Here is a 1153421-nt window from a genome sequence, read left to right on the forward strand (position 1 = left end):
TGAAATGACAGCTTCCTGTGCTGCCTTGCCAGTACCAACTCTGGCTCTTTCAGGAAACCAAGCATTTAAATCGGGTTTTAGAGCAGACTGCTACAACTTCCTTGGTGTGGGAGAATTGTCTGTATTCTGTCAATCATGTTTTAAATAAACGCTGATTGGCCAGGCAGGAGGTATAGGCAGGAAAACAAGACAGGAAGTGGAAATGATGCAAGGGGAGCAGGAGAATTCTAGGGAGGAGGAAGTTGATTCCTCCCACTCCTGTCCAGATCACCGAAGCAGCAGGACGTGAGCTGCCCCACTGAAAAAGGTACTGAGCCACATGGCTAACAAAGATCAGAAAAATGGGTTAATCAAGATGTGAGAGTTAGCTAGTAAGAAGCCTGACCTAACAGGCCAATCAGCTTTATAACTTATAGAGATCTCAGTGTGATTTTTCTCTGGGACTAAGCAGCTGGCTGTGGGGGGCCATGCATGACAAAAACCCCCAACAAACAGGCCCCTTCATTTTACACTTCCTTAATGGCAACATAGATGTGCTGTGTGCCTAAAAATGGGGTTATGAGCATGGCTTGTGCTAAACAAACCTCTGCCCCACAATATTGGACTGGGCAAAGACAGAAAACAAAGCAGCCTTAGATGCTGCTTAGCATTTTAAGAAGCAGACCTGGACAGAAAAGAATTGCAGATACACAATAGAACAGATTCAGACATAAATGACCTCTAAATGAGACAGTGTTTAAAAAAATTTATGTGGCTTGGGAGAGAGAAGAAAAAGTGTAAAGAGACAGTAAATGTAATTTAAAAGAGTACAGGCAGTTATAGACTAAAGGAGTAAAGATAATAAAATAGATATTAAACTTGTAGAAAAAATAATAGAGAAAAGAAAAATAAGGCACATAAAGATGGAATATAAACAGAGTCTAGATTATGTATATTATTGTGTTTTCTTTGAAATTTTTGACTGTGAAGGAGGTAAGTAACCGACATATATACTTTAAAGGTATCTTGTCTTCAAAATTTGTGTCTAAATATATGTTGCTTTGAAAAAAGAGGTTCTTCTTTTGTTTCCACAGAGGATGAGAACCTGTGGAATCATTCCAGGCTAATGTGGTTTGATGGACCAAGACACCATGAAAGGGCACCGTGAATACCCCCTAAAAAAAATACTTTGCCCAACAAAAAGCATGAAGCAGTTTGGAGACAACTACACCCATATTCCAAAACATTGTTTATAAATGTTTGTTTATATTAAAAGGGTATATGCTATAGAGAGTTGCATTAGTATGAATCTTGGTATATTGATACAGACACAAATTTAAGGTCAATCTTGTTATATATATATATATATGTGTGTGTGTGTTTGTGTGTGTGTGTGTGTGTGTGTGTGTGAATAAGGTATTGTGTTTGGGAAGCTCATTTAAAAACATAATTTATAATTAAGAAATACAGGTTAATAGTCATGCTTGTAGTCATATTAGTTAGGTTTTCTAGATATATAGAGATAAACTTCAGTTAGATAGGTATTCTTCAAATCTTTCAGAGACCTTCAGAATATGGCATTTATAATATTTTAATAACTTAGGACTTTTTATGACAATGAGACACATCTGCTCCTGACAACACCAATTAATTCAAGAAGAAGATGGGCATCAAAGAAGCTCCTTATTGTTTGCTAGCTATTTGGGCAAGAAACTGCTCTTACATGTACTGCTTGGCTGCTGAACTTGCCTAACTTTAATACAATCCTTTGGGGTTCCTGTTTCATGAATGAGTCTGCCAGACATTCTGCAAAACACAGAAGAATGTGACTGACAAACTGCCAATATAGGCAGAACTGTTTTTGAAATTTCCTGCTTCATGGAAAAGTCTCCTGGACAGTATGAGCCTGTAGGCTGAAGACTAGATGCCCCAATGGAAGAGATAAACTTTGGGGGACTGCTCAGGCAGTGAGATGTCTCTGTCAATTCTAGGGTTTTGCAAGTTCTTACAATTCACTTCCTGTTAACTTAGGTAATATATCATTCTGGAGTCCTTGATGAAGTTGAAGAATAGTTATCGTTTTCCTTAGTGATGACAAAAGATAAAATAGATATAAATATTATAACTGTAATTCTTCCCTGATACCTGTTTTGTTATATGTAATTTTTCTGTGTTCAAGTTAAAACTTTCCTTTTATTTAAACAGAAAAGGAGAGGTGATGTGGGATTCCCGTCTTTATGCTATGAATACCATTGGTTAATAAAGAACTGTCTTGGGCCTGTGCAGAGCAGAATACAGGTAGGTATGGAAAACTAAACTGAATGCTGGGAGAAAGGAGGTAGAGTCAAAGTGAGAAGACATGTATCCCTGCCAGAGACAGGCACCACCAGAGACAGACACTAGAACTTTACCTGCTAAGCCACAGCCTCATGGAGATACACAGATTAATAAAAATGGGTTAAATTAAGATGCAAAAATCAACCAATAAGAATCTAGAAATAATGGGCCAACCAGTGATTTAATTAATACAGTTTCTGTGTGGTTATTTTGGTGTTGAGAAGCTGGGAATGAACAAGCAGCCTCCTACAACAGCTACCAGCACTGTGTTCTCAGTGGCTGAGGAGTTTCACAGCCACATCCCATCTGAGATGTAAGATGCCTCCTTGCCACTGTGCTTTTGTGATTCTGTGAAATGCATGTTTAATACTATTATTATGGCCTATGAAATTGATAACTTATCTGTATGTCAATATAAACTAAAAGCTTTGTGGAGAACATCCCTTCTTTTCTTTTTCACCCAAGGATTAAAGGAACATGCAGGAGGAACATGTTCAAGTCATTTAGTTTGTTCTACCCCTCAGATCCAATCAGCCAGTTTTTGCCTGCTATAACAAGTCTTTCTGAACCCTGAGAGGTTTAATGGGGCTTAACCCCAAAATAAACCTCAATAAATGGATAAAGGAGTTTGATTAGTCTGTGATTGCAAGTATAAGTGGTCAATTTGATGGTATCTAGAGTTGCATGGGGGATGGACATTTGGGCATGTCTTTGGAGGATTATCTTAACTAGATTAATGGAAGTGGGAGACATGCCCACGGTGAGAGGCACCATCCCCTAGGCTGGAGCCTTAGCCTGATGACATGTAAAGGGGAAAGTGAGCTGAGTGCAAGCACACATTGCTTCCTGTTTCTTTACTATAGAAGCAGTAGGACTGGAGCCTCCAGGCTCTTGCTGCTGTCTTTCCTGATGAGATGGGCTGCAATCTCAAGATGTGAGCCAAAATAAGCCCTTTTCTCTTTAACAGAAAAGGTAATGAAGACAGGCTCCAAACACAAAGGAATTATAATAAAACAGAAGTGTTAATTTGACTGATTTGATCAATACAATGTGTTGAAATATCACAAATTCACGGTAAACAAAATGTCCTTGTTCAAGAAGCTAGAAATGTTAGCTGACTTGACCATTATATCTTACCTGCAGTTTCTGAATTATTATGTAGCACCCTATAGCTGTGGGCAACTGAAATAATTTTAAAGCAAAAATAAATAAAGAAAATTATCAAGAGACCATTCTTGTGTGCTGTGAGAACACAGTAAAGAAACTACCCAAATGGCCATTGCGTATCTAGGGACAAGATTTTCTTGACAGAGAGAGGAGAGAGAGAGAGAGAGAGAGAGAGAGAGAGAGAGAGAGAGAGAGAGAGATTCAGAGCAGGGAGAAAGAAAAAAAGCAGACTAGCCATGTTCAGGGCAAGAGAATCATGGTGTGGAAAAATTTTAGGAATATAAGGACAATGAGCAGCTGAGGGGAAGTAGCCCTGTAACCTGGAGCAGCCAGGAAGTCTAGGGTAGAGGAGGAGGTGAGAAGGATCAGCTAGTTCATTTCAAGGATATGTTCACCATGGAATGGAAAGCAAAGATGTGCTACATTGGGAAAATATTTCCACTCTTGTTTCCAGAGGAAAAGAATAGCTATGGATACCATAAAAATTAATAAAGATTTGGTTTAAAAAGAGAAATCTCTTGAGAAAGAGAAATGACAGCCCATCCACAGAGGGGACAATCCTACAGGTGTAAGGAAACCTCATAAGGGTTGGAGCAAGGTTCTGTTCTTGTCTTTGCAGGAAAATACCTATCTTCAAAAAGCTGAGAGACCTTGGACATCTAGATGCCTAAAGAAGAAAAGATAGCTATCCAAAAGGAATCACCAAGCAAAGAGAAATCTGATTTATGGTAACATATCATCTTCAGGGCAAAATTTCACTACCTAAACATACACATCTCCCTACTTCTTAGTAGAATGATAGTTGTGACTATCAACGCTGACTTTGAAGTTGGACAGTCACTATCCTTCTCTAAGTCCAATAGTGTTGTTAAAGAAAAATCCAGAGTTTCTTTCTCATATCAGGAACCATCTGGTATGAAACAGAAGGAAGATAAAATTTAGGAAAAATGCTGCTTCTCTCCATACCTTTCATTGAATATATCTCTATATTAATAATTTTAAGTTTTCCACAATGAACAACGAATTTTCTGCAGTAATTTTTAATGTTTCCAGGAAGAAGATAGGGTTCCACAACAACAATTCCACCTGGTTTTATGATGTCATTATGCTGATAGCATCACTTTAAGATTGGTTTTGGGTTATAACCTGCTCAAGATGATTCCAACTTGGCTAGCTGAGATGGTGCACCTGCTTACAACATTCTGGCCAGAACTTCAAATAAGAACTTCAGAAAAACCCAACCTACTACTCAGAGACTATCTGAAATTTCAACAGACAGTAATCTCGAAACTTAATGATCACTTTATTTTTTACAGGATCCCATAGAAATAACATCACCCCCATGACAGCTAAAAGTAATTCTAAAAGTCATGTCATTTCTCACAACAAAGTTTGTGCTGAGGGTTAGGGACATCTATTAGCGGTTGGCTATAAATGGTATAGGGTTGGGGTTGGAAATTAAGTAGGCTCAGGGATCTCTTTTGAAAAAACAAGAAAATAGGGATTGGATGGAATAATAGGTAGATTAATGTGAGCTTAATCATACTAATAATAAGCAGTGGTAATAGTAAGAATACTTGTGAGCTATTATTTATAGATAATTATATTATTTATAGACAATTACAATTTACATTGGTATAGATTCTTGTATATTGATACAAATTCAAATTATATTTGTCATATTGAATATGCTCCTATTTCTATATACAATATTTGTGTACCTATGCAAAGTTATTTGTATGCATGCATGCTTCTACCTCTGCTTAAGATATTTTGTATATTGATGCAATTTTAGAATATATTTATCACATTACACTATACATTTCTACCTCTGAACAAGATACTTATACATTATTTACATTTTGAGGTCATTGTCCTCATTTGCTGCACTTTTATTTAAAGATTGTTTAATATTTTAATACAAGGCTTAATCTTTAAGCTATAAGGGTATTAAAAATTATATATAGGTCAATAATTATCCATAGTTGTCATACTTATAGTTAGGCTAATCAAGTTCTTTAGATACATAGAGATTGTTTTCCACGTAATTAGGTAATCTTCAACCACTTCAAAGAGCTGTAGAATATGGCATTTAAACAACTTAGGGTTCTGTTGACATGAGACATGATTGTTTTTGGCAGCACCCATCTCTTCCCTAGAAATATTGGGCACTAAAGACATTTCACTTGGAGCTTGCTTTCTTCTTGGCAAAACTAGCCTTTGGGCAAAAAAAATCACTGTTGCCTGAACACTGACAAAATCCACGGAGTCCAGACTAGACTAGTAGAATACAAGCAAAATGACTGCTAAACCTTGCCAAGAGAAGGTAAGATGGTTTTTTTGAATTTTTCTGTGTCTGAAAATGGTCTGTCTGTTACTCTAGGCCTTAGCCAACATTGATTGCCCCAATGTTGCAAATGAGACTTTGGGTAATTGCCCAGGTAGTAAGTTGTCTCTGTCATTTCTTGCACCTTTTAGAAGTTGCTTGATTACACTTTCTGTTTACTCAAGTAATATTGTTTCCCTTCTCAGGTCTTCAGTGGGGTTGAAGACTTGATAGTCATCGTTACTTTCCTCTTGTTACTTAACCAAGCTATTTCTAATATAGGACATAGACTTCTTAGGATAGGATAATTATGGAAACATTTAGCATGTATTTCTTGCTTGATCTTGTTCACGCTGATTGTAATTCTAACTTTTATACTTGATATTTTTTATTATTGTATATAGTTTTGCATTAGGCTTAGAATTTTCTTATGTAGAGAAAAGGGTGAGGTACTGTGGGAACTCCTTCAGCCAATAACCTTTAAGATACTGGCCCACTTTGGGTGTGGTCTCATGTACTATAAATGCAGATGTAAAAGTGTGTGGAGACTCCCTTGGCTGATGGGTTCAGTTTCAGTTCCCAGTGCATGTAGAGGACTGTGGATCACTACTCTTTCTATGAGTGAACCCCCTAACCTTTGTTATACTCCATTCCGAGCTAGTGTGTAGCTCCTTTTTTATGGCAACAGGAGGCAGGTGGGGACTTTGAAATTTATAACAGGTTTATGTGAGTAGGGACTGAAGGAGTCTGGAGGCTTACATGGACTTTGATATGTAACCACAGGTATACTCAAGTGAAGTGGCCTTTCTGGCAGACAGAAACCTTTTACACTGGTTCCCAAGGAAGAGTGATTATTGTCTTTTATCTCTATGCAAACAATCCATTTATAATCTAGTTTGAGCTGAGCCAAGACTGTTTTTCCGGACCTAGTCAGTGGGCCTGCCCTCTGGGTGTGTTTAAAGATTTTCCCCTTGGACCTAACACACATCTTTAGGTTAGTGGGTCAGTGTGGGCCAATGAGGGGAAGGCAGTTATTTCACAGAGTTCTTTATTGTCATTCCCACAGACCAAGAAGTCAAGGTCCTTGTGAGAAAGAAAACATAGTAAGGGGAAGGAATTCTGTTTTCTGTTAACAGATTTCTACGCCTCTGCATACAGTGGCTTCATTGGACAATAAACTAAATTTTTCCCATCGGAGAATCAGCACTCACCTCTCACAAAGCTTTTTTCCTCTGCTGAAAATGTAGAAAATAATTAAATGTAGTTTTGACACTTTTCTAGAAAAAAAGAAAACTCAGGGTTCCCCAGTCGAATGCATGACCCACTACTCCAATGAATGTAATTAAGACAATCCTCCAAAGGCCTGCTGCCAAGCCTTCCCCCATTTCTTCCCAGAAAGGTTGGAGGAGGCTATTTCTGCAATCGGCCTGATCGTGCTGTTTTATGGAGGAATAAAGAAGACTGAGAATTTGGACAAGAAAGTGGTTAGAAGCGGTAATCAAGGTTTAATGGGCTGATGGAAGCTGGGAAAACAGTGGTGCTGAGAACAAAGTTCACGGTGGAGGTCCAGCTCAGGAGGTTTCGCAGGGGAAGCATGTTGTCAGCGGGGCTAGAGGCCATTCTTGAGATATTTAGTTATTTTCTTACATTTTTGACAACATTTTTACCATTGCTTTTTCTAGTTTGCTTGAATTTGTGTTAGCCACTGTTACTTGACTAAGATGGGATCTCAAAGCAGTTTTATTTCTCATTTCTCTGATTAGTAAGAATGATAAACCCTACAAATATTTGTTGGCTACTTGTATTTTTTTTTTAATTCTTGGTTAAGTTCATTGCTAATTTACTGGTTTGTTTTTTAAATTCTTCAGTTTTTTTTTATCTATTCTAAATACTAACTCTTTATCTGAAAAAGAGTTAGCAAAGATGGACTCTTATTCTGTAGCTTATCTTTTCACCTTATTAATTTCTCTTGTTATGAGGAAACTTTAAATTTCACGCATCCCACCTGTCGATCTAGGGGCTTCATGCTGGGCTTCTGGGTCTTATTCAGTTTATTTCCCGTATTTACAGCCTGAAGTATTTTCCCTTTATTTCTTTCCAGCAATTTCAGGTTTTGAATTAAGGCTGCTGATTCACTTTGAATTTATTTTCTGTGAAAAGATTAAATATGGATCTAATTTCATATTTTGAAGGCAGACAGCAATTTTGCTAGTACAATTTACAGACAGGCTGTATTTTTTCTGGTGTATTTTTCTTATATCTCTGTTGAAATTTAGGTGCACAAGACTGTGTGGGTTTGTTTCTAGGTCCTCTATTGTGTTCTGTTGGTCTGTAGAGTTGCTTTTATTCTGGTATCATTTCGTCTTTGTCTGCATCTTCCCAGAATCAGTTTCAAGGTATCTTGTGTACCCTATGTCCATGCACACATGCGGCCCCTCATTCCCAACATCCCCTGTGGAGAGGGACCGTTGTTGCCATGGATCATTCTATACTTACGTTCTATGATCATGCAAAACCCATAGATTGCATGAGACTTCACACTTGCTAGTGCTCGCTGTGTGGATTTAGGAAAGTGGGTCCATGTGTCCACTCCTATTTTCACTGTCCTAAACCACCTCTGCAATCTGCCTGTGGAATGCTCTATCCCCATCACAGGTTTAAAGAATTTTTTAATATTTATTTATTATGTATACAATATTCTGTCTGCATGTATGCCTGAAGGCCAGAAGAGGACACCAGACCTCATTACAGGTGGTTGTGAGCCACCATGTGTTTGCTGGGAATTGAACTCAGCACCTTTGGAAGAGCAGGCAATGCTCTTAACCTCTGAGCCATCTCTCCAGCCAGGTTTAATGAATTTAAGGTAAAAGAAGGTAAGAGAATTTCCACAGTTTGCAGAAGAATAAAAAAAATGAGGTTGAATTTGTCACAGATTCTTATTAAGAAACACAGAAAATAGGGGAGAAAACAAAGAAAAGTAAATGTCAATCACTCAAAGAATTCAAGGCTCCTTGTGAGAAAAGGAACAGTGTACAAAGAAGTTCCTCCACTATTAAATCTATTCCTTGGCCTCTCTTCCCAATGACTTCATTGAAGAATAAACTAAAATGTTCTCCACTAGACACATGTTTTATCTGTCAGAATTTGGCTATCATTTTGCCTTAATAATCTACTGAGTAAAAGGGAAAACATGATTACTGATATGCCTGTCACTGCGCAAGAGCATCCCGTGTCTGGCAAGAATGAGCATGATCTCCGTCTCTCTCTTTCTTTGAACATTGCCCCTCCCCCAGGCATCCCTATGTAAACATCTTTTAGTGCTGAAATAGGCAGGTCCCTTCGGAGTTCCGACTTTATCACGCCGAAATCTGAGAGCGAGAAAGAGTTGATTGACTCACTCACCGCTAAGGCATCTTCTTAGCTCCAGGGAAGAAACGTGGCTGGGTTCATTGCTGATCACAGTCATCGTTTCTTGTGGAAACATGCCTTCTGGAAGCACTGTCTGTCAGGAAAACTCAGTTACTCTCATCTTGAAGCTTTCTTAGGCCAGTTGCATCTGATACGCAGACAGATAAAAGGAGGCAGCCAAGAGGTGAACAAACTCAAGTGAGTGCACGGAGCCCCGAGCCGTCCTGCGTGCATTTCTTTCAGCCGCCCCTTTCTGATTTCCCACTGGACAGTCCAAAAGTCCTAGAGATGTAGACAGCTATTTCAGGAGGCTAGCAGTACAGACATTTGGAAATTTGAATCTCCCAAATGTGATCTGCCCCCTATCTTGTGTTATTCTCTACCAGAATCCTGTTCATTATTTGCTTAGTTCAGAAAAGAAGGGTCCTGTGAAATATCCTTGATGCTCCCCGTGGTCCCTGACCTCAAGCAGACATCACATATGGTGAGGAGAGTAGATGCTTTCATGCCATCCATGGAGATATCTGCTCCACCACTCCAGACTACTGCTGATGTGTGTCTGAGAATCTTTCTGCTAGTCCATTTAGAACTCCATTCAAGGTCTTCCTGTACCAACTGTATGGGGTCTCCCTTCTGAGAGAGCGCCAAAGAATCACTGATAAAGAGATAAAAATTATTGCTTCCACTTCTTTATGTAATTCCTTCTGTGCAGTTCTAACATTCACTCCTTTCTGCAAACAAGATTGCATCATTCTCCACTGGATTAAAAAACAGTAGGTGTAAGTGTTGATGGTGTTCAATACAAAGAGTAAAGTTATGACCTTTAATTCCAATAGTGATCGTCTCTGCATATTTATTATAATTTATCAGCTTGTTTTCTCAAAATATACAAGGTAGATTAGAAAAGTATAGATACTATAACAAAATAAAGGCCAACATAGAAATCTTTATAAAGTAAAACCCAAGTTAGAAAATAAATCTAACCAAAGGAAATGTATTACCCATAATTCAGCAGAGAGACTCTATATAATTTCTACAAGTAGGTTTTGCATGGGGTTCTAAATAGATGAGGAGAAACATTTTTAGATGCAGATCATTGGCGAGGTGAGGCCATGGCCAGGTGGGGAAAGCTTGAGGAAACTATGTTCCTGATAATGAGACCAGAGATATGGATTTGTGGATCTTGAGAAAGCACACATGTTGTGATAATGGATAGTGTTCTTATAGTAAATATAAATACTAGATATAATGCAACCTCCTTTCTTATGGTGTTCACATAGCCATGTACACCAAGCTCAGAGCATGACATCAGTTCAGTCTCTACATGCCTTGGTGGGATGGAGTAGTCTCTTCACCTCTGGCGAAGGCAAGAGGCTGAAATCAACCTCTCCAGAGTAGAGTGTTACATACTTTTGGGGGGACAAGGAATGGGTTAACAAACATTTATGAAGCTTCACCACAGCTTCATAATTGGACATGTCTCTTCATTTACCTTCAGGTATTCAGTTAAATATTCAAAGTGCAACTCTTGAATGATTTTATAAAAAGGGATATGCATGTATACTTTAATTAAATTAGTTCCAACTATGAAAGCATCTGAGGCAGGAGGATTGCAAATTCTGAAACCAGCTTGGATAAATTAGTGAGACCCTGTTTCAAAGTGAAAATTGGCTGGTAGAGAGCCTGCCAAGCTCATGAGATGCCCTGGGTTCAATTTAATGTACTGAGGACAAAACAAAGGGAAGGGAAAAGAAGCAAAGGAGAAGAGGAGGGGGAAGGAGAGGAGGGGAGAGAAGGGTACTGACCAGCAAATAAGTAACTAAATATGGTGCGTCCACCCACTGAGACGGTGGGACTGGTCTAATGGGAGCTCACCAAGGCCAGCTGGACTGGGACTAATGGAGCATGTGATCAAACCGGACTCTCTGAAAGTGGCTGTCAATGAAGGCTGACTGAGAAGCCAAGGACAATGGCAATGGGTTTTGATTTTTTCACTATATGCTACATACTATTTTTTTTATTAATTTATAAAAATTTCCACTTCCACCCCTCCTCCCAATACCCTCCCACTCCCCCTCCTCCCTCTCCTCCTCCCTCTCCAGTCCTAAGAGCAGTTAGGGTTTCCTGCCCTGTGGGAAGTTCAAGTTCCTCCCCCCTTCCTCCAAGTCTAGGAAGGTGAGCATCCAAACAGACTAGGATTCCAAAAAGCCAGTACATGCAGAGGAAACAAGTCCCAGTGTCATTATCAATGGCTTCTCAGACAGTCCCCGTGTCAGCCACATTCAGAGAATCCGGTTTGATCACATGCTCGTACAGTCCCAGTCCAGCTGGCCTTGGTGAGCTCTCATTAGATCAGTCCCCTTGTATCAGTGGGTGAACGCATCCCTCGCGGTCCTGACTTCCTTGTTCATGTTCTCCCTCCTTCTGCTCCTCATTTGGACCTTGGGGGCTCAATCTAGTGCTCCAATGTGGGTCTCTGTCTCTATCTCCATCCATCGTCGGATGAAGGTTCCCTCTGATCCTGCCTTCCTTGTTCACGTTCTCCCTCCTTCTGCTTCTCATTTGGACCCAGGAAATTAAGTCCAGTATTCCAGTGTGGGTCTCTGTCTCTATCTCCATCTATCACCAGATGAAGGTTCTATGGTGATATGCAAAATATTCGTTAGTATGGTTATGGACCAAGGCCAGTTCAGGCACCCTCTCCTCTGCTGTCCAGGGAACAATCTGGGGATCTCTCCTTGGGCCTGGGAACCCCTCTAGAATCAAGTCTCTTGCAAACCCTAAAATGACTCCCTTAGTTGAGATATATACTTCCCTGCTACCATATCCATCCTTCCTCCCTCCTCCCTCCCCCGCATCCCATTCCCCCAAGCTTTCCCCAATCCTCCCCTACTCCCTTCTCTCTAACCATCTGCCCTTCCTTCCACCCGCCCCCCCACCGTGCACCCAAGGTTGCCTAGCAATCTTGTCTACTTCCAATATCCAGGAGGATAACTATATGATTTTCTTCAGGTTCACCTTCTTATTTAGCTTCTCTAGGATCACGAATAATAGGCTCAAAGACCTTTAATTATGGCTAGAATCCACTTATGAGTGAGTACATACCATATTCCTCTTTCTGGGTCTGGGTTACCTCACTCAGTAAAGCGTTTTCTATTTCCATCCATTTGCATGCAAAATTCAAGATGTCATTTTTTTTTTTACCGCTGAGTAAAACTCTAATGTGTATATGTTTCACACCTTCTTTAACCATTCTTCTATTGAGGGGCATCTAGGTTGCTTCCAGGTTCTGGCTATTGCAAATAGTGCTGCTATGAACATAGTTGAACAACTGCTTTTGTAGTATGATAGGGCATCTCTTGGGTACATTCCCAAGAGTGGAATTGCTGGGTCCTGAGGGAGGTTGACTCCCAGTTTCCTGAGAAACCGCCACACTGATTTCCACAGTGGCTGCACAAGTTTGCATTCCCACCAACAATGGATGAGTGTTCCCCTCACTCCACATCCTCTCCAGCATAGGCTATCATTGGTGTTTTTGAGTTTAGCTATTCTGACAGGTGTAAGATTGTATCTCAAAGTTGTTTTGATTTGCATTTACCTGATCGCTAAGGAGGTTGAGCATGACCTTAAGTGTCTTTTGGCCATTCGAAGTTCTTCTGTTGAGAATTCTCTGTTCAGATCAGTACCCCATTTTTTTAACTGGGTTAATTAGAGTTTTAGTGTCTAGTTTCTTGAGTTCTTTGTATATTTTGGAGATCAGACCTTTGTTTGATGAGGGGTTGGTGAAGGTGTTCTCCCAGTGATTTTACTGCATGGACTGACTTTGTAGGAGCCTGGTTTGTTTGGATGCTCACCTTCCTAGACCTGGATGGAGGGGGGAGGACCTTGGACTTCCCACAAGGCAGGGAATCCTGACTGCTCTTAGGACTGGAGAGAGAGGGGTTAGGGGAGGGGAAGGGAAAAAGGAGGTTGGGAGGAGGTGTAAATTTTTAATAAATAAATAAATTTAAAAAATAAAGAAAACGAATGTTAAACCTATTATACTTATCCTGTTTCTTACTCTATGAGGAGAATCATTAATAGTAGGAATTCACAGAGAAATTTCTCATTGGGTCTACAAGCCAACTTTTTGTAAACCCAAAGATGAAGGTTAGCAAAACACATAAGTGTTTCAGATCTAAGCAATTCTACTTAGCCCATCATTGCTGCGCATATACTCTGGTCTCAGGGAAGCTAAAACCCCTTCCTTGTGGGCTCTCTTTTCTCTGCACACTAGTGTGTTGGGTGTTCTGTGCAAATGCTTTCTCTACCTTAGTGAGCCTGGCAGCTCCTTCCTCCCCCTCTATTCAAGCACTCCACATCCTCTCCTGAAATAGGATAACATATTCTATATGAAATGAGGATGCATGCAGTTTTTCCATACTGGGTTTTAATCTATGCCATCTCATTAAATACTACAGTGAGGATAAAGAAGACCTTACCCTATGGTGGAGTGGGGAAGCGGAAGGTTTTTCATGAGATAGCCAGGTACAAACGGAATAGAGAAGGTTTTCTTTGCATTGAATAAAGGTCACACATCTCCTTAATTACCTCTTTTTCTTTTTATGGAGTACGTGTGAATGATTGTTGGGTTCATCGTTTGTAATCAGAGGCTGAAACAGATGCTGAAGCTGTATCTTAAAAGGATGTGTATCTGTTATAACAAGTCGCAATATACTCTCCAAGGACTACTTACCTCCACTTTCTATAAACTCAGTGCTAGAGAGTTTATTCTTAAAAGCCTTTGAGGTCAATTAAGCACAGTGAAAGCAACACTGGTTAGAGATAGCATTTAGAGAAGTTATTATAGGGCTTCCCTGTCGACGTTGAGGTGTGCATTTTTGCTGTAATGTCCCTGATTGACAATATTTCTTCCCTTTCTTATGTGATTTAAAGTGCTCTTACAAGGATTTGCCCTCTAAAACTTTGTACCAGTATGAGCCAATCACTGCTGAGACTATTCTAAAAGCAAAACTGGTACTTAAGAGAGAAAAAAAATGTGAATAGGTTTCAATATCGAGCATTAATAGTAGAATTCTAAGTCTGTTATTTGTGATCTGAATCTAGATGAGTGAAATCACAAGCAACTGATCCAGGTTCCTCTGTTACACAAATTTTTGCAACCCACACGTGGGTCCCAGCTGTCTTTGCTGCATGGCCAGAGAACACTCTTACTTTACTGTCCAGGTGGACTTGCGGAAAGCACAGATCCTAAAGTTAAAATAAAGCCATTACAATAAGTAACAACCGAACAAAACTCAGGGAAAAGGATCATAGTAGAACTTAATTTAGTCTGTTATTCTGAGCTTTATATAGAAAATATGCTTACTTATCATTAATATAACTAAAATGGGTTTGGCAATAAAAAGACTACTGAATTACATAAAAGAAAATGCTGAATGTACATAAAAGAAGAAATAAAATACACCAGAAAACATAGAATACATCTGTAAATGATAAAATTATAGTCCCTTAGGCCAATTTATAAATACATCGGAGTGAGAATTTAACATAAATGACTGATAGAATTATTTTAAATTTAGTCCAATACAAAATGACACAAAATACCGTATGCTCTTACAATTTTAATTGAAACATGGTTAGTATTTTAAAAAATGTTTTGTCCAATAGAACAAGTGACCACTGTTCCATCTGAGGTGCTTAATGAACTCTTCATTGGTTTAACACTCAGAACTGGCAATTGGCCCTTTAGGGTTTCCCAGCAGATCAGATAGATATGTGATGGTTATTCCTCATGTCAATTCAATGAGAGCTAGAATCCCCTGTAGTGAGGGTCTCCAGGCATGTCCATAGAAATTACTGTTTGCATTAATTGATATGGGAAGGTTCACCCATTGTGGGGCAATGCCACGTCCTAGGCTGGGACTTAACATTGAAAGGAAAATGTTTGTTGAGTCCATACATGTCTCTTTCTGCTTCCTCACTATGGACACAATGTGACTAACCATCTCAAACTCCTCCCCAAGGACTTAACAGCCATGATGGATTTTATCCAAAGGCTCTAAATAATCCCTTTCTTCCTTAAGTTGCTTTTGGCAGGGTATTTTATCAGTGTATCATGAAAAGTTATAAATAGAAGGTATTTCCTATAAAACTAGGAGATTTTTGAGGTAAGGAGACATAGATTCAAGAAATATCTCCTTAGCACGTGTGAAACCATGAATTGGATTTCCAGAATCTCTCTCTCTCTCTCTCTCTCTCACACACACACACACACACACAAACACACAGGCATACATGCATGCACACACACAGCATACAATATCTGTTAAGCTTATAACTGAATTTCCAGATATTTCTTCAAGTCCATATGTTTTGGAGTATAAACTATATATGGCATATTTTCTGCAGTTTTTGTCTTTTAGTGAAGTTGACCAACTTCTTACTAAGGAAGTAGATAGCTTTTTACTTTCACAATGCATTTTTCTTTAAGAAGTTTTATCTCAGCATAATTTCAACATTAACAAATAATTAGTACTTAAAATAGTATTTTTATTTAAAAAATATAATTATTTTGTGTAGGGAGGTGGTCAATGAACTATTCTGGTTAATTCCATATCTACGAAAAATGACTTGGAAATATTATCTGGAGTAGGATCTGGTGGAAAGCCCAATTTCAAAGTTTTGGGAACACTTATCTTTTGAATAGTCACTGTGAATAGAACCTTGTGAAGCCATGACTCTTCTCCCTTTCATAATGAGATTCATCCCAAAGTATCCCACTAGTGTATAAATCATTCATTGTGATAACTTCTCCCTGTACAGGCAACTGGATGACCTTGTCCACAGTCTGGGACCCTGGTGTGAAAACTGTCACTTAGTCAAACCTTTGTTCTCATAATCAAATCGACACAAGATAGTCCCCCACAATTATCCTTATTGACAGGACTTATTGACTTGAATGGAACCCCGAGCAAGAGGCACTGAGCAGGAGAGACAGTATGTCTGCTTTTACTGATAAATAGGTATGGGTGGTCATGAATTCTCTAGCATCAGACACAGGAAGTTGTAATCTACTGGCCTTTGCTCTACCCTAACAAGTTATTAATATTATGTAATTACCTTCCCCTTTCATTTGACACAAGTCCTTAGTCTAGGAAATTTAATTAATGTTTGCAACTTTACCTCTAAATATACAGGAAAAAAACTTGGACAGCTAAACCAGCCCCAGAGAAAGAAATTCTTTCTTACCTGGGTGCCAGTAGATACAGTACCATGTGTTTAGCTGGGGAACCAAGCTCCATCCTAACCCTCTGGGTATTTGCCAGAAAGTTTCATAGTCATACCCTCTTTGAGGCTTAAGGTGCCTACCTTGTCAGTCTTTTATCCATCTTGTTAGCCCAAAGAAACGTATGCTTGGTACCATTGTTACTGTTTATAAAATGGATACATAAACTGGAAACCTTGTGCAATGAGGAGAATAGTGAGGAACATTAAAGGAGGAACATCAAGAGAGCATTAGAGCATAGAAATAATAAATGGTACATGATAAAAAGACTTATGTGAGTTAATTTGTTTACCCTCATTTACCTTTAGCCAGCTTTTGCCTTAAATAGCAATCTTTCTAAATCCTGAGATAAACCTCGGTACTCTCCTCTCCCTCTTGTCTGTAGATATGTGTATAAACTCTCAGCTATTGCCCCAGCGCCTGCCTGCCACCTGCTGCTGATGTGGTTCTAACGTCTTCCTCTATCATACGTGAAAACTGCCACTTGTGCCACTATGAAGATGGAAATGTTCTAGTCCTGGAATATTGGATCATAGACGTCCTTCCTTCCTTCCTAGTCTGTCCCACTTCCCATATGACATATGTTGGATAAGGGAAGACTTTTTCCACTATGTTTTTTCTTCTTCTCCTCTGCTGCAGACGTTAACTATCCTGTATTAGATCTCATTTGAAAAGGGGGAAAGTTTCCCTTCAAACCACAGTAAATAAACACTTGGTTCTTCATCTGGTAGGTACGCCGTCCCTCCTGGATGTTGAAATATGACACAGGGGGATAGGTCTCTGAAGACTACATTGACCTACATTACTAGCTTCTAAACAGTGTACATTAGAAACTTCATAGAATAGCACATGACAACCTAGAATATTCTCTGACAAAGAAATCAGAAAAGTCTGTGCAAGAATTGTCAAGACAGATGATGTATTAAATAACATTTAAACTTAAAAGTCATAAAATAGGTAGATTTTAAAAACACAAAACCTTATTAAGTGGCAACTAAATAGAATTCACAGTTCTGAAGAAAGTGCTTTGAAAGTCTTGATTAAAATAATACTGATGTCAATGTTAGTTTATCTAAGATTATTATAAAGCAATAAGGTTTTGCAACCCCCAAATTCTTAGTTCTTCATAGTCATAAAAGATACGCAATGTGTATTTGAACAAAGCTAAGTAACTTTCCTAATGTTTATCACTGAGAACTGCAGTGGCTTAGGGATCTTAGTGGTTTAGTAGGACGTACATCTAGTATTCTATATAATTCCCATATATATCCCCAGGCATTTGTATAAAAAACTTTTGATAGGCACTCCAAGTTATAGGATACTATTGTACTAGAAGTTTTAAATAGCTCTAGTTTTCTACTTAAACTAAAATTCGATGTCATTTTTCAAATAAATAAATAAAATATCAGAACACAAAGCAAATAAAAATGCTGGCATGTCTGAAGAGTAAAAATTATTTTAAAAGAAGAGTTAGAAGGTGACAGCAAATGAGCTAACCATTCCTTAAATGACAGCAGTATGTTACACCTGTCATAGTGCAGGGAAGGGGTCTAGTAATCAAAGTGGCATTATTATATAAAGATAAAGATGAAATGCCAGATTAAGGCAGTGGGTGTTCAGGTGCATCCCTGGCTTCTCTGATAAATAGCATCCTTGGGTCAGTTTAACATATTTGTGCAAAGAAACCAGAGACCCCTTCAATTCCATGCTTTTTTTAAACTAGGAAATTGAAAGAAATTTGATAACGTCACAACCTATGTATGTTGTATAAACAAAGGATAAAGAATACACAAAGGCTGACATCCTGATTAAAGGAGAAGAAATGAGGGAAACATTGGCTTCATACCTTGTGACGTTATCTCCTTCTACACTGAAGTAAATAAAGGAAAGGAGAAATACCATAAGGATTTCAATGATGCTGCTTCAATTATAAGAGCTTTTATAACAATTTCTAGTCTCTACGAAATGGTTGGTGTTCTCCTTGTGCTTGGAATATCACTATGGGAAGAATGAATGACATTGTCATCTACCCCACGTACATTTGCTACAAGTTCATTGACTTAATTCCACCCTGGATCTTGCAGTTTCTCTGTAGGTGGCTATTGTCTTTTTCTTTCTTTTTCCTCTTTCCCCCTCAAGCAATGGGAACAATGTCATTATAAAAATAGTAGCTTATTAATGTGGTTTATTAATGTGAATTAAAATATTTAGAACCAAACTTCACAGAGTAATATTGTAGACCCTTGCTTTAGGGTAATTTAAAAAGCAATAACTAAATTTACTAAGTTAATTTGTATCCTCTGAGTTAATTAAAAGACTGTATTAACTGTTACCATTAAAAGAGATTTTTAATTTCAGTAAACATTTTCAGACACTGACTTTGGGTAAGGTATAATCTATTTCACACACCTTTTTCATGTAATGTTGCCTTCAGCCTTGCTGCCCAGAGAAACAAAACTCAAACTACAAGTGAAATGAGGTCATTTAAGCTTTCTAGTGCCAAAGCCACATGGGTACAAGGTGAAGCTGATCTGAGAGATACATTCTATTTTACTCAACTATTGCAATATCTTCTTTGATTAACATAAAAATGATTAGTAAATGCTTTACTCTTTTGCATGAATCTTTTTTTTTGTTCTTCTCATTTTAATTGTTTAGATAGGATTGTGCTATAAGTTTTTCCTACTCCTTTTCCTTCCTCCCCTCTTCCCCTTCCACTCTCTCTCCTTTCCTCCACGAACCCAATTTACTCAGGAGACTTTCTTCTCCTTTCTAGGCAGATCCATGTATATCTCTCTTAGGGTCCTCTTTGTTGTCTAGGTTCTTTGGGGTAGTGCTGTGTTTTATGTCTATCATCTGCTTATGAGTGAGTACATATTGTGTTTGTCCTTCTGGATCTGGAATACCTCTTTCAGAATGACTCTCTAGTTCTGTCCATTTGTTACAAACTTCAAGATGTGATTTTTTTTTTACCGCTGAGTAGTACTCCATTGTGTAAATGTACCACATTTTCCTTATCCATTCTTTGGTTGAAGGGAATCTAAGTTGTTTCCAGGCTCTGGCTACTATGAATAATACTTCTATGAACATAGTTGAGCAAATGTCCTTGTGGTATGATTGAGCATCCTTTGGGTATATCCAAGAGTGGTATAACTGAGTCTTGAGGTAGATTGATTTCTAATTTTCTGAGAAACTGCTGTACTGATTTCCAAAGCAGCTGTACAAGTTTGCACTCCCACCAGCAATGCAGGAGTGCTCCCCTTGTTCCTCATCCTCTCCAGCATAAGCTGTCATCAGATTTTTTGACCTTCGCCATTCTGACAGGTGTAAAAACTACACTTTGAACAAACTGCAGCTCAAGTGTTGTAGCATGTGATTGCATCTCCGACTGTGGACAGCAAAGGTCAAACATTGAAAGGTTTCAGAATGAGGTCATTCTAGCTAGAACTCCTGGTTTAAGCTACATTGTCAGCAAGAAGTGGAAGACTTTAAAATTTTCAATTTCTAATTTTCTAGCAGTTTTGAAATAGGGATAACCATATCTTAAACATGTTTGAGAAAATTAGAGATTATATATTAAATATATTATATAAAATTAGAATATGCGCATTGTATATGCATACATATTATATATAATGTATATGTATATACATGTACGTATACACACACACACAGAGACACACACACCTATGTCCTATGGTAACTCCTTCAGCCAGTAGCCTTTAAGATAGCAGCCCACTTGGGCGTGGCCTCTTATACTATGCTGAAGTAGAGCGTACAGTTGCTTTCTCTTCTGGTTGCTGAATTTGGTTCTTGTTTCCCATTCATGCAGATGTCTGTTATCTGTGTGTCTACTCCTAAATAAAAAGCCCTTTATTATGCTCAATTTTGAGCTAGTGTGGAATTATTTTGTAACTTCCATCATCACCTATGTATGCACATGTGTGGTCACACACATGTTTACCACCATCCTGGGATCTCAAGAGTTATTGCTTCAAGAGGAACTTGGGGCTTCAACCTTTAAAGCCCCAAGTACGTGACATTACCAGTGTTGTGTTATATCTTTGAAATTCTAGAAAAAAAATCTTTAGCTCAGCTTTCTTCACAGAGAAGCCGGTATTGCACTGGTGTGTGAAATGAAGCTCATGATGGAGGGACATCTTTAAGGTGACCTCATTAGCACACAGTAAGAGGGATCATGCTGTTGTCACTTAGTGTTAAATATTCATTTGTCTTGAGCAGATCACCTTGCTCCCGAGAGGTCATAAGAGAACTGACAGGTGATGGCTTCATTTCAGGGGAAGCTATCTTTACTAAAGGTCCCACAAAGCCTTAAACACTCTAATTCATCCTGGAGTAAGATAAAGAATCTGTGCACACTGACTTCAATTCAGAATTCCTGTCCCCACTACTCCAGCCTAGCCCCAGAAACACGATGTTCTTCCTTACGCCGCTGAGAGTTTCCCCAAGGAGAACAACTGGCAGTTCCTCTGGAGGAAGAATGCATGCTGGTCCCTCTCTAGACGTTGTAAACAGACCCTGGAGGGAGAGATTTGAGACTTAGTTTTAAAACCAGGTGAAAGAAACTCACGCTTCCCTTGGTTCAGAACACAGAAGTCAAAAGCAGACAATACAGCTGAGCACCGTGTGGTGCACTTGTCAAAACTCCCGCAGTGTTCTCCTGCCCACCCTCTCACCTAATGGTGGTGGTGACCGGGGAATGATTTACAACAGAGCTGGCTGATGCCACTGTTCTGTGTTACCCAAGTAGTTACCAGGGCAGCGAGTAAACTGTTCTGTGCGCTAAGAAAGGCGGGTTGACCAGGTGAGAAGAATCTACTTTAAAATATAATGATAATTTAAAATGGGTTTTTAGAAAGATTGTGTTTATAATTAGTCATGAGGGATTAAATAAAAAACATTGTTTTAAAAAGGGGGAACTTGGATATTTTGATCTCTCTCTCTCTCTCTCTCTCTCTCTCTCTCTCTCTCTCTCTCTCTCTCCTCTGTCTGGGTCATCCCAGATCCATACCTACCCTGTTCTGCCTTAACATTTACCCACAGTAACTTTCTCTTTAACAGGACAAGACAGAAGTAAAGATGAACAGGATTAGTTGGCGCTCTGGACTACCATCATCCTCTGTCTGCGCTTTGTGGGTGAGATATAGAAATGAAATGGTCCTTCCTGGGGAGACAGGGGTAGTGAGAATTACAGAAATCTGAGTCCTAAGCCAACATTTCTTTTACAGCATGAAGTTGTCACTATGGAAAGTGAACCCCAGGCTGGGGGTGGCAGGGGTGTAAACAGCTGAACAGATCAAGGAGGACATTCTGTGGCATTTATTCTCTTTGGCTGAATAGTTCACACATGATAAAGTAAAGACAATAATTAAATTACACTTTTCTCTCAAGTCTTAGAGAGTGGTACCCGAGCTATGGAAATGAAGACTACCTCTGGAGTCAGTGAAGAAGGGTGATGCAGTCAAATAATTATTTCACAGTCATGCCTTATTGTGACCAGGGGTCCCACTGTAGTTTGTTTTGCAGTTTGATTTCACTTTCAATTGTTTTGGTATTCATGGATCATGAGCAAAGGACCACAAGCCATTACAGAGGCAGCTCAAGGATATTCTTCTGGGTAATTAGGCAGCCATTTTCCCTTTGTGAGTTGCTGCAGACTCACACGTCCTTGACTCCTTGGAAATGGATCAGATAAACTCTGATAAAGAAACAGGCAGCTGGAATTCTGGGTGTCCCATGCAGAATAGGACCCCCTATACACTGTTTTATTTTAGGGATCTGCAAATCTTCAGGTGCCGTGAGAAAGGGTTTTCAGGAATGTCTCATTTTGTCTGAGATGTGAGATTCTGTTTGATCCACTTCCAGCGGCTTTGGCACACTTGGTGCCTTCTGGGCACAAACAGGGGGGTTATTTTTTCAAGACATGTGAAGGTACAACTGTTTCTATGCTTTGAAAGAAAGACACATGTCAGCACTCTTAAGAGAGCATCTCCAGAGAAGCTTAAGCATGAGGTCTGTCAGATGAAGTGGAAGCTTTCAGGGGTGCCTTCCCCCTGCTGATACAGCAGGGCCTACCCCAGAGGTCAAGGTGAGGAAAATAAACAAGGCTAACAGGTGTGTCCCCTTCAAAGGGCTAAGTACCAAAGTGGAAAAGTTTCAGTTTCTACAAGAATTTAGTTTATAGTTTCCATAAGAGAGCTAGCACTCACCAGTGTGTGCTTTCTTGTGAAATCACACTGCCCCTGTGAACAATTGTCTGGGTTAGAGATGACAGTTGTCTGGGTCTCTGTCCTCTCTCAGGTCCTCTTCTGTCTCAGCAATACTTCATTCATCCTGCCCTCTCCCGGTAATCTATCTTTGACCATCTTTATAGAGGTTCTATGGTGTGAGAGAATTCTCTGTATTCTGTCAATCATGTTTTAAATAAACGCTGATTGGCTAGGCAGGAGGTGTAGGCGGGAAAACCAGACAGAAGTGGAAATGATGCAAGGAGAGCAGGAGAATTCTGAGGAGGAAGTTGATTCCTCTCATTCCTGCCCAGACCACCGAAGAGGCAACATGTAAGCTGACAGCTGAAAAAGGTACCAAGCCATATGGCTAACATAGATGAGAATAATGGGTTAATATAAGCTATAAGAGTTAACAAGAAACCTGAGCTAAAGGGCCAATCAGTTTATAATCTTATGGAGTCCTGTGTGTGATTTTCCTTGGGAGTTGCCAGTTGTGGGGTACCGGGCGGGACAGAAACTCCAACAAGCCGGCCCCTCATGTTACAGTTCTGAGTTGATTCTAGTTCAGGCTGGATTTTATAAATATAGCATTCTTTCATGGTATTTTTAGTCTTAAGTCCAAAGACTGCAAGTCTCCTTCTTGATTTAACCCCTACCAAGAGTCTAGGACTAATCTTATTGTAGATAAGGAAAAAGTCAAGGGCCAATGAAATGATTCAGAACATGAGGGTATTTGTAACCAAGTCTAAGGACCTGAGTTCAATTCCTGGAACCCACCGGTGAGAGGAAAGAATAGCCCCATGCTGTCCTTTGACCACAACACATTTGTAGTGGCCTGGACATGCCTACACACGAGAGAGAGAGAGAGAGAGAGAGAGAGAGAGAGAGAGAGAGAGAATAAATTTATTAAGTTAAGGGGTCTGTGTCTGTGGGAAGTCTGTAGCGATGCTAAAACAAAATATGTGAGAGTTTTGTGTGTTTCTTTGTTTTCTTTTCTCAGCAGAACTGTATTTCTTAGACTCTGGAGTTCTCTGGAGACTCTGAAGTTCAAGGTCAAGGCTTTATCGGATTTGGTGTGTGGCGTGTATTCACTCTTTGCACTATCACTGATGTTTTCTTCTTGCATCTTTATGTGAGGGAGGCACAAAGAATTCCCTTCAACTTCTTCCACCACTAAAATAGGGAGCCCTCATGACCTAGTAAATTCTCTTAGATTCTTTCTTCTCTTAACTGTCTCTTCTTGGGCATTAGCTTGCAACTATGATAGTGCCCAAGATCAAGCCTTACAGTTTCTGAATGTGGTGGAGATTGGCTATCTGCTCACTGACCCTGTCTTCTGCTTAGCAACCATCCAACTAGCCCTTTGTCTCACGCTCCAGCTTTCTTCAGCAACACTCCCGAGTTCTGTCCCATAGAGCACAATTAAAGCGTGTGTGTGAGTTTCATCCCTGGCCTGTGGAAAGACTCTTGATACTGGCCATTTCATTTGCTTCTCTTCCTTCTGGCTGCCGAGTGCAGATGGGCACAGTGAAAGCCCCATGATCGAGCTGACAGACTTAATATCATCCCAGAAGACAGACAACAAGCAGAAACCCATGCTTCCAATAACTAAAAGTGTTTATCTAGAGCACCAGCTATATTCTATAGTCTCGACATAATAATCTTGGCACACAGACGCTCACAAAAATGCTAATGCTTTAAGCATGGTACCCACTTTACCCATCTTTGCTAAGCCTCAACAGCATCATACGGCCTTGTCTTCTGTCTCCACACAGAAATCAAATTCTGTTCAGGATACCCATTCTGCACAACAGACCCTGGCTTCCAGAGGTCCACTTGCACATGAAAGAGTGTCCTGTGCACTCGGTCCTCCAAATTGCTTTCCCATTTGCTTGTGAAGTGACATGCCTGTTTCCTGTGTGTATAACAATAGCACCGCAGACCAGAGATTGCTCTAGCATGTTCCCAGTAACGGTGCTGGAGCTGCGAACACTTTCCCTGAAGGGCAAAGTCACAAGGGGCTCACCTGAGATGTCACTTGTCACTCTCAGTTCTCCAACTGTGGACTTCGGGGTTCTAGAGAACAGACAAGGGTACCTAAGGGTGGGATTCCAAGGACTCAGCTTTGTGAGCTGTCATTCACATAGTGATAGCACTCTTCAAAGGCATGGCTGCCTTCCTGTCAATCCATTTTCCTGAAAGTAACTTCCAGCCTACATCTTTATGGGGACCAAAATAAACTCACCAGCTCACTGAGCTGAACTTGGAAGCATTTTCACAATCTGTCTCTGTTCTATATGAAATGAGCGGTCATTTCTGTATGTCTCCACAGAAAAGTCATGTGATGGCCTGACTTTACCTTTTTCTACAGCATCCCAGGATTAGTAATTGCTATCTCCTTCAGGCATATAAGCAGTTATATTTTGAAGTATTTCCTATGATGGAGGAAATGTGTTGCATATTATGTTTTAAAATTCAACTTCTGTAATTTATTTGAAATAAAGAAAAACATGTGAGAAAAGCAGATCTTTTTCAAAATGAAAAGGAAAGCACGCAGATTTATTGAACACCTTACAAGTTCATTGAAGTCATAATCAGTATTTAGTCAGAGTTTAATTATAATAAGATTGATGAATAAATTTTTACTCTCAGTGACAAGCATTGAAAAATTAAAGTTAGCAAATTATACTTCTCTCCAATAAGCCTTCAAATAAGTGAAACTTCTGATAACAAACATCCGTGCTTCCAGTGTGACAGGCACTGGTTAAGCCCTCCCACTCCCACACACACTGCTCACAGGCAAGGCTGCTTGGGCTTGGGTGAACACGTTAGGCTTTCACATGCTGAATCTGCATTGACCCTGTGTGTGTCCTGAAGCACAAAGATGATGTTTATGTTTCTGGGCTTCCAAGTCTAGGTCATGCAAAATGTTACGTCATTATCTCTTGAGACACAGTTGTTTAGAGGAGGCGGCAATCATTCAGAAGTCTAATCCCGTGAGCCCCTGACGCTGTGCAGTGATGGAGTAAGTCATGAGGTTCCCCAGTCTTCCTGTGTGAAGGAATTCTACATAGTCAGGTGGAGGGAAATCAGAGCCGTCCAATCAGTGGCAGCTGAACCCTTACTGTAGAGATCCAGCTTGGCGTGAGCAGCTATCCTGGTTGTCACTGTTTCCCCTGTGCCATCCAACCCTGGCATTCACAGGATAAACATCAGTTGTCACATGAGCATGTTGTGCCTATAGACCCTTTTCCCGTGCCATGGTTTGTGGGGACCGTCTTCTGTTGCTGCCACCTCTTACATGCTTCTGTTTGTAAGTAGCTACTAAATGGCATGGGGGCAATCCTGGACTTGGCTACCTCCTGCTTTCTTCTCCTTGTTCCTTGTACCTTTGACTGTCAGTTCTCATACAGCAGGGTTTCGCAAACACTTGCTATCCTGTCTGAGATATCAGGCCTCAGAATTAGCCTGGACAGTCAGCTAAATGACCAGCAGATGGCTACCACCCCAACCACCTGGCGATGGTGCTAGAAACAGACAGCATCCATCATGACTAGCAGAAATACATTTGTCGTATCTTGGGTTTGAGGTTCTTGAAACAGGCTATCCCTTAATTATTCCAGGCTCGGCTCAAGTTCAGCACCCTCCTGCCTCATCCTGTTGAATGCTGGTATTAAACGTCTGTGCTACCAGTGACTGGTTTTAACACTCAGTTCTGAGACTGTTTCCGGATTATCCGAGGAAAGAGATAACTGTGACAGAGGTCAAAAAGTTCTCTACAAAATATAAGAGAAAATATATTTCCTTTGTCTCCTTCCTTTTCCTTATCGTTTTATGTCTGTATTTGTGTGCATTCAAGTGTGAGTGTGTGTGAGTGTGTCAGTGTGAGTGAGTGAGTGTGTGTGTGAGAGTGTGTATGAGTGTGTGTGAGTGTGTATATGAGTGTGTGTGAGTGTGTGTGTGAGAGTGTGTGTGTGTACACACACATGCACACATGCACTTGTGGTCTAGATTTGAAGCTACCTTCAGCACTTTTCCTTACTTGTCCTCCATCATATTTTCTTGAAACAAGATCTGCCACAGAAGGTGAAACTGGCCAGTGAGTCTAGGAATCTGCCTGCCTCCATCCAGGATTACAAGTGTGAGCTACACATCGCGCCCTTTTCAGTGGGTGCTGATCCTCATACTTTAAGGCCTCCTGCTGGTGTGCTAAGTATTTAACCCGGCGAACTATGTTTCTAGCCCTCTTCTTCCCTTTCAATAAGCTGGTGCTTTTATTCCTTCTCTCCACTTGAGTTCTGAATAAATAGAAGGGAAAGAGAGTAGCAGAGGCCAGTATGTCATTGTCCTTGTTAATCAAGGCCAACTTGGAGGTTGTATTGATGCCAAATGAGTCTCATTATATTGAAAAATTAAGCAGGGTTTTTCTTTCTTGGCAACTGGAACAGGGCAAGTGCCTGGCAGGAACATCCTGGAAAAGCTTCATGGCAGACAAGAACAGAAGAGAACTTGTGGGCAGGCTTGTCTCCAAGACGTACAAAGGCATCACTAACCTGGATTGAACCTGGGTTGAGGTCAAAGGGCAAGGAGAGTGCTGAAATCATGTTTGCCACTAAATACACAGGGAAGAAGGGACCAACAGAGCAGAAAATGTTTCTCTTTAACACTGTAAGTATTTGGTAATGCTAAGAATGAATGTATGTATGCAACAAACATGAACTAAATCAATAATAGTGTGTAAACATTTTCTAATTGTCTTACTTTTATTATTAGCTTATTCATTGTACAGTGGGTTTCATTATAGCTTCATACATTTGTGTCTGAAATGTGTTTCAATTACCCCCATTGCCATATCTTGTCCCCTCAGCCACTCCTGTTGCTTTTTCTCCCTCTAGCCCCCTCATGCTTTCACTTCTTAAGCAAAATGAGTCATTTGTAAGCAGAGAAAGTGCCTCCTTCTCTTCCTCCTCCATGCATGTATATTTGTATGCATTTATGCACACACTATCATGAACATATGTGGATACCACTGCTCTGACATACAAAAAGTTGCATGTTATTTATTATTGATTTTAGTGTAAGTTATACTTTGCTCAGTGCCAATAGTCTTCCCGGAGGGAGCAAAAAACACTGACAGGTGCACCACAAGGATATGCATAGCTTAAGCAGGTACCTGGACAACCTATGAAAATCTGAGATGATTGTGAATCGAGAGGAGGGCCTGCTGTATATGTGTTGCTTTTATTGGTTGGCCAATAAAGCTGTGTCAGCTGCTTTAGCCAATGGCTTAGCAGAGCACAGCCAAGTGGGAAATCTGAACAGAGCTATGGAGAGAATAGTCAGAGTCAGAGAGATACCATGTAGTTGCCGAAGGAGGACACCAGAACCTTACCGGTAGGCCACAGTCTCATGTTGATACAAAGATTAATAGAAATAGGTTAATATAAGATGTAAGACCTAGCTAGGAATATGCCTAAGCTATTGGCCAAACAGTGTTGTCATTAATATAGTTTCTGTGTGGTTATTTGGGTCTGGGCAGCTAAGAAATAAAGAATCATTCTTCATTTATACCTCTCTCTATTTTCAGTTGTCTCATATGACAATTTTGCCCTTGATTTTTATCAGCATCACAAATCTGATCAGCTCTCTATGTTGACAGAGAGAGAGAGAGAGAAAGAGAGAGAGAGAGCGAGCGAGAGAGCTCTTACAAGCTCTTGGCTAACTTAGCACATGACAGGGTTATTCCATTTCCCAGAGCAGCATTTTACTCAACGATACACTTATATTTCATCACATAATGGCTGTTCTGATGGCTCCCTCATTCCCTCACCACCAACAGGAAATGTAACTTCACCAGCATGGTTTACAGTTAGGAAAAAGAGCGAAGGACCCAGTGCTTTCAGCTCGAGTATCACTTTTACTGCTCCTGAGTCGAACATAAAAATCTAGTCAGTGGTAGTGAAAGGGGTTCATCAGTAGCGTGCAAAGAAACACATGAAGCTGCGATTTCTGAATGGCTCTAGAATCCAGGAACAGTTAACAGGGCAAGATTCTAGATCTCTAGTCCACCATGGCGTACAGTGAAAGCAAGGAACTTTACTACCCAATTTGGGGGACAGTGGTGCCAGGAGAAGATTATGAAACAAGACTCGGGGGATTCTCTTGCATGCTAAATGTTTCCTGTGTGCTAAACACAGAGAATGAAGCTTCGAAGTAACACAGATATATTGTGTTATTCATAATTTACAGTGCTCTTTTGTATTAGGCTTGTCTGCATTTGAGCATTCTAAAAAATCTGCAGTTACAGGGGAGTCTGCAGCCATCTCCACGAGAAAAGGGAGACGGAATCACCATATTCAGGAGCATTTTTCCCTCTAACACTGATCAGAGGACGGTGCAGCCACCAGGTGCTCAGTGGCCTCCTGGGTCAATTGAATCAGAAGATCATGACGAAGAATCAGTACTGTGCAGGCAGGCCGCTGTCAACTGCTGGGAGAACCTCCAGGAGATGAGAGGGGTTGCTGGATGTATACGACCCTCCAACTTAAAATAAGTCTGAAGATTTTATATCTGCAGGCTGCATTAGATGTTCTCCCAGCTGGTGAGGTAGCAGGCTTTGTTGGTTGGGCAGGAGATGCTGTCTCTGCCTCTGAGGAAGCATTAAGCACATCACAGTCTCACAAAGAGAATCTGTAATCACTGTGCCTGGCCTTGATTTCAAACAAGCTCTCTTTATTTTACCTCGCAGCAAAAGTAGTTCACCGAAGCCTTGTCTAAATCAGCTCGTACAAGGAATTTGATTTTGTTTAAGGTTTTCCATGATGACCCTCTTGATAGACTGCTCGACCACTGCATGAAATTACCCCATTGCTTGTATCTGGATATGTTGTTTTCCCCTCATATTCTGTAATTGCTCCAGAGATTTATAACTCAATTACTTGGAAACAGAGTTTTCTCAGGGAGAATCTTAACATCAGTGAAGAATTGAGGATCCACTCTATGGTATATTATTATGTGTGCAAGATACCGACCTCAAATTAAGACGTGTACTGCTTTCAAATATGCCATACTACATGACCAGTGACCAAAGTTAAATAATTAAGATAAAATAAACGCATTTACATGAGTTCTCAGTATTTTCTGGAGACATCTTGTGACCCAGAAAAAGGAACAGATGGAAAGCAGGAGACACCAGCCTAGAAGCTGTGGGAACAAATGGCTTTGCTCATTCCAACACTTTTTATCTGGCTAAAGTACAGAAAGAAAGGAAACATAAAAAATCAGTGAAATATCTCTAAAAATGTCACAATATAGGAAAATGATGTGGTTCACTTCTATATGAATACAAACATGGGGGTGTGTGCATGTGGCTTATATGTAACATGTGTGTATAAGCATGAGGTATGCTTATGCTACACATCAATACATGCTCTCACAGTTGCACAATGTGACACATGGTATATTTCAACATAGCTTAACATACCACATATGCATATAGACTTATTTGTTTTCATACGCATACACGTAAGACTCCAAATACCCTTCCCAGTGTTTTTATCCCTTTGGGTCAGACGGAGGAGCACACCACACCAGAGTAAAGAGAAATTAAGTAACCAGATCCCAGGAATGTGCCAGATACTCAAGGTCCTCAGCCAGTACTTTTTTAATAAACTTTTTATTCTTTCTGGTTTCATTAAAAATAGATTCTTTTCTCGTACAGTATATCCTAATTATAATTCCCACTTCCTCTGCTCTTCCCAGTTCCTCCTCACCTCTTCTCCCATTTGGACTCAATCCTTTTCTGTCTTTCATTAGACAAAAAAGGCTTCTAATTAATAACAACAAAATAAAATACATAACAGAAAACCATCGCACTGAAGTCAGATGAGACCAACCAACAGAAGAAAAAGAGCCCCAAGAGAATGACTCGTTCACACACCCAAGAGTTTCATAAGAACACTTACCTGACAGCTGTGCTACATACTCAGGGGCTTAGCTCAGGCTTAGCTCAGGCCCGTGTCGGCCGTGTGCTTGCTGCTTCAGTCTCTGTGCGTTCATATGAGCCTTGCTCAGTTGATTTAGAGGACCTGGTTCTCCTGGTATCCTCTTTCCCCTCTGGTTCTTAAACTCTTTCTGTCTCCTCTTCCACAACCTAGGTACCTTCTTGGAATCCATGATCTGCTATGCTATTTTCCAGGAAAATCCTAGAAAATGCTGCATTTTTCTCTCTATGTAGGATCACACATGGGGCTGTGTTAGCCACCTTTCTAGGTTCTGTAACGAAATACCCGACAACACCATTGATGGAGGGAGGGATTTGCTTTGGCTTCTGGCTTGAGGAACATGGTCCATTATGGTTGGAAGGTGTTGAAGAGCAAGCTAATGGCCCCTAGAGATACTGTCTCTGTGAACAGAAAACACAGAGATAAATCTGAGCGCTCAGATCACTTTCTGTTTCCCTTTTATTTAGTTGAGAACCTCAGTCCATGGGTCAGCACCCCTCTCATCGACAGTTCAGACTCTCTGAAAATGTCCTTGCACACTTGCCCAGAGGTGTGACTCCTTCATATTCTTAGAGTTATTTGATGATGAAGATTAAGTATCACAAGCCCATCTCTTATTGACTCGACATCTAATACTTCATTTTTATTTAATTATAAAGATTTTTTATTTAAAGATTTTTCATTCAATATATTTTGATCATGTGTTTCTCTTCTCCAACTCCTCTCAGATCCTCCCTTCCCCGCTATTCACCCACTTCTGTCCATGTCTAACATACCATTTTTAAATTGTAAGATTCTACCTTTGGCCCTCTGAATGAACATCTCATAATGCAAAATACATTGATTTTAACTTTAAAACTGCCCATGGGATTAACAGTTTCAACACTGCTGAAAAGTCCAAACTCTCTTCTGAATCATGGACCTCGTCACAGATTTCCACTATGCAATGTCACAGAGTAGACACCCTTGTTTCCACAGGGAGCAGGGGGGTACCCCACGGCCAACACCAAACGTTGAAACCCCATGGCGCCCGGAGACTGGGGTCACATTATCTGATCCAACAAGCTTGTGCAGCTCTGCTCCTTAGCCCTGCTACCTGCACCACACGAAGCCTCCACAGTAGCAGCGTTTCTTAGTAGACACTCTGCAGTCTTGACATGATGAATGTCCTCGGGCTGCACACTGGATTCTGTCACCTTTTAGAACCTCCCCCACCCTGTAAGCCTTACATTTTGAAAGCATTGTGTGATGATGCTATCAGCCTGAACTGTAATCTGCCCCTCTTCACCTCACCTGAAGTGGCCCCAGTGCACCATGGGGGTTAGTATTAGCAAAGTACTTCCCTGTGTTTGTAAGTGCCTTCAGGTGCGTTCTCAATTCACTGTCTCTATGCTTCCTAGTAAGTAAGCATTTTCTCAAGCAGGACTCTCCTGAGTCTGGGGTCTTTTCTTCACAGCATCTCCCCTTTTGTCCCCATAGAGAACAGGGGTTTCTCTTTGGTGGCATTCATTTCTGTCAGTTCCATTTGCTTTGTCTGCATCTGTCTTGTCTGTTTCCCTAATTATACTCCTTTCTCCCTCACACTCTAGGACTTGGTTTTTGCTGTGGCTGTTTCCTTTATTTTTCTTTCCTCTTTTTCTCTGTGGACACTAAGAGCGGTAAGTAGTCACCATGCCACAGCTTGGACATTAAGCTATTTGGACACTCCATCTCAACAAGTTAGTTGATTTGTTTTGGAGTTTGCCTTACTCAAAATGTCAGGAATAACCAGAATGCAGCTAGGCTCTCTGTCATCATTTGTGATGATCAGGTGTCACGCTGGTTCCCGTCGGAGCCCTTGCTCTCTTCTGAAACCACGCCAGCTTGGCTTTCATTGCCTGCATTCCTGTTAGCATTGTGGTCTTCAAACTCCCACCAGGCCCATCTACTAAGTTCCAAACTGCAGAGCTTCCCGAGACTACTGGGCCTAAACCTTCCACATTTTCCCCACAAGCCTATTCCCACAGCACACGAATTCAGTAAGATTTCACGCAGCACTGACCTTACTCGTTACTACCCAGTCCACAGGTTGCTCTTCTCATGGCAGAGCTGACAGAAGCAACTCAGTGATGAGAGTGTTCGTTTGCCTCATGTTTGGAAGGGACAGAGTCCACAGATGGTGGAGGAGGTCTGGCAGTGAAGAATGTGGGTGCTTGGCCTGCTTTCTGCTCTTTCCCTTTATTCAATCTGGGGCCCCAGGAGATGTTGACACCCAGATTCTTGCTGAGTCTCACGTACTCAATCTGTCTGTCTGAAAATGCTGTCATAAAGTCATTCAGTGGCGATTCTAGACCCAGTGAAGCTGACCATGAAAATGAAGCATAGGCCACAGCGGGGAGGACAGGGATCCAGATGTGGCTTTCCTGTGTCTCTTAAGAAGCAACATTTGCATCTTCCTTTGTAAGGGCAGCTGCTGCCTGACAAGGTTCTCAGGATGTTTCCTCCCCCCTCCCCTTATATTGTAAACCTCTGGACTCCCATTGCTCTTTAAGCACTTCGGTCCTGAAGTTTGGTTCTGTAGAGGAGGCATTTATACACAGGCATAAAATTTCTCAAAATGGAATTCCTACTGTCTAAAAATACATGCCATCTCTGTATTGAGGTAAAAAAAAGAATTTACCTCAGAGCCAGCAGGAAATTGCCCTTTGAAGACTTCTGGGCTGAAACTGAGCTGGAGGCATGAGGCAGGTGTTTGTAGCAATGTGCTCGGCCAGCTAGTGCAGAGTGAGAGCCAGTGTCCGGTCCTGTGCACCGCTCCAATGGACACGGCAGCTACCTTTTCCACCCCATAAATCTCTTAAGCACTGTGACACTCACATGCCCAGCTACCACAGCCATGATTTTAAGGAGCACACAAACACACAGAAATCATTAACTTTTTAATAGTTCTAAACTATAGAAAAATGGACACCTATTGACACCTGCAACAAGAGAACTGAGATGCTCTCTGGTGTCGGTGGCTCCTATGTAATGGTGCTGCTTGATCTGTAGACGCAAGTAATAACCTTACTATTGTGGCAAAAGACACCAAGCCAGACTGTTCCTGCATGGTAATAAACTACCTCAGCCTGCAGCCTGAGGCCTCACACCTGCCAGAGAAGCTGGGTTTGCTGAGGCCCTTGGCTCACACAACAATTCAAGGTCAAACTGTTGCAGTCTGTACTCTGAAGCCATATGTGCTGGCTTTGGTCCTGTCTAAAAGTCATCTGGGGCCAGAAGCACAAGTTGCAGTTGTAAGACAAAGTCAAAATGACCTAATGTCTAGACCTCCAGGACTATTTGTGAGTCTAGCAGTGCAAAGCTAATTATACTCAGCAAAATCTCTATAAAGCCCTAATGTCTAATTGCCCCTAGATCCATGGTACAAGGCTGAGTCCAGAATTTTGATCATTTCTTTTGCATTTTACCTTTGAGCTTTCTTTCATCTCATTTTCACATGTTGTTGGTCATTGGACCAAAGACGGCATTTAAAACATGTGTGTACATACAAACATCTACATGTTTTGTCTTTGAGGTTCTTCTAAATCCAGTTTTCTATAAACTGGAAGAAGTTAATAACAACAAATTGATGAGTAAAAAATTAATAAGCAATAATTAACAAATAGTTAAGTGGAAGAGGTTTGTATGATTTAGTACAAGTCTATGCTTATTATTTCCAAATAAAATTAATATAATTAAAAATTATTTCATTTAAATGAAAGCATCAGTCATACACAGAAGTGAAAATCTCATCAAATCCAAATACCTATCCTTCATGTCTTTGCTCACCACCTTTACTTCTTCCTGTTCAGATCTCCCTGGCCCTCTAGCCATAATTGACTGCTTATTAATCATGCCACAGACAAGGTACAAATGATGGTTATTTGGGGAATATTTTTGAGCATCATTATTCTATGTCCTAGATGAATCATAAAAAACAGTGTATTTTTATGATAAATGTTAGAATAACATTATTACTGAAATGAGACAGAAAAATACAATGCTTGTGTTATGTGATCTAACTTGTCTTATTTTTTCTTACTATTATTTTAATCTTGGATTTTAATTATTTTCAGAAGAGTTTATTGCTCTTATTGATTCTTTGAGAATGGGCTTAATCCCTTTCCACGGGAAGGTGCTTTGGGAACGGGTGGTATCTACTATGCAGAAGGGTGGGCTAAAACAAATCTTGATGTTATACATCAATAGTTCTACCTACTAAACCAAAGAGCTAGAATTATGCTCGAGGTTTCTCACTTCTCTGTGCTACAATACCTTTCACTGACACATCTTGAACTTGTATGGCCATGTGGCAACTCCTCCAGGTTTTGAGAAACCCCCATCTTGCTTTCCTGGAGACTTGATTCTCCCCATCTTCATTCACACCAGCAGCTGCAAGTTTCTCCTTTCCTCTGATTTCTCATGAGCACAAGCTGAATATCCAAAAAGATGAGCAAAACTGACAAATCAAATAGAAAGTAAGAGGAAAACATAACAATTATCCCAATGGTGCTGTGGGATAATGCTTTTTTACACAGTAAAGATTTGTCATTCATATTGGTTTAATAAAATGCTGATTAGCCAGTAGCCAGACAGGAAGTATAGGTGGGGCAGCCACACTAAGAGAATTCTGGGAAAAGGAAAGACTGAGTCTGCAGTCACCAGTCAGATGCAGAGGAAGCAAGATGGGTATACCTCACTGGTAAAAGGTACCAAGCCACATGGCTAAACATAGACAAAAAGTACGGATTAATTTAAGTTGTAAGAACTAGTTAATAATAAGTTTGAGCTAAAAGACCAATAAGTTTATAATTAATATAAGCCTCTGTGTGTTTTGTTAGGACTGAATGACTGCAGGACTGTGCAGGACAGAAACTTCTATCTACACAACAGGGTCATTAAAGATTTTTACAAACAACTGTATATCAAATAAAGCAAATGCTATGCTACAAGGAATGAAAGAATTCCTGGATATGTGTTTAACTTCCTAAGGTTGAATCAGAAGGAAATAGGAAACCTGAACAGACCACATAATAGTTTATCACTAAACAAAGGATTCAGTGTCATCCATAAAGAAATAACAATGGTACTCCTCCTATTTTTATGGGGAAAATACATAAAAGTTATATGAATTTTTATAAACCCCAAATGGACAAAGCCATCTTGATCAAAAATAATGAAATAAAAATTATTATCTGTCTTAGTTGCTTCGCTCTTGCAAAACACCATGACCCATAACAACTTAGGGAGAAAGGTTCATTTTAATTTACAGAACAGAGCCCTTCATTGAAGGAAACCAGGGCAATTTCTCAAAATGGGAACCTGGATATAGCAGCTGAAACAGAGACCACAGAGAATTGTGACTGACTCTCTTTATTGCTTGCTGAGTCTGCTTTCTTATTCCACTCTTGACCACCTGCCCAGTGATAGCACACCCACAGTGTGTGGAGCCCTCTCTTGTCTGTCATTCATCAGAAAACGCCTCGTAGTAGGAAGAAGCCACGGGCTGTGTCCCACCATCCGACTAGCTTAACCCCCGAAATAATCACATGGAAATTGTATTAATTAAATCACTACCTGGCCCATTAGTTCTAGCCTCTTACTGGCTAATTCTCATATCTTAATTAATTCATTTCCATTAATGTGTATTGCCACTTGACTGTGGCTTACCAATATGAGTCTAACCAGCGTCAGTCTTGGGCAGAAGAATCATTGTGTCTGCCACACTTCCTTCTTCCGAGCCTTCTGTTCTGTCTACTCCACCTAAGGGCTATCCTATCAAAAGGCCAAGGCAGTTTTCTTTATTCAACCAATGAAAGCAACACATAGAAAGAAGATCCTCCTACACCAATGCCTTGCAGACGTGCCCATGGGCCAACCTAGTAGAGGCAACCACCCAGCTGTGGTTTACTATTTACAGATGACCCTATCTTGTTTTCAAATTTTGTGTGATGCTATAGTCACCAAAACAGTATGGTACTGACATAAAGACATACCACATAGGGCAAGGGGACTATAGATGTACAGTAGTAATAACCCCTCTCACCTGTAGTCAACTGAATTTTGACAAAAAAAAATTATTAAAAACGCATTGAAGAAATGATCACTGTTTCAAAATGGTGCCAAAAATTCATGGTATCCATATGTAAAAAGATTCTGGACATCCTTGAATAAAAAGATTCTTCTACCTCTCCTCAGTTACAAACACCAGCTATACTAGATTAAAGAATAGTGTGTGAGACCTGGATTTAAGAAATTACTAGAAGGAACATAAGGAATTATTTCAGGACATCAGACTGGACAAATTTTCAAAAGCACAGGAAATGGAATTAGAGACAGACAAATGGAATTGCATCTAGGTAGAAAACTTTTTATAGCAAACAAAACAATTGGCAATGTGGAATAAGAGAAAGTGTTTGCCAAGTATATCTGACAAGGACTGGTAGGCAGAATACACAAAGAACTTACAATGCTCAAAAACAAAATAACAAATATCCCAATTACAGATTGGCTGAAGTTCTAATTAGAAAGTTTTCCAAAGAAAACACAGAATCATAGCTAGCTGTGGGAGTGCATACCTACAGTCTCAGTGTGTGGAGGACTGAGCCATGAACAGGAAGCTGTCAGAGTCAATACATACCAGCCTGGACTACAAATGAAGAGAGACTTTATGCCCAAAGTAATAGAATGATCTAGTACTCTATAAACTATATAATATAAAAAGAATGAGCATAGGTTTCCATGTCCAAATGAACGATTTGATTAAAATTGCTGTACTATTAAATATTTAAGATTTTTAAGATGTGGATAATTATTAGTTACCACTCCACAGATAAATTTTAAGGTCTTAGCTCACATGCTATGTGAAAACCTTTTGTGAACATTGTCTACTAAAGACATACAAGCTTACTTAGGATTAATGATTTTACAATAAAGTTGTGTGTTTCCAAGTTATATTCACACAAACACACCACAAATATCATTTCTGAGATAGGTGTTCATTATTGTAGATCAGGTTGGTCTCAAAATTGTGATCCCCCTGCTTCTGACCCCAGAGTTCTGGAATTACTGATATTTGCCACAATACCTCACTCCATACAATCTAAGAATATTTTAATAGAAAATATAGACACAATAAAATGAAAAGAAGTCCAGTCCAGTTCCTTTTAATGAGAATAAACCAGTAGATACAAGATGCATAAGAAAACAAAACAACAAAATCTTCTTTATTTGTTTTTCCAAATATTATCCTTCACATGTGCTATTAGACCTGTTTTCACATTTCAGGTGTTGCAAAATATGTTTTGAGATAACAATACAAGAACATCGTGCTGCAGTTCTACCCTTTATCTGAAAGACAAGGCCATACAGCTCTGCTCAGCTGTCAGCACAGACTCAAGGAGGAAGAAAATTTCAACTCTTCTCTGTTGGAATAAAACACAATCCACACGATCCTTGTTGTATCAAGTTAGTTACATATCTTTCTGGTTTTCCTTCCAGCATCCTTACAATTTGACAAATTTCCTCTACCTCTGGGGTCAGTCAGTAATTTATTCTTGGTTGCTGGTATTTTTTTATTTAAACTATGCTGACCCATACACAGCATATATTTTTTCATTTCTCTAAGACATCTGTCAGTTCTTTTAATTTCCAGATGACAAGTTGAGGGATGATATTAATCACTCTGCACAAGTTTAAGCAGAGAAATGAGTAAAGATTAAAAGATGCAAAAGTATATAAATATAGCCTGATGGATCCATTTTTGTTGTTGTACACATATAATTTCAGGAATGACTTCTTCATGCCGTCTCTCTGCACATGTGTAATAGCAATACTAAAAGCAAAAATGCCGTCAATTTGAGAGGAAAGGACAGTATTAAACCCAAAAGGAGGAGGGAAGATGGCATATGTTAGAGGGAAGATATAGAAATGTGGTGAATTATGTAATCATTTTTTATAAAAATGTATTCAATGTATAAATAACATAAAAATTGCATTACCACTTTTGAAGAAGACAATGGCATTCCAACTATCTCTATGCCTCTGGGAGCTCATATTCAATTCAGAGGGAAAGACATATTTTTACTGAAGAAATGTAATTAGGCCAGATTCCCAAATATAATTTTGTAATGCCAACTGTTAGAACGGTCACATTATTGATATCAAGTAGCCAACAGGAGCTGAGAATGACCAAGAAACAGAGAAATCAGTATGTAAACTATGATTTGAATATGCTGCATTTTCAGCACTGTGTAATCAACAATGAGTCTTCAGTACTGGGACCTGCATATGATATTTCTTTCTTCTGGAGCATCACAATTACCTTGGCCTTTAAGATAGACTTTGAAAGAGCCAGTGCATGTGACATTTTCAAAAATACTGTAATTTACTTATTTCCTTCATTTTTCATATGACAAACATAGATTGTGACATGCTTCCTCTTTGGCTAACTAGTTTGATAATTAATGTTCCCCATAAGAAAGGCAGCTTTTTAAGGGGAACAAGCTGTCTGAAATTTCACCAAACATTTAGGAGACCCCAGTTACACTGTGCATCTGTCTGCTGTGGGCTTCTGAGAAGAAAACATTTTCTGTTAAGGAGGCTGTAGTTTCTTAGTTCCTTTACCAATACAGCATCCAACCCAGTTTTAAAGCTATGATTTACTATTTTCCCTTCTTAGGAAAACATTGGAAAAAGTGTGACATGATCTTTATCAACAAACTTTCATGTAAATAATTAAACATCATTTCCAAAGAGCAGGGTGGCAGGCACCACACTGTCAAAAGGCTGAAATGTTTTTGTGTAATTATCTGCTCTCAGCAGTTTTGTCAAAAATTCAATGTTTAATACACTTAAAAAATTTTTTATTGAGTTTGGTGAAGTCTATTAACTACTTCAATGGAAAATAATCAACTACGCACAATGGAGTCCCAAATGAAGCTTCTTATATAGCAAAAGTCTTTTTAATGTGATGGGACTTAAACTTTTATAAAATTCAAACCAATTAGATTGACATAAAAAGTCATTACAAATATTTGGCAGGAAATTAGAGATATAAGCTATGTATTGCATAACTACTTAAAATGCTTTAATCTTTATTTGTTTGGTTTTATTGACTAACCAAATGAATTATAAGAATAATAAAACCAACTTTAAATTTTTATGTAAACGTATGCTGTTGAGATCCTTCTGGGAAGGCTATTAGGATGACAGATAAACAGACAGATTAATAGGTACTGAGTAGGACTGTTTTCATTTCAGAGACAATCATTATCATAAACAAGTCAGAAGCGTGTAGTTTAGCAAATAAACTATCATACATTAAATGGCTATGCTACTTTATGGTCTGTATGAAGCCCTCTGTCCTTTTGGCCACAGTTCTACTTATTAAGAGCAATCAATGAACTAGGATGTATTTTTTTTTTACATTATGTAAGTTGATTAAATTGGCCTGGCTCAGAAATGTATGCATGGAAAATACTGTGGAATAATTAGTTTCTGTACTACAATCAGAAAGCTAAAAATCACCAGAAATCAAATGTTAGTAATGCATTGTCAGTATGACATTGCTTTGAAATCAAGTAGTAGGTAGAACAGATCCCATAGGCAAATACCAGGCTTCTTAAAGGAGTAACACAGAAAAAGAATGGGTGAAAATGCAGAAGAGAGTACAGGATGGTATAAATGCAGTCTTGTGCTCTCCGATGGCACTTCCGATCACCACCTGAATCTTGTGGTTTAAAGGTTAGTGATAGACAAGCAAGCTTCAGTTACTTTCTAAATACCTCTAGCTGTCAAGGAAATGATGTGGTTTTAGAGATCTTTCTTCACCTAATATTGCCACCTCAATCTTATTAGCCTAAGTAGTGCTCATCATACAATGTATTTTATGTTGGCTTGACATAGGTATACTCTGCAAAAAATGAGTTCATATTCTGATTTGTAGGAAATAGAGGGAAGAAAAAACAAGCAGGCAGATGATGAAAGTTTAAAAACTTGCATGATGATATTCTTCTTCCTTCCTTTTTCCTTCCTTCTTCCTCCCTCTGTCCCTCCCTCCCTCCACTCCTTCCTCCCTCTGTTCCTCCCTCCCTCCCTTCCTCTTTTCTTTCTTTCTTGTTCATTGTTTAGAGAGAGAGGTGGAACATAATTTTGGGTAGCCATGGTGCAGGGGGACATGGAAGGATCTGGAAGAGAAGAAAACATGATCAAATACATTACAAAGAACGTCTGTCTCTTCTCTTCGTTTATCTTGTTCAACATCAATAGGAAAGGTTTTGTTTTATCTTATTATATTTGTTATATTTAAAAATGAATGAATGAATGAATATATAGCTACTAGGGTAAAGGTTAACAATTGAACTGTCCCTTACACCTACTGGGAGAGAAAAATCTGTTTTCTCCAATGGAGTGTCACTGGGTCTATCACCCCTCAGGACAGACCTCATGTTCAGGAGTGGTTGACTGTGAGTGTGTGTGTGTGTGTGTGTGTGTGTGTGTGTGTGTGTGCGTGCACGTGTGCTTTTACTTAGAGTTTTTATCTTTTGGGGCATGGTTTTGTTTTCTTAGATTTTAGGTGGGTAGGGAGGGGGAGAGGACCTGGAAGGACTTGGAAGGATTTGGGTGAGGGAAACAATATAATCAAAATATATTTCAATTTAAAAATTATTTTAAATAGCAAAAAATTAATATAATACAAAACTTGTGAGTTCAAGGTCAGCCTTATCTACAACAGTAAGTTCCAGGACAGGCTCCAAAGTTACAGAAAAACCCTATCTCGAAAAACCATAAATAAATAAACAGACAAATAAATAAAAATAAAAATCTCAAGAAAACCAAACCAAACCAAACAAAACAAAACTTGTTCCCAATTAAAAATATGTTACCAGGAGACTCTAGAGAATATCCGGCATTGTTTTCTTCCTTTCTGGAAAATCTAGCCCAATTTAAAGACCCAAATTGGCAAAGCAGCACCATGAAAGTTAAGTAACAAGATCCTTTGTGACAAATCTTGGCTCATCTCCTTAACTGAAGGAGTTTGAAGTCTGCGTAAGCTAATAAGGGCCTGCCAGCGCTATTCCAGCTGCCATGGCTGCTAAACCGGGTACTTTCTTGAGACGATATTCACCATGCAGCAACACGGGAAGCTGCATGTGCCTGCTGCTATAGTAACCCGTATTGTGGTACGTATCCCGCGCTACAAGTACTACTATGCAGAAACGCTGACAGCAAACTCCAGTGTAGCCTGGTGATCGTCGAAGATTTTCAGAGTGGGCTTGATGAGCCACTACAGCTGGAGCAGGCAGGTTTTGACCGAATCATTTAGGAATCCCTCCTCCATGTGCACTCTTGTTCAATAGTCTCAGCATTGCACAGGGGGCAACCTTAGAACAGAGATGACCAATATAAACACTCTCATAGAATAGAAAACTTTTTAGCTTTCTGAGAATAAATTAGACATGAATAAAAATAGCATTGTTTTAATTTATTTTTCATTATCTTCATAAAAATTCACGTAGGAAAATGTGTTTCTAGTCTACTGTCAAATTCAGTTAACAGTTCATTTGCACTTCCTTGATAAAGAAGAATGGGTACCAATTTCAAAACCTTTGATCTCTAACACAGATATTCTTTATGCTGGCTACTCAAAGCTTTCTCTGGTTTTTGGAAATTGCAATACAGATATTATAATAATTATACCCACTTCCACAATGAATTTTAAAATTATTTTATATTAACACAGCCTGGCAATTTTAGTGCAAAACACAGTTAAAATAAAAAACCCCAAAGTCAACACATTCTTCACCAACCTGAGGAGACTTCGTAGTAAATGTTTCTTACTTGAAGGAACAAAGATAGTTTGACCAAATCTGATCCCGAGCACCCTTTTAAGATTATCACAGCCTTTGAAAGCAAACTGTGTGTGCCACAGTCCTTAAAGCCATGCTGGTAAATCAATCACCTAACAATTTTATTTGCTGTTTCTTGCTCCAACAATGTTGAAGAACTGTTGTGAAGAAAGGAGTCTGGGTTGGGGGAGGTCCTTTGTGTCTGCAGAGCAGAGCCTGTGCTATTGATCTACTTATTAAGAGGAGAAATGGGACTACAAACTTGAAGTGTAAGGCCTGTGTTTTGCTGCCTTTGCTCACTAGAAGGAACACAATAGAATAAGGAGGACCATGAAGGACCTCGGCAGGTCTTGATTCACCCATTGGACATCACCTCTGCATTACTGCTGTGACTATAATTATGGCTTAGTTCTGGTCGGAGGAGTGTTAATAAAAATTCATAATGATTTTACAAAGAAGACAATAAGTACAGAAAGCAATAATGAAGCTGAGGGGACATGAATGCTACACACTCACAGCCCAAACTGGTTGCCTTTCTGCCTGGTTTTCCTTTGAGACATAGGTTGTGAGTCACCCACTTAGGTGTATGCTGAACTGTCACCTTTAAATAAGAAGCACTAGCCATCACTTTACCTTTATTTTCAAAACTTGCCTAATAGAAATATGTATGTAATTCCTATTAGTAACTGACTCTTAAGTGCCGAGAATATCATGTCTTATTTCATTTTCTCAGCACACTTTACCCAGTACATTTTCAGTCATTCTTGTAACAGATGAAGCAAGTGGGCTTTTGCTAAGGTCACACAGTAAATAGAAAGAGAATGAAATGTGGCTTTTATTCTAGCTTACTCCAAAGTTCATTTATTTTTTTACACTACACAACAATCCAGTGTTTTGTTTTGTTTGATGTATATGTTTATGTGAGTTTGTGTGGTTGCATGTGTACCTGCGTGCAGATAGTATGTGTGGTGTATACACACATGTGTAAGGGTGTGTAAGGGTTCAGCTGCTGTGACAAAGTACCATGACAAAGTACAACTCCGAGAAAGGTTTATCTCCGCGCACAGCTCTCAAATCACAATCCATTACTGAGGGGAGTCAGAGCAGAAACTCAAGACAGGAACATGGAGCCAGAAACTGAAGTTATGGGGTATCACTGCTTATTGACTTGCTCCTCATGACTTGCTCACCCTGCCTTCTTACACCACACAGGACCATCTGTTCTCGGGTAGCATCACCAACAGTGGATTGGGCCCTCTCACACCAGCGATTAATCAAGAAAACACTCTAAAGTTGTGCTTATGGGCAATTTTGTGCGTGTATTTTCTTAATCAAGTTTCCTTTTTTGCAGATATAACTCTAACATAAAAAAAAATAAAGTCAGTGTATTTGCACCCATGCATGTGTGGAGGAAGAAAGAGGACCTTTGGTGGCTTGCTTTACCACCCTACACTTTATTCCTTGGAGAAAGAAACAAAACAAAACAAAACAACAATGAACAAAACTTCTCATTGAACCCTGAAACTATACCAGACGCCAGCAAATCTATCCAGTCTCCTCTTCCACATTTATAGATCAGTAAGGCCATGGTCATCTTCTTACATGATGATCTGGGATTTGAACTCAGGTCTTCATGCTTGGGCTTCAAGCACCCTTGCAGACTGTGCCACCGTCCCGGCCCACATGTCAAACCTTTTAAAGCTAGATTTGACTAAGTGCAGTGAATAAATGAACTGGAGATTTTACTCTATTTACTTCTTAGGACAATAATGTTCAGTTTGAAATTGAGGTTCCTAGAGTTATACAAGGTAGAATACAGGTTATACTTGAACTATAACTAGGCATCATTTGATAAAAAGATTGTACGCAATTAAAAACACACTTCAAAGCATTGACTTTTTTTTCCACTGCAAAAATATCTTTCAATTTCTTTCGTTGTTTTTCAACTGAAACCAATACTTGATAGCTAGAGTGAGTGAACCAGCCTTTACTTCATGTGTTTTCTTCGGGTGACTTTTCTTAAGTCATTGATAAGGAATATGCCTTGAGCTTCCTGCACAGTTCGTTGATGAAGCCAAAGCACTTTGAATGGAGTTAGAGCAGGCTATCTTCTATCCTCCTCCCATCCTGTCATGTCCACCCTAGGACCCTTGTTCTTCCTTAAGAATTTCTGTCACTGCAGCGTCTGCTGTAGTGAACTGAGGATGCCTCAGTGGCAGCCAGTAAAGCTGCTCTTACATTCTCTGCAGAGTTAAGGAGTCCCTTTCCCATTGTGTTCACAAAATGTCTGAACACAGCATCATAATAAAATTCTGAGGAACGTTGCAGAACTTTCTCCACTAACAAAGGTCCTTCAACACCTGCATTCTGAGCAATGGTCACTGTAGGAGCTTTGAGCGCTTTTGAGCAATTTCTATGCCTCTTTTCTGATCTTCATTAGCAGGATTTGATGAGTCCAAGGATGGGGTGAGATGCGGTGAAGCAGCATGCAGCCCCTCCAAGGACAATGACTTCTTCGCCAGCTGCTCTTGTAGCATTGAGGGCACCCAGAGCTCTTAACTCTGTCTTTATTCTCATTCACCAGACATAACTGTTTCTTCAGCCTCTCACACAGCTACTCCATCTAAAGGGTTAGTCAGATTTTCCTCAATTTTCCTCTTCATTTACATTAGTTGAGATGTGTGATTTCTTCAATACCTTTCTCAACTTGAGACTTTTCACCTTTTCTTTTCAAAACAGGGCATCATATTTGGTGACAATGACCTCTCCAACTTTCCCTAACTCATGAGCTTGAACAACTTCAAGATTTAGATTCAGCCCCACCTTCTCCAAATACTACACCACCAGTAACAACAGCCATAATTTCAAGGTGATTCTTCCTAGTGTCCCCCAACCCTGAAATTTTGACTGCCACAACGGAAGATCAGTTTTTAGTCTGTTCATAGCCAGTGAGCTTCTGCATCAATATCTTCAGCAACTGTGACCAAGGGCACCCTTCTGCTGAGCACCAGCATTGTCGGGAGCAGGTGCAATGGACTGAGTAGCCAGCAGCATTTTCTTTTCACTCAACAGACATAGGCATCTTGGAATTCACATTTTTTAGCTTTTGGTGTATTAATAAGATATGGGGAACTATATCCTCTATTCGACTTTATGCCTGCAATAATCTCCAGGGCTTTCCCATTCTTCATCGAGATGACGCCCTTTCTTCCAACCGTTCCTGTTGCATCAGAAGTGATATTTCAAATGTCTCCGTCTCCATTTGCAGAAACTATAGCAACCTGAGCAATTTCTTCCTGATTGCCATAGGTTTAAACTGCTTTGTAAGTTCAACGACTACAGCATCAGCATCCAGCATCATACCTGTCCTGGTTGCATCGGATATGCACCTTTGCTGCGCTGCTCAGTGCCCTCCTAAGCAACAGAGCATGCCATGATGTCACCCCAGCTTCTTCATGTGTGTTAGTAGTAATATCTTGAGCAAGTTTAGCTCTGATATTTTTATGTTTATCCTTTAAATCAATTGACTTTATAACTGCCGTCCCATTTTTTGTTAACTTTGTTACTTCCTCAACTCTGTTCAGTGCTCACTGTTCTTCCTTTGGCACCATTGTGACAGCTTCAGCCATAGTTAAAAGATCTGCACCTTGAAGCAGTAAGACTTGAGCATCCACACCAAAGTTTACTTCTTCACAATGAGAAGAGGCATCAATGCTGCCTGGGACATTCCAGCAAAAGTCTCATCTAGCAAGGGACTGTGGGGATTCAGAACAATTCTTTGGAGTAGCAACAGAAGAGCATATAGCAAGGAAGGCCCTCAGCAGAGAGTGAGAACTTTTTCTTGATGAGCTTACACAGAAGCTGGCTTCATCATGACATTTCAAAGATTAGCTTTCTTTGACCCCCACTCCTCACCCCTTCATCCCCCAATCTTTCTCCTTCCCATATACACTAAAACCCTGGGTATATGCCGAGAAGTGGTTCAGCTGGGCCAGATGGCAGCTTTAGTTTTATAGACACACTTTACACTTATTTCCACAGTGTCTGTGCCAGTGAACACACTGAACAGCAGTGTATAAAGCTTCCTCTTGCCCACTTCTTTGCCCCCATTTGTTATTTCTTTTCTTGATAATGTTCCAAATGTTGATAATGTTACTTTAGGTCTATAGTATATGGGAGCAGTCAGATGTTCTACTCAGAAGAAAAGAAGCAAATGTTAGATAACAATTTTAATTTAAAAGATTATTGTAACATTTAGGATCTAACTAGCAGAAGTTACACACATCTTTGTATTTCCCCAACATTAGATATTCTGATTTAATATTTATTTATATCAATTTTATGTGTATGAGTCTATATGTATGGATGTTCACAATGTGCCTGCAGTGCCCAAGGAATCCAAAAGAGGGCGTCGTAACCCCTGGAACTGGAGGTCCAGGTGGCTGGGGAAAATGAATTCAAGTCCTTTGGAGGAACAGCAAGTATTTCTAACTACCAAGTCATCTCTTCAGCTTTGATGAGATACTCTTAATTTGTGAACTATGTATTAAAGGTCATCTTTCTTTGGAGAATGAATTGTATTGAAGATCTGTTGACACAAAGAAATGTTGAGAAAACTGAAGGGTAGCATTTAAGGATCTGGATTCCATGAAGAATCCTTTATCTTTCACCTTGAAATTAACAACTTAGAACTCAGTCCTCAATGTTCTTGCTTAGCCAATCATTTCCCATATCCTAGAGCACCTGAATGAGCTTAATATTATTAGGTAATGCAATTCAACATGCACCACAAGACAAAATTTTACTATTATTGTCAGAACACCCCAGACTCTGTCTCTGCAGTAAGGTCTGTGCTCTATCTCATGCTTTATTATGCTTTGCATGAATGAATGAATTCACTCTGAGAGTTGCTATGTCTTTAATGAAGTAGGGAGACCTATCTTCTCATATGCACATAGCTATTAGAGACCACTAATACTCAGGGGAAATAATCAAATAGCAGAGGTTGACCAAATTGATTTAGATTGAATCAACAAACAGGCCAGCTCTGAATGGCATATGATTCTTAACTGTGCCGCAAACCAAAGTGCATTTATGTCTCCCTCACATTCACTGTCTCTTTCATTTTGAGACTTGGTCTCACTGTGCAGCTGAGGTTGGCATCTAACTAGCTATCCTCTTGACTAACTATCCTTTTGAGGGCTGAGGACACAGACATGATTCCTCAAGCCTGGACTGCTGATGGTACCTTTATGCCACCAAAAGGGATGGCTGTCGGTGAGTCTTACATAATTTCCAAGCTGGATTTTGGACACATTTGAACTTGTAGGTTTCTTCAGAGACTCACAGATTTCCAAAATACTTTCATCTTCTTGATTTGCACAGCAATGCCTTAAATGTCTGAACCCACAACATACAACTGAAGCAATATTTTCCATTCAAACTTGAACAAAAATATGAACATCTAAGACTTAGGATGTGGCCCTTCAAAATACCCTCATGAAAATTATCAAATATGCACAGTGAATGCGATTTTCAAGGTGAATCACTAGATTATTAACCTAAGAAAACTCCCTTCACATTTGCTGTCTCTGCTGGTAGAGAAATGGAGAAGCACATCTCAAGTTTCTGTGGCTAGAAGTAGAGTTGACTCATCAGAGAAACCGCTTCCCTGAGATGGGAACACTGAGCTCAATGAAATGACTGATGTTAGCAGATGTATTAGCACTGGACATAAAGAGATCAATTTAACCAACAGGAAAAAATGTTTAATCAGCATACACTTACATCTCTTCTTACAGATGGAGCCCTACATAAGCATGCATCCATTGATGGTATTTGGCAAAAGATTTGACTCTGGGCATAGTCTTTGAGAGCAAGCAGATTTTTATTCCTACAAATACCAAATTTTAATAAAATAAAAAATATTTATGAAATCTAATGGTTCATTCCTAGAAGTAGGTATTATTTGCTTGTACCAAGGCTAGATGAACATAACTCTTCTTAGGATTTGTGGTTAAAGAAGCCTTCAGTAATGCATTCCAATTATATACAAAGAGAAGGTTGGTAAAACAGTAGCCAAATTAAAAAAAAAAAAGAAAGAAACCTCACTTTTCCACTTATGTATTGCCTGAAAGAAAATATGCTTCTAAGGCTAGTCTAAACCTAGTGACTTTCAATGTGCAAAGAAGTCTGTGAGGAAACTGTATGGCAATTATGAATGAAGCATGTTCTGGATTCAGACTTGATGATAAATTTCAAATTTTCCTCTTGCCACTTAAAAATCTACATCAAACAATTGTTCTGAAGATTCAATGACATAATTGGCATTAAATGTTTAGGATAATATTTATAATAATCTTGTTTACATGACTATAATAATTGGATATTTCAACTCCCAACTCTTACTTCTTTAAAATGGAAGCATTTAGTTCAATGACTTGAATTTTTTCATGGGTCTTATTTGCTTACTTATAAGCAGCCAACAAATAGTTGAGAACCATACAAAGACTAAGGACCTAGAAGGAAACCCTGCTTTGAATTCTTGTGATGTGACCAGTAGTAGGCCATTTAATTTTTGTGTTTCATCTCAAACTTGTCCCAAACATGTAATGAAGAAGAACATCACAGAGAGCCTATCATTTACCCAGCAGAAACGGCTGTTCAACAGTTATTAGTAGACTCTCCCATCTAAGGTATCTATTGAAGAATTAAGAAATCTGTTATAGACTCTTCTTTATTATTATTGCTATTTGGGAAGCCTTGGAAACCACCTACCAGTTAAGTATCTTCAGCCCTCATAAGCAGAATGAATATCCCTATATTTGATCATGTGACTCTACAACTCATTGTGTGAGTTTGTTTTCTCTCTGATACATCTGAAGGCTCTTCTTCATCATACAGCGTCAGCGATGCTATTTTCCTTGCTAACGATGTCCAAATGTGTTAAAATAAATTGCAGGGAGACACAGTGGAAAATGAGGATCACCAGGTGGAAGATCAAATGGAATTAAGAGCTTGTCTAAATGTCTGTAAAATTGATTTGACTTAATAAATCTGATGCAAACTGAGTTGTATCATTTGAGGGGTGTGTGCACACATACATACACGTCTTTAACTTGCCAAATACATATTTTCACTGTCCTTTTAAAAAAATCTCATGAATAAATACATATAAATTGGTCATTTTCATTTTAAAAATTCACATTTTTATCTGAAATTGAAAACTAAATATAAGCTAGCCTGTGTATAGACAGACTTTAAAGGACATGAGAAATTGAGACTACACAAAGACAACTCTGGTTAGATTGCCATATTGTTTTTGAAGAAGTACTTTGCTCATCCTAGTTTTTTACATTTATTTATTTGTTGAGGGGACAAGCATGGCATGACATAAGTGTGGAGGTCAGGACAACTTGTTGGAGTCAGTTCTTTTCTTTTACCACTTGAATTTGAACTTAGGTTGTTGGTCTTGATGCCAAGTGCCTTTACTTACTGAGCTGTCTAGCTGGCACAACCATGGTTTCCTGATTGAACCTGATTACTTTCCCTAAATATTTTTGTAAGATGGATAGATATGTAGATAGACAGACAGACAGACATACAGACAGACATGATAGATATATGGATATATGGATACAGATATATATATATATATATATATATATATAATATAGACATACCTCACATAAATATAAGCACATGTTTGCATCCACTAATAGACAACTTGGAATTTATTTGACATCCATATAATATGACAAAGCTTGGAGAGAAAACATTATGCCAAGTCCTATAATTGGTTTTTACTATCCTTTAAGATACACCTTCAGAATCTTTGAGGAAGCTTTTCCTTTGATCCTTCTTCCTATTCAGTAACAACAAATTCTGTTTTTTATTTAATCTAATGCCTTCATAACATCAAAACTTTAGTTGCCCCATCTGTCTTGTCCACAAGACTGTAAATGTATTCTAGATGAGGACATCATTTTGCTTGGTCTTGATTTCAAGCTCCTAGCAAAGTACCCAGAATATAGTATGGATGTTTGCTGAACTGAACCTAATCAATTTAGAGGTGGATTTGAGTATGTAAATTCATTCTAAAGTAATTCCCAAATGATGTGTAACAATATCTTCAAAGTACTTATCTCTATCCTGGAGGAAAGTCTTTTAAAACATAGGAGAAATATAACTCACAAGTCTCAAGAAGTTCATAAAACTTACAAAATTCACATAGTTTCTGCTTCCACTAGATTTAATTAGCAGTAAGTACTGCTGGGAAAGAAGCAATTCTCATACTTGTTTAGGCAAGTTGTGAAAAGTGCTCTGGAGTTTTGACTTTGAATTATCTGCCATTGAATCCTGTGTTCCTAAGGGAGTCCCTCATTCATAGTCCTGTAAATAACCTCATTAAATCACCACATCTTACTTTGATAGAATCATTTCATCCCAATGATAGAGTCTATAACAGACTGAGGTCTTTTGTTTGTTTGGATTGTTTGGTTTTTTAATTTTTATTTCATTTTATTTTTTTACATCCCAACCAAAGTTCTGCTCCCTTCTTTCTGCCAGCCCTCCTCCTCTGCTCTCCCCTATACCATCCACTCCTCCTCCTCTATTTTTGTTCAGAAAATAGCAGGAATCCCTTGGATATCAGCCAGTCGTGGTATAACAAATTGCAGCAAGACTAGGCAGCTCCTTTTCTATTATGACTGTAGGAGGAATAGGTCCCAAAAACAGGCAATAGTGTCAGAGACAGCTTCTTCTTCCACTGTTAGAAGTCTCACATGAAGACCAAGTTACAAAACTGCCACAGATATACAGAGGCCCTAGGTCAAGTCCCAGGGAGGCCCCCCTGTTATCTGTTCAGTCTCAGTAAGATTGTATGAGCCTAGGTAGGTGGACTCTTCTGTGTTTTCTTGTGGTGCCCTTGACCACACTGGCTCCTCCAATTCTTTTTCCCCTCTTCTACAGGATTCACTGAGCTCAGCCTAATGTTTGTCTGTGAGCCTTTGCATCTGTTTCCATCAGTTTTGGACGGCACAGTCTGAGTATAGCAGAATATCATTAGGAATCATTTCATTGACTTTTTGCCAGTAATATTTGGTTCTATCCAATTCTCTTGAGAACCCTGCTTCTGAGCCCTAGACCTCAGGGGTGAGCCACTTCACATGGCATGTGTCTCAAGTTGGGCCATTCATTGGTTGGTCATTCCCACCATTTCTGCCCCATCTTTACCTCAAAACATCTTTCAGGCTGGGAAAAAAATGTAGGACAAAGAATTCCCAATCCCTTCACTGGAAGTCTTTCTTGGTTACAGAGATTGCCAGTTCAAGCTCGATTTCCCTCATACCTAGGAGTCTTAGCTAGGGTCACCCTCATAAATTCCTTGGAGTTTCTATTTTACTAGGTGTCTAGCTTGTCCCAAAGATGCCCCAAGGTTCCAATTCACTCTCCATGTACTCTCTCCTTCCATCCTCCCTCCAACTGATTTTTTCAGTTCTCATCCCCAAATCCCCCATTCAGACCCATCGCCATCCATCAAAGATGTCTATTCTACTTCTCCTTCTCAGTAAGATTCATGTGTCCCACCGTCACCTCTCCTTGTTATTAGCCACTTGGGTCTGTGGATTGTAACATGACCATCCTTTACTGTACAGCTAATATACATTTATAAGTGAGTATATCCCGTGTGTGTCTTTCTGGGTCTGGGTTACCTCACTCAGGATGATCTTTCCTAGTTCCATTTATCTGCCAGAAAATTTCATGATGTCATTGTTTTTAACAGCTGAGTAATACACTGTTGGGTAAATGTGCCACATTTTCTTTATCCATTCTTTGGTTGAGGGACACCTGGCTTTCCAGTTTCTGGCTAATGTAAATGAAGATGTTATGAACATAATTGAGCATGTGTCCCAATGGTATAGTGGAGCATCCTTTGGGTATATGCCCAGGAGTGGTTTAGCTGCTTCTTGAGGTAGATGGAGTTCCAGTTTTCTGGGAAACTATATTGATTTTCAAAGGGGCCATACAAGTTTGTACAAGGAATATTCCCCTTGTAGAATCTTAGTGTTCTTTTTATTTTCATTTCCCTGGTAGCTAAGGATATTGAACATGTTTTGGAGTGTTTCCAAGTCCTTTGAGATTCCTCTGTTGAGAACTCTCTATTTAGATACATATTTCACTTTTAATTGGATTATTTGGTTTTTTGATGTTTGGTTTGTTTAGTTCTTTATATATTTTGGATATTAGCCCTCTGTCAAATGTGGGGTTGATTAAGATCTTTTGTCATTCTATATGCTGTCATTTTGTCCTTTTGACAGTGTCCTTTGTCTTACATAAGCTTCTAAGTTTCATAAGGTCCTATTTATTAAGCATTGATATTAGTATCTACACTATTGGTGTCCTGTTCAGGAAGTTGTCTACTGTGCCAGTTCTTTCAAGATTATTCCCTACTTTCTTTTCGATCAAGTTCAGTGTATTTGGTTTTATGCTGAAATCTTAGATTCACTTGAACTTGAGTTTTGTGCAGGTTGATAGATAAGGATATGTTTGAATTCTTCTACATGGTTCATCTAGTTAGATCAGCACCATTTTTTGAAGATAATTTCTTTTTCCATCATATAATTCTGGTGCTTTGTTAAAAAAAAATCAAGTGTCCATAGGTGCATGGTTTTACATTTGGGTCTTTGATTCAATTCCATTGATCAGCTTGTCTATTTTTGTTACAATACCATGCAGTTTTTATAACTATTGTTTTGTAGTACTGTTTGAAATCAGGAGTGGCAATACCTCCAGAATTTTTTTTTTAATTGCACAGGATTGGTTTAGCTATCCTGGGTTTTTTGTTTTTCCATATGAAGTTGAGTATTGTTCTTTCAAGGTCTTTAAAGAATTGTGTTGGAATTTTGATGGACACTGCATTGAATCTGTAGATTGCTTTTGGTAGAAATGATCATTTTTACTATGTTAATCCCACCTATCCATAAGCATGGGAGAGTTTTCCATCTTCTGGTATCTTTAAGTTTTTCTTTCTTAAAAGACTTGAAATGCCATCATACTGTTCTTTCACTGGCTTAGTTGGAGTTACACAATTATCATAGCTATATAATTTGTAGTTGCTATGAAGGATTTTGTTTTCCAGATTTCTTTTTCAGCCTGGGCATCATTTGTATATAGGATAGCTACTGATTTTTTTGTTAGTTTTCTATCCAGCCACTTTGCTGAAGGGGTTTCCCAGCTATAGGAGTTCCCTGAGGAATTTTTCAGGTTGCTTATGTCTACTATCATATCAGCTGCAAATAGCATAGCAATATTTGACCTTGAAAGACCCCCGAGGGATGTCTTCCTTGCGAGAGAGGCCCGGAACCCACAAACCCGACGAAGCCACACTTACGGATGCAAACAGCAAGAGGTTTATTCGAATACACAGGTACCTGGGGCGACAAGGTCTCTCGGAAGACTTGCGCGCCCTCAGGTTGGGGGTAAGGGGTTCTTATAGGAGAGCAAAAGCGCGGGTACAGAAGCAAAAAAGCGTGGTTACGGGGATTCATTTCATTGGTCAATTCAAATAAGGCTAAGCTGAGTGGCACATTCTTGACCTTTCACCTAAATACCAAGGAGGGGGGCTGTCCAGGGGCTTCCTGTCCTGGCTGGAGACCCACCTGGATACCAAGGAGGGGGTTGTGCTTCCTGTTTTCCTTATCTCTTCCTGCCTTCCTAGCTGGAGACCCGATGGCCGACTGTAAATATCCTGACTCACATCCTGTCACAGGACAAAAGGCTCCCTTCCCCTCCCTTACAGCAAGGGGCCTGAATTGTTTATTTCTAAGGCCCTGCATTCCAGCATCAAGGGTGGTATATTTTTTCCTTTTCAACCTCTTCCCTTCCAGTTTGCATTTTCTTGATTCCCTTAAGTCATTTTATTGTTGTAGATAAATCTTCAAGTACTATAATAAGTAGATAGAAAAAGAGTGGACAACTTTGTTTTTTCCCCCCCTTGATTTTAGTGGAAATGCTTTAAGTTTCTCTCCAATTAATTTGATGATTACTATTGGTTTGCTGTATATTGTTTTTATTATATCTAGGTATGTATCTTGTATCCCTGATCTCTTGAAGACTTTTATTATGAAGGAGTGTTAGACTATGTCAAGGAGATAATCATGTGCTTTTTTTTTCTTTCAGTTTGATTATATGGTGGATTACATTGACAGATTTTCATATGTTGAACCATCCCTGTATCTCTGAGATGAAGCTCATTTGATTGTGGTGGATGATCTTTTTGATGTCTTGTTGGACTCTGTTGAGAGTCTTTTATTGAGTATTTTTGCCTCTATGTTCATGAGGGAGATTCATCTGTATTTTTTTTTTTGTTTAATTTTTTTTTTCTTTGTCGAGTCTTTGTGTGGTTTGGGTATTAGTGTGACTGTGGCCTTGCAGAAAGAGTTTGGTAATGTTCTTTTTGTTCTATTTTGTGGAATAATTTGAGGAGTAATGATTTTACTTCTTTTTTGAACTTCTGTAAGAATTCTGTGCTAAAACCATCAAACCCTGGGCTTTTTGATTTGGAGGCTTTTAAAGAGTGCTTTTATTGTCTTTGGGGTTAGAGGCCTATTTAAATTGCTTTTCTGATCTTGATTTAAGTTTGTTATACTTTTTGAGAAAATTGTATATTTATTTTAGATTTTCCAATTTAACGCAGTACAAGTTTTCGAATTATGACCTAACGACTCTTTGGATTTGGTGTCTGTTATTATGTTTCCCTTTTCCTGTCTGATTTTGTTAATTTTGGCATTTTCCTTCTGCCTTGTAGTTAGTTTGGAGACAGATTTGTCTATCTTGTTGACTCTTTTGTGCTGCTCTCTTTGTTTCTATTCTACTGACTCCATTCATGAGTTTGATTATTTCCTGCCATCTACTGCTCTTCAATTTGCATTTTTTTTTATTCTAGAGTTTTAAGGTATGCTGTTAATCCACTAGTAGGTTAATCCACTGTCTAGGCTCTTCAGGAAGCTATTTAGAAGCTCTGAGGTTTCCTTTCAGCACCACTTTCTTTGTTCCCTAAGTTTGGCTATGTTGTCTATTCATTTTCACTGAATTATAAGAAGTTTTTATTTTTACCTTTAGAATTGTTCAATTTCCATGAGTTTGTATTCTTTCTGTTGTTTCTGCTGTTTCTGTTGTTTCTGGAATCCGATTTTTCTTTACAGTGGTTTGATAAATACAGGAGCTTAGTTCACTTTTTTTAAATCTGCTTTGTGATTGAATATATGTTCAGTTTAGGAGAAAGTTCCACAAGGTGCTGAGAAAAAGTATACTCTTTTGAAACACAAAAGAGGTGAAATGAAACACAAACAGGGTGAAATGTTCTTCTAGTGTACTTCTAGTTCCATTTGATCACAAAGTCTTTGAGCACCATTATTTCACTGTTTAGTTTGTGGATGGATGACTCATCCATTGGTGAGAGTGGGGTCATTGAATTCTCCCACTATTAATGTGTGGGTGTGGGGTTTGATGTGTGATTTAAACTTCAGTAATGTTTCTTTAACAAATATGAGTACCCTTGAATTTTCGGCACAGATGTTCAGAATTGAGACATCATCTTGGTGGATTTTTTTTCCTTTGATGAATATTAAATGTCCTTCTTCATCTCTTTCAATTAATTTTGTTTTGGAGTCTTTTTTGTTATATATTAGACTAACTACACCAGCTTGCTTCTTAGGTTTGTCTGTTTGCATGAAAATGTCCTTTTTTCAAGCCTTTTCTCTGAGGTGATGTCTGTCTTTGGTGTTGAGGTTTGTTTCTTGTATGTAGAAGAAGAATTGATCATGCTTTCATATCCATTCTTTTAACCTGTATCTTTTTATTGGTGAATTTAGTTTATTGATATTGAGAGATATTATTGACACTGATTGTTAATTTCTGTCATTTTGACTTTGGTGGTGGTAGCAATCTGTCTGTGTGTGCCTGTGTGTGTGTGTGTGTGTGTGTGTGTGCCTGTGTGTGTGTGTGTGTGTGTGTGTGTTTCCCTTCTTTGGACTTTGCTGGTATATGATTTTCTATTGTCTGTGTTTTGTTAGGTATAGTTAACTTTCATGGGTTGGTATCATCTGTAGCTGGACTTTCTTTGGAATACCAACTACCAAAAATGAAATGGAGACCTTTTATTAATTTTGAAAGCTTAGCCTTAGCTTAGGTTTGTTCCCAATTAGTTCTTATAACTTATATTAACATGTTTATATTAATTTACATTCTTCCATGTGGCTTATTACCTTTCCTCCATACCACTTGTCTGACTTCCTCCATCTTTCACTGACAAATTCCATGCCTCTCAAATTATGATCAGAGTTCCCAGCTCTGCCTGGAAGTCCTGCCTATCATCTCCTGAGTAGCTATTCAACTCTTTATTAAACCAATCAGAAGGTGCCTTAGGTAGGCAAAGAAGGACAGAAACATCTTCACAGTGTGATCAAATAACCACAAAAGTTTTCCTTTTAGTACCTTCTGCAGGACTGACTTTGTAGGTAGATATTGTGCTTGAATTTGACTTTGTCATGAAGCATCTTGTTTTCTCCATCTTTGATTATAGAAAGTTTTGCTGGGAATATTATCTGGAATGTCCTCTGTGGTCTCTTAGAGTTTGGAAGATATTTTTCTAGGACCTCCTTGCTTTTAGAATCTCTTGAGTGATGAGTGATTCTAGTAGGCCTGCTTTTATATGTCACTGGCCTTTTCCCTTGCAGCTTTTAATATTTTCTCTATATGTTTAGTGTTGTGATTATTATGTGACACAGGGATTTTCTTTTCTGATCCAATCTGTTTAGTGTTCTGTAAGATTTTTGTACCTTTATTGGCATGTCCTTTTTTAGATTAGAGAAATTTTCTTCTATGATTTTGTTAAATATATTTTTTGGTTTCTTTTGAGCTGGGATTCTTCTCTGTCTTCTATTCCTATTATTCTTAAGCTTGGTCCTTTTGTGGTGTCCCATATTTTCTTGATGCTTTGTGCTAGGAGTTTTTTTTTAATTTATCATTTTCTTTGAATGATGAATCCATTTTCTTCTACTGTATCTTCAATATCTGAGAGTCTCTATTCCATCTCTTATACTCTATAGATGCTGCTTGTATAAGAACTTCCTGCTCACCCAGATTTTTCATTTCATGAATTCCTTCAGTTTGTGTTTTCTTAATTGCATTTATTTCTATTTTTATGTCTTTTTCTACTTATTTATTTATTTATTAAAAATTTCCACCTCCTCCCTACCTTCCATCTCCCTCTCCCTCCCCCCACTTCCCTCCCTCTACCTCTCCAGTCCAAAGAGCAGTCAGGGTTCCCTGCCCCCTGGGAAGTCCAAGATCCTCCCCCCTCCATCCAGGTCCAGGAAGGTGAGCAACCAAACAGACTAGCCTCCCACAAAGCCAGTCCATGCAATAGGATCAAAACCCAGTGCCATTGTCCTTGGCTTCTCAGTCAGCCCGCATTGTCTGCCACATTCAGAGAGTACGGTTTGATCCCATGTTTTTTCAGTCCCGGTCCAACTGGCCTTGGTGAGCTCCCATTAGATCAGTCCCACCGTCTCAGTGGGTGGACACACCCCTCACGGTCCTGACTTCCTTGCTCATGTTCTCCCTCCTTCTGCTCCTCCTTTGGGCCTTAGGAGTTCAGTCCAGTGCTGCAATGTGGATCTCTGTCTCTATCTCCATCCATTGCCAGATGAAGCTTCTATGGTGATATGCAAAATATATATCAGTGTGGCTATAGGATAGGGCCACTTCAGGCTCCCTCTCCTCAGCTGCCCAAGGAACTAGCTGGGGACATCGCCATGGACACCTGGGAACCTCTAGAGTCAAGTCTCTTGCCAACCCTAAAATGGCTCCCTTAATTAAGAAATCTTCTTCCCTGCTCTCATATCCACCCTTCCTCCATCCCAACCATCCCATTCCCCCAGGGTCTCCCCATCCTCCCCTCCTCACTTTTCTCTCCCCATGTCCCCTTACCCCTACCCACCCCCACCCCCAAGATCCCAATTTTTGCCTGGCAAAATCCTTTTATTTGCCTTCCAATATCCACGAGGATAACTATATGGGTTTTTTTTGGGGGGGGGTCACCTTCTTATTTAGCTTCTCTTGGACCATGGATTATAGGCTCACTGACCTTTATTTATGGCTAGAATCCACTTATGAGTGAGTACATACTATATTCATCTTTTTGGGTCTGGGTTACCTCACTCAGAATAGTGTTTTCTATTTCCATCCATTTGCATGCAAAATTCAAGATGTCGTTGTTTTTTTACCGCTGAGTAAAACTCTAATGTGTATATAATCCACACTATCTTTATCCATTCTTCCATTGAAGGGCATCTAGGTTGTTTCCAGGTCCTGGCTATTACAAATAATGCTGCTATGAACATAGTTGAACAAATACTTTTGTAGTATGATAGGGCATCTCTTGGGTATATTCCCAAGAGTGGTATTGCTGGATCCTGGGATAGGTTGATCCTGAATTTCCTGAGAAACCACCACACTGATTTCCAAAGTGGTTGTACAAGTTTGCATTCCCATCAGCAATGGATAAGTATACCCTTTACTCCACATCCTCTCCAGCATAGGCTATCATTAGTGTTTTTGATTTTAGCCATTCTGACAGGTGTAAGATGGTATTTCAGAGTTGTTTTGATTTGCATTTCCCTGATCGCTAAGGAGGTTGAGCATGACCTTAAGTGTCTTTTGGCCATTTGAACTTCTTCTGTTGTGAATTCTCTGCTCAGTTCAGTGTCCCATTTTTTAATTGGGTTAATTAGCATTTTAAGGTCTAGTTTCTTGAGTTCTTTATATATTTTGGAGATAAGACCTTTGTCTGATGTAGGGTTGGTGAAGATCTTCTCCCATTCAGTAGGATGCCTAATGGACTCTAGCCATAAACAAAGAACATTAAGCCTATAGTTCACAAGCCTAGAGAAGCCAAATAACAAGGTGAACCCAAAGAAAAACATATATAGATCCTCCTGGAAATTGGAAGGAAACAAGATCGCTGGGCAAAAGTTGGGAATGTGGGGTTGGGGGTAGGGGTGGAGTGGGGTTGGGAGAAGGGGAGAGGGGAAGAGAGAAGGGAGAAGGGAAAGACTGGGGAGAGCTTGGGGGAATGGGAGTGTGGAGATGGAGGAAGGACGGATATAGGAGCAGGGAAGAAGATATCCACATTAAGGGAGCCATTTTAGGGTTGGCAGGAGACTTGGCTCTAGAGGGGAATCCCAGGTGTCCACGGGGATGTCCCCAGCTAGGTCCTTGGGCAACAGAGGAGAGGGTGTCTGGACTGGCCTTGCTCCACTATCACACTGATGGTTATCTCAAATATCACTATAGAATCTTCGTCTGGCAACGGATGGAGATAGAGACAGAGACCCTCATCAGAGCAACGGACTGAGCTCCCAAGGTCCAGTTGAAGAGCAGAAGGAGGGAGAATATGAGAAAGGAAGTCTGGACCTCGAGGGGTTGGTCCACCCACTGAGGCAGTGTGCCTGTTCTAATGGGAGCTCACCAAATCCAGCTGGACCCGGTCTGAATAAGCATGTGATCAAACCAGACTCTCTGAATGTGGCTTCCAATGGGGGCTGACTGAGAAGCCACTGATAAAGGCACTGAGACCTGTTTCTACTGCATGTACTGGCTTTTCGGGTCCCTAGTCTATTTGGATGTGCACCTTCCTAGACCTGGATGGAGAGGGAGGGCCTTGGACTTCCCACAGGGCAGAATTCCCTGCCCTCTCTTAAGGAGGGAGGGGGAGAGAGGAAGGAGAGTGGGGGAGCAGGAGAGGACTGGGAGGAGGAGAGGAAGTGTAAATTTTTGAATGGAAACATAAAAAAAAAATTTTAAAAAATGCCTGTGTGGAGCAAACATTTGATACTGGGTGAAATTGGAGCCTGAACTTCTGGGTGGGACTAAATACCTGAGATGCACAACTTAAGAGAGGTTTATTTCGTCTCATGGACTCAGGGGGCTTCAGTTCATGGTCAGCTGGTCTCATTGTGCTTTTACTTGTAGCAAGGCATAAACAGCATGGGGGGAGGTCATGGCTCAGGGAAGTTGTTTGTCCCATGGTTACCAAGGAAACACAGAGAGAGAAGGGACCAGAACAAATTCAACCTTCCAAGGCCCAGTGACATATTTCCTCCAAGGAGGCTACCAGGCTCTCACAATCTCCCATTGTTCCTGAAGCTATGACTTCATCACCCTGAACACCCACAGGCATCATCAGTAGAGACACGATCCTCCTTGTCATTCCCATATTCAAAATATGTTCCTGCTAGGAGACCATTCGAACTCCAGGCCCACGATCATCTTTCTGGCAATTTTCGTTGGTTTCGGCGTGGGATATCACTTCCTTCTTATTCTCTTCCTGATGATTGATCATTGCAGAAAGAAACCAAAGTGTGAAGGTAGCTCTAGAAAATATCAGGATCCTGTAATGCTGAAAGCCATGGGCAGAGGGTGGGAGGTGCCACTTATTTGGGAAGTCGAATCTACATCCTGTCCTAGCTGTACTTTCTGGATGATAACACTTGTTCCCTAAACTCTCAGACCACGTGGTTTAGATTAGAAGTACCAAGGCAATATGGTGTTATTTATGAAAGCAATAAGGCCAGTGGGGTCACAGAGCCAAGAACTAAGGTAGATGAGGACTGAATTGAGGCTAAAGCTAAGCTAGGAAAGTAGGGATACCCATGAACCATGAAGGTGGCAGGGATCTGATTATGTAAGAAATGCCCCCAGAGACTGCAAAGATGTTTAAGAATACTGATTTTTCTCACTCAAGTTTTGTCTCAGTCATGAACATATGTAAATGGTGCCCATGGTGGTCATGAGAGACAAAAGAGAAAGCACAGGGATCAGATGGAAGTCCCTTGCCCTCCTTAACATGCCCTGTTATCTGTAATCACCACCTCAGGGGTTTTCAACATCGAGGTGTGCAGTCTGCATACTGTACTTCTGAGTCCCACTTCAAAACCTCGGCCATCGTCACGCCTTGAAGATGCTAGCTCCCTGAGACCCAGGAGACACTGCATCTTTAGGGAAAAAAATGTCAACGCTGAGACTGCTGCTCTGGTCCTTATATCCTCTACACATGTGTGTGTCACTGTTGGTGTCCGTCTTTAGAATGTTTGCTTCCTGGCAGATGGCTCTGTCTCCAGCTGCCATTGCACACCAAGCAATGTAATGATGAAGTTGATTAGAGGACCAGTGCAGAAAATAATCTGCCCTTGGGAACAGATGTCAAGGAAGAACACGTTTTGTGTGGAAGAGAAGTCAAGGGTAAAGGGTTTTGAGAAACTGTGGGCTTGATCGTCTGAGAGAGGTCTGGCCTTGAGGGACCAACCCAAAAAATCTAGAAGGATAGTTTGTCTACTTTACATTCTACTTTTTCGCTCTGTAAGTGACAGCCTTGTGACCCCATCCACGGCTGCTCTGTTTCAGATATATGTTAAGATTTAGATATTGTGACAGTATTCCTCAAACTACAACATCTACTTTGACCAAAAAAATAATAATAATATTGAAATCCTGAAAGACAGACAATGGCAAAGTATTCTTTTGCTGAAACCCTGGCGTCCGCTGAACGTTTTGTTTGATGCTGGTGATGTAATCAGATTTTGAAGCTGATACAATCAAAGGTTACCTAGAATGCTTTTGAGTTTAGGCTCTGGGATTGTCTGTATTTGAAGGGACTGTAGGTTTGCACACCCTATGAAGTAATACAGAAGATTCTGAAGGCTACAAAAGACGCCCTGTTATCTTCAGAGAGATGCTATTCTGACTCCTAGGTACAGATCTACCCCATCTCCTCGCTTCTCACCTAGGACCCTTGCTTACACATAGCGGACAGAAGACCAGTGACCTAGAGTACAGTAACAGAAATAAAACGTTGCTGGGCCTACAATGCTTCCAGAGCTTCATGTCTGGGGAGTGAATGCTCTGGGTGTGCCCAAGATTGCTTCCAAGGGAATAGGAACTATAGCAGCATAGCCCCCTGTGCCTGGCTCACTGCTCTGTAGTCACCATGTTGAAAATTCGAATTGTTTTGAACAAGAGACTCTTCCCTTTGGTTTTTGTCTTGGGTTTCTATATGCCAAAGACAGTAAGAGAAAGGCTGGCCTCTAACAGTGACTTCTTCTTGTTACCTAATATTAATTCCTATTCTTATCACTGGAAAGATACATTTGAGCTATTCAGTGTTAATACTTCCTTTAAAGACAAAATCTGAGTGTATTCAGCACTTTCTGTTTCAAGATTCCCTTCCCACATCATCTTTGTTATTTCTGTTTGGGAGAGGATATGAAAACATTGGTGTTTGTGGTTCCCAGTTACAATAGTCACATGGGTTATGAAAGAGTATTTGGGGCTAATTCAGGACAAAGAAAAAACAAAAAGAGAAATGCAGTTTAAAAAATACCACTGATGCTGATCTGCTAAGATTCTGATATTATATAGTACAATATATCAAGAACGCTCTGAGAAGTGTGGGCTTTCATGAAGCAGACTTTGGAGTTCGGGGATCACCCCCATAGTTCTTTAAGCTCCAAAGCAGGCCTTAGTTATGTAACTTACAGGCCCTAATCAAAGGGGAAAATGTGGGATCCCTATTCTAAAGCCATTACAGTTTCAAGGCAGATCTGGAATATTCCCTGTAACATGGGGACCCTTTAAGCATAGCTTTTCTTTCCTGTGCATTTGATGTTATGCAGACATAGGCCTAGCTACCTTATCTGTGATTTTCATGGCTCCATGAGACTGACAGCTTGGTCTTGTTAAATATAATGAGACCCTAAATTCACTATTTCTGTTTTATTTTTCACACTGCTCAGAGGAAGACTGTCAGGAAAAGGTGAAACTCCTGGAGGAGGAGGAAGAGGAGTCCTATACTGAAATCGCTGAGATCAGAAACTCCAAGATCTCTCTGGAGGAGATGGCATGCCTGTACTGAAACAAGCTGTACTATGACCCAGGCTGGAGGTTCACAGACCACCACCGTGGTACCCAGATAGGACCATAATGTGCCATGGCCCCTTTAATACTTAAGTTCTCCAATAATAAACTATTTGGTCCTACTCACCAGGTCTCTGTGATTGACACTCTTTGTGAACAGCTAGAGATGTGATTTCACAGATGGCAATGCAGCCGCCAGGGCTCACCTCTGTCCCCTCTACTCTTGAGCAAAGCCCCGGTGAGCGACGTGTGCTCAGACACAGGGAGATGCTGGATCCAGGTGAGTTCAAAGTGCTCGCATATATAACATCTTTTATTGGATACTTTACAGTAACTTGAGTTTGGTCACATGGAAATAGATGAAGATGTGACAGAACCTCTTAATGAGAATCAAATTAATAAAAAAAACCTAGAGAAACTTCTGAAACGCCTTCTAGAAATAGAAAGATGGGGAAGTGAGGCTGACTACAACCTGGGCAGAACGTAAATCCTAGCATGCGCAACCTCACTCTCCCACGGGCCCATCTCTTCGTGCCCCTTCTCATCTCACCCTGTGGCCACCACGTGGCTCACAGCCTCTCTAGAGGACAGCCTTTTCTCATTTTTTATCCCCTGTACAACTTTTGAAAAGATTTTCCTGTCAGTCTTCTTCAAACTGACTTCCTGTCACGGATATACAGAGGTGACCGGAGGGAAGGCCAGTAAAACCCCTCCTCTCACTGAAGCAAAGTAGAAGTGTGCCCTACTCCTGATCTTATGGTTTGTCCATGGGTTTAAAAAAAATCAGATAAAATACTTACACTCTCTCCACTGTTTCTCCTTGATTCTCCTATTTGAGGTATGTCATCCTCAAGCTGATCCCACTAAGCAGGATCTGTGCATTCTGCCTGTTTTGGTCTAGCCTGGACGTAGCTCCAGCAGGCACTGCCAAGCTTTGTGCAGAACAACTGGACAGAGTTTTCACACATAAACAGCAAGATTTGCAGTTCAGAACAGGAACTGGTCCACAGCCAAGTCACTCATAGGCTATAATCCAAACTCTAGAAATTATATGTTGGCTGACCTGCTGTAACACAGCACAGGGTGTCAGCACTAATTGCCACAACTAGGTATTGTTGCCGGCTGAACCTTCATAGGAATATCGTTCTTTAGGTTGGGAAAGTTTTCTTCTATAATTTTGTTGAATATATTTTCTGGGCCTTTGATCTGCAATTCTTCTCCTTCTTCTACCCCTATTATTCTTAGGTTTGGTCTGTTTATTGTGTCCCAGATTTCCTGAATGTTTTGTGATGAGAATTTGCTGTTTTCTTTGATCAGTGCATTTATTTTCTCTATGGTGTCTTCATAATCTGAGATTCATTCTTCTATCTCTTGTATTCTATTTGTTATGCTTGTTTCTGTAGTCTCTGTTTGCTTACCTAGATTTTCCATATCCAGCTGGCCCTCGGTTTGTGTTTTCTTCATTGCCTCCATTTCAGTTTTCAATTCTTGAACTGTTTCCATTACCTGTTTGATTGTTTTTTCTTGGTTTCCCAGGGTATCATTTCGGATTTACTCATTTCTTCGAACTTTTTGTTATACTTCTCATCCATTTCTTTAAGGGAGTTTTTCATATCCTGTTTAAGGGACTCTATTGCTTTCATAATGTCACTTTTTTCCACTTCTTCTGGATTAGAGTGTTCAAGTCCTTCTGTTGTAAGATCGCTGGATTCTGGTGGTTCATGTTGTTTATCAGATTTTTGGAGGAATTCTTGCCTTGGTGCTACCCATCTCTTCCTTCAAATGCTCTCCTATGGATCTTCTGGTACAAGGTCAGGTTCCCTTGTTGGCCAGGGACCTCGATGACAAAAGGCCTACCTTGCTGGTGGCAGGCTATTGAAACAAAGGAACTCCAGCCTGCCCGGTTGCTCTCACCAGCCCATCCCAGCGCCCAAACAGGCTGAGCTGGGGGATTTTATGGCCCTGAGGAAGGGACGAAGAAGGGAAGGGGTTCCTGGGTGAAAGCTGGGATGGGATAAAAGGAGAGAGGGTGGAGCAGGGTGGAACAGCCCCTGCAGAATGACCAGGGAGTTATGGGGTTGGGGAATGTCTGTGTTCCCCTCCCCTCCCTCTCTAGTCTTATGAGCTGTCAGGGCTCCCTGCCCCCTGGGAAGCCCAAGGTCCTCCCCCCTTCATCAAGGTCTATAAAGGTGAGCATTCAAACAGACTAGGCTCCCACAAAGCCAGTCCATGCAGTAGAATCAAAACCCAGTGCCATTATCCTTGGATTCTCAGTCAGCCCTCATTGTCAGCCACATTCAGAGAGTCCAGTTTGATCACATGCTCATTCAGTCCCAGTCCAGCTGGCCTTGGTGAACTCCCATTAGATCAGTCCCACCGTCTCAGTGGGTGAACACACCACTCGTGGTCCCGACTTCCTTGTTAATGTTCTCCCTCCTTCTGCTCCTCATTTGGACCTTAGGAGCTCAGTACAGTGCTGCAATGTGGATCTCTGTCTCTATCTCCATCCATTGCCTGAATGAAGGTTCTGTGATGGTATATAAGATATTCATCAGTGTGGCTATGGGACAAGGCCACTTCATGGACCCTCTCCTCTACTGCCCAAGGAATAATTTGGGGACCTCTCCTTGGACCTGGGAACCCCTCTATAGAAGCTAAATAATAAGGTGAACCCAAAGAAAATCATATATTTATCCTCCTGGGTATTGGAAGTAGACAAGATTGCCAGGCAAAAGTTGGGTGCACAGGAATGGGGAGGTGGATGTAAGGGGAGATGGGTAGAGAGAAGAGAGAAGGGGAGGATTCAGGAGAGCTTGGGGGAATGGAGGATGGGTGGATATGGGAGCAGGGAAGTAAATATCTTAATTAAGGGAACCATTTTAGAGTTTGCAAGAGACTATTTTTATGTCTTAAATAGTGTTCTTCACCTGTTTGCTTTTCTTGGCTTTTGTCACATTCTTTAAGCGATTTATTTATTTATTTCGATGTTTTGCTAGTCTTTACCTTTAAGAGATCCTTTCATTTCCTCTTTAAGGACCTCTATCATCTTCATAAAGTTGTTTTTAAGGCCATTTTCGTGTGCTTTGTCTTCATTTGATTACTTGGGTCTTGTTGTCATAGGTTAGCTGGGCTCTGGTGGTTCCTTATTGCCCTGGCTCTTGTTGATTGTATTTTTCTACTGGCATTTAGGCATCTCTGTTTGGGATAGTTAGGTCTAACTCCTTATCTGAGATATTCTTTGTTGGATGGATGTATTCCTTGCTTTCTCTTTCCTCTTTGTATTTTTACTCTTTTGCCTCAATTTCTGGCAGCTGGAATGGCCTCTGATATAGTAGGAAGTCTCTATCCAAGTGGGGATCTGGCCTTCTGGAGGTTAGCTTGGCCTTTGGTTCATCTGATTGGCGTTGTCTGCACCTCAGCAGCTGGAGTCTGTTCTGGCTGGCATGGCCTGCCCCTGAGTCATGGATGTCCACTGGTGCTGAGTGCAGGCTTTTGAAGCAGCACAGGCAATGGCCTAGAATGGTGTGGGCTGTGGGAAGGGCCAGTTCTTCTGACATGAACAGTGGTCTTTCTAAACATTCCTGGGAAAAACTATATAACACATGGCTTGCACAAAGCCAGTCCATGTTTCTTATTTCCTTTGGATATATACCCAAAAGTGGTACTACTGGGTCTTGAGGAAGGTTGTTTCCTAATTTTCTGAAAAAATTGCCACACTGACTTTCAAAGGGGTTGCATATCCAAAGGATGCTCAATCATGCCACAAGGACATGTGCTCAACTATGTTCATAGCAGCTTTGTTTGTCATAGCCAGTACCTGGAAACAGTCTAAATGGTCCTCAATTGAAGAATGGATAAGAAAATTGTGGTACATTTACACCGTGGAGTACTACACAGCAGAAAAAAATAACAACAGCTTTAATTTTGCAGGAAAATGGATGGAGCTAGAAAACATTCCTTTGAGTGAGGTAACCCAGACACAGAAAGACAATAATCACATGTACTCACTCATAGGTGGTTTTTAAACATAAAGCAATGAAAACCAGTCTACAAACCACAATTCCAGAAAACTTACACAACAGTGCAGACACTAAGAGAGACTTACATAGATCTAATCTACATGGGAAGTAGAAAGTAAAAAAAGAAAAGATCTCCTGAGTAAATTGAGAGCATGGGGACCTTGGGGGAGGATTGAAGGGGGGAGGGGAGAGGAAGGGAGGGGAACAGTGAAAAATGTAGAGCTTAATAAATGTCAATTAAAAAGTATAAAAAAAGAATTATTTAAGATATTTGATACTTTTTACATTGGTGTTAGAATTGAACATTTTCAAAAAGCATTATGAGATGATTAATAAAGATTAAATTGCTTGTTCTTAATTTATGTCAGTTATAATTTTTCTTCAATCAAAGTTTAAAAAAAATACAATCTACAAAATAAAAAATATTTCTTATTTCATGACAGGGACACTTTTAAAGAAACTTTTAAAAGGAACATTCTGGTTTGTGTTAGAGCAGTGAATTTCAGCTTCTCATTGTAATACTGGGACTATGTAACCCCTTAGAACAGCAGCCTGCAGCACCCTATGGGTGAGTTTCTTAGATATGAATTCATCCAAGGCTACTATTGCACGTGTAAAAATAAGATTACTGCTCTGTATTTGACATGCTGATGAATGAAATAACAATAATAGTAATAATGAGAAGCAATTTTGCTACCTATCAGAAGAAGAAGGAACCAGGACATTTTTCCCTGTCAAACTGGACAAACAAAAATGAATTTGCTATTATTGATAGAAGTTTATTCTCTCCAACAGAGTTATTTTGATTACATGAAGGGCCAACTGCTAATACAATAAGGCTTCAAAGCACACAAAGTCTGCGTTTCAGATGGTTCTAAGAGATATGACTTAATGATATCTAAAGAACATCCTAGAGGAGAAAGAACATACAGAAATCTTAACTTACAGAAATGTATAGCTCCCCATTAATAGAAATCCCTTATTCAATATGATTTCTCCTTTTATGTTGACGGACATCTTTTAGTTTCTTAAATGACTGTCTCAATTTATGGAGCACCACATTATAATTTGATATATGTACTCAAAGTGCAGTGATCAAATTAGGATAGTGAATATTTCATTTTAAGTATTTAAATTTTGACTAACACATGATAATTGTACACATTATAATTTATGGGTACAGTGTGCCGTTTTAGTGTAAGTGTATGATGTGTCCTGATGATGAGTCCTCAAACTCTTCTCTTCAGTTATATATTTATAAAATATGTCACAGGCTATTATGAACTGTGACTGTGCTACTATTCCAGAAAACAAAGAACTCATCATTTCCATTGTGTTCTGTTAGGAATTGTCCAAACACATACAAGCAGCTCACACTTTCCCCACATCTAATTATTATCATACGTTCCAGTTGAGTTTTCAAAAAAATCTTTATATGAAAGAGTACATCTACATTTTTGAACCTGAGTCATTTCATTAAAAAGATTGTTTCACATTTCCATTCATTTTTATGTAAATGATAGGATGAGGTTGCTTTCTATGGCCAAATAGGATTCTGCTGTGTAAATATACCACATAGTCTTCATTCCTTCACCTGCAGATAGACACACATGCTGCTTCCATATCTCAGATATTATGAATAGCTCAATAAGAAAAAAAGGATGTTCCTATATTCTTATGTCTCTTGATTCCATTTCCTCTGGATACATACTTGGAAGCAGAATAGCTGAATCACATTGGAGTTCTAGTTCAAGTAGCTTAACCAGTGGATATAAAGTCACTAATGTATCCCTCACTGAGTATTAAAGTTCCCTATTCTTAACATCTTTATATCACCTGTGCCTTGTCTTTTTGGTAATAACCACTATAACTGGGGTAAGATGTTGTGGTTTTTTTGGGTTGCCTTACATTTGCCTCAAAGGTGAAATTTTCTCTTTCTCTCTTTCTTTCTTTCTTTCTTTCTTTCTTTCTTTCTTTCTTTCTTTTTTCTCTCTTTTTTCTTCCTCTTTCTTTATTTCTTCCTTTCTCTTTTTCACAAATTTGTTGAACATTTTGAAATTCCTCTTTTCAAAAGTATCATAAAAGACATAAGACTTAGATATCCTCAAGGCATTTATACTCATTTTTGTAGAGACCTGCTGTATTAGTTAGGCTTTCTATTGCTAGAAAGAGACATCATGATATGGTAACTCTCATAAAAAAGAACATTTAATTGTGTTGGCTTGCTTCTAGTTCAGAGGTTCACTGCATTATCACTACGGTAAGATATGGTGGCCTTCAGGCAGGAATAGTGCTGTACAGGTAGCTGAGTATCCTCTATCTTGCCTTGTAGTCAAAAGGAAGTGGTCCATCTAACTGGGGTAGCTCGAGCATAGAAAATCTCAAAGCCTACCCACACAGTGACAACACCTCCTCCAACAAGGCCACATCTACCCCAACAAGGCCACAGCTCCTGTGAGTCCCACTTCAATTATGACCCATTTTCTTTCAACCCACCATACATGATATAGTGTAAAAATACGAAGTATTTTCTTGATTTTTTAAATAAGAAAACAGAAAAAAACAAGTTTTCTATAGAAAATTGAGAAATAATTCACCTCCCAAAGATTAAGAATTAATTTGTAATATTTCTAATAGCATTTTACCTAAGGATCCACATTCTTAAAACTACTTTCAGAAAACAAACACTTCTTCCTATGTGTCTTGGGCAGGCAGTATTAATCTAAAAGCAAAGACTAAGCAATAGGGACAATACCTCTGTGGCATGGGAAAGCAGTGGAGTGATGTAAGAATTAACCTATTTCACATTCATGCTGTGTTTAGCTCCGAGGCCCAATTCTCTATTGTGTTTACTTTAGGATTACAGATGGAACAAAGAACAGGTACGTTCCAAAGGACAATTTACCATTTCAGCCAAGACGGTGCCCAAATCATTTCACACAGACCAGCACTTCTGTAAAAACCATATATAGGAAGGTCATTTTATTATAGTGTTCAAAATAGACATGTTATATACAGATTCATATTAAATTTAAAAACTTAACTCACAGTGCAACATATAACTAGCAAAATTTTATATACTTTTCATGATATAAGTGTCTATGTTAAAAATTACATCTGAGAGGTTTGTAGTATTGTAAGAAGTGTCATTCCATATAGTCTTCTAATACTGTTAAATGCCCCCATGTTTATGAATATATTTTATCCCACAGTTTTCACTGATACAAGACAATTCAGCTCAATAAAGGTCATTACAACACAGAAAAGCAAAGGGAAAGACAGAAGTCTCCATTTAGCACAGAAGACACTCCTCAGAGTGACAGCTGATAGAGACACGGGTATAGCCTTCAGTGTATTGGCACAGGAGATTACCTTCTGAGTAGAACACCAATAGGAAGACACCAAGAACAAAAATTAATAAATTTCATGAAATTGAAAAGCTTCTGTAAGCTCCTGTAAGGCAGAGGACAGGACACTGTCAAGAAGACAAAACATCAGTCTACAGAATGGGAAAAGATTTTTACCAAATCCACATCTGATAGAAGTCTAATATCCAAAATACATAAGAAGTTCAAGAAACTAGATATCAAAAAACTAAAATAATCTAATTAAAAATAGGATATAGATCTAAACAGATAATTTCCAACAGAATAATCTTAAATGGCTGAGAAATACTTAAAATTTTCAGCGTCTTTAGCCATAAGAGAAATACAAATTAAAACTACTTTGAGACTTCATCTTAGACCTAATACTATGGTCCACAACACAAGTGACAGCTTATCCTGGTGAGGATGTGGAGCAAGAAGAGCAGTCCTCTATTGCTGGTAGGAGTACAAACTTGTATAGCCAGTATGGCTCTCATGGAATCCATCTACCTCAAGCCCCAGCTATGCCACTCTTGGCCGTATACCCAAAGGCTCCTCCATCCTACCACAAGGACATTTGCTCAACTGTGTTCATAGCAGCTTTATTCACAAAATGGAAACAGCCTAGATACCAATGGATTGAAGAATGGGTAAAGAAAAAAATGTGGTACATTTACACAATGAGGTATTACTCAGCTTTTAAAACATTGACATCATGAAATTTGCAGGTAAATGGATTAAAAACTAGTAAAAAAAAATCAAACAACAAGATAAAACATTCTGAGTGAGATAACCCAGACCCAGAAAGACAAATATGGCATGTGTTCACTTATAAGTGGATATTAGCTGCTAAGTAAAGGATAATCAAGCTACAATACACAGCCCCAGAGAAGGTAGGTAAAGGGGGGGGCTATGGATCTCCCTGGGTGAGAAAGCAGAATAGAGTTTTTGGGTAGACTGGGTGCAGGTGGGGGCAGAGGCAAAACTGATCAGGTGGAGTGAATGGAAGGAAGAGAGAGAGAGAAAGGGTAGGGACAGCTAAAACTCGGGGCACCGGAGGGTGGTGTGAAACCTAGCACAGTGGAAACTTCCTGGAATCTATGAAGTTAACCTGAGTGAGTACTCCTAGCAATGGAGGATGCAGAGTCTGAACTGGCCATTCTTTGTAGCTAACAAGGTTTACAGTGATGGGACTGGGTTGCATTCGGCTGAGTTGTTGACAGAGAGGGTTTGGAGTAGATCCCTAAGCAAGCCAGGCTAATGCTATGACAGAGGGTTTCTCTCCCAAAATGGGCAGTGGACCACATTGCTGAGGACAACATCCATACAGCTCATTGAATGCACTGGTTGAACTGGGACCGACACGGAGCCTTCACCCGACGTAATAGTCTCTTTGGCGTGGGAAAGTACTCTGCAGGCTATGGAAAGAGGAAGCTTTCCATCAACCCAGGCGCGAACCCCACAATCTACAATCCGTCCAGCATGCAAGATGTGATGGGGCAATGGTGGCACAGGAATTGTGGGAGTGGTCAGCTATTGTCTGCTTTAATAGACCCATGCACAAGAGGGAGCCCATGCCCAACACTGCCCAGATGGCCAGGAACCTGAGAGTGGATAACTCAGAGACCTAGGGTAGAACAAAACATGACTGAAAAAAAAAATCAATGAAATCATTCTTAGTAATATTCCACTATATTCCTAGATCAGTGTCATGTCCAGTCGTCTTCAGAGAGGCCTCCTCCAGCAGTAGATGGAGTGGGTGCAGAGACCCACAGACGGATGTTATGCAGAGAGTCTAAACTGGAGGCCCAACCCTTATGCTTGGTTACCTGGCAGAGGAGGGGAAGGGAAGATTGTAGGAGTGAGAGGGGACTCAGGACTCCAGGAGAGCTTGGTTCGCCGAGTCAGCTAAATAGAGCTCTCATGGGCTCACAGAGGCTGAAGCACAAGCACGGGGCTTCAAGTGTCTACACCAGGTCTTCCGCTTATGTGTTATAGCTTGGTGTCTTTGTGCGACTCCTCCCAGTGGGAACAGGCATGTCTCTGACTTTTTTGCCTGCTCTTGGGACTTCTGGGTTGCCTTGTCCATCCTTTGCCTTGTTTTATTGTACCATGTTTTGTTGTGTTTGGTTGTTGTCTCTTGGAGACCTGCTCTTTCCCGAAGGAAAGCAGAGCGGGTGGTTATGAACCTGGGAAGAGGAGTGAGGAGGAGTGGACGGAGGGGAATCTGCGGTCAGGATATATTGTATTGAAGCACAATTAATAAAAACTCAGAGAGAGAAACTGAGGTTCAGCCTGAAGATCCGAAAAGTAAAATAGTCAGTCACTGGCTCTTTCCTCAACCTCAGACCGAAATGACAGTCCTGCTCCCGGAATCTCAGAATGAGACTGTGTTTTGAGAGCTGTCTCTTCCCATTTTATATTCCTCTCTAGGGCTGGAATTAAAGGCATGCACCACCGTGATTAAAGGCATCACCTGATTTCTATGGAAACTAGTGTGGCTACTGGGATTAAAGGTGCATGTCATTATGGTTTCTGGGATTAAAGTTGTGTATTACCATAGCATGGTCTGTAAATCAGTGAGACTTTTATTCTCAAATTTTCAGGTAGTCTTTATTTATTAAAATGCAATCGAAATGCCACTACATTGTATGAAAAAGGAATTCATTTATAGTTTTTTAATTAAAATAATTAAATAATATTTTAAAAAGTAGAAAAACCTTGCATATCTGACAAAGAATTAACACATAACATATATGAGGGTTTCAAATAAATCAACAGCAAAAGATAAAATCTAGTAAAATGGGTATTTTAAATAAATAGAATATTTCTCAGAGGAAGATCTAGAGTTACCCAACAGGCACATATAAACAAACAAACAAGACAACCTTATTAGCTCGGACATCACAAGGGGAAGGAAACTTAAACCCACATGAGATATCACCTCAGTACAGGAAGAATGGCTACTTTATTATAAGAAAGACAAACAGTATAAGTACTTGCTAAAGCTATGAAGAAAAGGTCAGACATGAATGCTGTTTGTGGGAAAGTAAATAATGCAAATATTATGGAAAACATTATGACTATTCCATGAATATATATACATATATATACATATACATACATACATATATATATATATATATATATATATATATATATATATATATAGTACTAAAGAGATGGCTCAGCAGTTAAGAGCATGTACTCCCCTTCTTCCAGGGGATGGGAATTTGGTTCCCAGAACACGCATCAGAATGCTGACAAACAGCTGTAACTCCAGTTCTAGGACACCGAACACCTGCATCTTCTGTGATCACTCTCTTCATAAGCATGACACCCTGAAGAAGAGATCTCTGGACTCCCAGGTCTGTTAAAGTTGGAGTCACGATGACTTAGAAATGAAACAATCAGGGATCCCTTTAATAATGAACCAACGAATAAATGAGGCACTGTGGGTAAGACAGCAGCAGTCCTTAGGCACAAAATGGGGATTTTCTGTCATTGGTGACAACACAGATGTAGCTAAAGATCCCGATATTTATGAAGTGATCCAGACACAGAGAGACGGTGCTTATGACAGCTTTCATAAGGGGATCTGAAAGTGCTGCTCTCAGGAGTGCTGGGAGAGTAACAGTGGGCAGCAGAGGCGAGGAGAAACAAGGCAGGTCTGGGTAGGGTGGGCCACTGTGTACTAACAACAGAAGGACAGAAGTTCCGGTCTCCACACGGTCGGTTGACTGTGTGTGAAAACTGTGCAGTGTCCACTTTAAAAGAGCTAGAAAAAAGGATGTTAAGGTTTGCAGCATGAATAAATGATAAACAATTGAACTATATATTTAAAACCAGTTTTAGGCAGCATATAATGCACACATGTATAGAAGCATCAATTGACTCCCCCAGAAAATGACTCTCCCCATAATGAATAATATATATTTATATCATAAAACATTTTTTAAAATTATAAAGTAAGCCATGTAATAGCTGCTACAAAATACAGTTTAGACTGGCAGACTGACATCCGTGTTGAATACTCTAAGCTAAATGAGTTAATTCTCTTTGTTCATCCTTTTGCCACCAAGTTTAATGAAGGAGAAATTAGCATGACTGGGTGGCAGGTGCCTTGTAGGGTTGCTATGGTTTCTGCATCACCTTTGAGTGCTATTCTAGAGTGGCATCTGCAAGCAAACTCTGTTGCACATTCTGAGCAGATTCTTTTCTTTTCCTTCTAAAACCTCATTATACATCTTAATATATTTTAAAGGATCCCCACCCCCAGTAGTCTCATACTGTTTTCTGGCTCCAAGGCATTTAGCCATATAATGCATTCTCTTGCTTACATTTGTCTAAGTGCTTTTCATCCCTTCTAAGGAACAATTCTAAACATTAGTTCCAAGTTGATCTTAGAAGTTCAAACTATAATATATGCAACATCTATTACATTTGGGTTAACTTGTAGATTAAAAACAAAAATGTTCTGTTATAGGGACTCACTAGGTTATATTTGGGAATATATACATATATGCAAAAATATATGCATGCAATAATTTTTAATAAAATGTCACAAATTAAGAGGAGAGTGGAGAGGGTTATATGGAAGGTTTAAAGGGAGGAACAGGAAAGAGGGAATATAATAAAAATACAACCTTGGGCAAGGCAAACAAACAGAAGGAAGGGAGCCTAAGAGAAGGCACAGCAATCAGCTACCACTAGCTGGAACAGCAAGGAATCCACTAGACACACTAATCTGGAAGTCATGATGTATGTGCAGAAGACCTGGTGCAGCCCTTCCTATGTAGGCTGCGTCAGTCTCTGCAAGTTCATATGAGCGTTGCTCAAGCTGATTTACATGGCCTTGTTTTCTTGCTGTCTTTTACCCTCTTTAGCTGATGTGGGATTCCTCTCTGTATGCTGTGAATACCATTAGTTAATAAAGAAACTGCCTTGAGCCTGCGCATGGCAGAATAAAGGTAGGCAGGGAAAACTAAACTAGGGAGAAAGAAGGTGGAGTCACTGAGAAGCCATGTAGCCCTGCTGGAGACAGACACTGCCTGGAACTCTGCCCAGTAAGCCATGGCCTCATGGTGATATACAGAAATGAGTTAATTTAATATGTAAGAACTTGCTAGGGATATGCTAAAGTGATTGGCCAAGCAGTGATTTAATTAATATGGTTTCTGTGTGGTTATTTTGGGAGTCTGGGTGGCCGGCAAATAAACAAGCAGCCTCCTATAACATCTGGCTCTTAAACTTTTCCCACCTCCTTTTCCAAGAAGTTTCCTGGAGCTGAGTATTCAAAGGTCTCTTGCTCTGTGTGACATCTGCCTGTGGGTCTCTGTATTTGTTCCCATCTGCTGCAGGAGGAAGCTTCTCTGATGATGGCTGAGCAGAATATCATTAGGAGTTATTTTGTCACTACTTTCCACCAATTTTTAGACCAGTATTATTTAATTTACACTATACCCCTGGAACATCTAGCCTCAGGTTCTTGGTCAACCAAGCAATGTCAGGTGCATGTTCCATCTCATGGAGTGTGTCTTTAGCCAAATCAGTTATTAACTGGTCACTCCCACAGCTGTGTGCCTCCATTGCCCTAGCGTATCTTGCATACAGTACATCATGGCAGATAAAGGTTCATGTTTGGCTTGAAATTTACAGTTCTCCTTTCTCTTTTCTTTCTTTTTAAAAATCCATTCCATACATTACATCCAGACTGAAGTTTCCCTTACCACCGCTCCTCTTAGTCCTTCCCACCTCCCAACCCCCACCACCTCTTCCTCTCTTCCCCGAGATCCACTTCAAAAAGATTTCCCTTCAAAAAGATCAGTCCTCTCAGGTATATCAACTGAACATGACTTAACAATTTAATTGCAATAAGCCTAGGCACAAACCCTCATATCAAGGCGGAAAGAGGCTGCCCAGTAGGAGGAAAAGGGTCCAAAGCTCAGGAAAAACATCAGGGATACCCCCCCCCACACACACACACACATTTTTAACTCTGAGGAGTCCCACAAGAACACCAAGCTACACAACTGTAACACATAATCACAGAACCTAGCCCAGACCCATATGAGGTCCATGTCTGTCACTTCAGTCTCTGTGAGTCCTATAAACCCTGCTTAGTTAATTCTGTAGGCTGTGTTCTTGGTGATCTCAACCCTTATGGTTCCTAGAATCCTTCCTCTCCTTCTTCTGTGAGGTTCCCTTGGTGTCACCTAGTCTTTGGCTGTGGGTCTCTGCATCTGCTCCCATCAGTTTCTGGATGATGTTTGTCTAATGACAATTGTCCTAGGCACTGATTTATGAGCATGCCAGAATATACCAAAATAGGAATAATTTCAGTGACTTTTTATTCTGCCAGTCCTTTTGGTTCTATCCTGGGTCTCTGGGATGCCCAGCCTCTAATTTCTGGCCATCCATGCAGTGTCATGCATAGTCTCCATTTTGTGGTGTGGGCTTCAAGTAGGACCAGTCATTGGTTGGTCACTCCCTTAAGTTCTGTGCCATCTTTACCCCAACATATCTGGCAGGCAGGACATATTATAGGTGGAAGAATTTGTGGCTAGGTCGATGTCCAGTCTCCCTGCTGGGAGCTTTGTCTGGTTATAGAAGATAGATCAATATTTCTCTGTGTTCCCCATTACTAGGAGTCTTCAATAAAGTCATTCTTGTAGAGTCCAAAGTGTTTCCACTGTACTATGCTTCTACACTGCCCCCCAAATGCCCACCAATTCCAGTCATCTCTCTTGGTGCTCTGTTCTTCCATTTTCCATCCCTGGACCTTCATGTTCTTATCCTCATCTACTCTCAGTCCACTCACCCTGCCTGTTGCTTAGCCTCTCTGGGTCTTTGAACTGCAGCATGACTATCTATTACCTAACAGCTGTCTACTTACAAATCTGCACAAACCATGTTTGTCTCTCTGGGTCTGAGTCACCTCACTCTGAATGATTTTTTTTTCTAGTTTCATCTATCTGTCTACAAATTTCATGATGTCATCATTTTTAACATCTGAGTAATACTCCATTATATAAATGTACCAATTTTTCTTTATTCATTCACTGTTGATGGACATATATTTTTGGCAGTTATGAATAAAGCAGCTATGACCATCATTGAGCAAGTGTTCTTGTGGTAGGATAGAGCACCCCAGTGCCCATGAGTGATATAGCTGGGTCTGGAGGTAGATGTATTGCTAATTTTATGAGGAACCTCCATATTGATTTCCTTAGAGGCTGGACAAGTTTGCATTCCCTTCAGCAGTAGAGCAGTGTTCCCATTGCTACCACCAGCCTGAGCTATCACTTGTGTTTTTCATCTTAGCCATTCTGACAATTATAAGATGGAATCTTAGTTGTTTTGATTTGTATCTCCCTGATGGCTAAGGATGTTGAATATTTCTCAGTCAACTGAGATTTCTCTGTTGGGAACTCTCTGTTTAGATATGTATCCCATTTTAAACTGTATTATTTGTTTTTGTTCTCTAATTTCTTGAGTTCTTTATATATTTTGGAAATTAGCACTATGCAGCATGAAGAGATGGTAAAAATCTTTTTCTATATTGTAGGCCTCCGTTTTGTCCCATTGATGGTATTCTTTGCCTTAGAGAAGTTTCTCAATTTCATGAAGTCCCATTTATTTTATTTTTATTTATTTATTTATTTATTTTTGATTTTTCGAGACAGGGTTTCTCTGTAGTTTTTGGTGCCTGTCCTGGAACTAGCTCTTGTAGACCAGGCTGGCCTCGAACTCACAGGGATTCGCCTGCCTCTGCCTCCCGAGTGCTGCGATTAAAGGCGTGCCCCACCACCGCCCGGCTATGAAGTCCCATTTATTGATTGTTGTTCTTAATATTTGTATGATCAGTGTTCTGTTCAGAAAGTTGTCTGAATGCAAGTGTTCCCTTCTTTCTCTACTATTAGGTTGAGTATATTTGGTTTTATGTTGAGGTCTTTGATCCATTTGAACTTGAGTTTTGTGCAGGGTGATAGATATGTATCTATTTCTGTTCTTCAACATGAAGGCATCCAGTTAGACCATCAGCACCATTTGTTTTAATATGCTTTCTTTTTTTTCCAATGTGTATTTCTGGCTTTTTATAAAAAAATAAATCAGTGTGTGATTTATGTCTTGGCCCTCAATTTGATTACATTGATCAACTTTTTTTTGTTTGTTTTGTTTTTATGTCAATACCATGTGTCTTTCCTTGTTTTCAAGACACAGTTTATCTGGGTAATAGCTCTGGCTGTACTGGAAATCATTTTGTAGACCAGGTTGAATTGGAACTCACAGAGATCAACCTGCCTCTGCAGCAGAATGCTGGGATTAAAGGTGTGCACCAACATTATAGCTCTGTAGTACAATTTGGAATCAGGATGGTGATACCTGTGCATGTTCTTCTATTCTATAGGATTGTTTTGGATACCCTGGTTTTGGTTCCTTTTTTTTTGGTCTTTCAATATGAATTTGAGTATTGTCCTTTCAAGTTGTATAAAGAACTTTGTTGGAATTTTGAAGGGGATTGTGTCATAACTATAGACTGCATTTGGTAGGATGACCATTTTTACTATTTTAATCCTACCAATCCATAGACAAATGGGAGATCTTTCTATCTTCTGATATCTTCTTCAATGTCTTTCTGAAAAGACTTAAAGATTTTGTCATATACTTCTTTCAGTTGCAAGGTTAAAGTTATCCCAAGGTATTTTATATTATTTGTGTTTATTGTGAATGGTATTGTTTCCATGATTTCTTCTCAGTTTGTTTGTCATTTGTGTATAAGAGGACTACTGATTTTTTTTGAGTGAATCTTGTATCTAGCCACTTCACTAATGTTGAAGGAGTTTTCTGATAAATTTTTTGGGGGGGTTGTTTAATTATACTATTGTTAAGAGACATGTTCTTAATGGGTCCAGTGACCTGGGATGGATGTATGAAGTTGGTAAAATGAAGAAAAGTCTTAGTACCTGTGTAGTTGGAGGCCACTTATTCACATCCCAGCTGCCCAGACTCCTGAAATAGCCAGACAGAAACTGTATTAATTAAATCACTGATTGCCTATTAGTTTTAACTTTTTATTGGCTAAATTTTGCATCTTAATTTAACCCATTTCTGTTATTTTATATTTTACCATGAGGATTTGTGGCCTACCAGCAAGGTTCCAGCCATATCTGTCTCCAGCGGTGGCTCTATGGCTTCTTCTTAACTCTGCCTTCTTCCTCCCAGCATTCAGTTTAGTTTTCCCTGCCTAACTCTACTCTGCCCTTCGGGTCAGGCCAGTTTCTTTATTCATTAACCAATAAAAGCAACACATAGATGGTGGGACCTACCATACCATTTCCCCTTTTCTGTTTAAATAAAAAGGAAGGTTTAAATTTTAACATATTATGAGTTATAAAGCAAAAATTATAGTTACATTATTTACATCTACTTAATTTTTATCATTATAAGGAAAACTATAATTATAACTATCTATTCTTCAACTTCATCAAAGACTCCAGAAGGATATAATATTACCTAAGTAAGCAAAAAGTACATTGTGAACAACTTTCAAAACTCTAGAATTGACAGAGACATCTCACTGCCTGAACAGTCACCCAAAGTTCTTCTGTACCATTGGGACATCCATATTCAGTCAAGAGGTCTGTAGTGTCTCACAGATTTTTCCATGGAGCAGGAAATTTCAAAGACAGTTCCATATTGGCAGTTTGTCAGTCACTTCCTTCTGTGTCCTGCAGAATGTCTAGCAGAGACTTTCAAGAATCAGGAACCCCAAAGACTGGTCTCACCTTTAGCCAAGTTCAGCAGTCATTTCTCTGTGGGTCCTCTATATCCTGTTCATTCAGCATAACATCAAGCAGTCCAGGCCAGAGCAGTTTCTTACACAAATAGTTAGCAAACTCAATAAGGAGCCTCTTCAATGTTCATCTTCCAGTTGAAGTAATTGGTGCTGCCAGGAGCAGATGTGTCTCATGTCATGAAAAGTTCTAAGTCCTTAAAACATTTCAAATGCCATATTCTATAGTCTTTAAAAGATTTGAAGTTTATCTAACTGAAATATATCTCTATATATCTAGAAAACCTGACTAACATGACTACAAGCTTGACTATTATAGATGACTATATATTAACTTGTATTTATTAATTATACACTACATTTTGAAATGAACTGTAGAAGCACAATACCTTAATTAAAAGCAGAACTATACATATAAAAAATTGACCTTAAATTTGTATCAATAAACCAAGATCCATACCAATTCAAATCTCTATAGCATATTCCCCTTTAAATGAAAACAAACATTTTTAAACTGTATTTGGAAATTTGGGCATAATTTTCTCCAAACTGCTTCCTGCTGTTTATTGGGTAAAATAATTTTTGAGCGGTATTCAGGGGGTCTTGGCCCATCAAACCACATTAGTCTCAAAGAAATCCATAGGTTCTCATCTTCTGTGGAAACAAAAGCAGAATCTCTTTTCTAAAGCAACAAGTACTTAGACCCAAATTCTGAAGTCACCATACCTTTAAAATATCTATACTTGTTTAGCTTAGCAGCCCATACAATTAAATGTCTCTCTGTACTTAGCTCCTTCACAGTCAAAAAATTCAAAGAAAACACAATAGTATACATACTCCAGACTCTGTGTATATTGCATCATTGCGTGGCTTGTTTTTACTCTATTTTTAATATTATTTTATTATCTTTACTCCTTTAATCTATGAATGTTATCTTTACTCCTTTAATCTATGAATGTCTGTACTTTGTCTCTTTAAAGACTTAACCTTTTTTTTCTAAACAATTTACTATTTTTTATAACTTTCTATATTCTTTTTCTTTTCTCTCCCAAGCCTATGTACATTTACTAACACTGTGGCCCACTTAGAGAACTTTTTTTAAAATCTGAATTTGCTTTTATTGTGCATCTGTAATTATTTTCTGACCAGAAACACTTCTTAAAATGCTAAACCGCAACCTGACTATTCTTAAGGTTGCTTTGCCTTTTGACTTCACCCAGTCTGACATAGTGGGGTGAAGGTCTGTTTAGCCCCATATTCAAACAGACAGCAGGTCTATGTTGCCATTAACCAAGTTGTAGCACTCTGCTCACAAACCCCATTTAAATGCGCTGTAGCCTCGCAAAAGAGTCAGAGTCATTTATGCTGGTGAACCAGGAAGCAGACATTTATAAAGAAGTTGTGCAGTTTTTATTGCACCTCTCTTAAAGCAGCCATGATACCCTGCTCCCTGCAAGCCCATCTAGAAAAAAAAAATGTCATGGCTACCAAAAGCCATGCTTAACTCTGTTGTTTTGTGTCTAGAATTCCTTTTTAAGCTTTCTTAGATTTTTTATGTGGATGTAGTTATCCATGTTGGTGAACCAATTTGTAGTAGGAAACCATTTGTTCATTTTCTGGGTACCCAGTCTCCTGTAATAACTATATAGAAACTGTAGTAATTAAATCACTGCCTGGCCTATTAGCTCTATCTTCTTATTGGTTAACTCTTGCATCTTAATTTAACCAGTTTCTATTGTTTTACATTTTATCATGAGGATTGTGGCCTACCGGCAAGGTTCCAGCAATATCTGTCTCTGGCAGTGGCTCCATGGCTTCTTCTTGACTCTTCCTTCTTCCTTCCAGCATTCAGTTTAGTTTTCCCTGCTTAGCTCTACTCTGCCCTATCAGGTCAGGGCAGTTTCTTTATTCATTAACCAATAAAAGCAACATATAGACTGAAGAACCTCTCACACCACACCCATTTCAAGCAAGTGACCCCATATAGCCTGAGGCATTTTTCTTTATATAGTTTTAACAGTTTGCATGAAGTATTACAATCATATTTGTTTCCATAAGTTTTTATTAATAATCATAATAATTTCCAGTTTGTTCTCTTATCCCCCTCTTTTTCCATCCCTTAACTTTCCCACTGGTAATCATTATCTACTTGATTTATAGCCTTAATATTGGAAGCAGAAGCAGTATAGTGGGTAACAAAGGAAGTTTTCTAACTAAGCACATCTACAGGTGGAACAATGTACACAGTTGACAGCATTTGCAGTTACAGCATTATGCAAAGTGAAAGAAAGTTTTGCCTCTAATGGTTAATGTTTATCTCTGGTCAAATCTAAGTTCTCACAGTCAACTTATCAGCCAAGGCTGAATCAATCCATTCTTCATTCTATACGACTCTACTTCCTATAGGGGATATACCAGATTTTCCCCTATCATCCTGTGAACTACATAACTTAAAAGCTTACTCTTAATAGTTGCCTATTTTTTGTTCTCATGTTCCATTCCTTTCAGCTTCCCACAGTATTGGCACAGCTATAGAGATGAGGGCATTTTGCATTTCTATGATTCTGCTTCATTCCCTCTTCTTAGACTGTTCCCATTAACTCTCGATATCATCTACTTATTAACATTTCTCCTAGACTCTTGTGGTTAAATAATTTCCTTCAAGAAAATTATGCTGATTTGTAACACTGTCATGAACTCCTGTGACTCTTTCAGGCCAGTCACAAGGTGCACTGGAAAGGCAACATCCTGTTCTTGAGAATCCTGAATTTATGGTTGCACTTGAAACATCAAAGGCTTTGGAGGCTGAATCAGATGCACTGTATATTTTTATCAACATCCCTCTCATTTACCCAGTGCAGGATCATCAGGGAAAAGTTTTCCTAATACAATAGCTGTTTCATCTATGGCTCTAAAAAAGTGAAACTAGAGGCAGCTGGCAATATAATTTGTGTAAGGAAAGCAAGGAGAGCTGGCAGCACATATGCTCCTGGGGTCATGCCCAGAATCATGCAGAAAACTACCCATCGCCTTTGCCAAAGATGGGTTAAATTCTCCCAGGCCTTGCCAAAAAGAGAACTTGTTCATGCTATTCTCCGGTCTTGTACCCTGAAGAAGTCACATGGTTCCCAGCATACTATTGTCTTATGAACTATAAATTGTGATACTTTGATTTCTTCCTTTCAAATTTGTATTCCCTTGATCTCCTTGAGTTATCTTTTTGAACTTCAATTATTATATTTAATAGCTATAGGGAGAGTGGACAGCCTAGTCTTGTCCCTGATTTTAGTGGAAAGGCTTTAATTTTCTCTCAATTTAATTTGATGTTGGCTGTTGACTTATTGTATATTGCCTTTATTATGTTTAGGTATGTTGCTTGTATCCCTGCTTTCTCCAAGACCTTTATTATGAAGAAATGTTTGATAGTGGAAGATACAAAATAATCCCACACTAGTTCAGAATTATGTATAATAAAGGGTTATTTATTTAAGGGAGACTCACAGATCACTGTCCTAGATCACAGACAGTCCTCTGCATAAATGGGGAACAGGAATAGAGTCATAAGCAAGTTAACAGTCATAAGCAAGAGCTGGAAGCATTAGAGCAAGCACATGCTTTACAGCTACATTTATAGCAAGAGAGACCACACCCAAATGGGCTGGTATTTTAAAGGCTATTGGCTGAAAGAGCTAAAGGAGCTCCCACAGCACCTTTCCCTTTGGTTTAAATAAGAGAGTTCTAAACCCTATACAAAACTGTATATACACGAGGAACAGATATCAACTATAAGATTAGAATTACAACCAGCATAAACAATATTAAGCAAAGAACATATCCTAATGTTTTAATAAACATTCTATGCTACAGAGTCCAAGTCTTATATTGAAAATGGGTTGGTTAGATCATGAGAAGGCAATAACTACAACTATCTAATTTTCAACCCCATTGAAGGGAAGTAGCCTTCAATGTATGGGCACAGGAGACCACTTTCTAAATATAAAACCAGTAGTACAGATGACAGCAACAGAAAGTAAATGGGACCTCCTGAAACCGAGAAGTTTCTGGAAAAGGATAGTCAATAAGACAAAAAAAAAGTTACTGAATGGGAAAAGATCTTTACCAACTCTGCATCAAAGAACTGATCTCCAAAACATATAAAGAACTCAAGAAATTAGACATTAAAACACCAAATAATTCAATTAAAAATGGGGTATAGATCTAAACAGAGAATTCTCAACAGATCTCAAATGGCTGAAAGACACTTAAGGATATGTTCAACATCCCTAGTCATCAAAGAAGTGCAAATCAAAATGATTCTGAGATACGATCTTACACCAATCAGAATGACTAAGATCGAAATCACCAATGATAATGATAGCTTATGTTAGAGAGGACGTGGAGTAAGGGGAACACTCATTCATTACTGGTGGGAATGCAAACTTCTACAACCACTTTGGAAATTAGTATGGTGGTTTCTCAGAAAATTGGAAATCAACCTACCTCAAGACTCAGCAAACTACTTGTGGGCATAAACCCAAAGGATACTCAATCATTCTACAAGGACATTTGTTCAACTATGTTCATAGTAGCATTACTTGTAATAATCAGTACCTGGAAACAACCAAGATGCCCCTTAACCAGAGAATGGATAAATAAAATATGGTATATTTACACAATGGAGTACTACTCACTGGTAAAAAACAATGACATCTTGAAAATTGCAAGCACATGGATGGAGCTAGAAAAAAAAATCCCAAGTGAGGCAACACAGACCCAGAAAGATGAGGATGATATGTACTCACTCATAAGTGGATACTAATGGTAAAGCAAAGGATAATGATGATCCCAGTTAAGAACCAGCTAAGCAATAGTGGAGATGGCGCCTGAACTGGCCTGAACTGGCCTTGCCCTGTAGTCAGATTGATGACTATCTTAAATGTCACCATAGAACCTTCATCCAGCAACTGATGAAAGCAGACACAGAGGCCCACAGCAGAGCACTGGGCTGAGCTCCTAAAGTCCAGTCGAAAAGTGGAAAGAGTGAGATTATGAGCAAAGAGGTCAAGACCATGATGAGGATACCCACTGAAACAGCTTACCTGAACTAATGGAAGCCCACCAGCTCTAGCATAACAGGGAAGGAACCAGCATAGGACCAAACTAAGCCCTCTGAACGTGGGTGACAGCTGTATGGCTGGTGCAGACTGTAAGGCCAATGTCTGTGGTGCCAGAATTTATCCCGATTGCTTGACTTTTTGAAACCCATTCTATCTGGAGGGATATCTTGCTGAGCCTAGATATAGTGGGGAGGGCCTTGGTCCTGCCTCAAAGCAATGTGCTAGACTTTTTTGACTCTCCATGAGAATCCTTACCCTCTCTGAGGAGTGGATGGAGGTAAAGGGGAGGAAGGTAGAGGGAACAGAGGAAGGGGAGGGAGTGTGAATTGAGATTGATATGTAAAATGAGAAAAGATAGTTGCATAAATAAATAAATAAATAAATAAACAAACAAACAAATAAAATGGAAAAGAAGAACCTAGGCTAAAAAAAACAGAACCATGACGATATTACAGAGGTATAAAAAAAAGCAGATAAAAACAACTGTTCTGCAGAGGAAAATGTCTTTAAGCATAATTATTTAGATATAAGAAGAATACAATACCCTGTGAGCTACACCGAAATAAAATGAATAGTAAAAGAGTATAATAAAGGCAAAAATATTCAAGGCAAAAGAAAAGTCTTTTTAAAAAAATCAAAACCAGACACAAAAAATACCCTGGCGTGAAAACAAGGGAATGCAGTAGATTCTTTCTGAATTCTTTAACACCAGAGCCTGCCAGCTGGAAGGCCGCCTGCTAAAGCTGGAGGCTCTTCCCTTGCAGATGGTTCCGACCTGCATGTGCCCAGAACTGCCTGTGTCACAGGACGCTGTTGAGCAGTGCGTTTTTTAAATTTAAAAAAATTCCCGTTTTTTAGTCTATTATTTTTGTATCGGGAAGCTTTCCAAACCTTAAGCTTTGCAGCTAGTGGATCTGCCAGTTTCTAGTTTCTCACTCACTCAAAGGCCTTCCAGTTTGTCCATGTTGTAATAACTAATAGCAAAGCCATCTCAGTGTGCTTGGGTGTGAATCGGGAGGGGGCACCCTGAGATCCATCATTAGAAGCCCCTCCTGGTCTTTCTGATATTGTTCAGTGTTGACTGTGTCCTATGAGACAGTTGATGGTGGGAAGTCAGGTCTGCTGGACCTGCCTTTAGAGTTTTCATCCCGAAGCAGAGAATTGAAGGTCTTTCTGAAGCTCCCCACTGCTTTTGTTTGGGAGCATCAGTCTCCACTCAGTTATTCTTTCAGAATCAAACAAGTGAGATCATGAACAAATAAGACCTTCGCAGACCAAACTTCCTATCTGTTGAACGTGCCAGTGGACCGAGGTCCATCCCTCTCCCAAACCACAGCACCCTCATGCAGTCATACCCCGAACTAGGGAAGGGAAACAGTGATGTCTGGCTTCTCTGGCACATAACTGTTCTTCGTTATTCCATTCTTAACCGGTTCTATCTTAAACAACATATTCTCTTGTAGACAGAGACTGTTCGCTCATTTCCCAGCTTCCCAGACCCAAATAAGAACAGAGAAACTATATTAATTTCAACACTGTTTGGCCAATAGCTTAGGCGTATTTCTAGCTAACTCTTGCATCTTAAACTAACCCATTTCTATCAATCTGTGTATTGCCACGAGGCTGTGGCCTACAGGTAAGGTTCTGGCTGGTGGCTGGCATCTTTCTCCTTCAGTGTCTCCCTGACGTCACTTACTTTCTCTCTGTATCCCTGTTCAGATTTTCCACCTGGCTTTACTCTACTACACCATTGGCCTAAACAGCTTCTTTAATAAAAATTGCAATAAACCATATTCATAGCATAGAGAGGGGAATCCCACATTATTCCCTTTTAACATGGCTCTCAGCCATGACCCCCTAAGGCAACAAGTATAACAAAATGGGAGTCTTCTTCATTGACTGTCCATGCTAGAAGGATGCCTGTCTTGTCTGAAGGCCCAACTTGATTGAGGTCTGTTAGAACTCTTAATCTCTTGACCAGGGCTTCCTAAATTACCTTTTAATAGTCTCTGCTTCCTCTTCCTTTGTGGGGAGCCACATGGTGTGTGCCATTTGGTGGGAGCCACATGGTGGGAACCAAGTGCATTACAGTTCTTTTTCTTGCTCTCTCTCTCTCTGTCTCCAGCAGATTCATCACACCATCGTGACCTCAGCTGTTGTTTAACTTCCTGTTAACAGATTGTTCCAAAGGCACAGGAAGAATCGATTGTTGTCTCTATTCCCCATGCACCCATCAGATGGCGGCACCTTTTTTGTTCACTGTTTTTGTAGTTTCGTTTCTCTTGCTGTGATAAAACATTCACCAAAGTTTCTTTAGGGGAGGAAAAGTTAATTTCATCTTACAACTTAAGAGTCACAGTCCACTACTGAGGGAGGTCAGGACAGAAACTCAAGAGAAACCATGGAGGGATGCTGCTTCCTTGCTCACACTCTGGTGCTCTCTGATAGCTTTCTCATAGAGTCCAGAATCACATATCTATAGATGGTACCTCACCTACTGAGCTAGGACCCCACCCCCTGTCAGTCAACAATCCAGACAAGTTCCCACAGATATGGCCACAATCCAATCTGATCAACTGAGGGCCTCTTCCGAAGACATCTAGGTCATGTCAAGTTGATAAAGAAAACGACTGATAACTATTTTATCCCAGAACCTTCTTGAATGTGCTTCCATGGGATGTTCTAGACCTAAAAAGAATAGAGATAGCCCTCTCCTTTCACAACTCTGTTACTTGCTATAATTTTTGTTGTTCACTGCAACTAATAAATTCATAGTGAACTTGAAACATAATCTGTTGTAACTAATATCTCCCCTTCCTGTAGCTGTTCTAAGAGCAACCAAAGGCCTGTAGGATGATGGAGAGCCACCAGAAGTCCCTTAAAGGAGTCAGGAAAGATTACAGAGTTCCAAGACCATGGATTTCAGTCTGAATTTTGTTTCCCATACAAGAAAAACCAGTCACATTGTTGTGGATTTAACATTAGTGGTTTCCAGGTTGTTCTAGATTTGACATTAGTGGTTCTCATGCTGTTCTGGATTTAACATTAGTGGTTCCCACACTGTTCTAGGTTTAACATTAGTGTTTTCCCATGTTGTTCTAGATTTAACATTTGTGTTTTCCACATTGTTCTAAATTTAACATTAGTAGTTCCCATGTTGTTCGAATTTAACATTAGCGGTTGTGTGATGAGACCAGATGCCTCTGTGAAATTACTCACTGATGAAGAATTAAAACCTGCAGTCTATGTTGTCATGTTACTTTCATTCATATTTCACAGTTTTCACGAGTTCTCTCTGTTGTAGGTGACTATATAGACTTTGGTCAGTGACTAATGATACTTTCATGCAGGACAATTTTACTAGCTAATTAGGTTGTTGTGGAATATTATTTTAAGTGTATTTATTTATGCTATGGAACATTTGTTTAATGATGCAAATATGTGCTGTGTTCTTTTATGTTGTATTTGGTAAACTCTGTGAAGCTGTGTTACATTGCCTGTCTAAAACACCTGATGTTCTAATAAAGATCTGAATTGCCAATAGCAAGGCAGGAGAAAGGATGAGCATGGCTGGCAGGCAGAGAGAATATATAAAAGGAGAACTAGAGGGATTGGGAAACAAGAGACAATCAAGGAACAAGAAAAGAAGGGCCAGCCACCTAACCACACAGACATGGAAAAAGGAGGAAAGAAAAGATATACAGAGAAAGATAAAAGCCCAGAGGCAAAAGGTAGATGTGATGATTTGTGAAAAGTTGGCAAGAAGTAAGGCAAGTTAAGGCCGGGCGTTTGTAAGTAAGAATTAAGTCTCCACGTGTGATTATTTGGGAGCTGGATGGTTCCCCAAAGGGCCAAAGAGTAAAAGAGTAAAAACAACCAACTACAATATGCAATTAAGGTTCCCTCATGTCCCTGTGTATTCTCAAATGTATGGTGTTTTCAGTGATTATCATTTTGCTGTTGTTACTGTTGTTTTTTGAGACTGGTTTTCTCTGTGCAGTCCTGGCTGTCCTGTAACTCACAGAGATCCACCTGCCTCTGCCCCTTGAGTGCTGGATTAAAGGTGTGAACCACTACATCCAGCCCCCGTGCTTAACATTTACAGATTTGTGAGAAAACCCTTGTTGTGTATCAATTTAAATATATTTGATGTCTATTCTTCAAAGCCACCTCTTGGCCCTTTGAGCACCTGCTTTCTAGTATAACATCTTACAATGAAATTGCCGTTGCCTTCATCCTTCTTATAAAATGCAGGCAATTCCATACTGCTCTATGGTGATGGCTTCTAACCTTCTGGTCATGTTGTCTTTTATCCCTTTACCCTTGACTGTTGAAAGCTCAGCCTCAGATAAGCACTCAACAGAAAGCTTAGGGAGAGCCACACTTCAGCCGTGAGTGGCTTTAGGAAGAGAGCCAGACATTCAAGTCTATGAAAATGGCTTATGTAAATCTCAAAGCTAATGATAATACATATATTTACTTTCATATTTTTCCTTTCAGATCTGAATTATAAATTGTTACTTCAATCTAATTCTACCGGTGGATTCAAGCTTTCTATTTCTTAAGGAGTCAACACCTTTAGGATATATATTTTGGTTTTTCGAGACAGGGTTTCTCTGTGTAGCTTTGGGGCCTGTCCTGGTACTCCCTCTATAGCCCAGGCTGGCCTTGAACTCACAGAGATCCTCCTGCCTCTGGCTCCTGAGTGTTGGGATTAAAGGCTAGGATGTATTTGTTGCTAGCAATTTGTGTGTCTTATGAGTTTGCTGGCATACACTTGTTTGTAACAGTGTTTCATGAACCACTGTGTTTCTGAGGTGCTGCACGATGCTTGCATTCTCCCTTTGAATTTTATTAACTTGAGAATTTTTTCCTTCTCTAGTTCAGCTCTAGAACTTGTTGATTTTCTCAAAATTTTAAAAGAATATTTATAGTTATCATTATCTTTTTTCTACAGTGTATTTGTTTTATTTTCATTTTGCTTTTTATTATTTCCTAACTTTGCTCTCTTTGATTTACTTTAATTTTCTTTACTCTAGTTCCCTGGAGCATGTCAGGCCATTTATTGGAAATTTTCCTGTTACTTGATGTAGGCTCTTACTGTGTCCCCTCTGACCTCAGCTCACATCTTTTGCTCACATTGTTGTTTAAAGAAACTTTTAAATGTTCCTCTTGAGTGTTTTCTGTGGTCACTTGATTTATTGCTTCATTTTATGTAGTTATTTAACTGACATGTTGTTTATTCTCACATGTTTGCTTGTCTTTCAAAATTCCTCCTTTTATGATTTCTCATTTAATAAACTTTTGGTCAGAAACAGTATTTGGGATGGTTTCAGTGTTCTTAACTTTGTCAATAATTGTTTTTTCCCATTATATGGCCAACCTTGGAGAATGTTTCATGCACACTAAAATGCTTTTGCAATCCACTGTTCATACATGCAAAGAATTTATATACATATATATGAATATATATTCATTATTAATTTGTTATTTTGTTTATTCAAGGATACTAATAACTATCCAAATATTATTTTATTTCTTCTTGTTTATTCTTTCATATTTATTAGTGTAGTCATGATTAAGAGACTCCAATATTAAGTGAATATATTTATTTATAATTGTTATGCTCTTATCTTGAAGTGATCCATTTATCAACAACCTTATTTTTTCTCTGTTAGCTGCCACATGCATGGATATTGGTTTCCACCTCTTACCTTTCAGCTAAAATCACTCTTAGCACTTAGAACTGATCTATTTGGTCAATCTGTATCTTTTGATTAGACAATTTATCCATGAGTATGAAAAATAATGATGATAGGTATATTGGCTAATTTTGACTATCATTTTGAAGTGACTTCATGGAACTATAATTTTATATATGAAACTTATTGGAAATGCAGAATTTGGTGAGCTTTGAAATATATTTTGCTTTTATCATTCTGATGGTATAGTTTCCACTAATTTTCCTTCATTTACTTCTAAGTTCTATAAACATCATATGTTAATAAGTGTGCTTATTCATCACTTAAAGATATACATTCTAAGATAAACATTGAAAGGCAGTTTTGGCTGTGTGAGCTTGATAGAATATCTTACACAGTCTGAGACATCTTCATTGTCATCAGGCAATATGATTTCATGTGATCATCCTTCTGTACAGGGTTCCTCATTATACAAGATCTTATATAGTGCATGACTGTGTTTAAATAAAATAAAACATAGTAAATGCAATGAAATCACAGAAATACCAAGGCTGATATCCCACATTGGTGATACATATCTATCCTTCTACCGCCACATTACCCCAAAGACAAGTTTTCATCTTCTTTCTAAAACTGTATGCTACTTTGGGTTCCTTAGAATTTGTAATCAGTGTAGTCACATAGCACACCCTCTTCATCTTTGCTTCCTTCCCAAAGGCAGCATAGTTCTCTTGAGGCTCCTCCATGACCTTATCAGCATGTGTTATACTAAGTCATTTTAATTTTAACTGTTGCTTGATGTATATGCATATGTGGTTTCTAAATTTAAATTTTATATTAACTTATCTTAAAAATCAATTAATAATTGAAACCAAATCAAGAAAATAGATAAAAACATTTACTAAATTTACATAAATAGTGCATTTTAACACCACAAGATACTGAAATTCTTTGGTGCTTAAGTACTATTTTCAACCTTGAATTTTGTCAACCACTAACCTCTCTTTCTATATTGTTTTCCCTTTGACTTGTGATACAGTTGGAGCAAGCAATATGTGAGGCTTGGGTCTCATTTGTATCACTTAGTGAAAATGAATTCGAGAGTGATTAGCTGTTATGAATAGAAACAGTTGGCTATTTTCTAATTAGTAATTTTACTGGGTGTTATTACAAGACACATATGCATCATGGCATCTTATCCATTCAGTGACTAAAGAACATGTTAAAAGTATAGGTTTTAAATTAAATTTTAAAATTAAATTAAATCACTGTTCAATTTTCATGAGTTTGTGGGCTTTCTGAGAGTAGTATTGTTTTCAAATTCTAACTTTAATCCATGGTGACCCAATAAAACACAGGGAGTTACTCTAATTTTTTTTTTGTCTCTGTTGAGGTTTGCTTTGTTACTGAGTATGTGATCAATTTTAGAGAATGTTTCATGAGGTGCTAAGAAGAAGGTATATTCTTTTGTGTTTGGGTGGAATGTTGTATAGATGTCTGTTAAGTCCATTTGATTCATGACATCTGTTATTTCTCTGTTAAGTTTCTATCTGGTTGACCTGTCTATTAGCAAGAATTGGAGTGTTGAAGTCTCCTACTATTAGTGTGTGGGATTTGATGTATAATTTAAGTTTTAATAATGCTTCTTTTACATATGTGGGAGCTCTTGTATTAGGGGCTTAAATGTTCAGGATTGAAACTACATCTTGATGGATTTTTCCTGTTATGAGCAAAAAGTGTCCTTCTCCATCTCTTCTGAGTGATTTTCGTTTGAAATCTATTTCGGTAGATATTAAGATAGCTACACCCACTTGTTCGGAAATCCTTTTTCCAAACCTTTACTCTGAGGTAGTGTTGTCTTTGAGATTGACATACATTTCTTGTAGACAGCAGAATGCTGGATCCTGTTTTTGTATCCATTCTCTTAGCCTGTGTCTTTTTATAGGTGAATTGAGTCCACTAATATTAAGCGATATTAATGGCCATTGGTTGTTAATTCCGATTATTTTTCAGTAGTAGTGTTTGTGTGTTTCCCTTCTTTGGGTTCTGCTGGTGGGGGATTGTCAGTTGCTGTGTTTTTGTGGGTGCAGTTATCTTACTTGGGTTGGGGTTGTCATTCTAGTACTTTCTGGGTTTGTGGATATGTATTGTTTAAATCTGCTTTTGTCATGGAATATCTTGTTTTTTCCATCGATGGGGACTGAAAACTTTGCTGGGTGTAGTAGTCTGGGATTGTATTTGTTGTTTCTTAGTGTCTGCAGCACATCTATCCAGAACCTACTGGCTTTCATGGTTTCCATTGAGAACTCGGGTATAATTCAGACATTTTTCCTTTGCAGCTCTTAATATTCTTTCTTTGTTCTGTATGTTTTGTGTTTTAATCATTATATGGTGAGGGATTTTTTTTGTTCCTGTCTATCTGGTATTCTGTAAGCTTCTTTTATCTTCATAGGGATATCATTTTTTTTTTAGGTTGGGAAAGTTTTCTTCTGTGATTTTGTTGAATATATTTTCTGTGCCTTTGAGTTGGAGTTCTTCCTCCTCTACTCCTATTATTCTTAGGTTTGGTCTTATCATGGTGTCCCAGACTTCCTAGAAGTTAAGAATTTGTTGAATTTAATGTTTTCTTTGACCATTGGGTCTATTTCCTCTATAGTATCTTCAGCATTTGAGATTCTTCTATCTCTTGTATTGTTGGTTATACTTGTCTCTGTAGTTCCTGTTCATTTACCCAGATTTTCCATATCCAGAATTCCCTCAGTTTGTGTTTTCTTTATTACCTCTATTTTAGTATTTAAGTCTTGAACTGTTTGTTTCACCTGTTTGGCTGTTTTTCTCTTGGTTTTCTTGGGTCTCTTTGAGGGAAATTTTTTCTTTGTCTTTTACTCCATTTCTTTAAAGGAGTTTTTCATTTTCTCTTTAAAGGTCTCCATCATTTTCATAAAGTTACTTTTAAATTTGTTTCCTCCTACTTTTCTGGGTTAGGATGATCAAGTCTTTCTGTTGTGTGACCATTAGGTTCTGGTGTTACCATGTTGCTTTTTAGGTTGTTGGAGGAAATTCTTCTTTGGTACCTACCCATCTCTTCCTTCAAATGAGGCCAGTAATGTCCTTGCATCTTGGTCCAATCTTGCAGTGGCTATCTGAGTGTTTGGGAGTTTTTCTTGGTCTATTCTGTACTGTCAATGTCTGTCTCAGAAAGCCTCCGAGTTCTCTATACACCTGCTCTCTTGGTCTACTCTCCTAGTTTGCTCTCTTGATGCTCTCCCTTGATCTCCTCAGTGTTGTAGCAAGCTCTTTGTCCCCTCAGTATTATAGAAAGCTCTCATATCTTAGGTGGGTTGTGACTAGTAGTTTGGAGGGTCCAGTGAATGGGGTTGGGTTTTGGGGGAGCCTACCCTCAGGAAACTCCATACTGGCTGACTAGAAAAGCCAAGGTTGTAGCGGGAGGGGCCTGGGATTTTGTCCCACTGTGGAGGTCCTAGAGAATCGGGTGTCCCACCATGTGGCTGTTCACTTACCTCTTAAGTTTCCTCAATATTGAAGCAAGCTGTATTTCAGAGTTCCACCAAGGTCACAGGAAGATAAGTGGTCTTGGAGATAGGGTATGGCTAGTAGTTTGGATAGGTTTGGGTTTTGGGGGAGCCTGACCACAGGAAGCTCCCCACTGGCAGGAAAATAAGCACTTGTTTCCATCTGGTTTCAAACTGGGGACCTTTCATGTGTGAGGTGACCGTAATAACCACTACACTATGGAAACTGCGCATTCAGTTAATTTCAATTGATTAATTATTGTACTTTCATGATTTGTGCCTTTATATTATTCTAAATTCTCTTTTCCTCACTAAACATTGAAAGTCACTTTTGTATCCTCTAGAATTCTATAATATTTTATTTTGTACTTACATTTTCATGAAGTGTGCACAGTTTGAAGTGGTGGTGAATGTTTACCACTTAGTGAAAAATCTATCTTCTTTTTAATTTTGTTGTTTTTGTACCCTTATAAATACTTCTTTTTATTTAATGTGGATTTATTAGTTAAAAAACTTTTGTATAGGCAATTATATATCTATGTTTGCCATCTGTCTTCTAGCTTATGTTCCTCAACTTTGTTAAGCTCATTTATGACTTGTTTTATTTATACTTCATTAGACTTTCTACATAGTTGCTTTCCTTTCTGAAGATAAAGATAATTTGAAATCTCTTTTAAAAATTTGTGTGTTATCTTTTGGATTATTTCATTGATTTATCTGGCTAGAGCCTTCAATGCATGCCAATTAGAGTTGAGAATGGATGTCTATATCTTGTTCAGACCTCAAAGAGAAAAAAATCACTTTTCTTTTTAAGAAGTACGCATTGATTTTTCCAAAAATGTCCACTGTCAAAGACATTGCTGTGTTTTTTTCATTTTTTAAGTCCTTTGAACTCAACTGATTTTTTTTGCTTCTCCTTTGGAAGATGTTACATAATGGTCCTTCTGTAACTGGTTCAGATGAACAATCATGCTGACTGGATGTGGAACATCAAACCATGCAGTCCTTGCTCTAATTACCAATTGGTACATTTGATTTGCAAAAATTGTTCAGAATTCTGTATCTATTTACAAGCAATATTAGTTGGTGTATCTTTACTTCCTTGTAGTTTTTATGTTTATACTATAGTTTACTCCTATAGTAACACTGACTTCATGGATATTCATGAATATTCATGGGAATATTCCTTCTTTCTTATTTTATAAAATATGATTTTGGATTAAAGGTGTGTGCAGCACTCAGGAGGCAGAGGCAGGCAGATCTCTGTGAGTTCTAGACCAGTCTGGTCTACAAAAGCTAGTTCCAGGACAGGCTCCAAAGCTACAGAGAAACCCTCTCTTGAAAAAGCAAAAGCAAAATATATATATATGTGATTTTTACAGGAAGGAAAATATTAAAAAAATAAGCATTGGGTAAACTATACACGTTTTCTTCATCTTCCCACACTGAACAATCAAATCACAAAGGTTGTGCCAACAATCTGCAAGTTATGGAAGACAATGTCAGAAGTCATGGCTAACAAAGGCATGATACAAAGTAAATGGATTTTCATAATTATATTTTCTTTTTTAACTATACAAATAAAATAAATTCAAGACACAATTTCCTCCTAGGCGTCTGTCAAGGACATCTGAGATTCAACTGCACTACAGAGGCAAGGCATGCTTTATAATCCCTCTCCCCTAAATTCAGGTCAATTTGTGTTCCCAGCCATTAAAGGGCCCACATAGGAGCAATGACAACATAGTTAACATAGAGTGAAGAACAGAAAATAGATGTGAATTCATCTGTTTGTTTGGCAGCAAAACAAGACAGCATTAAACCCCTTGCCTTTCTCTACAGCCTGACCCTTGTGTTCATTTATTGTGTAGTGAAATTACTTTGCATTTTCCTCTTATTGGTGACTGCAGAATGTGACCGTAATTCATCTGAAACTTTTCCTTATTAAAACTGGGTTGGTTTTATCTGCAGCCCAGATTCTTAATATTGGAGCTCCTAAGAATTTGGATCTGGGAATTTTCTCACTACTTCGACTTTGTAAGTAGTCTTATCTCTCCTGTGTGTTATTTCTTTGTGTGAGATGGTTCTTTTCAGTGATAAAGGCATGGCAAAGCTGTTATTAAAACTACCCCATTCATCCACCACAGAAAGAGAGAGGTGAATCAAACTGGCCCATCAGTCTTCACTCCAGTAATAAGGACATGGCAAAAGTGCCATTAAAATACTCTGTTCATCCACCGTAGATAGACAGAGAGAGGTGAATCAAACTGGCCCATCCATCTCCACACAGGCTCTAGTGATGAGCAGAATCCATTTGGTGAGTATGTGATTGCTTAGAGGTAAAAAAAATGTTTTATCTCATGATCATGAACTAAAATTACCTTACAGGCATGGAACTGGCAGAGACATTCTGACACTAAGCACATATAATTGAAAGCTATAATCCATGAAATGTACACACACACAGAGAGAAAAAGAGACAGAGACAGAAAGAGAGAGACTTCCAACAAAGCACTTACTACTATTCAAAGTGATTGGAATCACTTAACATGTACTGAAAGCGTATATTTTAATTTATGCTCTGATCCAAATTTTAAATCATGCCTTTGAATATACTTATTTGACTTTCTGTTTGAACTGTACAACTCAGAGGCAACTGAAGTCATAATACTCAAAGTCAAACATTATTTTCTCCCCCAAATTTATATAAATCAGTGCATCTGCATCTCAGTATGAGACCATAGCCTTCTTGTCAGGAGGAACATAGACTACCATTTACTGGAATCACCTGCTTCCTTTCATTGGCATCTCCACCCTTCAACAAGACTTGGTTCTTTGCTTCTAAAAACTAAAACAAACTTTCTACTTCTCTTCATTTTTACTGATGCAAATTCAGTTCATGTTGGCCCACCTGTCAGTGTATATACTTTTCCGGTTGCCTCAGAACTTTGTAGTTTGATTCCCTACAATCTATTATCTGTACAACTTTTAGAATCTTTGAAAATGTGTTCTAGATTCCTTAACTTCCTGCTCAGAACCTTGCCTTTGCTTCTGATTGCATATGGTGTGAGGCCTGAGTCCTTTCTAACAGAAAGATTCCTGGTAACTCTACCTCAGCTCTTCCTCATCCTTATGCCCTTTGTTACAGCACACACTGCCCTTTGTGTGTCCCCTTCTGCTTCTGGCCAGATGTTTCTCCTTCTCTGCAGCTCAGTGGTGTGGGAAGTCCTTCTGTATATGTGTTGCTTTTATTGGCTAATGAATAAGAAGCTGCTTCCTGCCAATGACATAACAGAATATACTCAGGCTTGAAGAGATAGAGAGAGAGTAGGCAGAGTCAAGGAGACGCTATGTACCAGGACAGACGAGCTGGAACCTTGGTGGTACACACCCACATGGCAATACACAGATTAATAGAAATTGGTTAAATTAAGATGAAAGAGCAAGCCAATAAGAAACTAGAGCTAAAAGGCTAAGCAGTGGCTTAATTAATACTGTTTCTGTGTGGTTATTTCAAGTCTGGGCAACTGGGCACAAACAAGTGGTCTCCCTACAACAGCTCAGTGTGGACTATATCTCTTTGAGAAGAATAATCCTACCAACTATCTTTAAAGAAGTCACCCCTTACTAAAATGATAATAAACTCATCAAGCCAGGTGTAATGGGTTAAACCTGCAACTGGAGGATTCCAGAGGCAGAGAAGAAGGATCATGAGTTAGAGAGCCCACTCTGGACTACATAGTGAGTCTGTTTAAAAACAACAATATAAAAATCCTTAAATAATATTCTTCATATTATATACTGTAATTAATAATTGTAGTTTAGTTAATTTTTTTTCTAGTTCATGCCTACACTAAACCAGACTGGAAAATCTATTAATGGAGAAGTCATTAACCTTGTGTGCCACTAAGCATGCTGGATTAGATCAATGCTAGCTTCACAGATGCTCAGAAACCTTCTGACATGGCTATCAGGGGCCATACAAGGGGACCAACAGGCAGAATTGGAATTCATGGAACATGGCTGGGTGGATGGCAAAAACACACTTGGGTGACCCTTGGAGATGCAAGGCATGTGGACTACGTGTCCTGAGGACTCCATGCTGTTATTGAGCATAGCTCTGATTGTTTTCTTCATGGTCACCACATCCCTCATAATCTATGGATTATATGAAAACTGGCAAGGGGTTTCTAGACCCTCACTGGGCAGTGCTACTGGTACTTAATAATAGCGATTGACTTTTTCAAGCATTGTTGCTTGAGTAGATTAATGATTCAACCACCACCCTAAGAAAGAATTAAGACATATAGATTGTTAAGAAGGCTAGGTTAATGTTTTTATTAATGACTTTATGGTAGAAAATCTTGGAGAACAATTTTAAATTTATAAAGACATACTTTTAGTAGTTGAACAAGGGACCCGTTGAGGTCAGGGAAGAGGAACAATGGCAGCCTGGCTATTGCTAGCTGACATACCTCTCTTGCTAGGATGGATTGGTGATCAAGGATGATGATTAATTCCTTGCACCCATTTCAGATCTCAGCTTCCTGTTATAAAAACTACTGATGGGTGGGTATGCACCCCGAGGACTGATTGAGGAGCTAACAGATTATTTTTTTTATATAAAAGTTTATATTCTTTTAAGAGCTCGTATGGAATTATCTTTTGAGATAAATAACAAAGTAAGTGTTCCTTTCTTTGTAACCAAAAAATGGGGTTGCCAGATGAAGAACTGGCAGAGAAAAATACCTTGCTTGCTTAGATTCTGTTAATCTACAAGTTGCTTGGGTTCTTGGGACAACTTAGTTGTCACCTGTAATATGTAAATATTTAATCATGTAAAGGATGAGAAAAAATATGCTGTTTTTTACTTGTATTCATTGTAATCATTCACTTGAAAATAAAGTGTAGACACATTGTAAGTTTTATGTTGCTTGAAAGATTTTTCTGGGGGTATATAAGCTTCCAGGAAAAAAAAAATAAAGTTAGTTAACAGGAAATCATCAAGAGAGACAGGAAAGTTACATCTGAATAGAGGTTAAAAAAAAAAGCAGGCGAGAAAGATGATAAAGAGACCTGAAAAGTGTGTGTTTTACCTCTTTTATCAGTCCCAGAAAGTTTAGTTTTGCCCCTTGCTTGACCCAGAGAATTAAGTTTTATTCCCTCAGATAGGAAAGTCATGTAGAGTGATTCATTTGGGGACTCAGTGGATCCCCCAATCCCTGAGTTGATGAAGGCTGGTCACTACTGCAGCAATATCTGGTGTTCAAACAGGAATCTGGGAACCTAAGTTTTGAAATTACCCTGGATGAGGTAATTCTCTAGTGTTCAGTGTAGATAGGTTCTTACTAAAAGGGGTCCGGAACTCCTTGGTCACTGCAATCCAGATAAAGATGGGTGAGTAATCCAGTTGTCTTTCATGCCTTTTTTTCAAGGTGGGACAAGGGGAGTCGAAGGAAAGATGGTTCCTTACTATTATTAAACATAAAGAGCTGTGCTCTGGAGCCCTTTGCCCCTCTACTTATGAGGGAGCACCCTTGCTATCTCATTCAAGAGCTAGGAAGGGGGCAGCAAAGTATCAGTATCCCGACTGACCTCCCCTGCAGCCCTTGACCATAAATTAACTCCACAGGAACCCCCCACCAGGAACGTAAAAGGGGTTGGTGGAATTCGCTGCCACCACCACCTTAAGTCAGGTCCACTAGCAGGGTGATTCACTGGGGGAAAGAAAAGAGAGAGTTAACTTGCCAAATGTTCATGGGTATGGGGAAATAGCTTGGAGTAGCTGCTCAACTTAAACTAAGAAAGAAAGCCTTGCTGACAGAATCTGCCCTGCTATATCCGGCCCCTAAATAAATCGGAAATTCCAAGTGCTGGGTCCCTGACCTCTGCCTTAGTCCAGCACTCCAGAGAATTCTATTTGCTCATCTGCATCTGCTTCCCCCTCTTCAGCTTTAACCATTTCTCTCTCCCCTCTTTCTGGGTAAGTGTCACTATGGGCTGTCCTGCTTTGCATATTTTTATTTTGAAAGTCAGCATGCCAGGAACCTTTATCTAGCCCGTCAGGCCAGGTCACATGGAGAGGGAAGTCTTTTCTTTGTGATTTGGGACATTTCTATCTGACAAGTCTTTCACTCCATTTAGAGTCCGTTCAATCGCGGAATGAAACTATTGCTACCAGGACCCTGACCCTCTCTGCTTCCTCAGAATTCCTCTCAGCTCCCTACTGTAACTTTTTTGCCTCCCCTTAAGAGCTGCCTGCATTCTCCAACTCTCATTTAACCCTGAAAATCTTTCTTTCTTTTTTTTTTTAAAGATTTATTTATTTATTATGTATACAGCATTCTGCCTCCATGTATGCCCACATGCCAGAAGAGGGCACCAGATCTCACTACAGACAGTTGTGAGTCACCATGTGGTTGCTGGGAATTGAACTCAGGATCTCTGGAAGAGCAGCCAGTGCTCTAAACCACTGAGCCATCTCTCCAGCCCCTGAAAATCTTTTTAAGGATGGTTGTTGGCCAACAGCTATTACACCCACACATCCTCCTGAATTTACTCTCCAGTCAAATCAAAACAGGGTCTTGGAACAGTCTCACTGGGTCCCTTATGATATTCTTATTCTGATGAATGATTTCACACCCTTGTAAGAATCAAAGGACTCGCACATGGACATTTAAGAGAGCAGCGCAGGGCTATTTCACACAGGCCACTCCCCAGTTCTCTAGTAAGCAGCATTTTACTGAATTTACTGCGGGCTATCTTACATTGTATCTTCCTTCAGCATCCTTGCTGAGATGACACAGAAAGATGCATCATTAGTAAGATGATGATGGCCTCCCAGAGAGGAATACTCTCTCTGCCGTATCAGGTACGTTCCTGAAACACAACCAGATGGTGAAAGTTCATTCTTAACACATTCCCTGAGGCTCCCTTTGGTTAGTTCCTTTGCAAAAAGTTATAAATTAATGCCTCTGGAATTTGTCTTCTATTGTTAGCTGCTATAAAGAATCACAAATGATCAGCCTGAAGAAGTCTATAAGAAAAAGAATTACTTTGGTATGTTCAAATGACCCTACATTTAATCTAGACAACAAAGATTAATGACTTGCTCACTCCCAGTTGGGAAGCTAATGGCAGAGAATGGCTCTTTGGGAAGGAAGCATCATATTTCTTTAAGAGTGTGGCCACTGGTAGATGACCTTATACACACACACATGGGCAGCACTGATTGGACTCAGTGGGTTAAAATTTCCTATATCTATCTATCTATCTATCTATCTATCTATCTATCTATCTATCTATCTATCCATCCTACCATCTATCTATCATCTATCTACCTATCTGCCATTTGTCTGTCTATCCATCTATCTATCCTATCATCTATCTATCTTCTATGTATCTGTCTACCTATTTATCTATCATCTATCTATCTATTTATCATTTATTTTCTATCTATGTATCTATCTATGTACGTATGTATGTACCTATCTATCCATCCATCATGTATCTATATCATCCAGCCATCCATGTATCATCTATACTTTTTAATAATTATTGATGATCCCCTACTATAGAATCACCACAGCTGTTTTTGACTCGGGAAGTTGTGTTTGATGCTCCCCTAAAAAGAATGACCATGAAAAGCCCATCTGCCAACAAAACTAGACTAACCTGTCATCAATTTAAAACATGCATTGTTTTTGTGATCTAACAAAAGTGAGGCCTAGTCTCCTCGAAATACTATTTGTGCTATCCTTTTGTTATTTTCATTAATGTTTAAATGTTGCCTCATGGATAAAAATAAAAAATAATGTATAATGGGGAGGAAAAGACAGAAACATAAAAATAAAACCATATTTATTTCAACAAAAATATACATACAGTGCACAATGAATATGATTTACACAAAATAAGATGAATGTTATATTTCTTCAAATGCTAATATAAGATGATCTATCTATCTGAGATTCATTTCCTGGGAATATGCATTATTGGTTCTTCTTGGATATATATTTAATATAAAAAGAAAGGTCAACCTTTCAAATGAATAACACAAGAATCTGCAAATGTGTGAAAAGACAAAATGTTCACAGAAGAAAATACATGCACAAAGGGTGGCATATGCAGATCCATGACAGTTCTGCAGTTTGAAAAGTGTGCAGGCTCTTCAACACAGATAGGTTATGATGTTGATGGTGACATAGTAATTTCAAGAATTATAGAGATATTGTAGACATATTGGCCAAATTTGAGTCTAGAGCCTCCTGATGAACACCGCCATCACAAAAGACATTCTGCTATACTGTGCCCTTTCATTACAGGGGAATAATTTAAAATGTCTATAGAAATTCTTCTGGTGCAGAATGGTATATACCTTTGTCTTTAAATACTGCTGTTACTGAGAGTGTACTGGTGTGTACCATAGCACATGGCTTATAGACAGAAGCAATTTTTTAAAGGTTTATTCATTTATTTATCTATACAGTGTTCTTCCTGCATGTATGCATGCAGACCAGAAGAGGGCATCAGATCTTATTACAGATGGTTGTGAGCCACCATGTGGTTGCTTTGAATTGAACTCAAAACCTTTGGGAGAGCAGCTAGTGCCCTTAACGGCTGAGTCCTACAGAAGCATTTTTACAAGTTGCATTTATGCTAATGTCTATGCTATTTAGAGCTAAAGTCTGAACTTCTTTTTCTTTAAATACGCATGTCTGAGTAAAAATCCAAGCTCAGGAAGAGCAATTGGATTCACCATTTGAGGGATTTGTATTACCTTATACGTGTCCCTTTCTCTAGTTAAGTATTGTCTGGTCCTCTTCAATCAGAAGCAAAACTGATGTATTTTATAGTCTTAGAAATAAAATTCAAAGAGAAATTAGCATGCCCCATTGCTCAGGAAGAGGGAAAATTTCTGTTCCTTAACTCAATATTAATGGGCAGCCTGGATTTTGTCTAAAATGTTGATTTTTATCTTTCTATTTTTAAAGACAGTGTGTACTATAGTTTGCATCTTTGTGTGGAAAGATGCAAAGAAAAACATCTAATTTCAAGCTGTCAGAGAAATAAAAGATAATCTATACAAGGATATTTTACTTAAAAAGTTAATATCATAAATATGGGTCATAGCTTACACAGATTGGAAGTGGGATGGATGAATATAAATTTATGTTAAACCTGTCCATAAGCTGTGCAAGTTCTTAGAAAATTTAATTTTTTTTCAGTTATGAGTAGAGCACATTGTTAGACAACTTCTAGATAGCAGAGATGTTTTGTGCCCACTCTGCCTGCTTCCCTCCACCCTGCTGATCAGGGGCTCAAACAAGGTTCTGAAATGTGTGTTAAAAAGAGAAAGCCTTCCTTGAACCTTCCCCATAATTAATTTAGTTCATAAAAGATTACAAAATGTGTCCCTCTTATTGAACTAGAATACTATGTCCCTTGAGAATCAAATACATATATCTGGGTTGTATCAGCATATTGTCAGGGCTTACTTTACCTAATCAGTCTAGGTTTCAACTGTGATCACCGTAGTAAACATTGACTATAGTAATATGATTCCACTCTCCTGTCAGCAATGCCATAACCATACACTTAGAAATTGAGATGAAGTGTATTGTAGTTATATTATAATTAGCTTCCCATTACCTGACTTTAGTCCTGATGTATCAGTTACAATAAGGCTGTCTTGCTCAAGGCCACCTGCAGCACACTACTGATAGCTTTTAAACTTGTCCTCTAATGTAATAACTGATTATGAAAAAAAAATGTTTCCACTCTAGTGTATAGACATGCCTGTTTCCTTAAAGTTGAAAACATCAAACATAAAATCACAATAATCCGAATAAGATTACTTTCATTTAAAACCATCCTAATAATGGTACCCTCCCTTCAATAATCTGGTATTTTCTGAGAAATTGTCGTAGTGACTCAGAGCCATGCACTAGTTGGGAACTGCTTAACCGCAGTAAGATCTAAATGTCCTAGTTTATGGCATTCGCCAGTTTCTGTGGTGTGAATATTCCCGCAGTGGCTGATTTCCAGATACCAACACTGCCTTCTCAAATGTGGATTCAGGAGATTCACAGGTGCGCGTTATCAATACGGCATTTACACCGCACAGAACCACCAGAGCCAACAACACTTAGAAGCGGGATAAACTGCAGAATTTGATTTTTAAAAATCTAGGAAGTCCTAAGCTATGACTGTCATCTTTACTTTTAATAAACTCATTTAACGACTTATGGACAGCTATGCCACTGCGCAGCCACCAGTTTGTGCCATTCCTGAAAACTCAACGACCACCTCTCATGCATCTCTTCGGGCACAGCAGGGAGAACGTCTCTTGCAGAGTATCTCTGCAGAGGGAGGGATTTGATCTGATTAGAAAAAAAACAATCACGTTCCCTCCCTTTTGCCATTCTGAGTTCTACTTTATGAAAACCACTTAACGTGTGGAAGGGTGGGTGCGCCATCCAGTCAGTGGTAGCCTTCAAGACTTCCTGTTTGTAGGAAGCAGCGGCAGCAGGAGTGATTAGTGGCCACATGGAGAATCGCCCTGACTGTAGAGTAGGCAGATTTTACATCATTCATCAGCCACCTCGTGCAGTTACCAGGGCCCTGCTGGATTTACCAGGCTGACCACACAGTGTTAGCGTTTAGATGGAGGAAAAGCGGTGCCTGGATGAACTCACAATAATACGTAGGAGGAAAAGCAGTGCGTGGGTGAACTCAGGACAATACATAGGAGGAAAAGCGGTGTGTGGATTCAACTCAGGACAATACGTAAGAGGAAAAGCGGTGCGTGGGTGAACTCAGGGCAATACGTAGAAGGAAAAGCGGTGTGTGGTTGAACTCACAGTAATACGTAGGAGGAAAAGCAGAGGTGGAAATTTAGTGAGCTGGTACACACAAATACGGCCCTGGTTCAGTCAGATGGTTCAAGGGTATAGTTAGCTGTCTGGAAGACAGACACACACTCTAGACTTTTGGATAACAATTATGGCTTTGTTTTTTTGTGCTCTTAAAATGTTTCTTTCAGGGGTCTGTAAATAGTTAATCCAGAATTGATACCTGCGTTTGATGAGAATAGGAGAAAATCTTATTTGTGAGGAAGAAGACTGCGTTGTTTAGAAATGTCATTTTCTTGATAAATCGTTTGACTCAGTGTGCTTCCCTAGACATGCTGGTGGTGCAGCTTTTCAGTGAGAACATGGGTAGAACAGTATGACGGAGCTGAGAGGACTGCATGACTGGGCCTGCGTTTGTACAAGGGAGTTTCTAAAATATGTCATCTATGGTTTGATTCAGAAAGTCATGAAGTGGTTGTCTGAGTGCATTTGGAGAAGAGCTGTCATGTTTAGGAAATAAGAATTTTTAGGAAATAAGAATGGATGCATAAATTCCCACAGGGAATGATGGCGATGCTGTCAGTGAATAAACATTCATTTGCATGTACAGTATAGTCAGGCCCATCTTTGATATTTCTGTATTAGCATTTGTTGACAAAGAAAAATATGTCTTATGAAACGTCATGCAAAACTGGAAACCTTACTATTGGCTTTCCAGTTAATAAATATTTAGTATATTTTAGTTAAGATGGTTAGTTTATAAAAATATATAAACAATTATTGTTTATAAAACATTTCTGAGCTAAAAACATCATATGAGATGTCCTGGGATGAATATCACCACTTAAAATACGAAGAACAGCTCAGAGCTAATCAGACCTCAGTCGTCACGACTGTCTTCAACTCAATACAGTAACAAGAATAGCCACAAATCCTACCACCTAGCTAAAAGTCAAACGAAAGATTACATTAAATCACTGAAATGGAGACCAGCTCTCGGAACACTAGATAATTATTTTCATATTTAGATGCATTTTTTTTCTATTTTTAAAGGCTACAAATAGCTTGGTGTCTGTTTTGGCAAAAACCATAGGCTATTAGCTAAAATAAGAAATGGATAATTCCATTTAGAAACCTCGGGGGTTATCATCTATTCTCAGGCTTTTGAAATACTCAACACGGGACTGGAGATCTATCTGATAAGCCTGCACAGGAAGCATCTTAGGCAAAGAGCTGTCATGTCACTGTGAAGACAAAGGACAACCTTTGGATGAAGTGACAGCAGTGTCTGAGTTGGAACCCTCTGGTGGCCTCAGAGGAGACACGGGCTTGCACAGCACTTCCCACTGGTGAGAATGCGAAGAATACAGATTTTCTTTCAGATCACTTTACTCTAAGTGTGCATTCCAGTGATAAATCCTAATTTCTATTTGACTCCCCTCTGTGATGGTTCATAGATAGCTAGTGTAGCGATCTGCAGACGACAGGAGTGGCAGGTTAGGGAGTCTCAAAGAGATAGATGTCAGGGTGGCTGTAATGGCTCTTCTGAAGTCATGAGCAACCTGTCTTGATTTACTCATTTTTTGAATTATAAACTTATCCAATGTGGTTGGTCTCTAGGGAAACCAGTAATTTGGAATGTTAGCAGTTTTACATGTAGTGGTATTTTACCATAAGGACAGATCTGAAATCCCAATTAACTGAAAATCACTGTGTAAATTTATCACTGTTTATTACTCATGTATGTTATAGGATTCTCCGCTTCATATAGACCTATGATAGACTGCAAAGTCACACAGTAATAGCACTGGCAGGGAACACCTCATACATATGTCTCTCACGTCTCTGGATTTCTCCAAATGAGATTCCAGCTGCTAAGCATCTTTATGTGGGCACCAGAAGACTCTATTCTTAAATTTCTTTGCACTTTTAGTTCCTTAAAGTTTCTGAACTAACTTCAACCGGTAAGAGTTAACACAAAGAAGAACAGACAGACTGGACAGAGTGGTGCTGGGTCGCTTTCTGAGTGATGTATTGGCTTGGATATGAACAACACCCATAAGTACCGCGCTCCAAAAACTCATAACAATAAAAAACAAAAAAAAGGCAGAGGTGTAGATCTTCCAAACGCAAGGTATCTGTGTTCCTGTTTGTTTCCAGGCTGGGAGAGTTAGGTGTCAGCTTTTCCGTAAGTGCCTTCTGGAGGCCGGTAGCACTTGGGGAAAGCCAGCAGCTGTAGCATGTTGAAAGCATACCTTCTGCATTTGATATTCTTCAGTACGTTCTCTATGCGGCATCCTTCTCTGGTGAAAGGGCAGAAAGTACAACTTCATGAAACAGAGAATAAAGAAATATGCTTTATTTGGTCAATGCAGAGTTGCAGCAACAGTCCAAGTAAAAATAACAAAGATTCAACTCTACATTCCCCCCCGCCCCCACAAGTGATGATACATCTTACAAAATTAAATCCTAGGCCAGGCCCAATACCATTATTGCCTTCGGAAAGATAGGATTAAGTTTCTTAACAGATATTTAACTTTTGATAAACTCTTTAAATATAATTTGCTTCACAATACAGCTATGCTTTAGTTTCATAAATATATCTGCCTTTGTATAACTTTTCCACAAATTAACTATCAGTCCCTTAAAACACACTAAAGTCTACATGTAGCCCTACGGATGCAGCTCTAGGAATAAGGCATTTAATTTATTAAGTCTGGCCCTATAGATTTTTAAAAGGAAGTTCGTTCCTATTTGACTTTGTCGCTTTAGCTATGCAGTGAAGGGAGCAGATGGCTTTCTCAGCAGCCTGCTCCAAACGCCAGTGTCACGAAGGAGGAGCGCGCCTCAACCACAGTACAAAAGTGACAGGTGCGAAAAATGGCGCATCAAGACACAAATGAGTCCTTGGTAAAAAGAATAGAAAAGTAGTCTGAAAGCCAAATTAACACAAACAATAGTTAGAAATCGGTTAATTTAATTACAAAACATAAATAGCCATTCTTTCCATAAAGTTACTTGACACAAGAAGATTAAAAGTAGCCATGACGAAGAGACAGGAGGGTAGAGTCGGAAAGCGGACACACGTCTATCAGCTGATCGCAACTATGTTATTAGCACAGTGGAAAGAGAGTCTGGAACCTCCTGCCTCCGAGATTGTCTCAGGGGTTTTACGGTTGCACAATGTCAGTCCTAATTTCTTTAATAAATGACATGGGAAGGGGAGGTTCAGATCTTCAAGCTTTCAGGATTCTATTCTTTGTCTTGTTCCAAAGACAGTAATTTTAAAATGCGTCTTTAGCTACTTAGCAGTGGGAGAACACTTTTCCGCAAACAAAAGAGCAAAATAATTCACTTAATGCATAGCACTTCTTGCCTTCTATGTTTTAGGAAAAACAAACAAAACACAATTTAAACATTTCCTTTTATCGCCTTTTTTTTAAATTCTGTGAATCTGAACGTGTAGAAATATTACAACATTGTCCCCAGAATTAAAGTCCATTGTCGTTTGTAGAAAAGGAAGGAACACAGCATAAAATTCACTGGTATTTGGCTAAGAGTAACGCGAGACTTAAAATGAGCCACACAACGAGCAGGTGTGAGCTGACGAGGAGCAGGGCGACGGGGTAGAAGTGTCGAGACGTTGGCTTGTCGTCAGTTAGACGGCCTGTCTCAGGGTCGTCCGACTCACTCAGCGCTCCCTGGGTCTGGCTGCTGTTAACGGGGCGGACGAGAGCAGAGAAGAAAACAGAAGAGAGTTTGCAGAGAGAGCAGCAAGTGTAACCGTCTATAACACACCCATTAGCCTACGCAACACGTCTGTATCCGAACGTGTTGTGCTAAGCAGCCCCATGTGCGTCTGTGTTCTTTTCTCTGTACTACAAGGACAAACGTTATTAAAGAGGATATTCCCTTTGATTTCCTGGAGGAAGAAAACATAGTGGTGATGTTTATGGAGGTTAGAGCTACATGCAGAAGGAAGAATTGGGTGGGCATAATGGCACCACTAAAGAAGACAACAAAAATAAAATTAAATGATGGGACGGGTCATATGAAATGATCTGAAAAAGACATCACTGGGAAATGCAACCATGATGGAATGGAACACAGGATTTGGGAGATGAGAAGATGTGGTTGGTACATTAAGTCTACCTTCGTCTGGTATGGTATCTATGTAATGTATTTAAAGCTGTAATGTGATTTCTTGACATGGTTCGGTCATTGAAAGGAATGAGGCACCTGACATGTCATCTTTGCCAGCCATATTATTAGCTTACAAAAATGCCACTCGGAGACCTTTGTTGGCTCAGCTCACGCATCATTTTGTCTTCAGCTCATCTATTTACAGAGCCAAGGCTATTGCTACACCCTGTTTTCTGAAAACAGGGGAGACAAAAGATTTAATTTCTCAGATCAGGCAGTACCTGTTCAAGAGAAAAATATTTCACTTAAAGGCAGTTCTAGTCACAACAAATCTAAGACCTGTCATCCAAATCCCAATCCCAGTCAATGGGTAGGAAGCGGTTGCCTCTCAGCTCCTCCTGTATGTGGTCACACTCACAGGCTGTCATTCACGGAAGTGGACTTTACTTAGGCTGCTCAGCTGTGCCCTTTCTAAGCACATGTGTTCCCTGAGAACTCCGTTTGCGGATTTCTGCCCAGGTTCTGACACCACCCATGATCACATCTGATGACTGCCACAGTCAGCCCACAGAGTAAAGTCTGGAACACTGAGTCCATGGTGTGAGCCTCAGGCTCATCTCCCTGTCCGTTATGATCTAAGCATTGTAACCAGAGACAACTAGATTGTCTAAAATGCATGAATCATTGAACAAGAGGGAGGAAATTTTGCACTGGCGTAATTCATGTTCTCAAGTCTACAAGTAATTTGATTAGTTGTTCTGCTTTTCCTAAATGTCTGGTGAACTAGCTTTTATTTTATTTTTGTTTTAATAAAAATATTTTATCCTGTGTGTTTGGATGTTTCTCCTGCATGTACACATGTGTACCATGTGCATACCTGGTGGCCATGGATGCCAGAAGAAGGCGTTGGATCTCTGGAATTGGAGATACAGACATTAGAAAGTGACCATGTCAGAACTAACTCTCTAGCCCAAATTTTAATTTTTAAAGATTTATCTCTTTTATTTTATGTGCATTAGTGTTTACTTGCATGTGTGTATAGATGTCATGTGCCAGCCTGGAGCTCAGTGAGGCCTAATTGCACTTACAGATGGCTGGAAGGCACCATGTGAATACTGGGAACAGAAACCAGGTCTCTGGAAAGAGCAGCAAATGCTCTTTTTATAGTTATATATTTAAAATTTGAAATTACAATGTAATTATATCATTTCTCCCCTTCCCTTTGCTCCAGCCAACCCACCCCATTATCTTTCCCTCCTGTCCTCTCAAGTTTGTGGTGTCTACTACTTTGTTATTACACACACATATTTGTAGGCATAGATTCCTAAATTATCTAAATGCTTTGCTCAGACTCTAGGATGTGAGAGAACTCTCCTGGGACCTCCCCCAGGAAAAGAACTACAGGCACCCTGAGGATGATGGGAATACTGTTCCCCAGGGAAGAGCACACCAAATGATCCAGCAGCAAGTGGTCAGCCCTGAGGTCACACACACCGTGCACACTCCTAGCTGCTGAGCTGTTGAGATCTGGACCAATCCAGGACGTTCTCAGAGGTCCTGATGAAAGGACACAAAGGATGTAGTTCTGTGTCCTTGCTCAGAATGAATCTAGCAAAGCCAGTCTTGGGCTGGAACTGGAGTCTAAAAGGAGTTAAGGGTTCAGTTCGTGGGAAGCTGACTTTTCCTCCTGAAGAGACTGGAGTTATCAGTTCCATGACTTCTGTGTGCTCAGTCTGTAATGCCCTAGAGATAAACTCTGTTTCCTTTGCTCCATTAGCCTCCTGCCACTGACTCTGTCCCATTTCTCTCCTGGAAACAGTATATTAGGTGTTGTATATCTTAATACATTTGCTTGATATAAAACATAGCTTGAGCAAGAGCTCCATACTCCAACCTAATCTTCTCTGTCTTCTATTGCCTTGTCTTCTGACCTCTTGTTCCTCTCTCTAAGGAGGATGACCTATGGCACAGGTCAAAATGGCACCCAAACAGAGACACCTGAGTACAGGAGAAGGAGTTGGTGCTGCCATGATACGTAGATAAATAAAAGAAGTCAGCCTGAAGGAGCTTAAGCATCAGAGTAAAACATGGGATAGCAGAATTCTTTCTCTCTCTCTCTCTTTTTAAAGAATTATTTATTTCTGTCTGCATGTTTGCCTGCGCACCAGAAGAGGACACCAGATCACACTATAGGAGGTTGTGAGGAATTGAATTCAGGACCTCTGGAAGAACAGCCAGTGCTCTGAAGTTCTGAGCCATCTCTCCAGTCCTGGGGTGGTAGAATTCTTGCGAGCACAGTTGTTCCTTTAGATCAGCAGTTCTCAATCTATAGGTCATATCCCCTGTAGGAATTGAATAACATTTCCATCGGAAAACGCAGATATTTACACTAAGATTCATAAGAGTAGAAAATTACAGTTATAAAGTAGCAACAAACATAATGTTATAATTGGGGTCACTCCAACATGAGCACTGTGGTAAAGGGCCACAGATTCAGCAAGACTGAGCAAGCTGCTTTAGATGCTTCCTTTGCTTCTGCAGTCTCTCTCGGGTTTGTAACGTATTGCTTTGACGCTGAGAGAGGTCCTCTGCTGGTCACTCTAAAACCCTGCCCTTAGATCCCTGAAGACGGCCCTATAAACTTATGGACATGGAAATGTGTAGGTAGGTAAAGGTTTAAAGACAGAATCTCACCTACAAAGGCCACATGAGTTTCATATTAATGAGTTTGCATGGTAGAATTTGATTGGTGATTGTTTAGATTCACAGCAAAAAGTTGATTTAATTATAATTCAACATTCTTGTAAACCTGGTCACTCTACCCCCAGAGTGAGATACTGGGAGAGGAAGATATCAAAAAAAATCGAGATAAAAGGCCCTGCGGATGAGAAAGTCGGGTCAGTGCTGAATTACTCTCTCTTCATGTTGCTGCAGAGGAGAGACCATTTCCTTTTCGGATGATACAGTTTTAAAATCACCTGAAATGGCTCTGTCTCATTCAGCTGAGATGAGTTCCCCTCCTCTTTTATTATACAGGATTATTGGGTCTCCTATTAAAGCCTTCAATTCTTCATTTGGGGAAGCTGCAGGAGCCTGAACCCCCTGATATTTTGGGCAAAAACACCTGTTTGATGTTTCCGGACTTTGCCCACTACAGCAGAGAATTTTACAGCAGAGAAAAAGAGGAGAGAGGGCGAAACACAGTGGCAGAGGCTCAGCAGACTGGGAGCCTGTTCCTGTGGCAGCACAGCACAGGGCTCCTTGGCAAAGTGATTGTCTCCCATGATTCCCTGGGAGACCTGTCTCCCCGCAGCAGGCCTGCAAGGGGCAGTTAGGTGTAATTGCAAGGGGCAGTTAGGTGTCCAGCCGCAGCCGTGGACAGTGTGATCGTTTATGACATCCTTATACATTTGGACTTACTGCTTATGTAACCTCCCTTATATGTTACTGAATAGGACTTCCTCTATTCCAGAAAACGAGGGACACTTCTAAATTACCTGTCCCTTCACTAGTTATGCAAATTCTCCTAAGCTGACCAAAAATTTGCTATGTACAAGTTATAGGAACTTCACTCCTTTGTACATGCTTCAGCATTCGTTCGATATTGTGACTGAAATGCTCACGTTAACAATCTGCTTGATGATACTAGGATGCGTGTGTTAGTTCAGAGAACTTAGGTGTCTTTTAACTTTTCAGGTACCAGCAACTCATGTGACCTTAAGAACAGCAATAGCAGGAGCTGCTGAGAACTGAACTAATACAAGGCTTTCTCAGAGGTCCTGATGAAAGGACAGAAAGGACCTAATTCTATGTCCTTGCTCAGGATGGAATTTGGCAGGAACAGTCTGGGGCTGGGGCTGGAGCCTCAAAAGAGCTAAAGATTCAGTTCCTGGGGACTTGGCTATGAAGAGACTGGAGTTATCAGTCCCCAGGCTGCCACATGCCCTGTCTGTAATGCTCTCGAGATAGCCTGTTTCCTTTGTGCAACATTGCCCAATTAGCCTCCCGCTGACTTTGTCCCAGTGCATGAAAGATTTGCTAAATATCATCCTTACTAATATGCACTCCTTATTAAAACTGGACTTGTCCAGGTTTAAAGTGAAGGTTATCTCCTAACTTTGACATTTTGCTTCTTCAGTACTTAGAAAATCCTTAGAGAAACATGCATCCATTGAAATCCTCCCCCTCTTTGTCTCCCTTGCTTCCTTTCATTCGTTTTACTTCCTTCGTTCTCCTCCTCTCCTTCATCATCATCATCTATCAATCATGTATTTACCAATCTATCCATTTATTACTATGGACAGGTTACATTCTGACTGCAAGTGCAGGTTCAAATATTATCTCCCGTTTCTGAGCATGAAGTGCAGAAATGTCTGCTTTCCTACTGAGAATGTTCTATAAATAGGCACTACTCAAGAATCGAGCACTCAGACCAACAGAAACATTTAAAATTGGGGTGATAAAGTGTCTCCTAATAATGGTCCTTACTTCCAGTTCAGAGTGCTAATTTAGATCCGAGTGCACTCCCGACTCCCACCCCAGCAACTCAAAGAAACACTTTACATTTTACAGTCTGGAGGCTGCGTATGCTTTCCGAGTCAACATTACTAAGCCAAAGCATTTTGTTTTTGGAAGGGCAATTTTATAATCAAATTAATTTGTTGCTTATTAACTTCTATCTCTAGAGATTAGAGTAATGCATTAAAAATGCCTCCCATATAGTCATCATATTACTCGGCTGGAATTCAAAGTGGCCTGGCCTCGAAACTGCTTGATGTGTGAGGGCAGTGATGCAGGAAAGGGCAGACAGGTGGTCTTGGGACCGCCTCCTTTACTCCTGCCAAGAAAAGCACAAATGGACACTTCTTCATGGACACCAGTGAATTTTTACAGACTCTGCCTGTGCAGAGTGGAAAGGATGCTCTCAGTAACATTATTAGCAAGTGCTTCACCAGGAGTTTATGGTAATTAGTGGCTGCCTTTCAAGGCACCCTGACAATTCAGCTCCATTACTGCTAGCTAGCAGCAACTGCTGATCCTCATGAAAACAAATCTCGGTGGTGTCCCCAAGGAGTAATGCAACATGATCAGACATTTAAGGGCACTTGGTAAATATGAAGCTATAAAATAATCTTCAAATCCCTGTCAAAACAATCACTTAAGAATAGGAACAAGTTAAAGACATGTCTCACTTTTAAGTAAATTGCTATCTACAAGGAATCGATGACTCCTCAAACAAAATCTAATATGATATTTGCTTGTTTCCTCATTTTTTTCCTGTTATTAACAGTTCTGAATGTGGAGGTCTTAGCCATGCAGCACCGGTATTCTCTCAAATCATTCAGAACTCTGCACCGAATGTTTGGATGCCTTGCTTGCCTCTGGGGATCATTATTCATTAATAGTTTTGCTACTTGATAATGTATTTCTTTAACTGCTATACTAATTCAGGCTCCCCAAAGAAAAAAAATCAGAAATTAAAAATAATTGAAAACAAAAACTTTTCTTCTGACCAGCAAGCAGAGACCATTTCACATTTAATCACCTGCTTTAAGTTTGGAGCTGTGGAAATGCCATCTTGAAATTATGACCCATTATTTTAAAACCAATAGCTTAAAGAGCTTTATTTGACTCAGTAGTCACTTATGAATCAATATTTATAGACCATGTTTTAGCTCCCAGTTTCAGAACTGTATAAGAGTTGAAATTGTCCCATCAGTGTAAAATGGATGTGAGGGATGCTGGGTACCCATGAGAGCTTTGGAGATGCTACAGGCAACCAGACAGCCAAATACCCTCACGTTTAAAAGTACTTTCAAAAGAATCTTCCATTTGAATCTAAACAATAAAACTTTCCTGGAGGAAATAAAGCTTTCCCTGAGCGTCTACACAGCAATTAAAAGAAAGCCTTCTGAAAACATAATCTCTCTGGTCCATGTTTTATTTATATCATAGTCTCAGGAAAAGAGAGAAGTTTGTTTGCTTATATTTTTTCTCGAGTTAGCTCAGATTCGTGAGACTGGATGACTCCAGACAGACTCAGTGAATATGCTAGACCTGAATCACACGTGCGCATACGCCTGATGACAAATGATCTTCCAAGACTTTTCAGACTTCTGGAAATATCAAGAGAAGATTTCCAGAACTGTGTAACAAGTGTGGAGATATTTAGATGTACATGCAAATTTAATAAACAATATCTAGGATGAGGTCATCTCTATTGACCCAGAAGTAAGGGAAACCTTTATGGCCAGCCATGGGGGCAAAAGGCACATTTAAAATGTTTTCTTCTTTTGAATGCAATCTCATGTGTGAGTTTAGAATGTAGTGTTAACTTGTGAGTTCTAAAAACAGGTCTGTTCTAGGGTTGGGGAGATGACTCAGGGTTAGCAGCACGTGCTGCTTTTGCAGAGGATCCGAGCCTGATTTTCAGCACCCATGTTAGGTGTCTCAAAAACACCCAAGTTCTAATCTAGGAAATCCATTAGGCTATTTTGGACTGTGTGAGTACGTGTGTGTGTGTGTGTGTGTGTGTGTGTGTGTGTGTGTGTGTGTATGTGTGTGCCTGTACACACACATAGATGAATGCATAAAAGTAAATACATATAAAAATAATATTTTGAAATCTTCAAAGATTTTAAAGTGACTTGGCAGATACAATTTCATTTTTACAGAACGTTTTCATCAGGATTTGGATTATCTATTTTATAACAATAAGCATAGTTAAGTTTGTTTCCAAAGAATGAATCAGCTTCAGTTATTTAAGCGAAACCCTCAGAGAAAGTGGAATTTTTGTTCAAGGAGCACTACATAAATTCCTGGGCATGGAATTCTATGGAGAGGATTACTACAAGTCAGAGGACACGAGTGCAAAGGGACCAGGGAGATATAAGTTAACTGGGGCTCGGAACCCTTTCCTAACAGAAGAGAGGGATAACCTTCAAGATAGGCTTGGGAAGAAGGCTTGAGACTGAATATGGATAAAATGTTAGGCAGTGTTTCTGGTCTCCTTGGAATGCACAGGAAGTGTGTGCAGCAGAGAACGATGCATGTAGCTCATGCTCCCCACAAGAGAACAATCTTTCCTTCTAGATGCTGTGTTTGTTCCTTTCAGGTGACAAAAGTGGAAATATCATTGATTTTTATGAACTCTAACCATTTCCAGACCATTGCCAAGCAACGGGTAGAAGCTTTGAGTCCCATCCCTTATTTAAATAAGCTGCATCCCTTTCCTGTCAAGACTGGGAACCCTTTAGACACGTTTCCTGGGTTCACTCAGGTAAGGCAGATGCAATGTTCCAGAGGTCATAGTTTCTCTCCTAAATGCACAAGTCACAGTTCACCAAAATATAATAGGTACATGGAAATTTAAAAGAATTCCAAGCAGGTTGACCTTCTATTTGGTCTTTAGTGTGTGGTTCTTGTTATTTAAAACTATTTTGGGCACAATTCTGAGAATTTAAGTGAACTAAAACTGACCTACTAGTTAAAGTAATTTAATTTTTTGATACCACTTTCTAGTTTCATTTTGATGTTTTTATTTCATAAAATACATAAAAAGTGCTATCTTCTTGAAGTGGCAAGTGCTTGAGTGGTCATGTTTTCAGGTGGTGTGCACAGACTGTTTGATAAAGAAAGAGCATGCACTCGGAACTATTATCTGTGAACATACAGTAGGAGTGGCCATAGACGCAATCTGAACTTTCTCACTACTACAAAAGAAACAGAAATAGGGGATAGAGTGAGTTTTAAGTAAATTACTTCCACCAGGCTCTTGTCAGAGAACTGGTTTTGGTCTTTGGATTTTAGAAAGGAGAGAATTTGGATCAGGTCAAGAAAGAAATACTATAAATGAGTAAAGGAGAAACATTAGGTGAAATAGTGATGCTTAGCCTTGTGTGTATTTTAAAAAAGTGAATGGGCATTGTTTTCTGTTGTTGTTTTTCTTTTGTTTGTTTGTTTTAGTGTATGTAAGTCATGGTGAGGTGAATTTGATGTATCCATTTGAGGTTTGCTCTGTATTTTTCCTTCTTCCTCATATTCTTTGAGACTGGGATTTAAAGCGGGTGGTTCAGGAATGTTCTTCAGTCTTGAAAGTATAGTTTTGTCTGAGTTAAGTAGATTTCTCTTCTTTCATGATGGAGAAAATGTGACGTGTCCATTGGGAAAGGAAAGGCAAAGTAACAGGATGTGTGACAGCTGAGCGTGAAATGTACGGAACAGGAGAAGTAAAGGAAGGGAGAGGAATGGAGGCGAGAGATACACACAAAGCAGTGCCCTGGCAGAGGACGGGGGCACAGAGAGCATGCCAGGAGGGGTTTGTGTAACTGTTAAGGGAGTATACCCAGGAGACAGGCTGTGGAATGTGGAAGAGGCTAAATCTGGCACAGCCACGTTCTTCAGAGATGTGTACGTGAGGTTTGACTTGGATGCAGTGAGGTGAAGATGTCCAATGGCAGGAGAGGAACAGGGAAGGGAGGGCAAGCTGATGAGAGGTGCAGACAGCACCAAGCTCTAGTGCCAGGCAAACCCCTGGCAGGAACAGAGCACAGGCACTCAATCTGAGACTGTCTTCTCCAGGCAGAGACAAGCGGAAATGCCCATTGCTGCTTATTTAAAAGATACGAAAAGGAAACCCCTGCTTGGGAGCTAGCTCAGTGGTCAAAGAACATGCTGCCCAAGAATGATGGCCTGTGTTCAGATTCCTAGCACTCTCATTAGCACCTAGAGTGGCCTTATGTACCCATTATCTCAGAACTCGTAGGGAAGACACAGGCAAGGGCTGCTAAGGCTCTAGGGAGCTCCAGAATTCTCTGCACTGACATTTTCCTCTGACTTTCCAACATGAGTGTATGAGTCTATGCACCTGTAAACACATGCGCTCATGCACACACACACACACACACACACACACACACACACACACACACGCCATATAAACATAACATATACCTACCAATAAACAAAACCCTAAAAACAACTTCTACACCTTAGTGAACAAAGTGAACAGGGCACTTCTGCAAAGCAATGGGCACATACATAGAGATACGCATTGTCTACTAACTATGAAATTATGATTTCACTTGGAGAGAAACTCCAACAACATGTTTTAGCTCTGATTGTTCCAATGACACAGATCTAAGAGTGATCACTGGAATGCGTAGTTCTGATTGTTCCAATGACACAGATCTAAGAGTGATCACTGGAATGCTTAGTTCTGGTTTTTCCAATGACACAGATCTAAGAGTGATCACTGGAATGCTTAGTTCTGGTTATTCTAATGACACAGATCTAAGAGTGGTCACTGGAAGGCTGCTACCATGATTTTCAGACGTCAACCATCGTAGTGTCGGCCTCTAATTAAAAACTTCCTGAAGTTTATGATAGACTCCCAAGTAAGATGGAATGAATGGTAATGCCCTAAGGCTTCTTTGCCTCTTGGTGAACCTCAGCAGAGAGTAAAGGGCAGACACATCTTTACCTCACCTCTCCAGTGGACCAGGCAGCCAAGCCATACGGATGCCCCATTCTGGCTCTCTTCTTTAACTCTTAAATCAGACCAGATGCCTGCACACTCCATTAGACTGTAGCCTACTGCATTTTCTAAGCAGCCAGGGACATGCAGCAGATACTGGTACCAGGACACAGTGCACATAAAAATGTAGGCAGGAGAGTCATGAAAGAGAATAGCCCAGCTCCTTCTTCTCTAGCTCCCCAAAGTCACAACTTCTCCACATCTCCCACAGGATTCCTGTGAGAATTGCACAAAAGTGCATAGCACCCTCACAATAGTAAAAATGTTTCTCTCCCCAGATAAGCCTTTTGTGTGTGTGCAAACAAAGCACGTCCTGGGGAGGCACGAGGCTGCTTCACTCTTTCCTTCTGTCTCTTAGGTACTGATGGAGAAGCATGAAGGGTGGAGACCAACACTCTTACTTTTCCATTATGCATGAGTCATGGTCTCACTTTCTAGCCAAGGCTGATCTGGAACTCATTACAGACCAGACTGGTCTGTAAGTTGCACCAGTCCTTCATCCTCTGCCCTACAAATGCTGGGGTTGCAGGTGTGTGCCATGCTTGCTTTCTTCCACTTTCTCTAGTTCAAAAAGTTCCCTGAGTTTCTCATCATGTTATACGGATGAACCTTAAAACTGTCTCTCTAACTGCCATCTCTGAATTACGTTTGTCCATCCAGTTATATGTCTAACTAGCATCAGAAGTCCGCAAGGCTATTATCCTGCTGGGCGTCAATGACTTGGCTTACATCATACCTTCCTTCTCATGAGAGGCACTTGGTTTGAATGTTGAATGATCCCCAGAGGCTATTGTGCTTTGCATCCTTGGTCCACAGTTAATAGAACTGATTTGAAAGATTCTAGAATCTTTAAGAAATAGCGTCTTGCTGAAGGAAGTCAGTTACTAGGGGAGGCTTTAAGGTTGTGTAGCCTGGCCTCACTTCCAGTCCTCCTCCTCTTCCTGACTGCGGATGCACACGAAGATAGAGGTGAATACACATCCAGTCAGCCACTTAGGAGAACCATGCCAGGAGTAGCGCTGGCAAACTCAAAGAGGAGCCAGTATTTTCTCAGGTACATTTCCTACTTCTCTCTGTGCCCTTTGTAACAACACGGAAGTGGATGGTCACCCTGGGTCCAACAGAGCCATCATTTCTGTCACTTAGAACAATGTGCCACAATAATGCTGGAAACAGCCGCCCCGGTTGCCAAACAGATGGCCATCAAGAAGAGTAAAAATACCACCCGGAGCCAATTGTGGTAATTGCTTGGCGGTAACTTTTCTGATTAAAACAAGAAGTGTTGCAGCGGCTTCAGTCTAGAATCCTCAGGAGAATTCCCAGGGCACCAGTGATTCTCTTCCCATCTCTTTCCCTAATGGGCCGCTGCACATCAATCAGATGTCCACACTCTGGAATAGCTATTGAGTTTAGCTAAGCAAGACACAGACATGCAAGCCCTACCCCATATTCCTCTTTTGTTTAGAATCCCTATAACTTGCTTAAAGCCCCTCTTCCACTCAAACTGATGGCATTAATGGGGACTGCTAGTGGTCCTCTTCCTCCAGCCCTGTGTTTTCCTCTGAGGTTCAGAGCTATAAGGGGAAAATACTGGCTCATTAGCAGCCTCAGGGGCACAGGACTGGGGCTGAGTGCAGAACAAATGGATTAATGAGACTGTGTGCCCTCATATCCCATCTTTAATGGGGGATTCACTAACTCCTCAGCTTTTATATACCGTGGGGCTCACAGGCACTCCCTCACAGCACTGCTCTTCACCCCACAGGTTGTCCACACTGTGGGGGCTCATGGCCTCTTCCTAATGCCACAGGTTTAATACACTATTGAGGCCCATTTCTGTGCTGAAGTGCTCCTAAGGGCGGGAAGGAGCAGAGGCCACACATGTGACTGAGCTGCCTTTTCCTCAACAGTCCTCAGGTCATGTAAGACTCCTTTCCCAACCTAATGATGAGTTTTGCCATGTGGCTGCCATGGTACCTAAACCACAAGAGTGAGAATTCAAAGATGCAATGGAAGGAGAGCAGGTAAGCAAAGGACACAAGTGATGTCACTGGGGATTCTGTGTTCTGACAAACACTATGGCTGACTTGAGGGCCCTCCCCACATCAATCATTAATCCAGAAAGTGCCCAACATGCTTATTTCCAAATTATATAAAGAATTCAAGAGTCTAGTTGTCAACAAACCAAATAATTCAATTGAAGAATGGGGTATGTATCTAAATATAAAATTGTCAGCAGAGGAATCTCAAAGGGCCAAGAAGCACTTAAAGATATGTTTATAATCCTTAGCCTTCAGGGAAATGCAAATCAAATGAACTCTGAAATTTTATCTTACACATGTTAGAATGGCTAAGATGAAAAACACAGGTAGCAGCTCATGGTGGAGAGGACGTGGAGCAAGGGGAACTCTCTTCCATGGTCTCATGTCTAAGTCGCTATCATCTGTAAGTAAAGGATAGTCATAATGCAATCTGCAGGCCCAGAGGGGCTAAGTAACAAGGCCCTTCAAGAGGGGACTCGTGAATCTCTCTGGGAAGGGGAAACAGAATAAATGTCATGGGTAGACTGGGGGCAGGAAGGGACAGGGACAGGAGGGGTCATGTCAGGGGAGGATGGGTGGAGAAACAGCTGGAATCGGGGCCATCTCTGGAACAAGCTAGAATCCTGAAATCCCCCAGGAATCTCTGAGGAAGACTCTAGCTAATACTAGTAGCAATGGGAAATACAGAGCCAGAAGTGACCATTTCCTGTAACCAGATGGGAATTCCAGTGGAGGCACTAGGGAACCAAACCAGTCACAAATCCTTTGACCCACAATTTTTCCTGCCTTCAAGATGTGCTGGGGTAAAGGTGATGCAGAAATTGTTAGAATGGCCAGCCAAACACTGGGCCAGCTTGAGACCCATACCATGAGAGGGGGCCCAGCCCTGACACTGCCCAGAGTGCCAGGACCCAGAAGCTGAACAGTCAAGAGATACAAGATAGAAGCAAACATGCCTGGAAAAAAGCCAAGAACAACAACAACAACAACAACACCCTATGAAATGATTCCTAATGATATTTTGTTATACGCATATGGTCGTGCCTAGCCCATCTGTCATCAGAGAGGCTTCACCCAGCAACGGATAGAAACAGATGCAGAACCCATAGCCAGACATTAGACAAAACTTAGGTGAATCCTAAGGAAGAGGAGAATGGAGGATTGTCAGAGTCCGAGGGCTCCAGGACACCACAAGAAAACTCAGATAATTAGTTATTAGATAGTTAGTTAACATGGGCACACAGGGGCTCACAGAGACTAAACTCCAAATCCATGACCATGTACGGGTCTGACCTAGGCCCTCTGTATATCTGCTATGGTTGGTGTTCTTGGAGACTCCTAACACTGGGAATAGGGCCTGTTTCTGTCTCTTATGCCTGCTTTTGAAAGCCTTTCTTCCTTTTGGGTTGCCTAGTCCAGCCTTAATATGTGGGGAGGGGCCTAGTTTTATTACAACTTGATATGCTCTGCTTGATTGAGATCCCTAGCGGCCTGCCCTTTTCTGAAGAGAAGGGAGGAGAAGTGGTTGGGGAGAAGGCAGGAAGGAAAGAGTGACTGGGAGAGGTGGAGGGGAGAAACTGTGGTCAGGATATGGTATATGAGATTAATTTTAAAAAGACTGCAATATTATTTGACAGTGCATCAATAAATATATACATGCATACAAGATTCTGAAGGCAGGATAGAAAATGAGGTAGAAGAATCAAAAAAAAAACCAATGTAATCTATGACTGGCATTTAAGGGTTGGCCCAATAAAGGTGAGTGTTGTAGGTGTCTGATAGGTATTTACTAACATATTTCTTTCCACAAAGTTGCTTGTATCAAGGCACAGGAATCCACTTTCTAGGCAAATTAATAGATAATGACTTATGAAGACCTCCAAAAGACAAAGTATCAAAAAGTATGGAAAACATTTTATAGTCACACATTACTCCTATAACCACAAATTAATTATCTAACTATCTCAAAGTCAATTTAGTAATGAACCGGGGTACTCCTCCTTCGAAATGGGAGGCTGAAATTCTAGTTCCTTGTGCTTTGGATGGCTGCATTCTGACAGAAGTCATTTCAACAGAAGACACATCTGTCTCCTTCATTACCAAAAATGTTTCCACTGCAGAAATAATAATAAAAGGAAATAAATGACTAAATATAAAAATACGCATTATTGCCCTGTAATTTTCTATAGTTCTATAAATATTGGAATATTTTTTCCTAATGGAAATCAGTTTACACAACACATAGTTATTCTACTATAAGATGATGCTTACATGCTGGAGGGCAAGATAATTCTAGGATGGAATCTGAATTTCCTATTTGTTATTTGTATTGTTTGGACAGGACACAAATTTTGCTTTACATTAATGTAGTCTTATTGAAAAGAGGGGTAACAGTTATTTCATTACACATGGGTTAGTGTGAAAGTTAGATATGAGTGTAAAGAGTCTCTCTCTCTCTCTGTCTCTCTCTCTCACACACACACACACACACATGCACACACACATGCACGCACACATGAATCAAGCAGCCTTATGATTTACTTTGTCTGCGTGAAGCTTTTACATATGTATGCATATATATACACATATACATACATGATACACATACTTGTATTAGTATAGCATGTCTAGAGTGCTTAAAGTGATTGAGAATCAGTAGTTCCAATTATTGTGACTATTTCTAGAACTACTGATAATTATTTATTGAGTAAGTAACAATGAAATAACCGTGAAATATTTCTATTACTGATTAAACTATTTTTGAAAATATAACATGCAAGTTAGAATCCTCTCTACAGTGTTTATGCTTCCTAGAAATGATGCTACAGTAAAAACTTTTATTATCATTACTATTGTAGTCTTCAGATTTATAATTGATGATTAATTCATATTGTATTGTTTTTGCTTAATTCTCCTTACATTTTTCAAGTCCAAATTTGATGGGATACCATAAAGATTTCATCTTGTCTTTTCTTTCTGTTCAGCTTTCAGGATTAAACCTAAGACCTCATGAATACTAGGAATAAACTGTCTCCCTGTGCAATCTCCCTGGCATAGAGTCTAGCGCCTTTTAACAATAATAACAAAAAGACGTACTTAAAATTACTGCTTACTTTTATTGTGATATAGACTATAGTGCTAATAGTTCCTATTTCATGTCTAATATAATACTGTTCATATGCACTGAATCAATCAATCTTATTATTTACTTTGCATACGTGAAGTAATCATTGAGTTCTGAAAATATTTTGCTGCAATACTTTTAATCATAAATCATTAATATGCATTAAAATTTTTGTTCAAATATTTATATCTTTAATAATTATGAGAATTTAATCTCTTAATTTGGATAATGATAATTGGAGACTAGATAGAGAATGAATTATTAACCTGCATAATAATTTATAATGCAAAATATTATTACACCTTTATTACTAACTTAATTTATTCCCCAGCAATTACTTATTGAGAATTAATTTATCAAGAAAGTATTACCAGATTACTTATGTATAAGCCATGTTTTCACATGTTGATAATTATAAGTTATACAGATACATGATACATATTCATAAAATAATATGAACCATTTTGCAGTAGAGAGTGAATTGACCAACTTCTTATACATTAAAAAATATATAGAGATAGGTGGTGGTGGTGCACTCCTTTAATCCCAACACTCAGGAGTTAGAAGCAGGCAGATCTCTGCGAGTTCAATGTCAGCCTGGTATATAGAACTAGTTCCAGGACAGCCAGGGCTACACATAGAAATTCTATCTCGAAGAAACAATATATATATTTATCATATTTGTTTCATCTACTCGGCAAAACCTATCAAGCTTAAAGTGCCTGATGTCTTAATACAGAATTTCTATATTTCATCTCATGGGTGTGTAGAGCTGTATTCACAAAAATAAATTTCTTTTTGGTTGGGTTTTCCTGTTCATCTCATGGGTGAGTAGAGCTGGGTCCACAAAAGTAAATTTCTTTATGGTTGGGTTTTCCCATGATTTAAATAAGTGTAGTTAATAATATATAACGTATTGGACTTTGATGATTTGCCATGTATGTACCTTATTTAATGCACATCTTTGTTCAGTTCACATTTCCAGTATTTATAAACAGAGTGGTCCCTTGGTTCTCGTGGAGAACTGTCTCTGGGATTCCCCCTGTGCTTACATGATTTGGATGGTGTTCTGGTTCATTAGCTACAATATTTGTAAACACATATACACATCCTCCCCATACTTTGTAGATTATTTACTCTTAATTAGTATCTTGGAAATACTCAGTAAATGGTTATTTTTTTGATTAAATAATGGCAAGAACAATAAGTCTAATGCGTTTAAAGTGGACACATCTTAGAAAGGGTCATGTGCAAGGGACAGAGGTTCCCAGAGCCTGGAGATTTGTGTGCGAGGGACAGGCAAGGACACAACAGACACTAAAAGGCCACTCAGCTGCTCTGAAGGAGACATGAATATAAGACATGAATAGAAGGCAGCTAAGAGAGACGGAGGGAAGGCTGCCAAGCTGGAACTGCAACAAATAGCACCCAGATGTGAATGTTCTGTGATCAGTACCAAAACTGTGTGTTCTCTTCACACCAGTTGTGTTGGTGATACTGTTTGCATCTGGGCGGGGAATACTGTATGTGCTGACTGTGTCTTCTGTTCCACCGACGATCACTACACCCGCATACAGACAGGAGTTAAAACTCTATGTGAAATTATAGCTCAACCACTCAGAACAAACGCTATTTAAGAATTTACCTCCCAATTATCCCCCAAGAAACTGAAGAAAGGAAGCCCCTCACCTAGAAAACTGGGGGCGGGAGGGACGATAATGAGATGATTGCTGGTTTCTATCTGAATGTTATTTTAAAATCTCACTTCCAGGCCTTAACTAATACGGCATGGTCCTTTAATGGAGGCAGTAGTAACCATTCTTTAACCTGCTGCAAGCTTACTTATTCTAACTTGAATTTTAATCTCTTAAAGTCATAAGGAGCCAGGCTAAATTCACATCTACAGAATAGATTTCATTCTCTCAATAATAAAAAGAAATGGAAGTATTTTATTGAGAGTTTAAATGGTGATAGAATATTTTAATTAAGATTCATTTTTATTTTTAATTATTTGTGTGTGCATGCACACATGCGTGCATGTGCGCACATTTGTGTGTGTGTGTGCGTGCGTGTGTGTGTGTGTGTGTGTATTCATGTGCCCATGAATGTAGTGGTCTTACAATCTGAAAGTGGGTGGTAGATCCCTTGGAGTTATAGTCATATGTGTGGTGTTCTATGTTAGTTTCTATGCTAGAAACTGAACCTCTGGCCTCTGCAAGAACAGTCTATTCTCTGAACCCATGAACCATGTGCCCAGTTTCAGTAGTGAGAAACTTTCAGGGTACTGAGCAACATGATACCTAATAGTTTCAGTCAGCCTTTGTCTTCATGGATTTTCTTTGCCTAGCACTAAATGACCTGTAGTATATTAATTTGGAAACGTCTGATGCAAGTATTCTCTGGTCAGTTTAAGTAATTCTTAAATCATGGTATACACTGCTGTGCATCCTCTATTATGAAGAAACTAGAGCAAACTGATGCTGGCTGGCTGCCCACGCTCAGTGCGATTGTATGGCATTGTATAACCCGTGGCTTATTATCTGATTCTGAAGAGCTGGCTGCCTTCTGAGCCACATCTGGAAGCAGCTGTGTCTGACTATTCTGCTGTCTGGGCACGAGACAACCACTGCTGGGAATCAAAGGTCCTCACAGTCTCACCTCAGCTTCTAGCTGGAAATGAACTTAAACTGACCTGGAAGTGGGTTTGGTGGTCCCTACTGTGTAGTTTACAAAGAGATGCTCTGTGGTGATGGGAGAGTGGTACCTCTGCGCACATGCACACATGTGCACGTGCAGAGGTAACAGTTTGTAACAGTGTACATGTACACACAATGATCAAAAATGGGTTCATTATACAAAGCCCCATATTGACTTTTCTTTCAGCCACGGTGTCTGCATGATTGGGTTGGGAATATGCAGCACCGGTTTGAACATTCTCTGACCACTTACTATGTATAGTAGGTAATGGGATTCTAAGAGACTGAAAAAGATTATGTTTAAACATATCTACTGAGAGATAATGACACCATTGGGCAGTAAGTATTTGGAGATCGAGATAACAGTGCTCATAAGGTCACTTAATCTTCATTCTGCACTGGACGGAGGCGCTCACCCTGTGTGGCCACAGTCTCAGTACCTGTGGTTGCATTAATACGGCTTACTTTAAATAGCAATCAGTTGAAGATTGCCTAAATGACAGGTAAATATTAAGTATGTATGTCATGAGTTTGAAATATCTAGATTCCTGATATTGTCTCAGTAATTAAAAATATATTTGTGGACCTACTCTGAGAATTTATAATCCTGAATGATATGAATCACAAAACTAATTTCTAAGAACACCATTTTTATATCATACCAGGTTCAAATTAGTTTCATCATTAAAAACAAACACAAGCTAGGTGGTGGTGGCACACGCCTTTAATCCCAGCACTGGGGCAGCAGAGGCAGGCAGATCTCTGTTCGAGGCCAGCCTGGTCTACCAAGTGAATTTCAGGCCAGCCAGGACTGTTGCACAGTCTTGAAAAATAGAAAAAAAAACACAAATAAGTAACCAAAAATTAAAATTACAGAATTAGGAATACAGTAATAACAGTTAGCAACTCTAAAAAGCACTGAAATAGCAATTCAGATTGTAAATTCACTGTTGTCATTTATGACAGGAGGCCTGGTGCCCAGGCATAGGTGGATTTTGACTGTCCATATAGAAAAGTAACTCAAAACACAACTATCAGCCCCTAGCTAGAATTAAAAGCAGTTTCTTGTTAAATACAAAACTATCCTCTATCATTTAACTGATTTCATTACGTATGACCATTAAATTATTATAAAATTATTAAAAGTTGAAATGCATTAGTATTTGACCTAATTCTCGGGGCTTGCTATACACAAGCCTTCAGCATTAGAAATATTAAGTGGTCATTTTGAATCTTAAGTGTTAAAATACAGTTAGCATTTGTTTGATGTTACACATTTATGTATTGTTTTTCTACAGAAAACTTCTCTTTTTAGAGAAAGTTTTGTTCTATAGAATGTAAAAAGAGTCTTTCAATAAAGCAATAAAGGAAGAGTCAAGCAACCAGTATCTGTGAGTATACATTTTTAAATTGAGGTTTAAATTCTGAACACTGCTATATTAAATAAATTTGACATTTATGGAAAATGTTAATTTTGACTGAACTTTCATTAAGATTTTTTCTTTAAGGGCCCTTTGATTTTTGTCTGTAAACAAATGAAGTTGTTGAGAATGAGCTACTCAACAAATCCTCCTCTTATGAATGCCTGGCAGATTTGAGCTGGGAGCTATTGAGAAGATTATATTCCAGCTGCGAGGAATATTCTAGTCACAGATACTGAGGACATGGCTCCTGTTCCAGGAAGCTTCACGATAGTATAATCTCTGCTGGCTCCAGAACATTCACAACACCCCAGTCAAGACCAGATGAACTTAACATAACCCTCTTTTCAGCTCCCATAGAGAGTCCTGGTTCTGGCTAACACTTCCCCACCCTGCGTTGAGTTGGGTTCAAAAGAACAGCTCAGTAGTGATTCACAGAAACATTTATGATGGACAGATGGATGTGCCAATCCTTTGCTGTGACTGGTCTTCATAATGCTAGAAGTTATCCCATGATTGGTTAGAAGTTAAAATCACATTCCCATGCCACCTTCACCTATATAACCAGATTGCTCAGCTCAGTTTGGAAACCGTCTGGCAGAACCGCCTGCGCTGCCTCTAACTCTACATTAAACCCAGTCAAAGGGGCTTTTCTCAAATGATCTTGTGAGTTTTATCATTGCCGTCACTCTATGATCTAAGTTTGTAACATACAGAGAGAGGAGGCAGCCACGGTGTCTATCAGAGGCAGCAACAGTGCCAGGGGCTGGGGGAGCAGTAGCCGTGGGAGGGCAGCTAAGAGAATGGATGGCTGGGAATAGAGAGACGGATGAGAGAAGGCAGGGCAGTAGAACTCTCAGTAAGAGTTTCTATTGCTGTGATGAAACTCCATGGCCAAAAGCAACTTGGGGAGGAAAGGGTTTGGCTACTACATTTCCATGTTATAATTCATTATGGAAGGAAGTCAGAACAGAAACTCAAGGTGAGGTTCTGAAGGTGGGAACTGAAGCAGCGGCCATGGAGGAACACTGCTTCCTGCACCCAGAACTACCAGTCCACAGTAAGCCAGACCCTCTCATGCCAATCACCATCCGAACTAGGCCCTCTGAATGTGGGTGACAGTTGTGTGGCTTGGGCAGTTTGTGGGGTCACTGGCAGTGGGCCCAGGACTTATGATTTACCTCTAGTGCATGAACTGGCTTTTTGGAGCCCATCTGGAGCTCAGCCTAGATACGGGGAGGGGGTGGGGGCACAGCTTGGTCCTGCCTCAAGGTGATATGACGGACTTTGTTGACTCCTTTAGGAGGGCTTGCCTTCTCTGAGGAGTAAATGGGGGTGGATTGGAGGGAGGTAGAGGGAGCAGGAGGAGGGAAGGGATGGGAAACCGGGATTGGAATGTAAGAAAAAAGAAAGAATTGCTTTACAAAAAAATAAATCAAATACAATTTGAGACAAAAAATGCATCATAGGCCAATCTGGTAGGGACATTTTCTCAAATGAGGTTATCTCTTCTCAGATGACTCTAACTTGTGTTAAATTGACATAAAACTAACCAGTGGCCAGCACCGTTGTCAAAAGCCGAAGTTGAAGACTGAGGAGCCTGCTACTTGGAGGAGTTCAGGGTAGCATCCAACGACTTGGGTCCTGACACTTAAGGCTTTGGAGCAGTACTGTGAGCAGGTGTGAATGGCGCTCCACTAACTGCTGAAAATGAGATTCCAGAGTTCTGGGGTGACTGCTAATCAAATCCTAGGACAAAACCCCTGCAACCTTAGCCGCTAGCGCTGACGATCTGCAGTCTCTAATGGTAGGGTCACACGTCCCCGAGGCTCTGAGCCTCTACATCTGTCAGTACAACACACGAAGGACCTTCAGCACTAAAGGGCCAAGGCTTACCAGCACTGGAATCCTTACATACTGGGTGTCGTTATACAGCCATGGAAGACAGGATACAAAACAACCCTCTGATAACATTTTGATAGCAAGTTAGACCCTGAAGTTCAGGAGGCAAAAACTGTAAACATGATAAAATGATGTGATGATACTTATAACTTCACAAAGGGCTAGCAACCCAGTCATACGTGCCCATGGTGAAGGTGTGATGCACTGTGAAGTTGGAGACTACTCTCCTCTATTCGGCCTTGAAAGAGTGAATGATATTAACTGGAGTAAACCAAGTCCCACCAATGGAGAGTCAACTTTTGTGGCTCTCTCACTTTGGGTTGCTTGGAAATTCCAAAAATTGTTTGGAGTTCTCTTTCCATGTGTCAACCATATTCATGACTGAGATGAAGACAATTCAAATGAGGCCACTTATTGTTGAAAATTGCATTATATTGTCTGTGACATCAATGTGCCCACATTCGAGAACGGCAGGCATTGTGGGAATATGTGATTTAATAACTGAAGCTGTGGGAGGTCACAGAAGGGGATCCGCTCCACCTTGACTGAAGGTTGGAGAGTTCAGACCTCTTCTTGCTCCTTCTTATACGACAAGAGCTTTGACCTAAGACGTGTCTACTGACAGGATGTTTTGACTTAGGGTGTGTCTACTTGATGTTTTGGCTAATGAGAAGGTGATTACTTTGATCCTTGTATCTTGGTAAGGAAGTCCTTTGCCTCCTCTCTTCTTTAAAAGTTATATAAAGGCGGAGAGAAATAAACACAAGGCCGACCACAGAATTCACTGGATGCCCTCTTGACTCTATCCATTGTCTCTTGTCTCTTTCTTTCAGTACACACACACACACACACACACACACACACACACACACACACACACAAGCATGGGTGAATATGTCAGACAGGACCTGGCATGAAGGATCCATGATGACTTTGTCATGTCATGAGTCAACAACTAGGAAGTGTAGCACATTTGCATGAAGGACAGAAATGACAAAAATACTGTATTTTGAGATAAGGATACTAAAAGTTAATCATGTATTTTCTATCTGTATCAATTTATTTTTATTTTATTCTAAAATTACTAAAACTTTATCAGTGATTAGACTCACTGGCTGCCACTGACTGGTCGGATTTACCCTTCAGATTGGTTAGTGACTGAAGTGGGGAGAAGGCAAAGTTTCTACAGAAAACAGCCGAGTTCATCCATTTCTATTCAATTTTAAAAACTGAGGGAACCTCATAGCCACTCTACATGCCAAAGGCCAACTGGCACGGGCATCTTCAGTCTTGGATTTGAAATTAAGAGAGCAGGCAATACTGCCATTTATGTTAGCAAAACCCATTGGTCATGCCAGAAATAAGCTTCCATTCAAACAAACATTATGGAAATTCTTACATATCCGTAGGCAAAGGGTGAAGGTATAAAATCCAGGATGAGCAGAATTCTATTTCCCTTGAGCTACTCATGCTTAAATTCGATCAAAATTATGCCCTAAAAAAATCCACAGAAATCCAATCCCTCTTTGTATCACGCTCTTATTACTCTTTATCAAACATTTCTAGAATCCACGGTGCCTAATATTCATGAAAAATGAAAAAATATGCACATTATCCCTCAAGTCCAAATTCAAATGCACCGGAGGTTGTCCTTCCTGAGATATGAGAGCTTTCAATCCTACCTCTATAGCAGATGGTGCCCCCCAGCAGCACCCCTACACCTCTACCACGTGTGTGTGTTCTTCACACGGGATTGGAGTCACTTTATGGAAAGGGGTATCTAATTTAACTGCATACCATGCTGCATAATAAAGAATATTATATAAAAACACACTGTGAATAAGGTCCTCCATGAGATAAGCGCCAGGTATTTTAATCTCTCTGAACTATGCTATATTATATTTGGGGCTATTAATAGGTAAATACTATAGACGTTGAACACATCACTTCAAAGTTATGTCTGTCTTAGTAAACATTAGAGGATTTTTATGCTACAAAGAATGCAATGGCATTGTCATTCCTATTTTGATTTTTTTCATCAGTTTGTATTATCCAAAAAGCTTCACACCAGGGAGTGGGGTGCATGCTTTTAATTTCAGCACTAGGGAGGCAGAAAAAGGAATATTTCTGAGATCGAGGTCAGTCTAAAATACAGAGTGAATTTCAGGACAGCCAGGGCTATGAAGAAATCCTATCTCCAAAAGCCAAAAACCAAAACCAAAACCAAACAACAACAAAAAAAAACCAAAACAACAAAAAACAAACAAATAAAACATCTGCAGAGTGAGGAAAACCGTAATCTCTTGGGCTCATTCCCAGGGAGATAATCCTTCATTTTCATAAATGCGTTCACAGTGAGCAGTGCAGTATCACTACCATGAGTTTCTGATTTCTTAGATTACACTGGGTGCTTGTTTCTGCTACAGATCATCATTGAAGAAGCCATTCTGGGGCCCGGTCTGTTCTTTGTCCAAGCAACACTTAGTTGTATGAGAGACTCTGCTTTATCCATTCACTATCACGTTCACAGACTTGCCGAATTCTTATCACATGCTCACCTAACAACTGTAAATGAAGGACTGAAAAGGAAAGGGGACAACAGAGTTGAGAATTAAAAAAAAAAAAAGCCAAAGCCTGTCATATAGTTCTATCTTCTGTAAATATAATTTTAGCATAGATTCCCAAGTCTAATACAATATGAAAGCTATTGATTGTTGAAACAAACCAATACAAGAATATTTGCGAAAAGGTAGGTTGCTGAGACACAGCTGTCCCTGTCCAATAACAAAGGGTGTTAGTTGGGGCTGAGTAGTCACGGTTTATACAAGTATTGGTGTCAACTGAGGAAGAAACTAATGGGGAATGGTGGTTTTGCTTGTTCTCCAGCTTCCTAGTCAGGTAGAAAGGGAGACAGGTCAGGTAGGTTAGAATTCAGCTGGAAAACCCTTGTAGTTATGGGGAAATAAAGAGCTCTCGAACACAGTAGCCTACAAATGGAACTTTTCAGTTCCTCTTAAAGCCGTTACTTTCTCTGAGGTCATAATGAGATAAAGTAATGCACTTTACTGCTAACGATCAGCATGTCTCAATCTTAAACCTCAAGTAAAAGCATACTAAAATGTCTAGATTATGACGTGTGTGTGTGTGTGTGTGTGTGCGCACGCACATGCGCTCGTGCACGCATGCATGCACCTTTGTGTCTATACTCCCGTGCAGTCACACATTCGTGAATGCATGTATGCATTTTGTAGGGCAGAAGACAGCACCAGGGTTCCTGCCTAGCTGTCATCTTCGTTTACTTACTTTCTCGCTCATTTTTAAGCTATACTTTCTTACTGGCCTAGAACTTACCAACTCAGCTTGGTTAGCTGGCAAGTCAGCGCTGGGTATTCGCCTGTCTCTGATTTCACCATGCTGTGATTACAAAGGCAGGCCACCACTCCTGGCTTTTCATAAATGGCTTCTTGAGATCAAACACAGATCCTCATGCTAAGAAAGTAAATACTTTACCAATAAAACCGCATCCCTAGGCCCAGAAAGAGCTTCTCAAAAACAGGGAGAAGCTATATATGTAGCTAGATATGTAGTTTGCTATATGGGTGGGAAATATTTCTCTTTATTTTCCCTATCTGGCAGGATCACAGCTTGGAAATACTCTTTCCTCATAGCTCCCAGCATGTGCTATGTATTCTTCCCTTTCTCACTGGCTTAAGTGCTCTCTGATCTTTGTAGAAGGACCCTTTGCACAGGGTCCCAGAGGAATATCTCTGCCATTGTTTATTTGCATGTGATTCACTCCAAACAGGTTGGGAGCCTTTGGAAGAGAAAGAACCTGGTATATGATTTATATGGTTACAGAATAAGGCATGAACCTAATACATGCTGTATATGATTACAGCATGAGGCATGAACCTAGCACATGTGTTATATGATTACAGCATGAGGCATGAACCTAGTACATGTTTTATATAATTACAGAATGAGGCATGAATCTAGTACATGTTTTATATGATTATAGAATGAGGCATGAACCTAGTACATGTTTTATCTAATTACAGAATGAGGCATGATGCTTGGTAAATGTTGTACTCTTAGACACTGTTTTTTTGATATAAAGAAGTGTTCAGAATCATCGACATCTTTTGCTAGCTATCTTCTGCCAAAGTGATATAATGACCCAGTGTAAAATGGGATATGTTTTATAGATTTCACACACCATCAAGTCAGCCAGCACTATCTTGTACAGTCTGCACATTCCGCAAAAAAGCAGGGAAGAGACATGAATCAAATTTCTGCGATAGATTTGCTCTTTGTGGCGGTTGGCACACCACGGATATAGACAGGCTGCAGACTAGCAAAGGTATCAGGGCACAGTGCTGTGACTTGAACCTCACTTCTTTAAAACCAGGGTCATGGGCACTGCAACGTGTCAGCCGGGGACATTCTAGTCCATCCTGCTTAGTCATGCTGCTTGTGTGCAGTCGGGAATTGAAGGTGCCTAGGAACAAGTCGCAAATTAGCTGTCTCCACAAGTTCCAAATTCTTTTGAGAACTCACGGACTAGGTAAATTACAGAGTCAACTGCAAACTCAGTGCAGAGTGGCTTCCTGTGGTGAACACTCCAGCTGTCTCCAGCTTTATGCTTTCCACGATTGCAGTGTAGATAACTCAGTACCCAAAGTCATCGCTACTCTGAATTACCTGTCAAATGGTAATTTAGAGTCCTTGATTATTTATATAAACGCTGTATGCCGTGCCCTGATGACTGACTGATTAGGCATCGCTGGAGAGAACCATGTTCTATGAGAACTGGGAAGCTACATAGCCAGTTAGCACTGTCTTTGACTCACAAAACATACACACAGAAGCCATGCTTGACTGTGGGCACTTTTAATTCCAGCACTGGGGAAGAAGAGGTACATGGACCCTTTGTGCTTTTCAGCAAGACTGTCCAGTCCACTTGGTCAATTACAGACCAGTGAGAAATACTGCCTAGAAACAAATGAATAAATGCTAAATAAAAAATGATCAAACAAATAAATAAATGTGGATGGCACCTGAGAAACAACATGACAACTTGTCCTCTGGCCTCTGTAAGAAAGCATGTACCTGCACACTGCCAAACACACACACACACACACACACAGATACACACACACACACCACAACCATACAGAAAAATCAAGTATGTTTTTTTACAAAACTCCATCCCATTTCTTAAAATACAGGAAACATAAATTCCCATTCACTTCAATGCTCTTATCTAGTGATAGGCCCAGTAGAAAGAGTGTATTTATTTGTATGCCATTGTGAACTATGAAGTATCTAAGTAAAGCTATCCAGAAACCCTGCTGCAGAGGATACGTAGGGCACTGGAAACATCTTTCTAATTATTATGTAATGAGGCAGAGCATTTTAAAAGGTGTTATACAATACATGGATCCAGGAATAAAGGCAAGTATAAGCTGACCACTTTCTGCTCATGGATTTGAAGGAGACCCCTCTCCTGTACTTCATAGTCATAAAAGCATGAACAACTCTGTAACTGTATTCTTCTTTCATATTTCAAGGCCTAATCCATGGGGTTAAATAAAATTCCTGGAACTGATAGCTTTAGAGGCCCTGCGGGAAGACCAGGTAGGAAAGAGGAAGGGTTGGGGCATCGAGAGGAGGGCAAGCAAGCAGCAGAATGAAGGGAGGCCTTTATCTCATTTTACTTTGTGTTATTCAGATGCAGAACAGGCCATCCGAGCATTGCTTTTAAACATCTGTAGAGAATTAAAATAGAAAACGTATTGGGAGATGGCAGAAGTGGCACCCAGAAAGAGTGCCACATGCTTTTCCATCATGAAGGGTTTGCCAGTTTCCTGCAACCCAGAAACCACTTTCAAACATGTAAGAAGTAGGAACGGAGGAGGCAGTGAGGTAACATCTTTAGAGGTAGATGGAGAGTGGTCCCCGCTAGGATCTAAAGTGACAGAAGTCAACTTCACGGGATGAGAGGCTTTATTAAGCCCCCTACAGGAAGGGTCTTCGCATGAAGTAAAGACCCCTGGTGAGGAGATGTGCTCAGGGGAAGGTTAGCTGACAACATGTCAGGGATGGCATATTAAAAAACCCTTGCCTTAGTTGGCAGGGTCACTAGGTAATAGCCAAGATCTCTCCCAAGCATTTCCATCGTAAAATAACCTTACCATGGAAAGGTACAAGCACGCAGAAACAAAAGGAGTCTGAAGCTGACCGATGGAAGAGGAATACTCAGGACATTAGTAAATAGGCTTTTTCTGCCACCAAAGATACATAGCGGTTCACCAACTCATGGAAACAAAGAACAAGACAATCAAGGAATGTGAATGCATCTGTTTACAGTACTTTCCTCAACTTTGCCTCACGTTAATAAGATACAGCAATACTGGAAAGCTTAAAAGTCAGTATTAAATTAAATTTAGTTACTGTAAGGGTCTAAGGCTCTAATAAGGACAGTCACAATGACTAGGTGATGTGAATAAGCTTACAAACACAATCAAGTTAGGTTTACTCAAAAGAAACCCTCAAATTATTTTGTACTTATCTAATTTTGTGTAGATTATTATTTACGTGAACGAACTACATTTTATATATTGCTTAAATCTATAGCTTTGGTCTCCAGAGCAAATCAAAGAGTAACATTTAAGGAGCCTATTTCAATTCCTTTTTTAATTTCAAGTATTCTATTTGGATTATAAATCTTTCAATGTTTCCAAAAGTAAGTGGCTTTATACCATTCTCTCAGACACAAAGATCTAAACTAAATTCTAGATAAATTCTCTTTGCTGCTCAGAGAAGCACCCCTTCAGAGAGCAGAAACAGTTCAGATGCATGAGAAACCCCAGAAACCCCACATCACTCAACAGCCCTGCCCCCATCAAACCCACACCATCAAATCTCACAGAAACTTCAACTATTCACTTATATTCAACACAGAATCCTCAACAGAAAAATCCCAAAGGGTTACTGAAAGAACAATGCACAGACTAAAACTAATGATGAGATAATTGTTCTTTAAAATATTGTGAAGTTTGGGGAAAATGATACCTACTTTGCTTCATCACACTAATTTAATAGGAAAAAATATTAATAGACTTCACATGTATATGATGAAATAATGGGAAAGACATTTACATTTGTTGAAGTAGTTGAGTAAGATTTTTGTGTCCATTTGATATACTGAATCTTATTTTGTATTTGAGAAGATGCATTGCTTTATGCTGTATGCTTCTCCGGGGGCTTGCTAAAAGTATCAAATGCTGCGCACTTTCTACTGGGAGAAACCTGCATCTGTGCCATGCCATCTAGCCTTCACTGTGGAACATTCTCCTTTAGACACGTGGAAGGCAGCACAGCTCGACTGTTAGCTTATAGGGAGAGCATCACCTGTGTGGGGGCCACACATGTGGGCCGTGACATCTCAGCCCTAAGCGGAAGACAGAATTCACAGATAGTCCTACCACATGGAAACCAAACAAAGAGTAACACTTGTGGTAGACCTCCTTTATTAACTGCACATATCGTTCTAGATTCTAAGATCCTTTTAATTTTTGTTTCTTTTTCATTGTTTTAAATCAGTTAAATAAAACTCTTGCGATAATTTACCAAACCTGATGAAAATTATCGGAGTTCAACAACATTCAGAAATGTGTGAAGACAACGTAACTTGCTTTTGCAGTTACCCTAATTACACCACCCCTTCCTTTCCTCCAGATTCTGCTGTGTGCCACTCTTCCCAGCCTTCCTGAACATTAGCAGCAGCAAAGACATCCAGCGTGCCTACTGCCTTTCAAACTGGGCTCCAATTTAAAAGAAAAAGATAGACTTTGGCCAAGTATTTTTGTGCTAGCATCCCCAAAATTCTAAGGCTCCTAAAATGGAGTATTCTTCACTTTCATCTCAGCACCTGCTACAAGGTTATTAATATAACCCCGTTCTTTGCTATTCAAGGGCTATAGCTAAAGGTAGCAGAGTAACCATGCTCACATTGATCATAAAACTATATAGGGCAGACTGCAAAGAGCCATGATATTCCTTTACCTTGCCCTAAATAGAAAAAGAAGATAGCGTCCGTTTTCCATTATGATTTGAAACCATAACCTCTGCAGTATGAAATTTTAATTTATGAAAGAAAGACTCTTAAGCACTGCATCAGAGCAGGTTACAGTGGTTAATATGAATATCAAAATTGTGCGATTTTCTAAAAATAGATACATTTAACTCCTCCCTCACAAAAGCTCTCTGGTTTCGAACTGAGTTCTAATTAGACACGATGCCTGCAGATCGTGAGTGGAACTTTCAAAGCTAAAATTTCACGACCAAGTTATTGCAATGCAAAGTTACATGGGCCTGGGTCATATCTATTTCCAGCAATCTCATTTGTATTCATTATTAAGCTTATAAAAATAGGCTCGATCCTCTGTTCAGGGACTGCACAATTTATCACCAAACTTCAAGTTATTAATATACTTGTTAAAATTGCATGCGTTTAGCCAAACCATTGAAAGCAAAACACTAACCTATTAAACACAGTTGGAGCTTGGGCCCCGAAAAGCCACCCAACAGGAAACATTCTGTGGTCATGATGCACTCATCTGTACGTGACCAGGTGTCGTTAACTTTACCATGAAATGCTTAATAAAGTATACCACTACTCTGTGCATAATATGGATTTTGTATTGTCTAAGGTAATTTTTATTCTTTATAGTGGCTAGAGATGCTGTGGACTTTCCAAAAAGCCGTTTATTTCAGCAGCAGCTGCTGAAACCCAGCTCATTTCTACAGAGGGGAGAGTAATTGCTTCTCTTATCCGTCACTACTAATACTCTTGGCAGCTCTCACAGGCCCCTGTCTCTTGTTCTGGTCTCTTTAAGAGGAAAAATATTCACAGGCTCAAATAAAATCTCAGGTTATAAGAATTATAACAGTTTATGTTGCAAAGTTAAGAAACAGAAAGTGAACAAAAGATGGTAGACATCGCTGTTCCACGTTCAAGAACAAACGTGTTGTCAAGGTGACTGGCAAACGCCTAGGCATGTCAAGGCATTGGGGCTTTGTTTCTCAAATAGTTTAGAGTATGCACAATTTTGAAAACACACACATGTAAGTGTAAGAGACTAGATTTGCTTGAAGTTTAGAGCAAATTAAACTTATTAATACTAAGTACTACTGCATTAGTAATACTCAGTGTTGATTGGAAAGGCATGCCTCTCCTTCCTTTATTGTTAAGTACTTGCACTCAATTTAAGAACGATTAAAGTGAGTATAACAAATTCACCAAGTTATAAGAATGAAAAATTCAAAGCAAAGGATAAATGGGAAGGTCATGCCATAAGAATGAGCTAGGAATGAGGTGAATGGATTCAAAGTGAAACCAAAAAGCTCCTAAAAGTGCTACACATTTGATATGGATGCTTCATAGAACTGGTCCTGAGTTTCTGACTAGTTTAAACAAGAGGGAATCCAATACATGTACACACACACACATACGTGCATGCATGCACACACACACACACACACAATACACAAATAAATACAGCTGCTTTTTTTAGAGCTTTAGCAGAAACAGTCCTATGGGCATCCATTCTGACAAAACAACAAGCAGCTTATAGGGATAAAAGCAAATGGAGATCATTGCTGCCAAGCGACAGTGAGAGGCACAGCGGCCTTTGATGTTTACTGAGACTCACTATGTAGCGAGTACTGTGGTTAGTGATTCGGGATGTTTATTTTACTACATGTTCATGAGGATACTGGATACTGAGATGGGGTAGCTGTGAAGGCACCACATGAAACAGTTCAACCCTATCACATGCTTTCCAGCCCCACTGTGTGTGTGTTTGTGTGTGTGTTCGTGTGCGTGTTTGTATGTGTGCGCGCGCAGTGCATGCATTCACATGTGCATCATTCCATTTTTACAGACAAATGTCTAAGAGCTTTTAGAATTGACCTCCTTATTAAGAGATGTGAGAACTGGGTAACTTAACTCCAAACAGCATTCCTTTTCTCACTGTTCTGTGCTTACTTTATGTACCATACTGAGGCACTGTCGAACTAGCTTCACTTCCGAAGTGTTTTTGAACAATGATTCCCGCACAAACAATGCTGCACTGCCACTGATTGTCATGTGGTTTGTTACAGCTAACAAGCTACCAATTTTGCAAATGATATGCTTTATAAATTATATTCTTGATTCCCTATAATGATGTCACCCTTGCTCATGTGGATTCAGGGGTGCTCACTGAATGGCATAGAATGCGGTGTAATTGTATATAATTACACGGGGCTTTCGGCCATGATCCTGTGGGCACAAATATATTAAACTAGACATTTGAACATCTCCAGCATCTGTGATCTCCCATTCTGGAGCAAAGCTGGCAGGGTTTTGGCTTGTGAAGAAACTCATGGTGCTCCATTGGATTAGAAATGGAGTCGCTTAGAATTCAAGTTAGGAAGGGGATTGAAACTCTTTTATGATGACTGAAGGCACTCTCATGGAAGGAAACATTTCTAGATGGCCCAAGATTAATGCATTATTTGGATCATGTTGTATTTATTTCTGTATGAGAAAAGGGGTAATAGGAACATATCACACCAAGCCTCATGTACATTCAGAAAATCATCACCCAGGAAGAGGCTCAAGGACTGCTTATAGGAAGACAGCTCAGTAGGAAATTCTAAGGTTGTGGCTTGGTTGGTGGAGAACTATTCTGCTATCAGGGAGCTCTGAATTGGTCCCCAGTACTACAAACAGAAGATATGGTGGTGCATGCCTGTAATCACAGCACATGAAGCTGAGGCAAGAAGATCAGAATTGTAAAGTTATCCTTGAATACAATGGGTTCCAGGCCATCCTGGGGTAAGAGAACCTACGTTGACAAACATACAAATACCGAAGGAGAAAGGATCATCAGGTTAGGTGGCTAAGCAGCATCTGGGCAGCACTGCGGTTGTTCCCCTGCCTTGATCTTCATGGGCAAGCATGGGCTTCCTAGGGGTGGCCATGCCTGCTTTCCTGAAGATCCTTCAGTCCAACGCTGCCGTATCTTTGCTTCTTCAGTGAATGTTATTTTCTATGACACATTTCTGCTACACCTCACTTCCAAAGTGCAAAACCATTGGTCATTTTTTGTAATTCACTGCAATTCCATCTGTATCTCTGCTGGGACTTCCCTCTCTCTTTGTCTAAAAGAGTCTGCTTCTCCACACCACGGACTTATGAAAATGTCTGAGCCTGCCGCAAACTCCCGTCAGAAACCTGTATTTCTCTCTGTACCCAATTGAGCCTCTTGCACTTTCCCTCTGCACTTTCCTGTTTTAAAGAGTGAAAGCAATTTTAAAAGATATGTCCACAACAACCACTGCCACTCCACTCTTCTGGAGCCTGACAGAAACGTCCAAAGACCAGAGGTCACCTTACCCTGTAGTTACCCACCGACTCTCCATAACAAGACATCATGAAAGAGAAACTGGGCCTAGTCTGTGGGGAGTCCTCGAGAGACATAAATATGTCTCATAAATATGATGAGTCTTCACTCATCAGGACGGGATGCCATAACTTGGATCTGGAATACCCCCCCACAGGTCTTTTTAGTAAATCTATGTTGCCAAGCTGTGGTGGTATTAGGAGGTGGAACCTAGGTTAAAAGTAGATTAGATTATATTGGGTTTGTCTTTAAATACAAAACTGAGTTTGGCCCCTTCCACTTCTCTAATATCTTTTACACCATCGTTCAGTGAGCATGCACCTCCGCCCCACACCTAGTCATGATGCATTGTCTCAGCAGGATCGAAACAAGGGCGTTAAGTGATGGTGGACTGGAGCTTCTGAAAGCATGAGTTGTAATAAAGGCCGCTGCACATGACTGACCGTGTTCCCTCTGAGGTTATTCCTGATCCTGGTCACAGATCTGGTCAGAGACAGTACAGAGATCTGTCCCTGGCGCTCTCGAGGAAGATGGCGGCACTAACAGAAAATGTATCCTATGTATGGTATTCTCTTTTTTTGCACTGAACAGTTTATTTACGATGTGTACATATAAGTAGCAGCATGGTTGCATCTGATACAGAGGTGTCTCAATGCTATGACGCATTAGTACAGTTCCTCATATTGTGGTGATTCCAACCACAAAATTATTTTCTTGTTACTTCATAACTGAAAATTTGCTACTGCTGAATCTACTAACATAACCTTCAAGACAATGCAATTATCTGCTAGCTTCAGCCACTTAGGTCGTCAGTGCTCACAAATTTCCGTAATTCTAAAAGAGATTCTAGCTACTCACAAAGCCGATCTGACCAGCAGAAGTGAAGAAAACTAAACCGAAGTGGAAGAACAGAGAGGGACTTTACCTATTCAACAACAAAAGAACTACCCTTCTGAGAAGCTGTCTTACAAAAGAAGGAAGGCATCCTCAAAACAATGCTGTAGACTTCAGGAGTTCAGAGGTCACTTAGTCAACAAAGTAAAACATTTAGTTAATCATAACCCCCATGTTAAAGATCAGACACAATGTGCTGGGAATGAGTTATTACATTGGGTAATAAAAATCTAGGAGCAAGGGAGATGGCTCAATCAGGAACATGCCCGCCTGTGGTAGAACCATGAGGACCATCATTTACATAAAAGCCAGGCATGGTGGTGTGCATAAATGACCTGTGCACCAGTGGGTCAGGGGACTGAGATGTGTGGAACCCTGGTATGTCCTGACCATCTAGTCTACCCAGTTAGTAGGCTTCAAGTTCAGTCCCGGTCTCCAAAGATAAGGTGGAGACTCAATTGAAGAAGACAGCTAATATCAATCTCTGGCCTGCATGCACCTACATGCATGTTCACACTCTTGGACACACAGGCATGTGTACCTACATGCATTAGTACACAACTGCATGCGCAAAAACACACACCCATATATTTACATCACACTCACAAACAAACTTTACATAAAATCTAATAAGGTCTTTTACTGAAAAAGAATCATTAAGCCCTGTGCCTTAATGGAGACAACTGGCTGTATCCCAATACTCACACTGATCTGTCTTGTTATTGGTTGATCAACTATTTACTTTCAAAGGCCATGGTAGAATGACAAAGGGCAGACAACTGAAAAATATGCTGTTCTATGTTATTTATACTGTTCACACATATAAGCCCTTGGTTCTTGTTTAGAGAAACAATTATTCTATGGCATTTCGTTTTAATTTACTCTACAGTGGCCTTTAAACTTCCCAATACATTATGTTAAAAGAGAACTTTTAAACCCAGTCAATTTTGTTGAGCTATTAAAGATTGGATATGCATGCCTATTAATCAAATGTAAATTTAGATTTCTGAAAAAAAATGCACCAAGAAAAGGTAGCTTTTAGCTAACAATGGATATTCTAGAATTGGAAATAGAAGTCTCATTCCTATACTCTATTTTTAAAAAATAAAAATAAAAACTCCCCAAATTGTAGAACCAACAAACAACTAGACAACTAATTATATACATTTTGTAAAACTGAGTTTTGATGAGGAACATTTTGGCTAGAGAAGGTATCTCATAGCTCAAGGAAATTATACAAATTGATTTTTAAGTAAGTAAACTCATATTGAAAGTGGTTTAAAGGAGGGAGACCTTCAGTGGCTCTCATTCTTGACTTCATCTCAGTGGATGAAGTTCCTACTGGAACTACTGGAACTCCTGCCTTTTTGATCATTTGATCTATGTATCTTCTGATAGGCATGGAGAGTGATGGTTGCTATGCTAATCATTGCCTGTAATACACAGTCACCACGAAGAGATTCTGACTGAGAAGGAGGCACCCAGATTTCTTGCTACCTTTCCCACATGAAGAGGGGATCTAAAAATCTCCCATGTCAATCAAACACATCATCTTGTCATGAACATACCACTGAAAGTAATGCAGACCAAGTTCAGCATGCGACAGAAACAGGTCCCAGGAATCACTATGAACTAACAATACAATCAAGTCCCAGGCATACCACTATGAGCTGACAATGCAACAAGCCTTAGGTATTTAATGACCCTGGCCTGCTGGGAATTATATTGCAGTGACACAGCACCACGAGGCATGGCATTGATCCCCCTTGCAGCTGTGTGACTGACTGACTGGGAACTGCAGGTCACTGCCGCTACCAGCATCACAGAGAATAACCTGTGATCGCTTTGACAAACTTTTGAGAATGCCTACAAAGTGGCTGGAATGATCCAAAGATAAATAAGATGCAACTGTTGATAAATTAAAATTACAAGTGCAGCAAGTAAAAAAATAAAACGAAAACCAAGCAAACAATAACAATTAAAACACCGGGAAGCTTAGTGGGTAACACTGCTTCTGCTAAGTCTAAGACCAGAGTTTGATCTTGAGTACCCACACGGTAGAAGGAGAGATTCTTCTCCTAAGTTTCCCTTTGACCTCCATAAACATACCAAGACACATATGCACATTTGTACATGTGTACACACAGAGAGAGACACATATACACACACACACCACACATGCATGTGCACACACACACACACACACACACACATGCAAGCAAGCAAGCAAGCAAGTTAACTAAAACCTTAAGGCATCATTAAATCCAGTGTGGTATTCTAAAATATTGGTCACGTTCTTAAATAGTTTTGCTCTCCACACCTACCTACGATCGCTCAATGACAAGCTATACAGACCTAAACGGAAGGAATTGTATAACTTCCTGAAGGTGTCTGATAATCATTCAAAGTCAGTGTCTGGAGGCGGGACTTCACAGACCGTGGAGCAAAGAGGTTAAAAAAAGGCTTTATTGCCATGAATGATAACCTACTTCAATGGCCAAAAATGACCATTTCAAAGTTCTGGTGATCAATTAAAATCAACCAACAGCGTGAGACGTTCTTATTCCTGAGACACTGCTGTCTGTGTGGGGAGAACAGGTGTCCTCTGTGGGTCATTGCTGTTCTGTCACCTGCATACCTCTGCATATTATAGTAGTTTATACTGGGTGAGACACCACACACACTCAGCGTCTACATACATTGATGAACATGGCAGAACATGTGGAAATGATTCTGCCATTACATTTGACTCTTTATTGGCCAATGGGAACAAAGCACTCTAGTTTTGTGCATAACCTTGAAGTTCTAAAAGAACATGATTTTTTGCATGATATCTATTTCAACTAATGAAGTTGAGTGATTAACGTATGATCAATTAATTTCAGGGGACACCAGTGCAAACATGAATGTGATTAGAGACCTATCCCTGGCTGGACTAATGCGTCCTGAGTGCTCAACGGCCAACACTCTAGACATCCGGTTTATTGTCTGTTAGGAGAAATTTTCAAGATGACTGTATGAGATCAAAGATCATGACTCTTTATAAGGACACACTGTACTAGATCTTTAAGCACCAGCAGTGTTCAGAGGGATGTCAGAGGCGTCTTTTGATACATGTTTTATTTTCATAGTTAGCATCTGTAAACACACACACACCTTTTTAATGACTCATTGTTCTGAATGTGTAAAACACATGATTTAATATGTGGTACTGGAGTTAAAGCTAAATCCCAACATTTCCAAACATAAAGCTACAAAGGTTATACTTAGATTTTACTTAAACTGAAATATCAGAATACCAACTTCATAAGCTTTGATGTTTAGTTTTTATTTAATAACTTACATTGTTAGTCCTTATTTCCATCACTCACTCTGCATTGTTCAAAGGCACTCCCAAGAAGTGATTACTCTTACCGTGACTGTTGTACAGATGAGGACAGTGAGGCAAGAGGCTGACTAACTTCCCTGAGCCACAGAGGAGCATTGATTTGAACTTGTTCCTGGGTAGTGTGTGATGAAACATGAATCCTAACTTAGTCCAACTGACTCCAAACCCTGCCCTGACTTCCTTTGCCGTCTCCTGACCTCCCGTGCTGCCCTCTGACCTCCTGTGCTGCCCTCTGACCTCCGTGCTGCCCTCTGACCTCCCATGCTGCCCTCTGACCTCCGTGCTGCCCTCTGACCTCCCGTGCTGCCCTCTGACCTCCGTGCTGCCCTCTGACCTCCCATGCTACTCTCTGAGCCATGTACTGTACTGATAGAGTGTATGCTTCTATGAGCTTGTCTTACAAAGCCAAATTCCAAAGAGCGAAATAGCAGTTACATATTTTCTTTAATCAACATGCCTTACGTTTTTGAAGTATGTGTACACCTACACTCATTTCCAAAGAAACCCTTACACTCTAAAATAACTGCTTTATGTATAACCTAAGGGATAGATTTGACTGATTTGAAAGCTAGCACAAAAAAATTAACATAAAAGTATCAGAATAATAGAGACATGAAATTTAAAAGACATATTTGATTTAGGTTAAATCTCTAGCAGCTGGATTTAAAAAAAAATTCCAAATCATCAAGTCCCATAAATGTCACATCATGAGCAAATAAGCTTCATATACAAGACCAATTATGTACAAACCTATGTAATACAAAAATATGCATTTCTAGGATTCAGCATGTATAGGAACACATGCCTTTCATTTACCTGTTTGAAGAATTTCTTTCTAACTTAGAGATTTTTCCTTCCAATCTTAAACAAATAAATGTCAGTTCTATCCTCCAGATATCTGATGGTTAAGTCCCGCTGGTTCTGTGGTGGCCCTGGCCTATTTGCTGTGCTCCTCCTAGCTGGGCATCCGTAGTGACATCTCTGCTCCCTTTCTGCAGTTAGAGTCTATTGTCACAGTCAGTATTTTCCCCATTAGTACTGAAAGATTATTTTTGAAAGAAATTTATAGCAATAAAATAAATTTTATATGGCTGAGATGTTCATGCCAGGCTCCTAAACCATCCTCAAATGGTTCTCAAACTTGATGACAGGACTTTACTGAACAATGAAAATGCAGGAGACAAGAAAAGGTGTAAAACAGAAGACGTCGGAAGCCTCTTGTTAGTGGAAAATGCAGGCATTGCAGCAATGCAAGCATGCATCTGTATCTCCACTGGGAGACCCAGAACCGAAAAGAAAGCACAGCTAATGGAAAGACAGACAGGAAGCAGCAGGAAGCAGCCCTCAGTGGGGCCCACAAACCTCTTCTACACTGATCTCTGTCACTTTTATATTAACACATATCCTTGCTGATAAACATTTGGAATGAGACTCCTTTCCATTATGGCTTCTTTCAAGTTCAGATTTAATTACTGTGGAAATTAATCAAGATATGACTTGGGGCACAGTATTTTAAATGTCAGCAGAGTTGCAATATCATATCTCTGAAGTATCAGAGTAACTCTGCCTTTTTCATGAAGAATGCCACCAGTGCAGACTGCGCCAGCAATGGGTAGACTATCTCTTAGTTTCAGACTAGAGAGATTTTGTCTTTTGACCGGTTGTTAATTTGTACATACTCAAACATGTCAAGAAAATGTACTCCTATGGGCACCTTAGCTGCATAGAGCCATTTAACTCAAGAGGTGAAACTATGCAAGCTTGTATTTCCTTTTATTGCCCAAAATGAATAGAGGGAATGCTTCAAATTTAAAATGTGGAAATACAAAGAAATCCTTCAGTGTCTTGTCTTCTAAGGAGGTATGTGTTTTAAAATTTAGCCAATGTGACCCTAACATGAAAGCAGTTGTAAAACATGTGCGATACCTTCTCATGCAGTCCAAGGCTCGGAGGAAGAAGTCTTTGTGCAGCTGGTGCTCGTCCCTCAGGATGGAGCACTGCTCCAGCGTCACTGACATCGAGGTCCTGTCTTTGGCGCTTTTACAGCAGGTGAAGCGGATACCGTTGAGTTTGCGACAAATCTGCAAGACACAAGGGGAAACGAGGACTCCAGCGCTTCCGTCTACGTCTACCCTGTACAATCACGCACATTGCCTTTTCATTGTTTGAGGTAGAAGGCTGGCTTTAACTTGTTTATTTCTTTGAGTGGGAGGTCTGGGCTATCAACACCACAGACCCCACAGAGAAGGCTCGTGGGGCAGCTGATTCGCACAAATGCCACTCACAGCTCAGAAGCAAGAGCTTGGCTGAAAATTAAGCAAGCCATGTTGTTCTTAGATTCGACAGTTGAATGTTTGCCTAAAGCCTTTTTGAGAGGATCTGGAAGTCCCAGCCCTAGCAGAGGAACTACTGAAATTGATGACTGTTGGGGGCGGGAGGAGCAGTTTACATCATAGCTCTTTATATGCGAGGCTGCTCATGCTCCCTAGACCGCTCTGTATGCATTCACTGAGCAGACTCAGAGGGTTCAAAAACAACACCTGACACTGGGAAGAAAAAGTGGTGGTGAGGGTAGCAAGGAGGAATTAGAGGCAAGTGATTAGAGGTAGATTTGATCAAAACACTTTGTACGCATGTACAAAATTCTCAAATAGTAAAAAAATATTAAACTCGCCTATTGCAAATAAAAAGAATTTGCTGGACTTGAATTTATGTTTCAAAATATCTATATAGATAGAGACTATGTGGCAATGTCGGGGACACTAAACTGGCTACCATTACTTCACATAGATTGTCACACAGCACGGGGTTATAAATGGCTGATAGAGATTCATTCTTGTAACGAACTGAGCATGAACCCTAGTGGAAGCCATGACTACCCTCACTTTACAGTGGGGAAAATGGAAGCGTCTGTAACCGTGTAACTTGTGCACAGCAGAGCAGGAACAGGCTGGAAGTGCAAGTCTGCCTAAGTCCAAACACTGTGTTTTTAGCTTCCGTGTGTCTGGTGTTTCTCAGTGACATGCACTATAAGACAGACAGCAGCCTCTGACCGAGGAGCACCCATTTTCTCATTGTCTTATGCTTAACATGTAGACCCCTCTGCTCCTTTACTGCTAGCCCACGCTGCTTTCTAAGATGAGCTACCAATAATTAACTGCAACATCAGCAATGCCAATCAATGTGCATTTAAGATAAATTGAATGAGACTCAATAACCATCCACTTTATTATTTGTGATCAATGAGGCTGCCTGCCTGGAGAAGAAACATTAATACAGTTTTTATTGGGGTTTTTTTCACTGTATTTTAATTGTAATTTGGTACTTAAATTAAGATTTATATGTCCCTGTTAGTCCAGGTTTTTACTCCCTTCTATTTCCAATAAAAGTAGCTACAGAAAAATGAGAGTATAGTTTTACCATATAATCTCTTTTTGCTTAGAAAATTTTAATTCTTTTAAATAAATTGTATTTCACATTTTCAAACGGTGACTATATTCATAGTAACAAAATCGACCTTAATGGATACATTTGAAATATAGTATTTAAAAGAAGTAATATTCTTTAAAATATATCACTACTTTACCATGTACCTCTCCTGCTTGAGATGTTAATGCCCTACATTTAAAGCCAAGTGGAGGTGGGCTGTGTCTCTGCAGTAGGCAAAGAAAGTCTTGATCTCAGTCTCTCTACGGCTTTTGAATGATCCAAACTTGCTTGTACATACTCAGCATCTGGTTTCTTAAATTTTTCCTTTCATTATTTAGTTAAATAAAGAAAAATTAAATAACTGCGTTTTAATTAGGCTGTGAAGCACTGACAAAGGCAGTATTTCATTAGGAAGACAGAAAGACAGGCAACAGAAAACAGGAATAAAAGTGTTTTGGTACTATCAAGGAGGATTTCCGATTTCTCCATTTTAAGAGTATTATTAAGTTGTTCTGGTTTGAAAGCCGATATTGAAAGTGAGTTTTCAACTTCCAACAATGCTAGGGAATACACAATCAACTGTGAGTTGTATAAGAACCATATGCGATTGGTATAAACACCAGAAAAACATTTTAGAAATAGGCCGGATTGATGGGAAGTTCTTATATATTCATATAGGTAAAAGAAGTTACCGAGAGGAGATATACATTCACGTTTTCATAAAACGATCACTGCTTTATCTTTTCAGATGATTTTATCTTATGTATACAATAAGGTAATGCCATATATATATATATATATATATATATATATATATATATATATAGAGAGAGAGAGAGAGAGAGAGAGAGAGAGAGAGAGAGAGAGAGAGTCCCCAGATACTGGAGGATTTTCCAAATGATCAGAATTCCTGGATGTTATGCTTTCAGCAAAATATTCAAAATAGCGTGAGGCTTAACTTAGTGAACCTTTTGTGAGTTGCTAACCACGGTGGTGTCTGAAGACACACGGAACTCTGTAACTGGCGTGGTGCTGAGTGTGAGCAGTGTCAGTGGCCTGTCTGAAAGCAGTGTTTCCTGCTTTGGTTGCCTCTGATGCTCTTCCCAAGCACACCAGGTAGGCACGACAGAAATTTTCCTCTGTCTTCTTCTTGGTGGATTACTTTATGTGGTTGCATGGTAAATTATCCCTTCCCTTTTGTCCAGAAGTGACTAATAACATTGGTAATAGTAGGAAGGCTGATTTAAACGCTTTTGATGGTGCATGAAAAATGTGCGCTGCAGGGCAAATGAACCTGAACTCTGCATTGTGGGAACCAAGGCTCCAATCACAGACTCATCACAGAGGTCTCCAGGGCACCTTTCCTGGTGAAGGTATGCTTTCTCTAAGGAAGGTCCTGGGATCTGAGACTTCAACAAAATTCATAAATTTAATATGAACTCTGGTTCAAGTTGCTGGAAAAGAGCTTTTAAACACAAGCATTAGTCTCTCGTTAATTCATGTAGAAATTGAGGCAGGAAAACAGGCAGATCTCACACCCTGAGGGAGCCATTAAGCACTAGAGAACCAAGCACAGTCAGCTCATTGCCTCGTGGCAATCAATCATCAATAAACTCTGTGCCAATACCTAAACGAACAAACACATTTACGAGCTCATTAACTGAACAATATGTCTGTGAGTCTCAAGTCAGGGATCCCCACAGCTGGAATCACATATCCATAGTGGTAGTTCAAAATTCTGATTGCCATATAACATTGACAATTGTCCACAGCATGGAATACCAAGAGAATCACAGATACTTCTTTCTGACCTCACAGTGACAAGCAAGCCCAAAGTTGGTAAGAAATATGTTCCATGTTGAATTCATCTTTCTCCACCACTACCGAAATGATGACCAGCAAAGCAATGATGCCTTGTTAGCTGGATAATGTAAGATGAAATCTAGGAACCAAGGTACAGACTCAGACCCTGCAGCACGTCCCTGCCAAGGCTTGCTCGTGGTGTGCAGAGAAAAGACGGACGCAGGTGCTTACTGTTGCTGCCAGCCACATGATCTCTACATTCTTTCTTTTTTTGGCTTGAATATTTTGATGGAGACTGTCCAACAATCCTTTTAAATCATTTTGTTCTTGGAAATGTGAAATATCTAAAGGAGAAAACAAATAGAGGAGAAAACCATGAAACAGGGTCAGCATGAAGCAGTTTCCTATGGAGTTTTCTTGCAACATTTCTGCAAACGCAACTTTCAAAACAAGAAATGTCCTTTGGAGGAAAGAATACATAAGGGAAATGACATGAATCCCTTCCATTTTGTCCTTTATCTGAACGTGTGCTTCAGTTTCCTCTCCTCCTCTTCTCTGCAGCTATGGTAACATCAAACTGCCCGAGAAACAACAAGGAAAACGTTTTTCATGAATGTTTTTCTTTCCTGCCACTTAAGTTGGAACCATCTTGAGATCCCATCTCCTTTGGCCACTAAGCAGCTAGCCTGGATCAAGGCCATACATTAAGTTGGACATCATGTGTGAGAGAAATCTGAAACTTTGGCTTGTAAACACAAAACAAGCATCTAAACAGGAAGTTTCCCCCATCTTAATGCTATTGCCATTGTGGGTCAGGTAAGATTCTTTTTTATTTGGGAAGGAACTACTGACTAATATAGGATTTCCAAATGCTTCTGTGAACTGTTCTATTCAGACACCAGAAGCCCTCTTTCTAATTTGACAGTGAAAACTATATCCGTGTATTACCAAATGTTTTTTTTTGTTTTTTTTTTTTTTACAGAAAAAGGAAGAGCCCCTGTTGTCACGTAGCACAGGCGTGACAGGGAAGGGAACGGCACAGGCAATGTCGAATGGCAGGAGAGAACTAGAGAAGAACCAGGGATGAGCTGCTTTTCTGAAGTGTGCGTGTTAGTATCTAAAGCACGGGGAGCAAATGGCCTACACTGCACACTAAAGCTGAAGGCAATGGGTAATTATAGACCAAATGTTCCCAACACATCATGAGATGTGAGCCAATGAAGGAGACAAAAATGCTCCTTACAAACAGTGTTGGATCTGTAACCCATAGTAGGAAAAGGTACTAGGTAGCTCACAAACTGAGGCATGAGGAATTCTTTGAATCCTAGACTAAGCCTAAAAGACAGGAGGTGCGTAAGACCTAAGGTCCAAGTCTAGCTTATTCAGTTATGTACATGGAAGACACTGAGCAGATATTCCCAATCCTAATCATAAAACTACCCCAGATTAGCATTAGTAGTGATAAGAGTTTGTAATTTCTAAGCTTTCACCAGATGCTTCATTAGCCAAACGACATAAGGGAGTGGCCCCGGCACAGTTCCCAGAGAGTAAAGAAAGTTTCTCAGGGAACTATAGAGGTTGTGAAAACACACACACGCACACACGCACACACGCGCACACACACACAGAGACACACACACACACACACAAACACACACTGAAAATGGTCATATTTCATCTCAGGAATCATGAGAACACAATAAAATGAATATTCTTCCATTGTATATTTTATGTTACAGAAAAAAACATGTAAAACATCTGTGTAAAATATGTTCGTGATTGTACTAAATGTCCTAAGTTTCAAAAGTGGAATTTTCATCATGGAACTAAAGCTAATTCTCAAAGAAAAAGTTTGAAGCCCCAAAAGTAACCGCCTAGCTGGGATAAAACACCATTACCAAAAGCAACATAGGGAAGAGTTTGCTTTGCTAAAACTTCTACATTACAGTTTACCACTGAAGCTGGAGGCAAGAGCTGAAGCAGAGATTCTGGAGGAATACTGCTTATTGGTTTGTTCCTTGTGACTTGCTCAACCTTCTTTCTTACACCGTCTAGTACACCTTCTCAGAGTGCTTCGCCACCACTGAGCTGAGCCTCCCTACATCAATCATTAAGAAAATGGATGAACTTTTAGACATGTTTGCTCAATTGGAAGTCCCACTTCTCAAACGACTCGAACTTGTAACATGTTGACAAAAAACAAACAAACCAATAGCAACAACAACAACAACAACAACAAATCAGGTAACATCACATTGTCAGGTAGGCCACTATCAGTCAGACACCAGTGTTTAGACTGACCAATTAGAAAGAAACACTTATGCAGAAGTTATCTGATCATTTTAAGATGATATATATTTTTCAACTGCTTTTTAATCATTTAAAATAAATATGTGTTATTGTAGGACAATAACGTTCTTATAAGAATACAAACAGGAGAGAAAGAATCTAAAGTCTGTGGTACAAAGATGTATTATTAGATTAAACTCTCTGTAATCTAATAAGAAAAACAATTGCCAAGCCTATATTAGGTGTAAGAAAGTGTACTGAGCTATAACACACCAATGAAGGTGCCAGGACTGATGGGAAGAGTGGACAAGACTGGGAGGACAGGCTGGTACAGAGGGCCCTACGAGAAACCTTCTGGGTCTCTAGGAGCATTTGAGGCCAAGGGACAAATAGATAAAGGCATGGGGACTGGTCTGTGAAAGCTGGTGTGTGGTGGCCAACATGCCCCATCACTACCTGGTCCTGAGCTCAGTGTTTTGTGCAGATGTCTGGGTTCCAGCCAGAAAACAAAGGCCATTGCTCACTCACATCTTCAAGATCGCAGCGATCCTTTTGAAGCCAGTTCACTCAAGTATATGCCAACCATTTTTAAACCATTGTAAAATAATACCTTTACTCTAAGGTAAGATAAAGTCTGGAACTGTAACGTAGAATGCTCACAGTTAATTAATGTGTACTTTGTTAAATATTCCATATCTCCTCATACACAAAGGTGGTGACTATGTGAAGTAATAGCTATATTAAGTAGTGTGACCATGGTGATTGTTTCATTATATGTATATTAAACCTCTAAATTTTATTTCTTACATTATAGTCTTTAATTATTAAATATATTTGAATTAATAATTAATGTACCATCCCATGGAAGTTACATATCATACACACACACACACACACACACGTCTTCTCTGTAACAAACTTTGTGTGAATTAACTTTTAATCCTAGAGTGTGCGCTGCCTTATATATATGTGTTTCACCCAATTTAGAAAATTCCAGTTGCAACCCACCAAAATCAAACAATATGAAGACAGAGAATGAATATGAAAATCTTGATTTAAGACAAGGTGCTTGATCAATTGGGGTGTTGGTTGTCCTCCCAAATCGCATAGTAAATGCATGGCTGCCCAGAAGAGTAAAACCTTGTGGGCAGGTGAAAGTGCTAGGGGGCCCAGGTTGGCTCTCACTGGGGCTTCGCGACTCCAGCCTTTTCCTCTTCCTTTCTTTGCTTCCTGGCCAGAATGTGATGTTTCACTGCCTGCCATGTAGTCCTGTCAGGACAGAGTGTCTGCCTTGCTTTAGCAGTCGAGGCCTGGGATGGCCAAGGCAAAGCTGTTGTCCTGGTAGGTTTGTTAGGTGAGTCATTTTCTGACAGCAAACTAACACCGCCTACCCCAGAGTTCAGAAGCTTACAGAGTAGTCTGTGAGCTCCTGCTCCAGAACTTCCCTTCGTCCTATTTGTGCTTGCGCGGTTAGTTGGGGTTTCACAGACAGCTCTGTCATTTTTACAGCAGACCAACGTATTAAGGGTATCTTTACTAAAGTAACTCTTTCTCAGTGTTGACATTTGGGTTCTGAGCAATATAAAAGAGTCTGTGGTAGATGGTGGAAGCCTGAAGACCACCCGGACACGCATGAAATCTTAAAAATATGATGACCTAAACAAAATGAGCGTCATGACCACACCAACTGACATGGCAACGTTGGTGGGGGAAACTTACCCGGCGTTGCCAGAGATGAAGAGCTACAGGCAACCAATGGCTGCTGAGAGAGGAACAGTTTGGGACTTTTTTGCTTTTTTTTTCTTTCCTCTGGGAAACAACTTCCTCACAGAGTCAGCTCTTAAACTCATGTACAAAGAGGCAACACCAAATGACTCAGTAGTTTGTGTGTGTTGGGGGGGGGGTGGAGTGTTCAGAAAAGGTCCTGAAGTTGAGAGGGAGTAGGGCGCATAGAATAAGCAGGAGGGGCAAGAGGGAGGGTTGGAAAAAGGAAAGCCATTTGAGAACAGTCTACCAGTCTTCTAAATGTGAACCAAGTAACCATTCTTCACCCACTCCTGTCTCAAAATGATTGTTTGTTAAAACACAGCACTCAGATATGGTGTCTCCTAGAAACTCCCCACCTCTTGTGCATTCCATCAGAAAGAAGCCATGCTTTTCTCGTCTCTTTCTCCCCACTCCCTTTCTGTCCTCCCTTCCACTCCCCGACAGTCTTTTCCTGTGTATCTCTGTCTCTTTCTTCCTATTTCTTTCTTCTTTATACACTAGAGGCCAAATCCTGAGCCTTTCAAAGTGCCCTTCTCCTCCAATACTCCATGCCTTCAATTATATCTCTAGAATGACAATTACAAAAATAAAACCATTTTTTCAACCCAATATGTTCATTGGTACCAATTTTTTTCAGCCCGATAAAAATCCAGGGCATAAAACCAGTTCAAATTTGAGAAAGGGTTATCACTAATAATGATTATTTTATTAATTTGTGAAGTTCAGTTATATCATGATCATTGAGAAACATGGGTTTGCTTTCAGTTGACACCATGCTTCCTGAAATGTCCATAAAGTTAATAGATTGTGCTTTGGCCATGTGTTCATGCATTATTTTAACACTAAATTTAGAACCTCTGGGCAACCTTCATACATGTATTCTTTTACTGCTTTTCAAATTGGGTTTTAGAAAGCAATTGGAGGTAAAAGGTGCAAAATACTAATTGAATTATTGTTTATAACATTAAACAATAAAAAACATAAATGTCGATAAAGAGAGTAAGCAAGCTTTTAAGTATTAATTCGGTATGCTGTTACATATACTAACAGATAAAATAAGGAAACAGTGCCACACATCTCAACATGGATATCATAAAAACTGTATTAAGCCAGAAAAAGAAATGAAAACAATTATATGATTTAACTGTATAAAACTGTGTATACACACATATATGCATATGCTAAAAATATACATGAGAATTAAAAATAATAAAATTAAGGTGTTGCTTTCCACAAAGGAAGAAAGACTTATGTGTGGAAAAGTTGGAGGCAGGGATCACAAAAGGGGCTCTTACTTTCTCTGTGAATACTTGCTTTTTATAAAGATTCTTATGCCAGATTATAGATTCCAAATCCCTAAATCTTTCCTCTATTTTTTTTTACTTTTGTATTTGAAAATTTCCTAAGTTTCTGAAAACAAAATTGTGATTCTGGAGAAATTACTTTCAGCGCCAGTTCCAGTCTGCTTGATGTGTGGTCCAGGATGAGTTGTTTAGCCCCGTGCCTCTTTCCTCAACTGTAAAACGAGTGTACAGTCACCCTGCCATGCGCCATCAAGCTGTAGAGAATGCAATTAATAAAGAGCTGTGGCAGAACCGCCCACAGTATTCAATTCTGTGACAGCTTTAAAAATAGACAAAGAAATCTGTTGCTCTTAACGCCAATCTCATCAAGCCAAACGGAGTCCATACATACCCCTATGGAACAGAACATGCAAGGCAAAACATTGCATATTCTACTTTTCTGTGACTCACCAAATGATGCCCCTTCAGCAGCAAGTGTTCTATACAGAATCATGACCAGAAGAACGACAGAGAGCTTGTGCATGAACAGGAATTATTATGCTTCTCAGTGGGTTGAGTTATAACACCAAGGAACTCTAGGAGGGACTTCATTACCTCCTGGTCAGATGACATTACACTGCCAGAGTGTGCCAAGCTGACAGACATCTTTAGTCATGAGGAGACTAGATGCATAATAATGTCAGTGCACAAGAGGAGCACAGAGATTAAGTGGAGGCAAAGTTTTTTTCTTTTGTGCTTCTGAGCAACTAAAACAGCCCTAATTTGAGGACTGCCTTACAGCTGCATTTTTCAGGAACATTAATCAATGAATACTTTTTATTGTTCTAATAGTTTGAGTCAGGGTTTCTGTTCCTTGCCACCAAAGACATTTAAGGTAAATAAATGGTGATGTATGTGTTTTTAACACTAACCAGCCACTTTATAAATGTGCTGTTATCATAGAATGGGATAGACAATAAGGTTGTCTCCAGCTAGCATCCAATCAGCTAAACCTGAGATGATGGTTTTAAACCATTGAGCCTTTATTCTTTGAAATACTGTTCATGGGAAGCTGGAGTCTATGTCCTCTCACCATAATTTGGGTAGAACTGTGACTGTCTTGACTAAAGAACAAGACACAAGTAGTGGCATTTTCCAAGGCCAGATTTTAAGTGACTACATAATTCCCATCTGATTCTTCTCTTTGAACTTGCCTGTGTGATGTCTCCCTTTCTAGATAGCCACTGTAAGGAATAATCTAATATAAACTAGGGGATGCTCATGCCACGGGCAAATCGCATTTAGGTGAGCAGGCATTGTGACACACTATTCTAGGCATGAACACTGTGCCCTCTGGATGACTCCAGCATCCACATTCTGTAAAGATTCCTGACCACTCTCCTTTCTACCCTGAGTCACAGACACAAGAGAAGGGAGAAACTGCCCTACTTTCCTCATCAGACTCTTACCCAGCAGATCTGCGAGCTGAAGTTAACTGATTCTGTCACGTGTAAATAAGCTTGGGATAGCTTGTTACATGGCGATATAGAGGAAACTACTTAGAAGGGATCGAGCACCAAGAGGACAGCGTCACTACAGAGCTCTCTGGTTAGCACTATACTCTGACATACGAATCTACTTTAATTAACTCTGAGCAGTTATAGCTGACTGTGTTAGCAAGCAGACAGTCACAACTGGGGAAGAGCCATTGCACTATCTTACAATAGTAAATTACATTAGTTTGGAGGCTACAGAATCTCAAACGGCATAAAAAGACAGTGCTGCACTAAAACCAGCTTTAACTAGTTTAACCTCATCACTCACCAGCATACTCTCATCATAGACTAGTTAAAATTCATCACTCACCAGCATACTCTCGTCATAGACTAGTTTAACCTCATCACTCACCAGCACACTTTCATCATAGACTAGTTAATCCTCATCACTCACCAGCATACTCTTGTCAGTGAATCAGGCAATATAAGAAATCAGAAACCTGAATTCTGACCTGCTTAGAGATGAATATTTTTGACCTACACATTTTTCAGAGTTTCTTCTTTAATGAGTTTAGAAACTTGTCACCAGAAGTAACAGAAAAAATACTTCAAAATTATTGTTAAAAAGTGTTTGAGATACAGTACCAGAGTTTTTATGAAATTTCTCTTTTATGTATTACACATTGGTATCTATGCCTGTTTTGAAAAAAAAAGAATGAAAGTATGGAGCATTAACTACTTTTCTCATTTTAAAATTCTCATAGGACTAGGTTATGGCTGGATTACAGAATCCCAAAACATGATAATTTTATAGCAGGCCCGACAGATTCTTCTTTGTTAGGCGGCCCTTTAACCACTGAACGTGAGCCTCGTGCTCTGCTTGAGATGGTTTTCCACAGAAATAGAACCTAGGTGAACAAAAAAGACCTTGGCTAAGAGATGCCTTGTGAGCATAACCCATGCAGGTCTCTGCAAGTCAACCAGAGTGCGTGGATAATCCCCTTTGCTTGTGCTCAGGTGGAGGAGGTTCTAGCAATGAAGGGAGATGAGTGACCACCCCACTCATGCAGGGCAACTTCCATGTCCCCCATTTTAACCAACAACCACAGAGAAAGGATTTGCCTGTTGGTAGAAGGTGAAAATAGGAACTAGAATGAAGTTTTCAAAGCTTAGTTAAAGAAGAAATGCAGGTTGGAGATAATTCCCATGTCTACCAGCTGGCTGCTACCACAGAGGAAGGGCAGATGGCAACGCAGAGAGGCAAAGGTCAGGCCTTCTCCTTCCATCTTCTTTACCCTTCCTTTTTGATGACTCTGAAGGCACTGATTCTCCTTACAGCCCTTGTCTCATCCCATCAGGACCTTAGAAGCAAGTGATAGCTTAGCACGTCATCCCACAGAGGTCACCGAGGCATCAGGGGAGGTTTAGATGAAGTCAAACATGGGAAGATAGTTAAGGAATAGAAGAAGCACACAGAAAGTTTCCAAAATGAAAAGGGAAGCATTGAATAAATAAGCACATGAAATGTGTATTTTATTCCCCTTCTGCAGCACCTCCAAACTGGGACACCCATATTTCCAGTTCATCAAGACAGCACCGAGTGCTAATTAGCATTCACAGACTGTTCCTTTTGACCAGCCTGGACTACCTAACTTTTAGTCTTCCCTGTCCTGCTCTCCCAAGGCCAGTCCCACTTTTCTGGAGATTTGTGATACAAAATTGGGAGGGGAAATGAGGATATAAATTGGACTAAAAGATGGATTGAACACTGAATGCCCCTCTTTTGTGGGTTGACAAGGTGTGGCATGATAGTTAAAGAGTGGCTCTTCATATAAAACATGGAGGGATTTAGAGTAAAAACTATGTGAAAGGTCAAATTCTAAGTAAGCAACAGTGTCCTCTGGGAGATTGTATGTATGTATGTATGTATGTATGTATGTATGTATGTATGTATGTGTATGTATGTCCTTACAGGTATTAGTGTTTTGCCTGAATGTAGTCTCTGCACCATGGACATGCCTGTATCCTCTAAGGCAGGAGCACACATTGGAACTGGAGTTACAGATGCCTTGGAAGTGACCTGTGAGTATTTAGGGGACCCCTGGAAAGAAAAGAGGTCAAGCTATCTCTCTAGCCTCTCTGCTTTTACTTTAAATTAGAAGTTGAAATTAAATTTTAGTCACCATCGACAGATGTTCTGTTTACTGGATATGACATCAAATAAAACTGGCCCACTGGAGACACAGGAATTAATCCAGGTCAAATCCAGATACATTTATTCCAAATGTATATCTAGAAATTAAGATAATACTGTTAACCTACTTCTTACTATAAGAACAAAAAGAACTACCTTTAGGGTGGTTTTATTAGAAACTCATATAGATATTCCAAAAAGAAAGGTAATTATTTTTGAAAATTTATCAGATAATTGGTAATCAGTTGAAACAGTAGTTAAAGTTAATACAGGCCTGAAGAAGTATACACAGATATAGAAACAAAGGGTTTTCCACAGAAAGAATGTTGTAAATTGTTTCAAACGACAGAAATAATTCACTGTTCCTGCAACAGAAGGGTAAGTTGACTCGTTAGAACCCTGCAGAAATATAATTCCTTGAGAATCCCAGAATGCACAGCGACTGGTCTCCCGTGCATCTCTAGCCTTTCCAAGAGCAAGTAGGATATCTTTTTGTCATAGAAACCGACAGTGGAAATATTAACTTCCTTCCCTAGAGAGATAATGGGAAATGCACTTTAAAGCACAAAGTGTATGTGTGTTAATTACCCTCCTTTGGCTGGCAGTGAAACATAAGTGTTCCAAACAGCTACAGACATATCTAAGTGGGCTTTCAACTGAATTCCTATCTTTTTATCCTAAGCCATTTCATGCTGGCTGAAGAGACTAGCGTAGCGGGAGGTCATCCAAATGCAATGCATGGCAGAATGTGAAACTCATGGTGGAACTTCTTACGTTTGGAAACCCAGTAAAAAGAAAAGAGAAAGAAGAGGAAGAATGGTGGAAAGATCAGACATCTTCACGTAAGGATGGAGGAAGGTCAGGCATCTCCCTGTAAGGATGAAGGAAAGTCAGGCATCTCCCTGTAAGGATGGAGGAAGATCAGATACATCCCTGTGTACCTGCACACAGCAGAGCAGAAGAGGAAAGAGTAGGAACTTACAGATCTAAGCTGTGAGCACAGGCAACACTGGGGATGCAGGAGTACCTTCAGCTTCTGATTGGCTGGGCAGCCTTTGAATGCCTGCTTACACGACTGCATTTGGCTTTTGCAGTGCTGTTTGTACTTCATGCTTCTAGGTTGTCTATAATTTAATGATAATTAAGTACCTCTATCTCTGATTTTTTACATATTGAGAAAATAGTGAATACTATTAATAGCATATTTGTGTGTGTGTATGGGTGTGTGTGTGTGTGTGTGTGTGTGTGTGTGTGTGTATGTGTGTTGCACTCTGTAGTATAATGGCCTCAATTCAGTCTCTATTCCATAAACACAGGTCATTGCCAGAGCCCAGTGAAGGGTGGGTGACTAGGCTCAGGATTAACATCAATTTCTGAGGCTCAAAAGCATGGCCAAATAGCTGTGACAGCAGCACATTCATGTTCATGGCTGTGTGACCCTGATGTGGCATGTGTCACATGGATGGTAAATCAGTACTCATGGGTGTAGAACACTGGCAGTCTTTGTGGCTCAGGTAAGCAAGCTGTCCCTTGTCACTATCAGTTCCACTGTGTATTCTTGTCTGAGACAGACCTTGTAGAATCACCAGTAACTGAAGGACACACACATGTATGCGGCTACCATCTTTCCTGATACTTAAATGTGACATAATCTTCCCCGACATGTACACCAGCTCATGGAGAACCTGAGGTCACTCTGCTCTCTAATGAGTGGGTGACTCTGTGGCAGTGAGGACAATGGTGGCTTGCTGAAGTAGCTTTTCAAACCTAAGACTGAACGTTTTGTCTTTAAAGGATGGGCCACATCACCCCCCATCCACAGCCACTCTCGGTGATATCACAACATCCCTTGCAGGGCTGCTTTCCTTGGAATCCAGTCCAACGATCACCTGTCAGCTCTGCTCTCTTTTTTCATTTCTTTTCAGAACAAAAGCCAATGATTCTATTCAGGGAAGTATTATCACATAGCTATTTTTCAAAAGAATACAGCGTTTGGCTTTATGAAAAAAATATTTGCCGCATGTTTAAAAAGCCAGCCAAATCTTAAATGGCTGGGTGGCAATATTAAAATATGCAAAGCATTGTGGACTGGATAGCTGGGTGAGTTGGAAAAGACCTTGCCCCACAAGCATGATGACCTGAGTTAGACCCAGAACCCATGCACAAAAAGCTGGGTGAGATAGGGCACAACTGTTCCTCAAGACTAGTTAGGCAGAGACAGGCAGAGCCCTCGGAGCTGGCTAGTCACCAACTCTGGCCTATCCTCTCTCAAACACACAAGAACCCCTGAGGATCAAATCCAAGGTCATTCTCTGACTTCTACACTCATTGGTACACATGTACATGCATACAGACATGAGCACACACACTAAACAACGAACAAATAATATTTTCTGTTAGGAGTGAGTTGTTCCTGTCTGTGGTACAACAGCATTCAACTTGAGTTATTCTACGTAGTATTTAAATATAAACATTGCTTTCCTCCTATCGGGTCCTTTGACGTATAGGGTTACTGTCTCAGTGTGGTGATGTTACTTTATAAATTTTATATCATTGTTGGTTTCAGTATTGCCCTGAGAAAAAACTTGACACATAGAATCTCTGTTTGGGTGAGAATAAAGGTCAACTGATGTGGTAAAAAACAGAAAATGCTGAGCGGTTCAGAACAGCTCAGTAGTAGAGTTCCTTGGGTTCAGTCACAGAGCAAATGACAAAAGAAAAATGAAAACTAAAAACAAGGTGAAAGTTCAATGACGGAAAACCTTTCAGCTTAAATAAACTACAATTTTTTATGATAGAACTGAAGAGAATTCTTAGCATGCATGTATGGCTTTTGCAAAAAATATCTACAGTGTGTGTGTGTGTGTGTGTGTGTGTGTGTGTGTGTGTAATGGTTTAACATGGTGCATAATGCCTTTAAACCCCAAACTCAGAAGACTGAGGCAGGAAGGCCACTGAGTTCAGGATTAGCCTTGAATATGTCAGGGAAGTCTATATCAAGACAATAGAAGAAAATGAAAATGTATGTTTTAATAATTTGATTGATAGTAAATTGATAGGAAGATGATGAAGCATCTTTTCTGAGATTTTTTTCTGAGATGTCTTCCTCTAAAGCTACTGTAGAACAGTGGGAACCCCACTGCTGTGAAGAACTCCAGATCACACCACAACCCCTTACAACATCTGCATGTAGAATATTATGCCTAAAGAGCATTAACTCACCTAATTCTCAGAGTCTACACACTGGCAGGTTCAGGGACTTCACACAGACATGGCAGGTTTCTCTTTCTAGAAACCAGAATGCTGCTTTTCTTCCCCTTAGGATCATTTACTTTGCCTCAAGGGGAGGTAGAGACTTCTGTTCACTCTATGGGCTTTACTTTGCCTTTCTGGTGGTGGCAAGGGTCCCATTGTCTCCTTCTCTCAAACCTCGCTGGAAAGCCATCACTTTAGATCATCTCTACCACCTTAGCTTTCCATATATCCTTAAACACGTTCACCTGCTGCAGTAGTTTGAATGCAATTGGTCCCCATAATCTCCTAGGATGCAGCATTAGTAGAAGATGTTGCTTTATTGGAATGGGTATGACCTTGTTGGAGGAAGTGTGTCACTGTGGAGGCGGGTTTTGAGGTTTCCTATGCTCAGGATACCATCCAATGTGTCAGTCTACTTCCTGCTTTGGGAAAGATGTAGGACTTTCAGCTCCTTCAGCACCACTGCTGCCTGGAGGCCGCCATACTCCCCATTATGATAATAATGGGCTGAACCTCTGAAACTGTAAGCAAGTCATCCCAATTAAATGTTTTCTTTGTAAGAGTTGCCATGGTATGGTGTCTCTTCACAGCAACAGAAATCCTAAGGAGGACACCTGCCGTCTTGACAAACGAAAGAGAACAAAGGATGAAACAATACTCTTATTTCTCTCGCTTTGTGCCTGCCTTTGTCTCTCAGTGCAAGTGTTGAGTTTCCGAAGGGTGTGCCCCTCACTCTGTCTCCCACATGTTCCATATGTGCTCTCTCCTTAGAAGTCTATAGTGTACTTTTGTTTTACACATTTCATTAAAAAAACTTTCCATGAAATGCTACCATTGATTCCCCGAGTTTAATTGTTCTTCTTAATCCCTATTATTAACAAATGTGCTTGCTGTCTCTGTTCACCTCCGTGGATGACAATACTATCACTCTTGTTTGACTGACTCCACTCCAGCAACCTCCCCACTGTGGGGGGCTAAGGCTCTGGCTCCCTGAACTCCCCCACTGTGGGGGACTAAGGCTCTGGCTTCCTGAACTCCCCCAATGTGGGGGGCTAAGGCTCTGGCTCCCTGAACTCCCCCACTGTGGAGGGCTAAGGCTCTGGCTCCCTAAACCTCCCCACTGTGGGGGGCTAAGGCTCTGGCTTTCTGAACCTCCCTACTGTGGGTGGCTAAGACTCTGGCTCCCTGAACTCCCCTACTGTGGGGGACTAAGGCTCTGGCTCCCTGAACTCCCCCACTGTGGGGGACTAAGGCTCTGGCTTCCTGAACTCCCCCACTGTGCGGGCTAAGGCTCTGGCCCCCTGCACATACTGATCTTTTCCTCACTTCTGGGGGGATTGCAGAGAAATCTAATCACATCATTTATCTGAAATGAAGTTTATATAAAATAGAGGACTCATTTTTTATTTCCTTGTTTTTGTCAAAGGAGGAGTGACATAGGACGCTTCCTTTTCCGTAGTGTAGAACTGAATGCTGTAACCATGTAGAGTCACATGCATAAGATACCATCCAGAGAAAGTAAAGCAACAACGGCAAAACCATAGGGCTAAATTATTCACGAAAAAAAATGCATCACCCCCCAAACCATGCTTTTCTGCAAAGTGCTTTGGAGTTAATGTGGATTATCAGTTGATTGCATTGACTCATTAGACTGCATGCTACCCAGGCACAGATCTATTCATCTTTCTCTTCTCTGGTGATTGACACAGAGTTTTATAAATAATATCATCTCTGCCAATGTCTGCCTAATTGAATGTGAGAATTCCAGCAAAAATTGTGTATGTGTGATGAAAAATATGACAACATTATACTTATTCTTTTTGCAAACCTGAATTATTTTTCTACAACAAAGTATTGTATACGCAATTCTTATTGCTACAATGGGTGAAATGCTATCTGTGACAAGGATGTCAAATGTTTTTGTAACAGTTTGGAACAGTGAAAACAAAGTGTTTCCTTCTTGCTCGCAATACTGCACAGTATTGTGGGAAGGAAGTCCACCTGTGGTGAGTTTCTAGGAGACATGGGCATTAATGCCATTCACTGCATTTGGGACAAAGGAAAAATGCTTGACCATCAATATTAGGAAAAGGGCCGTGACTTCGGATGTGATAAATATCAGTCGGTCCTTTCTCCTCTAAGAAGGGGAGAACTCTTCTCTGACCCCTTCTACTAAGCTCTGGAACACATCTGCAACATCACGGTGACTTTGAAACATGAAGCTATCTGTGTCAGCTGGTGAGGTAGAGAACCCTTTTTTCGACTTTATTCTGAATGCAAAAGTTAAGCCTTAGGACCCGAGGAGTCAGGAAAAGGAGCAGCAACAAGCCCTGTTCAAGGATCAAACTGAGTGAGGTGTTGACCCTGACGACTGGAATTGCCTCAGCTGATCATAGGTGCAGGCGATTATCACAGAGGGTGCCTCAGGGGAAACAGCTACAAAAGATTTACTATGGTGTCTTAGACAAGAACACAAATCCCTGAAACCTGAAACACTGTACAAAGAAAAGCAGGAGGAAGAACCCACAACAGCCCACTGGAGACATCTAGACCCCGACCTTCATTTTTGATACATAGTAGCTGCTTAGGACCAACGTTGGGCAAAGACTGACGGGAGAATGGCTGCTCATTGTGGAGAGCCCTCTGCCCACTAAGCCTTCCAATAATGGCTTTTTTTTCAGCTGAGGGAATATGAGAGTCTAGGATCCTAAATGAATTCAAATGAATACTTATTCCATGGGCTAATATATAAATTAGCTGGTAATTCACTAGACCATATCATGCATCTCAGAAGGGCACAGGCAAGGCTGATGGGTCACTTTTATTCAACATCACACTCCTATTTACTAACAGCTAAAGGCTAAATGCTCAGTAACATTCATAGCAGCTATTATAGGAAAACAACATTTTCATAGATGGCTGAATTGAGATTATCCACTGAGCCTACATATGCCACAGAATTAGTGAATACTTGGGGGCGATTATACTTGCCCACACGTTTTCCTATGTGAGTAAAAGAAAACTTAGCAGCTATCTAACACTGAGTGAGCAGATAGCCTAGGGAAGATTCCTTATAGCCCTGCTGGAACAAAAGTAGAGGACACCCACTAAGATTAATGACATCCTCAGGAAAGAGGGGATTTTTACTTAGAATACCACGTAAAATCCAAGCATTTTATTTGTAAGTCATTTAAAACACGGGATTAATAAAGGCAAGTACTGGGCTTGATAAATTATCTGTCCTCAATATAAACTCCTTAATGTTACTGTAAAAATAATAATAGATATTTTGGATTAAAGAGATGACTCAGAACAGTCATATCTACCAGAAATACAGTTCTTGAGATCTTAGCTAAAGTCTTAGTTCCTCTCCATACTCCTAACTCAGCTCTTCCATTGCCTCTTGGAAAGGAATGCTTCCCGAGTTCTGCTTTCGGATAGAGCATCTCTCCCAGAGATTCCCGTGTCTATATAGATGTGTGCTGCACTTTCCTCTCTCCCTGAGATGCACCCCAGAGGTTCCCCAGAGGTTCCTGTAACTGTACAGACGTGTGCTGCACTTTTGCACTTTTGCACACCACCACTCCGTTCTGCAGAAAATCTGACAGCTTTGCCTCAAAAATGTAAGAAATAAAGTAGGAAAAATCAAGCAAACTATGATTTAACCCATCAGATGTGATCAGCTCAATTTAAACTGGTTCAATTTATGATGATAAGGATTAATATTTAGAATGTCAATAGAAATTTTGCAGGTGCTTGGAAAGTGGCAGTTGTAGGTTCTCTTCCAATACCCATGACTTTCACGGATAAGTATAGGACTCGCCCCTCATCAAAGGCCATTGCAGAGAACCGCAACTGATGACCGTGCAGAGAACGAACGAGTGACTTGAAGAGCAGGCCCTAGTTAGACCTGTGCAGCACAGCTTCCTCACTACAAGGTTGTCGGGTCGGGGGACAATGGTGAGCAGCCCCGAATTAGACATGTATAGCAAGGCTTCCTCACTACAAGGTCGTGGCGGGGGGCGGACAACGGAACGGGAAGCTGGCTCTGAGGATTAATCTCCTAGAAATGTCAGAGAAACTACACCCATGAAATCTCATCAGCATGGCTGCCTAAACAAGACACCGTGAGCAGACACGCTAATGTGGAAGGTGGATAGGTCATACTGCCTCAGTCCTTGATAAAGAACTGCAGGCAACTAAGGACTTCCTGCTGGGGGCCCCAGGAAAGGGGCCTCAAATGGCTCTCTAATACAGAGTGATCAGCCCCCAAATCATATACATACAATTTACATATACATACAATCATATACATACAATGTCTTATACAGACTGATCAGGATAACTATATATATGTGTGTGTGTGTATATTTATATGTGTTCTAAAGTCACTTGATTATACAGTTCGTTTTTTCACTCATGGGATTACCATCCATGAATTCAATGACCATAGATCAGAAGTGCTCAGAAACAAAACTCCATCTGTCCTGAACCTGATGTAGTCTTTGTGTATATGTGATTATTCCCAATAAAAATACAGCATAGTAAACAGTTCCATACTTCTCAAATTGCCCTAAATTTTTATTAATAGAAATGATTTGGTTTAAGGTATTTGTAGGATGTCAAGAAACCAGTCCTTCATGGACATTGAAGGGGACTACTCTATTTAATTGGTAATATAGAAAGGTTAATGTTCTTAAATCTTTAAACATTTATTTCTTTGGACAGTTAAAATTACTGAGTATATAAATATTTTATATTTCATATGCTAGGTAATACTTATAAGCACTTCTCCTTATGTCCTTTTAAGGTGATACGGTTGTTTCTGGCATAATAAAACCCTTCACAGTTTGCAGCAGCGTACTTTTAATTTACCCTGTGAATAAGGATGGCATAGTTATAGCTCTGAAGCACTGCTAAGGATCAGCCATCATTCGGAAGCATGGGTCTGGGAGGATGAAGGAATCTGGAAGGAAGCTGACGGCCTGCATTGTTGACCAGTTCCCAGGTACGCTGATGCTTTCAGGCTGGGAGCCATATGTAGTTTTCTGATATCAATATAGACAGAAATCACATTGTAAGTGAAAGAAAATTCTGAGATTATTTTAGAATGATAAGAAAAAGCAAACCTTGGAGCAACTACTGACCAATGTCTAAGTCTCAGTAAATTTCATTAATCAATAAAGAAAAGTAGTTTGGTATATACATATTAGTAGCCCTAGTGAAATTAGCAAGTGTATAATTCCAAGTATGCTGGATGCTTAAGAAACCACATCTGAAGAATGTAATTTTGGCAAAAATAATATTTTATGTAAAATATAATAACATAAAAATCATAATGTAAATACTAGGAAGTGAACTTTGTTATCTATCTGCACATGAATACACGGGTTGCTGTAGTGTCATGCAACAAAACTTACTGGGTTCTAGAAAGATCTGAAAATACTGCTGCATAGGAAACTTCAAGCATAATCAGACACAGACCAATGAACAAATTGCTTGTAATTTGATGGCAATCAGACTTTAATTGTGGCTTTTGTTGCAAATTTAATGTTTCATGTTTGTTTAAACTTAGTTTTTTTATCGGTACACATATCTGAACAGATTATACTAGAGGTAGATGGTCAGTTTATAAATCCAAACACTCAAAAATTCAAGTGGGGGAAAGAGCTACAGAAATGAATAATAGAGAAAATAGTTCCAAAGTTTAAAACATGCCTATCAGCTTAGGTGTCTAAAAACTGCACCTAAAACAAGGAATCTGTCCCTTGATTTATAAACTAATCACTACGCTGGAGAACATGTACTCTACCTGACTTCCTCTTTATATTCATGCACCATATCTCATGTCTAAAAGATTAAACACAAACAGTCAAGGTATTTAAGTGCCAAAGATTATATGGAATTCCTTTGTACTCAATTGAGATTTCTAATTATAACTTCCATATTTCTCAATCTTGGCATTTTCTGCTGGTACTGCATTTAGTATCTCAGCATGAACACCAGGCAACAGCAACCAAGGCAATGAAGCAGGGTTTGGCCACACCCCTGGGTAATCATGCCACACCCCCTGGGTGATCATCCCTTTCCTTCACAAAATCTCAAAATCACTGAGACTTCCCATTCCATGCCGCTTTAGTCACGGCCCTTGTCTCCAGCCCCTCTTAAGACGGTTAATCAGCGAATGATTGTTAGTCTTTCTACAACACATATACTTACAATCAGGTGGCATCTTTTCCGTAAATATCGAATAATATTCTTGAACAAGTTCAAAATTTTCTTGATTAATACTTTCTTGCAAAGAAACATCTCCAAACCTGAAAATAGGAAAACAAAAATAACCAATCCAACAACAACAGCAAAAACAGAGAAGGGAGTTGGGACTATGAACCGGAATTAGAGATAATATACCCTCTCCTATCCCTTTAAATAGATGGTGAGGTTTTTTTTGTAACCCACTCCACACTTTTTCTGCAAGGCTACACCCCATCTGTCTCTGTCCTGTAGAGATCTCCTGTTCGTGCCTGCACAGAGATTGGAAGAACATGTTTGGAAGCTGGGCTGGATGGCATCTTGCCCTCTGCCAGCTACTGGGTGCATGGGTCTCCCGGGGGAGGACTGCACCTTGCACATATTCAGTGTGAGCCTGTGAAGTCCAGCAACTGTGCACCAGTGTTTCCCATCCTCCTTTATCACAGAGCTTGTTCCTGTATCCTACTGCATCTGCTGTGGGAGCGCCTTCCACTCCTTCAACATAGTGGGCTGGTATTTCTGCGGCTATTGGCTGAAGGAGCAGAAGGCGCTCCCGCAGCAGCATCTGTCTTCTCTTTGAGTGTGTCCCAGTTTCATTCTTGTCTTTCTAGCAAGTGGCTTCCACTATGTACCTCCATCGAAATCTATAAATACACTTCCTAGGTGTCAATTGACAGCTCAGTGTAGATTAACTATTCCTTCCGAACCACAAACTGAAATGCTTGTAAATCCACTTCCAATTTCTACCACAAATTCAGCTCTGGGATCTAAGTAGTATTCAGATTCCTCTCTTTGACCACTTTATCCATTACTCACTGGACTTTTCAAACCTCTGCTTTTATCACTCCCTGTAGACAGGTGTGATTCCTCTAATAGTGTTTTGAGGACATTTTAGTGATATGCCTCTGGCCCCTCTTTCCCCTCCCACCTCTCCTGTGACATATTCCTAGAACATTATTTCCAGCAAATGTTTATTGTCAGCTCTGTATCAGACAGTAAGTTAAAAATGTTAGAAAAGTTAATCTAATGCATACTTCATCATACTAGGTCTCTAAGAGTTTCTCGTCTCTATAAAATCCAAATGCAAGTCCCATTGGTTGTCACATCTGCCCTCTACACGGCGCTCGAGGGACATATGTGGGATGCAGTTAACCATTCTCCTTCATCTAAGGATCACAGTGCCTATGAGACTTCCCCCACTATCTTCCTCTGAGTTTACTATTTTCCCTTCCGTGTCAGCTTGATGAACTCCTTTCTGTCCTTCAATGCCCGTGAAAGGCAGCTTCCCCTACAACAGGGGTTCTCAACCTTCCTAATGCTGTGACCCTTTCATACAGTTCCTCATGTTGTGGTGACCCCTCAACCAAAAATTATTTTGTTGCTACTTCATAGCTATAACTTTGCTACTGTTATTTGATCCCCAGAGGAATTGCTACCCACAGGTTGAGAATCACCTCCCTACAGGGAAGTTTCTATCCTAGAATCACATTGTTTTTTTAACTCGTTTTGTTTCTTCAACATCTTTGATTATTTGGAGACCCAAATTTCATGTGCTGTCTGCTAACATGCTTCCTCTGGAGGATGATCATGCTTGCTCCATATGCCCTGTACCTGGCAAAGCAGTATCCGGCACAACCCATGTTCTGCATCTGTAGCAACCTGTAACCTGAGGAGCAGGAATACAGTGTCCAGAAAACACACAGGGAGTTTCCTTAGGATCTCTGACTCGGCTAGATATTGTAAGCAACTGAAAGACTGTCGAACCAGTCTTGTGTGCTCACAAACCTCATGCGTGGAAACTGTATCCTCCAGGGTGTCTCTCTAGTGCTGTGGCCTCTAAGGGAACAACTGGGGTTAAATGATAATACAAGAGTGGGTTCTGACCCCACAGGATTAGTGTCCTTACAATACTTGATACTAAAATTCTCTGCCCTCCCCCTTCATACTTCATATGTAAAGTAGAGATCACGGGAGCGTATAGGAAAAGGGCTATCACCAAGAAACAGTGCCCTGGAACTGGCTCATGGATTTCTTGGCCTCTTAAGTGTAAGGAATGAATTTTAGTCTTTAAGCTGTCTAGTCTTCAATCTTTATACTAGTCAAAGCAAATTTATGTAAGAATGGACATATAAAATCCTTATTATTGGGGATGAATATTAAAGAAAATGTTACAGGATTTATGCAGGATATCTCCCATGCAAGAGTTGCCTGGGTAGACCCAAATTGGAAATCATGAAAGTAGGCATCAAGGAACAGAGGGGAAGTGATTTGCATGATCAACAGCTCGCTGATGTCAGAGCGCCAAGCAAACTGACTTTCCTGCCTCCCTCAGCATGTCGCCCTATTCGCAATTTTGTTTGTCTTCCAAATCCTATCACTCGTACACAGTTTCCAGGTACTTAAAGACACATTTTTAATTTACAAGGTAGATCGCGGAAAGGAGAATGTTTTCAAAATCAAGTGACCGATGGTGCAGTTACAACAGCCCAGAAGATGAAAACTCGTCTAATTTAGAGGCTACTGGTCCTTGGAAATCCTAAGTAGTTCTTTAAAAGTCTGCACATGAAAGAGTCTGAGACTACTCTAGAGATCACCCTCATAGGCCATCTCAGATTTTGCTCATGCCGTCAGCGTATTTCTCAAGGTTCTGACACATTTTAACTTACTTAGGGGCACGGTTTCTTCATGTGTACAGTTTACCTTCGCACAAGAAGTGACTAGATAGTGTACTAGTTGAAAGGAAAATGCTATACATACCTCTATGTCTAAATTCTATAAGCAGAAATACAGCTTTTCAAAGACCCTCTGAACACCATCCTTCTCACGAAGCCTACCTCTCAGCAAGAGTCTGCTGTTCGTTGATTCCAACGTTAAACAGAACGGGATAGACGTGGAGCAGCTGGCCTTCTTTAATCTGCAGAGGGAGCGACTCAAACACGGCAGCCGGGAGCCTGACCTCCACCACGTAGTGTTCACTGCGGAGAGGAAGGGCGGGAAAGAAACAGTCCTTGGTATTTGCTTTCTGGTGTTTGTGGTTCATCGAGAGGAAAAACAGATAAGTTGGACCACGACACCTTCTTAGGCTTTTGCGGTTATCTGCTTTTTGTTTCCATTCGCTGAAGAATATACACCCGTTCCATTGTCAAAATGCATGACATATGCAATGGCAAGATTATGTGTACCTGCACTCTCAGCCTTGCTCCGAATTCCACTGGAAAGGAGGATGTTTACCTCACTTTTAAGACACCTGGCCAAGTGCATAGGTCGCCTAAAGTTTTCTTCACTTATTATTAGAACCAGATAAGTTTTCAAAATAGGGAAAATAAACATAATAATGTTTTTCAATATAATGAGTCTTAATAAAGTGATAAATAAAATTGTCACAAATTAAATGGGAACTGTCCCACACAGTTTGGTGTTTGAGCAGTTGGTACTAGAGACTGGCAGTGTGTTTGGAGGTGGGAAAACTAGAGAACGGAGGCCACTGTCCATGGGTTAGGATACTTAGTGTTTAGAGTATGTCCCTGCCCTTGCTATACAGAAGTGTGGCAGTCACAGTCAGAGGCTCCGTGTCATGCCTTCCCTTCCCGATAGACCATCTTAGCTCAGATAAGGAGGCCAAATAAGCCTGTCCTCCCTTGAGTGGCTTCTTTTGAGGTATGTGGTCATAATGATGAGCAAAGTGACCAGGATACACATTTCTTTCTGTCTAGTTGGATGGATAAACCTGCCTGTTTGTGACAACCAGGTGGAAATAACATTACTGAATGTATAATTAACCCTAGGCATTTGTGATTCTTTAGAAAATTTTGCAGAAAACAGAAACATTTTTCCACTATAAAATTACATTTTAAACGATCCTAACGATACAATGTTGAAAATTTAGGATCCAGAAAATGTGTCCATCTCCTTGTACATGTTACATGTATTATCTGATGTAGGAGGAACTCGAATGTAGACATGTAAAGAGTTTCCTGTAGGGACCGGAGAATGCCACATATTTTCGGAAGTGTATGGAGTGAGTTGGACCATAATTTATACATTGGAAAAAGAACAGGACAAAGAGTGAGTCTCTCTTTAACAATCCTTTGACATTTTCCAGGAAAATATTTTGTTAAATACTATTGCTCATAGACTCATACTGTGGAGTAGGGTATTTGTTTAACTATGTAAAGGTTTGTTGCATTTGTTTATGTTGCAGAATAATTGTTTGACTAGGCAAAGATGTGTTACATTTGTCTATGCTGCATTTGTTTTACTATGTAAAGATGTGTTGCTGTTTTACCTTGCCTGCCTCTGGCACCTGATTGGTCTAATGAAATACTAAAGGGGCCAATAACTGGTCAGAGGAGGGAAAGGCAGGGCTGGTAGTCAGAGAAAAAGGAGAGCCAGCCAGCCATGGAGAAAGAAGAAAAGTATAGACAGTTTGTAGAGGAGGCAAACACACACACACACACACACACACACACACACACACACACGCATACACGGTGCTGGTGATGGAACCCAAGCCCAGCTTTCTCTGGGCTGACGACCAAACTACGGTCTCTGAGCGTGGTGTGCAAGAAATTCTGCTAACTAAGCTCCCTCCCCACATAAGACAGCTGTTTGAGGTGTTTCTTGTTATAGCAGAGAGGATGGCCCCAGATGCATTTTTCTGGCCTGGGAATCCTGCACTTCTCTAACAAGTTCTGAATGTAAATGCAGCTGGAGGAATATCCTCAGTGATAACCTCCTTCCCTCCACTCGCACAGTGGCCTGGTGAACTCCCTCATGAACGGTGAGGGAAGTGTCAGTAGATCACACTCGGTAATAAACTTCGGAAGAGTGTGCAGAGCTGTGTTATTTTCCAGGTGTGTTTGGGAACAATTTTGTTCATTTTTCCTCCAATAATAGCAAAGGATGAGTTAATATTCAGATGAGACATTTACTTTTATCGGGCTCTGTTTATTTTGTGCTCCAGAGTTATCTTATCTACATGAGGAACCGACTGTTGTGTATGCACCTTTAGCACATACTTCTAAGTAACTATTGTATGTTTACTTGATCTGTTCTGCATCTTTCTGTAACACATGTTTACACTGAGACCTGAGATGATTTCAAAATTCAAGTCACTCATATAATATTCAAATGTGCTAACACCAGATCAACCAAAATTAAATAACTTCTGAATGAAACAAATTATTATATGGTACAATTCTTCTATTAAAAATCTCTTTTACATGTCATTTCTTTTATTACTTCTGGAACTTTGCCTGTCATATTCTGACCTTATAAGTTATTTATTAAAAAAAAACCCTTTCTTGGAAATCTTACAGTATGAAAGTGAATTGTCAAAAATAATTAAGAAAAATGGTAGAATATGCACCTGACATAAGAATATATTCTTCCTTACATGTTGCTGCTTTTAACTGAATTTAATTTGAAGTCATCTCAAGAATTATGAAGCTATTAGCTGAGCAATTCCCGCAAATGTAAGAATACCCAGAGCTTTGGACCAGACGGCGTGAAGAGGAGTTGGCTCTGGATGCCACCGCGGCTGCAGATTTCTTGTTTCATGAACCTTGCTATGTCCAACCTCATGACCATTTCACAAACACGCATGAGACTTCCAGGATATTATCAGGACCTCCTTGTATCATCCAATCTGTATTTATTTCTCATCAAAAAAGAAGGAGAAAAAGAAAGAGAAGGAGAGGGAGAAGGAGAAGCAGATCAAGAAGAAGAGGAGGAGGAGGAGGAGGAGGAGGAGGAGGAGGAGGAGGAGAAGGAGAAGGAGAAGGAGAAGGAGAAGGAGGAGAAGAAGAAGAAGAAGAAGAAGAAGAAGAAGAAGAAGAAGAAGAAGAAGAAGAAGAAGAAGAAGAAGAAGAAGAAGACCGAAAAAAAAACACCAAGCCTGAATTCCAAAGAAATCTGCCCACAAACACCATGAGGGTGACAACATCTAGATTTGGGGCAGGGGTACCACTTACCGCCTTCCTGTGAGAACGGGCAGGTCATCACTAGACTTGGCTTCGGTTATTTTGAATGCAACTTTCCTCAAGTCTGAAATGCCGACAGCCATGTCCTCTAGCATTCCAATTTCATCACCTGCACAGGGAGACAGGCTCCTTGTTAACAAACAGACTATTAAACTAAAAGGCTGCTCGCCGCGGTGCCTCCCTGCTGGAGCTCTGCCTGGCAGTGCAGTGACGGAGTTTCTCAATGCACTGAGCCCATTCAGCATATGCCCCGGTTCAGCTGTGCAGGTTTTCAACAGCGAAATAAGAATGCTTTCAATGGACTCCAGAAGTCAGTGTTCCCTTTGAGGGCAGAAGAATGTTCACCTGTACTGGGAGGCCAGAGGGAGATTTCTAAGCCTTTTATGAAGCAAACTATCATTTAGACATCTTTTTATTGACAGGACTGCTATTTGATATTTTAGAATAGAGGGCTTTACTGATCATTTCATCAATTATCAATCGCCGAATGCTAATTTTGTCTTCAAACTCTGAAAAACACCGTCTGAAGACATAATAAAGGTCCTGGATTAGCATAATTATAGAAATAGGATGCGGGCTACTCTTCAGATGGTCTGTTCTTCATTTTTTTAAAAGAATAAAATGAAACAAAGCAACATTATTTTTAATAATACGGTATATATAATCCCAATATACACAAATTGCAGATTCACATGTAAAGCCACATAAACTTCTTACCAGCTAATGCAAAACGCTGCCTCTGCTAGTCCTTGCAATCTGATGTTTGTGCCTAGAACTCATGGATTTTGGGGTAGCTGAATATCAAGCACTCCATAAACACATGGGGCTCTTATATTGAACAGCACAGTTCTAGACATGGGGCTACTGTGTCTTTACAATCCAGTCAATGAAACCAATGTTGTCAATAAGTCTCCTTATTAAAAAATAAATCCAGATGACTGCTAAAGAGCCCACTCTGAAATAGCCCACGATTCCATCTTCAAAACATAAATTGAATCTCGAGGAAAACCCAAGGGTGAGCGAGTAAGAAGTTAGAAGCTACACCGTTCCTCTGACAAATGGCATAGAAAAGGTTCACCACTGAGTTTTCATCTTATCTGAGAAAACTGATGTATTATGACTATGACCAGCAATAAGATCTTAATACAAACCCAAGCAATACTCACTATAGGTGCTTAGCAGTTCTTCATAGGTGCATGCAATACTCACTGTAGGTGCTTAGCAGTCCTTCATACTGCGCTATCAAGCCCACTGTGTGAAGCTGCTGGAGGAAGTCGGGGTCGTGCAGACTTGTATGTAACTTGATGATAAAACCACACACCAATCCAGCAAGCTAAGGAAAGAAATCATTCAAGAAGTTCACTGGGGTCAGCAAACTTATCACTTCAGTTTGTAAATATCTTCAGACTTTTGAGACATCACAGCTTTAATTAATTTAATTCAGCAAGTGTATATAACAAAGCTGCTAGAATTTGCACATATTTATTAAAATAAATCGATGGTCTTTGATCTAGGGTGGCATTGTCTAAGGGTTTGAGAATACAGAATTGAAAGGAAACTAGATAAATGGATTTTAGAACCAAGGTGGAAAATCTTTGAATTGGATATCTACTGTCTATAACGATGGCTCCATTAAACTTCTTAAGATTTTCAAATTCTACTAGTATTGTGGTTTTGCACACATGACAAGAGTCACTAAAAGGAAATCATAAATGAGCAGGCTTAAGAGAAAGGGCAATGCCTGGCTAGGCCCATCTTCCACTGAACCACCAGTGGCATAATATACTGCAATGAGCAATCTGATGAAAACCCCCCTCCGCAACGACAGCTTACAAAGTGAAGCATTGTTCTCTCCTGTCTTCCTGGTACTCGACCTCTGAAACTGAATCGTGGGGTAGAGAGAGGGGAGCAAAAGGAAAATGGTGAGCCCTGCACTGGGAGTAGAACTGGTCTTGGAGTCATGGTTAGGGTTGGCTATAGGAAAAGGGAGTCACCAGCCAACTATTACAAATAAATCCTGTAGCCTTGCAGAAGTCTCTTGTGAATGGAAGAAGGGATCTCTGTGAAACCTTGTCCTGAGATTTCTGAGAAAGCTGAATAAATAAGGGGTTACACACAAATGTGCCCTTCACTGAGCTCTTGGCCGTCACCTGCAATGCAAGGCGGCAGTCCCTTCCTTTCCCCTCATAGGCTGTCTCAGGGCATGACACAAGAGAACACTGTCTCTTCTTCTTAGAGTCCATTCATGATTCAAGGAAAATATACATTTCATATTGAGCTGTATCTTTTCACAAAGAAATGTCAAAGATTTAAAAGTTATCCATGACGTATTCAGTCTATTTATGCATATAAAAAAAACAGGGTGCCAGAATTTCAGAAGGGCTATTTAAAAAAAAAAAACACCGTTCAAAGGGCCATGCGCCCATCAAGGATGGGACGCCAGCAGTTCACACTTCTGTACACACCACAGTGGGCACCCACCGCCTGACTGAAGACGATGTCCCTTCTCAGCGTCAGCATCAGGCACTGGGGCAGGCTGTAGGCTAGCTCCTGAAGCAGCACAAACGTCAGGGACTGCTTGGCTCGGCTCACCACCTCTCCCATGCACTCCTTCAGGGTGAGGATGAGGGGCTGTAGCTGTTCATACCAGTCCTCTGTGGCAGGATGTGGATGAAGCAAGAACAGCGGCAAAGATGAGAAAAACGGAGCGGACAATCATTATTCTGAGTGAACTTGTCCCTTCACCCAGGATTCATGGACCTTTACTCCAGATGTCTGTCGGCCAGGACAGCAGGCTTCCATGGACCTTTGCCCCAGATGCGAGTCGGCCTCAACAGTGGCTTTCTTTCTGCTTTGCTTTTCTTTAATATGGGCATTCTCTGAATGTTAATTAATGATACTATCAAATCTCTTTATGCTAGAGACAGAAGTTTTGGTGGATTTCTTATAGAAATTTGGCCATCAAATCAGCTCTACTCCTAGCACGGCCCATTTGATAGCAGCCCACCCGTACTCTGCTTGTCATCCCGAGAATCAGTTCATGGTCTCCTCCTAACTTACGTCCCTCCTGCCTCCTTCATGCTCAGCTCCTATCCTCCCTCTGTGTGGATGGGAATTTCTCTATCAGTCTGAATCCCATTTCATTGTTCCCCTTTCCTTATTTAACATATATAAATCAACAAAAGCTTGTCAAGGACCACCATTGCATGCAGAATGAGTCCAAATTCATGAAGACCCTGCCACGATCTGACCTCTGCACACTTGTCCTGAACCACCTTAGAAAACAGTTTGCAATGCCGACTTCTAAGTGTATTAAAACACCCCTCATCCTACCCTACTTTCTTAACCCAGGGACTTTCAAGACAGTCATTCTTCTAGAAGTTTTTTTCCTCTAATTGGCTTTCTGGCAAACAGTTTACCCTCTCTGAAACCCTAGCGTGGGGCTCTATCTTCAAGGCAGTCGTCTCCTTGAGTTTCACCGTCTTTCCTGAAGAAAAAGGAAAGGCTGTCACATCCTTTTTGACACACACTGCTTCAGCCTGTTACTGCTGTGAGTACTTTTTTAAAAGGAGTTCAGTGAGGGAGAGGAATCCATTTATTTATTAACCACCAAATTCCCAGAAACTAGCACAGGGTCAGTTTTTAGCAGACACCAAAAATGTCAATGAATGGGTCGATTTATGAAAACTATGGCATGTTTTTGTAAAATGCAGGTGTATTTGAGAAAGTCAGACTTTTGACATTTTCAAATAATGGTTTTAAAGGTGTGTGTGTGTGTGTGTGCGTGTGTGTGTGCGTGTGTGCATGCGTACACACACACATTCTGTACACAGTATATGTACATGTGTTCACGTATGTATGCATGCCTCTGTGCTTGTATAAAGGACAGAGGTTTACCTCATGCATCTCCTTCTATTGCTCCCATCTTATATGCTGAGGCAGCCTCAGCCTGAACTTGAACCCACCCACTGGCTAACCTCTGGCTCATGAACTCTAGACTCCATCCTTCCTCTCAGCTCTCTGGTGTTGAGAACACAGGTGCCAATCACTGTGCCTGGCCTTTTGGGCGGGTGCTGAGTGGCTGTGTTTTCTTTTGCACATTTTAAGTAATGAAGAAGGAGTAAGGAGATAGGATCCACACTAAGGTCTTCAGCTTTGCACAACAAACATTTCACTCACTGAGTCATCTCTCCGTCACCCACATAGTCATTCTTAAAGTCAAAATAAAAATTGAAGCCCATTAGGTACTTACATGTCTAAATTTAAATATGGATCAACTGCATAACTATGAATTTGGCACATAATATATGAACAAATTATGTCTTATTCAATTTATTTGGAGAACAAAGACTTGAGAAATCTGAAATACAAATATTTGATTCTGTGGCATTCTATTCAAATATAAATTAATTAATCATGAGTTGACAAATACAACATAACATGAATGACGGAAGCTGCAAAACTAATTATCAAGCCAGTTTTGTGATAACATCATATCCTCAAGACAAGACGAATCATCTTCCAGAGTGCATTGAAAGGTCAACAATCAGCTAAGACCTTGAACGAACACAGAGAGTGAAAAAAGGAATCATATTAGGGCTGTGCTGTGTTTGCTATCACTTATTTGATGTTGCGATTAATAAACCAGACAACCTAACCCATATTGTTGGGAGGATAATGAGTGGCCCCAGCTTCACAAAGACAGAAACGATGCAATATAAAGCAGAACATTATGTGTCTCCTCTCAAAAGATACCGTAAACTTAAGTGTTATCAGTGGACCATGAAAAAAACAACCCACTAAAGAAGGGGACATTTAAGGAAAGCTCATGACAGCTGGATTCATTTGACAAAGAATCAGCTTATGCCTCAGGATGAAGTATTGGTGGTTCAATTGACAATATTATTTCGCGGGAAAGATCACTTACTTTCAGAATAAATGACATTGAAGGCACCAACAAACAATGCTCTAGCTTACTGTACAACTCCCAGATTTATATTCTTGGATGTCTCATCTTCATTCATTCAATTCATTCTGTAATTGCTACCCTCAATATGAGAGAGCAGTCATGTATGTGTGAGTGTGTGTGTGTGTGTGTGTGTGTGTGTGTGTGTGCACTGACATCACCTGCCTTCACACATTAAAACACTAGGAAAAGAAAATTCTGATAGACTGACTCAGAGTTCGATGCTGACAATTAAGTGTCAACCAGCTCCGTTTAGTAGTTCGTGCTGTAGGATTAAAATTCTACTGTGCAATGATCAAGCAGAAAATCCAGCTTTTGTGCAGTAGGTGGAGCTGCTCTATCAGTCTGAAGGAGAACTACCTTGTCACTCATTTCATTCAAGAATGAATGAATGAAACAGGTTTTGTATCTTTGCGTAGTCCTCAAGAAGCGTGTCTGTTGCTTCGGCACCTTGAATCATACTCTCCCATATCTGGGGGAACAGCTTGCTCAGGGGTGTAATATGTTCTTTCTCCTTGGAAAACAGAAAAGCTAACTTAAGTGTCTAAGGTTTTGTCCTTGAATGAGTTTGTCATTTCAAATGAAATGCAGCTGTTTGCTTTTCTTAAAGGTTTTTGAAAGAAGAAGCTCCATAGACCACTTAGGAAATGAAAGAAAAAAGGTAGAGAGAAAGAGGCCATTTCTAGCCTCCTTAGAATGGGGATAGAAATACACTGATGCTCTAAACCTGGGGAAACAGCGGGAATTTTCCTCACTGGTAGCATTCTGTCATCTCCATTCAATACAATGCCTTACATTCGAAGTAAGATGGCAATTATATATTTATAATTGCAATTTAAGAAGAATGAGGATGTGGGAAGAAATTAGTTATGAATGAAGAGTTGGAAGTTTTAGTGCATGGTAAGGAATCTTGAAGATGGACAGTATGCTTTCTTGTAGAAGCATAAACCAGGAAGGCACCCGATGCATATTTTTCTAGAAAGAGAAGATACCAGCTAAGTCGGCAAATAAAGGAACTGGTTGCAGCAAATTCCAAAGACTACAGGTTTATTTCTCATGACAACACCCACCCCCTGTGTAAATCACAGGTTGTGACAAACACACCATAGGTTATGATGGCCCTAATAAAGGCTGAGTTCATGTCACAAATGGTCTTTCTGCTCCAATGAACATTCCACATCACTTGTACAAAATATGCTTCTGTTTTCTCTTTGAAACTGATGGTTGTTTTTTGGTTGGGCGAGCTCCTGGTTCGGGGAGGAGCTCAGTCTTCACACCCTCCCCTCTCCACCCTTTGCCTGTGGCTGTCTTGTTCTCTCACGGGAAATCATCCCTTCATGCTGTGTGTGCAAAGCAAAAATCCCCACACACCTACTCTCCCAAGTTTAGGCTTTTGACATTTCAACTGAGGATTTACACACGTGCATGGCTGTGTGTGCAAACACAAACACTCCTTTGTGAGACACGTCCAAGAAGCAGGGAAGCTGTGCTTGCACCATGATTGTGTTCACATCAGTGCCTCACCGAGCTCATCAGTCGGCAGCCCCTGAGCTCTGCCCTCCCTCTCCGGCTTCCTTCAGCAACAGAGCAAAACACCAAGAGAATGTTTTAGTGCCTCCATAAAAACTTGCTGAGACTCCTTAACTCTGAGCCCACCAAGTGGAATCTTTCCGCAGGAAAACATAAAATGCATGTGGCTTAGCTGAGCTTTTCCTGAGCTCTGTGAAGGGCTTGGAAGCCATCCAGGTGGAGCTCTGCTTCCCGTCCCTTTATGGCCTTCTCTAATGTATTCAAGTGAAACTAGCTCAAGGATTCAAAGAATGACTGCTGGGTGCCCTCCCTCCCCTCCACACACCATCTATTTCCTGTACAGGATGTCCGTGTCCTCTGAGCTCAATGGCTCTTACGTTACTCGGGAGAAAAATAAAAGGGCCATGTAGCACGCAACCGTAGCACAGCATAATGCTGTCTTGCCAATTTCTGAGCCATTTTCTTCTCAGGTGTTTGATTTTCCGTCCTCATTTAAAATAATTAATCTCGCAAAAGCATGGAACCATTCTTATTTTTGTTACCACAACTTTTCATATATGGGATGGTGGCGGGATAAAAGGAAAATGCAAAAGACTGAATGGCCACTGAACGCTCTGCAAAACGCTGAGCGACGTCCAAGCCCTGGCCATTTTACTCAGGAACTTTGAAGAAGCCAAATAGCTGGAGCAGCTCCAAAGGAAGCTGACAAAATTCCTACGGGTCTGAGACCAGCTCAGACTAAACCCAAACCCAGCATGTCTTTTACTCTTTATACAAGCCCCATTAGTAATACAGAATGAAAATGCTGTTATGGTTGGTGGCAAGGATAGGGTGATGGGATGGATCGCCATGCTCTTAGAATTTCCCCTGATTTCAATACCCACATCCTACACCAGCATAGATATGGCTCTTTCTTGGCCCCTTTGAGTGAACACGTGAACAACACTGTACAAATCATCAATATGGATGAAAGTAGGTAAATTACCAAGAAACTTTCCTCTGTACAACCTTACAGCAAATTCTTTGTATGAATCTAATACATGTGGCCAACTCATTGGAGGCCTGTAATTCAGACATAGCCCAGAGGGATGGGTTAAACCCAGACAGCAATAGTTAACTGAGGAAAGTAACCTATCAGCTGGGGCTTGCCCGTTCAAACTTTTGTTTTGTTTTTGTTTGTTTGTTTTTGCAAGCTCAGAATATTTTCTTCCCAGCCATCCTGCCCTTTTGCCCATGTGACTCGTTTCCTATCTCTGATCCAGGAATTGAAAACTCAATTTACGTTTATCTTATCCTGATAAGTACTAACCTGGCTCCTCACATTCCCACTGTATTAGTCAAAATACAGTGGCCTTGAAAAGAGCAAAGGTCTATTTTGCCTATGAACTTTGAAGTATCTAGGCCATGGCTGATTAAATCTGCTGCTCTAAGGTGGGCATCCTTGTGACAGTGACAGGGACTAAGGGGGAAACACAATGCTCACTCCATAGCTATGAAGCAAAAGAGGGAAAAAGAGAGAACAATTCTCCAAATACTGCTCGGGGGCGCATCCCAGTGACCTGCAGACCTCTCATGGGGTCCTATCTCCTGAAGGCTTCATCATCTCCAGGGCATGGTGCACCAAGGAGCAAGCCCTTAACACATAGCAGATATTCAGATCCAAACCATAGCTCTAGTCTTTGCCTTCACACAGCCATCTTGAGAAATGCAATTTTAATGAACCACAGCAGACATGTATTTGAATTCTGATGAGTGTAGCAATATTTGCACCACACAGTTCCTAACCTCAAATATCTTTAAAGACATAAGACTAGAATGGTGAAAAGCAAGCTGTAGCATCTGCAGTTAGAGCAAGGACAGAAAGGATGAGTTGGAAGAGGGGTTTAAAAAGTGGGTACTTAGAGAGGAGGCAGTTGGTCTTTGGTGAGGAGCTTGTGGTCATGTATGGCTGTGGCTAGATCGGAACATGGGGAAGCCATCCCACGTGGAACAAGTTTGCTGAGGTTTCTAGTGTGTAGGTGGTCATCATCCACAAAGCTCTGGAGCACTGAGAACCAGGGTCTGAGCCTCACAGATACCGCAGATGCTATAAACTGAACACACTGAAGTTAATGCAACAATACCGCACATTTAAAACTAGTATTACTGTGTTGCATGGTGGAGGCATCTGCCTGCCCGGACACACTCAGGGAGTTCAGACGCCATCTGGGGAGAGCGCTCTCCACTTTCCTATGAGTTTCAGGAGTTAAGCACAGACTGTCCATCTGCTTTCCATGGAATTCGCTGTACCCACTGAGCTACCCTTCCATAACTGTGCTTGTTAGCATTGAAATTCAAGTCTGTTGGGTTGATGTGCCTAAGATTATTAAGATAAATACGTGGGGCCTCTCCAAAAGTTTCCTGAGGGAAGACAGGCCCATGCGGCTGCACCAGAACAGACAGGTGCTGGGGGAACTGCGAAGAAAGGGAATATGGGAGCAGACATGTTCCCTCTGCTTCCTGGCTGCCATGGCCTGAGCTACCCAGCAGCACCAAGCTTTGGCATCAGTGTGGGCTGGAACTGCTAAAACTATGATCCAGAACACATTCCTCTTCCTTTAAGTTCTTATATCAGGTACTCTGCCTCAGAAACAAGAAGAGTCACTAATACAGCCCACAGCTACAGAGGATGTCAGTCACTGGAAAACCTGATTGTGACGTCATCAATGTAGGACCAAAGATCGGAGGAAGGGAGAGGTGAGGAGGGAACGAGACACGTCATGTTATCTAAGAAAGGGGCCAAAAGTTAAGGAAAAGCCTAGAAACAATTGTCAAGACAGGTGCAAGCCCTGGGAGTAAGGTCGCATTTGGTGATTCTCCCTCTTCTGTCTTCCCCACAGGACAGTATTCAACCAAAAGACAAGACTGCATCTTAAAATATAGTCACTCTAGCACCTGCTCGGCTCCGTGACTGTTCTTGACAACCCTAGTGCTGCTGGGTAAGCGACTGTTCTTGACAACCCTAGTGCTGCTGGGTAAGCGACTGTTCTTGACAACCCTAGTGCTGCTGGGTAAGCGACTGTTCTTGACAACCCTAGTGCTGCTGGGTAAGCGACTGTTCTCTACAACATTTAGCTGTTTTAGAAATGAGCACGCCGATCAGTCCAAGACAGATGAGCACGAGAAGAACAGAAGCAACCTTCTCTCACGTCAAGGATCCTGTTTGTGTAAACTGCCAGGCTGAGGGAGAACAGTGTTACAAAACTTTGCATTCTTGCTTTTACAGAAGCAGCAAAGGCCATGTATCAGCTGAAGCTCTGGTTAAGCTTCTTACATCACGGCCCCAAGTCAGAAGCCTTCGTGCATCCTGCTAAGCCAGTCTCCAACAACCGGTCCGTTCTTCACATAAGCCCTGCTATTGCTATAGCTCTAAAGCTTGGGATCTAAGTTCTACTGGATCAAAAAGAGTCCCAGACAGGCATTCCATGGCCTTGCTTTGCATTTTGGCTCTAAATAAACACAAGTCTTAAGGCTCTAGCCTACAAGTAGGCTGAATGTTTGAAAAAAGCTCCAGAGGTCATGGAAAATCTAGAAATGACTAGCCTGTCTGCATCACATAGCTCCTGTCATTCCAATAGCAGCATGTGAGGCTGGGAAGATGACTGCAGTGGGGGCTGCACTGACTGCGTAGAGTGCAGTTAACCCCAGGAAAAAAATGTCTGTATGTTTTACCCTCAGTCTACCAAGTACTTTTAGTGATGTTCAAGGCCAGTGGAATATAGTATACAAGATTATTTTTTCTTTATACACATAAAACTGGAACACTGTGTGCATAGATTAGATTTATTAATGTTAAACATGTACTCAACTGACCAACAACAACGTGAACATACATTTACCAGGATGTTCTATTCAATGGTCACACATCCTGATGTTCCTGGGTGGAAAATACCATCTCCCCTTTCCTAGCCTACTGCAGGTTATCTCTAGGCATGAGAACAACCATCCAGCCTAGAACTGGTCTAGCAGTGTATCAGAGGTGATAGTGATAGGATATTTTAGCTCTGTATCTCATCCACTTTGCTTGTACAGCATCCTCCTCTGAGTATTGTGAGTTCCTGCTCATAGTCTTCTGTAGGATGGGAATGAAAGAATTACAATTGTCTGAGTCACCCGCTGACATTTGTCCTTCATGTCCTGATTTTCTTCCTCCTTCTGAAGACGAACCGAGCTCTCCAGGCTATACCATCAACTCCCCTCTAGATGCATTGGATTTCATCACTAAGACCCACATAGCTCTTTCTGGCACGGCTTTCCCCTCCCTCCCAAGGCTGCATATTTTACTAATTTATTTCCATCTGCAAATAAACATGAAACTTATGTTGACCTCTTTTACTTCTAAGCATAGCCATAAGCTGTCTGTACTTCCTTTATGGTTCTTAATCTGTCTCTGTTTCCTTCACTGGACACCCTTCTTAAATGAGTATACAACTGCCTCCAGGCCCTATTCTTTCTCTCCTCCTAGTCCTTTCCAATGTGCTTTAATCCCTGCCTATGAAAGCAAAATCTACTCATTGTCACCAAGGGCTTCCACCATGCTAAGTTCAAAGTCATGCCTCAATCCAGCATTGCTCAGTGCACCTAACCCAGTATTTCAGGATACCACAGTCCTAACTCACCAGTGATTTTCAAATAAGACACTGCTGCATCATCCACTTCTTTCTTATCTCCTAATGTTTCCCCAGGAAAAATCCATAAATGATTTCCTTACTCCCTGGAAATTCAGCACATTATTGATATCCTTGAATAAATTGCCGTTTGTTTGTTTGAGCCCCAGCTTCTTGGATCTGATGTCATAGCTGATGCCTGCATGTCAAACTGAACACCTTCCATGTGAATTCCTACATACCTTTCCACAAGATTTATCCCATCTAGAATCCTCTATAACTCACACATGGAACATTCATTCTTTCAGTTGTTCCAGCCAAAGCTTTTTAGTTATTTTTGATGCCTGTTCTCTTGCTTCTGTTTAAACTACCAGAAAACCCCCATTAAATAATACTTAAAATAGGCAAAGCACTCAGTACTGTGCTATCCCCTCTGTGCCAGAAATGGTGACAGGCCCCCTCTATATAAATGCATTGGTTTCTTATTGGTCTATTGTAGGCTTGACTCTTTCTATCTACATTCTAATTGCAGCACAGCTCCGTTTCTCTCTATCGCACTGAGTTAATCACTGTTAAGCCTCTCAATTGCTTTCCATTTTTCTCAGAGTAAAAATAGAGTCTGCAAAGATGTCAGAGAGGATTCTTCCCAAGGTTTACCTATGAATTTCATCTTTTCTCTTGCCTCTCATTCCACTCATTGTTACTCGAACCTTGATGTTTTCTGGATACGGCAAACACATGTACCCAACAGCTGGTTTCTGCATCCAATAATCCTTCCCCCAGATATCTGGGCTGATTCCCTTTATCTCTTGTATAATGCTCAAACATTAACTTCTAAATGAAGTCTTTGTCAATTGATTATTTCATTATCCCAATCTTGGACCAAGAGCATCATTCAAAATACTTTTACTTGCTCCAATACCTTTTCTCCATCAACCCGCCAATGCCATATAATGCCTGCCATCTCTCAGGCTGTTTTCTAGCTATTGCTTTTATACTAAAAATAAACTCAAGGCGGGCAACTGCTCTGTCTGCTTTATTCCATGTTTTATCTTCTGTGTCTAAAACAGTGCCTGGCACAGAATAGTTACCTAAATAAAACATGTTGAGTGACTTTAGAAACATGTGGTATCTCTTTTGCCATCATACAACTGCAGAATGGAAGTTTTCCTTTATTTTTTTCTCTTTGAGATAATCATCATTTGGCAGAAAAAGAATGTGGCCTCAAAGAATCTCAATGATTTTCAAAGGCTACACAAACAAGTAAAGAAGACATTGCGCACCTTCCAAGTATTTTCTTAGTCCCACATAGCTATGTTACATCTTAATGTATTGCATAATTTAAAAAAAATAATTTTCTTACAGAAATAGTCTTTCCAATTTTAACTTACATTTACATGTTATTGAAATTCTACCATTACGGAGAACAGATAGTCCTATTAGATTCTAAATACATCTATTAAATGGTTATAATTATAGTATAGAAGTCATTTTAGCCATTTAAGAGTGAATTTTTAAAGCCAAATTCAAGGGTATTTTATTATAATAAAAATATTAATAAATGTTTTAATATTTAATAAATATTAATATTAAATTAATATTAAAAAATATAATAAAATATTTGCTCATTCAATGTGTAGAAATCCATAGAATTCAATATTATTATTTAAGTCCCTTTAAGAAACTAAATTTTGCTCTTGATTTTTGGTAATTTTAAAAGGCAAAGTAGATTTGTTATATATGGCTAAAGACACTAAAATACTTACCTAGTATAACGACAAGTTCTCAGGAAATCAGTCCTTCTCTGTGTTTGCAAATATGCACACACTTAAGACATAAAGTGACTGAGTTTTTCTGGTGGGTGTGAGATGGAGAGAAGGCAATGGAATCTTTATTCCATCTTACCAAGAACTCTTTATTTATCAATAATTATATTATATGCTGGAGATTCAGTAATAAGTTATAACACTGGCATATTTTTCACAGAGCCAAGTCTGGTAGTGGGGGTAGCACTTCATACCGTTGTATAATCAGTCAGAGACTTGGAGCTTTCAAAAGAATTGCCAATGAGAATGAGCCAGTCTTACTCAGACTGAGAACGTACTTTACTTAGTTTTTATGTTTTAATAATTTTAATCCTTAAGCCTTGAGATGTATTATAAAAATTTCTGATTTACTTGAAAAATATTAAGAGATGGTAACTTCTGACCTGCCCAGTCCATGTCCCACTGTGGAAAGGACAGGCTGGACCAGAGTGGTGGCCACTTCTCAAGGGACTCACACTCCTAGTCTTCTCTGGTTTCCATTCACTCCCTGGCTTCCTTCTCATTTTTTCTGCATGATGCCTTCAGGCCTCTGTGCCTGTAAGCCCTACAGAGAGTGGAACACGGTAATTGCCAGAAGCCAGTGAGAAATGAAATCCTGGGGCGGTTTTCAAAGAACTGTAAACAAACGTCCTCTCTCTTCCACAGTGGTGCTGTGGCTGACCCGCCACCGTGGTTGGCAGTTTTAATTTACTTTCTCATGTCACTCTCCCGTGGGCATGGGGGTATGTGGGTACCGAGCCTCAAAGACCCCAGCCTGACCTTGACTCCACAGTAAATATAATTTCCCTTAGGCAGGTGGACCTGTGAAATCCTTCTGATTGGGTAATGGTGGAGAGGCTGGACAGACACTGCCAGAGGCATCCACAGGGGAAGGCACTGTAGAACTCACGAGTCAGGTCTCCACTACCCGGCACAGGCAACACCACCCCATCAGACTTCACCAATGAAACAAACCCATTTTCAGCACCAGAAATTTCAGCCCAGCTGTCCAGCTTATTGTCCCAGGGCACTGAATTGTCTCCAAGGAAGAGCCAACGGCACTGACCCGATGCCGCCAGCTCAGGGAAAGCACACCATGGATGTCAAGGTTTGGCCTTTGTGAGGCGGAGCAGCAGCGCCTTCAAGGGCTGGCAGTGAAAAGCACAAGGTGAGTTCTGACTTCGGGGTATACCAGAATGGAGGATGAAGCAGTAAGGACGGAGAGCAGGCCAAAACCCTTCAACTAGACACGTGGGAGTTAACAATAACGAGGGCTTGTAAAATGGGGCGTGGCTTAGCAAAGCAAGTTAGGCTGTCCCGCGACTAAGACAACACTGTGCAGTGTCAAGGGCAAAGACAGGCAGAGCAATCCACAGGCACAGAACTATTGAAACTTATGCATTCCTTTCCCAAGAGAGAGTCTAAGAACTCCAGATTCTTTCTGACTTAGAAAGCACTCTGTCCAGACTGGAATCAAATTTTGTGATTTAAGATGAATTGTTTAATCCCATCTATGAAAGGAGGTTCAAAGCCAAATCTTCCTCCACAGGATTTTTGCGAGGAAGGAGAGAAGAAACATGCTTTGAAAGTGGGCTTTACCACATAGGCAAGCGCAGTCTTTAAGTTGTGAGTGTGATTCTTATCGAGAGTCTCTGGCCACTCAGGATTGACACCATGAAGCCTGGCCGGCTCTGTGACGTCACAGCTTCACAAGGCTCAATGAACACACTCTACTACAGAAACTTTGCTGCTGATTTGAACATGCTTACACTCTGGTACTATAGGGCAGAAAATCCAGTTGCTTGGGATATTTGCCCTTTCCCAGAGCATACCACAGTGCATTTGAGAAAGGCGTTGAAATGAAGGCTGTGCAACAGCCAACTGAATGCACAACCCAAAGAACGAAGACCGACAAAAGTATCCAAACATACATTGTTGTTGGGGCTTGTGTCTCAGGACCTGTGTTCAGTTCTGTTTTTCCAGCATTGTTACCAATGAATTCCATGTCCAGAAAGGGACTATGTATAAAATGGGAATAAGATCAGCCTGAGTGGGGCAGTAGATATGATGGATGGAGACACAAGCCTTTATTAGAGAGAAGTCTCAAAAGCGTTTCATACTGCTGTCATGTGGACATCTATATCTGCACCAGCATCAGGAGAGGTCATCTTAATCCCCCAAAGCCCCTAATCTTTCACAGTATCTAGCACAGAGTGGTGCATAAATGGTGTTTAAATCTCACAAAAACACAAAATGCCTATGCCAATTCATATTACTCCTACTAAAAGGCGGCTGACGGAGCAGATGTTGTGGGTTTAGGTATCATTGAAGTCAGCAGTAACTAGAGGAGGAGGTGGTTCCCCATATTGCTCTGGAGTTACCAGGGGCTGGTGTGTCACTGCACGTTTCTAGGGAAAGTCAAGACAAACGAGCAAAGGCTTTGAGAAAAGCAGCTATGCGGGGGAGGCCTTGAGTCTGCTCCTTTGAAAGATGCCGCCCCCAAAAGTGCCTATCCAAACAAGACATGGTAGTTGTTTGCAGATACAATTTTGGCTTAATGTGGAAAAGGAGAGTAAAATTGCGTGTGTTGAAAAGAGCTGCATCTGGGCCAGTGGGCAGGATTAAAGGAAGCATATTTGGATCCCTGTCTAGTGTATGCTGCACTCGGAAGCAAAATGGTGTTTCCTGAAATGACAGCTGTGCTTTACAGTGTAGGCTGGAATTGGCAGGGACGCTGTAGGTAAGCGTCTTAATATAATTCAGGAGGCTTAATTACATAATCGTTAAGTCCACATCAAAATCTAAGAGTTTAATATCCACTGATTTAATCTTTGCAGCCTCAATTTATTATGAAATTGAAGGCATGTGGTGCTACGCAGAGAGCAGCTGTCCGTGATTGTGTTTGCATGGACGGGAAATGAAGGGCAATCTGTGTTCATTAAACATGCACCCATAGATGTAGACACGCACACAAATGTATATACACATACAAACGTATGCACACATACAAACGCATACACACATACATATACACCTAACACTCATTTACAGGCACAATACATAAACTCAATATACACACACAAATATATACACACACAAATATATAAATAACACCCATATAATGCACATGTTGTATATATGTATACATACAAATAAACACACACATGTTTATACTCACACACACATAAATACAAACATTTGGAAAATCTATTTCATTATTTAAATCTAAACAGTAGAGAAAGTTTTACTTCCTTTAGTGCTATTTTTATTCGTGATGAAAGAAATTTATAAGGCAAGTCAGAGATCTATCTTAAAGCAAACAATCTGGCCAAAAATCCACACAGTGCAAACGCGAAAGAGCATTACCATGCTAACCCACTGCTCAATGAAAATAAATATCAACTCAGAGAAAGAAATGTGTACAATTTGAAGAGGAGCATAAGAAAAGGATGAGTGTGATTGAATCTTAGACGACTATCAGAATAGCATACATACATGAACACATACATACACTGTACAAAATGAAGTAAAGCGCACACAAATTAAAGTTAGAATAAAAAAATGAAGCGGGCAATAAAATGGAATCCAGTAAGAATTCGGTTAGCACTGTGAAACTGGAAAAACGTAACAGGGCAGGTAACAGTGGCGCAGGCCTTTAATTCCAGCACTCGGGAGGCAGAGGCAGGGGGATCTCTGTGAGTTAAAATCCAGCCTGGTCTATAGAGCTAGTTTTGGGACTATTACACGGAGAAAGCCTGTCTCAAAAAGCCAATATATCTATCTATGTTGTTTGTAGATATACAGCTACACAAAATATATAATATATACGTAATATAGATCACAATATAAAGAACAATCAAAACATGTTACATAATGAAATTCTGCAACAGTTTAAAAATATTTGCAGAATCTAATTTATAAAGACAAGAACGGGAGTCACTCAGCATGAGGAAATGAGGTCTGATAGGTCATGACTGACAGGTCAGGAGGTGGCTCTGACGGTGACGGCATGCGCCAGCAAGGCTGAGGACCCGAGTCTGACCCGGATCCATTAGTGGAAGGAGGAATCAGCGCTCTCCAGGCTCCCTTCTGACCTCCACAGCACGCCATGCACCTCCTTACACAACACCGAGAAATAAATAAATGTAAAACATATTGACTTTGTGAAAATGTCAGATGGTATTTGTCATATCAGACATACAATAAATAGTAGATGATAGAAATCACTCGGTTCATGGTAAGGAATAGAAACGTAAGTTTTCCTCTACAGCTGGTAGGTAAGGATAAATACGAGCGTATTGAACAGGCTGATTTCATTAGCAAGAATATGTTGTGAAGATAGTATAGATTAATGCATTTTACACTGCTAAACTTTCCACATAAGCAAGATATAATTTTTTAAAACCAACTATGGCATGAAATCCGAAAGGCAAAGGTGTGCTTTCAAGAGCGCCTCCATAAACACAGTAGACTCAGGATCTATTGTGACAGGAAAATGTTTCTGTAAACAAGAGCTGGATTCCAAGTGCAGTTATTCAGTTAAAGCAGCAAGAGCCTTGGAGAATTCTGAACTTAGGGCTGTGGTAAGGAGCTAAAGACACGTCCAGTTGCTGGATACACAATGATTTGAGCCCAAAATAAATGGTAATGGTATTAGATTATAAAATAAAATAAAAAGAAGCATGTATGCATCCACAGTGATAAAAATGGTTAGTTGCATAAGTAATGCCTGGGAGGAAGGGGAATATTATAACATTTTCCCACTCTTAGCATTCTAACTTAAATGAGAATATCCATGAATTTAACAAATTAAATATTCAAAGACTCTTTTTTGTTAATTGTAGCATTAACGTAATAAATGAATATCTAAAAAAGCAGTTTCCATTTTGCTAAATTAGTTTACAATCATTAAAATCTCATTTCCATGAAACATTTATGGGAGAATACTGATATGTAAGACATAAAAGCATACGTTTTATTCATGATGTACATTCCACCTTATTTGAAGAGCATACTGTCAGTGTGCGGATGCTATATCCAGTTGAAGTAAAATTAAAAAGCATTTGCAAGTCTATCTACTGCCTTTAAACAAACCTTGTGATGTATTACCTTTGCTCTTATGATTCTTACATATATATATATATATATATATATACATATATATATATGAACATTGGCTCACATCTCAAATATCCCTTATCATAATAATTTACGCTACACTATGGACCCAATATATAAGTTTACTTGATTGTTTTTTAAAATTGATTTTTGTTCAAAAAAACATTATGGGTGTGAAGAGAAAATAGACAAGATCTTCTGAGAAAATTGGGAGTGTGGGCAGAAGGGGAGGGGGAGGGGAAAAGGAAAAGGGAAGGAGAACATGAGAGAACAGGATGATTGAGATGGGGGAAGGACAGAGGGCGAAAGCAAGGAAAGAGATATCGTGATTGGGGGAACCATTATGGGGCTAGTGAGAAACCTGGCGCTAGGAAATTTCCCAGGAATCCCCGAGGATGGCCCAGCTAAGACCATAAACAGTAGTGGAGAGCAGGGCTGAACTGGCCTTCCCTGTAATCAGATTGATGACTATCTTAATGTCATCATAGAACCTTCATCCAGGAACTGATAGAAGCGAGTGTAGAGATCCACAGCTAGGCACTAGGCCAAGCTCCTAGACTCCAACTGAAGAGAGGGAGGAGCAATAACATGAGCAAAGGGGTCACTACCATGATGTGGAAATCCAGAAAAAGCAGCTGACCTGAGCTAGTGAAATCTCACTGACTACAGAATAAGAGCTGGGAAAGCTGCATAGGACCGGACTAGGCCCTCTGAACGTGGGGAACAGTTGTGTGACTTGGGCAGTCTGTGGGGCCTCTGACAGTAGGAGCAGCATTTACCTCTCGTGCGTGAACTGGTATTTTGGAGCCCATTCCCTATGGAGGGATACTTTTCTCCCCTAGATAGAGTGGGGAGGGTCTTGGTCCTGCCTCAAGAGATGTGACAGACTTTGTTGACTCCCCAAGGTAGGCCTCACCCTCTCTGAGGAGTGGGTGGGGATGGAGTGGGGAGAAGGTGGTGGGAACGGGAGGAGAGGTGGAAATGGAAACTGGGATTGATACGTGAAATGAGAAAAGATTGTTTTAAAATTAAATAAAATTTAAAAGAAAAAAATAACAAAAACCAATTATGTGTTTGTGCACCTTTTTGTTTTATATGGCAACAGTCAGTATAGAAACTGAAACAGCTATCTGCCGTCCATCAGTGAGGAAGACTATAAATTAATAAAAGGTAAAAATATTTTTAATCAACTGACTTAACTAATTTATGTCGTTCTAGCTAAGCAGTATTACCTGTAATTTATTTAAGTATTCTTAAGCACAGAATTGCTTTCAAGACTCATATTATGTTTCATAGCAATGGCTTACTTAAAACATTCTCGCTGGGCAAAGGGTACTGACTGCAGACAGGTTGGCATCTTCCTGCTGAAGTGCAGTCATGTTTCTCCAGTATTACCTCAACGAACAGGGAGATGGCGTCTATACGCTGAAGAAATTTGACCCTATGGGACAACAGACGCGCTCTGCCCATCCTGCTCGGTTCTCCCCTGACGACAAATACTCAAGACACCGAATCACCATCAAGAAACGCTTCAAGGTGCTCATGACCCAGCAACCGCATCCTGTTCTCTGAGAGTTCGTTACTTTCACCTGCTGCCCGCCCCCAGGCCGATTATCAGTAATCAAATGCATCAATCCGTGAGCAGTGATGCCTTCCTGTATTGTTTAGAATCCCATCCCACCATGTGATTGAGTCTATTGTAATGGGCATCTCCTGTAAAAGGAACAATCTTAACTTTGTTTTTCATGCTTTGAACTAATTCCAGGTTATTAAAGATAGAAAGACTTGAACGTTCAAAAAAAATATTTCCCTGTCTGCTGTTGTCCAGAAGTTAAAATGTTAATAAAATATTTAACTTTGAAATTATTGACCATATTAACTTTTATTAAACAACTTCACATTATACTTTAAATTGTAACATCTAGGGAATGTTATAACACACAAAAAATGTAAAATGAAATATCTATATGATAAAGTATAAAGAAGAAAAATATAAAAGTCAGTTAGTGTAGTTGGACTACAACTGTCCATGAGCGGAAACAGATTGATAATCTAATGTAATTTTTAATTTTTAATTTTAATTTTATATGTACAGGTATTTTGCCTTCATGTATGTTTACATGCCTGGTGCTGCTGGAGGCAAGAAGAGGGACTCTTTCCCTGGAAAAAGAATCATGGCTGTGAGCTGCCATTTGGGTACTGAGAACCGAAGCCAGGTACTCTGGAAGAGCAACCAGGGCTCGTGGTCATTGAGCCACATCTCCAGCCCCATTTCACTTCTGAAAAGTGCAGCTTAAATCTGGGAACATCGCTCCAGTGAGATACAAGATGTGAGCAAGTTGGGTCATTTCACAGATTTCAGAACTGTGTTTTCCTCACTGGGTTGTTTGGAGGTTTCAAAATGGAGCACAATTGGATATTTCTTTTTTTCTGCTCGAATTAATCTGCACTGAAAATCCCTCAAGAAACACTTGATTCATTCTGTCTCTTTCTGTGATTGCTGGAGTCTACTAACCAATCCCGTTTTCTAGAGCACAGCTACCTCTGGTTCATACTTGCTCGCCAGTACAGGCCCAGCTGGAGAAAGTTGAAGAGTATTATTTTTAACACATAATTGTGACAAGTTTCCATTGTGATTCATGTGAAATTTGAGACTTACTTTATTCATTAACTTTAAAAATTAATATAGTATTTTTAAGAAGGAAATTCCTACAAGGCAGGTGTGAGCACAAGGAGCACTGGCTGTTCACTTGTGTGGGGACACAAACCAGGAGGATGGGCCATCTACAAAAGACAACTCTGGAAGTCTATTATTTCCAAATATAATTTAGGAAGAGATCTATCGTCAATCATGTGAGGAAACATGGAATTTTCCAATTATTTCTCTTATTATTTGAGATTATAACATAATTAACTCGTTGTCCCCCTCCCTTTTCTTCTTTCCACAGTCTCCCATGGCCCCTCTGTGCTCTCTTCCAACCTGATGGCTTCTGTCCACATTAACTGGTGCAGATATATGCATGTGTCTATAACTCATATTATATATATATGTGTGTGTGTGTGTGTGTGTGTGTGTGTAGTCACTGACATACACATAGCAATGGAACATCAACAGAACAAATTGAGGAAACATTAATTTTATAAAAGTTCATTCATACTTTGTTGAGACTCCTTTAAAAAAAAAGAATAGATTTTAGAAGTCTGTGTTAGAAAAATGCCTTTTAATTCCCTCTAAACACAAGATACCCAGAAAAATGCAAGTTTGATTATAATGGAATTATTGATGTCAATAATATATGTAATATTGTTTTGTTCTTGTTAATATTAGTAGTTTAATCACAAAAATAGGAAAACAAATGATGAAGGCATGAATATTGTTAAAATGTGTATCACACGAGCTAGCCAAGATATCAATATGGCAAACATTTGGATGCAGTTACCTGTCATTAAGGATCTATCTCTCTATCCATCCACTATCTATTCAATAGCTGTCAATTTCTATTCTTTGCTCTTAGATTCTGTCTATACAGTCTTCCATGCATACACATATACACTTCCATGAGTATGTACATGTATGTGTGTGTCCTTGTGTACCTGCCTGCATGAAAACATAGCACTCAGGGATGACAACAAAATAGTGTTCAGCACTGAGCCTTCTTATGTCTTTGGATAACTAAGAAGAGGTCCTCAGAAGAATGCAAAAGTCCTGTATCATGCTGCGCTCTGCTCAGGAACAGTGAGAAGTACGAAGTACTGAAGGATCTGAGAGTTAAAACACACGGCTGACTGTCTCTCAACTATTGTTTGGGACCTTGTAAAAGTAGGTGAGAGTATATCACGCCCTACAGCAGGGCTTCTCGACTTTCCTAAGGTGCGACCCTGTGATACAGTCGCTCATACTGTGGGCAACCGTAGAATTATTTTTGCTGCTACTTCATAACTGCAATTTTCTACTGTCATGAATCATAATATAAATATCAGGGTTCCCCAATGGTCTTTTGAGGATCAAACCCCACAGGCTGAGAACTACTGCTCCAAAGGATGCCCTGGTCCTCTTTCAAGAAGCGTATGTACTAAAAGAAAAAAAAAAAAAATGAACATGGCAGGCAGCCCTATGGTCACAAATCTCCTCCCATCATCCATACCCGAGCACCAGATCTTTCACCAAAGGCACAACTGTCTTCTCTCTAGCTCATCTGATCAGTTTTCCCATTTCCTTTACTCAGTCAATGATTGGTGAAAAGCGGCTTCTTACCCTTTGGGTGAGATGTGATGGAATCCTCTAGGGAAGGCTCCATGTCTCCATCTTGACCACTGCTGCCTCCGGGACCACCTCCGTCGTGACCATCTCTCTCAATCAGTTTGTCCACGGTAGCGATAATGCAGTTGAGGCTCTTCCCCACGTTGGCCCACACCCGATCCTGAAGACAGCATGGTTGTCACTACGGACTTTACTACTAAATCATCATATTAGCCAGCTTAGAGAAGCAGCCAGAGGCACAGTTATCAGAGTGTGGAGAAGCAACAATATTCTCACTATTTGGGTCACATTTCAGGTACATGAAAATCTATTTTTTTCTGAAGATCAAGGTTAAATTTTGTTAATTCTTTAGTTAATATAATATGTTTGAAATGATAACACGCTATACAATATTAACCAGTAATTGAACTTAAATTGTGACATTTTGCTAGATACATGCCTTTTTATCCACACAATAAAAAAAAACAAAGATACAATAATATTTTAAAGAAAGGCTATCACATCAGAAACTGTCCATCCTTGTGACTACTCTCATTCCTTTTGAGACATCAAGGTTTTTCTGTGTAGCTCCGGCTGTTCTGGAACTTGCTTTGTAGACCATGCTGGCCTCTAACTCAAAGATTTGCCTACCTTTCTGTCTCCAAAGTGCTGGAATTAAAGGTGTGTACCATCATTGCCTGGAAAGTACTCTCATCCTAGGTCACCAACATCCACTTCTAGCATGTGTTCATTTGGCTAACCTAAAAGTCTGTTGCTGGTACAGATAAACCTCCCTCCCCTCATTCTCAACATATTTCTGACAACCAAATCCTTAGATCTTCTGCTTTTCATGCATGTGGTGCACCGCGGCTACACAACTCACAGCTGACATTGTCCGTGCCACCATTCCGTGTGGTGTACCGCGGCTACACAACGCCTGCCATTTTTCATTTCCTGGGACACAGCTCACGTCTCTAAGGAACCTCTTTGCGCTGGTGTCCCCAGTTATGACAAGCTTGTTCTTTTTTAATTCATTGATTCATAAAAACTGCATTAAATTTTAAATAAATGTTTTAAGCACAGTCGCTTTGATAGAGGAGAGCAGTCTCCCTCTTTAGTATTCTTCTTACATAAGCCGGGCGCATAGCTTAGGCACCCACTCGGTCTCTCTATGTGGATATGAATCAAGTGGATTTGAGGCGCTCTCCCTGCAGACAGGAGTCTTCAGTTGCTCCCTTCTTTAAGGCAGAGCTGTATCAGATACCTGCAACGCTATTTAGCACAGGGCTCAATAAAGCAAACACTGAGTAGCAGTACACCATCACCGACTTATCCATTTTCCCACAAGTGTGTATTTTCCATCTAACTTAATTCTGTGAACAAACAGATTTGAAAGAGGGCAAATCTATGAAGAAAAAACCTACAGCTGAACTTACATTATTTGACTGTTGTCTTATAAAAGTTAAAACGAGTAATCTATCCATGTGGGTTAGGTGTACAGTTGCTCTGTTTAGTTGACAAAGTACCAGCATTTTCTATTAAAAAGACACGTTCAAAGTGAGAAAGCTAATTTTGGGGATTTACACAACACATAAATGTGGAGCTCTGGGCAAAGTCCCTCATTTCTGAGGACGCGCTTGTCGCCTACAATGTGGGATTCTAGTTCTTGCTCCACCTGCTTCACCATGATGCCCTCTGAGCCAGCTGCGCTCTGTGCCTTGTGTGGAAGTGTTCAGGGGAAATCATTACAATTTAGCAGCACCACTTCCAGCCCAGCCCGGTTTTCCTCAGTGAGTCAAGCTTGCTTGCTTTCACCCTGCAATTTTGCCTGTAAAGTATGCTATTAATCACAAATAATCATAACAATCTTTCCACAAGAGGCAAATCTTTCCTTCAAAGCCCCGAGAGGACTTCCCCTGTCAGGGAAATTAAGACGCTGATCACATCTGTGGATTACATCATCCTCCGCATGCTGCCTGGGGAAATGAGGCACAGGTGCCCCTTAGCTGGGACGGAGCTCAAGTATGCCAGAAATACTGGGCAAAGGAAGTAAGAGGCTGGAAGGCTGAGCTCCCTTCAACTTTGGATTTGGTGGGGAATCCACCTTCCAACCACAGTGACTTACTGAATGACCTATGACCTTTACTCTAAATACATCTTCACCGCTACCACCCATTTTATCTGTAAAGAGATAAAAAAGAAAGACAGGACCAATTCTCTAGCTGAGTCTGGGAATAAACTCTATTATTGGCAAGCAAACAAGAATCAAATCTTCTCAAATTTTCTGATTAGCTTTGCATGGAAGACAAGTTTTCTGTTCTCTTTCTGCTGCTGGTGTTGAAGGAAGCTCAGGGTTTTATCCTAGAGGCTCTTAGCTGCTTTTTTTATGCAAAGAAATATTAGAGATGATTCATTTTGTTTTTAGTTCCATCTCTGAAGAGCCAGAAGGGAGAGATATTTAAAAGGTGATTTGCTATCCACATCTCCAGATGAGTCTCCATTTGCATAGCCCAAGATTACAAGATTCCACTGGTAGAGTACGTGACTCCAGTGGCAAGCAAAGGCACTGGTTTTGGCCTGGGGAGCACAGTGAGGCTTGTTCACTGACCAAGGCCCTCAGGAATGCAGCAATTGTGACAAACAGAAGCACACATGTCGGTATTCTCGTTCGGGGGACGTTTCCTGGCAGTGAGAGATGAGTAATCTCTTCTGCAGCCCTGATATGTAATGAGTGGATGATCAGACTTGTATTAGCACAGCAGCAAACCCTGAGAGACACACTCCATTCCTATCTGTGGACAGGCAAGCCACCGCACAGAAGGCGGAGAACTGCTTTGCTCCTCACTGTCTCCTCTTTTATGGCCTCTGAAGATTAAAACCGCTGATTTGTGCCTGCCTTTAAGGCTAGTCTGTAATTCTTGGAGAGGTCTGCTTTCAATGGTGCAGGAACTATCCCTCAGCAGATTTTAGAGGTAAGGAAAAAGGAAGAAAAGGTAGAAGGAAACAAGATAAGGGGTTATATTGTCTATCCTTATCTAGCATCTATACACTAGATAATTGCACCTTCAAAAACCACAAAATCAGTACCTATTTTTGACTCAGTTTTCTGAGAGAGATGAGTTCAGGTAAGAGAGAAATAATAACATTCAGTATTAATGTGGAAGAAATGAAGTAGAGCTTCATTTCTCTTGACTCCAAAGACTTGATTCCTCCAAAGAGTTGATGATGGCGCACCACACCACAAGCCAGATAGGACAGAGTCAGGAGTAGAGGCTTCCATGCAGGCTCAGAGGGACAAATGCCATTTTGCAGTGGTAAACTAAGCCTTCGAGTATCTGAGATCAGACACAAGACCAATAGAAGCCATAGTAAAACACATCCAACCAAAAGAACACGCCAGTCATATGCACCTGTTAGCCTGGCACAAAAGGAGCCAAGGATGCAGGATTGAAGAAGACACTTTAACAACTGTCCATCCGTCCACTTCGACAAACATAAGTGGCTTGGCTAGCAGAGGAAGAGGATGGGCTCCGGATCCATTTCATAAGTGGAGTATGCAGAAGAGCAAGAAGTACAGGGAGGAAAGATTCAATTATGAGGCAGCTGTAGTCCATCATTTTAGAAGTAGGATACTAAAGACTTACTGGTTAAATTCTTGAAAGGAAACCTTGGGTATATAAGTTCCCTCCTAAGGGAGTCCATTCTTTTAGATCTGGAAACACAGATAGAAGACAATGACCAACAAACATACCTTCTCATTCGGTTGGTTATTGCTGTGCCAGTCTATGGGCAAGGCTCATTGTGTTTATACTGCTGACATGACGGGGGTCCTAGACCTTCCTTTTCTCTATTGCAATCACACTGGGCATTTCGGTCTTTTTCCAGGTTGAAGAAAGGCTGGCTAGCAGTCAGTGAGAAGATACAGGAAGCCCAGAGATGTGGTATTAATCCACATCTCTACCCTTTTCAGGCCAGAGGTGCTAAACTAAACTTGAATTCTGCATGGCTCTCCTGTACCCAGGTTTTAAAACAACCATCAGAGATATCGTTTGAAAGGCCATTCTCTATAGGTAGGCAGTGATTGCCCTAATGTGAAGAAGCAATAGAAGGTTGGTAGTTAACAGGTTAACCCTTACTACATGGGGCCTGAATTTTAGCTGATGTCCTTAACCTTGACAGAGACTTCAGGGTTCCCCTTCTCCAGGGAGGTGAAGTAGATATCAACCTTTTCTAGCCACTGAGGCCACAAAACAAGACGGATGCTATGGCAAAACTGACTCCATTCTGAGTCTAGGCCTTCATTTATTTGTGGGTTAGGACGTAAGAGACTGTAAAGGTCAAACCCAGTGGCATAGTCAAGAAAGTTTGATAGATGCAGTAGCATGCAACAAGGGAGCATTACAGCTGCCAGAGTGAGCCGCGGGGGTTGAAAGCAAGAGGACTACTTAGCATCCCACATGTTTATGGACCCTGGAGCACCAAGAGACAGTCTGGATCAATCATGAACTTTGAAAAGACAGCTCAGTAATGCTTAGATGAACTTTTTTTTTTTTAATTTTTTTTTTTAGATGAACTTTTATGAGACCAATTTTTGATCAGCAACACTGCAATAACTCAACCAGAACAGATCAGAACAGATGTGGATCTCTCTGTCTCTCCCTCTCTCTGTTTTTCTCTCTTTCTGTCTGTCTCTGTCTGTCTGTCTGTCTGTCTGTCTCTGTCTCTCCTCTCTCTCTCTCTCTCTCTCTCTCTCTATCTATCTATCTATCTATCTATCTATATATATATATATACACAAATAAGTTCTTGTTGGCTATAACTCATTTTTAAAATCTTTGATTAGAAATTAGAAATACCCAGTGAACTAACAAGGTCAATCTTATCTTCAACTCATCCTTGGGTTAAGTGAGGACTACTTAAGATTAAACATGTTCTCTAACACCACAAATCTCTGCTCCTTCTATGGATTGGAGATCTTCTCTCTAAATCTTAATTTAGACTATTAGTTAAAATGAGGCGCACATAAAATGTTCTATAGGGCAACCGGTACATACATGACCCAGGCTATGCAGGGCCCAAACACTAACAGCGCAGTAAGTCCATTGCAAATACTAAGACTCATGCCTTTCACTGCAATCAGGAGAAATTTCTTGATTTGGCCTCTTATAGATCTTCCTGTTTTACTTCAACTCAGCTGCTAGTGAAAACCCTTTGTGACTCCTAGCAACCAAACTGAGCTTGTATTCCTTCCTGACCTTATCTTGAGTTGCAGGCTCTGCTCACCTCACCCTAATGGCCTCAGCAAGCCACTATTTGGCAACTGATGACTTCTCCATAGTCATCCTTCCTGTATGGTCCTTGCCCAGTCCCATAGTCAGGCAGAAGTTAGGCCTAGCCACGAGTACTGCAGTCAACTTCATCCATTGCTACAAGTATTTCGTCACTCTTGATCACCTGTAAGCTTAGTGCCAGAGCCAGCGCTGTACCTTTTTCGGCTGGAGCCACTTGGATAGCCAGGAAGTCAAAGATGGTTCCTGTTTCTCCTTAATCATCAAGGAAAATACTTTACCTAAGGCTACCATCCTTGCTCTCATCAAAACATCCCGTTAAAGTAGATCAACACATACTTCTCAGGCACCCGCTCTGTGCTTGGTCAGGTATTAAACAACAAAGATTTGGAGGAAGCCCTGGGGAAAGCAACATTTCTACTGTGAAGCAATCTGAGTTTTATGTACACTGGTGATACCGTAATGATCTAACTTTTTTGTTTGTTTTGTTTTTTGAATCATTTTCTCTGTGTAGTCCTGCCTGCCCTAGAACTCTCTCTGTAGGCCATGCTGCCCTCAAAATCAGAGATTCCCCAGGCTCTGCCTCTGGGATTAAAGGTGTGTGTCATCACTACCCAGATCAGTGATTTTGACTCTTCACTGAAAGTTGCGTTTCCCCTACATATGTGAGCACTGCTGGGCACTCACATAACTGTCAACACCTGTTCTTACAGGTTATTGCTTTTAATTAAATTTATACTAATATAAAAAATAATATAAAAAAGTCAACTCTTCGTGTGCAGCTCGGCATTTCCTTTACTTCCTCAGTGTGGAGCATCAAAATTTTCCACTTTGAAAAAGGTCTCATTTTTTTTATTATAGGATATATTGATGTCCAAAGACACATGGGTTGGAGGTATTAATAAATTTCTAAGGTGTACAAGTACAAATCAATACAGTCATCAAAATAAGTGAGACTAGACCAGGAATTGAAATAATTTGGAAAGTGTTCCCAAAGATATGGTGATATTCAGGATAAAACACCAATGAAGAAACCACCATTGCTAAATTTAATAGAACAAAACAGCTCTGCTAAAATTCAGGTTAGGTTGCAGGACAACCAGTCACTGCTTTGGCCAATCCATCCAATCAGCCTTTCTCACATTAGCACAGAAGACTGTCTTAAATTGGTATGTATCAAACCCCATGTTAAGTGCCATAAAGCAGGGACTGAAGGTGAAAGTATTAATTGTAGGTTGGGAAAATGTAGCTGTGGGCAGGGTTTCATGAATATGCATGTACATAAAGTTCTCATCTGGGGTTTCTTTTCTTTAATAGAACATTTGTGCATTTTAATGGACAGCCATGAACTTCACTTAATCGCCTTTTGTAGGCCTGAATAGCGGAAAAGTATTCCGGGCACATATCTGCTGGGGGAAATGGACTGGAGAAGTTTAGGAATACTTCCCATCCATCAGGGAAACAGATGACAGACTACGCTCAGTGACCACGTGGGAACCAGCTAGCTAAACTCCCTTCATCTCTTTACTGCCCTTTCTGTTGCTTAGACCAACTGATTGGAAAGAATTCATTGTTTTTCTAGATTACTCTTTCCCCCCCTTTATTTAGTCTTTCATACACTGTATCCTGACTGCGGTTTCTCTGTCCTCCACCCCTGCCAGTCCCACCACACACCTCCCTCTCCCCCCGATCCTCTGTCTGTACTCTTCCATTCACAAGCAGCAGGCTTCCCAAGGAAGAGTACTTTAGAACATGCAAAGTGTGCTGAAACAGTCAGTGAGGAGGAACACGCAAAATCCGTTCCTCTTTGTTGTTACTTAGTTTTCCCTAATGCTATAAAAAAATCAATAAAACAGGTTGCAAAACCAAATGAGTATAAAAATGACTTCATTTGAATAGTCTGATAAGGAGCAGTTATGACTCAAGCTCTTAATAGGCAAAGTAACTCATCTTTTATATAAATAACTGAAATACAGATTACTAAATAATAGAAATAGTTCATATTAGACTATATAATTTAGTGATTTTTTGCTTTTTTTTAAAAGTTGATATATTTTCTTATTTTTTAAAAAGGAAATATAAATTATTTTAATAAGGTCAATGTTTTGCTATTTTTTAAGCAAATTTAAGATCTATGTGGGGAAAAACAAAACTGTTTTTGCATATCAATATTTCTGCTACTAATTTGCTAATAGAAACTGATATTTAAAATATACAGTATTATAGAAATCACATAAATTTTATCAGCTTAAGAAAAGGTGACTTCAAATCCTGAGTAAATACAATGTCCAGCATTCTGCCTAATTACTCATTTCTAGTGTCTCTGTGTCAGTGTCTACTGTGACACTGGGATCAGCTGTGTCACATAAGCGAAGCAACCCCGTCTCTGTTCTAAAGCAATACACCTGACCTGTACCCTAGGAGAACTCTGAGGAAGTGTTCCTTGTTAACTGAGAACTTTATATCCAACACAACTACCCTGCCATTTGTTGGAAAGACCCTATTTTAATCACTGTAAGATCCACAAAACCAGATCGTTATACAATGCGGCTTAGGGACAAAGAGGGAAAGGACAATGAGACAAGGGAATACGTTTCTTTGAATGTATTATCTATTTCAAATGGCTAATTAAAAAAAATCAGAAATTTGTGTTCTTTCGAGGAAGATCAAGCAAAATTAAAACTGCTGCCATTAATTTATAGGACGTTCAATTTCTCATGTTCTTTGGTTCAGTAACCTCTGATGTAGGGCTCTTGAAGTTCTCCTGCTCTCTGCCAAGAGCTGAATAGTCACTAAAGTGCTAAAGAGAGAGAAATAGGCACCAAAGCAGGAATAACTGGATGACAGTTAGAACAGTCAGTTTGGTGTTGGAACACTAATAAACAAGAACAATAATAAATAAAAATCAAGGCTGCACTTTGGAAATCAGTATGGCAACTTCTCAGAAAACTTTTAATCAATCTACTTCAAGAACAATGATACCTGGGCATATATACCCAAACATGCTCAATCACACCATAAGGACACCCGCTCAACTACATTCATATCAGCATTATTTGTAAAAGCCAGAACCTGGAAAAAAAACATAGATGCCCCTCAACTGAAGAACAGAAAAAGAATATGTGTTTCATTTACACAGTGAAATATTATTCAGCTCTAAGAAACAATGACATCATGGAATTTATAGGCAAATGGATGGATCTAGAAAAAAATCATTCTGAGTGAGGTAACCCAGTCTCAGAAAGACATGGTATGTACTCACTTGTAAGTAGACGCTAGATGTAAGATAACCAGCCTACAACCCACAGTTCCAGAGAAGCTAGGTAACACGCAGGACCCTAAGAGGGACACATGGATTGCCTGGGAAAGGGGAAATAGCTGAGATCTTCTGGGTAAACTGAGGCCTGGGACGGGGGGGTAGAGGGAAGGAGATTGGGGGATGAGAAGAACATGGAACAGGTTTATTGAGTTAGGGGAGGGATAGAGTGGAAGATCAATGGGAAAGATTGATAGAGGGGGCCATTATTCAGTTAGGAAGAAACTTGGTGCTAGGAAAACTCCCAGGAATCCACAAGGACAATGCTAGCTAAGACTCTTAGCAATAGTGGAGAGGGTATCTGAACTGGTCTTCGCCTATAATCTGATTGGTAAATACCCTAACTGTCATCATAGAGCCTTTATCCAGTAACTGATGGAAGCAGATGCAGAGATTCACAGCTAAGCACCAGGCCCTTGGGAGTCCTGTTGAAGACAGGGAACAGGGATTATATGAGCAAGAGGCAGGCAAGGCCATTTTGGGGGAAATCTACAGAGAGAGCTGAACCAAGCTCATGGAAACTCATAAACTTTAGACCGACAGTGGTGGAGCAATTATGGAACCGAACAAGGCCCTCTGCAAGTGGGTGACAGTTGTGTGGCTTGGTCTGTGTGAGGGGTACCTGGCAGTGGGACCAGGATCTATCCCTAGTTCATGAGCCTTTTGGAGCCCATTCCCCATGGTGGCATGCCTAGCTCAGCCTTCATACAGGAGGGAGAGGCTTGGTTCTGCCTCAACTTAATGGCTTTGTTGACTCCCTGTGAGAGGTCTTACCCTTTCAGAAGAGTGGAGGGGAGTGTGTGGAGGGAGCAAAGGAAGGACGGGAAGGGGAACTGTAGTTGTTGTGTAAAATGAATTTAAAAATTTAAAAACAAAAGAATCAAGGCCGACCACACTTCAGCAGTTGGCTCTCTACCCCGACATATAGGAAGCACTAGGTAGTCTAGAAAGAGACATCATAGGAAGTTGGGATGGAAAGGAGAGATGGGGAACTAGAAAAGAAATGGAGGGTGAGGAAATGGGAGGTGAGTTTGAGCAAAGCACATTAAATAACTGCAAAAATTGTAAATACGAAAACTGAACTTTCAGAAAACATCATCCTGACAAAGGGTAGTCTGGTTCACAGACATTAATATGAACTGTGGGATCTCAAATAAGGGACAGACGGGATAATTGGGGACTTTTCACTATTTGGAGAATAAAAATTTCAATAAATTAATGATTTCAAAAATACAGAACAATATAGTCGATGTAAGTCGATAATTACATGAAATTCAAATATTATGTTTCTCAAACAAAGAAGATAAGTGAATAATACTTTGAAGGTTAGTTTTAAAGAAATTAATTCATTGTATAACTGTATATTGATCACCAGTTGTAGATAAGATGTTTTGCCAACTCTAATAATACAGTAGTGAACAAGAGATTGAATCTTCTTTTAGAAGTTTATAAAGCATGTGAACAATATAAAAAAGAGAAATTAGAACAACTTGCTGTAATTGTTCTGTATTGAACAATTGAACAATTGAATATTGGCTTACAGAATTCTATAGGCCATGTGTGCATGGAATCCCAGACTAATTATTAAAACAAGATCACTTAGATTTGAAAATATGTGTAAGTAAATGCACACATACATATGCACGGTTATCTGACAAAAACTTCAGAAGTGTGTGGCATTTTTCAGTGTATGGAGGACTCACTTAGGTAGTTAAGGTACAGGGTACCACTGCTGAAGAGGCTTAATCAGAGGTTAGCTCGTGTCAGGCCGACTATAGGGATTAACTGCCTCTAAGGAAAGAAGAGGATTTAATTCCTCTTATTAATATCAGGTCAATGGTTTCAGATAACAGAACTCTAGCTAGCCCGAGTACGGAGCAAAACCTCTTTTGAATATCAATTTGCATACGCACCAGTGTGTTAGCACAGAGTCTGAACTGTCCCTCCAGGTGAGGTGAGCTACAGACATGGCAGCCCTGGAGATGAGGTCAGCCTGCAGACAGCTACTGCTTCCTTGTAGGGTACCTGACTGCGTCTGCTTTGTCCTGAACTGTCTGCAGGTTTGTACAAGCATCGATTCTCACTTCCACTACTTAGGCCACTTTAAATTTATCAACATTCCGACAATCTTAAACATTTGTACTGGTCCCAGACATTACCAGACAAGATCACAATACGGTGTTTGATAAGAAGCTTAGAAGAAAGCCATACATAGAAATCTGAATCCAAAGCACAGTATTTGGCATCACTGAGTTACAGAGAAGCCTGAATTTATTTTCAGATTATATATATGGACCTGATTAATGGGATGTTTGATATGAATATTGCTATGAATTCGACTATAAATTAAATACGACAGTTGTTTTCTTTATGTGAGCGTAAGTACATTTATCTTAATACAGAAAAGAAAATGTACTCTCGCTTAGAAAAGATTAGCATTTGCTTGTTTATGAAATCAGGTTTATGATTCATTTTAAACTTTGTATTTGCTAGCTATATATGAACAACTTTTCCACATACAAATGCAAGGCCTTGCAATGTGCTGACGCATGAATGCATTGCCTAAAGCTTAATTCAGGCTACAATACACATTCTCTGAAACCTTAGTTATTTCCTCCATGGTGAAAACTCGCACACTTATATTATTTGGTATGTACAGTGTGCAACACTGTTTTCTGCAGACCCCCTTCTCAGGAGCAGCACACTGAAGCTTCTTGGTCCTAGAGTAAACATCAATTTATGGATATAACTTGAAGCAGAAATCAGCTGGGTAATTTGAATGCTGAAATATGATTCAATTTGAAATGATAGTTTAGGATATTTCCAATAATAAGAACAGTTTTGCCAGTTGCATGCCCTGCTAGAACGGAATCAGAATTTAAAGTATGATAAGATCAGCTTTTAAACAATTTATTTGACTAGGAATGGCCAGATTTGGCTCCAAAATCCCCAGTGTCGTAATGCTGGAATTAAACCGCATCACTGTAGAGAATAGTGTAATTACTGAAGCCACAAAATCTGGGGCGGCCTAATAGTTTGGTCAGATGATGTGCTTTCATATTCTGGACAAACTAATCTTGGGATCCCAGCTGCTGGAAGCATCTGCTCGAGCAGGGTACAAAGAGAAATCAGTTTGTCATCTTCACTGGCTGGGAGGTGAAGGAGGCTGTGCTAGTCAATTTCCTGGCAGAGATCGTCATAAAATCCCAACTATTCCACCGGGGTCTAATTGTTTACTGACTTTTCAGGAAAATAAACTCGTAGAGCTTTCAGTCATTTAATAACTAAAGTTTAGCAGGTAGCAGGCATGTTGGGCGTCACTCACTTTGATTTCAACCTCTGTCCCTTCTACTTGAGAGCTATCATTCACACTCATGTCATCAGCTTTTCTCAACGGAGCCTCAGAAAGATGTGGGCTTAACAGAGCTCCTCTTTCATGACCTCAAAGCAAAAGTTGTTAGATGCATAAAAATGGACTCAAGGGGAATTACTAAGATGTGTTGACTTCCCATGTGTTCATCGTAAGAAATGTAGGCTTCAAGCTAAGCTGTTGTCACGGTGAATGACTGAGAGCTAAGAGAAACAGGCTTTCCAGCACATGGACCTGTATGGCTTTACAGTCAAATCTAGACCAACTTACGTCATCAGAGAGCATCCTCATATGTCATTGAAACCCGGTTACACTCGTTTTAAACATGGAATTACTTTCAGAATTTGACTATATTAGCAATCAATACTGATACTTTTCTAACAGCTAATTAAGGAAAGTAATATGGCGAGTGTCTGATCCAAATCAGGCACCAGAACTATCTCTAAAGACATTTCAAATGCCTGCATCTTCTTCAGGTTCATTTCATTGGAAAGAGGTGAAGAACATTTTGAAAATAATATATTAAGTGGCTACTATGACTGCTGAGGTTTTTTTGTTTTTGTTTTTTTGTTTTGTTTTGTTTTGAGATTAAAACCCTTGGCAGAGATATCTTTTTAGTAGAAAGTGATTGCTGAGGAAAATCTGTGAAAATGCTATATGACCTTCACAATAATGATTTACAAACCAAGATAAAATATTTGGAGTAGAGGGAATTTACTGAGCAGGTGTTTCCTTCTAACTGTGCTCAACTCAGGCAAACTATTTCTATGATTTCAAGAAACAGTGACCTCAGAAGGGACCTCTGAAGATGTGCAAGGATATACAGAGACACGCAGACCTATCACGCTCATGATGAAAACCAAGAGAAACATGAAAAACACTCTACGGCCTGTGGAAACGATCAGTCAGCCTTTGCCTTTCCCAGAGAGCGGTCTGTGGGAAGCTGAGAACTGCGCAGACCATTTGCCGGTTCCTCCACAAGGACGGAAACCCTGACTGTTGTTCCAAATGTTGCTAAAATTGCACCCAATCAGTGCGCACGCTTTCTCCTTTCCCTTCTCCCGTCTTCCCTAGGTCCTCCTCCAGCACAAGGCTCTCCTCTATGTGGAAGGGACAAGGGAACCCATCTAGTCCAGACCACCTCGCCAAAGCTCTTTTAAGTCCTTTGTATGTCTCAGCTGAAGGAAACGTTTCTCCTAGGATTCCTCAAAGGAGAAGTGGGTCAATTTTTTATTCTATGAAGGCCAAGTGCTGCCCATCTCCACCTGAGCTTCCCAAAAGATCATTTCCATTATAGGTAAGCCAAAATTTCAACAACTTGAAAAAAAAAACGGAATAAATAAAATTAGTAATTATCTGATCTATCTCTGTATTGGGCCTATAGCTACTACCTCTCTCCACAGAGCTCAAACATCAAACACTTGGTTCCTTTCCTGTAATGGCTTTTTCAGTTCCCACGCCCACCTCCAGAGAGGCTTTTGAATCCCCACTCTGACCTTGCACTAGTCTCTATAGACCTTTAAGGCTGCATTTACAATAGCCAATTGTCTCCAGATTTCTGACTATGCTGTGGGCTCTAAGAAGCCATAGGGTGTCGTCAGGGGCTCCCAGTGTGAACCCGGCAGCAGCAGAATGTCGATTCTGACTAAAAAGTAAGGCCCTCTCTAACCCTTCCTACTCAGTGACGTCTCTCCTTGGCACTTCACAAGACAGTCCTGAATTCAAACTGGGTCATCTAAAATCCTATTAGCAGAGTCTATCCCACAGTACACCAAACTTTGTTTCCACATTTTATATCTGTTTTATTTTCCCTAAGACTCTGAACTTCGGATGAGGACCTAACATGGCTAATCTTCCCATTTCAAAACCTACTGGACTTAAGACCTCAAAAACTATCTAGGGAACAGCAAATAGGGGAAAAAGAAGGAGGTGGCCGGGTTAAATAGCAGGGGAAGTAGGGCTTTGTGGCAGGGACCACAGGAAGGAGGAGAAAATGGAGAAAAGAAAGTATAGCCATTCAAGGTTTTTACCTGATTCAGGGTAAGCATAGCAATTATTTTTCAAAGGTTAAACTTGTTTGGTTAATTAGGTGAAATAATTTCTTGAAATTTACAATCCATATTTTTATATAAATACATATTTGATATATTCATATGTATATGCCTAATTTATTTATATATATATCTGACTTGTTTCATATAATATATATATATATATATATATATATATATCATAACTATGAGTCTCTAGGGATAGATTTGGTTGTCCTAATAAGACTATAAGCCACAAATTTTAACCAAAAAGTACATATCAATCTCCCGCCACAGAATCTGTCGAGGCCTGTCCAGGCAGTAAAGCATCACCTACAGATAAACCATTTATTGTATATCCATCCTAAGAGCTAAGCAGGACAGATACAGTTTTTATTATAGAGTGGAGAAAATTGAACTTCAGAGAGGTTAGGAGGTATGCACATCTTGGAGCTGTGAATAAACTGAGGAAGGTGAAGCTAAATTGAAGAAACATCTGGCTTGCTCGTCTGAAATGCTGTCATGTGGGAAATCCAAGCTTCATCAGCAACAGCAGCTCTTACTCGGCACATGCCTCCCAAAGTGCGTAGGTGTGCTTCCTGTGGTCGGAATTTTATCAAAAGAAAGATCAGGTGCTCTCTCATGGGCCCTCAAACACTGTTCTAGGGGCCTGGGCCTCTCAAACACCTTACCCTAAACGCTCTTAAACACTAGCTAGCAAGAAAATATTTTTTAACTAAAAATGTAACATGTAATGCAGCTAGCACACTTCTTTTGTTGAACATGTGATACCACAAAGGGATACCAGTGTGCATACACACACATGTGTGAACACATGCATATATAAATATACATTAACCATAGAGGCACTTAAATCATTACTATGCAAAGACTCGTTAATAGCACATTGTTCCTCTGCACCCTTCCGGCTCCTCCCATTCTGTTTCTCTCTACTAGAGTTCCTTTCACACCTTTGCTTCTTTTGTTAATTTATCTTCACCAGCAATTGTGCACATGCATGCACGGGAACTACAATGTCAGAGTCCTGCCATGCAATCTATTCAATCGCAGAATTACCAGATGATGGGATTTAAGAAATCTTCATGTTCAGTCTCATTTAAACATGAATAAGTTATTTTTAATGCAAGTAAGTACATCTTTACCTAGTAACAGTAGAAATACTTATATTCTACTAGGGCTGACATGACTTTTTAGGGCAATGGGGTGGTTCAAGACAGGATTTCTCTATGTAGTCCTGGCTTTCCTAGAACTTGCTTTGTAGACCAGGCTGCTCTCAAATTTGGAGATCCAGCTGTCTCTGCCTCCTGAGTGCTGGAATTAGATGTGTGCACTTCCACTGCCCGGCTGACTTTTTACTCTTCTTCTAAAAAAGTTTTAATAATTTGAGGTTAGAAATGAACAAGGAGAGGTATTATAGGATTTTTGTAATTTTGGTAACTGAATTCAAGACTTGTTCTTGGTTATAAACTCGATTTATTTGATAACAAATAAATAATTTGGTTCAGGAATAGAACTTTCACATGAGACTTGCTCCTAAGGAAAAGCGTGTGGCATCTATCTACAACCGTGTTGAGACTGGTTTTCGGTGTACTTTTCATGAGAAGTGAGTTTTCATATTATGTTTACCACATTTCTTGGGGCTAAGCCATGAGAGCAGACGCCATGAGAGGACTTACCCACTCTTCTTCATCATAGTCAGAATGGTGTGGTATGGAGTCTTGTCTTCCCAGCTGAGGGGGCTCATCCAGGGGACAAGTGTCCTCTGTGCTGTCCTTAGGAGAGGGTGGTTTCTTAAGGAGGCCTCCTGGCCTTGCCGTATAGAGGGCTAGAAGAGCGCTCCTGACCAGCTGATCCTTGAAGGCGTGCACGAAAAGCTCAGTCTGGAAAGAAATTGATGAGGATTAGAAACCCAGGGTAGGCATCTCTGCACAGAGCTCTGAAAAGGTCAACTGCAGATTTGTTGGTACTTAAGTAGGGCATGGGTGGCAGAAAAGCACAGGTGCCAAGGAAGGAGAGTGATTCACACCAATCAATGGGAAATAGTTTGGTTTGGGGATGCTGCCGAGGACTGGAGTCTTCCTGTTTTAAAATGCTGAGGTTTTAAATGCACTATAAACACCATCTGCCACCTGAGCTGCTTCTCTTTGTGCTCCACAGTCTTCGGAGGTACATTTCACTGGGGACGATCATTTCAACAACTACCTGCTATACCTCGCAAGCAATCCCGAACACATCCCAAAAGAAAGCCTGGTCTTGCTGTGTCTATTTTATATTTAAAGCAGAATTAGGGGCTAAAAGGGGGGAGCTGCATTACAAAAAAAAAAAAAAATCAGAGCGCTTTCACATCATGGAAAGATGTCAACAGATTAGATTTCCCTATGATAACAGTCACTATTTTACAATTTATTATCAATCTCAAATTGTCTCCTTAGCCACATCATGCCAGCAATGCAATGTTAATGAGGTGACGGTGAAACTTGGGATGGAAGATTTTACAAGCTAGTGGTAAATATCCGGTAAGTGCCAGAATAATAAGAGCTTGCTACCAGTAAAGAGTTTCACAGCCGCACTTTGCAATTCCCTGATAAAATGGTTAATAGCTTCATGCTGTAATAGACTGAAGGATGCAATAATTGGTTTTCTTTAATATAGTAAACTTAACATGTCTGTGACCTAACAGCGTGTTCAAAGACTAGAGAGATAAGCCAGCATTGTCCAATATGGTTCATAGTTCAGTCAGGAAAAGACCCTTTATCGAACTGCTATTTTTTGAAGGTTACTGATATCATCATCCATTCATGTAGCCAGCTCAGATGATGCTAATTTAATCACTACTACATTTCAAAGTAATTGTTTCTTGGTCTACTCCCAAATCCAGTCAACAGGCTAACTCATGGTTAGTAAATTTTCTCGGTCTCTCTTTGTGAATTTCAATATTTAAAGAGATTCAGGTAATCCCTATGCAATAAATGTCAAAATTGTTTATTATATCTGTATATTTTATTCTTTCCAATAATAGATCATGCCATTCTAAAGCTGGAACGGACCTTGTGGTTGATCCTTCATTAATCAGATATAAAACTGCATTAGCTACTTTTCTATTGTCATGATATAATACCATAACCAAGGCAAGTTAGAGATCAAAGAATTTGTTTGGGGCTCACCGTTTCAGAAGGTGAGTCTGTGATGACCAGGGTGGAAGGCATGGCAGCAGGAAGGCAGGCATAGTGCTAGAGCAGTAGCTGAGAGCTCACATCTCAATACACAGCCAGGTGTCAGACAGAACAGCAGGGACACACATGGGTGTTTTAGATGTCAAAGCCTTCCCCTGGGGATGCATCTCCCCCAACAATTCCACACGTCTTCCTAACCCTTCCCAAACAGATCCACCAACTGGGGGCTATGTATCAACCAGGGGCTAAGTATCAAATGTACGAGCCTATGTGGGAAGTTCTCATTCAGATCACCACAAAAAAAAAAGGAAAGAAAATGAAATATAGAAATATAACAGTCTGTGTTAACACACTGATCATTGTCAGCTCAGATAATGCAGGCTGCGAGATGCCTAGCAAATTCAGCAATCCTTCCATATTGCACCCCACACAACGCTTGCAAGCAGTCTGGATGTCTGTGCCCTTCTTCCCTCAGTCCGAATCCCCACACATTTTAAAAATCTACATGTGTCGGAACTAAATCTCCCTCCTGCAAACTGCCCATGAAATTATTGCTGGTGCAAAAGTTCATAGACTGTTGTCAACATTAAACAAATGTATTAGTTACTCTATAAGAACCTTCACCGGGCGATGAATGGAGATAGAGACAGAGACCCACATTGGAGCACTGGACTGAGCTCCCAAGGTCCAAATAAGGTGCAGAAGGGGGGAGAACATGAGCAAGGAAGTCAGGACGGAGGGGTGCACCCACCCACTGAGACGGCGGGCTGATCTAATGGGAGCTCACCAAGGTCAGCTGGACTAGGACTGATGGAGCATGTGATCAAACTGGACTCTCTGAACATGGCTGACAATGAGGGCGGACTGAGAAGCCAAGGACAATGGCACTGGGTTTTGATTCTACTGCATGTACTGGCTTTGTGGGAGCCTAGTCTGTTTGGAAGCTCACCTTCCTAGACCTGGATGGAACAGGGAGGACCTTGGACTTCCCACAGGGCAGGGAACCCTGACTGCTCTTTGGACTGGAAAGGGAGGAGAAGAGGGAGTGGGGGGGAGGGGGAGGGAAATGGGAGGAGGTGGAAATTTTAAATAAAAAATAAAAAAATTGCTGGAAAAAAGAAAACAATGAATGTGAAAAGCTGAATATGAAACACTAACAATTGAAAAATACTTTAGAATAAATTATGAGAAGTCAGCTAGCTTACAATGGAAGAGCACAGTGAGTATCCACTTATGCACTGTGTTAAAATGACAATGGAAGATGCAGAACAGATAATGGAGAAATTAGCTGGATGGCACTCTAGCTACTAAGTGTGCATGATGGAAAATGGGCAAACATGCTGTTTACATAATTTCTCATAGTCTACATATACCCATTAGTACTACTTTATTAAAAATGTGAATTTTCTCCCTTTCAGGGTAACCAAACTTTTGTTTCTTGCTAGTTTCAATACATTCTTTTGATTTATTGTTAGAACAACCACCGGACTCCTTGGCATTCCTGCTACTACTACAGCTTAAATTTCTGCAATACTTACACAATTACCATGTAGAGGTGTGGCTATTCACACAAACTAGAACCTTCTAAAGTATATGACTATTCACATCAACTGGAACAGTCTACAGTACTTAGATATTTACACCAACTGGAATCTTCTACACACCAACTAGAAACTTCTATAATACTTAGCCGCACCAACTCAAATCTTCTACAGTTCTTGGCTATTCACACCAACTAGAAATTTTTATAGTACTTGACTGTTCACACCAACAAGAACCTTCTGCAGTCTGTGATATCACTTTTCTTCAATATTTACATAATTACTAAGTAGAGGTGTGGCTATCTGTACCAGCTAGAGCCTCCTACAGTACTTGAGATCACTTTTCTACAATACTTACATAATTACTACATAGAAGGGTGGCTGTACACATGAACTAGAATCTTCTACAGTACTTGAGTTCACTGTTTTGCAATACTTACATAATAAGTATGTAGAGATGTGGCTATTCACACAAGCTACAATATTCTACAGTATTTGGTATCACTTTTTCCCAAATATGCACACACAGACTCTCTGCTTCATTTATTTAAATCTCATCTTGAAGATAATGCAATAGTTTCTTGCAGACTCTCTTTTTACAACCAGGACTTCTTTTAGACAACTAAATACAAAGTAATAACATATTATACAAAAGCCATAAAAGCTGAGTTTTGACTTTCTGTTTCTAGGGAAAATTTTATCTGGATCATTAGGAGCTCTCTGAACCTTTTGAAACCTGCACACACAGAATCATATCTCATCGAAAAATATCAAACATTCCATTTGCGAGATCTGTGTGACTTGAGAAAATGTCTTAGTTTTCTTGATAAGAATTTCTCATTAAATAAGATGAATAGGGGTTAGATGATTTATGATCAAAATAGAAGGTTCTGGAAATTATTAGTTCACTTATTCCAACCCATTTGCATACTGCTATTCTTGTATCTTACTGTGAAAGACTAGGGGAGACAAACTCAGGGGATGCTGTGATCTTGTTTCTGAGTCACTTATTGATTCTCCTTGAAACATTCTTCCTTTTTTGACTCAGATTACATTAAGTGGAGAAAACAAATTGTCTTAATGTGTAACAAGGGTAGGCCACATAATTCATTTAAAATGTTGGCTTAACTGCATAGTCAACAATGAAAGAATAGACTCTAAACCTGAGGATGATAATCTATTTCATGTCTTCAGGATTTTAAAGATGAAAAAAAATGCTAACTTGGAAGTGAAATATTTTACCCTTACAGCATTTTTTAAATTCATATTTCCATACATCTATTCTTCAAGGGAAAAACACAGAATTACCTTGGAGTTTAAAAGTACTAGAAATTACTTCTCTCGGGAAAGTCAAAGAAAATTCCTCAGGCTTCTGAATATTGATGACGGGAGAGTGGTTAGAGCATGCTCATTTAAGACTCCTCTTTTCTGCTAAAGAATGCAACAAATTCAGTAAAATCTATTCTTCTTAGAATTCCATTCTCATTAAAAACAAATTCAAGGCAATGCTGACCAGACTGCACCTGCAATACAGAGGCAACTGTTGGCAGAAGTAGGTGACAGCTACTTTGATAGTCACGTATACAGCAAGAAAACTATTTATTTTCATATTTTATAAGCTGCCTTTATTTCAAAAAGAAAATATTTTTATATTCCGCCATTGGTATATATTTTTCATAATTCCTTAAGGGAAATTATAGTGAGCAGCCAGGAAGTTACAGACACCCTTGGTGTTTATGTCCATAACCTTGAACAGACTATTCAACCATCTCTCAGTTTCCACAAAGTGCGCTTCCAGCCTGTAGCAGGCCCAGTTCACTGTGAAGTGTAAACGGCTTTCTTCTATTTGCAATTCTCTTTTGTGCCTGAACTTGGTGTAAGTTTTCCTTTTGTATCTTTTCACCCCCTGGTCATTCCGGACACTGAAAGCAAAACCAGGAACTCAAAATCATTTTCTGAAAAGCATTTTTTTTTCTCTCTCTTGGTAATACAACATTTCCTCATAGTCTCAATTTCATCATTATACTTAGGTCTCTGAAACTGTCTCCACGTACATTCTGAGCCATCTTCAGCAACTTACGGCCTTTCCAGTAGGCGTGTCAATCTGAGCTCAAAGTAGGGTCTTGTCTTTGCTTTGATTCCGTTCACTTGTGTTCTAAGATATTCCACCCGATGACATCACTGTTTTAGCAAGACAGAATGCAAATTCCTGGGCCATTCTTCCATGACCTCTTCATGTGGAATTGCTATCCAGTTTCTTCTAGCTAAACCCTCCCAGTAATGTGAGATTTAGAACCTTTCTTTACAGACACACAGTAAACCACCTTTCCGCAATTTGGGGAACAATTGCCACAGAACTTTTATGGAGTGATTTACTTTTCAAATACTTTCTGTTTTTTCCCCAGGATGATAGTTAAAAGCCACAAAAACTAAGATACAAACTATAGAGTTTTAACCCTGAATAATGGATGAGAATTTGAATGTTTAGCGAGGTCTCCAAGAGGCATGACTGGCCTAATATGGTGCCCAGTACTGACCAGAAACGCAACATACCTTCACATTCATTCTCTTTGTTGCTATAGGGCTGAACTGAGCAATGCAGGGCACACATGCAGACATCAGAAGACAAGCCGGAGTCTCAGTCTGCACTTTTGTCTAAGACTGGGTCTCTCTTTTGTTTGCACTGCATTCACCAGGATGCCAGGTCTGTGAACTTCAAGAGATTCTCTGTTTCACTTTGCACCTCACTGTAGAGCATGGAATTATATGTCTGTTTCTCTGTACCCTGCCTTCCATGAGTTCTGGGAAAACAGACCTGCGTCTTTACACTTGCACAAGCCTTTGCCTACTGAGACATCTCTCTAGTCCAAAGAACAAGCTATTGGGCAGCTAACTGCATACTAGTTAGATGACTGGGGATCGGCGCTGTAGGAAGAATTGTAGCTATTTCTTTATCTGCATGAACCCCCTCTTGCCAGCTGCTTCAATAGGCGACTGGTGGAATCTCATCTGAACTGCCCAGTTTAACAGGTGGTTAGAGGAATCTCATCTGCATTTCTCTGCTGAGAAACGATGCTGAGAAACTTTGCAAGTGTTTACTTCCCATTCACACATATTTGTGATGGAGTGCCTTTTTAATATGTTTCCATTTTAATTTGGCTGCTGTCTTATTAAGTGGCATGGCCACTTTCTATATTCTGGTGCAGGACCATGACGAGACATATATTCTCCCTAATTTGTTTCAGGTTCATGACTGGACTTTTTCATTTTTAATTAAATATTTATTTATTGTGCATATATGAGCATGTGTGTATGCATGCGGATGCTTTCGGAGGTCAGAGGACAACGTGCAGGAGGCATTTCTTTCCTACTACCATGTGGGTCCTAAACTTGCACTTAGGAGGCTGGGCCTCGTCTTATTTCTTTGAGCCACCTAACAAGCCCCCTTTTACTTTTACATTTTCCTTAAGATTTTACCTTTTATTATGTAGAGCTGTCTGGCTGCCTGTCTGTGTGGGTTTGTGCACACAAGTACAGTTTCACTGAGGCCAGTAGAGGGCGTCAGACAACCTGGATCTGGAGTTTAAGGACCCGGTGTGCAGCCAGATGTAGGTGCTGAAAAACGATGATCCTCTCTGGAAACCTAATTATGATCCTCTCTGGAAATCTAACTATGGTCTCTTGGAAGAACCATTGATTTGTTTAACTGTAGAGCCAACTTTCCAGACCCCACCTTTAATTACTTAATGATGCATTTTCCAACTTTAAAAATTCATATTTTTGTTATTATCTTTTGAAAAATTCCATTTCTCATATTTACAATAACATATAGTAAGTAGTATTTTCATCATTAATCTATCCTTTCAATATTTTTCTCTTGGGGGTCTGAATATGGTCAAGATTAATTGTATAACATTCTCAAATAATTAATAGAAAATATTTAATATAGGATTAAAAAGTGTAATTTTAATAAAGTCATCCATGTATCATTTGCTTGTGGAGTCAGAAGAGGGCATAGACAGCACTGGAAAGAGCCATAGACAGTTCTGAGCTGCCTTGTAAGGTGCTAAAAACCAAAGCCGGGTCCTTAGCAAGAACAATTAGAACTCTTAACCATTGAATCATCAGCCGTTTTTTTCAATATTAGTTTGGTATTTGTTTATTTATTGACACACAGTTTGATTTTATATTATCAATTGTTCAATTTGTATTGTATTCTATTAAAGACTGTGTTGTTTGAGGAAAATGTAGGTTACTTGAAATAAATGAGACTATCTTAAGCCTTGTTTTAAAGTCTTACTCATGTGAATTAATTACAACTTGTAACCTAGATTTCTTTTAGCTTTACTATCAGACCCAAATTTCTGAGGACTCTACTCAGAAAATACCAAGTATATCTTTTCCCGTTGCTGTGTGAACATAAAATATTCATAGCGCAGTTTGAGAACTGAGAAGTTCAGATGGCTAATGTCTAGTCTTTCTTTCCCTTGACATGTAGTTTATTCATAAGCATTGGTCAGACAAGCAAAGTCTTAAACACTCATTTATAGAGCTTCAGAGTTCTTTCTAGGTTAAGTCCCATCTCCCTTAAACTATACTGTGTGAATCGAGCCAACCTGGAATTCCCAAGGCCTACCTCCTGTCTTTTCTTTGAGAAATGCCTTTCAGATCCTCTCTCCTGTACTACAGCCTGAAAGCTCCTTAGAAAGTAAGGCTGGGCATGCCCAAGGATCCCCTGTCCTCAACTTTTCCTTCTTGAGGAGGATGATACATGCATCTGTATCACATGTAATACCTTCGGACACTGGCTGGTTCACATGCAACTCAAATGCTTAACATTATCTTTGACATTGTCTTTGCTTTTTCTCTTCCCTACTTAACCAATAAATACAACTTTTTATTGCATAGCATTTCACTAATTAAATATTTACAATTTGACAGGGATTACAGAGAGCAGAAAGTAAATTCACACCCTCAAGTTTCAATAGAATTTAAGGAAGAAGTTCTGAAGTACAGTTTTGCCCTCCACATGTACTCTAAGCAAGCATTAAGAAACCAACCTTCTCCTTCCCATCATCCTTTCAATGGGGAGGAGACAGACCTAGGGATGGTTGAAGGGAAAGAACAGTGAGAAACGCCCTCTTAGGACCTAAGTAGCTGACACAGTACTCTCTTCAAGAGTATACATCACTTCAACTGCTGAAGGGCTGGCTGTCGGTGCTGCCATCACAGAAAGAGATTCAAGGAAATCGTGGTTTTCAGTTATGTCTAGGTCTCTGTGGTGGAGAGATCCCAGGACTAGAATTTCTTATGTACATTGTGAGTTTACCCTCTAAGGTTTACATGCCATTTCTTAAACATTGCAGTATTGTGAAACACCCCGTTCTTTGAAAATCCGAGGCTGTAAAAGTTAACAGCCGTGTCTATGTAGAATTTATTTTATAGCATCAAGTACAGAACCATGCACAGTTAACTGCTCAATGGTGCTTTTTGCTGAGCAGGACAATGCTGGCTTTCTATAGAAAGGAGGGAGAGGTGGACAGTTCAAAGCCAATGTCATCCATATTTCTGATCAACGGAATATCCATATGCTATCTACACTTCCTTACTTTTTAGTTTGAATTTATTTACATTACATATTCCTTTGAATTTTTTGTCAAAGATCATATCTGTATTTTAAGGAAGAGAAAATTGCATTTTTAAATCATCCTGATATTAGCTACTCATATCATTTGCTAAAATTCTGGCTTTTATGTGAAGTTGTACCCTTTTTGACAGAATTATTCTGATAAATTCAGAATTTGTTCTGTGTTAGAACAGTATTGATTAAATTGCATCTTTAATATTTTTATGAACTAATAACCTACCACAAAGAACAACTGCCCACTAGAAGACATATTAGGACAAGGACTAGAGATGTAGCTCAGTGTGTTTGATTGGCATGTGTGAGACCCTGTTTAATACCACAAAGAGATATATACAAAATATTAAATCATCATGCAACTTAGCTGAATTTTTTGTGGTCTAGGCAAAATTACATAGTAATTAGTCATGATTGTGAATTTTCCCTTATGTTCGCTACTGCGATTATTTTTTAGTCCAGCAGATCATGTGTATCTTCAGAGGTATACAGTGCTGTAGATAACACATATCTTCAGAGGTATACAGTGGTGTAAATTATGTATATCTTCAGAGGTATACAGTGGTGTAAGTCATGCATATCTTCAGAGGTATACAGTGGTATAGGTCATGCATATCTTCAGAGGTATACAGTGGTGTAAATTATGTATATCTTCAGAGGTATACAGTGATGTGAACTCCAATAAGGTTCAGCTAGGGACACAGCTTATGCGGGTGCTAACAACTGTTTAACATTTCTGTACCCCAGTTTATAATGGGAACACTAACGACCTGACGGGATTATCAACACTGAATATTGGAAATGATAGTAGCTACCACATGTAGTTGTGAACACTGGGAATCTCACTGTACAGGAGCCTTTAATTGATGCTGAGGCAAATTCATTCTTTTCTGCCATCATCACTACAACCACTACCATCAGGACTCTGGAATCTCCTGTTGGAAAGAGAGCTTTTCTTTTTTAAGCTACTCTGTGCCCCTTGGGTAAGGCACAGGGACAAGAAAAAAGTATGAATTCAGAAAAATAAATATATTTTTACAAATTGTTTGTTCTTTTGTGTAGAAGAAGAGGGTGCAGTCCCACAGCACAGTTTTCAGTAGCAGCAGAGAAGGCAGGAACTGCTTTGGAGCAATAAATACAAACTCCTATCTGAATATGCCCACAGTCAGCTGAGATTTCCTCTTGCTCTAGCTTTCTTAGTAGACCCGGAGTTATGGTCATTGATCATACCTACCGCCATGATCTCTGGATGCCAATGCTTACCTAAGAGCAGAAACACTACTACCTCAGCTCTAGACTCAAACACCTCCCTTGACATCACTCCGCGCTGTCCCAAGCCTGTCTCAGCCCAGTTTACTGTCTTTAGATTTCCCCTACTGTGTCCAGATAGATGCTCAGTGCTGAGTACACAAGCAAGTGTGAGCACGGACGCATGCTAATATTGCCTAGATATTCTGTGGCATCAATTTCTAGAGCAGAAACATTAAGAAAATGTTCCCCAATAGATTAGTTTAGAAACAATAAAACAACAACATGTCAATCAGATGCTTCAGTACTGCACACATGTGGGATGATCAGGTCTTAAAACCAAACACACAGGATGAACATATATAAAGTTATGTTGTATAGGGATTGGTGGAAAATGGGTAGGTTTCAGCTGCCCTTGCCACTAAGGCGCCAAAAATAAGAGCTATGAAATTACAAAATAGAACGGTATCTCAGTGTGGTGGCACATGCTTTTAATCCTAACACTCAGGAGAGGCAGGAGCATTTCTGAGTTTGAGGTCAGTGTAGTCTACAGAATAAGCTCCAGGACAGCCAGAGCTACACAGAGAAACCCTGTCCAAGAAAAAAAAAAAAGTGGGTACTATCAATGAGTTAACTTTGATTCTCTAATCCACAGAATCATAAGAAATTTTGAAACATAAAACATTCTAGCAGAAAATATTAGGTTTTATTGAGATTTATGATATCTCTAAAGCATTTTGTTCATGCTCAAATCACAGACTAAGCCTGAGAAATTCTTTCAAAGACCACGTAGAACTGTTAAATACATAGCTTCTTGAAACTCAAGGCCTGAATTTTTAAAGGGATGTGTAACTTACAAACATAACGTTTGGACGATCCTACTCGTTTCTAGGGTACCGATTTATCGGCAGATGGAGCCTGCCTACTCAACAGAAAACCTGAGAAGAATCTGGAGCAATGCTGGGTTAAAGGAGGAGCGATCCCCTCTCCATCCCTGCAGTGAGCCGCATGATGAACAAGCCGGCACACCTTGTCCAGTGCACAGGAAGACTAGAAACCCCCATGCTGCAGATATACTAGCTGCTAAAACCTGCTGCTTAGGTGAATTCAGAACAAAACATCATCTCCTTCCACCATCCGCCCACAAGAAAGCCGCATCAAAGTGAGGTAACATTATTTTGTTGTACATAATCATCTTTGGGGCTTTCTCCTGACCCACCCAAGTCCTAAAGGAATTTTCCAAGTTAAAATAATTTTTAAAAATCAATTAAAAAGGAGTAAAACACTCATTTTACATAAAGTAACCTGGTGTAGGTAGATAGATCACAAAGCTTTACTAGGAATGACTCACACTTTAGAACTTTGTGGCTTTTGTACTATATCAGATTTTTAGATCTTTCCTTTGTGAAATGACGGTAATATCTACCCAACAATTGAGAAGTTTAAATAATATCGTAAGGCCTGAAGTCCCTTTCTTTCTTGACACAAAGTAGCTCCTGGTAACCTTGGCAAGCATCTCTCTCTTTGTACACACCTGTGGACACATCTGTGGCGGCACGGAAAGCTACTAGCTTTAAACGAGGGATCTTGAGCTCTTTTTGTTTTACTTTTATTTGAAAAGACGTTTGACCCTTTTGAGCAGAAATTGACTATTTTTCAATTAACACAGATCTTAGTTTTCTCCTATAAGTAAAATGTATGTAGAAATGTACAATTTAAGGTAAAAATTTTAAGTGCGACATACTTATTAGCAATGGACATAGATGCATAAAAGCCACAGCCATGCATGACACCCAGTTTCTACAAATATTGTCTTCAGAAAGGCAAAGAAGCATAGTGTTGACTTATGCCAGGCTTATTAGAAGTGTTTCGTTCACTTGGGTTCTTCATTGCATACTTATTGGAAATGTCTGATAAGAGAGCAAAGTGTGGACACATAGGTGACAGATGAGCTCAGTAGTATTAAACTAGGACGCTTCATTTTACATTTAAAATCTTGCTCTAATTGATCCATTTTCACCTTGGTTCTAGGTAATACAGTAGTTCTCATTATCTATAGAATCCAATATTGTGCATGTGCCCCAGACCTGACCACTGTTAATTGCTGTAGATATCTAGAAAGTCACTCTTGGAAAAAACACAGTGTGGGTCCTATCGTGTTTTAAATAACAATCAATATTTTTACAGTGCTGGTAATCTTTTCCTGTTTGATAATGGTGTAGAAGACAAAGGGAGATAGATGGATTGTCCCACGCCCCTGATGGGATTCACATCAAGCATCTGCTTCAAGTCACGTGACACCCCATCCAAATGCACAGATACATATGCATAAAATTATGCGCTTATCAGAGGAAAATAATTTTCAAAATCTAATTTATTCACTTACTCAGACCGTAAACCAAAAGAGGGATCAAACATAGCAAGGAAAAGAGGACCTGTATACCAGGCAATAACAGGTTTCATTTCCTACCAGAAGGAGAAAGAACGCACACAAAGCCCACAGAGAGAATGAAGCCAATTCATTCTGATCCTGGAGCGACTCTTTGAAGCTTCCTTTTAACCTGGTCTCTTACATTTCCAGATGCCATGAAAGGTGATGTATGCAGGAGGCAGCACTTATGGGACTGGGGGGATTTCGTTTTCCCCACTGGGGTAAAGATTTGGATCTTACTTTTTCGGAGAGCGTCTTTAAAGAACTCTTCAGGCTGTCTGGAGAGCGCCTGCTGGCAGAGCTGAGCAGCAGGTCGGCGTGGGTTGCTATGAGAGGCTGCAGCTGACTGATGTGGCTGAGCACCTCCTTCGCCTTGGCTGTGTTTTCAGGTGAATAGTAAATAAACTGGTAGCCGGTGCTGCAACAACAAGGACAGTGGTCAGGGGTCAGACGAAGCACAGACGGCATCAGCCGCTCTTAACATCTGATGAGCCGGCCCCAATTAGCCCAATTCATTCTTCTTACGAAAGAACAGAGTTAACAAGTTTACAACATGCTGAGACTTTACATAAATTTAAGGCTAGATGATGTAAAGCCAGCCTGATCGAGCAAAGGAAAGATTTAATGTGATTCCATATGTCAAGAATTACTATAAAATGACTGGCAACATAAATGACTAAGGAATATCAAGCCAAATCGTAGACTCTCAACCCCCACAATCAACTCCATCACACTATAAATACTGGCTTGCAGCTCACTGGGCTGCCAGCCTCTTCGGCAGCTTTTACATCCTCACTAGGGAAGAGGACCAGTTACCGAAGCGAATCCATAAAATGGTTCAATTTAGAGACATTCACATGCATAGAATAAAACAGTGCTTCGGAGGAAGGAAGCATCCAATAGATCTCCTATATTTTTCACTATGACATTGACAAGCACAGGACAGGAACAAATGCCATGAACTCAAAAATGGTGAGAAAATAAAATCAACTCCAAGTGGCCAAATAGGCCATTCTATTTTAAAGAGAAAAAAATTGAATCTAAAGCTCCATTATCTCCATAGTTGTTCTTAAAATCTAGCTTAAAAACCAAAAACTGGTTATTAATTAGGAATCTTTGACTTTCATAATCAGTACGTAGGAAATGCTGGGGGGCTTGTGGGAAGAGGGATTCTGTGCAGCGAAGGAGCTGAGAGCACAGAGCCCTATTTGCTTCCCAGGATGGACAGTGAGCAAAGTCAAGCTGGTGGCTTTCATAGGTTTTCATATGAGGCATTCATAGGTTTGGTGCAAACTTTTTCTGTCCTTTGTAGCCAATATCCAAACGCCTTGCCTTTAAAATGCATGGGAGTCTGTTTTGAGGACTTGTGAAATATTTTCCTTACAGTTACTAGCTAAATTATTTAAATCCCCTCGATTCCATTTTCATTTTTGAAAACTTAGAAATCACTGAGAAAAACATACTATTTAGAAAGCAGTTTTTCTCTCTCTTTTCTGGGTTCTTCAAAAAATTACTTAAAACTTTAATATCATATTTTACCAAAATAAATTTACCTAATGTACATACTTTTTACAAAGCAATTATGAGCAATGCTCTTGTATGTTTGAACCGACCACATGAGAGCACAGGAAAGTGACGGCAGACACAGTTTTGGGAACCTAAGAGGTACACTGTAGTCTGCACAGCCCGGGGTTCATTCTGCTTCCTTTGACTGTATTGCCTGGGAGGAACGCTGCAATATTCAACCCACCAGCCTTTGAGAAATGAAACAACTCCACATTTCTTTTGCAAAGAAAACAGTTGTGCAAAGATGAGACATGAAAATGGGGGGACAGTTCTTGTTATGAGACAGCGGAGGTTAGAGGGCTCAGGACTCACTACATGCCACGCACAAAAAACAGTGTAGAGTGGGTTCACGGTGGCCCTCTTCACTGACCTACTTTCCTGCTCCAAATGTCTGCTTCCTGATCTTATGGGGACTGACAAGCTCCCCAACGGCTGAGTCCTCAGAAAGCTAAAGTGCCCAAGGCCAGATGCTCCTCCATTTTTCTGCTCACGATTTCTTTCCCAACACATCAGTTCTGACACCCTTGTTCTTCCTTTCATCCCGTGGCTGCGATGGCTGCCTCTCCCACCCCTTTACTTTGCTGGCACTGCATATGATGTTGCTTGTAGATATCATCCACTTTCCCTTCATTCGTTCCTCATTTTGTGCTCAGAAAATTCTTAGAATTCTCCACCTGATTGTAACATATATCTTTCTAAGAAATCATTCTAAATACTTTTTTTCTTATGTCTCAGATGCATGGAGCTCAAATGATAGCAGCCATAAGTGCACTGACAAATAAGGACAGGGCTTCAGTATTTTTTTTTAAGGATATAAAATTTCTTTGCAGTGTTGACAGACTTTGCTTCAGGGACTCTGCACTGTAATATACCCTTGGGAGGTTTTGACACGAGTGAATGACTGTATCACTAGAGACACCCACTGTCCTTGATTTGCCTCTGAGATCCCCTGGAAATGCTGGATCGTGCTTCACAGTGAGTCTGGTGAAAACCCCACTTAGGTTACTCTCAATTTCTTACTATTGTTTTACCAGGTGACTCCTCCTGTCGCCCTCTGTGTTCTACCTAAGATCCTCTGGCTCCCTTCCCATTGCCGCTGTTCTTCTTACATTCCCAGGGCCCTTTTATCTTTTCCCTCTCAATGACTTCATCCTCTCCCCCTGAGACTGTTCAGTCAAGCCTGGGACATAACCCAGGATCGGGCCTCCTGTGGCCCAGTCATGTCTCCCCCGAAGCCGCTATGCAGCAGCCTTGGTTATTCTTATGTCCTTTCTTAGTGATGGGCATCTTGGTAGGGCTGGAAGATGCATCTCCCACAATGTAGGTCAGTACTGCTGTCCAAGATGGCACAGCACGGCATGGAGAAATTACCAGCCAAAACCTAGTGTGAGTATGCACCTACGGGAGGCCTTCTTCCTGAAACCTCTCATATATTTAATAGTTGTGGCTTTTAAATGAGAAGTTATGAATACAATTTTATTATATAGAAAAAATTAACTGTTTTCTAGTGGTCTGAGATTTAGGATGAATCCAAACACTTGAGTCAACTGTCAATGACATAAAATCAGAAGAAGAAAAATTTTATAGAATATAAAAGCAAATTATGGATGATAGAAATTGAATTTGGTTTCTTATTATATTTGTAATGAATAAAAATGATTTAAAGTATACACTTAGATGTTACACAAAGCTCAATACAATGAGAGAATGAACACACGCCCTCTTCTGTATGTCATGGATCTTAGTCTCCTGGTCTCGCTCACATCCTCATCTTCACGTGACAGCAAGTCACAAGTCTCAGTCCTTGGAGCTCTGGCTTTGAGAAATCATTTGACATTCCTGAGCATTTACTCTCATGGTTTAAATGTGTCCGCCATGTAAAGGGGTCCTCAATGTGCGTCACTAGCTCTAACTCCAATTGGAACACATCTTCTTTGGGAAGTTCCAACTTAATATGCCCAGAGAAGATTCCAGGCAGCTCCCAATAGTCAACAATCAGGGTGGCTGCATGCCTCTTCACTTTTCTTCCTAACAAGGTCACTAGCTTCTTTTCCTCCCCTACCTTTATCAGAAAAGCTGCTCCTTTCCTTTAAAATAAACTAAGAATCCAGTCACTTGCTTCATCCTGGTGCAAGTGGCTATCATATCTAACACACACACACACACACACACACACACACACACACACACACACACACACAGAGAGAGAGAGAGAGAGAGAGAGAGAGAGAGAGAGAGAGAGAGAGACTTTATCTCAACTCAGGTGTATATATTCCAGGGCTTACCTGTAATATCTGCTCTACCCTCCCCGCAACTACTTAACCCATTGCTCAGCCACACTACGACTGCAGGCAATGGAGGTATGGAACAATCTAGGTAAGAAATGAAGACAGGCAAGAAAGAAAGAAGAAAAAACACAGGGAGGAATGGCAGAAGTCAGAGGTTGATTTTTTTTTTAAAGTGTTCTACAGTAGTAAATCTGTAAGGGAGTTAAGACCCCAAAGGGAAATTTCAGGAAGATTTTTTTACTTACTTCTCCCCAGTTCATACAAGTGTGTGTGTGTGTATTTGTATGTGTATTTGTGTGTGTGTGTCTATGTGTCTATGTGTGTGTCTCTATGTGTGTGTGTGTGTTTGGATGTGTGTCTGTGTACGTGTCTGTGTGTGTATATATATGTATTTCTCTGTGTCTGTGTGTCTCTGTGTGTCTCTGTGTGTCTGTGTCTTTGTGTGTGTGTGTGTGTGTGTGTGTGTGTATGTGTGTGTGTGTGTCTTGGATCGATACAGAAGCACAGACATGCTCTTAGTTCTCACTGAGAAGGAAACCATGTGACTAGCCCATAAGAATTCCCAACTCAGTCACTTGACTCTACCCTTCTGGCTTCACAGGGCTTCTCAACATGCTTCCTGAAATGGCTGCAGGTGCAACCGCACCTCTTGGCTTCCCCCTTGGCTGCTCTTTATTTCCTGTAGGATGTGGTGCTTAGAGAAAAGAACTAGAAAAAAAAAACAACACTCGCCTTCTTTATCTCCTATGGGTTCACTTATGTAATTAAATGATTTCCGAGATCTGCGCTGAAATTGGTCTGTTTTTCAAGCTAGTCTTCTTGGGGAAAATCAAAAACCAAAACCAAAAACCCAAACCTTGCACCCATGGAAACTTTTGGCCTAAGTTTGAGTCCACCACTTATTCCCTCTCTGCTGACTGACACAGATGGAGGAGACGAAACAATGAAACGGTGTCAGCTCCTCTAGCCTTCCCACTGTGGATACATCTGTCACTTCGGTGGTGTCTCTTACTAACAGTTGTAATTCTTAAGTTCTTGACTGTGATCTCTTAGTCATGATGGCCTCTTTCATATACAAGTAAACGTAATAGGCTATCTTTACAATATGCAAATTGTATTTTGATAAGTCTCTTCTTTAAAAACAAATGTTCCGGCACACTGTCTTAGTGGCTGGACCATCCCCTTGTAGTCCTGATTTTTTTGTTCATATTCTCCCTCTTTCTGCCCTTCAACTGGACCTTGGGAGCTCAGCCCAGTGCTCCTATGTGGGTCTCTGTCTCTATCTCCATCCGTTGCTGGACGAAGGTTCTATGGTGATATTCAAGATAGTCATCATTCTGACTATGGGACAAGGCCAGTTCAGACACCCTCTCCTCCACTGCCCAGGGACCTAGCTAGGGACCCCTGGGAACCCCTCTAGACCCAAGCCTCTTGCCAACCCCAAAATGGTTCCCTTAATTAAGATATCTCCTTCCCTGCTCCCATATCCTTCCTTTCTCCATCTCAACCATCCCACTCCCCCAAGCTCTCCCCAACCCTCACCTTCTCCCTTATCTCTCCTCCCTCCCCTTCCACCTACCCCACACCTTCACCCATGCTCCCAACTTTTGCCTGGTGATCTTGTCTACTTCCAATTTCCAGGAGGATTTATATATGTTTTTCTTTGGGTTCACCTTATTACTTAGCATCTCTAGGATCGCAAACTATAGGCTCAATGGAGCTCACCAAATCCAGCTGGACTGGGACTGAATGAGCATGGGATCAAACTGGACTCTCTGAATATGGCTGACAATTGGGGCTGACTGAGAAGCCAACGATAATGACACTGGGATTTGTCTCTACTGCATGTACTGGCTTTTTGGGATCCTATTCTATTTGAATGCACACCTTCCTAAACCTGGATGGAGGGGGGAGGGCCTTGGACTTCCCACAGGGCAGGGTACCCTGCCCTCTCTTAGGACTGGAGGGGGAAAGGGGAAGGGGGTGTGTGGGAGCAGGAGGGAAATGGCAGGATTGAAGGAAGTGGAATTTTTGATTGGTATTATTTATAAAGCAATAAAAAATAATCTGGTGAGAAAAAAAGATGAAAACAAATGTTCTTAGCATCCACTACAAAACTGGTGATTACTATTAGAGATAAGGATACAGAAAAATAGAAGGCACTTTCATGAGCCGTTTCATTTTTCCATGTTAAATCTAAAGCAAAGAGAAAATCTAATAAAGCAAATAGTTTATACCATAAATTTAACTAAAATCCAAATGGTATTTCCATTAGTAAAATAAGTAATAATGGAGCCTGCACTTTAAGTGTCTAGTACTACACTAATGTTTCCATGGGTTACATTATTTTATTTCCACAAATCTTTAGGAAGAAATACTATTACATTTCATAAACACGGACACTGAAGGTGGGAGTGGCTTTGTGTTGGTCACACAAATAGCGGGTGTGACAGAATACAGATTCTAGCTAAACCTCCAGAATCACACAACCTGAACGTCTAATTATGTTTGTCTATCTCCTGATCACTGAGCTGAGTCACTTTAGAGTTAAAAAATATAAAACTAAAAGTAACACAGGAAAGATGAACAATTTAATAGTATGGTGGTCACAGACTACAAAATGTTTTAATTACATCTCTTTATCTTCTAATTAAGACTGTTCATTAGAGAAGGTTATGATTTTAGTTTATAAGAAAGATTAGTCTAAAGAAAGAATGTGGGAATCATCTGATGCTAAGTTACAATCAACAAACCGTTAATGACTGCTACTTGGTCAATGAATTGAGAAAAGCAAATGATCAGATCTAGCAGCAGGGCTGACTGAATGCTATACCATGACTGTCTACTTGGGATTTAAAAAAAGAAAAAGGAAACTCTTTTCAGGGTGAGGTGGGAGGTGTCTTTTTCCTAGAAAAATTTCCAAAGCTGAACCCTCAATTCTGAGTGTCCACTAATACCCTGAGGGTGCCCACGGTGACACGGCTTGCTCACTGAGTCTTCCCCTTCAGTCCTGATGCTCGCATCACACTACACAGATTTTCCCCACCTAGGGAGCCCACAGTCAGTGGCATTTCAGTTTTTCGAGGTTTTATGCTTGCTGGAAGTCAAGTTTGCAGAAGGTTTTCACATACACGCATGCACTCACACACACGAGGACACACATACACACATGCATGCATGAATACACAAAATCAATCTGCAGCTAGTGAAACAAAGACCAACTATTTTAGAGGAAAAAGGTCTCTGCTCTGATCAGTGAACTTGCTAGCTTTTCCACTGTGTTTACTAGTGGGTACAGATTTGTGTCCTATGAAATGTTTTATGTATGTATGTTTGCATAATTTCATGCTTTCTTCCTTGCTACATCTGGATTCTCACCTCACAACTTAACAAGCACACAGGGCCCAGACAAATTCCTACTCCTTCCTTGACACCATTAAAATTGATCCTCTTTCTTTTCACCTGTGCTGACCTCACAATGGAAGCCATCTTTGTCTTCTGGAAGCTTGTGACAAGAGTATGATACTAGAATTTTTCAGGAAGTCACATTTAATAGATTTTTATACAATAATAAGTCACCTCAGTTTAGGTAAGCCTATATTCCCCCATAACATAAATTTTATGCATACATTTTAAAGTTAGTATTTCATTACCATTTATGAAATGAAATTGTTTCTAGATTACTAAATACATTTTGGGGGGGTTCCAAGACAGGATTTCTCTGTGTAGCTTTGGAGCCTGTCCTGTAACTAGCTCTGGTAGACCAGGCTGGCCTTGAACTTACAGAGAGCCATGTGCCTCCGCCTCCTGAGTGCTGGGATTAAAGTTGTGTGCCCTCACCACCCGGCCACCATTAAATACATTTTTATGTGTGTATGGGAAAGCCTGCATGTCATATGTGTATCATGCATATGTCTTGTGCCCATGGAAGTCAGAAAGGGAATTTGCACCACCTGGAACTGGAGTTACAGGTGGTTGTGAGCCACCCTATGTGGTTCTGGCCACCAAACATGTCTCCTCTGTAAGAGTATCAGACGTTCTTCTTCAGCCCCTCCCTAGATAATTTTGTTTAATCTGGAAAATACTGTTTTAGATATGGTAAATTATTTTCTTCTGCTGCCTTTGAAATGATGATGGCTAAGTGTAGAGATTAGTGGATAGTTAAATATTCTGGAAGTCTCTGTGTTTAGCATGAGCACAGATGCTCCTTACTGCTTTCAATCAGCTTTCACGTGTACATACATACAAACATATTAAAAGTTAGAATCTTCTATGTTAAATTAAAACGAGTTATAAAATAAACCTACTTTATAACCATTTAAATTATCTTTCTGAGGAAACTGTGACTTGCTTTCTTAATAAGCCAGTTCTCAAAAATCTAAGAATTTTATTTATGATTTCCAGCAGTTCAGCTGCAGCAACAAGGTGGTAAATCAGGAGGAATCAGCCATATATCTACATTGCAAATGAGGCCCAAGGATGAATGGTGTTTTGAAAACTCACAATTCAAAGTCTTCATGTTTTGTTATTTTTACACAGTGCTATTTTGACAAATTTAGTATCAAAACTTCAAGAGCTATTTACATATTGTCGTTTACAAATGTATAAGTCTTTTATTTCAGCAATTTCATTTCTTAAAACTTTGAACTGTCACGTGGTACTTCCTGACTAACAGAACACACTTGGTTTCCCAAGCACGGAAGGTATCGGAGCACATCCCCAGCATACAAATGTCAAATGGAAACATGCACAGGGGTGATATTGTCAGCCGTTACGTTGGCTGGCTTTCACAAACACTTTCACCCCTCTTCCTTCAGGATAAATAAATGTTTATTCCCTTCTTAGAGAGACGGGTGTGACCGCGCTTTTACAACACACGCCATGCGGCTGCTGTCTAGGCCTGCCAGACATGGTCCGCAGGGCATAAGACGCTTCCTACAAGTGCATGTTTCTGGTCCTGATTTCACCAAGTGTTCTCATCCCTATTACTTCTTCGTTCATCTGCATCAGTCACTCCAGGGAGAACGACTGGCTTTGTAGGAAACCCTTTTTCTTCATCTAGTCCCTCCACCATTATCCTTGTTAGTGCACTAAATACCTGTCAAACAGGTCCCTGGGAATTTGGAGTACACCAGGTAACAAAGTCCATGCTTTCAGATTCAGCTATGTCTAGAAGGATGCTTACACGGAAGGCTCAGAGCAGATGTCCTAGCTACAGACTCAGACTGGACTTCCACTCGGTGCCTGACCTTAAGGGAGGATCAGTAGTAGTGAGTGCGAATGTAGTCTTGTTATGGAAAGTTCTAGAAATGTCTGGCAGGGAAAGTATGACAAGGCATGAGGGCATGTGTTTGGTGTGTATATCAGGTCTCCATATACTCTCTTCAGCCTGCTTCCTGAACATCTTAAGGTGAACAGCCTTCTTACTACAGGCTCAGAAGCAAGGGAGCCGGATACACGGACTGAAATCTGTGAACTCATGAGCCACAATAAAATAAAAATAACCTCACGTCTTTTTATGTTGTTTATATCAAGATTTCTAACTCAGAAAACTGCCCAATACACTCCTCCTTTCAAGTCTTGCTTTCCATGATTTCAATGACCTACGGTCGACCATAGGGTAAATGGACAATTTTGGAAATAAATAGTTTCTATAATTTTAAAGTTCTATGAATTTCTTAGTGCGGTGGAATCTTGGACCACCCCCACTCTGCTTGCCGAGGGCCTGTCCTATCCCTCTGGGCAGAGAATCTCCTTCTCAATCCCAATCCCTCAATAGCTGTCCTGGATACCAGCTCCACTGTCAGGATTCCTATGATCAAGCCAACTATTGTACTGAATAACATTAATTCCATTAATCAGGAGTGATGCTACTGACTATCTTACTACAATATGTGATTACAGTTCTATTGTATTACTAGTCATTGTTAATCTTCTTCTATTCCATGGGGATAAGTTCAGCTTTATTACAGGTGTATGTGTACAAATGAAGAAGTAACATAAAATGGTCTGGATCTATCTGAGCTTTGAGGTATTCTCCATGGGTTTGGGGATGCAGTCCCCGAGGACAAGATGACACAAACGCATAATGTGCACCTCGGGTTTTAATCTTCAAGTGAGAAGTAATTGAATTGTTTAAAATTATTAAATCACAAAATTATATTTGCCTTATAGACATGTCATCCCAGACAAAATGAACCAAAGGGTTGGATCGGTGCCAGCCGAGAAGCGAGGAGAGTGATTAATCTCTGCCAGGGGAGCACCTAGAAGACAGTGCTCTGTGGGTCAGGATTATCTTCACCCATAATTCATTAGTGAAATGGAGGACTTACACAGAAGTTAGGAAGCAGAACTGACATGCTGCCTTTTCTTTTATTAAAATGAAGCAAAAGGAAAAAGGGTGCCAAGGATTTGCTGACCCTAAGGGGAACATCTGAGTGGATGCTGGTGTTGTGTTGGGGTTTTTTTTGGTTGGTTGTTTGTGCTTGCTGTAAAACAAGGAATCCTCTGGAGATGCAAATGTGAGAGTCAGTGGAGAGGGGAGTGATTTGATAAGGACACCTTGAAGGCACAATTAAAATAGAGCTACCTATGGGTGGTTTCACACACATACACACGCACACGCACGCACACACACAGATACATGTGTACGCATACACACAGATAAATGTGTATGCACACACACAGAGAAACACATACATAGAGACACACATGCGTGCACACACACACACACACACACACACACACACACACACGCATGCATCTTACAAATCAATACTTCCTTCCAAATCTGGATGTAACATGAAGAGAGTGTCTGAAGTCCATTGTTGATATTTAGTTGTAAACTGGGTATTTGTGCAAATTAACGCTTTTTTGAAAGGCAATATAATTGCATCTCTTAAATTTATGCATCTTTTATATAAGAATTTATAAATAAGAACATACATTTCTAGAGATATAGGAACAAGGATATATTTTAGAGTGTAAGTGATTATAAAAACAATTAGATGCAATATAAGTCTGTGGTATATTTATTAATCACCCTCAGTCCAATCAATAAAATCCAAGTCAAATTTTAGAATGTATAAAATGTGGACATGGAGAGACAGCTCAGTTGGTGGAGTGCCTGCTGTGTTCAAATCCCCAACACCTTTGTAAGATTTGTGTGTGTAAGTGTGTGTGTGTGTCATATACTTAACTGGTTTGTTCTAGAAAAGAAGCCAAGTCATTTAGGACCTCAGCAATATATTTCTTTAGTTTTGGAATATGTATAGTTCCAGCAAATATAAGAGACAACTAAAACAGGAGAAAAATAGCATTTCAAATTCATTTAGGGCCACATGCAAATTAGTGAAAACACTTCTGATCCCATGTGCCACATTCCACCTGTGCTCAGCAAGTCTTGTCCTTCTGTCTGCGAATATTCCCAAGCCAGAGCAGGACTACTTCATTTAAGCATCTGCCTAACCCGAGCTGCAGATAAAAGATAAAGTCCCTCCTTTCAGAAACACTTGGTATCGTGTCTAAAGCTGTGTACAGGGAACACCCTTGGTGCAGAAAAGCCACACGTGCAGGTTTGGCAGAAAGAGTTTTGCTTTTGCTAAAAGAAAAATTGCACTTTGAGCTAGAAGTTGCCAATGAGAACCAACTCACAAGAAGAAAATAAACCTTTAAGGAGTCAAATTATAATCAACACAAAAATTAATTTACTGTCTCCTTCAAAATGACATTTTTCAGCAACTGGATTCAGTTCAAAAGGAAAAAAAGAGAACTTGTCAAAGGCTTTTCACTTGGCCCTACATTCACTGCACCTATTTCATTTCATTAAACCACTTATGAGAAAGTTTTTAATGGAATATGGTATTTCTGAAAGCAGAAACAAAAGCTGCACTTGAAAATGAATGCTATGAATTTGAGTTATTGGTCCAGAGACTGAAATTTTAAAACAAATTAGTGAGGGTATATTGGACACAACTCCCAAAGAAACAAAAGACATATGTGTTTTTTTTTTTAAAGGGGATCATTTACACATCAACAACTCAAGTATTACACACACCCTCCTAGCAAGACTCAGGGAACATTCTGGAAGATGGATAAAAGAAGATAAGAGCCAGAGGTTGGAGAGGACCTGAGCAACAATGTCTTCTGGAGAGAACTGAACTGATGCATGAACTTGGGTATGCAGTGATAGCACACAAGCACCTTCCCTAACCTTAGCAGCTGTGACTACTGATGGCTAAGAGAGGAAGGAAATTCTACTATCAGATGTCTCTGGACTATATCAAGTTGATGTCCAATAGGATGTCCAGAAAGATAAATAAAGATAAAATAATCCAACAGCAGTGATAGTTTTTCCAACCATGGCTGAAAATGCCCATCTTTACCCATGTATCAAAATAAGGAAGACCAAGAAGAGGTCCATCACTTAAGGTGATTCTCTGCCTTACAGATTTCAACCTAAACTTCTAGTTATTCGCTTTACATAGTGAGATATACTTCCTTGCATTTTCTTTCACTGAAAACACAGTATATGTTGACAAAAAGGCCTCAGGAACATATCGGAATGGTGTGACAGTTCTTTTGATGTTATATTTGCTCAGGCTGGCTCTCAAAGAGTAGCCCTAAAGCATTTTCTGTTATGTATTGCCTCAGCAAGCCGTATTTGATCCACAGTTTTCCCTGGAGCATGGTACTTTTTGACTGACTTACATTTTTTTTTATTTAAGTTTGTTGATAATCATTTTGCTACATGTTATAAATAAAACAGCAGCAATGGAATATTTAACACATGAATATTCCAAGGAAATCAGTGTTAGAAAGCACTGGGCATATCTTTTCATTTACCTTAAATTTAATCCACCAGTTATTCCCTTATGTGCAATATCCCAGGGAGAAGTGATTAGTGAAGACTTCACACATTACTATGTCTTCAAACATAAATATGTCTCATGGTTCAATGATGAACTTAACACTTGTCCTTGCCAATTCCATACAATGGTTAGTTATGAAATTGCAGAGTTATGTCTAACATCTCACATACTGAAAATTTGCATTCAACTAGATTCTGGATTCCCTGTATCCAGAAGTTTTGAATCTTGTAATTATATCATTATTCTCTTTTAAACATAGTTGGTTGAAAATAAACAAAATAGAATTAATAAACCAATAAGAAATTTCCAGTTCCAGACAGGATAGTGGAAATAGCAACTATTTAGCTTCTGCATATCACAATAAACCACTACACACAAAATGTGATAGTTCTAATAGCTCGAAGGGGCAAAAGAGGAAAGGCAGAGTGGTTTGGGGGTCAGGATATAAAAGATGAAATGACAATGAATGTCTTGTGTTACTCTCTTCAACTTCTAGATGCTAGGTTTTTTTTTTTGCTTTTGTTTTTGTTTTTAGTTTCAGAAAAATCATCTGAGCAGAAAAAAAAAGCTGACGCCAACAAAAAAAGAACAAACTAACACTAAAAGAAAGTGAAAAACTGGTGAAATTGGTACCCCAGTGAGTCTTGCATCTTTGAATCACAGCCATCCATTCTGGAGATGAATGCACAAGCCAGTCCCTTCTACCAGAGGCAGGTACAGAAGGAGCTCAATGAGGAACAGCTCTCCTCAGTAGGACTGTGGGCAGGAAACTGCCTGCCAACCACACCTCAGTAAACACAGAGCATCCCTTCTTCACTGGACTTTGTGGTTTAAACTGACTTCCAACTAGCTGCAGGAGATAAATTCCTTCCCTGCACAGCCTACTTCTAGAGCTCTGACTGTTATTCCTAAACCCCAAGGAAATGGAGGCACTTTCTAAAACAGAAAGGTCTGGAAGCAGGGTATAGATACCAAGGAGAAACTTGGGAACTGGGGGAGAAGTTTGGGGACAGGAGGAGATGCCTGGGGACAGGGGGAGAATCTTAGGGACAGGAGGAGATGCCTGGGGACAGGGGGAAAAGCCTGGAGACAAGACAGTACTTGGTTGTGATTCCAGTGGTGGGAACGCTATGGTCCACATGTGATAATTATAGACACGCAAGTCCATCCCTAATGAAGAGTAAACAAAAATTAAAAAAATGTAAACAAGAAATACAACTGAGATCATAGTATTATGTAAAAATTGGTATTTTTAAGAAGGAGAAGAGGACGAGGAGGAGAAAGAAGAAGAAAAATGTATTTGTATTGGAAATACCACGATTCAATTCTAGAATATTGTCTTCTAAAACACCTGAGTGTTGTGAGACAATGGTCTTGTACCCTGTCATTTGTATTGTTTTAATAAAATACTAATTGGTCAATAGCCAGACAGGAAGTAAAGGAGGGGCGATAAGAATAGGAGAATTTGGGGAAGAGGAAAGACTCAGTCCATAGTCATCACTCAGACACAGCGGAAGTAAGATGAGAACACCTCACTGATAAAAGGTACCAAGTAACGTGGCTAACACAGACAAGAATTATGGGTTAATGTAAGATATAAGAGTTAGTTAATAAGAAAGGCTGAGCTAATAGGCCAACCAGTTTATAATTAATATAAGCTTCTGTGTGTTTTGCTGGGACTGAACAGCTATAGGACCAGGTGAGACAGAAATGTCTGTCAACAAATGGCACCAACATGGACAACCACATCCACATAAAACCTGAGAGAGTTTGGAAAGTAATTCTAGACAAAAAAGAAAGAGATAAGCATGGATTCTTGGTAGCAGCATTTTCTTAGGTGGGTTCTGTTTGCTAGAGGAAAGTATGTCTCATTTAAGAGAGGTTTCCTGATTCAGCTTTAGCTGCAAAAGCCTTGAAGCTCTTTTTAAGGGGTCCCACTACCAAACACTTAAATGGTGTTTATGAATAGCCAAGAGCATGCTTCTGGGTGGTGGCAGGAACCTTGAAACTCCATAGACTTGTGGCAATAAGTGTGGCTCCCGTCAGTACATCTGGCATGAAGCTAGACTCTCAAAAGCTAAAAGATGGGGTGGATCCAATCATCAAAGCCACACCTTTAATCCTAGCTATAGCAAATTAAAGACTCATGTGATCAGAAAAAGCAGAGATTTACAGTAAAGATAGAATCAAACAAACAAACAAACAAACAAAAATACCCCAAATCTTTAAATGGTTTACAGTGTTTAAAAATATATGTACGCTTGGGAGAGAAGTCTGTTAAAAGAAAGAAAGAAGGAAAGAAAGAAAGGAAGAAAGAAAGAAAGAAAGAAAGAAAGAAAGAAAGAAAGAAAGAAAGAAGGAAGGAAAGAAAGAAAGGAAGGAAGAAAGGAAGGAAAGAGAGAAGGTGGTGTGGTGGCATACACCTTTAATCCCAGAACTTGGGAGACAGAGACAAGCAGATCTCTGTGAGTTCGGGGACAGCCTGGTCTACAGAGTGAGTTCCAGGAAGCCAAAGATACACAAAAATCCTGTCTCAAAAAACCAAAAACTAAAAAGAAAAAGAAAAAAATAGAGTTCAAAATAAAGTCATGTAAAGATGGAAAAATATACAGAGTCTGGATACTGTATGTTATTGTGTTGTCTTTGAATTGTTTGAATGTTGAGGAAGGAGCAATAGCTGTTAAAAAACATTTAATTATAAATGCTGCTGGATTAATCCAACATATGTGTTTTGAAATGCCTTAACTTCAAAACTTAAGTCAATGGATATATTACTTTGGAGAAAAGGTTTTGCTTTTATTTTGACAGAAAATGAGAGGCTGTGGATTCATTCTGTGTTAAGAAAAATCAGATATGATCAAGGAAGACCCCCTAAAAGTCTCCAATAGAGAGGATGGCCCAGATGATCCAACAGTTTAGAGAACCTCTGTTGGAGTTTCATCTGAGTTCTACATCCAGAACAGCCTCAAAACTGCTGGTTGTGATGATCAAGCCTCACAGAATACTCTTGTCAGGACTTGATAATAATTCTAAGTTTTTCTTAGGTCCCCATAAGATTATCAGTGCCCCCAATCAGCAGGAAGTGGCCTGGAAAACTATGTCCATATTCCCAAAAAGTGGATTATGGATATTTATCTTTGTTTAGAGTATTGGTTACAAGTTGCTATGGTTAATGGTCTGGAAAAAAAGCTAAACAAAGAAGATTAGATTCAGAGTTCTTGTTTTGGAAAAAGAAAAGGGGGGAATTGCTGTGGGACAATGAACTTGTACTATTTTAATAAAATGTTGATTCACCAGTATCCAGGTGCAGGACAACCAGGCAGGAAGTAGAAGTGGGGCAACTAGAACAGGATTCTGGGAAGAGGAAAGACTCAGTCTGTAGTCATCACCCAGACACAGAGGAAGCAAGATGAGAATGTCTTACTGATAAAAGGTACCAAGTCATGTGGCTAACACAGATAAGAATTATAGATTAATGAAAAATGTAAGAATTAGTAAGAAATCCTGAGCTATTTTATAACTAATGCAAGCCTCTGTGTGCTTTGTTGGGACTGAACAGCTGCAGGACCAGGTGTGGCAGAAGCCTCTGCCAACATCTGGGTAGTATGGAAAAGGATGGTTTTGTGATGAATGTGCTCAAATGTTTAAAGATCTTTGGTTTGTCACTTGTATGAAGTGTCTAACACAGTTATCAAACTAGGTGTGACTGACACTAACAGCTTCCCTCAGTCTTCAATTTGGGGTTTCTAATCAAAGAAAACCACTATTTGTGAAGGAGAAAACACTTGTTCTCTTCCCAATATCCTTTTTATGGCTTGCATGAATGTAGTAATAGCTAGAGAAAATTACAAGGTAAATTCTCCTGAATGTGGGATGTCACTTGATCTATCAGACACTTGATTAAGCAGCATTTAAAAGTAGTTAATAGACAGAAGTGTAGAAATAGTAATATAAAGTTGTAAAAAGAGATAATATTTTAGTTTCATACTATTTTTTCCTAAGTAAATAAGTTTCATCTGTTAGTTTAACCCTCCAATTTACAGTTCTCCTTCCCAAATATCACAGTTAAAAGTTAGGGCAGTTTTACATTGTGCCTCAGTTCAAGGCAGCAATCACTAACAGGGTCATCATCAAAGAATAAAAAAATAAAAAAGACAATCAATGTTCATCATTAAGCATCTAAATTGCAGGAGATGGCAAGGCATAGCCCCCCACCACACGCAGTTCCTGAGATGCAGGAAGCAAGTCCCTTAAGGCAACCCAATGGCAGCTAAATGAGCATTGCTACTTGAGGGCCAAGGAGAAAACAACTACATGCCCCAGTACCACTTCTATGGTGTTTGCATACGCATTTGGCAGTGTTACAGTTGACTCTGGTTATAGCAATTCTACTACTGCATTTGTTCTTCATGTTCTTTTTCTTCTTCCACACCAGTGGCATCTGAAAACATGGTTGTGCTGTATGAGCTCTCCTGCTCTGATAGAGTGGGCAGGCTTTGAAGCTGTAAAGCAGGTTATCGGGGAAAACCTGACTGATGAAAGAATTGGGGAAATTTGGGAAAAATGCAAAAAATGTTCTTTGCCTGATTATAAAACTTGGCAAAAGAATTATACTGAAACAGAAAGGAGCTTGGCTATCATGAATAAAGTTTCTGAGAAACCTAGGGCTTTAGGACTGACCACCTATGGCCTTATAAATCAAAATTAGAATGGTGAGGAACAGCAATGGGAAAAGTAAGACAATGGAGTAAAACACACAGAACTATGCCTCTGTAAACTGTAAGTAGTTTGCCTTTGAGGTGAAAGCATCAGGAGTTTTAATTTTTACGATTAACTCAGCTAAGAATTAAGAATATAGTGGCTGGCATGGAGCTTGGGAACTGGGAAAATGTCATGATGAATGATGATGTTCTGATTTCAAAATCTTTATGCTTCTTATGAACTGCTTTGCCCAGGAAATGTGGCAAGGAAAAAGAATCATTTTCCTTATGTAAAATATACAATAAAAGACTGAAGTTTGAAGCTCAGGGTAGAAGAAGAAGCTGCCCTGCAGCAGATAGCCTGTCAGCTTGCATCAGAATTTTGTGTTCCTGTACTCACTTCGTCTTCCAGACATCCCAGATTCAAGTCCCACTTCTCTGCTGAGGCTGGTCCCTGGCACTTTATCTCTATGGTTGCTCCGGGTCATGGGTCTGGCTAAATCCCTGCTCACTGTTGTTTCAGTGAGCAAGGGTGATACCAAAGCATCCCACTGAGCAGCATGGCTTTCAGGATAATGGTGTGCCAGCGGAGCTCCCAGGAATCCCATTCCTGCAGTTTAATGGCTCTAGTCTATTCTCCAGTGATGTAGAGAAACTCAGCAACGTTCATTGACTTGCAGGGTTGACATGTTAAGAACTGTTCATTAGGATGGATTGATGTTCAATGTGCTAACCTTGTCTGCAGACTTATTCAAAGGAAAGAGAATAGATAGCATCAACGAAATACTTGTTTTCTTTATTTCTTTACTTACTTCCTTCTCTCTGTCTCAAATCTATGGAGTAGTTTCCGAAGACCACCGTTCTTGAATCCCTGAAAATGGGCAGCTGGAGCTCCCACGGTGATGACATCATAGAGAGCATCTGAAACGGAAACAGGCAAGGAGATGAACACTTTGCAAACATCTGTCTCCTGCATACAGTGTGCATTAAAGTATCCACTCTGCAGGAAGTTTGAGAAATTTTTCTGCCTTATTTTGCAGGAATAACTATGAACTCTCATCTCAAGGGGGCAACAAGAAAGAATCAATTTTTCTGAAAGCTACCTGTGTACCTCAACAAGTTATAATATTTCCAAGATTTATGGCTGCATCTTAATTATATGCTACAGTGCAGAACAGCACGTTCTCCATTCCCGCATATACTTACTAAGATAACATGTTGATTGGTCTTTTGTGTGTTTTACTTTATTGAATTTTGCATCATTTAATTTGCAATCACATTGAAATTCAACAATAATGAACAATTTCTCAACCAAAGTTTTCAAAAAGAGGAACAAAAAATATTAATTTATTCTGGCTCAAGGGCAGAAGAGTACATCCACATTAAAAACAAAAATCTATCTGCCATTCCCCGTTTATCTATTCTAAAATTTACATAATGTTGAATACAAACTTTTGCAACTTCTTACAACAACAGAGAGAATGTAAAATGTCTCAATTTATTTTCCAGCCAGATACTTTGCTTTTCATAAAAACAAATCCATACATTTAAATTGAAATTCAATCTTTTGATCCTGAACTTTATGGCTTCAAAACATGCCATCATTTTATATTCAAATAAAAGATATTCACATAAGGAAAACAGAGTGTATGTTTTCTGGTTAAACTACATTTTTGTTGAGAAATCTAATTTCATAGGAGATCTTTCTCAAATTGATTTTGATATTGACATATTGGTTGTTTCTAAGATATGGTTCACTGAGAAAAACAAATCGTTTTATTAGTCTCGGGTGAACACCATTGCTTCTTCAAAATTATTCAATCTAGATCCATCTGAATTGTTACTTTTTAAAAATAGAATGTCACCACTCTAAAAATACAGATCAGGAGAAATAAAATACAACTTTCCATGTGACCCAGCACTTCATAGAGCATGGATTTAACAACCAATTAATGGACTGTAGTAACAGTCACAACATGATAATAACTTCTTAACTTTTGATAAGTCACTAATGAATTATAATATTTCTTAGGATAGAAGAATAATTATTTTATGAGAAATTTAATTATTTCCTACCCCAGAGATTTTACCTTATGGTTAAGACAAGGAATCTCATCCTAAGGATTAGTTTTCAGAGTATCAGAAGTACCACGGAGAAAGGCAACAAATGGTCAGATTCAGCCATGTAGTAGCTGGTCAAACACAATGACCAGCATGGCAAGAGATTACCAAAGATGGAGCAGCGGCAACATATATGGGCTGTAACCAACAGCTGTCTAATTTGACTTTAGACCTGCTCAATATAGTTAATTCATGCCTCACATTGAAAACATGGCGAACTACTTGTAGTAATATGGACCATAGAGGAGAGCCTAGTACTGCCACGTTCCTAAACCAGTGTAATCTCAAATTGCATTCTTAACACATATCTTTATACCCACAGATAAGAGAAGCTCTCACTCCTCTCTTTTCCTTAAATGGGTACCATTATGGAAAGTCACAACTGGCCAAAATACAAATAGCCATTGTGTTTTAATTAGAAAATAAATCTTAAGTATCAGGTCCTGTGAATTAGGTATGCTATGCTCTACTGGAATGTCACCATCCCTGTGAGTAGACAGAACGAGAAAACACTTGTGAACCGCTGCACACCAGCATCTGTGCCACTTACTCACCTGTTCTTCTGCACTAGACAGACGACACAAATGTGAGCCATGCTGATACCTTTCACTCCAAAACAGAACTATAAAACTTGTACAGTCACTATGGAAATCAATATGGTGGTTCCCCAGAAAGTTGGGAATTGATCTGCATCAAGGCCCAGCTCTACCACTCCTGGGCATATACCCAAAGGACATCCTACCACAAGCACACTTGCTCAACTATGTTCATTGTGACTTTATTCATAAGAGTCAGAAACTGGAAATAATTTAGATGTTCCTCAGCTGAAGATTTTTTTAAAAGGTCAAAGCATAACCAATATAACATGATTAAGAAACTCTAAATCATCACTAGATATATTTTAAAGAGAGAAGAGACCTTAAAATACCCTTCCCATTTGACCTTTGCAGAAATACTTGAGATCATCCAGTTGTGGAACCAATACTTTAGACAAATCCTAAAGTGGAGTCTCTATCATTTTCCCATGTCTCTAATCACCTGTGATATTCCATTAATGTGGTCCCTTGTACGGGACACCTAACGTCTGTGTCAGGGTGTGACAGTCCCACTCTGGCCTGGCATTCCTGTGTTTATAAGGATACTGGTTCTGACTCTCAGCCAGACTCAACCTTTAGAAAGCTTGGAACATTATGAATCTATTCTATGTTCATGAGCTTTGATGGCAAAGCTTTTTTTTTCCTATTTCACAGTTTTAAAAGGTTTATTTGAATTTTTAAATTTTAGCATTGAGAGCCAAAAAAAAAAAACACAGAAGAAACCAACTAGAAAATGCCTATTGGATATTCTTCCCCAAATGAACGTGGATTTCAGTATGAGCACACTATTTTGTTTTACAGCTACAGATAAGGTCATGTAAGCTGTCCCACAACTTGAAATAACAGTGCATTGTATACAGTACGCACTCGACTTCTTTAAAACCAGTGTTTTCTATGGAATTCACAAAATTATTATTTAAATGAAGCTTAGTATTTTGCAATACTCATTTGAGAACCAACAATTACTGATAAATGTTTGAACAACTAGGTTTCTCTCTTAGGGTCCCAGGGCCTTGAATTTTACTCACAATTGCTACAGAATAGCAGATTGATCAAGTAGGTAGTTAATTTCCTAGACTGAGAATAATGAAGAAAGATGTCCAATTAAAGAGTCACATTTATTCTTAGCCATACCCCTTTAAAATAAGAATTAATGGCAATTGACTGTTTTTTCTTTAGGCAAGAGCAGATAGAAGAGTTAGAATAGAATTACTCATATAACAAAATCCAAACTGAAAAGTAGCAATTTCGTAACCAGGAACAGTGCTATTATTTTAAAGTATTCATATTTCCCCACTCTTTGTGTATTTTCATAATTTGAGCAGTTTTTAGTCATATATGACAGAACTCTTCAGATTTTGGTGTCAAAAGACTATCATTAAAAACAAGGTGGAGTGTTGCATAGAAAAGGAGAAAAAAAAGTATTTAAAGGCCCTCTCCCTTTGTCTTTCTTTAAAAATGTGCCTGCCTTTATTGACATTATATGGTATCTGAAAAACACCTTTGGTCTCATGAAAATTGCAATTCCATGCCACAGGGAAGCAGCGTTTGAGTGGGTGAGCTTCATCAAGCCACAGAGAGCAGATTTATCTGAGAATTCATAATTGAGATGTCTTGTAACTTTTAAATGGCATTTAATAATAGAAATGAGATGGTTCTGTTTTTACAGGAGATCTTATTAAAATCTCCTCAGCTATAAAAATGTGTTAATAGAAAAATCTATGCATGATGATCTCATATCAAGGAACAAGTTAAACGTAATCCCTGATTTCAAAAAGGCACACAAATCCATTTGACATCAATCGGTTGGTGAGTTTGTGTTTCTAAATAGCTCAAACAATTTGGGATCATCGCTGAGCTAATCTGAGAAAGATTATCCATACTGAGAAGATGCTGCATCTCCACTCTCAAGATAAAGCATTGAGGAAACTCCAATAGGCCCTCTTGCACTAGAATAAAACTGTAAAATTCTGCTTGTATATCTAAGATTTATAGAGTTCTGATATCCAAAATTAGTAACGCATGAATAATACAGTTACATAAAAGAATTCAATAATATACATTTCAAATAGACCTGCCAAAATGTTGTTGCTCAATTAGAGGATTAAGTGTCCAAAACTAACACTAAAGTTTTATTTCTTTAAAGAAAAACAATTGCTTTAATTTGAATTCATTACATTTTATACCACAAATATACTACTTTATTATATCTAACATGTAAAAGGCTTACAACAAACTATGATAATCGTATAAGAATATGTATTTTATAATGTTTATAACTGATGGGCTGTGAAAGTGAAATACACTGAGGTATTCTGGAGTCTGCACTTAGAATTTTCATTCTGGGGATTTTATCTCTGTTCCTGTTGTTATTTTCATCCGTGTTCAGCATCTCTGTTGTGGATATTTGTACACTGAAGTCATTAATAAAGATGAAAAATTAGTAGTCCGAAGGAACCTGCAGTTACCTGCCGGCTGCCTCATTTGTCGTTAAGAGGCATTACAATATCAGTGCTGCTCAGTCCTGTTCTGAGAGCCCGACCTTAGCCTTGCATTTGAACATTCTGCCCACTGTCAAACTGCTCTTCAAAACAGAGTCTTTGCAACCAACTCAAGCAATTGGCAAATAGCTAGGCTGTGCTCTGGCCTAACGTGCCCAGTGTTCTGACAGAGACACTGAACAGAGAGCTAGCAAGTGAGAGTGAGGAGAGAGGAAGACACGCAGAATCTCAGAGGAAAAAAATTAAGGCAGCATGTAAGGCTGAAGGATTAGGAAGTTGTATATTCATATCAATAAAAAACAAAAGACAAGATCAGCAACCACCTAGTAAGAAAGGAAGGCTTCCCCTCAGGCTCAGAGGGTTACATGGCCTGGCTGACATTTGAATTTCTACTTGTTGGTTGGTTTTCATTATGGTAGTCATTAATGGCCAATAGCCATGCCAAATCAAATTAAATAGCCCAGTTTTTGTTTGATTTTCTAAATTCCTGCCTCTTAGACCCCAGTTGTTTTCCTTTCAGTTCAGAGAATCAGATGCTAAAAATAGCGTGATCAACCAATGTAGGAAAAAGGGCCAAAGAAACCCACCCTGAACCTGAAACCAGAGCTAGTGAAAGAAACCTACCCTGGATCTGAAACCCCAGACAATGAAAGAAACACTTTAGCCCTGAACCCAGAACCTTGACTCTGAAACAGGAAAAGAAACACACTTTGGCCTTGGAACCAGACCCAGTGAAACAAATATGTCTTAGCCTTGAAAATAGGGCCAAAGGTTTAAAAAGGCCAGTGAAAGAAACCCAGTTTGGCCCTGAAATCAGAGCCCTATCTGCCCCTGACCAACTAAACCAACCAATCCCTGAGCAGGAAAACTAACCAATCCCTGAGCAGAAAATCTTCTCCCTGGGATCCCCTAAGAATCCATACATCAACCCCTCTGCCTGTTCAGTTGCTGGCTGTCCTTCACCATCCTAGCAGAGGCAGCCACTCTCCTGGACTCCTTCTTCCCAAATTAATCTCTTTCTTAAAAGAGTTTTGGATGAAGATCTTTGCAGGAGAGGAGTAGAAGAAAGAACCTTTGCTGAGATGTTCCCTTTGGGGAGTTGAGAAAAAAAGAAACAGTTATATCCTGCTGGGACACTCCCTAAGGAGTAGGGCAGAGAAAGTAACAACCCTTCTCAGAGTTGGAGGAGGTTGCTACATTTCTGCATGGGCTTCCTCTTTAAGCAGAGTGAAGCAGAAAAAGAAAGCTATAACTTCACTGCGACGTTCCCTTAGGGGTACAGACTAGACAGGGCTCAGCTGTACTGGCTCTCTCTAGGAGAGGAGCAGGATCACTACATACTGCTAGGATACCATCCCCCATCACACCCCAGTTTCCGGTATAGCCTGGCTTCCCATCAAATCAGGATACCATTCCCTCCAGAGCTGTGCTTTTGCAGCAACTCCAGATATAGCCTGACTTCTAGACCAGCCGGGCCACCTTTCCCTCCAGAGCTGAAACACATCCTACCCCACAGTAGTTTATCTTTCAGGGATTTTGGAGCATTCCATAGTATACAAAATTTTCATAAGAGATAAGGAGTTGATAATATAACCTGTTTAATAAAATTGTATATTCAATCATTACAAATATTATAATGCCTTCCTCAATCTGAACTCGCATCCGTATCCATTTGGCTCCATGTGGTATGTGTGGGTGAAGACACTATCATTTATCCATGGCTAGAGTAAAAATTCCTCTCCTTCCAATCGTATTGTGCCTGTCATTACGTACTTATACATAAAAACAATTCAAAATGCTTCTTTAGTTCACCTCTTCCCTAATCCTGGCCAGGTCCTACTTCAAGACATATTCCTTTGATGAAAGTCTTAGTTTCTCTAGTTTTAATGGTCTGGTGACATACATAGATACATTTTGACTTCATGCTATCAAAAGACAACAACATATGAACTGCTATTCCTATACTGCTCCATATGTCTTGGATACCCCATCTTACCTAATCACACACAGTATTAAGCGCAATGATGACTTAAAGAGTTAAATGAAGGCCCTAGGTCAAATGTAAAGTGTAGTGCGGCTCTAAGTCACATGAAATCTGCTGCTGCAAGACACGGCTCTTTGCTGCATCGTACACACCTTGTCACAGTAGCTATTAGGAAAATACATGGTGGCAGTTCTTAAATATAATGTCTTACACTTTAGTGTTTGGTGGTTTTAAAATTTCCATATCATTCATGTTCACATTACTGACAGCTAGCAATCAAGGAAATATTCTTCAATGTCCTGATCCTTCCACCATATCCCCAACACATAATAAACTGAAAGGTGTGGGCACACAATTATAATCCCAGAGCCAGGAGGCGCATAAGGATCATAAACCTCATGTATATGGTAAATTTGAGGCCAGCCCGTTCTGTATGTAAGCTTGTCTCAAATAAAACAAGTTAAAATGAAGCATAAAATAAAACTGAAAAACAAGTTAAAGGGACTTATGATGTGAGATGTCTCTCTATATGTTGTGAATATGTTTTAATCATTGGTTAATAAAGAAACTTATTTGTCCAATAGCCAGGAAGAATAGAGCCAGGTGGAAAGTCCAAACAGAGATACAGGAATAAAAAGGGTTGAGTCCGGGAGATGCCAGCAGCCACCAGGAAAGCGAGATGTGAGGTAACAAGCCATAAGCCTCACGGTAAAACATAGAATAATAAAAATGGGTTATTTAAGTTGTAACAGGTAGTTCATAATAAGCCTGAGACAATAGAGCAAATAGTAATTAATATTAAGCCTCAGATTGATTATTCAGAGACTGGCAGGCAGGAGAGAAACCTCCAGCTACAGAGAACATTTGAAATATTTTATTTTCAAATGACAAGGGGGAACTAGAAAGTATCTCATTGTTTAAAAGCACTTGCCACCAATCCTGATGGCCTGAATTTGATCCTTGGTAGGAGAGATGTGATTCCTGCAAGCTCTTCTCTGACCCCCGCTTAGGCGTTCTAACAGTGCCTACACATATATAAACATCAAACTCACACACAAATTCATTAAATGAGTGTAATAACAACAGAAAAAACAGTAAGGATTTTACAGAACAATAAAAAAAAATGTACTGTATCAATCACTTGAGATCCAGCCACTGTGCTCTGAGAACCCACACCTTTCTCATGGACAAGAGATCAAACAAAGTATTCTGCCACTTTCCATGGACCAAATTTCACCTACTCACTTGTTCCCACAAGAAAGAGTATTGCTGTTAACACTCACCAAAGCAGACAAGCAGGGTGTAGCTTCACTCTGGAGTTTAGGCTGCTACCGAAGATAACAACAGAAACGTTTGTTTCCTATTTTTCTTTTTACCAATTAAAGCAGTCAGAAAATTATTACCCCTCAGCCATGATGAATGCTATTTTGGGAGATGAGACTGGGTTTTCATCTCTAATTCAAGTCAGATGTCACATGTGTAAGCTTTCCATGAGAAGTGGAAACAGGGTTGGTTTGTTTCATCACTGAGGGCCAGCATCAGCTTTGGTTGTTTCGTCTTCCCGCTACCCTATCTCTTAACTACGGTCACTGCCACCATTAACCTGTTAAACAAGCACACACTGGACACAACTTGACACTTCCGGAGGAATGTCAGTTACCTTTGAGGTGAGGGCTGTGCACTTGCATCCGCTGCAAGTGTAGATTTATTGGAACAAATTCTAAAGTTTTCTCTCCTTTGCTGCTGCTGGATTTGAAAGAGGACCCTAGAAGAAGGAAGATCAGAAACGATTAACAAATGAATAAACAGACCCATAAACACATATGAAATATGTGTGTGTTCAAAGACACATTTGGCAAAAATGAATGATCTTACAAGAACTTCAGAAAGGAAAATATTAATTCCTTCACTTTCTTCACAAACATTAATTTTAAAATTCTTTCCTTTATTGTTATATTACTATAATAACACCATAATGCAGAGCTCATGCTCCCTTGCTTTAGATGATGAGATAAAAGAGAGACAAAGAGTTGAATCTTTGCTTCTCTCATCTCCACAGCAAGCCATTCCAGCTGTTGTCACACGGGACATTCAGAAAGCAGTTGCTGCTCCATACCTGTTTCCTTGGTAAGTTCTGTCAGAATGTCTTGGTACATTGTCACCATTTGATCACAGTGAGTCAGGACATTTTTCCGTAGGTTGTCCCAGTGTGGAGACAGGTCACCAAGCTCCTTTAGCTCCTGGTTTCTGTTAAGAATACAAAACAATAGAACATATATTTTTGTCTTTTATCTCAACAGTCAGAATTATTAATTAGGACTATCAAATGAATAACAAACTTTTCAATGTCCTTCTTAGGAAACTCTGACTTTATCAGCTTGAAACTAAAAAAATTAAATAAAATACAAGTATTAGAAGTTTAGACTATAAAAATCCAAAAAAGTGAATTTTTGGAAGAAATCTCACATACAGAAGATTTAGGTACAGCTCCCTTGTCATTAATTTCTCTCAAGGACAATCTCAATACGCTGTATGCATGTGTGTTATCTCGGCTTTATCCAAAGGAATACCTAATCCTGCCATTTAGGTTTAAGTTATTAACTTTTATCCAAATTCTAGCCTTTAGCCAAGTTAATTTAAATAATCAGATTGCCTTTTAAAAGTGATAGTGATAAATGGTTGGATACCCTGTGCAGCTGGATGGCTCCTCATTTCCGTGACCTTTTGCTGGCCACATTTTCATGACGCTAATTTAACCAGCGATAATGAACTGTCTTTGCTATTTTGGACATGAAACATACTAAATACCAAGCTAATAAATTCAGAAGCTGTAGAATCTTTATTATAGGAATGTTATGTGCAAGAATAATTGATGGTGTATATAAATGTGCCTTGTTTGCTGGTCTTTGTTGTTGATTTTGCTTTCTTTCAATGGGACTGTGATGAAGTCCACTCCATCTTTCATGTGGTCTTTAGTCATTGCCAACATTAATCTCATGCTCAGCTTTTCCAAAGATTATCTTTCATGACACAATATTCATTTGAGAAGTAATTAATCAGTAGAAAATGATAGTAGAAAGATTATGATAAAATGGGAGGTAGAAATAGAAGTTTTAAGAAGGAAGAATCACATTCTCTGACCTCAAATCATAGGGTGTTCAAATTGAGTACAAAAGAATGACAAAACATGCATGTGATTCCAGAAAGTTCCAGAATTCCAAGCCTAGAAGAAGCAGGACAAGTGGGTTAGGTCTGAGATAAGAGAGCTGTGTGGTACATAAAGCTAATTGGTTCTAGTCTTCGCTTTATAGTTCTATATGAATATTAGTGCTTAGGACTTTTATGTCCTATGAATAGATACGTGTTTGTGATTTATGATGCCTCTGTGTCTTCATTAGAAATACCAACTAAAGGTTTGAATGATGAAGAAAGGAGGACCCATGACAGCATTGCTGAACTTCATGTGGGATGAGCCCAAGTAGTTACGCATGTCCTTGATTATGAGATGTTTTCCCGAAACATGGTCCAAAAAGTTTAGCTTTCTATGGGGTGCGGATGAGTGGAGATAAACTGTCAGGAGTCCATAGGAGATGGGATGGAATATTGGACATATCTAACATGTCACAGTCTTGCAGAGAAATGCACAGACGGGTCTGGTCGTTCTAACAAATGACACCGAGAGGCACACAAACAGACCCATCAGCACAGGGTTGGCTCACACTGAGAAAAGCTCCCACAGAGGCTGAAAGCAGAGCAGCAAAACAGCAGAGGCAGCACTGAGCTTCTGTACAGTTAAACAGGTAATCGAAATAAGGTAATTATAATAACACATTAAAGTAGCTCAAAAAGAGTTTAAAAGGCAACAGAAATGAGGGAACCTCACAATCAGGAGGTCAGGGCTGGTTATTTTTAGCAATGTTTTGATATTGTAATTTATCGCTAAGTGAGCCAAACTTCCAAGTTCAAACACCTCTGTCTCTCAGATTCTCTATCTATTGGCTAAGAGTCATTCTATAGCACATTCATTTTTTTACACTTACATCTTTCCTGTTCTATAAGAAGTTCAAGAACAGTTGTTCACCGAGGAAGAGGATATTTCAACTGAAGCATTGCTTGACCAGACTGGCATATGGTCGTGTCTGTGGAGAATGCTTTGACTGAGGATTGACATGGGAGAGCCCGTCACACTGCAGGTAGCACCATCCCTAAGCAAGAGGGCCCAGGCTGTATAAGACAGCAAGCTGAGTGCGTTCCAGGAAGTGAAATACTAAGCAGCCTTCCTCCATGGCTTCTGTTGCAGTCCCTGGCTCAGCTCCTGCTATGACTTCCCTCAAAGCTGAATCATGAGCTGGAAGTATAAGCCAAATAAACCCTTTGCTGTCCAGATTAATTTTTTATATCAGAGTGTTTCTATCACAGCAAAAGAAAGCAAACTAGAACACAGTTTAATGCAACACTTTGTGATATATAAAGATGATGCAGTCTTAATGGTATGTGTATCATAAAAATAATTAAAAAATAGTTGTATATACAAACAAATAAAAAGTATATGCTTTGATTTCATATACATGCAAATAATATTACAATATTCCCTATATCTCCAATAGCACAATACTTCTTTGCAGAGAACCCACTCCTCTGTCAACAATCCCCTGCTGTCACTGGACTTCCCTCACTAGTGTCTTATCCTACATAATCTTCTAGCCTGTCTCCAGCTCCACCTTGTCCTCTAGCGGACAAAACGGAAACAGAGCAGGTTGAGGAAAACAGGCTGGATATTGAAATATTAATAATCACAGGTCCCTCACATGTACAAACATCTGCAAAGAAACAGATGATGGCTCAGGCTTGCAACACAGATAGTTCATGCTCTGTAGTTCAGGACATCCCACGCACAAAGTGTGGCAGTCTTCAAACTCAATGAATAATTGAGATGGATTCACAGCAATAACTTTAGGGACTATCTACTATCTCTGTGTGGTTTTGTAACATCCTATCTAAATATTTCAAAAGCACCAGCTTTCCCTGTCAGGAGACATGCAGGTTCCTTCAAGTTATTACGGTCCCCTGAACCTTCCACAGCATGGACTAATAACAATCCTGCCCCATGTGAAAACATATCCACTGAATAATACAGAGAAAGGAGATTTAAAAACAAAACAAGACTGTGCAGAGTGAAGGCAAGTAACTCAACACAGAATGAGTCTCACAAAATCTACATGCAAAACAACCAAACCTGCTTTCTATGTTTTATCTGCAATGCAGAAAACTTGCATGAGAGCTCAGTTGGTAAATGGCATTGACATCATGTTCCCTGTGCCTCAGGGTGACCGTGAATAGAGCAATGGAGGGCAACACTAAGCCAAAGCCAACCATGGGGACGGATACCAGCCCTCCACCATCACCTACCCACCTCCTCCCATGAAGCTGCTTTGTATTTGATTTCAATGTCTAATTATGTTGCAGGAGGCAGGACATGTCTGTTGCAGCAAAAAATGTAACAGGACTTAAAGATAACTGGTGCGGGACAATTGTCTATATTTTGTCAATTATGTTTTAAATAAACGCTGATTGGTCAGTATCCAGGCAGGAAGTATAGGCGGGACAACCAGACAGGAAGTAGAAGTGGGTCAATGAGAACAGGAGAATTCTGGGAAGAGGGAAGCTCCCTCTGCAGTCCTGTCCAGACACAGAAGAAGCAAGATGTGACTACTCTGACTGCGCCACTGAAAAATGTACTGAGCCATGTGGCTAACACAGATAAGAATAATAGGCTAATGTAAGTTAAAAGAGTTAATTAGAAGTCTGAGCTAATGGGCTAATCAGTTTATAGTTAATGTAGACCTCTGTGTGACTTCTTTGAAACTTAATGACTGTGGGAACCAGGCAGGACAGAAACCTCAGACAACAGATAACTAAACAAAATATTAAGACTGGTGGGAGGGGATGGGTTGTAGAAGAGGAGGATTCCAACATGGCTCACATGTACTGTGAGTGACAGACATTTAGAAATTGTCAGTTACCATTATACTATATGTCAATTCCTTATTGTAAAACAAGCAAATATACATACATATGACTATATATTTGCATATAATAGGATATGTACGTGAATAACTTGAGTATGTATATATGAAAAAAATAGTTTGTGAGTCTTTATAGGAATATATCCTATATATTTTCTCCAAGGAACACTGATACCTAAACAATACTTCCGTAAAATACACTACATTTCCCTCTGCATGAGGCCAAGGGTGGCAGGAGCAATTGTAATGGGAATGAGGGAATCCGGAGAGAAACATCTGAAGTATAAGCTGTTCAGCTCCAACCATGGGCTTTTACTCCTCATCACTGACTTCACAAATATTCTCCCAAGTCTGCAGAGTAAAACTCATTGTGTGGATGTCCAGCTTGGCAATGGGCTTCTGCAAGCACAGCAAATGTCTTTCCTGCTCAAACAAAGGCACATGCATGAACACATTTATATTAGAAGGGTATATCCACAATTATAATTTTTAAGTGGGTTCGTACATTTTAAAAAATTCCTGAAATGGTTAAAAGCAATTATTGCGACAAGTATCCGAAACTAGCAGGTAATTCAGTATAAGAATGCGGTCAGAGCAAATCGCATGACAAAAATTTATATTCCAAAGACTGCGACTGAGTAACAGGACAGCAAAACTGTATTTTAAATTGTTATTGTCGAAGTAAATAGAAATATCTTCCCAGAATGAGCTCCATAAAACTATTTTGTGGAGTAAAAATAGCCATACAATTTAAATGGAAGACTTTGGTCGTTAGAATATCATAAAGCCACACGTGGGTGGGCACGAGAAGAAAGTTTAACAGTCAAGCTGTTTCCATTCATTAAGCAAAATTAGGCCTTAAATCAAACCAAGGAGAAGTCACAAAAATTATCTGTGAGGGAAAAAATTAAATAGTAAATGACCAGGGAAGAGGAGAGCCGTAAATGATTGGTGAGCGGCTTCCATTTCATAAAGGGCTGGGTGGCAGCAGAAAGCCAGCAGAGTTTAAGTAGCTGTCGGGTTTCATGGTGCGTTCAGCCCACAATTGAAAATGTGCTTCAGCTGATATGAGGATGACAATTCCGTCCATAAATGGCAGGTTTCTTTTTTTAACATGCATTTTATAAATGACTGTGTATTTAATGCTGTAATTGATGAGCCACTATTACACCGAAAATGGTGGAACCTTCTGAGTGGTCATTCACTCTGATTTTCATTTGACATTAAAATAAGTGGTTTCTCCACACATAACAAGGTTTCAATTTATATGCAAAGACTGGGAACTAGAACACAGTTATTTCAGGATTAAGTTGTAATCACAGAATCTGTTTGTCTGTGATAAACAGTAGGATTCTCTAATTTAATTTAGGGAACTGCATTAGAAAACACGAGGAGCAATCAGCATACCTTGTTCCAGGCTAAGAGTCTATTTGACAAAAGTGAATTGGTGTTTGCATCTAAGCAATGTTACTCTAACTCTTGTTACTGTTAGAGGTCACAAAATGTGAACAGCAATTACTTAATATTTTAAGCTCCGCACTGCAGTGGACACTGCATGGAGTGATGGTTTCTCTCAACCCCTCTGTCCCATGCCAACTTGTTTTCAGGAGTCATGAAAAGCAGACTAAACACGGACACTGCCAGAGCAAGAAGGTGTGAGCGAGGGAGGGCCTGGGGCTTTGCTTGACTTCTCACTCTGCCTCTTCTTTCTTCCTGAACACATAAGCGTTTCTGAATATCATCTGTTCCATAGCTGCATATGAATATCCATAGCTGCATGGGGACTGCAGGTGTCACTCAGGGACGTTTGGAAGTGCAACCCAAGCGGTTTTGCAGATGCTAACATTGTATTTGGCTGGCGAGTACCTCAAGACCTTCCTGATAGTGTTCCTTTACTGTTCTGTTTGGCAATCAGAATCAATTGGCTTACAATATATCTAATCAGGTGATTCTTACCACAAGACCCAGAATTTACTGGTATACTAAACAAATCGAGGATTTAACTGTACCCGGGACACTTCAATGCTCAGCAGCCACACAGCTGGCATACTATACAATATCTGAGCTCTGCACAACCTTTTCTATCCTTGAGAGGTTGCCTGGGCAATAACTGCTCTGGACAAGGGGGAAGAACATTGGGAGGTGACATGACATCCTCAGTGCCCCACAGATGGTGAAGGCAGAGCTGGGATGTATGAACAGGGCCCGTGAAGCAGAGTTGGGATGTATGAACAGGGCCCGTGAAGCAGATTTGGGATGTATGAACAGGGCTCATGAGGCAGAGCTGGGATGTATAAACAGGGCTCATGAGGCAGAGCTGGGATGTATGACCAGGGCCCATGAGGCAGAGCTGGGATGTATGACCAGGGCTCATGAGGCAGAGCTGGGATGTATGACCAGGGCCCATGAGGCAGAGCTGGGATGTATGACCAGGGCTCATGAGTGCACATTCTACTCACTTTCTCTTATTTCCAAGTGAGAACTATTTTTTTTCCTAAGAAAGTATCTATGTGGGGACTCATTTCAATAACGTCCAACTCCAAAACAAGCTGCTTCAAATATTCTCCAAAGGTATTTGATACATAGTTTTGACTGTATCAACTGCTGCAAAGTCCGACATTACCGAAAAATATGTTTCTGGTACGTATTTAGCCAGCTTTTCTATGTCAGGTACTGATCTAAGCACCTGAGACATTTCTTCTTTTGTTACTTGTAACGTGTTGATGAAGCTACAATTATCATCACAGTCATCATCATTTTACAAATGAAGAAACGGAGGCCCAGAGAAGTCAAGTAAGCCATCCATGGTGCAAAGCCAAGCTGGCATTGCTCCCAGACAGTTTGACTTTAGACCAGATAAAGGCTAGCTAGAGCTGCATAAGAAAATATCATACTCTGGTTTATTGATGGGAATGCAGTTGTAGAGACTTCTGAAGTCTGCAAATCCCAGGAAACATATCAGCAGTTTGGATCCCCTGATGCCTGCCCCTTACCTTAGAGAACATTACCATAAGCCATATTATTGCCTTTACTTTCTTGGTACATACTCTTGCTTTCTTTTTTATGTCCAGATTTCCACTGTATACATAGCTATTGGCCAGGTTAGATGGGGTTATTAATAAGATAAGGGCTTCATTGTCCCCTAATTGTAATGATTGTTCTGTCTCTTTAAAAGACAAGCCATGCCCACTCCCTCCCCCATCCACTGACAGGAGACAGACAGGTCTCCCTTCCTGCTAGAAGTGTAAATCTCTCTCTCTTTTCCATCTCCTTCTTGGAGAGGCGGCCTCTCCTCTCTCTCTCTCTCTCTCTCTCTCTCTCTCTCTCTCTCTCTCTCCCTCCCTCCCTCCCTCCCTCCCTCTCTCTCTCTCTCTCTTCTTCTCTGTTCTTTTCCCGTTTTTCCTTCCCTTCCACAACTACTGAATCAATATCCAACCTCACTCTGCATGCCATGCCTCCATCTGTCTCTCATCTGCCTCTGGCGATACTGCTGGGAACCAGCCACCTTTGTAGACCTGCGCAGCATTTTTTTTTAAATAATCCATTACACTAACTACCTCCAAAGGTCCTGTCCCCAGTACAGTGAGGTTGTAGGAGTGTAGCAACACTCAAATAGTTGCTTTAACTATTCTTCTATCCTGCAATGACTTGGATATTAAATTCAGCATCAAAGCCTGTGTGTTGAAAGTCTGGTCATCGGCTGTGGAGGTGACACTGGGCGACAGCTGGGATGTTTAGGAATTAGCAGGAGAAAGTTAGATCGCTGGCGTTAGATTTTGGAAAGGAATGCTGGGACTCTGGATCTTACCTTTATCCTTTCATTTTCCTGGCTACTGTGGAGACCCACAGATGTGACCCTGTTCCACCTTGACTAAAGGTCAAAGAGTTTGAACTTATTTTTGCTCTTTCAAAGCTGTTTACAACAGGTGTGTCTACTGTAGAAGCCCGCCATGACAAGCTAAATATGAACCAACCATTATCACCTGCCAGAGTAGAACTCAGCCATCAATAAATTTAACAGAGGCCTGAGTCTCAGTAGTTTACTCTGAAGCAATACCCGCAGGAAGAACCACAAACTGAGATTACCTGAGCACCATCCAAGACCAGATCATTCAAAGGAAATGCCTAGCATTCCAACAGCTGTAGATAGGACCACCTGCCTGCACACACTCACCAGGACACCCCCAGACAAATATCAGCCAATCAGGGGTCCTGAACCTTAGAAATCCCTCACCCCCACCTTTACTACTATAAAAACCCAATTCTAACTGAGTTCAACGCTCTCCGTTTATTCCAATATGTTGGACATGCGGAGAGACTGAGTTTGCAAACTTGCATAAAACAAAGGCTCTTTGCTTTTACATACGGGACTGAGTCTCCTTGTTGGCTTTCGGGAGACTTTGCGAATACAAACAAGAGATCCTGGCCTAGGGTGTGATTAATTAGTATTTTGAGTATAGAGATGGATCCTGCTCCACCTTTTCTATTCCAGCTCCTTCAAAGGAGATTGGCAGGATGTTCCAAGGAGTAGCTGCCTGCAGGAGAGTTGTTCTATTCCTTATGTCACTTCAAGGAAGTCTTCCCCTCCCCTTTTAGAGTGAAAAACAAATGTGGGCGGGTTCAGTATTCACTGAATTTCCCTCCCAATGCTGTTGTGGGTTTCTGTCTTTTGTTTCTCTTATATCTTTGTTCCTTTTGCTAAAAAATTCTTATTCTCATGTTCCTACCCTGGAATGTGCGAATTTCACTGAGGCTGCTGCGCCCCCCCTCCCTCTCTTCTCTCACCTTGAGTTTACAATCTGGGGAAAACATAAACAGAGTAACACAAAAGTAAAAAGACTGATGTCGCCCTGAAGTCCAGCAGGCAGAAGGAAAAGGGTGCTATGCTGCTCTTCCTCGTATTTTTAAAGGGCAGGGCACACCAACTGGTTTTCCAAGAGCGAATGGCCATCCCTCAAAACATATATACAGCTAGCATTATACAGAGCAGGTTTTGTATAAGATTAAACGTGTTATGCATATACATATATGCATGCAACAACAGTTAATGCGATGGAGGCCATGAATTTGAAAGAAGACAGAGATGGGTATCTGGGAAGGTTTGGAAGGAAGAAAGGGAAGAGAGAAATGTGGTGATTACCTTATAAATTTAAAAATAAAAAGTACAGATTCAACTGCTAATTATCTTGGATCAGTCCTATCAAAGAAAATTCTGTAATAACTGTGCTGTATAATTTGGCAGCTACTAGCCTCGAGTAGATATGGCATAACTGAAATATAACCCAGGGGATTAACATGAAATTTTAATTTGATTTAATTGTAATAAATTTAAAGAAGGTTTAAACAGCCACGAGTTGCAAGTATTGGATAGCGCAGTTCCAGTGTTGGAGTAGGTAAATGGTGTAGGAGTCAGGAGAGGAGCTGGAGGCTTAAGAGGCCCTTGAAGCCCTCACCTACATTTCAGATACATTTTCAAACAGCCTATCACAGGACTCGCAAGTGAATCAGAAGACAGTGTGGGACTGTCACACTGGCCTCTACAAACAATGTTCATTTTTCTCAGAAAAAGATAATATTAACTAACTAGATATATACTATAGATAGTTTGACATGAAAATTCAGAAGTATCATCAGCAAACTTGAGGTGTCCTTCTTTTTACACTGTAGAATTCCTGAGCCCCTAATACTCGATGCCATGATGCTAGAGTCACACCTACGATAAAAGCCACAATTAGCTGTGCCTTCCTGTCTCAAAGCAATCAGAAGCTGAGAATAAGAAATGTTGGCTACCGTTTATCTGGACCACAAAGAACAGCCTCTTGGGGCTCACTCAGTAGTTCTATAGCAATGAATTGTGATTCTAAACACGCGGGCAGAAATGCTTGAGTCATCCTTTACAAAGCCCCTTAAAGTTTGAAGTTTAAGGCAACATGTTTGATCTCTAGCCTGCCTTACAATTTTCCAAATACAATCATACTGGACTCTGTTAAAATTTTGAAATTTCTCAGGAAAAAGAGATAACATTATAACTAATACAATATGTATAGAGCTAGCACTAATGTCCAGAAGCATCAAAGGAAAATTTGGAGTATTCTTTCTTTTATAGTTCAGAATACCCAGGACCCCAATAAATATGAGGTCTGATTGCTATTCCTAAATCAGTATCTCAGATCCAACCCCCCCCCCCAGTACAGTGGAGAGAAAGTGAGTCCAATCCATTTTTTTATCCATGGGAGTTTATGACACAGTATATTTATGCTGCCAGAGGTGTGTGGTATGCTATTAATCCTAAAGGCATGCACAGACACATACAATATGCTTATTTTTGTGCCTCCAAAATGATCACCTTTCCACTGTAATAAGAAAGAACAATAATAACTTCGATCATGTGGTTGCGTGTCCATTATATATTATATTAAGGCAAAGAATCTCAACATATTAAAGACATATGTGTTTATATACCAGGTATATGTCATTCATTGATCATTTTGCACATGTATGCACATTAGCCTTTTTTGCACTTGGAAGAAAGTGAAAATATAGAATCGCACAGTTGTTCATCATCACTGTGTGAATGATGTGTGAAGTCAGAGGATGACCTGTAGGGTCACGCGAGACCCAGGGATCAAACTCAGGTCACCAGGTAGAGCAGCCAGTGCCTTTTACTGATAAACCATCTCACCAGCTCTCTCTCTCTCTCTCTCTCTCTCTCTCTCTCTCTCTATATATATATATATATATATATATATATATATATATATATAAAACTTAATGTGCATGACACACTCTCTCCTAATAATTTCATATAAAGAATCTTGGCATGATAGGGCTGTAGCTGCAGCTCGATATAGAATGCCGGCCTAGCATGGGGAAGTTCAGGGTTTAATTCACAGTGCTCAGAAAAGCAAATCAAATCAAAAAGGAAAAAAAGGGATAAATCACACCAGGACAGAATCCTGGCACAACAGAACAAAGTTATCCTTTGTAGGCGGACTTCATCCCATCCTTTCCTGTGAGGATATCTTAATATCAAAACAGCAAAATCAAACCCACATTTTGTTGCCAACTTGATGACACAAAAAATGACACACAACCTCTCATTAAACAATGAACTTAAGGACCCACAGCATCTGCCCTCTTTGCCAGGAGCTGCCAGGTCAAAGGCACTCACGTGATGAACCGCACGCCACTGTGCAGCAGCATCACATAAAGAAAAGTGAGCAGCAGAAGGGGATTTATCAGGCATGAGCCCGCACCAGCATCAGGATGTGGTGCCGATAATTCATTCTTCTGGATCCTCAGAGTTGGGTTCTCAACGAGAGCAAACAAGGAAACAAAGATAAATATGTAAACTGAGGAGCCTGGAAATGAATTCATCATCTATGAAACTCATCAGTCTGGGAATGGTTTGATAAATATGTTGTCTAGGAAGAGTGGCTCACCCCTCAAACTCATCAGTCTGGGGATGATTTGATAAGTATGTTGTCTAAGAAGAGGGGCTCACTCCTCATTGCTATTCACTCTAAGTCATGTTTCTTTGAAGTCAGTAAAGATTTTTCTCTTTTTTTCCTTTTTTCCTTTTTGCTTTTTCCAAGTATGTACACTTCAAAAGACACGGGAAAGGCTTGTGCTTCAGTTGTGTGTAACAAGCCAGACTTATGACAGGATGGAGACTTAGGTAAATAAAAGATCAAGCTTACATTCGCAAAGATCATGCTTATGTTACAACAGACAGCATGGGAAAGAGACTTTCTCCCTGGTAATAAATGCCTTTGGCGGTGGCGGCGTGGGGAGGGGAGTATGTGAGTTCATCTTAAAAAGTCATAAGAATTAGATAGGCAAAGTCATTGTGCAGGAACCCTACTGGCTCTCCATTCATAGGTGATGTCATTTTTACAATGAGATTGACCTAAATAAATGTGGCTTTCATATAAGATTTTAACGTATAGTTTAGTTTTAAAAGATTTTCTATAATGCTATCATAGGAAAATAAGCATTTTTAAATGATAGATTTTAAAATGACAAAATGATTTAAAATGAGGGGAAAGATAAAAAGACTATCTCCTTTCAGAACCCCTTTACTACCTAGAAAGTCAGCACAGGTATATGAAAATATTTAGGTGAATTTGTAGACTATGTACCTCGAATATATTTCCCTACAGCAAGTATTATTTCAAAGTTTGGAGCCTACAGATCCTTGTCAATGATGTTTTTCATATGTAATAATACATTACACTAAATATACAGATTTATCATTTATAATTCTTGTAGATACATACATCATAATTCCTGAATATAATAAAAAAATTTAAAAAAAGATTTGAGTTGAGTCAATAGGTTCTATAGATGCCATTCCCCAATATTACAAGCTCTTGCCAATGCTCTCGATTATGCTCCAGAATTTAATAGTAAGACCATATTTCTGAAGATACTATATGCTTGAGTCGTGTGGTATAGCACATGGAAAAATCAGGCTAGTATCAACCAGGAAGGTTCACCTGTACTGGCTAGCTTTGATACTGGTACGAAGTTTGAAACATGCTACTGGCAAACAAAAGCCATCAGCAATGTTACTGCGGTCCCTGTGAGTAGCGAAACTATTGGCCTGGCAAGATAGGACCTCTGGCGCAAGAGTGGCGCAAATGCTATAGGAGTAGCCAGACACTTTCTTACCAGATTTAAGTTATGCTCCAAAAGACAAAATATGTGAAAATATGTGTCAGATCTGTTAAACTGAGCCAAAATGCAGGAGTGTTTAGATTCCAGGTCATAGGGGAGAACTTTGTATTATTATTGTACTAATAGACATAGCATGAAACGGTTCTCCCTAAGTTTTTATATTTATTCAAATAAGTTAGTGCCCCTCTCAATCCTCATCAGAAAATCTTCTGTTTGAAGAAGATGGCAATTAATACAGAAGCCTATTGCTTATCAATGAATACAGAATGAGTGTTTGGAATGGTCAGCTCTAATATATACCTATATTATTGGTGCGGGAGAATTGTCTGTATTCTGTCAATCATGTTTTAAATAAACGCTGATTGGCCAGGCAGGAGGTGTAGGTGGGAAAACCAGACAGGAAGTGGAAATGATGCAAGAAGAGCAGGAGAATTCTGGGGAGGAGGAAGTTGATTCCTCCCACTCCTGCCCAGATCACTGAAGCAGCAGGATGTAAGCTGCCTCACTGAAAAAGGTACTGAGCCACATGGTTAAAATAGATTAGAATAATGGGTTCATCAAGATGTGAGAGTTAGCTAATAAGTAGGCTGACCTAATGGGCAAATCAGCATTATAACTTACAGAGATCTGTGTGTGATTTTTCTCTGGGACTAAACAGCTGGGAGTAACGGGCAGGACAGAAACACAAACAAACAGCCCCTCATGTTACATACTATATCATATCTTTCCCCACAAGGCTCAGGGATCATCACAGCCAATAGGGAAGAAGGACTATATGAGCTACAGACAGTAGATGCCTACAGCAAAACTGAATTTACAGGGTCTTTATGGAATGAATGTAGAGTGTCTGTGGCTACGTGCATAAGACCCGAACATTACTGAGTCAGTCAAATTCTCAGATAGAATGGGGATCAGACTAATGAAGTCCTATGTCCATTTGAGAAACTATTGGCAATTGATGGCTTCTGGGGAGACAGTACATTTTCTTTAAGGGTGTGGGCACTGAGAGGCTAGCCAGTAGATGATCCTACACCCAGGTACACACAGACAACACTAAGAGCATGCAGTGACTTCAATAAAAAAAGTGACGTAAAAGTCATGAGGAAATACCAGAGGGAGAATGGGAAGGTGTTTGAGGAGGGCTTGGAATGAAATTTCAAGGAAGATTTAAAAAAAAATACTTTATATGCCTTCATGAAATTTTCAAACAAAAATTTAAAAAATTGTGAATAAGTAATGAAAAGCTCCCAGTTTGTGATCATTAAGAAGTATTTCAGCCTACTGAACCTCATCAACAAACTATCAATAATTATATCATCAAGTCAAAGAATTTTTGTAATGAATAATTTCTGTAAAATTATAGGGATTCAATGAACTTCAACTACTACTGTAATGAATGTATGATCTGTCTTAATAGTGCTTGCAAGCTTTGTTGAAGCAAATTTTATCATTTAAAAAGAAAAAATTAAAGTATTTCAATTTCAATTCATGTCACTAATATGATTTACCATCATGCAGATGTTCAAACTTTGGAAACTTAAATACCCACGCAAAGTCTATCTATTCTTTCTCAGAAGTCAACGGAATTTTGCATCTAAAGTCTGTGTTTTCAAACTCTGCTGCAATTTTCTACTCTAAAATACTAAGAACATTTTTTCACTGTTGGTTCGTAAGTTTTCTCTGTACTATAAAACAAAGCACACATATCTGTTTGATATAAAATTTGAAGAGTAGCTTCAAGCTCATGTTTATAAAACATTCATATCCTGAGTTTCAAGTTCTTAACTCTATATACTAGAAAGTTTCTCTACTCTCTGTTCATTAAATGAATGGTTAAAATTGTATACAGGAAAGAAGGGGGAAAAGAGACAAAAACTGATGCAAAGGAATTATTTTCTTCTGGAGAATTGCATTGATTATAGAGTTTATTTGCAGTAAAATAGGTTTTTTAAATGCCATTTTATGTTATATAAATTTGTATATCTTTATAAAGATAATAGTACATAGCTACATGGGTCCCATCTAAATACATGCATACCACACTAGGTTTAACCCAATATTTATAATCTCCAAAGAACTTATACCATATAGGTACAACTATTCTGTAGACTGAGCCTAGCAAACTTTGAAATAGTGTGATATTTAGAGAAAATACTCAACATAAAGAAAATATGTGGCGACATTAAGACAGACTATAACCATTTTATGCTGGTAGTTGAAAGACCTATATAACTTCTCCTGCACTCAACAACGCTGGAAGGACTATAAACACAAGAAAAACACATATAAACACACACACACACAGAGAGAGAGAGAGAGAGAGAGATGCTGTGTGTAACCTGTCATTCTTTCCTTCTCACCGAATTACTCCACAGTGTGCTAGTGTCCCCTCTATTCTTTAGTGACACTCCATCAATGTAGTAATTTTCTTGTGAAAAGTACCAAATCTTCTATATTATATTATTATAGAAACATTTAAACTTCTCAAAAGGACAGTATATCATTGAACACTCTATAAGGAAAAATTTGCCTCCTCATTCTATCCTAGCGTGTAATTCGGGTACAGTTCGCAAAGGACTAAATACCGAAGCTATCTCCAGAAACCCTAGGTGCAACCTGCGTTTCCGTAATATTGTTAATAGATGGCATGATCCGGCAATGTGATTTGTGGATTTGAAGGAACAGTTAAGGATGTGCACAAACAAAAGCTATAGTCAAACTGTCACAGAAACAGAATAATGGTGTTTAATCCGAGCACGAGGAGAAACACCAGTGCCATGGGTTGGTGAGATACTGTAAAACAAGAATAATCAGAAACTAGATTTGATTTGTCGTAAATTTAGTAACATATATCATTGGGTTTGGAATGGGTGCTGTGATTTATTGAGATGGGAACTGGCTGAGAATGATGTAAAAACAAATCAACACGAGTTAAGCTTTAGCCATGAGGGGCAACCACAACAACACATATATGTGGAAGTGTTTAGCTAGCAATTAGGTAGGAGGATCGAGGGCTCAGAGGACACGTGTGAGATACGAGGTTTAGAAAACTACAGCATTAAAGAGCAGATAAATCAAGAGTGGTCAGCTGCCTAGACCTATGCAGGAGAACAGCACCATCTTGCAGGGTTCAGATGAAGAAGCTGCTAGGGAGAACCAGAAGTTCTGCAGGTTAAACTGCCAGGAGAGTGTGCCCACGGGGAGAATGGGAGTTGTTCCCAAGTAAAAGGATTCTGCTGAGAGGGCAGACATATGCAGGACAAACACTGTTCCTTTGAGTCACTGGCGAGCCTTACCAATATATTTTTCATCATGAAATTCTTTAGACTTTTGAAAGATCAAGCAACAGAAATCAACAACCTTGATGGATTGTGCTGATAGCATCAGTATCATGGTGTCAATGGTAATTTTATGTCAATTTAAAAGACTGATTATACCTTTCTACATCTTGGACACAAAGTAGAATTTACTTTTCGATATCATGAAATAGTAGGAAAAGGTAAGTAATAAGGACAATAAATATGAAATCAGAAGCAATTTAAAATACTCAAGCTAAGTGAAAATAAACACATATTTTCATGAGGTTACAGAATAGGAATAGTTTTCTAAACGTAATTTAGACAAAGGATGAAATCAGACTAGAATTGAAGGCTTTAGAAAATAGTTAAGCATCATCATAAATGTCACAGGTAGCAGAATATGTATGTGGTCTCAGAAACAGGCATTGCAAGTCATAGCTTTAGCTATTTCCTCCTTTAAACAACCAGATAAGAGAAAAGGCCACATGTAATCTATACAAGATGACAGTTTACACAGTGAAGATAAAAAATCAAACAATTTAATGAGTAGGAGAGATTCACCCACAAAAATTATTTTAATAAACACTAACAATAAAATACATTAACAAAAACTATATGAATGAAACTATAGAACTATATAGTAGAAATGAAGTTGTCACGGAGGTGGGAAGTTCCGTACTCTCCCACAGCTCCACCAGTTGCAAGGGACCTGAGATGCTGGCCCAGACCTCATCAGAGAAGCCGCTTTGTGAGGTAGATGGTTCTTAATACAGAAGTTACAGCTGGTCAAAGCGTAGTAAGTCTGCTCAGCCACCACTGGGCCATCTATATCACAACACCCTTCCCAAGGCTCAGGCACCAGGTACCCGAGGAGACAGTGCAGGGAGAATGTAAGAGCCAGAGTTTGGGGAGGACTGCTGTGGGACAATGGTACCCCATAAAGATTTGTTAGTTGTACTGGTTTAATAAAATGCTGATTGGCCAGTAACCAGGCAGAAAGTACAGGCGGGGTGACCAAGAAGGAAGTATAGGAGGGGTGACCAGAATAGGATAATTCTGGGAAGAGGAAAAGTTCAGTCTGCAGTTGTAACCCAGACACAGAAGAAGCAAGATGAGAATGCCTTGCTGATAAAAGATACCAAGCCACATGGCTGACACAAACAAGAATTATGGGTTAATGTAGGATGTAAGAGTTAATAATAAGCCTGAGCTCATAGGCCAACCAGTTTATGATTAATGTAGACCTTTGTGTGTTTCTTTGAAACTGAACAGCTACAGGACCAGGTAGAACTGAAACTTCTGTCAACAATTAGCACCCAATGTGGGGTAACTATATCCACATAAACCTGAGAGCTCTTGGGAAGAAATTCTAGACACAAAAGAACAGTGTTAAGCATGGCTTCATGGTAGCAGTATTTTCTCAGGTGGGTTCTGTTTGCAGGAGGCAAGTGTCTCATTTAAGAGAGGCTTCCTGACTCAACTTTAGCTGCAAAAACCTTGCAGCTTTTTTAAGAGGCCCCACCACAAAACACTTAAATGGTGTTTATGAGTAGCCGATAGCATGCTTTTTGGTAGTGGCAGGGACCTCGAAGCTCCATAGAGTTCTGGCAATAAACATGGCTCTGGTCGGTACCTCCAATACCTCCTCCATGAGGCTAGACTCTCAGAAAGGTAAGGTACGGGGTGGATCCAGTTGTCAAAGCCACAGCTGCAATCCTAGCCATATGGTTTAGCAAATTAAAGACTCACATGGTCAGAAAAAGAGAGATATACAGTAAATACAGATTCTGATGAGGAAAACCTCTAAATGGTTTACAGTGTGTTTAAAAATATAGAGAGACTTGGGAGAGGAAAGAAAAGGGATAGAGTCCTTAAAATAAAAAATAAAGAAAGTAGGAGGGTGTGGTGATACACACCTTTAATCCCAACATTTGGGAGGCAGAAACAGGTGGACCTCTATGAGGATTAGATCCAAGTATGTCTTTCTTAGGGTCTTTTGTTGTCTAGACTCTCTGGGGTTGTAAATTGTAGGCTGATTTTTCTTTGATTTATGTCTAAAAGCCACTTATGAGTGAGTACATATTAGAGATTCAATGCTATACCCATCAAAATCCTAGCAAAATTCTGCACAGGCCTCAAAAGAACAATATTCAAGTTCATATGGAAAAGGAAAAAACCCAGGATAACCAAAACAATCCTGTATAACAAAGGAACTTCTGGAGGCATCACAATCTCTGACTTCAAATTCTACTACAGAGCTACAGTACTGAAAACAGCCTGGTATTGGCATAAAAACAGATAAGAGGACCAATGGAACTGAATTGAAGACCTGGATATCAATGCACACACCTATGAACACTGATTTCGACAAAGAAGCAAAAAATATAAAATGGAGAAAAAAAAAGCATATTCAACAAACGGTGCTGGCATAACTGGATGTCAACATGTAGGAGAATTTTAAAACTAGTCTTCTAAGTCATAATAATATAATATGACATATGATAAGATAAAACAAAATTAAAACATTGGAATTGGACAAAACAAACAAACAAAAGAAAAATAATCCAAGAGAAGGCACAAGAATCAGAAACACATTAATTTTCACTCAGGAATCACTAAACTAGTAACTATAATATATACACGAAGAACCTGGTAAAGACCCCATGAAGGCCCTATGCAAGCTGCCTCAGTCTCTGTTGGTTCACATGTGCTTTAGCCATGCTGATTTAGACATTTTCTGTTGTTTTCTTAGTGCCCTCGTTCTTGCATTCTTTCTGTCTCTTCTTCCTCGGGGATCTGATGGAGACATCCAAATTATGGCTGAGTGCTCCAATGTCTCTGATTCTGTACATAATGTCTGACTATAGGACTCTCTATGTGTTCCCATCTGCCGCATGAATAAACTTCTCTGATGACTAGGCAAGTCATGAGTATATCAGATCCACGAGCAGAGCAGAAGGTCATTAGAAATCATTTTCCTGCCACGTTTGTTTCTTTTAGAACAGTAGTATTTGAATTCCCCTGAGGTCCCTGAACTATCTAGTCTCAGGTTCTTGGTTCCCCCAAGCAATGTTAGATACGGGTTCCATCTCAAGGAGTGGTCCATAAGACAAATCAGGTATTGGCTGGTAACTCCCACAAGCTTTGTGCCACTGTTGCACTAGCTTATCTTACAGTCATTGTATATCGCCAAGATTGTGACTTTTTGGCATTTATGTTTCTCATTTGGTAGCATGCAGACTACTCCTATACAGTATATGGTCGCCTGTAGAAGTAAAGACTATTTAGGCACAAGCTCAGTTTCTTCACGTTCAATGAGCTGTGTAGGTGTTGTCTTCAGCAATGGGGCCTTGCTGTCAGTTTGTGGAGAGCAACCTATCATCTTAGAAACAGCCTGGGTTGTTTGGAAATCCCCAATGGGACCTCCTTTGGCCAACAAGTCAATTAGATGTAACCCAGTGCCAGGACTGGAAGTTTCATTAGTGACTAGAGATAGTCAGTTGGGGCTCTGCCTCCCCCATTATTTTATAATTTCAATTAGATCATATTCATGCATGTTTATGTTTTAAGAAGCTTCTAATCTATTAGGTTTCCAAACTAATCCTCAAATGGTCCTCATTCTCCCCTCTATCTCACCATTTGATCCTCCTGTTGTAGCCCTTGCAATCCATCTAAAACTATCTATTCTATTTCTCTTTTCTAATGAGATCTATCTGTCCCAGTCCTTTCCTCTATACATAACCTTCATGATTCTATGGATTGTAGCTTGGTTATTATCTACTTAACACCTAAAGTCTACATATAAATTAATACATATCACTTATCCTTTTTTGTTTCTAGGATACCTCATTCAGGATTACTTTTTTTTTCTATTTCAATCATTTACCAAAGAATTTCCTCTCTTTTAATGGCTGGGTAATAATTCATTGTACAATGTAACACAATTTCTTTATCTATTCATCTGTTGCCTAACATCTATGTTTCATGCAACTTCTGGCTATTATGCGTAAAGTAGGAATCAACATAGTAGAACGAATGTCTCTATTGCAGGATCCTTTGGGTGTATACCCAAGGGTGGTACAGCTGTACCTTGAAGGAGATCAAGTCCCATCTTCCTGAGGAACCACTACCCTGATTCCACAGTGGCTGTACAAGTCTACACTCCCATTATCAAGGAATGAGCATTTCTTTTTGTCTAAATTCTTTCCAACATGAGCTATAATCTATTTTATCCAACATTCTGATAAGTGTAAGATGAAATCTCAAAGTAGTTTTGATTTACATTTCCCAGATGGCTAAGAATGTTGAACATTTCTGTGTTTCTCAGAAATCTGAGTTTTCTCTTTTGAGAATTTTGTTTAGACATGTACCTCATGTTTTATTGGGCTATTTTCTTGATATCTGAGTCTTAATGTGCTTTGGATATTAGCCCTCTATTGGATGTGTAGTTGGAAAAAAATCTTTTCCCATTCTGAAGGCTGTAGCTTTGTATGAATGACAGTGTCCTTTGTCATGGAGAAGCTTTTCAATTTCATGAGGTCCCATTTATTAATTGTTGGTCTTAGCACGAGATGTCAGCTTTTTAAAAAGGAATTCAGCTGGGCCAGAAAAATGGAGCAGCAGAAAACGTACCTGTCATTAAGCCTTAAGTCCTCTTTTGAGTCTATGAATTCATGTATGGGAAGGAGACCAGAAGACAATAGATTTCTTTTTTAAAAGAAAAAAAAAATGGTTTCTTGAGACAGGGGTTTTCTGTAGTTTTGGAGCCTGTCCTAGAACTAGCTCTTGTAGATCAGACTGGCCTCGAAATTACAGAACCACCTGCCTCTGCCTCGCTAGTGCTGGGATTAAAGGCTGCGCCACCGCCCACCACACAGCGAGACACCAGACTCTGCGTGGTTCGCTGATCTTCATTCATGTGCTGTGGCATGTCAATGTGTACCCCGACCAGTCACAAACGTAAAGTCATAGTAAGATAACAGAAGAAAAACTAAGAGTTTTGTTTTGTTTTTGCTGTGCTGACTACTAAATGCCCTTAACTTAGTGGCAGATAAGAGGTGAAAAAGGAAATAAAATTGGCTAGCCTTTCAATAGTAGAGCAAACTTAGCAATTCCTTCTGTAATGCTAATAAGCTTCTGGTTGTAAAATTTCAAAATGTAAAATAAACAAAATATTAAGAGACTGATTAACGCCTATGTGTCATTGTACATGTGTGTGTGCATGAATGCTGAAGTCGGAGGACAGTTTCTGTATCATTCTTCAAGGGCTGTCCGCCACGTTGAGACAGGTCTCTCAGTGGCCTGCAGTTTGCCTATTAGTCTAGGCTGGGTGGTCAGAAGATCCCAGGAATCTTCTCTTCTCTTCCTCCTCAGCACTGGGATTTAAGAATGCACCACTAATCCCAGTTTGTCAGTTTGTTTTACCAGGGTTTGTGGGATCTAACTCGAGTTTCCACTCCAACAAGTGAAGCACTTTTCTGATTGGACCAACTCACTAGTCCAAAGTTGGCTTTTGAGTTACAACATGAAAGATAACGAAATATACATAAGAACTTGAAATGAAAATAATGTAAAAGTATGATTAAAAATAGTATTTGAAACATGTCAAAGTATATATGTTAAGATAACTCTTAAAAGTAAAAGGCAACATTTTTATAGTTCTAACTCTGTCGTGGACGTTTTTGTTCTGGTGGTGGGGAAGCACATGAAACTTACAGTTAACTACCAAACATAGTCAAGCATAAAATCAATGTGAAGTTCCACGGCTTCAGAATGACTGGCCTAACTGTACAGAAGTTCAATGAGATATATAGACTTTGGGTCTGATTAAGTTTGGCATGTATTTTTTTATTTGCATGTTTTAAATAATAAGTTTACTTAAAAATTAAAAAATAAAAGGAAATGATGAATATATTGGGTTCTACATTGACATTTTCCTTATGTTTTTGTGGTATTGGTAATCCACAGATGGGCAGATATTCATCCACATAAGAGATAAAATATTAATGTCTTAAAACCAGTGAGTTCATGATTTGGATATATAAGTAACAGGAAAATTTTTATGCCAAGTTGCCAGAGATAAGTTGGCAATAGGAAATCAAGGCCATAAAATACAAATGGACTTTGCTTCAAAACTGAAAACATATTAAAGATGCCCACTAATGTGTTCATCAGACACTTACTATTAAAATAATTTTTCATAACACAGGGCTGGGGGCCTGGCTCAGTAGTTAGTAGTGTAGCAGGAGGACATGTGCTTGGAGCACCAAAAACCCATGGGAAAGCTTAACATGGCAGCAGATGCCTGTCACTCAACACTGGATGGGAAGAGAGAGAGAGAGGCTGATGGGAGGAGCTACTGACCAGCTCCTGCAGCTGAAAAGGCAAACTCTAGTGTCAATCTAATTTCAACAGAAATCACATTAAAAAGTAAGGTGGAGGATAACAGATTCATAAAGTTAACCTCTGACCTCCACATGGGTCACAGGCAGGTGTGCTCACATACACGTGTGCATCCATGCACTAAACACACAAGATAAAAAGGGTAAGTTAAATTACATAATATATATGCAAACATTGGAGCAACAGTTTTTATGTACGTTAGTGGACACTCAAATGATAGAATATCAGATAATTATTATAAACAAAAATTTTAGGAAAATTCATTAAAGCATGGAGATAGCCATCAAATTCAGGGGAAGTGAATATCACGTACAGTATGGTATATATTTTAATTTAAGTTAAAGTGTTTGAAAGCACATATGTGGGCCGACATGGCCTTGATGGTGAGGTCACCTTGTTGGTTTTGGTTTTTCAAGACAAGGGTTATCTGTGTGGCTCTGGCTGTCCTGGAATTCACTATATAGACCAGACTGGCCTCAAACTCACTGAGATCCATGAAGAGGTCATGGGTACTCAGTAAAGTAAGTAAGTCATGCTATGGAATTGCTGGGAGAAGAACAATACAGGATGTATACAGGATGTATAGTAACTCTCAGGGCCAGCACATCCCCACCTAGAACGAGTGGGATGGTTGAAGATCCCACAGCTTCTGGTGCGGTTGCATGATCAGTATCAGGGAACTATAGTGGTGAGTAAACACTTTGAGATCAGATCAAGGACACACCTGGGATGCCATGACGTCATCACCTGCTTGATGGAGTCCATGAGAGTTCTGTGATTACAAGTACAAACCACCAGCTGAGCAAAGACACGGCAAGGAACCAAGAACAGGTTCCGGTTACCTTGATTCAAAAGCAATGCACACAGTAAGTCAGTCACCTACTGAGAGCACTGCCATGGGGTAAATATAGGAAAAAGCAAATATCTAAAGGTTTGTATAAGTATGTCTCTGTGCATATACATATATATGTAACAATATTAATGAAAGAAAAGATGCTATTGATTTCACAGTGAAAGTGTGGGAGAGGTTTGAAGGAGAAAAGGAAAGGGGGAAGCAATGTAATCCAATTTTAATTAAAATGTGTTATATATTATTTATTATATATACGTTGGTATCCATATAAAACCTATGGATTAGATTAAGTTAAATACTACCGAATCATCTTTCAACTATAAAAAGATAGAAAAAAAGGCTAAAGGGTTGATCATTTCTCTAAAATGAAAGGAAGAAAATATTTAAAATGAGGCTGAGGAGCTCAATTTTGAAACGAGATTTATATTTACACTGATAAGCTAGCGGAAATGAACCTGCGGCCAGCTGGCAAACCTAAGAATTCTGTAAGAGGTGCAAGTTTTAGTGTTCCAACTGTACATGGCTGTGAAACAAATTAGCATTTCAATCTGTGATCCAGAAGCAGCACTGTGAAGACATTATAAAAGAACATCCTTCCATGTGCTTTTAAAAATATTCATAAAAACTAAGATGAAATATCTAATTGGTTACAAGCCTATACTTCATTTAATATCTTATTGACAAACTATAGATACATTTACAACATAAGCAGGTGCTGGGAATAACAGATCTGTGCTGGTGACTGTGTGAGGCTCCAGGTTCACTCTCCAGTACTATCCGTACACACACGGTTACATCCTAAAAACTCCCAACTTTACACTAAGGAGGTCATGACGGCCACAGATGGAAATTTTGCTTACCATAGCCAGAGTGAATACTGAAATCACACACCCTTCTTTTCCTTCTGCTATTGAAATTTAGAGTGGTTTTTCCCCTTTTCACATTTTTTGTTTTATTGCTTTAATTGTTTACATGTACTCTTTTCATAATAAAAATTCTTTATATTCCATATCTGTATTTTACATTCTATCTCCAGGAACAAATGCCCTGAAATCACTAACCACAGGATGAGCCCATTTTCACTGCAGTAGACGAGTGATGGCCCAGACTTCCTGCTTGTGAGGATCCTGGAGTTAAACCATAATATAAAATCCAGAATGCAGCGTTGTGAACCCTTCACTGCCAATTCAAAAGATTATTTTATTTGAATTTAAACTGAGAAGATGCCACTGCTCAGGTCAGCTGCAGGCAGCTCCCAGAGGATTTCAACTCTGTCGTGGCCATAAGACTTTGTATATGTACAACCTCAAATTTAATAAAAATGCTTCAGACTGGGTGCAAACGTCACACTAACTGTGAGACAAAATGCAAGCGTGGTTCTGGATGTCGGCGGCAGGCGAGGACAGACACTGTGAATGAGATATGAGGGCAACTGCTGTGTCGCTCCTTATGTCCCCCACCCCAGCAGCGTTTAAACGCGGTCAGAATTGGCTGCGGAGAATATGGTTGTCTTCATTTATACTCTAAGAAGATGAATTCTGCCAACAAGCAAACAGTGAACACATGTGGCGCTGCAAACATACCCAGACTAACTTACAGATATGTGTCAAACTCAGACACACAAAAGACATGTTTGACTGTCGAGATTTTCTCGTCTTTCGAAGTGGATTTGACTATCCTTTACTAGTATCGCCTTAACCATTTCCTTCAATTGCTGATACCTTTCAAAAGCAATCTCACAATCAAACTTGAAGAAACTATGGGTCTCTGAGTCTCAAATTCTCAAACTGATACATCTTTTTCTTTCATTATGATTATTATGCAATACACACACAAACACACACACACACCACAGCCCTTTAGAAGTTTGCTTTCTCCTATGCTACCCCAAAGAAATGTGTCAGTAAGTGATGGGCATATTGTGAATACTGCATATGAATCAAGGACGCGGGGGTCTGGTTCTTGGTTCCTCACCATTTCTTTGATTACCTGGTGGTTTGTAGTGTGAGAGGATTTGTAATCACAGAGTTTTCACGGATTCTATCTGGCCCTTTATATAATGTCATAACATCTTAGTGATGCATGTCCTGGTATCTGCTCTCAAACTGCTCACTATGGTTCCTTGGTCTTGATCATGTACCTTCACCAGAAATGGTGGGATCTCCGGCAGTTCCTCTAGTCCTCAGTGGGTATGTGCACCCCACCCCACTAGAGTTCGTACACAGCCTCCAGGGTGCACAGAGTGGAGGGGAGGCAATCGCTTTCTTCTGACAGCAGTTCCACAACGTGGCTTAGCTGCTGCGCTGAGGGAAGAAGGCCTCATTGCCAAGTTGGCAGCTCATGTCCTCCCATGGCAGCCTTTGCCTTTCCCGTGCTCCTTCCCTTCCTCAATTAGGGCAAGTGAATACAACAAAACAGCCAAGTGACTGTCAAACTCTCCTGCAGAGATTTGGCAACACACAAATCAGAACTGCTGCGCTATGCTGTCTGAGGGTATGTATATCTTCAGCAGAGAGATGAAAGAAGATTTAAATTGTCAACAGAGAATTTTTAATAAAGCCCGCATAGGCACTGAGGACTGTGCTTGTGAGTACATCATCTTGGGACCCGAGAAGCAAGTTCTGCTTTTCTCAATAAAATCTGACGAAAATGCACCTATAACTATTCACTCAAATGTCCGTGACTTCTTGTTTGTTTGTGCTAAAGTGGTGGGGACAGAGACCACATCTGTCTAGAAAAGACAAAAATATTTACATTGGCCCTTGTATAGTCTTCTCATAGCTGCAGGTAGATATATAGCATATATAAATATATATGCATGCTGTAGGTATATGAACATGGCTACTTTTAACAGACTTAAGACTGTGTTTATTGAATTATGTTTTAAAGTATATATGACTGGTTATATCCATAGCTGTCTGTCTATCATCTCGCTGTGTAGTTGAATACCCATCTATGTTCAGCAGGTCTCATACAGGACACAATACATCAGCTTATTCCTTTTTATTAAAGGTATAGCGATGCAATTTGGCTAAAAATTCACAAAATAGTTACACCAGTCTGTGCCAATATAAGTGTTCATCATAGGAAGTTGGCTCAGATAACTTTTTCTGAAGTCCTGATCTTTCCCTTAACAATTCCCTAAATATGATGATAAAATGTTTTATAGGAGCTCACAAGTACTGAAGGATGGTATCAGTGATGCTCTGGCCTTCAGTGAAAGTCATGAAGACCCCATCTGCCACTGGGCTTGAGAGGGAAAGCAAACAGGGCAGGGACTGTCTTGGGATCTGAATAAAAGCCGTAGAAACGTAGAAACACTTCAGCATAAAGACTTTCAGAGTCCGGTTACATCTGGAAGAGTCTACTTTCATAAAAATGATGTTTGAAGAATTCTTTATAGTGATCATTTAAATTACATATGTGTGTTCACATGTACACATGTATGGTTACACGCACACATTTGTGTGTGGAAGTCAGAACACAGCACACAGCATACTTATATATTAGTGTGTGAATAGATTTCTCTGTGTTGTGAAATGCCTTCATTGTCCGTTTTCTGGGCCTTCAGTTATTTTCTTGGGGATTTGGGGACCAAGCTAGATGGGGTTCCTAAGATGCTGCCTCGGGGTTAGGGTTAGCCATCACCTCTTATATCTGCTCACTGGGAAACTCTTTGTGCCTCTTAGCTGAGTGATGGTCCAGGCCTGAGACCCTTTTTGCGATCTGATTTCTGTGTTCTGGTTTTCCTCAACCAGTCACCCTAAACACTCACCTACTCATCTTCCCTTCAGCTGTTCTTTCTAGACCCACACCAGGTTCTTTAAATCTCAAATCTTTCTTAACTTTTCCTAAGTGTCAGTTTCTGTTAGCACTTCTTCTTTTTGATAAAGAGTAGTGGTGCATTTATCCCTACTCTAACCAATTTACTCGCACTGTAGCTACCCTTCGGTGGTGCCATTTCTGGCATAGGTCAATCTGGAATCTCTGGAGATGGCAGAGTCTACTAAAAGGCCCAATATCACTAGTCAAAGGTGTCCGGCTGTTGGCATGAAACAGGAACCCAAGCACAGAACAGTTTACTCTCTACTCTATGTTTCAGCAATTATAGAATTATTAAACTACGAAAACATTAACAATTATTTGAGATTTTGGACATTAAATGTGTTTCATATGCTACAGTATTCTGCATTTGTAAGTCATTATAGCCTTGTTTAAAAGGCAAAGTATCAGATTATTTAATTAGTCATGGTTCAGAGATACTCTTACAAACCAATGAACTCACAAATCCTCCTGTGTTATTATAGAAATTGATTTGATTTCATTGGAAAAAGTGCTTTCCATTAATGTATTTTACCAGTTATCTTAAATGCTTTTGGACCAACAAGTGTTTAAAAGTCTTGCTAATTTACATAGCCCATAGACAAGGCTACTCTTCTCTAATTCAAATAGGAACCAAATAAAGAGAAATCCGAAACAGACGAGGTAAAGACACGAGTCAGAGCTTGTGGTATTGGTTTGCTAGAAAGCTTTGATTAAGAAATGCAACTCAAGATACAAAATAGTTAGCCGAGCAGTGGTGGCACACACCTTTAACCCCAGCACTCAGGAGGCAGAGGCAGACAGATCTCTATGAGTTCGAGGCCAGCCTGATCTACAAGAGCTAGTTCCAGGACAGGCTCCAAAGCTACAGAGAAACCTTGTCTCAAAAAATAAAAAAAAGAAAGAAAAGAAAAAAATACAAAGCAGCATCATATTTGCACACATCCACATGTAGATGAGCAAAGATCTACACATGGCGTTTCCTTTGGTCACCTTCCACTGTTTCTTTAGAGACAGAATCTCTCACCTGACCTGGAACTTTACCAGCTAGTGAGCTGGGCTGGCCTTCAAGCACCAGTGATCCTCTGTCTCTGTCTCCCCAGTGCTGCGACCACAAATCTGTGCTACCTGCTTTTGATTTGGCCACTGGGGCGGACGTGCAGACTCCATGCTTCCACAGGAAGCACCGAAGCTATCTCCTAATGCTCATAATTTAAAACTTTACATGATCCATATTAAAAAAGGTAAAACTGAAAGCAAAAACGCAGTTAAGGTCAGATTTAACATCAGGTGTGTGAGGTATTAATTTGTTCATTACTCAATGTACCCATTCCTCGATTTGGGTGCTTCAAACAACATAACATATTAAATATCTATGATATATAACTTTAGCTAAAACCAAAAAGGAGTGTGAGAGATGGTTCGTTTCTCTTACCTACACAAGTCTTCTTTTATGTTCAGGGCAATTAACTCCTTTGGGATATGGAAGGAAAGAACGCTTTCCGACATCTGCTCGCGGATCCTCATCCACTTGTTGTCAGATGTGGGGAATCTATAGAGCTTACACACAGGATTCCTTAACACTGGCCAGGAAGAAAGAAGGGCAGGAGTCAAATCAAAAGCAAATGTGTATCACGAGAAGCTCGGTAAAGAAAATCATCAGTTAGGGCAACGTTTCGCTTATCCATTTAATAAACAAAATCCTGCTTGTTGGAATCCAGTAGTGAACTTGAATTTTTAAAAATACTTTTTACAGGGCTGGAGAGATGGCTCAGTGGTTAAGAGCATTGCCTGCTCTTCTAAAGGTCCTAAGTTCAATTCCCAGTAACCACAGGGTGGCTCACAACCATCTGTAATGTGGTCTGGTGCCCTCTTCTGGCCTGCAGACATACACGCAGACAGAATATTGTATACAAAATTAATTAATACTTTTTACATCATATTTTGGTGTTAGCATCTGGAACTCACAGTTTTTGTTAAGTTTGGTAAGCATATCTGAAAATTCAATTAGTAAATGCAGCAGTGTTGACTCTTCCTCACCTATTCACTCTTTTTGTCTTTAAATATTTTATAAAGCATACGCACCTATAAATATGGATAAAAAATTTAAGTACATATATGCAAAATACACTTTAGAGAATGTTTATGAGCATTCTCTGATCACTCTTAGCTTTGAGTACTCGAGTAAGTAACAGTATACATGCTATTTCATAAATACTTGAAATTCTTTCCAAAGGCCCTACGAATTAAAATTTTTATATGTCAGAAAAGTTTATGTTTTTGACCTAAGATCTATAAAATAAACATTTTACATATCTTCAAATGCCAACATTTCAATATCACACTTTCCTGTCTTATCAGAAGTCTTTGGTATTGGGGAAAGCATGCTATTTGGAGTAGGTTTAAAGAGTAACTGGGTCATACAATCCAAGATTCAGGAGCAGAGGGAAAGGTCACACATTAACCTTATGCGTGATCTTCTTCGGGAATCCCAAACTCACAACTCACTCCCAGGTCACACCTTTCAGGACAGAATGCTCTGCAATTGCTGCTGGGGGATGACACCCATTGTAACACTCAGACACCAGGCTTAAATGACAGAGCAACGTCAGATGTCACCAGTCTATGTCTAGAAGGAGTCAGCTTCAGTTTACCAATACAGCCAATTAAGACTAGTAGTTGACACTGAAGTGAAGCTATCAAATTGTAAGCAATTCTGAGCATAACACATGGGTCAGGTCCCCTCATCATAAGATGGACAAGACCTCACACAGCTTTAACCCTCGGGAAGAATACCACATCTCATTTGCTATTTGAGTACGGATGAAATGCCTTTCCTGAACTTGGAAATGAGAATATGTACACCCATCCTTCTGTAACCACCTCAAAGAAAGCCTCTCAACAACAGTATCCTTATCAATATATATGAGAAACCTTGATTCTAAATATCATTTTTATTTTGTATGCATGTTTATGTATATATGTGAGCATGGGACATGTACATGTATTACATGCACATGTATGTGCATGTACTCTCAAAGGACAGAGGGACATCAGCCATTCTGTTTTATCACCCACTGCCTTAGTGGGAGAAGGTGTTTCTTATTGAATCTGAAGCTCAGCTGAGAGGATGTAAGTCCCCACCCATCTTGCCATGTCTTCTCCCACTGCCCAGGTCTGGATTTTCCCATGCAGAGGCAGGGCTGTATCTGGCCTTGTATGTGGATGCTAGGATCTGACTCAGCTCCCCTTGCTAGCACAGTGAGCACTGTCATCCACAGACATAGCTCTAAAGTCTCCCAATGTCTTGTTCTCAGGCCAGCAAACTCAAGTCTTCTAAAATACTTCTATACCCTGGCCAAGAATTAGACAGAAGGTGTATCTTCTACAGACCTGATAAGGGTATGAAGCAGCAGAAGCCTTCTAGGACAATGAGAGAAAATAACTTAACATCTAGAAATAATGTATGCTCAATAAGATCATATTTTTGACATTTTATGATATTTTACATTTTATCCATCTGATCACATCACAAAACTTACAAAGAGTTTACTATATTTTTCTAAGAGTTGGAGAAGAGAGGAGAGGGAGAGGAGGAAGAGGAGGAGACGAGGAGAAGAAAAGGAGAGGAGAGAAGGAGAAGGGAGGGAAGAGGAAAGGAGAGGGGAGAATAGGGGAGGGAAGAGGAGGAGAGAGGAGGAGAAGAAAAGGAGAGAAGAGGGGAGGGGAGAGGAAGTGAAGACAGAGTAGGAGAAAAGAGGGAAGGAGAGGGGGTGGAGAGGAAAGGGGAGTGGAGAATAGGGGAGGAAAGAGGAGGAGAGAGGACGGGGAGAAAAAGAGAGGAGAGAAAAGGAGAAGAAAAGGAGAGGAGAGGGGAGGGGAGAGGAGGTGAAGAGAGGAAAGAAGAGGAGAAGGGAGGAGAGAGAGGTGGAGAGGGAAGGGAGGAGAGGAGGGGAGGGGAAGGGAGGACGAGAGCAGGAGAGAAGAAGAAGGAGAGGAAGGAGAGGAGAACAAAGAAAAGGCATGTACTGAATTCAAGAAGATTCCCTTAGGTTAACTTGTATCTGGCAAGAGCTTATCAATTCACACAAGCATACTGAGTTTGGAAAGGTGATAGTCTTCTTTGTGGTAAAACAAAACCTCAATATTTGAAATGTCTAAAATATTTCCTACTAAGGTATGAAAATATGAATCACTTAGTTATTCTGTAGGCACTCCATTGCTATGCCTTAAACTCCCTTTGCAGAGTTACAAAGTCTCTTTCTGTCTCTCAAAGCACTTATAAGGGTCTTTGGATATTTCTTGCCCTTTAAAGATCAGTAATTATTTTTTTCATGCAATTTAGATTTTGAGTTCTGTCAGAAAACTTAAAGCTCTCCATTGTCTTTGTCAAGCCCCAAGCGAGTCCTTCACCTTTTTATTTTATTTTTTGTTTGCTTTTCATTTTAATGACCTTCATGTTTTCTAATATAACCCTGTGTCGTTGACATTTTTTAAAAGCCAAAAACAAGGACAAATTGATTAATGACCAGGAGAGAAAGTCTCCTCTGACCACTATGACACATCATCCACACAGCACAGAGCTGCTGCCTCTGACCACTATGACACAGCATCCACAGACAGCACACAGCTGTCTTGGAGGAAATTGAGAAGAACGACAGTAAAGTACACACACACATGCATACACACATGTATGCACACAAACACATGCATGCACAGATACATGCACATATACACAATGCATACACATATACACACAACACATACACAAAAATGTACATAACACAAACACACACAGCAATACATATCCACACAAATACATACACACAACACACTTAAACACACAAAGACATAGACACATACACACAAACACATGTACAACACACATACAACACACACAGTCACAGAAACAAATACATACACATACACTTCTGATAACTTAATCATGAAAGAAAACCACTCCATGAATATTTCCTATGCAGCTTTTACAGTAACGATGCTGATATTTGAGAACCAAACTGTATATGTTTGTCAGCCTCAGAATAACTATGGGATGTGCTATGTTTTGCCTCTAAAATGACTCTTAAAGTTTGTGTGTTAAAGGCTCAGTTGGCAGCCTTAGCTCCGAGGAAAGGTGGCAGAACCATTGGCGGTACCTCACTCTCTCTTTCTCTGGTTTTGGCTACAATAAGCAGACCTGCCTTGCTCCATCACACACTCCACACTACGATGTCTGCCTTGCCACGGGCACGACGGCACTGAAACCACCTGGCCATCCCACAATAAACCTCCTGGTCCAGTGGCTCAGGGATTTGTCGCAGCGAGGGAAAGCTGGCTGATGGGATCCTCTTCGAAACTCAATTTAGTCTACCAGCTTTCCTTTAAGAACTGGGTCCCAGGCAAGGATACTTTTTTCTGTATCATAAAATACCATAGAATGGAGCGTGTCTGTAAAAATGAAAAAAAAATATGGCCTGATCTTTAACCACCATGAAAATAATACAGATAAGATAATCTCCACTCAAACTTTGGCATCCTCACATAAAAGAGAGCTGTCAGACTCGTGCATCAAACACTCAGTAATAGACCCCAATGCTGAGTGTGTCTGCCAACTCCTTTTCCAGCCAATCCACACATACACACACTCCAGCTGTGGAAGTGAACGTGCCACTGAGGCCTCGAACTCTGAAGCTCCATTATGCCTCTTGTTTATTCTTTTCTGGCTGTGCAACTGGCTTACTGCCTTAATAATAGCTGTGCAGCATATGACTAACGGCTCAAAGATTTATTTATTTTAATCTCTATATGTGTAGGTGCTTGTCTGTGTGTTGCAGAATATTTAACGATGCGAAGATATGTTGCATTGTTTATGTTGTACGATACTTGTTTAACTGTGTAAAGATGTGTTGCTCTTTACCTTGCCGAAAGCACCTGAGAGGCCTAATAAATAGCTAGACGACCAATAGAAAAGGAGGAGGTATAGGCAGGACTTCCAGGAAGGAGAATAAGTAGAAGAAGGAATCTAGACTCAGAGGAGAAAGAGAAGAAAGAAAAGAGACACCCAGGAGATGCTAGGGCCAGACAGACAGACACAGAAGAAGGAGAGCAGAACATGCAGAATGAGAGAAAAATAAAAAGCCCCAAGGCAAAATGTGGATGAAGAGAAACAGGTTAAGTTATAAAAGTGAGTGGGACAAATGAGGCAGTTTGAAGAGAAATAACTGCGCCCATATTCCCAGATATTGTTTATAAATATTCTTTCACATTTAAAGGGGGATATGATTTAGATATGAATAATTTGCATTGGAATGGATTTTAAGGTCAATTTTGTTATATGTATATGTATTTCTGATCTTGATTAAGGTATTATGATTGTGTAGTTCATTTAAAAACATAATGTATAATTAGGAAATATAGGTTATTAATGGATAATCATCAATAATAGTCAAGCTTGTGGTCATGTTAGTTAGATTTTCTAGATATTTCAGTTAGATAGGCATTCTTCATATCTTTCAAAGACTACAGAATATGACATTTTAATAACTTAGGGCTTTTCATGACAATGAGACACGTCTGCTCCTGGCAGCACCAATCTACTTCAAGAGGAAGATGGGCATTGAAGAGGCTCCTTATGGAGTTGGTTAGCCATTTGGGCAAGAAACTGCTCTTGCCTGGACTGTTGCATAAACTGGACACAGAGAACCCGCAGAGAGAGGACTGCTGAACTTACCTAAAGGTGAGATGGTCTTTCGGGGTTCCTGATTTATGAAAGAGTCTGTGAGACATTCTGCAGGACACAACAGAAAGTGACTGAACTGCCTTTGAATTTCCTGTTTCATGGAAATGTCTGTTGGAAACTATGGGCCTGAAGGCTGAAGATGGATGCCCCAATGGTACAGAGGAACTTTAGGTGGCTGTCCAGACAGCAAGATGTCTCTGTCATTTCTAGAGTTTTGAAAGTTGCTTATTTCTTGTTTACTTAGGTAATATTATATCCTTCTGAGTCTTTGATGGAGTTGAAGAATGGTTAGTGATAGTTATAATTTTCTTTTGTTATGATAAAAGATAAAGTAGATATAAATATTGTAACTGTAATTTTTGCTTTATAACTGTTTTGCTATATGTAATTTTACTATGTTAAAGTAAAAGCCTTTCTTTTTTGTTTAAACAGAAAAAGGGGAAATGATGTAAGAGCGTCTTCTATCTATCTGTTGCTTTCATTGGTTAATTAATAAAGAAACTGCCTGGCCTGATAGGTCAAAACATTGGTAGGTGGGGAAGACAGAACTGAATTCTGGGAGGAGGAAAGCAGAGTCAGAGAGCTGCTGCCATAAAGCTGCCAGGTCAGACATGCTGAATCTTTCCCAGTAAGCCACGACCTCGTGGTGCTACACAGATTATTAGAAATGGGTTGAATCAATATGTGAGAGTTAGCCAATAAGAGGCTACAGATAATGGGCCAGGCAGTGTTTAAAAGAATACAGTTTCCATGTAATTATTTCAGGTAAAGCTAGCCGGGTGGGAGGCGGGAAGTGGACTGCCGTTCCTTTTACACTAAGAAGGTCAATCATTCATAATTAACGTCTCTCTGTCTTTATTTGGGAGCTGGTTGGTGGCCCAAAGAAAATTCCAAGTATGTATGAGCTTATATGCATCACGTGGATGCAGGCACCTGCGGAGGCTGGAACTGGAGTTTTGAAAGGTTGTGAGATACCTAATGTGGGTGCTGGGAACCAAACCCAGGTCCTCTGCCAACTAACTGCTGTGCCATCTCTCCAGCCCCATGTGAGCCACTTTTAAAGGCTGCCCATGTGCATCCCTATTTCCATATTCATTATGCTTTTTCCAAAGCAAAGGATAAAACTACCATATGACAGGTCTACAGAGAGAAAAACTCTTGAGATGTTTTGCATTATGCCAGGGTTTTATGATAACTTAATGAGTCCTGTTCTAAACTGGTCCAGATTTCAACTGATGCATTATCCTCTTGAGGTCCATCCCCAGGCAAACACAAGAGCAGAGAGAAAATGGAAGATTTCTGTCACTTTAGCATCTCCATTCAGGTGTCTGAGCCATTTCTCCCAGACTCTGTAAGAGAAATGTGCTAAAAGGTGGCATGCCACCTGCTTTCCACGGAATTCATCAATTATAAAAGCCAAGCTCTGACAATTCTGAATAATTCAAAGATGCCAAGAAAATGTTCAACAAAACCAAGACAGATAACACGTAAAAGCCCTCTGTTCCAGCAACCCGGGACCAAAAGGTAAAGTAGAATCACCAGGAATGCTCCCTCCTGTCTGTGTTTGAATATAAAGAAGTATGAGGGGTTATCAGTGGGCTAACTTAGGAGTCAGGAAATGTGACCTGTGCCAAAGGATTGCCAGAAAACACTATGACTTATTTTATCAGGTTCTCTTCGTATACTTCTCCAGAGAAAGTACATCTCTGCTCATCTCGACTCCCCACATGGCTACCAGGAGGAGGTAAAACAGTTTACTTAAATAGGAACTGACGTCATTGATTTAAGATCTTCCACAATGATGATTTTAATGGACTGTGGAACCTTTGAGGGGATCCATTTATTCCATACTTTTAATTATACAGTGTTTAATTGTCTAATTTTACAGCTGACTGTACAGATGCCGCCTCTTCCCTAAATGCTGAACTCTATCATTAAGGGCATGTACTTGTAATTAAGCTGGATGCCGATACCTCTCAATGGTGCTCACCATTTTCTTAGACCTATACACATTTGAAATGGTTCTCATCTCTTATTAAGATTGGACAAGAACTGAACAATCTAAACAGAAATAACAGACACGCTGACAGGAAGAGGAAGTAAGAGAACCACAAGAAACGCAGAAAGCAGGGAGAGAAATGACTCTGTGAAAGGCAACACATATGATATGAATCGTTCACAGATTTCTGCTCCCAGGGCTGGAGATGGATCCATGATTAAGAGTGATTAGTATTCTACCAGAGGGCCTGAGTTCTGTTCCCTGTACCCATGTTGGATGGCTCACGGCTGCCTGTAATTCTAACTCTAGGAAATTCAATGCTTCTGTCCTCTGCAGTCACCCACACCAAGGGCAGACACCCAAGCACAGATACATGCATATAGACATAATTCTATATTTAATGATAAAAATAAGCTCCCAAGAAATTTATAATGACATTTCTCTAGATAAGTTAAGAAATCTAAATGTGTTGCCATCATTCAATCCCAAGAAAATGCCACATAGAAATAGGTTCTCAGCTGAATTAGACAACATTACTTCTTTCATCCAACCAGACCCACACACTCTTGGTCTTCCCATTGATGATTTAGGAACAAGAACAATGGAAAATTATAACAGACATCCTGATGAAGAATAAACAAAATAAATTACTCCAGGATGACACTAGAATTCGGTTTACAGAATTTGGATTTAGACTTCACGTAGTCAGAGAAGGGGTACGCTTCAGCCCTGTCCATTCTGTGACGGTCAGGGCAGGATGTAACTGGAAGAACTCTCAGGCAAAGAGTCTCCTCTTCCCTGCCCACCACCTTTCTGCCAATCTCAGAAGAACATCGAGCTAGCACCTGAGAAGGTTTCTTCAGCCTCTACCGTTTCTGTCCGACAGAGATTTCTTGTTTGTACTGCACATGCCCTGTGGGTCTTAGTACACAGCTGTGCTGCTGGCTTAGATGTAATAAAGTCTCCTAAAGGTCCTTGGAAAAAATGCATGGCTATGAGGTGGTGCTAACAGGAGATCATAGAAAATTGAAGAAATGAGGCCTCGTGGAAGATCACGAAGCCACTGAAGACTGGTGACAATCCCTCCAAAGGAAACAGGAAACTCCAGTTTCTGGTCTCTTTCCCTTCTTCTCCTATTCCTTCTTGACGCCTATTGTAAACCGTTTGCTCCATGGCGTGCTCCCAACATGACCTGTCAGTAAAGTCAGAGACTGAGCAAAAATGGCATCACTTGATCACAGCCTCCGAACCTATGAGTCAAAGTAACTTTTCTCTTTATAATCCACTGCCTCAAGAATTTGGTCAGCATCCTAGGAGGCTTCCAATGCACTGGATGTCAGTATGGGAATGGGAGCCACCTTTGGAGGATGGTGAGACATAAGCAGGTTTTGGGTTTCCTCCCTTCAGCTGCTGCAGTCCTCTGGGCTCATTCCGCAGAAATGCAACTCACATGTTCCCGTCCTCGCTTTTCCCAGGAGGAATGGGGAGGCAGCACCAGCCACTGTGTGGTCTGAGAGGGGGAGACAAGAGGAAGGGACAAAGCCAAAGTCCTTGCTTATTAAAGCAGAGGTCCTCTGAGTGGTAGGAAGAGTGAATGCGTCTGTGTGCTCGGCATGTCTTTCCAGCAAAGTCTCGCTCTCAGACAGACATCTTCTGTGCTGATTATCTTAGCTTAGCTGGGGCAGATAAGAGAGGAGACGAACAGAGCCCAGGCTTGAGGCATAAATGCCATCTCAAAGATGGCACCGCTGATTAGAGGACATTTACCCTTTCACCTGAAGCTGATTAACCTAAATATATTAGCACAGACTCAATGAGAAGAGCTGGGAAGTCCCCACAGGCAAGGCGCATTGATTACATTAGATTATTAAAAACAACAAAGGACAGAGACACCTGGCAAGTGGCAAGAAGAGCCCGTGGAAGAAGGAAAGGATATCTTGGAGGGAAGTGGGGGCCAGCGGGAAGGCCTAGACCAGAAAGGGCAATGGAGGCTGAAGATAAGCAAGGTACAAGATGGGGTGAGGGAGGACGCCATAGAGAAAAAACATTGTTTTGTAAACTAATTGAACGGTGAAAAAAATCAAAGGAATCAGGACCAGAGTATTAATTCAAAACAGTCCTAAATTTTAAAATTACAGAGTAATAATCACACAGGTGCAGATTATTTAAACTAGTATTTGTATTTTAATAAACCAAGTTTGCCTGAAGATCAGAAAAGTAAAACAGCCACACTGATCAGCCTTACAGACCAGGCAGCAATGACACACACCTTTAATTCCAGTAGCCACACTGGTTCGCCATAGCAACCAGGTGGCAGTGCTACACATCCTTAATCCCAGAACTAGAGAGGATTATACAGGAGGCGACAGCTCTCAGACACAGTCTCATTCTGAGATTCACAGGATCGCCATTTCAGACTGAAGTTGAGATAAAAGCCAGTGGCTGGCTGTTTTGCTTTTCTGACCTTCAGGTTGAACTCCAATTTCTGTCTCTGAGTTTTTATTCATCGTTCTTCACTAGAGGAAAACAACTGAAAAGAAATAGCACTGGAGAGCTGATATCTGGCTGGAAGCCATGAGCACCCAGAATGAACAGGGTGAATATTTCTACAGCCGTGAGGTATCCTCAATCATGGATTGGTTGCTAGTGAAGAGAATACGATCTCAATGTTTAATTTAGTTGTGTGTTTCTGTGAATGCAATTAAATCCTAAGGCAACATGTAAAATAGAAAAATGTTGCATGTAGAATCTGCCTATAACTGTAGCATATGGGGCAGGGCAGAGGCAGCATTGTGAGTCCTGGGATAATCTGAGCTACAGAATAAGGCATTGCACACACACACACACACACACACACACACACACAAACACACACACGAATTTTACAGTGACTTTTAAGGGAAACAAATTCTAGCATTCAAAATTTAAATGCAATTATCTGTTATCTGAAGCCTACAATCTAGCAAAAACATGCATCATTGGTCATTTGACAAGGTGTTTTCAATTTCCTATGGTGCTCTGGTCCAAAAGAGTCATGCATTTAAGAGCAAAGAATGCATTGCTGATTCAAGTGCTCTGTCTGTACCTGCTCTCAGCACTTCTGAGCTCCTTGCCACTCTAGGCATCTTCTATTTCCATGTGTGGCTATTACTGGCTAATGACCATTCTCATCACAAGAAAGCTAGTCTTGGATGCCTTGTGTTTAAACAGAGCATCATTGAGAAGACATGCATAAATATCAATGCCCTCCATTCTGGAGCTTGAAGGTCATTACCAAGGAAGCTGAAATAATGAAAGTTTCTGTCTTTCTCTTCATCCCCACCCCCTCTTCCCTCTCTCTCCATCTCTGGTTTGGGATCATTGTTAAATAAAAGACCCTGTGGAAGAACTAGCTGTTTTGTCTGGCTCACTTGAAATCTCAAAGTTGTGTACATATCAGGACTGAAAACATATTTAATAACCAAATTTATTTACCAACAATTTTTTGGGCAGATTCTACAATTTTGGAATTGTATGGAAGATTTTTATTATGTCAGCAGAAGACCTATTATTAAGCAATGTGAAATTAATTTTTTCAGGTTTAAGAGTCCCATGTTTATTAATGTATGTAATACATCCTAAAATGGAAAGACAGAAGCAGTACATCCATAGGAGCTAGCAATCTGCATCACCTCCAAAGTAAGAGGAGAAAGTGGCCTATGCTATTTTGTGAAGAAAGAAGTGGATATATTGGGCCTGTTTTGAGAAGAGGATTCTCTTTATAATAATTATCAAATATGTACACACATTTTATATTTCTAAAGAGTAACTTCCTCTCTGAATCTTTTTATTAGGATGTTAAATCAGACTGGTTCATGACCAGGTTGTAGTTCATCTCTGAATCAAAGAGAAGTAATAAAGTCCCTAAATAGAAATGTAGGCTCTATGTATTTGTGAATGACGGTGGCACATTCCCTATATCTGTTTACATTCAACTTATAATCTTAGAAATTACCACTTTTTGATACATATGACCCTCACCCAGAATACGAAGGGCTTTGATATCTAAATATACAGCATGACAGTGGTCTTTAAAGGACAAAGATTATTTCATGACTCAGTAAATGGGATGTATCCAAGGAAGATGCTTGCTAACACCCAAAAACTCATAAAAGGGTCATGAGCCAGTCTTATTTAACATCCTAATAAAAAGATTCAGAGAGTAAGATACTTTTCAGAAATATAAAATAGGTGTACATATTTGATAAGTATTATAGAGAGAATCCTCTTCTCAAAAAAAAAAAACTAAAAGCTTTTGAATGTAAAATGAGAATTCCTAGAAAATAACTACAGTGTATTAGGAGTTTGTATGTGACTCCACAAGAAAGTACATACTATGAAATGCTTGTGGAATGTTTTGAAAAAGATGGGAAATTTTTAAAATCAAAACTGTGCTTGTTGTATGAATTCAAACAGTAAAGTGTCAAAAAGAAGCCAGCTCTGGAGAGCAGGCTCAGGGGGTCCCCTACTGCTGCACAGGCCTGTGGGCATGGGGTTAAGTCCTCAGCTCCCCTTGTCAAGCACTGAGAGCGGCTGCATGTACCCCCAGCCTCAGCATGGTGGAGAAGCTTGTAGCTGAAAGGACAGACTGACTCCGGGAACCCCAGGGCAGCCAGTCCAGATGAAACTGTGAGCTCTGGGTTGGGGGTCAAACCTTGATTCAAAAAAACAAGGTGAAGAGCGATTGAGAAAGCCACCCACAGCCTACCTCTGGCCTAGAAACATGCATGAAGAGGTGGGTATATATGCAGTCACTCATACAGTTACACGCAACAAAGCAGAACAAGATTTCGCAGGGGAAGTCCAGCATTGCTCAGGAGAATTTGGTCATTGGCATGCAAAGGCTGAAAAGCCAGTTAGAGCCACCTTGATGCTTGGCACCAGTTCTGGGAGCTTGAGTGTGCTCTTCCTTTAACAATGCGATCGTCTTTCACCACTACAGGAGCTTTTCTGCTACTCAGAGGCAGAGAGGCAGAGGAGGTACGTGTGCTATGTAAGTAGACAGGAAAGCCCAGCCTAGAGACTGCAGGCCACCTGACCAGCTACACTTCTTTGAGCTCCAAGTTCACTGACCCAACTCCCCATTTTCCCAAATTAAATGTAACTTTCTTACTAGTATTTAGTCTAAAAAATAAAAAAATAAAAATCAGACACACAATAGGGAGATTGAATGAGAGCTGTTGCTCAGAGGCTAAAGCATGGGGACATGTAGCCTGTAGGCGGTGGTGCTGCTTGGGATGGTTATGGAGTCTTCAGGAAAAAGCACATGGCTGAGGATGGGGTTTGTGGTACATAGCCCCACTCTGCTTCCAGTTCACTAAGCTTCCTGTTTGGGTTAAAGATGTGATCTCTCAGCTTCCTGCTCTAGCCACCATACTGCTCCCTGCTGCCATGCCATCTCACTATGAGGGACTCTTCCCTCTCTGGAACCATAAGTACCCACAAAATGTTTCCTTAAGTTGCTTCTGATTATATTTTTACATAACAACTAAAGGGAACCAATCACATGTTTCCAACTTTATTGTATCAATTACATAATTATAATATGAAATTGTATCAGAGCTTCACAAACATGACAGCTGCTGTGGCTTCTGGAGTCTTCTTTTCTCAGACAGCTAAGGTCCTTGCAGATCTTTCTTAGTGACCTACGAACTTCTCCTTGAGCTTTCTCTGCCGCCCTCAGATCCCCAGATTCCAAACACACACACATTCAACTCTGCAACACGGACAAGGGTGGAAAAGGATAAGACCTTTAGGCAAACAGTTTTTGTTTTTAACAATAGACAACAGACTTTCCTGAATTGTGAATCACATCTCTAGAGACATAAATGGAAGATTGTGATATGAAATTCTCTCCCACTCAGTAGGGACTCCATAGCTCACACCACACTGCCAAGTTCCATAGAATACATAAATGCAAAACCTAGAGAATGCCAATGGCTCCTTTGTCTAAAGAATAAAATTCTCCCAGGAGAATTCAAGCAGGTTCATGCCAAAGCTGCTGAGCTTGGATAGGTAAATACAGAGAAGGAAAGATGGGGGCACATAGGCCAAAGTCATGAGGAAGTCCTTTTTTAAAAAATCTTCATAACGCACTTCTTATCTAAGGTCTAAGACTTAGTTTGGGTTTTTATAATTAAAAACTCTAACTTTAGAACACGGACTCAATTGGCCTCATTCTTCCTAATATAAGGTAACTAAAAAGAAGCTGCTGATGTCTTACATCCTGCGCATTCCTTGACATTTACTGGATTAGGACATTTAGAACTATATTCAAAACTGAGTGGAAGGCCACCCACCCTTAAACCTATCACTCACATGAAAATAGAAAATTAATAATCTGTTATGTTTTTCTCCATCAAGCATGGAGTAAACTGAGTACTCAAGAGGCCCTCTGAGAGATTGCAGTCCAAGTTCAATACCATGGATTTCAGAGAAAATTAAAATTTATGTTCATATAACAGTAACACAAGTATCCAAAGTTGAGTTACATACCTGCATTTAATAAAGGTGAGTTGTCCTTCCCGCTCCCACTTTCCGCTGCTGTACATTCATACGCTAGTGCACACTAGGAATTAATGGGGAAAAATGTAATCACACTTTAAATAATGAAATGAGAGACTAAATGATTTACTTTTGTTTGCAACAACATGAAGCTCTGCATGTGGTTTCAAAAGTTTTAAACGAGTTATCTGCTTCTAGCTCCATCTCGAATGTATTGTTTGCTTAAGCTGTGACCATTAATTCATGTTTATACGTAATACATATGAATTGTGCAATTACAAAGTACACTTTATTTCTGGCTAAATGTCACTCAAGGAATAACTAGAAAGAAGAAAATGACTGTCCTTCAAATACAAAAGTGAAATTTACATCCTTAGGAAAGTGAGCCAAAGACCCAAATATTTATATTCTCTTCACATTGGTGAATTTCAGCATGCAAACACCTATATTTTAAGTAGAGGAAACATGAAATAAAACAAAAGTATATTGAATAATCTCATTTCTAGGACAAACAGATATTCTTTGTTTTTAGCAAAACAGTGCAAACCCTTTCTCATAAAATAAGAGGTGTGTTACAAATAACCTGACTTGCAAAGCTAGTGATTAAGAGTTCATAACATCTGAGGCTAAGGATCCCTGGTTAGAGGAGAGGAGGGAACAGAAGAGCGTAGTTACATGTCCCCAGTGATCAAGCCATAGTAGGAGTCAGGGCCTGAAACGGTTCCTCACTTGTCTTCCTATGAAGCTGTAACTGACAGAAGAAATGAAATTATTCTATCCCCAGTGGGCTGGTGAGAGACTAATGTTCCTTCTTCTAGCCAAAGAGGAGAGGATGCAGGGAGAATTTCCACAGCAAGCACGTCAGATATTAATAGTTAATATAAACAAAATAAAATAAATAGAAGGCCTAGAATGCTCTTTGGTTGTGAGAGTCTTAGGGAAACTGTAATCTATCTGTGGGTCCTACTAGGCTCTTCAGGGAAGAGTCCACAGCCTCAGATCCCCGTCCCCAAGGGGTGACCTAAAATTCCATGGGCTATTTCCTGTCTGCTCTCATATTTCCTGTCTTACCCTCATTTCTGTCCCTTATTCCTTTTCCCAGGGATGGTCTTTCCTAGAAGCTCAGACATGGAACCCTCATGAAAAAGGAGTATGGATATTCCTGGGACAGTTTTGAAGATGAAGACAGACAATCCACGTCTTCATTAATACTCTGAATTCTGTCTACTACATGTGCCTTGACTGTGACATTCAGTTACAATATGCAGTAAGCTTGTTAATATGGTTTTGCCATTTCTACATTGAGTTCCATCTATACAGAGGGGTTACTATGAATTTTATTCTTTTAAATGCTTCTTCTGAGCAGCTACACGTCACTTGTGGAAATCTCCCTTTCTCATAGCAAGGCAGGGAAGGTACTCCTGATATCACCAGAGACACTTGCAGTGAGACTTGGGTCCACGTAAGGCTCATCTCTCCCGTTTCCAGTATGTCCTCATCTCATCTCCGTTTACACAAAGCTACGAAATGGCCGTCTAGGAACACAGTGATCATCATCTCAGCATGGAGTGTCTATTCGCTGAAGTCAGATCTCACTGCCTCAGACTGGGGTGGAGACTCTTTCCTAGTTTGTGTGTGACAGCTGTCCATGAAATCATTAGATCCATCTTTGAGATATTGTCTTTTGAAGAAGAGCATTGACAAAAGAAGGTGGCAGAGTAATCTATATGGAACCGTCTACACAAAATACTGAGTTCCCAGAGAGCAGGCTGTTCTTCTGAGATACTATTGTTCTCCGTGGAGGCAGCGCTGGCTCTTTGTGGGCAAAGACCACTTTATGCTTGATTCCTCATAGAAGATCCTCATCTGTGCAGACGACACACAGATATGGGACCTTCCCACTCCACGCCGCCCATCCAACTGCAAATCAGATGGTATCATATCAACTCAATAGCACTGTAATTTTGAAACGACTCTTCCGTTCGCTGGAGAGTCAGATCCATGACAAAAAAACAGACAACACCCCATACAACTGATTAAATCAACTAATATTGCTCAGTAGATATCAAGTTATCAAATTGGCTAGCATACGAATTTTAGGTTTATACACTCTAGAACTGTAAGAAAATAAGAGTCTGTTTTAGAAGTCATTTAGACCATGCATTTCCTTATGGAATTCTAAACTAACTAATGCAAGTGACAGCCTTTAGTAGGTTTCAATCTACATGACACACACGCCATTTCTTGACCTAACTGTAGAAGTTCTATGTTCCTCCTCCCAATCCATGCCGTTTTATTTCTCTCTCTCTCTCTCTCTCTCTCTCTCTCGTGTGTGTGTCTATGTGTCTGTGCACACTGTGCATCCATGTGCACACTGTGGAAGACGGCAGAACTTTGAGTGTTTCCCTCTACCATTCTCCATCTTAGTGTCTTGAGAGGCTGTCTCTCACTGAACAGGAAGCTCGCCATTTTGACCAAGATGGCTGGCCAGCAAGCTGTCAGGATCAATCTGTCTGTACCCCAGGCCCACAGCGTTGGAGATCCAGGTACCCAGAGCCAAGCTCAACTTGTTCATGGGGGTGCTGGGTCTCAGATGCTTGTTTGGCTAGTGCTGTTATCAACTGAGCCATCTCCCCAACCACTCGAAACTATGTGGACTCTTAAGAAGTTGACTTTTTCAGTGGATGAACTTCTTTATCAGTCGTCAGTCACGGACATCTCATAGCAGTAGTGACAGACGCTGGCCCACACTTTGTGACAATTTTGAGTGGGAAGATCTACAGAGAGATTTATCCTCCTGCTATTCTGAAAAGATATAAAGCACTGAAATAAAACTTTTTCTCATGAAATTCATATGATTATTGTATATATGAGAATTTAATATATATTTACCACTTAATCACAAATTTTCTTAGGGATTTCAGAGGAGTATAAATCATTGTATAAAGAGAAAACTGCAAAAAGTTAAGATTTGTTGGAAGTCCAAACAGGACAAAGTTTATGCCAACGATGTTTGGCGTGTTTACCTGTCTTGTTAACTTCTGACACTCACAGTGTGATCTGAGACTGTCAACATCTATCAAAGAAAAGTTTCATCTGTGATGAATCCACATTGCTGGCCCATTAAAATTATGTGCTACATTGGATGGGCTACCATCCTCCCAGGTAGCAAGTTCTACATTTCTGAGAAGAGCATTCCTCAGGCTTTTACACAGCGTTGCCACAATGGACTAGAGCACAGGGCAGGTGAATTGTGAGGAGAATACAGAGGGGGCTCAAGGCAGACCCAGCATCCCTCCATTTGCATCATCATCACAGCAGTGAACTGGAGTCTGGGGTTGGTGAGCTGTGGGGATACAGCGGATGTGTCCTGGTCACACGGATCCCTCAGGTCGCACCGCTTCTCTCAGGAAACAGCCTGGTGTCAACAGCAGGTGAGCTGAGAAAACAGTCAGTATGGAGAGCTCCAGAGAAAGCAGGGGCAGCAGCTAATCTCTGAAGTGGGAGCTGATGCTATGGCAGCTGGGATCCTGCTATGGTGCTCCAGGTTTGGGCAGGCCTGTCTGCTTACTTCAGCACCTGGTGCCCAGTTTAGACGTCAAATTGTCTTCTGTCCAGCTTAATGTGAGAATGTGTGCAATGGCGGCAAAGATGAGCTGTTATGTGGCATGCTCTAGGGAACACGGCTGGAGTGGAAGGACCAAGCCCCAGGCCAGATGTCTCACATGCACAAACCCGAGGATCCGCTGCAGAAATTGTCATGGCTCAACTGTCACTGGAGCCTTGGGATATGTCAGTGTGTGATAACATTCTCGGAAGATGCAAGAGGGGAATGAGGTTTGGGGAAGAGGAAATATCAGATTGTTCAGGGAAAATATTTTGAAAGACAGTCTTTGATACTTTTTTTTAAAAGAAGAGATATGTTTTGTAAATGTTAGGTAAACATAATCCCCCAAGTAGATATTGCCCAAGGCTCAAATGTCAAGCATATTCTGTGCTAGCTAATTTGGTTGTCAGCTTGACAACAAACGGAACCAACAGAAACACAAGCTGCTGGGCGTCCCTGTGTCAGTGTTTCTCAGGCAGATTAGCCGAAGCAGGAAAATCCATCCTGAATGTTGGCTGGACCTTCTGGTGGCAGCCCAGAGACAGGGACACCGAAGAAGAAGCATGGCTTTTGGCCTGCCAGTCTTTACTCTTGTTGGCAATTTCATCCATCCTGTTGCTGTGGCATTTTTTCCCTGATGTCAGAACCAACTTCTTTAGCATGTCAACATGAATGAAGACCAAGAGGTCTCCAGGGATCCTCCAGGCCTCTGGCACCAGGTCAGGACCACAGAGGCATCCAGCCTCATGGACTGAACAACTACTGAATTCTCTACCTCTTCAGTGTGAGGCAGCCATTGTTGGCCTACCTGGACCATGCCCTTCATATAACACGCACACACACACACACACACAAACACACTCATTCTACCAGTGTCAGTGTCAGCTCTGTTCCTTCACAGACCCTGACTAACACATATTCCACGTTAAGGAGCAGCAAACCAGGAAATAAGTCACAAGTCACAACAGGCTTTATCCTTTAAAATGTTCATTTAAGACAAAGTATAAGTCATAGTATGAAAAATTATTTTGTCATTAAAATTATAACATAAAATAAACAAAACATATATATAAAACGTAACATGAAGCAGTAAATGTCCTATTAAACTCCTGGAAGTCTTTTTAAAGCCTGAACTGTACACCTCAATTGCTTTAATACAATAAAAATTACATTTGTAAGAAAAATATTTAGGCTGATATTTATATGGTCTGTTGTTATTGCTGTTGTTATAGAAAAGGGAGAAGAAAGAGAAAGGCCTGTGCAGACATTCGTTGGGCTTGAGCTTCAAAAACACCATTTTACTTTATTTATTACATTACTAGCATTGAATGGCCTCCAGACATACATCTGATTTTTTCTCTCTCTCTTTCTCTCTCCCTCTCCCCCTCTCCCTCTGTCTCCCCCCCGTGCAATTTTACAAAACACAAAGTTCTTGTTCAATATGCTCTCCTTCATATAAAATTCAAATTAGAAGTGCGCCTCTTTCCAAATACATCTTTGGGAATAAAGAGCAGGCTACACTTGGCTGTCCCCTTCCCAGAATCCTCCCTGTGCCTCATGCAGGGTAATCACGGCAGAATGCAACAATGATCTCCACTTTTGTTCCCACTGAGAAGAGATGATATCAACATGGGGGCTGGCACGGAAGAGAAAGGTGTTCTGAATGACACAGCTTTGCACAGCCCCGGGTAAATGGCACTCTGCTCCAGAGGAAATGCACATATCCTGCTTCGACGCCAGAGATGATTTCTCATTTAGCTTTTGAATAATGAGATTTCAAAGCCCACAGGGTGTTGGCAACACAGGCTTCTGGCCAAGCTTATCATTTCTAATTTAATCTGCGCAGCAAGCTGCCTGCAATCCTACCTTTTGTCCCTGCACATCTGTCGTGATGTGGTCGGTATCCCCATCCTCAATCTCCCCCATCTTCACGAGGCTCACTTCTATGGTGCCAACTGCTTTGCCACCATCTGAGGTTCTGCAAGAGAAAAATCAATGAAACACTAAGGTAAGTCCCCTCTCTCTTATAAGAAATCCAGAGAACAATGGCCTCTTAAAACAGGGGATTGACACAATTTAAATAGATCTGGTCCATGCACAGCAAATCACATTGCTAGCATTGTGTCATTTTCATGAATTCATGAGGTAGGACTACACACTGCAATGTGAAGATGAACCTCCCAATAGGCTGTAAAGGGTACCCCAGAGGAAAGAGCACGATGCAAGAGATCAACACTCTTCACCATGTTATAAACCCTGGGCTATAACTGTGAATCTCTACAACAGCCCCTCTATCTCAACCACCCAACATAAAGTTCATGTTCATTACAGAAGTACTGCTGAGTAAAACAAAAGAAATATCTATGCATACTGGTATAGATGGCAACTGCTTTCAAAATTTGACTATGTTCCTAATTTTTAACATTTTCTTCTCAAAAGAGAAAGCAAAGAAAATTGTGTCCCAGCAAACCCAAGTGAGGTTGCATAAAGCAGAGGCAACGAATTTGTGTAGTAGAGCATCCTAGACAAAAGTAAGGATCTAAAGCAGAAATGACTCATCCAAGAACAAAGGGACAACCCGAGGCATCCAACGTCTTTATGATTATTAGTCACTGAAAGGCTCATCTATATTTAGTGATGATACTGACTTTATTAGTAAGATCTTTATCAGTATATAGTAATAAGGCAAGCTAAAGATAAAATTAACAAACCACGAAGTTTGAGGATTCTCTAGGTTTTTTCCCTAAACAGGAAAATCTGAAGAATAAATTGTTCCATTACACCATGGAAACTCCACCACCGTGATACTAAGTTTCCCTTTAGTCTCATGAAAACAGAAAATGTGCAATTCCAGAGGTCTGATGTGTTATAACTTCCATTTAAGCCCTGTTGGCTCAGTGTCTCGGATTAGACACTAATGTTCTTTGCTAATGTTCTATTCTGATATCTAACTTTATTCTAGGTATTGCTGTTGTATATAATTTAATAAGCACCTTCTGAATACCTCTGTGTTGTTATAAGAGGTGTCAGAAAAAGAAACAATAATATCAATGTACTTCATCAAAATGCTAATTAAAGAATGAGAAAGTAGAAATGATACTCAGTTGTGCTACTAGATCATGGTCATTTCCCTTCTAATAAAGCAAAATGTAGAAATTAAAATGTTCCAAAAAAAAACTGAATAAGACAATTCTGGTGATATTTGTACAACTAACCTCATGCTACAATAAAATAAATAGTATTCACCTAGAAAGAAGTATGATTTATTGTTAAATAATATGCTAAATTTCTTACTAAGATAAGAAATAAAAATGCTTCATATAAATTTAAAACCAATAAATTAAATTATCAACTCTAGTTTCAAAATAAAAACAGAAGAAAATCTCAGATGTGTGTGTATATGTGTCATGCATGTGTATTGTGGTCTGTGATAGTGTAGAACACTTATATTAGTGCCGATTTTGAGAAAGTTTTAACATAATTCATTTTATCATTTTCTGCTTAAATATGTTCAACAAAATGTTACAAGTCATAAATGGCCTATCTCTGAACAACTCTCCAATACCTGTAGTTAAAGTTTTAATCAGGACCTTTATTGGTAGTATGAATCACCATTTCCACTGAAACTGATTACCCACTGATTGATTTCCCCTTAGTTTGATTCCCCACTGATTGATTGATTTTCTGGTGTGGGAGGTCATTCTGTCTATGTGTTGCTTTTATTGGCTAATGAAAAAAGAAACTGGCTTGGCCTGATAGGGCAGAGTAGAGCTAGGAGGGGAAAACTAAACTGAATGCTGGGAGAAAGAAGGTGGAGTAGAGAGAAGCCATGGAGCCAGGGCCGGAGACAGACACAAGCACCAGCCGGAACCTTGCTGGTAGGCCACAAGACTCATGGTAAAATATAAAATAAAGAATGGGTTAACCAAAGATCTAAGAGCTAACTGGCAATATGATTAAGTGATTGGCCAAACAGTGGTTAAAATAATTTAATTCCTGTGTGATTCTTTCAGGTGTCTGAGTGACCAGGAAATGAACAAGCAACCCCTACAACAATTTCCCCCTGAAATTGATAACCCACTACAGGTATCTTTTAATTCCCAGAGAAGTATTTGAACATTTTTGTTCGAGCACACTAAGCTTGTCTAAGTTTAGGAAATGTGGTGCCTGTGTGTAACACCCTGGATTTCCCTCTCCACTAACACATACATTACAGCTGAAGACTGGAACACCTGGTAAGAGATTCGCTCTCTTCTAGAGCTGAGTAATAAGAGGGTCTGTGCCCCCGTGTGTGCAACAAACGAGTGCCTGAGGACTGGGTTTGCAAGTCACGGGAGGTGTTGTTTTTCACATTTACGACTTAGTCCTTCTTTTCCCAGACTGGATTTGGAGAGATGATGAAGGTAAGGTGTCCAGCCACTGTCTTACAAAGGTCTCTACTTCTCCACTTAGACCTGGTGAGAGCACAGCAGGAGGCATGAATAGAGTCTCCATGGCCATCATATTTAAGGCCATTCTCTCCAGAAACGTTACTAAAGTGGATAGAAAGACTGGGACACAAGCCAATGATCTATCTTGGCGTCTTTATTTCAGGAGTGTGTGAACGCTGGCAGCACCTATAGGAGCTTAATGCTGCTGTGAAATTTAAAATCCTAATGGTGGAGAACAGATGTATCCCTATTGCATTACAAGAGAGCCATCTCAAAATGCTGAGGTAGAACAGACAATGCACAAGGGTGTGTGTGTGTGCGTGTGTGTGTGTTTCTGATTCACTAATCTTTAGTTCCCTTTTAAAGTATCTGACTGCTTACTCAATGACTTGGCTGTCATTTGTGTTTCCTAATTTATCCCTAGTATCAGTGGTTCTCAACCTTCTAAGGGGTGACACTTTAATACAGTTGGTCACATTGTGGTGACCCCCAACTGATACAATTATTTTTATTGCTACTTTGTAACTGTAATTTTTCTACTGTTATGGATCATAATGTAAATATCTAAGTTTCTTATGGCTAGGTAACCCTTGTGAAAGGGTCGTTTGATGCCCCCAAAGAATTCACAACCCACAGATTGGGAACCACTGCCCTAGAGAGTTCTTAGATACTAAGTGGAATAGAAGAAGGCTCTTTCTAAAACTACTGACTTTAGAAATCTAGCTTTAATTTCCCCTCCAAATCTCTTTACATAGGCAGCTGTTTGAAGTTCTCAGAAGTGCACGCCCCCATTTGATATTTGTGACACACAGAGCTGGATCAGGTTGTACACTAAAGAACTGAATCCATGATACCCAAGCCTGATTCAGCCCTTTATTGAACGTAAGTACAATGTACATTTTGGGATCTTAGTTGTTCTACAACATGTTTGCACCCAGAGTACAGCCATCAGCATGCTTAGTTGGCAAAGCCACAGTTCCTGAACCTAAAGATTGTTGCAAAACATCTTAAAGATTTAGAGATGCTTTATTTTGTTTTTCAGATTCAGGACTAAACTCAAAATTTCCTTTATTTCAACATGGTATTCTTTATGCCATTACACAATGCGTTCCAAAACCATTAGAAATAGTGTGGCCAGTGCACCAGCATCCACCCTCAGAGGGCGGCTAACTAGGCTGTCAACTTACTTCTCACCACTTAAGTTTTCTAAGCAACAGTAGCTTCCCCAAACTTAACAGAAAACCCTACTAGACTCTAACTTTTGAAAATGTATTGTTATGTTTTCAAAAATATATTGAAGAGAGTTTTGGACTAGGAACCAAGAGACCGACCCCAGTTCTACTCCCAGCCCAGCTACGTATTAGCTCCTTGAGTTAAGGCATACTGCTCCTCTGGGTTCAGCTTAATTCACTGGAAAATAGAGTTCAAAGTGCTACTGAAAAGGAATCAGAAAGTCCTCTAAGCCCCATGCTCTGCTCACTTCTTCTGGTCCTCTCTACACATGTTGAGCAGGTGAGCAGGTGAGCAGCCAACATGTTGACACAGATGTGAGAAAAGCGCCAGGCATGGTCCAGCCTCCCCCTTATACCTCATCCATCCACCATCGACATTTACCACCAAACAAGCCAAATAACTGCCAAACTTGGGGAGTAACTAACAACGAACTTGACTGAAACAAATGCAAAGGTAACCCTAGTACATCCTAATAATTCTTGTGGCAATGCAATGAGGCTGGAGTATTAAACACCCACGCGCATGGAGAGAGGCCAGTTGCTTTTATGTGCACAATGCCAGCTCATTACCACCAGGGAAAGCACAGGAGAAAAAGAGGGATAATCTACGCCCCCTACAGCATTTCCATCAGAACACCAAATTCCCTTTCCATCACCAAAGGGACTTAAATATTTAATTGCGACAAGCTGTGGAAGGGAAAGGACAGGGGATTTTATACAAATGTGTATATACTCTTCAATTTTAGACAGCCTTCCCACCTAGGCTTTCAGAGATATGGAGTAGAATAGTGATGGGGGTCTCAAAAGTCTGACTTTAAAATATAGCCCTTAATGCTTCCTAATGAAATCGTCAATCTCACAGGCTAAAATATACACATATTTTTCGAAGATAGAAGGAAATGTAAGACAGTCTTTTAATGACACATATTCTCTAAGTTTTTTCTTCCTACCTATTTGCCATCCTTTAGCAGATCAAAAAGAAAAAGAAAAGAAAAGCGCTCCTGAAGATGTTAAACATCAAAATGTAAACAACGTCTCTCCTCCGGAAATGCCACTGCAATGCAAACCAAGCAATGTCTCTGTAAACATCCAGGGGAAAGCCATCATTAGCAATGTCAGGCTTTGTGAATATCAAGCAGTTCTGGTGTCATACACAGGGATTCGCAGCCGTGAGACATGCTATGCATCTAAGCCATCTAGACAAGTAGCTAGGAAATGAAAATCTCATCCGGACAAGAAAATAAACAAAGGCCATATGTAGCAAACACGGTGAGTCTTTCTGGTGCATATAATTACACTGTTAGATTAAGCCAGGGAGCATGGAAGTGAGAAGTCCATGTAGGTACAGACAACGGACGACGTCCGCATTCTGTCTGACATCCCTGAATATTCATAGCTGCAAAACTCTCTTGTAAGTATTTAAACAATGGGTCTCAGTCTTATAGCCTACACACTCTACTATGTCATCCTTGGAATTTGAATCCTTCCTCTTTATAAATTCACCCCGAGAAAGACTATGGGATTCAACCCCTCTTCTATGAAGCTCTAACACAATCCAACATATCCAGATGGGCCCCAGTTTCCCAATCTACAGTTTCTAATACTCTTTTTCTTGACCTCATTAGTTTATATTCTATGAATTTTAAACCAACCCCTCATGTATTCAAATCTAAAGTCACTCATATAAGGAAAATTCGTTTCTAAAACCCAAGCCCCAAATATCCCATTTCTACCTTTATTCTACTCCAATCTAGCAGCAGGTCCCAGTGTTTTCTTCCTCCTGGTGGCTCTGGCATGTTTCCTTCCCCCAAGCACACCCGAAGCAGCCTCATCTCTTCCCTCTTCTTCTCCCTCAAGACCCTTTCTCTCACATCCCATTCATATGAGGTCCTTCCTCTCACATCCTGTCCACACCAAGTCCTTCCTCTCACATCCTGTCCACACCAAGTCCTTCCTCTCACATCCTGTCCACACCAGGTCCTTCCTCTCACATCCTGTCCACACCAGGTCCTTCCTCTCACATCCTGTCCACACCAGGTCCTTCCTCTCACATCCCATCCACATCAAGTCCTTTGCCCTTACCCTTATTTTTATTATTTTGTTTTGTTTCTCACATTAAAAATCTTTATCCATTGTCCAGTCTAAACTATAGAGTCTAACCAATATAGTCTGTCTTTTCAGGCTTTATAACAGGAACTGCCAAAGTTTATGAAAAACTTTGAATTTTGATTCATAATGATGTATTTTATCACTAAACAATTATTTCTTTATTTTAAAGACTTATTTATGTGGATATGTGTGCCTAAGTTACAATATGATATAGAGATGGTGAATTTGTGTGTATGTGTGTGCACTGCATGTGTGCAGTACTCTCAAAGGCTGGAGGAAGGTATAGTATCCCCTTGAACTATAGTTAAAAGCAGCTACTAGACAACTGATGGGGTGCAGGGAACCCTGATCCTCTGCAAAAGCAGCATGTTCTCTTAAGAGCTGAGCATCTCTCAGGCCCTTATCTGTTTTTAAGAAAAGGTCTCCTGAATCCCAGGCTTCCCTTGGACTCACTATGTTGTCAGGGATGGCTGTAAACTTCTACCTCTCGTGCCTCCTCCCCTCAAGTTCCGGGATTAGAGGAGTATGCTACAATGACTGGTTTAAGGATTACTGGGATTATGCTGGACAAACATGCAGCATTCGGGTCACATTCCCAGCTCCCAGAATCCTTAGAGCATGGTTTAGTGGAAGCACAGTGACTTTGATTAGCATAGGGTTCCATGGCTACCACAATGGCCTTCTGTGCAATAAATAACTGTGATTAAGAATGGGCAATTGGTCTCTGGTGAAGATCTCCCTTCTATAGAACGTGAATATTGTAAGCATCCTGATTTATGTTGGCAAAATAAAAAAAAAAGTTCTTGAGAGTGAACGTAAGTATGCTTTACCATGCAATAATGAGAACTATTGGTACAGTTGTTATTAGTTATATATCATTATAGAATTATTCTTATACAGCTTGGGTTGTCAAAAAGAGCACATGATAGAAAAACTGGGCACCCATGTTTCAGACTCACTGGTTTATGAATTGTTGCTGAAAAGGTGCCCATCAGACATGAGGAATTCTACTGGCACAAATAAACAAAAGCAAGTTTTACTCTATTCAATTAAAATGCCCAATAAATTTTATTTGAAAACCTGTTGATTTGATGATAAGTGTGAAAGACAAATGATTTCCTTGAATTCAAGCATATTGATCAATAGGGTGAGGATACAGGTTGACTTATTAGGAATGCCTTTGTCGGAATTTAAAGCAACTGAAAGTACACTGGAGTTAACAGGACGTTATCATTTGCCAGTTGAATTGCAATGGGAAGCAATGTGGAGGGCTACTGCGCGAACACACATTAAATGAGCTATAAAGTCGGTGCAGGTGTGACCACTACAGTGTTTGAGAAATTTAAAAGTAAATAGCACCAGGCATAGGAGACGAGAAAGTCAGAATCTCAAATATCAACAAAGCAGCAGCTATGAGCTTCCATTTCCCTTCTGATCTTCTGTGACCTAGACTAAACATAGACCCATTTCCAGAGATTAACCTTAGTGTAGACAGAGTCCAGACCTCTAAAGTTAGCTCAGGATACAGAAGTTCTGACTCCTGATACTCCAAAATCAAGGGTCTTCTCTCTTAACTCTCTCGTGCTGTAGGCCCATGGAATCTCTCCATGACTGTGGTGGGGAGCAGCGATGAAAGTGGATGGAACAAGGGTTCGTAGGCTGCTCTAACACTCACATGTTCCTGTAAACCGTGATAGGAGAGCGTCTCCGGATGAAGATGTGACCTTAGCTGTCTGGGATGGTACCCTACATCTCCATCATCTCTCTTCTCCTGTTGTGTGGCCCAGAAAGAGGGTGGAATTATACAGAAAAGAATAGGTGAATGATAATGATGCAGAACCAGCAAGGGGAAGCTACAGGACACAGAGCCGTGCCGGAGAGGTCATGGAGAAGGAAATAAGGAAAAGGAGCTCTTAATGCTGTTAGCGGGCTCCCAGTAACAGGCTGTGGATCTGATGTAGACACATGTTCCAGAGACTCTGAGAAGTGATGTAATAAGTCGGATCATCAAGAAGGCCTTGGTGTGCTTGGATGGCAGATATGAAGGTATATCCATGACATGATGGCTTGGAAAATGGAAGTGAGAATGCAGGGTAACCCCGGACAAGAGGCCAGCACACAAACATTTAACCATAAACAATTGGAAAACACAGCTTTAAATATCTTTTAGGAGACTGACAATAAATATGAAGCTTAAGCATAACTCACTGAGAAAGAGAGAAAGGAAACTATTGCTGGCCTTTTGCTTTGTTTGTGATATTTATTTGCTGTTATTGTTCACTAGAGAGATCAGGAAAGGTTGGGTGGGAAAGAGGATTCATGTGTGGGAATAGACTATTGAAAGAGGAGGATCGATATCAATAACAGAATTACACAGGGTAAGTACAGACACAGTCATTAAAACCGATAAATGTAGACTCGTTTGAGGAGAAACAACGGAACAGGTGAATGATTTCACAGGTAAATGTGTTTGTCACTGTGCCTGATGACTGAGCTTGTGTCCTGAGGCTCACACCATGGAAGGTTAGATCTTATTCCTAAGTGTTGTCCTCTGAGGTCAACAGCAGTGTTGTGACATGCATGAGTCTACATAGAAACACACACACACACACACACACACACAACTAGAAAATATAAAAATAAAATCTAAAAGAGAAAATAAGGTTGTGTCAGAGTTTTTGTTCATTGCAAAGAACTTTGCATGTGAATGGCTTTCAAAAGTTACAATGGCAATCAAAATGCACTTAGATACTAGAAACCATACAAGACAGTCTTGGAGAATTGGAGCATTCAGTTATTAAATGTTGGGGATAAGACTATTTAACATTAAGATTTGAGGTACATAGTTTTAATCAAACTTTTTTATGCTTTTGAGTTTCATGTCAGCTTCTAATAGTAAGAAGGAGTACAAGAGATTTCTCTAAGAATGCCAGAACCAAAAGGTCAGAATTATGGTGTGCGAACATGATTTTAAAGTATAATGTATTTCAAACCTGTACAGGCAGAAATTCAATGGGTTTTAAATTATAAGAGACATGTTCTTTGAGACTGAACAGCTCTCATGACCTACATTCTCTTGCTTAATTGCTTCTGGATTTGTTTTAAATTCTTCTGTGACTCACTAATAAAATCTTCCAGCTCTCCAAATGACATTTTCTTTCCTCTTTTAACTTAGCAACATCTCCCACCAATAATACTTTGAAATTCATAAACATTCTATAGAAACATAAAAATAATGCAAAGTTAATAGGAAATAGTCATTACTTAAAAACACTGCTATCTGTATAATTAATCACTATTCCAGTTACAGGAATGAAACACCGCAAAGCACAACAATGATCATCTTTATGGAAATTCCATTCTAGAAACAAACAAGTTATATATCTGATGGTCAGATCCCTGGAAGAAAAGCAGTAAGAATAGAAGGATTGAGACGTGCCATGTTGGGGTTGTTACCTTACAATCAGGGGTGGACTAATGTCTCTAAAGTAACATCTGAACAAGCACCAAAAGGAAGAAGAGACTGAGTTGTACATCCCCCAGGAGGAAGCATTCCAAGAAGCAGAGAGTTCAAAGGTCTTGAAACTTAATGGTGCTGCCATGTTCTAAAAAAACAGCAGAGATGCCAGGGCACTGGGGGAAAAGGACTAAGAGATCTGTTCTAGTTTCATGTCCAAATCTGGGACCAAATATCTGACCAAAAGTAACATCAGGGAGAAATGGTCAATTTGGCTAGCAGCTCCAGGTTATCATTATGGGGAAGTCACAAACTTGAGACCTTTGGACAGCCATACCATGTCCATGGTCAAGAACAGAGAGAGGCCGTATTATGTGGGCACATGCCTTTCATCCCAACACTTGGGAGGTAGAGGCAGGTGGATCGCTGTGAGTTCTAAGACAGCCAGAGATACACAGAGAAATTCTGTCTTGAAAAGCAGATAGACAGGCAGACAGACAGACACGTAGGTAGGTAGACAGACAGAAAGAAGAACAGAGAGAAATAAATTCACCAAGGCTGCCTGCTCTCTCTGTCTCTGTCTCTCTGCTTTTCACTCTGCCTTGCTAGCTAAGCTAGGACCTAGCCTAGGGAATGGTGCTACCCACAATGAGCTGGGTCTTTCTATATCAAGTCACTAAGTCACCTCTACAGACATGCCCACAGGCCAGTCTGATCTAGACAATTTCTCACCAAGCCACCTCCACAGACACGCCCGTGGGCCAACCTGATCTAGGTAATTCCTCATTAAGACTTTTCTCAAGTGATTCTATGTTTGTCAAGTTGAGAATTAAAATAACCAGTGCAAGAAGCACATGTGAGTTTTAATGCAACCTAGCTCATTTTCACAGACTTAGTAACTTGAAACAGCACTTGAATTTCATAGGTTCTGTGCTGGAGAAATCATCAGAGCCCTTTATCAGAGTCTAACCAAGTTGAAGTCAAGATGCAGACTGGGTATAACAATCTTTTTCTCTCATGGAAGCTATAGGGAAGAACATGTTTCCAATGAGTGTTGGGAGAATGTATCCCCTTGTGGCTATGTGATTGAGGTTTCCATTTTCTGTCAAGTTACCAGATGGAGTGATGTTCGGCTCTGTATATCCACTCTCAAGTTGAAGCCATAAGACTGTCCATAGAAGTTCCAATACATTAGTTTGCTTTTCTGGTGCTAACAGGCTTGCCATGCCCAGTTAGGTAAGACAGTATCTTATATGGTTTCCTGGCCACTAATGTATGAAATACATGAGTGGCTACCCCACTAGCAGAGAACGAGAACTGAACTGATGGACAAAGTGGTCCTCCTATCATTTTCCCAGGTTATACCCACACTGCAGGGGAAGGTGTGCAAAGCATCACCCTGGTGACTGGAGCCTTTGGACTCTCCTAGCATCTCGGATCACACTAGCAAAGGTTTATGAAAGAAGTTAGACTCTAGAATTTCACAGGCCACTGTAGGAACTTTCATTTTCCTTCTACGAGAATAATCAGCAGAGCATTTTGAACTGAGGTAAGCTTTGACATGAGAACTTGAGTGTTAAGTGCAGAGACGAAGGGTAGCTGGGAAAGTAGCGTCCCGCAAAGACAGCTGGGAAAGATATGGCGGGAGCTGAGGTAGATCAGAGGCTAGTTTAATTTGAAGGCATGACTTATAAGATATCTGATTGGTAAGATGGCGAGAGAGAGAAGAAGGGAGGGAGGGAAGAAAGGAGGAAGGGAGGAAGGAACGAAGGAAGGAAGGGAAGGAGGGAAGGGGGAAAGGAGGGAGGGAGGGAGGGAAGTAGGAAGGAAGGAAGGAAGGAAGGAAGGAAGGAAGGAAGGAAGGAAGGAAGGAAGGAATTAGAATGTTGAAGAAGATAGAATGTCTTTAGATGGGAAGCTGTGATAGACTTAGGGAGAAAGGAGGAGAGAGTATGCAGGAAGGGGGGATTCAATTTTGAATAATTTAGACACATATTTGGACTTCACTTATCGGTAAGTGGTTAGATAATTGGCTTTTGATGGGAAGTGTAAGTCTGGGAGATAAGTTGACCATTACAGTGTGGACAATGGTTAGATTCTTCTTTGCATCAAAACAGAAACCAGGTAAGTCACATGAGAAAGAAAAGAGGAGAGATACATATGAGATTTTATTGACAGCAACATCAGAATGTAGACCTAGGAGCTGGAGGAATATCTCAGTAACTGCACGCATGAATATGTATTCCAGCACAAACAAGGGACAATTGAGGGTATTGAAAGCTTTGGCGCTATCAAGAAAAAATCTGAAGAATAAGAGAATTCCTCTACTAAACTACAGTGTAAGAATTATCAATACTTAGAGGTCAGACCAACGAAGACAAATAGTAGGAACAGGGTGGTGGAAAGTGGAAACGGCCTAGTGTTTCAGGTATCAAGTGAAGACCATGTTTGATGGAATAGGGAACCAATCCACTGTGCAGCTACATTTTAGTGAGAGTTAGAATGGGAATTATGCACAGGATTTAGCAACATGAGACCACTGTGGATCATGCTACATCTTGCTTTAGTAAAGAATCAGGGATGAAAGCCCAGGGAGATGTTTTTTAAAAATGATCTAACCATGTGAAATGGTTCTGCTGCGAAGGCTGCAGGGAGCTGGAGGATGAGAGAGAGAGAGAGACTCATGGAAGGATGAATGGAGAGGAGTTACACTGACAGACAACTGGCAGATAGCGGTTTCTGATGGATCTGTGACGGCAGATAATCCCTGAACCAGGCTCTCAGATGAGACAAAGCACTTCCTAAAACATTGTTAGTCTTAACAGGAGGCAAGAACAAGTCCTCGGGCCTGGTAAATACACTGTGGGAAACTATCAACTTCTCCCAGTGAAACAGAAACCAGATAAATTAGCTGAGAAAGAGGAAGAGGTGACAACATTCAAGATTTGAGGAATGGTGTGGCGTAAAGCAGTGACCCAGACAGACAGTGAGATTGTGAAGGAATCACGGGGTGTACAGTAGTGCTGTGCTTTCATAGAAGATGCCCAAGAAATTAGGGTGCATGCTCCCAAATGCAGCCCGTGAAGAAGGAAGTCAGCTGCCTCTGTCTACTCAGTTGCAGAAATGCAGTTGTGAGGTAGGTGAGCTGGACATTGGTTACAGGTAGATTTATTTTTATTAAAAAGAGTAAGTTATAGTTTTAATTAAATGGTTAATTACGTTATATTTTGCTCAATAGGAAAGGAGAGACTTGGGAGTAGAGGGCATCTGGTTTCTAGAGGATGAACCAGGAAACCTTAGTTGGGCAAAAGACAGGGGCTGTGAAGGAAAAAAGAGGGGCAGCAGCAGTAGTGACTAGGGGTCACAGAGAGACTACTTGGCGTTTTCTAGAAAGTCCAAAACAGTATGCTCACAGTGGAGACCCTGGAGGGAGGGGTTAATGCCATCTGTCTGGAAGCTAGAAAGTAACCTTAAGACAGAATGAGCTAGTGAAGAGGGGTAGAAAAGTCCTAAGTGTCCAGCGATTTATGAAGGCCACTGACACGAGGGGAAGTCCTGCTGAAACACTACTGTGCCAAGAGTTAGAAGTCCCACGAGGTGGAGGTGACAGATGAAGTTCACCATCGACATGAGAGAGCCTCGGATGGGTGGAGGTTGAGAGCCTCAATTTCAGAAGAGTCCAGTATCATTCAAAGAATGAGAAGCTAAAGACAACGCTGGCTGGGGAGAGCCGGCAAGCGTGCGAGACTGGACCTCAGATATCAGAATTCAGTTGGCGACCAACAGCTAGCAAGGGCAGAGTTAAACACAAAAGAGAAAGAATAATACAAGTTCATGAAAATGAAGCCAAGGGGCATCCGAAAATGCCATATAGCGAGTAAAAACTGTAGTGAAAACACAGACATTGAGTTTAGCCCAAGTGTGCTAGGGTAGACAGTCTTCGTAATGGAAGAATAGAAAAAAGGCCTTGTTAAGGACCTGGACTCCGCCTCTGACTTACTCTGCCATATTGTCTGAACTCTGTAGTGCCAAATCTTCTGGTAGATATTCTAGAATATAAATGTGGCTGATTTCATAGCCGAAATGGATTAAATAGAGCCATAAAGATTTAGAGGAAGTAGGATGAATATATTGTTTTTATCTGCACCAAACAAGGGTATCAGCAAAAATAAATGAACAGCAAAATTAAATAAACGGTCTTCTACCCGTTTTCTACAGAGTACTCTAGTAGGATGTCTATCTACTCCTTCCATTGCTTCTCCCCTCAAGATGTCATTTCAGACCTCTGACCATAGAAAGATGCATCTATTAATAACTGAAAGGTCCTTGCACACCTCTAAGGACATGTGTAAGGAAATTCATTTGGCTTTTATCTAAACTGAAGTTCAAACAGAAAGAAGAGATAGATGATACAAAACCATGGTATTAAAATTTGTAATTCAAAAGAGGTTATTATGATCTTCTGAAAATTTTAGGTAATAAAAGAAATGTGTTCCAAATAAAAAGATTCACTTGTTTTAACTAACACTGGGTTTAGTGTATTTTCTGTTATTACCAGATAAGCTCTTAAGTCCTATGAATATCAGTCCTGACTACAATGAGTGAAACCTATGCTCCATGCTCACCTTCAGACTCCCCTGGTTCATCTTGTGGAAACTGAGTCATCCCAAGTGCTGACGGTTACCTAAGAATACTAGGGTCAAAAGATTGTCTTGAATTTATGGTCAATGTATTAGTGAAAGCCAAAAGAAAACAGTATTATTTTGATTTTGCAGTGTTCATGGGAAACAGCAGTGGTTTGGTTTAGTTCATGGCAGCCTGCTCTTAAGCTCTGGGGAATTCTCCTCCTGTTGTACTAATTGGTCTTTCCTCAGAGCAAGTCACATCTGGGATGAATTCATTTCTCCACTTTATTTCCTTCCCTGGGTTTCTTCTCCCAGACTGCGTTGTCTATACAGCAGCAGGAGCTCCCATGTGCGTCCCTCTGAGCTGGCTTATGGTGTTCTTTATGTGTAGAGAATGTTTTCTTATAAGCATCTTCATCTTCTTCCACTAGAGTACATGCATTATCTACAATGTTCTGGTACATGGTGTGCTGCCAAATTACTGCTACAGTGAATTTTTTGCTTCCCAAATGTGCCTGTGGAACCGTTCATTATCAAGAAGGATAGGCAAACTTTCTTCTAAAACTCCCTTCAGAGATGTCAAATACTTCATTTCCAGAATGCTCCAGCAAGAAGTGTAAATGCAAAGAATTTTCCTATCTTGTGAGGGGAGTTCACAGGCATGAGCAGCACAGACAGAATGCCAGGCTTGGTCCCTGAAATGATTAAGTCTCACTGTCAACTTGTCTGGATTTAGAAACTCCATGGAAATGTGCCTTTGGGGTGTCTGTGAAAATGTTTCCAAAATGATTTCAGTCGATGGGAAAGACCACTGTGCTGGCGAAGGACATCATGCCATGGTCTGTAGTTAGGAACTCAGATGAATACAGAAAGCTGCACCCCAGCATCCACCTGTCTCTGCTTCCTGACTTTGGTTGTGATGTGAACAGCTGTGCCACCTTCCTTTGCCATGTCTCCCCTAGGAAGATGGCATGCTCTCAACTATCAAGCAAAATCAATTTTCCCTTAAGCTGCTTCTGACAGGCGTGCATCGCAGCACCAAAACAAAAATCAAGACCTACTACACACGTTCATGTAGCCCTGAGCAACCTGTGGGTCACACAATCCATCATCGCCAGTAAGAATTGTGTTCATCTTTATCCTGGGATTTCAGTGCTGATGCCTGTTTTGACTTTGCCATCTTTGAAGCACACTGATCTCTGTAAGTGACTTTGTTCTTCACCACGTTAGTGAACTGCGTTCTGCAGGACTGAGTATCACATCAGTTGCTTTCAGAAGTGGAGTAATGGTGATGTCTGAGTTTTTGCTAGTAATGAGGAAACACATATGATACAAGAGCATTGCCTGCAGTTATTTAAAGAACTGTAACAAAATCTAATGACATTCATTTTAATCTAGAGAAACAGCAACTAACAAACCCACATCAACTTGGGAGCTCGGAACACATCAATTCACTCTCAGAGTTCTGGAAGCTGGATGTTAGGGTTCTCGCATTTTGGCTTGCAGGTAGTTGCCTTTGGATGTGTCCTCACATGGGGGAGAGGGAACAAGTTCTTAGCACATTTAATGTGAGTGCAAATCCCCAAAAGCCCTCTCCCCATGAGTCAACAAAGCTGTAACCATTTGCCCAAATCCCCATCTTCAAGTTTAGCATATGAATCGGAATAGGCACAGACAGTGAGCCCCTAGCAATCTTCAAACACTCAAACTTTTAAAATTATCACAAAACAACTTAATTTTGGTCACTAAACATTATTTTTATATCATAAAAATCTCCTTAAAATCAGATTTTTAGAAATCTGGAAAGTTTTATTATACTGTGGCTTTGAGTGCTTGTTCTGGTCCACCTTCTTTCAAATAAATTTCTTCTTGCATTTTGCAAAATCCTGTAACTAACAAGTTGTCTTCTTTCAACAGAATTGAGCCAGGAGGCTGGTCAAGAGGAAAACATTCTGTAGGCTTTTGGCTGTGTTGTTTATCCATGAGAATCCATGCTATTTCAGATGTAGTCACTAATTTCTCTCTAAAAGAGAAGGAATGCCTGGACCCACTCAGTGGAATTTTATAGCGAAGTGAACTCAGATAATTACATAGGCATCGTTTCCTTAGGATGTGGTGATTCTAAGCAATATCTGGTCATAATTCCAGAGGAAAGGGAGGAGCACGGGAGTGAGACGGCAAGTGTGACAGTAGCTATGTAGCTGCACCTAGCTGCAATGTGACCGCCCACTACATAACTGCATCAACTCTTGCCACCCATACCCTCTCTGTGACGGTGGACGGAAGCCTTAGACTGACATTTCTGCCTGTCAGTGCAGATCTATCAACAGACGTCAAGGGTGATGGAAGAGTCACAGGAAGACATAGGGACTGGGATTCTGGAGATGACTTATTATTCTCTTTCTTTATGCATCAAAATCGACCCCAAAGAGTAACCATAAGAATTACATAACCTAAGAATAACTTTTAAATGCATGAGTGTTCATTGCCCTAATTGGGAAACACGCTGATCAATATCATGTCCCTAAGAACTTACAGAGCAGACATTTGAAAACTCCCTGTAGGACATAAAGGAACTTACATAGCCAGACTGTGACGGTTAATATTTGCTTGTGCCTCCTGCCTCTGAGGCCCGTTCAGGAGATGCTCAGGTTCAGGTTCTCTGAAAATGCTCACAAAGATGTAGATTCAGAGAACGATGCTACAAGGAGTCTTGGGACACTATGCTTCTTGGACAGTCATGACTTTGGCTCATAATTCTCAGGGGTTACTATGTTGTTAGAGGATCAGTCTCACTTTTTCCTGTATGGCCTGACACTCACACCATGGATGAACAACATGCATGTGGTGCCGTAAATTCGGTCTCTGATTAAATTGTAAAACATAATAAATGTCTATGAAAGCGCAGAATTTTCTGGAAAATGTTAAGTAAGTGCATCAATCATGAGGTGTGGTAGCCTAAGAGAATCGTTGGGTGTGGTGCATGACAATGGGGACCACAGGTGCGGACAAGAAGGACCCATGGGACAGGGCTTGGCGCCGGCTTACTCCTGACTATAAATTATACTTGTTAGGGCATTTAAATAACACACTCTCTCCTGGCTTTCCGCTTTTACTCGCATCTGAAGTGAAATAGCATGAGCCCAGCCCACATCATTATTTTCTGCTACTTCTGCAGAAAGTAGGTGGCCCTAGCAGAGTTAGGATTGTGACTCTTTAAATATGACTAGCTTCATTTTCAGCCATACTGGTTAAATTGTCTTCAGTAGGAAATTACTATTTCTGTATTATCATTGTGTGTTTTATATGAAACATTGGGTTCTTTCTTTTATATTTTAAATATTCTCTTCTGTTATTTTCTAAGGAATCAATGTGCTACAGACTGGTTATTTTGGGGGGGACTGGGATTTTCCTTTTCCTTCCTTCCTTCCTTCCTTCCTTCCTTCCTTCCTTCCTTCCTTCCTTCCTTCCTTCTTTCTTTCTTTCTTTCTTTCTTTCTTTCTTTTTGAGTAGTCCTGGCTTGCCTGAAACTCACTTTGTAGACCAGGCTGGTCTCAAACTCACAGAGATCCATCTGACTCTCAGCCTCCTCAGTTCTGGGATTAAAGGCGTGTGCCACCACCACCCTGATCCTTTTAGAGAGCACTTAACAAATGCATTTGAGAATATCTTCTAATAACTGAACATTAAGGCTTTGGTCACGATTTTTCTCGACTTAATCATAAATATATGACCGTGACTATAATTTTAACTCCCTTCCTGGGCTACAGGGAGTGTCAATGACTATTTTCATCATTATTTCATTATTGCAAACTTCAGTCATTTAAGTGGATAAAATTCAAAACTGAACTCAGATTCTTTGTCTTTAGAAGCAGCTTTCTCAGCTTCCACTATCAGCAGCAACGGCAGTTCCACAAACCAAGTCAACAAAACAACAACAACAACAACAACCTTGCATTCGTTTTGCTGTCGTTTTCTCTCATATCTCACACCCATCCTGTCACCAAATTAAGTTTGTCCTTTTCGAAAAATGAATCCAGAATGAGAGTCTGTCTTACTACCTCCAAACTACCTCTTTATTGCCAACTTCCAACACGGCTACACGACTAGATATGGTAGCTTCCCACTGGTCCCCATTCACCCTGTGCCTGCTTTTGCTCTCCTGAAGTCTCTGTAATCATAACTTGGAGTCGAGTCTTGCCATTTGTCTGCTCAGACCCCTACTATAGCACTGGCTTTACTCTGAGTGCAAGATGATGAAGACAGCAGGGCCTTCACCCATCCACCAACTGGATGTTAGTACTTTCTTGGTCTCATTTCCTTGCCCAACTCATTCCAACATTTGCTGCATAGACCTCTGCTCCTCCTGGCACACAACAGACAGACTCAGGAGTTTCATATGCCCTATGGTTTACCTGGAAAGAGCATCAACACCACCACCGCCAGTGCCAGGCCTAGATCTGCATCGTGGTTTTTCTCAATGTTAATTCTGCTCAAATAGTCTTTTCCAATGAAACTTACAGTGAAGTCTTAGGACTCATGTGACAAAACATGGGGACAGAGTAGGACAAAAGCAAGAAGGCATTCATCAGTCTAGGGACATTTAAACCCCATTTTAAAACGACAGGAAATAAATGTGGTCCCGGTTTTATAGAATACTCGGATTGATGATTGTGACAGCAATAGTGGCCAGCGCTCATTACAGACTGTATAACAGGCACTCTTTCAACTGCACTGCATGCATTATTAAAAAGTTGTAAAATACATGCTATTCTTCACTCCCGTTATAGGTGATATTTGTGAGACTTCCTGAGAACCCAAACTAGTCCCTCTGTTTCTCTCCTCCTACGACTTGTTTACAGTAACCAGTGTGCAGCCCTGCAGTTTGCCCCAGATCCTCATGACTTCTGTGGATGTGGTGACTGAACACAGATGACTCAGAGAGTAAAGGGAAAACTCTCCCAGAGTGACCATTCATGTGTTACTACAAAACATCGCTCTGCGCGCTGCTTCCAGGCTCTCTTACAGCTTCATGAGTGACCCAGATCCTCTGCTTAAAATCAACTGCACATAATGTATCTTGGAAAGTTCCCATCTTCCTTTCCAACTCTCCTCTCTGCATGAGGGCAGAGGGCAGGATGTGGGCAAGGCTCTCTTTGAAGACTGATCTGAAAGGTGCAAAAATGGGAAAACTCTACAGGGACGACACATTCCCATCTCTAGTCACCCAGATCATGAAATTCAAAATAAACCTTTTCTGTATCATTTTCATATTCATGACTGGGCATTTTCAAATTCAACGAATTCAAAGACATGACAAGGACAGTCTTTCAGGGGATATTATGATCCCATAATAAATATTATAAAAGCAGTTGTATGCATTTCACTGCTTCCCTCTTCCTACAGACTTCATGCAGCTTACATTTTCTCCCTGTCTAGTCTTCAAGCGATCTTGTCATGAAGAAATAGTATCAGTTGTGAACTATTTGCTTCAAGGTGTGGTGAAGGCGTTGGGGACTGAGAGGTGACCTGGGAGAAGAGGAGGGAGAAACATCCTTGTGATCAAATGATGACATCATTTCTTTTACCTGGCCCCGGAGTTTATGATTTAGCTCCTCATGTTGGTGTTATTCTTGTCGCTCGACAGGTTGGGAAATTTAAGCAAAGTAGTTACTTCCTGGAGACAACGATTTCTTTTATTATAGTCGCAGCTAATCCTTCATGCTCTTAAAGGCCAATGCCCCGCGCCCTGCAGAAATCCATCTGCACGGGAACCAGTGCAAATCTCAATAGCCAAGACATTTAGTGTCTGTGGGCAATTTGCCCAAGAAGCAAACGCAAGAGCCCTTAGAGACCATCTCTTTTATTTACCATGTAAGCTCCTGAGAAATCTTAGATTTTAGATAAGAAAACAGTATTTTTTCATGCAAATCTAAAAAGTTCCAAGTACTTTGATCAGGGAATCCAATGGCTCACTCACCTAATTATCTGCTGGGCTGAAAGCAAACATCTCCCACTGTAACCCAGCATTGCGGAAAGCAACCCTGCTACACTGGTTTTAACTGTGTTTATTTACGCATGTATTTATTTTGTGGTGCTGAGGATGGAACACAGGGCCTTGTGCACACTAAGCGAATGTGTTAAGCCTAAGTGTGAGAGCAAATGCAATGACTCAGAAAGGTTCGTTTGCTAGGCCTGCTTCACCCTTTCCAAGCACGTGGGTACACGCACTGAAACTGAGGTTGTCAGGGTTAGCAGCGAGCACCTTCACCCAATGAAGCCGCTCACTAGCCTCTGAGCTATGGTTCCTCTAGGGGATAGCCACACTGCATTCCACAGCAGCAGGACTCAACAAATTCCACAAAGTGAGTCAACACAGGGGTCCTGAACTTCAAGAGTTTGTGGGGGAAACAAGCTGTACAGAGAGAAGGAAGGTTTCTCTATGTTCCCAGGGAGCACTTCCAATCCCTCTCACATGTGAATATGAAATAGGACTGGTAATTTAACTGCAGAAAATCCAAGATAGCCTCACTGGGCGTCCAGTTAGGAGCTGGTGACATTCATTGGCCACCGAGACTGTAGCCTAGGAATGATGACCTCAAAGGAAAGACAAGTAGAAAGTCATTGGTCAAAGGAAACTGAGGCATGGCTGGTGCCTTGACCTTACTGAGACCATGCCTGGATTGTTCTAGGTTTCCTAGGGGGATAAGAGAATTTGGGGGTAAAGGCCGTGGCATGAAGACCAGAGTAGGGAAGCTGCTAGGCCGCATTCCAGCATCGCAGATACGACTATTGCTCATCTAAACTGAACATAGGGAACAAGGGACAAACAGAGAGGCAGCAGGGTAGACCTCTGATCCCATGCTAGGAAAGTGCTTGGTGACCACACCAGGCACATATGAGGGAAGAGTAACAGCCAAAGTGATCTATGTAGCTAACATGATGCTGGAATGTAGACATCCCTGGAAGATGAAGAAACTGTTGTGCCTGCCTGAAGCTTTTGCATTCATGTGTGCCTAGATATGTACACTGTGCATGGGAGGACCTGGGATTCCACATAGGATGGGAGCAACCTGGGAGGTTTTAAGGAGAAAAATACATAATCAGATAGGAGTTTCAAGAAGAAAGAGTTACAAATGATGCTGAGATTCGTACTTCGGGTTACATTTAAAATATCTTCAAATTTTTCATTTTATCAAGAAAGGAAAAGCTCTAACAGGAATAACTCTCAAAAGGAGAGAATAGTTCACTTTGTCATAGTTAAATAACCAGCAAATATGCGTGTTCTGTGCATCCAAGCTTAGAAGAGTTGGTCATGACCTTGACAAAGAACTGCAGGGAGCTAAGGGATGCTGAGAGCAGGAGAGACAGTCTTCCCATGGAAGAGCCCACCGGTGGGTGGGAATGATGTAGGAGGGTCATCTGTCTATGTGTTACTTTCATTAGTTAATAAAGAAACTGCTTTTTTGGCTTTTGATAGGACAGCAGCTTAGATAAGCAGAGTAGATAGAACAGGATGCTGGGAGAAAGAAGCAGAGTCAGGCAGATGCCATGATTCCCCTTCCCGAGACAGACACTGGCTAGACTCATGCCGGTCAGCCACGACCTTGTGGTGACATACAGATTATTATAAATGGGTTAGTCAAGATGTGAGAGTTAGCCAATAAGAGGCTACAGATAACGGGCCAGGCAGTGTTTAAATGAATAAAATTTGTGTTGCTATTTCGGGGTATAAGCTAGCTAGCCAGGTGTCTGGAAGTCGGGCTGAGGGAAGCAGCTCGGTGGGCTGAGCTCACCAGTGGGTGTGAACAGCCCACCAGAAGGTTCTCCAATATCCAGGGCTCAGCCCTAAAAACACTCATGCAAGAAACATTATTCAGAATGAGCAGGTTCTAATTACATATTTAGGAATGCTCATACATACACAGTAACAATTAAATAAAAGGGGGTGATAAATTTGAAAGAAAGCAAAGGGCATGGAACATAGCAGGGTTTGGAGGAATAAAAGAAAGGCTAAATATGTGATTTTTTATAATCTCAAAAATAAAACACTACAGAAGAAAGAGAGAGTGGACAATTTGAAAGACTCTCCTCCCATATTTTGCATGACTTGCAGAAGTAGAGATCTACATAGTTCAGTAGTGAGAGTATAAGTATTATGGGGTCCTTGAAGCCTGTATGGGAAAATGGGGGAAGAAAGGCTTGGCCTATGAGTTGAAAGTGAATGTCCATTTGATAATGTCCCTCACACCAACCTACTCAAGCCTGTGCCAAAGAATACGCTTATGGTAGAAGAAAGTTCATAAATAAAAATAAACAGTGACTCTTTATTTTTCTGAAAAATCCTTTTTTGTTACTATTGTTATAAAACAGAATTTTCTGAACTACATGAGCATATTTTTTGAGCCATGGGTCTAATAAGCTGTTAATAAATATTCTGTGAAGAAACTGGTTCATAGTCAACCCAAATAAAGTTGTTGTGATGTGTGCCCTTTGAGTCTCCCAAGAGGCCTTGGAGGGTTGGTGAAGACTGAGAAGTCATATAGGAAAAAAGTCTGCTTTTCTTTCGTTTTCATGTAGGAGCTTCAAACATATTGCACCACTGAATTCCTTTTCTTGAAGAAACAATAACACTGTGATACTAGTGATCCAAAAACCACTGTCTGCACAGAGATAACTTCATTGCCACTGGAGAGCAGAAACAGTGACAACGGTGGGCATTCTCTGGTCAGCATGAGATTTCTAGTACATGATGTTCAAGTAGCGTGTAGATCCTTTCAGGCCTAATCATCCTGCAAATTATCTTCACAGGTAAGTTGGCTCTCTCTCTCAGACTTTGTAAGCAGGTGTCTTTGTGTACAGAGAAGAACTTGGAGCAACTCACATTTTAAAAGAGGAAAGACTTCAGGCCTTTCTGTGAAAACTGAGGAGCTGCTGAAGTCTACTCTAGGTAGGGCTGTCCCGTCACTGTCTGAGAACTCTAAGCCAATTTGCAATACGATGACTCCCACATCTTTTGAACAATGCAAATGAAGGAAGTGTTAATTGGTTTCCATGGCCTTACCTCCAGTCGTGCAAATGAATTACGGACATAAAGAAAGGTACAGAATATGTAACCGCAGAGACATCTAAGATGTCATAAAGCCTAACTGAATGCAAGGGAAATATCAGATTGATATAATATGATAAGATTATGATTAGTTCAACAGTGGAAGGCTGGGGAGAACCTGCAGCACAGCCAGGTCAGCTGCACTGTTACCAGACAGAAAACAGAAAACTCCCTAAACATATCAATAGAGGAAAATATTAAAAATAATTATTAGCCTTCCCTATGGGGGACATCATTATAAAGATTTCACGTTACTATTCACATGATCCTTACTACAGGCCCTGGAAGGGAGGCAGTGCTGGCATCCACATCTCATGGATATGAAACTGAGCTTAGCCCATTTGGTAGCTGGCCTAGCATGTCCGAAGCTCTGGGCAGGCTCCTCGGTAGCTGGGTATGATGGTTTGTGTTATAGTCCTAGAACTGGGCAGATAGAGGAAGGTCAGCCAGGAGTTCGAGGTCATCCAGTCTCAGAGCACTCAACATTCTATATGACTGGAGAGGAGCCAGGATTTAGGCTCTGGGGTATTTTTTAATTAAATATTTTTTATAAATAAGTATAATATAAATAAAAATTATTCCTTTATTGTAGTGAATTGATACTTATATGACTTGGATTTTCCACTAATTTTTAGTGGCTGGAAGTAATTTCAAGAGTTACCACAAGATGGCTCGTGTTAGCGACCTTTGATGATATCTCCCTGAGGGTCTTTAGCACGGGTCTCAAAAGAACTCATTTTCAAAGCAAAGCCCTTGCTCCTCTCTTTGATCTCTCCCTTCATTCTTAGGGTACAAGCAAGAGAAAAAGTCACCTGAATGTATTCTGTACATAGTATTCAGTATATCCATTTTTTAAAACCACTATCAATATGGTGGTACATGGGAAGGGTTAGAAGGAGGCACTCCAAGGGGAAATGATGTAAGTATATTTAAACTTTAACCAACTAAAGCTATTTTTAAGCATTTAAAAATTAACAAATAATAAAAACTCCTGACACAAGTTATAGCCACATAACATTTACACATTTACAAATTCTGTCTTGATTTCAGTGTTACACGCCTAACGCTGATAGTAGAAAGTTGTATTTATTTCCTCTAGGAGGCTTCATTCACTGCTGCAGGTGTCCTCTGATGAGATCTTCCCTCAGATATACACTAGATAGGACGTCTAAGGGATAAAAGCCAAAATTTAGGCTTCAGGTAAGAATTTATTCCTTGGTCGCTGAAATTTTGCATTTATATAAAGAATAAGTCCACACCTCTGCCATTGGCAGATTAGAGAACTGTGGAGGTAATTCCAAGCAACGAGATAAGGAAACTAAACAAAATATTAAGGCATGCATGAAGATATTAACTTTTAAGCAAGAAGCAATGAAAAAGTATTAATAATGCTTTTCTCTAGCACAAGTCAGGGCCTGGGACCTTACTGCATTTATTAATTTACCCAGAATCACCCACCACAGGGAAAAAAATTTTTACAACTGTCACTAGCAGATGAGAGATAGAGAGAGAGAGAGAGAGAGAGAGAGAGAGAGAGAGAGAGAGAGAGAGAGAAAACAACCTGACCCAGGAGACTTGAGTGGCCACAAGGAAAGGACTTGACCCCAAGTCCTCCTGCTCCCTCACTGTTCCCTGATAAGGAATAAAGGAAGACTTCCCGTTGGGTAGAAGAGATGCTCTCAAAAGTATCATAGAGCAGGGAAACGTCCACTCAGCCCTGGAAAGATGAGCTGAAAGCTGGGATAAAGTGCAAATACTTTCCTGAGTGAAAATGGAGAGAACATCAAATGCGTGTGCCCTGTCACTAACGGGATCCAAGAAGAACATCAAGTGCCAGTTTGAAGATCCCGTCCCACCCTCACAGTAACCGAGCGCTAACTGACACGCTACGAAAGAGAACACGCCCACGCGTTCTGGGAAGCCCTGGAAAGCCCTGGATGGACAAGATCCAGTCTCCCTCCTGCAGCAGCTGTGGAAACTTAGGAAACCAAGCTGCTGCTCATATATTTGCTCATCTATAAAATAGGAAAAATATCACTATCTAGCCATTTAGAAAATGAAATAACACGACCGAGGAAGACGTCTCCTCTGCGGAGATCTGTGGAGGGGCCAGAGCGGTTGCAGGAACTTGGTGTAAATTTCCCTTCAAAGGGGTCAAAGGTCGGCAGAGGACTGGGAGAGGGAGGCTCTGGGAGAGCGCCAAGCAGTCAGTGTTTAGGAGACAGGTCTTGCAAGCACAGTCTCTGCTTCACCGGGCTTCAGGGTTGACTCTGACTCATGCAAGCTCCAGGGCGTGCTTACTTCCTGAGAAAAGCGTGCAGCATCCTGATGCACTTTCGGGGACTGTGTGTGATTTTTACTTTTGTTGCCAAAGGAGCACTGAGGTACATGCTGCCCCTGTTGTCTATATCTCTGCAGATGTATCCCACAATATTATTCTCCTTTAAAAGTAGCCAGAGATGCGCTTCTCTCCAGGAAAGCAGTCTTGGTGGGTGACAGTTCATTTATATTAACATTTTTTTTTTAACATTTTAGACATAAGTAACATTGAGTTTTGTGGAAACAGCAGGTAGTTCTGTCATAATCATAATTTATGCTCAGGCAGGAAAGCTGATTTAAAGGCTACTAAAAGGAGACAGAGAACCTAGGGAGATAGGCTCCCCCTATCTTTATCAGAGGATCAAGCCCTTGCTATACAAGTCTGAGGACCGGAGTTCAGATCCTCAAAACCCACATGCAAATCACACATGTGTGGCAGGACATGTTAAGATAACCAGAAAGAGTCTGGTATAGAGTAAAGGGTGAGGATAGGGTGGTCTGCGCTGAAATAAATGTAAATCTTAACCCCGGATCTAGCTTCTAGTGAAAATCACAATCCGTCCCTCACGACTGCCCTGGAAGTTACTTCTCTTGCTCCTGGGTGAGAAGCACAATAAGGGAGGGAAGGTTTCCTTTGGCTTACAGTTGAGGGGCTCTGTCCATCACAGCAGAGAAGGCCTGGCATCAGGATACCAAGTCAGTTGTTTACCCAGCATCAGTGAGGAAACCAGGAGTGAGTGGATAGAAAATGAGTGTGTCTGAGGAGATTCAAGACCCTCCCCTAGGGGCCATATCCTCCAACAGGGCTCCACCTCCTAAAGATTACAGGGCAGTCCAAAACAGCTCCATGGACTGGGAACCACCCATACGAACACATGAGTCGGTGGGGTGCATTTCACACTGCCACAGCAACACACAGACAGTCTTATGCTTAGACTATCATAGTTACCGATTAACACAGAATCCACCTAGATGTAATTCCTTGGTATACTAGTCTTTAAAAAAAGATCATAAAGCAATTAATACAAAGAAGCCACCATAGCAAACAAAATTTGCACCCAGTATCCATTTGCTGAAGCTCTGCTCTGCTTCAGGCATACAAAATTAAACTTCATGATAGACTATCAAAAAAATTAAGAGCCCAAACCGTGGAGTAGATGGCAGAGAAATAAGAGAAATAAGTAAGGATTTTACAAAGGCTGTAAGCTTCCGACAAGGTACCGAACAGACTAAGAAATGAACTGAGTTCTGTTCTTCTGTATATAGTCAGCAGCCGTGGGAGCTCAATCAAGTCAATGTAAAACAGAAACGCGTTGCATGAAGTAAAACGAGCTGGTGCATAGAAAGTATCGAACGCAGAGCTTGCACGGAGTATCTACTTAATGGATTATTCATTAAGCATGCTCTCAATATCAACTGCAAACTAGTAACGGCTTTTCCTTTCTGAAGAGCCTGTCACTGTTGTTAGTACGTACAAAACCTCAGCGTTTACTCACTGCATACAGGCTGAACGGCAGTGCACGGAGAGGAAAGTCAACAACGAAGCCCAGGGAAATCTGAAACTCCCTTCTGCCCCTCTCCCTCTGAGAATTTTCCCCTTTTTTAATTGCTGCACATGGTTGCCACTTTGCCACAGTAAGACGGTGGGATTGTTTTCCTAACCCTACTCAGTAACAGATCTTTCTATCTCCCACCCTGTTATTATTAAGTGATATGAACCACTACAGTTCTCCTAAGTCCTCCGTGGATGGCCTCAAAGGTTTGGGACCTGCTAGAAGAGCAAATGAATGTCAGGTACGTGGGTAGCAAACCATGCTCAGTTGCTGCATGTGTCCACGTTTCTGAGGCTGGTTGGAACAAGTGTCATTATTTCCCTCAATCCTTTGAACTTGGTTCCCACTTTCTGCCACCATGGCTAACATATCTGAGTTCCCCACAGCATGCTATAGTCATTTACTAATTACCTATTGTAAAACTAGGTGCTATGAGGAGAAAATCAGAAAACCACGAACCAGTGAAGAAATGGCACTGTCTCCAAGTCCTTGCTATAGCTCAGTCGCAAAGTATACACGGCATGTGACATTTCATACTGGGTCCAGATGTCTCTTGTTGACAAGAGTGCATCCGTGAAATCAGCAACTCTCCAGTCAGAAGAGAGCAAGTTCAGATCAACTCCTTCTTGTTTAAGAACACTATAACCTAGGAAAAGATGCTAAATTGTTTGCCACTTCTGATCAATTTATGGGCTGGATTAGACCCATCATTGGGTAGTTTGATAAGGATCAGCAGAGCTACCTCCAATCCACTCTCAGCACAGAGCACACAGCTGTATGCTTGGTAGTGTGTTTTCTGATAACTTTAGTTGCTAATGTAAGATTATTCAATATCTGTCACAATTAAAGTTATAATCTGCTGTAAAAGAAATCGGTGTCAATTGTATGGTGGACAGAAGTCAGGAAGGTGGAGCAGCAATCTGGACAACAGCACCAGCAAACAGAATTAACATATAAAAGAAGTGGGGGGATGGGAATGCATATAAACCCCCTCAAAACAACACTTTTTAAAAAGGTATGGAGGTCAACACAAAATAAGGACAGTCAGTCCATGTGGGAAGCTGGAACACTCAGAACTGGTGGCCTGCGCTATGTACATTAAGAAGATATAGGGGTAGGAACCAGGTTATATATTGGAGACCTTTCCCCAAATATATGTAAACAAATGTTATTCTACAACTATAAAAGACACACACATGAAATTTGAGTCTAAATCTACAAATTATATTTATGTTTCTTTCTCCTTTAAGTTTTCTGTAAGAAAAAAATATCCAGTGCACTTGGTGTCAAGTTCAAAGTCCTTGTGGGAGGAGTCACCATGAACATGGGCTCCCCCCCTCTAGGTAGCTAGACAGAATATTAGCATTTGAATTACCTGTTAGCTCCCAGAGGGCCAGAATGCACAGTGCGAACTTTCGGGTTTGAGAAAGGAAACAAACAAGGCCATAAAAAGCATCATTGAGTGGTGGCACATGCCTTTAGTCCCAGCACTCGGGAGGCAGAGGCAGGCGGATCTCTGTGAGTTCTAGGTCAGCCTAGTCTACAAGAGCTAGTTCCAGGATGGCCAGTGCTGTTACACAGAGAAACCCTATCTCGGAAACAAACAAACAAACAAACTAATAAATAAATTCAACAATAAAATCAGAGCCTGGAAGGATGTCTGCAAACCTGCCTTTGTTTCTGTGAATGTTTCTTTTCTTTGTTTAAAAGCAAAGCTGGAGCACAGGAAGAATAACAGTCATAAATAATCAAATGAATATGAAGGCAAAACAAAACAAAAAATGCTCCTTAACCCTGACCTAGTGTTATTCCAACTCAGAATCCCACAGACAGTCCATCAAAAGAAGATAAATTACATCAAAAACAAACAAAACCAATTGCAGGTCATGTGCTGGAAATGCAAGGGTAAGGTAAACTATACTCTGCCTGATCACAATGAAGGGATATAATGATTATAGCGAAAAAAAAGGAAGAAAAATATCAAAACACTCAAAATTAGTATCTTTCCAGAAAATAATTATTTTTGTTACAGCTAATATTTTTCATACAACCAAAATCAAATGACTATGAACTAGAGACATTTAGATCAAAATAGAAAACTTACTTCTCTTTCAGATAATTGTAAATATTTTACACCGCTTTTTCATCTCATTAGTGTAAGTCCCAAGTCCCGGTCTCTGGCCTCCATCTTTGGAGGCCCCGTCCCTGTGCCTGTCAAGCCTTGACCAACTCCCCGGAGGAGGGTTAAGACACTTAATATTTTAAATTTCATCCTTCTCACATACTTTTAAAGGTAGCCTCTGTGTTCACTCATTTTTATCTCACTGAAGAGTTCTTAATCCAATCCTTTCAGAGAGAAAGCAGGAGGATCAAGGCAAATCTGAGGGCCAGCCTGGTTTACATAGCAAGCTCTAGGGCCAGCCAAGGCTACATGTTTGAGCCTGTCTTCAAAAATGCAAACCCTGGTTTCCGTCTCAGCCCCTAAGGGCTGCACTATTGTACTGCGTGTTGTAGGTTTAAATGCAAGGGAGTCATATAAGATGGGGAACAAAGTGCTCCTCGGCTGTACTAGAAAGCTTGTGCGCAAGCCAGGCATGGAGCTTCATGACTTCCACCCTACACTTGGAATGCTAAGGCTGGAAAATGGAGAGTTTAAGGCCAGAGCAAGCAAGACCCTATCTCACAAAAGGAAAATAAATAAATAGGCATGCATGCACGCGAACTGTTCATTTTAAGTGAGCTCTATGTTTGATATATTCTGCTACAGTCTAGGGTCTTGGAGCTTTGCCTCAGCTCCTAACCCCATGCTAGCTTAATATGCTGGAGAGTACCAGCAGCATTGACAGCTAGTCTTTGTAGCTGACTCGTCCATAATCCAAACCAAAAACAACAGCAAAATTTATTGAGGAAAACATTATAATACTAGAAAAAAATTTTATGTCTTCCCAGATAAAATATATTACCATGTTTACAGACACTCTCTGACAGAAGTGAGAGAGATTAGGGCAACCTTTTCACAACTCGCATTCTGCTGCCTGGAGAGTATCTATTATATAATGGTATAATATAATATTGTACTTTCAAATCAAAATGCAGAGACATGCTGATAAGGGAAATTAAGTAAAAAAAAACACATAAATTCAGATTCCACCAAGAGACACAGAATACTTAAGGATATGCACTGTATGAAAACTAACTAATTAAATTTAATGAAATAAATTGTGGCTCCACGTGGTTCTTTGGGAGGAGAAAATACAACAAATTTAGGACATTAGCCCCTAAAAATAACTTTCATGTTTAGCAGAGCAAGAACTTTGAGAAATTGACAGATATTTTTTAAACAATTTTGTATTCATTTCATATTGCATTAATACAGAGTGGTGTTCTTTACCCATATTTATTAAGTTCTTTATACTTTGGAAATAATTCATTGCTTTCAAATTTATTGAAAGTTTTAGAAAGAAATCGCCATTCTGAACTCCTCTTAGTATGAATATACTCTGCAACTTCATAAAGGCCGCTCATCTCTGATGTCAAAATAAATTAATCTCAGAATTAGCCAGGATCTACTGATCCGCTTAAATTTATCATTGCCTTAGGATTCACAGAGCGGTGACAACATTGAAAAAGCCAGCTCCCCTTCCCTATCATAAAACTACCACGTTGCACCAGACGTATTTCCAGCATAGAAAGGGACTCGTTGATATAGTGATGGTTTTTATTAGAGAAAGTTATTTGATAGTGTGAGCATAGTTTGTATTTGCTGCATTTCAAAGATTGTTATCACCTACTGCTGATGGAAATGTTTTCCTAACACATACTAATAATTCTGCATCCGGACGGGATCCTGAACAAGAACGTGAACTGCTGTCCTGCTCTGTATCTTGGAGCCGTGAGAACTGTGACTCCCCCAGGACAGCCACACCCTGGCTGTTAACCAGATGGATCCGCGAACAAAGCCACTCACCTCAGGCTCAGCGACAGCAGCTGCTCCTTGGACCTCAGCAGTTCCCCAACTTGAAAACTGGCACAACCCAGGAAACTCCTCTGAAAGTAAGGAAGAACGTTTGCCATCAACTCCCGAGACTCTTTCTATGTTTTCGTTCACACAGCAATTACACAGAATTAGTTTTGAAAAGAACAAACTACTGAATCAGTTAGCCCCCAGATATTTCACAGACAGAAATACAGCGCTGAAATAGCAACTTGGTTAAAGGCAGATACTGACAGCCTGGGAAATAAGAAGTAAAAGACAGCAGCCTGGTCTTCCCCACTGATAACTGCCTCCCCACAAGAAAACCAGTGTCAATGAATATGCTAAACTTTCAAAATTCACCAAGATCTCCACTTACTAGAGTTCCTCAAATCACTGGCAACAGCAACTCTGTGTTCAAGATATGAGAAAATCTGCCTCTTGAAGCTATTTTTACATGGGCTCGGTGTGAGTTATAAATAGAAAGACAATATTTCTCCCCATCACAGAAGCATTTAGAAGCATTTGCTTCCTTTTGTTTTTTTGGTTTTTTTACTAGCCTGGGACAATTCCATCCCAAACACACAAATAAATAGTACTTCTGCTTTTTTTTTTTTCTAAAATTAGTTTTTAAACATATCACAACCGGGTGTCATGCTTACCGGTAAACATTGGCTATCTACTCCTTTCTACTCAGTGTAAAGAATAAAACTGTACAAGGTAGTTCTTTTCTCTGGCTCGGGGCCGCAGTCTTTGGTCTGTTCCTAGCTGTTCCTGATGGGAAAGTGTCAGCATTATGGCTTGAACACCATGAAGAGTATCCCTCAATGACTAAACACAAAAGTGTCAAGTCCATATGGTCCCTTATGCCATTGCTGATGGGCAGCACGGGATGCCCTGTAAGAGGTCAAAATCGCCTCTCCCAAACTTCCTCTCAGCACAACTCTGCTGCCAGACCATGCTTGAACAAGAGGCTGGGGTAAAGACCCTGACACAGTGAAATGCTTTCAGAAAAAAAAAAAAAGAATCATCCCACACACCAAGAGAGGCAGCATATATACTGAATTATTGTTGAAAGTTATTAATGTGTGTGTGTGTGTATGTGTGTGTGTGTGTGTGTGGTGTGTGTGTGTGTTGCCTGTGTATATGTGTTAGTGCACTTGGGTGAGCAAGGAAGCCAGGATGAGGAATCACTGTGAGCTGCCCTGTAAGTTCTGGGAACCAAAATCAGATCCTTTGCGAGAGTAGTCAGTATTCTTAACTGCTGAACCATCTCTCTAGCACCAGGTCAAAATTTTTTAACCTCTTTTCAAAACCCTACCACAGAAGGGCAGAGTTCAGAAGGGATTACAGACAGACATCTGGAAACACGACTTGGTTTTGAAATTGTACACAATCCTATTAATATTAGTCCCAAGTACGTAACTTGATCAAAATGCTATTACATGCACCCAGTCACCAAGGTCTGGAAATTCTGAACTCATATTGCTAGATGGAAAAATACTGAGTCAAACCAGAAAACCTAAGGAGCAACGGTGTAAGCACAAATGGAAGCTGAAAACCAACATCAGGGGCCTTAGGAACAGAACACAAGAGGAAAGGGCGGAGGACACAGGAGCCACAGAGGCGCTTAAACTCCCTCCTTGGCGAGCAGACACGACGGAAGGCGCTCTCGCCCACGCTCTCTGTGGGTCGCTACTCCGCTACTCCGTGCTTTGTTTCTCCACTTATATTGAACACCACCTGATATATTCAAATGGCTTGTCTTCAACTCCTGCACATAATTGAGATGCCAAGTGCTACAACGATGAGGATTTTCTGTCATACTCTGCGGAATACACACCAGACGTGGGCACAAAATGCTAACCGGCAACAGATGAACGGATGAGGGACCGACAGGCCCCAGTTTCCAAGTAAAGGACTCATTTATTTATTTTTAAGACAAGATCTCAACCAATAGCCTAGAAATTGCTACATAGCACGGGGTACCCTTGAGTATACAATTATCCCCCTGTCTCAGGCTCCTAAGAGTTGGAACGGTGGGCATGTACCAGCACATGCAGGTCAACCATGTCTTTTGATACATGTGGGAGACACAGAAATTTTGCAATTATTTATAAATCATTATACCTCAGAAAAATAAATGAGAACCATAGTGTACAGATAATACAGAAAAACAACATTCCAGCAATTAGCAATTTGAATCTTTGTAAATATTTAATTTGCTTTTTAAAAAGTCCTGTAAATGTGTGTTTGGGGGACTAGGTATATGTATGTGAATGCAGGCTTCCCTGGGATGCTGGATTCCCCTGGAGTTGGAGTTACAAACAATCGTGAGCTGCCATGGGGATTCTGGAAATCAAACCTTGGTCTTCTGAAAGAGGAGCAGATGCTCTTAACCATCGAGCCGTCTCTTTAGACTACACTCCAAACTTAAAAATAGATCTATTTCACTTTCTCCTTCTCTGATAATTAGGGGTTTTAACTTAAATCCCATATCCCCTTCTATTCATTATTCATTTTCCAACAAAATTCTCAACACATCATGAATTTCACAAAACACTCGACTTCCTCAGCTTGTTTGATGCACCCGTTCAAACGGTGTAGATCTGGAGGAATGCAGAGTAGAGGAACACACGCCATATTGACATGGTGGTCTTTTTGGCCATAAAGTAGCAATGGCCCCAGACTTGAATTCTGCAACTAGAGACAGGTGGAACGGCTAATTTTAGGGATGAGCTATGGACACATCACAAGCACAGCTGCAAGCAAGACTGGTGACCACAACAAAGGACTGTCTCTGTCTGCAGGACCAGAAGCAGACCTGTAGCTGGTCAGCCTCAGAGACAGCCCCAAGGTTGTTAACAGGGGCTTGTGTATTATGCATTATTCTGTGCCAGTGTGCCAGGGACGACGACCCTGAGGCAAGCATTCCCATCATAACTGCCTGCCCCACATCCATGTTGATGCTTTGGGGGAAGCTTGAGAGTTAACAGAGACTTGGAAAAGAGACACCCGATAGAGTCCGGAGGGCATCTGGTAAATACTGAGATTCTCCACATTTATTTCTCATTGACTTTGTATACCCAATCCAAAGAGGAGGGAGAAGACAAAAGGCTTCTTTATCAAGATACAAAGAATAGAGTAGTTACCTTCTTAGTACCCAAATACCAAGTAGCCACACCCTAGGTCAAAACAGCCACTTAGTAGCTTAGTCATAAGGTTTGACACCTTATGTCAAACCTCCTGTCAATAACCTTGAGGAAACAAGAATAGGCCTGAACCATGGGACCTTAGTCAAGGTGGATATTGAGTGAAATGAACTATCAAATGGTCCAATTTTGTTAAATTTTCTTTATTCACTCTAATTAAAATAGAATTATATCACTTCCCCCTTCTCTTTCCTACTTCCAGACCTTTCCACACCCCTTCCTTCTAGTCCCTTCTATGCTGCCTCACCCTCAAATTGACAGCTTATTTTTTTTACTATTGCCCATATATATGTATGTAAATATGTATCAACATGCACATGCATATGAACATGCATGAATACCCACGGAGAGAGGAGAAACAGCACACAATGCTAATGTAAAACCATAGTGATACAGAGCTATATTTGTCCATATATACTTTATATATGTGTGTGTATATATATATATATATATAATGTATGCTCTGCTATAACACTGTAACACCAAATAAAAGAAGAGAATATATATAAAACAGATCATAAATTTCACAAGACCCTTAACTTTGTAAGCTTGCTCAACTTGCGTTTTGAAATTCTTTAGGTCTGGATGACTTTAGCATTAAGCAGTCTATACATGCTGTGATATTATGGTGGTCCTTTTAGCAACAGGTAGCAATTGCCATATATATTTGTGTATTTATTATTATGTATTTATGTATTATATATGAACAAATACATAAATACAATTTTATAGTATTTATAGTATATATAATACGTGTATGTGTGTGTGCTGCATTTATTTTTATTTGTGTGCATATGGTTTCAGGGCTGACAACTTTGCACTGGATTCTCCAATCAGGGAGCTCATCCATGGAAAGGGCTAATTCCGCCTCTCTGAGCCATCACTAGTTCTCCAGAGCTCTCTGTCTAGGGGTGGGGGCTATGAGATCTCCTCCCTTCACTGTAGCAAATCAGCTGATCTGTCATGGTTCAAGTCTATTTCACGGAGCATTTATTTCTAGGTCAGGCAGTCACACAAGCAGTCCTCTAGTTCTTACAGTCTTTCTGCCCCTTTTCCTCAACGTTCCCTAAGGTTCCAATTTTAAAGTAGTGTGTAATTGTTTTACACTGTAACACCAAACAGGATAATTGCCTATACATTTACATTCCCGCATGCTTCTGTTGTTGTTATTTGTGTTCGTTTCACCTCAGTATAAGTCAACACCGGATCCTCCTAAGCTCCAATCTCCAGATAGAAACAAACAAACTGTCCACTTCACCGTGGACACTTCATGTGAACACTCACCGGAGACATGGAAAGAGAATAAATTAGGCAAAAATCAGGCTTTTCTCTTTCTGAGATGTGAATATCCACAGAGAGGGGGAAACAGTGCACAATGTTAATGTAAGCAACACTGATACAGAGCACTATTTCAATCATAAAACACTCTGTAAGGAGAGCGGAAAGCACATTGCTGACACTGACAACAGGGATTGAGATGATGCACCCACGGGGCTGGCGCTTAGAGGTGTCTTCTGATCACCCAAAGTACTGTGGGAAAGACAGAGTATTTGAAGGAGAAGGGGAAGAAAGAAGATGGTAAGGAGAAAGCTGGAAGGAAAAAAATGGGAGGGCTAGGGCGAGAAGGGATGGAGGATGGAGGAAAGAGAAAAGAAGTCAGAGAAAGAGGAGGGGAAGAAGGAGGGGGAGGGAAAGAAGAGGTAGAGGATTACTATTGTTATTCAGTTGAAAAGTATCCGCAGTTCAGAAAGAGAAATACATCTGCAAAAGTAAAAATTTGATTCAGATGAAATCTAACGAGAAGGAATCTAAATATGATAAAAATAGAAGACAGGAAGGCTATGATGTCCTGTGTAGCTGCTGCCGTTGAGAAAAGATCACACATGACAGTTTGCTCACATTTGTGTTAAGACATGTGAAACATTTACAAGAAGTTAGAGCTCATTAAAGCCCTGTCTGTAAGCAGAGGGAATTGCTGGAGTCCATAGGAATGGACCATATTGCACACAGCGCCATAAGTTAATGTTCAGGAAGCCACTTTAGACCAGGTTAGAACTCTGATCTCTTGTTCTCTACCCAGCATCTTTTCATCCGCCGTACACTGAGCCTAGATTCCAGGGCAGTTCCAGGTGGCAATTCCTGTCCTGGTAGACTCTTTGTTTGCTCAGTTCATAGCTCAGACCATCCTTGTCTGCTCATGACAACAGAGCAATACAAGTATCACTCTGGGGAAGATGACTATTCAAACAGGCAGCACATCATCTCAGTCATTTATCGGCTGGAGAGGAATAGCCAGGTGAGAAAAGAGGTCATCAGTGGCTATTCCTACACAGGGAATGTGATGTGGGATTCCCCTCTGTTTGAAAAGGAATTCTAGACACTAAAAAAAACCAAAGTTTAGCGGCATTTCTCCCCCAACAAAAGGTTTTTCTTGCTGGTGGCATGCTGCAGCTCCCTTAAGAGAGGTTTTCCTGATTCAGCAGTAGCAGGAAAAAAAAAATGTGGCTGTTTTGAAATGCTGGCTTTCTGGGCCATGCTGCCAGCATGACCTCTGGCTCTTTCAGGAGGCTGAGCAGTTGAATGGGGTTTGTGAGCAACATGCTACAGCTAGCTTGGTGGCAACATGGACAACACAGACCAGTTGTGTGCCTAGAAATGGGCACTGTGCATGGCTCTCTGAGCTGCTCTGAGCTGCTCTTGAGCAGTTCTGCCATGCTGGGTTGGGTGGGGCAAGCAGGAAGTTCCATATTTCCCCTAGAAATGTTGCATCTTAGGCTTTTAATAAGTACTTAGCATTTTAAGAACTGCTCCTGGACAGTAACAGATACACAATAGGACAGATTCAGACATAAGAGAACTCTGAAAGGGTCACAGTGTTGGAAAAAAAAATGTATGTAGGCTTGGGAGAGAGAAGTAAACAAGTATAGAGAGTTATAAAAAGAAGTAAATGGTTTATAAAAAAGGTAAAGTCTGTAAAGAAACAGAGTACAGACAGCCATAGATTAAAAGGAGTAAAGAAAAATGAGCCATATTAAGATGGAAAAGTCACAGAGTCTGAATTATGGATATTACTGTGTTTTCTTTAAATTTTTTGACTGTAAGGATCTAAGTACAGAGATACATTTTATTAAATGGGTTGCTAAGCTAAACTGTATATTACAAAGGTATCTTGTCTTCGGAATTTGGGTCTAAGGATATGTTGCTTTGGAAAAGATGTTCTTCTTTTGTTTCCACAGAGGATGAGAACCTGTGGATTCCTTTCAGACTAATATAATTTGATTCACTAAGAACCCCTGAAAGGTCGCCGTGAATACACCCCAAAAATACTTCACCCAATAAACAGCAGGAAGTAGTCTGGAGGAGAACTATACCCATATTCCCAAATATTGTCTATAAATGTTTGTTTACATTTAAAGGGGGATATGCTATAAAGATTTGTGTTGGTATGGATCTTGGTTTATTGATACAAATTTAAGGTCAATTTTGTTATGCTGTCTATATGTATTTCTGATCTTGATTAAGGTATTGTGCTTGTGCAGCTCATTTAGAAATAAAATATATAATTAAAGAAATATAGGTTAATAGATAGTCATCTATAATAGTCAAGCTGTAGTCACGTTAGTTTTGATTTGCTAAATGTACAGAGATATATTTCAAATGGATAGAAATTCTTCAAACCTTTCAAAGACTACAGAATATGGCATTTAAAATACTTAAGAATTTAGGACTTTTCATGACAATGAGACACATCTGTTCCTGGCAGCACCAATCTACTTCAAAAGGATGATGGGCATTGAAGAGACTCCTCATGGAGTTGGTTAGCCATTTGGGCAAGAAACTGCTCTTTCCTGGACTACTTGATTAACTGGACATGCAGGACCCACAGAGAAATGATTGCTGAACTTGTCTAAAGGTAAGATGATCCTTCAGGGTTCCTGCTTCATGAAAGAGTTTGCAAACGTTCTGCAGGACACAGAAAAAAGTGACTGACAAACTGCCAATATAAGTGGAACTGTCTTTGAAATTTCCTGCCTCATGGAAAAGTCTGCCAGACACTATGAGCCTATAGACTGAAGATGGATGCCTCAATGGTACAGTAGAACTTTGGATGACTGTCCAAGCAGCAAGATATCTCTGTCAGTTCTAGAGTTCTGGAAGTTGCTTACAATGTACTTCCTGTTTACTTTGGTGATATTGTATCCTTCTAGAGTCTTTGATAGAGTTGAAGAATAGATAGTAACAAAATAGTTTTCCTTAGTTATGATAAAAGATAAAATAGATAAAGATATTGTAACTGTAATTCTTGTTTGATAACTGTTTTATGTAATTTTACTACGATAAAGTTGAAACCTTCCCTTTTATTTAAACAGAAAAAGGGAGGTGTTGTGGGATTCCCCTCTGTGTGCTGTGAATAACATTGGTGAATAAAGAAACTCTCTTGGGCCTGCACAGGGAATAGAAGTAGGCAGGGAAATGCTGGGAGGAATAAGGTAAAATCAGAGAGAAGCCATGTAGCCCTGTTGGAGACAGAATCCAAAACTTTAGCCAGTAAACCACAGCCACATGGCGATACACAGATTAATAGAAATGTGCTAAACTAATATGTAAGAGTTAGCCAATAAGAAGCTAGAGCTAATAGGCCAAGCAGTTATTTAATTAATACAGTTTCTGTGTGATTATTTCGGTTTCTGGGTAGCTGGGGAAACAAATAAGCAGCCTCCTCCAAAAGGAATGTGGGGCCAAAAGTTTATCCTGCTGTGCTCTGTAGGAACTTGGAGCATGATGTAGACAGACAACTCACCAGATCTGAAACATCATACTGTATGTCCAAGTGGCTCTCCTGATTACTATTGAGAAAGCTGGCTGAGGCACAGAACCAGCCACAGTGCCACAAGCTGCAAGGCTCCATCATGAAGGCTCGTCTCACAGGCCCTCACTCAGAGGACAGTCCTTTTTCCACTAGTTACGTGGTTACCCTCCCAATCTCCAAGAACAGCATAGAACTGTGTTACCCGAATTGCTTTGCTACTAGTTCAATAGCTTAACATGTGACTACTCCAAGGGAAGGGATCAATAAAACTTAAAGTGTCCACTGGGTTTAGAAAACTTAGTATGGAAAATAGAAACACAGAGTATAACTTTGTTTTATATTGAGCATATTTTTAAAAATATTATTTTTCATATAGTGAGTTAAATAAAATATAATTAATTTAGTCTGTTTCTTTAAACTATTTTAAAACATAGCTACTAGTATTTTTTTAAATGCTATATGTGACAAAACTTGTTAACAAACTCATTGAAATTTGACTGGACACTGCTACATTGCAGATTAAATGAGCTTGTAAAAGATGCTTTGACCTTTCTTATAAAGTCATATGTATATGTGCATTTATAATTACATTATATATATATATAGTTATGTAGATATACATAATTGTAGAACAAGACAATTTTATAGCCTGGGCATTATTTTTACTGTCAACCATAACAAAAATGGTTGCATGGTGTCTTACTCCATAATAAGAACTGCTCATATTGAAAAAACTCATAAAGAAAAAAAAATGAAGGTTACTAAGAGTTTATGAATAACCCCAAAACTCAAGAGTATTTTATGATAAGTCATCTACTAAATAAGTACGTATTTGTTATGAATACAGTCCAAAAGGTCTAAGGGCACAAATTGGCATCTATTTGACTAAACCACCAGGAAACGTCTTGAACACATCCAGTAAATGTTGCTTAAGGACACTCAAAAATATATAGAACACAATTGTGGGAATCCCAGGGAATTCAGCTTATGTTGGGATAAGTGTTCTTAGTACATTGTAAGGTCAGACTCACTATTAGCACTATGTTCTTGGCCAATAGTTTAACCTCTCAAACCTTTTAGTAGCATCCAAAGAAATATCCTGAAGATGGATGGGATGTGTACTAAACAGTGGCCCTTCACAGGTGAGCAACGTGTGTTAAATTTTCACTATGCAGAATGACATGGCTCAGTCTAATGTAATTCTTTCTGTGTGTGAGACTGGTTTAGTGATCATGCTTAACAAGTTATTTAAGTGTTAATGTCATCAAACATGCTAGCTTTTCTCATGTTAGTATGATCATTTCTGGACTCTTCTCTGTTTCGTCTATAATTTTTTCTCTAATGGCTCATAAAACAACAGAAAATAGTTATTAGACCAACCAGGAATGCTCTTTGATTATCTTAATAAGGAATCTAGGCCTTAACCTAGAAATATTGGAGTGACAAAGTAAAGAAGTCTTTTCTGGAAAAAAAAAAAAGAGGTCTTTTCTGCCACAAATATAGTGCTTAGTGGTGTGCAAATATACCAAAATCTAACACCCAAATTTTCATTACTAGCAGAGTTTTTTTCTGTTGTTTAATCAGGAGCTATTTCTAGGTGCTCCTTTAAGGACTCAATTCTTCTCGATAAATACAGGGCAGAATACCAAGCATGACTCCAGGCAGTTCATGTTCTCTAAACCCGAGGAGCATGGTAACTTCAATTCAACATCTTATTTTCCCACATAGGAAGATGAGGAATATAAAGCAGAAACTGGACAGTCTGTTGTTTAAATTTCTTTTGTGTGCTTATGATACTGGGAACATTTCTCAGGATTAAAACAAAACAAAGTAAAACAAAGATGCGAACTGACTGTTTCTAGGTCCCCTTGTCATTTCATGCATGCTGAATGGCTGATGGGAACCACGGGCACATCACAGAATCTCAAGTAAGACTTTTATTTGGGACCAGGAATTGTAGTTGAGTTTTTGCCAAAGAAGGGGACACAATATCAAATCTATCCTATTTCAGGGTCAGGGAACTTCCATTAGAAACCAGGGCCCCCGGGAAAGTGCTCAAAGGGAAGAAGGTTAAACAGAACTACCATCCATCTACCCCCAAGACATCCCATTAGCAAAAATGTAGGGTTACAGTAAGGACTACTGAAGTTTCAGGTGTACTGCTGAGGTGCTTGATCTATCTCCTAATTCTTCTCCAGGAAAGTGTTTCTATGCCCAAGGCCAGTAGAGTTTTGTCCTAAACAAATAGGTCCTTTGTAAAGATTGGAGGAATCAAAAATGTTTTCCTCCTTTAAGAATACAGGATGCTCTCCTCTGGGAATCACGGGAAATCTAATGCTGAATGTTACTGTATAAAGGGGCAGTAGAGAGGTGGCTGAACCAAAGAGAGGACACACCAGTGAAGATGCCTGTGGGGCTTAGATGTGACATGGTAAAAGCATAGGAGTGTCACACGGGTCAAACATGTAACACAGAAGCTGATGCATTGGTACCCATGTGCTTAGAAAGTATCTTAGGGCAGTAGGAGCGCAGGGTGGGAGTGGGGTGGGACAATGAAAGAGCTGACCCCGAGCCACATCCTTTATCGTGGGGAAACACACAGGGTCCCCTGAGTCATCTTCACAGGGCAGCTAGAATTTCTGTATTAGCCATACTGAGGACTCTGGCAGGTGTCCAAACCAGCAATAAGGGCCAGACCCTCACCTGGGCTAACACAGTGCAGCATCTGTCCCCTGCTCCTCTGTGTCACCGCTTGAGAGTAAGACGGGGACACATGTGAAACTCCGCAGTGACTGGCGTTACGGAGATGTGGTTGTCATGGAAAAGGGCGGGAAGACGGGCAGAAACAAACAAAATCAGAGGCTCCATATTTAAAATAAATAAAATGGATCGACAACAAGTAGATAATGAAGAAGTTTGCACACGTAAGTCAAGACACAAGACACTAGATCTAAACAAGTGGGCATCGGAAAACGAGCAGCCTGGGAGGTGGAGTTAGAGCAGAAAGCTTAGCTCACTCCTCGAACCTCAACTAATAAATGAACCTCTTTAATAAAAACACTGCGTTAATTATATCAATGGCCAACCTTTTTGGAGTTCTGGGGTTTTACGAAGGCAGTCTGGGTGTGGTAAGAGAATGCCTCCCCCATCCCTAAACTTCATTTGCAGGAGGTTTAAGGGTGACTGTGGACAGGATGCCAGAAAGAGCAAGGGCAGAGCAGCCACAGATTCAGCAAAGGCCTCCCAGGCCTCCGCTGTGGATCTTCCTTGGCTTGGAAGAACTTGCTGGGCCCTTTCTGAGCTAAAGTACAAACAGCCGAATAGCGCGTGTGGTCTGAGAACCCACAACACCAGCAGGGCAGGAAGTGCTGCGACTGGATCAAGATATAGGCAGAAAACCAATGGTGAAGATCGCATTAGTCCACGGAAGCATGCCCTCCCTCCTCTGAGAAGCCAGAAGCCCTTGTGAGGAGCAAGGGGGAAGAACACAGCTTCTCCTCTGTACTAGCAGCTGCTCTGTGAGCTGGCATCCTGCTCAGGCAAGTTGCCCTTCAGTGTGTGCTTGAAATATTCCCTTGGCACACTGGCAAGCGGCTGCTTTCAATGAGAAGACATGAACGGCACCTTGCCCGCGCTCCTCTCGCTCAATGGAAGACGGCTGACGGTTCCTGAACGAGTTCTAAATAAGCTTCCTGTCCTTTATTTTACTCCTCTCTGAGCCTAGTGGCCTTGGGGATTCTGCGTGCAGGGCTGTTGATACAGGTTCTGCCACCACCAACTCTGGCACCAACACTAGTGCCCCTAGGACCCTCTGGCTCCTTCACCTTCAGCAGGTGAGAGCTGCAATTCTTCAGGAGTGTTAGGCAAACCTCAGTGGGTGCTCAGGCTGAGCTGGAAAAGTCACAGCAGCCTGCTGCTTGATTCACATCCTAGGAAGCCGGAAGACGCTTCCTGTCCCAATAGCTCCTGCGTTTTTGCTAAGAGGATATGGCTCACACCTGTAATTTCCCCTAGCCCCCAGGAGTCCAGGATCGCCAGCTTACAGTTGCAATTCAGCCGCCTGCAGGAGTGTCTAGGAGTGTCTAGGCTCCCCTCTCACCGTCTAACTAAACAAAAAACCCGCTTGAGGAAGAATTACTTTTATTCAAGAGACAAGAGAAGGATTCTATTCAACTGAGCAACAAAACAAGGTGACTCTTCGAACAGTCACACCTTGGTGACCTGATTGCTTTTGCCAGGCAGGCAGGAAGTCAGAGAAAACCCAATTCATTCACTTACAAATGGCACGTCTATCTTTGGATTATAAAAAGCACCTACCCCAACTTCTGGAGGGGGATCCTTGTGCTCCGGAAGGACACTGGTTCGAATCTACGGAGAAAAACAAACATTTCCTATGTGACTTCTGAATAGAAACTTGGGCAGAAGTTTCACACAGGTCCTAGGCTTCTGTTTTCTTCTTCTTATGTCAGTTCAAACTTGCGAGTTAATCATCAATGAAAACAGCAGCTGCCCTGCTATCCACCGCCTTGCAATAAAGCTGCCTTCACAGTCCCAAGGCTTCCTGGCTTTTCCGGGAGACAGCTCGTTTACCCTCACCGTCTCTCGTCGAAAGCAGAGGACCGCGACACAAGTGAGTCACCTTTTTATCTCCTCAAAAAAACAGCTCCAAAGGAACGATGGAAAGGTAGGGAGAACTTGATTCCACTCATGGTAAATAAACTGTTCTCTGAACAAGAGCCAAGGCCCAAGCTCCTTCTAGGAGATCCCGTCCTTGGGAAATCTGGGCCATATGATAGGGCAGTGGCATCTGGATGAATTAGAAAAGTAAGTCTCACTCAATGGGAAAAGGATCAAAACCCTGTTCCCAGAAGCTTGCCATACGACTGTTCCAAGAGAACACGAACCCTTTGGATAGCTAGACACACACGTTTACCGAGGGGTGGTTATCTAACCTTGTTTTCCACTAGAGTCGTGGGGGTGTTTTCAAACTATTCCTTCTCATCCTTGCTATGCATTTTCTGAGTCTCATATGGAGCTACTGAGCCTTGTTCTCCTAAGGAAAAGAAAAAGTTCCAAACGGGAGAGAGATCAACTTTCTCACACAAGAGAAAAGGCAGCAAAACCAAATAAGACGGGCGTGATGGCCTTTGAAATAAAAAGGAGAGGCGGCGGCTGAATGAATACAGGGCTATACGAGACTGTGACCTGTTCAACTGGAGAGCAAGAGTCAGCAGGGACGGAAAAGGAAGGCCAGACCAGAAGTATGCTGTGGAAAGTGTTTCCCGAGGCCATTCTAAACAAACCGCTTTGGAAGCTCAGACCTGTGAGTCCCTGTGGTTCTCATACTCCTGAGTATAACATGTCAGTGGTTCCAAGAAAAGGGGTGGCTACAAAACACCTAGGCGTGTCAAAAAGCTTCATCCAGGTTTTCTGGCTCATGGATCTTTAACACAGTCTCCATGTATGAATAAAGTCACATGCTGAGCATAGCATGCCTCTGGAGTCCCAGCTTGAGACCACTTCTTACGACAGATCCAGTCCAATCACTTGCACAATGTGTCAGTTATTAAATTGCCAAATTGTTTGCCAGTGAGCAAAATCACTGACAGGAGAGATGCCGAGAGAGCGGACAAGGACATGATGTACAGAACGAACTCAGGTCAGATGCCTGGAGGAAGGCTCCCTTGGTAGCTGCATGACCAAGTTCACCAGTGAGTCTCATTATCTGAGAACCATCAGCTACTGTCAGAAGGATGGGGAAGATGTGTAAATATTCTTCTGTTAGGGATCATGGAGCACGTGCGCACATGTGCGCATGCACATACACACACATACACACACACACACACACACACACATACCTTATATGCGTTTGTCCATGAGCCTTGTTCCTTGTTCCTTTCTTCATAGCTAACTAACTATGAAGGTTATAGATCGCGGGTACTCACATATGTGTAACCCATACACACACACGTGCACAAGCTATTTGCATTCTTTTTCAAAAATACTGACTACCAAATGCATTCTCAAAAGGGAAATACTTGTATTGATAAAAATAAAAAGAGACAGAAACTGGTGCGACTCAACATGCCTAGGACTGCATAAACTAGTTGATTTAGGCTGTAGTATGTGCATATGGAGAGAGACAAAGTTAGAAAAATATTAACAATTCAAACATGGTCCATTAAACTCCTATTTTTGTGGGATTTTTATTATTCCTTACAAATATGAATAAGCTACAGAAGAAAGAAGGTTCTTTATTCCAAGCCATACACATAAAAATTGAAGATATCATGAATTGGTTTGCTATATTCTGTGTATGTGTGTTGGCGAGGAAGAGGAGGAGTTCAGGAAGACACAGAAAATCAAAATTAAAAAATTTCTATTTATTTTGATAATAAAAGGCAAAGTGCAGGTTTGTCCAGCATGAAACATGAGTTGGTACTGTTGATGTTGTGGTTTCCTTTCCTTACATACGATGTTTCTTCTGCACATCTCCACTGCTGCATGGAGAAGGGTGGTTGGCCAGTGCAGAGGAGTCTGTCCTTCTCCGTGGGGCTTCACTCTCTAGTGGCTGCCACAACTAGGAAACATTCAAGTACAGTGTAGCAAGGGCCACAATAGGAATGTGGGCGTTGGCTGAGAGCGTTCAGACAGAAGCCTGGAAACTCTCCCTGTGGCTATCAGGTGAGACCACAGAGCAATGGCGCTCAGGGAGTTTTCAGCAAGGAAGAACAGAGGAAGCAGAAGGATGCAAGGTGATAGCTAGGCACTGTGTGATGCTCTAGCCCAGCCCTTTGCAAAGTATTTCCTCCTGAGGAAGTCACTTGATGTAGACAGGTTTGGAGAAGGAGATTGGGCCTCCAAATGGATAAGGTCATGATGTTACATAATTGGAACTTTTTTCTTTATAGACTTCTTCTAGGCCACAGAAAATCAGGGAAGGCAAGTATTTGAATCACCCCAAATCCTTCCGGGAGCTCCGAGCCTCTGCTTTTCTGTCTTTGTGTTGGCTTCTTTAATGAGATAGTGTAAGTCATTGATTTTATTGTGCCTCTTACAGCCCTGGGGCTATCCTGGGCTACAGAGAGGCAGTAAGGGGTGTGAGTCCTTGGGGCTGTCCTGGGCTACAGAGAAGCAGTAAGGAGTGAGGTGAGAGGGAGACAAACGGAAGGCAGAGGAACTGAGAACACCAGAGCGGCTGGAATGCAGGAGAGCTCAGGAGTGTGCTGCTGACAACCCAGTTCTGAAAAACTTTGGACATGACCTCTAGGCCTCTGTCTGAAGAAGATATGGAGCCATGGCTGTTACCACAGCATTTGGAATGTTCCAGTTCCTCACCATGTCATGCCTCCTGAGAATTAACGGGCTTCCCTGGGAATTCAGTTTTTCCTTTTTTGGTCTTATTAACATTTTTTTTTTCTACTGAGTGTCTTCAATGTGCCTCTCCTGAAATTTTCCCAGAACGAAAACAGCAACAAAAGAAATGTTGACCCGATTATACACTCAAGTCTCTCTGGGCTTCTGTCTAGGGGTTTATGACAGCACATCAAGGGAGGCCGGTGACGTGCGTGACCTGGTGCAAGCCCACTCTTTGAGCGCCGCCTTGCTTATCCTCTAGATTCACATAACGCAAATTGCTCTCCTGTCTTTTCTAGCTCTCTGTCAATCCCACAAATTTAAGGTTCACATACGTTAACTTTGAAATGATAAACATAGGTAGTTAACTTTGATATGATAGCCGTATCCTAGTGTGGGGGGGGGGTAAGGGGGGGAATCCTGACTCCCTGCAGCTCCCTGCAGACTACTTGGCTAACTTTCAAAGCTTTAAGGAACTGCCAGGCTATGACTCCAACAGGTGCACATAGCACATTTAGGCTCAAATAAATCCACAGAAGAAGACTCTGGAAGCTAGTGCATCTTATACAGAACATGGATGCTGTTGTCCCACGGGCAAAGACTGCTGCATCTTCACTGGTGAGTAAGTCACTAAGCATGTGGCAATGGGCTGTTCTGGGGATCCAGAGCCAGCCAAGGAGAAGGTCATGCTGTCAAGAGTCTGTGTCCCTGACTGCATTTCCCGGACCTCAAGTTGGTCCATTTCTGCATTGGTCCATGGACAATGTTCCATGGACATGGAAGGAGCAACCTCCTCTAGATGAACATAGAAGAAATGGATGGGAAAGTTGGAGATCATCTGGCAGGAAAACCCATGCAAGGCCCTCCAACCTCCCCGAAGAATGTGGTCCAACCTGGAACGTATTTGGAAATGAATTGGATACAGAATCGGTCTTTATTTCTTAATATAAATGTTGCTTTAGACCCCTGTGCATGTTGACATTTTCTTGCTCCACTATCTTGAGAAATGCACCTACCTTGATATTGAAACAGGAAACCATTATGGGGACAAAGATGTCTACCTCCTTCTGTAATATGAGCGTCTGTAAGGAAGTGTCCCAGAATGCTCTTCGCTCAGGTATGAGCCCGGAACTCCATCCCAACACGGCGGTATATGTCAGGAGTATCTGTTGCACCCACAGTAGGGCTTCTCAAGGGGTACAGTATGCCTTCTTAGCTTCCTCTTTGTCTAATGACCAGCAAGCAGGTCACCCAAGCATCTGATAGTAGACAAGATGCAGACCTAGAGACCCAAGTCTCACTGCCCAAGGAAATTATCGACGAATGACCACTAAGTAGCGTGTCTCTGGATTAACTGGTCATAGAAGTTTTACTGGTGTGTAACAAGCTTAACTGCCTAAAACAATGTACACTGAGTTGTCTGCAGGTCTGTCAGGACTCCTGATGTGGAAGGATCCGTTCTCTGGGCAGATCTCAATGGCTGCGGTCTAGAGGCAACTTACCCATGGTCTCATTTACAGACTCTACTAGGAAAGCCCTGCCTCCATGCTCCCCCAGGCTTAGGTGGAACTGAGTGTCCCACAGCTCTAGAACAGAGGGCCTCATTTTCTAGACAACTGTCAGCTGAGACAAATGAAAATGTCAGAGGTCTCACATTTGCACTTCTTCCTGTGTGGCCTCCTCCATGTTCCAATCAAGCCCTTGAAATTTCTGTCAAAAGAGACTCACAGGCGGGCTCGGGCAGACAACTCCTGGCTCCGAGGAGTAAGCTAGTTCCTTCCCAGTGCCAAGATGGGCCAAGCAGGGCAAAAAGAACCACATGCAGGTTCACCCTGGGCTTTGAGGAGAAAACACAGGCCACCTGGCACATTGTGGTACTGGGCAGACAGGGCTCTATTATGGTGAGCAAATCTACGGAGAGAGAGACAGAATGGTTTATTTCCTGCGGACAGAGGCATACCTGAAGAGGTAAAAGCAACAAGGATTCGGCTGAGGTGTTTGGCTTGATTGCCACCCAGGGCCATGGTGATGTCTGGGGTTCTGGGCTGTTGCCAGGACCCATGTCTGGGTGCACGGCACAGATGCAGCCATAGTCTGAACTGATGTTTGAGGCTCCTGATACCAGCGAAGGCAGAGATGATAGGGCTGTGCAGAGTTGGCGCAGCCCCTCACTGGCTTCAACACTAGGAGAACTGGTCCTCCCCCTGACTGGCTGAAGCTCTCAGAACACCTTACATGGGCAGCACAGTAGAACTGACCCTATTGAACAAGATGCAGGTGAACTGACCCGAGAACATGAGTATGGAAAATGTGGCTCCACCCCTCACCTACCATATGGTGGTATGGGTGGGGAGAGATGTCCGACCCTCCTCCCATCCCTCAGTGCCTGAAGCAAGTGTAGAAGTTGGCCCTGGGATGGTAAGAATGAGAGAGCTGTCCCTGCCCCTCAGCAGTTGAAGCATTTGGGAGAGTGGCCCCTACACCTTGCCTGGGCAACACAGTAGAGCTGGCCCTGAAGTTGTAGCAGTAGAGCAGACCCTGAGGACTTGAAAGGCAGAGAACTGTCCCTGTCCCTTGCTAATGCTGCAAGAGGTGAACTAGCCAGGGCAATGCTGGAGAGCTCACCCTGGTGGTAAAGACAGGCAAGAGATGGGGGGCTGACCAAGCCTGCAACTACCCAGGCCCAAACTCAGGGTTATGAGTTGACCCGCCTCAACATCCACCCCATCTATGATCTACTAGAGCATGTGAAGGAACCTGACCCACAGAGTCAAAGCTGTAGAATCTTCATGACAGAGGGCAACAACAGGAAAACCAAGAGGAGTCCCAGCTATGGCCCAGCATCAATAGCGGAGCAGAAACCAGAGGCCTCAAATCAGACCAAGGACTCTCTGCAATGAACACTTGCAAGTAAAGATAAATGGACAGAAGGGTTTACTGCATGACACACTGTCACACTACAGCTTCCATGGCAAGATTTTTCCTTTCTGTTTTCCTTTTTCTCTTAAATTTTATTTTATTCTATTTTATGCTGGGTGGCGGTGGTGCACGCCTTTAATCCCAACACTTGGGAGGCAGAGGCAGGCAGATCTCTGTGAGTTCGAGGCCAGCCTGGTCTACAAAGTGCATTTCAGGATGGCCAGAGCTACACAGTGAAACCCTGTCTCAAAAACCAACCAAACAAACAAATAAAAAACAACCTATTTTATCTTATTGGGAGTGGGGTTTGTAAGAGCAATGAATGAATGGGAAATGAATGGGATCAATATGTATGATATAAAAAACACAAAGAATAAATAAAAGAAAATTCTTTTTATCAAATTCTTCTCACACAGCAAATTCTTCTCAAACAATAGATCTTTGTCTTCAGAGAAAAATTCATTCCTTTTACAGTCTTATTTGAGCAGGTCAATGTGTTTTCAAGACACTTATCTTTTCTCTTTAATTTAAAACAGACTTAATGAAACTGATAAGAAACTATCAGTATACACGATATGTGAATATCAGTTTTAGTCACATGATATTTTGGCGAATGTAGGCATCAATATATTGCAAACTAATTTGTAGTGCTGGGGACAATGCCCTGGTCTTTCCTCGTTGTGCTACTAAACTACAACCCAGCCCAAAATGGTGCTTGTAATGGTCTGTCCTGTCCCTTTAAGAGATAAGCCTGCCCATCCCACTCCCCACCCCCATTCGCTGAGGCAGGCAGATCGTCCTTCCGGCCTGCAGCTTGAGCTCTTTCTTTCCCTTGAAGAGGCAGCTTCTGCCTCATTCTCTTCTCCCCACTTCTCCACTTCTCCTCCACTTTTCTTTCTCTCTCTCTGCTCTTCTCCCTTCTCTCCTTCTCCATTGTCCTCTCCCCTCCATAACCCACTGAATAAATATCCAACCTCACTCTGCATGGCGTACCTATCCATCTCGTTATCTCATCCTCCACAGGCTCCCCGCCTTGGAGTTGCTGCCCCCCATCTCTCACCCATCGCGTGGCTCCCTGCCTAGGACCCACTGGTTCTCATTGCCTACAGGTCACTGGGCGGTTCCCTGCCTGGAACTGGCTGCCTTTGTGACCCACCACGGCCTTGGGACCCACTGCCCCATTGCTGTCACTTGGGAACCTGAGGCGTGATCTCATGGCCCACTGTCCACTGTCACCACTCAGGGACCTGTAGCATTTCTGCCATTGTACCCCTCGGGGAGCAGCACCGGTTTACTTAAACCATTACATTGTACTTGTGACTCCACCATGCGCTCCAAGTTCCCTCCCGCCTGTGTGCGGGCCAACTGAGGAAACATGAAACCAGGTTTCTTTACAACAGCTCTGCATTCTACCTGCCTGACCTCTACACACACCAGTGGCTTTGGTGGTGAGTTTCCCCCTTCCAGCCCCCAACCACAGCCTTCACAGCTACAGTTGAATCCTTCGCTGATATTCATCCCTGGTTGCTTTCCATAGCTAAAAACGTGACCGGACGACCCAGGATTGGTCCTCCAGCACTGGACATGCTGTGCGGTACATTAGATTTGGGGGCCCAGGGTCCCCCGGATTTTTTCTCTCCTTTCTTTTTCTTTTCTTTTGTGCCACTCATAAGCTATCCTTGCTGTGAGCCTCTTTGGCTTCCAAGATGCCCTGACCAGAGCCAGTCAGGCTTTAACACCCCGCCTGTAGAGAGAGCATGCTCTTCTACAAGCCCTGCCTATGGAGAGGAGATGCTCTTCTACAAGCCCTGCCTATGGAGAGGAGATGCTCTTCTACAAGCCCTGCCTATGGAGAGGAGATGCTCTTCTACAAGCCCTGCCTATGGAGAGGAGATGCTCTTCTACAAGCCCTGCCTATGGAGAGGAGATGCTCTTCTACAAGCCCTGCCTATGGAGAGGAGATGCTCTTCTACAAGCCCTGCCTATGGAGAGGAGATGCTCTTCTACAAGCCCTGCCTATGGAGAGGAGATGCTCTTCTACAAGCCCAGCGGTGTTTGCCACCGTTTCACACCCTGCCTACGGAGAGAAGATGCTCTTCTACAGGCCATGTGGTGTTCTTCTCAGGTTTTCACGTTTTCAGCTATGGTATAAACCCTCAAACTACCAGTCACCCACCTGGCAACTGCTGCCGACAAAATTGGTCAGGTCCACAAGGCAGCTGTCTTCAATTCCATTGAATTGAAGAGCCTTTGCTCTCCACCATGGCTTCTGGCATGGCTGCTCAGAACAGGGCAGAGCATGCCTCTAGGTCTCTCTTACTATGTTTAAAACCCTCCGCATCTAAAAAAAATCACGGCTTTTCCATACAACATGTGACCACTGCCATTTTAACCGAGGTCAGGTGACTTTACTGCCATCTTAACTGAGAGTCAGGTCACGTGACCAGATTCTGCCATCTTTACCGTATTCACTGCCTGGTTCCTGGGTGTTGACTCTGTTCCATGTGTGTTTTGAGTAGGGCCCACCAAGAGCATCCTCTTCATCTAACTCCTGTTCACTCTATGTGTGTGTGCGCATACATGTAACTTGAATACACTATGTTTACTTTTAAATGTTATAATTGTCTGTTCATTGTGTTTCATTCCAGACTACAAAACAATAAGTCTCATGTTTTAAATTGGTATGTACTTTTAAGTCTTTTACAAAAAATACTATATATGTAATCCAACCCTGATTTAAAATATATTGAGCTATTTTCTATTATTGTCAGTTCTGCCATTAACCTTCTATTGCAAGCAGTTTTTTCTTCTTTCTGTCTTTTTACGAGTGTAAATCTTACCTGTTAAGTTGAGAATCAGTACAGTCAAGCTTGAACTCAGCTCTCCAGGTAGATTCTATGCTGTAGTTATACCTGATAAACAGCCCTCAACTGCTCAGAGATCTGGGGAATATGGCATTTAAATATTTAATTATTAAAAAAGACCTTTTCATAACAAAAAGAGACAGGTTGGCTCCTAGCAGCAGCACTCTATTTCCCCAAAGAAGACAGAAGACAAATGGGCACAGAACAGCGTCCATCTGCAATTCACTTCAACTGCCAAGCCCTGACCACTGAACAAAACTGCCTTTCATCTAAACTGAAGGTCTCCAGACGTGGACAGAATTGCTGAAATCAACAGCCTTGCTGCTCAGGTCAAGGTAGGCTTGTCTTCCTACAGATTTCTTAGCCCACAGGATTTTCTAGAGCCTGGCAGGCCCTGCATTAAACAGCAAAAGGCAAATACGATCCTCAGTGACCATGGACAACCCTGACCCTGAAGAGTTGTAGACCCATATTTCTATATGGTATGGCAGCCACGTTCTAAAGCCATGGGCCACACCTGAAGTGGTCACATAACTTTCCAGACCGGCTGCCACTAACCTGACAAAAGGCCAGGATGTTATTTTGCTCCTTTTGTTATAATATTGAGGATGTCTGAAAAGAGGTGCTAATTCAGCCTACGCAACTGAACTAGCATACAGAACAGGAAGACGTGACAGAGGAGACTCAGGTAAAGGTGGACGTGACTAAAAGTCATTCATCTGGTTTCCTAGGAAACAGAATACTAATGACTTTCCCCCTCAGTTTATGTTTTGATATATAAGGCTGCTTGGAGAATAAATGAGAGGAATTTCTCAGGATGTAAACTCAGAATTTCATGAGGGATCATGGAGAATCTCCCTCCCAATAAAGCCATGTGAGTTGTGTCTTTATTCCCATGCCTCCACATCCGCAAAGAGAGAGATAGTTTATGTTGGGGTCTGGTGCAGAGAAATAATTTATGGTCTTGGTTAGCATTGGACCCCGACAAAGAGTAGCTCTAGGTGCCAATCAAGAAAATTCTCTGTAGTTTTTAAATCAATAACTCAAATAAAATTTTACTCTTCTCAAAGATCTCTGATGAGAGGTTTTGTCAGTTTAAAAGAAGAGCCTCACCAAAAACATTTCAGTAAAATACAAATACAAGTTATTAAGGTATGAACCTGCAAGTTATAAAGGTATGAGGACAAATACAAGTTATCAAATTTCCCTCTCATGCTGCTTTCCATAGTCTTAAAAATACTTTCATTATGCAAAAAATATCTGTCACAGTCATTCTGAAATAAATTCACTGCTGTTTAAATTTTCACAAACCCAAAGATTTCTTGTGAGTTCCAGGGAGCTGGAATGAAGGATCCATCTTAAATAGGTCAGATACACTCTCTCTCAATTTTTTCCTAAACTTAATTTGTCCTCTGTTCTGCCAATACCTTAAACAGGTGTAAGAGACATCAGACATTCCCATACCACAAACACCGGACAGTAACAAAGAGATCAGCTACCTACCCCAAGATATGACTAGCACCCAGCTTTCTCAGGTTCTCCCCAAGACGATGCCCACAAATAAGCAGGAAGTAATCTTGAGAATCCACTGTCCCAATTGCTTTAACCTGTTGTGCCTAACCTCCTGCCTTTTTATTATATAAAAAAAAAAAGAGATGGGAATGTAATGGTCTATCTTGCCCCTTTAAGAGAGAAGCCCCGCCCACTCCCTCTCTCCATCCACTGAGGCAAGTTGATCTTTGCTTCTGGTCTGAGTCCCTTCCTTTCTATGTCTCTCCCAAAGAGGCAGCTCTTTTCTTCCTACTTCTCCCTCTCCACCCCCATGCGCGCTCTCTCTCTTTCTTCCTTTCTCTCTCTCTCTCTCTCTCTCTCTCTCTCTCTGTTTCTCTCTGTCTCTTGTCTCTGTCTCTCTATCTCTCTCTCTATCTCTGCATACCAACCTCACCAGGTCTTTAGACACACCCTCAGTAAACTCCAAAGTAGGTTTGTTCCATATTTCCTTTTTACTTGCACCAGGTAATTTCTGTGCTTAAAATCAAATTAGACACATTCATCTCCTTAAACATATATCATTTCCTTATCACAAAAACATTAAATATCTTTCTCCTTCTAAAACATCTAATATCTAATTGCTACATACAGCCACTCAACCGTGCAGTGGCTCACTAGGAATTCCCACCTCTATGTCAGTCATCTCTACTTGTGGCCGCTCAAATTCTCCGCACCATGATGTGGCCACCATTTTACTCTCCGCTGCTGTGTCACGGTCTCTCTCGTAAGGGGAACCGTGTAGCCTGATGGGACCTGGGACTAAAGCTATCATGTCATAGTTCTGGAAAGTAGCTGGGATGCATGGCAGAGAGGGAGGATTTCACAGCCCACATTAAGATTCTGCCTTCCACAGTGACCACAGAACGAGCTTTCAGTGTTAGGACACAAGTTTGATGTTTACGACTGTCTTGGAAGCCAACAGGATTCAGAGTTTTCAGCCGTTTCAAATGGAAGTTTACAGTCAGATTGTAGTTAGGATGAAATAAAGCAAAATAGTGTAGGGCCCAGCCATGACAAGCTCAATAGAGGCCAGAGTTTCAGATTATATGGTTCCAGGAAAGCTCACACACTAAGACACCCAGGAGTGGACCATCCAAAGGGAGAGTATCTAATGTTCCAAAGGAACTAACATTCCACCCATTATAGATAAGATCACCTGATGTACCTTAGCCCAGAACACACCCATCCCCTTTCACCAGGGCACCCCTAGAAAAATGTCAACCAATCAGGGCTCCTGAACCTTAGAAATAAATGTCCCACCCCACTTGAGCTCAGGGCTCTCTGACCATGCATTTGGACACACAGTGAGTCTGAGTTCAAATTTGAATAAGAATAAAGGCTCTTTGCTTTTACATATGGGACTTGGTCTCCATGCGGTCTTTTGGGTTTCCTGGCAATCTAGGCATAACATTAGCTCATACTAAATCTTTATTTCCTACTTAAATCTCACCAAACATATGTAAAGCACTTAGTATGGTCCAACCGCCATTATACAAATTGTAGTTCTCAGAAAGTTAAAGGTTAATAAACAAAGGTTTTTTTTGGAGGGGGTGGTTTTTTTTTGAGGTGTGTTGCTTTTGTTTGTTTGTTATTTTTATTTTGTTTGTTTGCTTGTCTGTCTACAGGCAATAAGGATGACCTGATTAATTAAGAGTCAAACATTCAAACGTAATTGACAATTTTTAATTTCTAAAACTCTTCAGTGAGTCTGAGAGAGTAAATAATTTCACTTTTGCCATTTTTTGGAGTACAGAACATGTAACATACGTAAAGTTAAGTGATTTTTGACAACAAAATAAATCTAGCAATGTGGAACTTTGGTCTTCAGTATCTTAGAGCCCTATATAGAAGTTCATCCTGAATACTTCCAGTTCATTGGCTCATTTGTGAAGATCATAAAGCCATTGTTAAAAATTCAGGGACAAAAGAAAGGTTTGCTCCATGTGGAGGTTTGAATAAAAATGACCTCCATAGGCTCATAGATTTGAATGCATTGTCTTTAGGGAGTGTTTCTAGTTGACAGGGATTAGGAGGTGTGTCTCTGTTGGAGGAAGGGTGTCACTGAGGGTAGCCTTTGGGAGTTCAAATGCTCAAGGCAGGCTCATTGTCTCTCTTCCTGCTGCCTGCCGATCTGGATGTAGAACTCTCAGCTACCTGTACAGAATCATGTCTGCCTGCATGCAGCCGTGCTTCCCACCGTGATGATAATGGACTGAACTTCTGAACTGTAAGCCAACAGCAATGAAATGCTTTCCTTATGAGAGCTGCTGTGGTCATGTCTCTTCACAGAAACAGAACCCTGACTAAGACACTCAACGAAAGGTATATTCTAGATATGAGCAACAGGAATTGAAAAGACTGCAAAACATGAAAATTATACATCAAGTATTCTTAACATATGAGTCTATGAGGATACTTAATACATAAATTTTAATAATCTGGCTCTAAATAATTTTGAAATTCCTAAGATCCCTTCCAAAATGAAGAATGAGTAAATCCTAATTCTTGTGTGAAAGTGACAGGAATATTTACTTACTTTCCTCGGGGCCATACCATGTTTAAATAAATAAATAAATAAATAAAAGTACCTGGATCAAAGTAGGCATATAACTCTTTTAGTGAAAATCATTGCCAGAATTAATGATCTAAAACAGTTATTATTGATGTGTTAGTAAGTTCTCTGTTGCTGAACCTTTATAAGGAAAAATACGTCGATTTGGGCTCCTGGTCCATGTTTGCTCTGTCCTGTGTCTTTGGGCTGTGGCAGAACAGTGGGGCACAGTGGAGAGTGTGGTAAACACGAGCTGTTTATCCCCAGGAAAAAGGGGGAAAAGGGAAATGCTAAGATCCGAAAATCTCTTTCAAGGGCATGTTCCAAAGACCTAACTTCCTACACCTGTCTCCTGAGGGTTACGTCACCACAGGCTGGTAGCCAAGGTTTCAGCACACGATTCTTGGAGGGCAGCTAACGGCTAAGCTGAGACAAATCTTGACGGCACATTAGAGTTAACATCACCAATACATTTTGGTTTCTATTTCATTTTGGTGTGAATTCATCAACTGTGCCCTAGGATAGTTAAACCAAAAGCTACTACGAAACGATCCAGGCAACAGGATTTCTTAAGGCTTATTCTCCTTGGGATTTGAATGAACAGGCCAGAAATAAACAAGAAACATAACATGAGAAAGTTTCAAAAACAGTTTATTTCACATGTAATTCTGTGTATATGTGTGTGAGAGGGTGGGGTGGAGCTGGGCATGAGGGGCTGAGGAAGCCAGGAGAAAGGTGGAGTTAGAGGCAGTTATAAAATGCCCCAACAGGTTCTCTGTAAGAGCAGCACAGATTTAACAAACGAGCCATCTCTCCAGTCCCAGGATTTCTTTTTAAAAAAACATTAAGTGTCATAGTGATCATCGTAAATGTCAAGGAACTGCAGATCTCATGATGATGCCTCCTAGCAGGCAAGTTAGGCTGCCCTTTGCTAAGCGAATTTGCTAAGCGAATGTTTATGGTGGAGACGGCTAATCTATTAAGTTAGACACTAAACCTGGACAGAAAAGAGCAGGAGTTTTGGGACCATTTGGTACTGTTGACTGAACTGCTTTCCCCCAAGTTCATATGCTGATGCCTTTTTTTCTTCTCAGAACCTCTGAGAATGACTGTGTTTGAAGACAGGACTGGACCACTAGTGAAAAGTCTAGGTTAATGTGTAGGACCAAGAGACCCGGAAGTCGTCAGGAACTGTAGGAAGAAATGCTTGGGAAGCACAGAAGACAGCGAGAGAGTGGCTATTTGCAAGCCTAGGGGAGATTCTGAGAAGAAGCCAACCATGCCAGCATCTCTGTGTCGTACTTCCTAACCATAGGACTATGAAAAAGTCAATTTCTATTGTGTAAATATCTGTTCTGTGTTGTTTCCCATGGGCAGCTGAGTAATGACACTGGGTTTGTGTGGTGTGACTTTGTAATATTTAACTAAGATCACAGTTAGTCTTTGTTTGCCACTCCCAAAAAGCACACAATTAAAAAAAAAAAAACAGGGCTTCTGTGTATCTCTTTAAAGCCATTACACCTCACACTGCCTCAAAATCTTGCAAATTTCTTTAACATAAGCCTCGCCTGGAATATGAGTCTTATTTTGGCCTCCAAGTTTCTCATTTCAGCTGCACATGAAATCCAGAATCTTTGCAGAGTTCTCTGCTTGCCGGCACCTGTGTTCTGCTCAGCGAAACCTTGATATTTCACATTTCTAGTTCCAGCAGGACCAGTGGATGCCTCCAGGTGAGAAATGGCCCTTTGTCCTACTGGATCAACTCACACCCCTCTGTGCTCTGAACTGTTCCGCGTTTTGTCCGTCTGCCTGGTTTTCAGGGCACGGTGGAACTGTGAGAATTCTGTTCTGCTCCCCCACCCCATCCTTTGCCTGGTCCCTTAGCCTCCCACCTTACAGGAACTCAGTAAATCAGTTTTGAACTAAAGAAAAAAAGAAGTTACTCAATGAAAGCCTTCTTGTCTGCCTTTCTCACTGAACCCAACACAGAGACCAAAGCTTTGCTGGCTTTTCTTCCTCTACTCAGGCAGACATCCTCAATACCAAAAATGTCCACAGACGGATTTTCCTCTATTTGATCATTTCTGCTTACACAGCTGGATGATGTGTCCAAATACATGGATTTTTGTCATCCATATGGCTCTTCTTTTAAGTATTCAAAGTATTTTTTAATCCACACCATACTCAAACAAAATTTGAAAACACAGTGTGTGTGTGTGTGTGTGTGTGCCCTCATGTGCGTATGCCCAAGGTCTCATCCACACATGTGTTCTACTATGAAGCTATACCCCAACCTCTGAACTTCTTAATATGCAGAAGTCATGTGACTAAAGGACAAAACCTAACATTTAATTGAGGTCCTTAAGCATGATTGAAAAGGTAAAAAATGATGCCCTTATATGTTAGTTTATTTGTTGAGAAGTTCTTGAAACCCCATTTACAAACACACATTTATTAGGGGCTCCTCTGGTAAATAGCATTCATTTAAAGCCTGAATATTATCCAAAAGTGATGAAATAATTATTGCCAATGATAGGCTATATTGGTTGTTACTAGGTAAATACAATCATCTTTCAAGCGCCAAAGCATATTGTACCAAATTGCACACATAAGAGCATCCTATTGACTTCAAAGAAAAATATGAATAAGAGCAACTGTAAGCACTGTTTTAATTTGGATGCATCCCATGTACTTAAGATGTTTTTTTCGTTTCTCTAAAGCAGTGATTTTTCACACCACAGCTCTCTAGTCACATGGGTCCCTTTACATTGAACGGCTGGCTCTTTAAGAGTTATAATTTCTCTCTGTGAACACACTCTGATCCTGAAGCCTAGCAATCACACAGGAGGCATGCGGTTCTTCAGGTTAACGGTGACTGTGATGGGGCTCCTGACTCCCATAACTCTCAGTATCCCTGCCATTACCACCATCTCATTCCACTTCCCTTTCCAATGATAAAAGAATCTACTGCACACAGGTGAAAGAATATAGGCTGGTAAAAATAGCTGTCTATTTTCTTTCTTTTGCAGGTTGTGTCTGGATGATCCACACTCTGCTGAAAATAAGGGATGTAAAAAAGGGTTCAAACCTGTGGGTAAAAGACTTCTCTCTGTATCTCTTCTACTCTGCTCTCCAAGACAATTTATTTCTGTATCTTCCTGACCTCAACACCAAGCTAGGAAAGAGGGCACCCTCTAGACATACCTGCTATGGAATGTTCCTTCATACTGTGTGAATATATGTTGCTGTAATTTGTTTAATAAACAAGCTGACTGGCCAAAGCTGAACTGAATAAGGTTAGGCAGAAGAGCAAGACTAGGAGAATGCTGGGAGAAAGAATGGTGGAGTCTGGAGTTGCCAGCCAGATGCAGAGGGAACAGGAGATGAACATGCCTTGCTAATAAAGATACTGCCATGTGTCAGAGCATAAATAAGGAATATGGGTTAACTTAAAATGTAACAGCTAGTTAGTAATAAGTCTGAGCTATTGGTTCAGCACTTGAAATTAATATAAGCCTCAGTGTGTTTATTTGAGAGTACCCGCGGGATAGGAAAACTCTGCTTACACATAGATTTTCTTGATTATGTGCATGAGACATAAATGCTCTGTGCATTTACTTAAAGTAAAAAGAACAAACCTCCCACGAGCTGTGCAGTTTAAAATAACAGATTTCCTTCAAGTACTAAGAAATGTTTAAGCATTTAAAATGGAAATAAAGGATAGCACCCCTTCACAGTGTAAATGCATATTCTACAGTTGGCATCACAGGTGCTGAAGACAACAGCTGGACCCTGACTAAGCGCTTCATCTCTGGGTGTTAGGACTCCATCCTGCTGACTCACTGTTGCAGTCTGTGCCTTCAGTGTCCACCAGTGTCCATCAGGGCTTGGAGCCCAGCGTGGCTCTATGAGGATGTAGTGGACACTTCAGAAGGTGAGCTTTAGCGGGACGACTTTAGATAGCTGGGGTGAAGGGAAGAGTGAGATCTGCTCCCTGCTTTTTCCTCCTATTTTTTTTCTATCTTGCAACTATGAACTGGGCAGTTTTGTTTCTCCATATGTTCCTGCTAGATCCACTGCCTCATCAGAGACCAAAGTCAACAGCACTGATGGGCCATCAATACAAACATATAAATAAGCCTTTCTTTATAGGTTGATTTTCTATGGTGTTTTAATAGTGATAGAACATTAGCATACTCCCTACCCCATCCTGCCCAAATGCATGCATGGATATTATTAACATGTAAAGCATTTATAGAGCCCGGTTCACTTCCATATTGTCTATTTACATCAAGAGTTTGTCAGATCAGACCTCCATAATGTGTCCATCTGCCTCCCTGTCTTAATCCAGCATCTTAATACACAAAATCATTGTGTCATCATTCTGAAAAGTGGGAAGAAAGTCATTAAGACTAATTGGCTAATCTCACACTAGACCTGGGTAGACCTATGTGCTTCTAAGAATGTTTTGCCTTCAGAAGAAATAATTGAAAGCTTATGGTTGGTGAATCAAACAAATACAATTAAGTTCAGGTTCAATTATTTCAGGGATACATATGCTAATTTTAACTCATGATTATCTCAGATCTATATTGCATTATTATTGCCCATTTTACAGGTGAGAAAACTGGGTTTTAGAAAATCAAAGTCATATGTCCATGTCACTTCTTTAGCAAGAAGAGGTGTGTCGTCAGATTGTCTGCTTTTGGAGGCTATACCCCATGACAGTGTGTCTCTTCAGAGCCAGGACTGATGGTGACTCTAATGGGCTTCCCTGGGGCGGCGTAATGAAAGTTTTTAAAACTAAAACTCCATTAGCCTCCAGGAATAGATTCAGAAACAATTGATCACACTACTAGATACTTATTAGCAGCCCCCAATTAAGACCACAGTCATGAGTTAATGAACAAGCCATTAGACAAAAGACAGTAATATTAACACAAGCGCACATCTGTTAATCTGTTGTCCTCCGGAAGTCATTAGTCCCAACAATGGAAGGCTAAATAATTTCTAGGTAGCATCAAAACAATTGTGGTACTGCCCAAGTACTTCATAAGGTCATTTACAATTTAGAGTTTGTTCATTCTTGTCAAGAGATTATAGAGCTCTGTTGAGAAATTATTCAATTAATATACCTATAAAGCCCAATCTTTCCATGAACTAGAAAATAGAAGGTTAATATGAGGCATGAAGTGTAACAGCTACCGATGTATCTAATCAACTAGTATTCAATTAGTACTGTTTTCCTTTCTAGGCAAAAAGGAGGTGGCGATTCCAGTACCTGGATTTTACTATCACAATAGATTCCTTCCCCGTGGAAATTTTTCAAAGCCTCTAATACTTTGGTCCATAAGTCTCAACACAGCCGCTGATTTCCTGGAGAAGTTTTAAAAGTGTTCATGCCAGGATCTCTGTCCTCATTCCGTTAGTTAGAACACTCTAAGCACAGAATTTTCTTTCATGGCTCTTTGTTTCAAATACATGTTGGGAGAACAATGAGGCTCTAACCTTAACTTTCATCTTGAAAGTGAACACAAATCAAATTAGCTTTTGCACCAAGACATCTGGCTGATGAGGGAGTGGAGAGATGAGTGTTTCAATGTGAGTTTGCTCTTTCTTAAGCCAGTGCTTCAGTCCTGCTCCCATGTAGGAAGTAACAGTGTGCCAATGACCTGGAATCCTTGACTTTGTGGTTGTGAGCCTAGCCTTTAAGTCTGAACCATCTCCGCAGCCCAATCCTGCAACTCTTATTCAAACCACAGATCTGCAGCTCTCCAGTGTGATCTAATAAGGGGGCATGTAAGGTCAAAATTGTTCATAATGATGCTCAGGTAATAGTCTCCTTTTAAATCCTCACCCTTTTCCCCGGACACAGTAGAGTCTCCTAAAGGTTGTATGACCTATAATATCTTGAAAGATTACACACAGATCACATATTGTCTTTTCTTATGGATGTGAATTTGAAGAGATTTACAAGCATGAAACAGTGCTTCCTTCTTAGGACAGGTTTTGTTTTCTCCCAACAAGATTAAAAAATGGGTGCAATTTAACTTAGTTAATTATTTGTGACTTTACATAAATCTGGACTTTGAAAGTTTCTGAGTTTTGATTTCTAATGAGGGAAATACCCATGACTAGCACAACACAAGCAAATAAAAGTCCCTAAGGCTTCCAAGAATTTTTAATATCATGAAGTGTGTGAGCCCCAGTGTTTCAGAAACCCTGCTGCAAGTGGGCTTCTGTGTGGGGAATCTCACCCTTTCAGAGAAGGGTTCTCTGTCAAAGGTAGATGGATATTCATCACAGGCACCTAACTACCCCAGGCACCTGATACCCCAGGCCATCCTGGGACACAGAACCTCCCGGACCTTGGTTGCTCTCTTCGCCTCCAGTGTCATTGTACACAGGCTGAGGAATGGCAACATAGTCGGGAACAAGCAACACTCTCTTCAAAGATTGCTTTTGAACATCAGAAAAAGATGAAAAATATCCAAATCACAGAAGTGTGTACAACACTGAAACCGCGTAGTGCTGTTAACTGTGACTAACTGAAGCCATGTCACCGGCTAGTGGAGCTGGGCTGCGCTGATTCTGACTTTAAGTCATTTCTAATGAGGAAATCACAAGTTTTAGGAAACTCAACATTGGGTCCCCTTGAGTCACTTATTTTTAAATATTTATACAAAGAGCACTGACAGAAAACAACATGAGTGTGCAAATTTCTGTGAATGTGATGGCATTAACCCTTGAGGAAAATAGTGCTCAAGGGTTACAAACATATGTGTAGGCTAATCATTAGTTAAGTAATTTGAGCACTAAATAATGACCGATATGCTGTTCATAGCTCATTGATCTTGCAGTTATTAAATAATAGTACAGTTCTTAAGATGTGGGAATAGTTAGAAGAATGCAGCCTAGAGCAGGAGGGAATTCAGTTCTACTGAAAAGGTCTCTGTGTGTCATACATACAGAGACAATCATATCATTAAAATTGCCATGAAAGCCTGCAATGCATATCAGTAGAAGGACATGGACGCTGGCAGAAACCTGCAGCAGTGTTGAACAGCACCTATCCGTTGCCTTGTGCTGCACTGTGACCATATCAGCAAGCAAGGGTTCAAAGACATGACATTGGCAACCAGTGACACATGTGGAAAGACAAGAAAGAAAAGAACAGACCCAACAAGGTTGAAAAGCAAACTCCTCTTTCTAGTACAAAAAGTCCTATCAACAGGACTTGGGGGAAATGTGTGGACACAGCTGTGTGCCTGGCTGTACCTGTATCTGGCTTGGTCATTGAAGTGGGAGGAGTGTTTCATCTCCCTTAAAGCACTAGCTCCGTGACATGCTTCTTTCTTTGTCTACTGAGTGGTTTCCTCCATGTTTTACAAAGCAACAATAAGAACCAATGATCAATGATACACACACACACACACACACACACACACACACAGAGAGAGAGAGAGAGAGAGAGAGAGAGAGAGAGAGAGAGAGAGAGAGAGAGAGGCATATTCTGCCAAGTAGGACAATTTCAATTAACTGTATTTAACAAATGCCAAAACAACCTGGATATTCAAGCAGTAAAGTTTTACAAAAATAGATCTTCTTATTTGCTTATGGATTTTGCTATCTCAAAGAAACTATATTTGAAATCAAAAGCTTAACATTAAAATTCTTAACTGTTGGAGGATCTCTGTTATGGATATTCTGTGCTTGGGTTGAGTTTAAACTCAGTGTTCTTGCTGCCTCAGAGCTGATGAACTGTAGGTAATGGGTTCAGGCATCTTAGAGAATTCTAAAATTCAGTGCCCTGAATCCAATGTCCACACAGAAGAGAAATAAGAAGTGTTGCCACAAACTCAGCTTGACACAAGACATTTATTTCATCTCTTCCATTTCCTAAGATCAATTTTCATATGACGCCGTCAAGAAGAAACTAAAGCATCTCAGCTGATGGTGTTCCTCACTCTCACAGAGTAGGTGAAGCCACAGAGAACTACGCTCAATGGATTTGATCCAAACTCATTTCCCCCTTCCCTTTCCCCTTTTTAATGTTCTATATCATTTTATTTTCTTGGCACTCTGAAAGTTTTAATCTTATTCAACATTTTATTCAAGTTTTAAGTGATGTGAACTCTAGCATTTGAAGAGGCGGAGCTGATTCTACACAACATAGAAAACTACCTGCTATACAGGGAAGACTCCATACTCTACCCATGTTGTCACGGTGTGACTGCAATCCACTGCCCCAGCGCTGAACTGGAGACTCCTGAAGCTATTTCACACTCGGTTACAATGGGAAGATAAAGGAGAAAAAGAAGACGAGGAGGAGGAGGATGAAAAGAAGAGGAGGAGGAAAGAAAAGAAAATCAGACCACAAGTAAGAATTAAATCCTGAATGACTGTCTCCATAATGCCTACTTTCTCCACCCTGAAATGGCACAAAAGAAACAGCTTACCATACCCCGAAGACTACTCTTGGTGTAAAACAGGTGGCTGATGTGCTAGGGTGGGATCAGAGCATGGGCATCTGTGTAAGAAGTCCCTTTCACACAGGTGTGAGCATGCGTCTTAGCAGTTAGGATTAGGGCACCAAGATTCATTGCTCAGGAATCCAGCTTCTTCTGTGAACATGATACAGATTCACAAAGGGCTGGCACATTCCCAGGTTTCATTTGCATCCTGGCATCTCTTGAGGGAATCCTCCCCAACCTACGCCTGTAGCTAAAAGGATATTTCTAGACTGGAGTTTCTTCTGTACATCCTAAACAGTAACACATTAAAGCAGAGCCATCTCTAACCTAGAGATCTAATGTGATATTTATCAGTTCTGGCATGCCCAACATACAACATTAAAAGGTACCTAAATTCTGAAGGTAGCTATGCTGCAAAATAGTTTAAAATGAATGATTATACAGTATTACATTATATTCTAAATTCCAGTCCTAGACCAAGCTTGTGGCTGCCAGCACTGATGTTCTTGCCATCCAATAGAGCTGACATCATCAGCTTGACATCTGGTTTTATGGTCTGAGTGTACTCTAAGCCAATCAGGCTATTCAATTTGGCCAAAAAGAGGCATCAGGGCCGACCTGATACTTGACTACTGTTCTGAAGTGAGTATTACTCTTTCTTGCTGTCCGGGAGAGACTAATAGCAATCTCCAACTTCTTGTTCACCTTCTGGTAAATGGAGTCACCAAACTCTGGCCGGTCATTCAGGTTGGCATGAACCTGGAATTCATCTATCTTGTAGCCAATTGCGAAGCTGCTTTGGGTCACATGGGACTTCAGGGGCTCAAAATTCATCAGAGAGCCAGCCAACCCTCACAGGTAAGCACCATAGCACCTGGGATGGAGGGCCCAATGTTGTTAAAGTCCACGTCACACAGCCCAGGTTGATACACTACCTATTGTACTCGTCTTGAGCTTAGCACCGCCCCTTCCCGTTTTAGGCGAGAAGGGTGAATACAAGGTCAGCTTCAGTCACGTGGGGATGGTCTTCCACCGTGACCTCAGTGTCCAGGGCATTGTCTCCGTTCCACTTCTCCGTAAAGGCCTAGCCATTCTCACTTCGGACCATCTGAACTTTGTTTCCAGGCTGCTGTTCACTTTGGTGGTCTCCGTGTTGGAGGAGCCTGAGAAGGGAAATTCCAATCCATTCTCAGACTCATTTTCAAACCAAGTCTTATAATGCCAAAGCCGTAGTCTTTGGTGAAGAAATCCCTGGCGGACTTGCCCAGATCAGCATATGGAGGAGGCACAGCCATTCCTCTGAGGAGAAGACGGCAGGAGCAACAGCAGCTGTGGCAGGGGCTCGCTTCTTTGAAAGTTTTAAACAAGATGTTTTGATCATATGTGTCCCCACCCTGGCTTCCAAAGAGTCTAAGCTCCTGAAGCAGCTGATGACCACAAGGAAACTGTGTCTTCTGGACACATGGGGCAGCTACGCATACAAGCTCACAGCAGCTGTGACACCAGGCACGGAACCTGGGCGAGGCCACGCCAGGCCAATTCTCAGGAGAAAGGAGCTGGGCACACAATCTCACCCCAAGCTTGGAGCTACCAGAAACTGACAGCCACTGCAAAAGAGACACTTTCCCCTAAGAGTGTAGCTTCAGAAACTTTTTTATGTTTTAAGGACAGTGGTATGTAATAAATGTCTAACTCTTGACTCTCAGAGGCATGGGTAGAATGCTATAAGCTATCTGCTAACTATCTGTGTATAAATGCCTCACCTAAATACCCTACTACTGCCTTCCATATTGTTGACTTGAGATTACCAGCTATAGGTTTGGTAGGGATGTGTTAGACCAGCTTTCTAGGCCTATTACAAAGAGGTCCTATTAACCTTTTATAAGATCACTGTGGTCCAGTGGTGGAGATGTCTGTGAGGACTATCTCTTGAGATTCTGGCATATTATGAGATTGGCTGTAGCTCCCACAGGCTTTTACATGGAAAAATTAGTATGTAACTGATTTTTAATGTAAAATGCTTATTTGTTACACAAAAATCTTCTGTGTTACAAGATAAGATCATGTCTCTGAAACCGGTCATTTTAATCAAGAGTCAGTAAGTAGGGTCTAGATGCCTTCCTACGAAAATTCAGAACTGTCTGCTCAATCTGATTCCTAAGTGAAGAATTCTTTTAAATCTAATGGAAACTTTGGTCATGGGAAAGCCACACACACTCCAGGAAGCTGGCTTACTAGAGCTGGTCTCATGACTTATCTGGGCCCCGGGGTCAGTGTTAAGTGTCCTGGCAGTGAGTGTTGGATGCTTCAAAATTTTCTCTATCTTTGGAGTATCTAATTGCAAGCTTTGCAGACCACAGATCATGCTCTATCCCCATGACCCATGCTTAGAAAAGTAATCTCGCTCAAGGCCCCCGAAGACAAGGAAAAGAAGCCCCAGACACTGCTGGTCCATACAGGGTACATAATTTCTAAGTGAAAGTCGAAGTCCACAGAACAATCTCCCACTAAGAAATTTTAAAATGTTTTTTTTTTCAATTAAGCAGAAGATTTTATTTTGTTTTCGTTTTTTTAGCATATTGACCATACTACTAATATGAAGTCCAGAAGAAAAGGTAAATTCTATTTGTGCTTATTTATATTAGTATAATTGCATAGTTTTGTCCCACTCAAACTTTGTAATGTGACAGGTTTTCTTTTGCTACCATTTTTAGGTATATCAAATTACTTTATTAATAATAGGGGAAGAAATTTATAACCCATAACGAGATCCTTTAGTTTCGGTTTTTCTTTACAATGAAACATAAAGGGCTATCCATCAACAAACATCAAGAACAGCTTTTGTGAGGATTGTTAAGTCAGCAACTTTCATGGGATACACCAATATTCATGAAAAGAACGATGGGATAGAAAAATACAAATTGGTAATTTTAAAATAAGCTGTACTGGTCCTCAATAAACTTCGGGAAATGAACAGCTAGATTTATTAAAGAGGAATAACATGATTCTGGTGACAAAAGAGAAGAAATGGGATGTGCTTTGTCATGAAAATCCAAGTGAGAACTGGGTGGTTCACCTGCAAAGAGATGGTTATTATGAGCAGATGGGCATTGAGATTAGCCGAGGCCAAGGAAGGAATTCAACCCTGCAACTTCCTTCTCGACTCATAACAAAATTGTGTATAGACTCGATGTCTTCTTTTCTACTCCATTTTTCATTTACTACCTTTTAAAGCTGTAGGCATGAACCCACAACTTAATCAGGAGAACATAAAGCCTGGAGGCATCGAAGAAGCCATCCCTGTGCATCCCGAGCACAGAGGCTGAGCAGGGCCATGCCAAGTGTGCCTGATCTGGGTAGCAAGTGTCACAGGTCCGTCCTCTCTATTCTCACTACTGTAAGGGAGGCCTGTGGGTGACAGTCCTGGAATTACCTGGGAACTCTTTAGAAATGCAGACTCCTTTGGTCCCATGTTGGTTGAAATACAGTATTGTACTCCTTGGGTATCAGGGTACTTGGGCAGTCCTTAAGTACATAAAAGAGAAACCCTGACGTAAAAGCCTCATTCATTCATAATGGAGGAGTTTGTAAACAAACAGATTGCCCCTTCTTATCTCATCTGTCTTGTGGAAATCAGAGAAAGATAGGGGAAAACCCAGAATATTAGGTAAGACATATGTTTAAAGTATTTATGGTGCTCCATCAGAGTAAGGTTTAAACACCATAAAAGTCAGCTGTAGTTGGTTATATCACCTTGTCTTTGTTACTGATAGCATAGCTCCCTTTGTTGGTTTTAGTACGCACTGCATTTACAGCATCGACCTGCCTATATCTACCTCAGCTTTGTTGCTGCGCACTTGCCAATCTGGATGAAATGCACAAACTGTGTACATGGTGCTTGGGTAGGCACAGACTGTGACATGATGATGACAAGCTAAGTAACCTTTTCGTCACCTCCCAGATGCATTTGTTTATGAACATCTGAGATCTGCTCTACTAATAAGTTCAAATGCACAGCCTAGACTCATTAGTTATAGTTACTACGCTGCACTTGAGACCCTCGCAGCATTCTTATAACTGAACATTTATTCCTTAGGCCAACAATTCTCCACCTCTCCTTCCCTAGCCTGTGATGACCACTCTTCTAATTATTCTGTCTGTTCCTATGAATTGGATGTTTTGAGATTGCACAGGTAACTGAGATCATCCAGTCCCCTTTGCCTGATTTATTTTAATTTATATATATTGCCCTTCAGGCTTATCCATGTTGTTGCACATGACATAATTTTCTTCTCAGAGATTATAAATGTTTATTATATATGTGTGTGTATAACAATTTAATTTTTAATCATCCATTTTATTATACACAGATTCTTTCCGCATCTTGGCTGCTGTGTCTCATGCTATGGGTAATGAGCGTACAGATACCTCACTGCAACATGGCACTATATCCTCCTGTGTGTGTTCTGAAGAGGAGTCACTGGATCACTTGGAAATTCCATCTGTAATATTTTGAAGAACTCCCATATTGTTTTCCACAGTGTATCACCTATATTCCTCCCAGCAATGGTGTGGCTGTGCTCCTTCCCGCCGTCCTCGCCAACATTTGTCTTTCTTATAATCAACACTCTTGTGTGTATGAAGAGATCTGTCCTCTGGTTCACGTGCACATTCTTTTATGACTAGTGGAGTTGAGCTCCTTTTCCTTCACATTTATCCTTGCAGAGATATCTACTTGAGTCCTTTGTGTGTGTGTGTGTGTGTGTGTGTGTGTGTGTGTGTGTGTGTTTGTGTGTGCATATGTGTTCACATGTGTAAGAATATGAGTGAAGTCAAGAGACTCATTTGTAGGATTCAATTCTCTCCACCATGAGTCCTGGATGCTGAATCAGCCAGTCAACTCTTTTACCCTCTGAACCATCCTGCTCAATCCTTTGTCCATTTGCAGAGTAGATTTTTTGTTTAGTTTGGCTTACGCTATTAAGTTATGTGTTTACTTTTATATATTTCTTACATATTTCGCCTATTAGCTCTCAGTTACACATACATACACAAGAGACACAACACATACATACACACACACACACACACACAAATATTTACCTTCCAGTCTACATGCTACCTTTTCATTTTCTTGATTATGTCTCTAAGTACTGAATACAAAGAATTTAAGGAGTTGCTATACATTTAAGAAACACAAGCTGAAGCCCGGTTAGAATTATGCACTGTAATACCTCACTAGAACAGTCCTTAGAATTCAGGCAGCTTCCTGAGAAAGAATGCAGGAGAGAATAAGTCTTTCTGAGGATCTGCAAATTCCCAAAGCAGCAAGAGAAGTTTTAAAAAGAAAGGCATTCGACCATTTCCATGGGAACATCCTCATGACTCCTGTTATCTTTATTACATTAGAAAAAAAGTCTAGTGAACAGCTACCTAATAATTTTATGGGGGCAAAGAATGCTTCCTTTTCTAAAAACTTCTGAAAACTGCATGCTCTGTGTGTGTGTGCCTGTCTGTATGTGGTATGTGTGTATGTTTATGTTTGTGTGTGTATGTGTGCATTTCTGTTTTGTGCTTGTGTGGTGTGTATGTGTGAATGTTTTTGTGTATGTGTGTATGTGTATGCCTATGTGTGCCTGTGTGTGTGTGTGTGTATGTGTGCGTGGTATCTGAGAATGTATGTTTTTGTGAATGTGTGTATATGGTTATCAGTGTGTGCATGTATGTATGTGCTGCTGTGTGCTTGTGTTTAGTGGACAGATTTGCAGAGTTAGTTGTCGCCTTCTCTCTTTACGTGGTCTTCATAAGTTCCAGCTGTTGAACTCAAGCCTCCAGTCTTGTTACTTCCTTTACCCTCTGCGCCTTCCTGCAGGCCCACTGCGTGCTGACTAAGCCATTCATTCTGTCAAGGAGCATACTCCGTAGTTTAGTTAAGAGCAGCTATAGGTTTTAATCCTCAGAACCCTCTATTTCCATTCAACTCTTGAGAAACTTGTTCTCCACGTACCAGAAGAAAAACCGCTACCACTGAATGGATACTGACCATGTATTCGCCCATCCTATTAAGTGTCTGATGTTCAGAACTCTCAAATACTGAAAGGAAATCTGTGATATAAAAACAGTGCCACAGAAACCCTTGAGAACCAGGCGGAATGAATATGAAATGAGAGAACGTGAACCACAGGAGAATCACCTGCCCTGTTACAGTAGCTGCTGTATATTTATGGGACAGAAATGCACAATCGCTTCATGCAGTTTAACCACTACATCTAAATTACCAACATGGTGAAAATATGACCTGAGGGGAAAATGCAATTTGGCCAGCGACTCGTTGGTGCCTTTTCCCCTGTGACCTCTGCCTCTGCCGAGGAGACAATCACTTCCTGAGCATGACTTTCCTTTCTTTTCCTTAAAGAATGTGCCAGAGGCTGTGGATTTGGTGGTATTTCCTGCTTGCTTTCCGGCTTAGCAAATATTCTCTTGTTCATATGTCTTTTGAAAGTTGCTCAAATTATTCCTTACCTGTTCAGGTTTCTTTTCATTGCCTGGTTTTTTTTCAGGGACTATACATATACAGTGTCCCATCCCTATTGCTCTCAGTGGATATCCGGTTCATTTCATTGCATTGATTGGGATGCAATAAAAATAACTGGCTGTCATGAAATTCTTCTGCATGGGTCTGACCAAGTAAGTCACAGTCTAATGGGCAGGATTGACAGTAGTTGTTACGTATCTTCAGCCCTGACACCTGCACCTGGACTCGCGTGGTTCATCACAGGGGCTTACTTCATGACCCTTCCAGTCATTTGAAAGTTTCTGGTCTTGATCTGTTCTAGAATTGTTAGAACTTGCTTTTCTTGTCAGCTTTGGGTAGGCAATTGACTCTCATTGTAGTATGAATGAGGCAGGTTGGCACATGCTTATCTGGCATTTGAGATTTCCCTTTTGGAATGTGTGGATGTAAGTTTCCTGCTCTCTTTTTTCCTAGAGTTGACTTGTTTATGCTACTTTAAAGGGATCTTGCATGTGTGTGTTAGTTCTTTCTTATTTGTGACGTTTATTTGTTGCAAAGGCTTTCCTCATTCCTCTTCTTTCCACTCTTTGTGGTGTCTTCCACCTGACCCAGAAATTTGTGTCTGACATTATTATAAAGCAGAACAAATAAACAGACTATAACAAACAATAAAAATGTGCCACTCCTTTGATACTTTTAAAGGATCACTTCTTGAAAATGTATCCAACATCACCCTACCTGATTCTCTATTCCAGTAGTGACCCAGCTGTACTCAACATGACTGAAGCCATGCTAGCTCACAATGGTTTTGTAAATGTTTTTTGGTTTATCATGTTTCTGAAAGCTTCCCCTCCACAAAGCCTCAACACTGAAGTCTTAACCATCATCCAATGAATTAGTTTTGTAAATTCCAATTGATGAAATGCTCTGTGAGAGATTAACCTCCCAATTTCTCTAGCATTTTGCAATCAAAGTCAACTCACAAAGAAATAAGGTCAATCATGCATAGATGTCTCATTGTTCCCCTTGGCACACACACCCAGCTAATGAGAGAGTGGGCTACGTTTTCTTCCTTTCAAACTTAACAATACAAGGTTCTGGGTTCCCAAATTCTTCATAAACACCAAGTGTTTGCTACTTCACCTAGCATGGAGAACTTGCACTTCAGGCTTTAATTCCCACACCCTGGAAGTAGTGTTCAATAGACCCCGTCTTCCATGTGCTTCTTCAGACCCCTGCCTGCCCTTTTTTGTCCTGGCATTGGTGCCTGGAGGCTGAGCCCTGGATTCGATCAAAAGGGCTTCTTGTGTTCCACACCTTTCTAAGGTGTTTTACCAGTAAGGACTCTGACAGTAAGCAGCAGGAGGAGAGCTTGAGGTTGAGATGCAGGATGCCCTGCCTTCCTTCCTGCTAGGTGGCTTCTGGCTGGCTGTGCACCTAGTCCATACTGATGCCCTCTGCTCAGTCCTGTCCCCGTGTTTTCCTCTGGACGTGGGAATGCTAATGACTCTACAGTTACCAAGCCATATTAGTGCACTGCTCTGGGCTTCTGCTTTGCAAACAGTCCCTTTGTAAACAAACTCTCCTGGAATTATTCTCATTTGCAAGTGCCATCTGTTTCCGTTTGGGACTCTGACTGATACAGATTTAATAGACATGCGTGTGTGCAAAAGGAGAACCAAAACAAAGCGTCAAGGCACATTACCGTGAGAGCCGCTAGCTCAGGCTCCTGGGTAAAGCTCAGAGAGCGACGCATGTAGTTTTCTGAGGAGCTCAGAGAACGATCAAGGAACACACTCACTATGTGGAGCTTTGGAAATGTACGCACTAATGAGCACAAGGTTATCTGTCTCTCTGAAGGCCAGGTGCTCTCTAGCAGGACGGAGTTGTAGACCTCAGGCGTTGACTGACAGCTGGATTTCATGCTGCAGGGTGTGGGATGTGCTGTCTCTTTACAGACCCTTGGGTCCTCTTGCTAACTCATCAGTATTCATTACCACATTTTGAAGCTAAAAATGAGACATCACTGTAATACACTTTCTTCGTGGGCCAATGGATCCTAGCTATGAACCGAATTCACAAATTTTTGCTTACTTTTTTTTTTTCTTTCTTCCCTTCGTCCAAAAACGACACTGCAGAGATTTTTGATGCTTACTCATTGATTTCATCCTTCACATTCTATCACTCTCTTATCTTCTCAAGCTTTGGGTACAGTAAAATACCTCCTATTTAGTAGCTCACATGAAACTGAAAAGTAAAAATATTAGGATGTGAAAAAATGTACTTCAGGGTGCTGCGAGAAAATACGATTTCTCAGGTAGGAATGGTTTTCTTGCAGGCAAACTTCGCTGTGGAGACATTTCTCCACAGTGTTTAACACCATAGGGAAAGCACTTCAGTTGATAGAGCCTGTGAACTGAAGTCACCAGTTGGAGATAGGCAGGGTGTGTGGACAGAGGAAGAGCTGTGGCGTGCTCTCCCACTGTGCCCCCTGGAGAAAGAGGGGGCCTAACTGCTCCATGATGGGTGAGTAAGGCTTAGTAGCCTGAGATCCCCTTGCTCCCCAAAGGACTCACTTTTGATGTTAATAGAAAGACGCAATAGGGAAAATGAGGGCCTCCCAGCTCCCCCCCCCCAGTGCACCCTGGTTTCTCCCTTCCTTTCTTACTGGGGTGAGGACCCCAGACTTTGTACTTCTCTGTAAGGAGCAGATCTTATGGCTAAACAGCTGGTCATCTGAAGGCCCCCAAAACACAGACAAAAACACACAGGGTCTTTTACTAAAAGGCCATCAAATGTCATGTGTATTAAAATTCACACAACTCTTTTGCTGTGTGTGGCTTGCTTATGAGATAGGACCTTCGCAGCTGGAGCACTGCACCCTAAGAACCCAAACTGTGACCCACTAACCAATCCCAGCTGAAGCACTGCACCCTAAGAGCCCAAACCGCAGTCCACTAACCAATCCCAGATGGAGCACTGCACCCTAAGAGCCCAAACTATGACCCACTAACCAATCCCAGATGGAGCACTGCACCCTAAGAACCCAAACTGCGGCCAGCACGCCCCCACCACTATTCACTGATTATTCCAGTGGTAAAAATTAAGTTACATTTTTATCAGAAAAGTACCACAAATTCTATGGTATTTAATAGTGAATACTGAAGTATACTTATTTGATAGAAAAGCCGCTTTGGTTATTTTTTTTTTTTGCTAATATTTAACACTCTACAGAAAAGCAAAAGTGGGTCTCTTTATGTTAATACTAGATGATGTCTAAACTCAACCTCATGTTTATATTTTTAAACACAAGATGTGATATAAAACATACATATTTTATGTCAGGGGCTAATCGGGGTTGAAGAAATGTTCACTTATAGATGTTTTATCCTGACCCTCTATTTTTTAAGACTACCAGAATATGAACAGATATAGCCTTGTATAGTTGTACTGGATTTACTTGTGTTCCACAGAGGTGGGAGACAGCAGTGCATAATGTATTGTTTGCCACTTTTCTCACTGATGTGAGAAACACAAAAGTGATGGAAGGGAGGATGAGCTGTTTTTGTTTACAACTTGAGGGTGTAAGGCCTGGCAGCTGAAGCGAGGTGGGGTGGGGCGGGGAGGGCTGTTGGTCACACTACATCAGCAGCCCAGGAGAAAGGAAGAGGACAAAGGGCTTGTTGTACTACAAAACCTCAAGGCGTGCCCTGCAATCCCCTATTTCCTCCAGAAAGGCCCCACTTCATAAGCTTCTTCAGCCTTCCAAAACAATGCTGCCAGCTAGGGACCAGATGTCCAAACACACGAGCCCATAAGGAGAATTTTGTTTTCAAACTACAACTTGCAAGCACATTGAATTCAGTGCGATTTAGCTGCATTGTGATCTCTGTGGCTATGATTAATCCATCCAATGCCAAAGATAGACCAGATCTCTTATGATCCCCACATCATCTAAGCCTCTCAAATCCTCAGTCTCCTTGGTCCACTTAATTTCTTTGCCTTGTGTGAACAAGATGCGTGGTTTACTTCTAACCTAGGAAATGACAAAGATCATGGGCTATGGCTATATTAGTGGTCATGTAACATGGAAAATGTGATAGATACCACCTTTGTAGATCTTAAGATTCTGATTTAGCATAATGGTCCTAAAGGCTTTCTTTACAGACTTGGAGGGATTCACATGACAAGAAATTGCAAGTAGCCTCCAACATCTGAGATGACCTCAAGTGTAAAGACAGAAAAATCTGGGGTTCTTATGTAGCCAAAAGACACAAAGTTCTGCCGCCAACAGGGTTGGAAAAAAAAAAAACCCGAAAAAACAAAAACAAGTGAGCAAAAATCAGGTTCTTGCCCAGTTGAGTTCTAAGACAAGAACATGTGTTCAGTGGTTCAATACTCTGTCTCTAGCATCTGAGACCATGGGCAGAGAACTCGGTGAGGACAAATCTGGATCCAGAGTAACTAGAAGGCAGTAAATATGTGAGGCAGTGAGCTACTAAATTTGTGTTATTAAACATTTCTCTATCCTCAGTTCCTTTACATATAAAACAGAAATGTTTGGACCTCCTAGATTAGTTGTGGTCACTAATCTACAATACACATACTCCCGGGCCTGATTCTGGAAAGAAGCTCAATCATTTCTACTGCAATGATGCGTGATAATTACATTTCCAAAGAGTAAATATAATTGTCTTAGGAAGATGTGAACTCTACTAAGGTTAATAGTGAAAATGAAATCAAGAAGAATACTAATTAACCAAGAACTTGACAAACTTAATTGTATTATATTTGACTTTTCAAACAACTCAAAACAAAGTTGAAAACCAAAAGAAATTGCCTCGAGGCATGTCCCCTTGTCCTTGCAATCCTCCTCTCCAGCCTCCGAGGCACAGTTTCCCTTAGTAACTGTGTATGGTGGAAAAGAAGAAATCTATTTTAAACTTATACTAACTCAATCCATGCTTGGAACATAATTGCCTCTTCTGCCAAAATGTAAAAATTGTTCCATGTTTGTACAAGAAGATAAATTAGAGTTATACGGAAATATTTATAACGGAAACAATTTCATAACACATAAAAAATTCAAAATATACTTCACCCATTTAGAATAGAGAAATCCCACGACTGAAGCCTTCATTTTCCTTAATAGCCATCAAAACTGGCTTGCTTTCAGGCCAAATTTCTGAAAGTGAGCTTTATTTATCACTCTCATTTGGATTTCAGATCATTTTAATTACCGATAAAAAGCAAGCACCAATACAGAGTGGGATGTTTATGGAATGCTACTTATGTGGATGTTTTAAAGCTATAATAGATAGTGCCCTCATTCTAAAGATTCTATAAAACACTTTTATAAGTGAATACCGATTATCAAAATTTTGTAAAATCACTTTTACTAGTAGAGAAAATGCAAAACAAAGAATGACTAGTGTCTTCAAGTATGTCCCGCATAAGGCCGAATATTTCACCTCACTCTCTAAAGCAGCACCCATGTCTCAGTTCTGTTATGGGAATTATCACTAAGAATGTGAAGGGTTTCACTTACACACTTTCAGGCAAAGGAGAGGACATCCAGCATCAGAGCTGCCGTGAAACAATCCTGTGGTCCTTCTTTATCATCTTAAACCCAGAGGACACTTTGGAATACAGGCAGATGAACAAGACCATGTAGGTATGTTGTCTGTTGAAGTCAATGAGGATCTCAATAACCGACTAGATTTTCTAGCCCATCCTATTTTATGTTGATGAAGATATTGATGTTCTAGAGATGGAGAAAGCGCCAGGAACAGGACATTTATCTAATGGATGATCAGAATATCCTGTGCTGCTGAGTTCACATAAATCCCCATACCTGTGAAAGCTTTTTTACAAAATGCTCAAAGTTTAGAATAAATCAGACTAATATAAATTGGCCTTTCACAAAACTTGGAAAATGGACTTTTACCTATATTTTTAATAATGCATCCTACAGGCAGAGCTGCTAGCTGGTCTCTGAGAAAAAAAAAATGACCAAGAACTCCTAGTCGCCCCAAACGCCTTTTACGCCCATTTTCATCTGCCCCACACTCTGATCTATACACCTTCTCATCAACCGAAATGCTAGCAAAACTCAACAGTCTGCTGCCTTTGGCTGCTCAGCCACTAACTGCTTGTAAATTTGGCCAGACTATTTAATGCTTTTGACCCTTTGTCTCTACATACAGCAAGGAATAACGTCCTTCATTCCTTTTTCCAAGGGAGGGGGGCTCGGAAGCAATCCAGTGTGGCTGCTACTTAAAAGAGGGAAGATACTGTGTAAATACAACATAATATTACCATTAATATTAATAGAGTGTTTCTGGCCCTTAGCCCATCGGATGTGAGTGCTGCTACTTCATCAGTTGATTTTAGCAGCATTTATTAGAAATGGCGCTTTTGTGCTTTCAAGATATCACCATTCAGTAGTCATCAGACTATGCCTATCTTTTCTAATAATGATTATAAATTGATTTTATTCATACTTTATAAAATAACCCCTCTTTTGCAGCCAAAGGGGAGCCCACCACAGGAATAGCAATCCGATGCTCCATTTGTCCACAAAGATTTCTGAAGCAAATAACTGTTCCCGCCAGATGAGGAATGTAAAACAAGTGACTATGGGAGACCCACATAGATGTGCATGCACATACACATACACACACACACACACACACACACACACACACACATGTGTGGCATGCACATTCACACACATAAATGCAGAATCCAAGCAAAGATAGATGACCAACTCATTTAGATCCCCAACAGAACAACAGTAATCTATAGTTGAATTATTTTAAAATCATCAAAAACAAACACCCTAGAATTATCAAAGGAAGATTTTTCGGCTACGTTGATATTAGGAACAATAACTGTTCATGTCCTACATTCCCGAATAGTTCCATTTCTTTACTGTACAACTCACTTAACAAGCTAATCCTTGAACACTAGCCCCGGATCTCGATGTTTTCATTATGAGACTGTGGTAATTCAGACAAACTTGCATCTCAGCTGCTCTCCTCAGTTTACCAACACAGGCAAACAGGAAGTCATAAAAGTATAGCCACAACAACAGCAAAAGGAGTTCTGACTCACTGCATGCCATTAGTGTCCAAGATGTGCTGATCTGGGCACTTAAGGTGCATAGACACGGACTCCATGGCCTAGAAGTTTATGAACGAGGAATCAACAGTGCCTTCTTTTCCCTTCCAGGAGAATCTGCCCTGCAGATGCCTTCATTATTAACCCCACATCGACTCTCTAAAACAAACCGGTCATTAGCTTGGTTCCATTTCACTTTCATCGTTTTGACTCTTGCCTTCTGTTACTTCTGTTACTCCAGAATTTAAGCAGATTTGTGGGAATGAGAGAGCAGACAGATAGAATGAAAATGCAAAATATTTTCAAATACAAAATGCCATGAAATAAAGCTGAAATTAGACCACAAAAAGTGGTATAATCATGAGGTAATAATGGATCAAATATATATATACATATATATATATTATATAATATATTATATAGATTACCTTCATAAACCAAACTAGAAGTCAAAGAAACAGGAGGTGTGAAATTTTATCTGGGTGAATAACGGTAATCAACAACTGTAGATTGAAATCAGGAAGAAAGAACAACGAGGGATTTTGCTTTCCAAACATTAAAAGGCAGACAGAGTTGGGGATCTGTTAAAGTATACATTTTCCTCAATATGATTTTTGTTCTAGCCACTCAGATAAAAATAAAACAAATTAGAGTAGCGTCAAGTCACGCCTTTTCTATCTAGACCACTATTTTGCTAAATTAGAGCCCACATTCTAAGTCATAAAGTGGTAATACTGTGTAGTTTCAGTGCTGGGTAGGACAATACCAGAGAACGGTTCCATAAATAGGAGTCCTCTGAATTTGCAAGGGCTCAGGGAAGGGCATCTGAAGCCATTTATCCTCCCAATGACCACGTTCAATTTCACAGCTCATCCGGGGTTCATCAGGTCCGGGCTGCCTTGGAAATCTGCTTTAATTTTCCTTTTCACTTTGTGAATATGAAGCACAGTCCACCCTTGTAGAAATATTGAAAGAAGCGATCTACAAACTGATGTCTAGCCTGAAAGGAAATTTTAAGCTGGTTATCCTAGGTGTTTGTCACTGTGGCAGGAAGTCATCTGACACACAAGATGAAGACTGGAGAAAGCCAACTAAATATTTATGTGAGCATCTGCCTGGGGCAGGGGAGTGTCTGATAAAATTAACCTTCTCGGTGTTCTATACATTAACAACGACACCATTATTGTCATCTAACTGTCAACTTGAGAAACTCAAAATGAAAGACAGCAAATTCCAATAAACCTTTATTAAAATGTTCCATTAATAAAAACACCGCAGCAAATAAAGTCTGTGCAAAGCTTGGTGACCCCTTCCTGGTATCATGGATGCAGGAGATTGCAAGGGAAATACAAGGCGGTGTGGGACTTGAGAAGACTGCAGCAGGTGAACATTTCCTTCTAGATTTAGCTACTCTTCTAACAAGGGTAGTTCATCAAAATGGGATTATCTCGCAGAAAGGAGAGGGGAAAGAGGGTTCCAGGTCCCAGTTTGAGATTCAATATTCTCATTTCAAGTGAAAACAATTTATTAATACTTTGAAGGAAATATAAGACAGAGAGTGGAGATGAATTTTCACAAATTGTCTCTTGGATTCTTCTGTTGAATCTTAAAGCCAGAGTTAATCACACATCTTGAGATCATTTCAGACTTAAGATCACTACTCCATGTGTGCTTTGTTGTTTGTTTAACCTGTTATTAGGAGAACAATGGAACAACCAACCTTACTTGCCTTGGATTCCCCTGTGTAATCAGCTTTTATAACCTAAGCTAATGTCTAGTTTTAATCTTAAATTATGTATAGAATTCTTAAATTCTGTATATAATCTTCTATACCTCACCCAAAGCAGTGTGTGTGTGTGTGTGTGTGTGTGTGTGTTGGCAATAATTTGCTGAAACCAGCAAACACGGTGAAAGAAACCTTATACAACAAATATCTACCATAAGTGTTGGAAACAGCATATTGCTCGATAACAGTATGTTTGCAGTAGTGAGTTCTTTGGGGTCAGTGGAAGTAAATAACTTAATCCCTTGCTTTCTTTAAAGTCTCTCATTTCTTTTTCATGTGATATTTTCTATACTGTCCAGTGAGCACAGAGCGAAGTTTCATAGGGACACACACTGCTCGGGAAGAGGGACACATTCAGATCAGACAAACACAGATGACAGATAGGTCAGCTTCAAAGTATAGGCAGACAGAAGGCATAGGGGGTGAAATGGAGCAACCAGCCTTGGGCTCACTTTTGGGCAAGTTAACCCAGGAGGAAGTCTGTGGTTTCATTCTGTAGCTTAACATGAAGGCAACAGAGAACTGTGATTATAAGAAGCATATCAGAATGCAAGAATAGCGGAACTCCAAATGCTGGCCTTGGAATTATGAAATGAGATGTGATCACGTGACTGCAAAAGACCTTGACAAACAAAGATACTCTTGGCTTCATGTTGGGAGTTTGAGCCTTTGCTCATCATACAGGGATGAGTTGAGATAAACCCTACCCCTGCTTTCCCACGAGGTTGCCAGGCAGTCTGGGTATTCATCAATCCTTTAAGTCAATCATTTCACTATTAATAATCTTGACAGACGGTAAAAACAGTATTTGCCTACTTAATGAACTCAAGGCACTCAAAATTCAGATGTGCCAATATCAGGTCTCTCCGAAGAAAACTATTCTATTTCTGGACTATTTTTACATTACTGGATAAATCACTAGTCACCTAGGAATTAAAATCAGGCTTGCATCCGTTGCCCGTATACAATGCTCGATCAAGGAGAAGCTCAAAATCAGTGCGTGGAATTCCTTTTGAATAGCTTTCTCTTTCTTACTTCCTTTGCTATGATGGGTTCAAACCCAGAGTCTTGGGCATAAGAGAAAAACGTTTTCCCTTTCAGTCAGGGCCCTGTCCTGTCCATGTAAGTCACAAGTACAGATCTAGGATATAAGCAATAAATTCATCTTTCTGAACAGGGGTTTGGCGCTGGGCAAAATCAAGTAGCAGAACTTCCGGATTGTAGACCAGAAGTGGCCCAACTCAGGGCAGTGTCTGCCTAAGCCATCCCTGGTAAGGAGTCATAGGAAGGGCAGTTCGCTGTGATCCGTCACGGGCCACCAGAGCACCAGAGTAAAGCTGCATTGCCACACAAACAGGCAGAGTCCTCCTCGCGAGTCGCTCTGTTGGTGCCCAGCGGTTTGAGAGCCTTCGCAGTCTGCTGGACACCGCATGTTCAGCAGCATGGCTAGCTGAATGGCTGCTCAAGAAGCTAGGGCTTAGTGCTCAGCCTTGCCAGCACCAGGGAGGGGAGCAGCTGCGAGTTTTCTAGGGTTTTTACAACTCCTTCCCCTCGGCAAGAAAGACCGGTTGTTTCTCTGCCAGACTCCTACTGCATTTGTCTGTTTATTAGCTTGTGCCGAATGCGATGTCTAGTAGCCAAGATCGTCATGGTGATAGCCACTTATTTACAATCTGTGTTTAAATAAATTAACTCTGTGTCAATTATCAGCTACATATCTTTATTGTGATAGGAAACGCTGGTGTGAGTAAAGACAGGCCGTTCTCAGCGAAGCATTCCCAGAGGGTAAGAGTGACTGGCACGTAAGATGAAAGGGACATTGCAAAATCATTTCCCAAATCAGAGGAAAAGAAATCTAACGTAAAGGGGCTGCTATTTTCACAGTCTGCCCTACTCTCTCTTTGTAAGCAAGATTTTTAGGAATCCAGATGTACTTTTTCACAGTAACCTAGCACCAAATGAACCTCTCAGGGAGGCAAAGAACTGTCAGCAAAATACTCAGAAAGACAGCGTGATTTAGACTGCCAGAGTCAGGGATCAGTGTCTCTGTCTCTCGCAGAGGAAAAATAGTCTCTAAAAACATGAAGCACGGGCTCCTTTACAACATCAATCATTTCTGAAAATATTAGATAGAGATTCCTTATATAGCAACAAAATGTCTTTGAAGAAAAGTGTATGGAAAAGGGGGAAATATAGAACTCACTATCAATTTGGTGTTAAAAATAGTTTTCCAAGCTAGGCAGTGGTGACACACCCCTCTAATCCCAGCACTCGAGAGGCAGAGGCAGGCAGACCCCTGTAAGTTTGAGGACAGCCTGGTATACAAGTGCTAGTTTCTGTTAAGCATTCCCTGTTTAAGTCTGTATTACATTTTTTTATTGGTTTATGTGCTCTTTTGGTGTCCTATTTCTTGGGTTCTTTGTATATTTTGGAGATCAGACCTATGTCTGATGTGGGGTTAGTGAAGCTCTTGTCCCATTCTGTAGCCTGTCATTTTGTCTTGTTGACCGAGTCCTTTGCTTTACAGAAGCTTTTCAGTTTCAGGAGGTTCCATTTATTAATTGTTTCTCTCAGTATCTGTGCTGCTGGGGTTATATTTAGGAAGTGGTCTCCTGTGCCAATGCGTTCAAGTGTACTTCCCACTTTCTTTTCTATAAGGTTCAATGAGGCTGGCTTTATGTTGAGGTTTTTGATCCATTTGGACTTGAGTTTTGTGCATGGTGATAGATATGGGTCTATTTTCATAATTCTAAATGTTGTTATCCAGTTATGCCATTACCACTTGTTAAATATGCTTTCTTTTTTCCATTGATATTTTTTTTTTCTTTATTAAAGATCAGGTGTTTGAAGATGTGTGGATTGATATCCCGGTCTTCTATTCGGTTCCATTGGCTTTCCTGTCTGTTCTTATGCAAATACCAGGCTGTTTTCAGTATTGTAGCTCTGTAGTAGAGTTTGAAGTCAGGGATAAAATGGCAAAAGACACTTAAGGAAATGTTTAACATCCTTAGTCATCAGAGAAATGCAAATTAAAACAACTCTGAGATTCCATCTTACACTTGTAAGAATGACCAAGATCAGAAACACTGATGACAACTTATGCTGGAGAGGTTATGGGGAGAAGGGAACACTTCTGCATTGCTGGTGGGAATGCAAGCTGGTATATCCACTTTGGATGTCAGTGTGGCAATTTCTCAGAAAATTAGGAAACAACCTTCCTCACTATCCCAGTAATACCACTTTTGGGTATATATCCAACGGATGCTCAATCATGCCACAAGGACATGTGCTCAACTATGTTCATAGCACCATTGTTTGCCATAGTCAGAACCTGGAAACAACCTAAATGCCCCTTGATCGAAGAATGGATAAGAAAAATGTGGTAAAATTTCACAATGGAGTACTACACAGCAGAAAAAAAATAACGACAGTTTGAATTTTACATTAAAATGGAGCTAGAAAACATTTTGTATGAGATAACCCAGACCCAGAAAGACAATTATCACATGTACTCACTCATAGGTGGTTTTAAACATAAAGCAAAAAAAAAGTCAGCTTACAAACCACAATCCCAGAGAACTTAGACCACTATGAGGACACTAAGAGAGACTTACATAGATATAATATACATGGGAAGTAAAAAGTAGAAAAAGACAAGATCTACTGAGTAAATTGGGAGCATGGAGACCTTGGGGGAGGATTGAAGGGGTAGGGGAGAGGCAGGGAGGGGAGCAGAGAAAAATGTAGAGCTCAATAAATATCAATAAAAAATATATTAAAAAAACAGGAGGAAACAAAAAAAAAAAAAAAAAAAAAAAAAAGAAGAGCTAGTTTCCAGGACAGGACAGGTTCCAAAGCTACAGAGAAGCTTTACCTCAAAAAACAAAAATAAAAACACAAAAATAGAATGGTTTTCCATAAATGCTACATCTTTAGGTTCTTGCTACTCCCAATGGAATCAAGGAATCATGGATTCCTTCCATGTTGTTTTTATTTTTCTGTGGTGCTTTGCACCAGACCCAGAGCCCCCCTTGAGAGAAAGGCAGGTCTTAATCCCAGCCCTGTGATGTGGGAGTCCTCTCTGTGTGCTGTGATTACCATTAATGGATAAAGAAACTGCCTTGGCCTATTCATAGGGCAGAACTTAGGTAGACAGGGAGGACTGGACGGAATGCTGGAAGAAAGAAGGGCAGAGTCAGAGAGACTCCATGGAGCTGCCTGAGTCAGACATGCTGAATCTTTGCTGGTAGGCCACTGTCACATAGCAATATACAGATTAATAGAAATGGGTTAAATTAATATAAGAGTTAGCCAATAAGAAGCTAGAGCTAATGGGCCAAGCAGTGTTTTAATTAATATAGTTTCTGTGTGATTATTTTGGTTCTGGGAGGCATCTCCCTCCTACAGAATGGTGCATCCACATGGTAGACTAAATCCATGGAAAACCTTGCAACAGCCCTGCTTCATTGCTTTTAGTTATTATGTAAAAGCAAAGAAAACAAAAACTTTATGCACACATATTTTCAGATTTTCGTAGACTCTAACTACGATAGGTGAGCTGTAGAATAAAAACCAACATCACCATGTGAATGTGTCAGTTCCTTTTAAGTCAGACAGAGATGAAGGCAAAAACAGACATACAAACAAAAGCACAGATATTGGATTTGTTCTGAAAGTGGTCCTGCTGTAGGACTTGGAGCATCGTTGCCACATTGAATGTAGTCTCTGAGCTCTCAGATGCAATGAGTCATACAGGAAAAACTGCCTGGAGCTTGCATTGCTGAGGAATATGATCTGGATAGAGCTTCCACTGTGGACAATGCACACCTCCACCTTGCTTTCTCTGCACACCCACAGATACGGGCTATGATTTCAGCCCAAGGACAGGTCATGCTCTTTCTCAATGTAGACAAAATCATAACAGCAGAATCTTTGTTACATTCTCTGATCAGTAATGGGTATCTATGTTTTAACTGTAATTTGCAGGTGACAATTTAAAGATTAAACACAGGATATACGATTCCCCTGCTAGTCATTTTCCTTGGCAAAACAAAGAACTTAAAACTCAAGCCAGTTTCTCTTACACATCACCAACATGGACACAGCTACAATTCTCAACATATTCTGTCTTGCCCAAGTTTACTTCATTCTGTATAAACGATTTTAGCCTTACTTTATGATAGAGGAATAAGCATACCATAAGCCATTGCGCCTCAGCCAGGAGGAGACCTCATGTCATGTAAACATTGGTTAAATGCCCTGCAATTGGGATCTATTTGATAATGTTGAAGTCACTTAAAAATATCTATTTCACTGTTATTTTTCAAAGATATTTTAACATGTTATTTTTAAAAGATCCAGAAAGTTAATACTTAAAAATTATGCTTCTAGTTTGCAAAAATTAAATTGGAATTTCTTGTTGCAAAGCATTTTGCAGACTTTCTCAGTCTAAGCTCAAGTGGAGGTGTCTTGTGTGGGCTTTATAAACCAGAGCCTGGGACTCCCCAGATCATCTTTCTACTGTCCCAGCTGGTTCTTCTTCAGGCTTTCCTAACAGGGAACCTCCTATGAGGACCAAAAGATGCTATGTCTCTCTCTCTCCCTGCATCACCCTACTGACTGCCCTTTCCCCAGAGCTCCTGGAACCATTTGGAAAAATTTCCAGCATTACAGCACTATTGCAAACCTTCCAGAACCACCAGGGCCAGCTTGCCCTGCTCCCTCTGAGCGTGCTTGCTCTCAGACAGGATTACTGCCCCCACTCACCAGAGGCCAGTTAACTTCAACTCTTCTGGTCATTTCCTTCAAAAGTCCAAGAGTTAATAGTTCCTGTGTTTCCTGTTGTCTCCCTAAATCTAGGAAAGGAAACAGCCTTCTGGCATAATTGTGACAATTTAGCACACCCCTTTGACACTTACCAGAGTCACGGAAGCTTCCAGCCTCAGAAATGACTCTCCTTAAATATTGTGTTCAAATAGTCTGTGTGGGTTGTCATCTGACTGGGCCCTGAGGAATTTGATAACATCCTGAGATAGTTAGGTTGAGTGTCTCTCTTCTTGCTTTGCATAGGTAACATTTTGCTAACCACTCGGTGGGTAGGAAGAAACCCTGGGACTTGAACTCAGCATTCGAACTTCAATGCATGTATAGTTCCTGCAGAAATTGTCTGTGTTCACAAAGGAAACAAAGACCTAGTATACTTACACTGTCAATCAAAACCTGTATGGATCTTTAAAGCAGATCTTCTGCATTATGCAAACCCAAAGCTAATTTTCACATCCTGATTCTCCATTTGCAATTATTCCTAAAAACAGATGTATACCATGAAAGCAGCAATGCCCACAAAATGTGAACTTGTTGAAAATGCCCTAACCAACATACATACTTTACTGATTGCTTTGGAACCAGGAAAACAGAGTTCAGTGAAAAGGCTCTCATCTCCCATGTGTGCTCCCAGGGGCTCTTAAACACGCACACAGATCCTGGAAGTGACTGGTAAAATTCTAAGTAGTGTCTATTTCCTGATGGGTCCTCAGACTGGAGTTTCCGTACTCTGGTAGGCCAAGAAATGTGTTTCCCTTTCTTCTTGTCTGTTCAGTGGCTGTGCTTCTGAAGGACACTTTGTGTGCCTACCAATCACAGGAATTCCTGCGCGGCACAATGGGAGACTCCAGCCAAAGCCTAATCAGGTTTAGGAAAGTGTCACAAGTGCTTCCCCAGCGGCGCACACAACTGGTGGCCTGAAGAGAACAAAGGAAAGGGAGGGCAGAGGCACCAACACTCACTCTTCTTCCCACAATATCAGAACTGAAACAGGAAAGAAAACCCAAAGCTGCAATGTATTTGTATGGCTGGTACTGTATGAATATGCTAAGACATGTTCTGTATGCTATGAATACAAATTTTTATTTTAAAATCTTCTATGTGCATATATTTACATTTGTACTCTATTCTATCATTTTTCCCCACCATGTGTCTATGATTCACTAAGAACTAAAGAAGTCTCTTTCTTTAACATTTTTTCATGTATATGTATATTTGTATGTGTGTGTGTATGTATGTATGTGGGGATGCTTGTGCCATGGTATGTGTGTGTATGTATGTATGTATGTATGTATGTATGTGGGGATGCTTATGCCATGGTCCATATGTGAAGGTCAGAGGACAAATTACGGGAGTCGGTTCTCTTCCTCAACCGTGTAGGTCCTAGGAATTGAACTCAAGCTGTCTGTCTTGGTGGCAAGTTCCTTTGTGTGCTGAGCCTCCTTGCCTACCCTAATGACTAGAACCATCTGTTTCCCACTTAAATGAGATGAGACTTAAATCTGCTCTTGGTGAGTAATGGTATACAACAAACAAGGCAAAGGAAGATTCTGTAGGAAGCCTTACAGCCAATGGTTTCCCACCCACTGGGGCGTGGCCTCTTCTACTGTATATGCTGATATAGAGCTCCCGCCTGGCCTCTTTTCCAGCCGCTCTTTCTGGCTGCTAGATTCGGTTTCTGTTCTCCATTCAAACAGAGGATTCTGGCTTATGAGTTTACCCCTGAATAAATAACCATCTATTTCTCACTTCTGAGCTAGTGTGGGATTTCTTTTAAGCTCCGTCCACATCTGGCGCCCGTGTGGATTCAGACTCAATGCCTACTGGGTGGACGGCGTAATGGCCTAGCCCATCCACGGCCCAGACAGTCTCCCAACCCTGCCCGCTTGGATTGCTTTTACCTAAACAGATTTTTGTAGAACAAAACAAAACAAGCATTCCCCCCCGCCCAACTCATTAGTTGCTGATGAGATGTCTCCGAAAGTGCAGGCTTCTGATTTGAACCCCAATGTTATCAGAATTTATCACTGAGACACTCACAGCAAATGACAGTTTCCAACATGCCACTGTGTATTGGTGAATGCGACCTCCTGCAAGAGGCTGCTTATCACAACAGCCATGGGCTCAGTTACGTGTGGATGCTTTTGCTGACAAACAGCCTGTTGAGTTAGGAATCCACAGGACGATGTCTCCCCAGAACACCACTCAGATAATTAAGCTTTATCTATCGCTCCTCTTGAGAGAGCTCCTCTGCTTTGAATCACTAACGCTCATGGTACTGCCTAGGAGCGCAACGGAAAAGTTGAGAGTAGATTCAGGGGAGATGATTCTGTTGAAGTATCTGCTACAGAAGCACAGGGACTTGAGTTCGGATCCCCTCACCCGTGTGGTGATCCATAACAGAACCCGAGGGAAGAGGGCTGAGACAGGCAGAGCCCTGCAGCCCATTGAAGAGGCCAGAATCGCTGAGTTCAGATCCAGTGGGAGACTCTCAAAAAAGGAAGAAAGGCTCTAGACATTGACCTCCAGCCTCCATAAGCTTGCATGTACACCTCTTGCCTCTGCAAGCTCACATGCGCTTGTGCACACACACATACACACACACACAAGTTACTAAATACAATTATGTTAAGCATAATGGAAGCAACATCTATGTCTTTAATATTTTATGAAAGAGGTGAAACTAAATTTTCCTTACCCTTCAGTTTTGTGAGGGCATTAGATAGAGATCACACTAGCATATTTAGCAGGGAATTGTCAAAACTGGAAGCATCAAGACTGCTATATTACAGTGTCTTTAATCTGCAACCGTGTGTGTGTGTGTGTGTGTGTGTGTGCTCGTTAGCCTCTAGGGGAAGTGTCATGATCTTTTCCTCACTGTTCCTGAATGACAGGAAAAAAAGAGAAACTCCACCTTCCTCTGGGGGGTCAACCTGACTGATCACATGTCAGGATACTGTAGGAACCATGTTTGCAGGCCTGGGGCTTTTAGAAGTATTAAGAGGTCAGCATACACAGCAGCTACGACTCACGGTCTCCACTCCTTCCATGTGGCATGCTGACCTCACCAGCCTCTCTTTCTCTCTCTCTCTCTCTTTCTCTCTCTCTCTCCCTCTCTCTCCCCCTTTCCCCTTTCTCACTTTCTCCACCCTCTCCCTTTTCTCTCCCCCAGACCCCCCCACAGGTAGATACTTTGGCGTTTTCAGTGAACTGGCCATGATACTGAAGCACACTAGTTCTTTTCTCTGAATTTTAATATGATGTGATAGCACTATAGAAATGTTTCATTAGATTCATGGAAAGTCAACGTTTTGTGACTTTAGGTGTATCCCCTTGCTCTCTGAATCCCACTTTCCTTCCTAGATGGTTTCGCATGCACCCCTAACTACGTAATTCTGTGTATCCTTATTTTCCATAATTTATTCTCAGTGGAATTTCTTTCCAGATGAAATTGCGTTAGATAACTCTTGGTGGTCTAAGTCATTTCTCCAGTGTGTGATTTAATTGTTATATTATTCCTAAGGTCACAGAACACAAACTAAACCATATATTAAGAACTCAGGAAAGATTCGCCTGATTTTTCAGAAGCAGAAATCAGACACAGACCAGCCCCAAACCAGCTAAATAGAACTCTCACCAGCAAAGTCACCTCTACTTAAATGGAATCTAGCTTATTGGGCACCACATGCCACCCGCCTTCCCAGAGCCATGGGAGTGGAGCTTGACAAATGTGCACACTGATCCTCACACCTACAAATTTAGAGGGTGCACAGACACCCCACATAAATCAGTTTCCTGACTGAGCCAGATGAATATCTTTTTTAACTATAGCAATTTAGATACATGTTTGGATGGCACAGTTTACCCCTGTGGAAAAGAAACAGGACTTTCACAGCAAAAGCCTATGGGTTTCTTTTTCCTTCCCCTGCACAAGGGAAGTTCTCACTTAATACAAGTTCTACCTCTGTATGTGTATGTGTGTGCATGTATGCATTTGAGCATGCATGTATGTGTGGATATGCCTATACATATAGATATGTAGAAGCCAGAGGACAGCATTGAATTTCATTCCTCGGGAGATGTCTCACGGGGTTTCTCAGTTCCCTGGAGCTTGACAAGGCCAGTTGGCTAGCCAGGAAACCCTAGGGTCCCCCTGCCTCCAACTTCTCACTATTGGGATTGCAAGCACACCGACATTTTATACTTATTCTGGGCATCAAATTCAGGCCCCTATGTTTACAAGGCTTGCTATTTACTGACGACCCATTTCTCTAGTCTTCCACTTTCTCTCTTTTTATATATTTAGGTACTCAAGAAACAAACGGGCCAGATTAATTCAGGTAAAGGACAGAAAAGAGAATTACGATCATTAATTCCAACTCTCTTAAAGAAATCATCTGAACAAGAGCAAGTTGAAATTGCAGAAGATAGAACAACAATAATAAACATCTTAAATTGAATTTAACTCATTGAAATTAGGAAACTGAAACAATAGAGTTCCAATCCTTCACTAAAATAAACTTTATTTTAGGTGTATTTCAGGTGTTATTATGTTACTTTCCATATGACACATGAAAAATCCACTTCTGACCACACTAGAGTTTAGGGCTTCTGGTTAAAATATATTTGAAATGTGATTTACCAGCCAGTCGTCTGTTTATGAAGTCTTTTTAAACATTCATTTATTTGTTTGTGTGCATGTGTGTGGGCACATGCACACCATGGGGTGTGGTGTGAAGACCAGAAGAGAACACAGAGAAACGGGTTCTCTTCTTACACCACGTGGGTCCTGGGGATAGAACTCCGGCTATCAGGATGGAAGACTGGGACTTTACCTATGGAGTCACCTCATTGGTTCTCGCTAGCTATCGGCTGAATGATGGTCCCATCCCTCATGCTGTAAACCGACTAAGCAGCTGTGCCTAGCTCACTCACTGGGCAGGGTGGGCTACTGGTTAGGCTGAATCAGATGCCCTAAGAGGACTCATTCACATGCCTGGGTCCTCAGCCAAGACAGCTGCTTGGCTGCGACACCTGGGACTCACTCCTTTTTCCGACTTCCATCGAGCTTTTCTATGATGCTGAAGTCTCCCCAGAGGGCAAAGTAGAACCTCGAGTGCCTCTCCAGTCAGAGGGTCAGAGGTCATCGTGTGCCACTTATGTTGCAGTCCTCCCGTCACAGCACGTGAGAGGGACGGACAGATTTCAGTGGTGGGAGATTAGACTGCGTCCCTTAATAAACGAAACTTCAAGGGATCTTCCAGCACATCTGACCACACGGATCAACACAAAAGAGAGGACCCAGGAGGTTGGATGAGAACAGAGACATAGACCCTTCTTTCAACAGCATATGTACTTATGGAAGATGAGAAACCAGAGGATGTTGGCTTATTGCTCAGAATGATTATCTTGAATTCTAATAAACAGGAGCCAAGCCGATGCTATGCTTACCTACCTCATGACTGGGGCTCAGCAGATCCTCACTCCAGAAGGATGGGGCCAGAAGGAGGAGTGACACTGCTTCACAGAGCCTGAGCTGTGTCTTGTCAGCTTATCGACTAGGTGCATATTCTTGTCTGCTCTGAAAAACCATGACCTTCTCAACTAAGGGAAGCCTAGACTTTTCTAGAGATCCTTGTTAAGTAACAGCACAGAGATTCGGAACGCACCAGTTTCAGACAAGGCTAACACATTCAAAGCAGGCTCTGTTGAATCACAGAACCCTCACAAAGCAACTCGGCGTACCAGAGCATGAAGCTAATGATGTCAAAGCTTTGATCCCCAGAAAGGCCGACTCATTTCAAGGGGAGAAATTCTTCTGGACATAAGGCTAGCCTTGATCGCACCTCTCCATGCTGAGTCCTTTCTTAACCTCAAGACAAAGGGCACCAGGGCTCAATATGAAGCATCTATTTTTGTGAATACCACACTGCTAGATACTGATAGGGCTGCAAAATATGACCTATATAACTATCCTTCCAGAAAATTTCAGATTTGTAAGGGGAAAAATAGGACAATTCAAATAGCTAATAGCTAGCAGCTGTGGCCAAGCTGTGGCCTGACCTATGAGCCTATGTGTCCTAGTGTAGCCATGAACGTGAAAGGATATATTTTATAATGGATGTCATCACATTTCAAAATATTGGAAAGTCTTCCTTCTTTTGTACAAAATGACCAATCCTTGGGCAGGAGGCAGATGATGCAGTATTCAAAGGAGAAAGGTAGTTTTCTAAAGGAGCATAAACAATGCACGAAGGCCTGGGGAGGTGGCTCCACAGTACAGAGCACCGGCTGCTCTCCCAGAGTATCTGCCAGAGCTTGATCCCCAGCCCTTGCCTGGTGGATTACCTGCAACTCCAGCTCCAGAGGATCTGAGACCCACTTCTGACCTCTATGGAATAGGGTACACATGTGTTGCGAGGACACACATGTAGATAAAACATTCATGCACATAAAAGAATTCTTTCATACGTACAGAATAGTAATATTTGCAGGACACATGTAATATGGACCAAATATTTCAAATATTAAGAGGAGAAAACAGCACTCTGCATTTTCAAAAGGGGTTGGGGGAAAAGGAGAACAAAGAAATTTTAAAAATACCAAGTTGCATGTGAACATTGATCTAAAAGGAGACTAAGACGATGCCTATGGATACCAGCCCGGGGAGAAAGAATTTGGAACTGTGTGAAGTGATGCATGCAAGTAATCCCTAAAATTAAGAGGGTGAAGACGCAGTTTGAGGTCCCCTGGGCTAAGAGAACCTGTCTTAGGAGACAAATCCAAAAGAGAGTCAGAGAAGAAGAGAGGAAGGCAGGGAGTGGAGGTCGTGGGAGAGAAAGAGTGGGAAAAGAATCGACACGGTTTGGGAAAGTGCTAGAGAAGAGCTGTAGGTTACTGAGCAATGGAAGAAAACAAACAAAGCATTCTTAGGCTGCTCGTTCGGGCCACAGGGAATATGGCTGCATGCAGGGGAGATGAGTGCTCAGGAAGGAGGCGGTAGTTATCCGATCCAGTAAATTCCTTGAGTTCAAAAAAGGCCAATGGGGTGAGGAAAGCATCCAGAGCCCCCGTAGACAGATCACACCATCTCAGGCCTCACCTCCAGGAGAAGCGTGGCTGGTTCCCTGTGCTCAGAGAAGGGTTGAGTGAAAGGGAAAAAATAGAAAATCTATAAAATATTTGATAGAAGAGAAAGTGTGAAAAAAACCTGGGTAGCCTCAAAGTCCTCCACTGTCTACTCTTCAGCCCGTAGACAACAGCAAAAGGCTCTATTAGGGATCATCCAACAAGCCTGGGGACTTAAGACTTGTGAGTTAGGGCGGGCACCAGTTATGTGGCAAAATGCAGGGGACAGTGACAAAGGAATAGCTGAGGTGTTAAAATTCTCCCCAGCCACACCTAGTGCCCTACCAAAAATGGAAGCAACTCGACAGTGGGACTTATCCAGGCCGGAAACGCAGAAATTACAGGACAAGGGGCTATTTAATGTTTAAACAAAGACATCTGAAACACTTCCATCCTATGGCTGTGCCTAAGGAAAGGAAGCCCAGTTAAGCAGGCCAGACTGACAAGCCTAGTTAAAAAGGAGGAGAAGGAAGAGGAGGAGGAAGGAAAGGAGGAGGAGCAGCAGCAGCAGAAGAACAAGAAGAACTAGAACAAGGAGGAGGAGAAAAGAGCTTGGATCCTCAGTGGAAGAAAGGAAAGGTTACTGTAAAATTTCAAAACTGCTAGGAGAGAACACAGAGAAACACTCCAAGATAAAGAAAAAGTAGGGACTTTCTAAAAAGGACAAAGAGGATTGCACGGAATTGGAAAAATAAAGGTTCTAGAGCAAAGGAAATAACAGAACCAAGAGACATCCTACAAAATGGGAGGCAAAAGCCTTTCTAGGTAAGCATATAACAGGGAATTAGCAACGGAAACATGCAAAGGCCCCACACAGCCAGAAGCACACCAATAAAGATTCATCCCACCACAATGCACATGTATATCTCCTAGTTTTATATCAACACAAAAGATTTTACAACAAAATTCTGGGAGACTGAAATCAATATAATTATAAGATTATTACTATCTGGATTTTTTAAATCTGAAAGTCCTGTAATAAATCCATGAATGCCATTTTGAAATGACATCCCAGAAAAGATGAAATACAAGGTATATTGAGGCAAAGAGAAGACCACTCACAGATTGTAGAAGAGGACTTGCCCCCTGCTGTGGATAAAAACACACCCAACCACACCAACAGCTACAATAAATTATATCTCAATAGACTGAAATTTCTCCAGCTCCCAACACAGTTGTGCAGTGTAACCATGCACTTGTATGACCATGCACTTGTGTAACCATGCAGTGGTGTGACCATTCGCTGAGCCACTCTTTCTAAAGCAAGAATTCTCGAGTTGAGCTGCACACTGGGATTTACTGATAAGCTTAGGAAAATATCTGCTATACTCATGTTATACCAGATAAAAAATATCCAGAGGGAAGATCAAGATCCTATTGCTTCTGAGAACGTCCCTGGTGACTCTAACACAGTAAGGGTTGAAAGTCATGCTGGGCACTGGGATTCCCAACACTCCAAAATAAGAGAACTGGATGGAGACCTTTGTACAGATGTGACTCTCCAGTGCCCAGATTCCTAAGCAGCCAGGCTGGGGTCAGTACACTCGAACAGTGCTTCAGACAGGGACCCAGGAGAAAAGTCGCTGTGTCTCAATGAAGAGAGCTCAGAAGCATGCTTTAGAGTCACTTGAAAGCCTTTATTTGCTGGAAGAATCAATTTAGGAAGTAATCTCGTCTTTCCAGATAACACCCCTGTCTAAATGGCCATTCTGACCTTCTTGTTGCAATGGTTAGTCTGGCTGGAATTGGGAAAATCAGTTTAGAAGCCATTGCAAAATGATTCTGGCCTATGGAGGGACTTCTTACGATGGCCAGTGGCTGGGGTTGGCATGCCTTTCAGCCCATGTACATATCATCTACTGTACTTAGAAATAATCACTGATATTATAGCCTCAAAATTACCCGTGACATTTCTTCAAGAAGCGACAAAGAACACTGGTGGAAAATAGACTCTGGGGCAGAGCTACAGGGGAATCCTTGCCTCATAAAAGTAACCGAGCAAACGTGAGTTACTCACCAAATGGTATCATATTCAGGCTTCTCCCTTGTAAGATCAGGAACTGTAATCATAGTACCTGTCCTCACATTGTTGTCATGGACGTGACAAGAAAAACAAGGATATGTGATCACAAGCTAAGCACTTGGCAAAGGTTCGTATGTACTACTGTTAACCTCAAACAATGGGCAGGCTCTATATAGCTCAAAACAACATCAGGTGGCTTTTATGCCCATTTCTGTCACTATCAACAAATTACATTGAGACATACGAATTTAAATGTAATCCATGAATTATGATTATCCTTGGTTAAAACTTTATTTTTTTTAATTTATGTTTTTCAAGGTTTTTGGGATCTTGAAGTATTGTAAGTTGTTGAGTTAATATAACCTATCTAGCAAGAAATTCTTTTTCATGTCAAAATCTATTCAGTCACACTGAACTTTAATCCCTTTTTTCTCTGGGTTTGGTTTTTGTGCCCATTTAGAAAAATGGCAAAGTGATAGCTGCCATTATATATATACTGGTTGTGGAAAGCACATGACATCTAAAAATACATTGGAACCTTGAGATGTGTTGTCCTTTGCATTAAATGTCATAGAGAGGAGAAGCTTTTAAAAAACGCAAACAAAGCATTATTAAGGGTAATTTTAACTATAATGTGGACCCTATTATAGACCATGAGTTCATAATCCTGGCATCATCTATGCAAATTCTGACTCTATGAGGATATTCATATAATAATAATAATAATGCATACATGGATTCTCATTATGAAAATAGAAACACTTCAGAGTCTACTATGTAGAAGGATGAATGAAGAGGCAACCCAGCAGGTATCAAAGAAGGGTCCAAGTATAAAACTTGCTCATTTAAGATTGTCAATATTATTTAGTGCCTTATTTTGTCTTTAAGAGACAGCCGGTCATCTGAAACCACTTTGTCTTTTTACCAGATAGAAAGATATTATGGTCAAGATGTTTCAAAATCATCAAATGTATTTAAAACCATGAAAATTCATGGCAATCTACCCTGAAAGTTCATTTCAGATTCATGTTCCTCAAGAATACTTTATATTCGAAATTCAAGTGTAGTTATAATACACTAGAAATAATTAACGCTAAAATCCTTCCCTAGCCGGTGAAGAATTTAGGTCATTCTGTGGGTAGGATAATGTCTATGCTAATTCTCTAAATCCCATGGTATTCGGGTCAGAGACCTACACACTGCAGAAAGAAAGAATATAATTTTAGATAACATTTGAAGGAAATCTTGCAGAATGATTAAGAATCTGTATCAGCATCTTTTTACGGGACTGTTCACTGCAGGCAAACATTTATAGTCTATAAATATGGTACCTGCCTGTTATGTTCTATACATAGCATGCACGAGCTCGTTTTGCTCTTCAGGCGTCATCTGAATGCTGCCTCATTACGCCAACTGTTCTCTAAGGATCTGCTAAGTCTGCCGTCTTTAAGTGTATTTAAAATCTCAGCACTCTGCTTCATTACTCTGCCAACACACTGATGTGGCCACATTGCCATCCAGTCCCCATCCCACAGAGCAAACAACACGTCATTGAAAAATTAAGAGGGGGGGACCCAGGAATCAGAAAAATGGCTCAGCAGTTAAAAGTACTTGCTGCTTTGGCAAAGGATGTGGGTTTAGCTCCCAGCACCCACATGGCAGCTCACTACCACCTTCAACTTAGAGCGTTCCTAATGCCCTCTTTTGGCCTTCATGTGTACTAGGCATATCATGGTACACACACATACATGAAGGCAAAACACTTACATACACACACACATATTAATTTAAGAACACACAAGTAGGGTTATATCTTTTCCATATCTAAAGACACTCAATGACTTTCAGAGTCTGAAACACCTTAAAACATCATTAAGATCCTAAGTGGACTGGGGCAAACTATAACCTTAACACACTCTCTAGCGGGATATGAAGCAGCTTTGGTAAGTGGGGCAGACACCGTTATTTGCTTACCCTATATCAGCTTGGCATATGTCTCCTAATGGCATAATCCCAGATTTGTCAGGACTGGCTATTTCCCAGCTTTCTGTATAGACAAGGTTCACTGCCTGATCGTAGCATCTACAACATATAAAAGGTTGTCTCTAATTGAGGGAATGCTTTAAGTTTCCAGTTAGTTGTCAAAGAGAAATTCGCTGTCCATCCTATAAAATTATATTCCCTACTGTAACGCTGTGTCATAGAATCTGTTCCTTGTAACACTGATCACAATTTACTACATTTTTGTCATTTTGCTCATGTTTCCTGGTTCTTCTGCAAGCTCTGTAAACACCATTTCTGCCTTAGTTATAGTTGTTCATTGCTACTTCTCACAGTATCTGTACTAAACAAATACGTGTGGCAGATAAGAAAGAACAAAATTGGGGCTGGAGAGATGGCTCAGAGGTCAAGAGCACTTCCAGGGGTCCTGCTCTTCCAGGGGTCCTGGGTTCAAGCCCCAGCAACTACAAGGTGGCTCACAGCAACCTACAGTGCGATCTGGTGCCCTCTTTTAGTGTGCAGGCAGAACACTGTATGCATGATAGATAGATAGATAGATAGATAGATAGATAGATAGATAGATAGATAGATAGATAGATAGATAACTTTTTTTAAAAAAAGAAAGAACAAAATCTATTCTATAAGAACTAAACATTGTAAATTATGCAATAAGTCCATTACATAAATGAGCATTTGTGACACATTTATCTTGTTTAAGGCATTAATGTTGATGATGCAAAAGTAATTAACAGTAAATATGACATGACTCGTGCTCTTAAAAATGACACAGACCAATGCAAAGGGAAATTTATGGGCACACACAATCATTATGGGTGTCACAAGCAAGACACAAATGCCATAGGGTTCAAAGGAGAAAGAAATCCTTATTGTTGGGTATTGGGAAATGTTGTTGATGGGAAATGAATTGATGTCTAAGCTACAACATTCAGTTCTATTTGAACAAAGTAGAAAAGACGATTGAACAGCGGGGATGAACAACAGCTCAGAGAGGTCACCCAGGAGGTGCTTCCAGAAGCTCGGGTTGTGCATGGGGAACACAGAAGAGCTTACACCCCTGTGTGTTCACTTCCTTTAGCTCCAACCTCAAGACAATCCGGTTGAATCCAAGGAATACTAATAATTGTGCTTTGGGATGGTAAGATAGCTCAGTGGGTAATGTCACTGGCTGACATTGGTACAAAGAAAACCAACACCTAGAAGTTGTCCTATGATCTATACATACATGTTGTGGCGAGCACAGGTACATAAACATAGGTCATACCACCACCACCACCACCACACTACATGCTACATGTAAATTAAAAGTTTTACAAAGGCCGGGCAGTGGTGGTGCACTCTGGAGGCAGAAGCAGGCAGATCTCTGTGAGTTTGAGGCCAGCCTGGTCTACAAGAGCTAGTTCCAAGACAGGCACCAAAGCTACAGAGAAACCTTGCCTCGAAAAAGCAAAACAAACAAACAAAAAATGTTTTACAAAGAGTAATTATGCTTTAATGTGGGCAAGTCATAAAAGTTCACTATGGAGATGGAAGAGAGGGGAGGGATAGGATGTGGTGTTTGTGCAAATTCTATCAACATTTATGAAGGGTCTGAATTAAAATTATTATAAAATTGTATATACATAACTCTTATAATCTAGAAAGATAAAGGGAAGTTACTTATTGTAAAGGTATAGACAAAAAGCTGAAAACTGAAAGAAAGGAAGAACATGTGACTGATAGACTACAGAAAGCTAAAGGAATTTATCTCTGAAAGCCTGTGCTTTTCTAGGTCTTCCCTATTTTAGATTCCTTTAACCTCACTGTAGCTTTGATGCCATCACCAGAGGCAAGGTTCTGAAAATTCTGATGCTTAAAGCAAATTTTAGTTACCTCTTACAATCTATTAACACAAACACAAATGCACAAGTGTGTGTACACTTTTTTTCAGCTTTTCAAGGAGATCCACTGAATTGACTATATCGTATGCTTTTATCAATTTAGGAAATACAAAGTGTTGTCCCATCAGATGGACCAACCAATTCATGCAGTAACTAGAGTGTGCATGTATATATGTAAAGGGAAATACATAGTACATATGTTAGGCAGAGTTCTATTATTCCATGCATGCAAAAGTTTGAATGCTGAATGCCTCCAAAGGTTCATGCATTAAAAACTTGGTCCCCAGAGTGATGATATTAGGAGACTCTAGAATCTAATGAGCTGTAGTCTTACAGGATATACTTAAAACAATGCAGGTGTGCTCTAGAAAGACATTTGGGAAAGTATTCACTTCGTGGCTCATTTTATGAAGCTTGTTCCAAATGTACCCTCTCCCATACCTGACTGACACTGCCATTCAGTGTTTCTATCAGAAGCCCCAAACCATAAGTACACCAGTACTGAACCTACAAAACTGTGAGCTAAAGCTTCATAGGATTTAATAGCTTCAAGTGTTTTGCTGTGATAATGTAAAGCTAATAGACTATGATACATATTCATTTGCATTTCACAGTGTCTTCGAAACTCACAGATCTATCTCACTCCTTGAGTTATTGGACTCTCCCAATGCCTATGAGGGTTGAGTAATAATTTATTGCACATTTTTAGATATGAAAACAAACAAAGCATGGTATGGTATTGCTTGCTTGAAAGAAACGAGGGAGTGTTTGTGTCCCCAAAGAAAAGAGAGAAGAAATTTCAAAGATGTTGTGAGTCTTCTACACCCACAGCAGCACAAGTAAGAGCAGGCGGGTTCATCAGCCTTCCCTGTGATGGCTCGCCTGAGGCTGGCAAGGGTGAAGCTGAGAACTGCTGTATTCAGGTAGCATCAGACAGAATTGAAGTCGTTGGATGGCTCGGTGAGGGTGGAGGTGGTTCAGGGAAAGAGGCTATGCCTATCACTCTATGACCAGACTTTTAAGATTTTTCTGTGATACTTCTGTCCCTCAGACTGTGGAATAACAGGGAGATGAACTTTAAATTTGACCAAATTGATCATTAACTCGAAGAGCAGTGAGAACAGCAGTGCCTCACATTCTAAGCAGAACTGCAAACAACTAGGTTACTTATACGACAAGCCTCCTCAGCGTCTGTAGTGGACCCATCCTTAGTTACCAGGGAAACACAAATCAAAATGACTCTGAGGTACCATCTTACACCAGTCAGAATGACCAAGATCAGAAACACCGAGAATAGCTTATGTTGGAGAGGATATGGAGTAAGAGGAGCACACTCCTCCATTGCTGGTGGGAGTGCAAACTGGCAGAGCTGCTTTGGAATCAGTATAATGGTTTCTCAGAAAATTGGGAACCAATCCACCTCATGACCCAGCTCACCACTCTGGGCCATATACCCAAAGGATGCTCAATCATAACACAAGGACATTTGCTCAATTAAGCTCATGATAACATTATTCTTAATAGCCAGAAGCTGGAAACAACATAGATGCCCCTCAACTGAAGAATGGATAAAGAAAATGTATATTTACACAATGGAGTATGATTCAACAATAAAAAACAATGACATCTTGGAATTTGTAGGCAAATGGATGGATCTAGAGAAAAAAATCACCGTGAGGTAACCCAGACACAGAAAGAGAAACATGATATGCACTCACTAATAAATATATAGTAGATATAAAGCAAAGGATAACCAGCCTACAGTCCACAACCCCAGAGAAGATGGGAAACAAGGAGAGCCCTAAGAGAGACATTAATGGACTCCCCAGGAAGGGGACAAGATCTCCTTAGTAAAGTGGCAGTGTGGGGGACAAAGAACGGTGGTAGGGGAATGTGGAGGGGAGAAGGGGTGCAGCAAGAACATGAGGGACCAAGAAGGTCGTGCTGGGAAAAGGACAAAGAGGGAGAGCAAAGAAGAGATACCTTGAAGGAGGGAACCACTGTGGAGTTAGCAAGAAACAAGGCACTAGGGAAATTCCCAGAAATCCACAAGGATGATGCCAGCAGTGGAGAGGGTACTCAAACTGCCCTTCCCCTGTAATCAAATTGATGACTACCTTGTCATCATAGAACCTTCATCCAACCACTGATGGAAGCAGATGCAGAGATCCACAGCTAAGCCCTGGGTCAAATTCCCGGAGTACAGCTATAGAGAGGGAGGAACGAAATTACAAGCAAAGGGACCAAAACCATGATGGGGAAACCCACAGAAACAGCTGACCCGAGCTAGTAGGAGTTCACTGACTCCAAACAGAATGCTAGGGAACCTGCATAGGACTGAATTAGGCCCTCTGAATGTGGGTGACAGTTGTATGGCTTGGGCAGTTTGTGGGGCCACGAGCAGTGGAACCAGTATTTATCCCTAATGCAAGAAATTGCTCTTTGGAGCTCATTCCCTAAGGAGGGATACCTTGCTCAATCTAGAGACAGACTTTGTTGATTTCCCCGTGGGAGGTCTCGACTTCTCTGGGAGTAGAAGGCCAGGAAGGAGAGGGAACTGGACTTAGTATATATATAAAAAAAAATTTTAAAAAAATAAAGTAAAAGAAAACTCACAGTAGTTTTAAAAGTTCCCCTTACTTAACTGTAAAAGACACAGAGAAAATCACCAAAGCACTACATTCTTGCCCCAAGCTATTGTCCTGATGGGCGGCAACAGCTAATGGTGTTGGAGACACTGAAATAACCAGGTGCTAGCGAGAATGATCACAAGGCACACAAGGACACCTAATTTAAGAGTTTATTGAGAGAGAGAAGGACACATGCGCAGCACTGAGGAAGAGAGTACAGGAAGAGATCCTGAAGTGGGCGTGTCCATCTTTTAAAGGTTGCCTAGCACATGCATATAGGGGCTTATGTAGTTGCTTATGTAGATCACGTGACCGCGCCGCACGTAGGTAACATAGGGCTTGAGGGCCCTGGGTGGCTGTGTAAGTTGCTTGAGCACTTGATGGCACATCCTTGGCCCTGGACACCGGAAGTGCCAGCGCTTGGGTGCTTAGACAGTTTGCGGAAGCGCTGGCTGATGGAAACGATAACTCTTACTTGTTACCTCTCACGCAGTGCTCTCCTGATCAGCCTGGATTGTATCTAGGATGAGAAAACTGCAAAGCAAGCTGAAAAGAAATCAGGTGACAAAACACAGCGATGCTTTCAGCACAGCATCTTGCTCTCGCGACACAAATCAGATGGGAAGTGGGCGTCTAGGAAGAAGGCTGGATGGGACCTGTGCCACTTGAACTCACAGCCGTGGACTCTGGCAGTCCTACAGCAAGAACCTACAAGTGAGGTCATGAGATCTGGTTCAGATGATTACAGAAAGGAAGCTCCTACACTCTGAGCCATATATTCAGCCCTTATATGTCCCGAGGACAGACAGCTGTGTCACTTGCAAGCAGTTACCTAGAAAGCAACAATAATCCCACAAATGCAACACTCCCAGTAATGTAATGATTCCTGGTCTTGTCTGTCCTTTTTGCTTACTTCCAACCTTTCCATACAAGAAAAAGAAGGAGAAGAAAGAGTCCAGAAGTCAGCAACCAAATTTTCCCCTGCAGAGGAAGAAACAATGAGAAAGCTAAACCAAGGTGTCCTCAGAAATCAAAAAGCTTGTAATGGTGAAATTTCTACATAAGAAACGATACTGGAGTTTTCAACTAGGCAGAACGCGAGTTGTGAGAAATGACTTGAAAGTTGTCTAATCTGCCTAGTATGTTGCTAAGGGATCTGTTACCCAGCTGGGAAGACGAATTTGACATAACACAACAGGGGAGCGAGGACTGGCGAAAACTAGAGCCATTTCATGTGTGTTTCCCACTGAGCCTAGCCCTCTCACTCTGCTAGATAGACATGGATGCAAAAATCAACGGAGACCACGGGGGAGGAAGAGCGGGTATTAGCAGAGAAGAAAGACTACTATTTATGTTCTCCGCAGAGATGATTTACCGCCGTGAAAACAGCCCATCAGCGCTAGGTGTAAGAAACACAAAGAAAACAGTCTGCAGCATTTCTTGCGGGAGCCCCTGCCGTTTTCAGGTGCCTGCTTCCACACTTGGATGTGGGCAGTGTTGAATAATCTAGAGAGGGTCACACTTGACACCACAAGAACATTTATTTCAAGCATGAGCTACATCAATTAAATGCGACGTGTATTCACAACATCATTCATTCCCAGAGCCGCTGAGTAGAACGCATGCTCCTGCAAAAGCAGCCAAGATCCAGCAAGGCATAAAACCACAAAATACTGTTCTCAATCATATATCATGATTTTTTTTAAAAAAAATATAATTTTCAGTGGTCTAATGTATGCCAAAAAAAAATCAATTATTTTTCCTCACTCATGGTAACTTCAAATGACCCAGAGATCATCTTGATCAGATGAATTGAGCCTACAATGACCTCAATCTGGCAATAATTTTTGAAAGTGTTTTCCCACCACCAGAAAAACAGCTTTAAAATTGCCATAAATATTAAAATAAATACTACTAGAAGCAACTATCTCTGGTTTAAAACTCCTATGATTAAGTTTCAGAACAAGGACAGCTACAGTAGGTCATATAATTGAGAAGTAAGAGAGAAGGTGAAACTTAATCATATATTTGACTGTTAGTTTTGTGCGGAAACTGCCACTCCATAACCTATGTGCAGCTTACCACACTGCTTGATACAGTGAACATAAAAGAATCTAGTGTGTGTTCAAATCAATTCAACAGACTTTTAAAGCATCCTAGAATAATAATACATCTTATAGAGGATTTATCAAAACTCACAATGGCAAAAATAAGCAAGATAATAGAAGCTTATAGGCGTCACCATAAACAAGAAGATATGTTAAAGCTATATTTTTGCAGGCTACAAGCAAGTCCCTCTTGTTCTAACACTCAAAATGATTAAACAATAAAAGATTAAAGGAAAGGATTGTCTATAAAAGAGAGGAAGGACAAGAGATATAGAAGGGATTAGTGAAGCAGTAAAGAGTGGAGCCTCCTGGTCAGTTTACCCTGTCACTAGGGGAAAGGCATAGAGGACAGAGACAGGTTAACAAAAGATTTGTTGCAAGAGGGAGTGAGGAATGCATAGAGCAGCCCCAAGGGGAACAGTGGCAGGAGAGGGAAGCAGCTAGATCCTGCGAGAGGGAAACTAAGCTAGGGATGGGAGGCTCAACAGCCCAGCTTTGCTCACCTTCCACATTCTCAACGCTAGACAGGGCTCATGCTGCCTAGAACCAAAGTCAAATTCACAGCAGAGGTCTTGGGGGCAATAATCAGAGAGTCTAGAGCAGGGCACAGAAATATGGGAAGAATGAATGGGTTTGGGTGGTGAAGGGAAAAGGCAAACTAAACTCCCGGCTTTTCTGTTAAAAATAAGAATTCAGAAGACAGTAAACTGGAGTAAACTGAATTTCTTGATCAGTTGTTCGAGGTCACAAAATCCTGTCTTGACGCTGTGAAGAGAAGATACTCCAGTCAAGCCATTTGGCTCCCTGACGTTGAGTCCATATCACCGACCAGTTATTAAAGAAGAGACTGGCAGAACGGACCAGCTTCCTTCCTCCCAGGCACAGGTGAGAACTTTGGCACAATGAGCACATTCTTGCACGCAGCTCTGAGATCTTCTCCAGCTATTTACTTCTACAGGATGAATTTGCCACTCAACGAGTACTTAATGAAGGCACTTCAATGACCAAAGAGTCTACACACCTTCGAGGATTCAGAAAACACATAGGAGCAAACACAGCGAGCTTGAAAACGTAATGTGAATCACGGGAATATAAACACACTGAAGCCTGGAAGGATTAACTCCACCGCAGTTCCATTAGGGAAAACTGGAAAAGCCTGGAGAGGAGGTAGAAGATGGAATATCTAAAACTTTTGATTGGAAGTCAAAGAGGTTAGGTCTCTAATCCTTGACTATATGCATAAGTTTCTCAATGATTCTTGGCATTTTGGGTTTCATTGAATTCCTTGGAATTGATAGACACAGGTCCAGAGATAGTCAACTTTCACAACTCTATTCAAGAGAAGGAGCACATTTTCAATTTTAAGTGGAAAATTATGATGTCTCTTCTCTCCCATGGGATATGAGCAAGACCTGCTTCTTCTTTTGAATTACTGAATTCAAATAATGAAGAATAAACTGTGAGCTAACATGTTGCAGGACTTTTCTGAGAGGCCACTAGCTGCTCCTTCATCTGACAGAAAGAGAAACACAGACTGTTCTCCTGGGAGTAACGTGAGCATTTTAGTGTACCCGGGCCGCATGACTGCATGAGTCCATATAGGAGTTTTTATTTTCTGGGATAATGTGTGCGTATGAAAGGACACAAAAATGGATATGAAGGGAAATAATTCCCCCTGTGCCTTAAGATTGGCTACAAACATTAACTCTGACTCATAAATTGGCATGCAAAAATAAGAGAGATTTCTATCTTTTCAGTCACTAAATATACGTGTGTGTGTGTGTGTGTGTGTGTGTGTATGTATGGGTATTTTGACTGCATATATGTCTGAGAATATTTGTGGACAGTGCCCACAGCAACCAGAAGTGGGTACCACATTTTCTCTGGGACTGGCATTACAAATGATTTTGAAGCACCACGTGGTGCTGGGAATTAAGTATGGGTCCTTAAGATGAGCAGCTAGTCCTCCTCACCACTAAGTCATCGACTCCAGGCCTTGGTCATTGAATCTAAATCCAAAGCATCAAGAAAATACAAGATTAAAAAGAAAAAAAAAGTTTTAAAGACAAAATCTTATGCTTACTGTTCCCAGTCTCATGTTTCTCCTGCTTAGCCTCCTAGATACTGGGTTATATGTATACCACCATTGCTTGCCAAAATTTAAATATTAACTGATCCATTGTGTTGGACATATTTACAACCAACAAGGTCAAATAGTTGGTTCAAGACAATTTCATAAATGTTAAGAAGAGTCAACAATTCAGCTATAGGAGACACTAGAGAATCACACTTAGAAGCAACCAATACGGGACTAGAGAGATGTCTCAGTAGATAAGAATACATATTGCTTTTGCAGGGGATCCAAGTTCAAGTCTCACACCAGGCCATTTACAACTGCCAGTAATTCCAGCTCCAGAGCAGCCAACGCCTCCCTAGGCACAGCGCCCATTTTTATATATCCATACTCACACACAAGCACACAAATAATATTGAAAATAAAAATAAAATCCTAAAAAGAAAATGAACATTAAGCACTTTGGTTGTTTAAAGGATTGAGTTGGGAAGGCCCTCTTTACGTAATTACCTGCTATGCTAGTTACTTTTTTACTGATTCAATATAATCTAAGATCATATAAGAAGTGGTAACCTCAACTGATAAAGTACCAATATCGTACTGGCCTGTAGACTAGCCTATCAGGCATTTTTTTTTGATTAGTGATTGATGTGGAAGGCACCAGCTCACTGTGGGTGGTTCCACTCCTGGAGAGGTGGTCCTGGGTACTTATAAAAAAAAAAAAAATCACGTGAAAAAGGCACGAGAAGCAAGCCAGTCAGTAGCCTTCCTCCTTAGTCTCTGCTTCAGTTCCTGCCTTGAGTTCTTACCCTGACTTCCTTTGTGATGGACTATAACCTGTAAACTGAAACTCTCTTTCTCAAGTTGGCTTTGATCGTGGTGTTTATGACAGCAACCAAAAAGCCATCAAGATACATGTCAGTGTTACTACCCCCAATTAATGTCGCACTCCCGTAGTGTGGGAGGTTGTGATGCACAGCTCTGCTCTGTGGACAACACTGATAGACTGCGGTCAAGAAATGCAGGCCCATTCACTTTGTCTGAGGGTCAGCGAGTTTTGGAGACCAACAGGCTTAACTGCACCTTCTAACTCAGGAGGTGGCTGCCTGGCCCCTTCTGCAGTTAAGATAAGCTCGGTGCTTTCGTGACAGGTGGTCAGGATATGCAAATGCACTTCTGCTCCTTTCTTTTGTAACTATGAAGTCACCTGGGGAAGAGCTGTCTTAAGGTAGTGACTTGGGCATCTTGCTACCTAGGCAACAGAATGCTTAGGATGGGAAGTCTCAGAGTTGACCCTGTGAGTTAATCGTTTGTATCATGCTAATGAAGCCTTTTGTTACCTTCTCCCTTACTTTATTTTGGGTGTAAAAGCTGTGGAAAAATAAATGCAAGTGATTTTCAGGATCTGAGTAATGCCTGAAACTCCCTCCTGATGCTGTCTTAGGTTTTTCTACCTTATTATTTTATGCCCAATGCCCCTACACTAGTAAGAGGTGATTTTGTTGATGCTGGTCCTTAGCAGACTACTCCTGGAATTCCCAGCATAAAATCAAAGGGAACACAGAGGTATAAATGAATAAATACATGTGAAATAAATTTTAAAACATATTTGTTGCAATTATGATAATTATCAGTAATATATCCATGACATGCTTTTACTTTCAGAGAAAATGCTGATTGCATAACTAATAACCTCCCTCACATTTTCCTCTAGAATCTCTGAGGATCATTCTCTCTGCAGAAACCTTCTACCAAAGCTTCCAGTCCTCCCTTCTACAAGTTCCATTAATTTCTGTTGTATGAGAAAATGGTCATGAATACTTGGAATGCTTCTATCCTATTAGATAATCCTATATCTAATATAGGATATATAATCTATCCTATAGATAATCCTATCTATTTTGCCTATCATTCGTTTTGAATTGAATATGTAGACATACAAAAGCGGAGGTGTGTGTGTGTGTGTGTGTGTGTGTGTGTGTATGTGTGTGTATGTGTGTATGCACATCTGTAATTAGAGGACTTCTCATTTGACCTCAGGAGGGAAATAGAAGATGGACAAATGACTTATCTTTACGGAGCACTGACTTGAAAATGCCCCCAACTTCCAACCCAGCTTTTACCTACTAGATGTTATCAGATGTTATATAAGGATAATAAAGGCAGTCACATGTGTAGAATCACTGGTATGTCAGGAACTCTCCCGGGCTCCGTGTGACTTATTATTTATTACTTCCAGCAGATGAGAAGTATCTTATTGCCTCCCACATCTCAAAGAAGAGAAAGCTGGAGAATTAGTGATGACAAATTTGCCCAAGGTCACAGAATCAGAACTCTGGAGTCAAGACTCAGTTACATTTGCTTCATTCTAAGCATTGTATTAACATCATCCTTTATTGTATAAAACTAGCAGAATTCACCAGCCATGATGAGTCACATCGGGGTGCCAGGCTCAAAGCTGAGAATGTGTTCTATGGTATGGCTCTGCCACTGCAGTTGGCTGGACACCTCACCCTGCAGTGATGGTGTATATAGTTTGTGAATCTGGGCGAGTTCTAGCCTGTTCTCAGAGACAGACGGACTATAATGTCTCTTATGAAGTTAATTTTTGGCTAATGACATTAAACTCCTACAAAGGTGAGTTGGAAGTATTATGTGCCAGGCTTCGATAGTGAGCAAACAAAAGGCCTACTAAGTGCTGCACTTTCAACCTCTCTGTACTGCGATATTCACAAATACAAAAGCTCACTTTTCACTGGCATGGATTATACATGGCCTATGTAGTTAGTAAAGTGCCTGAGATTAAGCAACAGGAATTGTCTACAAATCTAAGACAACTCTCTAAAACAAAGTCAGTCCCTTTATTACTGTGATGAGCACAGATTATTATTTCCTTATATGTGTCTTAAAGCATAACACATCAAGTAAATAAAATAAATGGTTTGATGTCAAGTAATAACTCTCTTCCTCTGGTTTTCAAATATTGTGTTAAAATCTGTCATTTCCACATTCTACAATAGGGAGACATGTCAAAGCTTACACTAAACATAACAAATATATGCTATTATGTTTATCAGCCAAAAAATAAAATACAAACCAACACATAATTTTTTAAAAATGTGAATATGTTGCCTTCAAAACCAAGCAATATTTTTTTTTATTTCTGCCATTCAGTGTGTATTTTTGCTCATAGTATGCTTAGTCCTCTAGCCATGAAATATTAGCAATAGTGTCTGTCTTGGTCAGGGTTTCTATTGCTGTGAAGAGACACTATGACCACAGCAACCCTTATAAAGGAATACATTTAATTGGGGCTGCCTTACAGTTTCAGAGGTTTAGTATATTGTCAGCAAGGCAGGAGGCAAGACAGCAGACAGGCAGACACGGTGCTAGAGAGGTAGTTGAGAGTTCTACATCCTGATCCATAGGAAACAGGAAGTGAACTGTTTTCATACTGGGTGTAACTTGAGCATATGAGACCTCAAACCCACACCCACAGTGATACACTTCTTCAAGCAAGGCTATACCTCCTAATAGTGCCATTTCCAATGAACTGAGCATTCAAACACATGAATCTATGGGAGCTATTCCTATTCAAACCACCATGGTATCTTTCCCCTTTTAATACGCGTAACGACTGAAATCTACATAAAATATCACTATTAACAAAAAAAAACCAAATTCTTTGTTCTTTCAAAAGACATATAATATGAAGAACATTGAAGCAATAAAACAGACAAAAAGTGTTTTAGAGTCATGCCATCCAGCTAGGACTGTGCACAAGAAACAGAATTTTACTCAGTGGGAATTGCTAAGATGCATTTTGTGCAAACAGTATAGAAACAGAGAAAAGAACAGCTGAAAGAAGAATGGAGAGGTGTGTCCCCAGAGGGACACAGAGGCAGCAACAGGTGCTGCATGTAGAAACAGGCATGTGTGCTGGGGTGGAGCTCTTGAAAATTTCTCCAAAAACAATGGTGAGAGCAGAGGGGAGGGGAGCAGAGGGAGACGGAGAAGGGATGACAAAAGACAAGAAGAAGGGAAGGAGAACTGGAAAAGTATGGGAAGGTTAAAGAAATAAAAACCAAACCAAAACAAAGGAAGGAAGGAAGGAACTGTAGAAGCTGCTCACACAGCTACTATCTGTCTACCATCTGCAGTCACCCATGTTTGTCCACACCAGGTACGACACCTACAATTACTCTTAATTGCTTCGTGTTTCTCTCTTCTTTGTTGTTCCTGCTCTTAATTCTCAAATAATTGATGAAACTCCCCCATCATATCCCAAGGAAAGCTTCCCCTGACAATATTTTCACAATGAAAAAACTAAAATCTTAGGTCCAGGTCAGAATGACTCCCACTGTTCCTTCAGCCACAGGTCTAGAAAACTTGGGAGAGAACTCTGTGATACACCAGTAGGCACAGTAGTAGCTTAAACAATGGCGGCGTTTAGGAAGCTAAAGGGTTAAAAGCACAAACACCTGGTCAATGCTCAAACCTATTTATTAACCCCCAGTGTCTATCTTTATGATAGTTCCCAGCCTGGGACTTTGTCCAGTAGTTGCTTTGAAACCCTACCCTGCCTCCCATCCTGAGGGGCAGTGACCAGCGCACTTAGTTCCTGTGTGGCACCGCCTTCCTTTAAAGCAAAGGGCAGTAATAATAAAAGGGGTTCAGACTTACTGATCCTCAACCCATAAGATCTGTATAACATAATTCTATGCACTGGAAGAGCGAGAGCGCACGAGAGAGAGAGAGAGAGAGAAAGAGAGAGAGAAGAATGGAAGGAAGGAAGGAAGGAAGGAAGGAAGGAAGGAAGGAAGGAAGGAAGGAAGGAAGGAAGGAAGGACGGACGGACAGACGGACAGACAGACAGACAGAAAGAGAGAAAAGGTAGGACTAAGACAGACAGAGAAGGACCTGCCACAGAAACTTTTAAGAAAGGAAAGCAGGACGGAAGTGATTACCAGGCAGGCCTCCCTCACTAAGTCCTAAAGGCCTTTCCAAAGTGGCTTCTGATCTCTGCTGGGAATGTTTGCCTCAGAAGGAGCCGGTTTTCAAGAATAAAGAGTAGAATTGATGGGAACTGCCCATAATGCTCAGGAGCTCTCTCTCGCTCTCTCTCTCCAGGGGGAGCCAGTGAGCTCAGTATGGGGCCAGAAGCAACAACCCTGGTGTATTCACTACCGCACCCTTTTTGATGCCTCCACACAGAACCTCCTAATTGTTTGCCTAGTTTTGCACACTGTGAACCTAGAATTTAGCTTCTGCTCCACCTACCAAATAAACCAATGAAGGTGTACACGCACACATAAGGGCTTCTGGACATAACCAGAAACAGTTTTAAACTGGGCCATCTCTTTTCTTTGCCAGAGCATGACTCTCTCAATAGGTGCTGACTCTCACCAGGACCGTTCTGCATGTCCAACTCTGTGGTGTGGCATAGTGAACAGAGGCCGACTGAAGGGCCAAGGCCCACGTGTGCCATGACTTCTAGTATACATTCTTTTTTTTTTTTTAAATTAAAAATTTCCACCTCCTCTTCTCCTCCCACTTCCCTTCCCTTCCCCCACTCCCCCTCCTTCTCCAGGCCAAAGAGCAGTCAGGGTTCCCTACCCTATGGGAAGTCCAAGGTCCTCCCCACTCCCCCCAGGTCCAGGAAGGTGAGCATCCAAACAGACAAGGCTTCCACAAAGCCCGTCCATGCAGTAGAAGCATGACTCCTAACTCTGCATCTGCAACTAATAGATTGGTGCCCCTTCTTAGAGACAAAGGTGAGAATATGAATAAAATTAGCAACTCTTGACCTTTTAAAGTTCTAAAAACCTGAGACAGTAAGTCTCAAATACTTAGAGATAAACATATTTTTTGTGTGAAATGATTGGAGTTGTTCTCACTGAGCCTTAACATATATAAGGAAAAACACGTGTGTGGGAAAATCAGCACATATATGAACAAAGAGTTTGATTAGCATTGTGCTTACTGCCAGAGTGTAAGAGCACAGAGCCCAGGGTCCAGAGTTCTGGAGCTGAACAGCTCCTCAGACCTTAGCTAGCTTCATGATGCTGGGGCAGGTTATTTATTTCCCTTTCTCTGTCTCTGTCTCATCTAGAGAATGAAGATGGGCCAAAGGTGTCTCTCTCCTACTGAGATATTATAAAGGTTAAGTGAACAAATGTGCCAGAGAACACCAGACGACTTGATATCCCATCATGCCTCTGTTTAGTGGTCTGTGATAGAGCCCAGTGTGTGGAAAGTTTGGCACAAGGATGATTACATATTCAAATATACATTGCTGGGCATGGCAGGCAATGCCTGTAGTTCCAGCTACTAGCTGCATGTGAGGCTGAGGTTGAAGTTAAAGGGAGGCTTCCTTAAACTCATGAGTTTGAAACTAGCTTAGAAAATGTACTGAGAACTGAGATCGAAAGAAACAATAACACATGAACTCAAGCACGCCAGACAAAGAGTCATTTGGGAAGTACTGTCTTTGATCATATTCCTGAATAAGACGTTCTCTGTGGTTAGTACTAAAACAAACAAAAATGAAACAAAAACCGAAGGTTGATTATACAGTGAAGGTACAAACAAAGATTGCAGAGCTAGAGGCTTAGTGAGATGGCTGGGGGTAAAGACGCTTGCTGCCAAGCTGGACGCCCTTTGCTTAACCTGGCACAACATGATGGAAGGTGAGAACCAGGCCTGGCAAGTTGTCCTGTGACCTCGACATGTGCCACTCTGAACACTTGTCCCGCCCTATTCGAATATGCAAATGTAATCATTGTTTTACTTACAGAATAGACAGCCTCCAGGGAAAAGCAACAGCAATTATATGTCAGACACGGAGTAAGAGGTTTGGCAGAGATGATCTCATTTCATCCTTACAAAAGTATCCAGCTATCCCTCCTTTTTCTGATTTGGAAAAGGAAATCTAGAGTCGTTAAGTAACTGGCCCATGCTCGCAGATCAAACAGCAGAGCCTGGATAGAAACCCCAAGGCACTGGCTTACCAGTAATGCCAGGCCGCCGTTTGACGCAATGGGACATTCTCACGCTAACGGTAACGTCTGTGAAGGCTGTGGATTTACCAGGGAATCTCACCTAAGTGAATATTTTCAAAGACATGAACTACAGAAGTTGATCTGTAATAGCATGAGGAGCTCTCCATACTGCAGTGCGACCGAGTTGGTTCAAGCAAATGGTGCTACACAGTGACATAAGGCAGGTTTATCACAATGGAAATGAGTGGTCAAAGGTAACCAGGGCAGTAAGCATATGCACTGAGATCTACTGGCTTCTGGAGAATCCAGCATTGTCCAAGGCATTAGAATAAACATGCTCAGCATCTTTAAATACCGAGATCCCGTTTTTTCCTCAGTAGCCTCAACATAGAGGTAGATATTGTCTATGCACACAAGGATTGGTTATCCCTAACAATGAACAAATTGAAAGCCACCTTCAAAGTGAAAGACCGGTAAGACTGGGTACACTTTAACCCTGTTGCTGAGACACTTCCTGTTGCTAGGTGGGTTCATCTTCGAATCGAACTCTGACCGCGATTAATTATAACTCTGAGCAAATCAAATTTGGTTTTCAGCTCTATGGATTGAAACAATAGGGATACCATGTGAATCAAATGTATGTACAAGCTATTTCTAATCTGTCATGTTCTGTGTCAATTATTTGATCTTTACTTTTTGTTAAGCCCCAAACAGAATTAAGGGTGAAGTAACTATATAGCTGTAAAATAATTTACCTTCCCCTTCAATCTACCACTCTTTAATTACTACCGCTTGTACACTGTCCAATCTATTATTAATAATGGCACTTATGCATGCCTTTTATTGGTCTTTGATGCTTCTGGCAGTCTAACTGATTAATCTGTAGGCGTGCGGAAGGAGAGGGGCGACTTTATGGATATTTGGGAGATGGTGATGTTCTCAGATGTTGCTTCCTACAATCTAATATAGTTAGTGATTCTTGAACTTCTAGAGACTGAGCTTTAGAAGAACTGTTCAGCTAATTGTTCCCTTTCTAACTGTTTTTAAAGAAGAGGAAGCCTGCATGAAGCACAGACAACTGTTTTCTCAGTGCTTTTACTTTCAACCAAGTCCAAGGTCAATCCTGTAAAGACCTTTGATTTCGTGCCATATGAATGATATCTCAAATATCAAACTGAATGGTGACTGGACAGAAAGATGGACAGGATGACTTCCTTGTCAGTACAGCAAGTATAAAAAGAATTTGCTTGTCTCTCGTTCTTTCTCAAAAGTCATTTCAGGAGATAGACTATAGACACACTGCACATTATAATGGGACAGAAATGAGAACACACAATCAAGACGGCTTGGTCACAGAGGCAGGCACGTGTGGGCAGGACTGTATTCAATCTTCACCTTTACAGCTTTCCTCCCCTTCAGAAACAGCAGGACTTGGGAAACGATTGTCGCCATATCAAAAGGCAGAGCATAAGAGCAATTTTTTTTTAAGAAATAGAAAAACGGGGTTTTGTTCATTTTTCTTCACATGTGTCAAAGCGCCCCAGCCCTGGAGCATCATACAGATCTGGACCAGCCACAGGTCACCCAACACCCAGCCCTGGAGCATCCTGTAGGACCAGCCACAGGTCACCCAACGAGAACAAGAGTCATGGAGCATCTTACAGACCTGGACCAGCCACAGATCACACAACAAGAGCACAGATGAGATACCAGACTGAAAGGTACACAGCAAAGACAGTCAAGTTGCTGTGTCTGGCATCAACAAGTCTTCTCTTAGACATAGACGGTGTCATTAAAAACATAAATCTCTGAGTGCAAAACGTAGCGGATGTGGCCAATGTTAGCATTCCCACTGCATCCTGATTTCCTCAGGCAGCTCTGTAGGAGTTTTAAATTTTTCCCATTCATTGTCAGAGCAGGTATTGGAGCCTCTACTACAGAACAGTAGGCTCTGAGATCCCCCATTCACACTGCCTGAATCAGATCTGAACCCAATGCCACTGGTGCCTTTCTGGTTGTAAAAGAATCTATGGGGGGAGAAAGCAGTGTATCCTCTACCCAGCGTGATATGTTCTTGGTACAGCTTTTTGCTATGTATCCACTTTCTCTCCATGCTGTTCAGACCTTTGTTCTTGCAGCCCCTGGTGGGGTTTCAAATGCTTCTTAATATAATCATCCATTTCAGTTTGGTATCATCTTCTCTCTGATGCCTTCTTAGGTTGCCAGGAGGAGCAGCTGTGTAACCCTGTGTATGCTGAAGGCAGCAGCAGAGGGAGGCAGTGATGCTCCATCCAGCAGGCATCCTCCGACTGTGGCCTGTATCAGCTGGAAAGGTTCTTTGTAGAGATGCAGAACATTGTTATTCTCTCAGTAGCATTTCCTAGCACATCTTGGCCTTTTTTCAGGAATAAATGAACTTGAGCCTTGGATTTAAATTTAAAGCCGCACCTAACACCACAGACACACACACACACACCTCATAAATATTAGTGTATAGATGCGTACTTAAATTTGTGTGTCCATATGAACCACAACTACAGACGAGAGTTTCTGAGATAAGGCCTCAGTTCTCTGCTGCTCTGAGGCCTGAGAAAGCAGCCCTGTAAATCCCACTCCCTCTCAGCTCAAATCTGAGAACGACAAGCAAGCGTACCAGCTTAAACAGTTTCTTCAACTGTAAGCAGAAGCAAAATGAGATTATAGTTATCAGTAGTTTCTTCAAAAACTCAACTGACAATATAAAAAAAATCAGTACACCATATAAAAATAGTAAGTTACATGTCTCGTTAGATAAATCCCTAAGTCACCTTCCAAAAGCAAGTCTTCCTCAGGGTTCAAAACTATGCCACAGTCAGTATGCAAGACTAATGTCAGTGTACACCCACACACTGAATTCCCTTGGACGTGGCACAAGAAGCCACCACCATCACAGCATTTAAAGCCCTCCTTAATGAGCACACCTGAAAGACAGCTTGACTTAATGCATGATACTCACACAACCAAAATCATGACAAGGTGAGAACAAAATCTCTGTGATGTGGAAACAGATGCCTCTTTACGCTCATTGGCACGGGCCAGTCACCTTCTCTTGATCCACACACGACCTTTCCATTCAGTGAAAAATAATTTTCACCTCAATTTAACCTAACCTGGCTGCAAGTATCATTCCATTCACAGGACTCCAAGAGCAGCCTATGTTTCCTTAGACTTCCCTTTGTTCCCACTGTGCTGTGTACATAAACTCGCGGTAATTAAAAGCTATTCCTAGCCAGAGCAGTGAAAGCTTTTGAATAGCTAACGCTGCTCCTTTCAAAACAGAAGAAATATTTTGGCAATGAATCACATTTCAGCTTTGCAAAACCAAGCATTAGTAGGAATCTAATACAGGACACATGTCCCACTGCCCACATGCAGGCGTTTTAAGGGTTCACCACCATCAAACAGCTTGCTTACCAAACATCCGCCCACAGAGACAGCTGTGCCCAAAGGGTTGCAGTGTAGACAGAGTACTGATGTCTAGGCAGACAATAAGGGGCTAATCCACCAGGCATGTGTCAACAGCTGAAGAAACCTTGAAGATAAGAGGAGCAGGCCAAAAGTCCAGAGTAGAGGAAAAATAACACGGACTAGAAGCGAGCTCTTCAGTCCAGGGCTCCCGCTTCATCCACAGACCTCACAGGTTGGTCAGGCATCAGATGATTTAATTAGCAGGTAAATGATGTGAGATCCACTCGGAACCATGAATGAATCATAGTTTACTGCCTCTACTAGCACAAGAAGGCTTCGTGATGGCTGACAGCCCAGAACTTCCTCCTACTTAGTTCAGAGAGTCTTTATCTGCTTCAGGAAGCGTGTATGTGCGTGTGTGTATGTGTGTGTGTGTGTGTGTGTGTGTGTGTGTGCGCGCGCGCACGCGTGCGTGCGTGCGTGCATGGGAGGGAGCTGCCGTTCTCATCCTTCTCGACACTGACCAGCCTTGGGTATTTTCAGCGACAGATTTTGGTGCACTTGGACTGTGGCTGACGGTGAGTCCTCTTATCTTCACAGGCCCACACACGCTAGCAAACTCCACTTCTCCTCTGTGTGCGGATGGAGTGGAGGTTCAACCATGACAGCCTTAATTATGGAAACCTCAGAATATGAAAATAGCATTCTTCACAGGACAATAGAAAAGACACCCTCCTTCTTAAGCAATTTCATTTATTTTCTTTTGTTTTAAGTAAGGAAATCTTCTACCATGATTGTCTTATTCTGCTTTTATTTTATTTTGTTTTTTTTCTCTCATTTTTTAAATTTACTTCCTCTCCTCCATTCTATCTATGGTATGGGTTCTCCTATATCTTTCTACACATTCACAGCTGTCACATACAATTACATATATATATATATGTAGTCACTTTTTATAATTAGCTATTTTAAAGGAAATGATAGCCAGGTATGGTGACTCACAACAGTAACCCTAACACTTCGGAAGTAGAGACATAGGAATCAGGAATTTGAGGCTAGTGTTAGGTACACAGAAAATTTAAGGCCAGCCCTGCACTACTTTAGACTCCATGTCAGAAAATAATACTGCTATTTATATGGGGCTTCTACTGACTTCTGCAGCATCTTGATCCCAGATGACCCTTTCTGGTGCTTTCCCTTCCACAGTTCCAACACATGCCCTCCATCCTTCCTTCACATAGTATTATGATGTTCTATCGGGTGGCTGTACCTCAGTTTCCCCACAGTTCCCCACGACTGTGAGGAGCTAGATTCATCACAGCATTTGCATTACGAGCATTTGCATTGGCTTTCAAGTCTTGGGATTTTGATGCGATGGACTTAATAATAAGGAACAATATGGTTGAAGCAAATGCACGTGTACTTTTTATTTTAAAGGATACCAAAGATTACTTTTGGAAGATGAAAAACGCATTCCATCAGCATTTTATGTGGATATAGCTTTGTTGCAGCCCTCACAAAGCTGGCCTGTAGAGTGTTTCAGTATTAGAATACACTGGACGTGTACCTCTCCAAGTCTGTGTGTCTAACCAAAGACTATGGGAGTACTTTCCCGATCTACTTCTCTGAAGACCTTCTCAGTAATTCTTTGTTCAATTTTTATTAAATTTTTCACACAACAATTTTCATATAATAGAGATTAGGCTCTTAGCTTTAAATTGTGATCATCCTCCATATCTATTTCTATCTCTCTTTTTATGTCATATAGTCTTACGTATAAGTCTTAAATGAGCATCAAGTTATGAGCAGCCACACATGTTCTCAGGAAGTCTCCTTTGCCCCGGACTTCTGGCAACACTCTCCTCCAGCGTCTTGACTCGCTCTCGCTCAGCCCACTGAAGCGCATTTCTCAGTGGAACATGGTGGCGACATGATTTTCTTCCAGATAAACAATGACCATATCAGCTTATTTGGGGAAATCCTCCATCATTTGCTTGCAGAGTCAAAGCTGTCTCAGCCATATTACAACGTCATGTGACCTGTAGTCAGTTTCCAGATCTTATAGACCTCACTTCTCTGTTTCTAGATTTCTGGAACATCACACAGATTTCACTGCAGTCCCTTTACGTTATGTTTTGATACCTGAACAAGTGTTATTATTATGTTTAAAACATAGCATATATATATTAAATAAATGATAACATTATGTTATCATTATGTGATTTCCCCTAAAAACTTAAAATTTTATCTATACTTAATAACCCTTTCCATAAAAAGGAACTTTTGAGAATTCTTTGAAAACTACACTGAATTTATAAGTTGAACTTAAACAGCTTCTATTTGGTTTCCTGGTCAAGCATAGTCATTCTCTTTGATTTATAAAGATTGCATTGAATATTTCTCCACGAGATATACTATTTTAACTAATTAATGTTATTCAAGAAGAAGCTACAAGTTTAAAATTGTCCATGCAGTGGTTTGAATGAGAATGGCCCCCACAGACTCACATGCTGGAATGCTTAGTCACCAGGGAGTGTGACTGTTTGGGAGGGGTTGGGAGGTACGGCTTTATTGGAGGAGGTGTACCATTGGGGACAAGCTTTGAGGTTTCAAAAATCCATCCAGGTCCAGTCTCTCTCCCTGTCCCTCCTCCTCCTGTTCCTCTTCCCCCTACCTCTCTTTCTCTCTCTGACTGCTGAATGTGGATCCGGATAGAAGTCTCAGCTGCTGCTCTAAAGCCACGCCTGTCTGCTTCCCACCATGACTGTAGACTATCCATCTGAAACTGTAAACACCCCCAATTAAATGCTTGCTTTTATGAGAATTGCCGTAGGCATGCTGTTTCTTCCCATCAATAGGACAGTAACTAAGACAGCCCATCACCAACCAATTATAGCCAAAGACCACATACTAATATTGGTCTTTATTTATTAAAGTCTTTTGAAGCTTCATGGATTTCTATCAGATTAGTAGAGAAGGATTTGCCCCGCCTTCATACATATAAAGAATTCTTTCATTGTTCATACTTTCAGAAAAAGCTTGATAACGTTTACTATAGCAGCCAGCCTAGTATTGAGTGGATTTCCCTAGTTAATTATTTAAAAGATTTATTAGACCTTACTAGTGAATGTTTATGTTCTTATAATCCATTTATCTGATTAGCAAAGACACATCATTAAATGTCTCATTTGCACCAAATTTTCTCCTTCAGTTTTTAACAACATGGGCAAAATTGACAGAGGAGGTGACACCGAGTTGCTCTGGTTTTCCTAAAATAACTTCACTTGGTTCAAGCAGATGCTTTCTTACATAGGTGTACTGTGGTATATACTAGCCAATTTATAATTTTATGCCTCTATTTTAATTGAAGTTTGCTGATAGGCTTATAAACATTCATCAGGTTTTGGCATTCAGCTTAACTAGCATTCACATAGACTTGGGAACTATTGTATTTTACTGTGATGTTTTTTATGTCCCAGCTATTTCTTGAACAGTGCAGTAACCACTGGACTTGGTTGAAAGAATACCTCATACCAGGAGATGTAGCTCAGTGGGAGTGTTTGTCTTATGTGGTGTGACCTTGTGTGACTTTAGGCATCATGACCCCTTCAAAAAGAAAGAATGAAAGAGTAAGGGACGTGTGGTTCTAACTCAAAGCTTGCCCTGACATCCTACTTCCTCGTGATGAGAGATCAGAAATATTTCTAAGGTCCCATGTAGGCTCTCTTCAAACCCGGCGTGGGAAGTATGCATGACTCCACTCTAAGGACAGACAGGCTCAGTCTCTGAGACTCCTGCGGCACCCTCAGCTTTCCTAACTCTGTTTCCTAACACTCAGCTTTCCTAACATAATGATTAAATGCAACAATAAAAAATGCTTGCTACTCAAAAGTAGACAACAGTGAACACCTGAAACAACAGCCATTGCTGAATGCTGTGTGAACATAGGGCAATAGTAGATACAGTTTGGACATTTATTGATCAATATCAATGAATGGATCACCTTTTCAAAACACACCAGGAAGTCGCCTCACCTCACCTAAGTGAAACACAGTGAAGTGATACCAGGTGCTGCAACTTTCCAAGTTTTCCTCTGCTAGTTTGACAGTAGTAGGGCTCAAATACTTTGTTTTCAGATCCTTAGTATTCCATCGTGAAGAGCCAGCCTTGCTCTATGCAGGTAACATCCATCTTACTAGGGGAAATGACAGTATATCCAATCGATATCATTCCTTCTATTGTGGAAGTCGAAAACAGACACAAAAGCAGAATTAGAAAGTAACAAAACCCTTCAGGAGAATGATCTGGAATGGCACTGTGAGAGAGGTGGGAGTCACAGAGAGAACAGGAATAGGAGAGGGACCATAAAGTCATTACAGAGCAACTTAGAACAGGATGTACTTGACACATATGCTGTGGGGGGGGGGGGGGACAAAGACAGAGGTGGGAATGCAGAGGTGTAGAAAGGTGAAGGCGTAAATGCGGACAAGAGACTGTCACCTCGATAACACAAAGATGCAAAAGCCTTTCATCTTATTACAAAAACCTTTCAGAAAACCCAGGATCACATCCAACAAAATAGAATAGCAATCTAGGGATTGCTAGACCTTTTCTAAACTCTTCCACAAAAGCATTAAACATGAATATAATACAGCAATTGTAGTTATTAGTACCAACTCAGTGAAATCAAGATTTCCAAGAGTTATTAGCACATCAGGGTCCCTGTGGTGATGGTCACAAGAGCAGTCAGGAAGAAACAGCCCATATGTATCAGCAGATGAATAAAGACATGGTGATCAATACATGTGGCAGAACATTACTTAGCCTTAAGAAAACAGGAAACTCCACCCTAGGAGGCGTGGATGAACCTTGAGAACATTGTGTTAAATGAAAGGTGTCCATTACCTATGGACAAACACTGTGCCTCTACTGTCTGAGGAGTTTGGGGCAGGCAAGCTCTCACTGCCAGGGGGATAAACTACGGTGCAGAGGACAAGGGCTGCAGCGATCAAGGACCTGCTAATGCCTGCTGGCTCCTAGGCATAACGTCTCATTTCTTCATGATGAATTGTTTCTAGAGATTGTGTACACATTGAGACTGCAGTTTAAAGTGTTGTGTTATGCAGAGTCTTGTTAAAAGCGAGGTCTTCAGTGTTCTTATTACAATTTCCAAAAAGAAACACTAACTAATTGGTCTAAAAGGATAATAATCTCAGCTTTAAACTATAAGTACATCCTAAATAAATTGTTAGGTCGTAGACTGAAAACAACCTTGCGGAACAGCCATTCACCAAGAGCATGTGTCTGCACAGTATACGAAGAACTCTCGGAAACAATAACGAAAGCAAACTTTGAAAAAGCAAAAGGCTTGCAAACTTCAGTAGTAAAGATGTCCAATAAGCATAAATCAGAAAATGCAACTGATGAACTCCTGCTAAATGAAAGAATTAGCAATGTCAGGTAGCAAGAAGCAACTGTGGCCTGGGACACAGTTTGATTGTTTCAGGAAAGGTAAACATGAATCTGCCATAACATCTCACAATTCTACTCCTCAGTATATATCCAAGAGAGTAAGAGCACAAACATCTGATGTTTCATTCATCGTTGTCAAATACTAGGAACAACCTAAATGTCTATCAGTAAAGAGATGATGAACAAATTGGGGCCTGTCACAAAAGCATGCAATTCAGCAAGAACAAAGATGGGATATTGATTCACACAGCAAATGAATGAATCTAAACATTATGCTGAGCAAGTCATTAGTCATAGTTGAAACATTCCATACTATTTCAGTCATATACATTTTAAGAATAAATGTCATACCAGTATGAGATAAAGGTTATCTGAGCTTGCATAGGATGTCAGCTACATAAAGGCACAAGGGAATTTTCTGGAATAAGTGGAATGGTTTCTATCGTGTCTTAGGCGGCAGTCACATGGGCATATGTAGCTAATAAACTCATCATGTTATATCCACCCATGCTATTATATGTAAAGCCTGCAGTAATTTAAAATAAGCGCCTCATTTCTGAATGCATGTCAGTTTTCATCGGGCTCATGGGAGGAGAACTCATTTAGAAAGAGTAGCAAGCCTTGAAGCACATGAACCCCTTCTGTGTGGATCTCTAGCCCCACTGTGAACTATGCCGCCCCAAAGGCCAAGCCTGAGGGAAGGGGCACGTTGACAGGCCCACAGAGAGAGAACACAAAACAAACAGAAAAACAAGATCAAGAGGAAAAGACAAAAGTTTGGCCATAAACTTAGAAATTTCACAAATAGTCTTACCCACTATATTTTACTTTCCTTTATGGATAGTTGTATATATTATAATATTATATACATATATGAATCTTCCCTATCATCTAACAATTACACTCTTCAGTATATATTCAAGATAATAAAAGCACAGATATCTGATGCTTCATTCATTGTTGTCAAATAGTAGGTACAACTAAATGTCTATCAAATATATATATGAGCATATTTGATATATATATGTATATGAACATAATTATTATAAGTGCTTAAATTTGGGCTATATATTTTCCCTGTCTGTGAACACTGATTTTTTTTTAAAGATTTATTTATTGGTTATATACAACATGTTTTCCTGCACACCAGAAGAGGGCACCAGATCTCATTACAGATGGTTGTGAGCCACCATGTGGTTGCCGGGAATTGAACTCAGGACCTGTGGAAAAGCAGTCAGTGCTCTTAACCTCTGAGCCATCTCTCCAGCACCCCCCCCCCGATGTTTTTTTTAAATAATAAGCTTTTAAGCTCTATGATAAGAGTGTACTTAGCACATCTGTTGAAATGGACTTGCACCGTGGGGGGAGTGAAGGAGAGCGTACCACCAATGTCTGTAGTGCAGCACTATAGCCGAGCCTGGAGAGCCGAAAGCTGTTTAACATAGCCCGAAATTCTCCAGACACCGGCTGCATCTTCAGGGTGAGTACACTTAAAGGACTGTCATGACAGTGAAAGGGAGGCACGCATGGAGCGCACAAGAGAGTTTCAGTGGTCGACAGTCTCAGCTGCCTTCTGCTTCTTTCAGCATCTTGACTTTCCCTGATACCAGGGTCTGTGTCGTAACTAGTTAGACTGAATGTTCGGAGAGAGCCAGTGCAGAGACCACAGATGAGAGAACCGAGTCCTTTTATCTAGGGATTGATCTCTACTAACTGTATGCACCTGGAGAACGCAGGAAGCAATACATTTACAGGCACTGTGGTTGGTGCTGTTGATGTTCTGTAAGGCTTTAGTGGACAGTTAGAGCAGTAACTGGCAGTTTTTAAGTTAAGGTAGGCTGCATCTCCTAACCACAGCATTGTCCAGTGTCTACTACACACCAGATTCTGTGTTATAACTAATTCAGTCGTAGATAGAGCAAGGAATTACCTCCAGAGCAAAAAAGCAGGTCAGTGAATACTTCTGCAAAATAGGGCACAAATTCCCATTTCAGCCACAGGTAGAGGCAATGCTCTGACCTAATCACACACGGGCTGGTAGGACAGCCTTCCTCAGCAGAGAGAAGGAACTCCATCCAGTGCCTCCAACACCCCAGCTTGCATGAGAAAGAAGATGAGAAAGAAGAGAAACCAATTTTGATACTGATATTCTTTGCCACAAGTTTCTTTACGCTCAGAAGTTTCCATAGTAATATGAAAGACCTGCCTTCCCTGCTTGTCCCTGAGGCTGATTATTGTAAATAATATTATAAAAATACATTTGTTTAAATTTCAGGTCCCAGGAGATTTTATACCTAGCCCATGCACTTCTATTTCAGGCATTTAATCCCTACCAAGCAGTGGGATATTTGAACAGTCCATTCAGAAAAATATTTTTCATAATGAGGGAAGAACCAAAATGTTATAAAGTCTTGATAATGATCTTGACAGTTCCTGTCTGCCTCCTCAACTCACAGTCCAACAGTCTCCATCTGTCTGTTCCAGAAGGCAGTGCCATGCAGGGCACTATGAACGAGATGAAGGAGGGACGGTCACTCTGAAGCAACAGTCAGACATCTCACGTTTGTTATGAAGATTAATTGCGTTTCTGCCGGAGTCACTGAGGTAATCAATCTTACGTCCAGTTGATCGGAAGAATGTAAGAACAGCTTGGTAAGAGTGTACATTGCAAGAACACACACAGAGGAGAATATCACCTTTTCTCTGTAATAGCATCTAACACAAGTATGTCTGTAAGGTAGCATAAAGTAGTGAGCTGTCACATTTATCCGACTGGTTAGCTCTGAGCCAGGATACACAAGTTCAGTCTCCTTCCTTTCGGTTTAGAAATATTAGAATCTAAAGCCCTTAGGTTGTTAAACACGTATAAACAGTAATTTAGCCCACCTGCTTCCTCTCCCCACCCCCAAAGGGAACCTCAAGAGATGGTGGGAAGAGATTCAAGGTTGCATGTATCTCTGGGGACTATTAGCATATTAATGAACTGTGTTTCTATTCACACTTCCATCACCAGGAAGGAACAGGTTATGCTTTAGTTGACAGTGTTTGGTGAGTGACAGCCAACTGCATCTCTTAGTATGCTCAAGTTTCCCACATTTTATTCTACAGCCAGAGTTTCCAGTTCACCCAATACGCTAACAAGAGAACACTGCCAGCCAAAGAAGGAAGTCTTTAAAGGAATCCTCAGAATGAGTTTTCAGAACAAAGCAAACAGAAAGTATATCAGATGAGTAAGCGAGCTGTTCACCTGTGGAGGATTAATAAATGCATGCATTTTAAGTAGAGGGAATTGTAGAAGATTAAGATACTTTGGGTGGTTAATAGTGTGTCAAAGTTTCAGTGTGAACTAGATACTACATGGTCATGTGTGTGAATACCCTGCCCTAGTTAGTAACATAGCTCTTGGGGATTGTGGAACATTTTGGACATGTGCTCTAGGCGTAGATCACTAGAAGTGTAGGAGTAGGTCTTTTGGGATTATAACTCAGTACTACTACTTCAGTTCTCTCTCTCTCTCTCTCTCTCTCTCTCTCTCTCTCTCTCTCTCTCTCTCTCTCTCTCTCCTGATCTGCCAAGATATAAAAAGTCATGCTGTAGATTCCAGCCACCCTAGACCAAGCTGCTCATCACTAAGGCTCTGGTTTCCCTGGCCTGAAGGGCAGTATGCCCAAACAGTGAGGAGTACACCTTTCTTCCCTTAATTGCTTCCATGAGATATTTTGCCTTCAAGACAACAAAAGTAGCTAAGAAACCTCTGATATTTCTAAAATTTAGCAACCATAACCCTTAGGGACAAACTTAAGCGCAACCCAGCAGGAGGCAGTTCCTGTGTTTCAATAGCCTGCCTGAGGAAAGGTAGGTCTTCTGTCAGTGAAGTCCCTGCCCAACAAGGGCACCTGACCCAGTATCAGAAGATCCAATAGAGAGCATTTGAAGGAAGAGATGGGCAGACGCCAAGGCAAGAACTCCTCCAACAATCTGAAAAACAACATGAAAACACCAGATCCCAGCAACCCTACAATAGAAGGTGTTGAACACCTTAATCCAGAAGAAGTGGGAAAAATAGAGTTCCTTAAACAGGAAATGAATAACTTCCTTAAAGAACTGGATGAGAAATATAGCAAAAAGTTTGAAGAAATGAGTAAAAGTTTGAAGAAATGAGTAAAGAAATGGATGAGAAGTATAACTAAAAGTTTGAAGAGATGAGTAAATCCGTAAATGATACCCTGGGAAACCAAGAAAAAAACAATCAAACATGTGTGATTTTCTTTCGGGTATGCCGACTGTGGGGTGCCAGATGGGACAGATACCCCAACTAGCCGGCCCTTCATGTTACATAAATAGGTAATGGAAACAGTTCAATAATTGAAAACTGAAGTGGAAGAAATGAAAAACACAAACCGAGGGCCGGCTGGATATGGAAAATCTAGGTAAAGACCAGAGACTACAGAATCAAGCATAGCCAATAGAATACAAGAGATAGAAGAATGAAACTCAGATTCTGATGATACCATAGAGAAAATAAACGCTCTGATCAAAGAAAATGGCAAATCCAACAAATTCTCATCACAAAGCATTCAAGAAATCTGGGACACAATAAAAAAACCAAATTTAAGATTAATAGGGATTGAAGAAGGAGAAGAATTACAGATCAAAGGCACAGAAAATATATTCAACAAAATTATAGAAGAAAACTTTCCCAACCTAAAGAATGATATTCCTATGAAGGTACAAGAAGCACACAGAACACCGAATAGACTTGATCAAAAAAAAAATCCCCTTGCCATATAACAATCAAAACACAAAACATACAGATAAAAGAAAGAATATTAAGAGCTGCAAAGGAAAAAGGTCAAGTAACTTATAAAGGTAAACCTATCAGACTTACACTGGACGTCTCTATGGAAACCGTGAAAGCCAGAAGGTCCTGGATAGAGGTACTGCAGAAACTAAGAGACCATGGATGCAAACCCAGACTACTATACCCAGCCAAGCTATCGTTCACTATCAATGGAGAAAACAAAATATTCCAGGATAAAAACAAATTTAAACAATTTGTAGCCACAAATCCAGCCTTACAGAAAGTAATAGGAGGAAAATCGCAACTCAAGGAATTCAACATTGCCAACAATGCCTACAATAACTCAGACATCTAGCGACCCTTCACAACCACAACTCAAAGAAGGGAAACACACAAACTCTACTACACACAAAAAAAATTAAAAAAATAATAACCGGAGTCAACAACCACTAGATCTTTAATTTTGCTTAATATTAATGGACTCAACTCACCTATAAAAAGGCACAGACTAAGAGATTGGATATGAAAACAGGATCCAACATTCTGCTGTTTACAAGAAACACACCTCAACCACAAAGACAGACATCTACTCAGAGTAAAGGATTGGGAAAAGGCTTGTCAAGCAAACGGTCCTAAGAAACAAGCGGGTGTGGCCATTCTAATTTCCAACAAAATTGACTTCAAACTAAAATCAATCAGAAGAGATGGAGACGGACATTTTATTTTCATAACAGGAACAATTCATCAGGAGGAAGTATCAATCCTAAATATCTATGCCCCTAATATAAAAGCACCCACTTATGTAAAAGAAAAACTTTTAGAACTCAAGGCAGTCATCAAATCACACACACTAATAGTAGGAGACTTCAACACACCTCTCTTACCAATGGACAGGTCAATCAGACAGAAACCCAACAGAGAAATAAGAGAATTAATAGAGGCAATGAATCAAAAGGACTTAACAGATATCTATAGAACATTCCACCCAAATAGGAAAGAATATACCTTCTTCTCTGCAGCTCATGGAACCTTCTCGAAAATGGACCACATACTCGGTAACAAAGCAAACTTCCACAGATACAAAAAAATATTAGTAACCACCTGTGTCTTGTCGGATCACCATGGAATAAAGTTAGAATTCAATAACAATTCTAACATCAGAAAGCCTACAAACTCATGGAAGCTGAACAGTCAACTACTGAATCATCCCTGGGTAAAGGAAGAAATAAAGAAAGAAATTAAAGTCTTCCTTGAATTTAACGAAAATAAAGACACAACATACTCAAACCTATGGGACACAATGAAAACAGTGCTAAGAGGAAAGTTCATAGCACTAAGTGCCCAATCAAAGAAAACGGAGAAAGCACACATTGGAGACTTAACAGCACACCTGAAAGTTCTGGAAAAAAAAAGAAGCAGACTCACCCAGGAGGAGTAGAAGACTGGAAATAATCAAACTGAGGGCTGAAATCAACAAAATAGAAACACAGAAAACAATCCAAAGAATCAATGAAACAAAAAGTTGGTTCTTGGAGAAAATCAACAAGATTGACAAACCCCCAGCCAAACTAATCAAACGATGGAGAGAGAACACTCAAATTAATAAGATCAGAAATGAAAAGGGGGCCATAACAACAGACACAGAGGAAATTCAGAGAATCATTAGATCTTACTACAAAAGCTTATATGCCACAAAGTTGGAAAATGAACAAGAAATGGACTGGTTTTTAGATAAGTACCATTTACCATAGTTAAATCAAGACCAGGTGAACAATCTAAATAGACCTGTCAGTCGCGAAAATTAGAAGCTGTTATTAAACACCTCCCGACCAAAAGAAGCCCAGGACCAGGTGGTTTCAATGCAGAATTCTTCCAGAACTTCCAGGAAGAGCTAATACCTATACTGCTTAATGTATTTCACAATATAGAAACAGAAGAGTCATTGCCAAATTCTTTTTATGAAGCTACAGTTACCCTGATACCAAAACCACAAAAAGACACAACCAAGAAAGAGAATTACAGGCCAATCTCACTCATGAACATTGACGCAAAAATTCTTGACAAAATTCTGGCAAACGGAATCCAAGAACACATTAGAAAAATTATCCATTATGATCAAGTAGGCTTCATCCCAGAGATGCAGAGCTGGTTCAACATACGCAAATCTATCAATGTAATCCATCATATAAATAAACTGAAAGAAAAAACCATATGATCATTTCATTAGATGCTGAAAAAGCATTTGACAAAATCCAACATCCCTTTATGATAAAGGTGTTGAAGAGACTGGGGATACAAGGATCATACCTAAATATAATAAAAGCAATATACAGCAAGCCAACAGATAACATCAAACTGAATGGAGAGAAACTCAAAGCCATTCTACTGAAATCAGGAACATGACAAGGCTGTCCACTCTTCATTATAGTGCTTGAAGTTCTAGCAGTAGCAATACGACAACATAAGGGGATCAAGGGGACTCGAATTGGAAAGGAAGAAGTTAAACTCTCGTTATTTGCAGATGATATGATAGTGTACATAAGCAACCCCAAAAACTCTACCAAAGAACTCCTACAGCTGATAAACACCTTTAGTAATGTGGCAGGGTACAAGATCAACTCCAAAAAAAAAAGTTGCCCTTCTATACACAAATGATAAAGAAGCAGGGAGGGAAATCAGAGAAACTTCACCTTTCACGATAGCCACAAATAGCATAAAATATTAAGGGATAACTCTAACCAAGGAAGTGAAAGACCTATTTTACAAGAACTTTAAGTCTTTGAAGAAAGAAATTGAAGAGGATACCAGAAAATGGAAAGACTCCCCTGCTCTTGGATTGGGAGGATTAACATAGTTAAAATGGCAATTCTACCAAAAGCAATCTATAGATTCAATGCAATCCCCATCAAAATCCCATCAAAATTCTTCACAGACCTTGAGAGAACAATAACCAACTTTATATGGAAAAACAAAAAACCCAGGATAGCCAAAACAATCTTATATAATAAAGGAACTTCTGGAGGTATAACTATCCCTGACTTCAAACTCTATTACAGAGCTACAGTATTGAAAATAGCTTGGTATTGGCATAACAACAGAGAAGTCGACCTATGGAATCGAATAGAAGACCCAGATATTAACCCACCAACCTATGAACACTTGATTTTCGACAAGGGAGCTAAAGGTATGCAATGGAAGAAGGAAAGCATCTTTAACAAATGGTGCTGGCATAACTGATGTCAACCTGTAGAAGAATGAAAGTAGAGCCGTGTCTATCACCATGCACAAAACTCAAGTCCAAATGGATTAAAGACCTCAACATTAACCTGACCACTTTGAACCAGATAGAAGAGAAAGTGGGAAGTAGTCTACAAGACATAGGCACAGGAGACCACTTCCTAGGTAGAACCCCAGTAGCACAGACAATAAGAGAATCAATGAATAAATGGGACCTACTGAAACTGAGAAGCTTCTGTAAAGCAAAGGACACTGTCAGTAAGACAAAAAGGCTACCTTCTGACTGGGAGAAGATCTTCACCAACCCCTCATCAGACAAAGGTCTGATCTCCAAAATATACAAAGAACTCAAGAAACTTGACACTAAAACTCTAATTAACCCAATTAAAAAATGGGGTACCAATCTGAACAGAGAATTCTCAACAGAAGAACTTCAAATGGCCAAAAGACACTTAAGGTCATGTTCAACATCCTTAGTGATCAGGGAAATGCAAATCAAAACAACTATGAGATACCATTTTACACCGGTCAGATTAGCTAAACTCAAAAACACCAATGATAGCCTACGCTGGAGAGGATGTGGAGTGAGGGGAACAGTCATCCATTGTTGGTGGGAATGCAAACTTGTGCAGCCACTGTGGAAATCATTGTGGTGGTTTCTCAGGAAACTGGGAGTCAACCTCCCTCAGGACCCAGCAATTCCACTCTTGGGAATATACCCAAGAGATGCCCTATCATACTACAAAAGCATTTGTTCAACTATGTTCATATCTGCACTATTTGTAATAGCCAGAACCTGGAAACAACCTAGGTGACCCTCAATAGAATGGTTAAAGAAGGTGTGGAACATATACACATTAGTTTTACTCAGCGGTAAAAAACAATGACATCTTGAATTTTGCATGCAAATGGATGGAAATAGAAAACGCTTTACTGAGTGAGGTAACCCAGACACAAAAAGAGGAATATGGTATGTACTCACTCATAAGTGGATTCTAGCCATAATTAAAGGTCTTTGAGCCTATTAGTCGTGATCCTAGAGAAGCTAAATAAGAAGGTGAACCTGAAGAAAATCATGTAGTTATCCTCATGGACATTGGAAGTAGACAAGAGTGCCAGGCAACATTGGGTGAATGGGGGGGGGAGGGATGGAAAGGGAGAGGGTTAGAGAGAGGGGAGTACGGGAGGATTGGGGAAAGCTTGGGGGAGGGGAGGGAGGAAGGATGGATATGGGAGCAGGGAAGTATATATCTCAACTAAGGGAGCCATTTTAGGGTTTACAAGAGACTTGATTCTAGAGGGGTTTCCAGGTCCAAGGAGAGATCCCCAGATTGTTCCTTGGACAGCAGAGGAGAGGGTGTCTGAACTGGCCTTGGCCCATAACCATACTGATGAATATTTTGCATATCGCCATAGAACCTTCATCTGGCGATGGATGGAGATAGAGACAGAGACCCACATTGGATCACTGGACTTAACTCCCTAGGTTCAAATGAGAAGCAGAAGGAGGGAGAACGTGAGCAAAGAAATCAGGATCAGAGGGAACCTTCACCCGACGATGGATGGAGATTGAGACGGAGACCCACATTGGAGCACTGGACTGAGCCCTCAAGGTCCAAATGAGGAGCAGAAGGAGGGAGAACATGAACAAGGAAGGCAGGACCGTGAGGAGTGCATTCACCCACTGATACAAGGGGACTGATCTAATGAGAGCTCACCAAGGCCAGCTGGACTGGGACTGAACGAGCACGTGATCAAACCGGATTCTCTGAATGTGGTTGGCACGGGGACTGTCTGAGAAGCCATTGATAATGGCACTGGGACTTGTTTCCTCACAAGTACTGGCTTTTTGGGATCCTAGAGTGTTTGGATGCTCACCTTCCTAGACCTGGAGGGAGAGGGGAGGAACTTGAACTTCCCACAGGGTAGGAAACCCTGACTGCTCTTAGGGCTGGAGAGGGAGGAGGAGAAGGACTGGGGGGAGTAGGAGGGTATTGGGAGGAGGGGCGGAAGTGGAAACTTTTATAAATTAATAATAATAAAAAAAAGAATACAATTAGTGGAGAAGAGGGGAGGAAAGATTGTAAGACTTGGGGGCTGGAGAGATGGCTCAGCGGTTAAGAGCATTGCCTGCTCTTCCAAAGGTCCTGAGTTCAATTCCCAGCAACCACATGGTGGCTCACAACCATCTGTAATGAGGTCTGGTGCCCTATTCTGGCCTGCAGGCATACATGGAGACAGAATATTGTATACATAATAAATAAATAAATATTATAAAAAAGATTGTAAGACTTATAATACCAGAAACTCAGCTATGAAAGTCTCTCCTAGAGCTCTAGAAAAGACCTGAAGGTAGCAACAAACAGGAAAACATGGAGGTGGGGAGATTTTAAAGGGTCTCATGCCTAGATAAAGAACTGTAGGCAACTAATAACTTCTGAGAGAAAGGGAATTAGCCTCTCCCAGGAAGACCCTCCCTTACAATATAGAGTGGTCAGCCCTAAAGTCAGATACACATAAACAGCAGTTGAATTAGAATTCTTTTTCAATTAAAAAATTAGTTGTTTTGGGGTTTTTTGTGGTTTTTTTATTTTTGAAAAGAGAAAAGCTACTAAATACAGAAAATTATTTTGTTCATTAGACTTTTATTTGGCTTTTACCTGTTATGAGGAACTATTATGCAAAATGATGACTACAATAATAGTAATTACTAATTGCTCATGTCTCTGCATATGCTGGCCCCTAAGCAGTTTACACACATTTACTCATTTTCTCCTTATAACAATGCCGCAAGGAGGCGCAGATATGGAAAATAAGCTCTCTTAAATACAAGGCGGGTCAGTGAAATAAATCCAGAATCCTGGGCAAGCAACTCTCTTCTTTAATGACTGTAGCAGACTGCTATGGTTATTTCTATCCCATGAATATGCTTACATTTAATGGGGTATTTATCCCATAATTTATAAGAAGTGAATCTTCTTGGTTTGATGTATATAAACATACATAAATCTCTTTAATATATGTTTTCTCTACTAAATAACCTTACCAGTACATGTGAGCTCCTTCTACTACAGTGTATAGAGTTATTGCAGCCAAAGTAAGGCAGACTGGGGGCGGGGGTAACACTTCAGCCCTTGAGTGATTCTTCAAGCCCATTCACCCCCCTTGGTTTCAACCAGAGCTTTTCTTGGAACTTTCTGGTCTAAGTGCCATCAAAACTCTTCCATTCCTTTGCTTCATTTTTGAGTATTAAAATCCCATCATTCTGCTGCCTTAAAAACACATAGACCTACATACTATCGCAAATACTTGAAGGGGAAGGCCAGCTTCCCTTTCTCGGTATCCACCAGCAGCGTCAGAACCTGGTCAGGAGTTATAAGACACATCTTCATGGACTGTATCAGGACTCCTAAATGCCTAACCACGATAGAGGACTCATTCGACAAGAAACTCAAACTGGATAGGAATCTTGAAGTGTCTAGGACAAAAGACTGTTGAGACTTTGCAAGTCCTTGGTATAAAAGAGCTGAGCAAAGCCTCAGTTGACAGTTTCCACCAACTCTTATACTGGGTAGTAACAACATCAGGAAAAAATAGTTCTCTAGACTCAGTAGAAAAAGACAAAATAGTGGGAGTAGAGAGAGTCCCATCGGTCGTCAGTTTTTGGCAGTTACAACATCTTAAAAAATGGACTATTTTTAATCTGTTCCTTCACCCAAATCATCATCCGATCAGCTTAAAATTGCTGCAAATATGTAAGCCAAGAGATCAAATCAGCCTTCTTAGGAAAGAGAGATAGGTCTGTTCAGCAAGTTTTTGTCCCTAGCTAATTGCCATGCCGGGAACAAGCCAAATGAGTCTGAACACCACACAGCAAAGTACAGCCACAAGACAAATATAAGGACAGTCCAAACGGCCCTGTTTAAAAATGCTGGTAGCGTCCAAAGTCCAACAGCTTGGCAAACCCACCCTCTATTCCCAGAGAAAGAAGTTCAAGTACTTACAGTGTCGTGAGACTTATCCTTGACATCATAGACTGTGAGTTTTATTCTAGTCTCTTCATAGATGGGGTACTCGGATGGGAATGTGACACCCGTCAAGAACAGTGGGTCTTTTGTTCCCTAAAACAGCACAAGCAGATAACTTGGATTCAGTACGGCAGCAACTGGAGCTGGCAGCGTGCAGGGACAAATGAGAACAGAGAGAGTGTGTCTCTGCCTGCTTTTCTAGGAATAGTTCCGTGAAAAGAGAGATCTGAAGAGCCAAGTGTTGCTTATGGGCTGTGAGCCCAGGGCCCCGCTGCACTGATGGCTACTGAGTAGGTGAACTGGCATTTTTTTAAGTGACTAAGGACTCTAAAATAAACCCAGTTTTAAAAGTTGTAATCAGAACCTATCTTTAGGACAAGTTACCAGCACATTTGAATACACACACACACACACACACACACACACACACACACAAAATACTACATATTTATTATAGTATATAATATAATATAGTATATAATATATGTATTATTAAAATACATATATATTTATTATTGAAACAAATAATCTAAGATATCACCTCACCAAATTGAATGAAGCTATTTTCTTCAACCATTGGTAAATGCTATGCTATCCCTTTAAAAATGTTTTTTCTTACTTTGTTTCAACAGAAAGCTATGCTCTATGAGTATGTGATTGTTTTTATGTGTTTAACAGTGACATTTCCACTGTTTTCAAGTCCACAAACAAACCTGAAAACTAGTGAGAAGTCGTCTAAGCCTGATAGATTGGGGAGAAGCAATTATTGCTTGGAATGTGGCTACCAAGACATTTCAGGGCCTCGGAACCACTGTTAGAAAGCTGGTCTCTAACACCGCATTTTACACACACAGTCAAATGTATTTGAAAATGTTTTTAAAAGTCTGTAAGCCAATAGTCAACTAAAACTTCTGAAAGCCTGTGGCACTAATTTACTCATCTTTTTATTCTTCAAAAGGTAAAATGTTTTCTCTCTCTCTCTCTCTCTCTCTCTCTCTCTCTCTCTCTCTCTCTCTCTCTCTCTGGTTTTTTGAGACAGGGTTTCTCTGTGTAACTTTGAGGCCTGTCCTGGAACTAGCTCCTTTAGACCAAGCTGGCTTTGAACTCACAAAATGGTATTTTCTTGGACAGACATATTTGGAGACAGGCAGTAAATAAAAGAGCTAAGAAAATTATGCATATTCTATATAAAAGTCAACATAACTTACTTCTATAGTTATGATAATAGATTTCAAAATATGTGTTTTATCACAGGAGAATAAATGAGGGTAGTAGAACAAAATAATAAAAGCAAAATCAAGCTACTTTGAAATTTGGCAATGTTTAAAAATAACCAAGTTAGAATAATACCTGAGGTGTTTTTATTAAGAAAATGACTTTATCTACTTTTAATTGAACTATGAGCTAACTATACATTGTACCGGCATTAGAACTTAAAGTCTCCAAAAGGCAGATTCAGGCCTGCGTGAAGGACCAGACGCAGGGTTACACACAGGATTCAGGCCATTCCCAGAATAGAAATGACTCTCCTGCTGTCTGAATCATTGGTTCCATCTACTGCTTCAAAGCAAACGGTGAGCTAAGCCAACCAAGGCAAGAGCAGACTGCCTAAGTTCATACAGAGAAACTCCACATTCTGAACAGTGGGGCTCACCAGTCGAAGAGAAACAAGAGAAGCTGAAGGAGCTGCAGGGACACTCTCCAGAGCCCCAGATGTTCAGATCAGTATCTGATGTCCTGAAATGTGTCAGGAGAACAAAACCATCTAAAAGGAAACTTGTCCCGTTGAATGTGAGCCAGCACAATAATGAATTTCCCGATACCGGGTGAATGCTGCATTAGCAACAGTCAATGTAAATAGGAAATCTCTCATCCCATGAGTAACATTTACACATTTTGCCCGGAAACATTATAGCTAATCAAGTTAATCACCTTCCTTTCTTTGAAAAACACTGTGCTTTGAAAGACACATAACAGAGGATACAAAGTTTTCACTACTGGGCTGGAAAAACTGTAAAGAGCAAAATCCCCTTCACCTGTTTTAAACTCTGTAGGTTAAACTTTTTCCAACATTATATGTGTTCATTCTCTTTAAAAATCAGTATAGACAGTAGATCATATACATAGAGACACACAAACTTTCAGGCAAGTATCCTGTTCTCTTGGAATTCACAGTGGAAAGTTTTCTGGGGACAAGAGCTAAAATCTTTCCAAGGAAAGTCAAATTCTTTCCCATCTGTTTATTCTGCATGTGCTTCAAAACCTCAGATCTGTGTTCCTTAATGACGGAGGAAAGCAGCAGCAGGAGCAGAGACCACAGGCTAACTTATGTCAGCTGTTCAGAGGGGCGGGAGAGAGGCAGGGGTGGGGGGAGGCGGGAGCAGCATGCAGGATGCACTGGGACAACAGCGCACAGCAAGAGGGAGAGAAACCCATGCCAGGCTCACCTCCACAATCTCTGTGCTGGAGTACCTCGTCAGGGTCTGCTCCACCGGATGGATGACTGAGATCTGCACTGCGGTGTTCAGTTTCCGATCACAGACAGGAGCCACAAGATCCTTGCACGCTGGCAACAGCAGAAAAAGAAAGAAAGAAAAACACCTCACTCGATCTCTTAGGGCAAACTTCCGTCCAGAGCTGAAACAAACTTTGCCTACTCGCCGAAGGAAATCTCCTGGTCCTCAGCTGGCTTTACAGAGGAAGTCTCTTGGAAGTACCTTACAGAAATAGGAAGTCACGTGCTGCCAAGCTGAATTGAGAGTTCATTTCCACTGACCACATTTGCAGCACATGCAAGTCTCGAGTGCTCGGAGATCCCAGTTCCAGCGTGTGAATATGTCGGCACACAGCGCCCGGACTGCGGGGACTCTGACTAGCCATTAACCCCTGGGCTTTCATTCACACTCCTGCATCTTGCAGTGAATTTGGGCCACAGCCAGGAAACTAAGATGTCTCTTGTTGACTCTGGCTGGGTTAAGAGGAATGTCTGAATGCACTCTTCAAGGTCTTCCCCTACCTGTGTAAGAACTGGCCTCCTCCAGCCCTCCACCCTGCGGAAACAGGAAGAGTGATTACCCTACCAAACAGCTCAAGCACAAGAGGAAGCAGGCAGGGGTTAAAGTGCCCTCTGTCTGGAATTCAGTCCTGTCCTGGAAGAAAGCAACTCAGATAAGGACTGGGTAATTGCTGCCCAGGGGCCACACATTCTAAGAACTTTTCTCTGACACAGTCGGGTCTGATTGCAGCTCCAGCACCATGCCATATTTACTGGAGTATTTTTCTCCTCTCACACAGCATTCCCTAGTTTTGGAAAAGGAAAAAGAATTAGGGGGAGGGGTGCTCAGTCCTTTTCTTAGTAAGTCTGGTATTGCTCTCCTCCCTTCTCCCCCCTCTGATTTTGAAATAGTGAATTTTCTTGAATTTTTTTTTGAATTTCTACTTCTTGAAAGCAACCACTAAATGTGATCAAAAGTATCTCCCTCAGCAGAGATGGGTAAAACTGCTGGCCTGCCTGTCACAGGCTGCAGCTACTGCTAGGGTAAAGGAGACGCAGCCCTGTGAGCGATACATGGTAATGTCCAGGGTTCCAGACTGGCCCCACCCCACTCAGTGACCAAGAAGACAGGCAGAGGAGAAGGGTGTGTTTACACTTTGCAATGATACCTCTGCAATTTGCAGGGCCACTAGGACAAAGGTAACACAGCTTAAATTTGAAACTTGAAAGCGAAGCAATTTATAGATGCAATTATCACCTTCCAATGGCTAGCAGAGCTCCTTATTTATAGAAACAGAAGGAGACAGAAAACACAGGCGCTTTGAAAGGAAACCAGGCTGGTTTAAGTCCAGTTCTGATAACCACACAATGCTGGGGGACTATGCAACTTCTTCACTTCTTGCCAAACGAGGGGCCTTTTTATTCCTGTCTAGTATTTTGTTGTTATATTGTCCTGACTGAAACCACACAGCTTAAGCAAAACAGAAATGCTAAATGAAAGCATGTTTGGAACAAAACAACCACTTACTTACTTCACCTGCACAATTTTTGAGGCATTTTGCTCGTTGCCTAACCTTCAGAGTGCATCAAAAGTCCTTGTCTCTGTTTCTCTTTTTAGCATACCAACATGATCTCTTGCATAGTGGATCTGCCGATGGAAGTCCCACTGTTACTATCATTTATTGCTTACTCCAATAAATCTACTCTTTAAAAACAAATAAACAGAAACCCCACCTACAAAGGATTTCTATATATCAATTTATCACTGGGAAATTTCTTGCACTGGAAGGTTTCGTGAAATTGTTCGTGTGTGGTTATTCTCGTCATTTCCTTTACTTGCCTTTTGAGTGTGTTTTATTGTATGGTCCTCTTGGTTTTCTGCTCACTGTGAACATCTACTGAAGCTGACAAGTATCTTGGCTTTGGGGTTTAAAGCTAGGGGCTTTGAGTTTCAAAAGCACACATCTCACATACTCTCTGGTGACAGACTCACCCCTGCCTTCTGAGCTCTTGACACCTTTGATCAAAATAGGTCACACCTCTTCTGAGTTCTTATCATCGGCGGCTTGACTGTGGCTGCGGTTCTTCCCAGAAGCGAGCAGCTATTCTGTGGTTCAGCAGAGGGCCTCTCGGCTGCACTTCCCGTAAGAACAGACAGCACATAAAACCTAGGTTTGTGCAGCTCTCCCGATGCCCCAAGAGTGAGCCAGGAAGAGCACTGACAACATCACCATTTGTATTCAGCTACGGTCTATGTTCAAAGCCAGGCACAGAGAACAAGAGCAACAACAGTTACGTCGGAGGCTGTGTTCTCGTCTCCCTTCTGCTTAAACAACCGACCAGGGCATTTACTGTTTCTTAATGCTCAGTCAGTGAGAGGCAGAGAGAGATGCCAAGATCCAACAGAATTCCTAAAATGTAGCCTTGGATTTCCTGTTTCCTAGTTCTGTGGCACAGAGTAAGTAAATCCCAAACGCTGCCCCTCAACTGCCTCATCTGTCAAGGTGGAAAGAACATGGGCCTCTTATTATAAACTTCTACATGCTCGACTCATGCTTACAAATAGCATTATATTAATAGTTAGCAATATTGGATGTTATTGCTACTTAAATAAACTTTATTGGAATAGTTCTACTTAGATGACTCTGTAAAAACTGTTGCCAGATTCGTGTCTCTTTATAAGCGCCAGTCTATGACAGACCACATATCAAAAAGTGGAACAGATAAGCATGAATCTATGTCTCCTGCAACTGCCTCTGGAGGGCTCATGAAGACTAAATCAATGCTTACGGCATGGAGATGCTACTCATTTGAGCATTACAAAATCTAATCTGCATAGGATTTTTCAGTAGTCAATAAAGATCTATGGTGGTTTGAATGAGAATGGTCTCCATAGGCTCACATATCTGAATACCTGGTCCTTAGTTGGTGGAACTGCTTGGGAAGGATTAAGAGGTGTGGCCTTGTTGGAGGAGATGTGTCACTGGAGGTGGGCTTTGAGGTTTCAAAAGATTTATGTGATACCCAAGGCTCTCTCTCTGTCCCTGTTTGTGGATTAAGATGAGAGTTCTCAGCTGCTCTTACGTTCCGCCATCATAGATGCTAACTCTGAAGTTCTGGCCAAATGAAACTCCTTTTCTATAAATTGTCCTGGTTGTGGCTTCTTCTCACAGCAATACAAAAGTGACTAAGAGACGAACCCTGAAAATGAGCTCACAGACCCGAGACTGTCGCCCTTCCTCCACCGCAGCCTTCCCCTGGCTCTACTTCCCGGGAGCTCTACTCCAGAGGACCCGGGATAAGCAGCCTTCCTCAGTGTTTCACACCACAGGACTGCGACATCCGGGGATTTTTGCTTCTGTCTTATTTAAGAATTCTTACTGCATCCCCCAAAAGCTCCATGCGTATTCAATGGTGGCTGGAGAAGAAAGGGAGCTTTTCTTAGTGGTGTGGTCACTGGTAAGGTGACTCTGTCCTTATAAGTGACACCTTGCTACAAGAAATCCTAATTAGACACACTAAACCTGCAAAATAAACACATAAATGACATGAACGTAGAAGGAAAATGGTCGGAAAGAGTGGGAATAAGGCAGTCACAGAGAGTAATAGGTGATGAATACTATCAAAATACATCATGTACATATATGAAAAGATGTAGAGAAATTCATAATTAGGCATAATTAATTTATGTTAATGAAATGGGGAAAATACTTATTAAATGATTGATTAAAGATAATTCTGCTTTAACTAAAGGTATTAGTAAGTGATGCACTCCTCAGTGACTTTTTAACTTTTGCATCTGCCTTTTTACTAATTTTCTTTGGACTTAGCCATCGAAAAGCATTTCCCAAGATCAAGAGCTTAAAATACCTAAGTTGAAAAGTTGAGATGAAAATGTGCTCATGTCCATTGACTGGCTGTTTTACACTAAAAAACAGAAAGGAGAGAAATGGAATAATTAACAGAAATTATAACTTTTGGTTTTCATAGAAAAATATGAACTAGTTATAAATGATTCTTTTTCTGGTGACTTTACATAGTGTCCAGCCACAGGAGGGTCCCCTTTCTTCCTCCAATGATGTTGAGCCAAGTGGCTGTAAAACTTAGCCCAGTTCAGGCTGTACAAGGGTCGGGCAGCTCTCCTCTTGCAGATGGAAATGCAGTGATGAAGTTAAAGGGGACCTCTGTGTCTTGGGAGGAGGCACAGGAGCCACCAGAAGAGCATGAAATGGCAGCCAGTGTGGCTGCATTCTGGGATCTGTTCAAGCTCTGAAATGCCAGCCACCCTGCGAGTGAGCACTAGAAAAGCCACGGTACCCACCCCCGGCTAACCTCAGCCTGGGGGCTAGAAGCTACCAGTGTATCTTCCAGATGCTTGCAGCGTGACTTGGATGTCTAGAAGAAGAGAAGAATGCTCTGGTAATTATTCTATTACTTGAGGATCCTGAGGTCAAAGAGAGGGCATCTTTGGGATTGTTCTCAAGTGAAAGACTCCATCATCCACAAAACACTGTCCTTATTAAATAACATCTCAGCTTGTGTTTCAAGCGGCTGTCTAAATCATGCCGGGTCCATTAGGCCCAAGGAGCCTCTCCATCACTCTAGGCAAGTGTAGCTGGAAGCTGAAAACCGTCTCTCGGCTCGCATCAGAGAGCAGCACAGCTGTCCGTTCAAGGAGGTCTGAGCCTTACAGTGGATGTGTGTGTGTGGGGGGGTGTGGGTGTGAGGGGGGTGTGGGGGGGGTTACAGGACTGAGAGAAGACAGGTGCCAGCTTTGGGGCACCTGTGTTCACAGATAGCCCAGACGATCATCTCCTTCCACCCGAGAGCCACTTCCCCTGTGGAGCTCCATCCCTTTCTTGCCTTACCAGCATCCATCCAGTATTACTCACAACTGGCAATGTTTCCCTCTCCCCCCCCCCTTTCCCCCGGAACTGAACAGATGAGGAGTGGGGAAGTGTGTGGGGTACCATGACAACATTCCAGAGTTCTACAATTCTCTGATAAGATGAGCCAGAGAAAACCGAGGAGCAGAGAAGACACTGCATAGTATAATAAAGAAATATTTGGATTTTTATTTTGTTGTCAAGACAGGATAGCATGTATCCCAGGGTGGTCTTGAACTCTGTGTGTCTGAGGATGGCCTTGAACTTCCACTCCTACAGGCTCTGCTTGATTATAGTGGGTTAGGACACATGCCCACCCACAGCTTATATGGTACTGAATAGGGACCCCAGGACTCCATATGTGCTGGGACAGCCTGCGTGCTACCAATAAGCTCCATCCCTGGCCTAAAGGAGGCTTGTCTTTTTGTTTTCTGTTTGTTTGTTTGTTTGTTTTTTGGCTGAAGATAACACTGTGCTCAGTAGCTGCATCATGCCCAAAGAACTATGGCGTCTTGCAAATGACTCATTCTGTTTGACCCCTGCAAACAACAGCAAAGACAAGGTAGATTTTGCATAAAAACTATATAGGTAATGATGGTAGTTGATACTGGTTATCAACCAGACAGGATCTAGAATCCCTTAGAGACAAGCCTCTGGGAATGGCTGTGAGGGATTATGTATATTAGTTTAACTGAGGTAGGAAGAGTTGCAACTTTCCTTGGAATTGGGTCAGAGCTCAGAAAGATTAAAAAGGAGAGAGTGATCGGATCAGCAGGATTCATCTTTCTGATTCCTGATCGTGGATGCAACATGACCTGGTGTCTCCTGCTACTCCATGTGACTCCCTGCCATGACAGACAGCACCCGGGAACTAGGAAACCAAATAAGCCTTTTCTTATTTAAATTGCTATTGCCAAAATCCATTGTCATAGTATTAAAACAAACAATAAGATTGTGTGTGTGTGTGTGTGTGTGTATGAGAGTATGTGTGTGAGTCTTCTTATGTATGTGTCTATGAGTGTGCATGTGTAAGAGTCTGTGTGAGTCTGTGTGTGTGTGTGTACGTGTGTGAGTATATATCTGTTTGTATGTAAGTGTTTGAGTGTGTGTGTGTGTATGTGTATGTGTGAGTGTGTATGAATGTCTACATATCTACATGTGTGTGAGTGTGTATATGTCTATGTGTGAGTATGTAATGTGTGACTATATTGAATGTGAATGTGTGTGGGTGTTTGTGTGTGAATATGTGTGAGTGTGTGTGTGTGTGTAAAAGGCTGACCTTGTGAGGCCTCGGTCTGCCAAGTGCTCGTATTAAGAACTTGCATTACCACACCAGCAAAACTTTGCAATTAAAAACAGCAAAGCTGAACCAAGGGTAGCCGGGTGGAAGTGCACCTTTGCACTAATGTTAATGTCAGGAACTCTGTACCCTGACTGTTCTTAGGGAAATAGGAAGCCTGTGAAGACCAAAAGAGGTCACACCACACAAGACAGGAAGTACTCTAGATCTGATATGTGGCCTTACACCCACAGGGCTTTAGAGAAATAAACACAGGGCTTCCAGCTTGTCCCAAATGACACTGTTCTTATCCAAACACCTCTGCAATCAGGACCTGCCTCTTCCCTGAGAACGAAGGGAGACTTCTGCAGCCTGAAGACAGGGTCTTATCTGCGGCTCAGATTCTTAATGTTTGGTTTTGTTTCTCCAAAATACCACTTAGACAGAGTTTCTTCTTGTTCTCTAGAAAATTAGATTCTACTGATGAATTGATACACCAATTTAGCTTGTGTCTGCAGTCCAATAAATCATCGGATTTCATTGTAGGGCTTCACAGTTCCCAGTCTACACCAGTGATTACATTTAGATTAAGTTAATTTGCATCATACAGAGAAAGATGTATAGAACACTTCAGAGTCTAATAGACCCTCTCCCTAATCGCTTCTCCAGGGTGTTAGGCTTTCTTTTTTCAGTTGCCTCTGACTGGTGTTTGTTTGTTTTCCCACTTCTTTCCCTCAGGAAATTTAAGAAACAATTCCCTGATGCCTGGGACGCCAGCCCTTATACCACAGACCGCCTGAGTAGATTTACTGGGCAGTGCTGCCTAGTTCCCTGACTAGATGAACACAACTGGGTGAAGGAAAGGGGGACGATGTACAGTGTTCCTGCCTGGTACCCACGCCCCCACACAAGGAGAGCTCCAGGGGCAGCTGGGCGCCCTCTGGAAGATGATCTTAGAGCTGCTTCCTAGCAGAGCTGATCCACAGCCGCTGACATATCCCTCCTCCACATCCACTCTCTGCCCCCTGAAATTTTGAGCTGTCTTTAATTTATTAACTGTTTTTTTAATCCTTTGATTTTTTGCTTCTTCTAGTTTTTTTTTTAAATGAAAATGTCTGCGTTCTGTAACTTTTCTCATAGGTTTTACTGCTTTCCGTTTTCTTCTCTAATATCTCAAATTACACTCTAACACATGTTCCTCTCATCGTCCTGAAAGACACAGTCACAGGAACTGCCTCTTGAGTGTCCATAAAATCTGAGACGCTCAGGGTCAAGGACAAATGACTTCATCCCCTCTCAGTTTACTAACCATGCTCAAAGCCTCTGTAGACATAATAAAAAATTGTTAATTTCTCCTTAAGTGTTGTGTGGGAGATTTTAATTAACATACACTTCCCTAAAGAGACTATAACCATGTACAACTGCCAACACAACCAAGAGTTATTGGAAAAATAAGAATAAATATATAAATGTGGGCATGCAGAGGAAACACTTGAAGCCTTAGAAAGTTTTCTTCGTTTCTATGCATTTTTATTTTCCCTTAAGAAAGGGAAAATAAAACTTAAAATTTTTAAAAATCTGATTTCCAAAGTTCAAAGTCACTATATTTCTTCCAAGAAAGATAACATCCACACTCATCTGACTTATGTGACTTGGACTAACAAGAGCTGAGCAAAGGAATGGGTGGGAGCAAACACTGGATGTTATCCTAACGCCGGAGTACCTACGGCAAACTGGAGTAGCACTGTGAGTGTGAGCTTCTAAATCGCCACCATCTAGATTCTAAAACTGTTGTCCTCTAAGATAATACGTAAATCATGCCAAGATCGTGGGACCAGCGATGTTAATTCTGGAACATGAACTCTGGTCAGCTCTGTGATCAGACCCTTGGCTTCTGCTAATGCCCAGGGCGATAGTGTGCGGCCCGCTTCAGTCTCATTGCCCCAACAGGTCTAAATGCACATTTTTTTGAGGGGCTGGGGAGTCAGTGGATATCTGTAGACTACGATGTGAAGTTCAAGAATGACGACTCTCTTTGTCACTTTAGCAACAAATCAGTGCTGACTGGAGAGACGGTCCAGCGGTTAAGAGCACAAGCTGGTCTTCCAGAGGTCCTGAGTTCAAATCCCAGCAACCAATAAGTCAGTGGTCAGAGTCACAGTCAGTTGTCTATACAGCTGGCTCTTCCGCCTACCCAGTGGAGGATCAGCTTTGAATCAGAATTTCAAGACCCTACACTCTTGAGAGTCGGCCTCGGATAGCATGTGCGGAAAGTATGCGGCTAATGCTGCAGGGATGAAACAGATGATAGAATTCTTGAGGAAGCAAGGTGATGGTTTACAAGCAGGAATTTCCACGTCCTGGCTGCAGAAGGATGGCTTTACAGTTCCTGCTGCACTGAAACTGGAGCCCAGCGCTCCTACATTCCACCCCAGCCAATCCACTTACACATAAAACTGATTTCTTTCTTCTCAAAAACTACATTCGGGTTGGAAAGGATGCCTTGAAATAAAATGTCTTACGTTGTCATGGACAGAACAATATAAAACTGAGTCACCATCATTTATATGTGTCCCTGCGTGTGTTAAGTGGAAACGTGTCCATAAGAGGAGAAAAGGTGGCCAAGAAGCTGGAGCTCACATCTTTACTTCGGGACCATTATTGAGACTAAAATCCACTCCATATCCAGTGCCAGATCAAAAGGCTTCATTGGGCTGTCTGGGGAAAGGAAAAGAAAATGTAACCCTGCCTGGGACAATGGTGCTCTCTGAAAACACCCTTGGATTATCTGTGCTGGGGAGCGAGAAATCATGCCAGCTGTAAGGCAGACAGCGAATTTGCATATAAAAAGAACAACTTTTTTTCAAATCACTCTTGTCAGTACCAGAAGACTTCCATTCTTGAACTCAAGCCCTGCTCCCTCAGCTTCTCTGGTGTCAATCCTTAGAAAATCTTTTTTGTCTTGTTTTCATGAATATTCCCGAGGTGGCTCAGATTCCATCGTTGAGCAATTGGATCATAAACAAGTCTGTGCTCGCGTCTCTTTGGATTGTGCTATCTCACACCAACATGCCACAAGCCGTCAACTGGCCTGGCGTCGCCTGGCATTGCACACAGGCATGGCTCTGTCTGAGCGTGCTCCCAGCCCACATTCCACTTCAGAAAGACAGCCAGCGCGTGCTGCTTGCTGCTGTTCTTTTTAGCAGGAACATATGTGCTGTTTCAGAAGGCAGGAGAAAGTTATTCCAAGGCGGAAAGCGGGTCCCGCTGAATACTATGAGGAATATCGACATCCCATTAAAGGAATCTGTGAAACTAAAATCGAATCACTGGTCTCCAAGCACAAGGATTGACCTCAGCCCCTAAAACATACAGAGATAGATGGCTGTGGTGGTTCCTGTGCTTGTAATCCTACTGCCAGGAAGGTAGACAAAGGCAGATCCCTGCGGTTTGCTAACCAGCAACCCTAGACAACTTGGTGAGTGCCACGGCAGTGAGACCTTGTTTCTAAAACTAAGGTGGAAGGCACGTGAGGCATAATACCCAAAGTTGACTTCTGAGTAGCACATACATACATATATACTTACATACATAAATACATACATTCATACATAGAGATAGAGAGGAGGAGGGGAGGGAGGAAGGGAGAGGAAGGGGGATAAACTCTCATTTTCTTTTCTCCAAGGGTAACATTTTTCCAAAACAATTCCCATTGGCATAGGAGCAGACAGGATTCCTACCACGCATAAGGCTAGTTAGTGGATTCTGCAAAGTCTGTGGTTACTGGGCTCTACCTCGCTCTAAAAGATGAGGCCAGTGTAGTTGGTGGAGAGAGGAGGTACCAGCAAGGGTCTCAGGACACTGCGGGCCTTGGCTGCCTGAAGAGATGGCTAAGGGCAGGGTGCACGAAGTTGCTGAATTCTGACTGAATCTACACCCTGGTTGTTGGGCAGGAGTCTGTGGAGGATGATGTCTTGAGGGAACGGCAGCTTCCAGGGTTTCTGAGGTCCACTTGTCTGGGCAGGAAGAAACAAAGCGAACAGCCACCTCCTGGCTGATTTCTCATCCAGCACACTGAGTCATGTGTGTGCTTCCAACACATCCCAAAGAACGCCACTTCCGGATGCGCTTTCTCAACACAAGTTGTTTTAAAAGGGTTCCAAGGAGAAATTGCACCCAGGACATGTTTTTTAGAGAGTAGTGCTTAAATTAATTTTTTTTTCCTGTGAATATATTGGGTTCAATACTTATATGTATGAAATCAATAGTTTTAATATCTGGGAATGGTGATGTATGCCTGTAATCCTAGCAGATAGAGGTAGAGGCCAGAAGATCATGAGTTTGAGGTCATCCCCAAATCTACAGCTAGTCCTAAATCAGCAAGCATTATGGGAGAAATTGTCTCAAACAAAACAAAATCAACAAACTTGTGTGTGTGTGTGTGTGTGTGTGTGTGTGTATGTGCGTGAGTGCTAAATTGTTTTCAGCCTTTGATAAATATCACACAAGCAAAATTAAAACATAAAATAAAATTAACATGTAAAATGTAGATTAGGAACTAAGGGTAAAAAGGAAGAGAAAAACTAGATATTTCTAAGGGATGATTAGTCTTTCATTTCAAGTGCCCTTGTTTTGGCTTTTCTTTGTTGAACAAATTGTGAATCTCTTAAAGGGATCCTGATTTCGCTCATGTCTTCATGCACATTTGAGGTTTTGTGCTAACAACAACAACAAAAATCTCAATACAAGTTTTGACTAAGACGACTCTGAGGGTTAAGTCCTCTGTGGTAAGATGTTGACGCACAGGCTCTAGAAGGCACAACCAGGTCAGTCACAGCTCCTGCTGACTGTAACCCACAGTATAGCATTAGGTGGAATATGGAGGTCAGAAAGCAATGCTGGGCAAGCTGGGGACAGAAAGTATGTGACGGTTTGAAACAAACTCTCCTACTTCAACTGTCTATGGGGGAAAAAAATGAAGCCCAGTTAATTCAAAGCAGAGTATTTGCAGACACCGAAGAGTTTATTTTTCCAGAGTATTTTGGCCTTCTGAGAGGACAGCTCGGACCCACAGACCAACGGAGAAGCGCTCTATGGCAAACTGCTTGGAATCCAGGGATAACGAACATTTTCTGACAAAGTGGCCCAAACCATCACATTAAACTCCAAAGAACCTCCTTATGCCTCTAGGATAAATAAGAGCCTATGTGAGAGAAGAAGGGGTTGAGAGGAGGGAGGGGATATTGTGGTCGGTATGTAAAATAAATGAAAAAAACTTAATTAAATAGAAAAAATTAAAAAGATAAAAGGTGGCATTGAAACAGTCCAGCTGGCACATGCCTGCAGTTCGCAATCCTGGCGCTCTGGAAGCTGCTACAAGAAGATTGTGAGTTTGAGACTAGCCTGGGCTATGTACCAAGACCCTGTCTAAAGTAAATGAAAACTAATAGAAGACATCTTCTTTTTGGACTTGGGGGAACTTTTTTCATCCTGTCTATATTCTAAAGAGCCATTTTTTAAAAAAGATATTCCCTTAGCTTCATCTGAAAATACGGATAATTCTACTCATTCTCACTGGATGCTTAGAAAGATCCAGTTACAGAGACGATGTAGGCAAAATGATTTATGAAATTACCAATAATATATTAATAATACTAATACACTTCTTATATTCATATTCTTAGTTCAAACACTGTGGGTAATAGGAGCTATCATCCACAATTTACAGATATGGAATTAGAATGTGAAGAAGGACGTTTATTATTTTAGACCTGAGCAGCTGGGACCCAACTAGCACCTTCCTCCAACAAATTGGTGCCAACATGGTGGACTAAATCCATGTAAAACCTGAGAGGGCTTGAAAAGAAATTCTAGACACTAAAAAACAAAGTTTAGCCGCATTTTTTTCCAAATGGGCTTTGCTTGAGGTGGCATGCTGCAGCTCCTTTAAAAGAGGTCTTATTGATTCAGCAGTAGCAACTGCACGGTTTCAAAATGGCAGCTTTCTGGCCATGGGCCATGCTGTTAGCACAAACTCTGACTCTTTAGGGAGACTGAGCATTTGGATAGGGTTTGTGAGCAGTGTATTTCAGCTTGCTTGGTGGTAACATGGACTGGCTGTGTGCCTATAAGTGGGTGGTATGCATGCCTCAGAGGCGCAAGCAGCTCCACCATGCTGGACTGGGCAGGGCATGCGGGAAGTATAATATATACCCTAGTAATGGTGCAGCTTAAGTTTTAAGAAGCACTCCTGGACAGTAAAGAATTACAGATACAGCCAGGTGGTGGCGGCACACACCTTTAATCTCAGCACTCAAGAGGTGGAGGCAGGCAGATCTCTGTGAATTCGAGGCCAGCCTGGTCTACCATAGCTAGTTTCAGGACAGGTACCAAAGCTGCAGAGAAACCTTTTCTCAAAAAAAAAAAAGAAAAGAAAAGAAAAGAAAAGAAAAAAAGAATTACAGATATACAGTAGGACAGAGTCAGAAAAAGACCTCTAAATGGGTAACAGTTTTAGATAAATGTACATAGGTTTGGGAGAGAGAAAAAAAGAGTATAGAGAGTTGGAAAAGAAGTCAATGATTTACAGCAGTCATAGATTAAAGGAAGTTTTAAAAAGTGATAGAGTAAAAATAAAAAAGCCACATAAACATGGAATATACACAGAGAGTCTGGATTATGTATATTATTGTGTTATCTTTGAATTTTTTGGCTGTGAATGAGCTAAGTACAGAGAGACATTTCATGTATGTGCTGCTAAGCTAAACCAGCATTGTATATTATAAAGGTATCATGACTTCCAAATTTGGGTCTAAGGATATGCTGCTTTGGAAAAGAGGTTCTTCTCTTGTTTCCACAGAAGATGAGAACCTGTGGATTGCTTCCAGACTTGTATGGTTTGATGGAACAAGACCCCCCCCCAAAGATCACCATGAACACCCCAAAAATTACTATGCCCAACAATCAACAGGAAGCAGTATGGAGAAAACTACACCCATATTCCCAAATATTGTCTATAAATGTTTGTTTACATTTGAAGGGGGATATGCAATACATATTTGCATTGGTGTGGATCTTGGTTTATTGATACAAATTTCAGGTCAATTTTGTTAAATGTTTATGTATTTCCAATCTTGATTAAGATACTGTGTTTGTGCAGCTCATTAAAAATATAGTATAATAGATAGTCATCTATAATAGTCAAATTTATAGTCATGTTAGTTAGGTTTTCTAGATGTACAAAGATGTATTTCAGATGTATAAGCATTCTTCAAACCTTTCAAAGACTACAGAATATGGCATTTAAAATGCTTAAGAACTTAAGACTTTTCGTGACAGTGAGACACATCTGCTCCTGGCAGCACCAAGCTACTTCAAGAGGATGATGGGCATTGAAGAGGCTCCTTATGGAGTTGGTTAGTCATTTGGGCAAGAACTGCTCCTGCCTGGACTGCTTGAATAGACATGCAAGACCCATGTCTATTCATTAGGGAAATGACTGCTAAACTTGCCTGAAGGTGAGATTATCCTTTGGGGTTCCTGTTTCATGAAAGACTCTTCTAGACAAACTTCCAGTATAGGTAGAACTGCCTTTGAAATTTCTTGTTTCATGAAAAACTCTGCTAGATACTATGGGCTCATAGGCTAAAGATGGATGTCCCAATGGTACAGAAGAACTTTGAATGACTGTCCAGGCAGCAAGATGTCTCTGTCATTTCTAGAATTTTGGAAGTTGCTTACAATGTACTTTCTGCTTACTTAGGTAATATTACATCCTTCTGGAATCTTTGATTGCTGTAGGAGCTCCTTCCACTCCTTCAGCCAATAGTCTTTAAGATACCAGCCCACTGGGGCATGGTCTTTTATACTATTAAAAAGGAGCAGGAACTGGGTGCCCTCTGTCTTGTTTCTGGCTTTCTTCCAGTGGCTAGACTCTCTGTTTCCTGTTTGTAACGAGAGGACTGTTGCTTGGGATGATGATCTATAAGTTTTTCCCTTTAAATAAATAACCCTTTTTATTATCCATAATTCTTAACTGGTATGGGATTGTTTTACAGCTTCATTTGATGGAGTTGAAAAGTTTATAGTTATAGTTTTTCTTAGTTATGATAAAAGATAAAGTAGGTATAAATATGGTAACTGTAATTCTTGCTTGATACTTGTTTTGTTATATGTAATTTTACTATGTTTAAGTTAAAATCTTCCTTTTCATTTAAACAGAAAAGGGGAAATGATGTTGGAGGTCCTACTGTCCATGTGTTGCTTTTATTAGTTAATGAATAAAGAAATTGCTTTGGACCTATAGCAAGGCAGAACTTAAGTAGGCAGGGAAACTGAAACTGAATGCTGGGAGAAAGAAGGACAGATTCAGGGAGAAGTCATGGAGCCTCCATAGAGAGACGCTGGAAACTCTAGCCATGTGTCAACATACAGATTAATAGAAATGGGTTAAACTAGGATGTAAGAGTTAGCCAATAAAGGCTTAGAGCTCATGGACCAAGCAGTGATTTAATTAATATAGTTTCCGTGTGATTATTTGGGTCTAAGATAGCTGGGCATCTGGGAACCAACAAGCAGTCCCTTCCTTACTACAACAATGTCAGAGAGGGTGGAGGATTAACAACAAAACAATGACTAGAATGCCACAGAGTGATCCTTACACACCTGGCACCATAGTGGTCCTTACACACCTGGCACCATAGTGATCCTCACACACCTGGCACCATAGTGATCCTCACACACCTGGTACCATAGTAATCCTCACACACCTGGCACCATAGTGATCCTTAGACACCTATCACCATTATTGTTGCTTTAGGAAACTGTCTTGTTCAATCTTAGAAACACAAAACAAACAAACAAACAAACAAAAAATACAGTGGAAAAGAATTATTCATGGTCATGCAGATAGCCAGGGGCAGAGTCAGGACCCAGAGGTCTGGAGCTGGCAGCGCAGCCAACTGCTCTGCAATGCATCCTAGCTCTGCTTCCCTGTGTGCCATGCTGCAGGCTCAAATGCCATCTCCAATCTTCTGACCTCTCCATTTCTGCTATCTTAGTTGCCTCCTGGGGTTCTTCTTGCTGCCATCTAGACATGTCTATTCTTAAGAACATCTCAACATGGACTGCTAGCTTCCCAGTGTAGTCATCACAGGACTTTCAAAGTTATCTTGTGAGGAATTCTGAGCATCAGATTGGGCACACATGTGGTTCAAATCTTGACAGTCAGACACAGCTCAGCTATAAAACCAGTTTGTTAATCATATTTCTCATAACACATTCTTTATGTCAGTTCTTTCTAGAAGAACCCCAAAGCCCCCGGGACTCTATTTTTCTGAAGAGAACATGGAAATCATAAAATATGAATGATTAATTAATTGTATACATTAGGTTTTCTGAACTTAAGTTTTCAAACAATATGCTTGCAGTCAATATAAAAAACTTTCAGGAGCACCTCTAAAGGCAACAATGTACTGTATGGATTAGAATTCATGTACGCACCCAGCCCAAGGAAGCTTCCCTAATGATGGAAACGTATCCTTTGGGGTTCTGGGTAACAGTTTCATACAGCTGCCAGCATTCTAAGTAGGGAAATAGAATAAGAGAGCTGGAGGGCAGGGTCAGGACAAGTGTCTGGGATGGTCGAACCCTTGGCTGCTCCCTAAGGAGCCAATGTGCTCAATATGTAGGCAACACTCAGCCCACGTGAGGGGCAGAAGGACAAGGTGGCCTGGATCAGAGTATTCTGTGGAAAGGAACAACTGCCATGCTTCCCCAAGATCTGGGCAGAACTCAGTAAGCTACTAAGCAATCTGAGAGACTGGGTGCCACTGGAGAACTGGAGTTGGGGAACATGGACGTCACTTTAGATACTTCTGGCTATTGTGTCAGGAGAGTAGTGTCGAGAGACTGAAAGCCACACCTGAAAACTTCCTTGAACGGTTCAGATGACAGCCCCGCCCCTACCATAGTATGGCACTGATGTAGTGTGTGTGGGGGGCAATATCACTGCTTGTTCAGCATATGCAGCATATGCAGAAATAGAGGGTAAACTCTGAGGCACGTTGACAAGGAAGACGATGTCCCAACGGAGTGAGAGTTTGGATATGTCGCTAATCGAGTGGATGCTGGTGTGTTTTACAAACATGTGCATCCTAAGGGTGTCAAATATTTTGGTGACAGGAATGCAAATCAAGAAGCCAAGTTTTAGCGTCTGTGTGTTTAAAATAATCCGAGACAAATAAATGGATAAATCCAGTAGAGCTTTGGAACAAAGCTGAAAGCTCTGACTGCATACAGGCAAGTATCGCACATTTCAGAAAGGCCTGTGAATGTGATTTTACAGCCATTGCTCTTTACATTGCTTTGGATGGCTACATATTTTAAAACAAAACTGATATTCTGAATTTGAATACATGTTGATTTGGGGATACACTGTTTACTGAAAGTGATTTCTGCCCCTTCTCAGAGCAGTTTGTGTCACAGGGAGAGAGGGACAGAATCAGAAGAGAGAGGACTCAAGAAGCTTTGGGCTTCTCCCTTCCAGACATTGACTGCAGGTTTGTTGCTCAACCCCCAAAGGTCCAACTTCTTCCAGTAGAAAAACAAACAGCATTGTCTGTTTGTATTTGCATATGGTAAAAGCTCCAGAAAGAAGCATTTGGGGAAAGATGTTTTCCGACAGTAGGACTTTTTCTTAATCTTTCCTTCCACTCTCTGATCTCTTTTCACCATGATGTGAGTCTCAGTTGCTCTGAGATACACTTAGTTGCCCAATGAGAAGGTTAACTGACCATGTTCAACCACACTGACAACATTAAGTCTCAGTGGCTTTACTTTTAACAAGATGCCAAAACACCCAATGAACAAAGTCTTGAGGTAGACCCTATTCCTCAATTACCCGTAGCTACCAATAAATGCTTCAAAAGTATCCCATTCTGATGACCAGAGCTCTCAGCAATTAGACAATGCAAGGCAGAAAGTAATTAGGTAAATCACACAGAAAGAGAAATAAAATGGATGAGGAATGTTGGCCATGAATAAAAGACACAAATAGTAAAGGTAGAAGGTAAACATTTAGAAAAAAATAAACAATCCACAATTTGTTTAACAGTCTAATCCAAAGTGGAAATTTGGTAAAAGGCACCACTTTCTTTAAACGCCCCTGCAGAAGGTTACACAGAAAGAACATGATGGGGAAAATACACTCACACCACAGCAACTCAGCTGCAATAAAAGGAAACAGGCATGGCAAGAAAAAGCAGGAAAGAAAATTTTGCTCTTGCATACTTCTGGCTTGGTGACTGGTGCCGTGACTCTCAACAGTAACAGACAGCATCATGCTGGCTTTTAGACCAGCGTTGAAGAGACAAGCAAAGATCCCAGCGCACAATGCATTAAATCTCAGGTGTTGGGAGTCACTGCCACACAAGAGACTAGTTAAAATACTCTAATTGGTTCATTTTCTCTTCTTCAATTAAATCTCTAATGACTTCCACAACGCAAAAACAATTATGCTGGTCTTAGATAACATTTTATCGTTCTTCTCTCTGCCATTCCTGTACTTTGAATAGTCAACCACAGAGAGCATGGTCTTTGCAGTTAAAAACTTAGATGCCTTCATATTCTCGCTCGACAGCATCACACAAAGGGCCAGACTCATATGTGAAATGTGAATAAGAAGAAGTGCCTTGGAGTCCATCACGGCTACAGGAAGAAAACATAGAAAGTATTCGGCTTTTTGAAGATATCCGTTAGTGGTAATAATTATAAGCACAAAAATTCTGGGACCCAGATGGCCTGCTCAGGGAAGCAGTGACTGCAAAGGCTAGCTCCATCCAAGGTAACATTCATAACAATACAAAGCCAAGCTTACAGGATGTCATATGCTAGTTAGTTTAAGTGACTTACATGCATTAACTAATGTGATCTTCAGAGGAACCTTGTTTGGTGGATATAAATACCCTCCCCGTTTTATAGGTGACATTCAGAGATACAGCACAGTTCCTCCTTGACCATGTAGATAGGTAGCTAACAAATAAGATGAAATTCCAAAGCTAGAAAATTAGTACCATATCCCAATCTCTCAATCCCTGGCTCAAGTTCAAGTTTCGCCTGAGCTAAAACCATCAGCAAATGAATCATATGTATTTTTGCTATCGTGTCCTTAGTAAGTGGTTGCTTACAAAAAAAATTTCTTTTCTTATATCATTGATTACTCACCGTTAACAAAGCTGACATGATTTAAAGACTACCTAGGAAAGTCTGCACACATGCAACTGTAAACCAGCAGTCAGTTATCTGGGCACAGTACAGTGAGGGGCCTCTCTGTCCATCGCAGGGTGGCCAGAGCCTCGTGAGCTTCATCTGCCGCAGTCCTAATGTCAGAAAGACTCACTTGGTCATGGTGACTTAACACAGTTTACTAGCTGTTTAACAATGCTTAAAGGCTGATTATTAAGAATTTCAAAGTAAGTATTTAGTATATGCATAGTAATTGTAAAAGTCACAAGAGGATTTCTTTCCTATTTTAGAATGGGATTGTAAGAAAAAGTAAAAATTGGCACCGTCTCACAGTGGGAAGGGAGCTCTGGGGTTTTATGTTCTTTGTGGCTTACTACTCTGTCTGTTACATCATGTGCTCCTTTAAATCGAATGAGATACAGCTCATCCTTCAAGATCTGGATCCAAAGCTGCTTCCTCCAAGATACTACTTCTGATACCAGAGCTATTGAATCACGATTTCTCAGCATACCCACAGTCGCTGGAGTGTGCCTCTGCATGTCCCTATCACAGTGTGCCCAGTATGACACAGTTCTGTCTGCCCCATCTCTGGAGATTCCTAGTGAGTAGGAACTGGAAGGAGAGGATGCAGTCTGACAGTTAAATGTGGAGTTTCAGAACTAGCCAGATTCAACTCAAATCATGGCTGCATGGTCTTCCATAAGGTCTTTGGAAAGGTAGCAGTCTTTTGTCTACTGGATAAACACAATATAAGAGTGTGTACTCTGGCCTCAAGGTTTCTGAGTTCAGTTACCAAGCTTCTTATTATATCATCTATTCATGCCAAAGTTTTCTCACCAGTAAGGTAAGAATGATGACAGACAAACCCTTCATGTTTTGTGAAAGTTAAAATAGTGAATCTGGAGCCAGGTGGTGGTGGTGCACGCCTTTAATCCCAGCACTTGGGAGGCAGAGGCAGGCGGATCTCTGTGAGTTCGAGGCCAGCCTGGTCTACAAGAGCTAGTTCCAGGACAGGCACCAAAAACTACAGAGAAACCCTGTCTCAAAAAAAAAAAAATAGTGAATCTGGGCCAGCAAGATGGCTCAGTGGGGAAAGGTAATTGATGCTAATTGTCTTCTGATTCCCACTGGTGTACTGTGGTATGTGCATGGTACCCAGACACACACACACATGTGCACATGCATGCACACAAAGTAAAAGAATGAATCTATGAATTACGGACAATAAGAACAAAACCACACTCAGTAAATTTCTACTCTTTGTATTAGTGTCTGGCAGATTTGGGTGACGTACACTTGTTTGAATACAGCTAAGTTGAAGTTAAACAGTTGGCCCTGGCTTCTCTTGGGACTCTGCACAATGGATCTATCATTTATGAAGGAATAGATCATTTTACACGTGGCAGAGCATGTAGTTATTAGCATGTTGATAGCAGCTAATTTATGGTAGGGCAGAAGGCAAATATTGTATGAACCTTGGTTAATGGGTAGTTCTTGCTTCTCTTATTGCTCTGAAGATTGCCTTGAATCCATTAAAGAGAAGACAGCTCTACACAGCTACTACATCTAAAACCATATTTATATGTTCAGGATTCCTTTCAGCTGTTTTGGCATACATCTAAGAGATCAAAATACTATCATAAGATTAAAGTCCATTAAATGTTTGAAGTTTTTCCACTGAGGTTTAGAAATATTTCAGCTTTATAATCATTCATAAAGTACAAGCCAAGAAGAGAAGTACCTGGGTGGTGGTGGCCCCCACACACCTTTAATTCCAGCCCTCCAGAGGCAGAGGCAGGTGGATCTCAATGAGTTCAAGGCCAGCCTGGTCTACAAAGCAAGTTCCAGGATAGCCAGGGCTACACAGAGAGACCTTGTCTCAAAAAAAAAAAAAAGACAGAAAGGGAGAGAGAGTAGAAGTGAGAAAGAAATCTAAGATGAGTTTTCTAAGAATTTTTTTAGAGAAATATTAAACAATGCCTGATTCATGGGCCCTTACGTGGTATGAATGGCCTTGGCATGCAAGTTAGTGAAGGGCCTTACCAGTGTCTATGTTTTTTTTATAGATGAGACTGCTTCTCTTGAGCAGTTTGTCAGACTTGGCACAATTCCTTTTATGCACTGCTGTACTCTGGACACTAACAACTGATCACACCATCTTTGTCCTGATGGAATAGTTGTTAGAAATACAGTTGCTTTTTCTATAAACATCCCAAATCTGTGTGCACGATCTGATACACAACACAATGCAGGAAGCATTTTGTTTGGCTCTGCGTTTTTTTGGACAAAGCCTTAAAAACCAGAGATCATGATCGCTCCTGATCTAAAGTTGCTGTGACATTTAGAGTAATGTCCTAAAGAATATTTTATCATTGGATCAGAAGAAAATGCAATAATAGAACTGAATCGATGCTTCATTTGCATGACACAGGTACACAATGGGTTTGTGCACCTAAAGATGTCAATAGCAGAACATTATTTTCATGTCTTTTTCTAGGAAGACAAGATGGTTCAGTTCTACCCACAGATTGTGGCTCTTGAGTGACTCCCAAAGGCACATGTTTTAAAAGCTTGCTCCACTGCCTGTGTTGTTATGACGAGAAGGGGGTATCGTTCAGAGGGGAAACTTGCATAGGCCCACACTAGGCCCTCTGTATGTGGGTGACAGTTCTGAGGCATAGGCAGTCTGAGCGGCCACTGGCACTGGGACCAGAATTTATCCCTACTGCTTGAACTGGCTTTTTGAAGTCCATTCTCTTTTTAGGGATACCTTGCTCAGACTAGATATACGCAGGGAAGTGGAGGAGGCCTTAGTCCTGCCTCAACGTGATGTGCTAGACTTTGTTAACTCTCCACGGGAAGCTTGATCCTCTCTGAGGGGTGAATGGGGATAGAGTGAGGGTCAGATGTAAAGGAGTGGGAGGGGGGGAGAAAGTAGGAACTGGGATTGATTTGTACAATGAGAAAATATTGTTTTTAAACAAACAAACAAATGAAACAAGGACATATTTAAAGAAGTTAGGCCATTGGGGACACACCCTGGAAAGGAATGTTCATTCAGACGCTGGCCCCTTCCTCTCTCTTTCTGTGCCTCCTGGCTAACTGCGGTGAATGGTTTCCCATGTCACAGAGCCCCTCTCATGTGCCAACACAGAACCAAAGCAAAATTAAAGTTTCTTTTTGTAAGTTGGTTTTCTGGTATTTGTCACAGTGAATGACAGCTGACTACCTCCCTCAATACGGTAGCAGGCAGAATAAAAGACAATTCCTTCACATTCTGAGTCTGGAATCTTGCTCTTCTTACAAACACCTAGCACCTCCTTACGCTGATCTCTGAGTTTAGGATGCAATTCTTCCTACTCTTTAGACATCCCAGTCCTGGTTTCTTCCCTCAGAATTTAACTTTGGTCAGTTCTTGGTACAACTTCCTCACTGTTTCTGTATCAGTTGCCTCTATTTGCCTGTATCTGTATTCTTAGAAACCCAAAGAAATAACCTAGTCCAACGAGGCTGCTAGTGTTTTCAGAAGTTGTGGTTTGATCTCTCTATTCTCTAAGCAAACATAAGTGAAGACAATTTTTCTACCTTCGATATGCTTCTTTGGCATATTTGGGTCATTTATTAAAAAGAAAAATATCCGATATAAAATTTGCACAACCTTTGGAAGAGCATAACAAAATAAATAAAATCTACAAACTGGCAGTAACCAAAATTAAAAATACTCATTTCAATTTTTTTCATTCATGTTCCCTTGCACCGGCAGACATGCAGTTAATTCCGGATCATATTATGCAGATGGTTTGCTATGCCATTTTAAAACTATATGTATTTTCTTGGGTGATAAAATATTCCTTTGAGAGATAATTTATAATGGCTGCCAAGCACACATCTTAAGAATAACACAGTTAAGAACGAGGGACAGAAGATTTCTGTGACTACGTCCCACCCCAAAGTACCAGCCTAGACAGGAAGTCATCAAAGAAAACTCTTTAAAAACATGATGAAGATACTGAAGTGTAGCTCTCCACAACAGACAGCAATTGGCAGGGTGTGAGTGTGGAAGGACTCAATTTCTTTTTAGGGGCTGGCCACTGAGAGTTTGAGCATGGGCCAGTGACTATATGGACAACACATTTTTTTTTAATGCATCTTTTTGTGGGATGGGTCACAAGGGTGGGGAGGCAGACCTGGGTGGTGTGGGACAATTCTGTTTTCTGTCAATTACGTTTTAAATAAACACTGATTGCCCAGTAACCAGGCAGGAAGTATAGGCGGGACAACCAGACAGGAAGTAGAGATAGGGCAAGGAGAACAGGAGTATTCTGGGAAGAAGGAAGCTCTTTCCCCAGTCCTGTCCAGACACTGAAGAAGGAAGATGTGGCCTGTCCCACTGAAAAAGGTACTGAGCCATGTGGCTAACATAGTTAAGAATAATGAGTTAATATAAGTTATAAGAGCTAATATGAAGCTTGAGCTAATGGGCCAATCAGTTTATAACTTATGGAGACCTTTGTGTGATTTTCTTTGGGGCTTACCAGCTGCAAGAACTGGGTAGGACAGAAACCCCAACAAGCAGGCCCTCATGTTACACCTGGGAGGACTGAGAAGTTAGGGTGATTGAGGTGCATTATGTGAAATTTCCAAATAATCAATAAAAATGTTATGTTAAAAAGAATAAACTGTAATTTCACTCTAAAACTTAATGTGGATGATTTACCTGGATTAATAATGAGGTACAGTGGCCCCTGTTTTACTTCATAACTCCTGAATCTTACGTGTTAAGAGGGAACCAATACTGAGAGGGGGAAACAGAAAGAAGAACTGCAACACATCACTTTGTTTCATGTCTACTTACAGTCATTTCATCCTCATTATCCTCTCCTAAGAACCATATGACCTGATGCTCCAACATCACCTACTTCATGCAAAGTCACCTAGGCTTTCAGTTCAGTATGACAATTCCCAATACACATCTATATCTTGGACATGCACCTTTGGATTCCTAGAGGCTTCTTTAAATATATACTTAAGAAATTTTCTCTTCCCCAAGTAAACAGCCTTCCTTCATATAGACACTTTCCAGCTGCCTGGATTTTTTGTCTACCTCGAACTCGCCATCAGCTGGAAATACTTCGTTTCTGGGCTAACTATGGCTTGCCCAATGAACAGATGCGAGGCTCGCTCTTCTTGGGGAATGACTACAGATTCCATATTTTCACCCTATCATAATAAAAGCTTTCTGACATAGATGCCTAACTTTTGTGTCTTGTTTCTATCTAATTGGCTGCCACTGAAAATCCAGCACTGAGATAAATTAGCTTCATGGACATGACTTTATAGTGTCAAAGAATTCAAAGGTCATGTGAAAAATATATGTGCATTTCTTCAATGCATTTTCAAGAATTGCTACCTGCTGATTTAAATTATAATATATATTACTTGCATATGAAACAAAAATGTAATTTCTTAAAACTTTATTGATTTTATTTTTTTGTGTATATGGGCAGACTGGCTGTGTATCTATCTATATGCCGTGTCCATTTTGTGCCTGCAAAATCCAGAGGGTACCTGAGCCTCTGGAACTGAACTAACAACTAGAGGCTGTGAGCTGCCATGCAGTTACTTGGAACTGAATCCCAGGTCTTTTTCAAGAGCAGCAAGTGCGTTTAACTCCTGACACCTCTTGAACCCCACTACTTTTCCTAAAACAGGGTCTCACTATGTAGCCTTGCTTGACTAGGAACTCACTCTATAGACCAGTCAGGCTTCAGGCTCATAGAGATCTGCCTATCTCTTCCTCCCATTCTGAGGTTTAAGGCATATGTCACCATGCCCAAAAATTAAAAACAAAATTTTAATAAGCAATTTATTCACTTGAAATAATAAGAGATAAGTGGCAATCACTATTTTAAGTACATTTGGGGAATAAAATTAAACAGTTTTTCAACATTTCTGTTACACTTTTTCTACCATTGATCTTCTTTTATGCAATTTTCTTAACAATTTCAAGAACAAGTAGCCAAAATGTAAGAAATGTCCCTTCCTTTTTAGTGTTAGCTTTACTTAAGCAAAAACAATCTTATTAAACTGTAAACAAAATAAATATTCTCTGGGGTTTTTATTTTTTTCTTTCCTTGTGGAACATAAAGAATTGCTATACAAGTGGAAAGACAAGGAAGCAAATATGGGTTCAGACTCCACGCTGTAAGAGTAAATTACTTCATTTAGCTGCAGTCACCCGCTAGAAACAAGGCTGGGGTGGACAGAGTGCTCTCTCTGAGCATGCCTAGCGAGTTCTATCAAGATGTCTTTAGTCAATTAGCTTGCTCGATTGACTAAGCATCTCCTGCCTCATTTACTTGAATAAAGATGGAGCAGGGAAATTCCAGCAAGACGAAACGATCTTCACAGAGATCACCGAGAAACAATCCTCACATAAAATAACACACTCAAAGCAGTACACCACCTGTCTAGATAATAAGTGTGGCTGCTTCCCACTTGAAAAGCAAAGCCATTGAAATTTCCAAGTTATTTGGCAGTTTTGGTAAAGAGTACGGACTCAAACATCCAAATATTTGAATAGGGGAAGAGGTCTCATTTCTTGTTCTATTTTTTTTCTAGAATTTGTTCTTTATTTTAATTAGGTAGCTGTGTATCTCCTTAAACAATGATAAACAAACTTCAGAGAATTATTTTTATCTTAACTATTAGGAAATGAATAGCAATATAATATTTAGAGCCAAAGAATTTTTGGAATTAACCAATACATCTAAGGAGGAAAATTAACAGGATAATACACTAAAACCCACAGGTAAAGGATGGGTGGTGTCCTTGATGAGACAATGAGAAAAGGTTCTGTAAGAAACGAGAAAGTCGGGAATCTTCACATGCTATGAAGCTGACAGTTTGTAACACGCATCTCCCAAGTCTCCTTTCCTTTGAAATATGGCACATTGCTCTAACTACCACTCTCTTCTCAGAAAGTCTAGAGAAGGGGTTTTGTTTTCTTTTAAATTAGTTTCCACCGGAAGATGAGCAGGTGCTCACGAGCTCTGGGTTCTCACCAGTGTGTTGAGTTTGCCCTCGTCTCCTTTTGCATCTCAGTTCATTTTCTGAAAGCAATTTCTCTCTATGCCTGAAACCATCTCAAAACTCAAGCAAGTACAGCACAGCTTTGTAAGTTTTGTCATGAATATTTCTTGTATTTTCACAACTTTACCTGTTTCACAATACCTAGGAAATTCCAATTACACCCTTATTTAGCAAGAATCAAAAAACTGGGATGCTTAAAATATTATTTGTGTATAATTATTATTTCAGTATGTTACACTTCAAAATGGGTTGAACAGAGAGTACAAATTTGTTAATGAATGAAAGTGTATGTGACTAAAATAATTGAAACTTTAAATCACTAAGACTCTGTTTAGTATATCTATATTTTTAAATCTGTCCCCTAAACTTCAAAATATATCTTTATTGACATGTAAAATATATCTCATCTCTGGATATTAATTTGAATGTGTAGATCTGTTAATCTAAAAAGCTTAGTTTAAAACAAAATGTAAGCTACTGTCACACCATATGGATCCATACACAACCCAGATTTTGGTTTATTAATACAAGTTAGGAAAAATGATTCCTATGTTATAGAGAAATTTTAAAAATAGAACAATATTTATAAAAGTAAAATGTAACAATACACATAATACACCCATAATTTGAAAATTCTGCCCAAATTCTTACTCTGCTGCTTGCTGTAAGAAGGTAGAGTTCCTTACCAAGGATGAACTCCAGCTGCGGCTCATTGGGGATCTTCTGAAGGCCTAGAAATAGTAGGGATACGTTTAGGTTTTAAAAGTACTTGTTAGCAATACTGTAACAACAAAGTACTGTTTCACCTGACTAGATATGTACATATATTTTTGGCAAAATGAATAAAGTTAGATAATCAAGTTTAACCATTGCCAGTTTTCAGGCGAAGGCAAAGCACATGCTCTGAAGTCAATGGGAATAACGACAACTCAAGGCCATAGAGAAACCCCAATTGGCAATATAGAACATGCCTGTCAACCGTGTTGACTTATTTTGGAAGTATGCAGATAGAAGTGGGAGTTTTACAAGGAATCACCTCACTAAGGAACTCTCTTAACTGTGCTTTCTTTTAAGCTCTATGACTTGTAAATATGGAACCATTAACAACTGAGATGGCTCCAGCCAAGTTCTAGCAGGCATGGACTTGGAGCTGTTTATTTTGCTTACTTATTATTTCAATCAAATTCTGCTCACTACCTTTACTCCTTTTGTCAATGATATTTCCAAAAGAAGACAACACATCAAATGATGGAACATGGAGTAGGAGTGGAAAGTGAGTCTCAGAACGAAGGCCTAGAAATGTGGTGTGTAACTGTTGAGAAAGTGAGATGTTCAGGATGCAGGAACACATAGCAAGATGTGGATGTTGAAGACCATAGGTAGTCAACAGCAATCCCTCGTGGGAGGCGGATGTCGAAGACCATAGGTAGTCAACAACAATCCCTCGTGGGAGGCGGATGTCGAAGACCATAGGTAGTCAACAACAATCCCTCGTGGGAGGCGGATGTCGAAGACCACAGGTAGTCAACAGCAATCCCTCGTGGGAGGCGGATGTCGAAGACCATAGGTAGTCAACAGCAATCCCTCGTGGGAGGCGGATGTCGAAGACCATAGGTAGTCAACAGCAATCCCTTATGGTGGGTGGATATTGAAGACCAGAGATAGTGAATAGCAGTCCCAAACAAGCATGGGCAAGGGTGTGAATGAATGACATTCTTTGTTACAGCTTATAAGTAACCAAAGAAATCAAAGTAAAACATACAGAAAATTATATCACTTAACAACAAAAGTAAAGCCCCTGACCTTGTTGGAGTATTCTTTCAGAAACAGTTTAAATTAACTAGCATTTGCTCAATAACCTATTTTTAAATCCACTTTTTTGAGCAAGATGCAATGCCTTTTTACCCACAGAGTTAACTAGTTATTTGTTTTTTTTTTTTAGTACATAAACCATTTATTTTTTTCTCTCTTGCTGTCATTTAAAAAGCTTCAGTTAATGTTAAGCTGTCCAAGGATGTTAGAATCATTCGAGAAGTTTCTGTGAAATAATCCAGTTTTGTTTCTGTTTTGAACACTAACAATTAACTCTGCTCTAAGCTTTGCCAATCAAATGTATAAGCAATGCATCCAACAAATACCATTTTCTCAAGACTTTTTTTAAGATATAAGGCTAATGAGGTTAGGCATCTATTTGTGAGTGCTAAAAATGAGTCAAAGGACTGTTTGGAAAGAAAAGGCCAGAGTTTAAACTGAAGAACAAGCCGAAAACCTAGACTTGTAAGCATGAGAGAAAACATAGTATTCTTTTACATTTCTTCACTACTTGACTAGCACAAAAACTGATGCCAATGTTCAGATTTAAGTGTTGGTCAAGCCTTTAAGCATTCTGTGCTCTGTGGATTAGCCGAATGGGAGAGCAGCGAGGCAAGCCTTGGCTAACACTTTCCACTGATGCTTTAACCTTAAATACTGCTTGGTCTTAACAAGGTCAAGCTTCCAAAATATTGATTCTCTATAGGAAGAAAGAAATGTCAAATGGAAGCTGTTATTACTTAAATACGATTAGCATCTGGAAAAGGGTCCATCAAATGTATTTATCAGTGTTTTAGTACACATTTGAAAACTTGATCATTGGATGCTGGTTCATGCTGGCATATCATCTGTCTCACCCAAGATAAAGCTGAGAAGAATGTCATGCACTCACAGCCCAAAGCACAGAGAGAAAGGGGGAGACAACTGGGTAATCTCATGCTCCTTGGTGGAATCCAGGTTTCTGTGAATATGTCATGATATTTGTTTTGCTTACAAATATCTGGGTTACAGTTTGGCTCTTTAGAAACTTCCGGGAGACAAGACACATATACTTACTTGTGAACTGAATGTCCTCAGGGTCATTTGCCTGAGCTGTAGGAAGAAAATGCTGGCCTTCTTCTGAGGTTCCTTCCTCTTTGATTTCCATGATCCACCGCACAACTGATTTCTTATCCACGGTGTCTTGTCCAAGTGGTACCAGAGAATAGGTTCTGGTTTAAGGCTGATGTGTCTTCACTCTAACGATCTTATAACCCGTTGTGAAATTCTGCACATAGAAATACCAAGATTCAACATTGCAACCATTTTCAAGCTCAAATGAAAGCTAAAGATTAACATAGAAACTACACCAACTCACAAATTACCTCCATGTCCAGGCCTCTCGCACTTTCAGAATCAAACTACACAGTGCACTGGGAGCTCTAGGCTAAGTCAGTGTTTTCAAGGTAATCATTAGAGTCATATAAGAAATTCCTAAATCCAGAAAGGTATATTCATCCTTTCAATTTTATTTACTGAACTAGAACACAGCAGATGGCATTCTGTCAAGGAATTTTCCTGCTTCGCCACTAAGACCATCACTGCGACTCCTTCCCTTGGAATCTCCCTTTATGTCCCAGATGTCCCACTCTGTCCCCTGGCAGAGCATTAGTCACAAGTACAGAACCCTAATTGGCATGCACCTCTCTTCCAAGATGGGCCCGCAGGTTCAAAGGGGGAGTTTCCAGCCTCGTTATTTTCCACAGAGTCTCCTACTGTTCTGTCTGATGGTGGTTTAATTATTTAATGATTGAGGTATGGTGGGGAAAGAATGAAAAATAATTCTCAAAAGCTGAAGCTCAAAGGAAAATGAAAACAACAGAAAACTGGTGGTGATCAATACTGGAAAATGACCCCCCCCCCCCGATTTAATACCCTGTTATAAATAGTTCCAAATAGTTACAAATTCATGTTGATATACATGACCAAGAATGAATTGAAAAAAATCAATGTTGTTTTAAATCAAGTTACAAGCTGAATTAAAATGTGCAAAAATCTTTAAATGTCTACCCGGCGCCATTTAATGAGATAACAGTCAACGAGTTTGGTCTGGAATACTGATGTGACCTCAAAACCCACAAATCAACAATCCCACATTCTGCTGTTATTAACAAAGCAGCTTCATTTAGGATTCAGTTTTAGTTCTTAGAACTCATTTGACAAAATTCACATGCAGAAAGCAACATGAATCTTTAGAAAACATTACAATTTAGCTGCAGATATTGGTCTTAATGATATAAGCAAGAGACTCTTGTCTAAGGTAAAGGACTGTTTGACATCAATTAGATCTCAATCATCAATTTCAAAATTATTTTTTCAATTAATACAGTTCTTCTAATTTCTTTTCTGATAAATACACACATATTCGTTGAATAGTCTCCCAAAGACCTGAAAATTCTGTGGCTCTTGGACATGAGAATCTTATCAACCTCATTATATTATTTTAATTAAATACTCAACCCTTAATCCTGATCAGTCATTTTAAAAAATTGCAAGACCCACAAGAGATGAAGCAAATCCTTGATAAAATAGCCACTTAGCACAGTGAATATGAATAATTGATAAAATAAATGCTAACGCAGGTCTGTGTGCACACTTGCATAATGTAGAGAGAAGGGACAAGAAGGAAGTATCACGCTTCTGAGCTTTTCTTGCCATGGTCACATTTGACTGTATTATCGACACAAAACACATACAGCAGGGGAAAATAGTACACAAAGGAAAAGTAAGTGCTATTACAATGGTCTAGTTTTACTCTTCGTTTGTTACACTGAAGAATAATATTTGATACATAGGCCTCAGAATGTATCAGTAGCAAAACTTCAGAAAACTGTTCCATTTTCAGGTGGTAAGTACAGTATTTACCCTGCTGTGGTTGGCTGGCTTCCTTTTCTGGGTCTGTTTGGAAGTTTTCTGGCTTGCTGATCAGACACATGGTGGTTTTGCATACCACACGTATATTTGAAGGTCCATTTTTAAGCATAGGGACTATTCCTTCCAGGTCTCCTACCTCCAGATCTACCCAGAAGCAGTGCATAGAATGCAGAGTTGTGCTGCACAGCCGTGGGCAAGCACTGTTGCTCCTCCTGCTCCCCCAGACGAGGACAAATGATGCAGAGCTATATTTATAAGTTATAGTTAACTGAATAATATTTCTCATAGACCATGTAATAAGCTTTGCTAAATACTTTACATGCCTCATATTAAAATTAAAACTGTGACATTGTCACAAAAGTCATGAAAAGACATCATGGTTAATTAGGAAGAGACTGATCATACATAGGACAAAACAGAGACATTCTCCAGTGAAGAGGCAGTATGAAATATCTTCAGCATTGAAGACTGCAGTCTGGAGCTGGTCATTCATTATTGACAGCCAGAACAATGGCTTCTTCTGGCCAAGATAGAGTGGTGAAGGCAATCAGTGGGCATAAGACATGATACCAAGATACTTAGCCATTGTGGTGTGTTTCAGACAACACCCTTCTACTACACTGTCTTATATTAACATGGCCTTGTCATGCTCTAGAAATCTTTAAGGAAAAATTGAATTAAAATGTTTTAACAAGGACTGAAATTGTAATAAAAATTACAAAAAGATAAAATAGAGAATAGAAGAATGAGGTCCATAGTGATTACATTCAAAAAGTATAGTAAGGATACTCATCGGATACTCATCTTGCGATCAAATGACACAGTTTAGCTGTACCAAACGGTGTCATCTGTCTATGGAGACCGAACCCTGCTATTTATTCTTGGACAGGAAGGGCAAGACACCTGAACTTGATAAAGTGAGGCTCGCTCACCTTCTCTCTCACTTTCTGTTATGTGAATAAACCTGGTTGGGTCTCTGGATCTCTACAAAGTTGTGATTGCATGAACAACAAGAGAGAGGTGTGAGATCAGATTCAAGGGTAAGGGAATTGTACTTCCTCTAGAACGTGAAAGTCCCAAAGGGAGGACAGGGTCACGAGTAGATAAGTACTTTGATGCCCTGCCTCCTATCCTAAACCTAGGGCAGCCACTTCCAGGTTTATTCCTTTGCTGTAGCCCGACTCACACAGAGTTTATGAAGCATGTTTTAGAGCTCAACACTGTTATTGTTTTCATGATAACTCATTCTCTCTATTTTCTAATTTTAAGAAATGAGATTTGCTCCCAAAGAAAGAGCACATAATACACAGTGATTAGGAAATCTGAAGTCTATGTAGCAGACTAGGTAGAAAGAGAAGGAATAAACCAAGTCAGATGTGCTGCATATTTACGGTAGGAAGTTCACTAAGTGTCAAAGCAAAGATTATCTTACAAGCCTCAACAAGGGTAATGATAAGGAAATTATCTTATTTGTGGGTGACTTTAGTAGCTCAGAAAAATAAAATGAGAATCTACGCCAACATAGAAATATCTGGTTAAAAAAGAGAGCCATAATTTCAAAGGAGACTTACTGGGCTTAGTGACAGAATTTGGTGTAGCAACTGTGAAAAGTAAGTGTGTTTTTGATACCTAGGAAAATCTGAACCAATGAACTTCCTGGAGAAGAATCAAGGCAACATTTTAGCCAAGGAGGTGAATTTTGATATTTAAACATGTTGCTTCACCTACAATGTTCTTGTGCACACATGAGCATAGATTTTAAAGAGAGAAAAACAAGCCGAAGTAATTTAGGTGTATTTGGAAACACTGGCTAATGGCTAAGTCGGTACAGTGTATAAGCTCACTGACAAATAAAAAGGAAGGTTTGGAGAGTCAATTATAACACACAAAGAAATTTAGAGGGATAAGCAGGGATTCTTGGAGAAAAGCTTAAGAAGCAGAGAGGGAAACTAGAGAGGAATAAAGAAGCAGTCAACGGGTCGGTGCCATTGCTCCGCTGAGGGCAGTTTTGGCGGGAAGATGTGAGCGCAACTGATTGGTAAAGGGATGCAGGAACCAGTCAGGGAATATCATAGATAGAGTCTGTGATACGGAGGGGGATGGATGCAAACTGAAAGTGAGGCGACGGTGTCACAGGAAGATGCTCCCACCATGACCTCACTTCCTGTTAAGATAAAAAGACACAGACACATGTTCATAAGTTAAATATAGGGAAGTCCTAATCCACCTTGAAAAACTCAGACTATATAGGTAAAGATTAATAAACTTGAAGTCCTGGCTGATCTTTTTCTACTTGACACAAACCTAGCTAAATCTAGTATGAAGGAATCATAATTGACAAAATGCCTCCATAAGATAGACCTGTAGAGTCTGTGGACAATTTCTTGGTTCATGACTGATGTCAGAGGACTAAATCCAGCAAGGGTGGTGCCATCACTGTGCAGTTGGTCTTGAGTTGTACATGAGCAAGTCATGAGCGACAGAGCCAGTGAGAAGCATTCTTTTATGGCCTTTGCGTTAGTTTTTCCTCCAGGTTCCTGCTTTGATTTCTTGCCACAACTTCCTTTCATGATGGGCTGTGTTCAGGATATATCAGCTGAAATGAACTCTTTTTTCCTCAAGTTTCATTTGGTCATGGTGTTTAATCACAGCAATAGAAGTTTAAGGCATTTGTAAACATTAAAATAAAAATGGTCTAGGCGCAAACAACACTATAGCAATGAGAAAACAAAATGCACACCTAGAAAATAGACATGGAACTTTCGAGGTTCTGTTTGCAAAGACTTAAATCAGCCCCATCCCACAGTCAAGAAAAGGCCAACAATGTATACAGTTAAAACTTTCCACTAATGAATTAGGACACAGTCTCAAGGTCATCAATTGATCTGAATCTTGGAAACCAAACAATGACAACAGAAGCACAGTTGCCTCCAAGGGACCAAGGAAGAGAAGAAGAATGCCAGGTCACAAGCTTGCAGAAAACTCAGGCAGAATGTTTGATGAATTGCTAATAGATCAGGGATAGAATCAGGATGGAGACGACTCCTGAGATCATCTCAGGTGTTGGCTGTACTCATCAACAGCTCCTTTGTCTTAGGCCTCACTCAGGTGCTTCTGAGAAAGGCAGAACCGAGTGGGTGTCTAGACGGCACCTCTTTGGGAAACATACCTGTGGGAGGGAAAAGCAGTCATTGCAGGAAATGCACATAGCACTAATCTAGTCACCTCCCTACAATGCAGAAACAATGGGTCCTGCTTCCATGAGGGTACAATCCTGGACCCATTGCAGTTAGGGAGTGGAAACAAGAAAACAGTGAGAATCTCCGGGACAGGTCCACTAAGGGTTTTCGGATCCCTATTACTGTGACCTACAGTTGAGGAGCTTGGTATCTAAGCCCTAGGCTCTAAGACATCAGCAGAAAGCAGCCCTGCCTGATTTCTGCCTTACTGCACTGAAAGCAGAGTGCAAACATAGCAAGCTACCTACATCCCACTTGTGGACACTGTGAGCATACCACAGTTCACTTGTGCGCCTTGTACATCTCTCCCAGAAAAAGCCTAACGTTGAGAGCAGAGAACTAAATCTCCAACCACTCATCCCTCCTCATACTGTGTAGGAGTGACACCAGTAGAATGTATAGTCAGCTGTGAAGGATGTCATAGGAAGAGTACTGAAGCCTGCTAAACTACCGACTACATGGATTCCAGCTCCCCAGAATACACATTAAAGTAGAAATAAAACTGGGATGTCCAGTTCCAGCCACAACTCCTCTCTCTACAGCCCAAGGTCTGCAGCTCTACATAGCACACAGATGAGGGCAGAGAGGAAAATGAGCAAGAAAAGGAAGAGGAGAAGGAAAATGAGGAGGAGGAGAATGAGAATGGGAGGAACAGGGGGAGGAACAGAAATGGGGGAGGAGGATTAAAGAAAGAAAAGTCTTTAAAGAGAAAATGTAAGAACATTATTAAAGAGATCACATCCGGGTAGTGCACAGATGCCGAAATGATCAAAAACAGAATTGGAAAGAGACTGTTCTGAAGGTCATAGCAGAAAGCTCTACACAACCAGATAAGAAATGGTAGACAAAATATAAATAGAAAGAAATGAATAAAATAAATTTTAAAATACAACGAGCAATGCAATGAAGACTGTCTTTGGCAGACTTGTCTGTAGATCTGTCACAACCTAAAAATGAGAGAATCAGAAAGTAGGTCAATAGAATGTACCTAAACAGAGACACAAAAAGCAAGACACCAGTGACAACGTGTTGGTGGGAACACCAGGCATGTGCAGTCTGACGCTCAGAAAAGAGAACCGAGCAAATATTTGAGGTGGTAATGACTGAGGTTGCTCCATAAATGCTGAAAGATATCAAAATACATATCCAAATGTGCTCGGAAAACATCAAGCAAAGGAAGAGCCCACCCCTATACACCATTAAATCACAGGCACAGGACACACACACACACACACACACACACACACACACACACACACCTGCAGAAGCCCTGTGCATTGTGAACCATCACAGGGGGAAATCCTGAGATCTCTAAGCAAAACATAACACGTTGAGAAACACAATGGCCTTAACGGTTACATGTTAAAAGAACAGAATGATATCTCCAATGTTTTGAAATAAGAAAACCTGTCAACCCAGCATATTGCACAAGGCAAAAATAACTGCTAAGCACTGGGGAGCGCTAAAGGCTCTTCAACCAGAAATAAGGAATGGAAAACTCATCACCGACCCTTCACAAAATGGAAGAGAAGTTCTTCAAGCATGACAGAGCTATGCAGGTCTCTGCAATAAAGAGCAGCTCTGGAGATGGCATAACAAAAACAAGAGTTAACTTCGTTTTCTCTTGCTTTTAATAAGGACAAAAGCTAATTGCCTGAGTCAAAGGTGGGCATTTTCTGCTCAGACAGAAATGTAAAAGGCTCTGGGTTTGTCCTTCGGCACTTAAAGAAACATGTAAGGAAAAAACAATTTGTTGGCCGAATTTTTGGTTTTATTATTGTTACAATTGCTCAGTTTAGATGTTGCTAGGCAAAATCAGCCATTGATAATATAGAAATAATAGACACTATGCTGACAACACTCACTGTATTCCAGATTTGACCTGTAATCGAGACAGCAACCACTAGTTTATAGCAAAATTAATAAGAAAATATTTTGGATTTATATAATCTAAAATTATATATATATAAACATCAACACTAAAACAGTGAGAACCAACAAAGAATACACTGGTATTGCTTATATATTGAAGGCATAGTATATGATTATTTTCTTAATACATTAGGAAGTAGACACTGAAGAATTACAGTAGATATGAAAATCCTAGGATAAACATTAGTGGTATTTAAACATAGATGATAAACTAATAATGGAGATAGAATAGAATAAAATATAAAATTCATGTGCAATTTTTAAAAAGAAAGTAACTGGATGGGCTGGAGAGATAGTTCAGTGGTTAAAGGTTATTGTTACCATTACCGTTCTTCCTAAGGAACTGAGTTCAATTCCCAGGAACATCAGGTGGTTTACAACTGCCTGGAATCCCAGCTCCAGGGGGCTCTCACACCTCTGACCTCTGGAGGCACTTGCATTCATGAGCACATACCACACTCACAATTAAAATAATAAAAAATTTTTAAACAAATAAATAGATGAATAAATTAAAAAAAACAAAACTAGAAGATATGGAATCCAGTGACCACAATGGTTTTAATCCAAACATATAAGTAATTATAGTACATGCAATTTATTACATACACTTCAATGACCAGATCTAAGATTATGCAGAAAAAGTCAAATTCTATGTGTTTCAGAGCTACATTCAAGCATTTTCCTTTATTTTTGTTACATTTAAACCTGATAGCACAGATAGATAAGAAGCCAAGGGATGAGAAAACGCACGCACTACAGACACTTGTCAGAAGGCTGGAGTGGCTTCCCACATGCTGAAAATTGATTTCACTTACACTGATATTAGCAGGGTCATCGTTAATTATAAAACGTTAATCACCAAAAGACATAATAACCCTGAATTAATCATATAGGAGTAACCTTATGTAAATCTAACAATAGATTCAGAAAATGAAGTAGATAAACTCACTGTTCCACCCGGAGGCATCAAAGCTCCTCTTCAGTACAGATCCAAACAAATCTTCCTGACAAGTTCGCCTAGCTACCGTCTAGAAACCTGCCTACCTGACAACAGAATTCACATCCTATTTTTCAAGGTGAACATGAAGAAGTGACTAAAATCGACTGTTATGGGCCACAAAAAAAACCATAACAAGTCTAAAAGAATGAAGTCATAGAAAATATGCTTCTGACCACAATAAAATTAAACTGGAAATTACTTATTAAAAGATATGTAGAAAATCTTTCAAGGGGATAGAAGTTAAATAATATGTTTCCACATAACTCAGTTATCAAAAATAAAGTTTAACAATACCTTTTATGTGTTTGAGATTAAGGAAAGTCTGTATACTCTGTATCAAAATGTACCTGGAGGGAAAGTGATGATTTCAAATGCATATATTAGGAAAACAAATCAAAAATCCATAATGGAATCTTGTAACTTATAATTACAATAATTCAAATCACATTTAAAAATGCAGAACTAAGAAAATAGTATAGATAGCAAGTATAATGGGTAAAGATTTACTTTCCAGAAATTATTTTAAATGCCAGAAATCTAATAACAAAAGGCAAAACAACTCAATCAGAAGAAAAGTCTGTGAGAATTTATGAACTAGTAATTAAAATATTAATCAAATGTGGCTAAGAAATATATTTGGAGGTTTTCAAATTCATTAGCAGTCTGACAAAGCAAATGAGATATGACTAAATAGTCATTGGTAGGTAACAGTATTAAATTCCAGACCTGAAAGTTTGGTGAAGATTTAATCTGTGCAAATTTCTGCAGTGATGGGGCATAAGCCGCAGTGGAAACCAAGTTTTCAGAGTCTGGTGAAGTGGAAAACCAATGCCAATCATGGCAGAAACGAAGTTGTCAGCATCTGGTGAAGTGGGAAACCAATGCCAGTCATGGTAGAAACCAAGTTGTCAGTGTCTGGTGAAGTGGAAAACCAACGCCAGTCATGGTAGAAACCAAGTTGTCAATGTCTGGTAAAGTGGAAAACCAAAACCGTTTTCTTTTTTTTCCAATGCCGCTCTCAAGCAGATGTTTGAAATAAACACTTAGAAACACAGGCCAGCAAATCATTTGGAGAACGTTCACAACTAGTGAAGTTCCAGTACTAAAAAGTTTTGCAAACAGACTAAATACCCTTAAGTATGAAAGTCTGTCAGTAATTGAGGATTTCCTATTCTATTTTGCAGTAAAGTTAATAAAGTTTTGTTTCATCTAACAAAAAATAAAGTTTAGAAAGTATTAAGGGAGAGTAAGACATGGGAGGGGAAGAAGACAGAAGACGTGATAAGATGTTTAGAAAAATTGAAAACATGGAGCCAACACTCTAATAATTTATAATGTGTAAAGCAACACTCTGTAGCTGCATTTTGCACAGCGTATGCAGACACATACAGAGGCACAAGTACAGGGCCGTTCACAAGGAACTGTAAAGTCAGACTCCCTGTGATGTTGGTAAGGAGGGAGGCACTGGGGTGTGCGTCTGGGAGGGACCACAGTAGGTTTTAAACTCCATCTGCAGAGTCTTCTTAGAGATAAAAAGGAACATGTAGTCTATTTTCCTTATTCATTTATGTGTTTTACATATTCTTATGAACTTAACTCAAAGGAGGCACAGTCATGTGCTGGCAACAAATGAAGAGGCCATGGGTGGCTTGCACTGTAGGTAGGGAGATGGGATATTAGGTTGGCCATTGAGAATGTTAGGTAGAAATAAGTGGTCTGTGTTTGACACAGATGGGGGGATGTGACAGTTTACCTACTTGGAGGGCTTCTCCCCGAGGACTGAGCAGCAGACAATATAAGTGACACAGTGTTAAAACTTTGTCTCACAATGCATTGAGAAAAAGATGAAAGCAGTAATGTGATGGTAATAAGGAAACTGAAGTCCTTTTGGCTGAACTGGGAAGCCATCTAAAGGGAAAGATGTCACTTAGTGGCAGATGAGTGAAGTATTCCGTTCTAAAAGATGAGAACTTCTGAGGACAGCATGAAATAAGTGGGTGGCTGAAAGCTTTATCTACACCATAAAGAAACTATGCGTGACGGGTGTTACATAGGAATTTCCCATGGAAATTAAATCATCTAATCATTTTAAAGAATAATAGGTGAAACTTGGGGACCAAGGGAAGATAATGTCCCTAAGAAACGTTTGCAGAGGGCAGAAGCTTGGCCAATAAACGTGACAAAAGTGAGCAGAAGAGCAGTGTAGTGTGACACACTTGTCATCATCCACGAGATCGGAGCCACATAGGAGGCCTAAAAATGACAGCCTCATCTTAACGTCTGTACTACATTAAGTGTGAACCTTTGTGCTCCTTTGAGGAAATAGGGGCCATGTCTCTACAAGACAGAGAAAAGGGAAATATTACCCCAAGAAAGTGAAAGGCAGAAACACTTATGGATTTAATGTAACAATTTGAAAATTAGGATCTGGAGAGGTCATGGTCAACCAAGTCTATGATACAGGACGGTATGGCGGGAGGAATAAATGAGCGGAGGGGCCTGTGCTTTGGGGTAGGGTGTGAGGAGACGAAGAAGAGGCACTGGCTACCGCCTGCTCTTGGACTGTAAATCAGTCTTTAGTCCTGACTGGTTCTGTTTTGTTCTATCAATCTGCAAGAGAGAAGGCACCCCAAGGACCGGTGAATGAATGCTTCATTTAAGTTCCAGCTCCTCTTGAATTATTTAGTGATATGTTCACACACTAGCAACTGTGGAAAGAATAGGGGTTGGGAGTTTGGTTCGTCTGCGGAGTGCGTGGCTGACATGCAGAAGGCCTTGGGGTCAAGAACTAGTACTGAAAAGAAACAAAACAGTTTAAAAATAGAATATAACAATCAAGTATTTCAACAGAACGCAGACTTAACAGACTATGAGAAATTTGGGATGATCCCCTCTGAAGAAAGGAAGACCCGAAGACCCAGAAATGGACCAGAAGTGTATCCAGCTGCCAGATAACGGGTCCATATTCTCAGTCAGTGGTTCTCAGCCTTCCTAATGCTGCAGCTCTTTATCACAGTTCCTCATGCTGTGGTGACTCCAACCACACATTTTTTTTCATTGTATTTCATAGCTGTGCTCTTGCTACTGTTATAACCATAAACATAAATGTTTTCTGAAGGGCTAACCTGTTAAAGGGTTGTTGGAGTCCCCCCACCCTGGGTTCTAACCCACGGGTTGAGAACCACTGTTTAAACTGAGCTTTGTAGCATCCTCCCTTCACCTTCAAAAACTCCTGCCTGGTACTCACGCACCAACTAGAAGGCCGAGAATTTCCAGTGGATGTTGAAAGAAAGTCTTGAAATTTTACTTTTTTTTGTCTGTAGCTGTTCCATGCTGCAGGTTGGATTTTTCTCAACAAAACCCCATAAAACCTGAGACCCAAATGTAGTTTCACAACAGCGATCACACAGCAAAATTTCTTCTTTTGTTTTGAGACAGGGCCTCTTGTACTCAGCTGACCTTGAACTCACTGCAAGGCCGAGCATGACCTTGAGACTTGAGATCCTGAGACTTTGTCCCCTGAGTGCTGAAGTTCCGGGCCTGCACTGCCAGCTTGTTTCATGCAGGGCTGAGAATAGATCCCGTTTGCTAGGCCAGGGTTCTCACGGGTTAACAGCATCTCTCACTCTTTGGTTTGGAATTGAACATCGTGGTTAATATTGGTAGCCCCCCCGAATCCTTACTGACTTTCAATGGCTTTCTCTGCTATCTTCAAACAATAAAAAGAAATTAAAAACTAAACTTTAGGCAACAATGAGATTTTATTGCCTATACTCAAATGACAAAAGGTTTTCCCTGATATTTTTCTTTGAACTATGCATTAAAAGCATATGGTATCTAGTAGCCTATCTTCACTCTGTCTTAAGAGCAGAGATGTACAGAGTTTATATAAAGTTGTTTCTTATTTTAGGGAAGGCTAGAAAGGGGGGGGCCTGAACAGTGTCAGTTCAAAGGATTTCAAAATTCTTGTGAGCGTGGTCACATATATACATCCAAGATCACTTAGATTTCATGTGCCTGAGCAAAACGAAAGTTGAAGCTTTGATTATATCCTCAGGCCATTCCTAATGCAGACATCATCAAAGTTATTAATTCACAGAGCTGATTGAATTGCTCATGATGATACAGTTCAGGTTCCAGATAGTATTGACTAAATTATCTGCAATTTCTGATGATGAATTGCTAGTTTTCTTTTGAAATTTAAAATTTCAAAGTAAGACAGATAACAGATTTAATTAAAACATTAACTTCTGCTTTCTATTATGGCAGGCAAGAATAAATGTACACATGTGATTATTGGAATTTCACTTTAACTCCCCAGAGAAGTCCACAGAGTGCCTGAGGCTATCTAGAAAGAATAGGACATAGCACACGGACCCTTCTCATTTCTGCTGCCTAAGGCAGACATAACACATCGTTCACACTTTCACTGCTAGCTTCTTACCTCTCTGATACGTACACAACCGCACATTTCATCTCGCAGTTTTTATGTGGTAAGACCATCCTGCACTGAATATAAGAGCAAGCAATGTGCCATGTTACAGAAGGAAAATTCAGTTGCTGCATACAATGGGTAGACTAGCTACCAAAAGCCCACGGGTGAAGAAGGGTGTTCGAGGCCACTATGCCACCAGCAGATTCAGGCTGCAATTGTCTGGGACATACCACAGAGTTAGAGCAAGTCATGAATCGATTTAATTAAATCCTCTTTATGCCATAACTATCTTCTGTGATCAGGAGGAAATGGCCTATACCAAAACACTGGAGGACTGGGGGCTCACACACTATGAGAGTACACCATTCTTTTATGCCTGAAGTATGCCATGGGCAAGTGTCTCTACAGCTTCTTGCCTACTTTTCTGATGTGTAGAGGGCAAAAGGCTTTGTGTACACAGATAAGCACTGGAGAAGCCGGAAGAACTAGGCACACAGCTCAGCTCTTCAGCTGAATGTAGAGCAGCTGCTCTTCCTGGAAAGCTCTTCCAGGAATGATGTCGTTGTACAGCCCGGTGGTCCTCTGCTGCCTGGTTAAACAGGCTCTGCCTTGTCTCCCAGAGTTTAGGTTTTTACTTATCCTAGACCTATCCCCCTAAATATTGAGCATTGCTTTTAGACTATAAAATCCACTATTATGAGTGAGGTCACTTGTGGTTTACAGTAGCCTAAGTGACTTCTGTGTTATCGTAGGGCCAGGACAGTCTCGACACCCAGAGATGTTATGCTTACCTCAGTCAAACTCCCTAGACCCCAACTCTTGGGCACTATTTCTGAGTTTACCGTACCCACTCTTGTTAAAGAAGCCAGACATACTTCGTAAGGAATCTCAATGTAAACACGTCTTAAATTGCTGTGCACTTGGAACTGAGTTAATTGTTACCTGAATCCTTTTTCAAAAATTGTGCTGTGCTTAAATAGGCTAAAGTAAAATGATCTGTTTCAGTCTTTAGAGGTCTTGGTCCAGCACCAGTTACAATAAAATCAGACTGAGCCAAGTTTCTTTCTTGTCTTCTCAAGGATTACTTTTTCCCCTGACTGCTGTAAAACCTGCAGGGGAATGGCCACACTGATGGCTGTAGAAGTCAACTTTTGGACTTCTTTGGTTTTAGCATAAGGAGAAGTGAGAAGAAGAAATATCTTAGCCATTATTTGTATGATGCACATTTGATCAGCACTTCATGTAGTGCATATACATAAAGCACACAGTACAAATAGAAGCTTCCTCTCAGTCTTCCAGAGCACGGATTTTCAGGGCTTAGTTATCACCAAGAACATGGCAGCTGTGCCTGCCCCGCGCCTCATCATCCCTGGCTCTGCTCTGTACCTCTCACTTCCCTGTGTACCCCTCTCTCTGCACCCCTCGCTGTGAGCCCTCTCTCTGCACACTTTGCTTTGCACACCCAGCTCTGCACGCCTATGCTCTCAGCAGTGTCATGTAGAGCCCCTGGCTTCTCTCTCCTTGAGAAGTACTGTGAGCATTTTCCTGTTCCTTTATTGAGGTAAGAAACTTTGTAAGTCAAACTTGGTTTGACTACATCATGCTGCTCTTCTGGGGGCTCTTTATATTCTTTTATGCTATAGGAGTCTGGTGTGTATACTGGAATTCCTCTAGCGTGGCACCTCTAATTGTGGTCATTCACCGAAAGAAATACCAAGTGCTGAAGAAGCCAGTTATCAGCCCAGCTTGCCAAGCCTCTTCTGTTTACCGTGGCTCTTTGGACAATTCATTTCACATGCTACTCTTGGGATATGCTTTTTCATACTGGGTAGATGGTAATTCCCATTTATTAAACTATGACAACAACTAAATATATTAACACGCCTAAGTTCTTGGTGTACCATTTTGAAGCAGTGTATAAAACTACAGCAGAAGACTCTATCAGTTACCAGGACCAGATGGAATGCACCCACAGATGCAGAAGAGCCATTAAAGCAAGATGCATTCATTTCATCTGACTGTTCTATAACCTTTTGTATTGTGAGGACAGGTGGGGGACAGTAGAGAAGCATTTGTGTAGACATGGTGCTCAGCATCATGTACATGCAGCTCATAAATCAGGGAAGGAACAAAAGGAAGGGACAGAAGAAGAGGATGCAAGGAGTTAGCAGAGAACCAAAGACCCACTGAGTAGCAGAGCCTGGCTCCTGTCTCTGGGAAATACAGAGGGAAGCCTGAAAACCAATTCACCTGACACAGACAACAGACAGGACCTTTGTCTTGATGCTCCCAGTCTGAATTCATCCCTCTAGTAGCACAGAAGTCGAGATGGGAGCAAGTCACAAGTTTTCTTGTGGTGCACTCTCTTGGCAGAAAAGGGGTTAAGGATGCAGCAGAGAGAGGAAGGAAAGATGCCTGGACATGCCTGTGACTTGGTTGTCATGGACTCTGTGCTGAGCTCAGATTACAGTGATGTCAAACAGAGCATGCTTTTGTCAGAGACCATAAATATGGATTTGTTCCACCTTGACCAGAGGTCAGAGAGTTCAGGCCTATTCTTGCTCCTTCGAGGTTATGACAGAGATTTGACCCAGGTTGTGCCTGCCTACAGGATGCTTGGCCTAGGGTGTGGTCACTTCATGTCCTGCCAAAACAACAGAATACTTAACTCAGGATATAGTGGCTTGATGTTTTGGGTATTGAAGAGGTAATTACTTTGTTTCTTGTTTATATCATGGTAAAGCAGTCTTGCCTTCTCCCCCACTTTTGGATTGGGATATAAAGCATATGGGTGTGAAAGGTGGGTGGATTCAGTATTCACTGGGTTGCCCTCCCAACTCTTTCCTGAGTCCTGTCTTTTTGTCTGGTATCTCTTTTGTTTTTCTGCCTAGCATTTCTAATCCACATGCCCCTACCCTGGAACGTATGAACCTATCCAGGCTGGACCCCAACATAACTTTCTGAAAACAATGCAAAAAAGTGAGCAGTAGAATGATGATCTCAGGGGCGCCTGGCATGGATAAGTTATGTGACAGGAGTTTAAACGATTTAGAGACAGAGAAAAGGAAAAAGATGAAAAGAGTGAGAAGAAGAGAGAAAGAATAAGAAAGCTTAGGCACAGAGTATTTGAAATGAAAACAAAGACAAAAGGCTAAAAGTGTGGACGGTGCATGAATGTTAGCAAAGCGAGCAAAACGATGGAAGCAGGATGTGGGTGTGACGTCATCTAATGGAGTCATTCTCCGGAGGCTGTGATTCATTCTCCCTCTATGTTAGGCACAGTTTGCAATCCAAAGAAGAATACAAATGGCGTTATTTGTCCTTGATCCTGTGAGGTTACAGTGTCACTCAATGAACCAAATGCTAACTGAGCGTCTACCATACCTAATGACACTCGAAGTGCCCTGTGCAATTCAGCAACGTGCTGCCTGGACTCTAAGTAGAACTCACATCCTGCATATAACATCTGCATGAATCGTCTGAGTGAAAGATCAATGCATCTGCCTTTGAGTCTTCGCCTCTGTTGGGCGGAATCAATAAGCACGAGTCTCCGTGGTTTTATTGGCAGCAGGCCGCTAGATATTGTGGTGATGTTCTGAAGGCTTTCTTATTTTACTTCCCACTGTTTCCTTTCTTTCTGGCGCTTACTGCTGTCTGCCTAGGCTGGCTGCTAAGCATCAGAGAGCAGGCAAGTGGAGACCCAAGACAAGACAGAAATTATGCTGAAAAGCAAGATTAGAAAATTTAACAATGGAGATGTATAAGAAATTTAGAGCATAGATAAAAGTGAGTCCAGGGCAACACAGAAAGTGTGGGAGTTGAAAATTACCCCGGGCTTCAGAATTTAAGACTACTGTCTTTTAGAAAGAAAGAAAGAAAGAAAGAAAGAAAGAAAGAAAGAAAGAAAGAAAGAAAGAAAGGGAAAGGAAAAGAAGGAAGGAAGGAAAGAAGGAAGGAAGGAAGGAAGGAAGGAAGGAAGGAAGGAAGGAAGGAAGAAATGAAAGCTTTGGGAATTATAAGCTATAGAGAATGACATATTTCATTTGCTTGAGAAAACTCTTGAGTGAAGTTCAGATTGCAGTCAGATAGCAACTTCCCAGAGACCACCTCAGATACAGTGTGGCGCTTGCTCAGTACGGGTGGACTATCACTATTTCTGTTTTTCTCACCATTTTTACGCTTCCATGCCAATCCTTTTGTTTTCTTTTCTTTGTTAAAAAAACATTTTCAATTAAGATTTCTAATTAGATCCCAAATTTGAAATGTGTCTCTAGTTGGAAGCAAATGACAAGAGGGATAGCTAAAAGGCAGCTGCATCTTGTCTTTCTGGGATGAAAGGAACTTTGGGCAACTATTTGTGATTTTCTTCTTTTTAAATAATAATCAATTTAATTGAAAGATGTTGACTTCATCTATAAAAGCCCATGACCTTTCTCACACAAGTGCTAAACCTCCTATTCGTAAAGTGTAAATGAACTCTAGATCTCAGAGTTCTTGGGACTCCTAGCAGCCCAGGTAGGAAATCCCACCGCATTCCAGCATTCTATCAGCCAGGTAGGAAATCCCACCTCGAGGATTCCAGCATTCTTTAGCATACTGCACTAAGCATCAGCCTTGCTCTTTGACCCCCACTGCAAGAGGGTTGCTTGATCAGGGAGGGAGTGTTTAAATTAAGAGAATTTTAAAAAATCAACAATAAGCATTTTTGGTGGAAAGGAATGAGTCAGATTAGTTGATATGCAAACAGTGTCTTTGTGGTTTTCCTGTGGTGCTTTGACTTTAAAAGTCAACATTGCTAATGCTGACATTAAAATTTTATTTATTAAGCTCTTGTTTAGAAATACTTAATGCTACCTCAGGCTAAGCCTTCACTTTCAAATATACTGAGTTCTTGAAAAAGCTAGCAACATAATCTAGGTCAAGAAAAATCCTGTGCTGGATGAAGCTAAACCACCGAGGGAAGCAGATATCCTGGCTTGAATTATCTGGATCTTAGGAATCTACCTGAGCTGGTTTAATATACACACATGAAATAGGCCTCATTACCTAAAGGTAGGCTAGGTTCAGGTATAAAGGACTATCATAAACGGGTCCCAAGATAATACTCTACAACCACTCACACTACAATACAATAAACAGTTTTGGGAAATATTAAGATAAATACAAACAATAAATACAATTATATATTCATGTATATGTCTGCATACGTGTACATGCAGATGTGTGTGTATGTGTGAATTTTGCTTTCTGCATAATGCTCGTCTGTGCTCAAAGCACCTGTGAATTTCAGTCTTCAGACAATTCAAAACTCTTTTTTTTTAAACCTAACCACGCAATAAAGAATGTTACAGGGAAGTAATATTTGAAGGAATGAACACGGTGACCACTTCTCTGCACAGCAGTGACCCATTTTCACTGTACTTCCCCAGGAGGTGACAAACAAAGCCTGGGGAAAAGGGATAGGATTGAAACCACCTGTAGGCAGGAAATCAAGAGAAAACACATGGGCAGGGAACTGGCAAACCACAGGGTAAACTGACCAAAGCAAACTGGTCCAAAGACAGCTAATGATAGAGACTAAAGCCTGTAATGCCAGGGTAGCTGCCCTCTTCATCATAGACTTCTCTCAAGTTTGTCTCCACCAGTGTGACCCTGCTGATGTCACACTATCCACTGTGTCTCCACCTGTGTGACCCTGATGATGTCACACTATCCACTGTCTGTCTCCACCCGTGTGACCCTGATGATGTCACACTATCCATTGTCTGTCTCCACCCTGATGATGTCACACTATCCATTGTCTGTCTCCACCCGTGTGACCCTGCTCACATTACACTATCCACTGTCTGTCTCCTCCCATGTGACCCTGATGGTGTCACACTATCCACTGTCTGTCTCCACCTGTGTGACCCTGCTGATGTCACACTACCCATTCCATTTTTCTACCTTCTATCTTAGTCTTTTCCTTCCTGTGTCCTCTTTCTTCCCTTCCCCTCCTTCCTTTCTTCCTCTCCGTCTCTCCCTCCTTTTCCTCCTCTTCCTCTTACTCCTCCTCTTCTTCCTCCTTTAATGTTTATTTTGTGTTCCTCAATCAGCCTGAGGATCTTTATCCTCACTCCTCAGGTCTTAATTGAAAGAATACACAAGAAGATACATAGTATTTATGTAAACTCAGTAGATTCTTCCATTCTCTCTCAATGTTTTGCCATATTGAACTCTGTATATTTCCTAAATAGCATTTATCATAAACTTTCCTCATGCATGGATTTTTTTTTTAAGTCAAGTTTTCCTTAGTGACCTTCAAGTCCTGGGAAGGCAAGAATGGACATGTCTATGTTGTTTAGTCATGTAAAGCCTTTCAGAGGTCACTTCCTAATGGGTAGTGATAGTTTGTTAATTTTTGCATTTCTGTTTATATCCAGTATACCTGAAGCCCCCAAATATAACTTAATATTAAGAAAGCATTTAATTTATCTTCAGAATCAGCTCAGCTACCTTTCAATATGCACTCACACCTATCTAGGTCCTCAAATAGCAGAACTATAAAATAGTTTGTTAATAAAGAAATAATATGCTTGCATAGTTATCAGTGTAACGAATGGATGAAGAATGACTCCTCTACCTGATATATGTTGTCCTGCTCAACAGCTTGGATCTGTGCTCATTGTTTCTCTGGTTTTATGGCTCTGTAAAGTACAAAGGAAGAAACTTTTAGAATTTTGATTTATGTACATACAAAAAAATACCTTAATAAAATACCCACAAATATTTCAAATACATCATTTGATATGCTTCCAATGAATAGCATTACAAATATAGGGGACTTATTAACACACTGTACACAGAATGCTATTTACTTCTAGTTAAAGTTAATACACCCCTTGCAGTCAGAAAGTTCACTAGAAGAATTGCCATTGACCCTTATTTCTTATTCACATGTGCCTAGCTCTCTTCTTTGCCAGACACTCCTCTAAGTTACATAGATTAACTTTCATTACTCATAGCCAAGGGTCAACATGAGGTCAACTCAGTAGCTCTGCATTACCCAAACACAACATATTCCAAGAAAGCCCACCTCAGGACTAGCCTTTAGTTAACTGCTGGGTGATGACCTCTGAATTCTTGAAACAGTCTGATAACAGTGTTTGGTCTTTCAGACCTTAGTGTCATTTATTCTTAGGGTCATATCTCCTCTTATAGTATTGTCTCCTCCTCAGTTTTAAAATCCTTTGCCCATTTCCTCTTTCCCCATCCACAATATCTGTGTCCACCTTTTCCCCCCCTTTATAACTTCTCCCCTCATATTGTAGTTGCTTTTAAGTTGTCTGGTTTCTGTAGTTATTCTAGGTTATACACATAAAAGCCATAAGAATAGTATTGTTTTGTCTTTACATCAAATGACATAATATATCATGTGTTTGTATAGGTGTATGTGCATAAAGTCATTACTGCTGCACTTGGTTGCTTCCCAGAACTTGAAAGTGAATCTCTATTGCTGAAGATACCACAGATTTTGGACACCGATCTTAAGGGAATCTAGTTGAATGCAACCCAAAAGCCTCTTAAGAGATCTCATTTGTGTGTGATGGATTCAACAATGTTATGAAGGTAAGTGCTAGAAATTTTCACAGCAAAAAATTAGACAAAATTTATAACTGGAGAAAATATAACCAACCAATCGGTCACCAAGTAGATGCAGAACAAAAAGCAGTGTACCAGTCACAGGGAAATGCGGTATGCTTGGCTTGCTAAGTGTTTATTCAGCTAGAAGCTGCTGCAAAAGATACTTTGGCCTAATGATTGTTATGTGTCAATGATGGTAGCTTCATCCTAACTTGAACAAACCATCAGTTATCCATAATTTCAAGTCTACCCAGAAATTAACACTGTGCCCCTTGTACATATTGCATATGGTCGGGCCCTGTCCTGAATATCATTACATTTAAAAGATGAGTCTGTGTATACAAATAAAGTATGATGGTTCAGAGGTAAACACATCCTCATGGGATGTATAGTGTCCCAACAAGTCCTTAGATGCAGAGAGACCAGCTGTGTTATATGAGTCTGAATCTTTCGGGCTCAATTTGCTCCCATTGTGGTGCTATTCAACACGTTCAGTTTCTATCGTCATTTGCTCTAATTTCCTGCAGGCCACAGACCCCTTAAATAAACACCCCAGTGGAGTTAGTGCACACAGTAAACCTCATTTAACACTTATCACTACCTTCTAAATAAGCTACCAGATGGGAAAATTTCATTAATTAGAACATCAAAGTTTTCTTTAAAACAAACAACAAAATTCTATTATAAGCGACTTCTGGGCCTCAGGCTGGATTGCACATTATCATTTATGATTAGGATGTGGCACGTTCAAACTCACTGAAATGGCTCCATCTGGGATCTATTTCCCATTATAGCAGTCGGTGGATTCTTTGGTCTCTGTATCCATTCCTTCTGTGGTCCTGACTGGCTGTCCATCACGTCCAGCCTCCCGTTCCACTGTAGAGTTACGTGGATCAACTTAGCGGCAGCTCTGCTTAGGACTGCAGTCTTTGTCATGCTGCCCTATGGAAGACACTTGGGTTTCAAATGCTTGATGTTGACCTGAGACATCCTGGGAGACTCTGAGCAAGAGCCTCCCTTCCCAGTAAAAGGTTTTAGGGTACACTAACACCAGAAGCTGAGAAGGGTTGAGTTGAGAAGTGATCAGCAGCCCAGGAGAGAACATGTTAGGTGACTCAGGGGATCTTGAAGTACAGAGGTCTTCCAGTGATATCCCAAAATAGAACCTATCTTTCCTACAGGTACTGGCATTTCTGGATCTGCTTCACATGACATTTATACGTAGTTATTAAAGGTTATTGTCATCACCCGCTTCTAAAATAAATGATTCCGTCTCCAACAGCAGCATTCTGAATTCTTACTCTGCACACTAATCCCCACCATCCACTTGAAGACCAAAGGGTAATTTAGCAGTCACTAAGGTCCAACTCAAAATGGTCTTAATTCAATAATATAATACTACAAAAATTTGTTAGAATTGATAAAATAACTCAAGGATACTTCCAGGTTGCAAGGTAAATTTGCAACAATAACTTTTCTGTGTAATAGTAATAAACAGAAAGTAAATCATTCAAAATATATGAATGTAGCTTCCCATAGCAGCAACAATAACTTGAATCATTACGGCTGTAACAACAAAATTAATGAAATACTTATGAATAGCAGAGTAAATAAAATTATAAAAAGCTGTAAGGAAAGCTAAGGAGTGAAATGCATACATGAGCAGGAAAGTATTTGCAATGAAAATATCACTTGTTGCACAAATTAATTTCTAGTTTTGATGCAATTTAAGTAAAAATTCCAGTGGGAGTAATTTTACAGCCTGTTAATTTTTTCTGGAGTTCATTGAAGCTGTGGATCATAAAGTAAATTTTGAATATGGATATTAAAGAGATGCATTTGCACTAATGATAAAGTGGTTTTGTAACCTAACACAGTACAGAAATGGCTCTGAAAGGGATGCAGGTATTAATGGCACAATATGGGGCTCTTCCCAAATATACTCTCTTATACATTCTTTCATTTAACAATGTGTAGTACCTGACAGGCACTAGGGGCTACCATGCTACTTATTAAAATGGCAACACCGTTACTTCATCCTCCCATTAATTTTGGAGAGACCAAATTCATTGATATCTTCTTTAGTATAATTTAATTTAAACTGACACAAGACCCCATGGAAGTAGACAGAGAGAAAACTTAAATTCAGCATGCATTAAAAGATGAAGCTACAAATGCAACAGAAAGAAACTGTCTAGTCGTTGCCTGCCTAAGTTTCAGAATTAAATCAAATATATTCTATTAGGTATAGATGCTAGCTTTAGGTGTATTATTGAGGTGAACACAAGGAAATGCAAAATAAAAATAAAATTAAGAACATCTTATTTGCATACAATTTTATAGAGACCAAGCATGCTTTTGAAATCTTTATGATTATACAAAGAAAATGTCTGGCATGTTTTACTAGAGAAAAACCCCTCTAGCTTAAATAGCAAAATAAAATAAGATGATATTTGTAATAACTCTTCTGCAATAAGATGTATTTTAAGTTAACAATTAACACTAAGTAGATAAGTAGCCAAAGGATAATTTACAATTAGAAACACAGCTCTTTGACAAACAAATGAAAGAGTATTTGACCTTATTAGTACCCAAGAAAATAACTAGGAAAGCAACGACCAGAAATAGTTGATCTAACATATTGGCAAGAAGAAAAAAATGTTCACATTTGAAGCTTTTGGGGGGTTACTTTAAACACTATTTTCCCTGTATCTCCAAACACAATTCTTGGCCTTGTACTAGAACATCAAGCAGCATTCAAACCCCATGTAGTTAGGAGAAGATGCCCCTGTCAACTATTGTATCTTAACATCTATCAAACACTCTTTTAGGCAACTGATTGTCAAGCATCAGCATGGTCTTAGAGATACCGAAATCAACATTCGGAATAAACATGCTGAGCAATCACATGAAATTACAAAATTGTTTCTTCATGATAATCCAAGCAAAAGTGCGGCACTGGCCTCCCAGAAAATGGCTTCTCAGCAAACACATGTCCACACTTTTAATGTGGTAGTTTTAAGCAGTTCTCATTATAGGATTCTATTCTAGGGAAGTAACCTCAAACATATGGAGAACATAAGCCAGGTGTGGCATCAGCTCACACCTCTATCTTGCGTTCAAAGGCTGAGGAAAGACGAACAGCAGTACCCATGTCACCTAGAGCTACAGAGTGGGTTGGAGGCCAGCTAGGCCTACAGAACGTGAATGTGAGTCCATCGCAAAACAAATAAAAATTGGGTGGGGGAGAGAATAAGGAAAGAAAGGACAAAGAATTTCTACAGTATGTATTAAATAGGAATAATTAGAATGTGCCTAAAAATTAATAATAAAGAAATACTGGAAAACATGTGTTATATTAACTTGGTTGAATATTATCACCATTACACACAGACTCATGGAGAGTCAGAACTTCTCAAAGGCTCACAGTGCAATGTTAAGTCTACATAATATTCAAAGTTGTCTTTCTCCATTATGAGAATGCTATTTTAGAGCCAGTGAGACTTCAGATACCCATCCTCACTCCTCTGTCCTCATTAATGCATTAGTAGGTTTTCTTAGCTATGAGAAATTAATAACATGGCAATCCTCAAATGTTATTTCTTTTTTTTCAAAGTTTATTAAATTATAAAAGTTTCCATTTCCGCCCCCTCCCAACACCCTCCCACTCCCCTCACTCCGTCTCCTCCTCCCTCTCCATCCCTAAGAGCAGTCAGGGTTTCCTGCCCTGTGGGTAGTTCAAGTTTCTCCCCCCTCCCTCCAGGTCCAGGAAGGTGAGTATCCAAACAGACTGGATCCCAAAAAATCCAGTATATAAGGAGGAAACAAGTCCCAGTGTCATTGTCAATGGCTTTTCAGAAAGATTCCGGGCCAGCCACATTCAGAGAATCTGGTTGGATCACGTGCTCGTTCAGTCCCAGTCCAACTGGCCTTGGTGAATTCTCATTAGATCAGTTCCCTTGTATCAGTGGGTGATCGCACCCCTCGCGGTCCTTATTTCCTTTTTCATGTTCTTCCTCCTTCTGCTCCTCATTTGGACCTTGGGGGGCTCAGACCGGGGCTCCAATGTGGGTCTCCGTCTGTATCGCCATCCATCGTCGGATGAAGGTTCCCTCTGGTCTTGCCTTCTTTGCTCACGTTCTCTTTCCTTCTGCTTCTCGTTTGGACCTAGGGAGTTAAGTCCAGTGTTCCAATGTGGGTCTCTGTCTCTATCTCCATCCATCACCAGATGAAGGTTCTGGGACTCTTGTCATAGAATAGTAAAATTTGACAATCCCAGGGGTTTAAATGGGACCTATCATACAGTAAAAATTCACAACCTCAATTGTAGCTTTTATGTTAGTTCTTAAGCAAGAGGCTAATCCATCCATACCATAATTTAGATAATCCCTGGACTTGTGGGAGATAGACCAGTGTGGTTGCTCTGTTGTACAGAACCTGTGAGGAGACATGGTTCTTCTGTCTGGAAAGGTTCCCCTGCTCACACACAGCCAGGCAAAGGTCAGAAACCCATTGCAGATTCTTCTTTGCATTCTGAGTACAAGCATGTCACCGGGGCCTGTGAAGTCATAGGACATAGAGCCAGCTCAGAAGCATATGCTTCACAGAAGCCATCTGGCTGTCTATTCTGGGAAGCGACACCTCTGCCAAGTCTAGGAAGCAATGAAGCAGAGGCTCAGCCCTCAGGTATTGTGTTTGGTGTTTAGGCAAAAGCTCAGGGACCAGAAGCAGCCAAAGTATATCATGTTTGTCTATGTCTGTTTGGGTACAGAGATCTTAGGAGGGAGAACTCCAGGCATAAATCTCCACTCTCAGAGGAACCTAGACAATTCTTCCTTTATTACATCCTTCACACACACACACACACACACACACACACACACACACACACGAAAAGAGCAGTCATGTAAGAATATATTATGTAATAATTTAAAATTTTAATCTAAAGTTTTTTTTTTCAATTTCGAAAACATTTTCAGGTGTACCACCAATGCACTGGGCCCTTGGCACCACAACCATCTCTGTTGGATAATTTTACCTTCCTGAAGGTCTTCAAATGGAAAAACACTTTTTAAAGTACAGAATAAATTAGATGTTTGTGGTAGACTAAAACACACAGATATTCAGATGAAAAGTGATAGGATTTTTTTTACTTTTTAATATTTAAACATTCTCATATTCCTTGAAAATATGGATCACTTATTAAAAGAAAAATATGTTTATCGGTAACTTGTAGCATTATTTGAAACCTGCATAGCTCAGGTTCACTAGCTAGGCAAGCCCTTTCAAGATCACCATATGCCATTGTGTCTGGTCCTTCATCTGTCATTTTATTCACCTTTACCTAGTGCCCCAATAAGACTTCATCCCCAGTGATAGAGAATTCACTGAACTGGTGTCCCAGAAGCAAAACAGACACTTCATGCCTCAGTGTCTGTCTGTTACAGAGCTTTTCTCTGGGTGCAGAACTGATAATGGATTAGGAATTTTTCTGTTCTTATTATTTAGTGGGAGGACGAGCTGAATCCTGGGTCTTGTTTATTGCTATCAATAAGTCACATTCCTAACCCTCCGCTTTCCGATTCTTGGAACAAATTTTTGTTTAAAACATTACTGACTTGTGGAATATCATGGGAGATGGATTGAAAGACGTAAGAGCCACAGAGGAGCCCTGTGAAAGTCTGTCTTCTGGGTATAACATGGTCATTAGAATTATGAACCCAGCAGCAGTGGGTCACTGTCTGTATGTGCAGCCATACACATGCACACGCTCACACATGTACAAACACACAATTAAGAGAGGGTCTAGTCGCGAGGAAGAAATGATTCCGAAAGAGTGCATGAAAGAAGGAAGGTAAATATATCATAATATGTACTATGCATGTATGAAATTGTCAAAATTAAAAGAACAGTTAACTAAAAAGACAGAGGAGGCGACACACGTGGTCAATTCATTTAGAGTGACTGAGGCTCTGGTTTCTTCCCCAGTACTAGCTGGTGAGTTGAGAGGGACAAAGACAGTGATTATTTTATTTGTTGGGAGCTTTCTTTTTTAATCAATTTACTAAAAACTCATTTGTGGCAAAGGGCACCACCACTGGACAAAGCAGCAACCTACAGAACGGGAAAAGAGTTTTTACCAACTCTACCTTTAACAGAGAGCTAATATCCAATACACATAAAAAACCAATAAGCTAGATATCAAGAAAACAAATAACGGAATCAAAAATGGGATGTGGGACTGGACAGAGAACTCTCAAAAGAGGAAACTCAAAATGACTGAGAAGCACTTAAAGAAATATTCAGCATCCTTAGTCATCAGGGAAAGGCAAAGCAAAACAACTCTGAGATTCCATCTTACACCTGTCAGAATGGCAATGATCAACAAAAACAAGTGACAGCTCATGCTGGCGAGGATACAAAGCAAGGGGAACAATCAGCTATTGCTATCTGGAGAGCAAACCTGTACAATCACTATGGAAATCAGTGTGGCAAGTCCCCAGAAAGATGGAAACTGATCTACTTCAAGATCTAGTTATATCACTCTTGGGCATACACCCAAAGGACACTTCATCTTACCCCAAACACACTTGATCAAACATGTTCTTTGCTGTTCTCTTAATAAGAGGTAGAAACTGGAAACAATCCAAATCTCCATCAGCAGAAGAATAGATAGAGCAAACGTGGTACCAAATGGAGTATCACTTCAGTCATTTAAAAAATACATACTTAAATGAATGTAACTAGGAAAAACAATCTGGAATGAGGCAATTCAGACCCAGGAGGAAAAATCTGGTAAGCATTCATTTATATGTAGATATTAGCTGCTTAAGTCAATGATAACCAAGCTATAATCCACAGAATCACAGTGGTTAGGTGTAGAGCAAGGAACAGGAGGCGGGAGAGATAAATCCCCCTAGGAAACAAAATATCTATGGATGGATGTGGTGAGGGGGAGAGGGTTGAATGTGGGAGGATCAAATGAGGAGGGGAAAATGGAAAGGGAATTAGAGAAGGCATATAGGGAGAGACAGCTAAAATTAAGGGGCCTTTGAGGGGTAGTATGGATACCAAACACAGTAGAGACTTCCTAAAATACATGCATATATGCAGATGATCTAAACAAAATTGTCAAATAATGGGGGAGATACAGCCCCAGCTTGCCATCTCTTGTCACTAAATGAAACATCCTGTACCAGATACAGTTACATCTAATTGAGGTGTTGGCCAAAGGGGTCCCATTTGGAATCTCCAAACAATCTGGGCTCACCAAGACTATAGGTTATTCTGCATAAATTAACAGCAAGGCCACATTGCTAAAAACAACTCTCATATAACTCGTTGAACATGGGGAAGTTGAGATGATACCTTCATCTCTATATTCTAGCATCTTTATTACAGAAAGGTACTCTGCATGCTACCCCCCTCCCAAAAAAAACCCCATAAATACCAACTTAGTTATAAACACTTTGATTAACAATGTTGCCTGCCTGCAAGATATGCTAGGGCAATGGTAGCACATAGCTTGTCGGAGGAACCAAACAATATCTGGTTTGACTTAAGGCCCACTCCACGAGATGGAACCCACATTTAATACTGCTTGGGTGACCAAGGACCTGAAACTAGATAGGTCAGGGACCTAGGAAAAAAAACAAACGTTGCCATTCTAAAAACAAACGAACAAGAGAAAAACAATGAAAAAAATCAATCAAATGATTTAATGACATTCTGCTATACTCATAGATCAGTGCTTTGCCCAACCATCAACAGAGAAGTTCCATTCTTCAGCAGATGGGACCAAATACAGAGATCCACAAATAAACATGCAGAGAGTATGACACTTCAGAACACTCAACCCTAAAAGGGACATCTCCATCAAATCCCTTCCCTCAAGGATCAGTGAGTGTAAGAGCCAGAGGGGATGGAGGACACCAAGAAAACAAGACCCTCCAAATCAACATGAGCAAAGTTCATATGAACTCAGAGTCTAAGGCAGCATGCACAGGGCCTGCACAGTCTGCACCATGTGTTCTGTGTAAATACATTGCGGCTTCTAGCTTGGGGGTTCTTATCGAATTCCTCAGCGTGTGAATTACAATAGATCTCTGGTTCTTGTGCCTTCTCTTAGGCTCCTTTCCTTCCGTTTGCTTGTTTTATCCAATTCTGATGTGTTTGTTTTATCTTATTGTATTTTAATTTATTAGTATCCCTTAGAAAAGTCTGTTTTCTAGAGAGATGCTAAGAGAGTGACTCGGGATGGAAGGGGAGGTGGGAGAGAAACCGGGAGGGGTCGAGGGAGGAGAAATTCAATCATGCTATATTATGTGAGGAAGAAAAGCTATTTCCAATAAAAGGTAAAAAGAAAAAGAGCTATTTAAGCTAAATTAAATATTTAATCTTATCAGGTGAAGAAACATTCTTTCAAAAACTTGAGCTATTATCAAATATTGTTAGATCGTGGCAGTGGCCTATTATTTCCTTAGAATCAGTAAGAACCTGTTCCTCTCCAGCCAGGGACTGTAGTTTAGTGAAAGGGTGCTTGCTTGGGTGAAATGCAGAAAGCATTCCGCACTGCCAAAAATCAGCTGTTGTTTAATACTGACCCAAAGCATATTTCTGAAATGTTCTTTTGCCATTCGTGACTATTCTATTTGTCCCCAGCTGAGACTCTTATATCGGTTCTTAAGATCCCAGCTTGGCTTTCATGCTCAGAAGGCCCTTAGATACTTGTTTCTGTGCCAGGCCTTCGTTTCCCGGGTAACCTGTTCCTCCAAAGCAAAGATGAAACCGGCCATACCCAATCACTGTCTCCCGTGTCTTCAGACCTCAGCTCATCATTTCTTTGATCCATGAGCAGCAAGCAAAGCTTCTGCCTTCCCTGGGTTGTAACTTCAAAAGAAATTTGGAATCCAACACAACACATAAAGATTTGAACCTAGCAAAGGAAACCTCCTCTACTTTTATTTTTTCTTGAAACAGCTAGCCAGATTTAAAAGCAAAACCTATAGCGTCTTTACCCCCTGAACCTTCCCAAAGGCCCAAAGACACTTAAACATTGATAACTTGTTTTCTAATAAAGATTAGAACTTCTAAGTCATGGACCGTGTGAAACAAAATCCCTAAGAAAAGAAATAGTTACTTAGTGATATTGGTTCTCAGTACAGGTACGTATTTCTGCTCAGTTTTATGATCTACAAAAAAAAGTGTGGAAGTCGCTTTAGCAACAACATAGAAGGCTGAGACGTTCAGTTAGTACTCAGATAGCGTGCTTGAAGTCATGGGTTGACTCTCCAGGACCAGTCACATAAACCAGTAACCTAAAGGCCCATTTTTACCTCAGTTTTTATTATATTTAGTGTGTGTGTGTGTGTGTGTGTGTGTGTGTACACGCAGATTCATATGTGTGTGTGCACATGTGCACAGTAAACATTATGGAAGCCAGAGGACGACTTCCAGAATCAGTTCTCTCCTTCTATAGTGTGGGTCTCAGGGTCAAACTTGGGTCACTGAGGTTTGGTGACAAGTACCTTTAACCCCTGAACCTGCTAACTGGCCCAAAGATAAACTTGGATAGCTTGTTTACTAATAAAGATTAGAACTCTTAAGTCATGGATCACACGAAATATAAACCCGTACAAACCCATGAACTATTGCTCAACATCATTTCATTTACGTCAGTGATTTCCTTTCCACCAATAAGCAGAGACGTCAAGTGGAGTTGCAATGCTAAGTTCAGGTGTGGGTTCTGTTCTGTCCTGTGGTTGAAAACCAGCAGATGCATCTGTTGTGTGCTTTCAGATAAAAGCTGCCCCATCTTTTATCTGCAGTCATCAGTGAGATTAACACACGTCTCCTCTAGCTGAATCCTGCCCCAGCCAATCAACTAGAACAGACGCCTGTGTGAGACCCAATACAGTGCTATGTCCCCACGACACTCACCTCTCCACCCTTTTGATGATGAGGACCAAACAGACAGTTAAATGTTAGAGGGAAAACAGACACAACAGTGTGTGGGTGTTAATGAAGAAGTCCCTTTAAATCAAAACAGAAAAAGTTGATTGCCTGGGTGAGAATTCAGGTGACTGTTAATGAAATATCACGGAGAAATTATACATTGAAAATCAAACTGTCAGCACAGCCTATACACGGAAGCAAAAATATCATTACAAGGGGGAAAGCATATAAGCATTGCTTGATGTTCAAACAGCCTTTTTTATTATTACTTTATTAATACTAGGAATCAAAATTTCCTCCCTCCAGCCACTTCCATCCCGCTCCTCCACTCACCTTCTTCCCCTCCCATTCTGGTCTTAAGAGAGGGCAGGGTACCCTGCCCTGTGGGAAGTCCAAGGCCCTCCCCTCTCCCCCATCTAGGCCTAGGAAGGTGTGCATCCAAATAGACTAGGATCCTAAAAAGCCAGTACACGCTATAGAAACAAATCCCAGTGCCATTATCATTGGCTTCTCAGTCTGCCCCAATTGTCAGCCACATTCAGAGGGTTCAGTTTGATCCCATGCTCATTCAGTCCCAGTCCAGCTGGCCTTGGTGAGCTCCCATTAGATCAGTCCCACTGTCTCAGTGGGTGGATCATGGTCCTGACTTCCTTGGTCATATTCTCCCTCCTTCTGCTCTTCAGCTGGACCTTGGGAGCTCAGTCCAGTGCTCCAATGTGGGTCTCTGTCTCTATCTCCATCTGTTGCTCAACGAAGGTTCTATGGTGATATTCAAGATAGTCATCAGTCTGACTATGGGACAAGGCCAGTTCAGACATCCTCTCCTTCACTGGGACCCCCTCTAGAGTTCAGCCTCTTGCCAACCCCACATGCCTCCCTTAATCAATACCTTCTTCCCTGTTCCCATACCTGTCTTTATCAGGTTTTAACTCTTTAAACTGGAAGAGTTTCCTAGACGAGAGAAAAATGCCACCAACCAGATGTCAACAAATGGCTTGTGCTAACAACTCGCTTTGCAATCCATGAAGAGTCAGGCAGAGTAACTGGCAAAGAAGCCCTCAAAAGAATGTTGAGTTGAGCATTGTCTGAGAATGACTTCTCAACACAGTCTGAAAACTTGCCTTTCAAGAAACATCAAAAATAGGCTTTTTCAATAAATTAAAGGGAAGAAGCCAGTTAGAGTCTCCAGGAAACCTATAGAGATTATGTGTCAAAGGACAACTGAAAAAGCCTTGCCAAGTACTTCCCAGACAGCTGGGAGCCTCTGGTTATCTGGTAAAGTCAGACAGATACACAAGCATTTGGCAATAATATTTTTAAAAGAGACTAGTTATCACATTCTGCTGTCACTAAATGGACAGATTTGAGGGATCATGAATTATCCCCTTATAATTACAGGTTCTGAGTGCAGAAAAAATATTATTTAAAAATCTAATCACAGAAGCTAGCTTTTTTGAGGTTCTATTGTGCTCATGTTCTGTATGTGAAGCATTGTCTCATCATCGTCACCATCAGCGACACCATCACCATTCTCACATTATCGCCACCTTCACCATCATCATCATCATCATCATCATCATCATCATCATCATCATCATCACCATTATCGTCATTATCTCTTTTTTGGTCCCATGTTGGAAAAGTGGGCTCATACTCAAAAGTTCCATACATAAAACTGAAGTGCAAAAATCTAAGAACAGATTTCTCCTGAAGACCATGAGTTCTCCAAGCTATTGACAAACAGCTTTGTGGAAGTCATAAAGTCAGCAACAGGGAAACTGCTGAAAACACTCAGATCATTCTAAATGATTGCAGAACCTGGGATCTTGCTGCAGAATGAAGACTGGTAATCAGTGATAAAGTCTCATGGATTGATCACTATGGATTCTGTTCCTTGTGGTCTATAGTCGTGGATGGGGAAGCTGGCTTTGTGGGTCACGCTATTCTGCTGCCGTACTCTATCCAGCTAATGAGGGCCACAGCACTGGCCAAATGCACTTGCAGAAGCTTACAACCTGTCATGGTGAATATATTTAAACCTAAGAAATGAGCACACATTCCAAATCAAGATGTGCGGTTTGTTTGCTTTATAGAAATCCGTATTGTAGAACATCATTGTCCTAAGGGGACACACTCAAGACATTTTCAGAATTGTGACTAAAGAGCAATGTGCCATTTTGAGGAAACGAATGGAAGCTCAAGAAGGATGGCTATGACACCGCTGGGCTGAGACTGAATGTTGATTTAGTGACAAAATACCTGTGAAGAGCTATCGAAGTTTAGGAGGCAAAGTAAACAAAGCATACATATGAGAGGCTTTTGGTAAATGGAGAAGTGCTTTTCTATCTCTCATTTTGGGAGCTTTTCTAAGAAAGAAATTGCAAAACTGTTAGAAAGCAGTTTTAGAAAGACTTGCTGTTCAGATGCAACAAGCAGTGTCTGCTAAAGGGAGCAGGAAAGGTGGGAGCAATTGAAGAAACAAAGGCTAGTGACTGAGCCTGTTCTGAGCAGCAGTCCGCAGAGACACAACAGCAGGGGTGGCTGCTAGAGCCCCACACGCTGCTTCAGAGAACCATGAAGATTGAGAAAACGTTTACTCTGACCATGAAAAGCTGAAAAACACTTTAGTGCAGAGAAATGAAGAAAGGGAAGAATGAACATTAGTGTCAAGTGTGAACCAGACACAGTCAAGAATCGCCCAGGAGAAGGGACCCTGAGATCTACAACCAATGACGTTTGCTGATGTGAGAGGACCTGCCAACTGTGGGCAGCACCGTTTCCCAGGCTCGGGTGCTTAGACACCTAGAAGGAGAAAGCTCTCTGGCATCGGTTACTCCATCACTCTCTTCCTGACTGTGGAGGTGCTCCCTTGACTGCTTGGCAGGGATGGGCTGTGACCTGGAACTGAGATTCAAATAAACCATTTCTCCTTTAAGTAGCTTTTATCAGGAAATTTCATCACCACACCAGGAAAAGAAACTAGGACAGGAACCCAGAAAAATAATTACCAGGTAGCATGTATATTCCTCATTTAGCCACGGAGGAGAGGGGCCTCACACATGCACTGAAGCTTTGAAGGACCCCGTGCATGGATGGAAGAGACCAGAAACCAAAAGAAGCAAAACCTGAACACTTAATTTCTTTTGGCTTTATCTTTGACTATTATTTTTCCTTTGTTAGGAATGGTTAAATATTAAAAATAATTTCTTGACATCATATCATCAAGTCATTTTTGTAAGATATCATAGTTGAGTACCTTCTAAAGAAACATATTAGGCATCTGGCTATCACAGTTTGGATGAGAAATAAAGTGAGCGGCATAAGGTGGAACAAGGATCCTAAAGAATATTAACACATGATTCAAACCACCCCAGTGTCCAGTGGAGGAGTGTGATCCCACATATGAATCGGTGGCAATGGGAATGTATTCCAATACGATCTATTTTAAAGTATTCCACTAGCCACTGAACACTGAGATTTACAGCCATGATGAAGAGCAGCAGGTAGATTGACATTTTGGTGCTCAGAACTGGTCACTGGTGATGCCTGGGAATATTTAGGTAGAGACGTAGATCCCCCCAATCAAGTATAATAAAGACTGATGGCGATTACTGCTCTTAGGATATTAAAGCCAACTTGATGCTAGAAAGATTATTCTAAATTCATTAGGAAGGGGTGTGTGGAACCAAGGGAGTCTTTGGATCACTGCTTGGGAACCTTGGGAATAAAGCTTTGGTGGTGGAGTACTCGATATGGACCAGAGTCTGTTGTGCATCAGGAGGGAATTAACAGTATCTGAGAACATTTCCCGCCCTGTAATACCTGCTGGTTTTCTTGATGTGTCATAAGATTGCTTAAATTTTAACAGATTCAGAAAATCTGTGTGGACTGGCGCATGCCTGAAATCCCGACCCTGGGATGTGGAGGCAACATTCAGACAACAACACATGAAGCAGTCAGGAGATGCAGTAGAAGGATGCCATACAGTCAGATTCTAGTGGCCTAGCCGAGTTAATTCTGCAGCAGAAGCCAAGGAAGGATACAAACATAAGTAAGTCGAAATCAACATGATGTATGTATTTAATACAGAATGCCCCGTAAATCTTCAAGCATCGGGGAAAGGGAATGAGTCTTGAGAGAATAAGATGTTCATATTTTATTAACATCTATTTGAAATACATCCTGAAAATATACATGTACACATCTCACCAAAAATTGTCGATTTTTGAAAAGCAAGAAAATCTTGTGTGTACCCTATATTTAAGATGAAAAGTTACAAGGTCCAGTCACCATGTCTTGTTGCTCCCTTTGGTAACAAAGCACTGGACTTAAAAGTGTCAGAGTTCACGAACCCTCACCCCTCTAACATAGAGTATTTGGTAAAATTCCATTTACACAACAGATAACAAGAAGCCACATGAAATGAAACTTTCATCAGAGTTAGTTATAAACAAGTTTTCATTCTGACATCACGGAAACATTTGCTGTTAGAGGCCCTGGATCTAGTTAGTGAGTAACATGGTTTCTGTTTAGGAAATGTGTGTTCAAGGAAGTGAAAGGCGGAGTTCCTAGGATACTACTTCATCATCGGGACACTGAAGCGGATCCCTGACCACCCCACCACCAGCAAATCTCTGTCCCCTGTGGTCTTAGGAGATTCAGCTGTTCCCTTCTAGAGGATGAAAACAGCCTTCATTGAAGGCACATGGCAATAAATTTTTTAAGCTGACATCAAGAGAGATATGAAGTTACTTTGATGGAGGAGTCTTTGATCCTCCACTAGAGAGCCTGGCGAGAGAACAAAGCCCCGAGAATCCACGCACACTCCCAGTCTTCAGCCCAACATTCTCAGGATCACCCCCCTGCAGTGGAAGTGCTCTTACACAAACAAACAAAATCAGCGAGTGATCAATGAACGGTAAAGGTTCGACCATTAGACGGAGCATCTGGATGTCCAAACTACAGAAACAATACACATTTCGATCTGCTTTCCAAAATCCGGATTTACATAAGAATCTCAGAGGTCAATGCTCCTTGATTAGGCACACAGAAAACAGTAGATTTTTACAATTTATACTAAAATGAGCCAGATAACAGGTAATTCTTCCTTCTTTCCTTCCTTCCTTCCTTTCTTCCCTTTCCTTTTTCTACCTATTATTGCACATCTTTGCTCTCCATTCTCATTTTTCTTTGGTTATACTCCTGAATTACTGGTATTGGTGAATTCTACGGTGAAAAGTTCCATTTGCAAGCTATAAACAATAGTGTTGTCTGCACATTCGCATAAATATATTCATGAATATATGAATACAAGTCAACTAGCTCTGTTTACTAGCGCATCACAAAGTACACACGTGTACATTTATGTATTTATTGTGGAACCTGTTTCCAGAGCAGGTTTCTAATTTGCATCACATCTATGGGAGAGTTTGCATTCACACGTATTTAATGAGCTCTAATTTTTATTATTGCTGCTTCTCTGAGCTTTTCTCCCCTGCTTCTTTACTAGGCTATTGTCTTCCTATCATTTTACACAAACCATGTGAGCAGCAAATGTATTACTGTGTATTTTGTTCTTTGTGTTTTAATGACCCCTGTGTCAAACAGGCATAAATGACTTTGAATAGTTCATGCCTCCACCCCATTAAATTAGATAATTAAAATTAGATAATTGTGAGAACCTTGTTGTGGAAGTTGGTTTCTTATCAACAGCCTTAACTGTCAGTACTCAATGTTGTCTATCATATCAAACATCACTTAGATGTGCTTTTGATAAAATAAACTGCGAAGATCAAACCCCTACCCTCATTCTGTGGGGGCAGAGAATCACAAAGTAGAAAATAATTTAAAGAATGAAGAGGGAGGAAAAAAAGCAGAGCTCTCTGTAAATAGGGTTTTCAACCGCAGAATCAGAGTAACCCAGATCTGACTAGTTTGTGGGAGGAACTTGTCAGAAGGACTGGTTTAGTTCTTGCTCTGCTTTGAGCTCCACAAAAGCCACGTGTGCACAACTGTGGCTGCTGTTGCTCAGGTATTTTCCATGTGAACCTCGCCTGCTTACCTGGGACTTTCTTAATTATGCCTCATTCTGTTACTGCAGGTCTTACTGATCCTAGACAAAGCCAACCTCCGGCCCTAGCTCTGCTATATAGCTGTGCTACAAGCACACAATGCCAAGCCACTGGGGCACCCTGTAAGCCCAAATGGTTTTCATCTCTATATAGGATAGAACCAATCCTCAAGCTAATATGTTCACATAGCTGGAGAATATACTAAAACTGCAAACGAATCGGAGCTAGATACGTTAATGATGAAAACTCCAAACTTGGAAGAGATGATGACCTCCAAGGCTTATGACGAGATCCTCAAAACAGCCCAGCACTGAACCCTTATCTCAACTGCGAATGCACGTAAGGTACGCATTCTGCTGCCTATGAAGACTGCACATAAACAAATGTAAACTCTGTCTGTGTTTAACTTCACAATTTATGATTCAAAAGCATCCCAAAACAATGCTATCTCCCAGGAGTTGCCCCAGTAGCCCCTGAGAATGGCACCGCTGCAAGTCACGGCACTGGGAACCTGCATCATTCTTGGCGCTGTGCCAAGCGTAAGCATGCAGCAGTTTTAGGACTATCAATACATGCCTATTGCTCTCATCTGACATTTAGGGAAATGAGAACACATTTTCAGAAGGCGTACACAGGTGCTGACTGACAGTTGTGTAATCTGTGCCTTATTGGGCATGGAAAATGGATAAGGTAATTACAACTGAGAACAAAGAACTCCTTACAACCTACATACTAAGCTTACTTAATTTAGGGGTTTTATCATTGGCTTTAAGGAAACCTGAAATCCTGCCATAGCCAGTTTATTCTATCTTGTAACTTATTTTTCGCATGTTTATTAACTTTGCAGGGGGGGAAATGAGTCGATGCTCACAAATGCCAACCTTGCAACCCATGACCACAGCTCAATTGTGCCAGCCTCTCCTCTGATGTCATTCTTTCTAAGGCAAAAGCCACTTCCTGAAGAATGACGTGACAGAAAACTAGAGTGTCTCAAAAAGAAAACAACAACAACAAAGAAGACACCAAAGAGTGTCACCGACTCAAAAGTGGAAGACTCCTGGGGTTCTGATCTGAGGGGGCAACAACTTCCTTTACAAAGAACCCACATGTTTAGAAAGTCTTGTTCAAGGAGTTATTTAAAATATGCCAGCTTAGAAGACAATCTCTATAATTCATTATTTGAATACTAAAGACAAGGTATGAGTCTGAATTGCTTAACAAAGAGGCAAATTGTATGGCTCAAAGTATTTATCTTCTGGCTTTAAAACAGGGTTCCAATTATCCAAATTGCCACAAAGCATTTTCAGAAGTTATTGAGAAGGCCTTTTGAACCTTGAAAAGAGAGTGACCAGGATCTTTGAAGTTGGATAAGGCAGAAAGTGTTCTATTTTTCCTGTGATCTAACTTGGATCTTCAAGAATAAAGAAAAAGGAGCTGGGGAGGTGGTTTAGTGTTTAAGAGTGGGCACTACTATCACAGAGGACCCAAGTATGGTTCTCAGCAGCCAGGCCGGGTGTCTCCCAGCTGCTTGTAAAACTAGCTCTAGGCAGATCAAATGCCTCTGGCCTCAAAGGGCACATGCATTAATGTGTGGATACCTCCCCTGCCACATTAAACTAAACATGGATCTTAAATAGCAGCAGACAATGTAGAAACCCTGTATGTTCTGTGTCTAATCACGCAGGCTACCCGGGAGCACCTCCAGAGCTGCGAGATCACAGGAGAGCCGCTGTGGCTGTGTTCTCAATATATCCAAGAAGCAATCTGTAGCTCACCCATTGATAATGCTTAATTGATACTTCACACACGCAAATCAACAACAACAAAGTGAAAAAGAACAAGGGATTAGTATATCCTGACCAATTTTTAAAAAATTAGACAGAAATCTCCAAACAGTATAAAATGAAAGCTAGAGTTGAGATCATGCTAAGTGTGCATGGAACCTACAGTCTCCCTTCTTGGATGGCAAACAAAAGTTAATTAAGATTTTACAATGCTATTCAGATTATGAGATGATTTTGTTTTTCTGAGTAATTTTATTTATGAACTGTATTTTGTTTAAGGCACACTGAGTATGGGGGGATATTCCTTCTAATTGGAAAACTGAATAAATATGTGACTGTCCCAACATACCACTAAACCAGCATTACCTCAAAGGGATAATCATTGTTGAAATATCTCATGTACCGATAATAATTCCCCGCATACCCTTTTCTTTATACAAAAAAGGGAAAAATAGAACAAAGAATAAAAAAGAAAAGTGCAAAAAAGATGAAACTTTTCAGGCTCTATAAAAATTAAAATTAAATACAGCAGGATTAGGATTTAATCATAAAACCCTAGTATTTACTTCTTTATCCCCATTCTACTTCTTGGCTGTTCAAAAGCCCATCATTGCTTCTCACGACTTTTACTGTGAATGCTATCGAGTAGCCACAGCCACAAATCCCGGCTGATGCCAGCGTTCCCCTGTGAGCTCCCCTGTAGCCTTAAACGAGTAAGAGAAGCAGGGAATAGAAAAGCAATGAGTTTTCTTCCCAAAGGCTATGGCAGGCAAGATTCTAAAGAACTTCACTGAAGCCAAGGGATAAACTTGACACTTGAAACCAAACTACTCCGGAGAAGGCTGACCCAACAAACAGTGTGGTCCCCTGAACACCTAGAGGTAGGGCGAGTTGGGCAAGACTGAGTGGCTCTGTCCCTGAGACCGGAAGACTCCGAAGCTGTAGAACTGTGAAGTTTGCCCAAGCGCCACTGCTACTGCGCATGATCAGCATCAGAAATGTCTCTCCAGCTCTTGCTGTTTTAAAAACAGAAGTCAGAAACGGTTTTTGTAAAAAATCTAGTATTCATCCCCTTGAGCAAGAAGCAGTAAGATAATTTATTTAAAAGGTTGTGCAACATCCCGCCGTATGCATAAACCATATTTTCTTTGTTCATTCTTTAGTAAAGGCCATTCAGATAATCTCCACATCTTGGCTATTGCCAATAATCCTTTGATGACCACAGTTGAACTAAAATTTCAAGATCCTTATTTAAAAAAAAAGTCTGCTGAGAAACAATATAGAACTTGGAAACATTTTAGTAAATAAGTGGCTGGTCACCAAAGGACGAATACTGTATGACTCCATTCATGTGAAGTGTCTGAAATATTAAATGTACAGAACCAGAAAGCATAATGGTAATTATCTGGGCCAATAAAAAACAGCCATCTTCCAGTAGGTAAAAAGTCTCCAGTGTGGGGTTGGAGAGATGGTTCAGAGGTTAAGAGCACTTGCTGCTCTTGCAGAGGTCCTCAGTTCAAGACCCAGCAACCACATGGTGACTCCCACTGTCTGTAATGAGATCTGGTGCCCTCTTCTGGTGCGCAGACAGAACACTGCATACATAATAAGTAAATAAAATATAAAACGTTTCAGGTGTGCGCGAGAGAAAAGTTTTAGCGCTGTAATATAAAAAAATTCTGTGAAAATGTTCTAGTAAATAATATATACTTCAAATCCAGGTGACAAAGCCTGGCAGTGATGTTGCATGCCTCTGACAGCAGCACTCAGGAGGCAGAGGCAGGGGGATCTCTGAATTCGAGATCAGCCTGATCAACAGAGTGGACCCAGGACAACCAGGGATAGGCAGAGTAGTCCTGTGTCAAAAAACAAAACCAAATCTGGCTGATGAGCCAAATTTGATCCCCAGGACCCCCAGGGTAGAATGGGAAAATGGATTCCTGTAGATTATCCTCTGAGTTCTACGGGCCTGCCATGTGACTAGGCAGATTGTACTATATATGTTTTCGTATGTGACGTAATTAATGGCAATCTTAGAAACAGTGCCAACCTCAGTCTGCGCCTTAGGAAAGGCCTAACTCGCAGGAGCTGCAGCTGGAGAAGAGAACCAGTGTTAGTTATCACACTGCCCGCCTAGCTCGCGACCCCCGGCTCATCCCAGCATCTGCAGATGTTGCTCAAAATCCTCTAAGTGCATTTTCCAGTGGATAAACCTAAATGGTAATATGTTACAACAAACAAAACAACACAACACAAAAGCATTAGATGGTTAGTCGCCAAAATAAAAGGAAAGTTAGAGGAAGAAAATTATCCAAAGAAATAATATCTGCGAGTGTCCATTGTGTTCGAACTTTAGTTCAGTGCACACGCATGCAGCTCAATAACTTCACTCCAAACTACAAATTCCATTTCACAGAAAAGGAGCGGACTCTCGTCACCAGTGACCAGACATATGCTGGCGGATCGATTACTTTGGAAAATCAAAAAGGAAATATGGAGGAATGCTAGCAATTATGGGAAAAAATAAGGTATTTGCTGAAAAGTACACTAGAATCAGTGCAGAAATAACAGAAATCATGAGAAGAAAAGCGAAGAGCAGATGAAAGAAAACTGAAAACTGAACTGAGAGAGAAAGTGCGAGAAATAATGAGTGTGAAGTCTTACCTTGAAATTTAATAGTTAGCTATTTACTGTGTATGGCAATAATAAACATTAGAGTAAACAGACGGAAAATATCACCTGTAGTACTTACAACATCTCAAAACCAAAAATATTAGTAAATGGTAGGGTTAGTGAAGAAAAATTAATTTTATTAAAATTATCAAGCAATATCTAAACCAAATAAGTAAATACTTAAGTGATATAAGTGGTATAAGTGATAATCTCCCCTTACTTAATGTGTACATTGAACAGAATTGTGGGCAGAACCCAAGAAGACTTTAAATAGAATTAGGTAAAACAATTTGATATTTATGAGAAATATGGTTTCCAAACAATAACCAATAAAATCATGAGGTAAAAGGATGATGAGATGCCTACAAACTTTAGAGTGTTGCATTATGACAAAGCTGATATGTACCTAGGTCAACAGAAAAAGAGACAGCCTGGATTGGCTCTCACTCGATGCATGCATACATTCATGCATACATAGATGCATACATAATTATATAAGTAAAGAAAAAAATGGATTATTAAATAAATATGTTAGTTTAACTTTTCAAAAATAAAAAAGTTTCATTATCATCTAAAATCACAAGCAAACTAGAAATGCTATGGAAATTACTCACTTACTTAAAACTAAAGAAAAGAAATCTACATAAAATTGGACTTGCATAATGACATAATACATATTTACTCCTGTGTGTGTGTGTGTGTGTGTGTGTGTGTGTGTGTGTGGTGTAAACCCTTTCTGAAACAAACTCTCAATAAGAAAACAATAGCATTAGAAAAATGTATTTCCAAGCCAATGATAGAGTAAAGATTGTCTATATCATAAATAAAATATTAAAATAAATAAGAAACAAAGAACCCAATAGAAATATGGTAAAAGACTGTGAAAATACATATCATAGACAAAAATGCTTAATTTCATCAATATTGATGAAAACAAAAACCAAACACAATGAAACACCAGGCTTTCCAACCTTACAAACTGTGGCAGTGTCTCTGAAGAAAAGGTACACCAACACCTTAAAGGGAATGTGAGCGTGGGGATCCACTAGGAACCGAGTAGCGTGTGCCCTGTGAGCCCCAGCTCACCATTTACAAACAGAAAACTGTTGGTTTCATATTCACTCTGACCACAAATAAACACAAACACAAAACCTGTGAAGTAAACGCCCATATGTAGGGACACATCTGAAGGGTGAAGACTCAGCCCAGAGCAACAAGTCATTTATCAGTAAAAAAAAAAAGGGGGGGGTTAGAGTCTCAACCATTGATGAGTGAACCTCTGCATTCTGTCATCAAATCAGACACAGATACAGACAAATATGCAAACACCACATTAGCAATTTAAATGATTTCAAAAGCACATGTGAGAAACGAAACATAGCACAAACATATTTTTGTCTTTGTAGTATCATATGAAATAAAACATGGAGGAGTTGACTCTGACTACCACTAAATTCCTCTGGATGTAGAAGGGTCAGATAATATTTTGTATTAAAGGTGGAAAACAGAGCCACAATAAAAGACAATTAGAAATCGCAAACTATACAAAAATATGCAAAATTTCATATGGAAACCTAATTACTCTGTGAATACATTTGTGATCAAGAAATTGACATTATGGGGTCAGAGAGATCCTTCAGCATTTATGAGCAGTAGTTGCTCTTGTAAAGGACTCAGGTTGAGTTCCCAGAAGCAACAGGGTAGCCAACCATCAGTAACTCCATGTTTAGAGGATCCAGCACCTTCTCCTGGCCTCTGTGGGCACCAGGTGTGATCAAATGAAGCAGTAAAGTAAAAACAAATCTTTCTTTAAAGAAACAGTTCTATGAGATATATATATATATGTATGTATGTATATATATATATATATATATATATATATATATATATATATATATACTGTTTTCCTTTTCCTTCATCAAGTAGGAAAGTTCCACTGGTGTGCGTAGGAACTATCTGAGAGGAAGGTGATCCTTAAGCTTAGGTTGCAAATGGCTTGACTGCATACCCAAGTTCTACCCCAACTGGAGGCAAGAGTCTGATTGTATTTTCTGGCTTTCCTTGGTCTAAACTTATTAATACATAATGAAGCTTCTTAAGAATGAATACAATAGTATCATTAACAGTATCAGGTACATAGGAAGAGTTAAACATATTAACTATCAGTACAATCACCCTATAGTGCTTACAGACCAACAAAATGTGGATCCTGGTTAAAGAGAGATTGTGGAATGCAGAGCAAGATAGCTTTAAGATTTAAATTAGCTGATGAGGGATAATCATGCTGCATTTAGATTCTACCTCCTAGGTTATGTTCAGACAGAAAATTAAAATCTCTCATGATACTCAAAGTCCTCAAAACCAGTCTTTTACCTAATTTCAAAAATTCTGAGTGTAACTGTACTATATTTACATATCTCATTTGTTTTACACATAACTCTCATGGGATGGATCTACTTTAAAAGTTACTTTCAGGCTCAAACAAAAAATGACATTGACTGACATTGTCCCTGTGATTCAATGCATTATATCTGCAGTTACACTGAATATAAGTTACAATCTGATACAGGAACTGTTATCAGTGCAGTTGAAATGTGTGTGAAAGTTTGTCTGTACTAGATACATCTAGTTTTAATCTCAGGCTCGATCTAAAATAGTTTGTTGCTACTGGTGAACGTAAGCACTCTGCAAACTGTAAATATTCTACACCTTTACATGTAGCAGAATATTTTACAGAGTTTCCGTCACCTTAAGTAAGTGTGGAGGATGAGGCTCTAAAATTGAGGACAGACGGTGACAAATGTTCACATCTTAAAAGAGATGCCAGACACTCTTCCCCAGGCCATGTAGATAAATCTGGATATTGCTCTTACGTCCTTTCTTTACCACCTATCACCAGTTGTAGATGTAATGAGTATGGAAGAGCTAATAGAGCTTTGTAGAAGAGCAACTGGCCTGGAAGAGGGAGGGTCAAGCTTTCCACCTCCTCATTTCACACCGTGTGCGAGAGAGAGTCCTTTGGATCAGCTACTGGGCACTGAAAACCTAGGACCATGAGTCAGGATGTGGGATGCCAGACAGGGAGAATTGTGAGTCCCTTACTGATGTGGGACTCCCCTCTGTATGCTGTGATTACTATTAATGAATAAAGAAAGCTGTTTTGAACCTATAGTAGGGCAGAACAGAGGTAGGAGGAGAAAACTAAACTGAATGCTGGGAGAAAGAAGGAGTCAAGAGTCACGATGTAGCTGCCACTGGGAACAGCTGAAAACTTGCTGGTGAGCCACAGCCATGTGGTGACACACAGATTAATAGATATGGGTTAAATTAAGATGTAAGAGCTAGCCAATAAGAAGCTAGAACTAATAGGCCAAGCAGAGATTTAATTAATACAGTTTCTGTGTGGTTATTTCAAGAGTCTGGGCAGCCGGGAACAAACAAGCGGGCTCCTACTACACCTTACTTCTGTTTCTTAGCCTCATGTCAAAGCCATGAAGAGAAAGGCTGGAAGGGAAAGGACATGGAGCCTTGTCAGTGCCTGCCTCCCCACCTGTTCTCTGGGCACTCATGGCAAGCCCAGGAACTGGACAGAGAGATGCCTTGAATACAAACACAGTTAGAAGTTATACCGTGTGATATATTTTTAATATCAGAAAATGACAGTCCTAATAACCAATGTCTGTTTTAAGGTTATTTTCTGAAAAGCTGAGAGATTGTCCCCAGAGGGTAGAAGGGGCGGCCCAGCAACTGGAGGACAGTGGTGAGAAGACAAACCTGCTTTCTGGCTGTTTCTGACTGTGTGGAGATCTAAGCAAACATCTTCTGGTTTGATCTCACATTGTGCACTTTGCTGACACGTGAATATTTTGTAGTGTTCTAGTCTTACCCTTCACAAACCCATTTCTACAGTGTTTTTTTTCTTAATGTCTTTGAACAAATGAGTCCTTTCTTCTCACGGCTTTTAAGTGCAGGCAGCCATGCACCATCATAGCCTCGAATGTGGTCTGACTCCTCTGACACAGTGAGGGACTTCGAGATGTTGGTGTCCTGCTTTTCTTTTTCACTCCCAGAGCTCAGAACAATCTCACTTGAACCAAGCCTTTGCCATTAGCTGAGCGAGTTGCTAGGAAATGAATTGATGAGTACAGTCAGACTCCAGGGTCAGATGATGCTTACTGCACCCCCAACCTCTGTGGGGTAGATCTAGAGAACAGCCACAGACAGAAGAATGCACCCCATGCTTTTCTGAAGACTCAGCAGAGAAGAGCCGATCCAGCTCTGTCTGAGCCAGGAACAGAGAGGGACAAGTGTGGTGTCTGTGTGAAGCATTTGGCTGTTCCTGTCTGAGAGCATGTCAGGCCTTAGGAATAAAAATTAAAGACATGGAAGCAACTCTGATCCTTGTCTAAAGTATTACAAACAAAGCTTACAATTCTGTAACCCGAATCCCAGTTCAGGAAATACATGGCGATCATTAGCAGAAAAAAACAAACACTTAAGAACCAGAGAAATTTGAGTTTCCCTGTTGCAGGGAGAGGGAGGAAGATGGAGATACAGAGATGGCCACCATGTGAGCTTGTGTAGAAGTCTGGGCATCAGCACCCATTCCCTCACGGCATCCTGTGCTGAGAGTGTGTGCTGGTTGCACAATCTCCATTAAGTGGTTTTGTTGTTGGTGGTGGTTTTAATAGCACATCCGCAATCAACCTAAATTTACAAGGGTATTCATAACTCAGGAAGGTCATAACATCCATCCCTCAGTTGTCTAAGCCTGAGGTAGAGTTCTCTTTCACTACCTATCCAGACTATTATATGTACTCTAGAAAACTTGACGTTCCTGAACTATTAAGTTGAAGTACAAATGTCCCCCCAAACCTGTTCCTCTTTTAACACCAAGTCTTTCTTAGAACCTGTACCACTCCTCTAAAATGTAGTGATGAAGAAAGATAGGCATTTCATATCAGTCTTTGTGGGAGAGGAAAGGCCAAACTTCAGCATTGACTAACCTTGTCTCTAAAAGCCACCAGGGTGTTCATTATTTCCTCAGAGTGTAATGGAAAAAATCTTCCTATTTTTGCCTTAGTAGAGTTGAGTTCAATATCTCCCTACTATTTCAACATCACTGATTACAGTCTGTCTTGTCTGGCCGATTTCACTCCATCTATTGTAATTTTTCTTTCATGTCCTTCACAGTACCTCAAATTATGTCATGATGGTGAGAATAGCTGTCATTAGTATAAATAAAGAAATATATACACATGTGTATGCATACATGCATATATTCAATGGCATTTATCCCTATGATAAACCAAAGGTTCACAGTGAAGGCAAATTTGGGTTCCCAGAAAAAAAAAATTGCAAAGTCTGAAGACCTTCTCAATTATTACTGCTGGTAAGATCTGACGAAGTGTGCTGCTAAAATCTGGTGTGCTAAGGCCAGAGACACTAAGCATTTTAGAGCTCCAAAAGAATCATGGTTTACATGATGCCATGGTGGGGATGTCTTTGTAAAGGAATTTGGATCCTAAGAGCAACTGTAGGCAGGAAACTTTATTAGTAGTAAATAAATAAGATCCCAAGAGCACTTCTCTGGGACTTAACCCAGCCAGGAAGAGAAGATTATGTGAAAGCCTTCAGTAGAACAGAACATATCTCCTAGGACAGCAGAGGCAGGCTCCTGAGGAGAAACTAAGTATCTCATGAAGAGAGTACCAGGGAGAAATTTGTCAGATGTGAAATGTTAACACCAAACTTATTTTGAAAAATAAAGAATCTATAAATTGACTCCTAGAAAAATAAATCCCATCTAATGAAATCTCAAGTTTATTACCTAGTATATCTATGCCAAACCAACACTTTCAACACCATGATTCTTATAAAAATGTAAGATCCATATAATCCAATCTGTTGGTTTGCTATGTCACCTTGCACTCACAATCCACATAAAGGTATTTTCTAGTAAGATTCTAATTAGATGTTTAATTAGACTACATAGACTATGGGAGTGCCACTCTGCAATTATCTGATTTAGAATCTCATCCCCATCAATCTTCTCTTGCACTAACAACTCCAATTAATCCAACATAGCACCACACCACCGCTCAATGTCTACCTGCAAAGCAATGGCTCTTACCCATTGCCTCCTTAGAAAATATTATTATGAATTTGCAGCTGCTGCCCCTGTATTTGACAACTTATCAGAAGAAGATTGCTTGGTGTCTTTTTCGTTTACTCAAAAAGCAGTTATTTCAGTAATAACAAAGACCAAATCAATGTAATTCATTTGTGGTACAAAGATTTCATTTCATTTGGTCAATGAAATAACACCAAATCAACCCCACTTCTCTTATTTGCATATAGCTTGAAAACTCATCTCAGGACCAAACAGTTAGAGGTAAATGTGAATAGATCAGAGGCAAATGAATTTGACTTAGTTCATAATGGAATGATCTCATGAGTTCTCACCAAGCGGTGCATATCAAGCAGTAGCCAGCAAATATCACACCTTATTTAGGTTTGTCCCACATTTAGAATTTATATGTTATGTTTGCCCGAGGCCTTTGCAGCAATACCCTCAAGATCACTTGAGCATCCTTAGGAGCTATCATTCAAATTTAAAAATGCATTAGTAGATGTGAAGTAAAAGTGTGACAGACCCCTTTCGGTTTTCATTCAGTGAGCCATGACCAAGTGTTAAGAGAATCTTCCTGGGATAAACAAACACTCTGGTTCCAATGACAGTAGAAGACAGAGATGTCCCCAGTGGACTGGAAGCCAGGAGAGATCCTAAAAGTCCTGGGCCCAGTTTGTCTTTTCATTTTATATTCTAAATCCACTAGGAGGGGCAGACAAGCAAGCACTATTTTATAGAAGCATATGTGGCAATCAACAGGTTGTTAAGGGCAACTATCCATGGCTTCAGCTATTTCCCCAGGCCATTATGTTTCCGGTACAAATGATGCCGTGTTTGGTGAATTGGCAGTTCAAGCATGTGTTACATAAATCACTATCTAATAATTGGTCTTTTCTACCTTATTCTACTTCACAAATCAGTAAGAACCAGTGTTTTTAAATCACCAGAGAACACATATTTGAAGTCAAAAAGCAATGGGCTTCTTAGCTCCAAATTTCCTAAGACAATTTTCAGTTTAGATAAACTTGTCAGTTCTAAATTGAATGTGACTTGGGTCTTTGAAATCCCAGAAAATGAGTATCTTATTTCATTTCTATTCCTTCATAAGGCAGAATTGAATCCAAATGTTCAAATTCTGTTCTCATTTTATGATTTCCACAGGGTGTGTTTTGGTTAGTCCAGTAGGCAATTCCTACTTTAACTTTCTGATGTGTTCATTTTTCAGTTCTGTCCCCAAATTTCAAGTTAAGAAATGAAATCCTCAAGGTACTAGTTTTCCCCGGGGGCCTTTGACAAAGAGAGCCTTGAGACGAAACTGCCAGATCAGAGCATGATAAGAATTTTATAAAGGGAGCGATACGGAGACTAGAAACTCAGCGGAGTGAGTTTTACAATAGTTATCAAAGACTGAACATGGTCGGCTTGACACTTGTGGAGGTTTGACAGTAAATGGCCCCAAAGGGAGAGACAGTATTAGGAGGTGTGGCCTTTTTGGAGGAAATGTGTCACTGTGGGGTTGGACTTTGAGGTCTTTTTCTTAAGCTCCACTCGAAGAGACAGTCAATCAACTTTCTGTTGCATGCAAGATGTAGCACTCTTAGCCCAGCACCACAATTACATGTATGCTGCCATGTTCCTCTTCATGATAATGGACTGAACCTTGGAAACAGTAAGCGAGCCACACTCATTTAAATGTTTTCTTTTTAAGAGTTGCTATGGTCATGGTGTCCCTTCACAGCAATAATTAATCCTAGCTAAGATAATACTCCACCTATAGAACAAACTGTCTGGAAATCTTTCTTAGAAATGTCTAGAAAGGACCCGTCTATAAATCAGCACTAGGCCTAATCCTGAGGTAACAAGATCTTTAACGTTATCTGGTAAGTAATACTCTATGGTCTAAGTAGATAGTGTAATAGCTTGCATCAGTAATTCTCAACTTAAACAGCATCTTCGACTAACTTGCCAAACATGGGTATTTACTTTTGGTTTTACTTGTTGTTGTTGTTTATTGGGTGGGGTTGTAATTTAATTACACTTCTCCCTTCCCATTCCTCCCTTCAAATTCCCCATATATTCAACCCAAACCCATGGCCTCTATTTCTTTTTATTAATTGTTATTCTTTAGTGCTCTCCCAGGTGCGAAATGAGAAACTTCATAATTATTCTTTAATGGCTAAGATTGGCTAGCAATTCGGAGGAACCTGGAATCACAGAAGAGACTAGCTTCCCAGAACATCTGTGAGGTGTTTTCTTTATTAGCTTAGTGACGTCAGAAGACCCACTCCAAATGGGAGTTATACCACTGTATGGGCTGGAATCTAGACCGGAATAAAAAAGAGAAAGGAAGCTGAGGACATGCAATCACCACTCTGTTTCCTGACTGTGGAACTGGGGATGCCACATAACCAGCTGCTTTACCCTCCTTTAGCCACATCTTTTCCACCATAATGGGCTCTATCGTCCCCCAACCTGTAAGGGGAAGCAAACCCTTCCTTTCATCGCAACAACAGGAAGAGCGATGGACACAAATGGCTACTGGTTATAAACTTAAAATACCATTGGAGTTTGTGCTGGTGGAGTTTGACTGTCAACTTGACCCATCCTACCTGGGAAAAGTCTTAATGAGGAATGACCCAATGAGGTATGACAAGGCCTGTGGGTGTGTCTTACAATTAAGTGCTCAGCCCTCTACTCAGGGAATCACTGCTGCTGAAGTCCCCTGCACAAAACTTGTGTAAGATTGTGCTGATAAACTTTTTGTCACAGGTAAAGGGTCCTTGAGGCCCTACCTCTACCTGAGGGATTCACTTCAGTTAACATTTGCTGGTTGGGAGGATTGCCCTCTCTTCAATGGTGCAGTCACTGACAAATTCCTCCAGTAAACTACCTTTCACCTGTGTTTATGTGAACAACTCGAATTAAATTTAGTAGTTACAAGCATCACAACAGAAGGACTTGTCAGAAAGAAGACCCTCCACAAGAGAGGAAGGATGAAAGCGGGTGACGACATCTGTGAGCCACTGCATGCATGCTCGAAATTGTCAAAGAATTAAAATATATTCAAAAGAAAAAACAAAATTCTTGAACAACTTAAATTTCCAGGTAGTGCATATTATACATTTTGAAACATTGCTAAGAATTTTTAATAAACTGCTTTTTAAATATTATGTGGCTGAAATGTTTTTCATGGAAGAGCATTTCGGCAGCTTTGAGAATATTGTGAACAAATATGTGTGCATTTCTCTGTGCTGGGAACTGTTTCAGACTGTGAGAGCACACAAGGGAACAAACACTGCGCTGAGTCCATTTGGACTGCCGTAACAAAATGCCATAAACTGAGAAGGCTATAAACAATTTATTGAGAAATTTCCTTCTCAAGGTTGGGGGTAGTAGGGTAGTGGTAATTCCAAACTGAAGATACCAACACATGCGGCCTCTAGAGGGAACCTGCTTTCTGGTTCACAGATCTCTGGAGCTTCTTTTACAAGGCCCCTAATTCTTTCCTGATGTTTCCATTCTTATGACCTAATCAACTTCTTAAGATCCCACCTCTATTCCCCAGAAGTCAATACCTCACATAGGGACTGGGGGACATATGTTTGTAGTATGGACGTAAAATTTCTTCTCTGTGGAATTTATGTACAAAGCAAACAACAGAAGATACATGAGTGGGAATATGAGCAATTCTGGGTTTAAAGAAAGAAAAATGTTTCGGGCTCTTTGCTCCCTTAAAAAGGCCAGGCTAGAAAGGGTGCATGCCGAGGACTGCGCTTTAGGAAAGTGCGTGGTGTTTGATCTGAGATATGAATAATACACAGAAATCAGCAATATGGAAATTTCCAGTCCATGTAAGTACGAGGAGAACAGAATGGTGGTACATTCCCAGAGGCTTTAAATTACCTGACGCAGACATCTCCACAAGACACAAGCAGAGTGATCAAGCAATCACAATGCCTGTCCTGAATTCTCCTATAGCTTCTCTCAAGGCTCACTGAAATGTTAGCTCATTGCTCCGTCCTGAGAAGCCTAACAGAAGCCAATCCTTTGTTACATCACCATCATTCACAGAGAGAATTCATATGACATTCCCCTAAGCTTCTAACCAAAGACGGAGTTAGACCAGGTGAGTAAGGAGGGAAGGCTGTGCTGTGCTTTACTTTTACGACAACTTTTAAACACATTTACAGTGACTCTTAACATTTAACATTTGTGCTCTTTATTATATTTTATGGTAATTTGTAAAGCTGAAATACATCAAACTAGCGCAAGTGTTTGAGTTCATAATTAAAAGTCTTGTCTAGTCTATGCATAGCATAAAGCCTACTGAAGCTACTTGGATTTCTTTTGGCACAAAATAGCATTTTGACTTTTGCTGAGTGTGCTGGTCCTGACCGGAATGCCAGCACTCAGGAAGTGGAGGACAAGGATGGTAAGTTTAAGCCACCTCCATTATATAGTAAAGCCTTGCCTGGGAAGGGAATAAAAATAGTATTAAGAATAATATTAAGAACAATCACAATGTGAGTTTAAAAAGAGATCAATTGCCTAGCACACAAAAATGTTTCAAAAAACACTGAGTCAGAGGGAAAAATGGTATGCAAATGTGTGTACAATTTGAGATGATCTCACTTCTATGTATAATGAACTCAGTAGTAAAGATGAAACTTGAGTCAAAACGTTCTTTCTTCTCTCTGTGATCATCTAGGAAGTGGTATTCACTGTTTTTACATCAGTGAAACATTTGGAATTGGAATTGGGAAACCTAAAAGCCTAAGGTACCCTAAAGATGCTCGTGACACATGGAGAAGTGATGTGAAAGGACCTCTCAAGGGGTTCTTCTAAGAGTTCTCCATGCCCTGGAAGACTTCCTCTATCTACACAAGCATTTCCACAGAAGACAGTCGAGGTCCAGCACTCAGCATTTGCAAAACAAATCCAAAAGACAGTGGGATGGCAATGCTCTCCATCCAAGAAAGGGGCAGAATTCAGTGAGATGCTAATAAGGCAGCTTTTATGCCAAGACTCTCTGGACCAGTCTATGGGAGTCGGCTCAGAGCGAGAATGATGGCTAACAGGGTGAGTTTCGAGAGAAAACTCCTTGTTTGTATTATGTACATATACAATTAACAAAAGCATCACGTGCACACAAATAGTCTTGTGACTAAAACCAGTACGAAAATCATTGAGTCAATAAACTAAAGGCTTTTATAAACTACAAAATACTTGCTAATGCCATTTTTAAAAATCATTATAGCTGTTTCTTGGTTCCTGTGAAAATTTAAATGCCTGTTTTATTGGAAAATTTCTTAATTAAATAATATTTCTCAAGAACAGGCATTGTTCCAAGTCAAAGATTCATTTCAGATTCTACTACTCTATGCCATAAGCATATTTGAAACATGCTTCCCAGAGGGATTCATTTAGTGGAGGAGGCAGGAATAGTTGGTGAAACTCTTCCATCACAAATGTAATTTGCACAAGGTCAACCCAGTCAGTCATCCTCTTCAGGGAAGACAAAAGTGCATGATGTCCTGGTTGTTCTGAGGGTCAGAAGAAGAAGGCTCCCTGCTTTACTCTGTTGGAAATGAGGGCCCTCAATTACTGACACTTTCCAGGTCATTGTCAAATACCGAAGGGATATTGGAAAATAATCACTGACGACAGGAATCTGGAAATCCATGTACGTTATTGGTCCTAGAAAGGTAAGCAAGTACAAGCAAGTACACAGTGCTGTGGACAGTGAGGCCAATAATACAAAGTTGTATGATGCTTGCTTCACATGCACCTGTCAATCATTCCTTGCAGTCAAACCATGGTTCTTCTATCACAACTGTGGCTCACAAAAAGGAAGTCACCTGCTGCAGGTGAGCATTAGACTGAGCTGAGTCCTGGGATCTAGGAGCGAGCATCAAAATACCATTTTTTAGTTTTTGGTTTTATTACAATAAAATGAAAGAGTATATCCTGTCAAGGGCCCTGACAACCTCAACTGCACTTCTGCATTATCTCCTCTGGTCTTTCCAGATCCACATCCCTCTCCTTAATCCACATCCTGATACTCGTCTGGTTAGTACCAATGGGATTCCAGATGACACTGCCTGGAAGTTAGAGGTGAAGGGCAAATGACCTCAAGGTATTTAATTTCCTAAATCCCCCTCTCAGGTCACCTACGATCAGCTGCATCCCTCTACTGAAAGATGGAGCTTTGCTAAGTGATGCAGTGCCCTCTCGATTCTGGTGCCTTCTCTCTCCTCTGCTCCAATAGAAGCCGGCTGTTGGCCCTCATCGTATTCTGCCTGCTATTTCCCATAAACTGTCACAGTGCCTCTGGAAATAGCTCTTTCTATCAAACTTCTGACTTGCCTTTACAAAAATCTAAGCAGTACGCTAAGACTTGAGTCTAATTTGTGCACAGCTATGACGCAGTCTGAGCAACATAAGTGCATTACCTTCATCATCTCACTCTGCATATGTGACCCAGGAGGTCAGCTCTATGACTATATAAAATCGGTCCTGGTTGAGCTCCAATGCTACCATGGCACGGGCGCTAGTCAGCAGTTTATTAACTTGCCATGACCTGGGGTCATCGGGGAGGAGAGAACCTCAGCTGAGAAAATGCCTCCTCCACCAGACCGTCCTGCAGTCAAGTCTGTGGGGCATCTTCTAGATTAATGATCCTGGGCTGCAGACCCTGGGGGAGGCCTCTCGCAAGGCTTCCCAGCTAGTTACGCACACGCCCATCATCATCTCATTTAAAGATCAAAGACAATTTCTGTATTCAATACAAAACTTACAGTGGATTCAACTTCCAAGGCGAGCTCCTAATGGTCACTGGACTCCTTCCTTGTCCTCTCATGTTGTTATGCTTTCTAGAAAAAGCCAGCGGCACTGGGAAGGGGGAACCCAATTCCTCAATCCAGTGTCCTCTGCTCATTGCTCAGTTGGGATTGCTCATCCTGAGCAAGTGAGGTCTTCAACTGTGTGTGTGGATCCTTGATGACTGTAACCTCATGATATCTTTGAAACAATATGAGAGTGATGCCTCTCCTAAAAGCAGAGACAACTGTATGTGATAATAAATATGTGCTTGGAGATGTTTAAAACACTCTTCATTCTGTTTTCCTATCTTATACAAAGTTTATGGTGTGCATGTGTGTGTGTGTGTGTGTGTGTGTGTGTGTGTGTGTGTGTGTGTGTCCATCTTTTCCCACAGACACCCATTTTTCAAGGAAGCCCTCCACACGGGAAAACAGTAGCACATTTAAAAATGCACTGCTCTCAAAATCTGTGCCCATGTTTGCCCTGCACACAGAATAAAAGGCACTTTACAAATTTCTTTATCTAGGAAAATATCCTCGAAACCAAATGCCACATTCTCAGGATATTAGCATTAGCTTTATTAATTCACACTCTAATTTGTGTGCCTCACCACAGGATTATTCCACTTCATTACAGCAACGTGAAATATTGTGCTGCTGACATTGAATTTGATAGGGAGTTAACAGAGCAATGTGTTCATGGTTGGCCATTCCCTATGTCAACTTATAAAATGGAGTTCCCTTAATTTGACTGAAAGGTGAGAGAGAGAGAGAGAGAGAGAGAGAGAGAGAGAGAGAGAGAGAGAGTTAGAAAAGGAGCGGCAGCTGCCTGGAACATTGCCAGGGAACAGCAGTGCTTTAACAAACATGTATTTCTATTAATTACAATTTTACTATGTGTTATGACGACCTAAGACAAAGAGTGCTAAGGCAGGAATGCCACCCAAAACAAAGAGCACGTCCTCCTTCTCTATTCCCTCTATTCTATGTAAAAGTCAGTTATCACAGCACTTTCAGATAAACATCAGCATATGATAAAATTTAATAAGGCAAATGTTTGCTGATACCACCATATTTTCAAAATTAAAATTATCAAAGGAATTCAAAATTAATTTTAGCAACTTTATGGGTATCTGTAGACTGATTGTAGGAAAAAAATCATTCAGTATTATATCTCAATGAGCTTGAAAACTCAAATTATTTTTTAATATTAATGTGAATTTTCTCTAGAAATTTCAAGATTCCCAATTAACCTTAAAAGGCTAATGGTATAAATTTGCATTTAAAATGAAATACTAAATTAAACAAATTATGCTCCTTCAAGGAACAGTTGTTTAACCCTTAAAATATTTTATTTTTATTTTAAGTTCTATGTATGTGGCAGTGTGTGCAATTTTCTCAAAGATCAGAGGAGGGCAGTAAATTCTCTGAAACTGGGGATATAAGCAGTTATGACCCTTGTACATGAGTGTGTGGGAACTGACCCAGAATCTTCTCTAAAAACCATATGCTCTTAACCACTGAGCCGTCTCCCAGGCCCTTATTTTATTTTTATTTTTCATTCTTTTTTTCTTTTTGCACAAGTTTACCAAACCTTTTTCCAAAATGGTTGTAATCATAACAAATTTTTTTAAAAAAATAAATTCAAATGTTTTACTCTTAAATAAGTTATAGCAGAATTTGATTAAATATCAAACCAAAAACGATGGCAGAGTCATGGTTTTTGGAATAGGAATCCTAAACTACCTCTCCAGAGCACTCCCACGGACACAGGTTCATCTGTTTAGTGGGAGTGTTAGGGTTTTAAGGCACTTCAGGCTTTGTTTGGTAGCTATTTCCATGTAAGCCTAGTGTTCATGTTTACAAATGATTGCAGAAGAAAGAAGGAAACTCACTTCTCACCTTAAATTGCTTGAGAAAGTCTCATATTAATTGATTCTATTTATTCTGCTTGTTACTCTGTCAAAATAACATATTTGCTGATCAAGGGACTTGACGCATATCTAGTAATATAAATACTCAAATGAGTTGGTTACTTAGGTAAACCTGTAGATTGGGTTTCTGATTAAGGTAATTTCAAGAGACTGATATATTTACTCTGAGAAATCACTAATGATTTAATTCTGAGAAGTCTTAAACACTGGACCATATCCAATGTCTATTTTTAAAAAGATCTCAATTTTGAACATTCATAGTATTTGTTGAGTGACATGAATGCATAAATAAACAACTACGCACATGGCTTTTTAAGTTTCTTTTATTGATATTTATCGATCTCTACATTTTTCTCTGCTCCCCTCTCTGCCTCTCCCCACCCTCTTTCAATCCTTCCCCAAGGTCCCCATGCTCCCAATTTACTCAGGAGATCTTGTCTTTTTATACTTCCCATGTAGATTAGATCTATGTAAGTCTCTCTTAGTGTCCGCATTGTTGTCTAAGTTCTCTGGGATTGTGGTTTGTAGGTTGGCTTTCTTTGCTTTATGTTTAAAAACCACCTATGAGTGAGTACATGTGATAATTGCCTTTCTGTGTGTGGGTTACCTCACTCAAAATAATGTTTTCTAGCTCCATCCATTTTCCTGCAAAATTCAAGATGTCATTATTTTCTTCTGCTGTTTAGTACTCCATTGTGCAAATGTACCACATTTTTCTTATCACATCCCTCGATCGAGGGACATTTAGGTTGTTTCCAGGTTCTGGCTATGACAAACAGATCTGCTGTGAACATAGTTGAGCACACGTTGATTCTGAAAATATCTTAGTGCCAATATACTGCATTATCTGAAGAATACTTATAATCTTAATTTTCTTGGGATATGTATTTTAGGCCCCTTTAAAACTGTAGAACTAACATTATTACAGCCTCACGCCCCAGATCTAAACTCAATATCATGAATTATGAAATAATTTCTAAGAAAAAAATGGTACAAACCATCAAAGTAGTACCAGCTAAAATGGATAAAATATCGGTCCTGACATCAAGGAGATGGAAAATATAATCATGGAAATTAAGTTAAATTACATAAAACAATTAGGGAAAATTAAGTGTTATGATGTATAACAGGATTTCCCAAAATACCCACATGATGTTAATAGATGTTCATTATAAAAAGTAAAAGGCTTCTGTGATCAAATAAGTTTGGGAAATATTTCTTAAGACATCACCCTCTTGGCAATTCACAATTCCATTAGCTCACTAATGACTGCAAAGTTTTCCATCACGAAAAATGGCTGTACTTTTGAGCACCCAGAATAGCAAAACTTTCTTTGACTATAGAAATAGTTGTTAAAATTGCCTTTTCATACACACACACACACACACACACACACACACACACACACACACACACACGTATTTCTATGGTTGGGTTAGCGAGATGGCTCAGTGATTAAGAGTACAGGCTGGTATTCCAGAGAATACAGGTTCAATTCCCAGCACTCACATGACAGCTCACAGCTGTCTGTAGTTCAGTTCCAGGGGATCCAACATCCTCACACAGACATGCAGACAGGAAAAAACACCAACACATACAAACTAAAAGTAAATAAAATTCCTAGAATCAAAGGTCAACACTTTGATATCAAACCTCTACATAAATCAACAGTTATTGATCTTTTGATAACAGTTACAAATGAAAGAAGTTGTTCTTATAGAACAAAAATGCCCATCTAGCCAAGGTTTATTTAAAAGTGCTTGGGTTTGCTCAGACTTTGCCTAATTATAGCATAGCAGTTAAAAATACCAGGTGAGTATAACTGATTCATGTGATCAATAACTACAGTTGAAGGCATAAAGTCATGTGGATAAAGGAATTGTGAGACAATATTTCGTCCTTGCCCTACAAAGTCCAGTAGGTTGCTGGTGTGTTCAAGCTATCTCTTGGGATGTCTTTAGCTGTGGTTTATCACCATCATCTCTTTTTGGGGAGGACAAAGACCATTGTCGACCCATCTAGTCTACAAAGAGGAGGGCCAACACAGGGAAACTTCCTCAGTACTTCCTACATGAAGAAACTGGTAAAAGGAAGGCTGTGGACCCAGAGTCCCCTACAATCCCATCGCCATGAGAAGGACCAGACACTCACAGAAAAGGTATAGTTAAATAAAATGTACAACAGGAAGATATAAGCAAACATTAGAGTGATTGTTATGTTTCTTTAGCAATCCATGGGACCACACGTCCTATACTTAAATTCATATGGCATGCTATTTAGATATTTGTTTCTCACTAGTGATTGCATCCTTCATAATAAAAATGCTACCCAGTCCTTGACTCGGTTCGATAGTACTGAGTCTTGCAACAAAGGAAGATAAGGCCATTATTTTTAAACCTGAAAATTCAAAGATAGTTAAACACTTCTCTAAAAGCCATCTCGGAGGAACCTGACAGTGGGATTCTTTTCACTTCAATGGCTATCAAAGTACCTGAAATCAGATCCAGGTATCATCACTCCCAAGATCAGTTATGGAGGCTTTGCTTCTTTCTTTCAGGCACCTGTCAATCACTTCATCTCCTCTCTGCATCTAAAAGGTATACAAATATGACCACTAGGAAATGTTTGCTGGGGTCTTTTAGATAGGCCTGTGGACAGGTACTCTAACTATTATACCTGATACCACCATTCAGCTGGAAGAAGATAAAATGGCAAGTATCCCAATTACATAATGGCAATAAGAGTTATTTCTTCAGAGGGGAAAATGAAGAGGCAAGAATTGGGTAGGCTGTTAAGGGTTTAAAAGAAGAAAAGGAAAGAAAAATGACCAGTTTACTCTTGGCTTAAAGTTAGAAATGTCTTTGGGCTTTTCGGAAGTCCCCTGCTTGCCAGAGGCAGGAATGCCATGGGGGCTCTGATCCATGACCCAGTTCCAAATGATTTAAGGGTTATCTCTTCAGAGAATATAATGTCAGGGTAGTGATAACATCTCATTAAGAAAGAAAAAACCCATGTGATTTTTCTTGGAGCTTGTGTCCTTCTGTTGATTTGCCTTGTCCAATTTTGATGCGATGGTTTTGTTTTAACTTATTATATTTTATACTGTTTTGTTATCTCTTAGAAGCCTTTTCTTTTCTAAGGAGAGACAGGAAGGAAGTGGATCTGGAAGGGAAAGGAGGGGGGGAGGAACTGACAGCAGGGAGTAGAGCGAGGGGAAATTGTTATTAGGATATATTGTATGACATAATAAACTGTTTTTAATAAATGGGAAAAATAAAATAACATTAGAAGTTGAAAAAAATCCTGAGAATTACAGCTTGACTGTCATGTTTTCCTTCTAGACTCTAAGAAAAATGTCCACAAAATTTGTCATCTTTAATCACACACACACACACACACACACACACACACACACACACACACAAAATTTGAATGCAGAACTAGGAAGAAAATCTTTCAGTTAACTCACATCTTTTACTAGTTTAATATTTGGTTCACATTTCTTTATTCCCTTACTTTTATTTTATTTGCATATGCGTTTTGTTTGCATGTATGTCTATGTACCATGTGCATACAGGGCCAACAGAGGCCAGAACAGGGGTGTAGGATCCCCTGGACTAGAGTTACAGTTGTGGGCTGTGATGTGGGTGCTGGGTTTGGTAGGTAGGAACCAAGCTTAGGTCCACTGGAAGAGTTGCCAGTGCTCTAACCATTTAGACATCTCTCCAGCCCACGGAATGTCACATTTCTTAATTCAAATGCAATAAAACATCCCACATTCATATAAGGCCAATTGATTTATTTTGTGACCTCCACTTCAGATGCTTCCAACATTTAAAAACTATATATATATTTGTGGCTTAGTTAGGGTTTCTATTGCTGTGAAGAGAGACCATGGCCAAGGCAACTTTAACAAAGGAAAACATTTAATTGTGTCTGGCTTATAGTTCAAAGGTTTAATTCATAATCATGGTGAGACTAAGTGGCCTGCAGACAGACATGGTGCTGAAGAAGGAACTGAGAGTTCTACATCTTGATCCTCAAACAATAGGAAGCGACCTGTGTTACTGGGTGTAGACTGAGATTAGGAGACTACAAAATCCACCTGCACAGTGATACACTTCCACCAACAAGGCCCTGCTTACCCCCCAAAGCCACACTTGCTGATAGTGCCGCTCCCTTCGGGGGCCATCTTCTTCAAAACCACCACAGTTTGGTCCACGAGTTTTTGACTCTAGTTAACATATTACTACCAAGAAATTATAACATTTCTGTGTCTTAAATTTCTACAAATGTACTCTTTATCACTTTTTCATCTGTTAGTTTTATTAAACATTTTGTTAATAAAAAGTCTGTTAATAAAAGGTCTGTTAATCTGTTTATGTGTTAATAAAAGTCTGTATGTTATTACATACATGCTTGGTTTGTTTTAATTGTGGAATTTATTTTCTTTGCACAATAAATCACATAAATATTTAAATTTGCATCTTTAAAGTCATTTCAAAATGCAGAGGTGAATTAACTAAAATACTAACCTTTCATAACATCTATACAGTAATGATAGGCTTTTCTTCTCTCCTCTGACAGAAGTATGATTTTGCTAACTTTCTTCTTTCCTGCTGGACTCAACCCTACATGTGTAAAGTGAGAACCTTGTTTTCATTCTGTTGTGATATCTAAATTATAGAGTGTGATCTGCGTACACCATCAGGGCTATATTAGTCAGGTTTGCATTGCTCATGGCCACTGTGCTGTTCTATGCTGCTTTAAAAACGTAGTGCAGATGTTTTTCTCCTCCAACAGTACTGTATATTGTGTACATACTGTCCATTGTGTACATACTGTCTATTGTGTACATACTGTTGTGTACATACTATCTATTGTGTACACACTGTCCATGGCGTACACACTGTCCTTGGTGTACACACTGTAAATGGTGTACACACTGTCCATGGTGCACATACTGTCATTGGTGTACACACTGTCTATGGTGTACACAAGTCTATGGTGTACACACTGTCCATGGTGTACATACTGTCTATTCTTTACATACTGTCTATTGTGTACATACTGTCCATTTTGTGCATACTGTCCATTGTGTACATACTGTCCATTGTCTACATTACGAATATTGTGTACATACTGTCTATCGTGTACATACTATTGTGTACATACTGTCCATTGTGTATATACTGTCTATTGTGAACATACTGTCCAATACTGTCCATTGTGTACACACTGTCCATTGTGTACAAACTGTCCATTGTGTACATTCTGTCCATTGTGTACATACTGTCTATTGTGTACATACTATTGTGTACATGTTATCTATTGTGTACATACTGTCCATTGTGTACATACTGTCCATTGTGTACATACTGTCTATTGTGTACATACTGTCCATTGTGTATATACTGTCTCTATTGTGTACATACTGTCCAATACTGTCCATTGTGTACATACTGCCCAATACTGTCCATTGTGTACATACTATCCAATACTGTCCATTGTGTACATACTGTCCATTGTGTTGTGTACATACTGTCCATTGTGTACATACTGTCCATTGTATATATAATGTTCAATGTGTCCATACTGTCCTTTGTGTAATACTCTCTGTCCATTGTGTACATACTGTTTATTGTGTACATAATGTCGAATACTGTCCATTGTGTACATACTGTCCACTGTGTACATACTGTCCATTGTGTACTTACTGTCCATTATGTACATACTGTCCATTGTGTACATACTGTCCACTGTGTACATACTGTCCATTGTGTACATAGTGTCTATTGTGTATATACTGTCCATTTTGTACATACTGTCTATTGTGTACATACTGTCCATTGTGTACATAGTGTCTATTGTGTATATATTGTCCATTTTGTACATACTGTCTATTGTGTACATACTGTCCATTGTGTACATAGTGTCTATTGTGTATATATTGTCCATTTTGTACATACTGTCTATTGTGTACATACTGTCCATTGTGGACATACCGTCTATTGTGTTTTGTACATACTGTCTACTGTGTACATACTGCCCATTGTGTACATACTGTCCATTGTGTACATACTGTCCATTGTGTACATATTGTCTATTGTGTACATACTGTCTATTGTGTACATACTGTATATTGTATACATATTTTCACACTTTAACTTCTGAGAAAGTCTCAGTACATACATTAGGATTTTCTTGAACTTATGACCTTTTTATCTCAATCTCCTGAGTGATGGACTTGCAATACTGAACTCCTCTTTCTTCCCTCATCCTGCTTGCTTCCTTCCTTCCCCTCTGTCTCTGTTCGTCTCATTCTTTTTCTCTTTCCCTCTCTTTTTGAAGTAGATTGCTATCAATCTTCAGTTTCAAGAGTAGCTGGAATTAAAGGTGTATACATTTTGACTTTTTGTTGTGTCACAATACTTTATTAATATTTTATGTTTATTATTGTAAGATGTTCATCACTCAAGAAGATTGTATTTGTTGGAAAGAGTAGACAAAAATTAATGTCAAACACGGGGAATACATTTACTTTGGGATTATGCTATATGTTCACTTAATATATTTTATTTAACATTGTATTAACAGATATTTATGCTTAATTGTAAAAAGTTATATTGTGATTAGACATTGGGGAATATTTTTTAACTATGTAAAGATGTGTTGCTTTGGTTTAGTTATGTGAAGGTGTGTTGTTGTTTTACCTTGCCTGCCGAAGGGACCTGATTAGTTTAATAAAAAGTTGAACAGTCAATGGAGAGGTATAAATAGGACTTCTAGGCAGGGAGAGTAAGTAGGAGGAGAAATTCAGGCAAAAGGAGGAAAAATAAAAAGAGAGAGACACCAGGGAGACGCAGGGGCCAACCAGCCATACATGGAAGAAGCAGGAAAGTAGGACATACAGAATGAAAGAAAGGGGAAAAGTCCTGAGGCAAAATGTAGATGAATAGAAACAGTTTAATTAGTTCAAAGAGTTAGTGGGATGAGCCTAAGCTAAGGCTGTCACTCACAATTAGTGGTGAGTCTCTGTGTCTTTATTTTGGAGCTGGTTGGCAGTCCAAAGAAAACTCCAGCTCACAAATAGTCATCCAATAATCAACAAAAGACGTTTTGCTTCCAGTGTCTTTGGTGAACATATGCCAGCATGAATCTGGGATTGTTGTACCTAAGTTTCAAAAGATAAAACTCAATCTGAGGGAAATTTCTAGGAAACAAAAAAATAGACAGCACTGGGCCATTGCCAGATCAGAAGAAAATTGGCACTGACTCCATACTGGATCAGGAAGCAGGGTCTCAAAATGAGGTTCCCAAATGCATAGCAGCAGACCAATTATGAAAAATTCTCTAGAAATGCAAATTCATTGCATTCTCTGTGTACAGACTAGCAGTCAAACTCATAGTTGAGGACACTGGCTAACTCCGAGACACAGGGCTGCAGCATTGACTCGAAAACATCCTGAGTTGCCTTTTACCTCACAAACTACATTAGTTGTGATACTAATTGTCACAGTGTGTCTTCAAACAGTTCCATTGGTTCATTGGCAAGAAACTGTAAGGTTGAGTTGCTGGGACGCTGTATGGCTGGAAGCTTAGAATAGCATCGGTCCCTTTTCTTCACGTTTCTAGAAAACATCAGTTCTATAATGTGCATTTGCTAAGTTGGTGTTAACTGAGCATCTGCTACAATGATATAGTCTTCCAAATGCAGTGGATAGTCAAATGAAAAAATGTAGAAAGAGAAACAAAAAAAGCAAGTAAACAAATTTGCATATTTATTAAGAGAAAACACGTAGAATGAAAACCAGGTAGGAAAATGAAATTTAAATGATGTACCAGGGCTATTTTAAGGTAGCCAGCAAATGTTTATCTGATCACACTCAGTAGATCCCTAAGACATCTGAATGAACCAACCAAAGTATGGAGGGGAAGAACATTTAAGAACTAAAACCAGCAGCTAACAAGGTCACACTGGGGGTTTGGCTTATCCAATGGAGCGAAGCCTGTGTATGGCACAGGATAAAGAAGAGGGGAGGAGATGAAATCAGTAGAGTCCAGGTAAAGTCATGAGCATCTCCAGGGACCTGGTGAGGATGTGGGCTTTCGTCTGCATTAAGATTACAGATTACCATATGCTTAAAAGAACATGAATGAATAGGCTATATTTTTAAAGAGTCGTAGATTGCTGGGCCTAGACTATAACCCCAGGACAAAGGCAAGGCCTGAAGAATGGACAGAAGCTGAAAACCCTAATAAAAGAGGTAATATTGACTTGGAACAGAAGAACTGTGAGGGAAAATGGCTGTAGCCTGGACACAGATTTAAAGTATAGTCAATGCATGCATAAATAGATGGTGTGGACATAAAGGGATCATTACCAAGAAAGTGGGGGTCTTCAAAGCAGGAAGAGAGAGTTAAAATGGGGTGATGGAGAAAGGAAAAGAGTGGGTCTCCTCAGGCTTTCAGTGAAAATATCTTTGTACCAAAATGAGCTCATTTTTCAGGAATATTAATTCAGTGGCTTAGAGAATGCCTTGGGTATCATTCAAAAGAATTATGAACCTAAAGTAAGAACAAGTGCTTGTGTAGCATCAAAAATTGGAAATGGTGTTGGACAAACTCACTGCACGCCACTGTTTGTACACTTTTGCGCTGTATCTATGAGAGGTAATTTCTTTTATGTGTCCAAGCTGATGATATAGCTTTCAACATTATTGTGCTATGATTTATTGTTATCTATTCTTCACTTGAGTAAAATGACACTGTCCTTCTGAACAGCATCAAATTTCCCAAACAGATTTTTTTTTAAACAGGCCTACATGAAGGTCACATTTGCTGCCAATTCCACAGTCACCAAGTAAGGAAACAGACCCCATGAAACAAACCAAGCATCCAATAAGCAGGCTTTCACCAAACAGAGGCACTAAAATTTACCAGGGACATTTAAAAAGGTCAACTATTTATATAGAAAAAACATTATTTAATTTAAAAAATTATTTAAACATTTCTTAATATGAATATAATTAGTAAATATATGGAGAACATATCTATTTTTCATGTATGGGAACATCTTACATAAGTGATACTTTTGCCATAAACCATTATTTTAAGAAGTCAATGGTTGAATCCTGAACCCAGCAGCACTACGTTCAGATATTTTGTTATAAATAGCTAATTTCTATTTTCCATCCAAAGACATATTAAAATGTGTATACTTGACCTTACTCTTCATTACGGTTATGATGTGGACACAGCAATATTCCCTGACTGACCTCTGCACCCACTCCAACACAGTTCAGACTATTCTCCATAGAGTAGCAAGAACCATCCTCCTAAGACTCCGCTCAAAAATCCAGAGTACAACTTCTGTATGACCCAGCCATATGACTCCAGGGACAGAGCCAAGAAAATGAAAGTGAGTATACAAATAGAGATATTTATAGATCTGTGTTCATAGCTGTTTCCAGTAGCCAAATGAAGGAATAAGCTTGAGTGCTCCCCCATGGATGAGTGATAAAGGAAATATAGTAAATGTGTATAATAAAGATTTATTCATCCACAAAGAACTAAAGTGTATTGTTTACAGAAACATGGATAGAACTAAGGATCAGTATATTGAGTGAACCAAGCCAGTTGCATAGGGACAATTATCTCTTAATTTTTCTTTTTTTAAACATTAGTCTAGGTGTATGTGAAGGGTGGATTAAAAGGATATCAAAATAAGATTACATAGTAAGTATACTATTAGGATATAGATAGGAGATGGAAAAAAAAGACTTCAGAGGACACCTTTTACCCCAGTGTCTTCTGAGTCCATATTCTCCAGGCTTGGGATAACTCTACTTAATTTCCAGCAACTTCTCCAGTACTGGGTTCAGGATCCCTGCTGTGTTCCCCAATCTTCCCAGACTCATGTGGTCTAGCGCGTGCTGATTTGATGAGTAGCTGTCTGCTTCATTCAATGGCCCTCAAGCTTCCCCTGGAGGACCTCTGTCAGGTCAAGCTTACAGGCACTTGGTAACTAGCTGGTGAATAGCAAATGCATATATAAATTATTCATGAAACAGAATAAGAGGATATTTAAAATAAGGATAAAGATAGAATATATTAAATGTGTAAGTAAGAATGTAAGATAGTCTGGAAACAACCTAAATGCCCCTTGACCAAAGAATGGTAAGGAAAATGTAATACATTTACACAGTGGAGTACTGCACAGCAGAAAAAATAATAATATCTTGAATTTTGCAGGCAAATGGATGGAGCTAGAAAGCATCATTTGAGTGAGGTAACCCAGACACAGAAAGACAATTATCACATGTACTCACTCATATGTGGTTTTAAAACATAAAGTAATGAAAACCAGTCCACAAATCACAATCCCAGAGAACCTAGACAACAGTGAGGCCCCTAAGAGAGACTTACATAGATCTAATCTACATGGGAAGTATAAAAAGACAAGGTCTCCTGAGTAAATTGGGAGCATGGGGACCTTGGGAGAGGGTTGAAGGGGAGGGGAGAGGCAGGGAGGGGAGCAAAGAAAAATGTAGAGCTCAATAAAAATCAATTAAAAAAAGAAAAAAGAATGTAAGATATGCACAAACATCAAGAAATCTAATACCACACAGGAGCTGTGAAATGGATAGTCAGGGTAAATGAGACTGGCAAATCACACCTTAGAGAAAAGTGGTGGAGAGACTGTAAGAGCAAGAGGATCAGAGAGTTTGCTGTGACCTTGCGTCTCTGAGAAGTGCTGGAAACTACAGCATGAAGTCTCACCCGCATGATGCCCACAATGAGCTGGATAAGGACAGCAACAATATACTTGCCAAAGCAGACAAGGGAATAGCGCAATCCAGCCTTACATACACATAGTGGGTGGTGGTGCGCGCCTTTAACCCCAGCACTTAGGAAGCAGAAGCAGGCAGATCCCTGAGTTCAAGGCCAGCCTGGTCTAGAAGAGCTAGTTCCAGGATAGGCTACAAAGCTACAGAAAAATGCTGTCTCGACAAACCAAAAAAAAAAAAAATGAATGAACGAAAACCTACTACTGGGGTAAAGGCTAGCAGCTTTTTAGAGAAAAGTCAGATTTTTCCCAATAAAATAACACTGGGTATATCAACTCCAGGGCAGGCCTCACGGTCAGGAGGAGCTGATCGACACATAATGGACTGCACAGTGTTTCCCTGTGCTTCTATTTGATTACAGTTTGATGTGTGTGTGTGTGTGTGTGTGTGTGTGTGTGTGTGTGTTGGGGTGGTGGTGGTAGTGTTGGTGTTTTATATTGTTTTCTCAGCTTGTGAGGGTGATTGTATTGGGTTTTGTTTGGATTTTTTTCTTTGAGAAAGGAAAAAGTTCAGTAGGAAGGGAAGAGGACTTGAGAGAGGGAAAGAATATGATTAAAATATATTTAAATTTAAAAATTATTTTACATAAGAAAATATAATAAAATAAGAAATAAAGAAATACCTTTTAAAGCTTATAGTACTGTTAACGATGTTTGTAGGTGAGGTGGGGACACACAGTTGAGTGCAGGTGTCTGACTGAGGAAGACATGGGATCCCCTGGGGCAGCTACCAACAATCACAAACCATACAACATGGGACGGCGTGACTGAACCTGGTTCCTCTGCAAAAGGAACACACTCCAGTTCTTAATGACTGAGCCATGTCTGCAGCTCTGATGTTAACTTTTATATAAGTGTGGCAGATTTAGGGAGATAGCTTTTCACCTGATCTTTACCTGCCTGTCCTACACAGTCTGCACCATTGGTTTGAATTTTTAATACATTCAAATCAAGGGTACACAGGTATTTCAGAAGAATAATCAAATATTAGAGGTAATGTTGAACCTGATAGTCCAAATAGCCTCAACAAAGCTCTGTGAACTCAAGTGTTGCTGGTAATTCTAAGAAGGGTGGGTCCAGTCTCAGCCACTCATTCCAATTAACGTACCACACTTTGAAAACTGGAGGGAAAATAAATGAGTTTCAGTGGTAAAGCAGGGGAAGCAAGGAAAAGGGTCGCCACCCTAACATCTGCTCCTAGTCATCAGTGTTGTTCAGTGGCCGTAGAGTTTTTGGAGGCGACGTCTAACTGGTAGAAGAAGGTCCGCACATTCAGGATTTGAAGGTTTTGCCTGATTTTTGGTTCCTGCTGCTCTGGATGCTTCCTGATCTGTGATGAAGTGAACTGCCTCTGCTACGCAATTTTAGTGCCATGACCTGAGCTCTTCTTCATGATGAACTAAAACCATGAGCCCAGATAAATGTTGCCTCCTTCTGCTTCTGGTTATAGCGAAAGTAATCAGTAGTTCCCTAGGCCAGTGAAATGATGTGCCCATAAGAATATAGCCACAACACTGCCACATGCTGGAATGTTCTCCTCTGCACACATAGTATGGTTGCAATGCTAGCATGGCAGGCCACAGCTCGCTTTAGGTAAGGAAACCTGAGCAGAACTGATGGATGTCTCTTGTGAGTAAACTTCCTGAACAACTAATCCAAATTTGCTAGGTTCCTCTTCGTTGCTGGTGTATCTGCGTTTCTACAAGTGGTATAAATGTCTTAGTCTGGGTCTTTATATTAAAATGTGTGGGTTAGAGCTCCCATGAACTCACTTTGGGTGCTTTCCCTACCAAGAAATAGCTTTCTATTTAAGCATTTACAAGTTGACGTGATCTCTCTCTCTCCCGTGTGTGTGTGTGTGTGTGTATGTGCGTGTGTGTGTGTGCACGTGTATGTGCGTGTGTGTCTGAATGTAGGTGCACACATGTAGGTGCGCATGATGTGCAAGAGTAAGTCAAAGGAAAATCTGCAGGAGTGGAGGTCCTTATCTTCCCTGCTGCGTGAAGAGGTCTTTCTGGGTTGCTTTGCCCCTGATAATTCCAGACTGGCAGGTCTGAACACCTCCAGGGATTGTACCTTCTCCACACAAGCACTGGGATTACAGATGTATGCATCCATGTCCAGCTTTCACCCAAGTTAGAGGAGCTCAAACTTGGTTCTCACTGTTGCATAGCAAGCACTGTATCCACTGAGCTCCTCAGTCAGTTATTTATTTCATAGTATCACCTAGGTCAGTGGTTCGCAACCTGTGGCTCATGACCCACTTGAGGGTCACATATTAGATATCCAGCATATCAGATATTTACATTATAATTCACAATAGTATCAAAATTACAGTTATGAAGTAGCAACAAAATAATTTCCTGGTTGGGGTCATCACAGTATGAGGGTTTGTATTAAATAGTCGCAGCATTAGACTAGCTCATATTTGATAACACATACATGCAATTTCAAGTCTCTAAAAACACTCTCAAATTCTCTGTGATGCTCCTGTGGCTAGAACGACAAAATCCTCTCAAAATTAAGTTGAAACTTTGACCCAAGTAGAACAAACAGCATTAAAGGGCAAGCATGACCTTTTGTTGGTGATAAATTCATGAATGATTTCAGCATCCCTCTGAAAGGGCTTTTGGTCAGCAGGCACAAAGGCCAGTGTCCTGTTACTAGACTCCGCGAACTTCAGAACTTTGAGACAAACATTTTTGTCTTTATTTTCAAAGGTGTATTGATTTTTATTTTATGTCTATGAGAGTTTTGCTTACATGTATGTCTATGTATCAGGTGTGTGTCATGGCCACGGAGCCAGAGGAGGGCATCAGGATCCCTAGAGCTACTTTTACAAGAGACTGTGAGCTGCCATGTGAACACTGGGAACTGACCCTCAGCTAGAGGGGCATGGTCTTAATCACTGAACCATCTCTCCAGTCCGCAGTGGTGTCCGTTATAAATTTCTCAGTTCTTGTGCCCTGTTACAGGAGCACATACAAAGTAAACAGCTGACGTAAAATACAAGAGACGGATAAATACAGTGATTACAAATGTCATTAGATTTCAAGTCGTTGAAATTTCGTATGCTACCATAGCTCTTAAGTTTCTTTAAGATCATTGGTCTAAAGGAGGACATCTACATGGATGTCTAAAATTATTTCAAGAGTAAAGAGAGCATTTGTGGTGTCCTTTCCACGGCTATAGCACACTTTACTTTTGAACAGAAATAATAACATTTGTTCTTAAAATAAACTCCCTGGAGAAAAATGTTAATCTTGTAGCATTTTTACTCCTCATATCTAAAAGAGAATCCATTACCAGCCTTTCTCAGCAGAGCTTTATCATTTTGTAGAAATGCACACATGGCAGCGCTTATGCAGAATCCATTCAGCAGTGCCAAACACTAGGAACTTCGTGAGTCAGTTGTGATTCAACAGAATCCCTGCCCTCTCTGGAGATGAATTCTGATGATGTCCCTGAGTTAAGTAACAACTCAGAGAGAAAGAACAGCTGAGAGAGAGTTCAGTTTACCCACCTACACAGAGTTGGGGACATCTGTTTTTCTTGTTCCAAATAGATGTCAACAATTGGTGTGTGCTTTAAACCGAAACAGAATTCCATAGGTTATTACTTGCCACACTCTGAGAAACTGCCATCTGTGTCAGCCATGGAAGGATTCTAGATTCTTCTTGGGAGAGTATATATACCTACAAGCCAACTACACAGCTGTGCTGTCAAGGGGAGAGGCTGGCTTCACCATAGCCACTCCTGATCAAGAAGAAAGGAAAGGACATTGAGCTACGGTGGTCCTCTCTGGAATATGGGCCTAATAATGTCCTTTACCTCTGGGGATTGTGAATATTAGGTGAGCCAGCCCACACCGAGTAGTCTGCACGTGGTAATGGTTCTATAAATTGGTGTTATGGAAGTGATTACTACGTATGCGAGTAAATACTACTTGTGTGGGTATTTCTCAGGTTCAGCCCTTAGGCAGCCTTACTTCCCCAATCATAATCTCTCCTGTGGAAATCTCACCTATCCGCTAGCCTCCCATTGCCAACTCTAAAACAAGATTCCTAATTTGTTACTTCTAGGCTAATTCTCACTCTTCTGAGATATTTCCAACAGAATAGCCACTCCCTTCTTAAGTTACTCATGCCTACGTCATTCATTATATCCCAATTTATTCACCTCAGGATTGGGTGATGAGAACCCTAGAAGGGAGCTATTTAAAGAGCTGTTTTCTATTTTCTCCTGAACTATGCTCACCACAGCAAGGATTCTGAAAAGCCGATTGGTCTCAGTGCTACATAGTTATTTGGCAACTACCCAAGGTTTTGAGAGGGGGTAAACTCACAGATATATTAATAGTATTAAGTTAAATTTCTAATCATCTGTATGAGGATACAAGTAAACCAATGTAAAAGTGTTGATTCATGACATCTGAGCAAGTCTGAGGTTTGATGTTTTGATAAACAATGCTGACTGATTGCTATTCTTGCTTTTCTGTGTGTGCTGTGGTAATTGGCCATCCTCTCTCTCCCATCTTCCACTCCAGAGGCTTTCCTGGTTTTAACTTCTAAAAATTTTCTAAGCAGGGAGAAGATAAATGGCCATTAATTCAAGAGATAATCAACCACCTGAAAATCAACAAAAGACTGTATGATCGTTGTTTTCTGCCTTTCTGAAATTTGGGATTTTACTTCCTTCTAAGCCAGAAAAATCATTCTTTTATCAAAGGAAGAAAAGTGTCAACTGCCTGTGGAGTGGTACAGCCTGGCACGTCTGAGGCTGAAGCATCCTCTTCCTGCCCTTCTCTAAACAGCTTCCATCAGAACTCAAGGACTCCAGGCAGCATGGGAGACAGGTGGGCCCTCAGCTCTCAGAAGCCTGTGATCTTCTCTGACAACCACGTGCTCGCTCTCCTCAAAGGACTTGACTCCACACTGCAGATCACTAATGCTGGAAGAACTGGTCTAGGTTTTCTGCCGCTCCTCTGGTGAGAATCTGTTGGGTCAGTTGGTCAAGTTACTTAAACACTGTGTTTTAGATTTCATTTTTCCTCTCTTCAAATGCTTGGTCCCTTTATATTTAAAACCTTGAACCTGTTTTTGTCCTTGTGGGGATTGAAAACTGACTACAAGTATCATTTTCCTGAATATCATTTATTGCACTTCTCATGATGTCGGAAAACACAGTAAAGAAAATGCATGCAGCACAGTGAGAAAGCATGGTCCTGAATGATGAGAGGAGACATGACTGCCCACAGATCTCTGGCTATAAGGAAGTAGATTCATGAGACATAGCAAGTCTTGGTAACTCTACTCTCTACAAAAGTCTACATTTCCTTCAATAAATGTGTTCTTTACAAAATATGTAATGTCCTAGTTCACTTAAAGTTTTGCAAATACTTTCTTTAGTTTCCATATTTCCTCCTTTACCTAGAAATGTATCTATTTTAAAATTAAGCCAAAATCATTAGTCTTTCTTCTCAGGCATAAGAATGACTCAGCACATAAATAGTAAAATATATTGATTTGGATATACATATCTTCATCTTCCTTGATTGTGATCTATGTTAGGCATAGAGATAAAAGTTAACATATAGCTTCATAAATAATTTAATGTTTTTCAGTGAAAGCTTTTTTAAATTAATAACTCTGTCCATAACCCTTTCTATGTTTTTATTTTCATTGTTTTCCATTGTTGTATGAGGTTGTTCATTCGTTCCCAGCTGCCCAACCCCGAAATAATCACACAGAATACTATTTGCAATACTGTTTGGCCAATAGCTTAAGCTTATTTCTGGCTAACTCATATCTTAAATTAATCCATCTCCATTAATCTGTGTATCATCATGAGGCTGTGATTTACCACGTAAAGTTCCAGCATTTGTCTCGGGTGGGACTACATGGCTTCTCTGCCTCTGCCTCCTTTCTCCCAGCATTCAGTTTAGTTCCCCCTCCCACCCCTGCCTACCTCTATTGTTGGAGGCCCAAGACAGTTTCTTTACTAACCAATGGTATTCACAGCATACAGAGGGGAACCCCACATCATTCCATAGTTTTGCAAGGCTAACTTTATATTACATTTGTGCTCCTATCTGTTGTGAGCCTAGCAAAGCTCTATTGTTTTCATAGACAGCGGATAGCCAAGTAATATTAACCATGACTTTGAAATGAGCAATGGTTTTATCGCTAAGGTTTCTTGTATTGGTTAAAGCACCTCAGTGCTGTGTCTAGCCTCACTTGGTGCTTGATAGACATCCTCTGGTAATGTTAAGGAACCAAACAGTTGAACTCAAAACTAATTCAAGAATTAAAATGCATGTTCACAGTATGCATGTCTGGAATTCAACACTTACATAAGATGCCTTACATATGATAAAGTTGATAGAAAGACTTGATGTACATAAAACAATCTATTAAAGCTTTCTTAACTGTTCTAAATGTTAACAGCTATCACCAGCTGTAGTGGTTTGAAAGAAAATGTCCCCAAAGAGAGTGACACTATTAGGAGGTGTGGCCTTGTTGGAGTAGGTGTGTCACTGTGAAGGTGGGCTTTGAGGTCTCTTTTGTTTAAGCTTCCCTCAGTGTGGCTTTCAGTTGACTTCATGTTGCCTGCAAGACATAAGACTCTCAGGTCCAGCAACACGTTGACCTGCACGCCACCATGCTCTGTCACGATGATAATGGACTGAACCTCTAATACTGTAAGTGAGCCACCCAAATGGAATGTTTTCTTTGTGAGTTGCCATGGTCATGGTGTCTCTTCACAGTAATGAAAACCCTAGGACACCAACTTCATAAATATATGCTTTTTTATTGAAACCAAATTACTGCTATCTTAGCATCAACTCTCAACTTCACACATACTAGAAATTGCCTCAAAAGAGAACCTCAATAGGGGAATTCCATAGACAAAATTGGTCTGAGGACATGTGGGTTGGAGATTATCTTGATTGTTAACTGGTAATGGAGGGCCCAGCCTTCTGCAGATGGTACAATTTTCTGGGTAAGAGGTCCTGAGCTGTAAGAGTCAGTCAGTTGCGTATGAGTCTACACAAGTCAAAAAGCAACTTTCCTTTCTGGTTTCTATTTTACTCCCTGGACTATGAGATACCTGGTCCAGAGGAACACTGCATAAAATAGCAAGTGGACTTAGTTTCAATTTCTGGCCTGGACTTCCCTCAGTAATCGACTAGGACCTAGAAGTGCAAGACAAATAGACTCGTTTGTCTCTTACATTCCTTTTGGTCAGAGTGTTTTATCTCAGCAACAGAAATGAGACTAGATCCCGTTTCAAAGTGCAATTTAAAGTTGTGGTCATGGGCCCTTCCTCAATATTTAAATGACATTTTAGAAGCCTGCAAATTCTGTTGCTATTTGAATTTGATCATGTTATCACAAAAAAGTAAAAAATGATGGAATTGCATGCATCGCACACACATACACACACTAGGACTTGAACCTCTAATTCGAGCACACGCAGTCTCCCCTCAGCACACTTTCTATGTTCAGTGAATTGTAACTTTGCATACACAGGGCTATAGAACCTTGTGCTATTCCACTTCCACTCATGCTTTCTGCAAAATTACTGTAGGGATGTGCTGAAAAGCATACATTGAACAGCTGAGATTAAAGCTTCCATAAGGAGCAGTGATCGTGCACATATCCTATTTTCTCATAGAGCTCATGTCCTATTTCCCTCATATTGCTTCTATTTTGTAGTCAGGGAATCAGTGAATGGTAGCATAGATAATTAGCACTTAAAATTTAAGTGATGACATTGTCATTTTGACTAATAATTCTTAAGGTGTTTACAAAAATCGATCAAGTCTCTCGTGGTCTTGACTTCCTTGCTCATGTTATCCCTCCTTCTGCTCCTCATTTGGACCTTGGGAGCTAAGTCCAGTGCTCCAGTGTGGGTCTCAGTCTCTACCTCCATCCATCGCCAGATGAAGGTTCTATGGTGCTGATCTAATGGGAGCTCACCAAGGCCAGCTGGACTGGGAGTGAGGGAGCATGTGGTCAAACCGGACACTCTGAACGTGGTTGGCAATGAAGGCTGACTGAGAAGCCAAGGACAAAGGCACTGGGTTTGGATTTTACTGCATGGACTGACTTTGTGGGAGCCTGGTTTGTTTGGATGCTCACCTTTATAGACCTGGATGGAGGGGGGAGGACCTTGGACTTCCCACGGGGCAGGGAACCCTGACTGCTCTTAGGACTAAAGAGGGAGGGGGAGGTGGGGAGGGGGAGGGAAAAGGGAGGCAGGGAGGAGGTGGAAACTTTTAATAAATAAATAAATTTTTAAAAATCGATCAAGTCAATTACACTTAAATATCAGGGCAAAGGGTGTAATTCATAGACAAGAAGGAAAACTTGAGCAGAAAAGAAATATTGAACTAGAATTAGTGAGTTCTGAGTCACTGCTAAGGATAGAATTCTATGGGTGGTGTCAACGGGCAGTAGGAGGAATAGGTACCTATTACAGTGGGGGAGTGGGGTGATGGGTACCATAAAGGAAAACTAATGTGCTCACTTGGGACAGAGACTGAAGGCCTACATATAAGATGTCACTTCCATGAACAAAAGAGAAAGAAAATATTGGGAAGAAGGAAGAGGGACGTGGGAAGAGTGCCTACCTAACCTCTTAAAAATGAGCAATAAACTAAAGATGGAAAAAATAGCTCCCTGGTGGAAGAATATTTGTTTCTCAATAAATACCTGAAATTGTTTCATAATTTACCTGGAATCTTTCAAATGTTGGTTTCAAAGAAAATAGTATGAATAACTGAACCAAGTTCAGGTCTAAGATGTAAGCATTCTTCAGAAAGGTATCACTTGTAAGTCCTTCTAATGACTTTAAAACACCCTGGACACCATTCTGGACACTTCACAAAATCAAAAAAACAAAGCACTCCTCTGAACCTGAAGAATTTAGCAAACAGGACTGCTCATCATGTGTGACCTTTGTACAACAGGAAGCAAAGTGCACAGCTTGGTCTTGATTACTAATCATCCACTCGGCTCTTATGTAAGTGGTGTTCCATATTCCTCTTTGTGATTATTAGTTTTTAAACACTGAACATTTTCAACACCCACTGCTAAATTGGTTAAATCCACATGGCACCAAGGGCAGCCAACAATCTGGAGTGTTTTTAAAAATGGGAATTCGTTAAAAATAATTTATTGCTAACTCTGTGACAGAAATCTATTGAGAATAATGTTGACATTCTAGCTACGATCCAGAGAATTCATCTGCAGTGCATGTATATGAGTGTATATTCATATCAAACACCATTCTGATAACAGGAATTCACTCCTAAAGTCGCACACTGAGCCATAAGCTTTCAATCAAATACAGTCATTTGCCTGAATGCTCATAACACTAAGAATAATAATTCTTTAGTGAAACTATAAAAAGATGCCGTGTGTATGGTAGTTGAAGAAAATAGGGCTCACTTTAAATATGATCTGAATTGACTTGAAGATTCTTGTGTTAGTTGACTTTATATCATTTTGACCAAATAGCTGAGAAAAACAGTTTAAGGAGGGGTGTTTATTTTAGCTAATAGTTTCAGGGAGTTAAGTCATGATGATTTGTCTCTGGGTCTGAGTGAGGTGGAACTCCCTAGTGAGAAAATCCTGCAGCACAGTTTGTTGGCCTCATGACAACATTGAGAGATAGAAGAGAGACCAAGGACTGCACACAAGCACTGCTTTCAAAATCACAGCCCAGGAATCTGGCTCTTCCAGCTCAGTCCCACTCCCGAAGTTTTCCTGTCTTCCAAAGTAAAGCCAGCAGCTGGGAAGCAAGTATTTAATACATGAACCGATTGGAGTGTTCTCTTATGAACCCTGAGAAATATCTAACATGTGACATAGCAAATAGCCCACTTTGAAACTGTAGAATTCCCAAGAAAAATTCTGTCTTTTCACTGTTGCAGAGAAGGGAATGAAGGTTAAGAAAAATAAAAATATTTACCTAGCATTTCTTCAACAAAACAATTCCTCTATTTAAACATGACTTCCTTCTACTTAGATATTGCAAAAAAAAATGACTTTTGTAATTATTTCCATACACAGTGCACTTTTTTGCTGAAAAGTAAAAAGGAGTTTTGAAGGACAAGGAAAGAATTAGTGATAATGTTCAGGCTAGACACTAGATCAATTATACCTCAATAAATCAAGTAAATATGGCAAGTAAGACATGAAAGAGAAATTATATAAACAACCCTGTCCTTACAGCAGCTTCTTTCCATGTATATTAAAATCACAAATTACACACAACACACACATACACACACACATATCCAGCCCTATAGAGACACTCATTTGTTAAGCACAGCTTCCAGGGAGTAAAAGGAGAGAGACTCTTGTGTCATCATTCTCAAGCCTGGCAATCTGTATGATCTTTAGGTTGAAAATGCAAGACTTGCTCTGGGCTGCTCACACCAACTGCTGCGTATTTGCTAGATTTGTCACTCAGATACCTGAGCATCTGGGGATCCCACGAAACAGCCAGATGGTGCTTAGTTGCATATTGCATGATGATATAAAAACAAAACAAAAAAATTACCCGCTACTGAAGCAGAGTGTGTTTCACAGCGAACTTGATTTTTCCAAAGAATAGTCTGTCTTTAAATTTTGATTTGAGTTTCTCTTGCTAACTGCCACCGACTGCAGAAAGAGTTTCTCTGATTAGGGCTGAGAGATGTGCAATTCTACCAGTTTCACAATAACATTGGGAGTCAGGTTAATATCATGCCCATTTAGTGGCACAACGGTGGTAGATTCTCCCCTCAGATCCTTCTAGCCAGAGGTTCTTCACCCCAACAGTGGTGCTAGGTATGTGTTTCATCTGATGGAGTGGACCCTAAAACCAATCAGAAAGGGGTTGGTTATTCCCCACAATGCTTGTGCCAGTGGGCACGTCGGGCCGCCATTATTATAAGTTAACAGGGTTAACAGGTGGGCAAGACTGATGATTGCTTTGCTCCTTTGTTAGCACACTCAGAACCTTCAGACACATGGAAGCTTCTCTGTAGGGATGAAGCTTGATTGCCCCATATTCTATTACTCAAGTATGTGGTCTCCAAAGCAATAAGATCTTCCTGTCAAGTTTGAGAGGTGAACCAAAAATAATGGCAATAGCCTTTGTAATTTTTGAGGATCTATGGAACGTCTCTGACCAATAACTCCAAAAGAAGTAGCCTATTCCTGGCAGTGGGCTTTTTATTTGTTAGTCTGTGGTATCTAGTAGGGGCACTGTGCTGGATAGTCTTGTGTCAACTTGGCATGTTAGTTATCTGAAAGAAGGGAACCCCAACTGAGAAAATGCTTCCATAATATTGGCTCTGGGGCATTTTTTTTTAACTATTGATTGATGGGGGATGGCCCAGCCCATTGTGGGTGGGGACATCCCTGGGCAGGTTGTCCTGGGTTCTCTAAGAAAGCAGGCTGAGCAAGCCCTGATGAGCAAGCCAGTAGGCGGCATCCCTCCATGCCTCTGTATCAGCTCCTGCCTCCAGGTTCCTGCCCTGTTTGAGGACCTGCCTTGACATCCTTTTATGATGAATAGTAATCTGGAAGCACAATTCAAATAAACCCATTCCCTCCCCAATTTGCTTTGTCATGGTGTTTTATCATAGTAAGAGTAACCCTAACTAAGACAGGCACTGTTTAGATTCTTTTATGTTCAGAGAATAAGAGACTGGAATGCTCAGTACTAAATGGACCATTTATATCACATGCTTTCTTCTTAAGGTCAGGGATCATTGTAGAATAGAGGGAGAAAAGACTGTGGGCCTGAGAGGCAGGGAATGGATGCAACACGGTGGTATTTTACAGACAAAATAGAGCAGAGTCACATACAGACACATGGCAACATGCAAAAGATATGTGTGAGCATAACCCAGGCAAAATCCAAGTATCTCTGGAGAAAAATAGTGGGTGTAAGATCTGTACCCCCCTACCAGCTGAAGAGCTATTGACAACTGAGAGCTGCTGATGGAGGGACAGCCAGTTTTCTTTAAGGGTTTGATTAATGGAAGTCCCAAAAACCTACATGAAAGCAATGTACACTGAATGTACTCAGTAGGTTCTATGTATATGCTTAATCGTTTATATGTAAATGTAAAAACAATGGTTAAAAAAAGAGGAAGCCGTGAATTTGGGAGGAAGCACGATAGGATCAAGAATGGGAAGGGCTGAGGAGGGAGGGGCTACAAAATCAGATGGATAGGAAATAGGGGATGGGAGGTGGATCTTTGAGGAATTGGGGGAGGGGTATTTTGTATATGATAGAAGTACATTATATGAGATTCTCAAATGATATTTTTAAATGCAAAATAAAACTGTCAATAAATCCTTCAGTGGGGTCAATTCTGATAGCTGATCAACTTGGTGGAAGTCAAAGGGTGAAAACGCAACTGCATTGGATGATGACACTGGCCAGTCATCAGAACAGCTACAGTTTGCTCAGTTTAAGGACACAATTTAAACTGCGCGTGGTGATACAATGGCTATAATTCTAGCACTTGGGAGTCAAAGCAGAAGAATCATGAATTTGAGAATAAGAAGCTTATGAAGAAAGAGGAAGAGGAGGAGGAATAACAGGAGGAGGAGGAGGAGCAGGAAAAGAAGGAGGAATGAGAGGAGGAGGATTAGAAGGGTGAGGAGGAGCATCAGGAGGAGGAGCATCAGGAGGAGGAGAAGCAGGAGGAGGAACACGTGCAGAGGAGAAATAGAAGGAGAAGGATGAGAAAGAACAACAGGAGGAGCAGGAGGAGAGGCATAAGAAGGAGGAGGAGGAAGAGGAGGAGGAGAAGGAGGAGGAGGAGGAGGAACAGGAGCAACGGGAAGAACAGGAGGAGGAGGAGGAGGAGCTGTGATTTTATTTAAGACAGTGTTCTTTGGGGGAAAGAAGAAACTGACAGGGGTGGTGGCTTATAGATTATAATATAGTAGTACATTCTAGATGATTTTGAGAAGTACTAACATGTAGACAGTAAAAAAAAATGAGTATTGCGTTTTTTAACAAAATAACCAACTCTAGAAAAAATACCCCGCAGACTATGAAATTAAACATTCTTTTTTAGCTAGTATCTATTTCTGCACCTTTCTATGACCTAGTCCTTGTAAGAATTCCTGAAAAGGAAGGAGTCTGACATCCTCAACTCTTTGTTCTGATCCTTTTGCTGCAATTTAGTTTTGTTTAGTGTTTTTCCCCCTCAAGAAAACCCACGTAAGTGATTACAGTTCTTGAAAATATTAGAGTCGGTAACAAAGAAAGGTCTTTTGTCTGCAACAAAGAAAGGTCTATTCCTTACCTTGGTACTAAGATTTTTCAGTATGTATAAAAGACAGAAATAATTTGCTGGAAATGCCTACTAGTTGGCCACTGTTTCGGTGAGATGCCATCAGCTCACGGCTGGGATAAATGCAATGTCAGGTTCTCTTAAGTCTGTGCTCCCATGTCACATGCTATCATAATATTTGTTAAAATTTATCTCTTTTCCAATAAAAAGTCTGTTCAGGAATTTTGCCCATTTTTATAATCAGTTCTTATGTTCTTATTGTTGAGTCCTTTGTGCATTTTGGAAGCAGTTCGTCACCTGACCAAGCCTTGACGAATGTTCTGCTCTATTCTGTAGCTTGGGTCTCTGTCCTAAAGCACCATGTTTCTCAGATGCTTTGGTCCCAACAAGTCTGTTTCTTCCCTTCGACTGCCTGGGGTTCTTTATCTAAACACATTCAATGTCAAACCCAAGTTCCAGGGTTTCTCCAATGTTATTTCTGTTTCACACTTTATAAAGTTTATATGTTTAGGTCTATAACTCATTTTAAGACAGTTTGCAGACGCTGTAAGGTCTGCAGCTGGATTTATTAATTTTTTTGGACTGCTGTCTATCTAGCTGATCAAGCATCATTTTTGCAAGACATGTCTTGTTCCACTGTTTCACCTTTGTTCTTTTTGCCAAATTCAGTTTAGTACAGAAGGTCTGTTTGGAAGTTCTTCATTCTGTTCCATAGTCAGTATGCATTTATTGTTGCTGAAGCTATGTGGCAAGTCTCACAGGCACATAGCAGAGTTTTCTGACATTTCATCATAGAAACTTTAAAATGCACTCAACAGCATTCACACACAGAAAGCTGGGTTTTTGATAGGATGGAATGAATTCTGCAGAACCATTTAAAAGAAATGAGACCAAGACTGAAAAACAACAATAACAAAAACCAAAAAAAAAAAACCCGAAAAACAACAACAACAAAAAACCTTCCTTAATATTTGGACTGTATCTTGATACTGGAGTGACTTTTCACTTTCCTAGCTTTTGTTGTTGTTGATTTGATGTTTTTTAAGAGTTCATTTACCAGAGTTTTGGAATTTTCCTTATATACATATCTTATTCCCCATAAGCATGCTTCATTGAAGTTAGACCTAAGGATATCATTCTGGGGATACTAATATAAATAGTGATGTTTTATGTCAAATTCTAATTGTTCAACTGTGCTTTATAGAAAATTAATTTACATTTGTTTATTAACTTTACCTACAACCTTGCTATAATTGTTTATAAGTGCCTGAGGTAGTTTCTTTTCTTTCTTCACACTGATTTATTTAGATGATGATGATGATGATGTGACAGAGAGAGAGAGAGAGAGAGAGAGAGAGAGAGAGAGAGAGAAAGAGAGAGAGAGAAACTTTGGCTTGCAGAGCTGTAGCATCTTGACTTCTTTAGTATAATTTTTATTTCAAAAGCCAATCAGCTTCATACAAATATCATTTCCCTACCAAACTGGGAAGACTGTAGGCAATCATGTTTTGTCAAATATTTTGAAAAATCAGTAACAAGTACATTGTTGTCTGCTAATGTTGACATAATCCATTGATGCTAAATAAAATGCTGTGTACAGTGATGTGAGTTCACCAATAAATTAATACTTCATACAGAGAAAACACTGTAAATTACCTTTCTTGTTCAAAATGAAAAGGAGAATTGGTTTGGTAGTTTAATGAAAGTGTTAGCAGATGTTCAGAAAAAGAAATACCTGAATATTTACATTCTCAAAACAATATATTTTTATTATCATTGGTGAAAAAGGCACTCTGGAAATACCATAATTCCAGGGTCTAACAACTATATTAATGGGAATTAGAAGCCCATTTCTCAAAGGATCAATGTATGTGCATGATCTAAAGTTAATACTGCTCACATTTACAAACTACATGGCAATATCCTTACATTTAAGTGTTCTAAGCCTGGGAGAAAACATGACTTTTGTCCACATTTCCCTATTTGCAGTTTGTTGCATTCTCACTGTGGTTTAGCTCTGTCTTTTCCCTATCACAGCTCTGTTAACAGCGGATTTGTTATAATAACTGTGTTCTAACTGTGGTTTAGTGCTGTCCTTTCCCTATCACTCCTGTGCTAGCAGCGGATTTGGTAAATATGATGGCTTCTATTTTCAAGTAAATGAATTTTATGCAAACTCATTTCCACTGTTACACAATTAATTTACCATTAGCATTATAATCTATTATATTTGTAGATGATAGGCTGAAAATGAAATGGAACTTTTCTTTTTGATGGAGCTAAACCCATTAGTGGAACTTCAAATTGTGTAGCTAAAAGGTCATTTTACATCATTGTAAAATAAGTATTCTTTCTTCCCCTTCATTTTAGAATCCAATTGTAGAGTCAGCATTTAAGAGGCTGTCCTCCTAATGACAGTCAGTAATGCTTGCTCTCCTTCATTGCATGGTATTTTTTTTCCTCTTTAAATCTTCAACTATTACCCAAAGTCTAAATTGTGTGTGGTTTTATGTGGCCTTGGTTATATTTAACTTGAAATCTCCATAGAACATACATTTTATAAAATCATTGAAAAGGGTTCTGGAAATTTTAATGCTATAAGAAGTTTTATCTGCTCCTTAAGAGTACATTTAAACTTTGATGCTACAGTCAAGATATCAAGGATGCTAAAGGTAACAGACACACAGTCAGGCAAGAAATCGCACTCATGAAGGTCAGAACAGCCCCCAGCAGCTCGCACTATGGCTGTGGTGCCTCACTATATGAAAGTATGAAAAGAGAGGGGCAGCAGAGTTTTATGGAAATTGGGCCATAAGTTTTAAGGTGCCGTAACAGACAAAAATATGTCCTGGCTAGAGTTCTGAATTCATTGTGCTAAGTCGATAGAGTGTGGCGGCACAAAGTGGTGCTTCTGCAGTTAGGACAGAGGCACTGCTGCTGTGCTGAAGTCATTCCAGCTCCTGAGTTTATGTGAAGTTTTGTGTGCCATTACCGCCCTGCAAATGGGATGGTGGGGACAGGAGAAGGACAGAGAGGGAGAGCAAAGAAAGAGATATCTTGATTGAGGGAGCCATTAAGAGGCTAATGAGAAACCTGACACTAGTGAAATTCTAGTGTCAGGTTTTCACTAGAATGAAATTCACTAGAATGACCTTAGTTAAGACCCTAAGCTACAGTGGATAGGATGCCTGAACTGTCCTTCCCCTGTAAACAGATTGATGACTACCTTGTCATCATAGAACCTTTGTTCAGCAACTGAAGGAAGGAGATGCAGAGATCCACAGTGAAGTACTGGGCTGAGCTTCTAGAGACCAGCCCAAGAGAGGGAGGAGTGATAATAGGAGCAAAGGGGTCATGATCACAATGAGGATACCCACAGAAAAGTTAACCCGAGCTAATGAGAGCTCATGGACTTTGGACTGACAGAAGGGGAACCTGCATAGGAAAAAACTAGGCCCACTGCATGTGGGTATCAGTTGTGTGGATTGGGCAGTCTGTGGGATCACTTACAGTGGGATCAGGATTTATCCCTAGTGCTTGAACTGGCATTTTGGAGCCCACTCTTTTTCAAGGGATACCTTGCTCATTCTAGATATAGTGAGGAGGACCTTGGTCCTACCTTAAAGTGATGTGTCAGACTTTGTCGATTCCCCTTAGGAAGCCTTACATTCTCTGAACATTGGATGGGGGGCTGGGAGGAAGAGGAGGAGGAGGAAAGGGAATAGAAGGTGGAATAAGAGTAAAATGAGAAAAGATTGTTTTTTTTTAAAAAATAATTTAATAATAATGAAAAATAACATATTGTGAATGTGTCCTGTGGATCAAACATAAGAATCCCTGAGAGATCAGGCTAGCCTAGAGATGCTTTGTGTTCCTCTCAAGGGAAGGACAGGGAAGGACACTGGAAGAGATCATAGAAAAGGCCATCACAGGCTGGGCATGCTAATCAATGCAGCTAGATGGGAAGAATACCTTATGTAGGTCTCAGGAATGGTCATCAAAAGAGACTTGGCAAGCATGTAGCTCAGGGGAGAAAGCTTCTGAGAAATGTGTAAACCATCAGTTCAGTCCCTAACATGAAAAGCCTTCCCATGGGGCACAACATAAAAGAATCATTCAAGAAAGAACTTCATGACCTTACAGTCCTCCTGTGCTGTCCTTTTTACACCCTGGTTGGGTTGGAAGCAATAACTTCCAGGATAGGAGGAACAAATGAAGATTGAGTGTTGGCTAATAGATTAGACACGACTACCTATTTTCTGAGTTGAGACTGTATATTTTGTGTTGACAGTGACTGTAAGTCTTTATATTGCCTAGGAGTAATAGATCTGTTGATGTTTTCAATCAGTAAGATAGGAGAAACTTCTACTAAATCAATTTTACATGAACACCCAGAAACAAAACATCTGGATCATACAGTTCCTTCCCTAAAATTGTACTTGCTTGGTATTGTGTACACACATCCAGAATTTGAATCTGGAATGTACTGACTCAAAGTGTGTAGGAAAGAAATATAAATAAATAACTCTTGTGCGTTTATCTTTATTCATGTCAAAAGGCTAATGGTGGTTAAGCAGTAAAATTAAAAGTATTAAGTAAAATAGTGCCGGCAGTATTTCTAGACACAACGGCATAAAGATGCAATGCAATTATTGTATAACAATTATCTCTTTAACAATAATAAGAGCTAACCTGCACTGTGCACTTAGCTTGTGCAAAACATTTTCCTAGGCACTTTGTAGGAAGAGATTATAAGATGTTCTTATATGCATTCCATGAGTTAGTAATGAGAAAGTGATGGAGGCACACTATGGACTTTGTGCTAAGTGATGGACAGAGGCAGAGATACATGTCTCAAGACAGATCTGTCATAGCTTACAAGAAACAGAGGCTAAAGAGGGTCACCAGTCTCCCCCACAGCCCCTGCTCCAACCCCAGACACTAGTGTGGACAGGTAATCACCTACCCCATGGATTCCAGAAAGATTTTCTTTTATATCACTATGGAAAATTCGGGGGAAGTAGCAGACACCTCCATTTTTATAAATCAGTATATTTATTTTAGTTTTAAATGTTCTACTTCAAAGCATAAAATATCACTAATGGGGTGCTTTTTGACAATGTCTGTCTCATGTTGAGAGGCCCAGGGTCCTTAGCAAATACAGAATCCCACAGTCTCTATCCCAAAATGCCATGTAGAATTTGTAGAAATAAAGTCTCAGAGCCAGATAAAAATGTTTTATAAGTCAAGTTGGGTATTAAAAACAGAAGTGCTTAAAAGTTGTTTAATAATAATGCCCATTATGAATACAAGATCACAAAACAGTATTTCATAATAGCCTTTGTTGATTTCAATAAAAAGTCTATTGTGTTCAAAAGGAATTCAGTTGGGCAAAATACACCCAAGAATATAAAAGATGCAATCTAAGATGCTGAATTCCCACTGTAAGGCATGTCCTAGTTTATAAAAATAATGCGTGTAACAAGTATTAAGGACCCCAGACAAATATAAACAACATAGACATCACCTATGATTTCATTATACATATACAAACACTATTAGCAGTTTATAATCTTTTTTTCAAAATGATGATGTTATCATAATCCTTGTTTATATTAATTTGGCTAACTTAATCTTTTGAATATTTATTTCATTCAAATTTCTTTTAAAACAGGCTTCTGTCACATAGCAACATTGAGCTATTATTTTCCCCACCCTGTTCTGATTCCAGTGCTTTCTTGACATTCCCAAGGCAATCAGGACAGTGAGCATACTCTAGAATGCTCAACAGTTGCAGTCTCCATGTTTAGAAGACTTAGACAAATCAGGGTTTTGTGAGTATGCCATGTGTCTGGTGTCTCAGAGAGTCTACGGAGATTCTAGTCAGATCCTTTTTCATAAAACATCTGACTAAGTAGCCCTTCACCCTCCCCCTGGTCAAACATTCCCAACAAGATCAGCAGCCCCCAAAGACACAATTGCCTGCACCAGTTGGAAAAAGAGATGGGTATTCAGCAGTGTAAAAATACATTCAATAACATAAAGAGCAATGTGGCACCATCAGGACCTAGTGGTTTTACAACAGCAAGACCTGAACATCCCAACACAGATGAAGCAGAAGGAAACAATGTTAAAAATAACTTTATGAAGATAATAGAGGCCCTAAAAGAGAAAATGAGAAATTCCCTTACAGAAGTTGAAGGAAAAAACAAAAAATTGGAAGAAATCAATAAATCCTTTAAAAGAAGCCTAGAGCAAACAATCAAACATGTGAAAGAAGCAGTTCAAGACTTGGAAATTGAAATAGAGACAATAAAGAAAACACAAACTGAGGGAATTCTGAAAATTGAAAATCTGAGTAAGTAAACAGGAACTACAGATGCAAACATAATCAACAGAACACATGAGATTGAAGTGAGAATCTCACGCATTGAAGATACAATAGAGGAAATAATAATTATTAAATACAACAAATTATTAACTCAAAACATCGATGAAATCTGGGCCATCACCATGAAACAACCAAACCTAAGAATAATGGAGAAAGAAGAGCAAGAAGAATTCTAACTCAAAGGCACAGAAAATATACTCAACAAAATCATAGAAGAAAATTTTCCCAACCTAAAGAAGGAAATACCTATAAAAGTACAAGAAGCTTACAAAACACCAAGTAGACTAGACTCCACAAAAACTTCCCTCACCACATAATAACCAAAACACTAAACACGCAGAATAAAGAAAGACTATAAAGAGCAGTAAAGGAAAAAGATCAAGTAACACATAAGGGAAGACCTATAAGAATTACTCCTGAGTCAAGGCCAGTTCTGGCACCTTCTCCTCTGCTGTCCAGGGAACAGTCTGGGGATCTCTCCTTGGACCTGGGAACCCCTCTAGAATCAAGTCTCTTGTAAACCCTAAAATGGCTCCGTTAGTTGAGATATATCCTTCCCTGCTCTCATATCCATCCTTCCTCCCTCCCCCCATCCCATTCCCCCAAGCTTTCCCCAATCCTCCCCTACTCCCTTCTCTCTAACCCTCTCCCCTTCTATCCACTCCCACCCTCCCGTGTACCCAATGTTGCCTGGTACTCTTGTCTACTTCCAATCTCCAGGAGGATAACTACATGACTGGGCTGGAGAGGGAGGAGGAAAGGGAGGGTATTGGGAGGAGGGGCGGAAGTGGAAACTTTTATAAATTAATAAAAAAAAGCATTACACCTGACTACTCAGTGGAGACTATGAAAGCCAGAAGGTCCTGGACTGACATTTTGCAGACACTAAGAGACCACGGATGCTCAGCTAGACTACTATATTCAGCAAAACTTTTAATCACAATCGATGGAGAAAGTGAGATAGTCCATGACAAAACCAGATTTAAACAAGACCTATCCACAAATCCAGTCCTACAAGAAGTACTAGAAGGAAAAAATGCAAAACCAAGGAAGTGAACTGCACCCATGAAATCATGGGCAATAGATAATCCCACATCAGCAAACCCAAAGAAGGGAAACACACACACATACTACCAACAAAAATAACAATAAAAAACACACTACCAACAAAAACAAGAGAAACAAAAAGATTACAGAGAATCAATGGAACAAAGAGTTGGTTCTTTGAGCAAATCAACAAGATCGACAGACCCTTATTCGAACTAATGAAAAGGCAGAGAAAGAATATCCAAAATAACAAAATCAAAAATAAAAAGGAGACATAACAACAGACACAGAGGAAATCCGGAGAATCATTGGGTCATACTCCAAAAGTCTGTATTCCTCAAAATAGGAAAACCTAAATGAAATGGACCATTTTCTGGATAGGTATCACATACCAAAATTAAACAAAGACCAGATGAAAAATCTAAATAGACCTATTACTTCTAAGGAAAGAGAAGCAGTCATTAAAAGTCTTCCAACCAAAAAGAGGCCAGAGCCAGATGGTTTCAGCATATAATTCTACCAGAATTTTAAAGATGAGATAATACTAATACTCCTCAAATTGTTCCACACAATAGAAAGAAAAGAAACTTTGCCAAACTCTTTTCATGAGTCTACAGTTACCCTGATACCCAAACCACACAAAGACACACTAGGAAAGAGAATTACAGACCAACATCGATTATGAACATTGATACAAAAATACTCATCAAAATATTGGCAAACTGAATCCAAGAATGCATCAGAAAAATCTTCCACCATGACCAAGCAGACTTTATCCCAGAGATGCATGATGGTTCAACATAAGAAAATCCATCTATGTAATATGCCATATAAACAAACTGAAAGAAAAAAAAATCACACGATCATCTCATTAAATGCTAAAAAAATCATTTGACAAAGTCCAACACCTCTTCATAATAAAGATCTTGGAGCAATCAGGGACACAAAGAACATACCTAAACATAATAAAAACAATATATAGCAAGCTAATAGCCAACATGATCTAAATGGAAATAAACTCAAATCAATTCCACTAAAATCAGGAACAAGACAAGGCAATCCACTAATCTTCATATCTATTTAATAGAGTACTCAAAGTTCTAGCTAGCTGTATAAGAGAGCAAAGTGAGATCAAGGAGATACAAATTGGAAAGTAAGAAGTCAAATTTTCACCAATTGCAGATGATATGGTAGTATACATAAATTCCACCCAGGGAACTCCTACAGTTGATAAATACCTTTAGTAATGTGGTAGGATACAAGATTAATTAAAAAAATCAGTATCCCTCCTATATACAAATAATAAATGGGCTGAGCAAGAAATCAGAGAAAAAACATCATTTACAATAGCGAAAAAATAATATAAAATATCTTGAGGAACCTCTAACAAAACAAACGAAAGATCTGTATGACAAGATCTTTAAGTATTGAAAGAAAGAATTTGAAGAAGAAATCAGAAAATGGAGAACTCTCTCATACTCACTTATAGGTAGGAGTAACATAGTAAAAATAGCAATCTTACGGAAAGCGATCTACAGATTCACTACAATCACCATCAAAATCGCAATATAATTATTCATAGACTTTAAAAGAACAATACTCAGTTTCATATGGAAAAACCCTAAGATAACTAAAACAATACTGTACAATACAAGAACTTCTAGAGGCATCACCATCCCTGACTTCAAGCTCTACTACTGAGCTATAGTAATAAAAAACCAGCTTGATATTGTCATAAAAAGGGACATGTAGATCAATGGAATCAAATTGAAGACTTTGACATTAATCTACATACCTCTGAATACCTGATATTTGACAAAGAAGCCAAAAGTATACAATAGAAAAAATAAAGAGTCTTCAACAAATGGTGCTGACATGACTGAGTGTTGACATGTAGAAGAATGTAAACAGATCCCTATCTATTGCCTGCACAAAACTCAAGTCCAAGTGGATCAAAGATCTTAGCATAAATCCAGTCACAGTGAACCTGATAGAAAAGAAACTGGGAAGTATCCTTGAATGCATTGGCACAGGAGACTACTTCCTGTCTATAACACCAGTAGCATAGATACTAAGATTGACAGTGAATAAATGGGACTTACTAAAATTAAAAAGCATCTGTAAGGCAAAGGACACTGTCAATAAGACAAAATGGCAGCCTACGGAGTGGGAAAAGATCCTCACCAATCCCACACCTGATAAGGCTGATCTCTAAAATACATAAAGAAATCAAGAAGCCAAACATCAGAATACCAAATAATTCAATTAAAAAATGGGGTATAGATCTAAACAGAGATTTCTCAACAGAAGAATCTCAATTGGCCGAAAGACACTTAAAGAATTGTTTAACATCCTTAGTCATTTGGAGAAATGCAAATCAAAATGACTGAGCTATCATATTACACCTGTTAGAATGGCTAAGATTAATAAAAGCTGATGACAGCTTATGTTGGAGAGGATGTGGAGTAATTCCTCCATTGCTGGTGGGAGTGCAAACTTGTATAACCACTTTGGAAATGGGTATAGTGGTTTCTTAGAAAATGGGAATAAACCTAACTCAAGACGGTTGTAGTTGTTTTTGTCTGTCTGTCTGTTTGTTTAACTCTTTTGGCTTTTTGGACTCTTGGCTTTTGGGAGGACCCACCACCTAGCTCCCAAATAAATCACATACAGAGGTTTATTCTTATGAATGCTCAGCCTTAGCTTGACTCATTTCTTGCCAGCTTTTCTTAAATTGTCCCAACTACCTTTTGCCTCTAGGTTTTTATCTCTCTCTTCTGTAAATCTTAATTTAACTCTAACTCCATAGTTGACTGAGTGGCTGGCCCCTGACATCCTCCTCCTCTTGTTCTCTCATTGCTCCTCTTCCTCATTTCTCCCTTTATTTATACTCTCTGCCTGCCAGCCCCACCTGTCCTTATTCCTGTGTCGCTATTGGCCATTCAGATCTTTATTAGAACCATCAGGTATTTTACACAGGCAAAGAATCATAGCTTCACAGAGTTAATCAAATGCAGCACAAATGATAGCAACATACCTTAAAATAATAATCGCCAATACAAGACCCAGATGTAGCAACTTTAGCCATATACCCAAAGGATACTCAATCATTCCACAAGGACACTTGCTCAACTATGTTCATTGCAGCATTATTCATAATAGCCAAAACCTGAAAACAAATCAGATGCCCCTCAACAGAAGAATGGATGAGGAAAATATGATACATTTACACAATGGAGTACTACTGAGCTATAAAAAGCAATAATCTCATGGAATTTACAGGCTAATGGATAGAACTAGAAAAAAAATCATTCTGAGTGGGGCAACCGAAACCCAGAAAGACAAACATGGCACATACTCACTCACAGGTGGTTAATAAGAATAAAGTATAGGATAACCAACCTACAATTCACAGTTCCAGAGAGATTAGGTAACTAGGCCCCAGGAGGGATGCATGTATTTCCCTGGGAATGGGAAGTAGAAAACATCTCCTGAGTAAACAGGGACCAGGGGTTGGAGGGATGAGAACCAGAGGGAGAAGGTTGGGTGAACTGGGTGTGGGAAGTGTGTTGGAGTCAAGATGGAGAGGAAGTAACAAAAAAGACATCGCGATGAGGGGGCATTTCAGGGCTAGGGAGAAACCTGGTGCCAGGGAAACCCCCAGGAACCCACAAGGATGAACCCAACTAAGACTCCTAACAATAGTGAGGGTGCCTGAATTGGTCATGTAATTTAAACAGATTTGTGACTTCCCTAGCTGCCATCAGAGATAGCCTATCCTGTAACTGATGGAAGGAGAGGGAGAGATCTGCAGACAAGCACTATACTGAACTCCAAGAGTCTTGCAGAGGAAGGGGATGGGAATTGTGCCAGCCAGGGGCCATGGTGGGGGAGCCCTTGGAGACAATTGACCTGAGCTTACAGGAGCTCATGGATGCTGGACTAACAGTCGGGAAGTCTGCATAGGGCCAACCTAGATCCTCTGTATGTGTGCGACAATTGTGTAACTTGATCTCTTAGGGAGGGCAGAACCTCTCCTTGGCACTTAGCTGGTTTAGGTAATCTATTCCCCATGCCGGATTATTTGGCCCTGCCAATTAGGGCAAGGAGCTCAATTGTGCCTCAACTTGATGCAAGCTTTGCAGCAAGACCATGGGGGTCCTATCCCTTTCTGAAGAGAGATGGAGGAATGGATGGGGAGGGGGCTAATTAAGAGAGGAGAGGTGTTAGGAGGAAAGGAGAGAGGGGAATGGTTGGTGTGTAGATTAAATGAGGAAAAGGGTATTACTTAAATAAAAAGTAGGGAAGGTTTACTTCAGCACTGAAAAAAAATTTAACCACATCTAACTAAAGAGAACTGTGACCTAACCCTTTCCCCAAGCTCTGGGGATCTCTCAGACACAGTGAGGGACGCTTTGGCTTCTGAATCCCCAAGTGCTTATAGAATTCCCTGGGCAATAGCTAAACATTAAGGACTTATCACTGACTCCAAGTCTCTATTAATTATCTGCAACCCAATTAGGAACATTTGGCAGAAAGAAAAAAACTGCCTTCATCCTGTGGACCAGTAGCAAATCGGAGAAAGTGAGTGCCAAGTGGAGCTTCCCAGGTCACCGGGTTTATATCCCATTTTATTCCTCAGGAAAACTAAGGGGCATGAAGGTTAAGTGGCTTGGCTCGGGACAGTGTACTGAGTCTAACTCAGTGCTGGCTGGCAGGAGAAACAGTGTTTCCACATTTGCCAAAAGGAAAATATCCACAGCCATAAATCCAAACGGGAACTGAAAGAGATCCTGAGGTCCTACTATGCTGTATTTCCTTATTTGGTGGAAGATGGGGTAGAAATTGCTTGAGAACCCATGATACCTTGTCTAACATCTTGAGAATAAAATGTAGTTAGAAATCACTAATGTACTATTTAGTGGGCAACAATCTAACTTTGTTTATTTGTGCTATCAGGGTTATGTCAGAGACTGAACTCCTAAGTACTGGAAGGAGATCTGTCTTTTTCTTGGGGAGACCCAGAAGCTAATGGTTGCCAGAACAAATATTTAAGATGGACACTGTTCTGGGCAGGGGTAACCCTAGATAGAAGCCCAAATGAATAACTCGGCCTAATAAGCAGTATCTCAGATGTCTCTACAGTGTCGCTGAAGGCATTCCTTAGAATATATAAGTGGTAGAACATCCACGTTGCTCAGTACCAGATACCTCAAGACCATCTATCAGCCCAAACACCAAGAGTCCCAGGCCGTAAGGCATATGTTTGGAAAATGTTAGCAGCAACCCAAGTGATTTATGCTTCTCTGTCAGTGGTAGAGCCCTAGCCAAAGATTTAAAGTAATATAAATATCCAAACAGAATATAAAGAGGTCATCAGAAGAAAGGTCTTCCTGGAACACAAATGACAAACTCAACAGATAAATTAGTAGAAGGAAAGATTAAGTCAGCGCTCTGTCCTCCAGAAGACATGCATGCCAGGAAGATAAAATATGGGAAAACATATCACTTTTAGTTTAGATGCAAACTTAATTTCTTCCACAAGAACATTTGAAGTGTTTAGCATGCTCTGAGAGTGAAAGAAAAAGCCTTGGTATAAAGCAGTCATTTGGACGAGATGCTTTATAGATGCATTCCCACTGCAGCACTGCCGCATCCTTGAGGTGTAAGTCATTCAACATGACATGTTTCCAGACTATCAGAAGGGTTACCTTAAGTACCAAATATAATACGTGCACACACACATAAATGCAGATAGAGGCACATTTGTTTAAAATCCTGACAGAAAATCATTCTAGAATGTATTAAACTTTATGAGGCCTTCCTTAAAAGCACACTGGGCATAATGTAATTTTCCTTGATGACCCAAAGTCATCACTGTGAATATTAATTATGATACTGTATGGCAATAAAAGTATGCATATGATGCTTTCAAAAACGTCTATTCTCTGCCGCCCTTAGAGCTACCGAATGCCAGGATTAAGAAGGACTTGAGTGCTCATCGAACCTTCCAGTTCCAGATGAGAACACAAGTGTCAGGAGAGGAGAAAAGGGACTTGAGGGAGAGGACACGGTGACACACCTCACACCTCCCAGCTTCAATACAGAGCTCTTTCAGTTAACCCGCACGGCTGAGCCCCACATCCTCTGCTTTCCCTTCATCCTTCTGCCTGCTCTCTATAGAACTTTCCATCCTGACCCCCTACTTTCGGGAATAAGCACAATTCACTGTAACGCTGAGGGTGAGATGCTGGTGCAGGAGTCTAAGACCATTACAGAGTGACCGAGGAGGGCAGGCAGGTTCTGGCAGTGCACAGATAAAATTTCCAACAAGTGCCTATCTAAAACTGAGAGAATAATCTCAACTGGACGCCAGTCAGGCAATCTGAACAAATGCCAGAATTGCTGGTACAAAGGTGAAGTGGACAGGGGACACAGGACAAGACACCATCAAGTAAGGGATGCTGTACGTGTTAATGGAGTTTTTAGAGACACAGCCTGGGTTCTGGAAGTCCTAATGAACTAGGTGGAGACCCCACCCTTCCTTCCCCCCACACCAACTAAAGAAAAGGTGAGTGTGGAAAGCAGAGAAAGAAGATGCTTTCCCTGCGGTCACACTGGGGAGATGAACAAATTCAAGAATCCAGTGATCTCTGACTTGGCACCCTGCCTTGGGATTCAGACTTGGAGGATAAGGAGATGCAATGGTCATGCTGTGGTCCTGCACATCCCACCAATCATTTCCTCTGCTCCAGTTTGCCCGACAAGCTAAGCAGACAGGTGGGGAGAGCTGTGAGACTCTGTCCTAGGAGCCATTTTCCTCCTCTGGCTGTCACGGGGCTTCGACTGTTCCCTTCCCACAGGACAAGCTTCCTGAGTAATTTCAATTCCTTGGGGCCATTGTTTTAGCAGTCTAATTGGTCAAGGAAAGAATACAGTGTCTTTCTTTAGGATCTCTTCACTCCTACCAGGACAGTTCCAGAGACCCATGGGAGATGGAGTGGGTGAACTCCCACAACGAAGATAACTGTGGCTTCTTCCAGTCTTTATATTGTGTTTCTAAAGTCAACACAAAGGAATGTGTGTGTCTTCTAGTTTAATGCTTTTATTAACTTTTTAAGGACTCTGTATAAGCATAACAATATATTTGGAACATATTTACCACCATCCCTCCCCTCCTGGAAGTCATCAACCCTTATTAGTTTCTCAGCTGTATCTCAGCACTCATGAACCTCTCCCTGTTTCCTGCGAGAATGATGACTGTCTTGACTGTGTACAAGTCATGTGCTTCCCGGCCACAGGGAGTTTAGGAGTGCAGGGTGGAACATCTCAGTTAAGCTAATGTGAACCTGGCTCAGCAAAAGGTCTTGCTTAGGTGAGTGTCATGAAGATGTAGTGAGAGACTTCAGGAGCTAAACCAGATATAACAGATGTCTGTGAAGAGGTTGGAATCCTGCGACTGTATACAGACTAATCTTATTTGGTTCTTCCAAGTAAGTATCTAGGTTTATTCAAGGGTTCCTTGAGTTTTCAGAACAAATTAATTCTAGGAATATGAGGAGTCACTTGACGCTTTGGTTTCTAAGCTGGTAAAACAGTACAACAGCAGCCCAGTGTTCAGAACCAAAAGAAAATGTGGAGAAAGATGTGGTTACACTGATCTATTGCAGGAGGAGGGTGTTCACCTTCAGAGAGAACTGGCCTTTTGAAAATGAAAAGACAGAGGGTTCAAAGGGGGTAAGTTGCAAGCATTATAGCTGTACGTACAGCCTGGCTTCTGACAGCCAGGAAACCTTTCCTTCATAAGTGACTTACCCAAAGCTGAACAACAGCACAGCCATCAGCTCTGATTAAAATGTCCCTTAGTCTCTTCTATTCCAGGATCGATAGGGTCAAGACCTATACATTCTGCCTACCAAACAGCATCAACTTGCTTCTCCAACTCAGAGCTTGGTGTGATGCTCCAAGCAGTGGTAACTGGTTAGGGTCTATTGTCTCAGAGCAGGTGCTGGTGAGCCACAGAAAGCTAATCAGGAAGACAAACTGGAATTCCCTCTAGGGACAGATAGCATGGTCCAAATATGGACCAGAAACTCAAGTGAGCAGATCAGGAGACTTGTGACCTTGGCAGAGAAGCAGTTTCAGTGTCTTTAGTCTTCTCTCCCTTACATCATGGTTTCTCCCTTCTTCTTCTTTTCTTCTTCTTCTTCTTTTCTTCTTCTTCTTCTTCTTCTTCTTCTTCTTCTTCTTCTTCTTCTTCTTCTTCTTCTTCTTCTTCTTCTTCTTTCTCCTTCTTCTTCTTCTTCTTCTTCTTCTTCTTCTTCTTCTTCTTCTTCTTCTTCTTCTTCTTCCTCTCTCTCTCTCTCTCTCTCTCTCTCTCTCTCACATACACACACACACACACACACACACACACACACACACACACAGAGTCATTTTCCTCTCATCTCTTGGACTTTGAAGTGTTTGTTCAATTCATTTAATTTCTGAGGCCCTGCAATGTGTCCGAGCACCGGACACTTCAAGCCGTGTTTTAAGACAGCATGGTCTTTTCGTCACAGAAGTGCATATTCTGGTAGGAAAGCAGAGCCGCTCATGAATCACACGGGTCCTTATCTAGCTGTGCTCGGTGGCAATTCTAGCCTCTGATCACAAGCTGACGGTGATCTTACCATCCGTGCTCTAAATATGGAGCAGTTCATGTACGAGTCGGTGAGCAGTGTGCTCGACACACATTGACTCCAGAACACAAACTAGGAAGTGGTGGGGCTCATCAAAGAACAACGGTCATGAAAGCTGAGAAAGGCAGCGGGCATCTCACAGCAGGAACATGTGTTATTTATAAACGGACATGTGCTGTTTGATGAAGAGGACATTTGCTGCTTTATGAGAGTCAGAAGGACATGACCTGTCTTTGAGAACACCGGCCAAGGTCCTTGGGCAAGTCCTCTGCCCCCTGCTTGTGCAGTCCACATGTTCATGAGGGAGGACACTACATTCTCTGCCGCACAGCAGGACCAGCTGCATTTTCAAAGCTTTAACAGCCGGGGCTGACAAAGTGGAGCTAAATGCTAAATTATAGCACTTTAAAGAATGGAAAGAACTGGTGGATGTATTTTCCTTTTGTGACTTATTTTTAGAGATCGCACAGAAGTGTAAGAGGGAGGGTAAGGGCAAGTCAAGCACTGGAATCTGAGTCAAAATGTCTTTGGGGCATTCTGTGACAAGGGTGACCCATGTTCCACTACTGGGTCACCATGTTTCTGCCCTGCAAAGGCTTCCCAACTAACTACTGAAGAATTTAATAATTTCTCAAACATACATAGGCCTAGTGAAAGGGTTTCTGTGCCTTTATCTGGAAAGCAAGGGACATGCTTTATAGAGTGGGCTGAAAGCAACATGCTAAAATGTCCAAACTGACCCACAAGCTAGAACAAGTAAGTGAGGCAGAAACTTTGAGTGACATCTGAGCAGGGAACTATCACATACATATAGACATTGAGAAGTTGGGTGGTGAGAGGGAATATGACCTCCCAAAACCAGGAAAGATGATTAGAGCCAATTCTGCCTACTTTAGAGGGAGGTATATACAAGGCGTCATGGGTGATTTAAATTCCACCTATTAAAAATCTGCCTAGTTGTGGATCACATGCTGCCACCCTATGGGGAGCATGCCGAGAAGAGGGCCTGCCTCAGCACTGCCAGACAGGTCACAGTGCCATACCATGGTCATTGGGGATTTGTAAATGTATTCAGAAAATCATCACACATCATTGGGGTGATGAAGGTAGCTGAGGTCTAATGCCATGGCATAGAAGAGACCTCAGCAGTAAGTTTTTGAAATTTTAATGTGCCTGCCCATCACCTAGAATACTTGTGAAAGTACAGGCTCTCAGGTTGTGTTTGACAGAACCTCGATCTGCACATTGTTAACTAGCTTCCCAGCAAAGCTGAGGCTGCTGCTCTGAGGTCAACACTTGAGATGCCATGGCCAAAATCTCACGAAAGAGCAATATGGGGCCATGAAGTAACCAAATAAACTAATCTAGTATATAAAATTCTTGAAACTTACAGACAGCCTGCCTGCCTCTGCCCCCTCTCTTTCCCTCCCCCCTCTCTCTTCTTTCCTTCCTTCTTTCCTTTCTTTTATTTCCTTTCTTACTGTCTTTCTGGCTCCCACTGAAGGAAGGGTGAAAGGACCTCCTGCAAAGCAGAGTGGAGATTTGAAAAGCCTGAGCCCAGTTTCCTGAGTGCCATTTTGTTGTTGTTTAATGTCTTTAAGGGTTCTTGCTCCTCTAATTTAGGACTGGTCAGCTTGAAGAAAGACAGGACTATTGATTGACCCATCACTGTTATGTAAACATGTCTCTGAACTTGTGGGGCCAGTCCATCAGCAGAGTCCCTACTGGCAAGCTTTGCTGTAAGCTTTCAGGTTTTTTTTGTCTTGAGTCAGGAAAAAAAGATTTATTTTTACATTATGTGTATGAGTGTTGTGTGCTTGTATGTATGTACACCATGTGCATACAGTGATTGGAGAGTCCACAAGAGGGCATTGGGAACCCCTGAAACAGAAATAACAGACGGCTGTGAGCTACCATGTGGATTCTGGGGACCAAACTCTTGACCTTTGCAAGAGTGGCTAGTATGCCTCCCCCACTGAATTGTTTCTTCAGTCCAGAAACTTGGGAGTCTTTTAAGAATAAAGGAGGCACTTAATAGCATCCTTCAGTGCACATCACAACACAGTCTCAGGGGTACTAAATTTCAACCACATATGGGAACTTAGGAGACCATTGTGAAGGAGTAGAAGTCAGATGTCCTGGTAGGCAGGCAGATAGGGAGAGGGCCATGGTTAGGTAATAAATGTGGTGAATTCTAAGTGACTTTTTCCTCAATTCCCTGACTTGAGACAAAAGCCTGGCATCTTTTGTCTACCACCAGCAGGCCCCCGGTGTTCAAGACTGGCTCAGGACATGTCGTGCCACAGGTCTGGGCCAATCAAGCACCCTAGAGCTTGTCGAACTGACTAACCTAACTCAAGGGAGGAAGAATCTTCTTCATAAGTTTGAAACACCAGCACTCTAGAAGAGAGTCCTAACTCCACTTAGTAGAACATCTTTTTATCTGTGTGTCTGTGCATGTGTCTGCTTACCCCTTTCTTCAGCTTCAGACTGTCTGCAGTGTTTGAGATTTCTCTGTTGCTACCTGTACATGTTGTATTTCAGATATTTCCTGTCTTTCAATTCTTCAGTTGGCAGAGGGAATGAACCTGATCAAGACCTCTAGGCTGTACCAGATGTATATTATCGTCAACAAATGGAGGCATCCTAGGAGCATGCCACAAAATGAGCTAAAGAGAATTTTAAAAACTAAGTAATGTTAATTCTCAAATTAATAAAACCTAAAAAACAAAACTCACAGTGACTATCATTTGGTGCTCATTGTCTGTCTGGAATTATGTTAACCATTTTATATGACTAGTATTCCATAATATTACAACCCTAAGATGTAGGAACAATACTTATTTGTGCTTTAATGATGAGAAATCTAAGGCCTAAGGAAACAAATTACTTGCCCAAAGTCACAAAGTTTTAGCCAGCAATCCTGCCTACAGTCAATATTCATAGTCATTACATCTACTCCATTCCTCTACGATCCTACAAAAAAATGACTTTGATGTGAGAACAAATCTCTATGAAGAAGGTGTAAATTTATTATTATTATTTTATTTTTATCATTATCAATTCCACTTTATGCTGCAGACTTTTCCTTCTTTTTCTATTTCCTAGCATGTGTCCTGATTTTCAAGCCACGGGCTTCTCCAGATTTCTGTTCTATTTTTCAAGCAATTCTCTTTGTTCTCTTTCAGCACTGTCCTCCTTTGTTTGCTCACTCAATGCTAGGATTCCTAGGGTCCAGTCGACTCCTCTGCCTGCTCTCTATAGTTCCTTCCATAGGTTATACCTTCTACTTCATCATCACCTGGACTCAGAAGGAGCATCGTTGCATTATTCTATATAAACACTTGACATCCCAAAGGGAGTATATGAAAGATCAGATCAAATGCAGTAAAGGTGAAAACCAAGCCCCAAATCATTGTCTCCACCTTCATTTTCTCTATGAACCAGGATACAGCGGTTGGTCCCTGTGTCCCATGCACACCCCATTGGCTCTATTTCAGTTAACACTCCCAAGTTCCCCCTTGTAATATTTCCCTCTGTTGCCCTGCCCACTGGAGTCATCAATGTTTAACACAACTTAACAAGACAAAGGGAAAGCGTGCTGTTGCCTACTAGTCCACTGTAAGCTTACAAGGACAGTTAGAGAACAACACCCTGGCTCCTCTCCCCTCAGGAGAAAAGCTTAAACACATGTTCCATTCTGGTGTTTAAGGTCCTCAGAAGGCATAAGCTTTTACAAGATAAAGTAGTGATTCTTTTCCTTGCCATCTTTCCCTTCTCCAATTCATTTCATCCCTTCTTCATTTGTATTTCTCAAGACTGACTCTCATATAAATCACTTGCACTTGTTGGCCTGAGGTCTGCCCTGGAGGAAGCCATGCTGTGCTATCTCCTTCTCCATATTGTCTTCAACGAGTTGGGGGACCACCAGTTCAACCGTACTAGCTAGACTACGGTGGCATCTTTGCTCTGTACTCCTCTCTTCTTCTCAAGGACTCTAGAAACACTGCCTACTGAAGAGCTTCAAACCATCCACTTTTCTGTCATCTCCATCAACCATCCCATTCAGGTTATGAGACTTGCAGATGTCAGACGAAAGTGAGCACACTCCTCACTTTAGTGATAGGTACAACTTACCTAACCGTGTCCTGCCGCCCTACTTCCCCCAATCCTCTACCAATACAATAATGATAACAACATTCATTTTCTCTATTGAAAAATGTCAGAATCTATTTTATTTCCCTCCACTGAGAGATTAAACACCTGTTAATGCCCTGGAATCTCAGCAATCTGGGGGGATCGTGTCATTTTTTTTTTTTTAACCAAGGCTATGTAGAGGGAGAAAGGGGCTGTTACAGATAGATATGCCTTGAATAACCCCTAGCCCAGGGAATAACACTGAGTCATTGAGTAACAAAAGTAAGGGAGAATCTAACATTCCAGCTGAGAAAGGTTCAAAGTAAAATAAATTATGAATTCAAATATTAGGCAACAGGATAGCTGCCAAGCATTTCAAGCTGAAGGAGATAGGCAGAGACTGCGTGAGGCGTTGAGCCTGCAGATGCCGCCTACATCCTTGGAATGTGGTAGACAGGTATGCCCTGGCATGCTCGGGCGCACTGTGAAGGAGAAGCAAGAGGCTGACAAAGCGTTGGCAGGGACATCATGCTTAAAGAGCTAGTTCAGCAGCCCAGGTGCAGGCAGGCTTGTAAAGGCAGCAGCTGCGGGATGGAAGGGAGGGGTTCACCCGAAGATGTTCCGGAGAGGGGGAGTCTATAAGATCTGTGAACAATACAGTCTGTTTCTGCATTTATTAGACACTGGACAGCTGTAAATAGGAGTTTTATGGCTGATTTATACAGACTCCAAGGCCAACTGTAGTAATGTAAGGATTTTAAGCCTGATGGAATAAAAGCTCAAAGTGTTCCCATGTTCTGCCTACAAGCAGCATATATGTGTTTTTATAACCACATATATGCTTTTGGTGACTAATGAGGATAAAGATGTTAGTGCCGAATGTATTATCCCTATTAATTGTTAGATAAGTGTGATGATTAATCCTTAAGACTTTTATTTTAATTTCGATTATGTGTATATGCCTGTAATGGGATTGGGTACATACACGTATATGATTAAAGACGCACTTGGACCAGAAGACAGCACCAGATCCTATAGGGGTGGACTCACAAACAGTGGGCATCATTCTACATAGGTGCTCAGAACTGAGCTAGGGTCCTCTGCAAGAACAGATATGCCAGCGTGAATCTTGATTATCAACTTGAAGGATGTGGAGTCACCTAAATCAACTCAAGGGCATGACTGTGATGGTGTCTGTAGAGAAATTCCACCGAGGTAGAAGATCCCTCATGAGGGTAGACTTCCCTATTCCCTGCACTGCAGTGTGGTGTGCATATACAATACAGCCCATACACACTAAAAGAGAAAGATGGAGGAAGTGAGTGAAGCCCCAGCACTGAGTCTCACTTCTTGTGAGGCAATGCGACTGGATGCTTCACACGCCTGCTGCCACGGATACAGCAGCTGTCACCAACATTCTTCCCTGGCCATACCTCTCCCCTGCCACAACAAACACATCACCTAACTGTGAGCCCAAAAAAATCCCCTTTCTTCCTTAAGTTCTCTTTTTTTCTGAAATTTTATCAGCAACCAGAAAAGAAACAAAGACAACAGAAAAATTGAACCTCAAAACTCTGTCACCTCACAACTGAAAAATAAAGTTCCTATCACTACACAATTCTTCAGCTGCCTGGAGAAATGCCTTGTCCACTCTTCTATAAATACAAAAAGGTGCAACTTCCAAGAGAGACAAATATTATTCTCCTTGTTCCACAGTAATCAGATCCAGAAACGCCTTTGGTCCAGGTACATCTCGTCCTTACTTTGTGGGTCACCTCATTGTAACTAGGGCATCTCACGGCTAGGTCCGTGGCTCCAGATGGAGACAAAGTTGTATTTTGATGGGTTCTTCTTTACAAAATGAGGACAAGGAAAAGGTCACTTGAATGATGAGAAGATCAATAGTTTAAGAGCATTTGGGGGAAAGAGGAGGAACTCAGAACCTGAGTCAGTACAAAGGAGGCAGGAAAAGAGGAGTCTAGACCCTGTGCATTTGGACGAAATGCCCACACAGAAATCAGAACAGGCCCATCTGGAAAGAAAGACACTGGCCACAGGAAGAAAAGCAATTAGCTCTGTCTAAAGTAAGTTCAGCTTGGAAAAAAGGGGCCAGATATGCATGTGGCCATTTTCTCCTGAGATGTTATTTGGGAGAAATGTGTTATATCGCCTAAGACAGTTTTATTTCCACTTGGAGTCAGAAAGACAAGCTTAACAGTTACAGGAAGAGAAATAAAGGCCTGGAAGAGGTGCACAAATTGCAGGGGAGAATATCAATTGCAGTTTTTATCACCTCAGATGATGCGTTGGAAATGACAATATTTCTTTATACACCCAGGGGAAAGAACGCAAGACATAGGGCCAGCAAAGAACTTTCTTATCTTTTCCTATTGCATAAAAACTAATACAACACAAAACTGGCCCTCGGTGCCCCAGGCCTACAAGCATCCTCCTCTGTCACACTACAAAGCAGTTTGGACCACAACCGCTCAGCCAGTGCGAGGTATTCAAAGGGATAGCCTGGAATATCTGTGTGCAAGGACGAGCACCTCCCGAAGTGTCCATGACTTCTAACAGAGCTGGAGAAAGCCTGGCCATTTTCCAGTGTAAGCTGCTGACAGCGTATTTTAAGAAGGAGCCTAGGAGAGGAAAAACTGAGAATGGATAAAAGTTGGGGCTGAATATGGGATCAGCTGCTATGATCTGAATGAATGGGGAATCAGGGGCTGAAGATTGATTCGTCTGCTATGATCTGAATGGATGGGAGATCTGGGGTTGAAGATAGGTTCATCTGCTATGATCTGAATGGATGGGAGATCTGGGGCTGAAGATGGGTTCATCTGTTATGATCTGAATGGATGGGAGATCTAAGGCTGAAGATAGGTTCATCTGTTATGATCTGAATCGATGGGAGATCTGGGGCTGAAGATGGGTTCATCTGCTATGATCTGAATGGATGAGGATCTGGGGCTGAAGATAGGTTCAGCTGCTATGATCTGAATGGATTGGGAATCCAGAACACAGCCTAAAAGCTACTTTGGTTCCTCAAAAGGACTTCTGGGAAAAGCCAAATCCTCTTCGGAGAATGAGAATGGAATTCCTAGAAATCAGGAAGATTCAACCTGACACTCACGAGACCACTCCTCTTCTCACTAACATAGACACGCGGCCTTCACAGAGAACAGACTGAAGCCTTATGGGTCATCAGTCCTGCTGGTGGCCTGTGGGCAGGTGCAGTGACAGAAGCCATAAATGCAGTCAGGACTGACCTCTATAAGTTCCAACTTTAACTGGAGGGCCACAGTGCTCTTTGAAGGTCCCCAAGAATCAGTGTTAATTTAGACCAATTCCCTCTGATTGTTTTCTTTTCTACCATGTACAATTGTCCTTGAAGAAAGGCTGTGGGAAGATTAACTATCAGGCAGTCACAAAGTCTGACATTCAAGAGCCCACCCCTCTACCTGCCATTAACACAGACGCAGGCCTCAAGTATCTTGAGATAGCAAAGATGTTTTGGTCATAGCAACACTTAGTATTTTAATGCGAACCCAGGTTTGAAAACAGTGAAATCATATCAAGTCTTTATCAGCACTGTGATTTGGTTCTAACATATCACCCACATGTCTCTACATATTCCACATATAAAACAAGTTTATTTTATATTGCCATAGAAAATTTCAGATTAACCAATAATGCAACATGTATATTAATGAAGGACAGAGTTATAAATTATCAGTGCAGATGTTGAATATTCTTTCAAGAGCACATCGAAAACAGTGGGAAAAGAAAGCTGTGGACTTTCCCCACATTGCTGCCAGCTCTTCTCCCCATCTTATAAACAGAAAAGTTATAGGGTATTTATTACATCTAACATGTAAACATGAATTTGATGTATTTTGATTTCTACAATTAGAGTAGATCTGATGACATTTAGTTCATGTCACTGTCTAGAGCCACCCCAGTGACACGTCTCATCACGTCTCAAGATGCCACTGCATATAAACAGCAGGAAGAAAAAATAAACATTCCCTGTCTAACTTTATTGCACGTGTTTGCTAAGTACTACTTTCTCAGCTGGGGTTACATAAATGAAATGCTTGGTGAGATTTAGTCCCCAGCACTGGAAGCGCCCCAGGGAGGGTCAGACTTAATGTGCCCTCCCTTTTGCAGCCGTAAGAACTCTAGGCCACAAATGGTAAGCCCTGACTGTGGAAGGTAAGATACATGACCTCCTCCTCCTCCTCAGGACATGTTCCAAGACCTCATGTATGCTTCAAATCACGGCATGAATCACACCCTATGGATGCAGCTTTTCCAACATGCACACGGCATGAATCACACCCTATGGATGCAGCTTTTCCGACACTCACACAGCATGAATCACACCCCCTATGGATGACGCTTTTCTGACACACACACAACTACGATTGGCTCAGCTTTTAGCAGGAGAGCAACAACAGTGAGAAAACGGAGCCATGACAGCACAATCGGTGTGGCTACACTCGATCACTTGCTTATTTCTAGAATTTTCCCATTTGATATTTTTGGTCTATAGATAACTGAAAACAAAGAAACTAAAACTGTGGCTGGAGACTTAGTGTGAAAGACTCCACAATAAGTTGGTATTGTTGGTTTTTAAGAAGTAAGACTGATATAATTGATAATATTGTTACTACAATTTTGGAAAATTTGAGTAACTCAGGGAGTAATTGCCAAAACTACAGACCCAGATCACAAATTTCCCTCCACAAAAAGTGATAAGACAAAACTTTGACAAATGTTAATACACACACACACACACACACACACACACACACACACACACCACATACATGATAATCTATGAAAGGTGTGGGAAATCAAAACTGCAATTTTTATCCAATGCACTGGAAGACAAATAAAAATAATTTAAAAACATACAATTCTCTACCCACTGACTTTTCTGGGCACATTTCCAGATAGGGAAAAATAAATAATAGCAAATAAGAAATTTGAGATTATATGAAAAGATACTTATAAGACATTAATTCATAATGGAGATGTAGTGTACACCTGGAAAAACAGAAGTTATTCTGAATAATGTGTTCAAAAGTTTATTCTTTTCTTAAAAAACATTGTGTGTATATGTGTATGGAGGGGTGTTTGTGTGTATGTATGTGTGTGTGTGTGTGGTGTTTGTGTGTATTTGTGCATGTGTGTATGTGGTGTTTGTATGTGTGCATGTGTGTGGTGTTTGCCTTCGTGTGTGTGTGTGTGTGTGTGTGTGTGGTGTTTGTGTGCATGTGTATGTGTGTGTGCACGTGTACAGGTATAAGCATGTCACAGTGTATGTGCGGAAGTCAGAGAATAACTTCAGCTGCTAGTCTTTGCTTGCCACCTTGTGTGCCTATGCCAGACTAGCTGACCCACAAGCATCTGGGGACTGTCCAGTCCACACATCACATCCTATCATAGAAGTTCCGGGATTGCAGATGCAAATGCTATGATGTTTAGTCTTATATGTGGGCTTGAAAGACCAGATTTAGGTCCTCATACTCATCCAGTGAGAGCTCTACCTTCTGAGCATCTTCCCAACCCTCTGTAAAGCTGCTTTGTGAATGGAGCAAAAAATCGTTTCTAACATCGGTTCAAATAACAACTAGAGATGTGTGTTTGGCATACATGCTTTTTCTAGGTCTGCAAAGACAAAGTATCTATGCACATGTACATCGTAAGAAAGGTTTTATAGAAAGTTTGAAAACATCTTTTCTTTTTGAGGTGTCTATATTTCAAGTCTGTAGCATCAGGTCTAAATTTCTTCTTTTTCTCCCCCCTCCCTTTTTACTAAGGATTTTCCTATGGGAAAAGAAAAATAAAATGTCCTCTGCGAACATTTCTTTTCTACAAAAAAAAAGAAAAGAAGACCTTTAGCTTTGAGGGGAAAAAAGACAAATTTTTAGGGGGCAGAGTCAGGGGACGTTGCATCTTTTTGTTCTCTGTGGGTCATTGGGTGAAGTTACTGAGCTGGTGTGTGTGTGTGTGTGTGTGTGTGTGTGTAGTGTGTGTGTAGTGTGGTGTGTGTTGGGGATCAGGGGAATACACAAGGATGGGGACTGTCTTAGGAAGCCTTGAAAGGAATTGCAGTTGGAAAGTAATGTGGAAAACACTAACTTCTGCCACCAAATGATTGTTATAAGGCTCAGCACCTTCAATAAAAAGACACTTCTGTTCAATTTCCAGTCACATCAAATTCTCATTACAAGCCCCTAAATCCCATTTCTCCATTGGGCAGACTGTATCACTGGCAACAGTTTTATGCATTGAGTGTTGCAACACACACTTACATCCCTTCTAGCCAGGTCACAGAGAAAATTATAGAGCTCTTTTCCCTTGATGAATGCCAGTATTGCCTGTCAGTCTTCAGGGGCCAGGAGCAAGGAAGTAAGGTAAGCAGGGTGCCCTTGGAGACGAGAAGAAATTCTATTGCCATTTGAAAGGAGAACTATCCAGCTCTGAGACTCACATAAAATCCATTTCATGTAAAGGGAAAGAAGAAATAGAGGTTGGGGTGTATGTGTGTGACATTTTTCTTTAATTCAAAATCCTTGAGGAAGAAAATCAGAGATTATATAAGGGAAAGAAAATAGCAAGCAAAAACAAAAGAAAATAGCAAGTAAGAAGAAAGGAAGGAAGGAAAAAGGAAGGAGGAAGGGAAGAAGGAAAGGAAAAGAAAGGAGGGAGATTCTTAGACTAGAAAGGTCCTGTAATAATGTACAAACCATTTTCACTTCTCATGCTATTTGCAACTACTGTCTGAGTATCGCTCTATTTCCTTCTAAGATCTGTTGCGAAAACTAAGAATGTCAATGGAGTTAAAGTACTAGACTGACCATGGAAATCAGCATAAGGGGGCACCAACACTAATAATGAATGCTGAGACTCAGCATGCAAGCTGTATGCCGGAGCACACCAAGTGCCATTAGCAAAGACGTCTTTACAGAACGGTGTTGAGCAATGAAGACTTCAGCTAGCAGGCAGGAAGATGAATGGTGCTATAAACAGAAAACAGGTCAACGGACATGAGTGAGTGGAGGCAAGAAACAGCCAAAATTTTAAGACAATAAAGCTGAAAGAGAGGTGAATCTCAAGGATATGAAGGTGATGAGCTTTGTTCCTTTCAAAAGCTCTCCAGTTCACTTGCTGCCTACAGTTTGCTGAGCTTGAGAAGGTCCTGCTGTGACTTAACACAATCCAAGCATTTAACTGAGAATCACAGCATTATGAGCATCCACTGTGACCAGATGCAAGGCTGACTCCGGAATGGCTGATTGAAGAGAACTCAGACAGGAGAAATGGCACAGAAGCAGCAAAATGTGGGACTGGAATGGGCTTGACGATTCAATAAAATAAGCCTATGTATAAGGCAAAGCAGAATCCAGCCCATGGTTACATTGTAAACATAAATTCTCCATTCATATACATTAGATCCTGGGAGTAGATTACCAAAATATGACCATGATACAGTCCACTGTCTAATCTGGAGTTGTGCTGAGCCTCACTTTGGCTAACAGAAAGCAGCAGACAATAATTGTGCCAATTCTGAGAATAAGCCTCAAAAGAACACCTCCCAAGCCAGATGTTCACCACATGCCTTTAAAATCATTGCTCATGATGCTGATGCGGGCAGATCTCTGTGAGCTCCAGGACAGCCAGAGCTACATAGTGAGACCACGTCTCCAAGCAACAACAATGATGAACTTCTCATATGCTCTTCAGATTTTTCTGTTTGCCCGGGGCTACCCTTCAGATTTATGAATCACAGGCTAACTATCTGTGCTGCTCCCCACAGCAACAAGGCTATCCTCAGAAACAGAACCAGATGTGAAAGAGAGCACCCTTGAATCAGAAGAGTCACTCAACTGGTAACAGACCAAGCTACCACCCATGGAATTATGGACTAAACAGGGGCTGTTTCTTCAGACCGTAAGTTTTCAGGCTGATTTGTCACACAACTGCAGACAATGGATGAAGTCCACACTGGTTTACAAGCTCCATACACATACCACTAATTTGCCAGATCTTTACTGAGTAGAAGATTGTTATGCTGACAAGAACTAATAACTGCTTCCTGGGCAGAGAACTCGTCACGCAAAGCGTGTGACATGCTGATCACGTGCGGAAGCCAGCAGGTCGCAGAGTCGAAGATAACAGTGATGGCTGTACATAGATTTACTTGCGGGCTAGAAGGGCGTGAAGTGGAGGGGTATCCAGACAATGGGAATGCATACATTACAAGCAAGTGAAATAAGCAAATAGAAACAGAGTGGTCTTAGCTTTTATTATCAGAAATTAAGATTTAATCCAGAAATTGAGAGTTCAGTAAGAACTAGACCATAGAAGACTCTGTATAGACTTTTGAACACTTTAGTAATATGATAAGAGAATAATTATCTAAGTTTGGGCACATGAAAATCACCTAGTGATGTTGCTGTGCGTGGATGGAGCCTTTGAGCCCTCTACCACTGAGAGGATTACTGTTTGATGGAGCTATATTCTAGCTTCACATTTGGCTTTTTATTTTTATGATGCACCCTGGGGGATCTAATGCAGGTTGCTAGGAACAAATCTTGAAGTGCGCCGCTGCCGGATGTGAGCTGGAAGAGGAGGGGCTCTTTCGGAATCCTGTTTCCAGGCCAGCGTTTCAGTCCGAGTTGTTCCTTCTGCCTGTAGCTTAGTGTGGCAGGCAAGTGTAAAAGAAGTACAAACTCAAGGAAAGAAGTAAACATTGGAAAAGATAATCTGGGAAAAAGCAGGAAGGATGGGGACCTGCAGGTGGGATGCACAGGAGGTAGGTGTGCGAGGGGTTTTGTTGGTTGAGAAAAAAGACAGACACAAAACGCTGGAGGTAGTCCAGGATGATAGAAAGTTGAACTATCTCGGTGAACTCCAGAGGTCTCTGGTGATGAGACAGACAGTAAATCCCAGCATGGGCGCTGAGGAACTCTCCAGGAGAGTGAAGACAATGAGGAGGGATCAGACTGAAGACAGAAAGAACACAGGAACATGTCAGCACCCAAAGGTGATGTGAGAGGGACGCACTGCAGGGCAGCTCCCACTTGGGGCTGCATCACAGAAACAACACCCCGTCAGCTTTGTTTCAGGGCAACCACAATGTGTGGCCACACACTAAACCAAATCGTCTCCTGGAAGAGCCTTTTGCTCACTTCCAGTTCAGCTTCACTGGAGTTCTTGGCGAAGACAGTTCAGCAGAGTGGAGGGAAAATATGAAGGTGCAATTCATATGGCCCCTTTAAAAAAGTGCAATGGATGTAAATATTATAAATAATATTAAATAATATATAGTTAGTTATATACTTTGGTGAAGTACTTTTAAATTTAATCTACAGACAAGTTTGGATCAGTAGTATATTTAATGAAATCTTATATTCACATATAAATTACATATATATTACATATAAAGCTATATGTAATAAAATGTCTTCTTCTTATTTCAATATTTCAGGCTAGGACTGGGAAATAGGTGGAAGAATGGGACAGGAAGTGAAGTGAAGTGGGCTCTCTGAGTCACAGAATTTTGACTTCTGCTACCCGGCTCACAACTGTATGCAGCAGTAAATAGCCCTGGATGTGGCAGAGACTGCAGTTTTCCAAAGCCTGACCTGTGCTGTAGTCTGTAAGGATTTTATGTCCCTTATCTCTGCACCGAATTGTCAATAGAAGTAAATATCAATCAGATTTTCAAATACTTGAGAATGTACACAAAATAAATAAGTCTAAAAGTTTACCAAAAGGAAATTAGTCTTTACTTACATGCAATTTCAGTCAAAAATCATAAAAAAAACATTAGAACACTAAATATATTTTTCTTTCTTTTAAAATTTCCTTTTTTCAAACTCAGATCATTTTTAATCTGAAGAATTTAAAAAGATGCACTGTGACTGGACTGAGCTCCCAAGGTCCATTTGAAGAACAGAAAGAGGGAGAACATGAGCAAGGAAGTCAGGACATCGAGGGGTTGGTCCACCCACTGAGAAGGTGTGACTGATCTAATGGGAGCTCACCAAGGCCAGCTGGACTGGGACTGAATGAGTATGTGATCAAACTGGACTCTCTGAATGTGGCTGGCAATGGGGGCTGTCTGAGAAGCCAATGATAATGGCACTGCGATTTGATTCCACTGCATAAACTGGCTTTTTGGGATCCTAGTCTGTTTGGATGCTCACCTTCCTAGACCTGGATGGAGAGGGGAGGGCCTTGGACTTCCCACAGGGCAGAGTATCCTGCCCTCTCTTAGGACTGGAGGGGGAGGGTGAGTGGAAGAGTGGGAGGGAAATGGGAGGAGGGGAGGAGGTGGAAATTTTGAATGATATTATTTATAAAGCAAAAAATAAAAAATAAAAAATTTTTAAAAAGATGCACTGTGGCACATGGCTACCCACACATACACATCACACATATATACTAATTCTAAGTACTTTTTAAAATCAAATCTCTACATGAACCAGCTAGACCACTCTTGGGCAGACAGCTAAAGGATCCTATATCCTCCTACAAAGATACTTACGCATCTTTAGTTGGTTTGTTTGCTCTTTTGGGGCTGGTTAGTCCATATGTGTGCATTTATGTGGAACTAAGTGTGGACAGACACCAGGGAACGAGAAGGAGAAAGGAAAGGCAGTTTGTAGAGAAGAGGTCAGTGAGAAAGGCAGCGTGACATACAATATGAAGGTCAAATGCGCAATAGTGGAGAGGGAAGATTTGGAGGGGCAACAGGGGCCAGGGAGGTCTGGGAGTGAGAGGTGAGGGAGGGTCAATGGAAGTCAGAGTCTATGAAACCACTTTGGGAGACACACTACTTTGTACACTAATTAACAAGTAAAATAATTAAAGGAAAGAGACACATTTAGATTGTGTATCTCATTTCCTGAAACTTCTTGTCTGCACCAGGTTCTCGGTCTTTTTTCTTCACCAGCTTAACCTCTTCATGGTTACTGGACAGGTATTGCGAAGCCTGACTATCCATGAGCCTGCCTCATGTCCGCACCCTCATATCTAATATCTTACAACACAAGACAGCTATGGAGGAATGGTGGAGAGGAAAGGGAATAGAAGGGAGGCCTCAATTCTGTGCCAGGAAAAAAAACTGATGAAAAATAAAGAAGAAAAAGCAAAAGATAAGAATCTTCCTATAGTCACAGCTAACACGCAGTCATATCCCAAGAGTCACTCTTGGGAACACTGAACACACTAGATGGGATGTCAATGGACTGAAGCCTTTGGAGCATCCATCAATATTCAGAAGCAAATAGATAGATAAGCAAATAAAGGAACAGGGTACCTTCTCTTTCTAAGTAATTAATGTTTTCAGCTAGTGTCCACTGATAAAGGAGTGATGGGAAAAGAAAATTAATGGGCTGGGATATACGGCTTGGTGTATGAGTGCTTCACAAGCATATGGACTTGTAGGATTTCCACATTACTGTGTGAAAGGTGGGGTGTGGCTTGCACACCAACAGCCCCAGCTTTGGGTAATGGTGGTGTTGGTGGTGTAGAGACAGGAGTATGGCTGAGATTTGCTGGCTGTTGGTATAGCACAGTGAGCTCCATGTTCGTGACAGACTTGTCTCAAGGTGATAAAGCAGAGAACGTCAGAGGACACAGGATGTCCTCCGTTGCCCTTTGTATGCCCATGCATGGGCATACATACCTCCCACACATGTACATACATACACACAATACATGCACAAAAATACATAAAATTACTGTTGTCAGACATTCTTTCTGGACTATGATGTAACTTACAAGCAACATTTTAATACACAACAAGGTAATAAAACATTTAAATCATTCTCCATAAGATATTTATTTGGGTAAGGAAATATAGGATGTCTGCAGTAGAGAAACTTGGCAGAAATGGCCTTTAAACTGCCTTTCCCAGGAGAACGAAGAGAGCACTTTCGGTTAATGAAATGGATGAGCATCGAGCCCCCTCTGCTACCAGATACTGAGGTCACAGCTTCACTTTTCAGTATTCTTGCCAGAGATGCACAACTGAATTAAATGGGAAGAAACATCAGAGGACTGTCAGAAACGCAGTGACTGTCAAAACCTGGTTGGGCTAATAGTGGACATCTGGGGCTGTACTCAAATGCTTGAGGGGCACACTCAGATTGGCCTTCATTTGGGTCTCGAAGAGTCTAATTTAAGGACTTTTAAGAAGAGAGACTGTTTGATCAGGAGATGAAACAGGCAGCAGAGGCGGCGACACAAAATGGAGGAGTGAACATGAAAGTCACAGGAGATGCTGACAGCTGCGAGAATCTACCACATCACTTTGGGTACATGGTGATAACAATCTCCACCAGGGTAGTGGCCATGGCAACCGAGGTGCGGAGGCCACGCAGAGGAATAATGCTAAGGATGAGAAAGCTGGCATTTCCCTCATGGACTGGAGCAGATGCAGAAAGAAGAGAAGGCTTTCTGTGCTCGACAACCAAGGCACGCAGGTGTCCAGGCAGGAGCGGAATAAATGGAAGACAACAGGGTGAGTCTTCTTGGATAGCAATATCAGGGCTTATTGAGACATCCTCAAGAGAATTCTAGCCTTCAGCAGGGAAGGTAAAATCGCAGCCAGGAAAAGATAACTCACAAGGAAATGATTGCATTTGACAGGAAACTGAGTTTAAAGAGAATACTATAGCACATCGCGGGTTAGAAACCCGCAAAAAGAAAGACTTCTATTTAGACATAAGCCTTCTCTTTGTGAAGCTTCTCTGACACACATAGTGGGGCTGTGCAGAGTGGACGAGTTAAGGGTAGTTTCTACTCTCTTCAATACAATTTTCTGGGTGTACAGAACATCAGCCTTATTTATAAAATCATACACACTTTATTTGTGTGTGCATGCATGTGTGTACACATGAAGGCCAGAAGACAATCTCAAGGGTCATTCCTTAGGGGCCTTCCATCTTTTGAATAAGATAGAACCTCTTACTAACCCAGAACTTGACCAAGTTTTAGTTGGACAGTAAGCTCCAAGTATCCCCCAGCCTCTACATCCTATCTTACCACCACTAGGATTACATCCGTGTACCAGCATACTCAACTTTCTACAAGGGCTCTTGGGATCCACACTCAGGTCCTTACACTTGTGAAGCAATGGTTAGCTGACTGAGCCATTTCTCACATTCATCTTATTAAAATAACAGGTAGATAGATTATAGGTAGGCAGACAGAGAGGTAGATAGGTAGACGAAGCTCCCTTTGTCTCTGATTTCCATTGTACGTGATGTCAAATAAAGATAATTCTCAGAGCCTTATTTTAATAACTGCTCAGGTGACTGTGAGAGCCTATGAATCTCATGGATCATCCACTCAGATGTCACCACCTCACAGTCAAGCCACTGATTTTGCACATGCCAATATACAAATATAATTGAGATGAGAAGACACATGCCCATTTATTTCCACTGTGTCTCAGGAGCTCGTGTCCTAAGTCTCCAGTCTCTGTAAATGTGACGATTTGTGCCCTAGATTGCAGCTACTGGAGGAAAGGGGTCACTCTTTGAGCATTTGGGTCCATTCAGCTTTGGGTCAGCTCTGAGGCTGGGAGAACCACCCAGGTCCAAGGGGAAAGCAGCCTTAAAAGGAAAGAAATGTCCTAGGGATGAAATTGCCCATCACTACCTGCACTTAGTCAGTTAGTCATTCCTGTAGAGGTTGCCAGCAGGCGGGGAGTGTCTTAGCCTGTGTCCAAGATGGCTCCTGCCGGGTCCTGACTGGCTTGTTCATTCTTGCTTGGAGGGAAGCAAGTGGTTTGAGAAATTGCAGGTAGAAATAACAGGGGCACAGAAGAAACAGACAGAGGATAAATTTGGGAGGACTGACAGTGAACACTGCAGCCTTGAGTTTATTTTCTGTTACCCTTTTATTCCCCAAGCCAAAGGGGCAGGCAAAAGAATTTTTTTTTATTTTGATACAAGGAGCAAACAAGAGTTCAAAACATTGAAGAGCATAAAAAAAATCCAATAGCTACACCTTAGGCCAAACATCCTAGGCCTGTTATCTAGGCAAGGCTTACAACAACTTCCCTTTAGGCCTGTTGTTTGACCTTGAAGGAACAAAAGAAGCTTGAACTCTCTAAGCCTAAGTCAAGATGGAGTGGAGTCACTTCTCCAGGCTCCCACGGGGGCAGTTAGTGTTCAGCCTTGAATTCAGCCACAGTCCTTCCTCCATGGGACCTGATGTTACTGAAGGAACTGGATGGCTTAGTCTTTCTCCACAAAGGTAGGAAGAAAGAGAAAAAAATACCTCTCTCGTTTCAGCTAATACACCAAACGGTTAGATGAATATATGCTGAAATGAGTAAGTTTATTCTAAGTGAGTACTTTTGTTCCCCACACCTCTCATAACACTGAATTAGATGCACAGTTATTGAGAAAGAACACATAACCTAGAAGAATCCAGGGCTTGTCTCAAAGTACCTCAGCCAAAGCAACCATGTTCATAAACCCTTCCTAGCTACAGTCACTGCAGCTTACATACATATTTCTCACATACTGTAAGAAAGCTGTTTTCATTGCTACCGTCCATTTATTTATCCCCCCACTGAAAACGAACGGCCATACTGAGAATAAACACTGAGATACCTAGGAGCCACGCTCTGTCCTCATGCAATTATAGCACAAATGTCTTTAAGACGCTGTCTGCTTCCAACAACCATATTTAAAAATATCACTCCATGAGGTTCATCTCCAACAGCTACGCGCTTTGGAACTGAGCATGGCTTCAATCGTGGGGTCAGCATCAGAAGCTGCACTGGAAGGGGCTGTGGATCTGGGCTTTCTCCTTTACTCTCTACATTCTTTCCCTTGAGTTCCCATTCAGTTTGGAATATTTTTTCCGTTTTCTTTTGTTTTGTTCTTTCCCTTCTTCCCTGCTTTTCTCCTCCTCCTCCTCCTTCTTCTTCTTATTATTATTTCTATTGGATAGAATTCTAGGGTAAAGAACAACTTTGACTTAACCATAGAAACCATTTTTCTAAGTTTTTTCCCATTCCCAACTTGGTTCCCAGCTCTCATGTTTGTAAGACCTGAACCTCCATCCTCTGGTTCCAAGGTTGCCAAAGAGCTACCAAGAATGTCTAGCTGATACAGAGTCAGCTTGCTGGCATATAGATCCTCTTCCTTTGTTCTGTGTATGCAAATAGGGTTTAGAAACACACATGAACAAACAGAGGAGGGCAATCCCAGCCCAGGAGGATGAGGCTGGAGAATCAGGAGTAACCAGCCAGCCAGGGCACACAGTGAGTTCCAGGCTAGCCTAGACTACATGGTGAGACCCTATTAGAAACAAAGAAACAGAAGTTGAAGTAATAAATAAATGAAAGAGAAGAGAAAGACTAATTCTTTCTCCCCTCATTAACACCCCCTTTCTCTCTATTTAATACCGTGTGAAGCTTCCCCACAAGTTGCAGCAGGCTATCTTTTGGGTCAACAACCAACTCCCAAATCATGATATGGAGACTTATTATTAGGTATGAATGCTTGGTCTTAGTTTAGGCTTGTATCTGACTAGCTCTTGTAACTTATTCTATCCTGTTTCTTTTCATCTATGTTTTGTCTCAGAGATTTATTTTTATCTTCCTTTTATTCTGTATGTCCTACTCCTTGTCTGGCTGGCTGGTAGCTGGTGGCTGCCTGGCCCTGGTGGCCTCTCTTTCTCCTTTGTTCTCTCCTCCCCTCTCTCTTGAGTCTAGATTCCTCCTCCTACCTATTCTCTCTGCCCACCAGCTCCTCTGCTGTGTAACTACTGGCTTTTCAGCTTCTTATTAGAACAATCAGGTGCTTTAGGCAGGCAAAGCAACTTATCTTAACATTGTTAAAAAATGCAGCATAAACAAATGTAACACATTTTACGCAAAGTAACATTCTGCAACATAAACGGATTAACACATCTTTAGATAGTTAAAATAATATTCCACAAGTTGCTGAAAAATGAGCACTGGATGCTTCTTTTCCTCCAAAAACCCAACTTAGAAGAGTCCCAGTTTAAAGAACAACAAAACACCCGAAGACATGGGTGAGCATTTTTCTCATTTCTGGCCTGCTGAGCACAGAGCGTTGGAGAGTCAGCGGTGCACCGACAGCTCTGGACGAAGCTGGGACGTGATGGACACAGGCGGGACACATAGCCACACTGCTCGGGACAGAGGTGGGCGCACTTCTCAGTTGGAGAACATCAACTCCAACTTTGAATCAAATTCAAAAGTGAATACACTTTTAATTTTTAATAGGTAGGTCCAAGAGCTATTTTACAGGCATAAGGCTAGGTGACGCGACAGTTACAGGATTCTTAAGGCTCTCCAGAAGACTTGACTGCTCAGACGCAGCATTTTCCTGAGATGACAACTCAGAAGCTAACTGACTGCGTGGCATTTTTATTTATTAGTTTGCTTGTTTTTAGATAAATGAGATATCAGGTTAGTGGTTATTTAAGGAGATCACGTTGTTTTTTATTTTTAAATAAAAATGAGTGGAAAAGATTGGACATAAATGTACTATCTTATCTTGCAAATTCTACGTGGTCACGGATAACAAAAGGGAACAGGAAAATTGTGGTTTTCTTTATCTGTCTCACTTTTGACCTCATATTTGGAAAAGGTAAGGATAATCCTGGCCACTGTTCAATGCCATGGCCTCCAGAAGGATAGACTTAATTTCTTAGCTAGGGCCTGTGCAGTTATTACCATCACAGCCGAGACCCTTTCTCCATCTAAATATTGCTGGACGAAAGTCCTGCTCATGCCTCACGGTACACATGTTTTAAAAGTAGAAATTTGGAGGATACTATCAGTATCTAAGAACCACAAAAATAATCACATAGCTTGGGGCAACTACTTAAAAATGATTATCAAAGGATTATGAAAAATATCAAGTATTGCAAATTAGCATGGGAATTTTGTGACCTGAAAGAAATGTGTTCTTTATATTCAAATGGCCCCAACTTCCTGGAGGGAAAATGGAGGTACCTTTGTTAGCAGGACCCATAGTAGTGTGCACCAAACTGTCCCTTGTGCTCTACAAACACGGCACTGCTGAGTGCGCACAACAGCATAGGAAATGAACATTGTTATCATGACTATTTTATAGACAAGAGAACTCGGGAAAGAAGCCAGAACTGGAATTCAAGCAGTCAACAACAAGATCTCTACTCTAAAAGCATACTGTTACAATACTGGAGATTGACTTCTTTCTCTCTTATGGTCATAAAAAATTCTCTGAGATATAAGGAACTCGCAATAGGGTTCTACTGTGTGCAGATGAACATCAAAGTCATATCTGCATTCATGTTAATAGTCACTGAGTACACACTTTCTTCTCTGAAAAACTTTAATATAAAACAAATCCACATGAAAAATGCTTTCATCCCCTAGTGACAAATGACTCAGGAATCAAAGCCATTCAGCCTCACAATCACATATATACACACACACACACACACACACACACACACACACACACACACTCACACAATCCATGTTTCACAAATGCTACCTCTCAAATAAATTCCCATATGTTGGAAATAATGAAATAAAAAAGTGTCAATATTCTTTTTCTTCTCTCCCTCCATTCTTCTCTGTTTTGATTTGATAACTGGATGTAAGCTAGAACCCTTAAGTACCCCTCGCTCACCTAAAAAAGCCACAGAAAGTTTAGAAATAAAATTAAGACAAAACAGTTTCTCTCCCTAGAGAAAAACCACAATATGTACTTTAAAAGCCACATCGTTTTTCAGTGTCCATAAAGCAAGGAAGAAAGCCAATATTGCTGCCTTGTGTGTTTTGTTTCATATCAAATAATGAACTGATTTCCAACCGCATTAATAATGCACTCTCCTGCTGAACAGCCACATTCCAGGAGCATCGTCCTCTTCTGTTTTTTTTTTTTTATTCCCCAAACACTCACTTGAAAAGTAGCTTAGACCTCTCGAAATACTTGTTCTTATAGCTACTGAAAAAATTGAACACATAACAAAAAATAATTATGTAATATTTTATTGCATTTTTTTCACTAGGAAGTAATAGGAACAGCATTTCTTTAGGAATGCAATCTGAGGTGAAAGGTCAAAGCTCACAGGGCAACTTAAAAAAATGAGTTCCTCTGAGTAGGGTGAGTAAACTTCCTGCTAGGATTGGAGTCTGGAGCTTCATAGTGATCCTGTCAGCCAGAAGGCACCAAATGTTAAGTTAAGCCACTTTAAACTACAATTAAAAGATGAAGAAAGCAAATGTATTCACGTGTGCAAACAATCTAACTCATCCCGCAGCGTTTGCATGTTAACCAAGTGATTCTGTGAAGCTTAGACAAACTTTGTGTTTTACCATTCAGAACACAGTTGGTAATACTCTTCCTCGACCCTTTCATTCCATTTCAGGCCCAGTTTCATCTGATCAACTTCCACACTGATAGGATGACACGCCCCCATCCCTCAGACCTAAAGTCCTTCATCAGAACTTTACCCACAAGGCTTAACCTACAGTTGCCCTTTGACCTTTCTCTTGGACTCTCATTAACTATGACTCTTCTCAGTCTAACCCATTCATCCTGAAGGGTCGAGAATTCCTTCCTCCATAGAAACTCTCTCCAAGTTTTCCAAACTTAGGAGGCAACCAGGTGGGGCAGGTACCAGGGAGAAGAGCAGAGAGCGCCTTGGAACCTCCCGTTGGAGACCCCACAACACATCAAGAAAGGCTCCCTCCCTGCCAGTCCCATGGACCTCATTTCCTCCTCCTTTTCTGCCTCTGATAAGTCACTTGTGTTTCCAACCCTGACAACTTCCCCTGTCAACCAAGTAAATCTGAATGTTTAATTGTTTAAATTATTTATATTCAAAAGTGTATACCATGATGTTTTTGCACATGAAATCAAATGATGACTACAACAGCACTGGATTTGATTACATTAAGGAAGTCAACTGATCAAGATTCACATATGCTGATTACCACATTTAAAGGACAATACTGATTATGAATAATCACAATGTAAAACTATCTCTGTTATTTCATTAACTAATTAAATTTTCTTATCACACATACTCAATCTGTAAATCCTCAAAGGCATATCATAACTGATTCCTTGCCATAAAAAAGTCAAAGAAATTTTGTTCCACACCTATCTACTGACTACAGACTCTGGCACAAGGAAAAAGAAAGTAGGGTTTTTTTTTATAACAGCCTAGAAGAAAGCAAAATAACAACACAATGAGAACTTTGCCAATGGAATGGCAGAATTGACTAGAATCAGATTATTGCAAAAGAAATACATAAAAAAATAGACATATATTTTTTTTTTTTATCTAACCAAAATTTTGAAGTTTCTACTAAAAAAAGAGTAGTTATAGTCTCTGCTACACACCAAACATGCAGGAAACATTTTCTAGATAAATAGACAGACAGAAGACAGATGATAGACAGATGGAGTAGACCAGCCAACGTTTTTCCTGTTTTACACCAAGGCAGCTAAGTTCTGCTGTGTGGCTGCTGCATAATCAGGCAGTGTTAGAGATCCGTGCTAAGATTACAGGCTCCCTTTCACTTTACCTCCTTCTTCCAAAGTATTTCCTGCTTTTGACCATTATTGTCATGTGCACCATTGAGTTCTTTGTGTCTCCAGAAGGAAAATCCACTATTCTGCTCAAAACCAAAAGAGTAAATGATGTGCCTTCTGTATTTTGAGAAACACTGGGCATTGGCATGTGTGTGCCCCAGGAAATGGCTGTGAGCAAGCCGTGCCTGTGTAAATGAAGGGGGCGTGTGTTCATCCTAACGTCACCCCAGGTCACAAGCGAGAAACCACACTGTGGCTGCTGTAGCGATCACTTAGGAACACTGACTAGTGGAGAAGAGGCAAGAAAGACAAGAGAAGATTACCTGATTTCTCACAAGAGCGCCATATTCTAGGGATGCAGAATTGGGAAAAAAGAATTAAAAGAGGCCGCTGAGCCTCTCAGCTGATAAGACTAGGATGGCTGGATGGGAATAAACAGGGACGCGAGCTTTGAGAAGTGAGCTGTGTTTGATATAAGTCCAAATGCCCGGGTCCCATCTGAGTGATCTCTGATGGTAGACTATATTCTTAAACTTCGTGCACCTCTCTCCAGTTTATCACAAAGTACAAGCAACTATGCTTATTTTTGCATTTATGAATCTCATGGTTGTGATTCACGACATTTCAATGAGTGGCAAATGAGTCGACATATATATGTATGTTTATATATATGTCACTATTATATATATGTATATGTGTTTATATATAAAACAACTGATTCTCTGCAATCTTGGATTTTAAATTCACAAATCCAATGAACTGTAGATTAAAAATGTTCAAAATAAATTGTTTGTATAAATATATAAATCATTTTTTTTTTCTTAAATTACATTCCCTGAACAGTCAACAACTGTGAGATATTTGTCCTGGGTATTATAAGTAATATAAAGATGATTTAAATTTTCCACTTTAAATATAAGAGACTTATTCGGCATCTGCAATTTTTGGTGTACATTGAGTGATGGGAATCTGTTTACCACAATTTCTAATTAATGACTATATACTTAAATGTACATGTACAAACACATAAATTTACAGCCTCTTTCATATGCAATATTTGTGAATTGATTATGTTCTCCAATGTTTTGTATTGGGAACTCAATTGCCAATGCAAGTTATCAAAGAGAAGAGACTACTACAGGTGTTTATGAAATGAGAACTCATGTTGTCAAGGGAACGGGACGGTTGTTGTAGAAATGGGTCGTATTTGTCATTAAACAGTGCTGTGCCCCTCTCCTTTCACCTTCTGCTATGGAATTATACATTCACCATATGGCATGTCAACTTGGACTTGTTAACGTCTAGACCATAAGCTAATACACTGTTACTCTTTGTACATGATCTGGTCTTTGATATGCTGTCACAGCTTCACAAAGGGAAAGCTTCCTTTTGCCTATTGGAACACTTGCACAAGGCTTACTGGTTCCTACAGAAAGAAGAGAAATAATATTAGCTCGCTACCAAGTTCTCTATAGTAGAGCAATATACAACAAAAAACTCCCTCACTCATTCATGATTCTACACACAGTTTTTCTTTCTTCAACACTGGGGGCTGATGACCAGAACAGTCAAGACATCTGCATAGAAGCTAAGCACATATATGACATTGTGAAGAATAATTTACTGATTTCTCGGGCTCAGAGTAGTATAAACCACCCTACAGAGAAGCCTCAGTAAGTGGTGCTCAGAAGTAGCTCCTTCCAGTCTGTGTGGAATGCCATCAGGAGAAGCTTTCGTGGAGTACACCAGCTCTCAGTGTACTACAAAGCCACCGTCTTTTCTGGTAGATAGTATTCTCATTACATCGCCTTGGCTAAATGTGCTCTTTCTTAGTTCCCTAGCTGCTTTAATATGTAAATAAAACCTTCCCCTTTCACACTGCCTAGTGCCCCTGTGAAGGTTTGAATGTTGTTAAAGTGCCCCCCACAGGATCATGTTTGAACACTTGATTCCCAACTTGTAGGACCATTTTGAGAGGTCATGGGACTTCTGGGACGTAGAGATCCTGGGTTAAGGTCCAATCTTACTACTAACCAGGAGACTCTGCTTGCTGATAAACCAGGAGGGAAATAAGCCAGACCACATCTATAGACTGTATCTGGACTGAATCCTCTGAACTGTAAGTCAAAATCAACCTCCTCTCTGATGAGATATTCTGTCTCAGACAAAGAGTAATCAACACAGAGAAGGGGTCCTGCGAAAAATGGCCTTTGCTCTGACCAGCTAGACCATGGGATCTGTAGGTCTTTGCAAATGATTTCTGGGAGGAATATAGCAAGAGTGGATCTGTGGGTCGGAGAAGCCCAGAGTGCTGCACTTCATGCTTGCCACCCCATTGTAGGAGTACCAGTGGACAGGCCAGTGATTGAAAACTGTGTTCCTGAGCTGCAAAGGGGAAGAAGAAGTCTCTCTCCAGTGGGCTAGGGACTATCTGTGTTACATTTTTGGCAAACAATGTGTTTCTGTTTTGACTGAGTCCTGAAAAGTTGGATGAGGCTGAATTCAAAGGACTGAACTGATTAGCCTGGCTGAAGCAATTTTAGGACGAATAAGCTGCCACTGACATGCTCTAGTAGTTTTATAGTGATATGGCATAGCTAAATTCCAAGTCTTTCTGGAGTTGTGAAAGGCCCAGAAAAGTGGATGCATTTACAGTTGCAGCCAAGGTGAATCTGGACAAACAGCTGTAACTGTTAAAGGGAATTAACACCATTAAAGAGAGAAAAAAACCCTTCACTTTTCACTAGAAAAATAGAAAAGATATGTAAAGGGCAAAAACCTGCCTGTGAATGACTCCATTGTGAAATAAAGTCCCATTAAAAAGTGTGTTTTTAAAAAGAAACTGCCTGTGAAAAGAGTGTCTGGACAGAGAATGTCAGTACAGGTATACCCTGCCTGAGAAGAATTGCTTAGGAAAATGCCTTTCCTGGTCTGGCTGTACAGAAATTGATGTTCCTGCAGCCATCTGAAAGGCATGATTGATATTGAGTTGGCAAAGGAGGCTGGCATCATCCATACTAGGGAGAGGGGGTTACTGACAAGCAGCTTACAAGAACTGCAGGACCATGGGTGTTGACACCAAGATTCCAGATGATGGCTATGGGCCCTAAAGGCTTGGTGTTGTGCCATTGAAAATTGGACGTGCACGACCTTTTTTTCCCCTTAATGTTTGTCAAATGTTTATTTCTGGAATGTTCCATTTAAAACTTTTAAAGTGTAGTTTACTGAGGGTAGCCTATGGAAAGCAACACCAACGGTGAAAGGAAACAGCATATTCACCCTTTAGCAGAGGCATCCTGGGGCGGCAGTGACTTGATCCAATGCACAAACTACTCTCCTATCCCAACAGAAATCTCATAAAGATATTTGATTTTCTGTTTTGTTTTGCTTACATTATGAAAACTGAAGGCTGAGAGACTGCTTTGAACCTCGGTAGAGACTTTGGACTTCCATGGAAACTCTTAATGTTGGAAGAAATGAGCTTTGCACTGTGAGACGGTCGTGGACCCATAAGGCCTAGGGGCAGAATGCTATGGTTTGAGTATGAAACGTACGTCACATGTCCATGCGTTTGCATCTGTGTCCCTAATTAGTAGTGCTATTCAACAGGTAAGCCATGGAACCTTTGGGATATGGGATCTGGCTAGCAGACACAGGCCACTAGAGATGGGTCTTCCTTATTATATCCTTACTCCTTTCTGCTTCCTGATTCTTTGTGATGTGAATCACCCACACAGGAAGACTCATCTCTTCTGCCAACCATAGCTTTTCTACAATAATGGGCTACAACTTCTAACATGTAGGCCCCAGAGAACCACCCTCTCCTCCCCTAAGTTGTTTCTGTTAGGTGCTCCAGCCCAGTGTTGAGAAAAGCCAATGATGTCACTCTACATTTATTTGTATCTTGACTTTGTCACAGGCAGGCAGCAATCATTTGTTCTTCAAAATAGTGGAAGGAAGGGGATTTTGCTCGTAAGGCAGAGCACAAAGTACTTTAGCCTATGGATAAAAACTGAAATTCACGTATGGATAAATATGTGAATTCTGTCACGTATTGGCGCAGACAAAAGTTACATATTTCTCTTTCTCTAAATCTGAGTGTGCTAAAACTGAAAATCTGCCACCTGTCCAGCTTTAAACCCTAGTCTGTGTAACCGTGGGCCAGGGTAGAGGTGTACCGCAGAAGGGGAACAAGTTGAGAAGCATGTCAGTGTAGGTAACTCAAGCTGAGTCACATGTTGAGTGAGTTTGTCTTGAGCACGGACAAGAAGATGTCCACCACTGGCCCCCGTAGTAGAAGAGTTACCAGTATGTCATCAGACCACTGACCCCTGGAGTAGAAGAGTTACCAGTGTGTCACCAGAGTGCTTTTCAAAATTGTCATGATTCAGTTAAAATACCTCCTCAGCAAAGACTTCCAGTAACACTCTGTGTTGATCCTCATGTGTCCATAGTGACTAGTTCAAATTCCCTTAAATTTTACTTACTGAGATTTGCTATGTAATATTTATTTTGTTTGTAGAGTAGCTTCTTGCCTTCAGCATCACAGTTTCCTGGACACAAAACAGGTAACACCCACAATAATTCACATACTACTAACCACATTAAATGTTCATTATAGGACTTTATAAATGAAAACATGCAGGAAGGAAGAGAGGAGAGAGAGAGACAGAGAAAACGAGGCAGAAGTTTAGGAGAAGTCATGAAACAGTTGCTAAATACCACATGCAGTCTCAAACTATTCAACAAGAACACTAGGCAGAACAACTTGCACCTCACAGTAGTCAAACAAGAGAAACTTCCTTTGGAATATGTTTTCCCCAAGGAGGTTTTAGCCATTATTTTGCTCTCATTTTATCCCAAGTCATACACCATAATTATGGTACGAGTCCAAACAAAAGGGAGAAGTAGAAGAAGAGAATAGGAAAAATAAGAACAATTATATAATCAGTTTTTTTGTAATTAAAACAAATGTGTGAGATTCTCAACTTGACAAGAGAAAATTGTTTATTTGAGCTCACAGTTTTGGAGGTATCCTCTGTTTGGTTGATTCTTTCCTTTAGGGCCTGGGGTGAATCAGCACGTCATGGCTGGATTATGTAGCAGAAGAAACTATTTATCTCATGATGATCAAGGAGCTTGAAGGAAAAGAGGGACTGAGTCCAAGGTAATCCCCTCAAAGGTAAATGCAATCCCCTCAAAGGCAAATGCTCTGAATAATCTAAGTTCTGTCCTGCAGAGTCTGTCTCTCTAATGCACCACTGTCACCTGGTCACTCCAGGTATTTGTGACCAGGCCTTTCCCCTGTGAGTTTTTGGAAGCACTTATCCAAATCCACAGCAAAGAACTTTTCCTGACAGACACGGCTAGCATATATATGCAAGAAAAAAATCAAGGGAAATTTACAATGCTTTCTTTAAAACTGCAGAGCATTTGAAAACACATTCTGTATTACCGTGAGAACACCAAGGCCCTGAGAGGATTGTGAGTTGACCAAGAAAAACTCCCCAAACCAGTGTTTTATACCAATTGACTTTTCCCACCATACCTCACTGCTTTCCTGATGTGTTTTTATTGCAGCTATAAACTTTAAAAGTTCTACTGTAAATAATAAAAGCAGAAATAAAACCACTTCTCAGCCCCCACAGCCCTCATCAATAATATGAAATGACTGGAAGAGATAACTCAGAGAAGCACTGTCAGTATTAGGTGAGCGATGAACATAAAAGACTGAGGTCAGAAGAGGCATATTGGAAAAGCTCAATAAACCCAATGGCCACTACTATTTTTCCTATCTAATACCGGTTTCAATAAGCATCTTCTCACAAAAACTAGCGTGACATCCAAAGTGACAGAGTTGTGACATACGGAATGCTATGTCACAAAAGTAAATTTCCTCTGTTACACCCTTGACCCCATGGTTACACAGCTGCTCAAATGAGTCAAGGTACCACACACAAAACAATAATTTGCACCCACATTACTTTAAGAGCTTGAAGGCTTGTCTGTGCTTCTTCATGGCTATTATAAATGTATCAAGCTAAGTATTGAGAAATCTAATGCTTTGGACAACCCTGGGTCTTCCAAGAAACCACATGTAGTGCAGCTGTATTTCCACTCAACACCTAGGATGGAGTAATTCATTTGAAACAAATATTTATTGCATTTCTAAAATCACCAAACACTTTCTTGTTGCTAGAGGACAACAGTGAATAGGAATAAAGGGCGCCATATTTATTAGCGCTGTGTTCTTGAGGAGGAGTGGCCTAGAATAATCCAATAAAATAGTGGAAATGGAAGTGTTTATTTCTAGGAAATGCTGCCTACTAAGACCAAAGTATAAGCTGCCGCTATGCTTAAAGAAGAGATTTTTAATACGAAAGCTTTCTTTCACCTTGACATCATGCACTCTGTTTTCTAGGTGTGGTTTCCTCAGTATGGTTAACTGTTTCGTTCCTGATAGGATTTTGGACTTTCTTATCTGCATTAGCGATTCAAAATGAGACTAATACACAATAATGGCTAATATTCACTGATGATGTGAGCGGGTTATAGATTATTGCTTTGAAACAGAAATGCTGAAGCTTTTCTTAAAAGTACATGTAAGGATGTCTTCAAGGGAAAGAGAGGCATGAAAGTAATGTTGAGAATTCATTCATGGTCCTCTAACCATGAGGAACTCTCATATTCTCTCTCTCTCTCTCTCTCTCCTCTCTCTCTCTCTCTCTCTCTCTCTCTCTCTCTCTCTCTCTCTCTCTCTCTCTCTCTGACACACACACACACACACACACACACACACCTCAATGTATTCCTTATGCCAAAAGTAGCACTCACAGTTGGTGACCACACCCATGAGTCTCTACACAATCTGCAACTCCATTCCCCTTATCCAATACAAAAGAAATATCACATCAAAATTCACACCCTCATATACAGGGACCAACTCAAAGAGAGCTGGAGAAATGTGGTCCATGACTCTTTGGGACATTGGTAGAATACTCTGTACTGAAAATAATATATTCTATTTGCAAACCTTTTACGAAGGAATACAAAAATAAACAAGGAAATTTATAATATATACACAGACACACAAATGCATATGAAGATGAATTGAATATTAATCTTAATGACAGAAAGGTGGCACATAATTTGCAAACAGTAAATGCTTTTAAGTTCCTGTACTATGAAGTGACAGTACAGCTGTGGCCATGGTCAGTATACATAGAAGAGGCAAAGTCAGCAAGAGTATTATCCGAGAAGTCAAACATCACATGAATTTAACAGCATTTACTGTATGTCTGCTAGCACTGTCTGCCCTGTTGTGCATGTCTGCCAGCTCAGGCTGCCCTGACCTGTCTCTGTGAGTCTTGATAGCTTACACGGGCCCCTATGTCTGCAATTGTCGCCTTTCCTGTATGCGAAGTGTGTGTCCATCTCCAGAACTGAGCTTCCTTCCGTGCATAATATAGATTTGTCCCTTGGTCTTCAGGCCCTGCCTGTTCTTTTTCCTTTCCATTACCAGAGAGCAGTTGTAGCTCTCTGTGTCTCTGTGTACCCAATTTTCTCTTCTTATAAAGACTTCATTCTGGGTTGGGAGTCTCCCTAATGATTTCATTTCAACTTAATACCCCAGAAAGAGCCTTGTCTGAAAACATAGTTGCATTCTGAAATGCCAGGCCTTAGACTTCAACATAAAGGTCTATGGGGTTAGGCGAACGTGACAGTTCAGAGCTGCCACTGTTTCTGAGAAATATATCAATCAGTTTACACTTGGCCTCATCTGAAATCTGTTTAAAGTGATTTGCCCACCTTGACCTTGATCCTTGTCATTATCGTGAGAAACTAACTCTCAGGCAGAAATCTTTAATTCTCTGGGCTTTCAATTCTGAGGAAATGTATTATTATGGCCCCTTGTAACTGAAAATAGAATGTCTCATGGTCTACCTCAACCAAAAAGGCAGGGTGATGGGGAGACAAAGACTGAGCCCGCAGTGCTGCAAAATCCGATATGTCAGACATTGTACTGAAGCTGTTTCCCTTCATTTGATAAAATTGATTGGCTTGATTGATTGCCAAAACAAAGCCTACATAGTTCCTAGATTCGTGGAGTCAACGTAAGAGTGAAGAAGGTAGACTAAACACATAAGCAAATACATAGAGGCCACAACCACAGTGTGAAGCTCCAATACTAGTGAGTTAGGGCAGGTATGTTTCACATAGGAAAGTGAAGCTGTCTTCACTGCCGGTTCTGCCTTTCTGCAGAAGCTTAATGCGCCTAGTTCCAAAGCAAGTCAAAGAGATACACTTTAGTATGCTTGAGGGTAACAGAGGGTAGGAAGCGGCAGAGAGCTGTCATGAGAGGAGGCCAGCTCTCATGAATACTGTTGAAAGGTAACTGAAGGGAACAAGCCAGTAGAGTTCAGAGTGTGATGTGTTAGTAAAATCCCATCACTGGGTCAACTGAGATTCAGCTGTCTAACTTCACAAGCAAGAAGGAGTTAGTGCCTTTGTAGGTCATGGTGAAGACGGCATGCATTAAACAATGTTGGGTGTTCTTTCCTGTCATTTGTCTGTGCTTGGCAAACAATATCAATAGCGACTTGAGACAAATCTGACATTGTTCTTCTGTTGATTCCTATTTTAAGCACCCATCTGGAGAGAGAATTCTAACAGAAGTTCTTGATTAAGGACCTCCAGTTAAAAGATAGAGTTAAACTGGAGAGTGCTGAGAGTTACAGGTTTTATATGATTCAGGCGTTAACTCTACCTCCGGGGTCTATGTTAGTGCAGGTTACTCGGAACATGGTTTTGTAGTTATTATATTCTAGTAGCAATTAAAGAAAAAATGTATATCAAAGGCCAGGTTCCATTTTTTTTCTAGAGTTGAGGAGAAGAAAGACAGGTTATGCACTCCTCTGTGTGTATACGCACATGCATGTTTGTGTATGTGTATGTGTAAGAGACACAAGACAGAGACATTTAAGCAAATCATGGCAAAGTCACTTAATCCACGTCGTAGACAACCTGGGCTTCTGGGGACACTAACAAAGGTGCTGTTTCACAGTATATCAGGCCGGATACAGCTGCAGTCATGTGGAATATTGCCTTATTATATGGAATTGTTCCAGGTTCAAGACATTTCCTGATTGTAAAGTATTACATGATTTATCTTCAAATCAAAAAAAATAATTTAGGGCTCTTCTCTCACTTTACCACTGTGAAATTTATGGGAAAATTACATCTGAAATATGTGTGGACCATCAAGCATAATGGGCAAAAATTACCACGTTATTACTTTGGTTCTTCAAAGAAAAAGGCCCAAAGAAAGTGGAGAAAAAACCATCTTGTAGAAGAATGCGCTTGTGTTTCCTTGGTAGAGGAAGGATGCCCCTGTGAGAGATTGTGTTCTATGTTCCTCAGAGAGCTTCAGCGACTTCCCCTCCAGTTCAGGGCTTTACAAAGAAAAGCACTCATGTGTGTCAGTTGTCCCTCAGATCCAGCTTCGCAAGCCCTCCTGGAAATCAAGGGCAAGCAAGCAGACCACCAAGCCATTGTCAGATTAATAGGTTATTGGCGGGCGTACTATCTTTCAAATCATCAAACTCAATGGGCAGCCATACTCTGTAGAATTTAGGGCACTAAGAAAGATCAGAGCTCTGCTATTTCCATAGATGATATTTCTAATTATCCACTTTCCTTCAGAAAACCTAATAGGAAATCCTTCAAATTATATAATGATAAATTGTTTTAGAATAAATATTTTACGTTTGGTAGGAGTATAGATCCATTTGTAATGAGATTCTTCTAGAGTCTTAAAGTCACAAAACTGGTCCCAAGTCTTTGGCAGGTAGTGATGGTGCAGGGACAAGGATGTTGCTTGAATGTGAGTAAAGGAGGCCAGAGAGATGGCTCAGCAGTTAAAGGTACATGCTACCCGTTCTAACAACCCGGTTCAAATCCTGGCTTCACATGGAGGACGGAGAGAATTGTCCTGTAAGTTGTTTCTGACATCCATATCCATGCCATGACACACATGATTCCACACATGCACACAGACAGACCTGCAATTACAATAAATAAATACATAAATAAATAAAAAAATATTTTTAAGTAAAATAAATGAGTGATGGTGATGGATGCATAACAGAATCACTGTCTTCAGCAGTAATGAAAGGATACTAATCAAACTGAAGGGACTTTTTTTTTAAAAAGTTGATACGTTACAACTGTGCATCGTGGGGGCCCATGCTGTGACCCCAGCAGGTTGCATCCTGTTCATGCTGCCTCTCCTTCCAAATACTTTACTTTCTCTGGGAAAGGTTTAGAGGTCTTGTTCACCTCTTCACTCGTTTCCCTAATCTGCAAAAAGCATAATCACCTAATGGCAAAGAACGGCATCTAATTTCAGATGGCTGTAGATCATGGAAAAGCTTATGTTATAAAATTATAAATTTGTTTTTAAAGGCCTGGGATTGGACCAATTATTCCTACTAAAGCTGCCAAGCAAAGCCACAAAGACATATGAGAAGACAGACTGCACGGGAGAGTCCATTTGTCTTATCTGGGTCGTGTTCGGGTGTGAGGAGAACCCCGGACCCCCAGTGTCCCTGGAACTGTCTGTGCTGAGCTCGCTCTCTGCTGCAGAGGCACGGAAGGTGGAGAGCAGATGCTGAGATGTCAATAGCCTTGTTGGCTTATGAAGGATTTGGTTCATCTAAACGAGTGGCTGATGCCCAGCTGCAAATGGGACATTGGTGTCACCACTCCAAGGCTCAGAGGACATCTTGGAAGAAAAGGCAGAAAGAATATAAGGACCAGAGGAAGCAGGGTAGAGGTGTGAAGTCCTGAGGTCTGGGCATGACCAGACTGCTGTGTTCTTGAACACATCACAGCAATAATCACCTGCACAAGCTCCCCGCAAGACTGAGCTCATCACCAAACTGTCATGGATGATTGCAGGTCTCATGACCCCACCTTTCCTTTATTAGGAATTTGAGGTTAACGGTTGATGAGGAAACAAGAGAGACCTTTTCTTCAGTCATACACGGCTAGTAAGGTGTCATGCTCGTATAGACAAACACTCACACATGCGGCTTTAAACAACCCTAATGAAATTGACCAGGTCACAAAATAAAAAGCCTTGAGAATAGAAGGGAGGCGAGTGAACAAGAGAAAGGTGGCTGAGTAGTGAAGGGGGGGGGGACAAGCTGTGGCAAGGTAAGGGGCAGGGAGCTATGACTGAAGTATAACATGTACATTTATGAAAATACCAAAATAAAATCTATGATTACACAAATTAACATATGCTGATAAAACATTAGAAAAGTTATTCTTATAACTGAAGCAGTAAAAAGGGGCTCTGTAGAAGTCTCTCATAGCAGGCTTGATGTGTGTGAAATCAAACTCTTAAAAATGAACATTTACCTGACCACTTGCCTGTGATAGTAGCCTCACCACCTGACATCGGCCATATTAGATTCCATGACTGCTAAGCAAAAGCCACGAGAAAAAGCTATTCTCTCCACAGAGCCTCAGAAAGCCACGCTGACTGATTCCAGGGGAAGGAGCCTGCCACGTTGCACTAAGCGCTGGGCATTTTGCTTCCTGCACGTTTTGCTGATGTTCATCCAGTGTACAAAGTCATCTGGCTAGAGATTAATTACGATTTATATTGGGTTTCACATATATGATGCAGAGAACAAATTACTAAGATTGAGTCTCATTTTTCTAGTTTATTAGCTGTGTGACCTTAGCAAATCTGAACTTCTCTGGGCCCCATTTTATCATAAAAATGGATATAAGAATAATATCAGACCTCTTACTCCCAAGCATGAGATAAAATATGTGTTTCTCTGAAATTACTAGCCTTGCCAATTTTTTATTCTGAATGAGGTCATATTTATTTTGAAGCTAAGATTATAATGACTTAGAGATATTCCCTGCCTAAATGAAAAATGATCCTCTCTCAAAGATCATGCCAATTACTTTTCAAGAGTCTAGAACAGGGACTTATCGGCTGATGTCATTCTGGCGTCCACTGGCTGCCACCACACACTGTCCTGCTGACCCGTCCCTGCTGGGACACAGAGCCCCAACCCCACATCTACGGAAGGTGACTGTGAAAAGGTTTTGTCAGGTGTGGAGTTCACAGATGTGTGTGAAGCTGCTGCCAGGAGCAGGAGCCGAGCTGTCTCAGTCCTAGACAGGGAAAGGGCCCTCCCCTGTGCCAGATTGAACTCATAGACAGCGGACCTGGGGCAGTCTCTCATGGGCCACCCAGGCTCTGAAAGAACATTTCGAGTCATCCTTCCCTTCCCACAGGGATCAAGCCAGTTCAAAGAGCTTTTGGAGATGTGGCACGCTGTGATTCCTTCCAGCCATTGTCATCTGTCTCCCGCCCTCTGTGTCAAACAACGTGTCTGAAGGGTTTGCAGACTTCCGACACCGTGTAGAGAGCAGCAGAGGCACGGCTGGAGATAGACCCTGCTGAGGACCACGAGGTAGGCGGGAACAGCTCCCAAGGCCCATTGGGCTACGTTGATTGAAAGGCCTGTTTATGTGTGGATTACTCATTTATTAATGCTCTTAGTCAGGCAGCTTTTTAAATGAGACTTGTAGAGTGGAATCAAGAAATAAATAACATTGTTTCCCTCAAAGAAGTTCCCACGTTGATGTTATGGTATATCCCATTCTTCCGAACTACAGAAGATCCCATCTCCCATTTGCTTCCTTTCTGCATCGTATTATTTCGTAGTAAATAGTTCTATGTGATCAATCCTAGCACTTGGCTCTCTTGTCTCCACCCTTATTCCGTCATAGAACCCTGCAGCAGAGGCAAGAGTAATGCTCCATCCTCCACCTTCTCTATCTAGACCCCTGCCTCTTCCTTCCCCTTTCCTTCTCTCCCTCCCTCTCTCCCCACTCTATGTTTGGATGAGTACATGTAACCATACAGGTACACATGTGCACGTGTGTGTGTGTGTGTGTGTGTGTGTGTGTGTGTGTGTGTATGTGTGTGTGTGTGAATGCCAAAGGTCAATGTCAGAAGCCATTCCTCAGACTGGGTCCACCTCATGCTTTTAGACAGGGTCTCTGACTGAGAGATGGCCGACTTGCTAGACTGCTGCGCTGTGATCCCTGAGGACCTGCTGTGTCTGCCTCCCTGTGTGAGGATCCTAAGTGCTCCACCATCAGACCTTTTCTTCCTGGTTTTTGGGATCAAAGTCAGGTCCCTATGTTTGCGTAGCCAGCACTTAACTGACTGGGCCATCAGGATGCCCTGCGTTCTCCTTTTCTGACAGGGTTAGAGGATGAACGATGAATGAGAGCTTGGATTCTTCTTATAATGAACCTTGAAAACCATGTTTTATTTTTATAATTATTTTAGATACACAAATTGCTGAGGTAGTCAAAACCACAACCCAAACCAAAATAACACCAACACTAAGCTTCCTAGCTGATTGCCATGTACGGTCAGTTAGTATAACAGTGCTTTTAGGACTGTGGAGCCGACAGTCAACATTATAAGACCTGACTGATAAGTCCTCAGACTCTGCTGTCTTCTCTGGAAGCCTCTTTACCCAGCTCCTGTTGCAAATGACGCTTTCTCAGACTGTCCCGGGTCCTGGTGATGACAGGAGGACAGTGCAGGTGAACTGCGTCAGAGTCCCCTCAGCTGGGATTCGGCCGATGTTTTTCTCACCACCGGATTAGGACTGGGAGAGGAAGGCCACAAGCTGAGGCATGGATCCTTACTTTACCACAGGTCAGCATGACTTCTCACTGTTCCGATTGACCCTGATCTTGTGGATGAGTCTCTTGTTGCTTTTTTTCTTTTATTGAAAATAGTTCTTTTTTTTCTCACATAATATATTCTGATTATGGTTTCCTCTCCCTCTACTCTTGCCAGTTTCTTCCTACTTCCCCTCTGGACCCACTCCCTTTCTGCCTCTAATCATAAAACAAACTTCTAGTGGAATATAATATAATATAATGAGATAAAACAAAAGGTATTACATCAGAGTTTGACAAGGCAAAGAGAAGGAAAAGAACCCCAGAGAAGGCACAAGAAAGAGAACCACTAATTCACACACTCAGGACTCCCATAGAAACACTGAACTGGAAGCCATAATATAAACACAGAAGACCTGGTACCAACTCGTGCAGGCCCTGTGCATTATACTGCCTCAGTCTCTGTGAGTTCATATGAGCTTGGCTCATGTTCACTTAGAGGGCTTTGCTTTCTTGATGTCCTCCATCGCCTCCAATTCTTGTACTCTCTCTGTCTCCTCTTCTGTGGGGTTCCCTGTGCCCTGAGGGGAGGAGGGATTTGATGGAGACAGTGGACAAGGCTCTTTCGAAGGTTTCTCTTCCATAAAGCCTCTTTTCTTTCTTCTCTCGCCTTTCCACACTGTCTTGGAAAAGGAGGTCAGTGCACACAGAGCACACCTCAGGGGTTGCAGTACACTCTATTGCTGGACAACAAAGTCTCCTTACAAGTCACTTAGAACTCTTCTGTGTGGCCTTTTATCTATTCTTCCCATTTACTTATTGAATAATTTATTTACCGCTATATAGACTTACAGGCATTGACCTTAACTTTTGATATGCCAGTTTTATTTTCCCACAGAAATGTTCCTATCTTTGGCCGCTCAGAGCCCTTCAGGCACCTCCCCGGTCCCTTTGATCTGCCAAGGCACTGCCTGCGGTGGAGGAGTTAGATGGGAAGAAGACCAGCGTTCTGATGCTGTTTTTCTTGCTTTCTGGCAGGAGGTTTCAGAACCTCCTTGTATATGAACTATCTAAAAGCAACTCTCAGCCTTGGTTCCTTTTATTAAGGAATAACTAATAACTAGTCTGCTGATTTCCCCTCTACTCCCGTCCATGCTTCCTCAGCTATGAATTGGTAATTTCTTGGGGGATAGTCTTTTCTGTGGATGGAGTGCTTCACACAGGAAGTGTCTTCAGGTAACTTACTCCTCTGCGTTCCTAGCACATCCAAGTGCCCCAGCTTTAGCATCTTCTCCTGTTAGCGATTGATCTTGCTGTAGCAGGCGACACGGACTCTTCCTCCATAGCTAATCCAGGGATGTGTGCCTCTTCCCTGGGCATTTCCAGACACTTTAGCTCCCCACTCAAAGCAGCCATAGACGAACTCATCCCTTCTCGTTTGAGTATTGGACAGAGTCCAGTGCAGGACCTTTTCTAATTTTACTGTCAAAAGAAAGCCTAGACGGCCTCTTCCTATTAGATGTTATGAGGGGTAAAGCAAAGCACCCCAGTCATTTCAGAGGTGTATGCTGAACTTCTGGACTTTGTATTGAAGTCTGTGTTCTGTGGCTTTAGCCGAGGAGCAAGAGCAGAGGGCACAGAAAGAACATCTAGCTACCTTCAATGGAACCTACACCGAAAAACTCTCACTGGTCTCTTGGTTTAGCACAGAACCTGGAGACCCTGCCTGCAATGCTCACAAAGCCTTCTGAAATGAATGATATTTCCCTTTCAATGTCACAGTTTCTTGTCTTTTCTGTTATTGCAAAACCACACTGAAAACAGGTCAAATCTCATCTTTAAATACTGAGTTTCACGAATAAGCATTTTTGATGTGGAGTATCTGAGTTGGGGGCTAACACGTGTTAGAGCGAGTGAGGGTTGACAGTGGAAAGGACGTGCTGGTGTCATGGAGCTTGGGAAGTGTTGCAGTATTCCAGGGAAGAGGCAACATGAGATGGCTGGAATGCACAGATGAAGAAGGGTTCTGAAAAGAGGGATTGAGACTGAGGCATGAGGAAGTGCACTCATCAGCCAGCACAGTACCTGAAGGGCCTAAGTAAAGAAGGAGTGTTATCAAAGGCTGGGAACTCAGGAGAAGGCTCGGGTGTGAGACCCCAGGTGTGAGGTGTGAGGAGCAGACGGAGGCACAGGCACGGTGAGAAGTGTGGACAGAGGCCGCATCAGGCCTTGAGCCCTGCTCTCAAAGGGAGAGGGTTGTCATTGCAAACGTATGAGACATGGCGAATCAGTTTGCAGGCATTTGCACTGAGTAGGACAACTCTTTCTCCATCATGAAGTTGCTCATTTTACAGAAAAAAGTTGGTTAATGCACAAAACTCACCGTTTCTGTTGTTCGTCTCAGGTGTACAGCTGCGGTGCTGATCTGGGCCAGAGCACGGTGACTTTTCAGGTGACGGCAGCGGTGTTGGTCTCCGTCAGAACACAGTGACTCCGCGGGTGACGGCAGCGGTGTTGGTCAGAGCACAGAGCACGGTGACTTTTCAGGTGACAGCAGCGGTGTTGGTCTCCGTCAGAGCACGGTGACTCTGCAGGTGACGGCAGCGGTGTTGGTCAGAGCACGGTGACTCCGCGGGTGACGGCAGCGGTGTTGGTCTCCGTCAGAGCACGGTGACTCCGCGGGTGACGGCAGCGGTGTTGGTCAGAGCACGGTGACTTTTCAGGTGACGGCAGCGGTGTTGGTCTCCCTCAGAGCACGGTGACTCCGCGGGTGACGGCAGCGGTGTTGGTCAGAGTACGGTGACTCCTCGGGTGGCAGCACTGGTGTTGGTCAGTCAGAGCACAGTGATTTTCTTAAAATTATGCTGAAAAATTGAAACTCACTTAGAAAAGGAATTTTGCTTAGATCAATCACAAGCCTATAAAGACATTTAATAAATAGTTAACAGCCTTCTAAAACGTAGAGGAAAGGAGGCCCACTCTTGACTTGCCCTGTGTTCAGACTGATGATTATCTTAAAGACCACCATAGAACCTTCATCCAGCAACTGATGGAGACAGAGGCAGAGACCCACATCAGAGCACTAAACTGAGCTCCCCAAGCCCAGTTGAAGAGTGGGAAAAGTGAGAATATGAGCAAAGAGGTCAAGACCATGATGGGTTCCCCCACTGAAACAATTTACTTGAGTTAATAGGAGCTCACCAACTCTAGCTGGACTGGGAAGGAACAAGCATAGGATCAAACTAGTCCCTCTGAATGTGGTTGACAGTTGAATTTCTGGGGCAGACTGAGGGGCCACTGGCACCAGGATTTATCCCTACTGCTTGTACTATCTTTTTAGGATCCTATTCTCTTTGTATGTATACCCTGTTCAGCCTAAATATAGTAGGTAGAGCCTTGGACCTTCCCCAAAGCCATGTGCCTCACCCTCTCTGAGGAGAGGATTGGGGGAAGGGTGTGTGGAGGGAATGGAAGGAGGGGAGGAAGTAGAAACTTGGATTGATATTTTTTTTAAAAAATCTAATAAATAAAAAAAGTTATTTTGTAAAAGAATAAAGAACAGTGAAATTGGTGATCCTAGCGAAGTAGGAGCAGGATGGGAGGAAATGTGCAGTGGCCCTTCCTTTGTATTTTAATAAATAAAGCTTGCCTGAAGATCAGAAAAGTGAAACAGTCACACTGGCCAGCTTCACAGGCTAGATAGCAATGACACACACCTTTAATTCAAGTAGTCACACTAGTTTGCCATAGAAGCCAGGTGATAGTGATGCAAGCCCTTAATCTCAGAACTGGAGAAGATTATAAAATGAGAGGAGACAGCGCTCAGTCTCAGCCTCATTCTGAGATTCCTGGAGGTAGTATCACCGTTTTCAGACTGAGGTCAAGGTAAGAGCCAGTGGCTGGCTGCTTCGCTTTTCTGGTCTTCAGGTTGACCCCCCTCAAAAAAAAAAAAAAAAAAAAAACAACCTTCTAAATAGAAAGTATCCCATCCCAATGACTTAACTGTTTTCTGTTATCAAATATTTAAGGGATAAATGATACATCTTTAATAATCATGTCTATAAAATAGAAACAAAGGACTGTGTCATTATTGTATTAGAATAGCATTATTTTAATATAAAAACTAGATCAAAACATTAAAAAGGTAAACCATAATCTAATAACCAGTATGAACATAGGTGTAAAAATCCTCAACAGAAAGGAAGTCAATCATACCCAACTATATAGAGAAGGAATTATATCTGGAGGGTAAATGAGATTCATTCCAGTTTTTCACATCTTGCTCAACACTTGAAAATCAATGTAACCTGTCACAGCAACACAAGTCTAAGGTAAAAAGTAATCTTGCCAACTAATGTGAGCGCACTACCCAATCAAGAGACAGCACTTTGGTGACATCCCATAGGTGCTCTGGAATACAGAGGGGCTTTTTTGCTAACTTACCCACAACCTTCAGCTGACATGTGATTAAGGGTAAAAAGATACTGTTCCTTTAAGATAAGAGGAAGAGAAGAGCAGCGTCTTACAACTCTGACTCACATTTGTCCTGGGATTTCCTGCCTTAAAACAGGAGTGGAGTGGTGTGTGTGTGTGTGTGTGTGTGTGTGTGTGTGTGTGTGTGTGCATATGTGTGTGCGTGTGTGTGTGTGCATGTGTGTGTGCGTGCGTGTGCGTGCGTGTGTGTGCGTGTGTGTGCATATGTGTGTGCCTGTGTGTGCATGTGTGTGTGCATGTGTGTGTGCGTGTGTGTGCGTGTGTGTGCATGTGTGTGCGTGCGTGTGTGTGCATGTGTGTGTGTGCGTGTGTATACACACACGCACACAACACACATGTATATATTGGGGAGTTGGTTAGTTTATTGTTGTTATTTAAATTAAAATGTTTATTATATTTAGAAAATATCAAAGTGTCAAAAAGGACACCAAAAATGTTAGAATAGAATAAGGAATGACAGCAGAACTAGGATACAAGCTCCTGCACAATAAACAATTGCTTTGCGACTAGCAATTAAATTTCCAGCTAAAAACAAAGGCAGTTAGAATAGAACAAACTAAAATAGATATATGAAATATTTACAGGCTTGACATGCATCTGTCTGAAAATATTTGGTGAAATAAAATCTCAGATTCAAATAAATAGAGATATTTCATGTTCATGAATTGAAAGGCCATCAAGATTTTAATTCTTTCCAAATTAACTTATATACTTAACAAAATTTCATAAATGCCTCAATAATCCGTGTGACTGATAACAACTCTCTGATTCAAATGTTTCTGAGCAACAGCTAAAGTGTATGTAGAATAGTCAATGTAATACTGAAAAATAGGAGCAGAGTTAAAAGCTCACTAGAAATGGAATTTTACAATCTGAATACTCATACGCCCATGAAAGGCACTGAGTAAATAGTTGGTCACCTTCTTTAAAAACCCAGTGCTAAACTATGGGGTGTGAGTCGTAGTTCAGCTGCTGAGGACTTGCTGTGTTTAAAAACCTGGCCCCGAATTCGTGATGACCTAGTGCTCCCCTGTTTTCTGTTGCAATGTTTATAGGCTTGCATTCCACATCCAGGTTCACCACACAAGAGGAGGAGGGAGGGGAAACTGTGGTCAGTGTATAAAATACATTAAAAATTAATTAACAAAAAAAGATTGTGTCCAACATTTAAAATGGGAAACTCTCCCTTTGCCTCATAGCTTCAAAAGTTGAAGTTCATGGCCAGTTGCCCTGAACTAGATGCTTTAGACTCAACAGGTGCTAAACACCATAGTAGAGGAGGCATTCAGCACCGGAGGCTGCTCACCTCATGGGGGTCAGGAATAGAACTGAGGGCAAGACAATGCCCACAGGCTTCCTCCTCCTCCTACCCATTCCACTCTGGCCAGAAGCCTAGCAGATACTGCTGGTCACATTCGGGGTAGTCCTTCTTCATTACTCTCCCGGGATGTCAATCTTGTTTAGAAACCCATCAAAGACCTTACTAGAAACGCAAAGGCAAGGCGTTCTTCAGTATAATTTGATTGACAGTTATATGTTGTTTCACATGTTTTATCATCTACAGGAGCTGCCCCTTAGCAACAACTTCAGCCACAAGGGCCACAACCTGAGGGGATTCTGTTCCCTCAGGCACCAACTCTTTCAAAGTCAAGGGAAACTTTATTAAAATCTAAAGAACTCACAGCTCAAGGTTTGAGGTGGAATTATGCTTGCTCAGAGAGGCTGAATTGCAAGGCACTAATCATCTCCTCTTGCTGGTGTCTTCCAAACAACCCAGCATCCTCTCTCTGCCCCCACTTAAAAACTCATGCTACACGTGGCTCCTCCTTACCACTTCCTGTTAGCTACTTGCTGACCATTATCCTGCTTGCAGATTAATTTTATTTAATCAAACCCATCTTTGAATTGTTAACAAAAGCAGTAGGAAAAAATGCAACACGGTTTTAATAGTATTCCTCAACAATTATAAATCAAGATCAACAATTGCACAGAGTGATCAATAATACTTAATGACAAAGGACTCTTTAAAAAGGTGAATGTAAGTGAGCAGAGAGCCCAGAGAAAGAATCACATGAACACTACTGACTCATCTTGGACAAAGAATTAAAGGTGATTCAATAGAGAAGGCACGGGCTTTCAACAATGTGCCAGAACACATGTGCTTCCATATGCACAAAAGAAACTCGTATAGCCTTACACCTGTGGCATAACTAAATGCAAACCTGAACATAGATGCCAAACTCCAGAAGTCTCACAAGAAACCCTGGGGAAAGGACTAGGTGACCTTGAACTTGGTGATGGGTTTTGAGAAACAACAGCTACAGTACAATCTGTGGAAGAAAATGATATAACTGGGCCTTGCTAAATTCAAACTTTCTCTGTAAAACCCATGGAAAGAGCTCAAAACCGTGAGTTATAGGAAAGGAGAAAAACTTTCTGATTTATACCCAGAACATAAAAGAACTCTCTTTAAAATTAGATATAAGAAAAGCTTCAGTGTCCTTTTCTTTACAGAAGCTTCTCAGTTTCAGGAGGTCCCATTTATTCAATGTTGCTCTTATTATCTGTGCTATTAGGGTTATACATAGAAAGTGGTCTCCTGTGTCCATGTGTTGCAGACCACTTCCCACTTTCTCTTCTAACAGGTTCAGTGTGGTCGGATTTATATTGAGGCCTTTAATCCATTTGGAATTGAGTTTTGTGCATGATGATAGATATGGATCTATTTTCATTCTTCTACAGGTTGACATCCAGTTATGCCAGCACCATTTGTTGAAGATGCTTTCTTTCTTCCATTGTATAACATTTAGCTCCTTTGTCAAAAATCAGGTGTTCACGGACTTCTCTATGGAAACCATGAAAGCCAGAAGGTCCTGGATAGAGGTACTGCAGAAACTAAGAGAGCATGGATGCAAACCCAGACTACTATACCCAGCCAAGCTATCGTTCACTATCAATGGAGAAAACAAAATATTCCAGGATAAGAACAAATTTAAACAATTCGTAGTCACAAACCCAGCCTTACTGAAAGTAATAGAAGGAAAATCACAACCCAAGGAATCCAACATTGCCAATACTGCCTACAATAACTCAGACATCTAGCGACCCTTCATGAGCTTAACTCAAAAAAGGGACACATACAAACTCTATTAAACAAATAAACAAAAAATAATAATAACCGGAGTCAACAACCACTGGTCATTAATATCACTTAATATTAATGGACTCAATTCACCTATAAAAAGGCACAGACTAAGAGATTGGATACGAAAACAGGATCCAACATTCTGCTGTTTACAAGAAACACACCTCAACCACAAAGACAGACATCTACTCAGAGTAAAGGGTTGGGAAAAGGTTTTTCAAGCAAACGGACCTAAGAAACAAGCAAGTGTGGCCATTCTAATTTCCAACAAAATTGACTTCAAACTAAAATCAATCAGAAGAGATGGAGATGGACATTTTATACTCATAACAGGAACAATTCATCAGGAGGAAGTCTCAATCCTGAATATCTACGCCCCTAATATAAAGTCTCCTACTTATGTAAAAGAAACACTTCTAGAACTCAAGGCAGTCATCAAACCACACACACTAATAGTAGGAGACTTCAACACTCCTCTCTCACCAATGGAGAAGTCAATCAGAAACATAACAGAGAAATAAGAGAATTATTGGAGGTATTGAATCAAATGGACTTAACAGACATCTATAGAACGTTCCACCCAAATAGGAAAGAATATACCTTCTTCTCTGCAGCTCATGGAACCTTCTCGAAAATTGACCACATACTGGGTAACATAGCAAACTTCCACAGATACAAAAAATATTAGTAACCACCTGTGTCTTGTCAGATCACCATGGATTAAAGTTAGAATTCAACAACAGTGCTACCCCCAGAAAGCCAACAAATTCATGGAAGTTGAACAGTCAACTACTGAATCACCCCTGGGTCAAGGAAGAAATAAAGAAAGAAATTAAAGTCTTCCTTGAATTTAATGAAAATAAAGACACAACATACTCAAACCTATGGGACACTATGAAAGCAGTGCTAAGAGGAAGGTTCATAGCACTAAGTGCCCAATTAAAGAAAACGGAGAAAGCACACATTGGAGACTTAACAGCACACTTGAAAGCTCTAGAAAAAAAAGAAGCTGATTCACCCAGGAGGAGTAAAAGACTGGAAATAATCAAACTGAGGGCTGAAATCAACAAAATAGAAACACAGAAAACAATCCAAAGAATCAATGAATCAAAAAGCTGGTTCTTGGAGAAAATCAACAAGATCGATAAACCCCTATCCAAATTAATCAAACAGCAGAGAGAGAACATGCAAATTAATAAGATCAGAAATGAAAAGGCAGACAAAACCACAGACACAGAGGAAATTCAGAGAATCATTAGATCTTACTACGAAAATTTATATGCCACAAAGTTGGAAAATGTACAAGAAATGGACATTTTTTTAGATAAGTACCATATACCAAAGTTGAACCAAGACCAGGTGAACAATCTAAACAGACCTGTCAGTCGTGAAGAATTAGAAGCTGTTATTAAAAATCTCCCTACCAAAAAAAGCCCAGGACCAGATGGTTTCAATGCAGAATTCTACCAGAACTTCCAGGAAGAGCTAATACCTATACTCCTTAATGTATTTCACAATATAGAAACAGAAGAATCATTGCCAAACTCTTTTTATGAGGCTACAGTTACCCTGATACCAAAACCACACAAAGACACGACCAAGAAAGAGAATTACAGACCAATCTCACTCATGAACATTGACGCAAAAATACTCAATAAAATACTGGCAAACCGAATCCAAGAATACATTAGAAAAATTATCCATTATGATCAAGTGGGCTTCATCCCAGAGATGCAGGGCTGGTTCAACACACGCAAATCTATCAATGTAATCCATCATATAAATAAACTGAAAGAAAAAAACCATATGATCATTTCATTGGATGCTGAAAAAGCATTTGACAAAATTCAACACCCATTTATGATAAAGGTGTTGGAGAGACTGGGGATACAAGGATCATACCTAAATATAATAGAAGCAATATACAGCAAGCCAACAGCTAACATCAAATTGAATGGAGAGAAACTCAAAGCCTTTCCACTAAAATCAGGAACGCGACAAGGCTGTCCACTCTCTTCATACCTCTTCAATATAGTGCTTGAAGTTCTAGCAATAGCAATAAGACAACATAAGGGGATCAAGGGGATACGAATTGGAAAGGATGAAGTTAAACTTTTCGTTATTTGCTGACGATATGATAGTGTACATAAGCGACCCCAAAAACTCTACCAAAGAACTCCTACAGTTGATAAACACCTTTAGTAATGTGGCAGGATACAAGATCAACTCCAAAAAATCGGTAGCCCTCCTATACACAAAGAATAAAGAAGCAGAGAGGGAAATCAGAGAAACATCACCTTTCATGATAGCCACAAATAGCATAAACTATCTTGGGGTAACTCTAACCAAGGAAGTGAAAGACCTATTTGATAAGAACTTTAAGTCCTTGAAGAAAGAAATTGAGGAGGATACCAGAAAATGGAAAGACCTCCCCTGCTCTTGGATTGGGAGAATCAACATAGTAAAAATGGCAATTCTACCAAAAGCAATCTATAGATTCAATGCAATTCCCATCAAAATCCCATCAAACTTCTTCACAGACCTGGAGAGAACAATAATCAAGTTTATATGGAAAAACAAAAAACCCAGGATAGTCAAAACAATCTTATACAATAAAGGAACTTCTGGAGGCATTACCATCCCTGACTTCAAACTCTATTACAGAGCAACAGTATTGAAAACAGCTTGGTATTGGCATAACAACAGAGAAGTCGACCTATGGAATCGAATAGAAGACCCGGGTATTAACCCACAAACGTATGAACACCTGATTTTTGACAAGGGAGCTAAAGCTATACAATGGAAGAAGGATAGCATCTTTAACAAATGGTGCTGGCATAACTGGATGTCAACCTGTAGAAGAATGAAAATAGATCCATATCTATCACCATGCACAAAACTCAGGTCCAAATGGATAAAAGACATCAACATTAATCTGACCACTTTGAACCTGATAGAAGAGAAAGTGGGAAGTAGTCTACAAGACATAGGCACAGGAGACCACTTCCTAAGCAGAACCCCAGGAGCGCAGACAATAAGAGAAACAATAAATAAATGGGACCTACTGAAACTGAGAAGCTTCTGTAAAGCAAAGGACACTGTCAGTAAGACAAAAAGGCTACCTTCTAACTGGGAGAAGATCTTCACCAACCCCTCATCAGACAAAGGTCTGATCTCCAAAATATACAAACAATTCAAGAAACTAGACACTAAAACTCTAATTAACCCAATTAAAAAATGGGGTACTGAACTGAACAGAGAATTCACAACAGATGAACTTCAAATGGCTAAAAAGCACTTAAGGTCATGCTCAACCTACTTAGCGATCAGAGAAATGCAAATCAAAACAACTTTGAGATATCATCTTACACCTGTCAGAATAGCCAAACTCAAAAACACCAATGATAGCCTATGCTGGAGAGGATGTGGAATGAGGGGAACACTCATCCATTGTTGGTGGGAATGCAAACTTGTGCATCCACTGTGGAAATCAGTGTGGCGGTTTCTCAGGAAACTGGGAGTCAACCTCCCTCAGGATCCAGCAATTCCACTCTTGGGAATACACACAAGAGATGCCCTATCATACTACAAAAGCATTTGTTCAACTATGTTCATAGCAGCACTATTTGTAATAGCCAGAACCTGGAAACAACCTAGGTGCCCCTCAATAGAAGAATGGTTAAAAAAGGTGTGGAACATATATACATTAGAGTTTTACTCAGCGGTAAAAAACAATGACATCTTGAAATTTGCATGCAAATGGATGGAAATAGAAAACGCTTTACTGAGTGAGGTAAGCCAGACCCAAAAAGAGGAATATGGTATGTATTCACTCATAAGTGGATTCTAACCATAATTAAAGGTCTTTGAGCCTATTATTCGTGATCCTAGAGAAGCTAAATAAGAAGGTGAACCTGATGAAAATCATGTAGCTATCCTCCTGGAGATTGGAAATAGACAAGAGTGCCAGAACCCTTATCTGGCGATGGAGGGAGATGGAGGCGGAGACCCACGTCGGAACACTGGACCTAGCTCCCTAGAAGGAAGGAGAATGTGAACAAAGAAGGCAAGAGCAGAGGAAACCTTCATCTGACGTTGGATGGCGATACAGATGGAGACCCATATTGGAGCACCGGACTGAGCCCTCCACGGTCCAAATGAGGAGCAGAAGGATGAAGAAAATGAAAAAAGAAATCAGGACTGCGATGGGTGCCATCACCCACTGATACAAGGGGACTGATCTAATGAGAGTTCACCAAGGCCAGCTGGACTGGAACTGAACGAGCATGTGATCTAACCAGATTCTCTGAATGTGACCGGATTCTCTGGATGTGGCTGGCCTGGAGTCTTTCTGAAAAGCCATTGACAATGACACTGGGACTTGTTTCCTCTGCATATACTGGATTTTTGGGATCCAGTCTGTTTGGATACTCACCTTCCTGGACCTGGAGGGAGGGGGGAACTTGAACTTCCCACAGGGCAGGAAACCCTGACTACTCTTAGGGATGGAGAGGGAGGAGGAGAGGGAGTGGGGGAAGTGGAAGTGGGAGGGTGTTGGGAGAAGGGGCGGAAATGGAAACTTTTATAATTTAATAAACTTTGAAAAAAAATCAGGTGTTCATAAGTTTGTGGATTAATATCTGGATCTTCAATTCGATTCCATTCGCCAACATCTCTGTTTTTGTGCCAATATCAAACTGTTTTCTCTCTTCAAACTCTGTAATATAGTTTGAAGTCAGGGATGGTAATGCCTCAGGAAGTATCTTTATTGTATAGGATTGTTTTGGCTATCCTGGATTTTTTGCTTTTCCATATAAAGTTGATTATTGTTCTCTCAAGGTCTGTGAAGAATTTTTTTGGGATTTTGATGGGGACTGCATTGAATTTATAGATTACCTTTGGTAGAATTGCCATTTTTACTGTGTTGATCCTCCCAATCCAAGAGCAAGGGAAATCCTTCCATTTTCTGGTGTCCTTTTCAATTTCCTTCTTCAAAGCCTTAAAGTTCTTGTCAAATAGATTTTTCACACTGATGATTATCTCGAATATCACCATAGAATCTTCGTCCGGCAACGGATGGAGATAGAGACAGAGACCCTCATCAGAGCACTGAGCTCCCAAGGTCCAGTTGAAGGGCAGAAGGAGGGAGAAGACGAGCAAGGAAGTCAAGACTGCAAGGGGTTGACCCACCCACTGAGACAGTGCACCTATTCTAATCGGAGTTCACCAAATCCAGCTAGACTGGGACTGAACCAGCATGTGATCAAACCGGACTCTCTGATTGTGACTGACTATGGGGGCTGACTGAGAAGCCATTGATAAAGGCACTGGGACTTGTTTTTACTGCATGTACTAGCTTTTTGGGACCCTAGTCTATTTGGATGCATAGCTTCCTAGGCTTGGACATAGGGGGTGAGGACCTTGGACTTTTCACAGGGCAGGGTTCCCTGCCCTCTTTCAAGAAGGGAGGGGCAGAGAGGAGGATGAATAGGGGAGGGGGAGGGGAATGGGAGGAGTGGAGAAAGTGTAAATTTTTGAATAAAAAAACCTTCAGAATTAAAAATAGACTGAATATCTGCAGATACCTCCCTAAATAAGCAAACTGCTGGCAAATCATACACGAAAAGATGAGCAAAATAAATTTTCATTAAGGAATAAAACTTACAGAAAAATGAAATATCACTGCATTCCAACATGATAGTTAGGATGTATTGGTAATAATGCTGATTGCAGTAAAGACGCAGGCCAACAGGACCACTAATTCCTTGCTGAGGATTGTATAAGGTGAAACCACTGCTCTGGAAGAGTAGTTGACAGTTTGCTACATGGCTAAAGCTAGCTTCATCATATGACCTAGCAAACACTTACGAAACTTATGTTTCGTAAACTTACGAAAAGTTGTGTTTACCCAAAAACTGACTAAGAGGTTTTTGTACTGAGCATAATCACCCACACTGGAATAAATCAAAATGTATTTCAGTAGGAGAATAAACTAGAGCATTTACAATACAAAATAAAACATTATTCAGTAATATGAAAAGGTTTAAATATTAGATAAATCAGGAGAACAATTGACAGTTGGAAGAGGCCCATCTGAAAAACTTACATATGATATTCTGGAGACGACAAAACTGTACTAGTGGTCAAAGCCAGAAGTGCTTAAGGCAAGGGTGGAAGACTGACCAGGTGGAGCATGGGCTTTCGCTAGAGGAGGAAAACTATTTGATAGAATACCATCGCAATGGACATACTATCTTTCTCAGAATCCACACTGCTTCACAAGCCAAAAGGCAAACTTTGCGTGTAGATTTGTTGTCAAATCAAGTAGGACACCGAGGAGTCTGGAGGTTAATATAGAATATACAAACAGCTCTAGTTGAGGAGTCTGGAGATTAATATAGACTATGAAAACAGATCTAGTAGAGGAGTCTGGAGGTTAATATAGACTATGAAATCAGATCTAGTTGAGGAGTCTGGAGATTAATATAGAGTATACAAACAGATCTAATTGAGGAGTCTGGAGGTTAATATAGAATATACAAACAGATCTAGTTGAGGAGTCTAGAGATTAATATAGACTATGAAAACAGATCTAGTTGAGGAGTCTGGAGGTTAATACAGACTATGAAATCATATCTAGTTGAGGAGTCTGGAGGTTAATATAGAATATACAAACAGTTCTAGTTGAGGAATCTATGAACAGTGCTCTCCCCAGCTGCTCAATGAAGTAGAGAAAACTCACGCTAGTCAAACTGACAGAGAGTCCAAGACTAGACATTGTGATGTTCTTTTTTACAATGGTGGAATAAACACAGATGTATGACATTGAATTACTTAAACTAAATGTATTTTCTAAAGTTTGATGTTTAGTGTTCTTACTTTTACTGCACGCCATCAGATATAAATAGAAGCACTGGCTAAACCTGGAGTCATCCCAGATATCATGGGATAAACTTGACCATGAACAAATGGAGACCTGGTCATGTAGAGGCTCCTTGTTCCTACACTGTCCATCAGCAGACTTGCCTTCTGGCCACCTAGCATCATTTTCTGTGTTACAGTTCTTTCTTATCAGGTTTATAAAATGCTATGGTAGTTTTTAAAATACTTATTCTTTTAACAATTTCTTAAATCCTGAGGCATTCGGATCTACACTTCATCCATATTGTCTCTCCATCTTCCCACTGAACCCCTCTCCCAACAATCCTCCATCTCCCCATCTTCCCACGACAACCCTCTCTCCCAACAGTCTTCCTTCTACTTTGATGTCTTGTTTTTTTAACCTGTTGAGTTTAACTGAGACTGGTTGCCTGAACATGAATGGAAAGTTAGTATTTGTTTGAGAAAATGTCCTTAATTCCCAGTCTATCTGTCATGTGATTTTGCTATTTATTTGATTTCTGTTCCCTGGATGTGAAAAAGTCTTATAACCTGTTTTTGACCAAAGATATGTAGGAAATTGGATGCTATGGGTCTGGGTCCAACTGCCATTCTGCCCTGAGATAATGTTCATTTAAAGATGCCTCAGCACATGGGCCAGTCGTGTGGTAGAGGTCAGTCCCCATTGACCACCAGCTCATGCAGAAGTGAGAAGAACAAGTTTTGGACTCTTTTTTTTTTTTAAAAAAAAAAATCAACCAAGGGTAACTGAAACAAATGCTTAAAACCAATCATTTCCCTTTCTATCTTTACTGGCAATTTAATAACTATAATAAAAGCATTTGGTATTTATTTAGGATGTAAGCTTTTTAAACTATGCTGGTTGTAAAACCACCGTAATCCTCAATAAATGGCTTGTCTATCCTCACTGGAATAATCAGTTCACCCTGACCAGTACTTCTGAACACCAGTGAACTATGAGTTCCACAGCCACAGAAAGGAAAAGGCAGTGTTTCCTACTTTTTGTTCTGGTCTCTAAGGCTGTGCTAACTCATTTATGTTCAAAAAGAAAATAGTTTTCTTTGTCCTGAAAGTCACAGCTCATTCATTAAAACAATATTAACAGGCTAAAGGGCGGTGACTCGCATGCTGTTACTCAGTCTTCACAGCACCAAGATGTCAGACAAGATACTGGGAAAAATGAAAGCCAACAGTAAGAGAGGGGAACCTGCATTCTACTTTGGGGTGTGACTGAAAATCAAACTCATAGGATTTTCTGCTTACTTTTATCTACCTTAATATTCAAAGCGAGAGGCTCTTGTTTCTTCAAAGGGATGTCCTCAGATCCACACCAAGCACATTCTATGTCTGTGCACAGGAGGACCAGAGTACTCAGAGGACATCGTGACTCTGTGAACCACCAGTGCACACACCTGCCACAGGTCAGCTTTAAAGAGTTCCTGTACATTACGTTTCTCAGATAAAGTCAGAAGAAATCATTTAGACAAACATGGCAGTATAGATGACCCAGGTGCCAGAGGTTTTTTTCCTCCTTGCATCACTCAGAATCCTCTTTATTCTAAATGAGATAATCTCTCCTGAGAGGGAATTAAACCCTGGAAGGTGAATGTCAGCAGGTTTCAGAGGCAGACTTGCTGTGGTGTAAATCCCTTTATCTATAAGCATCTTATATTTGGGGAAAGTTAATGAATATGGTGATAAGTGTCATTTAAGGCTCTCTGGAAACTCATTAGCAATTTTGTTCACAGTGTCTAAGGCCACTGTGTCTTTGCTAACACTGCGGGCTGCAACAGGCAATAGCATGAAGTCCCACCATACTGGGAGCCAACCCCCTCCTGCAAACATGGATTTACAGTCTGGAAACCAAATATCCCTAACTCCACAGCGAATTTAATGTGGAAATAAGACCTGCATGAAGAAGCACTAAGCAATTTTAAAATATCAGATTAAAACACAGCTGTTCAAATACATATTTTCAAACATTTTAGATCTTAAGAATGTTTGCCTAGAGGAATCTTTTCAATCATTTCACATGTGGTACTCTGGCCTTGGAAGTGCTAAAAATTCCAGGAGGAAGCCACTGGCAGTCTTTCTGTTTATTAGAAAATGAACAGTGAAATCAGATAACTCTGGACTCAGATCAAATTATAAAATGAGTTATTTTGAAAGTGTCAGTACTGACAATCTGTTCAACATTTGTAAATCTTTTAGAAACTTGGAAATCAGAGGCAAACTCATAAACACAAAGGGAAGGAATTATTGTAAGTTTTTAATTGTAGCTTTGCTGTTTTTCTCATTTGAATATATTGTATAATCACTATAGAATTAGATCCGCTAAAATATAAGCATATATGTCTATAATCAAAATAACAGCTCTCTCCATATTATTATATATTGTGATTATTAACTGCTATTATACTTTATAATATTAATTTCAATCTTATAGAGGAGACTATGATGAAAATATACTACATTTCAATTTATTTGTGCAATTGCTCTGCATAAGCACTTCGCTATAATTCTTAATTAAAGCAAACAAAATAAACTGATGTGGGATGCTGTGAGTATGTTTTATTATCATTGGTTAATAAAGAAGCTGATTTGACCTATAGCCAGGCAGACTATAGTTAGGTGACAAATCCAAGCAGAGAGACAAGGGAAAGAAGGCAGAGTTAGTGAGATGCCAACAGTCCACAAGAGAAGCAAGATGTAAGATGTAAGATGTAAGCAAGATGAGCCTCATGGTGAAATATAGACTAACATAAATGGGTTAATTTAATTTGTAAGAGCTACTTAGCAATAAACCTGAGCTAACAGGTCAAACAGTTTGTAATTTATATTAAGTCTGTGAGTGGTTATTTTAAAAGTGGCTGTAGGACCAGACAGGATGAGAAACCTTCAGCTGGAAATGGTGCCCCCCATCTGACATGGATCCACATAAGAGCTAAAAAGGCTTAAAAAAAGAAGGCTTCTAAATCTACAAAAATGGGAGTCAAGGGCAACTTCTTGGTAGCTGCATTTTTTTTCAGATAGCCTCTGGTTGTTGTTGGTGAACTGGTATGCAGCTCCTTTAAGAGATGGTTTCCTGGTTCATGTGGTGGCACAGATGGCTTTTTCGAGAGGTCCCGCTACAGATCACTTAAAGGGGGTTTGTGGTCAGCATACTGCAAGTTGCTTGATGGACCAGCTGCATCCGTAGAGTTGAGGTGGTGAGCATGACTCCCAGAGCTGGCAGTGAACACACCTCTGTCATGTTAAAAAGCTGAACAGGGTGGAGTCAACAACCAAAGCCATGGCTTTGGTCCTAGCTACACCTGCATAGCATTTTAAAAGCTCTCTTGGTCAGAAAATGATTACAGATACACGATAAAGACAGATTCAGAAAAAAGGTCTCTAAAAAGGTCACAATGTGTTTGATAAATATGCATAGGCTGGGGAGAGAGAGAGTAAAGAGTCGACAGAGTCATGGATTAAAATGATAATTTAAAGATAATAAATTGATGTTCTTCAAAAGCAATAAAAATTATAATAAGCCATGTAAAGATGGAAAATACACAGAGAATCTGGATTGTGTTTGTTATTGTGTTTTCTTTGAACTTTTGACTGTTAATGAGCTAACTGCAGAGAGACATTTGATTGTGGGAGCCATTAAGCTAAACCAACAACAAGGTATCTTGGCTTCAAAATTTGAGTTTAAGGATATGTTGCTTTGGAAATGAGGTTCTACTTTTGTTTCCACAGAAGCTGTAGATTTCACCCAGGTTAATGATTTGATCAAGTAAGGCCCCCTGAGAGGTCTCTGATGGGAGTGATGGCTTAGGTGATCCAACATCCAGAACAGCTTTCAGGCTATTGGTTGAGATAGCCCAACCACACAAAATACCCAGTAAGGAATTGACCATAATTCTAAATTTTCTCATGATTCCCATAGGATTACCAGTGTCCCCAGTCATCAGAAGGTAGTATAGAAAACTATGCCCAACTTTCCAAAGTATTGTTTATTAATGATTCTTTTCATTTAAGGGGGTTATTTACACATGGTTAATGGTCATAGTCAATCTCTTTCTAAAGAGAAAAGGGGATATGTTATAGAAATGATAAGAAGGTAGATTATTAAATCTACTTTAATCCACAAAACTATTATTAATCTCAAAATACTTTACATTGGTATGGAATTTGATTTATTGATACAAATTTAAGGTCAATTTTGTTGTACTGTGTATATATTTCTACTCTTGGTTAAGGTGTTGTGTTTATATATCTCATTTAAACTTGCAATACAAATTAATAGTCAAACTTACAGTATTTTAAGTTTGGTTTTAAGTATTTTAAGTAGTTAGGTTTTCTCGATATGCATAGATATATTTCAAATACATAAGTAATCTTCAAAAACCTGCAAATCTCCGTGTCATGTGAGAAGAGCCACCTGATATGGGACAGAAGAAAAACAAATATTTAAGGGCTACTTTTTGCTATTAACCTCATAATCCTTTGGTCTTATATTGACCCTTAAACAGCTTTTCTTAAGATGCAAGATCTATAATATTTATTAAAATATATAAATCTTTATATATAAAACTTTTTGTCATGTTATTAATGGTCATATAAAGTACTAATTAATTTTAGAGAAAGGTTTCCTCTACCTTCCTGTACATGATTTCAGGTTTGAGTCTTCATCAGTTTTCCACAGTTACCATACGCACGCCTAGCAGCAACTTTGAATTCTCCAAAAGGAGGATGGGGACCCACAAAGATGATTCATCCAGGATTATGATAATACCACTAAGCTGAAAACACCACCTAAAGATCAGTTTTGGACTACAAACTTCTCAGAACAGTTTTGAGGTGGCCAAAGTGATCCAGCCTAACAGATTACTTTGGCCAGGAATTAAATAATCCCCCAGTACTTCCCATTATGCAGAGACTGGACAAAAAAATAATACAGCTACCTCTCCTAGGACTTGATAATTAATAATTATTTTTTCTTTTCTGGGTCCCCTAAAGATGCCTTCTCCTGCAGATAACAGGAAGTAAATTTAAAAATACAATACCCATATTCCCAAGAAGTAGGATGGGTGGTTTTGGTCATTCAATGGGTTATGAATATTTGTCCTCGTTTAGGGTTTGATCATTGATATTGGTTAGGAAAAAGCTAAAAAAAGAAAATTAGATTCAACGTTCTTGTTTTGAAAAGAAAAAGGGGAGCATATAGATATGATAACATAAAACATTATTGAAGAACTTTTGGTGACTGTCCAGATTTATCTGATATTTCTAGAGTTTTGGAATTTGCTTACAATGAACTTCCTGGTTACTTAGGTAAAATTATATCTTTCTAGGGTTTTTGATGGAGTTGAAGACTGGATAATTATAGTTAAAGCTTTCCTTAGTTATAATAAAGGATAAATTAGATGGGAAATTTTAGACACATAAAGATAGGATAGATGATAGAATATTTTCTTTATATTTGTCAATAGACTAATGTTAATTGTAACTGTCACTCATGCTTGATAACCATTTTGTTATATGTAATTTTACTATGTTAAAGTTAAAACCTTTTTTTTAATTAGACAGAAAGGGGAAGATGGTGTGGGATGCCCCTCTGTAGGCTGTGAATATGCTTTATTACCATTGGTTAATAAAGAAGCTGCTTTGGCTTATAGCAGGGCAAAATATAACTAGGTGGGAAATCCAAGTGGTAAGACAAGGGAAAGAAGGCGGAGTCAGGGTGATGCCAGAAGCCATATTTGAAGCAAGATGTGAGGTAACAAGTCATGAACCTCATGATAAAATATAGACTAATAGAAATAGGTTAATTTAAATTGTAAGAATAATTTGTAAATTGCCAGTTTGCAATTAATATTAAGTCATGAGCCATGAGCCTCATGGCAAAATATAATTTGCAATTAACAACAAGCCATGAGCCTCATGGTAAAATATAGACTAACAGAAATGCGTTAATTAAATTTGTAAGAGGAATTTGTAAATCGCCTGTAAATTGCCAGTTTGCAATTAATATTAAGTCGTTGGATGGTTATTTTCAAAGTGGCTGCAGGATGAGAAACCTCCAGCTACAGTGAACAAGAGGTAAATTTTAATTCTGTCTGTTGGTCATTGTGTAGCTATTCCACAATTCATCTGATCAAGCTTTTTAGTTAGATATTGTAAAAATGTATATAAAAAACAGATAAATATTTTATCGGGACATAAAACTAACTATAAAACTGAATATATACAAATATGAAAGTTATTGTGTTCATTCTTTTGTTGCTTTGCTATTAGAAAATTAATCAGCACAAAGATTTTTTTTTTAAGACTGCCATGTATGCGCCATGAGCCTCATGTGTCATGAAGTGCCCCCGTCATTGCTGTCTTACCGTGTGGCACCATCCATGTCTGATGGTGACCTCTTGGTGTCTACAAAATGTGCATTGAATTGTAGTTTGTCAGTCCCTTAAAATCAAACCAGAAAAACCCTTGAGTTGCTTTCCTAACTGCTAATATACAAATGAGGTTTGATGTTGATAGTGTGGGTTTCCTTTCCAGACTGTCTCATTTCTTCTTAGCTTGCATATGGAGATAGACTCATTCTACGCAGGTATTTGCAGATAATATGTTTCCTTTTAAGAAAATATATTCCGCAGAGTCTACCACTGAAAAACTCAAGAAGTTTTGCCCCCAAGCCCCTCCCTGTCCTGAACAAATTACACTGTCCATTCAGGGCTGTTGTCACTAATAGCAGACACATGGGACAATTCTCTTCCCATCCACCATCTTCAGTGTCTGCTCTCCCACCCTCATCACTGATGAATTACATGTGTATCCCAGTCACATATGAGAGCCCATCTTCTCATTCTCCCTCTCAAAACATTACCCAGCTTTTATGGGAAGTTCCAATTTTTCTTTATGACTGTCTTTCCATTATGACTCTAGATTGAAATTTCATCTCCCTTTAAAAATATTTACCTCCTACATTCCTTCTGGCTGTTTTGTGGTTTGACTCTTGACCTAGATTCTTCTCAAAGCTCCTAATGATTTTCTAGTAGTGGCTTAACATGATTAACATCAGGGCCCCCAGGCTACAGGTGGAAGTTAGAGCTTTCCAAGATGCTGATTTAATTCCTTAGCCAAGTCTGGCATAAGGCAATATTGCAGGCTGTAAGTCAGCAAAGAGAATCTGAATGTTTCTGCTCAATCAGAAAAAAGGCTTCACATTATGATTGTGTGGGCCTGAGTTTATGTGGTACCATAAAAGGAAGGCTCATTTCCCAGACTTGTTGCATTTTGAATGCACTGTAGCCGGCTAGAAGTAGTGCTTATTATATCTGCCCTGGTACGGCGTACATTTCTACAACTTCAGCAGGACTTCAGCCAGTGCTGTATTGGAGGGCTGTTATAGCCAGTGCCTTTGGTGCCTTACAATACCATTCCTACTTCAGTTTGTGCTTGGGGATGTTATGTGAAATGATCAAGCAAACCAGCAGCTTCAAGGGGTTTGGAAAACAGTTGACTCTTCAAGAAACATTTTTCCTACTCAAGAGAAAATGAATATGTGTGAAATTAGAATAATAAGTGCAACTGAGCGGATAAGTAGCTAGGAAGTCATCAGCACCGTGGATATTTATAGATGGTCCTCCAGATAAGCTTTGTGTGCACGGACATTTTGGACTGTAATTTTTCTGAGAAACAAAAAAGCCTTTTTGGGACAGTGTGGTAAGTGTTCCTTTTAGAGACCTGTCAATGAAGTTTTAAACACTTTAAGTTAATATAATATCCAACAACATGAGGTTGGGCACAATATTCTTTTTTAGGAAAAGGGAAAGGAAAGATCCAGAGAAGAAGAGGAGAGACTCCTTAGCCTTTCCTTTTATGGTCATGAACCTTTAGATTGTTTACAAATGGGAGTCTTCCAAAAGCACACAAACATCAACTGTTAGTAATCGTAAGGAGCCAGACTTAGACCGGAATCAACAGTGCCATAATAAAGTTCTTTGTGGATGGAAACTCATGATCAAACTCCCTGGTAGTGATTGTAGAAAGATGGATGACAAAGGAATGTCAAAGTTAGCCTGCAATTGGACCAAAGCATGCTGAAGCAGAAGCTCACTCTCCCGACTTACACTCTCTCTTCTTTTTAACAGTGGCTTTCCTTGAATCCATGCACTTCTAACCTGCCAGAAGGTTTTATGAGTAGAGCCTTTGTTTCTACTGAAAGAATTGGGCACTGACAGGGGGAGATTCTACTCAATCCCAGGATGTGGAGATACTAATTCTGACACGTTCTTCACTCCAACTCTTCTGAGATTATAACTGATGTGCATCTGTCTCCTTACAGGCCACACTGCCTCTGTGACAGCAGGGAAAAAGCAGTGCTGATGACAGAGACTACTGTGTGGTACCCAGGATAACCTTCCCTCCCAGCAGCAGGACCAATGCAGCATCAAGAGACAGCAAGAGAGCACGTAGCCACAACTTGGCTCTCAAATAAAACGCGACTTAGGAACACAATTAGATAAGGCTTTGCCACTAACTTCATGAAGCTTTTCTGTGAAACAAACAATGAAAAGCTGATACTCTTCCAGAGAATGTGTCTATCAATCAATCACAATGTCTCCTGGACTTCAGAAAGACAAGCACAGAATGGGGAATGGCTGACATGAAATCATCTGATAAATTAGTTAGCTACAGTACCAATCCTACAGAGCTCCCTGGGCAGAGGGCTTGTTTATTCTTCATCCTGCCTGGCCATGGGGATCACATTAATTCAATTCTGGATAATTTGGGGGAAGAAAATAGTGTGGAAATCAGAGTTTCTTTGGTCTCTTGTCATTTCTCAAGTTTTATATTCTTCTTTTGAAATGTACTACCCCAAATTATTATAATTTGTTGGTCAAGCTATAACATTTCAGAAATAATATGAGAATCACATAAAAGTGGGAAGACAAGGAGAAGGGCTGAGAAATGCCACCCTCTAGACTCTATATAAGCATTAAAATCATCGGTTTACAACTCTGGTCACCTACACTGGCCAGCACATGACCAGGTCTATCAATAATCAGTCACAGGATGGGGTGGGGCTCCTGGTACCTTACTCTTTACTTATTGACTATTTGTTATTAGCAGTGCATCTACTACTGAGTATAACAGGTTCCGACAGAGAGCTCCAAACCCATGCTCACATGTATGACACTGCGTACTCAGTGGGTCACAAAGCAAAATGAATCAATAGGAACCCAAGAGAAAGATTTGTGAAGAGACATGAGAGGAAATGGAGACTGGTAGTTGTCAGCATGCACTGTGCACACGTGTGAAATTATCTAAGCACAAATTTCATTAATTAAAAATAAATGAAACTGTCAACATGAAGAAAGAAGCAATGTGGCAAACTGTCATATAGTGATGGATGGTAATTCAAATCCTAGTTTCCAAAGGAGATTAAAGGAATTACGATTTCATATACTCTGTATGATGAAGTAGACTGTCCAGTGGGTATACTGAACAATGGATATTGAAAAAATTAATATTGTTAAAATGCTCATACACTCAAGGTGATTTACAGATTCAATCAAATCCCTGTCAGAATTCCAGGGACATTTTCCATAGAAATAGAAAATAATCTTAAAATTATACACATATACAAAAGATTCAAATAGTCACATAAATCTAAAGAACATTAAAGCTTAAAGTATTATATTTCCTGATTTTAAAACATATGACAATAGTACTGCAATTTAAACAGCATGGTGCTGCCCTCAAGACACAGATGTGCCAGATGTAGAAGAGAATGATGTGGAGAGATAAATGCACGCATATATGATCCAACAATTTTTGACAATGTATCAATAATACAGTGAGAAGGACAAGCATTTCAGTAAATGGCTTGGGAACTGGACACACGTACACCGAAGGCTGACACTGCCCCCCCCCATTCTCCTGATACACACAAAAATCAACTAAGAGAGGATCAAACACTTTTCATGTAAAACCTAAAAATAAACAATTCATACTAGTGGAGAACCTTCACGATATTGGCCTTAATCAGTGCTTCCTGGATTAGACAAAATAAAAACAATCTGTTAATAAGTAGTAATATATCAACCTGCTACACAGACCAGAAAAAAAGGTCAAACAATAAGGCAGTGGAATGGAATGCAAGAAAGAATTCCCAAAGTCTACCTGAGATTCAAATTAGAAATAGAAAACAGAGCTGAGCATAGACGCCTGGTCTTAAACAATTATCAGAGAGCTTGGACGGACTTTCTTCCCCACAAATAATGTACAAGTAACCACATAGTGCACAAAAAAATGCTCCGTTTCACTCAGCATCCGACAAACACAAAAGGCTTCATGTGCATTGAGGCAATCATTGTTAAAAATCAAAGGAGAAAACTCCAGCACACGTTGGGGTTGAGGTGAAGAAATCAGAACTCCAGTGTACCCTGGTGGGAAAGAACAGTGGCACAGTCACAGTGGAGGACGCCATGGGCAGGGTGTTCCACAAATAATACAAAACCGAAATGGAATGTAATTCAGTTACACCATTTCTTATCTACCCAATGACTTCAGATCAAGATCTCCAAGAGCTATTTGAAGTCCCACAGTCATTCTAGCATTGTTGACAGCAACTGTGATGTGGTTCACTTCCTATGACAGATGAATGATAAACAAATTGGTACATAAATACAATGGAATATTATTTGAGCGCTATAAGAATATAGTCCTTCCATAACTAATAATGTCAATCCACCTTGAGGGCATTGTAAGTAAAATGAGCTTATCACAGGAGGAACTCTACTACCAATTCCTTTTAGATTAAATTATAAAATAGTTAAAACATGGAGGCAGAGAGCTAGACGGGCAAGGGTATGGGAGACATACGGTATTGGGAAGCTGCATCCAATAAAAGAAAAGGTTCAGTTATATAAAATGTTCTATAGATTTTTATGTATAACACTTGAATTATGGTTAGGTACTTTAAAAATCCACTATGAGATTAGTTAAAAGGCTAGGAAGATGGCTCAGTGGGGTAACTGCTTGTCTTGCAAGGAGGAAGAACTGAGTTTGATCTATTCCCCACCCAGCCTACATTAACAAGGACAAAAAATCATGGAAATGTTGGCTCACATTATAAGTCCTGTGCTAAAGGTGGAAACAGGAAGATTTGTAGGCTTGGCCCATTAGCAGCCAAGTCAGTATGAGCAAGATTGATGCTAGTGAGAGACTCAGCCTCAAAACCAAACCAAAACAAAGCATAGAGAGATGGGGTCTGAGGAATGATACCCAGCTAAGGCTGTGTTCTGTCTCCACTTACATGCACACATATCCCAGGAGCAGAACACAGGAGGCGAATGGAAGAAGAAAACACACATCCTTAGTAATTAGAATAAGGATTATTTCTGAAATATTCTGTCTCTCATGATTAACACTGATACTGAGATAAAGGAGGAAGAAAATGAAAAGCTTTTCTTTTTTAAGGCTGTCCCACTAAATTAAAGTTAATTTGCAGTCAAATTGGAGAACTAGGTTCATCCGATTTTATTCAAATTTACTTTTTTCACAGTTTCTCTGTGTCTCTTAGTTTAATCTTCTAATCTTATTTGTGAAAGACCCACCTATGTAGGCGGAGACTGCTTGTTTTTTTCCCAGCTGCCCAGACCCAAAGTAATCACACAGAAACTGTATTAATTACAATACTGTTGACCAATCACTTAAGCATATTGTTAGCTAGTTCTTATATCTTAAATTAACCCATTTTTATTATTTCATGTTTTACCATGAGGCTCGTGGTTTACCCTACAAGGGTCCCATCAGTCTCTTGGGTGTATCTTTTTCCTTTGGTGGCTACATTGCATCTCTCTGAATCTACCTTCTCTCTCTCTCTCTCTCTCTCTCTCTCTCTCTCTCTCTCTCTTTATCTATCTCTATCTCTATTCGGATTTCCCACTTGACTTTACTCTGTTAAGCCATTGGCTGAAATCAATTTCTTTATTAACCAATGGTAATAAAACATATCCCACATCACACTTAAGATATTTCCTTTCCAGGAGCTTACAGGAATGATCAAATTTCTCTATCTGATTGTGTTGGTGGCTATAAAAGTCTACACTGCATTAAAATTCATAGAACTACACACCACAAAAATAAAATTTAAGTAGTCCTTAGTGCTATTGAAGGTTCTCACTCTTGCATAGTCTATTTGAATTTTTCATACTGTAATTTCTTTGTTATTTTCAGCAGAAAGCTAAGAATACAGGCTGAACATTTTAACCCATGCCCATATAGGTTCTGTTTCGTTTGGTTGCCTACAGTACTTCACATAATTTCTCTAACATCAAATGTAAATGCAAAATAAGGTAGTAAGTGAGGAATAAATTCCTTCCCCTGGTATTCTATATCTGCTTACCACAGAGAATATTTAACAGCAGGCAGATAAACAATGTGGATCTATTAAGAAGGTAGAAAATCATATCAATTTATGTCAGCCTCATATAGCTCATGGTAAATCCAGTAGTGACTACAAACCCCCACCATCTATAGGGTCCCTGTACCCTAGACACAGCACTGTTCACGTCAGCTATAACCTGCATTACCTTGCAGGAGAAAAAGGAGCACCTTGGATGACACTGTCTGGAGTCAACACTGACATATGGGTTAAACCTAGAATACCATGAGGCCACCAGTGCTACTCAGTGGAATTTAAATTGTAACTTTGCTACTTGCTCCTTAGACTTTTCGAACATAGCTTAGCTTTTTTTTTTCTCATAAGTAGAAAAACAGTCTCTACCAGGCAATACATTTGTAAGGATGAAATATGATGGTGCATACAAATTATAATAATAACTGACACCCTGTGTTTTCCATGTCCGAGCTCCATCCTAAGTTTTCTTATGTAGACACTCACCTATATCTGGAAAAACCTCTAGATATCATTGCTTTTATTTCCCAGCTGCCACGGACAGGAAAGCCAGGAGTAAATCGGACTTCTGCCTTTTCATTTTTTAATGTTTTTCTTCCTTTTATTCACTTATGTGGTCTGAACTCACGGAGCTCACCAATCTTCAATTTTATAGTTTTCAAATTTTGATTCAGCAGTTTGCTGTGTTTTCCAAACTAGCTCTGAACTGCCTGTACAGGTCGGGTAGGCCTTGAACTTGTGATCTTTCTGCCTCCATCTTCCAAGTGGCTAGAATCACAGGCGTGGCTACATGAAGAAATTCAACAAAGGTTATATGCCAACTGATTGAAAACTGAGACTTGAGACCCAGTGTGCCTGCCCGCTTCAGAGTCTATCTCCCCAACACCATCACTACCTTGTGGTGGCGCAGCACAGAGAAGATGCTCCATCCACGGCTGTGACTCTAAGTGCAGCTCTTTTACTTTGTGTGGGCTCCAAGTAAGCACCATACTGTCCAGGGCTACAAATATTAATGAAGTAAGTAAAACAATTTTGCTGACATTGATCATTTCTATGTTCAATGAAAACATTTTTCTTTTAGCAATGCAATAAAGAGATAAATTTCTTTTTAATGTCCTTCCTATTCATCAAAAACAAAAACTTCTGCTGTTTTTTTTTTTTTTTTAAAAAAAGGGCTCAGCCTTTATTCCCTTTCTCTGAGCTCTGGACCCAGATGCTTGTACTTCCTGACATCTCTAGACGCATATCATTCCTGTCATTGTGGACACAGTGAACAGGAAGTGGATGGATCAAAGGAATGGGGCATAAAACGGAAAATCTGAGCTCATTCTAGTGAAGGATTTGTCTTTCCTCTGGAAGAGACATGAAGAGGGAAGGAAGAAGGAAGAAATCCAACAGAAAATCTCTTTGGATCAAAAGAGGCTATGCAAGGAGGTAAGAAGACACATCCAGGAATGTCGAAGGTGACACAGGAGTAGAAACTAAATGTCACAAAGGATCAAGATCTCTGCTCACAACAGAGGTCATGGCCAGCTCTCAGCAAAGTCTTAACGACTTGTTTCTGTGACGAAGTGGTTGGCAGAGGAAGGAAGCACTTGTGTTCTCATGCAGTAGGGGGGCAAAGACGGCAATGATGCATGGTGATCACTTCAGATGGGCTAGAAGAAGTGTTTTGAACATTTCACCACAAAGAAGAGACGAATGTTTGAGAAGTACCAATGTTTTATACTGCTTCAAACATTATACCATATATGATGAATCCAAACTTCACTTGGCATCCCATAAATATGTACAAGCTTCTATGCTAATTTAAATAAACCAGTAAAATTTCCTGTAGCAAACCAGGTTTGCAGGATACATGCTACATATTTTCCTTTGGAGTGGGACTGAGTCGTAATTTGCATGCCCTAAACCCCTCCCATTTAGTCCCCCTCAAAAAAGATATTCATCATTGTACAACTTTCACGACCACGGTTTACTCGCCTGGCAGGAGGCTGACTCCCAACAGTACCCTCTCCTGTTGTCCATGACTTACAGATTTCCATTTTCTCAGCTTGAGCAGAACTGTGAATACAGTGGATTGTTGCTCTTACGATTCGGAAAATAATTGGATGAGATCAAATTGTTTGAAAATGAGATTATCTGAGTGGCTCTGACCTGGGTAGTCAGACAAATATCTAAGAACACATGGCCCTAAAATCAGACAGACATGAGTTGAAAAGAGTCTCCAGTGCTGCCTTTGGAGACAGAAGGGACATGTAGGCAAGACTTGAGATACTAAGTCTTAAGCAGCTAGGATATCATCCCAGTTGACTATCGGCGAGAATTTGGAGGGCTGAGCTCTATACTCACAAGAACCAGTTTATGCCAGGAACCATAAAAAGTGGGAACATGACCTTAAACTCTAGCGAAAAATTCACCCCAATGTAACTTCAATCCCTTAACATACTGAGAGAGAACCCTGTTAGACAGGAACCCATCAATGTGTTCTCTTAATTCACTGAGTTTACGTGAATTTTGATATTATTGGTGTTTATGCACCATTTTTCATTTGAAAACCTTCACCTAGCTACCATATAGCAAAAACTAACTTTTTTAACATTTGAGAATATTTCCTCAAATGATACTTCATGCTATAATATGAATATTTCCTATTCTTTATGCTATGTGCCTGACCAAACCTGCCCAGTAATGTGTCTCTTCAATATAATCCTATTTGAACAAAAGTCTTCCATAATGAGTGATGGTTAAAAGCTCCTGCTAGGGAGACTTTGAAGAAGCTCTCTGAAGCACACTCCCATTGAAGCATCTGTACACAGCTGCTCGAAGAGCATTTCACAGACACACGGGATACCACCTAGAATAACACCCCTCAGTGCTGTCACCTCTGCAGGACTTCCGTGTGTGCCAGCCAGCTGCACCACTCAACACTTACTCCTGGCTGGTGAGGTGGCTCTTGCCAAACCTGACAACCCTAGTCTCATCCCCGGGACCCGTGGGATGCAGGAACATGGAAATGAGCACAATTTAAAAGTCAGTGAAGGCTGAGAACAAAGAGATGGTGTAGGTGCTTAAAGGAAAAGTGGTCAGACCCAGCAGGAAGCTGAGTGAGGAAAGACACTTGCTGCCAAAGCTGATGGCCTGAGTTTAGACCCAAGATTCTCAGAGCAGGAAGGAAGAGCTGTTTCCTGTAAGCTGTCCTCTAATCTCCTCACACCATGTGTGTGTTGGGGGGCCGTGTATGTGTGCATGTATGTGTTCACACACATGCAAACACATGCATGGCAAGTAAAGAAATACAGATCTTCAGAAGACTTGATCTTTGTTGCTTTCTCTAGCAGTAGCCCTCTGCTGTGGTACTCTGGGACTGTGTATGAGTGTGTGTGTGGGGGTGTTTGCAGTTTTCATTGCTTCCTGCTACTGACATAAGATGTAGCCCTACCATATTACAGAGTTGTGTTCAGTCTCTCTGCAAAGAAATATGTTCCTCTCCCTGTCAAGTTTATTCTTCTGAAGTAGTTCTCCACAAACAAGTGATAAACTCAGGCAAGCATCCAAGCTGCCCCGCAGGTTTGTGCTCCAGGGAAGGGCACAAACAGCCGCACAGGGATGGTCTAAAGGATCTAGTTCCTAAGGGTCCACTACTGTACTTGAAACGGTGACCATAAAAGGCAAAATCAACCTGACTCATAATTCACTATTCTGCTGTCTTCTTACACATTATTTTTTTTTATGGAGGTGGAATTTAACCATGAGCGTAGGCTTGGATCTCCCAGAGCCAGTGAGATAAACAGAGGTGGTTGATGAGGAAAGAGTATTCCTAGTGGTTCTTCTGTGCTCCAATTGCTGAAAGCCAGACTGCGCAGAGAAGTAGAGACATCCCAGAGAGGGTTTACCTCATGTGGGGAATGTAGATAACCCTGGATAAACTGAGTAAATCCCCGAGTTCTTACCCACAGATAAGGAGAGAGCATGGTACTCCATCAGCGAGTGCAGTCTAGTGTTTCCATAGACGGAGCAATACAGTTGGAAGGTTCTAGAAGTTTACAATTGGAAGGTTCTAGAATCTATCAGTCACCTTCAAATAAAGTATCTCCTTTGAACCTCAACACTAGCAACATCCAATATAACAAGTTGCCTGCTTGGTCCAGATTTGAAGTTTTCGGTTTTCTAATTTGTAGCATTCAAGTTTGATTTCTGAGCTTATCATGCTTCCAAAATCAACAGCAAGCATCCCTCCTAGGGATCCTTTCCTTATTACTGTGTGTGGCATCAATTTTGCTGGTTAAAAAGATCCTTATGGAAATCATCTCACCTAGCAGTCCAGCTCCGCAGGGAGCTTCATTATCTCTGTAGCTGTACAGTTCCTGCCTTTTCATTTTCTAAGCTTTCCTACCAGGAAGAGCAAGGTCGCTTTTCTGTCCTCCGTGAGCACTGTGCCAGGGAGCACACTGTGCGTCCAGGGAGCCACTCGCCTTCAGTTTCGCCCCAGTCTAGGTGAAAAGAGCCTCCACATGCCATTTGCAACCCCTCCTTGGCAATTATCAGACAAGAGCAGCTGATTGTGTGCCCTGGGTGTGAAGTGGCATGAAGTTATTGATACTTCGTGAAAACTAAAAGTAACTGTGCTTAGGATTTCCATAACCGGCAGTAGGGGGCGCTGGCTAAGTAACAAGACTTAACAGGGCCCCATAAAGCTAGAGAGGCGCACACTGGATTACATATGTATGAAAACCAGAAATGTGACAGTATAGTGTGGATTATAATCTTTTTATTTTCATTTTTGTGCATCCTTCCTTTTGAAGTCCACATAAAAGACTAAAGCAGCCTTCCTATAACCACTCTGCTCTTGCTTCTTGTGCCCTCATCTGCCTTTTGAGATATTTATTTATTTTTTCATTTATTTATTTGCGTGTGTATGTGCGCCAGGCAGGAGAAGGCAGCTGTGGAGGCTAGGAGAGAGTATCTGATCCCCGTTGTTCCAAGTCACTGACCATTGTGAGTCACACAGCAGGAGTTCATTCTGAGTCCAGAGAATATCAAGTTCTCTTAATGGCCAAGCCATCTCTTTAGTCTTGAGTTTCTTAAAATGTTATCGATGTTCAAAGTGAGTCTACTGTAGTTAGAGACTAATACTGATTACTCTTTACATATTAACAACAAGACAGCACACAGCATATTTTGCGATTAATCCTAAAATGCTTGATTGGGGTGAAATCAGTGCTATAGGCAGAGAGTAACCGAAATTATGGCCCTGTGGAGGATTTCAGCTTGACGACAACAAAATAAAAACATATGGGCAATAATAAAATAAATGTTCAAGCATCATAGCAAGCCATTATCTGCACTGAAGGGCCAAAAAGGAAATAAACTTAATTACTGTATAAAGAGTTTCATTCAGACACTATACGAACTCTTAATACCGAGTCCCCAAAACAGCTGTCAACAGAAGATGGTAGGAATTTCGGAATGTGGTGAACGGTTGTGAAGCTGGATGACATCTGAGTCTTCCTACTTGCCACTTGGTAGCTTTTGTAGTAATTAAAATATGGGGATTTTCTCAGTGTAATAATTCTTTTGAAATTGACAAATCCTTTAAGAACACTGCAGAATCTTCCTTGTTCTTTCAGATGGCCATGTGAAACAGAAGAATCTGCACCATTTGTCCTGCACAGGCAGCTGACTAGGAAACAGGGATTCCGCACGTCTGTGCCTGAGCTATAGACTCTGGGAGGCTTCTGCTTGAGTAGGAAACAGACCAAAGCTTTTGGTATAGAGGAGACAATTTTTTAATAGTTGGTTCCTAGGAAATGTTAATTTGCACTCAAATCACCCCCAATGGTTAAGTGGGGACTGGGGTTAGCAGGAAGCTAAAACATTCCCAGTCAGAAGAGTCTGGCGTGGGGGCAGGGATTAAACGTTGATCTGCATTTATGTGGCCATGCTCTGTAAAATCCTCTGCCAACTCTGGAAACTTCCCGCTACCTTGTTGTTAAAGAACACTGCATATGGTACCAAGAGGGCACTCTAGCTTTAAGCTTTTGTGGCCTTGAAACTAAGTGCCCAATAACATGTTGCCCCTTTTTTTCTGAGAACGTGGTGCTGAGGCTGCGGGGTTTTGGAACAATGAGCAGGCTTCCTGATCACATTCCGTTGAGGGTTAGCCACTGCAGAGCTCCTTCTAGAAGAAGGAGCAGAAGCCTTGGAAAGCATAGGGGCTTCGGTAGAGACTCAGAAGTACCAGAGGAGTATGACGATGGGGAAATAGTTGGAAGGTGCTGGGTCCCCCAGTGAGTATGTAGAGAAAAACCTCACTAAGTAGGAACATACGCATACATGCACACATGCACGCACCAGACTCCTACAGCAATAAGGGAAAATTTTGTGCTTCTTTAATTGCTGTGGGTAGAATAATCTTATAACTCCAAATCAAAGAGTGAACTACAAGGAAATTGCATATAGAACTTTTTACGTTGTTCACAGGGTTGGTTTTGTGGCACACATTCACACATTTCAATCCCAGCATTCAAGAAGCTAAGGCAAAAGAATTAGTAGTCTCATAGCAAGACCTCTTGACAGTTAGACTTCCTCTGCTCAAACAACAGTAATAATGTGAGGCATTTAATAAATGTCGTGATTGCTGTTTTGTGTTAAGGGTTAAAAAGATATTGGAACAAGTTTGAGGTTCTTTATGGAAATAAATGATCAGGATAAGGGAAAAATTCAATCTGGAAACTCGGTGGTTGGAAGACATTAAGAGCATTGGTGGAGGAGACATAAAGTGTAAAGAACCAACGGGTGCTTTTCTAGACCAGCAGTAATCAGGCCCGCCATTCCATCTCCCTCTCCTCTCCTTGAGAAGTTTAACATCGATCGTGTGTATCTGGTAAAAGGTCAAATTAGACAGAAAGATGTGACAGCTTTTTAAAACTACTAAGAATTGTAAAATGCTGTCATCACCAACTTGTACCAATCAAGAAAAGGTCTGTAGCCTGAAGGATAATGAAATCGTGTTAATTTCATTTATCTTCCAGAATAGGAAGTAAAAGGAAAGTTTTAATTTACATTTTAATGCAGAAAATAAAGGTCCAGAAGTAAAAGGAAAGATGAAAAATAAGAGTGATATATTTAATAACAGATTACACTGACATTTTATATAGGCAATGAGTCATTGTATATAGAGTAATTGTTTGGATAGTGAATTGTGTGTTTTTGAAACTCCCTCACTTACTGAAGTAACCATATTCAACATTTAAATTGTTATGTTGTCTTAGTAAAGAGAAATTAATAGAGTTGATATTTATGGGGACCATTTGAGTTATATGTTTCTAAGAATTTCCACAGCAGTCATTATCATAGTCATCAGATTTTGAAACAAACCTAACGAAGCAGAAACCTTCCAGCTAGTGAAGATCTGCACTCCTAGCCTGGGGCCCGGGGCTAAAAACTTCCAGCTAGTGACAATCTGCACTCCTAACCTGGGGGCTGGGAGCTGGTAGTTTGTGCATCCTTGCAGAAAACCAAAGACAGCTTTCCAGAACCTCTCAGCAGAACCCCTCACATCTGCCTGTAAGTCTAGTTCCAAGGGACCAGACATCTCTGGCCTCTGAGGGCACCTGCACTCATGTGCACATACCCACACATGTACCCACTCCCTGTATGATAATTAGAAATAAAATATAATGTTGACACCAAAGACTATGGGATATAGTGGAAGAAAGAAACAATTATTTTTAAAATTTGCTTAAATGAACTAATTATTTTGAGAAAGTATTTTCTGATCATCTAAAAATGTGAGCAATAACCGACATGCAAAAGATCACTGCCATAGGTGGTTTGAGCTGATCCCTGTGGCTGTGCTTTGTGCTTTGTGCTTTGATCCTGACTCTCTAAGGATTCACATGGCTCACAGATGAGCTTCACCGTGGGCCTGAGGAGCAAGTGTGTAAGAGGAGATGTACACTCAGCACTGGTGACTGTTTTCTTTACCACATTCAGAACATCCGTGCCAGCATGATGGGAGTCACCTGTCATGCCCCACACTGCCCACGGAGCGTGACTTCCAGGTCCAGATGTCTTGCTGCCCCTGGCTTCTCCTCACCATCTCTAGGGCAGTCATATCCCTTTACAGCCTCTTAGCTGATGCTCCAGCAAGGTCCCAACCAACCCTGCACCATTTTTTTCTGGGCCTGTGTTAAGTCATTCCCTTCAAATACCTGGTTCAAACTAGGCAACACAAGGATCACAGATGGGATACTCAGTCATTTTTAACACATTGAAATCCCCACACCAAGCTTCCCTCTTGCTTTAATGGGCATGTAGACAAAAGACAAACAATAGCAAAATGACAATTTTTTGCCAGCGATAAGTTAGTGGGGTGCTCAGCCACAAATGAGACAGCTCGATCACCTCTGCTGAGACTCATGAACCATTGCGGAAGAGAGGGTGAAGAGAGTGTCAGAGCTAGAGTTGGAAAGGCCTGGAACGAAACAATATCTTCTTGAACTCACAGCTGCTGTACTTGAAATCAAGCTGGTCAACATTGTAGCATGGGAGGAGAAACGTTTTTGAGTCCAAGCCCCTTACTGATGATCTATTGACAGTTGATGGTGACTCAGGGTGGGAGGGGGAAATCCCCCAGGCTTTCAGGTATATTTATCTGCTCCAGAGGATGGCCACACCTATGAGTATAAAGGCAGCACAGATTTGCCTCAGTGGGTTAGTAAGACAAGGAAGAAAAGACCACAAAATTGGGACGGGACAGGGAGGTGGAGAGTGGATCTAAAATGAGATGGGGGAAGAAAGGCGGTGCATATGATAAAAATACATTGCATTAAATTCTCAAAGAATTGATAAAAAATGTTATATTAAAAACATTTAAGGAATTTGCTTTCAGACCCAGGCTAGTGGGAGTTCACTGACTCTTGACTGACAACTGGGGAACCTGCATAGGACCAAACTAGTCCCTCGCAACATGGGTGACAGTTGCATGGCGGGCAGTTTGTGGGGCCACTGGCCATGGAAGCAGTATTTATCCACAGTGCATGACCTGGCTTTTTGGAGCACATTTCCTATGGAGAAATACCTTGCTCAGTCTAAATACAGAGAGAAGGGCCTTGGTCCTGCCTCAAGTGATGCAACAGACTTTGTTGATTCCCCATGGGACGCTTCACCCTCTCTAAGGAATGGATGGGGAGCAGGGTGGCAGAAGGGGGGAATGGAGAAAATTAGAGAAAGAGAGGGAGAGGGAACTGAGGTTGGTATGTAAAATTTAAACAAAGATTTTTTTAAAAAAAAAATTAAAAATCAAAATCAAGCAAACAAAAAAGACAGACTTTCTCAAGTAAAAACAATTTATTGCTTTTGGTAGAATTGCCATTTTTACTATGTTGATTCTCCCAATCCAAGAGCAGGGGAGGTCTTTCCATTTTCTGGTATCCTCCTCAATTTCTCTTTTCAAAGGCTTAAAGTTCTTGTCAAATAGGTCTTTCACATCCTTGGTTAGAGTAACCCCAAGATATTTTATGGTGTTTGTGGCTATCGTGAAAGGTGATGTTTCTCTGATTTCCCTCTCCGTTTCTTTATCCTTTGTGTATAGGAGTGCCACTGATTTTTTGGAGTTGATCTTGTATCCTGCCACGTTACTAAAGGTGTTTATCAGCTGTAGGAGTTCTTTGGTAGAGTTTTTGGGGTCGCTTATGTACACTATCATATCGTCAGCAAATAACGAAAGTTTCACTTCATCCTTTCCAATTCGAATCCCCTTGATCCCCTTATGTTGTCTTATTGCTATTGCTAGAACTTCAAGCACTATATTGAAGAGGTATGGAGAGAGTGGACAGCCTTGTGTTGTGATCCCAGGTCCAAGGAGAGATCCCCAGATTGTTCTCTGGACAGAGGAGGGGGTGCCTGAACCGGCCTTGGCCCGTGACCATACTGATGAATATTTTGCTTATCACCATAGATCCTTCATCTGGCGTTGGATGGCGATACAGATGGAGGCCCGCGTTGGAGCACCGAACTGAGCCCCCCAAGATCCAAATGAGGAGCAGAAGGAGGAAGAAAATGACGAAGGACTGCGAGGGATACTATCACCCACTGATACAAGGGGTCAGATCTAATGAGAGTTTACCAAGGCCAGATGGACCGTGACTGAACGAGCATGTGATCCAACCAGATTCTCTGAATGTGGCTGGATTTTCTGAATGTGGCTGGCCTGCAGTCTTTCTGAGAAGCCATTGACAATGACACTGGGACTGGTTTCCTCTGCATATACTGGATTTTTGGGATCCAGTCTGTTTGGATGCTCACCTTCCTGGACCTGGAGGGAGGGGGGAGGAACCTGGACTTCCCACAGGGCAGGAGACCCTGACTGCCCCTTGGGGACAAAGAGGGAGGAGGAGAGGGAGGGGGGGAGTGGGAGGGCGTTGGGAGGAGGGGCGTAAATGGAAACTTTTTATAATTTAATAAAATTACTTTCAAAAAAAACCAATTTATTGTATGTGATAGGTATATATGCACACATGTGTAAGCAAGTGTGCTAGCTTGGTGTGTATATGCAGAAGCCAGAGGTCACTATTAAATGACTTCCTCAGTTATTTCTCTGTCTTAATTTTTGAGACAGGTATCTCATAGAACCTGGAGTTCAGTGCTTCACCTGGACCATCTGGTAGGCGAGCCCAGAAGTCAACCATTGTCCAGGGCTGGAGCTGTGCATCGCTCTGTACACCTTCAAATGGGTGCTGAGAACTGAGTTCCTCACACTTGCTCAGCAAACAACTTTCCCACTGCGCCATCCCCGAAGAATATTTTTAAAGGAAAACACTAACAAAAATGGTAGATACATATTTCACTTCAGTACATAGCAATAAACAGCATTGCAAGACAATAAAAGTCTCAAAATATCTCAAGAAAGCATGAAAAACAAACATATTTTTCTATTTTCAACCAAAACATTTGTATTTCAGACCTCTCTTGTCTCATAAATTTTTATTTTATAAATTTACTTACAAAAAATAATGATCATTGGGTCAGAGATTCAACTGCAAGGTTATACACAACTTCTCCTTACAAATGCAGAGATTAAAATTAATAGAGCCAAAGAACTCAGCAAAAATATTCCCATGAGGGGCTAGAGAGATGCACAGTGGTTAAGATCACGTGCCTCTCACCAATTGAAACTCCAGTCCCAGCTGACCCGACTCCCTCTTCTGGGCACTGCATGCATGGAGTGTACATGCATACTATTTGAGGCAAAACCTCACAAATATAAAGCAAAACTTAAAATGTTCCTGTAAACTATGTGAAATGTCATAAAAAGTTTCAGGAGATTTGATTAATGAAATAATCACAATAAAAATAGTTGGTATTTAGAATATACTTGAGAAATAAATCAGTATATATGAAAAAGTATATGTACATACATATATGCATGCACACATCAAAATAGTAACAACTGAGAGGAAGGGATTAGTGATATATGCATGCCTGTATATAATATAACAGTAGTTATATAACTGATAATAACATCTAATTATTCTCCTAAGAAACACACAATTTACTCTTGCAATAAAAAGTAAAGCTGCATGTAATTTCAGTCTAGTAAGTCTTGTTGACAAAAAATACATCTAAAGAAAAATGGCAGAAATTTTAATATACAAACATAAGAATTTACAGACAAATTATAACAAAGAATCAGTAGACATAAATCCATTGTTTCACAACAACAAAGTTACATGGGGTTTAAAATATTTGATAATATTATATGTTTACTTATAATGAGGTATTATTCAATAATTTATATTAATATTAATAGGAATCTTATAAGACAATATTAAGTAGATAAAGGAATGTGTTCCATGAGTCCAACTAAAATATGCAATAGACATTATATGTTATATAAAAATAATATGTGAACAAGCAATAAAGTTCCAGACATCAGTATGGTGGCAGATGCCTATAATCCAAAGACTTGGAAGGTTCAGAGTAAGGGAATTGCAAATTTAGGATAATCCCAGGCTACATACATGTCGAGCTCCAGGCTAGTGTGGGTTAAATAGAGAGATCCTGTCTCAAAAAACACACAGAAAGTGAACTAAATAAAGTTCACATGTGTAGAACATGTGGCAAATATGTAATAAGAGACTAAGGAATGAAGCAATCATTTATAGTGACTTCTTCCCTAAGGGATTATTTTTAAGATTTATGTGTGTGTATGTGTGTGTGTGTGTACATCTGCATATATGTCCACATGAGTGAGAGGCACGTGTGGAGATCAGAAGAGGATATCAGACCCCCTGTGCTGCAGTGACAGGCATGAGTGTTGCAATGTCAATCCTGTTGGGGTGCTGAGATCTGAACTCAGCTCCCCAAGATTGAGCAGCAAGTACTCTTAATAAACATGTGAACCATCTCTCCAGCTCCATGTTATTTTTTTAAGTTTATATTTTCTTACTGATAAATAAATATGCATGTAGCCAGACAAAATACTTAAAAATATAAAATAAGTATTTACTAATAAAACCTATTTTGCAATAAGAAGGATATAAAATTGAAAATGGAGCAAAGCAGGCAACTCAGAGCCTGGAAATAATGTTTCTAACAACCAAAAAGTCACGTGAAGTGCATTTTTGTAACATATTTGGGTTGCCCTAAGATTCTGCTCTTAAAAGCAAACATTTTAACCTGAGATCAGCTGTCTCTGTGTAGGGGAGGGTATATTTACTGCTGAATGCCACAGTGTACTAATGTTTGGTGGCACCAGCAGCACTGGCCTCAGGGACAAATGGGTAGAGACATGTGTAAACTATCAATGTTTTAATGAGGACTAATAACGCTAATATTCATCGGCTCAACAAATAAACCATTCCATATGAATGGAAGGTCAGCACAGCCTGAAGCCATCCTCACACTCTTCTGTCACATTTTAATCGCTGTTGGAGTTGGAACACTATAAATAAACACGGCAAGTGCCCACTCACAATTCTAAGTGTGGACTTCATAAATAAAGAAAATCATTGACGATTATGTGCACACTTGTCAACAGCCATCTTCCTTAGTCTGGATCAATCATTTTGGCCCAACACTCGAACACCTAATGTCACAGCATTGACCACACAGACAGCAGGACGCGATCAGAATTGCTGTTAGATGAGGTCATCAAGCATGAACCCCCCCGCCAAGAGTCTGAGGCAGGAACAACTCTCAGAATCTTTGGGTTTACACAGCTGTAGCTCTCCTTGACAATCCCTGTTGTGTGAGCCGAGTAGTCATTCTTGTAGCTGTATACTCCATTTGGTTCCCCCAGAGGTCTAACCTACTTCAACAGAACTTTGACATGTATAATTTGGAAGCCATTTCCACTACAATGTACATTTTGATGCTGAATGAACCTAACACTGAAAGGGCCCGGAGGGTCAATCGTGAGGTCAAACAAAGCATTGTCAAGCCCTCTTAGGAACTGAGTCAAGAGTCATGTCACAGGGCTGGAGAGATGGCTCAGAGGTTAAGAGCATTGTCTGCTCTTCCAAAGGTCCTGAGTTCAATTCCCAGCAACCACATGGTGGCTCACAACCATCTGTAATGGGGACTGGTGCCCTCTTCTGGCCTGCAGGCATACACAGACAGTATATTGTATACATAATAAATAAATATTTTTTTAAAAAAAGAGTCATGTCACTTACTAAGCCCGAGATTTCATTTAGGGAAAAACTGCCCAGGTACTGCTTTGGGAAGGTCAATGGAAGTTTGCACAAGAGACTTTGCAGGACTAGCACTCAGTAGGTGGATCCAGGGGTAGATGGCTGAGGGCAGTCAAGAGTGGTGGGAGCCAGGGGCCTCCGTCTGAGAACAAGGCTTCCCAGAGCACACGACTGGGAAGAGGTGAATGGGGAAGCAGCCCAGCCCAGGAAACTGACTGCTTCCATAATGACTCGAGTTGTAAAGTGTGTTCATTGCAAGAGGTAAGAGAAACCTAGACAATTAGCTGTAAGATCAGTGCCAGAGTGCTCCACACAGCCTTCCCTGATGCTGCAGGAACCCCTTCTGCTTCATCAGCCAATAGCCTTTAAGAGACCAGCCCACTGGGGCATGGTCCCTTACACTTTAAAGCAGTGGGAACTGGGCGATCTCTCGCTTCCTGCTCCTTTTCTGGGGGCTAGACTATTTCCTGTTTGCAATAAGAAGGCTGTTGTTTGGGACGGTGATCTGTAAGTTTGTCCCCTCAAATAAACAACCCTTTTTATTATCCCTACTTCTTAACTGGTGTGGGATTGTTTTGTGGCTTCACCCTGGAACATTGAACTTAGCTTTCTTGAATTTCACTCAGCAAAGAAAATGATGTCTAATATTAGATGAGGATGTAGTAGGTGTAGAGGAAAACTCATCGAACATTTTGGAGTTGAAGACACATTCTATAGTAAGTTATTAGACTCATTATATTCTGGTTCTTTCCTCTTTTCTTATTGTGTGGGCATGTGTGTTTGTGTTTGTTTGTTTGTTTGTTTTGTTTTATGAGACACTGTTTCTCTGTGTTGCATTCCTGACTGTCGTGGAATTAGTCTATAGACTAGGCTAGCCTCAAACTCACAGAGATCTATCTGCCTGTACTACCAAGTGCTGGGATAAAAGCTTGCACCACCACTGCCTGACTCATACTCTGGCTTTAAAGTGAAGACGAAACTTATGAATTAAAATGTAATCAGTTCGTTTTTCCCTAGGCTCCTTGCCTATTTGTTCTCAGGTTCTTTGTCCCCCAAACTGTTCTGCAAAAGGAATGCAGGCAAAAGATGACTGCTATTCTGCTGAACTCATAGGTCAGGGCATTGCCCGGCCATCAGCAGAGAAGATCCCTACTGCAGCAGATGGGAACAAACAGAGACCCACAGCCAGACACTATGCAGAGAACAAGAGACCTTGGACACTCAGTCCTAAATGGGATGTTTCCATCAAATCCTTCTGCTTTGTACTCAGGACTCAGGGAGCTGTGCTGAAGATTAAGAGCCAGAGGGGATGGAGAATACAAGGAAACAAGGCCTTACAGCCACAGCAGGACTGATGAACATATGAACTCACAGACTATGGTAGCATGCACAGAGTCTTCACATGTCTGTGCTAGATGGGGTCGCAGTGCAGGGAGGAGAGGACATGGGCCCTTATGGTTAACCCAGATTCTCGCTCCAATTGATGACACTGGCAAATGAAAAATTAGTTCTTTCCAATGGAACTGAATTCAATGCCAATTTGGAGGTTCTTTGTTACTTCATGTTCTGTTGGACCATTTCTTTTTTAACCTTACAGATTCTTTACATATATATTATGGCTTCTGGTTTCGTGTTTTTATGGGATTCCTGTGTATACAAACATGTTTGTTTCTGTGTCTTTATGTGTTTCTTACACTTTTTCTTTGACTCCTTTTCTTCATTTTGTTTGTTTTGTCCTACTCTGGTTTGTAAGTTTTTATTTTATCTTATTATTCTTCAGATGCCTATTTGTTTTCTAACGAGAAATAGAAAGGGTGTGGATTTGGATGGGAAGAGAGGTGGGAAGGATTTTGGAGGAGTTGAGGGAAGGGAAACCATAATCAGAATATAGTTATAAAAATATATTTTCAGTAAAAGAAAAATAAAGAAAAATGTGATCAATTTATAATATTGAACTGAAACAGTTAAGAGAAAATCCTATTGACTATTAAGTCATGAATATTGTTGGTTACTCTGTAATATTCATACCAACAAAGGAGTAAACAAGGAGAGGAGTCATGCTTCTAGCACCTCCTCATTGAGTAGGTAGAGATAGCGCAACTTGACGGGAAACAAAGAATAACATATCTGTTCCTTCATGGTGACTTGGACATTTTTTTTTAACTCTTCTACCACATGTTAAATGTAAGTAGGAAAGTGTACCATTAAGTCCTGGCCTAAAAAGAACATGAGAATCAGAGGTTCAGATCCCTACACAATCCCAGTGAGGTAGACCAGTAGTCTTTTCTGTGGATGTGAGCACAAAGCACAGTGGAAAAGGGAGTGGTGGGTAAGATGCACCATCTGGATCCTTTCCTTCTCTAAGCTGTTCTCATTAGAGTGTTCCATCACACCAGTGAAATGGAATTAGAACCAAGTACACAAGAAAGAAAGGTTCTTGTCATGTTGAGACCAACTGAAGATGCCAATCTGAGTTCCCGCATTTAGGAGAGATACAAATACAAAGAGTAATAAGCATGGCACTGTCATATTTAACCCACAATGCCTTCTGGCTAGATGTAAGTAATAGAATAACGAATGAGTTAGCCCGGAAAAGCCACTAGGTCTCTAGCCCTGCAATATGCCTGGTTCCTGCCAGTCAATAAAACCAATCTCATTTAGATAGAATAGATATTTAGTTCTTAGTATTGGGTAATGCCCAAGATAATAAAAAATACTCATGTTCTTCTAGTGAGGAGGGTTATCAAGAAATTTATTCTCATCAGTCAACTGGGCTTTCCCATTGCGTAACTGACCATGTATGTGAGATTGAGGGAAAAAAATCACATCTCTAGGCTGCATTTCTTCATTTTCAAATTTTATATGTTTCACTCAGTATCCCTCAGGCTTCCTCTGGCCCTCAAAGACACTGATTCTAAAAGACAAAGTAGCTACAAAACATCACTCCCTCCCCCACCAAAAAATAATGGTAACACTATCTTAAAAGATTTGATACTAACATAAGATATAGTAAGGGCCACGGAGAGGAAAGTTTATGTGTCACTGCATACTCATAATTTGAATATGCAGTTTTAATTCAACTGAAAGGGATTTTAAGGAGATAGTCCTCGTGTGACTTTATTTCAGACATGAGAAACTGGTCCGAGGTTAAAATGGCTTTGCAGCATTTACCAAGTAGAATGGCTCATCTGCTGAACACAATGCACTCCTTCAGCTGAGCAATGAGGAAATGTATAAAATATCCCTGAATCATCTTGCCCAAAGGCGTTAATTCATCTACTCTAAGACCTAAAAGTCTCTTTTTGTAGAGCCAAGGGAATTGTTCTGTTGTTCTAGAAGAAGATACTGAAGAAAGAAGTCATGTTCTCACTAACAAAAATTGATTTCCTTCCTTCTGTGTCAGCTCACACTTAGCTCCCAAGGTACATCTGGCCCGGTGAGCCAGTCCGACCCTCAGCTGAAGGTGCCTCAGAGAAGCTAGTGCTTCAGTACATGGTGAGTACAGACAGCTTTAATCTGCTTCATACAATGCAGCTATGCGGTTTCCGTGAGGACGGGGGTCCTGCAGCTTTTCTAAGTCAGATAAGCATCTATCTAAATGTAAAGGGCTTCATAGGACACTTTAAACTGTCCAAAGACTGACTTCTAACAGGAGAATCAACACAGTTCCCTCAGGGTGTGTTAGAAACTCTGAGATGGTTTTGTCCAGTGGTAAATTCTGAGATGAGTGTTTGCTTCTAGCAGGACAATTATTCTAACGGTTTACTTTTAACTCTCCAAATATAGCACTGGATTGATTTTTTTCATTTAAATGATGTGAGCTAAGTAAGTCACTTTGTTTCTTAGTTTCCTTTCCTAATAGGAAAGCCTGTAATCCAAACTAGCTGCTTAATCAAGGCCGAGAAGCAGAGGCTAGGGAGATCACTCAGTAGGTAAAGTGTTTTTCCATAAGTGTGGGGAGCTACTATGTGCTTCCAGTCCCAAGACAAAGGCAGAAGGATTACTGGGGCTCGTTGGGTACCTAATCTCAAAGCTTTAGGTGCAGCGAGAGACTACTGACTCAAGAAACAAGGTGGAGAAGTGATTGAGGAAGGTTCCAGACATCAATCTCTGACCTTAGCATACTCACGTCCACACATGTACATGAACCCACGTACTGAGAGAGAACAGGAGTAAAAATCATCAATTATTAATAAAATAATACTTCACTGAAGTAGCTATGCATAGATACTCTCAAGCCCTTTCAGATCTTTGGGGTCTACACAGTGAAGAGCTGCCAAGTCCTTCTTCCACAGGCAGTGGGGAACCAGGCACACTCTGAGTTATCTACACAGGGCTCAGAGCTACCCCAGGAAGATTCCTGGTCATTCTCATCACGGTAAGAGAGCTCTTTGCAGTCCTTCAGCCCCCACACCTGTATCAATGGTTAAAAGAGAAAGATACTCTCTGTTTTTACCTAAACACTAAAGCCTTGAGCAGTTAAAATTCAATAGACAGCAACTGCCAGTGAGGGGCCAATTCAGTCTTGATTGTTCCATTTTTCTTTACAGCAAGGGAACAGCTGGCTCAATTCAACAAGCCTCACCGTTCGCCTCTTTTGAGACAGAGCTGGAGATAGAGCATCATTGTACATGAACCTAATTACAGGCTTTAGTTGGTGGATTCAAACCATACTCGATCATTTTCAGTCTAATTTTAAAATGGCATTTTAATATAAAATATTAAAACTTCACATATTCCCATTAATTTGATTTTCTCCCGTTGTGCCAAGAACTTCAGCCAAGAAATCATCAGGAAAGCAAATCAAAATACCCCTTTGCTACACTGCATTCCCAAATTACTCCGCACGTGCCAAATCCTACTGCTATTCCTACCTGTCACAACGCCCAAGGAAAGAACTTCAACTAACATAATTCTTTGTTTTAACTTTGCTTCCACATTAAAGGGCATTTAGTTCCTCCTGTAAAGTGGCTACTGCTAAGCAGCACAAATCTTTATTTATAGCTAGTCATTTGTGTCTAAATAACCATGAAAAACCAAAAGGATGGAAATCTATAGAGTCAGCGGCTCCTCTCTAGACCCCAGCAGCTTCCGGCAATTATACAGTTCAAGTGTCTCACCTCGTCACTTCAGTGAGTTATTAATTTTGCAAAACACTTTTTGCACTAATTGTTTCTACCAAGACTGTATTAGTTCATCAACTACAGTTCTAGAACTGAGCTATCAGTCCTAGTTTTGTTTCTCCATCATCTTTGATTTCCATCACCCTGGAATCTTATGTGGGCTTTGGGCTTAGGACTTGGGAAAAGTTACTGAATTTTCAAGGTCAGCTGGAGCCCACTGGCATGGCCCTGGCCCTCTCTTCTCACTTGTGGTCCACGTTGTCCTTGGAAACTCAGTAGACTTGATGGTTTGAATTGCACCTCCAACACAAACATGAAGTAGACATTCCTCCTAGACTTCATAACTGACAGAAAATCCAAGGGCCTCTTACATAAATTCTCTTGAAAGCACTCCTTCTCAGGAGCCAAGGAGAATAACAACTCAGCCTTGCTTTAAGCACTTATGTAGAAAAGAATCACTTGAACAGATTAGTTTTCAGTCAAATGTATATATGATACATATATGTATATATCATAAATAAGTATAATATGTAAGTATATTGTTCTGTCAAGTTTTAGATATAAAACTCCAATTTTCTGTAATTTAACTCAGTACATATTACTGACTGTTCTTACACGGCTCTTTAAATGTGTCAAACACACATCTATATTAACACTGTTTTCTCAAATGCTACACAATTCTCCTCCTCTCTCCTCTCTCCTCTCCTTTCCTCCTCTTCCTCCCTTCTCCTCCCCTCCTCTTCTTCTCTTTTCTCTTCTCTTCCCCTCCCTTCCCCTCCTTTCCTTCCACCCTCCCCTCTCCTCCTCTCCTTTCTCTTCCTCTCTCTCCTCCCCTCCCATCTTCTCTCCTCCCCTACCCATCCTCCTTTGTTCCTCATCTTTAGTCTCTCCCCTAGAATGTTACCTACTCTATGTAAATTTGAACTAGGGTTGAAATAAAGCAGACTTTCTAAAGAACTATAACTGATATCTTAATTTTTTAAAACTATCATTAGTGTCAATTTAAAATAAACCACAGGAAAGAAACCATATTTCTACCATATATTTCAAATACAGGAATAATCTTTAAAAGTCCTATGGTTATGCCACCACTAAACTGTAACACTTGTTTGTTCATTATAATAGCATCCCGAATTTCTCATAACGTAGACTACTGAAATAGATACTGTCACTCTCACACAAAGACATGAATTGGGACTGCAAGACACAACACACAGGATGAGCCTAGGTGGACAGAGAATCAGAATGTTTCCTGGACGCACTGTGTGTGTCACTTCTGCAGAGGTGCAGTTTCATCTTCTCACCAACCTGATTTGCTGACAGAGAGCAAGCAGGCTTCGCCAATAGTTTACATGACAAGTCAGTAGCGCAGTGCATTGGAAAATAATACAAAGTTACAATTACCAAGTAAGCTTTGTGATAATTTACATAACAATCCAATAGTGCGGTGCATTGGAAAATAATAAAAAATTACAGTGGCCAAACTAACAAGTAAAGTATAACTAGGAAAGTGAACTCAGATTTTGTGTAGTGTGAAAAGACCATATCAGTAGGAATTATTTAGTGTTTATAACTCTAAACTGTTTATAATTCTAAAGTGTTTATATCTTAATATACAACAGCTGAGAAATTGTTTTCATTTCCTCTGTCATGATGTTTTCCTACAAAATAGCCAGTTAGCCTTATCATGGAGTAACTATTTTCCTTCTATAACAAAGAAATTGGACGCTGGGATGCAATTTCCCTGACTTTTCATCATATTATATCAATGAGTACTGTTTCAGTCTTCTATACTATTCATAAAATTAGAAGTTTTAGGTTATGCTGATCTCATTATAATTTAAGGCCAGAGAAAAAACAATTACATATAATGTAAAAGATAGTCTTGTAATTTGAGCTATGGTTTAAATGTTTAATATTTGGGAATAAGATATACTTAAGAAAGGCCACATTCATAAGCAGTTCTTTCATATATTTAACAATATGATATTCGCTTCCCCTTCTAATAACATCTGCTTCTATGCTACATGCAGAAATGGCAATAAATATCTGTCAGATGAGTCAAATTGTCAGCAAAGGTTTCTATTGTGAAGAAAACATCAATAACTTGAATTTCCTGGATTTTCTAACCCCATAACCAGTGCAGAGAACTTAATTTCCACTGTTCTAAGGTCCAGGGTTAACGTTCAAGGTAAGCATCCAGTTCATCATCACTGAGTCAATAATTCACTACTAAATATACACATTGATTGTGGATGAAATATGTGATTATTAATATTATCTCTGTCCTTGTTTTTCCCTTGAAATTATCTTAAAAATCATTTAAAATTTTAAACACTTGAATTTTATATCTCTATCATTCCTATAAAGGCATTTGCAAAGTTCTTTATTGAAAATTGCACCAACACAACTAAGAACAAATATGATTGTGTAAAGAGTAGACTTTCAGTAGAATTAATCTGGACTCCAATATGGAGTCCTGGTTACCTTGAAGTTCTGCACAACACAATCTAAGACAAGTGACTTTCTATTGACATGTCATTAGTACCCTCCATGTGGTTCAGTGAGATATAGAGGACCCTTCAGAGACCATGATGGCTTGCAAAAAAAAAAAAATTGCCCCTGTGGAAGGTCGGAGGCCACCATGGACATCAAGTTCTCACAAAGTATCACAGCTGAGAATTTCTAAAGGGCCATGCTGAAGCTTCTCCTTGGTCACAGGAATTCTGGTAAGAGTCTTTCTAATTGCATGAGGCAGAGATTCTTAGAGAGGAGGTATAACTGTTATGGAGTGGAGGGACACTGAGTCCTTGTGACGTGCATGTATCCAAATCTTCCATCATATCAGGGTTAAGGTGGGCATGGATGGGGACAGGCCAGTTTAACTCTAGCATGCTTTGAACACAATACAGGATAAGAAAGAAATCCTAAAATACCAATATTCCACTCTGAAATGTTATTTTCGCCTTCCGTTTGTGTCTTCCATGGAATCATTTGTTTGGTGTCAAAACCTAGAAACATCTCGGAAGAAAAGCAGAACCTACCAGCATTCAAATATGCTGGATGAAGAAAAGGGGAGAAGGGAGAAGAGGAGGAGGAGGGGGAGGCGGGAAGAAGAGGACACGAAGGAGGAGGAATAGGAAGAGGAGGAGGAAAAGGAAGAAGACAGCTAGCATTTTTATTTGTAGTTGTTGAGAACACTTTGGTAATTTGATCAATTTGCATTTGCTACCTTTTTGATGTTGTGCTTTAAGTCAAGGATCCTGCAGTGGTGAGATAATTTCAGGTTCATGAGAGGACTTTTGAGAAAATGAGATTGGCATAAGGGTTAGTAAGAAAATTAACAAATGAGATAATTAAAAATGGCATTTTCTTCTTTAAAATTTTGATCCTAATTTAAAATACTAACATACATATATTTTTTTCAGTCTTCTAATGTTGAAACAAGGCTTTCTCTTTTAGTGTGGCCCTTCCGAATGCACAGTTGCTCAACACACCTTATTAAATCAGGACAACCTCAGACATCACTTCTGTTTGACTCTAAAGTGAAGTCTACAAAAGATGCTGCCTGACGGGACTGAGCTATTAAAATCCACATCATTCTAAATAACACTGGTCACTAATTTATAATCCTTTGGAATATCCTAGCTCATAGGAGTATCTTTGCATATCTAAGGCTTCTGGCAATTAAAACTTGTTTATGCTATGAATGTGAAACTCTTTTCAAAAGACTCAAAGTTAATTAATATTAACTATTAATTTATGAAGAGATAAAGGATATTTCCTTTGTGTCCCCATTGCACCAATGTTTAACAGTCTTAAATCAGTCACATAGTAATGACAGCAACCCAGTTCAGCCCTGAGACAATGCAATTCCTTGAAAAATGAAGGTATTTCTTTATTGCATCAAAACATAAAACAACCGATGGTCCAAAGCATCAGTGCGCTGAACACAGGGCATCACCCTCCAAGAACTCAGCTGAGAGATTTCAAGAGACAGAGAAGTATAAACAGAGATTCTTCCTCAGGAGAATATTGTTTAGAAATCTGATCTTGAAAAAGAATATTCTGCTTTGGAAACTTGATTTGTTCAGAATATATAACAGGCTGTGCATAGGAACACCTGTTATCCTAGCGCTGAGAGTCAGGGGCAAAGGGATCACAAGTTTGAAGCTAGGTTAGACTACATAGTGAGACTCTGTCTCAAAATAAGGGCTTAGAACCATAGCTCAGTAGTACAATACTTGCCTAACCTGCATGTAAAGCACCAGGTTATATCCCAGTACTGCCAAAACTCATTAATAGAAGTGAAAAATTTAATAATAAGTTTTACTAGTAAAGTAATGGTGTCTTAGTTGAGGTTTTTATTGCTATGAAGAAACACCATCACCATAGCAACTCTTATAAAGGAAAATATTTAATTGGGATTGGCTTACAGTTTAGAGGTTTAGTCCATTATCATTATGGTGAGAAACATGGTGGCATGCAGGCAGACATGGAACTAGAGAGGTAAGCTGGAAGTTTTACACCTGCATCAGCAGGCAGCAGGAAGAGAGGGTTACATTGGACCTGACTTGACCATTTTAAACCTCAAACCCACACCCAGTGACACGTTTCCTCCAACAAGGCCATACCTTCTAATAGTGCCACTCCCAGTGAACCCATGGAAGTCATTCTCATTTGAACCACAGCCTTTTACTTCCTGGCCCCCATGTGCTTGTAGCCACATCATAATGCAAAACCTGCATCCAGTCAAATTTCAAACATCCCCATCCATAGTCCATCATGGTCTCCACACTGCTTAAAAGTCCTAAGTTCAAAGTCTAATGGCAATCTCTTAAGTGTAAATCCCCACGATATCAAAATGAAAAAGCAGATCACATACTTCCAACATACAATGTTACAGAATTGTATGTTACCTTTCGAAAATGTAAGGAAGGGAGCATAGTGAGGAAATTCTGGACAAAAGGAAGACCAAAACCAGCTGGGCAAACTTCAAATCCTGCATCTCCATGTTCGATGTCAAAGTGCTCTTCAGGTCTCCAACTCCTTTCAGCTTTGTTGACAGCAGCACACCTCCCCCTTTTGGGCTGTTTCCACTCCCCATTAGCAGCTTTCCCCAGCAGGTATCCCACAGCTCAGGCATCTCCAACATTTCAGGATCTCCAATGCAATCCAGGCTTCAGCATCACAGCTTCACACAATGACCTTTGTGAGCCCTATGCAGGGACACCTCTAACACACATCTGGCCTCAGCAGCTTTCCTTAGCCTTGGAGGGATATTCCACAACCCCTTTCTTCCCTCTGTATTTCTAAAGTCAGAACCACATGGCTGAAGTTGCCAACTTCTGCTACTTGCTGGGGCTGGAATGAGGCCCCTTCATTCAATTACATCTTCACCAGCATTCTATTTCCAGTGATTTACTTCACTGCCTAAGCTTAGCTGTTCTAGAATTCCCCCTGTAGACCATGCTGACCTCAAACTCAGAAACCCACCTGCTTCTGCCTTTCTAGTGCTGGGGTTAAAGGGGTGCCCCACACACCCAGTTCTAAACTTTTCTTTAATTCCTTTTCACAAGTTGGAAGCTTCGCTGGGTGGGGTTTGCATTGAGGTCATCACTCCCTTGATTCCATTTAGTGTCAGGCTTTTCTTTAATCTGTTTTCACTTCTTGGTGCCCCTTTTCTCCTCAATTTGTCCATTTTATACTTTTTCTTGCAAAGCTTGCCCATTTTCAGTATAGCTCTTCATAAGTATGGCCACTAATAACCAAACAACACAGTCAATAATAAGCAGTCTGGAAATCGCTTCTGCTAGAGCTGTTAATCCTTAACTCTTCAATTTAGCCTCACAGAGATAATTTGGATGACAGCAGAAAGCAGCCACATTCTTTGCCAAAATATCACAATATGCAAGATTAGTCTGTAGGCCACACATTAATATTCTTCTCCTCGGAAACTCTTTAAATCATCCCCCACAGTTCAAATCACCCTCAGAACCACTGTCTTCTATGTTTCTACTAATATGGTCCATTAAGCCCTGCTTAACACGTCCAATCAGATTTCTAGTCCAAAGTCCCTGAGCATTCCTTATTCCTTCAGGCTTAAACACGACTCAGCCTATCATAGCAATACCTTCAACCCTGGTACCAAGTTCTGTCATAATTAGGGTTTCTACTGCTGTGAAGAGACACGACAACCAACTCTTATAAAAACAACATTAATTGGGGCTGTCTAAAATTAATTCAGAAGTTTAGTCCATTATCATCATGGCAGGAAGGACGGGGGCAGACATGTTCCTGGAGAGGTAGAACAGGGTTCTATGTTAAGATCCACAGTCAGCAGAAACAGAGTGCCACCCTGGGCTTGAGCTGACCCTTTGAAACCTCAAAGCCAAGTGACACACTTCCTACAACAAGGTCACACCCACATCTCCTAATAGTACCACTCCCCATGAACCTATGGTGGCCATACTCATTCAAACCACCTCAAATGGGGAGAGAAAAAGAAGGGTGGCTGGGGAAGTGCTAACGTGCAGCTGGAGAGAGCAAGAGGCTCTGATGTGCTGTTGTGCACTTATGGCTTTAGAGCGCACTGATACACTGGACATATCAGAGAGTTTAAAGGACCTAGCAGAGGAGCCACTGACAATGTTGGCTCCTAGGGGACCAAGAATGAGTTTTCTTTATTCTTTATAGTTTTGATCCCCACTATGTTGGCCATGCTCCAGTGGACGCCCCACACCCATGTGTAGGTAGGCAGCACTAATTGGGTTGAGAGGGCTAAAATACAAATGGACATGAAGTTGGAAGTAGGGTGTGGAGGTATTTTGGAGGCATTAGAGGGAAAGATAAAATTCATTGTACACATGGATGAAATTCTCAAAGAATAAACACAAATATCATTCAAATGAAATTCATTATATTATACAAAGAATATCTGTTTATAACAAAGGAAAGCTAGAAGGAATGATTTGGAATGACACTAATATAAAGAAATAAGTGTTCTATGAGCTAAAATAGTCAATGTTGTTTAAATGTTATATAATGTGTACATACATCAAAATCCCGCATAGCACATCATTCATATGCAAAATTTTTTCTTTTATGCATTAGCTAAAATAAAATAAAATAATAAAATTGCCAACTAAAATGGCAATGTTGATATTAATAGCACACCAGTCAATGAGTTTATAAATAAATTTGACACATGAGTACTTCAGTTTCATAACATCAAATGAGAGCATACTGTACAATAAACATATCACAATGATTATGCCATGTGAATGTCTTACACATACACATATGACTGATGGGACGTCTCAGGAAAAGTGCATTTCCTAGGACAGATGATTTTCTAAATGAGTGAAGCCTAACTCCCTCATTCGCATCATTGGTTCTCTAGCCGTCCTACCGGTGAACACCTAGATCGTGGTTAGCACGGGACATGGAGAGTAGGCACAGCCTCCTATGATTAAAGGCTTCACTCTCCCTCCAGATTCTGGTTCCTCTGGTCGTAACTGTGTAACAGAAGAGCTTGGACACCAGTCGTTCTGTAAAGCTTCTACAATGCATTGAGAGCCCCAAATGACCTTTGCAGGAACAGTACAGTAAGTCACACTCATGGAGACGGTGGATGGACTCTCACTTCAGGGAAGCTTTGAAGGGAAACAGAAGGAACACTAGTGTTTAAACAGATGTTCTGCAGGCAGCCATGTGGAGGGAGAAGGGAAAGTGCGGGACAAGGAGCTTCCTTGGCTTCCAAGGGGTGTCTGCGACACACGCCAGAGAAGAGATGGATGCTATCCACCACTGGGAAACTGTCAGGAAAGTTTAGTAAGTTCATGTGAGACAGCCCCATGAACCAATCAACCTGCAGGCAGCTCTGAACCAGAAAATATTAATGTAATCTATTAATTATTTCAGTGGATATCAAAATTGAATAATAAGTACAGGAAGTGCTATAAGCCACTCTACTTTGAAGATAAGGTGGGGCATCTGGGAACATTGCATGAGGAAAGGTATTTGAGCAAAGTTGGGGGAAAGACATGTTTATTTAATTGACAGTGGCTGAACTGACTTTCAGCCCAGGAAAACACACGGGAACGGGAACAAATATGGTAGGATTCAGGATTTGTGTGACTGTTATTAGGGGGCCAAAGCCAGGCTTCTCCCACTTACAACAGAGGAAAGGACTCCTGCCAGACAACTAGGTTGGTCGGAGGGGTTTGCCAAAATTAGGTAGGTTTCATGAAATTCTGCATAGTGAGACATTCTTGGGAGACAGGCTAGGCCTTGCTCAAAGGCTCTCCCAAGGAGGGCTGAATGGGTGTGATGAGACTCAAGTCACCAGGAACCACAGGGCTCCAGTGATCTCCCAAAGAGCACATGATTGGCTATTGCAGAGGTCTGGCCACGACTGTATCCTCACAGCAGGCTGAGTCCTAAGTTAGTGATAGAAAAATCTATAAAACTGTCTCTTCAAGCCTCTCTGACACAAGGAACTCTGCAGCTGTGAATCCCACATAGCTAAACAGCCAGAAAAGACCAGAAAGAAAATCCTATTAATTTAAGGGAGAAGTAGAGTCTAAATTTTGAATTAAAATGCCAGTCCCTTAATTGTGATTTAGTGCACACCACTAATATTTAGTGGCATTTTTCTCAAATGTTCAGAAAGATTTTTAAAGAGACATTTGGCCATTTCAGATTAAAGCAAAAAGTCAAATATAGTTAATTAAATTCACCTTCTTTCCAGTATTTCTATATAAGAAAAAAATCACCCCCACACTACCAATTACTCAACAAAATCATAATTGAACAATATTGGCAAAAGATTGCCAAAAAGAATTAGCCAGAGTGATAATTCAAAGCTCAAAAGGCCAGTTTGAACATTGCATGCCAGCAATAGATTAGCAAAGGGAAAGAAGTCAAATGCCATGTGTGCGCCTTTGAACATTCCTGAATTTTAATATAGTTAAGCTGATGCCAAAATGTGGGTATTTATTTCCTCTGACATTTTTCCCTGATTCTGACTGAAGCATATCTTCAACAGTTCTGAAAGTTCTAATCATCAGTGAGACATCAAAGGACCATTGCCATTTTGGATGTGCTGTCTCCCGTTTTACAAGGCGTAGTGACATTGCCTGAAACGTGGCAGGTGGTCTGCCAGCGCAGTCCCATACTTGTTAGAGATGGATGAGGAGACAGCACTTTATAATCAAAGCATCTGGCCATCTCATGGACCCTCCAGGGAGAAGAAAAAATTCAATTGCACATTGAAATAATCTTTCATTAGGGAGACAGTCTTGATAAGTAATACCTCAAGGACTATTCAAGGGTTAAAATTAAGAGCTTTCCAAAATACAAATATTTTAGTGACCCCCTGTGGTGGAAATTTCATTATATGGTTTGTTTTCATATTATACTGTCATTTTGATGAAATTATCCCCCCTTTTTTGTTTTTGGAGACAGGGTTTCACTGTAGCTTTGGAGCCTATCCTGGAACTAGCTTTTGTAGACCAGGTTGGCCTCGAACTCACAGAGATATACCTGCCTCTGCCTCCTGAGTGCTGGGATTAAAGGTGTACGCCACCACAGCCCGGCCTGAAATCATTTCTAAAACTAGCAAGTGTTCAAGAATTTTCCCCAGTAAACTAAGGCAATCTTTAAAATCATAAATGAATTATAAACAATAAATCAAATGACTTCCCATGTGCAAACCTTTGCCTGCCATTATAAAGCACATGACAAGGGAACTGACCTAAATAGGCAAGGAGAGAAAAATCAATCAGGTACACAATAAATATCAAAGGACTGACTAAGCAGAGTCCCCGAGCTAAACAGAAATACTTGATTTGGAAAACTAGAGTGACAAATTTTATAACTCATCAGAAGGCACAGGTCACAAAAGCCAGAAGGACTGCTTTTGTAGTAGACATGTGAATTTCTAGGCTTCCCTCATGCGCACCTTCCAGAATCAGGTTAGAATTGGGACTAGAAGTGCTTCCAAATCATGGGAACTGGGTTCTGCCCTCTAGGTGGTACTGAGAATTTGTTCAGTTTTATAGAATGCTAGAATATAAGGTCTAAGCTGGTACAGTCTAGTATGTCAGGTCTCAGATAATGGATAGTTGAGGATAAGACAAGATGAGGCAGAGAAGAACAAAGGCAAATACTTGCAAGTTTTAGAAGACAGAAACCAAAAAGAAATAAGATATGATTAACTCTGACTGCCAAACTGGATGAGGCCTATGGGAGTAAGAACAGTTACGGATGCAGGCTCAAACCTGAGAAGAGGGTGGATCAGTAGTCTAGCCAGTCTCCATGTACCTAAAGAATTCCACAAGAAAATTTGGGTACGGAAGAAGTAATAAAACAGAGACAGCCCTATCACACAATATAATGCAAAGGAAAGTTCAGGGATCCCCAACCGTTTACACCCTTAATTTTGTCTACTAGCCATCCTCAATTATATAAAGGATCTACATCAAATTCATTCCAAAGACCCAACAACATGCCTGGATGTTAGAAATGTTCCAGTTCTAATCCTTACTTACTCCTGAGAGCTGGTTAATGATTTTGAGCTGCAGAATTTAACTAAGAGAAAATAACCTCAACAGGGAGAGGACGTGCATCTCTGTTTCTCCTCTACAGAAATTAGAAGGCAAGCCACAGGGACTAAGAATTAAAGAGCGAGACGACACCATCACTGGCACTAATGACAGCAGGGAGCTATTCTTAGGACTAAAGTAGATTAGGAGAAGTAAGGTACAGAAGTATTCTCCCCACCCATGGGAAATAGCGTGATCTTTTGCTATTAGTAAGATCATTATTAGTTTTTGAAACCCACATATGCTAAGAGGAAAGTCTGTTAGACATACTCATACACAAAACTTACCCCCCGACAAAGGATCAAGGATGTTCACCAGCTCAGCAGCGAGCTGAGGTTACACCAGGAAACTCGTGAGCTTAGAAAGATTTCTGATTATTTTTACTTATTAATTTTCAGTTCATTATAACAGGGTTCAGAGTGCTTCTTGAAATAGCTCCAACATCAAGGCACAAAATTAAGCATTGAGAAAATCAAGCAAAAGCAAAAATAACCATAGATAATTAAATAAGGCTCTGATTTGCATTTATACAAAGAAATACATGACATAAAGTTTTACAGAGCAGTTGAGATAGGGAACATATCCAACTTTAATCTTCCCAGGATCCAAAGCATTAGAGGATGCAGTGAGGGTAGTGAGTTTGCTAATCCTGTTCTGACTCATTTGCCTCTCCTCAAGAAAACTTTTGAGAGAAAAAGAGAAGGCTTGGCCTGGTCCAGATTCTTTGAGATGTGGTCATTCCACAGGACTAAGTACTGTGAGGAGGAGACAGCCAGGACCAGCCCCATAAGTGGGAGGTGTAGAAAATACCAGTGTCTGTTGGCTGTCATGTTAAAATTGTCAAGAATAGCATCAAATAACACTATGGGACTCCTGAAGTTCATACACACACACAGCGCTCATTGCCAGGAAGCCATTGTCCTCATCTTAAGGTTGATTTTGCCTGTCCTTCAGAGTCATTCACCTGTCTCTTTCCCATCCATAGAACCAGTGTTCACTAGGGCAGGCTTCACTAACAGGCTTCTCTGTTTCTTTGCCAAGAAGGAAACAACTCTTTCCTACTGCCCTTAACACACACACTCATTTCCCTATGACTTCTGACCCATAGACAGGTAACAAGGAGCATCTATACTTCTCTCTCTCTCTCTCTCTCTCTCTCTCTCTCTCTCTCTCTCTCTCTCTTTCCCTCCCTCCCTCCCTCCCTCCTAACAGTAATTATTTTATTGTGTCCTTATAAGGCCAAACCTCACTCCACCACCAGAATGAACCATTTAATCACTATTAAGCCGTTCTGTTTACTTGTTGCTAAAGGCATGACCTTTTCTTACCTGTCTCACACTTGCCTCAGCAACATGATTTGTTTTTCTCTCAAATATGGAAATGAAAGCGAGCTTTCGATGGGGATCGTGCAGGGCAGTTCCCCACTGCTGCTATGATGATGTAAATGCCATTTCCTCTAACATGATTTTTTTCCATAATATTTCAAGGAAAACAACCTACTCCAGAGCCCCTTGTCTCTTGGATGCAGTCTGAATAGATCTTGGTAAACTGTGTGTCACTGTCACATCTACTAGACCCTCTAGCAAAATGGCAAGTGTTGGTTTTGGTTTAAAAGAGGCTCTGATGTAAAAGTTGGTGAAAAAACATATTTGACATATTTGGGTTTTGCTGGAGGCTAACGTTGGAGGGTGAGAAAAACTTGTCTGTTTCGATGGAAAAACATATTTGTTTTTGAAGTATAAATAAAGATGGCTTGAGCTGTTTTGGGCTGACCACTTGTGTGAAACTCATCTGGCGGTGGGACAATTGATTTCTTCATGCTGACACCCCTTCCCCGTCTCAGGGCTGGAACCCAGGCTGTGGAGGGACCGCAGCAGTTTGCAACAAAGTCTCACCATTTGCCCATGAACATTTCTGAGCAAATTAATTCTGTTCTACATAAATGCGTGTTCAGATACACTAAGAATGTGTTAAAATACTAATATGCATTGTCTCCTTTCACCACATATTTAATTTTAAGTCAAATGAACTGTCTCTACGTTGTATGGAAGATGGGTAGATGGATAGGACAGAATAGAATAGATAGATAAATAGATAGATGATAGATAGATGGATAGACAGACAGACAGACAGACAGACAGATAGATGGATGATAGATGGATGGATGGATGGATGGACGGACGGACAGACGGACGGACAGACAGATAGATAAACAGGCAGGCAGGCACACAGATACTACTGCCTATAGCACAAAATGAATTGGCATTTACACACTTACCAAATCTTTTCCGGGACACATTACCTTGTATTTCTCCATATATCCCCCTTTTTTAAAATTCAACAAGCAGTAACATGCTTAGCAGCTTTGTGCAGAGAAGAAAAAGGATCTAGTCAGCAGTCAGCATCTAACCTAATCATAATGGGGCACCAGGATCTGGTCCTGAACGTCCCTTTAGAGCACAATAGGACATATTTTATTGCTCCACGAATACATGTCCTGGCTGTGCTGCAAAGCATGGACACACTAGCTGAGAGCCTGAATCACAAGGTAGAAAGTTAGGATGACCAGAGGTACCCTGATTTGAACATAGCGTGGGGAAAAGAGATTTCAGATGGTCCCTTTGTTCTTTTAGATTATGAAAAATATTAACCATGTAAAATAATTGATTCTAGTAGGTAGTGTAAGGACAAGATCTATAAGGATGGATGAAGCCTTTTCCCTTCATTCTGTTCCCTGTCCCTTGGATGGCTTTATCGGTCACCTCCCTGAATCTTCCACGGGAGACCTGGTTGCTTGTAAAATCTTCATCACTTAAAAAGACTATGTTGGGAGCTTACTGTGCTCTTGATTTAGTGTCAATTTAGCAGTGAAACAATCTCGCAGGAAATCAGAGCTTCCCTGCAGAGAGCTGCCGGAGAAACGGCAGAGAGAGCCAGAGAAGGAAAGGTAAGTGGTCACCTCCTCTTCCTCCTAGAGGGCCTCCCCTAGCTACTTCAGCTTCATTACAGAAGCCAATTTAGGTTCTTAAAACAGCTCACAGCATCCCCTTTCCATTCCGGAGAGTGATGACAGTGTGCTCTTTACACAGCCCAGCAAGGACTAGGAAATGAGCTGAGGCACCCCAGTACCCCACAAGCCACCTTTCCCTCTAAAGCTTTTTTCAGTCAACACCAAGACAAAGGTTTATAGAAAATGACTTGTCTTTTTGCCAGTCTGCCTATTCAAGCTCTGATAGATGATGGGGATGCCTCCTGCCCTGTGTGTGCAGCCCAGCCGAGCTGCAGGATCAACCAGTGATGATAAGAACTTAACGGGACCCATGTACCCAGATCCATCACCACACACTAGGACCACGAGACCATCAAAGTCCTCTTCTTATTCTGACATTATCTGTAGTTGCCATGTCACCGCATTTCCCGTCAGACACAAAAACCCTCAGAGGAAAACAGTAACGATCCATCACAGGTACTTCAATGTGACTTTGATACATTTCCAGAAGAGAAAGTAAAAGTGAACCCAAAATGTCTGAAAGGCAAATGTCCCTCTAAATTCCCTGTAACAGAACACAGGTCATCAGAACCATGATCAGACGAGGGCTGTTTCTAGAAGAGGATGCTCAGATTAGTGCTCTTAATAAAGCTGAGCCATGATGTATACGCATAAAATCAAATTTTATACAAAATTAGAGGGAGGTGAACCACTGAAGAAAATTTATTTGGTGTCTCCAAACCACGAGTAACCTGGAGTTTGTGATACAGCCACAATCATTATTTAGAAGCAACACAAACTTAAAATCCTAGCTGCCTTACATAGATCTAATCTACATGGGAAGTAGAGAAAGACAAGATCTCCTGAGTAAATTGGGAGCTTAATAAAAAAAAATCCTAGTTGCCTGACTGTACCTGATGAAGACAGCCTCAGTGGAGATTCACATGGCCGAGGAAGCTGCTGGGGTCTTCTCTGTACTCCCTTGGGCTAGATCAGAAGGCTGGAAACTGAGGTGGCAATTTCTCAACTACAAAGTCTTAAAATGACTAAGTGAATTAGACATAGTACTTGCTCACACCTTCCTATACCAGCAGCTTCACCTAAAACAAAGCGGGAGAGTGAAACAGATTGGTTATGTGGACCATGATCACAAGCTATATGCATATAGATCCTGGGGTTATCTCTGACACAAGGTGAAGCAGAAGACCTGAGGCACACCCTCACTTCTCAATCAAAATCTATGATGCTTTACCTAGGGTTCTTGATACAGATTCACACTGTCTTTTCATGAATGGGCATGGTGCGTGGGGATTCTTATGAACCATATGATGTCATCTTCTGAGATTTCTATTCAGAAGTCAACATGTGACAAAATAGAATAGGGTCTTACTTGCTTAACAGTTACTTTAGATGTGTTGTTATAAACAAAAGCAAACATTCTTATAGGAGGAGGAAGAACAACACTGGCAATTTATTGTTGCTGGCAATGACAGAATCAGTCTACTCCAATGAGTCAGTCCTACACACCTATGGCAGCACTAAATGATCTCAACAGGTTGTGCTCATAAACGTGTGTGTGTGTGTGTGTGTTGTGAAAATTATAATTAAAGAACAGAAAACCACGAATTTGAGAAGAAGTAGAGGGACATGGTAGTTAACTGGAGGGAGGAAGGAAGAGAATGATATAAACACAGTAATTATATATGAAATCCACAAAAATAAAAAATAAGGAATACAAATATAAATATCCACTATTTCATGACTCTATGCCTTCTATTTGGTAGAAAGATTAATAGTTTTAAGGTCTCTGGAGAGATGACTCAATGTATAATACTGCTTTTTGAACAAGCTTGAAGACACAAGTTCAAGTCCCTACCATCTGTGTAAAAAGCCAAAGAAGGCTACACATCTCTGTAATCCTAGGACTGTGATGGGCAGAGACATGAGGGTCACTGGGGATTGCTGGTCCCCATCTGGGCTCCAGATTTAGTTAGAGGCTTCCTCCCAAAGAAATATGGCAAATAGTGATAGATGGGGATAGCTAGTGTCCTCCAAAGCAGGACACCTAGTGCCCTCCTCTGACTTCCTTGAGTTCACACAAACAGGCATGTGTTCTTGCACACTTGTGCACACACACACACCATACAGACACACATACATATACACACAAGGTAGTTTGAAATGAAGTTGGACTAAGTTTACCAAATTGACTGTCTAATAAAACATTCTTGAAAAATAAACTCTCTATGGTTGCACACAAAGGGAGGTAACCCAACTAAATCCTCGCAGGAAAATGTGTTCTCTCCAAGGAGCAAACACACAAGAAAAGCCACTTTCCAATATAGGAAGTTCTGGTTCACTGTCATTCCAGTGGGGCTGTGGTGATCAGAGGAGAATATTATTCCACAATCAACAAAGTTGAAGATAATTACGAAACCACAAAACAAGTTATGGCTTAAGCATTCACTTTTGATTTTAGTTTTAAAGAACACCTATTCCTGCATAACAAAATTGCAATTTTATTTCAATTATATAAAGTATTACTTGACAAAGTCCCCATCTGAAGACATCAAAGTCTTGACCTTGTTTCATGACTGCACAAAGACTCAGGATTCTGAAAGTGAAGTCCAACAACCCTAGAGCGGAAGATCTCATACATGGATCTAATTCCTATATAGTTCTACCGAAGCTGAAGCAGGAATGCTCTTATCCAGAAATCCCCAAACAACAGTTCTGCCAAATTTAATAGCTATTTTCTTTTCCTGAAAATAAAAAAATAAAATAAGATGAATACATAGAATAAACTTGAATAATGCTGAAAACAGTCTTTCTCGGGCTAAAGATCTAAATGTGTCTTCATCATTAATGTGTTTTTCTAAGCAAAAGACCAAGTATAATAGAGCTGTCACTTTCCTGGTGCAATTATCTGAAAATTGGTGGTTTATTTGTAAAATACTATGTACAAAATCTATGATTGGAAATAGAGGGTTGAAAGAAAAATAAGATGCATCGTGTTTTTAGCAGCATGTTACAAAGGCAGGAGCCTATCCAGCAGCTATGATTTCATCGATGCTGCACCAGAATTTAAATCAGTTATATAATGTTCATTAAGACAGATCACTAAGCTATCTCCAATCAAATCTTAGTTGTCAGGCATGGGGCTCCGTGGTCACATTGGTGCCACTCACATAAATGAAGGCCACGTATCATATCATAACATTGAACTGCAGAGGACAGGATGGGCCAAGATGAACCAAAATTTAAACAGACAAGAGGTCAAGTGCAGAAATATGTGGTCTGGGATTGCAAGAACTATATAGCCATGATGGGCTGACCCAGAAAATAACTAGTGAAGAGGTCATCCGAAGGTTAGAACAATACAGGAGGCTGGGAAGGCGGGCTTGATGTCTAGGAAGCCAATGACAACACACCCTGCTGAATTAACTGAATCGTGCCATGGTCCTAAATCAGCATATTTCCTCTCTGCCCTTTGTCGTTGTCCTCTAACTTCAGAGTGCCTGGAGCTACAAGCAGGTATGCTCCTGAAGAGTCCACAAAACCAACATAGAACATCTTAAGACAGCCTGTGAGAAAAAGTAGCCTTGTTCAACACCATACCCTGCCACTTAAGAATATAGTTATAAAACCAATACCACCCTTTTTCATGACATTCCCTGGGGAGACAGAAAGAATCACTTTTCACCCCAGAAAGACACAACACTGACAAAGTAACGACTTCATTTGAGTCCAGCTTGGCAAACCAATGACTTCATTGGGGTTTCTTCCAGAAGACTTGCTGACTTTAGACAGCAGAATCAGCTGGAAACAGTCTGGACAACTTAGAACAACAGCTAGATCAAGAAGCACGCCATCTGTGGATTATTGTGCAACCTCCCACATTGTGGTGACTGTTGAAAAGAGGATCAAGGAAAGGCCCTAAGAACCTGGTAAGGTCTGTGACCTTTCTCCTTCCCTCCACAGGCAATGTTGGTAGGTTCATCACAGCTACTTTGTTTCAAGATGGCAGTGGTTGGGTCTGCCTGGGAGACAAAGGTATACTATCCACCTTCCAAGAGCGTGCAGTTCAGCTGAAAGGACAAAATGCACAGATTTGCGGCACTTGTGTGGCATGAACATTTCTTTCTCCCATCCCAGGTTTACTGTTTAGTCTGCTGATAAACTACATCTTGGTTTACCCCAGTCTTCACCCTGACTTCTCTACTTCCTTCACTTCAATTGTCATATTCTGACAACTGCGACTCAAGTCCTGCCTCTGAGCATTTCAAAATGAGGTTCTACACAGTCAAAAACATCACCTCCTCTATAGCCAGCCAGTGGGGAAGGGCAGGAAGGGAGCAAACTCAATAACACCCAGGTGTCCAAGGAAAAGTGGGTTTAAAGTTTCACTCCTTTACTGTAAAGTGACTTGTGACATAGCTTCTCCTTGCATGTTTTACTCATTTTTTAATGAAAGCACTTTCCTCCAGCATGGAAGTAGATAAAACCTCAGTGTGCAGCCTGGTACACTCCATAGTAGGCATTTAGTCTTAGAATAGTAAACCAGAGGGAACAAAACACAGAAGGGGAGCAGGCAAGATTCCAATTTTCGTTTAAAAGTAAGACAGTAGTAATGTGTATTGTCCCCTAATGGACTTCAAAAGTCATCTTATTTGTATGACGTTGAAGTCACCTGCACGCAACAGAAGTTACATTGCTATCAAGTGTCTTTTACACAGCGCCTCATAATTCCAGGAAAGGAAGAGAGGAAGTTGGCAGATGGCTAATGACAAGGTACCTGTGACCCAACACAGGACAGGTGACCCTAGTAGTGCCTGCCCTTCCAACACTTCTAGCTTTTCCAACCCCACACCAAAGCCTTCAATCTCACTCCCCCCCAAAAATTATCTCACCTAGTTGTCATAAATAAGGACTCTGAATCAACTTGGAAGGTAAATCATATACATTAGTAAGTGAATCACATACATTCACTTAATCAAATCAATACTCCCACCAAGCAAGCCGAGTGCATTACTTTTGCTCATCTTCGCTTCAAATCTTTATTCAGTTAGGGCTGAGGGGGTGACTGGGTGAGGGAGGCGCTTGCTGCCCATGTGTGCACGTGTGTCCAGGGCATAGACCTGAGCTTCTATCTCCAGAACCCACATGAACCAAATGTGTTCGCGCTCACTGAAATCTCAACGGTCTATATTGAGACGGGAGATGGAGACAGAAAATCTTTAGACGTTCATGAGCCAGCTATCCCGGTGCAAATAGTAGCAAACATTAAGGGTATCAGTCTCAAACAAGGTTAAGGATGAAGAGCTATATTCAAGGTTGTCTTCTAACCTCCACACATATGTGGTGACACACACAAACCCACACTCACAGAAACACAAACACCTGCACCTCAACTCTTATCCCCACTAACCCTCACAGAGATAAAGACAGAAACACCCCCCCCGACACAGAGAGAGAGAGAGAGAGAGAGAGAGAGAGAGAGAGAGAAAGAGAGAGAGAGGGGAGAGAGAGAGAGAGAGAGAGAGAGAGAGAGAGAGAGAGAGAGAGAGAAGAGAGAGCACAAGCCTGGGGTGGTGGCTCAGTGACTGAGAACATTTATTGCTCTTCCAGAGGACACAGGCTTTGTTCCCAGCACCCATGCAGGAAAAGCTGTCAACTGGTTCCAGAGCATCAGATTCCCTTGACATCTGCAGGCACACATACTCACACACAAAAGCATGTAGGTATGTACAAATAAAGTTAATCTCTAAAGACTATTTTTAATTAAGTAATACAATCACTCTTGACCAAAATGGTTTGTACAATGTATTCTCAGAGGCCTTTATCTATAAATAAATGGCAAAGTCTTATTCTTCTTTTTTAGTTTGTATGACCGGAGGGTGTACTGGGAAATTACAACAGACAAAAAGTGCGCGGTATAAACAAAAGGAAAGCAATATTGCTGCTAGAATTTACCATTACCGTGAGTTAGGTGTATTTAGACTCTCCTTCTGGGTTCCAGCATAAATCCCAGATTCCTGGCTAATGGTGAAGAGCTAAACAGGAACAAGAACCAAGCAATCATTTCTAGGCACTAGCTCACTTAAACGCCTTTATTTTCACCTCCATCCTTTGGAAAATAGTAATATTAGCATCATTATTTAGAAAATTAGCAGGCCAATGCTAATCCAGATGCAGAATTCTCAGCTACCTCTCCAGCACCAAGTTCGCCTGCATGCCACCATGCTTCCTGCAGGGATGATGATGAACTAAACCTCTGAATAAGCCAGAGCCAATGAAATGTTTTCCCTTATAAGAGTTGCCATGGTCAAGGTGTTTCTTCACACAATAAAAAATCTAACCCATAAATAAAATTGACTCTTTATCCCTCAGAAGTCAGCAACAGCCCACAGTTCCTCAGTTAGGGTTGGGTCACAGGAGCATTCTGCCTCCCCACGCTACAGTGTTAACTGGTTTGATCTTGCCCAGGCATTATGCAGGTTACCGTCAGTCTACGAGGAAAGTGGTCCTGCTATGTCCAGGAGGCACAGTTTTGCTACTCTCCTCCTCTACCAGTGCCTCCTACAATCTTTCTGCTCTCCTCTGAAATGGTCCCTAAGCCTTGGGGTGGAAGAGATAAAGATGTTTTGTTTGTTCATGAGCCCTCCACTGACAGATAATTAGTCTCTGTATTTTGACAGTTGTGGATTCTCAGACTTTATCGGTGACATTTCCTAGTGCAATAGATGATGGTCAACGCATTTTAACCTTCATCTGCCCCTGTGCACCTCAGCCCTCCTGTATCATTATGTGTGTACACTATGTGCTCTTAGCTCAAGCCAGTCCTTCTGATCTGTACTCAGTCTCAGGCATCTTTCCTATTTAGATTATCTTTCCTACACAGTTTTCTTATCTCCTTTGTTCCCATTTCACCAGTATACAAATAGCCAATTCCATTCTTACTAGAAGACAAAACAGAAAACACTTCCTTCAAAGACCATATCTTTTCTTTCTTCCCCTGAAAAGTAAAACAGCATGTAATATTGGCCTATACTCCTCATATTTAAATTTTTCCCCTATCCTTTACTCAAATCTCCAATCAGGCTCTGTACTCACCATCCTACCAAAATCAAATCTTTGTATCACCAAAAACATTCATTACAGTAGTGGTCATGGGAACAAGCCCTAACACAGCCAGTTGGCAAAGTTTCCAGTAAATTAATAAAGGTTGGCCTCTCTAGGGAACCTGGGAAGCAAGGGTCAGAAGATACGTTTATCTTATGCTAATGAGGATTCAAATACATTATTTTTAAGTCAGAAGTGAAGGTGGTGAGGGAGAAGAGACAAGGAGTTACTAGGCTCTGTAAATGAAGAATTCGCATAATCAGTCCACAAGGCAGTGCTTTAGTAATAGTAAGGCTTTCAATATTTTAAATGAACTCATCAAATTTAATGTTACACAATGGGGGAGTAGTTGTATAGGTTTCAGGGATTCTATTCCTATAGCTGGCACAAATTGGAGTTAAATACACTTTCATAATTCTTTGTAGCGTGTTCCTTCTACTCATCCCATAGCAAGCTGTTTCTTCAAAGGTAAACCAGTTAGATTTCTATGGAGTTGTATTTCTGCATTTCTTTCCATAGTGGAAGAGAAAATTGCTCCTTTTCTTCTAAATGCCTCTTCAAAAGTAGCCCAGCCTCTTAGGCTGTCATCTTTAGCACAAACAAAGCAAGTAAGTAACCCAAGCATTCTTTTTAAATATTTATTTATTTATTGGTTTTTAGAGACAGGGTTTCTCTGTTGCTTTGGAGACTATCCTGGAATTCACTCTGTAGACCAGAGTGGCCTCAAACTCACAGAGATCCACCTGTCTCTGCCTCCCGAGTGTTGGGATTAAAGGCGTGAGTCACCGTGACCCAGCTAACCCAAGCATTCTTATTGTAAAAAAAAAAAAAAAAAGCAGCAGTCAGCATATATTATACAACTTAGAGCTCCTTTGTTTTTGTGAAACTAAAATTCTGTATTTTTGCAGCAGGTGCTTTTTCCTACTTTAGATTATAATCTTTTCTGAGAAGCAAGTCACCTGGTCTTTCTGTGAGAGGCTTTGTATTTATATACCAGTGAAATGTCTTGAAGTTATATTTTCATGCCAGTTGTCAATTTAAAAAACGATCTTGGTCAAAAACACCTAATTAATATATCTAAAATACTGGGAAAATATTATTTATTGTCACATTATTTACATATTTGTTGTCTCAGGATGTGCTGTCACTGAAGTGTGTTCATATGTCAGTCAGAGTTTTAGATTGAAAGCAGGGGAAATTGGCTCTGACTACTAAGCGGAAAACATTTGCGTTAGGAAGATATCAGAGCTGCAAGGGCAGTCTTGGAGAACGACTGAGTTCAAGAGGGGCGCGGAGAGGTAGCAGGGGCCACAGGAATTATCACATGGCAAGCACCATGTGCTCTGTTTACCAATGACACAGCCACACTGGCACATCAGAGCTTAGGGGAAGGGAAGCAAGAGCCACACTGTGCCACAAACAACCCACCGCCATTCCATCCCCAGACGACGGTCACACGCACTTGAAATCCACAGTAATTAGAACACATTTCTTCCCATCATCGCTAAATAGGAGGAGATGGTCAGAAAGAAAGCCATGTTGGAGAGCTACGAAAATGTGGAAGGTAAAACACAGGTCTTCAAACGATTTCATCTGTGGATATTTCAAACATTTGCAAAGAGTACCGAGCAGTCAGGAAAACAGAAGAGTCCTGTGAGAACAGGTAAGCCTTAGTAACATTTGGGTTTTCTTCAGCTTTGTCACACAAACACACATGCACACACACACACACACACACACACACACACACGTGTATGCACACAACCCTAAACCTCATTATAAACACCAATTGTAAAACTACAATTTCTACAACTAGATACTTTCATGACTCATTGCTTCTGTTCAGATTTTCCAGTGGTCATGGGTTGCCTCTTCTGTTCTGATGGAGAACAAACACAGCTGTTGAGAGTCTGAGAGCTGGTATTGTGGTACCAAAGTCTTCCCAACTTCTCTCACCAATAGATTGAAAGGATAGAGAGATGGATTCATGCACTGGTTGTGTAACAGAGGACCTGAGTTCAGTTCCCAGAACACACAGGTGACTTATAACCATCTCTGACTCCAGAATCAAGGGACCTGATGCCCTTTCCTGGTCTAGGATGACACCAGGTATGCACATGGGGCACAGACAAACATGCAGGCAAAATGCCCATACACATGAAATAATATTAATATTAGTATTATTATTTTTTAAAAAAGAATGTGTTGACATTGAGATACTTCAATAAAAATACTGAGATAGTATAATAATTCAACACAAAATGGCCTAAATGAAATCAAGTCATGGGAAAGAACTTCAACTTACACAGAGACTTATCTGGTCAAGTTAGACTGTGTCTGGGACACTAGTGAGCTTTCTTGCCACACCCGAGATTTCCTCCCCTGCCATTACCCATGTCATTTGTTGTCATCTGTCGTCTCCTTTGCAGTTTTATATCTTCAGTTTTATTAAACTTTAGTTTATTTCCAAAATTATTCATTTGGGTTTAAAATATTGTTTTAGTTAGGGTTACTATTGCTGCAATTAAACAGCAGGACCAAATGCAAGTTGGGGAGGAAATGTTTTATTTGGCTTACGCTTCTGCATTGTACTCCCTGATTGAAGAAAATCAGGACAGAGGCTCAAACAGGGCAGGAACCTAGAATCAGGAGCTGGTGCAGAAGCCAAGGAAGAGTGCTATTTACTGGCTTGTGCCTCACAGCTTGCTCAGTCTGCTTTCTTATTGAACTCAGGACCACCAGCCCAGAGGTGGCCACACCCACAATGGAATAGCCCTCCCCAATAAGTTACTAATCAATAAAATGCCCTACAGGCTTGCTATAGCCCGAACTTAAGTAGGCATTTACCCAACTGAAGTTACCATCTCTCAAATGACTCTAGCCAGTTTTGAGTTGACATAAAATTAACCAGCACAAATATTTATCACTATCAGACATAAGATTCTCCAAATATATGTGTATGGTTCTCAGAATTTCTCAGAATTCCTACTGATAGTGCCATCTTTAAAAATATATAGATATCTGCAGGATATAGGAACTAATACAGAGACCCACAAGTTGAAAATGTTCAGAGAGTGAAAAGACCTTGGAATACTCAGTCCTAAATGAAATATCCCCCATCAAATCCTTCCTCTTGGGGATCAAGGAATAAGGTGAAAAAGGCAGAAAGATTATAAGTGCCGGTGGATCTGGATAACACCAAAGAAACAGTGTCTTCTAGATACGGCAGGACTGATGTGCAGATGAACTCACAGAGACCATGGCGGCAAGCAATGGCTCACATAGGTCCAAACTAGATGGGGTTCCAAGAATAGGAGGTGTGGTAATTTAAGAGAAAATGGCCACCAAATGGAGTGGCACTATTATTAGGTGTGGTCTTGTTGGAGTAGGTATGGCCTTATTGGAGAAAATGTATCACTATGGTATTGTGGAATATTAGTTTAAGATGTTGCATTTGTTTATGCTGAGGAATAATTGTTTAATGGTGCAAAGGTGTGCTGCATTTTTTTATGCTGCATTTGTTTAACACTGTAAAGTTGTGTTACTTTGCCTGTCTAAAATACCTGATTGGTCCAATAAAGAGCTGAACAGTCAATAGCTAGGAAAGGGATAGGCAGGGTTACCATGCAGAGGGAATAAATAAGAAGAGAAATTTAGGCTCAGGGAGAATGAGGAATGAGAAAAAGAGGAGGCGAGGAGGGTGCTAGGGTCAGGCACCTAGCTGCACAGCCAGCCATAGAGTAAAAAGGACAGAAATATAGAGACTAAAGAAAATTAACAATCCCGGAGGCAAAACATAGTTAAAGAGAAATGGGATAATTTAAGTTAGAAAAGCTGGCTAGAAATAAGCAAAGTTAAGGCCAGGCATTCTTAAGTAAAAATAAGTCTCAATGTATTTATTTGGGAGCTGGGTGACGGCCCGCAAAGAAGAAAAATGAAACCAACTACACTGTGGGAGTAGGTTTTGAGGTAGACTATGTGCAAGCTATGCCCATTGTGAGACACTGTTGCTTCTGTGGCCTACAGATCAAGATGTAGGACTCTCAGCTCCTTCTTCAGCACCATGTCTGCCTGACACCATATCCTGCCAGGATGACAGCAGACCACACCTCTGAAGCTGTAAGCCATTACAAATTGAGTGTTTTTTTTTTTTTTTTGTAAGAGTTGCTGTGGTCATGTTGTCTCTTTGCAGCAATAGAAACTCATTAAGACAAAGGTTGCCACTAGGATCTGAGGAATTGATGTGATAATTGGAGTCATGTTTTATTTGGAGGGAAATGGACTTCGGAACTATGAATGCTTTAAGTGGGGCTTACTGGGCTACCCTAGCAGGAACATAAAACACAATGATGTTGGGGTGATAGGAACTGTTGGGACCTAGCTCAAGAGTCTCAGAGAATTAGCATGTGGCCGTGGGACCAGTCTTGTGATATTCTGGTGAAGAATGTGGCTGCTTTTCACCCTTGTATGAAAAGTCTGCCTGAGACTAAAGTGAAGAGTTTTGGATTAATTCTGTTGGCAGAAGAAATCTATAAACAACCTAGTATTGACTATGTCATGTGCTTATTAGTGTTAACTCTAATGAAAATTTATAATGAAAAGAAACAAGATGAGCAAGGAAAAGTATGACATGTATAGTTTGAGTAGAAATGGAGCATCAGAAAGTAGAATGGAGCTGAGTTCTGTGTTCAGGGAGATAAACTGATTAAGAAATGGAATAAAGGAAGTGGTGACCTCAAGGCAAGGTCCTACCCAGCTAAGCTTCCAACCTGTGAAAAGGAATTAAAGAAAAACTCAGAACGGAGTGTGGTGGTGCTGGTCTTTAATTCCAGCACTTCTGAGGCAGAGGCAGGGAGATCTCTCAGTCTGAGGCCAACCTGGTCTACAGAGTGAGTTCCAGGATAACCAAGTTAAGGTAACAATTGAAATAGGAAATCTGGTGAAGATGTAATTAAACAAGGGATCATGTTCCAACCCCATCAAGCAGCAGAAATTGGCAGCTTCTGTTACATGGTTCTAGCTTTAGAGACAATGATAGAAGAAAGGGGTTATAGAATCTTCCTCCATGACTAAGGAAAGCTACTGACAAGCTACTGGCAAGTGAAGGAGTATCGTGAATGGAGGTCTAGAGAGGCCATTGTGTGAAGCTGTGAAGGTGAAGCTTGGGTTGCCTTGGAGACCCCAGGATGTGTGAGATGCCAGAGTCATGAGATACCTACTGAACAGAGATTCTCACAGGGAGTTAAACCAGCCTAAGAGAGAGAGGTAAACTGCAGTCAACAAAACTGACATGAGTTGGAGATGTGAGGAGCACTAAGATCTCAGACATAGAGGTGCAGAGGTCGGAGTTTGCCTGGCTGGTTTTCAGTCTTGCTTGGGTCCAGTGTTTCCTTACTGTGCTCTCTTCCCAACATTTTGAAACAGTAATGTATACCCTGTGCCGTTTTATGTTGGAAGTGTATGATCTGCTTTTTGATTTTGACTTTGCAGGGATTACAGTTAAGAGACTGCATGAATTTCAGAAGAGACTTGAACTTTAGACTTTTAAATAAGTTTGAGACTGTTACAGACTCTGAAGACTTTTGAAGTTGGACTAAACACATTTTGTATTATGAAATTGTTACAACCCTCTGGGACTGTGGTTGCTTGAAAGAAAATGGCCCCCAAACAGAGTGTCACTGTTAGGAGGTGTGGCTTTGTTGGAGGAAGTGTGTCACTGGGGAACCAGTCTCAAGGTATCCTATGCCCAGTGTGACACATCGTTGGTTCTTCTGCCTTAGGATCAAGATGTAGAACGCTCAGCTCCTTCTTCAGCCTCATGTCTGCCTACACACCGTCATGCTTCCTACCATGAAGAAAATGAACTAAGCCTATGAAACCATAAGTGAGCCCCAAATCAGTGGCTTCCTTGATAAGAGCTGCCATGGTCATGGTGTCTCTTCACAGCAATAAAAACCCCAAATAAGACAAGAGGTGAAAAACATGACCCCAATCCCTGACTCAGGAACACCAGAAATTATTTCAAATTGACAACCATTCACAAAGGAATAATCAGTTTTCTTCAGTATAGTAGCATTGTATATACAAACCACACTAAAGGCAGGCATATGCCCAGTAGGTGGCAGACACAAAAACAACTCAAGATTTATTTGTTTCATATTGCTTTGTTGGGCCTTATTTCCCTCCTTACAGTATTGGTTTTTGTTTGCTTGTATTTTAAGGTATTCGGGTTGTGTGTGTGTGTGTGTGTGTGTGTGTGTGTGTGTGTGTGTGTGTTGTGCTGTTTTGTTTTATTCTGGTTCATTTGTCTTTATTTTTTATTTGTGCCCATTTGTTTTCTAAAGAGAAAAAGAAGACACAATGTATAGAGTGATAAATAGGATCTGGCAGGAGATGAGGGAGGGGAAACCATGATTGGAATATATTGTATGAAAAAAGCATTCTCAATAAAAATCCTAAGTTCCATTAAATTTATTCTCTAAAAAAGAAAATTACAGAAATGATTAAAACAGCTAGAGGGGCATTATTTTATACACTAATATATTCTCATATTTTTCCTCTAATTTTCAATGTTTTGTTTTGTTATGATTATTTTAGAAATGTTTTCAGTTTATCTGTAAAACCTTCCATTTCCTTGTACCATGATATAAATCTCTGAAAATTTCAATTATATGCATAATTTTTAAAATTTTTATTTTCTAAATGTTTATTTCATACAGAACCCAGTTCTTGATTTATAGTGGAAATTTAATGTGCTGTACTTCTTAATAAATATAATAGTGTTTGAACTACAATTTTCTTTTCCTTTCTTTTTGTTATATTATTATATTTGTTTTGTTTTCCTTCTTATATTTGATTTCCCTTCAATATGAAAGCAATTAAAGTCTTATTTTCTACAGAAATAAAATGAATTTCAAAAAACAAATAAAATAAAATTATGCAATTCTTTTTAGACTAGCATTTCTCATATTTCAGAAACTCAAATTATTTACTCAAAATGTGTAATTAGAATTTTTATATAAGTTGTATATTTGGATTTCCTTTTGATTAAAAAGCTATAGTATTGGAGGCTAAAGATTGGAATCTGATCCATAGTTTAGTAACATGACTTTCCTGATCTTGGTTCTGGCTCCACCTAAAGTTGATGACCCTAAAGAAAGTCTTTGTGGTATTGCATGGGAGTCTGGGTTTATCTGCTCAGGTTTTGTCTGACTTTGTTTTGTTGTTAGGTTGTTTTATTTTGGTACTGGAAATTAAACCCTATATTGGGCTCTCAGACCCCTGAGCACACACTCTACCGTAGATTACATCCCAGCTCCATGGGGTCGTTTTCATAAGGAGATGCTGACACTGAGCTTTGCCAAACAAAGATGACTATACCTAGAACATCTGAATTTGAAGAACTTACTCTGGAATAATGTTTCAGTGTAGTTCAAATACTTGTAAGGTGTTCTGTTTTGAACAGCTTATCTAACTCCTCCTAGTCCTGATCCTCTGATCTGATCATAGACAAAGCTTAACACAGAGTGTGTGGGAAAACGTAGTGCACGGGCTGCTTCTCTGTCTCCTACTCCCTTTGTGAATCTATTTCTAGCCGTTAGACAACACACTTGAGATAATTATGATGTCCTATGACGTCAGAAGTGACTTCAAAAAATCTCACAAACAGGCACAGGAACTTTAAATACAAAAACATTCATAAAAGGCCCATCTGCCACATTGATCTTGGCTGAAAGAGACACTTTCTCATGAATGACAGATCTGTGTTCAAACATAATTTTTAATGACTAAAAAGCTTCCTTTTGAAAAGATGAGTCAATATCATATATAAAGAGTAATGAATTTTGCACTTAGTTGGATTACATGGTTGGACAATGATTCTATTGTGGTCAGATTTCCTGGAGAGAGGTCAGTATGCAGCAAAGGTAAAAGGATTGGCCTTAAACAGATTGTCGAGATGAAGGCAAGAGCATCAGGAGGACACAGCTAAAACATGCTCACTGTTTTCATGATGAGCCCAGTGAGTACCATTAGATAATTGAGCACAGGGCCAAGAGTTTAGGCTTTGGAGTTTATGGACATGTGGGTTTATATAGTCTGCTTCCTTTGTCCTTGCTCTGTTTCATGTAGCCTGCCTCAATATCCCCAAAGAATGGAAGTAACTGTTCTTAATATCCCTTAGAAATTATGAGTGCTGAAACAGAAAGGGCCTTTCTACTTAGAGGATAGAATGCATTGGTTCCCAACCAAACAGGCTTAGAGAACAGTGGAACCCCTCTGGTGGTGGGAAGTTGGCTAGTGGGGAGAGGGATCACACAGTCTCTGTTCTGGTACCACCAACACAGCCCTTCAGCAAGTGGTCACTGCTACAGGTCTGCCATTTGAGCTCAGGGTGAGAAAACCTTGATCAGGTTTGGAAGGACAAACATATGCACATGCTGGCACCCAACTAGCCAGGTATGATGACTGGTCTTGGCAGAAAAGGAGAGTAATACCTGCAAAGGTAGTGAAGATGCATCAGGGGCTAAGGCAGAAAGCTGTGCACATCATAGAGAAGACTCAAAGCCTCACTCACAACACAGGATGGCAAGATAAAAAAGCAAGAATGGACAAAGCACAGAAACTTTCTCCAAACACATAATAGACACACTCGAAACTGAAACTGACATCACGGGAGGACAGTGCTGGAGTTTGAAGTTGGGTTTACAGATGATGCTCTGAACTACTTTGGGGTGACTTGTTTCCAACAGGAAATCAAGAGAGAACACCTACTGGGAAACGTGAGTTCCACTGAGTTCTAAAGCAGTGTGCACAGTGGTAAATGAATAGTTTATAATTTGGTAAGACTGTTCCTCAATGCCTACTTTATTTAAATACCATAGAACCATGATATCTTTGACCTCTATGAATTCATAGGACAAAAGAAAACTTCCTGTTGAATTTTCTATACTCATTGCTGCAGAACACACACATTTGCAGTCCTCTGTATGTGTTTCCCATTGAATTCAGTTAAAATTGACCTGCACCAGCTCTGCCTGCAGTTGACTCCTGTCCTGCACCAGCACTGTGTGCAGTGTCCCGACTCCTGACCTACACCAGCACTGTGTGCAGCACCCCTATTCCTGACCTACACCAGCACTGTGTGCAGCACCCCATGTGCAGCGCCCCAACTCCTGTCCTGCACCAGCACTATGTGCAGTACCCCATGGGCAGCGTTCCGACTCCTGACCTACACCAGCACTGTGTGCAGCGTCCCGACTCCTGACCTACACCAGTACTGTGTGCAGTGCCCCGATTCCTGTCCTATACCAGCGCTGTATGTAGCGCCCCAACTCCTGTCCACACCTGCACTGTGTGCAGCACCCCGTCTCCTGTCCGACACCAGCGCTGTGTGCAGCACCCCGTGTGCAGCGCCCCAACTCCTGTCCTGCACCAACACTTTGTGCAGCTCCCTGTCTCCTGGCCTTGAGCAAGCCTGCCACGTGCCCTGCTTCATTGCATCTTCCACCTTCCTTCGTGCCCTCTTCTCTGCTAAGGAAACATGTGGAAGATTGTTTTTGTTTTTCTCAACAAAAGATGAGAACAAGTCTCCCTTGTGTCCCTGATCCCGAGGCCGCACAAAAGTTATTCTTTTCTCTCACGAACTTCTTGAAATCAATGCCAGTTCTCTCTGGACTCTTTACCCACTTCTTACTCTCCAATCCACAGCGTTTAGCCCCACCGTCCTCCTGCCATCAGCTTGTCCCCTGACCAATCACCAAATACAATTAATTTGTCTGATCTTATAGTATTTGGCAGTTTGGAGACACAGGATAGTATGGGCCATTTTCTCCTTGAAACTCTACACTCTCCTAATTCTCCTTCTAATCCCATTTTCAATCACTTTTACTGGACTGCTCTTCTGATTCTCCACAAAACACTAGATCTCATGGGCAATCTTTCATTCCCCACTCTAAGTCTGTTTCTTGGGGATGCACTGGGTGTCTTCGTATTCAGGAACACTGTTTCTCAGTTGTTAATTCAGATCCTAGTTCCTCAGCTCTGCTCAGTTCTCTCAGGGCACACTGAATCTAGCACAGTGACTGAATTTATCATCTTCCTCTGAGAAGCTAGCTCTTTTTCCTGCATTTCAGTGAATGCCAGAGTCATCCTCAAACTAAATGATCTCGTCTGAAGCCTCAGTAGTAACGCTCTTGCCTTTCAACTTTCACCAGAACTTGCTACCCTCCCAACACACCTAGATCAGTAATTCTCTCTCTATCTTCCAGACTTTTCTTCTAGTCAGCCTAATCTTTTATGACTCCAGAGGGACTTTGGGTAGTACTTTTATAGCTAGTAGTTGCGTTGTAGAATATTATTTTAACGAGGTAAACATTTGTTTACTCTGCATTTGTTTAATTATGTAAAGATGTGCAGCATTTTCTTCACATCGCCTGTCTAAGGCACCTGATTGATCTTATAAAGAGCTGCATGGCCAATAGCTAGGCAGAGAAAGGATAGGCAGGGCTGGCGGACAGAGAGAATAAGTAGTAGGAGAGGCCTAGGCTTGAAAGAGAAGAAGAATGAAGGGGAAAGAAAGAAACCCACCCAGGGCCAGAAACCAGGCTAGCTACCAGGCAGCCAGATATGGAATAGATATACAAAAAGAAAGAAAGGTAAAAACATAGATAAAGAGAAACAGATTAAAATAAGAGCTAAAATAAGGCTGAGCATTCGTAACTAAGAATGAGTCTCCATGCCATGATTTGGGAGCTGGTTGTTGACCCAAAAGAAAACCTTCTACATAGGTGGGAGCATGGTTTTCACTTGGAAGCAAGACTGTAGAATCTATAGTTCGAAAGTGAAGTGTCTCCCACTGACTCAGGTGTTTGAACAGCTAATCTCCACATGGTAATGTATTTTAGGAGGTTGTGGAATCTTGGTAGGAGAGGCTAACTAGACAAAGTGACTCACTAGGTGGTGGGTCTTATAAGAGCCAACCCAAATTCCCTCTGTCTCCTGATCTACAAACAGGTGAACAAGCCACATCACATTCCCACCACCAAGGACAGCAAGCACTTCTGTCTCCAAGTGGCAAGTCAGAATTGCAGCACCCTTCTTCACTAAGCTGCCTCCGTCAGGTAGTTTGTCCTTCAGGGCAATGAGCAAAGGAACTGGCACACCCTAGAAGAGAACTTGGCTTCCCGGCATCCCTGACACTCAGAATTAAAAAAAAAAAGCAGTAAAGAAAATTCTTCCAAAGCTTGATACTGTTCAGACTTTCAAGACAAAGTACAGACAGGCCTAAACCCAAGGTGTTATGACGCGGAGGAGTGATAACAGGAAGAGACAGAAAATCATAGGTGGAAAAGGTGCTACAGAAATGTGTGCTGAACACTCAGAAAGTTTGTCTGAGGGGATCTAAGAGCTTCGAAGCAGGGCAGCTCTTGAGAAGTGCTGTGTAAATGCATTGCAGAGTCACAAGGAGCCATCCTGAGAAAGCTGAGCACACTCTTGTTTTACCTAGTCCCTGCCTGTTCTTTCCCCCTCAAACTTTGCTCTATCTGCCTACCTGATATTTTTCCAAAGTATTTGAAAAAGGCCTTAATTTTTTTTTTATTTCGCTTGTTCTGTGGCTGCAAAGGTATACATAGCCGCTTTCACGTGCGACTTGAATCCACATTCCCTGGCCAGAGTCACGCATAGCTGACTCAAAAGGGATTATCTCTTATTTTCTTTGGGACAAATCTAATATTTTATACAAACACACAAATAGTTTGAGTGGCCAGGTGAAAAGGGTGGGAAGACTGAAAAAATGTGAGATTCACGTGGAGACTGAGCTTCAGAAAATGCAAACTGTGGACAGCAGAAAATCTGCGGCCTTCCACATCCACCCTGGCCATTCCCTTGTTACTCTACATGTCATACTGAGCTTCAGAAAATGCAAACTGTGGACAGAAGAAAATCTGAGGCCTTCCACATCCACCCTGGCCATTCCCTTGTTACTCTACATGTCATACAAGCTTCATCACAGTGCCTGGGACCCTGAATCACTGGCATGCACTGCCAGGTAAAAGAGTATGTCGTGAGTCAACTCCAGCTCAGGGAACTCTGGTTCTGTGTTATCATCTCCCTAATAATCAGAGAAATAAGGCCATTTCCAAACCACTTGGCTCACTAGCCAGAAACACAAAATGAGAGGGTCAGGCAGCCCTCCTTTCATGTTTGCTTTCTTCAAGGAGAATAGAGCTGAAGAAGACAGAGAAGGAAGGACAGTTTGGTAGAGACAGCGAAGACCACTCTTACTGCAGAGCCAACCCAGAGGATAAAAAATTAAGTCTTCTTAGTTTTTCTGAAAGTGAAGGTTTTTTTATTATTTGCTATTTGGTTTACACACAAATACACACATATACACATATGCACATACATACATATACATACATACACACATATATGTACATGCATACATATACACACATACATACACCCACATACACACATATACACACATGCATACATACACACACACATACACATGCACACATACACACATAAGTGCACATACACACATATACACATGTACACGCATACACACATATACATGCCCACATATACACATACATATATGCACACACACTAGATAATAAGAAAATGCATTTTTCTTATTATCACACATTTGCCTGCCCCCTGCCCCAAATCGTGCATCTTCATTTGAAATCTTTTTAACTGAAAACTGAGATTACTAAGTATTAGGAACCCACATTGTTCAAAATGCAAATAATCAGAGGCTGCAGAACATTCAGCCTGAAATGGGATATCTGTATCATAGCCTCTCCTACCAAGGCTTAGTGATAACTGTGGAATGGGGGAGGTAGAAAGATTGTGGGAGCAGGAGGGGTGGATGGCTACGAGAGCGTCTTTGGGACTTGGCAGAACGGCTGACTGTGAACTCACGGGGTTATAGCAGCAAAAATTGTGCAAGCGTAGGCCCCACAAAATCTCAGCATGGGGAGAAGTAGGTAGAAGCCCCACCCTTAAATGAGGAATTAAAACTTAATAGATGCTAGGAAATGGAGGGCCAGATTTATACAAGGGTTTAAACCCTAGTAGGTTGGCTACGGTTCAGTGGGTGACCTCACACCCAAGAGGACATAGGCTGTACAGATCAGACGCAATGGGTTGTGAAAAATGAGTCAGGTAGGTAAAGAAATAGAGGGGAATCTGGAAGAGTTGGGGGATGGAGGGAATATGATTAAAATGCATTGAATGAAATTCTCAAAGAATTTTAAAAGATTTACATTTACATACAGGAAAGAAAAAAGAATAGAGCCTGGAATCTTAAATGCATTTTTAGGACATTTTCTATAATCGTGCATGATGTTCACTACTCTACTTTCAGCTCTCCAATTATGAACCCAAAATAGTGAGTACTAATATGTGCAAAGAATAAATTTTCCATTTTTTTTAAAAAAACACAGAATGAAAACTGAATTTCTGTAGTTTTTCTGCTACTATTTAAAAATCTGAAATATTAAGGATAAAATACTAGAGCACAAACAAAACAAATTTTCAAGTGCTATACGCCTCAGGTGGGTTGTCAATTCATGGCCTTTGCTTTAAAACGGAAAGAAGAAACCAGGATTAAAATCTACAAATTGACAACTGCTCTTCTATTAACTGTGGAGCCTAAACCCCAGCAGCAGGGGCCATTCAGGCCAACCCAACCCTTCAGTATTTAACTCTCACCTCACCCAGAGCAAGGGTGCCATTCCAAGAGAAAACCATTGTCTTCCCACTGTCTGTCAACAAACTTAGCTCTCCTGGAACTGCCCAACCTCAAAGGAGAGGTGGCCTCCCTCCTAGTAAGCACTCTGTCCCTCAGAGGTCTCGAACTACACCTTCCTCCTCAGTCCACCTTGCAGATCTGTCCTGTGGGGTGCGAGATTGTTCTTTGATCTTAAAACTCTTTCTTCCATCCACTGTTCATTGAAATTTTAATGTTCTTTCTGTTTTACGGTCTTTAAAATTCTATTAACACAGACTTGCAGCACAAGAAGAAATAATTGCTTTCATTAGCTTATGTTGATTTTCTTGACTTTCAAAAGCTATCACTTAATGTCACTTCTTTATTTGGTGTTTATTCATTCATAATATGTGTCAACCCCTACTCAAGAAGGATCAGTTCTAAATTTCAACTGAGGACCAAGCTCCTGGGTACACCCAACCCGAGCCTACCCTAGGTCACAGATCAAAGAGTAGACATCACAGATATAGAATAAAACCTAAACAGGAGACACCCATGATGTTTTGTTGGCAAGAAATGATTATCTACGAACACAATGAACACATTGTGCCTGTAACTGTACATCAAGGTCAAATCTTTATTTTTATTTTTGTTTCTTGGTGCTGGAAATAAAACCCATCGTCTTGCACATGCTAAGCATTCTCTGTACAACAGTGCTATGCACTGAAGAGTATAAATCCCATACATGAAGAAAGAAAGATGTTTCTAAAAGTTTCAGCATAATGACCCAAATATGATCCCAACCCTCACAGGTGAGTATGTGCTCTTAGGTGACAAATCTTTAGTCAGCCTCTGCCCACATCATAAATTGAGAATGTAAGTAGAGTCAAAATCAATTATTTATTAGATGTTGGCAAGCATTTTTAAAATGTGTTATATGTGAAAGGACGAGGAACGGTAGCATACACTACACATATAAGAACCTACCATGTCTCAACCCACTTCTGACGGCACAAGTTATTGGGTGTGCACGCAAGCAGATCACTGGAGGGCACGTACATCTCACTCTGGATTATGATGGAAACTGTCAGTCGTGTCTGTATCTACTAAGCTTCCTGAAAGAGAAGTCTGCACCCTCTCTCTGCATCCCTTCACTTCTCAGCTCTCAGCTGACTGCCCCTAATGATGTCACTGGGGGTCTTCTGCCTGTCAAATTCGATGTGCCTCTTTTACACACTCTCTTCCTTGAATTCTCTGCAGGGCTGAGCAGTGTGCAGGCCCCCAGGAGCTTGCGTCCTCTTTACTTCTCTGGCTTCACTTTCTAATGTATCTTCCTGCCTTTCTGGGGTTTCTCTATGTCTTCCTCTGTCTCTGGTTTCTCACCCCTCACCCCCTCATCTGACATCAGAATACTATCATTTCTGAGGAACAGTCTCAGCCTTGGAGATGTTATGTGTACAAAGAGTTAACTCCAATCTGACCACCCTGGGCCTATCCACTGCCATCTTCCAGGGAGAATATTACAATGAACTGGTTTCTTTCTCTGTGCTCAGAGTTGGCAGAGGTAACGGTACAGTCTGTTCCTTCGATCAGATCATTCGCTGCCCCTGACCTCTTCAGGGCTTTGCTCAAACACTGTCTTCTTAGTGAAGATGTCCAGGCTAATTTAAATATGAAACTCCCCCTGCCAAAGATACCCTGTCCCCTTCCCATTGATATCTTTCTCTATACCTCTTTTCTAGACTGTTATACATGTATTTACTATCTGTCTCTTAGTGTGACATACAATCCAGCAGTGCAGGGATTTCGGTCTGTTTTGTAGATGGCTGTACCCCAGCATCTAGAGTAAATGGCCCATAGAGAGAGGCCAATGGCATTTATTAAAAGAAAGAAAGATTATCATTAATCACGAATTCATCTTCCTCTGGTTGTAGGCCTGAGAGCCCACATGGTTGTGTCCATGCACTCCATGTGCATTTGCCTGTATAACAGGCCTTTTAGAGGAATGCCCAGCCCTTGCTGTTGTCTGTATGCGCCCTCCCCAAATTCATACAGTGAAACGTCACTGCCAACACGATGAGACTGGGAAGGGACCAAACTTCGAGGATAAAACCTGGCACGTGAGACTAAGGGCAGCAGGAAGGAGGCTAGAGGCAGCTGTTTGACCTTTTGCCCTTCCACCTTGGTTTGCTTGAGAAAAGAACAAGGAAGCAAATCCCTCATCAGACTGAATCCTAGTAGCTGCCTTGGGCATCCAACTTTCAGGGATGTAAGAAATAAATTTCTGTTACTTACCTAGTGTAAGGGTTTCTGCTACAACAAAAACAATGGACTAAAATAGTCATCGCGCAAAAGTAGGAACTGGCCGTGGATGCTTGCTGGGGGAGGGGTGTTGTTTTTCTTCAGTACAGGAGATACACATGAATTCCCCTTGCTCTACTGAATAACTTCCTAGCCATGTCTGGAGAAGTAACCGTAATTAAACTCAGTGGGCCACACATGAAATGAAGTCATGGAAGTAGAAGAATTCTAAAAGAGGATGGGGTGAGAAGGGATGGGGTGAAAATCACCAGAGTTGTTATATAAACGTATGAGACTGTCAAACAAACACTGGAGGGTCACCGGTGATTCCAATGGATCGCTAGCTGGGACTAAAGGGCTCAAGTCTTGAACAGGAAAGGACACTTGTGTACTGTCAGGCACATGCTTCTGCTGTGGACTGCACAGGGTGTGGACTTCACCTGGTTGACCTGGTTGACCCCTGCAACTGTGAGCTAAAATAATTTGTCCCTAAAGTTACTTTAGTGATGGGGTTTTATCATGGCAACATGGGAGAAACCAGGGCATCCGCATTGTAGCACTATAACGTGCGTCACAGCACTGCAGGACAAAGACATAAAACACATCATTTTCTAAAATCATCTTATTCAAAGAAGGTTCCTCTGGGAGGCAGAACTTTGGGAAAGGTCATGGACAATGTATGAGTCCTAATTTTAGGAACTCTCTTGCTATAGAAATCTACAGAAAATGCAAAAGGGTAATGTAACAGGCTGCTTAGCACTGGGCACCCGGCTCTGTGGTAATAGACATCATGTTGTCTCTTCCTTCTGTTCAGCTGCTCCCACTTCCCTCAGTGACGATTCAGGCACAGCCACTTCTAATGGAAAGTGACCTGTGCTTGGGAGTTAGTGTTTACTTTCCCCTTAGTTCAATAAATTCTCTGGTTTCCATTAAAAAAAATAGAAGATAAAAAGGGCTTGAGGCCTGTGGTCTTCATTTTGCAGCTTGGGGTGCTTGGCTACAGATGAGGCGAGGCCGAGGAATAAGCCTACTGATCATTGATATTATTTCTCTGCTGTTTTTATTTTTATTTTTTTTAGACTTTGCAAGCTCTGCTTTTACAAGGAAAATCAATAAACAAGCTTTCAAGGAAACTTACACCCAGAGAGAATAAAGAGCCTTTTGCCTTGAAGTTATTCTTTTTCTTTTTAAGGGAGCAATATGCACCCCATGCCAGAGTTCGCTGTCGCGTCAACAGGAGCCCTGTGTGCTGAGACCCTCTACAGCAGGAACAGGATTCCTAAGTATTTGCAGAGGGATTTCTTTGTTACTAGGATGATGTCTGTGAATTGCACAATTTTGGAAGTCAGGTTGGATTTTTTTTTAAAGGAACTAATGTAACCAAGAAAACAAATCATTGTCCTTGTGTCCAGGGACTAGGAAAGAATTTGGGAAAAGCCACAAAAGGCCATCTTTGTGTGAATGTAAGTGAGACATAACCAGGTTAACTGGGACAGAGATTCCCATCTCTGTCTTCTCTGGAGCTCAGAGCTGACAAAGAAAGTGGGTCCTTCCAGCTGCCCACTCAAGGTCGTTGGTATGTTTACAGTGATATCTTGGTATCTAAAGGCGTTATCCCTAAAGCACAAGTGTGAACTGTGGAACAGGGCACAGTCCAGTAGAATGGAGAGGCAATGGGAAGGGTCTGACACTCACCACTGTTTAGCATGTTTGGGCAATAGCCACTCATAAATATTAAACACTTGAAATGTGGCTAATGTAGTTAGAGAACAAAATTGCTAATTAAGTTTCATTTTAATTCCATTCAGATTTGAAGAATCCCACGAGCCTACAGCCTATCATATTTAAGGTACCAAAGTCCTAGACAGTAGGATGAAAATTGTCAAAATGGGATTTCCAGTCTTCTAATAAAGGCACAGAGCATTGGGAACCCTCAACACATTTCCATCTTGGAAAAGCTACATCATAAAGGCAGAGAAAACAACAATAGACAGACGTCCAAAACTATCAAGTAAATCATAGTAAGCTGCAATAAAAGTTTAGAGCAATGTAGAATATCTCTTAGTATTTAGGGACAGGGCCTGGCAAGGATTTAGCAGAAGGAGAAAGCCCTGGGAAGGAGACACAGAAGAGTATGATGTCAATATTATAATCATTTATGACTGACTAATAAAATACCAATTTTTCAGGCTTATAGCAGTGGCGTTTGTTTTGTTCTTGATCTGTATTTGGACAGGGCCCAAGAAAGATTTTCTCTTGCTCTCCTCGTCATTGTTACATGAGCATTCCCTAGACTGGGAGCTGGGTGACTTACTCACATGGCTGGTAGAAGACTCTTGTCCTTTTGGATGAGAACACAGAAGAAACTATGTTCAACAGTAAGCAAGCTGTTCTCCAAGGCTTGAGATGTCATACAGAAAGATAATCAGGTTTGGAGTATGAGTGTCTCCAAAGAGTTGCAAATCAGGCCAAGCCCATAGTCTTCCTGTGGTCTAACCTTTGGAAGTCATACATCATCACTTCTGTTGTATGAGATGTAAACCACCCGGGTTTAAGAGAACAGAAAAGCATTTCCACCCAACAATAAAAAGTGTCAAGAAGGTTCTGAAGCAGCACAAGTGACTGGACACAACATGGTGCTCATTTCTGCAAACAACCTGTCACCATGATTGGGACCATTTAAGCATCAAGGGAAAGGCAGAAACCCCAGCAAGCTCAGCTCGGACAGATGTGTGGGTGGGAAGCATGACCGGCCCTAGCAGCGTGATCATGCAGCCTCTTCTTTTCCACATGTGCTCCCTCCGTTTCTGTTTCTGGGCTCTTACCTGCTTTTCTTTTATCATTGTTAAAAATAGCCATGTCATTATCTTCCCCAAATTACAGAATAAAACCAGCTTGTAAGTTGGCACTCTGCCTGTTTTGATCTAAAGAAAGTGTCTTTGTGTCTTGTATAATAGACCCTGTGTGGTAATGGCCAATTATTCTGGATAGTGGGTGTGTCCACCTCCTGTCAAATCTCTGGGTTCTGAGAATGGGATTCTGTAACCGGTCAGGTAGAAGTCCTGAGTGCATCCCAACAGCAAGCTAGTCCATCACAATTATTCCATTTTGTTTTCTCCCGTGTAGGAAGGGTACTGCTTACATGATGACTCTCATTCTTTACTTGTCCTTAGTCCACCAGTTGTGGTCTGATTTGGTCCCCCTCTATACTGAGGTCTTTAATCCACCTGGGCTTGAGTTTTGTGCGTCCCTGGAAGTGACACCAGGATTTATCCCTACTGCTCGTTCTGGCTTTTGGGGAACCTATTCTCTTAGGATGGATACCTTACTCAGCCTAGATATAGTAGGGAGGGCCTTGGACCTTCCCCAAAGCAATGTGCCTTACCCTCTCTGAGGAGTGGATGGGGAGTTGGGGGGTAAGTGGAGGAAGTGAGAGGAGGGAAGGGAGTAGAAACTTGGATTGGTATGTACAATTTAAAGAGGTAATTTTGATTTCTTTTTTAAAAAATAAATAAATAAGATAAACTTTTACTTTCTGAGACCCTTGTTGCAGCTGTAAGGACGAAGTTTAGCATGCAGAGTTGAGGAGAGCGACAAAGAGAACATTTTGTGCTGGCTGAATTCACAGGGGCGTGCACACAGGCGTGTGTGTGTGTGTGTGTGTGTGTGTGTGTGTGTGTGTGCACGTGTGCACGCACAGCAATCACAACCTGTAGCTGGCCCTCAGACTTACGGCAGAGTACACGCAGCATAACCTACATACACCCTGACAGAGCTGTGCTGTTAAGTTATGTGGTTGGAAATTTGGGGAACTGTTACAAGAAAAGAAAATTTAAACAAAGGAAAAATTATCCCCTAATGCCTAGGGTTTCTGCAACGCTACAGTGGCCTGAATGTCTATGCACCCCGATGATCCTGTGTTGACATCATAACTCCTGTTGGGATGGTACCAGGGAACAGTTCCTGTGTCGGATAGTTTTATGTTAACATGACACAAAGGACAGTCATCAGAGAGGATGCCACCATAAGATAGGGCTGTAGGCCTATAGAGCGTTTCCTTAGTGATTGATGGGGAGGGGCAACTCATGGTGGGTGGGGCCATCCCTGAGCCAGTGGTCCTGAATTCTATAAGAAAGCAGGCTAAGCAAATCATGAAGAGCAAGCCAGTAAGAAGCTCCCCTCCATAACCTCTGCATCAGTTCCTGCCTCTAGGTTCTTGCCCTGTTTGAGTTCCTGTCTCAACTTCCTTCAATGATGAACAGTGACATAGAATTCTAAGCCTAATAAACCTTTTCTTCCCAAGTTGTTTTGGTCATGGTATTTCATTGTTGCAATAGTAACCCTAACAAAGAGAGTTCCTTAGATTTGTTTAGGTCCTCTGAGCTCTATGCTCTTGGGTAATATTAGTAATATTAGTATCCTGCTGAATAAGGGAGCTCATTTGACCCTTTGCACCATGTGAAGGTACATCTAGAAAACACCATGTATGTATGTGTCATAACGAAGACCACTCCCTTGTATCATGATTGTTGTTATCCAGAACTGTGAGAAATGAATTTCTACTGTTTACAAGGTTCTAGATAATAGTGTTTTGTTACAGCTGATTGACCAGTGTTGGAAAGTGCTGGCTAGTTATATGCAACTCAACACAAGCTAGAGTTATTTTGGAAGAGTAACTCTTAAGTGAGAAAATACTTCCATAAGACTGGCCTGTAGGCAAGTCCGTAGTGCATTTTCTTAATTAGTGCTTAGGTGGTGCTATATCTGGTATAGTCAAACTGGGTACCAATTGAGCAAGATATGAGGAGTAAGCTATAAGTAGCACCCCTCCAAGGCCTCTAAATCAGTTACTGCCTCTAGATTCCTGCCCTGACTTCCTTTAGCAATGAAATATAACCTGAGACTTGTAAGCTAAAATATACCCTTTCCTCCCCAGGTTATAGTAAGGAGGTTGCTTGTTCATCCCAGCTGCCCAGAACGGAAATAATCACACAGAAACTATATTATTTAAAACACTGCTTGTCCCATTAGCTCTAGCTTCTTATTGACTAACACTTATATCTTAATTTAACCCATTTCTAGCAATCTGTGTATTGCCACATGACTGTGGCTTACCGAGTGATGTTCCGTCTGGCTCTGGTAGGGCTACATGGCTTCTCTCTGACTCCACCTCCTTTCTCCCACATTCAGTTTAGTTTTCCATGCCTAGCTCTGTTCCCCTGTAGCTCTGCTACAACCAATGATATTCACAGCATACAGAGGGGAATCCCACATCAATGGCCATGGTGTGTTATGGCAGCATTATAAACCATAAGACAGACAGATATAAATGAACTAATAAATGCACTCTCTGATATCCCTGCCTGGTATTAAATAAATACAGCTGACCTTGGGGACCCTCATGATTAATAAAGTCTACATATGATCAAATCCCTTATAAAAATAGTGAGAATTTACATATAACCTAAGCATATTCTTGCAAGTACTTTAAATAATCTATATGACTTAATATAATATAGTTATTATACTATATTGCAAGAGAATAAGAAATGTCTGTCTGTTCAGTACACATGCAATCCATAATATAAATTATATATCTCCAATTGATTGATGGCGTGGATATAGAAACCTCAGCTACAGAAGGCGGATTGTAGTCTATTAGTGTTTGCTATTACAATTTTCCATAGTTTGTCAATTTCACAGAGATTGTGGTGACTTCCAAACAAATTCTCATAATCAAACTCCAAAACTAAGCAAAAGTTAGGTGTCTACGACAAACTTTGTTGACATTAATCTGAGTGGGTACGGACGTTTCAACAATTCTAATGAATTTATACAGAAAGACATGGAATCTCTCAATAGGAAGTAAATTCAAATAATGGGAACTAAATCATTTATTGTCAATGAAGTAAAAATCAATCTCCAAACCCTTTCATTTGTAAGATGTAGACTTACAATGGCTGGCACATGTCCAACCTTCGTATCACAATTAGACCAAGAATCAAACTTCTTTCTTAGAAAATGTACAATAAAATCTTCGTATAGTTAATTGCTGCTGTTAATGATATTTATAGCATGTCAAAAACTAGGTCAAGAGTAATTTCACCTGCACTGGCTTTTCAAAAAACAGTTGCTATGTTCAGTGCTAATTTCAACTGTAAACTTGACAAGGGCAAATGTGTGAGCCCTGGGAAAACTCTGTCACGTGCCGTGTGTGCCGAGGTTGTAGGAAACATGAGCGTGAGCAGGCAGGTGGGGCATGTGGTGTCCTTCAGGGTCCTTCATGGCTTCTCAGTGTCCCAGCTCTCCTGGCAGTTGTTTAACCACTCACACAACTTCAGCTCAATTCTCTAACAGTTTCCACAATCTCAAGTTCCGACTTTCCTTCTGAGCCCCAGTTTTATCTTTCCATTGATTCTGTGTTTGGATGTTTTTCTTTATCTGTCCTCAGCAGGGACACCTGTGACTCCATCACCTCCTTATCCAACCCATGAAGTATGCAAGCCATTGTGCTAGACTCCAGTCACTCGAGGGATGTAAATGAAGTCTTTAATTTAGCTCCTAATGCACAAGAAGAATGGTATAAGTGGTAAGTATTTCCAACCCTGTTAATTTTATGTCCCAGTCTGACTCTACCGTAACTCTAAATACACCTCTGCCATGTATTACTAATCCATTTCCTTGATGAGAAAATTAATATAAGCTATGAATAAAAATATAGGTGAAAAATTTAAAAGTATTGGTAAAATGTTTAGGTGAAACTTCAAATAGACATCAGTGTAATTAATAAACCTAAGAATAACAAATTGAGTCAAAATTCTGAGATTGGTTTGAAATTAATATTGGTTATTTATGTGTTTATTCATTTGTGACAGGGGCAGCTGTGTGTGTGGTGTGTGTGTGTGTGTGTGGTGTGTGTGTGTGGTGTGTGTGTGTGTGTGTGTGTGTGTGTGTGTGTGTGTGTGTAAGCCAGAGAACAACATCTGGTGCCATCCCTCAGGTACTGCCTTTATTTGGTGCTGCTAAGACACAGGGTCTTTCACTGGCCTGGAGCTCCCTAAGTATCCGGCCTGTTTCTGCCTCCTTCAGCTCTCTCAGCTAAGATTATGAGGATGCACCACTGCGCTCAGATTTCCCTACATGGGTTGCAGTCTTGAGCTCAGGTCTTCATGATTCCAACAGAAGTACTTTGATAACTGAGCTATGCCCCACGACCGCTGGCTAATTTATATTAAGAGCTTCTTATATGATAGCAAGTATTATAAATGAATATTAATAGTCTTACTTTAAAAACTCAATTACTGAATTATTTTTCTTTCCCACATTTGTAGGAAAAGTCAGAGTGAAACACACAGGGCCAAATAGCTTCCCTTCAGTTAATCAGCAATATCTTAATAAATTGGGACTGGACATAGCGGCACACATCAGAATACCAACATTAAGGAGATAAACTCAGGAGGGCCATGGTTTCTAGGCCTGTGTGGGTTACAGAGTGAGAAACTATCTCAAAATACCCAAATAAGCAAACTTCCCATCTAGGATTTGAACCTGGTATATCTGGTTACCAAAACATGCCTTTTCTTGTTCTGCTACATCTAAAATAGAGAAACGAGGGGAGAGGAGGAAAAGGTCAATCTGTGGAAAAGGTTCCAATCTGTGGAAAAGGAAAAGGTTCTATCTGTGTGGATAGAACTGGAAAAGCAAAGCCACCAGGGTCAAAACAAGGACGTCTTTTGCAAGTGGGGTCAGTTGGATTATTACATGTAAGGCCTCATCTAGGCAAATAATTGGTTAGAAATAAAGTAGCAAAAATTTGGGATGTGGCCAGCTGCAAAGTGGCGTTTCGATGGCCTGATGAGGCATTTGAATTCACAGAACGTCCTGTGTAGAAGCTGATCCTTTCAGTATTTTTGTCTTAGTCCAATTACATGAACAGTCAAATGAATTGGTTGAGAAGAGAGACATGATGGTAAAGGAGGGGAAAGCAAAACCTGAATGAGGCAGCATCTTACTCAGAATGGCTATCTTCAGAAAGACAGAAATGAACAAATGTGGCCAAGGACATGGAGAAAAAGGAGTGCATCCACTATTGGTGAAGTTGTAAATCAGAGCAGCCATTATGAGAAACAGAGGGGCAATGCTTTGGGAAACTAGAAATAGATCCTCCGTATGACCCAGCAATTCCATCGCTGGGCCTGCAGCCAAAGGAAATGAAACGGTTACATCAAGAACATTCTTGCAGTTGCCTGTTCATTCCAACCCTGTGCACAACGGGCAAAATACAGACTCAACCCAGATGGCCTTCCATGAATAGGGACAATGGCATATTTCCACCATAAAAATAACAAAATCCTATCATTTGAAGCAACGTGCATGAAATTGGGGGGCATTATTCCATGTGAAATAAGCCAGACACAGAAAAATAAATGCCACATGTTCTCTGGGGAAACTGGAGACTTGGAAAGGCAGGGTTAAGAGAGATGGAGCAGAGTCCAAATAAAGACTCTGGAAAGCAGCCATAGTGTCAGAGCTCCTGTTCTGTTTGTCGTAGTAGGGTAACCGATGGGTAAACCATATAGGATACATTTCACAATAGCCAGGAGGGCTGGAATTCCCACACATAAAAATGAGAAGTGATAGAATCACATTTATTAGACTATAATATACTACATGTATACACTAAATTGCCATACATAGTATACAAAGATGTACTCATGTCTCAATAAAAAGTTGTGATTAAAAGGGAGAAATATATGCATGCATTTGAAGTAAGACTAGCTTACTGTGAAGCCAGGTTGAAAGCGGCAATCTCTGTATCCCACACACGTCACACACAAACAGATCCCCGATCAGATCTCAGCAATGACCTCTTTTACTTAAGGATGGGTAGGGGAATCACAGGCTGGGCCATTACAGAGCCAGCAAGCTGCGCACTTCCGCCCCTGGTTCAAGGCTGGCTAACAGTGAGTCTCTCACATGTGCACAGCACTTGCCCCCTGTATCTACTCCTGGTGAGGACATTATCTAGGTCAAGTAATTGCAGCATGATTTTATCACCTGTGAATATAATTAAAACTAACAGCCACAGTGTTGGGGAAAATCTCGGCGTGGTCTGTTACCACTGCTTCTAAAATAGATACGTAAACTCGAATAAACTCAGTGTTCCTCTTACAAGTTAAACTAGAAACTCACAAATGAATAACTTCAGTATGAAGCAATTCTTTCTCCAGCCTGTGTACTAAGTCATGGGTTAAAAGCCCATCTCACTGTTACCAGCTAGAACTATCACATTTTGAATTTAAAAAAAAAAAAAACAGAGGCAATTTTACATCAGTATAGTCACAGCTAGAATTTTCTGCAGGGAAAGGATTCTCTTTATATTCCCTTGACAGCTTTTGTTTAAATGTTTTAAAATGCAACTTATGTCAAAAAATTTCCTGAAGGAGAGAAATGGAAAGAAGTCTACATTTTTTACTGTTTATAAATCTGCTTTATTCTTGGTTGAGAGACAGGCATCTATAGCACCGGAAATCTGAGAGTCTGGCCTGAGTCCTGCTGATGGAAGCTAATCTGAGCAGAAACTACCTGCATCACTAAATAAATCCCATCCGAGAACACCAACAAGATGTGGTTTCTTATTAACATCTATAAATGAAACTTTAATATATTTTTATCTACCTTGTTAAGGCCTAAATTATAGACTGTAATTCACAGACCATATAATTTTCCCAAGTTCCATGTTATTTTGTCAATTGGTGAGAAAGTGTCCATAATTCTGTGTGTTGTCTTTCTAAATGTTCTGAGTTCTGTGCGATAACAGAGCACAGACTCTGAACATTTTAGACATTAGCAAATGAACGGGACACAGATGTGGGTGTTGAAAAATTAATGCCGTACTGTCTTCTGATGTTTGATAGCTGTAAAAAAAAATACATCTAAAAAAAAACCAATGAAAATAAAAATCCAAAGAGCCAATGCTTATTTGCTACCGTAACACCCAGAGCATGTGTGCAGAAATGGAGCTCTAACATCAGATACATCTGCTGAAAAGGTGCTCAGACCTCACAAGTCCCTGGAAATAAGGAACAACTGGGGAAATATTACAGTAACTATGAGCAGAAATGAGTTTAAAACAATCTCATAAGACTTTACATGTTCATGATTCTACTCTGTACAGTTTGGAATAGGTCTTAAACCTTTGCGATAAGAGTTGTTTTCACACATGATGGTCTAACAGTTTCATATTGCTACAAAGGTCACAGGAACCCTCAGAGGTTGTTGCTGACACCTAGTGGCAGTTATTTTAAAAATCTTCATGCATTTAGAAAGAGGCTACACTGACCACCCAGAGAATATTTAGAACATATATAAACATAGTATAAATTCTAAGCACATATATATGGGAAAGGCCCACAGGACAAATTATTAATTTCAGCCCAAGTACTTAACTTTCAATTGATTCTCCTTCATGATTATTCCCTCAAAACTGAAGGAATGAAAACTAAACATCTGCTAACCCTTAAGGAAACCACTTCCCTCAGTCCTTTTCTGGGTGACGGTGATGGGAACCCCAACTCATCAAGCTCTCCTGTATCTTCTCAACAGCCCTACCACACCCCAGGTTTCACATCAGCGTTGTGTACCGTAGAGCAGGGAGTATTTCCCCTCATCCTGCATATCCACAAATTGGCACACTCGAAATGGCCGTGAAACTTATCCTTGTGATTTCACAAGTATCGGTGGTCTAAAACTGCTGAAATTAGTGGTGGGGCTGCCCTTACGAGTCTCTAGTCATCTGCCTGATGGTGATCTAGAACTCACAGAAGAAGTTGGAATGTTTGTGAAAAAAATAAATATCCTGACAGATAACTCTGTGTGTGTACATGCATGTATGCATGCGTGTGTGTGTGTGTGTGTGTGTGTGTGTGTGTGTGTTAGAGAGAGAGAAAGAATGTTCTTCATTCAGGTGTGTGCAAATATATGTAAAACAGAAAGGTACTCTCTATTTCTAGATGCTTGTCCCTGCTTCAGCTAAGGCATTTGTGAGCACAGCAGGTAGAAATTGATATATTAATAAATAAATATAATTTACTTTTTAATTAATTTTTGGGTAAGATATGAAACAGCAACAGGTCTCAAAAGGCACAATTTTTTCCTTGGCCAAAGTGACCTTGCTGAGTAACTCAGGGAGAATTTGTCATCAGTGTCATGTGCAAGGCGGCCCACAGCCAGTGCAGAATGGGACTACGTCATCTCCCTAGGGCCTAAAGTGGGCTCCACCCATGGCTTCATAAATCACTGGATTTCCACTGTGATTTAACTATCAGGGAAAAGAAGTGATAAAAATAGAATATCCTCTCAAGGTAAGCCTGATTAGCAGAGAGCAAAGCTAAATCTTAGATCACATGCCATAAAGGAATCTTTCAGCCTTTAAATATTCCTTCAGTGAAAATCATGGAGACGTAAAGAGCGTGCATATTCATTCAAAGAGAGTCTATACTTACAGGTTGGAGTGTCATAGCAGGTTGACATATTTTCAAAATTACATTGAGAGAAAGAAAAGCCCCCATTACATATGCCTTTATATAAAATAGTAGACATGGATCCATGGGAGCAGAAGGACATAAGCAAACCAGTGGGAGTCAAAGAGACTGTGAGAGAACCTTTGTCTAAGCAGTGATACGTGATTGCAATGTGAGAAAGGCAGACAGACAGGGACATACACAGAGAGAGAGAGAGAAACAGAGAGAGAGAGAGAAAGAGAGAGAGAGAGAGAGCTATAATAAGACAAAGATCTCAGAAGGGTAATTGTGTGCTGTGTGTGCGTGTATGAATGTGCCAGTGTACAATCAAATAAGCTTGTGTGTGAAGACTAGAGCACAGTGGACACCTCCCCCCATCGCTTTCCAGTTTATTGGGCTTTTTGAGACAGGGTCTCACACTGAGCCAGGTGTTTTCCTGTTCAGCACCCCTGGCTAGGTTTTAAGCACAAAGCACCCTCCTGTCCACCACTCTCTACCAGAGGAACTGAAGAAAGAGACAATTCCCCTGATAGTTGTCCATGCTCAAGTGATCAGCCCTTTACCTCACGTGCATGTAAAGAATGCTAACGTGACTCAGTAGGTTATATATTAGCCAGTCCCTCTCTTTATATGTAATATATACTTACAGAGGAGGACATGATTTTGAGAAGAAATATGGAGGGACATGCAAGGAGTTGGAGGACAGAAAGGACAAATCTGATGAAAATACAAATATATTGTACTCATTGTGTGAACTTATCAAAAATGTATACATAAATCATAAAAATGAGAATGGGGAGAATAATTTCGAACCTATTTTTGGTGAAGTTGTCAAGTGACTTATCTTCTGACTTGTAGTGGATATGAGAGCACACCTCACCCTGACACTGTGTGTGTTATGGCATAGATTACACATCAATGCACTCTACAGTAACTATATATTATGTAATATATGCACACACACATTCACACACATGCACAGACACACTATGGACGGAAAAGAATATTTTTGGATTACAAATTATGAATATTATGGACTGAACCAGTGACCTGGGCCAGAGCAGGCCTTGAACAGTGAACTCCATGAGAGCAGGAGCGGATCCAGACCAGGTTCATTTGTGGAAGCAGGACTGGGCCAGCGACCTAGGCGAGAGCAGGTCTGAGGCGCTGAGCTCCACAGGAGCGAGACTGAATCAGCTACATAGGCCGGAGTGGGCCTGAGAAAGCTCCATGGGAGTGAGAGCAGATCCAGTCCAGGGATGTTTGCTGACCAGGACTGAGCCAGCAACCTGGGCCAGAGCAGACCTGAGACAGCGAACTTCACAGGAACAGGTACAGGGGAGCAACCACTAAGAAGGTGAGCCAGAGCCAGAGACTGCTGTGGGTCCAGATGGGAATCTGGGACCTTCAAGGGAATAGACCTAAGCCAGGACCCCTGTGGGACTGGGTGTGAGTCTAGGGCCTCCGAGGAACTAGGCCTGAGCCAGGACCTCTGTGGATCTGGGAATGAATTTGGGGCCTCCAAGGGAGTAGGGAGGAACCAGAGATCTCTGTGGGTCCAGGTATGAGTCTCGACCTCAGAGCAAGTAGGCCTGAGCCAGAACCTCTGTGGGTATGGGCGTTGGTCTACCATGTCAAAGGGAATAGGCAGAAAACAGAAACCTCTGTGGATCTGAACATGAGTCAGGAACCTGTTAGGGAGTAAACCTGAGCTAAGCCCTCTGTGGGTCTGTGCACACCCGAGCCTGGGAACTCCAAGGGAGTAGATCAGAGCCAGAGTCCTTTACAGGACCAACCCCAAGCCAGGGACCTCTGCAAAAACGGATTCAAACCAGGGACATTAACAGAAACAAGTCTGAGCCCACAACCTAGGCTAGAGGAGGTCTGAGACAGCAAACTCCAAGGGAGTAGAGCAAAGCCTGGGAGCGCTGAGTGACCTGCAGGAACACGAAGTGGCCAACAGAGTAACTAGAACCAGGGCACTAACTGTACCACAAGGAATAACCATCTGAGCCTTGGATTCACTGGCACCTAGAAAATTAATCAACAGAATCACAGACAGCCCCAACCACACCTATTAGAGGAAAAGATGAGTAGAAAAGGTAAGAACATACGCAACACCACAACATGCAACATAACACCAGTAAAACCTAAAGACCCTACAACAGCAAAACTTGAACAACCAAATATAGATGAAGCATATCTATATTTGCTCCAAAAAAAATATCTTCAGGAGAATGTTTGAAACTCTTAAAGAGAAAATGAGAAATTCCCTCAAAGAAATGGAGGAAAAGACAAAAAAAATTGGAAGACATCAGCAGATCACTTAAAGAAAACCAAGAAAAAGCAATCAAACATATGAAAGAAATTATTCAAGACTTAAAAACTGAAATAGGAAGTAGAAAGTAGAAAAAGACAAGATCTCCTGAGTAAACTGGGAGCATGGGAACCTTGGGGGAGGGGAGAAGGGAAGGGGAGAGGTATGGAGGGGAGCAGAGAAAAATGTAGAGCTCAATGAAAATCAATAAAAAAGCAATTTAACAAAAAAGAATATTATAACTAGATGTCAGAAATGAAGCAGTGCAATAAATAAATGCAAAATTATTTAATCATCCTTCTTAAAACATTCAGTGTTTCCTTCTAATCTGACAGATTGCACTCAGAGTCCACTAGCAGTTAATCCTAAACAAACCCCGAGCATGTCAGTCATCATTTGGGACTACCTCCATTACATAGTACTCACATTTATATGCACATTTCCCAGGTGAGCCAACAGGGGCCGAGCATCTACACATGACTGCTCATTGTCTTAAGAGTAATACTGTCAACCAGGAGGTGGTGGCACACAATTTAATCCCAGCACCCAGGAAGCAGAGGCAAGTGAAATTCTGTGAGTTTGAGACTAGCCTGATCTACAAAATGAGTTCCAAGGAAAAAAGAAAGAACGAAAGAAAGAAAGGAAGGAAGGAAGGAAGAAAGAAGGAAAGAAAGAAAGAAGTAAAAGAGGAATAATGTAAAAGACTCCAAAGGGCTAACCACGAAATCAGGTATTAGCTCATTTCTCCACATCAGTTCTCCCATCCTAGGCCACTCTGCAACTGCCTCTCACCCTGACACCACTGAAATACATCCAGGACCATGATTTCCTTGGGGATTTTGCCCACACAAACCTTAGACTTTGTTACTCAACAAAGCACCTTGTTCTGAAAAAAGAAAGAAGCAAATCCCATTGCTCTGATCTTACTATGCGGATAGGACCTCCTTCCCTAACCCTAACTCTTCCTCTACTACATTCACTTCAAAGTTTCTCCACATGATCGATCAATCAGATAAACAGCTAATAAATTGAATATATTAGTATGTATGGGCCTCTGAGAAGCAGCAGAAGGAAGAAATCACATAAATGGATCTGGACAAGTTTCTTTTCCTCCTTCTGTGTTTTCATACCTGTAACACATGGATCCAGCACCTTCCTTCCTGGTTTCCTCAACCAGCATGCATCCCCTGCCCGCCCTACCACTTTCGACTGGCTCCCCCTCGACAGGTGCTTGTCCATCATCCCCCCAAGACCTCATCACTCATCAGCATCACTCCGTTCAACATCAGCATCTTCTGCATATTATCTAGATGTAAGTGGTTATTATGGTCCTCTCTGGAGACTCACAGGCAACGACTGGAAGCAAAATGCAGCCATCAAGTGATTTGATTAAGGATTTGAAAATGTTAAGCTTCATTCTCTAGCCCCCACTCCCTCTGATCTTCTCTCCCCTTCCCTCTCTCTTCCCCTCTCTACTTCATAACTCTTTTATAATCCCACTGAGTTGACCTAGTGAAGGAACCGTGTGCATGACTATGGGACCATCCCCTGGAGCATGGGCAGCCGATCAACGGGCATAGCCCTGAAGAAAACTGGCGCGCACCCTGTTCAAGCAGTCTGCTACTGTCACTCGCTCCTCAGCTAGGGGTGTGATCTCAGGAGCCCGTTCCTCCTCCATGCTGGAAGGTTTTCCTTGGGTTGATCCTGCCCAGGGGTTTTGGTGGGTGAGCACAACCAATGCTAGTTTGTGTGCGCAACACCAAACCACGCCATGCTCGGAAGACAGGCTTTCCCAGCATCCTCTGCCTTCATTCTCTCTCCACCCACTCTTCTCTAAGGATTCCTTAGCCTTGGGCTTCATCCCAAGGCACAATTTTTAAGTTTTGAAAACATATTAATGCCAATAGAAGACTATGGCTCAAACATCTCCTTTATGAAATCGAAGTTTTCTTGGGGAAGGGGTTTGGCTCTCCCTCTCAGAATCAAACAAGGCCAAAAATAAGCGAAAACACCCTCATCTATAATGCAATTTAACAATTTAATTTTGGCCAACTGAAAATCAAAGTTCAGAAACAGTTTTCCTATTGATGTCCATTAAATTTAAAATTCTATCTTAATTTCAGTTCTCATTTGGGTTTGGTATATTCAACAACTAATCAAATATAAAAGCCAATTAGTTACAATTGGTATTCTATCATATACACACCTCAGAATGTCTATAACAGAGTATAACATTATTCAACAGATACAACTAAATCTGTTCACAATACTAACCCATCTGAAATTTTTCTGCAAAAGTTTTCTCTGTAGCACACATACATTTTATATGTCTTCATCTATTTTAACTTTGTTTTCATGTATATGCCATTAGAATATTTGCATGAGTTTTCATACTCTTAGAACAACATATGTAAATAAATCACACGACGATTTGAAAATTTAGCAGCTAAATATGCAATCTGTTAAGCATAATCAGCCATGCTATTCAACAACTGCGTGATGTAATTCGATCTTTCCAGAGAAAATACGTGCTTTGTATAAGAGTATCTTCACAGAACTTGATGTTTTCCAGAAATCTGTATTGACATGTTTTTGCACCTTCAAAGAGTAACATGCAAAGCCTTCTGACTAATGCTTAACAAAAATAAGGTCCCCTCACTACATCCTGGCGGAAACCTCACTTCTCCCTCTGCCTGCCATTTGGAAACATGATTGACCAATTTGAGTTATTTGTAGAAAAGAAAATTCAAGTTCCTTGAGATTTTGTTCATATAAACGAAAGACAATATCAGAAATTAATGGTTTTCTACAGTTTCTCATAAGCCATTCTGTATTTTAATTTCTATTGTCCACTTTATGAATATGATGATCGTTACAGCTTCTTCTTTCTACTCTTCAAATAAATAAATGACTGCTTGGTGACACACTCAATGTTTTAATGCAGTCATCAAGAAGACCAACAGTTCCATGTGCCTAACAGACTGTAAAAAATATTAATTCTAAGTAAGAATTACTACCTTGGTCTGAATTCTCATGAAACACAGCGGTTCTCTTGCCAGGTGACACCATTTCTTAGGGTTCTGTGGGCAAAGAGAGAGAAGATTAATAAAAACAACCTTCCTTTTTACTCTTTAAATGCTTCTTAAAGAAGATTCATTAGTAATAAAGGTCAGAGAAGAAAATCATTTAACACGATACTCAGCTTCATTCGGCAGCTGCCTCAGGAGCCGCTTGCCTTAAATGCCAAGTGATTCCCCAAAGGTCCTTTCTCCCTGCAGCTGAGAATACGGGTGACGGTGGCAGATCTGCAACCTGTTTTCTTTGATTCCCTTCTTTTCTCACCCAGAAATGTGATTTGCAGTTGGCAAGGAAAAACATTAGTTTCTCCAGTTTCAAAAGATGAGCTATAAGCCATGTTGGGACCCAGCATTTATGGGAACACAAAAGACTGAAATGGAATTTGCAATTGTCCATACTTACTTCCCTCCCTCTTTCTGTGAGGATGGACTGCAAAATATTCATGAGAGTCTGAGTCTTCCCACAGAAATCAAATGATGGGGAGTTGTAGGGTGACTGGAAATAATTGCAGGTTTCCCTCCTCAGGAGATGCGATTCTCAAGCTTCCCTATGCTGTGAACGGGGAGGAAAGCACTCTCTGGGAGTCAGAAGTTATGGAAATATATCTTGTTCCCTCCCTGAGCATATAATAATCTCAAGGAGTGTCCCATAAAAGATTTTACTGCATCATTATCTAAACGTTCAGATTGGAGGGTGAGAAATTCAGGTCTGAGCAATAGCTTTCGTAGAAAGGGTTGTCACATAAGTAGGTGAGAATTTAAATTCACCTCTAAGAAAGTTACTTGACTGGAGGAATGTTAACAGTTAAAAGCAGCATTAAATAATCGACTATGTCAGCCATTATCGGAATAATCATTTAACTGCAATCACTACACTTCCCAGCTGTGAGAACTTGAGCAAGTAAATTTAACTCTGCATGCGTTCCCACTCCCGCTATAATATAGGACTGATTATGCCCCCCACTTCAAAGAGTTAGCATGATGATTAAGTGAGATAAATAAATCTAAAGGACAAGAGGCAGTGCCAGCTAAGCATGACAAGTGTCAGCTAATGCAATTATCAGTGTAGTTATTAAAATTAATAACAACTCTCTGCTTTGGAAAAATCTGATGGCTCCATTGAGAATCAACATCCTAGAGAGAGGCTTGGTGGGATGACTAAACCATAGCACGCTGGAAATGACCTCATTTCCTTGTTGATGACTCAAACTCTGTGATAGGCCAAAAGAGAAAGAAGAAAAAGAAAAAGAAAACACCACTCAGCTTAGATCTTTGGCAGATCCATGACAAAGACTGAATCATGTTTCAGGAAGATCATCTCTAAGCTATCAGCGCCATTGTGAAGGCTTTCATCTTGAGTTTGCTCAGGACTACAGACTGAAGACGCCTTCCAATACACTGTGATAGGCTTCAGGGTTCTCCTCTGGTGAAGCATTGATTCCATTCCAGAAACATCTGCAAAAAGCCAGGCTCTCATACACTTAAGAGAAAAGGTTCTGAATGAAAACTAAACTGAGCAAAGGTGTGCTCTAACAAGGGAAACACTGACCCAGACAGTGATGCCAAGAAACAGGTCTGCTAGTCATCATTACACAGTAGAATGTGTTGAAGCTGCAGAGAACAGTGGAAGGGAATCTGTAGGGAAGTGAAGATGGTGACGTGGAGGAAACTAGCTTAAAGCAATCTAAAACACAATCTATATGCAGCCCAAACCGACAAGCCATTTCCTCTATGAAAATTGCACAGGATAGGATGCCCTTGAAAGACTGAGTCACAGTTTGGACGCTGAATAGCATTCTCTAAAAAGCTCGTGTGTGGAACTCTTGATTCCCAGGGAGGTGCAAAAGGGACGTGATGGAACCTGTAGAAAGTGGGATCTAGTGGAAAGTCCTTAGATTGTGGGGAGTATCGCCCCAAAGAGTAGGGACTCTAGCCCGTTCCCCTGGCTCATGAGGCAAGGAATGGGCTTAAGCACTTACTACAACCGTGATATGCTGATCTTTTCAGAAGTTGAAGGTTAGGGAGCCACTTATCCTGGGGGTGGGCGGTACCTCCTGGGTGGTGCAATATGAGAAACTCTTTATAAAATAACTCTCCCAGTGTGTTGTGTTATAGTAACAGGAAGCAGACAGATTTACGCTTTTAAGGGAGACAGAAAAATGTATATAAAGAAGTAGAGTATAAAAACATGAAGACAACTCTGCTATGACCGTACCTGAGGTGCTGTGTGCATTCTCAACTTCCCTTAACAAGCTTCTAGAATCTCTAGAGAAGAAGCAGCAACACTGAGATGCAAATGAACAAAATACAAGTATTTTCAGTAATGCCTACATTTTGAAATATTTCTAAGGAGAGATTTAAAAAAAATACCATTTTGGTGCCAAGGAGATAGCTCAGTGCATAGAAACAACACAGAAGTTATTTACCATGCATGATGGATGGCCTGGGTTCAGATCCCAGAACCCACGTGAAAAGTCAGACATGGTAAAAGGCTGGGGCCAACCAACAGGTTGCTCTCTGATCTCTATCTAGATGACCCCTGTCTTCCCCTCCCCCCTTCACACACACACATAAGCAGAGAGGGAGAATTTTAGAATAAGAAGCATATTCTGTATATTTTGAAAATAGAAAATGTATGAGCAGAAATAAAACTAGAAAACTTTGGACTTCTGTCTCTGGAAGAGGCCGAGCATAAATCTTCTCTGAAACAACGCGGTCTGGGAGAATTTCTGCGGCTTTAGGAAACTACTGAAAGATTTCCGCGGATGAGATCAGGCCTCACCTGCCCAGACTAGCACCCAGAGATTTTTATCAGCTTCCTTTAACTCACAGCAAACGATCTTAACTGTGGAAGGAGAACTCAGCTATGTATGAAAACATGGTTTAAAGTTTATTCTCTCTTCAGAGCTAGAATCCACAGCTAATCTGCCCATCTGCTGAAACCAAGAGTCCGGGAAGGAGGCGCTGCCGTTTCCTTCCTTCCTTACCAAATGGCTAATTTTGTATCCCGATGTCCATGGAACAAAATAATGGATGGAATAAAACGAGGAAACCGAGAATGAGGAGAGAAATGGAGAGTTCACGTTCTGGCCACTGAGCTAAGAGGACATGGGGTCTGGGTCTGGCAAGCGTTTAAAGCTGAGTGACAATGACAGGCGCCTTTCCTCAGGTTCCTGCGTCGGTCACCTCAGCCATCCTCCAACCTTACACAGGAACCGGAAACCACAGCCCAAGCGATGCCAGTAACTTTTTTATCTACTGAGACTAGTTCAGCTGCTGGGCAGCCCTTAAGGAGGGGCCTGCATTAATCAAAAGTAAGTTGATTGCTACAAATGCTCTCCAGAGGCAGCAGCTAAGCGCCGCCCAGCCGCCTCTGCCTGGCAACAGCACAAGGGGCTCACTAGTGGTCTCTGCCTTTTCTTTATCAGAAACCAAGCACTGCTTCCGCTCTCTCCCCTGGACTTCAAGAGATCTGACTAAGCTCTCCTTGCAGCACCAACAGGGAACCACCTCTCCCTCTGCACACAGAAATTTCTAGCGTGTTCTCAGCTCATCTCAAGTAAATCTTCCCGTACTCTTCAGACCTCAGAAGCCTTTTATTTTAGACATGTAGGACTTATCTGATTCCCTTCTTGGTAATGGGAAATTTCTTTAGAGTGACCTAGCTCATAAATCATGTGACTATCTGATAGCCACTGCTGCAAGGGTTCAAATTTTAGCTATTTTCCATCTTGTAGTATTAGTTTTTCACAATTCCAGCTTACCTACAGGAAAGTATCTGAAAAACTGTATGTCTATTGGATACTGTATTTCATTTCATTTTATGGTTATTCCATGAATGTTTTGTTGATCTTTGGTAGTAGCTCTCCTGCTCTCTGAGGCAGAGTCCCAAGTGGCTGCCATGATGCTCGTTCTCTCTCTCTCTCTCTCTCTCTCTCTCTCTCTCTCTCTCTCTCTTTCTCTCTCTCTCTCTCTCTCTCTCTCTCCCTCTCTCTCTCATTCCCATTCTTAATAACAGCTCCTTCTGCTTGTGGCTCAGGCCTTTCTTCTCAGCACTATTCAGATCTACCACCTGTCAAAACTTGAATGCCCGCTTTCCCACAAAGTGATCCCAGGTTGTTTGGACTCCGACGGCTGCATTACTCGCCACCCCTGTACAGCAATTAGAGTCAAAGCCTGCGATTTATACTGCCTCTCACGTTGCCTTGTGTTGCAGCGACTCACCGACTATCTCGGTCTCCTGAAGGACAGCTGGGTGCTGTGCCTATCGCTGACCTCCTTTGCCACTGAATGCAAAGATTAATGCATAAAAAGGCCCTTAATAAGTATATTCCATTTTCTACGGATTAAATATCAACACAGATAAAACAGTTGACTTATGTAGGATGAATTCCTCACATTGTCTTATGAGAACAATTGCATAGCAAGTTTTTATTTTTGTCACATCAATTATAAAATTAAAAAAATAAACTATAGGACAAAGCGATAGAGAAAACAAAGGAGCGTGGTAGAAGCCATCACAACGCAAAGGGTGCTACTAGGTGAGGATATAGCCAGAGGCAGTCTGTGTTTGACCTTGCTTTTCACTTGCCTCGGAGAGTATTAAGACTGTTACAAGATGAACGGAAAAAGAGACGGTGTGGGTTTTGATATCTGGCAAGAATTGTAGACCCAAAGCAACATCAGGCTTTACTTAGAGATAAAGCAAGTTTTACATAAAAATATCAGAAGATGTAGAACTCAATCATCGCTTCAATCCCCAAAGCAGATAAAACACAAGACTGATGGACAAGTTATTATTTCAGTCCCTTTGGTTTAAGAGTTAGTGACTTGGACCTGAATGCTTCCCCAAAGGTACATAAGTAGCATTGTTGGACAGCTGTGGTACCTTTAAGATGTGAGAACATGAAAGAACTTAAGTTATTAGGACCCTGTCCTTGAAGGAATATCAGAACCCTAAATGACATTTACCTCCCTGCTCCCTTCCTGGCCACCGTGGAGGTAAACAGGCATCCTCTGACATGTACGCCTTATCATGATGCACTTCCCTGACACGAGCCTAGAGCGAGCGAGCAGAGTAAGCACAGACTCAAACCATGAAACTGGAAGCTAAAATAAGCCCTTCTTTCTTATAAATGGATTAGGTTGGTGTATTTTCACATTGGTTAAAAGCTAACACAACTTGGATGTGAAATAGGAAGAATAACCAAAGAGGAAGAGGTCAACATAAAATTCTCATTTCCATTCTCCTTGAGGTTAATACTCATAGGGAAATGACATGAAGATAAGAGGGGAACTGGGACGAGAAAATTAATGTTCAGGACTCAGATTCAAGTAGAGTCAAGATTCTCAGAGAAATAGAACTCAGTACTTAGCAGCACTTGGCACATCATGGGAGCAGCATGTGAAGAAGGGAGTATACCCAGAGATGGAGCCGAGAGAGAATCCCATCATCCTAACAGCCAATAGGAGAAATCCAAAGGACATGGGTGTTCTTAAATGTCCTTAACAGGGAGCACGGGAATAATGAGCAGGTGGGTACCATCCATACCCTCCCTGAAAATGAGGTCCTATGAATCTTGTCCCCTCCCATCCCTGAAACTCACGAGACCACATCTGAAACTACAGCAGGTTAGCCAACCATCAAGCCACCCTGCAAAAGGGAGTGAAAACATCGTAGTTGGTGTCACCATTTTATGGATAGGAAACTCGACCAGAACGGCAGACTCATTTCCTTGGGTGTTATGCATGAAATCAGTGAAAGAGCAAGTATTCTGTTTTTATAACATCTACTTATGTGTGGATACACTCTCTGATGCCCTCCTGAGTCTAAATTTTCTTATTGCTTTGAATATGAATTATGTCATTGGTCAATATATAAAAATAAAAAGTCAAATTTTATTTTAGGTAAATTAAAATAAAATAATAATTTCAGTTAATTCTTTCTTTCTTTTTTATTAATTAAAATTTTTATTTATTTTACGTCCTCACTGGAGTTTCCCCTCCCTCCTCTCCTTCCACTCCCTTCTACCACCTCCCATCTGCCCCACCAATGTACTCTTTGTCCTTTATTTTCAGAGAGGGGCAGGCCTCCCATGCATATCAACAAAACATGGCATATCAAGTTGCAGTAGGAATAAGCACATTCCCTTGTATTAAGGCTGGGCAAGGCAATCCAGTTTAAGAAATAGCTTCCCAAATACCAGCCAAAGCATTATGGACAAGCCTTTCTCCCATTGTTGTGAGTTTATAAGTAGACCAGCCTACACAACTGTCACATATATGTAGAGGGCCTAGGTCAGTTCCATGATGACTCCCTTGTTGTTGGTTCAGACTCTGTGAGCTCCTATGAACCCATGTTAGTTGATTCTGTGGGTTTTTTTGTAATGCCCTTGACCCCTCTGGCTCATGAAACTGAAAAGTGTCTGTAAGGCAAAGGACACTGTCAACAGACAGAGGTATCCTATAGAATAGAAAACCATCTTTACCACCCCTACATTCAACAGAAGGCTGAGTTCCAAGATATGTAAAGAACTCAAGAAACTAGACACCAAAAAACAAAGTAATCCAATATTTAAAATAGGGTACAGCTATAAACAAATAATTCTCAACTGAAAACTATTAAATGACTGAGAATCACTTAAAGAAATGTTCAACATTCTTAGTCATCTGGGAAATTCAAATCAAAATGTCTCCAAGATTCTATCTTGCACTTTCCAGAATGGCTAAAGCAAAAAAATCACAAATGACAGCTTATGCTGAAGAGGATGTGGAGGAAGGGGAACACTCCTTCATTGCCAGTAGAAGTTTCAAACTTGTATGGTCACTCTGGAAATCAATATGTCAGTTTCTTAGAAAACTGGGAATCGATCTACCTCAATACCCAGTTATATCACTGTTGGGCGTATACCCAAAGGATGTTCAATCATACCACAGAGATACTTACTTAACTATGTTAATTAATTTATTTTAATGAATTAAGAATCACATTTAAAATAAAGTTGCAGATAATACATAGAAAATTGTTAGGTTTAATTAGTAAATTTGGAAAAAATTACTGAGTTTTGTCACTGTACAAAAATAAATTGTTACCATAAAATGGTCAATAAATACAAAACTCTAGAAGTTATGACACTTGGGATGAAATAATAAACTAAATATTTGGAAATGAGTACAATTATTTGGAATAAGTACAGTTAAAAGACGTGTTTATAACTGCTATATCAAAGGCCTATAAAGCACACAAATGAGCAGCGAATGACTCGCCATGCCCATACTTCACAAGGCTCACTAAGCACAATGTGCTCACGGGCAGTTCTTAGTCATGGTAATTTATATTAAAAAATCAACAAGTAAACTTTTATTCAGACATATAAGAATAAAGATTACCCAAGTCAATGTCAATGAATAAAAAGAGAATCTTGAATTCTTACATTTTATAAGGCCAAAAAACAGTTCCATAAAATGCTTTCCATAGAAGCCTGGTGACCCAAGTTCTGATCCTGAACTCATGGAAAAGCTGAATGTGAGATGCACATCTTCAGTCTATGGGACAGAGACAGGAGCAGCTGTGAGGGTGCACATCTGCTGTCAGGGGACAAAGGCAGGAGTGTTTATGGGGGTGCACATATATAGTCAGAGACAGAGGCAGGAGTGTTTATGAGGGTACACGTCTACAGTCAGGGAGCAGAGAGGGGAGAAACACTGAGAAACTCAAGGTCAGATAGCACAGTAAGAGATTCCCAAAGACAGGTGATGGGAAACCGACTCCCAAAGCTATCCTCCGACCTTCACTCAAATATGGAACACTGCTGAATTCACATACAAGCCAATCAAATACAAACACTACACACACACACACACACACACACACACACACACACACAATCAATCAATCAATTTTAAAACTTACTAGAAGATTTGGTAATTAAGGTAGCAATTTATATATACGTGTATACATGTATCTTTTCAAAGGGTCCAGAAACAAATACACACGAAATTGTAGGAGAGAGAGTAATCTTAATACAAAATATCTTCTTGGACAAAAAGGAATTCCAACTCTTATATAAACAAACCTAAGCTGCAAGGGGTTGCAGACCCAGTGCATAGAAAAAAGATAAGACACAAAAGTGACCTTAAAAGAAAACGTCATTTTCGTTTTCTTTGGGGAAAACAGTAACTTCTTAAGCATCATTCAACTTATACATCAGTGGAAATCCACAAGAATTTGTTTGCATTTAAGAAAAAAATATTATCTTGATCAAAATGAGATGCCAAGTCAGAGCGCAAACACACTTCTAATACACATGTCAGACAAACAGCTCATACTCCCAATGAATAAAGTGATTTCTGCAAACAATAAAGGGACAGACCACTCGATAAAGACAATGGAAAAATAGATAAATAGAAACTTCACCAAAGAAGGCACTTGACTTTCCAACAGAAATATTACAAACTCCTCAAATTTGTTAGTCCTGTAAAATACAAGATAAAATCATGAGATGTGACTACATAAAGAATAATTGCCCTCAATTTATATAAAAAATGAAGTTCATACCAAGAATGTGGGCAGCGGTACAGCCATGTTCTGGTGGCAAGGCATGGAGATGGATGGAGTTCTTTAAGAATAGCATGGGAGAGTCTACCAAAATGATGGATACTGTGTGACTTTTACCTTGCTCAGGCTCATCGCCATGATAAAGCATCCTAAGGATGGTTTCCAAAAAAAAAAAAAAAAAAAACCGACATACAGACATATTCGTAAGAGCCTTGCCTAGGGTGTGCTGCTCAGAAGACAGAGTGTGAGAGGTGAGAGGCATTTTCAAGTTATTATAATATAGCCCCGGGTATGCCAAGGACTACACGTAGCCGCTAACTCAAAACATGGAGGAAAGTACCGCATAGCGACTGTGGAAATTTAGGGAGAGTCTTCCGGCTGCTGAAATGGTTTCTTTTGTTGACCTGACATTGAGGTCAACTATGCTCCCTTTGACAAACAAATTACAAAGCTGTATGCTTAAGATGTGTTTGCTTTTCCATGTGCCTGCTACAGCTCAAAAACATTTAGGTCCCCTGTCGTCTCAGCTCTCAGTCTACAGCTCTCACAAGTGGCACAAGTGGATGCTTTTATACTGATCCCTGATTTAAAAGTACATCGGGAAGAAATAAAGAAATGAGGAATTCATTAGCATCTATAACTGTGAAATCAAGCTTTCAAGACAGCCCCAGGAATAGAACATTATTCTCTAGAACAAACCGTTTTCAGTGTAACAAGGTATACATGCTACTTGGTTTTTAAAATGTATTTGCCTAATACTGAATGGTGCATATGTTTGAGGGTTTTCTTTTTAAATTTATACAACCTTAGTGAGGATACAGAATCAGATTGTCAGTGTGATAATCTCTGGAATTAATTGCTTTTGCAAATTTTACTAAATATACTACCAATTAAATTGCTGTGTAATTTACCGTGCCTATTAGCATAGAAAATAATTAGCCCAGGAAAAGAAAATAAACTAAACAAAATCTTAGACTTACAGACTAAATTTAGGGGCACTACATTTAAACTGCAGAAAGATAATATAAATAGAAAAAAAGGATAAATATTCGTTTGTACCCACCTACAAGCAATCAGACAGGAAAACCTGGTTTGTGACTCATAATCAAAGCTAGATCTGGAGTCACTAATGAACACCTACGAAGGAAATGATTAGGGCCAGACCCTTTGATAGGTACGCTCGATCCCTGCCAGAGACAAGCGGAAATAAAGTAACAACCAAGGTGGATTCCACATTTAAAGCCTAGAAAGAAGAATGGCAGGAAAATTCAATTCTGATCTTGCATTCTATTAAAAAACTCTATGTGATTAATTTCAATATGTTTAAGATAATATCCTATGATATGTGCAGGTGTTTTCTTCTGGGACCACTGTGAATCTCCAAACTCTCATGTGCTCAGGTTCCCAACATAAAATGGCAATAATGTAATATAATATATAAATAATATAATATAATATATATATAATATAATAACCCACACACAATCCTGTGCACTTTTAATTCTACCTAGGTTGTTTACATATCAAACACAAGGTAAATGGGTGTAAGTAGATGTTACATTCTTGTCTTTTAGTAAATAACAATATAAAAATCTATACACGCTTGACAGAGCTGCAGTCTTTCACCAAATATCGTCCATCTCCAGTCAGTTGATTGCATGGATGTAGGAGCCAAAGATACAGAGGTATCTAATGTCACCAACAGATTCATTCGCTTAATTACATATTTGCTCTTTGCTATTTTAAAAAATAAATAAGAAAATATTTTCATACACAATTTAGCAGGCTTAGGACTTAGGTTTCTGAAAACATTTTGAAGTGTTTACATTTGTATCCACAGACGACACCGAATGACACAGCAGGTTATATCTATGCTTGCTACTGTGTGGACATTTATGTGCATATGTGAATACACGCAACAACAGTACTTAAGAAGGGGAGGCTTGTGACTTTGGAAGGGAAGCAGGGTAGACACGGCAGGGATAAGAATGAGGAGATGGAAATAAACGGAGGAAGTTGTGAAATTATATTTTAACCACAAATTATAAGATATTTAAGTCTGCTTTATTTTGAAAATGACTTCTTGCTCTTCATGTAAAAACAGAAACATATAGCTCTGTCAAACCCAAGCCAGTCATTGTTTTTGTTCTAAGTTGCTTTTTGCCTTTTAATGACAATTACAACCTTTGTGCTTAAAGCACATTATAGGTGAAGACGCTGAAGCATGCTTTGTACCCTAAATGCCTGAGTCACAGGGACAGTAAGCAAGAATAGAATCTGTGGGCCAATAGCGCTCGGCATTTTAACCCAAGTCTTCAGTTGAACTAACTCACTTTTGTACTTTCTATGAACGTAACAATGCTATGTATATATTAAATTCTTATGTCTTATTAAAATAGTTTAACTCAGGACTGGAGAGATAGCTTGGTGGTTCAAAGCACTGGCTGTTCTTACAGAGGACCTGGGTTCAGTTGCCAGAACCCACATGGCAGCTCACAGCTGTCTTTAACTCTAGAGCTGGATCTTGCACTCTCTTTCATCCTCCAAATGTACTGCACACACATGGTACAATACTTATATTAGGGCAGACACATACATAAAATATAAATATATTTTCTTAAAAGACACAGATTGCCTCTTAACTAATTCATTTATGTAAATGTATGGTTACAAAATATTTCTGTTTTGTGTATGCCTTTGCAGCTTTCTCTATTTTTCAAGTATTCATTAAATTACAAACATACCAACTCTTGAGTTTGGAGTGCATACTCTGTTCTAAGTAAGGCAGATTGTACTCGCTACCCAGTTTAACATGAGGCACCCATATACTACAATATCGTTTTGTTGGGTTTTTTTGTTTATTTGTTTGTTTTGCTTTGCTTTTTGAGACAAGACTTCTCTGTATAACAGCCCTGAGTGTCCTGGAACTCACTCTGTAGAATAGACTGGCCTTAAACTCAAAGAGATCCACCTGCCTCTGCCTCTCAAGTGCTGGGATTAAAGGCATGCACCACCACATCTGGCTCCAAAATAATTTCTTATATTGCTTCTTTACATATTTTATTGTGGTTTCTTTTTTAATTAATTAATTTATTTTTAAAAAGCTATCTTTTCTCATTTTGCATATCACTTCCTCCCCTCCTCCCTCTCCCTCCACCTTACCCCCAACACCACTCCACCCCAATCCACTCCTCAGAGAGGGTAAGGCTTCACATGAGAAGTCACCAAAGTCTAACACATTCATTTGAGGCAGGACCAAGTCCCTCCCCACTATATTTAGGCTGAGCAAGGTATCCCTCCAAAGAAAATGGGTTCCAAAAAGCCAGTACAAGCAGCAGGGATAAATCCTGGTCCCACTGCCAGTGGCTGCACAGTCTGCCCCAGCCATACAGCTGTCACCCACATTTAGAGGCCCTAATTTGGTCCTATGCTGGTCCCCAGCTGTCAGGTTGGAGTCAGTGGGCTCCCATTAGCTTAGGGAAGCTGTTTCAGTGGGTATCGCCGTCACGGTCTTGATACTTTTGCTTATATTCTCACTCCTCCCTCTTTTCTACTGGACTCAGGAAGCTTGGCCCAGCACTAGCTGTGGTCTCTGCATCTGTTTCCATCAGTTGCTCGATGAAGATTCTATGATGACAAGTAAGGTAGTCATCAATCTGATTACGTGGAAGGCCAGTTCAGGTATCCTCTCCACAATTGCTTAGGGTCTTAGCTGGGGTCATCCTTGTGGATTCCTGGGAATTTCTCTAGTGCCAGGTTTCTTGCTAGATCCATAATGACTTCCTCAATCAAGATATCTCTTTCCTTGCTTTCCCTCTCTGTCCTTCTCCCAACTCAACCATCCCATTCCCTCAAGAAGTCAACAACCAACATTAAATTAAATATAGAAAAACTCAAAGCAGTTCCATCAAAATCAGAAACAAGACAAGGTCTCCACTCTCTCCATATCTATTCAACATAGTTGTCGAAGTTCTGGCTAGATCAAAAAGACAACAAAAGAAAATTAAGGGGATACAAATGATTGTATTTTCTTACCTTCTATTTCATACCAGTATCAAAGTCAGATTGTCAGAGTCTATATCCATCACACAGAGGGGAAGGTGACCCAGCAGCATCCACATCCCTGACCATCACATAGAGGGGAAGGCAACCAAGCAGCATCCGCATCCCTGACCATCACACAGAGGGGAAGGTGACCCAGCAGTATCCGCATCCCTGACCATCACACAGGGGTAGGTGACCCAGCAGCATCTGCATCCCTGACCAGTACACAGAGAGGTAGGTGACCCAGCAGCATCTGCATCCCTGACCATCACACAGAGGGGTAGGTGACCCAGCAGCATCTGCATCCCTGACCATCACACAGAGGGGCAGGCGGCCCAGCAGCATGTGTACCCCTGACTGGACACCCATTAGAAACAACACAGAAGAACTGAGTCTGATTTCTCAGTATCCAAGAACCACACGAGGTCTAAAGGCATATATTAAAGTTCAATATGACTGCTTACATGATAGATTCTTCTGAACTAAAATCTTTTCAAGTATTTTCTTCACCAATTTATTTCCCCAAATTTGGTGAAAGACAGCTTTATTGACTTTGTTAGCACAAAGGGTTCTAGTCTATTAAAATAATCAGAGTGTTTCACTATCCCTATCTGCTGTTTCTGACAGCAGTACTACTAAATTTGACTGGCTTCATTTCTGAGAAGTTAGCAAAGTTTTTCTTTAGCCTTGTTGAGTTCAAAGTGGAAAACTGTTTGTATGCCTATTTACTATCCACAGGTGACACAAATTCCATCAGTTTCAAACCTGGAGACCTGCCAGGTATTAGACCCACTGAGTAAATGTCCATGCAAGCTCTTAGGTTAAAATAGCAGCAGCAGAAGAGCTACAATTTGCTCAAGGCCCTGTGTGGCCTAATGCTACCCTATAGCGAAGCGCAGATCTCAGTGAGTCCTCCTTAGGCTTCCATAGTTCTTGGGCATACACTTAGAAGCTGCCTTGTGGGTTTCTTCCTTTTGGTATAAGTTGTCCTAGAGAAAGTCTAGATGTATAATTAATTTCTGATACACAATTCTTGCTAAAAATAACTACCATCAACAATGAAGCATACTGAGTGCATAAACCATTAAAAAAAATCAGGAATCAGCTTCAAAAGCTGGAAATCAGTGCATGAGTTAAGTGAGAACAGAAAACGAGTGTTTTAAATATAATGACACAGTTGGACGAGAGAGATGGCACAGCAGTCAAGAACACTGACTGCTCTTTCAGAGGACACAAGTTTGGTTCCAAGCACCCATGTGGCAGCTTTCAACTGTTTATGAATTCAGTTCCAAAAGATCTGATGCCCTCTGTTGGCCTCTGCAGGCACCAGGCACACAAGTAGTACACAGACATGATTGCAAGCAAAACACCTATGTACATAAAGTAAGAGAAGGTTTTAAAATTGTACAATGACACTGAGACAGTATGTTACCTTTGAAAGTTTCTGTGGACACGGTATTTTATTGACTCTTGTTCAAATTAATCACACTGACCATTACCTAAATTTTTATAATGCTATCTAAGAAAGATATGTTTAAAACTTTTTCATTTTCATGACAATCTGGCTTGATCCAAAGGAAATAGTTTCACCAATAGGTGGTTTCTGTGCATAATTCATTAAGAAGCATAATTTTAAAATAGTTTAGTTGTGCAAAGTAACTAACACTTTATAAAAATAGCTCTAAAGAAATTTGAAGACAATCTTTTGTAGTGTTGGGGATAAAAATACAACCTAAGTTAACTCTTGCCACATGATCAAATGATTATACAGATACCAAAAAAAATTTAGTGGAGAATATAAAGAAAAAATCAATAAGAGAAAACATAATGGTGAAAGCACATGCATACAGAAAAACACAAATAAGTCTAAATATAAGGTCAATAAACAATCTGACAAAATATTTATTATAATTTGATGATCTGTATTCTGCAATCAAAGAATGATTTTAAGGTCACAGGCCGTAGGGGACAACACAGTCCTACTATTGTGCTAAATGGACGTAACATTACACCAACTCCCATAGATTAACCGTCAGCCAAGAAGCTTCTTTAGCAGTAGACTGTGATTAATAGAGACACCCACAGCTGCCTATTTGCAAAGAATTGAGAGACTGCAGAGTGCTCAGCCTAAGTGGGACACATACATCACAACCCTTCCCTCCAGGCCTCAGGGATCACTGGGAAAGAGGGGACAGAAAAAGGATAAAGGAGTTTGCTGGAGGATTGTGCCCCTTAGCGACATGAGATGCTATACCTGTGAAGTCTCACAAGTGTGGTCACCCAGATTTGTGCTGTACAGGAATGACACCAATAAACATGCCAAGCTGAATGGGGAAAAGCCCATGGGACATCAACCCTACACAAAGAACTATAGACAACTACAGGAAACGGGCCGTAAGAGAGGCTCTCTTCCCCAGGGAAGTGCACACCAAATAGTTCTCCATTGCCAAATGATCAGCCCTGCAAACAAGTAACATTGTATGGACTCTATGGGTAATATTTAGGACCATATATGATTTATACATATATGCATGCAATAACAATAATGAGAAAAGTGGTCTTGAATGTGAAGGAGAGCAGGGGAGGGAATATGGGAAGATTTGGTAGGAAGAAAGGGAAGAGAGAAATGTTGTAAATAAAGGACAATCATTAAAATGTATAATAAATGCCCTAAAGAAACACATTATTTGTTAATTACCTAAAATTACATATAACACATAATTACATATGAATATATATACAAGCATATTTTAAATGAAGCTGCATCACTTAGGATGACAGTGCTTCCCACCAAAGGACATAGACTTCCCAACAAAAACCCAATACCAAGCACAAGAAACTTTTTTTCAAGTTGTTGACCATGAGAATCCAAGGGATTTCCAATGGTCCATACTATTGCCATTGCCCTTGGCTGCCTCTCAGAGGCAGAAGGTAAGTCCCTGTTTCTAAAAGCAGCATTAACTTCAGGCAGAGGACTCAGAGGATCTAAGCTGCATCTGACCCCTGAGGAACAGTGTCATGGTGTTAGAAAGTGCTATGCAAACTGCCAAGAGAGGGAAGTCACCAATGGTCCTCCTCAGCTGTGACAGCTATGATACACAACAATAACAAAGCTTGGCAAGACATCCCTGGTGTAATAGTGGCATCCACGTATCGGTGATAACCAACAACTGAAGCCCATTCAACAGAAGGAAAGTCATGCCTGGCACTGGAAACCTACCCAAATTCCTGGGACCAGTGAGATCACAAATCTTAGAGAGTGCTACACTTTCACTTTACTAAATCAGAGCAACTCCTAACTACATTCTGAACACCATTCCTTAGATTCACAGTATAGCTCTCATGCCTATCAAAGAAGCTTCTCTTTGTGACAGAGACCACTCAGAAAACCACATGTCAAAACGCAGAGAACCGACCACGAGGTGCCCAACTCCAGAGACTACGTCCACCACAGAAGTCCTGCATCTAGAGCTCAGGGGACAGTGAGAAAGAAGGCTGAATGAGGCAAAGAAATCGGAAACTTGCTCTGAGACTGTGTCTCCTAAAAATAACAGGGAGGCTTCATCCATGAAACCTCAACAGTATGACTTCTAAAACAAGACCCAAGCAAAGTACAACAATGGACTTGCTTACCCAGAAAGGGGAAAACTCATGGGGCTCCACCTTAATCAGAAATGTACAAAGCAGCGAAGAAATGCTGAGAGTGGGAGAAATTGCCATCCTCAGGGATAAAACCCCTAATTTGCTATCTGATACCAAGTGGTGAGTCCTGACTATCATATCATCTACACATACCAGTAACACTAAATGGACTGAGCAGGCTGTGTTTATATCTTTATGCATTTATATTTCTTATTTGATAGCTGTGGCTTCTGTGACATTTGCTGTGGGTTAAGTTCTTAGAAATGTCTGAAATTGTCACACCGGAGCCAATCCATTACAAACAACCACGTTGTTACCAACAATAAAACTGCTTGTGAACTGCCTACATAAACGTGCTACAAAGCTTCCTTCCTGAAGCACATTGCTCTCCATGTCTTTCTCACTTCAGGCTTTGCTCTTTCTTCTCTTTATTTTTATTTTATTTTCCTTTAGTTCCGAACATAATCTTGCATCCATATAAAATTCTCTATTTTACTTCTTGTTTAGAAACTCACTGCAGAGAGATGTAGCTCAGCTTTAGAGCACTTAGCCAATGCGCTTGAGGCCCTTGGCTCAATTCTCAGCAATGACAAACAAACAAATAAATGGATTGAAAGAATGAATGAATAAATGAATAAATAAATGAACAACAGTAACAATCATAAATACTTGCTTCCTTTGTTCTGGTATCAAATTGCATGCTCACTCACTCTCTCCTTTCTTTTCCACTTCTCTCTCTCCCTCCCTTCCTCTCTGTGTTTCTCTCTCATCATTGGGACCACTAAGAAGACATAGGAAGGGAGAGAGGGCGAGCAGCAGAAGCTTTCATAACATCGCTTAGGGAGCCACAAAAGGCTGCATCTGTCACTCTTTACTTGGTGACACAGTCCGAGTTCCTGTGCAAATTAACAGATGGAAACTGGTCCCACACCCAGTAAAAGGCATGGCAGTCACGTGCATAAGATGAGGTGGATGGATGGATGGATGGACGGACCAACAGGTAAGGACCAAAACATGATCTGCCTCATACACTGAGCAGAGGGTATCATACAACACATAAAATCTTGCAAATGACATTAGATTAAGAGAGGTGACTAATGCTACCAAAAGTACCCAGAATGGAAGCTTTTCCATCCTGGGAGCTAAAGGGAGCCTAATGGTTAAGAGGCTGAGTTTTAGAATAAGAAACACACTCGGGAGGTTCAAATGAATGACTTAATATGGAGATGAGATAGTAATACACAGCGCATATGGGTGTTACAGAATTAAGGCTAACAATGCCTTTAAAGAACTTAGCAGGGTGCCTGCCACACTAAAAGGGCATGTGGCCATCATTAAACTACTCATTGCAATGTTCCTTTCAGCAAGGAATATTCAGAAAAGCTCAAAGTATAAAGAGAAGAAAATTAGTCACTTGTAATTGGGCCAGTTATGATTTGTGTTCAGCACAAATGAAATTCATTTTAGTGACCTTGACAGGGCAAGATAAGCGCCCTACTTTTTAAGGGTATAATTCAGTAGGAAAATGGTGGGGAAAGAGGAAAATGACTGTATTTACCACCATATGGTTCTTCCTGAGTGGACATGGCTCCAGAGGCAAAGACAGGAGAAGCTCAGCTACCATGTAGCAAAGCCAAGGGTATGGAAGAAGATCTGATGGTATGAAAAGGTAAACTCCCCAGAAAGTACACACACTGACACCAAAACTCAGGAAGGCATCAAACTAACTGGAAGCAATGGGAAAGGACCTGAGAGCAGGTGGTGCCTGGTCACACAGACACATGGGTGCGGGGTCTAGGCATGACAGTCACCAGGCCAATCAGGCGAAAAGTGAATGCTGAGCAAAACTTAGGTGAGCTAATGAGTAGCACTGGGTAACAATTCAAGAGATTTAGGCTTCATGTCTGCTGACACTGGGAAACATCAGAAGGTTCTGAAGAGGAAATGATATGACCAGAGGAATTATCTTGTGGATAACTTAATGAAGAATATACAGTAGGAGCTTTAAATGCAAAAATACCAGATACAATATTTTAATATGAAAACTTCTTTAATAATGGTGGCAGTAATAAATACAATATATAAAACAACTGCAAATACTGCAAAAACATAGATGTAGGAATTGTGTGGCCATTTTACAAATGAAGAGCATAGTTGTAAAATTAGTCCAACACTGAAAAATACGGGAAAGGAGTGTGAAGTGACAGGGTCATGGCATACTCTACATACAGAACTGTAGGCAGCCGTGTCATTGGTTACCGTGAAAATGGGAAATGTAAAGCGAGATGTTAAGCAGGGCCAGTGAGTTGACTCCGTGGGCCAACTGAGTTTGATCTCAGGATCCACGTTTTAGAAAAAGCAGTGGGCACATAAGTAATCCCAGCCCCTCCACATCTGAGGGGAGGCTAAGACAAGACATTTGCCTGGGAGCTTGGGGGTAGCTAGCCTGGAATACACAGCATGGCAGAAACAGGAAGAAGCACTGCCCCCCCAGGTGGGAGGGGAGAACTGACTCCCTGGAGTTGCCTTTTGGCCTTGACACATGCAACATGGCACATAAGCAATAACATTCACACACATGCCAACACAAATGATAAATGCGAATACATTGAAACATTTTAAATAGTAAAAAAAATCAAAGAGACAAAATGAAAGGTTAGCTTGTTTATCTGCTTGTGTTTAAAAAGGGGCAAAAGGGGTGGAAATATTAGAGTCTGAGATGTCAAGCTGGGTAATCAGAGAGGATTACTAAGGAGGATTCCATTGATTAATTTATGCATTAAATTTGTGAAAGATTCCACAATGAAAAATAGACTTAAATAGCAAACAAGATATCTCTCTCTCTCACCCTCCCACCTTTCCTCCCACTCTTCCTCCCTTCCCGTGTTTCTGATTTCTCTGATGAAAGTCTCAGCATAATACGAAACTTTAGAAGTGTTTCATAAATTTATCTTCTTAAAGACTGTCTCAAGATACTTCTAATCCCATGCTCTTTGAATTTTCTTCCTATTCCACCCAATAATCAAATTTCCATTCTAAGCCCACGACTTCCACCTAATGGGCAGAAGGACAGAACGGTGGTAAATGGAAGTCAGCAGAATACAGGACAGTGTATTCTGTAATTGACCAACAATTACTGCTGTAGCAGGCTGCTCTGCTTGCTTGCAGATGCTGTGATAAATGCTGTGAGCAAACACAACTTGCAAAGCACAGAGTTCCTTTCAGCTTTCAGGTCATGGTCCAACATAGTAGAGATCCAGGGCAGGAATTCAAACTGTGAGCCTGCAGGCAGGAACTGAAGCAGAGGCCATGAAGAAGTGGAGAAATTCTACTCATGAGTTTGCTTGCTCAACTTGCTTTCTTATGAGCCCAAAGCCACCTGCCTAGGGATGGTGCTACCCACCGTGGTCTACACCCCCCAACATCAATCAGCAATCAGCAATTCCCAAATGTCACACCCACAGGCCAGTCTGAAGAAGACAATTCCACAACTGCATTTCCCTCTTCCCAAGTGACTCTAGTTCATATCAAGGTGACATTAAAAATGAACCAGTACACAGGTGTAAGGTCACACTCATTCCATGTTTGACTCTGGAATCGTTCAACTGTTAAAGAGCATCAAACTGAAACAGGAAGAGGAAAACTGCAGAACAGTCCCTGGGGCCTGGATCATAGAGTATATTTTTCAAAAAGACAGTTAATGAGAAACTTAGGTTTTCTAATTATTTTTTACCTAGTTCTGACCACTGTATATTTTGTTTCCCATGTTTCTAGGGTTTTTCCATGATTTTTTCCACTGTTTCGAGTGCATTTTATACCCTGAAAACATCTACTTTTCCCCAAGTAAGCAGTCAAGGGCCATCCAAGTTGACCATAAAGAGCAGTGACTGTCCCCATGGGCAATTGAGAAAGAAAATTAAACATGTTTCGTGTAGGAGGTGGAAGCTGCCGACCAGGCTGGGGAGAGCATTCAGGAGATGACATTTCATCTTTTTCTGAAGATTAGTGTCAGATCTCACATGTATAATCCACGTGTGTCCCTCGGTTTTCTGTCTCCTGTCTGGGCCTCTACTCCAGACGCCTGGAAAACTGTCTTTCGTGTGCGAGAACTGAGTATCCGTCTGGTAGCCACAGGAGAACAAGGAGGCTTTGCCCTTTCTTGGTTTTACTATTAGATGCTAAAGCAACCAGCTGGGGAAATTCAGGACTTAATGAGCCCTTCTTTGTCCTTAAGAGAGTCAGAGAATGCAGCTGCCAGGCAGCAAGAACTGGAGTCTACAGACCCTCTGTCATCCTTTAAGAAAGATTGCATTGTACGTTATCAGTTACCAATGGCCTGAAAGCTAAGGTTGTGCTACTACAAACTCCTCAAAAAGGAAAAGGCATACTGTCTTTAATAGCCACATTTTCCTGCACATCCCAAGAGCTCTTTGAAGAAAGGCAAATGTTCCTTTTACACTAGGAGCAAGGGAAAGAACAGGATATATTAATGGGTAGTCACTAGTACCCCACAAAGGGCTTCATAAGTATCTCCTCCGAGCTAAACACTGAGCTGGGACCTGTAGATCTTGTTCAGAACAGTACAAATAATTCCTGGCACACCCTGTCTAAGGCAAGACACTCTGGGTAGAGTAGGGCCTTCTGCTTCGGGATATGCAAAAGACCCTTTATTTTGACAACTCTATAGATGTACAGCTCAAGGCATTTTAATTTTCAAAAACAAATATTTTGTGGTAATCTAGTGGTTAAATACTAAAAGCAATAAATAATTCTGTAAGACTCTACATCAGATTTAGCCTTACACAGATGAGATATAACTTGACCTAAAGTTCTAGTTCCCTTTCATGCTAACTTGGCACAAGCAAGAGTTATCTGAGAGAAGGGATCTCAATTAAGAAAATGCCTTCAAAATATCAAGCTATTTTGACAAGTCTGTGGGGCATTTTTCTTAATTAGTGATTGATATGAGAGGGTCCAACCCATTGTGAGTGGCGCCATTCCTTGGATGGCACTCTGCCAAGTATGCTATGAAAAGGCAGGCTGAGAAAGTCATGAGATCAGTCCAGCAAGCAATGTTCCTCTACGGCCTCTGCATCAGCTCCTACCACCAGGTTCCTACCCTGTTTGAGTTCCTGCCCTGACTGTCTTCAATAATGAACAGGGATAAAACATCATAAGCAAAATAAACACTTTCTCCCTCCAGTTGCTTTTAGTCTTGATGTTCAATTTCATTAGCAACCCTCACTACAACATCTAATGAAGTAACTTGAATTTTCTTCAAACCCCTTACATTTTGTCAATATTAAATATCTAATTGCCATGATTGAGGTGGTCAACAAGGGTGATTTAATAGGTCCCTGTCATTCCCAACTCAAAATACTTAGGCATATCCCACATGATTTGCTAGCTAGCTTGATTTGTTAGATTCTATGTGGTTCCATACCTTCTTTAAGGTGAAGACAAAACTGACTTGTCAACACAGTAATTACTGGCCTCTCATGAGCAGTCCAGCTGTTATGATGACACCATGTCAGTACAGAGGACTCCTTGAAGCAAATTTGCAAATAAGATCTTTTAGGCCACCCCGAGGCTGGTATGAGCGAAGACACTGGGGAACATATGTCTTTCAATAAGAGAAAATATCAATTCTTTCACAATCTTGTGTGTGTGTGTGTGTGTGTGTGTGTGTGTGTGTGTGTGTGGTATACATGTTTGCTTGTGTGTGTGGACATCTGGGTTTATACACATATGTGTAGTTGCACATGTGTGTGCATGGCTGTGGAGGCCCAGAATTAACACAGGTATCTTCCTCAAGCATCTACAGTTTATGTATGGAAATAGAATCTCTCACTAAACATGAACTCCAGTAAGCCTAGTTAGCCAGGTAACCCCGTGAAACCCCAACTCTCTATATTGAGTTCTGGGATTAAGGGCAATCATCAAGACTTCTCAGCTTTTATATAGGTTCTGGGGATCCAAATTCTAGTCCTCATAATTAAATGGCAAGTGCTTTGTCCGTCTCCTCAGCTCCACAATCTCATTTTCACTTTAATTTACACTGTTGAAACCTCATGGCAGTAGACTTTGCCCATCAAAAAGGAAATAAAACATTTTCTAATACAATGTTCTTCCTTCTGTGGACAAAAATGGTGAGCTTTATGTCAGCATGTTTATAATACCACCAACAACAAAACACTAAAAAATATCTGAGAATCAATTTCTGTTTGTGCAAATTATTACCAAAATAAAAGCTTGAGTGATTAGCACATGTAATTTTACAGAAAATCTCCAAAGACTGCTGACAGTCAGCTTCATGAAACCCCAGTTTCACTCCCCATCTCTTTCCCTTCACTTCCCTTCTTTTCTCTCACATATTCGGATCTTCTTGGATCCGAGGAAAGCTGAACGCTGTACTGAGTCCCACCTTCAGCAACTGAAAACATACAAGAATGACAAAGGAAGGTCATTTCTAATGCCTTCCATGCCAAATGTTTGGGTTCCAAACTGGCAGAGCAGGAGGAGAAGGGTACATGAATTCTGCATCCTAAAGGTCCCTTTATATGTGTGATAAGCCCCTCGCGTCTTCTCTTGAATCAAAAATAACTCCAGAATATGATTAGCTGGGGGCTTCTTTCACGTCCATTTTTCAAATAAATGAGTCGTGCTGCTCTCCCAGACATCTCTTCCTAATGAGCTGCTGTATTTGAGCTGTAGCAACAGTGACCCTGTATGCGACAAACAATGGAAATAATCGCTGGAGATTCAAACTATGTGCAGATGTGAGTCAGCTAAGTAACCAGCTTCTCCTTCCTCCCATCCCAGCCCACACCAGTATTCACCATTATGTGTGTCTTATAACTCACCATTATATATATAATATATAAATAAATGTATATAATGGCTAATTATAAGATGCACACACGCACGCACACACACACACACACACACACACACACACCTTTTGCCTTGGTTATAGTATAAGCAACCTTAAGAACGTAGGCTATGTTATTTTATAAGGTGTATCCTGATGTGCGATTCCCCTCTATAAGTTATCCAGGCAGCGAGATGTCTCTGTCAATTCTAGAGTTTTAGAAGTTGCTTACAATGAACTTCCTGTTTACTTAGGTGATATTATATCTTTCTAGAGTCTTTGATGGAGTTGAAGACAAATAGTTATAATTTTGGTTTCCTTTAGTTATGATAAAACATGAATTAGATATAAAACTTTAGACTCACAAAGGTAGGATAGATGAAAAAATTTTCCTTAATTTGCCAAATGTAAATGGACTTAATATTGTAAATATAATTCTTGCTCGATAACTCTTTTGTATATAAAATTTTACTATGTTCAAGTTAAAATATTTCTATTTAGGCAGATAAAGGGAGATGATGTGGGATTCCCCTCTGCATTGTATGAATATGTTTTATTACCATTGGTTAATAAAGAAGATCCTTTAGCCTATGGTAAGGCAGAATAGTGTTAGACAGAAAAACTAAACTGAATTCAGGGAGAAAGATGGTGGAGTCAGGCAAAAACCATGTAGCTGCCAAAGAAAAAAGACACCAGAACCTTACAGTATACCACAGCCTCATGGTGAAATATAGATTAATATGAATGGGTTAATTTAAGATATAAGTGGTAGGTAGAAACACCTACGTCATTGGCCATGCTGTGCTGTAATTAATTAATATAGTTCTTGTGTGATTATTTGGGTCTGGGTGACCAGGAACAAAAGATCAGTCTTGGTTTACGGTATCCTTTCTAAAACCGGCGATTTTTAAGCTAAAGTTTAGGACTGACCACTTACAGGTGGGCATCCTATTACAGGATAAATCCCTGAAGAAGTCTGAATCTCCCTCTCCCAGCAGCCCTGAACACATACATGCATGGATGACACTACATAGACCTAGCAGATTGTGTTTATGCATACATATATACAAATGTGTAAAATGGTAAATAAAGAAGAAAATGTTGTGAATTTGAGAAGTAGGGTAACATGGGAAGAATTAGACAGAGGATATAAACGCTTTAAATGCAGCAATCATGTATGAAATTCTACAAATGAACAGAGCATAGCAGACCCAGTTCCAGACATGCAGCCTGTATGTAAGATGCAAGAAGAGGGCTCTTATCCTCTACACTGTCCACAAGCTACCCTCACCTGGAGAGCCATTCTTCCTTCTCTTACCTTCTCTACAGCCATATCCACACTCACAAGCCATCTTTGCCTGGTCCAATTAAACAACTCATGCACTAGCTTTGGCTGACCCAGATCTAGTCTTACAACTCCTGTACTGACCCAATTTAACGCATTCAAGATTTTCATATCAGAACCACAAACAAAGAAACAAGTCTACATGCCCAGGTCATATCACAAACTCAAAAACAACATACATGAACACCAGGACACAAAACTTAAGACAACAATTTCCAAGAAAAAACTTTCTCAAAAAATTTAAGAAGTTTGAGTTAAGACTTGAACAAAAATTTCATTGAACGTCAAGAGGATAATAACAAATACCTGAGTGATGTCTGATAAAATACGAATACAACTTAAATAAAATAGCAAAGCCAATTCAGAATTATTACTCAAAATTAATCAAAACAATAGTTAAAATTCAGTAAAAAAAATAATAAGGAGAATTCAAGCTGAAATAAGGGAGCCATTTTAGGGTTTACAGGAGACTTGATTATATATGGGATCCCAGGTCCAAGGAGAAATCCCCCAGATTGCTCTCTGGACAGAGGAGAGGGTGCCTGAATCGGCCGTGGCCCATGACCATACTGATGTATATTTTGCTTATCACCATAGATCCTTCGTCTGGTGAAGGACGGCTATGCAGTTGGAGGCCCACATTGGAGCAACGGATTGAGCCCCCCGAGGTCCGGAGGGGGAGCGGAAGGAGGAGGAACATGATAGACGAAATCAGTACTGCGAGGGATGCTATCACCCACTGATACATGGGAACGGATCTGATGAGAATTTACCAGGGCCAGTCGGACTGGGACTGAACGAGGACGTGATCTAGTCAGATTCTCGGAATTTGGCCGGATTCTCTGACTGTGGCTGGCCCGGGGTCTTTCTGAAAAGCCATTGACTATGACACTGGGACCTGTTTCCTCTGCATATGCTGGATTTTGGGGATCCAGTCTGTTTGGACGCTCGCCTTCCTGGACCTGGAGGGAGGGGGAGGGAGCTGGAGCTTCCCACAGGGCAGGAAACCCTGACTGCCCTGGGGGACGGAGGGGAAGGAGGGGGGGGAGTGGGGGGAGTGGGAGGGTGTTGGGAGGGGGGGGCGGAAATGGAAACTTTTATAATTTAATAAAATTTACTAAAAAAAAAAAAAAACTCAATAACCTAACTAGAGAACTAGGGAAAGATGTACAAGAAGAGTGGGCCAAGGAGAAGACAGGATGTCAGAAGATGATGATAAATTAGAGGAATTAGACAGAAGCAAGGAGTATAAAACACATGAAGGTGACATATGGGTAACATAGGACACCATGGAAAGACTCACTCTGAATCACAGGAAGGAGATGAAGAAGAATTCCAAATCAATGTCGTAGAACAAATCCTTATCAAGATCAAAGAAGAAAACTCCAAACTAAGGAAAGACATACCCATACAAACACAACTGGAACACAGAACCCCACGGAGACAAGAACAGAAAAGAAACTCTACATAGCATATCATAGTTAAAACACTAATTATACAGAGCAAAGAAAAAATATTGCGAGTTTCAAGAGAAAAGACACAAATCCCACATGAAAAGGAAAACCTATGAGAGTTACAACAGAAACTCTAGAAGCCAGAGCAGCTTGAGCAATGTGACCGTTACTGCTAACCTAGACTGCTTTACCCAGCAAAGCTACCTTCTGAGCTGGAAGGAGATTAAGAACTTTCTATGATACAGTCAACCTAAAAGGAAAACAAAATCCATGTTTTCCAACAACCCTAAAGAGAACACTGGAAGCAGCAGGTCAAACTGAAAAGAAGAAAAGGCAAGAAACTCTGGCAAGAAAATAAGGCAAACTATAATTAATGAAACACAGCAAAGCATAATTAGGAACTCAAATGGGGGAAAAAACACAAAAATCACCACCAAAAAAAGACTGTAGTCAATGCACATCATTTAATAACAACTTTAAATATTAATGGCCTCAACTTTCCAGTCAAAAGACATGATCTAGTTGAATGGGTTAAGTAACAAAATCCATGTTTCTCTTGTCTACTAGAATCTGGCCTTAAAAATAAGCCCCACCTTAAAGCAAAAGAATGGACACAGAATTCTTGACAGGTGGAATCATAAAGAAAGCAGGCATCATCATTCTAATGTCTAATAATATAGACTTCATATTCATCAGAAGAGATAAGGACTTCATTCAAATTCATGGAGGAAATAATAAATATGTATGCCATGGTATTTGGAAGATGGTTCAGCAGTTAAGAGAACTTGTTGCTCTTCCAGACCAAACCTGTGTTCAGTTCCCAGTTATGCAGCATGGTAGCTCACAACTACCTGCAACTCCAGTTCTAGGAGATCTGATGTCCTTTCATAGCCACTATGGGCAGAGGACACAACTGTGATAAACAGACATATATGAAGGCAAAGCACCCATACATATAAAATAAAAATGAAATAAATAATTTTTAAAAGAAGGGAAGAAAATATTGCAATCCTACACAGATATGCACTAAACTCTGGTACACCCAATTTCATAAACTGCATATTGCTGAAACTGAAAGCACAGATTAACACCAACCCAATAACAGTGATTTCAATACCCAACTTTTGGCAAATAACAAAAATTTGCCAAAACTTCAAAATAAAATGCCATCTTTCATGAAATGGACTGAACAAGTAGCTACAAAGTACCCTACCCAAACACCAAAGGGCGTGCAGTCTATTCTGCAGCCCATGAAAGCTTCCATAAAGTAGAGTACACGCTGAGATCCAAACACACTTTAACTCAGAAGAAGCCATCTGCTTCCTGATTTTAATGGGATTGCTTTGAGGTTTTCTCCACTTAGGACAACGTTGGCTTGGGTCTGTCATATATAGCTTAGATTGTTTTGAAGTATGTTTCTTACAGTCCTACTCTCTCTAGGACTTTTATCATAAAAGTATGTTGGGTTTTTTCAAGAGCCTTTTCTGTATCTATTCAGATAAACATGCAATTTTTGTCTTTAAGCTCACTTACTTGATTTTTATATTTATTGATTTAGGTATGTTAATCCATCCTTTCATTTCAGAGATAAAGACAATTTGGTTGTGGCAAATGTTCTTTATATGTGTCTTAATTTAGTTTTCTAGTATTTTAGAAGATTTTTGCATTCTGGGGTGTGTGTGTTTGTGTGTGTGTGTGTGTGTGTGTGTGTGTGTGTGTGTGTATACCTGGTTTTGAATTTATAGTAATTCTTGTTTCATGGAACAAGATTGTGCTCCATCTGTTTCTAGTTCGTTTTAATAACTAAAGAAGTGTTGATTATAGATTTTCTCTGAATGTATGCTAGGACTCTGCTATGAATATATCTGGGCCTAGACTGGTCATTCTGAATTTTTTGTTTGGTTTGTTCTTATTGCTGTTGGAAGAAGATGGTGTTGTCCACTATAGCTCCTCTTTTGCAATATAGTGTTAAAAGCACTAATTGTAACAATCAGGCAGAAGAAGGAAATTAAGGGCTATGAATAGGGAAAGGAGAAGCCCAATTATCCCTGTTGTCATATGATATAATATCATACATAAGAGATTCCAAAAATTCCACCAGAAACTTTCTAGAAACAAGTCAGCAATTACAGCAAGGTGGCAGGATACAAAATCAACTTAGAAAAGCAGCACCCTTTCTATGTACCAACAACACCCTGGTAAGAGTTTATGAACATGCTCTCATTTACAATGTCTTCAAAAGCAATAAAATTATCTTGGACTAAGTCTACTCAAGAATGTAAAAGACTTCTACACTGAAAATTTTCAAGTTTCTTAAGAAAAACTGAAAATATATAAGAAAATAGGAGGATACCCCATGCTTATTGACCAGTATATTTAATATTGTAAAAATGTGTACCCTACCAAAAGCAAGTTAGAGACTCAATACAGTCTCAAGCAAAATACCCACAACATTCTTCATATCCCAAAATCCATAAGGAACCACAAATATAGCCAAAGAAAGCCTACATGAAAATAACAATGATGGAGAATTGTATTTCCAAAGTCCAGAAGTCATTATTTAAAGAAGTGTAGTATTAAAACAAAAACAGACATGTAGACCAGTTGAGTAAAACAGAAGGCCCAAAGATAAGTACATGCAACCACAGTCATCTGACATTTGACTGCATATACCAGCTATACTATTCTTTGGGATATGCCCAAAGGATTCAACATCCTACTCCATAGATACTTGCTCAGCTATTTTCATTGCTGATGTACTCACAATAGCTAGAAAATGGAGACAATCTAAATGCTTTTCAAAAGATTGACAGATAATAACAATGTCCTACATGTACACAATAGTACATAAGCAATTATTTGGCTGTAAAGGGACATAAAATCATGGAATTTGTAGATAAAGGTATAGACCTAGAAATGATTGTATTGAGTAAGGTGACCCAAACCCAGAAAGACAAACATGGTGTAGGAGGGTCTTCTGTCTATGTGTTACTTTCATTGGTTAAATAAAGAAGCTGCCTTGGCCTTTTGATAGGCCAGCCCTTAGGTGGGTGGAGTAGACCGAACAGAATGCTGGGAGAAAGAAAGCAGAGTCAGGCAGACGCCATGGCTCTTCTCTGTGAGATGGACGCTGGTTAGACTCATCCCAGTAAGCCACAGTCAAATGGTGATACAGATTATTAGAAATGGGTTGAATCAATATGTGAGAATTAGCCAATAAGAGGCTAGAACTAATGGGCCAGGCAATTTTTAAATGAATACAGTTTCCATGCAATTGTTTTGGGTAAAGCTAGCTGGGAGCAGGGTGGCAGGAAGCGGCCAACTGCTCCTTTTACTACACAAACATTACACATTCTCTCTTATCTCTGGTTCCTTGCTCAAACTCTTCAGATATGCATATATAACTTGAAGGAACCACAGAAACCAGGATGGGGAGGGTGGTGAAGGTCAATACAGAAAGAGAAGGAGGCCAGTTAGAACAGGTAAGAACCCCACCTGCCCTCAGAACTCTCCCACACCCTCAGTTTGAATACTCAAGACCCAATTTTCAGGCACCCATTTCTGCCCCTCTACCAGCCCCAGCTGCCATATCCCCACCCCTGCACAGGTGGATATCCACTGCTTAGGTGCAGCCCACACCAATCAGAAAAGGTAAGGGCCCCATCTGCCAACTCATGCACACACACACACACACACACACACACACACACACACACACACATCTGCCCACTGCACACCCCTGCTGCCATGCCTCCACCCCTACACTGGTGGACATCAGCTTCTCAGGTACCCATCATATTGAACAGCAATCCTGCTGACATCCCTTTCTATCCCATCCTTCACCACTGCCACCACCCACACCTCAGGGAGATATGCACTGCTCATGTGCAGACTATGACAGTCAGAAGATTGAAGACCTTCTACTATACCAAAGAACGCTCTAGCTATCAGAATGCCAGCCACAAACTCTAACAGAGACACCCAGTTGGACCAGAGGTCACTCCAAGCAACCAGAGATACAGACCACAAAGACAAGAAGATCAAAGAGGAAACAGAAGAAAAAAAACAGAGAAAAATACCCATCCAACAGAAACAAACTTAGAAATAAACACTTAAACCTATATTCATCCCAAACCCAGATACCTAGATGGCAGTTTAAGAATATAATCAACAGCCAGAGCAATATGGGAACACCAGAGCCCAGCTATACTACTACACTGAGCCCTGAATATTCCAACACAGCTTAAGAAAGCGACTTTAAAACCAACTTTCTGAAGGTGATAGGGGACCTTAAAGAGGAAACAAATAAATCTTTTAAAGACTGTCAAGAAAGCCAAGAAATAAATGAACAGGTGAAGGAAATTTCTCAAGACCTGAACATTAAAAGAGAAGCAATAGAGAAAACACAATCTGAGGGAATTCTGGAAATGAAAAGTCTGGGAAAGCAGATGCAGGCATCACCAACAAAATACAAGAGATGGAAGAGAATCTCAGGCACTGAAGATATGATCAAAGAAATAGATTTAACGTCAAAGAAAACATTAAATCTAAAATATCCATAACATAAAATATCCAGGAAATATGGGAAACTATGAAAAGATCAAACATAAAAATAATAGGAATAGAAGAAGGAGAAGAATCCAAGGTTCAGAAAGAAGAATCAAAGGTCCAGAAAATATTTTCAAAAAAATAATTGTAAAAACATTTCCTAGCCTAAAGAAGGGCATGTCAATAAAAGTGCTTATAGAACACTGAATAGAGTGGACCAGAAAAGAAAGTCCCCTTGACATATAATAATCAAAATACTAAACATGCAAAACAAAGAAAGAATATCAAAAGCTACAAGGGGAAAAGGTCAGGAAACATATAAAGGCAGACCTGATAGAATCACACTCAACCTCTCAATGGAGACTCTAAAAGTCAGAAGGGCCTGGACAGATATGATGCAAACTCTAAGAAACCATAGATGACAGACTATTATTCTCAGCAAAACTTTCAGTTACCATAGATGGAGATAAAGTCAAATTTAAATAATATCTATCCATAAATCTGGCTCTACAGAAGGTGCTAGAAATAAATAAATAATGTCTTACCAGAAAAACCAAAATAAGGGAAGCACATAAACCCACTACTGGAATTTACAATCATTGGTCATTAGTATTTCTCAATATCAACTGACTCAATTCCTCGATAAAACAAAACAGACTAATAGAAAGGAAGCAAGAACATGACCCATCCTTCTGCTACATTCAAGAAATACATCTGAACATCAAAGATAGACATTTCTTCAGAATAAAGGGCTGGAGAAAGATTTTCCAAGCAAATGGCTCCAAAAAGCAAGCTGGTAGAATTATTCTATTATCTAACAAAACAGACTTCTAACCAAAATTAATCAAAAGAGATGGGGGAATTGGAAATTCATACTCATAAAAGGAAAACTTCACCAAGATAAAGTCTCAATTCTTGACATCTATATCCCAAATGCAAGGGTGTCCACATTTGTAAAAGAAGCATTACTAAAGCTTAAATCACATTTCAAATCTCACACATTAATAGTGGGAGACTTCATTACTTCACTATTAATGGACAGGTAATCCAGAAAGAAACTAAACAGAAAAATAACAGAGCTAACAGATGTTATGAATCAAAAGAAACTAACAGATATCTACATAACATTTCACTCAAACACAAGAGAATATACCTTCTTCTCAGCACCTCACAGAATTTTCTCCAATATTGACCACATACTTGGTCACAAAGCCAAGTGTCAACAGATACAAGAAAAAAAAATAACCCTATGTATCCTAACTGACCACCACAAATTAAAGCTGGATTTCAGCAAGAACAAAAACAACATAAAGCCTAAAAACTCATGGAAACTGAACAACTCTCTAGTGAACAACTATGGCATCAAGGCAGAAATAAAGAAATTTAAGACTTTCTAGAATTCAATGAAAATGAATGCACAACATACCCAAACTTATGGGACACAATGAAAGCAGTACTGAGAGAAAAGTTCACAGCACTGAGTGCCTTCGAAAGGGAATTGGAGAGATCTCACACTAGCATTTGACAGTACACCGGAAAGCTCTAGAACAAAAAGAAGCACACACACCCCAGAGGAGTATAAAACAGAAAATAAACAAACTGAGGGCTGAAATCAATAAAAACAGAAACAAAGAGAACAATACACAGAATCAAAGAAACAAAGAATTGGTTCTTTGAGAAAAATCAACAAGATACACAAACCCTTAACCAAACTAACTAAAAGCTAGAGTAACAATATCTGAATTAACAAAAATCAGAAACTAAAAGGGGGACATAAAACAAACACTGAAGAAATCCAAAGAATCATTAGGTCATACTCCAAAAACCTGTACTCCACAAAATTGGAAAATCTAAACGAAATGGACAATTTTCTCTATAGATACAACTCACCAATGTTAAGTCAAGATCAGATAAACAATTAAAAAGATGGAGACAATTACAGAAAAACCAATGGATCCTGAATTTATTTACAACACAGCTACTCTACCTAAGGCCCAGAGAACATTGTAGAAAGGAGGGCAGGACAACTGTAATAACCACAGAACTGAGAAGTCTGGCGTGAGACTGTGTCTCCTAGAAACGGCTTCCTAAACAGTGACAGTATCGATAGCCATGCTTCTGCAGAAAGGGGGAAATCTCATGGGGTCCTGTCCCTACATGTTGAGCTACAAGCATAACAGCTTGGAGAGACAGAATTAACCTCTACCTGCAATGAACTTTTTGATTATCTGATACCAAGTGGTCCGCACTAAAATCATACAGATGAGCTACAAGAACAGACTCAGCAGTGTGTGTGTGTGTGTGTGTGTGTGTGTGTGTGTGTGTGTGTAAAACACTAATAATCAAAGAAAAAGAAGAAAAGAAGCTAAGTCATCAACTTGAGAGTAGTGGAGCCTGGGAAGGCTTAAAGTGATAGAAATGGGAAGGGAGGAAGAAGGAGAGTGAAGGTGGGAAGTGATGCAACTATATTTTAATTTTAAAATATATCTAACAAAATAGAAATAGTTCCCCCCAAAAGCTGAAGTTATTGTCTCATGCTATCAGAGTGGTGTCATATACATAAACACACAGTAGCATGATAAGATTCAGTCCTAGGACTGCGATTTTGTAATTTGTTATTGCTTTGATAAATGTACTAACGACGAGGATAGGTATCAGAGATAAAATTACTTAATGGTTCTCACTCGCTAAACTCTGACCTTCGGGGTTTTGTGAGTTAATATTAGCACTGAGGAAAAGCAGTGTGCTCAGCAACAGGCTGACATATATGTACAAAGACATGAACTAAAATTACCGAGAATTAGTACAACACATTGTGATCTATAATTACAAAAGTCTTCATGATTATACCTGCCTCCTATTGCAGCTGCCTCAAGGGGAGGTGCGGACTGAGTGAAACACTCTCCACACATTAAGTCGGGAGAAATAGAACCTTAATTCTGACGGCTTATTCCACTTTCTTCTGGGAGTGGCACACGATGCTGCTCCATCCATCTTTATGAAACTGTTAGTCTTCGCTGCAAGTCAACTTTAAACTTAAGCTCCAATCAGCATTCACCCAGCTAAGCTTTTCCTTCAGACGGAGACAGAGCAATTCACAGTCAGTGACTCTTCAGACTGCATGTGTGTCAATACTGACTTTACTTAATTTCCTGACTCTGTTTAACCAGGCTCAATTTGGAAGAATTCTATGTTGACACCGAGTGAAGTTTTTCAAACAGAAGTGTAATTTGTGCTTAATTACTCATCTTATTAAACATTTTATTTCCTCCTCCTGATGCCTTGCCAGTGATCTTTTAATCATATTGTGTGGGTCAGGAGAGTCCAAGAGACTCACTCCCATTTCAAATCTGCCTTTAAAAAGTTACAAGGAGGTTGTCATCATGAAAGAAATCTTTGAAATATAAATAAAAAAGCCATTGCTTCTGAGAGATGAAGGTCTGCCCTGCTGAGCAAGGAGCATTTTATATTGGCCCACCAATCTAGCTATGATCAATCTGGATCCATCCACACATTACTTTCTGTGTAGACTTTATTTTTCCTTAGACAAATGAAAAATGTAAGCTTGCAATCAGCAGAGTAACTTATACTGTTAACTTTGGCTCCTGCATAGGTTGTCTAGCCCAAGTAATCATGTCTGGACACATGTATATCTGAATGATGCTAAATGAACTCAGTAGGGTGTATCTACATGTGTGTGTGTGTGTGTGTGTGTGTGTGTGTGTGTGTGTGTGTGTGTGTGTGGCAATAACAGAAAAGGAGGGTCATGAGAGGGGACCTTAGGAGGTGGAGGAGGTGAAGCAGGAATGGTGTAGATAGAGCACTATGTGCAAAGTTCTCAAAACAAGTATATTTGTTTGTTCTTCAGAAATTAAGTCATTCCCTTGATAGCCTAACTTTCTAAAAAAAAAACATCAAAACAACATTCTCTGGACAAAGAAAACATCTTTGTGCTTTAGGGATGCAATGAACATTGGTAGATGCTCACTCACAAATTATTCCCCCATAGATCATTCTTGCTTTCCACAAAACCCCAGTTTTCTTCAGCACACAGTCATTAAGCCCTACTTCTAGTCAGGCACAGAGGCGTCCATTAGCTTCTTGAGAAGCAGGCCCATCCCCACCTCCATATCCAGAGCACACCTTAAACCCCAACCATGAGCCATGTTTCTCTGCAAGATGTCTTGCCTGCAGGCCATTGCTAAACTGCAGCTGCCATCTTGAGGCCACGGAGGAAGTCAGCCTGTGAGAAGTGCTAAGGCAGGCAGAGGGGAAAGGTGATAAAGAAGGGAGGGGGGATTTTGATGACATCCAAAACTTCTGAATTGCTTCACCTTGGAGCAGCCTTCCTTCAGTCTTCCTGCTGTGTGACATAAGGAATCCTCTATTAGTTAAGACATTTTAAATTGGGATTCCTCACACTCGTGGCCAGAACCATCCTAACTAAAGTACATCAATATCATTCTATGAGGCATCATCAAGAGTAGTAAGATGTCTAACAATAGGAGGGGAAGTTTCCTCCCACACTGCCCGTTCCAGGGGCATCCCTTGACAGCTTCCAATTCTATAAGTGTGTGTTAGACCTTCACAAAGAGAAAGGTGATTCAAAGGCAAGCTCAAGGATGTGCCAAATATGAAAGAGTGAGAGCAACGCAGAATGCTCACCAGGGAAGAGTGGTGATAAATAGGAGAGAGGCCAAATCTCTAGCTTTTGATAAATATATCACTCTGGAATCGCTACCCAGAATAAATGATACCTTTGGGTTATCCGGATGAGTCAGGTGGGCATGGAAGCATGGAAGAATGATAACCAGAAATGGCTAAGGAGAATGTCATCAGAATAAACACAAAGTCATAGATTTACTTCTTAGAAAACATGATGGGCAGTTCGGGAATGCTCTAAAGAGGAGCCCTAATAGTTTTAATTCCTCCGATGCTTGAAGCACAGTAAATTGTGTATTATATTTGCCATAAAATTTTTTTCCTGTAGTAAATATTTTTTTGTGATTTACGGACATGCCTAAATACTAAATTATATGTGGAAACTTTAAATATTGATTTAATAGTATATTTTATTAATTTTAAGCTACTTTAGGTTCTCAGAAACTTGATTAAAAGTGCATAGGATTCTCACAGACCTCCTTATGCCCCCACAGGAAAATTCTCCCCCAATTATCAGCCATCAAATGGGCATGCTCCCAAGCCTGCCATGATGGTGCATTATTCTGCTAGATGTTTATGTGGGCACTCAAAGTTGGCAGTGTGTATCAATACTTACTGTTGTTTTTGTGTGTTCTCGGTTTTGGCATTTGCATAACAAGGATCCACCATTACAGCATTTTACAGAACAGCTTCACTGCCCTCAAAATCCTGTGATTTTGCTATTCATTTTTCCTCCCTCCAAAGTCCCTGACAATATCTAAACGCTCTATTGTCTTCATAGACTTCATATTGACTTCTCCAGAGTAGCTATGGCTCTACACAGTCTGTAGACTTCCCAGATTGGCTCATTTACATAGTGATATGAGTCTGTATTGCCAATAACTTTTCCCTACGTCCACACTCCTCTTTAGGGCTGAACCATGTCAGGTCATCTAGACTCACCACGGTCCGTTTACTCACTCACCTATTTATGTAGCCAAGATGCTTTCAAGTTGGGACAAGTGAGAATAAATCTGCTATAACATCCATGTGCAGATTTTCATGTGGATGTAAATTTTTGGTTAACTTAGATAAATCCAAAGGTGTATAATTCATGGATCTTATAGTGAAACCTGTCGTCGTATCTTCCAAGATTTTTTTTAATATTTTATATTGTTTTTAATTATATATATACACACACATATATATGTAGCATGAGGGCCAGCTTGTTGGGGTTTCTGTCCCACCCGGTACCCCACAACCGGCATACCCCAAAGAGAAAATCAATCACACAGAGATCTCTATAAGTTATAAAGCTGATTGGCCAATTAGGTCAGGCTTCTTGTTAACTCTTATAACATATATTAACCCATTATTCTTTATCTATGTTAGCCATAATGGCTCCATACCTTTCTCAGCTGGGCAAGTTACATGCTACCTCTTCAGTGGTCTGTGCAGGAGTGGCTGAGAGCTTCCTGTGTACCAGAATACTCCCAGTCTCTTTGCTCCACCCCTACTTCCTGTCTGGCTTTCCCGCCTATACTGCCTGCCTGACCAATCAGCATTTTATTAACATATGATTGACAGAATACAGACAATTCTCCCGCACCATATATATATAACCATGAATTATATATATATATATATATATATATATATATATATATATATATATAGCCGTAGCCATGAATAATGTTCTCTATCATTTTTGAAGGCTTCTAATAATGTCAAGAGATGCCCCCAAATCCAGACATAGGTCATCAAAACACTTGAAACTGATGTTTGTCTAGAGTGTAGATCCAACAATATCTGCCTTGCCTGCCTCTGAACAGATCTCACTGTCACGGGTCAGTAGGTCTGGAAACCACCATTCTGAAACCTAAAGTCATATTGCAACCAGAGGAACTGGAATGTGCGGGGCTGTGTGATTGGGTCTGATGATGAGAGCTACTCAACCTAGAAAGGAACGGATTTGAAAGGGACCTGAGAAGGAGGCCACATCTTCTTGGTGGCTATGCAAGACCTGGTATGTGTGGGAAGAAGAGCTGCCATTTGATAGTGCACAAACAAAGGCAGAGAGAATTGATCTGTGGAATTGACAAGAAAACCTAGAGCATTATGTGAAACACTTTTCAAGCCATTAAGTGTTCAGCCATGGAAATGTCTGTTCCTGGAAAATGGTAAATTTTCTTATAACTGGATTTTCCCCAGAGGCCAGACGATAAAGTGAAATAAAACCAAAAAGACTGGGAAGAGAAACTTCCTTCTAATAGAGGGTGGACCAACACCTTGAAAGCGGCCTTAGCTCTGAAGTCAAGCAAACTGAAAAGGAAAGTAGCGTCTAGACTATTTATGTCCACAGTGTATAGATAGCAACTGTTTCCGCTTAGTGAGCAATGACAGTGCCAGACTCTCCTTCCTTCATGTTCCTAATACTCACCATGACCTGGAGTGACAGTGATCAGGCTGCCTTCCACAGGCTTGGAGATCAAGAAATCAAGTTTTTAAGTGCTGAACTGCCTTTAAGGCCACACAGAGTACCCGGCCTGGGGTCACAGGCCTGAAATTCTAGCTACACAGGAAGTTGAGGCAACAAGATTGCCAAGGCCTGAACAAGCTTCAGCATCAGCTCAACACTAGGTGGGGCAACTTCAAGAGAACCTGTCTTAAAGCAGAGTGAAAAGGGGGCAGGGGATAGAGTGCAAGACAGTTGTAAAACGCTTGCCTAGCACGAGTAAGGACCTAATACCAAGGTACAGGGGAGGAAGGGAGGGACATAGAGGAAGGAGGGAGGGAAGGAGGGAGGGAGGGACATAGAGGAGGGAGGAAAGAAGGAAGAGATGGAGGGAGGGAGGGAGGGAGGGAGGGAGGGAGGGAGGGAGGGAGGGAGGGAGGGAGGGAGGGACATAGAGGAGGGAGGGAGGGAGGAGGGAGGGAGGGAAGGAAATCGCAAATCTAGAGAGCTCTCAAAGTAGACAAAATAAACTGAAGACCCTGCTTTGTATTCAGGTCTTTTACAGTCTGTCACCATCTAAAGTTCCAGCTTCCTTTTTACGGCAACCTCATTCACTTAAGCTGAAGTGACTTTGTTTCCCAAGCCCCAGACTCCTGCGGACAAGGCTTCCACAGAAGTTTGCTCTCCCGATTTCAATACTGTTTTCTCTTGTCTCCACTTCTTTCTAAACAGCTCATTCCAGGACCAATCAGAATCCCTTCTACTCAAGCTTTTGATGACTGTAACTCAAACATCTTGTAGCACTAATATTCTCTCTCCTACTATTACATATGTGCAGTATGATTGAAGGAAATACGTTTATTAAACATGATGTATGGGGAAACACCCCAGGCAGTAACAATAGTGCTTCCCATAGCTTGCATAAGAACAAGTTTGAATGTGTCTTGTTTTTTCTACCACATTCTAAAATGCCCTCCTAAACTCCCATCCAAAGTTAAATATAGATGCATACAGAATATACTCGATATATTTTGAATTATTACAGTTAAGAGGGAGGCAACAATGATTTTTCCAGGGCTGCAAAGATCATTTGTATCTCAGCTAGACTTGCCTCTGATCCCTTACTGAGATTTTTAGGGGGAAAAAACAGCCCAAAAGACCATCTACGTCTGTCATAAGGTATTGGGATGTAGTTCAGTGGCAGACATTTGACTAGCATGTGTCAGGAGTTCAGTCCCCAGTAGAGGAAAAACTGTTGATAATAGCAAATACCATAAAGAAATTCTGGTAAGAACAAATAAAGAAAGAGGAATACGTTGAGGTCTGCTCCTAGCTCACCAAGGAGTAGAAAGCATGTAGAGCATTTGTAAAATAGTACTCTGATCAGGACTGGGCATACAGCTGGGATACTGGGATGTTTATCTAGCTTGCATGAAGCTGAAACTATCCAGTACCGTGTAACCTTAGCCTGGTGACTCATGCCAGTAACTTCAACACTGGGGAAGTGGAGATCAGAAGCTCAAGGTCATCTTTGACTGCAGAGTGAGTTTGAAACTAGCCTGTGTTGCCTGGGACCCCACCGCAAAATGAAATAATGAAATTCCACTGTCTGCTCTGGAAAAGGAAATCTTAAACTCTGTATTGTCACATTTTTAATATTTTGCTCCAGATTAGCAAAGCTAAGTTCAAATACCTCAAACCCTAATCTCTCAGTAGAATTACTAAACACACAACTACCAAAGTTCACAAATGCACAGATACCCATTTTCCTAATGACGTAGATAGCTCTGTGGGGTTTGGAGCATGTTCTCTGAATAAGTAAATTTGAGAAATGCTATTCTAATGCCAACATATTTTTAAGTAAAAAACTATCTTCCCAGCTTCAAAAATGTTTTAACAACAGAAGAGATCGAGGGGCGCATTAAAATCTGAGAACATGCCAGTTATTTTAAGAGGTAATTGCTTTGTCAATCTGGCAGCTCAGATGAATGACCTGCAGACATTTGACGTTCATATCTGCATTAACAAAAGCCATCACAGTCTATTCCAGAGAGCACCGAGTCTGAAGAGGGACAAACTCCTACGGAGCAATAAAATATGCTGAAAAAGTGATCAATGACTAACTCCTACACACCAAAATAGGCAAACCCAATATGTAAAATGACTAATAGCAGAACGTTTGCAGTGTGAATTTGATTGGTTGAAAGATTCCAAATGATTTTACAGTGAATTTTATATAAAGCAGGTGCAGTGATTTGAAAGAAAACGGCCCCCAAAGGGAGTGGCACCCTTAGGAGGTGTGGCCTCATTGGGGTACCTGTGATCTTGTTGGAGGAAGTGTGTCACTGTGGAGGTCGGCTTTGAAGTCTCATATATGCTCAAGAGACTGCCCAGAAAGACTGATCACTTCCTGCTGTCTGCAAGCCAAGATGTAGGACACTCTGCTCCTTCTCCAGCACCATGTGCCTCCATGTTGCCAGGTCACACCACAATGAAAATGAACCGAACCTCTAAACTATAAGTTACTACCCCAGTTAAGTGTTTTCCTTCGCAAGAGTTGCCATGGTCACGGTGTCTTTGCGCAGCAAAAGAAACCCTAAGGCAGCAACTAAAAGGGGGCTAGAAAAGAAATGGCTCAGAGATGAAAGGTCCCTATGACTCTTGCAGAGGACCTGAGTTTAGAATTACGTTCCAATTAACAAGGTCAGGTGGCCCACAACCACCTGGGACTCCAGTTCCAGGGACTCAGTGCCCTCTTCTGTCACCCATCAATGGTGGCACCACCTCTGGAAACCTCCTTGTCAGTTCCTTCTCCTTTCTCCCAACTCCCCTTCTCAACCTTAGTTGGGTTTCTTCTTTAGCTTCCAGGTGAGTACATTCCCTAAGTTTGTTAGGTGAAGCCCACAAATTAACTACAGGCCTATCACCCACTTTTTCCTCGAGTCACAACGATAATTCATTATCAGTTTTTAATTTATACTCCTCTCATCTTCCAGTATGCACACATGTGAACATGTATGCACACATACACTACACACACACATGCACATATACACACACACTCTCTCTCTCTTACACACACACACTCTTTCTCTCTTCTACTCTCTCTCTCTCTCTCTCTCTCTCTCACACACACACACACACACACACACATACACACACACACACATTTTGCAATTTTTCAGTCCATAATATACATAAGGTACATAGTATGAGTGTACATGGTGTGAGTGATTTTTTAAAACTACTGAATTTTGGAAATTTTCATCCAAATGTTACTGTCCAGCTGACTAAAAATAAATGGCATTTTATAGCTTACATATTCTACTCTCTTTGATAGGGGAATGATATTAGTAGTGTAATATGTAATATTTGTGTTATATTACACAAGGGGTTGCATTGGGAAATTCATTTAAAGTGGTAGTTTTGGGACTATTTAGATTCTCAAAATATAGGACTGCCAGCTAAGTAGACATTAAGGCTAGCCTGGTTTGAGCTGCTACCCCAAAATTACCATTTCTAGTTTGGTCCAACAAAAAGCTTTAACACAATTGCATTGAAAAGGAAAATGGTTTTGTATAACTTTAACCTGTGTCTCAGAGGAGAGAGTGGATGTTCTCAGGCTGCCCCTGGCGATAAGAGGTGAAGCTGTCCTTCCTGCCCTTATATCTTCTGCTTTATGAGACTCAGCAATAGGAACCTCCTTGGAAGTAGACATCAGTCCTGTCTAGACACCAAATTTGCTGCTACCTTAACCTTGGATTTTCCAGCCTCCATAACTATAAGAAGTAAATTTCTGTTATTTTCTAACTACCCACACTGGGGCATTTTGTCATGGCAGCAAGAATGTACTATGGCAGCTGTCTTGGAGAAATAACCCATGCTCTCATTCCTTCATTTGGATTCAGTCCACACATCTGTTCTGCTCTAGTTCTCGTGTGCATCTCTTAGCACTCTGGAATCACTTTAGGTCTTGCAGAGGTCCAGGGAATACTCTGGCTGTTAATGGAGTGGAGCAATCTAAACTCCCATCCACAGCCATATCATCTCTCCGGGTAAACCCCCTGGTCCCCTCACACAAATGTCAACATACGCATGAAGTTTACTAAAGTCAAGAAAAAAAATCCTTGAGCTAATTAGTGATAAAAAATAGTTCAGTATAGAAATCTATAGACATCACCACTGTCCTGCAGGGTGAGTCTATTCTGCAGGGGAAATTCAAGAGTCACTGTTTTAGCTAAAGCTGGTTTACGACATATCGTATGGTATACATGGTAAAGCAATCCCAAGAAGCAGTTTTCCATGGGCCACACCAAGTTTTCTATTAACGTCCCTGCCTGACCTGTGTATATCTACACCCTTGTTGTATACTGCTCTAACACACCCAGAACAGTACTTGACCCCTCCCCCACTGTGGTGAGATGCACTGAGTGTGCGCAATGGAGTCTGTGGCACACATCTGCAGAAGTTTTTAAGATTGAGGAAAAGATGAGCAACAAGAATGGAATGTTGGCTTCCAGCCATGTCATTGCTGCGGCCCAAATGTGTCCCACGGCCCAAATCATATGTTGAAAATTAATCGTCAGTGTGACGGTGCTAAGCTGTATGGATTTTAGGAGGTGATTGAGACACAAGGGCAGAAATGCCATGAATGAGATTAATGGTCTTATAAACGAGTTGCAAAGAAGCTTTTTGTTCTCATGTCTCCTACTGCATGAGACTCTCAAAAGTGTCCATCACATGGAGTTGACAGTCGACTCCCGGACAGCAGATCTGCAGAAGCCTTGACCTTGAGCGTAGATAGTAATCCTCCTAGCATCAGTTTTGTTAATACCGTGACCTTGAACCTTCTGGCATCCTCAACCCAACTGTGAAATTGTGAGAAGCAAACTTCTCTTAGGTATTAATTACCCAGTCTAAGGAATTCTGTTATAGCAGCAGCAGTAAATAAAGATGCCTATCTGAGAGAAATCATTTCAAGTCTACAGCACCTGTTTCCAACTGCTCACAAGCATCTTACCTTAAACATTAAATAATATTCTGAAAATTGAACAGTAAGCTATGATTAAATAAGCATTTTTCCAAATACGTTAATTCGTTGGCACTAACAGAAGCTTTTTATAATTTTGTAAGATCACTGGCATATTTGACTTATAAGATAAATATATCTTAAGAAGCATAACAAATATATATTACGTAAATTTCTTTCTTTAGCACAAAATTGCCAAGACATGGCTCTGCGGGAGCAGGATGGAGGCATTCTACCAGAGAAACTGACACGTGATTAAGAGCAGAAAGCAAGCTTAGAGCTACAGTACAACATCCTAAGAAGTTATCAGCTGTGATTGTGGGCAAGATGTATTATGGTAAGAGGCAGGACACCAGTAACTGTGAATCATTGTGCTCACTACAGCATCAGGTCAAAAGGAATTCTAGAACCCATTGTAACCAAAATGCAACTGTTTAATTTGTACCTTGCTGAAGTGAAGGAATTTTCCGAAGACAAAAGCACATATTTTGTTTAGGAGATTTGAACACAAAAGCAAAAATCAACAAGAAACAATGTAAACAGTCAAGACAAGTTATTTATGTTTTTATAAAAGGAGAGCAGAAAGTTCTGTGGGAAATTAATGATTAAACATATTCACGATGTCCTAAGTGCTCTTGCAGCCATTTGAAATTCCTTGAACTTATTTGTATTTAAGATACTTTATTTCCAGCTCAAAAAGTAGTGTCAAAATGCTAATTTTTGACTTAATTCATGAAAGCATGATTTTACTTTATTTTCTAAAAACATTTTAACACATTTTCAAGGTATTTTAGGCTCCCTTTTTAATGTCAGACAAATTGCGTATGTGTAAACAGTAAAAATGTGTAACTTACATCCAAAGTATAAACTATTGAATCAGCACTTTGTAAATAAAAGCTCACAGAGAGCACAATAAATGTTCTTTTCTCCCAAGAAATCATTGGATTAATTCCTTGACCCTTTCAAAGTGGTTACTTAAAAGTATATGAACGAACATATACATCAAAAAGATACTGAAACTCTCAAAGGTCATTTCCTGCTTTATCTCGTAATAAAACATTCAGGGCAACTGTCGGAAGATAGCTGCCCAGCGCAACACTGGCTGACATCAAAGAAGTTGTTGATGTTACAGTTTCTTTCAACCCTTCCCCAAAGATAATAATAACTTAGTTTGAGCTCTGAGCTCTTATGCTCCTCAGTTCCCACCCTGTGAACCGAATCAGGTTATTTTAACAAAATATAAAGAGGAAGCTGCTGTCCTAGGAACATATCAAAATTCAGAACAGCCTCATTCCGTAGGAAACGCTCTGGGGAGAGGACAGTGTACCATATTCCTAAAGGTGACTTATCTATAAAATGTGCATCCTCTATTCCCCTCCCCATCTATTATCATTGATGATGACAAAGATCTTTCCTGAAGAAACATAGCAAGCTAGAGAACCCCAACACACCTGCTTGGAGTATAGAGGTCATAGGTAAAGCATAGGTGTGGGGTCAGACCATGGCAGTGGGGCCAGAGCCTGGCTTCAATGTGAGGCCAAAAATTAGACATGGTCAGAAAATCCAAAGCAAACACAAAACCCACTAGATCAAGAGACAAATTTGTAGTCAAGTCTTTCGGTGTGACACTAATGCTTTCAGAAATTATCCAGAAAGCCAGTAAGAAATTGTACTAGCTGAAGCCACAGTGAAAACGTAGTCAGATGGACAGAGCATGGTGCTCAATTTTGTAGATTTAGGCAACAAAACTTGGTTTCTTGGTAGTGAAAACAGATGACAGCAGGCTGAGCAAAGGAACGGAAGCAGGGAAGGTTCACACATTCATCTGTGTGGCCGGAGGGCCAGTGAAGCAAGTAGAGTCTACTGGTGCTCGTGGGAGATAAAGGGGTGGGTGGATAAAGCTAAAGACCTGAGTCTGTGATACAATAAAACAATTTTCAAACCCATGGATCCTTGAATACCTCTTGAACTTTAAGGTGTAAGTCTAGATCACTTCAAAACATAGTCTCCTGGACTAAAATGTCAGACTGGACCAAGCACTTTAGTTATGTTTGGAAAAACAGTTATGATGGACCGTCAACATGTAACGGACCCGAGAAATCAGAATAAATGACTCCTGAACTAGGGCTATGCTATAGTTCCATCGATAGAGTGCCTACCTAGCATGCACAGAGCCATGAGTTCCACCCCCAGCACACACACACGTACACACACACACAATTGTGTTGGGATATGAGTGTAATCCAAGCACTCTCAATTTAGAGGCAGAAGAATAATATATTCAAGGTAACATTCAGCAACATAAAGAGCTTCAGGCCAGCCTGGGCTACATGAGATCATCTATGAAAACTAACAAAAAGAGTCTCTTCACTCCCCTGCAGTCACCAGAGAGCAACATTCATTTGAAGTAAAATTGATCAAAATAAAAAGAACTTACTCTCTACAGATAGTGTCTATCAACCCTGAGAGAAGTTGTAGACCAGTATAATCACACAGCGGATCAGTGTCTTTTTTTATTTAGCTAACGTGGGTTAAAATCAAGGTCTATTTTTCTCGTTATTAATTCTGTCTTTTATAAGCCAAAATTTTAGCTCCTTAAAATTTATACAGGAAACTGTCATCAAAGAGCTGCTGGCTTTATCAAAATTCAGTATAATGTAAATCAAACCTACTGCTCTTTTTCGGTCAACAAGCTGCTAGTTTCTATCAGTAAGCACATTTGTTCATCAGAAGTCAATCTGCTGTTCTTTTCCAGCCCATTAGACTCCCGTTTAACATTGTTCTTCTTGCCAAACAAAATAGAAATATTGAATAATATAACATCCAATCAGAAAGCTCAGAGTACTATAGCATTTGCACGGAAACACTAATTATAAACTATAGAATCAGCAATAGATATATATATATACTCTTATCCATTTAAACCATCATTATATAAGTATTTTAATTTCATTTATATTATATGGCATAAACTATTTTTGAGGCATAGCCAATCACTCCATATACCTTTCTTACCACCAAGGTTTAAAGGAAAATTAAACATATAATACTGCCGGAAAAAGCTGCAAGTAGGTAGAAATGTTTGTTCTTCTCTGGAATGTCTGTTTAAAAAACTTCATGTATGCTTATCAAATAATTGACTCACACTGAATCTGGTACTTAGCAATAGGAACAGACATTTCACATAGAAGAGTCTTCTGCAAAATGAGTTTAATGGTCATGCCCTGGCCTGAGATCACAGAACACTGGAGCTGGAATGGAACCTGGAGACATGTCCAGAGAGAATGGAGAGGACCCAAGACCCTCAAATTATATAAGGAAAGATGCAGGGTTTGTGCATGTGCATTTAAAGGGGAAGGAGAGAAATTATCAGTGGGCTCTAAAGTATACAAGGAAGAGTATCCACTTTAACTCAGACCCTTCGTTCTACATGTAAGAAAAATGGGACCTGGTAAACTTCTAGAGTCATAAGATTGTGTTAGGTCCCATTTTGGGAGACACTGGTATGTGGACCGCTATCTAAATTCTCATTCTACACCCGCACTGACAACAGCCATCTACCCTGAGAACCACAGATCTACTGGGAATCCGAGAAAGCTGAGTACTCTGTATGCACCTGTCAGAACCATCCACTGGGAAGCCTTAAAATGTGGCCTTCTAGAACGAGAAGAAATAGCGCTTCAGTGTTTGTTTTGTTAGGCTAGCGCGATGATTCTCAAGCTGTGGTTTGCAACCGGTTTGCGGTCTCATGACTCTTTCACAGGGGTTTCATGTCAGCAATCCTGCACCTCAGATACATATTTGCATTACAATTTCTAACCATAGCAAAATTCCAGTTGTAAAGTAGCAATGAAAGTAATCTTATGGTTGGAGTCACCACAACGTAAGGAATGTATTAGGAAGGTTCGAGACTGAGCTTCTTCTGGCGAGAATGGGGAGACTTTACCGTTTAAGTGCGAGGACTTCAGAAGTTCCGTAGTCTTGTTCCCTAATGCAGATCATTCCAGTGCCCCACCAAGACAGATTTAAACACAGAAACGACAGGAAGTTGGGATTTCTTAAATCTGTTACCAGTGTCAGTCAGCTTGGAGACGTGACTGGGAAAATGGCTCTGCAGCCAGGTACCTTGAGTTTGAATCCGGCCTGCTTCACTTTCCAGGGACAGCAGCTTACCACAAGGTTCTTAGTCCCCGATGCCTGTTTCTAACACAATGGAGACAAGGGCAGTTCTTGTCTTAATTTGAGCTACCACAGAATAAAATGGGAGAATAGCTTCAAGTTTACTTGCTAGATGCAGACATATCCAGAAGTAAATTACAAACATTGCTTCTACAAGCACTGGGGGTTTGAATCAGCTGAGGGCTCTGAGATGACCACGGAGAACTGCCCATCTAAAGAGTGAAGGGTAGACAACATACACACCAGGTTTTTCCACCCGTGTTCGAGGGTTGCCTGGACATGCTAACTCCCCTTCAATGTGTTCTGGGCTGACAACAGATCTAGTGACTTCCTGCTGCTTTGGAGAGGACCTGGGAGAGTTGGCATACAAAAGAGTTTCACAATAGCCCAGAATGGAGTATAATAAGGGTTTATTTACCTGGGGATACACTCACAGAAAGAGTAGAAATCTGCAGTCTTCTGCATGCACTGGGAACTGGAACCTCATCCAGCAGCCAAGAAGCCCACACATGCCTTTTGTCTGCATTTATATAGTACATGAGACCATGCCTAAAGTGGGCCGTTATCTTAAATGTTATTGACTGAAGGAGTTCCAACAGCACCTCTCCCTTTAGTCTAAATTAGAGAGTTCTAAGCCTAACACAACACTATATACAATAATAACAAATACCAAGTATTATCTGGGAAAAAGAAGAGGCAAATTATAAATAAAAATTAGAATTACAACCCTCATGAACAACATCAAACAAGAAACATATGCTAAATGTTTCAATAGTCATTCTATCTAAAAAGTCTAAGTCTTATATTAAAAATGGCTTGACAAAGTCATGAAAAAAAGTAACTTTGACTATCTATTCTTCAACTCTTCAAAGACCCCCAGAAGGATATAATATTTGTTAAGTAAACAAGACGTGCATTATAAGCAAACTTCCAAAGTTCTAGAACTGACAGAGAAATCTCACTGCCTGGACAGTCACATTGGGGCATTCGTCTTCAGCCTACAGGCCCATAGTATCTGGCAGACTTTTCGATGAAGCAAGAAATTTGAAGCTCTGTTCTGCCTTCTAATAGGAGTTTGTAAGTCACTTTCTGTTATGTCCTACAGAATGTCTGGCAGTTTCTCCTGTGAAGGAGGAACCCTGAAGGACCAGCCTATCTTCTGAAAAGCTCAGCAGTCACTGTTCTATAGGCCCTGTATGTCCAGTTCATACAACAGACCATCAAGCAATTCTTGCCCAAATAGCTAGCCTTGTCACATTGAAGGCAAATTCCATAATGAGTTTCTTTGAAGCCTATCAGCCTCTCTGAAGTAATTGGTGCCACTAGAAGCAGACATGTCTTACTGTCTAGAAAAGTCCAAGTTTTTAAAAATATTTTAAGTGCCATATTCTGTACGTCTTTGAAAAATTTGAAAATACCTCTCCAACAGAAATATATCTCTGTACCTCTAGAAAACATAACTAACATGATTACATTATAGATGACTATCTATTAATCCTTATTTCTTAATTATACATTATACTTTTAAATGAGCTGCACAAACACAATACCTTAAAAAAAAGGGCAGAAATACCATTACACAGTGTAACAAGATTGACTTTAAATTTGTATCAGTAGACCAAAGTCCATAGCAATGCAAAGTATTTGTATTTATATCCTATCTCTTCCCCCCCTTAGTTTTTAGAGAGAGATAGACTGTGACCATATAACCATTTATAACCAACCCACTTTAAATGAAAACAAACACTTATAAAGAATCATTTTAAGAATTTGGGCATAGTTTTCTCCAAATTGTTTCCTGCTTTTTGTTGAGTGAACTATTTTTAGGGTTCACAGAGATCTCTTATTCCATCAAACCACATTAACCTGGAAGGAATCCACAGGTTCCCATCCTCTGTGGAAACAAAAGCAGAACCTCTTTTCCAAAGCAACATATCCTTAGACCCAAATTTTAAAGTCTCAGATACCTTATGCTGGTTTAGCTTAACAGTCCCCAGAATCAAATATCTCTCTGCAGTCAAAAAATTCAAAGAAAATACAATAATATATATAATTCAGACTCTCTATGTATATTCCATCTTTACATGGTTTATTTTTCTTTAGTCCCTTAATAGATGACTGTCTGTACTCTTTTATATTACCTTTTACTGTCTCTTTAAAGGCTTTGTTTTATTATTTTTTAAACCCTTTACATCTTTTTATAACAGTCTTTATTCTTTTTCTTCTCTCTCCCAAGTATGTGTAGTTTTTAAACACACTGTGGCTCATTTAGAGGTCTTTTATGTCTGAATCTGCCTTTATTGCATATCTGTAATCGTTTTCTTATCGGAAGCACCTCTTAAAATGCTAAGCAGAGTGTCTAGGACTAAGGCTGCTTTGCCTTTTGGCTCCACCCAGTCCAACATGGTGGAGGTATGTTCATGACCAGCTCTGTGAGCCATGCTCACCACCCCAACTCCAGGGACACAGTGGGTCTATGTCAACATTAAGAAACTTACAGGACTCTTCTCATAAACCCCATTTAAATGCTCTATAACAGGAACTTCCAAAAGGTCCGGTATCATTCTGTGATGCCAGCACAAACCAGAAAGCCAGCTTTTATAGAAATCATGCCTTTGCTTGCAGCCAGAAACACACATAATCTATCCGGAAAAAAAAATGTGACTAACAAGAAGCTACACTTGGCTCCCATTTTTGTGGGTCTAGGAACCCTCTTTTTTTCCTTAAGCTTTTTCCAGTCTTATGTGGATCCATTCTTGAGATGGTGGGTGCCAATTTTTGGCATACAATAGAGTTCCACAGTAGCCTGAAATGGAGTACAACAAAGGTTTATTTATTTGGGGATAAACTCAGAGAAAGAGTAGTAATCTGCCATCCTCTGAGTGTACTGGGAACTGGGACTGAATCCAGCAGCCAAGAGGCCCGTGCATGCTTTTCATGTGCATTTATAGTACATGAGACCATGCTCAAAGTGGGCTGGTATCTTAAAGGCTATTGGCTGAAGGAGCTCCCACAACATGGCAGAGAAAGCAGACTGCTGTACAGCACACTTGAAGTAAGTTACTCAGCATGAGTCAGAGTTTTCACAAAACTCTGCCAGAGCAATGACAAGAATCAAAGCCAAGCAAAGAACCGTGACACAGAACCCTGGAAGCATTGGTTATCCACCTTAAAGCATTGTAGAGATTGAATAAAGTGATTCATGAGATTGGAAATATCTGGCAAAGACTAAAAGATCACTGTAACTGAGCTCTAAATACTATTCTTTTAATATTTACTGTCCATAAGATGTCAAGCACTGCAATGTGAGATTAAATAATTAAATAATAAATTGATGAGAAGATAAATAATAAATTGCTCCCAATATCTTTTCAGACTTCTAGAGGCCATAAAGAAGCATTTGTCAACTAAGCCTAAAGGTCATTATAAAAGTGTGCATTGGGTCAAATTGCCACAGAAACTGAAGAGTGAACTAATCTATACAGAGATCTTTGAAACTAAATTTCTCAGCCAGTGTGGTGTCTGCAGATATACAGGAATGGTTTGGGGTAAGAAAGTCATCAGAGGAGAAAGAACAAACATGGGGCTTGGAGACAACAGCAGGGGTTCCTGGGTCATATGGGAATAGTCAGAAGACAGAGCTCTATCATGAAGAGACACAGGCACAGTTGTAAAAGAGACAGAGAAGCATATGCCTTCATTTATTAATCTTAGAAGCAACAGATACAATGGAAGGATTAGTGTTTCAGGAATTTGGTAGAAATTGGAGGATGACTTGGTAGAACATTCTAGAAGTTATTATGTTTGAATATGAAATGTTCCTCACGGGCTTCTATATTTAACTCTTTGGTCCTCAGAGGGTATTGCTATTTTGGAATATTCAGGAAACCTTAGGAACTGTAACCTTCCCCGAGGAAATGGGTATGATATCCTTAGCATTTATCTCAGTTGGCGTCCTTCCTTTTGTCTGTCTCTCTGCTTCCAGACTGCCATAAAGTGAAGAAACTCCTCCTCCTGTACACTCCTACCAAGCAGACTCTGGTTTTCACAACTTCATGGTGTGAAGTATCCATGGAATAAAGCATCTGAAACCATGGACCAGGAGAAACGCTCCCTCCCTGAGACAGTTCTCCTGGGCACCTTCTAAGTGATAATAAAACTAACTGAGAGGCTACCACACTAGCCCAAGAAAAATATGTCCAGGCCCTTCACTATCACAGAAGAGAAACAGTGAGGCTAAGAGGTAAGAAGGAAATGAGGGATTTGTTTGAGATCTGCTGACTTCGAGGGGTCACCAATCATGTGCTGCCTAAAACAGCTGTGGTTTGCCTCCAGAAAGACAAGTATCAAATGTACTCACTCCGAAGTGGTTTTTAAACATAAAGCAAAGAAAACCAGCCCACAAATCACAATCCCAGTGACCCTAGACAATAATGAGGACACTAAGAGAGACGTACATAGATATGATCTACATGGGAAGTAAATAAAGACAAGATCTCCTGAGTAAATTGGGAGCATGGGGACCTTGGGGGAGGGTTGAAGAAGAGGGGAGAGACAGGGAGGTGAGCAGAAAAAAAAATGTAGAGCTCAATAAAAATAAAATAAAAAATAGAGAAATGTTCCACATTAAGTGAGAAAGACATAGAAGGGCTTCCATGATGCTTTCTTTGCAAGGCAATGTGAACACTGGATTCCAAACTGGAATGAGACTTTAATAAATACACTTGTGATGTTTTAAAAATCTACCAATGCAACTTGAACTGCTTTTGAACTCCACTAATTTATTACATCATCATTATGGCAGACACCGGGGCCGTGGCACTTGGGTGTTTTATAATACGATGTGGATTAATGTTATGTCTGCAATTCGACCACTTGTTATTTATTACTTTTGAAATATTGTTCTCTCCAGGAATTTGTATTTTAAAAGTGCAAATACTACTGGATCCAAGCTGAAGTGTTATTACTCATTGACAAATCTCTGTTTTTCTTCATTAATCTTGTTAGGAGAAAGGCACTAAGGAAATGGGCATGTGGAAGGCAGAGGAATGGGGTCATTTGAAGTGCCACGGGCAAGGACAAGACAGAGAGAGTGATTTTCCTTTGGGATCAGAAGTCACCAGCCCTGAGTTCAACCCCGCACAGAAGGAAGGTGAACTGGAATGGGGAGAGGGTCAAAGAAAGTTATTAAGAACTGACTCTACTAATTTAGTTCTTTGAACTGGGTCCCTAAAATATGGCATGAGGTATGCCTTAGCTTTTTTAATCTATTGGTCATGACCTCCTATGGAAATCACATTACTGAATGTGGGGTTCAGGAAAAACTTGGCAACCCTGAAAGGTTTCTGAATATGTGATGATGGAAATGAATTAAAAATCAAACACCTGAGGTGAGGCTTTGGGGACAGTGCTTACCTCAGCTGCATCACACAGCATCCGGGTCTCTTTCTGAACTCACGGTACAAATGCTTTTCCGGGCACATGCCTTCAATTCATGCTATGCAATGTGAGGGAGCTCTGCCTGCCACACCACAGCTCAGATGACACTGCTTTAAGTTACGACTGTCATTGTTTTTTGTACTGTGCATACAAAGTTTCCTTTCCTTGCAGAAACATAATGGTTTAATTCCAGGAAACAAATATTTATTATGTTTTTAAAACATTTCTCAGCCTGTATGAAATTAGTATATCTTTGAGTTGGTTTTCTTAGAGTGGATTCTTGTTCCATACCATATATCCTGGTCATAGTTTCCTCTCCCTGTACTTCTCCTAGCTCCCTTTATCCTCCAGATCGATTGCACGTCCATTTCGCCTTCAGAAACAAGCAGACCTCCAAAAGACAACAGTTACATGTTTATGCAAAATGCTATCCTCATCACTGACAATTACAAAATCTCAATATCAGTCAAAGGCAGGGAGTGAAGACCTGAGTTCGGATCCCCAGAAGCCCACATAAATGCCTGGTAGGCATGGTGACCTGTCTGCAATTTCAGTCTCAGAGGACTGAAACAGGGGATGCCAAAGCAAGCTGGTAAGAAAAGTAGTCATATCAGCAAGCTCTGGGGTTGACTGAGAGACCCTGACTCGGTGAACACGGTCAAGAAGAGACCAAGGGAGTTTCCAACAACAGCCTCAGATCCCCACATGCACTCAAACAGATGTGCACACATATGTTACAAACAGATGCGCACACACATGTACACATGAGTGCATGCTCAACATGCATACACAAACATGCAAAGAAGTACATGCACATGTATACCACTTACACACATGTAAAAACGGAAAAATAAACAAGCTCTTTGAAATGATGAGGATGTTCTGTGCTTCACAGATTGAAATACCCAGACAATATTTAGTTTTGTCTAAAATAAATGGGTGCACTCATCTCATCAGCATGCAAATTTGCTTCTGACTTTAATAGACTCATAAAGCACACATATATCAAAGAATTGTTTAACAAGGTTATTGTTTTTGCCAGTAAATTTTTGACTTGCATACCTATTTTATATCCCTGTCTACCCTGAGCCATGTAAAAAATTTCTCGGGCAAAATGTGATGACAGCAGAAACAGGGAAAGAAGCCCTGATGTGTAGTAAGAAAAAAAAACAGCATTGAAAACAAACTAAATCATAGTTTGCAGAATAGCAATAGCAATGGCCTGTTTGCATGTTATTTGGGTTTGGCTTAACGTGTAGTAATTACATATATGAGCGGAATCTCGAGTGCTGCCTGGAAACCTGGTGCCAAGTGGACTGATCAGCACCCTACCTTTCCTACCCCTGTGCTCTGCCACCTCTAGGAATCACCATTTCAGAATCCTGATCGTTGTCAACAGAGTTTTTCAAGGAACCTGATGACCTCTTGGTTGGGAGTAATATTGAGTTTCTAATATTGTTATCTAATCTAAAATTTTATAAGAAAGATAAATCTTGATTTAATAATGTTAATAAAGGTAAAAGGCCGGTGATTTATGAGGGGACCTGTGCCTGTCTCCCAGCTTGGACACAAGATGAGTGTCTCTGACAGATCATTTTTTCAGTGAATTAATAGTTGGTTCTCCTGCCTAATAAACTGGTACCCTGAGCATCAAATCTCCATCTCCTCTATTAAGTGAAACTATTCCCACTGCCCTCCTAACACATTCTTTCATTAAGCAAGCACCTTAGGTCAGAGTTTCTTTTACCAATTATAGGCCTCATCAATTCCCCAATCTCAGTTTTAAAAGCTGTAATAGGAATTTAAGTTCCCTACAACTAACAAGCAATTCCATCAGAAAAGGACTTAGAAGGGAAAAGAGGGACCCGAGAATTAAAGGGAAAGCACACATGCTTACCCACACAGTGCCACTCGGAACCAGGCTCTGTGAATGGAAGCAGGGATACAAGGTGTTGTCCATCTCCAAGCCAAGGAACAGCCCTGATGTGCCCAGTGACAGGAGAAAGGAGAAGACCCTGGGAAGCTGAGCTGAATGCCAGTGAGATGGTACGAGGGTAACCGCTAGTCACAACAATGAAGGCAGAGGATATGTACAATACAAGATATATCCCTCTAGTAGGAAAGGGGGCAATGGGAACATCCTAAACTCAGTAAGGGCCACAAAGAAGATGAAATTATAGAATGCTTTGATAATTGTTTTCCATTGACAACCTTCCTGGATTCATGATCACTGTGGAAGTATTCTTTTGCCTGTGTGCTTATAACAGTTTTTCCAAAATGAAGGGAAACTGATCCCAACTGTGGGTGTTGGTATCCCAGAGAGCCATGGACTGCTATAAACAGCGAAAGAGCCAAGCACCTGCATTCATCTTATTGCTTCCTCATTGTGAACCAACACAAATCCTTCCTTAACGTTCTTCCATCACACACTAGCCCCCATGACAAGAAAGCAATGAAGGCTCACTAGCAAGGAATTAGTGAAGGCTTCTCTGAACACACGAGTCACAAGAAGCTCTCTGAGAACACATCTCCAATCTTTGACGGCTACAGGAGGATCTCTGAGAACAAATATCCTATCTTTGATGGCCACAGGAAGCTCTCCAACAACACATCTCCAACCTCAAAGTGAAACAAGGTCACAGTTCCCGGAGAGGGAGGAACTAGCTTGACATGTTTAGGGGACAGAAATTGGTCTAGGGTCACTGAAGCATAGTGAACAAAGAGAACCAGGGCAAACCAAATCTATTTAGGATTCGGGTTATCTGGGCATTGTTCGATGTGGTTATCAATTCACATTTTGTCATGAGTAGAAGCCATAGAAAGACTTTTTTCTCTGCGGCTATGATAGGGGATCAATAAAAGAGGTAGAGTGGGCAATTCTGAGGTTCTAGTTGTGCTTTGGATAAGAATATAGTAACACTATCCAGGTAAGTTAGGATAGCAGCCTGGGCCAGCACTGTGGAGATAATGAAAATGCATAAGACTCAAGCTGTATTTTGGCAGTGAACTGACAGGAGCTATTAAGAGTTTAATGTGTAATATAAAGAAAAGAGAAATAAAGATTTTTCAGCGCTAGCCTGAGTACTGCTATAAATGACATCAACTTTCACCAAGATAAAAAGACCTAGTGAGGGAGAAATGCCAGACTTTTCTGACTCTGTTAAGTTTAATCCTAATTACAAACTCAACTTTGTCATATACATAATGGACCTAAGGCTACAAGGAAAAGAATGTGCCACAATGGGTATAAATTTGTGAGAAAGAGAGAAGAAATGTTTTTGAAGCTATTTAGGGGAAACCCTGTGAAGGATTTTTTTTTTTAGTTATGCTTCTAGGGCATCTTCAGTATGCAAAAGCAGATACTGGTCTTGCACTGGGACAATGGGGTTGCTTGCCCTTTAGGGGTATGTAAATGCATGTAAAGAAGTTAGGTGCATTGAAGAAGGAGAAAAGAGTTACAAAGAATGCAGCAAAGTAGAGCAGAGACTTGATTGATTCCAACTGAGCAATCTATTTCTTACAAGATATGACATTTCAGGTAGCTCTAAAATAATGCATGGCTATTAGTAGGTGGATGAAGGCAGAATGAAGGCCCAACAGCAAAGGAGTGAACAGAAACAATGTACTACAGTTCCCAGCAGCAAAGAAACGTACAATCTATGTAAAGAGACATATACACACGAATAAAATATCTAGCCAAATAAGCAAGTGGGACGGCTCATGTAAAATTGGAATCATGTCAATTGGCACCATAAAAATACAATCTGGCTGTGTAGCTGTTCTCAGAGTATGAATTCAGAAAATTGTTTGTCTTCGTTATTTCTCTGACAGTAACAAAGATTTGTTTAGGCTTATGGCTTGAGAGTGTGTGGTCCATGGTTGGTTGGTGACATGTTTGACATGGATGATTTCAGAGACTGATGCTGGAGGGTGAAAAGTAAGAGTCTCCCTTTACACTGGAGGAAAACTAGACTGATGTACCTGTTGGTTCTCAAGGTAAAAATAGGAAAAATTAACTTTTCTAGTCTATAGAACTTTTCATACTCCACACCATTTTTTGAGACCAATTTAATATTATCAAAAAAAAAAACAGTGGGATTCCCCTCTGTATGCTGTGGATATCATTGGTTAATAAAGGAACTACTCTGGGTCTATAGCAGAGCTATAGGGGAACAGAGCTAGGTGGGAAAACAAAACTGAATACTGGGAGAAAGCAGGGCGGAGTCAGAGAGAAGCCATGGAGCTGCCACCAGAGACAGATGTCCTAAAACTTTATTGGTAGGCCACGACCTCGTGGTGATGCACAGATTAACAGAGATGGGTTAAATTAAGATATAAGAGTTAGCCAATAAGAAACTAGAGCCAATGGACCAAACAGTGATTAAAATAATAGAGCTTCTATGTGATTATTTTGGGACTGAGCAGCCAGGAACCAATAAATGGCCTCACTCCTGCAACAAAGAAATTCAAAACTACTGTGAATTTACAATAGACATCAAATCCAAACTTTAAGTCTTTTAAAATACTAGTTGATTGCTGGGTGTGGTGACACATGCCCATTATCCCAGAATTTAGGATATAAAGGCAAAAGGATAAATTAAAAGTCATCCTCACCTATATAGGAACTACAATGCCAGCACTGCTAAAAGACAACAAAAAAATAGCCCTAATGGCATTAACTATTACACACAAACCATTGACCTGCATATACCTATCTATATACCTATACAGAACCTACTAATAACAGATTTTCCATAGACCAAATACCTAAGTATTTATATTTCAGACTAACTGAACATATAATTTATTTTAAAAATATATCTATATCCATCCACATGCATCTATGCAAATATGCACATATATTACTTTAGATTGAAAGAAGACTAGGCTATATTTTGACAAGGTCTATTGACCTATATATACATACACACACACACACACACACACACACACACACACACACACATATATATATATATATATATATCGGGTGTTTTTGAGGCAGGTTCTCTCTGTATAGCCCTGACTGTCTTGGAACTCACTTTGTAGACCAGGCTGGCCTAAAACTCACAAATGTCTGCCTGCCTCTGCCTTCCAAGTGTTGGGGTTAAAGGCATGCACTACCACCCATCTGGCTGGACAAACTATTTATTGAAATATATACAGTGTGAAAAATAGTCTGATATATAATATAAGAGATATATGATAAAATGTGTAATATATTTGTTAGGGAGCTGACAAGAAAAAAAGACTGTGTGATTTCGTAATCATATCCATTTCTTAAATTCCACTTTTTAAAGGACAAATACCAAGAAGAAATGTGTACAAATAAAGAGCATTAAAAACACACTAATAGGAAGCCACTACATTGCCAGTTGTATCAGGAGGGTGGTGACCAAAACCCCTCCTGTTTCTGTTTCCCCAGAAGAGATGGAAGGGGTTTGTATTTCTAGAGGGCAGGAACCATCTGGTACTACAGATAATGGCACTGCTACCCTCCAAGAACCATCCGTGCTCACTGGAGCTGGCCTCAAGCATTATGATACCAGAGAACATTTAAAATCAAGATGATAATATCCAATATTAAAGTCACCAATGGGGGTCTACTTTCTATCTTGATTCTGTAGCCTTCCTCCTTGTGTTTACTTCTGAGAGAAGCGTGTGTGCGCAGATATATTGTCAGAAGCCTTTCTCTTGAATTCATCCCTCATCATGCACCACAATTATCTCTCATTTTCTATCCAGACTGTGCAATTTCAAGACGACCAGAGAGAAACACACCATCTGGGTGTCATAGGAAAATAACTAGCTTCTAAAGCCTGCCTCGAGCCACCTGAACTGATGTAACCATGGTGGAATTGGCTGCCACACAGGCACGCATAGCAGCCGAGAAGATGCCTTCAGGCACATCCTCATCCTCTTCTTCACTATGACATCCCATTGTCCTCTATCAGAGGATTGGTGATGGGAGTGTTCCCCCTCCCTCCAAAGGCTAGTCACTCAGAGCTTGACAACCTCATCATTGGGAGCTACTTTTAATCTGGGCTGAAACGTTCTTCCTTGTGGTTTGATCAGCCTGTCTTGGTTCCACAACTAGAAACTCTAATGGAGAATGATTCCGTCACACTCAATATCTGTGTATTTGAAGGCAGCAGAACTTCAGTTACAACTATTTCATAATAATTATTTCACAAACACACCCTCATCTGTTTCCTAGGGCAACCATTATGTTTATAATTTCTTTCTTTTCAAAAAGAGCTTATTCCTGTGGAACCATAGCCACAAGGTCTCCATGACTCAGGTCAAGAGCAGGATATTTGAGAGGAGTCATGGTGAGCGTCCAGCATTGATGATGGACCAGAAGCCAGAGGCCTTGTGCACAATGAACATTTGCAAGTAAAGCTGAGTGATGGGGTGTACTGCGTGACCCGCTGCAGCTCCCGATGCCACTGAGACAAATGAAGAGCTGCTAAAAGGTGGAAGACAGGCAGGAAGCAGGGATTTTGTTGCTTGTTTTGTTTTTAATTAATTTTTTTAAATTATCTTTTTTATGGGGATGCTACAGGAGTGAGGGGTAGAAGTGAAAGGACTGGGAAGTGAGTATGATTGGGGTACATGGTGTGAAATTCCCAAAGAATCAATACAAAATTATGTTTAAAAAGTGACTTATTGATTTTGTCTTCTTAATGTCCTGTTTGTCATTTCAAAACAATGAAACAATTTACTTTGGAAATTTTGAAGACTTTAAAGATTTTTAAGTGTAAAGGCAGAATTTATTATGCCTACACATGATTTCCTTTATTATAAACATATAATGTCATTATAGTATTATTCTCACAAGTAGTGAGTCTATTTTGACACATTATTATTAACTAAAGCTTATCCTTTCTTACTCAGGCTCCCTTTGTGCTTACTGATGTACAGGAACCCACTAGTGAGTACATCAGGTTTCTCTTTACTCAGAGTTTCTCATACCTTTCTAAAGGATTTATCTCATCGGATTATTTAATTGTACCAGTGTGTCTCCACGTGTATGCTCATGCTTACACACATGGAAGCCAAAGAGAGAGCCCATGTCCTCTTCTGTGATGCTCTGCCCTGCCTGTACTTTTTGAGACAGAGTTACTCCCTGAATCAGAAACTCACATTTGCTTGACTATGCTAGAAACTGGCAAACTCTAGTGCTCTTCCCGTCTCTGCCTCCCTCGGCGGTGGGATTATAACCTAGTGATCTTCTGTCTCTGCCTCCCTCGGCGGTGGGATTATAACCTAGTGATCTTCTGTCTCTGCCTCCCTCACATATATCTTTATGATTAGACTGGAGTCAGTGAAGCTGTGGAAAGCACAAAGGGAAAATGTGACTGACACCACACCACATGGGCAGTGCATGCTATAAGTCCCCTCTGCTGGAGCTGACCTGGGTCTGCGGGTGAGATCATGTCTGTCAGGTGGCTACCCTGTAAACTTGTTCTTTCCTTCTCCATTCCTTTCTAGTCTCTTCTCTTCGAAAGGATGCAGTTTTTCATGGCCTTTATTTAAAGGCTGGATCTAGCCCTGTGTCCTTGAGAATAAAGAACTCACATATGATCTGGAATTCACTTGCAAGAGATACATGCGGATGTTTGCCTTTATTCTCCTCTATTTACACATCACTTATTGGGAGTGTGCAAACACCTTTCATATTTTGAGTGATAGTCTTGTATAGGTGGATTCTGTAGATGGAATCATTTCATATGGGGCTGCTGGGAGGTGTTGAAGGTATTTATATCTCTTAAATAACCATACATTGAGAGGATTTTGTTTTGTTTTTATTAACTTACTTATTTGTTCAAATACTGTTTCACCTTCATGTACTACAGGGTGATCTGTCTAGTTTGAATTTTTATTCAACTATTACTTTATTTTGACTATTAAAAGTTCTTAACATAAATATTCAAATAGAAAAGTTTTATCAGGTGCATCATTTAAGGGGAAAGTACACCCTCTCTCATGAGAAAAGTTGATGGTAATGATATGGGCTTTTGAGATACCCACTGCCAAGTTGACACAATGACACTACATTCACAATTTGATAAGAAATTTTATCATAAATGTTGCCCAATTCTTTTTATTAATGTGATCATAAATGCTTTTCCCTTGACTTGCCAATGCAATGATTCTTTTTCTCTTCATATTCATAGAGTAGGGGAAGCATATTGCTTCCTTTGTTCCAGCTATATAAGTAAATTAAAATACATTAATTTTCCAATACCCAAATTTTCACTTTGTGCTTGCTCCTCACAAAAGCCCAAATCTATTTTTTCTCATGAATTATTCTTCATTCAGATAGTCTTCACTCTCTACTTAGACAGTTGATATTTTACCACTCAATAAATGGTGTTACTCTTGTTCTCATTAAATTTAGTTACATATCAACCAATAAATATTTATAGCATGTCATCTAAGCTCTAGTCTGTCTTAACTGCTGTGGGTTGATCAATGAGCCATACAGGCAATGACCTTACTCAAGTGGAGCTTGCATTCTGATCAGTGTGATACAACATGAATAAATCAAAATTTTGTAAAACTCTACTAAGAAACACTATGAAAATATACAAAAGGAGGCTATGAAGATGTTGGAGATGGAGGTGCTCATTCACTGAACCTGGCGAAGAAGAGTTTTCACGGTTACAGGGACTTTTCAAGAGTGAAAAATCACTGGCATTTTCTTTTGAAAACTGAAACCCAGCATGCCTCTCCTTCAGAGTTTGCATTGTTATTCAGCCAAGCAAGGCTAAGACTGAGTGCTATTGCTGTGTGACCCTTGAACTGTGTACATACAGATCACCTAAGCAGGAAATATATTTCCAATAAGTCCTTACATTGCGGTTGTGGGGCAAGGTTGGACATAGAAGAAATATATGCAGATTAGAAGTCAAGACTAGAGCTACATTGCTGCCTCACCACCTAAATATCTATCCTGAATCCTTGTGGGGCCTCTTTAGCATGCAGCAGTCGTCAAGATACTGTTCTTGAAGCTTCTCCTTTCTTCTGGCAGATGTCTGCAGTGTTGGAATTGGAAGGTTAGAAAGTCAGCAGGAATCAGACCACATTCCAGCTCCCAGGCTGTCTTTCCTTTCCCTTGCTTCATATCCATCTTATTTTCCTGGCTTCCTGTCATGTGATCAGTCCCCACAATTCTGTAAGATCAAATCCCCATACAAACCTTGAATTCGCTAGCATTCCTGGGACTTCCACCTTCTATAATAGATCCCTGGTTGATACAGGTACCCAACTTAAACTTCTATCAAATTTCTTTCTTCTAAATATTTCTGAATTACCCTAGAGAAGACAATAATTCAACTGGCTATGAATTCATCCGAAAATATGATTTGTATCAATTTTCCGCATTTGAGCTGTGTGTATACCATTAAGAGATTTGTAAATACCTACCTGAAAAATCAAAACTATTACACCTATTGGTTTCCTTGGGCCAGACAGTCTTGTAAATGCATTATAAGAAAAACAAACGAGGTTAATTTGGCATGATTCCTGGTGATTGCAATTCCTATCTCTAGGAGCTGGCAAGTTACCTGTTTAATAATTCCTCCCAGAATTTTGTAGGAAATTACTGTCAGACTCACTACCCAGTAATTTTCAGGATTCATCCTTTTCCTTCTTTGAAAAAAAAATGGCACCTAGCTGGCTCCCTGCGATTCTTCAGATTACTGCCAGTGCCTCTTTAATCACGGCTATCAATTCTACTGTACCCCAAGGATGTAATTTGTCTGACCCAGGAAAGTTATATTAATTCAAAGCAGTTTGATGTGTTCTTACTGTTTCTTGTCAAGCCTATTACCAACTGTGAGCTAAATCCTATCACCCACTCACTCTAACTAAGAAAAATACAAGTGGGGTGCAGCCCCTGAGGAAGTAGTGCGGCTTGTAATGTATGCGCTAATGACACACTCCCCCAGTACCTTCATTATTCTTCTGCATATACCCACCCAAGATCTTCCCAGAATGCATTCTTCTCCATCAGGTGTAGGTAGGTCTGTGGGGTAGTTTGACTAAAAATGGCCCCACGGGCACTATTAGGAGGTGTGTCCTTGATGGAGTAGGTTTTGTTGGAGGAGGTGTGTCACTAGGGTATGGACTTTGAGGTCTCATATGCTTGAGCCACACCCAGTGTGGCAGTCTTCCTGCTCCCTGTGGATCCAAATGTAGGATTCTCAACTCTTCCCTTACCATGTCTGCCTGCACACCACCATACTTCCCACCATGATGACAAACCTCTAAAACTGTAAGCCAGCCCTAGTTAAATGTTTTCCTTTATAAGAGTTTCCATGGTCATGGTGTCTCTTCACAGCAATAGAAACCCTAACCAAGATGGTCTGTGAGTTTGCATTTCTCAGAAGTTCCCACAAGCTGCAGTGCTGCTGTGCCTGGACCACTGGGGTGTCAGGAGCAGGTGCTTACTCCCCGAGAGTATAATAAGGTCTCAAGGTCCATTCTTTGTGCTGCATCTTTGGGGAACTGAGAGATTTCACAAGCTAAGAACAGTCTAAATGAATTCAAGGAACCCAGACTATGATCAGGAACCATGTTTGACAAAGCACATAGAGAGATCACAAATGAAGATCCAAACTGTCAGGTTTTGCATGGTCTGTTACTATTTTTTTCTCTTTCCAAATCTTTAACCTGCGTCTGATACTGTTAGTTAGGTAAAGCTATCTACAATTATGAACTTTCCACATAGCAAACAGACCATAACAAGTAACATCACATACTCCTCACTCCCTGGTAATTCTTGCCAATCCCTTCCCTTACTTATACTTGCTTTCAAATATCAGAATGCAACAAAAGCAAAATTAGTCTTGTGATTTAATTCGAACAGACTAGAGGGGAGGGAGAAGGAGAGACATGGACAGACAGACAGGCAGATTCTCCTTCTGCGTGAGAACTTCTTGTGGAGATCCACATGTCTATGGGAACTATGGGAATGCAGCAGCCAAAGGCTTAGCCTTAGAATACCAAGATTCTAGATTCGTTCAGCAAGCACATGCGGCCACGTTTAGACACAGAAGACTCCAGTGGGTACCTTGATGCAGCCTTACTCTATCTACCCTGATTAGAGGAGCCAGGTGAGCTGTGCTTAGCCTGCTGCCCAGCCTGCTGCCCATGGAAAATGGAAGATAATGAACAAGTATCATTTTAATTCATCCAGGTTAAAGAATTTGTCATGGGCAATAGAAAATTGTATAACTCCTCAAGCCATATGGGTACCCAGAAACCATGTATACTAACACAGGACAAGAGGAGTATCACAACCACAAGATTAATATCATAATTACAGGGCAGAAAGCTCTTTCTACATGAGCTCTTGAGTCCCTTCTTTTCTTCATAGTTTGTCTTAAAGAGCTTAAGGAGCCTCAAGGTGTCTTTAGGAAAATAATCTGGCACAGTCTGCCAGCAGAGCTGGCCACATTTGAGTGTGTAGTGCCGATGTGCCAATTGACTTTCTACTAGTGCAACAAAATGCCAAGATAACACATTTTAAAAACAAGAAAGGTTTATTTGGGAGTTTTGGGCTTTCAGTCCATGATTCTCCCTGTTGCTTGTGGGAAGAGGGCATCTTATAGCAGGCACATGTGGGAGACACGGTCCCATTACAGGCAGGAAGTAGGAAAAGGGAAGAGGAAAAGACCTACGAGTCCCGCCAAAGGCCTAGGCCCAGTGATCAGAAGAATGCCCAGTGAGCCTCACTTCTTCCAAGTTTCTCCCACCTCTCAATAATGCCAAGCTGAGGACTAGCTTCAGTCCATAAGCCTTGCTCACACAGACACAAATTACCTTATTCTTATAAGCATGCAGCTCAGAAATGCCCCCTACCAAGCACAAGCAAGGAGTGAGGAACGCAGCCATCAACAGTGACTCCCCAGAACAGAGTCCCCATTGGGGATGCCTTGGAGGTTGAGAGGAAGATCCGAAGGGAAGCTGGGCAGACTGAGCAAGTGTCTCTGAGGACTGACAGGGATTCCACTTCACATCACTGCTCTGTGGGGAGACATGAGTCAGGAGTCCACAGAGCTTGCTCTCCAGGGCTGTACGAAGCTGGCATCCATGTTCTTGGGTCTATAGCTTTTATACATTACTACTTCCTGACTTCTTTATCATGCCAAACTTTGTGCAGGTAACACACAATTTAATGATGGGGATGAAATGGGATCATGAGGAGAGATATCAAAGCATATAAATTCATAGACCCACACTTGACTACCCCATCAGAGTAAGAGTCACGGCTGTGACTGGGGGCTAAACTGAAATGTTAGCGTTCACATTCTGTAGAAACAGGAAAGGTAACTTTCTATGCCCACAAGTGGAAGAAGTTGGGGCCCTGGTTTTAGGTGACACTACTCCAAGTCCTTTCAACTCAGTCACCAACAAACTCACAGCCCAAAGTTCCCAGCATTCTGAGGGAATTCGGGGGTTTGTTTTCCTGAGACAGTTTTATAAATGCCAGTTAATACTTAAATTCATTATAATGAGTTGGATGGTATTTTGTGGGCCACTCTGGACTCTAAATGTTAGTAATGCTATTTTAATGGGATAAGGCCCCAAGGCAGCCATTTACAAACAAACTTTTGGCATAGAAACTTACATGATTTTGGATCTACATGAAATCTATGACATTTAGAACTATCAAGAAAACAAGCAAGCTGCTAACATGGCTGAGAGGGGGAAAAGCGCTTGCTGCCAACCATGATTGCCCGAGTTCTGTGCTGGGACTAACACGGTAGAAAGAAAAAAAATGTTCCATAAATTAGAACATTTAACCCCCACATATTCACCATGGCATGTGTACACACACACACACACACACACACACACACAAATAAATGCAACTTTGAAGAACAGAAAGTGGTGAGGAAAGCATTGGCGCATTAGTGGCATGTTTACTACCCTGGCAGAAGAGCAGGTCCTCACGTTCTTCCTATACCTTTTCTATTGTTGTTCATCGTTCACCCGAATCAGCACACAGCCACGGAGTTGGTTAGTGCAGCTACAGCACCTTCCAGCTTGTTCCCTACATTTCATGTCCACAGAATAAGAAATAGTAGTCATGTAATGTGCGTACATTTCCCCCATCTAGGAGACCAGAAGTCTGCACATAGCTTTTGAAGAACAGCACGTAATAGGCTTGAAAGGCAGTTCAGCGGGTAAGGGGTTTGCCATGAGAACCTGAGTTCAAATCCCGAGAATCCGTGTAAAGTTGGGCATGATGATACTTGCCTCTAAGACCGGTGCCTCTGTGCTGGAATGGAAGCTCACTGGCCAGTCTATGTAGCAGTGAACAGGTACAAAGAGATCTGCCTCCACCAAGGAGAATGGCAAAGGCACCGGCCTGGAGTTGTCTTCTCTCCTCCACACCCACACTGTGATACACGTGTGCCCACACCAGCACACATATACACATACATGTGTGTGTATATATACCATATATACATGAAAAGAGGAAGGAAGGAAGGAAGGAAGGAAGGAAGGAAGGAAGGAAGGAAGGAAGGAAGGAAGGAAGAAGAGCAGGTAAGATTTTTATTTGTAATGAAGTACACATAAAGAAGGGGAACAATGAAATGAAAAATAAGTCAGGAAGGTTGAAAGGAAACCAAAAGAAGACAGTTAAGAACACTCCGTCAATAGGGTTCAAAAACAGCAAGAAGCACAGGAGGAGACAAAAGGACTAAAACATAAAGCTTCAAGGGAATTGAACCAAGCAAAACACATGCACCAGAGAAGAGATGTCTGAGATCCACAGTGCTCTTTAGAGGAAAACCCCTGCACCAGAGAAGAGATGTCTGAGGTCCACAGTGCTCTTTAGAGGAAAGGGCTCATATTTATTAAACAAACATCATTCTTTTTATATTCACGGCCACAAAAAAATACAGCACATTCTGGCAACACTGTGACAGCTTGACAGAGTTCAGCTTCAATTTAGAGAGGATTACATCTTTTTTTTTTTTTAAGGGAACATGATTTTCACAGTTTATTAATGTCACTCCCATAAAGCTAAGTCTCTGTACCTTCACATATGATAAAAAAATCAACTAACATTCCTCATCTCTGACCTTCAAGGAAATCCCAGGTGAGTGGTACCAAGACTGGTGCCTGGAGGTGAATATTCGAGGAAATCACAGGACAGGATGGACTCACGTGACATTTTAGGGATAGAATCAAGAAGACTTAAGGTAGAGGATGGTGAAAGAGCAACAGAGAGAAACAGTCACTCACCTTTGTTCAAGCTGAGAGCACACACATTTAGCACTCAGAGCATATTAATAAACTCTAGGAAAGGAATTTTCAAATTTACCCAAAATGTGATTCTGTCTAGACTGATCTTAACGTGCGTTTCATAGAGGAGTCAGGAGTCATGCGATTGTTTCTTTGGGGGCTAGGAATATAAGATTAATGAGAATATAAAGGACATCTATGAGCTCGTTTATCTTAGGACCTCAGAGGTTTGGAGAAATCAGTCTCGTCACACGGACTCTCGAGCCGCAGAGAGCTGCAGCGATGCACAGTATCTATGTTCCGCCTCTTGGCGTGCATAGGAGATGCTTGGAAAACTTGGCAGACTCTCAACAAGGCAGTGATGAGTTAAATGTCAGTATAAGGGTAGCTGTTAGTAAAGTGGGGTGTAGTATGTACTCCGCACTCCAGAGAACACAAGGGAAGATTCTTCTTCCAAATGAAAACAGCACCTTGCCCCCCACTTCATTGGTTCCCTTGCCTGCTGAGTCTCTGCTAGGGTTGGCTCCATTCCCAAGGATAGAGGGCATCCCTGCCCCACATAGTGACTCTCCTGCTAGAAACAGACCTTCATCCCATACAGGCAAAGCTTGTGTGTGTGTGGGAGGAGATATAGCTTTCTGTCTCTCTGTTCTTTATGAGAAAAGAACCTCATAATGGCAGGGTTGGTCAATGTGGGATGGCTCCATCTTAGAAAGTAGTGACTTTTGCCACCAAACGTATTCAGAACATTCATTGGCCCAAATCAAAAATATGAAATGTATTTTTGTGATTGAAGGTATAGCCTATTTTGAAGTATATATTAACTATTAATGTTATAAGTTTTAAATTGTTGACTGAGGATCTCAGGCATGCTGGTGCATACCTTTGATCCCAGCACTCAGGAGGCAGAAGCAGACAGATCTCTGTTAGTTCAAGGCCAGCCTAGTCTGAAGAGTGAGTTCCAGGACAGCCAAGGCTACACACAGAGAAGCCCTGTTTCACTGTATCTGGAAGATGGCTCAGCTGGTAATGCTGAAAGCTCCAGCAGCTTATTTCAATCCTCAGAGCCCAAAGAAAAGCCAGGAGTGGTTGACTGAATTCAAGCTCTCAGAGCTGATGAGGGTGTGACAGGTGGATTCCTGGGATTAGCTAGCCAGTCAGTCACACCTCCTTAGTGACTGCCATGTCAGTAAGAAACTATCTTAAAGAAAAATATCTGTGTCAAAAGATCATACTGTATAGTAAGAAACTCTGCAATCATTTGTGGGAGCCCACAGTTTTAAATCCATTCCATCTTGGCTAAAGGTCAGAGAGTTCAAACCTATTCTTGCCCCTCAAGGCTGAATAGCAGGATGTTTGGCCAAAGGTGTGGCTACTGGATGTTTGCTACTCAAAGACCAGACAACAGAATGGACACTGGGTGTTTTGAGGTGTAAGAAGGTAACCATGCTTGTTTGTGCCTTGTTTCATGGGAGGAATGTCTTTTGCTCTCCCCCTTTGACTGGCGTATGTAAGGACTGTGACGATTAAACTTGAGGGTGGTAGTATTCGCCGGAAGCCCTCCCGGCTCTATCTCCAGTCTCTTGTCTATGTCTTTCTTCAATGCTCACACCTCTTTCAGGAACGTGCAAACAAGCCAAGCCTGACTCGACAATCATTTAACATTTTTGCCATTTAAAAATTTTTAAAAATCTTATGCAGCAATTTGTCTGCCATTCTTTGCATACCCACGATGCACCTCGATCCTATTCTGAGCCATCCTCCAGCTGTGCCCTACTCTACACTGGCAATTTGGCTGCAGTGGATGGTACCTGAGAACTGACACCTAAGGCTGACCTCTGACCTCTATACACATGCACTCATATAAGTATATGTGTACCCACATACACATGTTTCTTTTTGCACATGAACGTGTAAACACACACAAAAAAATGACTGTAGCCAAGTGAAGCATCAGCCTTTGTGCGGTAACTCTTTAAAGACAATAACTGAATTCTTGTTGAGTGTTTGTTTATTTACATGGGGAGCAGACATTTTTGGTGGGAATTTGGCTGCACTTGCTGGCCTCCACTTCTGCTAAAATAACTCATTCCTTCTTTGCATCTTGTTGATCTTTTCTAGAGCAGGTATTTTAAGGTTGACTGGGTATCTTCCATGTCGACTGCGCTTATGGAGAATACCATAGCATAATGCATCACCAGCGCTCACCGACATGACTTCATTCCCTCCCACCAACCAGGCTTTAGTTCACAGTTTTATTTTTATGGATCCCTTGTGGAAGATTAATGTCTTTAAATACTACATTCTGCTACACTGGGATTATGATTAACAGAAATTTAGAATCCTCCGTGTCCTCTGCAAAGCATTAAAATGACAGAAATGTGCATTAGGAAGAGGAGAGAGCGTAATAACGCTTTGTGTACCGCATTACCTGCTTTCCCCTGATCTCAGTCACCCTTACTTCTTTCTTGCCAGTCACTGGGTGGATTCAGCCTCTACTGTTCTAATGTTCAAGATTCAATGAACCAAATGGACACTGTAGAGCAGGGTAAAACTAGGGCATGGCTTGGGAGAAGTTAGAGGTGCATTATGGGTATGCAAAGAAGATCAAACAAATTGCTTTACAAGATTTTTTATGAGAAAAAGTGATTGCACAAATTTTTACATTACAGTGTGGTCTTATGACTCGCAAAGACCAATATGGTCTCACTTCTGTGTAGAGTCCAAGAAAACAGAGCTGTATTAGTTAGAGGTGGTTAGCAGAAATGGGGGAGTTATTGATGTGGGGGTGGGAGACATTGTTGGGCTCACAGTTAGTTTGTTAGAATTGGATGAGGAGTTCGATGTTCTGTGGAAAAACAACTGTATTCAGTAATAATAAAGTGTTCTCCAAAGCAAAGAAGCAGCAAGGAGAAAGCTTGAAAGACGACAAATGTCAGGATCTTACAGTTTAACTTATAGAATGTCAAGAGCTTAGATGTTATCATTCTTGTACTTAAAGCACGAAAAAGGCAGAAAACAAAGAAAATTTAAGATTAACTGGAGAACTGAGGTCACAGCACAAACGATGAGGCCCCGCATCTCTAAGGAGAGCCGATTATAGAAAATCACAAGAGATCAAGGCCACACTCTAAAGACAGACTTAGAGGATGATACTGTGATAGAATGAACAGAGAGAAGCTGAGTGAAGGCCAGCATGTAGTGAAAGTACAGGGTCTTGACGCTGCCTTGGGGCCCCAGACTCTGGTGGATATTACCACAGGATCCCTACTAAAGCCTCACAGCAAAATCCCTGTATAATCCTCACCTATCTGGAATGCTGGAGATATGTATCCTTAAATGTACCAGGAACCGTCCTCCTAACAGCCTTCAGAGAACTTCACCAAAGCCTGACCCAAAGTTGTCCTTGGACCTTAGCTCTAGTTAGACTCCGTCTTCAACCAAAGCAAAGGTCAAGAAAGAACTAAGAAACAAAGTGTCAATGCCAGCCCAGGGACACCACCCACTAAAAGATTGAGATCTGGCCAAAAACAAAATTTACAGACCATGTTCCTGACAGCATCATGCCAGGCATGGCAATAGTGAGAGAAGATGACACAGGCTTGACAAGAAAATTTCAATAAAAACACAAGAAAACCATGGAAAGGAAACTTAAGTCGATGACGTCACAGATTTCACAAATGCTAAACACAAACTTCTTCATCAGAAAACACAAACCCTCTCATTATAGGCTATTTACCTAATTTACCCTTATTCATTATGGCATGTCATCTTACTGAAATTTTAAAAATGGTTTTGGTTAACATATCAAGGAACTTAATGGAAAAATTCAACAACATGTAAGAATAAATGGGCAATTTAAATAAAGGATGGGGTAGCTTGAGAAAGGTAAGACATGCTAGAAGTCAAAAACACATAAAAGGAATAAAACGTATCATTGATGGTTTCTCAATATGTAGACTATAGAGCTACAAAAATTTAATAAGCTTGAATACAAGAACATATTAACCAAAAACTGTGTAAAAAGATCAAAGTCATAAAACGATACACCACTGAAATACGGAAAGAGAAAGCTAAGGAGACATATACAGAGTAAAAGGGGTCACCAGTTTTCTAAGGTTAATGACAGACCCCAAACCGTAGATGTGGGGAGCCTAGTGAGACCTAAACCTTGGCATGCCTTGTTTAAAGAAAAGAAATACACGGATGCCAGACAAACGCTTTACCTTTACAGAAACAAGGGCACAAGTTATATCAAATTTCTAATCAGAAATCATGTAAACAAAGGAAATGAAGTATTACAAATGTTGGAAGAAAAATGAAATGACAAACCTAGAATTCTGTACCCAACCAAATTACTTTCAAGGAAATGAAATAGTGATGAGCAAACAAAATTGAAATAATTGATTGCAAACTGATCTGTTTTGCTTACAAAACTTCTAAAGAGAGGACGGTATTTCTGTAGATAAATTAAATCTACAAAATAAAATCTGGAATAACAGCGGATAATGAACATCTTTTATTCTCTAAGATAAATCAGCAGGTGCTTGTCAAATATAATAGACAATTATCCTGTATTGGCTCTGTTAAAAAGAATAAGAAGTATAGTTAATGTTTCCTATCCACAGAAAGTCAGTTTTTAAGGGTGTGGTCCCAATCAATAATGCTCCAGTGGGTGTCCCCACACCATGAGCATATGGGCAGCACCAGCTGAATTCTGGGTTATAAGATGGGGGACAGAAGAGAAAGAATACAAAATACAGTGTTGAGAGTGATAAGGAGATAGGTGATGGACCTAGGAGGATTTAGGAAGAGGAGTAGAGGATGAATATAATAAGAATATATATTATATGCATGTGTTATGTATATGTATGTATGCATGTATAAAATTCTCAAAGAATCAACAAAATATTGAATTTTTAAGAGAATGGGAACATACATTGGGGACACTGATAAAATAAAATATTTATGATTCAATAATAATATTAATTGAAATTGAACACAGATTAATTATAGTGAGCTGAATGTGATGGATGGCTCACATGGACAGTTTCAGCCTCTGAGTGCTGAGGAAAGAGGACCACAACAACGTTAATATCAGCTGGGCTGCACAGCAGGTCTTTGATTTCAGGAAACAACAACTCCAAAGACAATAACAACAGAAATGCATCCCATCCACTAAAAATATTTAAAGAAAGTATAAAGTGTTCACAATACAGACAGGGAAAGATAATACAAAAAAGGATAAAAATGATAAAAAGAATAGAAGATATTTGTAAACATAGTAAATCTCGATCTAAATGCATCAACAGTCACACTGGCTATGAATGATCTACATGCACCTATTAAAAATCAAGCAAAATTAAAGTGAGGGAGGAGACTTAAGGATATGCTACCAATAAAAATCCCACATTGTGTAAATGAAAATAGGGAAAGGTGGGAAGTAAATAGATGGTGAACAAAACTGGACTAGCTACATTAGCTTCAGAAAAAAACAGAAGAAGGGAAGTTATCAGAAATAAAAAGAGGAACCTCCCTTGTCCTTTGGAAGAACATTCTGTAAGTACACTGATAGCAATCTCTACAGGATTTTTATATGTAATTTTTGGTAATACCCATGGACTTTAAGAACTCATAAAAGTGGGTTCTTTGGGTAGTGATTTTCTATAGATTCTGGGCAACATGCTAATGCAATCTGCCAGTGTTTATCAATGTGAATCAGATGATCTGTACGTTATCTAGTGGCATAGTAATTTCTGTAGGCTCCTTACCAAGAAGTTGTTTAAAAAGTGTCCTTCCAATTGCCATCAAGTCTTAATTCCTTGGGAATTAGAAGATGCAGATAGTTGTGGAGAATTATAATCCACAGAAATTTCTGTAATACTGTTACCTTCTGGAGATATAATTTCAGTAGGAGATAAACACTCAGTTTCCTACATGGAAAGTACTGAAGGATTTTCAATGAAAGAAAGAGAGAGAGAGAGAGAGAGAGAGAGAGAGAGAGAGAGAGAGAGAGATCTGGCTTTGAAAGATGGGATCCTTGTGTACCAGGAGAAAGGGAAACCTGACTTCTGGCGAGTTGTGAGGAAAGCTGGTTAGCAGGGAGGAAATATCAGTTCCCTGTGACATCAGAGGTCTCTTCACTGGACATCTTATTGTATCATGGAGAGCCCTGGAATCCCTTCTGATGTCACCTGTGCTGTAGCAACATCAACTGCCCTTGAAGAGTTCCTTCAGTGCCCTTACAGTTCACCCAAGAACATGTTGGCAAGACTGTGGAGTCTCTTTGGAGGAGAAAATGGAGAGGGTAGAGAGACCAGAGAGAGGATGAAGAAAATTGGCCTTCAGTCTCGGTGTAAAATATCAGAAAGAAATGGTCCAGAGGAGGGTGAAGGGCTTCCAGGGAGCCACCATCCACCCCAACCCTCCTCACCAAGAAGCAGGTAAAGCAGAAGGTGGAGTCTAATGATTCAGCTACAGTTTATGACCAGTCAAAGAAATGAGTTGCAAGATTGCCTCATCTTCATCACTGAAGGATTCTTCGACAACAGCCCCTCCCACAGGCCAAACCCTTCCTAGGAGAAGCTCAAGACGGAGCATAAGCAGGTCATATCAGACCTGCAGATCCTGGAGGGTGAGAATACCGAGGGTTTACAGAAGTTCAGTGAACTGACCAAGGAGATGGGCTTCTATTGTGATCGAGTCAGCTACTGATGAAGCAGACTCAGCTAAAGAAGAAAGAAGACTGTGGACATTTTGAAGCAAGAGAGCATAAAACTTCTGGAAGTTTGTGTTTTCCCGAACCACCACTTGGTGAACTTGAAAGCACTCTGTAAGCACCAAGAAGAAACCAGCAGCATCCAAAACCAGCAACAGCAGGAGTAGGAAAAATGGAGGAAATATTTCAGTGCCTACTGAAGCAGAGGGAACTAGGAACCCAGGAAAAAGCACTTAGCAGTAAAACTGCAGCAACGCTTCACTGTCTCCCAGATGCACTCAGAAAAACTGCAACAGGAGGCAGAGTAATCCTTAGCATGGATGAGTGTCTCCGGCCAACGGAGCTGCTGCAGGAGGAACGCTAAGTGTCACAGCATCCTTTCAGATAACCGAGAAAGCTGAAAGAAGCCACAGTCAACCAGAACCTCGGACATTCTCCACTCTATGATCAAGGTCTCCTCCTCTTCTAGCTGTAGTAAACTCATCCAACAGTGAAGCAAATATCAACCTCCCTGCAGGTGGTCTACCTCTAAATCATGGGTCTGCTGACTCACTATTTCTGGAGTAAAGAAAAGAGCAGAAAAAAAAACTTGAAGTTCAAAACACACCCACCGAGAATTACGCAGAACCGTGACATCCACCAGCAAGTGGTCCTGGTAAGGGACACAACTACTCATAGTTACTCTGAAAGTTTATTGCTATGAACCTTTGTCAGATGACTGAGTCCTCAGTCCTTCATATGCGAAGGGAGATGTGTCAACAGAGTCTGCGTTGATGTCATGCTACTATCCAGACTGACCACACCAAGAAGCATCCTACTCTCTCCAGTCCGGTGCTGAAGCTACTCCAGGCCATGCCCATGTGATACTGAAGTCAGTGCTCTACAGAGATGACAAAGTCTTTCTCTAGCTGTCTTAGTTGTTGGTTCATCAACTGCAGATTTCCCTGTTTCATGGCCTTGTCTGAAGCAGACTGTCCTGAGAAAGGGTGTGGCGAGGATGCCACCATGAGCTTTTATGTCTTTTGACAGCTGTGCCTCCCTATATCCTTTTTTGGTCTTGAATATGCATGCAGACACATGTTGGCTGAAAGAATCATACCGTGACCAATTTATTATAGGATTAACCTCAGACAGGGTGTGACCGGAAAGCTCCAGAATGGTGTGGCTGTACATGTCTTGAAAATGTTATTACAATCAGTTATTACAATAGTTATTACAATGTTGTTATAATAGTCCCTGCTGTGTGTTCAAGGACAGCCACAGGATATAGGCAAATGCCACTAAATCAGCATCCAGAAAATTCTGTTTAGCTTATCTTTGTTTGTTTGGTTTAGGGTCAGTGGTTTTCTTTGAGATTATAGGGTTTTTTTGTTTTGGTTTGATGTTTTCTAATTTTTTTGGTTATAACCTTTGTTCTTTTCTTTCATTTGATATTTTGCTAAGATTATATGCTGTATATAATGAATGTACTCTTAAAACCCCTATTGAGTTATATGACTGTGCTTTTATAAATAAAAAGGCAATTACTAACTTAAAAAACAAATAAAAATAGGTGTTTTATAATAAGAGATTAATTCTCCAAGAGAACATAATAGTTGTTAGTATGTATTTACCTAATAAGGAGACACAGCAAACTGAGGCAGAAGCTGAAGAGTGTAACATGAGTGGGGCCTGTTTGTTTGTGTTTTTCTGTCCTGACTGGCTCCCCACAGCCAGTTTCTTGAGGTTTTCTGTCCTGCCCGGCCTCCCAGCTGTTTAGTCCCAGAGAAAAATCACACACGAGATCTCTATAAGTTATAATGCTGATTGGCCCATTAGTTCAGGTTTCTTACTGGCTAACTCTCACATCTTGATGAAAATATTATTAAAATATGTAGAATATAGATAAAATCATACTCACATATAAAATACTGTGTTCAGAGAACTTATTAGGGAAAAACAATCTATAATTCATAATTCATGTAAGTGCTGGTAATATTTGTACAAAGAAGTATTTGCTGCACAAACGGAAAATGAACTATCAGTCTACGACCAGACACATAGCATGCAAAGGTAAGGGAAAGAGCTGGTGTGTAACACTGAATGCTGCATGACCCCATCTGGGGGGGGTCTGGAAGGTAAAACAATTAAGCCATTTTAAAAATCAGTGTTTGCCTATGGCTCAAAAGGCATGGGGGGGTAAGAAATAGGTGAAATAGACAAGATTGGGGGGTTGATTAAACTATATGGTACTGTAATGAGATTTATAACATCATAAATTTTAAATTTATATAAAATACAATACACAGAAGTTTTAAGCTATGTAAACTTTTCCCTTTTTTCTATTGTTATGAAAAGACAACATGACCAGAAAAACTTACAAAAGAAAACCCTTTAATTTAGCTCACAGTTCCAGAAGATTGGAGTTCATGATCACCATGGCAGGGAGCATGGCAGCAGGCAGGCAGGGCGCTGGAGCAGTAGCTGAGGACTCACATCTTGAGACACAAGCAGGAGACAAAGAGGATGCACTAGGTCTAATGTGACACACCTTTTCCAACAAGGCCACACCTACTAATCCTTTCCAAACAGTTCTATCAACTGGGATCAAATATTCCAACATAGGAGCTTATAAAGGTCCATCTCATTCAAACCACCACAGTTTTTAAATTTTAATTTTAAAATAAATTATAGATGCCAGGGTATCCAAGCAGTAATGTAGACTATCATTAGAGAATCTAGGGGTGTTATAAATATATGGAATAAATGCATTGAAGCAGTTAGGGAAAGGTACTCATGTATGTGACTTTGAAACTGAATAAAGACTGAGATCAAAGGCTAAAGAGGACAAACATAAGCACCGTTCTCTAAATGACAGTTGAGCTCACAGGACAACAACTGAACCTATTCAGACACAGCAATAATCATAAGTGAAAGATGAACAATTAAAGAAACAGGTAGCAATGACAGGAACTGTCCACGAAGACTTAGGCTGTGGAGTGGGACTTTGAAGCAAAGCAAGAGGAGGAACTAGAAGGATTCATGGATGACACTGGGGTTATCAGTAGGAATTCAGTAGAGTTCTTAGTGAATGAATGTTCATGTGGATAGAAATACGTGTGTGCATGTTCCCAGGCAAGTGTGTGCACACAATTCTTTGTCAACTGCACACTGAAAGTTCAAAACATAAAAGCAAACATCTACTACTCATTCCCACTCCATTCTGTAGTAGACAGAACCTGGGCTCTGAAGGAACGGCTGCTTCTAGGACTGCAACAAGAATCCTACTGGATCACTCTAGTCTAGGACATCTACAGGGGCAGAAAATTAGAACATTCTCAGAAATAAAACCAAAACCCCAGGGAATCAATTGATGCGAATTTATCAGAAGGACACAGGAACCAAGTGAAAGAGCCTCCCTCAGTCAAAAGGTGATTTAAATGATTAACTGTTACTGGACTAGAACATGGATTCAAGTTGATATTCATGAGTCCATAGTGATGAAAATTAATGCTGAGTAAAAAAAAATCAGGGAGGCAGGATGTATTCCCAGTAAAGGAAACATAAAAGATGTAGACTAGAGGTAGCTTTGCAGTGAAGACTCCTAGCAAGGAGAACTTGGAGAAAGTGACGCAAAGTCTACTTTTGCCAAACATAAATCATGTTCATAGCATTTGTCCCCATGACGGGATAAAACCAAACCTCACTTTCCTTTCTCTTTCCCCTGAAAACACACAACTCCTATGCAATCATAAAAGCATCTCATTAAATTCCAAGCTAAGCAATAGTCTACAAAATGTCTAAGCTGTCATTCTCAAGACTACCAAGGTCACCAAAAAACAAGAGGGAGGAAAATGCCAAGGTTAAGGGACACCTAATAAGCTGTGACAAGTAAATGTCATATGACATCCTGAATGTGATTCTCAGATCAATTATATCAAATAAAACACAGGACATATGAATAAATTATAAGTTTCAATCAATGATGCATTAATATTACATAATTAATTACTGGTGTTGTTTAAAACAAAGGGAATGTCCCGAGATATGCAGAAATTTCCTGTCCTCTCTTTATATCTTGAACCTAATTCTAAACTTGAAATCTAAAAATAAAAATTATTCAAATAAATGCCTGGTTTAGAATGCCAAAGTCTTGTTACTGAGTTTGAGTGTGCCTCCCTTCCAGCACCAAAAACATGGGTTAGAAATTTAACTTTTACAAAAGAGGTGGTTCCCTTGTTAGTGCATTATCCTCTACTACGTACACTGGATATGTATTAAAGGCTAGAGAAAGCCAGGGTGTGGTGGCTCATACCTACAGTTGCTGCCTTCCAGGGGCTAAAGGAGAATGATTAGCCTTGGCTGCATAGCAAGTTTGATGAAACCCTGAGAAAGGAAGGAAGAAAGGGAGAAGGGAAGGAAGGAAATAAAAGAAGGTGCAGGGAAAGAAAGAGAGAAGGAACAAGATTAGATATGCCAAAGAATTTTCACTAAGTATGTTTTCAAAACCAGCAGGCTTATATAGGAAAAAGAAATACAAATTGGTGTAAAATGATGTAATTACCTGGATTGGACATTGAATTATATTTACATTTTATATGACTACTGAGTTCTATGTGGTACACAATAGAATGTAGTTTTAGGCTCAGATACTTTTTTTCCTTTATGTTAAAAACAAATCAAATTCTCAGTTTAAACCCTGGAGGGATGAAGTAGGTGTCTGGCATCCTAAATGGGTGCCACTTAGTGGACCATACTTCATCCCACTCAACTTCAGCACTGATTACAAACTCCATCATGATGTTGGAGAAAGCTGTCCATACTTAAGATTGCTCCACATTAAAGATCAGCAGTGACAATAGCCACATTTCTGTTACACTTACAAGTTGTCTTCACATACAGAGTCCTTTGACTTTGGGCCCCATAGCTAGCGTCTAACATGATGGTGGACAAAGGAAACAGGGACCTGGGGAAGTTTGCTTCCTAATTTTCTGAGAAATCGCCATACTGATATCCAAAGGGGCTGCACTCCCACCAGCAATGCAGGAGTGTTCCCTTTTCCCCACAACCTCTCCAGCATAAGTTGTCATCAGTGTTTTTGATCTTGGCTATTCTTACAGGTGCAAGACGGAATCTCAGAGTTGTTTTGATTTGCATTTCTCTGATGACTAAGGATGTTGAAACAACTTTCCTCAAGACCCAGCAACAGCACTTTTGGGTATATATCCAAAGGATGTTCAAGCATACCACAAGGACATGTGCTCAACTATGTTCATAGTAACATTGCTTTGTCATAGCCAGAACCTGGAAACAACCTAAATCTTGAAATTTTCAGGCAAATGGATGGAAGTAGAAAACATCATGTTGAGCGAGGTAACACAGACCCAGAAAGACAATTCTCATATGTACTCACTCATAAGTTGTTTTTTAAAAAGCAATGAAAACCGACCTACAAATCAGAGAACCTAGAGAACCTAGAAAACAATGAGGACCCTAAGAGAGACATACATGGATCTAGTCTACTTGGGAAGTAGAAAAAGACAAGCTCTCTGAGTAAATCGGGAGCATGGGGACTATGGGAGAGGGTTGAAGGGGAGAGAAGAGGAAGGGAGGGTAGCAGAGAAAAATCTATGGCTCATTAAAATCAATAAAAAAAAGGAAACAAGGACTCAGAATATTGCAGCGATCTGATCAATATCAGGATAAAGATTTCATTTCAGAAATTCGCCATTACATATGTCTAAAAGCCTGTTAAATCATGTTGTCGCTAAGGCTTCATTTTCGTGTCACTTGATTTCAGCTGTTCAGCAAATATCCTTCTCTGTGGGCAATTTGCCAAGAGAAGGAAATGGCTTCGTGCTGCAGTGTCAGAAACTAAAAGAGCAGCAATTAAAACGGCTTCCGCTGCAGCATCCACACACTGCCTACTCTTATGGCCCAGAGAGAAGTTTTCAAAAATGTGCGTAGGGGGCTGTCATCGAGAACAGGTAAGTTGGGGACAGGTTAGAGTTGGAAAAGCTAAAAATTTGGTCACCAGCTTCATGGATTCCAATTAGCTTGTGGTAACTATGCCCTGGTGGAGCTCTCTCTCTCTCTCTCTCTCTCTCTCTCTCTCTCTCTCTCTCTCTCTCTCTCTCTCAATCTCTCTGTCTCTCTCTCTGTCTCTCTCTCTCTCTTTCTCTATGTGTGTGTGTGTGTGTGTCTGTGTGTCTGTGTGTCTATGGTGTCTGTGTATGTGCATGCATCTGTGTGTGTGCATGTGCCTGAGTGTATGTGTTTGTTTGTAGCTGTGTGTGTCTGTGTGTATCTGTGTGTGTGTCTATGTGCCTATGGGTGTGCATCTGTGTGTGTCTGTGTATGTGCCTGTGCGTGTGTGTGTGTGTGTGTGTGCGTGTGTGTATGTTGCCCATTACCTGCATGTATGGGGGTCAGAGGATAACTCACAGAAGTCAGTACTTTCTTTCCACCTTGTGGGATCCTAGACTCTCTCACAATTCCATTTATTTTAATTTTATATGTGACACTTATTTTCCTAAATTAAGTCATAGCACATGGGGAAATTCAGCTGCTACTGACATAGACGTTTCATCCCTACTAGGTAGCTTCTTTCATAGTTCTAGAAGGTGCTATGTGTGCTACAGGGGAGTAAAGCAATCATCAACCTCACTCAACTGTATACGGCACTAACAATCAGTCTGGCAAGATATGCCTACACTGCTATAGTGAGACAAATATTATGGAGTACCAACCAGTATATGGTTGGATTTCAGAGTCATTCCACAAAATGGAACTTATTCCAAGCACTGTTAACAAGGCAAAGACCCTGAGACCAGGTCTTGGAGAGATCCTGCTGCTGTTATTCTGTTAGATATGACAGTACACTGACACCTCAAGTCTTGTTATAACCATAGGTAATCATATCTCTCAACCCTCATCAGAGAGACTGCCACTTGCAGCAGATGACAAAAATGAAGGCCATTGACACAGAGATACATGACCATTCAGTGAACAGAGAAGGGGACTGTGGGGTACTTAACCCTAAATGAGACGTCCGTATCACACTGTCTCCTCCCAAGGCTCAGAGATCATCAAGGAAGATAGAGAAGAAAGACTAAGAAACAGAGGTAATGCATGACTACAGAGAAACAGTGGTCATGGATACAACAAGACAAACAAACACAAGAGCTGATAGCAGCTGTAACTACATGCACAAGACTTAAGCAAAAGCAAGCCAGACAAAATCCAACAAGGAGGTTCCACCCATAGCTAAGGAATGTTTGAGAATTGATATCTGCAGGGAGAGTCCGTTTTCCTTGGAGATGCAGCTCTGAGAAGCTGCACGTGTTTTAGTAAAACACCCAACACCCCTGCATATACTAGCAGTGCTAAGTGGATTCCAGAGGTTTAAAGCCAAAAAGAAGATGAGCGCATGTGAAATTGGAGGTAAGGGTGGCTGGGTGATTATGGGAGGAGTTGCAAAATGGTGAATGGGGTAGAGCTTATCAAAACATCATATGCAAATATGAAGTTTTCAATCATTAAAATGAAAAAATACTTATTTTTAGAAAATTTAGCTCCAAGTAGAAAAATAGGAATATGTGTGAATTTTAGAGGACTTAAAAAAGAAAAAGAAAATGTATATAACACTTAACTTCTCTATTTCTCAGTGTTATTAGTATGAGAATGCTTACTGTAGCCACTTGTTTGATGATTCATTTAGTATATTGCCATGACGGTTTTCCCCTGACATTAATGTTCTGTCAAAAGTGTTCTTAGGTGCTACATGATTCTCCATCCTGTGCATGTAGTTCATCTCTGCCCCGAGGTCTTCTCCTCTTAGTTTGTGGAAACTGAGTCAAGATGTGGTCAGACAGAGGTGCGGCTTCTGAGATGAAAAGTGTCAGTAGGGACTCAGAAAGTCTAATAGATCTGCTGATGATTGCACTGACATGAGGATGATATGCGCTCTGAGATCTGAGAATGTGTGCAGTACCATGAGAATGGCATGTGCTCTTTGATCTGTGCATGTGTGCACTAGCATGAGCATGTCATGTGCTCTGAGATCTGCGCACATGAGCACTAACATGAGGATGACATGTGCTCAGAGATCTGTGCACATGTGCACTAGTATGAGCATGGCATGTGCTCCGAGATCTGTGCACATGAGCACTAACATGAGGATGACATGTGCTCAGAGATCTGTGCACATGTGCACTAGTATGAGCATGGCATATTCTCTGAGATCTGTGCATGTGTGCACTAGCATGAGCATGGCATGTGCTCTGAGATCTGTGCACATGAGCACTAACATGAGGATGGCATGTGCTCAGAGATCTGTGCATGTGTGCACTAGCATGAGCATGGCATGTGCTCTGACAGCTGCCAAAGAAGGAGAAATCTCTGTATCCCTAAATTCTTGAAATAAAGCACAGAAACTGTTATATGCAAAAATGTCTGATGTAGAAACAACAGCAAACCCAAAACAAACACCGAGTTCACTGGCAATGGAACATATTGAAAACATGAAAATGGATTAAGCCATGCAACTCAGTCTATTCCCCACCGTTATCCTTATATCCCATGAGCAGATATCTGTGACCATTTCTAGATGCCCTGCAGAGTGAATGGCATGATGTCACAGAATCTGGGACCACCAGTTATCTCATGTTACATACTAATTCCCAAGGATTAGACACACAAAAGCAAACCAGATGGCCTGAGTTCGGTTGCTGGGAACACATAGTAAAAACTGATAACTAATTCTTACAAGATGTTCTCTGACCTCTACATCCACACACAACACACACATACACAGCCAATAAATAATACATGAATAAATGTCAATTAACACCACAAAAACCCATCTAGATTATTCGGTTAACAGTAACTGACCATCAGACATGGAAGCCCCCCCCCAAAATATAGATTACCTTGTCTTAGCAACATAGACTACTTAAGCAGACATATACTGGTGAAAAGCCCACTAGGTTCCAAACTTCAGGGAGGCAAAGAATGTTCTTGAATCTCTAGCATCCAGCCCACTGTGTGGAGCAATACCCAACCACAGCAGAGTCCGCAGATGTTAATATAAACACAGGCCGTAGTTCAATACAATAATCAAGAGAACAAAATAAACCATGGCAGAACTAAACAAATGGAGAACCTGTTTCAGTATTCAGGGCTTAGACCCTGCAAGTAAGAAAATATTTCTATGAGGGTTTTTGTCAGAGGCCTTGGAGTTCTAATCAAAGAATGGTGAGGCGGGGTGATGCCCACTACTAACCTCACCTGTGTATAGTGAGCTGTGATGGAGAGATGGTCCTCAGTCTGCTTTCTTACACAACTCAGGGCCACTTGCCCAGGAGTGACTCCGTTCACTGTGAGCTAGGAACCCCCACAGCAATAATTAATGAAGAAAATGTGCTGCGGGCTTACCTACAGCCCTATTTTATGGAGGTATTTTCTCAGTTGAGGCTTCCTCTTCTCAGATGACTCTAACATGGGTCTAGTTGACAAAAAAAAATAAAACTTAACCGAGATATTTCTTATATATATACTTGACCCAATCTGAGTGCATCTATTAGAAGCCCAAATGACCCTTATAGTCCTTGTGTCCTGAAACTGACTAAAGAGCCACCTGGACACAACACACCTGCAGACAAGAAACCTAGGCTGGCTCTTGCCAAATGGCAAAAGTGAAATTTTTAAGTTATAAAGACTAAGAATACCATGTTCTTCCTAAGGATGGCGTTGATAAAGGCAAGAAGGATGGTGTTGACTGGGAGGGACAAGGTAACATTGTACCACGAATCAAAGACACAGAGTTTGATTCATATAGGCATTAACTGAAGGTCAATAGAAAAAGAACAGGTTTTGCAGCAAAAGGCACTTAGACAAATGTGGAGAAGTATCACATTAGATGCCTACTGATAACACAACACACACACACACACACACACACACACACACACTGAGCACAATCCTATGTAAAATAATTAAGTCTAAAAGCTAAAACATAAAATGTAAAAATATTAGAAAAAAATACATCCTAAGAAAAATAATTTCTTAAATATAAAACATAAAATGTAAAAATATTAGAAAAAAATATATCCTAAGGAAAATAACAATTTCTTAAATATAAAAAGACTTAATCATAAAACAAAATGTTGACACCCTTGATTATAACAAACTTGGAAGCCCTTATCAAAATACCATACAAAGTAAAAAATTCAAACTACAAACAGGGAGATAGCAGTTGCCCTATATTAAAAGATTATCATAAAAGATGTAAAACACATAGGCAAATCAATAAAGAAATGAAAATTTTCTCATGAAGATAGTGCTTCTTCACAGAACAGGAGATGCAAAGGGCTCAGAATTTTAGTGACTGTAATTTGGAAAGCAGTCGGCAGTACACAGCACAGTGTAAGTATGTATGCTGGCTGTAAGCAAGCAGTTCAAGTCATACATACACCGGCATACAACAAAGACACAGGGGCGATTTATCAGTCTCTGAAATGGTGAAACTTTATCTAAGAGCAAAACAGTAAATAAATTATGATTTTATTCTGTAAACTTAATATCACAATGAGGGTGAATAATCCACATTCCCATGCAACAACACAGATGAATCTCAAAACAAGGAGTAAAAATAGAAGTTACAGAAGCATACAAGCATAATGATTTTACTTCACAAAACAGACAAAAGAACATAATTGGTGGAAGCTGGAAAAATACAGATACAACTATGAAAACACAAGTGTGACCAGCAGATCTGGAAGAGCCTTTCCCTCTAAAGAAGCCCAGAGATGAGCATGCGTTGTGCGCCCATGCATCGCCCAGCCACAGCTTCTCTGTCTTCTCTAAGTTGGGTAAGATGCTGCCACCTTTACCCTGTATCCCTTACGCATGTTTTATAAATGGCGTTTGGCCATTGATTGTTTTACATTAAGTCAGAAAGACAGTGTTGCCTATCCTTAATATCGTTGAGATGATAATCTTTTATGTCCATGTCTTCAGTTTATAAAATAAATATTAACAGTCTCTACTGGGTTGGTTAAAAATACAGCAGTGCTTAAAACAGGTCTTGGCATAGTAGGTTACTCATGACAGTTAAGTATGATCATTTTTAACATTAATTCCATGTCTATTGTGAAAATAACCATCAATGTAGCCAAACAATCTAAGGAGTCTCTCCCCACACAATTCCTTACTTTTCTCCACAAATGATAAAATCTAAATCAATTGATGAAATCTGATGTTACTCAATCACTTCTTAAACCAGACATATCTGATGTTCTCATCACAAGTCTTCTGTCTAAAACTCTGGTGGTTTCTGACTCTATTCAGTGTGCCTCTGAAAGCTCCTCTGTCGGCGTAAGAATGTTATCTGCGGTACCGAAGAGACGGCTCAGCTCAGCGCTAAGAGCACTTGCTGATCTTGCAGATGACCAGGCTCCATTCCCATCACCCACATGATGACTCACAGTCATTTTTAACTCCAGCTCAAGGGAATTAGATGCTTTGTTCTGACATTCACTGGTAACAGACACACATGTGGTGCACATGCATACACACACACAACACACACATGTGGTGCATATGCATACACACATACACACACAGGCAAAACACAGAAAGAAATGACAATAAATAACTCTTGAAAAGAAAAGGACAAGAGCTGAAGAAATGACCCAGAGGTCATTGATAAGATAAGAGCACTTGATGCTCTACCAGAGGACTGGGTTTGATTCCCGGTGCCTAGATGCTGGCTCACACCTCTCTGTAACTCCAGTTCCAGGGGATCAGACATTCTCTTATGACCTTCACAGCATTGCATGCATATGGTGCACAGACATATATGCAGGCAATATTACCATACACATAGAATAAAATAAATATTTTAGAAAAATATCTGAGGAATGTACATACTTCTATTTTTTACCATTCCTCCTAAAACAAAGTTCTTCACCACTGAGCTTGGTTATAAAAAGCAATCAGGTTAGGATTGTGGTTCAGTGGCAGAGTCTGTGTGTGTTTAAGGCATGCAAGATTCAGGGTTCAATTCCAAACACTGGAGGTGGGGACTCTGATGACAGGAGCACAGGGAAGCAGAACACTGCTTGTTGCTCTATTCTACCACCTTGCCCCGAGTGACAATGTCATTTGTACATGTTCATGAGATTCTTGTAACTGCCAAATGAATGAATTAGCAATTAAGAAGCAGAAGTAGAGAGCTCTTACTTTGTAAGGAGAAGCAGAACATTGGCTTCTCTTTTGTTCAAAGACAACGGTGCTGTGGAAATGACAAAACTCACTGCAAAAGGGCATGTCTCTGTAAAAAGAGTTCCGGGTTCTGCTGTCAGGTTACTGACATCCTGAGACAGGGAACGTCTCCAGTAGATCACATTCTATAGAATGGAATGCAAATAGAAAAGACTGCAGGCCTGGCGTAACAATTGGATGGAGTCAGGAAACTGCAGATGTCACAGGAGGAATGCTATACGTCAGGTCAAGAGAAGTCTGCCTCCAGGGGAAGTCACCTCGAGGAGCCTCCCACCCACTCAAGGACACACAGGCAGAGTCAGAGCAGCTTTCATATTCAACCAGAAAGAAATCTAAGAGGTCTCAATCTGCAGGCCTGAATAATTCCTACAGAAATTAAACTAATAATAATGAAGGCAGCACCTATCTGTTATCTCATTTTGACTTCTCAGTCTTTCATTGACTTGTTTCAAATACCAATTAGAAATTCTGCAATTTGCTTATTTGAGGATTTTCTTCTGGTGGCCCAGCGTCTTTCTGTTTTAAGCAAAGCAATTTGGTTTCAGGACCTGCTGTGTTACCAAGATTTTCTTTTAACTTTACCTGTCTCTCATGTCTTCATATGTCTTCCTTTCTTGGCTGTTATTCTTATTCTAATGAAGGTATCTCCCAAATGACTTCCAATGAGTACATTAGAGATACATTTTCTCAACCCTTCCACATGTGAAAATGAATTCATTTGGGGTTGAGATGGTGGCTCAGTGGATAACGGGTTTGCTGTGCAAACATGAAGCCTGGTGTTTGGCTCCCCAGAGTCTGTGTAAGAAGCCAGATAGGTATGGCATCCTGCTAGCTCATTTGTAATCCTAACACTCAAGAAGTCAGAAAATGCAAAACAATATAGAAGAGAAAATAGCAGTCCCTCAAAATTCTACAATCCAAGGATATTCAGCTTTCATACTGTCTCATTTTATTTTCATATTTCCTCTGTGTATATGTACTGTGTTTCCAGTAACTGGCCTATGACATCTGCAGGTTTGCTCACAGCCTGTTTAAGTAAATGTTGCAACGAAAAGTATTCCTTGTCTCCTCCTCATCAGTATCCTCGGCATGTTTTATTTATTGAGTTAATCAGATAGTCCTACTATCAAGAACTTAGCAGACTTACACCATTTTCCTTATCCTAATGGCGACTGATGATGTGATGAAAATCTCTGTGCATAAATCTGGGCTCCTATGATTTTCATAACTCAGATTTTGTATACTAAAATACTGAACCTTGGAGCTATCCAATAAATTCAAGCTGAAGAAAAGGCATCCCGAATACAGTCATTGAGAAGCATATTAATTCAAGTCAAAGGAGTACAGTTCTTTGGCAAAGGGAAGGACTGGAGGCCTTGGTGTTTGAAGACTGACAGCCCTGTTCCTCTGCCTCGCCGATCAGCTAGAGCAGATGATGCCATTTAGGTCGAGCGAACACGGCCTTAGACACAGTCACTTCTGTTCTCCCAAACATGAGTCACAATCTGCAACAGATAAACGCAATTCACTTCCCGCTCCTTTTGTGGACAGTGTCTACCTACGTAAACAGCAGACACGCAGAGTCTCAGCCCACTAGGAAGATCCAGGGCATTCATTCTTTCAAGGCTACTCAAGGGATCATCTCTGCAAGCACACTCCCTTTCTCATCCTAATGGCTCCCACATAACAGCAATGTAAGGGAATGCTGTTACAGATCTGATCAAGTGGAGACCAAACTGATAGAAATAAATCAAAACCATGTCTTCAAGAATACTAGAGAATTAGAATTTTCCTGTGATTTACTGATTTTCTTTTGGGGGAAATTCTGGGGGAAAAACCAACCTAATTATTTCTACAGGTTTCTCGGTGTTTAATTTCTAACTGCAAAGTTCCAAGTAGCCTTCTCATATCAGTTTGCTTCTAACCCTGGAGACACCAAGGGCGCTGGCAGTGTGGTGTTAACAAACTGGGTTTTGTTAAATGCTTGAGTAATAAATGTGGGTGGAAATCATGACCCACGTTTCTCACCACAGGCCACGTGGGAAAAACACCACCCTACTGCTTGTTCCATGTTCAGTCAAGAATCTTGGCTCTTAATGCTGAAAACATTTCAACAGGGTCCAGGGTTCCCTTCAAGGTGCTGAGCTACCAAAACGACACAGAAGTCAGGTGTGTGGCGGCCATGATGTCAGCTTACCAAGCCTGCTGAGGCTGGCAGCCCCCAGTTCCTAGCTTTGGAACGTTTTTCTCCTTTCTCAGTTGCTGAAAACACTGATAATTTCCAGCCAGTTCTAACCCATGTGAAAGAGTAAAGCTGAATACAGTGGTGGACGGGATGCGAGAGAGAAAATACAGAAGCAAGTGCTTTAATGTATGTGGTACCCAAACCCAGAAAGACCAAACCACAGGTTTTCATTAACCTAAGGACCGTAGCTTGTGGATGACTATCCTGGCTCGAGTTTCTCACCACAAGCCACATGGGGGGAATGTAGGTTATTCCCCCTATGTAGGGGGAATGTGGCTAAAGCCTTAAAAACTAAAAAAAAAAAAATGATGGAGAGGGTGAAGAGAGAGGCTGAGTAGGGAAAGGCAGGCAAAGGACGGACCAGTAAAGTCAAAGTGCATTTGAGAGGAGTGGGAAGAGGGGGTAGATAGGAAGGGAAGGAAAATTTATCAAAACAATTTTTTCTTGAAAATGCCATAATCATATCTAACGTGTTGTATGCTAATTAAAATAAAGTGTCTTATACAATCAAACAGGGTTTTGAGACAGATATCAGCTAATTAGCTGTTCATTTTAATTTCAAGAATATATTTATGTAAGAATCAAACAGCAGATGCCCAATAAATACTTTTAATCAGCCGAATTTGAATAAAGATTGTCAGTAAAAATCATTTCAGCTCTTTATTTTATTAGGTAAGAATAAAATTTCCACACAGACTCTACTTTGTATTTCTTCCAGAAAAGGGAGAAAATGCAACTGTTTTCCTGTTCTACATCTGAATTTTACTACACAGAATCCTACACAGTGCCTTCCTTCTGTGCTCCAACACAGAAAGAGGGCTTTCTCAGAGGATTCCAGCAAAATTGGAAGAAAAAAAAGTACCAAAAAAAAAAAAAAAACCAAGAAGAGTAGATTAATGCCAACTCTTGTTAACACTGTAAAACAGAAATGTAAAGGAAAATCTCAGTTCTCCATATGAAATGAGCTAAACACTGCCATTAACAATGGAGACACCATCTTAAACATCTGAACACGCCCTGTCATTCAGTAAAAGGCATGTTTCTCACAGTGACTCACAGGGTCCTTACTACTGTGTAGCTGTTGTCCCTCGCTCTTCCTGCCGCCGTGTGCTCCTTGCCCTCTGTGCCCTTGGTCTGGAATATTTCCTCCCAAAGCTCCAGAGCTTCTTAAAGGCTGTGCGCACATACATGTCATTCTCACGATAAGATGTACGGTGATCATCCATAGGGCCATACAGACAGGGGGCAGAGTGCAGACTGACTGTTCTGCCCCACCTCTGCTCCCTCTGCCCCCTCCCCTCTTTCCCCATTCCCCTCTGCTCCCCTTGCCTCTGCTCCCCTTGTCTCTGCTCCCTCCCCTCTGCTCCCTTCCCTTTGTGCCCCTCCCCTCTGCTCCCCTCCATTCCTGCCCCATTTGCCTCTGCTCCCTTCACCTCTACTCTCTCTCCTTTTCTCCCCACCTCTCTTCTTCCCTTCCCTCTGCTCCCCTCCCTTCTTCTTCCATTTGCCTCTTCTCCCCTGCCCTCTGGCCCCCTCCCTTACCCTCCCCTCCTCTCTTCTTCCTTCCCCTCTGCTCCCCTCATCCTGTTTTGGGCTTTCCTTTCTTCTGAAGCATTTTGGTATCGTCTTCTAGAACTTACTAAACTATCTATATATAACGATTTTCATCTCCCATCTCACAATATGACACTAGAAGGCTCAGGCACTGTTTTGTTCAGCATACTGTTCCCTATGCTGAGAGCAGTCCCCGCCATACAACACCCAGTGGATTTTCTCCAAATCAATGACTGAAAGATGATATTTTTATATGTGAAGAGAAAGTACAAAATATTCACTAAAGGCACTAAAAGTCATTTCACAAATATACATTACTGCCAAATATCCATCTGAATAAATTCTGACGACTGTGTTAGTCAGGTTTTCATCGCTGCAACCAAATGCCTAAGCAAAATATATCAAGAAAGAAAAGATTTATTTTGTTCACAGTTCTGAAAGTTGAATGCATCAGGGCTGGGGAGGCATTTCAGGGCAGCTCAGCCCACAGTTGCTGATATGCAGAAAGAAGACAGCTATGCTTGCAGGCTAGGAGGGACTACCCACTGTAACAAGCATTAGCATTTTTCCTCCTCTTATGCCATCTAGACCTCCACCCTAGATGATATCGCTGACATTCAGCAAGGGTCTTTCCTCTCTAGCTAATTCTTTCATGGAAATATCAGGAGGTGTACTTTACTAAAATAGGCACCTCTCCAATCAAGCCCATCTCCTATCACCTCAAAACCCCAAACAATATTTCCTTAAACTGGGATAATACAGTCATGCTTACCCAAGGGCTCCTGTCCATCTCAATGCAAAATGCACTCAGCACATTGCCAAGAATCCTTTATAATCTTGATACTTCACTCTTTGTTCTGAAGCTTAGAGCCCTGAGATAGGATGGCAAAAAGTAGAGATTGAGATTCCTCCATGCCGAACTAAGAGACAAGCTGGGACCACTCTGACCAAAGTGATAGCAAGACTAGCAGAGTAAATATTACATCCTGTAATCGCATGCCCAGTGTTTAAATACACAGTGACATGCTACACTCTGTGAAGGGATTGCACAGACAATCAGAAGCCCACCTCCTTGCTTAGGACAGCCTGCATGCTTCCAAGCTTAGGCTGCCTCCGTTTACTGCCGGCAGCTTCCTTAGCAAGCTGTCTATGTTCTTCCCATCACTAACTTCATGGAGTCTCCGCTTGTCGTCAGCTTCACACACACAGCTCCAAACACCACCCTTTCTAGGGCTACCTGCAAGGATCCCGATTGGGCCACATGTGTTCCACCCCCAGACAGAGATTTTCCTGTGAAATCTGGGTGGAAATGTTCATCATTCAGTACCTCTTACATCCCACGTGTCTTCAAATTGAGTGTCTTGTCTGTATGGCCAGGACTCCTGCTAGTGGCAGCAATAGCCAAGCCATTATTTAAAGCAGAGCCACTATGTTCAGTGACCTAGGCATGGTTACCATGGTGTCTGAATGCCTAGGTCACTGAACATAGTGGCTCTGCTTTAAACTGAAAACAATTTAAGAACCTGGTTTTGAGAATGGAATGTATCATTAACTTGTACAGCGATGTGGCTCTATTACCACAGAACTGCATATCAAAAAATGGCCAAAAGCGAAATATAGATATATATTTGACCACAAAGAAACGAGTTTACCATCAAAAACTTCATCAGTGATGCTATCAATTCTCATTTCGTTGTGGGATGAAATAGTTCACACTAGTTTACTGTGTGTCCACGCAGTTAAGAGTGTGCCTTTTTTCCTGCGGCGTCTGGTTTCATTACGCATAAACCAAAGCTATGCTTTGATCTGCCTGTATTTCTTATTCATGGATTCAGGATATAAATATTTCAGTGTCATAAAGACGAAAAGTCCACTGAGATTAGCATTCCCGTTGTGGGATCACCGCTGATGCAGACAGTAACTCCAGTTCCATACGTCTCGGCTCACTCCTGCTGACTCTCTGCGGAGCACAAGGCCTCTCCGGGATCCCATATCGTTGTCTCAAAATCCAACTGACTAATCCATAGGCTAGTCACACTGAGAGCAAGCACTGTTCTCCACTGGAATACCAAGACAGCGAGGAACTTTTCCTACACCCAACCCTGATTGATATCCTGCGTACTTTATATCTGGCCTCTTTAGCTATAGAAAAACACCTTACACATAAATTGTCATTCAACAATTTACATTAATAATAACAATAATACATTAGCTTAACAGTATTTTCCCTTGGCTTGATTAGTGCTACGTGTTCGGAGAAGCAGGCTATTTGCTGGCAACTTAAAATTTAAATAGGGGTGCACCTATGGGACTTCTTCCTGTTTCCTGGTTGGCTACTGTCTGCGCTGAAGCTAATAAACATTGCTTTCTCCTCTGAAGTTCCTCAACTAGCCCCTTGGGTTGACTTTCTGGTGAGCATTACTAGATCCTTAGGCACCTCTCCTTGGATGTCAAAAAGTCGGTCTTAATGGGCAGTGTTCTCTGATTCGGGGACCTAGGCTGCAGACGTAGATAAGTCCTTTTGCGACCCCAAGTCTCCCAGAGCTTTGGTTGAAATTGAGGTCGATGGGAGCTGTTTCCTCCATCAGAAAGAAGAGTCAAGTTGCTTAACCAGTGGGCAGAAGTCAGTTTTCCCCTTCCTTTGCAGATGACCTGAGTCAAGGATAAGGACAGACAGATCTGTTACGGGGTGGTTTCTGCTTCTTTTGCAGGTCAGGCCTTACATGAAAGCAAGAGTATCTGACAATGAGGCACAGAGTTTCAGTTGCTTTACTCTACTTTATAGACCCAAGCTGCTTCTCTCTTTGTTTTTGTGATGCAAACCTGCCTTTAACTGGAACCAACGCTTTTTACTCTGACCTCAATAAAAACATATGAGAGCCAAGAAAGCAGTCGTTGCTCCCAGCTGGAAAAGAAGCTTTAGACAAACACGGGCCTACAGAGAAACTATCAGGGCTGTCTGGATGTGAGTGGTCTCACAAGTGTTCAGAAAAAAAGACCTTGTAGGGACATGCACTCAACCAGGAAACGCACAAAAATGCTGGTTACCAGGCACCTCCGCTGCCCATCCACTCTAAGATATTAGGGTTCTGACTCAAAGGTGATTCTTGAGAAAAAGCTTGTAAACAAAACACTTGACCAAAACACAGGCCTGCCTCAGTCACATTCAATTAAACACAATTGTTCATCCAAGCCCAATCCTGAGTTTCCTTGAAAGCTCCCCCTGACTTTGTACAGAACACTGGCAGTACCTCATTTTCCTGGTATCTAGAAAATAGTATCCATTCATTGCACTCTTGACCTCCAAGGGGCCAAAACAGAGAACTTTTGAGATACAATTTTTTTTCATTTTACTTTTCAAGACATGGTTTCTCTATGTGGCTCTAGTTGTCTAGGAACTTGCTCTGTAGACCAGGCTGACCTTGGACTCACAAAGATGCACCTTCCTCTGCCTCCTGAGTATTGGGATTAAAGGCATGTACCACTACACCCCAGCCAATAATTTTAAGATTTTTTTTAAACTTACATGAGTATCAGTGTTTTGCCTCTGTGTATGTATGCGCACCACATGCATGCCTGATGCCTGCAGGGGCCAGAAGAGGGTGATGAGTTTCCTGGAACTAGAATCGCAGGTGGTTGTAAGCCACTTTGAGGTGAGAGGAACTGAACTCCTGTCCTCTACAAGAGCAGGAAAGGTTTGTAGCCATCTCTCCAGCCCCTGAAATTCTAAAACTGTAACAGTCTGTATGTTCATTTGGAAAACTGTTTTAAAACAAAAGACTGGAAATTGTTTCCAATGATACTTCAAAGTTTCTAAAGATAGCTCAGAAAAAAAGAACTGTTCCCTACAAATAGAACATTAAAAATCAACAGAGACTTTCTGAGGAGAATGCTTCACCGGATACTTTCTTGTGGTCCTAACCCTTTGTTTTTGTCTTCAGGATCCTCCCAAGGCTTATATTTTGCTGCTAAAGAAAAAAATCCCATTTCTCAGATTTAGTCAGTTACCTGTAGGAAAGCCAACGTGCCGTGACATTGCTCTAGAGAAGAGGAGAGAAAATATAACGATTACCCCTCCTAGCACACAGACTCTCTTGTTCCATCTCCTTGCTGTCCCCATTTTCTCTCCAAGCTTATTCTACCAATCAAGAAACTAATAATGCCAATATGCTAGCATCTAAGACTTCTAGCAGGGATTCTCCACTTTCCTGTAACCACCGACCTCATCTCCCCACCAATGCATTTGATAAATCTTTGATTTACAATGTTCTTTTTCTGTGACTGATGTGGACTTCCTATCTATATCCTGGGAATGTGTTTCGTTACCACTGTTTAATAATGAAGCTGCTTTGGGCCTCTGACAGGGCATAATAGAACAAGCAGAGATAAAGGGAGAAAAGTAGGCAGAGTTGAGGAGATGCCATGTAGCAGCTGAAGAAGACAGACGCCCCCTGAAACCTTACCAATAAACTACGAGGATCGTGGTAAAATATAAAATAACAGGAATGGGTTAACTTAAGATATAAGAGTTCGTTAATAAGAAGCATGAGCTAATAGGCCAAGCAGTGTTTTAATTAATACAGATTCTGTGTGATTATTTCAGGTCTAGGTGTCCAGGAAACAAAAGAGCAGAATCCTCCTACATGTGACTATAAAATGTTCAGTGTCTTTAGTGTTGGAACATGTTGTTCAAGACAACCTGAATCTATGTTTCTGCTCCATGGTCATGTACATTTGGCTCAGAATAAACGATTCAGACTTTGAAGGGAAATCTGTGCTTCCCAAAAATAACAACCTTGTTAGCTTGGAACCAGATTATATTCTTCGAAGAACATGCCTTTAAAAACCAGAATTCACTTATATGTAGTTGCTGCTAAGGCACATTTGTGTTTACATCTTAAGTCCATCTCTTAGAATGTACACTGCCTTACATAACAAATTCCAGCTTGCTTCAATCTAACTGGCCCTGAGATTCTCCCTAAGCAGAGGTTCTGAGAACTCCTCAGACTGCACAATTGACAGTGTAGACTCCATCACTCCTACACTGACATGATGGTCTGTGGACTTGATATGTCCTTCTACAACCTTCTCTTCTAAAATGTCTAGAACGGGCTATCAGTTCCAACAAAACAGGCTCCTAATAGACCCAACTCAAGCAGGCTCACACAATGCACTCCACTCTGCTACTCCCAAGGTTACACTCTCAAACTAGGATCTAATTAATAAAAAAAAAATTGCCAGAAAGCCTTAGCTATGACATTCTGATCGTTCTACATGACTATAAAATAAATTCAATGAATTTTCCTGTATGAAAGAACTGGCCTGTCTGGGAGCTCATGTAGTAAGGGAAGACTATGAGTTCAACTTGATAATCAGCCCCACCCTTGACTATGTTCTCAGCTGGACTTTTACCTGTTTTCTTTGACTCTGTGAATACTAACATCTAGGTTTAATTCTATTTCTTTGAATGTTTTTCTTGTCTTCTTAAAGAATCATTGTTTTAAAAATACAAAATTAGAGTTACTTAGCTCTCTATGTTATTTGGTGAAATAACATAAGTAATCAAAATTTTAAGTCTCTAAAACCAAAAGCTTATATGTAGGGCCTGGAGGGATTGGTCAGTCATTAAGGGCACTGATGGCTCTTGCAGAGGCCCTAGACTCAATTCGCAGCACCCGCAGTGCAGCTCACAGTCAGCTGCAACTCCAGTTCCATGGCATCTGGTGCCCTCTTCTGGCCTCTGTAGATACCAGGCACGCACATAGTACTAGTCAACAGAGTACCCATACATATAAAATAAATAAATCCTAAAGTGTATAATACATGAATGGATTATTTGATATCATTAAAAGACAACAAATACTGAATTCTTGAGTCTATTTCTACATCCAAGGATTATATTATAAAAACTGTATATTTTGGTAGAGACAGAAGTGACTCGGTGGGGCTCAATAAGGTGGGTTGTTTGAGTCTATGGAGGACGTATTTTATTTTGATTTTTGGACAGAGTCTGAGGTTTAGCCCAGGTTGCTCTGGACTTTACTGTGTTGCCCAGACCAACCCTGAACCTCTGTCGATCTGTACGCCACCCGACCACACCAGGTTTTTTTCTTGTGAGAACACATGGCCTCACTGTTAGCTCCAGGTGGCTTAGAAATCCTTGTGTAGCTAGACTGCTTTATATTTGGATGGAGAAGTGATATTAATAAAAAAGACAACTCTCATCTTTGGGATGTAAAAACTGTGTATTTCTGTAAGTTATAAATGTGTGTAGCTCTGTAGGGTGCTGTTTCACAGCCACTATGGATTAGTACACAGTATCTAAAACTAAAAATAAAAAGGAAAACTCTATAGATAAGGAAAGTGAGACGTGTTCTATAAAGTTATAAGTATGAAATTCATTTTCAGTAAATACATTAAAAGAGAAAGTAATGTTTGAAAGAAAAATATTTGTTGACAATATGTAAAAAGCAACAAAACTACTGACCCAAACTGAAGATTTAAACAGGGTACAAAATGTCTGCGCAAGCTGCATTTACAAAAGGTTTAGAAACACAAAATTTTTGTTGAAGAGCAGTTTTATGTGTGAACAAGTTGGTATAATTAAAAGAGAATTATCTATACATTAAAGTTTTATGTCAAAAACGCATACTCAAAGCTAAAGTATAATGTTAAAGCAACATGCTTTCCTTTGGAATACTGACTTGCTCTTAATAGAAGGAGGTGAAAAAGATTCTTTTTTGTGTAGGCTGTTGGCCTGAGGAGCAATGGCCCTGGGTTCACAAAGAGGTTCCCGCCATTTGCACCGTCAGTCATTAAGTCTGCACTGCTTGAGGAAAGTGAGTTTCACTGTGGAAATGCTGACTTCTGTGGGTATTGTTTACAGAATGACAAACAACCGCTTCCTGCACTGCTGAGATGCGCAGCAGACCTTTGGGCTAAACAGTTGATCTGCTGCACATAAAAGAGCTTCTAGTGGCCTCCACATAATGGGAAGTGTACAGGTGCCTCGCTGCATTCCCCATCAATTCTGTATGCTTTCATACTTTTCACTGTCAAAATTGCATACTCTTTTCAATCACTATGTTTAATGTGCAATCTGGAATTGTCTTAATTTTAACTTTGTATGTAAAAATGGGATTCAATGCAGAAAGGTACTCATTAGATAACATGACCGTCTATATTTGACTTTATAATCTGTCTTCATTTTCAAACGGATCACCAGGTTCATGCTATACTAAGTATTTCAAACCTCTTGGTGTCTTTCTGAGATTATAATCAAATTTCTCCCTCACCCTCTCCTCCCTCAACCCTCCCATACACCTGTCCTACTTACCCTCAAATCCATGACCTCTTTTTTCTTTTCTCTTTTATTTAAATAACATTTTTGTCAATTTACATACCAGCCACAGTTTTCCCTCTCTCCTCCCCTCTCCCTTCCACTTCCCATCTACTCCTCTCCCCTTCTACTCCTCCTCTGGTTCCATTCAGAAGAGGGAAGGTCACCCATAGACTCCCATGGCATATAAGATGAGGCAGGACCTAGCTCCTCCCCTTTCACCAAGGCTGGGCAAGGTTTTATTCCATTAAATCGTTCTTATATGCATATAAGCCTCTTGGTATTAAAATTTTATTAAAAGTAAATTTTTCAAAATCAGATTCTCAAATTAAGGTGTTTTCAATCTATATTTAAGCCTTTTATTTAAAAAATATGTATTAGACACACTTGATAAATGTGTTACTTATGTGTGTACCATGTTTATATGAATTACTTATAATCTGTCTTGGTATATTAGTCCTCATTTAAATTGTTTTGTCATTATTTGATGAAATTATTATATTCTATAGAAATAACCAAGTTCTTTTTCAGTTGGGCATAGTCATCAGTAAGTTCTTTACCCATGGCTGTTTAATGTCTGATTCACGGTTAGACTGTCTTACTCTTAGGATAATCTAGAAAATTTTTGCAAATAGACTGAACTCTAAAGTCTTGTATCTTCAAGAAGGTTCACAAAAGAATAAAAGGAGCTCTGATGAGTGCTGACCCTGCAAACCTGGGTCACAGCTCTGGGCTGTGTAAGGACCCCAAGCCTCTAGCGAGAGGCTGGTGGACTTATAAAGCATCCAACAAAGAGCGGCAGAATATGAGTGAGTCACGTGAAACTAAATAAACTGATTTTTTTTTTAGGGAGGAATTATGGGTTTCTATCAAGCTTTCTTCCAAATTCATCGTTGAAGGTAAAAATTCTGCTGTGACTCCCAAAAATAGCAAGAGTGCTTTCTTCTGTTCCTCACTTACATCCTTGAGAGAGATACTTATGCAAAACAGACCTAACTTACACATGGCTCTACATTGCTACCTGCTTTGTTTTGTGAATATACTGCCAAACACTCTTATAATATGCATGGAGTTTCTCAACTCCAATGCAATGTTTAGTTTGCTATCCTGAAGATAGAGAGGTTGGAATTTTCAAATTGTTTTTTTTTTTTTTGCTAGTCATTATCCTTCGTTCTGTTTTTGCTTTGATTATATGATTTATGCTTTTTATATTCTAATACTTCAAACTGTACAAAAAATAAAACTGTGATAGTCTCATGATTAGATATGATACAGGGATTTATAGCACTCACGTGACTGAGCTCCCATGAGGCCATTTGTCCCTGCATGTGGTGCAAACCTAGCCACTTCTTTACTAAGTTGGGCATGACCTATTAGAAAAGAACCTGCCTGACAATGTCAGACTTCGGTTCTTAACTCTTGGGGAGCATTGGTCAAGACACAATGTTTGCCATGCAAAGCTTTTCGTCAAGGCAGAAAAAAAAGGAGAAAGTATTTCAAATGTCACAAGAATGAGGTCACTAAATTCTTCAGACTAGAAGATGAAGCATAAGACTGTAGTCATCTGAGTCATTTCAACCTAACACAGGTTTCTGGGGACTCCCTGACATTATAAATATAAAGAATCACAGCCTCAGTAATGGAGTAATATTAGCAATACTCTGGAAGTACCGAACAAATTGACTCGACAACTTACACTTTCCTTTCAACCAGTCATGACGTTCCACACACGCTCTCTTACCAGAGTCACTAATGCTGTGCTTGTGGCAGGAGCATCTGAGAATGCAGATCATGTTGCTAAAGGCGTTTCCTCTGCCCCCACTCATGTGCACACCTAGGACTTCTAGGAGGAAGTATACTATGGCTGCCACTGCCTCGGACCGGCATGACACTGGCAGGCGAGGGTGTTGGTGGCAAGCAGGCCACACTGGCACAAAGGAGGTCAGCAGAGAACCGGTGCCTCCCATAAGGAAAGCACTGATAGTCCAGTACACATCTGTCCCTGACCCAAGAGCAGCATGCCATTCACCTCCAGCTACGTGGGCAGACTTGATCAGGAAATCACTGGAAAATTTGATGCGAGCCAGAGAAGGACGCCATAGTTACTGACATCTCCCCAAATCATTCCAGCAACAGTATCTAAAAATCTACCACTGAGTGAGAATTCATGGGAAGGACCTGACAAGCTATTTGCATAATTTGTAGCAGTAGTCTCATGTCACCTAGATAATAAAATCAATTGGAAGACTATTGCTTTAAATCTTAATAGTTGGTTTATGAATTCACCTGGCTATCAAATATTAATATTTTGGATGTTATTTTTCCAGTTAACTTGAATCAGCCTCTCTTTGTGAGAGCTGGGGCCTATGTCTGTGTTTGCTCACCAATAGAGCCCTGAAGAAAAATTCAGTACCAGCATATAGTAGTCACAAAGTATTACCTACCAAAGGATTAAATAACTGGGTAAATGCATACTCAGTTGGAAGTAGTACCCCCATCCTAATTCCTAGGTCAATAATTCAATTTCACAAAAAAAAAAGGTTTAAAAAATACCTACTAAGCACAACACACTATAGGAAATCTATGCAAGTATGGGGGGAAAAACATTTCTCCAATCCCTGTTCTCAAAAAGAAGAAAACCTAACATCACACACTTCCATTCTGAACTCTACATTCCAGCAAGAGCAGACCGTCCGGGAAGTGATCACCTTGCACAGTTCCCTATATGTGGGGTATTACAGTCAGTGAACAGTCTGGGGTGTTAGGGACATTCTTCGGCCTTGTTGTACTGAAATCCATGGTCCAGTCCAGGCTGTAGTTCTCAAATGCAGACGGAGACACCGCTGTCTCTGCCTCAGAATGCCACCACGGTGGTGTTATGATTGATTTTCTTGGTTTTTTGTTTGTTTCTTTGTTTTCCTTGTTTGAAAGTTAGAAGCAACTTTGAGGCACTTATCATCAACATGAGTGTCTCATCAAGTCTAGCAAGCTCTGCTCAGTTTCATCTTTGCAAACGCTTCGGTCATTTCCTGAACCGCAGCAGCAGGTGTGAACACAACCTGTTCGTTTTCAGAAGCAAATGCGCCACACAGAGAGAAACCTAGAAATAACCCTATTATTTCATTGGTACTTTTCCCATGATTATTGTTTTTAACAAACTAGTGTAAAAGGTACAGTTTGGAACAACTATTCTAAAATACACGGAATTGGGGCTAAAAAATATCCCTCCAAATTCACATATATAGATTTAGCGGGCTATACCTACAGAAGCATGTAAATTCCATCTGAATTTTAGAAAACTCTTCTAGAACATCATCCCAGCCAGAAATGGGGGTTTCCTCCTCACATGCCAAACATAAAAACAAAAGGATTCTGCTCTACTCAGTTACGAATGTGCATGTGTAACACATGGTGATCCGGGCGTTCATGCCCAATGCTCTGTCTCCACTCCCCCTCCGCGCTTGTGAGCTCAGTACTAGAAATGCAGAAAGTGAAATTGAAAACCAACCTCGTTATAGAGATCACTTGTCTCTCACACCACCCAGTGCTCTGTAACTTTTCCGGAACCCAACAGAGAGACCGGGAATACGCTATTCCTGTCTCCAGCCAATGAGACATAAAAATAACACTACGCTAGAATTACTTTTTGTGAACAAGAGTCATTTCAGGATAGAAACTCTCTCATTCTGGGCGTTCTTATCCCGACTCGCTCTGTCGTCCGTCATCATTCAGTGGATAAAAGGGAGGGGAAATGTCAATGGGTCTTTCAGGGAAAGCAGAGCTCTCCATATCACCCAGAACTGCTTCAGTTCTGGGTGAGCTCAGAGCTCGGTTCACCTGAAGAAGTCAACTGGGTTAAGGCAGCAAACCAGCACAGCTAACACCAATCTCCGCCTTTTATCCCCATTTTGACGAAGCAACATGATGGCGTTTTGTGTTACTCAGTTGAGCTGTGCTCTATGCCTCCCCACTCGCAGTAAAAAAGATAAAGAAATAAACAATATCATATGCAAGAAGTTGGCAAAAGCTTTCTAGTGACACGGATTATAGATCCAAGCTAATAAAAAATTTCATGTTAAAAGATCATTGTGTCGCCAACAAAAATGAATACTAAGACAGCGGCATGGGATAGATCAGTACTACACAGAAGAACGAAGTAACCGGAGAATGCCGTTTATCTCTCACTGCCTTTTATTTTCACACGTTTTGCGGTTTTGGGTGGTGCTTACATTCTGAACTGGAGCCCCAGGATCCAGTAAAACATAGTGGCAAGTGTTTTAAAATCGTGACGCACATTTCTCTCGCTGGGCCCTTAAGACACTGAGCTCTGCATCATCAGGCGGGCCCCACTGTAGTGTCGCCTCCGAGATAGAAAACTTCACAAACGCACCTCTGTGTTTCCCTGTGTGCAGACAGGTCGCAAAAAGCTCCACCTTGCTTTCAGAGCAGTATCAGTAAAAGGCAGCAGGTAGAGAATACCATACAGTCTCTGCCCTAGCGGGGCATGTTCGCATGTGAGCAAGATGGGGGCGGGAGCGCTGGAGTTTGGACCTTAACTGCTCTGCAAAGAGTCCGTGCACTTGCCCCCCAGACTGTCTCTAATGGGATGCGGAGTAGCTTCAGCAAGGACATTAGGACAGGCCCTTGAAGGGGACTGTGGCACGTCACCCTCATTCTCTCCTCTGTTGCCTGGGCATGAGGTTGATTTGGTTGACCCACCTGCCCCTGCTGGGTTGTGCTGTCTTGCCACAGGTCCAAAGGCAGCATTTTTGTATTTATGAGTTTATTGCCTTGGTACTTGCTCCAGTGACAGAAACTGAATAACGCAAAGGAGGAATGTGAAAAAAGAAGACAGAACAGGAAGGATTGTGCATCCCTCCTCTTCAAAGAGGAGACTGCCTGTTTGGTGCGATACTTTCATCTATTATTTAAAAAAAAAATGTCAGTAGGGGAATGGAGAAAAATGGGAGGACGTCCTGGATAGTTTTAGTTTAACTGGACACAACTAGAGTTATCTGAAAAGAGGGAACCTCACCTTAGAAAATAACTTCATGAGATCCAACTGTAACGCATTTTCTCAATTAGCAATCAATGGGGCAGGGCCCAGTTCATGGTGGGTGTGGCCATCCCTGGGCAGGTGGTCCTGGTCTCTATAAGAAGGGAAACCATTAAGTAAGCAGCACCCTTCCATGGCCTCTGCATCAGCTGCTGCCTCCAGCTTCCTGCCCTGTTTGAGTTCCTGTCCTGACTCCCCATGATGATGGACAGTGTTGTGGGAGTGTAAGCCAAACAACCGCTGTCCTTCCCAACTTGCTTTTGAGCACAGTGTTTCATCACAGCAATGGCAACCCTAACTAAGACAGGGGATTTTACCCTCCACATCTCCATGAAACAATTGTCGAATACATTAACATAAATCATAAAACCTAAATCCATTTTTTGAGACAGCAAGAATTAACTGAAAGCTAAGATAAAAATGAAAATAAGAACATAAATTGACATCACTGCTTGGCTGAGTTACCTCCTACCTCTTTAGCCAAATAATTCATGCTTCTCTCAAAAACTGTTTTATATAGTTATTCCATGAAGACCGGAAGAGCCATAGCCATGATTTTGGTTGTCTCTATCTGACCTAAAAACCGTACACAAGGACTCAGAAGCTGCCGGAAATGGTTCTCAGTGATCAAAGCACAGACAAGTTGAGTGAAAATTTTAAAGTAAAAAAAAATCATAAAGTAATATTGGTTTACACATCATATGGCAGATACCCCGAAGTCCATGCTAATATAAAGAAATGATTGAGGAAATATGAAAGAGACATGTCTCGGTGCAGAGGATTTTAAAAATATGTAGATGTTGTACCTAACAACGTGGAGAGTAGCCACTTACACTCCTTAACTACAATCTGTGCATCCTTCCCAAGGATCCACTGTGGAAAGGAGAAAGTGGTGATCCAGTACTGTAGTGTGACAGGTGACCAACAGTACCCGGCAGGCGATCAAGGTTAAGTTTAAGGGCATAATCATGTGCATAGTATACACTCTGGGGAGTGATGAGAACAGCATTTTAATCATGAGGGCCTCTTCCAGACAGCCATGCAAACCCAGCAGAATCAGATCAAAGCCTCACCCTGCAGCCGGGCATCCTGCAGTGCTTTTCATAGACTGCCAAGGTCAGCCAAACTAACGGAGGTCTGTGGCACCATCCAGAGATGCAACACCTTAAGTGTAAGGTAAAAGATATCATTTTTTCCCAGAGACGTTTGCAAAGTTTATCTCCCCTTTTGTAAATCACTTGCTGTGTGTTTGCTGGGATCTCAGAAGGTAAAATAAAACTAGATGAAAACCAAAGAAGCCCCAGAAACGTGTGAGCTGTAGCTAACAGTACAGTTAATGATGGGTGCTGGCTCATTAATCGGAACGAATTGACCACTGTGAGATTTTATTATCAGGGAAAATCAGGTCTAGACTGCATGAGAATTGTATTGCTCCGGTTTGTCTAGAAATCCCAACTTGTTCTAAAACAAAAGTAGGTTTTAACAAAAGCCGTGCAAATATTGCTTTATGGCATTAGCACATTCCAGTCTAACAAGCAGGGACCATTCAGGACACTCCCTTGTTAAACACAAACTGTGGTGAGAACCCTCGCTCTGACAACCCTGTCAATCAAACTGTGTCTTTGGGAGCTTGTTGTAGATCTTTAAGTTCCCGACACGAGACTTAGCAAACGCTGGATGAATTCCAAGCACATCTTTATCTGCAATAGCTGCATTCACTGCGTGTTCCGTTCAGCACGAGTCAGGAGCGTTGTCAGGAAGCGCATTTCCAAAATTATGATGCCCCACTTTACAAGTTCAATTAAAAATTACTGCAGGAAGATACCATTTTCTCCCAGAGATGATTATGAAGTTTATCTTCCCTTTTCTAAATCACTTGCTGTGTACTCAAACAAGATGGCTTTTCCTTTTATTGTGGCTCCTGACTACTCACTGTGTAAGGAAAATAAAGGGCAGCTTTATTATGAAGTCACATTGCTAAACGTGTGTTGCCACCACCGTTGCTCTGGCAACAAACTGATGTCAGGCAAGCAATCAGCTGGCTGCAGGACAGAGAAGAAAGCCATGCCTTCTCCTAGGCTACCTACCCACCCTTCCGGGAAATGCCGGTCCACACAGCAGTGAGTCTTCCAGAGCAGAGCACTCGCCGAGGGGTGATGGTACCACCACCCACCCTTAGCTCTGCAACACTCAGGCAAAGAAGAAGTATTTCTCAGAATAAATCAGGTAGTTCCAACTCAAAGTTGCTGTTTTGCATTTCATAAGAAGCTATTTCATTGATAAAAGCCTGGCAATACTCTGCTCTGAATATTTTCATACTAGTCACTCCTGCATGCTAAATAACCTGGCACGGGAGATGCTGTCCATGGGACAAGGGAAAACTACCCGATCATTCCTTCCAGGTAGCAGGATTGACAGCCCACCTTGAGAAAGAGATAGGAAGATTCTACGGTGTCTAGCGTTTTTAGAAAAATCAAAGCTAAGCAAATACAGCCACACACACACACACACACACACACACACCTATTGTGTAATTAATTTCAGTTTATAAGAGTGCTGTACACCTTGCATTTCATTCACTTGTTTAGCAAGGCAGAGGTTCAGGTGTGTGTGTGTGAGTGAGTGTGTGTGTGTGTGTGTGTGCGTGTGTGTTTGAGGAGTTCAGAAATGATAAAGCACCATTATTCCCTCAAACAAATCTTGAATTTCTAGTGGTTTTTCTTCACAGTCTATTTGAGTGTTCAAAGTAAACCAGCATCAAGCGCTGACCCTTTCCCAAATGCTGTTGTGACCATGAGAGAGACCGGCACTGCTCTCTGAATGAGCACAACGCCTACAGTAGATGTCACGATGCATCCAACAGCGTCCTCTCAACGTTCACGTTCGGCCAGAGCCCAGGACGTGACCTTATTTAAATACAAAGTGTTTCCAGGCTAGTAAAGTTCAGGAAAGAGTATATTACATTAAGGTGGGCCATAATCCTTTTATTGTCATCCTTGTAATGAGGAAAAATAGACACGGGGGATATCATGTGACAGTAGAGGCAGAAATCTAGTAACTCTTGAAGCCACAAATAGAAAGGACCATGGATGGCCATCAGCATCCAGAGATCCAAGAAAGGGGCAATAAAGCCCCTTCACCAAAGCCACTGAGAGAGCAAGGCCCTGAAAACAACTTGCTTTCAGCTTTCTGCAGATGTGGGCTCAATTCCCATCTGGACCGGGCATGACAGCTCTAGCCCCAGGGCCTCTTACACCTCTTCTGCCCGCTGCAAGCACTCGGCATGCAGCTGGTGCACATACACGCATGCTGGCAAATACTCCCACACATAAAATAAAACTAATTTTTTAAAATAGAATGGATTTAGATGAAATACAACTTTTTAAAATACTGCCTCCCAGCTCATATATATCAAAATAGATACCACAGTAGAATAATTCTAATGCACATACTGTTAAGTAGGGGCCAAGAGAGAAAATGGGACATGGTTCTCTTCTCTGCTATTTAGAAGCCTATACCACACATCACATCCATTTATTTAACAGGGTGGTTGACGATTCTGACTACACGATAAGAGTTTTTCAGTGAGGTTTCCAGGCATGGCTAAAAAGCAATAAAACTAAAGATGTGTGAAATGAAATTATCAGTCACAGACCTGATGAGTTTTCAAAGCAGGAGCAAGCAGCACCCTTCAGGCCTTTATTACCTACCAGCACCTCCGGGGTTCCACAGTCTTATAAAGTTGAAATGCACAGGGGCAGCACTTTTACCTGTGGACATGCAGCTGCCCCAGCCTCTGCCCAGGCCTTTCACTGAGCTAACCTGTCCCTTCCCCAAGGGGCACTTGGAGGAACTGGAACTGGTAGGGATGATACTTCCATCAGACCAGCCCCAAGAAAGAAGTTACTGATTAAATGCTTGGCTCACCCATCTACAGCAGATATTATATATAATATAATATTATATATATATATATATATATATATATATATCAAAGTACTTTATATTATTAAGCTGTCTGGACTAAGAAAATAAAAGTGTCTCTCACCCAACTTTATGACTAGTACAACGTAAAAGTAAGCCAAACTAACAATAAAAGACTCCAGGAAATTGGGACTTCTTAGATAACCATGTGGGTGAATCTGGGGTTTGCTTTCACCGGAATTGGAAAAATAATTGGCAGGCTTTCCAGAAAGGGAGATCAAAATGGACCAAGGTGGGGCGGGGAGGGGAAGAGTATGGGGCAGGGGGAGAAGAGGAGGCTTAAACAACATGAAATAAGAAATAAATAAAATATTACAAAAAAAAAAAAAGAAATAAATAAAATAAAATAAAAAACATCAATGAAAGGCAAACCAACCAGGTTAGGACACAAGACGGCGAGGACTCAGCCCATGAGGAAACACGCGAGGGCAATGCGCACTTGGCACAGCGACTCCACACGTGAATCCCACCCCAGCTACTACCATCCCTCCTATCCGGCGGAGACTTCAAAGAGTCATTTCTTCACTGACAATCTCCTGCTTTCCCACAGCAGCGCAAAAGCAGTTTTGGTACTGTTATTACATTTTTCCAGACCCTTTTTATTTCAGAAACTTCGTTTTCTGCAATGTGTATGTCTACTTCCAAACACACGAATATCAAATCATCAAAATTTGAATAAAGGTAACCATCTTTTTAAAAATCTTTATTATATAGCTTCCATTGACAGAACAGGGAAGACTTAAGACTACAGAGTACATGTGCAACATGCTCAAGGCCCTGGGTTCAAGTCCCAGCAAAATACAGAGTCTCCGTTTTGTTATGCAGTTTTCATACGTGCAAGTACTTTGACCGTATTCACCCACCATTACTGTCTTGTCCTCCCTTCTTTTCGCCACCAGCCTGCTCTCCTCCTTTCCCCACGTAGGCTTGCTTCTACATTTATGTTATCTTTTTAAATCTGAGTGCCACATACACTGGAAAACACACACTATTTGTCTTTCTGGACAAATTATTATTATTTTGCTTAATAGAGGGATCTCCAGTTCCATCCATTTTCTTGCAAGTGACACCATTTCCTCCTACTTTATAAATGAATAAAACTCACTACTATATAATAGTATACACATTATCCATAATATTATCCATTGATCTGATCACAAACATCATAGCTACTGTGGATGGTACACAGCAAACATGGATGTACAGGTCCCTCTGTGCTGACCCAAGATGTGCCTACCTGGATGACAAGGCTATTCTCCCCAGGCCTGGGATAGCAGATCCCAGCATCACACGCAGCTCTATTTTTACTTGTTTTTGTTTTTTGAGGAACTTCCATATTGATTTCTGTAGCTGCCTAATTTACATTCCCACCAGCAGTATGTACGGGCTCCTATACATGTGTGAGCGCTGGGCAGGCTGCTCGGACCTCTGCCCTGTATAACATGAAGGGGGCCTGCTTGTTTGTTGGGGTTTTCTGTCCTGCCCCGCCCCCCAGCCTGCAGGCCCCAGAGAAAATCAACCACACAGAGATTTCTGTAAGTTATAAAGCTGATTGGCCCGTTAGGTCAGGCTTCTTACTGGTTAACTCTCACATCTTGATTAACCCATTTTTTTTATCTATTTTAGCCATGTGGCTCAGTACCTTTTTCAGTGGGGCAGCTTACATCCTGCTGCTTCGGTGGTCTGGGCAGGAGTGGGAGGAATCAACTTCCTCCTCCCAGAATTCTCCTGCTCTCCTTGCATTATTTCCACTTCCTGTCTGGTTTTCCCACCTACACCTCCTGCCTGACCAATCAGCATTTATTTAAAACATGATTGACAGAATACAGAGAATTCTCCCGCACCAGCCCTGCCCCAGAGCTCCGGTTCTAGCACACTGCTCAGTGCTCCTGGGTCCGAGTATCCCCCGCCCACTGTCTACATGAACTAACAACCCTCAGCACCCTTACCTCATCATCGTGTTGTTCTCATCCCCAGTGACCCTTCCTGCTAATCAGTTCCTTTTTGAGGGATTGGCCCAACCATATGCAAAAGCCCAGAAGACAAGAACTTTACCATTTTTGCTTATTACCAAATGCCCAGGACTTAAAGTAGCATTACCTTCCATAGACTCAGGAGCCTTTGTTGGGAAATGAAGGATGTTCCATTCAGCTTTGTGCACTGGGGTTTCTCTGCAGAGTTTACCATACCAGGAAAGGCAATCAGACATCTAGACAGTTCTATTCCCAATCTCCCTAGAAATGTTTTGGGGTGGATGAAAGAATCAAGGCTTGAGAGGGAAAGTATAGACTGATGAAGCAACAGACAGCCTCAGCAGTGCGAGTAGAGGCGACCACTTCTGAAAAGCAATAGACCAAAAGAACTGCACCTGGAGATGACCTTTCTGTCCTGGCCTTGAGGAATGACCTGCAGAGATTGTCCTGACTTGTCAGAGTCATTTCATGCTGACCAACTTGTTAAAACTGGGTCCCCCACTGAGAACACAGCACAGAGCCTGGCTCCCATTTAAGCCACCAACCAACCGGCAAGAATCAGCACACAAAACAGGAGGGCTTACAAGGCAACTAGAAGATCCAAAGGGAGAGTGAGCGGACAATAAAACCAGAATTCTAAATCATGGCTTTTTACCTTCACCCAAATCTAGATACCCAATAGTAACAGGGATAGCATCAGCAGGGTTTTAGGGCTGACCTTCCCTCTCTGGCAAGGTACATCTGAAAATCAAAGTAAGTTGGCAAAGCTAAACTTCAGATGAATATATGGGAGAGGCTATTTTGCAGTCCCTTTCAAACCCCAGTGCAACAAAGTCCTGTCGTTGGGAAAGTCCGCACACAGATGAGCGTGTACATGTATGTACACACAAGCTCAGCCAATGTCTGACTGGGGCTCTCGGCTGACAACCAATGATGCTCTGTCTATGATCCTTCCTCCTAGTCCAAAGTGCATCCAGACTTCAGCAAGCCTCATTTAGACTTTACGTCTCGCAAAAGGAAAATTTAGGTGAACCGCATTCTTGCTAATCCTCCCTTATCCTTCCTATCCTGAGCCAGCTCGCCCATTCCTCAGCCCACACCACCTCCCCTCATGCCCAGTCCACACCACCTCTCCCCACACAGCCTTTTCCCGAAGGGAGTAAATTATGGCACCTAATTCAGGTTCAGTTCCTACAAATTCAACATCAAAGAGTTCATTTCCAGGTGAGGCTTTTGACTTCAAATAAAAATAATGTAGCCCTCAATTAGGTTAAATTGAAATAAACCTTGCCTTGAATAAAGGTCATGTGAATTTAATTGATTTTGAGTGAGCTGACAGAAGTAGACATGGGCTGGATGAGAACACAGGACTGTTCCTATTTCGGTTGTCAGAGTTATTATCTGTCCCTGCTGTGACGGGTGCTGAGAAGAAGACAGGCACGTTGTACTCAGATGAGGACTACCGGCGGCTAGGACAGTCTCTCCTTTGGCAGTGTTTCACGTGTGCAATTGATTGGTTTGCTTCTGTACAGCCATACAATACAAAACTAAATCATTGTATTGTTTGTTTATTTCATTTTTGAACTCCTAAGGTGGAGGTCTTGGCTCTGGATGTTGAAGGAAATAATGTTTACCAAGTCAGCATCCTTTCACGCTGACTTTGAGATGTTTATGTGTCTTGTGAAACCAGTCTTGAAGATTTGATGATTTTTAAGGGGACCCTCTTTCTCATATTTTCTATTACAACTTTATATTGGTTATAGTCTCATAAGAACTTAATCTGTGCCCTGTACTTTATTAGCAAATTATATGGATAACTTTCCAATATTTCGGTGGGCTTCTCTTTGGTCAGTTGTTATTTTGGTTGCTGTTGCTGTCTGTTTATTTTAATTCACATATTTTAGTAATAACTTTATAAAAGTCCGCAATGAAGATGTAGTATTTCTTTCTCTCTCTTGAGCCCATATTCTCTCGAGTGAATTATTTACTTGGCTTCTACACTCCTTTCTCCTAAAGCAGTTAGATTTTAGATTTTTAGCCAGTTTTTTATTTCCATATATGATGTTTAAAATATATGCTGTCTTGACTAAAATTACACAAAAAGGTGGTTATATATTTTTCTAGAAAACAATATTTTTTCTTTGTTGTTTGGAATAATATAAACAACTTAATAAGTGTGATAAAAAACATTTTTACAATATAGTGTTCATTATTTGATTCTTATAAATATAGTTACTATATTTTATTTTTCAGGTATCCATCAACTATATAGTTTTAGTCTATTTTTTTACTATTTATTCTGTTCCTTTCCAATTATAACTACATATGAATTCTTTTTCTATATATTCAACAATCATAAGCAGAACAACATGTGTTGCTTTGTCTCTTAAACACAAGAGGCAACAACAAAGTTACCCCTGGAGTTGAGGAGAGAACACCACCTCGGCACAACAGAACTCCTGTCGTTGCTGCGGGTCCGGCCGCACGTCCTAAATCGCTGTTATACCAAAGAGGAGCAAGGCATGAGGACAAGGCGTGAGAAAGCCTCAGCTCCTAACCGCAGCTAAAGGAACAACCACTCTTCAGGAGAAAAGCAGGTTTTTCCCTGTGTCCCATGAGACCAGGGTTAAGACCCATTGGGAAGAAGCTGTACCAGAAATAAAAATCTCCCATGTTCAGAATTTCAAGATCCCCAGCAGGAAGTGAGTTCCCTGCCACTGGAGACACAGCAGAAGTTAGACCTAAGGATTATAAAGGTCAAAAGACAGGGAAGTTTGACCAGAAGAACTCAAGATTCCTTGCAAATGGAACAATGAAGAACAATTTAAAAAAAAAAAAAACTAAACTAAAGTCCTCTGAAAACGTATTGTGTGACAGCCAGTCACTTCGTGTGCATTTCCACAGTTAACCCTGATCTCAACAGGAGGTAGGTATACTGCAAGCACTCCAGTTCTTCAAATGTGTAACGGATCCGCCTGCAGATGGCGCTGTCGACAGTTGTGAGCAGCCACGGGGGAGTGCTGGAAACTGACCATGGGTCTTTATACAAACGACTTTTTAAAAAAACAGATACTTTTCATCTAATACATGCTGATTATAGTTTCCACCCCCCAAAAAAAACCCTGAGTTCCTCCCTACTTCTCCACCCACTCAAATCAACACCCTGTTTCTCTTATTAGAATACATGTGGACATTAAAAAGTAATCATAAAAAAATAAAATAGAGTAAAAGCAAACAAACTAGAGTGGAGTGGGAGAGGAAGAAGTGTCACAAACACATACAAATGCAGACACACACACAGAAGTCCATCAAAACACAAAACTAAAAACCATAATATATATGAAAAAGGTCGGATAGAGAAAAGCAACAAGAACGAAACCCTGACAAAGCATTATGAAACACTCTCCAGACATGCCAATGAGTTCACTGAGTTCACTGAGCTCATTCTGGGTTGGCATCTGCTGTGGGGCTCGGGGCCTTCCCTTAACACTGGTTTGATACCTGGTGAGGTTACGTTGGAGAAAACTCATTTTTAGTTACTTTAAAAATCTTTTCAAAAACAAAACAAAACCAATCTAGAACTAAGGAAGAAACGCAGTCTTCGTTTTTTTATTATAGAAATGGGAGATTATCCAAATGAAAATCCTTGGCTTAGGGTTATTGTTGATGACAAAATTCGGAGGACAATCTTTAAGGTTACCTCTAACTTGCTGCCGGAGAATGTAAATTAGGAAATCCACCAAGGGAAGAAATCTGTGGCCATTTTGTGTAGTTACTTTGCAGCCTTGGGTCTCTGTATTGGTTCTCTTTGATGAGCTAAAGAACATGGCAGACTTTCTAGAATCATGTTCCCTTTGACATATTTTAAAGGGCAGGCTATTTGCATTTTATGAATGGAATAGGTTACTTTCTTTCTTTTGACTTCTAAAAGGCTTTTGTCTTTTAAAATTGAGACGGTTACCTGAATTACTAAGTTGTCCTCACTTAGGCCATAAATAAAGATAGCCAGAAAAGAGCACATTCGCCTGACTTAGACTGCCAAGTCGGAAGTTTTGAATATTTTAATTAAATTTATTATGCAAGATTTTGCTGTAATTTTATATGGTTAATTTTAATCTCCCAGCATAGTGTCTTCTTTGCTCCACTCTCAAGTGGATGTATAAAAAGAATGTACCTACTGTGTACATTTGTGCAGTGGGCCATTGCAATTGCTGATGGGGGGGACAGCAGAAACAGAGTCTAGAAGAATTCTAGAAAGCAGGCCTGCAGGCCAATATCCACACTGCAAAGGAGTGTGCAGTGAATGACACATGTGGCAACAATTGATGAAGACTTGGATGTCCCTCACCTAAAGGTTACATCCACCCAGCATGCTTTGGGATAGTTTGAGGGAGGAGCTAACATAGGCAGGGTCTTAAAGTGTGGGGAGAACATTAGAGACAGCTGTGATGGACAGAAGGGGGCGCTAAAGGGAGAAAATAGTAAGAACAAGCAGGGGTACAGTAAGGGAAGTCAGCTATTCTTACTCATCTGTAGAATGGGACATAGCAAAACAAAAGTTCAATGGCAAGTATCAGAATCGTGCAATGCACAGGACAGGGGCCTTGGTGGCCTTGATCTCTCCAGCCATCACACGAGCTCCTCATCCACGCCGACCTGAGCCTTCTGCCATATCTTACCTTTATTCCGAACATGGCACCTGTTCTGGGAAGAACCCCACTGTGACTCTGCAAATGAAACTTCTCTGAGCGTTGATTTTAAGGTCCCACTTTGAGCAGAGCCGCAAGAACACATTATCACCTTCTTTTTCTATTTTGAGAACCAGAATTTGAGCCCATAAATCTTCCTAAGCTTTACTTAGTTTAGTTATGCTTGTAAATTATTTGAACCCACAAGTGAATAAAGCTCGTAAATCCTCAAGTGTCACACACCAAGGTCTTTATTTTAAATAGCCTTATATTTCAGGACAATGCCACAAAGACTTAATGGCACCGCCTCCTGCCTGTGTCCTCTAGGTTCGCCCCTAGAAATGCTGTTTGTTGTCTTCAAATCTCTGACTCCTGATAATTATTGAGCCCTGTCCCCTTTTCCATTGTCCTAGTATTAAATATGTTCTCAGACATTAAAAAATGAAAAAAAAGCATTCTGTGTCCATAGGTTGAGAGAAATCACATTGTTAAAATGTCCTTACTACTCAAACAGATCTACAATTCAATACACCTCATCCTAATAACAAGAAAATTTTTCACACAATTGAAGGAACAATGAATATTTAAGAATTATAGAAAAATATACGTGCTAGGAGAAACACTACATGGACTTATCATGCTGTGTGTATGTGTGTGTAAAACAAGAGCAACTTTTAAAAAGTCATGAATTTGAGATGGAGTGGGGAACATGGGAGAATTAGAGTGGGGTGAAAATGAGACAAATATAGTACTGACAAATGAAATTTTCATAAAAACTAATATATGTCCAACCAGAGAAGAGAACAAATAACCAAAACTATCTAAACCAAAAAAGAAAGCATTAGACTACCTGCTTCAAAATATGTTACAAAACCGCACTAATCAAAACAGCATGGTTTGGGGCTAGAGAGATGGCTCAGTCATTAAAGGCTATGCTCACAAACAAAAACAACATGGCTTTGACATAAAGCAGATGACCACACAACAGAATCAAACAGAGAGCCTTCTAGTAAAGCTGGTCATTTATAATCAACTCATGCGTGTGAAAAGTGCTAAGAACGTGCACTTAACAAAGGGTAGATCTTTTTAAGTAAGTGGCTCCATAAAAATTGAGTATCTCAACACAGAATAATATAATTAGATGAAGACAGCATAAAATATGCTTTGGTACACTGTCATGGGTAACAAGATCCTAAAAAGCACGAGAAACAAAAGTAAAAATGGAGAAATGATCACACAAAACCAAGAAGTTTCTAGACAGCAGGGCAAACAAGCCACAGGATCAAGAGACACCGACACAACAAAAGGAAGCTTTGCAAGAGCTGCATCTTCACAAAGGCTGGAAGAGCTCTATGAAATGACTCAACAGCAAAACAAAGACTCCAATTAAAAGAGGCAGTAAGTCCAAACAAATACTTCCCAAAGAAAGGCATACAAATGACTGGCAAGTATATGAAACAAAATTAATGCTTAATATCAGTTATAGCTAGCTGTGAACTCTGAAAGTTACAACAATAAATAACCTAGCAAGACACACCCGTTGGTACAATCGTGGCACAAACACCATGGGAGTGACTGACCCCTTTCTGATTGAATTCTGAGTCTCATGCGCAACTTAAAAAACCATACCTGGCACCACTCCCAGGCTAAGAACCTGTGGCTAGACTGGCTGTATAGCCCTGGGGGATTGCTACTACTCTGCTAACAGACACAGTGCTACACCTAATCCTCACGACTTCATGTTGGCCGAACAGACGCAGTACTCCTAACATCATGTCGAGCAGATGCAGCACTACACCTAATCCTCACGACTTCATGTTGCACTCACAGACCAGTGCCTCTTGCAGCCCTCATCTGAGGGCTGCGCTTCGAAGTCGATGACTAGAGCACAATTTCAGCCATAAAAATCAACGAGAAGCTGTCATTCCCAGCAACATGGGTAGAGCTGGGCCTCACCACAGTAAGTGAAACAAGCCAAGCTCAGAAAGGCAAGCAGTACACGATTTCACTCCTATACTGAGTCCAAATGGTTTGAGTCATAGGAGTTGAGAGGAGAATGGTGGTTGCCAGGAACCAGGGGCAGCAGGGAGGAGGGAGGAGGAAAAGTTGGCAGAGTACACGATCTCATATTCAAATATGAGGAAAAAACTTGAGTGCTCTATAGCGAGGAGCAATGGCTATATGATTATTGTGGGTAGATTTTAAATCACATGCCCCCAAAAGAAAACAGTGAAAACCAAATAAAATCTTCCCTGCTCAATTCTTCTGAAACTGCTCGGTGGCTAAAGAGCTGTGCTCCTCCCCTGACCCTTGGTAGTAGAATCTTTCTCAGAGAACTGATCTTTTTCAAAGGTTACTTCTCAGTGGAAACTCAGAGCCCTCTAAGCCTGGCTCTTATTCTCTCTGACCAGAGCTTTCCAGCTTCAAGCTTACAGAGAGAATGGATGACCCAGCAAGTTCTTTAAAAGAGTCAAGATTAGGTGCAATAACCATTTTTGCAAAGCCAGTTTTGAAAAGCCCTGGGAGCTTGTCACTCTTATTGAGATAGCTTTTGGTTGCAGATGCTGAGACTGCAGCTTGTCTTTTGCTCCAGGCCCTCCATTGCCTTCTGCTGCTCTGTCGCTCCTGGGGTCTTCCTTCCACTACTGTACCCAAGGCCTTCAAGCGGAGCACACACATACTGGGCCCTGGCACACTGCCTTCCAGGCCCATCACCTCCTGTTTGGCAAAGCAAGGGGATTTTAGCATTATCTTCCCAGCAATGACTTGTTCTTTAAAAGCTCCCTTTGTGAAAAAATCTCCCAGCCAGCCCTGTGCTGCCGGTATCTGAGCCATGATGTTGTATTGGCTCAAGCTGCTCTTCCATGTATTCAAGGTGCTACATGCTCTGAATATTAGCAGAAGTTAATTTTATTTTATCTGCTTCACTTGAAGTGGAGTCTTCGAGATCAACCATCCAATTTAATAAAGTCACTCACAAACTAGAAGGTCCTAATGCTAATTGGGAAAAGAGCCAACAATAGTTTGTCAAAATCTACTAAAAGAGATTCAATAATAGCCACGTTCATAGAAAGAAATATCCCATCACTTACCGGAGCTGCCGAGAGCTCCACATGCCCATACACATCAAAGATATATAGAGTTAAAAGAAACAGAAAAAAAAAATGCTAAAGCTTTTTTGCAGCATGAAGTCTAGAAAAGTGGAAAGCCAAAAATAGAGTTCCGAGGAGGAGAGTCATCCCCCCAGAAAACTGACATAAAGGGAGAGCATTTGAGCCACACAGTTCTGTGACCTTTCCAACCCCTCCCATTCATAGCCCAGCAGACCAATCAGACTCTCCACACACACATTATGACCATCCATTCACCCAACCATTACCGATCAGCCTCTCTCCACAGACTAGATTCTATGCAATACACGAGGTAGATACTGGTGAGAACTCCCAACACAAATTCCACCTATATAGAGATAGCAGGAGGTTGTGATTTAAAGTCATAACTCATAAGTGTAAGGTTGAGTAGGAAGAGGAGACTGGGCAGAGCCCTGAAGTGCTCCAAATATGCAGGACAGTTAAGGGAGCGGTACTGGGAAGAAGACAAAGAATGAAGGAAACAACAAAGGAAGCCTGCTCACATCTCAGAGTTTTGTGTTTCAAAGAGATTAAAAAGCATTCAAGATACTGAGTCCACAAGAAACTGAAAATCCTTTGATAGCAAATTAAAATGAATAAATCAATAAGAGATCAGACAAACGTCAAACACCAGGACATCACAGCTTGAGTTATTCAGGTCTGGGTTAGGTGAGCAGAGGTTAAGGCCACGGACCTGTGCCGTGTGTCACAGGTGACATGAAGCCTGCTCCACACTGTAACACTCAAAAAGAAAGTGCCCTGTATAAAAAAGCGGATTGAAAACCGTCTACCCACCCACCAAGAAAAAGATAAGAAAAGCTTTGAGCTGGAAACAGTATTGATAGCCTCTCAAAAAGAACTGTTTAGGTAATCATTCTCCTGCGTAAGTCGGGCTGGAGCACAGCGATTCACACAAACAGGGCTGTGAAAAAAAGGCAGTTCCAATCCAAAGGAGCAGACCCTCTGGTCCCTTAGCCAGAAACGGACTCATAATTTATAAAAAATGAATAGAAGCTCAAGATAATAGTCCATTGTGAGAATCAACAAAAAAACTGTAAGACATTTAAACTTTAGATATCAAATCTAACAGAAAAAATTAACATGCATGAGACGCCTACAGAAATAAGAGCTATAACTGAATTTTGAGGAAGAAGCAAAACATATTGAAAATTATTTGATAGATTTGAAGATGAAAGGATTTGGAAAATGGCTAGATATCTTCTGTCGACTCTTTCAGATCTGTCCTGTCTACACTTTCCACCGCCCAAAGGTTGATCTTTAGGGATAGTCAGACCAGGAATGCTCTGGACCCCTTCTGAGCAGGTTTGGCCAACGTGGAGGACAGACAGGAGAGCAGAAGGAAGAGGGTGCATCTGAGTGTTCACACTCAGGACTCCTTCCTGTGAGGGCCAGAGCTGACTGCGCTCTGGCGGTCGGTCATGGCGGTAGTTCATGGAAGTAGTTCATGACTCCAGAGTTAACCTATTCTGTGCTCCTTTCCCTTCGGCAGCTTCCACCGACTTCCCATCTGCTGCAACTTCTGCCGCTGCCTCTCAGGAGTCTCCACCCTCTTCCTGTGGATGGTTGTCACACAGCCAGAGAGGGGCAGAATTCTACAGAGAAACGGCAGTTCTGACAGCACATTTTCAGTCCTAACAATGGCAGCCAGAGAATTGTGGGGTAGTCTTCCAAGTGCCTCTGAGAGGTGGAATTGCATTACAGAACCATTCAATGGCAAACATAAGCAGCAGTTTAAGGAAAACAGAAACCAAGAGGATCTTCTAACAATAGACGTTCACTGCAATAAACATACATGAAAATAGTAAAATTGCATGAAAATATTAGAGTAGGAAAATTTAGTAAAGTGTCTGACAGCAAAATAAGCACATTAGACTCAATACCATTTCTACATGCCATTAAGAGAATAAGAACATGCACTTCAAAAAGAAATACTATTTTAAATCATACAGTTAAAATGGGATGACTAAGAATAAGTCTAATGCAAGAGATAGCGTGCTGTAAGGTAACAAATGATGGACCTACTAAGATATGCTACACAAGAGAGATTCATTACATTCATGGAAACAAAGATTATAACAGGAAAAAACAATGATGTCAATGCAAATTGACCAAATGATTAGCATCATTCAAATCACAGAGCAATATAGGGGTAAGGACAGGCATAGACATGCTTAGTTTTTCTTATAGAACACATACATATATGTACATGATATTTCATACTCAAAAATTAAAATTTAAAGAGAATTCAATATCAAGAAAGTCAACAAAATAATTTTTAAGGAAAGAGTTCAAACAGTCTGACATTGCCAAATGGTCAAATTAAAAATAGAAATACCCAAAATACACATAGTCTCTTTTTTGATGATATTGGCAACAGTCTCTCATTGGAGCTGTAGAGATAGCATCATTGAGACAAATCTGACATGGGAAGTAAGAGAAAGGGTGACAGTCTCTGCCTGGTGCTGGGTTCTCTCCTGTGGAAGACAAAGGGGTAGCCGGGGGAGTGTAAGGAGGGGAATGGAGTTTTACTCTTTGGAATAGGTGAACATATTGAATGTTTACTAGGAAAAAGAAGGAGAGGGGTACACACAGGAGATGAGGAAAATGCCATCCAGATGTCTTAAGGCTGCCTGGGGAAAGGGAACTGAGGGCAAACCTGCAGATTTAGTTCAGCCCGAAAGGAGACCAACGAATGCCAACAAGAACATGAGCAAGGTAGAGCAAGTGGTAAGCTATCAAAGGAACCATTTCTAGGCTTCCTTTGGAAATGTGCAATGAGAGGTCCCAAGGAATCGCCCCTCCCCACACCATTTCCATTTCCCCAGCTTTGATGTTAGTGAATTGAATAAGACGTGCAGGACACTTGGATAGGCCGAACCGTCAATACTAGCAGACACAGCTCACATCATCTGCTGATTGCATGCAGCAGGCAGAATCCTCAAGCCTAGGCCAGACAGAACTTTGAACTAGCTCGTCTGCTCTGTTTAACTCTACAAAAGTTATCTGGAAGACAGCTCTGAGGTGGAGTGGGGAGTAGGCTATAAGATTACACGGTTCACAGTGCCACTGAGCAAAAGAATCACGAATTGTCTGGTTTTACGCATTAAAATATTAATCTCCCCACAGAGAACAGTTTCAGTCATTCCTTTGCAAATGTCTTCTTCAAGGATTCATTAGGGTGAAGAGACAACCTTCCTACCCATTAATTCTAAGGACATGTTCACATACAATCCCCTGTGTTGTCAGTGAACCATGATCGGGCTGGAATCTCAAGTTCGTCTTGCATTTCCAGAAAGCTTTCCTCCCTCTTCCCAGAATTAAGCATCACCATTGAAGATCTGCAAATGACCCTCACCAGTGAGCTCGGAAAACAGGTCTGCAGCGGTCATGCAACGCTAGCTCACAACGAACTTCCAATAGAAGATGGAAGACCTTTCACAGGGCAGAACTGGTCCATGCTTATCTTAATGAAGACTTGCCACCTGAGATGCGTTCATTTTTCTTGCAAATATTTTGTTCTTACAGTGTAGCTGAATTCCCACAGCATCTGTACTATAAGTAACCATGGTACAAATAAACCTCAGCAGCATTGGTGCCATCTGGGGTAAACAAAGCCTTCTTAAAAATAAAATACTTTTTGTGCTTAACACGTATCTTCTAAGACAGCAGGAGGGAAAACAATCCCGCATATACTGTGGCCATTCTGCATTTAGCCACAAGCATCTATAGACAGCTTTAACCAGTGCATTTTATGGAAATTAACATTTATTTCTACTTATGTGGAATGTTCTGAGTAGAAAATTCAGCAATGACTCAAGTTTTTAAGCGTGCCCAGTGCTCATAAAATGACCGTGTAAATGAAGTAGATTGGATTCCAAAGCTTTCGTGGATGGCACAGCAGATGCTTGCTATGATGGTTTCTTAGGCCATGAAACAAAATTTGGCCTAGAATGATCAAAGTGCATGATTAAAGGTTTCCAACTGCTGGACAATTTTATGCTCATAATCACCACGGAATCTCCAGATAATAGGTAGAGACTCAGCAGAGTGCCTCCAGGCAGACTTAGACAAGCATTTTCAAAACTCGAAGAAGAGAAAAATCATACAGGTGAGTATTGTTTTTAGCCAGATTGCCTCATGGATTGGAAAAAATCACATTGTCACTTCACAAACTGCAGGCAAAGTCTTCCTTGGGTCTGCCACGCTGGATGCAAGCCTTCGGAAGGGGAAAGGAGGACAAGCATTTTCTTTCCCAACAATGAAAGTTCATGGAAAAAGGTTGAACTCAGAACTCAGAACCTTGTAGTCAAATGTCTGTTGCTGGGAAGATTGCAAGCACAAGGCCTCAAGTGTTCTAAGGAATTCACTCAGAAGCATCAATCTATCAGTTCCTTAGTGTGTGCCTGGAACATAATAATCTTTCTATCTGTGTTAATTCTCTCACCTGAACGATGGGGCAACAAAGATACTTGGATCGCACAACTGTGAGGAGGAGAAGACTCGGTGTACAACACAGGATACCAAACAAACTAGCTGGTACAACTTTTATCAAAGTGAATTGTTAGGCTTTGCGTGCTCCCCTGAATATACATTTTCTTCTTTGTGGATCTCGGTTGTCTATTCTTCTTTCTCACAACTACAACAAGGGTGAAGAAGAATCTTCCAAACTACGCGTCCTCACCAGGACAGGAATTGACCTACCACTGGTATACAAATACCTTACAAGTCTTTGTCAAAGATCATTCTCAAAGTGTGATGAGAATTTCACTGGTCCACTTTGCGAGGGTTCTGTTGCTAGAGCAAAACAAGTCGTACAGGAAAGGAGAGCATATTCAAAGCAATGCGTTTAGCAGGTGCCTGGTGACACGTGGCAGGCCCTGCACAAGTACTATGGCCCTCTTCCCATTTCTGTCATCCTTCCTCCCTCCAGGTTCTGTAAACCCACACACAAGACGGGACTATATGCCATCTTTCCAATGCCAAATAATCCCTGAGATAGTAAGAATTTACTACTAATTCAAGTTTGACTAGATCGTCAACTCCACTGTTAAGCCAGCTATGGAATTTGGGGGAAAGGGTAAAGTAACCCCACTATAGTGTTCATTCACTTATCAAAACAAAATTGAGAGTATTATATACAATGAGTCCTATTGAGAATTATACCCAATGATGAACTGAAACTCAAAGTAAAAATATCAAAAGTGAAATTTAAAAACTCCCAACAAATAAATAAAAACTTTCAGAATCATTAATTTCAACCTTGAGCTGAACTGGATAAAGATATAAATAACCAGGGCATAACTGAGGCACACCATTGGGTTCCTCTGTGAGGGCTTTTCCAGAGAGATTAATTGGACATGGGTGACATCATCCCACAAATGAAGGTCCTAGACTGAATAAAAAGGGGGAAAGAGAAAACCAACTGAGTGTCAGTATCCCCTAAATTCTCTTCACTCTACTTACCAAGAGGAGCTGATAACACCCCCATGACTTCCTACCATCATAAACCAGGAACCAGACAACATCTGTCTATACAAGATGGCATCACAGCAATAGAAGTAACTAATGAAGAGTCTGGGGCAAGTTACACGATGGTGTAACGAGCCAGTATGATTACTCAGATGTCCTCTATATGTCCAGCCTTTACTTGTAACTCCACACCTTCTCCCTGGTGCAGTCAAGGAGTCTGCTTAAGCTTCTTCACTCTTACAGTAAGAATACTTTTAAAATGTGAATTTACAAAATGCATGTCCAATAATAAAATATTTTATATCAACTTTAGGTATCAGAAACTTATTTAAAATTCTATTGCTGTAATGTAGAAAATATTGCCAACTGTATCTTTTTTATTCCATCATGTGGGATACCCTTCTGTATGCTATGAATATGTTTTATTGTCATTGGTTAATAAAGAAACTGCTTTCGGCCAATGGCTTAACAGAGTAAAGCCAAACAGAAAATCTGAGCAGAGATATAGAGAGAGTTTTGGTTGAGTGAAGGAGACGCCATGTAGCTGTCAAAGGAGACAGATGCCAGAACTGTACCCGGTAAGCACCGTCAAGTGGTGATACACAGATTAATAGAAATGGGTTAATTTTAGATATGAGAGTTTTCCAGGAATATGCCTAAGCTGATAGCCAAAGCAATGTCTTAACTAATACAGTTTCTGGGTCTGGGAGGATGGGAAACGAACAAGTGGCCTCCACCTACAAAATGGTGCCCAAATGTTTAGGGCTGATGCTTGTCACCGACTATGGGTCCAGGTGCTTGTGTGCCCACTAGGGGTCGGAAGGAAAGTGGTTGAGACCATGTCCACAACTCAGTGCTTCCCACCTGGACAGGTGTGGCAGGATCAGTTCTGCCAGGAGTACACAGGCAGGACAGCATGGCAGATTCCTACTGCCATACACAGAAATATTTCGAGGTTGTGCAGTGCACTGCATGGCAGATTTAGCTTTTACTCAGATAAAAAGGGTTGATATGCTGCACAGTGCTACCCAGAGTTGAGGTGGTGAAGACAGGTCCAATCCATCAGTCTCAGAGGCAGTGAATAGACCTCCACCATATTGGATTGGGAAGAGCCAACAGCAAAGCAGCCTTAGTCTTAGTCACACCGCTTAGCATTTTAAGAAGTAGTCCTGGTCAGAAAAGGATTACAGATATGCAATAAAGACAGATTCAGATGAAAAAGACCTCTGAATGGGTCACAGTGTTGAATAAATATACATAGGTTTGGGAGAGAGAAGAAAAAGAATATAGACAGTTATAAAAAGAAGTTCATTTAAAAAAATAAAAATAAAGTCTTTAAAGGGACAGAGTACAGATAGTCATAGATTAAAGGAGTAAAGATAATAAAATAAATAGCAAACTTATAGAAAAGTAATATAGTAAGAAAAATAAGCCATGTAAAGATGAAAAATACAGTCTGGATTATATATATTATTGTGTTTTGAATTTTTGACTGCTAATGAGCTAAGTATAGAGAAACATTTCATTGTATGAGCTGCTAAGCTAGACCAACATATATATTTTAAAAATATCTTGACTTCAAAATTTGGGTCTAAGGATATGTTGCTATGGAAAAGAGGTTATACTTTTGTTTCCTCAGAGGATGAGAACCTGTGAATTCCTTCCAGGCTAATGTGGTTTGATGGACCAAGACCCTCTGAAAGGTCTCTCAAACCCCAAAATACTTTGCCCAACAAAAAAGCAGAAAACAGTTTGGAGAACTACACCCAAATTCCCAAATATTGTTTATAAATGTTTGTTTACATTTGATGGGGGATCTGATATACAAATGAATACTTTACATTGGAATGGTTCTTGGTTTATTGATACAAATTTAAGGTCAGTCTTGTTATATGTACATTTCTGCTCTTGATTAAGTTATTGTGTTTGTGTAGCTCTCTTAAAATGTAATGTAAAATTAAGAAATATATGTTAATAGATAATCTTATATAACAGTCAAGCTTGTAGTCATGTTAGGTCTTCTAGATGTACAGAGATATATTTCAAATAGATAGGTATTTTCCAAACCTTTCAAAGACTAACAGAATGTGGCATTTAAAATGTTTTGAGAACTTAGGGCATTACATGACAATGAGACACATCTGCCCCTGGCAGCACCAATTACTTCAAGAGGAATATGAGAATCGAAGAGGTTCCTTATGGAGTTTGCGAACCATTTGGGCAAGCTGCTCTTGCCTGGACTGATTGATATTATGCTAAATGAACTGGACATGCAGGACCCACAGAAAAAATGACTGATGAACTTGCCTAAAGGTGAGACAGTCCTTTCAGGTTCCTGCTTGATGAAAGAGTCTGCCAAACATTATTCAGGACACAGAAGAAAATGACTGACTAACTGCCAATATTGGTGGAACTGTCTTTGAAATTTCCTGCTTCATGGAGAAACTTGCCAGATACTATGGGCCTGTAGGCTGAAGATGGGTACCCCAAAGTTACAGAAAAACTTTGGGTGACTGTACAGGCAACAAGATGTCTCTGTCAATTCTAGAGTTTTGGAAGTTGCTTACCATGCACTTCCTGTTTACTTAGGTAATATTATATCCTTCTGGAGTCTTTGATAGAGTTGAAGAATAGATAGTTATAGTTTTCCTTAGTAAGGATAAAGGATAAAGCAGATATAAATATTGTAACTATAATTCTTGCTTGATAACTGTTTTGTTGCATGCAATCTTTCTATGTTAAAGTTAAAACCTTACTTTTTATTTAGACAGAAAAGGGAAGGCGATGTGGGATTCTCCTCTGTGTGCTATGAATAAGTTTTATTGCCATTGGTTAATAAAGAAGCTGCTTTTGGTCAATGGCTTAACAGAGTAAAGCCAGGCAGAAAATCTGAACAGATAAATATATATAGAGAGAGAAAGAGTAGAAAGAGTTAGGGAAATGCCATATAGTTGCTGGAGGAGAAAGAAGCAAACTGCCAGTTGGAACTTGCCAGTAAACCACAAGCCTCATGGTAAAATATAAAGTAATTGAAATGGATTAATTCAAGATATAAGAGCTAGCCAATAAGACACATGAGCTAATAGGCCAAGCAGTGTTGTAATAATGCAGTTTCTGTGTGATTATTTCAGGTCTGGGCAGCTGGGAAACAAATCAGCATCCTTCAACTACATTCACACAGTAATAAAACATTAACCAAAACTTAAAATAAATCTAAGATTCACTGATTATTCAACACTGTATTTTATGACTTTTATTGTATTTACACCTTCTTTGCAAAATTGGTAGTGCCAAAGAACTATGATTTAAAATCTAATTAAATTTTCATGGTTTTACCTACAGATAATCCTTTGATCTTCCAATTTCAAATATAAAACTACTATTTAATTAAATACCTTTTGTTCAAAATGAAGGGGATGGAGAAGGATATCAAGGCAGACAGGTGAAGGTCAGAGGACAACAAGAGTCTATTGTCTACTTCCAACAAGAGATCCAGGACTTGGACTCAGGTGGTCAGGTTTGGTAGCAAGCACCATTAGCAGACAAAGCATCCCAAGATTCACTTGGCTTTAAGTTTTCAGTTTAACCAGATGCTGACTATCTTAAAAACAAAAATACTGCCAGGAAACATAGCATTGATGTATATCATATATGTATCACTTGCCTTTGTTTGCCACTTGTTATATGAAAATACACATAATATACACATAAATACACTTAAGAAATTATACACTTGGTTATATACATTTGTAATTGATTCAATTTCTTCTAGTTTGGAGACTGAGGTTCAAATGCCTAGAGAGGCCAGACAAGTAGCAAACACAAGAAAAATGAGTCAAATATAAGGCAATAAAGAATGAGAGACAGCAGTAAATGAATAGGTATTCAATCCAAAGACAGCTGAATTGAGTGCTTTACAAAATGTTGTTATCCTGATCTGACTAGACATCTAAATTCAATCTTAAAAGTGTAGTATGCACTCATCACCAATGCTAGAAACTCTCAGTAAATTTTACACAAAATGTAGCAATTTTATTTATGATGCGTACGGAGACAATTGACTGTAGCTGTAATTCAAAATGTTAATCAATGGGAGTTAAAGCAAAGACGCTTTCCTATAGTACACACACAGTCACATACACACTCATGCAGGATAATCTGATGCTGTTAGTACATTTAAAGCTGTAGGTGAGGTTCTGGATTGGCAGTTAAGAGCTCTTGCTGCTCTTACAGAAGGCTTGAGCTCTGTCCCCAGCACTCAGTCAGCTCACAACCACCTGAACTCCAGCTACGGGGGAGCAGATGCCCTTTGTAGGCCTCCCCTGGCACCTGCACACACATGCGCACACACACACACACAGATACACAAATAAAATCTTTAAAAAGTAAAAAGTAAGGCTGCAATTAAGCTCTACATGTCAATTCTAAGTACAGGAAATGACAGGATAATAATTATATTAATAGTTGTCAATACTAGTATAGGACTTTGAGAGTATATTTTAGAAGACATTGATGGATGTGATCTCAATTGATTCTCATTAGCAAATTGGTGGAGTGGTTACAATATCTACTTAACTGGTAAAATAACAAACCTCAGTAGCTTATGTCTGGTGACCCCTAAAGGCCCAGTGACCTCCTCTGTGTCAGGCCCCACCACAATAGTCCATACAGACTACCTGTGGAGACCTTGAAACATCACGTAATTATAATTGTACAAAATTATGGAAATCTATGGAATGTTTCTGAATGTCCCAGCAGATTTTTCTGCCCTGAGGAAAGTTCACCTACCACACTGACTATTACTCATGTTATAAATTTAATTTTAATGCCTTGCTGGTTCTAGCTAAGTTCCAAAAATACATTTTTGATGTTGTTATTGAACAGTTGTTTAAAAAAAAAAAAAAAAGGTGTCTTCATTTGTGGTTTTACCACACACCATCTCAAATCATTTTTAAATACACAGGGAATAAATAATAAAGAAATGAGTGTAAGCACATAAATAAACATTCCCAGGACAACAAAGCCAGACATTGTAATGTCTCTAGAGTGCTTATATTTATAGTAACATTACCCTGTTCCTATCAAACTCTTTCTCCCGCCCGTAGGAGACTGTTGAAGGACTGACAGCGGCCACTCTCCCTCCACTTTTTACACAGGCTTGTGGAGATGTTACCCAACAATACCGTTTGCATAGGTCCCTCCTGGTTTTAGCACCAAGGTACCTCAGATCCAAGCAAATTGAGATGCAGTCCATCAGAATCTAGAATGTTAAAGAACAGTAGAGTCTCACAAAGTTCTGGTGAACTAAGACTGAATTTTCAGTAAGGTTCTATCAAGTTTGTTATTGATAATGTTTATGTGGACCAATGTGCTGGACAGAAAAAGCACCAAACCAATATGTTATTTTTTTTACATGTATATATGTATAGTATCCATGCATATGTAGATGCAAGTGTTGGGGCCAAATCATATGCAGCTGCTTCTGGAGGCCATAGGTTGGCATTGGGCATCCTTTCTGCTTTAGCTCCATTGTACATAATGAGGCCAAGTCTCTCACTAGCACCCCAAACTCAGTGGCTGAGCCAGTTTGGCTAGCTAGCTGGCTTCTGTTCACATGAGAACTCAGGTAGAATGTGCGACTCAGAGCACTCTCGCACTCTCTGCTTGGCAACAGGCGCACTCTTCCTCAGCACCGATCACCAAGCGCGTCTGCCAGGGAAATCTAAACAGGTCGGAGAAAAGCCCCCATGAAGTCTTGGGAGGCTTTCATTTCTGCTGCTGCTCCATGCTCCAAGCACACAAGCAAATAGAAGTCTGTGAAACGGAGCCTAGAAGGCAGCAAATGGTCAGAAGCCAGTTAAAAACTCTTCACGTGTCTGCATCTGATGCATGGGACAATTACCTGGCCCAGGAAATCAAGGAGGATGTTAGCAGATGCTGATCCCCGAGACTCACCTGTGCAGAAGCCCTTGCCATCTTAAACAGGCAGATAAACCTGATGCTTGCACAACGCCAAAGTGCATATCTCAGAATAGCAGATCCCATAAAGAATCCCCATCAAGCAGAGGAGCTGCTCTTGAAATAAAGTGTAGGCGCGACACAGACCTGAAGACCCCTTGAAAAATCCCTGTCTCTTGGCAGCTTCCTGAGAGGAGCCCAAGCAGCAGGCGTGGTCCTCCAGCCAGAGAGAAAGAAGCTGAACTTTGAGGAAATGGGGAGGACCCCTGTTGAGGAGAACAAGGCTTACCAGCTTGTGTGATTTCAATAGGCAAACGGTTTCCTACTCTAAGGCCTAAGGATGGGTGTTAAAATAGGTAGTGAGGTAGCACTTGAGAAATACATAAGCAGATTATGTGTATGAAAACATTGCTGGTAGTTTTCATTTTAAAGAACTCTATAGCTAATGAACAGACCCATATAATAAGCAATAGCTCCAGGCAAGACACTGCCATATGTGTTTGACAAGTCAGAATAGATTATCTTACAGGTAATTTTTTCAAATTTAATACAAGAAATAAAATCGCCCCTGAGCAGAATCTGTTGCAATCTATGTTCTTGATACACAAAATTTTATGTATTTTTCATCTGTATTTTAACACCTCACTAGTTATCTATCTGGTTAAGAAATTAAACTGTTATTGATAAATATTTATACTGAATGTGCAGTCTGAAGTTAAAGTAAAAGCATTTAAACAAATACATGTAAAACTCAAGGTTGTAGCCTAGGGCTAGGAAATAGAAGCCTTCAAGCTTCCTAGTACTCTATAGGATCCTGAAACACCATGAGACAAAGATATGAAGTAGCTCTAAAAACAAAGTAAAAATGAAAATAGTTCAAAAATGGCCAATCTCACTGGACAGGAAACTGGAAAAAAGCAAAGCCAAGGTCATAAGGTGCATGATTCCCGGTCTTTGGTCAGTTTGATGTGTAGACAATAAAAGAGGAAAGATTTAGGCAAGAGGGCTGGTGTCTGCCATATGTCCTTCTCAGCGTGAAAATTCACCAAAATCAAACCTTTAGTGAGATTTAGATAAGACTGTCTCTTTGAAAGCAGTTCTTCTTAATTCCATTTATCCACTCAATAAGATTCAATTAAAACCCCAAAGTATATTGGATTAAAAAGTTATTCTAAAATTAATTTGGAAGAAAGGTCAATGAGAGTGTCTTAAGAACACTGGGGGAGAGAAAATACTGAAAATGAAGCCTCAAGTGTACAGGACATAAAGATATAAACACGGCATTTAAGCCTGATTTGTGTTTCTGAAGGAGCTGGAGAATATAGAATAAATGAGTGCAGCAGAACTGCAAGTTCACTAATGGCAAGGGTGGGAGCACTCGCGTGTGTGTGCACAAGCAGATTAAGAATGTCTGTAAGTATGGGAAATGCTTGTGGGAGCACCTGCCTGTGTGTGCACATGCAGACTAAGAATGTCTGTAAGTGTGTGGGATATTTGTGAGGCCACCTGTATGTGTCACACACGCAGACTAAGAATGTTTGTAAGTGTGGGGATATTTGTGGGAGCAGCTGCCTGTGTGTGTACATGCAGACTAAGGGAATATCTGGTTCCACTGAAATGATGCATGTGTGTGCACATTTGCAATGTTTGAAAGTGTGGGGGATGTGCATGTGTGCACACGCAGACTAAGAGAATGTTTGGTTCCATTGATAGCATAAAAGCCAAGCAGAGAAAACGTGTCATACTTAACGGTTACTGTGGGAAGAAATGCCTAATTTAAGAGGAATTTCAATTGATTGCTTATTTTGTTTTATCATTGAAAAATGTATGTATGCGAGAAACAGAAAAATATTTAATAACTAGCTGTAATTAAATCATTTTAAAGGAAAATCAACTCAGGCAAATCAGAAACTTCTTTGTGAACTAAAAAAAAATACAGTTTTCATGCACAAAGTGCATGGGAAAACATGGATACTCAGTGTGTGTGTGTGTGTATGAGAGAGAGGGGAGGTGTTCACATGTTTGAATCCTGGTGCATGCCACAATGTGCAGGTGACGACCTAAAGCATCTGTCCTCACCTCCCACCATCTCAGAGGCAGGGTGTTTTGGTCGTCTTTCTGCTTCATGTGCCAGTTGGCTGGACCCTGGACTTCTGAGGATTCAGTCTTTGCCTCTGATCTCCCACAGGACTGTGGGGACCACAGATATGTGAGATCTCATGTAGGACTGTGGGCGCTGTAGACATGTGTGATCTCCTGTAGGAATGTGGAGACTGCAGACATGTGCGATCTCTCATTGGACTTTGGGGATCACAGACATGTGAGATCTCTCATAGAAATTTGGGGACTACAGACATGAGAGATCTCCCATAGGACTGTGGGAATTGCAGACATGTGTGATCTCCCATAGGAAAGTAGGGACTGCAGACATTTCTGCTATGTATCCAGCTTCCATGTAGACTTTGAGCATACAAACTCAGGTCCTCGTTGTTGTTTATCAAGCACTTTGACCTAACAAGCCTAGTCTCAGCTCCTACATAATATTGTTTCAGCTGCATGGGAAAGTGGCCGTCTTCATTATTCTCTGCTATGAGCGGAGCATAGCCTAGCAGAGAACCTTACTGACAACAGGTGTCAATCAGTATCTAAGCTGGGTTTAAGGAGATAATTTTAAATTAAAAAAGAAACAGAATCCAAACCCACAAATACAGTGTAATCATTATGAAAGAATCGTAGAAAATTCTCAAAGGAAATGAAAAATGCTAATAACGACAATTTAGGTGATTTTTTTTTTGTCTGCCTCTTTAGACTTCACTTGTCCATTATTTGTGTCAATGGAGGCTTACTACATTCATAATCACGAGACAATGGATGGAAAAACCTTAAGGAAATCAATGGAATCCAAGGGCTCTATTGCTTCCTGACCACTATCTCAAGTGTGTAGCGCTCTTCCTTCTCGCCGTTGACTACAACAGAAAAGCAGACATGAATAACATGAATAAGGGGGAATAATCTTTCAACACATCCCAGGAAGGAAACCATTATGGCTTGGAGCTGAATCAGCCAGGAGCTTTCGACTGTGTTACCAGCTGCTGACTCCTTGTGCAAGTCTGTAGAGACACGGGAAGGTGGGACTTGGAGGGCAGTAGTAGGCCATTAGGGAAGGAGAGCTGGCTCCTATCACAGTCTGGGTCCTTCTCTATGGAAGAAACCTCTTACGTGGATCCTGCCACATGAACCTCACCATTCCTTCCGCTCCATAACGGACTGAGATGGACGTGCCACTTTGGGCTGCTATTTGTCACAGACCATTCCACGCTTTTGGGGGGGTGACTTCTGCCGGGTCCCCACTGTGGCAGGTTTGCACATTCCAGGGATTAGAAAATTTAGGTGGAGGGAACAGAGATAAGAAGGAAACGCAGAGACAGAAGATAGGATCAGGAGGGCAGCTCAGTTTCCTCTTATACTGAGTTCTTACCTCTAAGTTTGCCTGGGTTTAATTTTCCGTACACTTTTTATTTGTTTGTTTGTTTGTTTGAGACAGGGTTTCTCTGTAACTTTGGACCCTGTCCTGAAACTAACTCTTGTAGACCAGGCTGGCCTCAAACTCACAGAGATCCACCTGCCTCTGCCTCACAAATGCTGGGATTAAAGGTTTGGGCCACCACTAGGTGGCCAAAGAAATGTGTAACCCAGGCTGGCCTCGAACTCGTGATCCTCCTGCCTCTGCCTCTTCAGCAAATTCTACCAGCGTGAGCCACCACAACCAGCTCCATATACTTTTATACTCCAATAAAACGGGGTGTGGGAGAGAAGGAGAAAGCAAAAGACTGCTTTAATATGCCACAAGGGACAACTAGAACAGTTCCTTGCCTCAATACTTTGAGACATCAAGCCATTAATTCATGAGAAGAACATTCTGCTGTTTAGGCAGTGAATCCATCCTAGGCCAAGTATTTTAAAGTCAGCCACTCCCTAAATCAAATCTCCTAATTTAAAAGAAGGAGCAGAGTTATGCTTGAATTCTCTGACCTTTGGTCAGGGTGGAATGGATCTACCTGTATGGGGCATCTGAAACACCAAGTAACCACACCCTAGGTTAGATTTATGTGGCCACAGTTGTTAACAGCCTTGAGCAACCTCAAACTCTCTGACCTTCAGACAAGGGGAAATAGGCTCACATTTTTGAGTCTCCACAAAAACTCTGAGACAAAAGTAACCTCCCTTCTATACAATGTTTCTGTCAGTCATAGAGGCCACAGAGGTGTAAACGTAACCAATATAGAAAGCACTACTCAAAAAATTCATTTAAGTAAAAACAAGTGTCTATTAAGAAAATGATGCTAGTTTTTGTTCCCTATATAATTTATACACATATTAATAAAATACGGTAATAAAACTCCCTTAGAAATAGATTATTTTCTATCAAGTGAGTTATAGTTGATGCTAGACATATAATGGCCAGGAGACTGTAAACTACAAACTTTCACAGTTCTCTTCATTTGAAGCTTCAGCTCTACAACATGTAAAAGCTCTATTTCAGTAGCTCCTTGTCTTTCTCAAAGGAGAAGGCCAAACAACATCGCAGATTCTCAAATGTTCAAACATTCTCACCTCAGATAATGAGTTCTAACTCAAGTAAATTTTCAAAAGCCATGATTTCCAGTTCTCTACGGGAAGCATGACTGATGTTTTATTCTAGGAATTGTCTTTTAAAATGTCCTTCTATGATTCATACCACTAATCAGCGGTGTGATCTGGAGGAAGTTAGTTAAGTTTGTAAAGAGCTGTCAGATGAAATCGAAATGGACAACCATAGCATCTGGCTATGGGGTAAACAAGAACCTACTTGTCCCGAGCGGATAATTGTAGCAGCTGGCTATGGAGTGGACAAGAATCCACTTGTCCTGAGTGGAGAACTCTAGCATCTGGCTATGGGTTAGACAAGAATCCACTGGACTAGGCTTATGAGCTTTGAATGTTTACATAATAAAATATTCTAACTAATGCGTCTCTTAATTGCCAGCATTGGCTGATGACCATTTCCTTCAGTCTCCATTTCTCCCAGTCTCCATTCCTACGGGAGCCACATACAGTGAACATGATTGAAAGGCCAGATCATTCAGAAAGGGAGACGATGCAGTTGCCCCCTCCTGCTGCACGTATGAATGAACTGATTAAATCTGTTATGACTCGTAATTTAATCATCCACCTAAAGACAGGCGAGTCTACAAGCAGGTTAACCAAGAAGAAATCGTTTCAGTTAACTTTCACCTGCATAATCACCAATAAACTGTAAGTGCTATAAGGCTGGTCCGGTTTGTTCTCTGATGCCATCGTGGAGTAGAGAGCATTCAGGGATAACGTAAGCATCAGCACTGCAATTTTTCATCCCTTCCTCCCCCTCCCTCCCTCCCTCCCTCCCTTTCTCCCTCCCTCCCTCCCTCCCTTCCTTCATTTATGCTGCTTTGTTGGTAGTGTTGTTTGTTTTTTTTGTTTTGCTTCACTTTTAAGGTAGAGCCTTGCTATGTATCCGAGGATGGACCCTAACTCATCTTCTCATCTCTATTTTCTTAGTGATGGAATTAGACACATATACCGCTATGCACAACTCGTTTGGTCTTGGTTTTTGTTTGTTTGTTGAATTGATGAGGAAGAACTGGCAGGAAGGCTGAGGGGAAACAAAACAGGCAGTGATCCCTAAGTGGAAAGACAGGGTGTGTTGTGGGTCCAAACGTGGGTGTTTAATGGATGACATGATGCCCGTTTTAGAATAACCACAAGCTTTTATTCTTACTGTGTTCTTTTAATTTTCCCTTCCCTCCTTGCTTATCCAGTCGAAAGCAAAAATCTGGCACATTCAATTCCATTCTTCCCGGAGAGTTAGTTCTTTAGGTAGGTACACCCCTCATAAGAGCGAGGCATGCTGAATATTACAATCAAATCGTTAAAGAATTTCAAATACCAGATCTCCAAAATGCAATTTTCACGTCTGTGTGCTTGTGGACGCTAACTAAATCAACTCGCCCATGAGATAAATAAATAATTTAAAAGAAACGCTTTAAAAATGAGTGCAATGAAGAGCCCACCAGCGGCTAAGTGCTGCACACTGCCACCTAGTGCTGAGTGTCTGTAATGTCAGCTGCCCCTGGAAGCTCCCAAAAAGAGCCAATGCTGTATTTTAAAGCAATTTTACCTGAAGACAATTGGGAGACATATTTAACCTCAAGATTTCAACAGAAAATAGCAGGGGGTGGCTGTTGGGAATATATAAAATAATACATGCCATTAAAAGTAATCTTTCTCATTAATACATATCCAAGTGGGTTAGTAAATATAAAAATCTGCAGATTCTGTTAATGAAGAAAGAAAACTGTTTGCTGTTTTAAGGTGGTATCTGTGTATGTGGTGCTTGAAATTGAATCCAGGGATTTTCAGATACTAGGCAAGTTGGTCTACCACCGTACTACATCGCCAGCTAATGCGGGGTTTTGTTTGCTTCTTCGTTTGTTTTGAGGCAGGATTCTCTGTTTTCCCACAGAAGCCTTAGACCCACTGTATAGCTGAGGAGGACTTTAAATTCTCTATTTCTTCCTGTCTCCACCTTCTGAGTGCTGGGATTACAGATGTACAATACCACAAGAAACTGGCTTGTCGTTGTTGTTGCTTGAGACAGGGTTTTTCTTTAACTTTGGTGCCTTTCCTGGAAGTATCTCTTGTACATCAGGCTGGCCTCAAACTCACAGAGATCTGCTTGTCTCTGCTTCCCAAGTGCTGGGGTTAAAGGTGTGGGCCACCACCACCCAGCTGAAACTGAAATTTTTACACTGTGCTTCACTCAGCAAAATATTTTATTGTGAGGGCTGGAGATATGGTTCACTAACCAGAGCTATCATGAGGAGCAGAGTTCAGATCTCAGCACCCACATGACAAGCTGTCTATTCTGCTCATGGCTGTAACCTCACCTCCAGAGGGAGCAGAGTCACCAGGGGCCTAGCCCAGAAAATGGCAGCATTAGGTTGAAGAGACACCCTCCCTCAAAGGAATAGTAAAAGAGAGATAACGGATAGCAGACACACACTTCTGACCTCCGTGTTCAAGAATAAGTGCACCTGTACACACACACACACACACGCGCGCGCGCACCTAAATAAAGCTTACAAAAATATTTTTAAACAATAAAATTTTGTGAAATCTTTGAAATTTTTTAAAAATATTCATCTGTAAGTGGAACACGCCTAGTGAGTCTGTAATACAAAGGTGTTTAGAGTGACATCAGGTGCTCTTAAATAATTATTAATGATATTTAATGTTTCCTCAAGTGCACAGGTTTTAACCTCAGGTTCTCTGATTCTCAGTTTTACTTGATTTCCCTTAGGTTGGGGGACTTTTTATGTACTGATGAGCTAGCCAGTGATGCTCACCTCTGAGCTTTTGTCCCGACAACAATTAATCAAGAGCTATGTAGAAGTACCAAGAACATGCCTGCTGTGAATGACCTCAACAACCAGCAAGGACATGTATTTAGCATTATATTCCAGACTGACAGTCTTCCTGTGTCAGCCTCCCAAATTCTAGGACTAGAGGCCTGTACTACCATGCCTACTTAAGACCCCCAACTGTAATTTTAAGAGCTTCTAGTCGGTTACCTAGTTGGTTAGTTCATTTTGTGGCACTGGGGATCCCCTCAAGATTTTCTTCAAGCTAGACGAATGCTTTACTACTGACCTACATTTTCAGCTCACAAACCTCTCAGAGGACTGGATGGGTATTGGTTGTCATTGTTGCTGTTGTCTGGTTCCTCAGTTTTGTTTTTCGTTTAGGCGCTGGATTGTTCTATGTCAACTTTACAAAAACTAGAGTTATCTGAAAAGTGGGAACCTCAAACAAACAAACAAACAAAATCCTGCCTCTGTAAGATCCATCTGCAGGGCATATTCTTAGTTAGTGATTGATGGGAGAGGGCCCAGCCCTTTGTGGGTGGTGCCGTCGCTGGGCTAGTGGTCCTGATTCTATAAGAAAGCAGACTGAGTGAGCCATGGGGAACAAGTCTATAAGCAGCACCCTTCCATGGCCTCTACATCAGCTCCTGCCTCTAGGTTCCTGTCCTACCTGAGTTCCTGCCCTGACTTCCTTTGATGATGAATTGTGATACAGAAGTGCAACCCATAAGCCTTTTTCTTCCTGACTAGCTTTTTGGTCATCATGTTTCATCACAGCAGTAGAAACCCTAACTAACAATTCATTTGTCACAGTGCCAGGATTGAACCCAGAACCTTTCAAATCTGAGGAAGCCGCTCTATTCCTGAGATGCATTTCCAGTTCTCAATTCTGGCTCTGCACTCCAATTTTCATAGTAAGCAATTCTAAGAGCTCTCTCTAAAACACTGCCACTTAACTTTTAAAAACTCACTCTCTTTGGAGAAATAAAAATGTCAAGTTTTCTTTTTTGCAATATTTTAAATTAACGCTCAGATTGTATAAACAGCTCAAGGAAGTTTATTTTAATGCTATTTCTTTTGTATCCTGCAAGACGTTTTTCATTACTATTTCACTTCAGTGATTCAATATAAACATCACTATTAATAAGGACTGTGTGTGCCTTTCCTAACAATGGAGAACATCGGAGAAGACCACTGAACAATTTCGCTGTGGGGCTTGTTGCATCACTTTGCTGAAAATAGAGAGATAGATGAATACATGGATGGATGGATAGGTAGCTAAGCAGACAGACGAATATATGAATGGATAGGTAGGTAGGTAGGCAGATAATTGATATGCAAGTAGAAGGAAGATTGGCTAGACAGTCAGATGATAGGTATATGGAGAGATAATAGATACAAGATAGACAAAACTCCTGTTTAAAAAGAGTGTTATCTCACCAGACAGTGATGATGCACGCCTTTGATCCCAGCACTTGGGAGGCAGAATCAGGCGAATCTCTGTGAGTTCGAGGTGAGCCTGGTCTACAGAGCAAATCCAGGATAGGCTCCAAAAAGCTACACATAAAAGCCCTGCCTTGAAAAACAACAATAACAACAACAACAATAGAAAGATGAAAAACAGAAAGAGTGTTATCTCCACTCCCGTGAAAATTATTTATTTAATTAGTTCCCCAAGGAAATCCCATCAAAACTGTACGATTTGGGAACCTTCCAATGCCATTCACCCACCCACCTCTGGAGGGCGCCCATCAAGCATGCCAGTGCCCTGTAAGGAACAGAACTTACTCCACACACAACTCAGGAAAGCCGTTGGAAAACATTTAAGAGTGCTACATTGTGCTGGATGACATCCGTAATGACACGCACGGGTGAGCAAAATTGCAAAGACAACTGGAAAGATGTAAGTTCAGGACTCTGCAATCATAGTCCACAGGCCTTAGGCATATTGTCTAACATGAGGGTACTCCACAGGAGAACGCAGGAAGCTTCACAGTGCCTTGGATACAAGACAAGACGTTCTTCAACAGACCTAGACTGTTTAGTCTGTGATTTAGTCAGAATCCTGAAAGCACCATAGCATGTGTGTGTATGTACGTGTGCCTGTCTGGATTTCATGTGTATAGTGTGTATAGGTGCCTGGGGAAGGCCATAAGAGGGTGTCTGATCCCCTGGAACAGGAGTTATAAGCCCTTGTGAAGGCCAATAAAGTCGCTGGGAACCAAACCCAGCTCCTCTGCGAAATACTGATCCATCTCTTCAGTCTCATCATGAGCATTTTTTAAAAACTCTTTAAGTAATGAATACGGGGGTGAAATAAACAAAGAGACCGACTGAGACATCTTGACCCCAGTGGCAACATGCCTGAGACTCTGGAAGCGTCCATGTAAGTTTCCTGCATCTAAACAGTTTTTCTAGGTATACACTACATCTAAAGTTTTGAAGCACGAAGACTGCATGAATCCCACAGGCAAAATTCAATTATAGCATTATCATTTGGATTTTTCTATAAATAAATGTTTATGCTGAAATTATTTATTGAACAACACTTATTCTTAAGTCTGAGTATTAAAGTACATATGAAATTAGTGTCTTCGAAGGGGCTCGCTTGTAGAGATGTCTAAAACACACAAAATGAAAAAAAAGCAACATGGGTTTTGGAGCAACTTCCTTAGACCTTTGGAGAGAGAGCAGTCCTTTTAAAAGAATAAGATAGAGAATACAAAAAAAATACATGTTTTGAACATGTAGTCGTTATTCCAATTAAAAATGCTCTGGGAATGACAGGCTATTCCATGAAGATATCAAAACAGATGACACCCATGTATCTAATTGTTAGCACCTCTGAGTGAAAACAGCAAACATGGCAGATGCTCAGGAAGCATGTTCCTCCCTAACTACACTTTCCCCTGACTTGGACTTTGCCATTTCTGAAGCTAGATGCTTACCTGGAAACTGAAGTCTACTTGTTGCTAAGTGAGAAGATGGGTTGGCACTTGTCTTTCACGGAGCTGCCTTCTAGGACTTTGCCTGAAGATAGCGGAAGTCAGCTGCTACCCATGTGGGGCCTGGCCTGGCTTATACTGGAAGCCAGTGCGATGTTTCAGAAAAGAAATCAGGAACTTTGAAAAGAGCTGACTTCTCCAGAGCTTAATTTCACTTTCCATTTCAGAAAACTAAAATGTAATTGCATTGTCTTCTAACCAGAGCTGACCGATGGCTCCACAGTATGAGAGCCAGGTAGTGTTTTGACAAGAAAATCTTACAAGCACTAAAGTCATTCAATCAATCTGCATCCCCAGAGTGGAGCTGAGGTCAGTATTGGAAGAGTGTTTTCTTCCCAGAACGTCAATGAGTCTTTGACTGTTCCAAGCACCCTATTGGCCATCAGTTTATCACAAACACTGCTTAGCTCATCAGTGAGAATACTTTTCTACAATGCAGAATGCTAGAATTCAATCAGAAAGTGTTTTCCAATGTCACAGAGCCTCTAGCCTCTCTCGACATTCACGTTTCCTAACCTTTCAAGGACAATCTTCTCAGTCACAGTTGAGAGAAACTCACAGAAAAAGCTTTCTTTTTTTCTATTATTTTTCTTTTAGTTAAAATAATTTTTTTTCAGACATTATATCCTGATTTCAGTGTTCTCTCCCCAACTCCTTTCAGATCCTCCGCACCTCCCCTCCCATCTAAACCCACACCCTTTCTGACTCTTGTCAGAAAACAGGCATCTAACAGATAATAATAAAATAAAACAGGATAAAACAAAACAAAGGCAAAAAAAGAAAGGAAAAGAGCCAAAGAAAAAGCACAAGAAACGCATATCGATGCAGAGACTCATTCACATATCAAGGAACGCTATAAAAAACCAGTGTTTTGCAGAACTGTTTTAACTCATAGAAACTCCGACAGGTTCGAGTTTGAGGCCCAGATGCTGAGCAGAGGGGCACCGATCAGTCACTGTGGTTTCTTGTCAGTGCTTCTCTGGAGCATATCCCAAAGACCACGAGATAATGCATTTCCCCACACGGAGCTGACAGTGCCCGCTCGCCCAAGCCTCTCCCAACTCTACCTCTACGGCATCAGTCAGCCACTCCGCTGCTGACTCTTTGAACCAAGTCAGACTGATACCATTATAATATTCCTGTGCCGGCAAGATCCTCTAAATGCAGATGTACACCTATAAGAGAGGCCACCTCGTGCCGGTCATCTGGGAAACAACTTCTCCCCTGCCCTCTGCAATTTCACGTATGTATATAAACAAGTTCTTTCATGCTAAGGAGGAAAGAAGCAATATGTAACACCCAAGCAATGACCTCAAATGGCATCTTAAAAAAAAGGGGGGAGAAGCCTGATTCAAAGAAAGACCAACATTAAAATAAACAAAGAAGCCATTCTACGTCATAAGACGAATGTGACCGGATGTGCCGCAGGGTTTCCCTGGTAAGTTGTGGCTGCAGGAACAACCTGATCAACGTGAGCATCCTCAAAACCCTTAAGAAATCTGGCTCCCCTGACAGCAACTGCCGCCTCTCTCTCCTCCGGGTTTTTCCAGTAAGTTTTGTGCAGCAGCAACTATCCCATCAATATGCACATCCTCACCTATAAAGCTTCTGTCCCCAAACGGAGATCACTGGATGTCCTCAGGGACAGAAACCACCGTCCCGGAGAAAGCAAAACCAAAGGTTCCAGGAGGTGCAATCACAGGTGCCTTATGACTCTAGCATCACCTAGAACGGAAAGGTGTGTGAAAGTCCACACAAGAAGCAGCTTCCTGGACTTAACTGTGGCTCCTGGCACCTCCAGAGGAGCCAGATGAGCTCAAGACGGCTGCAGTGCAGATTTCAGACTCCAGAGAATCCTCTCACAGACCTTCCACCCCCTCTTACCCTGAGGCCCTGATTTTCTGACTCCTTGACTCCTCTTTGGGGTGGGTAAAACACAAAGGTAGTCAGGAGGAAACAGACCTGACTGTTTTTTGTTTTTTTTTTTTTTATGCCGGGAGTTACTGAAGGTGGGGCTGGAAATAGCCATGGAGAGGGGTTATTTAGTCAACTGCTACCCCAGCATCCCTTCCATGTCCTAAGGGCCAGGGCCAGGGCCACTTCCTCTGAGACAGGCAGCAGCCAGTGAGTGATTGGGACTAGGAGTGAGAAGAGCTCCCATGCACTCCCAGTCACCGCAGCATCTTCAGGACCTCTCTCAGGTGGGCACAGCCTGAGTAGATCAGTTGGACCAAAGCTCAGTGTCACACGAGGGTGGGACTCTGTGCGTGTGTGTGTGTGTGTGTGATATGTGTGTGTGTGTGCGTGCGTGTGTGTGTGTGTGTACACGAGTGCGTGCCAGGCCGGAGGAGCTCCACCAGACAAGAACCAGGGTCACAGGGGTACCCCCAGCAGCCACCCCTTCGGTGGAAAGGCTGAAGAAACAATCGCGGTTGCAAGCTGGGAAACTTGATAAGAAACACACAAGCTGCCTCTCAGGCAGGACGTGTCCCCCAACCCCGAGCTCTCAGACGCACCCTACAGCCTCTGGTTCACCCGTCCTCACCCGCCATACCCGCAAAATTCCCTCCCCCGGAGCCCCAAGATTCCAGGCAGGATGTTACCTCTCACAGAGGCTGAGTAGGGGGCGATAGCAGCGGCAGACACTTTCGGGCTGACTTTCCTGCGTTCTCCAGTGAGAGCGTGTGCGCCCAAGCAGAAGCTGTAACCTGCTATTTATAGCGGCGAGCTCAGCACCCGGGGCTGGGAACCCGGAGGATGCTAACGCGCAGGGCGCGGGCCGTGGCTCCCGGTTCCCTGCTCCCCGCTCCTGGCTGGCAGCTCACGCTCCGCCCGCCGCCCAGCCGCACGCGCCTGGGAGAAGTTGCTCCTCGCCCGCGGCTCACACGCCCCCTGGCACTGTCGCCATGTCCCCACCCCCAAGGCCCTCTTCCTTGTCGTTGTAGGCTCACTCCCTCAGAATGGTCTCCTCCCAATGTCACCAACCAGCCACCTAAGAGGAGCAGCGGCAGACTTGCAATTGGCGCAGCTCGCTTCCCCGCCACAGAAGGAGTTGGTGGCCCTATCGCACAGTTCGGAAATGACCACAACACGCTGCTTCTGTTTACTGACACCCGCCGCTAAGACTCTCTGTGTTGTCTCTGGGGACAGCTACCTGTCCTGCGGTGTGGGGTCACCAGAGCGAAGGGGAGGGGTAGCCTGAGGCATCCACAGTGCCAGGGCAAGAGAAGCGACTGTGGAGGAGAAAAAAATAAATGTAAAAGAAGAAGAGATGGTGCCTCAGACCAGTTCCCACTGACTGTCCCCCGGGAAGAGGATTGGGCGTGGGGGTCATGTGAAGCAGTGTCCCACGTTTTGGTGACTTCTGTATGTCACGGTCCTGAGAACTCTTTCTCCCATGATCCAGGCTGAGCAGTCGTGGGCTCAGGGGCAGACTACAGCTAGTCCCCACCGTGCACAGAGTGGCAAGTGCTCCCAACCAGAGGGCCCATGCCTTTAACAGCCTGGTTACATGGAGACAAATCAGCCCTCGGTGTGTTTGGGGTGTCAGGAAATTGAGTGTGTAATCAGGCAGTCTGGAAAGAGACTAAAACTCCCCCACTTCCTCGCCAAAAAGCCCGCGGGGTGATGGGTAGCCTGGATAGTCCAGGCTATGGGGGTGGGGCAAATGACTCTCCCCATCTGCGCCTTACAGGTGCCACCTGGCGGTGTTCTTGGAGAGGTTTGACCACTCTGCTAAGAATAAATCCTTCCCAGAGCTTACCCAAAAAGGCACACGAGGCCTTTTTCTTTCTTACAACCCTTTAAACTGGCATTTTAAATAAAGCACAAATGCTTGTACACAAGTGTGACATTTGTCAGACAAAGAGCCTGGAATCTTAAAGTCAGTGAAATCAATTTGGGTTAAGGCAGTGCTTAAGAGTATTACCAAATGGGAAGCTGTGTCTGCCCCCAGCTGTCACCCCTGCTGTCCCTGCCTGAATCTAGACATCCATTAACTTCCCTAGTATTTGCTGCTGGGTTTTCTCTGTTGATGAGGGCAGGGACTTAGGTGGTTTCAGTCTGTTGGGGCAGGGGTGGGAATGGGGAATGGGAGTGTAGTTTTTTTGGTTGGTTGAGTTGGTTGCTTGGTTGGGTTAATTGGTTGGTTGGTGGCTTAGTTAATTAGTTGGTCGCTTGGTTGGGTTAATTGGTTGGTTGGTGGCTTAGTTAATTTGTTGGTCAGTTGTTTGGCTTGGCTGATTGTTGTGATTGGTTAGTTGGTTGCCTTTAGTTGGCTTGTTGGTTGGTTTGGTTGGTGATTTGGTTGGTTTGGTTGATTGGTTGAGATTGGTTGGTTGGTTTGGTTGGTTTGTTGGTTGGGAGTTGGTTGATTTAGTTGGTTTGGTTTATTGGTTGATTGGTTGGTTACTTGGTTTAGTTGGTTAGTTTGACTTGTTGGTTTGGTTGGTTGGTTGACTGGTTGGTTGGTTTGACTGGTTGGTTTGGTTGATTGGTTTGATGGGATGGTTTGGTTGGGTGATTGGTTGGTTAGTTGGTTTGGTTGGTTTGTTGGTTGGCTGACTAGTAGGATGGTTTGGTTGTTTGGTTTGACTGGTTGGTTTAGTTGGTTTGTTGTTGATTGATTTGACTGGTTTGCTTGTTTGTTTATTTGGTTTGTTAGTTGATTTGGTTGGTTGATTGGTTGGTTGGTTGATTGGTTTGGTTGGTTCATTTGGTCAGTTGATTTGATCAATATTTGGTTGATTGGCTCATGGGTTGGTTGGTGGGTTGGTTTGTTGGTTTGTTTGTTGGGTTGGGTTGGCCAAATGCTTGGTTTGGATTGGTTAGTTGGGTTTGTTTCGTTGGTTTTGTTTGGTTGGCTGTTTGGTTGGTTTAGTTTGGTTTTCAGATATGTTGTTTGGCTTCTGTACTCTCAGAGTTTGGAGCAGAAGTCACCACATCGTAGTTTCAACACAATGTCTACAGAATGACTCATAAACGCTGCGGGCCAGAAGCTCCTTCTCACCCTGCTCCCTGCAGCCCACTCCTTGTTTTATATCCAAGTCATTTCTGCTCTGCTCAGCCATCACAGGGGAAATGGCGGTGGGGGGAGTGGGATGCTGAGAACCAGCTTGTCCATTAGAACCTGTAAGGGTTATGGATCATCCTTGGAGAGCTGGCTATGTGCTTGTAGCCACACTGTAGCAAGGAATGGGTAAGTCCTGTCCATGCAATCTGCTGGAAAGATGGAACGGTCTGCTCCTGGCAGCAATTCAGCCTGTAAAATATACACAGAATAGAAGACTATGAATGTTAGAGCTCCAGGGCTTCCTCGCCACATTGTTCATGCCACTAATGCATCACTCCTCTGACGTCAGAGAAACAGCTGTAAGTGCAAAAAGAAGATGACTGTCTTAGAGAGGAGATGCTGTAAAAGCTGCCAAAGATATGTCAGAACCAGCGGAGTGTCCCCTCTCAAAAAGAGCGGTCAAGCAGAGTCACTCACTGGACACAAACACTCAAAGTGAGACAACCCCACCCCCATCCCGCAAGCCCCAGTGTAACTAAAATTCAGACACAAGTCCTTCTGATCAAGCTCCTCCCCAGGGCTTCAGAGAAGAATGTGGCACATCCACTTAAATCAATGAGGAAGTCTAAAATAGAGGGAAACGGGATGGGGGTTGGAATTCTAGGGAACTTGTGCACCACATGGCACCTTAAAGGATTTTACCAACCTGCTATTTACCTTTTTGGGTCATTTGGTGGGTTTTTTTCCCTGTATAAGCCTGGAAGACTCAGGTGCTTCTGTGGTTTATTAGATTCATTCAGCCTCTGCTTTCAGAACCCTTGAACTTTCAGCCACTTGTGCTCCTGAAATGTAACTCCATTTGCCAAGGAAAAACAGAATATTTTCTCATTTCCTTTTGAAATATCTTTGTAAAGTCAAAAGTCAAAGGTGATTCCCAGGAGTCAGCATGCTACTTAAAGCAATAAAATCAAGTCAGGGACAGTGAGATTGGTGTCACCTCTCCTTTTCAATGAGGTAGCTTACTCACTTACCACACATATATTCATTAACTTTGAATCTGTGGGCATCTATATTATAACAATCCTTTGCTATTTAAAATGTCTTCTAAAATGTGGCACCATGTGTGGTATTGGGATTTGTTAATGATACTTGGCAAAGCAAGTCTTGGTTTTTGCTCAATTTTTTTCTTTTTTCATGATTTATTGAAAATAATTTTTTTCCTCATACAAATATCCTGATTAGAGTTTCCCCTCCCTCTTCTCCTCCCAGTACCTTCCCACTTTTCCTCCCCACCAGGTCCACTCCCTTTCTGTCCCTCATTAGAAAAGAACAGGCTTCTAAGAGATAGCAACAAAACATGGCAAAATAAACTATAATAAAACAAAGCAAAACTATAATAACAAAGTTGGACACAGAACCCAACAGAAAGAAAAGAATCCCAAGAGCAGGCAAAAAGGTTGGAGATCCACTCATTCTCACAGTCAGAAGTCCCTTAAAAATACTGAGTTCATAACTATAATTTATACAAAGAGGACCTGTGTATAACCATGTGCAGACCCATGTAGGTGCTGTTCTTGATGCTTCAGTTTCTGTGAGTTCACATGTTCCTTGCTTAGTTGATTCAGAGGGCCTTGTTCTCCTGGTGTCCTCTATCTCTTCTGGTTCTTACAGTCTTTCCAGCTCCTCTTCTGTGGGATTCCCTGAGCCCTGAGGGGAGGAATTTGATGATAACCTCCAACTTAGACTCTCTCTGTGGGTGTCTAAAGTCTAGCTATGGGTCTCTGCACCCACTCTCATCAGTTGCTGGAGGAAGTCTTTCTGATGATGCCTGGACAAGGCACTGATCTATGAGCATAGCAGAATATCATTAGGAATCATTTCATTTTCATTGATAGTTTTTTTTACCAATAGTGTTTAGTTTTATCCTACATCTCTGGGCTATTTAGGCTCTGGTTCTTAGTTACCCAGGCAATGTCAGGTGTGGGCTTCCTGATGTGGGAGTCCCCTCTGTGTGCTGTAATTTACATTAATGAATAAAGAAACTCCTTTGGACCTATAGCAAGGCAAAACCTAGGTAGGCAGAGAAATGTAGGATATATGCTGGGAGGAAGAAGGGCAGAGTCAGAGAGATGCCATGGAGCCGCCAGAGTCAGACATGCTGAAACTTTGCTGGTAAACCACTGCCACATGGCAATATACAGATTAATAGAAATGGGTTAAATTAATATAAGAGTTAACCAATAAGAAGCTAGAGCTAATGGACCAAGCAGTAATTTATTGAAAAAGAAACAAATCTTTTTTTCTTTTTTTTAAAAAAAGAGGGGGTAAAGTCTTTAAAGAGACAGAGTAAAAGAAATTAAAAAAATAAACCACATAAAAATAAAAAATTCACAGAGAGTCTGGATTATGTATATTATTGTGTTATCTTAAATTTTTTGACTGTGAAGGAGCTCAGTACAGAGAGACATTTCATTGTATGGGCTGCTAAACTAAACCAGCATTATTATAAAGGAATCTTGACTTCAAAATTTTGTTCTAAGGATAAGTTGCTTTGAAAAAGAGGTTCTTCTTTTGTCTCCACAGAGGATGAGTACCTATGGATTCATCCCAGACCAATATGGTTTGATGTACCGAGATCCCCTAAAAGGTCACCTTGAACACCCCCACAAAGAAAATACTTTGCTCACTAAACAGCAGAAAGCAGTTTGGAGAAACTATGCCCATATTTCCAAATATTGTTTATAAATGTTTGTTTACATTTAAAGGGCCATATGCTATAGAGATAAATAATTTGCTTTGGTACGGATCTTGGTTTATTGATACAAATTTAAGGTAAATTTTGTTATACTGTATATGTTATATGTTATACTGTATATTTCTGCCCTTGATTAAAGTATTGTGTTTGTGCAGTTCATTTAAAAATGTAATGTATAAATAAAAATATAGGCTAATAGATAATCATGTACAATAGTCAAGCTTGTAGTCATGTTAGTTAAATTTTCTAGATGTATAGAGATATATTTCAGTCAGATAGATATTCTTCAAATCTCTCAGAGACCTTCAAAATATGAAATTTAAAATGTTTTAAGAACTTAACACTTTTCATGACAATGAGACACATCTGCTTCTGGCAACACCAATCTCCTTCAAGAGGAAGATGGTCAAAAGAGGCTCCTTATGGAGTTAGCCATTTGGGCAAGAAACTGTTCTTGCCTGGTTGCATAAAGTGACATGCAGGACCCACAGAAAATGACTGTTAAACTTGCTGTGTGTTCTGTATCAGCATTTCCCTAGCATATTTTGCACGCAGGACAGATTATAAGTCAACGGTTTTGGACTGGTGTCGACCTTTCTCTTTCCTGCCTGCGTAGCACTTTTCAACACCAAAGAAAGTAGAACGTAGAGGTGAGGGCTTCATGTAACCACAGCTCTAACCCAGCAGTTGTATGGATTTTGTCCTTGGAAATGGGGCCCCACTGTCAGTTTGCAGAGAGCAGTCTTTTGTCTTGGTAGCAGCCTGGTTTGTTTGAGGATTTCCATGGGACTCCTTTGGCCAACAACTCAATTGAATGTCCCATCATTGGCTACAAAAGATGGCCAGCTGAGACTCATCGTGAGGACCCCTGTTACTAGGACCCCCCATTAGGGTCACCTTTATATGTTCCAGGAAGATTCCACTGCATTGTATTTCCACATCATCCCCAAACTCCCACCCCAATTCCAGCCTTTTCTCCCTGCCTTCTTTCCCTCTATCTCATTTCCCCCCACACCTGATTCCAATCCCTGATCCTCACACTCCTGTCCCTACCCTTCCCCAGTCTGCCCCTAATGTCTATTCTATTCCCCCCTCCCTGGGAGATCCCTGTGTCCCCAACTAGACTCCTCCTCTTTACCTAACATCTCTGGGTATACAAATTACAGCTTGGTTATCATTTACTTAATGGCTAATATCCCCTGATCAGTAAATACATACCATATTTAGCTTTCTGGGTTTGGACTAACTCACTCAGGATGATTTTTCTAGTTGCATCTATTTACCTGCCAATCTCATGAGGTAATTTTTTAACAGTTCAGTAATATACCATTATGCACATGTACCACATGTTGTTCGCCCATTCTTCTGATGAGGGGCATTTAGCTTGTTTCCAGTTTTTGTCTATTATAAAGAAAGTTACAATGAACATGGTTTAGCAAGTGTCCTTGTGGTAGGATGGAGCATCCTTTGGGTATATGCCCAAGAGTAGTATAGTTGTGTCTTGAGGTAGATCAATTCCCAACTTTTTGAGGAACTGCCATATTGATTTCCATAGTGACTGTAAAAGTTTGCAGTCCTGTCAGTAATGAAGTTCTCCCCTTGTTCAACATCCTTGCCAGCATGAGATGTCACTTGTGTTATTGATCTTAGCCATTCTGATAGATGTAATATGGCATCTCAAAGTAGTTTTGATTTGCATTTCCCTGGTAGGTAAGGATGTTAAACATTTCTTTAAGTGTTTCTCAACCATTAGAGATTTCTCTATTGAGAATTCTCTGTTTAGATCTGTACCCCATTTTTAAATTTGATTATTTTTTGATATCTGGCTTCTTGAGTTCTTTATATATTTTGGATATTAGACCTCTATAGGATGTGGGGTTAATAAAAACCCTTTCCCCTTCTGTAAGATTCCACTTTGTCCTGTTGACAGTGTATTTTGCCTTACACAAACTTTTCAGTTTCATGAGGTCTTATTTGTTAATTGTTGATATAGTGCCTGCACTATTGGTGTTCCGTTCAGAAAGTTGTTTCCTGTGTCAGTGAGGTCAAGGATATTCCCCCACTTTCTTTTTTATCAAGCCGGTATATCTGGTTTTATGTTGAGGTCTTTGATCCACTTGGATTTGAGTTTTGTTTAGGATGATAAATATGGATCTATTTGCATTCTTTTACATGCATATATCCAGTTTGACTACAATAATTTCTTGGAGATTCTGTCTTTTTCCAGTGTGTATTTCTTTATTTTTTTATCAAAAATCAAGTGTTCATATGTGTATGATTTATGTCTAGGTCTTCAGTTTGATTCTATTGATCAATGCATCTGTTTTTGTTCCAATACCATGTGGTTTATATTACTTGGGCACTATAGCACAACTTGAAATCAGGGATGCTGGGGCCTCCAGCAGTTCTTTTATTATTCAGGATTGTTTTTGCTATTCTGGATTTTTTTCATTTTTATATATGAAATTGAGAGTTGTCCTTTAAAGGTCTGTAACAAATTGTGTTGGAATTTTGATGTGAAATGCATTGACTCTGCAGGTTTCTTTAGTAGGATGGCCATTTTTACTATGTTAATTTTGCTGATCCATGATCATGGGAGATCTTTCCATCTTCTGATTTCTCCAATTTATTTCTTCAACGACTTGAAGTTTTAAATCACATAATTCTTTCACTTTCTTGGTTAGAGTTACCCCAAGATATTTTATATTATTTGGTGTTACTGTGAAGAGTGTTGCTTCCCTGACCTCTTTCTCAGTTCATTTGTCATTTGTATATAGTAGTTTCACCCATTTTTTAAAAAGATAACATTGTAAATTAAATTTGCTATTCACATATTTAGATAATTTCACACATGTATTTAAGTTAAAAGCAGTATTATTGGAAATAAAAACTTGAGTTAACATAGTCAGAGGGTAAATTATTCCAAAATTAGTTGGCTATCTCATGCAAGCCAAGAAGAGAATGAAGCTAAGCATTCCATAGAGACTTCTTCCCACTGCACTTCCTCCTTCTTTCCCCCCTTCTATATTCCCATAAAGACTTTCTCTGCTTCCTGATACACACTGCTGCATGGCTACTAATGGCTCCTGAAATTCATGACTTATGGGCCAATTGCAGATCAGCACTGAATGAAGCACAATGATTGCCCCAGTCACCAAACCCAGTCAGCCACAGCCAGGGATAGCAGTCACATCATAAAATCAGGCATCAAGCATAGTGACCAGATAGGCAGACTGGATTAGAAGAAAAGGTTTGTGAATTCTCCAATGGGAGGAGGACCATGGGTTGTCCCAGTGCTGGTTCCTTGCTAGTTTCTAAACACTGCTAAAGCAGGAAGTCAGGAGTAGAGAGGAAAGCCTAAGGAGTACCAGGGCTCCTGTGTTTGAGTTCATCTGTGCATCTGAGCACAGAGTGAGACAGAATGTGTCTCACTATTTCTGGTGGCCCTAGAGTGGTTTGTCCCAGCAGAAATGCCATGTTGTGATCTCCTGATGTGGGACTTGGTAAGCTTGAAGAAGGAATTAAGAATTTTTACAGACAATTTACTTTAGCTTCTTTTTCCATGGCAAATTAGACAAAGGATTTTTTTAAATGAAATGAGTGTGATATAATTTTACATTTATTGAAGATAAACATTCTGCTCTTACTTTACATAATATTTTTCTAGAATTGCATGTAAATTACATATTTGAAATTCAATCATATTTCAGATATAATTGCATGGTAGATATTAACATTCTTATGGTTATAAACACACTTGGGAATTTGAAGAGATCCATGGATTTATTCTCCAGAGGGCAGAAATCACCTGAATCCTGAACATTATACACAGGCTGACACTGGGATGACAGACGTCGTAAGGCTTTGAGTTCGAGAACTGCAGACTCCACCTTGACTTCTTCTTTCTCTCAATCATCTCTGCATGGAAATAAGCAACAAAGACTCCTTGAACAAAGCACTTAAGATGCCAGCAGGTATATGCATAACTATACAAGGACCACTTCTTGTCCACTCCACTCTGAGCTGTGAGTAGGAAAAGAATGTTAAGCTCTCAAGAAGATGGAAGCTGTGTGGAAGACTACTGTCTTCATTTTCTAGGGCTTTCTAGTTTCCACAAGAAAATACAGACTGGGTGGCTTAAACAAGGGAGGTGTATTTTCATAGATGCAGAGCTGGTAACTCTAAGATCAAAGAATCTGAAGTTTTGATATCTTTGGCATCTCTCTTTTGCTTGCAGATGCCACTTCTCTGGGCATCTTTAATGGGTCTCTGTGCCTAAATTTATTCTTCTTAAAAGACACCGGTCATATTAAGTAAAGGATTTCCGCAATGTTTTCCCTTTACCGATAACCTTGTTAAAGGCCTATTTTCCAACAGTCTTAGCTACTGGGACTCAGAGAAGGGAAAACTATTTGCCTAGAATCAGTGTCCACAGCATCAAACTTGAAAGTCAAAAAATATAAATATAAATCCTGTGTTATGTAATGAAACCCGGGAATAAAAATTCTGCACCCAAATTTCTCATTTTTTTGAAAATTTCAGTTTTCAAGAAGATTCTGGAACATGGAACTACATGCAAAGAAAAATGTGCATGCTGGTTTGTTTACCTAGATCCTCCAGGGTTGAGGATCCCTGACTTCTATGTGTTTCCTAAGTGTTGAGGAGAGCGTGAAGCTCCTAAGGGTCATTAGAAGAGAAAGCCAGTGTAGTAGGAAAGCCCCAAGAGGACACTTAAGAGGGACATACCAATAAAAAAAAAATGTGGTTCAGCCAGAGGTGGTGGTGGGAGCCTTAACATTTGAGAGGCAGAGAAAGAGTTCAAAGCCAGCCTGGTCTACAGAGAGTTCGAGCATAACCAGGACGACACAGAGAAACATTTTCTCAAAAAAATAAACCACTTTAAAAAACAGAGTGCCACCTCAATTGGTGCCAGTGGTGACCTCAGAATGGCCTGTGGCTAGTGGAGAGCCATTTCACTCTTTCTTCAAAGAATATATGTGAAGTCTACTCTTCAGAAAACCACAGAAAAGAGATCATCACCAGCCAGGGAAGTCCCAGGGTCACAATGGTTCATAATCTTCCCTAGAACACTCCCCAGTCGTCCCAGAGATGAGGGAGCAGAGCAAATTAAAATTGCTAAATTGCAATTCAGTATAGACTTGGTTTACATTCTTATGTAGGACAAAGAAAACCAAATTAAGTTTTCTGATTATCTTTAGGGTCTCACACAAGTTCATTTTATTGAAGTAAAAGTATCGCCTGTACTTTCAACCTGTGGTTTAAAGATTCTGCTGATATGTTCTATATTCATGGAACTGATACCTTCTCAAGGAGCTCCCAGCTATCCTTGATGGAAATCCATCCTAAAAACATTTTAAATTCAGATTGAGAACCTTTGCCCAAGGGGATCTCTATTTATAAGTCCAGTTATATGAAGGAGTTTTATCTGAATAATGCACAAATATATGTGTATATAAAACCTCTCGATAAATTGTTTCATTTTATTTATTCTTTGACATTTTTATGTGTTTATACAGTGTATTTTGAACATGTTCATTCCCCACCCCAGATCCTTCCACCACATCTCCCTCCCAACTTCGTGTCCTTTTTCTTATAAATCACTGAGTTCAATTAGTGCTGCCCATATCCACGTGGATATGCGGTCAGCCACTGGAGTGTGGACAAGCCACCAGGAGCCAACCCCAGGGAAAAGTGGCTGTCCCTCCCTCAGCAGCCGTCACCTCCAGTCATCCCTCCTCCTCTATGCTGAACTAACCTGATCTTGAGTAGTGACCACAATCGCTGTGAGCTCACTTGTGTAGCCGCCAGCTGCCATGTTGTGCCCAAAGAATAGCATGAAATTTCATTTTCTTAAAGAAAACAATGTCTGTAAACTATAGTTGCAGTAAATTACTTGATATAATTTAATATAATTTAGTAAATTCAAGAAAAATGCTCATAAGGGAAAAAATTGTAGGCAATCACTGGGCAGAGATGCCCCCACTCAAAGACTGGAGTCTTCAGAAGGAACACCATTTCAATGCTTTGCTTCAAGTATAGAGCTGATATTTTCTCACAAAAGTCATGAAAAGGGAAAACATCTAAATTAAATGTTATTCTTCATGTTCCCATTTCAACTGCTTTTTATTACATAATTATGTCACTGGTGGCATAAAATTGAGAAGAAACTTATCAGACATATTTCAAGAAATGTTTATAGCAATCAGGGAGATTGATGGGGGCAGTGAGTTCTTTGCAGAAGTATATTGCTTTTGAAAACTTTATTGCATTTCATATGCAAATATATCCTTTTTCAGAGTATCCTTAGTTTCAGAAATTTCTATATCTCTAATAATCTCATCAAATTACCACCCCCGGTCTCTTTTTCTGGAATCATCCATCTCTACCTGGAGGCTCATGGTTATCTCCTGGATGACCGGGCACAGACAAGATTTGAATAGCAGAGTAAGTCAAAACAACTTGAGGCTACCACCATCCTTAAGTTAAACTCCTGTCTCACCTGAGACTCCGCCCAAAAGAACTGCATTGATTCATCGAAACAAAAGCTGTACCACAGTATCAGACAATTTAGGGACTCGAGTGTGTGCTCTTATTCATGGCCTGCCTGTCAGCCAGTGATGGCTAACTCCATTGTCTGTAAGATGGGACTGATGGTTCCTACCTCAGAGACTAGCAGGGAGACAGCTGTTTGCGAAACATCGTACTGGTTTTCTGCTCAGCCAAGTCTTTGCTGAGACTGAAAATGGTGGACACATAAGGCACAAGATCATTTCATCATGAGACCTTGTAATTTACTTGTTCTAGGGTAGTTATTTCACCATTACCTAAAACCTGGGTATGTCACAGAAACATTGGCTACCATCTGTGAAAGGTGACGCAGTTTCGTAGGCACAGCGGAAGTTGGTACCACATGAAAGAGGCTTTCCCCGAGTCTGTAGTGAGACTCTATGTAAAACCCCTTCTCCTGCCTGCTTTTTCTTTACAACTCCTTCCAGTGCCTTTGGATCACCCTTAGCAAAAGGCACACAGGCAACGACTAGCAAATATGGGCTATACTTAGTGACGGGAGGAAAAGGAAGAAGAAGGCAAAACTACTGTCATGATTTAATACGTTTAGAGTTGATTTTCCCAGCTGTTCTAGTATCTATTCTCTGCCGTATGTACTCTAACTTAAGTATTTACTGAGTATCTAGGACACACAAGGTACAGATGCGTGGGAACACAGGGATAAGCAGATAATGTAATTGAGAAATGGAGACAAGTATGTAAGTATACAAATAGCTTCAAAGCCAAGTGGCCTGCTATGTATACATAAGCAATCTAAAAATAACTGTAAAACTTAAGATGGAGTAGAAACCAAATCTAATTGGAAGGATCAGAAATAATCTTAATGAAGTGGGTGTTTTTGATGCATTAAGGATACCAAGGAACCCAATTTTCAGGTATTCTGTAATACGTCCAAGTACAATCTCATTGTTCCAGTGGGATTTAGATATTGCTTTCTTTAAGACCATTAGTGCCAAATGTGTGCTTGCCTTAGTTTACCAGAGTGTCTTCTTTAATGGGTCGCAGGTTCCTCCTGGGAATAGAAATACTATTTTATTTTATGTGTAGGTGCAATGGGGCTAATGAATTCCCATTTTTTTCCCTAGGGAATTTAATTTTAATATTTTTTTTTACCAAATTAGATCTAGTTTGAGCCTGTTGTCAGCACTCCTCTAGATCTCCGGCCTGGGTAAGGTTCACTCAACCATGGGACACCATCTGAGGTACCCTTTCCGGAGAACATCTCCATTTTCCACAATATAGGCAGGGACTTTGGCTCCCGCAAAGGACATCCATCTAGACAAACTTTGTCCACACGCTCAATATGCTACTCTTTAATAGGCTACAACATTCTGAGTGTAGAATGGGAGAAGTTCAATCTTTGGAGTTCTTTAAAATGGGTCTTAAGGTTCCTACTAATCACTCCCTGTCAGTCAATTTCTGAGGGGAAGAAAGAATGCTCACATTGATTCTCTTGACTTTTCTCTTTTTCTGACCTTTTCCTCTATCACTTTCTACTTCACTGTCCTATTTCACAAGCCTTTCCTATACAATAACTTTTTTTTGGTCACAATGATGCTTCCTTTTCTCATGGTTGTGGAATCAAATCAAATGCAGAGAACTTGAGTTGCCACAGGGAGGAAATTTATCTGAGCTATTAAGAAAGAACATTATCCTGTCTTATATAATAGGTAAGTAAGTGCATCCAGTGTGTAACCACTAACTCACTGAGGACTTGAAATTTCAGAGTAATTTGTATATACACCAGTGTGTTCATCTCTGCCTTATATTCCAGAAAATAGCAAGTAACAAATGTTTTCTTTGCAAATACAACATACGCTTATTAGAGAGTTGCCATAATACTCTCTACAGTAAAAGCTGAGAAATCATCGCAGATAGCTGGGAAATACTCTTTTGAAACACGGCACTTATAAACAAATAGAACCACTTGAAACATGGGGAAAAGAAGAAGAATTTCATCAATATGAAAAGACAACCATTTTATTTGGTCTAAGATGAAGTAACAATTTACAGAACAGACTTCGTTTCGTGAATTTCTAATGGTAGCAAATGGGTGACTCATTTTAGGCTTTTCACAAAGTAGAAGATGCTGTAAACTGTCGGGGCTTTCTTGTCTTGCACCAACAAAGTCCTAGATGCCTGTAGCCTTAGCTATTGTTTACAGCCTCGACGGATGGGGTACACCAGAAATAAAAGTTGGTGGCAGGCACCATCTATTTCCAAACTGTGGCCATTCTATCAAGTTTTTCCCAACAAATGTTTAACGTGAATCATGGGTCAATTTTTAAAATACGTTGGTGTGTTTTGTAATGGCAAAAGCAATGCAAATACTTTGAGATCCTACAGCAAGGAGTCCAAAACTTAGGTGCAAGGCAAGGGGTTCTTGCCTTCCTATGATGATGAGAAGTGTTAGCTTCATTCTGAATCTTATTCTTTCTCTAGAGATGATTATACCTCCTGCTGGCAGGCTTGAAAATGAATTTAAGTATTGTGGGTTAAGGATAAACTCAATTTGTCTCTTTAGCTAGATACCAAAACTTTGGAAGCATTGAAATCCAAACAAAGATTCCAGGAAAGGCCTTGAATTCTATTGTCAGGTCAAGTAGCATCCTCTCTCACATAATTCTGCCCCATTATCACATCTCAGGCAGGTCAGAACAAACCAATAGAATGCACTAGATGGCCTAAACAGTAAACAATTATTGTTCACAGTGGTGAAGACTTGAAAGTCCAAGGTTAAAGCACATGGATAGCATGCCTAAGGAGGAACCCAGTTCCTGATTTAGAACAAAACCACCTTCTAGCTACAGCCTTATGTGACCATAACAAAGCAATTATTTCTTCATATCTCCTCTCACAAGTAGAGAAATCCTATCCATGCATGAGGGATCCACCCTTGTGACCTAATTGTCAGTCAAAGACCTCTTTAAAGTTTCGCCGTGTAAGCTTCAGACAGAATCAAATACATAAACACTCTCTGTATCAGTTACCTTTGCATAGCTATGACCACAACACCTAAAAGAACAAATCAAAGGAGGAAAGATTTCTTTTGCTCACCATTTTAGAGGACTCAGTCCATAGTTGCTTGGCCCGGCACTACGACAGAACACTGTAGTGATAAGCACATGTTGGGGAGGAACTTCTTTTCCTTCTGTTGGGTAGAGAGTCTGGGCAAAGACTGGTGGGGCTGGGGGAAGACACTGTCAAGGAACTGTTCCCAACCTCCTACTTTCTCCATCCTTCCTAAAGTTTCCAGAACCTCTCAAAATGGTGCCTAGCTGGAGACCTAGGCTGTAACACACGAATCTGTAGCAAACATTTCATATGCAAGTCCTAACACTGCCCATCTCAGTTACTCCTTGTGAAAGTACCTGACACCTCATGGGAAAGCCTAAGAAGTGTTCTGTTCTTTGTCGGCTCTTCCTCCACCGTCACCCTCTCCTGTGCTTCCCCCATGGCGCTGTAGTACACACGGCAGCTGCAGGAGCTCAATCAGCTGTGGTTCGCTCTGTTTCTCCTCTGAGTCGGTGAGACGGCAACAACAGTTTGGAGAAGACAACTATGGGACTGGAACGAGGAGACACTTGGCTGTGAGGGCTCTCTGAGGGAAATAGGCAGGACATAAACTCTGAAAATAAGGTGCAAGCTCAGCCCTGACTTGCACATTTAAAGGAAAAGTGGTAGCGATAATGGAGAGGAGCGCCCTGAAGACACAATTCGGTATCAAGACGTGATGGCATGTGGTCTACATCGTGGGCCCCTTCTCTACAGAGAAGCTGCTTCCATTGCTGTCACTAGGCTTGCAGTCACCTTCTGCAGGACAGATGCTCAAGGAGAGATGAAGGAAGCTGCCTCTTTGGCGTCTGTGACCCCTGTTTCACTCTTTTTGGAATCTTTGGTCACCAGTAGACTTCATCATCTGTGCCGCTATTTAGAGATTCCCCCTCTCCACCTCCTCCTACTAACTGAAGAATATCTATTCCCCTTTGTTTAAATTGCAATTCAAGTCCCCAGGTGACTAATCATTAAAATCTCTCCTGTAGAAAAGAGACAGACCCTCTTACAGCAACCTAACTGGGAGATTGCTGCCCCACACTCAGGTCAGGTGTCTACACTTGTCCAAGGGCTGCAGAGGGCAGCTTGGCATGGTTTCAGAGAGCAGGGAGTTGCAAGTTAGGGTTTCAAGTTAAGGGGAATGCTGGGAACCTGGCCGGTAGGGTCCTTGCTGAAACAAGAGCACCTTCAAATGCCTAAGAGAAAAGAGACTGGCGAATTCTACTCCTGCAGTGAAATGTTTCTGCCAAGGGTCATGGAATCCAAGGGAGAGAGTCGAGGACTTATACCTACAGACTGCATTCAAAGATGGGGTTAAGCCCACACAATACAGGAAAGTCAAATCTCTCGCTGTTTAGGTCAAGCTTCTAATATGTTATATTTTGTTCAGCTTTGCCTTTCAAACGTAAGAAAAAATACTGCCTTTTCTTTGTCACGTTCTTTATATTAAAGCACATGGCTGTGGCTTTTACAACTGCAGTGAGAGAAAGCACACTATGTGAAGTAGTAAACCACAGCTTGATTGTCTCCTGACGATCTGTATTCCAGAGAGGCCAAAGCTTATTTATGTAGGTATTGACGACAGGCTAAATTTTTATTATACACAAACCAATTTAAAATGTTCTTAAAATGAACAAAGACGATAAGTCATCTCTGCTGGCTCAATTACATAGTTTTCAGCAATTTCTGAGTGCTTTGTTTAAATTCCCATGGTGCATAATTGTTTTTATATTACCTATAGGCAGAATATTTCTTAGGAAACTGGGGTACACAATGATGAAGTTTGACTGGCTTTTATCTGTGTCAGACAATACTCTCAGTCAAAAATGGCTTACTGGTGAATGGATTCAAAATCAATATTGTAAGGACCTAATTTTTCAAACCCCTGGTTCCTGGACACTGCGTTCTTTTTTCCTTGCAGCTGTACCATTTGATTTTGCTGCAGTCATGGCCCCTGATCAGTTCCTAAGGCCCTTGATGAGGAGAGCATGAGAACAGAAGAGGAGAAGCTACAGTCATCAGCGACACTTACTATTTATCCTCTGTTCCAAAGCCTGTGGCTTCTCTCCTGCTGTCTCTGTTTCTGAAATGCAGGTTTCAAAACAACCTCCTAAAAAGGAGCTGTGTGTCATAGGCAGGCCACTGAGCTTACCTGGGCTTAGTGTCTATCTTTGATAGTGAAGAACCTTGTCAAGACACCCATGGTATGCCCCACGTTTCCCCTAGAGCCTGCCGGTCTAGGATTATCACAATAATGGGTCAGCAGAATATTTCAGAGATCATTGAGATTGCCAAGTCCCCATGAGTCAATCAAGGATCAGTAAACTACTACAACCTGGAGGTCAGCAGCCTAGTTTACATAAGTCTTGCAAGCAAAAACCAGTTTTGACTTTGTAAAATTGTATAAATGGGATGAAAAGGAATATGCAACAGAGACCATATGTGGCCTGCAAAGCGTCTATTTGGAGGAGAGCTTGTCAATCCCTGAACTAATTTGTCATCTAGAGCCAGAGAAATGATACAGCCTTTGGCTCACTGTTGCTTGTGCCAGCTGAAAGGAAACAAATTCTGTGGCCTTTTCTTTGGGTATTAGAAAAAGAACATTTACCAACTTGATAACTGTATATTAGGTAACAGAATCTGGACTCACTGGCTTCAGAAAACAAGGAAAACATGGAGTCTCAGCATCAGTGAGAGCCGTTCTCTTATGAAGTCTCTGATAACACATTGATACTGTACCCATGACCCATCTGTTTTCTCAATGCTCAAAAAGAAGAGCTAAACAAGGATCTAAGACCTGAATGAGGAAAGAAACAATTGGGAGCTGCAATAGCAATGGGTATCCTTTCCTTTGCAACTGTCCGATGGTAACATTCAACCCACAGCCCAGCAAGTATGTGACATTCATCTAGGTTCACCACTTTAGAATCACCTTGAGCACAGAGGCTTCCTTTTACCTTTCTAGAGCTTTAGTTGCATGAACCCAAAAGCAATATGAATATGTTGAAGAGTGTGTCTATGACAGCTGCAAGTTTGGAAATTGGGAGAGTAACTGAGTACGTATTGTCCCAATGTAAGGCAATCCCAGACCATCCCCCTATATACACCCAGTAAGTAGTGGACCATAGCTCACACTTGGTCTCATGGAATTAGCATTAGCTAGAGCTTGTGTTAATCATGTCCTAAGATTTGAGTGGCTCATTGGCTGCTGGCCTTTTTAGGAGGAAGAATAAGAAGAAGCCATACAGTACGTGACTTCAGCCTTCCTTCATTACGAGCTGTGAATCTATGGGCCAGTAAAGGACTTATAACTCATAATTACAGTTCCTCAGATTGCTTAGTTTTCTTATTGCTTTGCTTTCACTTTATACAGATCAAGGGGAGAACAGGATACACAGCATATATTTCAGTTCTGGGAACCTTTAAATCAGCTGACCCCTGCCAATGATCACTGTCAATCAAACTCTGCGAACATTGCTCAAGTCCTAATGCCTACGATAATCATGTCTACCTTCCCTGTGCACTGAGCCCTATCCCCTGGGACCCCACCACCAAAGAGAAATAAAAGTCCTTTGGGCTGTGGAAGACAGTCACTCGAGATCTCCGCAACTTATCTCATGGCCAGGAGATGCTTTCTGAAGAACCCCCTCTGGTTTCTGAGTTGGATATGATTAGATGTAGGTGAGTGACTTGCACATAATTAACATTCATGGTATCTCTTTATCATTATATCCATTTCTCTATATGGTCTCAAGAAATTACTGGCAGCATAGTTCTAGAATTGACTAGCACCGCGCCCACATTTCTATCAAACACTTTGAGCTGTTCAAGTGAACATATTGAACCCAGAATCTCTGGCAAGTACACGCAACACAAAATATCCAACCCAGTCTAAAATTACGTCTCTTCCTCTGTGGTTTAGAATCTGTTCTCATACACATTCCAGGTTTCTGACATTGCAAATGAGCAAAGTTGTGTGGCTGCTTTTGTTGGGTAAACCTTTTCCCTCCAGCTCCTACTTTCTGTTTAAATAATGCCAGTGGGCTGGAATCAGATTCTGATTGCTGGTTAGAAGGAGCATGGGGCTGTGGCTATAAGGCTGGCTTTACTGGTATGATGTTGTTTGGGGGTCAGCTTAACTAGATTAAGGGAGTCTAAAGGATGGCTAGGTTGTTGTTCAGGATGCCCCAACGAATCTCAGCTGGAGCTCCTGTGTGAGTTGGTGGACTGAGTACAGAAGTATCCGTGACACCCACTTGACCATCTAGCAGCTGCGAGGGAACAGACAGGCAGAGGAGAGCCCAGTTACGCCATTTCCCAAAGCTCTGTGGCTGTGGGTCCTCAGGACCTGCAACAGCAGAGTTCCATACGCACAGGATTCTTATACCTTGTACCTCAGACTTGAAGCTCCATCCGCTGAGGTGGATTTGCATTGAGTCATGGTACAAGCATCTCAATGTGTCTGTCTGTTGGGCCCATGGGCCTACCCCTGCCTCTGGGGTTCATTTTGAGGACAGTCTCTGGCCAGCCAGCATTTCCTGTTTGTTCCTGTGCTCTCTCGGCCCCGCCTGGTGATTAGCTATCTGGCATTGTTTACTCCATCTTGGGTGTGGCAATTTCCCACCTGCCTGGGGGGAATTCCTTGTGCAGCACCTAGGTTTATAAGGATTTTCCCAAGGTTGAATAGGCATTCCAGTGACCTCCTTTCCAATGACCCAGGTCTCTTGTGTGTTCTTTCAATCTCCAGGCCCTTGCCCAGCTCACCTAGAGTACAGTGGCACACGAACTATACCAAGTAACACAAGAGGGTGTTACATCTGTCTTGAAGACATCTTGCATGGGATTTATTAACTTCCATTATCATTAGCTAGTTTCTCTAATAAAGGACTCTGTCTGTCTGTCTACCATCTATTTATATACCATCCCCACAATCTACCAACTGCATGCTGTTGGTTGTCTCTGGAAGATGCTAAGAAACACTTTATTTTGAGTTCCCTTGGACTTGGAATCAACTGGGAGTGGCGCCTTCTGTAATTCCTTGTGTCTTGGAAGGAATTCCTAGAGAAATTTAGATAAAGAGAAACTGTCTAGCCTGAACAGGAGAGGCACCAACGCCAACACTGGGGCCTAGGCTGATTACATTTTTTCATGGAGAGAGCGAGACAGATGAGAGTCAGCATTCTCTTCTCTCTGTTCCTTGACTGGAAAGTCACCTCATACTCGTGTTATGGGATATTTGTACACTTCCTGAAGATGTATTGCTGTGATTGGTATAATAAAAAACTGAATGACCAATAATTAGGCAGGGAGAAGCGGTGGAGATTCTGGGGAGAGAGAGGGAAAGGAGGAGAATCTAGGTCCATGGGAGAAGCCAAGGAGATATGGAAGGTATAAGACATACAGAATGAAAGAAAGGCAAAAAGCCAAAAGAGAAGCATAGATTAATATAAATGGGTTAGTTTAAGTCCTAAGAGCTAGTGTGACAAGCCTAAGCTAAGGCCAAACTTTCATAATTAATAAGAAGTTGTTGTGTTGTTATTTGGAGCTGACTGGCAGGACAGAGAAAGACTCGTCACACTCCACACTGCCATGCCTTCCCACCATGATAACTGGACTCTCTCCTAAACTCTGGACCAAAATAAAAGTCTCTTCCCTTTAGTTTCCTCTTGTCAGACATTTGGTATTTGGTCAGACTACAAAGTAAGTAAGTGGTGTACCTAGTGAGTAAGGCCTCTGGAGTTATCACAGTCTCAGGTCTCGAATGCGTCAGTTATCACAGAGATGCAGGAGAAAAAGATGAACAGTCTCAGGTAATGGACATGTGAACTGTCTCAGGTAATAGACGTGTTTGCTTCTCTCAAAGAATCCTGACTGCGATCCGGGCTTTTAAGAGTCTTGGAAGTGTGTAGGTCTGCCCCATGTAGCTTTACGATTTTCTTAGTCCCATTCTTTACCGTAAGTGGTCCAACGTTTGAGGTAGGGCTGCACTCCATCTTGCAGTTCAGTTCAGGAATATGAAGAATCACATTCTACTTCTGTATTTTAGCCTTGTCAGTTCAGCAAACATGAGTAGAAGAGACTCTTGAATATCCACACAGGTTATCTAACCCGGCTATCTAACAATGGTTTATACAGGGAAGTTTATCTTTTCTCCCTCTTTAAATTCTTCGAGCAGACTGGGAAAGAAAAAAAAACTATCCCACTCCATGTACACACACACACACACACACACACACCATACACTCCTTACATTTCCAATTTTTCCAAATGGCCAGGATTAATTCATTGGGAAACCTTATCTTTGATAGGCTTCCTATCCTAATCAACTTCAGGTAAGGATTGATGTTAATACAGAACCACAGGTACCAGAGTCCATTTTATGATGTTAGGTGGATCTTGTCTATCTCCACTTCAAGCGACTGGGCCAATCTCTGTCAGAATCTCATTTCTTTGAGAGCCTGTGGCTTGCAATATCCAGAGCCAGCAACCACTCCTTTAGGATTTAATAAAGACCAAAACAGATCCTCACTTGTGTCAGCAGAAAGGAATTTGTTTTGTAGCATATTAAATAGCTTATAAAACTGTTTATAAAACTAAAGACTGACCTTTCAAGAAAAAAAAATCTCTTGATTCATGAGATAGGAATAGACCACGCAAGATGCTGCTGCCATGTGACTTGCTTGGTATGGTGAACTACATCCTGGAACTGTGAGCCAAAAGGAACCACCCTTGAACTACATCCTGGAACCATGAGTCAAAAGAAACTCCTTCTCCTCTAAGCTGCCTCTTTCCAAATCACATCAACAGGACATTTAAAGACATGAGTCACTAGGAAAATTTAAATCAAAATGACAAAGTAATACTACCTTATCCTAATTAATATGACAACTTCCATAAAAATAAAAATAATTATAGTATGAATATGTCTAATGAATAAAAACAAAATATGAGTCTCAATTTTATGGAAAGGAAGACGTGTAATGGGGAAAGGAGAAGACTGGGGTAATGAATATGGTCAAGCCATGATTTGCTACAATGAAAATGTCTTTATGGAACCCACAAATAGGGAGTATGGACCAATAGAAAATTGAAAGAGGGAAGGAAAAGGAAGGCATGAGCAGAGCTGATAGCTGAAGTTCAAAGCAGTGGACCTTGATCTGCGTCCGAAGAAACGTGTGCATCACGCTTCCTCAACTTCCAGTCTGTTAACCTTTCTGCTGATGTCCACTAATGTCTACTGGGTTACAGCAGGCATAACACAAAAGTTACCATCCTGACCATGTTAGAGATGCAGTTCATGGCACTGAGTGCATTTACACTGCCGAATCAACTGTTGTCACATCTGTCTTCACGACTTTCATCTTATAAACTGAAACTCTACGTCCGTGGAACAGTTCCCACCCTCCTCTCCTCCGTCCCATTTCTCTTATGATTTTGACTATTCTGTTTCTCATATGCTTCCAACAACACAATATGTGCCCTTTTGTGACTGGCTTATTTCATTTAGCTCAATAAGTTCGAGACTCCTGATGTTGTGGCATATGTCAGAATCCATTACTTCTGAGGGAGAACAATATCCAAGTGTGCATATGCCACACTTTTCTTACCCATGTATTCATCCTCAGTCACTTCGCTGCTTCTGTTTTAGCATTGAAAATGATGCTATTATGAACACTGGAATATGAACAAGTCTTCTAGCTCTTACTTTCAATTTTATTTCATCTAAACCCAGAGTTGTTAGATGATATGTAATTGTTGTAATTTTTGTGAAATTATCAAAAACTATTTTCCACGGAGCTGCATGCTTGTGTGTTCTGACCACAGTGTCCAAGGGTCCCAACTTCTCTATAACATCATCACCCTCACTTGTTTCTACTTTCTATGGTAGTTGCTGTATTAATGAGAATAAGATGGTATCACACTGTCATTTTGACTGCATTCCCTTAGTAATTCATCTCTTTACTTCCTGTTGTTTGTTCCTGTGATTAAAATGCCCTGACAAAAGCATCTTAAGAGAGACGGGGTTTAATTTGGGGCATGGTTCCAGATTGAAGGTCATCATAGAAATTAAACCACAGTGACAGAAACTGATCACATTGCACCCATACTAAGGAACAGGGTATAGACGGAGGCCGCTCATTCCTTTCCAGGCTGCCCAGACCTGAAATAATCACACAGAAACTATATTAATTAAAACACTGCATGGCTGATTAGCTTAGGCTTCTTATTAACTAACTTTTACATCTTAAATTAAACTTTACATCGGTGAAATACTTCCCATCCTCCTCTCCCCCATTTTCTGTCTCTTGTGATTTTGACTATTCTGTTTCTCATATGCTTCAAACAACACAATATTTGTCCTTTTGTGATTGGCTTATTTCATTTAGCTCAATAAGTTCAAGACTCATGCTGTTTTAGCATATGTTAGAAACCATTACTTTTGAGGATTTCTATTATTCTGTGTATCACCACAAGGCTGAGGCTTGCTGGGTAAAGTTCTGGCATCTGCCTCCTTTGGCGGCTACATGACGTCTCCTTGACTCTGCTTTCTTTTCTTCTCTATTTCTGCTTGGAATCCCTGCCTCACTCTATTCTCCACTGCCATAGGCCCAAAGTAGCTTCTTTATTAATAAATAGTAATAAAACATATTGACAGCATTCAGAGGGGAATCCCACATCACAGGGAGCAAATAATGCATGCATCCAACGCCTAGCTCACTTTTGTAGGGTTCCCATCCTCTTCCTATGGAATTGTGCCACCCACAGCAGGCCACACTTCCAAGCTCAAATAATGTAATCAAGATAATCCCCTACAGACACGTCCATAAACCAACAGTCTCTCTCACTGAGATTCTCCCAAAGTAAACCTAGATTACATCAAGTTAACAATTCAAACCATCATGGCTAGTGATGCTGAGCTTTGGTCTGTATGATTATAGGTCAGTCGTGCAGCAAATATCTATACATTTCCATTTCAGTCTGTACTATTTGTTTTATATTTAGTGAATTTCCCACCGCTCATCTTCATTGGGGCTTGAGTCTCTATGAAGACATCGGGAAGGCAGAAGAGAAGTCACATGCAGAGATGGGAATATGTGGCCTTTAGCTCATCAGGCTCCACAGCATTAGAAGGCACATTAGAAGGGCCTGGGCTCAGTTCTGAGGGAAGCAATCCGCAGCACTCACTATAGTCATCTTCCTAGGCCACTTGGGTCCCTTTGGTTGTGGCTCTGCTTCATACCAGTTCCTGAGGTCAATGGTCCTGTCTTGTCATGTATACAACTCCACCTATGAGATACTATCACCCAAAGCACTCTTTGGTATCAAAAGTCCTCTTCAACGTAGCTGCTCTCCTGAAATATCATGATGACGTCCTTGTCATAATCGCTCTGTATGTTCTGCTTTTACATAGGTGAACTTTTTCCTACCCCAGCGCTGTCTCCCCATGGCACGTACTCCCCAAAAGGACCTAGTACTCAGCATAACTAACCCCAATGAAATTCACTTGAACTAGTATTAAATCCAGTAACATTTTCATAGGAGGTATTTTCTTTATTCTTCTCTCGTATATTACATCCCCAACTGCAGTTTCTCCTGCTTTTTTCCCTCCCAGGCTCTTCCCCCAACTCCCCCTCTGCCCCAGATCCACGGTTCCTCCTTTTCCCTTCAGAAAAAAAAACAGGCCTCCCAGGGATATCAACTGAACGGAGCATAACAAGTCACACTAAGACTAAACACAAACCCTCAGATCAAGACTGGACAAGGCAACCCAGTATGAGGAAAAGAAGCCCAAAGCAGACAAAAGACAGTCAGAGAGAACCCTACTCCCACTGTTAGGATGACAAGCTATATAAACATACACACACACACACACACACACACACACACACACACACGAAACCCAGTTCAGACGTATACAGGCTCCATGGTTGTTGGTTCAGTCTCTGTGAGCTCCTATTAGGCCTGCTTAGTTGATCCTGTGGGTTATTTTTGCTATTTTCCTGTGGTGTCCTTGGTCCCTCTGGCTCCTACAATGGTTCCTCCTCTCTTCTGTGGGTTCCCCTGGCTCTCTAGTGTCTGGCTGTGAGTCTCTGTATCTGCTCCTGTCAGTTACTGGATGAAGCCTCTCTGATGATGATTATGCTAGACTCCTGTCTATGAATATAACAGAATACCATGAGGAACCATTTCATTGATTGTTTTCCAGTTGTTTTGGTTCTATCCTATGTCTCGGGATATCCAAGGATGACATCCAGGCAGTGTCAAACATGGACCCCTTCTCATGGCATGGGTCTCAAGCTGGACCAGTCGTTGACCACTCCCATGAGACCAGTCATTGGTCACTCCCTAAGGTCACTTTCATAAATTCCATTGCACAGTTTCTACCTGTTTAACCCCTGAAATGCCTCCCGGTTCCAGTAATCCCTTCCAGCACTCTCTCTCTATTCACCCCCACCACCTCACCCCTCTGTTCCCACCCCCACCGGCCCCAGTCCACCTGCAAAATCCCAAGACCTCACCCACTGCCACTACTCCCTCACCATCCACTCTCATTGCAGTGTCCTCACAGTGGTTTCTAAAAACACTAAACTATCCCATTTTATTATTTTATTAGTCATACAATATATTTTAATCATATTCTTTACCTTCTTCTAACATCTCTCAGAAAATTGTCCCCATCTCCCTACCTACCTAACTTCATGATTTTTATCTCCTAAAAAGTAAGTCTCTCTCTCCCTCCTTCTCTCTGTCTCTGTCTCTGTCTCTGTCTCTGTCTCTCTCTCTCTCTCTCTCTCTCTCTCTCTCACACACACACACACACACACACACACACACACACACCGTGATATCTGTTTTCTGTTGACCAATGTGAGCATGAGGCTTGTCCTGGAGTGTGTTTGATAGACCCATTGGAAGAGCACCATTTAATCTCCTACTAGCTAGCTAACAATAATTAATACTCATCAATTCATACCTGGGACCTAAATAATCTCTTCAATCTTCCTCTTAAAACAGCAATGTTCAAAACAGTATTTTTCCTGATTCAAGTGTTTCCCCTTGTTCCCGAGGGAATATTAATTGTACTGATCAGCCATTCTCAGTTAACCACATTTACCCTGATTAAGCCATCATTCTCCCTCTAACATCCATGACTCTGGAGGCCTTGTGTTGAATTTTCAATTTTTTTGAGAAAATCTCGTGCAATTGTATAGCATCTCTCTACACATGATTATTTAAACCATTGTCTTTCTATCATAGAATTAGGTTTACCCTTAGTACATGAGTTTTTACACTGGCCATAGCAGGGTTTTCTTTAAGGGAACTTAAAGAACATAGTAAAATTATTAAACAGTGTCGAATCTCATTCGTGCTCACAGAATTTTATTCTGGGTCTATGCACATTTCAGATCAACTTAAAAGCTGCATCGGCCCAGAGCACTGGGTTAACTCCATGAGAGAGTTTTAGCTGGTTGAATTGTTACTTTTTCCACCCATAAAAATGTGCATTTCATTCTAAAACAACTATTACTCTTGTATTTTATTTTATTTTAGATTTGGTCTTCAGCATGTAGTTCTAAGGTTTCTATCTTTGATGAGCTAGGAAATTGGTTTTGTGTAAATGTGTCTGACACATTTGTTTCTAAAAATAAATTCTGGATTGCTCCCAGGTTAGCCTTCTGAGATTACATAACATTTCAAGTTATTAATATCACTCAGAATTTATCTTCCCATGCTGTTTTTAAAAATCAACACATTGTCTTTCTCACAAACACTGTCATGCCTAAGTCACCTTTTTCTCTTTTAAGGGGATTCTGACTCGGAGAAGCGTTAATTGACTCTGTCTTCTGGATAACCATAGCAGGAACTCTGTGCTCCTCAAACAGCCCTACTTCCTCTGTTTCCCCTTGACATTTGAAAGTAATTCTATCTACTTGTTCAAAATATTTTAATATTCTGACTATACTGTTTTCCAAAGGACATCTCCATGACAGGCTCTATATTCCCAAATGTCTAAGCACAGGTCTGTGCTAGGTTAACAGGAACACCACAGCAGGCAAAATCCTTGGCTTTGACGCTCTACAGTTTCTTTTCATGATTAATGCATTATTGTAAATGGGGTAATTATGCCAGCTATTTGGTTGGTACCAGCTATTTTGAGCAGCTATGGAGAATCCTAGTGACTGAACTCGCCTTCCTGAGACTTACTGCTTCTTGGCTCATAAAGAAACAGGTTAATTCAAACATTATGTGAGCTTTGATAGAACTCTTAGGTCCATAATTCTATATGGTATAGAAATTAGAAGACAGACTATAGCTATGCAGAGTATTTAACAATTATTAACAAGTATGCAGAGGATTTAACAAAATATCTTCTTACCCATGTAAGCAGAAATTTTCTGTCCCACCAATAGTTCCCAAATAAACATACTAAGGCTTAATATTAGTTATAAATGCTTGGCCAATAGCTCAGGGTTATTACTAGTTAACTCTTACATTTAAATTAGTCCCTATTTCTTATCTATGTCTTGCCATGTGGCTTGGCACCTTTTCTCATTATGGCATGCCCATCTTCTCTCTGTATGTCTACTGCCAACCCTTCGGACTCCACCCTTCTTCCCATTATCCACAGTTTGACTTTCCTGCCTAACCTTATCCTGTTCAACCACTGGCCAGTCAACCAGTCAACTTCTTTATAAAACCAATCACAACCACAAATCTTTACAGTGTACAAAAAGATTATTCCACAGCATAACCATTTTTAATTATTTCTTTTTTTCCAAATTAAAGTATCTGAGGATGGAACTCAGTTAGTAGAGCACTTTCCTAACATGCACAGGGCTCTGGATTTGATCTCCAGGATGACATAGTGGGGGTATGGTTGTAAATACCCCAGTATTTGGGAGTGGAAAGTAGGAGGACCAGAAGTTCAAAGTCCTCCTCAGCTACATTGAAAGTTTGAGATCAGCCTGAGATGTGTAAGAATCTACCTCAAGGTAAGCAAATAAATAAAAATTTAAAAAATAAATGAATAACACCCCTCTTCCCAAAGTTTGGGGATAATTATGAAAGAGAAAGCAGAAAAATTGCAGGAGCCAGAGGTGGTGGATGGCCACCATGAAACAGCATTTTCTTGACCAGGGGGGCAGTGACACATTTGAAATGGTGCTTGCAACAGAATGTGCAAGAACTGTATATGTGCAAGTCAGACACAATCCCACCACAGAGTGGGGAGGTTGGCACAAAGTCCCCCCCCTTGCTGAGGAGCTATTAATGGCTGGTAGCTTCTGGTACAGAGAGAGTTAGTTTTCTTGAAGGGTTTGACCTTTTCTTAGTTGACCGCACACCCCTGGAAACTACCACACATCAAAGGTATAGAAACAGAATATACTGAAGTTGATGGGGACAAATAGCACCAAAGATGTTTGATAAAACCTCAAAAATCATATTGTTTTATATTTACCTAAAATTTTATATTGATATAAATGTACATTGCAAATACATACATGTATGCACACACACACACATGTTTTGACACTCAGGCTAGCAATGCTCCCCACAAGTGCCATAGACTATCTATCTAATGAAACCTCAGTAGCAGGAATGAGAAACCTCTGTTTAAGGTGTTAGTCAGGGAGACCAAGAAACTCCCAAAACAATGTAGGCGATTACTGCTTCCCGTGGATGCCTCCAGGCTCCAGGGAGCTGAAGGTAAGTCCCTGCTGTGGAGAATACAGCATACTTTGAACAAAGCACTCAGAAAACTCAAGCTGAGTCTAATCTAGGAGCCTCCTTCCTGTGGTCCAGCTTTCATTCTTCCAGAAAGTACTGCGTCAGGAAGCAAGGTAAAGAAGCCATCAATAGTCCAACCCAGCTGTGATGCTCATGAATATAACAAAGGGCTCTTGTGGTGAGAGACCCCTAAGGGTGCAACAGTGCATTCAGATGTTGGCCATAACCAGTGGCTACTTATAGGACTTGTTAAGGCCCACTAGATAGGAGAGGAATCACATTTGGTATTAGAAATCTAGCCAACCTCCTGGGGCTAATTGTAGTGGCATTTCATAAATAAAGCTTGCCTAAAGATCAGAGAGTAAAAGAGCCCCACTGGTCAGCCTTATAGACCTGGTAATGGTAATACATACCTTTAATCCCAGTAGCCACACTAGTTGCCATAGAAACCTGGCAGTTGATGCCTTTATATCCAGTGGTGCACACCTTTAATCCCAGCCCTATAGAGAACATAAGATGGGAGGAGATAGCTCACTGTCTCAGCCTCATTCTGAGATTCCTGGAGGCAGGATCACCATTTTCAGACTGAAGTTGAGGTAAGAGCCAGTGACTGGCTCTTTTGCTTTTCTGTTCTTCAAGTTGAACCCTAGTTTCTCTCTCCAAGCTTTTATTAATCATTCTTCATTTGATGCCCAACTTTGGGGGCACGAATTTATGAAAAAGCCCTTTGCTTGAGGCTTTTTAGTTGGGCCTCAGGCCAGAGCAGGACCCAGACCTAGCCACCTGGGTTTGGGAGGGAACCAAGGGTCCCAGCTCCCATCCAACCCAGTTTAGCTTCCATGTAAAGAAGGAAACACACAGAGAATCTGTTTACTGTATGTTATTGTATTGTTTTTAAATCATTTGACTGCTAAAGAAGGAGCAGTAGCTGCTAAAAGACATTAGATTATAAATGCTGCTGGATTAATCCAACCTATATATTTTGAAAATGCCTTGACTTCAAAATTTAACTTATTTTGGAGAATAAGTTTTGCTTTTGTTTCCACAGGAAATGAGAGCCTGTGGTTCATTCTTAGTAAAGAAAAATAAGGTTTGATTTGGCTATGGATTCATTCTTCGTTAAGAAAAATAAGGTTTGATTGAGGAAGATCCCCTGAAAATTTTTCAGTAGGAGTAGATAGCCAGATGATGCAACATTTTAGAGCACCTCAGATGGCCCAGATGATCCAATGTTTTAAGCACCTCTGTTGCAGTTTCCTCTGAGTTCTACATCCAGAACAGCTTCAAGCCTGCTGGCTGAGATGATCCAGCCTCACAGATTACTTCAGTCAGGACTTGACCATAATCCTAAATTTTCTTCGTGTCTCTATAAGATTTTCAGTGTCCCCAGTCAGCAGTAAGTAGCCTAGAAAACTATGCCCACATTCCCCCCAAAATTGGATTATGAATATTTGTCTTTGTTTAGTGTGTTGGTTACAAGTTGTTATGGATAACAGTCAAGAAAAAAAAAGCTAAACGAAAGAAATTAAATTAAAGGTTCTTGTTTTGAAAAGACTCAAAGGGGATATAGATATGATAAAATGAAGAGGTAGATTACTGAATCTTCTCTGAACAGAAAAAGAAGGAGAATGCAGATAGGATCTTGTTTTGAAAAGAAAAGTTGAATATATAGATCTGATAGGATAAAAGGATAAAATAATGAATCTACTCTAAAAAGAAAAAGGGGGGATGTAGATATGATAAGATAAAAAGGGTAGATTATTGAGTCTACTTTTAAAAAAGCAACTACTAGTTTTAAATGATTTACATTGATTTGGACTTTTATATATTGTACACAAATTTTGTATATTGATACAAATTTGAGATTAATTTTGTTAAAACACACTGTTTATACGTTTCTAATCTTGTTCAACCTATTATACCTAGACAGCTCATTTAAAAACATAATGCAAATTTCTAGTCTTTGAAAGTAATTATTACCAACTGTTTAAGATAATAAGGAAATATAAGTTAGTGATTAGTCACCTATTATAATCGAACTTGTAGACACATTAGGTATGTTTTCAAGGTCAAACAAAGATATGTTTTAGATAGACAAATCATCTCCAACCACTTCAAAGATTTACAGAATCTGGCATCTAAAATGTTTTAATAACCTAAGTTCTTCTTTTTTGTGACAATGAGACATGTCTGCTTCTGGTAGCACCAATTACTTCAGATAGGCTGATGGACATTGAAGAAATTCATTATAGAATTTGCCTTCAACGTGACAAGGCTAGACATTTGGGCAAGAAACTGCACTTGCCTGGACTGCTTGATGGTATGCTGTATGAACTGGACATGCAGGACCCACAGAAAAGTGACTGTTGAACTTTCCAAAACACAGGATGATTCTTTAGGGTTCATGCTTGACAGAAGAAACTGCCAGACAGTCTGCAGGACACAGAAGAAAACAACTGATGAACTTCACCAATACAAGGCAAAGCAGATCTTCAAATTTTCTGCTTCACTGAAAAGTCTGCCAGATACCACGGGCCTGTAAGCTAAATACAGTTACCCCAACATTACGAAAGAACTTTGGGTGACTACCCAAGCAGCAAGATGTCCCTGTCAATTCTAGAGTTTTGGAAGCTTCTTACAATGCACTTTCTGTTTACTCAGTTAATATTATTTCCTTCTTGAGTCTCTGAGGTAGTTGAAGACTAGATAGTTATTGTTATAATTATAGTCTCCCTTGTTTCTGAGACTCAGAAAAGAAATTCACTGAAGAAAATTAAGCTACATAAGATTAAGAGATATCAAAAGATAGTTTTGGATGGTAATGTGAGCTATGATAGAAAATAAATTAGGTACAAAACTTTGGACTCACTAAGATAGGATAGATATGGAGTATTTTCTGTGAATTTGTCAAATGCAAATGAACTAGAGATTTTCAATGCATTTATTGCCTGAATATATTATGCATAGTTATTGAACTTATTGTATATAGTGCTGTTATAGCAGTTAAAGCCTTCTTTTTTATTTTAGAAAAAAAGGGGAAATGTAGTGACATTTCATCTATAAAGCTTGCCTGAAGATCAGAGAGTGAAACAGTGCCACTGGTCAGCCTTACAGATCAAGAAGTGGTAACTGCACCTTTAATCACAGTAGACACACTAGTTGCCATGAAAACCGGCCGGTACATGCCTTTAAACCCAGTGGTACACGTCTTTAATCCCAGCCCTAGAGAGGAATATAAAAGGAGAGGACACAACTCACAGTCTCAGTCTCATTTTGAGATTCCTGGAGGCAGGATCACCATTTTCAGACTGAGGTTGAGGTCATGGCCAGTGACTGTTCTCCTTTTCTGGTCTTCAGGTTGAACCCCAATTTCCATCTCTGAGTTTTTATTAATCGTGCTTCAGCTAGTGAAGTCATAGATTTTTGGGGGGGGAATCTACTATCAACTTACTGAACCAGCACAATTCCTAACCGCATCCTAAAACTTATTATACCTAGAGATTTGCGTAACTTCCCCCTTCATTATAGAAGCTTCACAGCAAGTGGAGACCATTCCAGAAAAGCATAGCTGGTCATACCGCAGAGATCAACAGATTTGGTGTGAGCAGACCAGAAGATACAGCTGGAAAACCAAGATTGCATGGGAGGCTCAGCAAGCATCCCAGAAGAAAGACTTGGAAAGACTGCAAAAGCAAGTCACCAAAAGGTCTGATGTCAGATTGTGTCTCCAAGAAATGAAGTGAAAGCAACACCCAAAAATCTCAACAGTATGGCTGCCTGAGTAAGACCTGAACAATGACACTATCAATTGACATGGTTGTACAAAAGGAGGAAATCTCGTGGGATCCCACCCCTAGACAAAGAACTACAGTCAACTAATGAGAGCTGAAAGGGAGAAAACCTAGCCTCTCCCAGGGCTGAGCTCCCTACTGGTTATCCAAAAGGTGTGGTCAGTTCTGAAATTATATACACAAAAACCACACTAAATGAACTCAGGTAATGCTTATATATTTATGCAAATATATATGTAACAATAATAAAGCCAAAAAGGATATCAATTCAAAAGGAAGTGTGGGCTGTGAGATCAGTTGGAGGGAAGAGAAGGGGGAAGTGATATTATTTAATTTTTAAATTTTTAATTTAAAAAGTGAGGACAAAATGATCATGATATGAAAGGAAGGATAGAGCTGGGAAAAATTAGGAAATAAGAAGTAAATAATATCAAAATACAATGTATGATCTTCTCAAAGAATTAAAAAATTTAAGTTAAGTTGAAGCAAGTGCCAATATTATACATGAATTTAGTTTTATATATGAGCAAGTTAGATCAGCCAATATCATTGTGCTTATAAAGTTGATTTAATATCAAATAGATCTTGGTCCAATTTTTTTATATTTAAACATTAATCTAGGTGAAGCCTCAAGGCTCTGGCTATTTTACATTTAAAAGTCAGGTTTAAATGATTTCTCAGTTTTGAAGCCTGGGTCCTATCCATGGAAAAAAGAGGGGAAAACTTTCACACAATTGAGCAGCTGTGGTTCTCTAGTGACTAGTAATATAATTGTGTGTGTAAGAGTATGTGTGTGTGTTTGTGTGTGCATGAGCATGTCTGAATGTGTGTGTGTGTGTGTGTGTGTGTGTGTGTGTGTGTGTGTGTGTGTGTCTGTGAAAACTGCTTGCTTAGAATCATGAATGCTTTAACCAAAGCTCTCTAAGTGGAAGCATCAGCCACAGCCGGATGTGGTGTCTCCAGTCCTCTCTGAAGAGCTGACGGTAGTCACTACTCCCTTAGCTCTTTACCTAAAGTAAGTGAGGCTCCTCATAAGTGCCATGATAAAAGGTCAGAGTGCTTCGCTCCTGTCTCCAATGCAACAGCTCTCAAAGGCTCCTTGTCCTCTGTCTTTGCTAAACAAAGGAACTCCAGGGTAGAGAGGTAGAGAGCTGTAATTATACGACACAGGCTTTCATGGTGGCCTTTTGACTTTGGAACATTAGATAGTCTGTCCACTAACAAGACACAATAGCAACAGAAATGTCAGTTTAAATGTCACATAGGAAATCACTTAATGGTACATGCAAAAAGATGAAGTTGTACGCCTTATATAAATAATAATTTATTTGGAAATACCTAAGAAAGCAAAAATACCTTTGCTTCTCGCGTGTGGATCTGAGGAAAAGAACAGGCACCTCCTGTTGGACTGTTGAAAACTCTTAGTTAATTTTGGTGTGTGGGGATTTTATTTGTAACATTTTTATAATAAAGATTAGAAAATAGGAAAAGAAAACTCATAGAAGGCTTTCTGTGTGAAATTTTTTGTTCCACTAATAGAATATATTTTAATGAGGAAAAAAAAAAAGATTTCGACTCACAGAGTCAAAGTTAGCGTCCTGGTTTCGTTTCTGTTGTTATGATAAAAAGTCCTGACAGGAAGCAACTTGTGGGACAAAGGCATTTATTCCAGCCTACAATCCCAGGTGATAATGTGTCGCTGTGGGAAATCAGTCTTGAGATTTCAAATGGTTATTCATCTGACAGCCACAGTCAAGAGAAGAGAGAAAATAAATGCATACATGTTCACCTGCTTGTTCACATATGCTCAACTCAATCTCTATAAGATCCTGGAAACCCTGCCTAGGGAGTGAGTACCGCTGCTCACAGAAACCTGAGCCTTCCCAGCGACACATGCAGATAGACAAAGAGGTGGGATTATTACATTCAGATACACAAGGAGGCGGAGTTTATGGCACACAGATAGATTAAGGAGACAGGCTAGCTAATGTATGTAGGAGCAGTTTCTGCATGCAAACAGTCTTCAGATGGTGCATACTGGAAGGGAGAAAGCTAAGGCAAACATATTCTGCACACACTGTCGACACCCACACAGAAACCAGAGGAAGGCTTTGCCACTTCCCTGTGAGCCTCACCCTGGCAGAGGGGTAGTGCAGGGAGAACACCTCCCCATTTCCTTCTGGGTCCTTGAAATGGCCATGACCATGACAAGAGCACACATTCACTTGGGACTTTGCACATATAGGGCTTCCTGTGCTCCCTACAGCCATTCATGGAACTAAATGAGCTAAATAATAAAAAATGTTCAGAAAAAAATGGTGCATAGTATATTTTATGCAGAGTATAATTTATGATAGCCCTAACTATTATCATACGATTTTTCCTCCGTGTGTTCCTTATATTAATAATTTATTAAACTTTAGGAGGGGGACGAACTTGAAAACAAATTCAAGAAATGTTGGGACATCTTGGAAACTACAAACAAAATTTAGAAATAAAGTTATGATAAATATTATTTATCAAATATAATCATATATCTACAGGAACAGTTTAAAAGCCACATATATTCACAAGACCCCAAAACCCTCAAAATAGATAATAAGAGACAATAATAGAATACATAAGAATAAAATCTAACAACCATGTAAAATAACTTCACTTTAAAAACTGCAAACATTGATATAGAAAATTTCTAAATGATTATGAAAGTGTTCCATGTACATTAACTGGAATGCTTGATAGAATCAATTCTAATCAAAATTCTACCAGCCTAGATTTTGTAGAGTTGATGGGAAGTCTGAGTAGGAACTGGTCAAGTGATGTTATAGCATATGAAACATTACTAAATTCTTAGGATGTCCAAAATAATTTTCAAAAAAAGATCACAATAAGAAAACTTAACTCCAATATCAACCTAATACAAAGCTATAGTTAGTAAGATAATGTGACGTCAGGCGGACTTCCATCTACAGAGAGTGAGAGAAAATTCCTTTGACTCTGAGCAAATGATGCCTAGACAACCAGAGGTCCACACAAGGAAAAAGAGCAAACTTTAAAAAGGAATTAAAATATTGTTTTCCATTGCTAAAAGACTGGGCAAAAGCATTTATTTAGCTCACAATTGGAGAAGCCTGAAAACATAACACAAACTTGAAGAAGTTCATCTCTGATGAAGGCTTCATGATAGAGCACACTGGAACAACAGGAGTGTGTGTGCAGGAGACTCCACAGCAGAACAGAAGGCCAGGAACAAGGTACACTCCAGGTTTGCTTCTATGTAGCACTTGAGAAATACCGCACTAACTTCTTCCCCAAAGGGACCTATCACTCTCTCCTAGTCCCCACCTCTGGTAGATCTCACTGTCTCACAGGACCACACTGAAGACTGAATTGTCTTTGTAGTGGTTTGAATAAGATTGCCCCTGCTACAAAGGCATTGAGATGGGTGGCTTTGTTGGAGGAAATGTGTCACTGGGGATAGGTTTTGGGGTTTCAAATGCTCAAGATAGGCCCAGTGACTCTCCTTTCTTACTGCTTGTCAAGCCAGATGTGGAAATCTTTGCTAACTCTCCAGCGCTATATCTGCCTGATAGCTGCCGTGCTCCCTGCCATGAAATAAAAACCTCTGAACTCTAAGACACCACAATAAAATGTTTTCCTTTATTACAGTTGCTGTGGTCATGGTATCTCTTTACAACCGTAGGAACCCCAAGACACTCATGCATGTATTCCCACAGTTGTCCTCTGACCTCCACAGGTGCATAAGAGAGACAGACCGACAGACAGACAGACAGAAATAGAGACAGAGACAGAGATGCACGCACAGGCACACATACAGACATGTAAGTGTGCCTGCATATGCGCATACACACACACAATTGTTTCTTTAAAAATATACTAGTTCAGATGGCAGGAAATAGTTAAATCAAGAGCTGTAACCAACAAAATAGAAACAAAGAAAACAATACAAAGTATCAGTGAGACAAAGTTGGTTCTTCAAGATAAATCAACAAAATAGACAAACCTTTATCCAAAGGACAGAGACAGAATATCCAGATTAACAAAATCAGAAATGAAAAGGGGGCATAACAACAGACATGAGAAAATCCAGAGAATGAGCAGGTCATATTTTGAAAGCCTGTACTCCACAAAATTGAAAAACTTTAAAGGAAATGGACAACTTTCTAGATAAATATTACTTACCAAAATTAAATCAAGACCAGATAAGAAAATTAAATAGGCCTATAACTGCTAAAGAAATAGAATCAGTCATCAAAAGTCTCCCAACCAAAAAACAAAAGCCCAGGATCTGATGGTTTCAGCTCAGAATTCTACTAGATTTTCAAACACACACAAAAAAACCTAATACCAATACTCCTCAAATTGTTCCACAAAATTGAAACAGAAGGGACATTACCAAACTCTTTTTAAGAGGCTACAATTACCCTGATACCCAAACCACAGAAAGATATTACTAAGAAAGAGAATTACAGACCAATCTCACTCATGAACATTGATGCAAAAATAATTAATAAAATACTGGCAAATCAAATCCAAGAACACATCAAAAACATCATCCACCATGATCAAGTCAGTGTCAACCCAGAGATGCAAGGATGGTTCAATGTAAGAAAATCTGTCAACATAATCCACCATAAAAACAAACAGAAAAATAAAAGCCACATGATCATCTCATTAGATGCTGAAAAAGCTTTCAAGAAAATACACCATCCCTTTATGATAAAAATTCTGGAGAGAGCAGGACTACAAAGAACATACCTAAACATAATAAAGGCAATATACAGCAAGACAACAGCCAACATCAAACTAACTGGAGAGAAACTCACAGCAATCCCACTGAAATCGGGAACAAGACAAGATTGTCCATTCTCTCAATATCTATTCAATATAGTCTTGAGGTCCAGTTAGAGCAATAAGACTACAAAAGGAGATCAAATGGATACAATCAGAAAAGAAGGAGTCAAACTCTCACTATTTGCTGATGATATAATAGTTTACATAAGCAACCCCCCAAAATTCTACCAAAGCACGTCTACAACTCATAAACACCTTCAGTAATGTAGCAGAACACAAGATGAACTCAAAAAAAAAATCAGTAGTCCTCCTTTACTCAGCTAATAAATGGTCTGAGAAAGAAATCACCCTTCATAATAGTCACAAATAACATAAAATATCTCAGAGTAACTCTAACCAAGCAAGTGGAAGACTTGTACAACAAGAACTTTAAATCTTTGAAGAAAGAAATTGAAGAAGACACCAGAAAAAAAAGAAAGTGGAAAGTTCTCCCATGCTCTTGAGTAGGAAGAACTAACATAGTAAAAATGGCAATCTTACCAAAAGCAGTCTACAAATTCAATGCAATGCACATCAAAATCCCAACAAAATTCTTCACAGACCTCGAAAGAATGGTACTCAACTTCATACAGAAAAGCAAAAAAACTAGGATAGCCAAAACCATCCTGCACAATAAAAGAACTTCTGGAGGCATCACAATCCCTGACTTCAAACTTTACTACAAAGCTACAGTACTGAAAACAGCGTAGTATTAGCAGAAAAACAGAAAGGAACAATGGAACTGAATCAAAGACCTAGATATTAATGCACATACCTATGAACACTGATTTTTGACAAAGAAGCAAAAAATATAAAATAGAATATTTAACAAGTGGTGCTGGCAGAACTGGATATCAACAGGTAGAAGAATGAAAATAGATCCATATCTATAGCTATGCACAAAACTCAAGTTCAAATGGATCAACATAAAGCCAGCCACACTGAACATCATAGAAGAGAAATTAGAAAATACACTTGAATGCATTAGCACAGGAGACCACTTCCTAAATATGGCCCCAGTAGCACAAACACTGAGAGAAACAATTAATAAATGAGACCTCCTGAAACTGAAAAGCTTCTATAAAGCAAAAGACATGGTCAACAAGACAAAATGGCAGCCTGCAGAGCGGGAAAAGATCTTCACCAACCCCACATCAGACAGAGGTCTGATCTCCAAAATATACAAAGAAACTCAAGAAACTGGTCATTAAAAGAATAAATAATCCAATAAAAAAAATGGTGTACAGACCTAAGTAGAGAACTCTCAACAGAAGAATCTAAAATGGCTTAAAGACACTTAAGGAAATGTTCAACATCCTTAGCCATCAGAGGAATGCAAATCAAAATGACTCTGAGACACCATCTTATACCTGTAAGAATGGCCAAGATTAAAAAAAAAAACACTTTATGCTGGAGAGGTTGTGGGGAAAAGGGAACACTCCTGCATTGCTGGTGGGGTGAAAGCTGAAAGCCCCTTTGGTGATTTCTTAGAAAATTTGAAAACAAACTTCCTTAAGACCCAGAAATATCACTTTTGGGTATATACCTGAAGGATACTCAATTATACCACAAGGGCATGTGCTCAACTATGTTTATAGCCACATTGTTTGTCATAGACAGAACCTGGAAACAACCTAAATGTCCCTCAATCGAAGAATGGATGAGGCAAATGTGGTACATTTACACAATGGACTACTACACAGCAGAAAAAAACAATGACATCTTGAAATTTGGAGGAAAATAGATGAGTCTAGAAAACATCATACTGAGTGAGGTAATCCAGACCCAGAAAGACAATTATCATATCTACTCACTTATAAGTGGCTTTTAGACATAAAGCAAAGAAAACCAGCCTACAGTTCACAATCCCAGAGAACTTAGACAACAATGAGGACGCCAAGAGAGACATACATGGATCTAATCTACACGGGAAGTAGAAAAGGTCAAGATCTCCTGAGTAAATTGGGAGCATGAGGACCATGGGAGAGGTTTGAAGGGGAGTGGAGAGGAGGCGAGGGGAGCAGAGAAAAATGTATAGCTCAATAAAATCAATTCAAAAAATACACTAGTTCTAACCAGACATGATGGCATGTGCCTTTAATCCTCACACGTGGGAGGCAGAGGTAGGTGAAACTGTCTGAGTTTGAGGCCAGCCTGGTCTACAAAGCAAGTTCCAGCACAGTCAGGGATACATAGAGAAACACTTTCTTGAAGAACAAACAAACAAACAAACAAACAAACAAACACACTGTTTCTTCTACATATCAGGAATTTGGAAGTTGTTACTCTATCCCAAAACAGGTAAATAACATACTGCCAAACAACAACTGGTCTAGAATCCAGCAAGGAAGTAGGAATATAGAGCAAGCCTCCAAGATCGAAGAGACAGGAAGGTAAACACGGGGAACCACAAATTACTAGTGCTGAATACGCAATGGTAGAAACTGCTGCTCCGCCACGGCCAAGAGAGGAGACTGACAAGTCACCACAGATTCAGGGTCAGTGACTAAGATGTAAAAGTCCGGAAGGGCTATCAAGATTCCAGTCTTCTGATTGATAGAATGGATACCTGAATCCAGATCGCTAGTCATTCCTTACCATCCAAGGAAAGTCTGAGAAGCCACTGAGGGGCTCACAGCACACTGATGTACTCAGTAAATACAGAATGGAATGATGACCATTGTGATGCTTCTCCCTACAACCAGTCGCCATATCCCTAGAGTCCTGTTGATAACAATTACCCCTGTCTGGTACAGCATGACTAGTCATCCAAAATGGTTAAAGGCATATATGCATATGTTTTAATGTGTATGTATATATCATCTTCTTGGAAATTTGTTATTTAATTTTTCCTTAGTGATGAATAACATTTCCTTTTATATGCATCCTAGATTTTAGTTATCCATCCATCAGCTGATGGACAACCAGGTTGATCCCATCTCCTTGCTATCGTGATTAATATGAACTCTAATGGATAATAAGCAAATGGTACAGAGGAGGAGGTGAGTGACGTAGTCAGAAAAATATATTTCAAGAAAGAGACAAAAAGAAATTCTAGCGAACAAAAATATGTAAAGAGTGACTTGGATGGACTCACTAGTAGACTGAACACGACTGAAGAGAGAACACTACCAACTGGAGAGCACAGAGAGAAACAAATAACCCTGTGTGGGACATTTCACACTGAGACCAACAAAGGGAGAATCTCGTTGATTCTGTAGATAAAGTTGGGAGGAACAGACATTCTGACAACATTGAGTGTCACTATCTTTCAATAGCAGGATATGTGCTGTTGGAATATTTGTACACTGTGTGAAAGCATATTGCTGTGATCTATGTAATAAAAAGCTGAACAGCCAATAGGTAGGCAGGAGGTACAGGCAGGACTTCTGAGGAGATAAAGGAAGAGGAAGAAGAATCCAGGTGAGCAGGAGACGCCAAGAGGCACAGAGAAAACAGGAGATGCAAGATGGAAGAGAGGTAGCACCATGTGATAGAATGTAGATTAATATAAATAGGTTAATTTAAGTTATAAGAGCTAGTTAGGAACAAGCCTAAGCTATAGGTCAAGCTTTCATGATTAAAAAGAAATCTCCAAGTCATTTTCTGAGAGCTGACGGCCCAAAGAAAACTCTGACTACAGGTATATTGATACTTGTCCAGCACTTCTTTGCTATAATTACTCAGCGGTTTTCGTTATATACTTACATATTTTAGAAGAAATAAAGATGCTCTTTAATAAGTTAATGAAGTCAAGTTGGTACATCTAGAGAGTGGGTTACTAGTGCCAAAAAGAAGTCAGCTATTGGTTCATATAAAGACATGAAGGACTCTTAGGGAGTTATTGCTAAGTGAACAAGCCTGAAAGGAAAAAAAAACTGTAGACTTTTTATATTGCATGATAGTGAACATATTACATTATAAAAAAGGTAAATTTATGGAGACACTTGAAAAATTAGTTGCTACCACAGGTTAAGGGTGTGGGAAGAAAAACAAAGAGTAGGCAGGGCACAGAACTTTAAGTGATGATGTGCACGATTAGATGTGCTGCTATATATTCATTGATGGGAAGCCTGTACCACTCTAGTGAGGGAGGCTGATGATGGGTTGATGATGTACATGGGAATGGTATATGTGAAAAAAAATCTCTGCAATTGCCTCTCAATGTTGCTGCAATCCTAAAACAATTCTACAAAAATAGATTCTTTACGTAAATAAAAACAATTCCCTGTTCCTCCAGATCCAATCCCCCATTCTCATCCCCAGTTCTGCAGTTGAACACCTACTGCAACCTTCTCTGCACCCCTTATCTCTTGTGAATCCCACAGATTTTCCACTTCCAACTCCCCCACTTGCTGCTTTGTCCCAGACCCCACCCCCAGCAGGTACCCTCTGCTAGCCCAAGGCCATTCCTCCAAGGGCAACAAGTAGACCAAGGGCAGATCCTTCACCAATAGAGTACTGACCCAGACAAAAAATAAACAGAGAAATACTGGAGCTAACAGACATTATAAACCAAGTGGACATAACAAATATTTGCAGAACATTCTATCCAAACACAAAAGAATAGAACTTCATCTCTATACTTGATGAAACTTTCTCCAAAACTGACCACACACTCAGACACAAAGCAAGTCTCAACAGACACAAGAAAACTGAATCAACTGCCTGCATCCTGTCAGACTGCCATGGATAAAGCTGGATATCAACAGCAGAAAGCTTACACACGCATGGAAACCGAGCAACAGTTTACGGAAGGAAAAAGGGTTCAATACAGAAATAAAGAAATTAGGGACTTTCTAGAATTCAACAAAAATGAATACACAGCATGCCCAAAGTTAGGAGACACAATGAAAGCGGTGCTAATTGGGAGGTTCGTAGCACTAAACGCCTTCCTAAGGAAACTGGAGAGACCTCAGTCTAGCAACTCAGCACACCTGGAGCCTCTAGAACAAAAGAACCAAACACACCACAGAGGAGGAGAGGGCAAGAAATGATCAGACTTGGGGCTGAACTCAATAAAATAGAAGCAAAGAGAACAATACTAAGAATCAACAAAACAAAGCGTTGGTTCTTTGAGAAAATCAACAAGATATAAAACCCTTATCCAAACTAACTAAAAGATGGAGAGAAAATATCTAAATTAACAAAATCAGAAACAAAAAGGGGGACATAACAAAAAGGGAGGCACCAAGGAATTCCAGAGAATCATAATACTTTAAAATCCTATAGCCCGTAGTTCGCCAAATTGGAAAATCTAAAAGAAATGAATAATTTTTTCATTAGTTACCACTTAATAAAGTTAGCTCAAGATCAGATTAAATAAATTAAATAAACCTGTAACTCCTAGCAAAATAGCAATCACTAAATGCCTCCCAACCAAAACAACCCAGGGCCTTAGCACAAAATTCTGCCAGAAGCCTCTCCGACGGTGCCTGGGCAAGACACTGATCTACGAATACAGCAGAAAACCATTAGGAATCATTTTATTGATTTTCTTAGGCCAGTAGTGTTTTGTTTCACCCTAGATCTCTGGGCTCTCTAATGAGAGATGGAAAAGGAGTGGATCCAGGGCGACCATAGGTGGGAAAGATCGGAAAGGAGTGGAGGGAGAGGAAACTGTATCAAGATGTAGTGTATGAGAAAAGAATCTATTTTCAGTAAAAGGAAAAAATAAAAGTTAAAAAGAGATACCCAATCCAACAGATACACAAATCTCACCCTACAATATAAGAAGTATGAGGAAAACAAAAAAGTAAATAAAAATGGCTACCAATAATAATAGGAATTATTCTTTTTTAATATCAATCAGGAAAATGTTCAGAAAATTGAAAAACCCAACTTATAGTCAGAAGAAATTCTTTATTGTAAGATTTTTAACCTGTATAATTTATACAAATCTTGGAACTGTTTCCGTAGCACCAAGTGAGGCGGTGCGTGCTTGTAATCCCAGACCTGGGGAGGTGAGAGCCTCAGGACTGGAGCTCAAGGTTATTGTCAGCTACAGAGCAACTTCAAGGCCAGGCGGAGCTACGTAAAATCTTTCTCCAAACAGAAAAAACTGGAGAAAGAAAATGAAATATTAAAATGAAATAGAAATGTAAATAAAAGCATGTTCCTTATTGGGTAGTGTTTACTCAGGAGACAGAGGCAAGCGGAGTGTAGTGGCATTTCAACTGTATTCTAATAAATAAAGACTGCCTGAAGATATGAGAGTAAAACAGCCCCACTGGTCAGTCTTATAGACCAGGTCATGGTAGCACATGCATTTAATCCCAGTAGCCACACTAGTTGCCATAGAAACCAGGTGGTACACGCCTTTAATTCCAGCCCTAGGGAGAATTGTAAAACGGGAGGAGACATCTCTCACACACACAGTCTCCTTCTGAGATTCCTGGAGACAGGTTCACCGTTTCCAACTGAGGTTGAGGTAAGAGCCAGTGACTGGCTCCTTTGCTTTTCGGGTCTTTAGGTTGAACCCCAACTTTTCTCTCTCTGAGATTTCATTAATTGTGCATCAGTAGACCTCTGAGCTCCAGGTCAGCCTGGTCTTCAGAGTGAGTTCCATGACAGCCAAGGCTACACACACACACACACACACACACACACACACACACACGCCTGTCTTCCCCCAAAAATACCAATACAAAATAAAAACAAACAAACAAAAACACCAAAAAAATTATGCTCTTTCAAATGAAAATATGCTACTTCACATTGATTTTAAAAATAGATAATCTACACTGGATTTTATATTCAATGTTGTGTGCTCTATACACTACATACACAGAGACATCCTTAAAGCTTGCAAAAATTAGGTATTTCTAACCTATTTGAGTTAGAATCCTGTAGAGAAAATAGAAATCTACATCTTTAATATGGTCTCACAAGTTTAGTATTTAGTCAACTCATTTTCCTAGTAAAATCAGAGACGTTGACAAAGCCATGTAATATAATGAGGTCACTGGCTGGAGCAAAGCAATGAGATGAACAGAAAGCAATGGTTCATGAAAGGGAAGGGCTGGCCTTGCATTCAAATGTGGACAGAGTGCATAATGCAGAAGTTAGGCCTCCTTGGGGACCTGTGGCTTGAGTGGAGCCTGAGGAGATAAGACACAAGGGGAGGAGCTTGCATCAGGTCATCACTGGAGTAGGGTAATTAGGGTTGTTTTAGAAGGTCACTCCATCCTCCAGCTCCATGGATCCCATCTGTCCTCACCCCACTGCCAGCTCCTGCAGATACAGAATAGACTCGCCACTGGACAGAGGTTTGCTCCGAAAGAGACTGAGGACCATCGGGAAGAGAAATAGCAAAAGTTCGTGAAAGTTCTTCGCTGCTCTCCAAGCAATACCAACATGATACATAATTCTAAATCTTATTTGTTTAAAACATTCACCTGTCATTTTCGCATCAAATTTATGCACTTTCATAATTTCAGAGTTTTACAATTGTCATTATAATCCAGCTTTAGAACACCTTCGTAACCCACATGCCCATCTGCTGACTCCTGCCTGCAGCCCGTGGCTCTCACCACAACAGCGGCTGTTCCACTTTACACTGCAGGAGATGTGGGTTTGCTGACAGTTTTGGTCATTGTGAGTGCATGTCTTTGAACTATTATGAATAATAATGCGATGAGTATTTATATATTTTTATCTGGTGTATGTGTTTTTATTCATTTTCAGCAGATAGAAAGGTATGGAATTGCAAGAATGTGTGGTTATATTTAACTAAAAACATTCAAATTCCCCATGCTATTTTATATCCTCACCAAAAACTGTAAGAGTTTGCTGGCTGATTTGTCACATCCTTCCCAACATTTATTGCCAGTCTTTCTGATGATGACCATCCTACTGGGTATGGAATGGGACATCATGTTTTAATTTCCCTACTGCATGATGCTGAGCATTGTCCCATGTGCTAATCACTCTCTCGCATACCATCTTGAATGAGATGTCTCCCCAATATTGTGCTCATTTTTTGGTGGGTTACTTAACTTTTATTTGGGACTGTAAGAGCTGTTTGTATATTCACAATACACACCCTTTATTAGAGCTTTGAATTTGCAAACATTTTCTCCCTTTCTCTGGCTTGCCTTTTGATTTTCATAATGGTGTTTCTGGAAGCATAAGTGTATTGAAATTTGATGAGGTTCAATCTATTAAACTTTTATACCATGGAAAAATCAAGCTTTTATTGTCATAGCTAATAAATCTTTGCTTGCCCATGCTCTAAATGATTTGTTCCTGTATTTTCTGTCAAAAGACTTGGAACTTTTCATCTCCGTCTCTGGTTCACTCTGTGTGTCTATGCGGTTGAGAGTCTAGTCTATATTTGGTTTATATTTTTCAATGTTCCAGCATTCTCTGTTGAAAAGAGACTGTCTTTTTCCTTTATTGAATTGTTATAATTCCTTTGAAAAATATTAATTTGACTATGAACATTAGGATTTACTTCCAGACCCTGAGTTTTCTTACACTTTATATATGCTAGGCATCTTGGTTAAATTTCAAGTTATAAAGTGAACACCCTTCAATTTTTTACTCTTTCTTGTTTTGTTCATTATTTTTTATTCACTTATTACTAATATTTAGCATTTTAAGAGGAAAACACCTTTAAAACTTTATCAATGTGTCATTTTTATGATGTGACATTCATAAAATAACAGACAAACGATGGTGATGTACCCTTGTGTCCCAATGTTTGGGAGAGAAAGCAAAGGAATCAGGAATTCAAGGTTTTTTTTAATCTCCATCACAAGTCTAACGTTAGCTGGGGCTACATGAAACCTTTCTCAAAAAAAAAAAAAAAAGAAAAAGAAAAGAGAAAAGAAAACAAGGCATATTTGAGGCACTGTGGCAGATCAGTAACCACGGAGATATAATAATACCGAAAGCACTAGATTTGAACAGGAGATATTTGACCTCATAAAAATATACTATCAGCAGTACATGTCATCAAAAAGACTATAGAAATATTTCTGGTAAACACATGAATAAGAAACGCACAATAAGACAGAAATATATCTGCTAACTTACTTCATCATTAATTTCCAGTCTCTGTCACAGCAGAAAGATGTTTTCCATATATCGTTCACAATAACATTATAAAATAATAAACTGTCTAAGAAATCTTGGTTATATGTCCCAATTAATCCATCAAAACAAGTTAAAATAGCCGTGCAGACTGTGTGATTGCTGGAAGCATGCAGCGGTGCCTCCCTGGCAAATGTGTCTCATTTGCGCTTGCTTGATACATTTTCAAGGAAATATGCTAAGAAAGCCACAAAAACGTAGGATAAAAATGGCATGTTTCTTTTCCCTTGATAGATAATATTGAATGTTACCACTTGCTTATGAATTTATTATCCAATAAATCTTTAATGGCCTTTTTAATCTATGAGGAAAACAAAATGAGTGGTACAACCTCAGGAGCCCAGGAATGCACAACCACTGGAAACAGCACAGCAGCTTTTGCAATCAAGCCCCTGTTGACGGCTCTTGGACAGAATCTACATTGACAGACACATCTATGAGCACCCTGCACAATGCCGTTCCTATCATCAAAGTCATCTTGGAGTTGTAGAGAATCTTCTAGGTAGTTTTCACATTGGAAAGAAATGCCCTACATAACCCGGCGCTAACATTTTCTGGACCAAGATGCTTTATTCATTGTGAGGGGTGACGGGAGACTTCCTTCTATGTGGAGCTTCAGGGCAGATCATAAAATAAGACTTTCTCAGTAAAAGTTGTCATTTGATGCTCCTGAGTCAGAAAGTTTAGCACAGTACCAAATTGCTCTTTGATGAGGTTCTGCTGGCTCCCCTTTCATTCATCACTCAGGTGTAAGCTAGCGTGGCACCATCTCGTCCCCGAATCCTCACAGGGGCCATGTGTCACTGCTGTGTTCACATGGAAGACGCATGCAGCAGGGGACACGCTTCATAAAGAACTGTGAAGAATGTTCCTACGGTACTTATCCGGGATGAAGAGGAGTGCTCCTTCACGAAAGCACATGAAGTCAAGCTACCGGTGTCTTTCACAGTGTCTATATAAAGTCTTCTATAGCAGTAAGATCAGGTAAATGACAAAAGTAACCCAATTTTACGTGTCATGAAACAGGGCAAAGGTTCCCTGGTCCAGGCGCTGCTCAGAGGAAAGTGCTGCTGCAGTCTCATGGGTACTCGAAAATAACCCTGTACAACCTCCCGATAAAACGGCTGCTCTCACCTCCACAACCTCCGTGTCTCATTCTCTTGGGTGGACTTTGTGTATTTAGTAACAACAATCACAACAGCAACGACAACAACAACAACAACAACAGCATCCGTTTGCACTGCTTAAATTTACTGGTAAACTCTTTAACTTGCCAGAATATTCCTGAATCCACAGCTAACCTAGCACTTGTGACATTCTGTGAAGATTAGCGTTATTAGAAGCAATTAATAGTTTCTTTGATAATAGAACAGCCAACATAGACAAAATCAAGCAAAAACCAGTGTTAGGCCAGCCATGTTTTAAAGTTTACCTGTACGTGAAAAACCTGAGATCTTTAAAAAGATTCAGGATCAGTAAGTCTGGAGGAGAAACAGAACTACTGTGTTTAACAACTTTCCAAATAATGCTGAGACAGCTAGATTTTTCCCTGGGAACTGAACCCAGATCCTCTACAAAAGGAGCAAGTATTCTTAACCGCTGAGCTGTCTCTCCACCCTCTGAGACAGCCAATATCAGGACTAACTAGCAAAGGACAGTGGAGGTCCTTATTAAAGAGGCCTTATCTGGATGCACTAAAGCACCAAGCCCAAGCCTGTTTTCATTTTTCAATATTTTACACTTACGTTGTTTAGAATTTAAAATAGTAGGTAAGAGTGTGAGTTTAGAAGGGAAGAGGGGAGGTGTTTATAAGCCTGAATATTGAGGTTTTTTTCAATAAATACCTTTGAAGCCACAAATTCATTTCTTTTCATATGTTCCCTCATGCACGCGCCATGCTGGGTTCTACTGTCTTTTGGCACTCTGAAGGATTTCACGGGAGACACTGGAGTATCATTTGTCAGTTTACCAAACTTGCAAGTTCATTTTAAAAGATGGGTTGTGAAGTAAAGGAAACTGAGTTGCACACAAGAAGGACTAGTAGCTCAGGAGGAAGAGCTCAGGGAGGAGAGAGGAGGCAGGAAGCGTGGGAAAGAGTTCACAGTAAAAAAAGATGTCTTTAATGTCTTAACTCATGCCAAGTGCTGTCCTAAATACCTTAGTACTCACAATAACCTTTGAAATTGTGTTCTTATATCCCTGACTTATAGCTGGAGAACAAAAGACAGAGAGAAATCACACCATATATCAAACAAACAATTTCCTGGTGATTATCAATAACAATACAACGTCCTCTCCTGACCTCGGTGATACTGTTTACCATTGGGGTCTCCAGAGTGATGTGGCTGGTGGTAAGGCTCCTTGTTCTCCTTTTCTTCAGGATGCATTGCAGTTGGATATAGGCATGCACACATGCTAATGCAGTGTGATCGGAAGTGGCTTGGGAAACTCCCAAGAAGAACCGCTGAGCAGCTATGTACACATCCACGTGTTCTCCTTACCTGCGCCTGGGGGAACTGTTCTCACTGTTGGTGTGGAATCCCCACAACAGTAAAAGATCCGGGGTGATAAGCACCCGCCAAATGATTGTTTCTCAGACTCGTGTGAGAACTTGTAAATACAAAAACTAAACTTTGCAGTCAAATAGATTTTGGACCCAGCCTATCTTAAGAAAGAATCCCACCTTTCGCTGCTGTGTCCGCAGCCATGAGTATGCTTAGGCTACAGAAGAGGCTTGCTTCTAGCATCCTGCGCTGTGGTAAAAAGAAGGTCTGGTTGAACCCCAACGAGACCAATGAAATCGCCAATGCCAACTCCCGTCAGCAGATACGGAAGCTGATCAAAGATGGGCTGATCATCCGGAAGCCTGTAACTGTCCACTCTAGGGCTCGATGCCCAAACACTTTGGCTCGTCGGAAGGGCAGGCATATTGGCATAGGAAAACGGAAGGGTACTGCCAATGCCCGAATGCCTGAAAAGGTGACCTGGATGAGAAGGATGCGGATCCTGCGCCAGCTCCTCAGGAGATACCGCGAATCCAAGAAGATTGACCGTCATATGTATCACAGCCTGTACCTGAAGGTCAAAGGGAATGTCTTCAAAAACAGGTGGATTCTCATGGAGCACATCCACAAGACAAGGCCCGCAAGAAGCTCCTGGCTAACCAGACTGAGGCTCGCAGGTCTAAGACCAAGGAAGCACGGAGCGCCGGGAGTAGCGCCTCCAGGCCAAGAAGGAGGAGATCATCAAGACTCTGTCCAAGGAGGAAGAGACCAAGAAATAGAGCTTCCCTTGTGTCTGTACGTAGTGGGCTGCCTGTGGCCTCAGGTGGATCAGTCATTAAAATAAAACAAACCTAAAAATAAAAGAAAGGAAGAAAGAAAGAAAGAAAGAAAGAAAGAGAGAGAGAATCCAAAAAAGGGCAGACATGTACATTATCCTGAAAACTACATTGCAGAGGAAGGAAAACCATGCTGAAGTAGAAGATGGGGCTGGGCAAAGGACACACCCAGAGATATTAAACAGCAGATACCAGAAACTTCATATTGTCTAGCTGTGCTGAAAAATGGAGTTCTGAGGAAGTTGCTAAGAAGGGAAGAGGGAGGGAATGGATGTCGCGGCCACCCGGAGTGAAGGGGGGACTAGTGCAGGGCCCTTCAGGCTGCCTGGACTCAGAGCCAAGTTAAAGAAGTGAGCAGAGCATCTGCACAAGAAATCACGAGGGACTTGGGCTAGGAAGGGAAACAAGCCACGGCAGGAGGCTAGAACCAAGGTGAAGTAGGGCACAAGATACAGGTTAAGATAAAGCCCAAAAGGGAACAGAGCTGGAGACGTTGGGAAGCACAGGGGTGAGAGAGTGGGCTCACAGCAGAGAAGCCTGGAGAAACAAACGTATCTGTTTAGAGGCTGTGTCTGCCTTTCCCACGCACATTTCCCCGTGTAGTATATGCAGTACACTGGAAGATGTAGCCTCTGAGGTTCCCCTTGCCCCCATTTCTAGGTCCACTGAGCATACTTGTGTCTTCACAGAGACGTCTCCACTGTCATCACTGCTTTTATCCAAGGACATCATAATTATCCACTCATCTGTTTGCTCCCCAAGTATAACAAACTCCAACTTTATCTCATATAGCATCTCAAAATCAGGATGAGAGTTTAGTCCACTGTGGTAACTTAAAACTTAGTGCTGGCTGAGGTAAAACCAGGGGGGGAATTCTCCCTATTTTTTACAAACATGATGCAGTAGCTCAGAAGTATCTCAGAGATAAAAGTTAAAAGTTGATCACCTTTAGAGAATTTATTCATCCAACAAATATTTGCAAGGGTTTATTGTAACATGAGGGCCGGCTTGTTGGGGTTTCTATCCTGCCCGGTACCCCACAGCCAACAAATCCCAAAGAAAATCACACACAAGACTCCATAAGATTATAAACTGATTGGCCCATTAGGTCAGGCTACTTATTAGCTCTTATAACTTATGTTACCCATTATCCTTATCTACGTTAGCCACATGACTCAGTACCTTTTCCAGTGGGGCAGCTTACATCTTTCCTCTCCGGTGGTCTGGGTAGAACTGGCAGAGGTAGCTTCCTAGAATACTCCCAGTCTCTTTGCTCCACCTCTACTTCCTGTCTGGCTTTCCTGCCTATACTGCCTGCCTGACCAATCAGTGTTTTATTAGAATATGATTGACAGAATACAAATAATTCTCCCGCACCATTTCCCTCTTTTTTTTAAACAAAGGAAAATACCCATAATCCATTTGCTGGGAATGTGGGCGTAGTATTTCAGGCTACTTCCTGCTGGTTGGGGGCACTGATGATCTTATGGGGACTTAAAGAAAATTTAGAGTTATAATCAAGTTCTGACTGGAGTATCCTGTGAGTCTTGATCATCTCAGGCTGCAATCTTGAACCTGTTCTGGATGAAGTACTCAGACATCTGAGCCATCTGTTCCTGTCAGAGATTTCTCAGGTGGCCTCCCTTGATCAAAGTTGATTTTTCTTAACTCAGAATGAATCCATAGCCTCTCATTTTCTGTAGAAACAAAAGCAAAATCTCTTCTCCAAAGTAACATACCTTTTGACTTCAGTTTTGAAGCCAAGGTATTTTCAAAATGCCTATCTTCGGTTAGTTCAGCAGCATTTATAAACAAAAGTCTTTTAGCAGCTGTTGCTCCTTCCTCAGCATTCAAACAATTCAAAGAGAGCGTAATAGCATACAGTATCAAGATTCTCTGTTTATTTTCCATCGTTATTTTAACCTCTATTTCTTCTATTTTTACTTTTACTTTTTGAGACAGGATCTCTGTATATCTTTGTCCTGGAATAACTCTGTAGATCAGACTGTCCTTGAACTCACAGAGATCCTTCTGTCTCTGCCTCCCCAGTGCTGGGATTAAAGGTGTGTGCTACTACACCTTGAACTCACAGAGATCTGTCTGTCCCTGCCTCCCAGGCATTGGGATTAAAGGTGTGAACTACCACACCTTGAAGTCAGAGGTCAATCTACCTCTACCCCTTGAAGTCACAGAGGTCAATATTTTTCTGCCTCCCAGGCATTGGGATTAAAGGTGTGTACCACCACACCCAACTACTCTCTTTCTTTCCTTTTAACTTTAAGAACTTTAACTTTCAGCCTGCATATATTTTTAAAACACTGTGAACCATTTAGAGGTTATCTTCAACTTTGAATCTTTCTTTTACTATATATCTCTCTTTTTCTGACTACAGGAGTCTTTAAGGAGAGGATGAAAGCCGTGGCTTTGACGGCTGGATTCAGCCCATTCCTTAGCTTTCCAGACTCATGGTAGAGGTACCACTGGAGCCTTTTACTGCCACAACTCTATGGCGTTTCAAGGTCCCTGCCAGCAAGCAAGCTGGAGCATTCTGCTCACAGACCACACTGAGTCGGATTGCCTGCCTGAAAGAGTCAGAGATTGCCCTGGCAGGACAGTCCAGAAAGCTGGCATTTTAAAACAGCGCAGCTTTTTTCCTGCTATGACTGAAAACCAAAAATCATGCGTTCAGCTTTTGATCAGCACCATTTAAGTGTTTCGTGGCAGGACCTCTTAATGAGCTGCAGGGTTTTGCAGCTAAAGCTGAGTCAGGAAGCCTCTCTTAACTGAGAGCCTTGCTTGCCTCTAGCAAGCAGAGCAGACCTGAGAAATTACTGCTACCATACCAAGAAAACATGCTTTACTCTATTCTTTTCCAAGCTTTCTCAAGCTTTCTGTGGATTCATTTATCCACGTGGGCGCCATATGTAACATGAGGGCCGGCTTGTTGGGGTTTCTATCCCGCCCAGTACCCCACAGCCGACAAATCCCAAAGAAAATCACACACAAGACTCCATAAGATTATAAACTGATTGGCCCATTAGGTCAAGCTACTTATTAGCTCTTATAACTTATGTTACCCCATTATCCTTATCTACGTTAGCCACATGGCTCAGTACCTTTTCCAGTGGGGCAGCTTACATCTTTCCTCTCTGGTGGTCTAGGCAGAACTGGAAGAGGGAGCTTCCTAGAATACTCCCAGTCTCTTTGCTCCACTTCTACTTCCTGTCTGGCTTTCCTGCCTATACTGCCTGCCTGGCCAATCAGCGTTTTATTAAAATATGATTGACAGAATACAGATAATTCTCCCGCACCAGTTTATTATACTAAGTGATTAATTATACCATTAAGTGATTAATGGTCTATTGAGCAAGGGAGATAACTGTCTATAGAGCTTGAAATTCCTTAGAGGGAAGATCCTCATTTGAAAAGCAAACAAACATATATATCATGGTGGCATATGTGTAATCCTAGCAACTAGAAGGCTATAGCAGGAAGATGGCAACTCAAGGCCAGCCCCAATTGAATAGCAAGACTCTGTCTCAACATACATATGCACACACATGTACGCACACGCGCACACACACACACACACACACACACACACACACACATGCATGCGCAGACCCCACAATCAGTTCTTCTTGAGGTCTCCAATCTCATGTTTAACTGTCCGTCTTTTCTTACATGCCTGTCATATTAGTTATTTTTCTCCTTGCTGTGACAAATGACTGAAAAAGAAACTTAAGGAAGGAAGGTTTTCTTTTGGCTCAGTTTGGGGAGCTGCCTATCACTGTGGGGGAACTCTGGAGGCAGGAGGTTGTGTTCATAGACAAGAAACCAACAGGGACGAACACTGTTGCTCAGCTGCCTTCATTTTTAATTTCATCTAGTTTCATCCAGTTCATGGACTGGTATTGTCCACATTGCTAGATTCCCTTCCCACTTCCGCTAACCCAGTCTTCAGACACTCACAGACATTCCCAGAGGATGGACTGCCAGATCACTGTAGTGGTTTGAACAAGAATGACTCCCATAGACTCACATGTTTGAATTCTTGGTCCTCAGTTAGTGCACCTGTTTGGGAAGAATTAGGAAGTGTGGCCTTGATGGAGAGGTGAACCTTGTTGGAGGAGGTGTGTCCCTGAGGGTGGGCTTTGAGATTTCAAAAGTCCATGCCAGGCCCAGTCTCTCTGCCTCTCTGTCTGTCTGTCTCTGTCTGTGTGTGCGTGCGCATGCACATGTGTGCCTGCTTCTTCCCTGTGGGTTAAGGTGTAAAGCTCTCAGCTATTGGTCCAGTGCCATGTCTCCATGCTCCCCACCATGATGATCATAAATTAAACCTTTGAAACTGTAAGCAGGCCTCCGATTAAACGTTTGCGTTTCTAAGAGTTGTCTTCGTAATTGTCCCTTCACAGCAATAGAAGAGGGACTAAGACAGGACTCTAGATCCTGTAAAGACAATAATCAATACTAGCCATCACTGCAATCAACAGCATCAAAGAGTTGGTCACTCTTTATCTCTACCTGTGACCTTATCCAGACTTGAAGCATTAAATGCCATCTTGACGTCAGTGATTCCCAAACAGTATTTCCAGTCTAAACTTCTCCAGTGAAGTACAGAGCCTATGTCTGCACTGCCTACTCGGCCTGTCTGTCTGTGTGTCTGTTAAGTACCTGAAGAAAAACGTGTCCAAGCACCACTACCACCCAGTAGTGTGACTCCTTGTTAGCCATGCCCACGAGGGAGCTGTTCAGAACAAAAGGCTTCATCTCACCTTCGCCTTCTCTCTCCCGTCCGACCCCTCATCCTGCCTGTCAGCAAGAGCAGTCTCACACACGAATACTAATGCCACCATTTCTTACCACCCCACTGTCACCACCCTGGTCCGAGCTCTGCACCAACTTCTGTGTTCGTTGCAGCAGTGGCTTTGCAGCTGATGCCCCAGTTTTCAAACTCCATCTTTTCTGTACTCAGCATCCAGGATGATCTTATTAGATCAGAGTATGCTGCTCTTCAAAGTCCTAGAGTTGGCTCTCGTTTCACCTGTGGTAAATGTTTAGTCCTCTCAATGTTTGTAACCTCCATATAATTTGGATGAAATATGGTTTATCCTGGAATGCAACCTAAGATTTTTCACACATGAAATAATTTTCTAAAATCTGTGTCCCACTGTATTTATAAAGAAACAAAGCCAGAGCTGTTTAGCCGTGATGATGGACATCTCTCTTTTATATACTTTCTGAATGACGGCTTCGGGACAGTTGGATATACAGGAATCTTTTCTCGTTTAGAATTCTCCTCATCAATCATCAATCAGAGTTCAATGTCTTGCAAGGGATACTCTGAGCCCATTTATGGAACTCCCAAAAGCTCTGTCTTTTTTAGGAAACAACAGAATTGTAAGGTAATGAATTAGAACTGAGGTTTAAAGATGGGGAAAAGCCTACTTCGGCCAGCAGAATTCAAAAAGCATTACTTAGGACGATCTCAGCTAATTCTTGTGCTATTCATTTCTTCTTACCCTGTTTCAACACCAAACCACCAAGTTCTTTACTGCGAAACCACACATATTTACTGCTCAGCTCATGCTAAATCCCACATTTGCTTCCCTACTCTGAGTACACAGGAGAGGGGGAGCAGAGAGACAGAGAGAGAAAGCAGATGACAGGAAAGACGCTAGATCAGTTCTTTGTATGGGGGAGTGTGTCAGCCACCCAGAGGACTGCGCAGGGCTAAAACAGAACTGAAATAGATATGCAGAGGTGTGTTTCTTTTGCAATTTTACTCACTGGAACCTAAATAAACAAAAAGTAGAGATTATAATAAACAATGTTTAGTTATGTTTTTAAAAAAACACCCCAACCAGAAGCTACTTAAACATTTAGTACATTTAAGACTAAATTAGGGAAGCATGTGGACAGAAGACTGTGTGAGAGTGTGAACACCCAAGAGCCCCCAGGAGGAAGTGGCACACCACAAACATGTACACCAGCGAGCCCTGCTGGGAGTCGAGGACCCCGGAAACTGGATGCATCCCTCCAAACTCTGCCGATGTCCTGGGGTGGTGGGAAGGCAGAACTGGACAAGGGGCCAGGCCCACATGTCCTGTGCAGGGGGATGGTACAGTAGGGTAGAGGAAAGTGACAGTGAGATCAGTGATGTACCTGCTGAGCACAAACAGCTAAAATCAAGACAATGGAGATATTAGAAGCTTGGGATTCTCTCTGAGTCCTCAGATCCCGCCTGATTCAGCTAGCGACTCTGTCTGCCCAGGAGAATATCCTGGCTTACTTCTCTGAGCTATTAGCAAGAATTCTTTTCTTATAGCGTCTCTGTGTAGGTCAAAGGTCATGGTACAAGCCACAGAATAAGCTGTAGGCACACTGCAAGACAGGAGCCATACCAGCATCTCCCTGACCACCTCCAGTGATCCCTGATGTATGTGTGCCTGCATACAGAGCCCATGTCCAAACATGCATGCTGAACATGCAGGGGGCTGTTACTGGGCTATAGGTAAAAAGAATCAAAACAAGTAAAAAATATTACTGCAATCAAACCTTAGATTTAACTGCATGTTCAACCTTGCTGTCTGTGTGGACAGCTAACAGATTTCAAGGAGGAGGAAGAGAGGCTAAAAGTATAGAGTGAATGTCTATCAAACTAATCCGTGTTTGTCATAATACAACTATTTATAAAATAGAATAGAAAAATTTTAAAATTCTAAAGTAGAAGAGCTGAGGCAAATTCAAAATCAGACAGGATCACCAGGCAGTAAATTAGCTAATATGTGTGTGTGTGTGTGTGTGTGTGTGTGTGTGTGTGTGTGTAGAGTTATGTATCTATGTGTGTGTGTGTGTGTGTGTGTGTGTTATCATTTTTTACTAGGAATGAATGAAATGAATTTTTTTTTAAATTTATTCCCTGACAATGCTGAAGCACGCATAGGCAGCCTGCATATAGCAGTTCTGCTGAACTTGTTCATATTGGGTTGATGAAGCAATTGAGCAGGTTTTTTCCTCAAGAGGGCACCAGATTTCATTACAGATGGTTATAACCATGTGGCTGCCGGGAATTGAACTCAGGACCTTCTGAACAGCAGGCAGGGCTCTTAACCACTGAGCCATCTCTGCAGCTGTTGTTCGAGGAATACCCACAAAATAACCAACTCAGTTTGAAAAGATAAAACTAGATTGGCTTCAAATTATTCATGGCAAGATTAACAGCAGAATACACAGAAACATTCAACAAACTTAGCAGAGAAACAATGTATAACACCAAACCTTTGCTGAAGGTCAGCAATTTTCAAGGCTAAGAATTTGACGACTCTAGTACTCATGAGCTATTTATGAAAACACTACTTACTTGTAAAATATAAATAGACTTGTTATAGATGAAGGGGTCAATGAAACAGAACTGTCTTAAAAATCAATTTACATAATCTTAAAACAATGCATGACATACTGTTTACAATGATAAAGGGTACAATATAAATCAACCTTAAAGATCTGTGAATCAAAAAAAATTATATAATGCCAGTACTAAAAAAGCAGAAGTATGTTAAGTGTAAGGAAACAGAAATAAAGTAAGATGTTTATGAGGTATTAAGAAGATGATGATAATGATGATGATGATGATGATGATGATAGGGTTATAAAGACTCTAAATAACAAGATAAATATTCAACAACACATAAGAATTCAATGTTCTCTTTCCAATTGTCCAGGGGAATTTATGAACCTACCATCTGCTGAAGAACAGACATGAAATGCTTACGCACTGAGTAGGTCAGGCAGAGGGCAAGCAGAAATATTTGTGCAGCTACTGACTTCTGTCTGGTTGGTAAGCAGAATCAGGTAGTATCTATTCTGCCATTCACCTTCCTATTAGAACCTTTAACTCATAGCTGATCATATCCTACCTCAAGGAATGGCATTCTCTAGCCTCAAGTGTAGTTCTCTAATGACAAGTAACTAAATTCTGGCTAAGAAAACACAGGGAAGATGGCATCTGTGCCTCCAGAAAAGCCCTTTTCTTCTTTCCTCATTATCTAGGATGGAAACAACATGGATACAGCTGCATTAGCTTATCTTGGAGATGAAAGGATCTTAGAATGGATGTCAGATATGACGCCACAAAATCTACATAAACGCTGTTTTTAAAATGGTCAGGGCTTCAGAGATGGCTGAGCGTATGACAACATTTCTTGTGCAAGTCTAAGGACCTGGGTTCAAATCCCCAGCACTGAAGCCAAAAGCTGGACATGGCTGCAAATGTTTGTGATCTCGGTGTTGTAAGACAGAGACAGGCATAATGATGATGCTTGATATTAGCTAGCCTGATCTAAAGATAGAGGTTCTGGTTCTGTAAGAGACCCCATAATATCAGCTAGCCTGGCCTAAAAAGAGAGGTCCTGGTTCCATGAGAGACCCTGTTTCAAGACAACAGTGTGGGAAGCAATAGTGAAATCTTACTCTCACCGCTACACATGTATCTGCAAACTCACATGCCCACATCACACATACATGCACACATGGGAATAGGTGCACACACATATAAGAGAGAAAGAGAGAAAGAGAGAAAGAGAAAGACAAGTATCTGTCTACTCCAGGATTTTCTGCAAGGGCGATGAATTTATTTCCATCTTGCCTAAAAACTGCTACCTTTGAACTTCCCATCAAATGCAACAACACAAATTCCTCATTGATTCATCAAATACATAAATATATTCAACCCTTTCTATCTGGTCTATTCATTCCTGTCTGTTCCCAACAGTCATCTGTGGCCACTCAGTAATAGGTGCACTTATAAAACGTTCTTGAAAGAAAAGTGGATGGAGCTTCCCATTGCCAGAACAATTATTCTTTGATCTCTTGTCTATTGCAAGATCATTTCTTAATTGAAATTCAGTTGCGGCAAGATGATTAAAGTTGAACATCTCAGAAGTGCAAATACAAAGCCCCCCTCAGCTGCGTGTGCCTGTGGCCACTGTGCTGCTCTGATCTGTCCGTTCTGTTCTTTGTGAAAGGGAAGCACATCACCCTTCAAAGTCAGACGCTTTGGCTCGTGAAGAAGCCACAGATTAAATCATGACTTACTGCCCAGCCTCTGAGAGGTGCTCCAGAGAGATGATGTAGTCCATAATGTCTTGTCATTCGGGAGCCAGCAGCACAGGAGAATGGTTTACACGCTATACATTCCACTGTTCATTTTGAAATATTGAAAATTTTGGAGACTCTAACACTAATAGAATTGGAACCAACTCTCTTTTACTTAAAATAAATGATCTGAGTAGTGCTATTACATAGAATCTGTCTAATTCAAATGGTGCCAGTCTCTAAAAATTAAATTGACTTACACTTTCTTAAAATTTGTCTTAGTTAGGGTTGTTATTGCTGAGCTGAAACACTGTGACCAAAAGCAACTTGGGGAAGAAAGGGTTTATCTGGTTAATACTGTCACATCATAGTCCATCACTGAAGGAAGTAAGAACAGGAACTCAGGCAGGGCAGGAGCTGAGGCAGATACCATGAAGAGGTACTACTTACTGGCTTGCTCCCCATGATGTGACCAGCATGCTTTCTTATAGAGCCTAAGACTATTAGACCATGCTAGCACCACCCACAATGGATTAGACCCTCCCCCATCAATTACTAATTAAGAAAACGCCCCATGGGCTTGCCTACATCCCAATCTTGTATAGGCCTTTTCTTAACTGAGGTTTCCTCCTCTCAATGGCTACAGCTTGTGGCAAGTGTGCCTATGCAGCACAACTGACTCCTTGTCCAGCTGACACATGAACACCTCACTGTTGAGTCACAACCTTTTCTTTCATCTTTGTCCCCAACCGCACACATTAATATCAATATCACAACATAAATTGCTCTATAGACTTAAAAAGTTACACATTCTTTACAAATTCAGACACTTTAAAATTCAGGCTCTTTAAAAATTCAAAGTCTCTTTTAAAGCCTAGAATTCCCTTAAAAATTCAGTCTCTCACAACTGTGGGCTCCTGAAAAAATAAAAAAGAAAAGAAAAGAAAAGAAAAGAAGAAAGGAAAGGAAGGAAGAAAGAAAGAAAGAAAGAAAGAAAGAAAGAAAGAAAGAAAGAAAAGAAGGAAGAAAGAAAATACTTTTTTACTTCAAGAAAGAAGCACCAGGGTATAGTCACAAACAGGTTCAATATCTGTGATTTATTTACAATTTCTAGGGCTTCGCCAAAGGCCCTGAGTCACTTCTCTGGCTCTGCCTTCTGCAGCACACACAATTTGTCTTCTAGGGTCCAGCAGGCTCCACTCCACCACTGCTGCTGTTCTTGGTGGTCATCGCATGGGTACTGGCATCTCCAAAATGCTAGGGGGTCTCTGCTGTACCTAATCTACACATTCAACCAACAGCCTCTCCCAGTCACCCCTAGCCTTCCCAAGCCTCTCCCACCCTCTCCCAACCTTCCCCAGCCTCTCTCAACCTTCCCCCAGGATCCCCCAGTCTCCCCCAGCCTCCCCCGGCCTTCCCCAGCCTCTCCAGTGCCAAGCTTCAGCTGCTCTCCATGACCCCTCATATCTTCAAAACCAGTACCACCTGGGTGACTCTTAGCTTACTAAATTCAGCTGTCAGCACAAAGATACAACCTTGGCCGCCTCTGGAACACAGCTGCTGAGTACAGATTCTGAGGAAACACTTCCCAGGAGACTTTGCGGCTTGATCATGCTGGTCTCTCCATTATCACAGCTGATTCTTCACCCCAGCTGAGCAGACACCATAGATCCTTGCCACAAATGGCCAGGTAGAGTCTTTGCTTGCCTCTGGAACTTCACAGCCGGGAAAGCCAGGCCCCTCTCATCTTCACTGCTCTCAACATTCTTATCTTCCAAGCTCCTACAAAACATCCACTGAGCAAGCTCTCAACACTCAATGACCTTTCTAGACCAAACTACCAAAGTCCTTCCATGACCATCCTCCGAACCACATGGCCACGTCTGTGACAGTACCCACAACCCTGGTACCAATGTCTGTCTTCATTAGGGTTACTATTGCTGTGATGAAACACCATGGAGGAAAGGGCTAATTTTCCTTCCACATCCATAGTCCACCACTGAGGGAACTCAACCAGGACAAGAACCTGGAGGCAGGAGCTGAGGCAGAGGCCTTGGAGAGGTGTTGCTTACTGGTTTGCTCTTCATGTCTTGCTCAGCCTGCTTTCTTATGGAACCCAGGACCATCAGCCCAGGGGTAGCACCACCCACAATGGGCTGTGCCTTCCCCCATCAATCACTAATTAAGAAAATGCCCTACAGCCTGATCTAATGGAGGCATTTTCTTAACTGAAATTCCTTCTTCTTAGGTGACTTTATCTTGTGTCAAGTTGGGACAAAAACACTTAGCACAAAAATAAAATTAATTGAAAAGAAACAATAGTAATGATGGAAAGGCTGCAGAATTCTGACATTAAAAAAAAAAAACATTTAAAGATCACTGAACCCAGCTTTTCTACTCTATAGAGAGCAAGGTCAAGAAAACCAAAAGCTACGAAAGTAAGCCCAATTTATTTGATTCCAGATGCAGACTTTGTTGCAGTTCTCCGTGGCCACTTATCTGACAGTGAGAGCAGGCATCCACCTGCACCCATACAGCATGACTGAGCTTCCTCCGTGGAAAACAGCAGGAACAGATGAAACCCAGCCGCTGCCAGTATTGGCGGCAGAGCTGAGCACCCTGCTGGTCATTTGTAGACTATGCATTTCTGATGTGCCTTCACACATCACAAAAAGTGCAGATTCACACTATTTTCTGCATATGAGCCTAATTACAACATTCTTCGTTCGTTGTTAGACTCAATTGTCCAATAATTAACCTTGACATATGCTGCATGGTCTTTCTTCCAATGGAATGCACAGGAATTATTGTTTAATTAGGTTCTGTAATGGAAACAAATGAAAAATGAGCCAAGGACCCTGAGAGTCAGCAAATCTGTGATTTGTTTGTGCCTTTTTTGCTTAAAAATGTGTCATTGCTCTTCAAAATACGATTTAAATCTGTCCTTTGAAAATGAGATCTCCACTCCTGAAGTGGGGCTCGGACATTCATCAAAAGATAGATATGTGGAATATAAAGGTTAATAAAAAACAACCATAAGCTCTTATGACAAGGAGATTTGAGCGAGGTGGAGAGATTGTCAGAAAAGGGGATGATCTGGTTGGCATGGGTTCCTCAACTGCTGCCTCGTTTTCCGTTCTGCATAGTCTGATTACCACAGCCCAATCATTGTTATCCTCATTTATGCCTCTAAGTCCCCTGACATCTCTCTGACTTTCTCAGCTTTGATGTTCCTCTCAAAGACCCCGATATCCTGCTCAGCGTACAGACTTCAGATACCCGGCTTGCTTTCCTACAGAGTCTATTACTTCGTGTCTGACCTTTCGTTTCTGTCACGTATGTGTCTATAAGCAAAAGCTTTCCCATCTTCCTATTTGCCACAGTTATCAGCTTCCTTTACAGCTGCATAAGCCCTGCTACCAATTTGCATAAGAGTCTTAAAAAGGGCAGCTAATTCCATGGGAATTTATTTTCTTTCTTTAAGGGAGGAAGGGACCAGTCCATCTTTTAATGAAGTGGAAGTGCAGGCTCTTTTCTTCACCAGTCAGCAACGGGAGAATTTGACCGGCGAGTGAAATTCCTGACTTTACTGTTAGCCAGGGTGACCACATGTATTAGGATTAAAAACGAGTCAAAATACAACAAACAAGTCAGCTTCTGAAAGCTCCAGCCAGTGAGATAGCACGGAAGCTGCATGTCTGTAGCTGACAGAAGATACTTATCTTTTCGCTTGGGTCTCTTAACCCGCAGAGCTTAACTGTACTAAGCACCCTGAATGACAAGGTAGACAGATGACATTAAGTTCGCCTGTTATGACTGAGCAGCAGGCTTGAGGACAGCCTTTGTTAAACACCCACTTTTAAACACAGCCATCAGGGGAGCAAAGGCTTACATATTTCCTCAGTCTGTGGCTTCTTCTAGCCTAGGTCTACAATAACAAAGTCAAGTGGGATGTTGAAACAGCCAATTACACTGAGTCTCAGTTCTATCGTGGCAATAAAAGAAGATTCGAGAGCCTGAGTTTTCAGCAGGAATTTATATTTTCAATACAGACTATGCAATTTTAGCCCCTGTTCGGAAGAGGTAGGCAGTGAAATGGCCTGCTTGATTGTCTGCTCACGCATGCTTTTATAGAGCATATTTATGGATACTAGGCCTTTTCCTTCGGTGTCCTTCCTTCTCTGGACCCCGGCGTTGATGTGATTCCTACTGGGGATGAAATGAAGCAACTGTATTCTGGAAGCTCCCCAGTCAACAATCAAAGCAAGCTTTTCCTGAGTAGCTTAGCAGACTATAAAGTGAGAGAAGAAGACTTTTGTCTCTTGCTCACTCAGCCCTAGAGATTCTGCACCTAGTTTTTGCCTGCAATGCAATGGGAACTTGGCAAACAGTTACTCAGAGAGTAAAATGAGCGAACATGTAAACAGAGAAGCTAATGGCTTCTCCAGTGTCCTTGCTGGGCTCTCTGAAGTTCTTATAATAGAATTCAGATTAATGAATCTTGAAGTCCTGCATCATTTCCTGGGCTCTCACTCCCTTTACTGTGGTTCTGTGAAGATCACTGCCCCAAACTATAGTTCTGGGGTTGAGCCCTTTCCCTGCCTCTTCCCTCTTTGTGTCAGATAAATCTTGACTTTATTCCATAGCTTCATTTAGACCCCATCTCAGCAGATTCCTTTCGTGTATGAACCTGGAGTTTTATCTTCTACTGTTCTTACAAGGATAGTGTTGTTGGTGGACGACCCCAAAGTTATCAAGCTTATAGATACAATAAAACTATATTTTCTGCTGGAATTTTGCATGTCTGAAGCATTTCTCTAATACAAATGTACACTTCCTTGAATGCCACTGATGATTAGTAGTTGGATACCTCTCCTGCCACCCTTTTAAGTCTACAGATCCCATCAGAATGAAGGCAGAGGATAATGAAGGCCATGTCATAGCTAAGAAAATTGGTAGAAGTTTAGGATTGTGAATGGTAGCACACAGCTAGCTCTGGATAATCTGTTGGATCCTGGTTTTTGCTTTCAGCTAAAAAATTACAGGATCTCACAGGTAGCCAAGGCTGACCTTGAATTTATAATCCTCCTGTCTCAGCCTCTTGAATACTTGGACACCACACCCAGTGCTCACCAGAGATGTTTTGAGTTCTACTGCTCATCCTTGGTGAAATCAGAGTGAACTAGACTAACTAGTGATAAGCTTAGGTCCCCAGTGGTCCAGAGGACAGCCAGTGTTAGTTTCTCCACACTGCTTATATAAAATATAGATTGATGGGTTGCAACCTGGTTTCTGTTATTCTCTTGGTCTGTTTTGGACCCTTATCCCGAATACTATTTTAAGACATATGGTAAGAAGGTAATAAATGATATGTACCAACTGGGACTCTTGTAACATGAAAGGGCCTGCTTGTTGGGATTTATGTCCTGCCCAGTTCCCCACAGTCGGCAAGCCCCAAAGAAAATCACACAGAGATCTCCATAAGCTATAAAACTGATTGGCCCATTAGCTCAGGCTACTTATTAGCTCTTGTAGCTTATATTAACCCATTATTCTTATCTATGTCAGCCACATGGCTCGGTACCTTTCTCAGCAGGGCAGCTCACAGCTTGTTTCTTCGATGATCTGGGCTGAACTGTGGAGGGAGCTTCCTGCTTCCCAGAATACTCCTCTCATCGCCCCATCTCTACTTCCTGTCTAGTTGACCCACCTATACTTCCTGCCTGGCCAATCAGCATTATTTAAAACATGATTGACAGAATACAGAAAACTCTCCCGCACCAGACTCTGGTTTACCTGACATAAGCTCAACGAACAAATGTACTGATGGCTCATAATCTAAAGACAGAGCAATTACTGTGTGATTGCAGGAGGATCCTGGGAGCAGATGCAGAGGTCCTGTGCCTCTCTCTCTGATGGGTCACCCTTCCTTCCCTCATGATGCAACATCACTTTACCTTTCTTTAGTCTGGATGAGTAGACAATGAAACACACAGTAAGTCCTTTTAACCATCTAGCCCTGTGAAACTGACCTTTGACATACAACATTTTATTTGTATTTACACTCCTGGCGTACATATTTATCATAGTGACTCAATAGAAAGCCATGTAAACCAACTTGTCAAATCAAGCATAGTACAGAGGTTGGAACATGTGGTAGTTTGAATGAAAATTGTCCTATAGGCTCATAGGAACGGGCACTATTAGGAAGTGTGGCATTGTGGGAGAAAGTGTGTCACTAGAGGTGGACTTGAAGGTCTCAGAAGCTCAAGTCAGGCCTAGTATGTCTCTCTCTTTTCCTGCTGCCTGTAGATCTAGATGTAGAACTAACTCTTAGTTTTTCCTCCAGCACCATGTCTGCCTGCATGCTGCCATGCTTCCCACCATGATGATAATAGACTAAACCTTTGAAACCATAGGCCAGCCCCAATTAAATGTTTTCCTTCATAAGAATTGTCATCTAGGCAGTAGTGGTGCATGCTTTCAATCCCAGCACTCAGGAGGCAGAAGCAGGCAGATATCTGTGAGTTCAAGGCCAGCCTGGTCTACAGAGTGAGTTCCAGGACCGCCAGAGCTGTCTCAAAAAAACCAAAACCAAAACAAACAAACAAAAAGTTGCTGTGGTCATGGTGTTTCTTCACAACAATAAAACCCTAACCAAACAGAAGTTGGTACCAGGTACTGTGGCCTTGCTGTGATAGGCCTGACCATGCTTTTGTTTGGAGGAATGTCAACTTTGGGACTTTGGGTTAGAAAAGCAAGTGAATGCTTTAAGTGGGGACTTAATGGACTATCCTTGGTGGGAATATGGAAGACAGTGGTGCTGAGGGTGATTTGAACTGTGGGGACCTGGCTGAAGAGGTTTCAGAGAAGAACGTTAGTATGTGACCTAGAGACTACAGCAGCGGGCAGGTATGTTTCTACTCCATATGCTAATGAAAATTAGTCTTTTGGGTCAACATCCTCACAATGTTTACTTGGATATCTCTTAATTAAGTCATATTGACAGAATAATTAATTGCCATAATGATTTATAAGACTTTTTCTTAGTAATTATAAAACCTTTAAATTTTTCTAAACAAGCACATGTTGTCTGGAAAATGGGGGTAATGATTGCAAATCCAACAATAAAAGGCTGTGTTGAGTATAGATAAATAGCGGTGGTTGTTGCCACAGCCTGAAATCACCGGTCTGGCTGGGCTTCCGGCTTCCTCTGGGTAAAGGCAAGGCAAACCGAAGTCACCTGGTTCACTGTGGAACTTTCTGGATAAATTAGCGCAGACATCATTTGGCAGTGTCTCTCCTCCTACATAAAGAATCATAGAGCCATAGTAAGAAACACGTGCTGGGGGAAATTATTTTAAGGTGTGTTATTTTTGTTTCTGCTGCATTTGTTTAATTCTGTGAAGCTGTGTTACTATGCCTCTCTAAAACACCTGGTGGTTCTAATAAAGAGCTGAATGGCCAATAGTGAGGCAGGAGCAAGAAAAGGCAAGCAAGGAGAGAACAAGGAGAAGAAGATGACAGGGACCAGCCACCCAGCCAGCCATGGAGTAAGAAGAAAAGTAAGATATACAGAAGTAAGAAAAGGAAAAAGCCCAGAGCAAAAGGTAGTTGGGTAATATAAACTAAGAAAAGCTGTCAAGAAACAAGCCAAGCTAAGGCCAGGCGTTCCTAACTAAGGATAAGTCTCCCTATGTGATTTATTCGGGACCTGGGTGGTAGGCCTCTCAAAAAAAGCCAAAAGAGTAAAATGTCACACAACATTTTGGAATCTATGTCCATGTGGGGCCATATAAAACTGAAAAAATAAAAAAGGACACGGCTCCTTTAAGAGGTGTTATACTGTTCAGCCAGCAGCACTACATAGAAACTAGAAATGACAAGCCAAGTAAAAACCGCAGTGGCAATGGAAGTAGCAGCTTCCACACTAGGAAGGTTTAAGGCATTTCCTGATCCTGTACCTCTGACCAGGCAGTGTCTTTGGGCTTAGCTTTCACTCCCCTACCTGAGAGTGGGCGGAGTCAGCCCATAGAGCACACAGAGAAACCAGATGTCACTTAACAATCTAAAGTCGGCTTGTGTACTCAAAAAAAGGCGTAAATGATGGGCAGCACCAGAGGTCCAAGCAGAAACACTGCTCCATAGGTCCTAGTGTGTTTCACAATGTGCGTGTGTAGGCTTAGGAAAGAAAGAAAATGGGTATAGGCGGCTATAGAAAGAAACAAATAGTTAAATTTTTTAAAGAGATATTAAAAGTAATAAAGAAGGAAAAAAACACATAAAGATGGAAAATACACAAAGAGTCTGGATCCTGTATAGTATAGTACTGTGTTGGTTTTGAATTTTTTTTGATTGTTGAAAAGCAAAGGACAGTCGCTAAGAGGCCTGGAACTGAAAAAGGAACTGTGGAAATAAACCAGCCAAGATATTTCCTTAAATTTTAAAAAGTCAAAAAATGTATTTGTCAAATGGAAATAAAAATGCTTTGGAGACTCAGCTTTGCTTTGGTTTCCACAGGAAACAGACTGTGGTTTCATTCTGGGTTCTTGTAGATTCAGTCTGATCAAGGGAAACCTCCTAAAACCTGACAGGTGATATCTACCTACAAAAGTTAGAGCTGGCCTTCCCAGAACTTGGGCAGTATCTCAAAATTTTTCTTGGGACACCCCTGGGGATGTCTTTGCCCACAGCCAACAGGAACTGGTATAGAGAGGACTGTGCCCACCTTCCCAAGAGCCAGGAGGTATGGGTGGTCTTTGGTTATTTTATGGGTCATAGACATTTGTTATAATTTAGAGGAACATAGTAGTATAATATAAAAAGACAACTATTAATCTCAGATAATTTGCATTGGCATGGATTTTGGTATATTGATACAATTTCAAAGTCAATTTTGTTACACTATATATATGTTTTTACTCTTGTATGTTGATAGAAATTTAAGGTAATTTTTGTTACAACACACTGTATATTTATCTCTACTTTTGTTTAAAGGGTTTATGTGCATTGATATAAATTTAAAACTATTTTGTAACTATGTATATATGTTTTTACTCTTATTTAAAGGATTTTTTTATGTTGATCTAATTTAAGGTTATTTTTGTTACAACGCATTGTATATATATTTCTGCTCTTGTTTAAGGTATTGTACCTGGGCAGTTCATTTCAAAATGTAAGATAAAATTATGGTTTTTGAAGGTTATTATTATGAACTATATAAGATAATCAGGAAATGTAGGTTGGTGGCTAGTCATTTATAACACTCAAATTTGTAAATATGCTAGTTATGCTTCCAGATCATACAGAGATATATTTTAGATTGAGAAGTCGATGGTCCTCAAAACTTTCAAAGACCTCGAAAACATGGCATTTAAGATGTTTAGATTAGGGCTTTTCATGACGATGAGACCCATCTGCTCCTGGCAGTGCCAATTTACTTGAGAGATGATGGTCATTGAAGAAACTCCTTATGGAGTTTGCTTTCACTGTGGCAAGGTTAGGCCATTTGGGCAAGAAGCTGCTCTTGCCTGGACTGCTGGACTGCTTAACAGTATGCTGTATAAACTGGACATGCAGGACCCACAGGAAAGTGATTGCTGAACTTTGCCCAAACAAGGCAGGATGATCGATCCTTCAGGATTCCTGCTTCCCAGAAGAAACTGCCAGACATTCTGCAGGACACAGAGAAAAGTGACTGACAAACTGGCCCATATAGGTGGAGCTGTCCTTCAAATTTTCTGCTTCATTGAAAAGGCTGCTGGATACTATGGGCCTGTAGGTTGAAGATGGATGCCCCAACATTACAGAAAGACTTTGGATGAGTGTCCAGGCAGATGTCTCTGTCATTTATAAAGTTTTTAGAAGTCATTTGCAATGCACTTTTTGTTTACTCTAATAATATTATCCTTCTGGGGTCTTCAATTTAGTTGAAGACTAGATAGTTATGGTTGCAGTTTTCCTTAGTTACAATAGAGAGTAAATTAGACATAAAACTATAGATCCAATAAGGTAGAATAGAAAATGGGGTGTTTTCTTTTTATTTTCCAGACACAAATGAACTGGAATTCATTACATTGTGAATGTAACCTTTATTTGATAATTGTTTTCATTATATACAGTCTTACTATGTTAAAGTTAAAACTTTTTATTTTTCTTTAGAAAAAAAGAGGGGGAAGTGTTGGGAGAAATTAATTTAAGGTGTGTTACTTTCGTTTATGCTGCATTTGCTTAATTCTGTGGAACTGTGATTCTTTGCCTGTCTGAAACACCTGATGGCCCGAACAATGAACTGAAGGGCCATTAGTGAGGTAGGAGCAAGAAGAGGCCAGCAACAAAAGGACAAGGAGAGGGGGGTGACAGGGACCAGCCACCCAGTTAGCCACGGGGCAAGCAAGAAAGTAAGATACACAGAAGTAAGAAGAGGAAAAAGCCCGAGGCAAAAGGTGCTCGAGATAACATAAGTAACAAGCCAAGCTAAGGCCAGGCATTCCTAACTAAGGATAAGGCTCCCCCTGTAATTTATTTGGGAGCTGGTGGTGGGCTCCTCAAAAAGACAAAGGAGTAAAACATTACACAACACGCACAGGCCAAGAGTCCATACTAAGAAAACCTAACACAGGGTCACACCTGTAATCCCTGAACTCTGGAGGCAGAGGCAGCAAAATTGCTGCCAATTTGAGGCAAGCGTGAATCACAAGCAACTCATGGCCATGTGGCGAGACGTTGTTTAAAAACAAACTAACAAAACCAGGAAAAAAAAACATGGTGGGTCAAATAACAAGTTTCCTTCTCTTTCACATAAGAGTCCTTGACAAGATAGCTCTATCACTTTTAGGAAGCCGTTTCCATCCCTGGCTCCAATTGGGAGGTTCCGCCATCACCACAGCAGCTCAGTGTGAAGGGGAAAGCAGCGAGTTCTGCAGATGCTTAAATCTGAGAGCTGTCTGGAAGTTGTAGAGATCACGTCCACTTCCACCTTGTTAGCTTGTCCCACTCATGTGGTCACACTTTGATACAAGGTAGGTAAAAACTGCAGTCTCTGGGTGGGTAGTTCACACACTCAGCTAAAATCCCTGCTAGTTTTCAAAATCCGCAAATAACTCAGACTGTTGCCAGAAGTATAGGTTGTTCTCCACCAACTGACTGTTGAAGACAACACCTACACAGCTCATTGAACATGGAGATGTTGAGCTGGTGCCTACACAGTTCCTTCACCTCTATGTGCTAGCATCTTTGATACAGGAAGGTACTCTGCACATCGCCAAAAAGGAAATGAGAAAAACATCCCAGCCACAACTGACTGTGTTGTCCTGCCTGCAAGATATTATAATCGGAGGTTTCTCTCCTGCCCACCAGTTTCTGAATAACTATTCAGAGTTTTAATATTACTTATAAATGCTTGGCCAATGACCCAGGCTTATTATTAGCTAGCTCTTATATTTAAATTAACCCATATTGGAGGCAGAGATTTTGTTTTCCAACCACACAGTCCCAAATAACCACACAGAAACTAATATTAATTAAAAACTGTTAGACCTAGAGCTCAGGGTTATTACCAACTAGTTCTTACATTTAAATTAGCCCATTTCTATTAATTTGTGGCTTGCCATGAGACCATGGCTTTTGCTAGACTACTGGCATGTTTTTTCTTGGGTAGCTACTTTTATCTTTCTCACCTCCCCAACCCTTCTTCTCCCTGTATTCTTAGTTTGACTTTCCTCCTTAGCTATATTTTGTATTTCTATAGGCCAAAGAAGCTTTTATTATCAACCAGTGAAAGAAACATATATTTACAGCATAGAGAGGGTTATCCCACAGCAAGATATACTGGGGCAATGGTGGCACAAAGCTATAGAAGCAAGCAACCAAAATCTGATTGGATGTAAGGCCCACTCCACAAGGTGGAACCCCTACCTGATAGTGCTGGGGTTACCAAGAACCAGAAACTAGATAGCCCAAAGAGCTAGGGAAAAGCCAAATACTACAAGTCTGAAAAAGAAAAAAAAAGATGTAGTGATAAAACCACTCCTAATAGGCTGGGTGGTGGTGGCACACACTTTTAATCCAAGCACTCAGAAGGCAGAGGCAGGCAGATCTCTGTGAGTTCGAGGCCAGCCAGGTCTACATGAGCTAGTTTCAGGACAGGCTCCAAAGCCACAGAGAAACCTTGTCTCAAAATACCAAAAAAAAAAACCCAAAACAAAACAAAATAAAAACAAACAAACAAATGACTACTAAGAACAGGAGTATAACTCCTGTTATACTCATAGGTCAGTGATGTTCAGCCATCATCAGAGAAGCTTCCTCCTACTGCAGACAGGAATAGTTGCAGAGACCCAGACATTACACAGAGTGTAAGAGACCTTAGAACTCTCAGCCCTAAACGGGATGTCTTCATCAGGAGGAGGAAGGAGTACGGAGCTGGGGGAGATGGAGGACACATGAGAACAAGGCCCTCTAAATCAACTGAGCAAAGCTCAGCTGAACTCACAGAGTAAAGCACAGCACACAGGCCTGTATGGTCAGCATCAGGGCCTCTGCATATAGATTATGGCTTCCATTCAGTGTTCTTACAGGATTCCTGGGTGTGCAAACAAATGTGTCTCCGATCTTTCCGCTCTCTCTTCGGCTCCTTTTCTTCTGTTGGTTTGTCTTATCCAACTTTGACATGATAGTTTTTGTTTTATATTATTATATTTTATTTTGTTATATTATTGTCTCTTAGAAGCCTGTTCATGTCTAATGAGAGACAGAAAGGGAGTGGATCCAGATGAGAGGGGAAGTGGAAAGAAATGGTCATAGTAGAGAGAGGAGGAAACAAAATAAAGTTATATTATGTGAGAACAAAATCTATTTTCAATAAAAGAAAAAAAGGAAGGAGAAGGAAAAGAAGGAAGGAATGAGAAGGAAGGAAGGAAGGAAGGAAGGAAGGAAGGAAGGAAGGAAAGAAGGAAGAAGGAAGAAAGGCAATTGACAGACATTCTTTCTATACAGATGCATGTGCTAGTGAAGACAAATAATCCCCAGGCTCCGAAGACTCCTAGGATGCAGTAGCAGGCACAGATCAAGCAGCTGCCCTCCAGAAATGGGTCCAGGATGCTGTACATGTGCGACATGGCACATAAAGGCATAGGAAGACATCACCACTTTACTCTAGAGCAGTTGTTTTTTACTCTCACCAAGCATTACAACCTTATGGGTGCACAGACACCATGACGATGCTCTTGATCACTCGGCACACCTCACAATGAGTTAAAAGGATACATTCACCTCAGCTAATGTATTTTCACCACTTGTGTGTTTAACACTTACATTTGTTGCTTCGGGTTTTATCATTTAATGTATTTTATATGATATAATCATCAGATGCCAAGTTGCTCTGCTAACAAAAGCAGGCATTCCAGTTTAGGGTTGGTTTATCAAAGCATAAGAGTAATATATGAGAGTAAAATAATAGTAATATAAGAGTAAAATAATAAGCATTTTAATATAAGTATTGCATCTTAGAAAATAATAATAGCTTGCCTAATGGATATGAATATACTGAATCAACTGGAAAATTGCATCTTAAAGTTGTGGTAATTTTGCATAAGTTTTGATAGTAAATTTTATTGGACCTCTGTTCCATTTGTTTCTGGTCCCATGGGCAGTTTCTGGTTCCTTGCTGAAACATTTTCAAGGCTTCTACTTCATTTCCAGACAAAGCACTGGGGCCACTTTGCAAACGAATTTTGTCTTTTCTGAACAGTTACAAAACAGTATTTCTGAGGAAGATTTTTGATAATGTTTCTTACTAATGAGAGGAAAGAGACCACCCTCAGAAGCATTATTCATTATTACACACTTCCTGGTGACAATATGCAGATTACATTGTTGACAAGAAGTCTCCGAATTTAATGGAAAAAAAATGGTACTGAAACGATAGTGAAGCATCGCTGGCAGTTTCCTTTCCATCAAAAGTGCACCTGTGGGTTACCCTACCATTGCATCCGATGGCACAGTACGGAGTTGGGGGACATCCTTCCTACCTTTGGGTGAAGCTAATGATGTGCAGGATGAATTGGTCGGCTTTTATTCACCATCATCATCATTATTGTTATTATTATTAAAACTATCTTTGAGATAAGGTTTCACATTCCCCAAGCTATTCTCAAACTCATTAAGTATGAAAGGCGACCACAAGTTTCTGCTCCTCCAGCTCTCAAGTGCCGCAAGCACACATATGCACCACCATAGCCCAGGGTGTGGGGTTGGGGAGCAAACCCCAGGCTTCCTCAGTGATTGGCAAGCACTCTCACTACTGAGTTACAAGCCCAGCTCAAGTCAATTCTTTTAATAGAGTAATCTAGAATGTCGATTATAATTGGGTATGCTTTAAGCCAAATTTAAAATACTTTAAAATTGTATAACCAAATGATATTTGTTTTCAGTCAAATTTTTCAATTTAGAAACCTCATAAATTAATATTTATGAATATTTATTATTACAGTCAACATGGATTTTATACCACAGAAGAAAGTGCCTTTTCAAAAGCTTTAGTTACAATCTCTGGAGAAGTGAGGTAGCCCTAATGATGTGTTAGGATTTGTTCTCAAATAGCTCTCACAGCTGTGGGTAAAGGAAGGCTGCTACTAAATTTCTGTGCTGAATATCAGTGAAACCTCCTGCTTTGCCTTTTTTTTAAAACTGTGATTGATTTGATGGTACAGAAAATAGCAAACATTTTGAATATCATCAGGCCAATTATTTTCTTTAACTAAAATCAAACAAACCAGTTTCTGGGTGACTTAAATGAGTGTAAAAGTATTCAGCGGTAACAAGAATCAACAGGCAGGCAGAACTACAGACTTGGGAACCGACAGATTGAAACTACAGAAGCTGCCGTTCTTTGATGGAGTCCAGCAAGTGTGGGGAACCAGGATCAGTCCAAGTCTGCCCCTGGAATGGAACAGAAAGCCACCCTAAGTCTCCCTTTTCCTCTACACAAGATGCAAGTAATCTTCCTTGAATGGTATGGGGAAAGGGCCCTGTTGAGAGTCCACCAAATTATAATCCAGCTGTCAAATCAAAGTTCTGTGAGGAAGGGAAAATAGGGAAGTGTAACACATGTCCAACATGGACAGGCTCTATGCCTTGTTAGAGCAAGAAGTCAGAGTCTCCAAAGAACAGACGGTGGTGTTCCCAGTCACCCCGTTTTATCATTGTCCGTTCTGACACAGTACAGAGTTTAGTGAAAATTCAAATGAAAGAGGTCTACTGACTTCTTTTTCCCTAAATAGCACACTAGCTTTTCTTCTCTGTGGTTGCTGAGAACCACAGCTGATAGCATCCCATTGAGGGAGTCCTGGGTGCTGTCTCTAGAGGTCTGTAAAGTCCTTAGATGCATATTTCATCAGAATTGCTAGAATTATTGATGTGTTTGCCAAATCTCCTATACTTAGGCTTCTCAAAGACAGAAAGAAAAGAAGGCTGTTTGTCTGTCCAATAGCTCCAACATCCCACCCCTGAGCAGTATTTATTATTCTAGAGAAAAATCAAAGAAATCTCATCTTCTCACTTTGGCAAAACAGCTATGAACTTGGACCTTTCATATTTTATCGTGACATTTTTGATTATTTAAAATTTAATTGTTAATTGGAATGGAATTTTTCACCCAGAATAGGGAGGTTTCACTAGCTCATGCTGAGTCCTCCCTCGAACTGACACATAGATCAGAGCTTGAGAACTCATATTCCAGCAGCATCCACGGTACACATGATGCTGAAGCATGTCGCCTGTGCCCTGACTCCAATCCAGACACAGTGGAGAACATCAGCACAGACTGTGAGCACAAGCGTGTTGAATGACGGCTACAGGAAGCCGATCTAAAAACCTGAGCATCCGAAGAGCTCTTTTGAGAAATACACACTAGAAAATACTGATAAGTAGACTAACTTCAAAATAACAGATACTGCATAAAATATAGATTTTTGTAATTAGTGTTGCATTGCAAAGTACCCAAGTAGTAGAAAGAACCCAAGTTTGAACTCAGAAGTTGCTTTAGTCCTGGTTTTTGGTTGTTATTCTTGTTTTCTGCCAAGTGGTTTTCTATTGTTTGAGTTGGCGGGTTTGTCTCTGTCTCTCACTGTAAAATGTAAAATTCTCTGTAAAATGGAGAATGATAATATCCTAACACGGTTGGTGAAATGCAAATACATTAGTATTGGCCACATGGAAACGCTATCTAAAAATATTGCTGGCTTTTTCACATAATTCTTTAAATCTTCACTCTACTTAGCCTGGAGAAATAAGATTAAAATGTGTTTTAATCTTCTAGAAAAGACTAACCTTTTTATCTCACTCCCTACAGTTAAAATTAAGGGAGATAGTTATGACCCAAAATGATAATGTCAAGGAGATGTAATTCATCAATTCCTAAAATGTTCTAGTGTCAAAACTCATCTCTCTGGCACCAGTCCCAACAACAGCCAGAAACAGCGATGTCAAAACCATCACTGCACTTTTTATTATCCCGTACACTCCACTTTAAATATTGCCTTCCTTTCAAATTCTTATCGAATTACTATGAATGATCGAGAGCATTTAGATTTTCATGATTGGGGGAGTAATTCATGTCCCCCCACTATTTGTGTGAGGGAGAAACAGAAAGGCTTTATCAGTGCATAATGAAGGTCTTTTCAGAGTGCGGAAACACTACCTCCGCTGAACCGAGTAAAGTGTTCTTAGCTACCCAGAATCCCCTAGTCCTTGATCTTTCAACAGTGCAGATCCTAGTTGAAAAGATTAATTTAATTATAAGATATGCTCAAAAACTAAACGCTGACTGGACAAGACATTGAGAAAGACAGGTGCTCTATAACTTAAGAACAGCATTGCTGTGCGGCTGCCCTTCATCACAAAATGCACTCAGAGTTCTTGAAAATGCATGTCAAACTCTTGGGGAAAAAAAAAAAACCTTCATGAACTAACTTACAAATTCAGGCTGAAAATCAGTTCTCCGAAGCACAGAAGCAATATAAAGCCCATGTTGCCGTCTAAAACCCTCCAGTTGTTCTTGAAGGTGCTGGATATTTGCCTAAAGTACTTTATTTGAGGCAGCAACAGCCAATTCTCACCCAGAATATGTCCTCTGCTATGTCATTTTTGTAATGAACGCTTTGTGGTCTTCAGTATGTGAGCACCCGGGTGGCAGCTTTCTGCCCAGCCACCTTGTATGGCGGTGACTAGTGACAGTCCTAGGAAGGCGTGCAGAAGTGGGTAAATGCACCAGCCAGGTCTCCTCCTTAGAGTCAAGGCTGGTTGCACTCCGCCTTCTCCATTCTCGAGCTTGGAAACTGAGAGGCATAGGGCAATGTGGGAAGTCACAGGCTGAGAGTTAGAGCCTTTCTCTAAGCCATGGGCTGACCACTCACCACCAAATATTTATAACCCAAAGAAACCAACTTTGTGCAACATCAGCTCTACACAAAGAAGACAGCAATTGGATATCTAATACCAAATAGTCAGCCTTCAAAACATACATGCAAGTAACATTGTACAGAATGAGCGGCTTATATTTAGGAATATGTGGGGGTGCACTGTATGTATTCCTAAGTATACATGTGTTATATATATTTGCATATATGTATATGTGTGTTACATACATGTATAATAATATATACTCTATGTGTGTGTGTGTGTGTCTGTGTGTGTAGTATAACAGTTAATGAGAAAGCAGGCCATGAATTTGAAAGAGAGAAAGGAAGGATATAGAGGACAGTTTAGAGAAATGATACAATTATATCAAAACAAAAATAAACTAATCATTTGATCTATAATGGGGTTGGTATGTTTAAAGTCCTTTAGCTGAAGCAGTGGAAGCTGTGTTCTAACTAAAAATCCACACCATCGGCTGCAGGTGATGGGATAAATGGGTGTCAAGGTTGCAAGCCAGCATTTACTAGGAATGTATTCAGAACCACAGCACTGGTAACACTTGGCAGTCAGCTAAAAGTTAAAACTGGAACCAGTACCTGTCAATTCCAACACCAGCAGGAATGCCTAGAAACCTGTGCTTCAGCAAGCCTTCTGGGTGCTCAGTACTTCTCAGAACCACAGGATCCTAACCCCCAGGGAGACTTAAGGTCTGCAGGCTCTGCTCAGGGTAAGAGAACAGCAGCAGAGAGCAAGTCTGTGACGGAGCCTGTTACCAAGCTCTGACACAAAGGTGACTGAAGGAAGGGGGAGTCTTCTAGTGGCTGGGAAACTTGATTTTAGCTAAGCTGGCACATTCTCTCGTGAACACTGAAATGCTTCAAGCCTATGAATCAAGGCTATATGAAGTAGGATGGAGGGACCTGACCTAGAGGGACCAGACCTCCCTACTTAAAATAACAGCTGCTGCTGATAATTTAGATGCCTAACATTTGGTATGTGTTTGAGAAAGTGAAAAAAGGGGGAAATAGGAAAAGGATGAAAGTAAAGAAGGAAGACAGGAAGGAGGAAGGAGACAGGGAGAAGAGATGAGACAGGGAGGGGAAGAAGACAGGGGTGAAAATGGCTGGCAAAAGCAATCGAAGAAAGGGTTTGATCTGGCTTATAGCTTCTGAGGATCAAGGCAGGAAGGCATGGCAGCATCAGTAGAAAGCCCACTGGCCACAATGCATCTCCAGCCAGGAAGCAGAGATCAATAAATGCTAACACACAGATCACTTTTTCCTTTTTATTAAGTCTAGGACTCCAAAACATGGACTAAGTCCATCCACAGTTAAAGTGGTATTTTCCACCTCCTGCCCAATCTAGATAACACACAGACATGCCCGAGGGCTATTTTTTAGATGTTTCTAGATCCTGTCAGGATCAAATTAGGGCTAATCTTTCCAATAGCAAAACTGAAGAAACATCGGATGATCCCTAATGAAGAAGGATCTCTGTGAAATAATGTAATACTTAGACAAAATACCACTGAAAATGTCCAGACTAAAGACAAAGGGATGACTAAAAAATGTTCTCATATTAAAACCAAACCAGAGACATAAGCCACTGTGTTCCTAGATTAGAGATGAGATGGAGAAATTAAAGAAATTTGAATATGCAGGCTAGTAATAATGTCATTCAATATTAAGTTTCTGAATTTTTAAAGTTATTCAATTTTTCAAGAAACATACAGATTAAATAAATATGTATATAATGCCTCAACTTATATAGTTTAGAGAAAAGTTCATGTATACACATGAAGGTTCAATAAACACACGTGAGAGAGAGACATGTAGAAGGTAATTACCAAGGTCAAGGCACACTAGCATTCCTTGTACACATGCTATGTTCTGAACAGGTACAATTATTTAAAATCATCCATCTCCTTTTGTTGGTTTTTGCTGGATTCCAGATCTGGAATTGGAGTCTTCATGCCAATGCTTTGCTTCACCGATTGCATGGCACCGCCACCTCCAACCACTCAGTTGCTCAAGCTTCTCTCTCCATTCGCTGAAAGCACACAACAAACATACTTAAGGCCCAGACTAGTTGGATTTTCCACTTTATTTGCTCCTGATGAAGTGCCACGGCATAATCAGAAGACAACTTGCAGAAGAACCGTATACATCCCAGGGATCGGACTCGGATTGGCGGTCTTGGTGACGCGCACCTTCGCCCTCCGAACCATCTGGTTGTCTTAGAAGCTTTCAGACCATGTTTTCTTACACTTCTTCCTTCATCACCACCATATTCTATGGTGTCATCCCATTGATCAAATCTCTCATCTCCTTTCTTTTTTTAATTCAGGGAGTTCTTTCATTGAGGGGAAGAGTCTATAACTTACTATTGGAAAATATGAGGGCCACCCATGAGACACAATGGGTAGCTGAGCTTGTAGAAACCAGGCCACAGATAGATCAAAAGTAATAAAGTTTGCAACATGCTAAGTCCTCATGAAATCTATGAAACAGACATACTTATTTTCCTTACAGAGCACCAAGAAACTGAATTTTCATGTGCTGGATAAAGTTCTTCATGTATTCTTCCGGATTCATCCTCCACCCTTCAACCTTTCCCTTTCTGCCGCTTGTCTTGGGTCACCAACATAAATGGATTCAATCAATGGGCTTCCAGTTGGTTTCACTTAATGAGTATCATCGTAAAGAGTCAAAATAAATAAGACTGGGGTTGTGGTATTATTCCTGGAACCTCCCTCTTAGGTTGTTGAGCAAGAGATTCCTCCTCTATTAAGGTCATGTCCCTAATGGTGGCAGTTCCTGTACGGCTTCCTATGCATCCTCTTGTGACCACTACAAGCCTAAGGTGGGGAAAGGCCCCTCTACAATGAGTCTTTGAGTGGTGCATTATCTTCGGTGTTTTCTTTATGCTCCTCCCTGTCATATAATGTCTTTTTCAACTATCTTCAAATTAAGCATTTGTAATTGGAAAGTCTGCAAATATGACCTTAAGTTTTGTAGAACTACATTAGTAATTAATTGATCAATATTTCCAGATATAGAGTCCTAAGGAAGAAAGGATAGCCTAAGGTATGAAGAGATATAGATGAGGCTGAGGATATTTTTTTCTGTGCACATGTTTATGTGTGTGTCCCTTTACATAAACATTTGCCTGTACATGTAAAAATACAGATATATGTATGTACATGTACATGTATGTGGAGACCAGAAGTCAATGCTGGGTGTCTTTCTCTACCTTATTTTTTGAGCCTGGTCTCTCACTAAACCCACAGCTCACCAATTCAGCTAGACTGAATGGGCAGCAAAAATCTAGGGATCTTTTTCTTCACCTTCCTAGTACTTAGGGAATATGGGCACATCCAGTTTGAAAGAAAATGGCCCCCGAAGTGAGTGGCACTATTAGGAGATGTGGCCTTGTTGGAGGAAACGTGTCACTGTGGGGTGTGTTTTGAGGTCTCGTTTGCTCCAGTTTCCCCACTTGTGACACTGAGTCAACTTCCTGTTGTCTGCAAGATGTAGGACTCTCAGTTACTCCTCCAGCACAGTGTCTACACGCACGCTGCCAAGCTCCCTGCTCTGATGATAATGGACTGAACCTCTGAACTGTAAGCTGCCACCTCAATTGAATGTTTCCTTTGTAAGACCTGTGGGGGTCATGGTGTCTCTTCACAGCAACAGAATGCCCAGCTAAGACAGCCCTCTCATCTGGCCTTTTATGTGGTGCTGAGATCTGAACTCAGGTCCTCATATTTATACAGCAAGCATTTACTGACATGACCATTTTCCCCAGACCCCTGAGGCTAAGGGTTTTGAAACCACAGCCCTAGATTTCCAGTTTTCGGAATTCAGGAAACTCTCCTTGACGAAGGCCCACCTTCCTTTCCTCTGAGAGAAGCAATACTGAATAAAAGTCTTTCAAAGACTGGCTGGGTAGTGCTGCTGCCTCACAGCCACTTGCCTGATGTCAAGGTCTTACTGAACCTCTGACCCCCAACAAAAGGACTGAGTAAGCAAAGGTCAGGTCCAAGAGAGAGTTTGCACACTAACATGGAGAGACGACATGCTGGCTGGGCTGAGAGGGCTGTATGGATCCAGATAAATCAATAAACAAGAAAGTCTATATAGGATTTAAAATTAATATACTTCATCATGAACATAGCAGCCAAGTTAATAGTTCTCTTAAGTTGGCCAGTTCATAAACACAGCAACCAAGTTAACAATCCTGGATACAAAGATACTAAGGGATCAACGATCTCTGATGTATCAGTCAAGTCCCGTCAACCATCTGATTTTGTAAATAAAACTGTAGAGGAACTCACATAAATTTGTTGGAGATTTGGTTTTGAGCTGATCGGTTAAGATGGAGACCATATGGGTATAGTCTAAAATATTTATTATTCAATCCCTTTGCCGAAAACACATGCTTACCCCGATCTATATCACTAAGATTAAAATGCTAAAATACTAGAGTGAAAAGCATGCCAGTAGTAAGGGCAAGGTCAGAGTGAACCCATTGTGAATAATTTGCTCACCCCTAGTCATAGGGCACAAAAATACTTCCTTCACCAGGACACTGAAGCAAAGGCCACCAACATGTTGAAAAGTCCATACTGGTCCTCCTCTGTAAGCCACAGATAATGGTGGAGGGTGCTGCATGAAAATTTGGTTTCCTGATCTCCGTGGCAATAATAGAATCCCAGAGGAAGAGAGAGCAGATGTTGGCACTTAACCACCAGAGATAAGGTGTGTTCAATTAAACAGCAAGCCTCTGGGGAAGTGCAGCCAGACTATTTTGGCCCGAGGGGACTTGCGCAGATAGTGAATTGATCACAGGCCTCCAACAAATGAAGCAGACGAGCTGCAAACGAAGGATTTCCTTTGCAGGATTAGCAGAAAGATTCTATGAGCAGAAATAGTCTAGATCTGGGGATCAAAAACACTACTCACAATTAGTGAGGATCTAAGGCCCCTTCACTGTACTGCAGCCAGTTCACAATTCAGGTCCTCCCTCAAGCTTTCGGAGAGACCCAGGTCCTTGAAAGAGAGTCACATCCCAGTCCTGTGGTCACTCTCCAAATCTGTGTACTACAGAAAGGAAAAGAAAGATCTTAGACCTTCAGAAGTTTGTAAGAAGATAGCGAATACCCACTGGACACCCACAAGAGGCATGTAGGAAGTCTGTCAACTCCCCAACAATTGGTCCCGTGAGTCCAGTGGAGAGAACGAGACTAGGGTGTTCATTCCACAATTAGCTCTGTGATACAAGCATGCTCTGGTCCCTTTCCTTAACTCGACTGCACAGCTCCAGTCTTCAAACCCGGCTCCGCTTCCAGGGCCAGCTGTCCCCTTCTCCCTTCAGCATGCGCGCGGTAAGCACACTGCACAGTGATTAGCACGCAGGCTTTATCGTCCACTATCAGTTAGATCTTCAGCGAGGCGCCCTCGGTCAGGCTCATGTGTGTGTGTGTCTGACAGCTGCCCAGTGCCCAGCCTTAGCTTCATCTCTGCCCCTTGTACCGCTCATCCTTCAGAAGGTTACTCCATGCTGGAGTGCCCTGCATTTAAGGTTGCCGTAATATGGAGGACCACCTTTCCAAGCAGGGCTCCCTCCCTACTTTATTTGGATAGTGTCTCTAGGCCCTGTGCCTGACCTTATTGAGAGGATGACTCAAGTGTGATTTTTTTCTTTTTGGTTTTTCGAGACAGGGTTTCTCTATAGCTTTGGAAGCTATCCTGGAACTAGCTCTTGTAGACCAGGCTGGCCTTGAACTCACAGAGCCTGCCTCTGCCTCCCAAGTGCTGGGATTAAAGGCGTGCGCCACCACTACCTGGCTTGTAGAGTGATTTCTAATTGGTTTCAATAATAAAAACCCCAAGTCAGATGTCGGGGTAAATGCTGAAAAATCAGAGGGACAAAGGAGCAAACCACAACCACCTCTTACCTCGCCAACTTCTTGGTCAAAAAGCGGTCAAGCTCCTGTCTCTGCCCAAGCTTATCACTTTCTCTCTCTGCCCAGCCACGTCATTTCCTGTTTCCTCTTCCCAAGTGCTGGGATTAAAAGTCGGTGCCACCACTGCCTGGCCTCTACGGTTGACTAGTGGCGGGCTCTGCACTCAGATCTCCGGACAAGCTTTCTTTGTCACAGCACAAACAAAACATCACCACAGATGGCCTTGCACCAGAGTTCCCTGCAAACACTGTAGTCTCAGCACTGAAGCCCCGACCCCTTTCCACACCTTGGTATTTGAATGGGTGTGTCAGTAATGGTCACCTGTCCTCAATCAGGTCCGCATATGTAAATTAGGTGCATTACCTCCCTTGCTCCCTAGCCTCTCTGCCTGCCTAACCTGAACCATATAAATCGGCCTTGGGCCTTCAATAAAATGAGCTCTCACTGAAGCTGATTCCAGGAAGGTCTTTTCTGACCTACTTACCAGCCACTTGGGATCCACCTTTCTCCCTGCCCGTGCTGAGCCTGCTTCCCCTCCTGACCATGCCACGATGAAACAGGGCTTGAGCCTGGCAACTCCAGACAGACATCTGTTGGCTGGGAGACACACAAGGAAGAAAACTCCAAGAGTATGCACATCCCAGGCTTCTGCTTGTATCCCTTTAGTTAGCAAGGCTATAGCTAAAGCGATCACAGGGTCAGTCCCATGTCAAGACAGAGGGGGCTGAGTGGCAGGTCAGCAGTGAATAAAGAGCTCTGAAAAGCCACATTGCAAAGAAAATTAGGGTACAAGAGTAAAAACTTGAAGACTGAAAAACAGTACATTCATCAGCTACATCTGAACTTCCCTTCCTTTACAGATGGAACTCTGTCTATTCACTTAGAAGTCAAAGTGGGTTTCACTTGAGTTTACCTACTAACAAATCAAAGCTAGAAAATAAACCAGGCAGGCCAGCTTAGAGCACCCACAAAGATAGCCATCATCTTGCCTTAGTTACACACACAGCCAACGAACAAAGAAAAGCCAGAAAAGGCAGGCATTTGCCTTTTCTGGGAGCAATGAAGAAGCTCTAGCATTGGTCAAATGTAGTCATAGAGGGTGGAAAACAAAGCACAAAATGATGCGGGGTCCTCATTTACAGACAGAGCCTCAGGTAAGAGCAGCCTACGAAATGAAAGAGAAAGATGAAGATTCAGAGATGTAAATTGGAAACATTAAATATGAACGACATGCCGAAGCCTGGAATTTAAATGTATTGCCTCTAGCTACATCCGGCTCTTGTTCATTTAAAGGAGCCATTTAGATAATGGGGGAATGAGACCTTGTAGAAATGTTTATGGTTTGAACTTGAAATGTCCATCAGAGATTCATGTGTTCAAGCCTGTGGCCCCAACTAATGATGTCATTTAAAAGATTCTGGAAACCTGAGCAGGTGGCGCCTTCCTGAAGGAAGTGGCAGGAGGGACGTTGCTAGAGGAAATGAGTCACTGGGAGAGGCCCTTAGGTGGTAGCCTGCCTCTGGCCAGTTCCTGTCTCTATCCCCAATAAGATAACTCCCCCCTCACCCCCCACAGTCCCCTAACACGAGATGTTCTGCCCAAGCATGTGAGCTCCAGTGTGAACCCTGAGACTGTGGACCAGTATAAGCCCCCCTCTTTTGAGCTTTCCTTTCAAGGTTTCTGGCACCAGGGATAAATAGGAAGCCAGTACATGCTGGACAGCCACAGAGACATCCTCAGTTACTATGACAATGTGGCTGTCTCCCTTCATGCCATCCCTGCCCCATTTCCCTTCTCCACACCTGGCCTTGGCACGTAGACCTCTCCTCCCCTTCATGTCCTTGCTGTCTTCCTCTTTCTCATCTCTTAGTCTTAAAGCTACATCTAAAGTGAAATGATGTGGTGTAGGAGGGTCTTCTTTCTATGTGTTGCTTTCATTGGTTGAATAAAGAAAACTGCCTTGGCCTTTTGATAGGGCAGAACTTAGGTAAGCAGAGTAGACAGAACAGAATGCTGGAAGAAAGGAGGCAGAGACAGAGAGCCGCCCACCATGAAGCTGCCAGGTCACAAATTCTAAATCTTTCCCTGTAAGCCATGAGCTCATGGTGACATACAGATTATTAGAAATGGGTTGAATCAAGACGTGAGAGTTAGCCAATAAGAGGCTAAAACTAATGGGCCAGGCAGTGTTTAAATGAATACAATTTCCATGTGGTTATTTTGGGGGGGTTAAGCAAGCTGGGCGGCTGGGAGCCAGGCAGGAAGCGGCCTGCAGCTCCTTTTACAACAATGATGGATATGTTCTAGTATTTATGTATTTCAGGAGTTGACCTATTGTCTGCTACACACCTCAGCATTCTCCCCCGGCCCCACCTCTCTCCCATTTTCTCGTTGGATTGGAGAATCAGTCCGAAATTTCTTAATTACTAAATACTAAGAATCTCAGAGGCCAAGCTGAACCAGGGAAGATACAGCTTATAACATAGGTCACTGCCTTCACCCACAGAGCATTCTTATTTAAACGTTATTTCGCATTTTGTTTAGGTAAATTGAGAGAAGTGGCATATGGCTATCTTTAAGTCAAAGTGAAAAATGGAAGACCATGCTTTTCCCCCAGCTCTTTTAGGTCAAGAGCGGCAGTAAGTAGAATGGAGACAAGGGTGCAGCAGGCTATTCCCTACACTCCACATTGCAAAATTGCACGCTGTTGTGCTGCAGAGAGCACTTACACGAATGTCTCTAAATTTCCTCCCATCATCAGAAAAGCCTACGCCTGCAAACATGAACAGGCTACAATTTTCCTCGAGTCCTTGTTAATGTTTGAGGTTTAACAGAATACCAGGCATGAGCCACAATGAAACGTCAGCTCTAACAATATAAGAAGATTTAAAATCCTCTAGCATGCCGAAGTGATGGATAAGCCTTCACACGAAGTCTCCTCCATTAAGGCATTCTACATCCTGTGTAATGGTGCATACATTGCATTCTATAGTCAATGAAACACGTAAGCCGAACATCCGCAGACAGGAAAACTGTAAAAATATTGCAGCCATGGAGCTTTTTCTGGCTACAAACAATCTCCTCTATTCACAAAATAAATACAGCACACTCAAACTGGGACCAAAAGAAGCTGTTGGGCACACGGACAGCATCTAGCTGGCACACCCACCTGCATTCTCCTCCCCCAATTCCCATGCTACCACCATCCTGACCTGGGGTACAAAAGCTTCTTTCCCATTTTCTGCTCTGGTCCAAACCCATCACGCAAACCACAGCTCAAATTACACTGAAACAGGTAAAAGAAATTTATGAATTGAGACTCATTAACAGAATGTACTCAGAAATAGCCTAAATTAGGTATCTGGTTAATGGCTGCAATAGTTTGAAAATAGCACCGTGTATTTTTAAATCCCGGCCATTCTCTCATGCATTGAATTCAGAGATTTCATTTCTTTGTGTAGGGGGAAACTATAATATTTTTCTATTCCTTCGTGGCTACACCTCAATCCACTGATATTTTAGCTACCATTTGCTCCTCATGGCCTGCAGTCAGCACCTTGCTGCTCAGCCTGTGGCCTGGCAGGACTTCTGATCCTGGTACTGCTGGCCCCAGCACTGCTACTGCCACCAAAGTGATTTTTAATTAACTCTCTGTTGTACTATTTACCAATGAAGACTCGGAAGTCAGATATTGGTGTGAAAACCTGCTAGCTCAGAGAAGCCCAGAAGCAATCAGCTGAACTTCCTTTTTGGCTGGACACCCAGCAAGAGAGCATCCCTCCAGCTATCCCAAACTAAAAAGACCAGGAAACTCCAACTTCCTCCCTACTCCTTCCTGTGCATCTCTCAATCTGTCTTCCTGGCTCCTCCATAGATTCTATTGCTAGTTCCTGTCAACTAGTCACCGGCTCTATCCCCAGTCCAAGGTTGATTTTATTAATACAGTTTCTGGTTTCACAGTGAGATCAAACATCCTGCAACACTATAATAGCTAGAAAATAGGGAAAGCCTAGCTGCCTTCAGAAGTTCCTTTCTCTAGCCATACCCAGCCCTTCAGAAGTTCCTTCCTCTAGCCACGCCCATGCCATACTCATGCTTCACACTTTCCAAAACTCTGCTTCAAACACAGAGAAACAGTTTGGAAGACTTGTTTTTTGTTTTTATTTTGTTTTGTTTTTATTATAAAATCAAGATACCCATGTAGAAAACTTTCCACCCAGCGGCTAAGCCTCCTATAGCAAAAGAAGAGAGGAGGGAAGCTGGCAGGGAACACACTGGAAAGACCCTGACACTAGAGTTGGGCCCATTTTTTAAACAAAATGATGTTGGGTGTTGGGGTGGGGTGTCAAGGGCAAGGTGGTTATAGTTGTCAATCATTCACAGCAAGGGAAGCTGGGAAGACACTGAGTTCAGAGTGAAGCACAAATCTCCAGTGTGTGTAAATCCTTGTTTGTAACTGTTAAATTGAAATCCTGACTTTTAAGAGTGTGACTTCTTATAAGTCTTGCCTGTATTCTACACAAAAATGTAGGGTAGGGGTGGAGGGTTAGCTAAAGTATGAGTTCTGAGTCCTCTTGACAGGAAGTCTCTTGGTTTGTGCTGCTGTAGAAAGCCTTCTGAGAAACCCCAACATAACCAGTTCCTCAGCAAAACTGCAATTCCAGATGAAGGAAGTGACAGGCCAGCCCTCGGTTCCACACTCCTGAGTCACAGGAACCAATGACGAGGATGCTCACCAGCAAGATGGCTAGAGGACCTCACTTTAAAGACTGGAGTAGATGTTCTGTACAACGTACTCAGAGGCTAAACAGTGTGCCTAGACACGATGGATAGAATCAGCCACGTTCATAAGGTGCCTCGGCATGCTAGACAAGACCAACAACTTCTGGAGGATGAATGAGAAGGCTCAGTGAGCAAGCATGGAACCCTGATCTTGATCACACAGAGGAAGATTCACCATAACAGGGGCATTCTGCTTCACTGCCACCCTAAGAGTACCCAAGCTTCCCCTCTTGAGAAGTAGGGAGGTAAAAACTTTTGATAGAATGGAAGCAACTTTTGGAAGGGCATGTGCTTTGAATCAGGAGTTATTTTATCCCCAGAAAGCTGCAATAGACATAAAAGATGCGAAGGGACTCTTAGGTGTCAAAGGCAAGGTGGTTATAGTTGTCAATCATTCACAGCAAGGGAAGCTGGGAAGACACTGAGTTCAGAGTGAAGCACAAATCTCCAGTGTGTGTAAATCCCTGTTTGTAACTGTTAAATTGAAATCCTGACTTTTAAGAGTGTGACTTCTTATAAGTCTTGCCTGTGTTCTACACAAAATGTAGTGGGTACACACACACACACACACACACACACACACACACATGCACACACACACGCACACACACACAGAGGGTAAGAGGTTAGTTCATACCACTGCCATCCAGGACAGTCCCCTGAACACTGTCCCATATTCTTGAACACAGGCAATAGAATCTTGAGTTTGGGGAGGTGAACAGGGTGGAGTCCAACCTGTACATGGTCTCACACAGTGTGACCCTAGATTGTGTCACCATACCTGACTTAGTCTGCACACTGAAAGGGTGACAGTTGCTCGCCGTCAGAAGCAGTTATGACCTCGCACCAAAGGCCCGGAAGAATCTGGGCATGGTAGCAACCGCAGAGAATCAAACTCAGGGAGACGCATTCACCAGCAAACAGCAAGGCAAGCAGGCAAACAAAACTGCTTCGTCTCCTGTTCAGAACAGGGCCACACCCTGGGATGTGCCACCAGCTCCAAAGAAAGGTCTTCTCCTCACAGGAAGCCCTCGCCTCTTAGCTGACGTCACATCCCATCAAGGTGATGGCCAAGATTAACCAGCACCCAGACCATAATGTCAGCGGAGTGTGAGCTGCACAGAAAGCTGATGATACCCTCTGTGTTTCTCACCAGCACGGCTGAAATGCTGCTGAGGTTTGTCTGTCTGTAGCCTCACTCTAAGGACTCCAGTAATATGGTGATCTCTGGGAGGTGATCTGTTGTTAGCATGACAAGCCATCAAGCACAGAGCTGTACCCAAGGACTGTCACCACTCCCCACACTCAGCACCTCCTGGCTCGTGTGTGGTCTCACTGTGCATGGCTCCTGGGCTCTGCCATAGCAATGGGCTGGCCCTTAGTCAGTACTTCCGTTGTGTGTCGAATGCTGTCTTGAAAACTCTACATACACCAACTCATGGAATCCCACCAGTCTTAGCAGATGAAAGCCGTTGTGAGTGTGGCACAAGGAGGACATTGCAGAAAGAAGAGACCAATTATTCCCTGTGGCCATGAGCCGGTTGAGCCAGCACTTTGAATCCCAGATGCTCGGTGCCTCTACTTACAAACGTTTCCTCTCTCCAGTCTCCGGCATCCCAGAAGTCTGTCCTCTGGAATGTTCCCTGCCATGTCTAGAGCGAGCAGCTCTGTGGACTTTTTTCCTTGGTCTCTTCTTTGTTTTATTCCTTTTGTCTTCCCCACAGCTTGGGTTAGTGGACCACAGGCAGTCAATGAGCATCACACTCCCATGAAGAAACCCACGGATCACCCTTCTTGGAATGTTATTGTGTGTCTGGGTCTGGACAATGTAGGCATGTGCTCTGGGATTCCTCCGGTTACAGATGAATTCACAGCTGCCTCCCAACAGCTGAGCCAGCTAAACAGCCCTAAACTCCCTTCCCTGCAGACTTGACTCAGTGAAGTCTTCAGATGTGTCAGCCGAATCCTGAAACATTGGGCAGAGCTGAGCCTGTGGATGCTCCAGTGGCTCACAGACTGGCCTCGGGCTCTCTCTTCCGTAGACCTCTGCAGGGTTGCAGAGCGGCACAGATGGCTCTGCTGCGGACATCACGTCTGTTCCCAGGGCTGTAGCTGTGAGCATGTGGACACCTGGAGCCAAAACACACTTGCCTGGCTGACTCCGAGAAGCCAGAGGTGTGCTGCTTTTGCAAATCCCTCGTGCTTGGTGTCTCCCGCTTGTTATAATTACAAAGGTGCCAAAGACTGAGCATCTCAGGACACGCCACCTTGCGGCTTTAGCAGATGATGCTACTGAGTCAGGATGGTTGATTAGTGCCCGTCCAAGACCCATCTGTGTCATAATCATCTATAACCATGTATTAATTAATTAAATAATAATGATTATAATAATGTTACAGTGGTGGGGAAAAATCTATACAGATTGAACTAGATACCGTGTGTGGAGATGAAGGCTTGCCTGCATTACCAAGGAGCTTTCCAGTTCGGCTTCAAGGCATTAGGTATTTGTGTAGAGCATGGCGAGGCTCTGAGAGAACTCTGGGTGTTCTGGGCAGGACTGTGCCGGGAGCTGGGTTCCCAGAGTGGCAGGGCTGAGGTGGTGTAATCCCCAAAATGCAGACTTACTGGGACAGAATGGTGCCGTGAAGCTCTGTCCTCCTGGGAGAATGGATCCACCTTGTCTCTTAGGAGTGAGTAAGCTCTTGGGAGCCAGGGTCAAGTAGGTTTTTATAAAGGAACGAGCCTGGCTCCTCCCCAGTATTTTGCTTCCTTGCCCACATGTCTTCCTTCTGTGCACAGCCAATTCCCTTTCTGTTTCTGTGCTCCTAGACCACAGCTAAATGGCAATGGCACCCTGTTTAGACTTCTCACCTCCGAACTGTGAGCCAATAAGCTACCTTTCTTTATGTATTACCCAGCATCAAGGATTCTGTAACCGTAGCAAAGAGTGCAATAAGTATGCATTCTCAAAACATCTGTAGATTGAAAACAGAGGAGCTGGGCATGGTAACATACCTGTAATGCTAGTACTTAGGAAACTAAGGCAGGGACCTGATTTCCTGGCTGGCTTGGGCTACATAGATCTACCCTAAACAGAACTCCCTCCTCACACCAAAAGAAAGGGTGATAAGGAGTGGATATATAGTCAGGGTTCTCTAGGGGAACAGAATCAATAAGATGGACATATAAACATGCCCTCAGCAGCCCGAGTAGCTCACAGTGGCAATCTCCCACTGGGGAGACAAGCTGGTAGTTTCTGTCTATAAGGATTGGGTACTTCGGTATTCCCAAGAGCCACTGGTCCTTGGTCCACAATGGAAGCCTGGAAATGCTGGTTCTGGTGTCAGCAAAGGAATTGGCAGGGTAAAGAGGGTAAATCAACTAGGGGTGAGAGGGAAAGTTGGGGGGCCAAAGGGCATCATCTTCCTCCTGCCATGCCCTTTTTACCTGGACTGCTACCAGAAGGTGAGACCCTCATTGAGGTACACATCAGTTAAGGGATCAGGGCAATTCCTTGGTTGAGGACCCCTACTCAGATAAACTTAATCTGTAGCAAACAAAACCAGCCATCACAGAGGGGATGTCTCCTTGACAAGCAAAGCTAGCCACCCCACGAGCGGGATGTCTCCGTGAACTGTGGCATGAGGTCAAGTTGTCAAACGTGAGGGTCAAGTCTGGCAATAGTAAAAGGTTTGTGCAACTAATCCAAGTCTAGCGCATGAGGAGTCTGATGTGCTCCTCACCCGTGTCGCCTCTCGCAACGTCACTTGCAGCCTTGGTTCTGACCTCACAGGCGCACGTGGTATGGTACTGCATGTTCATATCATTGTGCCCTGCAGCCTGGTGAAGGCTGCGTGAGTGCATCACCATGGCTCAGAGCTGAGACCGGGTGTGCTATGAATTGTGACATCCTGCTCCTATAGAAACATAGTTTTAATTTTCAGAAAATATTTTTCAATATTTTCATACATTCATTCCTCAGCACGTATCAACTGAGTATATCTTTAGAATGTATTTTTAGAATGTCTGACTTTTAAAATTCCTGTTTGAATTGCTGACTCTAGTTTCATTTTAAAAAAAAATCATTAAAATAAATATTGGCTTACAATCAGAAGAGAATTTCCAAATGTTTTTGAATCTGTTTCTGTGATTTAGCACTACATATTTATGTAAAGTGACATTCTCAGCACTGAAAAATAAAATCAAAGTATCAGTCCTGCTCTCCGTCCTGCAGGATCAAATATTCAGCCAAGATTGAATTCTTTATGTAAAAATAAAGGAGCGCATGCATCTCATTAGCATGCAAATGTGCTTCAGCTCTAATAAATGGCAAACATGGTATTTCTACCAAAGAACGGTTTTTAATGCCTTTATAGTAACAATAAATGTTTGATTTGTAAGTTCGTATATTTTATACAGCTATATACTCAGGGTCAAGTATCAAACTCTCAGGTTCGAAGGGTAGAAAGTACTATTAGGAAGTTCTGCTCTAGAGACCCACAAAAAAGGCAGGTTTTTGTTTTCCATTGCTAACTGCACTTCATATAGCCACCAAGAACACAGTTGATATCCTCATAAATAAAGTTTACACCTATGTATATAGCTAAATGTTTATAGACAAAACTGAATGGAAAAACCAATGTTCATAAATTCACTTCATGCTCTAATTTTTTGAGACAAGGTAATTTCAAAGAATAATTCTTTAAAATATGAGCACTATAATGTTAATTAACATTTCTGTATTCTTTTAAGTGGCTTTTAATCTTTTCTTCAGTATTATATTTATTAGCAATAAAGTTTAAGTATGCAAATTAAATATCTAACATATAATTATGATTTAAATATCTACAAAATGTTTATTATCATATTCTAAATTCAACTGAAAATCAAAATACTTTGCATAGTTAAACGTGATTCTAAAGACATTATTTTTCACTAATATGTAGAACTTGTAATGATAAAGAAGAAAAAGATTGTATGTCCTGAGTTTTCTTTTTTCTTTATGTCTATGTAGTCCATGCTGGCCTTACATATGTAATCCTCTTGCCTCCAACCTCCAAACTGCTGGGATTTTTACACTTTTTTCAATATATCTCAGACCAGGAAAACTATATAGGAGAAGAAAGAATTACAATTTGAAACGATCCTGGTGGTGACTGAAGCAGGGAAGGCCACCAAGCAGACAGCGCCGACAATCACAGGAATGCTGGAAAGGAGAAATGCCAGGAAGACCAGCATGTGCAGGTCAGAAGACAGGAAAGGACAGGAAGTCCAGGACACAGACTGGTAATAGTGGGAAGGGCTCAGAACCAAGTGGTACTGATTCTCTTTTCATGCCCAACACAAACACGTAAACCAGTGGAACAGCTCGGCGGTGGAAGTGGCTGAGAAGACGGCTGGGAAATGGCCTAGGACTAGGGAAGATGGAATGAGTGTGTTGGTTCCTTTCCTCAGGGCAAAGCACCTGACATTGTAAATTGAGGAAGAAGGAGCAGGCTCACAGACTGTATGAAGAATTAGCATGAAGGTATGGGTGCTGAATTTCCCTTGCCCACAGTTGTATGACTAACATAATAAGGGATGACTAGTCTAGGATGAGACAACCCTGTATGTGTCCGATGGTCAGCATGCCACAGAGATAAGGAGTTATTTAAGTTAACACCAGCACCAAAACTTATGTCGACCATGTCAATGAAGGAAACAGATGTTGTCATATTAGGATCAATGTGGAAAGAAAGCAAACAGTGACTGAGGGCACCATGCTGCACGAGGCTTCCTGTAACCTAGGCTGGTTAGTTTACTCATTTCCTCTCTTGGGCAAGAGGCCACCATCCACAGGAAGAGATGGTAAAAAGCACATACTTAGTAAGACCACTGAAGGAATAAAGGAGACACCACTATGCATGAAGTCATGAGAGAATCATGCCTCAAACAAAAACAGGCATGCAGACCAATGGAATGAAACAGTGGAGCCAGAAGTTAGACTCACACAGCTACGTTCACAGACACATGCTCAAGAAAAGACAGCCACTTCAACAGTTCTGGGGAAAATGGACAATCCACATGTAAAATCAAATTAGATCCACATCCATCTCTGCACAAAAGTCCAGTTCAAAGTGGATCAAAGACCTCAGTATCAGACCTGAAACTGCTAAGGGAAAATGTTTCAGGGTCCAGGGACTGAGTCTCTCAAGAGCTCAGGAGCAATTCCAAGGACTTGCAAATGGAGTTCAATGAAATTTTTAAAAGTTTCTTCATGGCAAAGAAGACTATGATTAGGATAACCAATGTGCGAAATGCGGGACGGGGGTTGGGGGGGCTTCATGAATTATATAGCCAACACAGGATTTCATCTCTAGATTCTATAAAGAACTCTAAAAATTAAACACCATAAAAGCAGCTAAACAATAAATGGGCTGATGAGCCAAGCCAACAGATCTTAAAAGAAGAAATGCAAATGGTCAACCAGTATTGGAAAATAAAATAATGATCAGCATCCTCAGCCATCAAAGATGTGTTGATATTCTGCCCCACCCCACTCAGAATGTGACTCGCAGCAAATGCCAGTGAGGGCCCAAGGAAAGAGAACTACACATTGCTGGTGGAAGGTAAAAGACTAGAGAAATCTGTGTGGGGTTCCTCGAAAACTAACAGGAGAGCTACATGGTGTAGCAAATGCTAATCCACTCCTGCCTTTGTGCCAAGAAGAACCTAAGCCATGTTACAGACACATTTGCACTTCCATATCTACCGCTGCTATCACAGCAGCCAAGACATAACCTCCACCAGGATGCTCATTAATGGATGAGTGGACGAAGAACTAAGGCAGATACACAAGGAAACTTTACTCAGCCACAGAGAAGAATTAAATTGCATCATTTGCAGGAAAATGGCTAGAACTGGCTGTCATCATGCTAAGCAAAGTCGTTAAATACAGAAGGACAGATAGTATGCTCTCTTCCATGTGTAGCATCTCAAGGAGCAGGCATAAAAGGAAAAGGGAGACCTGAGGGAGAAGGAAGGAGTCCCAAGAAAGAATGGAACAAGAAATGTAATGGGGATGTGAAAGACATATATGGAGTATGTATAATATATACATATATGTGCACACGTTATATATTATATAGAATGTGTGTGTGTGTGTGTGTGTGTGTGTGTGTGTTACTCAAGCCTTTTAGTTTCCCTAGAACTGAAAAATAGTGATGACTGATATGTATGTATGTGGTGGTCAATAATACCAGCTACTGTAGGAGAACGTGAATAAAGTAGGCCCACACTAGGTCAGAATTGAGTATAAAAAAGGGTTCTTTATTTAGGGGAGACTCACAGATCACAGTCCTCTGCACAAATAGGGAAGAGGAACCAAATTCAGGATCCAGGCAAGAGAGGAGAGAGAGATAGTGGGCGCCAGCATGCACCTTTTCGGTACCAACCTGGTCTAGCATCTCAAAGGCCATTGGTTGAAGGAGGTTCCCCATTACTATTATAAAGTAACTCTGAGACACCTCTTTGGCTGCTGTTTGTGATAAACTAATTCACATAATGTGAGCACCATTATCTTCACCAGCTAGCAAGCACCCAGGATTCCACGTCCATACTTAATGCAAACATAATGACTGACTTTGTGAGCTTGTATGCTCTCCATTATGCCTCAGTGCTTTTGTTTAGAAAAGGGTCCCCATGATGCCTGCACTGCTGTCAGTGAGCCTCCTTCGGGGACTACTTCTCTCAGTCTCCATGTGGCAAGTGCTGCTGTGTGTCTTGCCTGTGTAGTCCAAACACAAATTTCACAGTCCCAAAATAAGGAAGAGTCTAATGTTCCCTCCAGCCCATGGGTTACCTTCTCAGGAAAATTCCTTGCAAGGATGGTTATCCTTTTCTGTTCACTTTTACCAGGAATACAGATGCCTACTCTTGATCTAAGGTGCTTGGGCACTCAGACTCTCAAAGAGGCAAAGCAACCAGTGGATTATGAGTGTGGTTTCTCCCAAGCACCCACACAGTAAGCAAACAAATCTGAGCAGGCACTTGTCTCTCTGTCCTACAAGCAGGAAGGACATTTACTTGCCGTAAGAATGTTCTTCACTGTTACTATTCTTAGAGGCCAGGATAAAAAGGATGACATCCTACTCCCTCCACGATCCCTCATGCAGGTGGTGAGGCAGCTAGTACTTCCTCAGTCACACAGAGCTCGTACTGGTTTTACCGCGCCTGCCCAGGGAGGCATCTTTCTTCACTTGGTTCAGAAGATCACTGGGATTTCTCTTGCCGGTCCCTGCAGAATGCTTCAAATCCTCCGGGAAAGTGGCTACCACCCTACAGTCAACACAAAGGCCGACATGCTCATATATGTGCAGCGAAAAAGAGTCTTGGAGTCTTGTCTTGACCTCCCCAACTCCAGCTTAGGATAGAAGCAGAGGCTCTGTCCTGAAAAGCCCTGAGCTACAGTCGCCGGCTGAAGTCTTGCTGGCATAGTGTGGAGCTTCTCATTCCCATCATCTCTGTACCTCCAGCATATGAGTAAGGAGACTCTGACATGTTGTCACATTACCCTACCTGAGAATACCCTGCTCAGAAAAGCCCCAGCCAGGAACACGTGAAAGCAAGCAAGAGAAAGCCTTTTTCCAAGATAAGAGGAAATAAGAACCACAAAGCAAAATCCACCTCATAAATGTCATCTGAGAATTAAAAAAATAAAGGGAAAAAGCAACTTCAGCATTGATATTATTTTAGGTTAAAGAATATTTCACTCATTTCTTCATCCCATACACGCTAATGCCCTATGTTCTGGGCACTGAGTCAGGTACTGGGGTTCTACCCAGAGGCACAGAGCAGGTATCCCCCTTCACATGGTTAGAATCTGTCTGGAGCCTAGAAGGGAAGATGGTAATGAAGTTACCAGGCACATAAGCATAGAACCCTGCAGTCAGGAGTGCTGTGAACGGAAGCAGAAAACTCTGAGGACAGGTGGCGACCACCCCAGACCTCCTCTGGGCACTGGAAGGAAGGTCCCCCAAGACAGTAATGACAACATAGAAAATATATTTAGGGGGAGAAGGGAAACAACTTGAAGGAAAGTATGGACATGGAAGCCACCTACTTCTTGAAAGAAATCATCTTTAAATCAAGGTCTCTGTGGTGTTTTTGATGCTGCCTGTCTGGCGCTATAGGTATTATGACTGCAGGTGTGTCTAGAAGTGCATTGTACACAGGCTATGAGAAGAGCCAGCTTGCCTTCAGAATGACCAATGAGAATGCTTTCAATGACTTCGAAGAAGAAGTAGGAACCAAAGGGTCTTCTTGGATGAGAACACTTAAAGTCAGTGTGAAGAGTGGGAAGACCAGAGAGTCCGCTTTTTGTTTCTCAGGAGCTAGCCTCGGCTCTCCACGATGAAGTGGTTTTGCATATGTCACTCAGTCTTTCAGACTCTCATTCCTCGCGTACGCAAGCTAAACATATTATAATGGATTCTCTCGAATGTTCTTCCAAATTCCAAAGTTCTGTATTTATTTAGTTATTCTCAGTGGCACCTCGAGACCTCAAACTAAAGTGAAACAGGTAAACAGCTGTCCATGCACTTCTGTCCCTGCAGCAAAACTTGTTCACTTCTTCTCGGGGTTGAAATAGTTTGCTCCTCCAATTGGCCGCTTTTGAAATGTAGAATAAAACTTTTAAGTCAGTAAGGTCTTTCCAAACATATCCATTTTGGGAAACTGGACTCATTTTGAAAGCCTGTCAGAAATGGTGCTGATGGAGATGCAGCTGGAAAGGAAATAGGAACATCTTGTCCCGTCACAATTCACTGAAGTACTCACTAGACCACAGAATACAGCAGAAGAGAAGCAAATCAGACTTGCAACACTATTTTCTTAATTAAACTCTCTCCTCAATTCCCTTGAAATATGCAGTTTATTTTAAAAAACAAGAGAATTAAAAATGAAATTCAAAGCAAGCATCAGGAAACACTGCCACTTAGCCTAACTCCTTGTTTTCCGGTCTACAGTACAGGTCACGCCGTATAATCAAGATGCCGTTAAAAATAGAACGCAGAATTGTCACTGGTGGTTTTATGGAGTCTGAAGATTGCTTTGCATGCACCAGGCTTTTTTGTTATTTAAACTTTGTTACCGTCTCATTTTTCTAGCTGTTGAGTTTAACCTTTGAAGACCACCAACTACACAGGCCCATAGAGCACGCTAGCAAACGGTCCCTGGGCCCAGGGATCCATGGGCCATGTCAGTCCCCCAGTGAAGCTTGCATGAAAGAGGCCCCTTTATTTGTCCACACGTTTCAAGCCAGACATAAACTGCCCGATTTATAAACCACCATCAATGAATTCAACAGCATGACTCCCAGTTGCACAAGGGAAGGTGATTTAAAGGCTAGGCGACAGTAGATAAAGTAGAGGAGGGTTAGAGTAATCATCAGATCCGAGGACTGCGTTATACTCCAAGCCAAGGTCTTACAAGTTAGTGCTCTCTCTGTCTCCCTGAAAATAACAATCAACTGAACCTCATGAAGAGCTTGTAAATGACCGGGGAAATGAGTCTGCAGATAAGGCCTCTGCTGCACAAGTGAGAGGATCTGAGTTTGAATCTCAAGATCTATTAGTATTTGTAATCCCAGGACTCCTACAGGAGGCGGGGGGGGGGGGGGGATCCCCAGAAGCTCATGGCTCAGCCAGCCTGGTGTACACAATGCTGAACAATGAAGACACTGCCTCCAACGAATAAAGTGGGGGGCAAGGCTGATGACACGAGGTTGTCTTCTGACCACCACATGCATGAACACACTCACACACACACACACACACACACACACACACACACACATACACTCATACACACACACACACTCACACCTCTGACAAACACACATATGTACATCATACAAATTTCATACAAAGATTTCAATTTTTTTACTAAAAAGTTTTTTTAAAAATTGCTGGGTTTAGGTACAACTGATTTAGCAGTCCCAGTGTGAAAAGCCTTGGCTAAACATCACAGTTACCCACACCTGATGCCCACTATTTTGCATATCAATGCGGCTGGACTCTGGGCAGTAGAGCAGGTTTCCAGGTTTATCCGTGAAGATATTTCTGAAAGAGACGAGCAATGTGAGTAGGCATCACCCAACCTGCCGAGGTCCACATGGAAAAAATGATGGAGGAAGCTGGATTTTCTCTCTATCCTCCAGCCTATAACATTCGTCTTGTATCTTCTGCTTTCAGGCTTGAACTGAGCTCCCAGCTGTTGTGCTTTGGGATGACACACCGTAGAATGTCCCAACCTCCATGACCTTCTGTCCTTAAAATAAGCCTCCTTCTGTAGATCTCTATGTGTTCTGTTCATCCCACCCCTCCGGGAGATCTTCAAATAACCTGACACCTTCATAACGACTTTGCTTGCAAATGTGTTAACATTCCTAAAATGGGGCAGACAGACACTGCCTTAGGAAAGTCCATAGCTTCATTTACTCCATCTTTGCTTGAGCCCCTCTAAGCCAAGAGCCTGCATTACTTCCACTTAACAGGATCACAAGGTTCTTGCTTCCTCTACAGAGGAGAACTTGGTCTAAGAAACTACCTCTCCACTTTTGCACATATACAAATACAGTCGTGGGAAGAAGTGGAGGCCTGGATTCCTGGCACCGATGCACTGGGAAGAGGTCAGCATTTTTGTGTTGTGACACCTTTTCCCCAGCAATAGGACAGGAGAGGAGAGAGACGGGGATATTTAGTCAAAACCTGTTGGAGATGACCACACACACAAAACAGTTACGTAGCTAAACTCTTAGTGCTGACTGATAAAACCATTAAAACCATGGCTGAATGCAAAGTGACATCACACGTTTTGAACACTATAAAGCCCAGATATTAGTGAATTTCCTGAGGAAAATTACCCTGACAAAACACACAACAAAAGCAGCTCAGGAAGAAAAGGATTATTTTGGCTCCTGGACCATTGTGGCCATCATGGCAAGGATTACTTTGGCTCCTGGTTTAAGGGTACAGTCCACTGTGGCCATCGTGGCAAGGCAGGCTCAGAAGCGAGACTGTGAGGCAGCTGGTCAGGTAGCACAGCAGTCAGGAAGGGGAGCTCAACGGATGCCGGTGCTCACTTTCTCCTTTGTATTCCGTCTAGAACCTCAGCCTGTGGGATGGTACCATGCGTGTTTGGAATGAATCTCTGCTCAGCTAAACTTTTCCAAAACATCCTACAGACACGCCAAGAGGTGTGTTACCATGGTGATTCTAAGTCGACGTTTTGGGTCTTTCTAATAATCTGGAGAACCATTCATGCTTTCGTTGTTTTCCCGCAAATGTGCACTGACAGCTTCGTAAGTTTCAGCATTGGTTCTGGTCTTCCAATAATAAGCCAGAACATGCAAGACCAAATGCCAGTTCACCCTCCCGTCTTCCTTTTGGCAAGGAATAAGAAGGAAACAACTTATAATGGAACAAATATGTATATAATAAAATATCTGGCTAAGATGAGGCTGTGAGGAAAATGAATCAGGAGACACAGCTAGAGAGTGACTGGAAGATTTTATGGAACACCGCCTCTGGTGCCTCACCATTAGCCGGCATTCGTTAGAATGGTTTATAGACATGTATCATCTTCATTCGGATATAACTTTAACGATGCTGGCAATGCTACTTTCCATATTTATGGATCTAGCTTTAAAAAGGAAAACTAGTGCCTACAGACTGCTCCACACAGGGGTTTGTGAGGGCAGGCCCTGTCACTGTGACTGGTTTCCCTAGCCTCACGAGCTGATCGATACTTCAAAACAAAATGAGCCACCCCTTCACTGCTCCTAGTGCCACATCTGCCCCCTGGGAGTGCTCCCCATTCATCACCTGCAGACAGCAACCCCTCAGCAGAACTGATATCCACATTTTCGCATGGACTTCTCTGTGAATGCTTGGGTGTGGCTTTTCTCATGGCTTGTCGAGGAGCAGCCACTGGGGTCCTGCTGTCCCTGCTGTCTTTCATGCTCTGCCAGGATGCAGCTGTGCGGAGATGTCGGTACAGCTTCAGCTCAAACGTCATCAGCTGCTTGCCTGAGCAGCTGGACCGAGCTATGATGCTGTGTGTTTATGTGGTGATTGTCACTCGTGGCGTGGCTGACTGCTGGTCAAACAAGGTATCTAAATGAAAGAAACCTGGGCAAACTTACAAATTTGCCACCTCGCAAACCATTTTTGAAGAGAGAAGCAGGGAAAGGTGAATCATGAAAAGGCATTAGAAATGACTAGCTGAGAATAATGCAGAATTAACACACTTAAAAGGTCTCAAATGCCATCATGGTGGGTAACACTGTCCCTTGTAATGAGACTGACACCCAGTCCAGTATGTGCCATGTGTTCTTTGCTTTCCCTTCCCACCATTTTAACCAAGTCAACAAGAATGGTCTCTTTCTGTAAGGTGTGCGAATCAAACCTTCATGCTTACAGTTCGTTTCTTCTTTAGAAAGTGACCTCTCTCTCTCTCTCTCTCTCTCTCTCTCTCTCTCTCTCTCTTTCCTCTCTCTCTCTCTTTTTGTGTGTGTGTTCCTCTCTCGCAACTCCTTTTCACTTTATGTTTCCTCAGTTTCCATTAAAATTGCTGAAACTAACATATAGATAAATGTATTGTTTGGAGCATTCCATGTTACTACTGAAACACAGTGACGGTCAGTGTTGGTTGTCACTTGACAGCTCTAGAATCACCTAGTAGACAAGTCTCAGGTAAGCCTTATTTATTAAAATACAAATAAAATATCACTACATTTCCCCTTTTTGTCTAAAATAAAAAGAAGGCTATAACTAATATCTGAGAAAGATCATCTTCTTTAGGTCAGCTGACCCCTGGGCAGGGATTCCAGAGTGTATAGGATGGAGAGTCGTCTGAGCGCTAGCAGGCACGCACTGCCACTGCTTCTTGACAGCAGATGCAATGTAACCATTGTGTGAAGTTTCTGCTGCCTTGGTTCCCTGTGAGGATGGCCTGACTGTACCCTTTAACTGAGAACCAGAATAACCAGTTCTCCCCTTAAGTTGATTTTTTTCTCAGGTTATTTTATCACAGCAACAGGAAAAAAATAATTAAGACAGAGACCAGCTCCACAATTAACTCAAAATCTTCTATGACTGGGAAGGGAAACAAAGGGATGCTTTGTGGATCACCTGAAGTCAATTACACTACAGTTGCTCAACAGAATTCAGTAAACTGCAGTGTTATGGATCATAAGCTGACTCACCCATTTCCCAGCAGATTCTCACGTCTACCACTGGCTCTCACTGCCAATCCACAGCTTCCATGATGCTTCTCCAAGCTAACTCTTCTTACTTCCTTTCCTTTGAAGGTAGGCATAGCCTATCATTTAGTGTGCCATATTTTGTCCTGTGCTTGCTGCTTTCCCCCAAGATGCCATATTCCTTCACATCTTCCACTTTCATGGTATATGCATGTGCACGCACATGTGTGTGAGAGTATGTGCACGCGCAACATCCTTACCTTCTCATTCAAGACTGGCACACAGCTTTATGCCAATTGCCTTATACAAAGGATCAGAATTATCATTTCCTCATTTGCATTAAAATATAAGTTTAAGCCTTCGTAATGTAATTAAAATTCAATATTAGATGGATGAAAGGAAAATTTTAAAAAGCTTTTCTTAAAAGTGCTGAATGGTAGTAACATTTGGAAGTAGGGGACAGAGAGATGGATGAGTAGACAAAGTCTTTTTGACAAGGCCTTTTGAGGTACAGTAATCACATCTGTCCTGTCATTGAAAATCAGGGCACACACAAGCACACTGCAGAAGCACAGCCACGGATGATTGGGATTGCAGAGGCACAGGCCACAGGTGATGGAGACGGCAGAGGCACAGGCCACGGATGATGGGGACTGCAGAGGCACAGACCACGGATGATGGGGACTGCAGAGGCACAGGCCACGGATGATGGGGACTGTAGAGGCACAGGCCACGGATGATGGAGACTTCAGAGGCACAAGTCATGGATGATGGGGACTACAGGGGCACAAGCCACGGATAATGGGGACTGTAGAGGCACAGGCCACGGATGATGGAGACTTCAGAGGCACAAGTCACGGATGATGGGGACTGCAGAGGCACAAGCCACAGGTGGTGGAGACGGCAGAGGCACAAGTCACAGATGATGGGGACTGCAAAGGCACAAGCCACAGACGATGGAGATTCTACCTCTTTGCTTCTCATCTTTTGCAACTCCGTATTGCATTGAACTGCATGCAGCACTGGTACAAAACAGCACACTAAACATACTGTGAAAGTCAGCAAGCTTCATTATAATGCAATATTAGTATGACTATTACATTAGTCATCATGCATATCAATATTAATTATCAATATTCAAAGTATCATCCAAAGTTATTTATGACTCCAGATCATCTGATCACTTTATTTAAAGAGAAAGTAAATTGATATTTTATTTAAAATCATGGAATAAAGGCAAAATTTCTTGCAATATGCCTTGAGATTTTAAAGTTGTAAAGTAAAAGTTTTAACTGTGTTTTTAAAAGCCTCCCAAAGAAAGCAAACTGATAATAGAGCTTATCTTTAGTGAATAAATGCATCCCATTGGTCAGCGGAAAATGAAAAAATTTATTATAAAAATGTGTAAAATATGCATTTACTTATGTATTTATTTATTTTGTTCTTTGATACAGGATTTTTAGGCCAGGCTGACCTTAAACTCTCCAGGTAGTTGAGGATGACCTTCCGATCTTCCTGCTCAAGTACCTTGATTACAGTATGTATTACCACACCCGATTTTATGGTGTGGCTCAGACCCAGGGCTTCAAGCAAACAAGGAAACCACTCTGCGAACTGAGCCGCATCTCCAGACTGTCTCACTCTTTCATGGTGAAAATATTACCATAGATTACTTTTATAGCTTTGAAGATGACAAGCATGAAAAGTACCGGGGGGAAGGAGTGACTCATATGTCTCTGTCAAAACATCTCGGGTAGAGTTCATAGAAATATAAAACTGTAACTTGCCTATAATACCTCCAGCCAGGCAAGAATACATGGAGAGGAACACACTTCTCTGCCAGAGTGATTCGAGTAAAAAGCCAGCTCTAAATGCTTGGAAGCAAAGACAGAAGCAAATATAACTGTTTTATTGAAACTGTCAGAAACTATAGGAAAGATAAGAAATGATAAATTAAAACAGCAGTCTCCCACCCCACTTGCTCTGGAACATGAGCATTTCAGGATGTAAGCGTTCCATGAGGGATTAAATTACTTCATCACCAAAACCGTTTGGGAGAAATCTGGGGTAAGTGGGACATTGTGTGTTAACTCCCAGATTTCTTGAAGCCCTTGCTACATCCGTGCACATGGTGGATCTCAACAAGAAAATAACTATCCAAAGAACCCCACATCAACTTGAACTCATTCTTTTGCTATGGAAACTATTACAAGCTCATCTTATGAAAAATGATTAGCAATGTGTCAAGGAAGGTACTAAAGCTAAAATAATTTAGTCCAAATATAGTCATTACAAATTGCACCTCTGATTCATTAACTAATGAGATGAACTTACACCATATACAGGATGCACCAAGCATCCCTGAGTTCTGAAGCACAAAAAGAAGCTTCCAAAATCCCTAGGCCAGAGTAGCAAGCCCTGCATGAGTTCAGGTGCACTTTCTTCTACCTTCTTAGTTAAATGTCATGATCCGTGATTTAAAAATATACAGTGCTTTAAATAGTTAACCAAGTTGCCTTCCTTTTGGGGTTTTCAGATCAATAGCTTTTGAGTGCTGAATATTGTGTCTTCTAGATATAATTATACTAAAATACTACAAAACAAGAAAGGTGTAGCCAAACTCCCAAAGTTCAAGTTATGTTAACTGAGTGCCCATATTCACAAATAACTTTATTGATAATTAAAAGGAAAGTAAATTTGAGTTTTAATAAAAGAGAAAATCTAACTCTAAAAGAGTGTATACAATGGGATAGCAAAAGTACAGGCAATATATACAAGGCTTATTATTTATTGACACATACATATTTATGTATGAGGAATACCATTTTTCCTTTCCCTCATTAAAAAAAAAAAGTGAAAACCTCTTAATGTAACACAGTTGAGAAAAAGCTCTGTTCTTCCCCAAGATCTCTAATCCTTTAGAATATACAACAAACATTTTGAGGTCAGAAATCACACTGCTCCCTCAGGCAGAGATGTGGGTACAGTTTCACTTTCTGGGCTACATTGAGCATCCTACCATGTAGTCATATTTTGAAAAGCTTACCAGGCCTTAAAATGGACCAACTACAAATAGATGCTAATACTTTCTAAACATAACCCCCAGAACAAAAGGTCAACAAATGATAGTCCTTGGGACAAATCCAGATGGAACTGTTTGTACATAAAATGTCCTGGAACATAACCATGCCCGTGCATTTAAATATTGTCAGTGATTGTTTTTATGCTGCAATGATCTCAGCAATAAAGTCTCTTTTATGATCAACAATGTGTAAAATGTTTACTCTCTATCCTTTTACTTAAGAAGAGGAAAAGTCTGCCAAGCCATGGGACAAAGTTCGAAATAGGCGAGTCCTTTGCTGACTGTCTCAGCTATCAAAGTCTCTCTCCTTACCTACTGTTTCTGGTGTCTGCTCTTCTGACATTGATGAAATCTCCAGTCTCATGTCCTGGGGAAATAACCAAATGAAAGACTCCCACGTTGAGATGTAGAAAGAATCAATGAGATAAAATTTTTAAAAGAGTGAGAAGAGGAAGGGAGGGGACAGAAAGGATGGGGAAACAAGGTAAAGACACAGGATGAATATATCCATGAGCTGAAACTCTCAATGTTGAAAATAACCAATCCCTTCCAGATTGATTTATAATGTAATAGAGTAATGATGAATACCCCTCAAGATATCTTGGCAGAAATTAGCAAGTTGATTCTAGGGAGACATAAAAAAAAAAAGTTAAGACAAATTTAAAGAGCAAATTTGGAAGGTTTGCATTCTCCGATAGCAAGATATATTCCAACTACAGGTGAGGAGGAAAAGGGTTTCAGCACAGAGATAAATATGCCAGTGAGCAGATGTCAGAGAAATAAGCAAGTGCAGATCTGCCTGATGTATGACCTACAAACAGCAACACGCTTATGCCCATATAAAATAAAAATGAATCTTTTAAAGATTTATTTATTTATTTATTTTCATGCCATGAGTATGTATTTTACCTGAGTGCATGTGCCATGTGTACAGGCATGTGTGTGTGCGCATACACATACACACACACAAATAAATAGATGAATATAATTTAAAAATTTTTAAAACTAACATTCATTCAGTAGATAACAGTTTTTTAAGAAACTAAATAGATAACTGGGCATAGTGGCACATGCCTTTAATCTTAGCACTTGGAAGGCAGAGACAGGCTATTCTCTGTGAGTTCGGGATTATCCTGGCTGATCAGAACTAGACGGAGAGACCGTGTCTCAAATAAGCTAATTAATTAATTAATTATTGTATGAACAAACAAACAAATAAATAACAATAGAAACCAATGGCCAGAGTGTTGTACAAAAGAACTCTCACACCTTGCTGGTGGTTGTATACAATAGCACCACCCAAAATAGTGCTAACGCGCCTATTAACATAAATGCATATGCATGTTCTCTGATCCTTTGACTCAACTTCAAGGTATTTGACAAACAAAAAGGCATACACACATCATGCCAACATTCATTCCTCAACATTCATATTTGACTATGCTTGACAGTCATTCTCTATAAGCAATCCATATATTCATAATTACTCCATGGATAAATGAATTGCATTCATATACTGTTAAGATATCCTCAAAAACGAACAAATAGTTGTTACATGTGAAGCATAGATCTTTGAATAGAAGAACCCAAATGCAACAAGATTCAGTCATATGACCTATTTACATAGAATTCAAAACAGTCAAAACTAGTGTGGAGTTGAAGACTCAGAAACCCGGTAAATTTGGGATCCTTCAAAAAAAAACTTATCTGGATATTTTGAACTGCTCCAGTGTGTGGTCTTGCAGCTATGCAAAAGAGTCTCGTTTTGAAAATTTATAGAGGATTACACTTAAGACGTTTATACTTTCCTGGATACATGTTAAGCTTTAATAATGCTTCATAAAGTAATGAAATAAATAGATCCATTAGGAAGTTCCATGTGAAGGAGTGAGATTGGTTTGATGGAGAAAGGTCATCTGTCTATTGTGTTACTCTCATTAGTTAATTAATAAAGAAACTGCTTGACCTGATAGGTCAGAATATAGGTAGGCGGGGAAGACAGAACAAAATGCTGGGAGAAAGAAGGCAGTGAGGCAGACGCCACGACTCTCCTCTCCGAGACAGCCGCAGGTTAGAATCCTCCCGGTAAGCCACCACCTCGTGGTGCTACACAGATTATTAGAAATGGGTTAATCAAGATGTGAAAGTTAGCCAATAAGAGGCTGAAACTAATGGGCCAAGCAGTATTTAAAAGAATACAGTTTCTGTGTAATTATTTTGGGTGTAAGCTAGCGGGGATCCAGGAAGGACGCAGCCCACTGTTCCTTCTACATTGGTTCAGTATGTCTCAGGCACCAACACAGACAAATAGATCAATGGAACAGAATGGAGTCCATTACTAGAAGCTCACTTACAAGGTCGCTTGACTTATGCTAATAGACTCTGACTTGAAGATTGTCAGAGACCAACGTAACAGGAGAAATTAGGTAGCAGAGCTAGCATGTGAAGTAAGTGATAGTCAAAGGACCCAGAGAGCAGAGCAGATAGATTCAAAGCAGAACTGATGGTTGCTCCCTAAAGAAAGAGCTCTAATGAATGCTTTTTGAGAATATCTTTTTGGAAAGTCTGCCAGTGGGAACACTCAATGGCAGAAGAGATGCGTAGGTACAGGACCACAAATCCCACTATATTCTCCAGGGAAAAGGTCACCTTAATGACAAGGAGTCACCATGCTCAAAGAATATATGAAAGCAATGGGATCAACTTGATTGCCTTGTGCAAGTGGCATGGTTCAACTCTCAGTGTGACTTTAAGTCTTGTCCCCACTCCTGTTCTGGCTCTTTTGCTGAAGGACGAATTGTTTCAAAGTCTATTGCTTAAAATGAGAGTGACTTTATTATTCCAGATGGTGCTGTGAATAGGTAATGGATGCTAAGTGTTTTCTTCTCTATGAGGTATCAGGAAGTGTAACAATGCTAGTCGATTTATGGACGGATTCGCATAGAGAAACTATCATACACACACACACACATTTATTTGTCAATACCTAGTGCCTAGGATCTGTGATGACCAAATCTGAGTGAGTGGATTCAGATTATATTCTAGTTGGGCTTTTTGTTTGCTTGTTTGTTTTTTGTTGTTTTGGGGAGTTTTGTCAACTTGACACCTACTAGTCATCTAGGAAAAGGGAACCTCAGTTGAGAGACCCCAACAGATTAGCCAATGGGCAAGTAAGCTCCATGGGATATTTATTTGATTAATTAATGACATGGGAAGTCCCAGCCTACCATGGGTAATGCTATCCTCAGCAGGTGGTCTTGGGATATATAAGAAAGTAGGTTGAAGAAGTCTTGGGGATCAAGTCAGGAAGCAGTGCTCCTCCATAGTTTCTGCTTCAGTTCCTGCCCCCAGGTTCTCAACCTTAGCTCCTCCCCTGGCTTCTTTGGATGGTAGACTGTAACCTGTAACCAAATAAACTCTTCTCTTCCAAAATTGGTTTTGCCTGTGTTTTATCACCACAATAGAAAGCAAACCAGAACATATTGTTAATCAGAGTCCACCTAAGGATTCTCTAGAGAGGTAGTTTTAGAGCCGCTGGGCTCTTTCACAACAGACCACCATCTCCAGTGTGGACTTCAAAAAGGATTTCAAGAGGTTCAGACAAAAATTGCAATACTCCCTATGAGCCAGCCTTGGACACTCCAGAACATCACTATTATCAATTCTGATGGTCAAACAAGCCAACTGGGCAAGCCTAGAATCAAGGAAAAAAGGGTGAACCAGGCTATGGCTCACAGAACTAGCAGGGGAGGACAAAAGTGATGGACCCACCTTAGAGACGTTATCACTACTGACTTGTAACCACAAAGTATCCTTCATGCACCATCATGAGCACACATGGCACAAGGAGAGTTATACGACATACAAAGAACAAATGTGTTGTTATAACTTTCATATGGATGAATATCAATAACTGGGACAAATGCCAGGGATAGTTGATAGCTGAGGAGGAGATGCCCTGCCCCTCTCCTTCTGAGCACAGAAGGATGGCTTCAACAAAACCTATACACACATATGCATGTATACATACCAAGACACACGCACATGCACACACACACACATATACACATAAAATGAAGGTGATAGAGAAAATCCTGAATGGTTTGATGAACTCTTGAATTAATTAAGTTTATCTTAAAGTAACAATACTTTCATTTGTTCCCCAAGACAGAATGAACTGGAACAAAGACTAAGTTCAGTGGTAGAAAAATAAAATCATACTTTAACTCCTAAATCTGTGGGAAATTAAATTAATTCCTCTACAGTTGCTTTAAAATGTTGTTCTTATTGGCTTGATTATCTTAATTATTTATATGCTATCAATCAAGAACGCCCCTTTCCCACAGTCTTCATACGTTTGCCCTCTCATGGCAGTGAATGAACTTTGCTATTATTTGCTTCAATTCCATAGTCTTAATGACTTTTAAAATTCAATTTGACTTAGACATAAAATATTTACTATGTTAAACACTTAGTTAATTCCTATTGACTCGTCCTCTTCTTACTGCTCTCCTGAGGCTGTCTAGCGGGTTACTCCTAAAGGAGCCCATCGTGTTACACCTTCCCAGATTTGTCATCTGTTTCTTGGGAAGCTTTTGTCCTTGAGAAAAGTTCTAATAGTTCTTCAGAGACAGGCAAGCAAATGTTCACTGATATAAACCACTAGATATAACTAAAGCAAGAAAAAGCATTTTTAGGTACAGATAAAAATACAGAGAATAGAACTTCGAGGAACAAACATGAGTTCACAATTGAAGATTCATTCACAACTAATCTGAATTAAATTTAAATGACTCAGCAAACACCCCTTGCTCTCAGTATGCTAACACTCTGCAATCATTCTACCAAGAAATTCTGGCTTGTTCTTCAACTGTAGCAGCCCTTGTAGTTCATTCTTATGTATCCAGACCTGTGAAAGGTTCTAATTACTCTCACACTTAGACCTAATGTGTAACCTATTCTAGCTATTCTTTAACATGAAATAGGAGGTCACAGATACACACACACACACACACACACACACACACACACACACACACTTATACACTTATACATGTAGCGATTCAACAAAAGTTTTCTTCTAAATTTTTTTTAATCTCTTCAATCATACAACATAAAAGAACATTGTTGTGACAAATTAATTTTGAATTGTTTTACAGCAACCTCAGCCCCCACTGGCACCATAGCTACTAATAATGTGAGATCGTACCTCTTCCCTAACATGGGTGAGGCGCTATGAAAAGCAATTTCCTTGCATTCTACGGGTGTATATGACTCAGATGCGATAGTCCCACAGCACGTTGAGGTGGATACTATTTCATACCTGGGAAATCAAGGGGCAGAGAGCTTAAGTAAGTTTTCTATGCAGTCTCTTAAGCAGTCTTCTATGGTTCTGACTACTGAAAACTTCTCCCTTATTCTCTTGTTCCCCTCCTGCAAATTTCTTATCAAGATCTAGAAGGATCTACTTAAAGATTGCCCAAATGGTTCTCTTCCAATTTATCTACTAAACAACTAGCTCATTCAGGATAAACTCTAAATCTCTTAAACAGCACAAAAGACACCAGAGATCCGGCTCGCTCATCCACCGCTGGGTGCTGCTTGCAATCATTCCCCCCACCTGTCAGCTCTCGGGCCTGTGTTGTCTGTGTGCCACTCAGCACCTACCCTCCCAGGACACCCTACCACACACTTCCTCTTGGTTTATTCCCTCCTGTTTTCAAATACCTGCTCAGATGCTCTATTCTTTATCTTACTCGTTCATCTTTTGAGCAAGGTCTCACTTGGTGCCTCAGCCTGCCCTGTAACTCATTATCCTTCCCAGTGTGGCCTCAAGCCATTATGATCCTTTTTCCTCAGCTTCCTGAGGGCTAGGATTACAGACATTTATGCCTTCTAGTGTCCTCTTAATGAGACCTTTCGTCCTTAAAATTTCACACTTAAAACGGATCAGTTTTTCTCTATCGTTTACTATCCCATAACTTTTTAAATAATTACTGACTTGTTTTCCTTATTGTCAGCTTTCCCCATCAAAACGAAAGTTCTCTGAGAAATTATTTTAAATATTTTATCCTCTCATGTATCACTAATCTCTAGAAAACTCCTGGAAACACACTAAGCCACCAAAGTATCTCTGTTGATAATTGATGGTGTGGATTATAGGTATTCATTCAAAAAGAGGAGTAACTTTAGGTTTATTGTATTTTTTTATAGGTTTCATTTTAGTAAGCAAAACTCCAGGTCTCTATGAACAGTCTTGCAAAGTTAAAAGATAATGTTTTCATCCTGTGTCCAGTCCTGGGAAATTTACCCTTACCCTTTGCAATGCACCATAGCACCCACTAAATATTCTTGCAGACTTAGCCTTAAGTTCTAAAGTATACCTCAGCTGGATGCAGTAATGTGCAGTTCCTCTGCATGTTTAAGTTAAAAAAAAAATTTCTCCTAAATCTTTTTTGTTTTCTGAGACAGGGTTTCACTGTGTAACAGTCCTAGACGTCCTGAAATTATTTATGTAGACCAGGCTGGCGTCAGCCTCACAGAGCATGCCTCTGCCTTGGAGTGCTGGGATTAAAGGTGTGCACCACCACTGCACAACCTCGAACCACAATCCTTAATAGAATGCTTCCTCCTGAGCAAAGTGCTTGCTGCACAAGCATGAAGATTTGATTTTAAGCCCAGCATCCACGTGAAATCCAGGCATGGGGGTGCTCACTTCTAATCCTAGTACTGGAGAGGGTGAGGCAGATTCGGAGCAACTTGGCCAGTTGCCTAGCCAATGAGCTTCAGGTTCAGTGACAGATCTTGTCTGAAAAAAAGGCAAGCAGGGGTGCTGACCAGCTAAGAAAGAGACATGACATCAACAACTAAACACACACACACACACACACACACACACACACACACACACACAATGGAAAACTCCACGGAGCTTGGTATGAGAAGTCCTTTTGTATATGTGTTGTTTTATTGGTTTGTCTTGCCCTGTGATAGAGCAGAGTTGAGCTAAGTGGGGAAAACAAAACTGAATGCTGGGAGAAAAAAGGCAGAGTCTCAAGAAGTCATGGAGCTGCCAGAAAGACATGAGCTGCCTGTTAGAACTGTGCTGGTAGGCCACAAGCCTCATGGTAAAATATAAAACAATGGAAATGGGTTAATTCTAGATGTAAGAGCTAGCTAGCAATATGATTGAACTATTAGCCAAACAGTATTGAAAATAATATAGTTTCTGCGTGATTATTTTGAGAATCTGAGTGGCTGGAAAATGAACAAGTGGCCTCAGACTACAGATTGGTGCCAATGTGGCCAACTAAACCCATTTAAAACCTGAGAGAGTTTGGGAAAAAATTCTAAACACACACACACACACAAATACACACAAAACAGAGTTTAACACAGCTTCTTGCTCTGCTGACAGAATGCCACAGCTCCTTTAAGAGAGGTCTTCCTGATTCAGTGGTAGTAGCAAAATAAAAAAATATCACTCGGTTTCAAAATGGCAGCTTCCTGGGCCATGCTACCAGCACAAACGCTGGCTCTTTCAGGAGACTGAGCACTTGAATCGGGTTTGTGAGCAGAGTGTTATAATCTGCTGAATGGCATGACATAAACCCACTGCATGTCTGGAACTGGGGCAATGTGCTCACCAGAGGTTTGCAGAGGTGGTGAATATGCCTCTGCCATCTTGGGTTGGGAGCCAATAGGCAAAGCAGTCTTCATCCTAGTAAGGCTGTGTGGCATTTTAAGAAGTGCTCCTGGACAGAAAAGGATTTCAGGTACACTATAGGACAAAGTTCGACATAAAAGACCTCTAAATGAGACACATTTAAATGTGTTTTAAAATGTACATAGGCTTGGGAGAGAGAAGAAAAAGAGTAAAGACACAGTAAATGTAATATAAAAGAGAGGAGATAGTCATAGATTAAAGGAGTAAAGATAATAAAATAAATACTAAACTTGTAGAAAAAGTAATAGAGTAAGAAAAATAAGCCATGTAAAGCCATATAGAGATTCTGGATTATGTATAGTTTTGTATTTTCTTTGAATTTTTTGACTGTGAAAGAGAGACATTTGATTGTAAGAGCTGCTAAGCTAAATCAACATATATATTTTAAAGGTATCTTGATTTCAAAATTTGAGTTTAAGGATATGTTGCTTTGGAAAAGAGGTTCTGCTTTTGTTTCCACAGAAGATGAGAACCTGTGGAATCTTCCCAGACTAATGTGGTTTGAAGGACCAAGACCCCCTGAAAGTTTGCCATAAACAACCCCAAAAGTTACTTTATTCAACAAAAAGCAGGAAGCAGTTTAGAGAGAACTATGCCCAAATTCAATTCCCAAATATTGCTTATAAATGTTTGTTTTCCCAGGATAGCCAAAACAATCCTATACAATAAAAGAACTTCTGGAGGCATCACCATCACTGATTTTAAACTATACTACAGAGCTACAGTACTGAAAACAGCCTGGTATTGGCATAAGAACAGACAGGAGGACCAATGGAACTGAATAGAAGACCCGGATATCAATCCACACATCTTTGAACACCTGATTTTTGACAAAGAAGCAAAAAGAATCAAATGGAAAAAAGAAAGCATATTTAACAAATAGTGCTGGCATAATTGGATATCGACATGTCAAGAATGAAAATAGACCCATATCTATCACCATGTCCTGTAAAGAGCTGCCTGATGCCACGCCTTAAAGGTGGCGCTGGTTTCTGCCTTCCACCTTCCCAACGGTGAGTGCTCTCGGCTGTGAACAACTCCATATATGGCTAACGCTAAGAATCTGGCTTGCTTCCGCATTTCTGAACCTATCTGTGTTTCCCACGTGGCTTGCTGGGGTTGGCTACCCAGAGGTTATTTAAGCTGTAGACTGACTTTGCCCCAGGGAGAGAGGTGCGAGAGGGTGAGAGGATTGTTCAAAGGTCCTGAATAAAACCGCAGTGAGAAGAGTCCAGTGTTGCATCTTCCTTGCTGGCGAGGTGGGCACAACAATGTACAAGACAATAAGTCCAAATGGATCAAAGACTTCAACATAAAGCCAGTCACATTGAAACTTATAGAAGAGAAAGTGGGAAGTACACTTGAATGCATTGGCACTAGAAACCACTTCCTGAATATAACCTCAGCAGCACAGACACTGAGAGAAACAATTAATAAATGGGACCTCCTGAAGCTGAAAAGCATCTTTAAAGCAAAGAACACAGTCAACAAGACAAAATGACAGCCTACAGAATGGGAAAAGATCTTCACTAACACTGAAAGACAGAGGTCTGCTCTCTGAAATTACAAAGAACTCAAGAAATTGATCAAGAAATTGGTCATCAAAAGAACACATAATCCAATAAAATAAAAAAAAATAAAAAAAAAACAAAAACGGAGTACAGACCTAAACAGAGAACTTTCAACAGAAAAATCTAAAATGGCTGAAAGATACTTAAGGAATTTCAACATCCTTAGTCATCAGAGAAATGCAAATCAAAACGACTCTGCACTCCTTCTTTACTTATGTGATATTATATCCTCTGGGTCTTTGATGAAGTTGAAGAATAGATAGTTATAGTTTTCCTTAGTTATGATAAAAGATAAAGTAGTTATAAGTATTGTAACTGTAATTCTTGTTTGATACATGTTTTGTTGTGTGTAATTTTACTATGTTAAAGTTAAAGCATTCCTTTTCATTTTTAAACAGAAAAGGGGAAATGGTATGGGAAATTCTTTTGTATATGTGTTGTTTTCATTGGTTAATGAATAAAGAAGCTGGCTTGGCCTATGATAGGACAGAGTAGAGCTAGGCAGGGAAAACTAAACTGAATGCTAGAAGAAAAAAGGAGGAGTTCCAAGAAGTCATGGAGTCACAAGAGGGGAAAGATGCAAGCTGCCAGCTGGAACATTGCCGGTAGGCCACGAGCCTCACGATAAAATATAAAATAGTGTAAATGGTTTAATTCTAGATGTAAGAGCTAGCTAGCAATATGCTTAAGCTATTGCCCAAACAGTATTGCAAATAATACAGTTTCTGTGTCATTATTTCTGAGTCTGAGCTGCCAGGAAATGAACAAGTGGCCTCTGATGATAGGAGCTATTATTAGAAAAGTAAATAATAGGTGATGGATGCACATAAAGGAAGATCATTCCGGGCCACACAGAATTACTGACACACAATGATTAGGTAGATTATAAATTATTATAATAATTTTTAAAAGCTAGGTAAAAAAGACTACACATATTATTGTTACATTTTTATGATGTTCTGGGGGGGAAAAGGTTAACCTATAGGGGGTAAACTATTTTTCCACCATATAGAAGTCCCTAGACTCCCAGTATTGCACTGGTTCACCCTAGACTCCTGGGCACAGCACTGGTTCACCCTGGACTCCCAGGCACAGCACTGGTTCACCATAGACTCCCAGCAACAGCACTGGTTCACCATAGACTCCAGAGGAACACTACTGATGCACATCATGACATGGATTTGCTTACAAGTGTTGGCTTAATCAAAAATCTAGGGGTTGGCTAGTAAGATTTATATAATGTGCTATGTATTATATGGTCTGTTAGGTAAAGTTCATTTAAAAGAATAAGAGTGATTCAATGATGAATTTCAATTAATGATATGTATATATGTACACTGAAATCCTTAAGGGGAATTGGGTGGTTACCTCAAATTTATATCGACTACAGAAGGGGTGAATAGATGTAAGGGACTTTAGGAGGCGTCTGTGGGTGCTCTAAATGACAGAAATGCTGAGAGAAGGCTGTTTTCACAGGAAAATTCTCACAACTTTTGCTATATTTAAAAATACCATAAGAAGGTTTTTTTGGTTTTGGTTTTGAGGGGATTTTCTGGTTTTGTTGTTTTGTTTAGTTTCATTTTTTGTTTGGTTTTGGTTTTGTTTGATTTTTCCAGGCAGTATTTCTCTGTGAAGCCCTGGCTATACTGACACTCATTCTGTAGACCAGGCTGGCCTCAAACTCATAGAGATCTGCCTGCCTCTGCTTCCCAAGTGCAGGGAATAAGGATATGTTTCACCACAACCTAGCATGAAGGTCTTTTTAATCGAGCATCTTATACCCACCCTCTCTGATGAGCCCTTCTGGACCCTCACTGTAGTTGTGTCTGCTTGGATAAATGAGTCTGAAAGGAAACCTTAAAGTCATGGAGGGTTTGAATGTCATGTAGTTTCTGTGGCATGCATAATGGGTAGACTGGCACTGAGTCAAAGCCTGGCACCCCAGTTTGGAAGAGTAGAAACACAGTTCCTCTCCCAGTGGTACGGATGTGAGCACATGAACTTGATCTTAGGAATTGAGCCCTGTACTCACCAAGTTTGACGTGAACTTGTGCACATGCATATGGAAGTAGGAAAAGGTTAGTTCAGCCCCACTGCAACTTGATCTTTCTGTTCTCCTTGTAAATGAAAAAAAAAAATCACTGAAATTTATTGCAAGGCTCCTTATAAAAAGCAATGAAATAATGCAAAATGATCATAAAACCAATCACATATTTTATAGAAAAACAGAAGAATAAAACTACCTTTTGTGAGATGTCAATGCAAAGAAATTTATCACTTAAGAAAACCAGCTCTGCTGCCTAGCAGCATTTAATATCCTCAACTTCCTGTGCCCTTGTAGGGTGAGAAAGCCTTTCATTATCACCCATTTACAGCTACTGCGCACTCTCCGTCTTACAGAAGACTTCAGCCTGAACTGTCTCAGCCAAATAAATTCTTAATAATTGTCTTCATCTTGTTACTTCTATCTACTCGGCTCCATCACACATATACATGCACACACACACACACACACACACAGAGAGAGAGAGAGAGAGAGAGAGAGAGAGAGAGAGAGAGAGAGAGACCTGTACACACACAGGCACACTGGTGCACACAGGCACATCAACGCACAAGACAAGACTGGACTTCTAGGCTTACCAGTCTTGGACTGCCTTGCAAAGAGAGTTTCTTTCTGTGTGTCTGCTGCATGCGTGTTGCTTGCTGCATGCATGTTGTCTGCTGCTGCCTGCTGTGTGTGAGTTCTCCACTGCTACCTGACATACTCAAGATTTTCCTGCATTTTAATTCTTTTTTTTCATTCTTAATTCTTTTTTTTTCTTTTTTATTAATTTATAAAAGTTTCCACTTCCGCCCCTCCTCCCAATACCCTCCCACTTCCCCCACTCCCTCTCCTCCCCCCTCTCCAGCCCTAAGAGCAGTCAGGGTTTCCTGCCCTGTGGGAAGTTCAAGTTCCTCTCCCCTCCCTCCAGGTCTAGGAAGGTGAGCATCCAAACAGACTGGATCCCAAAAAGCCAGTACATGCAGAGGAAACAAGTCCCAGTGCCATTATCAATGGCTTCTCAGACAGTCCCCGTGCCAGCCACATTCAGAGAATCCGGTTTGATCACGTGCTCATTCAGTCCCAGTCCAGTTGGCCTTGGTGAGCTCTCATTAGATCAGTCCCCTTGTATCAGTGGGTGAACGCAGCCCTCATGGTCCTACCTTCCTTGTTCATGTTCTCCCTCCTTCTGCTCCTCATTTGGACCTTGGGGACTCAGTCCAGTGCTCCAATGTGGGTCTCTGTCTCAATCTCCATCTATCGTCGGGTGAAAATTCCCTCTGATCCTGCCTTCCTTGCTCACGTTCTCCCTCCTTCTGCTTCTCATTTGGACCTAGGGAGTTAAGTCCAGTGTTCCCAGAAAATGAACCCAATCAAAACCCCTGGGTGGTCACATAAGGACTTGTTATATTGTTATTTCATCCTGTACATGTGGCGGGAAGACATTGAGAACATCACTGCCCAAGGGAAAAGGAAAGGAGGAAGGGGGGCTGACAAGATAGCTCAGCAGGTGAAAACGCTTGCCACCAAGCCTGGCAGGCTGAATTCTCTCCTAGGATTTTAATGACTGAAGGAGAGAACAGACTCCAAAGGCTGTCCTCTCACCTCCGCGTGTGCATGTTGTCCTTGGTCTACACACACACACACACACACACACACACACACACAAACGCGCGCGCGCACACACACACACATAGCCATGCATTCACATATGTACACATAGATATATACATGACAGGGAGTACACGCATAAAATATCGTAAGAACATAAAGAGGAAATCAGAAAGGAAAGAAGTGATACGATATACGATGAAAAGAAGGTGAAATGGAAACAGATCATAAAGAGATAAACACCTGCAAAGCTGTGACCTGTCTTTATTCCCACAGGAGGCTGAGCAGACCTACCCTATTGTTGATCAGCAGTTATAACATATGACCCTGTGTTTCTTCTGAGAAGAAAGCTATCTTAGATACAAAAACACAAGAAGGTTTTATAGTAACACTAATGCTCACAAAGGCCTGGATCAACTGATGAAAGCTGGAGGAAGAGGGGACAGTCTACCTAGTCTAAAGACACAGTCTGGATAGTTCCAAGGCAAGATAAGAAAATACGAATGGGGCAAAAATAATGATCAGTACAGAAAGATAAGAACTTTGTGGTCTTTCTCATACAGGGCAGCTAGAAAAGGGTGACCTGAATGTAGACGAGTAATAGACGAGAGATTAGAAGGGGAGGGAGGGAGGGAGATGACAGGAGGCTGGACTTAGCCATGTATGCTGAACGCACATGGATAGTTATCACCCTGAACCTCATCACTACACGCAATTAATACAAGGTAATAAAAAGCAGAATAAAATGTTTGAGGGAGAGAAAGAAGGGGGAAGAGAGAAACGCAAACAAGACCAGCAGCCTCCAAACAGCCCACCATGTAAACGTCTGACAGCTCCATCAGTAGAGATCTTATTGTTCTTAGAATCCCACAATGACTGAGTCCAAATTTTTCTTAGAATTAAAAAGGGGAGAGAAGATTCACAGACACAAAAGTCAAGAATAGGATGACAGCATCTGGCATCTGAATCTCTATTCAGCATCACTGGTGACAGGGGAGGTAGCAGCTCTCTGGTGGCAGGAACATGGAAACTAACACAGGACATCATCCTTGGCTTGGCAACCCAAGAGATAGAGTGAAGAACCTGTCAGGAAGGTACGTCCATGTTGCAAAGACAATGCAGGAGAGTCTCTACTCATGGCTTTAGTCCAAATGTAAAGGGGCGATGCTAATAAAATTTTAAATTCTTTCAGGAACCCAAGTGATTCAGATTTGATCTTGACCAGTCTCTTCCTACACTCATTTTGACTGGTGACATCACTGCGATATCTAAACACTCCAGATCAAAACCAGTTTGAAGATGGGCACTCGCCATTTTGCTTACATTTAAGAAAATCTGTACCAGTTAAGGGATTTTTTGTGCCAATAATTAACTTCAATACACACCCCCACCCCACCGAAAGGACAACAGCATCTGTACTCTCTTAAGTGGTCAGATGAGAGGCGGTAGGGAGTGTGTGTGTCTGCTAAGTGTGTATGAGGGAAGATGGCATCTACCACTACGTGGTTCATGAACGAGAGCACTTCCTACCACCAGGCCACTAGACCACGGGCCCTTCAACTCATTTTTGATGGTGTGTAGCCTGGGTCATTGCCTTTAGCTATTTTAGTCTGTTTCGTAGCTTGCAATCATGTGTGTTATTATATAAAACTTGGATAGAACTACTTTCTTCGACAGGCTGGTGACATTCAGAGGTAAAAATGCCAGTGGTCTGTGTTTCTGTGAAAATGCTCATGTTGTGGCAGATTGTGACCCTCGGAAACACGCTGATGTCTCAGGCTGTGACCCTCTGAAACACACTGGTGCCTCAGGCTGACTGTGACCCTCGGAAACATGCTGGTGTCTCAGGCTGACTATGACCCTCGGAAATACGCTGGTGTCTCAGGCTGACTGTGACCCTCTAAAACACACTGGTGTCTCAGGTTGACTGTGACCCTCGGAAACACGCTGGTGTCTCAGGCTGACTGTGACCCTCTAAAACACACTGGTGTCTCAGGCTGACTGTGACCCTCAGAAACACGCTGGTGTCTCAGGCTGACTGTGACCCTCGGAAACACGCTGGTGTCTCAGGCTGACTGTGACCCTCGGAAACACGCTGGTGTCTCAGGCTGACTGTGACCCTTGAAAACACGCTGGTGTCTCAGGCTGTGACCCTCGGAAACTCGCTGGTGTCTTCTGCTGAGACCACGAGCATCACAACAGGAGGCAAGTGAAGAGAATGATTTCTTCTCAGCGCTTTTCATCTCTGCTGTCAAGATGATGCTGTTGATTGCTTTTGAGACAGAAAATCGAGCAAACACCCAAGAAACACTCCAAAAACGGCAGTCATCGAAATAAACCACAAAGCCTCAAGACTATTTGAAAACTACCCATCCTGCAGAGGTTATGACAATATTAGTGCATGTTCCATCATTGTGTTCAGAAAACATTTGTATGAGTGTATGTGTTTGTGTGTGCATATGTGTGTCTGTATATGTGTGTTTGAGTCCGTATGTGTCTGTGTGTATATGTGTGTGTGCCTGTGTGTGCATATGTGTGTCTGTGTATGTGTCTGTGTGTCTCTGTGTGTGTGCCTGTGTGTATGTGTCTGTGAATGTGTGCATGTGTGTGTCTGTGTGTGTGTTTGACACTGTGTGTGTCTGTGTGTATGTGTGTGCGCCTGTGTGTGCCTAAGTGTGTCTGTGTATGTGTGTGTGTGTACTTGACTCTGTGTGTGTCTCTGTGTGTATGTATGTGTATATGCCTCTATATGTATATGTCTGTGAGTGTGTGTATGTGTGTCTCTGTATTCATGTGTCTCTATGTGTGTGTCTGTGTGTGTCTCTATGTGTGTATGTATGTGTCTCTATGTGTGCGTCTGTGTCTGTGTATGTCTATGTGAATATGTGTCTATGTGTGTGTGCATGTGCTTTACTAATTTTCTGGGCTCTTGGCATGGTTCCTATATAAAGTACCTTCTCATCTGAGTTGCCCTGTGCCATGTTTCTATGTTAAGCTAGAAACTTTCTCTGGATGTTTTACATTGCCGTTCTTTGGTTATATGCTGCCTGTAGAGGTTCAACTGTCTGTGTAAGCTAGATACCTTTTTCCTTGACAGAGGCAATCTCTTGCCACCTCTACCCTCTCTAAACCATGCTTGGGAGTTAGCCTCACTATTATGTCAGTAAAGAAAAGCACTGGTGTTAGAATCTCTTTTTGTTTCTTATTTGGAAGCTTTCCCTCCAACACCCGTGAACCAGCCTACTTGAAGCAACAGTCTCTGTGTGCTCCAAACCAGGAGTCACTGAGCAAGCTATCAAGCCAGCTGAGAGCTTGAAGAGAAAGATGGAGCAACTTCCAACATCAACAATACAAAGACTTCCTAATGCTTCATTCTACTGCTGGTCCCCTGTTTGGGACCTATCCTGCTTCCCTTAGCTTAACTAGCCAAGCAGATGGAGATATTCTAATAGGAGATTTGTCTCTCAGTCTGACTATCAGACTATGGACAAAATGCACTCCAAAGAAATGGAAATTTCCCCAGGAATATCACTCTGGGAAAGGGAAAAGGCATCATCCAGATGGATAACTTACCCCCTAGAGGTTTGAGACAGTTCTAACAACTCATCAGACCTCCTGACAGGATGATGGGGAAGCCCAGTCAATGGTGGGAGAGACCACACCTGTGCTCAGATGTGCGCATCCTTGACCTCTGTTTGAACTCTGACCTCACATCAGGACCCTAAAGACAGATTGCGGGTTTCCCCTGGACCCCCTTCTCCTTCTTCCCAAAGTGGTCACATTGAATAAGTCTCCTTCTTCTGCTTTACACTCATTTAAATTTGATTGGCTTATTGAGGACAGGGGACCAGACCCGGTCTGAGACAAGGACGTGACCCCCACCTTAGACAACACGAACACAGATTAAGTTCTCTCCCTGATCTCCCACATAACTGCCTCAGTCTCCCAAACCGTCCCTCTGGGGAGCTTGCCTGGCTTGCAATCCAATCGATCTGTAATAGGGCAAGCAGAGAACATGCTGAAGACCAGAAATGCTGCTTATATTTGAGTGCTTCTCACGTTCAGAGATATTTATTCTTAGCTTGAGAATCTGAAGCCTAAGAGTAGTGCAGTGTAATTACTGGGGGCACTGGCTCTGGTAAAGATGGCACCAAATCTTAACTCTGACGTTTACCAGCTCTGTGACCTTGGACAAGTGACTGAAGCTCAGCTTGGCTGGATTGAGCTATAATGAGGGGAGCAGTAAGGTCTTTACGGGGTTGCTGCAAGGATGACATGGGGTAAAATATGGGGACACCTAGAACTGTGCCAGGTGCATAGTTTTCGTTTCATTTCTAGGCTCCTAGAAACAATAGAAACAGCAGGAAAGACACGGGAGCAGGGCGTCTCTCGGCGACTGCCTGGACAGCAGCCAGCAGTTAGCAGCAGCGTCTCATAGGGGGACTTTTCAAATTAGATCCAAAGGACCCAAGGGCACCACTGCATTATGTCACGATGGGTAGGGAAGATGTATAAAAAGGAACCTGTACCATCCAAGGACACTACTCCATTCCAGCTCAGAATACAAGTGGCTGTGCTCATAAAGAAGAACCTGATAGTCAGATATGATTTTAAAGATTCAATAATTTAATGGAAAAGGCAGTACAAAAAATTCTATTCAAAAAGTCTAATTTTTTTTAGAAAAGTAACATCACAGGAATCTACTTGGCTGTCAAAAAGGCCTCAACGGCTCAGTCTCTAAGGTAAGGGGTCATCATTATAAGAAGCTACTAAAAGCCGAGTAAGGCGGTTTGTGCCTGTCGTCTGAGTTCTTCTGAGGTAGAGACAGGGAGATTGCTGCAAGTTGAAGGCCCGCGAGGGCCATGTCCGCATAAGGAGCTCAGAGAAGACTGTGATGGCTAGCATTAGTTAAATCACTGTGCTCAAGGGAGCTATAAAACAAAACTGCCTCCAACCTGCAAGCCCCACTTGCCCAAGGACAGACAACTTCTTGGAAAGCTGGGACCTGTTCACCTAAGATAACAAGCCATGAGCCTTTGCTTCTGTGAACAAGGTTGGCTGCCCCAACTGCACAGGAAGTGCTCAACCATACACAGGCAGGAAAAACATCAGGAAGTGTGCCTGCAAAGACAGGAAGTGTGCCTGCAAAGACAGGAAGTGTGCCTGCAAAGACAGGAAGTAGTGCCTGCAAAGACAGGAAGTACGAAGCCTTTGAGGTTTGCCTTTATAAGGCCCTGACTAATGCAATTTGATACCATACTCTGATCATGCCAGTATCATTTAATAAGGTCTCTTATTTGTTAAAATGTATTAATTGTCAGACTAGTGAATATCTGAGCAAACGAAGACCTATAACAAGACAAAATAAAAATTTAGGAAATCATTTTTTGAGGAAGTGTGGTGACAGCTAATTCTCTCCTACCTCTCGCTCCCTAAATATTCTTTTGAGAAGTAAAAAAAAAAATGCTCTGCATTTATCAGGATTTGTACACATTGCACATATGAAAACTACATTTCCCAAACTCCCTTGCAGCTCAAGATGGCTGTGTGGCTACATTCTCATCACTGAATGTAAATGAAAATCTGTTGAGTCAAATCTGATGTGCCTTTTCACATGGCAACTGTTCCTCTTATACTTCCTCCTCTCATCATAATCTATATTCAGAACACTAAACAAGTAAACCAATTTTTTTTTTCATATAGATGTGGCAAAGTCAAGAAACTTGCTGAATAAAAGGATCTGAGTTCCCTGGTCAGCTTGAGGACAGGACAGAGTGGCCCAACCTTCTCTAGACCCTATGCTGTTACCAAGAATATCAGTTTCTAATTTTTGCCAGAGTAATGGCGGGGAGGTGATGTAGCCTACTCTTACATTAATAATCTTAGAGAAGAGAGTAGAAATTAAATTCAAATTTAAAGAAAGTGGTTATGGAAAACCTATAACCACTTTTCCATGCCTAAGGAAAGTCACTGAAGCCAAGCATGTGTCAGAGGTGTCCCTGAATAGAGGTCTAGGGAGGACATTGCGTGAAACTGTGACAGAGAAACCTGGATTACCTTAGGGACCCCAGGATGTTAGAGATGCCGGAGCTGTGGGATGCCTGCCGAGGAAACTGTTAACAGGGAGTGGAACCAGCCCAAGAGAAAACGTGTTGCTGTCAAGGGGACTGAAAAGGAGCTGGACACCTGAAGACCATTTTGACATCAGACATGGAACTACAGAATTTTGAGTTTGCCCAGCTGGATTTTGGTCTTCTTTCTGACCAGTATTTCTTCACTGTGCTCCCTTTCCTTTCTTTAGCTATGGTCACGTAGATCTTGTGTCACTGTGTGTTGGAAGTGTATGATCTGCTTTTCCATTTTCATTTACGGGGGATTACAGTGAAGAGATTGCAAGGATCTCAGAAGAGACTTTGAACTTTGGACTTTTAAACAGTGTTGAGACTGTTAGAGACTATGGGGACTTTGAACTTGGAATGAATACATTTCAACATTATGATATGGCTACAAGTCTATGGGTGGGCGGGAATGGAATATGGGGGGTTTGAATAGGAACAGACCCCAAAAGCTCGTAGATTTGAGTACTTGGTCACCAGGGAGTGGCACTATTTGGAGCTGTTACCTTGTTGGAAGAAGTAAGTCACTGGGGGTGGCCTTTGAGGTTTCAAAAGCTGAAGCCAGGCCCAGAGTCTTGCTTTTCCTGCTGCCTGGAAATGCAGATGTAAGACTCTCAGCTCCTTCTCCAGCACCACATCAGCCTGCACACAGCCGTGTTTCCCACCATACTGATAATGGACTAAACCTCTAAATGTAAGCCAGCCCCATTGAATGTTTTCCTTTATAAGAGTTGCCATGGTCATGGTGTCCCCTCACAGCAATAGGAACCTTAATTAGGACAACTCCTCAAAAGGAAACAAGAATACTAAGTCATGTGACTGATAGACATTCCTGTACTGGGTGCCTTGGAGAGCATTCAGAATTCAGAGACACCGTTTTTACCAGAAAGTATCTGTGTTTTGTCTGTCTGTATCGTGTCCTAGAAACACTGTAAAAAAAAAAAAACAACAAAAAAAAAAACACAACATTTCCTGAACCATCATTTGTAGCAGAGTTTCCTGATGGCCTGGCACCAGAGAGTTAGCAGCTAGCCTTACCCCACAGGGCCACACCTGGCCTCTCTCAGAACCCAGCCCTAATCCAGCCTTTGTGTTGCAGATACCTTTTGTCACCCTATGTGAATCTCATCTGAGAGTTTCCCTTGGATACAAAGTCAATGCAAAACTTGTGGGGAGGAACCCAGAAAAAACTCCTGAATCAGATATTTGCACTTGGCATTGTATTTTATGAAGCTTCATTCAGGTTGTTTTGAGCACATAGAAATCAACTTGCTAAAGTGTAAATGTGCAAAAAAATAAAAATGCCCTGGACAAAGGATAAGACTTCAGTCCATCTGCTCCTCATTTGGACCTTGGGGGCTCAGTCCAGTGCTCCAATGTGGGTCTCCGTCTCTATCTCCATCTATCGTCAGATGAAGGTTCCCTCTAGTCCTGCCTTTCTTGCTCACGTTCTCCCTCCTTCTGCTTCTCATTTGGACATAGGGAGTTAAGTCCAGTGTTCCAATGTGTGTCTCTATCTCTATCTCCATCCATCGCCCAATAAAGGATCTAAAAGGAAATCAGAACCATGTGGGATGCGTTCACCCTCGGATACAAGGGGACTGATCGAATGAGAGCTCACCAAGGTCAACTGGACTGGGACTGAACGAGCATGTGACCAAACCAGAGTCTCCAAATGTGACTGACATGGGGGCTGACTGAGAAGACATTGTCAATGGCACTGGGTCTTGTTTTGTCTGCATGTACTAGCTTTCTGGGATCCCAGTCTGTTTGGATGCTCACCTTCCTAGACCTGGAAGAAGAGGGGAGGAACTTGAACTTCCCACAGGGCAGGAAACCCTGACTGCTCTTAGGACTGGAGAGGACGGAGGGGTGGGAGTGGGGGGGAGAAGGAGAGGGAGTGGGGAGAATGGGAGGGTAGGGGGAGGAGGGGAGGAAGTGGAAATTTTTATAAACAAATAAATTAATTAATAAAAAAAATCAATAAAAAAAAAAGACTTCAGTCCACCGAGGCTGGGGATCCCTGCGGCTGCAAAGGTTATGTCCTTTCTCAAGTGTCTCTGAGTCTTCCTTTCACCGACCCTCAGGAACCCACACACCTGCACCATGTTACCTGTGACAATCATTGTAAGTAGAGCAACAACTTAAAGCCTTGAGGGGGAAAATGATGCGGCAGACATGAGGAAAGTATAAAAGACATCCTGTTGAACCATTGTATAAAAAAAAAAAAAATGAGCCAAGCTCCATTAGCCCTGAGATTCTGTAAAAGAGGAAGGTCAGGTAAGAATGAGAACTTATCACTTGACATAACCAAAGGATTGGTAGCAGGGAGACAGAAGAGCGCTGAGCCCTAAAATGTGACCCCTTCAAGAGAAGGATGCCAAGTAGGATCTGGAACCTGGAGCTTGGAGCAAGGGGCAGTGAGGCAAGCTCACAAAGTGACTTGCTGAGAACACATCAGAGGGGACCAATGGCAGGAGAAAAGGCAAAGACAATGCCCACTCTGCAAATGAGACACCTGCGGAATTTCGCCATATAGTTGGATATAAACACAACTTGAACTCTATGCTTTGCGTCTCTATCAAGGGAGATGTAGAGTAAGACCTGCTATTGGGCTGCAGTCACTCTGGAGTAGGAGTGAGAAGGCTCTAAAGAGAACCACGGTCTGCTTAAAGGCAAACCTTAGGAATACGCTCTTCACTTTCTGAACGATGAGTGGGTAGGGGGCAGAGAAAGCAATTCCCTTTCTACAGAACTCCTGGGAAATATGTGGTACACAGATGCATGAAACAGACAAAGTTTAAAACAGGGGCAGTAGATAAAATAAAAAGAAACCATAGGGGACATGGCTTGCAAACAATGTCAAAATATGAAATGGAAGAATGAAAACCTTAGATTTTTCAATAATTTGAGTAGCGATATAGCCCGAATCACTGGAAAGATGTTGCTTAAGTGATCATTAAATAATATAGCTTATAGGAAATGGGCAACTTTAAAAATTTGAACACACCTTTATTCCCAGCACTTCAAAGACAGAGACACCATCGGCCACTATGAGCTCAAGGTCAGCCTGGTCTCCAGAGTGAGCTGCATGACAGCCAGGGCTAAGTTGAGAAACACTGTCTAAAACAAACAAACAGAAAACCCTCTTTGAGCATTAAGTAATTAAATATTTGCTATACAAACAAAAAGACAAAGACCCAGAATTAAAATAGAGATTGAAAACTCAGGCATGCATTTGGCTCTGTGTCCCTCCCACCCACTCCGAAGCCAAGACCTCCCAGTTTCCACCTCCTCGCTCTCATGAGGATATTCTATCCATCCTTTGCCTACAATCCATCAATCCCAACGTTGTTTCCCCTTCCTCATTCTCATGCAGATATTCTATCCATCCTATGCCTACAATCCATCAATCCCAACATTGTTTCCGCTTCCTCATTCTCATGCGGATATTCTATCCATCCTTTGCCTACAATCCATCAATCACAACATGGTTGTTACAATCTCCATCCTGCCATCACCTCCCAGCCTAGACAAATTAAACCCCACACTTCATAATTATAAAATATTTCTTTAAAAGTATCCTTGTCTCTCTACCTTCTCTCCTTCCATCTGACTAAATATTAGTGCAGATTAAATACAACTCCCTCTGTCCTTCACCTGTCCACCTGGACACCTAAATGGGACACTTGTTCTTCTATTTCATAACCCTGGGTCATGAGAAACCAGTATGTTTCTGCTTTCTAGATCCATCCACTCTTGAATTTGCATAACTTATTATTTCTGACATTTGTTGCACTGATGAATTTTGGGGAAAAAAAATCTCTTACATTCAAAGAGGCTGTACTGTACCTCGCAGCCAAGTTAATGATACAGCTTGAGGTCACTTGTGTAGATGTACCAAATTTTCTCTATCCATTCTTTGATTGAGGCACATCTAAGTTGTTTTCAGGTTCTGGCTATTATTAATAAAGCTGCTATAAACATAGCCAACAACATACCCAGAATATCTAGGTCTTGAGGTAGATCAGTTACTCATTATCTGAGTAATCACCATATTGATTTCCAAAGTAGCTATATAAAATTTGTACTTCTATCAGCAATAGAGGAGTGCTCTCTTGCTCCACATCTTCTTCAGAATGAGCTGTCACTTGTGTTTTTTGATCTTAGCCATTCTGACAGGTGTAAGATGGAATCTCTGTCATTTTGATTTGCATTTGCCAGATGACTAAGGATACTGAACATTTCTTTACGTATTTCTCAGCCATTTGAGATTCCTTTATTGAAAATTCTTTGTTCAGATCTGTACCCCATTTTTATTGAATTAGTTAGTTTATTGATATCTTGTTTCTTGAGTTCTTTATATATTTTGGATATAAGCCCTCTATCAGATGTGGAGTTGATGAAAATATTTCCCCATTCTGTAGGCTGCCATTTTGTACTATTGACAGAGTTTTTTGCCTTATGGAAACTTTTTAGTTTCATGAGGTCCCATTTATTAATTATTGATCTTAGTGCCTATGCTATCTATGTTCTGTTCAGGTAGTGGTCTTGTTGACAGAGGTTTTTGTCCTACCCGGTCCTGTAGCCGTTAAGTCCCAAATAAACACACAGAGATCTACATTAATTATAAACTGGTTAGCCTAGAAGCTCAGGCTTCTTATTGATTAATTCTTAAATCTTAAACTAGCCCGTTATTCTTGTCTATGTTTGCCATGTGGCTGGTACCTTATTTGGTGAGGCAGTCTCATCTTTCTTCCTCTGTGTTTGGATCATGACTGCAGACTGAGTTTCCTTCTTCCCATAATTCTCGTTGCCATGCTTCTACTTCCTGCCTGGTTGCTGTTGTCCCACCTATACTTCCTGCCTGGCTACTGGCCAATCAGCATTTTATTAAACATAATACAAGTGACAGAATAAAAGACTATTGTTCCACAGCATTGTCTCCTGCACCTTTGCCTTCAATGTGACAACACTAGCCATTTGGTCAAGAAACTGCTTTTGCCTGGACTGCTTGGTGGTATGATGTATGAACTAGACATGCAAGACCCACAGAAAAGTGATCTCTAAACTTTCCAAAAGATGGGATGGTTCTTCAAGATTTCTTACTCACAGAAGAAACTGCCAGACATTCTGCAGGACACAGAAGAAAGTGACTGACAAACTGCCAATATGGGCAAAACAAATTTCCTGCTTCATGGAAAAATCTGCAAGATACTATGGGCCTGGAGGCTGAAGATGGATGTCCCAGTGTTACTGAAGAACTTCAGGTGACTGTCCAGGCAGCAAGATGTCTGTCAATTCTAGTGCTTTGGAAGTTGCATACAATGTACTTCCTGTTTAATTAGGTAATATTATATCCTTCTGGAGTCTTTGATGGAGTTGAAGAATAGATAGTTATAATTACAGTCTTCCTTAGTTATGATAAGAGATAAATTAGATATAAGACTTTAGATACAAATATCCTAAATATTGTAACTGTAATTCTGTCAGCAAAATGCCTTTAAAATATATATGTTGGTTTAACTTAGCAGCCCCCAGAATCAAATGTCAAAAATATTCAAAGAAAACATGATAATATGCATAATCCAGATTCTTTGTGTATTTTTCATCTTTACGTGGCTATTTTACTCCATTAATTTTTAATATTTATTTTATTATCTTTACTCATTTAATCTCTGACTGTCAACTCTTTTATACTACTTTTTTGTCTCTTTAAAAACTTTGTTTGATTTAAAACTTTTTCTTTCTATAACTGCATATACCCATTTTTTTTCTTAAGCCTATGTACATTTTTTAAAGCATGCTGTGACTTATTTAGAAGTCTTTTATGTCTGAATTTGTCCTGTCGTATATCTGTAATCCTTTTCAGACCAGGAACTATGCAGGTGTGATCAGGACTAACACTGCAGCCTTGCCTGTTGACTCCGCCCCATCCGACATGGTGGAGGCATGTTTATGGCCTCTGCAGTCATGCTCACCACCCCAGCTCCAGGAATGCAGCGGGTCTATGTCACCATTAAGCTACTGGTAGCAGGCTGCTCACAAACCCCATTTAAGTGCAGGACCTCCCAAAAGATCCAGAGCCATTTGTGCCACCAGCACAAACCAGGAAGCTGTTTCTTAAAGGAGCCACATCTCTGCTTACCACCAGCAAACAGAACCTATCTGAAAAAAAAAAAAAATAATGCAGCTACCAAGAAGTTCCAATTGACTCCCAATTTTGTGTGTCTAGAAACCTTCTTTTTCTTAAGTTTTCTGAGGCTTTATGTGAATGTATGTTGCTGAATGTTTGAATGCCATTTTGTAGAATGAGACTGCTCATTTGTTTCCTGGCTGCCCAGACCCAAATATTTATATAGAAACTATATTAATTACAACACTGTTTGGCCGATAGCTTAAGCATATTTCTAGCTAGCTCTTACACCTTAAATTAACCAGTTTCTATTAATCTGTGTGTCACCACGAGGCTGTGGCTTACCAGTAAGGTTCTTAGGTCTTTCTCCTTCAGCAGCTACGCGGTATTTCTTTGACTCTGCCTACTCTCTCTATATATCTCTGTTCGAATTTCCCACCTGGCTTTTTTTTGCCCTGTCATAGGCACCTTCTTTATTAACCAAAGGTAATAAAGCATATTCACAGCATACAGAGGGGAAACCCACATCATAGGTATGTGAATTTATGTCTGGGACTTCAGTTCAATTACATTGATCAAATTGTGTGTTTTTATGCCAATACTATATGATTTTTATTACTATACCTCTAGTACAACTTGAAATCAGGAATGATGATACCTACATAAATTCTTTTATTGTATAGGATTGCTGTAACTATTCTGGGCTTTTTACTCTTCCATATGAAGTTGAAAATTATTATTTCAAGGTCTGTAAAAAATTGTGTTGGCATTTTCATAAAGATTTTATTGAATTTGTAGATTGTTTTTTGTAAGATAGACATTTTCACTACATTAATTCTGCTGATCCATGAGCATTGGAAATCTTTCCAACCTCTAATATCTTCAATTTCTTTTTTCAAAGACATGAACTTTTTGTCATACAAGTCTTTCACTTGCTTGGTTAGATTGAGCCCAAGATATTTCATATTATTTGAGGCTTTTGTGAAGGGTTCTATTTCCCTGATTCCTTTCTCAGTCTATTTGTCATTTATATAGGTCCATGTATCTTAGAGGGCTATGATTTTTATCAGTTAATCTTATATCTAGCCACTTTGCTGTGAGTGCTTATCAGCTATAAGTGTTCCCCAGTGGAATTTTTGGGGTTACTTATCTATACTATCTTATCACCTGCAAATAGTGATACTTTGACTTCTTCCTTTATAATTTGTATCTCCTTAATATCATTTTGTTATCTCATTGCTCTATCTAGAACTTCAAGAACTATATTGAATAGGTATGGAGAGAATGGACAGCCTTGTCTTGTTCCTGATTTTAGTGGAATTGCTTTGAGTTTCCCTCCATTTCATTTGATGTAGGCTATAGGCTTTATTATATTTAGGTATGTACTTTGTATCCCTAATCTATCCAGGACTTTTACAATGAAGGAGGTATTATATTTTGTCAAAGGCCTCTCTAATGAGATGACTATGTGGTTTTTTTTCTTTTAATTCATTTATATTCAATTTGGATTCTCTCTCTCTCTCCCCCCCCCCCCCCTCTCTCTCTCTCTCTTTTAGTTTAGTTTGGATAAGGGTTTATCTACCCTGCAGATTTTCTCAAAGAATCAATTCTTTGTTTCCTTGATTCTTTGTATTGTTCTCTTTGTGTGTATTTTATTGATTTCAGCCCTCAGATTGATTATTTCTTGCAGCATTCTCTTCTTGGGTTTGACTAGTTCTTTTTGCCTTAGAGTTTTCATGCATGCCATTAAGATGCTAGTATGAAATATCTTCAATTTTTTTATATAGACACTTAGTGCAATAAACTATCCTCTTTGCACCACTTTCATTGTAAGCCATAAGTTTTCATATATTGGGTATTCCTTTACATTAAACTCTAGAAATTCTTTCTTTTTTTCTGTCTTGACCCATTTTTTTTCATTCAGTAGAGAGTTTTTTGGTTTCCATGAATTTGTAAGGTTTCTGTTGTCTCTTTTGTTGTTGCTATCCAGTTTTAAATCACGGTGGTCTAATAAGATGCAGTGAGTTATTTCAATTTTCTTGTATCTGCTGAGACTTGGTTTGTATCTGAGTATGTGGTTAATTTTTGAGGAAGTTTCTTGAGGTGCTGAGAAGAAGGTATATTCTTTTGTGTTTAGGTTGAATGTTCTGTAATTATCTTTTTTGTTCATTTGTTTTATAATACCAGTTAGTTCTAGTATTTCTCTGTTTAGTTTTTGTCTGACTGACCCGTCCAATGGTGAGAGTGGGGTATTGAACTTTCCCACTACCAGTGTGTAAGATTCAATATGTGATCTAAACTGTAGTAGTGGGTTTTTATTATAAATTTTGAGCCCTTGTGTTTGGGACATAGATGTACCAAATTGCAGTGTCCTCTTGGTGAATTTTTTCGTTGATGAGTATATAGTGTCCTTCCCCATCTCTTTGATTAATTTTGGTTTAAAGTCTATTTTGTTACATATTGAAACAAGCTGACTATATCAGCTCATTTCTTGGATCAATATGCTTGGAATTGTCTTTTTCAACCCTTTAACCTGAGGTAATGTCAGGTTAATGTAAGGTAAATGTGTGTTTCTTGTATGCAGCAGCAGGATGGATCCTTTTTTGCAACCATTCTGTTAGTCTGTGTCTTTTTTATTGGGGGAATTGAGACTGTTGATATTAAGAGATATCAATGACCAGAGGTTGTTGATTCCTACTATTTTGGTGGTGGTGGTGGTAGTAGTGTGTGTGTGTGTGTGTGTGTGTGTGTGTGTGTGTGTGTGTGTGTGTGTTTTCCTTCTTTTGGTTTTGCTGGTGTAATCTTACTTATCTCCTATGTTTCTGTGTTTCCTTTGGTATAGTTAACCTCCTTGGTTTGGAGTTTCCCTTCTAGTACCTTCTGTAGGCCTGGGTTTGTAGAGAGATAGTTTCTAAATTTGACTTTATCATGGAATCTCTTATCTTTTTCTCCATCTATAGTGATAGAAAATTTTGCAGGGTATAGCAATCTCAACTAGCATCTATGGTGTCTTAGAGTCTGCAGCACACCTTTGGGCTTTCAGAGTCTCCATTGAGAACTAAACTGTAATTTTAATAGGTCTTCCTTTATAGGTTACTTACTTGGTCTTTTTCTCTTGAAGTTTTGTAAAATATCCTATTTTTTTGTTTTGTACATTTAATGTTTTGATTATTATGTGCCGAGAGGTCTTTCTTTTCTGGTACAACCTACTTAGTATTCTTTATGTTTCTTGTACCTTTATAGGCATGTCATTCTCTAAGTTGGGACATTTTTCTTCTATGCTTTTGTTGAAAATATTTTCCGGGCCTCTGAGCTGGTATTCTTCTCCTTCCTCTATGTTTACTATTATTAGGTTTGTCTTTTCATAGTGTGCCTAATTTCCTGGATGTTTTGTGCCAGGAATTTTTTTTATATTTCACATTTCTGACTGGTGATCCCTTTCTTCTAGCATATCTTCAATATGTGAGATTCTCTCTTAAATATCCTTTATTCTATTAGTGAAGTTTGCCTCTGTAGTTCCCATTCAAAATCCTAATTTTTTAATTTCTTTATTGCTTCTATTTCCATTTTCAGGTCTTGAACAGCTTTATTCATTTCCTTCAACTGTTTGTTTTTTCTTGACTTTCCTTAAGGGGTTTATTCATTTCCTCCAATTGTTTGTGTTTTCCTGGATTTTTTAATATAAATCTTTACTAATTTATTTATTATGTATTCTGTACTGTGTGTCTGCAGGCCAGAAGAGGGCACCAGGACTCATTATAGGTGGTTGAGAGGCACCATGTGGTTGCTGGGAATTGAACACAGGACCTCTGGAAGAATAGTCAGTGCTCCTTATCTCTGAGCCATCTCTCCAGCCCTTCCTGGATTTCTTTAAGGGATTTGTTCATTTCATTCCTAAGGACCTCTATCGTCTTCATATAGTTGGTTTTAAAGCTTTTTTTTCTTGTGCTTAGACTATGTTGGACTATTTAGGGCTTGCTGTGGTAGGATAGCTGGGCTCTGGTGAAGATATATTGCCCTGGCTATTATTGATTATGTTTTATGTTGACATCTAAGTTCAGAGTTTGGGATGATTTTAGGTCTAGATACTGATTTCTAGTTTTGTCTTTGTTGGGTAGGTGTTTTGCTTCTTGGTTTCTGTTTCCTCTCTGTATTTTCAGAGTGTGTGTTGGCTGTTTGCTGCCTGTTTTATTGGCTAATTGGCTGGTGTGCTTATGGGGGCTGCTTGTTGGTGTTGGAAGCTGGGGGAAGGAGACACCATGGAGCCATTTGTTGGTAGTGCTGGGGTGACCCTTGAGGATTGGGTATGTGGGAACAGAAAGAGTGGAGAAGGTCCAAGGGAAGTACACCTTATCTAGCGTGTGTCACCCGTGGTTGAGCAGGGCTATCCACCCGAACGGGGGACTGGAACACAGAGATGAAGCAGGGACAAGTGGCCAGGAGCTGCACAGGAGACATGAATGGGGAGGAAGCTGAAGCTGACATTCTGCTGCAGCTCTAGGGGTGACCCTGAGGTTTGCTTCTGCATAGCTGTAATCTTACACTATATTCTCATCCAGATCCCTGCCCGGAGAGTAAGGCTTATATGTTTATACGTGTGTGGTGATAGTCATTTGCCAAAAACAGCAAATACAGGTTGAAGAACTGCCTCAGATTGTCCTATGGTAAATTCTTCAAGAGGTTGTTCTTGGCTAATGATTGATGCAGCACTATCTGTGGGCAGGTGGGCCTAGGTTGTATAAAAAGCTTGCTAAAGAAGTCAAAGAGAAGAGAGTAAGCTTCATCCATCCATACGCTCTGCTCTGTTTCCAGCTTGCGTTTTTGCCCCGCCTTCCTTCAGTGATAGACTGTTACCTGGAAATGTAAAATGAAAGAAACTCTTTCCTCCCAAGATGCTTTTGGACAGTGTTTTATCACAGCAACAGAAAGGAAGCTAAACCAGCAGCAGGATACGATGAAAGTCTGCCTCTGGGTGTGTGCCAATGTGAAAAATAAAACAGGGATGGTGATGTTACTCCTCAGGAAAGTGTTTGCCCGGAAGACACGAGAGGCCCTGCCTTCAATCCCCAGAACCTCAGCACAGACGAGTGTGTAGATAGGTCAGTCGGTAGGTAGGTAGGTAGGTAGGTAGGTAGGTAGGTAGGTAGGTAGGTAGGAAGGTCGATGGATGATTCGAAGGATGGATGGATGGATGGATGGATGGATGGATGGATGCATGGATGGATGCATGGATGGATGCATGGATGGATGCATAGAATGATGAATTAGATAGATAGTTAGATAGTTAGATAGATAGATAGATAGATAGATAGATAGATAGATAGATAGATGGATGGATGGATGGATGGATGGATGGATGGATGGATGGATGGATAGATGGATGAATGATGGATAGATAGACAAATAGATGATGAAGATGCATTGGAGTAGAAACACCAATATAGATATGACAGGTAAACACCCCTTTGAACATCAACCTGTTGAAATAGACCATATTAATAACCTAAGAACTATGCCTATAGTCTTCCTCAGGAACTCTCAGAAAAGGCAAGCGAATCTCACACAAAGCAAAACCTAAGAAGCACTAGGCCTCTTGGAGCCCTGAACTAGAAAGCTATCATTTAGAATTTAAGAAAGTAACGAATTCAGAATATTGTCTAAAGGAGAAATGATCCCCAAATTTATAAGAATTAAAGATTCGATGCATTTCTCTTCTTGTTTCTGGAACGACTTAACATGCTCAGCCCTTTACTGCATGTATGACAGCATTATGATTAAATCAGAGTTTAATTATGCTCCCCAAACACCTTTGTTGTACTAACAGCCCCTAATGAGACTATGAGTTGAATATATTAAATTTAAAACCATTATGTTGAAAATGGAGCAAGAAGACCATCAGTTGTTATGCTAATGTGGTGATCTCCCAGACAGGGGCTAATTGCAGGACCAGCCTTCATTATAGAACAAGCATTAGGTTATGACTTAACGGCTGCCTCTTCCCATGCCCCAAGGTTACAGAGCAAACTCTACATCATTCCTGGGCAAAGGTAATGAGGGAAAATCAGGCAGGTTCACACAGGAGGAAGATTTTCCATTTGTGGATGGGAATGACCAGGATTTCAGCTGCATACGGAAGGTGAAGAGCTCGGTTGAATTGCCTGCTTGATAACTCAGCGGGTTCATTTTGTGACTTTATTTGAACTCTCAGGAGACTCTTGGGACACAGCCTTCTGTAGACACCTTAATTTGTTTCTGAAATAAAATGTGGGCTATTTTTTTTCCAAATTATAGAGAGTAATTCAAGTTCAGATCAATCCTGTTTTGTGTGACTGTAGTGTATGCAGAAGAGCATCTAAATCATTAAGGAAACTGTATGGGAGCAAAAAGGAAGAATTTTAAGTCTGCGTGTTCTACCTTGTGCTAAGATTCATAATCCCTATCGATTTCCTTTGCTCCGGAAAACATTTTACTGTCCACAGCAGCAAGCCTGGAAGCCTCCTACAAACCAAATACTGTGCTTCCCTTACAAGCGGCCCCTGGAGGTTTGAGCAGTAATGACTTTGCCTTTGACCACCCTATTAACTGGGAAGGAAATATATGAGTTTATAAACATTTATTCCTGCAAGTATCATTGCACACTAATCTAAAACTTTAAAAAGATGAGAAGCTACATCACTTCTCTATAGTAAGTAAATATCACACTCAATGTTCTTATTACCATGGCCTGAGGTAGGCACACTGTGATTCCCATCACACACGCTCTCGGTCACAAAAGCCTTTGCCATCCTTAGTTAATAAGCATCTCTGCCCTCCAGGCATTGTGGGTGCTATGGAAACATGGCCATCTGAGGTAGAAAGTTCTAACACAAGCAACGATCCATCTTATTTGTGTTTAACAACCGAACAGTCCACAAGGTGTATCTCTAGACCTGCACTCATAATAAATGATGACTTCGAAAAGCAGCTGAGAGATCAATTGTGAATTAATTTAAAAGAATAAAACCATACCAAGAAACAACAAAAGATACCGAGATTAACGCATAGTACTGAGGAAACGAAAGAAAACAAAAAAACAGGAGAAAATGTAAAGTAAAAATAATGTAAATAGCTAAAAGTCGATGAAATAGACAGCAGGTGCCCCACCAAAATAAAATACCAAGAACTCACAAGGAAGGCCAGAGATGATGATAGTTCTGAAAAATTTTCAAATTTGCGACTTAAATATACACATAAAAATTAAAATTTTGCATTTCATTTAAAGTAAAAATATAAAGGTTTTTTGTTAGAACATAAGTCTGTACCTTGGGTCCAGATTCCTTGCCTGAGGAGATCCGGGCCCACTTCCCTGCAGCTGTCCATGCTGCGGCCTAAGAGCAAGCAGTCCCTGGCTTCCGTCCTCATTAGCTCCTGGACCCTCCACACTCTGTTACCTACCCTGTGTGGAGCTAAGGCACGTGATGGGAACCTTTCCACCACTCCTGAGAAGGTGGACAAAGTCAGACCTGCCCTCTGTTCCGGGAATTGGTCTGAGACTCAAGAGACTGTTCTGAAGACTCTTCTTGGGAGATGTTTCTCTGGCCAGCCCCACACCCCCACTATCCCCATTCTCTCATGTCTGTCTCCTTTCCCCCACCTCTCTGTCACGCTTCTTCTCAATAAAGCACCTCTACAGGCTTTCAAAAGAAGCCTCTCTCCCTTTAAAGCGTGGAGACTTCTCTAGCTATTATTCTGTTTCTGACTGCTGTGGTCACGCCTCCCTAGAGGCCCAATCACAGCCCTGAGGACCTTTGTTCCAATAACCCTCCCTCATTAAAGGGGATCACATCCTGTGTCAACTCCCTTTCTCAGCCTACCACGGCCTGCTGGTCTCATCTATTTTAAATTGCTTTACAAATGTGTTTAGAGGCAGTAAATTAAAATCTCCTTCTTACCCGCCACTCACTGCTCCCCTCGCCTGTGTTGCGATCCTCCAGCAGCTAAACATGATGAGGTGCAGTTACAGTCCCAGCTCCTAAGAGGGGAGGGTGGGAGGACCACGAGTTCCTGCCAGCTTAAGCTTCAAAGTGAGTTCGAGCCAACCTGGGATGCAGAGGGAGAGCCAATCTCAAAACAAAACAACAATAAATTCTCTGCTTTAGCTTTTCCCTTACAGTTTTATACTAAATGCTGCCTATGCAAATTGAAGGCCACCAATTGTTAGATGCCCAAAGCCTGTACCTCTGTGACTTGTCTGCTCCCTGGAATAACATAGAAAAACAATAGATCTCATGAGGTCAGATTGGCTTCATGATTCTTCTGGGTAACACAAACATTACACGGCTAAGGACTCTTAGCCATTTATCTCAAAAAGGCTTTGTCACTAAGACCCAGAGAACCCCTGGACTTGCTTAATCTCCTTATTTTAAAGAATAAGTTTACCCTGATAAGAATATAATTTATTTAAGGCATCGGTTTCCTAAGACTAAATCTGACACTTGCCAATCCTTTCCTTTCCTGCCCTTCTAATTCTCTGAGTAAGGTGTATTCCCATTGGTATTTTTTTATTATTTCTCAGGAAGCATATATGAAGAGAAAAAGATCGTACAATAATGATCCCTGAAGTTGTGTAACTATGAGATTGTTGAACCCCACAGAAATCCAAGCAGTACAAATGAACAGTCTTCTGGTTCATATAGTCCTGATGTCTCTGAAGAATTTATTATTCTGAGTATAGAGGATAGAAAAAATATTCCCATTGATTTGTTGATGTTATTTATATATTTAGATAACTTTGCTTGGGGTGGTCTTTTTAGGAGTGTTTAGAGGTTTTATGATGTGTACCTTTTGTAAAATTGTGTAAGTGTGAGAGTAGTGTGAATGACTGTACTTGCAATATTTGGAAGGCTTGATGTAGGGAGAGTCTGCTTTTGAGCCCATGCTGGGCTACATAGTGAGACCCTTTCTCAAAATTTAGGATGCAGTCACTTTTACACATATGTACATTCAAGGTAAATTTGCTAGACCTTTCATTTCATAAGTCATGAAAGACTTTCAGTGTTGGGGTTGGGTAGCCACCAAATTAAGAGAAGAACCAAAATCAGTCAGCCAAAGTATGGGGGATGAAGTCAGATGGGAGGTGCTGTTAAAAAAATGTAAATGGGCAATCAAGTTGGTATGAGAGCTCAAGAGCCACAGCACACCAGAGGCTTATTGGAGGAGGGGCCATTTGTTGGTTCCCAGCTATTTAACCCTAAAATAATCACACAGAAACTGTATTAATTAAATCACTTCTTGGCCCATAAGCTCTAGCTTTTTATTGGCTGACTCTTACATCTTAATTTAACACATCTCCATTAATCTGTGCATTGCCATGTGTCAGTGGCTTACCGGCAAAGTTTCAGCATGTTTAGCTCTGGTGGCGGCTCCATGGCATCTTTCTCTGCCCCTTCCTTCTTCCAGCATTCAGTCCAATTTTCCCGGCCTACCTAAATTCTGCCCTATCAACAGGCCAAGGCACTTTCTTTATTTATTAACCAATAAAAGCAACACAGACAAAAGAACCTTCCACACCAGAGGCTAAAGCCTGCAGCTGCCACAGACTGAGATCTCTCAGTGTGTGAAGAGACAGAAGTAAGGGAAATGAGATGCAGGCAGGAAGGAGTAACTAGAAAGGTTAGGCCAGCCCTGCATGGCTTCTAGAATAAAAGCCATTTCCACAAGGTGATAGTCAAGGACATATAAACAGATTAACTCTCACATCTGAAAAATGCTAGATGGAGTCATGTAAGGTTAGATGTGAGGTCCAAAGCCAGGTAAATAAGGCCCGTCTCTTGCTAACCTTTCTGTTACTCTCACAGGACCTGCCTGAGAATCACAGAGACAGGGGTCAGCAACTGAAGGAAGTGATAGAAGCACATTGAGCTACATGAATGGCTATGTTCCCACAGCGCTTCCCTTTGTGTGGACATTGTTGATCAAGGCTGTGAGTAGCCACTTCCTCTCATTACTAACTTCCCACAGACGTTTTCAGGCGTAACTTCTTACAGTCTCCATGCCCAGAGCAAGGTACAAAACCAACTTCTATGAATTTTCATGAACACTCAGAGGATTTTCAAACAAACAAGTCTTTCCCACAGGCAATTAGACACCTTGGGGAATGGCAGTTCTGCATGGTTCTCAGCAGGAAGCTCACATCTATTATTTTTTTGAAAGTCAACAGCTAAAATGAATTTCTTACCCTCCCCAGCAAAGCTGTTCTAAATGGCTGCTGTAGGCCAGCAATTTCCTGGAGGTTGTGTTCATGACATTGGCTGCCAGCTGGAGAGTTGATGGGGGAATTCCAGCAATAAACGTGTAACTAATACATAAACTCAAAGAGAAGGAAACCACCATATTACTTGACAAATAACAGGCCCAGAAAAATAATTCTTTGTTCACCTTTAAGACATCAAACCCAAATGGACAAAGAGTTGCCTTTAAAATGAAGGTCCTCTGTGACATACAGTAAACAACTTAGCTACTGCCCTAAAAAAATAAGTAGAAATAAAAGTTTATATTCTTCCTGTGGTTTTTGTTAATCTCAATGATGTAAGTGATCTTGGACTCCGTGCAATAAAAGACAAACCAAGATGAAAATTGAGGTAGCAGAAAAAAACAGAGAAATATTCAAGAACCATAGTAAAATAGAGAAAATTAAAATGTTCATTATAAGTTGTAAATGATATAGTTAAGACAGAAAACAATGTTAGTAACAACCTAGAGAACGTCTCAAAAAAAATGACAGAGGTGATTAAAAAGCTCAACACATGAAGGTTAACAAAAGAACAGTAGCCAATGGAGACCCACTAGAAAGAAAGAAGCAGTAATGTCTGAAGCAACAAAAGAATGAACACATAGATGTCAATAGATTGCTCAAGTATATATAAACATGTTAAGTGATTAAATTCTACCATGATGAAACGATGGTTCATTCAGACAATAGACTATAAGGAACAATCTTATCTCAGTGACCCAGAATGACACCGGCACCATCTTTAAAAGTTGGGCAGCAAAGAGATGCGCTGGTCATTTCATTCTCACACAAGACAATATGACCAATTGCTTAAAAATCTACTAGTCATGTGAAACTATCAGAAACATAAGTACTTCAGATTTTTGAGAGAGAAAACCAAGTAAGAGTTGGAATCTGATGGTGAACAATTTCAAATACTAACACAACTGGGAAGCTGATGTCTGCTAGGGAGGGGAGAACCACTCTCCTTAGGGGTATGGTCCCCAGCAGGCTGACCACGGTCCAGCAGATAGTTCCACACTGTCCATATGTGGACAGTATAAACTGGACTCAGTAGGTTTAAAAAGGGAGGGGAGGGCTTGAAGTTAGGAGGGAATTAAGGAGTGAGGGTGGATCTGGGATGAGTTATACAGAGGAGTATAATTAAGTATAATCAAAATACAATGCATATATGTGTGAAATTCTCAAAGAATTAATAAAATGCTATATTAAAATTGATAAAAAAAAAATACTGACACAACGGTGCATCAGAGATTAAGGTTAAATAATGAGCTAGGACAAAATGAAACAGCTGACGTAGGACTATACCTTACTCCTCTCTCTTCTTAGAAGTGGGAAGGCAGATTCCACTTGAGGCTCCATCCCTATCTGAGGGCGCTGTCATCTCTAAGAGTGCCATTCCCATGTGTATGGTCAGAGGTGGCTAAGCAATCACATCAGTATTCTAGTGAAAATGCAGTGTGATCGGTAATGAAAGGTCCCTAGACTATCTTACAAAAAAATACAGCTTTAATAAAACAGAAGGAAAAACTTACACCAGAATCACAACCATCAGGAATGCTGAATCCAGGCCAGAGTGAGAGAGGGTGGGGAAGTGTACCTGCCAGGTTTATAGGTAAACTTTTGCCTTAGGGCAACACGCCCCACAGACAGAATGTGATTGGCTGAACTCCCCTATCATTCTAGGCCATGGCCACTGGGCAACAGAGAGTGGGCAAAATCTGCTGTTTCCTTGTAAAAAAAAAAATTGATAAGGAGATTGTAAACTTAGCTCTGCTCATATTTGAATGAGCAAAATTTAGTGAGATGGTTTCACATACTGTGGTGGTTTGAATAAGAATGGCTTAGTCATCCGAGAATGGCACTACTTAGGATTAGGATGTGGTCTTGTTGGAGGAATGTGAGCAGTGGACTTTGAGGTTTCAGAAGCCCAAGCCAGGGCCAGTGGCTCTCCCTTCTCCCAGCGGCCTGTGGATCCAGATGTAGAACTCTCACCTCCTCCAGCACCATGTCGGCCTAGGTGCCACCATTCTTCCCACCATGCTGATAACAGACCAAACCTATGAAACTGTAAGAAAGTTCCAATTAAATGCTTTCCTTTGTAACAGTTGCCATGGTCGTGGTCTCTTCACAGCAATAGAACACTGACTAAGATACATAGGTACAGTAAAATTGGAGTGGACAGGTAACCAATTAAAACTCGAGTTGCGTTTGTATGTATGGACCAAGGCTTATTGCAAAGAAAAGAAAGGTAGAAGGATGATAGACACTGGGTGGGTTCATTGTCACATATAATTGCAAAACTAAAAGAAGAGTCAGGTGCTAGGGTTCACAAGTAAGGGTGCTTGCTGTGTAAGAATGAGGACCTGAGTTCAAATCCCAGCACCCACATAAAAACTAGGCCTTAACAGGGATGATCTGTGACCCCAGCACTGAGGGAGGGGGACGAAGTTAGGAGGGTTGCTGAGGCTTGTGGTCATCAGCTTAGCTCCAGGTTCATGGAGAGATTCTGTCTCAAGGGGATAAAGGGGAGAATGAGAGAGAAGAACTTTCATCATCTTCTAGTCTCTGGGTGTGTGCATGTGCACATCACTTATCCATACATGTGTACACACTACACACATTCACACATCCAAAAAAATCAAAGCTGACACTTGAAAGACAAATATAAAACTGAAGTTTATAACCAAATAAACGTATCAACCCTAATGTATAACCCTAAATTACATTAAGGGATCAGTATAAAAGGAGCATAGGAAGACGTGGTAAATCATTTTATGTAGCATTCAAAACTCTGTATCTAGTTAGATGCAGTGTAGTTACAAACATTTTTAATTAAATTAACTATTACTGAAGTTGAAACAATCTATAGCCGTCTTGAATGCTCCCTAAATAAAGTTAAGATTTTCAGATTTAAATCAGTGAGGAGAAAAGGAAAACTAGAGAACAGTGGAAGATTCCAGGAACAAATGTTTAAAATAAGGAGGGAAGGTGACAAAAATAAAAATCATACACAGAATCTAAGCAAAATAATTTAATTCACCTAAAACTAAGAGTATTCAACTTCAAACTAACTCCGCATAAAAACATCAAAATGCTGGAAATCAAATGCACTGGGAGATCAAAGCCAAGAAAACAGTGGACTGATTTCCCACGTACTAAGAGAGCCATTTGTGGTGCTGAGTGATCTGCTCCACAACGAAAGCAAAATAGTCATGAACTTCTCTCCCAGAAGGCAAGACCAAGAGAAAAATTAGTTTTGTTAATGAGAATTTGAAACAACTCTATTTTACAGAACAAAGCCCCATAAAGATATGACTAGTATAACTAATAAGATTGTTTATCATATGAAATAAACTTCGTTCCATGGATATTACTTACAAAAATAATTACCATGCAGTAGTTCATGGTGACAACCTCAATAAAGGCTAAAAAGACACAACGCGTTTTACATTCACAGACTGCAAACTAAGACAGAAAATTAACTGAAAAAGAAAAAAAACAGAAGTCACCCAAATCTCTTGGAAATTAAAGGGGAAAGGGCTTTACTAAATAACTGCAGCATGAACAGAAAAGAAATTGAAGTCATTATTTTTTAATTAAACACTGGTTATTAAATAAGAACGGAAGCAAATAAACTTCAAACTTAAATCAAAACAGCTACAACCCTAGGAAAAGTCAGGGACAACAGGCATTCACTCAGTCAGTCATTTGCTCAGCAAATGATTCGGCTAAGGCCTATTAAGCTGAGGGTGCTGGGGTACAGAGAAGTTACATTTTAGATAGTATATAAGTACATAAATAAGTAAGCATATTAGCAATAATTACATAACAAAGTTTAAAACAGAAATCAACCTTGTAAAGAAAAATGGTGTAACATGAGGGATTCAGGTCCGGGGTAGCAAGCGACTGTTCTCTTATATTGGAAGACAGTTACAGGTTTATATGAACAGGTGATATTTGAAAAAAAAATGGGCTGGGGAGATGAAGATGAGCAAGTGTCTGAAGGAAAACGCTGATGACAACACACACACATCGGTAAATAACACAAACTGAGAGATGAATCTTAGAAAAAGTTGTAAATATGCCTTTCCACACTATCAACAAGTAAAGAAAGAAGAAAGGGGGGAGAGAAAGGGGCAGGAGAGGGAAAGAGAAGAGAAAGGGGAGACAGGACAGAGATGGAGCCAGCGGAATAGCTAAAACACACACAAAAAATTTAAAGGTTTTTTTTTTTTTAAAAAAAATGTCTTTAATTATAGCTGTGTGGTGGTGGCACATGCCTTTAATCCCAGCACTCAGGAGGCAGAGGCAAGTGGATCTCTGTGAGTTCAAGGTCAGCCTGGTCTACAGGAGCTAGTTCCAGGACAGGTTCCAAAGTTCCAGAGAAACCCTGTCTAAAAAAAAAAACCCAAACCAAACAAACAAAAAGCCCTCTAATTATATATATGGGGAACAAATACTGCACATGAATGCAGGTGCCTGCAGAGGCTAGGAAAAGATGTTCAGTGCCCTAGAGCTGGGGTTGCAGGAAGTTGTGAACTACCTGATGGGTGCTGGGAACTGAATGCAAGTCTTTTGAAAGAACAGCAAGCACCCTTAACAATGAATCCATCTCTCCAGCTCTCATACAAGAGATCTATTTTTAAATGATATATAACAGAACTCTGGCCATTGTTCTGCTTATATTGTGAATTGCTAATAAACATCCAAAATGATATATTAAAATATTTTAACTCAGCTTCCCTAGTTCACACCTCCATAAGACACCTTCTGATTCCCTACCCATCCAGGCCCAGAGTTTACAACTATCTTTTCAATTTGTACATGTTTCCCCTGACTTGAAACTCACTTTTCTCAAAGAACCCCACTTCATTGCCTACAGTTTCTGTTGACAAATAGAGAAAGAATCACTCAGGATGAGATACACACTCTGGACTCACACCCAGGCTGGCTCAGTTCACATCCTTAAATCAGCGAGATTTCAAATTCCCTGTGCCATGGCCGTTCAGCTAATTGTGAAGAATCACAATCAAAAGATTAAATCCACCAAATAATTATATAGCATGACTATGAATGAAAGGTATTGATGGCATGTAACTTTTAAAGAGTCAAATCAAGTAGGAATTTTAGCAATGAGTTTTGCATTGCATTTTTACTGGGATCTGAGAAATTTGGGTAAATGTTCAAAGGAACACCACTTTGACGATAACAAGGAACTACCAATATCCACTCTAGGGTTTAGAAAATGAACAAAAGCCAGACCTGGTCTCTTTACCTCTCACCTGTCTCCTGCTGTTTGATGTAAAATCAACAACAAGGAAGCTAACGCAGTAGGGAATTGACCTGAGATGTGAGCTGTCTGTCAGCTGCAGAGAAATGCACTGGGATACACAAATACACACACACACACACACACGCACACACACACACACACACACACACACCTTCATTGCCGCTGGAGAGTGTCTCCAGGGCATAGGTCATGCAGTAGGGAATTGACCTGAGATGTGAGCTGTCAGCTGCAGAGGAATGCGCTGGGATTACACCACACACACACACACACACACACACACACACACACCTTCATTGCCGCTGGAGAGTGTCTCCAGGGCATAGGTCATGCAGTAGGGAATTGACCTGAGATGTGAGCTGTCAGCTGCAGAGGAATGCACTGGGATTACACCACACACACACACACACACACACACACACACACACACACACACACCTTCATTGCCACTGGAGAGTGTCTCCAGGGGACAGGTCATGCAGTAGAACAGATGCACGGAGCACACGGAGCATGGTGTCTGCTCCTCTGTCTGGATGATTTATGTGGACTAGAGGGGCCTTTGTTCTCCAAGAGGGCTGCCATGCTAGACACTTCCAGCGATGCTGCATTCACCCTGGAGGGAAGACTGTGGCAAGAGAGGACCACAAGGTTTCCTCCTGGATCTCATGCCCCTGGGTTATCAGTTTCTGGGTTTGCCATGCATGGGTAGATGCATTACTGTTGAGTTGGAGAGTGACTCACAGAATGAGGCTGGGGCTTCCTCACCCACATGTCAGTGATGTGCCACAAACTTCCTTTGAAACACAAGTCCAGGAGAACACCTCTGGAAAAGCACCACTACATAGTCACTTCAGGACACTGGTCAATAAAACTTGAACAGTTAGCATGTCTGCTTGACCCATAAAGAAAACCAGAATAAACTGTCAATTTTTAGTTTACATGCGCTTCTAAACATGGATTAAGACTTTATTTGATAACTATCTTTGGAAGGGTAAATGTGAAAATTATAATATATATAATAAAGGCCAATTTTTGAAAAACAGATACTTATTTATGTACATATATGTAACATGAGGGGGCCTGCTTGTTAGGGTTTATGTCCTGCCCAGTTCCCCACAGCCAGCAAGCCCCAAAGAAAATCACACAGAGATTTCCAAAAGTTATAAAACTGATTGGTCCATTAGCTCAGGCTACTTATTAGCTCTTGTAGTTTATATTAACCTATTCATTATTCTTATTTATGTTAGCCACATGGTTCAGTACCTTTCTCAGAGGGGCAGCTCACATCTTGTTTCTTTGATGATCCGGGCAGGACTGCAAGGAATGGGCTTCCTTCTTCACAGAATTCTCCTGTTCTCATCACCCTGCCTCTACTTCCTCTCTGGTTGACCCACCTATACTTCCTGCCTGACCAATCAGCTTTTATTTAAAATATGATTGACAGAACACAGACAATTCTCCTGCACCACATATATGTGTGTTTTGTCTGCTTACCAAAGACAGTTGTGAACCACCATATGGGTGTTGAGAATTGAACTCAGGACTTCCTTGAAGAGCACCTAGTGATCACAACCACTGAGCCATCCCTCCAGCCCACAAAGGTCAATTTTTATATCACAAAACTTCATTGTATAGCTATATATGCTATATGCTTACATGTTTACATATGTACATGCATATACATTTATATAAATGTATGGAATATTCCTTTATACTGTGTGAATATATGTCACTCTGATTGGTTTAATAACAAAGCTGACAGGCCAATAGATGGACAGGTAGAGGTTAGACAGGACTTGCAGAGAAAAACAGAGTGTGAAGAAGAAGGGGAGGAATCTTGGTGTCACAAGAAGATGTGGAGAGAAGCAAGATGAATTGCTATGTTAAAAAAATGAATCGTCCATGTGGCAGAGCATAGATAAGAAATATGGGTTAATTTAAAATGTAAGAGTTAACTAGTAAAAAGCCTGAGCTATTTATAATAATCTTATTTTAAATAAAATCTGAGTCTTTATAATTAATAATAAGTCTTGTGTAGTTATTTGGGAACTGTCTGGTGGCACAGAAAAGATTGCCTATATAAATGTAAACATGCTGAAGCATAGAGCATCTCTTATCCTTGGAAATGAGCAAAATACTATCAATAAAGCCAAAATATTAGCTCTGTCATTTAAGTTGGTCAGGAGACCTACATCTGCAGTTCCATTAAAGGGAAGTAGAGGTGGGAAGAACAGGACAGTCTGGGGTACGTGAAGATACTTTATCTTTTAAAAAAAATAGGTGAATATTGTCTTTCTATATAAAATTTAAATCTTTCTATGTAATAAAAAGGGTTCTCTTTGACATGTCAGGATAACACTGGTGCATTATCACCTAGGTGTCACAGAATTAACAGATTTCAAGAGTCTGAGAATACTGTTTGGTGTCATCTAAGGACTGAATCCCAGAAACTCTTATCTATTGAATGACAGAAAAGAAGTATCAGGTTTTATGTTTTATCTTGCTTTGAAATGATAGGTATGTGGAAACGCTGTTACAAAATATCTTCAGTCTAAAGAAGCATGTTTGTCACAACTCTGGCTGTGGGTGACAAAGCTCAGCTGGAGCAGCGTAGACTGTTTGAAGGTCCACATCCTAGGTGGGCCTTGGGAAACCAGGAGTCCAAATAACTTCTCATGTTCCATCAATTCCTACTAGAATAAGTTAATAAGAATTAGTAAGGACTCAGCAGCCTTAAACCCTGAAGTCAGGAAATTTCTGCATTTATAATCCACAAGGCAAAAAACATAGTCAACAAATGTTCTGGAATTCTGATTTTGAAAGACATGCTAGAAGGCAACTGAACTTGACAGTGTTTATCAAATCCCTGGTCCTGTTGTGTTGACATGACTGTTCTCACTATAGCCACGTTCACAGAGTCAGTGGGGCTTAGGAGTCTCCGAGATCAACAAGTGGAAAAAGACAAGCCTGAGAGTTTCTACTACAGAGGAAACAGCTAATACGTACCCTGAAATGTTCCAGTTATAGAAATGTATTGATTTGACAACTTCCTTAGATTGCTATTATTTAAGTAAATGTGTTTGTGTTTAAGAAAAGAGAAGATAATAGATCCTATAGTAAACACCCATCTTACCCATCTTTGCTGTTTGCCAGTGTGCCTTGTAAGATAATTATTCCAGAGACAGGAATCCAAGCTAGCAAATTCATGCAAATTAGGACAATCATCTAGCACAGTGAACAGGGAAGGATGTGGCTGTTGCGGGAGGGAACGATATCAACCCACACAACAGCAACAGAGGAAAGGAAACGAGATCCTTGGATTTTCTGAGCTAAGAAACAAATGCGGAAACATAATGAGGCATCGCGTTTCTGACAGGGTTTCTGTCGGTTCCCATGTGGAGAATCGGGTGAACATCTGACCAGAACACAGAGAGCCAGAAACCCAGCATGGGGAATATGCTTTCCACCCCAAGCATAAAAGCACTGAAAACACTCTCATTAGTTGTAATAAAAGTAATTCAATGCTCCTAACTAATATAATATACCTTTATTTTATGCTTCTTGCAATTACTAATTTTAGCATGCAAGATAATGGCTTGGCTATGGCATTTTCATTCGTGTGAATTGCTCGACTTTGATCTTTCCCATCACTCCACTTCCCTCTCATGTCCGCCCCACTGTCTTTTTAAATATAATATCTTTAATGATTCCTGGAGAATTTCAGACAATGTGTTTTGATCATATCCATCCCCACTGCTCCCCATAACTCATCATAAGCATGCCTACCACCACCTCAGGCCCCTCTATCTTTCTTGTTTCTAATAGCCTCCTGAGTCCAGTTTATGTCATCAAGATGTTCACAGGTGTTGGCCATCTGTTGGAGCACAGCTAACACCCCTAACTTCTACTGACTCTTCTCAGAATCTATCAATTTTCAACAGATCTTCAGTTCTGGGTGGGGCCCATGAGCTCCTCTGCTCTCTGTGCTGGGGGCTGACTGACTTGATTCTGCCCAGCCAACCATGCCTGTGAAGGGGCGAGGTCGATCGGTAATTAACCAGACCAACTCAATACAAAAAGATTTAGTTTTTAATAATTGGGAAAAAGGGGAAAATTTACACAAGAGTCCCATCGATCCGTCCGAGAACGCAGGGGCCAAGAAAGAGGAAGTGGCAAGGCACTTCGATCTTTTATTTGTTTTGTGTGGCCCCAGGGGGACACACCTTATGCAGAATGTGATTGGCTGAGGTTCCCCATCATGCCTGCTGTGAGTTCAGGGTTCAGAGATCCTGCCTGGAGAGAAGACAGTTTGCCTGTGCTCCCCAATCTCTGGCTCTTACAATCCTGTGCCCTGCTTGTTGGTCCCCCTCCTCTCTAGCAATATTTTTAAAGTGGAAGATACTAATAGCTAAAAATGAAATGGACACGGAATAGGGAAAGGGGGTTAGATCTACACAAAGATCAACTCCCCACTGGAGCTTCTCCGTCCTTAGAACCCACTCCCTGCTGCAGCTGCAGCATAAGCTCTGCTCTTCTGGGTGATCTCATTTCCTGTGCTCCGTTTTCAATTCTGAGGCTCTGAGGAAAGGAGCAAGGGCACAGGGCTCTTGAATTCTCCTTTGCTGTTCAATGCCCAAGTCCCACTAGGAAGCAGACTGTTTCTCCACACTGCAGTTTTTGCCTGCGTCTATGTGTGTCTATAAGGCTGCGCCATATTAGTTAGTTCACTTGTGTTTGTGGATTGCTGCTAATAGAAGGGGAGGGCGCCAAGGGGTCAGAGAACCTGCTAGGGACAAGTTCCTGACACCTCTAACAGACTGCTTTGGAACAGTTCTCTACTTTGACCCAGCCAGGGAGAAAGAGACATGGCCAAAAGCAAATCCTTCCCAAGCATCTGCTCCATCTGCTCCACGGTCTCCACAGATCTCCCAATGAGAAAGTTTGTCTGCTGTTGGCTTCTGAACACCTTCCTCCGTTCCTCTTTGTTGACTCTGACAGGGTGGGAGGAGGAAGAGTTTCTCTTCTCTGTTCAGTAGATTCTCTATACTGGACTCCATTGCTTCCTTCGTAAACCTAGTGTTCCATGTTGCTGTATCTTAGACCCCCTCATTCCGCTGTGGCTCTCTCTTGCCTTTGCCTGGTTCTCATCTCTCCAGTATGGATTAGATGTTTCTTTCTGATTCATGGATATTCAGAAGAGTAATCTTTACCTTTATTCCACCATCTTCCCATGTTTCTTATAATGAATAGACAGGTGAGATTTCACACCAGCATCACATTCATAAGTAAGAAAGCATCTAAATTGCAGTAAATGTCATCAAAAGGGCATCATCTGGCAATATCATCTCTTTAAAGCAACATTACTATGCGTTACTAAGGAAAACTACATGAGAAAGAAATACTGTATTTCTCAGAACAGTGTCATCTCTTTGAAAACCTAATGGTACTTACCCCACAAAAGCAGAACTCAGTGGTGAAAGTTAAATCACCATGGGTGACATTCATCTATGGAAAAGACTGTGTTCACTTAACATTGATAACAACACACCACTTGTTAAAAACAACAAATTCATACATTATTCCTTGAACTTTTCCAGATTATAAGTGCACTTCAAGGAACAGCCTCAGGGGGCAAAAAGTACTGTCATTCACTTTTAATTTTGTCAGGATTCCTGAGTAAGTGGATGTAAATATAAAGAATTGCTTAATATTCCCACTGGAATATACGTGTCCTTGCAAGATTGTTTTTTTTCCCTATATTATATTCACTGTATTTATTAAGTATTTACTAGGATTCAGAATTCTCAATGCCACTTATTCTAGAATTTGAAAAGATCACACCGTTTCAAAACTAAGGACAGAACATTTCGGGTTTTATTCTTAGACTACTTAAGGCAAGTGTCCACTACTGTGAAGGTAAACTGTCTCAACACCCAACATCTCCATCAGGTTTCAGGTAAAATGGAAGGATCTTCAAGTTAAGTTTGTCACAAGCAAACGTTTGAGAACACTGTTCTCCATCTCCGAACTTAATAGGCTTCTCATTGCAGACTTTACTTGAGGTTCTTTGAAACAATCTTCACCTTAGTATTAAAAGTAATATACTTCTCTGTTATAAGGAGGCCGCTTGTTGGTTCCCAGTAGTTCCTACCTGAAATAATCACACAGAAATTGCATTAATTAAATCACTGCTTGGCCCATTAGCTCTAGCTTCTCATTGGCTAACTCTTACACATTAATTTAATCCATTTCTATTATTCTGTGTATCACCATGTGACTGTGGCTTACTGGTTAAAGTTTTGGCATCTATATCCAGCGGGACTATATGGCTTCTCCCTAACTCTGCCTACTTTTTCCCAGCAATCAGATTAGTTTTCCCTGCCTACCTAAGTTCTGCCCTATCAACAGGCCAAGACAGTTTCTTTATTCGCCAGTGGTATTTACACCGAAGGGAATCCCACATCACTTTTCATTATTTTAATTTTGGCTTTAACATAAATAACTTACTGTGATAGAACACAGGACTTTGGGATTTTATTGATGCTTTTTCATCTTTAGTGATAATTGTCCTGGATCAAATAGAACACAGCGTATTTCTTGTTGATCAATGTTAATGAGTGTTTTATATTCAGAAAAGATTTTAAAGATCAAAATATAAACAGACAATGAAGTCAAAGTCATTCATTTTTCCTATATGATGGTAAATATAATTATTATTAAAAGAAAGTTTATTTGATGATCTGAGAAAATTATGTATACACCAAGTCACTTTTTCTAAACCCACATCTGTAAAGATAACTCATGTAGATATCATTGAGCTTCTTGATAAACGCCAACACTACCAGCTATGATAGAACATGATCTACTCTTTTTTTTTATTTCTAACACTATTGTGAAATGCATGGTACCTTACTTGAATATGCACATATCTAAAAGTTATAAGAATGTTTATTATGGATAATTTCTACCAATCCAGAAATATGAATAGAATTGAATTTTCCACTGGCTACACTGATAATAATAAAAAAGTCTAATGACTTCACATTTCAGATGGAAAATCAAGTATCTCAAAGATCTAATCTTTCCAGCACCTTTTCTTAGGAAACTAATGAAAAACAGGCTAAAATAAAATCACTTTATAAAATAAGGAGGAAAAGATATAGGGCCCTCAAAGCAGGTGACAATGCATAGGAAAATATGAAAAGAATTTGTTTGAAGTTGTCAAAAAAGAAATCACAGCTTGATAGTAGAAGAGAAGATCTATCCTGAAATCCATCATGGAAAAGGAAGACATGTGACTCCAGAAAGGATGCTTTCATTAAAAAATAAGTAGAATGGAGTGGTGTGATGGCTGCACGTCATCAGTCTGGCCTCTTATAAATGGTACTCAGAGATGTGTTACAGAGCTGTCAGACAGGACAGAATGCTGTCGTTCCTCACATGAAGAGTATCAGGTGATGGGCGTGTTCCCAGAGGGGTCTGTCAACGTGCGGCAGAAATATCTGCATATCCATGTTTGTTTATTGATTTCTTCTTTTGTTTATCATCACAGTACTATCCAAGACAGACAAGACAGAGAATATGCCTTGATGCTCTTCAGCAGTTGACTGGATAAAGAAAGTAGGTCGCGTATGCAGCGGGATTTACATTTGCCCATTATACTGGCTGGTTTGTATGTCATCAGAGGAAGGAGCCTCAGTTGAGGAAATGCCTTCATGAGATGAAGCTGCAAGACATTTCCCCATTTAGTGATCAATGGGGGAGAGTCCAACCTATGGTGGGCTGTTGGTCCTGAGTTCTATAAGAAGGTGGGCTGAGCAAGCCATGGGAAGCAAGCCAGTAAGCAGCCCCTCCATGGCCTCTGCATCAGCTCCTGCCTCCAGGTTCCTGCCCTGTTTGAGTTCCTGTCCTGACTTCCTTCGGTGATGAACAGCAACACTGAAGTGTGAGCCTAATAAACCCTTTCCTCCCTAACTTGTCTTTTGGTCATGTTGTTTCATCATAGCAACAGAAACTCTAACCAAGACAACCATAAAGTAAAATAAAATTGTGTTATGTGCAAAAAATAATGAGGAAACTGGAGGGAAATCATGATTCTAAAAATCTAGATTCAGAAAATCAAATGTCATGTTTCTCCCCTATGCATAATATAGGCTTATATACATATGCAAACATATTTCTATCTCTGTACATGCACATATATATGGCATGCAGGCACAGAGGGTCTATTTGAGGAATGAAGGGGGTCAGTACAGGATAGAGCAGAGAGGTCAGGAAGAGTCAGATAGCAGGGTGTGCATGTGAACAAAGCATGTATGAAACATGTATGAAAACACAGCTTCATTATTGTATTGCTAACTTTAAAAAAGATCATTTGGTAAGCAAAGTAGGGGAGGAGGAAGGTAGTTGATAACCTTAAAGGAAAGGTCTTACTGGAATCTGCAATCATGCTGCAATACTTGAAGACAGCGGTGAAGAATGCACATATACACATACACAGGCACACATTCACAATACACAGATCCACACAGGCAGACATATACAATACATACACACACATGCACAAATGCACAAAACATATATACACAAGCAGACATACACAATATGTATACACACACATGCACAAATACACAATACACATATACACAGGCAGATATATACAATACATATACACATGCATGCACACTGCACACATACACAATACATATACACACAAATATAGGCACACATATACAATACATATGCACACATATACACATACACATGGATACGCACATGTGCACACATATGCAGTACACATATACACACAGGCAGACATACACAATACATATACACACATAGGCACACATACACAGTAAACATATACATACAGGAAGATACACAATACATACACACATGTGCACACATACACAGTACACATATACATACAGGCAGATATACATGATACATGCACACATACACATGTACACACATGTGCACACACATACCTTCATATATACACAACACATGATCATAATAACGAAAACACTAAAATGAATTTAACCAAAATTTATGACGTTGACAATGCTGGAGGTTAAGAGAAAAAATCCTCATCAACTGTGGAAGGACATCAGCAGGTAATGTCTGAAAGTCAAGAATGGCCAGTTTTCAGATAGTTATAAGTAGAGCTGGATTGAGGATGCAGATTAGTGATAGAGAACTTATCCAGCATCTTCAGGGCCTTGGGTCAAATCTCCTGTGCCAGGAGAACCAAATAAAACATAGAGGCAAGTTCCAAAGAGTTGAAAATATAAAGAAAGCATCCACAAAGACAGGAAACTGGAGGATGAAGGCGAGGGATACAAGGGGAGTTGGAACTTCTGGGGTGAGCAGAGCAGCCCCAGGCTGCAGTTGCTCCGAAACAGTGCCAGCTGTCTCTCAACTGAATTGCAGCACTTCTGCTTTAAGGTACCTTCTCTTCTCTTCCACATTTTCTTGTTTCTCCATAAAACGTGAAGTGATAACTGGAGTGTGTTGGCTCCATTAGCAGAAGGAAGCATCACACCAAGCCCACAACACACTCTTCAAATCCAAGTCATCAAATGTTTCAAATTCAAAACACAGATACTAATAATTTATTAAATAAAGATGAATCCATCAGAAACTCATTCCCCTGATGGTGAGGCATCTGGCGTGATCCTAAGAATTCATTAGGCAAAAGCACTTGCTTCTCCATCATGTGGTGAAAACAATGTGCCCTCTAAGTTAAAACCCTGCGACATGGAAGTGTATTTAAAGCTAATTGTGAGGCACAAGTACTTCATAACTGTCTTCAAGTGCATCAGGAGCTCCTAGCAGCTAGTAAGGAAAATTTTAAACTTTTGAAATGTTTTACATACATATGCTACAGAGCTGTGAATTTCACAGGAAACTACTGTAAAAATAAAACAGAGAGGATGATCCAGGCGGTGGTGGTGCACACCTTTAATCCCAGCACTTGGGAGGCAGAGGCAGGCAGATCTCTGAGTTTGAAGCCAACCTGGTCTACACAAGAGCTAGATCAGGACAGCTAGGGCTGTTGCACAGAGAAATCCTGTCTTGAAAAACTAAATATAAAGAAAAGGAGCGAGACCTCTCAGCTGGCAATCTTGTTCGCTCTTTGCTCCCTTGTCCCCACAAAATAGTGAAGCCTCTGAGGAGCAGTTTGTAAAGCAGCATGTTCAGTTCCGAGCACCATAAAAGGCTGCAGAGCATTTTGTTAGCAAGTCTTACTTTCAGAGGCATCTTGTACATACTTGGGAATCTGAAGACAAAGTGAACAACGTTTTAAAAATTCTCCAATTGTATAATTTTTATTGAGCTGTATTAGTTGAGTGTTTGCAAACAGGTAGATACTGAAATGTAACCATAAAATAGCAACAAAAAAAGATAAATCTATATGACTTTGTTTAGTGATCTTCAGTATATATAACATTGCAATGGTTTCAATATGGCTTGTAGTCTCTGAAACTCAAATTGTAATTTTAATCCCTATCTTGAGTTATTTAAAGAATGAAAAATTAATCTACGATGTTTAGAGTTACAGGTCTTGAGAGGTAATTGGACTAGCAAAGGTCATTAGACTGAGACTCCGGTGACCAGACACTGGAGACTTTACAGGGATGAAGGTGAAGACCAGGCACACATGTAAGAGCCTGAAAGCTTGCTAGTCGGCCTGCCCATCATCGTGACAAAGCACCTAAGCAAAGAGGTTAGAGGAGGGACGTTATTTTACTCACAGTCTCAGAGGTCCTGGTCCACAGTCTCGTTGTTGGGGAGGGACTTCTGTTATGGACAAATGTGAAAGTAGCACGTCATGGAACAGAGCTGACCACTGTTTGATAGCAAGAAGGACAGAGTCAGAGCAAGGGAGGGACAAACAGCATTTTTCATACTTGTCCCCTCATAGTGAGGGGATAAATAAAATGTGTCCCCTAAACAGTTCATGTATTGAAGACTGTCCCTACTGCCAGCAGTACTGAAGAAAGTGTCTAGATCATAAATCTACTGATGGATTCATAATTTGATGGTGTATGTGTCAGCTAATCTCCATTGTTAACTTGAGTGCATTTAATATCTCCTAGGGAAAAGACCTCAGTGCGTGTCTAGGAACCCAGCTAGACACAGAGATTACACTCGGCCAAGCATCTGTCTGTTCCCTGCTCCTGTCCTGAGAATCTTCTTTATCTGCAACTTTAAACTCATGAAATTTGATACTTTTTATGTTTTTCTTCTATTACCGTAGACATGGTTACCTGTAAACAATAACAATGTCACAGCCTGTAAGTTATGTTGTCTTGAAATATCTTCCATCAAATAAATGAGTTCATGACATTTTGTGATGGCTAATATTGTCTACCTGATAGGGCTTAGAGTCACCAAATCTCTGGGAGTATCTAGAAGAGTCTAAGGGGAAAATGTTCTGTCTCAAGCAGACATAAAACTTGACAACATCATCAGAGTTGTTTGGGTGTGCAGGTATAGAAGATGTACTGAGGGGCTCCTAGGGGATTACTTCACGGGTACAGAAAGCCATTCTGTGCATAATGACAGCCAAGATTAACTGTCACATGGTTCTCAGTGGTTGAGAACCCTCTGTCCTTGGGTACAGAGAAAAGCCTCAGTGAACTTTCCCCATCAAGACTGGATCCAAGACCAAGTCAATGGATCTTGGTTCCTGGAAATGCACTATTTGCCTTACAATTGACTCAGCATGGTCCTCTGGGCTTGTGTCCAAGTGACAGCTGAACATCAAGGGACTCTAAAGTTAACAAAATAAAACAAACAAACAAAACCCACTTCAGCACTGTGCTGAGAGTTACGCAGAGAAACAAGATCATTACTCATGCCCAATGTCAAATACAAGAAAAAGAACATGAAGGCCAAGGTTCCAGTCGGTTAAGCACAGACCTGAGCAGAATGCAAGGGGAGTGAAGATGCAGGGCTTCTGATGAGCCCTAGGCACGTGCTGTGTGGCTAGTCAGCTTGGGCTGAAGGCCTGTTGCTGAAATAAATTCAGTTCTCCAGAAACTGACTGCAGAAGCATTCGAAAAACACTACATAAATCATGCTATGATTCTCAGAGAATCTACCTACAGGGGAAAAAATGCCAAGAACATAACCACCACAGGAAAAACCGCAATGCCTACCTCTCTGCTAAGATAAGCCATCGTGGAGTGCTGAGGGAATGCACCACACGTGCGCACTTTAATAAAGTGTGTAGTCATAAGCAGGGCAGTGGACAGGCTCTCCTTCCGGTTACTACTAGAAGCCTGCCCTCTGGCGACTGGCATCAACATTGCCACTCCTGTGTGAGCTGGCATTCTCAGTATTACCAAACAAGTGGAAATTGACAAGGAGACACTGTACTCTTGGAAGGGGCCTGAGAACTTCAATTTACTATTACCAAACTCAACAACTAGAGAAAAGCCACAAAATATTAAAAATAAAAACTGGCTGTGGTCTTTGGAAAGCATTTTTTTAAAGTGTGCAATGAAAATGAAAAGACTACTATACACTTCCCACTTCTTGGAGTAACTTTTTAAATGCTGCTCCGACATGTTCTCATTTCATATTAACTTCCTAAAGAAAATTCTGTGTGTGTGTGTGTGTGTAACTGAATATCCTGGGTCATCTTAGATCAATTTGATACATGTTAAAATTATTTGAGAAGAGGGAACCTCAATTGAAAAAATGTTACCATCAGATTGCCCTGTGGGGCAAGCCTGTGGCACACATCCTTGATTGATGCTTGATATAGTTAGGCTCAACTTACTGTGGGCAGTGCCACCCCAGCCACCGACACTGAGTGCTATGAGAAAGTAGAGTGAGCAAGTCAGGAAGGGCAAGTCAGTGAGCAGCAACCCACCAGGGCCTCAGCACCAGCTCCTGCCTCCAGTTCCCGTCCTGACTTCCCTGGCTGACAGACCACAGGTGTCAGATAGAATAGACCCTTCACCCCATACCCACAAGTTGCTTCTGGTCATGCCATTTCATCATAGCAATAGAAACCCTAAGAGAGTGGAGAACCCCGGGTGGAATTTGTGGGAAATTGGGTATTAAGGATCCCAGGTACAAAGCAATATTGAAACAAAGGCAGAAAGATGATAAGCGCAGACTCACTATTCGTTCTTGCTCATTTTCAGTTTCTTCTGCCACTGTTAGTGATTCTCATTTGCTTTTGTATCGCTTTATTTTCTGTTCTCCAACAAGGAAACCGTGATTTGGAAATAGCCTCCGAACTCTGCAGCTGCTTTCGCAACTCAAAATGAAAATAACTTCAACAAGTTTAGTAAATTTATATAGGAAAACAAGGTAGATATATCCACTTTCTTCTGTTTTCAAATTGATTAATCTGAACAGTCTTTATTTATTTATGTCACAAAATTCCAGTGATCACCGTGCAGTGCCCATAAGCAGGCAGCTGAAAGCCATTAAGTTTGTTAAATAGGAAAATGTAGGAAACACTAGCCATGCCATTGGTTGTTAATGTGCTCTGCTGTGGGACAATGGTCTTGTATCCTGTAAAGGTTTGTCAGTTGTACTGGATTAATAAAATGCTGATTGGTCAGTAGCCAGGCAGGAAATATAAGTGGGGCAACCAGAACAGGAGAATTCTGGGAAGAGGAAAGGCTCAGTCTGCAGTCATCACCTAGACACAGAGGAAGTAAGATGAGAATGCCTCACTGATAAAAGGTACCAAGCCACATGGCTAACACAGACAAGAATTATGGGTTAATGTAGGATGTCAGAGTTAATAAGAAGCCTGAGCTAACAGGCCAACCAGTTTACAATTAATGTAGGCCTCTGTGTGTTTCTTTGGGACTGAATAGCTGCGGGACTGAAGAGCACTCAGTCATAAATGATTTTCTAAGACACATTTCCTATTTGCGCTTATACAGACCAAACCAATAGCCTCCATTTAATAGCTTAATTCGGGCTCAAATAGTCTGTTCCTAACTTTGGGGCAGATACCAATATTCCAGAAGTTATCGTACTATGTTCTGATAGGGAAATTGAGCCAAGAGATCATACTTGGATTAAACAGCAACAAGAAAAGTAACGTGAAAAGACAGAAAAGGGGAAGAAAGTTCTCAGCCACCTCTTTAGCTCTTGATACCTTTTCAAAACAGGGTCTTCTGGAATCTCTCTCACACACTTTACTATTTGTTTACTTAAAGGAGGAATGAATCCAAAATCTAAAAACTTAGTTTAGACAAAAATGCATTCAACAATTCTTATGTGACTATTAAAAAAAAAAAATAAAGAACTTTGATAATGTAAAAAAAAATAAAAGAAAAATTATGGGATTAATGGTACACTGTACTCCTGAACCTATCCCAAACATTTCTTCTGGGATCCTAATTATAGGACAACAACAAACCTTTTCAGTAACACCAGCCAGACAAAGGGAACCAGATGAAGGGGCGCAGTGTGATCTGTCCGGACGCAGGAGCCAGGTGAGGAGGGGGGGTGCCATTCACTCGCCAGGTTTATAGGTAAACTTTTGCCTTAGGGCAACATGCCCCACGAACAGGATGTGATTGGCTGAACTCCTCTATCATTCTTGCCATCAAATGAAGCCAGGGTAACACAGTAGACAGTGAAGCAAGGGTATTTTATAGGAAGAAACCCATGGAAGGAGAAACTGCATGTGGATGCTCTGAACTGGTCCCTCAAATAAGACAAATGGTGTGCTTGAACTGCTCCCTCAAAATAGACAAGTGGGCTGTCCATCACCACCAAGATGCCAAGGGGAACCAAAGGCAAGGGGGATATATTAAGTAAAGAGAGCAAAGATATTCAGTGAAAAATGGTTTTACAAAGGGACTTGAGGGACCTCTCTTAGGCAATCTCTGCGAAGTTGTTCAGAGTTTAGAAAACACTCAGATAAATTCCCTTTCAGGGGAAAGAGTCCTTGTGTTGGAGAACTCATTCATGAAGACTACTTCAGAGTTGTCTCTGTGAACAGAAAGCCGCAGGTATCATGGCCAACTGAAGATCAGGGCAGGGGTGGCTATAGGGGAAAGAGAAAACTAATATGAAATTCCCATGGTCAGTATCTAGCAATGGATTATCCTAGTATTTACAAAAAATGGTCACACTTCTCTCCTTTGATTTTATATAACATTTTAAGCTTATTCTTTAAAAATACTGTTTTAAATCTATATACCCCACTGCTCCCAGCTTCCCCCAGAACCTCCCATCACATGCCTCTTTTTATCCTTTTAACTAATGAGCCATGGAGGCCATTGGCATTACCCATATGCATATGAGTGTAGGGCCATCTGCTGAGGCATGGACAACCCCCTCCACCACCAATGCTGGAATTGCGATCACCTTGCAGGAATGTTGGTCATGTATAGGTAACCACCAGTGCTATGAGTTCTTGTGTTCACAGCTTTCCTGACTTCCTTTCTATCCCCTCTCCCATGATACCAACCTGAACCAAGGTTGGGATAAAGGACTACACTATGCCTGAACTCTAGAGTGAACTGAGGTTGGGATAAAGAACTACGCTGGGCCTGAACTCTCAGAGTTACCTTTTCTCAGCCCTCTGACCAATTGGGAATCTCTATAATAACAACCTCTCATTATAACAAGAGAAATTGCTACCAGAGTTGGGACCAGCACAAGTCTATGGGTATACATACAAATATTTGAAATTGATTTCAGAGTGTTCTGCAAACAAAGTGTGTGGTGTCTTCAGCAACAGGATCTTAACATCTAGTTATGGTGTCCAACCAAGACAGATGGCAATAACCTTTATCGTTCTGAGTGACCATAAGACAGTAGTTCTCAACTTAAGTTGAGACCCCTTTGGAAGTGAAATGACATTTTCACAAAGGTCATATGTCAGAGAGTCTGTATATCAAACATTTACATTATGATTCATCACAGTAGCCAAATTACACTTATGAAGTAGCAACAAAAATAATTTCATGGTTTGGGGTCATCACAGCATGAGGAACTGTATTAAAGGGTAACTGCATTGGGAAGGTTGAGAACCCCTGCTCTAAGGACTCCCTGACCACCAGTTTGTAGGAAGGAAATCCATAGCTAGCACTGAGATTTTCATTTAATGACCTATGTCTTCTGGGAACAACATTGACCACCCATGAGGGGTACTTTATTTTTTGAATTAACTTGCAAACTAGTAGGGTTCCCTTGAGCTTCTTCATTCACCCTCCTTAATCTTGTTAACACGCTCTTACCCACTTCTCTGACCCAGCCTTCCACCCCACCCCCAGTGAAGCCATTAGCCACTGGTATTCTTCACTGTTCTTTCAAATCAACTATGTTCTACTCTTCCCACCAATTATATTATTTTAACTTTGATTGCAAGATTATAGGTTTCCATACAGCTTGTTCATACACCCTTCATTTTGGTTAACTCTACCCCTGGCCATGCTTTTAGAAAGCCTAAATAGTCATGCATATCTCTCCTTCATTTAAAGAAAACTGAAAAAATTCTCCATTCATAACACAAAAAGATTTTCTACCCAGTAAATTTTTTACCCTGTTAGAAAGTATGCCAACACAGACCATTAACAATACACTGTTGATCAGTACCAGTACACCAGTGCACACAAGAAAGGCACTCGCTCTCTGTAAGCCTCAGTAAGCCTCAGCGTGTACTTGTGATGGGGGACAAAGTTTAGACCAGGTAACATCAAGACTACAGGATTTTGAAAAGCACATGTTTAGCCGGGCAGTGGTGGTGCACACCTTGAATCCCAGCACTTAGGAGGCAGAGACAGGCAGATCTCAGTGAGTGCGAGACCAGCCTGGTCTACACAGAGAGTTCTAAGACAGTCAGGACAGTTACACAAAGAAACCCTGTCTTGAAAAAAAAAAATCACCACCTGTTTTTTATTATAAGTAGTAAGTGTTTGTTAGAGAGAACTACAAACACAGATTAGAGGAAAAGCAGTAACACTGTTCTTTCCAAAATCAGGTGCCTTAGATGACAGATTCTTTTCAAAACAGTGGGATGGAGATTTTGTGACAGCACAATCTCACAGCCAGGTGTCTTGCTCTGTTGTGGACCCAAAATCATGGGAGAGATAGCCTGGATATGGCCTAACCAGTTTCCTCATAAACCTTCTGGAAACACTTATACTTGCAAATTATCCGGAACTTTTTCAGAATAAATATTTGAGCAAAAATGCACTTTCTTATTTTCAGTCTTTGTAAACAAAACCTGGAAGTTGCTTCAAAAAAAATAATCAATCATAATTTTTTTTTCTGTGCCCTTCTGAAGCACCAAGCAGTAGTTTGGGCTTTTGTTTATTTCTTGGGCATTGTTTCCATTTTAGGTTTTCAATAGAGATCATTAAAAGGATTGTAAGCCATAACTCCAGAACAAAAGTTCTTTCCATATTGTTTGTTTTCTTGAACTGTTCACAGTTCTAAGCTTAGGAAGGCCAACATCATCTCATTGCTTCCATTTTTTACCCTAGGAAAAGGAAGACCAGTCACATTTCTGGTGTAACTATGGGAGTGGGCTCCTGAATATTGTAAGACACAGGCTTTTGTCACTGCAATATCATAAGCATCTTTCCATGTCACTAAACACAGTTCTGCATTACCACTTTTTAAAAGAATTAACTTTCTCATTATTTTCTAGTTACAAATATAAAATCTCTACCATTCCATTTTGTATAACCTAATATTAAAACTTAAGTTTCCTTGTTAGCAAAATAAGAATAATTCCTACATTTTTCTGAAAATTCAACACAAAATTAACATGTCAGCTATGACCATGCTGAATGCACAGCATTATGGGGAAGCATGGAAATTTAGAGTGAAAGGGATTTTTTTCCCTTTTCTGTATTTATTTTACAATAGTTAGCACAAAAACACTAGATTGTAATTAAGACAATGACTTGTCTCTAAGAAAGACATTTAAGTTTGTAACCAAATGATATATAGTATCATTTATATATATATATATATATATATATAGTATCATTATATATATATATATATATAGTAGCCCAGGTTCCTAAGGACGCCCTCAGTAGAATGCAAAAACATGCTTTTTTAAATAATCCTTTATTTGTACTATCTTTAAGTCTGATAATAAGTGTTTCTAACTCTTACTACTAAGGAATAATTACAAATATTTCTTTTACACTCATGAATAAGATGTAAATTTGTACAATCACACTTTATCCCCATACCAGTAATAACCTCTTATAAGGTCAATTTGGGCGGCATACATACACTTCTTTGATATTTGATAAATATAAACATGCAAAGTGCCAATAAGAGAGTTAAGTTATCATTAAACTATATAAACTAAAATGGCATTTGATTTACCAGAGACATTAAGAAAACAAGGAGAAATAATCAATTTAGTCTACAAATCACACCACACAGTACCTCATGATGATCTATAAAGCCCATATGTTCTTTCATAAACAATTCCAAAAGTATACATTTAAATATAATCTTTAATGACTCAACTTCTACTCATCAATGTATTGAGTCATTTTAACCAAATTTTTCTAAACTTCCTAACAGAATATACTTGACAAATAGATATTTCCACATTATTTTTATATCAATGCCACAATAATAAAACAAGATATCAAGTTCAATAACAAACAGAACAGAAAATAGTATAGATTGCCTTGGGGGATCCACAGTTCAGGGGAGGGAGATTTCTGCAGAAATAAAATCTGATAGATGTGATCAGACTCATTCAGGACACTAGAGCAATCCCCATCAAAATTCAAACACAATCCTTCAGAGATCTTGAAAGAATAATTTTCAACTTCATATAGAAACACGCATATATAAACATGCACACACACACACAAACACACACGCAAAAATAAGATAGCCAAAACAATCCTGAATAATAAAAGAACTACTGTAAGTATCACCTCTCTTGACCTCAATTGTACTACAGATCTAAACTAATAATAAAAACTTGAAATTAGTAGAAAAACAGACATGTTGATCAATGGGATAAAATTAAAGACGGACACATAAATGTCCACACACCTATGGACACTTGATATTCTTATAAAGAAGAAATGAAAGCACAATGGAAAAATGGCAGCATCTTCAACAAATAAGACTGGTAAAACTAAAAGAATCAAATAGATACAAACTTATCACCCAGCACAAATATCAACTCCAAATGGATCAAAGAACTCAACATAAAACCAGGTACACTGAACCTGATAGAAGCGAAAGTGAGGAATAACCTTGAATTCATTGGCACAAGAGACAACTTTCTGAACAGAACACCATTAGCACAGGCACTAAGATGAACAATTAATATATAGGACCTCGTGAAACTGAAAAGGTTCTGCACCACAAAGGACACCATCATTCGGATAGAATGACAAGCTACGGAATGTGAAAAGATTTTTACCAACTACACATTAGATAGAGGGCTAATACCCGAAATATATAAATAATTCAAAACTCTAAATTTCAAGACAACAAATAACCCAATTAAAAATGGGGTACAACCAGGCCAGACCAGGCCGCCAGGAGAAGTGTGAGCAGCATCACAATGGGCTGCAATGACAACAGTGACCTCCAGAAATTATCTGATCACCAGAACCTCAGCCTCAGACCTGCCAACACCAGGAAGAAAAACATCTGAGTCTTGGGCTCAAAGGTACCAGGAGGAATGATCACTGAAAGCTCTTCTCTGCCTATACCTGAAGGGCTGATCAATGGAGCCAGAGCTACCAACTACACCAATTGGAGGAAAAGAGATCCCCTCCCGCCAAAACACAGGATCCACCTGTTCTGATTAAAGGAAGAAATGAATAAACAACAAAGTAAGAATACACTCAACAACATAAAGAACAATACAGCACCACCAGAAGCTTGTGGTCCTAAAACAGCAAGACCTGAACATCCCAACGCAGATGAAGCAGAAGAAAACAACCTTAAAAACAATTTTATGAAGATAATTGAAGGCCTTGAAGAGGAAATGAAAATTCCCTTAAAGAAACAGAGAAAAAGACAACCAAAAATTTTGGAAGAAATTAACAAATCACCTACAGAAAACCAAGAAAAAGTAATTAAACAGGTAAAAGAAATGGTTCAAGATTTGACAACTGAAATAGAGCCAATGGAAAAAGAAACACAAACCAAGCAAAATCTGGAAACAGAAAATCTGAGTAAATGATAAGGAACTACAGATGCAAGCATAGAAAGCAGAATACAGGAGATGGAAGAGAGAATCTCGGGCATTGAAGATAAAATAGATTCATTGGTCAAAGAAAATGCTATCTTTTTTAAATTTACTTATTTATTTATTTATAAAAATTTCCACTTCCTCCCCTCCTCCCAAAACCCTCCCATTCTCCCCACTCTCTCTCCTCCTCCCTCTCCAGTCCTAAGAGCAGTCAGGGTTCCCTGCCCTGTGGGAAGTTCAAGTTCCTCCCCCCTCCCTCCAGGTCTAAGAAGATGAGCATCTAAACAGACAAGGATCCCAAAAAGCCAGTACATGCAGACAAAACAAGACCCCGTGCCATTGTCAATGGCTTCTCAGTCAGCCCCCATGTCAGCCACATTCAGAGAATCCGGTTTGATCACATGCTCGTTCAGTCCCAGTCCAGCTGGCCTTGGTGAGCTCTCATTAGATCAGTCCCCTTGTATCAGTGGGTGAACGCACCCCTCGTGGCCCTGACTTCCTTTTTCATGTTCTCCCTCCTTCTGCTCCTCATTTGGACCTTGGGGGCTCAGTCCAGTGCTCCAATGTGGGTCTCCGTCTCTATCTCCATCCATCATCGAAGGAAGGTTCCCTCTGATCCTGCCTTCCTTGCTCACGATCTCCCTCCCTCTGCTTCTCATTTGGACCTAGGGAGTTAAGTCCAGTGTTCCAATGTGGGTCTCTGTCTCTATCTCCATCCATCGCCAGATGAAGGTTCTATGGTGATATGCAAAATATTCATCAGTATGGTTATGGGCCAAGGCCAGTTCAGGCACCCACTCCTCTGCTGCCCAGGGAAAAATCTGGGGCCCTCTCCTTGGGCCTGGGAACCCCTCCAGAATTAAGTCTCTTGCAAACCCTAAAATGGCTCCCTTAGTTGAGATATATACCTCCCTGTTCCCATAGCCATCCTTCCTCCCTCCCCCTCATCCCATTCCCCCAAACCATCCCCAATCCTCCCCCTCTCCTTTCTCTCTAACCATCTCCCCTTACTTCCACCCCCCCTCCCCGTGCACCCAAGTTTTCCTGACAATCTTGTCTACTTCCAATATCCAGGAGGATAACTATATGATTTTCTTCAGGTTCACCTTCTTATTTAGCTTCTCTAGGATCACTAATTATAGGCTCAAAGACCTTTAATTATGGCTAGAATCCACTTACGAGTAAGTACATACCATATTCCTCTTTTTGGGTCTGGCTTACCTCACTCAGTAAAGCGTTTTCTATTTCCATCCATTTGCATGCAAAATTCAAGATGTCATTGTTTTTTACCGATGAGTAAAACTCTAATGTGTATATGTTCTACACCTTCTTTAACCATTCTTCTATTGAGGGGCACCTAGGTTGTTTCCAGGTTCTGGCTATTACAAATAGTGCTGATATGAACATAGTTGAACAAATGCTTTTGTAGTATGATAGGGCATCTCTTGGATATATTCCCAAGAGTGGAATTGCTGGGTCCTGAGGGAGGTTGACTCCCAGTTTCCTGAGAAACCGCCACACTGATTTCCACAGTGGCTGCACAAGTTTGCATTCCCACCAACAATGGATGAGTGTTCCCCTCACTCCACATCCTCTCCAGCATAGGCTATCATTGGTGTTTTTGACTTTAGCTATTCTGACAGGTGTAAGATGGTATCTCAAAGTGGTTTTGATTTGCATTTCCCTGATCGCTAAGGAGGTTGAGCATGACCTTAAGTGTCTTCTGGCCATTCGAAGTTCATCTGTTGTGAATTCTCTGTTCAGTTCAGTACCCCATTTTATAATTGGGTTAATTAGAGTTTTAGTGTCTAGTTTCTTGAGTTCTTTGTATATTTTGGAGAACAGACCTTTGTCTGATGTAAGACAAAAAGGCCAACAAATTCTTAACATAAAATATCTAGGAAATATGGGACACCATGAAAAGACTGAACCCAAGAAACAATAAGAATTGAAGAAGGAGAAGTCCAGCTCAAAGGCACAGAAAATATATTCAACAAAATCATAGAAGAAAACTCTTCCAACCAAAAGAAGGACATGTCTATGAAAATACATGAAGCTTACAGAACACCAAATAGACTGGACTGAGAAAAAGCCCCCTTGTCACCTAAATGAAACACGATTAATAAAAACTCAGGGATAGAAATTGGGGTTCAACCTGAAGACTAGAAAGCAAAGCAGCCAGCCACTGGCTCTTACCTTGACCTCAGTCTGAAAATGGTGATCCTGCCTCTAGGAAACTCAGAATGAGACTGTGTCTATGAGCTGTCTCCTCCCATTTTATATTCCTCACTAGGGCTAGGATTAAAGGCATTCACCACTGGGAGTAAAGGCAGGCACCACCTAGTTTCTATGACAACTAGTGTGGTTACTGGGATTAAAGGCATGTGTTACCACTGCCTGGTCTGTAAGGCTGACCAGTGGGGTTGGTTTACTCTCTGATCTTCAGGCAAACTTTATTTATTAAAATACAAAAAAATGTCACTACACATAATAAACAAAACACTAAACATATAGAATTAAAAAAGAATATTAGAAGCTGCAAAGGATAAAGGCCAAGTAAGCTATAAAGGCAGACCTATCTAAATTATACCTAAATTCTTAATAGAAATAATGAAAGCCAGAAAGTCTGGTCAAGCATTATGCAGACATTTAGAGACCACAGGTGCCAGCCCACACTACTATTTCCAGCAAAGCTTTAAATCAACATAGAGAAAACAAGATGTTCCATAACAAAACCATATTTAATCAATACTTCTCCACAAATCCAGTCCTACAGAAAGTACTAGAAGGAAAACTCCAACCCAAAAAAATTAGCTATACCCACAAAAACACAGAAAATAGATAATTCCATACTAGCAAATCCGAAAGAAGAGAAACACACACCAACACCAACAAAAATAAAAATAGTAGTAACTAGCAATTACTGGTCATTAATAGCCCTTAATATCAATGAACTCAACTCACCTATAAAAAGAAAGAGGCTAAAAAATTAGATATAAAAACAGAATCCATCCTGCTGCATTCAAGAAATGTGCCTCAACTACAAAAACAGACATTATCTCAGAGTAAAGGGTTGGGAGATGATTTTCCAGTCAAATGGAAGTAAGAAACCAGCTGATGTAGCTATCCTAATATCTAACAAAATAGATTTCAAACTAAAATTAATCAAAAGAGATGAAGATGGTCATTTCATATTCATCACAGAAAAAAAATCCATCAAGAGGAAATCTTAATACTAAACATCTATACCCCAAATACAAGGGCATTCTCATTTGTAAAAGGAACATTACAAAGCTTAAATCACACATCAAACCCCATACACTACTAGTGGGAGACTTCAGCACTCCACTCTCACCATTGGACAGATCTGCCAGACAGAAACTCAACAAAGAAATAAAGGATCTAACAGATATTATAACTCAAATGGGCTTAACAGACATTTCACCCAAACACAAAAGAATATACCTTCTTCTCAGAACCACACGGATCTTTCTCCGAAATTGACAACATACTCAGTAACAAAGCAAATCAAAACAGATATAAGAAAATTGGAATAGCTCCCTGTGTCTTATCAGACCATCATGGCTTACAGTTAGAATTCAACAACAAGACTAATTGCAGAAAACCCTCAAACTCACGGAAACTGAACAATGCTCAACCGAATCACTACTGGGCCAAGGAAGAAATAAGAAAGAAATTAAGGACTTCCTAAAATTCAATGAAAATGACTACACAACACACCCAAACTTATGGAACACAATGAAAGCAATGCTAAGAGTAAAGTTCATAGCACTAAATGCCTTCATAAAGAAGCTGGAAAAATCCCATCCTAGATAATTAGCAGAACATCTGAAAGCCCTAGAACAATAACAAAAAGCAAACCCACCCAGAAGCACAAGACCACAGGAAATAATCAAACTGGAAGTTGAAATCAGCAAAGTAGAAACAAAATTTTAAAAAACAATACAAAGAATCAATGAGACAAACAGTTGGTTCTTCCAGAAAATCAACAGAACAGACAAACCTTTATCCAAACTAACCAAAAGACAGAAAGAGAACATCCAAAATAGCAACATCAGAAATTAAAAGGGGGACATAACAATATACATGGAGAAAATCCAGAGAATCATCAGTTTATACTTCAAAAACCTGTACTCCATAAAATTGGAAAACTTGAAGGAAATGGACAATTTTCTAGAGAAGTATCACATACCAAAATAGAATCAAGACCAGATAAGCAAATTATATAAACCATAACCACTAAGGAAATAAAAATAACCATCAAAAGTCTCCCAATCAAAAAGCCCAGGACCAGATGATTTCAGTACAGAATTCAACAAGATTTTCAAAGAAGAACTAATATCAATACTCTTCAAATTGTTCCAAGCAATAGAAACAGAAGGAACATTGTCAAACTCTTTATATGAGGCTACAGTTACCCCGATATCCAAACCACACAAAGACTCAGCTAAGAAAGGGAATTACAGACCAAACACCCTCGTGAACATTGATGCAAAAATACCCAATAAAATACTGGCAAACCAAAACCAAGAACACATCAGAAAAATCACCCACCATGACCAAGTAGGATATTCCCAGAGATACAGGGATGGTTCATCATACAAAAAAAAACAAAACAAAACAAAACAAAACAAAACCCAATCTATCAAAGTAATCCACCATATAAACAAACTGAAAGGAAAAAAAAACCATATGATCATCTCATTAGATGTTGAAAAAGCCTTCAACAAAATTCAATATATCTGCATGATAAAGGTCTTTGGAAGAACAGAGATACACAGAACATACCTAAACATAATAAAGGCAATATACAATAAACCAATATCCAACATCAAACTAAATGGAGAGAAACTCAAAGCAATTCCACTAAAATCAGGAACAAGACAAGGCTGTCCACTCCCTCCATATCTATTCAGTATAGTGCTAAAGTTTTAGCTAGAGCAATAAGACAAAAAAGGAAGATTAAGGGGATACAAATGGGAAAAGAAGTCAATTTTTCACTATTTGCTGGTGATATGATAGTATACATAAGTGACCTCCCCCAAATTCCACCTGGGAACTCCTACAACTGATAAACACTTTCAGTAATGTAGCAGAATACAAAATTAACTTAAAAATAATCAGTAGCCCTCCTCTATATAGATGATAAATGGGCTGAGAAAACAATCAGAGAAACATCATCCTTTACAATAGCCACAAATAACGTAAACTATCTTGGGGTAACTCTAATCAAATAAGTGGAAGACCTGTATGACAAGAACTTTAAATCTTTGAAGAAAGAAACCAAAGAAGACATCAGAAAATGGAAAGATTGCCCATGATCTTGGGTAGATAGAATCAACATAATAAAAATAATCTAACCAAAAGCAATCTACAGATTCAATGCAATACCCATAAAAATCCCAGAAAAAATCTTCACAGACCTTGAGAAAAACAATATTCAACTTCATATGGAAAAACAAAAAGAACAAGACAGCCAATCAATCCTGTGCAATAAAGGACTTCTGGAGGCATCATCATCCCTGTCTTGAAACTCTACAATAGAGCTATAGTAATGAAGAAAGCTTGGTATTGGCATGAAAACAGACAGAAGGACCAATTAAATCAAATTAAAGACCTAGATATCAATTCACACACACCTATAAACACCTGATTTTTTGCAAAGAAGATAAACTTATAAAATGGAAAAAAGAAATCATCTTCAACAAATAGTGCTAGCATAACTGGATAACATGTAGAAGAATGCAAATAATACATAAAACAATCCCACACCAGTTTGGAATTATTATTGATAAAAAGGGTTATTTATTTGAGGGGGAAAAAACTTACAGAACACAGTCTATACGACCAGGAAAGGAGTCTAGTCACCAGAACCGGAGTACAAAACAAGAGAGTGAGAGGAGGGATGCTGCTGCTTTTTAAAGCAAAAGAGACCACACCTCAGTGAGCTGGTATCTCAAAGGCTATTGGCTGAAGGAGCGGAAGGAGCTCCCACAGCATGCAAGTAGATCCATATCTATTACCCCGCAAAAACACTCAAATCCAAAGGGATCACAGACCTCAACATAAAACCAACCACAATGAACCCCATAGAAGAGAAAGTAGGAAGTAGCCACAAGCACATTGACACAGAAGACTACTTCCTAAATAGAATTCCAGTAGCACAGACACTGAGAACAACAGTCAATAAATGGGATCTCCTGAAACTAAGTGATTCTGTAAAGCAAAGGGCATGGTCAACAAGACAAAACAGCAACCTACAGAATGGGAAAAGACCTTCACCAACTCCACTTTAGACAGATGGCTGATCTCCAAAATATACAAAGAACTCAAAAAACTAGACATCAAAAGAACAAATAATCCAATAAAAAAAAATGAGGTACAGCCCTAAACATAGAACTCTCAATAGATGAATCTCAAATGGCTGAAGGGCACTTAAGGAAATGCTCAACATCCTTAGCCAACAAAGAAATTAAGTCAAAACAACTCTGAGATTCCATCTTACATCTGTCAGAATGGCCAACATCAAAAAATAATATGATTGCTTATGCTGGAGAGGATGTGGAGTAAGGGGAACACTTCCCCATTGTTGATGGGAGTGCAAACTTGTACAGTAGCTTTAAAAATCAATATGGCGATTTCTCAGAAAATTAGGATTCAATCTACCTCAAACCCAGATATACCACTTTTGGATCATATACCCAAAGGATGCTCAATCATACCCAAGGACATTTAGTCAGCTATGTTCATAGCAGCATTATTCTAATAACCAGAACCTAGAAACAACCTAAATGCTTCTCAACTGAATAATGAATAAGGAAAATGTAGTACATTTACATAATAGAGTACTACTCAGTAATAAGAAATGATGATATCTTTATATTTGCAGGCAAATGGATAGAACTAGGAAAAAAACCATACTGAGTGAGGTAACCCAGACCCAGAAAGACAAATATAGTATGTACTCAGTCATAAGTGTGTTTAGACGTAAAGCTTGCAGTCTACAACCCCAGAGAACCTAGACAGCAAAGAAGACCCTAAGAGAGACATACATGGATCCACCTAGGAAAGCGAAAAAGACAAACTCTCTTGATTAAATTGGGACTGTGTAGGGCAGGAGGAAGGTAGAAGGGAACAGGGGAGAAAGGAAGAGGAATGGGGAAAATGTATAGCTCAATGAAAAACAAATAAAATAAAATTTCAAAAAAATGGGGTACAGATTTAAACAGACTTCTCAAAAGAGAAATTTATATTGCTGAGAAACAAAGAAATGGTTAATATCTTTTGTCATCAGGAAAATGCAAATCTAAACTATTTTGAGATTCCATCTTACACCTGTCAGAATTGTTAAGATCAATAAAACAAATGGCAGTTCATGCTGGCAAAGATATGGAGCAAGGGAGTATATCCATTGTTAGTGGGAACAGAAAATTATATGGCCATTACAGAAAACAGTGTGGTGGTTCCTCAGGAACATGGGAATCAACTCACCTCAAGATCCAGCTATACCACCTGTATTAGTCAGAGTTCTCTAGATGATAAGAACTTATGAACATATAAAATGAATATATATGGATATTCATATGCATTCATATGAATACACTCAATAACTGGCTTACAGGCTATAGTTCAGCTAGTCAACAATGGCTGTCTACCAACAGAAGATCCAAGAATCCAGTAGTTGTTCAGTTCACAAGGATGAATATCTCCACTGGTTTTTAGTATATGTTGGAATCCCAAAGATGTAGGCTATAATGTATATAATGTGTTCTTTCACTGATATTATAATGAAAGAATGAATGTGCCAGCAAGAGAAAGAGCCAGAACAAGATGGCAGAGAGAAAGAGAGAGAGAGAAACTTGTCCTTTATATAGACGGCCAGCAGAAGGTGTGATCCAGATTAAAGATAGGTCTTCCCAGGTCAAAAGATCTGGACTAAAAGTAGGTCTTCCTATTTCAAATTATTTAATTTTTAAAAATCCCTCACAGGTGTATAGGTTTTAGTGAATTCCAGATGTAGCCAAGTTGACAACCAAGAATAGCCATCATTCTTGGGCATGGACCCAAAGTATGATTCATCTTACCACAGACACTTGCTCAGCTGTGTTCACTGCTGCTCTATTCATAATAGTCAAAAACTGTAAACAACCTCGAAGTCTCTTAATAGCTGAATACATAAAGAAAATGTGGCACATTTACACAATGGAGTATTACTTGGTCATTTAAAAAAATGAGATCATGGAATTCATAGGTAAATATGTGGAACTATCAAAAGATCATGCTGAGTGAGGTAGCCTAGACCCAGAAAGACAAATATGGTGTGTGCTTGCTTACCTGTGGGTATTAGCTGTTAAGTCAGTGATAACCAAACTACAATCTAAAGAACTACAGAGGGCATATATAGAGTAAAGGACTAGAGGGGACAGCTAGAGGACCCTTGGAAAGGTAAATAGAATACAATAGACAGCTATGGATGGACTGAGGTGGACTGGAACAGGAGGATCAAGAGGAGAGGGGCAGGGGAAAGGAAGTGGCGGGAAAATATAGGGAGAAACAGTTAAAATTAAGGAACATTTGAAGGATCATATAACAACATAGTACAGTAGAAGCTTCCTAAAATATATGTGTATATATATATATGATGACAACTTAAATGAAATAGCCAAATAATGGGAAGTCAAAGCCCCAAGTGGACATCTTTGGACACTAAATGAAGCCTTTAGTACTGGGATTGTGTAACCTCCAAACAACCCCACATGTTGACAAGACAATAAATAGGTTGTTCACCACAAACTGAGGGCAAGGCTGTATTGCTAAAGAAAACACCTACATAACTCACTGAACATGGAAAAGTCAAGTTGGTGCCTGTCTTCAAAGATACTTCACCCCTACTTTGTAGCAACTTTGGTACAGGAAGTTACTCTGCAGGCCTCCAAAGGAGAAATGGAAACACCAGCCCAGCTACAAGCCCTCTGAGTTACAATCTGTCCTGCCTGGAAGATATGCTAGCACAATGGTGGCACAAAGTTTGTGGGAGTGACCAACCAATATCTGATGTGACTTAAGGAAGGCCCACGTCAGGAACTGGAATCCATACTCAATGCTGCTTGGGGTAACAGAGAACCTGAAACTAGATAGCCTAGGGACCTAAGGTAAAAAACCAAATACTACTGTTCTGCTAGAACAACATAGCAATAAAATGACTCCTAATGACATTCTGCTGTATTCATAGATCAGTTCAACCATCATCAGAGAAGCTTCCTCCTGCAGCAGATGGGAACAAATACAGAGATCACAGTCAGACATTATGCAGAGAGTGAGAGACTTTGGAACAATCTGCTCCTAAACAAGATATCTCTATCAACTACCTCCTCTCAGGGCTTAGGGAACAACATGGAAGAGGAAGTGGAAAGAATGGAAGAACCAGAGAGGCTGGAGGACACCAAGGAAGCAAGGCCCTCTGAACCAGCAGACTGGTCCACATGTGAGCTCCCAGCAAGTGAGACAGCACACACAGGGCCTGCACAGGTCTGTCAGGGCCTGGAGATGAAAGGAGACGTGGACACATGCCCCAACCCCTAACCAGAAGTTATCTCAAACTGATAACTTCTTGCAAAAGAAAATTTAGTTTCCTCCAAAGGAGTCTCACTGGGCAAGCAAACTACTAGCAAGGTTCTATAAGGGTACGCTGCTGCCCAGCATTGGATAACCAACAGAAAACCCATTCAAGGCCACCTTTGGAGATTCCTTTCCTCATAATGGCATGGCATGTTTTTTTAACCTAATTTTTATTTTTAATTTTAATTTATTTGCATTTTTTCCTTTTACCCTTTAAGTCTTCTGAGTATATACTATGGTTTTCATGGGATTCTGAGTGTGCGTAAGAATGCGTCTCTGATTCTTGTGCCCTCTCTTGGACTCTTTTCCTTGTGTTGGCTTGTCTCTTGCCAGGAATGATTATAGAACAGATTAAATCACTGCTCACTCCGGGTTTCCTGGATATCCAGCGCAGTCACTGTTAGCTGACTCACAACCCTTCGGAGCCCAGTGTTAGCCATCAGTTTGGCCCACTCCAGATAGCCATATCAACACTGTACTGACAAAACCTTAATCGATCCTCACAGCTTTTTCTGTTCTTATCAGAATCCACATCCCTAGAGCCTTGGCTGTAGAAGCTTCCATGAACAGAAACACTGGAAGCTAAATTGCACTTGGCAAGCCAGCAGGCAGGACAGCTCAGAGTGGAGAATTCTGACAGAGTAGAGGAGGCCCTACATAGTCATTCCTTTCATCAGAAAAGATATGGCTGCTTACTTTGTTTACATTCCTGGAGCTAGCAGGCTGCCCGACTCTTGGCAGACTTCACCATTTACAGATGTTAGGTATCAAGACAGGGATTAGCAGCCTTCTGAGCCATTGAAGACTGAACCCTTCCCTGTGGCTAATTTCAGACCTTGCCTCCCACTTCCCTAGTAACAGTAGAAAGGTAAACATCATCCTTGACACTTCTTAGGATTTAAATTGCCATATGAAGAAGGTAGATGGGTAAGAGCTTTGTTGAGGACCCTTAAGGCACAGACATTTCCTCCTGGCAAGAAAAATAGAATCTATCTCGAAATCTCAATGTAGACTTGACCTGGTGTCAAAGGCTAGACTTCCAGCACCCTTTTCTTCTCCCTTAAGCTGTGATTGACAGCTGGGCCCGTCAATCACCTGGCCAGGAGACCACTCCCAGCAAAGCTGATTCCCTTGAAGAACTGCTAAAGAGCTAGGGTCTCTGGATCTAAATTAGTGTCCTGCAAGAGAGCCTTTGTGAAGCATTCCAAGAACTGAGACAGATTCTCATTCTTATCCTGAAAGATATCTAGGAGTTCATCATAGTTTACTGGCTCGAGGGCAGCCTTATGGAGACCTGCCAGGAGGAAGGTCATAAACTGATCTCTAGCTAAAATACCCACTGGGGTGTTATAATCCCAGTGTGGATCCTGCTCAGGGACCACCTCTGCCCCAGGGGGTGTGCTGCATTAGTCTGGTGAACCTCACATGTGCAAGTATCCTGGCCTGCTCCCAACCTCTCCTGTGCTCCTCAGGAAGTAGATTATTAGTTAGGATCATAAAAATATCCTGAAAGGCAGGATTATAAGATTGAGTAATGTATTGGAATTGTTTGTGAAAGAGGTAGAATTAGACATGTAAGAACCCAGGTTTTGTTTTATGTGAGAGAGTTCTGAGAGCGAGAAAGGGATGTGTACCTTGACCAGCCCATCCACACCAGATACCTCTCACAAAGGGAGAACTGCGGCCGACTTGGTTTGCTCAGGGTTGGGTTCCTTAGCAGCGCGAGAGCACATGAGAGGAGGGGTGGAAGTGGGTGCTAGAGTGGCGGCTACAGCGGCATGGCACCCGAGAGGAGGAAGGAGCCAGAGGAGCTGACAGAACAGTTGGTGGGAATCGGGGTGCTGGAGAGGTAGAAGTAGCTGCCTGCTGAGGCCGGAAAGGTGGGGGTTCATTACCAGGGTCCAGAGCAGAAGTGGGGTGTTCCTCTGGCTTAGATGGCATAGCCAAGAACATGTGAGCAGGTGGACAGGTTGCAAGGACAGAGGGCTCGGAACTTAGATAGAAAAAGGTTTGGAGGGCTGGAGAGATGGCTAAGTGGTTAAGAGCACACTGGCTGCTCTTCCAGAGCTCCTGAGTTCAATTCTCAGCAACCACATGGTGGCTCACAAGCATCTGTAATGAGATCTGGTGCTCTCTTCTGGCATGTTGGCAGAATGTTGTATACATAATAAATAAATAAATCTTTAATAAAAAAAAGAAAAGAAAAAGGTTTGGATATAGGAGAACTCTTTCCCTCTGCCTATTCACTGAGAAAAGTTAGAAAGTTCCCACAGAATAAGGTGCCATTAGGCAGCCATTTTAGATTATTGTCTAATTAATTAGGCCATTTCTTAGTGCAAAGGCAGAAAAGCTCAGAAATCTGTAAGTAAGGCATTAAGTTTAGAGGTTTTAGGGTCTCTAAAAGTTATCTCAGGGGTGGAGGTTGGACTGATAGTCTTGGAAGTTTTATTCACTGTGACTGAGGAGAGAGAGACAGTACCCAAAGGCTAATGTCTTTGAGACAGAGCGAGGGTCTAGAGATTGGTCAGGCCAGTCCGAGGTCCATCAGCACAGGGATTGGGGACCACGCAGGACCACTTCAAGTGGTCCAAAATGAGGACAATAGTCCAAGGAGAACAATGGTCCGAGACAAGAAACAAGATCTCAGCCATGGGGAACTATCAGAGATGAATGTCAATGAAGGGCTCAACCATGGTTGGGGGCATCTCCACTATTACTAGGAACACCAGAGATTCTGGGAGCTCAAAGGTCAAGGTCAAGTCCTCGGGTTGGGAGAAAGAGATGACCAGAAGGGAAAAAACTCACCAGTCAAAGCCAGCGGTATGTATAGAGGTTGGTAGCCTGGCAGATGGAATGTGGGTGGTTGTGGAGAAACCTAGTCCAGGGTCCTGAACCCAGAAAAGGGAGCTCGGGAGAGCCTGTGGAGTCTCAGCACCATTGAAATTACCAGATGTGCGAAAAGATCACAAGACACACAACAGAACCTACTGTAAGAGTTTACTACAGAGAGAAAAACACGTGTGCAGGCCTGGGGAGAGCTGCTGTGGGAGAAGAGAGCGTGGAGTGGGAGTGTCCAACTTTTAAAGGCTACTCAGCCAATGAGCATAGGGGTTTACATAGCTGTGCCATGCATAGATTACTTGATCATGCTGCACGTAGATCACGTGGGGCATGAGGGCCCCGAGAGTCTATGTAAGTTGCCTGAACGCTTGATGGCACATGTGCAACCGTGGAACCCAGAAGTGCCAGCGCTTAAAGTGCTAGATATGTTGTCGGAGCGCTGGGCGATGAAAATGATAACAGTCTGAACTCAAGTTACAGCAGAACTATAATGACAAAAACAGATCCAGGCATGTAGACCAACAGAGTAAAGTAGCACCCTACTTAGTTTATTGTCAAATTGACACAGGTTAGAGTTGTCGGGGAAGAGAAATGGTAACTGAGAAAAAGCTCCTTCATCTTGCCTGTTGACAAGTCCATAGCCATTCTCTAGGTGGATGTGGGAGGGCCAAATCCATCATGAGCAGCGCCACTCCTTGGCAGGTGGTTCTGGGTTTTACAAGAAAGTAAAGTGAATGAGCCAAGGGGAGTAAGCCAGTAACCAGAATCCTCCATGACCTCTGCTTGAGTTCCTCCCCTGGTTCCTTTCACAATAGAATATAAGCTGTAAGTTGAAATAAGGCCTTTGCTACGGAGTTTCTTTCACTCAAGTTGTCTGTCACAACAATAGAAAGCAAACTAGGATGAACAGCAAACCTGGACACAAACCCAGACAACTACAACCACATAAATTTCAACAAAGAAGTCAAAAACATGTCCTGGAGAAAAATAGTGTCTAACAAATGGGGATAAAGACACTGGGCATTTGGAAGAATATAACTAGATACTTATCTCTAGAATTGAAAATGAGATTACACAAAATTTCAAAGCCATATGCAGCAAAAGAAACATAAACATGAGAATGTAGAGAAAAATTTTTGCCAACCACACATCAGGCAGATGTTCATACCTAGGATATAAAAAACTGCAAAAAATAAGCATCAAAGAATCAATTTTCAATCAATAAATAGACTAATGAACCAAATAGACCACAAATCTTCCCAACTTTCTTGACCTGCTACCTAGAAAGCAATAATATAGGCAAAATCCAATGGTTACTCTGTTATGCATTTATTAGATTATATATTGGTGCGGGAGAATTGTCTGTAATCTGTCAAGGAGAGCAGGAGAATTCTGAGGAGGAGGAAGTTGATTCCTCCCACTCCTGCCTAGAACACCGAAGCAGCAGGATGTGAACTGCCCCACTGAAAAAGTTACTGAGCCATATGGCAAATATAGATCAGAATAATGGATTAATATAAGCTATAAGAGCTAATAAGTAGCCTGACCTAATGGGCCAATCGGCTTTATAACTTATAGAGATCTCAGTGTGATTTTATTTGGGGCTTGCCAGCTGTGGGGTACCGGGCAGGACAGAAAACCCAAACAACAAGCCTTCCCTCCACATTACAATATATTAATTAGGATAATCTATGAGCATAACAAAAAGTACGACATTTCTGTAATCTAGCCCCATAAAGTTTTGGCTGAACTCAAGGTTCAGTCTGATGTGTCAGTAGCATATCTCTCTCTTTCTCTCTGTCTCTGTCTCTGTCTCTCTCTCTCTCTCTCTCTCTCTCTGTGTGTGTGTGTGTGTGTGTGTGTGTGTGTGTGTATGTGTGTGTGTGTGTGTGTGTGTGTCATTTAGGGTGTATGTTTCATCCTTCTTTAAGGTATCTAGCAGGGAGAAAGGCATGAAAGAAAACAAAGCATATTAGATTTTCCATGCCAGGGACTAGGAATTCTCTCTAGGTCATAATATGGTGACAAGAAATAGTGAGGATGTCTACAATGAGGCTCATGTTTAATTTTCCTCACAAAGTAGAAACAAGTATGATGAGCAGACAGCCTCTGCCACATAAGTTAATTCACTCCCTCCACCAATTAAAAGCAGCAAAGTTATAATAAACAAACCTTCCTTTAGCTACATCTTTGTGTAATTTCTTCTGACAGATATCTAGACCAGAACCCTCTAGGCAAAAATGGCTTGTGGAAGTGTTTTCTAATTTATGCTTAAAATAAGAACACTTGAGTAAGCATCTGTGGTTGTCTGAATAAAAATGGTCCCCATAGGCCCATAGGGAGTGCCGTTATAGGAAGTGTGGCCTTGTTGGAGTAGGTGTGGTCTTCTTGAAGGAAGTGTGTCATAGAGGGAGGGCTTAGAGGTTTCAGAAGCTCAAACCAGGCCCAGTATCACTCTCTCTTCCTACTGCCTGCCGATCCAGATGTAGAAATCACAGTTACTTCTCCAGCACCATGTCTACCAGCACACCACCATGTTTCCTGCCATGACCATAAAGGACTAAACCTCTAAATTTTCTGTCCCAATTTAATGTTTTCCTTCATAAGAGTTCCCTTTGTAAGGTCATGGGGCTCATCGCAGCAATGGAAACCTTAAGACAATACCTTATCATTCTCATGTAACTCAATCACCTTCTAACAGCTTCGAGTGTATCCTAAGTGCATACTAAGCTGACATTCGGAGCATTGCACAATCTGGCTTTATCATCAAAACTATTCTCTCTACTGTGCTTCAAACAGACCTTCTACTTCTCTTGAATTGGTCAGTTCCTAAATACATCATGTCTATGCATTTCAAACACTGGACTTGAAATTTATCGATGCTGCATTGCTGACAGTATCATTTTAATCCCTCTTTTTTTTTTTTTTTTTTTTTTTCTTTTTTCCTTTTTTTCTTTTTTCCTCTTTTTCTTTTTTTTTTTTTCCTTTTCTTTCCTTTTTTTTTTTTATAGTAAACCCTACCAAACTACAAAAGTTTCCAATTCCGCCCCCCCTCCCAACACCCCCCCCACTCCCCCCACTCCCCCCCCTCCCTCCCCTCCGCCCCCCAGGGCAGCCAGGGCCTCCTGCCCCGTGGTTAATCCCTCTTGAATCTTCTATTTATTACTCTAAGAAAATCATACCAGTGTATTTAAATAATGGGAAACGGTACATGAGACATGACTGAGCCTCAATGAGCATTCACTTTGGTCCTTTCTTCACAGACTGTTGGAAGCCATAGTATGAGTTCCTTCTTGGTCTGTTTCTGTTGCTAATACTGACACACTGAGCACCATAGAGAAGGGAGGTTTATTCAGCACTTGAGTTTTTCTGCATCTTAGCATATTTGACATTTAATATAATTTATCTTTGATTTACATTTCATAACCCCATCTTTTCATATGAAAAGTCCAAGTAAAGGGTACTGGAATCTGGGGAGAGAATTTTTGATGTGTCAAATATGATGGAGGATATCACTTAGTGACACCAAACAACCATGTTAGCCCTGGTCTCTTCTCTTTATAGGAAAGCACTAAAGCCATTCTGGGTACCACACTTTCGTGACCATATCTAAGCCCAATGATCTCAAAAAAGGCAGCACCTTCAGTCAGTGAGACTGCTCAGTGGATAGGCATATGCCACCACACTTTAGGACCTGCGTCAGAATCCACATTTTAGGAGATAACTAATAACTAACCCCATAAATTGGTCTCTGTCTCCTCACACTGTTATAGTGTTGGTTCCCCTATCTCTCTCTCTCTCTCTCTCTCTCTCTCTCTCTCTCTCTGTGTGTGTGTGTGTGTGTGTGTGTGTGTGTCTGTCTGTCTCTGTGTGTGTGTATGTGTGTCTTTCTGTCTGTCTCTGTGTCTGTCTGTCTCTCTCTTTCTTTCTCACTCTCTCTGTCTCTCTATCTGTCTCTCTGTCTCTCTCTGTCTCTCTATATCTTTCTCTGTCTCTCTCTTCACACACAACACATACACACACAGAGAAAGAGAGAGAGGAGAGAGAGAGAGAGAGAGAGAGAGAGAGAGAGAGAGAGAGAGAGAGACTAAAAAACTTTTAAGGCTCTACCTTCAAACACTGTTAACATATGAACTTAGGAGTTAAGTTTCCCCAAGTTTTGGAAACCATGTTCAAACCTTAGCACACTTCTGTCACTCGTTTCCTGCACTGGTCATCAACATTTCTGTAACTTAGCATTTTCACACTTACTATCATTTATCTTTCATCAGCATCTCGTCTCCACATCTTAGTTACAAGCAATTTGGGAACTTCTACACCACATGTTTCTTTAGGTCCCTATTTCCTTGCATTACAGTAGAGCATTAGATAAATGTCTGTCTTGACACTATTAAATTAAGCATACCAGCTGTAGACAAACACCAAAATGAAAGATCCAGCCCAACTCTTCCACTCTAGCAAAAGAACCTTAAAAATCTATGAAGATTAGTGAGGAAAACAAAATGAATGACAACATTTAAAACTCCAGTCATTCATAGGAAGTTGAAAACACTTGCAAACACTTCATTGAAAACCCAAGATAAATTTATGACAATTTAAAAACGCCAAAACTGTGTGTGGTGTGCGTGTGAGTGGATATGTATGCCCAGTCAAGGTTAAAGAAAAAGTGAAAGTCATTGTTCCCATTGAAGAGAGCAGGAGGGAAGGAAAGAAGGGGGAGGGAAAAGAGGAGGGAGAGAGGGAAGGAAGGGGAGGGAAAAGAGGAGGGAGAGAGGGAAGGAAGGGGAGGGAAAAGAGGAGGGAGAGAGGGAAGAAGGGAAGAAATTTTTCATGGTGAAGAAAGCTAGCTTAACTAAAGAAAGCAAGGGACACAAGCTGCCCAGCACAGTAGGTACAAACCAGAAACCGGTTGACTAGAACTTCTGAGAGAACCTATAGCCACCCTCAGCATCTGTGGAAGCTATGAAACAGTGGGGGCCACATAAGGTCATGGTGCCCATTTTCACCCAAGGTTAGAGCAAAGAAGAGCTCTGAATAGCAAGCGCCAGAGCTGATGTGAGAGGCGGAGGTTCTGAAGATGGCCTCTCCTGCCTGAGCCGGCTTGCTGAGTCAGAGCCTAGCTGGGTAGGCAAGAGGACAAGGCACTGACTTCCCACTGTATGGGCCCTGACTCCTTCTCACTCCCAGTTCCCCTGGCCTGTCTCTCCTTGCCCATCTGACCTCCGAATCCCTACTCTTTTGCCTTTCTTCCTTTGCCTCAAAGAACTCAGGCCTTAAAATCCTATTTTAATTGGGAATGCACTTTGCTTTATACATCTCAAATAGAAGCGTAAAAATAAGATTTACTATGACTCATTTCAGTTGCCTGTTGACCTGGCATCATCAGGTCCTGTCCCTCCAAGCACCGGAGCATCCTGTAGTCTGCATCCGGTCAGAGCCACCTCAAAGCCACTCAGGTGGCAGCGCCGCCCTTCTGGTTGGTTACTCTCATTCCTCATCTCTTTCCTCACAGGGAGCAACTTCCATTCTTTTCCTTAGATATATATTTTCTTCATTGATTCCCCTAAGCTGCAGCCATGACACCTATGTTTCTTATTTCTGTCTATTCCTAATTCTTAGCTGAACAAATAGAAGCTTTGGTTTTCTCTTTATCTCATGCCGCCCCCATACCAAATAATACACTTTTAAATTAGCCTCTGGCTAGGATAAAAATAGCCTTAGCATACATCCACAAGTAAATAAATGTAAGCACTTTGTTCTTGCTTTATTGCTATTTCAGACTCGGCACCAGCGGTTCGTCAGTGTTGGAGCAGTGAAAATAGCGTAAATGTTTTAAAATATATGTTTGTCTCCGACAACCACGAACATAGAGGTGTTGCTTGTTTGCCTTCTAAAATAGCGTTCGCTGGCCTCTGCTTTCGCTGTGAGAACAAAAGAGCCACAGTGTGTTCTAAGCTACAGTGAGAACACAAAGTAGGTGATTTCTGAACATCTTCCAGTGACTTCGCTTCCTAAACACCACAATCTCTTCCCGATCCATTGCATCTCAATGTTGTGTTGACAGCCACTTCCCTGCCCATCAAACCATGGCTTTACTTCTAATGGAGATCCTCGTTTACATTCCATTTGCATATTCAAATTATCTTCCTGTAATTTTGATAATTGTGCATCCTTCTAAGCACAGTGCAACGAGCCTGCCATGCTTCTGAAGATGTGAGCTGAGACTTGTTCATTTAGCTAATGAATGCTTTATGCTGGGGTCTGTGCACCATTGTTCTTGGTGCTAAGGAGGCAAGATGGTGTAGGATGCAGCCAGCATACTCCAGATAAGTCTCATGGCTGCACTTTTATTCACATACCGAGGGCATGTTTGTTCCTACTTTTATAAATAACAAGCCAAAAATGACTAGAGGTTTCATTCCTTAGCCTCCCACCTCACAGATTCAATGGAATAATAGATCCATACATCCGAGTTTACAGGTATCTTTTCCAAGACATCAGTGCTCATTTTGATTTCCCCCTCTGGCCATTTCTTCCCTCTATTCTTCAGCCACGTAGCTTTTTTAAATGTCTTTCATTTAGTCCAGTGATGGTTTCCTGCTCAAACCAAAGCAAGGGCACCGATTGCCTTGCTGGTGTCTCAGACGTGGCTTCGGCAGCACAGAGCTCCAGCAAATGCTAACAATCCTGAAAATCCGTGCCCCTCTGTTCTCCTGCGCCTGGGTTTCAAATGGTTTTTTTTTTCTATATCTGTTTACTTTTTTCTCCCTTTATCTCTCTGCAAACTGCGGTAAAGACTTGCAATCAAAGAACTGCAGAACAGACTCCAGGAAAGTCAGCAACAGTAACAGCCAGCATGGCAGCGGTCCTGCGGGTCTAAGTAGGTATTTTAAACAAACTTGGCACAGATCCATTTGCAATCGCTCCTATTTTCACAAAACAGAGAAATGACCATAAAAGAGCTTTTATCTATGATGTTTTTAAGCTACACAACTTACAAAAATTCTTCACGTTCCCAATACTCAGTCAATTTCTTGTCACGTTTTATTTCTGCTCACAATTAATTCTTTGAATATTTTCCATATTTGAAAACTGAAGCTCATGGGCAGCAAGGAGGACTGGGAGGGTTAAGGGTGCTAGCTGCTCTTGCACAAAACCAGAGTTATGTTCCTCATACCCAATATGGGCAACTCAGAATTCCAGCCTCAGGGATCTGACACCTTTTTTGCACCCTTTTGGGTGCCATGTTCATGTTTACAAACCACATACTCATGGTCATAACTTAAAATGTGCTCCTTCCAATTTCCATTATTTTGTAGTATTAGTAATTATCTTAGTCAATTTCAGTAAGTAAATAATCTTGACTAGTAATGTTTTGTTTTCATTCACTAATTCATTTCTCCCCCATTCTGACTTCACCTTCTGTTTTGATTGCCTCTACAAAAGCCACACACCAACCAACAGTTCAGGTGTTCAGCTCTTCAGTACTAGGAAGAAGGATGCCCAGGAGAGGCATGTGTCCAGACAAGCAACAGTTCTGCTCCTTTTTCCACCAATAGGACAGTAGTCTGTATTATCAAGCTCATGGGAATTCATCAAGTCAACAATGAGTCAGCTTATTATCCCTGAGTCTACTGAGAAATTCTCACTTCTACAGGTTCAAGGCAAAGTGATTATTTTAGGCAGTAGGAATATTGCTGAGGCACCTCGCTGGCAGCCAGCGCTGTCTTCCCAAGCACCCACTGGTAGGAAAACACGCCATGACTGCGTGTGGCAGGTATGGCATTAAAGACCGTCGGGTGGACAACGTGCAGCACTACCCAGAGCTTTCAGTCAAGTTTTTATTCCTTCTTCCTCAACAAAGTGCAGAAGGAGACCTTCACAACATAATCTGGATAGGAGAAAAGAAATAGGCACCAATATATAGAGCATTGAAGACCACCATTAAGAACAAATCCTCCTGGCAGAGTAACACTAGGTTTTATTGGAGTAGGGTGTTTTGGGTTTTTGTTGTTGTTGTTGTTGTTGGGTTTTTTGTTTGTTTGTTTGTTTGTTTTTAACCATCAAGCAGGACTAAAGGCAATTTCCCTTCCTCCACACTCAACACTGAAAGCATACATAGAAAATATATAAAATTCTCAAAGAATAAAAATATTATATTTTTATTAAAAAAAGAATTTAGGTGAAAAAGGGCCAAATAATCTGCCAAAAGAAAATCTCATTTGCAGAACCTGAACTGGGCTGTGAATGCCAGTTGCCTAGAACTGAGTTCACAGTAAGATCGTGAGTAATTGAACCAACTGAAGGGGAAAAAAAGATGATCAAAGGGGGAAAGGGTTGGTAACCCCATCCAAAGAAATGGGGAGTCAAATTATTAACAACTATGCAAGATCAAAATAGAAGAGAAGCTATGATAACAGGTTACCAAGCAACCAGGAGCTTCGAGTCTAAGGTAAAAAGACTGTAGCTGAGTCAGCCAGCAGAGCCACTCCTGGTTCCTCACCCAAGGGGCAAAAAGCATCAGTACTCCCAGCAGCTTCGATGTCAATGAACAGTGAGTGTCTCACTGAAGGAAGAGAGACTGCGTGATCCTGGCCTTTCAATACTAAACAGACACACAAAAATATTCTACTTTCTTTTTGGTTTGTTTTGCTTTGTTTTGTTCTTGAGACAGACTATCTCTGTGTAACAGTCCTAGCTGTCCTGGAACTAGCTCTGTAGAGCAGGTTGACCTGGAACTCACAGAGCTCCGCCTGCCTCTGCTGGGACTAAAGGTGTGCGCACCAAGGCCCAGCAAAAAATATTCTACTCTTAGGAGGCTACCAATCAAAAGCAGCAGGGCCACTTTGTACTTTATAAATTTGCGTTAAGACAGCTCTTCAGCACCCCAAGTGGCTCTTCTGGGAGTGGGAAAACACATGTTCATAAACAGCTTTATGGCCTGTACTGATTTCACAAATATTAACCCGGAAGGTGGCTCAGTGAACTAATGATAGCGTAGGCACAAATATCTCTGCTACTTGTGATAGCATAAACGAAGCCTGCAATTTCCACCACTTGTAAAAAGTAATATACTTTGGGGAAAGTTGTAATAAGACAAACTTTCTCTTGACTGAGATGGTTCTTCAAACATAATTTCTGGGAAACAAAAAGGAAAATGAAAATTGTTGTATCCTTGAGCTGGGACTGAACTCTGAGCTGTTATGCAATTACCTGCACCTTCTGGGAAATATCTCCTATTCACAAATGATGAAGCATTTTTCTGACAGCTTGGTGAATCAAAGCCACTTAAGAAGTTAGAGTAGTACCCCGTCTTGGCTAGCTTCCTCTTAGTGATAAAACATTAGCCAAAACCAGCTTGGGGAGGAAAGTGGTTTGAGGCTGACAGTTGGCAGACCACCATCGAGAGAAGCTGAGGCAGAGACCAGAGGCAGGAGCTGAAGCAGAGACCACGGAGGAATGCTGCTTAATGACTTGCTCAGCTTGCTTGCCTACACAGTCCAAGACCACTGGTTAGGAGGTTGCATAGCCCACAGTGGGCCAGCCTCTCCCCCATCAATCATAAATCAAGAAAATTCCTCATAGTCATGCCCAGAAGCCAATCTGATGCAAATTTCAACTGAGGTTCTCTCTAGTTTATGTTAACTTGACACAAAAACTAACTAACACAATCCTCATCCTACAGCCATTTTGTAGTAAGTTTTGTGATCTTTAAGTAGACCTTTTTAAAATAAAAAGCAGAAATCATCACCAATCATTGATTTCTCCATAAACTCCTCCTCCAAGATGAAATCTTTGAACTTTCTTAGGATATCCTTCCCAATGTTAAGTCTAAAGTGGCACATGGTCACAATCAAAGAAGCTGTAACAAATATTAAGTCATCAGTGAAAACCACCAGAGTGCTAGCTGGGGAGCTGGCTTGATAGGGAAATTGCTGGCTGAGCAAGCAGGAGGACCTGAGTTAGCATCCCCAGCACTCACAGAAATCCTAATGTAGCAGAGCACACCTGTACCCCAGCAACTAGAGAGACAGAAGGAAGGGAGGAGAGAAGGCAAGATCAATTTGCCTAAGGTGGGGGAGATTATGGGTGGACAGAGCTTGTCTCTTAAAGGAACAGGGTGCCCAGGTTCCAGGGGAAGGTCAGCAAAATGATATCACTAGTGAGTATCCAGACAAAAATATTCATGCTGGTTTGTTTTTGATGGAACTATTTAAACGAGTTATTAGAGGGTCTCTGAGTTTATCCTTTGGGTGACTTCAACACCCAAGAAATCTTCTTGGTTGAGTTCTTAAGAGGTGATTTTCAAAAGTTACACTAAAAATTCAGTTGTAGGAAAGGAAAAATGTAGGAGATCAGCACAGGGCTGTCTTTTCAAAGACACTAACCATGAAATACCCAATTCTTGTGGTGGGAGAGGCACAGGGAGGCTCCTGCTGTAAAGGGGCTGAGGTGTGCCTGACTTATTGGTATCTGGCATCAGAGAAGCCAAAATTGTACATGGAGTGACTCAAAATTGGAGTCACATAGTAACTAGATTTTCCTGTGGTGGTGGAAGTTGTGGAATAGTTTCAGCTGTTATGTTTGCCAAGTAACAAAGGCTGATTACACAGGGGCTGATTACTTCTAAAAACAGTGTGAAGCACGTTTAATAAAAACTGAAAGAGAGAAATTGAAGTTCAACCTGAAGATCCAAAAAACAAAGCAGCCAGCCACTGGGTTCTACCTCAACCTCAGTCTGAAATTGCGATCCTGCCTCTAGGAATCTGTGAGACTGTGTATGAGAGCTGTATCCTCCCGTTTTATAATCCTCTGTAGGACTGGGATTAAAAGCATGAACCACTGGGATTAAAGGCTTGCACTGCCCAGCTTCTATGGCAACTAATGTGGCTACTGGAGTTAAAGGTGTGTGTCAGCACTGCCTGGTCTGTAAGGCTGATGAGTGGGACTGCTTTACTCTCTGGTCTTCAGATGAGCTTTATTTACTAAAATGCAAATAAAATGTTACTACAACAGTGTATAAGGAAAGAGAACAGAATTCAGATGAAAGTGTAGCAAACTTTTTAAGGCTGCTGGAACTGATCAGTAGCCTCCATCTAATTCATCAAATTCTTCATCCCTAAAGCAACCAAGGGACAGAGGTCAACTGTAAAAGAGAAAACAGTGCTCCTATCAGCCCCAAATCCCTCATCCATTTTGTTTTTTGCATAAATGTTCATAGCAACTTTATTTATAACAAACAGACCAAAACAAAAACCTAACCAAACAACAACAACAAAAAAAAAAACAGTATAAATAACGCCCGTGTCCCTGAGGCACAAACAAATGTTCACCAAAGTGCCCGTGTAGTGGAACAGAAACAGTAAAAAGAAATAAAATACAGATAGGTGTGAACACCTGAAAATGCCTCAAAACCTTATACTAAAGCAAAGGGAGCCAATACACCATGTGATCTCATTTGTAACACACACACATTTTAGGCAAGTCTATAGAGATAGACAGATGGAAGTCCTGGGGAAGCTTCATGCAAGGAGGCTTCATGGGTGATGGAACTGTCCTCTCTGTGGCTGTGGTGACCTTTGCATGGGAAATACATGTCAATGGGCATGGAATTTCTTACGATGGGAACATTTTCTCAGCCAATGTTCTAGTGCTGTGAAGAGATGTTGTCAGCGTGGGAACTCTTACTTGGGCTGGCTTACATTTCAAAGGTTTGGTCTACTGTCATAGTGGTGGGAAGCATGACAGGAAGGCAGACATGGAGCTGGAGAAGTAGCTTGAGAATTCTACATCCGGATGCAAAGGCAACAGGAAGAGAGGACACTGGCCTGGCTTGAGCATCTGAAACCTCAAAGCCCACCCCCAGTGGCACACTTTCTCCAACATGGCCTTACCTTTTAATAGTGCCACCCCCTGGTGATGAAGAATTTAAATCTTTGAGCTTATGCGACCCATTCCCATTCAAACCACCACAAGCATGTTAGTGTTTGCTGATTGAAACAACAATATTGAAATTTTAAAACTCTAAACATCCGTACAAACACACACACTTTAGAGTTAGTGCGTATTGATTGAGACAACAGTATTGAAATTTTAAAACTCTAAGTATCCAAACAAATGCACACAGCTTAGAGAATCTGGAAATATACCAATGCAGCAACATTTGGGGCATTTGATTTCCACGAGGTTACTTGAGTTCAGACCTTCAAAAGGTTTAGCAGAGTCCTATTAGCAGGAACCGCTGCTTGTTTGTTTCTGAGAGAGGATCTCACTATGTTGCCCAGGAGGGTCTTGAAGTCCTTGGCCAGCTTGATCCTCCTGCCTCAGTTTAATGAAAGTCTGTTTTCATGTCCCTGGACTAACTGGGATGTGACTTACCCTTCATTCATTTCTGTGGTTCATTTAATATGTGTTTGTTGAGCATATCACAAACTAGACATTTCCTACAAAGTAGTAGACAAGACAAGAAAATTAGTCATTTTTCCTAAATATATAGCACCCAGAGAAAGACTAAAAATTATAAATTCAATTAACAATAACATAAATCAACATTTAAGTCTGACACGATTTGTATGCACAAATCACTCTGAAAAAAATGAACTACTAAATGCTTGTTTCAAAAAGATTATCTGACATTGCTATGTCCAGGTCACAGTGTCCCCCCAAAACCACCACAATCTGCACTTGTATGCAAAAGTTCAAGTTTGGACTCTCTGTGTATCCAACGATCAGAGAGTCCCAAGCCCAGTTGGGGTGGTTTTCTTTTTTTAATCATAGCAGAGGTTGAGGAGAGGGGATTTCTAAGATTCAGGACCCTCATTGGCTGACATTTGTCTAGGCCTACTCTTTAACTGATGGGTCTCTATTGAGCTTATCATGGCTGGGTCCTACATTTCCCCCTTCACAAGTACCAATGATAGGACCCAATCATGGGTCCTGTTTACCCAAGGGTTCAAGGGGATGGTATTGAAACCTAAGGACCATTAGCTAATAGATTTTTCTAGGGAAATGACAATTCTCTGTTACCAGGCCCTGTACCTCTGACCTTTGAGTCCAATCAAATTATAATCCTGAATGATCTCTTTGGTTCTGCATAAAGAACTAAAGTGTCTTATCTTAATGTAGAACCATTTTAGTTAATAAATCCATTTATTGACAACTCTGGGTCTATTTTCCTGGTATGCTAATGAGCATTATAGGTACTCATTTTGTTCCCCATGCCAGGGAGTTCCCCCTTGTCTCACCATTTCAACTTATCTTGAACAGGGACCACAGGATGATGATGTGTAACTACTCTGAGCTGACACTGAGGCATTGTTATCAGGACCCAAGAAGGCTGAAAGGCTAGTCAAAGGTAAGGAGGGAATTTAGACAATGGAGCACTCATTAGAAACATCTGGTTCACTGTGCTGACGAGACAGGTAACATTCATATAGGCCAGACTGGTTCACATCAGCTTTCAGCAAGTTTAGGGCTCACAGTCCTCCGGAGCAGGTTGTAGTCAGCAGCTGATGCTTGGATGTGTCTGTTGGCCAAGTGGAAACCTGTTGAGACAAATTTAAACTAGGAACAGAAGTTAAAATTTATAAACTTAAAGGAAAATATTACATTTGAAACTTTTCAGGCCCATAGTCCTAGGAAGTGGGAAAGAGGGAAGTACCAAGACCAGGAGAGAGAAAAATATCATCCTTAGGAATAGACAGGTAGGGAAAATTTAGACTATACTTATCTGGAATCCTTTTGTCCTGTGTGAAGTGGATCCAAGTTTTATTACTTTTCAGATTCTCTGAAGCTTACCTGAATTTTTTAGCTTAAAAAAAGAGACATAAAAGTTTTAGAAACATTAGCATTGCTAACCTGTATTGAAATCCATATCATAGGAAAAGGAGGTATCAGTTATCTGTAAAACAGCAGGAATAGACTCATATCTTTTGAGTCCTAGCAAAAACTACAGGTTTGGGTAAGAAGCACATGTACATGTTCCTCTGACCAGAGAGCCAGATTGAGATGTCTTTAGCCCGATGAGAAGTACCTTAAAGTCATTAGTTTATCAGAAATTTATTATGTTAAGTTCTGAATTTTATACCTTCTGAGGAAGAAAATTTGAAACTTTTTTTATATCTTAAAACATTTTTAGACCTTCAAAACTTGCGTAGCCTTTAATCTTTTTTATTTAATTTTATTTACCAGAGACACAAGCAGTTACTACTGAGAACAGTCATTTCAAATCATGTTTTGAAAAATAATCGTGTTTCTTTAGTGGAAAGTTACACCTGAAACTTGTTCATCTTTTAATATGAAGCCTGTTAGGAAGACAAACCTGTCTACCTTTTCTCAACAGGAGACCTAGTAACTATTAGAAAAAGCAACTCTTGACTTTTACATATGAAATTAGCTAACAATCTGGCTGCAGCCTAGGGGAAGAACCTGGTTGCCTACTGCTCACCTGACAAAGTTAGAGTTAGCTCAGTTGTCGATACTATCAGAGATCTGAAAAGGGCAAATTAAACCTGAGTGCAGACCAAGCAGTTTCTGAATCTATTAAAAATGACAGAGAACTGTCCATACCCAATTAGCCATACCCAAGTCTCCATAGCATTGGAGAGAGAAGTATCAGAAGAACACCATCAGTCTTTGCCAGGCCCATGAGGTGAGAGTCTTTTCTGTGGAGGAACATGGGTAAGAGCACCCTTATTTTGCCTAAGCCAAAGGGGTGTGATCGGTTCTCCAGTGTCCTGTTGCTTGTTCACAGTATAGCTGAGTCCTGGTGGTAGGTGTTGCATTGGGGCATCTTGCCCGGTGGTCAGGGTTGCCAAATTCAGGTGGAGACATCATGGTGCCCTGTAATCTTCTTTGGAGATGTTGGGTCACTGCTAGGACCTGGAAGTCTCTGTCTGAGATAATAAACTTTTTAATCGACATTTTAAATGTCATTTTCTTCAGATCTCTGATGTGTTTGAGGACTGCCCAGGTATATCTGAATAGATAAACTTGTTTCTAGGTACTTGTTTTAGGTTTAACTTTGAACATACACAGGGAACTAAGTAAGGCTTATCCCTGAAATTAATTACATCAGTACTTAGCATAATTATAATTAAAGAACTTGATCATTTATAAGGATGACTGACCATTTATTTGTATTCCCTTATTATGCCTGTGTCATGGGACCCCCAAACAAGGCCACCACAGAATTGGTACCTGATGCAAACACACTGGGGTTTACTGATTACAAGGTAGCTAACTTGGACCATAATCCAACACACCTCCACAGAGGTGGTGGAGAATGGCCCAGTTTCAGGGTAAGGGGATTTTAAAGGGAAAAACCACAAGGCAGGTAGCACAAGCCTTGGAGTTTCAGGACTGGGTAAAAGTACACAACTTTTGAATATGCTGATTGGGGTATAGGAGAATTTCAAAGCAGTGACTGTCAGCAGACAAGAATTTTAAAACAGCAGTAATCAGATACCTACAAGGACATCTGAAGCAAGCAGATGTTGTTTGGACACCCTGGTGGGTCACATTGACCAGGGCAGGCACAGTTTCTTGGAAGTGTTTATGGCTTTGCTGGGCTGCATTCACACACACACACACACACACACACACACACACACACAGTTATGTCCTGTCTAAAATGGAGTTCTTTTTTTGGCTGTTCTGCTTTGTTTCCTTCTCCATGTCACTGTGTCAGAGGCTCAAGCTGACAGAGCAACACAGAGAAAACTTTTAAATAAGCATGCCTGTGTCTAGTGAAGGAAGAGCCACAATCCAAATCTAAAGCCAGCTTTCAAATAAAGAATCATATAAAACAGTTTTAATATTATCTACATCAAAAAGACATTTGGAAACCTGCTATCCCAAATTCAGTGACCAGAGCTCAGAGATAAATTCTGAGCCCTGACCATAAATGCAGCCACAGCAGTGGTGGGGGATGACTGGCTGCTGTCAGCAGCAGAGACAGCAAAAATGCCCAAACCATTCTTCTTTCAGCTCCATGCTTGTAGAAAAGCTTACAAATACACCAGAAAACGCAGATGGAACTTTCCAACAAAATAAGCATACATATTTTTCTTGAGAAGTAGACTAAACTTTTCAACAAAACAATGCTACAATCAGAATTAACCAAATATAGTCAAATAAGTCTAATTTGCACCAACACATAAAAACTTATACCAGCACGAAGCTTCTGAGATTAGCAGTAGCTTTTTCCTTACCCTAACCAGTAATAAGGGTATGTCCTTTAAATGGTGGCAGATATTTATAACCCGTGGAATCTGGATGACCAAGGCAGCCATAGTGAAGGGAAGTATCTAAGCTGTAGCCGGCTGCTCTGCTGCTGCCCTGGTTACAGTGTCACAACATGCCCTCTGTACCTTAGCAACCTCTGTACCTTAGCAAAGTCTCCCCATCCTTGGCTGGCAGAGCCAAACTTCAGCCAGGTTTGGACAGAAGTCAAGGCAGGCAGCCCCCAGGGCAGGCTGCAAGGAGCCCTACCCACGTGAGTGTTCTGCCCTGTAGTCCCACCTGTGCTTGTATGGCAAGCCTGGACAAGCCCATTGCCTGCACGCTACAAGCAAAGAGCAAAGAGAGAGGCTGCCTCTTTTCAATGAAATACTCAAGGAAGGTAGAGGTTGTTTGTCTCACGTAACAGGAATGGTGGGCCACTTCCCGCTGCCTGCCCAGCTAGCTTTACCCAAAATAATTATGCACAAATTGTAGTCATTTCAACACTGCCTCTTATTGGCTAACTCTCACATATTGACTAACCCATATCTAATAATCTGTATATCACCACGAGGTTGTGGCTTACCGGCTTGAGCCTAGCCAGCGTCCATCTCGGGAAGGGGAATCATGGCGTTTGCCTCACTTCCCTTCTTCCCAGCATTCTGTTCTGTCTTCTCCACCCACCTATGTTCTGACCTATCAGGTCAAGCAGTTTCTTTATTAATTAATCAGTGAAAGCAACAGAAATACAGAAGGATCTCCTACATCATTTCCCCTTTTTCTGTTTAAACAAAAAGGAAGGCTTTAACTTTAACATAGCAAAATTACATGTAACAAAACAGTTATCAAGTAAGAATTACAGTTACAGTATTTATATCTTTTTATCTTTTATCGTAACTAAGGAAAACTATAACTATCTATTCATTCTTCAACTCCATCAAAGACTCCAGAAGGATATAATACTACCTAAGTAAACAAGAAATAAGCAACTTCCAAACTCTAGAAATGACAGAGACATCTCACTGCCTGTACAGTCACCCAAAGTTCTTTTGTACTGTTGGGGCATCCATCTTCAGCCTACAGGCCCACAGTATCCAGCAGATATTTCCATGATGCAGGAAAATTCAAAGGCAGTTCAGTCACTATCTGCTGTGTCCTGCAGAATGTCTTGCAGACTCTTTCATGAATCAGGAACCCTGAAAGATCATCTCACCTTTAGGCAAGTTCAGCAGTCCTCTCTCCGTGGGTTCTCTGTGTCGAGTTTATGCAACAGTCCAGGCAAGAGAAGTTTCTTGTCCAAATGGCTATCAAACTCCATAAGGAGCCTCTTCGATGCCCATCTTCCTCTGAAGCAGCTTGGTGCTGTCAGGAGCAGACATGTCTCATTGTCATGAAAAGTCCTAAGTTGTTAAAACATTTTAAATGCCATATTCCATAGTCTTTGAAAGATATGAAGAATGCCTATCTAACTGAAATATATCTCTATATATCTAGAAAATCTAATATGACTACAAGCTTGACTACTATCGATGATTATACATTAACAACCTATACTTCCTAATTATACTTACATTTTTTAAATGAACTACACAGTCACAATACCTTAATCAAGATCAGAAATACATATACATAGAACATAATTGACCTTAAAATCCATACCAATGCAAATTGTTCATATATATATATATCATATCCTTAAATGTAAAAGAACATTTATAAACAATATTTGGGAACATGGGCACAGTTTTTTCTCTCCAAACTTCTTCCTGCTGTATGGGGGCACAGAGATCCATTTGTCTCTGCCTCCCAAGTGCTGGGATTAAAGGTGTGTGCTACAACACCTTGAACTCACTGAGATCTGTCTGTCTCTGCCTCCCAGGCATTGGGATTAAAGGAGTGTACCACCACACCCAACTACTCTCTTTCTTTTTTTTCCACTTTAAGAACTTTAACCTTTATCCTGCATATATTTTTAACACACTGTAAACCATTTAGAGGTTTTCTTTGTCTTTGAATCTCTCTTTACTGTATATCTCTCTTTTTCTGACCACATGAGTCTTTATGGAGAGAATTAAAGTCGTGTCTTTGACAGCTGGATCCAGCCTGTAATGGTTGTTCTGTCTCTTAAAGAGACAAGCCACGCCCACTCGCTCCCCCATCCACTAAGACAGGCTGATCTTCAGCTTCCAGCCTGAACTCACTCTCTTTTCTGTCTTCCTCTCGGAGAGGCAGTTTCGCTTCTGCCTCTCTCCCCACTTCTCTGCTTCGTGCCTTCTCCGTCTCTTTCTCCTCTCTCTCTCTCTCTCTCTCTCTCTCTCTCTCTCTCTCTTTCTCTCTCTCCTCTTCCCCTCCATAACACCCTGAATAAATATTCAACCTCTCTCTGCATGTCGTTTCTATCCATGTCTCTGTCTCCTGCCCGCCTGCCATGTGTCTCCCTGCCTGGGACCAGCCACCGCTCTGGGACCGGCAGCCGTCTCTGCCTGGGACTGGCTGCTCCCAGGGCCTGTTGTCTGCTGCCACATGGTCCGCTACCACCATTTGGGACCTACAGCATTTCTGCTGCATACTGCCGCTGGGGATCTTGAAGCATTTTTTAAAAATTCATAAAACAGCCCATTCCTTAGCTTTCCAGCCTCATGGCTGTATCCGGCTGTAGCCATGTTTATTGCCACAACTCTATGGTGTTTTAAGGTCCCTGCCAGCACACTAGCTGCAACAGTATGTCCACAGACAACACTCAAGTCCTCTCTCTGTAGCTGGTTCTCCTGCCTCAAAGAGTTAGAGTTTGCACTGGCAGGACAGCCCAGAAAGCTGGCATTTTAAAACAGCGCAGCTTTTTTCCTGCTACAGCTAAAAACCAAGGCGCATGCGGTCAGCTTTTTATCAACACCATTTAAGTGTTTCATGGCAGGACCTCTTAAAAGAGCTGCAGGGTTTTGTGGCTAAAGCTGAGTCAGGAAGCCTCTCTTAGATGAGAGCACTTGTTTGCCTCTAGCAAGCAGACTAGACCTGAGAAATTGCTGCTACCAAGAAAACATGCTTTACTCTATTCTTTTCCAAGCTTTCTCAAGCTTTCTGTGGATTCAGTTATTTACGTGAGTGCCAGTCTTATGCATTCCAAGAAAATATATTTTTTTCTTTTCAGTCTCAAACTCTGCACTTACAGCCCTATCTCTAAAGTCCTGAAAGTTAAGTGGGTAGTGCTTTGAGTCTGTCCAATTATGCCAATTTCGTAAGTCAGAAAGAGGATTAACAAAAGACCAAAACATAAAGCAGTACACAGAACAACACAGTCCCCTTGGCACCTGGAGGCCAAACTGAAGCAAAAACACTGACCTCAAGCTGTTCTGCGGATGTGACCCACTCCATCTTTCTACAAAAACCAGAGGAATCTGATCCTGTACAGAAGGACCCTGGGACCCAAATTAACCAGAGGGATCCATTCCCATACAGATGGGCGCTGGATTGTCTCCTCAGCTACCCTGCCTATGGTCCATACACATATCCACTTAGACCGTCTACAGACTCTTTTAGATTCTGGATATAAAATATAAAAGGATATTCAAAACAGAAAGACACGAAAAAATTAGACACAGAAAACTTACTAGCCAACTGAAGGTTCTATGGGCAGTGGATGTTCTATGGAGGTTCTATGGATGACCCCGGATGAACCCCAAGTGTTATGTCTATGTCATAGAGTCCCCCCAAAACCACCACAGAGTCCACATTTTATGTAAAAGCAAAAGGCCTCTTGTCAAGCTTGAGCTTGAACCCTCTATGTGTTCAATGGTCAGAGAGTCATGAACCCAGTTGGGGTGGAATTCTTATCATAGCAGAGGTTGGGGTGAGGTGGTCTTTTCTGGAACCAGGTATTGCCTTAGGGTAAACTGAAACTCTGGCTTACTCTTTGACTGACTGGTCTCTATTGAGCCTGTCATGGCTGGGTCCTACAACATCATGTAATAAACACAAAATCAACATGTAATCTTAACACATGCATCAGAAACATGTCAAAATTTACAGAACTAAACGTGACAGAACAACACAATTGTCTTTGGAGGAGCTCAGTGGTAACACACTTACACACACAAAGTTCTAAGTTCAGTCCTGAATATGGGGGAGGGGGGAATCACACACATAAAGTATTAGAAAAGTTCTACTGGAACAACTTATAATTTATGATACACTTAAAAGAAAGAAATTTGAATGAAATTTAAAAAAGATTAAATGAAACTCAAATGAAAAGAAAGTCCTCTGAATAAAAAAAAATGTCTCCTTAAACAGAACTAAAGACAAGCAACAGGGTAGGAGAAATGTTTGCAGTATGTTCAGCAATAATGATCATCAAACCCACCAGAAATTAAAACTAGAAGACATGAGTCAATATAGAAATATTCCTCTGGCAGAAGCCTCCTACTCCACTAGAGGCCAGGCCAGTATCATGTATCCCAGGCAAGACTGCCCTGCACCCCACTAGTGCTCACCCAACATAACTCCAACTGCCCCTCCTCTCCTTATCACCATATTCTGACCCACACCTCTGTCAGAAGCCATCTACTCCATCAGAGACTAAACCAGCATCCTGAATGAGGTAGAAGCCTCCTATGCCGCCAGCAATCAGGCCAGGATCCAGAACCCCAGAGGATTTTCAGCCAGATCAGAGAACTTGCACCTAGCTAAAACTCCAGTCCCAAACTTGCTGGACCAAGGGCCATCCAGGTCATAAGAAGTCTAGCCTCCAACACTGGTGGAGACCCTCTACCTAATCACATGCCATAGCTGTGAGAAGACTAGACAGGAAACAGAAACCAAGAAAGAAAATATCCATCCAACAAAGATAAATCCAGAAATTATCAACTAGACCTATAATCACTCCAAATCCAGCCTAAACATAAGTGTAAGAACAGAAACAACAACCAGGACAATATGTCACCAGCAGAAGCCAACAATCTCACTACAGCAAGTCCTGAATATTTCAACATAGCTGAAGCACAGGAAAACAACCTTAAAACTAACTTTATGATGATGATAGAAATCCTTAAAGAGGAAATGAATAAATCCCTTAAGTAAATCAAGGAAAAGACAATGAAAATATTGGGGAAAATCAATAAATCTCTTTTAAAATGTTAATAAAACCAAGAAAAAAAACAAATATTTGAGAGAAACAAATAAAACTGTTCAAGACCTGAAAACAAAATAGAAGAAATGATTAAAACACAAACTGAGCGAATTCTGGAAATGGAAAATCTAGTTAAGCAAAAAGAAACTACAGATGCAAGTATCACCAACAGAATAAAAGAAATGGAAGAATCTAGGACATTGAAGACAAAATAGAAAAATAAATACATCAGTAAAAGAAAATGTTAAACATAAAAATTTCTTACACAAAATATATAGGAAATCTGGGACAATAATGAAAAGACTAAACTTAAGAATAATAGGAATAGAAGAAGACAATGTCTAGTCCAAATGCCTAAAAATATTGTCTAATAAAATAACAGAAGAAAAATTTTCTAACCTAAAGGACATGCTTATGAAGTCAGACCTATTAGAATTGTTCCAAGCTTCTTAACAGAGACTGAAAAAGCAAGAAGGGTCTGGACAGATGTGCTTCAAATCCAAAAAGACCAAAGATGCCAGTCCAGACTACTACACCCAGTAAAGCTTTCAATCACAGCAGATGAATTCTGTGATAAGGTCAAATTTAAACAATATTTATCCAGCCCTATAGAAGGTATTAGAATGAAAACTTCAACCTAAGAGGTTAACTGCACCACAAAAACACAGGCAATAAATAATCTTGCACCATTATAAACCAAAGGAGGAACACATAACACGCAAGCACAGCCACCGTCAACTACAACAAAAATAATCAGAATTAACAATCATTGTCATATAGTATCTCACAATATCAATGGACTCAATCAATAAAAAGACACTAACTAACAGAATGGACTCAAAAACCAACACCCATCCTTTTGTTGCATACGAGAAACATGCCTCAACATCAAAGATAAACATTAGCTCAGAGTAAAGAGTTGGGAAAAGATTTTCCAAGCAAATGGACCCAAGAAGCAACTTGGTGTAGCTAATATCTATCAAAATAACCTTCCAATCAAGATTGATCAAAGGAGACGGGGAAGGACACTTCATAATGATCAAAGAAAAAAATCCACCAAATCCACCAAGGTGATGTCTTAGTTCTCAACATCTGTGCCCCCAAAGACAATGGCATCTACATTTGCAAAGTAAATACTACTAAAGCTGAAATCATACATTGACCCTCACACATTGAAAGTGGGAGACTTCAATATCCCACTCTGACAAACTGACAGATCATCCAGACAAAAGCTAAACAGAGAAATACTAGAGCTAACAGACATTATGACCCAAATGGACCTAACAGATATGCATAGAACATTTCAACCAAACCAAAACTATATACTTTCTTCTCATTGCCTCATGGAACATTCTCCAAAACTGACTATATATTCAAAAATCAAGTCTAAACAGATGCAAGAAAGATGAAATAACCCCCTCCCCATAAGAGTCCCATGAATGAATTAAATCTGGATTTCAACAACAGAAACAGCAGAAAACCTAAAAACTACTGGAAAATTAACAACTCACTACTGGGTCAGGGAAGAAATATAGAAAGAAAATGAGGAATCCTAGAATTTCAATGGAAATGAATGCACATCCCCACACAATGAAAGCAATGCTAAGATGAATGTTCATAGCACTAAGTGCCTTTATAAAGAATTTAGAGAGATTTCATATTAGTTACTTAACAGCACACCTGAAAGCTCTAGGAAAAAAGCAAACAAACCCAAGAAGAATAGACTGCAGAAAATAATCAAACTGAGGGTTGAAATCATTAAAATAGAAACAAAGACAACAATAAAAAAAATCAATAGTGGTTTTGTGGGAGCCTAGACTGTTTGGAAGCTCACCATCCTAGACCTGGATGGACAGGGTAGGACTTCGGACTTCCCACAGGGCAGGGAATCCTGACTGCTCTTTTGACTGGAGAGGGAGGGGGAAGGGAGCAGAGGGAGGCGGAGGGAAATGGGAGGAGGTGGAAATTTTTAATAAAAAATAAAAAATTTGCTGGAAAAAAAAGAATCAATAAAACAAAGAGTTGGTTCTTTAAAGAAAGTCAACAAGATAAACAAACTCTTATGCAAATTAACTAAAAGAAAGAGGGAGAATATCCAAGTTAAGAAAATAAAAAAAAAGATTAACATAATAATAGACACTGAGGAAATCAAGAGAATCATTAAATCATACTTCAAAAATCTGTAATCAACAAAATTGAAAAATCTAAAAGAATTGGAAAAGTCTCTTGATAGATACCACTTACCAAAATTAAATCAAGGTCAGATAAATTATTTAAGTAGGTCTTTAATGCCTAAGGAAATAGGAACAGTCATTTTTTAAAAGTCTTCCAACCAAAAAATCCCACTACCAGATGATTTTAGCATAGAATTCTGCCAGACTTTCAAAGAAGAGCTAATATCAATACTCCTAAAATTGTTCCACAAAATATAAACAGAAGGAACATTGTCAAATTCGTTTTATGAGGCCACAGTCACCCTGATAACCAAATGACACAAACACTCAACCAAGAAAGAGAATATGTCTCTAAGAAAATGAAAAGTTTTTTTGCCTATTAGAATATAATGCATATTACAGGTATACTAAATAATCCTACAACTTAGGCAGTTATAGAAAGATCAAATCAAACTATAAAGGATATGCTAAACAAACAGAAAGGGATGGAAAATACCTCCAGAAATAGACTGCATAATGTTTTATTAACCTTGAATTTTCTTAAAGCTAATGAGAAAGGAACAGGGAGACATTGGATAATAGAAAAGTCTTCTAAATTAAATCAGCCAGTGTATTTCAGTGATGTATTGCCCTTACAATGAAAATCAAGAGATGTACTACATTGGGGTTTAACTCTTGTTTCCACAGGAGAAGAAAATCTTTGGATACCATCAAAATTAATAAAGATTTGATTTGAAAAAGAGAAGCCTCTTGAGAAAGAGAAAAGACAGCTCATCCACAGAGGTGACAAACATACAGATGGTAAAGAAACCTCATAAGGGTTGGGGGCAGGGTACTGTTCTCTGGACATCTAGATGTCTAAAGAGGAAAAGATAATTATACAGATATGATTACCAAGCAAAGAGAATTATGACTTATGAGGACAGGTCATCTGAGGGTAAGAATCACTATAATAATAGTTATGACTCACTTAAAAATCAAAGCTGGCCTTGGAGTTGGACAACAGCTCTGTTCTTCTCTAAATCCAAGCATGTTGTTAAAAGAAAAATTCAGATTTTCTGTCTCATTTCAGGAGCCATGGTATAAGACAGAAAGAAGAAAGAATTCATAAAAAAAATTTACTTTTCTTCATACATATTTTTGTCTCTATCATACCTTTTATTAAATATATGTCTGTATAAATAATGTTTTTTACAGTGAACAATGAGTTTTCCTGCAGTAATCCTTGATGTTTCCAGGACAAAGATGGGGGCCCCACAACAACAACTTCTACTAGTTGATATGACGTCATGATGCTGATAGTGCTACTTTAAGACCTGTTTTGGGGGTACCAGGTGTTCAAGATGGTTCCAACTTGGTTAGCTGAAATGGTGCACCTTTTTACAATGTTCTGGCAAGAACTCCAAATAAGAACCTCAGAAAAACCCTACCAAATACTCAGAGACTTTTGGCAATTATACCAGACAGTAATCCTGGAACTTAACCATCATTTTACTTTCACAGGATCCCATAGAAAAAACATTGCCCTATGACAGCTGGAAGTAATTCTAGAAGACAATGTCCCCTCTCCCAACAAAGTTTGTCCTCAGGGTTAGGGACATCAATCAGGGGTTGATTATACTTGGTATAGGGTTGGGGCTTTGAGTCGAAATTATGTATCTTTTTCAAAAAAAAAGAGGGAATTTGATGGAATAATAGATTATTGTGAGTAATAGTGAATATGTGTGACCTATTGTTTATAGGCAATTTACATGGGTAGAGATTCTTGTATACTGTTACAAACTTAAATTATATTGAATATGTTTCTATTTTTGTCTACAATATGTGTACAGCTAGGCAAAGTATTTTGTCTTATTGTATAGATGCATGAATGCTTCTACATCTAATTAAAACATTTTGTATATTGATACAATTTTAGGATATATTTATCATATTGCAATATACATTCCTCTGGTCAAGATACTTATACATTGTTTACATTTTGAGGTCATTGTCCTCATTTGTTGCACAGTTGTTTAAAGATTGCTTAATATTCTAATATAAAGTCTTAGTCTTTAAGCTATATGGGTATTAAGAATTATAGGTCAATAGTCATTCATGTTTGTCATACTTATTAAGGCTAATCAGGTTCTTTAGATACATAGAGATTGTATTCTGCATAGATAAGTAATCTTCAACCACTTCAAAGAGCTATAGAATATGGCATTTAAATAACTTAGGGTTCTGTTGACATGAGACATGATTGCTCCTGGCAGCACAATCTAGTCCAGGGAGAATGTTGAACACCAAGGATACTCCACTTAGAGCTTGTTTTCTTCTTGGCAAAACTGGCCTTTGGGCAAGGAACTGCCCATGCATCGATCACTGACAAAATGCATGATGTCTGGATAGAACAAGCAGGATACAAGAAAAAAGACTGTCAAATATTGCCAAGATCGTGTAATATGGTTTTGAAAATTTTCCTGCCTCTGAAAATGGTCTGTCAGTTACTCTAGGCCTTAGCCAAAGTTGGTTGTTCCAACATTGCAAATAAGACTTTGGGTGATTGCCCAGGTAGCCAGTTGTCTCTGTCATTTGTTGCACATTTTGGAAGTTGCTTCATTGCACTTCCTGCTTACTCAAGTAATAGTATTTCCCAAGTAATATTATTTCCCTTCATATGTCTTTGATGGGGTTGAAGACTAGATAGTCATAGTTACTTTCCTCTCATGACTTGGTCAAGTTATTTATAATACAAGACTTAGACTCCTTAGAATAGGATAATTATTGAAACATTTATCACATGTTTCTTGCTTGATATTGTTTATACTGGTTGTAATTCTAATTTTTGTACTTGATACTTATTCTTATTGTATATAATTTTATCTTAGGCTTAGAACTCTCTTTGTTAAACAAAAGGTGTAGATGCTGTTGGAAATCCTTCAACCAGTAGCCTTTAAGTCACCCACCCACTTTTGCATGGCATCTTATGCTATAAATGCTGATGTAAAGCACAAGCTCCCCCTCTCTTCCAGCTGCTGGATTTGGTTGCTGTTTCACATTTGAGCAGAGGACAGTGAGTCTACCCCTAAATAAATAACCCTTTATTATACTCAATTCTGAGTTTGTTTGAGATTTCTTCTTAGCGCCTGTCTTCAATCTACCATGATCAAGTAGGCATCATCACAGAGATGCAGGGATGGTTCAACATATAAAAATCTGTCAATGTAATCCACTACATAAACAAACTAAAAGAAAACATGATCATCTCATTAGATGCTGAGACAAAATCAACACATCTTCATAATATTAGTCCTAGAGAGATCAAGGATACAAAGGACATACATAAACCTAATGGAGTCAATATAAAGCAAATCAATAGTCAATATCAAATTAAATGGAGAAAACTAAAAGTAATACCATTAAAATCAGGAAAAAGACATGGCTGTCCACTCTCTTCACATCTATTCAATACAGTACTTGAAAGTTCTAGCTAGACTAATAAAACAACAAAGGGAGATAAAGGTGATACAAATTGGAAAGGAAGAAGTCAAAGCGTCATTATTTATGGATAATATGAAAGTATATTTAAGCAACCTCAAAAATTCTACCAGGGATCTCCTACAGCTGAAAAGCTTCTTTAGTGAAATAGCTGAATACAAGCTTAATTCCAAAATGTCAGTAGCCCTCCTGTATACAAATGACACATGGACTAAGAAAGAAATCAGAGAAACAACACCATTCAAAATAGCCATAAATAATATAAAATATCTTGGTGTTTTCTAACCAAGCAAGTGAAAGATCTGTATGACAAGAATGTCAAGTCTTTGAATAAGGAAATTGGAGAAGATATCAGAAGATAAAATGATTTCCCATGTTCATGGATCAATAGTATTAACATAGTAAAAATGGCTGTTTTACCAAAAACAATCTACAAATTCAATGAAATCCCCATTTTTTTGAGGCTGGATATTTATTTAGTGGTTATGGAAGGGAAAATAGAAGAGGAGAAGAACAGAAAGGCAGAGAGAGGCAGAGAGAGAGAGAGAGAGAGAGAGAGAGAGAGAGAGAGAGAAGACAGAGAGAGAGAGAGAGAGAGAGAGAGAGAGAGAGAGAGAGAGAGGACAGAGAGGACAGAGAGGAGAGACCAAAGCTGCCTCTCCTAGATGGAGCTGGAAAAGAGAGCTGAAATCCCCACTTAAATCCCAGGATAATTCTTCCAAATGTTAAAAGAGCAATACTCGACTTCATATGAAAAAAAAAAAACCAGAATAGTCAAAACAATCCTGTACAATAAAGGAACTTCCAGCAGTACCAGCACCCTAATTTTAAGCTCTACCACAGAGTTATAGTAATAAAAATTGCATAATGTTGGCATAAAAAGAGAGAGGTAGATAACTGGAATCAAATAAAAAATAAACCTACACAACTGATTTTTGATGAAAGAACCAAAATTATACAATTATAAAAAGAAAGCATGTTCAACAAATGATGCTGGCATAACAGATGGTCCACATATAGAAGAATTCAAATAGATACATATCTATTACCACACTCAAAACTCAAGTCTAAGTGGATCAAAGACCTCAACATAAATTCAATTACACTGACCCTCACAGAACAAAAAAAAGGGAAGTAGCCTTTGAATGCATTGGCACAGGAGATAACTTCCTGACAAGAGAACCAATTATGCAGTCTCTTAAAATCAATGATCAATAAATGAGACCTCATAAAACTAAAATTCTTTTGTAAGACAAAGGACACTGTCAATAAGACAAAATGGCAGCTTATGAAATGGGAAAAGATCTTTATCAACCCCACACCTGGCAGAGGGCTGCTATACAAAATTGATGTGGGATTCCTCTCTGTATGCTGCAAATACCATTGGTTAATTAAGGAGCTGGTTTGGCCTGATAGGGTAGATAGGCAGGGAAAACTAAACTGAATGCTGAGAAAGGAGACAGGATCAGAGAGGAGCCATGTAGCCCCACCAGAGACAGACGTTAGAACTTTACCTGGTAAGCCACAGCCTCATAGCAATATACAGATTACTAGAAATGGATTAAATTAAGATGTAAGAGTTAGCTAATAAGAAGCTAGAGCTAATGGGCCAAGCAGTGATTTAAATGATATAGTTTCTGTGTGATTATTTTGGGTCTGAGCTGTTGGGCAGCTGGGAATCAACAAGTGACCTCCTTACAACAAATTGGCATGCCAATGTGACCAAATAAAACTCACTTAAAGTCTGAGAGAACTTGAAAAGGAATTCTAGACACTAAAAGCAAAGTTTAGCCACAGTTTTTTCCCCCCAGAATGGGCTTTGTTTGCTGGCAGCATGCTATAGCTCCTTTAAGAGAGGTTTTCCTGATTCAGCAGTAGCAGAAAAAAAAAGCTGTGGTTTTGAAATGCCAGCTTTCTGGACCATGCTGCCAGTGCAAACTCTGACTCTTTCTGGAGGTCCGGCTATGGAATATTTAAATGGAGTTTGTGAACAGAGTGCTACAACTTGCTTAATGGCAACATAGACTGGCTGTGTGCCTAAAAATGGGGCTGTGAGCATGGCTCTCAGAGGCAGCAAACAGTTCCACCATGCTGGACTGGGTGGGGCAAGCAGACAGTGCTGTATTTCCCCTAGCAATGGCACTGCTTAAATTCATAAGAAGCGTTTAGCATTTTAAGAAGCAGTTCTGATCATAAAATAAGTAATTACAGGTACACAATAAAGACAAATCCAGAAGAAAAAGAGGTTCTTTTGTTTCCAGAGAGGATGAGAACCTGTGGATTCATTCCAGGCTAATGTGGTTTGATGGACCAAAACCCCCCAAAAAATTACTTCACCCAACAAAAATCAGGAAGTAGTTTGGAGAGAACTATACCCATATTCCCAAATATTGTTTATAAATGTTTGTTTACATTTAAAGGGGGATATTGCTATAGAGATGAATACTTTGCATCAGTATGAATCTTGTTCTATGGATACAAATTGAAAGCCAATTTTATTATATGTATATTTCTGCTCTTGATTAAGGTATTGCATTTGTGCAGCTCATTTAAAAATGTAATGTATAATTAAATATAGGCTAATAGATAATCATTTATAATTGTCAAGTTTGTAGTCATGTTAGTTAGGTTTTCTAGATATATAGAGATATAATTCATTTCTCTTTCAAATCTTTCAGAGACCTTCAGAATATGGTATTTAAAATGTTTTAATAACTTAGGAATCATCATGACAATGAGACACATCTGCTCCTGGCAGCACTAATTACTTCAAGAGGAATGGTGCGGGAGAATTATCTGTATTCTGTCAATCATATTTTAATAAAACGCTGATTGGCCAGGCAGGCAGTATAGGCGGGAAAGCCAGACAGGAAGTAGGGGTGGAGCAAAGAGACTGGGAGAATTCTGGGAAGCAGAGAGGTTCCTCTGCCATTCCTGTACAGACCACCGAAGAGGCAACATGTAAGCTGTCACACCGAGAAAGGTACCGAGCCCATGTGGCTAACATAGATAAGGATAATGGGGTAATATATGTTATAAGAGTTAACAAGAAGCCTGACCTAATGGACCAATCAGTTTATAACCTTATGGAGTCCTGTGTGTAATTTCTCTTTGGGATTTGCCGGCTGTTGGGGTACCGGGCGGGACAGAAACCCCAACAAGCCGGCCCTCATGTTACATATGGCGCCCAGACGTGGATAGGTGAGTCCACGGAAGGCCTGGGAGAGTTTGGGAAAGAGTAGAGTGGGGTATGTTTTCTTGGTGGCAGCAGTTTTTCGGTTCTGCTCTGCTTGCTAGAGGCGGGCAAGTGCTCTCATCTAGGAGAGGCTTCTTGACTCAGCCTTGGCTGCAAAACCTTGCAGCTCATTGGGAGGTCCTGCCACGAAACACTTGGATGCTGTTGGTGGAGAGCTGAGCGCATGCTTTTCGGTCGTAGCAGGAAAAAAGCTGTGCTGTTTTAAAATGCCGGCTTTCTGGGCTGTCCTGCCAGGACAAACTCTGACTCTTGCAGGCAGGCAGTCCGACTGAGTGTGGTCTGTGAGCAGAATGATGCAGCTTGCTTGCTAGCAAGGACCTTGAAACACGACAAGTTGTGGCAGTGAACACAGCTGTGGCTGGTATCTCAGCTATGAGTCTGGAAAGCTAAGGAATGAGCTGGATCTAGCTGTCAAAGCCACGGCTTCCCATATTGCTTTGTAAATTAAAGGCTCATGTGGTCAGAAAAAGAGAGATAAACAGTAAAGAGAGATTCAAAGATGAAGAAAACCTCTAAATGGTTTACAGTGTGTATATGCAGGCTAAAAGTTAAAGTTCTTAAAGTTAAAAGGAAAGAAAGAGAGGAGTTGGGTGTGGTGTTACACTCCTTTAATCCCAATGCCTGGGAGGAAGAGGTACCTTGACCTCTGAGACTTTAAGGGGCAGAGGTAGTTGACCTCTGTGACTTCAGGGTGTGGTAGCACACACCTTTAATCCCAATGCCTGGGAGGCAGAGACAGACAGATCTCTGAGTTCAAGGTATGGTAGCAAACACCTTTAATCCCAGCACTGGGGAGGCAGAGACAGAGGATCTCTGAGTTCAAGGACAGTCTGGTCTACAGAGTTATTCCAGGACAAAGATATACAGAGAGCCTGTCTCAAAAAGTAAAAGTAAAAATAAAAAAAATAGAAGTAAAATAAAGCTGCATAAAGATGAAAAATACACAGAGAATCTTGATACTGTGTGTTATGCTCTCTTTTAATTGTTTAAATGCTGAGGAAGGAGCAACAGTCACCAAAAGACATTTGTTTATAAATGCTGCTAAACTAACCCAAGATAGACATTTTGAAAATACCTTGGCTTCAAAACTGAAGTCAAAAGGTATGTTACTTTGGAGAAGAGATTCTGCTTTTGTTTCCACAGAAAATGAGAGGCTATGGATTTATTCAGAGTTAAGAAAAATCATCTTTGACCAAGGGAGGCCACCTGAGAAATCGACAGGAACAGATGGCCCAGATGACAGAGTTCTACATCCAGAACTGATTCAAGACTGCTGCCTGAGATGATCAAGACTCCCAGGATACTTCAGTCAGGACTTGACTATAACTCTAAATTTACTTTAGGTCCCCTTAAGACTATCAGCGCCCCCAACCAGCAGGAAGTAGCCTGAAATACTACGCCCACATTCCCAACAAATGGATTATGGGTATTTTTCCTTTGTTTAAAAAAAAAAAAAGAGAGGGAAATGGTGCGGGAGAATTATCTGTATTCTGTCAATCATATTTTAATAAAACGCTGATTGGCCAGGCAGGCAGTATAGGCGGGAAAGCCAGACAGGAAGTAGGGGTGGAGCAAAGAGACTGGGAGAATTCTGGGAAGCAGAGAGGTTCCTCTGCCATTCCTGTACAGACCACCGAAGAGGCAACATGTAAGCTGTCACACCGAGAAAGGTACCGAGCCCATGTGGCTAACATAGATAAGGATAATGGGGTAATATATGTTATAAGAGTTAACAAGAAGCCTGACCTAATGGACCAATCAGTTTATAACCTTATGGAGTCCTGTGTGTAATTTCTCTTTGGGATTTGCCGGCTGTTGGGGTACCGGGCGGGACAGAAACCCCAACAAGCCGGCCCTCATGTTACAGAGGAAGATGGGCATCGAAGAGACTCCTTATGGAGTTGGTTAGCCATTTGCATAAGAAACTTCTCTTGCCTGGACTACTTGATGAACTGGTCATGCAGGATCCACAGAGAAATGACTGCTGAACTTGCCTAAAGGGGAAACGATCCTTCAGGGTTCCTGCTTCATGAAATAGTTTACTAGACATTTTGCTGGACACAGAAAAAAGTAACTGACAAGCTGCCCATATAGGTGGAATTGTCATTGAAATTTTCTGCTTCATAGAAAAGTCTGCTGAATACTATGGGCCTGTAGGCTGAAGATGGATGCCCCATTGGAACAGAAGAACTTTGGGTAACTGTCCAGGCAGTGAGATGTCTCTGTCAATTCTAAAGTTTTAGAAGTTGCTTACAATGCACTTCCTGTTTACTTAGGTAATATTATATCCTTCTGGAGTCTTTGATGGAGTTGAAGAATAAATGGTTATAGTTAGAGTTTTCCTTGGCTATGATAAAAGATAAAGTAGATATAAATATTATAATTCTATAAGTAATTCTTGCTTGATAACTATTTTATCATATGTCATTTTACTATGCTAAACTTAAAACCTTCTTTTTTTATTTAAACCGAAAAGGGGAGGTGATTTGGGATGACCCTATGTCTGTTGTGTAAACTACTGGTTAATAAGGAAACTGGTTTGGCCTGATAGGGTAGATAGGTGAGGAAAACTAAACTGAATGCTGGGAGAAAAGAGGCAGAGGCAGAGAAAAGCAATGTAGCCCCGCTAGAGACAGACGTAACTTTACCTAGTAAGCCACAGCCTTGTGGCGATATGCAGATTACTAGAAATGGTTTAAATTAAGATGTAAGAATTAGCCAATAAGAAACTAGAGCTAATGGGATAAGCAGTGATTTAAACAATATAGTTTCTGTGTGATTTTTGGGTCTGAGTTGCCAGGCAACCAGGAAACAAGCAAGAAATCCTTACAACACAAAATAAATAAAGAATACAAGAAACTAGATATCAAAATACAAAATATTCCAATTTAAAAATGGAGTACAGATTTAAACAGAGAATTCTCAACAGAAGAATCTCAAATTGCTGAGAAACACATAAAGAAATTTCAACATCTACGCTGGGTTGAAAGAAAATGGCCCCCAAAGGGAGCAGACTATTAGGAGGTATTGCTTTGTAGAGTAGGTGTGGACTTGTTGGGCAAAGCATATCACTGTGGAGGTGGATTGTAAGGTCTAATATATGCTCAAGCCATGCCTAGCATATCGAACCACTTCATTTTACCTGTTGAGTCAGGATGTAAAGACTCTCAGCTCTAGCACATCTGCCTGCATGCCCCTTGCTTCTTACCATGATGGTAATAGATTGAACCTCTGAAATGAAAGTGAGTCACACAATTAAATGTTTTTCTTTATAAGAATTTCTATGGTCATGATGTCTTTTCACAACGATAGAAATCCTAAGATAGCCTCCTTTGCTGTCAGGAAAATGAAAATCAAAATGACTCTGAGATTCCATCCTATACCTGTCAGGATGCCTAATATCAAAAACACTAATAACAGTGCTGGAGAGGATGTGGAGCAAGGGGGACACTGCTCCACCATTGGTGGAAGTGCAATCTTATACAACCAGTTTAGAAATCAATATGCCAATTTTTAAAAATAAAAAATGGGAATTAATCCAGATATACCACTCTTAGACATATACCCAAAGAATGTAAAATCATACCATAAGAATAAGTGTTGAATTATGTTCATAGCAGTTTTATTTGAAACAACCAGCACCTGAAAACATGTCCCTCAATGGAAGAATGAATAAAGAAAATGCGGTACATTTACACAATGAAGAATTACTTAGCAGTAAAAAACAATGACATCATGAAATTTGCAGGCAAATGAATGGAACTAGAAAAAAACATCCTGAGTGAAGTAACCAGGATGCAGAAAGACAAACATGGAATGTAATCACTTACAAGTAGATATTAGTAGTAAATAAAGGATGACCGTATTACCATCCACAGACGCAGAGACTAGGTAACAAGGAGGATTCAAGGTAGGATGTTCAAATATCACTGGGGCAGGAAAATAGAAGAGAAAGCACGTGTGGTCTGGGGAGGATGGGGATGGGAACATGAAGGATCCAATGGAGGTTGGATAGAAGGGGATAATACTGAGAGAGCCAACTGGAAAGGGGGACATACTGGGTTGCCTTGACCAACATTAATACAAGGGAGGTGCTTTGTCTTACTACAGCTTAATATGTCATGTTTTGTTGATATCCATGGGAGGCCTGTCCTTTTCTGGATAGAAATGGAAGAGGAGAGGGTTGGGGAGGGGCAAAGAGGAAGAGGGGGGATGAACTAGGAGGAGAGGAGGACAGAGGGAAAACTATGATCTGGATGTAAAATAAACTTCAATTTTTAAAAAGTAGGAGAAAATATATGAACCAACAAAAAATTACAGAAATGCAGTTAACACATTATTCTTCCACTTATTTAACAATTATTAAAACCTCTATCAGTAAATCACTGTTCTAGCAGCGGGCATACAGCAGGAAACAGGAATTACAAAATAAAAATAGAGAATTAAAGTAACAAATATAACTTTCTCATCAAATTTGCAAAAGTTTGTAGGGATTGGTAATATCAGCTGCTAGTGGGCTATGGAAAATGCGTTTGTGTATGATGTTCAGAAGTGTAAATTACCATAAGTTTTTGAAATGTAGATCACTCCTATATCGGAGGTTTAATTATTCATGTGATTTTTAAGAGAGGCTCCATTTTCCTGATCTGTCCTACATAAATATTCATATGTTGTACAGAGTTATACAAGGATATGCACTGGAGCATCATTTATGATTGAAAAGAAATTGGAAAAGGTCTATGTTGTATCTTAGATAGGAAACATCCCCTCCAGGTTTACACACTGAAGCACTGGTCCCTCATGGGGCTATTTGGGGAAATGTTAGACACTGTGAATGGTAGTGACCAGACAGAGGAACAGGTGACAGATGGTATGTCCTTGAAGGGTCTGTCTTGTGCTGACCCCCTCTTGACTCTCTCTTTCTGAATGAACAACTCTGCTCCAATACATCCATGATATGGGGCTTTACTAAAAGCCCAGAAACAATGGAGCCATGCCAAGGACAAAATTCTGGAATCAAGCCAGAATAAGCCAGATACCTGTCCCAGAGACAGAAAACTGTTCAGCTATTCCATGATGATAATTCAAAAACTTGGCTATATAGATACTATAGAATATTTAGCTGCTTTTTAAAACTATAATAGATAGAAGTAATGATATGAAAACCTTTCAAGTTATTGAGCAAAAAGTTTGCAAAACAATTTGCTTACATGGCTAGCACTGCTGAGTCATCTCCCTGGCCCTTGAGTTCTCAGATTTGTCAAGTTAAATACACTGTCAGAATTTTCTGAAGGAGTCATTTAGTAATTAAGGCAGACTCTAAATCCTGATGGAAATAATTTCTATGGAAAAGTTTTCTAGCTGATCATTATTGTTTTATAGTTTGGTTTAATCCTTTACAAAATTGATCCATTTGTCTTTTCCCCTTAATAGTGATATTACTTTAAGGAAGTGATGACTGGTATACAACCTTGTCAACATTTAAGAGTCAAGTGAGCATCTTGTTGGAAATATGTATTCCCAGAGCCCTCTTTTGGAGAACCTGATTCCGCTGGCCTGGGACATGAAAGCCAGTTAGGGAACCCTCAGCGGGATTGTGTCTGCCACAGGAAGCAGCTATTCCATAAGGTGTTGGGTGAGTTTCCGCTTCACTCTTAATCCTTCAAATCTATCTTGGCTACTTTGGAAGGTTTGCATTTCCATAGAATTTATGCCTGGCTTATCAGTATCCAACAAAGACAAGACGGGGTAAACAAGAGCCGCAAGAGGGGTAAGCGGTGAGTATGGAGGCCAATAGAGCACAGAGACAAGAAAGAACAGGTAGAAATACTGGGGGTGGGAGGGTTTAAACTCAAGCTAGGTGTAATGAGGAGCTGCAGGCAGGCCTGCTTTTTGTCCCGCCTGGCTCCCGCATGACTAGCTTAGCCCCGGAAATAACAACACACAAGTTGTGTTCATTTAAACACTACCTGGCCCATTATCTCAAGAGTTAGTTACTGGCTAACTCTCACATCTTGATTAACTCATTTCTAAAAATCTTACCGGGAAAGATTCAGCATGTCTGACCTGGTGGCTGGCTCCATGGTGTCTGCCTCATTGCCCTCTTCCCAGCATTCTGTTCTGTTTACTCCGCCTACCTAATTTTCTGTCCTATGAAAGGGCCAAGGCAGTCTCTTTATTAACCAACGAAAATAACACATAGACAGAAGGCCCACCTACAACAGATAGGGGACAGGGAGGCTCAGAAAAGATGAAGGGTGGAGGGGAGCTAGTAGGTATAAAATATTGAAAGTAACCAAAAAAGAGGAAGCACCACATTAAATTATAAAATAATGAGAACAGAATTGTCACTGCTCTGCTTCCCCACGCTGAGTTCCAGTGCTGTGGGCGGGCAGCCTTTCTCTCACTGAATGCCCCTCCAGAGCGTCTCACAATCCTTTCCACCAAAGCTATGCATGCTTTGTAGACAGGTTCCTAAACAACGGCTAAGGGTTTTTGCTAAACTGAATGGAATTTCTAGGGAGTGGGCGTTAGTGTGGAAGAGGAAGAAATATCTTACCCAGAGATCCACAAAACATCAAAGTTGAAAATAGTAATTTACACCACCATCTACTTCCTTCCCCTTGAGAAGTAGGACTCAGCAAAATGTCACGAATCCTTTTAGATCTTATCCCTCCTCCCTTTCCCACAGTAGAAAGGCTGGATCATGGTGTCCTCTGCTCAGGCTCCTGTTTTCTACTGTGATATATTAAATTACACTCCACCATTCCCTGTCCGGGTGCTTTCTGTTATTCCAAACTGTTGAGAACACTTGGTGCAAGCTGCATTTTCATACCACAGATGTTGTTTTTTAACGGACAAGTAAAAGTTATACATTTGTGGTCTACATGTGTGCATCGTGGGATGGTTGAATTGGTATGCACTGTAATAAATACTAACTTTTGTGGAAACACAATTCGCTCTTACCAGTTTTCAAGCGTATGACAGAGTTTACAACCATTCTGCTGCTGGCTTGGTTGTTGTTTTGTTAGCAGAGGTTGATGTTATAAAATTTCACGTGTGAGATCATGAAGCATTTAATCTTGCTAGGCCTGTTGGTTTCACACAGAATAGCAGCATGTCTCCAGGTCTGTGTGTGTAGTACTGAGTGGCTGCCTTTCTCTCTTTTGAAAGTTGACTTACATTCTTCAAGTGTTTCTTCACTTTCTTTGTCCGTTCAACCATGGTAGTTGACCCCCTGTATTGGTTGTCTGTTCACCCACGGTAGTTGACCCCCTGGATTGGTCGCTGTGACAAGATGCTCCAATGAGAAGAGGGTAGGTGTCTCTTCACTCTCTGAACCCTCCCTTTCGCTAAGTACCTAATAGCAAGCTTGTAAAACCAAATGATGGTTTTATCTTTTGTTCCTTTTGAAGAAATTCCATACTGTTCTCCTTAAAGGCTGTACTAATTGGCACTACAACCAATAATTTGGAAGTGTACCTATTTTCTCCTCATTCTCAGAGATACTTGTTTTCTTCTGTCATTTTTTAACAATAGCTACCCTAACAGGTATAAATGATAGCTCACTGCACTTTTAATGTTCATTCCCCTGAGGTACATAAGGGGTGTTAATGTTTTCTTCACATACCTTTTGGCCATTGGTCTGTCTTTCTTGATGAATGGCTATTCGGGTTTTCTCCCATTTTCAGACTGAGTTGTCCGTTGTCCTACTGTTCAGTTGTCTGAGTTCCTTATTTTGGAGGCAGCTCCTTATCAGGTGTGTGATTTGCAACTCTGTCCTCCCATTCCAGAGGTTTCTTCCTCACTCTTTCCATGGTTTCCTTCACTATGCAGAAGGTTTTTAGTGGGTGTAATCCTGTTTGATTAATTTTTATTGTTGACTTTCCTTGTTCTTTGGTGTTATACCAAAAATTTATTGCCAGACTACTATCACAGACCAAGTTAATAGACTCATGTGGTAGAACAATGTAATAGAATTTCCCACTATGTATCCTTCCAGTACTTTGCAGGATTATCTTATCTCTAAATCTTTAATCCATTTCCAGTTTAGTTTAATTTTGTTTTTCAGTCAGTATGATATAAGGATTTTAGCTCAAGTACTGAGATACCTCTGTGTTTGTTTGTCTCAAATTTTCTTTGGTTATTCAGAGACATTTGCGATTCTATAGGAATTTTAGAATTGCTTTTTATCCTTTGAAAATGTCATTAGAATTGTGATGGGAATTGTATCGTCTAGGGATGACGATGAGCAATTTTATCAATGTCATCTCTCCATGAATATTCTGGAGAGCATTCCATTTTTGCTTTAAATTTCCTTAATATGATGGGTGACTTTCAGTTCCCATGCCTTTGGGCTTCTTGGTTCAGTTCCTACAAGAACCCCTACACTTATAAAAAAAAAAAATTTCATTTTTATTTCCAAGGATTCGTTGTCAGTAGATAGTTTTACACCTTGTGCCATGGGATTTGTTGTTGACACTGTGTGCTGTACTGTTTAAATACGTGTGCACACGCAAATGTGAGTGCAAGCATGTGGCAGCCAGAGCTGAGTCTTGATTACTGTCTTCAAAAGATCTCTCCTGATTTTTGAGGCAAGGTCTCTCGCTGAACCTGAAGCTCACTGACTGGACTGGAGTTACTGGTCAGCTAACCTTATGGATTAGCTCCTCATGATCTCTCCAGAGTTGTGATAAAAACTCCACGCTATCATGCCTAACTTTTTGGGTGGTCCTGCATGTCCAGCTCCAGTCTTTACGCTGCACAGTTACGCACTCTATGGACTTGGCCATTTCTTCAGTTCCTCATTTCGTTTCAATTCCTGTTTCACCGACATGAAGACAGTGAGCACGTTTTCTTTATTTTTATATGTCTGTTATTTGTTTGGATCTCATTGTGAAATGCCTGCTCAAATTTTTCAACCATTTACTATTGGGTGTCTCTCTTTCATTGGTTTGTAAGATTTCAAGGCATATTTTGAATATTAATTCGGCTTCAGTTGCATCTGTCACTTGCTTGGTTACTTCTTCTACATGACTCTGGAAAGAAAAGTTACTCACTTTAAAGGAGGAGTATCTCAAATCCATGTTACTCCTTGGCAAGAGTCAATCTCTTACATAGCCTTCTGAAAGTTTTATTGCTTTGCTCTAAAAATTTTCATCTTCCTGGATTAATATCAAGCAGGACATGAGATAGGGGTTGAATTAAATTTAAAAATGATACTTTGTGTTTTCTACTTTCTATTGTAAGCATCATGTTAATGTTAGTAAATTCACTCTTTATGCAGGATCTTTTCTGATTTTTCATATTAGTTAATATTTGCTTTTATATTTTATAATCTTGAACATGGAGACGAACTTGTCTAAAAATATTTTGTTTCTGTCTAGTTCTATCCTGATTATTTATCCATTTTATCTACTGCACTGAATTAGGTCTCCAGAGCAAAATTAAGCAGAAACAACAACAATGAGAATTCTTAACACAGTTACGGACTTTAAAATAACAGATTCTTATTCATCTTATTAAGGAGCGTCCTAGTCCAATCTCTAACTTTTATTGTCAAGTTTTTGGGTTAAGTTTCAACAAATTGGTTTTCTTATTTATTAAAATTGTATTACTATTATTATGGGGAGCAGTCAGAGGACATGAGGGAACCAGTGCCAGTTCTCTCCTGCATCGTAATTCCTGGCAATCAAACCCATGTCAGCAAGTTTGGCTGCAGGAGCCGTTACCTGCTGAGCCATCTCACCAGCCCCAGATTAACTGTTTAGAGTACAGTGGGCTAAATAACAGCTCCCAAAGACAGCTGTGTTGCACTTTAGCAGAGAATAAATTACTATATACAACAAACGCACGTGGAGGTTTATTGATAGGAGGGGTGAAAGAGGTGGTCGGGACAGGACATGCGAGGAGTGGCCGCATAAGGCTCAGCACGCGTGCACAAAAGCCCCTTTTTAAAGTACGCTCCACCCGTTCTTCGTTCTCTCTTCATCGGTTCCCTTTCCAGCCCCCATCAATAAACTTCCAGGTGGCTTTGCTGTATATTGTGATCCGTTCTCTCTGCCGATAAACTACAACAAACTAATCTCAAGAGCCTGTGCATATGCCTTAAGTGGCAAAGTGACTTTCAGGTGCGATTAAGATTTCCAAGTGTAGAGAGTATTATGAATTATCTAGTTGAGTCAATGAGCTTGCATGCTTCCTTATGAAAGGGAGACAAAGGTCATAGCCAGAAAGAAGACAGCAAGAAGATGCTACTGAATCAGTTTCGAAGACAAAGGATGGGGCCACATCCAAGGACAAGGGACAGCTTCCGGAGCTAGGAGTAGCAAATTCTCCCGTGAAGCTTCCTGCACCCTGACAGTACTTTAATCTATGCATGATGATTCTGCGTTTAGATTTCTGACCTTCAGAAGACTTTGTTCTTTCGAGCCAGTACATGTGGGACCATTTCTTGACAGTAGCAGAGCCAGACACAGGGGCCTTGTATTGCGTTTAACCTCCTGCAGACTGTGAAGTGATTCTGTCAAATTACAGAACACTGGTCAGCAAGTCATCCCCAGCTCGAGATGACTCTTGCATACCTAAGGCCTCACATTTTTCATTCAGTTGAGATTTAGTTTGAAAATAGTATATTTAGACTCTTCAAAAGCATGTTCATAAATGAGAACAGCCTTCAGTTTTCCTTTCTTACGGTAACTGTCTTATATCTGAGATCCTGGACTTGTAAAAGGAGCTGAGAAGTGCAACTTCATTTATTGTTACATAGGCATATTTCATAAATAGAATTATTTTTCCTTAAAGGCTCTACAAAGTCTATCAGTGAGGATAGGAGACAGGAACCATCATCACATGCTCGCGTTTGAAAGCAGATTTTTCGCATCTTATACGTGTTCTGAACTCATGCTGGGGAATTTCATTTTTCTGATGTCATTTGTTCAAACTTTTTCCAACTCACTACACCAAAACAAATCTATGATATTCCCCTCTTTTATATCTTATCTGGCATGCAGTTAAATCTACTCTTCAATTTCTACTCTATCTATTGGTGACTTGTCTGTCTTTTATCTATTCTGATCCTGGGAGTACTTAAGCTTTTGGGTTAGTTCATCTTCCTTTGATTTATATTCCTTTTTTCAATTTTCTTAATTTTTTGTATTTTGAAGTTTCTCTATTATTCCTTTTTAATTTAATTGAATATTTGATTTTATTATTTTCAATCATTTGATTTGAAGCTTATTTGTAAACCACTACATCTTTTTTTAAAAACTGAATAAAGTGAAATTTTTAAAAATAATTGTAGCCCCTCGAGCTCACGGCAATGTTATTAGTCTGCTCCTCCTGCCGTCTGTGTAATTGCAGTCATCGTTTCCCATCATCAGAAAATGAGTCTTCTTATCTCAGAATTAAAATAGCTGGTGCCGTGTAACAACCAAAACAGAAGTTCATAGAATCCTAGTTCAGGAAAGAATTCTGCTAGCTCAGTTATTTCTTTACACACACACACACACACACACACACACACACACACACACACACACACACGGCTTCTCTGCACCTAACTCATTTAATAGCCATGAATGGTTAGGCACAGGAAGGCCCCTTTCATTCATTACATTGAAGGACTCCCGCACAGTCGAAGTCGAGGCTCCCTCCAGACCCCTGATTAGACACAAACCACACCAAACACCTCTGTTCACAGAGATCCTTTATTGAGCAGGGAAGAAAAGTTAAAGTGGCAGAATTGTGCTTCTGTGAGAAACGCTCTAAAATAGTGACTTTAATCAGGTAAGTTTATTCTCCCTCAGAAAGATAAGCAAGCGGTCTGGGTCCGCGAGACACGTTAGTTCCGCGAGGTCATTCAGAGACCCAGCTCCTGTCTTTTTGCTCCATTACCTCAGGATTTTTATCCTCGTCTGTAAGCGCCAGTCTGGGTCGCCATCACACTTGCAACACAGCTAAGGCGAAGGAGGAGCCGGAAGTGGAGCCCATCCAAGTTTCCGCTCTGGCAGGGGTGGCAGTTGCGCATCGCACCTTCCCACGCTTCCACAGCACAGACACTTGCTCTCTCGCGTGGATCCTGAAGCACCTTGCTTACCAGAAATGTACTTTTAATTTAGGCATAGAAAAATATTCTAACGAGCCCAAATTAAGGGCTTTTGTGCCCTCTACATTTCAATAACGTCATGATCTCAGAAGACAAGAGTTATTTCAGGCCAAGTGAAATTGAGGTCATGTGATAAATAAATGCAAAGCATAATCTTAGATTCTGATTCTGGGGAAGAAAAACACAAATAAAAACCAATCACAAGGCCTGAGTAAAAACAACAGATTAATTGGTTCTTATTAATGGTCATGTCCTGGTAGTGTTTTATGGTCATTTGCTTGCTTGTTTGTTTGTTTAAAATCTCTCACCCAAACCTTGGTTCTGAAATCCAGACTAGTACATTCAGCTGTTTAACAGACGTCTCTATAAGGTGGCTGTAGGCATTTGAAGCCTACCATTCCCAAATCTGGGGAAAATCTCTGTTTTCAAAAGTCTTTTCTGGCCATGTCATAGTGGTACACGCCTTTAATCCCAGAACTAGGGAGGCAGAAGCAGGTGGATCTCTATGTGTTTTCGGCCAGTCTGATCTACAAAGAGAGTTCCAGGACAGCCAGAGCTGTTACACAGAGAAACCCTGTCTTGAAAAAAAAAAAGTCTTTTCTTCATGACTAAACACCACCACTACCCATGCAGCCACTCAAAGCCCACACTGTGACAATATTTCTATACACAACCTACGAGTAAAATTTGCATATACATATCTCAAATCCATTTGACTTTCTCAGTCTACATTGCCCTGGCTCTAGACTGCGCCACCTCATTTCTTCTGTAGTTTGTTGCAATGATTTCTTAATTTAGTCTTCCTGCTTTAACTAGGCCCAGCATAGTCCTTCTCTGAACATGAGTACATCTGATCTCTTTAAAACACAAGTGAGCTCCGTTTCCACCTGGTTTAAGGCGACTGAAGTTTTATATAATTCCTTCACACATACACCCTTGCCCTCAAGCATACTCCGCCTACTCCCTCCACCCCTCTCCAGCATCCAGGTCCATGTGTGTGCTTCTTTAAGAACTGGGTTTAGTTTGCTGCAGTAGAAGTCCTTTGCCGTGTCTTCTCCGCTGCCTATGCTGTCCCTCTCATTACCTGCATCCCTTCCTTAGCTGTCACTTGACTGGTTCTTCGTCCTTCTTCACATTCAGACTTCAGATCAAAGGTCAGCTTCTTCTAGAGCAGCGAACCCCAAAGACCATCAGAAAACACAGATATTTACATTACAATTCATAACAGTCGCAAAGTTACAGTTATGAAGTAGCCATGAAAACAATTTTGTGGTCGGGGGTCAGCACAACATGAGGACCTGTGTTAAAGGGCTGCGGCACTAGGAAGGCTGAGGACCACTGCTCCAAGGCTCTTCTTAGCTACCCAACTTTAAACAAATCCTTCTCCTTATTCTCACTCTTAGCAACCTGTCCTTCTGCTGTGTAGCCCATAGAATACTTCATTCATTGGTTTGGGCTTATTTTGATTTTTGAGACCTGTCTCATATCCTCCTGCTTCTACCCTCCACCTCTCAGGTTTGTGGTACCCTACCCAGCTAGGATAACTTTTCACAGCAGTGCTGGGATCTGTATGGTATCTATCTCCTGCTAGACTAGGAGCTGAATGAAACCTCTAGTAGTTTGAAGGAGAATGGTCTCCATAAGCTCATGTGTTGGATATTTGGTCCCCAGCTGGTGGAACTGTTTCTCAAGGATTGGGATGTTTGTCAAGGATTGGGAGGCATAGCCTTGCTGGAGGAGGCAAGTCCCTGAGGGAAGGTTGTGAAGTTTCACAAGCTGGCATTGTTCCCAGTGTTTATCTTTCCGCCTCATGACTGTGGATCAAGATGGACTTCTCAGCCTCTGCTCTAGCACTGTGCCTGCCTGCCTGCCTGCTGCTGTGCTCCCAGCCATGATGCTCGAGGACTCGGCCTCTGAAACATAGCCCCAATAAACTCTTTCATCGACAAATTCCCTTGGTCATGATGTCTTATAACATCAGTAAACACAATTAGACAAAAGCAAAATTCAGGTCCTTTCTGTCTCCCTTTACATGTCAAGTGCCTAGCTTGTCCTCACACAACACATGGTGAGTGCTGCAGTGTGAGGTGTGCCCCCTAGGTTCCTGCATTTGAACAGGGTCCCTGGCTGAGACAGAAGACTGGGAAGAGCGTGGAATATTTAGGATTTGGTGTTTCACTGCAAGAAATGGGTCACTGGGGATGACCCTTGAGGCTTTATAGCCCAGCCCCCACTTCTTACTCACCCTCTTCTTCCTGAGCACAGATGTGATGTGACCAGCAAGCTTCCTGCTCCTGCTGTGTGATCTCTGATTGCTACCATGTCTTCCCCCTCCATGGTGGACCGTATGCCTCTGGAACCATGAGCTAAAATAAAATAGTCCTTTCTCCCAAGTTGATTTTTCTCAGGGGCATTTATCAGAGTGACGAGAAAGAGATTTAAGATGGGGAGAAATCACATATCTGGATGCCTGTACTGAGATGGACCGCCACCCTTATTGCTGGGACTAGACAGCTCCAGATCTGATTCTCTGGATAAAATGTGAAATGTGAGTCCCACCAGGAAAGCTCAGCTCGAGCCCCAGTTAGTTCTGTAGCACACATGCTGCTTGCTGCCTGCTCTGGAGCACCCGACTAGATTTGCTTTGTGATGTAGTGTTTCCAGCTATAGAGGAGGTGCTGTTCTGATGATCTCACAGATATAGAGCAGATATATTGCTTAGTAAACATGATGACAGGAATCGGCTAGAGCACATTCATAACATGAACTGAGTGACCTCAAACCTCCATAGGTCGTTCGTCTAACCATCTCCCCAGAAAGATCTGACTTTTCTATCATTGGAAGTACACGTCAGGCCTCAGGAAAGTATAAGCCACAAGTTCTGGGTCTCAGAACTATGTTCATCCGCAGGTTCTGTAGTAAAATTTGCCACGTTGCGCATGTGCTTCAGTCAGAATATTCTGGGTGGAGGTGTGGTGGAAGTTCTTCCACAGCCTCCTGAACTTTGGAAATTGCTAAGTACTGAGTGATCTGGGCTTAGAATAATTTGGCTTTGAAGATTTTGCTGAGAATACATTAGCTCTAAAAGCAAAATAAGAAGGAATGAAGATATTTCATTTTAAGGGTTTTACTCATGCTCTGGAAATTTGGTAAAGGAAACAAAGTATTGAGGCTTCCAGCTTTCACCTTCCTGTCACTCTACCGACAGGACTGCGGCATATGTGGGTAAACCTCTCCAATTAGCTGAGCCATAGAATCCAAATGAACAGAGTGCTACCATGAATTAACCTAAGCACTGTCAGAAAGGCCAATGGCTTGGTCTTTCTTTCCTTGAGAAATATCTCTGATTTTAGATTTTTAGAATTTTAAAATTCAAGGAATTAGCAAAACCAATAAAAAAAATCTGGGGGAGGGGAGATTAGGAGACAAGAAACAACTGGTATGGATTGACACTGTTTTAGTTGCAATAAATATTTTTTTTTTCGAAACAGGGTTTCTCTGTATAGCCCTAGCTGTCCTGAAACTCGCTCTGATCAGGCTGGTCTTGAACTCAGAGCTCCACCTGCCTCTGCCTCCTGCTTGCTGGGATTAAAGATGAAGAAACAATTCTTAAAACGAACTGGTTAAGGGGGAAGGAGATTTGTTAGAAAGATATTCATGTGACTGCAGAGTTAGACAGGAGCCAAGTTGTCCCTGGCACCATCCGGGTGACTCACTAGGTTACCATTTCCAGGCTCCCCGCCATCTCAGTCTAAGAGCTAAGGGGTAGAGACTGGCACCTGTGATTCACAACCTCCTCAGAGAGAAGAGGGGTAGACGGGAAAACAATGTGCCCAGTGAGTCATCTAGAAAAAAAGAAAACACCTCAAAGAAGAATTCTGATTAGCCCAGTTTAGGTTAAATGTATAGCAGGGAACTGCTGCCCTGGAAATATGATGGCCAACCTGGATGAGTTGTGTCTCCTGTAGGACCCTGAGACAAGGAGGCCTGAATGTCAACTCCACTCAATGCAAGGAAAGCATAGACAGGGGAAGGGCATCTGCTTTCTCTTTTGTTAGCAGAAGAAAAGATGGAAAGGTGGGTGGGCCACACCTGGCTCGTCACATCATTCTCTCTAAGAGGGGCATGGGAAAGGAGGGGGGAGAACTGACTGTGGAAGAGGGAAGGTCTTATAGGCAAAATTAAATTTTTCTTCACTTTATTTAAAGTGTAGAATGACTTTTTCCTTTATTTACAGAGACATGAATATATATTGAAATAGAAGCAGAAAGATTCCCACACAGAATTTACATGCATACAATTTTATTTCATCCTAGTTATTAGAGAAAGGCATTTGGGCAAAACAAAGGCCTTAAAATAGCTATGCCATCATCTTTGGAAACAGTGGCTATGCCATCTTACATGGCAAAGAAACTTTTAAAACGTTGCTTAGGGTACCAACAACATGCAAGACAGGGATCATCCTGGTTTAAGTAAGCAGACTCGGTCCATCTCTGCAATACTGAAACTTGAAGACTCTCTCCTGGCTATGGCTAAAGAAGGACAATGAGGAAATAAAGTCATAGACACATGATGTTGTGGATATTGAACATGGGAGAAGAGTTCTGGGAGTTAGGCCATGCAGATGACCTCCTGGGAAGAGGAAAGGAGACTTTGTCTGCTAGAGTAGAGCATGCAGAAAGGAAGAGAGAGTGGAGCAAATGAAGCGCTCCTCCTCAAGAGGCCCAGACCTGGAGGACACCATTGCCAGGGCTTCCAGCATGGTTCATGCAACCCTCCCTGCTTTAAAATCTATCCAACATGACTACTGAAGTTATTTATTGAGCATTTGAACAAAGCAGAGAGAGGCTCTTGTTCTCAGGGTGTCCACACTCTCACTACAGGTCCCAGCCGACTTTCTTACAGAGGAAATTCTCTTCTGAGAGACAGAGGTTATTATTGTCATGTCTTACCCAGGTCTCAAGTCTGACTCTTGGAAACCCTGGAGCCTGGCAGGAGAAGGGCTGGTAGTCTACTTGTCTAGCCACAAGTGTGGATTCAGGCTTCCATAGTTCTTTCTTGCCCTGTTGCCACTTAGAAAGACAGGACAATTATGCAACCAGGAGGAGAGGAGCCCTTCACAGAGGAATCTGGTTGAGGTCTCTTGCCAGTAGAGAAGCAAGAATTCTACCACAATTAACAGCCACTTAAGCCCCGTATCCCTTCCTGTGGATACTTCCAACTCTTCCGGAATCCCACCAGAAAAACCATTTACACAGAGAGAGTTCATATCCTAAACCCTTATGTATTGTGCAACCCTAGTGGGTTTTGCTCTCATCTTATCATATTGTTCTTGAACCACCTCACTTACCACCTTTATCAAAATAAAAATAAAAAAGGCATTGGGCTCTCAGGGTAGTTGGCACAATATGGATCAACATGCCTTCAATGGGTGCCTGGATGTCTTGCTTGGCTTAGAGCCATCCTAACAGAATTCACCCATCCTCCCCACTATAGAATAGTCAGCTCCAGCTCTCGCCCTCCTGCTGCCTCTCAGCACGTGCCAGCTGCTTGCACTGAGCCACAATCGGCGCTGATGGTCCAAAGATGAAGAGCGGTGAGCGCTTTCTCCAAGGGATGTCTGGACACGAGACGACTGATATCAACCTCCGGAAAGACACAATGGCGGCAGAGAAGGAATCCTTTAGTACTGCACATACTTTATCTCTCTCTTTCCTTTAAAAAATTGTTTTGATTTTATGTGCCTGCATGTATGTGTGTGTGCTACATGTGTGCAGTATCTGCAGTCATGTGGGTGCTAGAAATGGCTCTCTGTCCTCTGCAAGAGTAGCAAGTACTCTTAACTCCTGATCCATCCCTCTGACCCCTATTGCCTTCCTTTTTGTTATTATTTGTTAGTTCGTTTTTTGAGACAAGGTTTCCCTGTGTAGCCCTGGTGTTCCTGGAACTTGTTCTGTAGACGAAGCTGGTCTCAAACTCAGAGAAGCCCCGCCTACCTCTGCCACACAAGTGCTGGAATTAAAGGTACATACCAACACTGCCTGGTTTCCTTCTTAAACTGAGTACAGTAAATCGTGCCCTCCAACCCCTGGGCCAGTGCCCCAGCTGTTCTCCCTCTGCTCCAAATGCCCTCCTGTATGGGAATTTGATCCATTTCAGCCCTGACATTTGGGGTGACCAGCCCTATGAGCATGTTTGCCTCTGGATATGTGATCAGATAAAACGGAGGAGAGGGTGCATGCGCAGGCATTCTCTCTCTCTCTCTCTCTCTCTCTCTCTCTCTCTCTCTCTCTCTCATGGTTGGAGCAGGAGCAAGCCTTACAGTTGGTCTTCATTGCTCTTGGACAGAACAGCAAGACAAAGGCAGCTGGATCAGCAACTGCATCTACCTTGTTCTGTGTTCGTTAGTTTTTCCACAGCATCCCTTAATAAATTAACGACCAGACTTTGTGGATTCTCACTTCACCCTCCCTAAAATTTTACAATTTCGGTTTGGTTTTTATCTGCCTCCTCACTAAAACAGCCTTAGGAAAAAAGGGAATTATTTCTTCTTTCTTCACCCCGTACCAGCACCTAGCATATGCGCATGCTCACAGTCCGTGTTGGACTCATCTTGTAGAATAAGTGAATGGACTCTGTCTGAGATAAGTTCCTAGGACCTCCTGGATCGTCACAAAACTGTCTTAGTTAGGGTTCTACTGCTGTGAAGAGACACCATGACCACAGCAGCTCCTATCAAGGAAAACATTTAATTAGGGCTGGCTTGCAGTTCTGAGTTTTAGCCCATTATTGTCACGGCAGGAAACATGGCTGCCCACAGGCAGACGTGGTGCTGGAGAAAGAGCTGAGAATCCTACATCTTGATCTACAGCAGCAGGAAGTGAATGTCACATTAGATTTGGCTGAAGAATTTGAGACTTCAAAGCCTGTCCCCTAGTGGCATACCTCCTCCAACAAAGCCACACCTACTCCAACAAGGCTGTGCCTCCTAACAGGGCCACTGCTTATCAGCCTATGGGAGCCATTTTTATTCACATCACCTCACTAACCATGCCCTAAGAAGACCTGGAAATCAGCTTCAGTCAAGTGAACAAGAGGCTGGTCAGCTAAATAGTATCTCTCCCACTCTACCCTCCTTTCCCTTGTACCCCTAAATACTCTCCCCTCCCCTTGTGCCTCTGAGACCCCACCCCTCCCTCTTCTTGTACCCCTGAATACCCCTCCCCTCCCTTCCCTTATATCCCTGAACATCCCACCCCATCCTTCCCTCCCCTTGTACCCCTTGACAACCCTCTCCCCTCCCCTTGTATCCTTGAACACCTCACCCCATCCCCTCCTCCCCTTGCACCCCTGAACATCCCTTCTATCCCTTCCCTTGTGCTCCTAAACACCCCTCCCTCCCCTTGTTCCCCTGGACACACCTTCACTACATTCTAACAGGCATCCTCTGCTTTGCTCTCTCCATAAAGGCCTAGAGGTGACTTGGAGCCGAGGCTGTGCCTTTCATAGACCCACGGCTGTAGCTCCTGATATGCGACAGGGACCAGAAGGACATCTGTTAAATGATTTCTCTAAAAGGACAAAATTGCTGAGACCTATCACATGCACACCACCCAAAAGACATATAGTGAAAGCTGTAGTCAATAAGTAGATTATTACTGAATCCATCTTCATTGTATATCTGGAGAAGATTTAGAAAGTCTCTTACTTTGAGTCTCAGTTTCCTGGCCTACTGAACAAACGCCAACACTTCAAGACTTTCCTAGCATTGAGTTTGGACCATCATACAGAGAGACCTACTCCTCAGTACTGTAATGACTGCCAACTGTGGAAATCCTGAAAGATCCCAGAGGTCTGAAATCACAAAAGGTTAGCACACAAGCATTCTAAGTTTTTGATTAAGAATGTATTTACTTGTCAGAATCTGATGAGGAATTTATAAAGTGCTCTAGAACATCCATAGGCCACTTTCTGCAGTAACAGATAATGACAGCATACACACTCCTGAATGCATAAACACACCTGCTCACTAAGACAGTAGCGCAGACACAACGGCTCTGACGGACAAACTGAACTCGTGAAGAAACAGCAGAAAGCAGACGTCCCAAAGGGTGTGGCAGACAGGCAGCTCAAGCCTTCCGACAGTGCTGGGCTACCAACACATGGAGTTGCTCTCAAAGCTGAGATCTTCAGGAATTTACCCAAATGTAGGGGGGTTATACATATTTTCATTTCTTAGGTGCACAGACAGGGATGACACACAGCATTAGCACTGTGAACTGTACTTTATGGGCTACACTTTGCGAGAAGATGCATGAGACAAGTCAGAACTTCCTGAAAATATGGAGCTCACAGTGACGATGTTGGGAATGAGGGAAGTATGACACACACAGTGCCTCCGACCATGAAAACCGTGCTGGCAATTTAGGGAAAAAGAAGAAAAAGAAAGTGTGTTGCATTAACAGTGAAGAGTGCTTGGGATAAATGAGGGGCAGCGGCATGGCCAGAGTCTGAAGGTGCAGACAATTTCACAACCACTGTGTCTGGAAGCCCCAGGCTGTAACTCACAGTTGGGCTCTGTGAACACCTTCACGTCTGTCTCCTCAGAAGCTGACCTTGCCCCAGCAGTCAGTGCAGGTTTGGGCAGTGGAACTTTCAGGGTTCAGTGTGTAGATTATGATGCTGCAACTGACATCTCTGGATTATGAGCCTCCCTGCCCGGCACAGTCAACTTTCAAGAAACAGAATAAAAGAGACAATCACCATCTTGAGGTCTAAGGATGAGAAATGCCATTCACTATCCCGTGTGTACCAAGACACTTACTTCAGTTTATAAAAAAGATAATATGGAAAGAACAATAAAGATTAAATCTTACTGTTTTTCAAAGCCACAAGAGAAAATGATAAGTAATACTATGACTTTAATATAATTTTAGATGAACAAGAAACTAACTAAGCAGTAAAAGCACTTTAATCCCTACTTCAGATTCAGGAAAATACATTATGAAATCTCTCATTTTTTGCAGAAAAAGAAATGTTAATGGAATAACTCACGAGTATGTCCCAAACTTCCACAGTGAAATGAGCCCATCTTGTGGCCTTTTAGAATATTACCGCTCTTTGATTCTGTGTTACTGGCTAACTACAGATGTCAAGGGTGAACCCTGCCCAAAGAAGCAAGCTAACTAACGGCTGTGGACACAGAGATAAGGATTATAAGGGGGAAAAAAAGCAAAAGTTTTACCAGCGTTCATATCAACCTGGAGAAGAGGCAGACATATAAGCAAATAGAACAGTGGAATTGCATTGTTAGACAAAGGTATAAACTTCAGTCCCTACAACACAAGGCTGAGGAAGGGTGGGTCCCCAGAACTCAGAAGGAAGCTGATACACCCTGCTTCCCTAAATGCTAACCCCATCACCAAAGCACTTGTACTGTTAGAGGGTGGATTAATATTTATTTCCAGACTCCTGTTTCACAAAGAAAAGCTATAGAGTTTCTTCACCGAGTGAGCCCACAGAAACCCGAGAAGTCTGTAGCTCAGAGTGCACCCATTGGTCCTTCCCAGCCGGCTTCCTTTGTGTTCCCTGTCAGTAAGTAGGTTTCTTTCTTCTGTGCCCACTCACGATCTTAGCTTTCAGGAAATGGAGAGGCGAACGTTTATTTTGAGAACGCTAAGGAAATGACAAGGAATATTTTAATTAGAAAAGAGAGGAAGCAAGAACCCCATCATTTAGAACTCGGTGGCTTGGAGGACAAAAATGGAATAAAGGAAAGGAGATAACCTGGCTCGGAGCCTCTGGGGCTCCTGGCACTTCCTGTCTCAAGCTCCGAGGAGAGGAGGTATCCTTATGCAGAGAGCCATTCAGGCAGCCGGTCAGCTAGGAAGCTCTGAGACAGAGGTGCTGGGATGAGAACCCATAGCAGGGCAAGCTGGCCTCTCGTGCTGCAGTTGCAGGACAAGCGCTCGGGCTGGCTTAAATGGACGATGTAATGGAGATGCAAAAGGATCTCCTACCATCAAGGGCAAGTCAACAGCAAGAGGAATCGGAGCCAGTTCTCCTCAGCCTGGTGGTGAAAGAGAAGATTATCAGGAAAGCGGTGGGCAGTGGGCGCTAGCAGAACACAAGAAGTAAAATAGATGAAATACATCTCGGGGGACGGCAGCCATACACATCTAAGGAAGAAAGCACTGGCCAAAATCAAGGGTGCGATGTCACGGACCCTGGCATCTCCATCCCTCTGCTCTCTCTGTGCATGGCACAGCCTTCATTTGCCTGCATTTATACCCACAAGTCACTCTACAGAGACTCTCCCTAAAAACCAATCTCCCTTAAACAGCAGAACAGAAGGAATTGGGGAAAGGTTGAGTATTTTAAGTTGTCCTTATATGATGCCAATGTGTCTGAACATGGTGTTTTATTACAAAATCAAATTAAGAAATCATATCAGAGGACATATGGGAAAAATAGATTTTATGTCAACATGGGTTCTTTGGTGGAAAAGAACAAGATGCAAAATTTTCTTTTCCTTCATTTTTCTCTTTTCAATCAGTTGTTTCAACAAACCCTTTAAACACCTATCTTACACCAAATGTGATGCAGATAACTGATCCAAACATGATTTAAGGAAAAAGGATTTCTTCCTTGCTCCAAGGTTGTCTAGTCTGGACACTAGATGACTGTTTGAACACTCTGCTCAGCAACCATGTGTTGATTGCTGGGTGAGCAGCCCAAACTGTGGTGAGGAGCCGGATATTAGCAGAAGGACCAGGAAGTACCAGCATTTCATCAAGACGATCCACACACTTGGAGCCCTGAAAGAAACAAGGAGACGATGACTTTACAACTTCCTTCAGACCTCTAGGCGATAGTCACCCTCTCTAAGATAAAGGCTTCCGCATCAATGCCGCAGTTAAGAGATTGTATGTCAAGCAGCAACGTAATAGTTTCATTCACAAATTCCTTTTCAATTAATTGCTGGTTCTCTTGTTCTCCCCCATTAATTCAGTCCATTCTTGAGTCTTAGTTGTGGCTGCGTACCAAGTGAAGTATCCTAGATGCTTGAGTTAAGCAGTTAGAAGGCCTGTCAGGTCCTACTGCATGTTCTCTTTGTCCACCAATCCCCCCTCTCTAAAGAGCCACAGGACTCCAGACCTCTGCATTTCATTTTTTCATTTATTAAGGCCCAGCAGTGGTGACGCCCACCTTTAATCCCAGCACTCAGGAAGCAGAGGCAGGTGGATCTCTGTGAGTCTGAGGCCAACCTGGTCTACAGAGAGAGTGCCAGGACAGGCCCCAAAGTAACACAGAGAAACCTTGTCTCAAAAAAACTAAAAATTAATTAATTAATTAACGTCTTATTTAGCTCACAGTGTAAAGGTTTAAATTTAGCAGTGAGAGGTTCCGTTTGTTTTGGCCTCTAGGATAAGTGGAAGAAGATCATAGCAGAACATATTGTTAAGTCTGGAGTGGAGCCACCAGCCCCTGGCATCCATCCCAGCCCCCTGGTCTGGGAGTATATTAGTCATATGAGTGTCTGAATCCTGAGCCAGGAGGAAGACAGAAAGAATGGGCAGGATTCTGCAGTTCCTTTTCAAAGCAAGTCCTCTAAGACCTAAGGACCACCCTTGGGCGCTACGCCCTAAATACTGACAGCCCCTTCAAGTACCACTGCCCTGGGTAGAGTTGGCACATGGGACTTTGCAGGCAACAATGCATAAACTACGGCATTTTCCCCTTATAGCAAACTTGTTCACACAATCACCCACCTGAAGACTTATGTTCACCCAAGAAGGAGCCAAACTGCCCTAGCATCATACTAAACTCAGGGATTCTATAGGGGGCTCCTGCCTGCTCTGATTGACAGAAAGGAAAGCAGAACACAAGCCCTACTCAGAAGTTTGTGATTGGTGTTCTCTGATAGAGCACCATGTATCCCTGGCTGTCCTTGAGCTGACTGTGTAACTGAGGGTCTACTTAAACTCCTCTTCCTCTTGCCTACATTTCCCAAGAACTGGAATTGCAAATATGCACCTCCATGGCCAACCTACACAGTGCTGGAGACGAGATTGGGGGCCTTGTGTAAGCTAGGCCAGGGCTCTATCAACTGCGCTACACTACTCAGATTTTTCCTCAACATCATTTTAGTTTCTGTTATCACAAAAGACTTAAACTGTGTAGGATAGGCTTCTCTAGCAGAACCAACAGAATACATAAATATTATAAAGATAGATTATTGGATTAGCTTACTCAGCATGAGCTGGACAGTCCAACAGTGTCTGCCTGGTGCTGGAGAGGCCGACAGCCCGGCAGCTGCTCAATCCATGGAGCGGGATAACTCAGCGATCCCAACCACGTCCTGGGAGCTGGTAGATTCCCGAGAGGTGCTGGTCCTTAGCAAATGTTGGAAAACCAGTGAAGCCACTGACTAGAGTCAGCAAAGGCTGCCAGTGGTGACAACGGCCACATCCATCGGCTCAGCGAGAAGCAGAGGCAGGCGGCAGACCTGCTCTTTCCTTGGACCTCCTCGTGTCTAGGTTGTGGACTGGAACCCAGCTGAGGGTAGCTCTTCCTCTCTCTGCTAACCCTCAAAGACACACACAGCAGTGTGTCCCCTCCATGATTCGAGGGCCTGTGGAGCTGACGATGAGATTGGCTCCCACATCCTGGGGAAGGATAATAGAGACCTTCGCGCTCCCAGCTTCCCGTCCGCTGGCCTCTCCCCTCATTCCAGGTTTCTCAGTCCAGGTGCCCCCTCCTGCTGCAAAACACAATTCTGTATCCTCCCTACTCTGAAGTTTTCAGTAGGATTCTGCTCGAGTCCTCCAAGATCTGAGTGTTTTGTGTTTAAGATAAACTGTTAAAATTCAGAAAAGCCTTTTCTTCTTGAAGTGTGATTGCAATCCAGCCTTTGGGAGTACTGCCCCCACTGTGAATAATGTTGTTGAAATAAGTCATCTCATTATTATAGGTTTGCCTTGTTCCCAAATCACTGAATGGGTGAAGAGCCTTAAAATACAAATAATTTCAGTATAGAAGAGTAAGGAACTCGGCTTAAAATCTCTGAACCCTGTTGCTTACACTTGGATAATTACTTTAAAAATGGTAGTCTCTCATGTAGCGCTACAAGTGACTTTTCAGCAGAAACCAGATCTGTGTTCATCCCTATTGGGTTCTCAATTAATGAAGACATGGTCCTTGCCCTCACAACGCCAGACTTCTCAGACAGATAATCATACGGCCGCGATGAAGTACGCTCCCATCTGTAGCAGGCGCCTCCCGAGGATGTTTGAGTGCGACTGAACTCAGAAATATGTGCAGAGAGGGTGCCCCAGAGGACGCAGGAAATGAGCTGGGGTCTGGGCAGTAAAGAGATGTTAGTTGAATAAACCACTGGCAAAGGACTGTAATTTAGGCTCAGACTTTGGGTTGCTTTTGAAAGGCACAGAAAGGCACTGAAGTATATAAACAGGGGGCTGGGGAGCCTTTAAAATGCCACCCTGTCAGATAACGAATTCACAAACGGAAGTGTCTGGAGGTGGGAACAGCTGTGAGGAAATGGTCCAGCATTCCAGGCAAACGCGCAGCACATCTGGCGGCCTGAGCTGAGGTGATGGCCGTGGAGATGGGACTTGGACACTCTGGTGACGTAGAACCGGGTAAGGATGGAAACTAGGTCGCTGGTTCAGGTAGCAGGTGTTGCCAATGACTGATGAAAACCTGTGGAGATGCATCAGAACAATTCCCAAGTGCTGTTTGGATTCCTGGTACATCATGCCTTCCTGATCATTTGCTCATGCATGAAATTCACTTTCGAATGTTTCTCCTTACTAGCAACAATCGCTTTACCATTTTCAGATATGAATAGTGTTAAGACCTTAACCTGGTCCTTTCCCATCAGTTAGATAGGGGCAATGCTTTTCTCTAAAGTGCTACACTGTACATATTTTTAATTTTGTGGTACATACAGTCTCTGTCACACTAATTACTTCCGCCACTGAAGTAAAAAGGCAGCATAAAACACATAGAGGGGACTGGAAAGATGACTCAGCAGTCAAGAGGTTTCTTCCAGAGAACCTACATTTGGGTCTCAGAACCACAGTGGCAGGCTTGGAACCAACTGCAACTACATTCCAGGAGATGCAGCACCCTCTACCAACTCCTCAGGCACCACCACACAAGTGGCAGGTCTGTGTGTGTGTGTGTGTGTGTGTGTGTGTGTGTGTGTCTTTCTCCTTCCCTTCCTCCTCCCCCCTTTCCTTCTCCTCTGCCACTCTTGTCCCCAGGAACTGATCTCTGCCCACTTCTCTGTCCCATTTTCTGCCCCTTCTCTTTCCTCTTCCAATCCACCTCCCTTGTGAGCCCTGCTGCATGGCATGACTTCTCTTTGTGGCATTTTTAAATAAATTACAAGAGGTACTTGCCTGTAAGCCTAATGACAACCTGTTTGATCCCCAGGAACCACTCCGTGTAGGGAAAGAACACATTCTCATTGGTTGTCTACTGAACTCTTCATTTGCCGTGTCACATGCCACCCTGTCCCCCTATTTATTAGAATAAAATATCATCCTAAAAATTATATATATAATTTATATATGTCATGTAAACACTATATATACAGTATATATATATGTGTACTATACACACACACGTGTGTGTGTGTGTGTGTGTGTGTGTGTGTGTGTGTGTGTATAGACTAAACTGTGTCCCATAAGACACTTTAGGTTTAGTGTTGAAGACTGAACCCATGACCTTGGCATGCTAAGCATGTGCCCTACCATTTAACCACACCTCCACCCGCAAAGCTTTCTACAAAATTACAGTATGGGTAGGATTTGGCCTGTGTACAGAGGGTGACATACCCCAATCTAGACTTCTGTCCCCAGTGTATCCTGACATTGTAGCATCATTCCACATTGCTGGACATGCTTTCTCTTAATAAGACTGAAGATCATTTCTTCATTTGGGGAGAACAGACAGCAAAGCAATATCACAATGTCACTGAAGACTGCTGGGCTTCCTGAGGCTGCCTTCTTCTCCTATTGTCATGGATGCCTTCTATGTTACTGTCCAAGCCTTGTGTTGTTTTAAATCACAAGATTAAAAAAAAAAACTCATTGTCCTAGGGGCATCTTAACACTATGATTCCTAAATAAGATGGAACTTGAGTAGAATCATTGCTATCTTTTTTTTCACATAGGTGTTTGAAATCAGAACTATCTTGGCATGCAAGGTAAGAAAGTCAAATAGTGTAATTTCTCTGTGTGTGAAGGCCAGAGGACAGCCTCAGGTGCTGCTTCTTAAGCACGGTCCACTCATCTTTTGGAAACGAGACCTCTCATTGGCCTGGAATTTGCCAAGTAGCCTAGGCTGACTGATTAAGAAGCTCCCCAGCTCTTAATCAGCTTATCCCCAGCTCCCCACAATGACATCACAAGCGCATGTTACCACACCTGGGCTTTATTATATATGGATTCTGGAGAGTGAACCCAAGTTCTCATCCTTGCAAACCAAGTGCTTGCTGACTGAGTTCTCCTGGGGCCCTCAGAGTACACCTTTTGCTTCTGTTGAAAATCAAGTCAAGATCATTGCAGAAGTCCTGTCACCCCCAGCCGCCAGCTCAAATCTATGCACACACCCTAGACTATGGGCCCATGCTACAAACTATCAAAATCATCCCAGTACTTTATTCCTGAAGACACAGGGATTGAAAACTGAACTCACAACTGAACTGAGATCCGGCATCCTGTCTGATTCTGCTGGTTTCCTCCTCAGCAGTCACCAGTTCACAGCAAATACAGAATCCTCACACTGACCTGCTGACAAGGCACAAGTCAGTCCCTTCCTTCTCATCTTACGTGTCTTTTGCCCTTTGCCTCTGGCCTGGTGCACATTTATTTAGAACAAATTAAATTATCATAAACACTTGAAATACTTAAATACTTGAAAACACACTATGAGAAATGTAAAAACACCATCAACACAGTAGACATTCACAATTCTTGCTTTTTAATTAAAAGGAAAAGTTCAATAAAGGTTATAACTTCATCAGAGAATTATAAGGTGTAAACCTGTAGCCATCTAAAGTGGAAAGACCGTGAGGACCCTGTTGTCATAGACTATGAAATACACAAGCATGCACCAGATCTATGCAGAAAGAAGAGCCACATCTACAAAAACAGATTCCAGTCCCAGCCCCAAACATCTGGCCTGAAACGGTCACAGTCAAGTTCTTATAATAATGTGTGAAACATGGAGCACAGTAGCAAACATGACATTGTAGCTCTGTGCATCAAGAAGAAAAGGTATAATTGACCTGAGATTTAATTCCTTTAAATTAAAAGGCCGGGCCTTTCCTTTACGCCTCCTTGATTGATTGCATCACTGGAGGGAATTAATCAATTACATTATCAAGTCTCTTAAAGGATCTATTTTGATTAGCTGGTAGCAATAAACATGGTGGGGGTGGTGTTTGAGATGCAACTTCTCTGTCGGAGGCAGGACTTCTCTGTTCGAGACAGAGTTTCTCTGTGTAGCCGACTGTCCTGGAACTCACTCTGTAGACCAGGCTGGCCTCAAACTCAGAGACCCACCTGCCTCTGTCTTACGAGTGCTGGGATTAAAGGAGTGTGCCACCACACCTGGATACAGCATTTTTTAGGTCTAATATTTCTTTAAAAGTCGAGAAAAAAAGAAAGTTGAGTTTCTTTTAATATACTAAAGAAATATAATATACTAAAGAAAGTTTAATATACTAAATGCATTATATTTCTGTCTCACTAGAATAATTTATGTGATTTATGTTGGTGTTACTACATTTCGGAATATTTCAGGGGAAAATAAAAAACAAAACACCAAGGAAGGACTCTAACTGTACTTCAAAGTATTGACACTTGGAAGAACTAAGATACAGATCCAAAATTAATATGGCTTGCAGAAGTACAAATGGATGAACCAAGATTTCTAGAATTTGCTTTGAAGCAGATGACTTCATAGAAGTACATCATTAACCTAACACTCAAGAGACTAAGAATTGCATAGATGTGTTATCCACAACTGTTTTCCAGTTGTTTCTTTGGAATACTGCTTTCATACAGTTCTCTGGGTACATGAGGTGGGATTTAGATTTGCACAGTGTACTGATTGTTTTGTCAACTTGACCCAGACCTAGACACAACTGGGAAGGATAAATCTTAATTGAGAAAATTTCCCCATAAGATTGGTGTATTGGTAAATATGTGGGATTATCTTGATTAATGATTGATGTGGGCGGTAATGATTGATTGTGGGTAGTGCTCCCACTGGGCAGGTGGTCCTGGATGGTGTAAGAAAGTAAACTGGGGGCTGGAGAGATGGCTCAGTGGTTAAGAACACTAACTGCTCTTCCAAAGGATCTGGGTTCAATTCCCAGCACCCACATGGCAGCTCACAACTGTCAGTAACTCCAGTTCCAAGGAATCCCATACCCTCATACAGTCAAACAAGTGTACATGAAATAAAAATAAATTAAAATAAAAAGTAAACTGAGCAAGCCAGGAGAAGCAAGTCAGTAAGCAACTTTCTTCCATGGCCTCTGCTTCAGTTCCTGCCTCCAGGTTCTGTCAGCAGGAAGTAGTCATAGAGAAGACTGTGCATTACCCCTTACCAATTATGTATTATCAACCAACAGGTCCTGCCTTGAGCTCCTGCCCTGACTTCCCTTCATGATGGGCTATGACTGGGACATGTAAGTTTACATAAACCCTTTCCTCCCCAAGATGCTTTCTGCCGTGGTGGTGATCACAGCAATAGAAACCCTACAATACAAAGTCAACGGCAGGAATGATGAGCTATGCGGGAAATTAGGCCAGATCCAAGAGAAGCCGCTATGTGTGATCAAAATAATCTTTGAGAGCCAAGCTTAGTGTTACATGTCTTTAATCTCAGTACTCAAGATGTAGAAGTGGGAGGATTATGAGTTCCTGAACAGCCTCGTGAGATGCAAACACACACACACACTCATGCACACACTTGTGTGCACATGCACACACACACTCTTGAGAGACCAGGCATAGTATCACACACCTGTGGCTACTCAGCAAGTTTAGGTAGGAAGAGCACTTGGGCCTTGGAATTTGATACCAACCTTAGCCACATAGTTAGACTACCTCTCGAAAAATATCCTTGGGATGGGGCCTGGAAATGTCTCCATGGTTAAGAGAACTGTCTGTTCCCTGACAACCCGGGTTCAATTCTCAGCACCAAAATGGCAGCTCACAGCCATCTGTGTGAGTCCAGTCCCAGGGAATCCAACACCTGTAAGAGTCTGCACTTCCCAATGGATACCCACACCCGGTTCAGGCTGCGCGCTTTCCCGAACTCAAGCCCACGAGAATGGACGATTGTCCTGAGGGTTGGAAAAGAGACACACACACAAAAGAGACCTTTGCTCATTTACCAGAGTAAATGGCAACTTTATTAAACTCAAGTCGGGTATATATACCAGTGGGCTAGAAGGATCGAAAATGCAAGGCCTCCTCCCATCCAGGAGCAGGAGAAGAAGATTAAAGCTTACCGGCCCCTGGGGCAGGGTCAGCTAGGGGAGGCAGGCTTTCGGCCCACTGCTAAGACCTTGAATACAAGTGGAATCACCATAACAAAGAGAACCAGGTTCTCACTAAGTAATTCCCTCAAGCCAGAGCTAGTGCAGAGTCTCCAGGGAGCCGGAGGTCACATGGCCCTGCGAATCACCAGGAGAGAAGGGAAAAACCCAGCAGGCACTGCACACATGTGGTACACAGACATACATTTAGGCAAACACTAATACATATAAGACAAAATAAGTAAAATCTAAAACATAGTATTTGGGGTCCCGGAATGTGGTTCAACTGGCAGAATGCTCACCTACTGTGCACAAAGACCTGCTTTAGATTTCCCGCACAAAAACCTAGCACAGGGCACACGCCTGTAATCCCAGCACTCAGGAGGGAAAGCAGAGGGAGCAGAAGTTGAGGTTCATTTTGAAGGTTAACTAGCAAGTTTGGGGCCAATGTGAGATACAAGTGGCTCTGTCTTTGAAAAACAACAACAACAACAAAACAAATTAGCAAACTAAAAGCTTGGATTATAGAGTCCAGAAATAAATCTATGCATCTGCAGCCAGTTTGCTCTTTGCTGATAATATTACTGTTGGTTTGGGTTTTGTTTTTTTCAGACAAAATCTCACTGCTTCGAGCTCTTGGCAAGCCTCCCAAGTGCTGGGATCACAAGTGTGAATTTTGACAAAGGCCCTGAAAATACCCAATAGGCTAAGAGTGGCCTCTCTACCAATGCTGCTGGAAAACTGAATAGCCACATGGTCAGAGATGGTCTTGTTGCAGTGGGCAGTAGTCAGCGCAGAGCTGTACAAATGCTCAAAATGCTGAGAGAGACTGAGTGTCCAGCCCTAACTCAGACATCTTTGTCAGACACACACACACACACACACACACACACACACACCAAAATCAGGGAACGTGACAGAGAGGAGGCTAAAAGAATGCAAGAGCTGGAGGATGGGGAGAAGAGCTGAGAAATGCTGTCTTTACAAAATGGCACAGCCATTGTCCTCATGACCTCACAGCAGCCAAGGCTACCTGCACAGATCAATTCATCCAAAACTCTGGCACAGGTGTTGGGAGACAGTCTCCAAGCCCCACCCCTTGTTGAAGAGCTATTGGCAGATGATTGTGCTTGTCGGTTTTACTCTTTTGGGGGCCTGCCACCCAGCTCCCAAATAAATCACATAAGAGTCTTATTCTTTCTTATAAATGACAAAGCCAGCTTTTCTTATCTTATCCCAGCTACCTTTTGCCTCGGGGCTTTTCCCTTTTCTTACTTCTGTAATCCTACGTTCACTCTTGCTCCATGGCTGGTTGTGTGACTAGGTGGCTGGGCCCTAGCGTCCTCCCCTCCTTGTTCTCTTGCTCCTCCCCTCTTCCCAGATTTCTCCTCCTACTTACTCTCTCTGCCTGCCAGCCCGTCTATTTCTATCTCCTGCCTTGTTATTGGATGTTTATCGCTTTATTAGACCATCAGGTGTTGTAGACAAGCAAAGAATCACAGCTTCACAGAGTTAAACAAATGCGGCATAAACAAAAGCACCGCCCTTTAAAATCATTTTCTACGACAGATGATAGCTACTTGAAGAGAGAGAGCCACTCTTTTCTGGGGTGTGGCGTGTGGTAGGTTTCCATGCTGTACTGGATGGCCCCATACCCATTCACATAGAAGTAACAGCGGTTGTACTTGGGTGTTATCAACACAGTAAAAATAAAGAGAGGATATGAACTTGGGAGGAGGACATGTTGGGATTAAATGAGGGGAGAAATGGCCAAGGGTATGAGCATAGCTCATTGCATGTATTTTAATTAAAAATGTATATATTAGTAAATGAATGAATTTGTCAGGTAAATTGTCTAATAATATAATCAAGATTGATTCTGTTCCAGAGGGATTTGTGAGACTACATTACTAAATTGGGGGCTATTGTTTCACATCACAGATGTGCCCAGAGGAGCCTGAGACCTTGGTCCATTTCTAGCTTTAATTTATTAGGCTTATAATAGTTGAATTCTTAAGGGAGTTCCCTTGATAAACTAATAGTTTGCCTAGTAAGGCACTGGAAGGACTTCAAGGAAGATTAAATATATTAAATTTGTTAACTGCCATTTAGAAGGCTTCAGAAAATACAATTAAGCTCACAAATGGGGCTCGCTGTTCAACTGACTTAGTCTATCCCGCTGGGTTAAATGGAACAAACCAGTTATCCTCTAAAAAGGGCTTACTTTTATTTCACATAAAATTAAACTTAGAAAGTTTGTAAATAAGTTGCAAGATAAATAATTAATAAAAGTTTTATAAATACTCAAAGTGCATTTAAGTTATATAATCCTTTCCATGGTCAAAATAAATCTTGGCCAATCAAAATTCAGACTGGGAAAGGCCAAAGTTGAAATGCACTGTATGCAAGAAATCATAATTAAGCATCAAAAATGAAACGAGTGAGCCCCGGTCCACAGCACAGCAACAGCCAAAGATCCAGGCCATGCCATGTGGCTGGCGGCAGGAGCAGGACTCAGCCAAACACTGTGGTCTCTAGGCCGGGACTGCAACACAGCCAGGTCAGGATTCAACCAGGAACCGCCAGGGACCCTAGCCCCTGGCTGTGAGAACAGCCACAACTCCGTGTCATGCCATGAGACGGGAGGGGGCAGGTCTAAACCAAGTGCCGCCTGGTGCCATTGTGGTGAGCGGCACAGAGTAGGGAGGGAGAGAGAAAGGCAGACCCGTTCATGGGCTAGGGAGCGAGGCAGATCTGAAGAGATGCGGGTGTGAGGAACAGGCTAATGAGAATGGCCTGCGTGCCACCTGAGTCCAGGGTCATTTCTCGGCCTGGGCTACTTCCAAGGACCAACCTTGATACAAAACCCTGAAGTAGCTGAGGGTGCATGAGGTCTGTGGCTCTTGTCACCACTAATGACTGCACAGAAGGCTGTGATCTGGGCCACCACCTAAAGGCAGGTTGGGGTCTAGGGCCATGCTGCCATGGGGGCCGTGCCAATCTGAGTGGCCTGCAAGGCCCCCTGAGGCCACAGTGACATCTGGGTCTGGACTACTGCCCAGGACCATATCTGGGTTCTTGGTCCTGCCATAGTCAGGGTCTGTGTTGATGTCCTTGTCCATGTTGCCACCAGAGGTCACAGGGATGCCTGGGGTCTAGGCCCCAACCTTTGTAAGCATTCAGGGAACGTGCTACCACTGGGACCATGCTGATCTGAGTGACCAGCACTGCCCACTGGGGCCATGATGTCATTCAAACCAGGGAAGGTGCCAACGGCCATGTCTGGGTAAGTGACTCTACAGCAGCCGGGGGTCTGAGTTGATGTCCCTGGCCCCCCATTACTGCTGAGGACCATGCAGGTGCCTGGGGTCTGGTCAGCCACCTGAGACCATGTTGGTGTCCAAGGACTATGCTACTGACAAGGGCCATGTGACTGAGGTCTGTGCTGATGTCCATTGCCCGTGTTACCACGGGAGTGGGTATGTGTGGTGGGGTTTGGGGGGATATCGTAGGAGCCAAATATGTTGAAATCTGAGATTTGAGAGCAGTGCTGAGTTGGCCCCACCCCTCACTGGCCCTAGGATAGCTGTCCCTTCCCCCATCGTCAAGAAAGATGGTCCCACCCCTCACTACAGGCAGGCACCACACCTGGGCAGCACTGGCACTGACCCTGTTAGTGGCGATGCAGGTACTGGCCCTGAGGGCATGAGAACAGCAGAGCTGACCTTCTCACACACAGTCTGCCCTGTGGTGGCATGGGTGAGGGAAAGATGCCTTCCCCTTACTACCTGAGGCAGACTAGAGAGCTGTCACCCAGGTCACAAGAGTGGGAGAACTATCTTTGCCCCCTCGCCAGCTGTAGCATCCAGGAAGCAGACCCTGTACCCCGTCAGGGCAGCAAGCTAGAGCTAACCATGTTGTCTGGATGCAAGTGAGCCAGCCCTGAGAGCAGGAGAGCTAACCTTATCCCATCTCTCATATGGCAAGTGAGAGAAAGGGCCCTGCCCCTTGCCTGGGCAGGACCGTGGAGCTGGGTCCTGGGTGGTGTGCGTGTGGGTGAGTAGGACCCAAGGGCCCTGAGAGCAAGAGAACTGGCCCTGCGCCTTGCTGTAGGCTGCACTGGGCGGATTGGCCAAGGAAGTGCTGTAAGCTCACCTCGGTGGTGACAACTGGGAAAAGCTGTGGGCTGGCAAGGCCACCTGTCACCCAGGCCCAGAACTGGGGCTGTAATTTGGCCCACCCTACTACCCACCTCATCTATGAACTGTTAGAGTATGTGAGTGGGACAAACCTACAGATCCAAAACCTCAGGCTCTCCATGACACAGGACAACAGGATATCCAAGAGGGGCCCCAGTGAGAGCCCACACCGGTGTGTAGTAGAAACCAGAGGCCTTGAGCCAGACCAGTGACTCTGGGCAATGAACCCTTGCCAATGAAGATGCAAGGACTGGGGGGTGAACTGTGGGGCGCTTTCTTCTCCTTGTTTGTTTGGTTGGTTGGTTGGTTTGGTTTGGTTTTGGTTGTCTGTGTTGTACCCAGAGCCCAGACCCCCAAAGACCACTAAGAGACAAGATCGGATGCAAAAGCAGTGTCTTTTTATTATTATTATTATTATTATTATTATTATTATTATTATTACTATTCCATCATGCTGGAGCCGACCGTCCTATGCAACAACGAGATGACGATGACTCCGACAAGGCAGTGGGGGCTTCTTTTAAACCTTGCTGAGGGGAGCGTCTAAGGAAGTTAAGTTATTCTAGATATGATTAGCTTCAGCAAGTGAAAATCATATTAGTATGTTTTAATTGACTAGGGCTAGCCAGGGTTTACTCAGGGCTAGAGTTTTCCATCTGTGGGTAGGCCTGGACAAGTCCCAGGCCCTGGCCTTGAGCTGCTGTGGAGGTTGGCTGAGGCCTGGCCTGCTACTGCCCATACCAGGCCTGTTCCTTGATGTTTGGTGGGATGGAAATTGATTGTCCTTTATTTGTGGCTTTTCTTCAGAAACTGCTTGTTCAGTCTCAGGAAGCGGAAATTGAGGCCTGAGCTCTGAGAGAAGACGGAACAGCTGTTGTGGCACCTGCTCAGTTTGTCTTCTATTTTTGTTTTTATTTCTGTTTTGTTTGCTTTATTTGGGTTTTGGGGTTTTCTTTTAAATTTTGTTTTGAGGGGGGAGGTTGCAAGGGCAAAGGTCAGATGGAGGGTGGGCGGGTTGGGAATGCATGTTGAAATATCCGAAAAGAATCAATAAAAGTTAAATACATTTTTGAAAAATGAAATTAACAAGGAAAATATCAGTGTCTCTACTTTAGTAAGGAAGTCGTTTCTAATTTCTATTATATATTTGAGCATATATGTTTACATTTGGCATAACTAAAAACCACCTATTTACTGAGGAGCACAACCAAAAAGCTTTGAAAGTCACGAGTACTGACGTAATAGTATGGCCCAGCAGCTCAAATTTCCCATCAAACCCTCTATTGAAAAGCATCTGGAGTCTCAAAAATACCATAAAGTTTCCTCAAATGATAAAATCTCTATTCATGGAATATTCTTTTTGTTGCTCAGCCATTAATAGTTCCATGATTTAGTACTACTTAACGCCACTGACTCTCTGGCAAACAGCCAGCTTCACAGATGGAGGCTGTTTCTGCCTCCCCACCCACTCTCTCCATCCCCATTTATTCCTAACTCCCACGCGTTGACTTGTCCTGAGGCCCACCTCTACCCCAGTGAAAGCAATCCTGAAAGGCAGTGATGACCTCTCTGCAGCCTTCATCATACCTGAGCTCTGTGACCACTTGTCTGGGACAACGATGCCTAGAGGGCTAAGTAACCCATTGCTTCTAGTGAGTCTACTGGGGATGCTTTCAGAAGAGATTAGCATTTGAACTGGCACGCTCCATAAAGAACAACCCTAACCAATGTGAGTATGGGCTAATCCACTGGGTGCCTCCTCCATCGGCCCCGCCCTCCTGTGCTGGACCACCCATCCTTATCCTGCATCAGACACTGACGCTCCTGACTCTTCCGCCTTCACACTCCCGCTACTGCACCACCAGCTCTCCAGGGGTCCCCGCTCCCAGATGGAGCCTCATGGGACTTCTTACCTCTATAATATCATGAATCAATTCCCATTCATAAACGGTCTCATACACAGTCATGTGTTCCTTACTGAAAAGCATGTAAGCTAAGATATGTGTCTATATAATTTTGTAACTTTGCAAACAACATAGAGCGTGATTACACAAGCTAAGGCGGCCATGATGTCACGGGAAATCTGGTTCCATGAGATCGCTGTTGTAGACGTGGTGTGCCACTGACTAACATCTGACAGTATGTGTATATGGTTCTTTCTCTGAGGAAGCCTGTCCAGGCAAGCTCTAGGACATCTCATCTTATTGGTTGTTCCTCTGTTTGACATTCTTCCCTTCCTGGGTACACACAGCATTACTGCAACGAACAGTCATCCTTGCCCCCACATACTCAACTCTTCATTTTAAGGGTGTACTTCATTCCTCCTAAAGACAGACAGAGTACCCTATACCACAGTAACCATTTCTTTCTCTAAGGTATTATAATCTAAGCTTTCTAGGATATTTTACTGCTGCCTAGCTTTCTCCTTTCTCTGTGATGGAAATTGAAAACATAAAAGTTAGGCTACCACCATCTTACCGCTGTTTCCTTCACACACAAATCATTCATATCTCAGGATCACCTTCTCTTTCTTTATTTGTTTGCTTGTTTGTTTTTCTAGGCAAGATTTTTCTGTATTATCCTGGCTGTACTGGAACTTGCTCTGTAGACCAGGCTGGTCTCGAATTCAGAGATGCCTGCCTTTGCCTGCGAGTGCTGTGACTAAAGGCATGAGCCACGCCACTAGGGCAGAGTCACCTTCCCTTGAAGCTACACATATTCTTGGCTTTAGGCGCATTTCTCAGAGCAGAAATCTGCTGTTTTTATCTAGTTGTTCTATTACCAATAAAGACTTAAGATTCTGCTATTGAGTGAAAATTTGATAGATCAAATAGGCAGTGGAGGAGTGATCAGATGACCTTGCCAGTTTACCTGAAACATGGCAAGCATGTCTCTCCACACATCCCCCACCTATAATCTCTACGTCTCTAACTATTGCTTCCTGTGTACCTCTCTATCAGCCTCCCAGGGTCCTCTGTACTCTCTATGGTTAATTCTTATCACTGACTCTGCTCCCTGGTCCAAGGTTAATTTTATTAACACAGTCTTAGAGTTTCACAGTGCAATCAAATATCTTGCAACAGAAATTTTACACCCAAATTCAATTTTATGAGATGTAGCCCTGCTCAATCTTCAAGATGAGTTCATATGTTATTTCTTCAGTGAAGCCTCCCCTAGCATCACTTCCCTGAAATTATAAATTATCTCTTCATCTAACTGGGTCCATTCGGGCTGTGAGAAAAACAATCAGGCTAGGTAATTTGTAAATTAAACAGATATATTGCACACAGTTCTAAAGGCAAGAAAATTCAAGATCAAAGTGTTGGAAGATAGCATGTCTGATAAGATCCCACTTCCTGGTTCATAAACAAGTATCTTGTTATTAAATACTCCTGTGGATGTGAGTGTGGTATGTGTGCATTTTAGTGTGTGTGTGACATATGTGTATGTACGTGTTTCCATGTATATGTGCACACAAGTGTAGAGGCCAGAGGTCAACCTGGAGTGTCCTCAGTCAGTGACCATCTTATATTTTGAGAAAAGGTCTTCTAATGAAACTATGGTTCAGTGGTTCGGCAGACTGGTACTCTAGTAAGCTTCGAGTTTGACTCCAGTCTGGGATTACAGGCTTACATCAGCACACTCAGCTCTGACATGGGTGCTGGGGATTACACTCAGGTCTTCATGCTTATGTGGCAAGCTATTTACTGGCAGATCCCGTTCCCCAGTGCCTGCCTTTCACTGTTAATGTTGGAAGCCAGTGTTTTACATTTCATTAGCATCGCTCACTATTTATCTTCAACTGGAAGACCGTTTATCAATTACGGTTAACGAGTTCATGCTGTAAGATTTTGAAGAATGTAACTTAAGTAAATTATTTAAAAATCCCACAGAATGATCCTTATAAACTGATAGAACAAAGAGCCCCAATGCATCAACCCTTTCAATATTTAGACAGAACATTCAAATTGTGTAAGTTTTAAAGGCTCTGTCGAAATGAAACAGATAGTCACAGCAGTAGACATCCAAGCTGGCTTTCTGATTACCTACGCAGTAGATAAAGGAAGTTATAATGACTTTTAAAAGCCTCAGATTTGTTCTCATGAGAGCCAAGAACCAGGAGGAATGGAGGATGTCACAGACTAGTGAACGCTCTTCCCCTAAACGGTAAGCTTCCCTGAACTCTTGTGTTTTGTAAATGGACTATCTCATAGCTCAAAGACAGAGACATTAAAGAGCTCACTTAAAAAAAAAGCATGATTCTAATCATTCAAGAATTATATAAAAGCAAACGAGTTTTGACCTCATTAAGGTTAAACTACACCTCTCAATATGGCGAATTAGCATGGGCTACTGGTTTGCTTACCGAAAATCAGCCCTGGAGAAACTATTAAAGCAAATCAGAAACATGAACTCCAAGAATGAACATCAATTAGAAAAACCACAGGAGACGCCCTTGTGGAAACAGATAATTGTGCTGTGAATAGGTGAGGGGATTTGAAAACCCCCGATTTTATAGTCAAGGCAGAGGTGTAAGTAACCTGAAAATCTACAGCTTTCAGCTGCAATATGACGTCGGGGCCAAGACTGAGCGCCTGGCCTGGGTAGTCTGTGCTGCCCTAGATACTATCAGGAGTGTTGTGGTTGATTTACCCTTTTCATTCTTTGTGAGGGACACTACCCAGCTCCCAAATAAATACATGGAGGCTTCTTCTTAGCTATAAATGCCCAGCCTTAGCTTGGCTTGTTTCTAGCCAGCTTTTCTTAACTTATTCTGACTACCTTTTGCCTCTGGGCTTTTTCCTCTTCTTTCACTTCTCTATGTCTTACTTTCATTCTTACTCCATGGCTGGCTGGGTGGCTGGTCCCTGACGTCCTCCTCTCCTTGTCCTGTCATTGCTCCTCCTCTTCCTCTTTCCTCCTTCCTGTTTATACTCTGCCTGCCAGCCCCGCCTATCTTTGTTCTTTCCTCGCTATTTATTACAACAATCAGATGTTTTAGACAGGCAAAGAATCACAGCTTCAGAGTTAAACAATGCAGCATAAACAAAAGTAACACACCTTAAAATAATATTCCCCAACAAGGGAGTTAAGCTATAGAATGCTCAGTTGGTATGTCGAGAGTCCTGGAAAATCATGATGTGTGAAAGACCCGCTTGGTGTCAGACGTGCTGTGAGCACAAAAATCATCTTTCCTTTTCCCTTTGGTGTCAAGTATATTAGATCAAAAATGTATATGTTGTCTGTCCTCCCCTCAGAACACAGGACACTTTGTGGAAGAGGAGGCAGAAAGGGTGTAAGAGCCAGCAGGGATGGAGGACACCAAGAAAACAAGGCCTTCTAGATCCAACAGGGCTGATGTCCACACGAACTCGCAGAGACCGTGACAGCTTGCACAGGGCCTGCACAGGGCTAAGCCAGATGGAGTCCCAGACAAGGGAAGAAGACACAAAGCCCCATCCCTAAGCCAGAAGCTATCTCCAATTAAGAATTGCTCATAAGGGAAAAATGGAGTCTCACGGGGTATACGAAGAACACTTAAGGGCAGGTCCCAGGCACAGCAGTGGATGACGAACACCACATGACCTCAGTGGGATTTCTGAAGGATGCTTTGTATGGGCCTCTTTTTTAACCTTACAGATCTTTTGCTGATATATTATGGTTTCTGATTTTATAGGACTGCTGTGTGTGCACGTATGTATGATTCTGTGTCTGTACGTGTTTCTTGTGCTTTTTCTTTGGCTCTTTTCTTGCTTGTTTTGTGGTATTCTGGTTTGATAGCTTTTTAGTGCCTGTTTGTCTTCTAATGAGAGAGAGAAAGAAAAGATTGGATTTGGGTGGGTGATACGAGGGGAATTGGGGAGGGGAACCATGATTAGAATATATCATATAAAAAATCTATTTTAATAAAAACTTACCTTAGGCCAAATAAATAGCTCACAACAGGCCACAACACTGTCAGAATGATAGACCAGTTGGTATAGGCAACTAACTCTCGGGGAAGAAGGGATTGCTGTATCGTCCGTCATTCAAATAGTCCTTTGAGTAAAATTATAGTTGCGATAAGATTTAAATTGTCTTTATTTTAAAAATCCTCCCCTCCAAAACATAAAAATTTTATCACAACCCATCAAGGCTTCTGCTGTAACATATGTGTGTGGGGAGGGAGGCCCCCACAGGATGTGTGTGTGTGTGTATGTGTGTGTGTGTGTGTTCCACAGGATGTGTGTGTGTATGTGTGTGTGTGTTCCACAGGATCTGTGTGTGTGTGTGTGTGTGTGTGTGTATGTTTCACAGGATCTGTGTGTGTGTATGTGTTCCACAGGATCTGTGTGTGTGTGTGTGTGTATGTTCCACAGGATCTGTGTGTGTATGTGTGTGTGTGTGTATGTTCCACAGGATGTGTGTGTGTGTGTGTGTTCCACAGGATCTGTGTGTGTGTGTGTGTGTGTGTGTGTGTGTGTGTGTGTGTTTCACAGGATCTTTCATAAACACTTTTTTAAATTTTACCCTTTAAAGAAAAAAACCCAATGCTTTAAGAAAAGCAAGTATGGCAATGTGGTGGTGGTGCTCTTCTTTAATCCCAGCACTTGGGAGGCAGAGACAGGTAGATCTTTGTGAGTTCGAGGCCAGCTTGGTCTACAAGAGCTAGTTCCAAAACAGGCTCCAAAGCTACAGAGAAACCCTGTCTCGAAGAAAAAAGAAAAAAAGAAAAGAAAAGGAAAAAGAAAAGAAAAGAAAAGAAAAGAAAATCTGCTTGATCTTTACTAATTTGCACAATTCTGAAACCAAGCTACTCTGAAAATGAAGCTAGGAAAATTAATTCACAGGAAGATGTTACTCACCTTGACATTTCATCTGGCTTTTATAGGTTTTGGTTTGCAGTCAAGCAGTTCAATTGAATCATAAGTTACAAGCCTTTCACAGTGCTAAAACTTTGTAAACCCAAGGAAGCAAAAACTGGATGGAGCTCTCTGGTTCTACAATATTAAAGGAACTTTTAAATGTTGTAAGTTCCCAAAGCACAGATGTACAAATGCATCTCCAGTGCTCGTCACAAGGTTTGCTACATTTGTAGATTCCCCACAACTATCTGTTAAACATAAACTGAATAAGGAAATGAATTATTACGATAGGCATTTCAGGGGAAAGATACCAAATGCAAAAACTAAGATGTGAGTATTCTATGGGTATTTGCTGATCACACAGAGAAGTATCTGTCCAAGCTTGGATCTACCGGAAAATTAGCACCAGGTCAAAAGTAAAGGCAAAGACTATAGTCAAGTTTGGGACACAAATAAAATTTCTCACATGTTGGGGAACTCTCATCACAGTAAATGTATGTACTATATATTGATATTTAGAGCTTTTTTATACCAAAGGAAGTCCATTAAGCACATATGTGCAATACTGATCTTTATTCAAATTATTAGCGTGTGTTAACTAGTCATATTAATGGGAATTTACGTATAAATGTATATCATGCATTGACCACATTTGTTCTCAATTTTCATTTCTCTATTCCTTCAATTCCCATGATCTTCTTCATATTTCCTAATAATACCCATCTTTTTTTTCAGGGTTTTTAAATTTTTCATATATGATAAAAAGCATTAAACCTGTCTTTCTGTGTCTGGCTCATTTTGCTTAACATGATAACCTCAGTTGCCACCAATATTCCTGAAAATTACATAATTTTTTTCTTCTTTATGGATACTAGACACCATTCTGCACATATACTATATTCTTCTGTTGATAAGAGCCAAGACTAAATCTGTTACTGTTGTTAACAGTGTTACAACAAAAATGGGTGCACAGGAATCTCCTGTGCACCAGCTTCATTTCCTTTCAGTGCACACTCAAGAGTAGCATAAATGGGCCATGTGGCAGATCCGTTTTTAGTGTTTCAAGAACCTCCATTCTCCTTTCCACAGTAAATAATACTTATTTTTTTAGTAAACATATTTAAAACTCCACATCATCAAAAACTTGATAAATTTTGGAGTTAGGTGCAACATGAAAAGACTTGGGATAAAGTATTGTTCTAACAAAAGAAATCAATTAAATCAATTAGAAAAACTTTAGCAAGTTCAAGTCATTCTGCTAAGATAACTCTCCTTTCACATATTATAGAAAATTGGCTGGAAAGAAAGACTATTCTAATACACATCCCATTCTAATATATGGGGAACCTTGCAACAAGAATTAAGAGAAAATCCTCTTGATCCAATGGGTTACAATAACCTAGTTGTATTTGTAGCTATAAACGTCCATCTATTAGATGATGCTTCCCTTTCCCTGCCTGTAAAACCTGCATCATCTAGATCACTTGGATCTGAAAGATAGTCCCCAAAGAGAGCATGGTAATAATCTGAAAAAGCAATTTGGAGCTAACCAGCAAATGGATGAACAGTTAGGATTTTTCTATTTTCTTTTTTGACTGAAATAGATTCTTTTTATACAATATATTGTGATTACAGTTTGCCTTCCCCCAACTCTTCCCAGAACCTCCCCACTTCACTACCTAACCAAATTCACACCCTTTCTTTCTCTTATTAGAACACAAATAGGCATCTAAAGAAATAGTAAGATAAAATAAAAACTAACAAAACAGAGGACAGAAAAAAAACTGAAGGAAAAGAGTCAAAGAAAAGGCAGAAGAATCATATATATGCATAGACACACACTTTCACACACACACACACATACATACACATAAAAAACACAAAAACAAAAATGATAATATGTACCCAAAGAAAGTACCTTCAAAAATGCCAATGGATTTGTTTAGTTTTGGCCATCTACTGCCGGACATGGATCTTTCCCTTAAATGTTGTTTGTCTACCCAGTGAGACTCTGTCGGAGTAAACTAATTTTTCATTTACAAGTGGTTATCAATTAGAGATAGCTTCTGGGTTACAGACAGGGACTTGTTTCTACTTCCATGCTGGGACTGCATCTGTCTTAGACCCGTGCATCCCTGTGCATTCTGCCACTGTCTCTGAATTAAAATGTGTATCTGTCCTACTTTGTTTAGAAGGCCTTTTGGTGTCTTCCATCCCCTCTGACTCTTACAATCCCCCCACCTCTTCATCTGAGGATTCCCTGAGCCCTGAGGGGAGGAATTTGGTGGAGACATCCCTTTTAGGACTGAGTGTTCCAGGGTCTCTCTTTCTCTCTGCACAGTGTCCAGTTGTGGTCTCTGTATCTGTTCCCATCTGCTGCAGGAGGAAACTTCTCTGATGATGGCTGAGTGAGACACTGATCTGAGTATAGCAGAATGTCATTAGGATCCATTTTATTTCTATCTTCCTTTAGCAGAATAGTAGCATTTGGACCCCTAGGTCCATGGTCTATCTAATCTCAGTTCTTGGCCACAGTGTCAGCCATGGGCTCCATCTGAGGAGTAGGCCTTAAGTCCAGTGATGGTTTGGTTGTTCCTATGAACCTTGTGCCACCATTACACTAACACATACGACAGACAGGTGACCATTGTAGACCCAAGCGTTTGAGGATGGGTTGGTATTTTTCTTTCGCCTCTGGTAGCATGAAGAGTACACACCAGTACGATGAACATTTGACAGTACAGGTGAAAGATCTAGGTAGGCACCAGCCCAGCTTCTTCTTATTTCAAGAGTTGAATAGGTCTTGTCTTCAGCAACAAGGATTTAACATCAGTTTCTGGAGAGTAACCAATGACCTTGGCAATGACCTGGGTTGTTTGGGGGTTCCCCTGGTGCCCGTTTTGGCAACAACTCTATTATATGGAACCAATTTCCAGAACTGGAGGCTTCATTTGGTGATGAGAGATGTCCTGTTGGTGCTCAGTCTCCCCCATTATTTAGTGGTTCCCTTTGGATAATGTTAATATACATATATATTTTAGGAAACTTCTATTGTATTGTTTCCATATGACCTTTCAAATGACCCTTAGTGTTAGCTGTCCCTCCTTATGTCACCTCCCACCTCCTCCCTATTTGATCCTCCCATCCCAATCCCCCAACCTCCATCCATAATTATCTATTCTCTTTCTCCTTCCTAGGGAGATCTAAGCCTATCCTCCCCAACCCCTTAGTCTATACCTAACCTCTGTAGCTATATGGATTTATAGCCTGATTATTAAAAATTTAACAGCTAGCATCCACATATAAGTGAATTCATGCCATGTTTGTCTTTTGGAATCAAGGTTACCTCACTCGGGTTGACTTTTTTTCTGGCTCTATCCATTTACCTGCAAATTTCATCACTTCATTTTTTAACAGCTGTACCTTATTTTCTTTATCCATTCACTCGTTGACAGACATCTAGTCTTTTCCTGTTTCTGGCTGTTATGAATAGAGCAGCATTGAACATGGATAAGCAAATATCTTTGCAGTAGGATGTAGAGTTATCTGGGTATATGTGTAAGAATGGCACAGTTGGATCTTGAGGTAGATCTATTCCCACTTTCCTGGGGAACTGTCACATTGATTTCATAATAACTGTACAAGTTTTCACTCCCATCAGCAATGGATGAGTGGTCCCCTTATTCCATATCCTTGCCAGCATGAGCTGTCATTTGTTTTTATGGTAGTTTTGATTTGCATTTCCCTGAGGACTAAGGATGTGAATAATTAGCAAACTTTTAAGCAGCATTCAAGCCACATTAAAAAAAAAAAAAACCTTGAATGATGCAGCATTTTTAGAGTATTTATCAAATCACATTTTAATCAAATAGACCAAATATTGATATTGTCCACCCTCTACAAAATAAGACAATGCTACCTTATAATCACCGAAAGGATCTAAATATTCAGAACACTTTATATATTAAAGCAAATCATCCCGGCACTGCAGTGATCCTGCAAGAGACATCTGGTGGACAGTGAATGTCCTTAGTGTCATGTTCTTAGAAAGTAAATTCATCTGTCCTATGACCCCACCTTGGACTTATTATTAAAAAGTTATGAATTACATTTGGAGATAAAGATTAGTTTTTCACAAATGAAACCGCAAAGTCAATGAAGCACACACATATTCACATAGAAACAGAAGGAAATGCAGTTTTAGCTGCTTCCATACAATAGAGTCAAAAGAATACCCAGTTTGTCACAGCACAAATTCAAGTCAGCAGCTGGAGTGATATTTTGTTGGTGTTTTAACAAAGCTTTCCTGGAGATCAGAGTGCAAAGCTAATCACTAGAGGCCAGGGAGTGGTGGCACACACCTTTAATACCAAGACTTAGGAGACAGAGGCAGCGGGATCTCTGTTAGTTCAGGCCACCCTGCGCTACACAAGATTAAATATGTCTAAAAAGAGAAACAGAACTCACACAAAGGTGACCCCAGCACTTGGGATCCTATATCTTTAATCCCAGCACTAGGGAGTTGAAGACAGGAGTAATATGGCTGGGTGGCATACACCTTTAATCCCAGCACTAGGGAGCTGGGCACAAGAGTGATATAACTGGGTGCAGTCTGAGGTTTGGTAGAGACAGAACAGTCTGAGGAGACAGTCTGAGGACAGGATGCCCCTTTGGTATGAGCATTGGTAGAGGTAAGAACTCTAGTGGCTTTCTGCTCTGCTTCTCTGATCCCTCAGTTTTCACCCCATGATAGCTGACTCCAGGTTTTTATTATTAAGAAATATTAGAGTTCATGCTGCAATCAACCTATTTCATTGTACATATGCACTAGAAGGGAACATGCTCAGATTCTTTTAGTGGCTGAAGAACAGAGGGGAGTCTAAAGAGAAAGGAAAATTTCACAATTGTTTCTGCCTGAAAACAAGACACTTATTTAAAAAGGTTGTTAGTAAATGATGAGCTGGAGTCTTCCAAAAACATTTTGATCCTTTAGCTCTGTCTGCAACAATATGAAAAAATACCCTAGTATTTAACTAAACATAAAATGTTTGTTGGGGGGACTTGTAGGGTTGGCATTTTTATGACAGAGGTCTTGTTACGTAGCTCTAGTTGGTCTTGATCTAATGGGCTAAAAGTATTTTGTTTTCTTCCTCTCTCTCTCTCTCTCTCTCTCTCTCTCTCTCTCTCTCTCTTTCTCTCTCTCTTTCTCTTATTTCTCTGTGTAGGTTTGGAGCCTGTCCTAGCTCTGTAGACCAGGCTGGCCTCAAACTCACAGAGATCCAACTGTCTCTGCCTTTAGAGTGCTGGAATTAAAGGTGTGCGCCACCATCACCCAGCTAAATTTCAGTTTTCTTAAGTAAACAAGCTCCAATATACTGATTAATGCCGGAGCCAGACAGACAGTGTGTGGCTTCCACTCTTCAGCTCTTCATCTGTAAAATAAAGATTACAATCACAGCCATAGTGTTGCTGCAAGGATTAGATGAGTTAATAACTAGCCCAAAATGGTCTCTACACATATGTATATGCATATGTCAACATTAGCGAATATCATCACTAAAGCTGAAAAGACACAGCTGCTTGGGGGTGGGTGTGCGGGTGCATACACACGTGCAGCATTCATGTGGGCTACTTAGCTGTAAGTAAAATTAAGTCCTGTAGATTTTGGTAATGAAAACCCAGTTAGTGGTGGCCCGAGTCCATTTTCATTCCATTCTGTTCTGCAGCAACGTGTTGTTTTTCTTCCGCACTACAAATGTTCATCAAGCACTCACTAAATGCCAGATGCTGTGCTTGGAGCTGGGAATACAAGGGTGAACAGAAACAAATATTACCCTTCCCCTTTGGTTCTCCCAGAGTGGGACAGAGCACCACAAATCTAATAATCATAAAACAAGTGGAAAACGTCAAGAAGAAAGGTGAGGGACACAGTGCTGTAAGAAAGCCAATTTACCAAAAAAATCAATTTGCAGAAAACCAATTTGTCAAAAGTCAATTTTCCAAATCACTGAATTTCCTAACAGACAACTCTGAAAGTCAATTTGCCAAAAGCCAGTTTCTAGAAAACCAGTTTGATGAGAAGTAGTCTGCCAGATCATAGTTACACCAAATGATCAATCACTGAACGGCGGACGACTTTTGAGGAATTCATTGCATAGTTCTGGCACATTCATGAGTGCTCCTTAAGCCTGAGTTTGACTGTGTGCCTGGAATGAACGTCAGTTTTCACACTCTCCTGCTGCCCAAGGAGATAGCATTCCAATGTGAGCGTCTCCTTCACTGCAGCTCACTGTCTGGAGTCTGGCTCCCGCCAGCCTCTGACACTGCCAGAAAGGCAGCAGCTGCCCCGGTCGTCCTGGATCAGGATGATGAACTAATCTGCGGATTGTCTGTGGCCAAATTGTTGCCAACAGATTGGTTATTTGTGAAACTGACTCTGAACTGTTTCTCAGTGAAACTGTCTGAAGTCTGTGTGCTGAGAGCCCACAACAGACGTCTTCGGACACAAGAAGGCTTCATTCATGGAAAAATAATAGCTGAACTCAGGTGTGAAAAATACATAAGCCTTAACAGTGGTGGCACATGATTTTAATCCCAGCACTCAGGAGGCAGAGGCAGGTGGATCTCTGAGTTCAAGGCCAGCCTGGAGTGAGTTCCAAGACAGCCAGGGCTGCACAGAGAAACCCTGTCTTGAAAATCAAAGCAAAGTGAAATACATAGAAACAACCTGAAGAAAGGAAGGCAGGAGAATGTCCAAACAAAATCAATAACATAAGAGAAGACCTTTGGCAGGGGAAGCACTGCAGTAAGATCTGCAGAAGAGACATTGGGTAGAGAAGAATGTGCACTAGGAGCAGATCCAGCCAGAGGCCATGACAGCTCCTGTCTTCTAAGGGTTGGAATCCTGGATGTATTTAAAGTAGGAAAACGACACCGTCAGTTTTCTGTTTTGAAAAGATCACCACTATAAATTTTAAGTGTGTGCTTATATAGGCTAATCTCTCACCTACAATTTATTTATTTTGATAGTGTAAGAGAGAGATGCCAGTATTCAGGCAAGGGGATGTGGACGAGCTGGAGCAAATGATAGTAAACCACCTTCCAGTTCAGAGGAAGCAAAAATCACATTGGTGATGGAGTGTTGCACGTGGGTGGGGACTGGGAGTGGTGGATGGTTGCTGTATTCTGGTTTGCACAACTATACTGAAGTACTGTTGCTAAGAGAACTCTGGAAGAAAACCAGGCTTCAACAGTATTTTAAACAATGAATTGCCACATACATTCTTATTTTATCTAAATTTTAGAATATCTTCTCTCAAGATATCAAGTCAATGATAATGGCACTGGGATTTGTCTTTACTGCATGTACTGGCTTTTTGGGATCCTATTTTATTTGGATGCATACCTTCCTAAGCCTGGATGTAGGGGGGAGGGCCTTGGACTTCCCACAGGGCAGGGTATCTTGCCCTCTCTCGGACTGGAGGGGGAGGGGGGACAGTGTGTGGGAGAGCAGGAGGGAAGAGAGAGGAGGGGAGGAAGTGGAAATTTTGATTGGTATTATTTATAAAGTAATTTTTATAAAAGAAAGAACCAGAGGACCAGAGAGTTTGCTGTGAGGTTGTGCCTTCTAGTAATGTCATAAGTCACACCCATAAAGTACCACCAACATGACTTCCTAAGTACAATCTGAATAAGGACAGCAACAATAGATATGACAAAGTTAATGGGTGGAGATCGTGTGGCTTTAACCCTACCAAAGAACTACAGGAAACTAAGAAATTCTGAGTGGGAGCAATAGCCTACCACAGGGAAGATCCCAGCAGCTGGTTATCCAAAACCAAATGGTCTGCTCAGAAAAAATGTACAAACTAGTAACATTACACAGACTGAGCAGGGTATGTTTTATAAACATATGCATATGTGAATGTAACAATTAATAAAAAATAAGTCATGCATTTGAGAAAAAGAAGATTAAATGTGAATTTGGTCAAAGATGGTTCATACAATGTAGTTCTTCCTCTCTACTTGTATTCAATAAACTAATTCTTTTTAGGGTTTCTTTTATTTGCTGACAATTCCATACATGTAATAAATGCATCTTGATGGTATCTACCACAAACTCCCCCACCCTGACACTACCCATTATCCCCTGTCCTTTCTTTTTACCATAGCCCACTAAACACAGTTAGTGCTGCCACCTGCTAGAGTGTTGGCTAATCCTGTTGCCACGCTCTTGTCCTGGTTGTCACAGCTGCGGTGAGTTCGTCAGTGCAATGGCCATGTCGAGTCACACCCAGAAGAGAACGTTCCCCCAACACCTCCCATCTCCCGGCTCTTTGGTTCTTCCCACCCTCTTTCCCATGATGCTCTCTGCTATGTGGGGGTTGACATAGCTGTCCCATTTAGGACTGAGAACTCAACAGCTGTTTGATCTTAGCACTGCGACTTTGAAGCGCCGTCCATTATAGAAAGGCGCTTCTCTGGCCAGGATTGAGAGCAGCACTAATCTGGGGGTATAAACACAGATGTCTGGAAGGCAGTTTGACAACATACCCATTTAGCAAAACAACAGTAATAGCTTCCCAGTAGAGTCTATGACCTCATGAGTCATAGACTTTTGGCCAGGTTTATAGTTTCAGGCATGAATTCTTTTCTATGGAACAGGCCTCAAATCTGATTTAAAAAAAAAAATGTTCCTTGACACATTGGTGATTTTAGGTGAGCATTGTTTAATGTCCAGGTGTTTGTCAGCTTTCTGAATTTAGTGCTGCTTTTGAATTCTAATTTTAAGCCATAGTGATCCAATAAGATACATGGGGTTTTTCCGATTCTTTTGTATCTGTTGAGGCTTCCTTTGTTACCCAGCATGTGATCAATTTTTGAGACGGTTCCATGAGGTGCTGAGAAGGTACATTCTTTTATGTTTAGATGGAATGTTCTATAGACGCCTTTTAAGTCCGTTTGAGTCAAAACATGTTAGTTCCCTTATTTGTCTATTAAGTTTCTGTCTGGATGACCTGTCCAGTGTTGAAGTCTCCCACTATTAGTGTGTGGGGTTTAATGTGTGATGTAAGTTTTAGTAGTGTTTCTTTTGCATATGAAGGGAAGAAATTAAAGACTTCCATAAATTCAATGAAAATGACCACATAACATACCCAAATTTAGGGGGCATAATAAAAACAATATTAAGAGGAAAGTTCATAACACTAAATAGCTACATAAAGAAGTTGGGAAAACATCCCACACTAGCAAGCTAACAGAACACCTGAAAACTCTAGAACAAAAAGAAGCATACTCACCAACGAGGACTAGATGGCAGGAAATAATCAAATTGAGAGCTGAAATTCTATTCAGTTCCATCTCTCCACCTACCTAAGATCTGCCCCATCAACAAGCCAAGGCCGTTTCTTTATTCATTAATGGTAATTACAGCACATGGAGAGGACTCCCAAATCTTCATCTTCAATTTCTTTCCTTCAATTTAAAGTTCTTGTCATACAAGTCTTCCACCTGTTTGGTTAGAGTTACTCCAAGATATTTTACGTTATTTGTGGCTATTGTGAAGGGTGATGTTTCTCTGATTTCTTTCTCAGCCCACTTATCATCTGTGTAAAAGAGAGCTACTGATTTTTTTTGAGTTAATCTTGTTACATTACTGAAGATGTTTATGAGTTGTAAAAGTTTCCTGGTAGAATTTTTGGAGGTCACTTATATAAACTATGATATCATCAGCAAATAGTGAGAATTTAACTTCTTCTTTTCTGATTTGTATCCCCTTGATCTCCTTTTGTTGTCTTATTGCCCTAACTAGAACTTCAAGTACTATATCAAATAGATATGGAGCGTGGACAATCTTGTTCCTGATTTCAGTGGGATCACTTTGAGTTTCTCTCCATTTAGTTTGATGTTGGCTGTTTGTTTGTTGTATATTTCCTTTATTATGTTTAAGTATGTTCCTTGCATCCCTGCTCTCTCCAAGACCTTTATCATGAAGGGGTGCTGTATTTTATTGAAAGCTTTTTCAGCATCTAATGTGATGATCATGTGTTTTTTTTCCAATTTGTTAATGTGGTAGATTACATTGATTTATTTTTGTATGTTAAACCGTCCCAGCATCTCTGGGATGATGCCTACTTGGTCATGGTGGATGATTTTTCTAATGTGTTCTTGGATTCAGTTTGCCAGTATTTTATTGAGTATTTTTGCATCAGTGTTCATGAATGAGACTGGTCTGTAATTCACTTTCTTAGTAATGTCTTTATGTGGTTTGGTTACCAGGGTAATTGTAGCCTTGTAAAAAGAGTTTGGCAATGTTCCTTATGTTTCTATAGTGTGGAACAATTTGTTTAAAAATCTTATAGAATTCTGTACTGAAACCATCTGGTCCTGGACTTTTTTGGTTGGGAGACTTTCGATGGCTGTTTCTATTTCTTCAGCAGTTATAGGTCTATTTAATTTGCTTATGTGGTCTTAATTTAATTTTGGCAAGTGATATTTATCCAGAAAATTGTCCATTTCCTTTAAGTTTTCCAATTTTATGTAGTACAGGTTTTTGAAGTATGACCCGATGATTCTCTGGATTTCCTCCATATCTGTTGTTATGTCCCCTTTTTGTTTTCAATTTTGTTAATTTGTATATTCTCTCTCTGTATTTTGGTTAGCTTGGATAAAGGTTTGTCTATTCTGTTGATTTTCTCAAAGAACCAACTCTTTGTCTCATTGATTCTTTGTATTGTTTTCTTTCTATTTTATGGAGAAGATGGAACTGAATGCTGGGAGGAAGAAGGGAGAGTCAGGGAGATGCTATAGATCCACCACCAGATATAGACTTGTTAGAACTTTGCTGGTAGGCTACGACCTCATGGTGATAAACAGACTAATAGAAATGGGTTAAATTAAGATGTAAGAGTTAGCCAATAGGAAGTTAGAGCTAATGGGCTAAGTGGTGATTTAATTAATACAATTTCTGTGTGATTATTTTGGTTCCAGGCAGCTGGGACAAACGGGGCCCCCTTCCAACAAGAAGACACCAGAAAATGGAACGATCCCCCAAGCTTTTGGGTAATCTCAGTTGAGTCATTTATCTTTCATTTTCTGCTTCTATTTTCAAGCCATCTAAAGAGGCACCATGCAGGGTTCTAATACCCTGCTTTATGACATTTCCCATCCTTAATATGGAACAGGTTTTTTTTCTTTTAATATTACTTTACTCCTTAATGAAGTGTCTTACCAAATCTATCTGATAACTTTTCAGTTTGTCCACTGCTGGCATGATTTCTCTGTCTATGTGATCATGGCTCACATTGGGTGCCAATTTTTTTTAACTAAGCCTCTATCCTTCCATTTTATCAATAAAGACCCAGGATCCAGATGCTGGGGTGAAAACCTGCTAGCTCAGGGAGTCAGAGAAAGCACTCAGCTGCCTCTTCTTCTGTTCTCATCCCAGAAAGAGAGTTTTCTCTTAACCATCTCAAAAAAAGTTCCTCCAACTGGATGTCCCTCCCTTCTACTTCCTATGTGTCTATATGTCCTCCTGACTTCTTTTTACCCACAACTGTTTTTACCTGTCAACTGGCTGTTTGCTCTGCCTCTTGATCTGTGGTTGATTTTATTTCCTGCTCCTTCAATAAACAATGAACTTTTGAAGTTCACAGTGTGACCAAATATCCTGCAACAGTTTGACCTAAAGTTATATTTGGAAAAGAAATAGGCATGCCATAGCCTTAATTACATAAATGATTATATACACCATTGATCACTCAATTTATTTTTATCCCATTTTATTCATTAAGAATATTCATCTAAAAATCTGCAGATTGAACACTAAGTCATATTTCCAAGGATTTCCACAACACATGATACTGAGTATAAAATGATTAAGCAAAAAATATCCTTTAAGTTATGACAGGAGAGATAGGCCAATGGTAAGAACACTTGCTGTTGTAGCCAGATCACCTGAGTTCAAATTCCCAACACTAATTCAGAAACCCTGCATGACTGCATGTGACTGTAAACCCAGAGGTAGAGGTAGGCAAATCCTGAGAACTCACTGACCAAGAAAATGGTGAGCTTCACATTCAGTGAGAGATGCTGTCTCAAAAATATAAGATTGAGAATGACAGAGGAAGACGCTGAAGTCATCCTGTGCTTACATATGTGTACTCACAGTTTTATGCATCAGTAACACACACACATGTACTTACACCATACAGCAAAAAACAGCCTTAAATAAACTTTAAGAAAACAAACAACCCAACTGAAAATGCGCCACGAATCAGAACAGACAGTTCTCAAAAGAATAAGTACAAATGGCTAACGAACCTTTATCAACTGTTCAACATCATTGGCCCCCGGAGAAATGCAAGTTAAAGCCACTGTGAAGTTCCATCTAACCTCAGCCAGAACATCTACCATCAAGGAAACAAATGCTGGTTGGGTAGAGGGAAAGAGGAATGCTTAATCACTGTTGATGGAGATGTGAATTTGTGTAACCACTACGGAAGTCAGTGAGTTTTTCAGTCAACATTTTCCAGAATATTTCTGAAAAAGTTAAAAATAGCTCTATGCATTTACCTTCAAATTTCATTATGTTATTGTTTCTAAACATCTGAAGTAATACTCTATTGTTTAAATGTACCACATTTTTTTCATCCATTCTTCAGTTGGAGAACATCTAGGTTGTTTCCAGGTTCCAACTGTTATGAATAAAACTGCTGTGAACATAATTGAGCAAGTGTCCTTGTGGCATGGTAGAGCATCCTTTGGGTTTATGTCCAGGAGTGGTGTAACTGGGTCTTGAGGTAGATCAATTCCCAATTTTCTGAGAAACAGCCATATTGATTTCCAAAGTGGCTGTACAAATTTGCACTCCCACCCGCAATGCAGGAGTGTTCCTCTTGCTCCACATCCTCTACAGCATAAGCTGCCACATTTGTTTCTTATCTTAGCTATTCTGGCAGAGGTAAAATAGAATCTCAGACTCATTTTGATTTGTATTTCCCTGGTGGATAAAATGTTGAACATTTAGGTGTTTCTCGGCTATTTGAAATTCTTCTCTTGAGAATTCTCTGTTTAGATCTGACCTTATATTTTAATTGGATTATTTTTTATGTCTAGTTTCTTGAGTTCTTTATATATTTTGAAAATAACCCCTCTGTCAGAGTAGAAAATTCTCTGGTAACCCAGATGCAGAAAGAAAGACAAGCATGATATGTACGCATTTAAATGTGTATGTTAGCTGTGTAATAAAGGATAACAATGTTACAATCCACAAACCCAGGGAGGTTAGGTAACAAGGAGGGCTCAATGGGAGATGCTCAGATCTCCCTGGAAAGGGGAAATAGAAGAGATTTCATGGGTGAAACGGGAGCAGGTGGAGATGGGAACATGAACAATCAGGTTGGGGAGGGATGGAGACAAACAATACTGAAAGAGATGACAAGAAAGGGGGGCACATTTTGGGGTCAGGTAGACAACTGGTGCAAGGAAAATTCCCAGGAATCTGGAAGGAAGACCCCAGCTAAGATTCCTAGCAATAGCAGATATAGAGCCTGAACCGGCCATCTCCTATGACCAGACAAGTCTTCAAGTGAAGGGATTGGGACAATAATCCAGCCACATAGCCTTTGACCTACAGTTTGTCCTGCCTATGGGATGTGCTCGGTAAAGGTGGCACAGAGATTGTGGGAGTGGCCAGCTGGTCTTGATAGTGAGCGCCCCCCCCCCAACACTGCCTGAAGAGCCAGAACCCAGAGGCTGGAGGGCCCAGAGACTTAGGATAGTGCAACATGAGGGTCTGCTTGTTGGGGGTTTCTGTCCTCTCACCAGGTCCCACAGCTTTTTAGCCCCAAAGAAAATCACACAGAGGTTTCCATCAGTTATTAACTGATTGGCCCATTAGCTCAGGCTTCTTATTAACTGGTATAACTTATATTAACCCATCATTCTTATCTATGTTAGTCACATGGCACGGTACCTTTTTCAGCAGGGCAGGTCACATCTTCCTTTGCTGCAGGAGCTCCTTCTGCTCCTTCAGCCAATAGCTGCTGAGATACCAGCCCATTGGGGCATGGTCTCTCTCTCTCTCTCTCTTTAAAAAAACAGTGGCTGTCCTCCACTCTCTCTCTGGCTTCCAGCTCCTCTTCCGGCTCCTAGACTCCTTTCCTGATCATGCAGAGGGGCTATTGTCTGGGACGGTGATCTGTAAGTTTTTTCCCCTTTGAAAAAATAACCATTCTATTAATCATAATTCCAAACTGGTATGGGATTGTTTGTGACTTATGCCTTCATTCCTTCTTCCATGTCTGGGCAGGACTGGGGAGGAATGGGCTTCCTCTTTCCCAGAATTCTCCAGTTCTCATTGCCCCACCTCTACTTCCTGTCTGGTTGTCCAGCCTATACTTCCTGCCTGGCTACTGGCCAATCAGCATTTATTTAAAACATAATTGACAGAATACAGAATTGTTCCACACCAGGATAGAACCAAGTATAATTAGAGAAAGAAAAAAAGTCAATGTAAAGATGCCTAACAATATTCTGCTGTATTCATAGATTGGTGTCTATCCCAATTGTCATGGAGAGGTTTAATCCAATAACTGATGGAAACAGATACAGAGACTCACAGTCAAACATTAGGCTGAGCTCATGGATTCATACTGAAGAGAGGGAGCAAGGACTGATTGTATGAACCAAAGGAGTCAAAAGCATCACAAGAAAACCCACAGAATCAACCAACATGCACTCATATGAATTCAAAGCATCTGAACTAACAACCAGGAGCCTGCATGGGCCTGACTTAGGCCTTCTACATATATGTGATAGTTGGGTAGCTTGGTCTACTTGCAGAACTCCTAATGGTTGGAACAGAGCTGTCCCTAACACTTCTGCTGGCTTTGGGAAACCTAGTCCTCATACTGGATTGCCTTTTCCAGACTTAATGCAATGGGGGTTGAGTGCTTAGTATGCAGCTTGATATGCCATATTTGTTGATACCATGGGAGGCCCGCCCCTTTCTGAGCAGAAACAGAAGAGTAGGTGGGAGAGGGGAGAAAAGAGGAGGGAGGAGGAATCAGGAGAAGAGGAAGAAGGCAAAACTGTAGTTGAGATGTAAAATTAATTAATTAATTAAAAAGATAAAAATAGAACTATAATATGATCCAGCTATACCACTCCCAGGTACATATCCATATGTAAGAGGACTCCATATGCTCTTACAGAGAAACTTGCATACCCATGTTCACTGCTGCTCTATTCACAATAGTTAGGAAATGGAATCAACATAGATATCTATCAAATGATGGATGGAGAATGAAGATATGGTATATATACATGCAGAATTTTATTCAGCTGCAAAACATTGAAATTTGGGGGGAACATATGGAACAGGAAAATATACTAAATAAGTGTATTTTCACCAAGTAACCCAGGCCCAGAAAAAGAAACACCTCATGTTCTCCCTCATACATGAATACTGGTTTTGAAATCCATATTTTTAAGTTAGACTATCTGTGGAGCCCAGAAAAGTAGAAAGTAGTTATGAAAGGGAGAAGAGAAAGGTCTTAAGAGGACAGGGACAGTAGGACACATATGATATGTAGGTAGAGGGGGAATACTGGAAGTTAAAGATTTAAGTAGGCATGGAGTCAGGGAGGGAGAAGGAAGGGTGGAGATAGGTTAATGAAAACGTAAAAAACAAAAGAAAGAAGAAATGTCCTTGCAGCTGATTCAGGTAAACAAAAGATATCTAGAAATCGTATTTTGAAAACATTTGTGATGGCTGTGTAGCTCACTGGATTTATGTTTTCAGTGTAGATACCAATCTAAAGTAATTTTTTTCCTACCAAAGAGCTTCTGACGTTGCAGAAAACAAGGCAAGGCAAGGCAATCAGGTGTGTGGCACTTGTTTGCGAGAAAGTCTATATAAATTTCAAGTAACTTCCAGAAATAATAATAATGACTTGGAAGATGGCACATAATACAAGTTTCCATAAAAATAATACCACCATTCATGGGCTTGTTTTCAATGGATCAGAACCCTCTTAAGGACGATGAGGAAAACTTGGGAGAGCATAGATGAATGCTTGTTAAGAAAAAAATGGAAGTCAAACACAGTATCCCATTGTGAAGAACTGGTTCTCAATTTTGTATATCTGACTGCAGTGCACAAAAAAACCTATGTGGTGTTTGCCTAAATCATAATGCACAGGATCTCCTTCCTTACACATTGTTAAAAAGATCTCAGGGCAGAAAGGACCTGTTGGAAGAAATGCACCGTTATAGTGTGTAGTCCCAAAAATAACCCTTGCCCAGACCATTTTTCACAGATGAGTCTGCAGCAAACAGCCCTGAGAAATAAAGTTTTGTCTAAGATACAGGTCAGACTTGCTCACTACTTCTTCTAAAAGCATCAGAGTGTCTAGTTCAGTGTTGAGCTCTTAGAGCACAAGCTCCCACTGGGGCCCCTGCACCACTCCCACAGGAAGGAGAGGCCAGAGAATGTTTCCAGTCCAGAAGATACATCTCCTATCAGTGTGGATGGATGGTTGATGAAACAGAACCTGGTTAATCTGTTACCTTGAAACACAGAAAATCAAATCTTAGACATGACAAATTCTGTTTTTAGTTGCAATAAAGATCCCAGAGTAGACAGCCTGAGCAAATGGCACATTATGTATGACAGGTTTTAAATTTTTACTAATTTCAAAGATTTTCATTCCACAAAATGCCTCCAACAAGAGCCTCTAAGATGATCACTAAGGAACCACTCCTATGCCTCCTCCAGAGGTAAGTTAGCATTCTTTTTCCAGGGAATTTAGACAGTGTTTGGTATCTGTCAATTTATAATTGAAACAGTGCAAGATCCTTACAGACAGACAAATCAGACAATAATAAGATTGAGTATAAGAATAATGTGTGTCTGTGGAGAGAAAATCAGAAAGGAGAGAGATGATGCCACAGGATATGATTGAGAAAGCAAAAACTTCATGAGACATACAGAAAATATGAAGTAGAATTAACAAAATTGAGAAAAACAACAGTGAAACCATTTTCCCACTGGAGAAGGAAGAAGTGAAGAACATAGCCTCCCTGTAGTAAGAACAAAGGGAAGCAGAGGTAGGGTTCTTGAGTTCTGGAGCATAGGAAATATTTAGAAGTGAATATGAGACTTAAGAGCAATGAGGCCACCATTCATGGAGATGACCTAAACCAATGGTGTAACCAGACAATGTGACTTGATGACTTTGTCTTAACACTATTAGAACATTCTGAAATAAAAAGTGTGTAACTAGCTAAACTGTGGAGCTGAATTCCTTCATAATTTAACTACACTCAGTAATGTTTATGTCATGTATGTACAGATTAGCTCAAACACATCTTTCTACAAAGATTCTTCTTCATCTTATACTGCACTATAAAACATTAAGGCTACTGTAGGACACATTGTTGATAAGAATCAAGAAAAAATGACTCACTTAAACTAGAATTTTTGTTGGCTACAAGTCAAGCTAAAGATGGCCAATTTATTCCTATGAACTATCACTTTCAGATAATTTAACCAACTGGCCTACTTGTGCAGTATGGTGAGACAGAGAAATTGAGTTAGATAAACACATCATGGATTTTACACTATTAGAAGAGAATAGGCTTTCTGCATCTTCATGACCAAGTACCTGTAGGTTATGCTCAAATTTTAAAATGGTGCCATTATCTCTTTATCTCAAACAAACAAATAAAAAATCAAAGAGGTACTTCTACCCTCTTTTCATGAGCTCATTTGCAATAGAGAAACTGTAATTGAATTATTGATATTTGTAATTACTAATACCTTTATTATGATCCTTTAGTGTCATCCTTGCTCTCACAAGAAATTTTATCTCCAATAAACATCATGAATCCTCAGTTTTCTGAACTTTTCTATCCGTGTGTGTGTGTGTGTGTGTGTGTGTGTGAGAGAGAGAGAGAGAGAGAGAGAGAGAGAGAGAGAGAGAGAGAGAGAGGCTGGGGGTCTGAGTCCAAGACTTCTTGCATGCTTGGTGAGGCAGTCTACCACTGAACTGCATTCCTAGCCCTCAGAGTTCTCTAACCTGGTCCCAGATTCCCAGGTGAGGAGCTCAACATGAGCACCCCTTTCATTCTCCTTACCCCTAATGATCTTCATAATTACAACGCCAGCTCAAATCACAGCTCTACTTCTTAAGGCCGGAAGTAAGATGGAGAGAATGAAGCAAGGAGAGAGGATCTGAGGGAGAGAGATCTCAGAGAGAAGGACCAGGTTTGTCATATTAAAGGATTTGATTCAATAATAGTCTATTGATTTTTTTCCCAGCCATACAAAATACTACATCACTCCATACAAGGGACTTGAGCTTCTATTGATTTTATAACCACTTTCTCACCAATACAAAGGGAAAACTGCACTTCCTGTAAACCTAGTATGTCACATTTTTCACACGTTTTGCTCCATAAAACATCTCTGAGAATAGAGTAATACTAGCATTCTTCTAATGAATAACTTTTTAGGAATTTACCCAGGGATAAAATTATGTGGACGTAAAGTAAACCAAGCTTTGTCCGGTTTGGAAAGCAAGGATATATCTTCATGAATCTACAGCTCCAACTAGACAGAGCATACAAGACCAAAACCAGGAAGATGGCCTGCTTGGTTCCCAACGCTCTTTGCTTGGCACCCCACAGCTGTATCTTCCAACTAAAAAGAATACTTCAAGTGAGCAATAGTGCTGAGCACACAAAAGCGCACCATCCTCGAAGCTTTCTCAGGCACCTTTCCCATTCTCCCTGCACCTCTCCAACCCAACAGAGACAGTTCAGGAAAGGAAAGCCTTGATTTGGTTCACGGTTTCAGGTGACTGCAGTCCATCACTAGGGAAGGTGTCGCACAGCAGCTCCAAAAACACTGGCTAAAAGCCCATGGCAAAGGCCCTCTGTGAGTAAAGAAAGAGCCTGGGCAAATCGTAGCTTTCACTGACCTGCACCTAGGGACCTATTCCCACCATCCAGTCCACACCTCCCAATGCAACATGACCAACTGTGAGCAAAGACTCCAAACAAGAGTTTGGGTGGACACTTTAAATTCAAATATGACAAACACCCTGATCCCAAACGACCGGTATTTTTTTTTCTACGTTGGAGTCTGTATCAAACTATCGTATTTTGTTTAATCTAAGAAACAAATGTTCCTGATTAAATCCTCAAAAAAAATATAAGTCATTAACACATTTCACCAAATATTTAATATCCCAAAGGTGAGCAAGGTCTATTAGCAAATTATTTCTGTAGAAATTCTCATAGCCAGTTTATGTAGGTGGGTCTTCTGTATTTCTATTGCTTTCATTGATTAATTAATAAAGAAACTGTTTGGCCTGATAGGTCAGAACATAGGTGGGTTGAGTAGACAGAACAGAATACTGGGAAGAAGGCAATGAGGCAGAGACCATGGCTCTCCTCTCTGAGATGGAGGTGGGTTAGATCCTTCCCGGTAAGCCACCACCTCATGGTACTACACTCATTAATAGAAATGGGTTAATCAAGATGTGAGAATTAGCCACTAAGAGGCTGAAACTAATGGTCCAGGCAGTGTTTCAAAGAATACAGTTTCCGTGTAATTATTTCGGGTAAAGCTAGCCAGGCAGCGGGAAGCAGCCTGCCGTTCCTTCTACAGAGTGGCGTCCAATGTGGCCGATTAAATCCACTTAAAAACCTGAGAGAGCTTAATTTTAAATACAAAAAAAAAAACAGAGTTTAACACAGCTTTTTGCTGTTTGCTAGGGCATGCTATAGAGAAATTTCCCTGACTCAGCAGCCTCAACAGGAAAAAAAGCTGCATCATTTTAAAATGCAGCTTCCTGGGCCCTGCCACCACTGCAAACTCCGGCTATGAAGCACTTCTGGGCCTGGACGTTTGTGTGCCCACTCAGGATCAGGAACAAAGTAGCCGAGGCGGTTTACCCAGAGTTCTACCTGCCTTTCCAGTAATAACATCAGAAAAGATAACCGACTCCAAAAACCCTAAGATCATTAAGGAACATACATGGGAGCCTGTACGTATGAGTGATCTGAAAGAATTTAAACAAGCAATTGTGAATTACAGACTACATTCGTTCTTTGTTAGGGAGATGCTCAAAACCTGGGCTCTCAGTAATAAGGCCATGCCTCATGGCTGGAATCAGCTGGTCTCTGCTGTCCTAGAGAACGGACCTCTATTACACTGGAAATGCCTTTTCAAATAAGAGGCCAGACTTCTGGACCAGCAGGAAAAAGGTAAAGGAACTGAGATTTCCCTAGATCAAATTCTAGGTGAAGAACTTTACTCTGATCCTCAGGAACAATCTCTTTACAATGACCAGCTCTTATCCATATATGCCACAGCAGCTTTAAAGGCTTGGGACAGGGTTCAAGACCCAGGACAGCGAGCAGAATCATATATCAGGGTTAAACAGGGTCAGAGATAACCCTTTAATGACTTTTTACAAAGACTAACTAAGGCTATACAAATAGGGATACCTGACCCAGAAGCAAGATGTATAATAATTGAGTCTTTGGCTTATGAGAATGCCAACGTAGGGTGCAAAAGGATCCTGGGGCCTTTAAAGATCAGATCAGAGCCCTTGGAGAAACAGGTCTTGCATACAATGAATGTCGATACATTTGAATTTGGCACTGAAGCATGGGTAGAAGAAGCAATTTCCAATGGTAAAAGGAGACATCAGATTGCCAAATGTTTTAATTGTGGTAAAATGGGACATATGAAAAGGGACTGCAGACAACGGAATTCCGGGAATAATGTCTCTTCTAGGAATAACAGGAATAGGAGGACTCAGCCTTCAGGTTTATGTAGGAGATGTGGCAGGCACTGGATGAATGAGTGTAGATCAACAAGAGTTAAACAAGGCAACCCGTTACCATTGGGAAACACAATGAGGGGCCTCTCACAGGCCCCCATGGCAAATGTGGTCCAGTCATTTCCGGTTACTGCAGAGAACGTGCCTCATCAGGAAAATTAGAAAGCCCCATGCCTGCTGTTAAAAGCAATAACGGCCTGAAGGATGAGTTAAAAGTAGAGAATGAATCAAGAAATCTGGTAGGACAGAGTAAACGTATATTTTGGCAGACTTCTATAAATGAACAAAGACCAAAGCTAAGAGTCTGTGTAAATGGCATTTTTTTATTACTGGCTTACTGGACACAGGTGCAGAAGTAAGTATCATTACTCCAGAATCTTGGCATCCGAATTGGCCTCTTCCGGAGGTAGATATTCAGTTCCTAGGAATTGGAACTCTATCTCAAGTAAGACAAAGCATGAGATGGGTTGAATGCATAGGACTAGAAGGACAAATAGGAAAACAAAGGCCATATATAGCAAATATTGCAGTTAATTTAAGGTACCGTGACCTATTGGAGCAATGGAATACCCAAATTAACATTCCTGCTGCTTCTAGAGCCTATATTTCTGAAGAAAATATTAAAAGATATTACAGATGACGGAAACCAGCCATTTGGGCTGTACAAGAACACAAAGCAATTGATGGTCCTTCAGAGGTGCCAACAGCCCTGCCTCTACAATGGTTGACTGAGAAACCAATATGGACTAAGCAATGGCCTTTAGCTGAGGAAAAGTTGCAGGCCTTAGAACAGCTGGTACAAGAGCAATTAGATGCTCGACATATAGAAGAATCTACCAACCCTTGGAATTCTCCTGTATTTGTTGTTAAGAAAAAATCTGGTAAATGAAGAATGGTGACAGATCTTAGAGCTATCAACAAGGTTATTCAACGTATGGGCCCTCAGCAATCTGGAATTCCTCTGCCCTCCCTGTTACCAAAGGGATGGCCTCTTATAGTTATTGATTTGAAAGATTTTTTGTTCACTATACATTTACAAGAAAAAGATAGAGAAAAGTTTGCCTTCACAGTGCCTACTTATAATAACTCTCAGCCTTCTAGGAGGTAACAGTGGACTGTCCTCCCACAAGACATGTTAAAAAGCCTCAGCCTGTGAAAGTATTTTGTAAATAAGCCATTGAAAATAATACGCAAACAATTTTCAAAGTCTGTCATTTACCATTACATGGACAATATCCTGTTGTCTGATTCAAACATAGATATCTTAGAAAGACTGTTTGAAGAAATAAAGATAGTTTTACATAAATGGGGATTGCAGTTTGCTCCTGAGAAAACACAAAGAGGAGATTCTGTCAATTATATAGGTTATAAGATAGGTTTACAAAAAAATTCAGACACAAAAGGCAAAAATTTGGAGAGACCGGTTACGGACTCTTAATGACTTTCAAAGATTATTAGGAGACACTTCCAGCCTCCGGCCAGCTGTTGGGATAACACCTGATCTAATAACTCATTTAAAAGCAAAACCTTGAATGGTGATAAAGATTTAAACAGTCCTAGAGAATTAACAGCTGAAGCAGAAAAGGAACTGACAATGATTGAGGAAAAATTACAAGAGGCACATGTGGATAGGGTGAATCCAAAGCTTAGTTGTATTCTTGTCATATTGCCTTCCAGAATTTCTCCTATGGGAATCTTAAAGCAGAGAGATGATATTATCTTAGAATGGATCTTTTTACCACATAAACAAAGTAAGAAATTAAAAACTTATGTGAAAAAGTCTCTGAATTAATTATTAAAGGTAAACTGAGACTTTGTCAACTAGCAAGCATAGACCCAGCAGAAATTATAGTGCCTTTCACTACTGATGAGATAAAAAAAAAAAAGTTATGGGAAGACAGTGAACCATGGCAAAGAGCTTGTGCTAATTTTTTGGGAGAAATTAATAACAACTATCCCAAAAGCAATAGGCTTAACTTTATAAATAGAACTTCTTGAATTCTTCCTCGAATCATCCGTGACATTCCAATAAACGGAGCCCGTATATTTTATACTGATGCTAATAAATCAGGGAAGTCAGGTTACAAATTAGAATAATTGAGTTGAGTAAGGTAGAACAAAGTTCTTAATATTCTGTCCAGAAGGCAGAATTATATGCCACTCTTATGGTGCTAAGGGATTTTAAAGAACATCTTAATGTAGTTACTGACTCACAATATGCAGAGTTATCATACATATTGAAACTGCTGAATTTATACCAGATGATACAGAACTGACTTCATTGTTTATCCAGGTATAAGAAATGATCATGAATAGGCTCTGCCCTATGTATATAACACACATCTGATCCGATATGGGTCTGCCAGGTCCTCTAGCACAAAGTAATGCAGACATTGATCAATTATTGATTGGAAGTGTGATGTAGGCATCTGAATATCATAAAAAAATCACATCAATAGCAAAGGCTTGAAGAAAGCGTTCTCTTTAACATGACAGCAAGCTAAGGAGATTGTAAAGAAATGCCCTATTTGCTCTTTCTATAACCCAAACACCACTGTCTGCAGGGACTAATTCAAAGGGTACTCAAAGGAATGAAGTCTGGCAGATGAATGTATTCCACTTTGCAGAATTTGGCAACTTGAAATGTGTACACCACACCATTGACACGTATTCAGGTTTTCAATGGGAAACTGCTTTAAGCTCAGAAAAAGCTGATTCAGTAATCACTCATTTATTAGAAGTTATGGCCATCATGGGTATACCTGCACAAATAAAGACAAATAATGGTCCAGCTCATGTCTCTAGGGAAATGAAATGGTTTTTTGCTTCTTACAATATTAAGCATGTTACAGGTATACCATACAATCCTACAGGTCAAGCAGTTAAAGAAAGATCAAGTCAAACTATAAAGGATATGTTAAACAAACAAAAAGGGGTGGAAAATACCCCCAGAAATAGGTTACATAGTGTTTTATTAACCTTGAATTTTCTCAACGCTAATGAGAAGGGAACAATGGCCGCAGAAAGACATTGAATAATGGAAAAGTCTGCTAAATTAAATCAACAAATTTATTTCAAGGATTTCTGACCTCGCAATGGAAGCCAGGAGATGTGCTGCGTTGGGGAAGGGGTTTTGCTCTTGTCTCCACAGGAGAGGAAAAAATGTAAATATCATCAAAATTAATAAAGGTTCAGTTTGAAGAAGAGAAGCCTCTTGGAAAAGATAAATAACAACTCATTCACAAGGATAATAATCACACCAAAGGAAAGAAAAACATATAAGTTTGGGGCAGGGTTCTTTTTTTAATCTCCACAGAAGAACACTCACCTTCCAAGAATTTAAGGGACCCTAGATATTTGAATACTGATGGATGGAAACTAGTTACAACCCAATATGTATCAGCAATAAAACTAAATAAGTTCAGTAAGTGTGAACATTTTTAATATGTATTTATAGACATTTATTTATAAATATATAGAGCTGGTTTTGAAGTTGGACTCTGTCTCAGTCTCTCTCCAATTCCAAGCCTGTTGATAAGAGAAATCTCAGAGTTTCTGTCTCATATCAGGAGCCATGATATGGGTCAGAATAAGAATAATAACATTAGTAATAATTGATAAACTTCTTTGTCTTTCCTCATATCTGTTTCTGTCTTTATTACACCTTTCATTGAATATATATGTCTGTATATGTCTTTGTAGATAATGTTTAACTTTCCTGTAACAAACAATAAATTTTGCTGCAGTAATCTTTAAAGTTTCCAGGATGAAGATGGGGCCCCACAACATCAACTCCACCTGGTTACTATCACATCATGATGTTGATAGCACTACTATTAGACCTGTTTTTTGGTACCAGCTGCACAAGACAGTTTCAATTGGTGCACATTTTTGACAACAATCTGACCGGACTTCCTCAGAACGCTCAAAGACTATTTGCAATTTTCTCAGTCCAAATATTGATCTTGAAATTTTACCATCATTTCTTTTCACAGGACCCCCTAAGAAGAACGTTGCTCCCCAAGACAGATGGAAGCAATCTTAGAGGATGACATCCCCTCTCCCAACAGAGTTTACCCTCGGGTTTAGGGATATCATTTAGGGGTTGGTTATAATTGGTATAGGGTTGAGGGGATAGGGGAGGTGATTTATAGGTTCAGGGATAAAAAAAGAGGGATTAATTGGTGATGGGATAATAATATATTGGTATTTGTGAGTTATTATTTTTAGAAAATTATATTGGCATTGACTCTTGTATATTGATATATTGAATATTGTATGTGAGTATGCTTCTACCTCTGTTTAAAACATTTTTATGTATTGATATATATATTGTATTGATATATATATACATATATTTACCATATTACAGTGTACATTTCTACCTCTGATTTAGATACTTGTATATTATTCATGTAATGATATACATTGTTTACATTTGAAGGTCATTGTCCTCATTTATTGCACAGTTGTTTATTCTCTTAGTCTTCAAGTTAGATCGATATCAAGAATTATAAATCAATAGTCATATATGTTTGTCATATTTATATTTAGGCTAGTCAGGTTCCTTAGATACATAGAGATTATATTTAGTATAGATAGTATAATCTTCAACCTCTTTGAAGACCTGTGAAAAATGGCCTTTAATCTAACCTAGAATTGTGTGCTAACGAGACACAATCACTCCTGGCAACACTGCTCTAAGCCTGAGAGAACGTTAGGCACCAAAGACACTCCACTTGGAGTTTGTCTTCTTGGCAGAACTGGCCTTTGGGCAAAGAAAAGCCCATACCTCAACCACTGACAAAATTACAGAGTATCCGTAAATGGATAAAAACAGGATTGTCTTATCCTGCCAAGACAGGGTAGGATAGTTAGGCCTTAGCCAAAGTTGGTTGCCTCAACATTGCAAACGAGATTTTGGGTGATTGCCCAAGTAGCCAGTTGTCTCTGTCATTTGTTGCACATTTCAGAAGTTCCTCGTTTGTACTTCCTGGCTGCTTAAGTAAAATTATTTCCCTTCTCAGATCTTTGATGGAGTTAAAGATTAGATAGTTGTAATTACCTCTACATTATTTAGACTCCTTAGTAAAACTTTTGTTATATGTTTCTTGCTTAATATTGTTTGTTGTTTGTAATTTTATATTTGGTATCTGTTCCTACTGTATATAGTTGTATTGGGTTTAGTTCAATCTTGTTTAGACAAAGGGGGAGATGATGGGGAACCTCAGCCAATCACATTCTGCTTAGGGTGTGTCCCCCTGGGACCACACAAAACAAATAAAAGATCGAAGTGCGCTTGTCACTTCCTCTTTGCCACCTGTGTTCTTGGATTGTTGGAACCCTGGTTTTGTAAGTTTTTCATTCTTCTGTTTATTAAAGCTAAATCTTTTATATTAAGCTAGTCTGGTTAATTTTTAACTACTGATCAACCATGCCCCTTCAGTCAGTAGCCTTTAAATCACTAGCCCACTTTCACATGGCATCATACTATATATGCCAATGTAAATCTTGTGTCCAGGCTCTCTTCTGGCTGCAGGATTCGGTTGTTATTCCCTGTTCTAGCAGAGGACTGTAATCTGTGAGTCTACCCCTAAATAAATAACCCTCTATTATACTCAATTCTGAGCTAGTGTGGGATTTCTTTTAAGCGTCCAGTCTTCATCCGGTGCCCACGTGGATCCGGACTCCACACCTACCTGGTGGACGGGCTTAAAGACCTAACCAGTCCACAGCCCAAAAAGTCTTCCACCCCTGCCCGCTTGATTTGCTTTTGCCTAAGCAGTTTTTTGTAAAAATCCCTGCCACAACGGTGCTAACTGCACGCAGCAACTTGGAAATTTCCCAAGCTCACACACATCCCCTCTCCCACTGCCGCATTCCCTGTTACTTGGCGACTTGTGCGGCTTCCAGTTTGTGCTCCCTGCCAGTGAGTTCTGGGATTCTTGCTCCAAGTATGGAATTGATGTAATTGCTTTTAATTTATCAAGCAAAGCATTTTTCTCAGTATTTAACCAACACCAAGGCAATAAACCCAAAGCAGCTCATGACTGTTCCTGGCACCAGGTTGTGCTATTAGATTGTGCTGTTAGTCACGACTCTGCAACCATGACATCTACTGGACAATAAAGAATATTACACTTAAAACAATTTACCGGACTTCATAACAGGTAATTAATATATCAATATATAATTGTAGACAACATTACCTTGAAAAGTTTTAGTAACATTTTTGTTCATACTATGGATTATATTCTGCAAGGCTTATATGATTTTTGGGATATGTCCATTTGTTGGATATTGGGACTCAATTTTTTTCTTCATATTATATCCTTAAGAAAATGGTTTGATAACAGAACCAAGAATGAGGCCCTTTTAGAAATGATGCAATCTTTACAGACTAATAATGAACAGCTAGCTAACAGGGTTGATACCATCGAAAATCAAAAGTTACCTGAAAAAATTAATACTATTGAAAAGAGTAACATTAATTTGACAGACAAAATTGAATCCATGTCAAAGGGTACTGAGAAATTATCTGAAATAATTCATACTGTTGAATTTTACAATCAAAATTTGTTTAAAAGTTTTAATAGGTGAACAGATAGAGTATCTTTCCAGGAAGGCAATCTGCACACTATCCTGACAATGTCCAAGGATGAGATGTTATCTTTAAGTGAAAAACTTCAGATCTTGGAATCACATGTGCAGAATAAGGAGCAGAGTCTGGGTGCCTCAATAAAATCACTAGAGATATATACAGGCCAGGAGATTCAGGCCTTACAAAAGACAGTAGTAAAAAGATTTGAAATGATTGAGGAAATTATGGGGGCTGATGAGCAGGGAAAGAAGGTACATACAAGAACAGGATTCAACATTGCCAGTAGCTGTCAGAGATGACTTAACTGGGTTTTTAGCTTCCTGCCCTGTAATCTATTCTGACAAAGCATCAAGTTCTAAAAGCTCAAAAGGATCCAAAGAAGGTAGATGGATACTTACAGCAATAAATGATCTAAAAGAAACTAAGCAAGCAACAGTCCCTTATGGTTTGCTTTCCACATTTATTAGGGAGATGGTAAAGACATGGGCTTCTAGCATTAAAGCTACACCACACGACTGGCTTCAGTTGGTTTCAGCAGTCCTGATTAATAGGCCTCAACTGATGTTTAAATGTTATTTCAGAGAAGAGGCTAGAATTTTAGAGCAATAGGGAAAAGCAAAAAGGACTTGAGACTTCACAAGATCAAATTCTTGGTGAGGACATTTATGCTGACCCACAGACTCAAGTTCTTTACAATGAACAAATCTTGTCCCTATGCCACAAAGCAGCCCTAAATGCTTGGGACAGGATTCAAGAATCAGGATAACAAATTGAATCATATACCAGGGTTAAACAAGGCCAGACAGAACCCTTTAGTGACTTTTTACAAAGATTAACTAAGGCTGTACAAATAGAAATAACAAACCCAGATGCTAGATGAGTACTCGTTGAATCTAAGGCTTTTGAAAATGCCAACTTAGAATGCAAAGAGATACTTGGACCTTTAAAGGTTAGATCAGCACCAATGGCTGAATGGATCCTGCTTACAATGAACATTGAGACATTTAACTTTGATACTGAATCTTGGGTAGGAGAAGTAATTTCCAAAGCAATGAGAAGACACCAAAATGCCAAATGTTTTCATTGTGGTAGAATAGGTCATATGAGAAGGTATTGTAGACAAGGAATTCCTAGTAAAATATCTCCTCTGGGAATTGCAAGAATAGGAGGACTCAGCATTCAGGTATATGTAGAAGGTGTGGCAAAGGCTGACATTGGACCAATGAATGTAGATCAACAAAAGACAGACAAGGCAACCTGATACCATTGGGAAACTCCTTGGAAGGCCACCCTCAGGCCCCCAAGTCAAAAGTGGTCCAGTCATTCCCAATCATTCTGGAGGACATGTCTCACCAGGAAAATTAAAAAATCCAGAGCCTTCTGAAAAAAAAATCATACTGTTCTAGATGATGGAATAAACAAGAAGAATGAATGAAAAAATTCCAATAGGAAATGTATATTCTGACAGGCTTCTATAAATGATCAAAGACCAAAGCTAAGAATGTATATAAATGGCATTGTAATTGTGGGTTTGATAGGCACAGGTGAGGACATGAGTATCATTACTTCAGAATCTTAGCATCAAAATTGGCCTCTTCAAGGGGCAAATGTCCAATTACTAAGAATTGGAACCCTTTCTAAAGTAACTGGTGTGGGAGAATTGTCTGTATTCTGTCAATCATGTTTTAAATAAATGCTGATTGGCCAGGCAGGAAGTATAGGTGGAAAAACCAGATAGGAAGTAGAGGTAATACAATGAGAACAGGAGAATTCTGGGAAGGAGGAAGCTGATTCCTCCCAGTCCTGCACAGACTCCGAAGAGGCAAGATGTGACCTGCCCTCCTGAGAAAGGTGCTGAGCCATGTGGCTAGCATGGATAAGAACAATGGGTTAATATAAGCTATAAGAGCTAATAAGTAGCTTGAGCTAATGGGCTAATCAGCTTATAATTTATGGAGATCTCTGTATGATTTTCTTTGGGGCTAAACAGCTGTGGGAACTGGGCAGGACAGAAACCCCAACTAGCAGGCTCATCATGTTACATGAAACAGAGCACAAGATGGGTTGGATGCATAGGACCAAAAGGATAGAGAGGAAGGCTGAGGCCATATGTGGCTAATATTGCAGTGAATTTATGGAGTCATGGCCTGCTGCAGCAATGGAATACCAAGATTAACATTCCTGAAGTCCCAGAAACTAATAATTTTGGGAAGGATATTATAAGGTACTATGCACAAAGGTCACCAGCCATTCAGGCTGTACAAAAACACAAAGCAACTAGCAAACCTTTAGACGTACCAACAGCCCTACCTTTAAAATGGTTAACTGAGAAACCAATATGGGTTAAACAGTGACGGTTAACAAAAGATAAACTGCAGGTTTTAGAACAGCTGGTACAGGAGCAACTAGATGCTCACCATATTGAAGATTCAACCTGCCCTTGGAATTCTCCTGTATTTGTTATGAAAAAGAAATCTGGTAAATGAAGAATGGCAACAGAGCTAAAATAAGGTAATTCAATCTATTGGCCCTCTACAATCTGGAATTCCTCTACCTTCCCTATTATCAAAAGGATGGCCTCTTATAGTTATTGATTTAAAAAGATTGTTTCTTCACTATGCCTTTACAAGAAAAAAGGTAGAGAAAATTTGCTTTTACAGTGCCTACTTATAATAATTCTCAGTCTACTAGGAGATATCAATGGACCATCCTCCTACAGGGAATGCTCGATAGCCCCACATTGTGCCAATATTTTGTAAGCCAGCCATTGGAAATAATTCGTAAGCAATTTCCTAAGTCTATAATTTACCATTACATGGATGACATTTTGTTATTTGATTCAAACATAGATACTTTAGAAAAAAAATATTTGAAGAAATAAGAAAGTTTTGCCAAAATGGGGATAAGAAACTGCTCCTGAAAAAATACAAAGAGGAGATTCTGTCAATTAGCTAGGTTATAAAAATAGGTTTACAGACAATTAGAACACAAAAGGCACAAATTAGGAGAGACCAGTTGTGAACTCTAAATGACTTTCAAATGTTGTTAGGAGACATTTCCAGTCTACACTCAGCTGTTGGGATAACACCTGATCTATAGTTCATTTAAACAAAACATTATATGGTGACAAAGAATTAAATAGTCCCAGGGAATTAACAGCTGGAAGCTGAAAAGGAACACATACAGAAGGCACGTGTGGATAGGATGAATCTAAATCTTAATAGCATTCAGTCATATTGCCTTCCAGAATTTCCTCTATAGGAATTTTAATGCAAAGGGAGAATGGATATTTTTACCACATAAACCAACTAAAAAACTAAAAACTTAGTTAACTCTTAATTAATTATAAAAAGAAAATTGAGACTTCATCAACTAGCAGGTGTAGACCCAGCAGAGATTATAGTGCCATTTACTACTGATGAAATTAAAAAATTATGGGAAGACAATGAACCTTGGTAAAGAGCTTGTGCTAATTTTTTAGGAGAGATTAATAGCAATTATTCCAAAAGATACAGAATTATTCTTATAAAGAAAACTACTTGGATCCTTCCTCCACATTGTATGAGACACACCAGTAACTGGAGCCTGTATGTTCTACACTGATGCAAATAAATCAAGAAAGGCAGGTTACAAATCAGAAGACTTAAATAAGGTGGATCAAAGCCCTTATGGTACCCTCATGGTACTAAAATATTTTAAAGAACCTCTTAATATAGTTACTGATTCACAATATGCAGAAAGACTTGTCTTGCATATTGAAACCACTGAATTTATACCAGATGATACAAAATTGACTTCATTATTCATATAGGCTCAAGATATAATCAAGAATAGGCTTTGTCCTATATACATAACACATATACAATTCCATATGTGAATGCCAGGTCCTGTAGCACAAGGTAATGCATAAATTGATCAATTACTGATTGGAAGTGTGTTTCAGGTCTCAGAAATCCATAAGAAACATGTCAATAGCAAAGGCTTACAAAAAGAGTTTTGTATTACATGGCAACAAGCTAAGAAGATTATAAAGAGATGTCCTACTCGCTCTTTCTATAACCAAACATCACTACCTGCAGGGACTAACCCAAAGAGTACTCAAAGGAATGAAATCTTGCAGATGGATGTGTTCCACTTTTCAGAATTTGGAAAATTAAAATGCATACACCACACCACAACTATTCAGGTTTTCAATGGGCAACTGCTTTGAGCTCAGAAAAAGGCTGATTCAGTAATCTCACACTTATTAGAAGTTATGGCCATCGTGGGTACACCTGCATAAATAAAGACAGAAAATGGTCCAGCATATGCCTCTAAGAAAAGGAAACAGCTTTTTGCTTATTATAATATAAAACATATTATAGGTATACCAAACAATCCTACGGGTCAGGAAGTTATAGAAAGGTCAAATCAAACTATAAGGGATATGTTAAGCCAACAGAAAGGGATGGAAAATACCCCCAGAAATAGATTACATAATGTTTTATTGACCTTGAATTTTCTAAACACTAATGAGAAAGGGACAACAGTAGTAGAGAGACATTGAATAGTAGAAAAGTCTTCTAAATTAAATCAGCTGGTATATTTCAAGGATGTGTTGACCTCACAATGGAAGCCAGGAGATGTGCTACATTGGGGAAGATGTTTTGCTATTATTTCAACAGGAAAAGAAAAGTTATGGATACCATCAAAATTAATAAAGATTTAGTTTGAAAAAAAGAAATCTCTTGAGAAAGAGAAATGACAGCTCATCCACAGAGGTGACAACCAATCAGGTGGTAAGGAAACCTCATAAGAATTGGGGCAGGGTTCTGTTCTTGTCTTTGCAAGAAAATACTCATCTTCAAAAAGTTAAGATACCCGGAACATCTAAATGCCTAAAGAGGAAAAGATAATTGTACAGAAAGGATCACCAAGCAAAGAGAATTATCACTTATGAGGACATGCCATCTGAGGGTAGAAATCTCTGAATACTAAATAAAATAATAATAATGACTCACTTAAAAATCAAAGCTGGCTTTAGGGTTGGACACTGACTTGTCCTTCTCTAAATCTAAGCATGTTGTTAAAATAAAAATTTGAAGTTTCTGTTTCATGTCAGGAGCCATGGTATGGAACAGAGAGAAGAAAGAATTTAGAAAATATTTTACTTTTCTTCATATCTATTTTTGTCTTTATCATACTATTCATTGAATATATGTCTGTATAAATGTTTAAGTTTTCCACAATGAACAATGAATTTTCCTGTAATAACTTTTTAAGTTTCCAGGAATAAGATGGGGCCCCACAACAACAACTCCACGTGATGGATATGATGTCATGATGCTGATAGCACTACTATAAGATCTGGTTTCGGGTACCAGCTGCTCAAGATGATTCCAACTTGGTTAGCTGAAATGGTGTACTTTTTTTTTATAACATTCTGGCCAGAACTCCAAATAGGAATCTCAGAAAAAAACCCTACCAAAGACTCATGGAGTATTTGCAATTATACCAGATGGTAATCTTGAAACTTAACCATTATTTTACTTTCACAGGATCCCATAGAAAGAACATTGCCCCCATGACAGCTGGAAGTAATTCTAGAAGATGACGTCCCCTCTTCCAACAAAGTTTGTCCTCAGGGTTAGGGACATCATTTAGGGGTTGACTATAATTGGTATAGGGTAGGGGGTTGGGAGGAAAATTATAGAAGCTCAGGGATCTCTTTGGAAAAACAATGGGGGAGAAATTGGATAGGATAATAGATTAGTGTGAGCTTGCTCACACTAATAATAGTAATGAGTAATGGAGTGAATACTTACGACTATTATTTACATTGGTATATATTCTTGTATGCTGCTAAAAATTTAAAGTATATTGAATATGTTCCTATTTTTGTCTATAATATTTGTAGACCTAGGCAAAGTTATTTTGTCATATTGTATGCAAGCATGCTTCTACCTCTGCTTAAGACACTCTATATATATTTATCATAGTGCAATATACATTTTTATATCTGATCAAGATACTTATGCATTGTTTATATTTTGAGATCATTATCCTCATATTTTGCACAGTTGTTTAAAGATTGTTTAATATTCTAATATGAAGTCTTAGTCTTTAAGCTACATAGGTATTGAGATTTATAGATATATGAGATTCATCCATGTTTGTCATAGTTAGACTGATCAGGTTCTTTAGATACATAGAGATTGTATTCTAAATACATAGGTAATCTTCAACCATTTCAAAGAGTTGTAGAATATGGCATTTAAATAAATTAGGATTCTGTTGATATGAGACACAATTGCTCCTGGCAGCACCGATCTATTCCCAAGAGAATGTTGAACACAAATGATACTCCACTTGGAGCTTGTTTTTTTTCTTGGCAAAACTGGCCTTTGGGCAAGGAACTGCCCATGCATCAATCACTGACAAAATGCATGCTGTCCAGACAAGCAGGATACAAGAAAAAAAGACTGTCAAATCTTGCAAAGACAGGGTAAAGTGGTTATGAAAAATTTCCTGTCTCTGAAAATGGTCTGTCAAGTTATTCTAGGCCTTAGCCAAAGTTGGTTGTTCCAACGTTGCAAATAAGACTTTGAGTGATTGCCCAAGGAGCTAGTTGTCTCTGTCATTTGTTGCACATTTTGGAAGTTGCTTGATTACACTTCCTGATTACTTAAGTAATAGTATTTCCTTTCTTTGGTCTTCATTGTACTTGAAGACTAGATAGTCTTAGTTACTTTCCTCTCATGACTTGGCCAAGTTATTTATTATACAAGACTTAAGCTCATTATGATAGGATAATTAATGAAGCATGTATTACTGTTTCTTGCTTAATATTTTTATGCTGATTGTAATTCTAATTTTTATACCTAATAATTGTTCTTATTGTATATAATTTTGTATTAGGCTTTGAACTTTCTCATTTAAAGAAAAGGGGGAGATGCTATAAAAATTACTACAGCCAGTAGCCTTTCAGTTACCTGCCCACTTGGGTGTGGCCTTTTATTCTATATATGCTGATGTAAAGTGCACATCTATATATTCTATATATGCTGATGTAAAGAGAGACCAAGTGCACACCTGGTCTCTCTTCTGGCTGTGGGATTCGGTTGCTGTTCCCCGTTCAATCAGAGGACTGTAATCTGTGAGTCTACCTCTAAATAAATAACCGTCTATTATGCTCAATTCTGAGCTAGTGTGTGGTTTCTTTTCAGCATCTGTCTTCAGTTTATAGAAGCTGCTCAGTAGAGATATTTCTCCTTACAGGTCATGATGGGTAACAGAGATATTCATAGAATCAAGCTACACAATTTCTCTGATAGAAGAATAGAATGCTCTGATAGAAGAAACAATCTTAAACCCAGGGCCAGAGAAGCTCTACATCAGCATGAATCCCATCTCATTCTTCCAGAATTTCCCAGCACTCTAAGGAAAGCTGATCACCAGATCTGCTAAAACAATGGGATCCACCAGACACTGAAGATATAACAAAAATATTATATGAGAGCAAAGCCTGGCAGTGGTGTCGCGTACCTTTAATCCCAGTACTCGGGAGGCAGAAGAAGATGGATATCTGTGAGTTCGAAGCCAGCCTGGTCTACAGAGCAAATTTCAGGGAAGGCTCCAAATCTACACAGAGAAAACCTGTCTCGAAGAAAAGAGAAAAGGAGAAGAGAAGAGAAAATATAAAATAAAAGCGAAACATTTTGAGAAAAGTCAGAATTTATCTAACGTAGAAGCCCAAGTTAGTAATTGCCATGACCACTGTATGTCATCAAATAAAAGAACTGTCTTTACAATGAACTTTAATAAACGTTCTGGAAAAATTGAACATGGGAAATTTATGAGGATTTTTGTATCTCACAATTTAATTATCTTGCTCAGCTTCTTCACACACTCACCCTAAGTGTGTATATACTTTACACATATTAAAGTATAATTTAAGGCCAGTCTAATAATTTGATTACCAAATACCCCACACCATGAATTATACAATGCACACAGTAACTGCTGTAGATTTCCTACAATTTCATCTTTCCTTCTGACATGAAAAGAATTCATCAGGCAAAATTACTGTCTTAAAAAAGTGTTTTTCCTGAAATTATATGGGACTTGATGGAGTAATTGCACCATTACTTGTTCTTTAATTTCTAATGTTTTTTCCATTTACAAGAATATGAAGTATAACCTGTTTAGTAAGTGTATATTGCCTTAAAAGACAAAAGTGTAACTAAGACAAGAAATGTGATTGTAGTGTTAATGAGGAAGATAACAAAAAGATTACTTTTAAGTTGTAATTTGTAAACTATAAATTGTAATTTGTAATTGAGAAGAACAGTATCAGAGAGTAAAAAGATAGAAAAAAATTATTGGCATAAAAGTAAGTTTTTCACCAGAAATTGTAGTTTCTTACATTCTTACACTTCTTTAGAAGTGATTAAGAAGTTTGATTTTTTTGTTTACTATTTGTGATCCTGTATACAAACCCCAACAGCCATCACCTGCTTGAACTTTAAAGTCTAAATGCAATTTTAACAATCAAACTAAATATTTACATAACAAAACATATATATGTTGCAATAAAGAAAATTTATAAGTAAACCTTGGCAAAGATTTTTTTGAAAATAGATGTCTGAGCATTTACCAAAACGGACTTTTTTTACAACAAAGGTCAATTTTTTTTGAATAAACTTTGAATGTTAAGTGCTAGGACAGTGGTTTTCAGCCTTTTTCACTGCCCTTTGGGTGTGAACAACCCTTTCATAACAGTAGCAAAATTACAATTATGAAGTAACAATGATATAATTCTATGGATGGGGGTCACCCAGCAGTAGGAAGGTTGAGAACCACAGAATATTGAATATCCTAAAGGCTAGCAAAGGTATACTATGCTAGGTGCTGGGTAATGAGCAAGAGAGATGACTCTTGCCTATAAAGAGCTTGTACCCTAGAAATATAATCATGGTAAATGTAGAAATATAGGACACTATGAGAATATTTTATAGAATGATAGGGGACTTCCTTACGTACACCTTAAAACCTGCGCGCTAGATCCCAGAGCTGCACACTGCTACTGGCTCCTGACTGGCCCCAACCTTGAGTGGATCGGGGAGGGAATTTCTTGGCTTCTGCTACCCACCTCGGGCAGTGACTTCCCCGCAGCCCGGCTGAGCAGGTGCACACGATCTGTGAATTTAACCTCTGGATTTGAGTGTATGTATTTTAGAGTTTGCTTCCTGGTTTGACCCTATTGCCACGTGGATTCAGGTGAGCCCCTGCCACCTACTGGCAGGCAACAGTCATTACAGGTAAGATTTTTCTTTTCAGTTGAAAATAAATAAATAAATACATACATACATACATACAAGTACGATTTCATTTGATTTAAAATGTCAGAAAATATTACTATCCAAAAGTTCAATGACCTTTTTAATTGCGCTATGGAGGATATTCTGAAGGATGTCTCTGATATTCCTCTTACTTGGTTATTTCTGGGATTTGTCGTTTTTCTGGTGTTTGGATATTTTATAAGGATGATGCAGTCCTTACAGATTGAATCCACAATGTTGAGGGCAGAGATTAAAACCTTCAGGACAATTCAGACTGACACCAACCTCCTCAAAAAAGAGTTTGGAGTTCTCAAGGAGGAGACTAGATCTTTGTCTGATATGACTCAGTCAACTGACCAAAATATCCAGAAGGTACAGTCCTTAGAAGAGAGCTTCACTGCTCTGGAGGAGGGATCAACCAAAATGACTCATAACCTCCAGTCCATGACTATAAGTGTTGAAACATTAGCTGAGAGGATTAAAACCACTGAATGTGAAAATCAGACTTTATCAAAGGGGTATGATAGATTAATTGACAGGATTTCCATACAAGAAGGCACAGTACATGCCATGAGGATTATGTCCAAGGAGGATATGGTATCTCTAATGAACAAGCTCCACGCCTTAGAATTATCAATGAAGGCGATTGTGTCCAAGGAGGAAATGGTGTCTCTGACGGACAAGCTCCATGCCTTAGAATCATTAATGAAGGCTTTGGAGCATAATACTGGACAGGAGATTCAGGACTTACAGAAGGCAATGGTGAGCAGATTTAATAAGATTGAAGAAATCATAGACTCTGATGAACAGGAGCAAAAGGTAGAAAGGCAACATTTACCTCCAAAAACTCTGAGTCTACACAGAGTTATACCTGCCTTTCCAGTAATAACATCAGAAAAGATAACTGACTCCAAAAACCCTAAGGTCATTAAAGAACATACATGGGAGCCTATACGTATGAATGATCTGAAACAATTTAAACAAGCAATTGTGAATTATGAACTACATTCATCCTTTGTTAGAAAGATGTTAAAATCCTGGGCTCTCAGCAGCAGAGCAACTTCTCAAGATTGGAATCAATTAACGTCAGCAGTCTTGGAGAATGGACCTTTAGGGCATTTCAAATGCCTATTCAAGCAAGAGGCCAAACTTTTACAACAAGAATCAGCAAAAGGAATTGAGGTTTCTCTAGATCAAATTCTAGGTGAAGGACTTTACTCTGATCCTCAGGAACAAGCTCTTTATGATAAAAAACATTTTATCCATATGTGCCACAGCAGCTCTAAGGACCTGGGATAGGGTTCAAGACTCAGGTCAGAGAGTAGAATCATATATCAGGGTAAAACAGGGTCAGAGAGAACCCTTTAGTGACTTTTTACAAAGACTAACTAAGGCTGTACAAATAGGGATACCTGATCCAGAAGCAAGAAATATAGTAATTGAGTCTTTGGCTTATGAGAATGCCAACGTAGAATGCAAAAGGATTCTGGGGCCTTTAAAGATCAGATCAGCGCCTTTGGGTGAATGGGTATTACATACAATGAATGTTGATACATTTGATTATGGAAATGAAACATGGGTGCAAGAAGCAATTTCCAAAGGTAAAAGGAGACATCAGATTACAAAATGTTTTCATTGTGGCAAAATGGGACACATGAAAAGGGACTGCAGACAATGGAATTCCAGGAATAATGCCTCTTCTAGGAATAACAGGAGTAGGAGGACTCAGCCTTCAGGTTTATGTAGGAGATGTGGAAAGGGCAGGCATTGAACGAATGAGTGTAGGTCAACAAAAGATAAACAGGGCAACCGTTGCCATTGGGAAACGCAATGGGGGGCCTCACGCAGGCCCCCATGGCAAATGTGGTCCAGTCATTTCCAATCACTGCAGAGAACATGCCTTTTCAGGGAAATTAGAATGCCCCATGCCTGCTGCTAAAAGAAATAATGGCCTGAAGGATGAGTTAAATGTGGTGAATGAATCAAGAAATCTAAGAGGACAAAGCAAACAAATATTCTGGCAGACTTCTATAAATGAGCAAAGGCCAAAGCTAAGAGTGTGTGCAAATGGCAAATTTATTACTGGCTTACTGGACACAAGTGTGGATGTAAGTATCATTACTCCAGAATCTTGGCATCCGCATTGGCCTCTTCAGGAGGTAGATATTCAGTTCCTAAGAATTGGAGCCCTATCTCGAGTAAGACAAAGCATAAAATGGGTCAATTGTATAGGTCCAGACAGACAAATAGGAAAACTAAGGCCATATGTAGCCAATATTGCAGTGAATTTATGGTACCGTGACCTATTGGAGCAATGGAATACCCAAATTAACATTCCTGCTGCTTCTAGAGCCTATACTTCTGAGGAAAATATTACAAGATATTACAGATGACAGAAACCGGCCATTAGAGCTAAACAAGAACACAACACAATTGATGGCCCTTCAAAGGTACCAACAGCCATGCCTCTACAATGGTTGACTGAAAAGCCAATATGGACTAAACAATGGCCTTTAGCTGAGGAAAAGTTACAGGCTTTAGAACAGCTGGTACAAGAGCAATTAGATGCTCGACATATAGAAGAATCTACCAGCCCTTGGAATTCTTCTGTATTTGTTGTTAAGAAAAAAATCTGGTAAATGGAGAATGGTGACAGATCTTAGAGCTATCAACAAGGTTATTCAACCTATGGGCCCTCTGCAATCTGGAATTCCTCTGCCCTCCCTGTTACCAAAGGGATGGCCTCTTATAGTTATTGACCTGAAAGATTGTTTCTTCACTATACCATTACAAGAAAAAGATAGAGAAAAGTTTGCCTTCACAGTGCCTACTTATAATAACTCTCAGCCTGCAAGGAAGTACCAGTGGACCGTCCTCCCACAGGGAATGTTAAACTCTCCCACCCTGTGCCAATATTTTGTAAGCCAACCATTAAAAATATATGCAAACAGTTTCCTAAGTCCATAATATACCACTTTATGGATGATATCCTGATCTCTGATCAAAGCAAAGATACCTTAGAAAGGCTGTTTGAAGAAGTAAAAATAGTGTTACCTAAATGGGGATTGCAAATTGCTACTGAAAAAATTCAGAGAGGAGATTCTGTTAATTATTTAGGTTATAAAATAGGTTTACAAAGAATTAAGATACAAAAGGCACAAATCAGGAGAGACCGGTTACGAACTCTTAATGACTTTCAAAGATTATTAGAAGACATCTCCAGCCTACGACCAACTGTTGGGATAACACCTGACCTAATAATTCATTTAAACAAAATCTTGGATGGTGATAAAGACTCAAACAGTCCCAGAGAATTAACAGCTGAAGCAGAAAAAGAACTGACAATTGTTGACGAAAAATTACAGGAGGCTCATGTGGACAGGGTAAATCTAAAGCTTAGTTGTATTCTTGTCATATTGCCTTCCAGAATTTCTCCTATGGGAATCCTGATGCAAAGAGATGATATTCTCTTGGAATGAATCTTTTTGCCACACAAGCCAAGTAAAAAATTAAAAATTTATGTGGAAAAAGTCTCTGAATTGATTACAAAAGGAAAATTGAGACTTCATCAATTAGCAGGTATAGACCCAGCAGAAATTATAGTGCCTTTCACTGCTGATGAGATAAAAAAGTTGTGGGAAGACAATGAACCATGGCAAAGAGCTTGCGCTAATTTTTTGGGAGAAATCAATAACAATTACCCAAAAAGCAAGAGACTTAACTTTATAAAGAGAACTTCTTGAATCCTTCCTGGAATCGTCTGTGATGCTCCAATAACTGAAGCCCGTACATTTTATACTGATGCTAATAAATCAGGGAAAGCAGGTTACATACAAGAAGAATTGAGTAAAGTGGAACAAAGTCCTTATGATTCTGTCTAGAAGGCAGAATTATATGCCATTTTTATGGTGCTTAGGGATTTTAAAGAACCTCTTAATATAATTATTGACTCACAATATGCAGAAAGAGTTATCTTGCATATTGAAACTGCTGAATTTATACCTGATGATACAGAACTGACCTCATTGTTTATCCAGGTCCAAGACATGATCAGGAACAGGCTTTGCCCTATGTATATAACACACATCCAATCCTATATGGGTCTGCCAGATCCTCTAGCACAAGGTAATGCAGATATTGATCAATTTTTGATTGGTAGTGTGCTGCAGGCATCTGAATTTCATTAAAAAAATCATGTCAATAGCAAAGGCTTGAAAAAAGAGTTTTCTATTACATGACAACAAGCTAAAGAGATTGTAAAGAAATGCCCTACTTGCTCTTTTTATAACCAAACACCATTGCCTGCAGGGATTAATCCAAAGGGTATTAAAAGGAATAAAATTTGGTAGATGGATGTGTTCCACTTTCCAGAATTTGGCAAATTAAAATATGTACATCACACCATTGACACATACTCAGGTTTCCAATGGGCAACTGCTTTAAGCTCAGAAAAAAGCTGATTCAGTAATCAGTCATTTATTAGAAGTTATGGCCATCATGGGTATACCTACACAGATAAAGATGGATAATGGCCCAGCTTATGTTTCTAGGAAAATAAAACGATTTTTTGCTTATTATAATATTAAGCATGTTACAGGTATACCATACAATCCTACAGGTCAAGCAGTTATAGAAAGATCAAACTATAAAAGATATGTTGAACAAACAGAAAGGGGTGGAGAATACCCCCAGGAATAGGTTACATAATGCTTTATTAACCTTGAATTTTCTCAACTCTAATGAGAAGGGGACAACGGCTGCAGAAAGAAATTGGATATTGGAAAAGTCTGCTGAATTAGATCAACCAATTTATTTCAAAGATGTGCTGACCTCACAGTGGAAACCAGGAGATGTGCTGCGTTGGGGAAGGGGTTTTGCTCTTGTTTCCACAAGAGAGAGGAAAAATTATGGATATCATCAAAATTAATAAAGTTTCGGTTTGAAGAGGAGAAGCTTCTTGGAAGAGATAAATGATAACTCACTTACAAGGATAATAATCACACCAAAGGTAAGAGAAATATATAGGTTGGGGGCAGGGTTCTCTTCTTGTCTCCACAGGAGAACGCTCATTTTCAAAGGATTCATGGGACCCTGGATAATTGAATATAGAAACCACCTATGACCCAAAGAGGATCAACAATGAATCCAAATAGTTTAGGTAAGTATTACTATTTTTTAATATGTACTAATGTGCATTTATTTATAAATATGTAGAGCTGGTTTTGGAGTTGGACTATGGCTCGGTTCCTCTTCATTTCCAAGCCTGTTGTTAAGAGATATCCCAGAGTTTCTCTCTCATGTCAAGAGCCAAGATATGGGACAGAATAATTATAATTGATAAATTTTCTTTGCCTTTCCCCACATCTGTTTCTGTCTTTATTAATATATACATATATATATGTATATATATATATGTCTGTATATGTCTTCGTAGATAATGTTTAACTTTCCCATGACAAACAAAAAATTTTCCTGCAGTAATCTTTAAAGCTTCTAGGATGAAGAAGATGGGGCCCCACAACACCAACTCCACCTGGTTACTATGACGTCATAATGTTGATAGTGCTACTTTTTAGACCTGTTTTTTGGTACCAGCTACATAAAACAGTTCTGGATGATGCACAATATTTGACAACACTCTGGCCAGACCTCCTCAAACTACCCAGAGACTATTTACAACTTTCTCACACCAAATGTTTATATGGGAATTTTACCATCAATTATTTTCACAGGACCCCCTATGAGAAACATTGCCCCCATGACAGCTGTAAGCAATTTTAGAGGACGACGTCCCCTCTCCCAGTAGAATTTGCTCTCAGGTTTAGGGACTTCATTTAGGGGTTGGTTATAATTGATATAGGGATGAGGGAATGGGGGAGGTATTTTGTAAGCTCAGGGGTGTTTATCAAAAATAAGGGGGGGATTGATTGGGATAATAATATATTGGTATTTGTGAGTTATTGTTTTTAGAAAATTGTATTGGTGCTGATTTTTGTACATTGATATATTGAATATTGTATGTGAGTATGCTTCTACCTCTATTTGTATTGATATATATATACATATATTTACATTCCTACCTCTGATTAAGATATTTATGTAATGATATACATTGTTTACATTTGGAGGTCATTGTCCTCACTCATTGCACAGTTGTTCATTCTCTTAGTCTTCAAGTTAGATAGATAGAAATCAATAGTCATATATGTTTATTATACTTATATTTAGGCTAATCAGGTTATTTAGGTGCATAGAGATCATACTTAGTATAGATAGTATAATCTTCAACCTCTTCGAAGAGCTGCGGAAAATGGCCTTTAATCTAACTCATAGTTCTATAGTAGTGAGACAATCACTCCCTGGCATCACCACTCTACTCCCGAGAGAACATTGAGCACCAAAGACACTCCACCTAGAGCTTATCTTCTTCCTGGCAGAACTGGCCTTTGGGCAAAGAAAAAGCCCATACCTCATCCACTGACAGAATTACAGAATATCCGTAAATGGATAAAAGCAGGATTGTCTTATCTTGCCAAGACAGGGTGAGAAAGACCTAAAAGGTTTCTTGCCTTTGAAAAATGGCATGTCAGTTACATCAGGCCTTAGCCAAAGTTGGTTGACTCAACATTACTTATGAGACTTTGGGTGATTGCCCAGGTATTCAATTGTTCTTCTTCCATTCGTTGCACATTTCGGAAGTTCTCCCCGCTTGTACTTCCGGGCTGCTTGAGTAAACTTATTTTCCTTCTCAGATCTTTGATGGAGTTGAAGATTAGATAGCTGTAGTTACCATCTACATTATTTAGACTCCCTGAAATAGAATGTTTAGTAGAACTTTTGTTATATGTTTCTTGCTTAACATTGTTTGTTTTTTGTAACTTTATATTTATTATTTGCTTCTATTGTATATAGCTGTATTTGGTTTGGTTCTGTCTTATTTTAGAAAAAAGGGGGAGATGATAGGGGAGTTCAGCCAATCACTTTCTGTTTGTGGGGCGTGCTGCCCTCAGGCTAAAGCTTGCCTATAAACCTGGCAAGCGTGCTCCCGCTAGCTCTCTCTCGCCTGGCTCCTGCGTCCGGACAGATCGTTTGGATTCCAGTGTAAGCTGGTATAAGTCTTACTTCTGTTTATTAAAGCTGTATATTTTGTATTAAGATAGTCTGGGGACTTTTCATTACCGATCGCCCTGCGGTTTCAATAGAATAATTGGCTATTGCATTATTTTGGCAAAGTGTCCTTGGAAGATAGGTGAGATGGTCAATTTTAGTTAAGAAACCCCTCGGAAGGCTGGGCATGTTGCATATTTTTAATCTGAACACTTGGGAGGCAGAAGCAGGCAGACCTCTGTGAGCTTGAGGCCACCCTGGTCTACACAATGAATTCCAGGACAGCCAGGGCTATGTAGAGAGACACTCAAAAAACAATTTGAGGAAAGAAACTCCTAAAGATTAGTAAAGTACAGCTCGATCATATCTGTGAGGCTTTTCTTTTTTGGAGGTGGGGGGATTCCTGAAGATTAGGAAAGCAAAGCAGTCAACCACTAAAGAGACCTTTCACCTCTACCAAATCTTCAGATCAAAAGAACGAGATCCTGTCTCCACGAATCCTCTGACTCCATACTCCACTGAGTTCCTGATTTTTTTCCCCTTTATATTCCTCTCTCGGCCCAGCAATATCGCTTCTGTCTCCACCTCCCTAGTGCTGGGATTAAAAGTGTGTGACTCCCAAACACTGGGATTAAAGGTGTGAGCCACCACCATCTGAATCTGTTTCTGGATTGATCTTGTGTAGCCCAGGGTAGCCTTGAAGTCACGGAGATTCATCTGCTGTGAGGAATTTCTAAAGACTAAATCAAAAGGACTCTAACAAAGGGACTCATGAAGTGTAGGCTTGATAATATGTCATTACTAAGAGATGGTAAGGGAGTGAAGCCCAGAGGGAGGAAGCAGGTCCCCAGGCAGGTCCCTGGGGGCTTTATCTCACACCTTCCTACACTCCCTCTCTCTGGTTCTTGCACTTCATTCTCTGGCTTCCACGATGTTCTGAAAAAGCAGAGGGCCAAGTGAGCAGACTAAAACCTCGACCTGTGACCTAACAAATGTGTCTTCCCTTTAAGTTATTCATATCAGACTTTTGTCGAGATGACAAAATAAAGCTAAACATGGAGCCCTCGGAGCTGACTCCCTGAAGGGCGAGTTGGCAAAGCCAGAGGAAAGGAAACAGGAGACAACAGATCTGCAGGGGCTTAACAAAGAAAAAACAAGAGCTTACTGCTCCCAAGCATGGCAGGGCTCATCAGTTACTGCAGCCAGAAGCCAAGTCGTTCCTACTGTTGCATTTGGATAGCAAATCTAATCATTTCATTTAAGAGCACCTTTTCAAGTTAGCATGACTTGTTATGAGTTTCATTATGGCATTTTCATATACAGGTGACATTATAGTTTGTTCTAGTTTGCTTCCTCCCCCACTGTGTTGCTCGTACCTTAGCCACCAGACCCATTTCTGGTATTCGTCCAGTCAAAGAGTCCTCTGTTTTCTGCTTTCATGTCACATGTCACATGTCACATCATACTCTTTTTCACCCCCTTCCTACAATCCTTTCCTGTTATCTCTGTCTCTCTCCCTCCCCCAACACACACAGAGAGACAGAGACAGAGAAACAGAGAAGCAGAGATACTTAAACCCAACTTCTTCACCTGAGAGAAACATGGTGTTTGTCTGAGACTAGCTAGCTGATGGGGAATCTCAGCCAATGACATTCTGCTTAAGGTGTGTCCCCCTGGGGCCAAACAAAACAAATAAAAGATCAAAGTACATTGCCACTTTCTCTCTTTTTGGTTCCCTGCTCACCTGGTGTTCATGGGATCTCTGGTCGTGTAAGTTTTCCCCTTTTTCCCAATTATTAAAAACTAAATCTTTTTGTATTGCATTGGCCACGCCCAATTGACAATTGCAATAATTGTCAATTGACCACGCCCCTTCATTTGGTACCCAGTCGTGCAGCTTCTTTTTTTTTTCCGCCTGCGGAGTATCTCCCGGTTGCCATGCAGCCCCTGGGAGCCAGCTCCCCCCCCCCCCCCCCCCCCCCCCCCCCCCCCCCGCCACCATGCCTCTGAGTGGCTTCTGCTAGAAGCAGCAGCGTGGGCCAAGCACAGTACTAGGGTCATTGGGCGCCCGCAGCAACTGCACCACCCCAGAACTGCCCTTCTCTGCACCCTGCAAAATTACTTCACACAGGATACACCATAAAAGACCTGATTAACAGTGCCCCTATACAGCAGGAAGAAGTATGAGAGAAATAACTACATCTATATTCCCAGATATTGTTTATAAATGTTCTTTTACATTTAAAGTGGGATATGATATAGATATGAATAATTTGCATTGGTATGGATTTTAAGGTCAATTTTGTTATATGTATATGTATTTCTGCTCTTAATTAAGGTATTGTGATTGTGTAGTTCATTTAAAATGTAATGTATAAATAGGAAATATAGGTTCTTAATGGATAATCATTGATAATAGTCAAGCTTGTAGTCATGTTAGATTTTCTAGATATAGAGATATATTTCAGTTAGATAGGCATTCTTCATATCTTTCAAAGACTACAGAATATGGCATTTAATGTTTTAATAACTTAGGGTTTTTCATGACAATGAGACACGTCTTCTTCTGGCAGCACCAGCTACTTCAAGAGGAAGATGGGCATTGAAGAGGCTCCTTATGGAGTTTGATAGTCATTTGGGAAAGAAACTGCTCTTGCCTGGACTGTTGCATAAACTCGACACAGAGAACCCGCAGAGAGAGGACTGCTGAACTTGCCTAAAGGTGAGATGATCTTTCAGGGTTCCTGATTCATGAAAGAGTCTGAAAGACATTCTGCAGGACACAGCAGATAGTGACTAAACTGCCTTTAAAATTTCCCGCTTCATGGAAATGTCTACTGGATACTATGGGCCTGTAGGCTGAAGATGGATGCCCCAACGGTACAAAAGAACTTTGGGTGACTGTCCAGACAGCAAGATGTCTCTGTCATTTCTAGAGTTTGGAAGTTGCTTATTTCTTGTTTACTTAGGTAATATTATATCCTTCTGGAGTCTTTGATGGAGTTGAAGAATAAACAGATAGTTATTGTTTTTCTTAGTTATGATAAAAGATAAAGTAGATATAAATATTGTAACTGTAATTCTTGCTTTATAACTGTTTTGTTATATGTAATTTTACTATGTTAAAGTTAAAGCTTTTCTTTTTTTTAAACAGAAAAATGGAAAATGATGGAGGAGGGTCATCAGTCTATGTGTTACTCTCATTGGTTAATTAATAAAGAAAACTACTTGGCCTGATAGGTCAGAATATAGATAGGCGGGAAAGACAGAACAGAATGATGGGAGGAAGAAAGCAATGAGGCAGACGCTATAGCTCTCCTCTCCAAGATGGACTCAGGTTAAGATCCTTCCTGGTAAGCCACTACCTCGTGGTGCTACAAACATTAATAGAAATGGGTTAATCAAGATGTGAGAGACTGGATCTAATGGGCCAAGCAGTGTTTAAAAGAATACAGTTTCCGTGTAATTATTTTGGGGTAAAATAGCCGGGGAGCTGGGATCCCGGTGGGAATGCAGTCCACCACTATACTCAAAAAATTTCACTGATGGCTAAGGGTAGCTGAACACTTTTTAAGATTATTTGCTGGCCATTTGTATTTCTTCTTTTGAAAACTATCTGTTCTACTCATTAGCCTATTCAGTCCTTAAATGATTTTTTGTTTTATTTTTTATAGTTCTTTTATAATATTCTAAACACTAAGTTGCTTGCTGGTGTAGTTGGCATGTTTCATCATTCTGTAAACTGGTGATTCTTTCCTCCACTGTACAGAAGTTTCATTTCAGCTCTTAGGATTATTCACTGAACTATTGGTGTCCTTTTCAGAAAACCTTTGTGTTGTTGGGTTTTTTTCTCCTTGTTCTTTTGGGGACCTGCCAGAGACTTATTCTTACTTATGAATGCCTGGCCTTAGCTTGGCTTATTTCTAGACAGTTTTTCTTAATGTAAATTATCTGCCCGTCTTTTGCCTCTGGGCTTTTACCTTTCTCTATTTCATACCTTTTTCTTTCCTTCATATTCTGTGGCTGGCTGTGTTGCTGTGTTGCTGAGTGGCTGGATGGCTGGGAGGCTGGGTGACTGGTCCGGCTGGCCTCCTCTCCTTCTCCTTTTTTTCTCTCCACCCTCTTCTCATTCTTCTCCTATTTATTCATTCTGCCTCCCAGCTCCACATATCCTTTCTCCCGACTAACTATTTTCTGTTCAGGTATTTTAGACAGGCAAAGGAATAGAGTTTCACAGAGTTAAACAAATGAAACATAAATCTTTGCATCATTAATCAAACATTCCACAGCATAAAAGACTGTAACATACATTTAACCAATATTCCATAGCAGCCCTTCCTTGTCTATCCTATACCTTGAAGTATCTCATTTGTGTTTACTTCTAACTGTTTGCTTCAGAACTTATAGCCATTGACCAATTTTGAATTGATTTTTATGCAGAGTAAGAGATATGGATCTAGTTTCACTTTCTACATGTGGAAATCCAGTTTCCCAAGCAGCACTTAATAAAGAGGCTGCCTGAAACAGCCTCTTTACGAGAAACAAGATGGCTGTGTGGGCTCATTTATGGGTCATCTACTCCATTGATTTATGCATTTGTTCATGTGCCAGCCCTTTAAAATCTCTATTGCTATAGCTCTGTTACATTAGTTAAGATATTGTAATGCTTCAACCTTGCTCTTTCTGCTTCAAAATGCTTTGGCTATATTGAGTCTTTCAAGCTTCAATATCAATTTTAAGATTTTTTTCTTGTTCTGTGAAAAAGCAACATTAACATATTATCAGAGAATGCATTGAATCTATAGAAGTTTTTTGGTAATATAACCATTTCACATTGTTCTGCTAATCTATGAGCATGAGGGTATGAGTTCTCTCAATCTTCTATTGTCAAAATTCTTAAACTGTGGGTTGTAACCCCATATGGAGTCTTGTAACTAAACATGATAGGGGAAGTAATGGCAAAAAACTGGCATGAGCAAAAGGTTTCTGAACATATGAGCAAAAATAAAATCAAAGTCAAATGCTTAGTAAAGATGATTTGTTTCTGGCGTGTTTGCCCATATTACACCACAGCATCTTACTGTAGCCTTATTTCTAAATACAGAATATGCTTCGAAGTTCACCTGTGAATGCCGTCTCAATACATAATACCAAAGGACACTGCCTGAAACAACTTCAAGACTATACTATGTCATCAAGTTTTTATCGTGCATACTAAATTCTTGCTCTTATGCAAAATATGGTTTAATTAGGGAAAACAAAAAAATTTAAGTTTTCCTCCTATCATTCATGAGGACGTAAGAAACAAATTATATCTTTGGATTGTTTCCTGTTAGAATGTTGTATTTTTTATTTTTATATTTATGTGTGTGTGTGTGTGTGTGTGTGTGTATGTGTGTGTGTGTGTGTAGGTGCATGTGTGGTGCACCTACATGTGTGGGCATATGTGTGGTGCCATTTCTCAAGAGGGTAAGACAAGACAATGAGTTCAAGGAAGTCAGATATACAATGCAACCCACTCTCAAAGAAGAGAGAGAGAGAGAGAGAGAGAGAAAGGAAGGAGGAGGAGGAGGAGGAGGAGGAGGAGGAGGAGGAGGAGGAAGCAACTTACTCCATTCACACCTGATTTTAATGCCCTCAAAAAGCCAAATTAAGTCTCCAGTCCTATGGACTCTTCGATTCTGTTTTCCTCTCCAAAGAATCATCATTTAGCTTATGCTACAGTCCTGTGTTCCTCCACTGTAATGATATTTCTGTGACACTCCCTCCCAACATCATTCCTCACAGATTTTAGCTCCTGGTCATGGACATGGCTTTAGACATAATTTTTGTAATAGTTTTCAGTTGACTTCAGTATCCACCCAGATATGTAATATTCTGCCACCAGTGTCCTAACTTAAACTAAAGATTTTGACCCCTGCCCATCCTCAGTTCTTCTTCACCCCCACCTCCAGCCACTTATTCTCATGGTCAAAACTCAACCCTTGCCATTCCCAGTGACATATTAACTTTAAATACCCCATTTTCTAACCACCTTGCATCTTTCCTGCTTACTCCCTCCCATAGGAGCTGCAGGAGTCAGTCTTCTGGCCCAACCGGATCTTACGATTTGTTGATTCCATCACTTTCTCACTGTTTCTCACTCTCTCACAGTCTTGCTAATGCCCTTTATAAATCAAATCCCATGCTCATTTATAACCATCCCCTTCCAGTTCTATGTGGGCATCACTCCCGAGTCTGCATCACCACCCACCCCGGTATGGACCGCGGCTCCATACCTTCCACGAGCTGGACAAGGTCCTAGGGGTTAAACACAAGACACACACACATACAGAGAGTCTGAGTCATTCGCCAAGAGGTGAATGCCAAGTTTATTTTGCTATCGCCAGGTTAAATACTCTTTTCCCTCAGAAGAGCAAATTCCCTCCCAGCCAGGTGTGAGATCACAGTGTTGAGCGCCTGGCGCCTAGTTGCAGGTTCCCCCCCCCCCCCCCCCCCCCCCCCCCCCCCCCCCCCCCCCGGGCAGGGAGTACCGGGCTGGGAGCTGTGACAGACAGTTTAAGAGAAGACTTAGGTGCCTTGGGAATTCTCCTTTGCAGGTGAAATTACCATGCCAAAGATGAAACAAGGCTCTATGCTAATCCCCCAGGCTGGCAGAATAGAGCAGAAGTTAACAGGAAGCTAAACTGGTTTAGCGTAAACAGTTTTGTTCTTTGGCCTCCAGGAGCAGGGGAAAAGCCTGCGATCCAACAGTTCTACACTTTTTACTGCCTTCATCCTGTGCAGGAAGTCATGGAGATGGCCTGGTCTAGCTACTTGGAGAAATTTGTGTCAGGATTTTCAAGTCCATGGCTTCTTTTGCACTGTGTGCCTTTCAGTTCCTGAGAAACTGAGGCACTCCCTTGGGCAGTAGAGCATTTAGGCCACCTCTGTTTCTCTGTATTCATTAGAAATAAATAAAGCATATAAAAATTTGACAGGCCAGTTGGTCTTAGACATTAATCTTATGTACCTTGTATAGCTTGCAAATGTCATTGTATCCTGGCAATTACCAGTGTATTTTCTCATAAGCGCATAAAAAGTTTGATAGCTTGCAATAAACTTGCTGCAGCCTCAGGCTTGCTGTGACTTTTGTAACCTATGCCTGGCCAAGATTCATTTCTCACCGGGCATATCAGGTAACCTTGGCCCAGTAAGTGAAGTGTCAGCACTTATAATCCTGCTTCCTCGTACTTGGCTACATCAGAGATGGCTCTGTCCCACTTTCTGATGGAGGAGGGTTATCTGTCTATTGTGTTATTTTCATTGGTCAATAAAGAGACTGCCTTGGCCCTTTGATAGGACAGAAAATTAGGTAGGTGGAGTAAACAGAATAGAATGCTGGGAAGAGGGCTATGAGGCAGATGCCATGGAGCCAGCCACCAGGTCAGACATGCTGAACCTTTTCCGATAAGCCACCAGCTCGTGGTGCTATACAGATTATTAGAAATGGGTTAATATCAAGATATGAGAGTTAGTCAGTAACTAACTCTCTAGAGATAATGGGCCAGGCAGTGCTTAAATGAATACAATTTGTGTGTTGTTATTTCTGGGACTAAGCTAGCTATGCAGGAACCAAGGCGGGATGAAAAGCAGGCCTGCCCGCAGTTCCTTACTACAACTTTCTACTTATTCCTTTTCTACATAGATTTGTAAAGGCAAACATGGCTATATGCAGTGAACACAAACAGACAAGTTTCATTAACATTCATGATCTCTAACTTTGAATAGGGCCCTAAGACTGTCTAGGAATTGTATGATCCACATCTAATTCCAGTTTTCATTTCTTTTAAAAATATTTATTTATGGGAAGCAGGTCCCACAGCACACCTGTGGGGAGCTCAAAAGCCAACTTTTAGGAGTTGGTTCTCTTTCCACCATGTAGGTTCCAAGGACACTGGGTATTGAGACAAAGTCTCATGCAGATCAGGATAGACTCAAATTCACTATGTAGCAGAGGATGATTCGAAACTCTTGATCCTTCTTTAACCTCTCAGGTGCTGGGCTTACATGTGTCTAACATCACATGTGGCTCACAACCCAAATTTAAAGCCTATTTGCTTCTCAGTCTGGCTCTTCCCTGAATTTTAAGATATCTTCAATTTCTAAATCTTTCAAAGTAAGTTTCTTTCTCTACTATTCCATACAATATAAAAAAATCAAACAAAAAAGACACTTTTTACAATTATCCACAAAGAACATAAAACCTGTAGCATTAGTTATATTAATAAATGGCTTAACCTATTTGTATTTATTTTCTAACCATAATACACTGCAATAACTTCCTCAGTCAAGTCTGCTTGTGAGTGAGTATCACCTAGAGTGCTAAGAATTTTATAATTCTGAGATATACCCCAGTTTCAAATTTAATTTACCTTTATTTCAGGTGATATATTGACTGAAAATTGGCTGATTTTCAGATAAGGGCAAGAATAGTCCACAGAAGGGGAAACTGATTTCTGTTATAGACTACATTTTGTCCCCCCACAGCTAACTACCAAATCCGTATTTTGAATTTCTCCCCTCTGTGCAATCATATTTAGAATAAGAACCTTCAAAAGATAATTAAATGTGGCACTTAATCTAAAGACTAGTGTTCTTTTGTGTTTGTTCTTTTGTTTTTACTTTATTAAGTCTTTTGAATCAATTCTGTTTAGCATACAAAATGGGTTTCATCATAACATTTTCACACACACACACATACACAGAGAGAGAGAGAGAGAGAGAGAGAGAGAACATTTAACCCTCATCATCCTCCCTTGGCCCTACTTCTTTGCCTCTTCCTGCTGTCCCTTTCCTCCCACAGACAGCTGTGCTTCTTCTTTCATGCAAACAAACATGCATGCACTCTTTGGGTCCCTTCTTTTCCCCAATAGTCCTCCCTCTAGTCCTCCCTCTACTCTTATAGGACAAGAGAGAGAAAAGTGGGGTGAGAAAGAGTGGAAATTCTTCTTTCCCCTTGCACACAAAGAGAAATGTTCATATGAAGACACACAAGGTGACAACCAGAAAGGGGTCTTCTGGCAACCTGATTTTACACTTGGAGCACCGGAGTTGTGAAAGAATACATTTCAGTAGTTTAAGCCTCCCAGTGTGTGGTACGTTGTCATGGCATCTTAGTGTCTTTCTACATTATCCTTCACAATCGGCAATCCCACATTACACAGAAGCAGGGCCCAGACATGCTGGAATTTTTATTGCACAGAACTCTTAACTCCTTTTTAGCTTAATGGTGGGTAGAAATGAGAACTTTTATTCCTGGCCACCATGATTTGTTCATACGTTGTTCTTCAGCTATATATAACCAGATACGTGCAAAATTTCAGTTAGCCCATTATCTGTGCATAGTCATGTTCACACTTGATCTTGAAATCTGATTTAGAAATCTCCAGTATCACCATCTCTAATTATTACAGGCTGTGGTTGTTTGTTTGGATGAATAACACAGGGTTCAGCAATATCACCTAATGATAAGCTCTGGCCGCTTACAAAGTGAGGCTGGCTATGAGAGTGGGAGGTCATTTTCTCCTTTTATTTTGAAGGCGACTACAAAGAATTACAAATATTGAGATCCTTTGAAACCTTCTTTTCATTTTCCCTGGTGTTATACTGCTGTGGGAGCTCTTTCTTCTCCTTCAACCAATAGCCATTAAGATACCAGCCACTTGGGCGTGGTCTCTTTTGCTTGAAAAAGCAGCAGTAGCCATGTGCCCACTCTCTTGCTTCCGGCTCCGCTTCCGGCTACCAGACTCCTTTCCTGGTCATAGAGAGGGCTGTTGTCTAGAACGGTGATCTGTAAGTTTTTCCTTTTAAATAAATAACTCTTTTATTAATCATAATTCCAAACTGGTGTGGGATTGTTTGGTGACTTACACCTTTATCTAGAGCCCAACATTTGGTTTTAGAACCCCCCCCCACCATGGCTCAGTTGCCTGCCACCAGCTCTGCTTGGTATGAGCCCTCCCTCAGCCATAGCCTGTGCGTGGAGCCAGTAGTTCAATATAGAATATCACGTAGTGACTTTTCCTGCTGAAATTCTTTATATTTTCTCTTTACATGTCTTGGATTGGCTTCAAGTCCCCATGCACCCTATCGTTTACCCCACCAGTACCACATAATTTAAACTCCATGCCTCCCAGGCTCCACAGGCCTGAACAGTCTCTGCCCACCTGGTTTGCTCTTTTCTGAGCAATTTTTAAATCCCCCTTGCAGCACAGCACCAAAGCAACACAAGTCAGAGCACAAGCAGTTGCCAAACGCTGCAACCCCTCAGGGCAACTCATTTTCATGTGGGAGCATATGTGTTTCTGGGTTGCTGTTCTCTACCACTGGATTCTGGGTTTCTGGTTCCATGTATGGAATTGATTTAATTACATTTACTTTGTTGAGCAACTCCTATTTCCCAGTCTTTAACAAATACTAAGGAGGACACTGAACAGGATCCTTTCTGTCACCTTTGCATTGGTTCTAGTCGTGACTTGGCAACAGCACCACCTGCTGGATAGTAGGTAATATGGCAGTTTTCATTTCCATTGCAACTTTTACTGTTTTCTTTAGTAATACAATGGATTATATCATATGAGGATTATATGATGATGGGGATACCTCAATTTACTGGTTACTAGGTTTCAGTTTTCTTCTCCATATTCTTTCACTAAGGAAGAATATGGCATTTCTAGGAACAATACAATCTTTATGAACTAATAATGAACAGCTAGCTGAAAGGATTAAAATTACTGAAAATCAGAGGTTATCTGAACAAGTGTATACTATGATAAATAAAATTGACTCCATATCCAAGGGCACTGGAAGTTACCTGAAAGGGTTCATACTGTTGAATTTGACGTTCAGACGTTATCACAAAGTTTTGATTAAGTAACAGACAGAATGGACCTCCACAATGGCAATCTACACAACATCCAAGAAAAGTTCAAGGAGGACATGTTATCTTTGAAGGGAAACATTAAAACCTTGGAATCACAGGTGAAGAATGGGAACCAAAAAATTGATACCTTAGTGAAATCACTAGAAACATGTGCAGGTCAGGAGATTCAGGCTTTACGAGAGACAATGATAAAAAGATTTGAAATGATTGAGGAAATTATTGGAGCTGGTGAACAGGGTAAGAAGGCCCAAGGACAGGATACAACATCACCACCAGCTGTCAGAACTGGTTTACCCAGGGTTTTAGCGTCATACACTGTAATTTACTCTGACAAAGCCTCAACTTCTAAAGGCTCAAAGAGAGCCAAAGAAGGTAGATGGATGCCAATAGGAATGAATGATCTAAAAGAAATTAAGCAAGCTGTCATTAATTATGGCTTGCACTCTGCATTTGATAAGGAAATGATAAGGATTGGGCTTCTAATGTCAGAGCCCCCCCATAATTTCTCTCAGTTAGTGTCCACAGTATTGGATGAGAAGCCTTCCTTAATGTTTGAAATTTATTTCAGAGAATAATCCAAAAATATGGAACAGCAAGTAAGAGCCAAAGGTGTGGAGGTTTCCTAAGATAAAATTATTGGTGTTGGAGCATATGCTGATCCACAGGTCCAAGCTCTTTACGACAAAGAAGTATTGTCCCTATGCCACAAAGCAGCCTTGAATGTTTAGGATAGGATACAAGAATCAGGAAAAAGATTGAATCATATACCAGGGTTAGGCATGAACAGAGAGAACCCTTTACTGACTTTTTGCAAAGATTAATTAAGGTTCTGCAAATAAGAGTAACAGACCCAGAAGCTAGACAAATAATTCTTGAATCTCTGGCTTTTGAAAATGCAAGCTTAGAATATAAAAAGATAATTGGGCCTTTAAGACCTAGATCAGCACCTATAGATGGATGGATTCAGCATACGATGAAAGTTGATACGTTTGGCAATAATGATGAATCTTTGGCTATAATGATGAATCTTGTAATTTCCAAAGCAATGAGGAGACATCAAATTGCCAAATGTTTTAATTGTGGTAAATTAGGACATCTGAAAATGGATTGCAGGCAAGGAATTTCTAGGAATAATATCTCCTATGGGAATGACAAAAATAGGCCTTCAGGTATATTTAGGAAGTGTGGTAAAGGCCGACATTGGACAAATGAATGCCGGTCAACAACAGACAGATAAAGCAACACAATATCATTGGGAAAACCCGAAAGTAGCCCAGTCATTCCCAGTTACAGAAGAGAACATGTCTCACCAAGAAAATTAAAAAATCCAATGCCTGCTGTAAAAAGCAATACTGATCTAAATGATGGTTTAAATGTGGAAGATGAGTCAAAACATCCAGTAGGACAGAGTAAACATACATTTTGGCAGACTTCTATTAATGATCAAAGACCAAAGCTAAGAGTCTGCATAAATTGCATTTTTATTGGAGGCTTATTAGACAGAGGTGTAGATACAAGTATCATTACTCCAGAATCTTGGCATCCAAATTGGCCTCTTCAAGAGTTGAATGTTCAATTCCTGGGAATTGGAATCCTATCTCGTGTAAAACAAAGCACGAGATGGGTTGAATGCATAGGGCCTGAAGGGCAAATAGGAAGACTAAGGCCATATATAGCCAGTGCTGCAATAAATTTATGGGGCTGTGACCTGCTACAGCAATGGAATACCCAGATTAACATTCCTGCAGTTCCAACAACTCATAATTCTGGGAAGGATATAATGAGGTATTATAGAAAAAGGTCACCAGCCATTCAGGTTGTACAAAAACATACAGCAACTAGCAAACTTTTAGAGGTACCAACAGCCCTACCTTTAAAATGGTTAACTGAGAAACCAATATGGATCATGCAGTAGCTTCTAGCTGAAGATAAATTACAGGCTTTGGAACAGCTGGTATGTGAGCAACTAGATGCTACCATATTAAAGAATAAACCAGCCCTCGGAATTCTCCTGTGTTTGTTGTAAAAAAGAAATCTGGTAAATGGAGAATCGTAACAGATCTAAGAGCTATCAACAAGGTAATTCAACCTATGGGTCCTCTACAATCTGGAATTCCTTTGCCTTCTCTATTACCAAAAGGATGGCCTCTTATAGTTACTGATTTGAAAGATTGTTTTTTCAATATACCTTTACAAGAAAAGAATAGAGAAAAATTTTCCTTCACAGTGCCTACTTAAAATAATTCTCAGTCTACTAGGAGATATTGATGGACTATCCTCCCACAGGGGATGCTCAATAGTCCTACATTGTGCCAAGATTTTGTAAGTCAGCCATTGGAAATAATTCGTAAGCAATTTCCTAAGTCTATAACTTACCATTACATGGATGACATTTTGTTATCTGATTCAAACATAGATACTTTAGAAAGGATGTTTGGAGAAATAAAGAATGTCTTGCCTAAATGGGGATTACAAATTGCTCCTGAAAAAATACAAAGAGGAAATTCTGTTAATTACCTAGGTTACTGGATAGGTTTACAGAAAATTAGAACACAAAAGGCACAAATTAAAAGAGACCTGTTACGGACTCTTAATGACTTTCAAAGACTGTTTGGAGACATTTTCAGTCTATGACCAGCTGCTAGGATAACACCTGATCTAATAGTTCATTTAAACAAAACCTTAGATGGTAATAAAGATTTGAATAGTCCCAGAGAATTAACAGCCAAAGCAGAAAAGGAAATGACAACGTTTGAGGAAAAATTACAGGAGGCACATGTGGATAGGGTGAATCCAAATCTTAGTTGCATCCTAGTCATATTGCCTTCCAGAATTTCTCCTACAGGAATTTTAATTCAGAGGGAAGATATTATTTTAGAATGGATATATATACCACATAAACCAAGTAAAAAATTAAAAACTTATGTGGAAAAAGTCTCTGAATTAATTATAAAAGGTAAACTGAGACTTTGTCAACTGGCAGGTATATACCCAGCAGAAATTATAGTGCCTTTTACTACTGATGAAATAAAAAAGTTATGGGAAGACAATGAACCATGGCATAGAGCTTTTGATAATGTTGGGGGGGAAATTAATAGCAACTCTCCCAAAAGTGATAGACTTCACCTCATAAGAAAAACTTCTTGGATTCTTCCTTGAATTGTACGTGGAGCACCAATAATTGGAGCCCATACATTTAATACTGATGCAAATAAATCAGGGAAAGCAGGTTTCAAATCAGAAGAACTGAGTAAGATGGAACATGGCCCTTATAATTCTGTCCAAAAGGCAGAATTATATGCCATTCTTATGGTACTAAGGGATTTTAAAGAACTTCTTAATATAGTTACTGACTCACAATATGCAGAAAGAGTTATCATGCATATTGAAACCACTGAATTTATTCCAGATGATATAGAATTGACTTCATTGTTTATCCAGGTGGAAGACATAATCAGGAATAGACTTTGCCCTATGTACATAACACATATCCGATCCCATGCAGATCTGTCTGGTCCTCTAGCACAAGTTAATGCACAAATTGATCAATTATTGATTGGAATCATGTTGCAGGCTTCAGAATTTCATTAAAAACAGCACATCAATAGCAAAGGTTTAAAGAAAGAGTTTTCTATTACATGCAACAAGCTAAGAAGATTATAAAGAGATGTCCTACTTGCTCTTTCTACAATCAAACATTGTTGCCTGGAGGAAGTAACCCAAAGGGTACTCAAAGGAATGAAATCTGGCAGATGGATGTATTCCACTTCACAGAATTTGGTAAATTAAAATATGTACACCACACCATAGACATGTATTCAGGTTTTCAATGGACAGTTGCCCTGAGCTCAGAAAAGGCTGATTTGGTGATCACACATTTATTGGAAGTAACGGCCATTATGGGTATACCTGCACAAATAAAGCAGACTGGTGTAAGAGGGTCTTCTATCTATATGTTACTTTCATTAGTCAAATAAAGAAACTGCCTTGGCATTTTGATAGGACAGCACCTTAGATAGATGGAGTAGACAGAACAGAATGCTGGGAGAAAGACGGCAGAGTCAGAGAGCCGCCCACCATGAAGCCGCCAGGTCAGACATGCTGAATCTTTCCTGGTAAGCCACGAGCTCGTGGTGACATACAGATTATTATAAATGGATTGAATCAATCTGTGAGAATTAGTCAATAAGGGGCTGGAGACAATGGGCCAGGCAGTGTTTAAATGAATACAGTTTCTGTGTAATTATTTTGGGTAAAGGGAGCCTGACAGTGAGAAGCGGCCCACTGCTCCTTTTGCTACAACAGACAATGGTCCAGCATATGTATCTAAAAAATGAACTGCTTTTTTTGCTTATTATAATGTAAAGCACATTACAGGTATACCAAATAATCCTACAGGTCAGGCAGTTATAGAGAGATCAAATCGTACTATAAAGGATATGCTGAACAAACAGAAAGGGACAGAAAATACCCCCAGAAATAGAAATGCTTTATTAACCTTGAATTTTGTTAACACTAATGAGAAAGGAACAACAGCAGCAGAGAGGCATTGGATAATGGAAAAAACTTCTGAATTGAATCAACCAGTATATTTCAAGGATGTGTTGATCTCACAATGGAAATCAGGAGATGTACTACATTGAGGAAGAGGTTTTGCTCTTGTTTCCACAGGAGAAGAAAAATTATGGATACTATCAAAATTAATAAAGATTCGCTTTGAAAAGAAGAAACCTCTTGAAAAAGAGAAATGATACCACATCCACAATGGTGACAATCATACAGGTGGTAAGTAAAGCTCATAAGGGTTAGGATAGGATTCTGCTCTTATCTTTGTAGGAAAATACACATCATCAAAAAATTCTATGAATCCAGGTATGGGTTACACTTACATTTACACACACACACACACACACACACACACACACGTGTGCGCATATATATATATATATATATATATATATATATATATATATATATACACATTGAGCTGGTTTTGGAGTTGGACAGTGGCTCTGTACTTCTCTAAATCCAAACATGTTGTTAAAAGGAACATTCAGAGTTTCTGTCTCATATTGGGAGCCATCTGGTATGGGACAGAAGAAACACTTTGGAAAAATTTTTACTTTCTCCATGCCTTTTTTGTCTATAGCATATTCTTCATTGAATGTACGTATATATGAATGATGTTTAAGTTTTCCATGATGAACAATTGATTTTCCTACAGATCCTTTTCCTGCAGTAATCTTTGAAGTTTCCAGGAAGAAAATGGGGCCCCACAGCAACAGCTCTACCTAGTTGAGATGACATCAAGATGCAGACAGTGCTACTATAACACTGCTTCTTTATTTGGGTACCAGCTGCTGAAATGGTGCACCTTCTCATGACATTCTGGACAGGACTAAAAAAAAAAAAAAATCTATCGACTGCTCAGAAATTGTTTGCAACTATACTAGACCATAATTTTGAAACTTAACCATCACTTTAATTTTGCAGGATCCCATTAAGAGAACATCACCCCCATGAGAGTGGGAAGCAATTCTAGAAGATGACGCCCCCATTCCTAAAAAGTTTGTCCATAGGATTGGGAACACTGTTTAGGGGTTGTTGATTATTACTTGTATTAGATAGAAGGTTGAGGTGAAAACTATGTTTGTTTAAATAAAAGGGGGGATAGTAATAATGGATAATAGAGTGAATACTTGTGAGAGGCATAAATTATTTAAATTATTTATGGACAATTTACATTTGTATAGCTTTTGTATATTGATACAAGTTCAAATTATATCTGTTACTTTTGTTTATTTGTACACCTATATAAAGTTATTTTGTCAGATTGTATATATGTATGTTATTATTTCTGTTTAGGACATTTTTGTATATTGATACAACTTTTAGGATGTATTTTCATAGTGCATTATATATTACTCCTACTGAGATACTTATATATTTTTACATTTTGAGGTCATTGTCCTCATTAGTTGCACATTTGTTTACAGGTTATTTAATATTCTGACATGAAGGGTTAGTCTTTAAGTTATATAGGTATTGATTATTATAGGTCAATAGTTGTTCATGCTTGCTGTATATACAGTTAGATCAATTAGGTTCTTTAGATACATAGAGATTATATTCGGTCTAGATAGGTAATCTTCAACCACTTCAAGGATCTGTGGAACATGGCATTTAAATAACTGAGGGTTCTGCTGACATGAGACGTGACTGCTTCTGACAGCACCAATCTATTCCCGAGAGAATATTGAGCACCAAAGACACTCCACTTGGAGCTTGTTTTCTTCTTGGCAAAACTGACCTTTGGGCAAGGAACTGACAATGCTGCAACCACTGACAAGTTACATGATATCCAGAAATGGGTAAGCAGGACTGTAAAATCTTGCCAAGACAGGGTAAGACAGTTTTGAAAATTTTCCTGACTCTGAAAATGGTCTGTCAATTATGCTAGGCCATAACCAAAGTTGGTAGCTTCAACGTTGCAAAATGAGACTTTGGGTGATTGTTCAGGAAGCTAATTGTCTCTGTTATATTTTGCTTGCTTTGGAAGCTACTTGATTGTACTTCCTGTATGCTCAAATAATATTATCTTCCTTCTCAGGCCTTCAATAGGGTTGAAGATTAGATAGTCATAGTTACTGTCCTCTTATGATCTAGCCAAGCCATTTCCTATACAAGACCTAGACTCCATAGGATAGAACATTTATTAAAACATTTAGCATGTGTTCCTTGCTTAATATTGTTTATGCTGATTGTAATTCTAATCTTATACTTAATATCTGTTCCTAGTGTATATTGTTTTGTATTGGGTTTAGAACTCTCTTAAACAAAAAGGGGAGGTGCTGCAGGAGCTCCTTCCACTCCTTCAGTCAATAGCCCTTAAGATACCAGCCCCCTTGGACGTGGTCTCTTTTGCTTTAAAAAGCAGCAGTAGCCATGTACTCGCTCTCTTGCTTCTGGCTCCGCTTCTGGCTACTAGACTCCTTTTCTGGTCGTGCAGGGGGCTGTTGTCTAGGATGGTGATCTGTAAGTTTTTCCATTTAAATAAATAACCCTTTTATTAATCATAATTCCAAACTGGTGTGGGATTGTTTTGTGACTTACGCCTTCATTACATATTTTACCTAAATATAGCACAGTATGAAAATCAGGAAATTGACATGGGTATGATGTATGTACATATAGTTACATGTCATTTTATCATGATGCAGAAACCAGTTGCATCTTGTCAGATGCAACTTGTCATGACTGTCAGAGTCAACTGTGTGCTACTCTAGTCATGCCCACCCTCCTCTACCATCCTAAACCCTAACAATCACCCACCTTTCATCTCTAAAAATATTGCTTTTGACAGTACTATATAAAAGGATCTACTGGATGACCTTGGAGATTGCCTGTTTAGTTTGGAATAATGCCCTTGAGATCAGTCAAGTGGGTGCACCTATCAATAGTCTGCTGCTTTTTCTTGTTGATAGTCTATGTTTTGAATAAACCAGTTTATTTATCCAATTTAACCATCCCATAGATTACTATTACACATAAAGCTACCATAAGCATCTGTGTATGATTATTTTTATTTCAATACAAGTTCTTATTTCACTGAAATAAATATCTTGGAGTTCAGCAACATGGTCATGTGATAATTGCATGCATAATTTTGGGAATTTTTTGAAGTTATGCATATATGTCTGTGTGGGAGTGGAGGTGGTATGTGCATGCCGGAAGTGAAGGCGGGTATATGTACGTGCACGTCGGGGTGGAGGCGGGTATATGTACGTGCACGTCGGGGGTGGAGGCGGGTATATGTACGTGCACGTCGGGGGTGGAGGCGGGTATATGTACGTGCACGTCGGGGTGGAGGCGGGTATATGTATGTGCACGTCGGGGGTGGAGATGCGTATGTGCACTTCAGTGCAGATGCACACTGAGGCCACAGCCATTGGATCTGTCTGGAACTGGATGGAATTACAGGCTTCTGTGAGACAACCAATGTGCGGACTTTGATCCAAATGCTGGTAGTAAGCACTCAACTGCTGAGCCATTGCTCCAGCCACCACATTTAACTTTAAGAAGCTGCCAAAGAAGACAGATGTGGGAAGTATGCCTATAATTCTAGGACTTGAGAGGCTGAGGCAGAAAGATTACAAGTTGAAGCAAACCAGTATTTATATAATGAGACACTGTTTCAAAAACAAGAAAGGAAACTGCCAAATAAGTTTTCAGAGAGGCTAAACCATTTTGTATTAACACCAATAATATAACCCTAATTTTTGCATCCTTCCCAGAATTGTCAACAATTTTAAAGTTCATGGCTCTGACAAGTGTGTTGTGGTACCTCACAATTTTAATTTGCATTACTTTTGTGGCTAGTGATACTGAATACCTTTTCCTATACTTATTTGCTGACTGTATGCCTTTTTCAATTAAATGTTTCATATATTTTGGTTACTTTTAGTTGGATTGCTTCTTTATATATTCTTTTTAGTGTTTCATATAGCCTGGACTGAGCTGTATTAAAAAAGATAACACCAAACTCCAGGTACTCCTGCATCTACCTCCCGAGCGTTGGTATTATAGGCATGTCCCACCATACCCAGGTTACCGAGTGCTGAGACCCAGGGCTTAGTACACACTAGGCAAGCAAGCACTCTGTTAACTCATCTCCAGCCATAAAACTTTTAAGGGTTAAGTTCAGTGGCAAAATATTTTCACATCGTCATATAATTAATTACCACTGCTGTTCATTTCCAGAACTGTTTATCGAAGCAGAAATGAACATGCTCTAAACAAATACCCATTTCTCTTCCCTACCCTTCTAGAACCCTCTATTTTTCTATCTCTATTGACTATTCTAGTTACTGCACATACATGGACTCACTCTGTATTTATTGCTTTGTGAATAGCTTCTTCAGTTCGGCTAGTGTTCATTCATGTACCAAAATTTCATTCTTTTAATTCTAACTAATGTCCCTCTGTATGCATGTATCACATTTTACTTAACTACTCATATGTTCACGAATAGTTTTCACCTGTTGGCTATTTTAAATAATGATGCCAGGAGCATTGATATGTTGTTAGTCATTGCTTTTTAATCTTCGAGGTATATGCCTAGAAGTAGAATTAATTCTGTGCTGAAGTTCTTCATGAAATGGTGCATAGTGGCAAAGGCAGGCAGCTCCAGCACTTCAGAGTTGGGAGGCAGAGAATCAGGAAGTCAAGATAATCCTCAACTAAGCTTTTCTGAGGGCAGTCTGGGCAAAAGCAACAACCAATGTACGATGAATTTGTTTGCTGTATTTGTTTTCAAATGTAGCAGGAAAAACAAGCTAACTTTTCTCTGCCACTTTATCCTCTACTTTAAAAAAGGAGTTTGAAAACCATTCCTGGGTCTAGATCCAACATCTTTTCCCCCCATCTCTTCCTACAAACCAAACCTCCAGTTTCCATTCGCTCCTAACACCTCTCAACTGCTATCTTTAGTATTATGAAAATGGATGTGTTAAATATATTGCTGTGATCATGTCTGTAACTTAAAAAAACACTAGAGTAAAATAGAAACAAGTTACCTCTTCTTCCTACTGGACACTATAAAGGTTTATAAAATAATCAACCATGTCTGATTTCACAGCTATATTACACAAGGCTGAAGGAAGCTATAATTAGGCAACATTTTCCAAACTAAAAGCCTATGATTAAAGTTTTTGGTTGTTTCCGTACAAGGGGATCAAATCCAGGACCTTGTCAGGTACTCTTATCACTTGGTCACATGCCCACGCCTAGAGTTTAAAATCTTTGGGACTTAACTTGAAAGGAACATGTATGATGACCTCACCTGTCCTTCCTTGCTGTAAAAGATCTTTAATGTAAGCTTTATGGCACCGTCAAGTCCACTTTCAAAAGTGCCCTTTTATACAGGCACATATATACACACTTCCATTCTCAACTTTACCCTCCAGCCCACTTGGGGCGCAGCTTATACACTGTGCACAGGATACAAAAGCTCAAACTGTATTCTTGCCACAACCTTGTTTCGAATCATCGATCAATGGATGAGCTACCAGTACTGTTTTTACTTTAGCAATCGTTTCATGGGGAAAACCCAGTCATTTAGGGACTGAAGCATGTCTTGATCCAACACGGTCTTTTAAGATTTCTGAAAAAGTGTGTTTATTCTCATACTTTTCTCACTTCCTCACCCAATGCTCTTCTCGAGTTTCCAAAACTTTCTCAGACAAAAGATTTTTAAATAAACAGGACTTCCTCAAATTTTCGTAAGCATCATGACTCAGGCTGTGATAGGGTAAAAGGTTCCTCCATCTTGTCTTTGGCGCCATCTTTGGCTTAAACTGAAACTACCTCCACCGTGAAAAGTCCTGTCTACCCGATTACGTTCTAGAAAATCGGGGAAATGACCCAGCTAATTACAAGTTTTGGCTTCTGTTAAACTGTTTGTTTACTTTACTCCCCCTGCCAACTGCAAACAAGAACGTAGCTTTTCTGTGTTATTTGCCTTTAAAAGCGCATCCGGACCGCTCCGGGGGGGAAGCGCTTCTCTCGGGGCAGTCGCCAGCGGCCTAACACAGACTCCCCACCCGGGGGTGCTCAGCAGTCCCTGG

At 40.6% G+C, this 1153421-nt stretch overlaps 2 protein-coding genes, 4 long non-coding RNA genes and 3 pseudogenes across 11 annotated transcripts; 6 read left to right on the plus strand and 3 right to left on the minus strand.

The window, feature by feature from the left end:
• The first annotated feature begins 4627 nt into the window (after positions 1-4627).
• On the plus strand, positions 4628-27418 carry LOC125408853 (uncharacterized). Its single transcript, XR_007234603.3, has 3 exons — positions 4628-5809; positions 21588-21662; positions 27205-27418. It is a non-coding gene; the product is annotated as an uncharacterized LOC125408853 (long non-coding RNA).
• Positions 27419-60826: 33408 nt separating this feature from the next.
• On the plus strand, positions 60827-63728 carry LOC148118410 (uncharacterized). The gene is made up of 2 exons (XR_015736046.1): positions 60827-61057; positions 63482-63728. It is a non-coding gene; the product is annotated as an uncharacterized LOC148118410 (long non-coding RNA).
• A 15882-nt stretch (positions 63729-79610) lies between these two features.
• On the minus strand, positions 79611-82706 carry LOC146890340 (uncharacterized). The gene is made up of 3 exons (XR_014998998.2): positions 82553-82706; positions 80775-80935; positions 79611-79998 (listed from the first exon to the last, which is right to left on the minus strand). It is a non-coding gene; the product is annotated as an uncharacterized LOC146890340 (long non-coding RNA).
• A 20271-nt stretch (positions 82707-102977) lies between these two features.
• Inpp4b (inositol polyphosphate-4-phosphatase type II B) lies at positions 102978-838537 on the minus strand. 6 transcript variants are annotated; one of them, XM_087900452.1, is made up of 27 exons: positions 838364-838535; positions 698382-698444; positions 601390-601870; positions 484881-484944; positions 465796-466006; positions 463614-463658; positions 437381-437499; positions 434910-435026; positions 344440-344490; positions 332095-332174; positions 301160-301271; positions 295678-295750; positions 281841-281988; positions 253441-253571; positions 252985-253089; positions 244935-245043; positions 226939-227116; positions 214341-214544; positions 198655-198820; positions 178816-178988; positions 177544-177667; positions 176326-176443; positions 173188-173328; positions 170321-170418; positions 152049-152161; positions 148512-148666; positions 102978-108314 (listed from the first exon to the last, which is right to left on the minus strand). In XM_087900452.1, exons 5-27 carry the CDS (start codon positions 465884-465886, stop codon positions 108158-108160), a joined length of 2808 nt encoding a protein of 935 aa, XP_087756578.1. In that variant the 5' UTR covers positions 465887-466006; positions 484881-484944; positions 601390-601870; positions 698382-698444; positions 838364-838535; the 3' UTR covers positions 102978-108157. The 6 variants fall into 6 exon arrangements, with proteins under 6 accessions (XP_087756578.1, XP_087756579.1, XP_087756577.1 ...); XM_087900453.1 differs by having other exon boundaries at positions 102978-108290; positions 838364-838533; XM_087900451.1 differs by lacking the exon at positions 102978-108314 and adding an exon at positions 108332-109701 and having other exon boundaries at positions 838364-838536.
• On the plus strand, positions 195740-196006 carry LOC125408869 (H/ACA ribonucleoprotein complex subunit 3). The gene has a single exon (XM_048447535.3). The coding sequence runs from the start codon at positions 195777-195779 to the stop codon at positions 195969-195971; it is 195 nt and encodes a 64-aa protein (XP_048303492.3). The 5' UTR covers positions 195740-195776; the 3' UTR covers positions 195972-196006.
• LOC146890341 (uncharacterized) lies at positions 343849-360647 on the plus strand. The gene is made up of 3 exons (XR_014999203.2): positions 343849-344752; positions 358461-359096; positions 360396-360647. It is a non-coding gene; the product is annotated as an uncharacterized LOC146890341 (long non-coding RNA).
• LOC125408868 (non-selective voltage-gated ion channel VDAC1 pseudogene) lies at positions 365292-367135 on the minus strand (annotated as a pseudogene).
• On the plus strand, positions 771029-771995 carry LOC146890342 (disks large homolog 5-like; annotated as a pseudogene).
• A 48805-nt stretch (positions 838538-887342) lies between the features above and the next one.
• LOC125408855 (large ribosomal subunit protein eL19 pseudogene) lies at positions 887343-887923 on the plus strand (annotated as a pseudogene).
• Positions 887924-1153421: the final 265498 nt, after the last annotated feature.

The sequence above is a fragment of the Myodes glareolus genome, chromosome 22 (genome assembly GCF_982192425.1).
Source record: "Myodes glareolus chromosome 22, mMyoGla1.1, whole genome shotgun sequence".
NCBI lineage: Eukaryota > Metazoa > Chordata > Mammalia > Rodentia > Cricetidae > Myodes > Myodes glareolus.

Coding starts and splice junctions, on each gene's coding strand:
- LOC125408869 (XM_048447535.3), top strand. CDS start 195,777: ATGTTTCTCCAGTATTACCTCAACGAACAGGGAGATGGCGTCTATACG.
- Inpp4b (XM_087900451.1), bottom strand. CDS start 465,886: ATGGAAATCAAAGAGGAAGGAACCTCAGAAGAAGGCCAGCATTTTCTT. Junction 227,117..244,934: donor TTTGAGACAGAGAGAAGGAA/GTAAGTAAAGAA, acceptor TTGTTGTTGCAG/CACCGGCTACCAGTTTATTT. Junction 152,162..170,320: donor GGAAAAGATGCCACCTGATT/GTAAGTATATGT, acceptor TTTCTCCTTTAG/ATATTTCACATTTCCAAGAA.